General features: G+C 46.7%; 4 protein-coding genes, 5 long non-coding RNA genes and 1 other non-coding gene across 15 annotated transcripts; 5 read left to right on the forward strand and 5 right to left on the reverse strand.

Moving 5' to 3' along the window:
- Positions 1 to 87184: 87184 nt before the first annotated feature.
- COL27A1 (collagen type XXVII alpha 1 chain) lies at positions 87185 to 540535 on the reverse strand. Its single transcript, XM_063936676.1, has 61 exons — positions 540157 to 540535; positions 496536 to 496606; positions 492913 to 494264; positions 465706 to 465759; positions 461474 to 461527; positions 447548 to 447601; positions 446795 to 446848; positions 438824 to 438868; positions 437893 to 437946; positions 428433 to 428477; positions 424178 to 424231; positions 421690 to 421734; positions 390258 to 390311; positions 389508 to 389552; positions 382269 to 382322; positions 381267 to 381311; positions 370764 to 370817; positions 368814 to 368867; positions 367974 to 368027; positions 356821 to 356874; positions 356464 to 356517; positions 354761 to 354805; positions 352711 to 352764; positions 343733 to 343777; positions 340310 to 340363; positions 339559 to 339612; positions 331884 to 331937; positions 330524 to 330577; positions 275659 to 275712; positions 254368 to 254412; positions 254232 to 254276; positions 254098 to 254151; positions 249264 to 249317; positions 245470 to 245523; positions 239710 to 239763; positions 230349 to 230402; positions 222473 to 222580; positions 188000 to 188053; positions 187803 to 187910; positions 187147 to 187200; positions 184715 to 184768; positions 178599 to 178655; positions 170365 to 170418; positions 165177 to 165230; positions 164977 to 165030; positions 163840 to 163893; positions 162505 to 162612; positions 162308 to 162415; positions 156582 to 156689; positions 156096 to 156149; positions 155749 to 155811; positions 148542 to 148595; positions 148008 to 148043; positions 147821 to 147838; positions 147640 to 147675; positions 144249 to 144275; positions 130444 to 130497; positions 129255 to 129423; positions 129069 to 129178; positions 128319 to 128534; positions 87185 to 89369 (listed from the first exon to the last, which is right to left on the reverse strand). The coding sequence occupies exons 1-61, from the start codon at positions 540207 to 540209 to the stop codon at positions 89223 to 89225; spliced, it is 5136 nt and encodes a 1711-aa protein (XP_063792746.1). The 5' UTR covers positions 540210 to 540535; the 3' UTR covers positions 87185 to 89222.
- LOC134950195 (5S ribosomal RNA) lies at positions 269280 to 269398 on the reverse strand. Its single transcript, XR_010183204.1, has one exon. It is a non-coding gene; the product is annotated as a 5S ribosomal RNA (ribosomal RNA).
- Positions 312564 to 332023, forward strand: LOC134948596 (uncharacterized). The gene is made up of 3 exons (XR_010182976.1): positions 312564 to 312777; positions 320798 to 320918; positions 331823 to 332023. It is a non-coding gene; the product is annotated as an uncharacterized LOC134948596 (long non-coding RNA).
- Positions 449017 to 623194, forward strand: LOC134948597 (uncharacterized). The gene is made up of 4 exons (XR_010182977.1): positions 449017 to 449161; positions 465726 to 465789; positions 622682 to 622844; positions 622978 to 623194. It is a non-coding gene; the product is annotated as an uncharacterized LOC134948597 (long non-coding RNA).
- A 143-nt stretch (positions 623195 to 623337) lies between these two features.
- On the forward strand, positions 623338 to 624291 carry LOC134948600 (uncharacterized). The gene is made up of 3 exons (XR_010182983.1): positions 623338 to 623487; positions 623618 to 623772; positions 624221 to 624291. It is a non-coding gene; the product is annotated as an uncharacterized LOC134948600 (long non-coding RNA).
- Positions 624292 to 653989: 29698 nt separating this feature from the next.
- LOC134948599 (uncharacterized) lies at positions 653990 to 699703 on the forward strand. Of its 5 annotated transcripts, none has more exons than XR_010182982.1 (6): positions 653990 to 654142; positions 656759 to 656900; positions 672750 to 673000; positions 697026 to 697154; positions 698238 to 698402; positions 699230 to 699703. It is a non-coding gene; the product is annotated as an uncharacterized LOC134948599 (long non-coding RNA). The 5 variants fall into 5 exon arrangements; XR_010182981.1 differs by lacking the exon at positions 653990 to 654142 and adding an exon at positions 654162 to 654550; XR_010182980.1 differs by lacking the exon at positions 653990 to 654142 and adding an exon at positions 655221 to 655371 and having other exon boundaries at positions 656741 to 656900.
- TOR1A (torsin family 1 member A) lies at positions 697436 to 703414 on the reverse strand. The gene is made up of 5 exons (XM_063936677.1): positions 703052 to 703414; positions 701124 to 701383; positions 700189 to 700364; positions 699278 to 699405; positions 697436 to 697987 (listed from the first exon to the last, which is right to left on the reverse strand). Exons 1-5 carry the CDS (start codon positions 703218 to 703220, stop codon positions 697743 to 697745), a joined length of 978 nt encoding a protein of 325 aa, XP_063792747.1. The 5' UTR covers positions 703221 to 703414; the 3' UTR covers positions 697436 to 697742.
- Positions 703415 to 720176: 16762 nt separating this feature from the next.
- C8H9orf78 (chromosome 8 C9orf78 homolog) lies at positions 720177 to 733324 on the reverse strand. Its single transcript, XM_063936680.1, has 9 exons — positions 733135 to 733324; positions 732687 to 732746; positions 727321 to 727372; positions 726564 to 726634; positions 726405 to 726482; positions 722334 to 722531; positions 722110 to 722246; positions 721394 to 721492; positions 720177 to 720742 (listed from the first exon to the last, which is right to left on the reverse strand). The coding sequence occupies exons 1-9, from the start codon at positions 733218 to 733220 to the stop codon at positions 720651 to 720653; spliced, it is 873 nt and encodes a 290-aa protein (XP_063792750.1). The 5' UTR covers positions 733221 to 733324; the 3' UTR covers positions 720177 to 720650.
- A 25-nt stretch (positions 733325 to 733349) lies between these two features.
- USP20 (ubiquitin specific peptidase 20) lies at positions 733350 to 831955 on the forward strand. Of its 2 annotated transcripts, none has more exons than XM_063936678.1 (25): positions 733350 to 733561; positions 744962 to 745120; positions 756024 to 756077; positions 756159 to 756221; positions 756327 to 756464; positions 758091 to 758187; positions 776144 to 776213; positions 776306 to 776419; positions 776814 to 776892; positions 777118 to 777469; positions 777890 to 778027; positions 779015 to 779127; positions 779314 to 779486; positions 810265 to 810359; positions 812466 to 812499; positions 812613 to 812658; positions 823106 to 823286; positions 824952 to 825078; positions 825277 to 825446; positions 827115 to 827196; positions 828926 to 829034; positions 829566 to 829668; positions 830184 to 830255; positions 830857 to 831028; positions 831111 to 831955. In XM_063936678.1, exons 2-24 carry the CDS (start codon positions 745040 to 745042, stop codon positions 831015 to 831017), a joined length of 2652 nt encoding a protein of 883 aa, XP_063792748.1. In that variant the 5' UTR covers positions 733350 to 733561; positions 744962 to 745039; the 3' UTR covers positions 831018 to 831028; positions 831111 to 831955. The 2 variants fall into 2 exon arrangements, with proteins under 2 accessions (XP_063792748.1, XP_063792749.1); XM_063936679.1 differs by having other exon boundaries at positions 733366 to 733449.
- On the reverse strand, positions 757983 to 769484 carry LOC134948604 (uncharacterized). The gene is made up of 2 exons (XR_010182984.1): positions 769376 to 769484; positions 757983 to 758396 (listed from the first exon to the last, which is right to left on the reverse strand). It is a non-coding gene; the product is annotated as an uncharacterized LOC134948604 (long non-coding RNA).
- Positions 831956 to 861466: the final 29511 nt, after the last annotated feature.

Here is an 861466-nt window from a genome sequence, read left to right on the forward strand (position 1 = left end):
AGATGAGGGCACAGTAAATAGACAAGTAGAGGACCATGTATAGAGATGGGGGCACAGTAAATAGACAAGTAGAGGACCATGTATAGAGATGGGGGCACAGTAAATAGACAAGTAGAGGACCATGTATAGAGATGGGGGCACAGTAAATAGACAGGTAGAGGACCATGTATAGAGATGGGGGCACAGTAAATAGACAGGTAGAGGACCATGTATAGAGATGGGGGCACAGTGAATAGACAGGTAGAGGACCATGTATAGAGATGGGGGCACAGTGAATAGACAGGTAGAGGACCATGTATAGAGATGGGGGCACAGTAAATAGACAGGTAGAGGACCATGTATAGAGATGGGGGCACAGTAAATAGACAGAGGACCATGTATAGAGATGGGGGCACAGTGAATAGACAGGTAGAGGACAATGCATGGAGATGGGGGCACAGTAAATAGACAGAGGACCATGTATAGAGATGGGGACACAGTAAATAGACAGGTAGAGGACCATGTATAGAGATGGGGGCACAGTGAATAGACAGGTAGAGGACAATGCATGGAGATGGGGGCACAGTGAATAGACAGGTAGAGGACCATGTATAGAGATGGGGGCACAGTAAATAGACAGGTAGAGGACCATGTATAGAGATGGGGGCACAGTAAATAGACAGGTAGAGGACCATGTATAGAGATGGGGGCACAGTAAATAGACAGGTAGAGGACAATGCATGGAGATGGGGGCACAGTAAATAGACAGGTAGAGGACCATGTATAGAGATGGGGGCACAGTAAATAGACAGGTAGAGGACCATGTATAGAGATGGGGGCACAGTAAATAGACAGGTAGATGACAATGCATGGAGATGGGGGCACAGTAAATAGACAGGTAGAGGACCATGTATAGAGATGGGGGCACAGTAAATAGACAGGTAGAGGACAATGCATGGAGATGGGGGCACAGTGAATAGACAGGTAGAGGACCATGCATAGAGATGGGGGCACAGTAAATAGACAGGTAGAGGACCATGCATAGAGATGGGGCACAGTGAATAGACAGGTAGAGGACCATGTATAGAGATGGGGGCACAGTAAATAGACAGGTAGAGGACAATGCATGGAGATGGGGGCACAGTGAATAGACAGGTAGAGGACCATGTATAGAGATGGGGGCACAGTGAATAGACAGGTAGAGGACAATGCATGGAGATGGGGGCACAGTGAATAGACAGGTAGAGGACCATGCATAGAGATGGGGGCACAGTAAATAGACAGGTAGAGGACCATGCATAGAGATGGGGCACAGTGAATAGACAGGTAGAGGACCATGTATAGAGATGGGGGCACAGTGAATAGACAGGTAGAGGACCATGTATAGAGATGGGGGCACAGTGAATAGACAGGTAGAGGACCATGTATAGAGATGGGGGCACAGTAAATAGACAGGTAGAGGACCATGCATAGAGATGGGGCACAGTGAATAGACAGGTAGAGGACCATGTATAGAGATGGGGGCACAGTGAATAGACAGGTAGAGGACAATGCATGGAGATGGGGGCACAGTGAATAGACAGGTAGAGGACCATGCATAGAGATGGGGGCACAGTAAATAGACAGGTAGAGGACCATGCATAGAGATGGGGGCACAGTGAATAGACAGGTAGAGGACCATGTATAGAGATGGGGGCACAGTAAATAGACAGGTAGAGGACCATGTATAGAGATGGGGGCACAGTGAATAGACAGGTAGAGGACAATGCATGGAGATGGGGGCACAGTGAATAGACAGGTAGATGACAATGCATGGAAATGGGGGCACAGTAATAGACAGGTAGAGGACCATGTATAGAGATGGGGGCACAGTAAATAGACAAGTAGAGGACCATGTATAGAGATGGGGGCACAGTAAATAGACAGGTAGAGGACAATGAAAAAAACAAGGAAGGACGGCTGCGCTGGATTTCAGAAATAAATGTGATGTAATCAGTAGAGAGAGCCAACGTGTCAATTATAAAAATAACAGATTTATTAAAACACTATCAATGTATTAAATAAAAAGCAATAGACATGAATGTTCCTCAATCACTTAGTCTCAAGGTGTCAATCTTTTTGCAGCTGTGGCGTATAATGCTAGACACCTTGAGACTAAGTGATTGAGGAACATTCATGTCTATTGCTTTTTATTTAATACATTGATAGTGTTTTAATAAATCTGTTATTTTTATAATTGACACGTTGGCTCTCTCTACTGATTACATCACATTTATTTCTGAAATCCAGCGCAGCCGTCCTTCCTTGTTTTTTTCATTCCTTGCCACACTATAACACATATAGTTTCTGGCTAGCGCAGGATTTCTGAAATAGGTTTCAACAATAATTATTCTCATCCTCTGCTGAGGCGCTTTTATAACAGTTAATATTCCTAGGTAGAGGACAATGCATGGAGATGGGGGCACAGTAAATAGACAGGTAGAGGACAATGCATGGAGATGGGGGCACAGTAAATAGACAGAGGACCATGTATAGAGATGGGGGCACAGTGAATAGACAGGTAGAGGACAATGCATGGAGATGGGGGCACAGTAAATAGACAGAGGACCATGTACAGAGATGGGGACACAGTAAATAGACAGGTAGAGGACCATGTATAGAGATGGGGGCACAGTGAATAGACAGGTAGAGGACAATGCATGGAGATGGGGGCACAGTGAATAGACAGGTAGAGGACCATGCATACAGATGGGGGCACAGTGAATAGACAGGTAGAGGACCATGTATAGACATGGGGGCACAGTAAATAGACAGGTAGAGGACCATGCATAGAGATGGGGGCACAGTAAATAGACAGGTAGAGGACAATGCATAGAGATGGGGGCACAGTGAATAGACAGGTAGAGGACCATGTATAGAGATGGGGGCACAGTGAATAGACAGGTAGAGGACAATGCATGGAGATGGGGGCACAGTGAATAGACAGGTAGAGGACAATGCATGGAGATGGGGGCACAGTAAATAGACAGGTAGAGGACCATGTATAGAGATGGGGACACAGTAAATAGACAGGTAGAGGACCATGCATAGAGATGGGGGCACAGTAAATAGACAGGTAGAGGACAATGAATGGAGATGGGGGCACAGTAAATAGACAGGTAGAGGACCATGTATAGAGATGGGGGCACAGTAAATAGACAGGTAGAGGACCATGTATAGAGATGGGGGCACAGTAAATAGACAGGTAGAGGACCATGCATAGAGATGGGGGCACAGTAAATAGACAGGTAGAGGACAATGCATGGAGATGGGGGCACAGTGAATAGACAGGTAGAGGACCATGTATAGAGATGGGGGCACAGTAAATAGACAGGTAGAGGACAATGCATGGAGATGGGGGCACAGTGAATAGACAGGTAGAGGACCATGTATAGAGATCGGGGCACAGTAAATAGACAGGTAGAGGACCATGCATAGAGATGGGGGCACAGTAAATAGACAGGTAGAGGACCATGCATAGAGATGGGGGCACAGTAAATAGACAGAGGACCATGTATAGAGATGAGGGCACAGTAAATAGACAGGTAGAGGACCATGTATAGAGATGGGGGCACAGTAAACAGACAAGTAGAGGACCATGTATAGAGATGGGGGCACAGTGAATAGACAGGTAGAGGACCATGTATAGAGATGGGGGCACAGTAAACAGACAAGTAGAGGACCATGTATAGAGATGGGGGCACAGTAAATAGACAGGTAGAGGACAATGCATAGAGATGGGGGCACAGTAAATAGACAGGTAGAGGACCATGTATAGAGACGGGGGCACAGTAAACAGACAAGTAGAGGACCATGTATAGAGATGGGGGCACAGTGAATAGACAGGTAGAGGACCATGTATAGAGATGGGGGCACAGTAAATAGACAGGTAGAGGACCATGCATAGAGATGGGGGCACAGTAAATAGACAAGTAGAGGACCATGTATAGAGATAGGGACACAGTAAATAGACAGGTAGAGGACCATGCATAGAGATGGGGGCACAGTGAATAGACAGGTAGAGGACCATGTATAGAGATGGGGGCACAGTGAATAGACAGGTAGAGGACAATGCATGGAGATGGGGGCACAGTAAATAAACAGGTAGAGGACAATGCATGGAGATGGGGGCACAGTGAATAGACAGGTAGAGGACCATGTATAGAGATGGGGGCACAGTAAATAGACAGGTAGAGGACAATGCATGGAGATGGGGGTACAGTGAATAGACAGGTAGATGACAATGCATGGAAATGGGGGCACAGTAAATAGACAGGTAGAGGACCATGTATAGAGATGGGGGCACAGTGAATAGACAGGTAGAGGACAATGCATGGAGATGGGGGCACAGTAAATAAACAGGTAGAGGACAATGCATGGAGATGGGGGCACAGTGAATAGACAGGTAGAGGACCATGTATAGAGATGGGGGCACAGTGAATAGACAGGTAGAGGACAATGCATGGAGATGGGGGCACAGTGAATAGACAGGTAGAGGACCATGCATAGAGATGGGGGCACAGTAAATAGACAGGTAGAGGACCATGTATAGAGATGGGGGCACAGTAAATAGACAGGTAGAGGACCATGTATAGAGATGGGGGCACAGTAAATAGACAAGTAGAGGACCATGCATAGAGATGGGGGCACAGTAAATAGACAAGTAGAGGACCATGTATAGAGATGGGGACACAGTAAATAGACAGGTAGAGGACCCTGCATGGAGATGGGGGCACAGTAAATAGACAGGTAGAGGACAGCGGTGCAAGTATGTGGGTACGCTCGAGTATGGAGTATCCTTAAGAATTTGGCAGCGAGTACACAGTACCACCTGCCACACACTTTGCCATTACTAGAATTATAATGTGCCACAAAGCAACAGGACCATGGTGCTTGGCAGCATGACGGCTTCCTCAGGGTGACTGGGAGTGCAACAGTGGCTGTATTTTCCTGTTATAATGGAGGCATTACTATATATTATTATTAAATTGTGGGCATTACTATATATTTCTATTATACTGGAGGAACTACTATATATTTTTAGCCTTGCCTCCAGATTCCCCCACTCCCACTAGCAGCAAGTGGCCACGCCCCCTCACAACACTTGACGCCTATTTTTCGGCACTCAGTACCACTAAGAAAATATTTCTACTTGCACCACTGGTAGAGGACAGTATTGTTAATTAGGGGAGAGTACATATAAACCTATGGAGATTGTCCCTGCAATGTGTTAAGTGATCACTAATCTGATTTCCCGTTTCGCGTGCCGGCAAAGCCTGCAGCCCACGCATGTGCGAGTGCCCATTGTCAGGGAGGGACTATTTGGATCCATCTCCCTGCATATTGTACAATAAATATCCCATAGGCTACAATAGCTACCGCCATCTAAAGACTTTTAGCAACCTTCATAGTAACCTATGCTTTTGTAGGCGAAAACAGAGGACCACATCAAATATCTCCATCATCTGCTGCACCCTCCCTATATACATCCCGGGGATGCTTTATATCTGAGGGTACCCTCCACAATGGTTTTCAGCCGATATCCCACAAATAGTTTTTGATAAATATGTCCTAAGAGAGGGCTAAATGGCGCCCAATGGAGCAATTCAACTGTTGTTTTGCTTTCAGGCGCAAGTCCCCAGCTGCTTGATAGAATTCAAACCCTGCCCAATATAGATCAGTGTGTGACAATACAGTGCGAATAAATATATTTTACATGTTAGTTGTTACTTTGTTACATGAGAATAAAAAGGAGTATCCCCCCTCTCCACCTCCCCCCCCCCCCCCCCCCCGGCCATATGGGAGGTCTCCACAGATTCCAGCTCATTAATGTTACTACTCCCCATTCTTTATTAAGGTTTATACATTATCATTACTCCTACAAAGAAGAGGTGTTTTTGTTTCCCCCAAGACCTGTGTCTGTAACATGATATCGCCCATCTCTAACATGAAGCTGGAAGATTGACCATTGCCCCCATAAAGTCCATTCTTATAGATGATAAACAACTTCTTCACTTTTTACCCAGATTTGATAAGGTGCGTTATCTAAATACCTGTTGATACGATCACCAGGATCACAAGCACGGACTTTTCAGTGTCAAACCTTATACATAGTGCAGTGGTTTCCAAACTTTTTTGAATCACGGCGCACTAGAATATCAGATTTTTTTTCACGGCACCCCTAGGCCAAAAGTTTCTTATTGAGAAATTTAGAAAGAAATATTAAATTAAGTAGATTGTGTTTATATGTCACCATTAGGCTCAATTGTGTGGTGAGGGACAAGATTTGCTTCTGTTTGTCCCCAGATTTTATGACTGACAGCTACTAACCCTAGTTTTGCCTATTATATTGACCATAAATAATTTGAATTGGTCCTCGACCACCAATCCAAGGCTCCCCTGAAAGTGTCCCGAGGCACCCCAGGGAGCCACAGCACAGTTTGGGAACCACTGACATAGTGGATAAATTGCACTTAGAAACCAGTCAGCTTCTAGCTAGCATTAAATCATGTACATTCTACAAACTGATAACTAGAAGCTGAAGGCAAATTCTCCACTTGTCTAGAGTTTAATACATCACCCCCATATCAATTCTGATCTCCGCCCCTTTCTGTTACATACTGACCAGTGGTGAAGAGTCCCTAGCAGGCATGCTGTTACATACTGACCAGCCACTAGTCCCAGTAGACACGCGGTCACATACTAACAAGTGGCAGAGAGTCCCAGTAGGCACGCTGTTACATACTGACCAGCGGCGGGGAGTCTCAGTAGGCAGGGGCGGATCCAGGAAAAAATGACAGGGGGGGCACCTTGTGCATGCCGAAGGCGTGCGGCCCCATGAAGGTGTGCGTGGCCTCACAAGAGCGCTCCTTCTTTTTTATTTGATTACAGAGTATCTATAGATATATATATATACTAGGTGCTTCATCGCGCCCTACGGGCGCTCTTCACACCGTCGCAAGGGGCTACGCCCCCTTAACCCTTGCATGCCTTTCTGGGGTTTAATATTTGTATTATATGGAGTATTACCTGCATTCCTTTGTTAGTGGTTAAATATTGCACAATGAAAGGGCGTGCGATGGTGAAGGAGGCGCAGCCCCTTGCGACGGCGTAAACAGCACCTGCAGGGCACGATGTACAGAATGTAGCGGGTGCGGGGGGGACTGCGGATGGTGTCTGTAGATGCTGCGGGTGGAGGGGGGGCAGAAGTGGGGGTGGGGCCCAGATGGGGAAGGTTCGGGAGGTGCTGCGGGTGGGGGAGGGGCAGAGGAGTGGGGGATGCAGATGGGGGAGGGGTCCGGAGGCACTGCAGGTGGGGGAGGGGCAGGGGTGCCACGGGTGGGAGAGGGGCAGGTGTGGGGATGTTGTGGATGGGTGAAGGGTTCCGGAGGTGCTGTGGGATGGGAAGGGACGGGAGTGCCAGGGGTGGGGTAGGGGACCACAGGCACCATGGGTAGGGTAGGGGCAGGTACGGGTGGTGCGGCGGATGGGGAAGGAGGTCCGGAGGTGCTGCAGGTGGTGGAGGGGCAGGTGCGGGGGTGCCATTGGTGGGGGAGGGGTGGGTGAGGGGGGGACAGCGGATGGAGGAGGGTGTCTGCAGATGCTGCGGGTGGAGGGGGGCAGGTGTGGGGGGAGACATATAAGGGGGGTGAATGGTGGAGGGGGCCTGGAGGTGCTCTGGGTGGTGAAGGGGCGGAGGAGTGGGAGCCGCGGGTGGTGTAGGGGGTCTGGAGGCACAGCATGTGGGGGAGGGGTGGAGTGCCGCATGTGGTGGAGGGGAAGGTGCGGAGGTGTGGTGCATTGGGGAGAGGTCTGGAGGCGCTGCGGGTACTGTACCTGCCAAAAAGGTAGTTGGAGGGTATGCAGTAACAGGGCCAGGACAGGGGTGACAGGGTCAGAACAGGGTTGATGGTGCCAGGACAGGGGTGACGGGGCCAGGACAGAAATGACAGGGACAGGATAGGGGTGACAGGGCCAGGGTAGGGGCGGCAGGACAGGGACAGGGGTGACGGGGCCAGTATAGGGTTGACAGGGCAAGCACAGGGGTGACAGGGCCAGGATAGGGGTAACAGGGCCAGCATAAGGGTGACAGGGCCAGGATAAGGGTGAAAGGGCCAGGATAAGGGTGAAAGGGCCAGGATAAGGGTGGCAGGGCAAGGCCAGGGGTGACAGGGACATGACAGAACACAGGGCACGGGAGAGATTGGTATTAGGGACAAAACAGTGGTGACAGACAGATGTGTCTTACCGGAGTCACTGCTGCTGGCTGCTGCTGTTCCACTCCAACCTGTTGGGATCTGCTGCTGGTGGAGACCTGGCATGGCTGACTCTCTCAGGCTGGAGTCCTGCTTCCTCTGCCCATCCGCATCCCTCCCCCCCTCCTCAGTCACACACCGCAGACCTCGCGCAGCTGCCGGGCACTGTGGTAAGGGGAGACTGGAAATGACTGGCTAGCCCCCAGGAGATGCTGCGGCTGGAGGGAGGAGGGGGTCATAGCATGCACGTGGCGCAGACCTCGCGGCTGCCGGGCACTGTGGTAAGGGGAGACTGGGAGTGACTGGTTAGCTCCCAGGAGACGCTGCGGCTGGAGGGAGGAGTGGGTCGGAGCCTGCAAGCAGCTCAGATTTCTGCAGCGCTACCCGCCAGCTAAAGTGTGTGAATGAGCTGGGCGCACCTCACTGCGGGTGGCAGCGCTGCAGCTAGTGGTGGGGTTGCCGGGGCTGGAGATAACAGAGGCAGTACGGAACCAGCACAGCGGCAAGTGCCCCACAAAACTGCAGCTAAGAAGCGTGGAGTGTGCCAGAAAGTGACGCTCCTCCGCACCAGAGAGACCCTGCTGAGTATGCCGATGTGGGGGGTCAAGCACACAGTGAGCCGGTGCCCGTCTGTCTGTATGACATACCCCTCACACACACCCATACCTCCCAAATGTCCCGATTTTCGCGGGACAGTACCATTTTTTGGGGTCCGGCCCGCTGTCCCACCCGCGGGTCGCAGTGTCCTGCGGTGGTGGGGGCAGTTGGAAAGCTCCTGTACTCGCTGTTCTGCTTAGCAGAGCAGCGGTGAATAGTGGAGACAGAGGGAGAGGGGGCATCAGGGGGTACGGATTAAGGGGGGGTTCCAGCAGCAGAGCCGGATTAAGGGGGGGGGGCAGGGGGTACGTACCGTTGGCCCCACAGTTTTAGGGGGGCCCCCGGCTGGAGTAGCTCTGTCCCAGCTCAGAAGCTCCCCCCCCCCCCGTCCTGCCAGCAACAACGGCAGCATTGTGCTACAGTCAGCACACGCTGCTGCGTGTTGGCAGGTCTGTGGTGTTACAGGGAGGCAGCAGTCTCCCTGCTTTCTGCTACCTGTGCGGGTGTGTAGGGGGGAGCGACCACCTCCTCTGGATTTAGCCCTAGCTGAGGGGCCAAAATTCCATAAAAAAATAAAAATAAAAATTCGGAATTTGCGTAAGGGGGCGTGGCCGCGCGGGCGCGATTAGGCCACGCCCCCAACCCCACAGCAGGCACAGCAATGAGATAGGGCTCCCCTGTCTCAAGTGCCCTGGGCCCCCTGGACTCATAATCAGCCCCTGGGGGCATGCCAGCAGCTCACAGAGTGCTGGGCATGCCCCCTCACTGACGAAAACGGGGGCCCTCCCGTGAAGCCACGCCCCCTTTTCGCCGAGTGTGTGTCCCTCCTTCTGCCTGAAGAAAGCTCCTGCAGAAAGCTGGGAGGTATGCAACCCTGCATGTGCCATGCCCATACTATCTGCTTCTGCTCCTAGTCTCCTATAGATTTGGCCAGATCTGTGACTCATTTGACTAACTCCGCCCACTGTTTTGACTCCGCCCAGCGTTAGCAAATGAAGCACAAAGTCACAGATCTGGGCTATTATATAGGAGATATATACATACATATACAGGTTGAGTATCCCATATCCAAATATTCCGAAATACGGAATATTCCGAAATACGGACTTTTTTGAGTGAGATTGAGATAGTGAAACCTTTGTTTTCTGATGGCTCAATGTACACAAACTTTGTTTAATGCACAAAGTTATAAAAAATATTGGCTAAAATGACCTTCAGGCTGTGTGTATAAGGTGTATATGTAACATAAATGCATTCTGTGCTTAGATTAAGGTCCCATCACCATGATATCTCATTATGGTATGCAATTATTCCAAAATACGGAAAAATCCCATATCCAAAATACCTCTGGTCCCAAGCAAAATACCTCTGGTCCCAAGCATTTTGGATAAGGGAGACTCAAAATATATATATATATATATATATATATATATATATTGAGTACTTACCCCCAGGCCCCCCCCCCTTAATCCGGCTCTGCCGCCGCCGCTGCCAGACCCTTCATCGCGGCTGGCGCCGTCTGCGCCGCCGCTTCTTTTTAAAAGGGACTGCTCTGTTGTTGTTTTTTAAAGTGCCAGACATGACGGGGGGGGCACGGGCCCGCGTGCCCCCCCCGCCCCCCCTGGATCCGCCACTGTCAGTAAGCATAAAGAACCTAGTTGGGTTTTGTCATATTTTCCTGCTTTAAATTCAAACACTGTAATAAACCAGAAGATTGAGGAGTTTCCTGATTACGGAGGTGATCTGTAATGTATTCCTAGTAAAGGGTATTTATGGAAACACCACAATAGAGAGAGAACTTTATCGTCGTCCTAAGTGCAGCCCCCAGTGCTGAGAACGTGGCATAGCTGTTTATATATAATTTGCTTTGCTTGAGTGGTGCCAGCAGCATGGATGAGTTCCTATTGATTTAAGAGGCCAATTCCGTAACGACAGTGCGCCATAATTTGCGCACCTGTGCATAGATTTACAGAAGACCTGAGCTGTACGGAGCATATCTGCAGTGCTTGCGGAGGAGCAGGCGTCTGCACAGGCAGTGGGATGTGTTGGCAGAGCAAAGAAGTTACCAGCAAATGTTTTAAACACAGCATCTGCTTCTTCAGAGCCGGCCATAGGCAAACTAGACAAATGCCTAGGACATTTGTAATGCCATGAGGTACAAGCAGCTTCTGCTGATTAATATGATATGCAGCATGCCTAAATTCTGTGTATTCCTGGAAATCACTGTAACGTAGCATTTCGTATGCAGATACAGTCACACACAGATTATAGGCATGCCGCATATCATTTTAATAAGCAGAAACTGCTTGTGCAGTAATGCAAATGAGACACGTTTGGCAAAAAAGGTGCCCGACATTAGCAGAGCTGGCCTAGAGCTGCCAGCTGACTCACACCAGGCATCTCCTGCTGCATGGAGTATTGAGGCAAGGTATGAGGACACATCTGAATCTAAGTAGAGGCAGAGGTCACAGTGTTAGTGGCTGTGTGAGTGCTGTGTGTGGGTGGGTTGGTTGTGCATTAGTGTTCGGCATATGTGTAAGGGGCATTATGTGTGTCATGTGTATAAATGCTTTAATAATGTGCGGCATATGTGTATAAGGGCATCAATAATGTGTGGGTATCGGGAATGACCTTTTTCAATCCCGATACCCGGGATTAAAAAAATGGCCCGGGATTGGCCACCCTATGCACAACCCTGAAGACCAATCAAGTATACAATTTCAGTCTCATCTAATTTTCTTATTGTAAATAGGAAATGAGAGATATAACCGAGAAATGGAGGAAAGGAGAGAGAGAAAGAGAGAGCAGTAGAAGAGAAATGAGGAGGACGGGAATAGGTCAAGATCATGTTTCCTAACCTTGGTCCTCAAGGAACACTAATAGTACAGGTTTTAAGGATAGCCATACTTAAGCACAGGTGAATTCATAAGTACCTCAGTTATTTTTATGTAACTATCTGTGCTCAAGCATGGATATCCTGAAACCCTGGACTGTTACATACCTCCCAGCTTTCTAAAGTAAAGAGGAGGGACACAGGCGTGTGTCCAATATCAGGGGGGCGTGATCTTGTGAGTAGGGGGCATGGCCTTTGCGGGAAGTGCTGCAATTGCATGTCACGCCACCATTCTTGACGCTGTGGGGGGCATGCTGAGCACTCGGTGCGTTGCTAGCATGCCCACTGGCCCTCTCTCTAGGAGGTCTATTAGATGGAGATAAAGTGGACGGAGATAAAGTACCAGCCAATCAGCTCCTAACTGCCATGTTACAGGCTGGGTTTGAAAAATAACAGGAGCTGATTGGCTGGCACTTTATCTCCGTCCACTTTATCTCCATCCAAGGCTTAGTAAATAGACCCCTAAGTGATTAGATGCTGTGCACATGCACACAGTCTATTCACTGCTGCTCTGGTCTCACAACTGCCCCCCCCCCCCACACACACACACACTGGACACTGTGACCTGCGGGTGAGAATGCGACAGTCCCACCAAAATCGGAACAGTTGGGAGGTATGCTGTTAGTGATCCTTGATGAAACCCTGCTCTTAATACTACTAGTGTCATATCTTAAAATTATTTAGAACTAGCCAAATATTGCCGTGACTGTCAGTAAATTGTATAAAATTGTCAGTAATTTTTTTTTTTTCATGAGTTGGCAGCCTGTGTAAGGGGAGTGGGACCATAATGACCAAACACAGAATTATCTCTAGTTCCTAGAAAGAACTATCATGTGCTTAGCACTACTGGGTAAATACCTATTCGGCATTGTTTCAGACATTGTGTAACTCCGAAGGCCTTTGTACACTGTAAAGGAACACACTATGCTGCTTTAGCAATAAAAATCAGAGGAGGCAGGGATGCACCTACAGTAACAAGAGTTAGGTACATCCCTGCCTCCTCTGATTCTACCTGCCTGCTTTACATGCACTAAGTACAGGAGCAGAAGGGGGAAAACCAAATTAATTGTGCGGCAAACCCAAGATCTTCTGCATCGTGCCCAATAAGCATGCCATCTGATGTGACAAGTGATGGCAGGGTGCGATGTGTCCACCACGTATGTGCTACTCAGACTCCCTGCTATTCAGATAAATGAAACACTTCAGCTGATTGATGCCCTGTGTCTCTATATAATCAGTGCTGTAAAATATGCTGGGTCTTAAGGATGCTTTCCCCGGGTAGTGTGAGAGAAAATCAGAGTTCCGGGGCTGTTCCATGCAGGGAAACAGACTCCCAGTGTTGGCTGAAAGTGTATGGGTGTGTTGCTGTGCATGCCATAATCTGTGCAGAGTACTCGCAGGTAGGGGTGGCCATTGGCGACCAATGGTTTGTGACCATCAATAGTGACAGTTTTACAATTCAATTCCATAAATTAGATGGTTGACTCCATTGTTTGCTTCTTTCCGATGTGACATTCCGATGTTTTATACACAACAAGGTCAGTGGTAATGCTTCTTCGCGCATGCACAAGCTCAAACGAAACAATAGCTACATGTCATTGTTAGGCATGTAATGATGGCGGCAATTGGATCTTGCCCTTCTGATGGCCATCCTTACTCTTCAGTGGGCAATATCCCCACCCACTCCCCCAATTATTGATGGGGTTGAGGGAGATAATAAGAATTTACTCACCGGTAATTCTATTTCTCGTAGTCCGTAGTGGATGCTGGGAACTCCGTAAGGACCATGGGGAATAGACGGGCTCCGCAGGAGACTGGGCACTCTAAAAGAAAGATTAGGTACTATCTGGTGTGCACTGGCTCCTCCCTCTATGCCCCTCCTCCAGACCTCAGTTAGGGAAACTGTGCCCGGAAGAGCTGACACAACAAGGAAAGGATTTGGAATCCAGGATAAGACTCATACCAGCCACACCAATCACACTGTACAACTTGTGATAACCATACCCAGTTAACAGTATGAACAACAACTGATCCTCCTTTTACGGATGGCTCATAACAATAACCCTTTAGTGAAGCAATAACTATATACATGTATTGCAGAGAGTCCGCACTTGGGACGGGCGCCCAGCATCCACTACGGACTACGAGAAATAGAATTACCGGTGAGTAAATTCTTATTTTCTCTGACGTCCTAGTGGATGCTGGGAACTCCGTAAGGACCATGGGGATTATACCAAAGCTCCCAAACGGGCGGGAGAGTGCGGATGACTCTGCAGCACCGAATGAGCAAACTCAAGGTTCTCCTCAGCCAGGGTATCAAACTTGTAGAATTTAGCAAATGTGTTTGAACCCGACCAAGTAGCAGCTCGGCAAAGCTGTAAAGCCGAGACCCCTCGGGCAGCCGTCCAAGAAGAGTCCACCTTCCTTGTGGAATGGGCTTTTACTGATTTAGGATGCGGCAGTCCAGCCGCAGAATGTGCCAGCTGAATCGTGCAACAGATCCAGCGAGCAATAGTTTGCTTTGAAGCAGGAGCACCCAGCTTGTTGGGTGCATGCAGGATAAATAGCGAGTCAGTTTTCCTGACTCCAGCCGTCCTGGAAACATAAATTTTCAAAGCCCGGACTACGTCCAGCAACTTGGAATCCTCCAAGTCCCGAGTAGCCGCAGGCACCACAATAGGTTGGTTCAGATGAAACGCTGATACCACCTTTGGGAGAAATTGGGGATGAGTCCTCAATTCCGCCCTGTCCATATGGAAGATCAGATATGGGCTTTTACATGACAAAGCCGCCAATTCTGACACACGCTTAGCCGAAGCTAAGGCCAACAGCATGACCACCTTCCACTTGAGATACTTTAGTTCCACGGTCTTAAGTGGCTCAAACCAGTGTGATTTCAGGAAATCCAACACAACGTTAAGATCCCAAGGTGCCACTGGAGGCACAAAAGGGGGCTGAATATGCAGCACTCCCTTAACAAACGTCTGAACTTCAGGCAGTGAAGCCAGTTCTTTTTGAAAGAAAATAGATAGGGCCGAAATCTGGACCTTTATGGACCCCAATTTTAGGCCCATACACACCCCTGACTGTAGGAAGTGCAGAAATCGACCCAGCTGGAATTCCTCTGTTGGGGCCTTCCTGGCCTCACACCAAGCAACATATTTCCGCCATTTGCGGTGATAATGCTTTACTGTCACATCCTTCCTAGCTTTTATCAGCGTAGGAATCACTTCATCTGGAATGCCCTTTTCCGTTAGGATCCGGCGTTCAACCGCCATGCCGTCAAACGCAGCCGCGGTAAGTCTTGGAACAGACAGGGCCCCTGTTGTAACAGGTCCTGTCTGAGAGGCAGAGGCCATGGGTCCTCTGAGATCATTTCTTGTAGTTCTGGGTACCAAGTTCTTCTTGGCCAATCCGGAACGATGAGTATAGTTCTTACTCCTCTCTTTCTTACTATCCTCAGTACCTTGGGTATGAGAGGAAGAGGAGGGAACACATAAACCGACTGGTACACCCACGGTGTCACTAGTGCGTCCACAGCTATCACCTGAGGGTCCCTTGAGCTGGCGCAATAGTTTTTTAGCTTTTTGTTGAGGCGGGACGCCATCATGTCCACCCGTGGCAGTTCCCAGCGATTTACAATCTGTGTGAAGACTTCTTGATGAAGTCCCCACTCTCCCGGGTGGAGGTCGTGCCTGCTGAGGAAGTCTGCTTCCCAGTTGTCCACTCCCGGAATGAACACTGCTGACAGTGCTAGCACGTGATTCTCCGCCCATCGAAGAATCCTTGTGGCTTCTGCCATTGCCATCTTGCTTTTCGTGCTGCCCTGGCGGTTTACATGGGCGACCGCTGTGATGTTGTCTGACTGAATCAGAACTGGGTGGTTTTGAAGCAGGGGCTCTGCTTGACTCAGGGCGTTGTAAATGGCCCTTAGTTCCAGTATATATATGTGTAGTGAAGTCTCCAGACTTGACCACTGTCCTTGGTAGTTTCTTCCCTGAGTGACTGCCCCCCATCCTCGGAGGCTTGCATCCGTGGTCACCAGGACCCAGTCCTGTATGCCGAACCTGCGGCCCTCGAGAAGATGAGCACTCTGCAGCCACCACAACAGAGACACCCTGGCCCTTGGGGACAGGGTGATCAACCGATGCATCTGAAGATGCGATCCGGACCATTTGTCCAACAGATCCTACTGAAAGATCCTTGCATGGAACCTGCCGAAGGGAATTGCTTCGTAAGAAGCCACCATCTTTCCCAGGACTCGCGTGCAGTGATGCACCGACACCTGTTTTGGTTTCAGGAGGTCCCTGACCAGAGATGACAATTCCTGGGCCTTCTCCACCTGGAGAAACACCTTCTTCTGTTCTGTGTCCAGAATCATGCCCAGGAAAAGCAGACGCGTCGCAGGAATCAGCTGCGACTTTGGGATATTCAGAATCCAGCCGTGCTGTTGCAACACTTCCCGAGAGAGTGCTACGCTGACCAACAACTGCTCTCTGGACCTCGCCTTTATGAGGAGATCGTCCAAGTACGGGATAATTATAACTCCCTTCTTTCGAAGGAGTATCATCATTTCGGCCATTACCTTGGTAAATATTCTCGGTGCCGTGGAGAGACCAAACGGCAACGTCTGGAATTGGTAATGACAGTCTTGTACCACAAACCTGAGGTATTCCTGGTGAGGTGGGTAAATGGGGACATGCAAGTAAGCATCCTTGATGTCCAGCGACACCATAAAATCCCCCTCTTCCAGGCTTGCAATAACCGCCCTGAGCGATTCCATTTTGAACTTGAACTTCTTTATATAAGTGTTCAAGGATTTTAAATTCAGGATGGGTCTCACCGAACCGTCCGGTTTCGGTACCACAAACATTGTGGAATAGTAACCCCTGCCCTGTTGAAGGAGGGGGACCTTGATTATCACCTGCTGGAGGTACAGCTTGTGAATTGCCGCCAGTACTACCTCCCTTTCCCTGGGAGCAGCTGGCCAGGCTGATTTGAGGTAACGGTGAGGGGGAGTCGCCTTGAACTCCAGCTTGTATCCCTGAGATACAATTTGTACAGCCCAGAGATCCACTTGTGAGCGAACCCACTGGTTGCTGAAGTTTCGGAGACGCGCCCCCACCGCACCTGGCTCCGCCTGTGGAGCCCCAACGTCATGCGGTGGACTTAGTGGAAGCAGGGGAGGATTTTTGTTCCTGAGAACTGGCTGCCTGGTGCAGCTTCTTTCCTCTACCCTTGCCTCTGGCCAGAAAGGATGCTCCTCTGACCCGCTTGCCTTTCTGAGGCCAAAAGGACTGCATTTGATAATACAGTGCTTTCTTAGGCTGTGAGGGAACCTGAGGTAAAAAAGTCGACTTCCCAGCAGTTGCTGTGGATACTAGGTCCGAGAGACCGTCCCCAAATAATTCCTCCCCCTTATAAGGCAAATCCTCCATGTGCTTTTTAGAATCAGCGTCACCTGTCCACTGCCGAGTCCATAATACTCTCCTGGCAGAAATGGACATTGCATTAATTCTAGATGCCAGCAGGCAAATGTCCCTCTGTGCATCCCGCATATATAAGACGACGTCTTTTATATGTTCGATGGTTAGCAAAATAGTATCCCTGTCGAGGGAATCAATGGCCCTCATTCCGAGTTGTTCGCTCGGTAAATTTCATCGCATCGCAGCGATTTTCCGCTTAGTGCGCATGCGCAATGTCCGCACTGCGACTGCGCCAAGTAAATTTGCTATGAAGATAGGATTTTTACTCACAGCTTTTTCTTCGCTCCGGCGATCGTAGTGTGATTGACAGGAAATGGGTGTTACTGGGCGGAAACAGGCCGTTTTATGGGCGTGTGGGAAAAAACGCTACCGTTTCCGGGAAAAACGCAGGAGTGGCCGGAGGAACGGGGGAGTGTCTGGGCGAACGCTGGGTGTGTTTGTGACGTCAAACCAGGAACGACAAGCACTGAACTGATCGCAGATGCCGAGTAAGTCTTAAGCTACTCTGAAACTGCTACGAGGTGTGTAATCGCAATATTGCGAATACATCGTTCGCAATTTTACTATGCTAAGATTCACTCCCAGTAGGCGGCGGCAGAGCCGGCCCTAGCCAATTTGATGCCCTAGGCAAAATTTTGTCTGGTGCCCCCTAGCTTCGCCGCTAGTTCTGCATCTGTACCTGCAACGCTCAGGTAGTGGGGCCCACCGGGGGGTTACCCTGTGGGCCAGTTCAACTCTGCACAATGCCACACAGTAATGACCATAATACATATAATTCCACACAGTAAAGGAACCTTACACATATGCCCCACATTAGTAATGCCCATAATACACATAATGCCACACAGTAATGCACCTTATACATATGCCCCACATTAGTAATGCCCATAATACACATATACTGCCACAGATACTGCCACACTTGCTGGTTATACAAAAAGATCAGTATCAAACATGTAGAAACTGTCCATTCTCTTCACTATTCAGTGTGTTTGCTGGTGTCTGTTACTCCCGTTAACTGCATGCACTTTACTTTATACTGTGGGAGCTAAATGCTCTGCCCTCCAGTCTGTGTCCAAAAGTCACGCTGCACTGATGTTTCATATAGAAATAGCACAACGCAACTTACTGACCACGTTACAGTGCTGGGTGGCAGGGGAATTTTACGGTATGGACTGACTAGGAAATAAAGTGTGGGGAGAACACTGCCCATGTTATGTCCCTGCAGACACCTGGGGTTTGCACAGGGATAAGGGACACACAGGATGGCAGGGTCCCCCTCCCCCATGTGCACAAGCAGTATAGGTGATGTCAGGTTTCTGTGCAGCAGTCTTCCAAAATACACATGTGTTATCATAAGAAGCCATCCAGTAATAACCTTATATAGTCATTAAAAATGTCACAGGTCCAGAAATTGCATTTACTGGGCTTCTGCTCTCTGTCTGAGGTCTCACAAGTCAGGGGCATTCAAGCATGTCAGAGGAAGTTTAAGGCACAGTGTGCATTTTTTTGACAAATGTAAACAGCAGTGTATACAAGTACTGATTGAATACATTTGGAAAGTAACAGTTAGTTTGCGGACTGTCCCTCTCAGCATGAGATGCTGCAGGGACATGCTTGGATGCCCCTAGACATGCTTGAATGCCCTAGGCAAATGCCTAGCCTGCCTATAGCTAAGGCCGGCTCTGGGCGGCGGCTTAGCGTGTGCAATACTGCTAAAATTGCCTTGCGAGCGAACAACTCGGAATGAGGGCCAATGTTGTCTGACAGGGTATCAGTCCATGCTGCTGCAGCACTACACATCCAGGCTGAAGCAATAGCAGGTCTCAGTAGAGTACCAGAGTGTGTATACACAGACTTCAGGATAGCTTCCTGCTTTCTATCCGCAGGATCCTTTAGGGCGGCCGTATCCTGAGACGGCAGTGCCACCCTTTTAGATAAGCGTGTTAGCGCCTTGTCCACCCTAGGGGATGTTTCCCAACGTAACCTATCCGTTGGCGGGAAAGGGTACGCCATCAGTAACCTCTTAGAAATCACTAGTTTCTTATCAGGGGAACTCCACGCTTCTTCACACAAATCATTTAATTCATCAGATGGGGGAAAAGTCACTGGCTGCTTTTTCTCCCCAAACATAATACCCCTTTTGGTGGTAACCGGGTTAATATCAGAAATGTGCAATACATCTTTCATTGCAGTAATCATGCATCGGATGGCTTTTGTAGACTGTACATTTGTCTCATCCTCATCTACACTGGAGTCAGACTCCGTGTCGACATCTGTGTCTACCATCAGAGCTAGCGGGCGTTTATGAGCCCCTGATGGCTTCTGAGACGCCTGGGCAGGCGCGGGCTGAGACCCCGGCTGTCCCAAGGCTGTCCCCCGGCTGTCCCAAGGCTGCTAACACTGTCGGTTAAGACCTTCCACATATCCATCCAATCAGGTGTCGGCCCCGTCGGGGGCGACACCACATGTATCTGCCCCTGCTCCGCCTCCACGTAACCCTCCTCATCAAACATGTCGACACAGCCGTACCGACACACCGCACACACACAGGGAATGCTCAGACTGAGGACAGGACCCCACAAAGTCCTTCGGGGAGACAGAGAGAGAGTATGCCAGCACACACCACAGCGCTATATAACACAGGGATTTTCACTGCTAATAAGTGATTTTCCCAATAGCTGCTTGTTTGTATTGATTTGCGCCTAAATTTATGTGCCCCCCCCCCTCTCTTTTTAATCCGTCTTGTACCTGGATACTGCAGGGGAGAGCCTGGGGAGCGTGCTTCTAGCGGAGCTGTGAAGGGAAAATGGCGCTGGTGTGCTGAGGAAGAAGGCCCTGCCCCCTCAGCGGCGGGCTTCTGTCCCGCGTTTTCTGTAACTTAATGGCGGGGGGTTTTACACCGATTTCATCGTTCTTCTTCTGGCTCTGCAAGGGGGACGGCGGCGCGGCTCCGGGAACGGACGATCGAGGTCAGGCCCTGTGTTCGAACCCTCTGGAGCTAATGGTGTCCAGTAGCCTAAGAAGCACAAGCTAGCTGCAAGCAGGTAGGTTTGCTTCTCTCCCCTCAGTCCCACGTAGCAGTGAGTCTGTTGCCAGCAGATCTCACTGAAAATAAAAAACCTAACATGCTTTCTTTTCTAGCAAGCTCAGGAGAGCCCACTAGGAGCACCCAGCTCTGGCCGGGCACAGATTCTAACTGAGGTCTGGAGGAGGGGCATTGAGGGAGGAGCCAGTGCACACCAGATAGTACCTAATCTTTCTTTTAGAGTGCCCAGTCTCCTGCGGAGCCCGTCTATTCCCCATGGTCCTTACGGAGTTCCCAGCATCCACTAGGACGTCAGAGAAAGATGTATTTAGCTTAAGCAGTGTCAGCCATTTTGTTAAGCAGCAGCCATGATGTAGTGAGTAAGAAGTATGCTTTGCTGGAGAAATCATAATAATGCTGACATTTCATAGTTAAGTACATTCTGTGTGAAGCAAGGTCGTATCTATAAGTCTTGAAAACATGTTATTAGACCGTCTCTGTGTGTTTAGACTTCTGGTGAAGGACACGTAGGAGGGTGTCAGCCTGAGAGGAGTTATGAGAAGAGATGCATTATTATTTTGAAATATGACGTGTATCAAGTATTCATGCAAGTACCTCTTTCTATATAGCGCCCTGCTGAATAAACTGGAGCCAGTCTCATTTTGACGGACATAACTGGCGTGTGGTGTCTGCTTTCTGGGATTCCCAATCGATTGGTAAACAAAGGGTAACAAACAGACAATTGAAGGGGATTGATAGTAGGAGGCTTATCTCCGACAGGGTGTAATGAAGCGTTTTGATACGGAAGAAGCAGGTAATTTATTGAGTAAACTGGAACATTATATGCTAACTTTTCCTGAATGTATAGTAGGCTCCCGGGTTGTGTGAGTCCTCATGGACCTCTTAGATAGAGTTTGTATTTCTTGCAGATGCTGGAGGTTGTGGGGTGATGAAGGCACAGTGACGCCTTGTGTTTGCACATCAATGCACAGTTGAGGACTGAGCTGACGCGTTTCACATCCTCACCTTCCCTCCAATTTGTACCATGAGGCCCTGACGGCCTATTATTTGTTTTCTATCTCTGAGAATAGAGACTTACAAAGCTGTCACCGTGACTGGGACTATTACTTAAATATAATGAAGCAGAATTAAAAATAAGTTACTGTTTTGCGAAGCCATAGATAGAACTATAATTCTGCAGCAGAAAACTGGGATGCACATGTGACATGAGGTTAGCACAGCTTGTAGATTCCATTTCCGCTTCTTTCTACAAAGCTGCAGATAAATTATTATTTGGCAGAGTCAGAATAAATGACAGGAATGACACAGAAAAGAGCGTGTACGTGCGGCTGACAACGACAGCACACACACATATACCCAGTAATCTAAGGAAGACTGTTGTCTTACAGTCAATAGCATATTTTCATTCACAGCCCAGGTTAGTCACTGTGTGTGTCAGCTGCTGGGGGAAGCAGAAAAGGGACGCACCAGCTGACAGATAGCAGGGAGGTCACATCAGGTGGTTACATTCTCTATTAATGACTTATATGACTGTATGATACTTTAGCTCTGATCACTGTGATCAGGCATAAATGTTTTATCCATTCTAGGAAAAAGTTAACGGAAACACAAAGCAATGCCTTTATAAAATGCAATAGTTGGTAGAATGGACGAAAAACATTACGCAAACAAAGGTTCTAGTATGTGTCGGATGTATCAAACCTTCTAAAGTGGCCACGTGGAGAAGTTGCTCATAGCTTCCAGGGGTTCAGTATGAATTACCGGCGGACGGTATGCCGTCTGTCAGTATACCAACAGTAGCATCCCCGGCCACCAGTATGCTTGCAGCAGGGCAAATGCTAGAAAGCCCCTTGCAGGTACGGTGGCTTGCTGCGCTAGCCACAAGTTATATTCTCTATCTATGGGTGTCATTGACACCCACCGAGGGAGAAAAGCCTGTGCCACCGGTATTCCAGCGGAGGCATTTCACTGCTAGTTGCGATTAAGGCATTGTGAGCGCTGGGATCCCAACTAGCGGTATTGTTACCGCTTCCAGGTATAATTTTTCTACTACATGCTTTAAGATGATAGTTGGAAACTGATTAGTTGCTATGGGCAACCTGTCCACTTCTGCAGTAAAGTTAGAGGGCCTGGTCCATGATGATGCAATTTGCAGTGGCTCTGCCTCCAACTACAAATGCCCCAATTGCCCCAAAATTTTGCAACAAGGACATTATGTCAGGTCTACTACGATATCCTGGCTTTCGGGATCCCGGGGCCCCGCATACGGGCACCGGGAGCCTGACCACCGGAATGCCGGCAGTGGGGCGAGTGCAAAAGAGCCCCTTGCGGGCATGGTGGCTGCTATTTATTCTCCCTCCAGGGGTGTCGTGGACACCCCAAGGGGGAGAATAGTTGTCGGGATCCCGGGGCCAGTATGCTGAGTGCAGGGATCCCGACAGCCGCGATATGGAGTGCTTCCCATTATATGTCACCATTCACATTGCCACCATAACAAACAAACCTGCTCAGAGATCTATAAATCTGGAGGCAACAGATTACTGTTCTCTGATGTCCCATCCGCCTCCCAGCTGCAATCAGGCCTCCTATCCAGTGACTGAGTTTACGTGTGAAATCTGTGATTATTGTAAAACTCACCATGAAACTACTCCCTTCCCCTCCCAGATTTTGCTTCTTTGGCATACTGTAATCCTGATTTCTCTGTAAGTTAAAAATAAAAAGAAGCATATCTATAAGTTAAACATTTTGTTGGTTACCGTACATTCCAAAATCTGAAATACAATTGTTTATCGCGCCTGAACTCCCGTCTAAAGTGACAGGGGGGCTTAAACGGGTCACATTTCACTCATTTCAGCTCGCACCCCCCAGGGACTGCAAGTCGAAGCGCCGGCAGCTGACCACACCCAACAATAGAATAGCTCCGGTAGGCGCCATCTACTGGCTCCCGGCGAGCAAACAATTGAGTCTCGCCCTCTGTCTCCTTGTATGCACAACCCTTTATCAAATGGCAATATGTCTGCACTGTACCTATTAGTGGCCGCTAAACAGGCAGAAGTCCCAAGTCGTCAGCTCTGTTGGGAAGCCAAATTGCGTCACCTCCAGAGGAGGATACGAGGTCCCATTGTAATGGCAGTTATTTGGAAATCCTCAATCCCTGGTTAGAACACTTACAAATTGGGCTGTAGGTGAAAGAGGGTATATAGGACTGTCTCGGGGTTCGCAATGCTAGGGAGGCTTTGGTGGGACAAGATGATCTGTGCAGCCTGATCAGTAACATCACTAAAGTTACACTAAACTTTCTTTTTGGAAGGATTGGATACGTATTCTGATAAACTCACAATGCGGTTAGATGGTTGTTAGACGCTGAAAATGATGAGATCCTCATTCCACCTGGTAATCATGGTGAAAAACTTTGCATAATTACATAACAAATCCCAAATTATAACCTCTATCACTAATGCTATAATCTGGTCTCCTGTGCCCTTTGGAAAGCATGGCAATACAGAAAACATGTTGCATCTTGCTCGTGTCCTGCGCTGTCGTGGGTCCAGAGGGCATATTTGACATAAAGATAAATGATCTGGATAATGATAGGCGTTTAGCTGCACGTACTGCAGGAAAAACAAAAAGCGTCTCATTTACAGTAAGCAGGGCAAATACTAGTTGGTGATGACATGCCCTATTTCTCTTACGTCCTAGAGGATGCTGGGGACTCCGTAAGGACCATGGGGATAGACGGGCTCCGCAGGAGATATGGGCACTAAAAAAGAACTTTAGGTATGGGTGTGCACTGGCTCCTCCCTCTATGCCCCTCCTCCAGACCTCAGTTTAATACTGTGCCCAGAGGAGACTGGGTGCATTACAGGGAGCTCTCCTGAGTTTCCTGAAAAGAAAGTATTTTGTTAGTTTTTTTTATTTTCAGGGAGCACTGCTGGCAACAGACTCCCTGCATCGTGGGACTGAGGGGAGAGAAACAGACCTACTTAAACGTTGTGCTCTGTTTCTTAGGCTACTGGACACCATTAGCTCCAGAGGGAACGGAACGCAGGTCTCACCCTTGCCGTTCGTCCCGGAGCCGCGCCGCCGTCCTCCTCGCAGAGTATGTGAAGAAAGAAGACTTCAGAGGCGGCAGAAGACTTCAGATCTTCATTGAGGTAATGCGCAGCGGTAACGCTGCGCGCCATTGCTCCCATACACACACACACGGCAGGCACTGTAAGGGTGCAGGGCGCAGGGGGGGCGCCCTGGGCAGCAATAAGAACCTCCATATCTGGCTTAAAAGGATATATACAGGCTGGGCACTGTATATAAGAGATCCCCCGCCAGTTTTTGAAAATTATCAGCGGGACCGAAGCCCGCCGCTGAGGGGGCGGAGCCTGTTCCTCAGCACTCACCGGTGCCATTTTCTCCACAGCACACCGCTGAGAGGAAGCTCCCCGGACTCTCCCCTGCTTACACGATGAAAGAGGGTTTTGAAGAGGTGGGGGGCACATAATTTGGCGCAGATAAGTAAAACAGCGCTATCTGGGTAAACATATTGTGTGTTTTTCCTGGGGTATTAGCGCTGGGTGTGTGCTGGCATACTCTCTCTCTGTCTCTCCAAAGGGCCTTAAGGGGGAACTGTCTTCAGATAAGAGGATTCCCTGAGTGTGTGGTGTGTCGGTATGTCTGAGGTAGCAGGCTCTCCTAGGGAGGAGGTGGAGCAAATGACTGTGGTGTCTCCACCGGCAACGCCGACACCTGACTGGTTGGATATGTGGAATGTTTTAAGTGCTAATGTGAATTTATTGCACAAACGGTTGGACAAAGCTGAGTCCAGGGAATGTACAGGGTGTCAAGCCCTGCCTGCCCCTGTGTCACAGGGACCCTCGGGGTCTCAAAAGCACCCACTATCCCAAATAGTAGACACTGATACCGACACGGATTCTAACTCCAGTGTCGACTACGATGATGCAAAGTTACAGCCAAAATTAGCTAAAAGTATTTAATATATGATTATTGCAAAAAAGATGTTTTGCATATCACAGAGGACCCCCCTGTCCCCGACACAAGGGTACACATGTATAAGAAAAAGAAACCTGATGTAACCTTTCCCCCGTCGCATGAGCTGAACGAGTTATTTGAAAAGGCCTGGGAGTCGCCAGACAAAAAACTGCAGATTCCCAAAAGGATTCTTATGGCACATCCTTTCCAGAATAAGGACAGGATACGGTGGGAATCCTCCCCAAGGGTGGACAAAGCGTTGACACGCTTATCCAAAAAGGTAACGCTGCCATCCCAAGATACGGCTACCCTCAGGGATCCTGCTGATCGCAAACAGGAGGCTACCTTGAAGTCCATTTACATGCATTCGGGTACCTTACTCAGACTGGCGATAGCGTCGGCTTGGGTTTGTAGCGCTGTGATAGCGTGGACAGATACCTTATCGGCGGAACTTGATACCCTGGATAAGGATACCATTTTATTGACCCTGGGTCATATTAAAGATGCTGTCTTATATATGAGAGATGCTCAAAGGGACATTGGCCTACTGGGTTCTAGAGTCAACGCTATGGCGATTTCTGCTAGACGAGTCCTATGGACCCGACAATGGACGGGTGATGCCGACTCGAAGAGGCATATGGAGGTTTTACCTTACAAGGGTGAGGAATTGTTTGGGGAAGGTCTCTCGGACCTAGTTTCCACAGCCACGGCAGGTAAATCAACTTTTGTTGCCTTATGTTTCCTCACAGCCTAAGAAAGCGCCACATTATCAGATGCAGTCCTTTCGGTCGCATAAAAACAAGAGAGTACGGGGATCGTCCTTTCTGGCCAGAGGTAAGGGCAGGGGAAAAAATAGGATTTTGGTACTTACCGGTGAATCCTTTTCTCTTAGTCCGTAGAGGATGCTGGGGACTCCAACAGGACCATGGGTTATAGACGGATCCGCAGGAGCTTGGGCACACTATAAAGACTTAAACTGGGTGTGAACTGGCTCCTCCCTCTATGCCCCTCCTCCAGACCTCAGTTAGAAACTGTGCCCAGGAGAGATGGACATTTCGAGGAAAGAATTTATAAACATGGCGAGTGTCATACCAGCTCACACCACGAACATACCGCAGAACGCGGCATTCAATAGAAAACCAGCCTACGGCATGAAAAAGACACAGCCACATGCTGAAAGAATATGTAACACAACCTGTGTGCTAACACAACCAATAATAAGACACCTCATGCCATTGCCTGAACAGCATCAGCAACAGTCAGACAGAGAAGAAACACCACGAAAGTATAACCAAAACAATAACTGCAGACACAGTACGCACTGGGACGGGCGCCCAGCATCTTCTACGGACTAAGAGAAAAGGATTTACCGGTAAGTACCAAAATCCTATTTTCTCATATGTCCTAGAGGATGCTGGGGACTCCAACAGGACCATGGGGTCAATACCAAAGCTCCAGAACGGGCGGGAGAGTGCGAACGACTCTGCAGCACCTATTGAGCAAACAAAAGGTCCCCCTCGACCAGGGTATCAAACTTGCAGAGCATAGCAAAAGCGCTTGAACCCGACCAAGTATCCCCTCGGCAAAGTTGACCCGCCGAGACTCCTCGGGCATTCACCCAAGAAGAGCCCATCTTCCCAGTATAATGGGCCTCCACCGACTTCGGTGACGGCAATCCAGCCGTAGAACGAACATGCCAAACAGCATCCAGATCCAGCGTGTAACCAAAAAGGCGACCTAAAATATTCAAATCCCTGGCTACATCGAGGGAATTTGAATCAGCTAATGCCTAAGTAACCACCGGCATCAAAATAGGCCAAATTCTGGGAAACCCAGAAACCACTCTCGGCAGAACTACTAAACAAGTACTCAATTCCTTTCTATCCACACGAAAGATCAAACAAGGCTCTTGTGAGACAAAACCACCACATCCGACACCCGCTTTACGGATGTCAAAGCCAAGAGCATGACCACTTTCCAAGAAAGACGTTTTCGTAAAGAAATTATTAGGCCACACTCCCAGCTCTAAACTTGCCTCCACACCGGTTTGTAAAGCATGGATAAGAACGACCTAGCTGAAAAGCTTCCATAGGAGCCTTCCTGGATACACCCAAAACACATAGTTACGCCCACTACAGTGGTAAGGCTTAGCCGTTAATTCTTCCTTAACTTAACGAATTAAGGAAAGGACTTCACTGGGAACACCCTTTCGGATTAGGATATGGCATTCCACCGCCACTACGTCAGACGCAGCCGTGGTAAGTCTTGAAATACGCCCTGATCCTGTTGTCACAGATCCTCACGCAAAGAAAAAAGGTCAGGAATCTTCTATGAATAAATCATGAACACCTGGATAGCAAACCCTCCGTGGTAAGACCGAATCCAAGAGGATCGCCTGAACCTTAGTTCATCCCACGTTCATCACCTTCAAACCAAAATGAAAGCGGAGAGGCCACCTAGACCGACTAAAAACCACGGTGTCACGAGGTTGTCCACTGCTATAGCTTAAGCGTCCCCTGACCTGGAACAATAACCCTGAGGCCTCTCCTGGAGGCGAGACGCCAACATATCCAATTGGGACACTCCTCAAAGACTTGTCACAACTGTGAAAACTCCTCGATGACGACCACATTTTTTCCCGGATGGAGATCACGGCAGCAGAGGAAATCTATTACTCCGTCGTTCACCTCCGGAATGAAGCTTGTTAATATAGCGGTTGCCAGACTCTCCACCCAACGGCAAAACTGTGCATCTACTGCCATTGCCGCTTTGCTCCTTGTTCCGCCATAGCGGTTCACTTATGCCACTGCTGACGAGACGACGAGCAGAACTAACACGGGCAGAACACGAAGAATACGTTTGTCGAAACTAACTCTTAATTCAAGCAAGTTTATATCAGACAAGTTTTCCAACTCTACCCTATCCCCTGGAAACACGTCACTTGCAAGTACTGCTCCTCCATCTCGGAGATCTGTATGCACGGACACCAGGAGTTACACCCGGAACCCGAACCTTCATCCCTCTAGAAGGAGAGAACCGAGCAGACACCACAGGAGCGATGTCCTGCCCGTTAGGCTTATATTCATGTGCGTGTGCAGGTGAGAGCCGGACCACCTTTTCAACTGGTCTCTTGAAAACCACTCCGGTAATAAAGCCTCTCACCAAAAAAGGCCTCTCCGGCCGCAGCCAACCAGTTAAGTAACTGAAGACCCTGATGGAGTGTCACAGGAAAACCAATCCAACCCTGGATCTACAGACCTCTTTTCACATGGAAAAACCCCGAACGTTTACCGGTCATTATCAACTCTGAAAAAAAACACCTCCAACCTTTGTGTTGTTGGAAACAACAGCCGATCCCTGTGTCAAGGAAAAGTCAGAGAGAAACAACGATTTTCACCTTTCTACAGGGACCACCGGACCATGTTCTGATCCTGACGCACCTCTGTACGGCGTTGTGTACTATCTTCCCTTCCAGAATGGAATGGCAAGAACTATTAGAAAAACAGTAAAGGAAAACAACCGTAACTCCAAATGTTCCTCTTTGGATTCTATAAATAACCCACAGGTCCCAGTCTATTTCTGGACCAACCGAAGCATAGTAGACAAGTGCCCGCCGGAGCGGGGACCAGCCCGATAGACTCAGCGACAAGTGGTGGATGTGGAGGAAACAGAAACGACATCCACTTCTGCGAACCTAACAAGGCTGCAGAACTCTTACCTTTTCACCTTCCCCTGACTACACAAAACAGAAAAAAGAATGCGTCACCAACCGTTGAGAAAGAGGCTAACACACGAAGTTAGACTTACCAGAGGAATCCGCCGAGATTGACTGACCATAGGCCCCCAAACAGCTGTATACCTTCCTCCATCATCTCCCGGAGACATGCTCCGCATTTTTCCGGTCACACCTCTGTCACGTGGCAGCCTGCTGCAATGTTATAAGGTAGAACAAAGATAGACAAGCCTGGGTAGGGTAATTCTATCGGATGCCTACCCGAATTCAACACTCCCTCAAGTGCATACAGCGCAACAAGGTAAAAGTATAGAAATAAAATTTCACTTAGCTGCCGGTGTATGATCCTTTGCGACCGGCTCTGCGTCGGCCAGGAGTTGACTGTCATAATTTTCTCTCCGCGATGTGAAGAGAAGAATATTCGGACTCCTTGAGAGGATCGAACCAACTCGTCACGGCCAATCTAGAGCTTAATCAACAGAGCGACCAGTACATGATAAGAATACCATTATTTCAGCATTCATGGATATACATCAGGTAATACACAATAAAACACATATATCCTAACCATGCATATATAAACCTATATCTACATATATACACATATAGATATAACCTATACGCAAGTGGATTGTCCAGACCTGTCAGGTCTCTAGTGACGGTAATGTGTTGTGAATGTGTATGACCATGTACTGACATGCCCCCGATGTAGATCTACCAGGAACGTTGAGGTCGACAGAAACTTAGGAATAGTAACGGAACCCCGAGGGGTCTGAGGGAAGGATACAAATACAAATCTGACAACACTCCCCCCACATATACCAATAAAAAAAAAAAATATATATATATATATATATATATATATATATATATATTATATAGTATACACAGGTACAAGGCAATAGCAGCCTGACATTTTTTTTATTTTTATTTTTTTTACCCAGGAAATACCGTTGATGCCGACAGGGCATCCCCAAACAACTGTATCTCCCCTATCGTGTTTACTGTTTTAATCACACAAACACCAATTTGCTAATACTTAATTTCCCGAATCAAGTACTGCCATGCGCCGGCGAAGCCGACAGTTATCCCCACAGCAGCTTGTGACAAAGCCCTCACACCTGCCGACATATGTCAACTGTCAAAGTCAAAAATATTACATAGAGAGAACATACAAACTGCACACATTTAAGTCGCTATACTTGCAAATATGCGCAGCGAGCACAGCAATATATAGTAACACACGCATTTGCTCGGACATGGCACGGAGATGGATTCGGCGCTTGTTTCATACAGTACATGGTTATAATAATGTCGGGCACCAGACATCATGGAGATTTAGAATTGGCTGATGAATTGATGTCATGAATGTGTATTATTTGAACAGAACCAGATGCGCCCGTCATGTTTGGTATTGAAGCAAGCAGAATGATGTGTGGGTTAGTTTGATGCTTGTTGTGAAGTTGTGGGACATTGCAGCGGATAGATATGATTATATGCATAAAAGCTAAGATCACTTAGTTAGAACAATGAATGATCAAGCCAACCATTTACTAAGTTTTCAGGGCTGAACCTGATCAGCATATACAAAGAGAATAGTGACTCAATCATAAAGGAGAGAGAGAGACCCCTCCCCCAGGAACAGACACACAGGAGAATAGTTCCTGTCGGGGGGGGGGGGGTCGGGGTCAGTTGTGGGGGCCTCTGAGGACAGATATACTGTAACTCACTCACACAGCTACCTTACACACAGCAAGCATGGCTGGATCATCACCAGGCTCCTTACGAAAGGCTAAGTATCATAATCTCAATATCTCATGGCTGATTGGCATAGATTAGTTAGTTTGGAGATACAAATGGCTTAAGGTTAACGAGGTTTGGGCAGTTGTGTGATTGTTGGGTGTTTCTGTTGATACTCTGTGAAGTCTGTGATGAATTGGAACAGTAGACAATCTGTAACATAGTATTTGTGGTATTTGTTTGCCTATGGTGATTTAAAATAGATTGTGCTGGTTTGTTATAATATATCTTGTTAATCATGAATAAGACCATGCAGTACTTTTGAATATGTGCTTGTAGCAATGGCAGGCTGATACTTGTGGGTACCTGGTGGTCTGGTCTTGTGATAGCTCATATGCTCTGGTTATTGAGATACTGTGTTTGCTTGAAATTGTGAAAGGTGATTTAGATGGTTTGGAATTGTAAAATCAGAACATATGCATTGTTTTGAGGCTTGGGCATTTTGGAATAAAATGGAGTCTTGTGTCTTCTGCTATGTGATTGTGGTGTAGCAGAGAGTGCCATGTGTTTGGACCTGCAAATCTAAAATGGCTGCTGCCGGGTGTTTTCCCCTCCCCCTTTCAACCATGTGTTGCAGTCTTTGGAATCATGGGAGTTTTCTCAAAATGGAGTCTAGCTTCCATCCCATGCGGTATTCAGCATTGACTAACTGCGCAGCGATTGTCTCTCACATGTGTAGTTTTATCTGCAATCATATTGTTCTTACTGTTATTGTGAGCCATTTCTCTCTCTCTCTCTTCTCCTCTTTCTCTCTTATTTTCCCTTAAAACGTAATTGTATTGTATTGTATTTCCTGTGTAGTTATCTGGTTAGGTAGTCTATGTTATATTGTAGTGTATGACTTGTATTGTGTTAATTCTTTTGCAAGTATATCATTCATAATATATAAGGCGTTAGACCCTAAGCACGGTATCTGTGTATTTCTTATAGTGTTAAGTATTCTCAGAGCGTCGGTGACGCTCGAACAGCATTCGAGTTAATAAGGTTATACTGTGTTGCATTTACACTCTATCACTACACTAAGGTTTTACTGCATAATATACTGTTTATGGTTTAGATATAAAGGTTTAACATTGCGAGCGTCGGCGCCGCTGGTGATCTCCTCATGGTCCCAAGCGTCCGCTACGCTATAGCGAATCATTACGTTAGACGGCAGCCAATAGCGTGCCTGCCTGTGATCTCTTGGCCGTGAGCGAACGTGACGCTTGAGCGTCTCGACTACGGCTAAGCGATTGCTACGCAACGAGCGTACCCTTACGGTACTCCATACGTGAATAGCGTACAGTGTTCTTAGACCTCATAAAGGGTTTTATATAAGATAAATATTTAGCTTTATCAATTGGCGGCTCGCCCGTCCTTCACATATCTGCACTAGGTAATTTCAGCAGACATTATCCAGCAGCAAAGGGCGGGAGGTCATATTCCTCGTAGTGCTGTTTGGATAAGCGTCTGCTTCGCTTAGTAAAGGGTGCTGAAGGAATCCGGGACCGGAGGTAAGAACAAAACGATAGTGTCTTTTTAAAACTGTTTATTTCTGTCTTGCGTACACACGCACGCATATCTGCATTTCTTTTCATTCGTGTATTTTCATATATCACTCTCCTGTTTGCCATTGTATAATTGATAAACGTACTAAGAGAGATTTGCCGCTATTTCATAGTTAAAGAGTAAAGGTAATACAGTTAAGGTATAGAAATACACACAGCTCTACCTAAAGGTAAAAGGAGAGATTGGTGTGGTGTGCGGTAGATGATCGAGGATCATCTACATTGATAAAACGTGTTAGTTGTGTTACGGTGGACAAAGACTGGTGTACACGTGTCTCTAACAAAGGGAGAGACTCGCGTACGCAAAGGCCGACGCACGCAGCGTAAATTACGCAACGGAGCGTCTGGGTACGCCCACGTAACTCAAGTCACACGATAGTGTTGATTGTTAAGTAACGCAACAAGCGATAAATAGCACAACAGGCGATAAGTAGCGCAAATCTATTTTAAATTCGAAATTTAAATTAACAGATCCTTCTCCTAATTTGTAACACATCTGGTCTAAAGAGAAATTTCTGCGCAGAAATAGAAACAAAAGTGTATATGTGGTGAGTGAGTGTTTGTTTTTACAATTTTGAGGATTGAACCAAAAGAAATCATCGAGTTCTCGTGAAGGTACATACGTGTAAGTGACATGCACGGTGGCTAGGGAGGCATCCTTGGTTAAACATAAAATTTGAGCATTAGAGTATAGCAGACCAGGAGGTCATACTGTAGCAGACCAGGAGGTCATAACAGACCAGGAGGTCTAGGTACAGCAGACAAGGAAGTCCGCTATAGAGTTCACAGGCACAACACCAAAAAAAGGGTTGGTGCAACACCTATATAGGCCATACAAGCTCTTGCTGAAGGAATTCGCAGCCGCAATTTTCGATTCCGCTGGTCGCTCCGTACATAAGATTAGTTGCTTATGTGCTGAACGATTGTACCGCACGTAATTGTGTGCATTAGTAAACCTGACCGGTACTATTTGTGTACGAAGGTCATAAACGCTATTTGTACATTCTAACGTGATTTGTGTAATTTTTTATTTTTTCAAAAAGGGAAGTTCGCTGGTCACTCAGGAACTATCTGACAACCACACCTTTACTGGAAAGGGTTAATGCTCTGCGGATCACACTCACATGTTCCAGTAAACAAAGGTTAATAGGGGCCCTGGGTCGAGTACGCCAGCACTATATCAGTGTGAACAGGTCGTATTGGTCGGCGTGGGCGAGTGAGTGAGGTGCTCGGTAAACTTCACCGTCAACCTATCGTGAATATCTTGGTTTTTTGTAAGGGTCCGTAACACCTGCAAATTATGGGGGCCAGTTGTTCAGGAAGGGGGCGATCAACCTCGGTTCGGGTTGATTCTATAAACCGACCAGTCGGGTCGGCAAGGTACGTAATGTGTGAAAAATACGGAAGGCACACAGAAATTTTATGTGATGAATGGGAAAGAATGACAATGCATGACGGGGAGAAATTCCCAAGAATAGGTAGCTTCAGCCCAGAAGTGTTAATGAATTTAAGGAGAAGGATAGGTCTTATTAAACCAGCAAAGAGACGAATCAAACATTATGATTATTTGCAGTTATGGCAACAGGAAAGTGAATTGCAAAGAGATTTAATTGACTTATCTGACTCTTATCTTGAGAGGAGAGACATGGCAATGGAGAGGATTATGGTTGCGGAGAAAAGCACAAGGTTGAACAATAAAAACGCTCTTAGCAACTGTAGTATAGATGATAAGAATAAGTGTAATAAATGTAACAATGATAATTGTAATACTGTTAAATGTACAACTATTAACCTATGCAAGTTGCACCCCATGTCAAACTTCCCTCAGGAATACAAACAAGAAAGTGAGCCCAGAACAATGTCGGCACCTCTTCCAGAAGCCATCCTACAAGACATCCAGGTGGACGCGACCAAATCGGTAAAGGCAATAATCAAACCCCCTAACGGAGGGTCAGGTGAGGTCGTGTCCACAGGTACGTACAATGTTTTATATCACGCACAAACAGATGTACCCCATATTGTAAGATCAACACAAAATGATGTAGTTGAGTTTGATCCGGTCAGGGTGATCGCAGTCCCCAATGGGAAGACTGACGATCAGGGAATCATTCCCGTCAAGGACAGTGCAATGCGCTGTCTCTGGTCCCGGACCGAATTGAGATCAATTATGTCTGAATTTCCTGATCCTAGGAAAAATCTAGTAGCATGTCAAAGGTTTGTTAAAGAACTAGGAAACTCAACAGAACTCACCAACAAAGAGTGGCGAGCAGTGCTGAGGACATGTTTGCCCTCCAGTGTTGACCCTGAAAAATTCATTGCTGATTGTAAATTAGACACGGAGGCACCTTGTACGGAGGAACACAATCAGGAATGTATTAAGCAGATCAACCGACAGTTAGAAATATATTTCCCCGCCATTGTCGAGTGGAACAAAATCTTCTCCATAAGACAAAACGAAGGGGAAAGTATTTCTGATTATTTCAATCGAGCACTGCAAATGATGGCTAGAAACACTGGGATCACGGATATCAAGACAAATGCACAACATAAAGGAATAGCGGTTAAGGTATTAATGAATGGTTTAAAGGATGAATTAAGCACAAGGGTACAGACCACCAACCCAGACTGGAGAGATATCTCGGTGGCCGCATTAAGAGAGGCCGTCATTAATCATGATCAGAATATCACCAGATACAGAGAGTCACTGAGTGACAAGTTGATGGCAACAAGTATACAGGCCCTAACCACAAGACCACTCCAACAAAAGCCCCACACCATTGCGAAAAATTCAAATATGGAAGTTTGTTATAATTGCCTGAAGGAAGGCCATTATGCAAGAGATTGCAGGTCTAGAAGCACACACAAGGTATATACACCCCCTAGACAACAACATAACCATGATATCCAAGGAAGCAGGGAAGTACAGGGAAAGCGGTTGATGGCACTGAACATCCAAGCGGTTGAGGAGGCATCAAGTCGACCGGAACCCCAGGCCCCTAGCACATGGAGAAAGCCAAGGATTTGTTATCATTGTAGAAGAGAAGGGCATTATGCCAGCAACTGTAACAACCCACATAAAGTCAGACCCCCTAGACCAAGAAATGAGCAAAATTATAACACACACAATTATAAACAGGGATCATATAGAAAAAAATTTGAGCCACACCCATAATGTGCAATCAGGAAAGGTGATCATTAGGACTGATGGTAAGCCTGAGGTTATAGTTAATAAATTGGGAGGTCATTCCCTGAAGACACAGGAATGACCGGGTGAAACGTTGTAAATGTATCTGTGAAATGTTTCTTTTTTCTCTCTCCCCATCTCTGACGATTATTGGTAGGATTCAAACATTGCATATATACTTGGTCTTTGCAGAAGTCTACCAAACCCCAGCATGACCTATCCGCACCAATGTATTCTGGCCAGATACAGACAATGGAATATGGAAGTGCTGGGGGAAGGGACTGCGCAAGGAAACCATTGGACATGTAGATATGACAGCCTGATGATCTGACAATGTTTTAGAAAATGTTTATGTTTGAAAAATGTTTCTTTTTTTTTTTTTTTCTTTTCTGTTGTTTATTGATGTGTTATGTTATATATACATATATGAATTGTTCTCTCTCTCTCTTTTGTTTTTTTTCCTCTCCCTCTTCTCACTCATGTTTTATGTTTTAAAGACGGTATGTCACACCTCAGTTAGACAAATGGTAATGCAAGATTTTTTTTGCTCCTTACAGAAAGATCGCTGTTTTGGAGGGAATATTGCATCACCGGAATGTTCGTTTGGAAGACTGAGAGACAGCACCTTTTTGAGATGACAGCAGAACAAGAAGAACAACAAGACTAGAGAACTTAATTATCGTAACAAGTTTCTCTCCCCCTCAAACTGTTTTTCTGTACCCCCATTACAAATTTCTTCTTTTCTCCTCCTGTAAGATGGACTTGCCCCAAGAGACTGTGATATGGATTTTCCTGTTGACCATGATGTTGACCAGAGCAGTCTGTTCCGGCGAGAGTACCAGTGAGGTCGAGAAAGGATCCAGAAAGGTCCCGATGACTGAGAGACGGAGGTGTAAATTTCCAATAGCAATACAACCACCAAGCAAAAGGCGAGTACCAGAAACGATCTAGCCATGTTATTTGTAAACATTTTTCTTTTAAGGATTGTTAGCTGAAGAAAACTGTATCTGTAGGCTCTGTAACAACGTAGTGGAGGATGGGTGCATTAAGAAATGCCAATCCAGTTTTAATATCCATATGGACCGGCATCCATTGAGTGACTATCACTCCTTAGTGGGTAGTGTGTTAAATAAAACAGATTGTTGGGTATGCTCTCAAGTACCTCAAGGTCATAGCAAATTAGGGCTAGTACCATTTCCTTTAACGTTAGGGGAGGTACTTGAGTTAAGTGGTGGGAGACCGGTGGACAGGAGGTTTAATATCTCCAGCCCTCCTAGTTTGAAGCTCCACCAATACCATGTGGATAGGTCCCTATTATGTTTTAACATCTCCAATCCCCGAAAGCCGGGAAATTGGGAAGTGTCATGGAGTAACCAAACCATGACCTTTTCGCATAGAGCAGATAGAATGCCTACAGATACAGAGCTTATACGCCACATAGCCAGTAGAGGAAAATCTTTCCGGTATAGGTATACCTTAGGAAATAGGATTACGAGAGTTGGAGAGGTATCACCAGGATACTGTGCACATATCGTACAACCTGATACGTGTACTAAGCAGATGGAAGAATTAGGGTTAGGAGATTTCACATGGAAGGTGTGTAATATGGTTATGTCCTACTCCGTCCCATATGTTCTCCCCGATGATGCATATTTCATATGCGGGAGAAAGGCGTATAAGTGGCTTGCCCCAAACTCTGAAGGATTGTGTTATATTGGAAAAGTACTGCCTGAAGTAATGACTGTATCACATGACAAAATGAAAGACATACACCGTGGTGCCCAAGCTCCTTATACTCATACCCATTACGAGCACGTAGTTAAAAGGCAACTGACAGAGAGGACAGAGCATTTGGCCTCGGATATGATCCATGAATCCACCGGGATTCAGGTTCTACTTGCGTTAGACTTCACTCGCACCGCTCGAGGAGTGATGAACTATAGATACATCTCTGCGCTTGCAAATTTGTTAGATAATATCACTGAAATGTATGATGATACGTTTAGGTATACTGGAAGAGAACTTCAAGCTTATAAAACAGAACTGGTACAGCATAGAATGGTTCTCAATTACCTCACAGCAGTGACAGGCGGATATTGTGTCACACTGGCAACACAATACGGCGTGAAATGTTGCACATATATTACGAATAGCACCGAGGACCCGGTCGAGGTCATAGACCAAAAGATGGACGATATTCTCCAACTGAAGTGGGAATTTCGCAGGAGACACAATCTCACTCTTGCTGCTGTAGGTAATGAGCTGACTGGTTGGGTGTCATGGTTGAACCCGCGAAATTGGTTTTCTGGTTTAGGAGAATGGGCTCAAGGAGTCATAATGGATGTTGGGAAGTTTCTCCTATGTATCTTAGGTGTTGTCATATCAATTGGTTTGATATTTAGATGCGGTCAGGCTTTAATGAAGTGCAATCGTCGTACTAGGGTAATGAGTCTGAGGAGTGAGGAAACTGTAATTCCAATGGATTTGATTTATGACCCAAATGTAGAAACAATGATGTGATGAAAATGCGATTTCTACGGTCCGTTTCTTTCACCTGTTTTTCCGTTTCCTCCAAGGTAAAAAGACCCACTTGGACGAGGAATTTGATGAGCCGATATACAGACAACAGATGGATTAAAGAAGAAGTTTTGACAACCCGATACACAGATTTTTGATGAACTTTGCCATAGATCCCCAGTTTCCCTAGAAATTTTAAAATTACGCTAGCCCAACACTTTTGTAAATCTATGGACATTGACAAAGCTTTTGCTCGCACCTTATGGGCAAAAGCACAAAGAAGACTGCATTCAACAGACACCGAACAAGACTTCAACCGACAAATGTACATTAACCTGACATAGAATACCACTGCATTTACCATAAGTGTTCTTTATCTTCATCTCTACAACCTTCAGGTAATTACACACATAGTATAGGGAATACAGGCACAGATATCAGCAATCACATATTCCCCCATTCATGTATCATCAACTAAAATGTGCTCCCCATTTTGTTACAACCAAAATCCGAAAAGAGCTCGGTAAAGTTTGACAGCCCATCCACAGACCCGTACCACGGGATAAGAAGGAATTCAAATGTATACTTCGCAATACCTCGAAGCTTGATTTAAAACATGTACGGCACGATGATACATGACCCCCAAACATGGATTCATACACACATGCTTCTGCTATCTCACTAGGTCATACCCTCTTCACACCTTCTCTTCTCTCCTCCCTTACCCAATCATAGAAATGTATTTACATATGACATATATTTTTCTCTTTTTGAAATGTTTTAGGAAGTGGCAGTTATTGGTGACTGCCAAAGGGTGGACTGTCAAAGTCAAAAATATTACATAGAGAGAACATACAAACTGCACACATTTAAGTCGCTATACTTGCAAATATGCGCAGCGAGCACAGCAATATATAGTAACACACGCATTTGCTCGGACATGGCACGGAGATGGATTCGGCGCTTGTTTCATACAGTACATGGTTATAATAATGTCGGGCACCAGACATCATGGAGATTTAGAATTGGCTGATGAATTGATGTCATGAATGTGTATTATTTGAACAGAACCAGATGCGCACGTCATGTTTGGTATTGAAGCAAGCAGAATGATGTGTGGGTTAGTTTGATGCTTGTTGTGAAGTTGTGGGACATTGCAGCGGATAGATATGATTATATGCATAAAAGCTAAGATCACTTAGTTAGAACAATGAATGATCAAGCCAACCATTTACTAAGTTTTCAGGGCTGAACCTGATCAGCATATACAAAGAGAATAGTGACTCAATCATAAAGGAGAGAGACCCCTCCCCCAGGAACAGACACACAGGAGAATAGTTCCTGTCGGGGGGGGGGGGGGGGTCGGGGTCAGTTGTGGGGGCCTCTGAGGACAGATATACTGTAACTCACTCACACAGCTACCTTACACACAGCAAGCATGGCTGGATCATCACCAGGCTCCTTACGAAAGGCTAAGTATCATAATCTCAATATCTCATGGCTGATTGGCATAGATTAGTTAGTTTGGAGATACAAATGGCTTAAGGTTAACGAGGTTTGGGCAGTTGTGTGATTGTTGGGTGTTTCTGTTGATACTCTGTGAAGTCTGTGATGAATTGGAACAGTAGACAATCTGTAGCATAGTATTTGTGGTATTTGTTTGCCTATGGTGATTTAAAATAGATTGTGCTGGTTTGTTATAATATATCTTGTTAATCATGAATAAGACCATGCAGTACTTTTGAATATGTGCTTGTAGCAATGGCAGGCTGATACTTGTGGGTACCTGGTGGTCTGGTCTTGTGATAGCTCATATGCTCTGGTTATTGAGATACTGTGTTTGCTTGAAATTGTGAAAGGTGATTTAGATGGTTTGGAATTGTAAAATCAGAACATATGCATTGTTTTGAGGCTTGGACATTTTGGAATAAAATGGAGTCTTGTGTCTTCTGCTATGTGATTGTGGTGTAGCAGAGAGTGCCATGTGTTTGGACCTGCAAATCTAAAATGGCTGCTGCCGGGTGTTTTCCCCTCCCCCTTTCAACCATGTGTTGAAGTCTTTGGAATCATGGGAGTTTTCTCAAAATGGAGTCTAGCTTCCATCCCATGCGGTATTCAGCATTGACTAACTGCGCAGCGATTGTCTCTCACATGTGTAGTTTTATCTGCAATCATATTGTTCTTACTGTTATTGTGAGCCATTTCTCTCTCTCTCTCTTCTCCTCTTTCTCTCTTATTTTCCCTTAAAACGTAATTGTATTGTATTGTATTTCCTGTGTAGTTATCTGGTTAGGTAGTCTATGTTATATTGTAGTGTATGACTTGTATTGTGTTAATTCTTTTGCAAGTATATCATTCATAATATATAAGGCGTTAGACCCTAAGCACGGTATCTGTGTATTTCTTATAGTGTTAAGTATTCTCAGAGCGTCGGTGACGCTCGAACAGCATTCGAGTTAATAAGGTTATACTGTGTTGCATTTACACTCTATCACTACACTAAGGTTTTACTGCATAATATACTGTTTATGGTTTAGATATAAAGGTTTAACATTGTGAGCGTCGGCGCCGCTGGTGATCTCCTCGTGGTCCCGAGCGTCCGCTACGCTATAGCGAATCATTACGTTAGACGGCAGCCAATAGCGTGCCTGCCTGTGATCTCTTGGCCGTGAGCGAACGTGACGCTTGAGCGTCTCGACTACGGCTAAGCGATTGCTACGCAACGAGCGTACCCTTACGGTACTCCATACGTGAATAGCGTACAGTGTTCTTAGACCTCATAAAGGGTTTTATATAAGATAAATATTTAGCTTTATCACAACTAATCAATAGTGGGTACAAACAGGGAAACCGTGAATAAATGTAATTATGCGCCCATTATCAAACCTAAGGCTATATATATAGCTTTAAAACACTGTGCCCCCCCCCCCCCCCCCCTCCAACTCACTATCCAGCAAGAACTGGCGGGGATCTGAGGAAAATGGCGCTGATTCCCCTGTGAGGGCTAAGCTCCACCCCTTCCCAGCGCGCTTAAGCCCGCTCAACTTATATAAATATATAAATCGAAAACTAGCTGGGGACCTTATATATATATATATATATATATATATATATAGGAGGTAACCCCCTGTATAACTCTCTTCTACCCAAACGCAGCCCAGGGCGCCCCCCCCCCCCTGCGCCCCGCACCCAAGGAAGCCGTTGGTGTGTGGGAGCCCAGGACCGCAGTGTGCACGCTGCGGTATCCTGGTGGGGCGAAGACACCCGGTGTCCGGGTATGTCCCCCCGCCGGGATCTTCATAAATGCCTCCCAGGCAGAGCCGGCCCTAACCAATATGATGCCCTAGGCAAGATTTTGGCTGGTGCCCCCTAGCACGACCGCTAGTTCCACCTCTGACCCTGCACCCCTTTCCCAGCACCATCACCCCCCACCCATAGCAGTCCTTTTTTTTTCCCCTACCCCCTGTAATTTAAATACAGTGTGCACATTCGGCGCACACCCCAAAAATGTATGTGTTTTTGCTGGCAAGGGGCATGGCCACACAATAGTACCTCCAATTCAAATTATGCCTCACAGTAGTGCAACTGTATGCACAATTTATCATACGATAGTGTCCCTTATTCACATTACATCACACAGTAGTACCACTTTACCTTATATACGTTACTCCTCACAGTAGTGCCCCTTATTCACATAACATCATACTGAATTGCTCCTTATTCACATTACACCACACCATATTGCTCTTTATTCTCATTACACCACACCATATTGCTCCTTATTCACATTACACCACACCATATTGCTCTTTATTCACATTAGGCCACACAGTAGTGCCTTTTTTATACGTTACGCCACACAGTAGAGCACCTTATACACATAATGCCACACATTGGCAATGCATTTATACACATAATACCACACAGTAATGCCCCTTACACATATGACACACATTATCAATGTCCTTATAAACATAATGCGCCTTACACATCATGCCAACCCTTATTAATGCCCTTATACACATCATTTCCCCTACACATATACCTCACATTATTAGTGCCCTTATACACATAATGACACACATAGTGCCCCATACAAATATGTTACACATTATTAATGCCCTTATACACATAATGACACATAGTTCCTGGAGTGAGTCAACTAGCAGCTCTGCTAACGTCGGGTGCCTATTTTTTTTTTTAATGAAAATGCATCTTATTTGCATTGCTATGTGGCTAGGATGCACAAACAGCTTATGCTGATTAAAAGGATATGTGGCATGCCTATATACTGTGTGCGACTGTGGCTGTATCTGCATACGAAATGCTAAACACAGAATGTAGGCATGTTGCATATAATTTTAATCAGCAGAAGCTGCTTGTGCCCCTAGGCATACCAGATGCCCTAGGCAATTGCCTAGTTTGACTATGCCTAGGGCCGGCTCTGCTCCCAGGGCGCTCCCCCCCTGCGCCCTGCACCCTGCAGGCCGGTGGAGTGCGGGAGCAGGAAGCGCAGCACTACTGCTGCTGCTCCCTCCCGTTCGCGGCACACTGGTGGGGCGGGCACCGAAGCATGTCCCCCCGCCAGTGATCTACATATTATATGCTGCCCAGGGCGCTCCCCCCCCAGCGCCCTACACCCTGCAGGTGATGGTATGTGTGGGAGCAGGGAGCGCAGCGCTACTGCTGTCTCTCCCCCCTGCGACACGCTGGCGGGGTGAACATACGCTGTGCCAAGGCACCGAAATATGTCCCCCGCCAGCCTTGTAAACCCTCAGCAACATGCCCCCAGGGCGCTCCCCCCCAGCGCCCTGCACCCTGCCAGAGACGTTGGTGTGTGGGAGCATGGAGCGCAGCCCTACCGCTGCTGTTACCTCCGTAACTGAAGTCTTCTGCCGTCACTGAAGTCTTCTTTTCTTCCAATACTCACCCGGCTTCTTTCTTCTGGCTTTTGTGAGGGGATTGACGGCGCGGCTCCGGGAACAAGCAGCTAGGCGAACCAAGTGATCGAACCCTCTAGAGCTAATGGTGTCCAGTAGCCGAGAAGCAGAGCCTTAAAACTAAGAAGAAGTAGATCCTGCTACTCTCCCCTCACTCCCACGCTGCAGAGAGCCTGTAGCCAGCAGGTCTGCCTGAAAATAAAAAACCGAACATAAAGTCTTTCAGAGAACTCAGTAGAGCTCCCCTAGTGTGTGACCCATCACTCCTGGGCACAAAGTCTAACTGAGGTCTGGAGGAGGGGCATAGAGGGAGGAGCCAGTTCACACGCAGTTTAAGTCATTATAGTGTGCCCAAGCTCCTGCGGATCTGTCTATACCCCATGGTCCTGTTGGAGTCCCCAGCATCCTCTAGGACGTATGAGAAAAGCTGCCAACCACAGCTAGTTCCCAGGAGCAGAAGTCCTCCCCGGCCTCTACAAAATCCACCGCATGACGCTGGGGCTCCGCTGAGGGTGTCCGCCCCAGTGGGGGCACGTCTTCGACTTTTCAGCCACATCTGGGTTCACTCACAGGTGGATCCTTGGGCAACAGAAATTGTTTCCCAGGGTTACAAGCTGGAATTCGAAGAGGTGCCTCCTAGCCGCTTTTTCAAGTCGGCCCTACCAGCTTCTCCCCCAGAGAGGGAGATAGTTTTAAATGCAATTAAAAAATTGTGTTTGCAACAAGTGGTGGTCAAAGTTCCCCTGCTTCAACAAGGGATGGGGTATTACTCAACGCTGTTTGTAGTCCCGAAACCGGACGGTTCGGTCAGACCCATTTAAAATTTAAAATCCTTAAACCTATAATTAAAAAGGTTCAAGTTCAAGATGGAATCGCTCAGAGCGGTCATCGCCAGCCTGGAAGGGGGGGATTATATGGTGTCCCTGGACATAAAGGATGCATACCTTCATGTTCCCATATTTCCACCTCATCAGGCATACCTGAGATTTGAGGTACAGGATTGTCATTACCAATTTCAGACATTGCCGTTTGGGCTTTCCACGGCCCTGAGGATTTTCACCAAAGTAATGGCGGAAATGATGGTGCCCCTGCGCAGGCAGGGTGTCACAATTCTCCCGTACTTGGACGATCTCCTGATAAAAGCGAGATCACGAGAGCAGTTGCTGAACAGCCTATCACTCTCGCTGAAGGTGTTAAAACAACACGGCTGGATTCTCAACATCCCGAAGTCACAGTTGGTTCCTACGACTCGTTTGGCCTTCTTAGGCATGATTCTGGATACGGACCAGAGAAGGGTTTATCTTCCGATAGAAAAGGCCCAGGAACTCATGACTCTGGTCAGGGACCTATTGAAGCCAAAAAGGGTGTCAGTGCATCACTGCACTCGAGTCCTGGGAAAGATGGTGGCGTCTTACGAGGCCATTCCCTTCCGCAGGTTCCATGTGAGGACTTTCCAATGGGACCTACTGGACAAGTGGTCCGGATCACATCTACAGATTCATCAGATGATCACCCTGTCCCCCAGGGCCAGGGTGTCTCTCCTGTGGTGGCTGCAGAGTGCTCACCTTCTAGAGGGTCGCAGGTTCGGCATTCAGGACTGGATTCTGGTAACCACGGACGCGAGCCTCCGAGGTTGGGGAGCAGTCACACAGGGAAGAAATTTCCAAGGTCTCTGGTCAAGCCAGGAGGCTTGTCTTAACATCAATGTCCTGGAGCTGAGGGCCATATACAACGGCCTTTCGTCAAGCGGAGAAGTTGCTTCGCGACCTACCAGTTCTGATTCAGTCAGACATCACCGCAGTGGCTCATGTAAACCGCAGTGTTCATTCCGGGAGTGGACAACTGGGAAGCAGACTTCCTCAGCAGACACGATCTACATCCAGGAGAGTGGGGACTTCATCAGGAAGTCTTCGCACAGATTGCAAGTCAGTGGGGCCTGCCCCAGATAGACATGATGGCGTCCCGTCTCAACAAGAAATTGCAGAGGTATTGCGCCAGGTCAAGAGACCCTCAGGCGCTGGCAGTGGACGCCCTGGTGACACCGTGGGTGGTCCAGTCGGTCTATGTGTTTCCTCCTCTTCCACTCATCCACAAGGTATTGAGAATCATAAGAAGAAGAGGAGTACAGACAATTCTCATTGTTCCAGATTGGCCGCAAAGCGCCTGGTATCCGGATCTGCAGGAAATGCTCACAGAAGATCCGTGGCCTCTTCCTCTAAGACAGGACCTGTTACAACAGGGGCCCTGTCTGTTCCAAGACTTACCGCGGCTGCGTTTGACGGCATGGCGGTTGAACGCCGGATCCTAGCGGAAAAGGGCATTCCGGATGAGGTCATTCCTACTCTAATAAAGGCTAGGAAGGACGTGACAGCAAAACATTATCACCGTATATGGCGGAAGTATGTTTCTTGGTGTGAGTCCAAGAATGCTCCTCCGGAAGAATTCCATCTGGGCCGTTTCCTTCACTTCCTACAGACTGGAGTCGATTTGGGCCTAAAGTTAGGCTCCATTAAGGTTCAGATTTCGGCCCTGTCCATTTTCTTTCAGAAGGAATTGGCTTCTCTCCCAGAAGTACAGAGTTTTGTCAAGGGAGTGCTGCATATTCAGCCTCCTTTTGTACCTCCAGTGGCACCCTGGGACCTTAACGTGGTGTTGCGGTTCCTTAAGTCTCACTGGTTTGAACCACTTAGAACGGTGGAATTAAAATATCTCACTTGGAAAGTGGCCATGTTGTTAGCCTTGGCATCGGCTAGGCGAGTGTCGGAGTTGGCGGCTTTGTCTCATAAAAGCCCCTATCTGGTTTTCCATGTGGATAGAGCAGAATTGCGGACTCGTCCTTAATTCTTGCCCAAGGTGGTTTCATCTTTTCATATGAACCAACCTATTGTGGTGCCTGTGGCTACGCGAGACTTGGAGGATTCCGAGACCCTTGATGTGGTCAGGGCATTGAAAATTTATGTGGCCAGAACGGCTCGGGTTAGAAAAACAGAGGCACTGTTTGTCCTGTATGCAGCCGACAAGGTTGGCGCTCCTGCTTCGAAGCAGACTATTGCTCGCTGGATCTGTAGCCCGATGCAGCAGGCCCATTCTACGGCTGGATTGCCGTTACCAAAATCAATAAAGGCAGACTCCACTAGGAAGGTGGGCCCTTCTTGGGCGGCTGCCCGAGGGGTCTCGGCATTACAGCTGTGCCGAGCTGTTGCTTGGTCGGGTTCAAACACGTTTGCAAAGTTCTACAAGTTTGATACCCTGGCTGAGGAGGACCTCATGTTTGCTCAATCGGTGCTGCAGAGTCATCCGCACTCTCCCGCCCGTTTGGGAGCTTTGGTATGATCCCCAAGGTCCTTACGGAGTCCCCAGCATCCTCTAGGACGTAAGAGAAAATAAGATTTTAAACCTACCGGTAAATCTTTTTCTCCTAGTCCGTAGAGAATGCAGGGCGCCCGTCCCAGTGCGGACTACATCTGCAAGACTTGTATATAGTTTTTTGCTTACATAAGGGTTATGTTACAGTTTTGATCAGTTTTGGGCTGATGCTGTTTGGTTTCATACTGTTAACTGGTTCGTATATTCCAAGTTATACGGTGTGGATGGTGTGGGCTGGTATGAATCTTGCCCTTAGATTAACAAAAATCCTTTCCTCGTACTGTCCGTCTCCTCTGGGCACAGTTTCTCTAACTGAGGTCTGGAGGAGGGGCATAGAGGGAGGAGCCAGTGCACACCCATACCTAAAGTTCTTTTTTAGTGCCCATGTCTCCTGCGGAGCCCGTCTATCCCCATGGTCCTTACGGAGTCCCCAGCATCCTCTACGGACTAGGAGAAAAAGATTTACCGGTAGGTTTAAAATATTTTTTATTTTTTTATTTTATATGGAATGGGCATGGTCTTGTGTATCAAGATGGCAGAAACTGAAACGCTGTCTGTAAATCCTGAACTACTGTATATAGGACAGAGTGTTCCTAGATAAATACATGGTTTGTACATGTTGACTATATTGTGCAAGATTTACCCATTCACAAGGACATTGCGATGGCACAAAGGATATTTTTATATTGTGACGTGATGCCTTTTGCACCTTCCAGCAGGACTTTGTGAAAGTACAATTCAAGAACCATTGCCAACATTGCAATAAAAACAGAAAACCATCAGGGCCTGATCAACCAATAGGCTGCTCAGGCTGCATCCTGGAGTGCTGAGTCCTGTGGAAGGGGGCGCAGCACTGTCACAATAGATTAATTAGTTGTTTTTTTTTACACTGTGCGATCCTGCGTCAGTGCAGCACAGTGGCGTGCGGTGAGGTCAGTGGTTGGTGAGGCACTGCAGCCATAATGTCTGCCGAATCCTGCCAATGACCCCTACCGCCGCTGAGCCAATGCCCGCTACTGCCCCTGAGCCAATGCCTGCTACTGCCCCTGAGCCAATGCCCGCTACCCCGCCACCGCATTACAAACTCGCCCACACATCAACTGCCCCGGCACTCCACCACTAATTCGCATCTCAGTCTGATGCCGCCACTGCCCGCATCCTGCCTGCTCATTAAACTTGTGATGAGCAGGCGGCTAATATATTGTAAATTTTTATAGAAAATAAAAAAATTACTGTTTGGGACTGGGGAGGGAGTGGGAGGAGGAAATGAATGCAATTTTGTTGTCCAGAGTTTCCATTAACTTAATAGCACTGTGGGTGTGGCGCTATTAAGTTAATGGAAGTCCTGGACAACAAAATAGCCAGCAGTGGGTGACAGGGAGAGGGTGACGCTAGAGAGAGGGTGACAGCTGTGGATGACAGGGAGAGGGTGACGCCAGAGAGAGGGTGACAGGAAGAGCGTGACGCCAGGGAGAAGGTGACAGAAGGAGCGTGACGCCAGGGAGAGGGTTGATAAAGCTGATTGTTTACCTTAGAACACAAGCTATTTACTAATATCGTGAAGCCGTAATGGCCGCTGTCCCTCGTGCACGTGCTACGCACTTTGTACGCTATTTGCGTACAAAGACCTCGCACGTGGTACGCAAGTTACGTACACACGCTGCGCTGTGAGTACGGAATACACACAGCGAGCGTACACACAGATAATAACCTTTTAAACCTTACACAGAGTATGCTTATACTGTAAATCTTAGTGTTGAGATACTGCAATGATATAACACTGTTTAACCTTGGTCTGTAAGCTAGCTGTTTGAGCGATTGAGATGCTCAGCAACCCTTAATAACAAATGGTGAGACACACTCCTTGCTAAGGTTCCAACACCTTTACTAACAATATTTAGCTAAGTAAAAGGAAAAAAAACAGTTAACAATTCATACACTACAGGCTAACATTAAAACCTAACGGAATAACTAAACAGAAATATACACAATAGCGAACGATCGCAAACACAAATACATCGACTAAGAATGAATGGCTAACATTAAAACGGGTAACAAAAGTGGCCACAGAGAAACATACCATACGGGGAACACTCGCTAGTGCAACCGGATCCAGTCCTCCAATTATCAGAGATAAATGTTGAAGAGAGAGAGTACTGGCCGGTCTGGGGACAGTGACCCTTATATACACAACATACAGTGTACTACAAAGGGCCCTACAATCTTATTGTTCATTGGACACAGGAATGTCCCTCCGCATTATAACAAAAGGTCATAGGTTAGTTTGAACAGGTGGGCTGTGACTATATCAAACTGCTCAGGTGGGAGGGAATCTCAGAATTCCTGCCGCATGGATAATGAACCGCAAATATAGTAAATGTCCAGAAACTACTAATAGACATAACTATACGCAGGAGCGATTAATCTTTACCTAACCAGCACCGGATTGTTCCTAATAAAATGTTCTTTAGTTAGGTACCAAACACCACTGCTCAAACCCTGTCTGGCCCTTCGTATCATGCAAAGAGGTATTTCTCTGTCCAGCGACCAGTTACATTAAACAAACTTACAGTTATTATTAAGGGGAACATTATCTATAAAACATACTATATGGTTTTATTATTTAACGATTGAGTCGCCCGCTAGACGCACACAAACTCTACCGTAAATGCACATACCACGCGCTCGAGCGCATGGCCGAGGAGGCGCCATCACGCAGCTGCGAGTATCCGCACGCACGGGAGAGAATGTGCACGTGCAGCAGGCACGCGCATGAGGTGGATATATGGCAACGTGTAGCATGATATTTTTCCGACTTTGACAGTCCACCCTTTGGCAGTCATCAATAACTGCCACTTCCTAAAACAGTTCAAAAAGAAAAAATATATGTCATCATGTAAATACCATTTTATGATTGGGTAAAGGGAGGAGAGGAGCAGGTGGGAAAAAGTATGACCTAGTGAGATAGTAGAAGCATGTGTGTATGAATCCATGTTTGAGGGGTCATGTATCATCGTGCCGTACGTGTTTTAAATCAAGCTTCGAGGTATTGCGAAGTATACATTTGAATTCCTTCTTATCCCGTATCACGGGTCTGTGGATGGGCTGTCAAACTTTACCGAGCTCTTTTCGGCTTTTGGTTGCAACAAATGGGGGAGCACATTTAGTTGATGATACATGAATGGGGGGATATGTGAGTGCTGATATCTGTATCTATATTCCCTATCGACTATGTGTGTCATTACCTGAAGGTTGTAGAGGTGAAGATAAGAAGCAATTATTATAAATGCAGTCGTAAACTATGTGAGTTTAATATGCATTCGCCGATTGAGGTCTTGTCTGATGTCTTGTCTTGATGTACATGTTGTCTGATGTCTCTCGGTGCTTTTGCTATAAATAACGAGCAAAAGTTGTTCCATTGTCCATAAAGTTACAGTCTCTAAAGTATTGGGCTATCGTAAAAATTAAAGTCACTAGGGAAATTTGGGGCTTGTAGCATAGTTCATCAATGGTCTGTATAAAAGAGGTTGTCAAATTCTTCTTCCAAGCGGATGTCTTCGTACCTTGGAGGAAAACAAAGGAGAAACGGGTGAAAGAAACGGACCATGGAATCACATTTTCATCACAACATTGTCTCTATCGTTGGGTCATAAATCAAATTAGTTGTTGTTATTACAGTGTCTTCGCTCCTTAAACTCATCACCCTTGTATTACTTTTACGCTTCGCTAAAACCCGAACGCATCTAAATATCAGGCCAACCAATATGACGACTCCCAGAATACACAAAAGAAATTTCCCTACATCCATAATAATACCTTGGGCCCATTCTCCTAAGCCCGAGAACCAATTTCGTGGGTTCAACCATGACACCCAACTGGTCAGCTCATTACCCACAGCAGCGAGTGTGAGATTGTGTTTCCTTCGAAACTCCCATTTTAATTGTAAAATGTCATCCATCTTTTGGTCTATGACCTCGGCTGGGTCCTCCGTGCTGTTTGTAATGTACGTGCAGCACTTTATTCCATATTGAGTTGCTAGGGTAACACAATACCCGCCTGTCACAGCTGTGAGGTAATTGAGAATCATCCTATGCTGAACCAGTTCTGTTTTGTAGGCTTGTAACTCTTTCCCAGTGTACCTGAATGTGTCGTCATACATTTCGTTGATATTGTCTAATAAATTTGCGAGCGCAGATATATATTTATAATTTATCACTCCTCTGGCGGTACGAGTGATATCTAACGCGAGTAGGAATTGAATCCCGGTGGATTCATGGATCAGATCAGAGGCTGAATGCTCTGTCCTCTCTATCAGGTGCCGTTTAACGACGTGCTCGTAATGAGTGTGAGTATAAGGAGCTTGGGCACTGCGGTGAATATCTTTCATTTTGTTATGGGTTACAGTCATTACTTCAGGCAGTACTTTTCCAATATAGCACAATCCCTCTGAGTTTGGGGCAAGCCACTTATACGCATTTCTCCCGCATATGAAATATGCATCATCGGGGAGAACAAATGGGACGGAGTATGACATTATCATGTTACAAATTTTCCATGTGAAATCTCCTAACCCTAATTCTCCCATCTGTTTAGTACACGTATCAGGTTGTATGATATGTGCACAGTATCCTGGTGATACTTCTCCAACTCGCATGGTCCTACTTCCTAGAGTGTACCTATACCGGAAATATTTTCCATGGTCGGCTATCTGGCGTATAAGTTCTGTGTCTATGGGCATTCTGTCGGCTCTGTATGAAAAGGTCATGGTTTGATTACTCCATGACACTTCCCAATTTCCCGGCTTTCGGGGGTTGGAAATGTTAAAGCACACTAAGGACCTATCCACATGATATTGGTGGAGCTTCAAACTAGGAGGACTAGAGATATTAAACCTCTTGTCCACCGGCCTCCCACCACTTAGCTCAAGTACCTCTCCTACAGTTAAAGGGAATGGTACTAGTCCTGATTTACTATGACCTTGAGGTACTTGAGAGCATACCCAACAGTCTGTCTGATTTAACACTTTACCCACTAAGGAGTGATAGTCACTCAATGGATGCCGGTCCATGTGGACATTAAAACTGGACTGACATTTCTTGATGCACCCATCCTCAACTATATTGTCACAATGCCTGCAAATGCAGTTCTCTTCAGCTAACAATCCTTCACAATTTCTTCTATTGTCAATGCTACCAGATCGTTTTCTGATACTCGCCTTTGCTCGGAGATTATGTTGCTCTTGGAAATTTACGCCTGCATCCTGGTCATCAGAACCCATTCCCGATCCTTTCTCGACCTCAATGGTACTCTCACCGAAACAGACTGCTCTGGTCAACATCATGGTCAACAGGAAAATCCGGATCACAGTCTCTTGGGGCAAGTCCATCTTAGAGGAGTAAAAGGAGAAAAATAAGAAGGGGGAAAGGAAATAGGAGGGAGGTGGGAACTGGAGAAAATAACAAATGGGAAAAAGAAATCTGGTTCGACAAGCTTCTGGTCTTATTACTCTCGGCGCTCAGGTGTCGTCTCAATCCTCCCTAAGCAGACACTCTAGTGATACAACCTCTACCGTCTGTTCTTTATCACGGGACCTCTCTGGGTCAGTGACCTTTTTACAATGAGACGAATGGACCCAAGTCTCTCTCTCGGCAACCTTCAATGCTGTTGTGCTGGTCAATAAGACTTGATATGGTCCTTCCCATCTGTCAAAAAGGCAACCTGAGCGTAGAAAATTCCGTATCATTACATAATCCCCAGGTTCAATGTCATGACAATTACTGTCTGGCAGATCAGGAATCAACTTTAGATTATCATTCTGATTCCTCAATTGCTTACTCATCTTAACCAAGTATTTTACGGTTACTTCATTGTTACATTTCAAATCATCCTGGGGGTTAATCATAACATGGGGTTGTCGACCAAACAGAATTTCAAAAGGAGACAGATTTAGAGGGGACCTGGGAGTGGTTCTGATGCTGTATAATACAATTGGCAAAGCTTCAGGCCATAACAGTCCTGTTTCAGTCATTACCTTGCTCAATTTATTTTTAATAGTGCTGTTTACTCTTTCCACCTTCGCACTCGCCTGGGGGCGGTACGGAGTGTGCAGCTTACTATTAATTCCCATCAACTTACACATTGTTTGAAAGACTTCACCTATAAAATGGGTACCCCTATCACTTTCAATGATTCTAGGGATACCATACCTACACACAAATTCCTGCACAATTTTCTTTGCAGTAAATACAGCGGTATTTGTGGCCGCGGGAAATGCTTCAACCCAATTTGAGAACACATCAATACAGACCAATACATATTTTAAATTTCTACAAGGTGGCAATTGTATGAAATCAATTTGTATTACCTGAAAAGGGCCATCTGTCGGAGGGATATGGGATGGCTCTGTTGGTATTGCCTTTCCGATATTCTTCCTCAAGCAGGTGAGACATGTCATCGCTCTTTTACCCGCATGGGAAGAAAATCCTGGGGCGCACCAATAAGCTCTTACCAACTTACACATTCCTTCTTTGCCTAGATGAGTCAGCCCATGTGCCGCTTCCGCTAGACTTGGAAGGTATGCTCTGGGTGCCACTGGCTTACCCTGTCCGTCTGTCCAGAGTCCTGAGGACTCCTGGCCATATCCTTTTGACCTCCAAACTGCTTTTTCCTGTGGGGAACACAAATTTTGCATTTCACACAATTTCTGTGTGTTTACAGTATTAAATACCATCAGTTGTGTACTGTCTGTTTGTATGGGGTTACTGGCTGCTGATTTAGCAGCTTCGTCTGCTCGGCTGTTACCAAGTGATACCGGGTCTTGGCTATATGTGTGAGCTTTACACTTGATAACAGCCACTCTGTCGGGTTCCTGTATCGCTGTTAGAAGTCTTTTGATGTGGGCTGCATGCGCTACGGGTGTGCCAGCTGCCGTCATGAAATTTCTGAGGCGCCATAGGGCCCCGAAATCATGGACTACTCCGAAGGCGTACCTAGAATCTGTGTAAATATTGGCTGATTTGCCCTTAGCCAATTCACATGCTCTGGTTAGGGCAACCAGTTCAGCAACTTGTGCTGAGTGTGGTGGGCCTAGCGGTTCCGCTTCTATGGTACCTTGGTCATCTACGACTGCGTATCCAGTACACAAGTCTCCCAAGTCCGTCTGTCTGTGACAACTACCGTCAGTGTAGAAAGTAAAATCTACATCTTCCAGTGGGTTGTCACTGATGTCAGGCCTTGCCGTGAAATTTTGGGTCAAATATTCCATACAATCATGCGTGTCATCCCCTGTATTAAATCCTCCTTCACCATCACTCTCATCCTCCACCCTTTTTGCCTGTCCAGGCACACCTGGGAGATACGTTGCAGGATTTAATGAGCTGCATCTCCTTATGGTGATGTTTACGGGGGCCATCAATGCCAATTCCCATCTTGTAAACCACGCTGATGAGACGTGTCTGGTTTGGGCCGAATTCAGTAAGGCTGACACTGCATGTGGTGTATGAATTGTGAGGTTGTGTCCTAGCACTACATCTTCGCTTTTTGTGACTAGCAATGCTATTGCTGCAACGCTTCGCAAGCATGTGGGGAGGGATCGCGCTACCGTGTCTAGCTGGGCGCTATAGTAGGCTACCGGCCTGCTGGCATCACCATGCTTCTGGGTTAAGACACCTGCTGCGCACCCAGCACTCTCTTTTTTCCGTACAGCTCAAAGGGTTTCCCATAGTCTGGCATACCTAATGCCGGTGCCTGCGTTAGGCACGGTTTGAGTCTCTCAAATGCCATCTCGGATTCGTCTGTGTGCGAAATCCGATCAGGTTTGCTTGATGAGACCATCTCCTGCAAAGGTAGGGCTAGTATGGAAAAACCTGGGATCCAGTTACGGCAATACCCACACATTCCTAAAAATGTTCTAATCTGTTGCTGGGTTTGTGGCAGGGTCATGTCACGAATTGCTTGAATTCTATCAGCGGTAAGGTGTCTCAGTCCTTGTGTTAGACAGTGTCCCAAATACTTCACACGGGTCTGGCATAATTGTAACTTGTCCTTGGAAACCTTGTGTCCTGTGTCTGAAAGATGAAACAGGAGTTGTTTCGTATCTCTCAGGGACGCTTCCAGTGAATCTGAACACAGCAGTAAATCATCCACATACTGTATCAATATTGATCCACTCTCTGGTTGGAAAGACTGTAAACAATCATGCAGGGCCTGTGAGAAAATACTTGGACTGTCTATGAAACCTTGTGGTAATCGAGTCCAAGTGTACTGAACTCCTCTGTATGTGAATGCGAATAAGTATTGGCTGTCAGGGTGCAGAGGTACCGAGAAGAAAGCGGAGCAGAGGTCAATCACAGTGAAAAATTTGGCAGTGGGAGGGATTTGCATAAGGATGACAGCTGGATTTGGCACTACGGGGAATTGACTCTCAACTATTTTGTTGATCCCTCTTAGATCCTGCACTAATCTGTAACCCCTCCCCCCACTCTTTTTAACAGGGAAGATGGGACTATTGGCAGTGCTGGACGTTCTTACCAGAATGCCCTGTTGTAGCAAGCGCTCTATTACAGGGTAAACTCCTAACTCCACCTCTGGCTTCAGAGGGTATTGTGGGATTTTTGGAGCTATCCTACCATCTTTTACTTGCACAACTACTGGGGCTATGTTTGCCATCAATCCAGTGTCTTGTCCATCCTTGGTCCAAAGTGATTCTGGTATCTGGGAAATCATTTCCTCTACCTTGGACGGACACCTATTTACAACAGTGTGTGACATTAATCTTGTTGGGGAGTCTAGCATATCCTGCGCTTCCTGAGCGTGGTTTTCGGGTATGTCCAAGAACACACCTTCAGGAGTACAGTATATGACGCATCCCATTTTGCACAGTAAATCTCTCCCTAGGAGATTAGTCGGAGCCGATGCAGCCAGCAGAAAAGAATGCTTGGTATGCAAAGGCCCTATCGTAATCTCTGCTGGTTTGCTTAAAGGGTATTGTCGCACTACTCGTTACTCCCATGGCTGGAATTGTTTTACCAGTGGTTCTCATTAGAGATGAGCGGGTTCGGTTTCTTTGAATCCGAACCCGCACGAACTTCACTTTTTTTTTCACGGGTCCGAGCGACTCGGATCTTCCCGCCTTGCTCGGTTAACCCGAGCGCGCCCGAACGTCATCATGACGCTGTCGGATTCTCGCGAGACTCGGATTCTATATAAGGAGCCGCGCGTCGCCGCCATTTTCACACGTGCATTGAGATTGATAGGGAGAGGACGTGGCTGGCGTCCTCTCCATTAGAATAGATTAGAAGAGAGAGAGAGAGAGAGAGATTGTGCAGACAGAGTTTACCACAGTGACCAGTGCAGTTGTTGTTAAGTTAACTTTTATTTAATATATCCGTTCTCTGCTATATCCGTTCTCTGCCTGAAAAAAACGATACACAGCAGTCACACAGTGTGACTCAGTCTGTGTGCACTCAGCTCAGCCCAGTGTGCTGCACATCAATGTATAAAAGCTTATAATAATTGTGGGGGAGACTGGGGAGCACTGCAGGTTGTTATAGCAGGAGCCAGGAGTACATAATATTATATTAATTTAAAATTAAACAGTGCACACTTTTGCTGCAGGAGTGCCACTGCCAGTGTGACTAGTGGTGACCAGTGCCTGACCACCAGTATAGTAGTATATTGTTGTATACTATCTCTTTATCAACCAGTCTATATTAGCAGCAGACACAGTACAGTGCGGTAGTTCACGGCTGTGGCTACCTCTGTGTCGGCAGTCGGCACTCGGCAGGCAGTCCGTCCATCCATAATTGTATAATTATATACCACCTAACCGTGGTATTTTTTTTTTCTTTCTTTATACCGTCGTCATAGTCATACTAGTTGTTACGAGTATACTACTATCTCTTTATCAACCAGTGTACAGTGCGGTAGTTCACGGCTGTGGCTACCTCTGTGTCGGCAGTCGGCAGGCAGTCCGTCCATCCATAATTGTATTATTATAATATATACCACCTAACCGTGGTTTTTTTTTCATTCTTTATACCGTCATAGTGTCATACTAGTTGTTACGAGTATACTACTATCTCTTTATCAACCAGTGTACAGTGCGGTAGTTCACGGCTGTGGCTACCTCTGTGTCGGCAGTCGGCAGGCAGTCCGTCCATCCATAATTGTATTATAATATATACCACCTAACCGTGGTTTTTTTTTCATTCTTTATACCGTCATAGTGTCATACTAGTTGTTACGAGTATACTACTATCTCTTTATCAACCAGTGTACAGTGCGGTAGTTCACGGCTGTGGCTACCTCTGTGTCGGCAGTCGGCAGGCAGTCCGTCCATCCATAATTGTATTATAATATATACCACCTAACCGTGGTTTTTTTTTCATTCTTTATACCGTCATAGTCAGTCATACTAGTTGTTACGAGTATACTACTATCTCTTTATCAACCAGTGTACAGTGCGGTAGTTCACGGCTGTGGCTACCTCTGTGTCGGAACTCGGCAGGCAGTCCGTCCATCCATAATTGTATTACAATATATACCACCTAACCGTGGTTTTTTTTTCATTCTTTATACCGTCATAGTCAGTCATACTAGTTGTTACGAGTATACTACTATCTCTTTATCAACCAGTGTACAGTGCGGTAGTTCACGGCTGTGGCTACCTCTGTGTCGGAACTCGGCAGGCAGTCCGTCCATCCATAATTGTATTACAATATATACCACCTAACCGTGGTTTTTTTTTCATTCTTTATACCGTCATAGTCAGTCATACTAGTTGTTACGAGTATACTACTATCTCTTTATCAACCAGTGTACAGTGCGGTAGTTCACGGCTGTGGCTACCTCTGTGTCGGAACTCGGCAGGCAGTCCGTCCATCCATAATTGTATTACAATATATACCACCTAACCGTGGTTTTTTTTTCATTCTTTATACCGTCATAGTCAGTCATACTAGTTGTTACGAGTATACTACTATCTCTTTATCAACCAGTGTACAGTGCGGTAGTTCACGGCTGTGGCTACCTCTGTGTCGGAACTCGGCAGGCAGTCCGTCCATCCATAATTGTATTATTATAATATATACCACCTAACCGTGGTTTTTTTTTCATTCTTTATACCGTCATAGTGTCATACTAGTTGTTACGAGTATACTACTATCTCTTTATCAACCAGTGTACAGTGCGGTAGTTCACGGCTGTGGCTACCTCTGTGTCGGCAGTCGGCAGGCAGTCCGTCCATCCATAATTGTATTATAATATATACCACCTAACCGTGGTTTTTTTTTCATTCTTTATACCGTCATAGTCAGTCATACTAGTTGTTACGAGTATACTACTATCTCTTTATCAACCAGTGTACAGTGCGGTAGTTCACGGCTGTGGCTACCTCTGTGTCGGCACTCGGCAGGCAGTCCGTCCATCCATAATTGTATTACAATATATACCACCTAACCGTGGTTTTTTTATACCACCTAACCGTGGCAGTCCGTCCATAATTGTATACTAGTATCCAATCCATCCATCTCCATTGTTTACCTGAGGTGCCTTTTAGTTCTGCCTATAAAATATGGAGAACAAAAAAGTTGAGGTTCCAAAATTAGGGAAAGATCAAGATCCACTTCCACCTCGTGCTGAAGCTGCTGCCACTAGTCATGGCCGAGACGATGAAATGCCAGCAACGTCGTCTGCCAAGGCCGATGCCCAATGTCATAGTACAGAGCATGTCAAATCCAAAACACCAAATATCAGAAAAAAAAGGACTCCAAAACCTAAAATAAAATTGTCGGAGGAGAAGCGTAAACTTGCCAATATGCCATTTACCACACGGAGTGGCAAGGAACGGCTGAGGCCCTGGCCTATGTTCATGGCTAGTGGTTCAGCTTCACATGAGGATGGAAGCACTCAGCCTCTCGCTAGAAAACTGAAAAGACTCAAGCTGGCAAAAGCACCGCAAAGAACTGTGCGTTCTTTGAAATCCCAAATCCACAAGGAGAGTCCAATTGTGTCGGTTGCGATGCCTGACCTTCCCAACACTGGACGTGAAGAGCATGCGCCTTCCACTATTTGCATGCCCCCTGCAAGTGCTGGAAGGAGCACCCGCAGTCCAGTTCCTGATAGTCAGATTGAAGATGTCAGTGTTGAAGTACACCAGGATGAGGAGGATATGGGTGTTGCTGGCGCTGGGGAGGAAATTGACCAGAAGGATTCTGATGGTGAGGTGGTTTGTTTAAGTCAGGCACCCGGGGAGACACCTGTTGTCCGTGGGAGGAATATGGCCGTTGACATGCCAGGTGAAAATACCAAAAAAATCAGCTCTTCGGTGTGGAGGTATTTCACCAGAAATGCGGACAACAGGTGTCAAGCCGTGTGTTCCCTTTGTCAAGCTGTAATAAGTAGGGGTAAGGACGTTAACCACCTCGGAACATCCTCCCTTATACGTCACCTGCAGCGCATTCATAATAAGTCAGTGACAAGTTCAAAAACTTTGGGTGACAGCGGAAGCAGTCCACTGACCAGTAAATCCCTTCCTCTTGTAACCAAGCTCACGCAAACCACCCCACCAACTCCCTCAGTGTCAATTTCCTCCTTCCCCAGAAATGCCAATAGTCCTGCAGGCCATGTCACTGGCAAGTCTGACGAGTCCTCTCCTGCCTGGGATTCCTCCGATGCATCCTTGCGTGTAACGCCTACTGCTGCTGGCGCTGCTGTTGTTGCCGCTGGGAGTCGATGGTCATCCCAGAGGGGAAGTCGTAAGCCCACTTGTACTACTTCCAGTAAGCAATTGACTGTTCAACAGTCCTTTGCGAGGAAGATGAAATATCACAGCAGTCATCCTACTGCAAAGCGGATAACTGAGTCCTTGACAACTATGTTGGTGTTAGACGTGCGTCCGGTATCCGCCGTTAGTTCACAGGGAACTAGACAATTTATTGAGGCAGTGTGCCCCCGTTACCAAATACCATCTAGGTTCCACTTCTCTAGGCAGGCGATACCGAGAATGTACACGGACGTCAGAAAAAGACTCACCAGTGTCCTAAAAAATGCAGTTGTACCCAATGTCCACTTAACCACGGACATGTGGACAAGTGGAGCAGGGCAGGGTCAGGACTATATGACTGTGACAGCCCACTGGGTAGATGTATGGACTCCCGCCGCAAGAACAGCAGCGGCGGCACCAGTAGCAGCATCTCGCAAACGCCAACTCTTTCCTAGGCAGGCTACGCTTTGTATCACCGCTTTCCAGAATACGCACACAGCTGAAAACCTCTTACGGCAACTGAGGAAGATCATCGCGGAATGGCTTACCCCAATTGGACTCTCCTGTGGATTTGTGGCATCGGACAACGCCAGCAATATTGTGTGTGCATTAAATATGGGCAAATTCCAGCACGTCCCATGTTTTGCACATACCTTGAATTTGGTGGTGCAGAATTTTTTAAAAAACGACAGGGGCGTGCAAGAGATGCTGTCGGTGGCCAGAAAAATTGCGGGACACTTTCGGCGTACAGGCACCACGTACAGAAGACTGGAGCACCACCAAAAACTACTGAACCTGCCCTGCCATCATCTGAAGCAAGAAGTGTTAACGAGGTGGAATTCAACCCTCTATATGCTTCAGAGGTTGGAGGAGCAGCAAAAGGCCATTCAAGCCTATACAATTGAGCACGATATAGGAGATGGAATGCACCTGTCTCAAGTGCAGTGGAGAATGATTTCAACGTTGTGCAAGGTTCTGATGCCCTTTGAACTTGCCACACGTGAAGTCAGTTCAGACACTGCCAGCCTGAGTCAGGTCATTCCCCTCATCAGGCTTTTGCAGAAGAAGCTGGAGGCATTGAAGAAGGAGCTAACACGGAGCGATTCCGCTAGGCATGTGGGACTTGTGGATGCAGCCCTTAATTCGCTTAACAAGGATTCACGGGTGGTCAATCTGTTGAAATCAGAGCACTACATTTTGGCCACCGTGCTCGATCCTAGATTTAAAGCCTACCTTGGATCTCTCTTTCCGGCAGACACAGGTCTGCTGGGGTTGAAAGACCTGCTGGTGACAAAATTGTCAAGTCAAGCGGAACGCGACCTGTCAACATCTCCTCCTTCACATTCTCCCGCAACTGGGGGTGCGAGGAAAAGGCTCAGAATTCCGAGCCCACCCGCTGGCGGTGATGCAGGGCAGTCTGGAGCGACTGCTGATGCTGACATCTGGTCCGGACTGAAGGACCTGCCAACGATTACGGACATGTCGTCTACTGTCACTGCATATGATTCTCTCAACATTGATAGAATGGTGGAGGATTATATGAGTGACCGCATCCAAGTAGGCACGTCACACAGTCCGTACTTATACTGGCAGGAAAAAGAGGCAATTTGGAGGCCCTTGCACAAACTGGCTTTATTCTACCTAAGTTGCCCTCCCACAAGTGTGTACTCCGAAAGAGTGTTTAGTGCCGCCGCTCACCTTGTCAGCAATCGGCGTACGAGGTTACATCCAGAAAATGTGGAGAAGATGATGTTCATTAAAATGAATTATAATCAATTCCTCCGCGGAGACATTGACCAGCAGCAATTGCCTCCACAAAGTACACAGGGAGCTGAGATGGTGGATTCCAGTGGGGACGAATTGATAATCTGTGAGGAGGGGGATGTACACGGTGATATATCGGAGGGTGAAGATGAGGTGGACATCTTGCCTCTGTAGAGCCAGTTTGTGCAAGGAGAGATTAATTGCTTATTTTTTGGGGGGGGTCCAAACCAACCCGTCATATCAGTCACAGTCGTGTGGCAGACCCTGTCACTGAAATGATGGGTTGGTTAAAGTGTGCATGTCCTGTTTTGTTTATACAACATAAGGGTGGGTGGGAGGGCCCAAGGATAATTCCATCTTGCACCTCTTTTTTCTTTTCTTTTTCTTTGCATCATGTGCTGATTGGGGAGGGTTTTTTGGAAGGGACATCCTGCGTGACACTGCAGTGCCACTCCTAGATGGGCCCGGTGTTTGTGTCGGCCACTAGGGTCGCTAATCTCACTCACACAGCTACCTCATTGCGCCTCTTTTTTTCTTTGCGTCATGTGCTGTTTGGGGAGGGTTTTTTGGAAGGGACATCCTGCGTGACACTGCAGTGCCACTCCTAGATGGGCCCGGTGTTTGTGTCGGCCACTAGGGTCGCTAATCTTACTCACACAGTCAGCTACCTCATTGCGCCTCTTTTTTTCTTTGCGGCATGTGCTGTTTGGGGAGGGTTTTTTGGAAGGGCCATCCTGCGTGACACTGCAGTGCCACTCCTAGATGGGCCCGGTGTTTGTGTCGGCCACTAGGGTCGCTAATCTTACTCACACAGCTACCTCATTGCGCCTCTTTTTTTCTTTGCGTCATGTGCTGTTTGGGGAGGGTTTTTTGGAAGGGCCATCCTGCGTGACACTGCAGTGCCACTCCTAGATGGGCCCGGTGTTTGTGTCGGCCACTAGGGTCGCTAATCTTACTCACACAGCTACCTCATTGCGCCTCTTTTTTTCTTTGCGTCATGTGCTGTTTGGGGAGGGTTTTTTGGAAGGGACATCCTGCGTGACACTGCAGTGCCACTCCTAGATGGGCCCGGTGTTTGTGTCGGCCACTAGGGTCGCTTATCTTACTCACACAGCGACCTCGGTGCAAATTTTAGGACTAAAAATAATATTGTGAGGTGTGAGGTATTCAGAATAGACTGAAAATGAGTGTAAATTATGGTTTTTGAGGTTAATAATACTTTGGGATCAAAATGACCCCCAAATTCTATGATTTAAGCTGTTTTTTAGTGTTTTTGGAAAAAAACACCCGAATCCAAAACACACCCGAATCCGACAAAAATAATTCGGTGAGGTTTTGCCAAAACGCGTTCGAACCCAAAACACGGCCGCGGAACCGAACCCAAAACCAAAACACAAAACCCGAAAAATTTCAGGCGCTCATCTCTAGTTCTCATGCCCACAGTCGAATTTATCACTGACTTGGCCGCCCCCGTATCTACTAGGAAATTTAGAGATTTACCAGCTACGTCAATTGTGACCTCAGGTTCATTTCCAAGGCTCGCAATTAATTTCACTGGCTGCAGACTACAGGTGTGGCCCCACCCCTATGGTGCGTGGTGAACTCCCTGCATTGCGCTGGCAGCTATTACCTGTGAAGGAGGTAAATGGGAATTATCAGAGACTTGCCAGTCTCTTCTTGGGGGATACCTTCTTGTTTCCCCTGCGTGTGGCTCATAACTCCGTCTCTGCGGTCCTTGATCCCAATCTCGTATGTCATGTCGTTGTCTAGGGTTTTTATATGCATTGTGTGGATTACTGGTGCAGTTACGTGCAAAATGACCTTCCCTATTACAATTGTAACATTTTACCATATGCGGCTTACCACCAGGGGTCTGAGATTTAGACTGAGGCGGCCTTGTTGTAAGGGCTTGGATACTTATAGCCATCAGTTTATCACTCTGTGACTCCCTGCGTCTTGTGATGTTCCTGTCGTGCCCAACAGCAGTCTCTCTTAAGGCGGCCACCGACATACCTCTCCAGTTAGGTTGAGTGGTTTGTACCCTATTCCTTAATACCTCCTTTAAACCGTACATCAAGACGGACACCGCTACCTCTCTATGGTGTACATTTGCCTCAATTTCCACGATCCCAGTATATTTAGCCATTTCCTCCAGTGCCCGGTGGAAATAGTCAGAGGCAGTTTCTCCTTCCATTTGTTTGATGGAGAAAATTTTGTTCCATTTTACCACAGCTGGGAAGTATATTCCCAGCTGCAGGTTAATTCTGGTTACATTATCTTGATTATACTCATCTGTAAGGGGTACTTCTTCATCTAATTTACAGTCAGCTATAAATTTCACAAGGTCAATACTAGAGGGCAGACATGCCCTCAGTAGTGTCCGCCAATCTTTGTTATTGGGTTCAGTGGAGTTACCCAGGTCCTTAATGAACCTCTGACATGCAGCTAAATCTTTTCTGGGATCAGGAAATTCAGACAAAATTGTTCTTAATTCTGCTCGGGACCAGGGACAGTGCATTGCAATATTCCTGATGGGTGTGACCCCATTTGTGTCGGTCTTTCCATTGGGGACCGCTATCACTCTAACAGGATTAATATTAATTACTTCACTCTGGGTTGATTCTACAGTGGGTGGTGCAACAGTTTCAGCATATTGTACAGTGTCGTACTTACCTCTAGATACAACCTCACCTGTCCCTGAACTATGTGCCTTTGATACCACTCTTACTGGTTGGGCGATGCCCACTGAAGTATCGTTTATGGTGGCCGCTAGAGAGAGAGCTGAAATCGTAGTGGGCTCATCTTCCTGGTCGTATTCCTGAGGGAAGTTTAAAATGGGATACAACTTGCATGGGTTAGCGTTAGTATCAACATTTGCATTAACTTTCATTTTATTCTTATCATTACTACATTGGTTAAGTGCACCCTTATCGTACACCCGCATGTCATTCTCTGCAGCCACTTTTTCCCCTACTATATACGGTGGTGGTGCCGTTGCTATCAGACTCCTACCAGGATTCGAATTTGCTTTCTGAGCTAATTCCTGTTGTATTTCACTTTCCTGTTGTCATACCTGTAAACAATAATAATGTCTAATCCTCTGCTTTGCAGATTTTATTTGGCCTATCCTTTTTCTTAGATTCTGCAATACCTCAGGGTTCAAACTGCCTACCCGGGGAAACTGCTCCCCATCATCCTCTGTCATTCGTTCCCATTCTTTGCAAAATACCTGTGTGTGTGATCCGTATTTTTCACACATTATATACTGTGCTGACCCTTTGGGCCAACAAATACCAACGTGAACCCTTGTTGGACGTCCCTTCTTTGAACAACTGGCCCCCATTGTTTGCAGATATTGCAGTCTCAGCAAATTCTTACAAAACAAACCAAGTTGCCCGCGGTAAGGCGACGGTGAAAGTTCAACTAGTGCCTTCACTCACTTTATGCCCCAATTGGCCAGTACGAGTTCCAGCAATGTGCCCACCACTGGACGTACCCAATCCACGGGATCTTTTTTGTAACCTCTATTTACTGGGGCGTGTGGGAGTATGCTACCCTCCCCAGTAAGTATTGGTGGTTGGAGATTTCCTGAGTGAACAGCGAAACTCCCTTAAAATAACAAAAACCTACACAAATCACGTTAGAATGTACAAATAGCGTTTATGATCCCACAGTAAATTTTAATGGGTATCAAGGTAACAAACGAATGTACACAATTACGTGCGGTCCAGTCGCACTGCGCATAAGTAACTTAATATTTATACGCTGTATGACCAACGGAATCAGTTGTTTAGGCTGCGAAACCTTCAGCCGGAGCTCAATCTATATGGGTAATACGCAAAACCCCCTGGGCTGCGCTTAAACCTTCGCAGTCCTTTTGTCTGCGTATACTACTTGCTCCTTTTACCTTGTATAATGTTAACACGGGCAAGCCAGTCCCACGCCACCAAGTGTCCACTCACCTGATGTGGTCTCAGACGGGATCCCGATTTCTGGGTTCACAAAATAATACCTTTATTTCCACACTCACTCCTACTCACTCATATACACTGATCTTTCTGTACAGAAATTCCTCTCATACAGGCTGTACTTCAATCCCTGAGTATTGCAACAGAAAAAAGGTTCTCCTTTAACTAAGCTTTTTGGAAACTGAACAAACCTGTGCTATTATCAGGTGGCTATACTATACCGCCCCCACTAAAACAATGTTATCGTGTGATTTGAGTTTCGGTGGGCGTATCCGTACGCTCCGTTGCGTAAATACACCACGTGCGTATGCCTTTGTGTTGCGTACGTAATCTCGCACGTTGCCCGAGACACGTATGCACAAAGTCCAGATATGCCCACAGCAATGCAACTAACACGCTTCTATAAATGTAAACGATGTTCAACTGTAATCGCTTACCGTACACCACACAGTATTTGCTATGCTGTGTGCGTGTCCTTTACAATTATTCCCTTAAAATTATCCTTTATAATCTCAACTAAATAGCACCAGATTTCCTCAGCACGTGTCTAATAATCGATTCTAATGGCAACAAGAGAGTGAGTCGCAACAATGTAGGTGTGTGCGTGCGTGCGTGTGTACGCAAAACAGAAATAAACAGTTTTAAAAGATAATAGCGTTTTGTTCTTACCTTCCTACCTTCCGGTTTCGGATTCCACCCCAGCACTCCTACAGCGTAGCGTAACAGACGCTTATCTAGTCAGCACCACTGTATCCCTCACCACCAATACGGATACGAAGGGATACTGCGTTCCCGCCCTTTGCTGACAGATAAAGTCTGTTCACCAGTGTGGATATGTGGAGGACGGACGAGGCCCCAATTGATAAAGCTGATTGTTTACCTTAGAACACAAGCTATTTACTAATATCGTGAAGCCATAATGGCCGCTGTCCCTCGTGCACGTGCTACGCACTTTGTACGCTATTTGCGTACAAAGACCTCGCACTTGGTACGCAAGTTACGTACACACACTGCGCTGTGAGTACGGAATACACACAGCGAGCGTACACACAGATAATAACCTTTTAAACCTTACACAGAGTATGCTTATACTGTAAATCTTAGTGTTGAGATACTGCAATGATATAACACTGTTTAACCTTGGTCTGTAAGCTAGCTGTTTGAGCGATTGAGATGCTCAGCAACCCTTAATAACAAATGGTGAGACACACTCCTTGCTAAGGTTCCAACACCTTTACTAACAATATTTAGCTAAGTAAAAGGGAAAAAAAAACAGTTAACAGTTCATACACTACAGGCTAACATTAAAACCTAACGGAATAACTAAACAGAAATATACACAATAGCGAACGATCGCAAACACAAATACATCAAATACTAACATTAAAACGGGTAACAAAAGTGGCCACAGAGAAACATACCATACGGGGAACACTCGCTAGCGCAACCGGAACCAGTCCTCCAATTATCAGAGATAAATGTTGAAGAGAGAGAGTACTGGCCGGTCTGGGGACAGTGACCCTTATATACACAACATACAGTGTACTACAAAGGGCCCTACAATCTTATTGTTCATTGGACACAGGAATGTCCCTCCGCATTATAACAAAATGTCATAGGTTAGTTTGAACAGGTGGGCTGTGACTATATCAAACTGCTCAGGTGGGAGGGAATCTCAGAATTCCCGCCGCATGGATAATGAACCGCAAATATAGTAAATGTCCAGAAACTACTAATAGACATAACTATACGCAGGAGCGATTAATCTTTACCTAACCAGCACCGGATTGTTCCTAATAAAATGTTCTTTAGTTAGGTACCAAACACCACTGCTCAAACCCTGTCTGGAACTTCGTATCATGCAAAGAGGAATTTCTCTGTCCAGCGACCAGTTACATTAAACAAACTTACAGTTATTATTAAGGGGAACATTATCTATAAAACATACTATATGGTTTTATTATTTAACGATTGAGTCGCCCGCTAGACGCACACAAACTCTACCGTAAATGCACATACCACGCGCTCGAGCGCATGGCCGAGGAGGCGCCATCACGCAGCTGCGAGTATCCGCACGCACGGGAGAGAATGTGCACGTGCAGCAGGCACGCGCATGAGGTGGATATATGGCAACATGTAGCATGATATTTTTCCGACTTTGACAGGGTGACAGCAGTGGATGATGCCAGGGAGAGGTTGATGGGGAGGGTGACGCCAGTGAGAGGGTGGCAGCAGTGGGTGACAGGGAGTAACGCCAGGGAGAGGGTGACACCAGGGAGAGGGTGATAGGAAGAGCGTGACGCCAGGGAGAGGGTAACAGCAGTGGATGATGTCAGAGAGAGGGCGACAGGGAGGGTGACGCCAGGGAGAGGGTGGCTGCAGTGGGTGATAGGGAGTAATACCAGGGAGAGGGTGGTTGCAGGGAGAGGGCGCCAGGGAGAGGGTGACGACAGGAAGAGGGTGACGCCAGGGAGAGGGTGACAGCAGTGGATGATGCCAGGGAAAGGATGACGGGGAGGGTGGCAGCAGTGGGTAACAGGGAGTGATGACAGGAAGAGGGTGACAGTAGTGGGTGACAGGCAGAGGGTTACGCTAAAGAGTACGACATTAGTGGGTGACAGGGAGAGGGTGATCTGCATTGGCCTGCACCCTCGAGGGCTTGTAACAGCAGTTGGACACCTTCTTGGTAGCAGACCAGACTATCCTGGTACCAGTAACTTCAAACTAGTCCCACTGCCCGCCTGAGCACTACCCCTGTCGAGGTCTCCAAATGGCCATACATGCAGGGAGCAGTGGTCACTATTCTTTCCCCCCTCTCCCGCTCCTGCTATTTCTATTACTGATGCTTACAACCCCCCCCCCCCTGCTATGTGTATTGCCGGTAATCACAACACCCCCCCCCCCCCCCCCCGCTTCGGATCTCTGACACTCACCCAGGGGCCACCTGTAGTCGGGCCAGCTGTGACTGTAATCCCTTACTGAGCCCGTGTCGCGGTGGAGAGTCATCCGGCATAGGAGGGGGTGAGTCAGCCTGATCAGCTGCGGCAGCGGGTCTCCGTGAGTAAGGAGCTGGGCTGGGCGCAGCGGGGGGGAAAGTGGCTGGGAGGGCAGCTGATGTAGAGAGGAGTTGTCACGGCATAGCAGCGGCTGCGGGTGATAATACCCACAGCCGCCGCCAGTGCCATGTAAAAGGACAGACCGGCGCTCAATCACCTCCTCCACAGTGACAGGGGCGTGCTTTCACATGGGCTGAAAGCACGCCCCTGTCAAAGAGGCACTTCTAGTAGTGCCGCTTACAGGTTTTTTTTTAAATGGGATTTTACTCCCTGCTGCTTGGCCCCGCCCCCTACTTCCGGACCTTTTACATTGTCAGCGGGAGGCACCGACAGCGGTGCCTCCTAAACACTTTTAACACGGAAAAAAATGATTCAAATAATACAAATATACTTATGACACAAAATCTGTGTCATAAGTATCTTCTTTGTATTATTTTAAGCATTAATGACAGGGGAGGCACTGCCTCCCCTGACTGCACGTCCCTGGTGCAGCAGCGCCTAACGCCAGCAGCGTAATTGTCTGTGCCACTCACCCACTCACTGCTGCAGACAGTCTGCAGTGCACCGGTGACTGATTCAGTCATCATCGCTGCCGAGCACTGCAGCGTCTTCCACGTCTGGACCCTCCTCACTCCGTCACATTAAAGGAAAAAGGGAAAGGGAAAATTTGTTGCACAGGAGACTCAGATGAACTTGAATTTTATTTCCCTGACGAAGCTTTTTGCGAAACGTACGTAGGACGGCACCGGCTGGGCGTCCTACATGTCTATTCTAATGTCTCATTGAAAAGTTAATTCTAAAATCTATGCTCATTGGTGCACGATAGTAAATCACATACGGGACGGCGCACACACGCTACAATCATTAGCGCTCTGTGCTGCACTACACAGTGTTAATGTGTGGCTACCAATTTAATTACTGTATACAGAATCCATCTATTTACATACAAGAATGTCAATTAATGTGGTAACACTTTACTAAATCAGGCGGCACCTTTTATTAAATATTCTGAAAAGTTAATTCTAAAATTTATGCGCACAGGTGTACGCTAGTAAATCACATATGGGACGGCACACACGCTGTAATTATCAGCGCTCCGTGCTGTACTACACAATGTGTATGTGAGACTACTAATCTAATCATTGTATACAGAATACATCTATCTTTATATATAAGAGTGTTTATTAATGTGGTATTCCCCTATCGAATCCGGCGGCACCTTTATATTGGATACTAAAGGTATTCATATATACAAGCGAGTGACAAATTCAACAAAATAACTATGGCTATGGAGATTTTTTGATAACTACACATGCATATAATTTTTCTATGCAAAGATTAATGTATGTACGTGTGCCTGCTAGCCACCAGTATTAATTAATGTACTAATGAATATTCATTGGTGATTATAGCACACATATATTTGAGAGTGACTTGTGGCATTATATTAATCAAGTGGGCCTGTGGCATTAATATACATGTAATTTCTACTATTATTTATCCATGCCGACATAGGCAGCCACCTGTAAGATCAATAATATATATGTCCATATAATTGATTAAGCAATAGAACATCTAATATAGATCACAGGTGTCTGCCTTTTCCCTCTCTATATTGCTATAGATATAAAACTGTATACTGGCCAAACCCAGAGGATTAAATACCAATCAACAAATGGAAATACTATGTCATTAATTAATCATTGTATACCGACATACAAATCATCCACATAGGAATATCCTGATTTGCCGTTAATAGTGAGATCATATCAAAAGAAATATTTTGGAAGGCTGTTTTACTCTTACAATTATAACATCACTGGCAATATAGGAATATATTGTATGATTTAACAACATTTTCCTGTAACCCTCTGGAGGCAAACCAGCAGTCACTTGCAAACATCCATTATATTAATCTGGGCAATGAGCCAGAATCCTTTAGATGAGCCAATATAATAACATTGTTACATTTATCAGTCTGGTAAAATTAAAGAGTAACATTTGTGTAACATTCTAGAGAAACCCAGAAGTAAATATTTGTTCCTTTATACAAATATCACTGCAGCACTATTGTATTAGGATATATTGTCATTAGTCAGATAAGACAATACATATCAGCTAATAGACATAAAAAAGACGCCCAGCTGGGAGTTTTTAACCAATTTATTTCTGTTTGTTTTTCTATCACACACAGTCTTGTCTATTTTCATATCACCTTATATTTTGTTTTGTTTTAATATTTCGCATTAGTGCATCCAGGAAATTCTGGATGCAACAGTAGATTTTTTCCAATTTTTTCCAATTATTTTAAGGAGATAATAAAAGTTAATTTTTATAAAAAAACTCATGTGCACCAGAAACAGATCTCTCTCTCTCTCTCTTCCCTCCTCACTCCGTCCAGCTGCTGCGCGATGACAGAGAATCTGACATGCGCAGTAGGCATTACAGGTCGCTGAGAGGGCCATCAGGGTGCCATTTTCAGCAGCAGAGCGTGGCACTGCACAGGGCCTGGTCAAAGCTGACTGCCTGTCGGACCTGGCGTGTGTCCCGAGACTATCTCTGGGCGGCTGTGTCACAGTCCTGACACCAGTCCTTTAGGTTGTACTTTATTATTATGGGCGGTCTGGTGCATATTATTGGGGGAGGGGAAGGGGAGCTGGACAAAATTATTACTGGGGAAGTGTGGACTGTCTGGTGCATCATATTATGGGGGGGGGGGGGGGGGGAGAGCAGGATCTGGGATCATATACTGGGGACTGTCTGGAACAATATTATCATGGGGAAGGCATCTGGGAGCATAGGGAGGGCTGACTAGTTGAATATGTTGTAATTTCTCTTACGTCCTAGAGGATGCTGGGGTCCACATCAGTACCATGGGGTATAGACGAGTCCACCAGGAGCCATTGGCACTTTTAAGAGTTTGAGAGTGTGGGCTGGTTCCTCCTCTATGCCCCTCCTACCAGACTCAGTTTAGAAAATGTGCCCGAAGGAGCCGGTCACAGCTAGGGGAGCTCTCCTGAGCTTTTCTAGTTAAAGTTATTTTTTACAGTTTATTTTTTTACAGGAGGCTGTTGGCACCAGCCTGCCTGCAGCGAGGGACTAAGTGGGAGAGCAGTGTCCGCCCTGCGGGGTCTGAGCCACTGTCTCCGCTGACTGGACACTGAGCTCCAGAGGGGTCGGATCGTTCTCCGCCACAGGGGACCGTTCGCCCCAGCAGCATGCCGCCAACCCCTTACAGAGCTGAAGAGTGGTGAGTGAGACACTGACCCCCCTAGCAAGCAGGGGGCTGGTGTGAAGATGGCAGCAACGGGGAAGCAGCGCAGTATTAACTGCGCTCCTATGAAGGTTCAGAGGCACATTGTGCGGCGCTGTGAGGGGTGCCCTGGGCCAGCGCTTACCCCCACACTGGTCCAGAAGTCTGTCGGGGTCTGCGTACCTCAGCCAGCACAATTTACCTCAGGCCAGTATAATCCATGAAGAGCGGGAAGACAGCGCCATTAAGGGGGCGGAGCTTCTCCTCAGAGCGGACCCAGCAGCGTTCCAGCACCATTTTCCTGCCTGCACAGTGCTGAGAGGAAGAACAGGTCCCTCCACAGCAACTCCAGCTAGCTGTACACGGTACCAGGGGGATGTAGAAGGGAGGGGAGGCTGTAAAACGACTGTGTCTTCTATTAAGGGACTCAGTCTGCGCTGACAAGGGGTCTCCTTTTGCTGAAAGCGCTGTGTGTGGGTTGGCTTCAATCTCTGTGTCTCTCTTACCATTCTTGGGGGGTAAACTCTGTCTGCCCCCACCTGTGTGTGTGTGTGTGGAGTGTTTGGTGGTCTCCTTTAGCTATGTCCAAGGATACTGTGTCATATGCTGCAGAGGATTTATCCTCCCAGGAGGATCCCATTCCATGTAATCAGGATAGCACTGGTTTAGCACAGATACCAGCAAGGGAACCAGATTGGTTTTCCTTTATCAAATCTTGGGTTTCTCAGATTTCTGACAGGGTTGCAACCCAGGTATTACAGAGCTCTATGGCAGTATGGCCTGTTTCTGGTACCTCAGGACGCCCCGCTATATACCCCCACATACGTGCGCTTGTGCATGTCACACAAGACGACACGGATACCGATTCTGACACTACAGATGGTGATGGGGATGTGTTGCGTGGGTCCGCATCTCTTGCAAAGGGGGTGCAATTGATGATAGAGGCTATCAGGGATGTGTTAAATGCTAATGATACCACACCTGAGCAGGTTGAGGAGGCTTTTTTCACTGAAAATAAAAAAAGCCTCGCTAACCTTCCCTGCGTCAAAAGAATTGAATGCTATATTTGAAAAAGCATGGGAAAACCCAGAGAAAAAATTCCAGATCCCTAAAAGGGTCCAGGTGGCATTTCCTTTCCCTGAGGCGGATAGGGAAAAATGGGAAAACCCGCCGATTGTTGACGTGTCTGTGTCCAGACTCTCAAAGAAGGTGGTTTTACCTATTCCAGGATCTACCGCCTTAAAGGAGCCGGCTGATAGGAATATTGATAACACGCTTAAATCAATGTATACTACGTCAGGGGCCATATTACGTCCCACTTTTGCTACTGCATGGATTGCAAGGTCAATAGTAAAGTGGTCGGCTACCTTACTTGAGGATTTGGATACTATGGATAGGGATAACGTTGCATTGTATTTACACAACATACACGATTCTGCAGGTTTTATGGTAGAATCCATGAAAGACCTGGGTTCAATGGATGCGGGAATATTTTCCATGTCTGTTTCAGGTCGTCGGGGACTGTGGCTGCGCCAGTGGTCGGCCGACACAGAATCCAGAAGAAGTGTGGAGTCCCTACTCTATACAGGTCAGGCTCTCTTTGGGGAAGCTCTAGACGCGTGGATATCCACCGCTACAGCGGGTAAGTCTCCGTTTCTTACCTCAGCAGCACCTGCTCCGAAGAAATCTTTCTCTTCATCTGCAACACAATCCTTTCGGCCTAACAAGCCTAGAAAGGCCAGAACTTCCAATACCTTCTTTAGGGGAGGTCGGGTTAAGTCCAAGAAACCTGCCGGTGCAGGTTCCCAGGAACAAAAGCCTGCTTCGGGTATGCCAAAGTCCTCCGCATGACGGTGGACTGCACGTCCCGGTGGTGGGGCCAGTGGGAGCGAGACTCAGACACTTCAGTCATGTCTGGGTATCGTCCGGCCTGGATCCCTGGGTGATAGACATTGTGTCTCAGGGATACAGGCTGGAATTTCAAAGTCTCCCTCCTCATCGCTTTTTCAAGTCAGGCTTACCAACTCTGTTGGAGGACAGCACTGTACTACAAGACGATGTCCAAAAGCTGGTAGAGGCACAGGTCATTGTGCCAGTGCCACCTCACATGCTGAACAAAGGTTACTATTCAAACCTTTCCGTGGTACCGAAACCGGATGGTTCGGTCAGGCCCATTCTGAACCTAAAATCATTGAACCCCTTTATAAAGGAGTTCAAGTTCAAGATGGAGTCTCTCAGGGTGGTGATATCAGGTCTGGAAGAAGGGGAATTCCTGGTATCACTGGATATCAAGGATGCGTACTTCCACATTCCGATCTGGCTGCTGCATCAGGCTTATCTCCGCTTCGCATTGCTGGACTGTCATTTCCAGTTCCAGGTCCCGCCATTCGGCCTCTCCACAGCACTGAGGGTGTTTACCAAGGTGATGGCGGAGATGATTCTCCTATGGTAGCAGGGTGTGAACATCATTCTGGACGATCTGCTGATAAAGGCATCATCCAAGGAGAGGCTGCTGCAGTCCATTGTTCTCACAACGCGACTGCTCCAGAGTCACGGTTGGATTCTGAATATTCCAAAGTCACATTTGGAACCATCCCAGAGGTTGTCATTTCTGGGAATGATCCTGGATAGGGAAGTGCAGAGGTTGTTTCTTCCGCAGGAAAAGGCGTTGGTGATACAAGCTATGGTACGGGATGTCCTGAAGCCACCCCGGGTGTCGGTTCATCAATGCATTCGCCTATTGGGAAAGATGGTGGCCTCTTACGAGGCTCTCCAGTACGAGAGGTTCCACGCTTGGACCTTCCAACTAGATCTCCTGGACAAGTGGTCGGGATCTCACCTCCACATGCACCAGAGAATTTGTCTGTCGCCAAAGGCCAGGATTTCACTCCTCTGGTGGCTCCAATTGCCTCACCTCCTGGAAGAAGACCGCAGGTTCGGAATTCAGGACTGGGTCCTGCTAACAACGGATGCGAGCCTCCGGGGCTGGGGAGCAGTCACTGAAGGAGTAACCTTCCAAGGACGGTGGTCAAGCCTGGAAGCCGGCCTGCCCATCAACATCCTGGAACTAAGAGCCATCTACAACGGTCTTCTTCAGGCGGCCGCTCTACTGAGAAATCGGGCCATTTGAGTACAGTCGGACAACGTAACAACAGTGGCTTACATAAACCGACAAGGCGGAACGAAGAGCAGAGTGGCAATGTCAGAGGTGACAAGAATACTCCTCTGGACAGAAAAGCATGCGTTAGCGCTGTCAGCCATCTTTATTCCGGGAGTAGACAACTGGGAAGCAGACATCCTCAGCAGACACGATCTCCATCCAGGAGAGTGGGGACTCCATCCGGAGGTGTTCAAGGAAATAGATCTTTGGGGTTTACCCCAAATAGACATGATGGCCTCTCATCTCTACAAGAAGCTTCAGCGTTATTGTTCCAGGTCGAGGGACCCACAGGCAGTGTCAGTGGACGCCCTGGTGTCTCCGTGGGTGTTCCAGTCAGTGTACGTGTTTCCACCACTCCCACTCATCCCAAGAATCCTAAAGCTCATAAAGAGAACAAGGGTTCAAGCGATCCTTATTGCCCCAGACTGGCCAAGAAGGCCTTGGTACGCGGACCTTCTGAATCTACTGCAAGAAGAGCCGAGGCCTCTTCCTCTTCGGGAGGACCTGCTGCAGCAGGGGCCATTCGCCTATCAAGACTTACCACGGCTACGTTTGATGGCATGGAACTTGAGCGCCTGATTCTTGCTCGGAAGGGCATTCCGAAGAAGGTTATTCCTACCCTCATACAGGCTAGGAAAGGGGTAACTTCTAGACATTACCATCGTATTTGCAAGAAATATGTCTTTTGGTGTGAGTCCAAGAAGTTTTCTATGGCGGAGTTTCAACTGGGACGTTTCCTCCTCTTCCTGCAAGCAGGAGTGGATATGGGTCTGAGGTTGGGATCTGTGAAAGTCCAGATTTCAGCCCTATGCATTTTCTTTCAGAAACAATTGGCTGCCCTCCCTGAGGTTCAGACCTTTTTGAAGGAAGTTCTGCATATTCAACCTCCCTTTGTACCGCCTACAGCACCTTGGGACCTTAACGTAGTGTTGCAGTTCCTCCAGTTGGATTGGTTTGAACCTCTACAGGAGGTAGAGGTCATATTTCTTACATGGAAGGCGGTCACTTTGTTGGCCTTAGCTTCTGCTAGACGTGTGTCTGAGCTGGGGGCTTTGTGCTGTAAAAGCCCTTACTTGATCTTCCACGAAGATAGAGCTGAGCTCCGGACTTGGGGAAAGAGAGATGCAGATGCACACTCTTAGCACTAAGAACACAGGCCCTCATTCCGAGTTGATCGGTCGCAAGGCGAATTTAGCAGAGTTACACACGCTAAGCCGCCGCCTACTGGGAGTGAATCTTAGCTTCTTAAAATTGCGACCGATGTATTCGCAATATTGCGATTACTAACTACTTAGCAGTTTCAGAGTAGCTCCAGACTTACTCTGCCTGTGCGATCAGTTCAGTGCTTGTCGTTCCTGGTTGACGTCACAAACACACCCAGCGTTCGCCCAGGCACTCCCACCGTTTCCCCGGCCACTCCTGCGTTTTTTCCGGAAACGGTAGCGTTTTCAGCCACACGCCCCTGAAACGCCGTGTTTCCGCCCAGTAACACCCATTTCCTGTCAATCACATTACGATCGCCGGAGCGAAGAAAAAGCCGTGAGTAAAAATACTTTCTTCATAGTAAAGTTACTTGGCGCAGTCGCAGTGCGAACTTTGCGCATGCGTACTAAGCGGATTTTCACTGCGATGCGATGAAAAAGAACGAGCGAACAACTCGGAATGAGGGCCACTGATAATAAAAATAATTTAAATAATCCCTCACAATTAACATGGAGTATAATTGAAGTTCTTAGCACACATTTGCGCAAATATGCGGGCCCATGTACCGCGGCCAGGTGACTTCATCACATGGGTCCCTAACATCCCTAATACTATCACATTCTATAAATTTATACAGGACTTACCTCTAAATAGGGCCTTATCAATGTGTGATCTGAAATGCAGTAACCCAGCTAATTAAAACACCTGAGGGTGAATGGGAGGAGTGCCAATACCAGAGGAAGGAAGCCTTGCCTTCCAGTGTACAATATATACACAAATATAGTGGGGAAAAAGGGGGGAACCTGGATTGCACATCCTATTACTAAAGATATCAAGAGGTGCTATCATGCTGAGGCTTCTAATACTATGCTGGGGGAAGAGAGATGCAGATGCACACTCTAAGCACTAAGAACACTGATAATAAAAATAATTTAAATAAACCCTCACAATTAACATGGAGTATAATTGAAGTTCTTAGCACCTCTTGACATCTTTAGTAATAGGATGTGCAATCCAGGTTCCCCCCTTTTTTCCTCTATATTTGTGTATATATTGTACACTGGAAGGCAAGGCTTCCTTCCTCTGGTATTGGCACTCCTCCCATTCACCCTCAGGTGTTTTAATTAGCTGGGTTCCTGCATTTCAGATCACACATTGATAAGGCCCTATTTAGAGGCAAGTCCTGTATAAATTTATAGAATGTGATAATATTAGGGATGTTAGGGACCCACGTGATGAAGTCACCTGGCCGCGGTACATGGGCCCGCATATTTGCGCAAATGTGTGCTAAGAGCTCCGGACTTGTCAGCAGTTTCTTCCGAAGGTTGTGTCGGCATTTCATATCAACCAAACTATTGTGGTGTCAGTGGCTACTGTCTCCTCAATTACATCAAAGTCCTTGGATGTCATAAGGGCTCTGAAGATATATGTGAAGAGAACCTCTCGTCACAGAAAGTCGGACTCTGTTTGTCCTCTGTGATCCCAAGAAAATTGGGTGTCCTGCTTCTAAGCAGACGATCTCTCGCTGGATCAGGTTCACTATCCAGCACGCTTATTCTACGGCAGGACTGCCATGTCCAAGATCTGTTAAGGCCTACTCTACTCGTAAGGTGGGGTCTTCCTGGGTGGCTGCCCAGGGTGTCTCGGCAGTGCAACTTTGCCGTGCTGCAACACGTTTGCAAAGTTTTACAAGTTCGATACTTTGGCCTCTGATGATCTGAAGTTCAGTCAATCAGTTCTGCAGGAGCCTCCGCGCTCTCCCTCCCATTCTGGGAGCTTTGGTACATCCCCATGGTACTAATGTGGACCCCAGCATCCTCTAGGACGTAAGAGAAAATAGGATTTTGGTACCTACCGGTAAATCCTTTTCTTGTAGTCCATAGAGGATGCTGGGCGCCCACCCAGTGCTTAGTTTTCCTGCAAATGTTATTTGGTTCAGTACAACTTCGTTTTAGTTGAGTACTGCATTGTTACTTGGTAAGTAATGTTTCAGCTGTTGCTGAGTAGTTCAAGCTCGTTGTCTTGACGTGCCTTGTATGTGTGAGCCGGTATGAATCTCACCACTATCTGTGTATAATCCTTCCTTCTCTCGAAGTATGTCGTCTCCTCGGGCACAGTTTCTAGACTGAGTCTGTTAGGAGGGGCATAGAGGGAGGAGCCAGCCCACACTCTCAAACTTTTAAAGTGCCAATGGCTCCTTGTGGACCCATCTATACCCCATAGTACTAATGTGGACCCCAGCATCCTCTACGGACTATGAGAAAAGGATTTACCGGTAGGTACCAAAATCCTATCTTTTGACACATAATTACAGATTTTGAGCTGAATATGAGCAAAATAATTGGTGGAGGGGAAGGGGTGGGGTTATAGTGTGGGGCAGCCACTTCTGTTTTAGCCTAGGGCGGCTAGAACCGTTAATCAGGCACTAAAAACCATTCAAATAATTACGGTAGATGTCACAGTGTTCTGAAACCATTTGATACCTGGACGACTTATAAACGAAATCAGCAATTGAAAACCACTATTGCTCCCAACTACTAATCCTGTTGTAAATATCGAACATCTATGGGAACAAAATGGACTGCAATAGTCGCAGACAGATGTTGCTAAGCCATGTCCAATAGCCGGCACTATACTATAACCGTGATGAAGTTTCCGACTGCTGATTTCAGGTAGAAGTCCTATTTCAAGTATCAAAAATTATTAAAGTTGTATTTAGTTTCATAATTTAAATTGTCTTTTTTGCATTTCCCAAAAATGGACAGTGGGAGTAACCAAGTATGTTTAAAAAAATAAAATGATGTGCAAGGATTCCATTATGGGTTGAGGGAGGATATTTAAATTACTGAAAATTCCTACAAGGAACCAATCAATCTCCACACATTACACCATAAAATCTGGGATCAGTCATGCTTTTATGTTTAAAATACTTTGACATTTTTTTTATTTGACCTCCACTCATTTGACTCTTATAACATGAATATAGTAAACGGTTCTGGGAAGACAATCACTGGACTGAGAAACGGTGGATTTTTTTTCCTTTTAAATAATCAGGGAGAACAAATTGTGCTTGAGAAAGTGGCCTCCGCTCATGTACTGTAGCAATGCAGACCTCGTTATGTAGAATGCGGTCATAAGATTCTGTGTAATCCGGGCTGCCTGCCAAATGGCCGCACTCTATATGCAGTGTGTTTACTTTGTTTTGACTAGTTAAACCATTCTGATAAGGGCTCGGGGTTCAGGAAGGGTAACATCGGGCGGGGAACATTCTCTGTTGGTTTTAAGTAGAATACATACAGTATATTACTGTACATGGGAAGATTTAATCCGTAAACAATTTGAATTTGCTTGGAAATCATTACCATTTATTTATCCTTACTCTTTATGTTCCGAAAGTTGGTGATAAGGATCTTTTATATTTTTCAAAAACAATAAAATAAAAAAAAGGCATTTTCCTAAAAGCGGCAATAAAGACAATTGGCGGGATGTAATGAAGTCCGAGTTCAGCGGCCATGCGGGATGCCGGCTGAACTTGGATTTTTTTTTTTTTTTAAAGGAGCAGTCATTTACCAGGCATAGTTTATCCTAGTAAATGATTGCCCCTTTAAAAAAAAAACCAAACGTTCGAGTATGGGGTTGGGGCATTTATGATCTCACTATTGTGCCCACATGCAAATACAAGATTGTTAGGGCATTGGACTTGGCAAGGTGTGGAAAAACTGGCACAGGAATCGAGGTCCATGCAGTCCCAGAGTGTACCATTTACAGTGTCTGTATAAAAGAATGTTTGGTAGCAGATGGAACAAGGGTGTATGGGCTAATGGTGTAACCTCATGCTAGGATCTTCTCAGCCTTGTGGCAAGGAGAAATACCTTGCTGAAAGACCCATTCATAGGGGACTATCTTTCTGCCAGAAAAAAATACTCTGGTCAGATGTCTGGTGGCAACAAACATCTTCCTCTGTCAGAGGACCAGACTTGCCCACTCTTGAGAGAGCATTTGATGGAGATGGTTGGGGCAGAACATACGTGCGTGGGGCTGCAGAGGGCATGTACTATAAAAAAAATCTGACTTGCATCCAAATGTAAATGAGCCCCAAAGCAGTTACATATATAGGGACATGCAAACTATGAATGTGTGTGTTTGTATATTTAATGTGTATATGTATACATTTACGACGTATACACAGCCCTGATGTTTCAGTATTTTCCAAGTTATATTGTATATCAGCTAGGTAGTGGGGGTAGGGTGTAAATGTGATAGGAAGCTATGCTATGAATCAAGTATTTAAGTTTTTTGCCAGCCATGTGTAGTTGCCGTAACAAATCTGTAATAGCAACATAGATGGCCAATGAGTCTTAGCCCACGGACCCACTAGCGCAAGATGGTTTACCCATAGGAGTGTCTGTGAGTGTGTGTTGTAGATACTGGGGAAGGGGGGAGGGTGTGATTCAGATCTGATCGCTGGGCTGCTAATTTTGCTGTCCTTCGATCAGATAGTCGCCGCCTACAGGGGGAGTGTAAATTTGCCATGCAAGTGTGCGATCACGTGTAGCTGAGCAACGAAAATCCACTGTGTGCAGTCTCTGCGCATCACAGGACTTACTCCTACAGTGTGATCACATCAGGCTGATCGGGGCCGGAGCTGACGTCACACACCCTCCCTGAAAGCGCTTGGGCACGCCTGCGTTTTCCCTGACACTCCCTGTAAACACTCAGTTGCCACCCACAAACAACCTCTTCCTGTCAATCACCCTGCGAACACCAGCACAAATGGATTTTTTTGCACCATTCCGTCGCAGACCGGCGATGCCCGTTGTTGTCTGATGCACATGCGCATTGCGGTGCATGCGCAGATAGAACCTGATCGCCCGCTGTGCAAAAACGCACAAGAGCGATCAGGTCTGAATCCCCCCCTGTATACTTCTCTCTACTATTTTCTAGCATGTTAAATTACCCCTCCAATGCTCTCCCTTCCACCAGGTTCACCCCCATTCTCACACACCCTTGGACGCATGCAATTATGGGCAGACGGGCCAAGTGGTTCTTATCTGACATGAAATTCTAGGTTTCTATGTAGTGGGGAAGGCTGAGGTGTAGTCACTAAATAGTTACTAGTGTTAGCTGAAACTCCACCATTTCTGAACCCTGCCACCTCCATAGGAATCTGTATATTTAGTGGGCATGACACAGGCACAATGAATATGGTAGATATTTTCTTCCCTTATACAGTATTTCTAGTTTATTTTCTTAGCTTGTGCATCTTTTATGGGACTTACAGCACAGAGACGCTGGGTACATGGAGGCAGTAGCCGGAGCCCATCTGTTGCCACTGGCACACTCTGTGTTGGCAATGGAGGGAATCAGACCATCTGCAGGTGTGCTGGGTCCTGATAATTATATATGCACTTCTAAGACCCCGTGCCTGGGTAGTGCTGAGTGGGCCTGGGGGCACTAACAGAGCCTCGGGGGCTCTGGTCCTCTGTAGCAGCCTACGGAGGGCACTGTGGAACGCAGGTCCCCTCCCCCGAGGGATATTAAACCCCCCACCCTCAAAAAACAAACAAAAAAACACATCGCCCATTGGCAGAAAGGTCTGCACTATCTTTTAGCTGTCCACCATACTGAGCATGGGGGTCATTCCGAGTTGATCGCGCGCTGACGATTTTCGCGGTGCAGCGGTCAAATGAAAAAACTGCATTTCTGTGCATGCCCCGCAATGTGCACGCGCGACGTACAGGTACAAAGCTCTTTGTGGTTGTGCTCAGGTTCTAGCAGCACTGGCGGCCGCTAGAAGATTGACAGGAAGGAGGTGTTACTGGGTGTCAACTGACCGTTGTCAGTGAGTGTTTGTAAAAACGCAGGCGTGGCTGGGCGGGTGTATGACGTCAAATCCGGACACGGATAGGGTGAAGTGATCGCAAGCGCCGAGTAGGTTCAGAGCTACTCAGAAACTGCACAAACTGTTTGTGTAGAGCTCGGCTGCACATGCGTTTGCACTTCTGCTAAGCTAAAATACACTCCCCAGTGGGCGGCAGCATAGCGTTTGCACGGCTGCTAAAACTAGCTAGCGAGCGATCAACACGGAATGACCCCCATAATTCAGACGCTTCATCTTCAGTAGCAGGGGCCTCCTCAGGTCTCTTTAAGGAGGGGAGAAACTGGCTGCTACTTTTCCATCCTTCTCACATTTTCAGGATGCACTGAGAGCGGCTTTAAGGTTCTACCCAGGTTTCAATTTAACCTCTCTCTTTGTGGAAACAAATACAGTTCTTCAGTATATGCCTCTATTGGCAGGCTGGCAAAACATACATATATGTTGGGAAAAGCTGTGTGTACAGGTGTTGATATTGCAGAGTTATTTAAACACACACCAGCGAATGACTCAAACTAAGGGCCTAATTCAGACCTGATTGCTAGCAAGCGTTTTTTGCACTGCTGCGATCAGATAGTCGCCGCCTACACGGGAAGGGTATTTTAGCTTTGCAAGTGTGCGATCACATGTGTAGCAGAGCTGTAGAAACAGATTTTGTGCAGTCTCTGCGCAGCCCAGGACTTACTCAGCCGCTGCAATCACATCAGTCTGTCCGGGACTGGAATTGACATCAGGAACCCTCCCTGCAAACGCTTGGACATGCCTGCGTTTTTCCAGACACTCCCTGAAAACGGTCAGATGACACCCACAAATGCCTTCTTCCTGTCAATCTCCTTGTAATCGCCCGTGTGAACGGATCCGTCGCACAAACCCATCGCTGAGCGGCGATCCGCTTCGTACCCGTGCGACGCAACTGCGTATTGTGGTGCATACGCATGTACAGTTTGGAGCTGATTGTGAAAACACACATCAGCGATCAGGTCTGAATTACCCCCTATGAACAGCCCAGTTACTTAACCAGCGGTGTGGATTTATTGATACTCACTGGAACAGCTTTATAGCAGGTATTGACCTGGTCTCTTATAGGAGATAAGCAGCTGTCACTCACCATGTCACTCTAAACAGTAAAGATGAGATGGCCCCTGCACATGCTCAGTAGTGATCTCTGTGATCATCTAGGGATGGGGCATGAAGCTTCCCTGGAAAACAGGAAGACGAGTCTGCACAGTAGTGTACTTATTTCAGCAATATCTACTACCAGTACCGCTATGTTAATAATACCATGGACCATAAAACTAAAGCTGTTCTTTAATGTTTGCTCTATCAAGCAGGGACTGCCCTTTGGTCAGTCCTGGCTGTGACCCGGGCAGCTTTCAGGGGCAAACACTCTGGTCTGGATTGAATGGAACGCCTCCTCTTTGGCGGACAATGTAATAGTAAAAAAATAAGTCCTTTATCTATGTATCCTTGGACGCAGCCTCTTTGTTTTCAGGCATGTCAGTCCTTGAAATTTATGCCAGGTGCTCATTATGGTTCGGGTCATGGCAGGCAGATACAGAATTCCAGAGGACTCTGGAGGCCGTTCCTTCTGTGGTAAAGTTTTTGTTGGATCCAGAATGGGACCATATAATTTTATAGGGTACAGGAGGTAATTCCAAAATTAAATCTACTAGGTTTCTGCCCATTTGCTCTCTGGTCAAGTTCTAGCTCCATCTACCAGGGGACAGTCTGGGTCCCACATGGATGGACACTGCTTGTCCATGGGGTCCAGGTGCTCTGGTCTTGATGGTCTCCAGGTCTGTCCTGGGACTCAAGTGGTGGGGGGTCTGCCTCCTCCAGTTCCAGGAAACCTGGTTCTGGTTGACCTCAGAAGTGTTTGTCAGGAATTTTCTTTCTTGTGGGTAGATTTTAGACCTAACCGGTACTCTAACACACAGGCTTTTCGCTACCTACCCTGGAGACCCTATCAAAAGGGCAGCCTTACAGCAAGCAGGGTACTTGCTGTTGGCATCTGGGGTTATTGTTCTGGTTCAGCAAGGACAGGACGGGTTCGTTCTACTCTTACCTTTCCTGGATTCAGAAACCAGATGTGTCCTTTTGGCAAATCCTCAACCGCAAGCAGTTGAACACTCATCTTCAGGTGGAATGGTTCAAATGGAATCCCTGTGGCAAGTCATAACTTCTTATGGAGGCCCTGGATATCCAGCATCAAGGATGCATATTTACACGTTCCTCCATGGTAAGGGAATTAAACTCTTCTCTACAGAATCCTTACACAATTTCAAACCCTTCGGACTCTCCACGGCTCCATGATTGCCTTGCTATGCACACTGAGCATTACTGTTGTACCCTACATCGAAAATTTGTTAAACAAGGCTTGGTCCAGTTCTCCTCTTCATCTGCAGGTTGTAGGGAAGACTTTTTAGGAGTATGGCTGGATCATTAAGTCAAGTCAGGTGACAGTTTAGTGGATAATCTCTCAGGGGATCGTGTTCAACGCAGGTTGCCAATGGGTGTTTAGCCAAGATGACAGGATTGCAATCCTAGAATCCCTGGTAGGGTCCCTGTTGTATTTGTGTAGGGTGTCCATCCTGAGGTGCCTGCAACTATGGGGAAGGTGGTGGCATCTTTTTAAAGATGTTCTATTTGCTTGATTCCATTCCAGGACCCTCCAGTCACAGATCCTGCTGCATTGCTCGAGATTGGATCCAAAGCTGGACAGGCACTTCTTCCAGTTGTCTCATTAGTGCTGCTTTGGTGAATTTACAAGCCTCATCTGTCTAAGGGGTGCCATTGTTCAGTCTAAGACTGGACCCTCTCAGGCTTGTGCAGCTGTTACCCTGGTACTTCTGTTCCAGGGCCTCAGGTCCAGGAAGTAATATTCCCACATAATGAATGTTTTGAAACGGAGGGGAGTCTTCAACGCTCTGCCTCAGGGGTTCCTGCGAGATAGAACCTTCCCTATCCATTCAGAAAATGGCACAGCCGTGGCAAAGATCAATGGGCAGGGCAAAAAAAGGAGTTGTCTGGTCACGTTCGAGACATCTTGCATCAGTCCAGGGATGGAGAACTGTGAAGCTGACTTCCTCCATTGGCACATGGTGTCTGATTCAGATTTGTAAGCAAACATGATGGTTATGTACAAACCCCATGGTTTGTGGTCTGCGCAAATGTAGTAGAATGGGTCTTGTGATATCGCTCACAATTCCCCCTTAGCTGCAGCATGATTGACATGCTGCAGTGTTTGGACGTTGGATCGGGGGCAGCAACGGCACCATTCTTCAAAATGGAAGTATCTCTTTCTCATGAAATGGGGTGGTTTAAATTCATCCATCTTATGTTTCACCTTGAGACCTGAATCTTGCCTTGAAGGCTCTGCAGCGGGTCATGTTTGACCTCTCTAGTTAGTAGACTTGTGGCGGCTTACATGAAAGTTCACTTTCCTGCTGGCTTTTGCTCCAACCAAGAGATCTCTGAGTTTGCAGTTCTCTTCTAGGTCTCCTGACAGCATTTTTTTTTTTTTGCGCACAAATCCATCATTTCAACCTAAGGTGGTTTCCAGCTTCCATCTCAACCAAAAGATTGTGCTGCTGGCTTTTTGGTATTTTGTTTTTCTGATGACTATTCCTCTCCATCTTCTGGATCTTGTTGACATTGTGCATTTATGTGGATCAGATGCTCCTATTTGTAAAGCAGGGTACACATGTAACTGAAATATCCGCCGACTGAGCAGCAAATACAGGTAAGTATATACACTTACAAATTGTCCTCTCAATATGTTGCCCTGACATCACAGCTGTCTGCCCAGTTTGACCTCAGTCCCTGCAGCCAGTGTGCGGGCAGTTGGCGGTCTGCCTGTACACACTGCCAGATGCACCAATATATCTGCAGATATATCTGGCATCGGCTGTGCTGCAGGGCCGACACAATACGTTTGAATAATGACGTTCACAAACCAATGGGTGTACACACCCGCTGACCTGCCAGCAATATTTAATCCAATAGGCTTATAATATCTTTGGGTGAGCCTGTACCCAATTCCATCAGAGCTCACGCTACTTGGGTAAGTCAAGAGTATCGGGGTGCTTCAATTATGCAGAGTGGCTACCTGATCCTCTGTGCAGACCTTTACAAAGTTTTCACACCACTGCTTTTAAAAGTGGTGAGTAGTTATTCAGCTCCAATAGTTCACTATTTAGTTCCCTCTCCTCAACCTCGCCTTTAATCCAATAGTCTAACAGATCCCCCCCAATAGTTTTTTTTGTCTTTCCCTGGTGGACTTCCACCTGCCTCAAGCAGATTGCTAGACTCTCTAGGGAGTCAGGGAGACTGACCTTCAGGGCAAGTAAGAACAAAACACACCCACACACTACACTACAACCAGAAGCCAACATATCTGACTTCCCCCAGATCAATCCAATGACTAATTTTAGCTACTGTACATCCTGGTTCCCCTGCAATGTGCAACAACAATAATGCAGATTTATCAGAACAGGAGAGGTTTTCTAGCTCTCGTGTCCTTTTATATTTGTTTCTTAAATTATTGTAATTACATATCGTACTCTTATTAGTGGCATGCTGTTGGGTCTTCAACATCTATAATACAGCATGCAGACTTTTTTTTGTACTTTTGTTTTGGTTCAGTAGCACGTTGTCTTTTTTTATGGAATTTTAATTATTTTGCTGTTCAAATGCCTCTTTCAGTCCCACAGTTGCAGCTCTAAGATGACCCAGTACAGCCCGTCTCTTACACAGGCATGTCGGCCTCCGTTGGATTTTCATCAGTAGATGGTTTATGACCACAAGGCCTTGTTTGGCAAGGTGTTACCTAGATGGTGGTCCATTCAAGATATATTTTTTACTAAGTTGTACATGAAGACGTCGGGGGGAGATGCTATTCTCGATAAACTTATGGTGCACCTGGCACCACCACTATACCATGTTTAGATTCCCTTATATTGTATGCTTTGCCCATATGCCCCTCAGTTGCACACAGCGTCCATCTGTACTTGTGTTAGTGCTTTGAGCACTGTCCCTAGCAGTCATAATAAACTGCTTCCTCAGTGAAACGTGAGGCTGCATACAAGTAAAGATACAGCTAGTTTTTTTGTTGGTGCACGTCTGCGTGTTGGGTTATTGGGCCTAATTCAGACCTGATTGCTAGGCTGCGTTTTCGTACAGCGGCCGATCAGGTCTAAACTGCGCATGCGTATGCACCGCAATGCACAGGTACAAAGCGGATCGCCGCTCAGCGATGGGTTTGTGCGAAGAATCCATCCTCACGAGCGTTCGCAAGGAGTTTGACAGGAAGAAGGCGTTTGTGGGTGGCTATTGACCGTTTTCTGGGAGTGGTTGGAAAAACGCAGACGGGTGCAAACGTTTGCAGGAGCGGGTGACTGACGTCAATTCTGGTCCCGAACAGGCTGAAGCAATCGCAGCGGCTAAGTCCTGGGCTACTCCGAGAGTGCACAAAATCTGTTTGTACAGCTCTGCTACACATGCGTTCGCACACTTGCAAAGCGAAAACACACTCCCCTATGGGCGGCGACTATGCGAACGCAGGACTGCAAAAATCCCCTAGCGAGCGAACAGGTCTGAATTAGCCCATTATGTCTAGGAATGGACGGAGTACAGACCGGTTAGGACTCAGGACACTATTGGAGAATGTTGGTGGTTTGGATTACAATATTGTCTAGGTATGATAAAGTTGTGACTAGTATTTATGCATTGTTGATCGGAAGACAAACACACACACAGAATCCTTCTGCACGGGCCTCGTTCTGAAATGTTTATTTTATTTTCTTAAAACAAAGTGAATGTGAAAAAAATCCAACACCCTGAAACAGGTAAATGACATGGGGCTGAGGATGAGGATAAAGAAAGGGAGTGGGTGCAGTATTTATACAGGAGACAACATAAACTATGCAATGGAAAGAATAGCAAGAGAAAAGAGCCCCAATATCATATGTTGAGGTATTTGGAAGAATCTCGACTTTTATGGAATTTGATGGAAGATGGAAAATAACAAAACGAAACAAAAAAAAAAAAAAAGACTAAAAAACAAACAAACAATAGACCTTTCTAAACATAAAACATGGTATTCTCCATACAGTACAGGTTACAATATAATATAGAACACAACAGATACATAATAATCTTTAGCCCCAAATTTACACATAGAAACTAAACTTTCTACATAACGTACTCCAAAGCCAGTTGGGTCTCAAAGCAACACAATCTCTTTAATCAGAGCAAAGAGAAGGGTGTAGGGAAGGGAAATTGGGGAGCAAGGGATGTAATTAAATAAAAAAAAAATTAGTCCCTCCTTTTCTGAAGTGAGATACCAGAGCCGGAGAATAATGCACAGGCAACAGCAGCAGTAAATGTTTGGCCTATACCTTTTTGTTACAAAAACAAAACAACAAACAGACAAAAACATACAGCTTCAAAAAGCAATTTATACAACCAAGCAGAGAGGCGGGGTGGGGGAAATAAATCTACAAAGGAATCTAGACAGAAAAATTACTTTGGTACAAATTTCACCAGGATGCAAGCCTACAAAAATATTCCCTTAAAATATATATAAACACGATTTAAATAAAATTTGTTCTTAATTTACCATTTATTTTAGATTTTTATTTACCCCTTCATCCCTGAGTTACTTTGTTTGCTCACTGCAGGGTTTATTTTACCAAGATATAACATTAAGAGGATTTTGTTATTTTTATATTGTGTGTTGCTGTAATTCTGACGAACTGGCGTATGTGGAGAAACTGTAAACTTTAAAAAGATCTTAGTACATCTTGTCATTTCCTAAATCCGCAGAGGTAAGAGGGCCTTGTTGATGTGCCTGTATAAGAAGGAGGCTCTCAGTGCTTGTCTTAATGCTTATATGATGGTAAGTAAACACTTGCAGCGTCAATACGTCTCTCTCTCTCGAACAGGCTGTTTGCTGTAATGTAGGAGCGTTCTATGGATTATACTCTTTAAACATAAGCTCTCAGGAGTGAAGGGGGCTGTACATTAGGAAGCGACAATTGCTTCCTTCCATTAAAAAAAAATAAAATAAGAAAGCTGGGCGTCCTCCCACAGACGTGTGTGGGAAGGCATCAGCACCTTCAGAAACTTTAAATAGCTTCAAATAATAATAATAATTAAAAAAAAGCTTCAAAGCACCAGAGATTTTCACAGTGGGGGTAGCACCGGTTGGCCTTGCCTCACGTTGAACCAGTCACGTCTCTTCATACAAAAAAGCTTTTTATTTCCTTGATCCATTGCAGGAAAAAAAAGGTGGGAAGCTTCTACACTTATTTTTTATTAAATAACATTTATATTATGTTTGTTTTTTTATTATTTTTCTTTACACATTATTTTATATTGCACTTCACAATGCTTTCTGCCTGGATTACCCAAACCGCATGGTCTGTTACCAGCTCCCTGGCAGAAGGGGCGGATAACTGGTGAACGGTGATTTAAAAAAAAAATAAAAAAAAATTGGTTTCATGTGTTTTGTCTCTCACACGTTGCGACTGCTGGACCTCGTCTCTTCTGTATTTTTTTTGGCTAACACGCTTGTCCAGCGAGTGTCAGCCCTGTGCGTAAGGATTCATTTCAGTCTCCTGCCACCCCCTCCCCCAAGTGTCAGTTCTGCTGTGGCACTGGGGGGCTCCAGGTGAGGCTCCAGGTGAATGTGATTAGCTCTACGGTGTTTGTGAGTCATTCTGCACCATTTATTTGTTTAAGATAAGAGGTCGTGTAAGGTCCGAAGTTGCTGGTTCAGAGGTCTGAGGGATGTGGAACCAGCGTAAAGTCTCACAAGAAACAGACGCTCCCGACTTCCAAGTGAAGGTTCTTCCCAGGTTTGGATGGGGGGAGATTTAACACGTCGATGATTGGTAACTGAGTTGGGTCCTGTGTCCGAAAGGTAAAGATTGTTTGATGCCAACGTCCATCTTGCAACTGCAAAATAATGTTTTTGATTAAAATAATCATTCTTCAGAAAATTACAAATAGAAACCTTTTTTTTATTTTGAAGGACATAGATTGATATTTGCTCATCCGTGTAACCCAGTTCCCTAGTAATCACTTACTTTTGTTATGTTAAATCGTTCCTAGTATTTGCAATAAAGCTGAGGCTCTAGCAATATCAGAAGGCCTATTGCACTGGTTCTCAACCTCTGTCCTCAAAACCCCCTCACAGTTCATGTTTACCAGGTCACTCAACAGATGCACAAAGTGTACTCATTACTCACTGATACCCCTTTCAGACAAACAGAAATTACCGGGTGAAGCAGTTCCACCCGGTAATTTCATGAAACACACGGGTCCTTTTTCTGCGTGAAAGGGTCAACCCGTGTTGTAATTCCCGGAACTTCGACCCTGGAATCTACCAGGGTTGGAGAAACGGGAATTTTGACACGGGTTTACCTTTTCACACAGACAAAATACCCGTGTTGATCTGCAAATAACCTGGTCGAAACCCTCGACCCGGTAATTTGCACGTTTGTGTGAAAGGGATGGGGGGGGGGGGGGGGGGGGTCAGGCAGGTCCCGGCAAAATGACCCGGCATTGAATGCGTAATTGCCAGGACTTTCAGACTTTTCTGTCTGAAAGTGGTATGACAGATTTTAAAACATCCAGGGGTGTAGCTAATTATTTCACTTGTGATTCTGTGAGGAGACCTGGAGAACATGTTTGGGCTCCTGAGGACTGAGTTTGAGAACCTGTGGCTTATTGCATTCATTCGTCAAAATAGGCTCTCATGCATCAGTAGGCGATGATGTGGGTAGCTAAGAACATGGAACCAATCATAACACGAGGTTGTTAGCAGCAGTGCAGAGTATTAAATCTCCCAACGCCTTTCTGTTGATGTGTAGGCAACCGTGAAATGGGAGGGGGTGGGAACATCATGTAGCCAATCAGGGCACTTGTACATTGGAGAACAGAGCAGTGATATCAGTCTGCTTTCAAAATGATGTGGGAAGAATGTGGAGCTAAATTCAGTCCTATATAATACAGAGCTCATACATCCACAGGCAGTCATGTCTTAGAACACCCCTGATCCACTGTCCAAATCTGCAGCCCAAATCTGCAGCAGTGACTGGCAGCCGGCTTTTACTATGGCACAAAGCACCACATATATGGATCCTGTATACAGAGGTCCACTTATACAATAAGAGGAGCTTTGATTGTGCAACGAAGAGCAGTTAGAAACATAGAAACATAGAATTTGACGGCAGATAAGAACCACTTGGCCCATCTAGTCTGCCCCTTTTTTTATTTTATCCTTTAGGCAATCTCAACCCTTTTTTAACCTTAATTCTTTGTAAGGATATTCATATGCCTATCCCAAACATGTTTAAATTGCCCTACAGTCTTAGCCTCTACCACCTCTGATGGGAGGCTATTCCACTTATCCACTACCCTTTCTGTGAAGTCATTTTTCCTTAAATTTCCCCTGAACCTCCCCCCCTGCAGTCTCAATGTATGCCCTCGAGTTCTAATACTTCTTTTCCTTTGAAGAATGTTTCCCTCCTGAACTTTGTTAAGACCCTTGGTATAATTGAAAATTTCTATCATGTCCCCCCTTTCCCTTCTCTCCTCCAAACAATACTTGTTAAGATCTTTTAGCCTTTCCGGGTAAGTTTTGTGATGTAGGCCATGTACCATTTTAGTTGCCCTTCTTTGTACACTCTCTAATGTATTTATATCCTTCTGGAGATAGGGTCTCCAGAACTGGACACAGTATTCCAGATGGGGCCGTACCAATGACCTATACAGTGGCATTATCACTTCTTTTTTCCTGCTACTGGTTCCTCTCCCTATGCAACCAAGCATCTGACTTGCCTTTCTCATTGCTTTCCTGCCTTCAAGTCACTTGAAATAGTGACTCCTAAATCCCTTTCCTCCTCAGTAGTTTCCATTATAGTACCCTTGATACTATATTTAGCCTTTGGGTTTTTGAGACCCAAGTGCATGATTTTGCATTTTTTAGCATTAAACTGTAGTTGCCACGTTCTTGACCATTTCTCAAGCCTACCTAGGTTATTTTATCATTTGTTTTACCCCTCCCGGTGTGTCTACCCTGTTGCATATCTTTGTATCATCTGCAAAAAGGCATATCTTCCCTTCAATACCATCTGCAATGTCACCAACAAAGATATGAAAGAGAACTGGACCAAGTACAGATCCCTGGGGTACTCCACTGGTAACATTTCCCTCCATAGATTGCACTCCATTAACTACGACTGTCTGTTTCCTATCCTGTAACCAGGTTCTTATCCATTTAACTGATTTATAATCCACCCCCAGGCTTTCAAGTTTATTTAGCAGTCTGCGATGTGGGACAGTGTCAAATGCCTTACTAAAGTCTAGGTATGCTACATCTACAGCTCCCCCTGATCTATTATTTTCATCACAGTTGACGTAGCTGCGTCTACAGAGGGTGTAAATCTAATTGCATATACAGGATGAGTATCCCTTATCCAAATATTCCGAAATACGGAATTTTTGAGCGAGACTGAGATAGTGAAACCTTTGTTTTCTGATGGCTCAATGTACACAAACTTTGTTTAATACACACAGTTATTAAAAATATTGTATTAAATGACCTTCAGGCTGTGTGTATAAGGTGTATATGAAACATAAATGAATTGTGTGCTTAGACGTGGGTCCCATTGCCATGATATCTCATTATGGTATGCAATTATTCCAAAATACGGAAAAAAATAAGAATTTACTTACCGATAATTCTATTTCTCGGAGTCCGTAGTGGATGCTGGGGTTCCTGAAAGGACCATGGGGAATAGCGGCTCCGCAGGAGACAGGGCACAAAAAGTAAAGCTTTAGGATCAGGTGGTGTGCACTGGCTCCTCCCCCTATGACCCTCCTCCAAGCCTCAGTTAGGATACTGTGCCCGGACGAGCGTACACAATAAGGAAGGATTTTGAATCCCGGGTAAGACTCATACCAGCCACACCAATCACACTGTACAACCTGTGATCTGAACCCAGTTAACAGTATGATAACAGCAGAGCCTCTGAAAAGATGGCTCACAACAATAATAACCCGATTTTTGTAACTATGTACAAGTATTGCAGATAATCCGCACTTGGGATGGGCGCCCAGCATCCACTACGGACTCCGAGAAATAGAATTATCGGTAAGTAAATTCTTATTTTCTCTATCGTCCTAGTGGATGCTGGGGTTCCTGAAAGGACCATGGGGATTATACCAAAGCTCCCAAACGGGCGGGAGAGTGCGGATGACTCTGCAGCACCGAATGAGAGAACTCCAGGTCCTCCTCAGCCAGGGTATCAAATTTGTAGAATTTAGCAAACGTGTTTGCCCCTGACCAAGTAGCTGCTCGGCAAAGTTGTAAAGCCGAGACCCCTCGGGCAGCCGCCCAAGATGAGCCCACTTTCCTTGTGGAATGGGCTTTTACTGATTTTGGCTGTGGCAATCCTGCCACAGAATGTGCAAGCTGAATTGTACTACAAATCCAACGAGCAATCGTCTGCTTAGAAGCAGGAGCACCCAGCTTGTTGGGTGCATACAGGATAAACAGCGAGTCAGATTTTCTGACTCCAGCCGTCCTGGAAACATATATTTTCAAGGCCCTGACAACGTCAAGCAACTTAGAGTCCTCTAAGTCCCTGGTAGCCGCAGGTACCACAATAGGTTGGTTCATGTGAAATGCAGAAACCACCTTAGGTAGAAATTGAGGACGAGTCCTCAATTCCGCTCTGTCAGAATGAAAAATTAAGTAAGGGCTTTTATATGATAAAGCCGCCAATTCTGACACACGCCTGGCTGAAGCCAAGGCTAACAGCATCGACACCTTCCATGTGAGATATTTTAAGTCCACAGTGGAAAGTGGTTCAAACCAATGTGACTTTAGAAAACTCAACACCACATTGAGATCCCAAGGTGCCACTGGAGGCATGTGCAGGACCCCTTTTACAAATGTCTGAACTTCAGGTACTGAAGCCAGTTCTTTCTGGAAGAAAATCGACAGGGCCGAAATTTGAACCTTAATGGACCCTAATTTTAGGCCCATAGACAGTCCTGTTTGCAGGAAATGAAGGAAACGACCCAGTTGAAATTCCTCTGTAGGGGCCTTCTTGGCCTCACACCACGCAACATATTTACGCCAAATGCGGTGATAATGTTTTGCGGTTACGTCCTTCCTGGCTTTGACCAGAGTAGGGATGACTTCTTCTGGAATGCCTTTTTCCCTCAGGATCCGGCGTTCCACCGCCATGCCGTCAAACGCAGCCGCGGTAAGTCTTGGAACAGACAAGGCTCCTGCAGTAGCAGGTCCTTTCTTAGAGGTAGAGGCCACGGTTCGTCCGTGAGCATCTCTTGAAGTTCCGGGTACCAAGTCCGTCTTGGCCAATCCGGAACCACGAGTATAGTTCTTACTCCTCTCCTTCTTATGATTCTCAGTACTTTTGGTATGAGAGGCAGAGGAGGGAACACGTACACCCACGGCGTTACCAGAGCGTCCACTGCTATTGCCTGAGGGTCCCTTGACCTGGCGCAATATCTGTCCAGTTTTTTGTTGAGGCGGGACGCCATCATGTCCACCTTTGGTTTTTCCCAACGGTTTACAATCAGGTGGAAGACTTCTGGGTGAAGTCCCCACTCTCCCGGGTGAAGGTCGTGTCTGCTGAGGAAGTCTGCTTCCCAGTTGTCCACTCCCGGAATGAATACTGCTGACAGTGCTATCACATGATTTTCCGCCCAGCGAAGAATCCTTGCAGCTTCTGCCATTGCCCTCCTGCTTCTCGTGCCGCCCTGTCTGTTTACGTGGGCGACTGACGTGATGTTGTCCGATTGGATCAACACCGCCTGACCCTGAAGCAGAGGTTTTGCTTGACTTAGGGCATTGTAAATGGCCCTTAGTTCCAGAATGTTTATATGAAGAGACGTTTCCAGGCTTGACCACAGGCCCTGGAAATTCCTTCCCTGTGTGACTGCTCCCCAGCCTCTCAGGCTGGCATCCGTGGTTACCAGGATCCAATCCTGAATGCCAAATCTGCGGCCCTCTAGTAGATGAGCACTCTGCAGCCACCACAGGAGAGACACCCTTGTCCTTGGCGACAGGGTTATCCGCTGATGCATCTGCAGATGCGATCCGGACCATTTGTCCAGTAGATCCCACTGAAATGTTCTTGCATGGAATCTTCCGAATGGAATCGCTTCGTAAGAAGCCACCATTTTCCCCAGGACCCTCGTGCACTGATGCACTGAGACCTGTCCTGGTTTTAGGAGGTTCCTGACTAGCTCGGATAACTCCCTGGCCTTCTCCTCCGGGAGAAACACCTTCTTCTGGACTGTGTCCAGAATCATTCCTAGGAACAGTAGACGTGTCGTTGGAATCAGCTGCGATTTTGGAATATTTAGAATCCACCCGTGCTGACGTAACACTACCTGAGATAGTGCTACTCCGACTTCTAACTGTTCCCTGGATCTTGCCCTTATCAGGAGATCGTCCAAGTAAGGGATAATTAAAATGTCTTTTCTTCTTAGAAGAATCATCATTTCGGCCATTACCTTGGTAAAGACCCGAGGTGCCGTGGACAATCCAAACGGCAGCGTCTGAAACTGATAATGACAGTTTTGTACTACAAACCTGAGGTACCCTTGGTGAGAAGGGTATATCGGGACGTGGAGATAAGCATCCTTGATGTCCAGAGACACCATATAGTCCCCTTCTTCCAGGTTTGCTATCACTGCTCTGAGTGACTCCATCTTGAATTTGAACCTTTTTATGTAAGTGTTCAAGGATTTCAGATTTAAAATTGGTCTCACCGAGCCGTCCGGCTTCGGTACCACAAACAGCGTGGAATAATACCCCTTTCCTTGTTGCAGGAGGGGTACCTTGATTATCACCTGCTGGGAATACAGCTTGTGAATGGCTGCCAAAACTGCCTCCCTGTCGGAGGGAGACTTTGGTAAAGCAGACTTCAGGAAACGACGAGGGGGAAACGCCTCGAATTCCAGTTTGTACCCCTGCGATACTACCTGTAGAATCCAGGGATCCACTTGCGAGTGAGCCCACTGCGCGTTGAAATTCTTGAGACGGGCCCCCACCATATCTGAGTCTGCTTGTAAAGCCCCAGCGTCATGCTGAAGACTTGGCAGAAGCAGGGGAGGGCTTCTGCTCCAGTGAAGCGGCTGCATGGTGCAGTCTTTTTCCTCTTCCTCTGCCCCGGGGCAGAAAAGAGTGGCCTTTTGCTCGCTTGTACTTATGGGAACGAAAGGACTGAGTTTGAAAAGACGGTGTCTTTTTCTGCTGATGTGGAGTGACCTGGGGTAAAAAGGTGGATTTTCCAGCCGTTGCCGTAGCCACCAGGTCCGATAGACCAGCCCCAAATAACTCCTCCCCTTTATACGGCAATACTTCCATGTGCCGTTTGGAATCCGCATCCCCTGACCACTGTCGCGTCCATAACGCTCTTCTGGCAGAGATGGACATAGCACTTATTCTTGATGCCAGGGTGCAAATATCCCTCTGTGCATCACGCATATATAGTAGTGCATCCTTTAAATGTTCTATAGTTAACAAAATATTGTCCCTATCCAGGGTATCAATATTCTCGGTCAGGGAATCCGACCATGCGACTCCAGCACTGCACATCCAGGCTGAGGCGATTGCTGGTCGCAGTATAACACCAGTATGTGTGTATATACTTTTTAGGATATTTTCCAGCCTTCTATCAGCTGGTTCTTTGAGGGTAGCCGTATCAGGAGACGGTAACGCTACTTGTTTTGATAAACGTGTGAGCGCCTTATCTACCCTAGGGGGTGTTTCCCAACGCGCCCTAACCTCTGGCGGGAAAGGATATAATGCTAATAATTTTTTAGAAATTAGCTGTTTTTTATCGGGGGAAACCCACGCTTTTTCACACACCTCATTTATTTCCTCTGACTCAGGAAAAAATATTGGTAGTTTTTTCTCTCCCCACATAATACCCTTCTTTGTGGTACTTGTAGTGTCAGAAAGGTTCAATGCCTCTTTCATTGCCGTGATCATGTAACGTGTGGCCCTACTGGACATTACGTTTGTCTCGTCACCGTCGACACTAGACTCAGTATCTGTGTCAGGGTCTGTGTCGACCCACTGAGGTAACGGGCGTTTTAGCGCCCCTGACGGTGTCTGAGACGCCTGGACAGGCACTAATTGATTTGCCGGCTGTCTCATGTCGTCAACAGTTTTCTGCAAATTGCTGACATTATCACTTAATTGTTTAAATACAATCATCCAGTCAGGTGTCGACTCCCTAGGGGGTGACATCACCAACACAGGCAACTGCTCCGCCTCCACATAATTTTCCTCCTCATACATGTCGACACACGCGTACCGACACACAGCACACACACCGGGAATGCTCTGATAGAGGACAGGACCCCACTTAGCCCTTTGGAGAGACAGAGGGAGAGTCTGCCAGCACACACCCAGCGCTATATATATATATATATACAGGGATAACCTTATATAAGTGTTATTCCCTTATAGCTGCTGTTATTATCGTTATTTGCTGCCAAAAATGCCCCCCCTTCTCTTTTTTACCCTGATTCTGAAGCAGGACTGCAGGGGAGAGTCAGGGAGCCGTCCTTCCAGCGGAGCTGTGAGGGAAAATGGCGCTTGTGTGCTGAGGAGATAGGCTCCGCCCCTTCACGACGTCCTTATCTCCCGCTTTTCTGTGTAAAATGGCAGGGGATTAAAATACATCCATATAGCCCAGGAGCTATATGTGATGTATTCTGTTTTGCCACCTAAGGTATTCCGTTATATTGCGTCTCAGGGCGCTCCCCCCCCAGCGCCCTGCACCCTCAGTGACCGGAGTGTGAAGTGTGCTGAGAGCAATGGCGCACAGCTGCGGTGCTGTGCGCTACCTTAGTCTGAAGACAGGATGTCTTCTGCCGCCGATTTCACCGGACCTCTTCGTCTCTTCTGGCTCTGTAAGGGGGACGGCGGCGCGGCTCCGGTGACCCATCCAGGCTGAACCTGTGATCGTCCCTCTGGAGCTAGTGTCCAGTAGCCTAAGAAACCCGATCCACTCTGCACTCAGGTGAGTCCGTTTCTTCTCCCCTTAGTCCCACGATGCAGTGAGCCTGTTGCCAGCAGGACTCACTGAAAATAAAAAAAACCTAACTAAACTTTTATTCTAAGCAGCTCAGGAGAGCCACCTAGATTGCACCCTTCTCGGCCGGGCACAAAAATCTAACTGGGGCTTGGAGGAGGGTCATAGGGGGAGGAGCCAGTGCACACCACCTGATCCTAAAGCTTTACTTTTTGTGCCCTGTCTCCTGCGGAGCCGCTATTCCCCATGGTCCTTTCAGGAACCCCAGCATCCACTAGGACGATAGAGAAATCCAATATCCAAAATACTTCTGGTCCCAAGCATTTTAAATAAGGGATACTCAACCTGTATTAAATTCATGGCTAAATATGCAGTAAGTTTACAGAATCTATACTATATACTTTACTGTAGACATTATACTACTTCAAATAAAGGTAAACCTGAAAAATATTTGCTAAATTGCTTCTGACATTTTTTTTTTTTAACCAGTTTGTTATATTCTGAAAGGGCCTCTTTAAGAACGATAGCAAATAGAGAACAAATTGTAAATAAGCAATAATTGATGATAAATATCTCTTTCTGTGAGATGCGTTCAGGATCCCAGCAGTCGAAATCTAGATTCCTAGAAAACCCTGTAACGTACCATTTTGTATGCTTATGCATACAGAATATAGGCATGCCGCATATCATTTTAATCAGAGTCTGCTTATTTATTATTTATTACCAGTTATTTATATAGCGCACACATATTCAAGAGCGCTTTACAGTTACAGAGACTATTTGCCCATTCACATCAGTCCCTGCCCCAGTGGAGCTTACAATCTATATTCTCTACCACATGTACACACAGACACATTCATACTAGGGTTAATTTGTGTTGGGATCCGATTAACCTACCAGTATATTTTTGGATTGTGGGAGGAAACCGGAGTACCCGGAGGAAACCCACACACGTATGGGGAGAATATACAAAATCCGCACAGGTAGAGCTATGGTGGGAATGGAACCCATGACCTCAGTGCTGTGAGGCAGTAATGCTAACCATTACACCATCCGTATTGCCCTGAATAAGACCCATTTTCGGCAAAAAAGACACCTGACTCTAATGAAGTTGCATGGGACCTGTCGGCTCCCTCACACCAGGCATCTCCTGCTGTGTGGCGTACTGAGGCAGAATGTATGAGGATACATCTGTACAGGGGTTAGGCTGTGGGAGGGGTGGGTAAGAGTTAAAATACATACTGGTATGCATCAGGATTTTGACCATCAGGATGCAGCTGTCGCCATACAGACAGTCGCCATAGTGACTGCCGGGAATTTATAACAAATCCCTTTCTGTGCACTATAAAATTACCAGTGTTAAATAATACTCCTTCTTATATGAAGGATTATTATTATGAGCTAGTTGTATTATAAGAGTTAGTTGTATTATAAGAGGTATACCCCTTTCACACTGCACAAATAACCCCTTATCGACCCGGCATATTGCCTGGTCAACACGGGTCAGCATGCGGTGTGAAAGTGCCATGTCGGAAATCCCAGGTTGCCTGACCCGACAATTCAACCCGGGAATAAAGCAGTGTTATTCCCGGGTTGAATACCAGGTCAATGGCAGCGTAAACGGTCTCTGACCCGTTCACTACATCAGGGAGAGGCGGCGCGGAGATGATCTCATCTCCCAGCGCCGGCTCTGCCTATGCCCCCGGCTCCACCCTCCGCCGCTATGGCAAGCTGCCCGGCATATTGCCAGGCTGGGGAAACCAGCAGCAGCGTCCAATGCCGGATCACACCCAGGAAGGACCCGTTTCCAATTCCTGGGTGGGTTCCGGCATTGGCGGTGTGAAAGGGGTATTCGTTGCATTTTTCCAGCAAGGTATAATGTAACTAATTAGGGGTTGCGGTGACTTGGGGTACTTCGCTCAGTAGAGGGGTGTATTGGTGCACTGTCTAGATGCTTAATCCGGATCCAAACGCAGCTTTTCCAGGCAAATAAATGTAATTGTGCCTAGCCCCTGTGTAGGGCACTGACTTACTTCTCAGTCCATAACTATTCTTGGGCAGCTAGTCTGCAAATGAAAAGTCTCTCATATAGGGCAGAATACAATTGTTTATCGAACCTGATTTCCCGTCAAAAGCGTCGGGAGATCGTGGTGAGTTATATATTCAATTTTGTTTTTATTATCACATTTGTCACACCCAGAGAGGTCAAATTTTTTTAATTATATAATCAGTTTATTAAGAGTTTTAAAAGACATTAACAAAGAAAGAAAACATCTATACAGTTCCAAATACAGAAATACCGACACAAATAAAACTAATAAACACAAATCAAATTGTACAGATGTCAAAAGAAGAGGTAGCAACCCTGCAGAGGCGAGTGGAAGCGTCAGAGGTAATATATGCCAAGTATACAGGCAGACAGAGTTTAACATCCGAGGAGCAGGGCCTACTCCGAAGAAATATCACAGGGAAATCTAGCCATGTCTGCAAGAGAACTGTCTTACAGAGCAGTGGTTAAAGGTGTTCTCGTATATACAAAACTTGAAAACAAATAGAGGAACAGAATAGAAACGCCGGAAGGCAGCAAAGGTAGAAGTAAAGAGAAGTAGGAAGTAAGAAAAGGAGAGAGAAAGATGAAGGGGGGTAAGAGAAGTAGGGGGTACCACTTAGCAAGTTATGGGAGACAGAGAAACAAGAATTTTAGTTATTATCCAAAGGAGTGGCTAAGTAGGCCCGGGAAGCCTTGTATTTCAGCCAAGGGGACCAGGTGGAATCAAATTCTCGAGATTTACCGATCGATGAGAGGAACAGATCCTCCATTCTCATAAAATAATCTAGTTTAGTGAACCACGCACGACTCGTAGGAGGGAGGTGGGATCTCCACATGGACGGGATTACAGCACATGCTGCGTTGCTTAAATGTCGCAATAGGGAATGTTTGTGTTGGGACATTGGAACTGTGGAGTGATTAACAAGCCAGAATGCTGGGTCATGCGGGGTTTGAGTCTCAAGGATGGCCTGACAGATGTGTATAACCTCCTGCCAGAAGGGTTGGATCAGTGGACATGTCCACCAAATATTTAGAAGGGTGCCAGATGTGGAGGAGCAACGCCAACAAAGGGCCGATGAGGAGGGATACATAGCATGGAGAAGAGAGGGGTGCCTGTACCACCTTGTCACAACCTTGTATTGAGTCTCTCTGATCTGGACACAGACAGAGCTTGTGTGGGTTTTTAAGAAATTTTTTTCCCAGTCTCTAGGCGACAGAGAAATGCCCAGGTCTCTCTCCCATGCCGCAGCAAAGGATGGAGTGTCGGTAGGTTGGGAATGGCAAACAATCTTGTAAAGTGTGGAAATAGTGTGGGTCGGGTCAAGGATATCAACACAGAGTTTCTCAAAGAGGGTCAATTCTCTAGCGGCGTTCCGGAGTCTAGTGCCAGTTATCAAAAAGTGTCTTATTTGTAGGAACTTCCAAAAGTCATGCTGGGGGATGTCCCACTTTGCCCTCAGATCTGAGAACAGTTTGACTCCAGTCGATGACACCATCTGACCGACCCTGAACAGAACCGTTGACGCCCAATGTGAGAAGTGGGCAGGGTTGACACCCGGAGCAAAGTCAGGGTTGGCCAGAAAGGATGTCAAGGGACCGAATTTAGAAGAAATATAAGGTAGTTCCCGCAGTGACTTCCAGGCGACAAGTGTAGGAGTTATAGTAGGGTGGGAAAGGAGCAACTTAGGGGGGGAGGGGAGCCAAGGAAATATCTCTGGGAATTGCTGTACGTACAGGCCCTCCAGTTCCACCCATTGTTTAAGCTCACGATGTCTCGTCCAGTCTATAATTCTACTCAAAAGAATAGCATGGTAATAATTTTTTATATCAGGAAGCTGAAGGCCGCCACTCGCAATCGTTTTAGTCAACTGGGAGCGTCTAAGCCTACGCCTCCTCCGCTGCCAAACAAACTGCTGGATCAAGAGTGAAACAGATCGGAACCAGGACTCCGGGATGCGTATCGGGAGGGTCTGCATTACATATAATAATTTAGGGAGGGTGTTCATCTTAACTAGGTTTATCCTCCCAAACCAGGATAGATATTTCATATTCCATCTAGAATAGTCATTCCGAATCGTTTGCAATAGAGGCAAATAATTCAGTGGGAACAATTGGGACTCGTTAGCGGTCAACTTAATACCGAGATAAGTTATGTGGGAAGATTGCCACGAAAAGGGGAAAGAGCGTTTAAGGTCTGCGATGGAGTCCACAGGAGCGGAAATGTTAAGAGCACTAAATTTAGCATAATTAATTTTAAAATTGGAAAGCTGTCCAAATAGATCAAGTTCTTTCATTAGGTGCGGAAGGGAGTCCGTGGGGTGGGATACTATTGCCAAGAGGTCATCTGCAAACAGGGCTAGCTTATATTCACCATCACCTATGGTGAAACCCCTGATGGCTTGATTGGCCCAAATAGATCTGGCCAACGCCTCAATACATAGCACAAAAAATAAGATTTTAAACCTACCGGTAAATCTCTTTCTCCTAGTCCGTAGAGGATGCTGGGGACTCCGTAAGGACCATGGGGATAGACGGGCTCCGCAGGAGACATGGGCACTAAGAAAGAACTTTAGGTATGGGTGTGCACTGGCTCCTCCCTCTATGCCCCTCCTCCAGACCTCAGTTAGAGAAACTGTGCCCAGAGGAGACGGACAGTACGGGGAAAGGATTTTAGTTAATCTAAGGGAAAGATTCATACCAGCCCACACCATCCACACCGTATAACTTGGGATATACGAACCAGTTAACAGTATGAAACAACACAGCATCAGTCCGAGACTGAGGAAAACTGTAACATAACCCTTATGTAAGCAAAAACTATATACAAGTCTTGCAGAAGTAGTCCGCACTTGGGACGGGCGCCCAGCATCCCCTACGGACTAGGAGAAAAAGATTTACCGGTAGGTTTAAAATCTTATTTTCTCTTACGTCCTAGAGGATGCTGGGGACTCCGTAAGTACCATGGGGATTATACCAAAGCTCCCAAACGGGCGGGAGAGTGCGGATGACTCTGCAGCACCGATTGAGCAAACATGAGGTCCTCCTAAGCCAGGGTATCAAACTTGTAGAATTTTGCAAAAGTGTTTGAACCCGACCAAATAGCAGCTCGGCACAGCTGTAATGCCGAGACCCCACGGGCAGCCGCCCAAGAAGAGCCCACTTACCTGGTGGAATGGGCCTTTATTGATTTAGGTAACGGCAATCCAGCCGTAGAATGAGCCTGCTGAATCGTGTTACAGATCCAGCGAGCAATAGTCTGCTTGGAAGCAGGAGCGCCAACCTTGTCGGCTGCATACAGGATAAACAGTGCTTCTGTTTTCCTGACCCTAGCCGTTCTGGCCACGTACATTTTCAAAGCCCTGACCACATCAAGGGACTCGGAATCCTCCAAGTCTCGCGTAGCCACAGGCACCACAATAGGTTGGTTCATATGAAAAGACGAAACCACCTTTGGCAAGAATTGAGGACGGGTCCGCAATTCCGCTCTATCCATATGGAAAACTAAATAGGGGCTTTTATGAGACAAAGCCGCCAACTCCGACACTCGCCTAGCCGAAGCCAAGGCTAACAACATGACCACTTTCCAAGTGAGATATTTTAACTCCACCATTTTAAGTGGTTCAAACCAGTGTGACTTAAGGAAACTCAACACCACGTTCAGGTCCCAAGGTGCCACTGGAGGTACAAAAGGAGGCTGAATATGCAGCACTCCCTTCACAAAAGTCTGTACTTCTGGGAGAGAAGCCAATTCCTTCTGAAAGAAAATGGAGAGGGCTGAAATCTGAACCTTAATGGAGCCTAATTTTAGGCCCAAATTCACTCCAGTCTGTAGGAAGTGAAGGAAACGGCCCAGATTGAATTCTTCCGTAGGAGCATTCCTGGCCTCACACCAAGAAACGTACTTCCGCCATATACGGTGATAATGTTTAGCTGTCACGTCCTTCCTAGCCTTTATCAGAATAGGAATGACCTCATCCGGAATGCCCTTTTCCGCTAGGATCCAGCGTTCAACCGCCATCCCGTCAAACGCAGCCGCGGTAAGTCTTGGAACAGACAGGGCCCCTGTTGTAACAGGTCCTGTCTTAGAGGAAGAGGCCACGGATCTTCTGTGAGCATTTCCTGCAGATCCGGATACCAGGTCCTTCGTGGCCAATCTGGAACAATGAGAATTGTCTGTACTCCTCTTTTTCTTATTATTCTCAACACCTTGGGTATGAGAGGAAGAGGAGGAAACACATAGACCGACTGGAACACCCACGGTGTCACGAGGGCATCCACTGCCACCGCCTGAGGGTCTCTTGACCTGGCGCCATACCTCTGTAGTTTTTTGTTGAGGCGGGACGCCATCATGTCTATCTGGGGCAGTCCCCACTGACTTGTAATCTGTGCGAAGACTTCCTGATGAAGTCCCCACTCTCCTGGATGTAGATCGTGTCTGCTGAGGAAGTCTGCTTCCCAGTTGTCCACTCCCGGAATGAACACTGCTGACAGTGCGCTTACACGATTTTCCGCCCAGCGAAGAATCCTGGTGGCTTCCGCCATTGCCACTCTGCTCCTTGTGCCGCCTTGGCGGTTTACATGAGCCACTGCGGTGATGTTGTCTGACTGAATCAGAACCGGTAGGTCGCGAAGCAAAGTCTCCGCTTGACGAAGGGTGTTGTATATGGCCCTCAGCTCCAGGACGTTGATGTGAAGACTAGTCTCCTGGCTTGACCAAAGACCTTGGAAGTTTCTTCCCTGTGTGACTGCTCCCCAACCTCGGAGGCTCGCGTCCGTTGTTACCAGAATCCAGTCCTGAATGGCGAACCTGCGACCCTCTAGAAGGTGAGCACTCTGTAGCCACCACAGGAGAGACACCCTTGCCCTGGGGGACAGGGTGATCAACTGATGAATCTGTAGATGTGACCCGGACCACTTGTCCAGTAGGTCCCATTGGAAGGTCCTCGCATGGAACCTGCCAAAGGGAATGGCCTCGTAAGATGCCACCATCTTTCCCAGGACTCGAGTGCAGTGATGCACTGACACCTGTTTTGGCTTCAATAGGTCCCTGACCAGAGTCATGAGTTCCTGGGCCTTTTCTATCGGAAGATATACCCTTTTCTGGTCCGTATCCAGAATCATGCCTAAGAAGGTCAAACGAGTCGTAGGAACTAACTGTGACTTCGGGATATTGAGAATCCAGCCGTGTTGTTGTAACACCTTCAGTGAAAGTGACATGCTGTTCAACAACTGCTCTCGCGATCTCGCTTTTATGAGGAGATCGTCCAAGTACGGGATAATTGTGACACCCTGCTTGCGCAGGAGCACCATCATTTCCGCCATTACCTTGGTGAAAATCCTCGGGGCCGTGGAAAGCCCAAACGGCAACATCTGAAATTGGTAATGACAATCCTGTACCGCAAATCTCAGATACGCCTGATGAGGTGGATATATGGGAACATGAAGGTATGCGTCCTTTATGTCCAGGGATACCATAAAATCCCCCCCTTCTAGGATGGCGATGACCGCTCTGAGCGATTCCATCTTGAACTTGAACCTTTTCAAGTACAGGTTCAAGGATTTAAAATTTAAATGGGTCTGACCGAACCGTCCGGTTTCGGGACTACAAATAGGGATGAGTAATACCCCCTCCCTTGTTGAAGCAGGGGAACTTTGACCACCACCTGTTGAAGACACAATTTGTGAATTGCATTTAAAACTATCTCCCTTTCTGGGGGAGAAGCTGGTAGGGCCGATTTGAAAAACCGGCGAAGAGGCACCTCTTCGAATTCCAGCTTGTAACCCTGGGATCCACCTGTGAGTGAACCCAGATGTGGCTGAAAAGTCGAAGCCGTGCCCCCACTGGGGCAGACTCCCTCAGCGGAGCCCCAGCGTCATGCGGTGGATTTTGTAGAGGCCGGGGAGGACTTCTGCTCCTGGGAACTAGCTGTGGTTGGCAGCTTTTTTCCTTTGCCCTTACCTCTGGCAAGAAAGGACGATCCTCGTACTCTCTAGTTTTTATTTGACCGAAAGGACTGCATTTGATAATGTGGCGCTTTCTTAGGCTGTGAGGGAATATAAGGCAAAACATTTGATTTACCTGCCGTAGCTGTGGAGACAAGGTCCGAGAGACCTTCCCCAAACAATTCCTCACCCTTGTAAGGTAAAACCTCCATATGCCTCTTTGAGTCGGCATCACCTGTCCATTGCCGGGTCCATAGGACTCGTCTAGCAGAAATTGACATAGCGTTGACTCTAGAACCCAGTAGGCCAATGTCTCTTTGAGCATCCCTCATATATAAGACAGCATCTTTAATATGACCCAGGGTCAATACAATGGTATCCTTATCCAGGGTATCCAATTCCGCCGATAAGGTATCTGTCCACGCTGCTACAGCGCTACAAACCCAAGCCGACGCTATCGCCGGTCTGAGTAAGGTACCAGAGTGTGTGTAAATGGACTTTAAGGTAGCCTCCTGCTTGCGATCAGCAGGATCCCTGAGGGTAGCCGTATCTCTAGGGATGGCAGTGCTACCTTTTTGGATAAGCGTGTCAACGCTTTGTCCACCCTTGGGGAGGATTCCCACCGTATCCTGTCCTTAGCCGGGAAAGGATACGCCATAAGAATCCTTTTGGGAATCTGCAGTTTTTTGTCTGGAGATTCCCACGCCTTTTCAAATAACTCGTTCAGCTCATGAGAAGGGGTAAAGGTTACCTCCGGTTTCTTTTCCTTATACATGTGTACCCTCGTGTCAGGGACAGGGGGTTCCTCTGTGATATGCAAAACATCCTTTATTGCAATAATCATATATAGAACACTTTTAGCCAATTTTGGCTGTAACTTTTTAGCTAATTTTGGCTGTAACTTTGCACATCGTAGTCGACACTGGAGTCAGAATCCGTGTCGGTATTAGTGTCTACTATTTGGGATAGTGGGCGCTTTTGAGACCCCGAGGGTCCCTGCGACATAGGGGCAGGCAGGGCCTGACTCTCTGCATAATTCCTGGACTCAGCTTTGTCCAACCTTTTGTGCAATAAATTCACATTAGCACTTAAAACATTCCACATATCCATCCAGTCAGGTGTCGGCGTTGCCGACGGAGACACCACATTCATTTGCTCCACCTCCTCGCTAGGAAAGCCTTCTACCTCAGACATGCCGACACGCGTACCGACACACCACACACTCAGGGAAACCTCTTATCTGAAGACAGTTCCCCCACAAGGCCTTTTGGAGTGACAGAGAGAGAGTATGCCAGCACACACGCAGCGCTAATGACCCAGGAAAAAAAAACACTATATGTTTACCCAGGTAGCGCTGTAATTATCTATTTGCGCCAAATTATGTGCCCCCCCCTTTTTTTTTTTAAAACCCTCTTTCACCGTGGTAAGCAGGGGAGAGTCCGGGAAGCTTCCTCTCAGCGGTGTGCTGTCGAGAAAATGGCGCTGGTGAGTGCTGAGGAACAAGCTCCGCCCCCTCAGCGGCAGGCTTCGGTCCCGCTGAAAAATTAAAAAACTGGCGGGGGATCTCTTTTATATACAGTGCCCAGCCTGTATATATGCTTATTGCCAGATTTGGAGGTCCTTATTGCTGCCCAGGGCGCCCCCCCCCTGCGCCCTGCACCCTTACAGTGACTGCTGTGTGGGAGCAATGGCGCACAGCGTTACCGCTGTGCGTTACCTCTATGAAGATCTGAAGTCTTCTGCCGCCTCTGAAGTCTTCTTTCTTCACATACTCACCCGGCTTCTATCTTCCGGCTCTGCGAGGAGGACGGCGGCGCGGCTCTGGGACGAACGGCGAGGGTGAGACCTGCGTTCCATTCCCTCTGGAGCTAATGGTGTCCAGTAGCCTAAGAAACAGAGCCTAACATTAAAGTAGGTCTGTTTCTCTCCCCTCAGTCCCTCGATGCAGGGAGTCTGTTGCTAGCAGGCTCCCTGAAAATAAAAAACCTAACAAATATACTTTCTGACAGGAAACTCAGGAGAGCTCCCTGTAATGCACCCAGTCTCCTCTGGGCACAGTAATCAACTGAGGTCTGGAGGAGGGGCATAGAGGGAGGAGCCAGTGCACACCCATACCTAAAGTTCTTTCTTACTGCCCATGTCTCCTGCGGAGCCCGTCTATCCCCATGGTCCTTACGGAGTCCCCAACATCCTCTAGGACGTAAGAGAAATCAAAGGAGATAATGGGCAGCCTTGCCTAGTACCGTTGCTTATGGTGAATGGGTCAGACAGGGTGTCATTTACGCGGACCCTTGCCGTCGGGGAGTCATACACGGCCATTATCCAAGTAAGTGCATTGGGACCTAAGCCTGTATGTTCCAAAATGGATTCCATAAATTTCCAACTGACCCTATCAAATGCCTTTTCGGCGTCAGTAGAGAGTTGAATAGTAGGGGTAGTGCTGTGGGATGCTAAATGAATAAGGTTGAGGAGTTTGGTTGTGTTGTCTTTGGCCTCCCGGCCAACTACAAAGCCTACCTGGTCATTGTGAACCAAGAGAGGGATCAGCGTACTCAGTCTATTTGCCAAAATCTTCGCGTAGATTTTGAGATCTACGTTGAGGAGGGAAATGGGTCTGTAGCTGGAGCAGACCGAGGGGTCTTTGCCCTGTTTCGGTATCACCGAAACATGGGCCTCCAGAGAATCACGGGAGAGATGAGAGCCAGACGCAATTGAATTAAACGCACGAAGGAGAAGAGGGAGCAGCCTATCTTTAAACACCTTATAGTATGCGATAGTGAATCCGTCAGGGCCAGGGCTTTTTCCCGACGGCATAGAAGAGATGGCTCGGTCTAGTTCGTGGGCTGTGAAAGGGGCTTCTAGTATACTGAGCTGCGAGGGTGGAAGGACAGGATAATCAATGAACTTCAGATAGTCCCTTATTTTTTGGAGTGAAAGGTGGGGATCTATATGTGAGGGAGCAGTCTCTATAAAGCAAGGTGTAAAATTGTGCAAAGCAAGCCCCGATCTCAGGTGGTTTGAATTTGGGGACCCCTCTGGTGTCCTTCACGGAACTAATAAACGAAGCCGAGTGTTGGGCACGTATAGCGTGAGCCAGGATTCGGCCCGGCTTATTGCCCCATTGATAGTATTTCTGTTTACATTTACGGATGGAATGAATTATATTGTCAGAGAGAAGTTTATTCAGCTGAGAGCGGGCTTCCGACAACTCTACAAGGGTCACGTCAGACAGTGATATTTTGTGAGATGTCTCGAGGGCATGAATCTTAAGTAGAAGTCCTGAGATCAGAGATTGCTTCTGCTTCTTCTTGTAAGTGCCCAGTTGTATCAATTTTCCGCGAAGGACACATTTATGTGCCTCCCACACAGTGAGGTGGGAGACATCATCCGTAACATTCGTGGCAATATAATCGTCCAGGGCCTTGTCTAAAGCGTCTTTACAGAGTGTGTCATAGAGAAGAGATTCATTGAGTCTCCAGGTCCATTGTTTATGGGGACCATGAGGGAGAGCCAGAGTCAAAGTCACTGGGGCGTGGTCAGACCAGGTAATAGAGCCAATAGTGGCATCTGTGAGAAGCAGGAGATGTCTATCGCTAAGGAATAGGTAATCACTACGGGAGTAAACCCGGTGAGGGTGTGAATAAAAGGAGTAGTCACGTCATGAGGGGTTAAGGGTTCTCCAGGAGTCAGCTAGTTGTTGTGTGTGAAGTAGGCATTTAACGCGGCGGTATTTGGATGCTACAAATCTAGAGGTTTGGGATGACGTATCAGTGCTGGGGTCTAATGTCCAGTTGAAGTCACCACCTAAAACAGTGACTCCCTGGAATAGAGAGTCTAACCTCGGGAGGTGGGAATTGAAGAAAGACAGTTGGGCCTGGTTCGGGGCGTAAATCGCTGCAAAAGTAAACATTTGCTCAAAGATTTTGCAAGTCAAAAGAAGGAGCCTACCCGGTACTACCCTATGTACGGTAACGTCCGAAACACGCAAATCTCTGGAAAAAACAATAGCCACTCCCTTGGATTTACTACCTGGGGTGTTACAGTAATATGCTGCGGGGAAGTAGAGACTGGTAAGAGAGGGGTTACGAATTCCAACCCTAAAATGGGTCTCCTGCACTAGCGCAACATCTGCTCTTTCAGATCTAAACAGACGTAGAAGGCTAGATCTCTTCTCCGGCGTGTTGAGACCACGCGCATTGAGGGACAGCACTTTAATCTTCCCCGGGGCACTCATGGTGGAATGAAGTAGAGCGAGTTCCCATTAAACTGAAAGTGGAGAGAGAGAGGAAGGGGAGAAGGAAGAACAAGCATGAAAAAGAGACAAAGAAGAATAAAATACAAAAACATTGTAATAACATCAGCAAAAGACCCGCAGGAGAGAGACTGAACCGTATAGTCGTCAGTCTCCCTACCGGCATAGAGCCAAAGGCGGGTGTAATGGGGGGGGGGAACGGGAGTGAACTGCAACAGGAACCGTGATAAAAGAAAAAACATGTGTAAAACTGACACAAAGAAAAACAAGGAGAGGAAAATATCCTACATTAAGAAAAGTGGCCAGAGGGGGATAAGGCCAGCAGAAAAGTCCACAGCCCTCCCCCCCCCCCCCCCCCCCACCGGCCAACATGAGCAAACATATTAGCCAGTTATCGATAACCTCCATAGGCAACTAGGAGTTAACACTGAACATGTGTGAGAACCCTTTGAGAAGGAAAAATAAACCCTCCATCATTGCGTTATCAGCAAGAGTTTCTATAGGAGGAAAAAAGAGCAGGAACGACAATATCAGTCAGAAGGGTCCTTTACAGCAAATCGGTCTTGGAGGGAGATGTAGTTGACTGGGATCTTTTCTTGGCGCCCCGAACCTCATGCCATGGTTGCGAGCTAGAAGCTCGCTTAGGGAGAGGAACATCAGGAAGAGAAAACTCCCAATCCGGAATGGACAATGGTGGTAGACCTAGTGAGGAGCAGAACGGGACGAGGTCAGCGTGGGAAGATAGGGTGTACCATTTCCCGGCGGAAGAGGCTTGGAGGTTAAAAGGGAAACCCCAATGGTAACGTAGCTGGCGTTTCCGTAGCTCGTCCGTTAGAGGCTTCAAGGATTTCCGCTGCTGAAGTGTGTACCAGGAAAGGTCTTGATAGAGGCTTATAGCACATCCATTAAAGTCAATACCATCCAATTGCCTAGCTTTGGACATAATTTCCTCTTTCTGGGCGAAGTAATGGAGCCTGCAAATTATGTCACGAGGTCGGTTGGTGGAGAGGCCTCTCGGCCGAAGGGCTCTGTGGGCTCTGTCAAAAGTGATAATGTTATCCAAATCCTTCTTCAAGAGCCCGTTAAACATCTTGGTCAGAGCGTCCACTAGCCCAGATTGGGGGACCTCCTCCGGGAGGCCACAGACGCGGATGTTGTTCTGCCTGCCCCTGTTGCCGATATCCGTCATTCTGGACTGCAAAGCCCGGATTTCCTTGGATTGGGAAAGGACAGAGTCCCATAGCAAGGACACACAGGAAGCGCTAGCCTCTTGGTCTTCTTCTAGAGTCACCATGCGATCAGCCAGGTGTGAAATGTCGCTTTTGATGGAGGCAAGCTCATTCCTAATAGTGTCTTGAAGGTCTTGCTTAGTAGGAAGGGATCTCATGAAGGTCAGGATTTCCCGGAACTTGCGACCGCCTGTTGACGCAGGGTCAGCCATATCATCAGCCGGATTCGAAATCGAGGAAGCAGAGGGGGAGGTTGGGGGGCGGGGGAGGAGCGGTTCTCCATCTGTGGGGAGGTCGTGGGATGAAGGAAGGGCCTCAGGTCCGCTTGAACCTCGTGGCTTTTTGAGGTTGGTTGTTGTTGCTCCGCCTAGAGGATTTCGAGGTACGTCTCATATTCCGGGGGGGACAGCGAGGAGGATGTTTGCAAGTAGCTCAAGATGTGTCAGGATCAGCAAGATATATACAACAGCATAGTTCCTGGGGAGCAGTCACTCCCCGTGGCCTGGTCTCAGATGGCCATCAGGTGGCCCCAGGTAGAATAGTAGAAAACAAGAGCTCAGGGCAGTGCATGTCAGTGCGGAACAATAACGTTGGCAGCTAAGGCCAGAGCCACAGAAAGCACTGAGGGGGGGACTCTAGGAACAGGAAGGGTTCCGGCAGTCGGAAGCAAGAGTCAGCTGCCTAAGCATATCTCACCCGGGGGGGCGGGGTCTGTAGTGTGACCCTGGGAGGTCGTCTGCCCAGCACAGGGCAAGACAAAAGGACCCCCGTAAGTCAGGCCTGTATAGACCCAAGTGGGAGGGGGAGTTTATTGTGTATGAAATGGCCCAAGGGCCATAGCTAAAAGGCCCCCGGCCTGACAGTATTCGCCACAGGGGCCAGGGAGCGGTTATACGGGGTGTGGTGGGAGCAGGGAGGCAGCAGGGTGAGCCCCTAGGAGCACAGGAGCACCCCCAGAGCACTGCTGCACTCAGTCAGGGAGGGCCGCAGCCGAGCAGTCGGTGCGCCCGCAGCAGCACGGCACGCACTTCTGCACGGATATCGTGAGGGGGGGGGGGGGGGGGGAGAGGGGGAGAGTGGTCACCTCAGGCGGGCCGGCGCGGCGGGATAGATGCACCCGGTCCCCGCTGACCACCTCCGTCGGGTTTCTGTCTCCTCTCCCTCCGCCAGTATCAAAGATGGCCGCCGCTGTGACTCCGGAGCTCCCGGCTCTGCTCCAGACGGGTCCCTCCGCCTTCTGGACACCGCAGCACTGGCCAGAGCAAGGCAAGGGCAAGGTCCAGGATCCACGGTAAGGTGTCTCGGGGAACTCTCCACGCGGCGGGGGGACGGTCACAAATCGAGGCCCCGGCTTCAGGGGAGTGAGCAGGCTGCAATCCGCGGGAGCCAGGAAACCGGCTCCCCGACTCCGCAGCCTAACTCACTGCTATCTCAACCAATAAATGGAGCAGGACAGGGCTTTTAAAGCAAGCAACAAGCGTGGGGAGGCTGTATTAAGTTGAAAAAACTCCCAGGTCCCTGGGGAGCTCATAAAAAACACAGCCTGTCTGATCAGCCTCCAGGCCACGCCCCCAGAGAGGTCAAATTTAGCTGCATAAAGCTGCTAAATCCGATCAAAGTAATGGGTGCAAAGCGAAATGTCCCGTTTGAAAGCTCAAAAAATAAATAAATCACTTTTCATTTATTTCAACTTGCCATCCCCAGGGGGTACGAGCTGAAATGCTGGCGTCGGCAGCTGATCGTGCCCGACAATTGAATAACTTCGCAGGGCGCCACCTACTGGCTGCCGATGAGAAAACAATTGAATCACGCCCATACAGTCACAAAGTCTCACAGTTTGCTTCCTGCAGAGTAACATGGGCTCCAGTTTGGCTTGGCTCGCTGCCACAGCTCTAGTGTCAGAGTTTGGTGGTCTCCCGTCTTCCACAGGTGTAGCCACTAGCCTCCTGACCCTATGGTGGCTTCCAACAAGACACTGGGCTCTGACTGCAGTCCCTCCTGGACTCTGTGCAAAGGGCAGCTCTCCTGACTGCAGTAATCTTCCAGACTGAGGGGCAGATTTATTAAGCCTGGTGAAGTGATAAAGTGGAAGGTGATAAAGCACCAGCCAATCAGCTCCTAACTTCCATGTTATAGGCTGGGTTTGAAAAATGACAGTTAGGACCTTCCACTTTATCACTTCACCAGGCTTAATAAATCTGCCCGAGTCACTCTCCAGCTGCAGCCATTAGGTGTGCTAACACCTGCCGTTTCTTGTCTGTGGGGGCGGATCCCGTCAGACCCACACTAAAACAGCTGCTCATCAGCGCCATCTTTGGTGGCACTGCCACAGGGGGTAGCATCCATTTAATTATATAGCTATTCTAATGGAACGCAGTGGGCAAGAGAAGGGGGGGGGGGGTAGTAATCACCGCACTTACTCTTTTGTCGTCATTCTGAGCATATCAACATTAGTTTCAGGTCAATATGGTGAATGTAGACAAAACACAGCGAACCCGCGAGACTTTTCTATTTTTTACACCTGACAGATCTGATGATCATAGTTTCATGGTACTTTTCAATATTTTCAGTGCCTTGCTAAAGTATTCACTCCCTTTGCATTTTTATGTTTTGTTGCCTCACATTAAAATGGATTGTTTGAAGGTTTGCATCATTTCATTCACAGAACATAGCTACAAGTTTGAAGATTTTTTAATTTTTTTATTGTGAATCAAACAACAAATAGGACAATATAACAGAAAACTTCAGCGTGCATAACTATTCACCCCCCTAAAGTCAGTACTTTGTAGAGCCACCTTTTGCGGAAATTACAGCTGCAAGTCGCTTTGGATAAGTCTCCATGACCTTGCCACATCTTACCACTGGGATTTTTGCCCATTCCTCAAGGCAAAACTGCTCCAGCTCCTACATGTTGGATGGTTTCCGCTTGTGAACAGCAATCTTCAAGTCTGACCACAGATTCTCTATTGGATTGAGATCTGGGCTTTGACTAGGCCATTCCAACATATTTAAATGTTTCCCCTTAAACCACTCGAGTGTTGCTTTAGCAGTATGCTTCGGGTCATTGTCCTGCTGGAAGGTAAACCTCTGTCCCAGTCTCAAATCACAGGCAGGCTGAAACAGGTTTTGCTCAAGAATATCCCTGTATTTAGCACCATCCATCTTTCCCTCCGCTCGAAACAGTTTCCCAGTCTCTGTTCCTGAAAAACATCCCCACAGCATGATGCTGCCACCACCATGTTTCACTGTGGGTATGGTGGTCTTGGTGTGATGGGCTGTGTTGGGTTTGCGCCAGACATAGCGTTTTCCTTGGTGGCTGAAAAGTTCAATTTTAGTTTCATATGACCAGTGCACCTTCCTCCATACATTCGGAGAGTCGTCCACATGACTTTTGGCAAACTCAAAACGTGCCTTCTTATTTTTAACACTAAGTAATGGCTTTTTTTATGGCCACTCTTCCATAAAGCCCAGCCTTATGGAGTGTATGGCTTATTGTGGTTACATGTGCAGATACACCAGTCTTTGCTGTGGAACTCTGCAGCTCCTTCAGGGTTACCTTTGGTCTCTGTGCTGCCTCTCTGATTAATGCCCTCCTTGTCCGGTCTGATTTGGATATTTTTTTTTTCTATAACCCAACCCTGACTTGTACTTCTCAACAACTTTGTCCCTGACTTGTTTGGAGAGCTCCTTGGTCTTCATGGTGTGGTGCCTCTTGCTTAGTGGTGTTGCAGCCTCTGGGGCCTTTCAGAAAAGGTGTGTTTATACTGACAGATCATGTGATACTTAGATTGCACACAGGTGGACTTCATTTCACTAATTATGTGACTTCTGAAGGTAATTGGTTGCACCAGAACTTTTGAGGGGCTTCATAGCAAAGGGGGTGAATACATATGCACATGACAATTTTCAGATTTTTATTTATAAATAAAATAAGATTTTACTCACCGGTAAATCTATTTCTCGTAGTCCGTAGTGGATGCTGGGTACTCCGTAAGGACCATGGGGAATAGCGGGCTCCGAAGGAGGCTGGGCACTCTAGAAAGAATTATGACTACCTGGTGTGCACTGGCTCCTCCCACTATGACCCTCCTCCAAGCCTCAGTTAGGACACTGTGCCCGGACGAGCTGACATAATAAGGAAGGATTTTGAATCCCGGGTAAGACTCATACCAGCCACACCCATCACACCGTACAACTCGTGATACTATATCCAGTTTTACAGCATGAAAACAACAGAGCCTCTCAACAGATGGCTCAACAATAACCCTTTAGTTAACAATAACTATTTACAAGTATTGCAGACAATCCGCACTTGGGATGGGCGCCCAGCATCCACTACAGACTACGAGAAATAGATTTACCGGTGAGTAAAATCTTATTTTCTCTGACGTCCTAGTGGATGCTGGGTACTTCGTAAGGACCATGGGGATTATACCAAAGCTCCCAAACGTGCGGGAGAGTGCGGGTGACTCTTCAGCACCGAATGAGAGAACTCCAGGTCCTCCTCAGCCAGGGTATCAAATTTGTAAAATTTTGCAAACGTGTTTGCCCCTGACCAAGTAGCAGCTCGGCAAAGTTGTAAAGCCGAGACCCCTCGGGCAGCCGCCCAAGATGAGCCCACCTTCCTTGTGGAATGGGCATTTACAGATTTTGGCTGTGGCAGGCCTGCCACAGAATGTGCAAGCTGAATTGTACTACAAATCCAGCGAGCAATAGTCTGCTTAGAAGCAGGAGCACCCAGCTTGTTGGGTGCATACAGGATAAACAGCAAGTCAGATTTTCTGACTCCAGCCGTCCTGGAAACATATATTTTCAGGGCCCTGACAACGTCTAGCAACTTGGAGTCCTCCAAATCCCTAGTAGCCGCAGGCACCACAATAGGCTGGTTCAGGTGAAACGCTGACACCACCTTAGGGAGAAACTGGGGACGAGTCCTCAATTCTGCCCTATCCATATGGAAAATCAGATAAGGGCTTTTACATGATAAAGCCGCCAATTCTGACACTCGCCTGGCTGAAGCCAAGGCCAATAACATGACCACTTTCCACGTGAGATATTTCAGATCCACGGTTTTTAGTGGCTCAAACCAATGTGATTTTAAGAAACTCAACACCACGTTGAGATCCCAAGGTGCCACAGGAGGCACAAACGGGGGCTGAATATGCAGCACTCCTTTCACAAATGTCTGAACTTCAGGTACTGAAGCTAGTTCTTTTTGAAAGAAAATCGACAGAGCCGAGATCTGTACTTTAATGGAGCCTAGTTTTAGGCCCATATTCACTCCTGCTTGCAGGAAATGCAGAAATCGACCTAGTTGAAATTCCTCTGTTGGGGCCTTTTCGGCCTTGCACCATGCAACATATTTCCGCCATATGCGGTGATAATGATTTGCCGTAACATCTTTCCTGGCTTTAATAAGCGTAGGAATGACTTCCTCCGGAATGCCCTTTTCCTTCAGGATCCGGCGTTCAACCGCCATGCCGTCAAACGCAGCCGCGGTAAGTCTTGGAACAGACAGGGCCCCTGCTGTAGCAGGTCTTGTCTGAGCGGCAGAGGCCACGGGTCCTCTGAGATCATCTCTTGAAGTTCCGGGTACCACGCTCGTCTTGGCCAATCCGGAACCACGAGAATTGTGTTTTCACCTCGCTTTCTTATTATTCTCAATACCTTTGGTATGAGAGGCAGAGGAGGGAACACATAAACCGACTGGTACACCCACGGTGTCACTAGAGCGTCCACAGCTATCGCCTGAGGGTCCCTTGACCTGGCGCAATATCTTTTTAACTTTTTGTTGAGGCGGGACGCCATCATGTCCACCTGTGGTTTTTCCCAACGGTTTACCAGCATCTGGAAGACTTCTGGATGAAGTCCCCACTCTCCCGGGTGGAGGTCGTGTCTGCTGAGGAAGTCTGCTTCCCAGTTGTCCACTCCCGGAATGAACACTGCTGACAGTGCTAGTACATGATTCTCCGCCCATCGGAGAATTCTTGTGGCTTCTGCCATTGCCATCCTGCTTCTTGTGCCGCCCTGTCGATTTACATGGGCGACTGCCGTGATGTTGTCTGACTGGATCAGCACCGGCTGGTGTAGGAGCAGGGATTTTGCTTGACTTAGGGCATTGTAAATGGCCCTTAGTTCCAGAATATTTATGTGAAGGGAAGTCTCCTGACTCGACCATAGTCCTTGGAAGTTTCTTCCCCGTGTGACTGCCCCCCAGCCTCAAAGGCTGGCATCCGTGGTCACCAGGACCCAGTCCTGTATGCCGAACCTGCGGCCCTCTAGAAGATGGGCACTCTGCAGCCACCACAGTAGAGACACCCTGGTTCTTGGAGACAGGGTTATTAAGCGATGCATCTGAAGATGCGATCCGGACCATTTGTCCAACAGGTCCCACTGAAAGATTCTGGCATGGAACCTGCCGAAGGGAATTGCTTCGTAAGAAGCTACCATCTTTCCCAGGACCCGCGTGCAGTGATGCACCGATACCTGTTTTGGTTTCAGGAGGTCTCTGACTAGAGATGACAACTCCCTGGCTTTCTCCTCCGGGAGAAACACTTTTTTCTGGACTGTATCCAGAATCATACCCAGGAACAGTAGACGTGTCGTTGGAACCAGCTGTGACTTTGGGATATTCAGAATCCAGCCGTGCTGGTGCAGCACTTCCTGAGATAGTGCTACTCCCACCAACAACTGTTCCTTGGACCTCGCCTTTATTAGGAGATCGTCCAAGTACGGGATAATTAAAACTCCCTTTTTTCGAAGGAGTATCATCATTTCCGCCATAACCTTGGTAAATACCCTCGGTGCCGTGGACAGTCCAAACGGCAGCGTCTGGAATTGGTAATGGCAATCCTGTACCACAAATCTGAGGTACTCCTGGTGAGGATGTTAAATGGGGACATGCAGGTAAGCATCCTTGATGTCCAGGGATACCATGTAATCCCCCTCGTCCAGGCTTGCAATAACCGCCCTGAGCGATTCCATCTTGAACTTGAATTTTTTTATGAATGTGTTCAAGGATTTCAAATTTAGAATGGGTCTCACCGAACCGTCCGGTTTCGGCACCACAAATAGTGTGGAATAGTAACCCCGGCCTTGTTGAAGTAGGGGTACCTTGATTATCACCTGCTGGGAATACAGCTTGTGAATTGCCGCTAGCACCGCCTCCCTGTCTGAGGGAGCAATCGGCAAGGCAGATTTTAGGAACCGGTGGGGTGGAGACGCCTCGAATTCCAGTTTGTACCCTTGAGATACTATTTGAAGGATCCAGGGATCCACCTGTGAGCGAGCCCACTGATCGCTGAAATTCTTGAGGCGGCCCCCCACCGTACCTGGCTCCGCCTGTGGAGCCCCACCGTCATGCGGCGGACTTGGAAGAAGAAGCGGGGGAGGACTTTTGCTCCTGGGAACCTGCTGTTTGTTGCAGCCTTTTTCCCCTACCTCTGCCTCTGGACAGAAAAGACCCGCCTTTTCCACGCTTGTTTTTCTGGGTCCGAAAGGACTGAACCTGATAAAACGGCGCCTTCTTAGGCTGTGAGGGGACATGGGGTAAAAATGCTGACTTCCCAGACGTTGCTGTGGAAACTAGGTCCGAGAGACCATCCCCAAATAATTCCTCACCCTTATAATGCAAAACTTCCATGTGCCTTTTAGAATCTGCATCTCCTGTCCACTGGCGAGTCCATAAGCCTCTCCTAGCAGAAATGGACAATGCACTTACTTTTGATGCCAGCGGCAGATTTCCCTCTGTGCATCTCTCATATATAAGACTGAGTCTTTGATATGGTCTATGGTTAACAGGATCGTGTCTCTGTCTAGTGTGTCAATATTCTCTGACAGTTTATCTGACCACGCAGCGGCAGCACTGCACATCCATGCTGACGCAATAGCTGGCCTAAGTATAATGCCTGAGTGTGTGTATACAGACTTCAGGATCGCCTCCTGCTTTCTATCAGCAGGTTCCTTGAGGGCGGCCGTATCCGGAGACGGTAGTGCCACCTTTTTAGACAAACGTGTGAGCGCTTTATCCACCCTAGGGGGTGTTTCCCAACGTGACCTATCCTCTGGCGGGAAAGGGAACGCCATTAGTACCTTCTTAGGAATTACCAATTTTTTATCAGGGAAAGCCCACGCTTCCTCACACACTTCATTTAATTCATCTGATGGGGGAAAAACTACGGGTAGTTTTTTCTCCCCAAACATAATACCCTTTTTAGTGGTACCTGTATTTATATCAGAAATGTGTAACACCTCTTTCATTGCCTCAATCATGCAGTGAATGGCCTTAGTGGGCATCAGGTTAGACTCATCGTCGTCGACACTGGGTGTCAGTATCCGTGTCGACATCTGCGTCTGCGGTCTGAGGTAGCGGGCGTTTCAGAGCCCCTGATGACCTTTGAGACGCCTGGACAGGCACGAGCTGAGAAGTCGGCTGTCCCACATTTGGCATGTCGTCAAATTTCTTATGTAAAGAGTCTATACGTGCACTCATTTCTTTCCATAAGCTCATCCACTCAGGTGTCTGCCCCGCAGGGGGTGACATCCCTCCTAAAGGCATCTGCTCCGTCTCCACATCATTATCCTCATCAAACATGTCGACACAGCCGTACCGACACACCGCGCACACACTGGGAATGCTCTAACAGAGGACAGGACCCACAAAAGCCCTTTGGGGGGACAGAGTGAGAGTATGCCAGCACACACCAGAGCGCTATATAATGCAGGGACTAACTGAGTTATGTCCCCAATAGCTGCTTTTTCTATAATAACTGTATACTGCGCCTAAATTTAGTGCCCCCCCTCTCTTTTTTACCCTTTTCTGTAGTGTAGACTGCAGGGGAGAGTCAGGGAGCTTTCTTCCAGCGGAGCTGTGAGGGAGAAATGGCGCCAGTGTGCTGAGGGAGATAGCTCCGCCCCTTTTCCGCGGACTATTCTCCCGCTTTTTCCTATATTCTGGCAGGGGTATTTTCCACATATATAGCCTCTGGGGCTATATATTGTGGTATTTTTGCCAGCCAAGGTGTTATTATTGCTTCAGAGGGCGCCCCCCCCCAGCGCCCTGCACCCTCAGTGACCGGAGTGTGAAGTGTGTGTGAGGAGCAATGGCGCACAGCTGCAGTGCTGTGCGCTACCTTGGTGAAGACTGATGTCTTCTGCCGCCGATTTTCCGGACCTCTTCTTGCTTCTGGCTCTGTAAAGGGGACGGCGGCGCGGCTCCGGGACCGAACACCAAGGACTGGGCCTGCGGTCGATCCCTCTGGAGCTAATGGTGTCCAGTAGCCTAAGAAGCCCAAGCTGGCTGCAAGCAGGCAGGTTCGCTTCTTCTCCCCTTAGTCCCTCGCTGCAGTGAGCCTGTTGCCAGCAGGTCTCACTGAAAATAAAAAACCTAATTTCTATACTTTCTCTCTAAAGGCTCAGGAGAGCCCCTAGTGTGCATCCAACCTCGGCCGGGCACAAAATCTAACGGAGGCTTGGAGGAGGGTCATAGTGGGAGGAGCCAGTGCACACCAGGTAGTCATAATTCTTTCTAGAGTGCCCAGCCTCCTTCGGAGCCCGCTATTCCCCATGGTCCTTACGGAGTACCCAGCATCCACTAGGACGTCAGAGAAATTTTATATAATTTTTTCTCATTTCACTTCACCAACTTAGACTATTTTGTGCAGATTCATCACAAAAAATTCAGATAAAATAAATAAATAAAAATTACAGGTTGTACTGTAACAAAATAGGTAAAAAGCCAAGGGGGGTGAATACTTTAGCAAAGCACTGTATGTTCTATTTTAAGAAATCTGTCATGTGTTTTGTATATTTGGGTGGCAAGTTTTGTATTTCCAACGCAGGTTTGTATTTTTTGTTGGTTTGATATAAGAAAACCTCTCTTTTTTTTTTCTTTCTGAAACCAGCTGCTGATATAATACATAACACCTGGGATCACTAGTGAACTGCTGCAGCAGAGGCAATAGTGTGCGCTGATTTTAAATCTATACATTAACATTCAGACATCATAAAGATTTCTTAGTGACTCTCCTATAATAGGTGCACTTTAGCTTATTATTCTGTAAAGTATGAACTCCGTAACCTGTAACCGCACCTAGTCTGACAGTAACTCACGCTATGTGTTCCATCATTGTTACTATTTATCAATAAAGATTATTTATGAGTAAAATGTTACAATAAAAATGTAAATATAAACTCTTCAGGACTGGATTTAACTGAAGTTAAACTATAAAAATTGTAGTGTGACTGAAGGATTTGCACTTTTTTTCTAGGATGGTGTTTTCTCACTGCACGCTCTCTCTCGCACTGATCCAGTGCATGTTCTGTACTAACGTCCATTATTAGAGACCACATCAGCCAGCAAAAATGATTATAAAATACCTAGGGATTCACTTCTCTTAGTATGAATACAGGCCTTTTACATGGAGTTTTAAAATGAAGTGAAATATAATTTTAATACAATATCCAAACTTGAATAAAGTGTAGTGCAGAAGCTAAATATTCTCCAGGTCCATTAATGTGTAATAACTAGCATTATTGAACAGTCGTTTGCTCTGTCATAAGCAATTGTGTCCGGCGTCTGTCTTTCCCTCTTTCCCTAATTTTCCATTTCTGTCCTTCAACCTCCACCATTGGCCTCCCTCATCTCTGTCAACCCCCCCCCCCCCCCCCGTCTCTATCTCTTCTCCTCTCTGGTCTTTCTTTCATCTCTGTCCCTCTCCCCATCTCTCATAACTGTCCTTGCTCCCTGTCTGTCTCATATTTGCCCCCCCATCTTGCTCTCATAACAGTCACTACTCCCTGCCTATATATCTGGGTTGTGGATTATTAGAGCTACACTAAAAGGTCTACAGGCAATAGGTCAACCACTAATGGTAGACATGCATTAGGTCGTCAGGGTCAAAAGGTCGAAATAGAAAACGTATGGATGGTAAAGTATGAAAATAAAAAATAAAACTTGTGTCGACCATTGTCATGTTGACCTTTTGACCCTGTCAACCTTTTGAACTGTCTACCTCTTCACATGTCGACCTAATGCATGTCTACCAATAGTGGTCGACCTATTGACTGTAGACCTTTGTAGTGTAGATCTATAGACCGGATACCATTATATCTGCTTCCTCCCTGATCTTGTTCACTCATCCAACACCCCCCCCCCCCCATCATATATCTCTATCCCAGCTGCCCATGTGTCTCTCTCATATTTGCCCCCCTCATCTTTCTCTCATCTATGCCCCTCTTCCCTGCCTTTCTCCCGCCTGTTAAGGCCCCTATACATCAGAGCCTACTTCCCTGACCCGGCCGGTACTGCCGATCGGTGCCCATCAGGGACATTCTTAAGTTAAAAAATTCCAGATTTGCTAAGCCCTAGTGTTTTCGGTTGGGATCAGAGAATCTGGATTTTTAAAATAAGAATTTACTCACCGGTAATTCTATTTCTCATAGTCCGTAGTGGATGCTGGGGACTCCGTAAGGACCATGGGGATTAGCGGCTCCGCAGGAGACTGGGCACAACTATAAAGAAAGCTTTTAGACTACTGGTGTGCACTGGCTCCTCCCACTAAGACCCTCCTCCAGACCTCAGTTAGGATACTGTGCCCGGAAGAGCTGACACAATTAGGAAGGATTTTGAATCCCGGGTAAGACTCATACCAGCCACACCAAATAACTCGTGATACTATACCCAGTTAACAGCATGATAACAACTGAGCCTCTCAACAGATAGCTCAACAATAACCCTTTAGTTAAGCAATAACTATATACAAGTATTGCAGACAATCCGCACTTGGGATGGGCGCCCAGCATCCACTACGGACTATGAGAAATAGAATTACCGGTGAGTAAATTCTTATTTTCTCTAACGTTCTAAGTGGATGCTGGGGACTCCGTAAGGACCATGGGGATTATACCAAAGCTCCCAAACGGGCGGGAGAGTGCGGATGACTCTGCAGCACCGAATGAGAGAACTCAAGGTCCTCCTCAGCCAGGGTATCAAATTTGTAGAATTTAGCAAACGTGTTTGCCCCTGACCAAGTAGCAGCTCGGCAAAGTTGAAGAGCCGAGACCCCTCGGGCAGCCGCCCAAGAAGAGCCCACTTTCCTCGTGGAATGGGCTTTTACTGATTTAGGATGCGGTAGTCCAGCCGCAGAGTGTGCAAGCTGAATCGTACTACAGATCCAGCGAGCAATAGTCTGCTTAGAAGCAGGTGCACCCAACTTGTTGGGCGCATACAGGATAAAAAGCGAGTCAGTCTTCCTGACTCCAGCTGTCCTGGAAACATAAATTTTTAGGGCCCTGACTACATCCAACAACTTGGAAGCCTCCAACTCATTCGTAGCCGCAGGCACCACGATAGGTTGGTTCAGATGAAAAGCTGATACCACTTTGGGGAGAAACTGGGGACGAGTCCTCAATTCTGCCCTATCCATATGGAAAATCAGATAAGGGCTTTTACATGACAAAGCCGCCAATTCTGAAACACGCCTGGCCGAAGCCAAGGCCAACAACATGACCACTTTCCACGTGAGATATTTTAAATCCACGGTTTTCAGTGGCTCAAACCAATGTGACTTTAGGAAATCCAACACCACGTTGAGATCCCAAGGTGCCACTGGAGGCACAAAAGGGGGCTGAATATGCAGCACTCCCTTAACAAAAGTCTGAACTTCAGGTAGTGAAGCCAATTCTCTCTGGAAGAAAATCGATAGAGCCGAAATCTGGACCTTAATGGAACCCAATTTAAGGCCCATAGTCACCCCTGACTGTAGGAAGTGCAGGAACCGGCCCAGCTGAAATTCTTCCGTTGGGGCCTTCCTGGCCTCACACCACGCAACATATTTTCGCCATATGCGGTGATAATGGTTCGCGGTTACTTCTTTCCTATCTTTTATCAGCGTAGGAATGACTTCCTCCGGAATGCCCTTTTCCTTCAGGATCCGGTGTTCAACCGCCATGCCGTCAAACGCAGCCGCGGTAAGTCTTGGAACAGACAGGGCCCCTGCTGCAGCAGGTCCTGTCTGAGCGGTAGAGGCCATGGGTCCTCTGACATAATTTCTTGAAGTTCCGGATACCACGCTCTTCTTGGCCAATCCGGAACAATGAGTATAGTTCTTACTCCTCTTCTCCTTATTATCCTCAGTACCTTTGGTATGAGAGGAAGAGGAGGGAACACATAAACCGATCGGTACACCCACGGTGTTACCAGAGCGTCCACAGCTATCGCCTGCGGGTCTCTTGACCTGGCGCAATATTTTTCTAGCTTTTTGTTTAGGCGGGACGCCATCATGTCCACCTGTGGTTTTTCCCACTGGTTTACAATCATTTGAAAGACTTCTGGAAGAAGTCCCCACTCTCCCGGGTGGAGGTCGTGCCTGCTGAGGAAGTATGCTACCCAGTTGTCCACTCCCGGAATGAACACTGCTGACAGTGCTAACACGTGATTTTCCGCCCATCGGAGAATCCTTGTGGCTTCTGCCATTGCCGTCCTGCTTCTCGTGCCGCCCTGTCGATTTACATGGGCGACCGCCGTGATGTTGTCTGACTGGATCAGTACCGGTTGGTTTTGAAGCAGGGGTTTTGCCTGACTTAGGGCATTGTAAATGGCCCTTAGTTCCAGAATATTTATGTGCAGGGAAATCTCCTGACTTGACCATAGTCCTTGGAAGTTTCTTCCCTGTGTGACTGCTCCCCAGCCTCGAAGGCTGGCATCCGTGGTCACCAGGACCCAGTCCTGTATGCCGAATCTGCGGCCCTCTTGAAGATGAGCACTCTGCAGCCACCACAGCAGAGACACCCTTGTCCTTGGAGACAGGGTTATCAGACGATGCATCTGAAGATGCGATCCGGACCACTTGCCCAACAGGTCCCACTGAAAGGTTCTTGCATGAAACCTGCCGAATGGAATCGCTTTGTAGGAAGCTACCATTTTTCCCAGGATCCGCGTGCAGTGATGCACCGACACCTGTTTTGGTTTTAGGAGGCCTCTGACTAGAGATGACAGCTCCCTGGCCTTTTCCTCCGGGAGAAACACTTTTCTCTGTTCTGTGTCCAGAACCATCCCTAGGAACAGCAGGCGTGTCGTAGGGACCAGCTGTGACTTTGGAATGTTTAGAATCCAGCCGTGCTGTTGTAGCACTTCCCGAGATAGTGCTACCCCTACCAACAACTGCTCTCTGGACCTCGCCTTTATCAGGAGATCGTCCAAGTACGGGATAATTAAAACTCCCTTCCTTCGAAGGAGTATCATCATTTCCGCCATTACCTTGGTAAAGACCCTCGGAGCCGTGGAGAGACCGAACGGCAACGTCTGGAATTGGTAATGACAATCTTGTACCACAAATCTGAGGTACTCCTGGTGAGGATGGTAAATGGGGACATGTAGGTAAGCATCCTTGATGTCCAGCGATACCATGTAATCTCCCTCGTCCAGGCTTGCAATAACCGCCCTGAGCGATTCCATCTTGAACTTGCATTTTTTGATATATGTGTTCAAGGATTTCAAATTTAAAATGGGTCTCACCGAACCGTCCGGTTTCGGTACCACAAACATTGTGGAATAGTAGCCCCTTCCTTGTTGAAGTAGGGGCACCTTTACTATCACTTGTTGTGAATACAGCTTTTGAATTGCCTGTAACACTGCCTCCCTGCCTGAGGGAGTGGTTGGCAAGGCAGATTTGAGGAAACGGCAGGGGGGAGACGTCTCGAATTCCAGTTTGTACCCCTGAGATACTATTTGAAGGATCCAGGGATCCACCCGTGAGCGAGCCCACTGATTGCTGAAATGCTTGAGACGGGCCCCTACCGTACCTGGCTCTGCCTGTGGAGCCCCAGCGTCATGCTGTGGACTTAGAGGAAGCGGGGGAGGACTTTTGCTCCTGGGAATTGGCTGTATGCTGCAGCTTTTTCCCTCTACCTCTGGGCAGAAAGGATGCGCCTTTAACCCGCTTGCCCCTATTGGGCCGAAAGGACTGTACCTGATAATACGGTGCTTTGTTTGGTTGTGAGGGAACATGGGGCAAAAATGTAGACTTCCCAGCTGTTGCTGTGGAAACGAGGTCCGAGAGACCATCCCCGAACAATTCCTCACCCTTATAAGGCAGAACTTCCATGTGTCGTTTAGAATCTGCATCACCTGTCCACTGCCGAGTCCATAACCCTCTCCTGGCAGAAATGGACATTGCACTAATTTTGGATGCCAGCCGGCAAATATCCCTCTGTGCATCCCTCATGTATAAAAGTGCGTCTTTTATATGCTCTACGTTTAGCAAAATAGTGTCCCTGTCTAGGGTATCTATATTTTCTGACAGGGAATCTGACCACGCAGCAGCAGCACTGCACATCCAGGCTGAAGCTATAGCCTGTCTCAGTATCACACCTGTGTGTGTATATATAGATTTCAGGATAGCCTCCTGCTTTCTATCAGCAGATTCCTTCAGGGCGGCCGTATCCGGAGACGGTAGTGCCACCTTCTTTGACAAGCGTGTGAGCGCTTTATCCACCCTAGGGGATGTTTCCCAGCGTGACCTATCCTCTGGCGGGAAAGGGTACGCCATTAGTAACCTCTTAGAAATTACCATCTTTTTATCAGGGGAAGCCCACGCTTCTTCACACACTTCATTTAACTCTTCAGATGGAGGAAAAGCTACTGGTAGTTTTTTCTCTCCAAACATTATACCCTTTTTTGTGGTACCGGGGGTAACATCAGAAATGTGCAACACATTTTTCATTGCCTCAATCATGTAACGTGTGGCCCTACTGGAAGTTACATTAGTCTCTTCGTCGTCGACACTGGAGTCAGTATCCGTGTCGACATCTGTGTCAACCATCTGAGGTAGCGGGCGTTTTAGAGCCCCTGATGGTTTTTGAGACGCCTGGGCAGGCACAGGCTGAGAAGCCGGCTGTCCCACATTAGGTATGTCGTCAAACCTTTTATGTAAGGAGTCGACACTATCACGTAATTCCTTCCACAGCACCATCCACTCAGGTGTCGACCCCGCAGGGGGTGACATCACATTTACAGGCATCTGCTCCGCCTCCACATAAGCCTCCTCATCAAACATGTCGACACAGCCGTACCGACACACCGCAAACACACAGGGAATGCTCTGACAGAGGACAGGACCCCACAAAGCCCTTTGGGGAGACAGAGAGAGAGTATGCCAGCACACACCAGAGCGCTATATAACACTGGGATCCCACTATCAATGAGTGTTTTCCCTATAGCTGCTTTTTTATATATATTACATATATATATATATATATCTATACTGCGCCTAAATTTAGTGCCCCCCCTCTCTTTTTTACCCTTCTGTAGTATTTTCAGACTGCAGGGGAGAGCCAGGGAGCTTCCTCCCAGCGGAACTGTGAGGGAAAAATGGCGCCAGTGTGCTGAGGGAGAAGCCCCGCCCCCTTTTCGGCTGACTTTCTCCCGCTTTTTCTGTGATACTGGCAGGGGTAATTTTACATCTATATAGCCTCTGGGACTATATATGATGTATATTTTGCCAGCCAAGGTGTTATTTATTGCCCTCAGGGCGCCCCCCCCAGCGCCCTGCACCCATCAGTGACCGAAGTATGAGGTGTACATGAGGAGCAATGGCGCACAGCTGCAGTGCTGTGCGCTACCTTGGTGAAGACTGAAGTCTTCTGCCGCCGATTTTCCGGACCTTCTTCGTGCTTCTGGCTCTGTAAGGGGGACGGCGGCGCGGCTCCGGGAACGAACACCAAGGTCGGGTCCTGCGGTCGATCCCTCTGGAGCTAATGGTGTCCAGTAGCCTAAGAAGCCCAAACTACCACCTGTTAGGTAGGTTCGCTTCTTCTCCCCTTAGTCCCTCGCTGCAGTGAGTCTGTTGCCAGCAGATCTCACTGAAAATAAAAAACCTAAATATACTTTCTTTCTAGGTGCTCAGGAGAGCCCCTAGTGTGCATCCAGCTCGGCCGGGCACAAAAATCTAACTGAGGTCTGGAGGAGGGTCTTAGTGGGAGGAGCCAGTGCACACCAGTAGTCTAAAAGCTTTCTTTATAGTTGTGCCCAGTCTCCTGCGGAGCCGCTAATCCCCATGGTCCTTACGGAGTCCCCAGCATCCACTTAGGACGTTAGAGAAAAGTGTTTAATATTCTCTATTCCCTGATTTGGCGGATGGGGACATTGCATCAATTTGTCTGTAATGTATGGGGGGGCTTTACTCCTGCCTCAGATACTTGAATAATAAATTAATTATCAGGAGGAACAGTGTTTGGTCAGAAAACCCTCTTACACAAAACAATAAACCCATAAATGTTCCTGTCCTCTCTCAGTGAAACACTGGACATTTTCCATTGGGGTGTCAGTGCTTGTTGGACACTTACCCTGCAATCATCCAGCGTGACCTCTGGCTGAAACTGGCCTCCCGCCTCTAATATCTGCCCGTTCCAGGCCTTGAATCGCACAGCATTCTGGGTGAGTTTGTCGGAGGTGACGCCCCACACAGGGATGTTCAGACAGTGGATGGTTATGTGCTGTACCGCTTCAGAACTCAGGAGGTGAAGGAAATTCATCTGAACCCGGCCAATATCAAACACCAACTGCAGAAAGTAGAACAATAAAATTCCAAGGTCACTGCATCCTTGCGGGTGGTCTTACACAAACTGGGCGAGAGTACCAAAGCCTACACAATAACTCCTGCAATCCTGTCTGCCCTATAGTATACCTCCATTGGCACCCATGAATATATTTCCATTCTGTAGATATCGCATTCCTGTAATGCGGCTGATCATTCTCAGAATGGTAGCATTATACCTTGATTATGGGGGAGACATTTTTCACTATGCAGACCAGACTTTTGTAACCAGATCTCTTATAGGATACTGTGGGAAAATATTACGCGCCTAAGAAGTGTGATATCAGAGCGGGAACTTGTCGCTACATGATTTTCAGTTATTATATTATATAACAATATGTTTTAGGTCCGGTGGGCTCTCTACCTTGCTCCTTACATACTACTGTAAATGCATGAAGCATTGATAAAGCATGAAGGTGAATAATAATGGTGTGCCCATGAGATATACTCAGTCTGTCCACCAGGTGTTGTGTACCGGGGACAGTAAATAACCTCTTACCTTGGATGTAGTCAGAGGCCTGAGACACGTCTGACCACCTTGTGTAAAGTTACACGAGACTTCAATAGTATCAGAAGAACAGCCAACGTTGGGGTCAATCCAGTAAGTGCCTGCAAGGACAGACCGGGGTTATACGGGGTTTGTGTGGGTCCCCTCGTTACAACAAGCAAAGGACGATCTCCTCACCATCTCCCATCTTCTGTTGGCAATTCATCAGATCTCTGCAGACTCGGGCTGGGTTGTCTCTCGTACCCAGTGGGTTTTTTATACTCTGAATGAGGCTACTGAGGTAGTGTAGGGTCTTAAAAATTTCTCCTCCGTGGTCCACAAGCATAAAGTCGGTACTCCGGTAGGACTGGCGGAACATAAACAACGGTTACTGGAAATTATATATGTACAAAACAGGACCAAAACTCGGGGGGTGGGGGAGTGGCTACTAACACCAAGTAAAAGGCCGCAAAATATCTGTGATCATTATTAGGGCTGCCCTGCTGGAATAACTGCTACTGACTGGACACAACAAGCTGCTGCATTATGAGTGCATCTAGTGCTGGTTCCTACACTGATATATAGGTCACTGTGCCCAGGTATTGCAATGTCCAGTAAAATGCAGGTGCTATACATTCTACTCCAGAATTTGGGGCAGATGTACTAAGCCTTGGAGAGAGATAAAGGGGCAGATGTTTTTAGCCTGAAGAAGTGATAAAGCAGTGATAAGTGCAAGGTGATAACGTACCAGCCAATCAGCTTAAATATGTAAATTGACTGTTAAGAGCATTTCTCCAGGCTTAATACACCTGCCCCAAAGTGCCAACCAGTCGGCTCCTGTCATTTTTCAAACACACCCTGTAACTGATGGACGGTCTGTGTTGGACAGCATGAAAATAAGGTACAAAGGGAATAGTAACAGCTGAATACAGATGTACCCTCATGCGTCATTGCTGCAGTCGCGCCAAACAGCCCCTTATCGGTGCACCAGGACCTGTGGAACTCTTTAGGATTGGGCATCGCTTTTGATGAAAATGTGGCTAGGAAGCACCAAAAGACTCTGCTGAATTTGATATATGACACTAGTATATTTGTATATCTGTGTGCGACTGAGTCTGTATACGAAGCAATACAATGTAGCAGCACACAGCTTTTTTCCAATACAAGTTCTATTCTGCTTTGTATACAGACTCAGTCGCACAATATACATGTGTCACATATCACAGTAATCAGCACAGTCTCCTGTTGCATCCTAGTTGCATTACGACTAAGAAGCATTTTCAGCAAGAGACACCCAAAGCTTGCAGAGGTGACTACATCTGTAACAGTCACAATTGTTTAACAACTATTTATAATTTACAGAACTTATAAAGACAGATGGATCTACCTGCCCGGTGGAGTCCATTAGAGCTTGGTAAGTGTCACTGATGTCTTCAGTTCTCTGAAAATGGGAATTAATGACATTATTAGATCAGTGTCCGTCCACTGCTAAGCCTATGGTATAAATCTGTCCGACATGCAAAGGGATCTTGGAGCACAGACAGATACAGATATGTCCTCATACATCTGTGCTGCTGTTACGCCAAACAGCCCTTCTTGGCAAGCCAGGTCATGTGAGAATCTATCAGTGTGTGTCTTTTTTTGCTGAAAATGCATCTTAGTCGCACTGCAAGACTGTGCTGATTAATCTGATATGACACTTGTACATCGGTGTGTGACTGAGTCTCTGAATCTGTACACTAAGGGGTATATTCAATTGCAGTCGAAAGCTGCCGTCTGTTGGAAAGACGTCAGTTTTCAATTTTTTTAGGTCGGAAGGGGTTCCGACCTATTCAATACACCCCAAAATTATCCGACAAGTCGGGAATTCCGCCTTGTCGGAAAGCACATGGATCGGCGGAATAGCTACCGATCCGCATGCTTCTGTCGGAAACGGGGCCAAATTCGACAGGTTTTATCCCCTTTTCGACCATCTCAATAAGACTTTAAAAAAAGTGGGATTGAGATGAGGGAGCTGAGAGGAGGAGACAGGGAGGGCCGCGGGGAGACAGGGGAGAGCAGCGGCTACAGCAGCATTAGCAGGAGGACAGGGCACCGCCGCCACTCACGGCAGCGTCCACCCGGCTCCAGCAAGCGAGCTCCCGCTTGCTGGAGCCGAGTGGACACTGCCGTGAGGTCTGGCGGTGGTGCGACATCCTCCTGCTACGGCGCTACGCTGCTGTAGCCGCTGCTCTTCCCTGTCTCCCCGCAGACCTCCCTGTCTCCTCCTCTCAGCTCCCTCATCTCAATCCCACTTTTTTTAAAGTCGGATTGAGATGGTCAGGAACGGCTAAATCGCAGTTCATTCAATAGCCCTTGTCGGATCCATTCCGACAAATGCATGTCGGAATGGATCCGACTTTAATTGAATATACCCCTAAGTGCTAAAATATAGCAGCTGCAGCTTTTTTCCAATACAAGTTGTGTTGTGCTCCATATACAGAGTCAGTCACACACAAAAGTGTCATATCACATTAATTAGCTCAGTCTCCTTGTGCATCCTAGTCGCATTGCATTGTGACCAAGAAGCATTTTCAGCAACAACAAAAAAAAAAGACGCCCGATGTTAGCAGAGCCACACGGGACCTGGCTGCTCACTCACGTCATGCATCTCACGCTGCATGGCATCCTGAGGCTGGATGTATGAGGACACATCTGTAGAAATATATTCTTATAACTGGAATTAAGTCACAAATTTGCCCTTATCTTGCGCTATTAGAACAGCAGCACCTCCAAAACAATTCTCCTGTTAGTGAGGATTCAAACCGCATATCACCACCACATGAATCAGATGGCGCTTAGTTGCTTTCTAGTGGAGCAGCATTCCATACAGAAAGACAATATATCTCAAAAGATATTTTAATAAAAATGTACTCAGTTTAACACAGATAAATCAGCAAACGCTTTTTCACATACATATAATCTTGAACATAATTTTATGTCAGAAGATAGTGAAAGTGGGGTATTGCTCTTCACAACCTTCACAGTTTGCTGATTTATCTGTGTTAAAAATGAGTATATTTTTATTAAAATATTTTTTGAGATATATTGACTTTCTGGATGGAATGCTGGTCCACTAGAAAGCAACTAAGCACCCTCTGATTCATTTGGTGGTGGTGATATATATATATATATATATATATATATATACACACACACACACACACACACACACACACACACACACACACACACACACATATATTTTTAGAACACCCCCTCTTTGTAATGTGTCTAGTCTACCCCAAAGCCCAAGCCTCTTATCAACAGCTGGGTGTGCTGTGTTTGTAGCTGCGATAGAGGGGTCCTTCCGTTATTTAAGAGAGGCATAGACCCATCTCTTTTCCCTGTGCTATAAAGGCATCGAGGCTTCTTTCTTATGGTAGGGCCGTAACTAGGGTGATGCCAATGTTGCTTTGCACACAGCACAGATGCTCTGTGGACGGAGAACCGTCTGCCAGCACCCATGCCTCCACTTGCTGCAGCGCATCCCTGCTGTAATGTATGTAGAAGTGTTGACGCGGCTCCTCGGCCGGTCACACACCGCTGCATACATTATACGCACTCTCGTTCCCCCATCCCTGGCTGCAGCGTATCCTCTATGGGGCTGCCTGTGGGTCATGCTCGGTGTCACTATGCATTGTAGGCGTTTCCCTGATCGCCTGGTAGATCGGTTGCGGGGTGAGGGAGGAGAGGAGAGACGGTCCGTGTACCGAGTACCAAAATGTCTAGTTATGGATCTGGCTTATGGCGTCTGTCCTTCAGTGGCCCCGCCTTTCCATCCTTACATGGAGGGGGGTGGATGGGTGTATGTGTGGGGAGGGTTTATAAAAGAGGGAGCTTAAAAATTTAAGTTTCTCCTTTAAAGAGAATGTAGGCAGTATTTCCGCTGTAACTGCAATTATAATAAGAATTTACTTACCGATAATTCTATTTCTCGTAGTCCGTAGTGGATGCTGGGAACTCCGTAAGGACCATGGGGAATAGCGGCTCCGCAGGAGACTGGGCACAAAAGTAAAGCTTTAGGACTACCTGGTGTGCACTGGCTCCTCCCCCTATGACCCTCCTCCAAGCCTCAGTTAGGATACTGTGCCCGGACGAGCGTACACAATAAGGAAGGATCTTGAATCCCGGGTAAGACTCATACCAGCCACACCAATCACACCGTACAACCTGTGATCTGAACCCAGTTAACAGCATAATAACAGAGGAGCCTCTGAAAAGATGGCTCACAACAACAATAACCCGATTTTTGTAACAATAACTATGTACAAGTATTGCAGACAATCCGCACTTGGGATGGGCGCCCAGCATCCACTACGGACTACGAGAAATAGAATTATCGGTAAGTAAATTCTTATTTTCTCTGACGTCCTAGTGGATGCTGGGAACTCCGTAAGGACCATGGGGATTATACCAAAGCTCCCAAATGGGCGGGAGAGTGCGGATGACTCTGCAGCACCGAATGAGAGAACTCCAGGTCCTCCTCAGCCAGGGTATCAAATTTGTAGAATTTAGCAAACGTGTTTGCCCCTGACCAAGTAGCTGCTCGGCAAAGTTGTAAAGCCGAGACCCCTCAGGCAGCCTCCCAAGATGATCCCACCTTCCTTGTGGAATGGGCTTTTACAGATTTTGGCTGTGGCAGGCCTGCCACAGAATGTGCAAGCTGAATTGTACTACAAATCCAACGAGCAATAGTCTGCTTAGAAGCAGGAGCACCCAGCTTGTTGGGTGCATACAGGATAAACAGCGAGTCAGATTTTCTGACTCCAGCCGTCCTGGAAACATATATTTTCAGGGCCCTGACTACGTCCAGCAACTTGGAGTCCTCCAAGTCCCCAGTAGCCGCAGGCACCACAATAGGCTGGTTCAGGTGAAACGCTGAAACCACCTTAGGGAGAAATTGAGGACGAGTCCTCAATTCTGCCCTATCCGTATGAAATATTAGGTAAGGGCTTTTATAGGACAAAGCCGCCAATTCTGACACGCGCCTGGCTGAAGCCAGGGCCAATAGCATTACCACTTTCCATGTGAGATATTTTAAGTCCACAGTGATAAGGGGTTCGAACCAATGTGACTTTAGGAACCCCAAAACCACATTGAGATCCCAAGGTGCCACCGGAGGCACAAAAGGAGGCTGTATATGCAGTACCCCTTTGACAAACGTCTGAACTTCAGGAACTGAAGCCAGCTCTTTTTGGAAGAAAATCGACAGGGCCGAAATTTGAACCTTAATGGACCCTAATTTTAGGCCCATAGACAGTCCTGTTTGCAGGAAATGCAGGAAACGACCCAGTTGAAATTCCTCTGTAGGGGCCTTACTGGCCTCGCACCACGCAACATATTTACGCCAAATACGATGATAATGTTGTGCGGTTACTTCCTTCCTGGCCTTGATCAGGGTAGGGATAACTTCATCCGGAATGCCTTTTTCCTTCAGGATCCGGCGTTCAACCGCCATGCCGTCAAACGCAGCCGCGGTAAGTCTTGGAACAGACAGGGTCCCTGCTGGACTAGGTCCCTTCTTAGAGGTAGAGGCCACGGGTCCTCTGTGAGCATCTCTTGAAGTTCCGGGTACCAAGTCCTTCTTGGCCAATCCGGAGCCACGAGTATAGTTCTTACTCCTCTCCGTCTTATAATTCTCAGTACCTTGGGTATGAGAGGCAGAGGAGGGAACACATACACTGACTGGTACACCCACGGTGTTACCAGAGCGTCCACCGCTATTGCCTGAGGGTCTCTTGACCTGGCGCAATACCTGTCTAGTTTTTTGTTGAGACGGGACGCCATCATGTCCACCTTTGGTTTTTCCCAACGGTTTACAATCATGTGGAAGACTTCTGGATGAAGTCCCCACTCTCCCGGGTGGAGGTCGTGTCTGCTGAGGAAGTCTGCTTCCCAGTTGTCCACTCCCGGAATGAACACTGCTGACAGTGCTATCACATGATTTTCCGCCCAGCGAAGAATCCTTGCAGCTTCTGCCATTGCCCTCCTGCTTCTCGTGCCGCCCTGTCTGTTTACGTGGGCGACTGCCGTGATGTTGTCCGACTGGATCAACACCGGCTGACCCTGAAGCAGAGGTCTTGCTTGGCTTAGAGCATTGTAAATGGCCCTTAGTTCCAGGATATTTATGTGAAGTGACGTTTCCAGGCTTGACCACAAGCCCTGGAAATTTCTTCCCTGTGTGACTGCTCCCCAGCCTCTCAGGCTGGCATCCGTGGTCACCAGGATCCAGTCCTGAATGCCGAATCTGCGGCCCTCTAGAAGATGAGCACTCTGCAACCACCACAGGAGAGACACTCTTGTCCTTGGGGACAGGGTTATCCGCTGATGCATGTGAAGATGCGATCCGGACCATTTGTCCAGCAGATCCCACTGAAATGTTCTTGCGTGGAATCTGCCGAATAGAATCGCTTCGTAGGAAGCCACCATTTTTCCCAGGACCCTTGTGCATTGATGCACTGAGACCCGGTCTGGTTTCAGGAGGTTTCTGACTAACTCGGATAACTCCCTGGCTTTTTCTTCCGGAAGAAACACCTTTTTCTGGACTGTGTCCAGAATCATCCCTAGGAACAGCAGACGTGTCGTCGGAATCAGCTGTGATTTTGGGATATTTAGAATCCACCCGTGCTGTCGTAACACTACTTGAGATAGTGCTACTCCGACTACTAACCGTTCCTTGGATCTTGCCCTTATCAGGAGATCGTCCAAGTAAGGGATAATTAAGACGCCTTCTCTTCGAAGAAGTATCATCATTTCGGCCATTACCTTGGTAAAGACCCGGGGTGCCGTGGACAATCCAAACGGCAGCGTCTGAAACTGATAGTGACAGTTCTGTACCACAAACCTGAGGTACCCTTGGTGAGAAGGGTAAATTGGGACATGGAGTTAAGCATCCTTGATGTCCAGAGACACCATATAGTCCCCTTCTTCCAGGTTCGCGATCACTGCTCTGAGTGACTCCATCTTGAACTTGAACCTTTGTATGTAAGTGTTCAAAGATTTCAGATTTAAAATAGGTCTCACCGAGCCGTCCGGCTTCGGTACCACAAACAGCGTTGAATAATACCCCTTGCCCTGTTGCAGGAGGGGTACCTTGATTATCACCTGCTGAGAATACAGCTTGTGAATGGCCTCCAATACCGCCTCCCTGCCGGAGGGAGACGTCGGTAAAGCAGACTTTAGGAACCGGCGAGGGGGAGGTGTCTCGAATTCCAATTTGTACCCCTGAGATACCACCTGAAGGACCCAGGGGTCTACCTGCGAGTGAGCCCACTGCGCGCTGAAATTCTTGAGACGTGCCCCCACCGTGCCTAAGTCCGCTTGTAAAGCCCCAGCGTCATGCTGAGGACTTGGCAGAAGCGGGAGAGGGCTTCTGTTCTTGGGGATTGGCTGTCTGTTGCAGCCTTTTTCCCCTTCCTCTGCCCCGTGGCAGAAATGAGGAGCCTTTCGCTCGCTTGCCCTTATGGGGACGAAAGGACTGCGCCTGATAATACGGCGTCTTCTTATGTTGAGAGGCGACCTGGGGTAAAAATGTGGATTTCCCAGCTGTTGCCGTGGCCACCAGATCTGACAGACCTACCCCAAATAACTCCTCCCCTTTATAAGGCAATACTTCCATATGCCGTTTGGAATCCGCATCACCTGACCACTGTCGCGTCCATAACCCTCTTCTGGCAGAAATGGACAGCGCACTTACTCTTGATGCCAGTCGGCAAATATCCCGCTGTGCATCACGCATATATAGAAATGCATCTTTTAAATGCTCTATAGTCAGTAATATACTGTCCCTGTCTAGGGTATCAATATTTTCAGTCAGGGAATCCGACCAAGCCAAACCAGCACTGCACATCCAGGCTGAGGCGATTGCCGGTCGCAGTATAACACCAGTATGTGTGTATATACTTTTTAGGATACCTTCCTGCTTTCTATCAGCAGGATCCTTAAGGGCGGCCGTCTCAGGAGAGGGTAGAGCCACCTGTTTTGATAAGCGTGTGAGCGCTTTATCCACCCTAGGGGGTGTTTCCCAACGCGCCCTAATCTCTGGCGGGAAAGGATATAATGCCAATAATTTTTTAGGAATTATCAGTTTTTTATCGGGGGAAACCCACGCTTCATCACACACCTCATTTAATTCCTCAGATTCAGGAAAAACTACAGGTAGTTTTTTCTCACCGAACATAATACCCTTTTTAGTGGTATTAGTATTATCAGAAATATGTAAAATAAGAATTTACTTACCGATAATTCTATTTCTCGGAGTCCGTAGTGGATGCTGGGGTTCCTGAAAGGACCATGGGGAATAGCGGCTCCGCAGGAGACAGGGCACAAAAGTTAAGCTTTAGGATCAGGTGGTGTGCACTGGCTCCTCCCCCTATGACCCTCCTCCAAGCCTCAGTTAGGATACTGTGCCCGGACGAGCGTACATAATAAGGAAGGATTTTGAATCCCGGGTAAGACTCATACCAGCCACACCAATCACACTGTACAACCTGTGATCTGAACCCAGTTAACAGTATGAGAACAGAGGAGCCTCTGAAAGATGGCTCACTACAACAATAACCCGATTTAGTTAACAATAACTATGTACAAGTATTGCAGATAATCCGCACTTGGGATGGGCGCCCAGCATCCACTACGGACTCCGAGAAATAGAATTATCGGTAAGTAAATTCTTATTTTCTCTATCGTCCTAGTGGATGCTGGGGTTCCTGAAAGGACCATGGGGATTATACCAAAGCTCCCAAACGGGCGGGAGAGTGCGGATGACTCTGCAGCACCGAATGAGAGAACTCCAGGTCCTCCTTAGCCAGGGTATCAAATTTGTAGGATTTTACAAACGTGTTCTCCCCCGACCACGTAGCCGCTCGGCAAAGTTGTAAAGCCGAGACCCCTCGGGCAGCCGCCCAAGATGAGCCCACCTTCCTTGTGGAATGGGCATTTACATATTTTTGGCTGTGGCAAGCCTGCCACAGAATGTGCAAGCTGAATTGTACTACAAATCCAACGAGCAATAGTCTGCTTAGAAGCAGGGGCACCCAGCTTGTTGGGTGCATACAGGATAAAACAGCAAGTCAGATTTCCTGACTCCAGCCGACCTGGAAAACTATATTTTCAGGGCCCTGACAACATCCAGCAACTTGGAGTCCTCCAAGTCCCTAGTAGCCGCAGGTACCACAATAAGCTGGTTCAGGTAAAACGCTGACACCACCCTAGGGATAAACTGGGGACGAGTCCGCAGCTTTGCTCTGTCCGAATGGACAATCAGATATGGCTTTGAGAGACAAAGCCGCCAATTTTGACACTCGCCTGGCCGAGGCCAGGACCAACCGCATGTTCACTTTCCATGTGAGATATATCAAATCCACAGATTTGAGTGGTTTAAACCAATGTGATTTTTGGAATCCCCAAAACTACGTTGAGATCCCCCAGTGCCACTGGAGACATCAAAAAGGGGTTGTATATGCAGTACTCCCTTGACAAACTTCTGGACTTCAGGAACTGAAGCCAATTCTTTCTGGAAGAAAATCGACAGGCCGAAATTTGAACCTTAATGGACCCCAATTTGAGGCCCATAGACACTCCTGTTTGCAGGAAATATAGGAATTAACCTAGTTGAAATTCTTCCGTGGAGCCTTCCTGGCCTCACACCATGGAACATATTTTCACCTAAACTGTGATAATGTTGTGCGGTCACCTCCTTCCTGGCTCTGACCAGGGTAGGGATGACCTCTTCCGGAATGCCTTTTTCCCTTAGGATCCGGCGTTCACCCGCCCCTGCGTCAACGCAGCTGCGGTAAGTCTTGGAACAGACATGATTCTTGCTGAATCAAGACCCTTCTTATCTCTTGAAGTTCCGGTTACCAAGTCCTTCTTGGCCAAACCGGAGCCACGAGTATAATTCTTACTCCTCTCCTTCCTATAATTCTCAATACCCTGGGTATGAGAGGCAGAGGAGGGAACACATACCCGACTGGTACACCCACGGTGTTACCAGAGCGACCCAGCTATTGCCTGAGGGTCTCTTGACCTGGCGCTTCAGGTGGGACGCCATCTTATGACCACCTTTGGTCTTTCCCACGGTTTACAATCATGTGGAAACTTCCAGATGAAGTTCCCACTTTTCCGAGTGGAATTCATTCCTGCTGAGGAAATTCAGTTTTCCACTCCCGGAATGAACACTGCTGACAGTGTTATCACATGATTTTTTGCTCAGCGAAAAGTTCTTGCTGTCATTGCCCTCCTGCTTCTTGTGCCGCCCCGTCTGTTTACGTGGGCGACTGCCATGATGATGTCCGTGACTTTGAAGCAGAGGTCTTCCTAGGCTCAGAGCATTGGAAATTGCTCTTAGCTCCAGTATATTCATGTGGAGAAAAGTCTCCAGACTTGACCACATTCCTTGGAAATTTCTTCCCTGTGTGACTGCTTCCCAGCCTCTCAGGCTGGCATTCGTGGTCACCAGAACACAGTCCTGAATGCTGAATGTGCTGTCCTCTAGAAGATGAGCACTCTGCAGCCCCCACAGAAGAGACACCCTTGTCCTTGGAGACAGGATTATCTGCTGATGCATCTGAAGATGCGATCCGGACCATTCGTCCAGCAAATCCCCCTGAAAATTTTTTGCGTGAGATCTGCCGAATGGAATTGCTTCGTAAGAAGCCACCATTTTTCCCAGGACTCCTGTGCATTGATGCACTGATACTTGGCCTGGTTTTAGGAGGTTTCTGACTAGTTCGGATAGCTCCCTGGCTTTCTCCTCCAGGAGAAACACCTTTTTCTGGACTATGCCCAGAATCATTCCTAGGAACAGCAGACGTATCGTCGGAAAAACGCTGCGATTTTTGGAATATTTAGAATCCACTCGTGCTGTCATAGAACTACTTTAGATAGTGCTATTCCGACCTCCAACTGTTCTCTGGACCTTTCCCTTTTCAGGATATCGTCCAAGTAAGGGATAATTAAGATGCCCTTTTCTTTGAAGAGAATCATCTTTTCGGCCATTACCTTGGTAAAGGCCCGGGGTGCCGTGGATAATTCAACGGCAGCGTCAGAAACTGATATTGACAGTTCTGTACCACGAACCATAGGTACTGAGTGACTCCATCTTGATTTGAACCTTTGTATGTAAGTGTTCAAAAATTTCAGATTTAGAATATGTCTCACCAAGCCGTCTGGCTTCAGTACCACAATATAGTGTGGAAGACTAATACCCTTTTCCTTGATTGTAGGAGGGGTACTTTGATTATCACCTGCTGGAAATACAGCTTGTAAATTTTTTCCCAATACTGCCTCCCTGTCGGAGGGAGCCTTTGGTAAAGCAGACTTCAGGAACCTGCGAGGAAAAGATGTCTCGAATCTCCAAACTGTACCCCTGGGATAATACTTTGTACGATCTAGGGGTCAACTTGCGAGTGATCCCACTGCACGCTGAGACTCTTGAGACGACCCCCCCACCTCACCTGAGTCAGCTTGCACGGCCCCAGCGTCCTGCTGAGGACTTGGCAGACTCGGTGGAGGGCTTCTGTTCCTGGAAAGGGGCTGCCTTCTGCAGTCTACTTCCCTTTCCTCTATGTCTGGGCAGATATGACTGGCCTTTTGCCCGCATGCCCTTATGGGAACGGAAGGATTGAGGCTGAAAAGACAGTGTCTTTTTCTGCTGAGATGTGACTTGGGGTAAAAAGGTTGGATTTCCCAGCTGTTGCCGTGGCCCCCAGGTCCGATGGACCGACCCCAAGTACCTACTTTCCTTTATACGACCATACTTTCATGTGCCGTATGGGATCTGCATCACCTGACCACTGTCGTGTCCATAACATCTTCTGGCAGATATGGACAACGCACTTATCTTGATGCCAGAGTGCAAATATCCCTCTGTGCATCTCGCATATATATATATATATATATATATATATATATATAGACTGCATCCTATTAAATGCTCTATATCACTAAAATATTTTCAGTCAGGGAATCCGACCAAGCCAACCCAGCACTGCATTTCCAGGCTGAGGCGATCGCTGGTCGCAGTATAACCACCGTATGTGTGTATATACTTTTTAGGATATTACTCCAGCTTCATATCAGCTGGCTCCTTGAGGGCGGCCGTATGATAAGCGTGTGAGCGCCTTATCCACCCTAAGGGGTGTTTCCCAACGCGCCCTAACTTCTGGCGGGAAAAGGTATAACGCCAATATTTGCTATCGGGGTAAACCCACGCCTCATCACACACTTCATTTTATTTTATCTGATTCAGGAAAAACTACGGTAGTTTTTTCACTGCCACATAATACCCATCTCTGTGGTACTTGTAGTATCAGAAATATGTAACACCTCCTTCATTGCCCTTAACGTGTGGCCCTAATGAGGAATACGTTTGTTTATTCACCGTCGACACTGGATTCAGTGTCCGTGTCTGTGTCTGTGTCGACCGACTAAGGTAAACGGGCGTTTTAAACCCCTGACGGTGTTTTTGAGACGTCTGGACCGGTACTAATTGTTTGTCGGCCGTCTCATGTCGTCAACCGACCTTGCAGCGTGTTGACATTATCACGTAATTCCCTAAATAAGCCATCCATTCCGGTGTCGACTCCCTAGAGAGTGACATCACCATTACAGGCAATTGCTCCGCCTCCTCACCAACATCGTCCTCATACATGTCGACACACACGTACCGACACACAGCACACACACAGGGAATGCTCTGATAGAGGACAGGACCCACTAGCCCTTTGGAGAGACAGAGGGAGAGTTTGCCAGCACACACCAAAAACGCTATAATTATATAGGGACAACCTTATATAAGTGTTTTCCCTTATAGCATCTTTATATATATGTCTAACGCCAAATTAGTGCCCCCCTTCTCTGTTTTAACCCTGTTTCTGTAGTGCAGTGCAGGGGAGAGCCTGGGAGCCTTCCCTCCAGCCTTTCTGTGAGGGAAAATGGCGCTGTGTGCTGAGGAGATAGGCTCCGCCCCCTTTTCGGCGGGCTCGTCTCCCGCTCTTCAACGGATTCTGGCAGGGGTTAAATATCTCCATATAGCCCCCGGAGGCTATATGTGAGGTATTTTTTGCCAAATAACAGGTTTCCATTGCTGCCCAGGGCGCCCCCCCCAGCGCCCTGCACCCTCAGTGACTGCCGTGTGAAGTGTGCTGAGAGCAATGGCGCACAGCTGCAGTGCTGTGCGCTACCTTAAGAAGACTGAAGAGTCTTCTGCCGCCGATTTCTGGACCTCTTCTCTTTTCGGCATCTGCAAGGGGGCCGGCGGCGCGGCTCCGGTGACCCATCCAGGCTGTACCTGTGATCGTCCCTCTGGAGCTAATGTCCAGTAGCCTAAGAAGCCAATTCATCCTGCACGCAGGTGAGTTCACTTCTTCTCCCCTAAGTCCCTCGATGCAGTGATCCTGTTGCCAGCAGGACTCACTGTAAAATAAAAAACCTAAAACTAAACTTTTCTAAGCAGCTCTTTAGGAGAGCCACCTAGATTGCACCCTTCTCGGCCGGGCACAAAAACCTAACTGAGGCTTGGAGGAGGGTCATAGGGGGAGGAGCCAGTGCACACCACCTGATCCTAAAGCTTAACTTTTGTGCCCTGTCTCCTGCGGAGCCGCTATTCCCCATGGTCCTTTCAGGAACCCCAGCATCCACTAGGACGATAGAGAAAACATTTTTCATTGCCTCAATCATGTAACGTGTGGCCCTACTGGAAGTCACGTTTGTCTCTTCCCCGTCGACACTGGAGTCAGTATCCGTGTCGACGTCTGTATCTACCATCTGAGGTAACGGGCGTTTTAGAGCCCCTGATGGCTTTTGAGACGCCTGGACAGGCACAAGCTGAGTAGCCGGCTGTCTTATGTCGTCAACTGTTTTTTGCAAAGAGCTGACACTGTCACGTAATTCCTTCCATAAGATCATCCACTCAGGTGTCGACTCCCTAGGGGGTGACATCTCTATTATAGGCAATTGCCCCGCCTCCACATCATTTTCCTCCTCATACATGTCGACACAACGTACCGACACACAGCACACACACAGGGAATGCTCTGACAGAGGACAGGACCCCACTAGCCCTTTGGGGAGACAGAGGGAGAGTATGCCAGCACACACCAGAGCGCTATATATATATATACAGGGATAACCTTAAATAAGTGTTTTTCCCCCTTATAGCTGCTATTTGTAATTATTACGCCAATTTGTGCCCCCCTCTCTTTTTTACCCTGTTTCTGTAGTGCAGGACTGCAGGGGAGAGTCAGGGAGACGTCCTTTCAGCGGAGCTGTGAGGGAAAATGGCGCCTGTGTGCTGAGGAGATAGGCTCCGCCCCCTTCTCGGCGGCCTTTTCTCCCGCTTTTATGTGGAATCTGGCAGGGGTTAAAATTCATCCATATAGCCCTGGGGGCTATATGTGATGTATTTTCGCCAGCCAAGGTGTTTCTATTGCTGCTCAGGGCGCCCCCCCCTAGCGCCCTGCACCCTCAGTGACCGGAGTGTGAAGTGTGCTGAGGAGCAATGGCGCACAGCTGCAGTGCTGTGCGCTACCTTGGTGAAGACAGGATGTCTTCTGCCGCCGATTTTCCGGACCTCTTCTTGCTTCTGGCTCTGTAAGGGGGCCGGCGGCGCGGCTCTGGGACCGGACTCCGAGGCTGGGCCTGTGTTCGGTCCCTCTGGAGCTAATGGTGTCCAGTAGCCTAAGAAGCCCAATCCACTCTGCACGCAGGTGAGTTCGCTTCTTCTCCCCTTAGTCCCTCGATGCAGTGAGCCTGTTGCCAGCAGGTCTCACTGAAAATAAAAAAACCTAAAACTAAACTTTCACTAAGAGCTCAGGAGAGCCCCTAGTGTGCACCCTTCTCGGTCGGGCACAAAAATCTAACTGAGGCTTGGAGGAGGGTCATAGGGGGAGGAGCCAGTGCACACCAGGTAGTCCTAAAGCTTTACTTTTGTGCCCAGTCTCCTGCGGAGCCGCTATTCCCCATGGTCCTTACGAAGTTCCCAGCATCCACTAGGATGTCAGAGAAAAGGGGAAAAAAATCAACACTCATTAAAAACCAGATTTCATCCATGTAACTGGGAAGAGAAATCCCCATCTCACAATGCCAGTAGCACAAGTTCACCTTCATGCAATAAATGACAGTAGGGATTTGTAATTCAAACAAACTTACAAAGGATTCCAAAAACACGGGTGGCCCCTGCAAGAGAGAACAGAAAAGGTCATATTTCTAGGAGAGTCTAACTTATTCCATTACATTTATTACTGTAAGAGATCAGGTTCACCAAGTGTAAATCTGCCTGTGGTCAGTCTCTGCAGCTTGTACAGTAGCTAAATTCCAGCTCAATGATCCCGATGATACGCCCTGTAATTATGCTTAATACAGACGGATAGTGGAAGTGACCAGGCACATTGCGGCTCGTTATGGTGCCCACAGCTAGCGGTCAAACACACAAATTGATTTTGGCCTTGGACAGTGTTGTCCACTGGAGACATTTGCACTGTGTATCGCAGTTTATATGGGAAATCACATTTATAGGTCAGCAAATAATTATGTCCTAAAAGCACATAAGTGTGACATAGGAAATAAAAGAACAGTGCCAATGTTCCCCTTACTCTTATACAAATGTAATAATTATATTTTTGTCAATTTGGAGTTTTATAAATCAAGAATGAGTATATTTCATCACACGTATCCGTGAACCCGATATTTACCAAAGCTCAAACTGACACTTATCCGTTACCCTTTACTCATCTTAACCCTTACAGGCTGCACCCCACATATGTGCTGCCAGGGAAAAGAGCATCGTCTGTGCGTTTTCAGCAAATGTCGGTGCTACGCATGCAGCATATGAGGACGGTCACTCTCCCCAACTTCTAATACAGTAGCGTTCCATTCTCTCCCACCACAGTCAGTACTGCAAGGGCATAATAGGCCTAGGTACTTTGTACCCACCTCCCACTAGGCCCCACTATGTGCAGCCACCATTGGGGTGCAATGCTTTCTTCATAGAGAAAATACAATACCACGCTGGCATCATTCACTGATGGCCAGGGAGGTGCAGCACAATGGTCAGACTGTAGTATAAGGCCTCGCATGAAAGGCTCAAATAGCTGAACCCCAGGAGAGAGAGAGTGTGTCTGTCCTTACCCCTGGCCGCACAGATAAAGCTAAATTACACCACTTGTGTTTATTACTTTAAAGCCAAAATGACTGATACATTTCCACATAACACTGTCCAGCCACATAATTAGCGGTAGAAACATAATACTTCCCTATAATCCCTCTGCTCAGTATTTAAAGGCAAGTACTCATTTGTGTATTACGTCTGCCTATGTTCGGTGTCCTGTTTCTGTGTGAGCACACAATTACCTGCTTACGTCTCTGCATACGTCCCTGTACGTCTATCCACTACTGTGTGCTTACTGTTTTCCTACACATGTAATTGTGCGTATGTAATGTGCCTCTTCTCTGTGCTAAACACTTACCTGCCCTCCAAGTGTGTCCCTTTGTGTGTCTGTGCTACACACACCAGCCCCCTCATGTCACTGCATATCCCTGTATGTGTCTGGAATGCACTCTGCTAGTTACCTGCCCCCCACATCAAAGTATATCTGACTCCATATCTGTCTGTCTGTAATGTGCACCTGCTGTGTTTACCTGATCCAGCCCCACTCTTACTTCTGGTCACCATGTGCCTTTTGCGGGATCAGTATGAGATCTTGGCAGTCAGGAGACAGACACCGGGATCCCAGAGGCGAGCGCAGTGTGTCCGCTCGCCACGCTTCGGGTTGTTCTATTCCCCCTCGGGTGGTGGTGTGGTATATTGACCGCCAGGATCCCGTCTGGCAGTCAATTGACTGCCCCCCCTTTAACCTACATCTGCCTTTCTCCCCTCAGGGTGCCTTTTCTGGAATTTGTCGCCTGACATCTTTATTGTAGGGAACCTTGTACCAGCAGGACTCTAAGCTCAGTCAATCTTTATGACAAGTCTTGTTCTATTACTGTGGTTTTCTTATCTGTAAAGTGCTACAGAGCGCTATATAAGTAAATGGGACTAGAAGTGCTTTATTGTAGCTGCATACATGTGGGCAAAACTAATATGGCAGCAGGGAGGAGAGTAGTGCAAACTGATCTAAATAAAGTAAGAATGACTTATAGTACATCTGAGCGGCTCCTGTGCCTTGCAGGGTATGGCTGTTACCTACAGCTGGGCACGCACAGGCAATCAGATAAGATCTGGGTGTTTGGCCCCTCGAGCTGTTACTACTCAGTCACAGCCTGTGCATGTGCTCCACATGGTTATCAGTCCGCACACTGCCGTATGGGGCCAGTTACCCGATATCAGCTGTGGGGCTACTGTATGTTGTGTGTGGGCACCATAAAAATGAAGCAACGTTTGCAATTGCAGAACCCACTTCCATCTGTAACAGTAACTGTAAGGGTGTCCACACACAAAGCGACGTGTGCAGCCGATGCGACGGAGCGTCCGAGGGCCGATAAATTGGACGGTCCCCATACATGGGGCAATCCGGTGCCCAACCTCCAGCTATGCCGGCTCTCCTCCGCATAGCGCTGCATGGGATTGTCTGCCTGCATTGCTGATCATTTGAACATGCTGAAAGATCAGTGATGCAGGCGGACGACCCCACAGGTGCGCGCAATGGACAACATCATGCCAACATACGGAACGATATAGCTGCTATACTGTTCCAATTCGTCGGATCAGCAGTTATATCGTGGCTGTGAGTGAGCACCCTATGCAAAGCCTATATTGGAGAGTCCCTTTATGGGAAGCACGGCCAGCCTATGTACATGGTCTCTACCCGCTGTGTGAATTCATGTTTCATAATGCCCATTTGGGCACACCCTCTGTCTGTCCCATTCACCATCATCCTCCCTAATTTCCTTTAGTCTACAGCACTCCTATAATATGTATGGCTCTGCCAATCCATAGGAGGCCATACAGGTTGGTGCAGACTGCAGCTTTATGGATCCACCAGCTGATGTGATTCCATATGAGTTTATGGGCTCGATTCAATTCAGTGCGGATTGAATAGCGCCAGGAATTAGCTCCCGGTGCTATTTGATTCAGCGTGGCGCTCGACAAGAGGGATTCATATCACACCCCCGGAGGAGTACGAGCAGAGATCCGACAAAAGTACTGGCTCGCTGCTGATTTCTGCCCTTAGTGCAGCGGAAACAGCATTGTTCCGGGCACTTTAATAGGAGAATGCCAGTTCTCGCAACAAAACACCTTGTTTAGTCATCGAGAACTGGCCTACTCCGACATGACAGCGCACTGAATTGAACAGCACCAGGAGCTAATTCCCAGCGCTATTCAATCCGCACTGAATTGAGCCACGCGTTTCTTTTTACATGTAAAATGACCATAACTATAAAAGGATGTTTCAACTGATGGCATATCATATAGGGAGAGATTGCAGTTCTCAGAGACAATCTAATGTGTGAGTATCAAAACTGCTTAGAACTTATGTCCTGCTCCCTAATAAGATCAGAAGTGTATTCAGGGCATCTCCAAACTACCGTTTTTCATTCTTACCGGTGGTCCAGGCTTCCCACGGGGACCGGGAGGGCCCTATAGAGGGAGAATATTGTTAAATAACCATAATTAGTGAATCAGATATCACATGTGGGTTGGGCCACCATCCTTTAAAAAAACAACAAAAAAACTTTAGATAGTACTTACACATACTACACATTTGGTAACTGAGTGGACTTACCCGCGGGCCTGGCAATCCCTGAAAGAAAAAGTAGGAAGATATAAGTAAGCTACTAATGCAAGTAGCACAAAAGAACATGGCTGCCAGTGCAGCACAAAACAAAATGGCTTCCTGTCACAGTAAGTGTTTCCTGTTTATGCCTAACAGCCAAACAATACAACAGAAAAATAATATTTGGACTACTTACTGTATCCCCTTGTGTTCCTTTGTCTCCTATAGGGCCCTAAAAAACATAAAGATGATGAATGTAGTGAGAGAACACTACTTGTCAATTGTAGGTGACATAAACACCTGTTACAGTCATTAGACCTCAGTCCTGTGATAGGTTTCTGTAAGTTTAGCGATAATGTGGAAGGGGATTCCTTCTGCTGACAGATGGGATACAGGGGTGTTTATATCGTGCACAAGGCGCTCGCAGCAGTGAGAAATTAATGGAAACCAGATCATCAGGTTCTTATAATGGGTTTTCTTTTTATAGTCGGTATAGTAGGTTTAGTCCAGCTGGAAGCAGACACACAAAAGTACACAAAACACCGCCAATAAAGATTACAGTCAACACAAATCAGTTTTGTTGTGCGGCCGGATAATTCTAAGTTAATAAATTCACAGTACTGTTATGGTACATGTACTTCTATAATAACCCTTAACAGATGAGTCATGGCGAGGGCGGTAAAGAACCAGATCAACAATAAATCTCTAAAAACCGAAAACTTTTACTTACTGGGTTTCCAGTAGGACCGACAATTCCCATTGGACCACTGACTCCTTCATTACCCTTGGGAAGAAAGCAATTTTGAGTTAGGACCACCGGACTTGAAGCTATGATTTGCCAGCATGCTGGAAGCTGTAGTTCAACAGCAGCTAGAGCAATGTAGCCTGTGTACATCCCCTCTATCAGGAAAAAAGCTGTAAACTTTAAACCATTCATTAAGACCTGTGCATTCCAGAGACAAACCAGGTTACAGTCAGGTACCAGAATATAACTGGACGTAACCACACAAACTGGTTATGGCAGGCACACAGCGACTTCCTAATGACTGTTTACTTGCAAAGTGCATAATGACAGTAACCCAGAGCAACCAGACAGCTATTTCCTTTGGCTTGTGTGCGAGTTTGGCAACAAGGATATCGGATTTAGAAAAAAGTGGAAACCTACAGCGTAAAATGTTTTAAGTCACTTTTGTGCAAATACACCCTGGTTTGTGGGTAAGGGCGTGGATTTGTGGATGAACACAGCCGCAAGTGCAGGCATGCAAAAAGTTTGCACAGACTGCAGGTAGGGGTTGGGTAAAACAGTGGTGGGGGTGTTCCGTTTTGAAAAATATGGAATAATTGTATAATAGTCACAGTATAAGGCTATGGGAGTATTTAGTTATCGGTGATTTGCGGTCACGATGAGTGGCTGTGCACATCACTGCTTATTGCAGTGCCCCAACACTGCAGATTTCCAATGCAACTCAATGGAGTGTGAGAAAAAAAAAAAGTGTTTGATAAAGGTTGGAAAGCCGGCACCTCGCGGCTGCTAACGGAATAGTACTACTTTATCACTCGCAATAGAAATAATGGGGCAGATGTATTAACCTGGAGAAGGCATAAGGAAGTGATAAACCAGTCATATGTGCAAGGTGATAAAGGCACCAGCCAATCAGCTCCAATATGTAAATTAACAGTTAGGATCTGATTGGCTGGTGCCTTTATCACCTTGCACATATCACTGGTTTATCACTTCCTTATACCTTCTCCAGGTTAATACATCTGCCCCAATGTGTTTTTATGTTGCTAAGGGGTACATTTACTAAGCAGTGATAAGAGCGGAGAAGTGAGCCAGTAGAGAAATTTCCCCATCAACCAATCAGCAGCTCTGTATCATTTTATAGTATGCAAATTATAGATGTTACTTCAGTGCTGATTGGTTGCCATGGGCAACTTCTTCACTGGCTCACTTCTCCGCTCTTACCACTGCTTAGTACATGTACCCCTTAGTCTTTAAATGAGATAGGGAAAGTTGTAGAGAAGGTACATTTACGAGCGTTTCTGTGCAAATGAGTCTCAGTACAGTGAAAGTCTGATTATTTGCTCTCCGTTGCTGCATATTTGCACTTTGTCCGTAAATAGCCTCCACAGTTATTATTCCGAGCAGTAACATGACACAGCTAACAATTACAGATAGAAGAAGCAGAGCAGTGCATTCTGGGAAACGGCCAATTTCCACCACAGAAAAAAAGGGTTGAAAGGAAAGATAGAGGACAGCTAGTGTTTATAAATTATATTACTATTCCATAAAAATATTTGTATAAATAAAATCCTAAATACTAATAAAATCCCAAACAATACTGATCACAGGTTAAAATTGACATAAGAGGTAACTATGGTCCGATTTAGACCCGATTGTTGCTGTGCGTTTTTCGCACAGCGGCCAATCAGCCATTAACTGTGCATGCATATGCACCGCAATGCGCACGTGCGGCGGCAAACAACAACAGGCATCGCTGGTCAGCGACAGGCTGGTGCGAAAATTCTAATCGCACAGACATTCACATGCTGATTGACAGGAGGAGGCCGTTTGTGGGTGGTAAATGACCGTTTTCTGGGAGTGTCAGGGAAAACACAGGCGTTCCCAAGCGTTTTCAGGGAGGGTGTGTGACGTCAACCTGATTAGACCATTCTGATCACACTGTAGGAGTAAGTCCTGCACACACTGGTAAAATCCATTCCCTGGTGAGTGAAGTGCGAACGGATTTGCAGCTGTCCGCTGAATGAGGGATTTTTAGCAGCTCGGCGTATACATGCGATCGCACACTTGGGAGGCGACTATCTGATCGCAGGTCAGCAATTTTAGCAGCCCAGCGATCAGGTTCGAATTAGGCCCCATGCTGCCACAGAGTCTACAGGTGCGTCACTCTAGTATATGAATGGAACCGCCTTGTACAATCAGCAAAGATTGAATCATTTTGATCAACTGAGGTAGTGGGGATAAACGTTCTTTGTAGTGATTCCATTAAAATCAAAATGTACGTGCTGTGGGCTATATGATATAAGAATCGCGGAGAGAAAGGTTCATATATGCCACTATCCTCACCATTGAGCATCCATTAACATTATTCATTAAGAAGGTGCACTCAGGTGACGAAACCAAACAGCGGAAATCTCTCTGGGCTAAAGAATAATGTGACACCCCAGTCTTGGTCAGGAACTAGCTTATGATTAATTGTGCACCAGACTGTGTCTGGAGAAATACTGTGGAGCTGTTATATTTAAATGTTCATGTTAGGAACTTCTATCCCTACTACTTCAGTGGATTGAACCAATTTAATCTTTGCTGACTGATTCTATAAGGCTGTTTCACTCATACAGCAAAGTCACACACAGTCAGACTAAAGGCCCGTACACACTGGTCGATATATCGACCATTCTCTTGAACGGCCGATATATCGCGGGACCGTCGGCCAGTGTGTACGGCCGATACGTCTGTGAACTCCGTCGTTCACAGACGTATCGCGTCGGCCGCGCAGCACAGCCGACGGCTAATATATCTACCGATATATTGGCGCGTCGCTGTGTGTGTACGGGGCCCGTACACATGCTGCGGCGGCCGGCGGTGATTGACAGCTGAACTGGGCGGGCGTGTGTACACGCCCGCCCAGTTCATGACGTCAGTCCCCGACGGATCGGGCAGTGTGTATGCACAGCACACTGCCCGATCCGTCCATAGATATATCTGCAGATCAATTGATCTGCAGATATATCTTTCTAGTGTGTACCCACCTTTAGTGGCGACAGTGTGTGTTACTTTAGATCTTACAGTAAGTGCAAGAATAGTGGTTATGTGATTTGGGTCTTGACCCCAGGTGTAGTTCAGGCTTAAAGGACCCATACATCAGCGGTGAATCGGAACACTTTCCCATTCTCCCAAAGTCTTGGTCGAGAGATCAGGAAAATCTTTGACTTGCTGATTCAGACCAAAAAATTCTAAGGATTGTTAAGATGAGGATTTTTAACATGCAGGATTTTGACCATATTCCCTGATGGACTAGTGATCACCGATGCATGCCGACCAGGACGGTGTTTGCAGAACGGGGAATTGCAGCTCTGATGTATGGGCCGTATTATTTGTGATTTAACGTACGTGTAAGTAAAATGCAAGGTGGCTTATATAAAAGTGATATTAATATTCAAAGGGGTACAAATACAGGATATGGTGACAGGCAACATGTGTTGTGGTACAAGACGATGATCATAGACGAAGAGGGCATATGTGCACACTAATAGACTCACAGAGCGGAAGTCTAAAGAACATTCTAAGCTCAAGTAACGTGGTGTTTAGGTGCCTTATTATTATTATTACTACAACTAGTTATGGCATTGGGATTCGCTTACATACTTGACAGGTGACAAAGAATGTATAAACATAGGGACTGAACAATATACCTTGCTAAATACTATATTACTAGGTGATTCATCGCACCCTACGGGCGCTCTTCACACCGTCGTAAGGGGCTACGCCCCCTTAACCCTTGCACGCCCTTGTGTTTTTATTATATGGAGTATTACCTCCAATCATAATTGTGTGAGTGGTTAAATACTGCATGGACAAAGGGCGTGCGATGGTTAAGGGGTCGAAGCCCCTTGCAACTGCGTGAACAGTGCACGCAGGGCATGATGAATCACCTAGTAGGTGCTGTGGTTGGGGGAGTGGCGGGTGCGGGGGAGACGTGGATGGGGTACAGGGGTGCGGGGAGGGGATGGGCGGTTGCGGGGGTGCCGTGGGTGGGGGAGGGGCTGAAGCAGTGGTGCTGCGGGTGGGGGACGGTGCGTGGGTGCTGCAGGTGGGGGTCCGGAGCCACAGCGGGGCGAGGGAGGAGCGATTGCCTGGGTGCCGCGAGTGGGAGAGGGGCGAATGCGGTGGTGCTGCAGGTGGGGGTTCGGAGCCACCGCGGGTGTTGGAAGGGGGGTGTGGGGGTGCCGCGGATGGGGCATAGAGGTACTGCGAGTGGGGGAGGGGCGGGTAATACTTCTCCTCCTGGAAGCAGCTAAGCTGCTGTCCTCCCTTTGGCAGTGGCTCTCCCGGAGACTCGCACAGCAGCCAGTCACTATTGTTAGCACCGGTGTCCCAACGCGCCGCATTACAGGGAAGAAGATGCACTCAATAAACTACAGCTCCCAGCAGCCCTTAGCGCCGGAATGCTTTGGTGCTAAGGGCTGCTGGGAGCTGTAGTTTATTTAGTGCGTCTTCTTCCCTGTAATGCGGCGCGTTGGAAAACCGGCGCTAACAATAGTGACTGGCTGGTAGAACTGACTGACTTGCTGAATCAATGTAAAAGGTGAGAGTGCTGTGCAGTGTCAGTGACACTGCATTCCACAGCACTGTTGCCTTTTACATTGATTCAGCGTCCAGACATTACCCTCCGCGATATCACCCTCTCTATCCATTACAATAGCCATCTCGGGGCTTCCAGTCCGGCAGCCCAGGTGCTGTGTTGCGGAGTCAGGGCCTCTGGGGATCTGGGCTAGGCTGTGGCGGGGAGGCACTTCTGTGACATCACGCATAGAGGAGGCTCCGGGGCTCAGAGAGTATGCGGCGCAGGGAGGGCTATGAAAGCCTTCCGCTGTGCCGCTTTCATACACCTCTATGCCGGTGTCCGCAGCAGCTTTTGTTCCACCTGCGCCGCGGCTAGGGAGTAAGGATTGCTCGCTAGCTACTTTTTGCGCATAGTCGCCGCCCTCTGGGGAGTGTATATTTGCTGTGCAAGGGTGCGATCGCATGTGCAGCCGAGCACTATAAAAATAGTTAAAGCAGGTTCTGAGTAGGTCTGAGTTTACTCAGCCCTTGCGATCACTTCAGCCTGTTCGGTCCCGGAATTGACGTCAGACACCCGCCGCCCTGCAAACGCTTGGACACGCCTGCGTTTTTCCAAACACTCCCAGAAAACGGTCAGTTGACACCCACAAACGCCTTCTTCCTGTCAATCTCCTTGCGATCAGCTGTGCGAATGGATTCTTCGTTAAATCCATCGCACAGCAACTATCCGCTTTGTACCCGTACGACACGCCAGCGCATTGCGGTGCATACGCATGCGCAGTAGTGACCTGATCACTGCGCTGCGAAAAACAGCAGCGTGCAGTCAGGTCGGAATGACCCCCATAGGACGCTGCAGTAAAAGGATTTTTCCCCTATCTACAGCGCAGAGACTTGCTGCGGATGTAGTGGCATACCCTCAGACTGTACCTTTTTGGCAGGTACAGGACCTTTTTTTATGGTCTGTACCGATTTTTGGCTCTCCAAACTTCCATCGAAAGTACAGGGAAAGGGGCGTGGCCACACCACTTTACCCGTGGCCACATCCCCTTTTTGAATTTGTAGCGATTTTTATGTGTAAATTGTTGGAGGGTATGTTGCTGCAGATGCAGTGGGCCTATTTTGGGGTGTGGGCCTGGACCTGCAGCTCCATCAGCCCCATTGTTAATCCTGCTCTGGGAACACACAGCAGCCAAAGGGCAGAGCCTCCCATTGGATGTAACCTGTGTGGGAGGGCATTTCTCTCGCCCCAATCAGCTGTGGATTGGGTGTGATAGACCTGCTGCTAACCCAATAAGAGCTCCTAGCCACGCCCAGCGTTATACACACAGGCACAGATCTGGGCTATTATATAGGGGATTATTATTATTATCATCATCATCAACAACATCATCATTTAGAAGAAGTCACAAAGGGTTTGCAATAGCATGCAATGGTAATAGTGGGAGGGAGAGTCAGTGGTGGTGGGAATGGGGTAGTATAGCAAATCAACAACAAATTCTACATGTTACAATGAGTTACATCTTAGGCAGCGCCACTGAGTGGGCACATTTTTTAATTGTTTTCCTTGTGCTGCCAGCAGCCACACAGGTGGATATTTGTACGCCTCAGCGACTGCTGCACCCACGGGATGGCAGGAAGGAGGGGATATGTGGGTGGGGGGGCGTGTGCACCCAGATGGAAATCTCTCCCCATAGTGGAGTCTGCTATGGGCGAGGTTATGTGATCTGCTGGAGGAGCTGAAAAGGTGATAGTATGAAAGTCTGAGGAACACCTACAGATAGAGGAGAGGTGGAGTCAGGTAGGGATGGAGAAGCAGCAGATGGAAAGGGAGGAAGTAAATTAGGAGAGGTGGGTGTCACGGAATTCAATGCAGTGCTTGCAGGAGGAGGAGGAGGTAGGTCCATGGTGTTGAAAGCTGCAGAGAGGACCAGATGGTGAATAGGAAGAGGACCCTTAGGGAGAATTCCTGCACCCAAAAGAGCAATTCAGTTGCTGATCCATTTAGGAATGAATATCTCGGGGGCCACTGCGGTGAGCAGAAGTGTGTCAAAAGTTGGTCTTTTCGCACATTTTCCCTGTTGCATACAATAGTTTAGATGGGTTTAGCTGCTTTACACGACTAACCCCGGTCTATTATGGGCGTACAGCACCGGAGCAACAACTGCATATCGCCCTGGTGAGCACTAAAACAACTGAATCGCCCTCCTAGAATTAGACGGTGTGTGACTTTGGTAAGAGCCGTTTCAGTGCAATGGAGGATGTGAAAGTCAGACTTGTTTGGGTCTAGGAGGGAGTGAGTGGAGAGGAAGCCGGCTGTAGATACATCACTAGGGAAATCAATGGCGGCTTTTATTGTTTTTCTTTTTTTGGGGGGGGTGGACAAATGAGATAAGGGCATGTTTGCAAGAGGAGAGGGAAAGGTGTGGGCAAGGAGAAAGAGGGATTGGGAGAGAAGGGAACACACTTTGGCTCCAGATGAGGGTAAAGAGGACATGCAGGCTGGAGGGAAAACATGTGGAAAGACTTCTCTGGTTGCATTATAACTGTAGCATAGATGTAAACCATACAACCAATCTGATGTAGGCATTCATTAGTCCAAATTGTATGTGTAGTAGAGTAAATAACTTACCATTAAACCAGAAGGTCCTTTAGGCCCTTGAATGCCCCTATACCCAATGTCACCAGGAGGTCCCTGTAGGGATTAGTACAACATACATTAACTGGCTACAGTGCCCAGTACCCACATAATCACATCCTGCCAACTTCTTTATGAGCAGCCAATGCAAACCCACCATCGCCGGTCCACCCTGCGGCCACATAGCAGGGCCAACCTCAATGTCCTTCCACTGAGAAACATGCAGACTTATTTCTCACTGATCATTTCCCTACAGCACAGTTACATTCTAAGGTCTAAGAGCTGGAATGGGAATCGGAGAAGTTGTTCCCATTCTCACGCAGGGAGAACAGAATAGGTACCTTTGGTCCGAACAGTCCAGCAATGCCAGGAAATCCAGTTTCCCCAGGGTCACCCTAAAATGCAGGGTTAAAAGAGATTATAGGTGGTGTAAAAGGGGAGTCCGATAAACACAGGACAGCACAGATAATTGGGGAACCTCGGAGAGACACTTTCCTTTCCTGGGTATTTTTACTTTTCAATGACCTACAAAAAGGGCATCACTCTGGCATTACTTAATATACTAAGATTTATGACGCATCATAACCAGTGTACACAGCAGTGCCAGTAAAGTTGAATCAGCCACCTTACACTGTTACCTGAGGGACTGTCATATACGGTTACTGCATTTACCAACCTGATTAAATACAACCCCCCCCCTCCCAGTAAATTACCACTGAATAGCTAGTGCTGTACAGATCCACCATTTACCATCCAGATACACATTGCATGGCGCGCTGCCCATTCCTACTACTCTTCAGTGTAACGTTTCGCCATTCGCAACTCACCGGCTGGCCTTTTGTTCCCCGCTCTCCTTTGGCGCCTTGAGGTCCCATGACGCCTTCCACGCCGCGTATTCCGGGAACTCCTACTTCACCGGGTAATCCCCTTTCACCCTACGAAGAGCCGTGAAGACTATTGTTATAACCAAACATTCCCTCTCGCCCCAAAATATTAGGTTTATTGTGGGCACAAACGTAAATCAACAAAAATGAAATTTGGATAAAAAAAATTACATTTAAAATAAATATCAGACTATAATAATTAGATTGGACATAAATGTATAATGTGTGTCAGTTTGCAAAGTGAATGCAGGCCAGACGCGTAGAGCATTAGGAATTAAGTTGAGCGACCATTACTAAGAGTTGCATGTGACCGTGGCCCCGAGCGCTAGAGCCCCTAGGGCTGTTCCCTCATTTACCTATTGCATGATTTTGCTGGGCAAGGCTTAGCGCTTACGTAACCCAGATAGTTTATAAGTAATCTTCAGTGAAGAGCACAGAGCTAGAGAAAAGCGCTGCTAGAACACCTTCTTATTTCACCACTGAATAACAATGGTCCTACCAGGGGTTAACTAGGAGAGCCCTCAGCAGTCACTTGGGACTTTGTGTTCAGACATCTAAATTATGAGAGACATTTAAAGTGAGCAGAAGGCAAGTTTGTCATGTGTCCAATGTCTACGTGTGAGAGTTCCAAGAGGAAACACATTACCTGACTTGTGCAGGACGTAAGCGGGATATAAATAACCCCCAAGCATGAGCCCATCATATGACGGGAGGAAGAGGATGGGTAACTGGGTCTCTGCTGCTCCCTGTCTACAGTCTCTGTGTGACCAAGCCCGTCTCTCTCTCTCTCGTGTGTGTGTGTGTGTGCGCATATCTCTCTCTCTCTCTCTATATATATATATATTGCAGCCGCTTTCTAAACTCCAGAGTGGGGACTGGGATGTGACAACATGCTTTTCCTCCTGCCTATGCCTAGATGAGAAGTATTGCATGGATATACTTGTATTGGATGGCTTTTCTTGCCCATAAATAAATGTACTGAAGTTCTTGATACATATTGGAGTGCTGGTTTTGCTTTTTCATGGGCCCCTGGTGGAGAAAGTGACTGCCCCTTCATTATGACCACCTGCATCACAATGTGTGCGATTTGTTATACTAAATATAACATTTCTCATCTACGTGTAGCACAGGAGACATACACCTGACCGCATACGCCTTCATACATATTATTTGAATGGGCATAAAGGGGCACAGAATGGTTTATTTACCCAAAACAAATAACAAAGTTCTAGGTGGAATGAGGGAAGAAAACATAAACCATAAATTGGTTCCCAGAGAGATGGTCTCCTGGCTGGTTGGGCTTGTTCGGGGCCATCTAAGCTCCTTCCCCACTAAGTTCTCCTTCGTAGGGATGACAAATCCACAGAGGCAGGGCCCCGACAGCAGGGCCCGCTGTTAATGTGTGTAAGGCCCGACTGAATTAACCCTGAATTAGGTCAAAAATATGAAATTCGGGAATCTTTGTATGGCACTATGGTTATTAACGCCTACAGAGCCATTAAACTTTTTTTCTACCATGAATACATCAGCCCTGGTGTAGGACTATTAGGATTAAGAGAATTAAATCAGTTAAAAGTGGGCCCTTTAGGAAGCAATACTATTAACATTTTCCCACCCCTTCACTATATAGCTTGCTCTTGCTTTTCTTTATAAATGTCCTCTCTGCCCTCACCCTGCTGGAACCTTTGATAACTATTTTTACAGGTCCATCTTTCAGAGTAGAGCTCCCCCATAGGCCAAATGGAAAAGTACATCCACACATCCAGTTTACACATGCATAGTGGTGTCTAAATGGTCACATTGCACTTTTGTCCTTATTACAGGTGAAATTGGTACCAATTTATCATTAGAACAAATAAAAAGGCAGGATGCAAAGTAGATGTGCATTCTGTAATAAGTAAATTAGTATTGCCACTACAGCGGAGAACTGAAGTGCTGTGGAGAGACGCACAAATGAGATGAAGCTGCAATACGGAACCTATAGCTCACAGGTTCTCAAACTCGGTCCTCAGGACCCCACACAGTGCATGTTTTGCAGGTAACCCAGCAGGTGCACAGGTGTATTAATTACTCACTGACACATTTTAAAAGGTCCACAGGTGGAACAAATTATTTCACTTGTCATTCTGTGAGGAGACCTGCAAAACATGCACTGTGTGGGGTCCTGAGGACTGAGTTTGAGAACCTGTGCTCTAGCTGGATTACATAGCCTGCAATCCTCAGGCATGCATGAGAAGCACAGTAGGTGGCCTGGCGTATTTGTGACGATGTACTGGACTTTGAGCATTGTGTAACAGCTACAACCGGTGACACTTTTTACAATATAAACTGTAATCAGAGTAATTACGTCAGTGAGTAAAAACAGATTACTTTTAACTACATGTCATCATAACCTTGCAGAGAAAATCTGATGACTCAAAGGAAGGACACTAGTGCACAGAATGCGCACACTTGTGTCCGTCCACCAATGCATATGAAGATGGTAATGTACATTCTGTATGGCCGTCGGCAGGAGTCCAGGCTTCAGTGACCTCCCTCCAACCGTTGGGCCGGTGTGCGATTTATTAAGTAACTATTTCATTTATACAGTGCCTGCATATTATACTCAGTTACCTTTTGTGATCTGGCTGCAAATCGTTATTGTTCACTGATTACGAGCATCACTGATGAGGTGAGTGCTCCATCAGACAGCATGTGTGTACACAGGTCCAGTCACTTACATTAGATTTTGCAAGCAATGCATCAGAAAGCCTTTGGTAGCCTTTGTTGGCATGTGTTGAATGCACTCTGAGCGCTCATGGGCATGAGCACTTAAGCTACTTTTACAATTATTAATTCTCAATAATTGAACAATTTTGCACAGTTAACTGGGATACAAAAAAACAATTAGGTGGGGAGCGCGAGAGCAGATGATTTTTGTGCAAGGGGTTCTGGTGCCAACATGAAATATGTGTCACCTGATTCCCGTTCCCGGAAGGGTTGCAGACTGTATCTGAAGGGATTACAATGAATGCACAAAGCATTGTATACTTTCAGTGTGTTCGATTTTAAATGGCTGTTCTGGAACCTCTGCTTGTTACTTGCAAAATGCTGTCTACACAAGACAATTATTAATGTAACTAACAGATTGTTCTTAGCCACTGGGGGTCGGTGTGCCATCTTTGTGGGATCTTAGGGGCAGATCTAGGCATTTCTATTAAGGGGAGATATTTAGAAGCCACACCTCCCAATGTCTGTAGTAATAAAACAAAACAAAAAAATAGTAAATCAGACTGCAGATCTCTATGCATTGTAGCACAGAGCCATCCTCCTTACTTTCCATAATCTCCGTTGGAGCTAAAGCCAACCTCCAGACCTGTGGGGGATAACCCAATTTAACCATACCCCTACTGTGGTTGGCATGTTGCACAAGCTATGTGACTGTATCCTACACTCTGATTGGAGAAAGACTACCCCAGTTGCATTCCCTTTGCATCTGTTCTTGCCCTGAGGGCAGGTTGCCATTTGTATGGTAATCCCCCAAAAAGTTGTATCCAATCTGCATTGCCTATTTGGGGGCTACAGTGGCAGATTCCGAGACCTCCCTACCCCATCCAGACTCACAGACAGGCTGTGCTGCACAGCCTGAAGTCTTTTTATAAGCTGTATAGTCTTGTGGTCATAAGACCAGTGAAAACACTGCTTTCAATCACGATAAACAGGTCTGATTATGAAAAAAAGCATTCCAAGCTGTACTCATCTATATTCACACAACTCCCTGATCTGGCTGGACCATTATACAATTTGTTCACTTAACCTCCTATACCAAACTCCTATCTCCCTATGGATTGTAAGCTTGATAACAGGGCCCCTAACCTCTGTCTCTCAATACCCAAGTCTTCTTTATTACGATGTCTATTCTTAATTGTAAAACGCTCTGGAATATGTTAGCGTTATGTAAATGAAACAATGAATAATAAAAAAAATGTTTAAGTTGTATAATCAGTTTTTTTCTCTCTCTCAAATTCTAATACCCACGAATAAACTAAAGAAAGGTGAAATCTGCAACCATTTATCTTTGGCCAGAACAGGATTTCCCAAGCTCTCAGCAGCTGTACATACACCTCCAGCCAAAACAGTCCCACAGAGAGTACACCACACACCCGTGATGGGACAGCTGCAAGATTTGCACTTACAGCAATACAATATGGAACAGCTTATTCCTTCTCCAAGGGGGTTAACCCAAATTCGAAACTGTACATTGTTACTGTAATGATGTATCTATAAAGAATTTAGGGACATTTACAATTGCAATTGTACTGTATGGCTAATACACAGTATTCCCTATGTTTATCAGATCTGAGCCACTAGAGGGCAGTAGATAATAAGACACAGCAAACCAGACGCCTGGTTGAGATTCTTTTGGCATTTTGTAATACTGTAAGATCTATATGAATCAAATGAACCTCTGGCTTTCTGCAGGTCACGTGACCTGTGAAGACTGGGCAAAGTGCAGGCTAAAAGCCCAGAGGAGCTGATAATGGCTGTTTCATGCTTAATATGAGTCAGATTGGCTCCACCTGGACGAGCAGGATAGACATAATAATTCCGCTTAAGTGAACTCATCCTGACTAGGAAAAAGGAGAGTAAATCTTAACATAAAACTATCAGGATAAACCCATTCAAAGCAACAATTGCCGATAATAAGGAGCGGGGGAGCAACAATAGGTGGTCAGTTAGTTGGTAAGGTATTTAGCAAGTGAGGACTATCACCCGTGGCTTTACAGAGAGTGTAATGTAACCAAGATGGCAACTTATGTAACAGTTATCCTGTTCATTTATTTTGCCGGGACTTAAACCGATGCGGCCACTTCAACAAGGCAGTGGCCCTAATAGCCAGATCTGCCCTCATTTAACTCCCAGATAGTCTGAATTTGTTGGGCTGATGACCTGAACTACCAGGTGGGTAGAGAGTGCAGCAGAGGGATGATCGCCTAAGCCGACTCCAACGTGTCCCAACTGTCTAGTGGTGAAGGTATACTATGAATAGCTTGTTCCATGTCACTGAGATGTCTTCACAAGATGTTTACTCCTCAACAACCAGTACTGCATTTACAACTCCACTACTTCTACCTCATTATCACCAGGCTGCAACTTCTTCTCTACTCCATCACCCACTTTGCTTCGGACAAATTTAATCCACTTTAAATTCCTTAACTACTGCTACTCCAACACCCTCTACTATCCCTACTCCATCCACCTCCGTTGTCCTCAACTCATCTACATCAAAAACCAACAATCCTACACATATCCCAATGCTCTATACCCAAGCTAGTATCAGTAGTAATAAATCAGTGAAGGTCTGTAAACATTGGGGTCTATAAAAATAAACCCCAAAAGTCTGCAACTGGTGGTATATTTTGGACACCATATTTACCTGTCTCCTGATGGGAAAAGTCTGCTAACCAACCCATCCACTATCTCTAGCTAAAAGAGGCCATCACAGCTCTGGCCCATACTCTGGTCTACAGATAAGAGGAGAGATCATCAATTCGAAGATTGCATGGTATACCAGACTTGGAACCAAACAGGACTTCATCATGACCTGTATTAGTTTATCCTTAATTATCTATTAGCAATTTAGTATAAGTAAGCTGAATATATCAGTGTGTTGTGTATGCAGCAATTACCCTGAGTCCAAATGGTCCCTGAGCCCCAGGTAAGCCTGGCACACCCGTGTTTCCTCGCTTTCCAGACATGCCAGCAGGGCCGACTTCCCCGTCATCTCCTTGTTCTCCCTGGGGAACACATTGTATGATACAGGTTACAAAACTTATGTGTAATTAATACTGTAATGTATAGTTAGAAAACAAATTGTAACACTCACTTTAAGCCCAGTACTGCCATCCTTCCCTGGTATTCCATCAGATCCTGGGGGCCCCTCATGGCCTTGTCTTCCTACCACCCCGCGAGGACCGGCCATCCCTACTGTTCCCTAAAGATTAAGACATGCAAGTTATATAATTGACCTCAAGCTTCAAAATGTTCCATAACCTTTGCCCCTCTACCAGGATTGATGACTGTACAGCTAATTGCAGACTTCAGGCCACAGTCTCCTATTAGCAATGTAATGCACAGACAATGATTATATTTGGGGGCCACTTGAATATCCCCCATACTATATGATCTCCTGTAACTAATATCTGTACAAAGAGTGAGTTCTGATTCCATCACTTAATTTTCTTTGACAAAGTGTGTTGAGGGAAATGCACCCACCACGCCTTGGAGAAAATCCGTCATCTTACTTGTGGTCTTATATGGTCACCAAACTCTTTGTCCAGTAAATTACACTAGGAGGTGCTTCGTCTCATGTACAATATTATATAAGCCATGGGCAAAAGTTTTGAGAATGACACGAGTATTTTTGTTTTCACAAAGTTTGCGGCTTCACTTTTTTAGACTTTTTTTCAGATGATACTATGGTATACTGATTACATGCATTTATTTAGTGTCAAAGGCTTTTAGTGACAAATATATCAAGTTTATGCAAAGAGTCAATATTTGCAGTGTTGACCCTTCTTTTTCAGGACCTCTGGAATCCGACCTGGCATGCGGTCAATCAACTTCTGACTGATGGCGGCTATTCTTGCCTAATCAATGCTTGGAGTTTGTCAGAAATTGTGGATTTTTGTTTGTCCACCCGCCTCTTGAGGATTGACCACAAGTTCTCAATGGGATTAAGATCTGGAGAGTTTCCTGGCCATGAGACCCAAAATTTTGATGTTTTGTTCCTCGAGCCACTTAGTTATCACTTTTGCCTTATGGCAAGGTGCTCCATCATGCTGGAAAAGGCATTGTTCCTCATCAAACTGTTCTTGGATGGTTGGGAGAAGTTGCTCCTGGAGGATGTTTTGGTACCATTGTTTATTCATGGATGTGTTCTTAGGCAAAATTGTGAGTGAGCCCACTCCCTTGGCTGAAAAGCAACCCCACACATGAATGGTCTCAGGATGCTTTATTGTTGGCATGACACAGGACTGAAAGGTCTAAAAACACTGAAGCAGCAAACTTTGTGAAAACCAATACTTGTGTCATCCTCAAAACATTTGGCCATGGCTGTACTGGTTTGTCTACCAGTTATCTTGTGAGTCCATGATGAAGCTACAAGCATCCTTGTCTAAATTTACACTTCAAGTTGTTAAAAAAATAGACTTGAACTTACAGGCTGCCCACGGGCACCGGTTTCTCCTGATTTTCCTGGCTTGCCCTTTAAACCCTACAAAAAGAAGAAATTAGCTGTTCTGAGGATTTTTTTTTTACAGCTGGTAAAAATTAAAGTACATTCCCTCTACTGCAAAACTTTATACATCCTTCTATGTACTCCTCAACCTCCAGCCAGTCATCCAGCCCTTACATATGTAAATCACAGCAATTTTCTGAAATACCTTCCAAACATACCGACAAGTTATTCATAAGGATTTTATTCACATACGCTAGCAGTGAATCACAGTATGTCCTGAACAAACACTTATGAGGGCATTTACTAAGCAGTGATAAAAGTGGAGAAGTGAGCCAGTGGAAAAGATGTCCATGGCAACCAATCAGCTGCTCTGTATACTTTCATAGTATGCAAATGACAAATGTTACGTCAATGCTGATTGGTTGCTATGGGCAACTTCTCCACTGTTTTCACTGCTTAGTACATCTCCCCCGAGTCTCACTGTCATCCAGTCTACTGCCTCTAGACAAGAGGGAGAGACTGCTTTGTACAATGCTACAGTGCTACTTCCGCCTGTTGTATGACACAGGTTACTCCCTCCCAGGAGGTTTAACAGCCGTCCATTGCAGGCAGCCTAAGCACAAGCCAACCTACTGTATATATCAATGAAGAGATTTGTTGCTATACTCCAAGTAGCTTTACCAATAGGCTGATGGATCATGAATGCGATCAACACAGCTAAAGCAAAGCTTAACGAAGAGTATGCACATATAGTTTTACACTGGTTTGATCTCACTTCCTGTTAGATAAACTACAAAACCCCTAAACGTAATGCTTCTCAAAGTGGATGTATTCCTTTCTACTGAGAGCAAGCACTTTACATTGCCACTCACTACTATTAAGGTCAATATTTGTGTTATATACCACAGATTACATGTACAATGGCACACGGATGAAATCTGACATCACATGCACACTACAAGCAGGACATCATGAACACAAGAGACGGTGGTGCCCTACCACATGACTCCTCCAGTCTCCCCTTGCTGACACTTAAGAGGAGAATGCAGCGCGTTTTACTCAGACATGGACCCTTACAGGATGCTATTCCCCAAGGTAAATTAAATCGGCAGAACATACCACAGCACCTTTGGATCCTGGTAAGCCTTGAAAACCTGCTGGTCCAGGATGCCCCTGCAAGAAAAGATTACGGCTGTAAAGTACATACCATGTTAGATCCTGCAATAGAGACTCCCCTGTACCAGTCCTATAAAGTAACCTCTCCTTAGAGATTCACCGCTAACTCTGAAAATAGATATAGGTGGACAGCAGATTCTTACCGGTAAACCCTGTTGTCCTGCTTTTCCTCTGGGGCCTTCTGGTCCTTCTTGACCCTGTATGCAAATCAACGTGTGGTTTAGTGGTGTGGACTTGAATCATGATCAATATATGTTCCACTGCCAGAATATATAGGAGGTTTAAAGTAGCTATCTCACTTTTTTTTCTTTAATCAACATCCAAGCATGCATTGGATATTAAGTGTTCTTCTCTGTCCTGCTACATATCATTATCTCATTTTTCAATGCATCTCTGGAAGGCAAACAATAATGGCTGCCAAAATGTCACATTTCTCTCATGTGATCATGGAGGGAGAAAGAGGAAGAAGATGTCCCAATTCACAGTCAAAGACAAAACACATCGGGGCAGACTAACGGGTGGAAGATGCAGAAACCCATTCCGGTAGATTCTGCTCGTAATTAAATCAGCCCCATTGTCTTACTCAGCATGGCGTCTAAAGACAAAGGGGGTGAATGAGGGGGTAGGATGTCACAGCAAAAAAAAAGAGACTAAAAGGGCATTCCAAAGTCTATCTGTTCACTATAACATGTACTATATGACTGTTTGCCTGTTCATTACATGACATGCTGGGAAATCCGAAGACTCAATCATTACTAATTGTCAGAATAAACAAACCAAGGGAAAAATGTTACCAAACTGGTTCTTACAGCCTGTTGCCATGACTTATGGTAAAGTAAATTGAATAATTTTTCAAGAGATTGCTGCTTTAAAACACTGTTTGTTAAATATTTACATGGCGCAAAGAGCATTACCGTGTTGCAACCTAGAACATCCAATCATAAATTATTTGCCAGCTGATACTTGCATGCTAAAAACAGATATTCAGTTGGTTGCCATGGGCTACAGCAATATCACTGCTTTTTCTATTATGTTATTAAATAAGACCCTAAATAACCATTATTGTACTTTAAGTCATGCAAGGACTTGCTGATCCCATCTCATCCCTCTGGAGCTCCTATATACATGTCCTTTTCTACACTGTTCATCTGCTAAAGGGTTATTTATATTCAAGCTGAATGTTAGGGGCTCCGCATTATTTCTCTCTTTGCAGAACCCTGGTTCCAACATAGCCCCTAAATTTAGAGCTCATCATTCATGATAATTTAAGGATTTAGCTGAAGGACTGATGACAGGTTTGGACAACAGCTGGAATTATATTACCGGATGTACATAGCAGCCAACATTTTCAAATTGTTTCCAGGGACACTTTGCTGCTGGAGCCGATGAATAAAGGCATGTTATGTGTGATAGTATTTTGGCAGTCCTAGAGCCACTACAACTCCCAGCACGTCAGGTTTATGAATTCAACTAGAACATACTTTTTGGCATGTGAAATAATTCTTTATCATATATTATTGGGGGTATTTATCAAAGCTCGGGGGGAGAGAGAGATAACATTGTGAGAGATAAAGTACTAGCTAATCAGCTACTACCCTACTTTATACAGGCTGTGGTTGAAAAATTACAGGAGCTGATTGGTTGTACTTTGGGGGTTATTCAGAAATGGACGCAGATCTTGCTATCCGCAGTAAGATCTGCGTCCACCTACTTACATGCTGGGGGCTGCCCCGCATGTGTATGGCGCTGCCCCAGCCTGGCTGTGCTGGCAGATGGTCTGGCGCCATTTTTTTTCACTGAGCGGCTATGTGTGACGTCACGCAGCCACCCAAAAATGCTCCCGTTTTGCCCACCACGCTGTGTCAACGCCCCTTCCCCCGACGAACGCCACTGTCAATCGCTTTGTAGCCGTATCATTCCAGGATGTGGCCAAAAAGGTCAAGAGTCGCGCACGTGCACTGCGGCTGCTGCACGCGCACTCTCTGGACGCAGCCGCTGCGTACAGATGCACAGCTACGTTCGGGTCTAAATAGACCCCTTTATCTCTCACAATTATCTCTCTCTCCAAGCTTTGATAAATATCCCCCTAAATAATAAAAATAAGGAGAAGAATATGACTTGCAGAAAATGAGCATTATTCTAATTGGTCAATAATTAAAAACAGGGACAGTTCCAGGGATTAATCTTTATATCCTATGACTGTCTCTGGAAATGAAGGTCAATTGGTAACTATGGATACTGTACAGTTCCTTAGATATGGTTTACCTATTATGCCTGACTTCTACTCAAATAATAAAATGCTACTGTAAAAGCAAATAGCTTCTTTTTTTTTCCCACCAGGTAGCTTGGGAAAAAGCCTTGGCACCACGGGGGTAATTCAGAGTTGATCGCAGCAGGAAATTTGTTAGCAGTTGGGCAAAACCATGTGCACTACAGGGAGAGGGAGGGGGGGGGGGGGGCAGATGTAACATGTGCAGAGAGAGTTAGATTTGGGTGTGGTGTGTTCAATCTGAAATCTAAATTGCAGTGTAAAAATAAAGCAGCCAGTATTTACCCTGCACAGAAACAAAATAGCCCACCCAAATCTAACTCTCCCTTTAAATGTTACATCTGCCCCACCTGCAGTACACATGGGTGGTCATTCCAAGTTGTTCGCTCGTTGCCGATTTTCGCTATGCTGCGATTTGTTGCTAAATGCGCATGGTACGCAGCGCGCATGCGCTAAGTTATTTTACACAAAACTTAGTAGTTTTGCTGTTGTTCGTGCGGCACTTTTCAGTCGCACTGCTGATCGGTGAATGATTGACAGGAAAGGGGCGTTTCTGGGTGGTAACTGAGCGTTTTCCGGAAGTGTGATAAAAAATGCAGGCGTGTCAGGGAAAAACGCGGGAGTGTCTGGAGAAACGGGGGAGTGGCTGGCCGAACGCAGGGCGTGTTTGTGACGTCAATTCAGGAACTAAACGGACTGAGGTGATCGCAATCTAGGAGTAGGTCTGGAGCTACTCAGAAACTGCAAGAAAATATTTATTAGCAGTTCTGCTAATCTTTCGTTTGCTATTCTGCTAAGCTAAGATACACTCCCAGAGGGCGGCGACCTAGCGTTTGCAATGCTGCTAAAAGCAGCTAGCGAGCGAACAACTCGGAATGAGGGCCATGGTTTTGCCCAACTGCTAACAAATTTGCTGCTGCGATCAACTCTGAATTACCCCCCATGTGACTCTGCATTGCCTATTATCTGTAAAATGCACCGATTTTCCTGATAAGTGATATTATTGTAGTGCTGAAAGCCTAATAGCGTGCAATCCTTAACTGTATTTAACAATAATACTAGTTAGTAAATATAGATGGTCTCTTGTATTAAAATAGAACATTCTGTGAATATAGCCTATGTTCCTGATACCAAGTATATTGTGGGGTTGAAACATCCGTAGAATGCACACTATTATCCGCGGGTAAGTTAGAGAATGTTTTACTGTATTTCGTTTTACGTCTTGTAACCGGTCCTTTAAACTTATTTCTTGATTTCTCAAAACAGATTTAGTTTTATTTTATTAGAATCCTTGTCTCTTATTTGTTATTGTATATACAATTTATTATTGTGTGTGTATATATACTGCAGACAAAGAGAAGCACACACAGCATTTTTTGCACTGATAAGATGCGTTTGATATCATTAAGATTCACTTCATTCTTTCTCTCCAGTAAGCTAAAAAATTTTTGTCCATTTTTCATTGATCTGATGTACCTCTGATGAAGTCTCATAATGGGGCGAAACGCATAAGATGATGGTGTAGTATTGGTCTACCATTGTGGAAGATACTGTGGTGAGCTTACTCCCTTTAGAGGGTGGAGACAGGAAACTGGTGACATCTTTTCCTTAGCGGTGGCAATAATACTGCATCACTAAAGAGTGTTATGCAAGTAAAAATCATGGTAAACATTTTTTATACCAGTAAATATTTTAACAATAGTTTTGGGCGATTTGTTGGCATACGGGTATAATTCCAGAACTCCTAAGATGCAACTGTACAGGGACATTTCCGGTGGCCTATAAAGAAATGTTTGGAGAGGACTCTCCCTTTCTCATTGAGTAGCTGAAAATTGGACATGGCGGCTGACCACACATAGGACCTGATTCAGAGATGAACGGAAATTCAAAGCTGCTTGTAAGGTGCTTTGAATTACCGTCTGATTTGAAGGAGGGAACATACAAGAGACGTCTCAGTAGAAGAGACGCCGCCTGCATTTAGCTGCCATCCCAGCACTGTGACTGATGTCGCAAGCTAAGATCCAACACAGCGACCATCGGTCACGATGTTCAAGCAGCTAGCTATCACTGGCTATTCCATTATCCAGAAGGGGGGTCTGCAAGGTGTCACACCCCCGTTTCAGGGAACATCGCTGGCTATTCCATTCTCCAGTTTATGAATCTACAAGTCTGTAGAGACCACTGCTGTTAACTAGAAGTCTGGAAAGGAAAATGCATGCAGTAAATGTCTGCTGTCACTGCAGGGAAGAGATGGGAAGTATGATGATCAGATTTAGTACATGAGAAACATTTCAGTGATGCACAGTGATTCTCTACCCAGAATTCCGAATCTTAGCAGCAAAGGGCTGGTCTACATTCCTCCCTCAAGGGTTTGGATAATAAAACAAGTCACATTATTATAGCATGTTTCCCTCTATATCCAACTATTAAAATAAGCTGGATGCAGAAACTGTGTTTCATTAGAAGCAGTGCTTTCCTTTCAGCGGAGACTCACAGCAAAACTCTGTTCCGTCTGGGAAATCTGCTCCATCCATTCCGTAAATCTCTGTGTGTGACAAGCCTCCTTCTCCCTCCATGTATCATGATGTCGCCCCTGTTACAAGCAGCCCTTGCCCTCACTAATATAAAAGCATTAACAGGCCAGTTACTCAAACAAGGTCGGCGCACTTGTGACCTCTGACTGTTGCCACAATCTGACTGGTTACAAGTTGTCCTATTCTGTTAACTTCTTTACTGATTGAATATAACAAGGTGCCCAGACCCTAGTAGAAGGCACATTAATACTGACAAATTATGAACTCTGGTAATGGAACCAATTCTCCTGGAATGTCAGACTTCCTACTGGGGATTTAAGTGGCCCATAAGTGGAAGTAATCAAAATGGTTTATTTCCATGTGATTTTTAATATACTAAGACATCTGTTTTATATATATATATATATATATATATATATATATATATATATATATTTATTTGTAAGCAAACACACAGAAAAGCATAATCCAATCCGATCTTTGACACTATATGTGCCCAGGCAAACCCAACTTCAGTGCCTTACTCACAGCATATCCGGGATCCCCTGGTTCACCTCGGTCTCCGCGGTCACCTACAGTGCCCTTGAGAAATAGGATATTGCATTATAATGCATTCTGAATGGCTCCCCACAAGTATAAATAGGACCTCAAGACAATGATCACGACACTACACCCAAATAATGTATTGTAAGGTAAGAGAATTACTGTTTATACAGCAGTGTTGTAACAGGGCATGTTTTCCTGGTCTCCCCATAGAATCACATCTGAAATAATTAGTGCCACCTCTTTTAAATGTATCAGTTAGTACTGAATACACCAGCAAGGAGATATGGAAAACATGGACTGTTTACATAGGTACACACTTGTACAATTATACTTATCCGCTTCTTCTTACTACAATTACACTGAATTACAGATAAAAATGCAGATTCATGTGTTAACACTAGCATATTGTACCATTCCATGTGTGATGCTCATCTCTTGAAACCATCTGCTGACAAGGTTGTGACTGCAAGAGCAGAACCACGGGACAGAACGGTCAGTGTGTACACACTTCAAAGTTTGTCCGACAATGGGGGTCATTACGAGTTGATCGCTCGGTACGGATTTTCGCAGCGCAGAACAGGGCTAATCTGCGCATGCGTATGCACTACAATGCGCACGCACGTCGTAAAAGTACAAAGAGCTTTATGGTTTTGCACAGGTTCTAGCAACGCTTTCAGTCGCATTGGCGGACGTAAGGAGATTGACAGGAAGTGGGAGTTTCTGGGTGGCAACAGACCGTTTTCTGGGAGTGTTTGAAAAAACGCAGGCGTGGCTGGGCGGGTATCTGACGTCAATACCGGGTCCTTTGTTGCAGCAATCATCGCACAGGATAAGAAACTACAGGGCTGGTCTTGTTCTGCACAAAATGTGTTTTCTGCCAATCGGCTGCACATGCGTTCGCACTCAGGCAAAGCAAAAATACACTCCCCCGTGGGCGGCAACTATGCGTTTGCACGGCTGCTAAAAGTAGCTAGCGAGCGATCAACTCGGAATGAGGGCCACTGTACCATCGCATCTGAAGGAAGGATATTAGAATGCCCATAAAACCTGGTCTTCAGATGCAATCAGTTCTCTTCTGATGAAACATGATCATAGGTGTGTACACACTCTTAAGATATCTCATGAACAGGTCAGGAATCGGAAGAACTGCCCAACAACTGTATAGTCGTGAACCTTACTTAAGGGTTTCCTGAGGACTGGATTTGAAAAACACTGATTTGCAGCAATTGAGCTGTGTACACACCTATACAATAGTTGGCCCATTCTCCCGATATTGGGTAAATGCCCGTTGATTGTATAGGTGTGTATGCAATACTGATGCAGAAGCGTTAACCAATAACCAATCTTATAACGCTCCTGCAATGGTCGGGATCCCCATAGAGCAGCCCCCCACCTCCTCCCCGCTGCTGCCCACTCCTCGCAGGAGGTCATGGCTGCCCGGCTGATCGGGGGCGGTTTAACCCCATCACCCGGGCATCAAACAGGTGTGTACCCAGCAGTAGACTGAGAGGATGGATCTAGCAGAAGATAAAGGGATGATGAGGAAGAGACTAACAGGCCAACACCTTCGCAGGAACCAGCTAATGTTCGGTAATAAATATATAACATTCATCTCCACATATTTCCATTAGACAAATACAAAGGGAAACAGTGACTCAGGTAAGAAGCTTTTCTGTGGGTTGTCATAAAATGACATGTAAAGAAACCCTTCATTAAATCGATGACGCACAAGATTTTATGTTTGCATTGTCTTTTTGTTCATTAATTCCATTTCTTTATAAGACAGCCTGCATGTGTATCTGTCTCTATTATTTCCTATAGAGGCCCCCAAACATAGCAGGGCTCTTTACCATGGGAACGGATGCAATTAGCCTAAATAGACGAGTGACATCACTAGTGACTTCTCTGCAGGTCCCTGTAGTGAGTGTTACAGGCTGGAACACTTAATCAATAAGAAACATAGGGGGTCATTCCGAGTTGATCGTTAGCTGCATTCGTTCGCTGTGCAGCGAGGAGGCAAAAAACCCGGCACTTCTGCGCATGCGGCGCAATGCGCACGTGCGAAGGACTTATACAATGGCCGATGTAGTTTCACACAGGGTCTAGCAAAGCTTTTCAGTCGCACTGGTGGCCGCAGAGTGACTGACATGAAGTGGGCGTTTCTGGGTGTCAACTGACCGTTTTCAGGGAGTGTTTGAAAAAACGCAGGTGTGCCAGGAAAAACGCAGGCGTGGCTGGGCGAACGCAAGGGCGTATTTGTGGCGTCAACTGAACAGTCTGAAGTGATCGCAAGCGCTGAGTAGGTATTGAGCTGCTCTAAAACTGCACAAAAAAACTTTGGCGCCGCTCTGCGATACATTCGTTTGCACTTCTGCTAAGCTTGAATACACTCCCAGAGGGCGGCGGCATAGCGTTTGCACTGCTGCTAAAAACTGCTAGCGAGCGATCAACTCGGAATGACCCCCATAAAGCATAACAGGCGTCATTTCTGAATGACAAAATAGCAGAGCTCTTCTATTGGCACAATCCCCTAAGTGTCTAGTGGGTGCATTTACAGGCGCATGCATCAATTGGGAACGGTCTCCGGAAAATCAATCTACAATGTGAGTCCAATTGGAAATGCATAGGGTGGGAATAAATATATTTCGCTGAACTACTGTTTACATTTGATTTCCTGGAAATGGTTTGTGCGTTTCAATATTTATGGACAATTACTCGATACGTGTTTGAACTTTACAAGAGATTTTCTGTGTTATTTTAGTAACTGTATTCTACATAAAGACTCCATGGGGTATATTTACTAAGCTCCCGATTTTGACCGAGATGCCGTTTTTTCTTCAAAGTGTCATCTCGGTTAATCTCGGTCATTTACTAAACACTAATCACGGCAGTGATGAGGGCATTCGTAATTTTTTGCTAGTTCAGGTAAAAAATTACGAATGAATATACCATCGGTCAAATTACGCCTGTTTAGATATGAATCTCGGTCATTTACTAAGAAGTGCAAAGCAAAAAAACACAAAACACTGCCGTGAAAAATTACAACTCGTAAAAAAGTCCTAAAAAAAAACAGACCTGCTTTTTTTTTCCGTGATTTGAGATGCATGCAGGGATCCATGAGATCCGTGCATGTATATCAGTGGGAAGGGGTGGGAAAGTGCTTATTTTTGCCAAAAAAATTGCGTGGGGTCCCCCCTCCTAAGCATAACCAGCCTCGGGCTCTTTGAGCCGATCCTGGTTGCAGAAATATGGGGAAAAAAATGACAGGGGTTCCCCCATATTTAAGCAACCAGCATCGGGCTCTGCGCCTGGTCCTGGTCCCAAAAATACGGGGGACAAAAAGAGTAGGGGTCCCCCGTATTTTTAAAACCAGCACCGGGCTCCACTAGCTGGACAGATAATGCCACAGCCGGGGGTCACTTTTATACAGCGCCCTGCGGCCGTGGCATCAAAAATCCAACTAGTCACCCCTGGCCGGGGTACCCTGGGGGAGTGGGAACCCCTTCAATCAAGGGGTCCCCCCCCCCCAGCCACCCAAGGGCCAGGGGTGAAGCCCGAGGCTGTCCCCCCCCATCCAATGGGCTGCGGATGGGAGGGCTGATAGCCTTTGTTGTAAAATAAAAGATATTGTTTTTAGTAGCAGTACTACAAGTCCCAGCAAGCCTCCCCCGCATGCTGGTACTTGGAGAACCACAAGTACCAGCATGCGGCGGAAAAACGGGCCCGCTGGTACCTGTAGTACTACCACTAAAAAAATACCCAAAAAAACACAAGACACACACACCGTGAAAGTATAATTTTATTACATACATACACACATACATACATACTTACCTTATGTTCTCACGCAGGTCGGTCCTCTTCTCCAGTAGAATCCAAGGGCTACCTGTTGAAGAAATTCTACTCACCAGATCCATGGGTCCAGGCTCCTCGGCAAATCCAGGGTTAATCCACGTACTTGAATAAAAAAAAAAAACGGTGTCCCGACCACGAACTGAAAGGGGACCCATGTTTGCACATGGGTCACCTTCCCACGAATGCCAGAAACCCACTTTGACTTCTGTCTAAGTGGGTTTCTTCAGCCAATCAGGGAGTGCCACGTTGTAGCACTCTCCTGATCAGCTGTGTGCTGCTGTCCTCACTGACAGGCGGCACACGGCAGTGTTACAATGTAGCGCCTATGCGCTCCATTGTAACCAATGCTGGGAACTTTCTGCTCAGCGGTGACGTCACTTTAGGTCAACCGCAGGGCAGAAAGTTCCCATCATTGGTTACAATGTAGCGCATAGGCGCTACATTGTAACACTGCCGCGTGCTGCCTGTCAGTGAGGACAGCAGCACACAGCTGATCAGGAGAGTGCTACAACGTGGCACTCCCTGATTGGCTGAAGAAACCCACTTAGACAGAAGTCAAAGTGGGTTTCTGGCATTCGTGGGAAGGTGACCCATGTGCAAACATGGGTCCCCTTTCAGTTCGTGGTCGGGACACCGTTTTTTTTTATTTATTCAAGTACGTGGATTAACCCTGGATTTGCCGAGGAGCCTGGACCCATGGATCTGGTGAGTAGAATTTCTTCAACAGGTAGCCCTTGGATTCTACTGGAGAAGAGGACCGACCTGCGTGAGAACATAAGGTAAGTATGTATGTATGTGTGTATGTATGTAATAAAATTATACTTTCACGGTGTGTGTGTCTTGTGTTTTTTTGGGTATTTTTTTAGTGGTAGTACTACAGGTACCAGCGGGCCCGTTTTTCCGCCGCATGCTGGTACTTGTGGTTCTCCAAGTACCAGCATGCGGGGGAGGCTTGCTGGGACTTGTAGTACTGCTACTAAAAACAATATCTTTTCATTATCACAAATGGCTATCAGCCTCCCCATCCGCGGCCCATTGGATGGGGGGGGGACAGCCTCGGGCTTCACCCCTGGCCCTTGGGTGGCTGGGGGGGGGGGGGGGACCCCTTGATTGAAGGGGTCCCCACTCCCCCAGGGTACCCCGGCCAGGGGTGACTAGTTGGATTTTTGATGCCACGGCCGCAGGGCACTGTATAAAAGTGACCCCCGGCTGTGGCATTATCTGTCCAGCTAGTGGAGCCCGGTGCTGGTTTTAAAAATACGGGGGACCCCTACTCTTTTTGTCCCCCGTATTTTTGGAACCAGGACCAGGCGCAGAGCCCGATGCTGGTTGCTTAAATATGGGGGAACCCCTGTCAATTTTTTCCCCATATTTCTGCAACCAGGATCGGCTCAAAGAGCCCGAGGCTGGTTATGCTTAGGAGGGGGGACCCCACGCATTTTTTTTTGGGATTTTACATTGTTTAATTAAAAAAAAAAAAAATAAGAACCCCAGCACGGATCACACAGATCCGGCCGAGATTGATTGTAAAAAAAAAACGGCAGTGTTTTGCTAATCACTGCCGTAAAAATAGGTAAAAAAAAACGAATGACATCGACATCGGAAGCAAAGAAAAATACGAATACGACAGCTTAGTAAATCCATCGTAATCAATTCAAAAAGTTGCAGTTTTACACTGTCGATGTCATTCGTGATTGAACTTTGACCTATTTTCGGAAATTACGAATCTTAGTAAATATACCCCCATGTTGTTTGCGTACTGATCTGTGATTACATGAAGCATTACTATTCTTTGGGGAGATTTAGATTTAAAAATAAATAACGTCCAAATGACTTGCAAAGAGGAGGATATGTAGTATAAATAATATGGACAATAAAGTGTGATAAGGTGCATACATTATGGTGATGGGAACGGATGTAGGATGTTAAATGACAGAATATGTAAAAGTCCTTAGTGTGGGTGACAGTCTCTATAAAGGTTATTTATAAACAGTGCAATAGCCGAGTGCAATGTTGTCTGGTGACATCAAGAGCCTGTCTGGGGGAAGCGCTAAGATTTGCCAGTCAAAAAGCAGCATCTGCGGGTGGGGGGGGTGTGTGCAAAATGCAGCATCTTCTAATGGAAGGAGCTGGCAGGTAGGGGGCGCTCCCGGTGGAGCATAAGCCAGGCACACGAATGTGAATAGTTGCTGAAAATAAAATAGATATAGGAGAACCAATAGGTGGTGAAAGCACATTTTTTGTATGTGTGCATATATATGTGTATGTATATGTGGGCAGATCAGTGTGTGTACATGTAAATACATATCAATGTTTGTATATATGGGTAGATGTTTTTATATGTGTATATACAGATGTGTCTTCATACAGCCAGCCTCAATACGCCATGCAGTGTTCCATGTAATACTGCTAGCACTGCTGAAAACGTGTCTAAGCTGCAATGTGATACTGCTAGGACGCACTGAGAGACTCTGCTGATTAATTTGACATGCGGCCAGAGGTGTAGCTAGGCGCCATGGTGCCCGGAGCAAGGGTATGTTTTGGCGCCCCCTCCCCTGTAATGAATTGGGGGCCTAACCAACATGTGATGGTATGTTACATTTAAAAGAAAGAATATTTAAAAATCCTAAATTGGTGACAGGGCCAGTCAGGAGCTGGCTGGGCAGGGTGCCATCTGCCCCTCCCCCCACCCCCGGGCCAGTGCTATTTAAGTGTTCCAGGGCCATTATTCCATTGCATTCCCTGTGAAAAGCTGGGCCACTTGCTTGAGTCTGGGTCTGGTTCTAGACCTTGTGGAGCTCAGGGCAAAAGTTTTCTTTGGGTTCCCCCAATGTTTAAAATAGGGTCAGTGCGTGCCGAAGGCTTGCAACAACAATATAGGGGCATGGCTTCATTGGGAAAGTGCGTGGCCACAGAATAGTACCAATTCACATTACACCGCAGTGTAGTGTCCATTATTCACATTACACCACAGAGTAGTAGCCCTGATACACGTTATGCCACATTGTAGAGCAGCGCGCCCTCAGTTTGTGTACAGATTCAGAGACTCAGTCGCACACAGGTATACAAGTGCCGCATATCAAAGTAATCAGACACATTTTCAGGCAAAAAAAAAAAAAAAGACGCTTGACGCTGGCAGATGCTCACGAGATGTGGTGCACCGAAAAGGGCTGTTTGGCGCAATTGCAGCTTTGATGTACGAGGACACATCTGAATTCTACAGGTAATCGGAAGGCATCCTATACGTCAGTAGGACATAACTGCCCTATCCAAGTGGAGTTTGAACTGTTTTTATTAAAGAGACATAGGGGGTCATTCCGAGATGATCGTAGATCACAGCTACGATCATTCACACTGACATGCGGGGGGACACCCAGCACAGGGCTATCCCGCCCCGCATGTCAGTGCCGGCCTACCCCCCCCTCCCCCCGCAGAAGTGCAAAGGCATCGCACACCGATGATGCCTTTGCACTTCAAGAGCAGCTCCCGACCAACGCAGCTAAGTGTGCTGGCCTGGAGCTACTCAACGTTCCCCAGCCTATAACATATACTAACGGGATGCAGTTAATTTGCCAGCTGTCGGGAATCCAGTCACACAGGGGCTATTCCGACTCATCGGTGTCCACGACACCCATAGTTTGGGAATAGAACCTGTGGCGGCCGGGATGTCGCTGTCAGTATACTGACAGCCGGCATCCCGGCCGCCAGTAAATTATACGGATTCCATACGAACTGCCACATGTAACAAATACAGTCCCGTGTTCCCAAAGTCCTCCACACAAGAGGCTTACTGGAAAGAGCGGATGTTATCCCTGGAAAGGTCTCTTATCCCGGACATTAGTCTGATGTAAAGGAATTTAGATGGAAACACTGCAATAAGTTGCACTGAACAAATTATCATTTATCCTCAGCTGCATATTTATATGACATTTATTTAGTCTTTTATTTTAAGGCCTTTAAATTGTATTTATCTGTTATAATGTGTGGGTTTATTAATAAATGTCATTTAACTAGGAATATTCCAGCCATTATTAGTGTTTAGCCACAGCTGCGGGTCTATTAACTCCTTTCTCCGCAGACTGATTTTCTCAGAGGGAGGAATTCCAAACACCTGGATATAAGTGCGCACCTACGAATGCACTAGGTGGGCAATTAGGGACAACTGCGCGGACAGCTCTGAACTTTGGCGCTCATCACAGAGAGTATAACTGGTGGAAAATATAAATGGCAATAAATATAAAGACTATTATGAATAAAGGGTGGCGATCTGAACGCTTAATTACTTAAAGGAAAGCAAGTTACAATACTGGATAGTAAGCGTCAATCTGGATTTTACAACAACACATGGCAACAGGTCTTACTCTGTCTCCAGGTGCCCCCGGAGCACCTTCCGTCTTGCCATCATCCCCTTGCTCTCCCTGTAGAGAAAGACAATATAATATTATACATATGACATCAGGATAATGGTAATGACAACATGACATACTGTAAGCTGCTACGACGTACTGTGTTCTACATCTAATCCAGTAACAGTATAGCAGTGGAATACTCCGCTTTAGTCTGAGCATTCCTGTCTATGCCAGCTGGCTCTGCACTGCACATCCCTACTATGTGCTGCGCGCTGCAAACAGCCAACGTGTGTGGAACGGGGACAAAGTGTCTAATTTATGTATGAGTTACATGAATGAAGGGGGTGGCACTGAACAGTCCAGGGAAGAGAAGCAAGAGATAACACATCTGAGGCTACAAATGCACAATGCAGAGAGGAAGATGGGTGCGCTGTAACTGGCTGGGGGCCCACACACGGATACATTCATGTACTTAGCCCATGTGAGGCTCCCGGTGGATGGGAACGGAGCACATTGTATACAAAATGAAGATCATGCTACATAAATCATGTGATCAAGGCTGTCCTGCAGGAAAGGAGTTACTGATATAATACGAAACTTTTCAATCTACAATAAATCATTAAAACTTTAGCTACTGTTTTCAGTTACTGCACGTTTCCATACAGCTACTTGAGCAATGTATTTACAGCATGCTATAGAGCAGAGGTTCTCAAACTCGGTCCTCAGGACCCCACACAGTGCATGTTTTGCTGGTCTCCTCACAGAATCGCAAGTGAAATAATTAGCTCCACCTGTAGACCTTTTAAAATGTGTCAGTGAGTAATTAATACACCTGTGCACCTGCTGGGTTACCTGCAAAACATGCACTGTGTGGGCTCCCGAGGACCGAGTTTGAGAACCTCTGCTATAGAGGTTGTGCTGACCTTTCAGACCGCACAAATAACCAGGATACGACCCGGCATATTGCCGGGTCCACACGTATCAGCGTGCGGTGTGAAAGCGCCAAGTCCGAATTCCCGGGTCGCCTGACCCGGTAATTCAACCCGGGTTATAAGCAGTGTTATTCCCGGGTTGAATACCGGGTCAGTGGCTGCATAAACGGATTCCTGGGTCGATGCGACCTGGGACCCGTTTACTAGATAGGGAGAGGCGGCGCGGAGATGAGCTCATCTCCCAGCGCCGCCTCCACCTCCGCCCCCGCTGCTATGGCAACTGAACCAGCATATTGCCGGGTCTGGAAGCCAGCGAAAGGGGTAGGAGAGTCTCCAATGCCGTATCCCACCCGGGAAGGACCCATTTTCAATTCACGGGTGGGATCCGGCATTGGAGTTGTGAAAGGGGTATAAGTTGCCTGACATAGCCTACAGCTTAAAGGGCGGTTTATCAAGTATTTTTTGCAGACTGATCACACACACACACACACACACTGAAGGCCTGGTGTATTTGACGCACACTGCTAAATGCTTTAGTTGTGCAGCATTGTGCCCAGGTGCATGCAGATGTTTCCTCATACACTTAGCCTCAATACACCATGCAGCGCAAGACGACTGGCACAAGTGATTCGCCAGGTCCAGGACCACACGGCTATGCTAGGGCCGGGCGTCTTTTTTTGCCTGGAAATGTAGCCACGTTCCCCTCCGGACAGCAAGGAATGCCCAGATACAGGCCAGTAACGAGGGATGTGCAGGCAGTGCCGACGCACAGTGTGCAAGGCTGTAGGGGACGACACAGTGCAAAGGCGCGAATACCCCATTATAGTCGCTGTTCCAGTGACTCTTGTATTTGGCACCCTGCAACCTAGAAAGCCACCTGGATGTGCCCTGCACTAAGCTTCCTGGTCCCTCGCCATAAGGGTCATATCGTCATGTGCCTAGGTGGGGCCTGGGGGGCATTTGTCGGGCTTAGCCCAGGACGTGTTCCTGCCTTGCTACAGCACTACCCCACCCCCATGAATGCTTCCTCTTCAACCCTTTATCTCATTTCTAATAGTGACATCTCCTTTCTGCACAAAATGGCTTCCATCACTATGGGGTATATTTATTAAGTGCGCTTTCTTTCTTTTTTTAAAGTGAAAATGTTGCCCATAGCAACCAATCAGATTCTACTTATCATTTATCTAGCACGTTGTAGAAGATTAAGTATAATCTGATTGGTTGCTATGGGCAACATCTCCACTCCTAAACCCACACTTTAGTAAATATACCCGTGTGTCTGCTGAAAGCCTTCGATGGCTACAGATGTCCGGCAGGGAGCACGGAGAGCCCAGAGTTCTCACTGTTCTTAGTAGGAGTTTCCTCTCTCACTGCTGGATGCTTGGCCTCAGGAACAATGGAAGTGTAGCCTAGTCCAGCTGGACTCAGCCACACAGCATTCGTAGAAAGAGGCTCTCTGACCTCCAGCCAAACACACGAGTCATATTCTAGCCTGAACTGGTTACAAGTCAGCTGAGTCAGCACATGTGCGGGAGAGGGGAGCGGGTTTCAGGGGCTCTCTGCACCCCCCCCATTATGCATACGCTGTGTTGCATAGGAGGTTAAGAGGAGAAGGCAGCTTGGTTTTTCTAGCTCATGAAGGATTCTGGGAATTACTACAGTAAATTCCCTCATTCCAGCTGCAGGCCAGTACAAACAGGATGGATTAATCACCCATCCTTCTGTGATACAGTATTTCTTATCTTTGAGTATACAAATAAACTTTCCAGTAAAAATAGGGAAAAAAAAGAAGGAAATTAAAGATCTCTCTGTATTCAAATGTCCAACTGTGCATTACATCACATGACACGACTGCATGCAGCAACTGAAGTTTGCTCTCAAACCCAGAGTTCAGCTTGGAGGAATGGCGAGGTGGTTGCCCTAAGCCCCGCCTCCTCCACACAGACGTTATAGGCTGCTTGCTTGATTCAAACAGTCAGAACCAGTTGTCGTTGTCGCTGCCCCTCCTCTAATGCATACATCATGAATAAGTGACAGCATCATACACAGGGCATAATGTGGGAGACATGGAAGGGAAGAGAATCCAAGTGCTTGAGACTAGTACTCACTCAGGATGTAGGAGCGGATAGAGGAGAAATGGAAACTGCTCCTGTATGGTTATAGCAGGTGAGCGTCAGTCTACATTAGAAGCACAGGGAACATGAGAGGCTGGGTCACGGCACATCTGTTGTACTCATTATTGTATACTTCATAATGAATAGTATAATTACTATCTGGGGCAGCACAGATGGTGTAATGGTTAGCATTACTGCCTCACAGCACTGAGGTCATGGGTTTGATTCCCACCATGGCCCTAACTGTGTGGAGTTTGTATATTCTCCCCGTGCTTGTGTGGGTTTCCTCCGGGTACTCCGGTTTCCTCCCACAATCCAAAAATATACTGGTAGGTTAATTGGCACCCTACAAGTTAACCGTGAATGTGTGCGTGTACATATGGTAGGGAATACAGATTGTAACTGGGGCAGGGATTAATGTGAATGGCCAAATACTCTCTGTAAAGCGCTGCGGAATATGTGTGCGCTATATAAATAACTGGTAATAAATAAAATAAATCATAATTATCCCTTTACAAATTCTATACGTTCACATTAGCTTATCAGACTTGTCTTCCTTCACAGGTTCTACAACAGGCCCCAATTTCCACTACATTCATCTTGCTGAATATGTCCACGTTTACAAAAACGTTTATTCGTGAAGCACTAATATAAACAGAAGATGATGATGATGGTGTGATGGGTTCCGCCAACAGTTTCACTCACTTTATTTGGGACAAAAAAAATTAGAGGTATGGGGCAGATTTTATGGACTGAAAAAAAAAAAAATATTGTCCTAATGGATGAGCCAGATTTCTGCTTTATAATACTGCCCTACATTCTCCCCAGGAGCAGGACATAGCGGCCATCGCTTATTTATTATACCTATATCATGTTCCTCAGCTTATGCCAAGGTAGCAGACCATTTTCCCAACGTAATGAATGACATTCCTCCTGGGAAAAAGTGTCTCAGACTCTGCTGCCTTTAGAAATAGGTCAACCATGCCAGTACTTGCCGACTTTCAGAGACTGCCCGGGAGACCGTCAAGTTTCAGAGTGTCCTCATCAGTGGTGGATTTTACCTATGGGCTGCAGGACTACAACCCTCCCCCCCCCCCCCCCCTCCCAAGTAAAATCCACCACCTCAGTGAGCCAGACTGCACTGGCTTCACTGTGACTGGCAGTGACTTCCTATTGGAAGAGCTACCTGCCTGTCACCCATTGGGAGGTGTTTCCTCACTCTGGGACTGCCAGTACGGCTTCGATTAGCAGAGAGCATGCTTCCTGTAGGAAGCCACTCCCTGCCTTTTGGGCAGTTCTACCCAGCTTCTTTAGGCTGCAGACGATGCATATAAGTCAGTGTCTTGCACCTTCCCAAGCCCCCCTCAATTATGTGCATGCGCCATTCCGGGTGCCTGCCAGATCCAATGCACAGGTGCAGGGACAAGGCTGTAACACAATAACTATAACATGTTACATATTAAATTGTTTATTCAGATATCTGTGTAAGGTGCATTTGGACAGATACTTTTACTAAGCTAGTCTTTGGCATATACAGAGCTTATGTAATATATGCTCTACCAGGGTGTCTAGGAGGCTCCAGAATGTTGTGGAATTCTCCCAAGTTCCCAAGACTGCCAGCCAGCCTCCTGGGTGTCCTGACTCCCCAGTGAAGTTGCCTGTCCATGGGCTTGTTGACGCGTTTCGCTGTGAAATTTAATATTATGGCTCAAACTCTACCAACCGATGCTATTAATCATGACATAAAGCAGTAGGGGGCAAAACCGTGATTCTCCACACGTCTGTTCTCTGCTATCTCCCAGAGGGAACTTTTTAAATGTTGACAACAAATAATTTTGTTTAATATATTTTTTAATAATCTTTTTATTTAACAAAAATAAAGGAAACGCAAGTACAATGAAGAATTGCAGCCATCTGCAGTATTTTGCATGTTTGGCTCATGCAAAATAGGAATGATAAACATCAGGAATAGAGGCAACATTTCCCCATTCCGTCGTATTGCCATATCAGAGGGGGAATGGTTAGTACTGAAGTTCTCTTACAACTATTATAGTTAGTTAAGGCATCTTATTAACACGCATAAAACATACAACCGGATCCGGCTACATGTACATATATTTTTTGCCAACAAAAATGATTTTCAGCAACCCCTTTTTTTTTTTTTTACAGACATGGCCAACAGATAGACGGATTAGGATGCAGAATGTCAGAAGAATGTGCACATAACTCGTACCAGACCAGATAATGGCTAAGAGGTCAGGATCATGTGATTGGAAGAGACAGAGTATATACAAAGGAGTCATGAATTTACACCCAGTACATTACTATGTTAGCCCTTAGCAGTTATTGGAGTGAGTCATTAGTATGTATTGTTATGTTTGAGTCTCTGAAAAGGGGAGATGTATCAAGCCTTGGAGATAGATAATGCGGAGAAGTTGCCCAAAGAAAGCAACCAGCTTCTGTCATGCATCTAGAACAGGCTATGAAATGACTCTCTCTCTCTCTCTCTCCAAGACTTGATACATCTCCCCTAGAGAGTTTAAATGGAATCTGCTGACCAGTGTATTCCCAGAATAACCCCACGGACACATCACTGCCAGTCAGTGTGACCTGTAGAGGGAGAATAGACGCTATAGGTCAATGTGCTTTGGTGGGACTCTCGGTGCCCCTGTACACAACCAGGAAGACAGCAAGACTGAAGCCGATTCGGCGCTACGCCTCGGCCGCAGGGAGCTTCATAAATGACCTCTAACTGTGAGACAGGGACCATTGTAAGATGATAAAACAATAACATACTACTACGCCAGCCCTGCCAATATATGCGCATGTGTTTTTCCAGAGCCTAATACAATGCACATAGCCGTTACATGGCCCAATATGCATAGTAGAAGAAAACATCTTGTACCAGACATTCCTATCATATGCTTTCCAGCTCAGAACACATTCATCATTCTCTATAAACGTATGCAAACTGCAGTCCTATAGAAATAAAAGGGTCAGGTTGAGATCTGACTATATTAATGCTCTACTCATTTTCCCAATATTTAACTTTTCAACCCTGATGTGGGCAGTGCTCACGTACCTTTTCGCCTTTTACTCCTGGAGATCCGATTGGGCCTAAAGGGCCGGCATGTCCCTGTTACGAGATAGAGAACACGTTCATGCATATAAATACATATATGCATATCTATACATTTGCCAGTGCGCCTTGGCTGTCACATTTCATATGCAGGAAGGGGATCTGTTATCCAGAGTGCACCAGACCATGGTTTCAGGATAAAGGCTTTTCCCCATTTATTTGGGCTTCTATGCATACAACATACTAAATTACATTTAAAATGACCCGTATGTCTTACCCCACACAGTCACTGTCATTTACCTCCACAATGACAATGGGCCTAATTCACATCTGATTGCAGCAGCAAATTTGTTAGCTAATGGGCAAAACCTTGTGTACTGCAGGTGGGGCAGATGTAACATGTGCAGAGAGAGTTAGATTTGGGTGGGTTATTTTATTTCTGTGCAGGGTAAATACTGGCTGCTTTATTTTTACACTGCAATTTAGATTTCAGTTTGAACACACCCCACCCAAATCTAACTCTCTCTGCACATATTACATCTGCCCCCCTGCACTGCACATAGGGGATCATTCCGACCCAGATAGTTTACTGCAGTTTCTCGCAGCGATCGGGTCGGAACTGCGCATGCAGTTGTCATTGCCTAGCGATCAACGTTTAGGGGGCACGGTCCAGCCAACGCAGGCGTGGCCGGACCGTTGGGGTGGGGGGGGGGGGGGGGGCGGGCCGCGGCGGCTCATGACATCACATGCAGCCGTTGCGGGCTGGGGAGCGACGACTAGATCCCGGCCAGCACGCCGCTGTGCGATGCCTTTGCACTTCTGTGGGCAGGGGGCCGGCACTGACATGCGGGTCGGACTAGCCCTGTGCTGGGCATCCCCCCGCATGTCAGTGTGAATGAATCGTAGCTGTGCTACATTTAGCACAGTTATCAACTCGGAATGACCCCCCCATGGTTTTGCCCATTAGCTAACAAATTTGCTGCTGCGATCAGGTCTGAATTAGGCCCAATATTTAGCAGTGCTCCTCACAAAGACTAAAGAAAAATAGTTTTATGATCTATGTGACATTATTATCCAACAGAAGTAATGATTTGCTTTCTCTTCCTGCTCTTTGGACATTTCTAGATTAAAAAATCCCTTACCTCTAGATTACTAAATGATAGTATTTCTCACTGGTCTGTAGTTGAAGATTATGTAATATACCAGTCGTCCCAATCTGATGTGCATGGGTGCCGTGGGTGTATAGTCCAATCCCAAATTGTTTGTAGGCAGCTATTTACCCAGACTGCTCTACTTCTTACAGCGCTTCGGAAACAGGTCATCTTTCTGCTGTGTCGGGTGAAACTACTTTGTGCAGCGGCACTTATTGCTCATCACTGCTGGTGGAGAACTTCCACCAGGTCACTGGGCCCTGCAGGCGGCATGACGCTCTCGGGAACCAATAAGCTGAGCTGTCCTTACTCCTCAGATGCCAGTCAAACGTGGGCAGAGGAAGAGAAGGAGACTGAGCTCTCTACTGCCCCACCTTCTGCTCGATGATCAGGGTCATACAGTATGTTGTTGGTGATGAGTATATTTAAATGGCATGTGGGGAGTTCAGACGGGCTGGGAATTACATGTGGCAGGTGAGGCAGTGTCTGATGGGCATGTAAATAGCATGGTGGGAAACCTATGGGCTTTTAATGGGTATGAAATGAGGTCTGAGGCACGTAGGGGTCTGATAGGCATATAAATAGCATATGGCTAATGCCTCAGAGATGGCATAAAAAAAAATAGTAGGGCATCGCATTCAGAGAATGTTTGGGGACCACTGTAAAGTATTGTAAAAGGTGCCCAAGAACTAGATCTTTGCTCTCAATACGTTACCACACATTTGTCAAAGAAACCTGCCTGCCATGCTACGCTGATTGGCTTTTAAAGTGTACCTGGTGCTTACTTACACTAGAATACAACCTATCAATGCACAATTGTCCTTTTATATAGAACCCAGTGAAGTAATACGTGTGTATCTGACAGCAGAGAGATTGCATTTAAGGTTTGTACACACAGTGAGATATTTCTTTCAATTTTGACTATATAGTCAAAATCGTAAGAAAATATAGTGCATATCGCACCGTGTGTATAGTCCTTGTGGTGCCGATGCGCGGTCCCGCGGGATCGGCATAGCAAGGAAAAATAGACTGTGCAGGCAGCCCAACATTGACTATATCGGCGGTGCCAGGGTCCGGCCCTGTAAAATAGTCAATGTTGGACTGTACGGCACACCGCTCTGTGTGTACACAGTATTAGAAGCACACTGTTGCAAACAACACTGCAATAACCAAGTACACTCAGTGGCCACACAACAGTTTGAAGTTATAAACACAAGTGATTTGCAACTACCACTCTGGCATATACGTAGCCATGAGACTATACTAGAGGAGAGAGAACATTACCTGATAGCCGGGGATTCCTATCTCTCCCTGTGCGCCCATCCTCCCGGGGGAGCCCTAGAGAGGAAGAACACGATTTGTTAGTTCCACAATCACATAAGCAAATGCTAAATGCAACCATGCGGCTGAGCCAATAACAAACATTCAATGTATATTTAGACACGAGGCCTCGTGAGAAGTCAGGACTCTGTAATCCCCTCTCTTCAGACCAGAATCGTTAGCAAAGACCACAGGATCCTCCAACACAGCCCAGTGCTTACAGGATATGCACCTATACGTCTCTCCTATTCCAGCAACCTTAGATTTCTGTGGCCGAGTTTCTATGGTCCTCACAGCTGGAGAATTGGAGAATGCAGGCAGAGGTCACAGTTCCTGACCGGGATCACCATAAGAGAACTATTGGCGTGAATCGTAGCGGCAGCTTCTGGGACAAGTCAATGGAGCCAATTTACGTGGTAGAAAACATGCAGGTACTCTCTTTCAATGCACTGGAGTTATTGGTGGTTGGTTGCTATGGGCAACTACACACTTCCATTTCTCTACTTTGCTATAAAATAACATTCATTGTCTCCCTGTGCACCTGGTACAAAAAAACCAAACCCTTTGTATACTTGTACATGAAAACCCTCAAAAATATGCAAACTTAACGGTGTACTTACCACTGGCCCTAAGGTGCCTCTACTTCCCTTCGGGCCTTGATTTCCTGTAGGTCCTATTTTGCCTGGAAGACCCGTTTCTCCAAGATGCCCTTGAATACCTTTGTTTCCCTGCAAAGTGGCCCCCAGAACAGTCAAATAGGGTGAGAACTGGAACGACACTCAGCACACGTGACTCCACAGACATTCCTGGGCCTTACCTTGCGCCCTGGTTGGCCCTTCTCGCCTTGTTTTCCTGGTTTACCTTCCACCCCCTTTAAAAACAGAGGAAAAATGTGTTACATGTATAAAAACCAATGACAAACTTGGGGTACACTAATTCACCATGGGAGAAAACTGCACTTTAATAATAAGAATTTACTTACCGATAATTCTATTTCTCGGAGTCCGTAGTGGATGCTGGGGTTCCTGAAAGGACCATGGGGAATAGCGGCTCCGCAGGAGACAGGGCACAAAAGCAAAGCTTTCCGATCAGGTGGTGTGCACTGGCTCCTCCCCCTATGACCCTCCTCCAAGCCAGTTAGGTACTGTGCCCGGACGAGCGTACACAATAAGGGAGGAATTTTGAATCCCGGGTAAGACTCATACCAGCCACACCAATCACACCGTACAACTTGTGATCTAAACCCAGTTAACAGTATGATAACAGCGGAGCCTCTGAAAAGATGGCTCACAACAATAATAACCCGATTTTTGTAACTATGTACAAGTATTGCAGATAATCCGCACTTGGGATGGGCGCCCAGCATCCATTACGGACTCCGAGAAATAGAATTATCGGTAAGTAAATTCTTATTTTCTCTATCGTCCTAGTGGATGCTGGGGTTCCTGAAAGGACCATGGGGATTATACCAAAGCTCCCAAACGGGCGGGAGAGTGCGGATGACTCTGCAGCACCGAATGAGAGAACTCCAGGTCCTCCTTAGCCAGGGTATCAAATTTGTAGAATTTAGCAAACGTGTTTGCCCCTGACCAAGTAGCTGCTCGGCAAAGTTGTAAAGCCGAGACCCCTCGGGCAGCCGCCCAAGATGAGCCCACCTTCCTTGTGGAATGGGCATTTACATATTTTGGCTGTGGCAGGCCTGCCACAGAATGTGCAAGCTGAATTGTATTACACATCCAACTAGCAATAGTCTGCTTAGAAGCAAGAGCACCCAGTTTGTTGGGTGCATACAGGATAACAGCAAGTCAGTTTTCCTGACTCCAGCCGTCCTGGAACATATTTTCAGGGCCCTGACAACATCTAGCAACTTGGAGTCCTCCAAGTCCCTAGTAGGTGCAAGGCACCACAATAAGCTGGTTCAGGTGAAACACTGACACCACCTTAGGGAGAGAACTGGGGACGAGTCCGCAGCTCTGCCCTGTCCGAATGGACAAACAGATATGGGCTTTTTTGAGAAAAAACCACCAATTTGACACTCGCCTGGTCCAGGCCAGGGCCAAGAGCATGGTCACTTTTCATGTGAGATGCTTCAAATCCACAGATTTGACTGGTTTTAAACCAATGTGATTTGAGGAATCCCAGAACTACGTTGAGATCCCACAGTGCCACTGGAGGCACAAAAGGGGGTTGTATATGCAATACTCCCTTGACAAACTTCTGGACTTCAGGAACTGAAGCCAATTCTTTCTGGAAGAAAATCGACAGGGCCGAAATTTGAACCTTAATGGACCCCAATTTGAGGCCCATAGACACTCCTGTTTGCAGGAAATGCAGGAAACGACCGAGTTGAAATTTCTTTGTGGGGCCTTCCTGGCCTCACACCACGCAACATATTTTCGCCACATGTGGTGATAATGTTGTGCGGTCACCTCCTTTCTGGCTTTGACCAGGGTAGGAATGACCTCTTCCGGAATGCCTTTTTCCCTTAGGATCCGGCTTTCCACCGCCATGCCGACAAACGCAGCTGCGGTAAGTCTTGGAACAGACATGGTACTTGCTGAAGCAAGTCCCTTCTTAGCGGCAGAGGCCATAAGACCTCTGTAAGCATCTCTTGAAGTTCCGGGTACCAAGTCCTTCTTGGCCAATCCGGAGCCATGAGTATAGTTCTTACTCCTCTACGTCTTATAATTCTCAGCACCTTAGGTATGAGAAGCAGAGGAGGGAACACATACACCGACTGGTACACCCACGGTGTTACCAGAACGTCCACAGCTATTGCCTGAGGGTCTCTTGACCTGGCGCAATACCTGTCCCGTTTTTTGTTCAGACGGGACGCCATCATGTCCACCTTTGGTATTTCCCAACGGTTTACAATCATGTGGAAAAAACTTCCCGATGAAGTTTCCACTCTCCCGGGTGGAGGTCGTGCCTGCTGAGGAAGTCTGCTTCCCAGTTTCCATTCCCGGGATGAAACACTGCTGACAGTGCTATCACATGATTTTCCGCCCAGCGAAAAGTCCTTGCAGTTTTTGCCATTGCCCTCCTGCTTCTTGTGTCGCCCTGTCTGTTTACGTGGGCGACTGCCGTGATGTTTTTCCCACTGGATCAATACCGGCTGACCTTGAAGCAGAGGTCTTGCTAAGCTTAGAGCATTATAAATTTACCCTTAGCTCCAGTATATTTATGTGGAGAAAAGTCTCCAGACTTGATCACACTCCCTGGAAATTTTTTCCTTGTGTGACTGCTCCCCAGCCTCTCGGGCTGGGCTCCGTGGTCACCAGCATCCAATCCTGAATGCCGAATCTGCGGCCCTCTAGAAGATGAGCACTCTATAACCACCACAGGAGAGACACCCTTGTCCTTGGATATAGGGTTATCCGCTGATGCATCTGAAGATGCGATCCGGACCATTTGTCCAGCAGATCCCACTGAAAAGTTCTTGCGTGAAATCTGCCGAATGGAATTGCTTCGTAGGAAGCCACCATTTTTACCAGGACCCTTGTGCAATGATGCACTGTTTTTAGGAGGTTCCTGACTAGCTCGGATAACTCCCTGGCTTTCTCTTCCGGGAGAAACACCTTTTTCTGGACTGTGTCCAGAATCATCCCTAGTCACAGCAGACGTGTCGTCGGGATCAGCTGCGATTTTGGAATATTTAGAATCCACCCGTGCTGTTGTAGCAGTATCCGAGATAGTGCTACTCCGACCTCCAACTGTTCCCTGGACTATGCCCTTATCAGGAGATCGTCCAAGTAAGGGATAATTAAGACGCCTTTTCTTCGAAGAAGAATCATCATTTCGGCCATTACCTTGGTAAAGACCCGGGATGCCGTGGACAATCCAAACGGCAGCGTCTGAAACTGATAGTGACAGTTCTGCACCACGAACCTGAGGTACCCTTAGTGAGAAGGGCAAATTTGGGACATAGAGGTAAGCATCCCTGATGTCCCGGGACACTATATAGTCCCCTTCTTCCTGGTTCGTTATCACTGCTCTGAGTGACTCCATCTTGATTTGAACCTTTGTAAGTGTTCAAAAAATTTTTTAGAATAAGTCTCACCTAGCCTTCTGGCTTCAGTACCACAATATAGTGTGGAATAATACCCCTTTTCTTGTAGTAGGAGGGGTAATTTAATTATCACCTGCTGGGAATACAGCTTGTGAATTTTTTCCCATACTGCCTCCTTGTCGGAGGGAGACCTTGGTAAAGCAGACTTCAGGAGCCTGCGAAGGGGAAACGTCTCGACATTCCAATCTGTACCCCTGGGATACTACTTGTAGGATCCAGGGGTCCTGTACGGTCTCAGCGCCATGCTGAGAACTTGTCAGAAGCGGTGGAACGCTTCTGTTCCTGGGAATGGGCTGCCTGCTGCAGTCTTCTTCCCTTTCCTCTATCCCTGGGCAGATATGATCTTATAGGGACGAAAGGACTGAGGCTGAAAAGACGGTGTCTTTTTCTGCAGAGATGTGACTTAGGGTAAAAACGGCGGATTTTCCAGCAGTTGCCGTGGCCACCAGGTCCGATGGACCGACCCCAAATAACTCCTCTTCCTTTATACGGCAATACACCTTTGTGCCGTTTGGAATCTGCATCACCTGACCACTGTCGTGTCCATAACATCTTCTGGCAGATATGGACATCGCATTTACTCTTGATGCCAGAGTGCAAATATCCCTCTGTGCATCTCGCATATATAGAAATGCATCCTTTAAATGCTCTATAGTCAATAAAATACTGTCCCTGTCAAGGGTATCAATATTTTTAGTCAGGGAATCCGACCAAGCCACCCCAGCTCTGCACATCCAGGCTGAGGCGATCGCTGGTCGCAGTATAACACCAGTATGTGTGTATATACTTTTTATGATATTTTCCAGCCTCCTGTCAGCTGGTCCTTGAGGACGGCCCTATCTATAGACGGTACCGCCACTTGTTTTGATAAGCGTGTGAGCGCCTTATCCACCCTAAGGGGTGTTTCCCAACGCGCCCTAACTTCTGGCGGGAAAGGGTATACCGCCCATAATTTTCTATCGGGGGGAACCCACGCATCATCACACACTTTATTTAATTTATCTGATTCAGGAAAAACTACGGTAGTTTTTTCACATCCCACATAATACCCTCTTTTGTGGTACTTGTAGTATCAGAAATATGTAACACCTCCTTCATTGCCTTTAACGTGTGGCCCTAATAAGGAATACGTTTGTTTATTCACCGTCGACACTGGATTCAGTGTCCCTGTCTGTGTCTGTGTCGACCGACTAAAGTAAACGGGCGTTTTAAAACCCCTGACGGTGTTTTTGAGACGTCTGGACCGGTACTAATTGTTTGTCGGCCGTCTCATGTCGTCAACCGACCTTGCAGCGTGTTGACATTATCACGTAATTTCCTAAATAAGCCATCCATTCCGGTGTCGACTCCCTAGAGAGTGACATCACCATTACAGGCAATTGCTCCGCCTCCTCACCAACATCGTGCTCATACATGTCGACACACACGTACCGACACACAGCACACACACAGGGAATGCTCTGATAGAGGACAGGACCCACTAGCCCTTTGGAGAGACAGAGGGAGAGTTTACCAGCACACACCAAAAACGCTATAATTATATAGGGACAACCTTATATAAGTGTTTTCCCTTATAGCATCTTTTTTATATATTTCTAACGCCAATTTAGTGCCCCCCCTCTCTGTTTTAACCCTGTTTCTGTAGTGCAGTGCAGGGGAGAGCCTGGGAGCCTTCCCTCCAGCCTTTCTGTGAGGGAAAATGGCGCTGTGTGCTGAGGAGATAGGCCCCGCCCCTTTTTCGGCGGCCTCGTCTCCCGCTCTTAACGGATTCTGGCAGGGGTTAAATATCTCCATATAGCCTCCGGAGGCTATATGTGAGGTATTTTTAGCCAAAATAGGTATTCATTTGCCTCCCAGGGCGCCCCCCTCCCAGCGCCCTGCACCCTCAGTGACTGCCGTGTGAAGTGTGCTGAGAGGAAAATGGCGCACAGCTGCAGTGCTGTGCGCTACCTTTAGAAGACTGAGGAGTCTTCTGCCGCCGATTCTGGACCTCTTCTTACTTCAGCATCTGCAAGGGGGCCGGCGGCAAGGCTCCGGTGACCATCCAGGCTGTACCTGTGATCGTCCCTCTGGAGCTGATGTCCAGTAGCCAAGAAGCCAATCCATCCTGCACGCAGGTGAGTTCACTTCTTCTCCCCTAAGTCCCTCGTTGCAGTGATCCTGTTGCCAGCAGGACTCACTGTAAAATAAAAAACCTAAGCTAAACTTTTCTAAGCAGCTCTTTAGGAGAGCCACCTAGATTGCACCCTTCTCGGCCGGGCACAAAAATCTAACTGGCTTGGAGGAGGGTCATAGGGGGAGGAGCCAGTGCACACCACCTGATCGGAAAGCTTTGCTTTTGTGCCCTGTCTCCTGCGGAGCCGCTATTCCCCATGGTCCTTTCAGGAACCCCAGCATCCACTAGGACGATAGAGAAAAGTGAATGCTTTTATGCAATTAAACGGTCGGGAGGGGGCGCGTTATAACTTTTATGCAAATAAGCTGAAAGGGATATCAACCAATCAGCTGTCATCAGTCCATTTAAAGCCATACTATTGTGATACAATGTCTGATTGCTTGATAAGGGTTACTGTACACTTACACCTTAAGCCCACTAGATGTAGAATGCGTTACACATCTTGTGATAATAAATCAGGGTGACGCAGCTAGATACGTGGAATTTGATGGCAGAACCACTTGGCCCATCAAGTCTGCCACTTTACCCCATCTATTTTATATATTACATATGTCACCCCCTCAACACCTTTTTAATGTAAAGCTACACTATGTAGACACAGGTGATTGGACTCCCTCCCTGTGCAAGTGAAATGGTGTGCTCCTGCAGCAGACACGTGTTCATGAAGGTATAAAATGAGTAGAGGCGCACTGATTAGATCATTTGCTAACAAAATGGCTTGCTGGCAGGAGCTAAAAGAGTTTGAAAAGGGGATCATCATAGCTGTGCAATGTCATGCTTCCAGGGCGACGCTGGACTGGTATACAGAAAATTCTGTAACCCAGATGGACTGGCCAGCTCAGAGTCCAGATCTTGACCCCACTGAGAACCTCTGGGACGAAGTGGAGCAACAGGTGTGTTCTAAACCGACTCAACCTTCTTCAGTGTGCAGTTGGTCACTGTACTTAAGGCGGAAATGGCAAAACATACCGCCTGCTGTTGTCCAGGAACTTGTGGACAGTTTGCCAAGAAGGGTGTCTGCAGTAATCACTGCACATGGTGGGCCTACAAAGTCCGGACGTCAATAAAATCTTGTTGATCTATTTGCTTTGGAGAGAGATACAGTACAGTACCAACTAATCAGCTTCTATTTTTTCCCCCCACAGGCTGTGCTTGAAATTTGCTGGTACTTTATCCCTCTCCAAGACTTGATACATCTCACCTTCTATGGCTTTTTCCTAATAATTGTCTACAGAACAGGAAATCTGTTGTGCATGCAAAAAAAATATTCCCCAAGGAATGCTGCTCTCATCCTCAGCTCTGACACATTCTGGGAAACGTAAGCATATACTGTATGTGAACATGGCAAGCCTTTTGTATAAGAAAACATCCATTTTATATTTAGTTTAGCCTTGCACTGGAATCCGACTGCAGGCAGAATAGAGAAAACTACAAGATGAAGACAAGGCAAGCAGATTGATGAATAAACCACAGAACAATCCTTACCACAGACATAGAAACAACTCAGTGTATCAAACACGGACGTGTGCCCGTCCAATATATAATGGGGGGAGCGAGACATTTGAAGGATTACTAATGCTACTCTTTATGAAAAACATGATTTCGACCGCCCGGTTCTCTCAGACTGGAGAAGTGGCAAGTTCCGTCTGTGGTTGTGGTGCCGCGCAATGCTAGAATTCAGCGATGATGAATTGCTATGCAATATGACACAGCAAATTCAGTGTTTTGTTGATGGTATAAAAACTGCAGAGAGCAGCATTTGACTTGTCTGCCGTCGTAGCCAAATTCCATAGACATAGAACTGTAATATAATATTTTTTCCAACCCAAATACAAATGTGAAGTGATTTCGACTAAGCAGTTACGTTTTTATGTAAGGACATGTTATGAGGAGCTTACTGCTGTTACCATGACATCAGAGGAAAATAACTTCCACAAACTTGACCACACAGTGAATTGGATCGCTTAACACCGTTATCACGCTGGTGTTACAGATGAGTGCAATAAACTGACAGACTGGGATTACTACAAAGGCAGAGAAGCAAAAATGAACCAGAATAATTGCATTTATGACAGACACTATATATACATACATACTACAGTATACACATATATTGAAGAACACATACAAATTTACCATCAAGTCAGTGTGACTGAGCGAAGCCCGCATGCGCTGACTGTGCAGTGAGACTGCCAGATATACAACACATCCCCTCAAACCTTGGATGCCGTCAGCTGTGCTGGTCCTCGGCCAAAATCTACAAGTTATCATTTCTGCACCGTGTGATCAGAGATGGTTGACTCACTTTATATTTAAAGTGTATCCATATACCTCAGTCAAGGCAGCCATTTTGTGGGTTCAACTAATACTCCTAAGCATGCAGCCTACCATTTTAATGGAATCTTAATGAGACACTTTAGTGTCATTTACAAAAAAATAAACACATGAAGGAGGTGATCACAGTAGTAGTATAGTATGGACTTTCCAGAGATGTTTGTGGTGTTTCCAACATGTGCAATTTCCATAGTGTTCTCAGGCCTGCAAATATAGGCCCATCCCCGGGTATGGGGGTGGGAGTTTCTAAAACCGGCAAGTTGGTGTGCATCTTGAAATGTGCTAGACAAACAAATAGGATCTCATGCCTCAGTGATTCACTGGCCCATAGCAAATGGATAGGCTGAATATATGTTCCATGCACAAAATGGCTGCCTCCACTGAACCTCATTTACAATGTCCACTAGAGGGGATGCGGGTATGTGACCGCCGGTCTCAATACAGACGCCGGGATCATGAAAACTGAATAGACTGCCGGTCGGCATGCTGACCAGCAGAGACTATTGCCCCTCATGGGTGTCCCATAGAGTGGGAATAGAACCTGTGGCAAGCGCAGTGAGCCCACAAGGGTCTTCGTTGCGCTTGACCCCCCCCTCGTCTAATAAAAACCAGGATCCCGGCAACGGTATGGTGACCAGCGGTCTCCCGAACGCCGGTCACACGAACCCAACCCCACTGGAGACATACTGTAAATGACTTTGTTCACTCTAGTTCCCTCAAGTGACCCATGCCTACTCTCTGATCTATACAGGTGTGCAAGGTGGCAGAACCTTTCTGCTCCCAGTATATGGCCAGCAGTCAGGTACACCACTGCAAATTGTTGACTGCAAGAGCAGAGCTCTTGCATACTCTGCCTCACATCTGTATGTACATCATTAATCTTCTCTATTCTGTTACATTTTGTTTTTGTTTTACCAATTGTCCAATGCTGCAGTGTTTTTTTTGGCCCCCTAGAAATAAATGATGGTGACAAGGTCATCGTATCAATTCAATTAGATACGATGTAAGATTGTATGTTCCAGTGCGAAGAAATCCTGTACATACGGTAGGCTTTTATAGAAAAACTGCACATTAACGTAAAAACAATTTCTCGTGGCAGTGTTTCTCAGATTGCAAATATTAAAAGTCCCATCTATGGAACTTGTCCGTCTGTGCATCCTTACGGGGCTGCGAAGTGAAATGCATGATGTATGGGTCGGTGTAGAATGCCACTGCCAGCGATCAAACACCTTTGCCATGGCACATTGCCAGCACTGCCCGTACATCACTTCTAATTGAATTGTCCCTCTATACATAAACAAGGAAATCAATTAGAAGTTTGTGTTTCACATCATGAGGCACTGCAAGAATCCTGACCGATGAATTTAGGAAATTTCCTTTGAGTCACATATGTATTTCCTGTGATCAGTAACAGAAAGTGATTCGGGAGGGAACACGTATGAAATCCCACGCACAGGTAAACTGCATGAGAGCTTACGACAACTTAAAGCCTAAAGAATATAGAAACCTGTTCCATAGTTTATTGACAAGCAGCAGCACATTTTAATGGTACTCATAGGGGAACTTCCGCCAAATGCCTTCTCACCAACAATGCGCAAGTATAAAACAGTGACACCTAGTGGTCAAACGATCATGATATATTTTACACTACTTACATGTGAATTTACATAGCTTAACTGTTTGATGATGCATTTCTTACACCTTTTTTTTTTAATGTCCCTAAAATTCATGATTACACAACTTTACAGATTATAAATGGGACTATGAATTCCTAAAGGACTTTTCCCAGTCTTGTTAACTGGTACCCAGTTAGAGGGTGAGTATGTTAAAAATGTATTTATATTGAAAGCAATATGTTGCATAGTACTACTACTTGTCTTTACGGTTCTCTTATAATCAGCTTAGAAGGTTTTCTAAAGCTGGATACACACCATAGAATTATCTGTCCAATCTTTCTGATTGAAACGAAAATCTGGTAACGTATGGGAGCAAATTGACCATTTGCTCCCAAACACTGGAAAATAGATAAAAATGGATGTTGAGACAAATTGTTTCAATCCATTTATTTTAAGCAATTTATCTTAATGACCTTTTCTGTCCATTTTCCGGATCTTGGGAGCAAATTAGATTTTTACTCCAGCCAGAAAATAAGAATTTACTTACCGATAATTCTATTTCTCATAGTCCGTAGTGGATGCTGGGACTCCGTAAGGACCATGGTGAATAGCGGCTCCGCAGGAGACTGGGCACAAAAGTAAAAGCTTGAACTAGCTGGTGTGCACTGGCTCCTCCCCCTATGACCCTCCTCCAAGCCTCAGTTAGGATACTGTGCCCGGACGAGCGTACATAATAAGGAAGGATATTGAATCCCGGGTAAGACTCATACCAGCCACACCAATCACACCGTACAACCTGTGATCAGAACCCAGTTAACAGTATGATAAACGAAGGAGCCTCTGAAAAGATGGCTCACAACAATAATAACCCGAATTTTGTAACAATAACTATATACAAGTATTGCAGACAATCCGCACTTGGGATGGGCGCCCAGCATCCACTACGGACTATGAGAAATAGAATTATCGGTAAGTAAATTCTTATTTTCTCTAACGTCCTAAGTGGATGCTGGGACTCCGTAAGGACCATGGGGATTATACCAAAGCTCCCAAACGGGCGGGAGAGTGCGGATGACTCTGCAGCACCGAATGAGAGAACTCCAGGTCCTCCTCAGCCAGGGTATCAAATTTGTAGAATTTAGCAAACGTGTTTGCCCCTGACCAAGTAGCTGCTCGGCAAAGTTGTAAAGCCGAGACCCCTCGGGCAGCCGCCCAAGATGAGCCCACCTTCCTTGTGGAATGGGCTTTTACAGATTTTGGCTGTGGCAGGCCTGCCACAGAATGCGCAAGCTGAATTGTACTACAAATCCAACGAGCAATCGTCTGCTTAGAAGCAGGAGCACCCAGCTTGTTGGGTGCATACAGGATAAACAGCGAGTCAGATTTCCTGACTCCAGCCGTCCTGGAAATATATATTTTGAGGGCCCTGACTACGTCCAGTAACTTGGAGTCCTCCAAGTCCCTAGTAGCCGCAGGCACCACAATAGGCTGGTTCACGTGAAACGCTGAAACCACCTTTGGGAGAAATTGAGGACGAGTCCTCAATTCTGCCCTATCCGTGTGAAAAATCAGGTAAGGGCTTTTATAAGATAAAGCCGCCAATTCTGAGACACGCCTGGCTGAAGCCAGGGCTAACAGCATTACCACCTTCCATGTGAGATATTTTAATTCCACAGTGGTGAGTGGTTCAAACCAATGTGATTTTAGGAACCCCAAAACCACATTGAGATCCCAAGGTGCCACCGGGGGCACAAAAGGAGGCTGTATATGCAGTACCCCTTTGACAAACGTCTGGACTTCAGGCACTGAAGCCAGTTCTTTTTGGAAGAAAATCGACAGGGCCGAAATTTGAACCTTAATGGACCCTAATTTTAGGCCCATAGACAGTCCTGTTTGCAGGAAATGTAGGAAGCGACCCAGTTGAAATTCCTCTGTAGGGGCCTCTTTGGCCTCACACCACGCAACATATTTTCGCCAAATGCGGTGATAATGTTTTGCGGTTACATCCTTCCTGGCCTTTATCAGGGTAGGGATGACTTCTTCTGGAATGCCTTTTTCCTTCAGGATCCGGCGTTCAACCGCCATGCCGTCAAACGCAGCCGCGGTAAGTCTTGGAACAGACAAGGTCCCTGCTGGAGCAGGTCCTTTCTTAGAGGTAGAGGCCACGGGTCCTCCGTGAGCATCTCTTGAAGTTCCGGGTACCAAGTCCTTCTTGGCCAATCCGGAACCACGAGTATAGTTCTTACTCCTCTCCTTTTTATGATTCTCAGTACTTTTGGTATGAGAGGCAAAGGAGGGAACACATACACTGACTGGTACACCCATGGTGTTACCAGAGCGTCCACCGCTATTGCCTGAGGGTCCCTTGACCTGGCGCAATATCTGTCTAGTTTTTTGTTGAGACGGGACGCCATCATGTCCACCTTTGGTTTTTCCCAACGGTTTACCATCTCTTGGAAGACTTCTGGATGAAGTCCCCACTCCCCCGGGTGAAGGTCGTGTCTGCTGAGGAAGTCCGCTTCCCAGTTGTCCACTCCCGGAATGAACACTGCTGACAGTGCTATAACATGATTCTCCACCCAGCGAAGAATCCTTGCAGCTTCTGCCATCGCCCTCCTGCTTCTCGTGCCGCCCTGTCTGTTTACGTGGGCGACTGACGTGATGTTGTCCGATTGGATCAATACCGCCTGACCCTGAAGCAGAGGTTTTGCTTGACTTAGGGCATTGTAAATGGCCCTTAGTTCCAGAATGTTTATATGAAGAGATGTTTCCATGCTTGACCACAAGCCTTGGAAATTTTGTCCCTGTGTGACTGCTCCCCAGCCTCTCAGGCTGGCATCTGTGGTCACCAGGATCCAATCCTGAATGCCGAATCTGCGGCCCTCTAATAGATGAGCACTCTGCAGCCACCACAGAAGAGACACCCTTGTCCTTGGCGACAGGGTTATCCGCTGATGCATCTGAAGATGCGATCCGGACCATTTGTCCAGAAGATCCCACTGAAACGTTCTTGCATGGAATCTTCCAAATGGAATCGCTTCGTAAGAAGCCACCATTTTTCCCAGGACCCTCGTGCACTGATGCACTGACACCTGGCCTGGTTTTAGGAGATTCCTGACTAGCTCGGATAACTCCCTGGCCTTCTCCTCTGGGAGAAACACCTTTTTCTGGACTGTGTCCAGAATCATTCCTAGGAACAGGAGACGTGTCGTTGGAATCAGCTGCGATTTTGGAATATTTAGGATCCACCCGTGCTGACGTAACACTAACTGAGATAGTGCTACTCCGACTTCTAACTGTTCCCTGGACCTTGCCCTTATCAGGAGATCGTCCAAGTAAGGGATAATTAAAAAGCCTTTTCTTCGAAGAAGAATCATCATTTCGGCCATTACCTTGGTAAAGACCCGAGGTGCCGTGGACAACCCAAACGGCAGCGTCTGAAACTGATAATGACAGTTTTGTACTACAAACCTGAGGTACCCTTGGTGAGAAGGGTAAATTGGGACGTGGAGATAAGCATCTTTGATGTCCAGAGACACCATATAGTCCCCTTCTTCCAGGTTTGCTATCACTGCTCTGAGTGACTCCATCTTGAATTTGAACCTCTTTATGTAAGTGTTCAAGGATTTTAGATTTAAAATTGGTCTCACCGAGCCGTCTGGCTTCGGTACCACAAACAGCGTGGAATAATACCCCTTTCCCTGTTGTAGGAGAGGTACCTTGATTATCACCTGCTGGGAATACAGCTTGTGAATGGCTTCCAAAACTGCCTCCCTGTCGGAGGGAGACTTTGGTAGAGCAGACTTCAGGAACCGGCGAGGGGGAGACGTCTCGAATTCCAGTTTGTACCCCTGTGATACTACCTGCAGAATACAGGGGTCCACTTGCGAGTGAGCCCACTGCGCGTTGAAATTTTTGAGACGGGCCCCCACCGTGTCCGAGTCCGCTTGTAAAGCCCCAGCGTCATGCTGAAGACTTGGCAGAAGCAGAGGAGGGCTTCTGCTCCTGGGAAGAGGCTGCCTGGTGCAGTCTTTTTCCTCTTCCTCTGCCCCGGGGCAGAAATGAGTGGCCTTTTGCCCGCCTGTACTTATGGGAACGAAAGGACTGAGTTTGAAAAGACGGTGTCTTTTTCTGCTGAGAGGTGACCTGGGGTAAAAAGGTGGACTTTCCGGCCGTTGCCGTGGCCACCAGGTCCGATAGACCGGCCCCAAATAACTCCTCTCCTTTAAACGGCAATACTTCCATATGTCGTTTGGAATCCGCATCCCCTGACCACTGTCGCGTCCATAACGCTCTTCTGGCCGAAATGGACATAGCACTCACTCTTGATGCCAGGGTGCAAATATCCCTCTGTGCATCACGCATATATAGTAATGCATCCTTCAAATGCTCTATAGTCAGTAATATACTGTCCCTATCCAGGGTATCAATATTTTCAGTCAGGGAATCCGACCACGCCACTCCAGCACTGCACATCCAGGCTGATGCGATTGCTGGTCGCAGTATAACACCAGTATGTGTGTATATACCCTTCAGGATATTTTCCAGCCTTCTATCCGCTGGTTCTTTGAGGGCGGCCGTATCAGGAGACGGTAACGCTACTTGTTTAGATAAACGTGTGAGCGCTTTATCTACTTTAGGGGGTGTTTCCCAACGCGCCCTAACCTCTGGCGGGAAAGGGTATAGTGCCAATAATTTATTAGAAATTAGCACTTTTTTATCGGGGGAAACCCACGCTTTATCACACACCTCATTTAATTCATCTGACTCAGGAAAAGCTACTGGTAGTTTTTTTCACTCCCCACATAATACCCTTCTTTGTGGTACTTGTAGTGTCAGAAATGTTCAATGCCTCCTTCATTGCCGTGATCATGTAACGTGTGGCCCTACTGGACATTACGTTTGTCTCCTCACCGTCGACACTGGACTCAGTATCCGTGTCTGGGTCTGTGTCGACCCACTGAGGTAACGGGCGTTTTATCGCCCCTGACGGTGTCTGAGACGCCTGGACAGGCACTAATTGATTTGTCGGCTGTCTCATGTCGTCAACAGTTTTTTGTAAAGTGCTGACATTGTCACGTAGTTCTTTAAATACAACCATCCAGTCAGGTGTCGACTCCCTAGGAGGTGACATCACTAATACAGGCAATTGCTCTGCTTCCACATCATTTTCCTCCTCATACATGTCGACACAATCGTACCGACACCCAGCACACACACAGGGAATGCTCTGATAGAGGACAGGACCCCACTAGCCCTTTGGGGAGACAGAGGGAGAGTTTGCCAGCACACACCAGAGCGCTATATATATATATATATATATATATATAGGGATAACCTTATATAAGTGTTACTCCCTTTTATAGCTGCTGTTTATAATTTAGCTGCCAATAGTGCCCCCCCTCTCTCGTTTTTACCCTGATTCTGTAGGGACTGCAGGGGAGAGTCAGGGAGCCGTCCTTCCAGCGGAACTGTGAGGGAAAATGGCGCTTGTGTGCTGAGGAGATAGGCTCCGCCCCTTCACGACGGCCTTATCTCCCGCTTTTTTCTGGAAAACTGGCAGGGGTTAAATACATCCATATAGCCCAGGAGCTATATGTGATGTATTTCTTTTGCCATCCTAAGGTATTTTTGTTTTTATTGCGTCTCAGGGCGCTCCCCCCCAGCGCCCTGCACCCTCAGTGACCGGAGTGTGAAGTGTGCTGAGAGCAATGGCGCACAGCTGCAGTGCTGTGCGCTACCTTAGTTGAAGACAGGAACGTCTTCTGCCGCCGATTTCACCGGACCTCTTCGTTCTTCTGGCTCTGTAAGGGGGCCGGCGGCGCGGCTCCGGGACCCATCCAGGCTGAACCTGTGATCGTCCCTCTGGAGCTAATGTCCAGTAGCCTAAGAAACCCAATCCACTCTGCACGCAGGTGAGTTCGTTTCTTCTCCCCTTAGTCCCACGATGCAGTGAGCCTGTTGCCAGCAGGACTCACTGAAAATAAAAAACCTTTACTCTAAGCAGCTCAGGAGAGCCACCTAGCATGCACCCTTCTCGTTCGGGCACAAAAATCTAACTGAGGCTTGGAGGAGGGTCATAGGGGGAGGAGCCAGTGCACACCAGCTAGTTCAAGCTTTTACTTTTGTGCCCAGTCTCCTGCGGAGCCGCTATTCCCCATGGTCCTTACGGAGTCCCAGCATCCACTTAGGACGTTAGAGAAAGATTGGACAGATAATCTTACAGTGTGTATGCATTTTGCAGTTTTTGTACACGAACTTGCCCACCAGGTGGCACTCACTACCAGTGTGCATAGGGGGTCATTCCGAGATGATCGTAGCTGTGCTAAATTTAGCACAGCTACGATCATTCACACTGACATGTGGGGGAAAACCCAGCACAGGGCTATCCCGCCCCGCATGTCAGTGCCGCCCACCCTCACCCCCGCAGAAGTGCAAAGGCATCGCACAGCGGAGATGCCTTTGCACTTCAAGAGTAGCTCCCGACCTGCGCAGCTTTAGCATGCTGGGCGGGAGCTACTCGACCGCGCCCACGAAACGGCGTCCCCCCCCCCCTCCCAGCGACCGCCTCTGCCTGTCAATCAAGCAGGGGCGATCGTAGCGGCCCGATGGCCTTCTGGCACGCGCATGTACAGTTCTGACCCGACCACACCGCTGCGATAAACTGCAGCGTGCGATCAGGTCAGAATGACCCCCATAATCTGAAGTTTCATATTAAGGCAACAGAAGAATAATTTGCAGGGTGTTGCTCCAATTTACAATAGTGAATATGCACTAATTTATAGAGATGCTACTGGTGGTCAAGGTGTAGATTATTGTGCAACAAAGGCTCTTCCTTGTGATACTCACAGCGCTGCATAATGATCCACATTAACCAATTTTCTGTCTATCATTGTCTGTTTGACTCTTCATTCTTCTTGTTTGCAGGTAGGAAAACATTTTGAATAAACCATTACAATTCTTAGAAAGCTGCAACTCTTGCTTGAGCCCATCAGCTGAAGACTTCTAGCAGCTAGCAGGTAGACATTCATGAGATGAGGGTCCAGTACCACACTGACTGGTGCTGATAGTGGATATATGTATGGCGCACACAGGATGTGTTAGCCACGCCCATCAAAGCGCCCACGTTATAACATCCTGGCCACGGCCTGCATGCAACGAACGAGGTTCCAAAAGGCAGGCTCCGGTTTCTCACACACTCTAGGATGACTTTCCTGGAACTGATATCCAATCTCTGATTTGTCCCGGGACCAAGAAAAATCACTCTGCAGAGCTGCTGGAACTGAGTGCCGGACTCCACGCCAGCTGGCTCGGCTGCGAACAAAGCAGACAGCCACTTAACTCTGTGTCTGCCATGTTCCACCAATATACTGCATAGCCCTGCCACATGCAAGAGCCGGTCTGCTCAGAGTGTTTAAGATCTCGGCTCATTAGTATTGCTTAATCAGGCCTTTAAAGGTCTGTTTTGTCTCTGGTAACGCTGTGGGTGGTGCAGGATTAATGAATGCACAGCATATACATCACTATATATAATAACTGCATGGTCTGGAATATTATAATGCGGACAGGCTGAGACAAGCCTGGGCATCTCTATTGGTGGCGGTTACTTTGTGTAGGTACCTGCATACCAATTCCTTCCTCGGTACTTCCATTACATGCAAAATGCCCTTTAATGATCTATGTCCAAAACTGATAATCCATGGACGGCAGTTCCTATGACACAAAGCAGGCGATCTACGAGGCACCAGGCCCGACAAGGCCAATTAACTATATAAACCAGGCGACGAACTCTGCGATATAGGGTCTGGAGTATTGTTTTCTGCAAAATGCTCCAGAACAACGGTTGGCACCGTCAGCTTCTACATGTAAACACACCGTAATACTGCGGTCTGTGCGACGCTTCATGCATTCCGTGTCTGCATTACATCAGTGGCCTGTATAATATCTCCATAACTCAGAGATTGAACCAACTCGTATGGCGAGCAAAGGTCAAATTACATCATACAGTGCTTTTAAAGGGGTGCCCACTCTTTTTATTAATATAAAAGCCAACCCCCGCTATGTGATTCCTAGCCACTTACATGAAACCCAGGGCTGGACAGCGCCATGAGCTCACAGTGCCGTACACCTGGCACCATCAGCTTTTGTTTGGAGAGGTCCAATGGCTCCATATGTCATATGACTGGGCTTAAATAAAACTACAAAACACTGGCAGATTAGTTACAGTGTCATCGGGAGGTCCCTAATGAGAGGTAGCAGGGGATAAAGTATGGCTGCATGGCACATCAGCAGGCATGTCACAGTGGCATCTGTTTTTGTACATCTGGGTTCAAGGTCCCACATGATTATTCTACTGGAAGCTTATTATTACACCATATCCATTTGTCTTCCAAAATTCAGGGTATCTCAAATAAAGTTGTGAATTGCCTAACTCCCAATCAGCACGTTCCCCCTCATTAATCTGAATGCTTCCTGTTTACTTGAACTGTGCAGCTTGTGAGGTCACATTTAGCAATAATATAGCTCTGAGAATAAGGGGCTGCCTTCACTGACTGCATTTCTGGGGTTTCCTATTTTCCATACATTGGTTATGCACTTTTTTTTTTATCTAAGCCAGCAAGGTTTGCGTAGTAGTGAGCATTACTGCCTTACAGCCCTGAGGTCATAAATCCAATTCCTGACTCTGGAATTATGTGTGTGTAGTTTGTATGTTCTCCCATGTTTTGTGGGTTTCCTTCCGCACTTCAAAAGCATACGGGTAGTCTAATTGGCTTCTGAATAAAAAAAAGGAGATTTATGGAAGACTTACCATTGTTAAATCTCTTTCTGCGAGGTACACCAGATTCCACAGGGAATAACATCGGGGTGTAGAGTTGGATCTTGATCCGAGGCACCAACAGGCTAAAGCTTTGACTCTTCCCAGGATGCACTGTACTGCCTCCTCTATAGCCCTGCCTCCAGGTACTGGAGCTCAGTTTTGTTAACCAGTCAAATGCAGTAGCAGATAAGAGAGACGGTAGATGTTAGTCACATAGAACCACATTCTCATGACAGGAGAAGGGACTAGCGGCTAATGCCATACAAACCCAAAGAAGCTAAGTGCGTCAGGGTGGGCGCCCTGAGGAACCCAGTGTACCTCGCAGAAAGAGATTTAACAATGGTAAGTCTACCATAAATCTCCTTTTCTGCAGCGGGGTACACTGGTATTCCACAGGGAATAACATAGGGGATGTCCTAAAGCAGTTTCTCATGGGAGGGGACGCACTGTAGCGGGCACAAGAACCCGGCGTCCAAAGGAAGCATCCTGGGAGGCGAAAGTATCAAAGGCATAGAACCTGATGAACGTGTTCACCGAGTACCATGTAGCCGCCTTGCTCAATTGTTCTGTGGATGCGCCACGGCAGGCCGCCCAAGACGGTCCAACAGACCGAGTAGAATGGGCTTTGATAGCAGCAGGAGCTGGGAGCCCAGCCTGCGCATAGGTTTGTGCAATCACCATTCTAATCCATCTGGCCAAGGTCTGCTTATTCGCAGGCCAGCCACGTTTGTGAAAACCAAAAAGTACAAAAAGGGAATCTGACCTCCTGATAGAGGCAGTCCTCTACACATACAGTATATACAGAGAGCCCATACCACATCCAAAGACCGCTCTTTGGAGGACAAACCAGAAGAGATGAAGGCCGGAACCACAATCTCCTGGTTAAGGTGAAAAGATACCACCACCTTAGGCAAATAACCTGGGCGAGTTCGAAGAACTGCCTGGTCATGGTGAAAAATCAGAAAGGGTGGACGACAGGACAAAGCGACTAAGTCTGACACCCTCCTAGCAGAGGCAATAGCCAATAGAAATACGACCTTAAGCGTAAGGCATTTAAGGTCCAGAGACTCAAGAGGCTCAAATGGAGACTCTTGTAGGGCATTCAGAACAACAGTCAGATCCCATGGACCACAAGAGGGACATAGGGAGGTTGGATCCGTATAACACCCTGAGTGAAAGTGTGAACGTCAGGAAGAGATGAAATTTTTCTCTGAAACCACACCGACAAGGCAGATATATGGACCTTGAGGAAGGCCAGACGAAGGCCCAAGTCTAGGCCTTGTTGTAGAAAAGCCAGAAGCCTGGAAGTTCTGAAAGTATATGCATCATAATTCTTAGCAGCACACCAGTTGAAGTAATTAATCCAAACCCTGTAATAAATCCTAGCCAAAGCTAGTTTACGGGATTTAGCATAGTTTGAATGACCGCCTCAGAGAATCCTTTTGCTCTCAGGAGTGAAGCTTCAAGAGCCACGCTGTCAAAGCCAGTCTGGCCAGGTCCTGGTAGACACAAGGGCCCTGAACGAGGAGGTCTGAGCGTTGAGGAAGTAGAAGAGGATGCTCTATCGATAGACCCTGTAGGTCTGAGAACCAATGCCGTCTGGGCCACGCTGGAGCGACTAGAAGTAGTATTCCTCCTTCTTGCTTGAACTTCCGTATTACCCTGGGCAGGAGTGACCCTGGAGGGAACACGTATGGCAGCTGAAAGTTCCATGGAATCGCCAGTGCGTCCACGAACGCTGCTTGAGGATCCCTGGTCCTTGATCCGAAGACCGGAACCTTGTGATTGTGTTGAGGTGTCATCAGGTCTACATCTGGTAGGCCCCACTTGTCCACTAGGAGTTGAAAGACTTCTGGTTGAAGACTCCACTTTCCGGCGTGCACGTCCTGATGACTGAGGAAGTCCGCTTCCCAGTTGAGGACTCCCGGAATGAACACTGCGGATATGGCCGGCAGATGGCGTTCTGCCCATTGAAGAATCCGTGATACTTCCCTCAGAATTTTTTACATTTCCATCATTGCCATGCGGCTTCAAGTACCGCCCTGATGATTTATGTACGCCACCGTGGTGGCGTTGTCCGATTGTACTTGAACAGGCCTGTTCTGTACCAGAGGTAGGACCAGTGTCAACGCATTGAACTCTGCCCACAATTCCAGAATGTTTATCGGGAGGAGAGATTGCTCCCTGGTCCACCGACCCTGGAGAGAGTGTTGCTCCATCACCACGCCCCAACCTCGCCAACTGGCGTTCGTTGTCAGAAGGACCCAGTTGGAGATCCAGAACGGACGGACCCTGCTCAATTGTTGGTCCTGTAGCCACCAGCTCAGTGACAGACGAACCTCCGGAGTCAAGGAGATCATTTGAGACCTGATCCGATGAGGCAGGCCGTCCCACTTGGAAAGGATTAACCTCTACAGAGGGCGGGAATGAAACTGAGCGTACTCTACCATGTCGAAAGCCGACACCATGAGGCCTAGTACTTGCATTGCCGAGTGTACCGACACTCTTGGGTGAGAGAGGAAGTATCTGATCTTGTCCTGAAGATTCAGAACTTTCTCCGGAGACAGAAACAGTCTTTGGCTGTGTGTGTCCAGCAGCGCCCCCAGGTGCATCATGCTCCGAGCAGGGACCAGCGAAGACTTCTTCCAATTGATGAGCCACCCGTGGGCTTGTAGGAATTGGACCGACATCTCCAGTTGACTGAGGAGGACCTCTTGGTAGTTTGCTAGAATCAGCAAGTCGTCTAGATACGGCAGGATCCCGGTTCCCTGACAACAGAGGAAAGACGTCATCACGGCCATGACCTTGGTGAAAATTCCGAGGTGCCGTGGCTAGTCCAAACGGTAGAGCTTGGGATTGAAAATGAAGGTTGCCAATAGCAAACCGCAGATATTGCTGATGCAAAATGGCAACAGGTATGTGCAGGTAAGCATCATGTATGTCCAGGGATACCATATAGTCCTCGGGTTCCATGGCCAGCACAATAAAGCGCAGGGATTCCATACAGAATTTGGACACTCTCACAAACTTTTTCAATGAATTGAGGTTGAGGATAGGCCGGAAAGACCCATTTGGTTTCGGAACAAGAAACAGGGTGGAATAGTAACCCCTGCCTCTCTGGGACAGAGGTACCGGCACCACGACTCCTGTTTCCAGGAGGGATTGTACAACCATGTGTAGAGCTTGCGCTTTCAATGGATCTGAGGGGATAACCATTGAACAGAACTGGCGAGGGGGATGTCGCTTGAAAGAGATTGTGTATCCGTGAGAGACAACTTCCCGCACCCAGGAGTCTGAGTGGTCTTTAACCAGGCCTGGGCGAACTGCAGAAGTCGGCCTCCCACCATGGGGTCCCCATCATGCAGCAGGCTTGTCTTGTTTGGAAGCAGGCTGGCGGGCGGCCCAGGATTGTTTAGATTTGGGCTTAGTGGTTTTGTAAGAACGAGCCTGTCTCGGGTACGCCAGACCTTTGGGTTTACCTGGAGGTCAAAAGGAACGAAAAGTTGTACTCTCAGCCTTCGGAGCAGAAGGATTAGTACTAGGGAGAAACGCAGTCTTGGCCATCGCCAAGTTAGTCACAATATTGTGCAGATCCTCCTCAAATAGTATGTCTCCCTTGAAAGGAAGCACCTCCAAGGTCTTTTTAGAGTCTAGGTCCACTCTCCAGGATCTTAACCACAGAATCCGGTGGGCCAGGATAGACGTAGTAGATGCCTTGGCCGTCATGACCCCTGCATCAGGGGCCGCCTCCTGAATATAATGAGAGACTGTGGTAATATACGACAGATATTGTCTGGCAGTGTCAGAAAAATAATGAGGCAGCTCATCCTCAAATGCCTAAACTCACGCTTCAATTCCTTTTGCTGCCCAAGAGGCTACCATAGTGGGTCTACGTACAGCCCCGGTAAGAGTGTAAATAGACTTCAGGCATACCTCCACACGCTTATCTGTCAGTTCCTTCAGTGAGGTGACAGTAGTGACAGGCAGAGTAGATGACACCACTAGATGGGCAACATGAGAGTCGGTGGAGTTTCCCACTTGTTACTCAACTCCGCAGAGATAGGATAACGAGCTAGCATCTTTTAAGACAGGGAAAACTTATTTCCTGGAGATGACCAGGATTCCTGACGTATGTCAATTAAAAGGTCAGAATGTGGTAAAACTACTTTAGCAACCTTCTGACGTTTGAACTTATCCGGTTTCTCAGACGTAGCAGGGGGCTCAATGACATCATCAATTTGGAGAATCAGCTTGATAGCCTCCACTAGGTCAGGTACATCAACTTGAGTTGTAGATTCCTCATCAGAAACAACTGTATCAGTGTCTGACGGATCAGTATAATCCCCATCCTCATCGAAAGAATCATCCGAAATATTAGTGGATTGTGAGGAAGAAATGGCCCGCTTAGATGACCCCTTGGCCCCAGCAGGGAAAGGGGTAGGTTTTTTTCTAACCAAAGACTGATTTAATTGTTATAACTAGGTAGACAGAGTATCCGCCGAAGGCGGGTTAACTACAGGGACAATATGTGGCTGTAATGGCACAGGAGGTCCCATAGGGGGCATAAGCCGTGTTACAAGCGTAGTCAGCATATTTGAAAATGCAGCCCAAGGTGGGTCTTGATTTACCACAGGTGCTGCAGACTGACTGGAAGGTGCAGGGCACCCAGAACCTTTACCTCAGTCAAATCCGTGGCGCCAGCACTGCATTATGCAGGAGCGTCTGTGGATTTCCCGCCCTGTGTAGCAGACATTATTTGGAATGTAGTCTTAGGGCGTAACAGTACAATATAACCAGACAACACAAAACCTGCAAAAAAACCCTGTGTTATATGACAGCAAATGCAGAGCACAAACAAAAGGAGTGAAGCGGTGAGGTGACTGAAACACACAGTGAAAAAATAAGATTTTACTTACCGGTAAATCTATTTCTCGTAGTCCGTAGTGGATGCTGGGGACTCCGTAAGGACCATGGGGAATAGACGGGCTCCGCAGGAGACAGGGCACTTTAAGAAAGAATTAGGATACTGGTGTGCACTGGCTCCTCCCTCTATGTCCCTCCTCCAGACCCCAGTTAAGGAAACTGTGCCCGGAAGAGCTGACAGTACAAGGAAAGGATTTTGGAATCCAGGGTAAGACTCATACCAGCCACACCAATCACACCGTATAACTCGTGATAAACTTACCCAGTTAACAGTATGAACAACAACAGAGCATCAGACAAACCCTGATGCAACCAACATAACTCTTATTTAAGCAATAACTATATACAAGTATTGCAGAAGAAGTCCGCACTTGGGACGGGTGCCCAGCATCCACTACGGACTACGAGAAATAGATTTACCGGTAAGTAAAATCTTATTTTCTCTAACGTCCTAGTGGATGCTGGGGACTCCGTAAGGACCATGGGGATTATACCAAAGCTCCCAAACGGGCGGGAGAGTGCGGATGACTCTGCAGCACCGAATGAGCAAACACAAGGTCCTCCTCAGCCAGGGTATCAAACTTGTAGAACTTTGCAAAAGTGTTTGAACCCGACCAAGTTGCTGCTCGGCAAAGCTGTAATGCCGAGACCCCTCGGGCAGCCGCCCAAGAAGAGCCCACCTTCCTTGTGGAATGGACTTTCACTGATTTTGGTAGCGGCAATCCAGCCGCAGAATGAGCCTGCTGAATCGTGTTACAGATCCAGCGAGCAATAGTTTGCTTTGAAGCAGGAGCACCCAGCTTGTTGGGTGCATACAGGATAAACAGTGACTCAGTTTTCCTTACTCTCGCCGTTCTGGCTACATAAACCTTCAAAGCCCTGACCACATCTAGCAACTCGGAATCCTCCAAGTCACGAGTAGCCACAGGCACCACAATAGGTTGGTTCATATGAAAAGATGACAACACTTTTGGCAGAAATTGCGGACGGGTCCGCAATTCCGCCCTGTCCATATGGAAAACCAGATAGGGGCTTTTATGTGACAAAGCCGCCAATTCTGACACACGCCTAGCTGAAGCCAAGGCTAACAGCACGACCACCTTCCACGTGAGAAATTTTAACTCCACGGTTTTAAGTGGCTCAAACCAGTGTGATTTCAGGAAACTCAACACCACGTTAAGATCCCAAGGTGCCACTGGAGGCACAAATGGGGGCTGAATATGCAGCACTCCCTTTACAAACGTTTGAACTTCAGGAAGAGAAGCCAGTTCTTTTTGAAAGAAAATGGATAGAGCCGAAATCTGGACCTTAATGGACCCCAATTTTAGGCCCAAAGTCACTCCCGACTGTAGGAAGTGAAGGAAACGGCCCAGCTGGAATTCCTCTGTAGGGGCATTCCTGGCCTCACACCAAGCAACATATTTTCGCCATATACGGTGATAATGTTTAGCCGTCACGTCCTTCATAGCCTTTATCAGCGTAGGAATAACCTCATCCGGAATGCCTTTTTCCGCTAGGATCCGGCATTCAATCGCCATGCCGTCAAACGCAGCCGCGGTAAGTCTTGGAACAGACAGGGCCCCTGTTGTAACAGGTCCTGTCTTACAGGAAGAGGCCATGGATCTTCTGTGAGCATTTCCTGCAGATCCGGATACCAGGTCCTTCGTGGCCAATCTGGAACAATGAGAATTGTCTGTACTCCTCTTTTTCTTATGATTCTCAGCACCTTGGGTATGAGAGGAAGAGGAGGAAACACATAAACCGACTGGAACACCCACGGTGTCACTAGTGCGTCTACAGCTATCGCCTGAGGGTCTCTTGACCTGGCGCAATACCTCTGTAGCTTTTTGTTGAGGCGGGATGCCATCATGTCCACCTGTGGCAGTTCCCACCGACCTGCAATCTGCGCGAAGACTTCTTGATGGAGGTCGTGCCTGCTGAGGAAGTCTGCTTCCCAGTTGTCCACTCCCGGAATGAACACTGCTGACAGTGCTCGTACGTGATTCTCCGCCCATCGAAGAATTCTGGTGGCTTCCGCCATCGCCACCCTGCTCCTTGTGCCGCCTTGCGGTTTACATGAGCCACTGCGGTGATGTTGTCTGATTGAATCAGCACCGATTGGTTGCGAAGCAGGGTCTCCGCTTGACTTAGGGCGTTGTATATGGCCCTTAGTTCCAGGATATTGATGTGAAGGCAAGTCTCCTGACTTGACCACAGACCCTGGAAATTTCTTCCCTGTGTGACTGCCCCCCACCCTCGGAGGCTTGCATCCGTGGTCACCAGGATCCAGTCCTGAATGCCGAATCTGCGGCCCTCGAGAAGGTGAGCACTCTGCAGCCACCACAGAAGAGACACCCTGGCCCTGGGGGATAGGGTGATCAGCCGATGCATCTGTAGATGCGATCCGGACCACTTGTCCAACAGATCCCATTGAAAGGTCCTCGCATGGAACCTGCCGAAGGGAATGGCCTCGTATGACGTCACCATCTTTCCCAGGACTCGCGTGCAATGATGCACCGACACCTGTCTTGGTTTTAAGAGTTCTCTGACCAGTGTCATGAGTTCTTGAGCCTTCTCCGTCGGGAGAAAAACCTTTTTCTGGTCTGTGTCCAGAATCATGCCCAGGAAGGGCAGACGCGTCGTAGGAATCAGCTGCGACTTTGGAATATTCAGAATCCAGCCGTGCTGTTGTAACACCTCCCGAGAGCGTGCTACGCTGATCAGCAACTGCTCTCTGGACCTCGCCTTTATGAGGAGATCGTCCAAGTATGGGATAATTGTGACTCCTTGCTTTCGCAGGAGCACCATCATTTCTGCCATTACCTTGGTAAATATTCTCGGTGCCGTGGAGAGACCAAACGGCAACGTCTGGAATTGGTAATGACAATCCTGTACCACAAATCTGAGGGACTCCTGATGAGGTGGATAAATGGGGACATGAAGGTAAGCATCCTTTATGTCCAGAGACACCATAAAATCCCCCTCCTCCAGGCTTGCGATGACCACTCTGAGCGATTCCATCTTGAACTTGAACCTTTTCAGGTATATGTTCAGGGATTTTAAATTCAATATGGGTCTGACCGAACCGTCCGGTTTCGGTACCACAAACATTGTCGAATAGTAACCCCTTCCCTGTTGAAGGAGGGGAACCTTTACCACCACCTGCTGGAGATACAATTTGTGAATTGCAGCTAACACTATTTCCCTCTCTATGGGGGAAGCTGGCAGGGCCCATTTGAGGTAACGGTGAGGGGCATCACTTCGAATTCCAGCTTGTATCCCTGAGACACAATCTCTATAGCCCAGGGATCCACCTGTGAGTGAACCCACTTGTGGCTGAAATTTCGGAGACGCGCCCCCACCGGGCCTGGCTCCGCCTGTGGAGCCCCAGCGTCATGCGGTGGATTTAGTGGAAGCCGGGGAGGACTTCTGTTCCTGGGAACTAGCTGTATTGTGCAGCTTCTTTCCTCTACCCCTGCCTCTGGCAAGAAAGGACGCACCTCGAACTTTCTTGCCTTTTTGTGATCGAAAGGACTGCATTTGGTAATACGGTGCTTTCTTAGGTTGTGAGGAAACATATGGCAAAAGTTTTGACTTTCCCGCCGTAGCTGTGGAGACCAGGTCCGAGATACCGTCCCCAAACAATTCCTCACCCTTGTAAGGTAAAACCTCCATGTGCCTTTTTGAGTCGGCATCGCCTGTCCATTGCCGAGTCCACAGGACCCTTCTGGCAGAAATCGACATTGCATTTATTCTAGAGCCCAGTAGGCTAATGTCTCTGAGCATCTCTCATATATAGGACAGCGTCTTTTATATGCCCCAGGGTTAGTAATATAGTATCCTTGTCCAAAGTATCAAGTTCCTCAGATAAGGTATCTGTCCATGCTGCTGCAGCACTACACATCCAGGCCGACGCAATCGCCGGCCGTAGTAAGGTACCTGAATGTGTATAAATGGACTTCAGGATACCCTCCTGCTTTCTATCCGCAGCATCTTTAAGGGTGGCCGTATCCTGTGACGGCAGGGCTACCCTCTTGGATAAGCGTGTTAAAGCTTTGTCTACCCTAGGGGAGGATTCCCAGCGTAACCTGTCCGTTGGCGGGAAGGGATACGCCATAAGCATCCGTTGGGAAATCTGCAGTTTTCTATCTGGAGATTCCCAAGCTTTTTCACATAACTCATTTAACTCATGTGAAGGGGGAAAGGTCACCTCTTGCCTTTTCTCCCCATACATATAAACCCTCTTGTCAGGGACTGGGGTTTCGTCTGTGATGTGCAACACATCTTTCATTGCTATAATCATGTAGCGGATGGCTTTAGCCATTTTAGGCTGCAACTTTGCATCATCGCCATCGACACTGGAGTCAGAATCCGTGTCGATATCTGTGTCAACAATTTGGGATAGTGGGCGCTTCTGAGACCCTGACGGCCTCTGCGATGTAGGATCAGGCATGGGTTGAGACCCTGACTGTCCCAAGGCTTCAGCTTTATCCAACCTTTTATGCAAGGAATTAACATTACCATTTAAAACCTTCCACATATCCATCCAATCGGGTGTCAGCGCCGTCGGCGGCGACCCCACATTCATTTGTACCCGCTCTGTTTCCACATAGCCTTCCTCGTCAAACATGCCGACACAAGCGTACCGACACACCACACACACAGGGGATGATCTATTCGAAGACAGTTCCCCCACAAGGCCTTTTGGAGAGACAGAGAGAGAGTATGCCAGCACACACCCCAGCGCTATATGACCCAGGAATCGCACAGTAACTTAGTGTTAACCCAGTAGCTGCTGTATAAACTGTTTTTGCCCCAAATTTATGTGCCCCCCCCTCTCTTTTTACCCTCTTTCTACAGTGATTCTGCAGGGGAGAGCCTGGGGAGCTTCCTCTCAGCGGAGCTGTGGAGAGAAAATGGCGCTGGTGAGTGCTGAGGAAGAAGCCCCGGCCCCTCAGCGGCGGGCTTCTGTCCCACGTTTGTGTGTAAAATAATGGCGGGGGCTCATGCATATATACAGTGCCCAACTGTATATATGCTGCTTTTTGTCAAGAGGTACCCAATTGCTGCCAGGGGCGCCCCCCCCCCCCCCCCCCCGCGCCCTGCACCCTACAGTGACCGGAGTGTGTGGTTTTAGTGTGGGAGCAATGGCGCACAGCTGCAGTGCTGTGCGCTACCTCATATGAAGACTGGAGTCTTCTGCCGCCGATTTCGAAGTCTTCTTGCTTCTCACGCCGGCTTCTGTCATCTGGCTCTGCGAGGGGGGCGGCGGCGCGGCTCCGGGATCGGACAACCAAGGGTGCGTTCCTGTGTACGATCCCTCTGGAGCTAATGGTGTCCAGTAGCCTAAGAAGCAGGACCTATCTTCAGTGAGTAGGGCTGCTTCTCTCCTCTCAGTCCCACGTAGCAGAGAGTCTGTTGCCAGCAGATCTCTCTGAAAATAAAAAATCCTAACAAAATACTTTCTTTTTAGCAAGCTCAGGAGAGCTCACTAAGTTGCACCCAGCTCGTCCGGGCACAGATTCAAACTGGGGTTTGGAGGAGGGACATAGAGGGAGGAGCCAGTGCACACCAGTATCCTAATTCTTTCTTAAAGTGCCCTGTCTCCTGCGGAGCCCGTCTATTCCCCATGGTCCTTACAGAGTCCCCAGCATCCACTAGGACGTTAGAGAAATACCAAACATTATATCCTGCAGCACACTATATGTTATATGAGACTCTGACGCACTTAGCCCCCCAGGGTACAGAATATAGTGATAGCAAAACGTGTGATAGACAGAATAGAAACCAAACTGCAGCTAAAGGCACACACAGTCACAGGTACAATGCAGAAATTATCACGTAAAATACAATAAAACTGCACTGGACTAGTAAATCTACAAATAGATTTGTATGCATAGAGATATAACAATGCACAGTAAACACTGGATGTATATCACAGAATACTTGTACTAAATATTCATATAGCAGTACACATGTTCTTAACTAACACTGTCTAAAATGACATGTAGAATACTTTAAGTGTATGTAAATACACAGCGCTGACAAGGCAGGTGGTTTTACAGAGGAGACAGTGCCCAGCAGTCCCGGAGATCAGCCCAACTAGAAGATGATGAACACAACAAAAAAACATAGAATAAAGGCTCTCTCTTTTCTCCCAACGTGACCTATTCCAGGAGGGCCAAAATGCTCTGTTTCTGGACTTCCCCTTTAAATTATGATTGCCATCACCTGCGCTGAAACACCTTTCTTATCAATTAACTAGTTCAACACAGGTGATGGCAATAGAGCATTTTGTCCCTCCTGGAATGGGTCATGTTGGAAGGTATGCTTTCACTATGGGCCAGGACTACTGATGACCGGGGCCAAAGCTACCAAGGTGTCAAGCCGCCAGAACTCTCCCAGCCCCCGGCACTGCACTCTCACCTGTCAGTGCGGCAGAGTCAACAGCAGTGGTGGCCACACCTTCCCTCTCCCCCAGTCCCCTCCTTTCCCCCAGATACCAATGTGTCACCGGTGACAATCGCATATGAAGCTCTGCCCGCTAGACAACACAAAGAGCTGCTGGCCTGCTGCTGCTGAATGGAGCATGCTAAGTAAGGTATATCTGTTGGGGAGGGGAGGTGACTGTGTGTGTGTGTGTGTGTGTGTGTGTGTGTGTGTGTGTGTGTGTGTGTGTGTGTGTGTGTGTGTGTAAGGAGTGCTGAGTGTTGGGTTAGCATGGTTTTAGGGAATACTGGCAGAATGAGTGGGGGGGGGGGGGGGGTATATGTTTTTGAGTACTGTGTGTTTGTGTGGGTTTTTTTTGAGGGTGTGTGTATGTGTAAGTTTGTTTATAATATTAGTTGGGACATTTCTATATAGTATATTATGAATTTGGGACACTGGTGCATGGTATATTATAAAGTGGGGGCTCTAATGCGTGGTATATTATAAATTGGGGGCACTGATGCGTGGCATATTATAAACTGGGGGCACTGATGCGTGGCATAATAAAAATTGGGGGCACTGATGCATGGCATAATAAAAATTGGGGGCATATTTTGAATTGGAAGAAGCAGGGTCCGTGGCGCGGTGAAAAGTTGCCTAAGAAGACAAGAAACCTTGCATCGGCCCTGCAAGCAGATATTAACTTTTATCATTTGTTGGCATAGTGACGAGTTACAGCAACTTTTTCCTGTGCACCGGTTATTCACAAATGTATCTACATTTTGGAAGCATGGCCAAGCAACATGGCTGCTCCCATCCATTCCGATATGTGCATTATACGTAAATGTGGAAAGAAACAGCTTCTCACATCAGAAGAGCGTACATACTTTTAACTGAATGGTTATGGAAAGATGATAAATTCTACTTAAACATAGGTAAAATTCCCTTTTAAAAGTTCACTTAAAAACAGAAGTGTACATTTATCATTTTTATAGCTTTCATCACCAAATGTATCAAGGAGAAGTTGTTTGCACACAGACTGGGAAAAAAAAAAAAGTCTACAAAACTGAGAATATAAAACTAAACTGGAAGCGCGCCCAGACGTAAGCTGTAGGGCTCAACCACTATACACATTACTAAGCTATGGGCCCGATTCAGATCTGATCGCTGCTGTGCGAAACCGCACAGCGGGGCGGTTATCGAGTGACTGCGCAGGTGTATGCACCGCAATGCGCAGGCATGATACCAAACAACAGGATGGTGCAAAAATTTAGATCGCAAGGCGTAATTGACCGTTTTCTGGGAGTGTCAGGAAAAACGCAGGCGTTCCCAAGCGTTTTTAGGGCGGGTGTGTGGTGTCAGCTCTGGCCCCGATCAACCTGTTTCTATTGCACTGTAGGAGTAGGTCCTGGACTATGCACAGTCTGGAAAAATCATTCGATGGTGAGGGAGTTGCGAACGGATTTGCAGATGTACGCTGTCTGGCACAGTTTTTGCACAGCGTACACATGCATTCACACACTTGCACAGGGCGGGTTTTCACTCTCTATGGGTGGCGACTATCTGATCGCAGACCGCTGCAAAACCACACAGCAACGATCAGGTCTGAATCGGGCCCTATATTATATCACGATGCAATGTGCACAATTATGATGTTCCCATTGTCCTGGTGCATTGTGGCAACAACTGCCTACCCACAAAAAGGGGTGTGGCCATGCCAAGATAAGGGCGTGGTCACCTCATTGCCATGCTTCCTCCCGCCCATCACCGGCCAATTCCTGTACTCAGTCACAGCAGGAGGAAGCGCTGGCGACTGGTGTCGCTCTACCCTTCCTCAGGCAGCTTAAATAGGGAGGAGCACCCCTGTAAATAAAACACTGATGGTGATATAAGTGTTATTCATCACATGCTTCTTTCAATAGAAGTGTGCTCTATTTTAAAGGACATTGTTTATATTGCTTAAATAAGTTTTACCACTATGCACCGGTTGTTGAATAGATTTTGAGCATCCTGCGCTCCTGCCAAGTAAAACATTCTCAATTTGCAACCTTACTGAGCTTAGGCGTGTGAATGACTGCGTGCAATGGACGGGGAGCCTGACACAGAGCGCTGGAGACATGCAGATGCGGGGGGGGGACAAGGGGTGGGCGACTTTCAGCTGCTCCGTCAGATCTTGTGCAATATCAGTACAGCTGTGAGAAGCCTCTGATGTCTCATTCAGATGTTACTGGTCTGTCAGCAATATGAAGCATGATGAAACCATGTACTGTGGCCCCTTGCTGTCCCTGCATGTCATTAGTGGTCACACAGATTTCAAGTGTGAGATTTAAAGCGGACCTGTCACCATGAGATGACATGCGGGCCAATCATAATGGATTGTTCCATCACTCTGTGTACCGTAAATTGCTAAATTATTATATTTTAGAAATCTTTACATCTGTTGCCACATTCACCAATGCTGTCATAATTATCCCAATGTCTGAGGCAACTAATACCCCTTTTCCACCTACTGAGCACGGGTCGCAGCCGGGAGCCTGACACGGGTGCTACCCGGCTGCGGCCCGTGCTCAGCCCCCTTTCCCACTGCGCTCACCAACCCGGCATATTGCCGGGTTGGTGACGCTGCTAGTGACGCGGCAGGGGCGGCGCTGGGAGATCACATGATCTTTACACTACAACCCTACCCGGATCATTCCCGTGTCCTACCCAGGTAGTTACCCGGGTAGGATTCACGGGCAACTTGATCCGGGTTTTTGCGGGGGTACCCTTTTCCACTTGCAAAAAACACGGGTAAATGCGCGATCCCCCCCCCCCCCCCCCCCCCCCCGTGCATTTACCCGTTTTTTTTTTGAGCTAGTGGAAAAGGGGTATATGTGACATGACAGCATCACGTCAGCTGCACATTCAGGCTGCAAGTCTCCTGCACATCCCAGAGGTGCTCTATTGTACGGAGAGCTGGTGACTGCCCATTGGAGTACATTGATTGCCATGTTCGTAGACTCAGACCTAGATGAGCTTTTTTGACATAACGCGTTATCATGCTGGAAGTAGCCATGGGATGCAAATGGTCATCAGCAATACTCAGGTAGGCTGTGTCATTTAAACAATCCTCAGTTGGTATTAGGGCCCTAATATGTGCCGAGAAAGCATTGACCAAACAATAGGGCAGATGTATTAAGCCTGGTGAAGTGATAAAGCAGTGATAAGTGGAAGGTGATAACGCAGCAGCCAATCAGCTCCTGTCAATTTACATATTGGAGTTGATTGGCTGGTGCGTTATCACCTTGCACTGAACACTTCTCCAGGCTTAATACATCTGCCCCAGTCTTCCATTCGCCTGACCAGTTGGCACAAGGCAGCATGGATGACTATGCTAATCCTGACCCCAACATCTGCAAATTGCAGCAGAAATGAAGATTAATCAGACTAGACTGTTATTCCAATGTTTAACTGCTCAGCTTTTAGAGTACTCCTGGGGATGTCTGCTGCTGCAGCTCATCCATCCACTTCAAGGCTCTTCTGCCTATCACTGTGTAATGCTTGGTTATTTCAGATGCGGAAGCTTCATGTCATCTGGCCATTCTGCTCTAACCTCTCATTCAACAAAGTGTTTTTACCTCCAGAAATCCAACCATTGGATGTTTTTTGTTTTGCGTATCATTCTCTGTAAACACTACAGACTGTTGGCTGTGAAAATCCCAGGAGATCAGCAGTTTTGGAGATGCTCAAACCACCCCTGACTGCCACCAACAAGTCATTTAGGTGACATTCCTTCCCCAGCTGGTATTTGGTCTGAACAACAACTGAACTCCTTGTCCATGTCTGCATACTCTTTGCTCTTATGCATTGAGTTGTTGCCAGATAAATGACTGATTAGATATATGCATTAGCACAGACATGTCCAAACTGCAGCCCTCCAGCTATTGAGAAACTACACATCCCAGCATGCCCTGACACAGCTTTAGTATTCTCTGACAGCAACACTGTGTCAGGGCATGCTGGGATATGTAGTTTCACAACAGCTGGAGGGCCGCAGTTTGGACATGCCTGCATTAGCAGATGTATGTAAAAATATTACAACCCAGTAGTTTGTATTTGTAGCATAAATATATATGATAACTAATTATACATAGACACCTAGGGGTACCTTTACTAAAGCTTCTAAAAATGAAATGTGGTGATGTCATCATTTTCTCATTTACAGAAGCGCAATAACACATTTTGACATCACGCATATGTTGCATAAATATAGCATGTATTATGGAGTAGCGCATGGATTTTCTGGCCTAGCAAAACACATCTGCCAGTAGAAAGAATTGGGTGATCAGGGGCATTCAATGCAGAGAACAGATAAAGCCAGAGGTTCCCAAGCTCGGTCCTCAAGGCACCCTAACAAGCCAGGTTTTAAGTACTGTATATTGATGCTTGGCCTCAGGTGACTTAATTAGTACCTCAGTCAATTTTGATTTAACCATCTGTGCTCAGCCATGGATAACCTTAAAACCCGGACTGTTAGGGAACCTTGAGGACCAAGTTTAGGAACCTCTAGATTAGGCACATTTTTGGTTTGCCTAGTTTACGTAAATGAAATAAAGGACCGGGCGCTGTGAGGCAGTGGTTGCCCATTTGCAGTCCTGATGTACTTATTAAAGTCATAAAGGAGGAAAAACGGATCCTCCCTTTGAAATCAGTAAAGGTAGGTGGTTATAAGCGGTCAGTAGGTTGGGTTTTTAAAGTGACTCTTCACCCTCTCAACAATTTGCACATTTCACGTGAATCCACAAATATCCAAAGATGGTGAAGGATGATTTTCAATGGAACATGACAGAGGCACTAGGCAGACATGTAGGTGTATGTGACTTGCTGACAGTTACAGGAAAAGAGCAGACAGGACAATGGAAAGGTCCATGAACAATTATACTTACTCTGACACCGTGAATTCCGTTGAAACCAGGGGGGCCATCTTTTCCTATTAAGCCCACAACGCCCCTTTCTCCTTTCTCCCCTTCAGGCCCTGGCTCGCCCTTTTCCCCCTTGTGAATAAATTTACATACAGAAGATCAGTTTATATTACAATGCATCCAGATACAACCTACATTATAAGAAAAGTAGAGAATGCAATGCTTATGTGAAGTATACGGCCAATGTAACAAGGTCTCACACAGCGGAAGAAGCCATTTTGTGGACTGAACCAATGTTCATGAGAAGACAGCCCAGCAATTCACTACTCATGAGGGACATCACTGAGGGGTTGTCAAGTGCCTCGGTTATGTAATTACTCATAGTTCCTAGTGAATTGTTAGACAGAATAATGTTCCATGTGTATAGGTGACCAGCTCGACATTATGCAAGTTTACAGATGCATCTTATAATAAGAATTTACTTACCGATAATTCTATTTCTCGTAGTCCGTAGTGGATGCTGGGGACTCCGTCAGGACCATGGGGTTTAGCGGCTCCGCAGGAGACAGGGCACAATAATAAAAGCTTTAGGATCAGGTGGTGTGCACTGGCTCCTCCCCCTATGACCCTCCTCCAAGCCTCAGTTAGGATACTGTGCCCGGACGAGCGTGCATAATAAGGAAGGATATTGAATCCCGGGTAAGACTCATACCAGCCACACCAATCACACCGTACAACCTGTGATCTGAACCCAGTTAACAGTATGATAACAACGAAGGAGCCTCTGAAAAGATGGCTCACAACAAGAATAACCCGATTTTTGTAACAATAACTATGTACAAGTATTGCAGACAATCCGCACTTGGGATGGGCGCCCAGCATCCACTACGGACTACGAGAAATAGAATTATCGGTAAGTAAATTCTTATTTTCTCTAACGTCCTAAGTGGATGCTGGGGACTCCGTCAGGACCATGGGGATTATACCAAAGCTCCCAAACGGGCGGGAGAGTGCGGATGACTCTGCAGCACCGAATGAGAGAACTCCAGGTCCTCCTCAGTCAGGGTGTGCCCCTGACCAAGTAGCAGCTCGGCAAAGTTGTAAAGCCGAGACCCCTCGGGCAGCCGCCCAAGATGAGCCCACTTCCTTGTGGAATGGGCTTTTACTGATTTTGGCTGTGGCAAGCCTGCCACAGAATGTGCAAGCTGAATTGTACTACAAATCCAGCGAGCAATCGTCTGCTTAGAAGCAGGAACACCCATCTTGTTGGGTGCATACAGGCTAAACAGCGAGTCAGATTTTCTGACTCCAGTCGTCCTGGAAACATATATTTTCAGGGCCCTGACAACGTCAAGTAACTTGGAGTCCTCCAAGTCCCTAGTAGCCGCAGGTACCACAATAGGTTGGTTCATGTGAAAAACAGAAAACACCTTAAGGAGAAATTGAGGACGAGTCCTCAATTCTGCCCTGTCAGAATGAAAATTAAGTAAGGGCTTTTATATGATAAAGCCGCCCATTCTGACACACGCCTGGCTGAAGCCAGGGCTAATAGAATCTTCACCTTCCTTGTGAAATATTTTAATTCCACAGTGGTGAGTGTATCAAACCAATGTGACTTTAGGAAACTCAAAACAACATTGAGATCCCAAGGTGCCACTGGGGGCACAAAAGGAGGCTGTATATGCAGTACCCCTTTTACAAACGTCTGAACTTCAGGCACTGAAGCCAGTTCTTTCTGGAAGAAATTCGACAGGGTCGAAATTTGAACCTTAATGGACCCTAATTTTAGGCCCATAGACAGTCCTGTTTTCAGGAAATGTAGGAAACGACCCAGTTGGAATTCCTCTGTAGGGACCTTCTTGGCCTCACACCACGCAACATATTTTCGCCAAATGCGGTGAAAATGTTTTGCGGTTACATCCTTCCTGGCTTCGACCAGGGTAGGGATGACTTCATCTGGAATGCCCTTTCAGGATCCGGCGTTCAACTGCCATGCCGTCAAACGCAGCCGCGGTAAGTCTTGGAACAGACAAGGCCCCTGCTGGAGCAGGTCCTTTCTTAAAGGTAGAGGCCACGGTTCTTCCGTGAGCATCTCTTGAAGTTCCGGGTACCAAGTCCTTCTTGACCCATCCGGAACCACGAGTATCGTTCTTACTCATCTCCTTCTTATGATTCTCAGTACTTTTGGTATGAGATGCATAGGAGGGAACACATACCCTGACTGGTACACCCACAGTGTTACCAGAGCGTCCACCGCTATTGCCTGAGGGTCCCTTGACCTGGCGCAATATTTGTCTAGTTTTTTGTTCAGGCGGGACGCCATCATGTCCACCTTTGGCTTTTCCCAACGGTTTACAATCATGTGGAAGACTTCCCGCTGAAGTCCCCACTCTCCCGGGTGGAGGTTATGCCTGCTGAGGAAGTCTGCTTCCCAGTTTTCCACTCCCGGAATTAACACTGCTGAGAGTGTTATCACATGATTTTTCGCCCAGCGAATAATCCTTGCAGTTTCTGCCATTTCCCTCCTGCTTCATGTGCCGCCCTGTCTGTTTACGTGGGCGACTGCCATGATGTTGTCCCACTGGATCAATACCGGCTGACCTTGAAGCAGAGGTCTTGCTAAGCTTAGAGCCTTGTAAATTGCCCTTAGCTCCAGTATATTTATGTGGAGAGAAGTCTCCAGACTTGATCACACTCCCTGGAAATTTTTTCCTTGTGTGACTGCTCCCCAGCCACTCAGGCTGGCATCCGTGGTCACCAGGACCCAGTCCTGAATGTCGAATCTGCGGCCCTTTCATATATGAGCACTCTGCAGCCACCGCAGAAGAAAACACCCTTGTCCTTGGAGACAGGGTTATCCGCTGATGCATCTAAAGATGCGATCCGGACCATTTTCCCAGCAGATTCCACTGAAAGGTTCTTGCGTGAAATCTACCGAATGGGATCGCTTTGTAAGAAACCACCATTTTTCACAGGACCCTTGTGCAATGATGCACTGATACTTTTCCTGGTTTTAGGAGGTTCCTGACTAGCTCGGATAACTCCCTGGCCTTCTTCTCCGGGAGAAAACATCCTTTTCTGGACTGTGTCCAGAATCATTCCTAGGAACATTAGACGTGTCGTCGGAAAAAGCTGCAATTTTGGAATATTTAGAATCCACTCGTGCTGTCGTAGAACTACTTGAGATAGTGCTACTCCGACCGCCAACTGTTCTCTGGACCTTGCCCTTATCAGGAAAGCGTCCATATTTCTTTTAGGAAGAATCATCATTTCGGCCATTACCATGGTAAAGACCCGGGGTGCCGTGGACAATCCAAACGGCAGCGTCTGAACTGATAGTGACAGTTCTGTACCACGAACCTGAGATACCCTTGGTGAGAAGGGCAAAATTTGGACATGTAGGTAAGCGTCCCTGATATCCAGTGACACCATATCGTCCTGGTTCGCTATCACTGCTCTGAGTGACTCCATCTTGATTTGAACCCTTGTATGTAATTGTTCAAATCTTTTAGATCTCACCGAGCCGTTTGGCTTCAGTACCACAATATAGTGTGGAATAATACGCCTTCCCTTGTTGTAGGAGGGGTACTTTGATTATCACCTGCTGGGAATACAGCCTGTGAATTTTTTTCCCAATACTGCCTCCCTGTCTCGAATTTCCAATGTACACCTGGGATACTACGTGTAGGATCCAGGAGTCCACTTGCGAGTGAGCCCACTGCGTGCTGAAACTCTTGAGATGACCCCCCACCGCACCTGAGTCCGCTTGTATGGCCCCAGCGTCATGCTGCGGACTTGGCAGAAGCTGTGGAGGACTTCTGTTCCTGGGAATGGGCTGCCTGCTGCAGTCTTCTTCCCTTTCCTCTAACCCTGGGCAGATATGACTGGCCTTTTGCCCGCCTGCCTTTATGGGTACGAAAGGACTGAGACTGAAAAGACTGTGTCCTTTTCTGCTGAGATGTGACTTGGGGTAACCAAAGTGGATTTTCCAGCTGTTGTCATGGCCACCAGGTCCGATGGACCGCCCCTTTATACGGCAATACTTCCATGTGCCGTCTGGAATCTGCATCACCTGACCACTGTCGTGTCTATAAACATCGTCTGGCAGATATGGACATCACATCTACTCTTGATGCCAGAATGCAAATATCCCTCTGCGCATCTCGCATATATAGAAATGCATCCTTAAAATGCTCTATAGTCAATAAAATATTGTTCCTGTCAAGGGTATCAATATTTTCAGTCAGGAAATCCGACCAAGCCCCCCCAGCGCTGCACATCCAGGCTGAGGCGATTGCTGGTCGTAGTATAACACCAGTATGTGTGTATATACTTTTTAGGATATTTTTCAGCTTCCTATCAGCTGGCTCTTTGAGGGCGGCCGTATCTGGAGACGGTAACGCCACTTGTTTTTATAAGCGTGTGAGCGCCTTATCCACCCTAAGGTGTGTTTCCCAACTCGCCCTCACTTCTGGCGGGAAAAGGTATACCTCCAATAATTTTCTATCGGAGGAAACCCACGTATCATCACACACTTTAATTTATCTGATTCAGGAAAAACTACAAGTAGATTATTCCCTTGGTAAATGGGCGTTTTTACAAGCCCCTGACGCCTGGACAGGTACTAATTTGTTTGCCGGCCGTCTCATGTCGTCAACCGACCTTGCATCGTGTTGACATTATCACGTAATTCCTAAATAAGCCATCCATTCCGGTATCGACTCCCTAGAGAGTGACATCACCAATACAGGCAATTTGCTCCGCCTCCTCACCAACATCGTCCTCCTACATGTCGACACACACGTACCGACACACAGCACACACACAGGGAATGCTCTGATAGAGGACAGGACCCCACTAGCCCTTTGGGGAGACAGAGGGAGAGTTTGCCAGCACACACCAAAAACGCTATAATTATACAGGGACAACCCCTTATACAAGTGTTTTCCCTTATAGCATTTTCACATATGTAATCATATCGCCAAATAAGTGCCCCCCCTCTCTGTTTTAACCCTGTTTCTGTAGTGCAGTGCAGGGGAGAGCCTGGGAGCCTTCCTCACAGCAGAGCTGAGCAGGAAAATGGCGCCGTGTGCTGAGGAGAATAGGCCCCGCCCCCTAAAACGGCGGGCTCTTCTCCCGGAGTTTGTGAGATCTGGCAGGGGTTAAATACATCCATATAGCCTCAAGGGCTATATGTGATGTATTTTAGCCATAAAAAAGGTATAATACATTGCTGCCCAGGGCGCCCCCCCCAGCGCCCTGCACCCTCAGTGACCGCTGGTATGAAGTGTGCTGACAACAATGGCGCACAGCTGCAGTGCTGTGCGCTACCTTATGAAGACTGAAAGTCTTCTGCCGCCTGTTTCTGGACCTCTTCAACTTCGGCATCTGCAAGGGGGGTCGGCGGCACGGCTCCGGGACGAACCCCAGGGTGAGACCTGTGTTCCGACTCCCTCTGGAGCTAATGGTGTCCAGTAGCCTAAGAAGCAAATCCATCCTGCACGCAGGTGAGTTTACTTCTCTCCCCTAAGTCCCTCGTAGCAGTGAGCCTGTTGCCAGCAGGACTCACTGAAAATAAAAAACCTAACTTAAACTTTTATTCTAAGCAGCTCAGGAGAGCCACCTAGATTGCACCCTTCTCGTTCGGGCACAAAATCTTAACGGAGGCTTGGAGGAGGGTCATAGGGGGAGGAGCCAGTGCACACCACCTGATCCTAAAGCTTTTATTATTGTGCCCTGTCTCCTGCGGAGCCGCTAAACCCCATGGTCCTGACGGAGTCCCCAGCATCCACTTAGGACGTTAGAGAAAAATAATGTTCATATATATTTCTTCATCCATTCTGCAAATGCAATCGACTGGACAAAATAAATTCAGTGGCTTACAAAAAATTAAATGATAAATAACCAAACATAAATTCTGGTTTAGTGTTAGGAGTACGAGCAAAGCAAAGCAAAAAAACAAAGGAGCAACTTGCACCTTGGTAAAATCATGTTAAACTTCAGATGGAGAAAATACCTATTTTGATGTAAAATCTGGTACAGAACCCCTAAGACTGATTAGGCACGCAGATGTTTTTACTAAGTTATAATTAGCCAATAATAACTTCATTTTTTGGGTGAAAAAATGCAAAATTATGGAAATTGGGGTACAAGGTATGGGACAGGTACATTGAGGTGCTTTATGAGTGGGACAAGTGTTTTTAGGCTTGCAGGTGGGGGTAATCATTTTTTTGGGGGAGGTTTTTTTTAAAGCCACTTAACATGACCCATATTGTTATATCCATGTTTATGTCCCCCCCCCCCCCCCCATTTAATTTGAGCACTGATTTTGCTGAAAAACACTTGTTTTCTATCTTTTTTTTTTTTTTTGCATTATTTAAAAAAAAAAATGCTTAGAACAGCCATTTGACACAATTTAAATACAACTAATACTTTATTATGGTCACCAATACACTTCTATACTGTTATCCAATATTAGTTTAGCTTTTTTGGGGTACAAGCAGATTTTCTCCTACACGTTTCACTGGATCTGCCAGCAAGATTTATTGTGCAAATACCATTTTTGCACTTTTGCAAAAGGATAGGTTGAAAAACGGTAGCATGCATACCCACGTAAAGCCATTTTTGTGGCGCAATAAGTTGACCTGCGATAAATCGCAGTGTTTTCGCGGCTAATAGGATACCGCCCTAAATTTCATTGTGAAAACAAAGCTGGCCAGTATTTGTTCACTATATGCGAAAGCAGACGGTATTTTCCCTGTATGCAAAAAAATACAAAATAAATGCATTTGTACCCCCTATTGCAACATGGTTGGTCCCAGGAGAAAATTCTTCCTTTTTTTTTTGCTCTTACTCCTAAATGTGAATCAGTCCCCAAACTATTCCAGTCAGAAATGGTTTTACATCTGTAAAATTAGTGGGGAAAGAGGACGGAGAATCTCAGTCCGCAGTGCAATGGGTCCGGTTTTCTGGGTTCTTACTGTTAAAGGACCGTGGAACAAATTTATATACTTATTACAGCACAGAAAATGAAGAGTTCTCCAGTTGCACCAATCATCTATGAATAATACTGTACTAGTAGCAGGACAGCACCTGGGATGAACAGAGAGCGTCATATGATTGGCAATAGACAGGAAGTCGGCAGTTGTACAGTACACATACTCTTCCTTGACGTCATGTAAAATGGGCCAAGAACCGGTGACTAAATGACGCCACCTCCCCCCAACCACTCTCTTTTACAGGTAAAGGGGGTCATTCAGACCCGATCGCACGCTAGCTTTTTTTCGCAGCGGTGCGATGAGGTCTGAACTGCGCATGCCCGGGATCGCCAGACAGCGATGAAATCTACAGAAAGCAATCGCACCGGCGATCACAAGGAGATTGACAGGAAGAGGCCGTTTGTGGGTGTTAACTGATCATTTTAAAAGAGTGTCGGGGCGCACGCAGGCAGGTCCAGCCGTTTCAAGGGAGGGCTCCTGACGTCAGCTCCTGTCAGGATCATCGCAGCGTCTGAGTAAGTCCTGAGCTGGGCAGAGACTTTTGTTTGTGCAGCTCTCTGCACAGGCGATCGCACCCCAGCAAAGCGTTTACCCCCTTCCCCCCCGTAGGCGGCAACTACCTGATCTCAGCACTGAAAAAAAACGCCTGCGTTCGATCAGGTCTGAATTACCCCCCTAGTACTGCTTTTGGACAGAATCCCTGTTTTCTTTCCCACTGTCCCTCTTTTCTATCACTGTGCCTCTTTTTGATTTTATGTATAAATCTACATTTCTGCAATGGTACCACAAGTGTCCGTTTTGGGACAGCAGAGCTCAAACCAATGATCAAATGCAGTAAACTGAAAGACAAATTTTCCCGCCTAGCACAGAAAGCAGCTATGTTCCCATACACTGCCACTTACCTTCATTCCATCGGGGCCCATCAGACCGCTGTCTCCCTCTAATCCAAGTTCTCCCTGCAAACACAGATGATATGTCAAATTAAACAAGGTTGGTCGGGTGTTTACATTTGCCATGAGTAACCTTGCACATTAGGTTTCTGTGCAAATTATGCCAATTATAATTAATTCATTTGTGCGCAAGCAAAAATGACCAAATTAACCATAGCATATATGATCATGCAATGTTACCCCCACAGTACACAGAAACAAGACACGTGGAACCCAGTAGCTTATTGAATTGCCCCAAGTGTACAGTATGCTAAAAACTGCATGTTATGTATAAACAAGAGAAAAAAAAAAGAAAAGAAATGGCATCATCTTTGACAATAAACTCAAATATATCTAAAAAGACACAAGTGGTATACACTTACAGACACATGTTCAAGGTGAGGTGGTAAAAGAAAGTAAACTAAATGAAAGAAAATAAATAGATTGAGCTAAAATAATTTCTTTGATGAATTTAAAGCAAAACCAAGCAAGGTTTCTCAGTTGTATGATGGCCTCTATTTCTCTGGAAAGGCTAGCGCCATATGAAGATGGCATTAGCAAAAGCAAGCAAGTTTCAAAAAGCTACGCACTTCAAAGGAGTGTAGTATGATATCCCAGCGTTCATGATGCCGGTGGTCACATGACGGATTCCGGGATCCCGAAAACCGAGATTCCTGACATGTTTGGGGAGTAAGTACGCTAACCCTTCTCCACCACACACCCTCCCCCTCTAACCCTCCTCTGGTGGCGGCTAGGGCTAAATCTGGAGGGGGGGGGGGGGGGGGGGGGGAGGTTGGAGAAAATAACCACCCTAGTACCTAACCCTAATACCCACACCTATAATTACCTTCTTAACTTTGGGATTTCGGCTGTCGGTGTCCCGGCGCCAGTCTACCGAGCGGTGTTGGTATTCCGGCGTCAGTTACATGACCGCCGGCATCCCTTTCAGAGGATGTTACATACCATCCCCATACGGAAAGCAGGATATACGTATTATGCCTCCTAACTTGGTACATTCTAGTGATACTTCATTTTTTCCTTAAATATGAGAAGATAGCAGGGTCCACACGCATAATTAGCATGATAAATATAAGAATATACTGAATGTGATAGGGGGGGGGGGAAGCATTTAAATTGTTAAAACTAGAAGAGTCTGAAAATGAATTAAGGATATATTAGGAATGTAGCAAAATATGTAAAAAGGAAATTAAGTTAGCTAAACATAGCAAATCTAATCCCAAAACATTTTTAATACAGTATACATAAACCACAGGAAAAATTGGGCCACCAAATATTAAACTAGAAAAATAAATGTACACGATAAAGAGATCTGATCTTTTAGTCCCTGCTCAGAAGTGGGAATACCGCTGGGAAATAGGATGTGTAGCATTAGACTGATCACACAAATTAAAGGAATGAACTGCAGTATTTGATAGATTAACCCATTGGTCCCCAAACGTGGTTCACAAGGCACCACAATAGTCCAGGTTTTAGGGATATTCCTGCTTGTACACAGATGGTATAATCAAACGGACTGAGGTGCTAATAAAGGGCCTAATTCAGCATGGATCGCTATTTGGAGGACTCGCTAATTGAGCGATTATCGAACTAATGCGCATGCGCGAGGGGTAAGAGCGACAGAAATTGCGTACTGATCCTAATCGCAAAGTAGCCTCTGTTTGACTGACAGGAAGTCGGCGTTTCTGGGCGGAAACCTGACGTTTTCTGGGGGTGTCAGTGCAGACCACTTCCAGTCAGTCTCAGTCGCAGATTTGAGGTAGCCTCAAACCTACTTACATTTGCTTAGACGGCAAAGTATCTTTGATGTTCTGGAAATTGCGTACGCATCTGCGAATGGATTGCGATCTGCGCTGCATTCGCAATTTTGCAGGGGGCGTTTATTCTTTCCGTCGGAGCGGCGCCTTTCTACTCGCAGACCACTGCAATTTCTCAGATTAGCAATCCATGCATTCATTTTGTACATGCATCTGTATTTAATTGCAGTTGACATGGTAAATACACAGCATGGTGGCACAGTGATTAGCAGTGATTTCTCACAGCACTGAGGGTTCAAATGCAATCGGGGCACTAAGTATGTTCTTTACGTAGGTGCATGTCCCCCCCTCCCTCCACCAGCAATCCAAAACCATACTGGTAAAATAAGAATTTACTTACCGATAATTCTATTTCTCGGAGTCCGTAGTGGATGCTGGGGTTCCTGAAAGGACCATGGGGAATAGCGGCTCCGCAGGAGACAGGGCACAAAAAGTAAAGCTTTAGGATCAGGTGGTGTGCACTGGCTCCTCCCCCTATGACCCTCCTCCAAGCCTCAGTTAGGATACTGTGCCCGGACGAGCGTACACAATAAGGAAGGATTTATGAATCCCGGGTAAGACTCATACCAGCCACACCAATCACACTGTACAACCTGTGATCTGAACCCAGTTAACAGTATGATAACAGCGGAGCCTCTGAAAAGATGGCTCACAACAAATAATAACCCGATTTTTGTAACTATGTACAAGTAATGCAGATAATCCGCACTTGGGATGGGCGCCCAGCATCCACTACGGACTCCGAGAAATAGAATTATCGGTAAGTAAATTCTTATTTTCTCTATCGTCCTAGTGGATGCTGGGGTTCCTGAAAGGACCATGGGGATTATACCAAAGCTCCCAAACGGGCGGGAGAGTGCGGATGACTCTGCAGCACCGAATGAGAGAACTCCAGGTCCTCCTTAGCCAGGGTATCAAATTTGTAGGATTTTACAAACGTGTTTGCCCCTGACTAAATAGCCGCTCGGCAAAGTTGTAAAGCCGAGACCCCTCGGGCAGCCGCCCAAGATGAGCCCACCTTCCTTGTGGAATGGGTATTTACATATTTTGGCTGTGGCAGGCCTGCCACAGAATGTGCAAGCTGAATTGTATTACACATCCAACTAGCAAAAGTCTGCTTAGAAGCAAGAGCACCCAGTTTGTTGGGTGCATACAGGATAACAGCAAGTCAGTTTTCCTGACTCCAGCCGTCCTGGAACCTATATTTTCAGGGCCCTGACCACATCTAGCAACTTGGAGTCCTCCAAGTCCCTAGTAGGCGCAAGACACCACAATAAGCTGGTTCAGGTGAAACACTGACACCACCTTAGGGAGAGAACTGGGGACGAGTCCGCAGCTCTGCCCTGTCCGAATGGACAAACAGATATGGGCTTTTTTGAGAAAAAAACCACCAATTTGACACTCGCCTGGTCCAGGCCAGGTCCAAGAGCATGTTCACTTTTCATGTGAGATGCTTCAAATCCACAGATTTGACTGGTTTTAAACCAATGTGTTTTGAGGAATCCCAGAACTACGTTGAGATCCCACAGTGCCACTGGAGGCACAAAAGGGGGTTGTATATGCAATACTCCCTTGACAAACTTCTGGACTTCAGGAACTGAAGCCAATTCTTTCTGGAAGAAAAATCGACAGGGCCGAAATTTGAACCTTAATGGACCCCAATTTGAGGCCCATAGACACTCCTGTTTGCAGGAAATGCAGGAATCGACCGAGTTGAAATTTCTTCGTGGGGCCTTCCTGGCCTCACCACCACGCAACATATTTTCGCCACATGTGGTGATAATGTTGTGCGGTCACCTCCTTTCTGGCTTTGACCAGGGTAGGAATGACCTCTTCCTGAATGCCTTTTCCCTTAGGATCCGGCGTTCCACCGCCATGCCGTCAAACGCAGCTGCGGTAAGTCTTGGAACAGACATGGTACTTGCTGAAACAAGTCCCTTCTTAGCGGCAGAGGCCATAAGTCCTCTGTGAGCATCTCTTGAAGTTCCGGGTACCAAGTCCTTCTTGGCCAATCCGGAGCCATGAGTATAGTTCTTACTCCTCTACGTCTTATAATTCTCAGTACCTTAGGTATGAAAAGCAGAGGATGGAACACATACACCGACTGGTACACCCACGGTGTTACCAGAACGTCCACAGCTATTGCCTGAGGGTCTCTTAACCTGGCGCAATACCTGTCCCGTTTTTTGTTCAGACGGGACGCCATCATGTCCACCTTTGGTAATTCCCAACGGTTTACAATCATGTGGAAAACTTCCCCATGAAGTTCCCACTCTGCCGGGTGGAGGTCGTGCCTACTGAGGAAGTCTGCTTCCCAGTTTCCATTCCCGGAATGAAACACTGCTGACAGTGCTATCACATGATTTTCCGCCCAGCGAAAAGTCCTTGCAGTTTTTGCCACTGCCCTCCTGCTTCTTGTGCCGCCCTGTCTATTTACGTGGGCGACTGCCGTGATGTTTTATCCCACTGGATCAATACCGGCTGACCTTGAAGCAGAGGTCTTGCTAAGCTTAGAGCATTATAAATTTACCCTTAGCTATATTTATGTGGAGAAAAGTCTCCAGACTTGATCACACTCCCTGGAAATTTTTTCCTTGTGTGACTGCTCCCCAGCCTCTCGGGCTGGCCTCCGTGGTCACCAACATCCAAAACTGAATGCCGAATCTGCGGCCCTCTAGAAGATGAGCACTCTGTAACCACCACAGGAGAGACACCCTTGTCCTTGGATATAGGGTTATCCGCTGATGCATCTGAAGATGCGATCCGGACCATTTGTCCAGCAGATCCCACTGAAAAGTTCTTGCATGAAATCTGCCGACTGGAATTGCTTCGAAGGAAGTCACCATTTTTTTACCATGGCCCTTGTGCAATGATGCACTGATTTTAGGAGGTTCCTGACTAGCTCGGATAACTCCCTGGCTTTCTCTTCCGGGAGAAACACCTTTTTCTGGACTGTGTCCAGAATCATCCCTAAGCACAGGAGACTTGTTGTCGGGATCAGCTGCGATTTTGGAATATTTAGAATCCACCCCTGCTGTTGTAACAGTATCCGAGATAGTGCTACTCCGACCTCCAACTGTTCCCTGGACTTTGCCCTTATCAGGAGATCGTCCAAGTAAGGGATAATTAAGACGCCTTTTCTTCGAAGAAGAACCATCATTTCGGCCATTACCTTGGTAAAGACCCGGGGTGCCGTGGACAATCCAAACGGCAGCGTCTGAAACTGATAGTGACAGTTCTGTACCACGAACCTGAGGTACCCTTAGTGATAAGGGCAAATTTGGGACATGGAGGTCTCGGGACACCATATAGTCCCCTTCTTCCCGGTTCGTTATCACTGCTCTGAGTGACTCCATCTTGATTTGAACCTTTGTAAGTGTTCAAATTTTTTTAGATTTAGAATAGGTCTCACCTAGCCTTCTGGCTTCAGTACCACAATATAGTGTGGAATAATACCCCTTTTCTTGTTGTAGGAGGGGTAATTTAATTATCACCTGCTGGGAATACAGCTCGTGAATTGTTTCCCATACTGCCTCCTTGTCGGAGGGAGACCTTGGTAAAGCAGACTTCAGGAGCCTGCGCAGGGGAAACGTCTCGACATTCCAATCTGTACCCCTGGGATACTACTTGTAGGATCCAGGGGTCCTGTACGGTCTCAGCGTCATGCTGAGAGCTTGTCAGAAGCGGTGGAACGCTTCTGTTCCTGGGAATGGGCTGCCTGCTGCAGTCTTCTTCCCTTTCCTCTATCCCTGGGCAGATATGACTCTTATAGGGACGAAAGGACTGAAGCTGAAAAGACGGTGTCTTTTTCTGCAGAGATGTGACTTAGGGTAAAAACGGTGGATTTTCCAGCAGTTGCCGTGGCCACCAGGTCCGATGGACCGACCCCAAATAACTCCTCTTCCTTTATACGGCAATACACCTTTGTGCCGTTTGGAATCTGCATCACCTGACCACTGTCGTGTCCATAAACATCTTCTGGCAGATATGGACATCGCACTTACTCTTGATGCCAGAGTGCAAATATCCCTCTGTGCATCTCGCATATATAGAAATGCATCCTTAAATGCTCTATAGTCAATAAAATACTGTCCCTGTCAAGGGTATCAATATTTTTAGTCAGGGAATCCGACCAAGCCACCCCAGCTCTGCACATCCAGGCTGAGGCGATCGCTGGTCGCAGTATAACACCAGTATGTGTGTATATACTTTTTATGATATTTTCCAGCCTCCTGTCAGCTGGCTCCTTGAGGACGGCCCTATCTATAGACGGTACCGCCACTTGTTCTGATAAGCGTGTGAGCGCCTTATCCACCCTAAGGGGTGTTTCCCAACGCGCCCTAACTTCTGGCGGGAAAGGGTATACCGCCCATATTTTCTATCGGGGGGAACCCACGCATCATCACACACTTCATTTAATTTATCTGATTCAGGAAAAACTACGGTAGTTTTTTCACATCCCACATAATACCCTCTTTTGTGGTACTTGTAGTATCAGAAATATGTAACACCTCCTTCATTGCCCTTAACGTGTGGCCCTAATAAGGAATACGTTTGTTTATTCACCGTCGACACTGGATTCAGTGTCCCTGTCTGTGTCTGTGTCGACCGACTAAAGTAAACGGGCGTTTTAAAACCCCTGACGGTGTTTTTGAGACGTCTGGACCGGTACTAATTGTTTGTCGGCCGTCTCATGTCGTCAACCGACCTTGGCGCGTGTTGACATTATCACGTAATTCCCTAAATAAGCCATCCATTCCGGTGTCGACTCCCTAGAGAGTGACATCACCATTACAGGCAATTGCTCCGCCTCCTCACCAACATCGTCCTCATACATGTCGACACACACGTACCGACACACAGCACACACACAGGGAATGCTCTGATAGAGGACAGGACCTACTAGCCCTTTGGAGAGACAGAGGGAGAGTTTGCCAGCACACACCAAAAACGCTATAATTATATAGGGACAACCTTATATAAGTGTTTTCCCTTATAGCATCTTTTTTATATATTTCTAACGCCAAATTAGTGCCCCCCCTCTCTGTTTTAACCCTGTTTCTGTAGTGCAGTGCAGGGGAGAGCCTGGGAGCCTTCCCTCCAGCCTTTCTGTGAGGGAAAATGGCGCTGTGTGCTGAGGAGATAGGCCCCGCCCCTTTTTCGGCGGCCTCGTCTCCCGCTCTTAACGGATTCTGGCAGGGGTTAAATATCTCCATATAGCCCCCGGAGGCTATATGTGAGGTATTTTTAGCCAAAAATAGGTTTTCATTGCCTCCCAGGGCGCCCCCCTCCCAGCGCCCTGCACCCTCAGTGACTGCCGTGTGAAGTGTGCTGTGAGGAAATGGCGCACAGCTGCAGTGCTGTGCGCTACCTTAAGAAGACTGAGGAGTCTTCATGCCGCCGATTCTGGACCTTCTTCTTGTTTCAGCATCTGCAAGGGGGCCGGCGGCGAGGCTCCGGTGACCATCCAGGCTGTACCTGTGATCGTCCCTCTGGAGCTAATGTCCAGTAGCCAAAGAAGCCAATCCATCCTGCACGCAGGTGAGTTCACTTCTTCTCCCCTAAGTCCCTCGTTGCAGTGATCCTGTTGCCAGCAGGACTCACTGTAAAATAAAAAACCTAAGCTAAAATTTTCTAAGCAGCTCTTTAGGAGAGCCACCTAGATTGCACCCTTCTCGGCCGGGCACAAAAATCTAACTGAGGCTTGGAGGAGGGTCATAGGGGGAGGAGCCAGTGCACACCACCTGATCCTAAAGCTTTACTTTTTGTGCCCTGTCTCCTGCGGAGCCGCTATTCCCCATGGTCCTTTCAGGAACCCCAGCATCCACTAGGACGATAGAGAAAAGTTATTTGGCTAGTGCAGTGGTTCCCAAACTTTTTCAGTTCATGGTACCCTTAGTGTCTCTGACTTTTTTCACGGAACCCCAAGTTGCAAATTCGACTAGTGTTGAGGTTCAGTTGGAACCTCTCATGCTATGTAACACTAGCAGCACCAAGCAAGGTTCTCTTACCATAATAATCTCCTATGAATGATCATAGCAGTTTCATGTTGAGATACTCAGTCAATATTTTGATGTTGTGTTGGACATGGCTATCCTTCTAGTTCTGCCCCTTGCCCCCAGTGCTGCTTCCTCTGCCCTCACCGCACAGGAGGGACGGAGCTGTGCGATCCATTAACCATGTAGTGCCAGTGAGTAACTGACACTCACTCACCCCCACCTGCCAGTGCACACTCGTGACTCCCCAGAACCACCTGTGATTTAGGCAGCGCACATTTCCACCCCAGCGCTGTCATAATCAGATCCGGACCCTCCCCACCAGATCCCAGATGGTCTGGGGACCACCAGAATGACAGCGACTCATTAGCATACAGGAGTGGGAGGCTCAGAGCGGAAGTGCCAGCTGTGTTTAAATGTCCACGCACTGTAGCTGTAGCTACAAGTGTGTGGCAAAGTCTAATGACTTGCCAGCGCAAATCATTTGATTTGAGTACGGACCTATCCTCCCAGCTGCGGAACCCCTGTAAGTGTGTTGTGGCACCCAAGCACACACTTTGAGGAGAAACACTGGACTAGTGTATGTGTGCGTCCATCTGGTAGGGAATATACAGTAGATCGTAAGCTTCACTGTGGTAGGGACTGATGTGAGTAAATTATTCACCGTAAAGCACTACACAAAACATGCACGCTATATGAATAATTTAATAAATACATTTTTATCATCTATTAATAACATTGTCCAGATATAGACAAATGTCATATATATATATATGACACTTCATTAAAGTACTTAATTGTGTACAAATGAGGAACTGTAATAATAAAACTGCACTACTGTTCTCCCACCAGGGCATGCACAACTGTCCCCCCCCCCGTCCCCCCCGAGCATGCGATACTGTCCCCCCCCGAAGCATGTGCTACTGTTCCCATCTCCCCCCCCCCCCCCCCCGGAGCATGTGCCACTGTTCTCCCCCCTCCAGAGCATGAGCTACCTCCCCCCCCCCTCCTCCCCCCGGAGCATGCGCTACTGTTCTCCACCCCCGGAGCATGCGCTACTGTTCTCCCTCCCCCGCCCCCCAGAGCATGCGCTACTGTTCTCTCCTCCGGAGCATGCGCTACTGTTCTCTCCTCCGGAGCATGCGCTACTGTTCTCTCCCGTACACATCTTTAGTTGCCCCTAGCACTAGAATATGCTCAGAATGCGTATTGTTTTTGGGCACATTTTATGCCTGAGTTTTTGGCATAAAATGCGTCCAACTTTAAATCAGTCCCTACAGTACTGGGATTATGGGAAAGAGAATACAGCTGATGGTCACTATGGTGACTGGCGAGCTCTGCACACATATTTACGAGCACTATCATAGAAACCAGGTAAAGCCCTATAACAAATATACTGTATACATTCATCACATAATATTTACATTAGACAAACAAACAAAGGAACATACATAAATGTATAGGGCCAGAGTCCCATACAGCAATGTGTAGGGTTATACTCACTCTCTGGCCTATGAGACCAATTTCTCCCGGAATCCCCAGTGGGCCAATATCTCCCTGAGGACAGAAAGATAAAGTGAATCAGCATTTAGATTTAATCTAGAAACAGTGGCCTAGCCCTTGTAGAGTGTGGAGTTAAGTAAACCACTATCCTCCGTCTTATTACCATGCTCTCCCACAGCCCTATACCATTCTGTATTCTGTGACAGTCCCAGGATATTCCCATGACATATACACAAGATCACTGTGAGGGTATGACCCTAGTACCATGCTCTCCCACTGCCCTATACCATTCTGTATTCTGTGACAGTCCCAGGATATTCCCATGACATATACACAAGATCACTGTAAGGGTATGACCCTAGTACCATGCTCTCCCACTGCCCTATACCATTCTGTGACAGTCCAGGGATATTCCCATGACATATACAGGAGATCACTGTAAGGGTAAGGCCTCAGTACCATGCTCTCCCACTGCCCTATACCATTCTGTGACAGTCCAGGGATATTCCCATGACATATACAGGAGATCACTGTAAGGGTAAGGCCTCAGTACCATGCTCTCCCACTGCCCTATACCATTCTGTGACAGTCCAGGGATATTCCCATGACATATACAGGAGATCACTGTAAGGGTAAGGCCTCAGTACCATGCTCTCCCACTGCCCTATACCATTCTGTGACAGTCCCAGGATATTCCCATGACATATACAGGAGATCACTCTAAGGGTAAGGCCTTAGTACCATGCTCTCCCACAGCCCTATACCATTCTGTGACAGTCCAGGGATATTCCCATGACATATACAGGAGATCACTGTAAGGGTATGACCCTAGTACCATGCTCTCCCACTGCCCTATACCATTCTGTGACAGTCCAGGGATATTCCCATGACATATACAGGAGATCACTGTAAGGGTATGACCCTAGTACCATGCTCTCCCACTGCCCTATACCATTCTGTGACAGTCCAGGGATATTCCCATGACATATACAGGAGATCACTCTAAGGGTAAGGCCTCAGTACTATGCTCTCCCACAGCCCTATACCATTCTGTGACAGTCCAGGGATATTCCCATGACATATACAGGAGATCACTCTAAGGGTAAGGCCTTAGTACTATGCTCTCCCACTGCCCTATACCATTCTGTGACAGTCCAGGGATATTCCCATGACATATACAGGAGATCACTCTAAGGGTAAGGCCTCAGTACTATGCTCTCCCACAGCCCTATACCATTCTGTGACAGTCCAGGGATATTCCCATGACATATACAGGAGATCACTCTAAGGGTAAGGCCTCACTACTATGCTCTCCCACAGCCCTATACCATTCTGTGACAGTCCAGGGATATTCCCATGACATATACAGGAGATCACTCTAAGGGTAAGGCCTTAGTACCATGCTCTCCCACTGCCCTATACCATTCTGTGACAGTCCAGGGATATTGCCCTGACATATATACAAGATCACTATAGGGGTGTGGCCTTTATTTTAGTGAATATAGAACTTATTTGGAATTCAAAAAGTTGTTATATTTCATATTACATAGTGGGGGTGATGTATTAAACCTTCTAAAAGAGTGAACTTATCAGCTTCAAGCAAAAGTACAGTACATTCTAAAAATAATAGGCAGAAGCGGAATGGTAGCCATGGGTAACTTCTCCTAGTGAGCCCAATAGTGAGGCTGCATATTGTCAGAACAAATGTCATTTGCGCTACTGAATAGTTAATTTAACAAGAAATATCCAGAATTTTTATAAATATATGTTTTATTAAATTATCTATTCGCTAGCGCTCTGTAATTGTATATATTGTTCTTTATTAATGGCTGAGCCATACCCCCCTTGTTTCCATGGCTTGCTGGTGAAGTGGTATTTATCATTGTGTGAGCACATCGCCAAGTCTTTGGGGGTCATTCCGAGTTGTTCGCTCGTTGGCGATTTTCGCTATGCTGCGATTTGTTACTAACTGCGCATGCGCTTAGTTATTTTATTATATATAGCTGTTTTGCTGTGGCTTCTGCGGCACTTTTCAGTCGCACTGGTGTTCGGTAAATGATTGACAGGAAAGGGGCGTTTCTGGGTGGCAACTCAGCGTTTTCCCGGCGTTTGCAAAAAAACGCAGGCGTGTCAGGGAAAAACGCGGGAGTGTCTGGAGAAACGGGGGAGTGGCTGGCCGAACGCAGGGCGTGTTTGTGACGTCAAACCAGGAACTAAACGGACTGAGCTGATCGCAATTCGTGAGTAGGTCCGGAGCTGCAAACTGCAAATAATTATTTAGTAGCAATTCTGCTACTCTTTTGTTCGCAATTCTGCTAAGCTAAAATACACTCCCAGAGGGGGGCAGCCTAGCATGTGCAATGCTGCTAAAAGCAGCTAGCGAGTGAACAACTCGGAATGAGGGCCTTTGTCTGTTCTTTTTGTCAGAGCCTACACATTTGCCACCTGCACGGTATTAACTGTACGTAGCTACTGGTCCATTGTAAGATACTGTTTTCAAAAATGTAATGAAGTAATGATACAATCCAAGCATGATCAATGTGTCTCTGTGCTGCTGTATTGCGCACTGAGCAAATTTGTTTTAAATCTAGTGTTCCATCTTGTTGCACAACAGTTGCAAAAATGGACAATCAGCATTATGCACAATTCAAATGGGAGCAGATGGGAAAAAGTCACAGTGAAAGCACCAGGAAATGTAGGTGTTCTTCCCAGATAGGAGGTAAGTGCTGAGAATATTTAGTACTTATGTAGTGCCTAAGCCATGAGATCCTGAAATGCGCTAGACGACAAATGCAAACATGAACATGTTTCAGCTTATGCTCCTTTTCCACTGCCTTCAAAAACACATTTTATTTGCACATGAACGCGTAATAACCTGTGTTTTTGCTCCTTAAAACCCCCGCCAAAATGCCAGTTCCAGTTACCTGGGAATCATCCCGCGTAGTTAAGGGGCAATGTAAACGAGTAACCCAGGTCATCCGACCAGGGACCCATTTACAGCAAGGCGATTTTGTCAAAAATGGAAGGTGTCTTCAGTCTTTGACAGCTGTCACCGGGGAGGGAGAGATTACAGCCTCCCTGTAGGGTTCCGGACCGTTTCGGTTTGTAATTTCTCCCTGCCCGTAACGTCCATTTTCAGACAGCAGGTGGGTCAAAAGAGCAAGCAGTGTACGTGCAACACGACCTGCAGGTTGCTGGTTCGCTCCGGTAAGGTGTTCAGGGGAGATCTGTGGTTTCCGGCACTTGGAGATGATGACATCTACAAGCGCCGTCACTGCACCTGTATACAGTGTAAACAGCGCCGACCAGGAATATCCCGGGTCGGTGCTGCATTGGGAACAGAGTAAGTTATCGGTCTGACCCAGCTTGCAACCATATTTCTAATTCCGTGTCAGATGCGGGACTTTGGCGGAAAAAGGTTATTCGTTTTTCTGTTGCCTTATTAGTTACAATGATTTCTATGTAAAAATGATTGCATTGGCTTAAAAAAATAAAAATAAGGCAGCTCTGGACAAGTTGTGATTTTTAGGGTGTTGTAAAACTACAAGCCCCAGCATGCTTTGCCAAACATATAATAGCTGGCAGGGTATAGTGGAACTTGTAGTTTCACAACAGCAACAAAACAACAGGTTGTCCAGGCCTGCAATAAGTCATAGAGAAAATGGACATTATTTGGTTCTGAGAATAATACTTATAAATAACTTAAAACAAAGCGGATTATGGTAGGGATGACGGGGAGCGCTAACAGCTGCAGCGCTACTCCGGGCATTGGTTTATATTACTTGTAATTTTCTATTTTAAAACGCAGGTCCAATGCCAGAGCTTTCTTTCTTCCTGTTTTTATACTATAAATATTTCTTCGTTTGGTGCCTGCGACGCTCTGACCCTTTGTTCAGAAAACAAACTACTGCTGTTCAGCACAGGGAATAAGCTTGGGAAAGGCAGCTGTGTCAGGCACAGTCTGCAGGTCTCCAGCTAAGCGGCTCATGTAAATCGCCAGCACATGGAGACGGAGGCAGCTTGTGCAATACACACAGAGCTCGCCTCCTGCCCAGCTGAGATAAGAGCATCACGCTGTCAGGCCTAACAGCCGTCAGCTACTGTGAGCCTTGCATTTCCTAATGGCAGGACGGCGCCTATCAATAGAGTTTTGTTCCCCCCCCAAAAAAAAGGTACACGAGGGGGAGGGGTGGTTTATGTTTCACCTCTATCACAAAAGGGGAACAGTAGCTTCTGTCATAAGCCAGGGGTGGCATGCCAAAAATAATGATATGGTCGGTGGGGGTGACATGAAATGGAGATACACAACAAAAAGTAAGAGCGCTGCGTGCTGTACCCTCCAAAATAAACAGGATGACATTAAGGCAGAAATGTATTTGGAAGAGTATCAAAAGCAAATCTAACTTAGACACCTACATTTTCAGTGACAGTTGGGACAATCTCAAGCAGCTCCTGCCCCGGTCGTCTACCATACTGCTACTACTAAGCAGCTTGTGTACTGTGCGGGCAGTTATAAGGTGCCGCAGATACAGCCGCTTTCCCTCCTCCCAGTTACAGCCACTCCACCAAAGCACCAATAGGCTGGATCATTGCCAATGTGGCCGAACCTCAGTTGTAAGGTGCTTCAGATACAGCTGCTCCACCAAAATCACCAAGAGGCTGGATCATTGCCAATGTGGCCGAACCTCCGCTATTGTGGTGGTACTACTCTACTGCTTGTGTATTGTGCAGACAGTTGTAAGGTGCTCCAGATACAGCTGCTCCACCCAAGCACCAAGAGGCTGGATCATTGCCAATGTGGCCGAACCTCCGCTATTGTGGTGGTACTACTCTACTGCTTGTGTATTGTGCAGACAGTTGTAAGGTGCTCCAGATACAGCTGCTCCACCCAAGCACCAAGAGGCTGGATCATTGCCAATGTGGCCGAACCTCCGCTATTGTGGTGGTACTACTCTACTGCTTGTGTATTGTGCAGACAGTTGTAAGGTGCTCCAGATACAGCTGCTCCACCAAAATCACCAAGAGGCTGGATCATTGCCAATGTGGCCGAACCTCCGCTATTGTGGTGGTACTACTCTACTGCTTGTGTATTGTGCAGACAGTTGTAAGGTGCTCCAGATACAGCTGCTCCACCCAAGCACCAAGAGGCTGGATCATTGCCAATGTGGCCGAACCTCCGCTATTGTGGTGGTACTACTCTACTGCTTGTGTATTGTGCAGACAGTTGTAAGGTGCTCCAGATACAGCTGCTCCACCCAAGCACCAAGAGGCTGGATCATTGCCAATGTGGCCGAACCTCCGCTATTGTGGTGGTACTACTCTACTGCTTGTGTATTGTGCAGACAGTTGTAAGGTGCTCCAGATACAGCTGCTCCACCCAAGCCCCAAGAGGCTGGATCATTACCAATTTGGCCACAGACACGTGCGGCCAGATGACCTTTTGCAGCACGGGAGGTATCTATCCTCCTTGAGCTCCCCTCAGGACACCAGTGTTACTGTTTGATGGGTGTCTTCATCTAGCCGCATTTTCAGTCCCGATTACTCTCTGCTAGATTCTATATAAGATCAGATGTTACTCTGGCCTATTAGTTCCAGTCCGTTAAATCCACAATAATCTGATGGGCCGGCGGAATGAAAGCTTGAAGGGGCACCTGTATTCTTTCAATAGCTCTTCTAGCAAATGATTTCCCAGCAATATCTCTGCTTGCACACATGATATATATTATGATATAGATTGATTACAGTAGACTTAACTCTCACCTTCATTCCTGGTTCACCTTGTGGTCCTGGCTCACCCTTCTTCCCAGGAGGTCCCTACAATGAATGATATCAGTTTAAGCATTTCATACGGTTATTTCCACTACACGTGTGTCGGACAATGGACACTAATCAACACAGTGACTCCTGTAGCATCATTAAGGAAAAAGGATGCAAGGAGATAATTTTCTAAGCGAGTCATATGAAGAATAGAGCAGGAATAATAACATGATAGATATTGTGACCTAGAACAAAGGGATGAGAACGATCTGCTGGGTTGGAGTGGCGCACCGCGCAGGAAGAGAAAGGAAATAAGGTCACTGAGAAGACGACACAACCTGCATCTTATCCCACGCTCACAGCCACAATGGAGGACAGGGCTATTATGACTAAGAACTTTAATAACCACCTTGTAAAATAAATAATTTAGTTGGTTAGGAGTGCACCCCAAACCACATTCTTCAATGGCCATTAATACTACGTTCCTGTCAGCTATTTTTTACAAGAGGAGGGGAGTATATGTATGAACTCAGAGATTCATTATTGATGGATGAAGACAAGTTAGGCGTATGTGGAAACCATTTACACTAAGGCCAGAGTTAGAGGTGCAGGCAGAAGTGTGCGTAGCTATGTCTACTGGTGGTCGCCCGTCTGCGACCTTATGCCTATGATGATACAAAGCCCTTTCCTTGTGTGTATCTGTGCAGGCAAATGTGTAAGGATGGAGACGCCCCCTGTCAGCGTCTGTACATACAGTAATACAGATTGGTGCGTTCTTATACAGCACCATCACTCGCACCAATTACTTGCACCAGCTCTGCGGTAGCTGGCATTTATCCATCTGAATATGGTCTCCTATGTGAGCTATTAAGCGTCTATGGGGGAAATTCTGAGTTGATCGCAGCAGCAAGTTTGTTAGCAATTGGGCAAAACCATGTGCACTGCAGGGGGGACAGATATAACATTTGCACAGAGAGTTAGATTTGGGTGGGTTATTTTGTTTCTGTGCAGGGTAAATACTGTCTGCTTTATTTTTAGACTGCAATTTAGATTACAGATTGAACACACCCCACCCAAATCTAACTCTCTCTGCACATGTTATATCTGCCTCCCCTGCAGTGCACATGGTTTTGCCCAACTGCTAACAAAGTTCCTGCTGCGATCAACTCAGAGTTACCCCCTGTGTACGCAATCCAATTGCCTTCAGGGACACCCACAACACGCCCATTAAATGGACCAACTCCGTGCATATGAAACTGTAATTGCGACTCTGTACGGGTACAATCGGGACGCATGCGAGGTGCGACTCTGATACATCCGCAGTAAAAAAACAAAACAAAAAAAATCTCTCATCATCGGCATTGTGTCCGACTCTGAATCAAACCCTAAATAAGCATTAAGGGTCTGGTGACAGCCGATAATAAATTGAGGTACATTCGCTAAAAATAAATACATATATGCATTCATATGCAGAGCAGTATTCATCTAAAAATGCGCCGCATCTGCGTGTGAAACATATGCACCTGATTTTCTACAAGAAATTATCAGTGAGTAGTTGCTCCTGCCTTATAACTGGACACGACTCCAGACAGGCAGATTTCCCATCACACTCGGGTCTACAGATGTGTCCTCATATATCACTGCTACAGTCATGCCACACAGCCCCTCTCGGTGCGCTGGGTCCCGTGAGACTGCGTTAGCGTCGGACATCTTTTCTTGTGTGTGTTAGTAGCAACACAATGTGGTTAGGATGCACAAGGAGACTGTGCCGATTAATTTGATATGCGACACTTGTATAGCTGTGTGTGGCGAGTGTCTGAATCTGTATTCGAAGTTCTACAATGTAGCAGCTGCAACTTTATTCCAATACAAGTTCTGTCTGCTTCGTTTACAGACTCGGTCAAACACACGATACAAGTGTCATATCACATTAATCAACACATTATCCCGGTGCGTCCTAGCCACATCAAGTTGAGAATAAGATGCCCAACGTTAGCAGAGTTGCACGGGACCGTGTCGGCTCACTTACGCCAGACATCTAAAGCTGCAGGGCACATTGAGGCTGGATACAACTGGACATAGAACGCATCTGCGTCGACTGAACATTGCCTACGTGAGAAAGTCCCGTCACAACCCCGTTCTGCCTCTACAGTCGTTAGTGGAAATGTGCATGACTCTGCACAGCCCGTACTTCAGTGCCATTCTGGGACATGCACAACGCAAATTCTGTGTCACATGTTCATCAGCCACAGGAGAGCCCCCACAAACAGCTAATTTGCACTATGCATTAGGCAAAGTATTAGGAGGCTCTAGACAGGGAGGAAAAGAACAAAGTTCTCCTTATGATTTTCTCAGCACTTTGAGTGTAAAACGGTACATTGCAGGGATCGAGAATTTTTCAAATAGAGATAGAGACGGTGACTTATATTGCTTCACACTTTAGTGATGTCACGAATCCTGGTGAATTAATATGCTGAATTATCTCTATAGCTGCCTCCACTGTGCATAAGTAACCGATACACTTTAATGTCACACGTTTCAGCAATGAACGACAAATACACTTTCATTAAAACGATGGGTTTGAGCAGGAAAGAAGGGATTTTCATAATGTAATAAAAGCTGCTCAAGATACAATATGCTTCTTTCCACAGTAATGTTTCAGACAGTCATACAGGGCTGTAGGTACTGAGAGTTGGTAAGGTGGCTGTAGATTACAAATTAGCTATTACCGACGTGTATCACTATCAGAACTATATGACGCAAACACCAGGGGTATGGTATGATATGTTGACATTCCCAATGGCAACATAAATATGTCAACATAGTGTAACTGGTGGCCCAGCGGTGACTTACCTGCTCCCAATGGCTGCAGCTTCCCGGTCCCGCTGTCATGTGCCTGTCCATTCAGGCACAGTCATCTGACCTAGGGACAGTCAGCCCTATCCCTCTAGTGACTAGCCTTAACCTCTCCCCCCTGTAGCCTAACCATAACCTTCCCACAAACCTAACCCGAATGTCGCCATGTCACCTTTGGAAATTTTAACAGTGTAGACATAACTGTCAACATTATGTCGACATTGGTATTGTCAACCTAAAGACTGCATCCACTACAGAGGCCCTTTGTTTAAAAAAAGTCAGATACCATATACACTGCTTCGCACCAATAATGCTAACTGCATCCCTCTTATTTATCAATATTGAGAAAAATATATATATAGATCTTCATCCTTTACCATTTCTGTAGCATAGAAGTCATCTATGTACTGAATATTGTAAAAGGAGATGTGCTGGATCATGAAGAAGACCTCATCATTAGACCCAGATCTGACCACTCTGTTCCACGGGGCTCTCACCCTCTCTCTCTTCTGAAGCTACAGAAGGATTTTACAGAAAGTTGTGCTGCGTCCAAAACTCAGAGCCAAGATGTAGTTCTTAACCCCAAATTACTTTTTTGGGCTGGGTAAGCAAAGTCTAATGAGTTTATAATGGTTTTAACATTTGTTTTGCAAGATCAGATGTTTTTGATAAGCTGTACAATACGGAAACAAGGCGCTCTTTCTAGCTAGAGACATCACAGCCAGGATTTATGTGGCATACAAAACAGTCACACCATGCCCTACACTCACCCATGTCACCCGCAATGGAGGTAACAAAGGCGGCCAACCCGTACAAGTTGTCCTGGCCACAGTCGATAGGCCTTTTAAATCATTTTGGACCTAATAAACAACTATGATCGATTTCAAAGATTTGGTTAAAAAAAAGTTGGCGAGAGGTTCGAGGCATTTATTACGTCATACCTTATGTCCGATTTCCCCCAAAGCCCCGACGGGTCCTTGTGGTCCTGATGGCCCCTGTAAAAGAGAGACAAATACTTACAGCATTCAGTAATGCCGGCATTTTACGAGATATGTCATAAGCCGTCAAAAATCAATGAGGCAATAAGACAGTCAGACCGAAACATTTTCTTAGAAGTGAACCCTCCATGTAATGTCCTACAAAGCCGAGGTGTTGCTGTAGCATGGAACATGTGTATCACTTAGGCCAGAGAAAGGGCGGAAATGACTACACACAAAGAAGCCACCAATGAAATGCGTCAGAATGGAAAACCTAGACTGATCCTATACTTAAGCCTTCCAGGCATCGATAACCTGCCCGGAAAGACTTATTTTAAGGGTACTTCCAGACATCAATGTGACTGGTCAGATTGTGGCAGGAGTGTTGGTGACCCTGACTGAGGGGGACATTTACTAAGCAGTGATAAGAGTGGAGAAGTGAGCCAGTGGAGAGGTTGACCATGGCAACCAATCAGCACTGAAGTAACATCTATAATTTGCATACTATAAAATGATACAGAGCTGCTGATTGGTTGATGGGGCATTTTCTCCACTGGCTCACTTCTCTGCTCTTATCACTGCTTAGTAAATGTCCCCCTAAGTCTATACAAAGGGGTTCATGGTTTTAGATACCACACAAGAATGTATTTTTCCATTCGGTGAGTAGGCCAGCAGGGGTGAAATGCTGAGGCACCTCACTAACAATCCCAGTAGCGATCCACTACACTGTCACAGAACCAGGCTGAAACCAGATTCCTCTCTCTTATTTATTACAGTGCACTGTCAATTCTGAGCTCACTATCTACTTGCCTATCTACTACAGCATTACGGCGGTCACAAAGGACTTTTTCCAAATAGTCTGTGGCTTGGATAATGACAGCCAGATTATCACTACAGAGATATCACACATTTGGAAAGAAACCCAGTAAAGTAAAAACAGACTGAAGGATCTGGTCTCCTTGGTGTTCTTTAGTAGTCAATTATACCATAACAGGCTAAATAGTGAAATGTTCAGATATTGTTTGAATATAAATTCACCACCACATTCTGCTAGAATATCACATTATGGGGGTCATTCCGAGTTGTTCGCTCGTTGCCGATTTTCGCTATACTGCGATTAGTCGCTTACTGCGCATGCGCAAGGTTCGCAGAGCGCATGCGCTTAGTTATTTTACACAAAAGTTAGGTAGTTTACTCATGGCATAACAAAGCTTTTTCATCGCTGTGCTGATCGTAGTGTGATTGACAGGAAGTGTGTGTTTCTGGGCGGAAACTGGACGATTTATGGGAATGTGCGGAAAAACGCAGGCGTTCGAGTTGCAAAACGCAGGAGTGGCTGGAGAAACGGGGGAGTGGTTGGGCAAACGCTGGGTGTGTTTGTGACGTCAAACCAGGAACGAAAAGGACTGAGCTGGTCGCAATGGCTGAGTAAGTCTGGAGCTACTCAGAAACTGCTAAGAAATTTCTATTTGCAATTCTGCTAATCTTTCGTTCGCACTTCTGCTAAGCTAAGATGCACTCCCAGAGGGCGGCGGCTTAGCGTGTGCAATGCTGCTAAAAGCAGCTAGCGAGCGAACAACTCGGAATCACCTCCTATATGTACTGATTTCCGTTACTCTACAGTGCTACTGAATTGACCAGAATCTGCGTAAGATCTATGTTTCTGTGAGCTGCGTAATATGCTCTGCATTCATCAGAGAGAAATCTTTCTATTGATCCTTGTTCCTCCTAAATTTTTTTTTTTTACATTTAGCTTTATATTTGTTGTGTTCACATTAAAGCATTAGTTTCAGTGACTTCTAGGTACTTAGGGGCATGTGCATCACAGATTGGAAAAGAATAAAGTGGAGAGAGATAAAGTACCAACCAACCAGCTCTTAACCAGGGCCGAACTAAGGGGGGGTTTCCAGGGGCAGTTGGCCCCCACACAGTGTCAGTCTGACTATACTATTGGCAAAAAGAGGAGTTAGGAGCTGTTCCCGGACGGGGGGCTGCCGTGGTTCTACATTCGGGTGTAGTACGAGTTGCCGGCTGTCGGGATCCCGGCACCCAGCATACTAGCGCCGGGATCCTGACCGCCGGAATGCCGGCAGCGGGGCGAGCGCAAAAGAGCCCCTTGCAGGCTCGCACCTCGCTGCGGGCACGGTACGCACGCCACACTATTTATTCTCCCTCCAAGGGTGTTGTGGACACCCCAAGAGGGAGCATACTCGTCTGTATCCCGGCGGTCAGGATTCCGGCATATAGAGTGCCACAGCCGGTATATCGAGTGCCACCCCTACATTCTGCATGCACACACTGCATACAATGCAGAGCGGCTCCCTAGTCCCACCATCTGCATCACGTGACACAACACTTCTGTGCCGCTGATAACGGGACTCCAAAGCCACTGCTCTACCCTGTATGCAGTCTGTATACGCAGCCGAGGACTCACTGAGTACTACCCAGGGAGGCCCGGGATGGGGGGGAAATAGGCACACTGTGCAGCAGATATGCGCTGTGGCGATATATGGGATGTGGCCATATTAGGAGGGGGTAAGGCAAGGGGTCAATTTATTGGAGGGGTCCCCCACAAACCTTAATCTGGTACTTGGCTAATTAGTTGGTACTTTATTTCTCTGAGTCAATATACCCCTTTTTTTGTAATGGGTTCTAGAAGTCTAGGTTCTCAAGTAGCATGTTCCAAAATGCTATTCTTTCCTAGGCAGATCTATAACAGTGCTAATCAGGTATCTGCATAAGGAAGGCATTATATGTTACATAACTATGGGGGTAATTCAGACCTGATCGCTAGGCAGCGATTTTTGCAGTCCTGCGATCAGATAGTCACCGCCCTTAGGTGAGTGTATTTTCGCTGTGCAAGTGTGCGATCACATGTGTAGCAGAGCTGTACAAACAGATTTTGTGCAGTCTCTGCGCTGCCCAGGACTTACTCAGCCGCTGCGATCACTTCAGCCTGTCCGGGACCGGAATTGACGTCAGGAACCCTTCCGGCAAACGCTTGGACGCGCCTGCGTTTTTCCAAACACTCCCAGAAAACGGTCAGTTGCCACCCACAAACGCCCTCTTCCTGTCAATCTCCTTGCGATCGCCCGTGTATTTGGAAATTTCGCACCATCCCGTCACTGACCAGCGATCCCAACTGCTACGGTCCATCGCACCTGCGTACTGTGGTGCTTACGCATGCGCAGTTCAGATCTGGTCGCAGGCTGTGAGAAAACGCAGCCTAGCGATCAGGTCTGAATTGGCCCCTATATTCTTGAGGGCCAGATGCTGTAAAGGTAGAGAAGTATTTTAAGTATTGGAGGTTGAGGGGTTCACAAATTAAGCATTAACAGTCTTGACATTAGAAAGCCCTGCTATAGTACCACATTTTAAAATAGTCTTCTCAAGCGGTTCTAGACTGGACACTTACGAAAACTGTCAAAGGGGAAAAAGGTGGTGTTTCTGCCAGCAACCAATCTGTCAATACAATTTCTCTAGTACGGTTTAGAGCAGTGTTTCTCAGATCCAGTCCTTGGAACACACTACGTGGGGGGGGGGGGGGGGGATTGTTTTGTGGGAAACAAACCCACCAGAGCAATTCAATTGTGTCCCCCTCTTTCCCCCTTGGGCATGCATTCCACGTGTGCATGCCCATTATTACCTTGTTTAGCCATTGCAAAGCGGCTAAACCCATCTATGGTCTTGAACCCATCTAAGGTCTTGGTTAGGGAGTGAGAACTTCTGGTTGAGCACCCAAACCACAGAGTGATCACAAATTTTGTGTGTGTGTGTGTGTGGAAGGGGGGGGGAGATTTGTGGTGTTGCTGTTGTAACAGAGTGGAAATGCTGCCAGTGGTCCTGCAATCCACCCGCCCCTTGGGCTTTGATCTCGTGGATTACTGTACATGGGGCAGCAAACTAAAATCTGCGAGTCCGGAAATATTCATTATAGCCGCACTTACTTGCAGTCGAGAGAATGTTGCTTGTAATTGAATCAACCCCTTACAGTGCATGTTTTCCTATATCTCCTTGCTGGAGCACAGGTGACACACTTTAAAAAAATCACAGGTGGTTCAAATGATTTCACTTGTGATTCTGTGAGGAGACCTGGAAAACATGGACTGCTAGTGTGCCTCGAGGACTGGATTTGAGGAATTATGCAATATAGGGGATCATTCTGACCCGATCGCACGCTGCAGTTTTTCGCAGCGTAGCGATCGGGTCAGAACTGAGCATGCGCTGGCACCGCAGTGCGCTGGCGCATGGTCGCCCGTCGCTGCGCTACGATCGCCTCTGCCTGACTGACAGGCAGAGGCGGTCGATGGGAGGGGGGCGAAACGGCAGCGTTTGGCCGCCCTTCTGTGGGCGCAGTCCTGCCAACGCAGGCGTGGCCGGACCGTGCTAAAGCTGCGCTGGCCGGGAGCTACTCTTGAAGTGCAAAGGCATCGCCGCTGTGCGATGCCTTTGCACTTCTGCAGGGGGGGCCAGCACTGATATGTGGGGCGTCCCCTCGCATGTCTGAGTTCATGGTCGTAGCTGTGCTAAATTTAGAACAGCTACGATCAACTCGGAATGACCCCCAAAGTGTTTATTTGCTATCGGTTACGCCAGCTTTTCCCTGAGCACCCTTGTGTTTCAGTTAGTCACTCTCTAACGTGTTCTGGAATGCTATTACTGGGTGAGGTGTCATGAAATGCTATGCCTTCCTATGGCTTCTAATCTGCTCATAATTTCATTAAGTGTCAGGAGCAGCGAGAAACAGAATTACCACACACAACAAGTAATTAGAAAACGTAGTACGTGTGACACTTACCGGATTCCCTGGAATTCCTTTCTCCCCAGGTGGGCCAGAGGGTCCTGGAATTCCCTGTAAAAATGTGTAATGAGTGAGTTTATAATGAACATATTACCAAAATCAAAAGCCAGTGGTTGTGTGTCGTTACTTACTGGAAATCCTCGTGGCCCGACAAGTCCTCTTTCTCCCATCTTGCCCTGCACATAACAACAAGTTGCTGTCACACTCTGTGTCCACATCAGTTCCTGTTCTCCAGAGATATACAGGCCACCTAATGAATAAACTTACCTGTTGTCCCACCAGTCCTTCTTTGCCCTGTATTCCATGAGGTCCCTGTAAACAGGACAGTTAAACTGCTTACTATACTCTCTGGGAGATCTTTTATTGTAGATTACTTGATAGTCAAACCAGCGTACAACTAACAGCACCTGTGGACTGCCAGGCTAATCTCTCAATATTCTGCAAAGTGACCCTATTATAGCAGTAAACCTGGACTGTGGGTTAGAATTCACAGAAATATAGTAGTATGTGGAGATCAACTTTTGAATGGTTTAAGGGGCTAGAACTTCAATAATTGACTTTTCTTAACTTTGTAAAGCAAAAAATATTGTACACTAAACATAAATTTGACATTATCCCTCTGGGCAGGCTACAAGCAAAATTGGGCTTGTATATTCTACCTGTTGGCTAGTCACTGCATACCTCCCAACATAACCCCCTCCAGGAGGGACAGAATGCTCTGCTCCTGGACTTCCCTCTTAATGTATGATTGCCATCACCTGTGCTGAACACCTTTCTTATCCATTACCTGTTCAAAACAGGTGACAGCAATCCTAAATTAAGAGGGTAGTCCAGGAGCAGAGCATTTTGTCCCTCCTGGAGAGGGTCATGTTGGGAGGTATGTCACTGTCATACTTTAGATCTTTTTAGAAGATTACCCTACCCCCAATTGCATCATACCGTGGGGCAGATGTAAAAATAAGAATTTACTTACCGATAATTCTATTTCTCATAGTCCGTAGTGGATGCTGGGGACTCCGAAAGGACCATGGGGAATAGCGGCTCCGCAGGAGACTGGGCACAAAAGTAAAAAGCTTTAGGACTACCTGGTGTGCACTGGCTCCTCCCCCCATGACCCTCCTCCAAGCCTCAGTTAGGATACTGTGCCCGGACGAGCGTACACAATAAGGAAGGATTTTGAATCCCGGGTAAGACTCATACCAGCCACACCAATCACACCGTACAACTTGTGATCTGAACCCAGTTAACAGCATGATAACAGAAGGAGCCTCTGAAAAGATGGCTCACAACAACAATAACCCGATTTTTGTAACAATAACTATGTACAAGTAATGCAGACAATCCGCACTTGGGATGGGCGCCCAGCATCCACTACGGACTATGAGAAATAGAATTATCGGTAAGTAAATTCTTATTTTCTCTAACGTCCTAGTGGATGCTGGGGACTCCGAAAGGACCATGGGGATTATACCAAAGCTCCCAAACGGGCGGGAGAGTGCGGATGACTCTGCAGCACCGAATGAGAGAACTCCAGGTCCTCCTCAGCCAGGGTATCAAATTTGTAGAATTTAGCAAACGTGTTTGCCCCTGACCAAGTAGCTGCTCGGCAAAGTTGTAAAGCCGAGACCCCTCGGGCAGCCGCCCAAGATGAGCCCACTTTCCGTGTGGAATGGGCTTTTACAGATTTTGGCTGTGGCAGGCCTGCCACAGAATGTGCAAGCTGAATTGTACTACAAATCCAACGAGCAATCGTCTGCTTAGAAGCAGGAGCACCCAGCTTGTTTGGTGCATACAGGATAAACAGCGAGTCAGAAAATCTTTCCATGTGAGATATTTTAAGTCCACAGTGGTGAGTGGTTCAAACCAATGTGATTTTAGGAAACCCAAAACTACATTGAGATCCCAAGGTGCCACTGGAGGCACAAAAGGAGGCTGTATATGCAGTACTCCCTTGACAAACGTCTGAACTTCAGGAACAGAAGCTAGTTCTTTTTGGAAGAATATTGACAGGGCCGAAATTTGAAACTTAATGGACCCCAATTTGAGGCCCATAGACAGTCCTGTTTGCAGGAAATGCAGGAATCGACCCAGTTGAAAATCCTCTGTAGGGGCCTTTCTGGCCTCGCACCACGCAACATATTTACGCCAAATACGGTGATAATGTTGTACGGTTACATCCTTCCTGGCTTTGATCAGGGTAGGGATGACTTCATCCGGAATGCCTTTTTCCTTCAGGATCCGGCGTTCAACCGCCATGCCGTCAAACGCAGCCGCGGTAAGTCTTGGAACAGACAGGGTCCCTGCTGGAGCAGGTCCTTTCTTAGAGGTAGTGGCCACGGGTCTTCCGTGAGCATCTCTTGAATTTCCGGGTACCAAGTCCTTCTTGGCCAATCCGGAGCCATGAGTATAGTCTTTACTCCTCTCCTTCTTATGATTCTCAGTACTTTTGGTATGAGAGGAAGAGGAGGGAACACATACACTGACTGGTACACCCACGGTGTTACCAGAGCGTCCACAGCTATTGCCTGAGGGTCCCTTGACCTGGCGCAATATCTGTCCAGTTTTTTGTTGAGGCGGGACGCCATCATGTCCACCTTTGGTTTTTCCCAACGGTTCACAATCATGTGGAAGACTTCTGGGTGAAGTCCCCACTCCCCCGGGTGAAGATCGTGTCTGCTGAGGAAGTCTGCTTCCCAGTTGTCCACTCCCGGAATGAACACTGCTGACAGTGCTATCACATGATTTTCCGCCCAGCGAAGAATCCTTGCCACTTCCGTCATTGCCCTCCTGCTTCTTGTGCCGCCCTGTCTGTTTACGTGGGCGACTGCCGTGATGTTGTCCGACTGGATCAACACCGGCTGACCCTGAAGCAGAGGTCTTGCCTGACTTAGGGCATTGTAAATGGCCCTTAGTTCCAGGATATTTATGTGAAGTGACGTTTCCATGCTTGACCACAAGCCCTGGAAATTTCTTCCCTGTGTGACTGCTCCCCAGCCTCTCAGGCTGGCATCCGTGGTCACCAGGACCCAATTCTGAATGCCGAATCTGCGGCCCTCTAGGAGATGAGCACTCTGTAACCACCACAGGAGAGACACCCTTGTCCTTGGAGACAGGGTTATCCGCTGATGCATTTGAAGATGCGATCCGGACCATTTGTCCAGCAGATCCCACTGAAAAGTTCTTGCGTGGAATCTGCCGAATGGAATCGCTTCGTAAGAAGCCACCATCTTTCCCAGGACCCTTGTGCATTGATGTACTGACACTTGGCCTGGTCTTAGGAGGTTCCTGACTAGGTCGGATAACTCCCTGGCTTTCTCTTCCGGGAGAAACACCTTTTTCTGTACTGTGTCCAGAATCATTCCTAGGAACAGCAGACGTGTCGTCGGAATCAGCTGCGATTTTGGAATATTTAGAATCCATCCGTGCTGTCGTAGTACTACTTGAGATAGTGCTACTCCGACCTCTAACTGTTCTCTGGACCTTGCCCTTATCAGGAGATCGTCCAAGTAAGGGATAATTAAGACGCCTTTTCTTCGAAGAAGAATCATCATTTCGGCCATTACCTTGGTAAAGACCCGGGGGGCCGTGGACAATCCAAACGGCAGCGTCTGAAACTGATAGTGACAGTTCTGTACCACAAACCTGAGGTACCCTTGGTGAGAAGGGCAAATTGGGACATGGAGGTAAGCATCCTTGATGTCCAGAGACACCATATAGTCCCCTTCTTCCAGGTTCGCTATCACTGCTCTGAGTGACTCCATCTTGAACTTGAACCTTTTTATGTAAGTGTTCAAGGATTTCAGATTTAAAATGGGTCTCACCGAGCCGTCCGGCTTCGGTACCACAAACAGCGTGGAATAATACCCCTTTCCCTGTTGTAGGAGGGGTACCTTGATTATCACTTGCTGGGAATACAGCTTGTGAATGGCTTCCAATACCGCCTCCCTGTCGGGGGGAGACGTTGGTAAAGCAGACTTCAGGAACCGGCGAGGGGGAGACGTCTCAAATTCCAATTTGTACCCCTGAGATACTACCTGCAGGATCCAGGGGTCCACTTGCGAGTGAGCCCACTGCGCGCTGAAATTCTTGAGACGGGCCCCCACCGTGCCTGAGTCCGCTTGTAAGGCCCCAGCGTCATGCTGAGGACTTGGCAGAAGCGGGGGAGGGCTTCTGTTCGTGGGAAGAGGCTGTCTGCTGCAGTCTTTTTCCCCTTCCTCTGCCCCGGGGCAGATATGAGTGGCCTTTTGCCCGCTTGCCCTTATGGGGACGAAAGGACTGAGCCTGAAAAGACGGTATCTTTTTCTGCTGAGAGGTGACTTGGGGTAAAAAGGTGGATTTCCCAGCCGTTGCCGTGGCCACCAGGTCCGATAGACCGACCCCAAATAACTCCTCCCCTTTATACGGCAATACTTCCATATGCCGTTTGGAATCCGCATCCCCTGACCACTGTCGATGTCCATAATCCTCTTCTGGCAGAAATGGACATCGCACTTACTCTTGATGCCAGAGTGCAAATATCCCTCTGTGCATCTCGCATATATAGAAATGCATCCTTTAAATGCTCTATAGTCAATAATATATTGTCCCTGTCCAGGGTATCAATATTTTCAGTCAGGGAATCCGACCAAGCCACCCCAGCACTGCACATCCAGGCTGAGGCGATTGCTGGTCGCAGTATAATACCAGTATGTGTGTATATACTTTTTAGGATATTTTCCAGCTTCCTATCAGCTGGTTCCTTGAGGGCGGCCGTATCAGGAGACGGTAACGCCACTTGTTTTGATAAGCGTGTGAGCGCCTTATCTACCCTAGGGGGTGTTTCCCAACGTGCCCTAACCTCTGGCGGGAAAGGGTATAATGCCAATAATTTTTTAGAAATTAGCAGTTTTTTATCGGGGGAAACCCAGGCTTCATCACACACCTCATTTAATTCATCTGATTCGGGAAAAACTACGGGTAGTTTTTTCACACCCCACATAATACCCTTTTTTGTGGTACTTGTAGTATCAGAAATGTTCAAAACCTCCTTCATTGCCGTGATCATGTAACGTGTGGCCCTACTGGAAAATACGTTTGTTTCCTCACCGTCGACACTGGAGTCAGTGTCCGTGTCTGTATCGACCTGAGGTAATGGGCGCTTTAGAGCCCCTGACGGTGTTTGAGACGCCTGTACAGGTATTAACTGATTTGCCGGCTGTCTCATGTCGTCAACAGTCTTTTGTAAAGTGCTGACACTATCACGTAATTCTTTCCATAAGACCATCCAGTCAGGTGTCGACTCCCTAGGGGGTGACATCACTAACACAGGCAATTGCTCCGCCTCCACACCATTTTCCTCCTCATACATGTCGACACAACGTACCGACACACAGCACACACACAGGGAATGCTCTGATAGAGGACAGGACCCCACTAGCCCTTTGGGGAGACAGAGGGAGAGTTTGCCAGCACACACCAGAGCGCTATATATATACAGGGATAACCTTATATAAGTGTTTTTCCCTAATATAGCTGCTGTATATATTTATATGCCAATTTAGTGCCCCCCCTCTCTTGTTTTACCCTGTTTCTGTAGTGCAGGACTGCAGGGGAGAGTCAGGGAGCCTTCCTCCAACGGAGCTGTGAGGAAAAAGTGGCGCCAGTGTGCTGAGGAGATAGGCTCCGCCCCCTTCTCGGCGGCCTTTCTCCCGCTTTTTTATGGAAAAATTGGCAGGGGTTAAATGCATCCATATAGCCCAGGAGCTATATGTGATGTATTTTTTGCCAAAAAAGGTGTTTTATTGCGTCTCAGGGCGCCCCCCCCCAGCGCCCTGCACCCTCAGTGACCGGAGTGTGAAGTGTGCTGAGAGCAATGGCGCACAGCAGCGGTGCTGTGCGCTACCTTATTGAAGACAGGACGTCTTCTGCCGCCGATTTTCCGGACCTCTTCAGTCTTCTGGCTCTGTAAGGGGGCCGGCGGCGCGGCTCTGGGACCCATCCATGGCTGGGCCTGTGATCGTCCCTCTGGAGCTAATGTCCAGTAGCCTAAGAAGCCCAATCCACTCTGCACGCAGGTGAGTTCGCTTCTTCTCCCCTTAGTCCCTCGGTGCAGTGAGCCTGTTGCCAGCAGGTCTCACTGAAAATAAAAAACCTACTTTAAACTTTTACACTAAGCAGCTCAGGAGAGCCCCTTAGCCTGCACCCGTCTCGTTCGGGCACAAAAATCTAACTGAGGCTTGGAGGAGGGTCATGGGGGGAGGAGCCAGTGCACACCAGGTAGTCCTAAAGCTTTTTACTTTTGTGCCCAGTCTCCTGCGGAGCCGCTATTCCCCATGGTCCTTTCGGAGTCCCCAGCATCCACTAGGACGTTAGAGAAATGACCGTTTGGAGCTGATTGGCTGGTGCATTATCACCTTCCACTTATCACAGCTTTATCACTTCTCCAGTCCAGGCTTAATACATCTGCCCCCTTGTGTAAAGATATCTCAAATACACACACACACACACACACACACACACACACACACACACACACACACACACACACACACACACACACACACACACACACACACACACACCACCAGACTACACCCTAAACCTACTGTATTATGAAAAGATGATCACACCACAATAAGACTGAGAGAAAAGCTATGGCAGGAGGTAAATGGATTAGGGCAGAGATTCCCTATCCTTGTCTTCAAGGCACCCTAAAGGGCCCTACACATTGAGCGATCAGCCGCTGAGCTGCCCGACGGCGGATACGGCCTACGGGCGACCCGGCGGCGGGGGGCAGTGACGGGGAGAGTGAAGTTTCTTCACTCCCCCCGTCACCCGGCTCCATAGAAGTGCAGGCAAATATGGACGAGATCGTCCATATTGGCCTGCATGCACAGCCGACGGGGGACCAGCGATGAACGAGCGCGGGGCCGCCACACTCAAAGATATGAACGGGATCTCGTTCATTGATGAACGAGATCGTTCATATCTTTGAGTATTATCGCCCAGTGTGTAGGGCCTATAACTGTCCAGGTTTTAAGTATATCCATGCTTGGCCACAGGTGACTTAATTGATACGTACCTCCGACAATTTGAATTAACCATCTGTGCTGAGCTGTGGATATCTTTAATACCTGGACAGTTATAGTACCTTGAAAATCGAGTTTTGGAACCACACGATTAAGGAGAAGAGAAGGCAAGCACTGGAACTGTACTAAACAGTGGTCTTTTCAAGCAGACTTAACCATCATATACACTAGTAAAGTTCTACATTGAGCTTAATGAATACATCTTTAATATTTACATTAGCCAAAATATGTGTTTATTATACATTATTAATGGACAAGTATAAGCCAATAAATCAATTCATTGGAAGGAGGACATCCCTTTCAACGATAACCCAAAGTGTTACCAGGAGATATTTGTGTAATGTATTTATGTTGGTGATAAAAGTACAATGTACTATCATGGTTTTGGTTTGCTCTTCTGGCCAAAATAGTGTCCAGCGCTCAGCTAATCAGTTGTTAGAATAACTCACTGTGCTGTAGTGAGAGAGATAAGCTGTATTAAAACAAAATGTGTGTTGAAATTACAATTTTTCTCTGTAAATTATATTCTTCCAGACAATGGAAATTATGTATTTTCACATAAAAAAATTAAGTTCAATGCACATTTTGTTTTAGTACATCTCTCTACTACAACACATATGGCCTAATTCAAGGTTGATTGAAAAGCAAAATCTTCCAATGGGCAAAACCATGTGCAGGTGGGGCAGATGTAACGTGCAGAGAGAGTTAGATTTGGGTGGGTTATATTGTTTCTGTGCAGGGTAAATACTGTCTGCTTTATTTTTACACTGCAATTTATATTTCAGTTTGAACACACCCCACCCAAATCCAACTCTCTCTGCACATGTTACATATTCCTCACCTGCAGTGCACTAGGGGGGTAATTCCAAGTTGATCGCAGCAGGATATTTTTTAGCAGTTGGGCAAAACCATGTGCACTGCAGGGGGGAGGCAGATATAACATTTGCAGAGAGTTAGATCTGGGTGGGTTATTTTGTTTCTGTGCAGGGTAAATACTGGCTGCTTTATTTTTACACTGCAATTTAGATTGCAGATTGAACTCACCACACCCAAATCTATCTCTCTCTGCACATGTTATATCTGCCCCCCCTGCAGTGCGCATGGTTTTGCCCAACTGCTAAAAAATTTCCTGCTGCGATCAACTTGGAATTACCCCCATGGTTTTGCCCATTAGAGGAGGATTTTGTTGCTGCGATGAACCTTGAGTTTGGACCACAGTGGGTTGTTTTAACAAATGAGTAGGTGAGCGCTGGACACAACTTTCCCTTATTCGCATTTGTAATATTGAAGGGTCCGGACAACCTGTGTGTTCAGCTGCTCCTGCAACCTAGGAGGATTTCACTGAACACTAGTGGCAGAACCCCCCCCCATCTTACGCTTCTGGCCAAAATGCACACATTATTTAAAGTATTAGGCAGAACCCTTTTCCAGTACAAAACCTAATGCATGATGATGACTGCAGAGGTGACAGCTGCATAGCTCCTACAATGGCACTTTCTTCTGGAGTCTTCATGCCGCTTCAGAGGTCTTTTTGGACAAAAGAGTATTTACTCAGTTCTTACTTCAGTTTCTTTACATCAGGTGTCTCACAGTTATAGGGGGTGATCTCTGCAACAGGCTGCTGTTATGGGGATTCAGTTGCTGTGCAGGAGTATGTCAGGTCATTTGCTGGTAGGGCAATAGTGCCAAAATCCAGGGTGTGGGGACAGTAGCCATTTCCAGGGTGTGGGGGGCAATGGTGATGGGGAAAATGGCAGCCATCTCCACGGCTGGGAGGTATAGCAGCCATCTCCAGGGTGGGGAGGGGTAGCAGACATCTTCAGGTTGGGTAGGCGGATAGGGGCCTCCTCCAAGTTGAGGAGCATCAGCGGGCTTCTCCAGGGTGTGGAAGGACGGAGTGTAGAGGCTGTCGCCAGGGTGGGGAGGGGGTATCAGCGACAATCTCCAGGGTGGGAAAGGGGAGGCTAGCAGCCATCTCTAAGGTGAGGGGGGTAGGAGCCATTAACAGAATGGGGGGGGGGGGGGGGGGGAGGGTGGAATTGCTGCCGTTTGCTATACACAATAATGTGGTCATTATTATGTATGATTTACTATTATCTGTTGTGTACATCTAGGTCTGAATTGGGCATTGGCCAAATCCTAAAATAGTTCATTCCTTACATCCTTAGTTATAAGTATGGCTGGCCTTAGCGAGTTTATTTAGTTAATCTACCAATAAGGATTGAATGCTAAAAATAGAGGTAAAATACCTTTAAAGCAATTAATATTAGTTACACTTATACATACATGGTTATACACTAAGCACCAAGAGACTCTATTACCAGGGATGAAGGAATGTTTTCTTGGTCACTAATTCTAAGCGGTCAGTGTGTGTTCTGGGGGTCAGGGGTGACTATTACAGTGGATAAAGTGCCTGTCCTCAGCACAACTCGGTCTGCATGAAGGCATCGCAGTATCATACAGACTGTCTGCGGGTGGCTTAGCAAGTCAATGACAAAGAACAACACCTCTGTGGGAACAGGAAGCAGGGAGATGTCCACTCTAGCTCTATACACAGCCCCCTCCCAAACCAGGGCTTGGAAGATCGGCTCTGTCATGGAGAATGCAATCCTGTAACATAGAATGTTAAAATTTACTACTGCACATGGGAAAAGGTTTCATACTGGTATCCTTGTGTTTACACAGCTCATTATAAATCAGACTGTAGACCAACCAGAGCAGCCCAGATAGGGCTGCCTTCATCTAGCAGGTGCCATGTGCGGTGGGCATTCCTACATGCATCATTCTGATTGGCTGCTGTCATTCATGGAGAACAACTGGGTCACAGGGCAGAGCAACTCCACAATGCCCGATTCATCCACTGAGGCCGGGAGACGTGCACAAATGTTTCATTGTCAAACACATTTAATGTTTCTTCGATTTAAGAGAAATCCTAAATATATAGTGAAAGTTGAAAGGGTCATTGAGACTATTTACAGAAGAATTAAATAACTGTTTTAGTAACAGGGAGCCTCAGTTAAAATGATCAAAAAGGGTCGGCTCAAAAACTACACCACGTATTAGTGGGGAAATCTGCGTTTCTCCAGGGCAGAAAGTAAATAAAACAGGGTAGACCAGCATCAAAGAAAATGTTACTTTAAATAGCAAAAAAAAGGAACAGGGCAGACGTATTAAGCCTGGAGAAGTGATAAAGCAGTGATAAGTGGAAGGTGATAATGCACCAGCCAATCAGCTCCTAACTATCATTTTACATATTGGAGCAGATTGGCTGGTGTGTTATCACCTTGCACTTATCATTGCTTTATCACTTCTCCAGGCTTAATACATATGCCCCAAAGTTAAAGTTAAATTCCATCATCTGCAGATTAGGTTTAGTGACCCATTAAACATGTACATAGACAGTCTATTGTAAAAAAAAAAAAAGGGGGATGTTATAAATGCAGTGGGCTGAGTCGTACCCAAAAATTGTACACTTTTAAAGAAATTAATAGAATGACAGAAAAGTGCACGGTCAGAGGGATCCTGATGGCTAAAACCCCAATGATAGGAGTTAAGGGCCCTACACAATGGCCATTTGCCGGCTGTGGGGTTGGGAATGACGGGGGGATTGACGTTCCTTTACTCCCTCCGTCACCCGTCCCCATAGCCCTGCATGCTAATATGGACGATATTGTCCATATTGGCTTGCAGGCATAAACGAGCTGGCACCAACGATGAACGAGCGCGGGGCTGCGCATCGTTCATCATTGGTGCCTACACACTGAAAGATATGAACGCTATCTTGTTCATTAATTAACGAGATCGTTCATATCTTTCAGTGTAATCGGCCAGTGCGTAGGGCCTATTACTCAGGCCCAGAGGCTCGGTAATGGTAACGGGTAGTACACCTGCTACTTAAAGTATTTCTATGACTGAATTGCTCTACGTATAAATGCATTTAGTTATCGTCACAGATAACAGAGATTTTCTGTGTGCTAAGGAGGTCAGGTGGCAATTTCTACACTTTCCAGGGTTACATGGCAGAATGAGGTTTGAAAATACACTAGATTAGCGCAATGAAGCTTAATAAATCAGGATTTTGGTACTTACCGATAAATCCCTTTCTCCGATTCCACAGGGGCCACTGGAGTGTAGTTACAATGGGAGATAGTAGGTGGTATTGGTAGCTGGCACTTTAAAAATTCTCACACTGTGGCTAGCTCCTCCCCTACTATCTCCCCTCCAAGCCAGTCTACGTTAAACTGTGCCCGAGGAGAGCTGTAATAAACAAACCGTAAGGTAGAGGAGGTTAACGACGCCCTGTAAACCAGGCGAACACAAACTAAACCTGGAACAGAACCTGACAAAAAACCAGGCTAGCCTGAACCCAACAAGCAGTCATATGGTGATCTGCAATCGTTAATCAAACAAAAATCAGGAGAAACAGCGCTGGGCGGGCGTCCAGTGGCCCCTGTGGAATCGGAGAAAGGGATTTATCGGTAAGTACCAAAATCCTGATTTCTCCTTCATCCACTAGGGGCCACTGGAGTGTAGTTACAATGGGGACGTCCCAGAGCTCCCAAAAAACGGGTGGGAAAGCGCTGAGAGTCCTGTAAAAACTGCTCGGCCAAACAGTGATGCAGAGGCCGTAAAAGTGTCAAACTTGTAGAATTTGACAAAACGAATGTCGGTTTGACCAAGTAGCCGCCCGACAAAATATTCATGGAGACCCCGCGGGCGGCTGCCCACGAAGGTCTTACAATCCGCGTAAAGCGCGCTGAATTGGAAAACGGAGGTTCCCTAGTAACCGCCAAGAAGACTGTCTGATGATCAGATGTATCCAACTGTCCAGCATATGCTGGGGCCCCGGCTATTTAGTACGGGAGCATCGTCCAGAGCAAAGAAGAAAAAACACTTCATCGAATAGCCTGAGACCTCTGTAGAGAGAGTTGACGAGCCCTGACAACATTCAGAGAGGATTGAAAACCACTAGTGTCAGATTTATATGAAAAATGGACCTCCCCTCTGGAAGAAACGACCGCTGAGGCCGAAGCCGAGCCCGGGGAGTTGCCAATAGAGTACTCCCTGAACAAGAGGCCGAACTTACGGCCGCTAGGCTAATCTCATTTGGAAGAAAAGCGAAAAAGGCAGAGACCTAAAATTCCGGTCAGTGTGGTTTGAAGCGCAGCGGAGCAAAAAACCTCCCAGAGAAACCAAAGATGAATGGTAACTGGAAGAAGGGGGAAAAACCCCCTTTTATCTTCATTATGTTCCATAAAGTTTTCCCAAAGTGGCAAAAGCGAGAAGAGGTAATAGACTTCTGAAATCGGAGCCCAGTAGGCCTAACCGAACTAGGGAACTCCTCCCTTCTGAGGTCTCGTGAACAGTCACACGGGTAACCGAAACCAGTGTAAAATTGAACAAGGAGAAAAAAAAAAAGGAGCCTGTTGAAGTAGACAGTCCAGTCGAGGTAGGAGCCAAGGCTCCTCTACTGACAACAGGCGTATCTGTATCTTCAAGTCATGCGTGGCCCAACCAGCGCCACCGAGAGGACTAGCACGCATAATCCCCTCCTGTGTTACTGAACCTGAAGTAGAAATAGAAAAGGAGGCAGGATAGAATAACCAGAAAACTCCCCGGAGCCCTGAGGGCCTCCACGGCTACTGCCGTCCGAGAGTAATAAAGGGTTAAAGAGTCAGTCAGAACGCCCTGAGGTCGATCCGAAATCTCCGCCCACAGCGGACCAGCTGACAAAACTCCGGGGCATGTTCCCTCACCCAGGAGTCTGACCTGGTGGCTTGATCTGGAAACAAGATTGTTGTCCCACGTTCCGAGAGGAATGGAGGCGACCACTCATTACGTCGCAACTTGACTGAAGAAATAGAGTCTCTGGTGCCGAGGAATGAAAAAAAACCTCTGACGGACCGTGTTGAGAAACGTCTATGCGGAGCATAAATTGGATCTGTGTCGAATCAGAAGCTCGTGGATCCTCCGGATATTCAGAAGCCACCTAATGTACAGAGTGGGATAGTAGCAGTAAATTGTCCCATTAGGGAACCAACGTCACCCACTGCCCTTGAAAAAGAGTTATTCTGTTATCTTCCTAAACTCTGTGGGAGCGGAAGAGAGAAGAGTAAAGGACTTACAGTGAAAATGAGAATCCTGTTAAGGGGGAATCTGAGAAAAGCCTGTCCAACGGAAATCAGTAAACAGGCATCTCTGAAGACAAGGGACACGTAAAACTCCCTTTCTTGTTTAAACTAGCAATCACAGACTAAAAGGATTGTAAGGCCAGAATAGGCCTGTCCGAGCCACTTGGCTTCGGAACGTGAAAAGAAAACAAAGGCCTGAGAACTGTCCTAATTCAAATGATATGTGTAAAACAGGGATCAACACCCTTTGCGGTTAGAAACCTATGGAGCGCAGCCTGCAGTATGACTCTCTTGTCATCGTAAATCAGCCGACCCATGCCGAGGGACTCCTGAGACGGTTGTAACCGCCCAAGCCTTCTCCCATCGACCTGCGCCTACCCTGGGACCCTGCAGGTGTAATGGGTGTATAGGATGACATAAAATCAGACTGGACTGAGGATGTTGAACCTCTGCTTCAGCCTTTTTACCCTGAGAACCCCTGGCGACGAAGATATCACCCGTGTGGAGTCAAAAACCTGAAAGGGCACGAAAAAATCTAAAGGGAAGACCAGTAAAGGTCTGTCTTGGAGCTGGGGCAGTAGTAGGAGAAATCAAAGTGGACCTACCTCCATTGGTTCAAGAAATCCTGCAGAAAGTTCCTTCCCCAGAACCATCTGCCCCGTAGGATTTCATGTTTACTTGTCACTGTCGCAGCCCCAGAGGTCGTCGGGTTAAGACAGCCCAAGCGAAGATGCAGGGTCCGAGTCTGTAGACATGGAGACCTCCAAGGAACATAAAGCAGAATCGTGATTCTGACCTGTATCAAAGTATCAATTGATCCTGATGCGAAGCATCCTGTAACCTAGAGGACAATTGTTCCCCAACCTACCTGCTCCGGATACGGTAGAACCATGCTGCCGCATATGTCGATGGATCCCTGAGCAAGGTTGCCTCAGGAAAACGGCGGCTTGATGGACCGGCGATACACCGAGGTGTATACCTTAGAGAGGTTCTGATACCATCTCCTGCCATCTGCGGGGAAAAGATAGGAAAACAAACCTTGTTTGATACCTGATATTGTGTATTCGGGTGTCTGTCGGCCGCCTACCGGAGCCTGCCCAGCTCATCCGAAACTGAACCAGTCGCTGTCATTTTCGTCAATGGCGTGGAACCCTGATGGACTTGACGTGTCCTCCTCCTTTACCTGCAGTATCAGATGAACTGCTGTATTATGTACCTGTATATTCTGAGACACTGGTTCAGATCCACAGAAAACAGACATCAGTAATGCATGGAATGTTAGCAAAGTTTATTTTTGGAAAGGTGTGTTTGGTCCCGCTGTGATTTGATCCTGTGACCTTGGAAACCAAAGTCCAAGGGCTTACCTGATGAGCTATTGTCTGGATAATAGTGACATTACCTGCATCATTGATCAAACAGGGGTGTGCAGGTGCGTGGAGGGCGAAGCAGATGGCTCCGCCGCATACCTCACACCTCAGAGGGAATTCTTCGACTATCCCAGGAGAGACAAACGAAAGGAGAAAAGGTGGGTTAAATAAACAGAGCCCTACGTAAGGTCTGCACTATAATGTGTAGTGACCGATACGATTAAAATAAACTTTCTGGAGCAGCGGAGACCTGAACCAGCAACGCTGCGCTGTGGGACAGGAGTCTTAGCCCTAGGCTATAGGAGTTCTCCTTAAAGTTTTGTTTGGATTCAAACCCCTGTTCAGATACCCGCTACTAGCGTACTGAGCCGCAGCGCTATTTGTCTGATGCCTTACACGCATTCCACAATTACAAATAGCATTAGTAACTAGTGACAAGAAGGAATAATAAAGGGAAGGCAACACCCCGCCCTGTATTTAGTGTACCGCTAATTAAGGTGCACCAGATGTTTCTCTGAGGTTCCGCTGGCTTTTCAAAATGGTGACCAGCCTGTGAGAAAGATGGGGGAAAATGTTATGTGCAAGATGTTGTTATTAGAAAACATTGCGGAAGTAGCCTACAGCACCTGGTGTTCCCAGGCGGTCTCCCATCCAAGTACTAACCGGGCCTGACCCTGCTTAGTGTCCGAGATCAGACGAGATCGGGCGTGTTCAGGGTGGTGTGGCCGTAGGCTTTTATCCCCTATATCTGGTATTTTATGGATTTATCTATATACATACCTACACGCACCTAAATATATATATCTATATATATACATGCACAAACATAACTATATATGTATATATACACACACACCGTAGGTAAATAAATACTGCACAGTAGATCCTTTTAATTATTATTGAGCTGAGTCCCAGCTACTGTAATAGAGCAGGTTCCCTGATTTGCAAGTAGGAAAATGCTGGGTAGAGGACTCTACTGCAGGAGGAATGTATCTATATTTCAGCAGCCTGAAGTATCGAAAAGTTACAAATCCCAGAGCTGTTGCCTAGCGATGGGGAGACCTGGGAGCCCACTGTGCAAGATTAGCCCACTGGGCTATAGGAGACACTGCAAATATGAAGCCAGGTCTGTGCAGGGAGGAAATGGCCGCCAGAGTGAAACTCCTCTGGGCTATGCGATAAAATCTATATAGTGGATAACTGGATTAGTGCTGAGCCACTCTGACTATATCACATTCTCCCCAGCACCATGTGCATTAAACTCACATAAATGCCTATTACACTATAACAGTGGCCGGGGAGCGGAGAATGCTGAGCCCGCTGTACAGAGCAGGAGTTAGCTCCGCCCCCCGGCTATGGCGCCTTATTGCAAAACTAAGCGGGAAGCGAGCTGTACCCTCCGCTGGGCCTGCGAGTCACCGCCGGGGAGCGCTGAGCCCGCTATACAGCGCTAGTAGAGCCCTGTATCTGCTAGCCGCCGCCGGGGAGTGTTGCGCTGAACAGAGCGCGAGTCGCCGCCTGGGAGCAGGGAGCGCTGAGCTCGCTCTACAGAGCGGGACTTAGCTCCGCCCCCTCCGTACAAGGCGCCAAATTTAAACATTGCTTTGCGCTCGAGCGGGATCCCTGTGCCGGCTCTGTGAGTCGCGCTGAGTGGGGATCTGTGCGGGGGGTGCGGGGAGCTGGGGGAGCAGAGGGTTATCAGAATGACACACACCCGTTTTTCAGTCAGGGTTGTATAAACACATACTCAGCCTCCCCCAATCATCCTGTCTGTTTCTCCATGAGGAGGACAGGTAAGGATACAATAAAGTACATTACAGCCCCAGAGAGCCCTTCTGGAGTGGGTTGTACAACAATAAACAGATTGCTCTAAAAACATACATAGCCACCACAAATAAAGTATACTTCACTCACCACTGTGTTCTTGGTGGATCGGCCCCGACACACGCCGCACGCAGCGGCGTCCAGCCGGAATCTTCTGTGGTGGGGTGGTCCCGACACAAGCCGCACGCAGCGGTGTCCGACCATTTTTGATACTCACCGCTGCCATGCTGCCGGAATCTTCTGCTGGATGGAGTGGCCGCGACACGCGCCGCACGCAGCGGTGTCCGCCAACTCAGGAGAGCTCAGTGTCTCCCTCAGCCGGGGCCCATCCCTAGCCGCACGCAGCTGCGATGGGACCCCGCCGGCAGCTCCCACGGTGCAGACTGGCAGTGGCAGAGCTGCCAGTCTGTGAGTGTGTGTAAGAAAAATAAAATAATAAAGAAAAAAGAAGAAAATTCTTCAGCTAAACCCAAGTGAACCAGCTACCTCGGGCACTTAACTAAGACTGGCTTGGAGGGGAGATAGTAGGGGAGGAGCTAGCCACAGTGTGAGAATTTTTAAAGTGCCAGCTACCAATACCACCTACTATCTCCCATTGTAACTACACTCCAGTGGCCCCTAGTGGATGAAGGAGAAATAGATATGTTTTTATACCATCTCTGGGCCAGCGAAACTCTGCAAGCAGAACGATATTGCCTTTGTTTCTGTTTTATAACCTCTTTATTTCCTCCCAAAGTCCACTGACAGGTTATAATCCTCTCGTATACAATAAACTGTGGGTATGCGGTTAACATACTGCCCATACGATCCCAGCTGTCTCAATACTGACGCTGGGATCCCGACGGGTGTACTATCCTACCGCCTGAATACCGGTGATGTAGGTGAATCCCCCTCTATGGGTATCCACGACACCCATAGAGGGAGAATAGAACCTGCAAGCCCGCAAGGCGCTTCGTTGCGCTCGCCCCCCCTGCTGGAATTCTAGCGCCCGGGATGCCGATGTCTGTATATTGACATTCGGCATCCCAGCCGGCAGAATCACATACCGATCCCCAGTGGTGTCACTAGGGGCATGGGTGTGACCAGATCAGAGGTCCAAAATATAGAAGATCTAACCACAATTCCCTGGGGATACGCTCCTCCCTGTTACCCAAATTAGTGGGGCAGGGGAGAAGCAGGATGGAAGTGGTGGGGCAGGGGAGAAGCAGGATGGAAGTGGTGGGGCAGGGGAGAAGTAGGATGGTAGAGGTGGGGGCAGGGGAGAAGCAGGATGGAAGAGGTGGGGGCAGGGGAGAAGCAGGATGGAAGAGGTGGGGGCAGGGGAGAAGCAGGATGGAAGAGGTGGGGGCAGGGGAGAAGCAGGATGGAAGAGGTGGGGGCAGGGGAGAAGCAGGATGGAAGAGGTGGGGGCAGGGGAGAAGCAGGATGGAAGAGGTGGGGGCAGGGGAGAAGCAGGATGTAAGAGGTGGGGGCAGGGGAGAAGCAGGATGGAAGAGGTGGGGGCAGGGGAGAAGCAGGATGGAAGAGGTGGGGGCAGGGGAGAAGCAGGATGGAAGAGGTGGGGGCAGGGGAGAAGCAGGATGGAAGTGGTGGGGGAAGGGCAGAAGTAGGATGGAAGAGGTGGGGCAGGGGAGAAGCAGGATGGAAGAGGTGGGGGCAGGGGAGAAGCAGGATGGAAGAGGTGGGGGCAGGGGAGAAGCAGGATGGAAGAGGTGGGGGCAGGGGAGAAGCAGGATGGAAGTGGTGGGGCAGGGGAGAAGCAGGATGGAAGTGGTGGGGCAGGGGTGAAGCAGGATGGAAGTGGTGGGGGCAGGGGAGAAGCAGGATGGAAGTGGTGGGGCAGGGGAACAGCAAGATGGAAGTGGTGGGGCAGAGGAACAGCAGGATGGAAGTGGTGGGGCAGGGGAACAGCAGGATGGAAGTGGTGGGGCAGGGGAACAGCAGGATGGAAGTGTTGGTGCAGGGGAGAAGTATGACAGGTGGAAGCTCACTAGGAACAGTGTGTTGGGTGATTATCTCCAGAGCAGTGGAACTTCAGGACATTAGGACCCACCTGCATTCTATTTTGGGGTGGGGTGATTTTTGTATTGTAAAAATCGACCCGAGAGGAATTCTATTAATAGAAATAGTTCCTTAAAAGAAATATATTCCCGTTGTTCTTTTACTTGCTCCATAGATCGCCCAGCACGCGATAACTTTTGAATTATGTTATTTTCACTAAGTACCAGCTCTACAGTCATTTGTTTTGACGAAACAAGTCATCAATCCTCACTGATTTCTGGATAGAGACAGCATATAGTGTACGTCCAATACACAGGAACTAATCCCAGCTGTAACAACAGTGCAAATATAAACCAACTGCTTTCGGAATCCCCATACGTTCAGCTTTTAAATAGATGTGATGCATCAATGTCTATGAATTAAAGGGAAATTTAAATTTTTCCTTTTTTAAAAAACAAGTTTTGTGTATGCCGATTAATTAAAAGGATTAAAGTCCTGAGGAAAACACATTTCAGCGATTATTACATTGGTGATAATGATGGGAATCATCTGAAAGGTGTAGAGGAGGGCAGATTGGGGAGGTTCTGCTCCCAGTCACCCAGCCGTGTATAGTCCGCCTGACCTCAGGCATCAGGCCAGTCAGTAACCGTTCACTCTTACCACGACTGGAGTGCGCAGGTTTGACAACATCACTGATCCTTGTTACGGAGCCCCCACCATTGTTTACACAGTAGATATTATTCTGCGCTACTATATGAAGTATGGGGGAAAAATGTGCTGACAGCTCTAATTTAGTGTGCTGTACATCTAGGCATTAACGTTTGACCACTGTCAAACCACCCCATATGGACAACATGTCCGTTGCTGTGAGATTAATAGGTCTTTAAAATTAAGGAAAGTGATCTTGGGGGAGAGGTATCAAACCTTCCACAGAGTGGAGAAGCAGGGAAGTGGAGTAGTTTCCCATAGCAATGCTAGTTTCCAGCAGCAGCAATTGAACCCCTTCTGTTCTGAAAAGGCTGTGAATCATACATGCCCTATATTATACCTGTGAGAGTAATATCAGAGCTTTATACACAATACACCTCCCAAAGTGATACACTTGTGGATAAGGGACTGTCTGGTGTGAAGATGCACAAGTTGCTTAATAGTTATTATCTCATTATATATTACCCCTGGATCCGGTCTCTGGGTCGACAGTAACTAGGTCAACAGTGTCTAGGACCACTATTGGTAGACAGTAAGTAGGTCGACAGGGTTTCTAGGTTGACATGTTCTAGGTCGACATGTCAAAAGGTCGACATGAGTTTTTCACAAATTTTTTTTTCATTTTTTGAACCTTTTCTTACTTAACGATCCACGTGGACTAAAATTGGAAGGGTAATCTGTGACGAGCGAATCGGTTGCAGAGCGAGTCACCTTGTCCGAAGCATGGCGAGCGAAGCGAGCCATGCGAGGGGACATGGTGCAGTAATTAGGGTTGCCGGTCACTCTACGAAGAAAACGACACCCAAAAAACTCATGTTGACCTTTTGACCTGTGGACCTAGACCATGTCGACATAAAGACCCCGTCGACCTAGTTACTGTCGACCAATAGTGGTCGACCTAGTTACTATCTACCTTCCATACCACAGCCATTACCGCGTAGTCACTCAGTCTGACCTATGCTGTACGGGGAAAAGTGGTCTGGAAGGTCAGGTACTGCACCTCGGCCTCTGTTCTGACTATTCCTGTAATGATCACTAATCATTAATGATTCTTGCACTTTTTCTGTCACCATTAATAAATATTCCCTTTTGTCTGGCTCTTCCAACATTGCTGCTGGCTGCCCTTATTAATGCCAGCGGCACTCTACTCAAAAAAAGGAAGAGACATATACCTATTGTAACCTATTACTTGAAGAAGAAAAAAAAAGAAGGGAAAGAAAAAGGTGATTATAAAAGATCCTTTCTGATTTGCTACTGAAACAACAACATTCATGCCCACCTAACAACAAGGCTGGTATAAAGCGGGGATAACAGTTCAGCTTTCAGCGCCAGATGCACTATGATTTGAGCAATGGCTAAACAATGGATGTGGTCTCTTAGTGTTGTACATTTAGACCTGTCTCTGTCCTACCAGACTGATCACCTGTCATATGGACCTGTGACTTGATCTGGCGCAGACATGGATTTGTGCAAAACAAATACCAGGTGAGGCTATCAACTAATCAGGCCTGTAATCAAACCACATCTCACACACACACGCACGCACGCACGCCCTGATGGCCTTAAAATTAGTGTATACGACAACTTAAGTACCCCGAACCCAGATTTTCAGGAATTGTTCACATAAGGAAATCTAGCTCACAGTTTATAGGTCGTTTTAAAGGAATGCTTCTTATTTTTTAATCAAATGAATTCATATTTGCATGAGTAGCTGTCTAAAAGTGCTGGGGAACTGCAATTTGCTAACATTATACACATCTGGTACAGATAGGTCCTGGAAGGAGAAGGGGACTGCAGGACAAGGAAGATAAAATGTAATAAAACAATCCAGGACTTATGTCACAGCAGTCTGAATTCCCTTTCTGAGCTTACCAGACCGCCAGCAACAGCACACAATCACCTCGCAGCTGCCAGAGGAGTGTTTATCCCTGTGCATTGCCTGCTGCCGGCTTGGTCCCATAAATGGAATTTTTTTTTTTTTAAGGCCACTGAAATAAACATTCAGTCTTATTTCTGCTGGCAGGCATCGGAAGCCCTGTGAACAGGTCATTGTTCAAGGTGGAGAAAGGGTGCTGAGCGGCTGAATAATTAGCTATGAAAGGCATTTCTCCCTGAGAACAGGGTGGTAGCGTGTATGTAACTAATATGTGGGTCTCCAGCGCATATTAAAAACTACACCTACCAGCATGCTCAAACAACAGTCCGCTCGCTGAGCATGTTGGAAGTTGTAGTTTAAAGACAGCTAGAGTTCTACAACCATAATAGGATCAGTGTCATTGGGGATCAGGCAGGAAAAGTAATGTTGGCAAAGGCTGGAGAACAGGGGCTAGAAGTGCAGGTAGTGGAAGGGTTAATTATGTAAGGATGAAAAAGCTGCAAGCGTGAGATAGTGAACTCCTGAATCAGTAGCCTGTGTAGAAAATTAAGTAGTATGGAGCTGGCACTTGCAAGGGCACTTACCTTGGTACCTGGTAGCCCAGGTCCTCCCGTTGGTCCATCAGGGCCTCTGGCACCCTGAAAAAGAGGAGAGTTTAGATGCAATATGAAAACTGAGCAGCAGGTGTCTCCCGTGCGCTGCTTAAAGCTGCTTTCACAGAGGGCTCAAGTCAAAAGCCCCCTTGTCCTGCTTTCCTCCCACTTGTAGCCCCGTCGCTTAACCCTCCTCCCTCCTCGGCCTGCTTAGAGAGGGGCGAAAAAAAAGAGCTTTCAGGAAAACAAACAGCTGTGTCCTTTTACTCTCATCCTGCGGCCGGCCCCTGATCACAACTTTCCCACTATCCCAGACATGAGCCTCAAGCTCTATCCCTGAGCAACATCGGATCCTTGAACTTAAATGAATTACAAAGTTTTGTGATTTATTGGGAGATGGGTACAAGAGCCTAGAAAGTGTCCTGAGCTGGTGATGGAGGTGTCAACTCTACTCTACAGGTGATCAGGATGAGGGTCTGGTCAGAAGCAAATCATCCAGTGGAACAGGCCGGGCAGTTGTGAACTCACATGTCACCTACAGTCATAGTGTCATTGATGTCCCCTGTATGCACTATTAGACAGAAGCAGAGACCAAGCTGGGTGTAAGTTGCTCCTTAAACATACAATGCAAGACTAATGCATTCTACATAGTACTTTGTCTATACTTAGAATCCAGACACAGTACCGCAAAGTTCTAACCTCTTTGTCAAATGAATCCATCAGCGTTTCAGAGTACCTGTCCCTAAACACAGTGATGATAGTAGTTTTGGGCTGAGCCTATCAATCCCTTACAGTAGGAACTAGGCACGTCATAAATCCCTAATGGAGTTCTATGCTGCTTTCATATGAACACTTCAATGTTCCTGACAATGGATACTTGCCAGACTTGCTTAATCTTCCTATTGATCGAGCAATTAGTTTTTCATTGTGTTACTGCAAATCCGTAAGAAGAACAGAACATGAAGCTCTGCAAATTCATGACACAAGTGGAAACGAGCTCCTCGCCGTCTGAAGGGGATCAGGGATAATAGGTTGCAGGTTCTTCTATGTATTACGTTGCTACGCTGCAGACTGTGCGCACAGTAGGGAGAGATGGAAACTGCACAGTACATACCTGCATCATTAGTTTAATCCCACACCTGGACAATAAAGGGATGCTTGGAACATGAGTATTTGAGGTGTATTTATTAATGATTTAATATATACATTTAATTGCCCATATCTAGAATGAATGTCCACAATTTCTCGGGATGAACATTGCTGTTACTAAGACGTGGAATATTTGTTTTACATTCCTGAGCACCTGGATTAAATGATTTAGTGGGAAAGGATGCCAACATTTAATTTCTGTCTTTTAACAGCCCCCTTTCCCCAATTAGTGCTGAGACCCTAACAACCAGCTGATCTCAGCCGAGGGTCACAAAAGGAGCAGAGGCCATGATTTAGCAACAGACCATCATAGTGCTCTGTGCTACAGATAAGAGGTGTGAAACTAACATGGCACGTCATTAGCTTGGCAGCAGCACCTGTTCAATAGATGCCACATCAATGATGCTACTTGTCTGACACAAACAAGCTTTCTGGATCCTAGCAAAGTTGGCCAAGATAATGGCCCTCATTCCGAGTTGTTCGCTCGGTATTTTTCATCGCATCGCAGTGAAAATCCGCCTAGTACGCATGCGCAATGTTCGCACTGCGACTGCGCCAAGTAACTTTACTATGAAGAAAGTAATTTTACTCACGGCTTTTTCTTCGCTCCGGCGATCGTAATGTGATTGACAGGAAATGGGTGTTACTGGGCGGAAACACGGCGTTTCAGGGGCGTGTGGCTGAAAACGCTACCGTTTCCGGAAAAAACGCAGGAGTGGCCGGGGAAACGGTGGGAGTGCCTGGCCGAACGCTGGGTGTGTTTGTGACGTCAACCAGGAACGACAAGCACTGAAATGATCGCACAGGCAGAGTAAGTCTGGAGCTACTCAGAAACTGCTAAGTAGTTAGTAATCGCAATATTGCGAATACATCGGTCGCAATTTTAAGAAGCTAACATTCACTCCCAGTAGGCGGCGGCTTAGCGTGTGTAACTCTGCTAAATTCGCCTTGCGAGCGATCAACTCGGAATGAGGGCCAATGTCCAGAGGTGCACAAAGGTACTACAGGGCTTGGGTATGCAAAGTCAGGTCATGGCACTTCCCCCAAGGACCTATAAATGAAATGATCAATTAACTAAGCAAATAGAGAGAAGATCAGATATGTGTTTACATCAAACTAGGTGGCGTTTGTAGCATGGAATACAATGGTTTATATGAGCGGTAGAAGCAGTAGATAGGTCATCTATGCACCTATGATACGCTTAGTGCCTCCCATCAATAACAGTTGCTCAGCTATGTCCATTCTTCCCAACATTAGGACATGCAAATTCGGGATGAAACAGGCACCTATATCGATCTAAAGCAAAAAACGGCTGCACTGTATATCAGGAGCACCGGGAGGAGAGTGGAAGAACGAAGCCGCCAGTATAGATGTCTGGCCGGGAATGGCGTAAGGCACCGCCGTTGTCAGCAGCAGTGAGCACGTCAGATGAGAGTCAAACGGATCAGTACGTGTGGACACGTATGGAGACCTGGGCAGGTGTGTTGGAGGTAGAATTCTAACGCGTTTCGTCACGCTCCACGTGACTTTGTCAAAGGTATATGATATCGATCTGCCCTTTGGGCACAAAACTCCACCACTTTTGTAGTCTGCAAATAAGGACTGTGCTGCCAAAACTGGGATAATTGGGTGGCATTTGTGCCAGCGCGCAGAGCATGACGCACAATCTGGTTTGCCCTATTAAACCATACATACATCATTTGGCTGCGGAATATGTTGCAGCTATACAAAGCATGACAAGAACGAGATGGGGAGATTTTCATTGTATGAATGAACATTAGGATCAAGTTACACAAGACACAGGTCGATTAGAGGAAGTCATTGATGTCTATGTGGGGTCATTCCGAGTTGATCGCTCGCTAGCTATTTTTTGCAGCGCTGTGAAGATAGTCGCCGCCTTTAGGAGAGTGTATTTTTGCTTTGCAAGTGTGCGATCGCATGTGCAGCCGAGCACTACAAAAAAAGTTTTGTACAGTTTCTGTGTAGCTCAGAACTTACTCAGCCGCTGCGATCACTTCAGCCTGTTCTTGCATGGAATTGACGTCAGACACCCGCCCTGCAAACGCTTGGACACGCCTGCATTTTTCCAAACCCTCCCAGAAAACAGTCAGTTGACACCCACAAACGCCCTCTTCCTGTCAATCTCCGTGCGATCGGCTGTGCGAATGGATTCTTCATTAAATCCATCGCTCAGCAACGATCCGCTTCGCACCCGTATGACGCGCCTGCGCATTGCGGTGCATACGCATGCGCAGTAGTGACCTGAACGCAGCGCAGCGAAAAATCCTAGCGTGCGATCAGGTCGGAATGACCCCCTATGTGTAGAATGAAGGTGGGCTCACGAGCAGCCTCACAGCCAGCTGGGATTGCAGTCCCTGCTGTACATTAAATGGATGTTAAAAGTGGCTGAGGAGTAATGTGCAGCACGAGGACTCCCAAGTGACAGCTAGAATGTGTGTGTGTGTGTGTGTGTGTGTGTGTGTGTGTGTGTGTGTGTGTGTGTGTGTGTGTGTCTGTATGTACATGTGGTAGGGATTAGGAATATAGATTGTAAACTCCACTGGGGAAGGGATTGATGTGAATGGCCAAATAGTCTCTGTAAAGTGCTGCGGAATATGTGTGCGCTGCATAAATAACTGATAATAATAATAATAATAATAATAATAATATAGTGCACACCAACTCTGCAGCACTTTACAGAGAATATCTGACCATATACATCAGTCCCTGCCTCAATAGAGCTTACAATCTATATTCCGTTCCTCATGTACACACACACAAACTCTAGGCCAATTAACCTGCCAGTATGTTTTTGGCGTGTACTCGAAGGAAACCCACGAGAGGCCATACAAACTCCACTAATATAGAGGATTGGTCGGAATCAAAACCAAGACTGTAAGGTAGTAATGCTAACCAACACACCAACCGTGCTGCCAATTATCGATTTTCTATTATTTCACAAATGCCTGTGTGACTTTATACCTCTAGTGTCCCCATATCGCCAAGAGTTCAATTCTTGCACTACAATTATACAGTGGGTATTTCTGACTATATAGCAAAACACTGACCTCAGACTTCCCAGTAACAGGACACTTACTATGCTATGAAATGTCTGACTCACAAGTGGGCCATTAAAGCAGGCCGTAATCTGGCAGCGGAAGGGTTACATTGTCTGTCACAGAATATACGGATGTACACTACCTCATCCTACTATGCCGTTGACTAGGAATGTCAAGCCAGCAAATAGGGTCATCATAAACAAAGTGACAGGAATAGGTTTCACATGCCAGAAAATAATATACACTGGGGGAGCATGGAAACAATTATGATACAATTCTATTATCCTCTATACAACAGTATGCCTCCTAAAAAGACCTGACCAATGGGCATGATCATAATACAATTCTATTACACCGTATACAGACATAGGGGGGTATTCAATTAAGTGCCGTATTTTCGGCTGGTCGAAGAAATGGCACTAATTCGACGCGGGGTATTCAATTGAGGGCATTTTCAACAGTTTTTTTACTCCATCTTCGCCCATGATGTTTACTTTTTTTTTGTCGAATCGCCATGAGCGAAAGTTGCACCAAAAACTGGCAAAAACACCCGCAAATTCGCCAAAACACGTGTATCAGCGGTGAATTTGCCGATACATGTGGTTTCCGCCAGTGACGGATTTTTCGACCAATCGAAAAAAACGGCACGGGCATTGAATAGGCTGAATGTAAATTCGACCTAAAAACGGTTGAAAACTGCAGTTTTATCGACTGGCTGAGAAAATAGCAGTAATTGAATACCCCCCATAGGACGCTACACCCCCAACATGACCAGACCACTAGATATGACCATAATACAGTTCTATAACACTCTAGTAGTCAATAGAATCATAGGATACTACACCCCCAACAAGACCTGGCCACGGGACATGGTCACAGTACGCTGTCCTCAAGGAACCCTAACAGTACAGGTTTTAAGGATATCACTGCTTGAGCATAGATGACAATTAGAACCTCATTCATTCTGATTAAACTATATTTGCTCAATCATGAAAACTGATGCTGTAACAATAGCAACCAATAAAACTTTTAATAGAATTTGTTTTCTCGTACACTTTACAAAATAAAGTGAAATATGTGTCTCATTGCTGCGGACCACAGAATTTCTTGACGTCTACCAGGTAGTATTATCTTCTTGCCGTGTTATGCTAAGCTGTCCGTTATCAGACAGCAGGTCACCATGTTACTATGGCACAAATGTATTAAGCCTTAAAAAGTGATAAAGTGGAATGACCAGCCAATCAGCTTCCTAACTGCTATGACACAGGCTGCGTTTGAAAAATGACAGGAGCTGGTTGGCTGGTACTTGACCAGTCTTTATCAGTCTCCCCTGTATCACTTTTTAACGTTTAATACATTAGGGCCTATATACTTGGTACCAATTAATTTATGGTGACTGCATTATGGGGTGGAGGACGAGACTGTTATAGGAAAATCGGGTGGTATTCATGTGACCGCCGGTCAGCTGACCGACAGTCACATGACCTCCTCCACCAGCCAGACGGGTCACTATCCCGACGGTCGGCATGCCGACCAATAGGGACTATTTCCACTCGTGGGTGTCCACGACACCCATAGACTGGGAATAGAACCCGTGCAGGTCGCCACCGAGCCCGCAGCGTGGCGAGCCCGCAAGGGGCTTGCTGCACTTGCCCCTCCCCGCCGGGATCCCGGCGTCGGTATGCTGCCGGGATCCCGGCGTCGGTAAGCTGACCGGCGGTCAGCAGTACTACACCCAGGAAAATCATATCATCCTATTTACCACCATTTCAGAGTCTAGTTATGTAACGTGTTGTAAAGGAAAACACATAATATGTAGTGTTTACAGACGCCTCCATACACTTCAGCAGATCTATTCACTCACTGTATAATAATATAACTGTGTTTACGGGGTGTTTAAGCGTGACAAATTGCGCACAAACATACCCCTTGCAGGGGGAATAATGGGGGAAGTCAGGGAATGTTATGAAAAAATAAGATTTTACTCACCGGTAAATCTATTTCTCGTAGTCCGTAGTGGATGCTGGGGACTCCGTAAGGACCATGGGGAATAGACGGGCTCCGCAGGAGACTGGGCACTCTAAAGAAAGATTTAGTACTACTGGTGTGCACTGGTTCCTCCCTCTATGCCCCTCCTCCAGACCTCAGTTAAGGAAAACTGTGCCCGGAAGAGCTGACATTATAAGGAAAGGATTTAGGAATCCAGGGTAAGACTCATACCAGCCACACCAATCACACCGTATAACTTGTGATAAACTTACCCAGTCAACAGTATGAACAACAACAGAGCATCAACAATGGATGCCCACATAACATAACCCTTTATTAAGCAATAACTATGTACACGTATTGCAGAAAGTCCGCACTTGGGACGGGCGCCCAGCATCCACTACGGACTACGAGAAATAGATTTACCGGTGAGTAAAATCTTATTTTCTCTAACGTCCTAGTGGATGTTGGGGACTCCGTAAGGACCATGGGGATTATACCAAAGCTCCCAAACGGGCGGGAGAGTGCGGATGACTCTGCAGCACCGAATGGGCAAACACAAGGTCCTCCTCAGCCAGGGTATCAAACTTGTAGAACTTAGCAAATGTGTTTGTACCCGACCAAGTAGCTGCTCGGCAAAGCTGTAATGCCGAGACCCCTCGGGCAGCCGCCCAAGAAGAGCCCACTTTCCTTGTGGAATGGGCTTTCACTGATTTTGGATGCGGCAAACCAGCTGCAGAATGAGCCTGCTGAATCGTGCTACAGATCCAGCGAGCAATGGTTTGCTTTGAAGCAGGAGCACCCAGCTTGTTGGATGCATACAGGATAAACAGCGAGTCAGTCTTCCTGACTCCAGCCGTCCTGGCTACATAGATCTTCAAAGCCCTGACTACATCAAGCAACTTGGAATCCTCCAAGTCACGAGTAGCCGCAGGCACCACAATAGGTTGGTTCAAAAGAAAAGATGACACCACCTTCGGCAGAAATTGCGGACGAGTCCGTAATTCTGCCCTGTCCATATGGAAAACTAGATAGGGGCTTTTACATGACAAAGCCGCCAATTCTGACACACGCCTAGCCGAAGCTAAGGCCAATAGCATGACCACTTTCCACGTGAGATATTTTAACTCCACGGTCTTAAGCGGCTCAAACCAGTGAGATTTCAGGAAAACTCAACACCACGTTAAGATCCCAAGGTGCCACTGGTGGCACAAAAGGGGGGCCGAATATGCAGCACTCCCTTTACAAACGTCTGAACTTCAGGTAGAGAAGCTAGTTTTTTATGAAAGAAAATGGATAGGGCCGAAATCTGGACCTTAATGGACCCCAATTCTAGGCCCAAAGTCACTCCCGACTGTAGGAAGTGAAGGAAACGGCCCAGCTGGAATTCCTCTGTAGAGGCATTCCTGGCCTCACACCCAGCAACATATTTTCGCCGTATACGGTGATAATGTTTAGCCGTCACGTCCTTTCTAGCCTTTATCAGCGTAGGAATACCTCATCCGGAATCCCTTTTTTCTACTAGGATCCGGCGTCCAACCGCCATGCCGTCAAATGCAGCAGCGGTAAGTCTTGGAACATACAAGGTCCCTGCTGCAACAGATCCTGCCCTAGAGGCAGAGGCCATGGGTCCTCTGTGAGCATTTCTTGCAGCTCTGGATACCAAGTCCTTCTTGGCCAATCCGGAACAATGAGCATTGTTCTCACTCCTCCTTTCCTTATGATTCTCAGCACCTTGGGTAAGAGAGGAAGAGGAGGAAACACATAAACCGACTGGAACATCCACGGTGTCACCAGTGCGTCTACAGCTATCGCCTGAGAGTCTCTTGACCTGGCGCAATACCTCTGTAGCTTTTTGTTGAGGCGGAATGCCATCATGTCCACCTGTGGCAGTTCCCACCGACCTACAATCTGCGCGAAGACTTCTTGATGAAGTCCCCACTCTCCCGGGTGGAGGTCGTGCCTGCTGAGGAAGTCTGCTTCCCAGTTGTCCACTCCCGGAATGAACACTGCTGACAGTGCGCTTACGTGATTCTCCGCCCAGAGAAGAATTCTGGTGGCTTCTACCATCGCCACCTTGCTCCTTGTGCCGCCTTGGCGGTTTACATGAGCCACTGCGGTGATATTGTCTGACTGAATCAGAACCGGTTGGTCGCGAAGCAGGGTCTCCGCCTGACTTAGGGCGTTGTATATGGACCTTAGTTCCAGGATATTGATGTGAAAGCAAGTCTCCTGCCTTGACCACAGCCCTTGGAAATTTCTTCCCTGTGTGACTGCCCCCCACCCTCGGAGGCTTGCATCCGTGGTCACCAGGACCCAGTCCAGAATGCCGAATCTGCGACCTTCGAGAAGGTGAGCACTCTGCAGCCACCACAGGAGAGTCACCCTGGCTCTGGGGGATAGGGTGATTAACCAATGCATCTGAAGATGTGATCCGGACCACTTGTCCAGTAAGTCCCATTGGAAGGTCCTCGTATGGAACCTGCCGAAGGGAATGGCCTCGTATGATGCCACCCTCCTTCCCAGGACTCGAGTGCAGTGATGCACTGACACCTGTTTTGGTTTTAATAGATTCCTGACCAGTGTCACGAGCTCCTGAGCTCTCTCTATCGGGAGATAAACCCTTTTCTGGTCTGTGTCTAGGATCATGCCTAGGAGAGGCAGATGAGCTGTAAGAACCAACTGCGACTTTGGAATATATAGAATCCAGCCGTGTTGCCGTTACACTTCCAGAGAAAGTGATACGCTGTTCAGCAACTGCTCTCTTGATCTCGCTTTTATGAGGAGATCGTCCAAGTACGTGATAATAGTGACACCTTGCTTCCGCAGGAGCACCATCATTTCCCATATTACCTTGGTGAATATTCTCAAGGCCGTGGAGAGACCAAACGGCAACGTCTGAAATTGGTAATGACAATCCTGTACCGCAATTCTAAGGTACGCCTGATGAGGTGGATAAATGGGGACATGAAGGTATGCATCCTTTATGTCCCGAGTCACCATAAAATCTCCCCCTTTCAGGCTTGCAATGACCGTTCTTAGCGATTCCATCTTGAACTTGAACCCTTTCAGGTATATGTTCAGGGATTTTAAATTCAATATGGGTCTGACCGAACCGTCTGGTTTCGGGACTACAACATGGTCGAATAATAACCCCCTCCTTGTTGAAGGAGGGGAACCTTGACCACCACCTGTTGAAGATACAATTTGTGAATTGCAGTTAACACTGTTTCCCTCTCGTGGGGGGAAGCCGGCAGGGCCGTCGGTGAGGGGGCACCTTCTCAAAGTCCAGCTTGTATCCCTGAGACACAATATCTATTGCCCAGGGATCTAACAGGGAGTGAACCCACTTGTGGCTGAACTTACGAAGGTGTGCCCCCACCGGGCCTAGCTCCGCCTGTGGAGCCCCAGCGACATGCGGTGGATTTTTGTAGAGGCCGGGGAGGACTTCTGTTCCTGGGAACTAGCTGTGTTGTGCAGCTTCTTTCCTCTGCCCCCGCCTCTGGCAAGAAAGGACGCACCTCGGACTTTCTTGTTTCTTTATTCGAAAGGCTGCATTTGATAATGTAGTGCTTTCCTAGGCTGTGCAGGAATATAAGGCAAAATATCAGAATTACCAGCTATAGCTGTGGAGACCAGGTCCGAGAACCCTTTTCCACACAATCCCCAGCCATCCATATGCCTCTTAAGTCGGCATCATCTGTCCATTGCATATTCTACAGGACACGTCAAGCAGAAATCGACATAGCTTTGACTCTAGGACCCAGTATACTCATGTCTCTTTGGGCATGTTTATATATATACATATCTCTTAAGACAGCATCTTTAATATATATATATCTCTATATATATACATATATATATATATCTATATGCATACTAGAGTCTCAATCTCTGCTGATAAGGTACCTGTCCACGCTGCCACAGCGCTATAAACCCATGCCGACACAATCGCCGGTCTGAGTAGTGTACCAGAATGTGCACGCTATCTGCAGGATCCCTGAGAATAGCTAGGGCTACCTTCTGGGCAACGTGACACCCTAGGGGAAGATTCCCATCACATCCTGGCCCTAGTGGGGAAAGGATACTGCCTGAGAATTCTTTGTGGGAAGCTGCAGTCTCTTGTCTGGAGATTCCCGCTCTTTTTCCTCACGAGAGGAGGGAAATTTACCTCAGCTTTCTTCCCCTTAAACATGTGTACCCTTGTGTCAGGGACAGATGAGTCATCAGTGATATGCAAATCATCCTTATTACAATAATCATATATTGAATACTTTTCTGCCATTTTGGCTGTAACTTTGCATTATCATAGTCGACACTGGAGTCAAACTCCGTGTCGATAACAGTGTTTATTATTTTGGATAGTGAGCATTGTGAGACTCTGAAGGTCTCTGTGCCATAGGGACAGACATGGGTAGATTTCCTGTCTGTTCTCTAATCTTTTGTGCAATAAATTCACCTTAGCACTTACACATATCCAAACAGGTGTCGGCGTTGTCGACGGAGACACCCTCTCACACACATATTTGCTCTATCTCCTCCTTAAGGGAGCCTTTTACCTCAGACATGTCGACACACACGTACCGACACACCACACACACAGGGGATGCTCTATTTGAAGACAGTTCCCCCACAAGGCCCTTTGGAGAGACAGAGAGAGAGTATGCCAGCACACACCGCAGCGCTATATGACCCAGGAATCACACAGTAACTTAGTGTTTACCCAGTAGCTGCTGTATATATGATTATTGCGCTAAATTTATGTGCCCCCCCTCTCTTTTTCACCCTCTCTATCGTGCTTCTGCAGGGGAGAGCCTGGGGAGCTTCCTCTCAGCGGAGCTGTGGAGAGAAAATGGCGCTGGTGAGTGCTGAGGAAGAAGGCCCCGCCCCCTCAGCGGCGGGCTTCTGTCCCGCGATTTTGTGTAAAATTAATGGCGGGGGCTCATGCATATTACAGTGTCCAACTGTATATATGCTGCTTTTGCCAGGAGGTACTTAATTGCTGCCCAGGGCGCCCCCCCCTGCGCCCTGCACCCTACAGTGACCGGAGTGTGTGGGTTAGTGTGGGCGCAATGGCGCACAGCTGCAGTGCTGTGCGCTACCTCATATGAAGACAGGAGTCTTCTGCCGCCGATTTTGACGTCTTCTTGCTTCAACCCGCCGGCTTCTGTCTTCTGGCTCTGCGAGGGGGACGGCGGCGCGGCTCCGGGAACAGACGACCAAGGTTAGGTTCCTGTGTTCGATCCCTCTGGAGCTAATGGTGTCCAGTAGCCTAAGAAGCGCAACCTAGCCGCAGTTAGTAGGTTTGCTTCTCTCCCCTCAGTCCCTCGTAGCAGAGAGTCTGTTGCCAGCAGAAGCTCTCTGAAAATAAAAAACCTAACTAAAATACTTTCTTATTAGCAAGCTCAGGAGAGCTCACTAAAATGCACCCAGCTCTGTCCGGGCACAGATACTAACTGAGGTCTGGAGGAGGGGCATAGAGGGAGGAGCCAGTGCACACCAGTAGTACTAAATCTTTCTTAGAGTGCCCAGTCTCCTGCGGAGCCAGTCTATTCCCCATGGTCCTTACGGAGTCCCCAGCATCCACTAGGACGTTAGAGAAATAGGGAGGAGGGATGAGTTCAGCTATCTGGGCAAGAGACATCAGCTGGAATCCCATGGGCCCACGTCAGGACCGCCAGTTGACCTCCTGGGAGCAGAAATTTTCTCTCTCTCTCTCTCTATATATATATATATCTATATATACAGGTTGAGTATCCCTTATCCAAAACGCTTGGGACCAGAGGTATTTTGGATATCGGATTTTTCCGTATTTTGGAATAATTGCATACCATAATGAGATATCATGGCGATGGGACCTAAGTCTAAGCACAGATTGCATTTATGTTTCATATACACCTTATACACACAGCCTGAAGGTAATTTTTGCCAATATTTTTAATAACTTTGTGCATTAAACAAAGTGTGTCTACATTCACACAATTCATTTATGTTTCATATACAACTTATACACACAGCCTGAAGGTAATTTTAGCCAATATTTTTTATAACTTTGTGCATTAAACAAAGTGTGTGTACATTCACACAATATATTTATGTTTCATATACACCTTATACACACAGCCTGAAGGTCATTTAATACAATATTTTTAATAACTTTGTGTATTAAACAAAGTTTAAGTACATTGAGCCACAGAAAACAAAGATTTCACTATCTCACTCTCACTCAAAAAAGTCCGTATTTCGGAATATTCCGTATTTCGGAATATTTGGATATGGGATACTCAACCTGTATATATATATATATATATATATATATATATATATATATATATATGTAATCTCACCAGATGAGGGGAAGAATTGAAGATTCATTTTTATTTATATTTTGTAGCCTACAAGCTAAGATCAGGTGTGGATAAAAACCCACTATGACCCCATTACAGAGGATGCAATGCTGGCACTGCAGTCCGAGTTTAGGTGCAGTGCCGAAACAACCTGATCAGGGCAACGCAGCCAAGTTTATACCCAATGTGGCTTGCTGGCAACCCACAATGTAAGTGGGGACAACATGGGCCTATCAAGCAAAGTAAAAGCCACAAATGCATACCACACAGCTGCCTCAGTTTCTCTCTTTATAGAATGTCACATCATACAAATACATCGAATTATTTGAAAATGAAACCGTCTACATTTATCTGTTTCTGTAGTGAAGGGGTTAAACAGATGTGGGACTTTGGCTAGGATACAGACTTGTAAAGCCGCCTGCACCTTTAAGGTGCCGCAATTAGGCTTTCAGCACAGCCGCTGCTGTACATGAATGGGGCTCAATCTTTCTTTGACAAAGGAATAATTCTTCAGAGAGGAAGAGTGCGAGGCAGTCGCAGGAAGAGGCTGATGAGGAGGTGAGACAAGAAGCTCCGTGTTTTGAGCCTGTCCGCTGTGCCATTCATCATCACAGGCCCTGTGTGCTCACTAAAAATGCATCTTTCAAGACCCAGCAAAAACAAACACGGAGCAGAAGCTTTTCCTAATGGAAACATCTCCTATCAGGACCTAGGAAGTGCAAGAAACGCAGATATTCTAGACAAGATCTCCTTTGTCAGGGGCCGAAGCAAAAAACGGTTAACAAAATTCCTTCTTTTCAGAACACATTCCCAAATTTTTGGGAGGGAGTTCTGCTTCCTGGTAGCTTTGGGGAACTGTACAACATACTTCACAAGACATTTATGTAGAACTTAATTGCACATACTAAAGTTTACTATAGGAACTGCCGTACTAGAAAACTAGGGAGGGGGGAAGATATATTAAGCCAAGGAGAGTGATAGAGAAGAATTGGTCCAAAGAAAATAAAGGTTATTGATGACAGCGTGGCCAGTGCAGCACAAATGCTGTTTGTATACATAACCAATTATATGCCGTGCACATGGAGATTGCATGGGAAAATAGCTGTGCGTGTATTTGGTATGTTGCTATAGCACAGTGTTTTTCAACCACTGTGCCGTGGCACACTAATGTGCCCTGAGCAGTCTCCAGGTGTGCCACCATAGAAGCACAGCCAGGCCGTCAGTGTTTTGCCGCTACTGAGGCCCTGGAACGATCAATACTGGTGGGTTTAGTGGTTGCAGAGCCAGTTCTATTTATGGGCCCGGGCAGTGTTGGGCTCTTCTGGCTTTCTCAGATGTGGCTCAGGCGTTGCCTATGGAGAAGCTGCAACATGACATCCTAGGACACGCAACTGCACCATGCATCACCGTTATATCTGAGTGTGCCTTGGCAATATTTACATCTTGTTCAGTGTGCCGCGAGTTGTAAAAGGTTGAAAATCTCTGCTATAGCAGATACTGGGCACATCCGGGGAGTTGATGAGTAGATGTGACCTACTTACGCTTGCGTGATGTCAAAGTTTCAATATACTCTGAACAGCACTGTGCTATACAGTGGTGCTGTACAAATATACCATAAACAATTTAATTTTGCAGGACAGAATACTGAAGCGGCATTCCCTACTCTGGGGTAGAAGTATTAACCTGGAGAAGGCATAAGGAAGTGATAAACCAGTGATATGTGCAAGGTGATAAACATACCAGCCAATCAGCTCCAATATGTAAATTAACAGTTAGGATCTAATTGGCTGCTGCCTTTATCACCTTGCACATATCACTGGTTTATCACTTCCTTATGCCTTCTCCAGGTTAATACATCTGCCCCTCTGTTACTTGTTTACACATTGATAGATGAGGCCTGCAATCAAACAATGCGAGTCACAGCCACTGTTTAATGACAGGTCTCATGTACAGCTCCTAGCCTCTTGTATGAGAGGGGCTATCCGTTCTGCAGTCCGGAGAGGAGACAGTCCCAGGCCCTGGCACCTGTACAATCGATCTGGCCGACGCCAGGACTGGTGCATGCGCACAAGCGGCAGTGGGACCAGCTCATGCATGCAAGCACTAGCTCCTGGGGACTGTATCAGCTGCAGCGCCTAGAAGCCAGGTACAGCTACACCACCATCTGGGACTGCCTGCGTGGCATTTGATTAGCAGATATCGCTTCTAATGGGAAGCCACTGCCAGTGAAGCACTGATTCACTGGCTTACTGGGGGCTGGCGGATTCTACGGGGGTGACTGCAGCACTGCAGTGCATAGGTAAAATCCGCCACTGGCTGTGACTATTACGTATTCGTACATACACAAGGAATGGTTCGCAGACAACATAACACATTTTAGTTATAATAGTTTACACACTTGTTGGGTATAATCCCACTTCACAGACTTCCTGCTAGAACAGAAGTGTATTCTGTGAGCCTGACGGATCCGCTAATTGTTCCACCTGTAGCCGCGCCTGGAGGCTCTTGTACAATCACCATGAGAGGTGTGTGTAGAGACGCTGTCATCTAGAGAAGTGAAGAACACCTGGGGAATAACATCCTGTAGGTGTTCCACTCATAAATATAGACATTTCCTACTCATCACAGAAATCAGATGTCAGCTCTCTCCATCAGTGCAGTGGGGGAGCTCGAGCACCGACAAGAAGGGACAGAGAGCTCCCATTAATAAGCAGAAGCCGATAACAGGGAATTAAAGACTTAGCGCGAGCTGTCATCACCACTTAAGCCTCTTCTTCATGCAGGATATAACATGTTTATCAGAGAGGCAGAAAGGTTTCTGAGGCTCCATATACACTCTGAGTGGATTTAGCAAACAAATATATTGGGGCTTATACAATAACACTGAGTTATCTGCACAAAGGTGCTGTAAGTTATAGTAATACATCAAGTGTTTGCTTTCTAAATCGTAGCAGAAAAAGAAAAGACCTATTTATTGACCTAATTTCCCTCAAAAATCATGCGGGAACAGAAGCCTATTTAAAAAAAAAAAAAGCCTGCATTTAAGCAAAATTATATTTGACTGCAAATCCAATTGAAACCAATAGGGACCGGTAACTATTGTCTGGCCCCATTTCTAAAGCCAATAGCTGTAGTTTACGCCAGAGGTTCCTCAAGGTAGCCCTATCAGTCCAAGTTTTAAGGACAACCATGCTTGGGTACAGGTGGCTTAATTAGTAACTCGTTCAATTCGATTTAACCATCTGTGCTCAGCCATGGATATCCTTAAAACCTGGACTGTTAGGATGCCGTGAGGACAGAGTTTGGGGACTACTGGTTTACGCCATCTTCAGATGGTGTTAGCATTGTAGCAGGCTACAATGCTAACACCATCTGAAGATGGCGTAAACCAGGGTATCAAGGTATCTTCTAAACCCCCTCCTTTAGCTGTCGGCATCTTCGATGAGACAGACGCTTTTCAGAATCTGAGCTAAACAATGCAAAACAGATTGTCACCTATAGGTGAGTAAACTCTGATAAATAATAAATAAGCACCTAAGAGTTTTAATCTGGTTGCTGTAGATTACAAGACAATCTGGAATCTTGGGGATCTTGTTGATCCTAATGAAATATATACCTGATTTATGAATTTGTTTTGAGCTTATTTGTATAGCACTACAATATAATATTACACCAACATTTTTTTTTTAAATTCAATAAATTTTTATTAAATTTTTTTCAAATTTTGTTAGAACAACTTACACAATAGCTAAAAGCAACAAAAACACACACAGTAATAACAACATACATACAGCTGCATACAAAAAATAAAGAATAAACATATAGGCCATCATTCCGAGTTGTTCGCTCGTTCTTTTTCATCGCAGCGATTTTCCGCAAACTGCGCATGCGCAATGTTCGCACTGCGGCTGCACCAAGTAAATTTGCTAAGAAGTTTGGTATTTTACTCACGGCATTACAAGGTTTTTTCTTCGTTCTGGTGATCGTTGTGTGATTGACAGGAAGTGGGTGTTTCTGGGCGGAAACTGGACGTTTTCTGGGAGTGTGTAAAAAAACGCTGCCGTTTCTGGGAAAAACGCGGGAGTGGCTGGAGAAACGGGGGAGTGTCTGGGTGAACGCTGGGTGTGTTTGTGACGTCAAACCAGGAACGAAACTGACTGAACTGATCGCAGTGGCAGAGTAAGTGTCGAGCTACTCAGAAACTGCTTAGAAATTTCTATTTGCAAATTTGAGAATCTTTCGTTCGCAATTTTGCTAAGCTTAGATTCACTCGCAGTAGGCGGCGGCTTAGCGTGTGCAGTGCTGCTAAAAGCAGCTTGCGAGCGAACAACTCGGAATGAGGGCCATAGTGCAGCAGGCAGGTGAGAATTCAAACAAAACTATACATTAACAGCGCACCGGTGACCAGGAGCAAAGCGGTCCCAGCATACCACTTATAAAATAAGCAGAGGCATAGCAGAGATAACATAATATACCACAACACAACACAATACAACCTGGCTGGCTACGGGCTACCCACATCCACATCTCCCAAAGGGAAGAAAAAAGTAAAAAAGTACAAATCCGGGCCTTATTAATCCTTAAAATATCTAGAGCCCATCCACTTTCCCCATATCGTAAAGAATCTTTTTTCCGCATTCCTAGCCAGGAACACAAATTTTTCATGCGCAATAGTTTCATTAACCAAGGAGACCCATGCCCTAAGAATTGGGGCCTCTCCAGCCAACCACAGCCTAGCTATGCAAACCTTGGCCAGAGCACATAAATTAATGACATAACGTCTGCTGGGTGGATCTAAAGTCTCTTCATCCATAACCAACAATACACATGCTACAGGCGTAAATACGGGAGAGGGAATACCTGTATCAATTATGACACGTATGACCTCTTTCTAAAACATCGACATCGCAGGGCATGACCAAAGCAGATGCCAAAAGTCAGCCCCCAGGCTTCCACATTTAGGGCACTTCGAATTATGAGATCCCCCAATATGTGCCAGCCTCACTGGGGTCATATATACCCTATGCAATATATATAATTGTATCTGCTGGTATCTAACGGTAGAAGTTGAGATCCGATGGGACCCCAAAGCATCCCTCCATATATCGTCTGACAACAACCCGACATCTGACTCCCACTTAATCCTAAGAGAGACAAGAGGGTCAGTATGGTGCATCTGGAGTATACGGCCATATATCCTAGAAACTAAGTGTCCTGATTCTAGTGTCTGCAACATTGATTTGACCGGGGAGTCAGCGAGGATTGGCGGGCCATCGGGAAATTGGGCGGCCAGAGCATGTCGCAGCTGGAGGAACCGAAAGAAAAACCCTTGAGGGACATTATACTCTTGTTGAAGTTGCTGAAATGACTTAAGCGTCCCATCATTATACAAATGGCCCAAAGAGCACACTCCCCACCTCCCCCAGACCTCCCGGACTTGAAGCTGACACAGTTCCGGCAGACCATAAATATTATCTAATGGGGTGTCAGGATCAATACCGTGACCTTGCATCACAGAGTGCACCAATTTCCAAATCAAAATGGATTGTTTTATAAGTGGCAGTGCAGACATTTTGATGCTGCCGCAAAGGAGTAGTTGTAGTGGGGAACCACCAGGGTAATCTTGTAACAGCATCAGTGAGTGCAAGGCAGAGGTATCAAGATCGTTAACCCATTCCCAGATATACGTCAGCTGCGCCGCGTAATAGTAAAACCGGAAGTTGGGAAGAGCCAAACCCCCCAATTCCCGTGTCCTGGTCAGGGTATCAAGTCTCAGGCGTGCCCGCTTACTAGCCCAAATCAAAGAGGAAAGTAAACCATCTATTTGTTTGAAGATCTTCTGAGGGATATAAACAGGGGACTGCTGTAAAATATATAGAAGTTTGGGCTGGAAAACCATTTTTATCAAATTGACTCTCCCTGTGACCATCAAAGGTAGCTTCCCCCAGGTCTTCACTCTATCACGAAGGAACGTTATTTGAGGTGTGATGTTAAGGGAGGTGAATTTCCGGGGATCGTTAGACACCCAAATACCCAGATATTTGAAGGAGTCCACCCACCGTAATGGAAGAGTTATTAATGGGGAGGCAGGAATCTCGCCACGAAGCGGGATAATAAAGGATTTCTCCCAATTAATTAGAAGCCCAGAGTACCGCCCAAACTCGTTAATAATTTCTAAAATCCTGGGCATAGACTCAGCATAGCGATCCACAAATAACAGAATATCGTCAGCATACAGGGCTACCCTATCCTCCCGAGTACCCCCCCGTCCGTCCTCAAGAGGCACGCAAGGGGTTCAATAGCCATAGCAAACAGGGTAGGGGACAGTGGGCATCCCTGTCGCGTACCTCTGGACAATGGAAAGGAGTGAGACACAAAACCATTCACCGCAACTCTGGCTGAGGGAGAGGAGTACATTAAACGAACATATTTAATAAAATTTGGGCCTATACCAAATCTACGCATGATTTCCCACAAATAGTCCCACTCCACAGAATCAAAGGCCTTAGCGGCATCTAATGAAACAACTATGGAGGAGGAAGAGTCTTCACGGGGAATCTGCAAATGAGTGAATAAATGTCTAAGATTAATGGATGTCGATTTATTGGGCATAAATCCAGTCTGATCCGGGTGTATTATATGAGAGATAACCTATTCAATCTACCCGCCAGTACCTTGGCCAAAATGTTTACATCAGTGGGCAAAAGAGATATAGGGCGATAGGACTCAACTTTCTTATGGTCCTTGTCAGGTTTAGGAAGAACAACAATCAATGCCTCCGCCATTGATGGAGGGAGAGACTCCTGTGCAAAGATTTGGTTATACAACTCAAGTAGGTGAGGGACAAAAAAATCCGAATGTTACTTATATAACTCGACGCAAACTCCGACACAATCTGTGGAGTCTGCGTCAGAGCAGTACCAGCCGAGGCCATAATCTCAATCACAACATTAGCAGTTCTGTCACCCCGTGCCAGGGAAGCCAGATACGACCCAGGCCTATCGCCAGTAGCATAAAAGGTATGGGAAGAAAAAAGGAGTCTATGCTGAGTCTTTTCCATTAAATAATCTTTCCATTCCCTTTGGGCCGAGAGCCAGGTTAATCTAGAACTATCCAGGGAGTCCTGCAAATATTGTGTTTCCGCAGTGGCACTCTGGGCCTCCAGCCCAGCCTCCCGACGCCTATAGAAGGACTTCAAATTAGACACCCGTTTGATCAAAGTACCCCTCAGAAACGCCTTGAACGTGTCCCACAAATTAGAGATAGAGTTTTCGGCATTATTCATCTCAAAGAATTCCCGCCATGCGGCTACCAATTCAGAGCCATCTCCCATATGTACAAGCCAAAACGGATTAAACTTCCATACAGCCTGGCCCCTAGAACAGTGCAAATCCAGGGTAAAGGTCAAGGGGGAGTGATCCGATATACCCCTAGTCTCATATCTAATATCACTAACCCGGGGAACCATGTCGCTCGAGAGGAGGGCCAGGTCAATCCTAGAGAACGACGAATGAGAGTGAGAGAAGCAGGAATACTGTTTAAGAAACGGATGCCTCAATCTCCAGGGATCAACCAGGCCCAACCCTGACACAACATCAGCAAAAGCGGATTTCTTAGGATGGGCAGTGGAAGAAGAAGCAGAGAATCTGTCCAGTGCCACATCTAATACATTATTGAAATCCCCCAGGCAGATAACAGATATCCCCGGAAATGAAGCCATAAACCCAGCCGCCTTCTTAAGAACATCGGGAGTGTAAGGGGGAGGCACATACACAGCTAGGAGGAGTACAGGAACATAATATAATCTACATTTCAAAAATACATATCTCCCCCAGGGATCTGTTTGTATAGACTCCAGCACAAAAGGGGACGGTCCTTCTAATGAGAACCGAAACTCCTCGAGAGGCAGAGGTGTGCATTGAATGGAACGCCCAACCCACCCAGGGTTTCTTTGAAGACAGAATCCTACCGCCCAACAGATGAGTTTCCATAAGACAAACAACTTCAGCAGTACTTTGTCTAATTTGTCGGAGTACCAGGGACCTCTTAATTGTATCATTAAGCCCTCTCACATTCCACAACATCACTTTAAGCCCAGCCATAAGAAATCAAAAAACATAATAAGGACAATACCCCGCAGCCAGCCAAATCCGCCATGCAAATGTGCAATTGCTGGACACCAGTGCCTAAAGAATACAGCAGCAATCCACATACAATCAAACCTTAAACATCCACACATAAAATAACCACAACCTGGAACAACCCTCCTCCCCCCACCCTGTATACCACCCCCAACAAGTAGCATACTTGGATCCCAGAACAAAATACAAATTCCTACAAAATAAAACAAACAAAAATCCGTTGCACCATTAAGTGGTGCAGGCACACCCTAAACGAGGCCAAGAATATAATGGCTCTTGGGAAAAAAAGGGAGATAGCTTCCAGCCACCAACCACAACACCCCTGAAAAAATTAAGGGTGAATCATATAGATTCTCCCCCCGGGACTGTATAACACACAAAAGAAAACATATACGGATAGTGTAGAACCATATATATCCCCCCCCCCCACCCACCCAAAAAGAATCAAAACAAAACCCATGACTGAATATTTAAATACAAAAATAATTAACATATCTAAACAAATGAAACAGAGCAGCAGAAGAGGAGAAAGAAACATGCATCTATTAAACATTCCCTCATCCTGCAGCCCAGCAGGAGATAGCATATATCCACATTTGACACAGCAAAAGTCCTGCAACCAGAGCTACATGAAAAAATCAAGGATCAGCAAGAGCACGCCTTGCCGGGAAGCGTCTGTCCAGCCACATCATAGCCTCACGAGGAGTCGCAAAAAAATAAGAATTTACTTACCGATAATTCTATTTCTCGGAGTCCGTAGTGGATGCTGGGGTTCCTGAAAGGACCATGGGGAATAGCGGCTCCGCAGGAGACAGGGCACAAAAAGTAAAGCTTTAGGATCAGGTGGTGTGCACTGGCTCCTCCCCCTATGACCCTCCTCCAAGCCTCAGTTAGGATACTGTGCCCGGACGAGCATACACAATAAGGAAGGATTTTGAATCCCGGGTAAGACTCATACCAGCCACACCAATCACACTGTACAACCTGTGATCTGAACCCAGTTAACAGTATGATAACAGCGGAGCCTCTGAAAAGATGGCTCACAACAATAATAACCCGATTTTTGTAACTATGTACAAGTATTGCAGATAATCCGCACTTGGGATGGGCGCCCAGCATCCACTACGGACTCCGAGAAATAGAATTATCGGTAAGTAAATTCTTATTTTCTCTATCGTCCTAGTGGATGCTGGGGTTCCTGAAAGGACCATGGGGATTATACCAAAGCTCCCAAACGGGCGGGAGAGTGCGGATGACTCTGCAGCACCGAATGAGAGAACTCCAGGTCCTCCTTAGCCAGGGTATCAAATTTGTAGGATTTTACAAACGTGTTTGCCCCTGACTAAGTAGCCGCTCGGCAAAGTTGTAAAGCCGAGACCCCTCGGGCAGCCGCCCAAGATGAGCCCACCTTCCTTGTGGAATGGGCATTTACATATTTTGGCTGTGGCAGGCCTGCCACAGAATGTGCAAGCTGAATTGTATTACACATCCAACTAGCAATAGTCTGCTTAGAAGCAAGAGCACCCAGTTTGTTGGGTGCATACAGGATAACAGCAAGTCAGTTTTCCTGACTCCAGCCGTCCTGGAACCTATATTTTCAGGGCCCTGACAACATCTAGCAACTTGGAGTCCTCCAAGTCCCTAGTAGGCGCAAGGCACCACAATAAGCTGGTTCAGGTGAAACACTGACACCACCTTAGGGAGAGAACTGGGGACGAGTCCGCAGCTCTGCCCTGTCCGAATGGACAAACAGATATGGGCTTTTTTGAGAAAAAAACCACCAATTTGACACTCGCCTGGCCCAGGCCAGGGCCAAGAGCATGGTCACTTTTCATGTGAGATGCTTCAAATCCACAGATTTGACTGGTTTTAAACCAATGTGATTTGAGGAATCCCAGAACTACGTTGAGATCCCACAGTGCCACTGGAGGCACAAAAGGGGGTTGTATATGCAATACTCCCTTGACAAACTTCTGGACTTCAGGAACTGAAGCCAATTCTTTCTGGAAGAAAATCGACAGGGCCGAAATTTGAACCTTAATGGACCCCAATTTGAGGCCCATAGACACTCCTGTTTGCAGGAAATGCAGGAATCGACCGAGTTGAAATTTCTTCGTGGGGCCTTCCTGGCCTCACACCACGCAACATATTTTCGCCACATGTGGTGATAATGTTGTGCGGTCACCTCCTTCCTGGCTTTGACCAGGGTAGGAATGACCTCTTCCGGAATGCCTTTTTCCCTTAGGATCCGGCGTTCCACCGCCATGCCGTCAAACGCAGCTGCGGTAAGTCTTGGAACAGACATGGTACTTGCTGAAGCAAGTCCCTTCTTAGCGGCAGAGGCCATAAGTCCTCTGTGAGCATCTCTTGAAGTTCCGGGTACCAAGTCCTTCTTGGCCAATCCGGAGCCATGAGTATAGTTCTTACTCCTCTACGTCTTATAATTCTCAGTACCTTAGGTATGAGAAGCAGAGGAGGGAACACATACACCGACTGGTACACCCACGGTGTTACCAGAACGTCCACAGCTATTGCCTGAGGGTCTCTTGACCTGGCGCAATACCTGTCACGTTTTTTGTTCAGACGGGACGCCATCATGTCCACCTTTGGTATTTCCCAACGGTTCACAATCATGTGGAAAAACTTCCCGATGAAGTTTCCACTCTCCCGGGTGGAGGTCGTGCCTGCTGAGGAAGTCTGCTTCCCAGTTTCCATTCCCGGAATGAAACACTGCTGACAGTGCTATCACATGATTTTCCGCCCAGCGAAAAGTCCTTGCAGTTTTTGCCATTGCCCTCCTGCTTCTTGAGCCGCCCTGTCTGTTTACGTGGGCGACTGCCGTGATGTTTTTCCCACTGGATCAATACCGGCTGACCTTGAAGCAGAGGTCTTGCTAAGCTTAGAGCATTATAAAATTACCCTTAGCTCCAGTATATTTATGTGGAGAAAAGTCTCCAGACTTGATCACACTCCCTGGAAATTTTTTCCTTGTGTGACTGCTCCCCAGCCTCTCGGGCTGGCCTCCGTGGTCACCAGCATCCAATCCTGAATGCCGAATCTGCGGCCCTCTAGAAGATGAGCACTCTGTAACCACCACAGGAGAGACACCCTTGTCCTTGGATATAGGGTTATCCGCTGATGCATCTGAAGATGCGATCAGGACCATTTGTCCAGCAGATCCCACTGAAAAGTTCTTGCGTGAAATCTGCCGAATGGAATTGCTTCGTAGGAAGCCACCATTTTTACCAGGACCCTTGTGCAATGATGCACTGACACTTTTCCTGGTTTTAGGAGGTTCCTGACTAGCTCGGATAACTCCCTGGCTTTCTCTTCCGGGAGAAACACCTTTTTCTGGACTGTGTCCAGAATCATCCCTAGGCACAGCAGACGTGTCGTCGGGATCAGCTGCGATTTTGGAATATTTAGAATCCACCCGTGCTGTTGTAGCAGTATCCGAGATAGTGCTACTCCGACCTCCAACTGTTCCCTGGACTTTGCCCTTATCAGGAGATCGTCCAAGTAAGGGATAATTAAGACGCCTTTTCTTCGAAGAAGAATCATCATTTCGGCCATTACCTTGGTAAAGACCCGGGGTGCCGTGGACAATCCAAACGGCAGCGTCTGAAACTGATAGTGACAGTTCTGTACCACGAACCTGAAGTACCCTTAGTGAGAAGGGCAAATTTGGGACATGGAGGTAAGCATCCCTGATGTCCCGGGACACTATATAGTCCCCTTCTTCCTGGTTCGTTATCACTGCTCTGAGTGACTCCATCTTGATTTGAACCTTTGTAAGTGTTCAAATTTTTTAGATTTAGAATAGGTCTCACCTAGCCTTCTGGCTTCAGTACCACAATATAGTGTGGAATAATACCCCTTTCCTTGTTGTAGGAGGGGTAATTTGATTATCACCTGCTGGGAATACAGCTTGTGAATTGTTTCCCATACTGCCTCCTTGTCGGAGGGAGACCTTGGTAAAGCAGACTTCAGGAGCCTGCGAGGGGGAAACGTCTCGACATTCCAATCTGTACCCCTGGGATACTACTTGTAGGATCCAGGGGTCCTGTACGGTCCCAGCGTCATGCTGAGAGCTTGGCAGAAGCGGTGGAAGGCTTCTGTTCCTGGGAATGGGCTGCCTGCTGCAGTCTTCTTCCCTTTCCTCTATCCCTGGGCAGATATGACTCTTATAGGGACGAAAGGACTGAGGCTGAAAAGACGGTGTCTTTTTCTGCAGAGATGTGACTTAGGGTAAAAACGGTGGATTTTCCAGCAGTTGCCGTGGCCACCAGGTCCGATGGACCGACCCCAAATAACTCCTCTTCCTTTATACGGCAATACACCTTTGTGCCGTTTGGAATCTGCATCACCTGACCACTGTCGTGTCCATAAACATCTTCTGGCAGATATGGACATCGCACTTACTCTTGATGCCAGAGTGCAAATATCCCTCTGTGCATCTCGTATATATAGAAATGCATCCTTTAAATGCTCTATAGTCAATAAAATACTGTCCCTGTCAAGGGTATCAATATTTTTAGTCAGGGAATCCGACCAAGCCACCCCAGCTCTGCACATCCAGGCTGAGGCGATCGCTGGTCGCAGTATAACACCAGTATGTGTGTATATACTTTTTTATGATATTTTCCAGCCTCCTGTCAGCTGGCTCCTTGAGGACGGCCCTATCTATAGACGGTACCGCCACTTGTTTTGATAAGCGTGTGAGCGCCTTATCCACCCTAAGGGGTGTTTCCCACCGCGCCCTAACTTCTGGCGGGAAAGGGTATACCGCCAATAATTTTCTATCGGGGGGAAACCCACGCATCATCACACACTTCATTTAATTTATCTGATTCAGGAAAAACTACAGGTAGTTTTTTCACATCCCACATAATACCCTCTTTTGTGGTACTTGTAGTATCAGAAATATGTAACACCTCCTTCATTGCCCTTAACAAGTAACGTGTGGCCCTAAAGGGAAATACGTTTGTTTCTTCACCGTCGACACTGAAATCAGTGTCCGTGTCTGTGTCTGTCGACCGACTGAGGTAAATGGACGTTTTAACGCCCCTGACGGTGTTTGAGACGCCTGGACAGGTACTAATTTGTTTGCCAGCCGTCTCATGTCGCCAACCGACCTTGCAGCGTGTTGACATTATCACGTAATTCCATAAATAAGCCATCCATTCCGGTGTCGACTCCCTAGAGAGTGACATCACCATTACAGGCAATTTGCTCCGCCTCCTCACCAACATCGTCCTCATACATGTCGACACACACGTACCGACATATAGCACACACACACAGGGAATGCTCTGATAGAGGACAGGACCCCACTAGCCCCTTGGGGAGACAGAGGGAGAGTTTGCCAGCACACACCAAAACGCTATATTTTACAGGGATAGCCTTATAATAAGTGCTCCCTTATAGCTGCTTTTATAAAATCACAATTTCGCCAAATTTTGCCCCCCCTCTCTTGATTTAACCCTGTTTCTGTAGTGCAGTGCAGGGGAGAGCCTGGGAGCCTTCCTGACCAGCGGAACTGTGTGAGGAAATGGCGCTGTGTGCTGAGGAGATAGGCCCCGCCCCCTTTTCGGCGGGCTCGTCTCCCGCTTAAAAATGGATTCTGGCAGGGGTTAAATATCTCCATATAGCCCCGGAGGCTATATGTGAGGTATTTTTTGCCAAAAAAAGGATTTTCATTGCTGCCCAGGGCGCCCCCCCCCAGCGCCCTGCACCCTCAGTGACTGCCGTGTGAAGTGTGCTGAGAGCAATGGCGCACAGCTGCAGTGCTGTGCGCTACCTTAAGAAGACTGAGGAGTCTTCTGCCGCCGATTCTGGACCTTCTTCTCTTTTCAGCATCTGCAAGGGGGCCGGCGGCGAGGCTCCGGTGACCATCCAGGCTGTACCTGTGATCGTCCCTCTGGTGCCAATGTCCAGTAGCCAAAGAAGCCAATCCATCCTGCACGCAGGTGAGTTCACTTCTTCTCCCCTAAGTCCCTCGATGCAGTGATCCTGTTGCCAGCAGGACTCACTGTAAAATAAAAAACCTAAGCTAAACTTTTCTAAGCAGCTCTTTAGGAGAGCCACCTAGATTGCACCCTTCTTGGCCGGGCACAAAAACCTAACTGAGGCTTGGAGGAGGGTCATAGGGGGAGGAGCCAGTGCACACCACCTGATCCTAAAGCTTTACTTTTTGTGCCCTGTCTCCTGCGGAGCCGCTTTTCCCCATGGTCCTTTCAGGAACCCCAGCATCCACTAGGACGATAGAGAAATTTTGTTTCACCATCAGCCACCACCCGCAGTCTCGATGGAAAGAGCATAGCATATGGCAAATCAAGTTCACGGTGCCTCCTTTTAACAGGCAAGAATTGAGCCCTATCTTTTTGTACATCCACCGCGAAGTCCGGGAAGACCGATACCGGCGACCCGTTCCATTTTAAAGGACCTTTCGTGCGAGCAAGTTTCAGAACAATGTCCCGGTCACGGAAATGGAGGAATCTGGCAATGAAGGTACGGGGTGGGGCCCCCGGAGGCAACGGTCGCATCGGAACTCTATGAGCTCGTTCTACGGTGAAGTAAGGCGAAAATTCTTCAGACCCAAAGGCATCCCGGAGTCACTTTTTGATAAACTCTTCAGGAGATGAGCTCTCCACCTTCTCAGGTAGGCCGATGAAGCGGATATTGTTACGCCGTAAACGTCCCTCCATATCCGTCAGCTTTTTGCGCACATCAGTCATCTGAGATTCCAAAGCATCGGTACGCCGTCCCAGCGGGGTGACAGAATCCTCAACATTAGAGATACGGGTCTCGGCCTCTCCAACCCTCTCCCTCACTCGCTTGAGATCCTGATGAATAATGGAAAGGTCAGACTGCACCTGCCCGATTTTATCAGCCAAACGAGCTTCACTAGCGGTCACCGCGTCCAATACTCTCTGTAAGGCAGCATCTGGTGGATCAGAGGAGGCAGAACTATAAGCAGGAGATGGGGGTGATGCCTCAGATCTTACAGTCTCTCCCCTCTGCTGCTGAGGACCGGGGTTACGGACAAACTGTGCTGGCGGCCCCTCACCATTTTGGATAACACGATGCCGCAACAACCGACCAGCAGTATATATCATAGCAGAGGCAGGCAAAGAGGGGGGGTGCTTGCACCAACGCACTATAAAAGGCCAGCAGGCGCGGTAAATATATATAGACACAGGGTAGTTCCCGGCTGTATTGCGGAATATCGGCTCAGTGTAGCCCGATGGATATGGGCCATGGAGCTAAGCAGTATCCGAACTCAGTAGCTGCTATAGGGCACGGAGAGCCAAGTCCACAACAGCGTCTCCCAGGCTTGGCAAAGGAGCACACTCCCTGCAGCAATATGAACAGGAGCAGAGAGCTGTATAAACCAGAGCAATAGAAGGGGGGAGAGGGCACATGCACCACAACCAAACCCCAGTACACCTAGCACAGGCTGCAAGAGATACGCTCCCCACTGCAATGGGTCAGTGCCCGAGTACCTGGACGTATGGAGAGAGTTCAGGCATAAACGGTCTCAGGTGTCCCAGGAGCGGTCCGCGGGCTGGCAGTGGCAGATAATGCAGGACAGGCAGGGCGGACGTTCAAAGAGCACTTCAGGCGCTCACACAGCCAGACGGAGCGGCGGGCGCTTCCTCCTCACACCCGCTCGTAATTGCCGCGGCTGGCTGCAGCGGGGGCGGCGGTGAGAAGCAGGAGAGTCGGACTTCCGGGGAGCCGAGAGCGCGAACCCGCGGCGTCACACGCGGGCTCAGCGCACACCAGGGCACCTTCACAAGACGGCTCCAAACGAGTCAGTAAACGGCAGCAACCGGTTGAATTCCACACCAGGGGGGCACCACTACTTTAAACAGCTACGGTCCAAAAAGCAGCCCCGGGGGAAGAATAGAGGATATAACTGAAGGATGTTGTGGCTGGAGAGCTGCACAATGCAGTGCTACTCCATGCCCGTCCTGGCCACGCCCCCCTTACACCAACATTTTAGAGAATCCAGAATCATTCACAGCAGTCGGGGCACCACTGGAGTTTACAGTCTGAATTCATTACCTCGTGCACACTCTAGGATCCATTTTGTCAGCAATCTATTAACACACTCGGTGTCTTTGGAGTGTGGGAGGAAACTGAAGCAGCTTGAGGAAACCCAAACAAAACACAGAGATAACATGCAAACCCCTCACAGACAGGAAGAAGGCGGGAATCAAACTCTTGGCATTAAGTGTATGAGATATTTAACATATATTTATCATCTATGGTTATTTATAATTATATATCTAATAAATATATATGTTCTCTAGAGATGTAGTCACGATTCCGGCAGTCAGTATATCGACGCTGGGATACCAGCAGGGAGCGGAGGGCTATTCCCACTTGTGGGTGTCCATGACACCCATAGAGTGAAAATAGAACCTATGGCGAGAGCAACGAGCCATTGAGCCTACAGTGTGGCATTGTTGCGCTCGCCCCCTGCGAGCATTCTGGCAGACTGGGTCCCAGCGTCGGCATCACGAACCCAACCCCTCTCCTCTAATACAACTTCTGTATCTTCCACTAGTAACCGCTCTCAGACAGGAAGAAAATTGCAATTATGGGGCAATTCGATTAGCCGCGAGGTGCAAACTGACATTGCAACAGATGTGGAAACACTGGCAGCGCCACCTCCTCTCACCCCCCTAGTTTCCTGATCTTACACTGGATTTGCTGTAAACAAGTATATCAGAGAGCCTGGAGCTACCGTAAATGAAGTACAGCCACACTTACTTGCCCAGACTTGTGAGGGCAACATTTGCACAACTTTGCACCTTGCAAAACAACCTAAAAAATTGATAAACCTCACAATCACTATTATTCTCGATGCCACAATAAAATCGTCATTGACTAGATTGGTGACAATGAAGTCAGTGTTTAATATGGGGATTTACTGAGAATGAAGAAGGATATTTTTTATTTTTAGTCAGGTCACACAGTTCCACGGTGATGGGTTCATCTGACTTTATTTTTTTAAACTTGCAGTCTCCTACACCATCCTACTCCTGGGTCTCATTCCTCATACGTTCTGCTGCTTAAGATGACCTCAACCACTGTGAAGTTAGGTTAATTGTGCAATGCAAATACAATTCCTACTGTATTACTGCAATGGTATACACGTTACCTGTGGAAAATGAGACAATAACGGATGTATGCAGGCTGCAAAAGGCATATATGGAGGTATCATACACTGGCAAGTGAGACTATATAATATCATTGTTTATATAGTGCCTCTCTCAATAGCACGCAATGCACTTTACAATATTTGAAGGGTACGCTGAGTTGTTGTTATATTCAAATCAGTTCCTACCCCAGCCAGAATTCACTACCATTTTGTTAGAAGCTAATTAATCTACCAGTATGCATTTGACCTGTGGGAGGAAATCTGAGCACATAGAGGAAAGCCATGAAAACACAAGGATGACCTACAAACCCGTCCTGACATGCAAGGGTAAATGGAGAGACATTGGTTGTGTGGTGATGTGAGGGTATATGGAGGTATACTGGCTGTGTGGTGACATGTGAGTATATGGAGAGATACTGGCTGTGTGGTGACATGTGAGGGTATAGGGAGGCATACTGGCTGTGTGGTGACATGTGAGGGCATATAGAGGTATACAAGCTGTGTGGTGAAATGTGAGGGTATATGGAAGCATACTGGCTGTGTGGTGACATGTAATGGTATATGGAGGCATACTGGCTGTGTGGTGACATGTGAGGGTATATGGGGGCACACTGGCTGTGTGGTGACATGTGAGGGTATATGGAGGCAGTATATGGAGGCACACTGGCTGTGTGGTGACATGTGAGGGTAAATAGAGGCACACTGGTTGTGTGGTGACATGTGAGGTTATATGGAGAGATACTGGCTGTGTGGTGACATGTGTGGGTATATGGAGGCATACTGGCTGTGTGGTGACATGTGAGGGTATATGGAGGCATACTGGCTGTGTGGTGACATGTGAGGGTGTATGGAAGTATACAGGCTTTGTGGTGACATGTGAGGGGTATATAGAGGTATACGGTCTGTGTGGTGACATGTGAGGGTACTGTATATAGAGGTATACCGGCTGTGTGGTGACATGTAAGGGGTATATAGAGGTATACTGGCTGTGTGGTGACATGTGAGGGTATATGTAGGTATACTGGCTGTGTGGAGACATGTGAGGGTACATGTAGGTATACTGGCTGTGTGGAGACATGTGAGGGTATATAGAGAGATACTGGCTGGGTGATCACGTGTAAAGAAATATCATAGAAACATAGAATTTGACGGCAGATAAGAACCACTTGGCCCATCTAGTCTGCCCCTTTTTTTTTTATCCTTTAGGCAATCTCAACCCTTTTTGAACCTTAATTCTTTGTAAGGATATTCATATCATCTCCATACCATCTCTTTAAACCGGGATACTCATGAATAAAAGTCCCCATACATCAGCAATTGATAGGGGTAGTTTGCCATTTTGCAGATAAATGTCTTTACACAGGTTCTATGGCTGGCTGACTTCAAGCCTGCATTTTACCTGATGTCACAACCTCCCCCACCGCCTGCCCTCAGCAGCCTGTGCCACATCTCTCACCTGGTGTCTCTACAGCAGTCTGTGTCACCCCCCCTTCCTCCCCCGTATCTCTGCAGCAGCTTGTGTTTGTCCCCCCCTGCCCCTCCCCCTCCCCCCGGATCTTTTTCTTGCTCTTCTTAAGGCAGTAGAGTGCTCCTCACACACTGTTCTTCAGTTCATGTGACGTTGTGGGGTGTAGTAGGGTATGCCGGCAGCCGGGCTCCCGGCGTCCAGCATACCGGCGCCGGAATCCTGACCGCCGGCATACCGACAGCTGGCTGAGCGCAAATGAGCCCCTTGCAGGCTCGCTGCGCTCGCCACGCTGTGGGTACGGTGGCGCACTACGCGTGCCACGCTATCTATTCTCCCTCCAGGGGGGTCGTGTACCCCCAAGAGGGAGAAAAGATGTCGGTATGCCGGTGGTCGGGATTCCGGCACTGGTATGCTGGTCATCGGGAGCCCGGCCTCCGGCATACAGAAGACCACCCGACGTTGTGATGTCACGTGTGCAGTGCAGATAGAAAAAAAAAAAACTTTACTGTGCCGGGTGCTCCTGGTCCCTTTATGCCTGCACCCTGCTGATTAGTCCAGCGGCGCAGGCATGCAGCCTGGTCACAATCAACAGACCGGACTATGCTATAGATTGGTTGCTATAGACAACATCCCACCTTAAATAGAACCCATCTTAGTAAATTTACCCCTCAGTGCTCACATTGTGAAAAAAAAGAGTCATCCAGGTTCACAAATCTGTATTTAACTCCAGCGCCGCTAAACCAGTGTAAAAAGGCCAAATGCAAAATGAAAGAGGTAAATTACTCCCCTCATTAGCTACTGGTGTACCCTAAAAGTGGTGCTGACATATCGCCATCCTCATCAAATTGCTGCACTTCAAGGGCTGCATTATCATTTACACAAGCCGTTTTGGTACCTGCTGCCCCATTATCCTCTGATGTGCCAGAGGGAACCACACTGTTTGGCCTTCCCCAGGCTGCGGATGGAAAACATTCTTTGCCGTCTGCAAGCCTGACTTTCCCATCTTTTGTCAATGATCTGCTTGGAGAAAGGAGATCTGCTGCGGGGAGCACTAATCCCCTGGCTGGATGCTGTGCTGCTTGGATCACACTCGCACCATCCAGAAACAAATACTAAAACAACTCTAATTGAAACTGCTGAAGCCAAAAAGCATCTACATTCAGCTAGCAAGTCAGCGGGAGCCTCCTGACCCTGTGTGGCTCATATATGGCCGGTCTCTCACGTCTTATTCATTAACTGCTGGGCCAGAGATGACCTCTGCAATATAAAATCCTGCATTACAAGGTGTTGCTGGCAGTACGTATCCTCTACTGCTGGGTATTCCTCTTTGTGAAACACAAGAGGAGCTTCCCTTTACAAGGAGGAACATTAGATGAATACAGATGGCCGGCGCAGTGGTTGGCATTGCTGCCTCTCAGTCCTGAAGTTATTATTTCAATTCCTGAGCAAGGCTCTGTGTGGAGTTTGTGTCCCCCCCATGTTTGTGCAGGTTTCCTTCTACACTCCATAAACATACTGATAGGTTACTTGGCTTCTGACAAAACATGAACTCTAGTTTGTGTGTATCCATATGATAGGAAATACTGGGGTATATGTATTAAGGGGGTGATTCAGATCTGACCGCTGGGCTGCTAAAATTGTTGTGCTGTGCTCAGATAGTCGCCGACCAGGGGGAGTGTATATTCGCTGTGCAAGTGTGCGATTGTATGTGTACGCCGAGCTGCTAAAAGTCCCTCAGTCAGCGGACAGCTGCAAATCCGTTTGCACCTCACTCGCCAGTGGCTGGTTTTTACATGTGTGTGCAGTCTGTGCGCAGCCCAGGACTTACTCCTCCAGTGAGATCAGAACGGGCTGATTGGATCCGGAGCGGACCTCACACACCCTCCCGGAAACGCTTGGGAACGCCTGCCTTTTACCCGACACTCCCAGAAAACGGGCAGTTACCACCCACAAATGGCCTCTTCCTGTCAGTTAGCATGCGAATGGCTGTGCGATTGCATTTTTCCGTACCAGCCTGTCGCTGACCGGCGATGCCTGTTGCTGTTTGGTGACGCACGTGCCCATTGCGGTGCATGCGCAGTCTATTGCTGATCCCCCACTGTGTGGAAACGCACAGCAGCGGTCAGATCTGATTCACCCCCTAAGCCTGGAGAAGTGATAAAGCAGTGATAAGTGGAAGGTGATAACGCACCAGCCAATCAGTTTCTGTCAATTTACATATTGGAAGTGATTGGCTGGTGCGTTGTCACCTTCCCCTTATCACTGCTTTATCACTGAATGGCTCAAATGCACAGTAAAGTGCTGTTTATTAATAATAATAATAATTATTATTATAATAATAAGATCTGCGTTAAACATAAAAAAACAACTTTCTGCTACAGATAACACACAGTGGACAGCATTTAGGAAGGAAGATATGAATCTGCAGGTCATGCAGCTCCTTAACAGAGGAGAGATCTATGTTGAACTACAGCACCCAGCATGCCTTGACAGACTCTAATCACATGACAAGCAGTAGCTGATTATAACACAGGGACCAGTTCAGATTTGTACGTAAATTCGATGGTTGTTGGGCTGTGCAGACACAAGACATGTGCAGAACGGGTCTTGCGATATTGCTGTGGGGAAGGGGGGGGGCTCAGCGGGGGCAGCACCCACCACTGTTTTGAAGGCGTGTCGGGTCCAGGGTCTGCGTCGTTAGATGCAGACTTTCTGGATCCGGGTGTCTGGGTCCTACGGCCAGCCTGAGAAAGCCTTAGCTTACGCAGGCTGTCAGATGCGTAAAAACATTGCAAATTGTGAGCGATGGTGATCCGAGGCTGCTCCCTCAGACGCGTCACTCAGACCTCACAAATGCCGACAGGAAGAGTCTATCTCCTGCAGAAGCCTAATGCTACATTTGAACTTTATTACATGGATTTGCACAGCTGCTTCCTTGCTGCTGTGCAATTCCTCGCAAATATGAAATAGGGCCACAGTGCAGCTATACCCAGACAGGACACTCCCCTAATCTTGAAGCTGCCATGTCACTCCCTCTCTATAATAAATGTAGGCAAGCAGTGAACTGTACAATGCAATTATGGATTATCAATTCCTTTCCTGTGTACATGATACTTTACTGGTATCCTGATATTAATATCATTAACCTAGCCTCTATTTCTCTTTCTATTTTTAATGAATGTACTGTATGTACTGTATAGTAATAGAAAAATGTGCAATAACTTGCATTTACCTAGCTTCTATAAATGTATTAACATTTCTGATGGTGGATTTTACATGATAGATTCTTTGTTTTGTTTGTCTTTTATCCCTCAAATCTCTTCTGCCAAATAATCACATTGGACAAGTCTCCCACGACAAAAAATTGGAGGCGTGTCTGGTACCATTGAAAGGGCTGTAACACACGCGCCGGTTTCTCCCGGATGGCAAAAAGCCGGACAAACTTTGTCCGGCTTTTTGCCATCCGGCAGAGTCTTTCACACACAACGGCTTTGAGCCGTGTGTGATGGTGTGCGCATGCGCAGCAGCAGACACGGCTTGGAAAAAACCCGGTGTGTGTGAAAGCTCCCCTTCACACACACGGTCCACTGGCTGCAAAGACGGCACGGCCCCGGCCCGGCAGCCGGACCTTCCAGTGGATATTTCCGGCTGCAACCCGGCAGCTGGGCCGGGGCCGTGCAGTGTGAAAGGACCCTACCCCACACACTGTTAATTACAATACCGGCACGGGAAAAAGCCGGCGCGTGTGTTACAGCTCTAAGGCAGCGGTTCTCACACTCGGTCCTCAGGACTCTGAACAGATCACGTTTTCCAGGTAATCCAGCAGGTGCACAGGTTTACTCATTACTCACCGACACATTTTAAAAAGAACAGGTGGATCTAATTATTTCACTTGTGCTTCTGTGAGGAAACCTGGAAAACATGCACTGTTTGGGGTCCTGAGGACTAAGGACCCTATTCAGTAAGGACTGCAAATTCAGCTTTTTAGCAGAATTTGCAATCCTTTGACTCACATGCTGGGGGCCGCCCATCGCAGGGCAAATGCTGCCCAGCATGCTAACTGCCAACCCCCCCCCCCCCTTCTGCAACCACACACTAACTGCGATCGTGCTGCAATTAGAGCGCTGTCACAGAAATTAGGGATGTCTACTGCTGGCGCAGCCTGGCTGCGATGGCTGGAGGTCGCTGCCATCCATTTGATCGGAGTGGCTGCGTGTGACGTCACGCAGCCACCAAGATAACGCCTCCACCACTCCCCCGTTCGGAAGACCCTGCAACCCTCAGTCTTGGAAAGTAAATGCGGGCAAATGCGCAGGACAGCTCGACATTGACTATTCGACGTGGCCGGAGCCCAGCCCTGCCGATACAGTCAATGTTGGGCTGCCTGCACAGTCTATTTTTCCTTGAGATGCCGATCCCATGGGACCGCGCATCAGCATCGCAAGGACTATACACATGGCACGATATGCACTATATTTTCTTACGATTTTGACTATATAGTCAAAATCGAAAGAAATATTGAACCGTGTGTACACACCTTAAGTTTGAGAACCTATAGGGTAAGGTGTAACACATTATTAGGGCACCTCAGGGTGCAGATATACAGCAGATAGAAGGTAAATGGGCGATGCAAACTACATCCAACGTGTGCTCATATAAAGTACTGACAGCAAGAACATGCATTCACCTGTACTAGGCTCAATTACACAAAAGTACAAATAAAAACATTCACCATAAAACAACAACAACGTGGCTAGCAATAATTCAAGTAACATTTTTAAACGACTCATCTGCCTGGCGCAGTGGCTCGTGTCATTAGTCCTACTGCTTGGGACGGCGCAGCCTGCCGGTTTGTGGCCACTCCCCTGCACTTCCATCTAAGGGCCAGTGCTCAAAACACCAGAAGGGTAGGGTAAAGTAAAAAAACAAAACAAAACACACAAACACAACATATACTCATCTGAAATGGTAATGGTAATAAACGCTGCATTTAGGTGCGCAATTTGAATTAAACTATTATGGGCAGTGAGAGGGGATACAAAACAGTTAACAAGTTGCTGTGGATCTATAGAGAATGAGGCCTAATATCTTACCAATAATACTACATTACCAATAACACTACTGTTATTACCATTACATGTCCAGGCTGACTGAGGCTTCGCTATCTGTCACGCTGTACATTCCCAGCAACCTTAGCTATGGCCAATCATGCACTGCTTTGAAAGGAGATGAGAAACGGAGATTGCCCCTTTATTTCATATGGGAGTCACACTGGTCCTGGGAATGAGAGGCTTTGCGGAAGAAATGCCAGGAAGAGTCACTGTTTACATGCCCTGCACTAACAGTAGCCTGGGGAAGTCTGAATTCTGTGGAGCATGACTGGAATGTACTTTGTGACCTCCAGCCAGAGTTGTGGCCTGTACGTAGTGTTCTCTGAAGGCACAGATGCTGAATGAGTAGCATCATTATTACTGCCCTATCAGCATGCACCTCATTGTACAAGGCAATGTTCCGGGCAAAACGCCGAAGCACAAACAGGCATCCGAGCTCATACTGAGGTGTGGTCTGCCACATCGGAGCCTCACACAAGCCGACAGAGGACAATTTCAGTGTGACAGAAGAGGACTGCCCGTCTGACCGCTATGGACAAAATCGGATGCATCAGGAATGTCTAAGAGTTGGATTTTGGTAACAGGGCACCTGTACAATGGAGTGTCTGATCACCTGCATAGGAGGTGGGGGGCTTACAAAATGCAATGGAACTGCAGTTCGGTCACCTACATATGTATGTAGAGACAATCATTAATTATCACACCTCTGTTTTTCTTTATTTCCAAGTATCTGGTGTAGTTGTACAATTGCTATTATTGTTTTGATAGCAAAGTTTTGATAGCACTCGTTGTTTGACAATTGAATGATGGAGGTCATTCCGAGTTGTTCGCTCGCAAGCGGATTTTAGCAGATTTGCTCATGCTAAGCCGCCGCCTACTGGGAGTGAATCTTAGCATCTTAAAATTGCGAACGATGTATTCGCAATATTGCGATTACACACCTCGTAGCAGTTTCTGAGTAGCTCCAGACTTACTCGGCATCTGCGATCATTTCACTGCTTGTCGTTCCTGGTTTGACGTCACAAACACACCCAGCGTTCGCCCAGACACTCCTCCGTTTCTCCGGCCACTCCTCCGTTTTTTCCGGAAACGGTTGCGTTTTTTCCCACACGCCCATAAAACGGCCTGTTTCCGCCCAGTAACACCCATTTCCTGTCAATCACATTACGATCGCCAGAACGATGAAAAAGCCGTGAGTAAAATTACTAAGTGCATAGCAAATTTACTTGGCGCAGTCGCAGTGCGAACATTGCGCATGCGCATTAAGCGGAAAATCGCTGCGATGCGAAGATTTTTACCGAGCGAACAACTCGGAATGACCCCCGATATTAGCAAGTGGCAATTGGAATATGGAAAATTAGATACGTTATGATGTTGTTATAGCAAATTCCTATTGGTTCGCTTCCAGTGCATTTGTTAAACATAAAAATAACTGCTGAGAACTGTTGCGGATACATTACCGCAGCACAAATGTTGAACTTGAAAAAGTTATTGATGCTTGCAAAGGAACAATGAATTGCCCAAGAACATGCACAATAAGGGCAGCAGAATGAATGGGTAGGGGACATGCTGCAATACCAATTTCTGAACACCAGAGGGCAGTTGACCAATTAGTCACTCCACTCTTCTAGAGCAGGCCTTGCCAGATCACTAATACACTGCACTATAATAAGGGCTTCCGCTTTTTATGGTTTTGTATGCCACATGCCAAAAAAATAATAATCATTCAGCGTATAAATAAAAACAAAAAAATAACCAGAGAATAAATCACCATATATTCTGGTGTTAATTTTAAGCAGGGGAGAGGAGTATGGTGCCGGGGTAGGGAGAACTTCAAACTGAGGGACAAACAAGAGAGCGTGTTAGGGGAGAGGGTCACAGCAGACGGGAGAGAATTTCTTTTGTGTTTTATATCCGAATCCGTCCCTCACCCCCCAGTGCCCATCAAGTTTTGGTTTTATCTAAAAACTTGTCTTTTTCTATCTTTTTTTTTTATATACTGTCCCCTTTTTCCAACGTAATGGAGTAGGTGTACCCATGTATTAGTAAACTTGGTGGATGGTAGACTGCAGCGTTCTCCCTTAGTATTGGAGGCTTCTTTTATGGCAATTCGGCAGCGTTCCAGACCCCCTATTCTACCCAATCATAGTTGATGTGCTCTTCTGTTATAGCAGCAATGGCTCCACTTAAAGAGTTTCACCTCTACAGCTAATTGCAATGGTATTCGGGCATAGGAAGGGGGGCCCCATCTGGTTTGGTGAAGCCCTTGGGATTTCCCTGCAATACCCCTAGGGCACGGACAACACTGCGATTAGAGTCTATGGTCAAACAGGAAGTGGCTGCGTCTTTCCTATAATGGAGGAAAGCGTCTGATTCTATGTAAGAATGGACTAGCAGCAGTGGTAGGAGGGAGACTAGATAAGGAGCATGTGGAGAGTCTCCAAATGCTATAGGGGGACCCTGATCGCCTTTCAGATTTCTTGTTTGATTTTTACAATACAGGGTCAGAAAAGCCACCAGCAGGTGTTGTTCAGATAAAACTGGAATTCCTAACTTTAATTCATCAGAGATAACAGAATATTGTTTTGGCAGGACTGGATCATCCATTATGCAACCTAGGCTCCTGCCTAGGGATTTATGTTTCTGCAAATGCAGGAGAGGGTGAGAAGCATATTGCCTAGGGCCCCATGGTCTGCCGTATCAGTCTCGGTATCCGTTCACATGGTCGACCATGTTATGGTCAACAGTCATTAGGTCGACCACTATTGGTCGACATTGACATGGTCGACATGGACACATGGTCGACACGTGAAAATGGTCGACACATGAAAGGTCGACACATGAAAAGGTTGACATGAGTTTTTTAACTTTTTTTTCTTTTGGGGAACTTTTCCATACTTTACGATCCACATGGACTACGATTGGAACGGTAAAGTGTGCCGAGCGAAGCGGTAGCGGAGCGAAGGCACCATGCCCGAAGCATGGCGAGCGAAGCGAGCCATGCGAGGGGACGCGGTGCACTAATTGGGGTTCCCAGTCACTTTACGCAAAAAACGACACCCAAAAAAGTAAAAAAACTCATGTCGACCTTTTCATATGTCGACCTTTCATGCGTCGACCATTTCATGTGTCGACCATGTGTCCATGTCGCCCATGTCAATGTCGACCAATAGTGGTCGACCTAATGACTGTCGACCATAACATGGTCGACCATTCATACCGGAACCGTCAGTCTCTGGGTTTCAGTTTCACTAAAGAAGGCAAATATGAGACTGCAAGGGACAGACCTGCCATAGGTATTCCTACTGATGCATTGTCCTTTCACTCTAGGAGGCCACATAGAGAAACATCAGTATTTTCTACATGTCACAAAACTCTCAGCAATGAGACAACAATCAGGCATGGCTTTAGCAGGACTTTCTCTAAATGACCCCGAGTTAATGATTTGGATAACAGAATTTTACTGCTAATCTGGGACAAAATCCACAATGGCCTTTTAAGTGTCTAATGAAAAATCCCAAGGTATTATTATTATTATTATCCTTTATTTATATGGCGCCACAAGGAATCCGCAGCGCCCATTACACAGTACATAATCAAATGAGCAAACAAAAAAAACAGCACTTACAGTACAAGACACTATAGGACAGGTATAGAAAACCCGGGGTTAGGTGCCATCAAAGGCAGAAAGGAGTATAAGATAGTGTAAGTAAGAAAAGGAAAGGCACATGAGGAAAGAAGTCCCTGCTCTTGCATGCTTAGGTAATATATTTAAAGAATATTTGGGCAGATGTATTAAGCTGGAGAAGGGATAAAGCAGTGATAAGTGCAAGGTGATAACGCACCAGCCAGTCATTATGGATTTGAAAAATGACAGTTAGGAGCTGATTGGCTGGTGCGTTATCACCTTCCACTTATCCCTTCTCCAGGCTTAATACATCAGCCGCAGTATGCGTCTCAGTATTGCTACTTAGCTGTTACTATTTATTTTAATGTAACTAATTCTTTCAAGCACAGTTGCCCTTCCCAACTGAGCCAGCAATCTATAAGCTATAGGTTTTAGTCTGTAACACAGAGTAAACAGAATGATTTGTCCAAGATTAGAAGGATCTGATTCGGGACATCGCAGATATGTTATGCAGTCAGCTACTGCGGCACCAAAGATTATAGTCATCTGTAGAGGGGGGAAGCAGTCAGGATCCCGTCTGTCGGTATCCCGGCAGTCAGAATACCGATGCCGGAATACCGACCCCCTTCTGAATGCTGACACCGGCATCCAGGAAAGTACAACATCCTGGCGCCAGAATACCCACAGTTGTTATCCCGAATGAGTAGAAACCGGAATAAAAGTCAGGTAAGCCGCAGGAGGGAGGTAAGGGATAGGCTGCGCGGGGGAGGGGAGCTAGTGGGTGGGTTGAAGTTAGGCACCCCCCTCGGAGGGTTAGGGGGTTGGGGAGAGGGGGAAACACCCCTTACACACCCCTGTCGGCATATTAACAATCGAGATCCCGGCGTCGGCATTACGAGTGCAGGGATCCCAAGCGCCGGCTAATCATACTGAACCCGTAGAGGGCGGTATTGTGTCATCACCATAACATAGAAGCTTGAATACTTCAGTGGAAATAATTCAATGTAATTTAAATTATTTAAAAAGCAATACCTTTCAGTGAGTGACTATAGTGGAAATGATTACAGAGGTTATATGGTCCCTACAGCCTTGTAAACTTGCAATAATTTCCACAATAATTATCCATTCAAAATGACTTTTCTTAGATTTATTGTCCAACATTTATACAAAGAAAAGGCAAAGGCTATGATTTACCCATTACCCATACCAACCAATCAGCAAGTAGCTTGCTTGAGCTACCGCAAGTTACACAATGACCGCAAACCTCCCATTGGTTATCGTGGGTTGCTGCATATTGCTTCAGTGAACCACGTCTATATCATTATGGTGCTGTAGACATGAACGAGCGTTAGTGATATCAGAAGAAAAGCCTGACCAGCAGATTAAATCAAGAAGAAGTTTAAGCCATTTCTTTTTTTTACCCATGTCCAATATCTTCTGCCATCAAAGGCATTTATACATGTGATAAGATGAAGGAGATTTAGCAAACCATCTAAAGAGGAGAACTGGAGATGATGTCCATAGGAACTAGATGATACAGAAGTGATGATAGTTATAATCCGGTTGCTATGGGCAACATCACTTGTCCTCTTTAGAAGGTTTGTTAAATCTCCCCCTAATAAATGTGTGCTTCTGTTGAGAATATAGCATTTACGGAACACTTCCAAGAGATCTCTGCTATAAGCCGGCAGATGTCTATGTTCTGCCAGGTTTGGGAACGGTAAATAACACAGATGTTCCCTAGACAGGTGACTAGGTATATTGTGATTCACTTCTGAATCATTTTCTCAGAAAGGAGTTTAGCATTGGTGCACACATCCTGACACAGACAGTTTCCAGACACCGTCTGCTGAATGGTAACTCAGTGCATCATCCACCGCGTGACCTCCCAGTTGCTGGGCTAACAAACCTGTCCCACCTTAGGCAACCCTACAGAGGAGGAGTGTGGTTTGCGAAGTGTCGCACCTACACCCAACTCCAAAATAAACCTGATGTCCAAAATGTAGAACGAAATTAAACTTGTTCTTTCCACCTGGGGCCCGTCAACAACCCAAATGACTTCTCCACTTATATGGCTATTCCAAGAACTAGGAGCTAGTTTGGACGCTGAACGAAAAAAGCCTGGGTGTGTTTCTGCACAGTAGCCTTTGTGGTCGGGTCGCCCGGTGCACAGATGTAAACAGATCTCACTGTCACAGTACGTGGGCCGCAAGTAGGACATTGCATAATGTGTTCACAGTCTGGAATAGGCTCCAGCAAAGTGTGGGAGGCATGGACGGAGCCTTCAATTCTTAGTGGAATCAGCAAAGATTGTGTTACAGCATTTCTGCTGATCCGAGGGATGGAGGCTTTTAGTATTTCCACTGTAGTTTAGTCAGTACTATCCTCTGGTTCTCTGCCAGGGAGAGATTCACCAAAAGCAACAGAAGCTACAACTCTATTTATAGCTGTGAATTTAGGATGAGTCATGGAAAGAAACTATAAAGGGTCCAGTAAGTTCTTACTAGGCAGAGTTTCGGGGGTCTATTCCAGCTGAGATAAAGTTTTGGACCCAAGCAGTGGAGACCACGGACAGTCAGGGACGACTCGCGATTATGGGGGTTACAGCTCAGCAAATAGATTGCGCCTCAAAACTGGATCACAACTTGTACTTAAGGGTTAATTTACTAACATGCTGTATATCTGTAAATGTGCAAGAAACCATAGCAATCCGTTTCTATTGTTCTAGTACAAGTTATAGAACCCAGACTTAAGGTGGCAGATTAACACCCTCTTCGACTCACCTTAGCTAGCAGAACCCTAGGACAGGCTGCTTAATATGCTCAGTTCTCTGGCTAAACAAAGGACAGGTTTGAGATGATGGCTGGGAACCCGTCCAATCAGATCACTCAACACAACTGGAGTCAGAGGACATGAATTTCAAACTTCCTCCTGGTCCCCTAACTGCTGGATGGGATTACCACTAAGAAAGTTCCAGGGGAGTGAGTATCTATCTGACCACAAGGGTCCCTGAAACTGGGATGGGGTAGAGTTGCAGAAAGTAACACTGTTTATTTTCAAAGTTCTATCTCGGTGGTACAGGTGCCCCCTAACACTAGCTAAAATGTTCCCTGATGTACCAGACACATGCTGGAGATGTAACAATGAAACGGGATCCCCGATGCATGTCTGGTAGGACTGCTCCATACTTCGTCCCTTTTGGGATAAAGTCATTGCAATCTCAAACTTGATAGTGGGTTCGGAGGCTCCCTCTGAGCCTGCCTTCTGGCTTCTCAACTGTTACATGGCCCCTGTCGACCTACAAAAACTCTTTACTAAAGTTTCTTAATAGCGCCGCCAAAGTGGTTATTCCGGTTCGCTGGCGATCTATTGAACCTCCTACTATGAGGGAATGGGTCGCCTGAGTGGACTGGTGTATGTCTATGGAAGAATTGCGGGTGATACCGGAGACTCATCGGAGATTCACGACTATTTGGTCCCCTTGGTTGGAATTTAAGTCCTCACAAGCATACCCGACATTAGTGCTCTAACTTGGGCCCTTCACAATGGGTGGTCTTCAGTATGCCGGCTGTAGGGATCCCGGCGCACAGTATACCGGCGCCGGAATCCCGACAGCCGGCATACCGACACTTATTCTCCCTTGTGGGGGTCCACGACCCCCCTAGAGAGAGAATAAAATAGCGTGCTTAGCGCGCCACCGTGCCCGCAGCGTGGCGAGCGCAGCGAGCCCGCAAGGGGCTCATTTGCGCTCGCACACTGTCGGTATGCCGGCGGTCGGGCTCCCGGCGCCGGTATGCTGGTCGCCGGGAGCCCGACCGCCTGCATACCATACTACACCCCTTCACAAGACCTCTATTTCCGATTTCTAACTGCCTTATTGTTATTTGGAGCTAGGTGTTGATATTTATGCTCTTTGATCCGACTGGAACTAGGAAAGTCCACACTGTCTTTACGCTCCCTTCCCTTTCTCTGATTCTCTTTCTTCTATCCTGTTCTCTTTTCTGTCCTTTTTTCTTTGTATGTTTTTGTGTTAAGAAATGCTTTGTTTAGACAGCTTATTATTTAAAGAGGCCTGGTTTGACTTAGGTTGCGAGGTATTTACCTGGACACTGAGTTTATATATATATATATATATATATATATATATATATATATATGGCCATAACGACTATGTTTAACTGTCACTGCTTATACCCATTGGATAGTATTTTCCTGTACTACCAGTTAAACTATATATGCTGTCTTCTTTATTCTGTTATTCTGTTATAAATCAATAAACATTTATTGGGGGGGAAAAAGTAACACTGTTTACCTGTTATTATACAAGGGTGTAGTACGGTCTGCCGGCGGTCGGGCTCCCGGCGACCAGCATACCGGCGCCGGGAGCCTGACCGCCGGCTTACCAACAGTGTGGCGAGCGCAAATGAGCCCCTTGCGGGCAAGGTGGCGCGCGTTATTCTCCCTCCAGGGGGGTCGTGGACCCCCACGAGGGAGAATAAGTGTCGGTATGCCGGCTGTCGGGATTCCGGCGCCGGTATAATGTGCGCCAGGATCCCGACAGCCGGCATACTGAAGACCACCCATTATACAACCCTAAACAACGCTGCATACATTTAAAATTATTTTTGTTTATTACTGCTTGGGTGTCAGAAAAATTAGAGAAATGTTTCATCCTGATCACGCCACTTAAATCACTTAAACCAGGCATGTCCAAACTGCGGCCCTCCAGCTGTTGAGAAACTACACATCCCAGCATGCCCTGACACAGCTTTAGCATTCTCTGACAGCAAAACTGTGTCAGGGCATGCTGGGATATGTAGTTTCTCTACAGCTGGAGGGCCGCAGTTTGGACATGCTTGACTTAGACACTTAAATAACTTATTAGAGCTGTTCACTATTGCAGAAGGACAAGCTTAGGCTACCAAGCTTGTGTGGAACTAGAAGTCACAGCATGCCCTGGTTATATCTACAGAATATAGGAACCCATGTCATTTAGTCCTACTACTGAAATTGAACACATTCTTCTAACCTCAATGCAGAAATGTTCTCATTTTTGCCTCTGACAGACAGTACAGCCGGGGTGGTGACGGCCTGCCATCTGATGACAATAATAGATCTGTAAATCTACGACTGAGGATGCTGCTTGTCGTTCTATGACAGACTGAGCTGCAGGAAACATTTGGAATAGTAAGAAAGAAAAAAAAACTTTACAACATAAAGTATTAACCCTTCATTCCTAAATTTCCAAACAGATCAGGCCTAAACTTTGCTCCTTGCAAACACATCTAAAAAGAGTTTACGCATTTTAATTATTGGACTGTAATGATATTCCTGGGGTATATAGGACGAGAGGAATGCAGAATTTGACTACAGTACTTCCCTGAAAAAGACGCGGGATCCCAAATTAAACATGGGGTAATGGCCACTCATTTTCATGGGACAATAAAGGTTGACTTTCTCAGTCTCAGTCCACTGAGGTCTGCCAGTCCCATCGCTCCTAGTATTACGGCACAAACAGGCTATGTGCTTAGTATTGCAAGCAACGGACAGAGCGAAACTGCGTAGAACCTATGGGTAAGGAAGAAGCTCTGTCTGGATAATAAACAGGACTTGGTGAAAAACAAAGAAGGAAGTCTGAAAAACTAAAGTAATGTATTTAATAAACAATGGAGGGGGAATCTACGGCCTTGTAAATGAAAGATGCCTGAAGGTAATAAATTATAGGCTTACAAGTCTCACTGTGTAAACGGTGTTCTTGGGAATCCCCATTTTTTGTTAACGCACAATGCATTATTAGGTAAATGTATGAAGCAGTGATTAGAGTTAAGAAGTGAACCAGTAGAGAAGTTGCCCATGGCAACCAATCAGCATTGAAGTAACATTTTTATAATTTGCATACTATACAATTATCTGGAGCAGCTGATTAGTTGCCATAGGCAACTTCTCCATTGGCTCACTTATCCACTCTTATCACTGCTTTATACATTTATCCCTGTATGTGATAATAAATAAAGAACATGTATTAAAAAAAACAACAACAACAAAAAAACAAACAAACAAACAAACAAACAAACATAACCAGAGCCAAAAATGGGAATCGGACTCTAGATTTGTCAAGTTACAATTATGCCAAGGTGTTAAATGCAGCCATCAATATAATGACAAAAATAAGATTTTACTTACCGATAAATCTATTTCTCGTAGTCCGTAGTGGATGCTGGGACTCCGTAAGGACCATGGGGAATAGCGGCTCCGCAGGAGACAAGGCACAAAATAAAAGCTTAAGGATCAGGTGGTGTGCACTGGCTCCTCCCCCTATGACCCTCCTCCAAGCCTCAGTTAAGATACTGTGCCCGGACGAGCGTACATAATAAGGAAGGATATTGAATCCCGGGTAAGACTCATACCAGCCACACCAATCACACCGTAAAACTTGTGATCTGAACCCAGTTAACAGTATGATAAACGCAAAGGAGCCTCTGAAAAGATGGCTCACAACAATAATAACCCGAATCTTTGTAACAATAACTATATACAAGTATTGCAGACAATCCGCACTAGGGATGGGCGCCCAGCATCCACTACGGACTACGAGAAATAGATTTATCGGTAAGTAAAATCTTATTTTCTCTGATGTCCTAGTGGATGCTGGGACTCCGTAAGGACCATGGGGATTATACCAAAGCTCCCAAACGGGCGGGAGAGTGCGGATGACTCTGCAGCACCGAATGAGAGAACTCCAGGTCCTCCTCAGCCAGGGTATCAAATTTGTAGAATTTAGCAAACGTGTTTGCCCCTGACCAAGTAGCTGCTCGGCAAAGTTGTAAGGCCGAGACCCCTCGGGCAGCCGCCCAAGATGAGCCCACTTTCCTTGTGGAATGGGCTTTTACTGATTTTGGCTGTGGCAATCCTGCCACAGAATGTGCAAGCTGAATTGTACTACAAATCCAACGAGCAATCGTCTGCTTAGAAGCAGGAGCACCCAGCTTGTTGGGTGCATACAGGATAAACAGCGAGTCAGATTTTCTGACTCCAGCCGTCCTGGAAACATATATTCTCAAGGCCCTGACAACGTCAAGCAACTTAGAGTCCTCTAAGTCCCTGGTAGCCGCAGGTACCACAATAGGTTGGTTCATGTGAAATGCAGAAACCACCTTAGGTAGAAATTGAGGACGAGTCCTCAATTCCGCCCTGTCAGAATGAAAAATTAAGTAAGGGCTTTTATATGATAAAGCCGCCAATTCTGACACACGCCTGGCTGAAGCCAAGGCTAACAGCATCGACACCTTCCATGTGAGATATTTTAAGTCCACAGTGGAAAGTGGTTCAAACCAATGTGACTTTAGAAAACTCAACACCACATTGAGATCCCAAGGTGCCACTGGAGGCACAAAAGGAGGCTGTATGTGCAGCACCCCTTTTACAAATGTCTGAACTTCAGGTACTGAAGCCAGTTCTTTCTGGAAGAAAATCGACAGGGCCGAAATTTGAACCTTAATGGACCCTAATTTTAGGCCCATAGACAGTCCTGTTTGCAGGAAATGAAGGAAACGACCCAGTTGAAATTCCTCTGTAGGGGCCTTCTTGGCCTCACACCACGCAACATATTTACGCCAAATGCGGTGATAATGTTTTGCGGTTACGTCCTTCCTGGCTTTGACCAGAGTAGGGATGACTTCTTCTGGAATGCCTTTTCCCTCAGGATCCGGCGTTCAACCGCCATGCCGTCAAACGCAGCCGCGGTAAGTCCTGGAACAGACAAGGCCCCTGCAGTAGCAGGTCCTTTCTTAGAGGTAGAGGCCACGGTTCGTCCGTGAGCATCTCTTGAAGTTCCGGGTACCAAGTCCGTCTTGGCCAATCCGGAACCACGAGTATAGTTCTTACTCCTCTCCTTCTTATGATTCTCAGTACTTTTGGTATGAAAGGCAGAGGAGGGAACACATACACTGACTGGTACACCCACGGCGTTACCAGAGCGTCCACTGCTATTGCCTGAGGGTCCCTTGACCTGGCGCAATATCTGTCCAGTTTTTTGTTTAGACGTGACGCCATCATGTCCACCTTTGGTTTTTCCCAACGGTTTACAATCAGGTGGAAGACTTCTGGGTGAAGTCCCCACTCTCCCGGGTGAAGGTCGTGTCTGCTGAGGAAGTCTGCTTCCCAGTTGTCCACTCCCGGAATGAATACTGCTGACAGTGCTATCACATGATTTTCCGCCCAGCGAAGAATCCTTGCAGCTTCTGCCATTGCCCTCCTGCTTCTCGTGCCGCCCTGTCTGTTTACGTGGGCGACTGACGTGATGTTGTCCGATTGGATCAACACCGCCTGACCCTGAAGCAGAGGTTTTGCTTGACTTAGGGCATTGTAAATGGCCCTTAGTTCCAGAATGTTTATATGAAGAGACGTTTCCAAGCTTGACCACAGGCCCTGGAAATTCCTTCCCTGTGTGACTGCTCCCCAGCCTCTCAGGCTGGCATCCGTGGTTACCAGGATCCAATCCTGAATGCCAAATCTGCGGCCCTCTAGTAGATGAGCACTCTGCAGCCACCACAGGAGAGACACCCTTGTCCTTGGCGACAGGGTTATCCGCTGATGCATCTGCAGATGCGATCCGGACCATTTGTCCAGTAGATCCCACTGAAATGTTCTTGCATGGAATCTTCCGAATGGAATCGCTTCGTAAGAAGCCACCATTTTCCCCAGGACCCTCGTGCACTGATGCACTGAGACCTGTCCTGGTTTTAGGAGGTTCCTGACTAGCTCGGATAACTCCCTGGCCTTCTCCTCCGGGAGAAACACCTTCTTCTGGACTGTGTCCAGAATCATTCCTAGGAACAGTAGACGTGTCGTTGGAATCAGCTGCGATTTTGGAATATTTAGAATCCACCCGTGCTGACGTAACACTACCTGAGATAGTGCTACTCCGACTTCTAACTGTTCCCTGGATCTTGCCCTTATCAGGAGATCGTCCAAGTAAGGGATAATTAAAATGCCTTTTCTTCGTAGAAGAATCATCATTTCGGCCATTACCTTGGTAAAGACCCGAGGTGCCGTGGACAATCCAAACGGCAGCGTCTGAAACTGATAATGACAGTTTTGTACTACAAACCTGAGGTACCCTTGGTGAGAAGGGTATATCGGGACGTGGAGATAAGCATCTTTGATGTCCAGAGACACCATATAGTCCCCTTCTTCCAGGTTTGCTATCACTGCTCTGAGTGACTCCATCTTGAATTTGAACCTTTTTATGTAAGTGTTCAAGGATTTCAGATTTAAAATTGGTCTCACCGAGCCGTCCGGCTTCGGTACCACAAACAGCGTGGAATAATACCCCTTTCCTTGTTGCAGGAGGGGTACCTTGATTATCACCTGCTGGGAATACAGCTTGTGAATGGCTTCCAAAACTGCCTCCCTGTCGGAGGGAGACTTTGGTAAAGCAGACTTCAGGAAACGACGAGGGGGAAACGCCTCGAATTCCAGTTTGTACCCCTGCGATACTACCTGTAGAATCCAGGGATCCACTTGCGAGTGAGCCCACTGCGCGTTGAAATTCTTGAGACGGGCCCCCACCATATCTGAGTCTGCTTGTAAAGCCCCAGCGTCATGCTGAAGACTTGGCAGAAGCAGGGGAGGGCTTCTGCTCCTGTGAAGCGGCTGCATGGTGCAGTCTTTTTCCTCTTCCTCTGCCCCGGGGCAGAAAAGAATGGCCTTTTGCTCGCTTGTACTTATGGGAACGAAAGGACTGAGTTTGAAAAGACGGTGTCTTTTTCTGCTGATGTGGAGTGACCTGGGGTAAAAAGGTGGATTTTCCAGCCGTTGCCGTGGCCACCAGGTCCGATAGACCAGCCCCAAATAACTCCTCCCCTTTATACGGCAATACTTCCATGTGCCGTTTGGAATCCGCATCCCCTGACCACTGTCGCGTCCATAACGCTCTTCTGGCAGAGATGGACATAGCACTTACTCTTGATGCCAGGGTGCAAATATCCCTCTGTGCATCACGCATATATAGTAATGCATCCTTTAAATGTTCTATAGTTAACAAAATATTGTCCCTATCCAGGGTATCAATATTCTCGGTCAGGGAATCCGACCATGCGACTCCAGCACTGCACATCCAGGCTGAGGCGATTGCTGGTCGCAGTATAACACCAGTATGTGTGTATATACTTTTTAGGATATTTTCCAGCCTTCTATCAGCTGGTTCTTTGAGGGTAGCCGTATCAGGAGACGGTAACGCTACTTGTTTTGATAAACGTGTGAGCGCCTTATCTACCCTAGGGGGTGTTTCCCAACGCGCCCTAACCTCTGGCGGGAAAGGATATAATGCTAATAATTTTTTAGAAATTAGCTGTTTTTTATCGGGGGAAACCCACGCTTTTTCACACACCTCATTTATTTCCTCTGACTCAGGAAAAAATATTGGTAGTTTTTTCTCACCCCACATAATACCCTTCTTTGTGGTACTTGTAGTGTCAGAAAGGTTCAATGCCTCTTTCATTGCCGTGATCATGTAACGTGTGGCCCTACTGGACATTACGTTTGTCTCGTCACCGTCGACACTAGACTCAGTATCTGTGTCGGGGTCTGTGTCGACCCACTGAGGTAACGGGCGTTTTAGCGCCCCTGACGGTGTCTGAGACGCCTGGACAGGCACTAATTGATTTGCCGGCTGTCTCATGTCGTCAACAGTTTTTTGCAAATTGCTGACATTATCACTTAATTGTTTAAATACAATCATCCAGTCAGGTGTCGACTCCCTAGGGGGTGACATCACCAACACAGGCAACTGCTCCGCCTCCACATAATTTTCCTCCTCATACATGTCGACACACGCGTACCGACACACAGCACACACACCGGGAATGCTCTGATAGAGGACAGGACCCCACTTAGCCCTTTGGAGAGACAGAGGGAGAGTCTGCCAGCACACACCCAGCGCTATATATATATATATATACAGGGATAACCTTATATAAGTGTTACTCCCTTATAGCTGCTGTTAATATATTTATTTGCTGCCAAACGTGCCCCCCCTTCTCTTTTTTACCCTGATTCTGAAGCAGGACTGCAGGGGAGAGTCAGGGAGCCGTCCTTCCAGCGGAGCTGTGAGGGAAAATGGCGCTTGTGTGCTGAGGAGATAGGCTCCGCCCCTTCACGACGTCCTTATCTCCCGCTTTTTTGTGTAAAATGGCAGGGGATTAAAATACATCCATATAGCCCAGGAGCTATATGTGATGTATTCTGTTTTGCCACCTAAGGTATTCTGTTATATTGCGTCTCAGGGCGCTCCCCCCCCAGCGCCCTGCACCCTCAGTGACCGGAGTGTGAAGTGTGCTGAGAGCAATGGCGCACAGCTGCGGTGCTGTGCGCTACCTTAGTCTGAAGACAGGATGTCTTCTGCCGCCGATTTCACCGGACCTCTTCGTCTCTTCTGGCTCTGTAAGGGGGACGGCGGCGCGGCTCCGGTGACCCATCCAGGCTGAACCTGTGATCGTCCCTCTGGAGCTAGTGTCCAGTAGCCTAAGAAACCCGATCCACTCTGCACTCAGGTGAGTCCGTTTCTTCTCCCCTTAGTCCCACGATGCAGTGAGCCTGTTGCCAGCAGGACTCACTGAAAATAAAAAAACCTAACTAAACTTTTATTCTAAGCAGCTCAGGAGAGCCACCTAGATTGCACCCTTCTCGGCCGGGCACAAAAATCTAACTGAGGCTTGGAGGAGGGTCATAGGGGGAGGAGCCAGTGCACACCACCTGATCCTTAAGCTTTTATTTTGTGCCCTGTCTCCTGCGGAGCCGCTATTCCCCATGGTCCTTACGGAGTCCCAGCATCCACTAGGACGTCAGAGAAACTATATTTACCCATCACTCCTCATTTGGGCATTAAATAAGTTCATCGCTATTGCCTGGCTTGAATTACAAAAGACATTGAAATTTATAAAGATGTACTCCTATGTTCCGTAGAGAATGTCTCATCCAGGTTTAAGTTGACGGATGACTTCCAGACACAGGAGCATTAATATGACAAAAATCTCGCTCTGAGTCGGTTCTTGGCTATGGTTCTGCCAATTTTTGTGGTATGCTTTGATCAGATTTTGAAATGAGAGCGCGAATGATGGAAGAGACCTGAATCGGGGCCATCCACCTGGTGTCAACAGGACTCATTACAGTTCAAAAGATGTTTTTATATCCTCCAAGCTAAAGCAGGATAATGGGGCACAATAGCTGCATACCTGAACCAATGGATTGCAACGAGTGTGGGTGTACACCACAAAACCCTCAGGTGCCAGGAGAATATCCCTTGTAAGAGGTGCTCCTCACAGTCTTGTGGACTGCCTTTAATATTCACTTGTCATCAGCTTAGGATGGAAGCTGCCATTTTGAAGCATGAACCAAAATTCATGAGAATGCAGAGTCAGTACCTCACCAGTCACTATTTCCTTGGTATGACTTCTGACATGTAGCTTCAGGCCAAGAGGGAAAAAAAAATGTATGCAAATATAAAATAATCCTGGAGGAAGTGACGCGGTAATTACTGGGTACGTAGCTTGTCCATACGGTGACCTTGGTAGGCAGAGATGGAACATGCAGGTCAGGAACCATATGGCATAAACCTACAACAGATTCCCATTCACACGTCATGGGAGAGACTGACAAACGTAGTGAGGTGAAATAAAGAGGTCGTCAGCTGTGGAAGTACTTATCTGCTTAAATATGGCACCTGAGGGTCTAGTCAGCATGATGTAAATGCGGTAGCACATCTCTTATCTGACACACTGGCTCAGATAGTCCCCATTTTAAGACCTTTTAAAACATGGTTTCCCCTCATGTGGCTGCAGGCTCAAGTATTTTTTTTTCTTTTTGAAGTAAATGTTAAACTAAAATAGACCTTATTTGTTTTACAGTGATCTTTATTGGCTAAACGCTTCTCTGGCACTTGTAATGTGCCCATAAAATGTTGAATCACTGAATCTCCCGAGGTCTTTCTGGACCACAGCCAAACGCGTGCTTAAAGGGGAATTTATGCTAAAAAGCTGCATTATCTTTACTTCGCCCCAGAACACATTGATTTTTGCAAAGAAATTCCCCATGATGCCATAGAGTAGTGAGACTACCTCCTATTGGCCTAGCGCTTTGGGATAACGTAAAACACAAGGCATAACACTGACTTCTCATGTACATGGGTTCAGTCTCCACGGGGACAAAGAAATGCCTCTTTTAAAAGCAGGAGTAACAGCATGACATTAAGGCCCAGATTTATCAAGCCTTGGAGAGTGATAAATAGCACGCTGATAAAATACCAACCAATCGGCTCCTAACTGTCATTTTTTAAACACAGCCTGTGACATGGCAGTTGGGAGCTGATTGGTTGGTACTTTATCACCGTTCTATGTATCACTCTCCAAGGCTTGATAAATGGGGACCTAAGGGTGTACCCACATCCCCACAGATGTGTCCGTATTCGCCAGTGGATGGGGGGCAGTGCATGTGAAGTGCTAGGCTGCCTCCACAGTTCATCATCGACCTTCGAATTGCCACACGGCACCCGCTCACCCCAGTGATTTGGTAGATGCCCACCAACTTTCTCGGAGTCTGGACAAACTTAGCGAGTTAGAGGATGGCGAGACAGTCACCCCAAACCGGGGCTGTGCCGCCGACAATAGGATAGCTGGGAGGTAAGCTCCACCGCATGCAGGTGCAGTTTGCTCTTTGTAAATGTTTGAGAGAGACTATTGATTGACAGATAGAGAGCACAGAAAATTCTCTGTAATATCAATTTATGGTGAAAGTGTAGTAAATTTAAGTTCTGACTGAGTAACCGGTGGAAGTGAGTAGATACCCAGAAATCCCTTACTGTACACATCACAATGATATATAAACTGTACACATCATCTGTACATCATGGAGGTATGAACCAATATCCACTAGTATGCTTCCTTTCAGTTCACTAGGAACTAGTAATATTAATGTGGCATAAGGCACAAAGGGGCAGATGTATTAAGCCTGGAGAAGTAATAAAGCACCAGCCAATCAGCTCCAATATGTAAATTTAGTAAGGAGCTGATTGGCTGGTGCGTTATCACCTTGCACTTATCATTGCTTTATCACTTCTCCGGGCTTAATACATCTGCCCCAAAGTGCCTCATGCTTCAGTAATGTTTCTAGTTCCCGAGGGAACTGACAGGTAGAATACAATGGTTCAAAAACAGGCAGGGTGTCAGAAATCTCTGCCAATCACAGATAACGTGAGATACAGGGTAGTTTGTTGGACACTGTGCGTCTGCAGGGCTTTAAAATGTATTTTTTCATTGGTATCACATGAAAATGTTCGCTGTCAATTCTCCAAGCCGCCCCCACATGCCAGTAATCCCCCAGGCCTCCTCTGGGCCAGACCATCCAGACACAAGCTGTCGTTTCTGCAAATTTGGGTTTAATTTCTCTGTTTTTCTGATCACAAGTTTTACCAAAAGTACCTAAAGAGTGCAGTGATGAGTCAGTGGTGGAAAGTGGGGGTGGTGGTGCTGGTGGTGGGAAACAGCTGACAAGCCTGTGGTCTACTCTGCTTTTAAACTTAAATAAAGTCGTTACCGAGAAACAGAAATCCCAAGAACAAAAAACTGGACTTTCCTGGATGACAAAACGAACACTAACAGAGAATCTCCCAATAATCCTGCAGCTACATGTAAAAGAGTGCGGTGACGCTGCATGCCACGCACGTCAGCATACAGCAGCGTACGTACAAGCAGCATATGTTGCATACAAAAATCACACACAGCTTTGATTCCACTTACCCTGCGGCCTTTCGGGCCCCGTATGCCCTGCGACCCGCGTGATCCAAGCAAACCCTGTGATGAAAACATATAAGGTATAATTATATTACACTGGAAAGCTAGGGGAATATGTATCAAACCTAGAGAGATAAAGTACCAACCAATCAGCGCCTGTCATTTTTTAAACACAGCCTGTAACATGGCAGCTAGGAGCTGATTGACTTTATCTCTCTCTCTCTCTCTCAAAGCTTTGATACCTATGTCCCTTAGAGGTACATTTACTAAGCAGTGATAAGAACGGAGAAGTGAGCCAGTGGAGAAATTTCCCCATCAACCAATCAGCAGCTCTGTATCATTTTATAGTATGCAAATGATAGATGTTACTTCAGTGCCGATTGGTTGCCATGGGCAACTTCTCCATTGGCTCACTTCTTCGCTCTTATCACTGCTTAGTAAATGTACCCCTCAGTAACAAGTTGCATGTGAAGAACTTGTCCACAAATTCATCCCAATGTAGGAGGGACTAAAGACTATAAGGTAATGTCGGGGAAGATCATTGGTTCTGGGCAGGTTAGCCATGGTGAAAGTCACGATACATGGGATATATGGGTTCAGGGGAAATTTGCGGAAAAATTATTTCACAGAAAGGGTAGTGGACAAGTGGAATAGCCTCCCATCAGAGGTGGTAGAGGCTAAGACAGTAGAGCAATTTAAACATGCATGGGATAGACATAAGGATATCCTTACAAAGAAATAAGGATCAAATAAGGTTAGTGATAAAAAATAATATAAAAAAAAAAAAAAAAAAAATAAGGGGCAGACTAGATGGGCCAAGTGGTTCTTATCTGACGACAAATTCTATGTTTCTATGTTTCTAATTGTGTCTGGTACAGTGGAAATCACAAGCTATCATTTTCGGTTATCTTTTAATATAAGCTACAGGCAAGCCCGGTCTCTACACAGTTCCCAGTGTGTCGGACATCAAGGTGCATCAGTGGTAAGAGAGGGTGGTGCACTTGCATAGGTCTAACGATTCCAAAGCCCGATGATCTATGGCCACACAATCACAGATATCGTCAAGTTGTAAAAACATGGTTGCCTCTGACCCCAACACACCCCTCCAAACAACGTGGGAACACAAAACCATTTGGAGGTTTCTTTGGTGTGCCAGTGAATTCTGTCTACAAATGACCATTATCTGCCAGTGTGTGTGCATTCATCTGCCGACCTAATAGGCCTCCATAGGATTCTATACTTCAGCCAACACAGCTACCTCTCTTAACCTAGTCAGAACTTCTAATTCAAAATAATGTGTTTCAGAGAGACCCCAGCATGGGCTTATGGCAAGAAAAGAGCTAGAAAATATGAAGACGGAACTTACCGGTGGTCCAGGAGGGCCTGGAGGCCCGGCAGGCCCTGGATTCCCAGTGTGACCCTGCAATCAGAAAGAGGAATACACTATTCTTACATTGATAAATAATACATGTTACTTGTGTTTGACTACACACAATGGGGGACATAACAGAGGGAGGGGGATAAATTACATTTACTAAACAACAGACCTTGTTGAGTCTTTTTTTACTTTAAAAATATATTTAAATCACTGTTGAAGTCATCTCTGGTCTGAGATAAAGAATAAAGGAGTAGAGTAGGTCTAAGTCCTGGTCATTACTAGCAAAATGGTCTGCATCTACGGAGCCTCCAATGTGACCCCTTCCACCAGGTACACAGTGCTCTGCTCCTAGGCTTCCCACTTCATTAATAACTGCAGTCACCTGTGTTATGCACCCTTCTCAACAACTAATTCGTCCACCACAGGACAGCAGCCGGGCTATTTCATGAGTGACACCCAGCCTACCCCATCCTCTTCTATTTAGTCTATACGATCTATATTTAGCAGATACAATAAACATTTCCTGCACTATTTCATTTATTTACTTTTAAAGAAAATCTGTACGGAGAAAAAACAGTCAGTCAGGAACACAATTCAGCTGGATACACCGTACAGTGGAACATGCAGCACAAGCACTCTGTGAGAGGAGAGAAAGCATACAGTAGTCCCCTACGATTACTATTCGGATTAAGTTTGGTGTTCACCCCTAACTTTGTGCTCCAAACAGTGACATTGTAGGAAGCAAGTTACCGTGCTGTACCAATGCAAGCACACACCATGCACTCACTGGACCAATGCAAGCACACACCATGCAAACAGTGGACCAATGCAAGCACACACCATGCACACACTGGACCAATGCAAGCACACACCATGCAAACAGTGGACCAATGCAAGCACACACCATGCACACACTGGACCAATGCAAGTACACACCATGCACACACTGGACCAATGCAAGCACACACTGGACCAATGCAAGTACACACCATGCACACACTGTACCAATGCAAGCACACACCATGCACACGCTGTACCAATGCAAGCACACACCATGCACACGCTGTACCAATGCAAGCACACACCATGCACACGCTGGACCAATGCAAGCACACACCATGCACACACTGTACTAATGCAAGCACACACCATGCACACGCTGGACCAATGCAAGCACACACCATGCACACGCTGGACCAATGCAAGCACACACCATGCACACGCTGGACCAATGCAAGCACACACCATGCACACGCTGGACCAATGCAAGCACACACCATGCACACAATGGACCAATGCAAGCACACACACCATGTACACGCTGGACCAATGCAAGCACACACCATGCACACAATGGACCAATGCAAGCACACACACCATGCACACACTGAACCAATGCAAGCACACACTGGACCAATGCAAGCACACACCATGCACACACTGGACCAAGGCAAGCACACACTGGATCAATGCAAGCACACACCATGCACACACTGGACCAATGCAAGCACACACTGGATCAATGCAAGCACACACCATGCACACACTGGACCAAGGCAAGCACACACCATGCACACGTTGTACCAATGCAAGCACACACCATGCACACACTGTACCAATGCAAGCACACACCATGCACACGATAGACCAATGCAAGCATACACTGGACCAATGCAAGCACACACCATGCACCTCATGGACCAATGCAAGCACAACCATGCAAATGATGGACCAATGCAAGCACACACCATGCACACGCTGGGCCAATGCAAGCACACACCATGCACACACTGGACCAATGCAAGCACACACCATGCACACACTGTACTAATGCAAGCACACACCATGCACACGCTGGACGAATGCAAGCACACACCATGCACACGCTGGACCAATGCAAGCACACACCATGCACCTGCTGGACCAATGCAAGCACACACCATGCACACGCTGGACCAATGCAAGCACACACCATGCACACGCTGGACTAAAGCAAGCACACATCATGCACACACTGGACCAATGCAAGCACACACCATACACACACTGGACCAATGCAAGTACCCACCATGCACACGCTGTACCAATGCAAGCACACACCATGCACACGTTGTACCAATGCAAGCACACACCATGCACACACTGTACCAATGCAAGCACACACCATGCACACGATAGACCAATGCAAGCACACACTGGACCAATGCAAGCACACACCATGCACCTCATGGACCAATGCAAGCACAACCATGCAAATGATGGACCAATGCAAGCACACACCATGCACACGCTGGGCCAATGCAAGCACACACCATGCACACACTGGACCAATGCAAGCACACACCATGCACACACTGTACTAATGCAAGCACACACCATGCACACGCTGGACGAATGCAAGCACACACCATGCACACCCTGGACCAATGCAAGCACACACCATGCACACACTGGACCAATGCAAGCACACACTGGACCAATGCAAGCACACACCATGCACACGCTGGACCAATGCAAGCACACACCATGCACACGCTGGACCAAAGCAAGCACACATCATGCACACACTGGACCAATGCAAGCACACACCATGCACACACTGGACCAATGCAAGTACCCACCATGCACACACTGTACCAATGCAAGTACACACCATGCACACACTGTACCAATGCAAGTACACACCATGTACACGCTGTACTAATGCAAGCACACACCATGAACACGCTGTACCAATGCAAGCACACACCATGCACACGCTGTACCAATGCAAGCACACATGCACACACTGTACCAATGCAAGCACACACCATGCACACAATGGACCAATGCAAGCACACACACCATGTGCACGCTGGACCAATGCAAGCACACACCATGCACACACTGAACCAATGCAAGCACACACTGGACCAATGCAAGCACACACCATGCACACACTGGACCAAGGCAAGCACACACTGTACCAATGCAAACACACACCATGCACACACTGGACCAATGCAAGCACACACTGGATCAATGCAAGCACACACCATGCACACACTGGACCAAGGCAAGCACACACTGTACCAATGCAAACACACACCATGCACACACTGGACCAATGCATGCACACACTGGATCAATGCGAGCCCACACCATGCACACACTGGACCAATGCAAGCACACACCAAGCACACGATGGACCAATGCAAGCACACACTGGACCAATGCAAGCACACACCATGCACCTCATGGACCAATGCAAGCACACACCATGCACACACTGTACCAATGCAAGCACACACCATGCACACGATAGACCAATGCAAGCACACACTGGACCAATGCAAGCACACACCATGCACCTCATGGACCAATGCAAGCACACACCATGCACATGATGGACCAATGCAAGCACACACCATGCACACGCTGGGCCAATGCAAGCACACACCATGCACACACTGGACCAATGCAAGCACACACCATGCACACAATGAACCAATGCAAGCACACACCATGCACACACTTCGGCGTCCCGAACGGGGGCGGGCAGGGTACCTGAAGGATGTGGACGCAATGTGATTGACAGGCGCGGGCGGAGTTATGGTGTAGCGGGGGCGGCGCTGGGAAAACAGGGATAGTTTCCGGGGCGGCTGCGTGGCGTCACATGCAGCCACTCCAAAAAGAAAAAAAAAGCCAGCTGACCATCGGCTCAACCTTAGATCCGTGATGTCTGCAATCTAATTGGGGACACATCGGGAAAGAGGGGGGGAAGGAGAGGGGCACCCACACATGCTGGACTAATACAAGCACAAACTGCAGAAACACAGTGTACTAATGCACATAAAAGCTGGAATAATACAAACACATACTGCAGGAACACATTGTACTACTGCACGCAAACGCTGGACTAATAGAAACACACAATGCAGGAACACACTGTACTAGTGCACACAAACACTGGACTAATACTCGCTCACACTCTGTACTACTGCAAACACACACTGCTCGCACATACTAATACTAGTACATGTACACACTGTACTAAGTCAAACACACACTGCTCGCACATACTAATACTAGTACATGTACACACTGTACTAAGTCAAACACACACTGCTCGCACATACTAATACTAGTACATGTACACACTGTACTAAGTCAAACACACACTGCTCGCACATACTAATACTAGTACATGTACACACTGTACTAAGTCAAACACACACTGCTCGCACATACTAATACTAGTACATGTACACACTGTACTAAGTCAAACACACACTGCTCGCACATACTAATACTAGTACATGTACACAGTGTACTAAGTCAAACACACACTGCTCGCACATACTAATACTAGTACATGTACACACTGTACTAAGTCAAACACACACTGCTCGCACATACTAATACTAGTACATGTACACACTGCACTAAGTCAAACACACACTGCTCGCACATACTAATACTAGTACATGTACACACTGCACTAAGTCAAACACACACTGCTCGCACATACTAATACTAGTACATGTACACACTGTACTAAGTCAAACACACACTGCTCGCACATACTAATACAGGTTGAGTATCCCTTATCCAAAATGCTTGGGACCAGAGGTATTTTGGATATCGGATTTTTCCGTATTTTGGAATAATTGCATACCATAATGAGATATCATGGTGATGGGACCTAAATCTAAGCACAGAATGCATTTACGTTACATATACACCGTATACACACGGCCTGAAGGTCATTTTAGCCAATATTTTTTATAACTTTGTGCATTAAACATAGTTTGTGTACATACACACAATTCATTTATGTTTCATATACACCTTATACACGCAGCCTAAAGGTAATTTAATACAATATTTTTAATAACTTTGTGTATTAAACAAAGTTTGTGTACATTGAGCCATCAAAAAACAAAGGTTTCACTATCTCAGTCTCACTCAAAACAGTCCGTATTTCGGAATATTCCGTATTTCGGAATATTTGGATATGGGATACTCAACCTGTACTAGTACATGTACACACTGTACTAAGTCAAACACACACTGCTCGCACATACTAATACTAGTACATGTACACACTGTACTAAGTCAAACACACACTGCTCGCACATACTAATACTAGTACATGTACACTGTACTAAGTCAAACACACACTGCTCGCACATACTAATACTAGTACATGTACACACTGTATTAAGTCAAACACACACTGCTCGCACATACTAATACTAGTACATGTACACACTGTACTAAGTCAAACACACACTGCTCGCACATACTAATACTAGTACATGTACACACTGTACTAAGTCAAACACACACTGCTCGCACATACTAATACTAGTACATGTACACACTGTACTAAGTCAAACACACACTGCTCGCACATACTAATACTAGTACATGTACACTCTGTACTACTGCAAACACACACTGCTCGCACATACTAACACTAGTACATGTACACACTGTACTAAGTTAAACACACACTGCACACACATGGAGCCTGATTCATGGTATTATGCTAATGGTGCCGCAGGTGCGATTTCTGCCTCAGAGGATGTGCACAAATCTACTAATGTAACAGCCGCTGGTATCTGTACAGAGACACACACCGGAGCCCCCGCAGCTGCCCACAATGGTGTGCACATTCTCAGCATCGACACAGGTCCGGAAAACATCAACTTCCTGAGTAAGTCCAGGGCCACTCAGAATGGCTACTGCAACTGAGACTCCAGACACGTGATTCTTGTGTACATTATCGCAGTTGACAGCTGAGACACGCCCTGAAAATGTTCCCGATTCACCCGCATTTTTGCAGTCACTACCTGTTACCTCTGACAAAACAGCCGCTCCCTGTCAATCACTTGCGAATGAATCCTCACTACGAGTGTAATCGCAAAGGGATCGCCGCGCAATGCTGCAGTAACGTAAGTGCAGATTACCAATTAATTGCTCAATTTGCGTATACTCAACTGTACATGCATACACACATGCTGCATTAAAATGCAAGCACATACATACATGGCAGCAATTTATTATTTCAATTTCAATGGTCATGGGCCCTCATTCCGAGTTGATCGCTTGCTAGCTACTTTTTGCACCCGTGCAAACGCATAGTCGCCGCCCATGGCGGAGTGTATTTTTGCTTTGCAGGTGTGCGATCGCATGTGCAGCCGGGCGGGACGAAAACGTTTTGTGCAGTTTCTGAGTAGGTCTGGACTTAGCCCTTGCGATCACTTCAGCCTGTCCGGTCCCTGAATTGATGTCAGACACCCGCCCTGCAAATGCCTGGACACGCCTGCGTTTTCCCTACCACTCCCAGAAAACGGTCAGTTGACACCCATAAACGCCTTCTTCCTGTCAATCTCCTTGCGATCGCCTGTGCGAATGGAATCGTCGCTAGAAGCATTGCACAGCAACAATACTGTTTGTACCCGTACGACGCGCGTGCGCATTGCGGTGCATACACATGCGCAGTAGTAGCCTGATCGCTGCGCTGCGAAAATTAGGCAGCGTGCGATCAACTCGGAATGACCCCCATGGTCCCTTTTGCCAGTAAATGATAATAAAGCACAGTAATCTACGCCCCCTGATTCTGTTATTTTGGCCACATCATTGCAGTCTACATTAGCACTATATTAATAGATTTGCTTACATTAACTTGCCCCTTCTGCAATATTTTACCGAATATCAATTTTCAAGGGCGAAATAAGCATCTAAAACTTTCAATTTCCCTCCCAGCACGTGGACCTCTGGAAGGACTGCTCTGACAATACAGGTCCTGGTGGGACAGTAAGGCTATTCTGCAAAATCAACTCATTCACTTCAGCGATCCGGTGCACTGCCTCTTGGTAAATACGCCCTGTGGCTCATCCGAGGCTTTTAAAGAGGGACCTTTAAATAGTGCACTTCAGTGGATGTCTTGTGCATGCAGGAAATACCTGGTTGAAAAACGCACATAAACAGACTGGGCGGGGGAGAAAGTCAGGGTAATTATGGTAAACAGAAGTCCTAGTAATACTCAGAGTGCAGACATCAGGGCACACAGGTATCCAACCGCACTAGAAAAATACACTCCCCTAAAGAAAATAGAGAAAGCTAAACACACGAGACAAGACCCATACAAACACAGACAGACGCTCTCTGAGACAGTTTCCAATCAAGCACATGGCTACTGCAGGGAGAGAATGACAGCAGGCAGAGGAACCATCCACACGTGAATCTACCAGCATGCACTTGTGGTTACTATATCCAAAGCTTACCGCTATTAAACTGGCAGCAGCTTTACATTACTCCCATTCACCATTAGAATTAAGGGGAATTCCTTCTTATTATCTGTGCTTTACCCAGCAACTGTAACAACTGTGATCTACTGTATGGCATAAATGTTGTGGCTTCCAATTTCCTTAAGCATGGGTGACATTGCGGGAAAAGATCTTAGCCCATATCATCCCCTGGCTCCTTCTGGTAGGGGCCTGGGGGTACACTAAATTCTGTGCCTATGAATATCAAAGCTGTGGGTAAATTCCATGACCTCTTTAACTACGTACTGCACCGTGCATAAACAACCCATTTCCAGGCTGTGTGGTACAAAGCAGCCTTTCCCTAAACAGCCATACACATATGTTAGGGGTGCAAAACCAATCCCTACCATCGATCCCTTGTCTCCTGGGGGTCCTGGAGCGCCAATACTGCCACGATCACCCTACAAAATGAGACAAAGCAATGAACAACTTTTATGTAAGCACATCTATACACACTTCTAGATATAAATCGATATGTATAAAATGTGTTATTATGACATGAATGAAACAAGTTGTATGTTGTATTTTATTTTGTAAAGCGCAGGATGGTTCACCTCCTCACTCCTCAAGCTAGAATTGCACCTAGGTTTGTTAGGCGGTGACGAGGCAGCCTATGCACTGGTGTAAGAAACATCACGTCCACCTTTGTGTAACTTTAGCATTTGTGTGTTTAAAGATAGGTTTTAAAATGGGCAAGGTGTAAATAGAAATTCTCTCTACAGAGTGCTAACAATCCAGTCCATTTGTAGAAACTGCACAGCAGGAAACGCCCATAACAATTGGCCCTCTCCCCCTACACATCTTGGTTCCACAATCTAGGCGCAGCGGCTTCTGCAACTCTTCCTGTTAGTTGGGGCAAAAGTACAGTATGTCCAATCACAAACATTTTGGAATGCCCACACAAAGAGTGCAGCGCTATTTAAAAGATTTGGCGCTGCCTGTTGACCATTCTGAATCCTCCTTAGCCCTTGATTAATACAGGGCATTACAATGTTTTGTTGCAGTAAATCTGGATAAAATCCACAGAAGCTCAGTGCAACAATCACAGTGTAGCCACTTATAGAATGAACCATCTGAGCTATCCACCGTTACTCTTACCTTTTCACCCGGAATTCCTGTCTCCCCCACAGGACCAACAAATCCTGGAAGACCCTAAATTAAAAAGAAAATGTTAATGTTTGATACCATTTATATTGTATATCCACCACACCGCCCGAGTATAATGCACTTTTTGTCAATATCCTATGCAATATTTAAGAATAATGGCAATTACACTCCAAATACTATGCCCGATGTAGCTACCTGGCTTCATATATAAAAGGTGGCCCTTATCTGTCCTACCACGAACAGTTTTAGGCACAAAATAATTTACAATGTGTGACTGTCATCCACACACAATGGAGGGAGTAAAACCAATATTCAGACTATTAGCTCACTACGGGTATCACAGGGCTTACCGTTCAAGGCAGCCATTTTGTGGGATGAACCAATAGTCGTAAAGTGAAGACTGCCAATGCAATAGGAACCACAGAGGCAGTAGGCACGATGTTTATTCCTAATAAAAAAGACTTTTCCCTCATGACTAAGAATCCAGCCCACAACATGGCTGCCTGTGTGTAGGCGCTGTTATCCACTTTAAAAAGGTGTGTGAAGCGGCTACATTGCTATTTACACAACTATATAAACAAGTTACACATTATACATAAGAACAAACTTGCATTATGTAGTCAGAGATGGAATCCTGGATCAGACAGAGCTGGTTGCTGGAAGATATAGTAAATTGCTGCGCTTAAATAAAAGCAGCTTTCTTGAAAGATAAATTTGTTTTTTTGTGGAATGAAAGCGCTATTTGTTAAAACATGAAATTGGGAATATAAGGAAAAGGGAGGGGGAACTTATATAAATGACTATGAGCGGTACCTGTAAAAAATAAAAAAATATTAGTAATGTTTACACTCTTTTGAGTGAGTTTGTAAGGAGTAACCCGTGCAGTTACTGGGAGTCCCGGTTATCCTACCTGTCCCTGCACTAGTTCTTCCGGACCTGCTGGAGAGCACTGCGGCTCTGATCTCGATTGCAGTGGAAGGTCACGCCAAGTCCCGCTGCGTCCAGCGGGGCTGTGCGTACGCTGATGTCCTCCGGCTCCCGTGACTGCTGACTGCGGGTGGTATTGCGGCCGATGTCCTGGCCGTGTGGCGGGGTTGTATTCTCCTTGCTGAACAGTCTCCAACGCGTTTCATGCATTCGCAGGTGCGGAGGAATTGTATCTCCGCAATACCACCCGCAGTCAGCAGTCACGGGAGCCGGAGGACATCAGCGTACGCACAGCCCCGCTGGACGCAGCGGGACTTGGCGTGACCTTCCACTGCAATCGAGATCAGAGCCGCAGTGCTCTCCAGCAGGTCCGGAAGAACTAGTGCAGGGACAGGTAGGATAACCGGGACTCCCAGTAACTGCACGGGTTACTCCTTACAAACTCACTCAAAAGAGTGTAAACATTACTAATATTTTTTTATTTTTTACAGGTACCGCTCATAGTCATTTATATAAGTTCCCCCTCCCTTTTCCTTATATTCCCAATTTCATGTTTTAACAAATAGCGCTTTCATTCCACAAAAGAGCTGGTTGCTGGTATATACATTTATAGATTCATTTTCTAGTTTCCAACCACATTTATCAGCCTTTTGCTCATGTTGGTCCAATTAGAGGTAACTTAGGATATTAATTATATGTTTGAAGCAAGAAGGGGGAGGACATTTTACTGGAGGAAAGAAATCCTCAAAGTATTTTTCCAGAACGCAAAATAAAAATAAATAAAAAAAACTTGAGTTAGCAATAAGATATTTTGAAAGTAAGGAATGGAATATTGCTATTGGCGGCTGGGTTAATGGTTTCTGTCTTGCTGGGCTTCTTACAGCGACGTGTAAATATTGGATGAGATTTGGGAGCATGTAATAATGAATCCAGATTATATAACAGCATGACAAAGGCCTTGTGTTTTGGAGCTATTCTGGCCCAGGACACCATGGCCTTAAGCCAGCTATGGACAGGAGCAGTCTATAGTAAAAACACTTCCTGTCTCCACCATAACTGGGAGCCTCCCAAACATGTGAGAAGCAGCTATTTAGTATCATTATCATTCATTCATATTGTAGATAGTGACAGTGCGGACAGGGAGAGTGCGGGCCTGTGCGGCCTAGTGTCAGTGTGGAGTGGGAGAGTGTGACCCAGTGTGGCCTAGTGTCAGTGTGGAGAGGGAAAGCACGGCCCAGTGTGGCCTAGTGTCAGCGTGGTCTAGTGCTAGTGTGGAGAGGGAGTGCACGGCTAATTGTGGCCCAGTGTCAGTGTGGTCTAGTGCTAGCGTGGAGAGGGAGAGCGTGGCCTAGTGCTAGTGTGGAGTGGAGTGGGAGAGTGTGGCCCAGTGTGGCCTAGTGTCAGTGTGGAGAGGGAGAGCGCTGCCTAATGTGGCCTAATGTCAGTGTGGAGAGGGAGAGTGCAGCCCAGTCTGGCCTAGTATCAGTGTGGAGAGAAAGTGTGTTCCAGTGTGGCCTAGTGTCAATGTGGAGAGAAAGTGTGTTCCAGTGTGGCCTAGTGTCAGTGTGGAGAGAAAGTGTGTTCCAGTGTGGCCTAGTGACAGTGCAGAAAGGGAAAGCACTGCCCAGTCTGGCCTAGTGTCCGTGTGGTGAGGGAGAACACGGCCTGGTCTGACCTAGGGTCAGTGTGGAGAGAAAGAGTGTCCCAGTGATGCCTAGTATCAGTGTGGAGTGGGAGAGCGTGGGCCAGTCTGGCCTAGTGTCAGTGTGGTGAGGGAGAACACGGCCTGGTCTGACCTAGGGTCAGTGTGGAGAGAAAGAGTGTCCCAGTGATGCCTAGTATCAGTGTGGAGTGGGAGAGCGTGGGCCAGTCTGGCCTAGTGTCAGTGTGGAGAGAAAGTGTGTTCCAGTGTGGCCTAGTGACAGTGCAGAAAGGGAAAGCACTGCCCAGTCTGGCCTAGTGTCCGTGTGGTGAGGGAGAACACGGCCTGGTCTGGCCTAGGGTCAGTGTGGAGAGAAAGAGTGTCCCAGTGATGCCTAGTGTCAGTGTGGAGTGGGAGAGCGTGGGCCAGTCTGGCCTAGTGTCAGTGTGGTGAGGGAGAACACGGCCTGGTCTGGCCTAGGGTCAGTGTGGAGAGAAAGAGTGTCCCAGTGATGCCTAGTATCAGTGTGGAGTGGGAGAGCGTGGGCCAGTCTGGCCTAGTGTCCGTGTGGTGAGGGAGAACACGGCCTGGTCTGGCCTAGGGTCAGTGTGGAGAGAAAGAGTGTCCCAGTGATGCCTAGTATCAGTGTGGAGTGGGAGAGCGTGGGCCAGTCTGGCCTATTGTCAGTGTGGAGTGGGAGAATGCGGCCCAGGGTGGCCTAGCGTCCATGCGGAGAGGGAGACCGTGATCCAGTCTGGCCTAGTGACAGTGCAGAGAGGGAGAGTGCGACACAGTGTCAGCACCATATTAAAATTATTTCCCAGCAGGAGAAAAAAATGCAGCACCTGTTCGCCAATCTTCCCGGCTCTTCCTGTGTTTCCTGGCTCACCCTGGAAGAGTAGAATTAGACAGGAAGATATAGTTACTAAAAAGCGGTGTTCTTGCATTGTTACATCCCTCAGCACACTTAGGGGCAGATGTATTAAGCAGGGAGAAGTGATAAAGCAGTGATAAAGAAGTGATAAGTGGAAAGTGATAACGCACCAGCCAATCAGCTCCTAACTGCCATTTTTCAAACCCGTAATGATTGGCTGGTGCATTACCACCTTCCACTTATCACTTCTTTATCACTTTCCCAGGCTTAATACATCTGCCCCTTAGTGTTTTACGCAAGCACGGAAGTCCAGGTTGTAAGAAGAAATAAATGTAGACTAGTGCAGTTTCCTGACATGCAAAAATATACGTTATGATAAGAACTTACCGTTGATAACAGTATTTCTCCTAAACCCACATGTTCTACGAGATACATTGGGATATGGTTGAGCGACAGCGGATCTTGCACCAATCGGTCAAAGCTTTCTGGCCTCCCAGCATGCAGTGGGCCCGTCCAGATTTGAGGGTTGAGTCGCTCCAACAACTCCCCGCCAGGTCGCGACAATGCTTACCCACGAGTACAGTGCTGTTTCGGCGGTCGTCTGTGTTAGATAAAACTAGCAGGTCCAGCAGACATTACCAGGCTGTGGCCGGAGTATCAGTTCCGCTTAGAGGGGGAACACGGACACAGCCGCACTGTTTGGGGGGAGACTACCAAACAGTCGCTGATGCGGATGCCACCGAGAGTGCACCAGCGCTAGGCCTTAGGGATCATAGGCTCAAGGGGTAGCATGAGACCGCGATCCAAAGCTTAAGGCAGGAGCATCATGTAGAGCCCTAATCAGGCGAGAAGAACACACATGCACACCCTTCCGTACAAGAGGGAACAGCTTAGTGAGTAAGAGAATATGCTTCTGAAATAGTCACCGAAGCCACCTCGCCAGTGTCTGCTTATCAGCAGGCCATCCTCTCCTGTGAAATCCGTAGAGAACAAAGAGAGAATCTGTCTTTCTGATAGCACTGGTATGATCTACGTAGATCCTTAAGGCACGGACTACGTCCAATGATGCATCTCCCGCAGAGAGGTCCAGCCCCTGGAAAGCCGGGACTACAATTTCTTCATTAAGGTGGAATTTAGACACCACTTTAGGAAGATACCCAGATTTAGTTCTGAGAACTGCTCTATCTGGATAAAAAAATCAGAAATGGAGGACAACATAATAATGCGCATAAATCTGAAACTCTTCTATATGAAGCCATGGCCAGTAGAAAAAGAACCTTATCTGTCGACTATTTAAAATCCACTCTGAAGTGGTTCATATGGGGCAAGTTGAAGGGCATTTAGAACTAAACTTAGGTCCCAAGACACTGTAGGAGGAGCAAAAGGAGGTTGAATGCGCAGCATTCCCTGGAAAAAAGTGTGCACATCCTGTAGGTTGGCAATTTTCTTTTGGAACCATACAGTTAGTGCTGACACCTGCACTCTCAAGGAAGTCACCCTTAAACCTTTATCCATTCCTACCTGAAAGAATGCTAGGATTCTGGAAACTCTGAAAGACCTGGGGCCAAGTTTCTGTTCACTGCACCATTGAATACAGGCTTGCCATATTCTCCGATAAATGCAAGATGAGGAGGGTTTCCTTGCTCAAAGCATTGTTTGAATTACCTGTTGTGAGAATCCTCTTGACTTCAGGATGGAGGTCTCAAGATCCACGCCATCAAAGACAGTCGATCCAGATGTCTATGATGACAAGGCCCCTGAATCAGTAGATTGACGTTGAGCTAGTAGGAATGGAGCATCCATCGACATTCTCTGCAGATCTGTGTACCAATGTCTTCTGGGCCAAGCCGGAGCTATTGGTATCACGGCACTCTTACCTTGTTTTACCTTTCTCACCACCCTGGGTAACAGGGCGATGGGAGGAAACACATAGGCTAGATGAAAGTCCCATCTCACTGACAGGGCATCCACAAAGATCGCTTTGGGATCCTTTGTTCTTGATCCGTATGCGGGCACCTTGTGGTTCTGATGAGACGCCATGAGATCTATCTCTGTCAACCCCCATCTGTCGACCAGGGTCTGGAAGACTTCCGGGTGTAAAGCCCATTCGTTTACATGAATGGTGTGCCGACTGAGAAGATCCGCTTCCCAGTTTAGGACTCCTGTAACGAACACTGTGGACAGGCTGGAAGGTGACGTTCTGCCCAGTTTAACGTGTGACTTACTTCTTTCATTGCTTTCCGGCTGCGAGTTCCTCCCTGTTGGTTGAGGTACGCTACTGCCGTTGCATTGTCCGAGCGGATCTGGACTGGTTTCCCCTGAGGGATGTCCTTTGCCTGATTCAATGCCATGTATATGGCTCGAAGTTCCAATATATTTATTGGCAGCAACTTTCTTCCTTGGTCTACTACCCCTGGGAGCATTTTTCTTCCTTACACTGTTCCCCATCCCTAAAGGCTGGCATTGTTGTCAGAATTTCCCAGTCTGATATTCAAAAGGGTCTCCCTTTGTCCAGATGGGCTGTCTGCAGCCACCAGGCTAATGATCTCCTTACTTCTAGAGGAAGAACAAAAGTCTGCGTTTTTATTGTCTGATGAACCCCATTCCACTTGGTAAGGATCAGATGTTGCAGAGGCCTTGAATGGAACTGAGCAGACTCTACCAAGTCGAATGTTGACACCATTAATCCCGTCACACGCATTGCTGCCTGAATAGATACTCTTCGACTGTGTAGAAGCTCCTGGATGCTTAACTGAAGTTTGGTTATTTTGTCCAGAGGTAAAATTACTCTGAAGGCTCGAGTCCAGTACAGCCCCCAAGTGAGTCATCCGTTGTGACGCAAATAAAGACGATTTTGCCCAATTTATGAGCCAACCGTGCTTCTGCAGACACTCTATTGTCTGTTGCAGATGAAACAGAAGCAATTCCTGAAACTGTGCCAGGATAAAAACATTGTTGAGGTATGGAAATATTCTTACCCTCTGCTGACAGAGATAAGCTGCTATAATCACCATAATTTTGGTGAATACTCTGGAGGCTGTGGCCAGATCAAATGGCAGAGCCTGAAACTGAAAATGCTGTTGGAGGATAGCGAACCTAAGATAGCGCTGATAGGACAGGGCTATAGGAACACGCAGGTAAACATCCTGTATATCCAGGGATACCACAAAATCTGGACTAAAAACAGGTTGTAGTAGAAACCCTGTCCGCGTTGTGCAGGAGGAACCGGAATGATTACTCCTGACTGAAGCAATTTCTGAACTGCCTCTTGCAAAGCCTTAGTCTTCGTTTCTACCAAAGACAGGCTGCTACAAAAAAACCTTTGAGGAGGGTTTCTCCTGAAAGCAAACGCATAACCGTGAGACACCGCTTCTTGCACCCAGGCATCCGTGGAAGACTGCTGCCAGATTTGTGCAAAATTAATAAGTCGGTCCCCCAGGAGGAGGCCCACACCATCAGGCTGATGGCTTATCTTCTGTTTTAGAAACCAGTCCTCTGGTTGCCCAATGCTTTTTAGTCTTACCAGACTGTTTGCTATCACCCTTTCCTTTTGCTGTTCCTTGAGACCGAAAAGCTGGAATTTTAGGCTTAAATTTGTAAGTAGAAGGAAACTTAACTTTCTTGGAGTCTGCTTCTGACTCCAAAATAATGGTTAACTCTTTACCAAAGAGAATGTCTCCAGTAAAAGGTAACGACTCCAAAACGTTTTTGGATTCTGAATCAGCTTTCCAGGTGCATAGACAAACTGCTCGGCGAGCTGCTACTGTTAAGGCTGATGTTTGACAGGCATTAGTACCCATATCTAAGGCTGCTTCTTCAAAGAATATTGCATCCTGTTTGTGCCACATGGGATTTTTGCTCTCTAGATGTCATTGAAATTTCGCCTTCCAATGCATCTGCCCAGGCAGCCACTGCTTTAGCCATCCAGGCTGAGGCCATGGCTGGTCTAATGATTGTCCCAGACAGGCATAAAAAATGTTTTTTAGCAAACCATTTACTCTATCAGTGACATCATTTAATAATGTTGAAGGCAGAGGTAATGTAGATTTTCGTATTAAGCAAATCACATACGTATCTACTTTAGGGACTACCACCCTCTTTAAACAGTCCCCAGTTGGAAAAGGATAATTGGAATTCTATTTCCTAGGAATTCGAAATTTCTTACTGGGCGCAGCCCAAGCCTCTTCCATCATTTCCGTCAGCTGTTCTGACCAGGAAACTCAGTCTTAACTGTTTTGGGACGTTTAAATATAGGTGCCTTGGATTCTTCTAAGGATAAAATGGATTTCATTGCAGTAATCAACTCAGATATATCCACTAAGCGGAGACCTTCTTCCTCGTACTCATATGCAGAACCAGAGTGTAATGAGTCTTCATCTTCTGATGAATCCTCATCTGAAACATGTGTAGACTGTGAAGATGCTGTTTCGTGTCTAAATGATTTACTTACCACTGGCTTTTCAGCCTGTTTCTGTTGAGAGGCTACTGTTTCCCCTGCTGGAAATGATAAACCGCAGGTGGAATGCTGCACATAATGGTTAATAGTGTAACCTATCGCTGGTACAGAAGTTGGATTTATCCGCTCAGCTATACTGGATAATGTCTGTGCAAACATAGCCCATGGGGAATCAACTTGCACCCACGTCTGCCTTGAATTTTTCAAGAGACCTTGGTGAAAGCTAAAACAGTTTGCACATAACCCATCCTGACCAGATCCTGAGAGGTTAACCCAGCTTTACATGACAAACATGATATGAATGTTGGTGCTGCTGTGAGTGTATTTTCCTCACCTTTGCCGCTCTTAGACATGATAAATAATCAGACACTTTCACAGTGTAATACACAATTTGTGACTGTAATCACTTTAAAATGTGTTAAAGTGACATACAATCCGACCCGACCCTGCTTTGCACCAGCATTGAGGATCGGAGTAAACATAGAAAACTGACAGAATTTATAGCAAAGTCAGCAATCACAGTAGCAGTCAGTCACAGGTTATACATTAGTATAATAAGCAGAGGCGTAACTAGGGTTTTCGGAGACCAGGGCAAGATGAAGAGTGACTTACCCCGCTTCCAGGATTGATCAATACGTTTGCAAACGCTGAGTGGATCCAGACGCTATAAGTGTACACCGCCGCTCCGTGAACCTATAGTGAACACAGACGCGCAAGTAAACACTGACGCACCAGTCACACAGCCGCCTATGTTGCGACTGGTTTCCTTAGTACACAGCGTCTTGGTCGGAAGCGGGAATTCAGTTCATGGCGGGAGACTTGGAGGAAACCGGTCATGAACCGGGGGGAGGGGCGACAAGGGGAGCGTCCGACTCCCCACTGCTAACATCAACCCTAGGAATCGCAGCCTATATGCTACCCCTTGAGCCTATGATCCCTAAGGCCTAGCGCTGGTGCACTCTCGGTGGCAGCCGCATCAGCGACTGTCTGGAAGTCTCCCCCCAAACAGTGTGGCTGCTTCCGTATTCCCCCTCTAAGCGGAAACGATGCCTTACCTTCCCCCCGTGCTCCGGCCACAGCCTGGTAACGTCTGCTGGACCTGTTAGTTTTATCCAACACAGACGCCCACCAAAACAGCATGTACTCGTGGGTAAGCATTGTCGCGACCTGGCGGGGAGCTGTTGGAGCGACTCTTTCTAAGGTACGTATAAGACGCTGTTTAGAAAGATCACTCATGAAAAAATAGTAAGACTATAAAAATAGAATAAAAAAGCTTATGGCTGCTAAAAACCAGCAGCCCCTAAGACCATGGTCCGGCTCCTGCCGCACCAAACAAAAAACTGATTTGCCTGAGCCAGGAGGCGGGGATATATGGACGGGCCCACTGCATGCTGGGAGGCCAAAAAGCTTTGACCGATTGGTGCAAGATCTGGTGTCGCTCAACCATATCCCAATGTATACTGTGGATACCCTGTGAACCCTTTACTAGAAAACTCTGTGAATGGAAATTACAGATGGTGGCAAAAAGGGTACGGGAGGGGACCTGTCATGCCTAATAGGGGAGAACTTCATATCAGACACTCAATAAAGGACATGCAGCCTGGTCAATTTGTTTACACAATTCGCAGAGATTTTCCTGATCAGGAAATAGCTCCTCATCCTAATAATGCATCACAAATGTTGCCACATCTAACTCAATGCACTGTAATATTTCCACATGATAGTGTACTGTACCTAGGAAACCATGGCAACCCATGAGGTACACCAAGTTCATCCCAGGTGTTCATGATGGTGAATAAAGGATTCAGAATTCACAAAAATAAATGGCAAACTTAAGAGGCACCAAGTTACAGTCGGTTTGGCCCAACATTTAGCTGAAAGTCTCTACGTTGCCTTCTCTGTGGTACCAGGAATACTAAAACAAATGCCCTAGGGCCTGATCAGAGTTGTGCGCTATGCCAATGTTTTTGCAGTGGAGCCATTATTTGCTACCGCACATGTGCGAAACGCAGCAGAAAGTCTTGCGGCTCGCGCGCGAGCTAAAGTTTGAGACGGCATTCAACGTCTCAGTGACTGCAAGGTCCTGAGAAGACCTCTGCGATCCATGGGAGTTTCTGGGTAGAGACAGGGAGGTGGCTGAAAGGGTTCGCAAAAAGAGGCTTGTTCGTGGCTGTGATATAGGGGCTCTAGATGTATGTCTGGGAACGCGCTTGCGTTCCCAATCACAGAACCACTGTCTCAGAGAGTATGCTGACCTGAAATCTATGCAACCGACGAGTTACTAGAGGAGCTGATCTGATGTTGCTTCGATGGTGGTGTGTTCTCAATCCCTGGTGGACCGGAACACGACGCAGATAGGGAAAGTGGGTGCAGCAACATTTGCAAAGTCTGTCGCACACTATTACAAACGGGGAGTCAGTTGGCCGGCATTAGCATATTTTCGCACATAAATTACGATCGCAGCTGCAACTGTAATAGAGTACAACTATGTATCAGGCCCTATAAAGTTTGTAATAATCTAATACTTAACAATAACCTAGGCAACATGCTATTTCTGGAGTTTTAAAGTCATGAAAGACTATTAATAAACTCAAGAATTGATATTCTCAATGAATTTTACAGGGCCTTATTACTACATCAGCTGTAACAAAGACCAACCTACTGTATGATAACCAGATATAAATTTTCCATAGTACAACTATATTTGACTGAAGTGGTGAACACATTGCTTGTTATGTAATGACAGCATATTATTGTTCTTCGTACTACTTTAAAAAAAAAAGTATTTGAAGATTTCCTCTGACAAGTGTCATTGTCATCTGATAAAGAAAGAAAAGTCGCTGTGTAAAATGTTAAAAAGGCACAAAACGTAAAAGGGATTATTTAGTTTTTCCCCATATAACGTACAAACCCTATTAATTCATTACCGCACAAATATTGGTTGCCTTGTGATCCCTTAACTTATAGACAATTGTGATCTAACACCAGCCAATGGCTCCATTTTACTGTCAGCCTGAAAGGGAAGCCAGAAACTATGGGCAATTGTTTTAAAGAGAAAAAAGAAGAAGAAAAAAAATGTACCCAGTATTTTTGTAAAAAAATATAAAAAGTTAAATAAAAAATTGCATTAATAGATCGCAAAGGCTTGGATTCATGGGTAGCATTAGATTGGCCCGTGTGGAGCAGAAGCCTGGTGCTACTACTTAATCCGCCCCTGGTTGTATAAATTGTTTATATCAGTCTGGTAGAATTTGGGTTATGGATTAACATCCACAAGGTCAATATGTGAAAAGAGTCGACATAGTGAAAAGGTCGACACAGAAATGGTCAACACTAGGGTGGCCAATCCCAGCCCATTTTTTCAATCCTGTGAATCGGGACTTCTTTTCAATGTGTCCCATTCCCCCCTGCCCTGCCCAGCCCACACAATGGACCCTAATCTGGGCGGGAGGGAGGTTGGGTCACTAGCTGAGCGGAGGTACGATGCCGAGCAGTGCAGGCAGTGAAGTCCATTGGGCAGCTGGCTCTGCAGCGTGACCTCTGACATCACGTCATGCTGTGCGCATTAGCTGGGCAGCATTTGAGCCTCCTGAGGAAGCTCAATGCTGCCCGACATAGAAAAAAACGGTGGTGACCAATCCCGAAATCCCCGGGATTGGAAGCTGCAATCACAGGATTAAATCCCTGCCAATTTTAGGCATTGATGCGAATGCCTCTGCCTGATTGACAGGTAGAGGTATACATGGGGTGGAGGCACAGTGTTGCGGTGGGTCAACAACGGGGGCGGGTCCGCTTCGAAGGTGAAAATGGCAGTGGGCTACCCTAAATCAACAAAGCGATCGCAATTGAATTGCAATCGCATCGCTAGGCGCCATTAGCATCCTAGGCGGCCTTGCCCTGTGCTGGGCAGACCCCAGCATGCGAGTGATGGCAGTTGCAGTTTTGCTATTTTAGCAAAACTGCAACTGAAGCTGAATAAGTCCCATAAAACGCCAATTGGTGTGCCGTTTCGCTCACCATGCTTTGGACAAGGTGGCTGACTCGGCACAGGTTACCGTTCCCAATCGTAGTCCATGTGGATGATAAAGTATGAAAAAGTTGAAACCCCCCCCACAAACCTTGTGTCGACTACTGTCATGTCGACCATTCAAACATGTCGACATTTAAACCATGTCGACAATATGCAATATCACCCTGATACCATCATTTATTGGTGTTTAGCTGAAAGTGATTTACATGTCGCACATATGGAAATAGGATGTGTAAAAATCTGAGCCAGTTTGTGGCCTTTCTCTACAGCCTCAAGTAACGCCAGCAGGACTTGCCAGGTCTGCTAAACTCACAGACTAACAATGTGCGCCAAACAAAAGAAACTTTATTACACAGCGCCAGCAGAAAATTGTCAAATAACAAAGCTTTATTCTAAAGCTTTCTTACGATGACAAATCCGTCTTAATAAACACTGGATGCAAAACATATAAGTGTCCTTTTACCTTTGGTCCTTCTGCTCCCGGTATACCGGGGAACCCCTTTCTGCCAGGATACCCCTAAAAAGACCGAGGATGAGAAGAATTTCACTTGGGATTATTAGATTTATTGTATAATCTATACACAATGAAAGCAGCCAATTTATGGGTTTGATTCATATTAATAAAACTGCAGCCTATCCATTCATAGTGCCTCATGAATATTCGTCATGAGGTGCCTCACTGATGTCACTGGTTTACAGTGAATTGATAGGCCTGCGTTCTCATCACTATTGGTTCATCCCACAGAATGGCCACACCCACTACATACAGACATCCAGTTATTATTAAACCAGCAAGGGTTTGTTGCAAACGGTGCATAATACAGAATTAGAACTGTATAAATGCACGGGTGTAATAATTTTGACTCGTAAATGAACATGCTTCAAAGACTGCACTAACACCAGGAGCCAATCCGACAGATTAGGCAGGAACAAGACTTGGTTATATGATCACAAAGGAATTAATCTGGGTTCATTAACTGGAGTCTATTATGATCTAGGGGGAGATGTATTAAGCGTTGGGGAGAGATAAAGTACCAGTCAATCAGCTCCTAACTGCCATCTTGCAGGCTGTGTTTGAAAAATGAATCAGGGGCTGATTGGTTGGTAGTTTATCATTCTCCACGTTATCACTAGCCAAGGTTTAGTACATCTGCCCCCTAGTCCAGTGATAGGGACCCTTGGCACTCCAGCTGTTGTTGAACTACACATCCCAGCATGCCATGCTACAGTTTTAGCATGGCTAAATAGCAAAATTGTAGCAGGGCATGCTGGGATGTGTATTTCAACAACAGCTGGAGTGCCAAGGTTCCCCATCACTGCGCCTAGTCATTTTAGCCAAATCACAGAATTATTACTGCTTTGCAATATGTCATTCCTGTGTGGTTAACATCACAAGTGTGTCCAGCTTCATTCCAATGTCTAACGCTGCCAAGTCATCATTTAATAACATGGTACCAAAAGCACACTTTAGCTGTAACAACCAGATACAACAGTGATCAATCTAATGCACTGCAGACTGTGAAAAGCAAATATCTGACCGGTTTCTTACATGCTAGAGAACAGATGTGCTGTGTGTACGTCATCACTCATTAGCATTTAACATGTAGATCAGTGGTTTCCAAACTTTTTTGAATCACGGCGCCCTAGAATATCAGAATTTTTTTCACGGCACCCCTAGGCCAAAAACTTCTTATTGAGAAATTTAGAAAGAAATATTACATTAAGTAGATCTCGTTTATATGTCATCCTTATATGTCATCCTTAGGGTCAGTTGTGTGGTGAGGGACAAGATTTGCTTCTGTTTGGCCAAATATTATGACTGGCAGCCACCAGCACTGGTTTTGCCTTTTATATTGACCATGAATAATTTGAATTGGTTCTGGACCACCAGCCCGAGGCACCCCTGCAAGTGTCCCGAGGCACCCCAGGGAGCCACGGCACACAGTTTGGGAACCTCTGATGTAGATGAATGAATATTCCAAAATGTTATTTCTCTGAAATTCAGCGCGGTGCATAATAGAAGCTTGGGCACTTTAAATATACAGGGCTAATATCAATTTAAAACCTTATTAGCCAAAAATAAACCGTTGACTTGAAAATGCAATGAAAGATGGACTGTTAGCAAGCCAAAATAGAAGAGTGACAGAGTGGTGACAGCATGAGGGGCAAACCACCAGGACCTGGGGATGGACTGTTACTCAATAGGCCCTACGCAACAGCCATATATGCCCTGTTATACCTAGCATTTAGTGTGAGGTGACAACGTTGCTCCAGACATAAAGGGTCTTCTATTACCGCCCTATAAATAACTGCTCCTCTGACTGCAGCTTGGCCAGTGTCACCTCTTGTAGGTGGCGTGGCTGGTCTATGCTAGGCTAGAACAACATTTACAAGGAAAATGCTTCATTTCCTGCTGATGTCTACAAATAAAAAATATATTAAAAAAAACCCAAACTAATAAAAAAAAAAAGTTAATTGAGCAAAAATAGATTTAATAGGGCTATAATTTATACCTCAAGTCCTGGAGATCCTGGTGGGCCTATAGGTCCCTCATCGCCCTAAAAGGAAACAAGATGACAGGTTAGAAATGAGGTTACACCTATACATACAGGTTAATAATAACATTATGGTATTAGAGTTATTTTATGTTATACGGCACACGTGCCAAGACAGGAAGTGTTATTTTCTCGCCTCCTCATTTCCCCGGTATATGTAGAATATAGAGATGCCCCTGAAATAAGCTATGAATGTGTCTATTGGGCCCGCTCCCCAGATACTAATCTTATGTCATACAGTATTGCCCATAGCACTCACAAATATATACTAAACAGTCCCCCCTAACTGTACACTCTCAAACAGATATACAGACCGACATGACCAAGGCGATGAGAGTTGATATAACAAGTATACGGGCAGGTGCACTAAGCCTCGAAAGAGAGATAAAGGGGCGATGTACTAAGCCTTGGAGTGTAATAAAGTACCAGTCAATCAGCTCCTAGCTGTGACTTTTCAAACACACCCTGTAACATGGCAGTTAGAAGCTGATTGGTTGGTACTTTATCGAATTATACAGGTATGATGGCTTTGTTGTAGACCAGGCATACCAAACTCAAAATCCCAACTGGGCCGAATTATCAAGGTTGAAGTCTTGTGGTGGGCCGCAAGAAAAATAAAGATCTATATACATGTCAAGTATCCCTTGTCCAAAATGCTTAGGACCAGAAGTATTTTGGATAACGGATTATTCCGTATTTCAGAAATATTTTTATGCACCCACTATAGTGCCAATGACACATAATGCCCCCAGTATCGTGGCAGATACAAGTAATGCCCCCAGTATAGTGCCAGTTACACGTAATGCCCCCAGTAAAGTGGCAGTTACACATAATGCACCCAGTAAAGTGGCAGTTACACATAATGTCTCCCAGTATAGTGCCAGTTGCACATAATATCACCCAGTATAGTGCCTGACACACATAACGCCCCCATTACACCCCTATCTCCCTGTGCAGATGCTTACATTAGCAGGATTCTCGTTCGTGGGCATGCTGCTTCAGGGCTCAGGGCTGTAATGGCTGTGGCTTTAAGAGCTCTGGCGGTCACGGCACCGGCTATCTGTCATAATTTCCCAGCTCCCTTCTCCCTGCTGGCTGCTTCACACCGCAGCATGGGTGTCGGTGGGCGGTGCAGACAGCGGGGGCAACATCACCATCCACCCCAGGGATGCAGTTCTGCCCCATTCCAAGCTGTCAATGGGCCGGGCCGCAAAATGATGCGATAGGGCGGCCCGCAGACAACAAGTTTGACACCCCTGTTGTAGACCATGAGGCCATTAAACGTCCGAGTTCGGCTGGCATCCCGCACGGCCGCCTAACTCGGCAGCATTACATCCGCCCCAGATCTATGCCACTTTCTTACATTCGGTCAGGCACAGTGTTAACGCCTTCTATAGCTTTCAGGGAGAAACAACTAGTTGTGATACAGCAAGAGTTCATTAGTACATCGAAGGATTGTCTACAAAAACTACAAACCAGTAAACCTCATAGACTATGGGCCTGATTAAGAGATGTTTGCAAACGTATGGGATGCAGAGATGCATCCTCTAACTGGATTTACCCGTGACTCTGAAGGAGACATCTGCCAGCTAGTGCTTGCCTACCCTGATATAGAGTGTGCCAGGAACCTGTGGCAGAACATTTCAGTACGAATGACTCACCTCATGCCCAGGCTGTCCTCTGGGCCCCGGGAATCCTCTGGCTCCTGGTTTTCCCTACAAAACCAGTGAATAGAATGAGGGTCTCATAAATAGAAGGATACATCACTTAGGATCCCTTCAGACGAGAAACAGAGAAGGGATGGAGCGCCAATGCAATACTGCCATGGGACGCCGTCCAACATCAATTACATGGAAGAGAAAGTTTTGGAGAGGCCTCAATGCAAATAGCAGAGAAGTGGGCTTTGCCAGTACAATCTCCAGAAATATCATGTTAAATTTTTGTTTTGACTTTCTTAACTGGTAGCTTGGGACCAAGATACCAACCAACCAAGGTATGACATGTTCAGGATATCTCACCTTTAAACCTTCCGGCCCATTTTGTCCTGGAGGCCCAATGTCCCCTGGAAAACCCTGGAAAACAAACAAACCGATCACACCAGCTGCATGATGGGTGCAGCGCTCTCCAACTACAACATATAAAGCCGTGAAAGGCCATCTGTCTAAAAGGGATCATCTAACACAACTTACTGCAACATAGCTACCATACACTAGTTTAAAGACACAGCCTTCTATTTCCATGGCAGAGATAGCCTATATAATAAAAGGCTAACGCTGCTTTTCGCCTCTATGGGGAAAATTCAAGTGTTTTGCGTGCCAGCGGCCACCAGATGGCGCCTGACGGAGCAATTCAAGCGTTGCTCCATTCAGGCGCTGACATTACTGTTATGCTGTTTCGTCATTTTGACGGGGCTGGTAACTAGTGTTTATTATAATGTGTCTACTTTATTGTTGAAATGACACTTCACATTCATGACAAACTTGCTTCTTTTCACCGGTAGTGACTTACAAAAAAAATGGGAACAATAATAACCAATACAATAAGTACACAAGGCAACTGGCCAGAATCCAGAAGAGTCTCTCCATTTGCACCCAGTGTGCAATATTCATGTCCCAAGGTGCAATCACGCTGTCCATCCAGGGTGCTACTACTCCCTGGGAGCAAGTAACCAAAGTGAGGGTCAAAGTCTCAATAAAATGAACTTTTCTTGATTTCTTCCAATAAACATTTATAATGCCCTCATTAAGGAATTAAGCTGTGGACAATAGGCAGAGGCCCTGTCTTCCTATCTGTTGGAATATAAATTTGCCCCCAAATATTTTTCATATTTGTTAGCCCAAATATCTCCACGCTAAAGCTTCACCAAGCAACGCATTCAAATTGCTCCAATGTTCAAGCATTGCAGCTCATTGAAAACTTTTGTGCAGGCAAAGTTAAAGTGCCAGCGTATAATAGATAAAACAGCAACACTTACACACAGTTTTTCTCTCCAATATTTAACTATTTTTGATTCCCATTATAAGTCTGCACTAACATTTTCACCCCTAATTAAATGGTGGTGAAAATGTTCACTGCTCACTAACTCCTCTTTGTTGTGCCTCCCACCATCTACAGAGGCTTCCAATGTCATCTGTAATGCAGGATGATAAGCACGTATGTGGGATATTTCTTTCTGCATACATACATTCAGACTACTTGCAACTCCATTGTTAACTGTCAATTCCATAGTGACTCTGCACTCTGGGCTTCCTGTCTTGTACTATGAGAGATATTCGAACCTGCTTCCTTCTGTACCATTATTAGACGATGTCATGCTTCCTGAACTCATTCTTCCTAATATTATTTTCCTTCTCCAACAGCTGGAATATGCACTGAATTAATAATTTCCTTCCCTTGCTGCATCCTACTTGTAAGGTTTGGCCTTGACATTTTCCATTTGAAACAACTGGATTTATCTGTACTCTTAAAGTGAATCTGTTGTCAGGAAGATACGGTCAATTGTATATAGTCAATATATAGGCTGTGTTCTCATGAATAATGGGTTAATCCAAAATTCTCCAGCGTTTGCAGGTGAGAGGTACACTCAATGATCTATGGGTATGAATAAGAGTAACATAGAACCATTTGGCCCATCTAGTCTGATTTCGTTTGGGGGCAGGGAGGGGGCATTGATGGCCTCAGTCTCTCAAAACGGAGGCATGTCGCTGCCATTGCAGGGAGGGACGAGGCCAGGATCTTCATCCGTGGACAAAGAGTTCCTGGCCTCTTTGTTGTTGCTGCGGTTGCCGGTGATGTCACAGATGATCCGGCACTGCACCTTAGAGCGCAGCTCGGATCAGTAACGCATGTAGGAAGCATCTGCCGCATTATCATTTTAGCGCTCTCGCTGCTGCTTCCTTGTAATCAGCAGCGATAGTTCCTCCAACCACATCTGAATCAGGCTCCCTGTGTAAATGATATATTGGGTGTACATAATATAGGATGGTGGTGCAGACTGATCAAAACTATGAAGATTGCACAATATAATGTGTAGTGTAGGAGCTAATTAAATAAGCCATGTTGCACTGCAGGTGGTGCAGATATAAAATGTGCGGAGCTTTAGAGTTGGAAGGAGTGTGCCCTAGCTTCATTCTACAAATCAGTGTAAACTCACATTTGGCCAGTATTCGGTCGCTAGCTACAAAAGCAGCCAAAGTATTTCCACTGCATGCAAATATATAAATGCATTTGCTTTCCTTGCACTGCAACATGGTTTGTAACCAGGACCATACTGCTCCTTTTTTTCTTCTTCACCCACCTCTGGGTGTTTATATGCCCCCTGTTTAGATATAATGGGGGAATGACGTTGGCCTGCTAGATGATGAAGTGTGAGAGGAAGTATTAAAATATCCACTACTTCCACATGCTTGAGAGAAGACATTCTAAAAGAAATTATTAAAATTATTAAAATAAAGGGCCTAATTCAGACCTGATCGCTCACTAGGGTTTTTTTTGCAGCGCTGCGAGCAGATAGTCGCCGCACATAGGGGAGTGTATTTTAGCTGTGCAAGTGTGCGAACGCATGTGCAGCCGAGCGGTACAAAAAGATCTTTTGCAGTTTCTGAGTAGCCCAGGACTTACTCAGCCGCTGCGATAACTTCCTCCTGCCCGGGACCGGAATTGACGTCAGACACCCGCCCTGCAAACGCTTGGACACGCCTGTATTTTTCCGACCACTCCCTGAAAATGGTCAGTTTCCACCCACAAACGCCCTCTTCCTGTCAGTCACCTTGCGATTGGCTGTGCGAATGGATTCTTCATAAAACCCATCGCACAGCAACGATACGCTCTGTACCCGAGCGACGCGCCTGCGCATTGCGGTGCATACGCCTGCGCAGTTCTGACCCGATCACAGCGCAGCGAAAAAAGTTAGTGTGCGATCAGGTCTGAATGACCCCCAAAGTCTCTTTAACCCCTGCAGCGCTTTTGTTTGCATAAAAGACGAGGGGTAATACATTCTACCATATGTTTGGTCTTTGCCAATACTGGCGAGCCCTACACCCTAGAGTTTCCAAATAGACTTCTCTCGTTTCCTTATATGTCATCAGCCCAAATAGTTTTTAATGTGGACTTCTAGAGCTTACCAACATTATTTATTTATTATTTATTATCAGTTTCTTATATAGCGCAGCAAATTCCGTTGCACTTTACAACTGGTCACAATGAGAAGACAAAACTGGGTAATAACAAGCAGTCATAGAGGTAGGAGGGCCCTGCTCTCAAGCTTACAATCTATGGGGAAATAGGCATTGATACAGGTGCTATCTATTGCATAGTTGTCCACCAGATTGCAAAGGTTCTTGCTGGGCTGCATGATATCACATCACAGCAGTGATGAACAAGGGCCAGGAGGGAGACTGAAGAAAGAAAATATGTGGGGGAAACAGTATGTGTGGACTGTACGGTGGGGATATAATTGGATAGGAAAGCTATGAAGGTAATGTGAGCGGTTCTGGAATTTGATAAGCTTGTCTGAAAAGGTGAGTTTTCAAGAAACGCTTGAAGGTTTGAAGACTAGAGAGAGATCTACTCTATATCACTGTAATTGTGTTATTATGCTAAATATGACGCATTGGGGCAGATGTATTAAGCCTGGAGAAGTGATAAAGCAGTGATAAGTACAAAGTGATAACGCACCAGCCAATCAGCTCCTAACTGTCAATTTACATATTGGAGCTGATTGGCTGGTGCTTTATCACCTTGCACTTATCACTGCTTTATCACTTCAGCAGGCTTAATACATCTATCTGCCCCATTGTGACCAACCCTACCAGTTCGTCAGTGCATATTTACTAACAGTCCCTATATTCCAGGAGCAGTCTCATAAATCTGTAAATATCTTCGTATTCAGAATTAACCAGCATCTATTCAGCTGTATATTGGATGCAATTGGTTAATGTGAATATTAATCCTGGGGCGTAATAAGTATGTATTTATTGTAGTAGTATTAAAAATGCAGAAACAATAATAATAAATGCATTGTAAGCACAGATAATTAAGGCAAATGCTGCACAGAAACCCACAAAGACCATCACATACTGTATAAGGATCTAAGAATTCCCTGTTCAACAATTAAGCGTTCCAGGAATTTACTGTGAAATGAGGCCAAGTAGGTTAATGCACGAGATGAATACATCTTAATTATTCTGCTAAAAGCGATGTGAAAATAGGAATTCAGCGAGAGCCAGCATCTTTCACTTGTAACGGGATATTTCAGTAAAGAATGACTTCCAATTTCAATGTACACAGCACTGAGCATCCTGCCAAGGCCATGATGTAACAGTTTCTGGCTCGGCTGTGTGGACAAAGTACAAGAATACGTTTTATAGTCCGCTGGCTGCCGAAGGGCCTAAGCTACATTACACAACAGAGTACGGGGCAGTAAGTTTAGCAGCATGCAAAGAGCAATCCCCATAGATCCAATGACTCAGTGTCACAACGTACAAGTCTGATGTCACCGACATATTCAAAATAAACACCTTGAGTGGATTCAGTCCATACTCCCCTATAAGTGTTCCAGTCTCACCATAAAATGTAATTTCTCTGCATAAAACATCTTCTACTGCAGTGAGAGTGCCCGGGCCCACTCCCTGCACAGCTAGTGGCATCATAGGTGTAGACATGAGCTGTCTACTCTACTTTCCATCAGCTCTCATCATCTTCATGCTATACTACTATTTCTCCTCAATAAGAGACAGTTTCCGCTTGGTAGCGTCTCATACTAAACATATTACACTGTAAACGAACATTTGTAAAATGGGTGTAGTAGTAACATTAATGACCTTTACTTAGATTTTATAGTGTTCCCACTGTTTATGTAGCAACGGTTTTCCATATAAAATTGTTGTGTAATAACACTAGCAAAAATTATTATTCAGCAACAGGTGTGCCACAAGTATTGTAACGTATGAAGGGGGGTATCCAATTAGCAGCAATTCCAGCTGCGAAAAAACTATTTTTTTCCGATATTTTTTTTTCAACACCATTCTTTAAGCCTAAAAAACATTTTTCCCGAAAATACATGGGATCCACGAAAAGCTGCGCACCCATGTATTTTTGCCGCACTTTTCAAGGGAAATACGATTTGGTTTTGGCTAACTGGATACTCTCATCAGCAGTAATTAGCTGCGGTAAATTACTGTGGTTAATGGGTTACCACCCCCTCTCAAAAAAAAAACAAAAAAACATAAGACACTGCCATTTTTACCTGACTAAATCAATGTATTACAGAGCTTGTAAATAAAGGGGAATTTTTATCTGTTAACCTTGCAATATCTACGGAAGCTAGTGGGACAGGGACCAGTGCCATAGGGCCGTACATGAGAGAACAGCGTATTTATTAAATTAGGGGTCTATTCATGAAGCAGTGGAGAAGTTGCCCACGACAACCAATCAGCGTTGCAGTTACAGTTGCACGCTATAAAATTATACGTAGCAGCTGATTGGTTACCATGGGCAACTTCTCCGCTGGCTCACTTCTCCACACTTTTCACAGCTTCATGAATAGACCCCCTTAGTGACATCACCGAGGTACACACTAAGGTTTATTTAAAAACTATAAGACAGGACAAATAATAAGAATTTACTTACCGATAATTCTATTTCTCGGAGTCCGTAGTGGATGCTGGGGTTCCTGAAAGGACCATGGGGAATAGCGGCTCCGCAGGAGACAGGGCACAAAAAGTAAAGCTTTAGGATCAGGTGGTGTGCACTGGCTCCTCCCCCTATGACCCTCCTCCAAGCCTCAGTTAGGATACTGTGCCCGGACGAGCGTACACAATAAGGAAGGATTTTGAATCCCGGGTAAGACTCATACCAGCCACACCAATCACACTGTACAACCTGTGATCTGAACCCAGTTAACAGTATGATAACAGCGGAGCCTCTGAAAAGATGGCTCACAACAATAATAACCCGATTTTTGTAACTATGTACAAGTATTGCAGATAATCCGCACTTGGGATGGGCGCCCAGCATCCACTACGGACTCCGAGAAATAGAATTATCGGTAAGTAAATTCTTATTTTCTCTATCGTCCTAGTGGATGCTGGGGTTCCTGAAAGGACCATGGGGATAATACCAAAGCTCCCAAACGGGCGGGAGAGTGCGGATGACTCTGCAGCACCGAATGAGAGAACTCCAGGTCCTCCTTAGCCAGGGTATCAAATTTGTAGGATTTTACCAACGTGTTTGCCCCTGACTAAATAGCCGCTCGGCAAAGTTGTAAAGCCGAGACCCCTCGGGCAGCCGCCCAAGATAAGCCCACCTTCCTTGTGGAATGGGCATTTACATATTTTGGCTGTGGCAGGCCTGCCACAGAATGTGCAAGCTGAATTGTATTACACATCCAACTAGCAATAGTCTGTTTAGAAGCAAGAGCACCCAGTTTGTTGGGTGCATACAGGATAACAGCAAGTCAGTTTTCCTGACTCCAGCCGTCCTGGAACCTATATTTACAGGGCCCTGACAACATCTAGCAACCTGGAGTCCTCCAAGTCCCTAGTAGGCGCAAGGCACCAAAATAAGCTGGTTCAGGTGAAACACTGACACCACCTTAGGGAGAGAACTGGGGACGAGTCCGCAGCTCTGCCCTGTCCAAATGGACAACCAGATATGGGCTTTTTTGAGAAAAAAACCACCAATTTGACACTCGCCTGGTCCAGGCCAGGGCCAAGAGCATGGTCACTTTTCATGTGAGATGCTTCAAATCCACAGATTTGACTGGTTTTAAACCAATGTGATTTGAGGAATCCCAGAACTACGTTGAGATCCCACAGTGCCACTGGAGGCACAAAAGGGGGTTGTATATGCAATACTCCCTTGACAAACTTCTGGACTTCAGGAACTGAAGCCACTTCTTTCTGGAAGAAAATCGACAGGGCCGAAATTTGAACCTTAATGGACCCCAATTTGAGGCCCATAGACACTCCTGTTTGCAGGAAATGCAGGAATCGACCGAGTTGAAATTTCTTCGTGGGGCCTTTCTGGCCTCACACCACGCAACATATTTTTGCCACATGTGGTGATAATGTTGTGCGGTCACCTCCTTTCTGGCTTTGACCAGGGTAGGAAGGACCCATCTCTTCCGGAATGCCTTTTTCCCTTAGGATCCGGCGTTCCACCGCCATGCCGTCAAACGCAGCTGCGGTAAGTCTTGGAACAGACATGGTACTTGCTGAAACAAGTCCCTTCTTAGCGGCAGAGGCCATAAGTCCTCTGTGAGCATCTCTTGAAGTTCCGGGTACCAAGTCCTTCTTGGCCAATCCGGAGCCATGAGTATAGTTCTTACTCCTCTACGTCTTATAAGTCTCAGTACCTTAGGTATGAGAAGCAGAGGATGGAACACATACACCGACTGGTACATCCATGGTGTTACCAGAACGTCCACAGCTATTGCCTGAGGGTCTCTTAACCTGGCGCAATACCTGTCCCGTTTTTTTGTTCACACGGGACGCCATCATGTCCACCTTTGGTATTTCCCAACGGTTTACAATCATGTGGAAAACTTCCCGATGAAGTTTCCATTCTGCCGGGTGGAGGTCGTGCCTGCTGAGGAAGTCTGCTTCCCAGTTTCCATTCCCGGAATGAAACACTGCTGACAGTGCTATCACATGATTTTCCGCCCAGCGAAAAGTCCTTGCAGTTTTTGCCATTGCCCTCCTGCTTCTTGTGCCGCCCTGTCTATTTGCGTGGGCGACTGCCGTGATGTTTTTCCCACTGGATCAATACCGGCTGACCTTGAAGCAGAGGTCTTGCTAAGCTTAGAGTATTATAAATTTACCCTTAGCTCCAGTATATTTATGTGGAGAAAAGTCTCCAGACTTGATCACACTCCCTGGAAATTTTTTCCTTGTGTGACTGCTCCCCAGCCTCTCGGGCTGGCCTCCGTGGTCACCAGCATCCAATCCTGAATGCCGAATCTGCGGCCCTCTAGAAGATGAGCACTCTGTAACCACCACAGGAGAGACACCCTTGTCCTTGGATATAGGGTTATCCGCTGATGCATCTGAAGATGCGATCCGGACCATTTTTCCAGCAGATCCCACTGAAAAATTCTTGCGTGAAATCTGCCGAATGGAACTGCTTCGTAGGAAGTCACCATCTTTACCAGGACCCTTGTGCAATGATGCACTGATTTTAGGAGGTTCCTGACTAGCTCGGATAACTCCCTGGCTTTCTCTTCCGGGAGAAACACCTTTTTCTGGACTGTGTCCAGAATCATCCCTAGGCACAGCAGACTTGTCGTCGGGATCAGCTGCGATTTTGGAATATTTAGAATCCACCCGTGCTGTTGTAGCAGTATCCGAGATAGTGCTACTCCGACCTCCAACTGTTCCCTGGACTTTGCCCTTATCAGGAGATCGTCCAAGTAAGGGATAATTAAGACGCCTTTTCTTCGAAGAAGAATCATCATTTCGGCCATTACCTTGGTAAAGACCCGGGGTGCCGTGGACAATCCAAACGGCAGCGTCTGAAACTGATAGTGACAGTTCTGTACCACGAACCTGAGGTACCCTTAGTGAGAAGGGCAAATTTTGGACATGGAGGTAAGCATCCCTGATGTCTCGGGACACTATATAGTCCCCTTCTTCCTGGTTCGTTATCACTGCTCTGAGTGACTCCATCTTGATTTGAACCTTTGTAAGTGTTCAAATTTTTTTAGATTTAGAATAGGTCTCACCTAGCCTTCTGGCTTCAGTACCACAATATAATGTGGAATAATACCCCTTTTCTTGTTGTAGGAGGGGTAATTTGATTATCACCTGCTGGGAATACAGCTTGTGAATTGTTTCCCATACTGCCTCCTTGTCGGAGGGAGACCTTGGTAAACCAGACTTCAGGAGCCTGCGAAGGGGAAACGTCTCGACATTCCAATCTGTACCCCTGGGATACTACATGTAAGATCCAGGGGTCCTGTACGGTCCCAGCGTCATGCTGAGAGCTTGGCAGAAGCGGTGGAACGCTTCTGTTCCTGGGAATGGGCTGCCTGCTGCAGTCTTCTTCCCTTTCCTCTATCCCTGGGCAGATATGACTCTTATAGGGACGAAAGGACTGAGGCTGAAAAGACGGTGTCTTTTTCTGCAGAGATGTGACTTAGGGTAAAAACGGTGGATTTTCCAGCAGTTGCCGTGGCCACCAGGTCCGATGGACCGACCCCAAATAACTCCTCTTCCTTTATACGGCAATACACCTTTGTGCCGTTTGGAATCTGCATCACCTGACCACTGTCGTGTCCATAAACATCTTCTGGCAGATATGGACATCGCACTTACTCTTGATGCCAGAGTGCAAATATCCCTCTGTGCATCTCGCATATATAGAAAATGCATCCTTTAAATGCTCTATAGTCAATAAAATACTGTCCCTGTCAAGGGTATCAATATTTTTAGTCAGGGAATCCGACCAAGCCACCCCAGCTCTGCACATCCAGGCTGAGGCGATCGCTGGTCGCAGTATAACACCAGTATGTGTGTATATACTTTTTATGATATTTTCCAGCCTCCTGTCAGCTGGCTCCTTGAGGACGGCCCTATCTATAGACGGTACCGCCACTTGTTTTGATAAGCGTGTGAGCGCCTTATCCACCCTAAGGGGTGTTTCCCAACGCGCCCTAACTTCTGGCGGGAAAGGGTATACCGCCCATAATTTTCTATCGGGGGGAACCCACGCATCATCACACACTTCATTTAATTTATCTGATTCAGGAAAAACTACGGTAGTTTTTTCACATCCCACATAATACCCTCTTTTGTGGTACTTGTAGTATCAGAAATATGTAACACCTCCTTCATTGCCCTTAACGTGTGGCCCTAATAAGGAATACGTTTGTTTATTCACCGTCGACACTGGATTCAGTGTCCGTGTCTGTGTCTGTGTCGACCGACTAAAGTAAACGGGCGTTTTAAAACCCCTGACGGTGTTTCTGAGACGTCTGGACCGGTACTAATTGTTTGTCGGCCGTCTCATGTCGTCAACCGACCTTGCAGCGTGTTGACATTATCACGTAATTCCCTAAATAAGCCATCCATTCCGGTGTCGACTCCCTAGAGAGTGACATCACCATTACAGGCAATTGCTCCGCCTCCTCACCAACATCGTCCTCATACATGTCGACACACACGTACCGACACACAGCACACACACAGGGAATGCTCTGATAGAAGACAGGACCCACTAGCCCTTTGGAGAGACAGAGGGAGAGTTTGCCAGCACACACCAAAAACGCTATAATTATATAGGGACAACCTTATATAAGTGTTTTCCCTTATAGCATCTTTTATATATTTCTAACGCCAAATTAGTGCCCCCCCTCTCTGTTTTAACCCTGTTTCTGTAGTGCAGTGCAGGGGAGAGCCTGGGATCCTTCCCTCCAGCCTTTCTGTGAGGGAAAATGGCGCTGTGTGCTGAGGAGATAGGCCCCGCCCCTTTTTCGGCGGGCTCGTCTCCCGCTCTTTAATGGATTCTGGCAGGGGTTAAATATCTCCATATAGCCCCCGGAGGCTATATGTGAGGTATTTTTAGCCAAAAAAGGTTTTCATTTGCCTCCCAGGGCGCCCCCCTCCCAGCGCCCTGCACCCTCAGTGACTGCCGTGTGAAGTGTGCTGAGAGGAAATGGCGCACAGCTGCAGTGCTGTGCGCTACCTTAAGAAGACTGAGGAGTCTTCTGCCGCCGATTCTGGACCTCTTCTCGTTTCAGCATCTGCAAGGGGGCCGGCGGCGAGGCTCCGGTGACCATCCAGGCTGTACCTGTGATCGTCCCTCTGGAGCTAATGTCCAGTAGCCAAAGAAGCCAATCCATCCTGCACGCAGGTGAGTTCACTTCTTCTCCCCTAAGTCCCTCGTTGCAGTGATCCTGTTGCCAGCAGGACTCACTGTAAAATAAAAAACCTAAGCTAAACTTTTCTAAGCAGCTCTTTAGGAGAGCCACCTAGATTGCACCCTTCTCGGCCGGGCACAAAAATCTAACTGAGGCTTGGAGGAGGGTCATAGGGGGAGGAGCCAGTGCACACCACCTGATCCTAAAGCTTTACTTTTTGTGCCCTGTCTCCTGCGGAGCCGCTATTCCCCATGGTCCTTTCAGGAACCCCAGCATCCACTAGGACGATAGAGAAAATAACAGAAGATAACGTACCTCTGGCCCTGGAGGACCTGGCAACCCAGCAAACCCTTTATCTCCTGGTTTACCCTACAAAACACAATACCTTGTTAGACAATTGCAGTTCCTGACTAAATGCACTAAAGAACTAATATTTTGGAAGGGGACTTATTATGAAATGTGTTGTACCCATAACAATCAACCAGATGTTCGCTTTATCAAACTGCTCCAGCAATAGAACATATGTTATCTGATTGGCTGATATGGGGTCACAGGCTGTAACTTACAGTTTAGCTTTGTAGCATACGGAGAGTTCTATTCACCTTTCCGGTCCCTTTCCTAGACCAGGCAGGCACAAGCACCGTGTGACTCTCTAGCAGTTGTGGGACAACATGTCCCAGCCTCTGCCTGGGTGTTCTGGGACATGTAGTTCCACAGCAGCTGTGCAGTCTTCCTCCCTTTGCACGAGACGAAAGGAGAGACAGCGCCATCACAAATTAAAATAAAATACAGGGAGATGACAGCAATATATCCATCTCACTTTCCACCTGGCAGCGTTCTAAGTGAATTATATACAATGACCCAACCAGACATGTGACAATAAGTGGCCATTAGGTTTTATTTACTGGCAAGATACTTTTCTGCAGCATCAGTTTAATGAAGATTTCTTATTCGGTTTTGCAGTGTTTATTCTAACAAGACGTCGGAAAAAATTACAAGAAGTTCAGTGGTTTCTATTCAACATTGGTTCCAGGAATGGAAGCCTAGTGTAGAATTGTGCAATGTAATAATGTGGACTGCATTAAAGGGAGGAAGAAAGAAAAGGTAATATAAGGACAATTTGTAACCTTCCAAGATGAAGAAAGCAGATCTTACCACAGGTCCTGTCTTCCCGCGAGGCCCTGGTTGTCCAGGGAGGCCCTGCCCGCCCTACAACAAAGACATGACAAGTCAGCAAAATTATAGGACCTCTCACCTGAAACTTTAGGAGTGAAAAAGGAATCAGCGTAGAATATGTTTGGCTGACTTGCTTTGGCTGAGATGACGCAGCTACGATTCCAGTACGAAACTGGCTACATGGCCAGTATGGCTACATGGTTACATGGTCTGTAATACCCCTTTTCCACTAGCTCAAAACACACGGGTAAATGCATGGGGGCGCGCACTTACCCGTGTTTTTTGTTGGTGTAAAAGGATCCCTCTGCAAAAACCCGGATCAAGTGACCCATGAATCCTACCCGGGTAGGGTTGTAGTGTAAACAGAAGCCGTGTCGATGCGACACGGCTGCCATTTTCACTGTATGTAAGGGCGGTGCTGGGAGATCATGTGATCTCCCAGCGCCGCCCCTGCCGCGTCACTAGTAGCGTCACCAACCCGGCAATATGCCGGGTTGGTGAGTGCAGTGGGAAAGGGGTCTGAGCACGGGCCGCAGCCGGGTAGCACCGTGTCAGGCTCCCGGCTGCGACCCGTGCTCAGTAGGTGGAAAAGGGGTATATGATAGCAGAGAGCAGTGTACAGACCACATATTGTTATAGACCATCGCAGGACCTAGTTAGGGTCACATATAGCAGTACACACTGCTGTAACAGCAATGGAAGAACTGGATTCTGATGTTATCATTACAGAAACTAACGGTACAGGTTTCCCCCGCCCTTACTGCGCAAGTGCAATCAATGTGATTGGACTACAGGAGATTTGAAAAGGTGGACAGGCTTGCTAGCCGTAACAATGCTCATTGTTTTTCCAGAGCTCTACTGCTGTGGAACACAACAAACGAGAGTAACAGACTATAGAAGAAGCTTTCAAGGGTGACCTAGGATGCAACTGTACTCGAGCAGCAGCTGTCATGGCCGTCCTGTTACCAAGCCTATTATAGTTTACAGCAATGGAAAAAAAAAGCTCTGGGGGAGATGTAACAAGCCATAGAGAGCCGTAAAGTGGGCTCCTTTGTGCTCGCCACGCTGTCGGTATGCCGGCGGTCGGGCTCCCGGCGCCGGTATGCTGGGCGCCGGGAGCCCGAGCGCCGGCATACCGTACGACACCCCCTGTTACAGTCATTATGGACAACATTACATATACTACTGCTAACATACAGTATGACTATAGGGCCTAATGCAGCCCTTATTGCAGCAGTAAATTTGCTGTCTAATGGGCAAAACCATGTGCACTGCGGGGGGGGGGGGGGGGGGGGCAGATGTAACATGTGCAGAGAGAGTTAGATTTGGGTGGGTTATATTGTTTCTGTGCTGGGTAAACACTGGCTGCTTTATTTTTAGACTGCAATTCAGATTTTAGTTTGAACACACCCCACCCAAATCTAACTCTCTCTAACTCTCTCTGCACATGTTACATCTGCCGCCCTGCAGTGCACATGGTTTTGCCCATTAGAGAAAGATTTTGATGCTGCAATCAGGTCTGAATTAGGCCCATAGTTTGTTGTATTTGTAGAATTTGTATTAAATTTAGCTAGGAAAAAAGCATGCCATACAATAATGAGGCAATAATTTCTGTTTTTATACTATATGCTTATTGAATATTTAGTACCCTATAGGGATTATGCCCATCAGCAGTTGCATCGCCTGCACTTACTACATTATAAACAATAGGACCATTATGCAATAGGTAGCATCTATCCTTGTGTATCAATGCCTATTTCCCTATAGATTGCAAGCTTGCGAGCAGGGCCTTCCTTCCTCTATGTCTGTCTGCTTTTACCCAGTTTTGTTCTATTACTGTTGTTCTAATTGTAAAGCGCAACAGAATATTCTAAGCTATATAAGAAACTGTTAATAAATAAATGAATGATGAGAAGTATGAAGTCTCACCTTGTCGCCTTGAAATCCAATATCTCCGGGTATCCCTGGAAATCCCTGAACGCCCTAAGTGCATATTACCAAAATGTGTTAAAAGGTGGAAAATGACATTATTAGGAGGATCTCGTATTTCTTTTATGCAATGTACAATAGAGCACGTGAACCCTCCCGCCATACCGACCTTACAGGCTCATCCTCTAACATTGCATTACAGAGATTTTCTACTGAAACACCACCACTAATTAGGATGCAATGTTTTCTACTTAACCTAGCTTTAATGACACGTTAATGGGCCAAATAATTGGTGCACCATGTCCTAAGAGGCCTAGTCCAATTCAACACCTGTATGAAGCCCGGCCAGTACGATACACAGTGGGCTCATTTTGCACCATTCCACACATAGACAATGACAATACAGAAGACGATCCAGTCAGGATTGAGGAGTAGGCTTTCCGACGGCTGTCAGGATTCCGGTGTCGGCATTCCTACTGCCGTGATCCCGACATCCGGCATCTTGACCACATCCCCAGAAGACTACCATTTCTCAACAGTGATTAAGCAAGGAGGGAAAGAGTGAGAGAGAACGCAAGAGGGGTAGAGAGAGGGAGAGCGATGGAGAGTGATATGGAGAGGGAGTGGGGGAGAGAGAGCACAAGAGGGGTAGAGAGAGAGAGGAAGAGCGAAAGAGTGATATGCGGAGAGGGGGGAGAGTGTGTGAGGGGTAAAGAAAAAGGAGAAAGAGGTGGAGAGTGATATGAAGAGAGGGAGAGGGGAAGAGAGAGAGGGAGAGGGGAAGAGAGAGAGCGAGAGCACAAGAGGAGTAGAGAGAGAGAGGAAGAGAGAAAGAGTGATATGCGGAGAGGGGGCAGAGAGTGTGAGGGGTAAAGAAAAAGGAGAAAGAGGTGGAGAGTGATATGAAGAGAGGTAGAGGGGAAGAGAGAGAGCGAGAGCACAAGAGGGGTAAAGAGAGAGAGGAAGAGAGAGAGTGATATGCGGAGAGGGGGGAGAGAGCGTGAAGGGTAAAGAAAAAGGAGAAAGAGGTGGAGAGTGATATGAAGAGAGGGAGAGGGGAAGAGAGAGAGCGAGAGCACAAGAGGAGTAGAGAGAGAGAGGAAGAGAGAAAGAGTGATATGCGGAGAGGGGGGAGAGAGCGTGAGGGGTAAAGAAAAAGGAGAAAGAGGTGGAGAGTGATATGAAGACAGGTAGAGGGGAAGAGAGAGAGTGAGAGCACAAGAGGGGTAGAGAGAGATAGGAAGAGAGAAAGAGTGATATGCGGAGAGGGGGGAGAGAGCGTGAGGGGTAAAGAAAAAGGAGAAAGAGGTGGAGAGTGATATGAAGAGAGGTAGAGGGGAAGAGAGAGAGCGAGAGCACAAGAGGAGTAGAGAGAGAGAGGAAGAGCGAAAGAGTGATATGCGGAGAGGGGGGAGAGTGTGTGAGGGGTAAAGAAAAAGGAGAAAGAGGTGGAGAGTGATATGAAGAGAGGTAGAGGGGGAAGAGAGAGAGCGAGAGCACAAGAGGAGTAGAGAGAGAGGAAGAGAGAAAGAGTGATATGCGGAGAGGGGGGAGAGTGTGTGAGGGGTAAAGAAAAAGGAGAAAGAGGTGAAGAGAGAGAGCGAGAGCACAAGAGGAGTAGAGAGAGAGAGGAAGAGAGAAAGAGTGATATGCGGAGAGTGGGGAGAGAGCGTGAGGGGTAAAGAAAAAGGAGAAAGAGGTGGAGAGTGATATGTAGAGAGGTAGAGGGGAAGAGAGAGAGCGAGAGCACAAGAGGGGTAAAGAGAGAGAGGAAGAGAGAAAGAGTGATATGCGGAGAGGGGGGAGAGAGCGTGAAGGGTAAAGAAAAAGGAGAAAGAGGTGGAGAGTGATATGAAGAGAGGGAGAGGGGAAGAGAGAGAGCGAGAGCACAAGAGGAGTAGAGAGAGAGAGGAAGAGAGAAAGAGTGATATGCGGAGAGGGGGGAGAGAGCGTGAGGGGTAAAGAAAAAGGAGAAAGAGGTGGAGAGTGATATGAAGACAGGTAGAGGGGAAGAGAGAGAGTGAGAGCACAAGAGGGGTAGAGAGAGATAGGAAGAGAGAAAGAGTGATATGCGGAGAGGGGGGAGAGAGCGTGAGGGGTAAAGAAAAAGGAGAAAGAGGTGGAGAGTGATATGAAGAGAGGTAGAGGGGAAGAGAGAGAGCGAGAGCACAAGAGGAGTAGAGAGAGAGAGGAAGAGAGAAAGAGTGATATGCGGAGAGGGGGGAGAGAGCGTGAGGGGTAAAGAAAAAGGAGAAAGAGGTGGAGAGTGATATGAAGACAGGTAGAGGGGAAGAGAGAGAGTGAGAGCACAAGAGGAGTAGAGAGAGAGAGGAAGAGAGAAAGAGTGATATGCGGAGAGGGGGGAGAGAGCGTGAGGGGTAAAGAAAAAGGAGAAAGAGGTGGAGAGTGATATGAAGAGAGGGAGAGGGGAAGAGAGAGAGCGAGAGCACAAGAGGAGTAGAGAGAGAGAGGAAGAGAGAAAGAGTGATATGCGGAGAGGGGGGAGAGAGCGTGAGGGGTAAAGAAAAAGGAGAAAGAGGTGGAGAGTGATATGAAGAGAGGTAGAGGGGGAAGAGAGAGAGCGAGAGCACAAGAGGGGTAGAGAGAGAGAGGAAGAGAGACTTTAATGCAAACTATTAAAAACACTATCATTAGCATTAACGAAAGTATGTTTTTTATTTTAAAATAAACAATTTCTCCCACACTCATTAAGAAATTGTAACTGGAGATTTTGTTTTGTCAACAAAAGTCCAAGAATTCCTTTCATGAAATACCAAAACACCTTACACAGTGCTATTTAATGTAAAATGAATGGACTGATGAACTGTCATTTGGAAACTCCTTTAACTTCTCCTGTGGTCCTGGATGACTTGTGTGTTTCATAAAGAGCTGAAATTGTGTAAATAGTTTTATAATACGCAGCTAATAGTCAAATGAATTAATGTGCATTTAAAAAAAACATATATGTAGGTATAGGTCAAGCAATATTCCAAAGGCAGGCAATGTAATATAGCAATTGAAAGGGATTTACAAGCTTCATGGCCAGCTATATAAGAAACTATCTGAATAATGGGTAACTGTGACCTAGGCACAGTGAAGGCAGAGGAAGAACATACAAACTCCACAAAGATAGGGCCCTGGATAGAATTGAAAACATGACCCTAGTACAGTGGGCAGCAATGTTAATCACTGGCCACCGTGCTTTCCATAAGCAATAACCAGAATACTTATAATGCCACTTTCTTTACTGAATAAATAGATTGGGAAGGTGAAATATATTTAGTTAGTTATGAGATTCGGATATAAAGAGGACTCCAGTACCCTGAGATGATCCTTCGGGTTCATCAGCTGTTACACATTAGTGGAGGCCTGCAATAATTATTGGCTCAACAATTAGGTGCTCAGCAGATGTCTGAACAATTGAACAATTTCAATATATGTTAGAATTCTCCATAGTACATTCTCGTTGTTTATTCCTGCCTCACATTTGTATCCAATTGAAAAAGAACAACCAAGACATAATTCATGGTTAAAGGGGGGGGGGGTGGATTCAAAGTTCCCCTATTCCCCCTCCTTTTTGGCAGCGGCTTAAAGCGCAGAACTTTGACCCTCATTCCGAGTTGTTCGCTCGCTAGCCGCTTTTCGCAGCAGTGCACACGCTAAGCCGCCGCCCTCTGGGAGTGTATCTTAGCTTAGCAGAAGTGCGAACGAAGTATTCGCAATATTGCGAAAAGATTTTACTTTGCAGTTTCTGAGTAGCTTGAGACTTACTCCTCCAGTGCGATCAGTTCAGTGCTTGTCGTTCCTGGTTTGACGTCACAAACACACCCAGCGTTCGCCCAGACACTCCCCCGTTTCTCCAGCCACTCCCGCGTTTTTCCCAGAAACTGCAGCGTTTTTCCAAACACTCCCCTAAAACGTCCAGTTTCCGCCCAGTAACACCCACTTCCTGTCACTCACACTACGATCAGCAGAACGAAGAAAAAACCTCGTAATGCCGTGAGTAAAATACCTAACTTCTTAGCAATTTTACTTGGCGCAGCCGCAGTGCGAACATTGCGCATGCGCAGTTTGCGGAAAATCGCTGCGATGCGAAGAAAAAGAACGAGCGAACAACTCGGAATGAGGGCCTTTGTTAGGCTGGAATTACAGTGACTTTCTATACTACTGCTACTAGATGAGGGATGAACACAGTTACGAGAACAGAGGCCAAGGTCTCCGAGATAGGAAAACGCCAAGAAGTGCCAAAAAAGCAACGAGCTGGGATGTGGAATACTACAAGGCCTATAATTATCTCCAAACTCATAATAGTCCGCAAGGGCGTCACATGGAAATAGTTATGGAAAGCTACCCTACCCCCCCCCCCCCCCCCCCCCCAAATTGATTTCCCTAAGTAATCTTAATAGGGGTCCTGCTGCAACAACACTAAGAAAGGGGGAACATCCTAACAAAATAAACAAGACCTACTTTAGGTTAAATTCCCAGTTATTCTTCATATTGCCTTCAAAGAATGGTCAGCGTATAATCTACATGATTTCTACTGATCGCCATGATACCCCGTAGGATGGTTCATCAGCTCCAGTGACAGAAGTACTGCACACAAAGGTCACCGACCACATCTGATCCTGCTAACTATCTGCAAGGTGCAGGAACATTACCCATGGCCGGTGCTCACTGACATAATAATAATAATAATAAAAATAATAATTTTATTTATATTGCGCTCTTTCTCCAACAGGACTCAAGGGGGACATAGGGGGTCATTCCGACCTGTTCGTATACTGCCGTTTTTCGCAGCAAGTTCACTACTGCGCATGCTTATGCACCGCAATGCACAGGCGCGTTGTGTGGGTACAAAGCAAATCGTTGCTGGGCGATGGATTTAACAAAGAATCCATTCGCACAGCCGATCGCAAGGAGATTGACAGGAAGTAGGCGTTCATGGGTGTCAACTGACCGTTTTCTGGGAGTGTTTGGAAAAACGCAGGCGTGTCCAAGCGTTTGCAGGGCAGGTGTCGGACGTCAATTCCGGGACCAGACAGGCTGAAGTGATCGCAACAGCTGAGTAAGTTCTGAGCTACTCAGAAACTGCACAAACTATTCTTGCACCGCTCGGCTGCACATGCGATCGCATCCTTGCACAGCAAATATACACTCACCAGTGGGCGGCGACTATGCGTTCGCACGGCTGCAAAAAGTTCAGACCTACTCGGAAACTGCGCAAAATGTTTTTGCAGAGCTCAGCTGCACAGGCGTTCGCACACTTGCAAAGCAAAAACACACTCCCCTATAGGAGGCGACTATCTGATCGCAGCGCTGCAAAAAGTAGCTAGCGAGCGATCAACTCGGAATGACCCCCATAGTCCTCCAAGGGATCAGAAATCCCTGAACAACTCCAAGGGATCAGCAATCCCTGGCAACTGTGCTATGGACGAATAAAAATTATCTATCAAAGGGTTCAACAAACGCTTAGACATCAACATATTAAGAGTAGCATTAACGGGCGGTGGCCAGTACTACCATGCTTACTTTGTAAAATCTTCAGAAGTGCCGAACAGACGTTAGTAACATTTACCCTGCTTTCTTACTTTTCTCAAGTGCCTTTAAAGTACTTTAAATGCATTGTAACCTACAAGTGTGCTTTTCCTGTTCCTCTCCATAGGACCCCCACTAACTCTTGAAATGTAATTTCAGACACTTTAGAGGTATTCTCCTACACAAATTTTCAGACAAGTCTGAGAACAAAACATTCCATTAAATTAACTCCTTAGAATGTCAGTGGGGTTTGGTACACCAGCGCATACGGATAGTCAAAATCCCGACGGATCCCGGTAAGTATTTAAATACTACCCCTAACCCACCCCTCCCGCAGACTAACCCTAACCGTACCCTCCGGAAGCCTAACCTTAACTGACTCCCCCACTCCCCCCTGCAGCCTAAACTTAACTGACTCCCTCCTTCCGCCCTGCAGCCTAACCCTAACCGACCCCCACCCTGAAAGCCTAACCCTAACACTCCCACTGGTTCCTGACCCTACCCCCTCGTAACTTACCGGCAGGATTGATTCTGACCTCCGGGATCCCACTGTCAGTAACGACCGTATCCCGGCAGGAGATGTTTCTATTACGGTACACCTCAAAAGTCTAAACCATGGGTCTTCAACCTGTGGCCCTCCAGCTGTTGTGGAACTACACGTCCCAGCATGCTCTGCCTCCGTTTTAGCATGCCTTAATAGCAAAAATGTGGCAAGGCATGCTGGAATGTGTAGTTCCACAGCAGCTAGAGGGCCACAGGTATAAGACCCATGCTCTAAACTGTTCAGATTCTTTGCAGGTTTTTATAGTACCTACTCCTACAGCGTATGCCCCAACAGCCAACTGCCCACTTTATACTCTACAATGACTGGCATATGATGCCCAGCAAGAAGCAACAGTTATCAGAACAGCAACATATTTAAAATAACATTTTAATAGTTAACATTTACTTTGTTTATAAATTACAACAACAATGGCTACAAAGTAAAGAAATGGGGTCTTCACTGGGGGCACGACCTTTTCGGAGAGAACACCCAGAATAGGACCCATGGAAATGGAGATATAAGCCAAATACGGTTGCCACAACTCATAATTTAGCATTAGTGTTAAAAACACCCAAAGAGTCAAGAAGTTTTCTGCCCCAAATTAGTGAATTGACCAGATATTCCCAAACTCGGCCCTCAAGGCATCTCAACAGTCCATGTTTTTTCTAGATGCTTGTCCACATTGGCCCCCCTCCTTAAAACAGATGCAAAATTGCAGTGTTTTACAGACTGAAGATGGCGCCTCCTGCAATGCAGGGAGAACTTGGAAAAAAATGTGACCTCACAACTCCCTTATTTAATTTCTATAATCTTGCTCCCGGAGATTAAATTTGATTTTTGCAAGTCTGAGAAACAGGTTTACAGGTGCTATTAATAAATGGCAAACAAGGAACACCACTTCTCCACTTGCGACTGCAGGGGTGTAACAGTCTTGTAGCGGGAACGCTCAGCCAGGGGGTGGCATCGGACATGCAGGCTGCGTAGAGTTGGCTGGAAAGAAAGTCGCCTCTTCTGCATTAAGGATTGTATGCTCCAATGCTGATGATTGTTACATCGAACCAAGCATGCAGATAGGAAAGGTCCACGGACATGGGTGAATGCATACGGGTGAAATTTCTGCACTATGGCCCTCATTCCGAGTTGTTCGCTTTTAGCAGCCGTACAAACGCTAAGTCGCCGCCCTCTGGGAGTGTATCTTAGCTTAGCAGAAGTGCGAACGAAAGGATCGCAGCGTGGCTACAAAAAAAGATTGTGTAGTTTCAGAGTAGCTGCAGACCTACTCCTACATTGCGATCACTTCAGACTATTTAGTTCCTGTTTTGACGTCACAAACACGCCCTGCGTTCGTCCAGCCACGGCCGCGTTTCCCCAGGCACGCCTGCGTTTGTATCTGACACGCCTGCGTTTTTACACACACTCCCCGAAAACGGTCAGTTACCACCCAGAAACACCCACTTCCTGTCAATCACTCTGCGGCCAGCAGTGCGATTGAAAAGCATCGCTAGAGCTTGTGTAAAACTGCATCGGCTTTTGTGAAAGTACGTCGCGCATGCGCATTGAGCCGCATACGCGTGCGCAGAAGTGACGATTTTTAGCTAACAACGGCAGCTAGCGATCAACTCGGAATAACCACCGATGTACGCAACACAGAGAGTAATTATGGGCCGCCTGTGTTCAGCTCCGTCTCAGCCCTACTGAGGCGCTCCTCATTTATTAAATGATGCCCGAAAAGCCCTTTAACGATGTGAACGAGTGCAACCGGAGTTGAAAAAGCCTTAAAAACAAAACTACAGTACTGCATTCATTCAATGATTATAGGATAACATATTTACAAGCTAAGTATAAATTCAGCGCGGCTTTCCTTAATAGAGAGTGCCTTACAGTATTCATTAGGGGATGTAGAGGACAGGCTCACCCCTACTGTGGTTTCCAAATATTTGAAGAGTACAGATGAAAAACAAAACAAAAGGGACTATTTCATACTGAGGATCGCTGGAAGGCAGAGATCAGAGGAAGTGAGGGACCGAAAACAAACCACAACAGGACGCAAAAATTCTTATGCGCTTTTGAACGAGGACATCAAGCTTTGGACGTTGTCCAATGAAGTCTGGAGCATTTTGTACATCAGCTGCAAAGAGGAGTCCTATCGCCAGAGGAAGCCCCATGCTGAATAAGTTATTCACGCTCCCTCATACTATCCCCAATTAGACAGCTACATACAAGGTCAGTGACTCTTACTTTTACTTCACAAGCACAAACAAGAGTTAAGCATTCGCTTTAAGCACGTGCAGTAATTATCCCTTGCTGTATTATTCTTCTGGTGCAACTTAACAATAAGACAAACGATCGGATGTTACAAAAAGGAACGGATTTGGCATGCTTCTAGCAAAAGGACTGCTCATTCTAAAACATTTAAAAAAAAAAACCTGTACTCTGTGATATTGTTCTCTGGCACCACAACTGAAGCCTCACTAACACCAGAACTATACACCTCATCTATCAATAACCATCAGGTATACACAATGATGCAATCAATCCAATACGGTAGGTTTGGCTGCCGCTACTCACTACAGTGAGCACAGGCATTCGCCAGGGAACCCTGCACGTAGGTATCAGCCCCCGAGTGAGTCATGATTGGCAGGAATGGGTTAATGATAAAGAGCTACAGGAGTACCAGTAACTGTTCTGATTGAGGGTAGTGAGGTACCAGACAATGGTATGGCTGCCTGTAGCTAAGCTCGAGGCACTGAAGTTCCAGAGTCTGTACTGTATGACTGATGATAGTGAGGGATGAGGCACAGGAGTACAGAAGGCTGAATATCAGATTTTGAATGATTTCTAAGCAGGTGCCTAGCACTGAAGTTCCGGCACCTGACAGATCACACAGCAGGTTTATAAACCCTGCAGTGTAAAAGAGGAAGCAAGCCAATCGGAAAATGTAGTCACATGTCCACGGATTTAAGAAGCAGGCATACACTCGCGCTTCCACAATCAAGATGGTGGTGTCTGGGACACAGCGCTGATGCCAAGACCGCCCCAGAGAGCAAGACAGCCCCCCGCAAGCAACAAACAGATATCCTAGGAACCAGCACTCTCCTAAATTAGTCTATTCAATCGTGACTCCTGTACAATGCTTTAAAGGACCAATAAGACCAAACATACAAGTTGGATGGAATAAAAGAGCTACTACAAATATATATATATATATATATATATATATATATATATATATATATATATGTGATGGTGGAGGAAGTTCTTTTCTATGCATCCTGTTAGTACAGGTTGAGTATCCCTTATCCAAAATGCTTGGGACCAGAGGTATTTTGGATATTGGATTTTTCCGTATTTTGGAATAATTGCATACCATAATGAGATATCATGGTGTTGGGACCCAAGTCTAAGCACAGAATGCATTTATGTTTCATATACACCTTATACACACAGCCTGAAGGTAATTTTAGCCAATAATTTTAATAACTTTGTGCATTAAACAAAGTGTATGTACATTCACACAATTCATTCATGTTTCATATACACCTTATACACACTGCCTGAAGGTCATTTGATACAATATGTTTAATAACTTTGTGTATTAAACAAAGTTTGTGTACATTGAGCCATCAGAAAACAAAGGTTTCACTATCTCACTCTCGCTCAAAAAATTCTGTATTTCGGAATATTTGGATATGGGATACTCAACCTGTAATCCCACCAGAATATATTGCAACCAGCTACTGTATATTTATTGTGGAAAAAGCCAGAAAACTGAAAACTAGCATCCATTTAGCAGCCACTTATCAAATACAAATATCTAACGTTCTATTTAGGTATGGAGTCTGGCATATATGTTTGTAATTAGGATTAGAAGAAGATTGCATTTTAAAATAAGTGGTCATTTAAAATGTTCTGGATGCACATTATTCTTAACACTGTAATGATATAATAGACTAGTAGCTGCTGTCCAATAAAACAAGGGACTTTTACAAAGGCTGTTGCAAAGAATAAAGGTAGTGTTACCCACAGCAACCAATCACATGCCAAGAAAATGAAAGTTGGAATCTGATTGGATGCTATGGGCAGCACCGCCTTTCTCCTTTGCACTAGTTGCCATAAACGGGCACCATTTTGTCTTCTTGGAAAGCCTATAGTGATACAATGACGATGGCTAGTCAGAGACGAAATACAACCCCTTCCAAAGCCAAATCCTAAAACACTGACTTAACATCTCCCAGTACTGGTTGCTGTATATAAGTCAATGGAGACCATCCTGTTTTCCAGCCATTACACTGCATGTATCTTTCACCTGTGGAGACTAAAGGTCAGTTCTATACCCGGCCGCCTGGATACAGATCTGAGAAGAGACAGGGATATTGGAGTCTTTGCATGCAAAACACAATGCAGTAAGGGAGTATTCTGGTCACCTTATCACCTTTCAGTCCAGATTCTCCTGCGTTCCCCGGCAGCCCCTGGAAAACAGTAAAGCACCCAACATTTGAAGTTGCAGACACCAAAATCCGGCTCCAGTGCTAGAGACTTTATATTTGATAGCTCTGATGGTGCAGGGATGTATGTCAATGGCGCTAGAAAAATGATTATGTCTATCAGACATATCTTCTTTCTGGGTCAATTGCATTTAATGTTTACTAATACTTAAAACTGTATCTGACATGAAAACAAAATCAATATTACTGAGCTGAGTAACATACTGTACATTAAACAACTACAGTGTTTATATTGCACATCGTTAGCTGTTACATTTGGCCCAGAATGTGATAGATAGATCTGCATGTAGGAAAGCAGTGTGTGTGTGTGTGTGTGTGTGTGTGTGTGTGTGTGTGTGTGTGTGTGTGTGTGTGTGTGTGTGTGTGTGTGTGTGTGTGTGTGTGTGTGTGCGCCATAGTGCCAGGGAGATCACAGCAGCTCAACTGACTGCACTTTTAGCTTTATAAAATGTGAGCACTGTCATACTGATGTGTGTTTGTTTGGGTTGGATAGTGGGTGGAGAGAAGTGTTATTGTAATTGAAGGGAAGTTATTCGATTTCTTTATAACGTAGCAACAGTAGAGTATCGAGTTAGGGTAGATGCTAGATCCAAGTGGCCTAAGGGACCTATGACGTCAGGGGTAAGAGTCACGTCACCAGGGGGAGGAGCTAGACCAGCGGGATAGTTCTTATACTATCCACACCACCAACTACTACCTTTAGTAACCCGGTGTTGAGCGAAGCCCGCAGTGGTACTTTTCGGGTACCCTGTTTGCCCGTGGCTCCTCCCCCTGGTGACGTGGCTCCGCCCCCGGTAACGTCAAAGGTCCCTTACCCCACTCGGATTTAGAACCAACCATCAAGTTAGTGGTGAGCAATTTATTCTGCTTTCATTTCTAAATAGCCAGCAAGTGATACTGTATTTCCATGTTGTCACTTACCTTCAAACCTTTGGGTCCCATGTAACCAATAGATCCAACAGCACCCATGTCCCCCTGAGAGGAGAAAGAACACATTTTAGACAATATGATAAGGTCACCGAGTTTCCATGTAAAACATCTTAATTTACAGAAAAGTGTTAAAAAAATCAGCATAAAAATGCCCCAAACATCAACCTTCGAAAACCCAAATGCCCCTACAGCTTATGCTGCATAACCCGAAACCTCTGCGTGTTCTACCAGCTACAGTCCCACGTAATCTCTGTGTCCCACCAACATTGTCAGCTCGTCCTATCCCGATAGAGTATAAGCTCCTACACGTGGGGCCTCATATACGTGTTCTATTTGTATGTGTGATTTGTGACTGCAGAGTTTTATTTGAACCTTACAAATAAGTGAACAATTCTGGATATTAATGGCTATAAGCGAATATGACGTTAGATACAAATGGCTACACTGAAGTATTAGAAACACATATGGGGTTATCAGTGGCAGGTACATCCAATTCATACTTTTAGGAGATCATTCGGCTACTATTGTACTTTGTTTCATATTTGACACCAGGATAGCACTAATTTGAGCAAAGATGATGGAGGGCACGTGCAATGTGTGCCTTAGTAATGGGCAGACTAAACAGGCAAAATTGATTTTATGTGGAGGACTTTTGATAATTTAAATATCAGTATCACAAGGGAAGGACACAAAGCAAAACTGTCCATCAACTGTGAGGTAGTGTGAAGCTTATATCAGAGAGGAACACTGATAATCAGGTGCAAAAGGCAGAAGTACTCCTCCGCTAGAGTACTAGAAAACCATATACCATGTGCTAAAAAAAAAAAAACAACATGAGTGGGAGAAGCTATGTATATAAATACATAACACACAGAAAAAGGAATAGAGAAAACGGAATTTGTGCAAAATACTATGCTAAATTCCAAACACCCTGGTGTGATTTGCTTCTAACGGCAAAAGAGTGACTCCAGTACTGGATACGATGACCACGTAATAAATATATATAGATGTGTGTATACATGTTGAAATTCAATAAATACTGGAAGTCACGACTACCATAAACTTTGCAAACTAATTCAGCTACATACTAATAGCGTGGTGTTCAAAGGGTTGCTTTTCCTATGGCCTGGCGGCAAGCGAGGTCTTCTACTATAACTTTATCTACATTGGATATCTTCCCATCTGTGTACAGTGGCTTGGCCCTGGGCTGGGATCCAAGGATAGTTCACAAGGGCTGAGAGAGCTTTCTCTGACTGGCGTAGAATGCGGCCCTTGTCTGCTAGTTACCTGGCTCTAGTGGCGGCAACTACTGAAACAGAGAGGGAGCGGCGATAGATCAAAGAAACACGAGATGTGTCCTTCATTTTTCAACAAGCCTGGGACAGATATAATCAGTGGACCTGGTATTGTGCTGGAGACTTGATCTACTGAGAGGCAAAGGATGGTCTCAATGCACGAAACACAAAGGGCCATTCATTAGGCTTGTGCTCTCCTAGCTGTGGTATTATAGGCATCAATGAGGCTAAACTGTGCAACGTTGCCCCTTCCTTGTGGCTGGTGGATGGGCTTTCTTCCATCTGAAACGGTCTTTGGCTGCTCAGCCAATTAAATCAGTTCAACATTTTTACCCCAAGGCTCGTTATCACACAAGCATTTCCTTCAATGTGAAACTGACCTTTATGTTTTCATTACGTATCAGTAGCTTCCTGGAAATGTCTGTATTATGCTGGAATTTTACACTGGTCATTATTAAGGACCCATGAGGGTTCCGCTGGGCAGGTAAGATCAGGCACCTGGACGCACATTAGCTGTGCGGCAGGGGCAAGGCTCAGGCTAGGCAGGAGAGGTTGGTGTCCTGGGATACTCAGCCTTGAGGCAGTTGAGCGGTTAGTTTGGGTTAGAACTGAATATAAATAACTGCTAATAAATAAGTGTATATGTATAAAATACAAATAGATTTTATGTGCAGGCATTAGCCTCTGTTTTGTCTACATGATTAATCCACTCTTTAATCATTAATTCAAGAAAGTGAATATTGTTATATAGGATGGACGGGATCCGGTCTCTAGGTCGACAAGACTTAGGTCGACACTGTCTAGGTTGACCACTATTGGTCGACAGAAAGGAGGTTGACATGGTTTCTAGATCGACATGACAAAAGGCTGACATGAGTTTTTCACTTTATTTATTTATTTTATTTTTTTTGAACTTTTTCATACTTCACGATCCACGTGGACTACAATTGGGAACGGTAACCTGTGCTGAGCACAGCGAGGCGCCTTGCCCGAAGCATGGTGAGCAAAGCGAGCCATGCGAGGGGACACGGTGCACTAATTGGGGTTCCCGCTCACTCTACAAAGAAAACAACCGCCAAAAAATAAAAATAAAACTTTTTCATGTCGACATAGTACATGTCGACCTAGAAACCATGTCAACCTTACTGTCGACCAATAGTGGTCGACCTAGACACTGTCGATCTTAGTCTATTCTATGTAACATACCACACCCAGGATGGACTACGCCGTGTTTGAAGGAATATAAAAGTGACCAAGCACAACATTTTATTACTGTCCAATGTGTGGGGGTATTTATAAATACAATTCGTATCTATGATTTTAGCCATCAATAAAAGGTTACGTATTATGGGCCTAATTCAGCATGGATCGTTATTCTGAGAAATTGCAGTTGTCTGCGAGTAGAAAGGCGCCACCCCGACAGGGAGAAAAAACGCCCCGTGTAAGTTTGCGAAGGCATGGCAGATCACTCTCCATTTGCAGATGCGTACGCAATTTCCGGAACATGGAAGATTTTTTGGCATCTGAGCAAACGTGAGTAGGTCTGTAGCTGCAACTAATCTGCGACTGAGACGGCCTAGAAGTGGTCTGCGCTTATGTCAGAGGCCTTCCCCAAAAACGGCTGGGCACGCCTGAGTTTTTTCCGACACACCCAGAAAATGGCAGGTTTCCTCCCAGAAACGCCGGCATCCTGTCAGTCAAAAAGCAGCTACACTGCAATTACGATCCTTACGCAATTTCTGCCGCTATTACCCTCGCGCGTGCGCAATGTAAACGCTAGGCATGTGCAGTGGTTTGATAATTGCTCAATTTGCAAATTCTCTGAATAACGTTCCATGCTGAATCAGGCACTCCGGGGGTTATACAGATATGAACGAGGATGGCTGCATATGCAGCCAGATCTGCGTTCATCTCTGCGCATGCTGGAGGCTGCCAAGCGCAAGGCAAGGCCGCCCAGCATGCGTAAGGCCGCCTCCCGATGCATTCGCAATCTAATTGCGAACGAATCGGATCTAAGGTCAGGTGGTCAGCTGCCATGTTTTTCCAGTCACGCCGCCGCCCCGAAAACGGTCCCGGCCCTCCCCCGTTCGCCCTGCCCCCCTTAACGCAGCGTCACCATCCCGAAAAAGCCAGCCACTGTCAATCACATTGTAGTCGCATCCATCGGGGATCGATATCGGCAAACTGCTCTGCAATCCGCATTAGCGGCAGGACCTGAACGACCCTCTATGTCCCCAATGCTGAGTGGGGATAGAGCGCAGGATTAGTTTTTAAAACATTTTTCGTACCGTCCTTGACTTATGGGAGCTACAGTGCAGAACGTATAACAGGCATGAATACAATTTTTCTGTTTTCTGTCAACAAACATATTAGCTGGGTACTTGTGTTGTTTGTTGTAGCTGAATGCCACACCATTATAAAGCAGTGGTACAGTACTCGGCTCTCTGCCTTCTAATACATGAAAGGTTACCGGTCAGAGCCAAGCTTCTGAGCGTACAGCCTGCGACGCTGCGAAGAGGGTATGCTACAACAAGCCTGTTCTTTGTACAGCCACATATAAAGACCTCTTCAGGCTTCTGTTTATCCAGGACAAGCCCCAGCTATTTCCAACCACATTAGGCTCACGTTACACCAATTGCTGCCCTTTAATAAGAGTTTTCGGAATAAGCCACCTGCGGACACCCAAAAGAATGCGGCGGACAAATGGGACCCAGTCCCAGGGACATTCTGCAGATTGCAAATCAGCACTTTAGGCCTCGGCACAATATGGTGGCTTGTGCCAATGTTATTTAGCCCTGTGCCCTTAATTATCATAAGTATGAATAGAATGAATCAGTAATTTGCAGAAATAACAACATATGTTAATGGATGCCACAAAACCCACTGATTGCTATGTTTATATACAGTGCTGTAAAAGGTGCATGTATATTTTTTCCTCTCTGTGGGTTTATTAAGCTCTTTCAGATGAACTAGTATTCAGCGCTTATTTCTTAATACAAACAGGTAATATTTGTGGTAAGGCAAAAGAATTATGTGTTTAGTGGAATTAATTCAACATTAACATAATTGCAGAACAGGACATTCCATAAAAGCACAGACATTTAAATATTGGAGAACTACAAGACCCAGCACGCTGCTGCCACCACATGCTGGGACTTCCGGTTAAAAACACCTGGAAACTCCCTTAAAAACCAAAGCCTGATATATAGTGTCTATGACCCGTCCTTCCATCTACTTCTAATGTCTCATCATTTTAAACCCCTGGACGCCCTTTGATCTCTCCCCTCCGTCTACAGCAAACCCTTCTGAATTCCCCAATTGTATTAACCTCTGTCACCTCTCCCGGGTGGGCATGTGGTCAGCCTCCCTCCCTTTCAATGCTCTCCATACCTGACAACCTCCACCTTCAAAGTGTGAACTCTTCTGACCGAAATATGCGTCTCTCAGGTGTACTAAATCACTGGGTATTATTGGACACAAGATGTTTTAAAGACCACATTAAATGTCCTGTGATCTTTTCCTATAATTAGGAGGTTTGCTTTTAATGACTTAGGACTGTAGAACTGTATTTCTATATAATCGTTACCGACTGTTGCTTTTTACAGGGAAGTTACCCGTTTGTGACCCGCATGCCTGTCTTTTTTCACATTTCCTATGTAAGGTTCCTTTTTATTTTAAAGTGTCTGAACACATCTAATAACTTGAAACAGGTAACAGTTTGTCTGTTTACAGTGCATCATCCTACATCGGAATACATATGATATCCCGGCAGACGCGAAGCCGGCTGTCACTATACCGACCATACCATCCACATATAGCAGTGTATAAACTGTACCTGGGATATAGTGGCACATCTAGCTGCTCAGTCTGAGCCCCGCCCAGATGGCTCCATTTAATTTGGCTAGCTGCATGTGTATGTGGCCAGATAAGACACAGATCTGGTTGGTCGGCACTGAAGAATAGCGGACGTTCATTGGCAGATGTAGGGGGATGCAGTCAATACGCCGATGGAATCCCGACAAACGCTCGGTATTCCCACTTGGTTGGTGGGTCACGCCACCAACCGAGTGAGAAGAGAACCTGTGGTGAGTGAAGCCAGCCACCGGGCCCGATGCATGGCGAGCCCACTTGCCCCGATTCTGGCAGACGGTATGCCGCTGTCATTATAGTGACAGCCGGCATCCCGTCTGCCGAGATATCATATGTATTCCATGTGGATAGTACATTTTCATTTAAGAGGAATATAGGATATTGTGAAGACTGTGCAGGAAGACCGGCAATGATCTAAAATGAGTTGCAAAGACCGATAAACACACAAAAAAGAATATATAACACCATATATAATAACATTGTAGTAGTATTCCACATAGATTTACAGGTCATGGGCCCTGGATTTCCAAATGCACTTCCAAAAAATGTGAGGTCCCCTTTTCCTGTCTGCTTATCAATGGATGAAAGGGCTTCTGAGGCAAAGAATATTTTTCCATGTGGTTAAGTCGGGACTTGAGGTAATAAATTTCAACCAAGACGCAAGGTACAATTTCCTGACGGTGTTTTCCTACAGCAGGCGATGGCTCACACATGGGAGCACTGTGCCGGTGTAATCTGCTATTTCACTCTTTATGTAATTTTTCTTCAGGTTATGAGGACAAATGGATTATGTGCACAAACTGAAATATTCTTCAGGCATTAGTTTTCATGACTGGAGCATCTTAACTACACATTATCAAGTTATTTGTGATCTGATTTTATGGCCGGCCACACACACGGTGTCAGAATCTATTCTTTAGTCTAAAATAAAAATCTGAGAGTGCTGCCTATAAATTCAGTAGGAGTTTGCGTTTTTCCCAATCTGCGGGTCGTGGTACGCAGTGCCTCACACCTTGATTACGTCGACATTTCCTAGTAAAATCATAGACTTCATTCTTCATGTAAGCTCAGGTCACAAAATGGCTGCCTCCTTCGAATTTACAAAGCACCCGCTTGACCTTGGCTGGTTTACACTTCACAATTAACCACTCCTGTGTGTGAACAATGAGTACAGCACAGATAGCACACAGACAAGAGAAGCCTGAGTAAATGGGCACAAATTAAATGACATCTGCTGCTGTAACATGCACAGTTAACCCAATGTATTACTCTCCAGGACTTATATAACCACTAGGACTATAAACAAATTCTAACCTATCATACTATGGGTCTCAGTATGTATTACCGGCAGACGGAATGCCGGTCCGTATTACGACAGCGGCATCCCGCTTGCCGGAATGCTGGCAGCAGGGCGAGCGCTAAAAGTCACCTTGCAGACACGCTGCTCTCGCCACACTGCGGGCTCAGTGGCTCGCTGCGATCACCACAGGATCTATTCCCACTCTACGAGTGGGAATAGCCCTGGTGCGTCGGGATTCCAGCTTCCGGCATTGTCGGCTGTTGGGATTTCAGCGTCGGTATCCTGAACGCCCGGATCCCGACAGCCGGCAAATTGACTGCATCCCATACTATGTATGAAAACACTTCTGCAGTCACTCTTGAGATGGAAGCTTGCCAGAGCGGATCATATTATCCAATAAATAAATGCATTGGAAAAAAAAAAAAAAGACAGGAGAGAATTCTCTTGCTACCTACTTCCAGATGGACAGGCAAGGCTCTACACAGAATCCCGCCCACAGCCTTGCGTACACAAGGCGGATACCAGGCTTCCCTAATTAAAATAGTTGGTATTTTATGATGGAAACACACAGGCAATAAACACCTCCTCTGCTAGGAGGAAAAACGTGTTTGCACAGTGTGGGTAAAATGAAATTAATTCAAGCTAAGATTAATAAATAACAAACAAGCCTTTTTTTGTAAACAGCGCTCTTAGCGCAGAGCCTGGGAGAGATTCCACTGGGAAAGATTTGATGGGATGGAGGCTTTATGTATACAATGTACTTACAATGAATCCGAGGACTCCGGCAGGACCTGGAGGACCCAACTCTCCCTGCAAATTTAGGATAAAAAAATAAATAAGAAGGGATAGATCAATCAATAAAACATTAAAGGATACATTGGCCACAAAATGCCTGAACTGAGGGCAGAGGCTAAATCGGTAATCTGAGAGTTCACAAAGGTTGACCTTTCATATTTGGCCATTTTTACCTTGGCAAGTTTAGACTGAGACCCCCCTACACCCAGAGGCATGGTACTAATCCCAAGCAAGGGATTCGTGTATCAGTCACTACACTCCACAGAGAAAGCTATTTGATGGCTGAACTGATACTGCAACTACACATTCCAAAGGAACTGGCATCAACCGCTTTCCTAAAGTCCACTTTGTGCCTCACACCTCCGTGATGATGAGGTTAGTTCCTATTTAAATCAAGAGCTGCACTGACATCAATATTGGTTCAGGTTATAAATAAAGGACTTTCTCCAGTGTATAGGTAACATTTATACATTCCTTTAATGGATTTCTAATACACAATTCCAATTATTAAACTGCTAAACACATGTCCAGCTTGGCCAGAGTAGGGATTTCATTTGTTTATATTGTACTGTGGATCAGTAACATTTACATGCATCTCCTCATGCAAAGCGTGACTTAAGACATTCCTTATTCCTGTATTCCATTTAACAGCCTCCTGCAAAAAATTAAAACACCTCATTTCAGAACAATAGTTCTTGTGTTGGATGACAAATTACTCACGGGGTTGCCGTCAAGTCCCGGGGGACCCCTCTCTCCGAAGTCACCAGGAAATCCCTTTAAGGAAGAGAAAAAGGGAAAAATATATAGAAACTATAGTAGAATTCCAGTAGGATCACACAAAGAGAGAAGAACACAGCATTCTACTAGAGAATGACATGCAAGATACACAGCAGAGACATTGGCAGGATACATCGACGATGTTCTAAGCTTTGAAGAACTGGCAAAACCGATGCATAGGCCTTAGAAAACAATAATTAGTAGGGTGGATTAACTGGGATAGAAAAAGAAAAATGCCTGCAACACAACGATTCAGGAACCCTGCTACAGTACGTGGTATTGTTCTGTCTATGGTCCATGTGAATGTGAGTTTTAGTTAAACTGGTTGCTGTAAATTATGATTTTACATGCCCTCCTGCGACTTTTACTAGTAGATTCTTTTATCATTCTAACTTCATTCTGTGCTTTTCAGTCTCACTTCATGGTTTTTCAGGGGATTGGGGTTTGGTTTTATTGCCCATCGATACAGCTCTGAAAGGAAGGGCAATGTAAATAAAAAATTCTGTTTTACAACATATCTAAGGGCCACATTCTGAGATATATTTATGTAAACCCGATGGTTTATGTACATCTCTGGGGGTTTCAGATACTGAGCGTGTGCAGATCTCTGTCTGCGACAACATGCGCTTGGGGAGTGAGGAACGGGCGGCGTCAGCAAGCCATTTAGAAATTGGGGTAGATACGGCCACATTTTCTGGGTGTGCCCAGGTCAGTGGCTGTATCCATGGATGCAGTTTCTGGCCCTAAATGCACTTTTAAAATGTAGATGTTTTTATGAAGGTTAACATGCAAGTAAGGTCATGTGCATATGGCTGTGTTTGTTTAAGCCTCTCCTCTGTTCCGTGGGCAGAAGGACAAAGGAGAGACTGATGACTGCCCAGAGTAATGGATATCTATGGAGTCACATAATGAAAGTGTACAAGGGCGCTTACTGAACCAGGTGTCCGTGCAGAGATGGGGAGAGTAGGTTATGCTGTCGTTTTCATCTGAGTCTATGGGGGAATTCAACTAGATGCGGTAATTTATCGTGGGTGAAAAAGGGTGGTAGCCTTGCAGGCTATTCAATTAGCGCCCCATTTCTTTTTTGGTAAATTACCATGTTAACGGGTGTTAACCCACAGAATACGGGTTCTCGGACCTTTAGAGTTACCAGGGTCGTGGTACCCAACGACAAGATATGTAAATAGGATATCTTTTCCGCCCTACTCAGGCTTGAAAAAGCGGGAGGCCTTGGAGACTAAATAATAGCCCCACTGCATCAGTTAGTCCGCAGTAAAGTACTGCAGCTATCGGAATTCTCCCCTATGGATGAAATCCCTTATGGGCCCTACACATTTACCGATTACACTGAAAGACATGAACAATCTTATTCATTAATGAACGAGATATCGTTCATATCTTTCAATGTGTATGCACCAATGATGAATGATGCGCGGCCCCGCGTTCATTCATCATTGGTGCCGGCTCGTTTACGCCTGCAATACAATATGGACAATATCGTCCATATTAGCATGCAGGGCTATGGGGTCGGGTGATGGGAGGAGTGAAGAAACTTCAACCCCCCCCCCCCTTCCGCGCAGCTGGGTCGCCCGTCAGCCATATCGTCTGTTGGGCACCTCGGCGGACAATCGGCCAGTGTGTAGAGCCCTTTACATGCATTTTATCTTGGTCACTCTCATTAATAAAAATTAATGTAAATATGCCAATGTTTCAGGCTCTAAAAACGAGTTACATATTTTTTTTTTTTTTATTAAAATTAAATAAATAATAGAAAATACATTGATAAATATTTAACTCCAGCTAGTGGGTGTCTTGAGTTTTCCAATGATAGCGCTTCCAAACATTACTCAAGGATTCTTGTAATGTGGAATACAAGTCATTTGTAACCATCGGCAACAGCGAAAACAGCATTGCCTAGCTCGTACGAGTTAGCAATTACCAAAATGACTGACTATTAAACGCAGTTGGCCTGAACTTTCACCAATTAATTTGGATTCTGTGATTATAAAAACGTTTTTTTTTGTCTTTGACAGATTGAAAAACTACGGAGATGTTCCCTAATTCACATTGAAATCATTACATAATTGCTTGATTGGCAAGCTGAGTGTTGTTTATACACTGACCACTACAATCGCCAGCTTGGGTTACAGCCAGAGGTATTCTCCTGATATATGAACTGTGATTTCTTTTCTGTTTGATCCAACTGATATTAAGATGGTTTCCAAACATTTCTAATCATTTTTCTATGTCTTACGGTTGAAAACTAACAAAATGATACAGAACATAATAAGGAGAGATTTATATTGCCAGAAACAAAAATCCCCATTAACCAGCCCTATATATCAGGGGAAACACACAAAGCCAGCAACAGATTTACGCAGCGGTTTGTAGTACTGTCAGGTAAAAACAAGACTAGTTACTATGGGGGACATGTACTAAGCAGTGATAAAAGTGGAGAAGTGAGCCAGTGGAGAAGTTGCCCATGGGAACCAATCAGCTGCTCTGTATACTTTTATAGTATGCAAATTATAAATGTTACGTCAATGCTGATTGGTTGCCGTGGGCAACTTCTCCACTTTTATCACTGCTTAGTACATGTCCCCTTATATGAGAGACGGGTACAAAAATGGCCACATCCCCATCAGCCAAATGCCTCACATAATTGGGAGTGACCCAGTGAATTACATGCCCTGTATACAGTGATTTACACACGTTTATTCTAAATACTGTATTTGTTTTAAATGTTACCTCTTGCAGTGCGCTGGATGCACCTGGTGGCAGGGGCGGATTGGGAACAAAAAGCTGCCCTGGAGAAATTTGTACTAGTGGCCCCACTTGGGCAGCACCAGATGTGTAAGGTCTAGCCATGGGCCATGGCAGCAGCACCCTCCCCCCCCCAAGACTTTCTAGATAGTGGGCATGTCCAGCATCAAGGGGGAAGTTAAAAAGAAATAAAATGAAATATTATGAGCACATTATATGATACACCTTCAGAATTTAGGAAACTATATAATTCTTTAGAAAGATATATTTTCTTGCTTATTACACCAACCGTATCCCAATCACTATTCACTCAATCTTATATGTCAGCCAAGCAGGCAGACAGAGCAACACTAGATCATCTGCAATCACAGGCTAAGTAGCAAAGTCATTTTCATATATGCAAATTATTTTGCATCTTATTCATTATGTCTATAAAAAGGACCACATGTCCTCAAACAAAACAGGCCCCACAGGTGCATCGGCCCACCGGGAATCTTCCCTGAAAACCCTATGGGCAGTCCGGCTCTGCCTGGTGGTGTCTAAAGCTGGGTACACACTAGCAGATATATCTGCAGTTCAATCGATCTGCAGATATATCTGCAGATGGTGGTTGTTCATACACAATAGAAAGATGCACCAATATATCTTAAAGATATATCTGCTGTTCAATCTATCTGCAGCTATATATGCAGATGGGGATTGTTCATACACACTGAAAGATGCACTAATATACTGTATCTGCAGATATATTGGCCATCTGCTGTGTCGCACAGCAGATGCAATATATCTGTGAAAGACGTCTTTCACAGACATATTGCTTGTACACACCTGCAGATCAGCAAAAGATATATTGGACAACCAACTGATTGGCCAATATATCTGCCAGTGTGTACCCAGCATAACAGATAAAAGATAAACTTTATAAATGTAAAAAAAATAAAGAGGGCTCAAAGTACGGGTGTGTACACACGGTGAGATCCTTGCATATGCCCGATTTTCACTTGTGATTTCCCTTGAACTCCCCGGAGCCCAGATAGCACAGATTTTGACTAACTTTTCTTGAGATATGGACTATGTGTGCTTACGATTTTGGCTTATGTGAGATGTCGTTGACATGTGAGATGAACTAGATAGTACACCGATCTAGCAAGGATTGACTTGCCTGCACAGTCTATCTTTTCTTGCGATGCCGACCTGGCGGGACTGCGCATCGGGATCGAATCGGGAGGTGACGTTCACCTTGCGATCTGCACTAACTTTTCTTGCGATTTTGACTATATAGTCAAAATCGCAAGAAAATATCTCACCGTGTGTACACACCCTTAGAGAGAGATAAAGTTGGTGGAGATACAGTACCAGTCAATCAGCTCTTGTGATACAGGCTGTGTTTGGAAAATGACAGGAGCCGACTGGCTGGTACTTTATCTCCATCCACTTTATCTCTCTCCAAGGCTTGGTACATAGCCCCCTATATTTTTTATTATTCATCCCTTAAATACTTCTTGCTGAGGCCTATAATTTAGAGCTCTGAATATGGGGGTCATTCCGAGTTGATCGCTAGCTGCTTTTGTTCGCTGTGCAGCGTTGAGGCAAAAAAATGGCACTTCTACGCATGCGGTGCAATGCGCAAGCGTAAAGTAATATTACAACGAACGATGTAGTTTCACACAAGGTCTAGCGAAGCTTTTCAGTCGCACTGCTGGCCGCAGAGTGATTGACAGGAAGTGGGCGTTTCTGGGTGTCAACTGACCGTTTTCAGGGAGTGTTCGTAAAAACGCAGGCGTGACAGGAAAAACGCAGGCGTGGCTGGGCGGACGCAGGGCGTGTTTGTGACGTCAAAACAGAAACTGAACAGTCTGAAGTCTTCGCAAGCGCTGAGTAGGTTTTGAGCTACTCTAAAACTGCACTAAAAAATTATGCCGCCGCTCTGCGATCCTTTCGTTCGCACTTCTGCTAAGCTAAAATACACTCCCAGTGGGAGGCGGCATAGCGTTTGCACGGCTGCTAAAAACTGCTAGCGAGTGATCAACTCGGAATGACCACCATGGTACCTATAGAGTAGTTGTCTTACATTGGTTATGGAAAAGGAGATAATGTGGATTGCATGAAGTGAACCTAAGTACATGTCTTCAATTACATAAGGCCCCCATACATCAGGCTGCCGTTTCCAAGATTCCCTGATCCGACCAGAACCACCAATCGGAACCTCCAGCCATCAATGAACGGAGATTCTTCCAGGAATCGGGAAAAACGTTCATGTTAAAAATGTTTAGGTCGGGTTTGGGGAATTGAGATCTGTAAACCTGTTGAATATTCCCAATTCCCCGACAGATTAGGAAATTGCGACAATCCGTTGCAGAAGTATGGGAGCCTTTACTCACATTGTAAAAACAACTCTAAAAACGATCCTTGCCCCTTTCAGTGCGGGGGGGAAGGCGATTACAACCTGAATATTTGTGGCTTCTAGATATGGGAAAGATGTTCTACAGGACGATCCCGGTAACAACAAAATAATATTTTCTCTGCATTCCTATCCAAAAACACTTTTCCTAAGCATTCAGAAATATCAGACTGAATAATAAGAAAAGTATTCTGCCCACTAATACCTGTAAATCGTCTCAATATTGCAGCCTGCGTGGCCTCCAAACGAGCGCCGTATCCAAGAACGATCCACTTGTAAAACGACACAATCATATTCTCAGTCGGACAGATGGGACTAACCAATCTGTGACTAGAGTATCGTACAAAGGGGGTCATCCCGAGTTGTTCGCTCCTTGCCGATTTTTGCTATGCTGCGATTTGTTGCTAAATGTGCATGGTACGCAGCGCGCATGCGCTAAGTTATTTAACACAAAACTTAGTAGATTTGCTGGTGTCCGAGCGACGATTTTCAGTCGCACTGCTGATCGGTGAATGATTGACAGGAAAGGGGCGTTTCTGGGTGGTAACTGAGCGTTTTCCGGGAGTGTGCTAAAAAACGCAGGAGTGTCAGGGAAAAACGTGGGAGTATCTGGAGAAACGGGGGAGTGGCTGGCCGCACGCAGGGCGTGTTTGTGACGTCAAACCAGGAACTAAACGGACTGAGCTGATCGCAATCTAGGAGTAGGTCTGGAGCTACTCAGAAACTGCAAAGAATTATTTAGTAGCAATTCTGCTCATCTTTTGTTCGCTATTCTGCTAAGCTAAGATACACTCCCAGTAGGCGGCGTCTTAGCGTGTGCAATGCTGCTAAAAGCAGCTAGCGAGCGAACAACTCGGAATGAGGGACAAAATAAGGTAGTGTAAAATGTGAAAATAAAGGCAAATAAGCCATTAAGGTTTCTCAAATCATTTATTTGCTATTTTTTCCCCATGTGTTTCCAGGGGTTCAGTATGATTTACAGACTGACACAATACAGACGTTCCTAATCCCGACAGCCACTGACCGACAATAAAAATACCGACACGGTCAAAATACCGATATTCAAAATGCCAATAGTCAGAATACCAACATATCAAAATACCGACATGAGTTTTTAGGTATATTTTGTTTTTGTCAATGTCGACATGGATACCGTCTAAGTGTACCGCGTCCACTCGCCATGCGCTCGGCACACTATTATATTCCCCCTTCAGGTCCACTGGGATGTTAAAGTATGAACAAGTCTGTTTTTTGGGCAAAAAAAATCCTTAAAAATGCATGTCGGCATTTTGACATGTTGGCATTTCAAATGTCGGTATTCTATGTCTGCATTTGGAACATGTTGGTATAATGAATGTCGGTATTTTGACCGTTCCGGTATTTTGACTGTCGGTCAATGGCTGTTGGAAGATACTTAAGGGACAGATGGGCTAGGCCCATCTCTTGGCCTTGAACAATGTGGCTATCAATTACCAAGCGGATCATTCTCATGCACGCTGCTCATTTTGAGGCCACGAGCGCTACGATTTACAGATCACACTGGTTATATTAGTGGACAGAATACTTAATATCTGACCACCCTCCACCCATCATCCATCCTCTCCAAGCTGGATCTAGCGCAGAAGGGTGAATACAAGAGTGGGGTTCAGGAACCACTAGGTCAGACCTTCTCACAAACTGGCAGAGTCTGAAAGAGTTCAAAATAGACGGACGGAAAAAATGGTCCGCAGCCAAAGCTGAACTGCTTTTCCTGGCCCCTCACACTCTCTCTCACCCAGCCTCTTGGAAGGCTCTGAGCTGGCTTGTAAAACAGATGCACGTGGGCCGTATGTAATACAGACAAAAAGCTCTTTGTTTGGTACGAGAGGTGCACAGCAAAGGAGGTGCTGAGCAATAATAAAGTCCCCCAAAAAATCATTGCAAAAAAGGAATTTTTATAGTAATACTGAATCACATTCATTCAGTGTCTGCTGCACCACACCGTAGGCTAGTGTACAGTGTCCTCTGTTAACCTTTGTCTAACTGGTCTGGTGCCATAATAAAGCATGTAACACTACAATACAAATAACTCCTCCAAATCACAGGAGACTTGTATCCAGTGTCCTGAGAATGGGTTCAGGGGCATGTATCTGGGAATGGAAGCTTCAGCAGATGAACACCACCAGTTGTAAGGCCAGGACTATACATAAAACCACTGGGGCCCTACAGGAACTCTCTGACAGTCTTATCCTCCAAGCCACTAAGGAGCTCTGCTGCATTGTCAGATCACATCCACCACCAGCTTCTCTCTCCTACAGCAATGGAATGGCTGCTCCTCCAATCTGTCACAGGTGCCTGGACTATGGGGCTAATTCAGTAAGGATAGTAAATTCTGCTAATCAGCACAATTTGCTATCCTTTGGATCGCATGCTGGGGGGCCGCCCATCGCTGGGCAAGGCCGCCCAGCATGCTGACCGGCGCCTCCCCCTTTGATGATGCAGAAATTGCGAGCACCTCCTAATTTCTATTTAATCGTAAAAAATCTTGATGCCTCCTGCCGGCGCAATCTTACCCATCGTGTGACGTCACGCAGCTGCCGCGTTCACACTCCCGACACGTCCCCATTCACGCCGTACCGCCCACCGATCGCATGGCTCCGACCCCGCAACGCTCCGTCTCCTCCCTGGAAACGGAGCATTGCCGCCGCCCCCCACCCGCCTCTGCCTGATTGACAGGTAGAGGTGAACAAAATTCTGCAGCCCGCCCCCCCGCAGAAAATACAGGCACATGCGCAGGGTGGGCGCAGCGCATGCACCCTCATCTTTTCAGCACACTGCGATCCAACCTGAATTAACCCCTATATCTATATCACTAGTATCCTCAATGACAGATGTATGGACTGTGTATATAAAGTGCACACACTCCACAACAACAATTACACAACCTGACAGTGCAGGTGCCTGGACTAATATACACACACACACACACACACACACATTTCTATTACCCTCAGCAGCTAACCTCCCTGATACAGGTGCCTGAACAATATATACACACATTACTATTATAGATAACCTGACATAGGTTCCAAACTATGGGCCTAAGTCAGACCTGATCGCTGTTAGGCGATTATCGATTGACTGTGCATGCGCACGGATTGTAGTGCGCACATGCGAGGCCAAACTGCGAAAGCATCCAGCATCTTTTTGGATCACTAGGCGTACGCAAGTTGATTGACAGAAAGCGTTTTCAGGGAGGGTGTGCGACGTCAGCTCCGGCCCCGAACAGCCAGTTTCTATCGCACTCTAGGAGTAGGTACTGGTCTACGCACAGACTGGCAAAAAATAAGATTTTACTTACCGATAAATCTATTTCTCATAGTCCGTAGTGGATGCTGGGGACTCCGTCAGGACCATGGGGAATAGCGGCTCCGCAGGAGACAGGGCACAAAAGCAAGCTTTTAGGATCACATGGTGTGTACTGGCTCCTCCCCCTATGACCCTCCTCCAAGCCTCAGTTAGGTACTGTGCCCGGACGAGCGTACACAATAAGGAAGGATCTTGAATCCCGGGTAAGACTCATACCAGCCACACCAATCACACCGTACAACTTGTGATCTGAACCCAGTTAACAGTATGATAACAAAGAAGTAGCCTCTAAAAAAAGATGGCTCACAACAATAATAACCCGATTTTTGTAACAATAACTATGTACAAGTAATGCAGACAATCCGCACTTGGGATGGGCGCCCAGCATCCACTACGGACTATGAGAAATAGATTTATCGGTAAGTAAAATCTTATTTTCTCTAACGTCCTAGTGGATGCTGGGGACTCCGTCAGGACCATGGGGATTATACCAAAGCTCCCAAACGGGCGGGAGAGTGCGGATGACTCTGCAGCACCGAATGAGAGAACTCCAGGTCCTCCTCAGCCAGGGTATCAAATTTGTAAAATTTTACAAACGTGTTCCCCCCTGACCACGTAGCTGCTCGGCAAAGTTGTAAAGCCGAGACCCCTCGGGCAGCCGCCCAAGATGAGCCCACCTTCCTTGTGGAATGGGCATTTACAGATTTTGGCTGTGGCAGGCCTGCCACAGAATGTGCAAGCTGAATTGTACTACAAATCCAACGAGCAATAGTCTGCTTAGAAGCAGGAGCACCCAGCTTTTTGGGTGCATACAATATAAACAGCAAGTCAGACTTTCTGACTCCAGCCGTCCTGGAATTATATATATATATATATATATATATATATATTTTCAGGGCCCTGACAACGTCTAGCAACTTGGAGTCCTCCAAGTCCCTAGTAGCCGCAGGCACCACAATAGGTTGTTTCAGGTGAAACGCTGACACCACCTTAGGAAGAAACTGGGGACGAGTCCGCAGTTCTGCCCTGTCCGAATGGAAAATCAAATATGGGCTTTTGTAAGACAAAGCCGCCAATTCTAACACTCGCCTGGCCGAGGCCAGGGCCAACAGCATGGTCACTTTCCATGTGAGATATTTCAAATCCACAGATTTGAGCGGTTCAAACCAATATGATTTGAGGAATCCCAACACTACGTTGAGATCCCACGGTGCCACTGGAGGCACAAAAGGGGCTGTATATGCAATACTCCCTTGACAAATGTCTGGACTTCAGGAACTGAAGCCAATTCTTTCTGGAAGAAAATCTACAGGGCCGAAACTTGAACCTTAATGGACCCCAATTTGAGGCTCATAGACACTCCTGTTTGCAGGAAGTGCAGAAATCGACCTAGTTGAAATTTCTTCGTGGGGCCTTCCTGGCCTCACCCACGCAACATATTTTCACCACATGTGGTGATAACGTTGTGCGGTCACCTCCTTCCTGGCTTTGACCAGGGTAGGTATGACCTCTTCCGGAATGCCTTTACCCTTAGGATCCGGCGTTCAACCGCCATGCCGTCAAACGCAGCCGCGGTAAGTCTTGGAACAGACATGGTACTTGCTGAAGCAAGTCCCTTCTTAGCTCCCGAGGCCATTAGTCCTCTGTGAGCATCTCTTGAAATTCCGGGTACCAAGTCCCTCTTGGCCAATCCGGAGCCACGAGTATAGTTCTTACTCCTCTACGTCTTATAATTCTCAATACCTTGGTTATGAGAAGCAGAGGAGGGAACACATACACCGACTGTTACACCCGCGGTGTTACCAGGACATCCACAGCTATCGCCTGAAGGTCTCGTGACCTGGCGCAATACCTGTCCCGTTTTTTTTGTTCGGGCGGGATGCCATCATGTCCACCTTTGGTCTTTCCCAACGGTTCACAATCATGCGGAAAACTTCCCGATGAAGTTCCCACTCTCCCGGGTGGAGGTCGTGCCTGCTGAGGAAGTCTGCTTCCCAGTCGTCCACTCCCGGAATGAACACTGCTGACAGTGCTATCACATGATTTTCCGCATAGCGAAAAATCCTTGCAGTTTTGCCACTGCCCTCCTGCTTCTTGTGCCGCCCTTTCTGTTTACGTGGGCGACTGCCGTGATGTTATCCCACTGGATCAATACCGGCTGACCTTGAAGCAGGGGTCTTGCTAAGTTTAGAGCATTATAAATTTGCTCTTAGCTCCAGTATATTTATGTGGAGAGAATTCTCCAGACTTGATCACACTCCCTGGAATTTTTTTCCCTGTGTGACTGCTCTCCAGCCTCTCAGGCTGGCCTCCGTGGTCACCAGCACCCAATCCTGAATGCCGAATCTGCGGCCCTCTAGAAGATGAGCACTCTGTAATCACCACAGGAGAGACACCCTTGTCCTTGGATATAGGGTTATCCGCTGATGCATCTGAAGATGCGATCCGGACCATTTGTCCAGCAGATCCCACTGAAGAGTTCTTGCGTGAAATCTGCCGAATGGAATCGCTTCGTAATAAGCCACCATTTTTACCAGGACTCTTGTGCAATGATGCACTGACACTTTTCCTGGTTTTTAGGAGGATCCCGATTAGCTCGGATAACTCCCTGGCTTTCTCCTCTGGGAGAAACACCTTTTTCTGGACTGTGTCCAGAATCATCCCTAGGACCAGCAGACGTGTCGTCGGAACAACTGCGGTTTTGGAATATTTAGAATCCACCCGTGTTGTCGTAGAACTACTTGAGATAGTGCTACTCCGACCTCCAACTGTTCTCTGGACCTTGTTCTTATCAGGAAGTCGTCCATTTTCTTTGAAGACGAATCCTCATTTCGGTCATTACCTTGGTAAGGACCCGGGGTGCCTTGGACAATCCAACGGCATCGTCTGAAACTGATAGTGACAGTTCTGTACCACGAACCTGAGGTACCCTCGGTGAGAAAGGCAAATTTTTTGGGACATGGAGGTAAGCATCCCTGATGTCCCGGGACACCATATAGTCCCCTTCTTCCCGGTTCGCTATCACTGCTCTGAGTGACCCCATCTGGATTTGAACTTTTGTAAGTGTTCAAATATTTCAGATTTAGAATAGGTCTCACCTAGCCTTCTGGCTTCAGTACCACCATATAGTGTGGAATAATACCCCTTTCCTTGTTGTAGGAGGGGTACTTTGATTATCACCTGCTGGGAATACAGCTTGTGAATTGTTTTCAATACTGCCTCCCTGTCGGAGGGAGACATTGGTACAGCAGACTACAGGAACCTGCGAGGGGGAAACGTCTCGACATTCCAATCTGTACCCCTTGGATACTACTTGTAGGATCCAGGGGTCCTGTACGGTCCCAGCGTCATGCTGAGAACTTGGTAGAAGCGTTTGAGGGCTTCTGTTCCTGGGAATGGGCTGCCTGCTGCAGTCTTCTTCCCTTTCCTCTATCCCTGGGCAGATATGACTCTTATAGGGACGAAAGGACTGAGGCTGAAAAGACGGTGTCTTTTTCTGCAGAGATGTGACTTAGGGTAAAAAACGGTGGATTTTCCAGCAGTTGCCGTGACCACCAGGTCCCATGGACCGACCCCAAATAACTCCTCCCCTTTATACGGCAATACATCTTTGTGCCGTTTGGAATCTGCATCACCTGACCACTGTCGTGTCCATAAACATCTTCTTGCAGATATGGACATCGCATTTACTCTTGATGCCAGAGTGCAAATATCCCTCTGCGCATCTCGCATATATAGAAATGCATCCTTTAAATGCTCTATAGTCAATAAAATACTGTCCCTGTCAAGGGTATCAATATTTTTAGTCAGGGAATCCGACCAAGCCACCTCAGCTCTGCACATCCAGGCTGAGGCGATCGCTGGTCGCAGTATAACACCAGCATGTGTATGTATACTTTTTAGGATATTTTCCAGCCTCCTATCAGCTGGCTCCTTAAGTACGGCCCTATCTGTAGATGGTACCGCCACTTGTTCTGATAAGCATGTGAGCGCCTTATCCACCCTAAGGGGTGTTTCCCAACGCGCCCTAACTTCTGGCGGGAAAGGGTATACCGCCAATAATTTTCTATCGGGGGAAACCCACGCATCATCACACACTTCATTTAATTTACCTGATTCAGGAAAAACTACAGGTAGTTTTTTCACATCCCACATAATACCCTTTTTTGTGGTACTTGTAGTATCAGAAATATGTAACACCTCCTTCATTGCCCTTAACGTGTGGCCCTAAAGGAAAATACGTTTGTTTCTTCACCGTCGACACTGAAATCAGTGTCCGTGTCTGGGTCTGTGTCGACCGACTGAGGTAAATGGGCGTTTTACAGCACCTGACAGTGTTTGAGACGCCTGGGCAGGTACTAATTTGTTCGCCGGCCGTCTCATGTCGTCAACCGGCTTGCAGCGTGTTGACATTATCACGTAATTCCATAAATAAGCCATCCATTCCGGTGTCGACTCCCTAGAGAGTGACATCACCATTTCAGGCAATTTGCTCCGCCTCCTCACCAACATTTTCCTCATACATGTCGACACACACGTACCGACATACAGCACACACATAGGGAATGCTCTAATAGAGGACAGGACCCACTAGCCCTTTGGGGAGACAGAGGGAGAGTTTGCCAGCACACACCAAAACGCTATAATTATATAGGGACAACCTTTATATAAGTGTTCCTCCCTTATAGCATTTAATATATATTCATATCGCCAAATCAGTGCCCCCCCTCTCTGTTTTAACCCTGTTTCTGTAGTGCAGTGCAGGGGAGAGCATGGGAGCCTTCCCACCAGCATTTCTGTGAGGGAAAATGGCGCTGTGTGCTGAGGAGAATAGGCCCCGCCCCCTTTTCGGCGGGCTTCTTCTCCGGAGTTTGTGATATCTGGCAGGGGTTAAATACATCCATATAGCCTCAAGGGCTATATGTGATGTATTTTTCGCCATACAGGTATTATACATTGCTGCCCAGGGCGCCCCCCCCCCCGCGCCCTGCACCCTCCGTGACCGCTGTGTGAAGTGTGCTGACAACAATGGCGCACAGCTGCAGTGCTGTGCGCTACCTGATGAAGACTGAAAGTCTTCTGCCGCCTGGTTCCGGACCTCTTCAATCTTCAGCATCTGCAAGGGGGGTCGGCGGCGCGGCTCCGGGACGAACCCCAGGGCGAGACCTGTGTTCCGACTCCCTCTGGAGCTAATGGTGTCCAGTAGCCTAAGAAGCCAATCCATCCTGCACGCAGGTGAGTTCACTTCTCTCCCCTAAGTCCCTCGATGCAGTGAGCCTGTTGCCAGCAGGACTCACTGAAAATAAAGAACCTAAAAATTTTTTCTAAGCAACTCTTTAAGAGAGCCACCTAGATTGCACCCTGCTCGGACGGGCACAAAAACCTAACTGAGGCTTGGAGGAGGGTCATAGGGGGAGGAGCCAGTACACACCATGTGATCCTAAAAGCTTGCTTTTGTGCCCTGTCTCCTGCGGAGCCGCTATTCCCCATGGTCCTGACGGAGTCCCCAGCATCCACTAGGACGTTAGAGAAACATTCAATGGTGAGTCAGTGCGAACGGATCTGCAGCTAACCAGCGTTTGCAAAACTTTTCGGACGGCGTATGCAGGTTTGCACGGGGCGGGTATTCACTCTGTCTGGGAGGCTACTATGTGATCACAGACCTCTGCAAACTCTTAAGGCCCGTATTCACGGGCAGATGTGGGAGATGTGTGCTGAGCGAACCGCTCAGCACACATCTCTTCCACCGCTCAGCACAGCGCGATGTGTGCTGAGCGCGCGGGGGGAGACAGGGGGGGGCGCTCATTTCACCCAACGGGTGAAATGAGCGACCTGCTAGATTGGCCTACATGGCAGACCAATCTAGCACCAGCGATAGCGATGTGCGGGGCTGCGCATGGCTATCACTGTGGGGGATACACACGGAGCGATCATGCTTAAAATCCAAGCAATCTAGTCAGATTGCATACATTATCGCTCCGTGAGTACCCCCCTTTAGAGAAGCAATCAGGTCTGAAGTAGGCCCTATATACACAATCCTATTACCTTCATCAGTAGCTAACCAACCTGACCCGGGTGCCTAAACTACATACATTACTATTATCTATAACAGCTAACCAACCTGACATAGGTTCCTGAACTATATATACATTCCTGTTATCCATAACAACAGCTAACCAGCCAGAATCATGTGCCCAAACTATATTCTACTATGCTCAACAACAGCTAACCAGCCAGAATCATGTGCCCAAACTATATTCTACTATGCTTAACAACAGCTAACCAGCCAGAATCATGTGCCCAAACTATATTCTACTATGCTTAACAACAGCTAACCAGCCAGAATCATGTGCCCAAACTATATTCTACTATGCTTAACAACAGCTAACCAGCCAGAATCATGTGCCCAAACTATATTCTACTATGCTTAACAACAGCTAACCAGCCAGAATCATGTGCCCAAACTATATTCTACTATGCTCAACAACAGCTAACCAGCCAGAATCATGTGCCCAAACTATATTCTACTATGCTTAACAACAGCTAACCAGCCAGAATCATGTGCCCAAACTATATTCTACTATGCTTAACAACAGCTAACCAGCCAGAATCATGTGCCCAAACTATATTCTACTATGCTTAACAACAGCTAACCAGCCAGAATCATGTGCCCAAACTATATTCTACTATGCTTAACAACAGCTAACCAGCCAGAATCATGTGCCCAAACTATATTCTACTATGCTTAACAACAGCTAACCAGCCAGAATCATGTGCCCAAACTATATTCTACTATGCTTAACAACAGCTAACCAGCCAGAATCATGTGCCCAAACTATATTCTACTATGCTTAACAACAGCTAACCAGCCAGAATCATGTGCCCAAACTATATTCTACTATGCTCAACAACAGCTAACCAGCCAGAATCATGTGCCCAAACTATATTCTACTATGCTTAACAACAGCTAACCAGCCAGAATCATGTGCCCAAACTATATTCTACTATGCTTAACAACAGCTAACCAGCCAGAATCATGTGCCCAAACTATATTCTACTATGCTTAACAACAGCTAACCAGCCAGAATCATGTGCCCAAACTATATTCTACTATGCTTAACAACAGCTAACCAGCCAGAATCATGTGCCCAAACTATATTCTACTATGCTTAACAACAGCTAACCAGCCAGAATCATGTGCCCAAACTATATTCTACTATGCTTAACAACAGCTAACCATACAATTACAAACTGTATTCTATAGCCTCTTAAACTAGTGTAAACTCCCTGGACATGATAAAATTAGTATTGAAGCCGACTAAACAAATATACATATCCATGTCCCCTACAGTTTCATTTAGAATGACCAATTCTGAATATTTATATAAACCCACAAGACCTCTCTGGCTGGCTCAATAAACTAATATGGTATCTGACACTGAAGATTTAATGTAGTTTCCTCTGCAGACCTTGGGGGTAATACAGATCTGATCGCAGCAGCAAATTTGTTAGCTAATGGGCAAAACCATGGCGGGTCATTCTGACCCGATCGCTCGCTGCAGTTTATCACAGCGCAGCGATCGGGTCGGAACTGCGCATGCAGGACAGCCGAAGGCCTTCGTTCCCTAGCGATCGCCTCTGCCTGAGGCAGAGGCGGTCGCTGGGCGGGAGGGGCAACACGGCGGCGTTTGGCTGCCGTTATAGGGGGGGGGGGGGTCCGGCCAACGCAGGCGTGGCCGGGCCGTGCGGGGGGTGGGCCGCAGTGGCTGCGTGACGTCACACGCAGCCGCTGCGACCAGGGGCAGCGACGACCATCTCCCTGCCAGCCGCAGGAGCTGCGCTGGCCGGGAGTTACTCCACAAGTACAACTCGGAATAACCCCCATGTGCACTGCAGGGGGGGGGGGGGGGCAGATATAACGTGCAGAGAGAGTTAGATTTGGGTGGGTTATATTGTTTCTGTGCAGGGTGAATACTGGCTGCTTTATTTTTACACTGCAATTTAGATTTCAGCTTGAACACACCCCACCCAAATCTAACTCTCTCTGTACATGGTATATCTGCCCCACCTGCAGTGCACATGGTTTTGCCCATTAGCTAACAAATTTGCTGCTGCGATCAGATCTGAATTAGGCCCCATGTCCTCACAGTTTCTGTACACGGGGGTAATTCCAAGTTGATCGCAGCAGGATTTTTGATAGCAATTGGTCAAAACCATGTGCAGTGCAGGGGAGGCAGATATAACATGTGCAGAGAGAGAGTTAGAGTTGGGTGGGTTATTTTGTTTCTGTGCAGGGTAAATACTGGCTGCTTTATTTTTACACTGCAAATTAGATTGCAGATTGAACACACCACACCCAAATCTAACTCTCTCTGCACGTTATATCTGCCTCCCCTGCAGTGCACATGGTTTTGCCCAATTGCTAACAAAAATCCTGCTGCGATCAACTTGGAATTACCCCCATGGTAAGGTTACAGGATTGAGCAATATCAATCCAAGGAACAATGTAATTGGGACTGTTGTTCCCTGGTTATTTCAGTGGTAAATTCTGAATGATGTCATCTCTCCAAATGGAACATATGTCAACCGGAGATTCTTCCATATGTTGCAGAGACTGTTAAATACTTATATTGCTGACAGAAGCCCAGCCAATCGCAGCTCCCAATTACGCATAACCAGGCCCCCTTTTTGCGCGTTTGCTAATTTATAACGCCACAAAGTATTCTTAACAATTCCTCAGTGGGTAATTAATCTGCCAGGAGGGAGCATTGACTAATGACTACAAGAAACGGCGCCGCTATTTGCAAAAAAAAAATTATATATCAGTTTGAGAAACAGAATGGAAAAAGTCATTGTAAAAGTGTGAAAGCAATTATGTGTCTTGTTTAATGAGCTGTGCATGATTAACCTCCTCTGTGCCAGCTGGCTTATGGCAGCATACACTTAGTACCAATATGGAAGTCCTTTTAGTCTGTATGGGTATGTGTCTCGTAGGTTTAAATAAAAGTAATATTTCCACGGAAAGACGACAACGCACAACAGGGCTGGTTGTTACAGGATAAAGCACCTGGTTGCTGTGTGCCACTTTAACCAACATCTCAGTATGTAAATGCTCCTAGTGCAATAAATGTGAATTGTAGGAAAGTACAGGGAGTGGGATAGGGACCGCCAGATATTATCGGGATCAGTGCCCACAGGAAAAAGCACTGCTACATTTGCCAATTCTTAGACAATTTCTAGGGGTCCTTGGTTACGGAGCAGGTGTAAGTAAAAACGTCACATGCAGAAGTACCAAGACGGACCTTGGTGCACCAGAATCCTGCACCCAGTGTGGTGGATAAGAGTACCTGTACTGTGCAGTGATCAGTGCTGACAAATGATATAAAAGAGCCAAAAATATGCTGAACTGTATCTGGGACATGTTACAATCCTATGAGTGCGCAGTAGCTGGCACGGAGGGTGCCGCAACGGGACCCCCCCCCCAGCCGTCAGATCATGGTCTACAGGGGGGTACTCGCGGAGCGATAATCTAAGCAATCTGACTAGATTGCTTAGATTTTAAGCACGATCGCTCCGTGTGTACCCCCCACAGCGATAGTGATGCGCGCTAGATTGGCCTGCATGCGGTCCCCTCCCCTCCCCCCCTCCCCCCCGTACGCTCAGCCGACACAGCACGATGTGCTGAGCAGGGGGAGATATGTGTACTGAGCGGTTCGCTCAGCTCACATCTCTCCCCAGATCTGCCCGTGAGTACACAGACTAATCACCTGGGCCTCCTACAATGGTGGGACTACTTAGCCTGAAGCACAAGTAGATTACTAGAAGTAGAAATAACGTTCATAAACATTTATGCGTTTCAAAAGCTTATCAGGTAGGAAGAGATTTTAGATAAAGGGCTGGATGCAATTTGCATAGCCAAATAGTGTGATTCTGCCATATACACCTTAGAAGGCCACAGAGAACGTGGTGGGGACGATCTTGTAATGGGACCTGGCTACAGTAAGGCCGTGGCTACACAATTCCGAATACCTACAGTATGGGACAAAGACGCAAAGATGCCAGATAAAGTCATATTATTTGGTAGTGATTGCTTCAGATCTTCTTTTTAGCAGATACTATGCCCATTTTGCATCCAACTTTGCATAAGCCCCAATGGCGCAGAGCAGAATTCCTGTCTGCAACCACTGGTTAAGGAAAAAAGGATTTCGGCAATATTTAAGTATATGGGCCATTTAACGAGCAGATATTAGAGATATGTGTGGTAGTGCCCCTATTTTCAGTAGTCCCCATAGCATTCTATGAAGACTAGTCCCCATATCTTTCTATGGAGATTGTGAAAATCCCCAGTTTACTAAAATGTAAAAAGCTTTTCGGAGGTTATCTCTGGTTGCTAACTACGTCTTTCCATTGTAGTAGTCTTGGAGATGGCTGTGCATGCGTATTAAGCTAGCTGGATCCAAATCCACAAGTAAAGTTATAGGGCAAAGGGCCAAGTGTACTAAGCCATAGAGAGTGATAAAGTGGAGAGAGATAAAGTACCAGCCAATCAGCTCCTAAATGCCATGTTACAGGTATTTGAAAAATGACAGGATCTGATTGGTTGGTTCTTTATCTCTCTCCATTTTATCACTCTCCAAGGCATAGTACATCTTCCCTATAGCCTTTCTACCAGGGCTTGCAGCTCAACCCAGGTCTCAGCTATGTGTGAACAAGTCGGACACGGGTTGGGTGTCCTAGGTCCACAACCCTGCTCAGTACCAGGGTTATTTCGGAGACCAACCCAGGTCGCCTATGAATGAAAGGCATTACCCAGGTCATGATGACCCAGATCATTAAAAGGAGCTGACTGGCGGATACAGTAGCGTTTGGAGATGACATCGTCTCCAAGCATCCACTGTAAACCGGAAGACTAGGGTTGGGTGTGAATGGCGATGTGTGAAAGGGGCTTCAATCTGTGCTCATGTCTGGAGTCTGAGCCAGGTTAAAGTTGGGGTTTTAGAGGGTCATTCCGAGTTGATCGTAGCCCTGCAAAATTTTACAGGGCTACGATCATGACATTAGACATGCGGAGGGATGCCCAGCACAGGGCTATTCCCTTCCCCACAGAAGTGCAAAAGCATCGCACAGCGGCGATGCTTTTGCACTTTAGGAGTAGCTCACGGCCAGTGCAGCTTTAGCGTGTTGGCCGGGAGCTACGCGTCGCTCCCCGGCCCGCAGCGGCTGCGTGTGACGTCACGCAGCCGCTGCGGCCCGCCCCCGTACGGTCCAGCCACGCCCCCCTCCCCCCCTCTGCCTGCCAAGGTGATCGTACTGCAGCGACGGCCTTCAGCTGTCTAGGATGCGTCGGCGCACTGCGGCGCCAGCGCATGCGCAGTTCTGAACCGATCGCACCGCTGCGATAAACTGCAGCGTGCGATTGGGTCAGGATGACCCCCCTTAGTGTGAAAGGTGTATAAGTCAGTGTTTCCCAACTTCCGTACTCAGGGACTTCTAACAGTGCATGTTTTCCAGATCTCCAAGTTGGTGTACAAGTGTATTCATTACTGCCTGACGCATTTTAAAAGATCCACAAGTGATGCTACATAAGGGGGGTCATTCAGAGTTGTTCGCTCGTTGCCGATTTTCGCTATGCTGCGATTTGTTGCTAACTGCGCATGCGCATGGTACGCAGAGCGCATGCGCTAAGTTATTTTACACAAAACTTAGTAGATTTGCTGTTGTTCGAGCGACGATTTTCAGTCGCACTGCTGATCGGTGAATGATTGACAGCAAAGGGGCGTTTCTGGGTGGTAACTGTGCGTTTTCCGGGAGTGTGCTAAAAAACGCAGGCGTGCCACGGAAAAATGTGGGAGTGTCTGGAGAAACGGGGGAGTGGCTGGCCGAACGCAGGGCGTGTTTGTGACATCAAACCAGGAACTAAACGGACTGAGCTGATCCCAATCTGTGAGTAGGTCCGGAGCTACTCAGAAACTGCAAAGAATTATTTAGTAGCAGTTCTGCTAATCTTTCGTTCGCAATTCTGCTAAGCTAAGATACACTCCCAGAGGGCGGCGGCCTAGCGTGTGCAATGCTGCTAAAAGCCGCTAGCGAGCAAACAACTCGGAATGACCCCCTAGGTCTTTAAAATATGCATTGTTAGGGGTACCTGAGAACTGGAGTTGGGAAACACCGACATAAGATATCACTTTACTTCTTACTATGTGCCGCAATGGGCTCTCTTGGTAAAACTGAAAAATAATTTCTTATTGTGTCGATATGCAGTTATTGGGGCAAAACTTAAGGGAATAATAAGTAGGCTCTAGAATTAATGCAGTAACTGCAATATTTGTCATAATACATCAGGTGGACTTTGTGACAGCAGCATCACGCACACCTCGCAGAAGTGTCACAGGGTAAGTGGAGAATCCAGTCATGTGATACTCTCATCCAATCCTGGGACAGCCTCTTTTACCAGCTATCTTCTGCTGCTGTCCAGTCCCCCTGTTACATTGCTATAAATGGTAGCAATGCCACCAGAGGGCTACCTATGCCTTTTGAGAGGTTAGAACAGAGTACAATACATTGTACTCAACTGCACTGCTAAATTGAATACAATGACAAATATGTCTAGCTACAAGTATACATATGTGCAAACTTACCAGAAATTTAGGTAAAAACAGGCAAGCCCCACTTCCACCTAAGCCACTCTCCGACCTGTGCAAGCCCCACCCATTTTGCAAAAGGCCACACCCCTTTACCAGCAGACTACGCTCCATTTGTCAGCCCAAAATTGCCAACCCCCAGGCAAATCAAGACGTTCATAGTTACAGGCATGGGAATTTTACATATTGGTGACTGTTATTAGATAGTCTTCTATGCAAATATATATATGTATATATGTATATATATATATACAAATCATATTTCATTTAGTGGTCCTTAACACCCATATAGCAAGCAGCTGAAGGCGCACAATAAAAGATAATTTATTAATAGTATGTCAACTATTTAACATTTCTAATTAAAATGAAATACAATCTTCAGCAAATGATTTGACATACTATTAAGAAGTTGGAATAATAAGCCCCCTGATAACATCTCTATTTATTATGACAACATAACAGGCTTTTATCACAGGAATTATTACATACAACACATGGCTGACATATGGAGGGGCCTCTTGGTCAGCACGTGCCCTATCCCAATGTCCTGTGACCGCATGTATAGAAGATCATCTCTATGTACACAGAAACATCTTATTCTGTTTTATTTCGCTCTCTTAAAGCTGGAGAAATGGCTAATCTGGCAGATGGTGCTATGGGCTTTGCCAATACAATCAGGATCCAGAAATAGGCATGCGTTTACTTGCTGGCTCAGAGGTAAGTGATTACCCAGTCAGCCTTCCAGTCTTGTACGTGAAATGTGCGGCGAGAGCCAGCTGGCTTAATCCAGGTGGACATTTATTGTGTAAGAATAAAACATTTCTTTACATTGTGTTTATAAAAGATGAAAGTGTCAATGATTCATTTCCCTAATGCAGTGCTATTTCTCCGACTCTTTTAACCCATTTCCTGCTCTTATAACAGCCCTGATCTGCAGAACGATCATTCAGACGGGGCACATTTCCTGCAACCACATACTCTAACTGTATTGTGGTTTGGCAATAAAGAAATCTAAGCTGCTCTTTGTATTAAATGCAACCCAATGTATTCTAACTCCAGAACCACTAATATAAACCAACTCACTTATTCACCAAATCATTCACCACGAGGTCATTAAATGGAATACTATTTTTTTTTTAACCAATCACTGTTCAGCCAGTTGCAGCCGCTAAACCGTATATGTACAGTACGGCCCCTGAGTGTATATCCAGCTATATAACATTTATAAGCACAGCGTGGCGCACTGTCGCCTCTTTTACATGCTTCTACAAGACGCCTGTAACCAGCAGTAATCGCTTCCTTAAGGGTTTAATCAGAGTTTGATAAATCTCTGTGCTCGAGCGCAAATGATGAGTTTTAGCATACAGCAAATGCATATATGTAACGTATCCAGATAGGTCTTCCTGTAAAATTGGGTAGTACAGATGGTATAATGGTTAGAATTACTGCCTCACAGCTCTGTGGTCAGGGGTTTGAGTTCCACCATGGCTGTGTGGAGTTTGTATGTTCTCCCTATGGGTTTCCTTCGGGTACTCCGCTTTCCTTCTATACTCCAAAAATATACTGGTAGGTTAACTGGCTCCCATTAAAAAGTGCACATGTGTTTAGGGCTGACTAGATGGGCCAAGTGCTTCTTATCTGCAGTTATATTCCATGTTTCTATGTTATCTAGGTTTCTATATGAAATTGGCCGTTTTCGGACAGCAACAATGTGAGTGCACGGAACCCCTTGTCCTGCACGAGTGCTGTGAGCATGTACATAAAGCTCTTTGTGATTTCTTATTCGTCAACTACTGGGACGGGAACCCTGTTTCTCATGGATATCCTCTACCGAGCATGGGGCTGGTGCATACTGATGATCCCGGTTACGGCGAATGGGGTAAGACTCAGTTTACGGCTTGCAGGAGCACGAGCCCCTGTGCTAGCCCTATGGATTCTTTTAGTAGCATAAGGCAGTGTCTGGCTTCCACGACTGCAACTTTGCACTGGACTCAGAGTCAGCCCTTTAATACCTTTCACATGAGTACTGAAATGCATTTCCGGCTACCAGAACACATTGCACTTAGGGGCAAAATATGTACTGAACCACAGCAACAAATTAGATACTTGCAATCATTGTCCAACATGCAGTACCCATATAAAAGCTCATTGCTGATTGGTTGCTGTGGCTCAGTGTACATTGTATAGCTAAATGTAATGTTAGCAAATCAGAACCCTACAAAAAGAATATGAGTCACACATTGAGAATTGGGTGTAGTATGGTATGCCGGCGGCCAGACTCCCGGCGACCAGCATACCGGCGCCGGGAGCCCGACCGCCGGCATACCGACAGCGTGGCAAACGCAAATGAGCCCCTTGCGGGCTCGCTGCGCGCGCCTCGCTATTTTATACTCCCTCCAGGGGGGATCGTGGACCCCCACGAGGGAGAAAAAATGTCGATATGTCGGCTGCCGGGATTCCAGCGCCGGTATACTGTGCGCCGGGATCCCGACAGTCGGCATACTGAAGACCACCCTTAGGGATTATGTAATAGCCTGCTAGATGAAGACATAAGCATGATTTCAGCCACACTGTTCCTAGTTTTAAAGCAGCAACCACTTAGAAGGCAAAACCAGGTTGTTTAATTAGGGTTGTAGAATACCCCTTTTCCACCAGAGCCCCGGGTTCGACCAGGGATTTGGAACATGGTCCCAAACAATGTCGGACCCCTTTCACACTGCGGCTCCAATCCGGGTTATTCCTGGGTTGGCACCGTTTACACTGCACATGGGTGCAATCTCTCTTCTGCCGATGCTTGGTGATGACCTCAACTCCAGGTGTCAGGAAATCCGGATCTCCCCATGCTGTAAATGGGAACTGTGTACACTGCAGCCTTACCTGGGTTGTTTTTTAGGGAGCAGTTTCTACTGAGCCATGACCCAAGTTATCACGGCAATAACACGGATTTTAGCAGCAGTGGAAAAGGTGTATAATTAGTGAAATTCTAAAGATCCAATAAAAGTATAGGTTCATACTGTATAAAACTCAAACATATTTTCCTAAACGTACATACCCATCAAAGGCAAGAGACAAGTGGCAAGGCCAGATGGCATGGTGACACAATTTGTTCCAGCATGGCTGCTACCTCCAAACTAAAACTATATATTCCCCTTATAAATGGGACATTTATAAAACACATTTAAATTTCAAGGCAAACTGATTAATGAGCACTGATCTACAAGGACTGTGGATGAAAGTAAATGACAGAAGATAGGCAATCCTACTCAAACAGTAGGTTCTGGTGAAGACTGGAGGACCTTACACGGATTAAGGGAAGGCTATATGAAAAATCGAAGTTGAGATTGGAAAGAGCTAAGTAGATGTCTGGTCTTTCCCATTGCCAATAGATACTTCAGTGGTTCCCGGACTTCCTCTTGGTTATGAAAGAATCTCTGAAGATCTGAGGAACAGCTTGTTCATTGCAAGTGTCAGAGTCCAGCCAGGCCTGCAATCCTGGGCTGTCATGTCTATGTGGTCAGACTAAGCTTGTGGAGTACAGCTGCTTAGCTGTCTAGAACTCCCCTGCACAATCCCTTATGGGCTACAAAGTGAGTCATCAGTTTCCCATATAGAATAGATTTTGAGTAATGGATTACACTTTCTGTGTTAGATGAATCAAATTATGATCTCTTCTCAGAACACATACAGTACAGACGATGTCAAATCTATTTCGACACAGACTTTAGCAGAATATGGGCAGATTTACTAAGCAGCGGATTTTCAAAACAATCTGTTATTACAGATTTTGCCTGCCAGATTAAAAATGGCAATGATACTTAATGCAACACAAACCTGATTTTGAATTTACTATTATTGCCCTTTTAAATCCGGCCGTCAGATTCTGTAAAAGTCGAGGGTTTGAAAATCCACTGCTTAGTAAATATGCCTCATTTTGTTTCACAGAGAAATCTGTCAGGGGCCACAATTGATCAGAGGAGCAATCCTTTCAGATTAAGGAGCACACGTTGTGGGACCACAGCTGGAGGGACGGATGTTGCAGCTTTTGTCAGTGACTGACAAACCCATGGACTGACATTGAAAACTTAATCATACTACAATTTCAATTTCTGTATTTATAGATTTGAAGGGAATTCATTCCCATACCTTATTCGATATAGGGGTATATAGGGTAGATCTGAAAGACTTCTCATCGGCAGAAAATGAGGCAGCCATTCTGTGGGCCAAATCAATATATAGTCCTTCAATTCCCTAGCAACCAGTGCACATCCAATATAAGAAAATATATTGGTCATAAAATGCCTCAGTGACCTCCGTAACTCCTATGATAATATAGGTTGCCAAACAAATAGGTCCCCTGAAAGTTTATCTTAAAACTCCCATAATCCTCAGCTGTGGGTCAAGTCTGTCTCGCCACGGATTTCTGTCTCCCTCCACATGTTCAGAGAGCCTGCATGCACTTTTGCTTTATATATACTATATATCCATCAAGCATAATTTATGCACAATACAAAAAATCTGGAGAATACTGACATCAGCACTAATTAGTGTAGCATTAAATATAATAGGTTAGGATTCCTGACACAAATGGTACACTGGCACCAAATGAGAGGAGCATTTGTCTCACAACACTGCCCCCTATCATTACTACAGTGTTCCGGTTCTGGAGCTCTGAGATCTTCCTGAAATCACTGAGCGACCTCGCAGAAAACCAGAGCACACAGCTATGTTCAGCTTTGCAGAATGTTTTACATTTTCTGGCTGGCTTTCAACAAGTTATGGATGTGGCAAATGCAGAGACGGAGCAATGCAAAGCAGGCACTGGGAGTGTCATTTTCCATGTCCATGCCTTAATGATGTCACTGGTTCCCTGTGAATGTATAGGAAGCATTCTCCAGAATGCAAATGAAGCCCATATTATCGCTGCCTCTACAGTGTGAAGGTAACAGCAGGCATGCCACTAAGTATTTCCACTAACAGTCCTCAAATGAGAAGGACACATCTGGCTCTTACAACTCAGAATCAGTGAATTCCCCACTCTTACAACAGATATGGCTAAATGCCATTGCACGGAGGGGATGGGGGGTGGGGGGGGGGGAATGAATCAACCAAAAAGGACTAATGTAGGAGTTTCCCACAGCAACTAATAAGCCTCTACCTATTATTTATCAAGTAGATTCTATAAAATGATAGATTGAAGCTGGATGCTTGTTATATGGAACATCCCCACTCTTGCTCTTAGAAGATTTCACCCTTGGGGGTCTATTTACTAAGCCTTGGATGGAGATAAAGTTGCTGGAGATAAATGGCGGGATGTATTAACATACATCTTCGCCCCTCGCAGCGAGGTTGATTGCATATGTACTAACATATGCGATCAACATAGCAACGCGGTGACGGAAGCCCCCCGCGATACCTGTGTGGTGGTCTCCGTCACTTCCCTGGGCTCTCCTTCTCCTCAGCTGCCGGGAACAAGGCAGCCGGCAGTCCCCAGCCCCTCCCCCCCCCCCCCCCCCTGCAGCCGGAAGGACCTCCGGCTGAATTGCTAGGGGGGGGAGGCGTTTACCTTCCGGGTCCAGGATGCCTGGAGGAAGTTATGCCGGGGGGGCGGCATCTGCAGCGGGGGGGCGGCAGAGGTGGCGGGTTGCGGTGGCCGGCAATAAGAAGACCATAGCCTTCTATACGGTATCGCCATCCAAAGATGGCGATACCCTGGGCGGCGAAAACCCGGCGGCCGGGTCTTAGTACATTTGAAAATGTGGTAAAACCCCCGAAAACGGGGGTTTTACTGCATTTTTTCCTTAATACATCCCGCCCAAAGTACCGGCCAATCACCTCCTAACTGTCATTTTTCAAACACAGCTTGTGACATGGCAGTTAGGAGGTGATTGGCTGGTACTTAAAGTCGCTGGAGATAATCTCCCTCCAAGGCTTAGTAAATAGACTCCCAAAATCACAAAGCTGCGATAAGTCTTTGCTGCAACTTCCTTCAGTCCATGACAGGTACTACAAATCCATTACCGAATAATGGTTTCATAACATCACTGTCTAATACATAACTAAATACCTGTAGTTCTGATGTCATCACCTACACTCTGAGGTCTGATGTAACATTAAAGATAACACACCCCCTCTGTTAACTATCAGGGATGTTTATGGAAGATAAATGTGACAAATCCTGAGGACAAGGTCTCAGAATTGTTTTAAAAGAAGGAATCAAGACACAACCTTCATCCAAATTAGTCTACAGCAGTCGTTCTCAAGCCAAGTCCTTAAGTGTGGCCACAACAGGTCATGTTTACAGGATTTCAGTCTGTGGCTACAGGTGGGATAATTACTGACCCAGCAAAATCGATCAACTCACCTGGGCATAATCAATGAAGTCCTAAAACCGTGACTTGCTGGAGGTACTTGAGGACTGGAGTTGAGAACCACTGGTGTAATGCTATATTATTATTTACCAAATGAGTATACAAATTGAGCAAATGGAAAACAAATGTCTGTTTCAGATTTATTTTTGCAAGTGGCTCACAAAAGGAAAGTGTAAGTAGTCAAATATATTCATGGCCTTATATGTAACCCATCGTCCTCTGCTCTTCCCTAAGAATTATGGGAGTCAGGAGAGAGTAGATAATGTGAAGGTAAAGTCCACAGGGAAGGGGAGAGTTTCCCACACATGGGGGCAGATTCATTTACCCATGGTATTTACTATGTGGGTAAAGCTCTGGGTTTAATGCCTGAGCTATTCAGTCAATAGTCAATTTCCCTGCACGTAACATGCATTAACCCATAGATTCCGAGGGGGTTAGGGGGTTATTCAGACCCGATTGTTGTTGTACGAATTCGCAAGCCGGACGATAATCGGATGTAGTATATATGTGCGAGGCGAAATAATCAAGTAACTTTTGTGATCGCTAGGCGTACGCAAGTTGATTGACAGGAAGCCGACATTTGGGGGTGGTAACGGGCCGTTTTTTGGGAGTGTCAGGAAAACCGCAGGCGTTCCCAAGCGTTTTCAGGGAGGGTGTGTGACGTCAGCCCCGAACCCGATCGGCCTGATTCTATCGCACTGTAGGAGTATGTCCTGGGCTACGCACAGACTGCAAAAATTATTAGATGGTGAGTGAGTTGCGAACGGATTTGCAGCTAACTGGCGATCAACAAGATTTTTGCAAGCCGTAAGCAGACTTGCACGGGGCGGATTTTCACTATGTCTGGGCGGTGGCTATCTGATCGCAAATTCGCAGAGGAGCAATCAGGTCTGAATAACCCCCTAAGTGCTGAAATCTATCTGTTCAGTGCATGTTAAGCCCCAGAGGGTGCAGTCAACGCAAATGTTTCCTTGCAGCCTCTGAGGCTGATCTGTGCACCCTCTGGAGCAGAGGTTCTCAAACTCGGTCCTCGGGGGCACACACAGTGCATGTTTTGCAGGTCTCCTTACAGAATCGCAAGTGAAATAATTAGCTCCACCTGCGGACCTTTTAAAATGTGTCAGTGAGTAATTAATACACCTGTGCACCTGCTGGGTTACCTGCAAAACATGCACTGTGTGTGCCCCCGAGGACCGAGTTTGAGAACCTCTGCTCTGGAGCTTAATGTGCAGGGATGCAGCATGATTGCTCAGAGCAGAGCAACCAGCCACTGCTAAATCTCGCGGCTAACTGAATCTGCCCCATAGACTTCCTGCCATTAATCCCACTAAAGGACACTGCAGTCAGTCCTTTTCAGCCTCCTTTAGCCAGAAATGACTGATAACATAGAACAATAGCTTGGATCCAGCTCAGAGCAAATTAAAATATAATCTCAAGTATTTCGAACTTTGTCATGGTGTTATGACTTCTACAGAAATATAAACGGTTCTTATCAGTACCGCTTTTATATTAGGGAACTTGTATTATAGCTTGAGTGCTCCTTTACAGAAATCTGTGGGAATGTACTGGAAGCAGACCTTAGTGGTCCTTTAAGACAACATGTGCAAATGTGCTGAAGTTAGGCCCCTAATTGGCTCAAAGGACTGCAGGTGGCATACAGCGTCCGTGGCTGACAGGTACATATCCACAAATTAGGAGGAAAGTAATTCTTGTAGCCCTGGCCAAGAAAAATCCCCATTGGAAAGGCTATAATAGCAAAAAACATGATGTTCTGGGTTGTATGCCAGGACTATAAATTGACGTCTGTGACCACTTATACACATCAGATCTAAAAGATTGCTGCCTGTCTGAAGAAGCAGGTTGAGCTTCTCTTTTTAGAGCCATATTTTGCATGAATCAAATGTATAACTATGGCCCTAATTCAGACCTGATCGCCAGGATGCGTTTTCGTACAGTGGGTGATCAGTCTAAACTGCGCATGCACCGCAAAGCGCAGGCACGACGCACGGGTACAAAGCAGATCGCCGCTCAGCGATGGGTTTGTGCGAAGAATCCATTCACACGGGCCTTCGCAAGGAGATTGACAGGAAGCAGGCGTTTGTGGGTGGCAACTGAGAGTGGTTGGAAAAACGCAGGCGTGTCCATGCGTTTGCAGGGAGGGCTCCTGACATCAATTCCGGTCCCGGACAGGCTGATGTGTTCGCAGCGGCTGAGTAAGTCCTGGGCTGCGCAGAGACTGCACAAGATCTGTTTCTACAGCTCTGCTACACAGGCGTCCGCACACTTGCAAAGCGAAAATCCATTTCCCTATGGGCGACTATGCGAACGCAGGACTGCAAAAAAACCCTAGCGAGCGAACAGGTCTGAATTAGGCCCCATGTTTAGAATCTAAAGACTCTTCTTCTATACTTCGATTTGTAAAAGAAAAAATAAATGGAAAATGCTAATATTCATAGAATCGTTACAACCAAATATCTTCCTTCACGGCTGGATGTGGAGTTGATGGCTAGTATATTCTACTAAATGAACTTGCAACATGTGACCTCTGATCATGTGACCGTGGGTGTTGTGAACAACCGTAGCTGCAGCGCTAACCATATAGTGCAGAGGAGAACCACTTAGCACATATAAACATTAATGTTCTGATGTATGTAATATAAGTGCTGGCTGCTCCCCCGAGGAATGGTCTTCAGGTTGCCGGCAGCTGGGCTCCCGGCGACCACCATACCGGCGCCGGAATCCCGACATCTTTTCTCTCTCTTGGGGGTCCACAACCCACTGGAGGGAGAATAGACAGCGTGGCCACCGTGCTCGCAGTGTGGCGAGCGCAGCTGTCGGTATGCCGGCGGTCGGGATTCCGGCGCTGATACGCTGGTCGCCGGGACCCCAACCGCCGGCAAACCATACCACCCCACCCCCCCACACACACCCCGAGGATCTACAGTGCTGTGTGTAACAGGCGCCATGCGGAACCCAGGACTCAATATAAAGCAACAAATATCTTCTAAGCCCGCCCCCAGACTCCTGTGAACTTAGCCAATGGGAGTCCGGCGGCGGGTTTAAAAGGGGTGTAATACCTTATGCCGAGTCTAGGGTGCCGCCCGGCGTCTGTGAGACATGCAGCCCTTCCGATACCCGGGGGAACCTACCAGCACATATACTTTATACCAGGGGTGGGGAACCTAGTAAACATCTATTTTAGTAAGTAAAACAACCTACACAACATGATGTTGGGATGCACATTTATATAATAAAAAAAAGTTTCTATCTAAGCGTTAAATATTTTTTTTATCTTTTAATGGGGGAGATGTATGAAACTTTGTAGAGATAAAGTGGAGAAATTGTACAAACTAACCAATCAGCTTCTGTCATTTACCTAGCACAGCCTATGAAATGACAGAAGTGGGTTGCTTTGAGCAACTTCATGACTTTATCTCTCTCCAAGGATTGATACACCACCCCCAATGACTACTTTAGTTTATTACACATATGGCATTTAGAGTACTGTAACATGAAGCAATAACAGCATATGATATTGTTAAACTACAGCTATTTAGGGTAATTTTTGAATCAATAAATGTGCTTATTGTGCAATTCCAACAAAAGGGTAGGACATTAGCTGTTCTCTAGAAAATAAAGCAATCAAGGCTTGCATTGCATGCTGGGGGTTACAGGTTACCTATCAGCATGAGCAAAATGAACATTTGATTACGTGACTGGAGGGGCCACGGCCACAGGTTATTAGGAGTGTGTTACACACAAGGAAATCATGTGGTAGTACGGTTAGCAGAAGGAAGACTCTGTTTCCGGTTTCATTAAACTAGGACTGCAAAGTAGACAAGGAAAAACTTTACCGGCCTACCCATGGTGCCCCTCTTCCCGGGAACTCCAGGCAAACCCTGTGTGGAAACAAAAAAGCAGAGGGGCTTAGGTTACAAGTTCACAAAGAAGCCTATGTACAGAGAAACTGTGGAAAGTCACTAAACAGTCAGACACAGAGGAGGCCGCACTTCCACCTCAGCATAAAAAGTGCTGAAAGACGAGCCCGGGCCTCCCCTTTACGGGGCTTAGCCCATAATATGCTCCACGACACAGGGAAATGCACTGATGACGGGATTAAGATCTACACTGGCAAAAAAATATGTTTTCAATGGTTGGCAATACTAGCCATGAAAGGGCGTTGTTTTATTTAATCTGTTTAATATTCACCTATGCATTAGGCCTTTAAATTCTGTAATGGTCTGCTGCAAAAAGCTGACTTTCCTAAAAAGCAGACATAAGGATCAACCAATCACCAGAAATTATAACTGTACTGTAGCAGTGTGTAGTTACTATATGAGTTGTGGTAAAATCACAAAGGACATCAGAACGCGTTGGGTACGCTATGTCGGCATCCGGGATCCCGGCGGTCAGCATAAAGACCCCGGGATCCCAGCCGCCTGAATGCTGGCAGCAGGGTGAGCGCTAGCAAGCCCCTTGCGGTCTCGCTACGGGATCAGTGGCTCGCCACAGTTTCTATTCCCACTCTACGGGTGTCATGGACACCCACAGAGTGGGAATAGCCCCTGTTTTCCGGGATTCCGGTTGTTGGTATCCTGACCGCCAGGACACCGACTGCTGGCTATATAACTGTATCCCATCAGAACCCATTTTCTTGAAGGTGACTGGTGAAGACTGAATGTACTCAGCAGTCATCTTGAATGTTTATGTGAGGAAATTTACAATGTGCCAGAGTGACGGCAGCCATCTTGTGATCTGTATCTGGGTCTCTTATTGACAAAAATTCATGAGACACTGTGCTTTATTACGCCTTAGCATCAATATGGCTTCTTCTACAGTGAATTAGATGCAGATGTCCTGACTTAGTGTAAGCCATAATAAACTAAAATCAAGCTAATTAATAACATTCTAAGACGTTCTTTTCACAACTACAGAACCTTATGTGTTTCTGACATCTTTGTAACAGGATTTCAGGACACAGTTTGGAAATATTCAGCACGCCAAAACTTCAAAATGAAGGGGGTGACGGAGAGGAGGAGCTCGACCACAGTTGGCGTGACAATGCCGGTCTCTCCTTGACCTGGAATTATTAATTACTTTATAGCTAAATAAAAATTTGGCAAGAAAATCTCCCCAAAACCCCAGGGGCCTATTTATAGCTGATCATCCCTGCTGTCACGACGTGATGAATGTAGTTCATGGCAACAGGCTAAATAGACACACCAGTATAATTGCCCAGAGCACAAGTCGTCCTTTCAAGAGGGTCATGACTTCCTTCCCACTGATGAGAGCGCTTTTGAATTTACACACTCCCTTGTTTGTGTTTGACTGTCCCATAAAACTCTCACCCACAGTCTCTAAAGTGACCGAGCCCCTCGTGAGTAAAGCAAATCTATAAAACACATACTTGCTTATCAATTATCCACAGTTTAATTAGTGGAGTAACCACAAAAACTTCCCAGTCTGTGTGCACAGGCAGCGCGACCCTTCCCTCTTTGCACTGTGCTAGGGCCTTAATGTTTTCTTTACACATTTAATGGGTTAGAGGGCAGGATAAAGGCATGCTTGTAATTACGCTTTGAACATCACACAGCGTATGCTTTCTAGATCAGTCAAATGGCAGCATTTACGCACTAGGACACCCCACAGCTCTTCCAAATGCTATGGGAAGAGACGCAGATTGCTCGGTCACTGCTCCCGAGAGACAATTTGGGCATACTTCTTACAAATCAGCTGAAACAGCAACTATACCAAACTATGGCTATAGTGTGACAGATGGGGTTGTAAATATACATTCGGAGACCTGGTTAAATGCTATCTGTCTGTGCAGCACTAAAAGGGGCAGAAAGGATATGAAGGAGCGAATGCAGCAAGCCTTGGAGAGAGATAAAGTGGAGAAGCGGTCCAAAGTAACAGCTACTGTCACCTTGAAATGACTGTTAGAACTTCTGTCTCTCTCTAAGGCTTGATACATCTCCCCTTTGGTGAGAAACTGTCTGAAGCATGAGGCACGTGGTGCCTCATGCATCAACTGTATCATTAGTTCCTAGTTAATGAATAGTTAAGACAACAACATGGCTACCCTAACTCTTGCAGGCGTTGACTACACTTTCATGGCAACAGGGACCTATTTGCTTCTCCCGCTAGATTCCCATTCTAGTAAGAGGTTCAAATTCTTTTAAATCAAAACCTCTTCTTCTGATGGCTGACAGGAGAGGGGAGGTTTGGATGTTCTCATAACAGAGCGGAGGCCAATACTGAAACTAAATTTATATAGTGTACGGTGTTATTTCAATGCTGTTATCTAACTACTCCAGTGTAGAACAATCAGAAAATACTCACGCGTTCTCCATCGGCTCCAGGCAGCCCGAATAATCCCGGAAGGCCGATAAAACCCTACGGGGGTAGAAAAGACAAAGCCTGGGTGAGATGCAGCTCTGACCCCCCTCCCCCTCCTTGCTCCCTTTTCTTGGCATCTGACTCTTGGTGCTGTACTTCTCCTCCTCTTGCGCTGGTCTGCGGCTCTCTCCGTGATGAGATAAACCTTGAGGCAAGTGTATATGCCCATGGACTGCATGGTGCTGGCTTCCACGATGTAGTCCAAGGGCACATACCCTCACACCAGGGACCATGGTATTCTACGCAGAAAGGAGCCAGTGCCGGCAGACTAAAGGGGACCTGCTGTGACAAATGCCAGTTACGGGTTAGTGGCGGTTACATCGTCCTCCTGCTGTTAGTCATAGCAACACAAAAAAAAAGATAACACAACACAGTACTGAAGCTTACACATGCTCATTAATAACTAATTAAACATTGACGCTACTGGAGCCAAAGGCCACAGACCGGGTAGCAGAACGGGCTCAGAAAGTCTGATAACTGCAGCGCAACACATTCAGATTACGGGTACAGAAGACATTGGCTCCCTATATCACGCTGTAGAATAACTATCTGCACACAATTTGCTTTAAGGTCTCAGTCAATTTATCTGATGCAAAACTAGGCAGCCCGCTCAATTCTGCGGTTGGACTTCAAACCCAAAGGAAAAAGCAAGACGAGGTTATCTGAAGAGGAGATTAACGGTAGACTACTATTTAATCCATTTATAACAACATCCAGATCAAATGTATTAACTGCAGGAAAATCTTAGTTTAACCCTGTCTCTGACGAGGAGGCCCGGCGAGCTAATGTAAGACGGGTCACTACGCAACAAATAAACTGTGCAAGGAATATTAAACAAGATACTGTCAGCAGAAATGCTATGGTAAATCTTATAACTCAACAATGTAAACTATGGGGGATATTCAATTGTTTGAAAAGTCAGTTGGGTGACTGTTTTTTCCTATCTAATAGACAGGGGGGAAAAACAGACACCCAACCGACTTTTCAAACATTTGAATTCCCCCCTATCTGTATTGTCTGATAGGAAGCTACATTACCATATGTGAAATTAGCAAACACTGACCTGAGCAGGCAATCCGTCTACAGCATACTTATTTCGGATTGATATCACGTGACTGGCGATCTTGAGATGCCCGGCGGGAAGGGCGATTGCAACAAAGCCCCTTGCGGGCTTGCTGTGCTGGCCACAGGTTCTGTTCCCACTCTATGGGTGTCGTGTTAGTCGGCATGCCGACTGTTGGGATTGTGAGGGGGTGGGATGTAGGGGCCGGTATTGTGACTACATCCCCTTATTTCCACAGCGATGGAAACCATTGTATGGCTTGAACTAGTGTTCATTCAATCACCACAATGTGGTGACACTGAGGCATTAAGCACTATGGGGCAGATAAATTAAGCCTGGAGATAGCATAAGGAAGTGATAAACCAGTGATAAGGGCAAGGTAATAAACGCACCAGCCAACCAGCTCCTAACTGTTCATTTACATATTGGAGCTGATTGGCTTGTGCGTTTATCACCTTGCCCTTATCACTGGTTTATCACTTCCTTATGCCGTCTCCAGCTTAATACATCTGCCCCAATGTGCCTCATGGCTCATTAACACCACCGGTTCCAAGGGAATGATTGGCAGCTTGGACAACATATACATTTTAAAAGAAGGGCATAGACATTTAAACGGATACTAAGGAAATTGTGTAATAGGTTCTGAGACAATGGAACCGGCGCAGTTTTGGAAAGTTTGCAGCTAAATTTAAAGCAGCAATCAGTTATAATGCAGTTACGTAACCTCAAAGCCTATTACATAATCCCCTATGGGGGAGATGTACTATGCATTGAAAATAGTGGCGAAGTTGCTCATGGCAACAAATCAGTATTGAAGGAACATTTATCATTTGCATACGATTATGCAAATTATTATGAAAATTATACAGAGCAGCTGATTGGTTTGCCATGGGTAACTTCTCCACTGGCTCACTTCTCCATTCTTTTCCCTGCTTAGTACATCTCCCCCTCAGGGGTATTTTCAATTGATGTTGGATCCTTTCCGACGGAAAGGATCCGACATCTCAGTATTCAATGACGGATTTGGCCATTCCCGACAAAACACGGGGATCTGTGGCTATTCCGGCAATCCACGTGTTTTCCGACAAATCGGAATTGCCGACTTGTCGGAAAAACGGCAGGGGCATTGAATAGGTTGGAACTGTTTCCAACCTAAAAAAGTTGGAAACTGCCGTCTTTCCGACAAGACGGCAGTTCAGACAGTAACTAAATACCCCCCCTTAGTATAAAATACAACGATCCTTTTAAGGTCTCAGATATAGCAATGGTTCCAAGTATCCATATCATTATATAGCATGAAATGCCTGTATAAGATAAAAATAAGATGTAGAGGTAAACTCCACTGCAGATGAGGCCTCTGTTTGCTTAGCATTGTGAGACGGCCCATTTTATACAGGCCCAAATACCCTGGGATAGCACGTTCAGTGAATAAGAAATCTTCTCTGTCTCATTTGCATATGGCTTCAAGATGTGTTCCCAGTAATGTAAACTGTTTCTGAACTCCCAGCCATGGTTTGTGAACACAATTATGGCTTGAAGATTACAAAGCTATGATTACTGGGAACACATATATTGTCACCAGATTTAAAGTAAATAGGGAGAAAGACTGTGACTTCCATAATATGGGCTAGTACAAGTGCCTACTAGATGACCATAATACACCATGTCGGACTGGGGTATGAAGGGCCCCACAGAGGAATGCAGTGGTAGGGGCCCAAGCTTAAGGGGTGTTGGCAATCACCAGAGCAGACATAGTCAGCCTGCAAACAGCAGAGCTTATTTATAAAGGAGGGGGCCAGAGTGCATCAGGACCACCCTTTGTGACTGGCAAGAGGGCTAATCTTAGTTTAGTTTCCATAGAGACGAATCAAGTACTCAAGTTCATCTATGGTCCTGTACCAGCAAGTCACTGAGTTTCTAATAGACTAACAATGGAAAATTGGGGTTGAAGGGTAGTGTTGCAACATATATAGGGCTATAGGAACCTGTAACCAATTAGAACATAACACTCACAGGGCGCCTGCAACCTATGGCCAATCAGAACACAAGAACCATGACAGGGCTAAAGCAATGTAAAGCCAACCTTAAAATTGGAATAGTCACACAACGTGGTATGTTCAGTGGCCAATCAGAGGATTACAACATTTAAAAGGATAGACCAATCAGCTGCTAATAAAAGCTTCAGAAAATTCATGGGGATTGTGCATCCTGTAACCAATTACAATGTCAGCCAACAGAGAAATAAAAATAAACACAGTAATGTTTGTACACACAACTTGCTCTTCTAATATTCCAAATAAAGTTTTAGGTGACAAAAGATGTATAAAAACATATATAAAACATGCACGAAGAGACACTGGGCTGAAAACATGGTTAAAACTTGAGGTTCTAAAACACAAGCGGGAACACCAGCTGTTTTGTTAGACATTACATCATCACACAAGACTTGCACAGGATAATGTGAATTGCCATACAAATACAACTCAGAGCAATTTAGGACACACAAAAAAATCTCTGTTCTATAAGTAACCGTGTAAAAAAATCTGGTTGCTATGGGCAGAACATCCTTTTTTACACAGTTACCTGTAAAACAAATTTCAAACATGTTTAACTGTTCTAGAGCATGAAACAAGCTTATCATCTGTAACCCTCTGCAACCAATAGCACATTGGCTTTCATCAGTCTCACTGTGCTAGAATGAGAGCATATGGTACACTGTATGGTTGGTTGCTATGGGTTACAGCTCAACATTTCTCTTTGCACCATGTTATTAAAGTCAAACTTTAGTTTAAAACAGCAAACAATACTATATATGTATACTGCATGAATTCTAATATTCGTAGGGTTTTTCCCATAAACCGGACTAGGTAGGCATGTCTGCACTAATCCAACAAAAGACAGGGAACATTTTTAATACACACTTTGTTTTTTGTTATTTTTTAAGCAACAACAAATGTGACAATTTCACTTGATTAGGAATAGCTATACAGTGCAAATAGGCTTCTAAGCCATTTCATATTCTGGACACAATCTGATGTACAGGATAAACCCTTCGGCATGCAAGAGGCCATCCATTGCTCTCTGCTGTAAGAGATTTCTCATGGATGGGCTAAAAATTGTAGGGGGGACACTAACCCGACTTCCCTTCGGTCCCGGAGCTCCTATCGGTCCCGGTAATCCCTGGAGACAAGACAGATAAAAGAAAAGACACAAATTCAGAGCTGTCACAGAGTAGCAGAACTGGCCCTTATTAAAATGTCACTGCTTATTCATTACAATGCCACAACTTAATTACAACCAGGTATTTTGGGGGCGCAAAAGTACAATGAAGTGTATTATCTCATCATATGGAATACTCTTTATCTGGGACGTGTGGTGAGGTAAATGACTCAGGAGGCACTGGCTAGGACCAGAGCCAGATTTACACACAATATATGAGCCAAAGGGTACCTCTGGGCATTATACACAGGTGCAGCATTATAAACGCCTGGAAATTTGGTGAGTTTTGATCTGAGATGTGCGGAAAAGAAAGGAAGGTGAGGCACTGCCTCCCCTGCCATAGACTTTTTACTCTAGAGTTTTGGCTATAAAATAATTATAATATTTCAAAGAAGATATTTCTAACAAATTCTTTGTATTTTTCATATACTTTATACAGTCAAAACTGGTCACTGCTTTATAGCTCCACCCTCACTACTGCAACAGTTTCGGTCCGAGTTAATTGGCCCAGCTAACATTGGGGTTCCCCCCCCACTAAACTTTCTCAAGGTGTAAGAAAGAACCAGAAGGGTTCGAAACGCGTTGGTGTGGACTACTGGTGATATCTGTGGACGAATTTGGTATGATATACCGATGGACAGGATGCTGGCGGTCAAAATACAGACAACGGCATTCCGACCATCACAATATCAACAGCCCCCCCAAAAATTACCCTAACTCACCCCTGCCCCCTACCCTAACCCTCCCTTGTGGGTGCCTAACCCTCCCCGGTGGTGCTTAAACCTTAACCCTCCCTTCCCCGCTGCCTAAACCTATATCTCCTCGCTTGGTGCCTAACCATAACACCCCCCCCCCCCCCCGTATCTAACCACCCCCTTCCCATCCCTGCACCCTAACCCCCCTTCTAAGGCCTAAACCTAACCTCCCTACCCACCGCTAAAAAAGCACTTGGGATTCCTGGCATCTGTATTTTGACGCCGGGATCCCGACCTCCATCTGGATTTTGAGGTCGGTATTATGCCGCCGGTCGGGATTCCAGTGACAGTATTTCGGCCACAGGGATCCCATCCAGCAGCATTGTAACTACATCTCCTGGCAGTCTACCCATTTCCCAAGAAAGGACTCTATGGGGTACATTCAATTGAAGTCGAAACTGCCGCCTTGTCGGAAAGACGGCAGTTTTCAACTTTTTCAGGTCGGAAGGGGTTCTGACCTATTCAATCCCCGGCTTTTTTATCAGACAACTCCGGGAATTCGACTTGTCAGAAAGCACGTGGATCGGCGGAATAGCTGACGATCCACGTGCTTCTGTCGGAAACGGGGCCAAATCCGACAGGTTTTGGCTCCATTTCCAACCATCTCAGTCCAACTTTAAAAAAAGTTGGATGGGGATGAGGGTGCCGATAGCAGCGGGGAGACGGGTGAGAGCAGCGTAGCCGGAGGATGGGGCACCACCGCCGCTCACGGCAGCATCCTCCCAGCTCCAGCAATCGAGTTTCCGCTTACTGGAGCTGGAAGGACGCTGCCGTGAGCGGCGGTGGTACAGCGAGGTCCCGCTTGCTGGAGCCGAGGAGCCTGAAGGACGCTGCCATGAGCGGCACTGGTGCAGCAAGGTCCCGCTTGCTGGAGCCGGGAGGACACTGCCGTGAGCGGCGGTGGTGCCCCATCCTCCGGCTACGCTGCTGTAGCCGCTGCTCTCCCCCGTCTCCCCGCTGCTCTCCCCCTCTCAGCACCTTCATCTCAATCCGACTTTTTTTAAAGTCGGATTGACATGGTTATTGAATAGGTCATGTCGGATCCATTCCGACAAATTCATGTCGGAATGGATCCGACTTGAATTGAATATACCCCTATGCACTTTTGGGGATCCCTTTTTACCATCTTTTCATTGAGATTTTGTTCATGCTTGGGTATGAGTACCACTTGCCTGGTTTTATGATTTTGTACCAATAAATGTTTTGGAATTTTTATCCTGGATATTTTAATAAATCTGGGCTGAACACCGTGATTCCAAGGAGGTGGGCCTGGAGCCTTTCTTTGTGCAAAGATCACACTACACGCCTCATTTCAAGTGGAACACCGTCCTGAATAGTCGTGAATGTGGATTTTATTGATTTGCTCGGTTATCAACCTACATTTGTGAGTGTTTTGAGTGGGGGGCGACCCCGTTAATATACAAAGTAGATATTGTTGGATATATTATTTAAACAGTGTTACTTCATTTTGTATTGTGTTTTCTCTGCCTGTATATGTGACATGGAAACACAGTCAACTTGGAACACTGAACACAGAGAATTACAGTGGAGTATTGTTATTGTTATTATTATTATTATTATTATTATTATAATAATACCGAAGCACCATTTACCCAGTATTATTATTGTTTGTATTTTTTTGTTAGAGTTAAGACTCTTTTTATATTGGTGTAAATTGCATTGGTTTGTGCATTGTAAGGTATCTAACTAGGGGGGTCATTCCGACCTGATCTCACGCTGCCGTTTTTCGCAGCGCAGTGATCTGGTCACTACTGCGCATGCGTATGCACCACAATGCGCACGCACCTCATACAGGTACAAAGCGGATCGTTGCTGAGCGATGGATTTAACAACGAATCCATTCGCACAGCCGACTGCAAGGAGTATTGACAGGAAGAAGGTGTTTATGGGTGTCAACTGACCGTTTTCTGGGAGTGTTAGGGAAAACGCAGGCGTGTCCAAGCGTTTGCAGGGCGGGTGTCTGATGTCAATTCCGGGACCAGATAGGCTGAAGTGTTGGCAAGGGCTGAGTAAGTTCAGAGCTACTCAGAAACTGAACAACATTTTTTGCAGAGCTCGGTTGCACAGGCGTTCGCACACTTGCAAAGCGAAAATACACTCCCCTATAGGTGGCAACTATCTGATCGCAGCGCTGCAAAATGTAGCTAGCGAGCGATCAACTCGGAATGACCCCCTTGGAACTAATTAGGATATTGTTCCAAACACAATAAATGTTCATGTTTTAATTATAGAAATAATTCATATGTCACAGCATTTCGCAATTAATCCTGTTCATTTATTTGTAAACACCCTCATGCAACTTTTACTACTGGATTGCTTTGTCTCTGTAGTGCCCTTCTGTGCTTTGCAGCCATGTCTTTATATAATCATACAGAGGGTGTAATGTAGGTTGTTGCCATGGAATGCAAAAGGTGCTATCTGCATATAATTGAGGGCATGATCAAAAAATGGACGCAGTAGCTAATTAGTCGCAATTGACCAGTTTTCAGATCTGTGTACACGCAGGTGCCGCATTATGCATGTGCAGATCTGACCCTGCGTCGTCAAACGCAGCACAGCTGCAGACATCGAATGATTGACAGCCGGCAGCTGACTGGGGGCAGGGTAGAAGAGCACTGCAGAAAACAGGGGTATCAGTCCTGTTTTTGAGGCATGCTGAAGCCAGTGACTGCGTCCTCCGATGCAGTTAAACTGGCCTTGGCAGCAGAGTTTTGCCGGACATCCTGAGTAACCTGAGGACGATGTTGACCCGATGCCATGTCCTCTGACGCAGCTGCGGATCAGAGAAGTAGGCAGTGAGCAACTTTTTACACAAGAAGTCTACGGTGGCTTGCATGTATTTTTGCAGTGGCACTGCCATTAGGGTCTCCCTCTGAATCAGTCCATGAAGCAGGGAGTAAATACTGCAAAGCTGTGTCCTCTCCACAGGCAACAAAACTAAATAACTCTGCCAGGCGCCATAAAAACATGGATGTAAAACACAGAAGGAAGCCGGAGAGAGGAATGTATTTAGTAAGATTTGCAGAAAGACAAATACAAGCCAGTGAATTAAAAGATATGCAATGGCAAATAGGTCTATTAATAATCAAACATGAATATAGCCAAACAATATGTTCAGCTTCAGAACATTTCAATTCATTTTACTCTTTTCATATGAATAAATCATTCTTCAGTCTACAACATTAAGCAGAAAATTTATGGGGAAAAAAAGGTTTGGCGAGTATTTTTTTGTCATTATTAGAGTCTATGGGGGTCATTCCGAGTTGTTCGCTCGCTAACAGTTTTTAGCAGCCGTGCAAACGCATTGTCGCTGACCACCGGGAGTGTATTTTCGCTTTGTAGAAGTGTGAATGCCTGTGCAGCAGAGAACCTGCAAAAACATTTTGTGCAAAACAAGACCAGCCCTGGACTTACTCTTCGTGTGCGTTGATTCTAACGTTGGTGGGTTGGCTTTTGACATCACACACCCACCCAGCGTTCGCCCAGCCACGACTGCTTTTTCCCTGGCATGCCTGCGTTTTTCTAAGCACTCCCTGAAAACGGTAATTTGACACCCTGAAACACCCCTTTCCTGTCAATCTTCTTGTGGCCGCCAGCGCGAACGAAAACGTAGTTAGAACCTGTGCAAAACCACAAAGGACTTTGTACCCGTACGTCGCCCGTGCGCACTGCGGTCCATACTCAGAAATGCCGATTTTTAGCCTGATCGCTGCGCACAACGGCAACTGGCGATCAACTCGGAATGACCCCCTATGTGCAGGGGTTTAGTATGAAATACCTATAATCAAAATCCCGATGGTCAAAATCCTGACAAGGTCAAAATCCGAACATTTAAAATACCGACAAGGTCAAAATACCGACATTTAAAATATCAACAGTTCAAAAGTCATCACAAGTTTTTCATTGCTTTTTTGGTGTGTATGTCGACATAGGTTGACATGGACACCGTATAAGTGTACCGCGTCCCCTCGCATGGCGAGCACTTCCGGCACACTATTATATTTCCCCTCCAGGTCCACTGGGATGGTAAAGTATGAACAAGCCAGTTTCACAAAAATCATGAAAAACTCATGTTGACTTTTTGACCTGTTGACATTTTAAATGCCGGTATTTTAACCTTGTCTGTACTTTAAATGTCGGTATTTTTACCATGTCGGGATATTGACCTTGGCCCTCATTCCGAGTTGATCGCTCGCTGACGTTTTTCGCAGCATAGCGATCAGGCTAAAAACCGGCTGTTCTGCGTACGCGTATGGGCCGCAGGGCGCACGCGCCAAGTAATTTCACACAAAACTAAGCAATTTTACACAGGGGCGAGCAACGCTTTTCAGTCGCTCTGCTGATCGGTGTGTGATTAACAGGAAGTGGGTGTTTCTGGGCGGGAGTGTGCTAAAAAACGCAGGCGTGTCAGGCTAAAACGCAGGAGTTGCTGGGGAAACGGGGGAGTGGCTGGCCGAACGCAGGGCGTGTTTGTTACGTCAAATCAGGAACCAAACAGTCTGCAGTGATCGCAATCTAGGAGTATGTCTGGAGCTACTCAGAAACTGCAGGAAAAGATTTTCGAGCAATTCTGCTATCCTTTCGTTCGCACTTCTGCTAAGCTAAGATACACTCCAAGAGGGCGGCGGCCTAGCGTTTGCACTGCTGCTAAAAGCAGCTAGCGAGCGATCAACTCGGAATGAGGGCCCTTGTCCGGATTTTGAACGTTGATGAATGTAGGTAAATTGACAGCATCCCGTATGCAGTCTTTTAGACATACAGGGGCAGATGTATTAAGCATGGAGAAGTGATAAAGCAGTGCAAGGTGCAAGGTGATATCGACCAGCCAATCAGCTCCAATATGTAAATTGACAGTCATGAGCTGATTGGCTGGTGCATTACTACCTTCCACTTATCACTGCTTTATCACTTCTACAGGCTTTATACATCTGCCCCAAAGAGAGAAATGTCATCTTACATACTGTATTATACAGTATATCTGCTATCACATTTAAACATCTGTGTCCCCTAACTGGGTATACATCATTGTAACTGTAACGCATTGGTATAGTTCAAATAATGTTATGGCAAATAATGCTCACTGGTTCCCAAACTCAGTCCTCATGGCAGCCCCCAGCAGTCCAGGTTTCTACAATATCCATGGCACAGATGGTTAAATCAGAATGAATGAGAAACAAAATAAGTCACCTGTGATCAAGCATGGATAACTTTCAAACCTGAACTGTGGGTATTTGAAAAAACTGCACTATACAAACACATCTCTCTGCCTGACTTACGATCTGTATGGAATTGCAGAGCCCCAGGAAAGTGGCTGCGCAATTCCATACAAATCAAATGCAAATGCAGCAGGAGGCACCTGTAGGAGAAAGACTCCTCTTGCATGCATCTGCGAGATCAGAGAGCCTCGAATCACCATTGTGACCATCGGTCGGACAGCCGGGTCCAGGAAGTCTGCATCCCTATTATAAAGAACGGTCCCGGTTGCTACCCCCGATCCCTAAATGTTGTAGCATATGAATCATGCTGCAGCTAAGGGGGGGGGGGCTGAGAGCAATATTGCAAGACCTAGTTTGCACAGCAGACCCACAAACATGGGATTTATACATAAACCATCGAGTTTGTGTACAAATCTGAATCAGAGCCACCATGCTATCTCACAGACACCGTTAGGATCCTTCTTAATACAGAATGGAGGACATAATCCGGCGTACCAAGGCTGGACATAGAGGTTTCCCTTAAATCTAAATCTCCCTTTCACTCAATCACTGTCCATCTAATGTAGAATAAATGGGATACAGTAGTTAAGTCAACACAGCGTAGGTCGACAGTCATTAGGTCGACCACTGAAGGTCGACATGCATTAGGTCGACATGGACAATAGGTCCACAGGTCAAAAGGTCGACATGAGTTTTTCATTATTTTTTCATACTTAACGATCCACGTGGACTATGATTGGAACGGTAACCTGTGCCGAGGGAAAGCGGTAGACTGGCGAGGCACCTTGCCCGAAGCATGGCGAGCTGACGCGGTGTACTAATTGGGGTTCCCCGTCACTTTACGAAGAAAGCGAAGCCAAAAACAGTAAAAACAAACAAACACCATGTCGACCTTTTGACCTGTCGACCTAGAACACGTCGACCTATTGTCCCTGTCGACCTTCCATGGTCGACCTAATGACTGTCGACCTAAGTTGTGTCTATCCAACGACCCATACCTGAATAAATAACACAGGTTGAGTATCCCTTATCCAAAATTCCAAAACCCCACATTTTTGGGTCCCCTACTGAGATAATGACATAAATATTACATGTATTATATATATTATTTATAAATATATTATAAATATGTATATTTATAAATTATATAATACATATGTTATTATCTCAGTAGGGGACCCAAAAATGTGGGATTTAGAATTTTGGATAAGAGATACTCAACATGTACCAACAAATAAGGAGCATTTCTGTTTGAGCGATAGAGCAAGGGTGGCCAAAGCATTGATTGCAATCGATCAGTTTACAGTGGACACTTGACCAGTCAATCACAGTGGACATCCAGCAGCAGCTAATAAGACTCACGCTGACTATTATTGTCTAGCTGTGCAAAACTGAAGCTGCGGCTGTCAATGTGACAGCGATAGGAATCAGACTGATTCCTATTGGTGGAGGCTGTCACATGTAAGTGACTCCATTGTGCTAGTGCCAGAGAGCCAGATCAAGGCATGGCACAGGGACAGGACTGGCTGAAGGGCGCCATACCCTAAGTGGGGAGCAGAGCAGCCAGCAGCCAGACCCTGAACGGTTCAAGACTGGCGGATATTGTGGCAAGTGCAGCTGCCTGTTGTCCTGTCTGTAGTGTGCCCTGAGTCTGCACTAAGGCTGATGCCGGACTGCCGGAGCCGCCCACGACTGAGGGCAGGGAGGTACTGGGAGCTCCTCTCCCAGACGGGTCAGTCTTCTGTGGAGTGCTGGGGCAATTTACGTTTTATTTTTGGGGTGGGGTGGTAAACAATGATTTGTTTTGTTTGTTTCTGTCCTTTGGGTGACAATGTCTATGGGGGTTTTTTATGTGAGGGACAATGTGCTTTATAAAAGTGGGGGCCAATGTGTATGTTTTTTGCCTGTGGAGGCCAATGTGTGATTTTGGCGGGAAAATCTGCATGCCTCTTGCCACAAGGCCACTCCCCCGTTTTGGTACGTCACGCCAGGTCTTGCACAAATGTGCCTACTTGGTAGATCATGAAAGCTTTTCAGCTTTTACAGTAGATGCATCCACTTGTGAAAGTAGCCACCATCACAATCCCTGTGCATTTACACAAGCAACCCTAACATTAGTGCAAGAGATCAATACACACACCTACGGAACATGTCTACATACAGCTGCATGGGGATACAGATGAGAGGCGTACAAAATGGATTTGCGTGCAATTCTGGATAAGCCTCTGTGTGTCTTAAATTTGTCACGAGTGTGAGCAGATGTGCGACATCTATCATTTTTGTTAGATTTATGACTATAGTGTGTTTTAGGTTTGTATTACAAGATGGGACTACAAAAGGTGCCTTTCCCAATATAAAGTGTACAAAAGGAATGCCCATGAAAGTATAGACTGTAGTACTGTAGTAGTATCACCGTCTGCACCCCACCTCCATCAGAGCACATAGTGCTAATGGTGACTTTCCATATTTTTATTACACAGCATTATCCCACAAAACAAAATCTCCTTTGTGAATGTGGCTGTATAACTAGGCGCATTCATTTACTATCCCTTTGTCTGTCTAAATTCCCATGGGAATATATTTTAGCGACGGAATCAGGGTAAAATAATACTGTAGTCATACTCTAAAACAGACACACCATCAAGCGTCTTTTACAGAAGTAATGAGCGGGGACACCGATGTAAAATCAGCATAATACTCAAAGCTGGAATATACACTATAAAATCAAGAGGATATAGGGGACAATGTAGTGGATTCTTGTACGAAATCTGAGCTCATCTGCTCTGGAAAGTATCTAGTGAGATTGCAAAATGTAATCTTGAGGGATACACAGCTATCCTGCCTGAATGCTGTTTCATACAGACATCTGCCGTTACTTGATATAGGGATATAAACCGAAACTGCGCGATCCACTTTTATGTGGCAGAGGGGCCAAATCTTGAACATCCATCTGTCCAATGATTCACCGCGTTATTTCTGGATATTGCTACAATACTTTGAGTGAGCCAGTGATGCTTTTGTGTTATTTTTTTTTCATTGGGGGGGGGGGGGGGGGAGACTCGCGCGTCAAAATGCTGCAGAACGTTCTTAACGCTAACTTGCTTTCAATGTTGTTTATGCATCCTGGGACAGTGGACCTGCGTGCGCAGCAATCCCAAACCAGAGAGTAAAATAATCAAGACATTTTTACTTACGCAGGCTATAAGACACTACCCTACATTTAAAAGCACAGAAGATGTATCATTAAAAAAACGGTGTTCCTTAAAGACTATAGAAAATAACCACAATAAGCCCAGAGTGCGGATATGCATAGGATTCTCTGCCTATGCACCCAGACCCCTGAATGGAGATAACCTGCTCACAGCATGGTAAGATTTACTGCACCTGCCTGCCAGGATAACCTTTGGCCCCTGGGCTTCCATCCGGTCCATGCTCTCCCTGCAAAATAAATGGAGACACCTCATCAAATCCTCGCTGCTGATTAAAAATCCTGTCGCTAGCGCTAAATCCTGACAACACTAATGAAGCCTGCGTGACGGCAGACTATCCTTGTTCCTAAACAAATAATGAAGTGAGATGAGTTCCTTTAAGGTGTCAGCTAAGGCTTTATCTGTAACACATGGAACGGTTTGAGGCCGACTCTCTCTGCCAAGATGCTTTTAAAGAGTCAATGGCCTCTATTGAAACAACCCTACTATTCATTTCCATCCCTGTGCAGCCGAACTTATCCAAACACGGGGTTGGTTGGGAAACAAGGGGGATACAGTGTGAACGGTAATCCCGTCACTGGCCGGTAGTGCAGAGCAGGTCGGCAGGGGTTAATGAGTGGACCAGGCATTAAAACGGAGAGCTGTCGATTTTCACTAAAGTCGTGTTAAAAGACACATTTATTTTGTATAGTTCTGCAAGTAATCCTGGCTGTACAGGTTGGCCAGACAGGCTCCAGCATAAGAAGCAAAATGAATACTTCTGTTACTTCGAGATGCCGCGCATTATAGGCTCCTGCGAGATCATCTACACGTGTCCTGGACATAGTTACGTCATTAGAGATCAGCCGGAGAACATGTATCATTTACTGTATATAACATGTAAGAATAGACGATATGGTTGTGAATGATTAAGTAGCTATCAATAACATGCCCTAAAAACATTTTCAACCATAATCCAACCAGAGAGACAAAACGTCCTCCAGGTACAGTTATAAATAAAGTTTATTTCTAATTTTATTTAGAACTTAAATGAATTCGTATTTATTAAACTGCTGAAAAACAAAAGGTGTCACCGGTGACTCATAGGTAGAGGCAGAACATCTTACCTGTTCACCAGGATGACCTTGGGGTCCAGGATAGCCCTTTTGTCCCTAAAAAATAATATATGTCATATAAATAGGAAATACCAACTAAGGACTCTGGGGCAGATGTATTAACCTGGAGAAGGCATAAGGAAGTGATAAACCAGTGATATGTGCAAGGTGATAAACGCACCAGCCAATCAGTTCCAATATATAAATTAACAGTTAGGATAAACCTTGCACATATCACTGGTTTATCACTTCCTTATGCCGTCTACACGCTTAATACATCTGCCCCTATTTTTCCAGGATAAAATTCACATATAACATATACAAAATAAAATGTAACGTATATACTAAACAAAACTATTTCATATGATGCATAATTATATTTTCGGTCATCTCTGCATAGATACGCACTGACGCGGCACACAGTCATGGAAGTTGTTGTTCCACCTCCACAGTCAGACCACAGAGTACACCGAATAGTATGGGCTGTACCAATATTCATGAGAAGGCAGCCAATGAATTCACTAGGAACTGTTGACCACACTGATATGAGAGAACTGATTGGCTGTATTCTCATAGATATGGTCTTAGACCACAAAATGGCCAACTCTGTTCTGGCCAGTGAATGGGTTAGGGGTTTGAGATATAGTAACAGAGGCTTCCACAATACATGTGAATCTGAAAGACATCTCTACAGTACGTCAACAAATTAGAACAAAATCTAAAAACTACTGACTTGGCAATCCCCACCAGGAGACGCACACATTTTGGAAATGTTTTCATACTGTACATTGGGGTTGACTCAAAGCTGAATGTGAGACAGTTCTGCGAATGTGTCCTGCATGTTTTTGCTGCATGTGATCCAGTTAAACATACGCATTTCAGTCATATCTCTACTTGCGGCTCAAGGGGTATAACTGGGCTTTAACGGGATGCAGTCACTATATGGGCAGTTAACATGTCGACAGCCACAAAAGGTCAACACTGACTGAATATCGCCGTCAGAAACGTCAACATTTCCAGGAGGCATTGGGCTAGCGCTGTCGTTCGTGTTAGGGACAGCAAGAGAATAAAACCTGCATGTCGACACTGCAGCACCTGTGTCAAAATGCTGAATGTTGGCAGTTTCATGTTGACATGCTCAATGTCGATAATGTAATACCAATCCAGCTGAAACAGGACGTCCGTTGACAGAATTGAGGACTATGCAACTGGCATAGCACTGCGATGATACTGATGACAATTATCAATCTGGGTGTATGGATACGGGACTTGTATATTTGATATTAGCTATATGTTATATCAGATATTGGCACAATTATGTGGATCAGAGTTTGCCTGTGGCATACATATATATCAAGAGTTTCCTAGGGCTCTGCCAAGTGCAGGAGAGTACATGCCTCAAGCTTGGAAAAGAACAGTATAAGGCTACACCAATGGCCGCGGTTGTAGAAATGATACTGAAACATTTATCTGTCCTCACTACCGGCTTAGCTCTTGTGGGTGACAAAATTCGAATTTTTACTATTTTTACTATTCACATCATACTAGACATTCATGCCTAATAGGTATAAAGTTGTTATCCCCACTGATCAAACTGCATCAAAAATCAGTGACTTTGCCGTTAATGAAAGACATGGAGTATGGTGAATTTCACAGTCACTGACAAATTAACATTACAACTATACCCTCAACTGAGCAGTTGTTGAACCCTCAGATACCTCTTATGTTATTATCTCTTGTCAGGGGGAGTTAACAGAATGAATACACTAAATCTACATGATGCTTCTTGTGGGCGCCCAATCGGGACTTTTCGCGATCGCGCCCATGACTTTGGTCAGATTTAGCTGCTTTATGCGGCTAAACCTGACTGCTATGGGTGCGATAGGGTCAATAACGGGGGACAATTGAATATGGCCCCGCGAACTCCCGCCACTTTAGTCAGGAGATTGTGCGATATATAATAATAATAATAATAATAATATTATTATATCATTTCAATTTCACCCTTTGTATTTAATATCGCCAAATATAAGGTTAGAGAGTAACAGAATGTGTGTTAAAATACAACTAGAGTATAGTAGCACTGCCTACACACTGTGGAGTCAGCTATTTGGTGGGGTTAACCATTCCTAAGACTGGCCCTATTCACTGGGAACCAGGGACATCACTAAGGGACTCAGTGGAGTCAGCCATTTTGTGGGATGAAGCAATATTCAGGATAATCGATGCTCACCCCACCATCCTACCTCGCCTACTTAATGTCCTAAGGTCCCTAACCACATGCTCATGCTATCTGTAGTTTCCCCGCTCTTGTAGATTGTAAGCTCCTAGGAGCAGGGTCCTCCTCCCTCCTGTTCTACAAACCCTCTTCTTTAGCACTTCATTGACAGCCTTCACCTACTTAGTGGCCATTTAGCCCAGAATTCCTCTCGGTCATCACTGTCTGTCTCTTCCAGCGGTCTCTACTCCTGCTAGTCGCGTCGTCACTATTAGAGACAGGTTCCACCCTTTGCTGATTACTTCCTCGCTCAGCTTGCTTCCCAGAATTGTGGTGCTAAATGTGGGTGTAGTACGGTATGCCGGCGGCCGGGCTCCCGACGACCAGCATACCGGCGCTGGGAGCCCGACCGCCGGCATACCGACAGTGTGGCGAGCGCAAAGGAGCCCCTTGCGGGCTCGCTGCGCTCGCCATGCTGCGGGCACGGTGGCACGCTACGCGCGCCACGCTATTTTTTCTCCCTCCAGGGGGGTCGTGGACCCCCACGAGGGAGAACAGCTGTCAGTATGCCGGGTGTCGGGATCCCGGCGCCGGTATACTGTGCGCTGGGATCCCGACATTCGGCATACTGAAGACCACCCGCTAAATGTTACCTGTGCTCCATTTATGTTCTGACTACTGTAATGTAATGTTATCTTCTGTGTACACTGTACTGTCCTACTGTTGCCAGATGTACGGCGCTAAGACCACTTTTGGCGCCTTATAAATAAAATCTAATAATAATAATGCAGTCAATCCATTCACTAGCAATCTGTAGGCCATTTTGTCACTCTTATTCCTAAATTATAGGCCTCCCACTATAACAAATTTTAAGACCATGTTATAATGGGGGTTTGGTTGGACTGGATTGTAAAAAACAAAAATGGCAGCGAGCAGGAAAACAGGATACAGATGAAAACCTTTTTGTTTCCACCTACATTTTTGTAGGCTCACTTTCAGGCCGTTCAGATGAGGGTCGCCCTCTCTGAACAGCAGATGGCACATTTAGGCTAGGGCACATTGCTAGCGTCTACCAGAATTTTGCTATGTGGCCCGGCAAAATTGGAAGTGGATTTCACATGCCAAATGAGAGAACGGAAGAGGAACCCTTTCCCTGCACTGCAGAAGGATGAGCAGCCATTTATATTCCAAAAAATTAGCTTCAATTCTGTGCCAACTCCAAGCTGGTTTGTCCTAATGTGGTGCATTTTTGCAACATTATATATACATATATACTGGCTGCCAATATAGCAATATTTTGTGCAGATTGGTAGATTTATACTCAGAGGTGGGGCCAGTGATGTCACAGCCACTTAAGTGACTGCAGACTCTGCTTTCTGACCGATATCAGATCCCATTAAGACGCCTTCCGTCAGCTGTCTATAATTAAGGAGGGAATACTTCACATACTGCCAGGTGATAACAGAATAGTAGACCTGATTCAGGCCCGCACACAGTCCCTATTCGGTGGCAAAAGACTGATGGCTTTGGGACTGCACCTGCTGGGGATACAGTGTACATGTGCTGCAGTGTTACTGCAACTCTGGTTGCAGTGCCCTGGACACCACAGCATTATTGACATGCTGCAGGCGTTTCAGAGAGGAGATATGGGCATGCCAAAGCCAGGGGCCCCGGCAGCGTAGTTTTGGCAGACATTCTAAGAAACCTGATGGTTACTCAGAACTCTGATGCTGCGACTGATTGTCACGATGTTGATCCGATACTGCATCTTTGAATGCAGACGCCATATCAGAGAAGCCAAAAATTGGCTTTTTTCAATAAGACGCCTCCTGCGGATCTTGCATATTTTCGCATTTGCATCCGCCTCTGAACCAGGGCTCCTATCTGAAAATGTTAATTTGGTCGTTTAGTGATCCTGTAAAATCTGGGCACAATACCATCCCTTATCAGCAATAACTAACAAAACTCAGCATCCCAAAGTCGTGGAAGAGTTAACTCATTAGACCAGACCTTCACCAGTTCTTTGTGCACCTGGCTTCTGCTCAAGGTCTTAAATTCAAAGATCCTATTTGAGGGATCAAAGAGTACAGTCCACTAAGTTTTTAGACATGGGAACTTAATGATAGGGTCTGGCTAAGCCCCAAGCCACAGCTCAGAGTCCTTATTACGTAGAAGCATTTCTCTTACCCCACTGACCGGCATGTGGCCACATGTGGGTGGGGGTCATGATGGCACAAACGTCACATTCGCAGAAGCTAACAGACACTGCTCCGGAATCGGCCGTGGTGCAGTGCTCTCGATGTTAGTGTATCAGCTGTCACAAAGGGGTCATTCAGATCAGATCGCTGGGCTGCATTTTTCTGCTGTCCTGCAATCAGATAGTCACCGCCTACAGGGGGAGTGTTTTTTCGCTGTGCAAGTGTTCCTATGTGTTGCAGAGCTGTACAAAAATCACTTTGTGCAGTCAGTGCGCGGCCCAGGCCTTACTCTTCCAGTGCGACTGATTCCTGCTGATCGGTGCCCGGAGCTGACGTCAGACACCCTGCCTCAAAATGCTTGGACGCGCCTGCGTTTTTCCGGACTCTCCCTGTAAACGGTCAGTTGCCACCCACAAATGGTCTCACCTTGCGTACGTCCGAGCAAATGGATCCTTCGCGCCATCCCGTCGCTGACCGGCAATGCTCGTTGCAGCTGTCTGACGCGCAGTGCGTATTGACACATGCACTGTTAGGACCTGATCAGATCTGAATGACCCCCAAAGTTCCCTGCTCAGTATTACTGAATCCTGGTAACTTGTGTTGAGAGGTTAAGGTGTGATGGGTATGTGGGTAGATTTAAGGGGCATGTAGGGAGTTCTGACCACATATGAGGGGGATCTTACGAACATGCAAGGGGCATGTGGTTAGATGTGCGGAATTCTAATGACATATGCAGGGGGTTTTTCCATAGAGCTCACGTTCTGACTAAACGTTTGTTTTTAAAGCCAATTATAAAATAATAATAATAATTTTTCATGATTATTTGGCCACTGGGGGACACTATGGGGGTTATTCCGAGTTGATCGCTAGCGCAGTGATCAGGCTAAACATCGGCATTTCTGCGCACGCGTGACGTACGGGTACAAAGCCCGTTGTGGTTGTGCACAGGTTCTTGCAAAGTTTTCAGTCACACTGGCGGACGCAAGCAGATTGACAGGAAGGGGGCGTTTCTGGGTGTCAACTGACTGTTTTCAGGGAGTGTTTGCAAAAACGCAGGTGTGGCTGTGCGTTTGCTGGGCGTGTGTATGACATCAAATCCGGACACGAATACGCTGACGTGAGTAAGTTCAGAGCTACTCAGAAACTGCACAAACTGTTTTTGCAGATCTCGGCTGCACATGCGTTCGCACTTCTGCTAAGCTAAAATACACTCCCCAGTGGGCGGCGGCATAGCGCTTGCACGGCTGCTAAAACTAGCTAGCGAGTGATCAACTCGGAATGACCCCCTATATGCTTTAAGACTCGATGTGTTTAGGTTTGTCGACCCCAGCCTTATTCGCATATGAAGGATTCCTTTTTAATTTTTATGAAACAGTGAAAGTATCCAATATCTATTTCTGACATTAATTTCCACTGGAAACTTCTCTGCTACACAACATATGTTATTGAAAATGAATTCAGACGTTAGCTCCATTTTGCACATGCACATCATTTCAAGGTGCCCTTTCAGAAAACACACATTGCTTTTATATGTAGCAGTGTCACATTACGCTATTATTAATGAAGAGCCCTTATAGTGTATAGTATAAAATCCATCTCTGCCACCAGGACACTGGCTGGATGCAATAAATACCAGACGATGCAATTAAGTATTAAAAATCCTTTCTGCAATATGCAGCATACTAAAGTGCTGACTCGGAGTCGGACGCAATGGGACTGTTTTTGCAGGAAGCCACAGAAGCCTGACATGTTAATACGTGTTTTGGTGCAGCTAAGGTGAGAATCCTTGCGTCTTCAACCGGAAGCTGCACCGTTCGCTGGTTTTACTCCGATCGCCGCAAATGTCCTCATTAGTAGTAGCACCTGCAGCAGCCCCCATGCCAGGTGCCATCCGTCAGATACAGGCTTCCCTTCTCCATACGCACAACTCAGAGTCGCACGAAGCTTTACGACACGCCCACATGACAGAGCTTTCGCGTGTTGTCGCCCAGTTTCAGCCCATTTCACAAGAAGTGAGAACAGCATAGATTGGTCCGACTCCAGAGTCGATTGTAGGTATGCCAAAAAGCGCAAGTTTACTTTTGCGCATACGCTGTATGGTAGATAACGCTTATTGCGTCAGTGCCCAGACTAAAAAATAAAACCGATTTAGTGGCTTAAGAACATAAAATGGACTGTAAGGGAACGCAAAGCCAACAGTCCGCAGTATCTGAATGGACTGGATGCAGCAGGTTGGCACAAGACCCCCCCACTGGCACGTGTGAAGTTGAAGGTTCCCCCTTATGTAAGAGGTTAGCGTGTGCAGCCAATTTCCACTCATGATGGATCACTGCAATCTGATCTGTACAATTTGGCCTGCATGCTAAGCCTCAGCCCTGATTTATCTAGCGCATGTCAGACGCTGAAGGCAAAGGTCTGCTATGTATTACTGCACGTGCTCTAGGTCAATAAATGATCCAGGATATAAACGTAAACCTTGCACAAGGAGATCCTGACATCAGAGTCTGTTTTGCTTTTTCCTGACCTATAACAAAACACTTTCAAGTTGATCGATGTCTCGCTAGTGGATGGGACCCGTGCTTTGGATGAAAACAGGCCGGGTTATACTCAGAGTGAGTTATACAAGAGAATCACAGCCGGCAAATCAACAGAGAGAGTAATGTAATGGAAGTGTATGGTACTTGTCTGCCAAGTGGTTCCAGGTTTCTTACGATTCACAAAAACTGAATTCAGATCCCAAAAAATGCAATATATAAGTAGTACAGTTATCCAACAGGACTTCTATCCCAAGTTTTATTCCAATGTTCATTCATTATGATGGATTAACATTACAGAAACTGATCTTGGTAGAGTCTGGCAAGTGTCCGTGTTTTTCTTTTCTATAAATGTACACAGAAGGTGTTTCTGATAACGCTGGCACAATAGCTGTATTTGGATTACCAGCACCCTACTTTTGGCTCGCCCCCCTCCGATCTGGGATCAGCTGTGCTAAAGACGTGCAACTATCATGTGGGCATACAGACGGGATCAGTACCTAAAAGTATACAGACAGCAGGATCCCGACCACGGGTATGCCAGCAGCGGGGCGAGCGCTAGCAAGCCCTTTGCGGGATCACTGCGCTCTCCAAGCTGCGGGCATGGGAGCTCCCTATGCTCGCCACAGGATTTATTCTCCCTCTATGGGTGTCGTGAACACCCATAGAGGGAGGAAAGCCTGTGGCCCCGGGATTCCGGCATCGGTATTTCCCTGCTGGTCGGGATTCCAGCGTCGGCATTGTGACTTCCAGGGTCCAGACTAGCGGTATGGTGACCGCTTCCCATACAGACACCATGTAGAGGTTGGAACAAATATATATCCAGTAATTTCCCTAGGTAGGCAGAATGAGACAACATCCATCCTGCCAAAACAACCAGACTGTGGTAAATCCCATATGCTTCCTACTTTCCTCGCATTATTAGTTTTGTGCGAGACTAAGGTGTTCCTTTGATAGATGACGGAGTGTGCTACCTGTCTGCTAAACTCACCTGCACTCTTCAATATCAAATCATACAAAGAAATGGACTCACCTTCCGACCCAGAGGGCCAGGAACGCCCGTCAGACCAGCCAAACCAGGGTCTCCCTAGAGCAGAAACAGAAGAAAAAAAAAAAGTAATTTCCTTGCAGCGCCAGAAAGACCCAGGACCTGCTACCCTTGACTGGTCTTTCCTATAGCTATGCCAGCAATTAACGCCAAAGCTCCGCCACTATAACTAATGTTAGCAGGTCTGGTCTACACACTGGCATGAAGTGCCCTGCAGGAAGTCACTGGTAGGAACAGTGCTCATTGTAACAGGCACAAGACTTATGTCCCATTATTATTTAACAACCAACATGAAAGAAATTAGTGAGTCATATCTCACAAGCAGAAAACAATATGTCACGGCGCTGACGGGGTATCAAACTGGAGGAGGAGGAGGTAGCAAAGGAGGGACAGATTTAAGCCTCAAAACAGACTTGTTCTAATTGTTAAACTGGTTTCACTGGTGAGAAAGGGACTGCTGTGAATAACGGGAATATTCTCTGGAAAAAGTACTGCGTAATACATGTGCGATTGTGCGCTATATAATAACCGTATAATATTCAACCTATAATGAGGGGGGATATCTATGCTTTTACTGACAAAACCTGTTCCATAATAAGTGCTGCATTAGTACTAAAATCATAAACGTCATACTATGAGGTAACAGGAGGGAAATCCATCCTGCCCTCACATACACAGGAAATGACATCATTTTCCGCAAGCATAGGCCAAGAAAAGAGATATCTTAATGAGGAATACCTTCAGTCCATTCAAAGCTTTCCCTGGAGAGATGCCAGGATCACCTTTTTGACCCTGGAAGTAAAAAAAAAAAAGGATATAAACAGCATGCAGTTAAAGTGGATGGTCGCACACTACCCTGACGTATAATCGCACAGCACACATCCACATAGATGGTTAAGCATTTAGGGGCCTACTTATCAAACAATATTTGTGGCTATTTCCCCTAAAACGCTCTTTTTTAGGAGGTTAGCGCAAATATTAAGAATCCCCCAAATGCAAGGATAACTGCTGCAATCTCTCCATTCCCGCCGGCAGCCACATGACCCTATAGGTTTCTGTGGGGAATGCGGTGTTGCCCTATTTACCAGTATCTGGAATACGAAGCATTCCCGATATTGGCCTCAGCAGCTACCGCCATTCTTCAGGTTGCGGTAGCACATTGTAGCCTATGGGATACAGATTGGTTATGTAGTTTCGGCAGATTTCCACTGGAAATGGGCGATGTGCATGGTTGTCAGTGTGACCACACATGTGCAGATGCCCTGGGCCGTACCAATGACAGATACAGTGGCATTTTTACTTCTTCCTTTCTGCTGCTGATACCTTACCCTATGCAATCAAGCATCTGACTCGCCTTCCTCATTGCTTTGTTACATTGCTTACCTGCCTTCAAGTCACCTGATATAGTGAAATCTCCTATATTCCTTTCCTCCTGAGTAGTTTCTATTATAGTGCCACTAATACAATATTTAACCTTTGGGTTTTTGAAACCCATGTGCACGATATTGCATTTTTTTGGGCATTAAACTGTAGTTGCCACTCTCTTGCCCATTCCTCTAGTCTACACAGATCCTCAATCAATCCTCTACCCTATTGCATACTTTTATGTCATCTGCAGTAGTAAGCACTATGATGCATCTTGTCCAGCCCACTGGACGGCATAAAGTAGTCAAACGTAATTAAATTCTATGATCGTATGGAAAGCATTAACAAATAATTTTGTGAATTTTACAGATTCTAAATTATTTGTGCCACATGTACGTATGTGTGTATATTTATTTATATTGTTTTCTTGCAGCCCGTAGCGGCTGATTCCTAAAAGTCATTGTTTTATGACTAGATTACTCACAGGAGCACGGTCAGAACATTTGTGAATGTTTCAAAACATTTGAACATTCTTCTACGGAGCAGGAGCGTGGAACAAAAGGGTGCAGAAATAAGACTGAAGTGTACAGCAAAATCATTTACTCTGATGTCTCTGGGAATTAGTGATATTTCCCTACTGACTGATAACGCTACAGTACACTTCCAGTTCTGAGTCCATGTGTAAGGTAGATTAGATACGCGGCGTGTTTTTTTGACACCCTCCGTCACATCTGCCGAGTGGATCTGTGTGATCTAGGGGCTGCGGGGACTTGTGGGAACAGAAACATTGCCAGAGTTTGCGCAGCTTTCTATTTATACTGTGGCTGTAAGGTGTTGATCCTCAGACGCACTTAACCCTTTCCCAGCTGGCTGACACAGGCCCAGGGGACTTAAAAAATAAAACACACAACAGACTGGTAGGTCTGCAAACCATCCAGATGATTACCAAGGCTGTTGTCAGCCTAGAGGCTTCACTCTCATCAGCAGGTATGTGAGCATAATCTTTCCGGCTTCCCATAACTGCTCCGGCAGCTTGTTAATTTGCTTTCTTTGGAAGTGTGCGAGCGGCAGGAGGCAGGGGGATGATTGGACACAGATGCACTGTATCTGTGAATGAATGTAAGCGGGCTCTGCCAAGCCAGGACGGGTAATCTCTGTGCCGGCTGCAACCATCACAGCACTGCTCCTGGGACCTTCCCGACACCTCTGCTTGCTCACGGTTAACCCTGAACTACTGTGATCAGAGGTTCCAATTACAAAAAAACAAAGTAATAAAGACACTTGCATGAGGTGAACCTAATAATTTGATGTGTTGTTTCATCGCTGGCTTGTTTACATTTGCATCATGATAACCTATAAGAATTATTCACATGACACAAGTAGGTGTGGCTTTGCTCTGTATGGTTGTCCTCCTTTGGCCACCCACGGCACTGCAGTTAGTCTGGTGGTTGAGGGAACCAGGCTGAAGGGTTTCATTGGGAGAGACAGGCTTTCGAATTAATGGAAAAGATTGTCTTCCACCAAAATCCTACACACGTAGCAGAGGCAGGGGGAGATTTACCAAGGGGTGGTTTTGCCGAACCGCCTGTTTTTTATGGCGCTTTGATGTGACGTTTGTAGACCATGCGGTTTAAGAAAGGCAAAACCTCACATCAAAGCACATCATGTTACACTGAAATACAGACTTTTATACACAGGAGATTAACTCATTTCACTTTGGGTGTTCCGCGGGAACTATCCGTTTGGTCCGCAAGGTTTTTTTATTTGTTTTGTTTTTTAGATTTAATTCCCCTATGGATTTACCATTTTCACATTGAATTACATTTAGACAAAAAAATAAGAAAATAAAAAAATAAGGTTAGCGCTAGGGAGGCATCATTTCATTATAAATCACAGAGCCCATAGTAATTTATTAAGTAAAGCAGCATTAATTTATTATTTGATACTAGGGGGCACTCATTTATTTACAAACTGCTGCGAGAATCAATAGTTCTGTTCAAACTTTTAGCGTTGATAATATGGATTTTATATATTACAGGGGGTGGTGCCAATCAATCAACTTGAAAATGGGGTTCTTTAATTTAGGACAGTGGCACGATAATTCATTTATGTTAGAACAGTGGCAACACTTGTAGTGCGCACACTTGTGGCACTATTATGGACTGGTGCACACATTTGGGTATTTTTTTGTTTATTATGCTTTTTTACATTTTGATAGTCTTAAATGCTCAACCACCAAAACACATTTACAGACATTGGCCAGACGGGTACCTGGATGCTAGGTCAACATGGATAAGGTCGACAGTCAATAGGTCGACTAACTAATGGTCGACAGGCATTAGGTCAACCTGGTTAAAAAACTTAAAATGTGAACATGAATAAAAGGTTCACATGTCAATGGTTGACAGGCATTAGGTTGACGTGGTTAGGTTGTCATGTCAATGGTCGACACAGGAAAATTTCAACATGACTTTTTAACAATTTGTTTCATTTTTTTTTTTAGTTTTTTTTCCATACTTTACGATTTACGTGGACTACAATTGGGTATAGTAAACAAGCAAAGCAAGCCATACGATGGGACGCAGTGCACTAATTGGGGTTCCCGGTTACTTTACGGAGTAAACGCCACCCCAAAAAAATAAGATTTTAAACCTACCGGTAAATCTTTTTCTCGTAGTCCGTAGAGGATGCTGGGGACTCCGTAAGGACCATGGGGATAGACGGGCTCTGCAGGAGACATGGGCACTTTAAGAAAGTCTTTAGACCTGGATGTGCACTGGCTCCTCCCTCTATGCCCCTCCTCCAGACCTCAGTTAGAGAAACTGTGCCCAGAGGAGATGGACAGTATGAGGAAAGGATTTTGTTAATCCAAGGGCAAGATTCATACCAGCCACACCAATCACACCGTATAACTTGTGATAACTACCCAGTTAACAGTATGAAACCAACATATCATCAGTTCAGGACCGATGCAACTATAACATAACCCTTATTGAAGCAATAACTATATACAAGTATTGCAGAAGTAGTCCGCACTTGGGACGGGCGCCCAGCATCCTCTACGGACTACGAGAAAAAGATTTGCCGGTAGGTTTAAAATCTTATTTTCTCTAACGTCCTAGAGGATGCCTGGGATTCCGTAAGGGGATTATACCAAAGCTCCCAAACGGGCGGGAGAGTGCGGATGACTCTGCAGCACCGATTGAGCAAACAAGAGGTCCTCCTCAGCCAGGGTATCAAACTTGTAGAACTTAGCAAAAGTGTTTGAACCTGACCAAGTAGCAGCTCGGCACAACTGTAATGCCGAGACCCCTCGGGCAGCCGCCCAAGAAGAGCCCACCTTCCTAGTGGAATGGGCCCTAACCGATTTAGGCAACGGCAATCCAGCCGTAGAATGAGCCTGCTGAATGGTGTTACAAATCCAGCGGGCAATAGTCTGCTTTGAAGCAGGAGCGCCAAGCTTGTTGGCAGCATACAGGACAAACAGTGATTCTGTTTTTCTGACTCTAGCCGTTCTGGCTACGTAATTTTTCAAAGCCCTGACCACAACCAGGGACTTGGAGTCCTCCAAGTCACGCGTAGCCACAGGCACCACAATAGGCTGGTTCATATGAAAGGATACCACCTTAGGCAGGAATTGAGGACGTGTCCGCAACTCCGCTCTATCGACATGGAAAACCAGATAGGGCTTTTATGAGACAAAGCCACCAATTCCGACACTTGCCTAGCCGAAGCCAAGGCTAATAACATGACCACCTTCCAAGTGAGATATTTTAACTCTACTGTTTTAGGTGGTTCAAACCAGTGTGACTTAAGGAAACTTAACACCACGTTAAGGTCCCAGGGCTCCACCAGAGGTACAAAAGGAGGCTGAAAATGCAGCACTCCCTTCACAAAAGTCTGAACTTCTGGGAGAGAAGCCAATTCTTTTTGAAAGAAAATGGATAGGGCCGAAATCTGAACCTTAATGGAGCCTAAGTTTTAGGCCCAAATTCACTCCAGTTTGTAGGAAGTGAAGGAAACGGCCCAGATGGAATTCTTAAGTAGGAGCATTCCTGGCCTCACACCAAGAAACATATTTTCGCCATATACGGTGATAATGTTTAGATGTCACGTCCTTCCTAGCCTTGGTCAGTGTAGGAATGACCTCATCCAGAATGCCTTTTTCCGCTAGGATCCGGCGTTCAACCGCCATGCCGTCAAACGCAGCCACGGTAAGTCTTGGAACAGACATGGGCCCTGTTGCAACAGGTCCTGCCTTAGAGGAAGAGGCCACGGATCTTCTGTAAGCATTTCCTGCAGATCCGGATACCAGATCCTTCGTGGCCAATCTGGAACAATGAGGATTGTTCTCACTCCTCCTTTTTCTTATTATTCTCAACCCTTGGGTATGAGAAGACGAGGAGGAAATACATAGACTGACTGGAACACCCACGGTGTCACTAGGGCGTCTACCGCTACTGCCTGAGGGTCTCTTGACCAGGCGCAATAACTCTGCAGCTTTTTGTTGAGGCGGGACGCCATCATGTCTATCTGTGGCAGTCCCCACCGAACTGCAATCTGTGCGAAGACTTCCTGATGAAGTCTCCACTCTCCAGGACATAGGTCTGGTGAGGAAGTCTGCTTCCCAGTTGTTCACTTCCGGAATGAACACTGTTGACAGTGCTCTTACATGATTCTCCGCCCAGCAAAGAATTCTGGTGGCTTCCGCCATCGCCACCCTGCTCCTTGTGCCGCCTTGGCGGTTTACATGAGCTACTGCGGTGACGTTGTCTGACTGGATCAGAACCGGTTGGTCGCGAAGAAAGGTCTCCGCTTAACGTAGGGCATTGTATATGGCCCTTAGTTCCAATATGTTGATGTGAAGACAAGACTCTTGACTTGACCAAAGACCTTGGAAATTTCTTCCCTGTGTGACTGCTCCCCAGCCTCGGAGGCTCGCGTCCGTGGTCACCAGGATCCAGTCCTGAATGCCGAATCTGCGGCCCTCTAGAAGGTGAGCACTCTGCAGCCACCACAGGAGAGACACCCTGGCCCTGGGGGATAGGGTGATCAACTGATGAATCTGTAGATGTGACCCGGACCACTTGTCCAGTAGGTCCCATTTGAAGTCCTCGCATGGAACCTGCCGAAGGGAATGTTTTTCCCAGGACTCGAGTGCAGTGATGCACTGACACCTGTCTTGGTTTCAATAGGTCCCTGACTAGAGTCATGAGTTCCTGGGCCTTCTCTATCTGAAGGTAAACCCATTTCTGGTCTGTATCCAGAATCATACCCAAGAAGGGCAGACGAGTTATAGGAACCAACTGTGACCTCGGGAAATTGAGAATCCAGCCGTGTTGCTGTGACACCTTCAGCGAAAGTGACACGCTGTTCAACAACTGCTCTTTTGATCTCGCCCTTATATGGAGATCGTCCAAGTATGGGATAACTGTGACTCCTTGCTTGCGTAGGAGTACCATTATTTCCGCCAATTACCCTGATATTGGTAATGACAATCCTGTACCGCAATTGTCAGGTACGCCTGATGGGGTGGATAAATGGGAACATGAAGGTATGCAGCCTTTATGTCTAGATACACCATCAAATCCCCCCTTCCAGGCTGGCGATGATCCCACTTTAAATTTGAACCTTTTCCCGTATAGGTTCAGAGATTTTAATTTTAAAATAGGTCTGACCGAACCGTACGGTTTCGGGACCACAGCCAAGGTTGAGTCATATCGCCTTCCTTGTTGCAGGAGGGGAACCTTGAGCACCACCTGTTGGTGATACAATGTGTGAATTGTATTTAATATTATCTCCATTTCTGGGGGAGAAGCCGGTAGGTCCGATAAGGAAAAACCGGCGAGGAGGCACCTTTCGAATTCCAGCTTGTAACCCTGAGAAACAATTTTTATTGCCCCGGGATCCACCTGTCAGTGAACTCAGATGTGGCTGAAGAGTCGAAGACGTGCTCCCACTGGGACGGACTCCCTTAGCGGAGCTCCAGCGTCATGCGGTGGATGTAGTAGAGGCCGGGGAGGACTTCTGTTCCTGGGAACTAGCTGTGCCCTTACGTCTGGTAAGAAAGGACGCTCCTCGTACTTTCTTGTTACGTACTTTCTTGTTATTCTGCGACCGAAAGGACTGCATTTGATAATGTCGTGCTTTCTTAGGCTGTGCGGGAATATAAGGCAAAAGATCAGAATTACCAGCTATAGCTGTGGAGACCAGGACCGAGAGCCCTTCTCCACACAATTCCTCAGCCTTGTAAGGTTAACCTTCCATATGCCTCTTTTAGTCGGCATCACCTGTCCATTGCATGTTCCACAGGACACGTCTAGCAGAAATCGACATAACGTTGACTCTAGAACCCAGTAGACTAATGTCTCTTTGGGCATGTTTTATATATATATATATATATATATATATATATAAGACAGCATCTTTTATATATATATATATATATATATACTACATATACTAGGGTCAATAACATGGTATCCTTATCTAGGGTTTCAATCTCCGCTGATAAAGGTATCTGTCCACGCTGCTACAGCGCTATAAACCCATGCCGACACAATCGCCGGTCTGAGTAGTGTACCAGAATGTGTGTAAATGGGCGTCAAAGTACTTTTACTGCATGCTATCTGCAGGATCCCTGAGGATAGCTGTTAAGTCAGCGCTACCTTTTGGGTAAACGTGACAAAGCTTTGTCCACCCTAGGGGAAGATTCCCATCATATCCTGGCCCTAGTAGGGAAAGGATACTCCCTGAGAATTCTTTGTGGGAATCTGCAGTCTCTTGTCTGGAGATTCCCGCTCTTTTTCTTCATGAGAGGAGGGAAATTTACCTCAGCTTTCTTTCCCTTAAACATGTGTACCCTCGTGTCAGGGACAGATGAGTCATCAGTGATATGCAAAACATCTTTTATTACAATAATAATATATTGAATACTTTTCTGCCAGTTTTGGCTGTAACTTTGCATTATCGTAGTCGACACTGGAGTGAGACTCCGTGTCGATATCAGTGCCTATTATTTTGGATAGTGAGCGTTGTGAGACTCTGAAGGTCTCTGCGACATAGGGACAGACATGCGTAGATTCACTGTCTGTTCTCTAATCTTTTGTGCAATAAATTTACCTTAGCACTTAATTTCACATATCCAATCAGGTGTCGGCGTTGTCGACGGAGACACCACTCACACACACATTTGCTCCATCTCCTCCTTAGGAGAGCCTTTTACCTCAGACATGTCGACACACACGTACCGACACACCACACACTCAGGGAATGCTCATCTGAAGATAATTCCCCCACAAGGCCCTTTGGAGAGACAGAGAGAGAGTATGCCAGCACACACCCCAGCGCTATATGACCCAGGAAAAAACACCGCAATTTAATGTTTACCCAGTAGCGCTGTTATTATCTGCGCCGAATTATGTGCCCCCCCTCTTCTTTAAAACCCTCTCTTCTACCATGGTATAAGCAGGGGAGAGTCCGGGGAGCTTCCTCTCAGCGGTGCTGTGGAGAAAAACATGACGCTGGTGAGTGCTGAGGGAGAAGCCCCGCCCCCTCGACGGCGGGCTTCTGTCCCGCTAAAAGTGTCAAATTGGCGGGGGCTCCTGCATATATACAGTGTCCAGCTGTATATATGCTCCTTTTGCCAAATAAGAGGTTTATATTGCTGCCCAGGGCGCCCCCCCCCTGCGCCCTACACCCTTACAGTGACCGGAGTATGTGAGGTGTGTGGGAGCAATGGCGCACAGCTGCAGTGCTGTGCGTTACCTCAGTGAAGATCATGAAGTCTTCTGCCGCCTCTGAAGTCTTCTTTTCTTCTCATACTCACCCGGCTTCTATCTTCCGGCTCTGCGAGGGGGACGGCGGTGCGGCTCTGGGACGGACGGCTAGGGTGAGATCCTGCGTACCAATCCCTCTGGAGCTAATGGTGTCCAGTAGCCTAAGAAGCAGGACCTGCACTCAGAGTAGGGCTGCTTCTCTCCCCTCAGTCCCTCGATGCAGGGAGTCTGTTGCCAGCAGAGCTCCCTGAAAATAAAAAACCTAACAAAATACTTTCTATCAGCAAACTGAGGAGAGCTCACTGAAAAGCACCCAGCTCCTCTGGGCACAGTATCAAACTGAGGTCTGGAGGAGGGGCATAGAGGGAGGAGCCAGTGCACACCCAGGTCTAAAGACTTTCTTAAAGTGCCCATGTCTCCTGCGGAGCCAGTCTATCCCCATGGCCCTTACGGAGTCCCCAGCATCCTCTAGGACGTTAGAGAAAAAAAATTAAACCTATCATGTCGAACTTTTCCTGTGTCGACCTTTTTGGGAGTTGACCTTGTGCCTACCCTTTGGGGTCAACCTAGACACTGTTGACCTTTTCCAGGTCGACTTAGACAGCCACACCCGGCCAGAGGTACGGGTGAGAGAGCAGTGCTACTCAGCATTGGGCATCTACACTCTACTTGTGGGGTTGATCATTTTTCAGGCCACCTCCTAGAGCACCAGGCCCAATGGCAAGTAGCAATGGCCTTACAGATAATAGAAGGAATGTTTAACCACGTTGATTGGCTGTAGTAAGCGTAAGCAGGGAAAACCTCACAAGCCAACATTAGCAGTGAGGAAGCCATAACTGCTGCGGTATATTTCCATGAAAAAAAAATTAACAAAATATTTAATTGACAAATTTAGAGGGAATTATCCATTTTGATTTGTAATCACCTATACATCATGTTAGCCAGTTGCTACTGAAGCTGTTTTTTTCGTAATATACCTATTTAATGTCTTCCCCCTACTCTGTTATCATCGGCAATTGGAGAGAGTCGTTTAAAAAGAAATATTGGTCTTGCCACTGTAGCTTTGGGGAGAGGAATAGAATGACATCACATTAATCATGATAGTCAAGCCCAGATTGCACTGTACGTTACAGCCCAGTATAGCTGGTAGATGGACTCAAACAAACAATCTGGCTGCCAGCCTCGCTTAATCAAACTGATGAGCCCTCCTGAAATAGACAAATTATGTCTGCGCTGAGAATTTATAACCTGGACTTGGCTGCAGGAAAAGTACACTGTGAAGACTGGGAAGACTTGAGGGACTCTCTGGAAGGGAAAATGTTACAAACGTAGCCCTAGATCTGGCACTCATTAACTCACATAAAATGTGACACGGCCAGGCAGATTCTTGATCAATGCAGCTATTGACGTGAAGCCAGTGGCTTCCACTAGATGGTGCTATAAACAGAGCAGGGGGGCATAGTGCTATTCATTGCAAATGCTGTGCTATGGTCTCATCAAACGCCTATCAGATAAGATAGAGGCCACACTAGCAGGTTAGCATTCAGAGTCACATTAGATCAATGGATGCCTGCACAGTCAGCCCCGTACACACGGCAATGGATGCCTGCACAGTCAGCCCCGTACACACGGCAATGGATGCCTGCACAGTCAGTCCCGTACACACGGCAATGGATGCCTGCACAGTCAGCCCCGTACACACGGCAATGGATGCCTGCACAGTCAGCCCCGTACACACGGCAATGGATGCCTGCACAGTCAGCCCCGTAGACACGGCAATGGATGCCTGCACAGTCAGCCCCGTAGACACGGCAATGGATGCCTGCACAGTCAGCCCCGTAGACACGGCAATGGATGCCTGCACAGTCAGCCCCGTACACACGGCAATGGATGCCTGCACAGTCAGCCCCGTACACACGGCAATGGATGCCTGCACAGTCAGCCCCGTACACACGGCAATGGATGCCTGCACAGTCAGCCTCGTACACACGGCAATGGATGCCTGCACAGTCAGCCCCGTACACACGGCAATGGATGCCTGCAGTCAGCCCCGTACACACGGCAATGGATGCCTGCACAGTCAGCCCCGTACACACGGCAATGGATGCCTGCACAGTCAGCCCCGTACACACGGCAATGGATGCCTGCACAGTCAGCCCCGTACACACGGCAATGGATGCCTGCACAGTCAGCCCCGTACACACGGCAATGGATGCCTGCACAGTCAGCCCCGTACACACTGCAATGGATGCCTGCACAGTCAGCCCCGTACACACGGCAATGGATGCCTGCACAGTCAGCCCCGTAGACACGGCAATGGATGCCTGCACAGTCAGCCCCGTACACACGGCAATGGATGCCTGCACAGTCAGCCCCGTACACACTGCAATGGATGCCTGCACAGTCAGCCCCGTACACACGGCAATGGATGCCTGCACAGTCAGCCCCGTACACACGGCAATGGATGCCTGCACAGTCAGCCCCGTACACACGGCAATGGATGCCTGCACAGTCAGCCCCGTACACACGGCAATGGATGCCTGCACAGTCAGCCCCGTACACACGGCAATGGATGCCTGCACAGTCAGCCCCGTACACACGGCAATGGATGCCTGCACAGTCAGCCCCGTACACACGGCAATGGATGCCTGCACAGTCAGCCCCGTACACACGGCAATGGATGCCTGCACAGTCAGCCCCGTACACATGGGGTAGATGTGTGCTGAGCGATCTAGCACAGACCGCTCAGAACACATCTCTCCCCCCCCCCCCCTCTTCACCCAGCGCAATATGTGCTGAGCGAGGGGGTGCGCTCATTTCACCCAGCGGGGTAATGAGTGCTCTAATTTGCCAAATCTAGAGTCAGCGATAGCGCCGTGCATCGCTATCGCTATGGGCATACACACGGAGAGATCCATGCTTAACTTCTAAGCAATCTAGTCAGATTGCTTAGAATTTAAGCACGTATCCCTCTGTGTGTACCCCCCTGCACACACGGGAGAGATGTGTGCTGAGCGAGGGAGGGGGCGCTCATTTCACCCAGCGGTGAAATGAGTGATCTAACTAGATTTGGCATGCATGTTAGTTATTAGTCAGCAATAGCGATGCGTGGCCCTATTGCTGTGGGCATACACACGGTGAGATCCACGCTTAACTTCTAAGTAATCTAGTCAGATTGTTTAGAATTTAAGCATGGATCTCTCTCCGTGTGTACCCCCCCCCCCCCTTAAGGGAACAATCCTAAATTTAAAAAAAAAAAAAAACATTTTATAAACTTGCAAAATTATAGCTACTTAATAAACCTCCCAAAATGCTGGTGCACATATTACTGTGTATATGAATATGATCGGAGGACAAGAACTTTCAATGAGAAATGCAGGAAATGCACAATAACCAGCCAATGTGTCATAGAGCTTGCAGCTGCGGCATCCTACTGAACTTTAGGGATGTCAATGCATTCCAAGATCGGGGGTGGATTGTTGGGTCGACAGTAACTAGGTCGACAGTCATTAGGTCAACATGGAAAAGGTTTACATGGAAAAAGGTCGACATGGCTTTTTTTTTAAATGTTGGTGTCGTTTTCTTCGTAAAGTGACCGAGAACCCCAATTAGTGCACAGTGTCCCCTCGCATGGCTGGCGCTTCGGGCAAGGTGCCTCGTTCCGCTAGGCACAGGTTACTATTCCCATTCGTAGTCCACGTGGATCGTAAAGTATGAAAAAGTAAAAAAAATGGGATTTTTTTTTTTTAAAAACTCATGTCGACCTTTTCATGTGTCGAACTTTGCCAAGTCGACCTAGTGACCATGTTGAACTAATGCATGTCGACCAATAGTGGTCAACCAAATGAGTGTCGACCTAAGTGTTGTCGACCTAAAGACCAGAAACCTCCAAGATCACCATCTGAAAGGTGGCAGTAACTGGTGCCCTATTATATGCAGTTTATTGCATCATACACTTTTTTTATTTTGACTAAACCACCAAAACACATTAACAGAACTGTGAGCCTAGAACCGTATAGTAAAACAGAGATAAAAACGTCTATTAGTAGAGATACTGTAGCTGCAGGTACTGTATCCTTTACCTACAGTATATGATCGCATGCAGCTCTATTTACGGAGAGGCTCAGCAGCGTATCTGTATTGTGTGACATAGTATATGCTATTATGGGTTTAGTAAAATGCTTATATACATGTATCTTCTCTATGGGGTCGATTCAATTCAGCAACAGTTGAATAGCGCCGGGAGTTAGCTCCCGGCGCTATTCAATACAGCGACAAGTGACACCAATTGTCGGGAATTCTTCTCTCACCCCCGGGGGATGAGAGAGGAAATCCGACAAAAGTGCTGCCGCGCGGCTGGCGCAAGGCTGATTCTGTCGGGAATCAGCATCGCGGCAGGGAGTTAAGTCGGAGAGTGCCCGTTCTCCCGACAATTCAACCTGTTAAGTCGTCGAGAACGGGCCTTCGCCGACTTAACTTGAGCTGAATTGAATAGCGACAGGAGCTAACTCCCGGCGCTATTCAACTGTCGCTGAATTGAATCGACCTTAATGTGCACGTGATTTAAATAAAGAAAAATTGTACAGTATACAGTGCCTTATAAGCGGGTCTGGGTACCATGATATAAAGCAGTGATTTTCAACCTTTTTTTACTCGCGGCACACCAAACAATATTTTAAAATTGCCAAGGCACACCATCAGTTTCCCACAGAACAAACTAAACACACACATTGGCCCACACAATAAAAAAATTATTAAAAAAAAAATCCACACATACATTGGCCTACACAGAAAATTGCTCCCCACACAAATCATGTTGCCCTACATAAATCCTATTGCTCCACACATAAATCAATCACATTTCTCCCCACATAAATTATTCACATTGTTCCCCCCCCCCCCCACAAATCTTTATTCTCCACACATAAATTCTATTGAAATCCTATTGTTCCCCACAGGAGAAATAAAATATCAAATATTATCAGATGTCCTCCTCCCTGCCTCTCAGTGGCGGGGGTTCATAGTGGAGTTCTGCGAATACTGAGCAGCAGGCGGTCGGGCAGATGTGGATGTGGGTGGGCAAGGAAAGCTGTGTATGCAGGCGGGAACTGGAAGATGTGTATACAGGCGGGTGGGCTGGCTGGGTGGTGAGAAGCGGTGGCCGTGACCTATGATATCACACCTATGCCGCATCATCAAGGCATAGGTCACGGCCGGAGCATGACTGATCCTCTAAGAAGAGCCCGGGCCACCAGTTCACTCTGAAGGTGCAGGAAGCTGCTCTGGCTCCGCGGCACACCTTGCATCTGGTCGCGGCACGCACACTGGTTGAAAAAGCCTGATATAAAGACTTGCACAGAGAATATTGCACAGTTGTAAAGCAGTACAGTAACTTGTGAAGACCTTGTTGCACTTCCCTATATGTACACACGTGTTACTATGTGGCAAGACAAGGTATACGTCTGTGTGCCATTCCTAAGTCCATTCTTGGGTTATTGAATTATTTGAGATGAGCACTGACCTTTGGACCGGGAAGTCCGGGTGGGCCAGGATTTCCATGTGGACCAGGAGGGCCCTAAAAACACGAAAAAAATTAATTATTATTTTTAAAATTGTCTGTATCTCTATCGAAAATTTTGCATGTGCAGACATATTAATAGCTAGCCTGGACTGTAAACAAATCACCTATTTTCAGAAGACATCACACATGGGGGAGATGTATCAAACACAGAGAAATAAAGTGGAGAAGTTGCCCATAGCAACCAATCGGAAATTCTGTCACTTTATAGACTGTGCTAGTAAAATGATAGCTGGAAGCAAATTAGCTGCTATGGCAATTTCCCCACTTTATCTCTCTCAGAGGTTTGATACATCTCCCCCTCTGTATGATATCTCCTCTATAGAGCAATTGCAGATCTATAAAAAAATAAATTAACACTGAATAGTCCGTAGTCATTAGGGGATGGTTTGCACAATATAGCTGGGTGCAGTCACGGAAAGCAGAGAAAAAGACCAGAAAACAAAGGGTTAATGAGGAATCTCAACACCAAAATTATTCTTTATTAAGTAGCACATCAATCCATGAAGACTGCCTTCTGCTGAACATAGCATGTAGGATGGCCGCGGGATCCCAGGATTTTGTCCTAAAATTGTCCGGGATTGAAGCTTTAAAAGGAATGTCTGTAGACCTCGCAGAGGTCATGACGTGTGTACCAACAAATTGCAACCATGTTATTATTTATTTACACAACAGAGCAAATCGCATTGTGCAGCACTGTCCAGAGAGTATGTAATCATTCACTACAAAGAGCCCAGAGCAATTAACATCACATAGCAATCAGATAGAGCGACTACAGCAGCTAAGCACACATGGCAAGCAATCAGAAAGAGCAAGCAACAACAACACATAACAAGCAATTGGAAAGAGCAACCAGAGCAAGCAACCATATATAGCAAGCAACCACACATAGCAAGCAAAGCAAGCAACCACACATAGCAAGCAATCAGACGGAGCAACCAGAGCAAGCAACCACACATAGCAAGCAACTGGAAAGAAGCAAGCAACACATAGCAAGCAACTGGAAAGAGCAACCAGAGCAAGCAACCATATATAGCAAGCAATCAGACAGAGCAACCAAGCATACATAGCAAGCAATCAGAGCAACCAACCAGACATCGCAAGCTATCAGACAGAGCAACCAACCACACATCGCAAGCAATCAGACAGAGCAACCAACCACACATCGCAAGCAATCAGACAGAGCAACCAACCACACATCGCAAGCAATCAGACAAAGCAACCAACCACACATCGCAAGCAGTCAGACAAAGCGACCAGAGCAAGCAAGCAATCAATCAATCAATCATAACAAACAACCAGAATGACCAGAGCAGGCAACCAAAAATAGCAACCAATCAGAAAGAGTAACCAGACAAACCAATCAGACAGAGCCATCAGAACAAGTAACAACACAAAGCGACAAATCAGATTATGTATCACTGTGTAACAGAGGGGTTTTATGTGTGCAATTCTGTCCAACAATCACTAACACACAAAAGCGGAGTAAAAACGCTTTCAAGTAACTTGGAACAAATTAAGGTCTTTGGACGCAGCCCCAGGAGAGAAGTTCCGGCAGCTAGTAAGCTTCAGCTTAATCAGATGGCCGGTGTATGAGACCTTCTTCAGACGCAGCAATCAGATTGCAGATGCTGGTGGCAGCCATCTTTTTCCTAGAGTTGCCTCCTGCTGCATTACAGTATTTGAGTGATGCTCACTGTGCCCATTTTTGAATCAGGCCCATTTTAACCCATTTTTATATGGTAACTAAAATATATTGCCAAATGTAGTAGGGAGTGGGATAATGAAAGGTTGGAGATTTCAGCATGATAGCATGGGTATGCAACTCTGTACAGCTATTGCATTTAAGTCAGATTTATCACATGCCCAAGTTCTGACCAGCTGTAACTTGCACTAAATAATAAAGGTAATTGCTGCTAAGTTTCTATGGGTAACTGCACACTTGCACTTAAGCCCCCTGACTGTCATTTACTGTCCACATCACATAAACTAATAAATCAATGGTATGCTTCTAACACAACACCACAAGGAATTCCTACTTTATTTCTCATGTACATCTGCATGCACTATATTTTCCTTCTTCACTATAAAGATTACACGCACAGGCTAAGCCCCATTATGGCTTGATTTACCTCCCCCTTTATAGTATGTCTACTGCGAAGTTGGGTAAAATGAAACATTGGATGTAAACTATTAGAAATTAGGCCAAACTGCACTCATCCAAACGTGCTTTCCAACACTACGAGTGCAGAGAAACGCTGAACTCTGTATTCATTACAGACTCAAAGTTACAACAGATGCAGCCACAGATGTAATATATAGTTACAAGCTTCAGGAATCCTATGCAGATGTGTAAAATAGCAGTTTGAAATTGTGGCGTCATAGTATTTCCAGTTACACCACGGAGAAGTGCAGTCTGTGGCCGAGAACTTTAGGGGTTTGTATGGGTCAGGAAATTCAACGTACACTGGAAAACAATCCTATTTTCTTTCTCTTATAGGGAGGTAATTCAGACCTGATCATAGCAGCAACTTTGTTAGCAATTGGGCAAAACCATGTGCACTGTAGGGGAGGCAGATATAACATGTGCAGAGAGAGTTAGATTTGGGTGGGTTATTTTGTTTCTGTGCAGGGTAAATACTGGCTGCTTTATTTTTACACTGCAATTTAGATTGCAGATTGAACACACACCCCACCCAAATCTAACTCTCTCTGCACATGTTATATCTGCCCCCCCTGCAGTGCACATGGTTTTGCCCAATTGCTAACAAAATTCCTGCTGCGATCAACTCAGAATTACCCCCCATGTGCGCTGCAGGGGGGGGCAGATATAACATGTGCAGAGAGAGTTAGATTTGGGTCTTCCTCATATTCCCCAAAAGCCAAAGTCTCCTTAAAGGTGCATACACACAGTGCGATATGCACTAACTTTCCTTACGATTTTGACTATATAGTCAACATCATAAGGAAATTTAGGTGGTCATTCCGAGTTGATCGCTAGCTGCATTTGTTCACTGTGCAGCGATGAGGCAAAAATTCGGCACTGCGGCGCAATGCGCACACGCGCGGCGTACTGTTACAATGAACGATGTAGTTTTACACAGGGTCTAGCGAAGCTTTTCAGTCGCACTGCTGGCAGAGTGATTGACAGGAAGTGGGCGTTTCTGGGTGTCAACTGACCGTTTTCAGGGAGTGTTCGGAAAAACGCAGGCGTGCCAGGAAAAACGCAGGTGTGGCTGGGCGAACGCAGTGTTCGTGACGTCAAAACAGGAACTGAACAGTCTGAAGTGATCGCAAGCACTGAGTAGGTTTTGAGCTACTCTAAAACTGCACACAAAAACTTTTTAGCCGCTCTGCAATCCGTTCGTTCGCACTTCTGCCAAGCTAAATACACTCCCAGTGGGAGGCGGCATAGCGTTTGCACGGCTGCTAAAAACTGCTAGCGAGCGATCAACTCGGAATGACCACCTTAGTGTATATCGCACCGTGTGTACACAGCTCGCAATGCCAATGCGTGGCCCCACGGAATCGGCATCGCAAGAAAAAATAGACTGTGCAGGCAGCCCAACATTGACTATGTCGGTGGCGTCGGGCTCCAGCTGTATAGTCAATGTCGGGCATTGAGTGCATGGCACCGTGTGTATGCACCATTACACTCAGAATCCTCTTTAGAAGCAGAAAGGCTGTGTGTGTGCGTGTTTGTGTCTGTGTGTGTGTTCCTGCTCTCCCTTTTTCATATATGCTCCCCCTATTGTTATTATTATGGTCATTGATTTGCAAGGTGGCACAGTGCTCCACAGCGCCACATAGTGGGACTGTGGCATTGTGTACAAGTCTGAGTAGTACAGGTGAGAGTAGGGTAAACTCTAATAAGTCTTTAAATAAAGCTGCAGGAGAGTAATGTTAATAAAAGAAGATTGGAGGCCATAATGTGATTCTGGAAGAGGAAAGAGGTACATGCTGTAGGAACAGGCAATATGCAAAAGTTATATTATGTGATGTGCCACACCTAAGGTCTATGTGTGCCACACAATATGTCTCACATGTGATCAGGACACCACTACTGATGATACTGCGCTCTGTGTGGAGGTATTGCCGCCACCTACAGGTATACCTGTGTATTGTCTGGTACTTGCTAGATTAATTTAAGTTATGGCGCTTTAACTGGTACTTACCCTTGGCCCTCTTTTGCCAGGTGGTCCAGGAAGTCCTGGAGGACCAGGTGGTCCCTAAAATGAAAATCAATAAAAAAGATACAGGTCAGTGTAAAGGTAAAAAAATAAGATAAAAACTATTGTTAAGTCATTACGACTACAATCTGGCAAATGCATAGAATGCCAGAATCATATGGTTAGCTGTTTACCAATGTATACGTGACTGATGAGCGATGCCATATTGTGTGCTGCGACTTTTTTTTTTTCTTCAAAGTTCTCCACAGACTGAAATAGCAGTAGTATCAGTAAAGGTAAACACAAAACAAGTACAATCAGCTGTAGTTTGTATATAGTACATGCAATAGGATTGGGGTTGAAGCAGAAGCTTCATAACTGAGTATTTTGCAGTCTCCTAGGTAACAAATGTTCTGTAAATTTAAAGCAGAGAACTGCAAGCTAGTAAAGCGGTCTGTTGGTGGTAAAGAAATAATATATTGTATGTTACAGTAACACATTTATAACACAAAACAAGGATAAGGATCCAAACTTTCACGTAAACACACATTTAACTTTTCAGGTCTTGAGGTTTTGATAGAAAGGAAAATTCCAGTAGATAAAATATCCATACAACGTTTATCCACTGCTTTGCCGATTCTAATAAAATGTAGCTTCAATTCCTTTTCTGTATAATATATGAGGTGGCTTAGAAAAATGAGGTGAAAACGAACAACAAAGAGACTCAACGTTTGACATACAGTATTCATAATAAAGAGAACATAACCATCAGTGGAGAGATGGATTTTCCCATGGAGTGCCTCAGTCCCGCAATCCTCTCACGCGCACTCCTAAACGTCACTAAAATTCTTCCACTACCATGTCTGCTGCACGCTGATATTTTATCGGTATTTTAGCCTGTTGTCCCTCAGATCCTGTATCCCTACACCTCTGTTATTCCTGCTATATAGTCCCTTATCTCCAGATACTTTCCTCACAAAGTACAACAAATCTGCTCATCCACAGCACCCCTCTGTAGTGCAGGGTGAGACGATACTCACAAAAATACAGCCTCTCAATTATGGTATCCATGGACTAGTGATACAGCAGTAATGAGGCACGAGGCACAAAGAAGCTTGGCATTAATGATAATATTAAGGCAGGAAAGTAAAAAACATAGGATGGGTGGTATTTTAAGTTACCAGAAGAGGTGGCACAAAGAGAACTAATGCACTGCAAGGCTAAACATTACAACATGGCTGCCTGCACTGAAAGGAACATATACATATAGGTTGAACACGATGGGCATTTGCCTCTATTCAACCTCAATTACATGTTAGTATGTTACTATTTTACTCGTCAGCACTACTTTGCTTTAAGAGAAGATATCTTTATGTATACCTCGCTTTAAAAAAAAAAAAAAAGATACTTTTTATTCTTCCTATAAACTTTTTTGGTCACATTCTGCAGAGCTCTACAGTATATTGCCGGCAATGTTTAATGAGTAATTTGTCCGATTGCATTGTATTCCCTTAACAGTATGTCAGTAGATAACGAGATTGTGTGGGCTATCCGTGCTGACCATAGAGTTGATTATAGACTACAGATGGTGTGGTGTGACCCGGGAGCTGACAATAAATGGGTGCTGACTAGAGAGTTGACAAGATAGAGTGTGAACGGTGCTGCACGTAAAGTTGACAAGTCTATAGGGGAGATTTATCAAATCTTGGAGAGAGATAAAGTAGAGAAGTTGCTCATAGTAACCAATCACCTGTCATTTTTCTAAAACAGTCTATACATTGACAGAAGTGGATTTATTGGTTTGGGCACAACAAACACCATAGAGTTGACGCGCACCGGGTGCTGACCATAGAGTTCACAAAATTATGTGTGTCCCATATGCTGACTAGAGATGGGTGCTAACCATAGAGTGGACAAGGTGGTAAATGTATGATCCCCCATTGTGGGGGAGACACGGAATCAGCGCACGTAATGTGCGCTCTACCACTTCTCCCCATGTATGACTCTGGCGGTGTGTGCAAGGTGACGGGTGTATCGGCACTGCTATCTGTAAGATAGCACGCCAATGTGCGGGGCAATGTATGAATAAGGCAGTAGCACTGACCATTCTGACACTTGCAGCTATCCATTTTGAAAGCTGCAGGTGTCGTTGCCCTATTTCCACAGCAGGGACAGCACTGTCTCTGGCTGTGGCGGCTGCCAAGCTCCAGGCTGCAAGGGAGATCTTGCGATAATAGCGAGATCTTGCACATGCCTAGTGAGAAGAGACACAGCAGTCTGAGTGCTGACAGCCATCGCTGGGGGGGGGGGGTTCACTCCCCCTCTTCAGTAGCCAATATGTTAATAAATCTCGACGCTAGTGTTTCCCGCTACACCGCAGTAAAGAGGGAAGAGCCATACCGGCATGATACGGTATCACATTTATCCCAAGATTCTCTATGCCCCAGAAGCAGACTATAAACGGGTATTGAACATAGCACTGACAAGATTAAAGTTGGGTACACACTAGACGATATATCGGCCGTTCTATTGAACAGCCGATCTAACGCGGATCCGTCGGCCAGTGGGTACGGGCGATATGTCTGTGAACTCCGTTGTTCACAGACAGATCGCGTCGGCCCCGCAGCAGAGCCGACGGCCAATATATCTACCGATATATTGGCGCATCGCTGTGTGTGTATGGGCGGCCGGCTCATGCTGCGGCGGCCGGCGGTGACTGTCAGCTGAACTGGGCGGGCGTGTACACACGCCCGCCCAGTTCATGACGTCAGTCCCCAACAGATCGGGCAGTGTGTATGCACAGCACACTGCCCGATCTGCCCATAGATATATCTGCAGATCAATTGATCTGCAGATATATCTATCAGTGTGTACCCACCTTAAGGGGGTCTATTCATGAAGCAGTGAAAAGCGTGGAGAAAAGGACCAGTGGTGAAGTTGCCCATGGCAACCAATCAGCTTTGACGGAAGCCTTTATCAAGTACAGTCTATAAAATGTAAGGGAGATGCTGATTGGTTGGCAACTTCTCCACAGGCCTGCTTCTCCACTGTTTCCACTGCTTCATGAAGAGGGCACCACTACTCAGGTATTCCATTACCATCAGTGGAGGACTGGAGTTCCAGCAGGCAGCCACAGACATGGAGAGATAGAGCTGCCGGCATACCTAAGTGGTGTAGGCTATCTCACTCTTTTGTGTAATTCCATCCCCTCCCCCAGCAAGTATTACAGTATCCTGGTCCTGGCCAGTGGCCGCTGCTGTGCTGGAGGATGGGGTTCTCAGAGGGTGGCTTCTGGGTCCTAAGTCTCTTCTGTGTGTTCTGCTGCTGCCTGTCCCTCCTCAGACCCCACTCTTTGTCAGCGCCCATCACAGACACCCAGAACCCAAGGTACAGGCTGGGTGTTACTGTGTTCATGTGTGTGTGTGCATGTGGTACAGGCTGGGTGTTGTTGGGTGTTATGCATAGGCAGGGTGTTGCTGAGTGTGTGTGTGTGTGTGTGTGTGTGTGTGTGTGTGTGTGTGTGTGTGTGTGTGTGTGTGTGTGTGTTTGGTTGGGGCACAGGGTTGGTGTCACTGTGTGTGTGTTTGAGGCACAAGCTGCTTGTTAGTGTGTGTGTGTGTGTGTGTGTGTGTGTGTGTGTGTGTGTGTGTGTGTCTCTCATTTATATATATATATATATATATATATATATATATATATATATATATACATATACATATACATATACATACACACTTCTAGGGGGGGCACCAGCATTTTCATCTTGCCTCCGGGAGACTGGGACGAACTTACGCCACTGCCCCTAAGTGAGGCCTAGATGCTGGTATAGAGTTGACAAGCTGCAGATATTCCTCAAATACACCTTCCCGCTCCCTTGCCTCCTACCAGACTTAATTGTCAGTGCTCATGTGTGCCTGTACATACCAGACATCACTTATCCTGCTAAGCCGATTGGTCAATGGGTTAATGTCTCTGGATACCTTACTACAGCACTAACATTAATGATAGGCCCAGGACTGTAAGTCATAAGATAGGTATTTCCATAGAGTACCTATTCTCAATACAGGAATATGCCACTTTTGGTTTACAAGGAATGCTGCCCTAATCTGGATCAGAAAAGAGATTTACTGCACAGTCATCTACCCCTGGTCCAAGAAAGTGTATTTATTACCAGATTTTGTAACTTTTCTCTCTCTGTAAATCTACAGAAAACTGTGATTTGTCTTTATTTTTTCTTACCTCAAGTCGACCCGGGGTATATTTACTAAAGTGCGGGTTTTTAGAAGTGGAGATGTTGCTCATAGTAACCATAGTTACTTATCATTTATCTAGCACATTCTAGAAGATAATAGCTAGAATCTGGGCAACATCTCCACTTCTATAAACCCGCCCTTTAGTAGATATACCACTAATCACAGCTACTCACTTAACGATATGTGTATGACACATTGGCCATCCTGTACACACTGGACTATATCTTGCATTGCAATGTACAGTATGCAGGTCGTCCCATTGGGAATGCAGCTCACCTGACGTGACAACCCAGAAAAACACCCGTGGGAGTGCACAGTAGTGGGTACAGACAAGACGATGTACCCGATATGTTGGTCCGATCCGCCGGACCGGACGACATATCGCCTATTGTGTACCCAGCTTAAGTCTCTGTGGCATATTTATCACAGACCGCTGCTTTGCTGTCCACCTAACGCGGTTACAGAATTTTGTACCACAGCAATTTATGAAAACAGACCATCCATGAGATGATCTACAGAAACTAGTCTCCTCTGTGACCTGCAAAATGGCCTTCACCAGTAGCTTAACGTTCTGACGATAGGATACACTGTATTCACACTGTAAAAACATTAGAGCACATGCGTGGGATAGAAAACATACTAGGCATGCGCTAGCTGAGAAGGCCGTGCATGCCTGGTGAACACTTTGCTGTTACCCATACTGCACAGCGGTTTCTCTACTTAGTGTTGCAGATACCAGATCGCACTGAGACTGCACTATATGTTTACCTCAAACTGCGAGCTTAGTGCATAACATCCATTTCTTCTTGCACTTGTAGGGTTATGGACACAAATACCATTGCATACCCTCCAACTGTACCTTTTTAATAGGTACAGTACCTTTTTTTCATGGTCTGTACCTATTTTTGGCTCTCCAAACTTCCATTGAAAGTATAGGAAAAGGGGCGTGACCACGCCCCCCTTTACACGTGACCACGCCCCTTTTTCTAATTTGTACCGATTTTTGTGTGTAAAATGTTGGAGGGTATGCCATTGTTAGAATAATCTGTTCTACAACTATACCCCTTCATTTCTGCATAGTGCTTCCTGCTAAGATGCCTCATATTGGTGTGAGCTGCCCTGTGGGAACACATACGGGAGGCCGGCATCACGGTCAGAAGACCGACAGCGGCATCCTGATGCTCAGAATCCTGACAGGGGTGTGGTAAGTATACTCCCTGTACCCCTCTAACCCTAACCCACCCTACCCAATGCCTAATCCTAATCAGAAGTCAGTTAATGTCACGGAGGTATTTACCAACGTAAAAGCAGAAGAAAAAAAAACCTATATTAATTCACCACAGTAGACCTGAATAATTGCTCTGTTGCGCTCGGCTGCTGACTCCATGAATAGATAATGGAGATAAGATGGGCTAAACTGGATCCGCAGATGCCAAACCGCTGCCCATGACTCACAATATCATTCTGGATTCTTGTCAGCTTCACCTCCTCAGCGTGCTTGTAAAGCACATTACTGGGCAGTACTAGCGTGTTTTCATATGTGTGAATTTTCCCTCTTCAAAGTGTGAAATGTGAGGAGGGAAAAAAGAGAAGCCGGGCTTGTGGCTATAAAGTGTGGATGTTCTGAAAAATGGAAATATTTTATATGACATATGGATTTAATACACACCATCTGCAATTGGGAGGCTAAGACACTCTGTGAGAGATGGCTGCATTAAACAGCTCCCTTATCTTGATACACAGGATGCGGATATGGCTTTAATAAATTTGCACATGGGTAAATGTAATGAAAGAATCAAGAACACGGCTTCCACTTTTTACAGTCTAGCTGCAGAGTACGGCCTGCAGTGCATTCTGGGAGTAGAGGGTGTCGGGGCACACAAGTCACATATGGTGACAGAAATGTTCTAGTAAATACTTTATTGAAGGGACCAGGTCTTGATAAAGGCACAGTATTTTTACATTTCCCATGCTTCATTCTCAGATTAAGACTTACAGTCTTAAAAAATTTGGGGGAGATTTATCAAAGCCTTGAGAGAAATAAAGTACCAACCAATCAGCCCCTGACTGTCATTTTTCAAACACAGGGAGTGATGTACTAGAAGGAAAATGCCATATTTGTAATTTGCCCGCATTTCCCATATGTATCGAGCTCCGGAATGCGATACATTCCGGAACTTAGCTCCAGTGGGTAACACCATATGTATGTGCCATTACCCAATAGAAGCCCATGGCCTTCTTTTAGCACTGTCCTTGAGAGGAATCTAATCGTATCACTCCCAGCACCCCCCATGGCGGCACACGTCGCTCATCTTAACCTTTAGTAACCTTATGGTGAGCGAAGTGGGACACCGCGCCTGAAGCGTAGCTAGTGAAGTGAGCCTGCAAGGGTATTCGTTTCTAAAAATGGTGGTCCCAGATGAAAAAACTATCCACACTAACCCTAAAAATGAAAAAAAAAAAAAAAAAAAGTGTGTCGATCATTTTTGTAGCAACCATTGACATGTCGACCTTTTGACCCTCTTGACCTTTACCGTGTTGACCTTTCATATGTCAATCCTTTGTTCATGTCGACCCTATGGAGTCGAGCTAATGACTGTAGACCTACTTCTATACCACACCCGTCCTAAACCTGGAAATTCTTCTATTGCGGATATCTCTCATCGGGAGGGCTATCCCTTCTGCATTTCTAGGTACATACTATTAGTAATAACGCCGGTATGTAACCAACAAGTGGCAGTATGTACCGCATCACGGATGCGATGCTTAGTACATCTCGCCCACAGCCTCTGAAATGAGCAGATTGGTTAGTACTTTATCTCTCTCCAAGCAGAGCCGGCCAAAGACATAGGCAAACTAGGCAATTGCCTAGGGCATTTGATATGCCTAGGGGCATCAGCAGCTTCTGCTGATTAAAATGATATGCAGCATGCCTATATTCTGTGTGTAGCATTTCATATGCAGATACAGCCACAGTCTCCCACAGTATATAGGCATGCTGCATATCATTTTAATCAGCAGAAGCTGCTTGTGCATCCTAGCCACATAGCTATGTAAATAAGATGCATTTTCAAAAAAAAAAAAAATGTACCCGACATTAGCATTGAGGCAAGATTTATGAGGACACATCTGTATTCAAGCAGAGGCAGAGGTAACAGTGTTAGTGGCAGTGTGAGTGTTGTGTGTATGTGAGTAGGATGGTTGTGCAGTAGTGTTCGGAATATGTGTAAGGAGCATTATGTGTGTCATGTAAAAATGCATTAATAATGTGCAACATGTGTAAGGGGCACTATGTGTCATTATGTGCATAAGGGCATTAATAATGTGGGGCATATGTGTAACAGGGTACTACTGTATGTGTGTCATTATGTGTATAGGGGCACTAATAATGTGCAGCAAACATGTAGGGGGCACTATGTGTGTCATTATGTGTATAAGGGCATTAATAATGTGCGGCATATGTGTAAGGGACATTATGTGTAAAAGGGCATTAATAAAGGTTGTCATAATGTGTAAGGCGCATTATGTTTATAAGGACATTAATAATGTGTCTCATATGTGTAAGGGGCATTACTGTGTGGCATTATGTGTATAAGATGCTCTACTATGTAGCGTTACGTATAGAAAGGGCACTACTGTGTTGTCTAATGTGAATAAAGAGCAATAGGGTGTGGTGTAATGTGAATAAGGAGCAATTCAGTGTGATGTCATGTGAATAAGGGGCTCTACTGTGAGGAGCAACGTTTATAAGGTAAAGTGACACTACTGTGGGATGTAATATTAATTATGGACACTATCGCATGATCAAATGTGAATAAAGTTGCAGTACTGTGTGGCGTAATTGGAATTGGGGTTACTATTGTGTGGCCAAGCCCCTTGCCAGCAAAAACACACCCTTTTTGGGCTGTGCGCCAAATGTGCGAACTGTTCCTATTTAAAATATAGGGGGTACAAACACCAAAATATGGACTGCTATGGATGAGGGGTGATGGTGCTGGGAGAGAGGTGCAAGGTCAGAGGCAGAACCAGCGGTGGTGTTTGGGGGGCACCAGCCAAAATCTTGCCTAGGGCATCATAATGGCTAGGGCCGGCACTGTCTCCAAGCATTGATAGATCTTCCCCCTTTATGCATTAACTTTTCTAATCCATTGTCCTGGTAAACCACGCTTATTAGGCAAAAGTAGACGCAGTTCTGACAGAAAGAGATCTTAAATTCTTTATTATTTGAGCTATTCTGCCTTTCAGAACAGGGAAAAATAAAATTAAGATAAAATAAAATAATAATTTAAAAAAAAAAAACAACACCTCTATCTGGAGGAGAAAATTGCACTTATGAGGAATACAACATATGATGGTACGGTGAGGCCGGTCATATAACAGTATAAGCAAGGCAGTCACTCCCGAGCAGTCTCCTAAGCTGGTCATACACTGAATGATTATCGATACGATCAACTGATGAAACAGTTTTGAACAATAACGGTTCAGTGTAAGGACATGAATGATATTTGTTTACAGGCTGAAAGCCGCTCAAAAAACCCAGCCTGGATCATTAGGTCTGGTTATCAAACCTGTCCAATCCTCCATATAGTCATTCAGTCAACTCCGTGCTGTTAAATGAAGATCACCTGCATACATCTTGTAATGTAAAGAGTGCGCTGATAATCCTGCCATTGCTCCACCCCTCACACGTCACGTCCCGTCCACACTATCCCGCAGTCACACTGCTCATCCAATCAAAGGTAGCCTATTCCCCTCAAAGATTACAAGATCTCCATGAGATTACCATGGAAACAGGAAAAACAATATTTTTTTAGGTATGTTTTAATTACGGAGGCACCTTTATTTTTCTTAATTATGCAGTCAATAATATATGCCGTTTTTTTTTTTTTTTTAAAGACACTAATATTATATTAAAAACAGGGCCGTAAGTCGTGATGGGCGGCCAGTGGTGTCATCCAGGATGCAGGGCCACTGTCGCACCTCTATCTGGCATGCAGGGTGTCTGAAACGGTCCCGTGTACTCAGGGCCGGCTCCAGGCATGTTCGACTAGAGCGGCCGCGCGGGGCGCCACTCTTACAGGGCGCCGCACGCTGCGGCCGCCATTTTCCTGCCTGGAGCCAGCCTCTGTGTGTCCGACTCCGACTCCCGGCCGCTTGTGTGCGCGCTATGCAGCGCGCTGTGCGGCGCCGGCGTCTGACGTTGGACGCCGGCGCCGCGCAGCGTGCATAGCGCGCACACAGTTTTGTTCCTCCGTCCGCGGCCCGCCCACAGCAGTATTCCCGGCTCCCAGCAGCACCGCAGTGTCAGTGACAGACAGGTAAGTTAAAATCTGTCTGGCACTGTGTGGGGCCGTTTATTTTTCTGGCACTGTGGGGGCATTATTTTTCTGGCACTGTGGGGGCATATCTGCACTGTGGGGGCATTATTTTTCTGGCACTGTGGGGGCATTGTTTTTCTGGCACTGTGGGGGCATATCTGCACTGTGGGGGCATTATTTTTCTGGCACTGTGGGGGCATTGTTTTTCTGGCACTGTGGGGGCATATCTGCACTGTGGGGGCATTATTTTTCTGGCACTGTGGGGGCATATCTGCACTGTGGGGGCATTATTTTTCTGGCACTGTGGGGGCATATCTGCACTGTGGGGGCATTATGTTTCTGGCACTGTGGGGGCATTATTTTTCTGGCACTGTGGGGGCATATCTGCACTGTGGGGGCATTATTTTTCTGGCACTGTGGGGGCATTATTTTTCTGGCACTGTGGGGGCATATCTGCACTGTGGGCATTATTTTTCTGGCACTGTGGGGGCATATCTGCACTGTGGGGGCATTATTTTTCTGGCACTGTGGGGGCATATCTGCACTGTGGGGGCATTATTTTTCTGGCACTGTGGGGGCATATCTGCACTGTGGGGGCATTATTTTTCTGGCACTGTGGGGGCATATCTGCACTGTGGGGGCATTTATGTTTCTGGCACTGGGGGCATTTATGTATCTGGCACTGTGGGGGCATATCTGCACTGTGGGGGCTTTTATGTTTTGTGGCACGGCGGGCATTTATTTATCTGGCACTGTGGGGGCATTTATGTTTTGTGGCACTGGGGGCATTTATGTATCTGGCAGTTATGTATCTGGCACTGTGGGGTCATTGATGCATCTGGCACTGTGGGGGCACTTATGTATCTGGCATTGTGTGGTCATTTATGTATCTGGCATTGTGGGGGCATTTATGTATCTGGCACTGGGGGCATATCTGCACTGTGTGGCCATTTATGTATCTGGCACTGCTGGGGGGCATGTCACGTGTAGCTGGCACTGCTGGGGGGTATGTCACGTGTAGCTGGCATTGCTGGGGGGCATGTCACGTGTAGCTGGCACTGCTGGGGGGCATATCATGTAGTGTATCTACTAGGCATCTGTGGCTAGGCAATGTGTCTATCGTGCGCTGCCTGGCGCAAAGTGTCTATCGTGCGCTGCCTGGCGCAAAGTGTCTATCGTGCTCTGCCTGGCGCAAAGTGTCTATCGTGCTCTGCCTGGCGCAAAGTGTCTAACGTGCTCTGCCTGGCGCAAAGTGTGTAGGAGGTTCTACCTGGTGCAATGTGTATTAGCTGCACTACTATGTGGTGTAATGCGAATTGCCACTACTCTGTGGTCATGCACCTTCCCCACGAAGCAACGGCCCTAAATTTTTGCTGCGCGCCTTCGGCGCGCACTGTCCCTGCTTCAGCATGTGGGTGGAGGAGCACCAAGTATTACAGTATGTACATCATTTTGCCCTCCTTACTTAAAAATGTGCCCTCCTTGTGATCAGCACCCTGCCCTAAAACGTGAACACTATCATGTGTAGCTGGCACTGCTGGGGGTCTATTGTGTGTAGCTGGCACTGTTGAGGGGCATGTCATGTGTAGCTGGCACTGCTGCGGGGCATGTCATGTGTAGCTGGCACTGCTGCGGGGCATGTCATGTGTAGCTGGCACTACACTGGAGACATTGTGTGTAAGGAACACTACTGTGGCTGTTCTGCATAAGGCTGCTAATTGTGTGCATAGAGGGGGTGTGAAAAAATATATTTATTTATAGTTTAATAATATGAAGTTACGAGGCCACACCCACTTTCCCAGGAGGCCACGCCCACTTTTCCCGAAGCGCGCGCGCCTTCGGCGCGCGCATAGGGGTTAGGGGGCGCTTTTACATTTTCTCGCACAGGGTGCTAGTAGGCCTGGAGCCGGCCCTGCGTGTACTGTCTTTAGGATGCTCAGCTTCTCCCTCTCCGCTACTTCATGGTCCCCGAAGCCCCGCACCCTCGTTGTGACATAATAAATGTATTTATTTATTTGGCGAGGGGGGAGGGATGCGACACCAACACAGGAAGCATTATTGCCCTGCTTCGGCCTTGATTATATTAAACAAGAGGAAATTACTATTTGAATACTGTAAACAAGGTGGAACCACTGTTTCATGTAAAATTCTAATGAACAGGAGGCGTCTGTAGGAGATAGCAAGTATCCGAGTGCTGCGTCTGAGGACTCTGATCACCATCACGATGGTTACAGGCCAGCCTAGCTGAAGCTTACTTAGGCTAGCTGTAGCATCTGGACACCAGGGTCCAGGAAGTCTGCGTCCAACAACGCAGACCCTGGACTCGTCACACCTTCAAAAAACAGCGGCAACGTACGAAGAACAACTATGCTGCGGCTTCATCTGTGACTTTGTATATTTTTACAACAACTTCCTTTGCATTTAAAGTTGCGGCCTAGCGCTCCTAGTACACGGCAAGTGGTGTTGCGTCTGGGATGTTACGTCAACGTTAAAATTGAATAGAAAAGATGGTACGCTACTGCTCTCTAAAAGGCTCAATCTCCAAGGGCGTCTCATGCCACATAGACGTTCGGTGTATGAAGACACACCTGCACTGTACTATAGATACCTGTACAGATTAGGGATCCGGTCTGAAGATCGACAGTGTCTAGGTCGACAATGTTTAGGTCGACCACTATAGGTCGACAGTCACTAGGTCGACATGGATGGAAGGTCGACAGGGTTTCTAGGTCGACATGTGCTAGGTCGACAGGTCTAAAGGTCGACATGAGTTTTTCACATTTTTGTTCTTTTTTTGAATTTTTTCATACTTAACGATCCACGTGGACTACGATTGGAACGGTAAAGTGTGCCCGAAGCATGGCGAGCGAAGCGAGCCATGCGAGGGGACGCGGTGCACTAATTTGGGATCCCGGTCACTCTACGAAGAAAACGACACCAAAAAAAAAAAAATTGATGGCTAACCTTGACACTCCAGCTGTTGTTGAACTACACATCCCAGCATGCCCTGAATCAGTTTTGCTATTTGCCCATTTTAAAACTGATGCAGGGCATGCTGGGATGTGTAGTTCAACAACAGCTGGAGTGTCAAGGTTAGCCATCATTGCTCTAGACTGTACTATACACACGAAAGCTAAAATCTGGTTGTCTGCTATAGGCTCTATCTCTACGTTTCAGAGATGTGTAACCAATATGGCTGGGTCACTGAGGCGTTTCTAATAAAATAAATATGTGAAAGTGCCCCAGAAAGCTTTAAATGGCATTGATGTGATAACGTCAACATTTGCAATACATTAGCTGTACGTTACAGAGCCACACTGCCCCTAAACGCTTTCATTCTTAGCAGCTCAGCATTATGTATTGTGAAATATCTTGAGACCACCATGAAAACTATCTGTAATTTGAACCCAAATACATAGGGGGAGGGAGGCTATCAGTTTCCAGGCTCCAGAGCAAGTCACAGGAAAAATTGGAATCCATTTTCCCCCTCAAATATGATGCATCTGGAGAACATCACAAATGAGCTTGATAAAATAACTCTGCAAGATACCAGGAGCTGACCTGGAATATAGACCCCATTCACACGCCTGCCGTGCATTTCATTAAATGCTAATAAGAGCGCAGTCACAGTTCTTCTGGTCGGAGTGAGGAAAAGTACCAGGGATTTCCCTGGAATTAATGTTCACAGTTGAACAATTGACAAAAAAAGTGATTCCTTGGTCAGGATTAGGAGGAAATTAGCTGTGATCTCACCAGTACAGGCTGCCAGTAATGTCTGTGACTCATTCTCTATTGCAGGGTGCACACGTATGTTTCATTCTGTAAACTAATAGACACTAACACGGCGTGTACATGTATGTATGGAGTGTAGTCCAGACCAAGGTTTCTATATCTGTGGTACACATACCTCCGGGGCATACCAGGTGGATCCATGTGTCTGTGGTACATGTACCTCCTGGGCATACCAGGCGGATCCATGTGTCTGTGGTACATGTACCTTCTGGGCATACCAGGCGGATCCATGTGTCTGTGGTACATGTACCTCCTGGGCATACCAGGCGGATCCATGTGTCTGTGGTACATGTACCTCCTGGGCATACCAGACGGATCCATGTGTCTGTGGTACATGTACCTCCGGGGCATACCAGGCGGATCCATGTGTCTGTGGTACATGTACCTCCTGGGCATACCAGGCGGATCCATGTGTCTGTGGTACATGTACCTCCTGGGCATACCAGGCGGATCCATGTGTCTGTGGTACATGTACCTCCGGGGCATACCAGGCGGATCCATGTGTCTGTGGTACATGTACCTCCTGGGCATACCAGACGGATCCATGTGTCTGTGGTACATGTACCTCCGGGGCATACCAGGTGGATCCATGTGTCTGTGGTACATGTACCTCCAGGGCATACCAGGCGGATCCATGTGTCTGTGGTACATGTACCTCCTGGGCATACCAGGCGGATCCATGTGTCTGTGGTACATGTACCTCCTGGGCATACCAGGCGGATCCATGTGTCTGTGGTACATGTACCTCCGGGGCATAGCAGACGGATCCATGTGTCTGTGGTACATGTACCTCCTGGGCATACCAGACGGATCCATGTGTCTGTGGTACATGTACCTCCTGGGCATACCAGACGGATCCATGTGTCTGTGGTACATGTACCTCCGGGGCATACCAGGTGGATCCATGTGTCTGTGGTACATGTACCTCCTGGGCATACCAGGCGGATCCATGTGTCTGTGGTACATGTACCTCCTGGGCATACCAGACGGATCCATGTGTCTGTGGTACATGTACCTCCGGGGCATACCAGGTGGATCCATGTGTCTGTGGTACATGTACCTCCTGGGCATACCAGGCGGATCCATGTGTCTGTGGTACATGTACCTCCTGGGCATACCAGACGGATCCATGTGTCTGTGGTACATGTACCTCCGGGGCATACCAGACGGATCCATGTGTCTGTGGTACATGTACCTCCGGGGCATACCAGGCGGATCCATGTGTCTGTGGTACATGTGCCTCCTGGGCATACCAGACGGATCCATGTGTCTGTGGTACATGGGCCTCCTGGGCATACCAGGAGGATCCATGTGTCTGTGGTACATGTACCTCCGGGGCATACCAGACGGATCCATGTGTCTGTGGTACATGTGCCTCCTGGGCATACCAGGAGGATCCATGTGTCTGTGGTACATGTACCTCTGGGGCATACCAGGCGGATCCATGTGTCTGTGGTACATGTGCCTCCCGGGCATACCAGATGGATCCATGCGTCTGTGTGGTACATGTACCTCCTCAGTATGCCATACTTACCCATTCGTCTGCGTGGTACATGTACCTAAGGGGTAGACCAGATGGATCCATCAGTCTTGGGTAAATGTGCCTCCTGGGCATACCAGGCGGATCCATGTGTCTGTGGTACATGTACCTCCGGGGCATACCAGGCAGATCCACTGTCTGTGGTACATGTGCCTCCTGGGCATACCAGGCAGATCCATGCGTCTGTGTGGTACATGTACCTCCTCAGTATGCCATACTTACCCATTCATCTGCATGGTACATGTACCTAAGGGGTATGCCAGATGGATCCATCAGTCTTGGGTACATGTACCTCATGGGTATACCAGATGGATCCATGTGTCTGTATGGTACATGTACCTCCGGGGGTCTACCAGACGGATCCATGAGTATGTGTGGTACATCTACCTACGGGGGTCTACCAGATGGAACCATGCGTCTGTAAGGTACATGTACCTCCGGGGGTCTACCAGATGGATCCATGTGTCTGTATGGTACATGTACCTCCGGGGGTCTACCAGATGGATCCATGTGTCTGTATGGTACATGTACCTCCGGGATATACCAGATGGATCCGTGAGTATGTGTGGTACATGTACCTCCGGGGATATACCAGACGGATCCATGGGTCTGTATGGTACATGTACCTCCGGGGTATACCAGACTGATTCATCAGTCTTCGGTACATGTGGATTCATGCGGTTATTCCACAGTTAGATGAAACACAAAATAACAGTATAACACATAAGGAAAGAATAACACACATTTAAACTAAATGGCTATTCAAAGAGTTACTTTGCAAACATTAGGTGGTATTTAGAATAAATGTACATGCTTTAGGGGTAATTGGTATAAACATGATATACAGAGGTTACTAGGTAAACATGTAACATAATAAGGGTTTCAGATTATTCTTCCTCTATAGACATTATAAAAGGGTAACACATTTCATAGCATCTCAGAGGCTTCTTACGTTTATATTAATCTATCTGTAGCTATAAAGTGTAACCTTCGACAACAGTGGAAGTAGTCATTTTGTGGGCTGAACTAACATTCACCTTGTGAATGCATTAGGAAACCATTGGGTTCATACCTCACACTTAAGTGAGCAAGGTAAACTGTTTGGCTGCACGCTCATGAGTACTGGATTCTGGTTATAGCTACAGCTTTTGGGGTATATTCAATTGAAGTCAGATACATTCCGACATTCATTTGTCGGAATGGATCCGACCTGGGCTATTCAATGTAATTTCAATTTGACTTTAAAAAAAGTTGAATTGAGATGCACGGGGGGGAGACGGGGAAAACCCGCCGGCAGACAGGGGAGAGCAGCGCTAAAGCAGCGGGCAGCATAGCCGGAAGATGTTACAGCCGCCGCTCACGGCAACGTCCACCCGGCTCCAGCAAGCGAGGTCTCGCTTGCTGGAGCCGGGTGGACGCTGCTGTGAGCGACGGCTGTGACATCCTCCGGCGCTGCTCTCCCCCGTCTGCCCGTGGCCTCCCCATCTCTGCTCCCGCACCTCACTTCGACTTTCGAATGGAGATGGTCGAAAAGGGGGGCCAAAACTCGACACAAGCACGCGGATCGGCAGCTATTCCGCCGATCCACGTGCTTTTTCGACAAGTCGAATTCCCCGACTTGTCGAATAATTTGGGGTTAGATTGAATAGATCGGAACCCCTTCCGACCTAAAAAAGTCGAAAACTGCAGTCTTTTCAACAGACGGCAGCTTTCGACTTCAATTGAATATACCCCTTTGTCTTCACCATTACCATTAAAATGCTGTCATATTGGGGCTGCTTTCCATTTCAGTAGAGAGCATGGAACAGTTTTGTGCGCCGTATTATCATGTTTTGTGCAAAACGTAGATAGTTATAATACACAGGAGGGTCACATTTCCATTGTACACTCCAGCATAACCACCAGCCACCAAGCATAACCTTCACCATTTTCCTTATGGCGAGACACGTTAGCGGTACTCAGCTGTCATCAGGATTAGGATCATTTTTATGATGGACCTTAAATGATTGGGACGTGACAATGCAGCAAATGAAAATTACAATGGGTGGGTATTGTAGCGCAGGTTAAACATAAATTTACTGCCGTAGGCCAAAACCAGATGTGGTGGTAGTAAGCCAAGCCATATTCCTGCACAGACGGTCAGACAGAGAGTCACTGTATAACTGGCATAGGAAGCCCAATAATCTGGCCACCATGCAACCACCTTAAATGTAGTAAGTACAGTTGTGGACAAATTTGTTGGTACCTTTACATCTCATTGAATAAAGGAAAAAAAACATGAAAATAAATAAATTATTGATTACTTCGCCAAATATATAAAATAAAAATGGCCTGGACATAATTGTTGGTACTCCTTAGAATAAAACGATAAGAAATAATTGGATTATAGTGATATTTCAGGCTAATTGCTTTCTTAAATTAGCATCACACGTCTTCATTCTGCTAACTAGTCATTCAGCCAATTTAAATTGAGAATCACTGCGCTCTTTGGTATCAATGTATGCACCACACTGAACATGGACCAATGAAAGCAAAGGAGAAAGTTGTCCGAGGAGATCAGAAAGAAAATTATAGACCAGCATGTTAACCAAAACACATGTAAGACCATCTCCAAGCAGCTTGATGTTTAAAATCCATGGGACTGCAGCCAAACTCCCTGGGCAAGGCCACAAGAGGAAAATCCACCTCAGATTAAAACAGAAGGATTGGGAGAATGGTAAATAAAGAGGTCAAGGTACAGTAATATCTGATAGCACCATCTGGCGCTTTTTGAGCAACTGGGCTCTATTGAAGAAGACCCAGGAGGACTCCACTCTTGAAAATAAATTGGTAAAATATATATTGACACAATGCTTCTGGGAGAATGCCCTTAGGACAGATGAGTCAAAATTGGAGCTTTTTGAAAAGTGACGTTATGTTCACAGACAAAAAATGGAGCTTTCAAAGAGAAGAACACAATGTCTGCCGTGGAATATAAAGGAGGCTTCTTTGCTGCATCTGGTACGTTGGTGTCTTCAATCTGTGCAGGGCACAATGAAATGGGTTGGTATCGATATTCCGGCGCCCGACATCTCAGCAGACAGAACCCTGACCTCGGGATGCCGGGCACCGGAATGCCGGCAGCGGGTCGAGCGCAAAAGATCCCCTTGCTGGCTTGCTGGGCTCACCGCGCTACGCATGCCACTCTATTCCCACTCCAGGGGTGTTGTGGACACCCGAAGTGGAAGAAAATGTGTCGGTATCCCGGCGCCCTTATGCTGAGCGCTGGGATCCCGACAGCCGGGATATTGAATGCATCCCCAATGAAATATCAAGATTACCAAGGCATTCTGCAGGTGAAACATACTGGCCAGGATCAGAAAGCTCTGCGGCAGGTCACAGGGTCTCCAACAGGATAATGACCCACAACACACAGCTAAAAGCTCCCAAAATGGATAAGAACAGAACACTGAACTATTCAGAAGTGGCCTTCCATGAGCACTGATCTGAATCCTATCAAACATCTATGGAATCATGGAAACATGCAGTCTGGAGATGGCAACCATCAAGACAACTGGAGCAGTGTGCGCAGGAAGAGTGGGCCAAACTACCTGCTGGCCAGTGCAGAGGTCTCATTGAAAGCTACAGAAATCACATTATTCCAGTGGATGTGCACTTAGGTTAAGGTTAAGGGTCCCATCATTTTTGTCCAAGCCATTTCCATTTGGTTTATTTAAAATAGTCTGTTGAATGAAAAATGCAAAGTCTGATTTCTATTAAATATAGAATAAACAATGATGGATGCCAACTGCTTTGGTCAGTTTCAAGTTATTTCAGAGAAACACATGGGCTCTTCTTTTTTTCCAGATTTGTCCAACACTGCATATTTGAATTACAGTATACTGTATGCCTTTCTTTGATAGGCTAAACATATTGTAACAGGGGGCCTAATTCAGAACTGATCGTAGATGTGCTAAATTGTGCCCGCAAAGTCCGGGCACGTCTGCGTTGCCCAGACCGCGCCCCCAAAACGGCGGCCCAACACCGCCGGCCCGCTCCTCCCGCCCAGCGACCGCCTCTGCCTGTCAATCAGGCAGAGGCGATCGCTGGGCTGAGATGGCCATCGGCTGTCTGGCATGCACCGGCTCACTGCGGCGCCGGCGCATGAGCAGTTCAGACCTGATCAGCTGCTGTCTGAAAACACATAGCAGCGATCAGGTCTGAATTAGGCACAGGGTCAGGGGAACAAGTACCATCTCCTGGGGTAGATGGCAGGATGCAGCAGCTGAGAGATCACACAAGTTCATTGGTTTAAATAAGATTTTACTCACCGGTAAATCTATTTCTCGTAGTCCGTAGTGGATGCTGGGGACTCCGTAAGGACCATGGGGAATAGACGGGCTCCGCAGGAGACTGGGCACAGCTAAGAAAGATTTAGGACTACCTGGTGTGCACTGGCTCCTCCCACTATGACCCTCCTCCAGACCTCAGTTAGGATACTGTGCCCGGAAGAGCTGACACAATAAGGAAGGATTTTGAATCCCGGGTAAGACTCATACCAGCCACACCAATCACACCGTATAACTCGTGATACTATACCCAGTTAACATTATGAACATAACAGAGCCTCTCAACAGATGGCTCAACAATAACCCTTTTAGGTAACAATAACTATAAACAAGTATTGCAGACAGTCCGCACTTGGGACGGGCGCCCAGCATCCACTACGGACTACGAGAAATAGATTTACCGGTGAGTAAAATCTTATTTTCTCTGACGTCCTAGTGGATGCTGGGGACTCCGTAAGGACCATGGGGATTATACCAAAGCTCCCAAACGGGCGGGAGAGTGCGGATGACTCTGCAGCACCGAATGAGAGAACTCAAGGTCCTCCTCAGCCAGGGTATCAAATTTGTAGAATTTTGCAAACGTGTTTGCCCCTGACCAAGTAGCAGCTCGGCAAAGTTGTAAAGCCGAGACCCCTCGGGCAGCCGCCCAAGAAGAGCCCACCTTCCTCGTGGAATGGGCTTTTACCGATTTAGGCTGCGGCAGGCCAGCCGCAGAATGCGCAAGCTGAATTGTGCTACAAATCCAGCGAGCAATAGTCTGCTTCGAAGCAGGAGCACCCAGCTTGTTGGGTGCATACAGGATAAATAGCGAGTCAGTCTTTCTGACTCCAGCCGTCCTGGAAACATAAATTTTCAAGGCCCTGACTACGTCCAGTAACTTGGAGTCCTCCAAGTCCCTAGTAGCCGCAGGCACCACGATAGGTTGGTTCAAGTGAAAAGCTGATACCACCTTAGGAAGAAACTGGGGACGAGTCCTCAATTCTGCCCTATCCATATGGAAAATCAAATAGGGGCTTTTACATGATAAAGCCGCCAATTCCGACACACGCCTAGCCGAAGCCAAGGCCAAAAGCATGACCACTTTCCACGTGAGATATTTTAAATCCACGGTTTTAAGTGGCTCAAACCAATGAGACTTTAGGAAACCCAACACCACGTTGAGGTCCCACGGTGCCACTGGAGGCACAAAAGGAGGCTGAATATGGAGCACTCCCTTGACAAATGTCTGAACTTCAGGTAGTGAAGCCAGTTGTTTTTGGAAGAAAATCGACAGAGCCGAAATCTGGACCTTAATGGAACCCAGTTTTAGGCCCATAGTCACCCCTGACTGTAGGAAGTGCAGAAATCGACCCAGCTGAAATTCCTCCGTTGGGGCCTTCTTGACCTCACACCACGCAACATATTTTCGCCATATGCGGTGATAATGGTTTGCGGTTACTTCTTTCCTAGCTTTAATCAGCGTAGGAATGACTTCTTCAGGAATGCCCTTTTCCTTCAGGATCCGGTGTTCATCCGCCATGCCGTCAAACGCAGCCGCGGTAATTCTTGGAACAGACAGGGCCCCTGCAGCAGCAGGTCTTGTCTGAGCGGTAGAGGCCATGGGTCCTCTGAGATCATTTCTTGAAGTTCCGGGTACCAAGCTCTTCTTGGCCAATCCGGAACAATGAGTATAGTTCTTACTCCTCTTCTCCGTATTATCCTCAGTACCTTGAGTATGAGAGGAAGAGGAGGGAACACATAAACCGACCGGTACACCCACGGTGTCACTGGAGTGTCCACAGCTATCGCCTGCGGGTCTCTTGACCTGGCGCAATACTTTTGTAGCTTTTTGTTTAGGCGGGACGCCATCATGTCCACCTGTGGCCTTTCCCAACGGTTTACAATCATTTGGAAGACTTCTGGATGAAGTCCCCACTCTCCCGGGTGGAGGTCGTGCCTGCTGAGGAAGTCTGCTTCCCAGTTGTCCACTCCCGGAATGAACACTGCTGACAGTGCTAACACGTGATTTTCCGCCCATCGGAGAATCCTTGTGGCTTCTGCCATCGCCGTCCTGCTTCTTGTGCCGCCTTGTCGGTTTACATGGGCGACTGCCGTGATGTTGTCTGACTAGATCAGAACCGGCTGGTTTTGAAGCAGGGGCTTTGCCTGACTTAGGGCATTGTAAATGGCCCTTAGTTCCAGAACATTTATGTGTAGGGAAGTCTCCTGACTTGACCAAAGTCCTTGGAAGTTTCTTCCCCGTGTGACTGCCCCCCAGCCTCGAAGGCTGGCATCCGTGGTCACCAGGACCCAGTCCTGTATGCCGAATCTGCGGCCCTCTTTGAGATGAGCACTCTGCAGCCACCACAGCAGAGACACCCTGGTCCTTGGAGACAGGGTTATCAACCGATGCATTTGAAGATGCGATCAGGTCCCACTGAAAAGTTCTGGCATGGAACCTGCCGAATGGAATTGCTTCGTAGGAAGCTACCATTTTTCCCAGGACTCGCGTGCAGTGATGCACCGACACCTGTTTCGGTTTCAGGAGGCCTCTGACTAGAGATGACAGCTCCTTGGCTTTCTCCTCTGGGAGAAACACTTTTTTCTGGACTGTGTCCAGAATCATCCCCAGGAACAGTAGACGTGTCGCAGGAACCAGCTGTGACTTTGGAATATTCGGAATCCAACCGTGCTGGTGTAGCACCTCCTGAGATAGCGCTACGCCGACCAACAACTGCTCTCTGGACCTCGCCTTTATCAGGAGATCGTCCAAGTATGGGATAATTAAAACTCCCTTTTTTCGAAGGAGTATCATCATTTCGGCCATTACCTTGGTAAATACCCTCGGTGCCGTGGACAGGCCGAACGGCAACATCTGGAATTGGTAATGACAATCCTGTACCACAAATCTGAGGTACTCCTGGTGAGGATGGTAAATGGGGACGTGCAGGTAAGCATCCTTGATGTCCAGAGATACCATGTAATCCCCCTCTTCCAGGCTTGCAATAACCGCCCTGAGCGATTCCATCTTGAACTTGAATTTTTTTATACATGTGTTCAAGGATTTTAAATTTAAAATGGGTCTCACCGAACCGTCCGGTTTCGGTAAGACAAACATTGTGGAATAGTAACCCCGTCCTTGTTGAAGTAGGGGCACCTTGATTATCACCTGCTGGGAATACAGCTTGTGAATTGCCTCTATCACAGCCTCCCTGTCTGAGGGAGTCGTTGGCAAGGCAGATTTGAGGAAACGGCGGGGGGGAAATGTCTCGAATTCCAGCCTGTACCCCTGAGATACCACTTGAAGGATCCAGGGATTTACTTGTGAGCGAGCCCACTGATTGCTGAAGTTTTTGAGACGGGCCCCCACCATACCTGGCTCCGCCTGTGGAGCCCCAGCGTCATGCGGCGGACTTAGCAGAAGAAGCGGGGGAGGACTTTTGTTCCTGGGAACTGGCTGTATGCTGCAGCTTTTTTCCCCTACCTCTGCCTCTGGGCAGAAAGGACGCGCCTCTACCCCGCTTGTTCTTTTGGGGACGAAAGGACTGTACCTGATAATACGATGCTTTCTTTGGTTGTGAGGGGACATGTGGTAAAAATGCTGACTTCCCAGCTGTTGCTGTGGAAACTAGGTCCGAAAGACCATCCCCGAACAACTCCTCACCCTTATAAGGCAAAACTTCCATGTGCCTTTTAGAATCTGCATCACCTGTCCACTGCCGAGTCCATAAACCTCTCCTGGCAGAAATGGACAGTGCACTTATTTTTTTTCATTTCCTCAATCATATAACGAGTGGCCCTATTGGACATTACATTAGTCTCTTCGTCGTCGACACTGGTATCAGTGTCCGTGTCGACATCTGTGTCTGCCATCTGAGGTAGCGGGCGTTTTAGAGCCCCTGATGGCCTTTGAGACGTCTGGGCAGGCATGGGCTGAGAAGCCGGCTGCCCCGTATTTGGCATGTCGTCAAAATTTTTATGTAAGGAGTCGACACTTTCGCGTAATTCCTTCCACAGGTCCATCCACTCAGGTGTCTGCCCCGCAGGGGGAGACAACACATTTATAGGCACCTGCTCCTCCTCCACATAAGCCTCCTCATCAAACATGTCGACACAGCCGTACCGACACACCGCACACACACAGGACCCCACAAAGCCCTTTGGGGAGACAGAGAGAGAGTATGCCAGCACACACCAGAGCGCTATATAATACAGGCATTAACTAAATTATATCCCCTTATAGCTGCTATATGTATATTGCGCCTAAATTTAGTGCCCCCCCCCCTCTCTTTTTTACCCTTTCTGTAGTGTAGACTGCAGGGGAGAGCCAGGGAGCTTCCTTACAGCGGAGCTGTGAGGGAGAAATGGCGCCAGTGTGCTGAGGGAGATAGCTCCGCCCCTTTTTCGGCTGACTTTTCTCCCGCTTTTTAATGGATTCTGGCAGGGATATTTATCACATATATAGCCTCTGGGGCTATATATTGTGATATATTTGCCAGCCAAGGTGTTTTTATTGCTGCTCAGGGCGCCCCCCCCCCCCCCAGCGCCCTGCACCCTCAGTGACCGGAGTGTGAAGGGTGTATGAGGAGCAATGGCGCACATCTGCAGTGCTGTGCGCTACCTTGGTGAAGACTGATGTCTTCTGCCGCCGATTTTCCGGACTCTTCTTGCTTCTGGCTCTGTAAGGGGGCCGGCGGCGCGGCTCTGGGACCGAACATCAATGGCCGGTTCCATGCGGTCGATCCCTCTGGAGCTAATGGTGTCCAGTAGCCTAAGAAGCCCAAGCTACCACCAGTTAGGTAGGTTCGCTTCTTCTCCCCTTAGTCCCTCGCTGCAGTGAGTCTGTTGCCAGCAGATCTCACTGTAAAATAAAAAACCTAAAATATACTTTCTCTCTAGGAGCTCAGGAGAGCCCCTAGTGTGCATCCAGCTCAGCCGGGCACAGGATTCTAACTGAGGTCTGGAGGAGGGTCATAGTGGGAGGAGCCAGTGCACACCAGGTAGTCCTAAATCTTTCTTAGCTGTGCCCAGTCTCCTGCGGAGGCGCTATTCCCCATGGTCCTTACGGAGTCCCCAGCATCCACTAGGACGTCAGAGAAATGCAACTGACCAGTTTCATTGTGTAGAAAAAAAGAAAAAGACATCAAAATAAATACCTTGCCATCCGACATTAACTATATACAGGACAATCCTAACTCACTACAAAAACAATGCAAGAAGGTTTTTCTCACTGGATTACAAGGGCAGGTTACTCTCACAGAGACTCCATAGTATCTCCTTTTTCCCAAGCAGTGTGAGAGACAAATGATCAGGCTAACACCCTTTTTAACACACCCGTACAGTTGAAAGACCTAATTAGTCTTCTGTGAGGCTAAAAGCCCAAATACCCGAACTGGGCCTAAATGAATGGAGAACCCACCCTCTCTTCTCACATCCAACCCCAGGACCCTAATCCGGTTTTTACCAAAACTCTCAGCACAACCAATAAAATTCCTGGGGTTTTAAAACGCATGCCTTCTACCACTATTCCAATGATCTTGTCACAGTATGCATATTAAGAATTTATTTTCTCTTTTCTGTAGTATTACAGGTCGAGTATCCCTTATCCAAAATGCTTGGGACCAGAGGTATTTTGGATATGGGATTTTTCCGTATTTTGGAATAATTGCATACCATAATGAGATATCATGGTGATGGGACCTAAATCTAAGCACAGAATGCATTTATGTTACATATACACCTTATATACACAGCCTGGAGGTCATTTTAGCCAATATTTTTTTATAACTTTGTGCATTAAACAAAGTGTGTGTACATTCACACAATTCATTTATGTTTTATATACACCTTATACACACAGACTGAAGGTCATTTAATACAATATGTTTAATAACTTTGTGCATTAAACAAAGTTTGTGTACATTGAGCCATCAAAAAACAAAGGTTTCACTATCTCACTCAAAAAAGTCTGTATTTCGGAATATTCCGTATTTCGGAATATTTGGATATGGGATACTCAACCTGTACTGCCTTACAGAACTGGTGTCATGAGTTCAATTCCCAGTCATGGCCTATCTGTGCAGAGTTCTCCCAATGTTTGCGTAGGTTTCATCCCACACTCCAAAAACTATCAAATTGTCTGTTGACAAAAAATGAACCCTAGCGTGTCCATGTGGTAGGGAAAATTGATAGTAAACGTGGTAGGAACTGATGTGAAGGACGTAAATGTTTTTTGTAAAGTTCTGTGGAGTATGCATGTGCTATATAATTAACAATTAAAAAAATACCAAACCAAGTTATCATTAAATTAAATTAAATGCATATGGATTATCTGTTACATTCACGAGGCAGCAACCAGGAGTTGTTTGGGCAGGGATACTTCTCACCCACAGCAGAAGGCATGCCATCTAAAACATGGGTTGCAAAGGTTATCCAAATCCCAAATAATTGCAGAGTTCACCTGTTGCCTGGACACAATGGGGGTAATTCCAAGTTGATCGCAGCAGGAATTTTGATAGCAGTTGGGCAAAACCATGGGGGGTAATTCCAAGTTGATCGCAGCAGGACATTTTTTAGCAGTTGGGCAAAACCATATGCACTGCAGGGGGGGCTGATATAACATTTGCAGAGAGAGTTAGATTTGGGTGGGTTATTTTGTTTCTGTGCAGGGTAAATACTGGCTGCTTTACTTTTACACTGCAATTTAGATTGCAGATTTAACTCACCACACCCAAATCTAACTCTCTCTGCACATGTTATATCTGCCTCCCCTGCACTGCACATGGTTTTGCCCAACTGCTAAAAAATTTCCTGCTGCGATCAACTTGGAATTACCCCCCATGTGCACTGCAGGGGAGGCAGATATAACATGTGCAGAGAGAGTTAGATTTGGGTGGGTTATTTTGTTTCTGGGCAGGGTAAATACTGGCTGCTTTATTTTTACACTGCACATTAGATTGCAGATTGAACACACAACACCCAAATCTAACTCTCTCTGCACATGTTAAATCTGCCTCCCCTGCAGTGCACATGGTTTTGCCCAACTGCTAAAATATTTGCTGCTGCGATCAACTCAGAATTAGGCCCAATGAGCGAAGCCATTTTGTGATGTGAACTATTATAAGAGAGCTGAAAGGAACAAAATGAAATACAAAATGGCTACTAAATCAACTAAATTAAAGGACCAATCCTGTGAGATGGCAACTATACTTTCTCACACCTTTTTGTGAGAATTGTACTATATGTAATTTAGACCTTAAAGAAAAAAAAACCTGTATTATTAATTTAAACTGTACAGCATTGGTGTCACGAAGGTCAGCGTAGGTTTTTCAGAGATTCCTATGTGGTCTTATAGCCTCCATGTTGAAGGCACGGTTATGAAGTGGCATCGATAGCAGTGTTTCACCGGTTTGCTTTTCCTTTCATTCCACCATGGCAATACAAAATTTGTATTAAACTTAGGATATACTTTAGAAAACAGAACAAAAATGAACACTGCTAAAGTAAGATAGTCTCACAGCGACTACCGCTGGTAGATGGTATCATTTAATGCATTCATCAGGAAAAGACTTAAACATAGGGGTATAGTTACTTAGGGTCGATTTTCATCAATTTCATATAAATGAAAAATCGATCTAAATCGATGTTGAGCTTCTGGGTCTAAAACATATTTTTACTAACATTTAAAAATGGATTAAAATATAATTGTCCATTAATAAATGTGGGGCAGGTTTTTTTTAAGCCTGGTGAAGTGATAAAGTGGAAGGTGAAAAAGCACCAGCCAGTCAGCTCCTGAGTGTCATTTTTCAAACCCAGCCTGTGACATGGAAGTTAGGAGCTGATTGGCTGGTGCTTTATCACTTCAGCAGGCTTAATAAATCTAACTCCCCTGTGAACAGGCGCCCTTTCAGCCTATCCCAACTGATAACATCACACAATGCAGGCAATATATGCAAAACGATATGCCTTAGTATACATCATACAAATAAAACGGTGATACTTACTGAGGCACCTTGATCTCCTTTGGCCCCAGGGGGTCCGATCAAATCCGGAAATGCAGTTGGATCAAGCCATAGATAATCATAGGTAGCAGGCATACTGGTAAACGTGGATGAGGACATGTGGAAGGACCCGGCTCCTGGTTTTGTGTAAAATACTGAGGTGGTAGTTGGGTAAATTTTCAGGTCCAAGGAAGTATGCTGCTTTACGGTAGGAATACTAGTTCTCTTCTGCAATGCTTGCTTTAGGGAGGTGGTATTTGTACTCCTCGGGCTTACGGTGATCTTCCTAACCTGCTTAGAAGTGACAGATGAAGCTGGAGGCCTGGCGGTTGTTTTTTGGTAGACTGTTTTCTTGGTGACTTTTTCCAGGGGCTGGGACCTCTTGTCCTTTGTACTGTTCTGGCCGTGTGCCGCAACGTGTTTAGTGACAGAGAGCAGAGGTTTACCCGGTGAAGTAGTAACAGGTGCAGATATCCTGAGGGCCACGGTGGAAGTCCTGGTTGTGACACTTGGCGAGAGCTGTGTGTCAGTCCTGTGGGTGGATGGCGACGTTACGGGCAGTACGGCAGGTGCTTTTGTAGTTAACTTCGCGGGAGGAGCCTTAACTTTGATGGCGATCGTCAAGTTTGTTTTGATTAGTTTCTGCGTTGGAGGAGAACTGGTGCTGATGTTAGCTAGGGATTTAAAAGCTATCTGGGTGCCCACAGGCATACTGGCTTCTTGGGGTGTCAGTGGAAAGGGAGGTGGCAGATTCGGCCGGTAGGTATCAGCATGCCTGCACTGCTTCTTGAGATATTTACAGTAATTATGAGCTGCCTTGGCGGGAGGATAAATATCAAACTGGCAAATAGCACCTTCAAATTGTATAGTCTGCTGGTTCAGCTTCCCCAGCGTGAACACCCCATCGGGATCCAATGCGTCACCTTTCGTTACATGCAGACTGGCATTAACTCTTTGCTTCCCACAAGAAGTATATAGAGTCACCTTTTGGCCTTGAATATCAACAGCCATATTGTGCCATTGCCCATCATGGACATTGTAATCAAAATATACAGACTGCTTGTGACCCGCGTACACTATAATTTTACCCGGGATAAACTGCAACCCGAGCTCAAGTTTCTTCTTTTTGCTTCGGACAGCAAATAAAAAGGCATTGTTAATTCGGTGGGAGCAGAGGCTTAGCACCAGAGTGAGATCAGTTCCTAAGCTTGGCGGTATGACGGCGTGAATCGGAGCTTCGATACGCGCTCGCTGTGTCAGAATGACTCCCGACTTGAATGGTATGACCCCTTCGGGAACTGGGCGACTGGATGGCTTGCTTCCCATGAGGCCCAACTTCTGAAGAACGTCCACATCTGAAACGCAAAATCAGAAATAGGTTACAGGCTGAATATTCTGAGCAAACATGAGAAATGAGGACAGTACAGTGGATGCTCGGCGGCCAGGATGACATACAGCCCCACATTCCTCTGGTGCGTCTTACTGAAAGACGCACAAGCAGCTGCAGTTGTTTTTGTCCCTTAACAAGAACCAGTTCAAGGGTATTAAAAGCCCCAGGCAGGACCTCATCCTTCCGTTCGTCTATAAACTGTGGTCTGGATGCAAATCACGTTTGAGGATAACGATGATAAAGGAACGAGAACAAGACAGAATAAGGACATAAACCCCTTAATGTGGACAGTATATGGGTAACCTAAGCCTTGCCATCACAAATCTGTTACACCATTATAGGATACATATAAAAAGAGGCCTCGGAGACCTCACTAATCCTTGGGTTTTGCAAAGTTTAGAGTCTGGGGGATTTATACAGCTATCTTTTCTGTACCTCACATCATTTCAGATGCTAAATGGAATACCAGCAGCAGTTCCCTTCCCATCAGAGGGCAAATAAGATCAGTTTCTTCCACACCTCTATGCCTACAATTATTTTAACACTGGAGAATCACAGGGAAGAGTAGGTGCTGTGAAGGGTGTTCCTACTGAAGTATAGGACACATCACAGGGAGAAGTAACATAGAATTTGACGACAGATAAGAACCACACTGCCCCTCTAGTCACCTGTGAAGGAGTTCTTATTGAAGTATAGGACACATCACGGTGAGGAGTAACACAGAAACATAGAATCTGACGACACATAAGAACCACATAGCCCATCTAGTCTGCTGTGAAGGAGTTCCTATTGAAGACTGGGCCTCATCCTATGCTTTTGTAACAACTTGTTTTTGTTGGAGTATAGCAACAGCTGTAGGCTGAGAATGGCTGGAGAAGCTGTACAGGATGCACAGTAGGTGGCGATGTGTCTTAAGACATCCTTGTAGTTACTCATTGTGGTTATGGGCTATGAAAGTAGTATATTCTGCAACAGTTTTGTGCCTCTATGTTGAACTTCAGCAAAAAGCAAAATTGCATAAACACTACACATAATTAACGAAAACTCACACACTAAACAGGGCTACCTGTAATAAAGATCATGTCCCAAAGGTAACGTCTGGCGATTTGAGGGCAGTAGTGAGATTTTTTGCAAGATTTAAAGCAGCGATTCGCTTTAAGGCAAAACCAAGCAGACTGCTACGTTTGGGCCCATGTTTTGTCTGTTCACACAATCATAATTGTCGTAAGCCATATAGGAGGCTAAAATAGAGCTTTTATAGATATATTTTTACAAGAAAAATTAGAACATTAATTAATGAAGGGGAAGGGGTACTTAAGGAGCAGGAAGCTGAACCTTGCACTCCTGCGCTGGGCCTCTAAAGAGTTTTCTGGTACTACACGCATCAAGGAGCATGTCTACGTGGCAGGGGAGGATCCTGCAAGATGTGATTGCACCCTGAACTGCGCTGGAAAGACCAATGCAAATATCCGCAGCTAGGCTTATAATGAAAGTAAGTAATGGTAAGCAGAGTGTTGCTATGTCTCTACCCATCTCTTGCCCTCACTGTCCAGTCTATTCAGTCCAGTTCTTCATTCATATCTCCTTTAGGTGTGACTTCTCTGCATCCTGTCTTCTTCTCAACAACCGGGCAGACCACCAGATGGGGCTCTCTGTGGTCACATGAGTAATGTACTTATACTGTAGTCCTTTCTTTGATCTGGCCACTTTGATATCTGTAGCAGTCTTAAGGGCCCCATACACTAGAATGATAATGCCCCATTTTATCCAATTTCGGGCATTCGGGCCGATATATATCGGGTGAAATCGGGCATTTTGGAGGTGTTTCCGATCTGATCCGAGTTCCCGTGAGGGTCGGATCGGCTCCCCTAGATCGTTAGTGCTGCACTCGTGATATGTCAGTTCCCGCAGGCATGGCTGGGATTGCATACGATATATCGCATGCAAAATTTACCAAATCGCATGGAATCGTATGGAACCACTCCCGGGAGAATTCAAGGGAAATCGCCTCCGACTTCAGCCTCAGGACATATCGTTGTACTGTGTGGGGCCCAATTCCCTACTCTACAGATACTGTATTCAGCCAATTCAGAAACAGGTAACAGACCAACATCTAGTTTTCTATAGATTGCTTACAGTTAAAAATAATAGTAAAAAAAAACATGAAAATAATAATAATAATAATAATATCATCATCATCAACAACAACAATAATCTGACAAAATAATAAATTTACCTTCAGCTATTCCCTGAGAAATATCCAGGCAACAGGTAATATATAAAATAATCCAAACAAAGAGCGATCTCCTAAAAGAGAAGGGAAAACATATCTTTAGTTCATCGTTAGTAGGAAATAACATAGCAACAATAAAATGTGATTACATGTAAATCATTGGGTCACATCGCTGTATCCTTCAGACCTGGATTACAACTGATATATACTAATATGATCAGAGAATGTCCTGTAATAAACTGCCCATATTGTCTGCATTCAAGGGACTGAGGAAGCCGGTATTGGTGGAATACATGCACGTTTAACCCCGTTGAGGAATGTTACAATTGATTTTGGCTTCTGCAGTGTAGATGTGCCCTTTCCTGGCCAGGGACGCTTACAACTCATTTTGGAATCTGGGAGTACAGAAGTGGTGAGGTCACGGCACGGAAAGTCACGCTGGACCCATAACCGTGACACCAAGTCGATGCCACCAACTAGAAAGGTCAGAGAGACTGAGGCGTCCATTCTACTGACCCAGCTGCTTAGAGCTACATCACCGTGCTTACAAAGGGCACCCTGGAAAAATGATGACAAAACATACCCACACTCTCCAGATCTCCAGAACACTGCCCATTGTTACACTGCAAGCGTGGTATTTAAACCATTCAGTTCAAATTGGGGTTTATTCTGTTAGCTCCTATTAAGCTGATGAGGAAATTTTTTCCATGTGTGCAATCATGAGGCTCTCCATGCTGGCCGTGTACATGCCAAGCGGTCACCCCTCAAATTCCCAGAAGCTCAGATTAGAAATTCATGCTGGGGACTCCGTCAGGTACAGCCAATAAGAGCCAATGAGACATTTCACTTCTTACTGGATGTAGTCTATTACTTATCCCACCCATGTGACAATGGGGTTTATTCATGAAGCAGTGAAATGTGTGGAGAAGTGAGCCAGTGGAGAAGTTGCCCATGGCAACTAATCAGCAATGAAGTAACATTTATAACTTACATACTATACAATTGTACGGAGCAGATGATTGGTTGCCATGGGTAATTTCTCCACAGGCTTGCTTCTCCACACTTTTCACTGCTTCATGAATACACCCCCAATGTATGCAATTAGTTCACAGGCTGCTAGTTAGGCAACTGTAATGCTTCCACTGTTACAGTGGACAATATGAAGTAATTCAAATAATAATAAAAGAGGCTGTATACACCCAAAAGCCTATGGGGGAGATGTATCAAATCTTCAAGAGAGGATGGCAAGTTGCTCATAGCAACCAGCTTCTAGCTGTCACTTATCAAGTACATTCTTTACAATGATAGCAAGATGCTGATGGATGTTACTGTTATGGGCAGACTTGCAACATCTCTCCCTATATATTGCATACAGGGGTATTCAATTCCTGACACTGACGTGATATGCCGTACCGGAAGGACATATTGTGTCCTGCCAGCATCACAAGTTTTCACTCGCACCCCATAGAGGTTTTAGGGAAAATCTGCATCGTTGGCTCTACCGTATTTGCACAATTGAATTCCCCCAAAAGCAGCCACAATGCTTGGCTGTGTACATCACAGTAGCGTTTGGAAGCCCAAAGTCTCTACGTTCTGCAAAGCGCCTTCCCCGATCATTCTGATTAACTGAACCTCCCCTTAATTTATGGTGGAGATTAAGCGTGAGATTGCGTGATGTGCGGCTACTCCCATTACAGGTAATTACAGGAGGAAAACCTCACTCATACTTCTGTGGTCATTATTATTTGGCCCTTACGTTTCTGAGCAAGCGTGTAGTAACAAATATATAAATTTTTGCATTCCAGAGTGCCAGCAATATTAGTATTAAGGGGCTGATTCGGAGTTGGCCGCTGATGCGACCCGCATCGCAGATTGCTGACGAAGGGACAGGAGTCAACCTTAGTCTGATGCGTCCGCAATTCATCGGGAGGCGACCTCAAACATGCTGGACGGCCTTGCCCTGTGCTGAGCGGCATGTGAGGAGACGGGCGCAAATCTGGCTGCGCATGTAGCGATCTGCACCAATCTCTGAATGAGCTAAGTAATTTTTAATTTGCTGCAGGTGCGAGTCTATGGCTCCAAAACAGAGACCAGGAACAGCTGGTAAAGGAAAAAGATTCTGATAGTTTGGTAGCATATTCATCAGCAAGAGGAACAGAGAAATTCCCTACAAGTGAGAACAGAGGATGGCGGCTCGGTGCACGCTGTTATTTCTCAGAGATGCACGTTCCTGGCACTGCCCCAAGTGCCAAAACATTGAAATGCTCACTTTGTCAGAGTAGAACAAGAGAGTGGAAAAACGTAATCCGGCTTGGAGATGCCCGTTCAGTGACTAATGGAGGGTATTAATTGTCTGAGGTAAATGAATGGCTTTTTCCAACAGCCTGTGAAGATGCTGACGAAAGACTGCATATCCTTCTTTACACAGTGGGTTGGAATATGTAATCCAACGCAGTTAGACGCGTATAACGGGGGATTTGTTCGGTACTAGACTACAGTGGTTCCGTAGGGTACTACTTACAAAGCTCTGCAGACTTCTACATATCAGATATACTATATAACAATACAGACAGTAAGTTACATTCTCACTGTTACTTTCAGGTATGGTGTAACACTTGATACCACAGAGCCAACACAGGTGAGCGGGATACCCACTCAGTGTAGCTGTGCTGGATCTGGCGCGGTCACTGAGACATCTGTCAGCAAAGGAATTACAGTCGTTCTCAGAAATATAAAACAGGTGTCAGGTTAAGCAAAGGGTGACTATTTCTGATGCATTGTGTCATGCACAAATACAGTATCCCAAAGCTATATATATACATGAAATATACAACCATAGGGCTGACATACTAAACCCCGAGGGGTCTATTTATCAACATAGACAGAGCAGTCCAACCATTAGCGTTCCTTATTGCTGCATATCGCAGTGTAAAGGATTGTTTTTCAGGGGTATTACATGGGATGCAGTTATGTGCCCGGCGGTTGGGAGACTGCTAGTCACTATACCGACGCCGGAATCCCGCTCTGTGGAAATCCCGACAGACGGCATGCCGCTTTGTTGCGCTCACCCCCCACGGCCCCCCAGGCGGCATTCTAAAGAACAGGATCCCGGCCTCGGTATGGTGACCATCAGTATCCCAACCGCCGGTCATCCATACCCAACCCATTTACATTGCATGGAGACAGCAGAATGCTGCAATTTGGGTGTCAAGTGCTGGAGATATGCGCGAGGCATCGGTAAATAGCGGCTTTCTTTACATAGGGCAGTGTCATATTAGCCGTAATAATTTAAAGCTGCTAATTACTGCCAATGGGGCTATCCAATTAGGCCAGATGCCGGCGCTTATCGTGCTTTCGCCTGCCTGAAACCAAATCCGTGATAAATGCCCTTTTTTCCACGAAAAGTGCCATGAAAACACACAGGTCTGTGGCTTTTTATGGATCCTATGGGCGCTATCTAATTACCCGCGGGGCTATCCTATTAGCCCTGATGAACCGGCATGAGCCGCAGCTTATCAGGGATTTTGTTTCACCTGCCTCAGACACACAAAGCAAAATCCCCTATAAGTGTGTCCTTTCAGGGCTGCAGCAAATAAAACACACAGGTTTCACCCAAAAAAGTATTTCTTTACGGGAGATCTAATTGGGTACCCCGTTATAATATGTCAGTGAAACATCGGGGAAAAATGCGAAAGTAAAAACATTTTATTCTCCTGATGTTTCATCGTAGTTAATCCCCCCCCCCCCCCCCCCCACCACACACACACACACACACACACACACACACACACACCCCCATATGTGTTTGCTGCCAATTAGGGCCAATTTTTGGCACTGAAAAAAAACAAGCTATAATTGGATAGCCTGAAATGACCATTGTGCAAAAATATTGTTCAATGGCCATTTTTTTGATGCAAATAATTCGGTTTCCACATTATTTAAGGGGCTGAAGAGCTTCATAAATAGACCTGACCGGAATATGGGCCCTCATTCTGAGTTGTTCGCTTGGTAATTTTCTTTGCATCGCAGCGATTTTCCGCTAATTGCGCATGCGCAATGTTCGCACTGCGACTGCGCCAAGTAAATTTGCTAAGAAGTTTGGTATTTTACTCACGGCATTACAAGGTTTTTTCTTCGTTCTGGTGATCGTAATGTGAGTGACAGGAAGTGGGTGTTTCTGGGCGGAAACTGGCCGTTTTATGGGAGTGTGTGAAAAAACGCTGCCGTTTCTGGGAAAAACGCGGGAGTGGCTGGAGAAACGGGGGAGTGCCTGGGCGAACGCTGGGTGTGTTTGTGACGTCAAACCAGGAACGAAACTGACTGAACTGATCGCAGTGGCAGAGTAAGTGTCGAGCTACTCAGAAACTGCTTAGAAATTTCTAATCGCAATTTTGAGAATCTTTCGTTCGCAATTTTGCTAAGCTAAGATTCACTCCCAGAGGGCGGTGGCTTAGAGTGTGCAATGCTGCTAAAAGCAGCTTGCGAGCGAACAACTCGGAATGAGGGCCATGGGCCCTCATTCCGAGTTGTTCGCTCGCAAGGCGAATGTAGCAGAGTTACACACGCTAAGCCGCCGCCTACTGGGAGTGAATCTTAGCTTCTTAAAATTGCGACCGACGTACGCGCAATATTGCGATTACAAACGAGTTAGCAGTTTCAGAGTAGCTCCAGACTTACTCTGCCTGTGCGATCATTTCAGTGCTTGTCGTTCCTGGTTGACGTCACAAACACACCCAGCGTTCGCCCAGGCACTCCCACCGTTTCCCCGGCCACTCCTGCGTTTTTTCCGGAAACGGTAGCGTTTTCAGCCACACGCCCCTGAAACGCCGTGTATCCGCCCAGTAACACCCATTTCCTGTCAATCACATTACGATCGCCGGAGCGAAGAAAAAGCCGTGAGTAAAAATACTTTCTTCATAGTAAAGTTACTTGGCGCAGTCGCAGTGCGAACATTGCGCATGCGTACTAAGCGGATTTTCACTGCGATGCGATGAAAAATACCGAGCGAACAACTCGGAATGAGGGCCATGGTTCAAAGACATACTAACAGATCATAAGTCCCAGAGCATGCATCGATGAGGCAGATGAGCATGAATAATAGCACTGGTAATATGCGACTACTATATTAATAGAAATAACAATAATATCATTACTTGCTCAGATGTCTCCGGACACAACATAGCCGGCAATGAGGTCATTAATATAGGACCAAGATACATTTATACATCTATCAAAAGAAAATACAATCAACCATAAAGAACAACTGACATGCGCATGCAAGAGAACTTCAAATACATTACAATGTATTAATATAGCGCACACATATTCCGTAGCGTGTTTCAGGGACTACTGTAGTGATTGTCATCAGTGGAGATTACATCTAGATTTTCTACCACATGTACAAACACACATACACACATATACAGATATGTCCTCATACATCAGTCACCCTTGGCACGCCAGGTCGCCTGGGAATCTTCTAGTGTCTGGCGTCTTTTTTGCCAAAAATGCGACAACGCAATGCGACTAGGACGTATGGGGAGACTGTGCTGATTAATGTGATATATGAAACCACAGCTTTTCTCCAATACAAGTTGTCTTCTGCTACGTATACAGACTCAGTCACACACAATATACATGTGTCATACCAAATTATTCAGCATAGTCTCCTTGTGCGTCTTAGTGGCATTGCAATGTGACTAAGGCGCATTTTTGGCAAAAAAGAAAAAGCAAAAAGAGGCCCGACGTTAGCAGAGTGACAGGGCATACTGAGGTTAGATGTATGAGGACACATCTGTACACTAGGGTTTTATTTTTTTTATTATCAGAATTCAAGCATCCTACAGTAAAAACATGTTTTTGGATTGTAGGAATAAAGTAGAGCACCCAAAGTTAACCCACGTAAACATGTGGATAACATACAAACTCCATACAGATAGGACCATGGTGGGAATCAAACCCAAGAACTCAGTGTTGTGAGGCAGCAAGTTAATGACTGTGCCGACCATGCAGTCAGACATATTAGATACTAAAGGGTCAATTTACTATAGCTGCTATTAAAGAGAATTGGTGATATTGCCCATAGCAACCAATCAGATGCTATCATTTCTCTATTGCTTTTTAGAAAATGATAAGACAGTATCTGATTGGTTGCTATGGGCAACATCACCAATTCTCTGTTTTAGAAGCTTTAGTAAATTTACCCCCAAGAAAGCACTTGGGGAGGAAACACCATTAAAAACGGTACCTTGGGACAACTCTGTCTCGGCTAGTATGATCTGTAAAGGACTCATCAAGGGGGATGTACATCAATGCTTGGAGTGTGATTAAGTGGAGAGAGATAAAGTATCACTCAATCAGCTCCCACCTGCCATGTTACAGCTTGTGTTTGAAAGATGACAGTGAGGAGCTGATTGGTTGGTACTTTATCTCTCTCCAAGCGTTGCTGCATATGCCCCTGTTTGTTTACACATTGGTTGACATAGAGATAAATTGCATGGGCACAGATGCTAATGCAGCCATACAATAACCGGACACCAGTCACGCAAACTGGAAGGAAGTCACACTCATTTGGACCAGGAAAGGTCAAATGGACACAGAAAATGAGACTGATTTAGTCATACTCTGCAAGAAGTGTCTGACATGACTACGAGGATGCTCAACCGACTCATGGGAGACCTACAGGGTCCCTTCACGGGGTTTAGTCACTCCACATCTCCATCCCCCTGTGCCCCATCAGTGGTTCATTATAAACAGCCGACAGGCATCCTAGACTCAGCCTCAATTAGTTAATTCCGTCCGAGTGTCGTCTGCCAAGAATCAGCACAAAGTGCTCTGTGATTTACATTTTATCCAAGCGTTGCTTTCACATTAAGGTAAAACATAAACAGTTCCTTTTTAGTCCTTTTCATCTGGGGAACTGTACAAGGGCCTATCCATGTGTGCAATCCGAGTTCAGAGGAATGGGATGAGCCTGGGGTCCTGTTCTTATTTATAGAACTAAAACAGTCTTCATTATACTGTGGGAGCATGAGATCTCAGACATATCAGCCCAAAGCATACATTCGTCAATTTGAATGTGTAACCGATCAAACAATACAAGACGCTGGCTACGTCTATCAAGTATTGGTTCAATAATTGAAATGGAAATACTTGAGTGCAGTATGGAAATAATCGGTGATGTGATACTCTAGTAGGGAGCAGCATTTTGTCTGAGTAACACAAGAGTTCTGCACTCACTGCTCATTCATCTTCTACCCCCGGGAGATGTACAGGTACCATAAGAACGAGGCGCGATGACAGTGTACTAACGCAGGCCACGTTTATCCTGGAGGGGTGAATACAAATAAGGGGCCTATTTTACAAGGTGCATTAAAACCCCATTAACTTAACGATTTGCCCTCTATTGGTGATGCAGATTTTGTTTTTGTTTTTATTTGGCTTGGTGAGTTGCCCAGGTGAATTGAATCATTTAAAGAAGGCAACTGTGATTACGGAGAAAACCTAAAAGGTGTTTCACCACCGTCTTTGTCCTGAGGTAATTATACTGCATCAAATAGTGGAACCATGATGAGTCCACATAGCCAAAAAGAGACATAAAATACCCAGCAAGTCTGAACAAGTTACAAATAAGTTTAATGAGGTAAAATAAATTAATTGGACCAAGTTTAAAAGAATAACAATCTGCTGGACTCCATAAAAGCACTGGAGCCACAACAAATAGAGAGTTTGCTGTAAGGAGCCGTATTGAAAGTTTGACGTGTTTTCCGCAAAAAAACAGAACCAAAGAACAGGGAATCATTCAATATCCCGTCTGTCAGGATCCCGGCGCTGGGATCCCGACAACTATTCTCCCTCTTGGGGTGTCCACGACACCCCTGGAGGGAGAATGAATAGCGTGGCAAGCCATCGTGCCCCCAGCGTGGCGAGCGCAGAGTGCCCGCAAAGGGCTCTTTTGAACTCACCCCACTGTCGGCATTCCAGCGGTCGGGATCCCGGCGCTCGCCACGCTATGGGTCCAGTGGCGAGCTCGGTTGGTGGCGTGGATCCACCAACCGAATGAGAATTAGAGGCGGGCATCGGTCTGCTTGCCGTCGGTAAAATGTCAGCTGACGGGATTCCGGCTTCGGTCTCCTGTACACTGGGATCTCGACAGCTGGCATTTTAACTGCATCCCTTTAGAACAGGGGTGGGGAACCTCCGGCCCGCGGGCCGTATAAGGCCCGCAAAGTCGTTTGGTCCGGCCCAACAGCTTGTGTCAGTGAGACACGCTGCCGCTCAGTCCAGCGGCAGCGTGGCTCAGCTGTCAGAACAGGGAGGAGAGCGCGGCTGTTGGGTGGGAGCGGCGGCGTGTAGGACTTGAAACCAGCCGCCGGTTCGTGAGCCAATCAGAGCTCGCGGACCGGCAGCCAATCAGGAGCCGCGGCTGCCGGTCCGCGAGCTCTGATTGGCTCTCGAACCGGCGGCTGATTTCAAGTCCTACACGCCGCCGCCGCCCAACATAGCCGCGCTCTCCTCCGTGTCCCGCCGAAAGCAGCACGGTAAGCAGCACGGAGGGAAGGGGGGGGGCAGGGCAGGGCATCTGTATACCTGGCACTGTGGGGGGCATCTGTATTCCTGGCACTGTGGGGGGCATCTGTATACCTGGCACTGTGGGGACATCTGTATACCTGGCACTGTGAGGGGCATTTGTATACCTGGCACTGTGGGGGCATCTGTATACCTGGCACTGTGGGGACATCTGTATACCTGGCACTGTGGGGGCATCTGTATACCTGGCACTGTGAGGGGCTTTTGTATACCTGGCACTGTGGGGGCATTTGTATACCTGGCACTGTGGGGGGCATCTGTATACCTGGCACTGTGGGGGCATCTGTATACCTGGCACTGTTGGGGCATCTGTATACATGGCACTGTGAGGGGCATTTGTATAACTGGCACTGTGGGGACATCTGTATACCTGGCACTGTGAGGGGCATTTGTATACCTGGCACTGTGGGGGCATTTGTATACCTGGCACTGTGGGGGCATCTGTATACCTGGCACTGTGGAAGCAATTGTGGATCTGGCACCGCACTATTGGGGGCATATGTGTATCACGTCCCATTTTAACTGGCCACACACATTTTTTTTGGCGCGCGCACACACAGTACCTCTAAGGGGCAGACCTACTGGGGGGCAGGGTAATTTTTTAAGTTGAGAATTTTTGTATGGCCCCCGAAGGATTTTATAAATATCCAAATGGCCCTCGGTAGAAAAAAGGTTCCCCACCCCTGCTTTAGAATATGTACAAAAATTTTGAATAGCGTTGACCATGCCTTTTTAATCAACCTTTAAGGTCCGGGAGGTTTTTTGCCTCACCCTGTATTTTGACTGTCGAGAACCTTTGCAGAAAGCTACCACTGTTAGAAGAGTGGAACTTCTCTATCTTCCATCACTCTGCATAGACAGCCATGTATATTTAAAATTAACATGCTACGCTTTTCTCTTTGAGCGTCTTGTCCTAGATTACCAAGATTTTACTCATTTAGGGGTATATTTACTAAAGGTCAATTTTCATCCGTTTCTATTGATTACAAATTGATGAAAAGCATTTTAAATCGATGTTGGGTTTCAGGGGCTAAAACACATTTACTAACATTAAAAAATGGTCAGTTAGTAAATGGGTGATCTAGCCCCTGAAATCCAACATCAATTTAGATCAATTTCCATCCATTTGAAATAGATGGAAATCAACCTTTAGTAAATATAACCCATACTAGTGGTGGCTGGAGACTTTTGCTGTGTGCGATGAATGACGAGTGACTAATACATGTATCCATAGTGGATCTCCAACATTTGGTAATTATAGGTCTTTTAATCTCTGACGTTCATGTTGAGTTGGAGAAGTCACTTATTCACATAGACAGAATCAGTATATAGCAATTCAGAGGAGAGAATTCAATTCAACTCTGATTTCACCTACAGAGGTGAGCAGGTAAACTTGGAATGCTGAGGCTACCGTAATTGGCTGATACGTGTGCAGCCGTGTGACCCCCAAGGTGTCCTATATGGTTGCATAAGATCACCGTTTAAAGCAGGGTTGCTTGGTTTAAACCACCTTGGTTTAAACCAAAATAGTTTGTTTTTTTTGTTTTTTTAAAACACTGTTCTTGTATTATGCTGTGACTACAGGTATGGCGCCATGACTTCTTAAAAAAAAGGACTATTATAAGGGAATCTCCCTGGTATTATTCCACATTCTTGTTGCTTATGGTCTTCATTTGAGTGAGCTGTACAAATGCAGCAAATTCACACACACAACAGAGATATAGGGAGGGTGAACCAGATCAGAGAGGTACAGCACTAAATATGCCTAGCATCAGCTAAGATTCCACATACTCCTTCACTAACAATCCTATAGGACAGGAGAAAGCCAACTAACATTCTCAATTGTAAAGGGTAAACAACTCCAACACATTAAAGAGGCAATACAAAGAAACACCTTATGTAATCTCCTTCATGTATATTTCAATTCAAAACATTTAGTCCTATTGAGATGTCTTGAAGTGTACTTTGTATATTTTAATATGTTTAGTCTATCTACATTATATATACACCTCACACACACACACACACACACACACACACACACACACACACACACACACACACACACACACAGATGTAATACGAATAATAAAACAGTAAAAAATTATGATTTATTTGACATCTTTAAATAAAACTGTCAAAGTCTAATAACTTTGGACTGTTAATGTTAGAAAACATTCAAACATGGTGGATCAAGGTTTCTAATACACAGCAATGGTTCAGTCTTAATATAATAAGCAGGATCCTTTTTTTGTTTTTATTAAAACATCAATGCAAAAAAAAATGATTTAAAGTTTCCCAACACTGACTTCAAGTCTGTATGTTCTTAGAAAACACAATTTTGTTACAGATAAATTGAAATTGTGGTTTAATGAGGGAAAACCAACTTCCCAAGAGGTCTTTCATCAAGCTGGCTCCCTACTCTGTCTCCCAGCCATCTGCACTGGGGTCCTGGCAGGACAAGTGCCTCTCCCAAGAAATAAGAACTGGACAAATTCCAGAAAACAGGTGGACAACCGGTTTATAAACAACTACTTGCAAATTCACTTTCGGATGTCACTTCTATACTGGACAATGGTCTCCACATCTTCCTTGGCCCTTTAAAAGACCTTGCTGGCTTCCGAATTCTACATCATTTTGTCCATCTCTGTAAATAATAATAGTAATTCTAGACAAAAATTTACCCTTTAGCCCTGGGCAACACAAGTGAATTCCTGGGAAACTTTCCATGCATGCAGCAGGTTTTCGTTGAATTTGAGAGGTCGATTTGGGAAGGCTGAAATATGAGCTGGCAACGCCAAACAGCCGAGTTATTGTACCTATCTGCTACCTCCGCTGCCCTATTCCGGGATGAGAACCTGCGCTGCACCTTTAAGAATGCATTACACAGCCTTACAACAGTCACATTATGTCTCTGCCGTGTCAGAATAAACAAAAGGCTTTTCAAGCAAACTTTTAAATATTTCCGTGACCTAAAAGTGAGGAGGAACAGGGGCAACCAGGATGTGGGGCCAAAAATAGGATTTACAGCTGAGGGACCGGGTGATGACAGCTGTTACAGGGAATTTGGTAGTCAAGCTTACCAGAGAAATTCTTATTTAACCACTTAGATCCTGCAACTAGCATCCAGTGGGTAGACTGAGACATTTATACTACTACTTGATTAATCGGTTCATGTGTCTGCCATGAATCTCATGCAAAGTCGGAATAGGACACCCTGTGCTCTGACATATTCCAGCCAATAGCTGTCAAGCACAATGGTTGGCCTAAACACAGGCATGAGGTGGTCCAACCTGTTGAACGTTAGACTAAAACAAAAACACGTATTTGAAAACAACATGTAATAAACAACTCATATGAAAGTGATAAACTAGTCATCTATATCAATTAACGTCAATGCTACAATCTCAGCTTTTAGCCGTCTGGGGGATCCCATGATAATGTCCCATAGTGGAAAATACTGTAATATCTATTTTTACAAATTAAAGTCAGTTATGTGGCAGGGTGAGTTTAAATAGAAATATGGCAATGTGCAATGAACAACTTGTAATCAATTTTCTCCATAATCACTACAGTTTAATAAATGTAATTTAATACAGATCACCTATACATCAATGGTCAATCCAGTAATTATAATAAAGGCTTCTGGTTCATAATTCATTCATTACATTTAATGGGGAGCTGAAGACTATAAAGACAAACAGATATACTGATGGACACAAAATCTGTGAGGTTCTAACCCTTTGTAAATTGAAGATGAAGATGATGAACCATCAACAGATGTCTGCAGGACACAGGTACATTGGCTGTATGGGGTGTGGTTCATTGGGTCGACAGTGTCTAGGTCGACCACTATTGGTTGACAGTGACTAAGTCGACACCCAAAATAGGTCGACACAAGCATTAGGTTGACATGAGCAAGGTCAACATGACAAAAGGTCAATATAAGGTTTTTTTTGTATTTTTGGTGTCGTTTTCTTCATACAGTGACCGGGAACCCCAATTAGTGCACAGTGTCCCCTCACATGGCTCGCCATGCTTCGGGCAAGGTGCTTCGCTCCGCTACCGCTGCACTCGGCACAGGTTAAAATTCTTCATTGTAGTTCACGTGGATCGTAACATATGAAAAAGTTCAAAAAATGGAAAAAAAATGTGTGGAAAAACTCATGACGACCTTTTGTCATGTCGACCTAGAGACCGGCCTAATGCAAGGAGAGAGAAGGGGAGATAGAAAAGAACCTATATTTATGGAGTTTCATGAGACTTTGTGATAGTGTAGGACCTGCATGAAGGTGGGGTACCTTGGCGAGCGGTATGCAGGCTTCCGTGCATTGGCCAATTCACTAACTAAACCCCCATCATTTATTTGTTGATGTTGTGAGGATAAGTGAACTTGCTATGGTGAGTGCTGAACTTTCTGTTTGTATATATTTGGGTTGGTGGCCATGGGCTGCAAGCACCCCACCCTATGAGTGGTGAGTGCAGATATTGCACCCCGCTTCTGGGGTGGCGAGTGCTGTGGTTTTCTAGATTTGTTTGTATATTACGGGGTTAATCTTTGGTTAACTCTTATTAACCGTAGTCACAGGCCTTTTCATGCACCCCTGTGTAATCTCACTTGTTCTAAACCTTTGTCAGCTGCTCCTCAGTAATTTATCAGCCAGTGTCAGGTGACTAGTGTACCTTTAAAAGCCATAAGATGCATGGCAAATACACATTAAACCTAGTGGGCATGTGTGCAGTATATTATGTGTGATAGAGTTGCCAGGTTTTAATTTTTGAGACTTTGTGATAGTGTAGGACCTGCATGAATGTGGGGTACCTTGGCTAGCGGTATGCAGGCTTCCGTGCATTGGCCAATTCACTAACTAAACCCCCATCATTTATTTGTTGATGTTGTGAGGATAAGTGAGCTTGCTATGGTGAGTGCTGAACTTTCTGTTTGTATATATTTGGGTTGGTGGCCATGGGCTGCATGCACCCCACCCTATGTGTGGTGAGTGCAGATATTGCACCCCGCTTCTGGGGTGGCGAGTGCTGTGGTTTTCTAGATTTGTTTGTATATTACGGGGTTAATCTTTGGTTAACTCTTATTAACCATAGTCACAGGCCTTTTCATGCACCCCTGTGTAATCTCACTTGTTCTAAACCGGTGTCAGCTGCTCCTCAGTAATTTATCAGCCAGTGTCAGGTGACTAGTGTACCTTTAAAAGCCATAAGTTGCATGGCAGATACACATTAAACCTAGTGGGCATGTGTGCAATATATTATGTTTGATACAGTTGCCAGGTTTTAATTTTTGAGACTTTGTGATAGTGTAGGACCTGCATGAAGGTGGGGTACCTTGGCGAGCGGTATGCAGGCTTCCGTGCATTGGCCAATTCACTAACTAAACCCCCATCATTTATTTGTTGATGTTGTGAGGATAAGTGAGCTTGCTATGGTGAGTGCTGAACTTTCTGTTTGTATATATTTGGGTTGGTGGCCATGGGCTGCATGCACCCCACCCTATGAGTGGTGAGTGCAGATATTGCACCCCGCTTCTGGGGTGACGAGTGCTGTGGTTTTCTAGATTTGTTTGTATATTACGGGGTTAATCTTTGGTTAACTCTTATTAACCGTAGTCACAGGCCTTTTCATGCACCCCTGTGTAATCTCACTTGTTCTGAACCTGTGTCAGCTGCTCCTCAGTAATTTATCAGCCAGTGTCAGATGACTAGTGTACCTTTAAAAGCCATAAGTTGCATGGCAGATACACATTAAACCTAGTGGGCATGTGTGCAGTATATTATGTGTGATACAGTCGCCAGGTTTTAATTTTTGAGACTTTGTGATAGTGTAGGACCTGCAAGAAGGTGGGGTACCTTGGCGAGCGGTATGCAGGCTTCCGTGCATTGGCCAATTCACTAACTAAACCCCCATCATTTATTTGTTGATGTTGTGAGGATAAGTGAGCTTGCTATGGTGAGTGCTGAACTTTCTGTTTGTATATATTTGGGTTGGTGGCCATGGGCTGCATGCACCCCACCCTATGAGTGGTGAGTGCAGATATTGCACCCCGCTTCTGGGGTGTCGAGTGCTGTGGTTTTCTAGATTTGCTTGTATATATATATATATATATATATATATATATATATATACACATACACATATACATACACACATATATACATACTCATAAATAAATACATACTCAGCAGCACTTTACATAGAATAATAAGAATTTACTTACCGATAATTCTATTTCTCGGAGTCCGTAGTGGATGCTGGGGTTCCTGAAAGGACCATGGGGAATAGCGGCTCCGCAGGAGACAGGGCACAAAAAGTAAAGCTTTAGGATCAGGTGGTGTGCACTGGCTCCTCCCCCTATGACCCTCCTCCAAGCCTCAGTTAGGATACTGTGCCCGGACGAGCGTACACAATAAGGAAGGATTTTGAATCCCGGGTAAGACTCATACCAGCCACACCAATCACACTGTACAACCTGTGATCTGAACCCAGTTAACAGTATGATAACAGCGGAGCCTCTGAAAAGATGGCTCACAACAATAATAACCCGATTTTTGTAACTATGTACAAGTATTGCAGATAATCCGCACTTGGGATGGGCGCCCAGCATCCACTACGGACTCCGAGAAATAGAATTATCGGTAAGTAAATTCTTATTTTCTCTATCGTCCTAGTGGATGCTGGGGTTCCTGAAAGGACCATGGGGATTATACCAAAGCTCCCAAACGGGCGGGAGAGTGCGGATGACTCTGCAGCACCGAATGAGAGAACTCCAGGTCCTCCTTAGCCAGGGTATCAAATTTGTAGGATTTTACAAACGTGTTTGCCCCTGACTAAATAGCCGCTCGGCAAAGTTGTAAAGCCGAGACCCCTCGGGCAGCCGCCCAAGATGAGCCCACCTTCCTTGTGGAATGGGCATTTACATATTTTGGCTGTGGCAGGCCTGCCACAGAATGTGCAAACTGAATTGTATTACACATCCAACTAGCAATAGTCTGCTTAGAAGCAAGAGCACCCAGTTTGTTGGGTGCATACAGGATAACAGCAAGTCAGTTTTCCTGACTCCAGCCGCCCTGGAACCTATATTTTCAGGGCCCTGACAACATCTAGCAACTTGGAGTCCTCCAAGTCCCTAGTAGGTGCAAGGCACCACAATAAGCTGGTTCAGGTGAAACACTGACACCACCTTAGGGAGAGAACTGGGGACGAGTCCGCAGCTCTGCCCTGTCCAAATGGACAAACAGATATGGGCTTTTTTGAGAAAAAAACCACCAATTTGACACTCGCCTGGTCCAGGCCAGGGCCAAGAGCATGATCACTTTTCATGTGAGATGCTTCAAATCCACAGATTTGACTGGTTTTAAACCAATGTGATTTGAGGAATCCCAGAACTACGTTGAGATCCCACAGTGCCACTGGAGGCACAAAAGGGGGTTGTATATGCAATACTCCCTTGACAAACTTCTGGACTTCAGGAACTGAAGCCAATTCTTTCTGTAAGAAAATCGACAGGGCCGAAATTAGACCATAATGGACCCCAATTTGAGGCCCATAGACACTCCTGTTTGCAGGAAATGCAGGAATCGACCGAGTTGAAATTTCTTCGTGGGGCCTTTCTGGCCTCGCACCACGCAACATATTTTTTCCACATGTGGTGATAATGTTGTGCGGTCACTTCCTTTCTGGCTTTGACCAGGGTAGGAATGACCTCTTCCGGAATGCCTTTTTCCCTTAGGATCCGGCGTTCCACCGCCATGCCGTCAAACGCAGCTGCGGTAAGTCTTGGAACAGACATGGTACTTGCTGAAACAAGTCCCTTCTTAGCGGCAGAGGCCATAAGTCCTCTGTGAGCATCTCTTGAAGTTCCGGGTACCAAGTCCTTCTTGGCCAATCCGGAGCCATGAGTATAGTTCTTACTCCTCTACGTCTTATAATTCTCAGTACCTTAGGTATGATAAGCAGAGGATGGAACACATACACCGACTGGTACACCCACGGTGTTACCAGAACGTCCACAGCCACCGCCTGAGGGTCTCCTAACCTGGCGCAATACCTGTCCCGTTTTTTGTTCAGACGGGACGCCATCATGTCCACCTTTGGTATTTCCCAACGGTTTACAATCATGTGGAAAACTTCCCGATGAAGTTTCCACTCTGCCGGGTGGAGGTCGTGCCTGCTGAGGAAGTCTGCTTCCCAGTTTCCATTCCCGGAATGAAACACTGCTGACAGTGCTATCACATGATTTTCCGCCCAGCGAAAAGTCCTTGCAGTTTTTGCCATTGCCCTCCTGCTTCTTGTGCCGCCCTGTCTATTTACGTGGGCGACTGCCGTGATGTTTTTCCCACTGGATCAATACCGGCTGACCTTGAAGCAGAGGTCTTGCTAAGCTTAGAGCATTATAAATTTAGCCTTAGCTCCAGTATATTTATGTGGAGAAAAGTCTCCAGACTTGATCACACTCCCTGGAAATTTTTTTTTTTTTTTTCCTTGTGTGACTGCTCCCCAGCCTCTCGGGCTGGCCTCCGTGGTCACCAGCATCCAATCCTGAATGCCGAATCTGCGGCCCTCTAGAAGATGAGCACTCTGTAACCACCACAGGAGAGACACCCTTGTCCTTGGATATAGGGTTATCCGCTGATGCATCTGAAGATGCGATCCGGACCATTTGTCCAGCAGATCCCACTGAAAAGTTCTTGCGTGAAATCTGCCGAATGGAATTGCTTCGTAGGAAGTCACCATTTTTACCAGGACCCTTGTGCAATGATGCACTGATTTTAGGAGGTTCCTGACTAGCTCGGATAACTCCCTGGCTTTCTCTTCCGGGAGAAACACCTTTTTCTGGACTGTGTCCAGAATCATCCCTAAGCACAGGAGACTTGTCGTCGGGATCAGCTGCGATTTTGGAATATTTAGAATCCACCCGTGCTGTTGTAGCAGTATCCGAGATAGTGCTACTCCGACCTCCAACTGTTCCCTGGACTTTGCCCTTATCAGGAGATCGTCCAAGTAAGGGATAATTAAGACGCCTTTTCTTCGAAGAAGAATCATCATTTCGGCCATTACCTTGGTAAAGACCCGGGGTGCCGTGGACAATCCAAACGGCAGCGTCTGAAACTGACAGTTCTGTACCACGAACCTGAGGTACCCTTAGTGAGAAGGGCAAATTTGGGACATGGAGGTAAGCATCCCTGATGTCTCGGGACACCATATAGTCCCCTTCTTCCTGGTTCGTTATCACTGCTCTGAGTGACTCCATCTTGATTTGAACCTTTGTAAGTGTTCAAATTTTTTTAGATTTAGAATAGGTCTCACCTAGCCTTCTGGCTTCAGTACCACAATATAGTGTGGAATAATACCCCTTTTCTTGTTGTAGGAGGGGTAATTTAATTATCACCTGCTGGGAATACAGCTTGTGAATTGTTTCCCATACTGCCTCCTTGTCGGAGGGAGACCTTGGTAAAGCAGACTTCAGGAGCCTGCGAAGGGGAAACGTCTCGACATTCCAATCTGTACCCCTGGGATACTACTTGTAGGATCCAGGGGTCCTGTACGGTCTCAGCGTCATGCTGAGAGCTTGTCAGAAGCGGTGGAACGCTTCTGTTCCTGGGAATGGGCTGCCTGCTGCAGTCTTCTTCCCTTTCCTCTATCCCTGGGCAGATATGACTCTTATAGGGACGAAAGGACTGAGGCTGAAAAGACGGTGTCTTTTTCTGCAGAGATGTGACTTAGGGTAAAAACGGTGGATTTTCCAGCAGTTGCCGTGGCCACCAGGTCCGATGGACCGACCCCAAATAACTCCTCTTCCTTTATACGGCAATACACCTTTGTGCCGTTTGGAATCTGCATCACCTGACCACTGTCGTGTCCATAAACATCTTCTGACAGATATGGACATCGCACTTACTCTTGATGCCAGAGTGCAAATATCCCTCTGTGCATCTCGCATATATAGAAATGCATCCTTTAAATGCTCTATAGTCAATAAAATACTGTCCCTGTCAAGGGTATCAATATTTTTAGTCAGGGAATCCGACCAAGCCACCCCAGCTCTGCACATCCAGGCTGAGGCGATCGCTGGTCGCAGTATAACACCAGTATGTGTGTATATACTTTTTATGATATTTTCCAGCCTCCTGTCAGCTGGCTCCTTGAGGACGGCCCTATCTATAGACGGTACCGCCACTTGTTTTGATAAGCGTGTGAGCGCCTTATCCACCCTAAGGGGTGTTTCCCAACGCGCCCTAACTTCTGGCGGGAAAGGGTATACCGCCAATAATTTTCTATCGGGGGGAACCCACGCATCATCACACACTTCATTTAATTTATCTGATTCAGGAAAAACTACGGTAGTTTTTTTACATCCCACATAATACCCTCCTTTGTGGTACTTGTAGTATCAGAAATATGTAACACCTCCTTCATTGCCCTTAACGTGTGGCCCTAATAAGGAATACGTTTGTTTATTCACCGTCGACACTGGATTCAGTGTCCGTGTCTGTGTCTGTGTCGACCGACTAAACGGGCGTTTTAAAAACCCCTGACGGTGTTTTTGAGACGTCTGGACCGGTACTAATTGTTTGTCGGCCGTCTCATGTCGTCAACCGACCTTGCAGCGTGTTGACATTATCACGTAATTCCCTAAATAAGCCATCCATTCCGGTGTCGACTCCCTAGAGAGTGACATCACCATTACAGGCAATTGCTCCGCCTCCTCACCAACATCGTCCTCATACATGTCGACACACACGTACCGACACACAGCACACACACAGGGTACCGACACACAGCACACACACAGGGAATGCTCTGATAGAGGACAGGACCCACTAGCCCTTTGGAGAGACAGATGGAGAGTTTGCCAGCACACACCAAAAACGCTATAATTATATAGGGACAACCTTATATAAGTGTTTTCCCTTATAGCATCTTTTTTATATATTTCTAACGCCAAATTAGTGCCCCCCCTCTCTGTTTTAACCCTGTTTCTGTAGTGCAGTGCAGGGGAGAGCCTGGGAGCCTTCCCTCCAGCCTTTCTGTGAGGGAAAATGGCGCTGTGTGCTGAGGAGATAGGCCCCGCCCCTTTTTCGGCGACCTCGTCTCCCGCTCTTTAACGGATTCTGGCAGGGGTTAAATATCTCCATATAGCCCCCGGAGGCTATATGTGAGGTATTTTTTGCCAAAAATAGGTTTACATTTGCCTCCCAGGGCGCCCCCCTCCCAGCGCCCTGCACCCTCAGTGACTGCCGTGTGAAGTGTGCTGAGAGGAAATGGCGCACAGCTGCAGTGCTGTGCGCTACCTTAAGAAGACTGAGGAGTCTTCTGCCGCCGATTCTGGACCTTCTTCTCGTTTCAGCATCTGCAAGGGGGCCGGCGGCGAGGCTCCGGTGACCATCCAGGCTGTACCTGTGATCGTCCCTCTGGAGCTAATGTCCAGTAGCCAAAGAAGCCAATCCATCCTGCACGCAGGTGAGTTCACTTCTTCTCCCCTAAGTCCCTCGTTGCAGTGATCCTGTTGCCAGCAGGACTCACTGTAAAATAAAAAAACCTAAGCTAAACTTTTCTAAGCAGCTCTTTAGGAGAGCCACCTAGATTGCACCCTTCTCGGCCGGGCACAAAAATCTAACTGAGGCTTGGAGGAGGGTCATAGGGGGAGGAGCCAGTGCACACCACCTGATCCTAAAGCTTTACTTTTTGTGCCCTGTCTCCTGCGGAGCCGCTATTCCCCATGGTCCTTTCAGGAACCCCAGCATCCACTAGGACGATAGAGAAATATATATCTATTCAGATCAGTCTCTGCCTGATGGAATGTACACGATGACTAATGTTGCGCCATCATAAGGAAGCAGCGCTGGGCATCTCTGGACACAAGACGGCGGCTGCGGCGTTATATTTATACAGATCAGCTGCGTGCGCGACGGCTATACAGACAGCATTGGCGTCATCTCTGAATCAAGTCTGTAATCTCTCCCTGTCTACTGGTATCTTTCCTTCTCTATACAAGCATGCAGTGATTACTCCCATTCTGAAAAAACAAAACTCTGACCCGAACGCTCTCTCTAACTACCGTCCCATCTCTCAGCTCCCATGCCCCTCCAAGCTACTTGAGAGACTTGCCTACACTCGCCTCACACACTTTCTTAACTCACACAGCCTACTGGACCCACTTCAGTCAGGATTTCGTGCCCAACACTCCACAGAGACAGCACTGACTAAGGTAGTGAATGATTTGGTCACTGCTAAATCTAAAGGACATTTCTCTCTACTTATTCTCCTTGATCTCTCTGCTGCTTTTGACACTGTTGACCACTCTCTTCTCATACAAACACTACAATCCCTAGGTATTCAGGACACAGCCCTTTCTTGGTTCTCATCCTACCTATCTAATCGCTCCTTCAGTGTTCGTTTCTCTGATTCCACCTCTCCTTCGCTACCTCTCTCAGTTGGAGTACCGCAAGGCTCAGTCCTAGGTCCTCTGCTTTTCTCTATCTATACCACATCTCTTGGCAAACTAATCAACTCTTTCGGATTTCAGTACCATCTGTATGCGGATGATACTCAAATCTACCTATCCTCCCCTGATTTGTCACCATCTGTATTGGGCCGTGTCACTGCATGCCTTTCTGCCATTTCATCTTGGATGACATCTCGCCACCTCAAACTTAATATTTCCAAAACAGAATTAATTATATTTCCACCGGCCAATAGTAGTTTCCAACCTGATATCTCTATCACTGTTGAGAACTCTGCAATCACCCCTACCCCACAAGCTCGCTGCCTAGGTGTCATTCTTGACTCTGAACTGTCCTTTGTTACCCACATTCAATCTGTCTCAAGATCATGTTACATACATCTAAGAAACATATCCAAAATACGCCCTTATCTTACACAAGACACAGCAAAAACTCTAATCCATGCTCTCATTATCTCCCGCATTGATTATTGTAATAGTCTCCTGACCGGTCTTCCCAAACATAGGCTCTCACCACTACAATCCATTTTGAATGCAGCTGCGAGACTAATCTTCCTTGCCAGACGTTCATCGTCTGCAGATCCGCTCTGTCAGTCCCTCCATTGGTTACCGGTATTCTACCGTATTAAATATAAAATACTTTTACTCACATACAAGGCTATTAACCAAACTGCACCAACATACATCTCTTCACTCATCTCAAAATATCTCCCTACCCGACCTCTCCGCTCTGCACAAGATCTACGTCTCTCATCCACACGCATTACTTGTTCACACTCAAAATTACAGGACTTTATCCGGGCTTCACCCACTCTGTGGAATGCCCTCCCACGCACAGTAAGACTCGCCTCTAGTCTCCAAACCTTTAAATGTTCCCTGAAAACTCACCTCTTCAGACAAGCCTATCAAATTCCAGACCCACCGACATAACCTTCAGTGCTTCCCTATCTAATTACATCCTCTGTAGAATATTCATAACATCACATGTCTTTCTTTAGTCTCACACCCTCCTGACACTTGGATAACTTTGTGGGGTATCATCATACAACCCATTAAGAACCTAGCAATCTGGTGGACCATTATGCAATAGGTAGCATCTATCCTTGTGTATCTATGCCTATTTCCCTATAGATTGTAAGCTTGCGAGCAGGGCCTTCCTACCTCTGTCTGTTTTTACCCAGTTTTGTTCTATTACTGTTGTTCTAATTGTAAAGCGCAACGGAATATGCTGCGCTATATAAGAAACTGTTAATAAATAAATAATAAAATAAATAAAGCTCTTAGACCCAGGTGACCAGAACTGAACATAAGCAGAATGCTGGAGAAATAGATCACGGTGTCACATATGAAATGGTACAAGCAGAAAGGTACAGACGTGTGGTAGGATTTTATCCGCATGCCTACACACTCATTCATGAAAATATGCTGGAAAAAGAACCTAGCTGGGGAATGGTGTCAAATTTTACACAGCAATGGTGAAAAGGGAGGAGATGACTAATGGCAAACACACCGGTCTTTGAAGTGGGAGGCTCGCAGTTTGAACCCTAGTGTCATCTCTGTGTCACTCCATCTCCATGTGTACCAGCCCCTAGCACACATTAAGTAGTAAGCAGAGGTTTGTTGTGTCTGTCAATTCTGCCATATATAGCACACGGTCACTACAAGATGTGTGTGAAGACACTGCGGGATGGGGCGAAATGTAAACACCCGGCTGCTATCACAGAAGGCATTCCACACTCGGCTAGAGGGAATTTCACCTTCCCGCACATAGAGGCATCATTGGATTTTATAGTTACTGGAGCCTATGACTGGTTAAGGGAACTTTATTACAATGAAAACATTTATTTTATTCCCAGTCATTTAGCTGTGATTGTTATTTCCATCATTCTGTCCTATGTAGCGCCATCTATTGGTGAAAACAATTCAAAGCATGCTTAAGGCAGTTCTAAAGTTCAAGGTATTTCACTGACAACTGAAAGAACACAGAACAAAAGGGGGAGATGTATCAAGTAATCTAAAGACTAGAGACATCAACTAATCCAATTCTACATATCATTTTATAGAATTAACATAGATATTAGTTTGGAGCTGATTGGGCAACTTTTTTAACTCTTTACAAGGCTTGACCCATACCCCCACCAAGATATATTAAGTGTGCTATGAGTTGAACAGTGAGGGCAGCCATTTTGTGGGCTGGATGAATGTTCAGTCTATCTGTTCACTAGTCACATGACAGAAAATAGTATTTATATCAATTAATTCTTAGGGGGCATTTAATTGTTTCTCCCCGCGGCTGCCACTAGATGATGCTGAAAGGAGCAATTCAATTGTTGCTGCATTCGGGCACGCTGAGCCCCCCTGCTGGTGAGCTGAAAAGTACAAAAAGTGACCCGTCTTGCAGCCCAAATGGCACTTTTTGTGATCGCGCCCATTAGTTTAGTCGAATTTAGCTGCTTTACATGGCTAAATCCGACACTAATGGGCATCAATTGAATATCACCCCTGCGATCTCCTGTCTCTTTACATGGGAGATCGGGCGGCGAGAAAATAGGATATTAATTAGCTATCGGTAAATCCTTTTCTCGTAGTCCATAGAGGATACTGGGGTTCCATTTAGTACTATGGGGTATAGGCGGGTGCACTAAGAGTCATGAGCACTTTAAGAATTTGATAGTGTGGACTGGCTCCTCCCTCTATGCCCCTCCTACCAGACCCAGTCTAGGAAACTGTGCCCGAGGAGACGGACATACTTTGAGAGAAGGATAGATAAAGATAGTGGTGAGATTCCGAACCAGCATACACAAAACAGAGGAAAGCTATGCTAACCCAACTTTAAACAGGAACAGCAACAGCTGAACCAACAATACTCAACCAAGTAACAGTACAGGAAGAACGAAGCACCGGGCGGGCGCCCAGTATCCGATACGGACTATGAGAAAAGGATTTACCGGTAGGTAATTAAAATCCTATTTTCTCTTACGTCCTAGAGGATACTGGGGTTCCATTTAGTACCATGGGGATGTACCAAAGCACCCAAACCGGGTGGGAGAGTGCTGAGGTTCCTGCAGAACTGATTGACCAAACTGAAGGTTCTCAGAGGCCAAAGTATCAAATTTGTAGAACCAAATAGCCGCTCGGCAGAGCTGTAAAGTCGAGACACCCCGGGCAGCCGACCAAGAAGAACCCACCGACCTAGTAGAGTGGGCCTGTACAGATTTTGGAACCGGTAAACCTGCCATGGAATAAGCATGCAGGATAGTGAAGCTGATCCAGCGTGCAATGGTCTGCTTTGAAGCAGGACACCCAATTTTATTGTGATCACATAGAACGAACAGCGAGTCTGATTTCCTGTGATGAGCTGTCCTCTTTACGTATATAACTTTAATGCCCTCACAACATCCAAAGACTTTGAAGTAATGAAAGTGTCGGTGATAACCGGAACCACAATAGGTTGGTTGATGTGAAACGCAGACACCACTTTCGGAAGAAATTGCTGACGAGTCTTGAGTTCAACTCTGTCCTCATGGAAAATTAAATAGGGGTTCTTGTGAGACAAAGCCCCCAGCTCCGACACACGTCTTGCTGAAGCCAAGGCCAACAGTGTGAAGGTATTTTACGTCCACCTCCTGTAATGGTTCAACCAGTTCGATTGGAGGAACTGCAGCACCAAATTGAGATCCCAAGGTGCCATGGGAGGCACAAAGTGAGGTTGGATGCGCAGAACCCCTTTCAAAAACATCTGGACGTCAGGGAGAGAAGCCAATTGTTTTTAAAAGAAAATGGACAAGGCCGAAATCTGGACTTTTATGGAGCCCAGACGTAGGCCCACATCCACATCTGCCTGCAGGAAAACGTCCCAGGTGAAATTCCACCGCAGAATAAGCTTTGCTCTCACACCAAGAGAGTATTTCTTCCAAATACGGTGGTAATGTTTAGACGTTACCCACTTCCTGGCTTTGATTATAGTCGGGATAACTTTGTTAGGGATCCCTCTTCTGGCTAGAATCAGCCGTTCAACTTCCATGCCATCAAACGTAGCTGTGGTAAGTCCTGATAGATGAACAGGCCCTGTTGCAGAAGATCCTCACGAAGAGGTAGAGGCCCCGGCTCTTTGAGGAGCATCTCCAGGAGGTCCGCGTACCAGGCCCTTCTTGGCCAGTCCGGAGCAACTAGTATTGCTTTAACCTTTTCCATTTGTATTCTTTTGAGAATTATTGGAATCAGAGGAAGTGGAGAAAACATGTACACCATCTGATAGACCCATGGAGTCGTCAGAGCGTCTACCGCCACTGCCTGTGGTTCTCTCGACCTGGAACAATACCGCTTGAGCTTCTTGTTTGTTAGGCGCCGAGGGTCCGCTCGTCAGTGCGGCCGGCGCCTAGCAACGGGGACGCCACTGTCGGATCGTGTTCCCCGTTGCTGGGTCTAACTTTATATCATCACTGGTTTCCTGGCTGTGTAGCATGCAGCTGCACGGCATGTTGTAATTATCACTCATCTGTTTTCCTGGCCATGCAGCTTGTCAGCTGCATGGCATTTAATCCAATCAGCCTCCAAACAGCTGATTGGAAGACTCTCTGTTAAAAGCACTCCCAGGACTCCTCACAGACGCCGGTGATAGCTTCCTGTTTGCCTGATTCTGCTGCAGAGAGAGTTCCCAGTCCCGGTCTGTTCGTTTGTTCCTGTTCTCAGTGATCCAGTACTCGGAAGTTACCATCTGTTCCTGGAGTCTGACCGAGCACCTTTAACATCTGGTGGTGTTCGTGAGTCGCGGCGCAGCCGTGTGTTGCGGCTTGTCCGCTACTATTTATTATTGTGTTTATTTTGAGTTCTGGAGCTTTGCGGAGGATTCCGCTTCCACAAGATCCACTCTGGTGTCCAGCGGTGCCGGATAGGAGTGTCGGATCTGTGGATCCTTGGTTGTCCTTTTCCCTGGCGGCTAGTCCGCACATACCTTTTGATTTAGTTAAGTTAGCTTGTAACCCCTGGCTTGGTTGCTTAGTCAGAGGGCCCCTTGTTATCTCCCTGTCTCGGACTTCCCCTTGTCTCCCATTAAGACCTGCGGGGGCATCGGGGTTGGGCAGACATAATCCGCCCTTCGAACGCGGCTGCCATGGGCTCAAGCAACCATAGTCTCGCAGGGGATTTCTGATAACACGGTCGAGACAACGGAGTTAGGGCGCCAGGGGTTACTAGGCTCTCCAGCTCCCACAACCTGTATTTCATTCCTGTACTCAGATCTCTGCCATAAGATCTTCTCCAGTCTGGAGTACAGGAATCGTAACATTATCACCGGCCAGACAAAAGAAAAAATTTCAACAGGAGTTAATTTTTTCACTTATCCAGTAGGGAGAATTTTGTCGGCCTCATGAATCCCACCGGTGTTGGGCCAAATCCTGGCCAGTTTTTGGTTAGTCAGATTCAGGAACTTACCCAGATGGTTCAGGATCTGTCCCTCCGGGTGAGCTCACAGGAAGATCTGTTACGGACTTCCCCGAGGGTCATCCCTGAACCAAAAATGCATCTGCCTGACCGTTTTTCTGGGGATAGAAAACAGTTTTTTAATTTTAAAGAGTCTTGTAAACTATATTTTCGTTTAAGACCAGTTTCCTCAGGTACGGAGGCTCAGCGGGTTGGAATTATAATTTCTCTGCTTCAGGGGGATCCTCAGACCTGGGCTTTTGGTTTAAAGACAGACGATCCGGCCTTATCGTCTGTAGACGCTTTTTTGAAATCTTTAGGGCTATTGTATGACGACCCTGATAGAGAGGCATCCGCAGAAAGTCAGTTGCGTGTTCTAAGACAGGGTAGGAATCCTGCAGAGAATTATTGTACGGAGTTTCGCCGTTGGTCGAACGACTGTGGCTGGAATGATCCTGCCCTGCGCAGTCAGTTTCGCCTCGGCTTATCTGAATCTATAAAAGACAGCCTCCTTCAGTATCCCGCTCCTGAGAACCTTGATAAACTCATGGAGCTCTCTATTAAAATAGATCGTCGGCTCAGAGAGCGGAGGACTGAGAAAGGGGCATCTGTAGTTTCTTTTCCCTGTGTTTCTTCCGTTCCGATAGACATGGAGGAGCCTATGCAGATTGGTCTCTCCAAATTGTCTCCGGAAGAAAGAACCAGGAGGCAAAATTCTGGTCTGTGTTTGTACTGCGGAGGTAAGGGACATTTTGCCCGTAGTTGCCCAAACAAGTCGGGAAACTTCCTGACCAAGTGAATAGTGAGGGGGTTCACTTTGGTCTACAGCTCATCTCCTCAAATAATTCACTATTGGTTCCTGCTAAAGTTTCTTATGACAGCCTCTGTTCCTCGGTCTCTGCTTTTGTGGACAGTGGAGCTGCAGGAAACTTTATGGACTTAACATGGGTCAAGGCCTTAGGTATTCCTCAGTTAACCTTAAGTAGGTGTATCACCATGCATGGTTTAGATGGGAGTCCCTTATCCAATGGGGTTATTTCTCTATGTACACCTCCTGTTTTGCTCTCGGTGGGAGCTCTACATTCTGAAAAGATTGAGTTTTTTCTTACCCATTGTCCAGCAGTTCCTGTGGTTCTGGGTCACCCTTGGCTGGCCTTTCATAATCCCATCATAGATTGGCAGTCTGGGGAGATTCTACAATGGAGTACCATCTGTGATAAAGAATGTATTACACTTCCTATCCGAGTAGCTGCTGCCAGGCCCGCACATATTCCTGGAGAGTACCAAGATTTTTTGGATGTGTTTTCCAAGGGCAATGCGGATATTTTGCCTCCCCATAGGCCTTATGATTGTACCATTGAGTTAATTCCTGGTGCCACGTTGCCTAAAGGAAGGTTATATGCATTGTCTGGTCCTGAAACTGTGGCCATGAATGAGTATGTGAAAGAAAGTCTTGAGAAAGGGTTTATCAGGCCATCTAAATCCCCTTTAAGTGCAGGTTTTTTCTTCGTAGAGAAGAAGGATGGTTCCCTCAGACCCTGCATTGACTTTCGAGCCCTGAATAAAATCTCAGTAAAGAATACTTACCCTCTGCCTCTGATCTCTGTCCTCTTTGATCAGCTACGTTCGGCTGTTATTTTTTCCAAGATTGACCTGAGAGGAGCATATAATCTCATTAGAATCAGATCGGGGGATGAGTGGAAAACGGCATTCAGTACTCAATCAGGTCACTATGAGTATCTGGTCATGCCTTTCGGCCTATCTAACGCTCCGGCAGTCTTTCAGGATCTCATTAATGATGTGCTCCGTGAGTTTCTGGGAAGATTCGTTGTGGTCTATTTAGACGACATTTTGATTTATTCTGACTCTATAGAACAACATGTTACCCAGGTGCGTCAGGTACTTAAGAAATTACGTGAAAATCACTTGTATGCCAAACCGGAGAAGTGTGAATTTCACGTCACGGAGGTATCCTTTTTAGGGTACATTATTTCCCCTCGGGGATTCCGAATGGAACCTAAGAAGCTCCAAGCCATCCTGAGTTGGGCGCAACCCACCAACTTAAAAGCAATTCAGCGCTTTTTAGGGTTTGCGAACTACTACAGAAGGTTTATTCACTCTTTCTCTGACATAGTTGCTCCCATTGTGGCACTCACTAAGAAGGGAGCAGATCCTACCAATTGGTCATGTGAAGCTAAAGTATCTTTTCAGGCCTTGAAACAAGCCTTTGTCTCAGCCCCTGTCCTTAGACATCCCAACCCAGAATTGCCTTTCATCGTTGAGGTAGATGCCTCGGAGGTTGGTGTAGGGGCTATCCTTTCTCAGAAGGATCCAGATTCCCTTGAGTTACATCCTTGTGCCTTTATGTCCAGGAAATTCTCATCTGCTGAATCCAACTACGATGTTGGTAATCGGGAGTTGCTGGCTATTAAATGGGCTTTTGAGGAGTGGAGACATTGGCTTGAAGGAGCGACCCATACCATTTCTGTTTTGACAGATCACAAAAATCTTCAATACATTGAATCAGCTAAGCGACTGAATGCCCGACAGGCTCGTTGGGCTTTATTTTTCACTCGTTTCAAATTCATTATCACCTTCAGACCTGGTTCCAAGAATACCAAGGCAGATGCCCTCTCACGCAGTTTTCTTCCCGCTCAAGACAACAGTCCTGTTACTCTCATACTTCCGCCTTCAGTCATTCAGGCAGGTCTCACACAGGATGTTTTTTCTCAATTGAAGCTGCTTCAACATCAAGCTCCGGGAAATACTCCTGCTGGTCGTCTTTTTGTTCCTGAGTTTTTGAGAGCAACTGTTTTGGAGGAATTTCATGATAGCAAAGTTGCAGGGCATCTGGGAGTCGCTAAAACTTTTGAATTGGTATCCCGCTCAGTGTGGTGGCCTGGTCTTTCTAAAGACATTAAAGAGTTTGTTTTTTCGTGTCAGGTCTGTGCACAGCATAAAGTTCCCCGTTCTTTGCCTATTGGTCAACTTATGCCATTGAATGTTCCTCTTAGACCATGGTCGCATATCTCCATGGATTTTGTGGTGGATCTCCCTCTGTCAGCTGGATGCACAGTCATATGGGTGGTAGTGGACCGTTTTAGTAAGATGGCTCATTTTATTGGTCTTCCCCGATTGCCATCTGCCCAGGGATTGGCAGTCTTGTTCCTCCGTCATGTTTTCAGACTCCATGGGTTACCCACTGATATTGTTTCTGACAGGGGTCCACAATTCATTGCACAGTTTTGGAAGTCTTTTTGTGCTTCGTTAAAAATGAAATTATCATTAACCTCCGGTTATCATCCACAATCAAATGGACAGACTGAGCGAGTGAACCAATCCTTAAAACAATATTTGCGTTTGTACTCGGACAAACTCCAAAATGACTGGTCTGAGTTTCTTCCATTGGCAGAGTTTGCTTATAATAATGCCTGTCATTCCTCCACCAATGTGTCTCCATTTTTTGCAGTTTTTGGTTTCCACCCCAGAGCTAATTCATTTTTCCAACATTCCTCTGTCTCCTCTCTGGCCCTGACCTCTCATCTTAAACTTATTTGGAAAAAAGTGCACATAGCTCTCAGAAAAGCAGCTTTCAAGGAAAAAGATTTTTCGGACAGGTTCCGGCGGCCGTGCACTTTTAGAGTAGGAGACAGGGTGTGGCTGTCGACTCGCAATATCAAACTTCGACAAACCTCAGCCAGATTGGGTCCTAGATTTATTGGACCATTTCTCATTATCAAAAAAGTCAATCCAGTTGCTTTCCGGTTACAGCTACCAAAAACGTTACGAATCGGAAATACCTTCCATTGCTCTTTGCTCAAACCATATGTTTCATCTAGCAGATTTCCTCGTAAAAAACCTCAGGGGAGATCACCAGTTAATGTACAGGGTCAGCAGGAGTTCGTGGTTGAGAAGGTTCTCGATTCCAAGCTGTCCCGGGGTCGGCTTTATTTTTTGGTGCATTGGAAAGGTTATGGTCCTGAGGAAAGGTCGTGGGTCCTAGATGAGGACCTTCATGCCCCAAGGCTCAAAAGGGCATTTTTTCAAGAATTTCCTCAGAAACCCGGATTTAGGGGTTCCTTGACCCCTCCTCAAGGGGGGGGTACTGTTAGGCGCCGAGGGTCCGCTCGTCAGTGCGGCCGGCGCCTAGCAACGGGGACGCCACTGTCGGATCGTGTTCCCCGTTGCTGGGTCTAACTTTATATCATCACTGGTTTCCTGGCTGTGTAGCATGCAGCTGCACGGCATGTTGTAATTATCACTCATCTGTTTTCCTGGCCATGCAGCTTGTCAGCTGCATGGCATTTAATCCAATCAGCCTCCAAACAGCTGATTGGAAGACTCTCTGTTAAAAGCACTCCCAGGACTCCTCACAGACGCCGGTGATAGCTTCCTGTTTGCCTGATTCTGCTGCAGAGAGAGTTCCCAGTCCCGGTCTGTTCGTTTGTTCCTGTTCTCAGTGATCCAGTACTCGGAAGTTACCATCTGTTCCTGGAGTCTGACCGAGCACCTTTAACATCTGGTGGTGTTCGTGAGTCGCGGCGCAGCCGTGTGTTGCGGCTTGTCCGCTACTATTTATTATTGTGTTTATTTTGAGTTCTGGAGCTTTGCGGAGGATTCCGCTTCCACAAGATCCACTCTGGTGTCCAGCGGTGCCGGATAGGAGTGTCGGATCTGTGGATCCTTGGTTGTCCTTTTCCCTGGCGGCTAGTCCGCACATACCTTTTGATTTAGTTAAGTTAGCTTGTAACCCCTGGCTTGGTTGCTTAGTCAGAGGGCCCCTTGTTATCTCCCTGTCTCGGACTTCCCCTTGTCTCCCATTAAGACCTGCGGGGGCATCGGGGTTGGGCAGACATAATCCGCCCTTCGAACGCGGCTGCCATGGGCTCAAGCAACCATAGTCTCGCAGGGGATTTCTGATAACACGGGCGAGACAACGGAGTTAGGGCGCCAGGGGTTACTAGGCTCTCCAGCTCCCACAACCTGTATTTCATTCCTGTACTCAGATCTCTGCCATAAGATCTTCTCCAGTCTGGAGTACAGGAATCGTAACATTGTTGAGACGAGAGGCCATCATGTCAATTTGTGGATATCCCCACCAACGTGTGAAGCACCTGAACACTTCCGGGTGAAGGCTCCACTCCCCCGGGTGCAGGTCGTGTCTGCTGAGGAAGTCTGCTTCCCAGTTGTCTACTCCCGGAATAAAGACCGCTGACAACGCCACAGCGTTGTTTTCTGCCCAGCGGAGAATTCTTGACACCTCTGACATTGCGGCTCTGCTTTTCGTTCCGCCGTGTCGGGTTATGTACATCACTGCCGTCACATTGTCCGACTGGACCTTAATGGCCCGATCGTGAAGAAGATAAGAGGCCTGCAGAAGGGCGTTGTCTATGGTCCTGAGTTACAGAATATTGATTGGAAGGATGACTTCCTAACTTGACCATCTTCCTTGAAACTGCACCGCCTGGGTGACTGCTCCCCAACCTCTGAGGCTTGCGTCCGTGGTTAACAGGATCCAGTCCTGAATTCCGAACCTCCGACCCTCGACGAGGTGAGAAATCTGTAGCCAATACAGAAGTGAGATCCTGGCTTTTGGCGACAGACAGATCCTCTGGTGCACGTGAAGATGCGATCCAGACCATTTGTCCAACAGATCGAGCTGGAAGGGTCTTGCGTGAAACCTTCTGTATTGAAGTGCCTCGTAAGAGGACACCATTTTCCCCAGAAGGCGAATGCATAGATGCGCCTATATCCGGGTTGGCTTCAAGACATCCTGAACCATTGACTGGATTACCAATGCCTTTTCCAACGGAAGGAACACTTTCTGCGACTCAGTTTCCAGTATCATTCCCAGGAATGGGAGCCTCCGTGTTGGCTCTAGGTGAGATTTCAGAAGGTTCAGAATCCACCCGTGATCCTGTGGAAGTTTGGTTGAGAGACAAATGCTGTCCAGCAACCTCTCCCTGGACGGCGCCTTTATCAGAAGATCGTCCAGGTACGGAATTATGTTCACTCCCTGCTTGCGGAGTATAAACATTTTCTCTGCTATTACTTTGGTGAACACCCTCGGTGCCGTGGATCGACCAAATGGCAGTGGCTGAAACTGGTAGTGACAGTCCTGCATGCAGTGCAAACCGTAGATAAGCCCGATGAGGCGGCCAGATCGGAATGTGAAGGTATCCTTGATATCCAGACACTAGGAATTCCCCTTCCTCCAGACCTGAGATCACCGCTCTCAGAGACTCCATCTTGAACTTGAACACTCTTAAGAACGGGTTCAAGGACTTGAGGTTCAGAATTGGTTGTACCGAAGCGTCCGATTTCGGTACTACAAACAAGTTGGAATAGTATCCCTTGTTGTGCAGATGAGGTGGAACTGGAACAATGACTTGAGTCTGTACCAGTTTTTGGATGGCTGTGCTGTAAAGTTATACTTGCCTCCTGTGAAGCTGGTAAGCCTGATTTGAAGAATCTGTGAGGTGGGAGCTCTTGGAACGCCAGTCTGTAGCCCTGGGAAATAAGAGCTATGACCCAGGGATCCTGGCACGAACTTGACCAGAGGTGACTGAAGAATTTTAGTCAGGCTCCCACCTGACAGTCCTCCAGGCATCGCGGTCCACCGTCATGCTGAAGGCTTTGTGAAAGCAGAGCCTGAGCTCTGTTCCTGAACACCTGCAGTTGCTGGTTTGCGTGGTTTACCACTTGCGCCTCTGGAGGCCGTAGAAGCACCTCTGGATTTTCCCTTAAACTTGGCTGTCCGAAATCTGAAGCTGGATAAGCTTTCCTGGCTGGGGGAGCTGCGGAAGGAAGATACGTAGACTTACCCGCAGTAGCTTTGGAGATCCATTTGTCTAGTTTGTCTCCAAACAAGGCCTCTCCTGTGAATGGTAGGCCTTCCACACCTTCCCTGGAGTCCGCATCAGAAGTCCATTGGCGTAGCCACAAGCCCCTGCGTGCTGACACTGCCATAGCGGTGGTACGTGCATTAAGCAAATCAATCTCTTTTATGGCTTCCACCATAAAGTTTGCAGAGTCCTGTATATGCTGCAAGAGTAAAACAACATCCCCCAAGACAAGGAATCTGACCCCTCAATTAGGTTACCTGACCATTTAGCAATGGCTTTTGTGATCCACGCACATGCAATAGTGGGTCTCTGGGCCACCCCAGCAGCTGTGTACAATGATTTGAGTGTAGTCTCAATTTTACGATCAGCTGTATCTTTTAGGGAGGCTGCACCAGGGACAGGCAATACAAAAGTGACTGCGGACTTCTTTTTTACATTAAAATAATGTCAGGAATTTGCAGAACATCTCTGATAGCCTCTATAAGAGCCTCTATTCTGTCACAGAGTAGCATTCCCCCCCCCCCCCCTTCCAAATACACTTCACCCTCCTCCATGTCTGACCCGTCAGCGTCAGAGTCAGACTGCAGGATATGGGCCAGAGATCGTTTTTGCAGACAAACGGGAGGGGATTGAGACGCTGGTTTGGGGACTGAGTCTCTATTCATAAACTCATCCACAGTCTGTCTTAAGTCTTGCGTCTCTTTCGCTTTGCGGGATAGTTTTGTAGAAATATTTGAGATCATTACCTTAATGGAATTAACCCACTCCGGTTCAGCCCCGCTATTCTGGGAAGGTGTCCTACCTTGAGTACCCAGTAGTGAGCTCCCTGGTGAAGAGAAACACTCCGCTGTACAAGAAACACACTCTTTGCCTGACATAATGTAAATGTAAGAGCACACACACACACAGGAAAAGTTTAAGCACAATTAACCCACAAAGAGCCCTTCAGGGAGACACAGAGTTATTTGGAGCCAGCCCCCACCGCACCCTTATCGCCAATGACAAGCTTAGCCGGGTCGCAGACTAAGTATCCTAATAATCGATCCCCCTCTGCTATGACCCCATGGTACCGCTGAGGTAATCTGGAGTCTCTCCGGAGGAGCTGCGCGTCCCTGTCAGTCAGCATCTGTGTCCACTGCAGAGGGAAAATGCCGCTGGTGAGCTGCTGGATCCGCTCATAGTGAAGGCCCCGCCTCTTCAATGGCGCGCGGTCTTCCCGCTTTTTTAATACTGGCTGAGGTAACCTGGTGCTTAAAATGGATAGAAAACCGTTTTAAGGCTGTTTTTGCCAGTGTGGGTACAGTGTACTGAGACGCAGCTGTGTACTGTGTCTGGAGACGCATTCCGCCCCGATTAGAAGCCGTGCGTCTCCGTACCCTCATGCCGCCATAATGGCTGGCGACCCGCTAGCCGGGACGCCAGCTTAGTACTCACCACTCTTCATTCTTCTGGCTCTGATAGGGGTGGCGGCATGCTGGCAGAATGTACGCTCACCGTGGTGGTGCTTGCGAATAGTTCCCTCAGGGGCTCAGTGTCTTGTCAGTGGGGAATGGGACCATTAACCCTTCAAGAGGTTGGGCCGTTTCCCCCCTAAGTCCCACGAAGCAGGCAGGCTGGTGCCAACCAGCCCTGCCTGAAAATAACAAACATATAAAATAAATGCAGAAAACTCTTCAGGAGCTTCCATAAGCGTGACCGTTTCTAAACTGAATCTGGTAGGAGGGGCATAGAGGGGGGAGCCAGCCCATACTATCAAATTATTAAAGTGCCCATGGCTCCTAGTGGACCCGTCTATACCCCATGGTACTAAATGGAACCCCAGTATCCTCTAGAACGTAGAGAAAATTGAATTCCCCCTTAATGGTTGTTAATGGTTGTTATATTCTCACATATTAGAAAGGGGTACGGGTAGACTCAACTTAGGTCGACAGTTATTAGGTCGACCACTGAAGGTCAACATGGGCATTAGGTCGACATGCACTAGGTCGCCAGGTGAAAAGGTCGAAATTAGTTTTTGGACTTTTCTTGGTGTCGTTTTCTTCGTAAAGTGACGGGTAACCCTAATTAATGCACTGTGTCCCCTCAAATGGCTCGCTTTGCTCGCCATGCTTCGGGCAAAGTGCCTCGCTCCGCTACTGCTTTGCTCAGCACAGGTTACCGTTCCAATCGTAATCCACGTGGATCGTCAAGTATGGAAAAATCCATAAAATGGAAAAAAAAAAAAAGTGAAAACCTCATGTCGTCCTTTTGACCCATCGATCTAGTACATGTCGAACTAATGACCATGTCGACCTTCAGTGGTCGACCTAATTACTGTCGCCCTAAGCTGTGTCGACCTAACGACCGTATCCCTAAGAAAGGTCCTGCCACCAGCCTGGCCTCTCTGTAGTAGGAGAGATCCAGCACTTCACCTCTAATGGGAACCTGTGCCAGCTCTTCTGTGTGCAGTCAGAAGGGTCCCACCACCTGTGCCAGCTCTTCCCTTAGCAACCTATCAGCCTCTACCTATTATATAGAGTGTACTTGATAAATACTTCCTCAAAGTTGAAATGTTGCTATGGGTAACTTCCCTAATCTTGCCACTGTTTGATACATCTCTCCCATAGTCTGTTAGATAAATTTATGACCAACTATAAAACAGAGCAGCCTTATAATGCATACTTGTATCACACCACACATTTCTTTAGCATCTTCTATGTTGTGGACTTTTTTATTTGGGATGGGATAATAAATGCAAAATGGGCATTTCATAGTATAAATCAGATGTGTAAACAGTAATGCTATGAGGATTCCGGATGATCAGTTGACAGTCAATAGGTCAACTCCATATGGTTGACATGCATTAGGTCGACTGGTACAAAGGTCAACATGGTCAATAGTCAACATGACAATAGTCAACACACGTGTTTTTTTTACAACTTCTTCATTATTTACCATCCATATGGACGGATGGTGGTCATTAGGTCGACATGTACTAGGTCGACATGGAAAAGGTCGACATTAGTTTTTCACAATTTATTTTTATTTGTTCATTTTTTTACCTTTTTCATACTTAACGATCCACGTGGACTACAATTGGGAACAGTAACCTGTGGGGACACGGTACACTAATTGGGGTTCCCAGTCACTTTACGAAGAAAAACGACACCCAAAAAAAAGTTAAAACATCATGTCGACCTAGTGATCATGTCGACCAAACATGGTCGACCCAATGTATGTCGACCTAATGAACCACACCCACATGGACTACGATTTGGAATAGTTTTCTGTGCCGAGTGCAGCGGTGCTTAGATATGGTTAAACATACAAAATGACACCTCTCAACCATTATCTTCCATTAGTCCAATGATATTACAGTGATAAATAAGCTGTTATTTTTTGGGGTTGCTATAGTTACAGGAGGCAGTTTCTCTTTGCACCACACAGTACATTGCTCCTAACTTATTAATAGCCAGCATACTGTACAAGAGAATGTGCACACTGCCGCAACCAATCAGCAACTCACTTACATTATTCTCTGACAGATAGATGTTAGCAAGTATCTAGTTGCTATGGGTTACTACTTTGTGCACCTTTGTTAGTAGATAACTTCCAGAATTAGTGTGCAATATATATGCAGTACTCATTGCAAAACTATTTTTTATTCCACTTAATTATAAAATAATTTGTGCGCAGCTTAAAAAACTGATTATATATACCTTTAATTAGAGGATGGATGGATAGACTTTATATACACACATTTCCAAGGGAATTGGCAGATCAGAGATCCATGTTGTAGTGCAGGGGGCACTGCTGGCATGGCTGGGCAGGGGCAGTATGTCCGATTAGCTGCATATACCCAGTCCCAGCCATTTAAATGCATACAGCAGGTTTTGTCCAATAGTGGATAACTACATGTTAATAATATGAAAGTCAAGCTTAAAGTTCAATGATTAGGTCAGGTTGGTTTAATAAGTGGATGGCACCAACACAACAGTGCTAGACGGACTGCGATGTGGCTTACACACAAATGTTCCAAGACAAGGTCCTGCTCTACCGTCTCAAACCGGCAGCGGTCAGTGTTAACGCTATATGCTGGAGTGCATATAGAAAATGGGTTACCAGGATGCACCAGCAGACAATATGCCTGCCTCTGATAGATGACCTCCATTCCATTGTCCCAGCTAGGTCACTGTGCTGATGTGATGAGCGCTGCATGGGTGTGTACTAGGGGCCTGACTCAGAGAGGTGCACAAACCTGGTTTATTCAGAGTTGAGCAATTACCGTCAGTCTGCGCATGTGTCTCAGGGGTGTATTCACAAAGCAGTGAAAAGTGTGGAGAAGTGAGCCAGTGGAGAAGTTGCCCATGGCAACCAATCAGCATTGAAGTAACATTTATACATTTGCATACTATACAATTGTACGTAGCAGCTGATTGGTCACCATGGGCAACTTCTCCACAGGCTCACTTCTCCACACTTTTCACTGCTTCATGAATAGATCCCTAAGTCACACTGCACATGTGATCCGCAGGGGTACTGGGACAGCGGTCGCAGAGAGCATTTACTTGCAACACAATTGACAATCAGGGACGGTTTCAGGGAGGTAATGAGGGATTGCTGACTCAAATGCAGGCGTATCGCGTTCATTTTGGGGGCGTGCTTGAGCCTTCGACTGCGATGACTCTAGTGTCTTACTTCCTGCGGCCATGCTGAGCAAGCATGGGGCCACCCATAGCTTCAATAACCCACTGTTCTGCAATGGATGCAGTGTCTTTGTACACATCCGCTGGGATTTGCATAGCGGCCGGTGGGTATCTCAATGCAGATACATGCAGAGGCGACATTTGCACATATTCGCAAAGCCGCTGCGTACACAGTCGCAGGTGCAAATCCATTATGCATACATCTCTGACTCAGCCCCTACGTTAGGACAGACGTCACATATAGAACGAGTTGGCGCATGAGCCAGGACACGCATTCCATGAATCCTCAGGCAGCTAAGTGACAATATAAAGAATGATTAGTCCCCAGTCAAAAGTCAAAACATTGCATGAAACACTAAGGGATTAACCCAGTGGTTCCCAAACTTTTTTTAATCACGGCGCCCTAGAGTATCAGAATTTTTATCACGGCACCCCTAGTCCTAAAGTTTTTAATTGGGAAATTTATAAAAAATTATGAAATTAAGCAAATTATGTTTATATGTCATACTTAGGTTCAGTTATGTGGTGAAGGACAAGATTTGCTTCTGTTTGTACACATATTTTATGACTGGCAGCCACAAGTATTAGTTTTTCCTATTACATGGATAATAAATATTTTGAATTGGTCCTGGACCACCAACCCGAGGCACCCCTGCAAGTGTCCCGCGGCACCCCAGGGTGCCACGGCACACAGTTTGGGAACCACTGGATTAACCCCAAGTACAAGACAGGAGCTAGATTCATATCATGAAAGAAGACTGTATGCAGGCCATAGGGGCATAGCTTCCCCCTCCAGAGCACTCCAGCGACATGCTATGTAGCCGCTGGTAGGAGCAAGCCAGGAGTTCTGCACAGTAACATCTAATGGAATCATTTCCCTGCATGGGTTGAAGAATACAGGACAGCTTTCAGACCTTTCTTTCAGACCTTGCTTTAACCTGGAAGATAGGAGTAGTCATTCAGTAGCTTACCATACTGGCATATCCTGTCACGGGTGTGGTACGTTAGGTAGATTAGACTTAGGTTGACAGTGTCTAGGTCGACCACTATTGGTCGACAGTAAGTAGGTCGACGGGGACTTTATGTCGACATGATAAAAGGTCGACATGAGGGGGTTTTTAACTTTTTTTGGTGTTGTTTTCTCCGTACAGTGGCTGGGAACCCTAATTAGTGCACTGTGTACCGCTGCCGCTGCGCTCTGCACAGGTTACCAGTATGAAAAAGTTATAAAAAAAAAAAGTTAAAAACTCATGTCGACCTTTTGTCATGTCGACCTAGATTATGTCAACCCAGAGTCCCTGTCGACCTAGAAACCATGTCTACTTACTGTCGACAAATAGTGATCGACCTAGACAGTGTCGACTTATTTACTGTCGACCTAAAGACCGGATCCCCCTGTCACAACAGTGACCACACACAGCTACATGTTCAACCAATAGAAGTTAAGTGATAAATTCCCCCCTGCAATTGGGTTATGAGAATTGCCATCCATTTAGGGCAAGCCATGGTACCTCCGCCTATAGAACTACAAGTCCAAACATACTCTGTAAGCCTCAGGTACTGTGGAACTACAAGTCCCAGCTTGTAGAAGATGTACAGTCACTGGCTGCCCTGGAGTTCCTGTTAAACACATGGCAGTGCTGCTCCGAGGATGAATGCTCCGCGGGATGGAAGTGTTGTGGAACCTGTGTGACTGAAGGGTTAATCCTTCCCCCTGTGGCAGTGTATACATTAGGACAGGTATGGACAAGGGTATTGTCTGGCACACTTCAGAATGTAGGATTCCCCTCCCGTCTAGATGTGCAATACGGAGTTCCTGTGTCACACTGCAGGGCATTTGCTAATTACCCTCTGTGCAGGTTTCTAGGTTCTGTAGCTCATCTCCCCAGCTGGATGGCAGGTAACGGTCAGGAGGCACTAGTAATGTCACCCCATGCCCGCCTACACTCTACCCATTATCTCACGCACAAACTCAGACAGTTACTAGGAATATAAAATTGTGGTGACGCCACGTGTGAATGTTATTGTATTTGTGTGTTAAAGGGAAACGGTGGAGCCCTGGTCCAAGCAGCGTTATTTGTGTAACACAGAGCACGAATCCTGTCAGACATCTCCCATCCCTGTCTGCTTTCTACCATACGTGCTATTCCTGACATTTGCAGATCCTGAACCTGACATACACTGTAGGGATTACACTGTCATCCATGGAAAGTGTTGAATGACTGAACTTTACTCACCGCAGCCATGTCTGTTGGGCTAAAACGGACCCCCTGGAGCACGGCCTATGGTGTAACTTAAGGTTTAACTGTTCTTGCTTTAAGGGATACACGTCATGTCATATATTTTGCCAACATTTTCCAAACACCATGCATGAATTTACAGGCAAGTACTTTCCCATCTTTTATTTCTTTTCTTGGGATGCGGTTAATTTACCGCCTGTCGGGATCCCGGCGGAATCCCGACAGGCAGGGAAATGCTGGTGGTCACAATCCTATCAAAAGCCCTGTATTCCCTCACAGGTGGTGGTCCACACCACCACCTGAGGGGGAATATAATAGTGTGGCGAGCAAAACTCGCCACTGGGCCCGCGAGGCGACTAGCTGCGCTCGCTGCCGGAATTCCAACGTCGGTCTCATGACCGCTGGTGTCTCATACTGAATCCCTTTTATTCACCTGTGCAATCGAAGAAAACTGCTTTCTCCAGTTAGAGTGCTAGTTCTTTGGAACAGATATTGGAAATTACTAGCTTTTCCAAATTACTCGACAATTATGTGCACAGTGAATTTACTGCTCTTTCCGCATTGTATTTACATTGCGGGGTCTGCACGAATATACACATATATGCTACGTATACAATTTGGAACTGCTTTTTCAATCTTTAAACAAATATTAGCATCCTTCTAATACAAACTCCTCCAGAACTCCGGAAGACCTCATTAAAGCAAACTAAGATCCTGCTGGGAGAGCCAGAATCCCCCAGCACTGAGAGAGTAGCGCTATCGCCCAGTAACATGAGTGATGCATAATTTGGGGGTAACCATAACAAAGTTCTATACATTCATGCAGTTCTGTGCGCGTCATTAAACAGAAAACCAATACGTTGAGGAAACGAATGAAGAAAAAAACTCAACAGTTTAATCCTGAGTCTTTAGCTTATGTAATATAGGGGGACATTTACTAAGCAGTGATAAGAGCGCAGAAGTGAGCCAGTGGAGAAGTTGTCCCATCAACCAATCAGCAGCTCTGTATAATTTTATAGTATGCAAATTATAGATATTACTTCAGTGCGGATTGGTTGCCATGGGCACTTCTCCACTGGCTCACTTCTCCGCTCTTATCACTGCTTAGTAAATGTCCCCCTAAGTCTTCCACATGGGTTACATGGAGGTAAAAAGCATTAAACTGTTACTGGGCTGACACTTCTACGCCTTGGTCCCTAGAAGAGCATTATGTATACTAGGGCATCTCGCCGTCAGGGAACAGATTGCTGGGTAACTGTAACCCAATGTGCACGTCTAAACTCCTCAGTAATATCAGCGTTCTCCCCCTGCATTGAGGATCATTCTAATGTCTGCTTGCTGACTGGAAAGTTAATCTCATTACCTAGAGAAGCGATTATGGAGGTCACAGCTCTATATGAGGTTTACTTACAAAGTTTACACTTATGACCTGTTCATGCTGCAGCCACATAAGGTTGCCAATTACATTTTCTGATCGATGCCCTATTCTGCCCGTGTTTAGGTTTTCTGCAGAGCTGATACCCAGTCGGGGTTTCATTCTAAGAATAATTCACTTTCAAACCTCAATTAAATCAATGTGCTGTATATGCTGAGAATGACCGGTCTGTCAGCAGCCACAGGAATTTGTCTACACATACCCAGTATACCACTAGCTCTGCGCACATACAATCCTGGAGCAGCTACAGTCCTAGTCACTCATTCAGGAGTGCGATCCTCTGTCCCAGGACATCCCTGCCGTCACTAGCACTCGCCCAGCAGCAGACTTTACCCTGTACTTATGCAGCAAAGGCTCAATATGGGTGCACCCACCCAGCAGGGGGCCCATATGAAACACCCACCCAGTGGTCATTAAGTGTACATTGTACAAACAAGGGACCCTCACGCAGGCACACAGTGAGCAAGGGACCTGGGCGCAGGCACGCAACAAGCAAGGGACCGCCGCACAGGAACGCCACAAGCAAAGCACGCCGCAAGCAAGGGACCTCCGCGCAGGCACGCCGCAAGCAAAGCACGCCGCAAGCAAGGGACCCCCGCGCAGGCACGCCGCAAGCAAGGGACCCCCGCGCAGGCACGCCACAAGCAAAGCACGCCGCAAGCAAGGGACCCCCGCGCAGGCACGCCACAAGCAAAGCACGCCGCAAGCAAGGGACCCCCGCGCAGGCACGCCACAAGCAAGGGACCCCCGCGCAGGCACGCCACAAGCAAAGCACGCCGCAAGCAAGGGACCCCGGCGCATGCACGCAACAAGCAAGGGACCGCCGCACAGGAACGCCACAAGCAAGGGACCCCGGCGCATGCACGCAACAAGCAAGGGACCGCCGCACAGGAACGCCACAAGCAAGGGACCTCCGCGCAGGCACGCCGCAAGCAAATGACCCCCGCGCAGGCACGCCGCAAGCAAGGGACCCCCGCGCAGGCACGCCACAAGCAAGGGACCCCCGCGCAGGCACGCCACAAGCAAATGACCCCCGCGCAGGCACGCCGCAAGCAAGGGACCCCCGCGCAGGCACGCCACAAGCAAGGGACCCCCGCGCAGGCACGCCACAAGCAAGGGACCCCCGCGCAGGCACGCCACAAGCAAATGACCCCCGCGCAGGCACGCCGCAAGCAAGGGACCCCCGCGCAGGCACGCCACAAGCAAGGGACCCCCGCGCAGGCACGCCACAAGCAAGGGACCCCCGCGCAGGCACGCCGTAAGCAAGTGACCCCCGCGCAGGCACGCCGCAAGCAAGGGACACCCCGAGCAGGCACACGGTGAGCAAAGGACCCCCTCTCCGCAGGCGCACAGCGAGCAAGGGACCCCCACTCAGGCGCACAGCGAGCAAGGGACCCCCACTCAGGCGCACAGCGAGCAAGGGACCCCCACTCAGGCGCACAGCGAGCAAGGGACCCCCGCGCAGGCACGCATCAAGCAAGTTACCCCCACGCAGCAAGCAAGGGACCCCCGCGCAGGTACACAGCAAGCAAGGATTCCCCATATGCATGGACCCAGTCAGGCAAGGATACCCCATATGCATGGACCCAGTCAGGCAAGGATTCCCCATATGCATGACCCAGTCAGGCAAGGATACCCCATATGCATGGACCCAGTCAGGCAAGGATTCCCCATATGCATGGACCCAGTCAGGCAAGGATTCCCCATATGCATGGACCCAGTCAGGCAAGGATTCCCCATATGCATGCATGCACCCACCCACCCTATCAAGGGTCCCAAGTATGTGTACAACACAGTGAAATCCGGGACCAAAGTCCCTGCTGCTGAATGTCCCTCCTGAAGTCCCTGTCAGGCATCAAACTACTGTACATCCTCAAAGACCCTGTGCATGGGCAGCCGCGACCCCCTCCCTCCTGCAGCCCAGTACTCACCCCCTGGACGCGGCTGCTCTGAGTTTGGAGCCCGAGGCTGATACCGGCTCCATCACGGTTACTTCATTCTCTCGGCGGCCGGGGGCTTTACGTCCATTGGAGTGAGAGCATCCCGTCCCTGGCTGAGGGCACCCTCCTTGCTGGTGCAAGTGCCACTCACTCCCCCGGGACTCTGCATGCACCTGGGGAGGGGGGCGGGGGGCAGGTCTGGGCTGTGCTGGGAGCCATGGCAGCCTGACCCCTGGCGGTTCTCTCTGCACCCCCTCTCCTGACTTCAGGGGGTCCCCGGCCAGCAGCAGCAGCAGCAGACGGAGATTCCTCCCTGCTGGACCCGAGCTGCACAGGGAAGGAAAGGAAGGCTCCGGGAAATAATGCACTGGATATAAGGCTCAGCGCCACTGCTGCTCTCTTGTGGCCAAACTGCAATACTACACCCCTAACAGCAATACTTTTTTTCCCCCTTCTTTTTATAAATCAGAAGCAGGTTTATTTTATTTTATTTTATTATTAAGGACTAAGGTTCTATAAAAGTTGTGACCAAGCTGGATGCCATTCAAATTATATCTAATTACAGGTTTCCACACTGTCCCTATTTCATTTGCAGCCTAGGCAGCAAAACATGGATCCAAACCAAACAGCAGATTTAATAAATTAAAATGTGTAAAGGATTATTTTACCCTCCAGTTTTTCCACTCTTATAAGCCAGAAAACTGCTGAATAATACACTATTGCCAGCCAAATATTCTCTTTTTTTCCCTCTTTCTTTACAAGAAAATTGTTGGTAACAGTGATATTTATTTGCAGATGTTTGCTAATTAGTATTAGCAGACATTTTTTTTACAAAAAAGTGGTAGTGTTTACGGCGGAGGAGGGGGATGTGCTTGGCACATCTCTCCGTAATACAGACGTCATGCCTTTCCTCAGTGACTTCTCAAGCAGTGCTAAAATAGCTAGAGAAAAGGAAAATTCAAGTACAGACACATGCTTCTGTGTTTGGCAGCTGTATCAATAAATACAGCTCATATCAATGACTTCTATATGAAGAGACGAGACCATCATGCAGCTCTGTACCTCACTCATGCAAATACCAAACGTTCAGACTACTTAAACACAAATAAAACACAATATCCCACATAAAATGCTCTGAACTGCATACACTCTGCACTACAGCTATTACAGGACACTGCTCTACACTACCCATATAGCTTCGTAATTCTCTGCACTACAAATATAGGAGGTCAGTGTCCTGCATTACACTTTTTTGCATTGCTCTGCACTACACACATAAAGCAACATCTCTGTACTAACTATACATGCTATACAGGACACTCCCCTAAACTACACATAGAGGACACTGTACACATAACAGAGGATATGGCTCTATACCACTTCCTAATATATACATGAAGGAGAACACTACACATATGCAAGAGGATAGCGATGTGCAGTACACATTCACACTGCTCTGCAGGACTGTATTGTATAATGCTCTGCACTATACATACAGATCCATGCTGCTCTACACTATTGTGCATTACAGATATTAACAATGCTGGGCTCTACAAATACAGGTTCACACAGTTCCAGACAACATATAGATGCACCCATGGCTCTGCATTACACATACAGGAATACACTGTTCTGCACTACAATACAGGAGGACACTGCTCTGTACTACACATCCAGAAGGACATTCCTCTGCACTATAAATAGTTGCACTGTTCTGCGCTATATTACACATGCAGGAGGACACTCCTCAACACGGTACATGCGGGACAACACCGCTGTGTACTGATATTCACAATGGTCTGCACTACACATACAGGAGGACACTGCTCTGCACTACCCTACATATACAGAAGACCACTGCTCTGTATTACACCTTCACTAGGACACTGCTCTGCACTACACATACAGGAGGACACTGCTCTGCACTACCCTACATATACAGAAGACCACTGCACTGTATTACACCTTCACTAGGACACTACTCTGCACTACACATACAGGAGGACACTGCTCTGCACTACCCTACATATACAGAAGACCACTGCTCTGTATTACACCTTCACTAGGACACTGCTCTGCACTACACATACAGGAAGACACCGCTGCACTACAATTACCCACAGTGCACTACATATACAGCAGGACATTGCTCTGCAATGCACGACACATATTCACATTGCTGTGCACTATACATACAGCAGGACACTATACACTACACATACAGGTTCACACTACTGTGCAATATTACGTATACAGCTGTCCTACCAAATACACTTAAAAATTTATTTTTATTGAGTTTATTTCCAGATCAACCATTGTCTCTGTGCTTCCTGACCTCAGTGGGGTCCCATTAATGCGTTTAAACCCTAAAATACCACTGAGGGTTGCTTGATGTTTACATCATTGTGTCCTCCACAGACCTTGCACAACTACATTACAGCTGGGTGCAGACTATTTACACTGTCACATTCTCAGGTGAGTGTGTGGCCCCTGAGCAGAGAGCTCTGTCTGCACACTAGCACAGACTGCATACCCTGTAACAGAAGTCTGGCAGGTTTATTAGCATGGGAACAACATGATTCCTTCCCATCGCTGCACTTAATCGCCAGTTTCTTCCCACTAATTAATGGGCAATTCATTCTCCAGCTGTACACAGAAGTCGAGCAGAGACCAGTCCAGGACACATATTGTAAAGTCTGGCAAAACTCATTCACAATTCCATCATGGAGACTAAAATGAAAGAACAATTAACCCGATTGTGTGCTATATCTGATTGGATGGCGTCAGCTATTGAGGATTGGCCATTTTTACAAGGATATTCAAGCAAGTCATTCAAAGGCTGGCGCAGTTACGCATCAGTCATGGATGTCATATCACAGGATTCCCAGAAATGAGGAACAGAAGCCAGGTCATTGGATAAGGCTGAAATGATTGCTTAGTACACAATCTGATGTCATAGGAAACCCTTCTTCCCCAGGAACAGCCATTACAGAGTAGTTGATGGCCACTACATAAAGTTCTACTGATGTAACTACATCCCATTTATATAAGCCTGGACCTTTAACAGGTACCAACCACTGCTACTAGACCATAGGCAGGTGATTGATATTTAGGGGTAAATGTACTATGGTGGGAGTTCTATTTAAGATGGGATGTTACCCATAGCAACCAATCAGATTCTACTTCTCATTTATCTGGCACCTTCTAGAAGATAATACCTGGAATCTGATTGGTTGCTATGATAACATCCCATCTTAAATAGAACTCCCATCTTAGTAAATTTACCCCTTAGAATATAATGGAACTGGAATAGAAAAGCCATATTTCTACAGCATCATTCCTCCAATCATACTTTAGTACAGTCATAAACGGCCGATGACTTTTCCTTGCTAATCAACATCAAATACAGATTTAAATAAACCCCAAACCCAATTTTGACAGCAGTAATTGCCTTGCACCTGCAACATCAATCCAACCAGACAGCAGCCAAGTTCTTGCAACCCATCAGGTCTGTGAGGGTTCAGATCATTTCTATCTAACAGGTTCTCCCCTGCAACAATGTACAAACTTCCAATCTTAACAATTTTGCCACAAAATGTACAAACTAGCAGTAAATGCAATCTCCACCCCCTGGCGGATAAATGGTTAAAGTGTACTTAAATTTTGCATAAATTGTCCCTTTAAATTTGGCATAGACACTTACTTGGTGGCTTGGTGAGAAGTACAATCTCTCCTTCCAACCCCTAAATTCATTTGTATTCATTTGTCCCAGCAGCTATGATCTTGCTTCTTTTCTTTTTTTGTTTATTTTGTTTCCTTGGATGTTTTTTTCTTTTTGGTTGTTTTTTTTAATTTTTTTTAAATTTATTTTTGAAGTTCTAAATCGACTCCTGATTAGAGAGTCGGAAAGCACCGCGTGTCTCCTGGGTCATTGGAGTGGCAGGTACAACCGATTCTGGAAGAGAAAACTTCTGAGGCAGGCAGATATAGGCTTGCACTGGTCTTAAACTAGAGTGCTGTACCCAAGCAGTGTGCCTGCTGGATGCTCATTTGACACAGCAAGGCACAAGAAGGGAGGGGGGGGGATGAAAAAAAAAAATCTCTCTTTGAAGAGTCTGTCATAGGCGCACATGAAGACGCTAGGTCTTATAAACCTACCCTTGTCCTTTTAAATAGCTGCAGTCAGTATGAGAGGGGGGCTTTTTTTTTTTTTTAAAGAAAAAACAGGTATCTGGTTTCAGTGCAAACATTTAACTAATAAGCAAAACTCCTGCCTCCGAAAGGGAGGTTCCCTGTGGCATACAGGAATACAAGGAGTACCAGTGTCTGTGCACAGAGGCTGCAAACATCAAGGCTGAGGAGCTTGGGGATATACAAAGACCAAGACGTATCATAACAACAGCACGGAAAGAAAATAGGTGGACGCATATGTAACAACAACAGGTTTACATTGACAAATAATAAACCTGGAACTCTAGAAGGCATTTACCTACATAGCACTGAATTTAGACTATTTCCTCCTGGCAGCTGAAATCCTGCTGAAGATGATGACAGTAGGTCGGCCAGTGCATCCCTGGGGTCATATTGCTAGCTGGTGTTTGGAGTTAGAACCCTGTAGGAGAAAATGTTAATATTAAAATGAAATAACTCAGGATGTTCAGTAAGCATATACACAATATCATTTATTAACAGCTATTTAGTGAATACATATTCTTCAGTGCTTGCACAGATACTATTGGGACAGTGGCGCTAATTCAGGTTGGATCGCAAATTGTGATTGAAACAGAATTATTGCGATCGCCTCACGGGCGCATGCACAGCGCCTGTCCTGTGCGTGCACCCGCACTTCCTGCGGGGGGCTGTCTGTCAATCAGGCAGAGTCGGTCACCGGGCGGGGGGAGGGGCAATGCTCCCTTTCCGAGGTGGAGCCGGAGCATTGCAGGGGCGGAGCCGGGCAAATAGGGGGGGGGGGGGGGGGGGCGGCGCGAATGGGGCATGAGGCATCCCTAATTCCTGTGTTTGCAATTTCTGCTTCATCAAGGGGGGGGGGGATGCTTCATCAAGGGGGAGGGGGGGAGCCCACCTAGAAAGGTGGGCAAGTCTCCCACATTCAGCTGATTACCTTCTCAACCCCCCACTCACAGAGAAAAGTGGATGGGGCAATGATGCAATTTGCTCTAAATTGCGTCATCATAGCCCCGCCCCCCACTTTACAATGCTGATACTGTGAGCATTGTAAAGTGAGGGACAGGGCTGCCATGATGCGATCACACCTTCACGTCCCTGTACTGCCCCTTATTTTGAACCTCGCCCCCCTGGTGTGTGACCTGGCTGCTACCTCCCTCAGCTGTAAAGTAAACAAAGACTGGCTACAAGTCCAGACTGCGTAGGGAATATAATGTGACCGAGCAGCATAAGCGCACCATCTGGGCTTGCGGAGCGCCTCTCAATGCATCACCTTGGCTTGGAAGGGGTTAATATTTTGTGGTGGGAGGAACGTAGAGAGAAGGTCCGGGAGGCTGATTGGCTGGATTGTGGATAGGGGCTGGCCTGTCATGCATATAGGCTGCTGACCTGGTACTTCCTGCCTCTTTCCAGCTCTTCTCGTGAGGCTGATAAGTACTGCTCATTTCATATACCTCCTTATTCTCTCTCATACTCCTATTCCATATTTATACCTCTACTCTTCAACCGATCTCTCTCCTCTGTACCTTTCCTGCTATATCTCCCTCTACTCCTCTGCTATCTACTACCCCCCCCCCCCCCCCTTTTTTCTTTTCCTTATTCCTTCCTATCACAGTTTTTCTCTTTTGATAGTCCCTGTGTCCCTCATGGCTGCCAGAATTAGACCCAGCCGCAGCGCTGGCCTCCCCGCCCGGCTCATGGACTCCTCTGATATCCAGCCGGCCCGGGAACACCTGCTGCGGCTGCCGTGCGTGAGACTTGGAACGGGCGCGTCCGGGCTCGGCCGCCCCCTCATGCTCCCCGCGCGTGCGCTCTCCATCTCCTTCCCCGCTGCTAGCCGCGGCAGGGCACGGAGCACCGGAGGGCCGGGGACGCATTCGGCGGCGTGCCAGGGACGGTGTTCTGCCGTCCCTGAGCCCGATGCTCGTCGCTGCTGGTGGCCGCTCAGATCACGTGGGGCCGGAAAGGAGCTCCCGGCCCGCGGATCTGCGACTCGCTACCGCCAGGGGGGGCTGTACTAATAATCCCTTTAGGGTTACTGGGCGGGTGGGGGGTCGCGCGGCTGCCGGACACATGCAGTCTAGTCAGCGCGCACGTGCCGCAGTTCCTCCATCCAGCTGGGGGGCCCAGATGAGGCCTAAACCCTCTGGTACTCTTGTCCGACCAGCGCCCTCCAGCGACAGGCCGGGGCATCGCCCCCGCTCTGCTGCTGCGGATGGGCCATTGCCGGTTGCGGATAGGGCAGGGCCGGTCAGGCGGGGGCGTTCCGCATCCGCGCACGGTGGGATGGGCCACCTGGCCTCTCTTGCCGTGGATGGCCCTGGGGCGCCTGCCCCTTCTGGGTTGCCTCGCGTGGTGATTAGCGCTGTCGCCGATCGTGGCCGTGCGGTTCCCCCCGGGCACAGGCGGGGAGCTCTGCCGGCGGTCACTCACCCCATCAGGGGGCGGCGTGCGCCGGCAGATGGCGAACGTTCTGCCCCTCCCCGCGTCCAGTCATCTCCTGCCGACGCTGCTGCGGACGGCTCTCAGTCCGACGTCGCGCTGCCTCCTTCTAGTAGTGACGACTCTCCAGTTTCTCATTTTGAGGCCAATGCTCGGGATAGGAGGAGGTTACGGCGCCGGCGGTTTGAGCGAGGTTTATCGCAGCAGGACGGATGTGCCGTGTTAGCCGACAGTGAGGGATCATCCGGGTCCTTGCTCCCGACGGGAGGTTTGCCAACCTCCTATGGGACACGCGACTTGCGTGGCGGGTCTGATCTTCCTACGCCTGCCACTGTGGCTGCACCCTTGGTGGACGCCACCATTCTGTCCGCCATTTGTGCCGCTGTTGTGTCGGCAGTGGCTCCCTTGTTATCCTCTGTACCCGGGGGACTGGGGCGGCCCACTGCTTCTTTGGTGGATAGCATTGCGCAATCTCTTACCCCGCTTCTGTCCTCTGGCGCGACGGTCCCCCCGCCTGCCCCGCTCCCGGTGGCTGCGGGTCCGGTGGGGAAGCAGGGGAACAATGTCTCGTTTGTCTCCCCAGCCGCGGACGTCGGGTCAGGAATGGAGTCAGTCGGTGCATCCACGAGTCGTCCGGTGGTCGCTGGGATGGACGGTGTTCCCTCTCGTACAGGTGAGTCTTCATCGGACCCTGACTGGTCCAGGGGGAGCGCGGTTACACCTCGTAGCGGCTTGGGGTCGGGTGCTCACTCCAGCTCTTCTGGCAGCGGCAGCAGTGCGGGTAGGGTTTCCAGCAAGCGCAGCAGGCGCAGGTGCAGGCGTCGGGGCACGGATTCTTCCCTTGCCTCTACGTCCTCGGAGGGTCTGTCCTCCTCCGATGGCGGCTTGCACAGGGTTAAGCGTCGCAGACGGCGCGAGCATCGGTATTCAACCTCGTCCGCCTCCCAAGTCTCGGTGGAATCAGACACCATGCACTGCGCTAATACGGCTGTGCAACGTGGACTCAGGCCCCGGGTCCGGGACCGTATTCGTAAGGGCCAATATGTCAATATTTTTACTCTTACTAGCGACGATCGAAAAGCCTTACTTTCAGCTAAGAAAAAGGGGCAGGGCAGCGAGGACGCTTTGCGCTCCTACCCGAATTGGGTTCGATGCATGTTGATCTTTGCCGCGTGTTACCTAGAGACCCGCCCGGACGAACACATGAACGTTGTGCGATATCAATTCCTCATACAAGTGCTGTACCATAAGTACAAAGGGTCGGCCTGGCGTCGTTATGATGAGGATTTCTGGCGTCGTTATGATGAGGATTTTCAGCGGAAACAACACGGGCGGCAGATCTATAACTTCGGTTAAAAAAATGTGGAATTGTGCTCGGAACTGACCCAGGGTCTGGCCGGCACTGCGGAAGGCGGCACGGCGAGACGATAGGCAAAACGACCTGCCTCTCGTTCTGCCGGCTTTCGCGGCGGTTCAGGGCGCGCGGGGCATGGCAAATGCTTCGCTTTTAATAATGCCCAATGTGACTTAGGGGGGCGGTGTCATTTTCGTCATTCCTGTATCAGATGTGGCGGGGGCAACGGGATTAAGGACTTCCCCAGTCCAGGGACCGGGGGTGCTTCCGGACCGCAGACCCGGCAGAGTCGCGCTCCCGCTGCCTCCGGCGTTGGCCACAGCCCCCACCCCAATTAGACTTCGGGCGCTCATTCCCTGGCTGCGACGGTACCCGCGGCCGGCGGACGCCCATTTCTTACACTCGGGTTTCGCGTCGGGCTTCCCCTTGCCGATACATGGTCCCGGGGGGGGGGGGGGGGGGGGTACGACCCTGCGTACGGCTCAGGAGTTTCCGGACGTGCTCCGCCAGAAGGTGGAGGCTGAGGTGGCGTTAGGGAGAATGATAGGCCCTTTCCAGGAACCCCCCTTGCCAGATTTGGTCTTGTCCCCCATAGGCATAGTGCCCAAAAAGACCGCGGGCAAATTTCGGCTTATCCAACATCTTTCCTGTCCTCTGGTGATGCTATCCCTTATGATCAGTGTAGGGTTGTTTACCTATCCTTTGATTCGGCTATAGACACCATCCGGTCTTTTGGGCCTAGGGCAGTGATGTGTAAATTGGACATCCAGTCAGCGTTCCGTCTCCTTCCACTGCAGCCTTTCGGTTTATGGGTTTGAAGCTAGACGATGGCTATTTCATCGATCGGTGCCTCCCTATGGGCTGTTCTATCTCTTGTGCCTACTTCGAGAGATTCAGTTCTTTCCTCCACTGGTGTCTCGAGCAGGCGACGGGCGAACGGGGAATTTCGCACTACTTGGAAGATTTTCTTTTTATCGGCCCATCAGACTCGGATCGCTGCGTCAACTTGCTGCAGGGGGCACTGGCCCTTTTCACACACTTCGGGGTTCCGGTGGCACCAGAAAAGACGGAGGGTCCCTCCGCCTCCTTGGTTTACCTCGGGATTCAGATTGATATGGTCGGTGGTCTATGTAGGCTCCCTGCGGACAAGGTGTTGTGTTTACACGACGGTATCCTGTATGCGCTGGCTGCTGGCAAGCTCACTCTCAAGCAGGCTCAATCCTTATTGGGCCTGTTTAACTTTGCTTGCAAGGTGATCCCCATGGGCAGGGTTTTCTGTACAAAATTGGAACAGGCTACCGTGGGGGTTAGACGCCAGCATCATTTTCTTAGGTTGTCCCTCGAAATCCGAAGGGATTTACGTATTTGGAACGACTTTCTTGTTCGTTTCAACGGCATCTGTATTTGGCAGGAGGCGGTCGCGTCTAGCCCGTCCCTAGAGCTTTTCATGGATGCCTCTGGCGTTTTCGGGTTCGGAGCTTATTTTGCAGGCCGTTGGTGCGCGTCTCCTTGGCCGCGTGCCTGGCTTAGCAAGGGCCTCACGACAAACATGCTGTTCGCTTTGGAATTGTGGTGCGATGCCCTGCGTAACAAACATGTTATCTTCTGGTGCGACATTTTGGGCATGGTTTTTGCCATAAACCGCCAAAAATCCACGTCCTTGCCGGTCCTGCGGGTCATTGCGCAGATAGTCTTGCTATGCTTGGTAAACAACATTATGTTGCGAGCCAAGCATGTCCCTGACGTGCGTAACGAAATTGCGGATGCCCTGTCTCGCGGCGATTGGCAGCGGTTTAGGCGCTTGGCTCCTGCAGCTCTAATCCAAGGGGAATCATGTCCTGCTTACTGTATGTGTGGCAGGTCATCCACCCGGATTGGAGGAGTTAGCCCACAGGTCATTGGCCCCTGCAACTTTTGCGGCCTATCGGGCCGCCTGGGAGCGGTGGAGTCGCTTCCTCCTGAAGAGAGGCCAGAGTGGTAAGACCTCTCACAATTTACTCTTAGAATACATCTGGATTTTGTACTCTGACGGGATTTCGCGGGCGTCTGTTAGCAGGGTTCTGGCGGGTATATCATACTTTCTGCAGCTTCGGGGGGAAGCTGATTTCACGAAGTCCTTTTTCCTTTTTCATCCGGCGGGTGTTGAAAGATTGGGCTCGGGCGACCCCGCCCCTCCCGGATACTCGCCAGCCGATCACTGGTGCTTTGCTGAGGCGGATTTTGGGATCCCTACGGAGTATTTGCTCTTCGGGATACGAGGTTCGCCTCTTCATGGCGGCCTTTACGATGGCCTTCCACGGTGCGTTCAGGGTGGGTGAGCTGGTGTCCGTCTCTCGGACTTCTGCCTCGCCCATGCTGGCGGCCCACATCGTCGTACGGCCCGACGGTTTGTGGTGTAGGATTCAGCGCTCCAAGACTGACGTAGTCGGCAGGGGGCAGTGGGTTCGAATGGGTCAGGCTCGTGCATTTGTCCAGTTGCCGCGTCCCAGGCTTATTCGTCCGTACGGCCTCCAACGCCCACCGGGTGGCTCGTCCATAGTGACGGTTCCCCGTTGATCAGATATCAATTCCGGTCAGTTTGGGTCTATCTCCGGCCGACTATGGGACTCACTCTTTCTGCATCGGCGCTGCTTCAGCAGCCGCTGCGGCGGGTTGGTCCGAAGTCGAAGTCCGGGCACTGGGTAGGTGGAGGTATGGTGCAGTCAGACGCTATATCAGGCCTTTTCCTCCCAGTGCGCCCATTTGAGGACTAGCCGCTCGTCGCAGCTGCACTTTGTGATTGCAGGGGCCTTGAGGAATTTTTGGTTTATCGTTAGTTTTAATTATGGCTTTTGGCGGCTAACGAAGTTTTGTGTTTTTGCCTCAAGTTAAATTGGGTGCCCCCCCCCCCCCATCCCCCTTTAGGGACGCAGTTAGGTTACCTATTTACACATACTATCTTTATTTCGTTTATTAAGCTTCGTCACACCCTTCTTTTGCAGGACGGCGGTTAGATCCGCACTTTATATGGTTTGTCGGCCATTCATACGTCTACTGGCTGTCCGTGTCGGCTCTGGCCTGCGTCACAACCCGGTTTCCGGAGCTGCAGGCCGTGCGCTGGTTGGGGCGTAGAGGCCTCCGCTGGGACGGCCTGCGGGACTGGCTTCGGGCGGCAGTTGGCCGATTTGAGTATCCACTGTTTCTGGTCTTGCATCTGGGTGGCAATGATCTGGTGCGCCGCACTGGGCTCGACATTCGCCTCGAGATCAGATGTCAACTGTTGGAACTTATGGCTGACTAGCCGTTTTGCCTGATCCCCTGGTCAGACATCGTCCCTCGGCGGTCTTAGCGTGGAGCCTTTAACCCCGGGGCGATTGACCTGGTTCGGAGGCGGGTCAATTCGGTTGTCGGTCGTGCTGTCCTCCAGCATGGCGGGCTGGTCGTGCCGCATGGTGGTATCTCCTTCCGTGATCCGACACAATACTGGTCTGATGGGGTGCATTTGTCGCCGGCTGGCATGCTTATCTTCTTGGAGGACATTATTCCCGTTCTTAGGTCCCTTTAGATAGTTTTCTCTTTTGATAGTCGATTTGGGTTTTCGTTGCGTTAGTTAGTGTTCTGCTTTCTTATGTTTCTTTAGTTAGTTTTTCTGCCTTTTCGTTGTTTGGGTTTTGAGTTCGGTGGCAGTGGCAGGTTGGTAACCTGGCAGTTGGCCGGTTTCTGAACGGTTACTTAATTTTAATTATGAGTTCAAGGTTAGTAAGTTTGGGTGCACTTTTAGGTCAATTGTATAGTTTTATAATTAGTTTACGGGCATTACTTTACCAAATGGGTCCATATAATTGGTATAAACATATGTGGATGGCGGGGCCGGTGGCCCAATTTTTACCCGTAGGGGCGGAGCGTACCTCCGTCCCTACAACTGTTGGTGGGCAGGGGTAGTGGCAGAAGGTCGACCCCTGTCCTTGGATTTTTGATTTTCGATGTCTGGGATGGAGGCAGGAGGCCGATCCCGGAACATCTGGGGCAGGAGGCTCCCTCACACATATGTTTTTATTGCTTGTTTTTTTCTATATTATAATGTTGATCACCCATGTTACGTTTATCATGTTTAACCGTTCTTCTCCCCGCCACCTTAGTTAGAGAGGGAAGTCTGCATTTTAGTTTTAGTATTTAATAGGCCTTCCTCTCAGTCAGAAAATAAAAGCTGACCCCTTTTACGCCAACTACAGTTGTTGTGTCTTTATTTTATAAGATAAGTGTGCTTGAGTGGCGCGTGGATGCATCTGACGTGTGAGGTTTATTATTTGATAATAGAATAATAAAAAAAGCCACTGACTGACTTTTTTATTTTTAATTATGTATACATATTTATTAAGTAGGACAGCTTACAGGGGCAGTATGTGCATGTTTTACCTGCTTAAACTCCATTCAAGATGGCATATTGTACAGTAAAATGAAAGTATTTAGCAGTTACTTACTGGTACAATTTGGGCTGACAGTACCAACGCCAGCATCCAAGTGCCGCCTCTAAGTACGTGCCTTACGTACCTAGTAGGAAATTCACCACTGCACCTGGAAGGTTCCTGGAAATCAGGACTTCACCACAGGCAGGAGTGGATCTAGGCATGGGCAAGCCGGGTGGGTGCCAGTCACCCTGCAAGCACCCGGCACCGACCCGCACCCTGTACTCCGGCTGCAGCAGGCGCCGTGGGCTGTGTGGGCGCCCGCTGCAGCGGCACCATTGTCAGACGCTAGAGGTCATAATTGACCTCTAGTGCCTGTGCTGCACTATGGGAGAGACGTCATGACATCTCTCCAATAGATCCGAGGAGCGGGCGGCCAGAGACGGAGCAGCAGTGGCAGCAGCAGCGGTCGGGAAGCAGGAGTGGGGCTGGTGAGTATTGTGTTTTTGTTTCATTTTTTTTATTTGTAAGCGGCACTACTAGGGGCCCTAATTACAGGGGCACAACTACAGGGGGCAAATCTACTGGGGGAAAATCTACAGCGGGCAAAACTACTGGGGGCACAACTACTGGGGTCACAGCTACAGGGGACACAGCTACAGGGGGCCCAACTACTGGTGGCACAACTACAGGGGGCATATCTACCGGTGGCATAGCTATATGGGGCATAACTCTGGCCACACCCTTTCCCTATGATGCCACGCCCCTATTTTTGACAAGCGCCTCAGGCGCGCACTAACCCTGTTTTACCTGCCGGGGGATGAGGAGGGCGCCACAAGGTCTAGAACTGACCCTGACCACAGGTTACCCATTAATAGCTTCATATAAACCATAGGTCTGCAAACTCGGTCCTCAGGACCCCACACAGTACATGTTTTGCAGGTCTCCTCACAGAATCGCAAGTGAAATAATTAGCTCCACCTGTGGACCTTTTAAAATGTGTCTGTGAGTAATCAATACACCTGTGCACCTGCTGGGTTACCTGCAAAACTTGCACTGTGTGGGGTCCTGAGGACCGAGTTTGCAGACCTATGATATAAACCAATGTAAATAGACAATGTAAATGTAAATTTGTGATAATTGAAATAAAGCCACAATATCTACTTACACTCATGAGTTGGTATATGCATGGCTTCTGATTTCCAGCTTATTATTTATTATGATGATTATTATGATGATGATGATTATTATTATTATTATTATTATTATTATATTATCCTTTATTTATATTGCGCCACAAGGGATCCACAAGGCAGCGGTGTGGATTGGAGTGCACCACAGGCTGCCATAGAGGGGCAGTGTCAGCAGCATTTTTAATTTGCAGTGGAAGCTCCTGATTGTCTGTCTGTCCGTGAGCTCTGATTGTCTCGTGGCCTGCTTCACATTTGAAATACTGCCAGAGCTGTCCTTCTATGGCACTGTTTCCCTTTGCTACTTTTGTGGTCCAGACCTGCCACGGCTGTGCACAGTCACATAGCCAATCAAAACACAGACCTAACATAAATTCTTACCTAATTTGCCCAGTGGTGTTGAGATACGGGGTTTACTAATTACCATGGCACAGGCTTTTTTAATAGGCCTGGCAAGGGCCCAAACAAGTTGTGCAGGGGGTGAGCATTCAAGTTTTTATTAATTTTTTATTTTATTTTTGGGTAGGCATGACCAATCCCCCGTGATTTGGCCACACCTCCCCCATCATTGCTCTCTATGGCCCCGACAATGCCTGAGCAACAACAGAAGCTGCACATCAGGATGAGGTGTGCATACCTCCCAACTGTCCCGATTTTCACAGGACAGTCCCGTTTGTTTTTTTGGGACTGTCCCGCTGTCCCTCCCGCGTGCCGCAGTGTCCCACGGTGGGGGGAGCAGTTGGGAGGCTCCTGCACCCGCTGCTCTGCTTAGCAGAGCAGCGGTGAATAGATGCAGTGCGCATGCGCACAGCGTCTATTCAGTTGAGACAGAAGGAGAGGGGGCATGCCAGCAGCTCACAGAGTGCTGGGCATGCCCCCTCACTGGCCAAAACGGGGGTGTAGCTCGCGACCGTGGGCCCTTCGCAAAGCCACGCCTCTTTTCCATAGGTCATGCCCCCTTTTCGGGCGGGCGTGCACAGATGTCCCTCCTTACTAGAGACAGAAGTTGGGAGGTATGAGGTGTGTGTTAAGCACTATACACACTGTACACACTATACAATTATTGGCACAATTTGCCAATAATTGGGAGATCGGCCCGTACAGTGTGTATGAATCAGCGTTTCATGTTTTGCCAATAAATCAGAAAAATCTTGCACACAAACACGCACCTACAATTATCCGATCGGTCGGTCAAGACTGAAAATCTCTTCCTCAATCTCCTGATATCGACCAGTGTGTGTATTCTCAATAATCTGACCACGGGAGGGATGTAATTAAGTCTGAGTTCAGCGGCCATGTGGGATGCCGGACGAACTGGGACTTTTTTTTTAAAGGGACAATCATTTACAAGGCATGGTTTAGCCTTGTAAATGATTGCCCCTTTAAAAAAAGTGTCCGAGTTCAGACGGCATCCTGCATGGCCGTTGAACTCTGACTTAATTACACCACCCCATATATCCAGGTGTACAAATTGGGTCGTGTGAGGGTAAACCCGATTTTTCTCCCTCAGCCGATATAACGAGAAATCGGGCGATTTTTCATAAATAACAAAAAGTGTGTACAACAGATATCGGTACCTTCTTCTAGCCGAATAATTGGGCCGATTGTTGTCCCGATCAAAAAAATTGGACAGTGCGTACCTAGCTTTAGTGTCTGGGGGAGAGAGGAGATCTGTGTATGAGAGTGTGACTGCGTGTGTGTGTGTGTGTGTGTGTGTGTGTGTGTGTGTGTGTGTGTGTGTGTGTGTGGTGCAACAATGTGCAGAAGACATGTGTATGTGTGTGTATGAGAGGGGGAGGACACGGTGGGAGAGATATATATATAGGGCACATGGTGAGGTGTTATATAATTGCACTAAAATGTCTGTCACAGACATGCGCAGGCGAGCAGGAAGGTGTGTGAGCATCCCCCGCTGACTGCTTCCTCCAACTGGCACTCATGATAAAGGAAAAAGAAACACTGACTGAAGTAGTGCCACATCAGACAATCAGACACCGGGACTGTAACCCAATATCCGGACACTCAACCAGTGCCATGGCCGCCATCTTCAGCCTCATGCCAACGAGATGGTCCGAAATGGGCCCAGTGCAAGCACATAGAGCACAATACATCCCCATGTCAGCAATCACTATATCAGGCAATGCATCTTTGGCTTCAACTCACCAAACCCACAGTGCATTCAGCCGCTTAACCAGAGGGCAACTTCAGCAAGATCAAGCCAGCAGAGATCAAGGCATAGGTGTAATGTTACTAGGAAGAGAATAGGGGAAGGGAGAGAAAGAGAAGGAAAATGAAAAGGGAAGAGATAGGGCAGAAGAGGGAAATTGCAAGATGCTTAATGTAAGGTGGTAAAAGTACCATATAGCACTGTCCGGAGCAGTAAAAGGGTGGGGAGAGGAAAGAGAGGAAGAGAAAAAAAAAAAGTGTGTGTGTGTTATGGGGGGGGGGGGGGGGGAGGCAGACGATGTTCCCCGTTGCTGGGTAATTAAGTACTCAGCTATCAGGGACGTGCAGTAGGGCAGCTGCACGATATTGTTAAGTCTCAGCAGGGATTGGTAAGAGTTTCTGTTAAATACTCTTCCTGTGCATGACTCAAATGCTGGTTATAGTTCCTGCTCTTGTGAGAACCTGTCAGCCTGTGAAACACTTGTGATTCTGAGACCCTGCCTGACTGATTTCCTGATCTGATCCAGCTAGCCTTGTGTTCAGGTTTTGTATGTAACTCCACACAGATTCTTGCCTTTGCATTTATTCATTATTTATACCATCCTGTGCATTGTTGCATGTATATACAGTCTTGATGCTAATAACACCCTGTGCATTGTTGCATGTACATATTGATTGTGTTAAGATTATAATCCAACTTGTGCATTGTTGCATTCGGTTATTTCTCTCTGCCTGTGTGTAGGGCAGCGGTATCTAGGTGGTGTCCAGTGAACGTCTCCCCGTACTGCAATTTACTCTTGCCCAGCCTACAAAGGTCGCTTTGTCCATACATAAAACCTGGGGGCATCTGAGTACGGGGTGGACCTAATTCACCCTGGAAAGGCGGCTGCTATAGAAGAAGACTAGCATTGCAGGAGGCTAGAAGACTGCTGGGCAATGGTAATTGCATGAGCATCACCAAGAACCACCAGGTAGCCCATAGCTCACTGTAGTCCATGTGACTGTATCACCAGCCACAAACTGTAGCTCTGTGGGTCGTTTGTCTCCGGAGGGATCCAGCGCAAAATCCAGCCCAGATTCTGGTAGGCCAGATCCAGGATTTGACCCAGCAGTTACGGGGCCTTACTCTTTGTGTGTATACGCAGGAGGAAACTCGTAGGACCAAGACCGTCTCGTCATCTGCTCCGAGGGAGCCTAAACTAAACCTCACAGATAGGTTTTCTGGGGAACGTAAACAGTTTGTGAACTTCCAAGAAAGTTGTAAACTGTATTTCAAGCTCAGGCCTTACTCTCCAGGTTCAGAGACCCAGTGAGTAGGGATCATAATTTCCTTGTTACAAGGTGACCCACAATCTTGGGCTTTTGGCCTCTCAGCAGATCACCACAGTCTGCGTTCCATGGATTTCTTCTTCAAAGCCCTGGGAATACTTTATGATGACCCAGATCGGGCAGCATCCGTGGAGGCTCATCTTTGTTCCCTTAAGCAAGGGAGAAATTTTGCCGAGGTATATTGTACCGAATTGCGCTGATGGGCCAATGAATGTGGGTGGAATAACCCGGCACTTCGGAGTCAGTTCTGATTGGGACTAACAGAGCAAATTAAGGATTTTCTTGTCCAATATCCTACCCTGGCCACCTTGGGTGCACTTATGGAATTAGCCATCAAATTAGATAGGCGGATCCAGGAACGGAAGATGGAGAAAGAGGTTCCCACATCTTCATCTCATTGGTCTGTGTCAGAGGTTGCAGAGGATGCTGAGTAACCCATGCAAATCGGGGCTTTCCGCTTGACACCTCAAGAGAAGGCTAGACGTCGCAGTCTGGGGTTATGCTTTTATTGCGGAACCAAGGGACGTCTGGCGAACACTTGTCCACACAAGGCGGAAAACGAGTAGACCCGAGAAATTCAGGGAGAGTTTTCTCGGGTCTCTGTTCCATCTCTCCGAATAATTCTTTATTGTTACCCATTAGGGTAATTATACCTTCTGGTCCAATTGAAGTAACTGCTTTTGTAGATTCTGGTGCTGCCGCAAACTTTATGGACTTGGAATTTGCTCTTACCCGAGGAATTCCTATGGAGACTCTTTGTCAACCAATTTCCGTCTGCGGTTTGGATGGCAATCCTTTTCAAAATGGGCGGGTGAGCGCCCGGACTCCAGCCCTCCAGTTTTTTGTTGGAATGTTACATTGTGAAAAGATATTTTTTTACCTAGTACATTGTCCACTCATTCCAATTGTACTGGGTCTGCACTGGCTAAAAGCTTATAACCCAGTATTCAACTGGAGTACAGGAGATCTTGTTTCCTGGGGCACGGAATGTGCAGCCAAATGTCTGACCATGCCAGTCCGCTCGGCACTTCCAGTCCCTGAAGGGTTGCCAACCCAGTACATGCCTTTCATGGATGTTTTTTCCAAACAGCAAGCTGAATCTCTGCCTCCTCACTGTCCTTATGATTGTGCAATCAATCTTATGCCTGGAGCTAGACTCTCTAAAGGCCGCCTCTACGCTCTGTCTTTGCCCGAGACCAAAGTAATGGAGGAATACATCCGGGAGAGTTTAGAAAAAGGCTTTATCAGGCCTTCTAAGTCACTGGTGGGAGCCGTTTTGTTTTTTTCGTTGGATAAAAGGATGCCTCATTACGGACATGCATAGATTACAGGGGATTGAATAAAATAACAACAGAGAATTCATACCCATTACCTCTGATCTCCGTCTTGTTTGATCAGCTCAGAAATGCTACAGTCTTCTCCAAGATTGATTTACGAGGAGCATACAATCTTATCCGGATACGGCAGGGGGATGAGTGGAAAACTGCATTCAATACCCACTCAAGACACTACGAGTACTTAGTAATGCCTTTTGGACTCTCCAACGCCCCTGCTGACTGCCAGGATCTCATAAATGACGTTCTCCGTCTATTCAGATCACATATTGATCTACTCTCCCTCACTCAAAGATCACCATGCTCATGTTAAAGCAGTCCTCACCAAGCTCAGGGAAAATCATCTTTATGCAAAACTTGAGAAATGTGAATTTGAGGTAGAGAAAGTGGCCTTCCCTGGATACATCATCACCTCCAAAGGTTTCTCTATGGAGCCTAAGAAACGTCAGGCAATTGTGGAATGGGTTCGTCTTTCTAACATAAAAGCTACTCAACGTTTCCTCAGTTTTGGGAATTATTACAGAAAATGTATCGATTCATTTTCTTAAATTTTAGCTCCAATTGTGAGTTTAACCAAGAAAGCTGTGGATCCTGCTCATTGGTCACCACAGGCAATTAAGGCATTTGAGGACCTTAAAAAAGCATTTATCTTGGCTCCTGTTCTCCAGCATCCTGATCCAGATATGCCTTTCATTGTAACAGTGGATGCCTCCAAAGTTGATGTTGGAGCTATTCTTTCACAAGAGGATCCAGTCAGTCATAAACTCCACCTCTGTGCCTTCTTCTCTTGGAAATTTTCCCTTGCTGAAGTCAACTCTGACGTAGGAAATCATGAGCTCTTAGCAGCCAAATGTGCCCTGGAGGAATGGAGGCACTGGTTGGAGGGGGCAAGGCATACAGTAATCGTATTCACCGACCACAAAAATGTGATTTATCTTGAATCTGCTAAAAGATTGAACTCTCTGCAAGCCAGATGGACGTTGTTCTTTGCTAGGTTCAATTTTTGCGAGACGGCCAGAGCACCAAGACTTCGGCTAAACTCTTACTTTTTTTTAAAGCAGCACACGTTTACAAGGCAAAACCAGGTTATTTTTGCCTTGTAAACGTGTGCTGCTTTAAAAAAAAAAGTAAGAGTTTGGCCAGAGTCTCGCAGCTCCGGCCGTCTTGCATTCCAATACATCCAGCTTATGGTTGGTATCCGTTCATGTGTCGACATTTCATGTGTTGACCACATGTCCATGTAGACCATGTCAATGTCGACCAACTGTGGTCGACCTAATTAGTGTCAACCTTAACATTGTCGACCATCTGAACGGATACCAACCATAAGCTGGATGTATTGGAATGCATGAGTGTCGACTGATAAAGCTAAATATTTATCTTACTTAAAACCCTTTAAGAGGCCTAAGAACACTGTACGCTATTGACGTCTGGAGTACCGTAAGGGTACGCACGTTGCGTAACAATCGCTTAGCCGTAGTCGAGACGCTCACGCGTTACGTTCGCTCACGGCCAAGAGATCACAGGCAGGCCCGCTATTGGCTGCCGACTAACGTTATGGTTCGCTATAGCATAGCGGACGCTCGGGACCACGAGGAGATCACCAGCGGCGCAGACGCTCACAATGTTAAACCTTTACATGTAAACCATGAACAATGTATTATACAGAAAAACCTTAGTGTAATGGTGGGGTGTAGATGCAACACAATGTAACCTTATTAACTTAAAGCTGTTCGAGCGTCTCCAACGCTCTGAGAATACTTAACACTATAAGAAATACACAAATACCGGGCTTAGGGTCTAACGCCTTATATGAATGTTATACTTGCAAAAGAATAATACAATACAAGTCATACACTACCAATATAACATAGACTAACTAACCAGATAACTACACAGGAAATACAATACAATACAAGTACGTTTAAGGGAAAATGAGAGAAAGAGGAGAAGAGAAAGAGAGAGAGAGAGAGAGAGAGATATGGCCCACAATACCAATAAAGACAATATGATTGCGGAGAAAACTTACACTCAAGGGAAACAATCGCATGCGCCTCTGGATATCCAGCTCCCGATTATCAGCAATGAGAACCGTTGAAGAGTGAGAGCTGGATATGATCGGCTTGTCTATTTATGCCCCACACACAATACAATTCAATGGTCCCTACAATCTCATTGTTCATTGGACACAGGAATTCGTCTTCGCATTATAACAAAAGGTCATAGGTTGATTCATACAGGTGGGCTGTGACTATTTCCAACTGCTCAGGTGGGTGGGAAACTAGGTTTCCCGCCGCATGGATAAGTAAGTGCAAATAATAGTAAAAGTACATAAACTTCTTATGTCCATAACTATTCGCACAAGCGATTAATCTGCTTGAAACCAACACCGGAATATTGCTAATTAAATACTCTTCCGATGGATACTAAACACCACTGTATAACCCTTGTCTGACCCTTCGTATCAAACAAAGAGGGATCTCTCTGTCTATGAACATGCTACCTTAACTAAACTTTCAGATTCTATCAAAGGGACCATAATCTACAAAATACATTATATAGTTAAAATATGTTACGAACGAGTCGCCCGCCAGACGCACATAAACTTTACCGTAAATGCGCACACTGTGCGCCCGCGGGTGCACGCAACAGCGAGTATGCGCACGCACGGCAGGGCTCATGAACGTGCAACAGGCACTCGCATGAGGTGCAAATATGGCAGTGTGTAGCGTGATATTTTTCTGACTTTGACAGTCCACCCTTTGGCAGTCAACAATAACTGCCACTTCCTAAAACATTTCAAAAAGAGAAAAATATATGTCAAGTGTAAATACATTTCTATGATTGGGTAGGGGAGGAGAGGAGAAGGTAGGAAAAGGGTATGACCTATTGGGATAGCAGAAGCATGTGTGTATGAATCCATGTTTGGGGGGGGTCGTGTATCATCGTGCCGTACGTGTTTTAAATCAAGCTTCAAGGTATTGCGAAGTATACATTCGAATTCCTTCTTATCCCGTGGTACGGGTCTGTGGATGGGCTGTCAAACTTTACCGAGCTCTTTTCGGCTGTGGTTGTAACAAAATGGGGGAGCACATTTTAGTTGATGATACATGAATGGGGGAATATGTGATTGCTGATATCTGTGCGGGTATTCCCTATCGACTATGTGTGTAATTACCTGAAGGTTGTAGAGATGAAGATAAGACACAATTATGGTAAATGCAGTGGTATTCTATGTCAGGTTAATGAACATTTGTCGGTTGAAGTCTTGTTCGGTGTCTGTTGAATGCAGTCTTCTTTGGGCTTTTGCCAAAAGGTGTGGGCAAAAAGCTTTGTCAATGTCCATAGACTTACAAAAGTGTTGGGCTAGCGTAATTTTAAAATTTCTAGGGAAACTGGGGGTCTATGGCATAGTTCATCAAATATCTGTGTATAAGGTTGTCAAAACTTCTTCTTTAATCCATCAGTTGTCTGTATACAGGGTCATCAAATTCCTCGTCAAAAGTGGGTCTTTTTACCTTGGAAAAACCGGAAAAACAGGTGAAAGAAACGGACCGTATAATCGCATTTTCATCACATCATTGTTTCTACAGTTGGGTCATAAATCAAATCCATTGGAATTACAATTTCCTCACTCCTTAGACTCATTACCCTGGTACTACGTTTGCACTTCATTAAAGCCTGACCGCATCTAAATATCAAGCCAATCGTTATGACAACACCTAAGATACATAGGAGAAACTTCCCTACATCCATTATGACTCCTTGAGCCCATTCTCCTAAACCAGAGAACCAATTTCGCGGGTTCAACCATGACACCCAACCAGTCAGCTCATTACCCACAGCAGCAAGGGTGAGATTGTGTCTCCTGCGAAATTCCCACTTTAATTGGAGAATATCGTCCATCTTTTGGTCTATGACCTCGACCGGATCCTCGGTACTATTCGTTATATATGTGCAGCATTTCACGCCGTACTGCGTTGCCAGTGTGACACAATATCCACCTGTTACTGCTGTGAGATAATTAAGAACCATTCTATGCTGAACCAGTTCTATTTTATAAGCTTGAAGTTCTCTTCCAGTATACCTAAACGTGTCATCATACATTTCTGTGATATTGTCTAACAAATTTGCAAGCGCAGAGATATATCTATAGTTCAGCACTCCTCTAGCGGTGCGAGTGAAATCTAACGCAAGTAGGACCTGAATCCCGGTGGATTCATGGATCATGTCAGAGGCCAAATGCTCTGTCCTTTCTGTCAGTTGCCTTTTAACTACATGCTCGTAGTGGGTGTGAGTATAAGTGTCACGATCCGGGTATCTGGACGCCATTTCTTACCCATCAGATGCCTCCTAAGGCTGGCTCAGCGCTCCAGGACCGGATCCCATCTGTTATCCTAATGTTCACATTCCTGCATCCTCTCCTGTCTCTCTGAGACGCTGTCACAGTAACGCCTTATTACATCTGGCATGGCGTCTCCCGCGGCCTCCGCCGCCGTCCCTGAGCTTCTGCATGCAGAGTGTCAGAGTGGCGATTACGTCAGCCGCGGCCTCCGCTGTGTCCGCGTGGTTGGATGTGCACTTGTCAGCCTGGCGTCTCCTGTCTCCAGTGGCCGGCGCCGCCATTACTGTTTTCATTACCACATGGATTACAAACCAAACTTCCCTCCAAGTGTCTGCATGGGCGCAGCCATCTTGGATTCTGTCAGCTGATCATTTCCTCCAATCTGTTGTCAGTATTGTTAATCTGCATAATTGCCTAGCCAATCCCTTCCTTGCTGCAGGTATAAATACACTGTGCCTGAGCAAGGAAGGCGTCAGTGCTTTGGTTGTCAAACCTAGTTCCTGTTTGTCTCTCTCCTGTGATTGTCTTCCAGGTTCCAGCTCCTGTCTCAAGACTTCCACCATAGAGACCCGCACCAGCATTCCACCTGCGGTGTAGCCTGACTCTCCAATCCATTGTGGATTCATCTGTTTCCAGCTACAACATTACCTGCTTCCAGCTCAGCTTCCAGCAGAGTACAGCTTCCCTTAAAGGGCCGGTGTCCTTTCTACACTTTACCACTCTCCACCGGTATTATTATTTCTCCGCTCTCAAGTTCTACATTTCAGTTCATATTTCATCGCTCCCAAGTTCATTTATTATTTAACTGGTTCCAGCCAGTATCCACTCCGTGCTAACAACAGTCTGGTTCCAGCCAGTATCCACAGCAGCTGTTTTACCTTCAGCAACCCAGCTTTTCCTGGAACACCAGCTGGCACAATCCTGGGTTATCTCCATTGCTACAGTCGGGCCTGGTAAGGACTTTCCATCTAGAAGATCATAAGAACTATCTCACACTACCAGTGCCCTGTGGCTCCTGCCATCCTGTAGTACCCAGGAACTGTATTTATTATTTGCTGACTTTTACGTTTTCTTTTACTGCTGCTGTGTTGCGGAGTTGTCATAATAAACATCATTGACTTTTATCTAAGTTGTCGTGGTCACGCCTTCGGGCAGTTATTATTCATGTTACTTACATGTCCAGGGGTCTGATACAACCTCCCAGGTTCCGGTACATCTCAGCCCCTACAACTGAGGCTGACTCCCGTCAGCTCAGGCCCTCAGTTGTGACAGTAAGCACTGACCTAATGAATCCAGCCGGAGACCAGGATCAAGCGGCCAGGCCGATGCAAGAACTGGCAGCCCGACTAGAACATCAGGAGGCTGCACAGGGCCACATCATCCGCTGTCTCCAGGATCTCTCTACTCGGCTGGATGGGATTCAGACAACTCTCCGTGGATCAGGCGCATCTGGTGCGTCAACCACAGTGACTCCAGCTATAACCCCACCCACCTTACCCATTTCTGCTCCACGTCTTCATCTTCCAACGCCAGCAAAATTTGACGGATCTCCAAGATTCTGCAGGGGATTTCTCAACCAGTGTGAGATTCAGTTTGAGCTACAACCTGGCAATTTTCCCAGTGACCGTACAAAAATTGCCTACATCATCTCTCTTCTCAGTGGCTCCGCCCTTGACTGGGCATCACCGTTATGGGAGAGGTCCGACACCCTGCTATCTTCTTACACTGCATTCGTGTCAACATTCAGGCGCATCTTCGACGAGCCAGGCCGGGTAACCTCAGCTTCATCCGAGATTCTCCGTTTACGCCAGGGGTCACGTACTGTAGGACAATATCTGATACAGTTCCAGATCCTGGCATCCGAACTGGCATGGAACGACGAGGCCCTGTATGCTGCATTCTGGCATGGCTTATCTGAGCTTATTAAAGATGAGTTAGCTACCAGAGACTTACCTTCTAAGTTAGATGAGCTAATCTCACTCTGCACGAAAGTTGATTTACGTTTCAGAGAGAGAGCAACTGAGCGTGGAAGATCATCTGCACCAAAATCTTCTGCTCCTCCTCCTCGTCAACTGTCACCATCTAAAGATGAGCCCATGCAAATTGGCCGTTCCCGTTTAACTCCTGCTGAGCGCCGAAGACGTCTCTCTGAGTCTCTTTGTCTTTACTGTGCAGCTCCGTCTCACACCATCAATGCCTGTCCCGAACGTCCGGGAAAACTCCAAACCCTAGCTTGCCCAGGAGAGGGCCGGCTAGGAGTAATGATCTCCTCTCCATCTCCTCATGATTGTAATCTCCCAGTCTCGCTTCAAGTTGCTCAACGTTATCGGAACGTCATTGCTCTCCTTGATTCCGGAGCAGCTGGGAACTTTATTACTGAAGCCTATGTTAAACGGTGGTCCCTACCCACCGAGAGACTTCCTTCCTCCTTTTCCTTAACTGCCGTGGATGGCAGTAAAATTTTTGATACTGTTATTGCTCTAAGGACTCTACCAGTTCGTCTGAGAGTGGGAGTTCTTCATTCCGAACTTATTTCACTTTTAGTGATTCCAAGAGCCACACATCCTGTGGTCCTGGGCCTTCCATGGCTCCGTCTTCACAATCCTACAATTGATTGGACGACTACGCAAATCCTGGCATGGGGTTCCTCCTGTGCAGAGACATGTTTGTTTAAAGTATTGCCTGTCTGTTCTTCCTCCCCCAGGTCGTCTGATGTTCCACCTCCTCCATATCAAGATTTCACGGATGTGTTCAGTAAAGCTTCTGCTGATATCCTTCCTCCTCATAGAGAATGGGACTGCCCGATTGATCTCGTTCCAGGGAAGGTTCCACCTCGAGGCCGAACTTATCCGTTGTCTCTGCCTGAGACGCATTCTATGGAGGAATACATTAAAGAGAACCTAGCAAAGGGGTTCATTCGACCTTCTTCTTCCCCAGCCGGCGCAGGCTTCTTTTTTGTAAAAAAGAAAGATGGTGGTCTGCGGCCGTGCATCGACTACAGAGGTTTGAACGACATTACCATCAAGAACCGTTATCCTTTACCCCTGATTACTGAGCTCTTTGACAGAGTTAGCGGAGCTACCATCTTTACAAAGCTGGACTTGCGAGGTGCATACAATCTCATCCGGATCCGTGAGGGTGACGAGTGGAAGACCGCCTTTAACACCCGTGACGGACATTATGAGTACCTCGTCATGCCCTTCGGATTGAGCAATGCTCCAGCTGTCTTCCAGCATTTTGTCAATGAGATTTTCAGAGACATTCTATACCGTCATGTCGTGGTCTATCTAGACGATATCCTCATTTTTGCCAACGATTTAGAGGAACATCGTTTTTGGGTTAAAGAGGTTCTGTCCCGTCTCCGTGTCAATCATCTCTATTGCAAATTAGAAAAATGCGTCTTTGAAGTCAAGTCCATTCCGTTTCTAGGGTACATTGTGTCCGGTTCCGGACTAGAGATGGATCCTGAGAAACTACAAGCAATTCAGAATTGGCCGGTACCCTTAACCCTCAAAGGGGTCCAGAGGTTCTTAGGGTTCGCCAATTATTACCGAAAGTTTATACGAGACTTTTCCACCATTGTGGCGCCTATTACTGCTTTCACCAAGAAGGGTGCTAACCCGTCCAAGTGGTCTGAAGAAGCCATGCAAGCTTTTCATCTTTTAAAACAGAGGTTCATCTCTGCGCCTGTCCTGAAACAGCCTGACATCGACTCTCCTTTCATCCTAGAGGTGGATGCCTCCTCCGTTGGAGTAGGAGCGGTGTTATCTCAGAGGGCTAAAGATGGCCATTTACATCCTTGCAGTTTCTTCTCCCGGAAGTTCTCCCCAGCTGAGCGCAACTATGCCATTGGCGACCAGGAGTTGCTAGCCATCAAGCTCGCTCTAGAAGAGTGGAGGTATCTGTTGGAGGGAGCTTCTCATTTAATCACCATACTTACAGACCACAAGAACCTTTTATACCTGAAGGGCGCACAATGTCTCAACCCTCGTCAGGCCAGATGGGCACTTTTCTTTTCCAGGTTCGACTTTAAACTCCAGTTCTGTCCGGGCTCTCAGAATCGCAAGGCCGATGCCCTTTCCCGCTCATGGGAGCAAGAAAATGAGTCAGAGTCTTCAGACAAGCATCCTATTATAAATCCGTTGGCATTCTCCACGGTAGGGATGGACTCTACGCCCCCATCAGGGAAAAGTTTTGTGAAGCCGATGCTAAGGAAGAAGCTCATGCATTGGGCCCATGCTTCCCGTTTTGCCGGACATACAGGTATCCAAAAAACCCTGGAGTTTATCTCTAGGTCCTATTGGTGGCCAACTCTGAAAAAGGACGTCTTGGAGTTTATTGCATCTTGCCCAAAGTGTGCCCAACATAAAGTATCCCGCCAGTCGCCTGCGGGGCAACTGGTTCCACTATCCGTTCCCCGTCGACCATGGACCCACTTGTCGATGGATTTCATTACAGACTTACCCATGTGCAACAAGTTCAATACCATCTGGGTGGTAGTTGACCGGTTCACCAAGATGGCACACTTCATTCCTCTCACCGGTCTTCCGTCAGCTTCCAAGTTGGCTCAAGTATTCATACAAGAGATCTTCCGACTCCACGGTCTTCCTGAAGAAATTATCTCAGATCGAGGAGTTCAATTCACAGCCAAATTCTGGCGAAGTTTATGTCAAGTCCTCCAAGTCAAGCTAAAGTTTTCCACGGCTTACCATCCTCAGACCAATGGTCAAACCGAGAGGGTGAATCAGGACTTGGAGGCCTTCCTCCGCATCTATGTGTCCTCCTCTCAAGATGACTGGGTTCAATTACTTCCCTGGGCCGAGTTCTGTCATAACAACCAGTATCATTCTTCATCTGCTTCAACACCATTCTTCACTAACTTTGGATTCCACCCTAAAGTTCCTGAGTTCCAACCGCTTCCAGCAACTTCTGTTCCCGCAGTGGATATCCCCTTGCATCAGTTTGCCAATATCTGGAAGAGCGTACGATCAGCTCTGCTCAAGGCATCGTTCAGGTACAAGAAGTTTGCGGATAAGAAGCGTCGAGCAGTTCCTGCTCTCAAGGTGGGTGATCGGGTATGGTTATCCACGAAGAATTTGAGGTTAAGAGTTCCCAGTATGAAGTTTGCACCTCGCTATATCGGTCCTTTCAAGATTGAACAAGTCATCAATCCTGTTGCTTACAGACTCCAGTTGCCTCCCTTCTTAAAAATACCCAGGACATTCCATGTTTCCCTGTTGAAACCGCTGATCTTGAATCGGTTTCATTCCTCACTTCCTCCAACTCCGAAAGTCCAAACTCAACGAGGCGTTGAGTATGAAGTGGCCAAGATCCTGGACTCACGTCACCGTTACGGTCAACTACAATATCTTATTGACTGGAAGGGTTATGGTCCTGAGGAACGTTCATGGACCAATGCTTCTGATGTCCATGCTCCTGCCTTGGTCCGGAGATTCCATTCCACGTTTCCTCAAAAGCCAAAGAAGTGTCCTGGGGCCACTCCTAAAGGGGGGGGTGCTGTCACGATCCGGGTATCTGGACGCCATTTCTTACCCATCAGATGCCTCCTAAGGCTGGCTCAGCGCTCCAGGACCGGATCCCATCTGTTATCCTAATGTTCACATTCCTGCATCCTCTCCTGTCTCTCTGAGACGCTGTCACAGTAACGCCTTATTACATCTGGCATGGCGTCTCCCGCGGCCTCCGCCGCCGTCCCTGAGCTTCTGCATGCAGAGTGTCAGAGTGGCGATTACGTCAGCCGCGGCCTCCGCTGTGTCCGCGTGGTTGGATGTGCACTTGTCAGCCTGGCGTCTCCTGTCTCCAGTGGCCGGCGCCGCCATTACTGTTTTCATTACCACATGGATTACAAACCAAACTTCCCTCCAAGTGTCTGCATGGGCGCAGCCATCTTGGATTCTGTCAGCTGATCATTTCCTCCAATCTGTTGTCAGTATTGTTAATCTGCATAATTGCCTAGCCAATCCCTTCCTTGCTGCAGGTATAAATACACTGTGCCTGAGCAAGGAAGGCGTCAGTGCTTTGGTTGTCAAACCTAGTTCCTGTTTGTCTCTCTCCTGTGATTGTCTTCCAGGTTCCAGCTCCTGTCTCAAGACTTCCACCATAGAGACCCGCACCAGCATTCCACCTGCGGTGTAGCCTGACTCTCCAATCCATTGTGGATTCATCTGTTTCCAGCTACAACATTACCTGCTTCCAGCTCAGCTTCCAGCAGAGTACAGCTTCCCTTAAAGGGCCGGTGTCCTTTCTACACTTTACCACTCTCCACCGGTATTATTATTTCTCCGCTCTCAAGTTCTACATTTCAGTTCATATTTCATCGCTCCCAAGTTCATTTATTATTTAACTGGTTCCAGCCAGTATCCACTCCGTGCTAACAACAGTCTGGTTCCAGCCAGTATCCACGGCAGCTGTTTTACCTTCAGCAACCCAGCTTTTCCTGGAACACCAGCTGGCACAATCCTGGGTTATCTCCATTGCTACAGTCGGGCCTGGTAAGGACTTTCCATCTAGAAGATCATAAGAACTATCTCACACTACCAGTGCCCTGTGGCTCCTGCCATCCTGTAGTACCCAGGAACTGTATTTATTATTTGCTGACTTTTACGTTTTCTTTTACTGCTGCTGTGTTGCGGAGTTGTCATAATAAACATCATTGACTTTTATCTAAGTTGTCGTGGTCACGCCTTCGGGCAGTTATTATTCATGTTACTTACATGTCCAGGGGTCTGATACAACCTCCCAGGTTCCGGTACATCTCAGCCCCTACAACTGAGGCTGCCTCCCGTCAGCTCAGGCCCTCAGTTGTGACAATAAGGAGCTTGGGCACCACGGTGTATATCTTTCATTTTGGCATGTGATACAGTCATTACTTCAGGCAGTACTTTTCCAATATAACACAATCCTTCAGAGTTTGGGGCAAGCCACTTATACGCCTTCCTCCCGCATATGAAATATGCATCATCGGGGAGAACATATGGGACGGAGTAGGACATAACCATATTACACATCTTCCATGTGAAATCTCCTAACCCTAATTCTCCCATCTGTCTGGTACACGTATCAGTTTGTACGATATGTGCACAGTATCCTGGTGATACCTCCCCAACTCTCGTAATCCTACTTCCTAGGGTATACCTATATCGGAAAGATTTTTCTCTACTGGCTATGTGGCGTATAAGCTCTGTATCTGTCGGCATTCTATCTGCTCTATATGAAAAGGTCATGGTTTGGTTACTCCATGACACTTCCCAATTTCCCGGCTTTCGGGGATTGGAAATGTTAAAACATATTAGGGATCTATCCACATGATATTGGTGGAGCTTCAAACTAGGAGGACTGGAGATATTAAACCTCCTGTCCACCGGTCTCCCACCCTTTAGCTCAAGTACCTCCCCTACCGTTAAAGGAAATGGTACTAGTCCTGATTTGCTATGACCTTGAGGTACTTGAGAGCATACCCAACAATCTGTTTGATTTAACACACTACCCACTAAGGAGTGATAGTCACTCAAGGGGTGCCGGTCCATGTGGATATTAAAACTGGATTGGCATTTCTTGATGCACCCATCCTCAACTACATTGTCACAGAGCCTACAGATACAGTTTTCTTCAGCTAACAATCCTTCACAATTCCTTCTATTGTCAATGCTATCGGATCGTTTTCTGATACTCGCCTTTACTTGTTGGTTAAGTTGTTCTTGGAAAACTACGCCTCCATCTTTGTCATCAGAACCCATTCCAGAACCTTTCTCGACCTCCATGGTACTCTCGCCGGAACAGACTGCTCTGGTCAACATCATGGTCAACAGGAAAATCCGGATCACAGTCTCTTGGGGCAAGTCCATCTTATAGGAGGAAACGAAGAAGAATGAGAAGGGGGAAAAAAATAATTTGAGGGAGAGGGGATGGGAAGTGGAGAAAAACAATAAAAGGGAACAGGGAATCGACAACTGCTTTTGATCTTGTGATTTTCAATGCTCAGGTGCCGCCTCAGTCCTCCTGGAACAGACACTCCAGTGATACAACTTCCTCTACCGTCTGTTCCTTATCACGGGACCTCTCTGGATCAGCAACCTTCTTACAATGGGACGAATGAACCCAAGTCTCTCTCTCGGCAACCTTCAATGCTGTAGTGCTAGTCAATAAGACTTGGTATGGTCCTTCCCATCTGTCAATAAGGCAACCTGAGCGTAGAAAATTCCGTATCATTACATAATCCCCAGGTTCAATGTCATGACAATTACTATCTGGTAAATCAGGAATCACTAACTTCAAATTATCATTTTGATTCCTTAGCTGTTTACTCATGTTAATCAGGTACTTTGCAGTCACTTCATTGTTACACTTCAAATCATCCTGAGGGTTAATCATAACATGCGGTTGTCGACCAAACAAGATTTCAAAGGGAGACAGATTAAGAGGGGACCTGGGAGTGGTTCTGATGCTGTATAGTACAATGGGTAAAGCTTCTGGCCATGTCAATCCTGTTTCTGCCATAACTTTGCTCAGTTTATTTTTAATAGTGCTGTTCACTCTTTCCACCTTCGCACTCGCCTGTGGACGGTATGGAGTGTGCAGCTTGCTATCAATTCCTATCAACTTACACATTCCTTGAAAGACATCACCTGTAAAAATGGGTACCCCTATCACTTTCGATAATTCTAGGGATACCATATCTACATACAAATTCCTGCACAATTTTCTTAGCAGTGAACATAGCGGTATTTGTGGCCGCCGGAAATGCTTCGACCCAATTTGAGAATACATCTATACAAACAAGTACATATTTCAAATTTCGACAAGGGGGTAATTGTATAAAATCAATCTGTATTACCTGGAAAGGGCCGCCTGTAGGTGGGATATGAGATGGTTCTGTTGGTATTGCCTTTCCGATATTCTTTCTTAAGCAGGTAAGGCATGACATTGCTCTCTTACCTGCATGAGATGAAAATCCTGGGGCGCACCAATATGCTCTTACCAACTTGCACATTCCCTCCTTGCCCAGATGAGTCAGCCCGTGTGCTGCCTCAGCTAAACATGGAAGATATGCTCTGGGGGCCACTGGTTTACTTTGTCCATCCGTCCAGAGTCCTGAGGACTCCTGGCCATATCCCCTTGCCTTCCAGACTGCCTTTTCCTGTGTGGAACACAAATTTTGCATTTCACACAGCTTCTGTGTGTTGATGGTATTAAATACCATCAGTTGTGTGGTGTCTGTCTGTCTGGGGGTACCAGCTGCTAACTTAGCAGCTTCGTCTGCTCGGCTGTTACCAAGTGATACTGGGTCCTGGCTATATGTGTGTGCTTTACACTTGATAACAGCCACTCTGTCGGGTTCCTGTATCGCTGTTAGAAGCCTTTTTATGTGAGCTGCATGCGCTACCGGTGTACCAGCTGCCGTCATGAAATTTCTGAGGCGCCATAGGGCTCCGAAATCATGGACTACCCCGAATGCGTATCTAGAGTCGGTGTAGATATTGGCTGATTTGCGCTTAGCCAATTCACATGCTCTGGTTAGGGCGACCAGTTCAGCAACCTGGGCTGAGTGAGGTGGGCCTAGCGGTTCTGCTTCTATGGTGCCTTGGTCATCTACGACTGCGTATCCAGTGCACAAGTCTCCCGAGTCCGACTGTCTGTGACAACTACCATCCGTGTAGAAGGTAAGATCTACATCTTCCAGTGGGTTGTCACTGATGTCAGGCCTTGCGGTAAAATTTTGGGTCAAATATTCCATACAATCATGTGTGTCCTCCTTTGTATTAAATTCTCCTTCCCCACCACTCTCATCCTCCACCCTTTGTGCCTGTCCAGGCACACCTGGGAGATATGTTGCAGGATTTAATGCACTGCATCTCCTTATGGTGATGTTTACGGGGGCCATTAGTGCCAATTCCCATCTTGTAAACCGCGCTGATGAGACGTGTCTGGTTTGGGCAGAATTTAGCAAGGCTGACACTGCATGTGGTGTATGAATTGTGAGGTTGTGACCTAGCACTACATCTTCGCTTTTCGTTACTAGCAATGCTATCGCAGCAACGCTTCGCAAGCATGTGGGGAGGGATCGCGCTACCGTATCTAGCTGAGCGCTGTAGTATGCTACCGGCCTGCTGGCATCACCGTGCTTTTGGGTTAGGACGCCTGCTGCGCAACCAGCACTTTCTGTTCCGTACAGCTCAAAGGGTTTCCCATAGTCTGGCATACCTAATGCTGGTGCCTGTGTTAGGCACTGTTTAAGTCTCTCAAATGCCATCTCGGACTCGTCTGTGTGCGAAATCGGATCAGGCTTGTTTGAGGAAACCATCTCCTGCAAAGGTAATGCTAGAATGGAAAATCCTGGGATCCAGTTACGGCAATACCCACACATTCCTAAAAACGTTCTGATCTGTTGCTGGGTTTGTGGCAGAGTCATGTCTCTAATTGCTTGAATTCTATCAGCGGTCAGGTGTCTCAGTCCTTGTGTTAGACAGTGTCCCAAATATTTTACTTTAGTTTGGCATAATTGCAACTTGTCTTTGGAAACCTTGTGTCCTGTGTCTGAAAGATGAAACAGGAGCTGTTTCGTATCTTTCAGGGACGCTTCCAATGAATCTGAACACAGTAGTAAATCATCCACATACTGTATCAATACTGATCCACTCTCTGGTTGAAAAGACTGTAAACAATCATGCAAAGCCTGGGAAAATATACTTGGACTGTCTATGAAACCTTGTGGTAATCGAGTCCATGTGTATTGGACTCCTCTGTATGTAAATGCAAACAAATATTGGCTGTCAGGGTGCAGAGGTACCGAAAAGAAAGCGGAGCAGAGGTCAATAACAGTGAAAAATTTTGCAGTGGGAGGGATTTGCATAAGGATGACAGCTGGATTTGGCACTACGGGGAACTGACTCTCAACTATTTTGTTAATCCCCCTTAGATCCTGCACTAGCCTGTAACCCCTCCCCCCACTCTTTTTAACAGGGAAGATGGGACTATTGGCTGTACTGGATGTTCTTACCAGAATGCCCTGTTGTAGCAAGCGCTCTATTACTGGGTATACACCTAACTCCACCTCTGGCTTCAGAGGGTATTGTGGGATTTTTGGAGCTATCCTACCATCTTTTACTTGCACAACTACTGGAGCTACGTTTGCCATCAATCCAGTGTCTTGTCCGTCTTTAGTCCACAGTGACTCTGGTATCTGGGATGTCATTTCTTCTACTTGGGATGGAGTCCTATTTGTCATAATGGTATGTGACATTAATTTTGATGGGGAGTCTAACATGTCTCGCACTTCCTGAGCGTGATTCTCAGGTATGTCCAAGAATACACCTTCAGGAGTACAATAAATGACGCACCCCATTTTACACAATAAGTCTCTTCCCAGGAGATTTGTCGGTGCCGATGCAGCCAGCAAAAAGGAATGCTTGGTATGTAAAGGCCCTATTGTAATCTCGGCTGGTTTGCTAACAGGGTAGTGCTGGACTACTCCCGTTACTCCCATGGCTGGAATTGTCTTACCAGTGGTTCTCATGCCCACTGTCGAATTTATCACTGATTTGGCCGCCCCCGTATCTACAAGAAAGTTTAATGATTTACCAGCTACATTAATTGCAATTTCGGGTTCACTTCCAAGACTTGCAATCAATTTTACTGGCTGCAGATTACAGGTATGGCCACACCCCTATTGGGTATGGTGACCTCCCTGAATCCCGCTGGCAGCAACTACTTGTGAAGGGGTTAAATGGGAACTACCAGAGGCTTGCCAGTCTCTGTTCGGGGGGTATCTTTTTGTTTCCCCTGCATGTGGCTCATAACTCCGTTTCTGCGGACCCTGCTCCCAATGTCGTGTGTCGTGTCGTTGTCTAGGGGGTTGATAAGACTTTTGTATGTTTCTCGATTTACAGTCTCGTGCAAAGTGTCCCTCTCTATGACAGGAATAACAGGTTACCACATTCGACTTACCCACAGGGTTTGGTGATTTATACAAAGGCTGCCTTGTGGTCAGGGCCTGTATACTTACGGCCATTAACTTATCACCTTGTAATTCCCTGTGTCTGGTGATATTCCGATCGTGATCCACAGCTGCCTCTCTCAAAGTAGCCACCGACAGACCTTGCCAACATGGTTGCGTGGTCTGTACCCTTGTCTTTAATGCCTCTTTTAAACCATCCATTAGTACAGATACTGCTACTTCTCGATGGTTTATGTTTGTTTTAATGTCCTCTATGCCTGTGTATTTTGCCATATCTAGTAATGCCCTGTGAAAATATTCTGCAGCAGTTTCTGATTTTTTTTGTTTAATGGAGAAAATCTTGTCCCATTTAACTACAGCTGGAAAATACTCCTTTAACTGTAAACTTATCCTTTTTACATTGTCTTTGTTGTACACATCTGTAAGAGGTACTTCCTGATCCAATCCACAGTCAGCTAAAAATTGAGCCGAGTCGACATTGGAGGGTAAACAAGCCCTCAGCAATACCTGCCAGTCTTTGTTATTGGGCTCTAAAGTGTTCCCTAGGTCTCTGATGTATTTCTGGCTAGCAACTAAGTCTTTCCTAGGGTCAGGGAATTCAGACACTATGGTTCTTAATTCCATTCGGGAAAATGGGCTGTACATGGCAATGTTCCTAACAGGAGTGACTCCTGACGTGTCAGTTTTCCCATTTGGCACTGCTATTACCCTAACAGGATTTAGTATAGCAACATCATTCTGTGTAGATTCTACAGCCTGTGGTGAAATGGTTTCAGCATAGTGTATGGTGCCGTACTTACCCGTAGATACGACCTCACCTGTCCCTCCGCTAGGGGCCTTTGTTACTAATCTTAAAGGTTGGGCCGTGCCTACTGTTGTTTCTGATATGGTGGCTGCTAGAGAGAGCGCCGATATTGTTGCCGATTCGTCCTCTTGATCACACTCCTGGGGAAAGTTCAAAACAGGGTACAACTTGCACGGGTTAATACTTGCATTGGTTAACTTATTAACATTTACACAGTTGCTAAGTGTTTGTTTGTTACACCCTAATGCGTCATTCTCCGCAACCAATTTCTCTCCTGATATGTATGGTGGCGGCGGGGCCGTGGCTATCAGTTTCCTGATAGGATTAGATCCCGCCGCCTGAGCCAATCCTCTCTGTATTTCACCCTCCTGTTGCCATAACTGCAAATAATCATAATGTTTGATTCGTCTCTTTGTTGATTTAATGAGACATATCCTCCTCCTTAGATTTTGTAACACTTCTGGGCTAAAGCTGCCTACTCTTGGGAACTTCTCCCCGTCATGTACCGTCATTCTCTCCCATTCATCACATAAAACCTCTGTGTGTGAACCGTATTTTTCACACATTACGTACCTTGCCGACCCGATTGGTCGGTTTACTGAATCAACCTGAACCGAGGTTGATCGCCCCCTACCTGAACAATTGGCCCCCATACCTGTAGGTGTTGCTTTCACCACCTCTGACCTTCAATCAGGGTCTTCAGCGAACCCTTACAAAAACCAAAATGTTCAAGATAGGCTGACGGTGGCGGTTTACCGAGTACCCCACTCACTCGCTTACGCCGACCAATACGACCTACACACTGCCCTAGTGCTGGCGTACTCGACCCAGGGCCCCTATGAACCTTTGTTTACTGGAACATGTGAGTGTGATCCGCAGAGCATTAACCCTTTCCAGTAACTGTTGGTTGTTGGATAATTCCTGAGTGACCAGCGAACTTCCCTTTAGAAAATAAAAAATTACACAAATCACGTCAGAATGTACAAATAGTGTTTATGACCCGTTTCGTACACAAATGGTACTGGTCAGATTAACTAATGCACACAATTTCGTGCGGTACAATCAGTCTGCACATAAGCAACTAATCTTATGTGCAGAGCGACCAGTGGAATCGAAAATTACGGCTGCGAATTCCTTCAGCATGAGCTTTATTGGCCTATATGGGTTCTGCACCAACCCCCTGGGTTGTGCTCTTTTCTCTATTTATAGCGGACTTCCTTGTCTGCTGTACCTGGACCTCCTGGTCTGTTCTGGACCTCCTGGTCTGTGCTACAGTATGACCTCCTGGTCTGCTATACTCTAATGCTCAGATTTTATGTTTAACAAGGGATGCCTCCCTAGCCACCATGCACGTCACTTACATGTATGTACCCTGCGAGAACTCGACTTCTTGTGGTTCAACCTCAAAAAATTGTATAAACTCATATATGCAAACACTCACTCACCACATGTACACTTTTGTTTCTATTTCTATTTCTATTTCTGCGCAGAAATTTTCTTTCCTTTAGACCAGATGTGTTGTAAATTTGGAGAAGGATCTGTTAGTCTAAATTTCGGACACTAAAATAGATTTGCGCTATTTATCGCGTTGCCACCTTTTCGCCTGTTACAATAACACTAGCATGTGATTTTAGTTACGTGGGCGTACCCGGACGCTCCGTTGTGTAATATACGCTGCGTGCGTCGGCCTTTGAGTTGCATACGCGAGTCTCACCCTTTGTTAGAGACACGTGTACACAAAGCAAATATCCATCGTAACACAATTTTACACGTTTATCAATGTAGATGATCCTCGATCATCTACCGAACACCACACCAATCTCTCCTTGTATCTTTAGGTAGAGCTGCGTGCGTGCTTTGCAATTTATCCCTTAATGTATTACTTTTATACTTTAACTATGAAATAGCGACAAATCTCTCTTAGCACGTTTATCAATTATAAAATGGCAAACAGGAGAGTGATATATGAAAATACACGAATAAAAGAAATGCAGATATGCGTATGTACGTACGCAAGACAGAAAATAAAGTTTTAAAAGACACTAGCGTTTTGTTCTTACCTCCTGTTCCGGATTCCCTCAGCACCCTTTACTAAGCGAAGCAGACGCTTATCCAGACAGCACTACGAGGAATATGATCTCCCACCCTTTGCTGATGGATAACGTCTGCTGAAATTACCTAGTATAGATATGTGAAGGACGGACGAGCCGCCAATTGATAAAGCTAAATATTTATCTTACTTAAAACCCTTTAAGAGGCCTAAGAACACTGTACGCTATTGACGTCTGGAGTACCGTAAGGGTACGCACGTTGCGTAACAATCGCTTAGCCGTAGTCGAGACGCTCACGCGTTACGTTCGCTCACGGCCAAGAGATCACAAGCAGGCCCGCTATTGGCTGCCGACTAACGTTATGGTTCGCTATAGCGTAGCGGACGCTCGGGACCACGAGGAGATCACCAGCGGCGCAGACGCTCACAATGTTAAACCTTTACATGTAAACCATGAACAATGTATTATACAGAAAAACCTTAGTGTAATGATGGGGTGTAGATGCAACACAATGTAACCTTATTAACTTAAAGCTGTTCGAGCGTCTCCGACGCTCTGAGAATACTTAACACTATAAGAAATACACAAATACCGGGCTTAGGGTCTAACGCCTTATATGAATGTTATACTTGCAAAAGAATAATACAATACAAGTCATACACTACCAATATAACATAGACTAACTAACCAGATAACTACACAGGAAATACAATACAATACAATACAAGTACGTTTAAGGGAAAATGAGAGAAAGAGGAGAAGAGAGAGAGAGAGAGAGAGATATGGCCCACAATACCAATAAAGACAATATGATTGCGGAGAAAACTTACGCTCAAGGAAAACAATCGCATGCGCCTCTGGATATCCAGCTCCCGATTATCAGCAATGAGAACCGTTGAAGAGTGAGAGCTGGATATGATCGGCTTGTCTATTTATGCCCCACACACAATACAATTCAATGGTCCCTACAATCTCATTGTTCATTGGACACAGGAATTCGTCTTCGCATTATAACAAAAGGTCATAGGTTGATTCATACAGGTGGGCTGTGACTATTTCCAACTGCTCAGGTGGGTGGGAAACTAGGTTTCCCGCCGCATGGATAAGTAAGTGCAAATAATAGTAAAAGTACATAAACTTCTTATGTCCATAACTATTCGCACGAGCGATTAATCTGCTTCAAACCAACACCGGAATATTGCTAATTAAATACTCTTCCGATGGATACTAAACACCACTGTATAACCCTTGTCTGACCCTTCGTATCAAACAAAGAGGGATCTCTCTGTCTATGAACATGCTACCTTAACTAAACTTTCAGATTCTATCAAAGGGACCATAATCTACAAAATACATTATATAGTTAAAATATGTTACGAACGAGTCGCCCGCCAGACGCACATAAACTTTACCGTAAATGCGCACACTGTGCGCCCGCGGGTGCACGCAACAGCGAGTATGCGCACGCACGGCAGGGCTCATGAACGTGCAACAGGCACTCGCATGAGGTGCAAATATGGCAGTGTGTAGCGTGATATTTTTCTGACTTTGACACGACCTTAACATTGTCGACCATCCATACCGGAACCCTTATGGTTGGGGATATTATATATAAGGAGACATGGCGGGTCATTCCGAGTTGTTCGCTCGTTGCTGATTTTCGCAACGGAGCGATTAAGGTGAAAATGTGCATGGTACGCAGTGCGCATGCGCTAAGTATTTTAGCACAAAAGTTAATAGATTTACTCACGTCCGAACAAAGAATTTTCATCGTTGAAGTGATCAGAGTGTGATTGACAAGAAGTGAGTGTTTCTGGGTGGAAACTGACCGTTTTCTGGGAGTGTGCGGAAAAATGCAGGCGTGCCAGGATAAAACGCGGGAGTGTCTGGAGAAACGGGGGAGTGGCTGACCGAACGCAGGGCGTGTTTGTGACGTCAAACCAGGAACGAAACGGCCTGAGCTGATCGCAATGTAGGAGTAAGTCTCGAGCTACTCAGAAACTGCTAAGAAATTTCTATTCGCAATTCTGCTAATCTTTAGTTCGCAATTCTGCTATGCTAAGATACACTCCCAGAGGGCGGCGGCCTAGCGTGTGCAATGCTGCTAAAATCTGCTAGCGAGCGAACAACTCGGAATGACCCCCATGGGCCCAAACGTAATAAATTTTTAAAAGGCATAACCCTCCTGTTCTGCAAACACTCCGAGAGGACCCTTGACCCCCCCCAAAAACAGGAAGCCATAATTCCCCCCCCCCCCCCCAGATTTGTTCTATAAAAATAACAAATAAACAGAAATCCCTAAATGTATAGCATATTGTTCATTAGGGTCACACAGGCAGCATATTAGCTGAAAATGGATACAATTCTAATGAATTAACAGAGTATGCCAAATGTGTCAGTCAGTGTATCATGCTCTTAGTTTTATACTTTCATTGACATGTACTTTCCAGTCAGAGGACAGAAACCTATAACATAACATATGTCACGTGCTTGGAAGGGGCTGTAACAATGCGGGATGTGGGTCCACACTTACATGCACGGCCAATACATCAGCTGCGGCTGTGCTGATAACAATGCGCTGTGACCGTGCTTTATATTCAGTAGCGGATCTTGCCACGGGCAAGCAGGACTTATGCCCGGGGTGCCGCCTTCCGGAGGGCGCCGGCGCCATCCGGAGGACGCCGCACCATGGCAAGATCCGCTACTGCTGTGCCCTCCGCTGCCCGCTGTGTCCCCCGGCTGTGTCCCCCTGTGTTTCCCTTCGTGGAGAGCGGCGCTATTACTGTACAGGGGGCGTAACTGACCACGCCCCCTGTATGAAGCCATGCCCCTATGTCCTGCCCAGGGCGCAAAAAGGGCTCGAACCGGCCCTGTCTATACTACACTCCCTGGGGCTGATTCTGAGTACCACGCAAGTCATCTATTGGCGGTCGCCCGTCTGCGACTTTCTGCAAATGGCGCTACAAGGTCCTCCCGTGAAGCCAAATGTGCAAGGCCGCCTTTAGCGCCCTTGCCTCCTGTAATATTGGTTGGTGCGTCCTTATACACCACCATCAGTCACACTGCTGACATCCTATGGCAGGTGTAGTGTCTCCATCTGACCCCACAACTTCCTATGCCTGCGGCTGGGCATATGTGAATGCAGCCGTATCTGCGTCACTCCCATCACACGCCCACTGAACAGACCATTGGTGCGTGCACTAATAGCCACCTGCCAGTCACCGCATACGAACGCTCATCACTTTTTTGTCACATTTCTGACATATCTGACCCACTGCTGCAAGATATCGCTCAACTATGTGACCATTGGGATTGCTTGTGACTCAGAATCAGCCCCTGTGGGAAAAGGTGTTATAGGTGCTGATGGGGACATAATTATAGCCATGTAATACAAGCAACTTATTACCTTCAACATTTATTGTTCCTTACAGACAGGTCCACTGTTTGTAAAGAACCACATCTATGCCAGTGGGGAATGTTTGACGCCCCTCCAATTACCGCGGTCTGTATCGGTAGCCGGCACACAACATGTCATCATGGGATTTTAGTAATTGCTGCCTTCTTGGCAACAAAGACACCATAATTGTATTTAGTGTGTTTAGTGTTACAGACAGACATGTCCAAAGGTAAGCACATCTTGATGTGGATCCAGGAACTTCAAAGTCCAGTGTCATTAGCACAAGGTCAATGCACTTTAGCACAGCACTTAGGATAGGCAGACCTGTCATTAGCCAGACTAGATCTAGCACCTACTGGATGCTGCATAACTGCAGGCCCCCCTGCTCATCTCTTGCAGTGTCTGATGTCCCTCTCACTTTGGGGTCTATTTACTAAACCTTGGATGGACATAAAGTCGCTGGAGATAAAGGGGCAGTGGCGGTTCTTGCCACGGGCAAGCAGTACTTTTGCCCGGGGCGCCGCCTTCCGGAGGGCGCCGGCGCCATCTGGAGGGCGCCGCACCAGGGCAAGATCCGCCACTGTGCCCCCCCCCCCCCCCCCCCCGCTTTGAAGGGAACCAGACGCGTAGCGTCTAGTTTTCCTTCATTGAGAAGACTTTAGTTGTGCAGTGCGCGATGACGTCATCGCGCACTGCACAGCAAAGGTCCTCTCCATGAAGGGAAACTAAACGCTACGGTCTAGTTTCCCTTCATGTAGAGGACCTTTGCTGTGCGGTGCGCGATGACGTCATCGCGCACCGCACAGCATAGTGGCACAGACACTAGGGGTCATAATTGACCTCTAGTGTCTATGCTGTTCTATGCGAGAGACGTAATAACGTCTCTCCCATGGATCGAAGAGAAGAAAGGAGAGGAGAAGAGCGGCGCCGCCGGCAGAGGGGGTCTGCAGCGGTCTGGATCAGGAACGGGGATGGTAAGTATACTTTTTTTTTATTTAATTTTTTATTTCAGCGTCGTGACCACGCCCCCATTTGAAGCCACGCCCCTATATTTTGCCCGGGGCGCCACAAAGCTAAGAACCGGCCCTGTAAAGGGGGTCATTCCGAGTTGATTGCTAGCTGCCGTTGTTCGCAGTGCAGCGATCAGGCTAAAGATCGGCTTTTCTGCGCAAGGCCGTTCAGCATGTTAAGTGCCGCCCAGCAATGAGATCGCAATCCAATTGCATCGCAGAAATCGGCAGTTAGTGGAAGCCCCCAGCATAAGCAGGCGCACCGCTGCAATGTTTCCGATCGCAGGAAACGCAGGCAATGTCATCGGGTCACCCTGAAAACTGCCATAACACGCCTGCGTTTCTTGCCACCCACCAACGCCCGCCGCCTGTCACTCACATTGCAGTCGAATCCTTCCGGGATGTGATCGCATTATGTATGCCCACGCAAGCGCGCTGCGGATGCTGCACATGCGGAAATGGCTGAAAAGCGACCGTTTGCGATTTTAGCAATATAACAACTGAAGCTAAATTAGGCCCAATATCAGCCCAATATCAACAGGTCTGCCTGGCTTTTCTGCTCTTAGACAGACAGGAAGGGATGAGGGCGAGAGCCGAGTATGGAAATTAAGGCAGGGAATGGTTAGATAAAACTGTACAAATAAATGAAACAATGAAAAGATTCATATACCCCAGGTGACAGGATGTATTACAAATCCCTATTATTATTCATTCCTTATGGTGGAATTAAAGCATGTTCTTATACTGATTTACAGATCTTAATGCTACGAATGCTGTTTTTTTTACTTTTATTTTGTGGAAACAATGTTGTAACGTTAACTATACGTACTATGGCCCTAATTCCGAGTTGATCGCTACCTGCCGTTGTTCGCAGCGGAGCGATTAGTTAAAGAAACAGTAATTCTGCGCATGCGTATGGGGCGCACTGCGCACGCACGTTGTACTTTCACAAAAGCCGACGTACTTTCACACAAGGTCTAGCTACGCTTTTCAGTCGCACTGCTGATCGAGTGATTGACAGAAAGTGGGAGTTTCTGGGTGGTAACTGAGCGTTTTCAGGGAGTGTGCTGAAAAACGCAGGCGTGCCAGATAAAAACGCAGGAGTGGCTGGAGAAACGGGGGAGTGGCTGGCCGAACACAGGGCGTGTTTGTAGCATCAAAACAGGAACTAAACAGTCTGAAGTGATTGCAAGGTAGGAGTAAGTATCGAGCTACTCAGAAACTGCACATTCTTTTTTTGTAGCAGCGCTGCGATCCTTTCGTTCGCATTTCTGCTAAGCTAAGATAAACTCCCAGAGGGCGGCAGTTTAGCGTTTGCACTGCTGCTAAAAACAGCTAGCGAGCGAACAACTCGGAATGAGGGCCTATAGACTGACACTGAGGGATGATATTATGTGACATACTTTTTTTTCTGTTAACTTTTTGTCTGCATTTAATGTTTTAAGTAATTTTACTGTGGAAGCAAGCTTTGAATCAAGCAATATGCTAGACAAGCATTTATTATTTAAGGATAAGGATAATGGAGGATGACTTCACTACGGAGCGTCACATTTTCGTATTCAAAACACTAGAGCACTCCATAACGACTGGGCGACTTTCCCTTAAGACAGTGAGAAAAGTAAAGGGGTTGTCCATTGTTAGACACCCCTTTCCTAGTTACGCAGCAGGGATGTGCAGTCAGGTGAGGCAGGGGAGGATTAATTATTAAAATAATACAGAGAAGATACTTATGGCACATATTCTGTGTAATAAGTATCTTTTTTTATATTATTCTAAACATTGCAATTCATTAAATTAGTTTGGGAAGCACTGATATCAGTGCCTCCCATAGACATTGGGAACGAGGATACAGCGGGGGGTGGGGCCAAGCAGAGGGCTCTAAAAGCCCATTGAAAAAAAGACAAGAAAGCGGCACTAGTGTGAGTGCCTCATTGACAGGGACCGATGTGACTGGACAGCGGATCCAGTGCTGGATCCGCTGGTCCAATCACCTATTAGCAGCGGCGGGACAAGTGACTCAGAGCTGCCAATGATTGCCATCCTCCCCTCTACTCATTCCCCTGAGTCCTCGCTGCCTCTGCTCGTGGTGGGAGCCTGACAGGAGGAGCCTCCATTATGTCTGTTCTCTTCCGTTACCCCGCAGCTAGCAGCAGCAGCTAATCTGCGGGGCAGGTGGCTCTGGAAGCCCAGAGAATAGTGCAGTGGCAGCGGCAGCTGGCGCTCTCCTCCTCCTCCCCCACAAGATTCTTCTGCTCCGCGGCAAGCATGAACACTGTCCTGGTGCCCATACGCAGGTGAGTGATTTTTTTATTTATTTATATGCAGTCCCAAATGCCAGAGCTCAGCCGCGGTTGCAGCAGCTCCGTTTGAGTCACACTGAGAGGCTGGCTGCTGGCATGTAAGGAGAGCAGCTCCTCTCAGGCTGTCATCGCGTGGCCGGCTTGTTTGGTAGCTGCGCTGTCCTCAACCTAAGGGTTGAGCCTAGATCCAAGTGGCCTAAGGGACCTTTTCCATCAGTGGGAGGAGCCACGGCACAAGGGTACCCTGTTCGGCCGTAGCTCCTCCCCCTGGTGACGTGTCTCCTCCCCTAGGTACGTCACAAGGTCCCTTCTCCCACTCCGATATAGAACCAACCTCAACCTAAGTGGAGAGCCTGCGTGCACGTATGCAATCCCCTCGCTCTAATAAATTATGCTCTCTGACCACCATGAGTGGGAAGCGGGAGCCAGGGGGTGGGGTGGGTTAGGGTGAGGCATAATTGCGTTCGTTTGTGCTGCTGTCTATGGAGGTGCCATGGGTGCTCGGGTGGGAGTGATGAAGTTTGAAGGAAGGGGGGGGGGGGGGGGGTTCTGTGGTGGGTTTTCTCTCTACTTAGCTTTCTCTCTCTCTCTCTCTCTCTCTCTCTCTCATGTAGCTCTCTCTGTCTTCTCATGTAGCTCTCTCTCCCTCCCTCCCTCCCCCCTCTCTCTCTCTCCCTCTCCCTCATGTAGCTCTCTCTCTTTTCTCATGTAGCTCTTTACCTATCTCTTCATGTAGCTCTCTCCATGTACTGTAGCTCATTCTCTCTCCATGTAGCACTCTCTCTCCCCATGTAGCACTCTCTAACCATGTATCTCTCTCTCTCATAGCACTCTCTCTCCATCTATTTCTCTCTCCTTTCCACCTCTCTAGCCATGTCTGTCTCTCTCGACATGTCTGTCTCGCCATCTGTCTCTTACTGTCACCATGTCTCTTACTCTCACCATCTCTCTCGTGCCATGTCTCTCTCTCTCTCTCCCTCCCCATGCCTCTCTCTCTCTCATCATGTCTCTTTCTCTCTCTGTCGCCATATCTCTCTCACTCTCTCCCACCCTTCATATTTACACACATCTGGAAACCCCCCTTCAAAAATCCTGCGATTGCCCCTGGTGCCGCCGTGTCAGGACCACACACCGCAAGTCGCAGCACGCTGGGATGCCATCTCCATATGTCCTATGAGGTCCAAGCCAGGACAAGAACAATATGTCACCTGCCATGCCCCTGAGAGTGTCTCTACAGTAGAAATTTTTCGGGTTTTGTGTTTTGGTTTTGGATTCGGTTCCGCGGCCGTGTTTTGGATTCGGACGCGTTTTGGCAAAACCTCCCTGAAATTTTTTTGTCGGATTCGGGTGTGTTTTGGATTCGTTTTTTTTTACAAAAAACCCTCAAAAACAGCTTAAATCATAGAATTTGGGGGTCATTTTGATCCCATAGTATTATTAACCTCAATAACCATAATTTCCACTCATTTTCAGTCTATTTTGAACACCTCACACCTCACAATATTATTTTTAGTCCTAAAATTTGCACCGAGGTCCAGGGCCGTCTTAACAGCAGTATGGGCCCCTGGGCACAGCAACACACTGGGGCCCTTACTCATCCTCCAGCGGTAGGGGTGGAGGGTGCTATCAGCGGCAGCTTTGATATCCCGCTGGTGGTAGGGTGTGTTCTATCTTGCGCTCAGCATGTAGGACCTGGAGCAGTCATTTCTGCTAATTACTCCTTTACTGAACAGATGGGGCGGGAGGGAGAACACTAAACTGTAGTAGGAGGCATTGGGCTGAATGAAGGGGCCCCGGTACATGACTTCCAGGGTGATATGGGGTGTTTAATACATAAGGGAGGGGTAGATAGTGGAGTGGGCATAATTTTCATCATTTTCTGGTGAGAGAGCAGCTTACTTGACTGCAGATATCTCAAGTTCCTTAGCTTTGAATGGGATAAAAAAAACTAGAGAGTCCCACCTGTTAGGAGGTACTGGGACTTGGGTATCACAGTTCAGGAACCAGAGCAATCCACCAACAAATATATAAAACTGCATATTAGGCATGTGGAGCTGGAGCAGGGACCGGCTGCTGGAAGGCTGATATCTCTGATTCTGGGCATAGTAGAGACAAGCTGCCAGTGTCCACCGAAAGTGGAGAGTCACAGATTTTGAAATGTACCCTCATAAAAACTCTAAGTCATACAGAGCCCGAGATATTTGGCTGGGAAGAGCAATTAACAGGCTCGGATGGGGACCACTGCTTTGAAGTCCGATATCTCTGGTTCCCCAGTGCCGATTTTCAAAAATCTGGTACCCCTGGAAAGAGGGGACTCTCAGCTATCAGCCTAGGGCCCTTACACTCCTGGGGCCCTTGGGCAAGAGCCCATTGAGCCCATACAAAAAGACGGCCCTGCCGAGGTCGCTGGATGGCTAAGCTAAGCGACCCAAGTGGCCGACACAAACACCTGGCCCATCTAGGAGTGGCACTGCAGTGTCAGGCAGGATGGCACTTCAAAAAAATTGTCCCCAAACAGCACATGATGCAAAGAAAAAAAGAGGCGCACCAAGGTCGCTGGATGGCTAAGCTAAGCGACCCAAATGGCTGACACAAACACCTGGCCCATCTAGGAGTGGCACTGCAGTGTCAGGCAGGATGGCACTTAAAAAAAATTGTCCCCAAACAGCACATGACGCAAAGAAAAAAAGAGGCGCACCAAGGTCGCTGTGTGACTAAGCTAAGCGACCCGAGTGGCCGACACAAACACCTGGCCCATCTAGGAGTGGCACTGCAGTGTCAGGCAGGATGGCACTTCAAAAAAATTGTCCCCAAACAGCACATGATGCAAAGAAAAAAAGAGGCGCACCAAGGTCGCTGTGTGACTAAGCTAAACGACACAAGTGGCCGACACAAACACCTGGCCCATCTAGGAGTGGCACTGCAGTGTCAGGCAGGATGGCACTTCAAAAAAATTGTCCCCAAACAGCACATGATGCAAAGAAAAAAAGAGGCGCACCAAGGTCGCTGTGTGACTAAGCTAAGCGACACAAGTGGCCGACACAAACACCTGGCCCATCTAGGAGTGGCACTGCAGTGTCAGGCAGGATGGCACTTCAAAAAAATTGTCCCCAAACAGCACATGATGCAAAGAAAAAAAGAGGCGCACCAAGGTCGCTGTGTGACTAAGCTAAGCGACACAAGTGGCCGACACAAACACCTGGCCCACCTAGGAGTGGCACTGCAGTGTCAGGCAGGATGGCACTTCAAAAAAATTGTCCCCAAACAGCACATGATGCAAAGAAAAATGAAAGAAAAAAGAGGTGCAAGATGGAATTGTCCTTGGGCCCTCCCACCCACCCTTATGTTGTATAAACAGGACATGCACACTTTAACGAACCCATCATTTCAGCGACAGGGTCTGCCACACGACTGTGACTGAAATGACTGGTTGGTTTGGGCCCCCACCAAAAAAAGAAGCAATCAATCTCTCCTTGCACAAACTGGCTCTACAGAGGCAAGATGTCCACCTCATCATCATCCTCCGATTCCTCGCCCCTTTCACTGTGTACATCCCCTCCTCACAGATTATTAATTCGTCCCCACTGGAATCCACCATCTCAGGTCCCTGTGTACTTTCTGGAGGCAATTGCTGCTGGTGAATGTCTCCACGGAGGAATTGATTATAATTAATTTTGATGAACATCATCTTCTCCACATTTTCTGGAAGTAACCTCGTACGCCGATTGCTGACAAGGTGAGCGGCTGCACTAAACACTCTTTCGGAGTACACACTGGAGGGAGGGCAACTTAGGTAGAATAAAGCCAGTTTGTGCAAGGGCCTCCAAATTGCCTCTTTTTCCTGCCAGTATACGTACGGACTGTCTGACGTGCCTACTTGGATGCGGTCACTCATATAATCCTCCACCATTCTTTCAATGGTGAGAGAATCATATGCAGTGACAGTAGACGACATGTCAGTAATCGTTGGCAGGTCCTTCAGTCCGGACCAGATGTCAGCACTCGCTCCAGACTGCCCTGCATCACTGCCAGCGGGTGGGCTCGGAATTCTTAGCCTTTTCCTCGCACCCCCAGTTGCGGGAGAATGTGAAGGAGGAGATGTTGACGGGTCACGTTCCGCTTGACTTGACAATTTTCTCACCAGCAGGTCTTTGAACCTCTGCAGACTTGTGTCTGCCGGAAAGAGAGATACAACGTAGGTTTTAAATCTAGGATCGAGCACGGTGGCCAAAATGTAGTTCTCTGATTTCAACAGATTGACCACCCATGAATCCTGGTTAAGCGAATTAAGGGCTCCATCCACAAGTCCCACATGCCTAGCGGAATCGCTCTGTTTTAGCTCCTCCTTCAATGTCTCCAGCTTCTTCTGCAAAAGCCTGATGAGGGGAATGACCTGACTCAGGCTGGCAGTGTCTGAACTGACTTCACGTGTGGCAAGTTCAAAGGGTTGCAGAACCATGCACCACGTTGAAATCATTCTCCACTGCGCTTGAGTCAGGTGCATTCCTCCTCCTTTGCCTATATCGTGGGCAGATGTATAGGCTTGAATGGCCTTTTGCTGCTCCTCCATCCTCTGAAGCATATAGAGGGTTGAATTCCACCTCGTTACCACCTCTTGCTTCAGATGATGGCAGGGCAGGTTCAGGAATGTTTGGTGGTGCTCCAGTCTTCGGCACGCGGTGGCTGAATGCCGAAAGTGGCCCGCAATTCTTCGGGCCACCGACAGCATCTCTTGCACGCCCCTGTCGTTTTTTAAATAATTCTGCACCACCAAATTCAATGTATGTGCAAAACATGGGACGTGCTGGAATTTGCCCAGATGTAATGCACGCACAATATTGCTGGCGTTGTCCGATGTCACAAATCCCCAGGAGAGTCCAATTGGGGTAAGCCATTCTGCGATGATCTTCCTCAGTTTCTGTAAGAGGTTGTCAGCTGTGTGCCTCTTCTGGAAAGCGGTGATACAAAGCGTAGCCTGCCTAGGAACGAGTTGGCGTTTGCGAGATGCTGCTACTGGTGCCGCCGCTGCTGTTCTTGCTGCGGGTAGCAATACATCTACCCAGTGGGCTGTCACAGTCATATAGTCCTGAGTCTGCCCTGCTCCACTTGTCCACATGTCCGTGGTTAAGTGGACATTGGGTACAACTGCATTTTTTAGGACACTGGTGACTCTTTTTCTGAGGTCTGTGTACATTTTCGGTATCGCCTGCCCAGAGAAACGGAACCTAGATGGTATTTGGTACCGGGGACACAGTACCTCAATCAAGTCTCTAGTTGCCTCTGAATTAACGGTGGATACTGGAACCACGTTTCTCACCGCCCAGGCTGCCAAGGCCTGAGTTATCTGCTTTGCAGCAGGATGACTGCTGTGATATTTCATCTTCCTCGCAAAGGACTGTTGGACAGTCAATTGCTTACTGGAAGTAGTACAATTGGTCTTCCGACTTCCCCTCTGGGAGGACGATCGACTCCCAGCAGCAACAACAGCAGCGCCAGCAGCAGTAGGCGTTACACTCAAGGATGCATCGGAGGAATCCCAGGCAGGAGAGGACTCGTCAGACTTGACAGTGACATGGCTTGCAGGACTATTGGCTTTCCTGGGTAAGGAGGAAATTGACACTGAGGGAGTTGGTGGTGTGGTTTGCACGAGCTTGGTTACAAGAGGAAGGGATTTAGTTGTCAGTGGACTCCTTCCACTGTCACCCAAAGTTTTTGTACTTGTCACTGACTTATGATGAATGCGGTCCAGGTGACGTATAAGGGAGGATGTTCCTAGGTGGTTAACGTCCTTACCCCTACTTATTACAGCTTGACAAAGGCAACACACGGCTTGACACCTGTTGTCCGCATTTGTGTTGAAATAATTCCACACCGAAGAGCTGATTTTTTTTGTATTTTGACCAGGCATGTCAATGGCCATATTCGTCCCACGGACAACAGGTGTCTCCCCGGGTGCCTGACTTAAACAAACCACCTCACCATCAGAATCCTCGTCAATTTCCTCCCCAGCGCCAGCAACACCCATATCCTCATCCTGGTGTACTTCAACAGTGACATCTTCAATTTGACTATCAGGAACAGGACTGCGGGTGCTCCTTCCAGCACTTGCAGGGGGCGTGCAAATGGTGGAAGGCGCAAGCTCTTCCCGTCCAGTGTTGGGAAGGTCAGGCATCGCAACCGACACAATTGGACTCTCCTTGGGGATTTGTGATTTAGAAGAACGCACAGTTCTTTGCTGTGCTTTTGCCAGCTTAAGTCTTTTCATTTTTCTAGCGAGAGGATGAGTGCTTCCATCCTCATGTGAATCTGAACCACTAGCCATGAACATAGGCCAGGGCCTCAGCCGTTCCTTGCCACTCCGTGTCGTAAATGGCATATTGGCAAGTTTACGCTTCTCATCAGACGCTTTAAATTTTGATTTTTGGGTCATTTTACTGAACTTTTGTTTTTTGGATTTTACATGCTCTCTACTATGACATTGGGCATCGGCCTTGGCAGACGACGTTGATGGCATTTCATCGTCTCGGCCATGACTAGTGGCAGCAGCTTCAGCACGAGGTGGAAGTGGATCTTGATCTTTCCCTATTTTAACCTCCACATTTTTGTTCTCCATTTTTTAATGTGTGGAATTATATGCCAGTATCAATAGCAATGGCCTACTACTATATATACTGCGCACAACTGAAATGCACCACAGGTATGGATGGATAGTATACTTGACGACACAGAGGTAGGTAGAGCAGTGGCCTACTGTACCGTACTGCTATATATTATATACTGGTGGTCAGCAAACTGTGCAAAACTGAAATGCACCACAGGTATGGATGGATAGTATACTTGACGACACAGAGGTAGGTACAGCAGTGGCCTACTGTACCGTACTGCTATATATTATATACTGGTGGTCAGCAAACTGTGCAAAAATGAAATGCACCACAGGTATGGATGGATAGTATACTTGACGACACAGAGGTAGGTACAGCAGTGGCCTACTGTACCGTACTGCTATATATTATATACTGGTGGTCAGCAAACTGTGCAAAAATGAAATGCACCACAAGTATGGATGGATAGTATACTTGACGACACAGAGTTAGGTACAGCCGTGGCCTACTGTACCGTACTGCTATATATTATATACTGGTGGTCAGCAAACTGTGCAAAAATGAGATGCACCACAGGTATGGATGGATAGTATACTTGACGACACAGAGGTAGGTACAGCAGTGGCCTTCTGTACCGTACTCCTATATATTATATACTGGTGGTCAACAAAATTATGCACTGTACTCCTACTATATACTGTCTACAATGCTGCACAGATATAGAGTGTTTTTCAGGCAGACAACGTATACTGGTTGTCACTGGTCAGCAAAACTCTGCACTGTACTACTCCTCCTATATAATATTATACTGGTGGTCCCCAGTCCCCACAATAAAGCAGCACACTGAGCACAGATATGGAGTGTTTTTCAGGCAGACAACGTATACTGGTGGTCACTGTCAGCAAAACTCTGCGCTGTACTCCTGCTATATATACAGCTGCTCCCCAGTCCCCACAATTAAGCAGTGTGAGCACAGATATATGCAGCACACTGAGCACAGATATGGAGTGTTTTTCAGGCAGACAACGTATACTGGTGGTCACTGGTCAGCAAAACTCTGCACTGTACTACTCCTCCTATATAATATTATACTGGTGGTCCCCAGTCCCCACAATAAAGCAGCACACTGAGCACAGATATGGAGTGTTTTTCAGGCAGACAACGTATACTGGTGGTCACTGTCAGCAAAACTCTGCACTGTACTCCTGCTATATAATACAGCTGCTCCCCAGTCCCCACAATTAAGCAGTGTGAGCACAGATATATGCAGCACACTGAGCACAGATATGGAGCATTTTTTTCAGGCAGAGAACGGATAACTGGTGGTCACTGATCAGCAAAACTCTGCACTGTACTCCTCCTATATTATACAGCTGCTCCCCAGCCCTCCCCACAATTAAGCAATAAAGCACAATCAATCAAGTTCAACAATAAACGGAGAGGACGCCAGCCACGTCCTCTCCCTAACATTTCCAATGCACGAGTGAAAATGGCGGCGACGCGTGGCTCCTTATATAGATTCCGAATCTCGCGAGAATCCGACAGCGGGATGATGACGTTCGGGCGCGCTCGGGTTAACCGAGCCATACGGGAGAATCCGAGTATGCCTCGGACCCGTGCAAAATGGGTGAAGTTCGGGGGGGTTCGGTTTCCGAGGAACCGAACCCGCTCATCACTACTCTACAGTGGTGAGAAATGTTGTACCAGTTGTATCTGTGTGCCAAGGTTTCCAGCTTTTAAATCTTTGTTTTTAATAAAATAAAAGTATCTGCACTATGGTGAGCACCCTCTGTTGGATGTTCCCAGATTTTATATATATATATATATATATATATATATATATATATACTGCTGGGGATGTACTGGAGTAGCCATTGACATCCCCGCACGTCACTGTTACGCAGCCCATCCTACTCCCCATGTGGTCATTCAATGATGGTATTAGGCCTTTAAACCCAGAGTTATGAGCTGCCAGCACAATACACCTGACCTGTACAGCTGCATCTGATGGTAGGAAGAGAGATGCGTTGTCTGGGGAGACGGCCCATGTAAGAGCAATAAAGTACAAATTGGCAAATAATCTTGTCATCAATTATAAAAAAAATATTGATGTAGAGATTCCTGAAGACTATGGAGGTAGGGGAGCACACGCATTATGTCAGAGCCATAACTAGACTTTTTGGTGCCCTGTGCCCCTTTATTAATAGGGTCATAAGGCACATACCAATTAAAAATGTTTATATTAACTGTGACCTTTAAGTGAATGCAATCTAGCACAATCGCATATAATCAAAATGTCCGATCGCAACTGCATATAATCAAATCATTCAATGAGTAGCCTATATTGCCTTCATCCAATCAATCTGACTTCAACATGTATAAGCCGGCTTCTGTGGTGATTCGTAGTGTGCGAGCGCACGGAAAGGGGACACCTGCATCTAATGGCTCTCTGGTTGCCAGCATGGGCTGGGGGAAATTTCCCATACTAATAATGGCTGATGCGGAAGTAAAAGCATGGGCAGGCATCCACATGCAGACGCGCGGATATTCAGCATACACAGACAAACTCTCACATTAGCATGTGCTAGTAAGTAGGCTGCTGCGGCCATGTGCAAACGCGGCTGCAGGTAAGTCTGACTCAGAATAACCCCTAGGTGGCAGCAACATTGTAACACACCTACTATAAGTGTATTCTGTGTCCGGCAACTAGTAATACACAAGGTGAATGTATATGTGTGAGTAACAGGTCCGGTATGATAACCGGCGCACGGGATGCCGAATGTCAGTATACCGACATCGGCATCCTGAGCGGCAGAATGACGACAGGGTGGCGAGAGCAATGAAGCCCCTTGCGGGCTCTGTGGCGAACTATGCTACGCTCGCCACAGGTTCTATTCTCCCTCTATGGGTGTTGTGGACACCCACAGAGGGGGAATCACCTACCTCGTCGGTATACCGGCGGCGGTATGGCTCCCCTGTCGGGATCCGGTGGCGGTATTGTGATAGCCGTGATCCCGATGAGCGGCATGCTAACCACATACCTGAGTAACACAGGATTGTGTGTCAGGCACTTGGCTACAGCAGTGTACAAAAGGTGGTCACGCACACACAAGCCCACCTGTGCCCTGACCCCACATCCTGTCCACCTTCCACTCCTGTGACGTACTCATGGCATATATACTACAAGCTGTCCAGCAGCCTGACAGTGCAGAGAGTGATGGGAAGACACCTGCTCCAGGTCACAGGGCGCCCGCTGGACAGTGCTACTGTTGCAGACATGGGGCCCGATTCAGATCCCGAGGGTAGTACAGCCCTTGGGTTACACAGATTTGTGCCATCACTGCTGCTTCCATATAAGCAGCAGCTCCACCCACATCTCAATCAGGCCCATAGTCACCTCCGCAGTCTATTATTTATGAACAATAATAACTGAATGACAGCTCAACAACCAATAGGACGACAGAATGTCCACATCTACGTTCATCATGTCCACAATCTATTTCCATAGTAACGCTAATCCTAACCCCTAAATCTAACCCTAATGTTGGCATTTTCACTAAGTCAACAAGCCCTGTGTGCCGACATTATGGGTGTCAATATAGTGAACGTCTACATACTGAATGCATACGGATGTATCCCCAGAGCTGCCGCTGACCTACGCCAACTGACTTGTGGTAGGAGCATTTCCCCTGGTTACCCGATTATATAATGACAAACATTGTAAGTGCCCATTCACATCGCTTATACAGTATGAAGGATGCATCAATATCCCCCTTACAGTCAGATAGGTTAGGGGTGCTTAGATGTAGTAGTAAAGTAGATGTACCTAATAAGAGCGCGCCCAATCCGTCCTAGCCATGCCTATTTGTGAACAGGCTACAGCCCTTGGGTGGCACAGTGCATAGCGCTGCAGCTTCCTGACATGGGATGGGTTTGATTCTGACCACACCTCTTTGGATGTGGAGTTTGGACATTTTCCCAATGTTCTCATATCCCTGGCCCCCATCTCTTCTCCCAATAGAACAGCGTTCCCCATGACTTCTGTCCAGTTATTTTGTCAGCAAGGGTGAGACAAACCACCATTTACACCCCCTGCACCCACTATAATTCTAACCCTGATGGAACAGTAGCATTCCTCTTTGTCACATGTAATTTTATACACACATTGTATTGGCCTTATAAGCTAACACTAATTAAAGAGGAGCATTTCAAATGCACAAAAGTCATGTTCTAATTAAAATCAGTAAACATGTCATGAGAGGGACTGTAATGCTCCAAGGTCCTCTGGGACAGTACTGAATGCATCTCGATTTTAGGGGTAGACCCCCGCACCCCCCGGAAGAGCAGGCAGATCTCCCGCATCTTGCCCGCAATCTAGTGAAGTGGTTAGGATGGAGAGATAATCTATGGCATTCACCGTGGTGTGTGGGAGGGGCTAAAATTATGCAATTCACATAATTTTAGCCCTTCCTCTTAACAGGTAACCGAAAATCGCTGCGGTTTCTGAGGTGGAGCGGAGCTTGTTAACGTAAGTGCCAAGCCCCGCCCCCTGAAGTTCCTGCTGCGTCTCCTCTCCGGGCTTCTCCCGGAGAGGAGGCATCAAATGTAGGCAAGTATGACTGAATGCGACTTGGGAATTAAGGCCCTCATTCCGAGTTGAACGCTAGCTGCCGTTGTTCGCTGCGTAGCGATCATTTAAAAAAACGGTAACTCTGCGCATGCGTATGCATCGCAATGCGCACGCGCAGCGTACGGGTACAAAGAGCATCATGGTTTTGCACAGGTTCTAGCGATGCTTTCAGTCGCACTGGCGGACGCAAGGAGATTGACAGGAAGAGGGCGTTTATGGGTGTCAACTGAACGTTTTCTGGAAGTGTTAAGAAAAACGCAGGCGTGGCCGGGCGTTTGCTGGGCGGGTATCTGACGTCATTTGTTGCAGCAATCATCGCACAGAATAAGTAACTACAGGGCTGGTCTTGTTTTGCACAAAATGTGTTTGCAGCCGCTCTGCGGCACAGGCGTTCGCACTCTTGCAAAGCGAAAATACACTCCCCCGTGGGAGGCGACTATGTGTTTGCACGGCTGCTAAAAGTACCTAGCGAGCGATAAACTCGGAATGAGGGCCTATGATTGTATCTATATAATTAAACTTCTTTATGTAATTTTTCTTAATGACACTGAGGAATTGGGTTTGTTTTCCGCCAAGGTTCTATCTGTGTGGAATTTTTATGATCTCACAGTTTGAATTTCCTCCTGGAATCCAAAAATACACTGGTACTTTAATTGGCTTTTGACAACAACAAATAACCCACAAATTCCTCTGAGGAAGGCTTGGGAATCCTGGGCCTTGTTTAATCGTGGGCAGATTTCCATCTTCTGACTATTCAGCAAAGCGCAAAGTATTGATGTTTGGTACTTTGTGCATGCGCTGGACCCCGCACTGTGCATGTACAGTATGGATCTGTAATGGCAGAGAGGGTGTGGAGACGGCCTCCACTGATACATGTCACCACCATTGCAGAGGCAAGCACGAGGCCACAATCACCATCAGGGAATTGAGATTCCCTAGCCCCTTAGTAGCTCCTGCGTCAGCCGGCTTGAGCGACCTCATGGGCCATGCAGCCGTCCGATTGTCTCAGAGATACTGCGCTAGGATGCAGCTTGGATCAGCAGCGCATGCAGGAGGTGTGACAACTCCTGCTGCATTACCATATTAGTGCTATCGCTGCTGCTTACATGTAAGCAGCAGAGATCGCAACGCCAACCACATCTAAATGACGCTCTATTAGACAAGTTGCAATTCAGTTGGAGGCTTCTATTGTAACTACAGTAATTGCTCTACCTAAACTTGGTCCTCATGGATCCTTACCTCCTTCTCTCCCACACTTTGCACATTCAAAAAAATAAAAAATGATGTTTCAACAGAAAAAAAAGAAAACAAAAAAAGAATTAGAACAAGGTCATATTTTCCACCATTGTAAAATAATTTTCAGGGACACTGTGCAGCTGAGACGATGCTTCATGATGTCACGTCCCAAGCGAGGGGTTGTTGAATACTTTAACACGAAAAGTAGACATATGGGGATGTGATCACCTAATGTCTGGAGATAATCTGCAACCCACAAGCTAATATTTGTAGTCTTTTTTCTTTTCTTTTATATGGCGGAATAAAAAAAGGCCCTAAACACACCATTTATGCTCATAAAATAACAAAGAAACAAATAGCAACGAAGCAGCCTTAATCTAAATCATCTATTTTACCCTGTGCTAACTGGAATACAGAGACTCTAACTCATAAATGATGTTCAACAAATAAGGAATTGAAAGACGGTCAGTCCTGGGGCAGTGATGATGATATTTGGACCATGAACATTAGGGTTAATTTTTTGTTGAGAGCCTAGATACCTACCAGTATATTTTCGGAGTGTGGGAGGAAACTGGAGTACCCGGAGGAAACTCATGCAAGCATGGAGAGAATATACAATCTCCAAACAGATAGGGCCATGGTGGGAATCAAACCCAAGACCCCAGTGCTGTGAGGCAGTAATGCTAACCATTACACCATCCATGCACTTATACATCATTTTATAAATAAAAGTCCTAATAGGCCAAGTATAATATGAGCACAAATCCTATCCCCAAGTATAAGCTTTTCCCCAGATTTAACTCCCTCATTATTACTCCAAGCCAGGGACGTCAACAGAAATCTTGGGGCCCGGTACAGTGATTTCTCTGGGGCCCCCTAAGATTATATATATGTATTAAAGTTTAACGGAATTTGCTGCGTTATATGAGAAACTGTTAATAAATCCACTCCCCGAAAATGGCCACCAACGCTGTGGAGACGCCCAGGTCCGCCTTCTTCCTGTCAATCTTCTTAGTGGTCCGCTCTGCGACCGCTTTGTTCTCTAGACGTGACGTAACCCGGCGACCCCTGTCGCCGAGCAATGTCGCACACGGGCACTGCGGCCGCCGCGCATGCACATTCCGCACCCGTTTGCACCACAGCGATAAACCGCTGCATGTGAATGGCTCGGAATGACCCCCAATGAGCCTTATTCTGAGTATCTTTTCTGCATGGCTGGCCAGGCGACTTACTCATGTGAGAATCCATCAGTGTATGCCAAAGATGCATGTGTCTGCATGTGGAAGACTATGCCCCACCTGGGTATGCCATAGATCCATGGGTCTGCATGTGGAAGCCTATCCCCTGACTGTGTATACCAAAGGTCCATGTGTCTGCATGTGGAAGCTTATCCCCACCTCTGTATGGCAAAGGTCCATGTATCTGCAATGCATGTGGAAGCCTATCCTCTGACCGTGTGTATGCTAAAGATCCATGGGTCTGCATGTGGAAGGCTATCCCCAACCCATGTATGCCAAAGGTCCATGTATCTGCATGTGGAAGACTATCCCTCACCCATGTTTGCCAAAGATACGTATGTCTGCATGGGAAAGCCTATCCCCCACCCATGTATGCCAAAGATCCGTGTGTCTGCATGTGGAAGCCTATACCCTGACCATGTATGCCAAAGGTCCATGTGTCTGCATGTGGAAGCCTATACCCTGACCGTGTATGCCAAAGGTCCATGTGTCTGCATGTGGAAGCCTATCCCCTGACCGTGTTTACCAAAGATCCATGTGTCTGCATGTGGAAGCCTATCCACCACCTGTGTATGCCAAAGATCCGTGTGTCTGCATGTGGAAGCCTATCCCCTTACCGTGTATGCCACAGGTCCATGTGTCTGCATCTGGAAGCCTATCCCCTGACCGTGTATGCCAAAGATCTGTGTGTCTGCATGTGGAAACCTATCCACCACCTGTGTATGCCAAAGATCCGTGTATCTGCATGTGGAAGCCTATCCTACCTACTGATTTTATATCTGCACCTGCAGTCATCATTAGTCTCTGGACTTGCACCCACCCCCACCCCATGTTGGGTGCAATAGAGCTATCTTAAACAGGTAATCAGTTTCCATCCACCGGCTATAATCGAACAGAGAAGTCAGCAAACACGCCCATGACTCTGCATCTACATGGTCGCCACTAAGCTACTGCATGGTTGCCTACCCTCCCAGATCCTGCAGGAGAGTTCTGTTTGAAGCTCTTATCTCCTTTTGCCCTGCATTATAAATCTTTTCATTCTTCACTACCGCAAGGGTTCCACTAAGAAATTTCTGGTCAAGCACAGAGTTTTTTTCTGCAGTTACAAGCATAACTTCTGTCTAGGCCAGTGGTTCTCAAACTGTGTGCCGTGGCTCCCTGGGGTGCCGCGGGACACTTGCAAGGGAGCCTTGGATCGGTGGTCCAGGACTAATTCAAATTATTTATGGTCATAATAATAGGCAAAACCAGTGCTGGTGGCTGCCAATCATAAAATATGTGGACAAACAGAAGCAAATCCTGTCCTCACCATGTAACTGACCCCAAGGATGACATATAAACACAATGGGGGTCATTCCGAGTTGTTCGCTCGCAAGCTGCTTTTAGCAGCTTTGCACACGCTAAGCCGCTGCCTACTGGGAGTGAATCTTAGCTTATCAAAATTGCGAACGAAAGATTACCAGAATTGCGAATAGACACTTCTTAGCAGTTTCTAAGTAGCTCCAGACTTACTCGGCATCTGCGATCAGTTCAGTGCTTGTCGTTCCTGGTTTGACGTCACAAACACACCCAGCGTTCGCCCAGACACTCCTCCATTTCTCCAGCCACTCCCGCGTTTTTCCCAGAAACGGTAGCGTTTTTTCGCACACACCCATAAAACGGCCTGTTTCCGCCCAGAAACACCCACTTCCTGTCAATCACATTACGATCACCAGAACGAAGAAAAACCTTGTAATGCCGTGAGTAAAATACCTAACTGCATAGCAAATTTACTTGGCGCAGTCGCACTGCGGGCATTGCGCATGCGCATTAGCGACTAATCGCTCCATTGCGAGAAAAAAATACCGAGCGAACAACTCGGAATGACCCCCAATGTACTTAATTTAATATATCTTTCTACATTTCTCAATAAGAAATTTTTGGCTTAGGGGTGCCGTGAAAAAAATTCTGATACTCTAGCTCTAGGGAGCCGTGATTCAAAATAGTTTGGGAATCTGATCTTATCTCAGTGTCTGCTGCTCCTAGTGTTTAGGACACACAAAAAGACAATGCAAAAAAGTTAAAAAGTTTGTTTGTTTATGTTTTTACCAAGAGATGACCAGTAAAGTAAGAATTCACACAAAGTCAAAGTGCATTTGGAATTTAATGCATAGGCATCACATTTATCATGTATATTGTGCTGAATGAGAAGAAAATAAATACCACAGCAAATAGATGCAAATAAGAAATCTAGGGGCCGATGCAGAACTGATCGCTAGGCTGCGTTTTCTCACAGCCTGCAATTAGATCTGAACTGCGCATGCATATGCCCCTCAATGCGCAGGCGCAACGGACCGCAGCAACGGGGATCGCCGGTCAGTGACGGGTTTGTGCAAAGGATCCGATCGCACGGGTGATCGCAAGGAGATTGACAGGAAGAGGGTGTTTGTGGGTGGCAACTGACTGTTTTCAAGGAGTGTCTGGAAAAACGCAGGCATGTCCAAGCGTTGGAAGGGAGGGTGTCTGACGTCAAATCCGGCCTTAGACAGGCTGAAGTGATTGCAGCGACTGAGTAAGTCCAGGGCTGCACAAAATCAGTTTGTGCAGGTTTGCTACACATGCGTTCGCACACTTGCACAGTGAAAATACACTCCCTCTGTAGGCGGCGACTATTCGATCGCAGGGCTGCAAAAATCGCTGCCCAGCGATCAGGTCTGAATTACCCCCCTAGTATTGCAGTCCGCAACATTAGTACCAATAATTGTAAAACTTCCCAAAATATAGCTACTGATGTCATACAGAAATATTCTGCGACAAGCACTTAAGCTTAGACAAGTCCATACTTGGAACTAGACACGACCTTTGGGTCGACTATGACACGCCCCCTCAACAGCCTTCCATGCTTCGCGACACTCATTCTACTACAAACTGTAATCTCCCTGAAACTAGTTTTCAAAAGTAATCAAGTATGAGTTACTGTCCACAACTTGGAAAGTGTGGCCCGTTAATTTATAGATAAATCCATAGGAACTAGCAATCCCCGTACGTGAGCATATGCCATATCCGGAGCATGCACAGTCGCCATTTTTTTTATTTGACGCATTTCTTTTATTTGACACATGTTGTATAGATAATTAAGCCACACGGATACTTGAAAAAAGATCGGCAAACACAGATCAGCTCAAGACGTAACAGATGAGAAGGGTGGGCATAGCACAAGAATATTTAAATTAAGAAAATATTCCCAAAAACAGATGCCCTGTTTGGTTTAATTGTCAACAGCTGACAGAGGTCTCAAGTTTAGTAAGACTTGTCCGAATTTTACTTCTTTGAAGGTATCTGGCCTCATATAAACTGGTTTGATAGATCAGGTACATGGCTTAAATTGTCACAAATATACAATCTGGAATGTATCCATGCCAGTTTAAAATTAATTTAGGAAAGAGCAGGGCTGACGCACATGTAGATGCATGCCATATGCAGGCAAAGGCCAGAAAGGTTAAAGTGGCCACAGGAGGTGTCTACAGTCCACCACAAAATGTCAGCCCGCATCGGGAAGTCTGAAGAGTAAACAGTGTGCATCACTCAAACAAATCTTTATTGTTCTGAAACACTCATATTCCCTCTGTAGTGTAAGCAGGGATTGTTGGGACTTTTTTCATATAGGTAGAATAAATTACTAACACTTATTAAATTATCTCTATTTTTTGTAATTAAATCAAAAGTTCAGTAATCATAACCATACTCTTTAATGAAGGGCACCAAGGTTAACCTATTTTTTCCCCTCATGAAGGAGATGTTTTCCTGCCCTGCTGCCTGCAGACAAGGCTCAGTCTGTGTTATCTAACAGGTTTCCTTTGATGGGTCTGTTTCTGCAAAGTGATGACTAGTTTTCCTGCGGGTGTCACTCCTAATATCTGTAATTTTGTGGCTGTTTGATTTTTGGTTATATTAACTCCATAATTTACAAAGACAGCCTGGCCTTGTGTGTTTCAGCTTTAGAGGGTGGTCCTTTCTCTCTCAAGTAGAGGGTATGCCTAGCATACAGCCTTGAGCAGGGCTATTGAGAGTGGCAGCTGGCAGCAATCTCCAGGTGCCTGAGGTTTAGGAGCGCAGTATAACCTGGTTAGAGGTGAGCGTTATGGAGCCAAGACAAACAGTTTGGAAGCAGATCCTATGTAACCATTAGCCAAAAGTTCCCAAGCCTGCTTTTGGTCTCCGTTTGTTACGTGAAACCTCTCTCACTTTTACAAAATAAGCAGAGTGTGTCACAGCAGAGATATTGACGTTGGTTGAATCTCTAGAGACCCTCGTCACATTTAGCCCATCTTGCTGGTAAACAGGGATGTAATCATGTCAACACTGCAATGTCCTCAGCTATTAAGTCAACATTGTTGAAATATCGACATGTCCATCAACAGACATTCTGCACTGACTGAAGTGTTAGGCTGCAGCAGAGGAGAGTTAGGGTTAGGCTACAGGAGCGGTGGATAAGGGTTAGGCGTTAGGGGGAGGCTTAGGCTATAGGAGGAGAGGGTTAGGGTTAGGCTACATGAGGATAAGGGTTAGGCTATGGGAGGAGAGGGTTAGAGTTAGGCTACGGGAGGATAAGAGTTAGGCTATGGGAGGAGAGGGTTAGGGTTAGGCTACGGGAGGATAAGGGTTAGGCTACGGGAGGAGAGGGTTAGGGTTAGGCTACAGGAGGATAAGAGTTAGGCTATTGGAGGAGAGGGTTAGGGTTAGGCTACGAGAGGATAAGGGAAAGGCAACAGGAGGGGAGAATAAGGGTAAGGCACTATGGAGAGGTTTAGGGCTAGGCTACCTTAGGGAAGGGTTAGAGGTTAGAGGTTAGGGTTGGTCATACTTACTGCCGGTAGCACAACAGGATCTGCCAGAAGTCATCAGTAAGTCACCGCTGGAGCCGGGGGACCGCTCCCACTTACCTGGTCCTCCTTGCTCCAGCGAAAGACACCACTTTGGAGGACCAGGTAAGTCACCAATAGACCACCAGGGGCTTTTTGTCAACATTCTAATCATGTAAAGATTTAATTAATGTTGACATGATGAATGTCTACAAGGTCAAAATCAACATGCCAAGCATCTTGACATTATGACCATGTCAACATTTTCACGTTGACATTATGAATGTTGTCATAATATAACAGACTGGGCACGCCCGCTGCTGATTTTGCTCCGTCGCTGCCAGGGACGGATTGGGGCTCTTATTCGGCCCTGGCATTTGTGACGTTTGGCACATGCGCACGTCCCGAGGGCACGCGGACATGATGCATGGGGGCGTGACGCGAGTCAGGGGTGCGTTGACTTGCGGCACGGCCCCATTACCATGGAAACACACGGATCAGAGAGCGGGAGGCTGCGCTGTGCACATCTTTCTCAGCCCACCGGCCTATCGGCTCTTCTGGCATATGTCAGAATTGCCAGATGGGCAGTCCGGCCCTGGTCGCTGCCCTCTCATGTTCTGCTGGAAGTAGAACTTCTTCTGAGTCAGTTAGTCTCTTGTGGTGACACTAGCCAGACCACTTATCAATGTCTTCCCATCTCCTTCCCTTCCAGCCTGTGGTGTGACTGCTCCCAGGGGTCACTACTTCACATATTTTGGGAACGCCAAATGATCAAACGATACTGGCAATATCCCAATATGTCTGCAGTGACTGACGGCCAGGCCCCTTGTGACCATGCTTTTTATTGTGCTATTTCACCACAATGTCTTTTATCTAGACAATTGTACAGTAATATATACCAGCTGGTCCATCTAATTAATGCTACAAGAGCTGTTGTAGCCTCTGTGGGGAAGCTCATGAATATGGAGAAAATCACAATGGGGGTCATTCCGAGTTGTTCGCTCGGTAAATTTCTTCGCATCGCAGCGATTTTCCGCTTAGTGCGCGTGCGCAATGTCCGCACTGCGACTGCGCCAAGTAAATTTGCTATGAAGTTAGGAATTTTACTCACGGCTTTTTCATCGTTCAGGCGATCGTAATGTGATTGACAGGAAGTGGGTGTTTCTGGGCGGAAACTGGCCGTTTTATGGGTGTGTGCGGAAAAACGCTACCGTTTCTGGGAAAAACGCGGGAGTGGATGGAGAAACGGAGGAGTGTCTGGGCGAACGCTGGGTGTGTTTGTGACGTCAAACCAGGAACGACAAGCACAGAACTGATCGCAGATGCCGAGTAAGTCTGGAGCTACTCAGAAACTGCTAAGAGAGGTGTAATCGCAATATTGCGAATACATCGTTCGCAATTTTAAGATGCTAAGATTCACTCCCAGTAGGCGGCGGCTTAGCGTGAGTAAATCTGCTAAAAACAGCTTGCGAGCGAACAACTCGGAATGACCCCCAATGTTGGGTAAAATTAGCTCCCTCTTATTTATGTATTAACCGTTAATTACATAGCACTCACATCTTTTTTTTTTTGGGAGGCAATACCACTATATTTTTGGATTGTGGGAGGAAGCCGGAGCACCCAGATAAAATCCCTGCAAGCTTTAGGGTTGTGGTAGGAATGGAACCAAAGACCTCAGTCCTGTGAGGCAGTAATGCTAAGCATTACACCAACCATGCTGCCCCTATTATACCATAGCATTGTTTTGAATGCAAAAAAAGGCAGTGGAATTTAGCAGCATATCTAAACAAAAGATCATTCCTTTATCTTCGATAGCTGATGAAGGCAGCACAGTGGGCCTAAATTTGGTTAGGGTCCAGGTGTCGTTCCATTATAATATATTGGTGGTCATTCCGAGTTGATCGCTCGCTAGCAGTTTTTAGCAGTCCTGCAAACGCTAAGCTGCCTCCCTCTGGGAGTGTATTTTAGCTTAGCAGAAGTGCGAACGAAAGGATCGCAGAGCGACTAAAAAAAATATTGTGCAGTTTCAGAGTAGCTCCAGACCTACTCCTAGCTTGCGATCACTTCAGACTGTTCAGTTCTGGATTTGACGTCACAAACACACCCTGCGTTCTCCCAACCATGCCTGCGTTTTTCCTGGCACGCCTGCGTTTTTTCAAACACTCCCTGAAAACGGTCAGTTGACACCCAGAAACGCCCACTTCATGTCAATCACTCTGCGGCCAGCAGTGCGACTGAAAAGCTTTGCTAGACCTTGTGTAAAACTACATCGGCCTTTGTGAAAGTACGTCGCGCGTGCACAGAAGTGCTGGGTTTTTTATTCATCGCTGCGCAGCGAACATTTTCAGCTAGCGATCAACTCGGAATGACCCCCATTATTCACTCAGAGTAGTGTAGATGAGAATTTCTCGAGTCGTACCCAAATGTCGCTTTCAGACGCAGCACAAACTTGGAAAAAATCTGACGCAGTTGGGGCCTAATTCAGGTGTGGTTGCTCTTGCTATCTTTTGCCGTACACAGTTGCGATTATATGCTAATATGGGCAAAAGCTAACCAGAGCATAGAGACGCCAACTGCAGTTGCATCATTTCCATCCAACTGCTGATACAATGGTATGATCATCGCAAATTGGGTCACGTTGCAGAGTCTGAGTGCCTCTGAAGACGCGCAGCCACTGAAGACGCGCAGGCTGAGCTGCTCATCCAGGAAGAAGGTTCCTAACTACTAATTTATGCACGCCCAGAAAACGGTGTCTGAACAGGCATGACACGCCTGCGTTTGGTTGACCACACCCCGTTCCCACCGCTAAACGCTGACTTTCTGTCACTCTCTCTGCGACTAATTCCTCGGTGCGACCGCCATCGCATTTCAATTGCTGCATGTGTGCACTGCGGCTCATACGCAGTAAGAAAACATCGCCCAATTTGCGTACAATAGCCTCTCTGCGAGCGCATCTGAACTAGGCCCTTGGACCACCAACATCAAAAGAAAACGAATGCAGATTTTATTGCTTAACTTTCGGTCGTATTTAATAAAGCATTTTCAATAAATGAAAGAGTCGATTAATCAAACAAGAGTGGATAAGTGGGCCATAGTAATCAATCAGTTTTTAAGTAGCATTCATTAAGTACAGTCTATAAAATGGCAGGTAGGAGCTGATCGATTGCTATGGGTAACTTCACTGGTCTAATTATTAACTCATTTTACTGCTTTATACATCAACCCGAAAGTCCTCAGACTACACTCATACTCCCTATCATCCGACCAGCCAGTGATTATTTATTATTTATTACCAGTTATTTATATAGCGCACACATATTCCGCAGCGCTTTACAGAGAATGTTTTCCCCTTCACATCAGTCCCTGCCCCAGTGGAGCTTACAATCCACATGTACATGCACACACATCACATTCACACTAGGATTCATTTTGTTGCGAGCCAATTAACCTACCAGTATATTTTTGGATTGTGAGAGGAAACCGGAGAACCCGGAGGAAACCCATGCAAGCAGTTAGAACCAGGGTGGGAATCAAACCAATGACCTCAGTGCCAGTGCCGTAACTAGCCATTTTAGCGCTGTGTGCAAGAAACGACAGTGGCGCCCCCCCATGCAAGACAGGGGCAGTGCGCGCCGCAGGCGCGTGAAAAATTTATAGGGGCGTGGCTTCACGGGGAAGGGGCGTGGCCACAAAATAACAGCAATTCATACTACGGTGCACAGTAGTCTACATTATTCAAATTACGCTGCACAGTAGCGCCACTACACCAGGTAGAGCCCCTTTTATACATTACAGCAGACAGCGTCCCCCTTTTTACACATTACGGCAGCCAGTCCCCCTCTTTACACATTGCGGCAGCCAGGCCCCCTCTTTACACATTGCGGCAGCCAGGCACCCTTTTTACACATTGCGGCAGCCAGACCCCTTTTTATACATTGTGGCAGCCAGTCCTCCTTTTTACACATTGCGGCAGCCAGGACCCCATTTTACACATTGCGGCAGCCGGGACCCCATTTTACACATTGCGGCAGCCAGGACCCCCCCTTTTTACACATTACGGCAGCCAGTCCCCCTTTTTACACATTACGGCAGCCAGTCCCCCTCTTTACACATTGCGGCAGCCAGGCCCCCTCTTTACACATTGCGGCAGCCAGGCACCCTTTTTACACATTGCGGCAGCCAGACCCCTTTTTATACATTGTGGCAGCCAGTCCCCCTTTTTACACATTGCGGCAGCCAGGACCCCATTTTACACATTGCGGCAGCCAGGCCCCCTTTTTACACATTGCGGCAGCCAGACCCCCTTTTTATACATTGCGGCAGCCAGGACCCCTTTTTACACATTGCGGCATACGGTGTCCCCCTGAGAGAGAGAGAGAGAGAAAGAGAGAGAGAGAGAAAGAGAGAGAGAGAGACATACTTACCTTCTCCCCGCTGACAGGCTCCTCGTGCAGCTCTCTCTCGGTGCAGGCTGTGTGAGGTGAGAAGGAGGAGGAGGGAGGGGGAGCAGGGAGCCGCAGCAGCGCTATTTGATTGGTAGTAAGCGCCGCTGCAGCATCCCCCTCTCCTTCTGTATTGGTTGCCTGGCGCTGCTGTGGATGCTGGGATGAAGGAACCGCATCCCAGCATCCATAGCAGCGCCGGGCAGCCAATACAGAAGGAGAGGGGGATGCTGCAGCGGCGCTTACTACCAATCAAATAGCGCTGCTGCGGCTCCCTGCTCCCCCTCCCTCCTCCTCCTTGAACCCGGCGCTGGTCTCTCTCCTCCAGCGCGGCGCACGGCGCACACAGAGGCGGCATGTAATGAGTCAATTTGACTCATTACATGCCGCTGGCCGTTGCGCCCCCAGGGCAACTGCGCTGTGTGCCAAGCCCCCTTGGCACACACGTAGTTACGGCCCTGCTCAGTGCTGTGAGGCAGCAATGCTAACCATTACGAGATGTAGTTAATATCCCGGCGGTCAGGATCCCGGCGGTCAGAATACCGACGCCGGGATCCCGACCGCTGAGAATGCCGACAGCTGCGCCAGGGCTATTCCCACTCATGGGTTTCCACGACATCCATAGAGTGGGAATAGAAGAACCTGTGGCGAGCGCAGCAAGCCACCGAGCCCTCACTGCCAGCATTCTGACGGCTGGGATCCCGGTGTCGGTATACTGACCTCCGGGATCTCGGCCGCCAAGATTCCATCCCCAACCCACCATTACACCATCCCATATGTTTGTGTGCCTTTGGTAAGCTCCTCCAGGGATAAATTTAGCAAAGATATATCCCCGGGACAATAAGTTCCTGGGACAAATCCTTCACACTGGGGAGGTCATGCAGGTGTGGCTTCTCCTTGAGACCATTGGTGCAAAGTACTAATATTCGGTACTTTGCGCATGCTCAGGACCCATTCTGCTCATGCACAAACGGGTCCTGCGGCATAGGACTCAGGCCAGCCTCAGACTGTCATCGATGGACAGTCTGATGCAGTTTCAGGGGCGGGGTGTGACGGGTTCCGTTTGAAAAAATAGATGCGTGTCGCCACAGCTCGGGGATGGGAATAGGCCAGGGACGTCCCTCGTAGGATGGAGATTTCCTGACCTCTGCGACAGGCGGCTTGCGTGGTACCATAGGTGCCGGAAGCTGTCTGTTGGTGGGTGCTTTGATCCAATGCTGCATCCTAGTAGACAGCGCACTAGTGCAACAGGAGGCGTCTGCATGTAATAGATGCCTCCTGCAGCACTGACTTACAGCGCTCTCACTGCTGCTTCTTTATGACTCCCTGGGTGCTGTCACTAGAAATTAGACAACATTTCGGAGCATATTTATCATAATCTGCAGTTTTAATTCGAATGTGATAAATATTTTACACCTAAATTCATACATTTGCTGTTGAATTTAGTAAGAATCTCTTGTTAGGAGATGGGTTCCTATAAGAAGGCGAACCTGTCCCAGCCAAGAGCTGGAAGCAGAGTGATAATCTGTGCACTTAGCATGCACGGTTGTTGGCTGGTGCATGCATCAGCGGGGTGCGCCAGAGACGGATGCAGTACAGTAGCCCATAGGCTTCTATAGGCTAACGGCATCTTCAGATAGCATTAGCTACCAGGGCCAAGCTCTTGGTAAATCTGACAAAATGTGGGGGCTGCTGTTGCGGTCGGATATTGAGGGGCAGAGGCATGGTACATCGTGGAGATCCTTAATATTTGAAGGCTATTTCAGGGAATAAAATATTAATTATTAATTATGCCTCTTTATAGCTGCGGACAAGGGGCATTTTATTTTCAGGCCTAGAATCATCTACATTTTTGACACCGCGTCAAACACACCATAAAAAAAAGACATACAGAGCTGAAACAGAGATTCTTTACGATTTGCTGCTCTGTCTAGACCATCAGCGCAGTCCTCTGTCATTGTGTCTACTGATGAGCCTCAATGCCTCCATGCACCACATACAGCTGACAGGGCAGGAGATGGGGGAGGGGGGGGGGGGGGCAGAGGAAGCAAACATTGTCAGGGCTTGTGTTGTAATGGATCTTAAAGCAGCCATTTAAATCAGCTCTGTGCCCCTGGACATTGGCGCAACAGTCGGCTGCGCAAATTACCATGAAGGTAAGGCAATCTTTGCTCATTTACCTGTGCACCGCTGTGGCGCAAAGATACTGATCACTGGGCGTCTTCACCAGACTATTCCGGCAGCGCTGACGTGTATATATTGTATGGAATTTAAGTAATTGCTGCATTTAATTCACAGAAACACTGCACAGAACCCAACTCTTCCAAATATAGCTCAGTCACAGAGTTCACCGGTATCTACATTGTACTAGCCCACTGCTAGACACCAGAGACTGCGGGCCAAGTACAAATGAAATGGGCTGCTCCCCCAAACCGACTCCCCTCCTAAAAAATAAAAAAAAATTACCCTATACCCAACATCCCAACTCTTAATGAGTATCTTATTCTGTATGGAAAATTACACGTTTATGTGCAAGAAAAACAAAATACAATATCAGAATCAGAATCAGCTTTATTGGCCAGGTACACTAGCGTATACTAGGAATTTGTTTTCGGTTTACAGTGCAGCAGCCAGGGGGGGAACAAGTAGACAAGAGGGGGGGGGGGAGGAATAAATGCAGTATACAGATTAAGTAAAAGTACACGGTGTTCGTTCCAATCAGAAGATCGGAGTAGAGTGACTGGACAGTCAGTCCGTCCAGCGGTTTGTCAGGAGTTCAGCAGGTGGACTGCTTGTGGAAAGAAGCTTTTGAGGCTTCTATTGGTTCTGTTGGGAATGGCCCTATATCTTTTCCGGGATGGCAGCAGGATGAGCTCGCCATAGCCTGGGTGCGGCGGATCATTGGCTATCCTAGTCGCCCGTTTTTTGGCTCTGGACCTGTACAGGTCATGGACAGGCGGGAGGTCAACTCCGATGATCTTCTCAGCGGACCTTACCACTTTTTGGAGCCTGCGTTTATCTCTCTCGCTGGCGGAGCTATGCCAGACGATAATCGTGGAGCACAGGACAGATTCTACAATTGCGGAGTAGAAGAGGAGCAGGAGATTCTGTGGGACATTAAACTTCTTAAGTTGCCTTAAGTAGAACAGCCTCTGCTGCGCCCTACCGATGATGGCATTTGCATTTGGTCCCCATTTGAGGTCTCTAGAGATCGTAGTCCCCAGGAACTTGAAGGAGTCCACTAGCGGCACCGCACTGTCAGCTATGATTAGTGGGGGTGTTTCAGCTGGTTTCTTCCTAAAGTCTACTACCATCTCAACGGTTTTAAGTGGGTTGACCTCCAGGTTGTTGCGGCTGCACCACCGGGCCAACCGATCCACTTCCCGTCTGTAGTCCGATTCGTCCCCTTCTTTTATGAGGCCTATGATGGTGGTGTCGTTGGCGAATTTGATGATTTTAACTGACTGGGACTCGGAGGAACAGTCATTAGTGTACAGGGAGAAGAGCAGGGGTGAGAGGACACAGCCCTGGGGTGCCCCCGTACTGTCCCCCCGCTTTGACCACCTGTGTTCTGTCGATCAGAAAGTCCACAATCCAGGAACAGATTGCTTCCGAGACCCCTTGGCGGAGTAGTTTGTGGTAGAGAATGCTGGGGTTGATTGTATTGAAGGCCGAGCTGAAGTCTACAAACAGGATCCTCGCGTAGGTTCCAGGCGTGTCCAGATGCTGCAGGATGTGGTGCAGGCCCAGATTTACAGCATCCTCAACGCACCGATTCGCTCGGTAGGCAAACTGGAGGGGGTCGAGATGGGGGCTGGTCACGGCTTTAAGGTGGTTCAGGACCAGGCGCTCGAACACTTTCATGACCACAGACGTCAGTGCAATCGGTCTGTAGTCGTTTAGGCTTGCGATATTAGGTTTCTTGGGGATCGGAACGATTGTGGAGATTTTGAAGCAGGAGGGAACTTTGCGTGTTTTTAGCGATTCATTAAATATTTTGGAGAATATGGGGGCTAGTTGACCGGCGCATGCCCTCAGGGCAGATGGGATACTCCTTCAGGACCGGGTGCCTTCCTCGGATTGACCCTCTTGAACATCTCCTCCACATCCTCATGGGCAAACTGTAGTGCTTGGGGTTGGCGGTCAGAGGTGAGGGCAGTGGGGATGAGTTGGTGTGGTTCGCAGGGAGCGTCTCTATCGAACCTGCAGTAGAAGAGGTTCAGCTCATTTGTTAGCTTCTGGTTCATGATGGCGTGCTTAGGGGGAGTCTTGTAGTTGGTGATGGCCTGCATACCTTTCCATACGGATGCATGGTCCTTGGTTGAGAGATCTTTTTCCAGCTTGTCTGAGAACTGCTTTTTCGCCTGTCTGATTCCTTTCGTTAGGGAGTTCCTAGCGCGGTTGTATAGTGCTCTATCTTTGCTGCAGTAGGCCTTCTCTTTGGCTCGGCGAAGTTGCCTCAGCTGGGCGTTGAACCATGGCTTGTTGTTGTTGTAGGTTCGGTAAGTCTTGGTAGGTACACTCATGTCCTCGCAGAATCTGATGTAGGATGTTGTGGTGTTGGTTAGGTCGTTAAGATCAGACGACGCAGCTGTGAAGACCTCCCAGTCCGTGCAGTCGAAGCAGGCCTGAAGCTTCATCTTAGCCTCCTTGGTCCATTTCTTGACCGTTTTGACAACTGGCTTGGCCGCTTTCAGCTTCTGCGTGTATGTGGGGAGAAGATGGACAAGGCAGTAGTCGGATAGGCCAAGAGCAGCGCGGGGGATTGACCGGAAGGCAGACTTAAGGGTAGTGTAGCAATGATCCAGGGTGTGCCCTTCCCTTGTGGGGCACGTCACCTGTTGTTTGAACTTTGGTAGTTCCAGGTTTAGGTTGGTCCTGTTGAAGTCACCCAACACAAGTAGCAGAGAGTCCGGGTGTTTTTGCTCTATGTCTGATATGCTGGCGGCCAGATGATGCAGGGCTTCGTTTGTGCAGGCTTGCGGGGGAATGTACACTCCTACGAGGACAATTGAGGCAAATTCCCTGGGGGAATAGAAGGGGTTGCAGTTGATGCATAGCATCTCCAGGTGAGGGCTGCAAGATTTGCCTATGATCGTGACATTGGTGCACCATCTGTCGTTGATGTAAAAGCAGATGCCGCCGCCTTTCGTTTTGCCCGAGAGTTCCTTGGAGCGGTCTGCCCTATAGAGTCCGAAGCCGGGCAGTGACACCGGGGGTCCGTAGTGAGGTCGTCCAGCCACGTCTCCGTGAAGCAGAGGACCGATGATCCGGCAACGCCTGACTTCGCACTGCCCAGGAGGAGGGACAGCTCATCAAGCTTGTTCGTCAGTGAGCGCACATTTGATAGAACGATCGCAGGGAGTGCTGACCTATGCCCTTTCCGCCGCCACTGCACTAGGACGCCCGCGCGTCTGCCTCTCCTTCTAGTCTTTGGTGTCCAGCTAGGGTCTGCATTAAGTTTATCGCCCGCAATCACACCTTCCGCTAAGCTGGCTGCATAGCTACCGCAAGTGCGAGGTGCGCCGGTACAGTGTGAGTAGGCTGAGTATAGGGGGTAATTCAGAGTTGATCGTAGCTGTGCCAAATTTAGCACAGCTACGATAAGGCACTCAGACATGCGGGGGCAGGGGGGATGCCCAGCACAGGGCTAGTCCGCCCCGCATGTCAGTGGCGCCCGTCCCCCCAGAAATGCAAAAGCATCGTACAGCAGCGATGCTTTTGCATTTCAGGAGTACCTCCCGGCCAGCGCAGCTTCTGCGGCTGGCTGGGAGAACCTCTTCGCTGCCCGTGTCGCAGTGGCTGCGTGTGACGTCACGCAGCCGTCGCGGCCCACCCACCAACGGTCCGGCCATGCCTGTGTTGGCCGAACCGCGCCCTCTAACTGGCGGCTTAACGCCGCCGGCCAGCCCCCTCCCGCCCAACGATCGTCTTTGCCTGTCAATCAGGCAGAGGCGATCGCTAGGCAACGACGGCCTTCGGCTATCTGGCATGCACCGGCGCACTGCGGCACAGGTGCATGTGCAGTTCTGACCCGATCGAACCGCTGCGAACAAGTGCGTTCAGGTCGGAATGACCCCCCTTGTGCACTGCAGGTGTGGCAGATATAACATGTGCAGAGAGAGTTAGATTTGGGTGGGTTATTTTGTTTCTGTGCTGGGTAAATACTGGCTGCTTTATTTTAACACTGCAATTTAGATTTCAGTTTGAACACACCCCACCTAAATATAACTCTCTCTGCACATGTTATATCTGCCCCCCCTGCACTGCACATGGTTTTGCCCAACTGCTAACAAATTTGCTGCTACGATCAACCCTGAATTACCCCCCATAGTGAGAAGTTCTAAACTTAAATAAAATAATGACATACAGTATAATAACATGGGGCACCTGTTGGTGACTTGGGGCGTCTGCCCATGACGGTTACAGCTGAGTTTTGGTTTATATTCTGAAAACCACCATTACGGAGAATATAATGTTGACATTAATGGTAAATGATATACTCAAAGACACTGATAACAGAGAGCAAAACGTAACATGAACTACCAACTACGCAATGATTCTGCACGAGCCAAGTTCTGTAAGAACCAGAAAGCCAATAGTTTGTTGTCCGGTTATAGTTAAATACGACAATTTATTGCAGCTCCTATTACATAGTTACATTGTCGGTGAGGTTGAAAAGAGGCAAAATGCCCATCGGGTTCAACCTGTATTCTGTGTTAATTTGTTCATATTATAATGCGCCTGCTGAAGTAATGGTTTAGTACCAATTGACAGCTATGATTCTTATCACTCCCAGATAATTTAATGTCAGTATGTTAAAAGCTATAGCCCTGGATACATTTTCCAGTTAGGAATTTGTCCAATCCATTTTTAAATACATTTACAGAGTCTGCCATTATTACCTTCTCCGGCAGGGAGTTCCAAATCTTTATTGCCCTTACTGTAAAGAACCCTTTCCTACATTGTGTACGGAATTTTCTCTCCTATAGCCTAAGCGAGTGCCCACGCGTCCTATACAGAGTTCTTTTAATAAACAAATCCGCTGCTAGCTCCTTGTAATGACGCTTTACATATTTGAAGATATTAATAATGTCTCCTCTCAGTCGCCTCTTTTCTAGTGTATACATATTTAACCTTGTAAGCCTTTCCTCATACGCCAGAGACTGTAAGGGGGATATCTAATTAAGACCGCTAGGTGTTTTTCTCCCGATTTTGCTCTGTCACGTGGTACATTTTTTGGGTGCTATGTTTTCGACATATCCTTTTAGCCACTTTCCGCATAATTTTTCCCTGTTATTTTTCCTGCTTGATTTGCCTTCTCAAGAAAAAGTTTCCCAATGTAAAAGTATACAGTTATTGCAAAAATAATATCCAATTACATGCGAGTGATAACTTTTCGGTCGATTTTGGTCGTTTTTCCCACGTTATCATTTCACCTACTCAGACATAGTGAAATGTGGTGTGAATGTTAATTTATCTATCTTTTAATTTGTCATTCATTACAAAGGTTTTTTTTTTTTATGACAGTACCTGTTTGTTTGTTTGTTTGCTTGCTTGTTTGTTTGTTTGTTTGTTTGTTTTTAAATCCACTGAACTTTGTAGTTTTTATCATATTTTTTTAATAATATTTTACCCCATAAATCCCATGATGCTTTGATCCTGACAGGATGACACCTTCCTGACAAGTAACAGGATATCGTCACTCCTTCGTGGGACTGGGAGAAAGCACACAGCATTGTACAGTCTGCTGGTTTGTTGTTTTTGTTTGTTTGTTACTTTGCGTTTTTTTTGTGGTACCTACTTTTTATAGCTGTCTACAAGCACGGAGCCTTTCACTGATGACATTTGGATGTTCATGATCCAGGCTGTGGCTACACAGCAGGTCATGGCAGATGAAGAAAGTGATCAGGTAAATGTTCCATGTGGGGATTCAGTTCGTGTTTACATTCCACGTCCACGCCAGTATCGTACTAGGTGTGTACTGGAGGGTCTTCCTGAGACGGAGGTGATACAAATGTATCGCTTATCCTCTTGGGCTATCTATTCGCTGTACGAGCTGTTGGAGCCAGACCTGGAACCTCGAGTGTCCACAAATCATGCTGTATGTGGGATGAGCAAACTACTGTTTGCTCTACATTTTTTGGCATCAGGCACTTTTCAGCCAACATTGTCCCAATCAGTCGGTGTTGCGCAATTATCCCTTTCACGTATTTTAACACAGGTCCTTAAGGCATTCCGCAAATTCACGACCCAGGTTATCAAATTTCCAGTTACGGATAGTGAAAGATCTGAGACAAAATTGGCCTTTTTCCAAATAAATCGGTTTCCCAATATGCTGGGCGCAATCGACTGTACCCATGTAGCACTCGCGCCACCAAGGGATTCGGAGGAATGTTTTTGAAATCGAAAGCTGTTCCATTCGATGAACGTTTAGATGGTTTGTGATGCCAAGATGATGATCACCAATCTCCTTGTGGGTTTTCCTGGGTTGGTCCACTACTCCTTTATTCTAAGTCAGTCATCGCTGGCTCATGATTTTGAATCCGGCAAGATCCCAGATGGCTGGCTGTTGGGTAAGTTTTTTTTTTTTGTGTGTGTGTGTGTGTGTGTGTGTGTGTGTGTGTGTGTGTGTGTGTGTGTGTTTTTACATTTTTTATTAATCATTTTTTTTTTTTTTTTTGGTAGGTGATGGTGGTTATCCAAACAAATTTTGGCTACTGACCCCATTATCCGATCCGGAAGGCACTGCTGAGAAAAAGTACAAAGCAGTGCACATAGCATCGAGAGGTATTATAGAGAAAACCTTCGGTGTGCTTAAATCCCGCTTCCAGTATCTAGACCAGTCTGGGGGTATGCTGCAATATTCCCTGTCAAAGGTTTGCGACATTGTGAATGCATGCTGCATCCTGCATAATATATGTATCGCCAACCGTTTGCCGGAGAATATAGATCATGATGTTTGTCCGGTTTCGGACATTTGCTTAGCAATGCCAGAAGGTATGAATCGAGGAGGTATTTCCCATTGCCGCGATCTATGACAAATCCTAATTGATTCAGTCTTTTCTGGTAAGTTTTGATATTTAATTTTTTATTTGTCTTGTCTTATTGATATTGTCTTGCATAACCAATGGTTCTATTTTGCAGAATTAACTTTTTGGTTGCTCATTATCCTTTTTTTTTTTGGGGGGGGGGGAGGGGGGGGGGGTTGTTTGTACCCTTGTTTTGTCCTGGAGTTATGGGTTCCAGTTGTTTGTTTAAGGTATTGTGCCTTTTCTGTATTTTTACTACATTGGTCCTTTTTTATGTGTATGTGTGCGTGATAGATAGATAGATAGATAGATAGATAGATAGATAGATAGATAGATAGATAGATAGATATAGATATCTATAGATATATATAGATATATAATTTATAAATATTTATTTTGTAAAAAAAAATCTGTCCATATTATATATATAAAAAAGTCTGTATATATATATATATATATATATATATATATAAAAATTTTTGCAGGTATATATATATATATATATATATATATATATAGTGCGGATCTAAGGGCGCTTAGAGGTAGTACTGTACATCACATCAATATAATATACATAAAACACGTTGTGAACTCAATTTTAGTATTTAAAACATGAAAATGCCACAATCACATAAAATCACAGTTAGAGTTTATCAAGATCTTATACAATGTGTATTCAGTAGATTCAATTATTTTCTGTCGGTGAAAGTCCTGATAGGACTTATTGCTTGTGTGACAGTTCTTCATTAACAGCATATGGCACAGATGGATAACAGTACTTGAACAAAAACCCAACGCATTTCGTCCCTTTCTGGGACTTCCTCAGGGGTAATTTCTAAATAATAGAATACAGTCACTGAGTAATAGTTTTTACTACCAATCTAAAGATTTACATCTAATGTGACTATACATACCGAGTGCCAGATGTTTTAAGATAATTCCAAAGGGGTGTAAATCTCACTGTGTGTATCAATAAAAGCAGGTATAAAACCTAGTAAATGAAAATAAATTAGAAAAGAATTATATATATAAGACTCAATATTTTAGTCTCTATAATATAAGGAGATGGAGGACTAAGCACGGGAGGATGGGGATGATACATACCAAATAACTACATCAAATGACTCATTAATATAAACCCATATTTAAATGGAATCCGTAAGCATAATGTAGTCAAGTGAGTGACCTATATTGGAGAAAGAAATTCAGGCCTTAGTTGGTCGGAGCCGTATAGAGAATATTATCATTCTATACGGTATTTAGATTCAACAAGACATGATTTTTATACATACCCAACTCGAGTGTATTCAAGGTCTATCCCTGACTCTATGTAGATGGATATAAATCCAATTCGTATAGAGACCGCTCAGTGGTTAATCAACCTAAAGTGATTAATGGGTAATATTTAATATCCCAATTACATTCCTAATTTTTAGTGTATTATTCAGAATTTTAATTTCGTTAAGTAGCGGAACATATGGTGAAACTACCATTTTTCACAGTGAAAATATTAACTTTACATGAAAATATATATATGAAAACAATTTGCTTAACATTCCCCTATAGTCTACATTGAATACCATAAAGGTGGATACAGAAAAACGTACATAGAATCCATATAGAAAATTCAAATTCCCAGTATCCATATGTGGAGGCAAGATGGTAACCATGATACTCACAATGAAGTGTACTGTGGTCCTCTCAGAGTTCAAGGTGATACTGAGAGAGGTGTCCACATACTAGTACTTATACCAGTGAATAGATGACATCACTTCCTTTCATTAATCTAACAGAGTAAGTATTAGTAGTTGGTGGAAAGTGCCTTATAATTCTGCCTAGGTAAGTGTAAATATAATAAACTACTAGTTCAGGGTAACTAGAAGCGCTTACATATCTGGATTAATTAAAAAGGTTTTTTTAAGGCTAATTAATGCCGGTGGAACGCATTCTTCGATGCATTCCACTGGCCGGAAGTCACGGGGCCGGAGCTGGTGATCTCCCACAGGAGAACAAGGGATATTACTTCCTTGTTAGTGGAGCGCATGAGCGTCATGTGTTCCACTGTTGCCAGGCGACGCACACTAGGAAGGTGCCGTGTGGAATTTAACCCGCCTCTGTTTGCAAGGCGCACATAGGGCCTAATTCTGAGTTGATCGCAGCAGCAATTTTGTTAGCAGTTGGGCAAAACCATGTGCACTGCAGTGTGGACAGATATAACATGTGCAGAGAGAGTTAGATTTGGGTGGGGTGTATTCAAACTGAAATCTAAATTGCAGTGTAAAAATAAAGCAGCCAGTATTTACCCTGCACAGAAACAAAATAACCCACCCAAATCTAACTCTCTCTGCACATGTTATATCTGCCCCCCCTGCAGTGCACATGGTTTTGCCCAATTGCTAACAAACTTGCTGCTGCGATCAACTCAGAATTACCCCCATAGTATGGAGTGCATTCTTCTCTGCTTCTGCGTTCCAACTCCCGGAAATAGGACATACCTGCCTAATAACCGATCCAATACATGTAGATTAAGTCAAAATAAGCAGCATTAAATATAAATAAGAATAAATATATATAAGTGGGTGTCCTCCTATAACTACATACTAATTTAGGTGATAGTGGCCAAATACATAATGGCTACTATTATTATCTCTAAGTGCCAATTATTTATTAATTTAGCTCAAGTAGTGATAAGACTAATCTATTTATTAATGGGTGTACAAGGAATTTATCTAATAATATGGAATATCTAAACTAATTAATATTTAGGTGAACCATTATTTAGTACCTAAATGATGCATAATAATGTGAAACAACAGAAGGAGTGAGTATATATAACCAATATATAATTATATATATTATATGTATATAATTTTAGGAAATTATAAGGATACCTAGTTGTAAGTAACTTAATTATCAGGTTATTAATGCACCCTTATAACAGGAATTTGTCGATAAAGTTTAAATTATATATCAAATGTATTGTATAACTATCAATGATACCCACATGACTTTATATATGATTTGTTTCCTTCTAGACCATTTGATATATCCCTTTGTGGGATGATAATAATAATAATGAAGTGACTTACAACTAGGTATACTTATCATTTCCTAAAATTATATACATATAATATATATAATTATATATTGGTTATATATACTCACTCCTTCTGTTGTTTCACATTATTATGCATCACTTAGGTACTAAATAATGGTTCACCTAAATATTAATTAGTTTATATATTCCATATTATTAGATAAATTCCTTGTACACCCATTAATAAATAGATTAGTCTTATCACGACTTGAGCTAAATTCATAAATAATTGGCACTTAGAGATAATAATAGTAGCCATTATGTATTAGGACACTATCACCTAAATTAGTATGTAGTTATAGGAGGGCACCCACTTATATATATTTATTCTTATCTATATTTAATGCTGCTTATTTTGACTTAATCTACATGTATTGGATCGGTTATTAGGCATGTATGTCCTATTTCCGGGAGGTGGAACGCGGAAGCAGAGAAGAATGCGCTCCACACTATGTGCGCCGTGCAAACAGAGGCGGGTTAAATTCCACACGGCGTCTTCCTAGTGGCGTCGCCTGGCAACAGTGGAATGCATGACGCTCATGCGCTCCACTAACAAGGAAGTAATATCCCTTGTTCTCCTGTGGGAGCTCTGGCCCTGTGACTTCCGGCCAGTGGAACGCATAGAAGAATGCGTTCCACCGGCATTAGCCTTAAAAAACCTTTTTACTGAATCCAGATATGTTAGAGTTTATTAAATTGCTTCTAGTTACCCTGCACTAGTAGTTTATTATATTTACACTTACCTAGGCAGAATTATAAGGCACTTTCCACCAACTACTATTACTTACTCTATTAGATTAATGAAAGGAAGTGATGTCATCTATTCACTGGTATAAGTACTAGTATGTGAACACCTCTCTCAGTATCACCTTGAACTCTGAGAGGACCACAGTACACTTCATTGTGAGTATCATGGTTACCATCTTGCCTCCACATATGGATACTGGGAATTTGAATTTTCTATATGGATTCTATGTACGTTTTTCTGTATCCACCTTTATGGTATTCAATGTAGACTACAGGGGAATGTTAAGCAAATTGTTTTTATATATATTTTCATGTAAAGTTAATATTTTCACTGTGAAAAATGGTAGTTTCACCATATGCTCCTCCACTTAACTAATTAAAAATTCTGAATAATACACTAAAACTTAGGAATGTAATTGGGATATTAAATATTACCCATTAATCAATTTAGGTTGATTAACCACTGAGCGGTCTCTATACAAATTGGATTTATATCCATCTACATAGAGTCAGGGATAGACCTTGAATACACTCGAGTTGGGTTTGTATAAAAATCTAACTACCATATAGAATGATAATATTCTCTATACGGCTCCGACCAACTAAGGCCTGAATTTCTTTCTCCAATATAGGTCACTCACTTGACTACATTTTGCTTACGGATTGCATTTAAATATGGGTTTATATTAATGAGTCATTTGATGTAATTATTTGGTATGTATAATCCCCATCCTCCCGTACTTAGTCCTCCATCTCCTTATATTTTAGAGACTAAAATATTGAGTCTTATATTTACAATTCTTTTCTAATTTATTTTCATTTACTAGGTTTTATACCTGCTTTTATTGATACACACAGTGAGATTTACACCCCTTTGGGATTATCTTAAAACATCTGGCACTCGGTATGTATAGTCACATTAGATGTAAACCTTTAGATTGGTAGTAAAAACTATTACTCAGTGACTGTATTCTATTGTTTAGAAATTACCCCTGAGGAAGTCCCAGAAAGGGACGAAACGCATTGGGTTTTTTGTTCAAGTACTGTTATCCATCTGTGCATATGCTGTTAATTAAGAACTGTCACAAGCAATAAGTCCTAAAATCATTGAATCTACTGAATACACATTGTATAAGATCTTGATAAACTCTCACTGTGATTTTATGTGATTGTGGCATTTTCATGTTTGAAATACTAAAATTCAGTTCATAACGTGTTTTATGTATACAGGTTGAGTATCCCATATCCAAATATTCCGAAATACGGAATATTCCGAATTACGGACTTTTTTGAGTGAGAGTGAGATAGTGAAACATTTGTTTTTTGATGGCTCAATGTACACAAACTTTGTTTAATACACAATGTTATAAAAAATATTGTATTAAATGACCTTCAGGCTGTGTGTATAAGGTGTATATGAAACATAAATGATTTGTGTGTATGTACACACACATTGTGTGTATGTACACACACATTGTTTAATGCACAAATTTATGAAAAATATTGGCTAAAATTAACTTCAGGCTGTGTGTATAAGGTGTATATGTAACATAAATGCATTCTGTGCTTAGATTTAGGTCCCATCGCCATGATATCTCATTATGGTATGCAATTATTCCAAAATACAGAAAAATCCGATATCCAAAATACCTCTGGTCCCAAGCATTTTGGATAAGGGATACTCAACCTGTATTATATTGATGTGATGTACAGTACTACCTCTAAGCGCCCTTAGATCCACACACTATATTGTTATTCTTTGAGCCTCATCTAACAGGAGGTTCCTTCTAAGGTGCAGCTTGGTTCTCATCCACATAGCGCCATAGGGTACCCTTTGCCATATATATATATATATATATATATATAATTATCCTTTATTTATATGGCGCCACAAGGGTTCCACAGCACCCAATTACAGAGTACATATGCACATAATCAAAACAGGAAAACAGTGACTTAGTGTTGAAGACAATATACAGTAGGACAAGTATAGGGTAACTAAGCATAACTACACCAGTAAACGACATAGAGATAAGTTCCAAGGTGGCCATATAACTGCGGGATTTGGGCAGTTGAGGATTAATAAAGTAAGAAAAGGATAAGCACACGAGGGAAGAGGGCCCTACTCGTGAGAGCTTACATTCTAAGGGGAGGGGAGTGTGTGTGTGTGTGTATATATATATATATATATATATATATACATATATAATTATTCCTGCCATGAAATTTAAATTGAAGGCAGTTTGCCCTGTTTGGATTGGCCCCTTTGTGTGGGTAAATAAACATTGTACATGTGGTGTGGGGGGTCTGGTTGCTGTTGAATTTCCATACCGGTCTAACCTTTCTCCTCCCTTTGTCTTGCGTCTGTGTTTGCTGCACAGGAGGACCCCCGTACTGGCTTAACCTCGTGTACTGTCAACCCACCGTCCCACTCTGCCTGGGTGTGCTGAAGGGCCATGTGCTGAAGGGCCATGATGGCTTTCCTGGATCCCAGGTGTCCGGTCTCTTTGCAGCTTGTTGCCTCTCCTGGACTCTCCCGTACTGGTAACTATCCTATTGGTAGTGGGGTATCCTGTGGAGCTGTGGTGTGAGGGGCAGTGGGTCTGGATGCTGTTGAATTTCCATACCTGTCTAACCTTTCTCCTTTCTTTGTCATGGGTGTGTGTTTGCTGCACAGGAAACACACCTACTGGCTTATCCTCCCTTTCTCCTTTCTTTGTCATGGGTGTGTGTTTGCTGCACAGGAGGACCCACCTACTGGCTTATCCTCGTGGACTGTTAACCCACTATCCCACTCTGCCTGGGTGTGCTGAAGGGCCATGGTTGAAGATGGCTTACCTGGACCCCTGGTGTCCGGTCTCTTTACAGCTTGTTGCCTCTCCTGGACTCTCCCGTGCTGGTGAGTATCCCATTGGTAGTGGGGTCTCCTGTGGAGCTGTGGTGTGGGGGGCGGTGGGTCTGGATGCTGTTGAATTTCCGTTCCTGTCTAACCTTTCTCCTTCCTTTCTCGTGCGTGTGTGTTTGCTGCACAGGAGGACGCCCCTACTGGCTTATGCTCGTGGGCTGTCAGCCCACTGTGCCACTCTGCCTGGGTGTGCTGAAGGGTCATGGTTGCAAATGGCTTACCTGGATCCCTGGTGTCCGGTCTCTTTGCAGCTTGTTGCCTCTCCTGGACTCTCTCGTGCTGGTGAGTATCCCATTGGTAGTGGGGTCTCCTGTGGAGCTGTAATGTGGGGGCGGTGGATCTTGATGCTGTTGAATTTCCATACCTATCTAAACTTTCTCTTCCCTTTGTTGTGCATGTGTTTGCTGCACAGGAGGACTTCCCTACTGGCTTATCCTCATGGACTTTCAACCCACTATCCCACTCTGCCTGGGTGTGCTGAAGGACCATGGTTGAAGATGGCTTACCTGGATCCCTGGTGTCTGGTCTCTTTGCAGCTTGTTGCCTCTCCTGGACTCTCCCGTTCTGGTGAGTATCCCATTGCAAGTGGGGTCTCCTGCGGGGGACAGGCTGGTAACATAGAGTATCTCCCACAGCTAACAAGGCCTTGCTACCACCCACCCCCAACTATGTAAGACCCATAAAATTAGAACTAGGGTAGGTTTCAGTGGAGCGGAAAAATAATTTCCAATTCCTCTGTCAGGTTTTATTATACATGGCTTCCAGGAACCTTTATACCCTGGCATACGAGCGGACTTCTTGTTCCCATTTTTTTTTTTTTATTGTAATTTGGGGGATACCATGATTAAACTAAGACCCGCAAATGAGTTCTGACAGGCTGAAGTAAAAATGAACAGGACAATATTGATGGCCTTTACAGAGGCGACACTGAAATTATGTTTAATGTGTTCTGCTGTAGAATGTATATGTATTGGCTTACAAATGTTATATTATGGTTTCTATTTTTCACCAACAGGATCTGGAAAAAGATAACATAAATTTCACGCACCCATGAAAAAACTCCCTAAAAACTGAATTTCACAAGGCACAAAAGTCTGTCTACCTTGACCATCGTGCTGTGGACTATTGCTAGCCTGTGTCCCAATAGTGCAAACACAATTTTTATTGTCTTTACTTGTTTTGCTGGCTGTATATTAAAGAAAAAAGAAGTTGAATGACCCTACTGTTTTTTTATTCTAGATATAATTTGTCAACTGTAATTTATAATACACACATATTCAACAGCCAAAATGAGTCAGTGAAAAAGTGCAATCAAATGGTTATACAAAAGTCCACAAACTTTTCTTTGGTAAAAGTGTTATTGTTGTTGTTTTGTAGTTTTTTTTTTTTGTAATGATCCTGTAAAAAATAAGTAAAAAAATAAAAAAAACGTGTTTAAAATTTTTAGTTCTTATAATATAAACAACTTGTTACTTGTTACCTGTCATAACCACACACCCACACATACCCAGGCAGCACACCACACATACCCAGGCACACACACACACACACACACACACACACACACACACTCACACACCCCCAGCCAAACCCAGGTAGCCTCACACACATACCCAGGCACTCCCAGGTAGCCTCACACACATACCCAGGCACTACCACACCCACCCAGGCACACCCAAGTAGCCCACCATACACACACAGCCACACCCAGGTAGCCTCACACACATACCCAGGCACTCCCACACCCAGATAGCCCACCACACATACCCAGGACACCCACACATACCCAGACACACCTCACATATACAAAATACAGCATACATAAATGTTCCATACATGCTGTCTGGCAGGTAGTTTGGTCAAACATTTTGGGCAAGCTGGTTACCAAAATCCCAAGTTTTTCATCCATTTGGTAGATGACTTTTCTGGAGGCATTTAGTTCAGTCTGCTGGGTCTTATGTATTTCTTTGGTGGAATCTGTCAAACGTGTGATGCTCTGTTCCAGCTCTACAAGTCTTTTGTCAACTATCTTTTGGAAGGAATTCTGTTCCATTTTCTTGGCCAGTTCTTGGATTTGTTGACCGTTGTCTGTGGTGGTTAACTGTAGCTGTTGTATCACAGACAGAAACGGTGAACCTGTCAAAAGAGGTATTTTTGGTTAATAAAATATCCTTTATCACCAGTCTGCTAACAAAGTTTTGTTTAAAAATCCAAAGTTAATTCAGTTTTGAGCAGCTTGGTAACGTTAAACACAACCCCTTGTTGTTCCGAAAATTGTCAAAAATGCCTCCTCCTAGCGCAGCAGTCATCACAACCTGGGGCAATGCACATCACTTGAGTCCATTTAAATTACATCATCACTAGTAAGTACTTGCATGACCTCCTCATGGTATCTACTCACTGTTTGAGGTTCCTAGAGATATACATCTCCATGTACTGAGTAGGATGCACTTGAAACTATTGTGGGTCAGTGTAATAATAGCCTAACCGTAGTGCAAAGGTATGTAAATAAACCAGTGTAGTTGAAAAAAAAATAAACCAATTTAGATTTTATTCAAACAATTCGGTGCTAAATTTAAATTAGGACGATGGAAATATTACTAAGATACTTACCAACACTGTATTTGTCATCAATTTCAAGATCATCATCTGGTTCCAGTAGGTCCGGCCGGAAATAAGGACCCACTCCAGTCCTTGTCACTGAGCTTGAGGATGGACCAGTGTCAGGAACATTGGGATGTAGAACTTCTGTATACTCAGATATTTGTGGGTTTGTTTCCATAATAGGAAAATCCAGAGAGGCCGTGTTGTCAGGTGCCATTTCAATAGATAAGTCAAAAAACAAAGTAAAAAATAATTACTAATTTATATGTTGAAACACCGATTTGTACAATTGATAGCAGCGTTTTTAATTTATACATGCCCTCAAATCCAATGAAGGTCTCCTCTGAAAACCCGGTGTTATCCATCACAGGTGAAATGGAATCAGGTGATGTGGGGCTGCGTGTGGACTCCGTGACGGGGCTCAATGGTCTGAACTCCCCTCCCGTAGTCCTTTCAGTTGATGGTAGTTTCCTCGTTGTTGTCTCTGTGTAAAAAATGAAGTAAAACACATACTTATGGAAAGTGTATTTATAGAAAAATGCCATAGTTGTAGATAGATATTGCATACTCACCTACACGACGATGTACGGATGCTTGTTTATCACCCCTTGAAAGCTGAGCCTGTCCTATAACAGTAGCTGCCCTTGCTTGGGATGACCCTGAAGTTGACGTTACATTTTCAGAGGAAGCTGGCTCCCTTGCAGTGGGACGTGTTGTGTCATGCTGCTGGCATTCGACTCCTCTAGAGGAAGTTTTCTTTCGTTGATTGGCCTGTGATGCACTACTTGCGGTGAACTCCCTCGCTGGAACTTCGCCTACTGGTTCCCGGACTGCAGACGATTGTCTTTCTAAAATGTGAATAAAATAATAATAAATAATAATTTACTGGGCATAAAAAATTATAATAAGTGCACAGTTAGGTTGCAAACACCTAAATCTTACCACGTGGCTGTATATTATCTGTGGGATGGGAATCAATTAAGCCCACCACACCTTCCACCGTTTGGAGGTTCATTCTAATCCCCCATCCTCATCCCTGATCTTCTCCTCCCATGTCAATAGACGGATATCTGTGGCAGGGCCTCCCCCGGTGCCCATTTCTACTCCTGTGTTTACTACTCATGGAAATGAATTTCAAGCAACCCTTTTAAGCATCCCACATTTCCGATGTGTCCTTGCCTTGAAACAAAACTTCCCAGTCAATGTCGTTTAGTGCCCGTCTCAGCATACTGAAGTTAGCTCTTCTAAAGTTAAATGTTTTGGTTGCTCCCTTATAGCTATGTTTCTTGAAACTGATGTTGAATGTGATCACATAGTGATTACTGTTTCCCAAGTACTCCCCAACTTTAGTGTTTGATATAATGTCCACATTATTGGTAATAACTAGGTCCAGAATAGTTTTACCTCTAGTTGGGTCCTCAACTGAGTCAAGAATTGATCCTTCAATGTATTTAAAAACCTGCTGCTCCTAGTTTTTACACATGAATCGTTACTCCAATTTATATCAGGATAGTTAAAGTCCCCTAACACTAGGATGTCCCCCATTCCCGCTGCTTTTTCAATTTGGTGTAAGAGTTGTTCCTCGACGTGTACGCTAATATCCGGTTGCTTGTAGCACGTGCCAATGGCTAGTTTCTTTGCCTCTGTGCCCCCACTTGTGATCTCAACCCATAGCGTTATCTCCTGCCCCCTCGAAAATACCCTCTATTAAGTTTGGTTTTAGAGATGGTTTAACAAAGAGACATACCCCTCCTCCCCTTTTGGTAGCCCTGTCCCTCCTGATTAGAGAATATCCCTCCAAATCCGCAACCTAGTTGTGAGAGTCCTCCCACCATGTATCCGTAATACCTATAATATCATACTGAGACTTTGATACAAGCCATTCCAATTCCCCCATTTTACCTCGATAGGCTTATTGCGTTCGCAAGCATACATCTTAGCTTAACATCTCCCATGCCCATTTATTTCACTGGTATCTTATCTATATTTACAAGTGCCTTTCTAGAATTACTCTTACTGACTGTTAATCGCCTCCCTCCCTTTTCACCACCATCATACTTAATACAGCCTCCTCACTGCTATCTATACCCCTCCCCCTGATATTAGTATCTTCCCTTATGCTATGGACATCATTTTCTATATACCATATGGTTGTGCAATAATCATCAGTAGATAATAAATTTGGAATATCTTGGGCCATACCCATGTCAGTAATTCCGGTGTCAATACCTATGCAGATACCCTTGCCGGCTGATCTTTCACTCCCCCTTCTCCTCTCCCAAATTGTTCACTACCCCCATCCTTACTGTTCTCTCTGTTTGTCCCGTAGCTTCTAGCTAAATCCTCCCCCCAGGCTCCTAGTTTAAAAGCTCCTCCAACCTTCTAACCATCCTACCTCCCCCCCCCCCCCCAACTCCGCAGCCACCTCCTCATTCAGGTGCAATCCATCGCAACAAAAAAGATGGCATATGACCGAGAAGTCCGCCCAGTGTTCCAAGAACACAAACCCCTCCTTCCTACCCCAGTCTCTAAGCACACATTTACCTCCCTAATCTCCCTCTGCCTCCCTGGGCTAGCGCGTGGCACTGGTAATATTTTGGAGAATATTACCCTAGATGTCCTTGCCTTAATTTTTTTGCCTAATTCCCTATAGTCTTTCTTAAGGACATCCCACGCATCACTAACTTTGTCATTGCTGTCTACATGCACCAAGACCGCCGGGTCTTTACCAGTCCCTCCCAACAATCTATCTACCCGATACCCAATGTGCCGTACCCGAGCACCCGGAAGACAACACTCCCTATATGTATATTGGTAGCACCTGCTATATTTACTTTCTCTATAGTGGAACCCCCTTACATATACACTCCTAGTACTTCGACCACTAATGCCATTTACTAATTGTTCCAATAGCGCTGAAGAAGAATTCTAAGTATGGAGAAATGCGTTGGTTGACTAAATACAAACCATATAGAAAAAAGAGAAAATGCAGGTATACAACTCTAAGTACTGAACACTGCTAATCTGAATAACTATAATAAACTCTGCAAATTCAACAAGTAAAATTGAGGTGCTTAGCATATTTTGGCCAAATATATGGGCCAGAAAAAAAGGTGATCTCATCTGGTGGATCCCTAAAATTCCTAAGGTTCAAGTCTAGAGCACATCCAGAACCACCCAGGCCAGCACAAGCCAACCTCCCCAAGGCTTCACTCTAGTGAGAGGTAACAGTTAAAGTGTTCAAAGGTGTTACAGTAGTAAGTAGCAGCAGCTATGTGTTAAGGGCACTACATAGGTGAGAGGTAATAATTACGGTGTTAAAAATGGGTTACATTGGTAAAAAACTAAGTGCTAAGAGATGCTAGATTAAATGTTACAATATCATATTGTAACACTTAATCTAGCACCTTTTAGCACTTAAAACACCTCCTCTATAGTGGCTCCTCCTGACATATATACTCCCTGTACAGTGACACCTGTCATATATACTCCTTTTACACTGCCACCTCCTGCTATATACACTTCCTGTACACTGACTCCTCCTGCCATATAAACTCCCTGTATAGTGGTTACAAATGCCATATACACTCCCATTAGAGTGACACGTCCTACAATATATACTCACTGTACAGTGGTACCTCCTGCCATATACAGTACAGATGTGTTCTCGTTTTTCTGGGGACCAAAAGATCCACTGATACCTATGTAAATAGAACAACCACTTTGGCTTCAGGATTGGAGGTAAATTGAGGTGCAATTGATCACCAAGTTGTGAGTGACGGGAAAAAATTTTTGGGACGGGGTCATCAGCACAGTGCCCTCTTAACCACCCAGTCCTCTTACAAGTGTATCAAGTGTAAACCCCACCCCCCACCCCCAGTGGCGGCCCTGCTAGCCACATTGACTGGCAATGGTGGCCACACTGCACTGAACCATTTTACAGCCACATTCCACTGATCCCACTGCCAACCACATGCAATAGAAAGGCCCTTGGTGGGTCACCCACTGACTGTAGTGGGCAGTGATTATCTGGCTAAGAGGGGTCGGTGCTCAGCAGTCTGCCTGTAAGGGGACTGTATTTAATGGGCCTCGCAGGTCCATAATTAGGGTGTGCGAGCGGTGCTGGCAGACAGGGCACAAGGCCCTGTGGATGGCATTGTTGCTGTCTCACGGCACCTGAAAGTTCTAGGGCCTGTGGAGCTACAGGGAATGCCCTATTTCCCAGAGCCCCCTCTCTAGACGTGGCATCACATCACAGGTTTAGGAGGAGGGGCTTGCACAGGTCGCACTGCTGTTTGCCTTCAAGGCGGAGCTTAGCAGATCTCTCACTAGGGGTTTCTCAGATTATGAGTAGGCATCCTTGATTTGCCGAGCAGGCTAGGTGTGTTACATAGAGAGGAAGCAGTAAATTGGAGGGGAAAGAGAGAAGAAGGCATAGGTGAGAATATAAGGACGAGTGAGAAGAAATGTAAGAGTCAGGATGCAGGCACTTATACAGGAGGGGGGGGGTGGTGGATGAGGGAGGCAGCAGTGGAAGAGAGCAGCTGGTGAGTATTTAAAAGTCATGTATGTGTGCTAGGCATTTATTATTGTTATTACTGTGTTATTATTTTTATTTATCCCTTACTTGTACAGCGCCAACATATTCTTGAGTGCAGCACAAATATTTTTCTTCAGGCACAATAGTCCCAGTCTCAGTGGAGCTTACCATCTAATTGCCAGGAACATCCAAGCAAGAGCACCAGGAACTGTGGCTGGTGTGTTACACTTTATGCGGTGTGTATCAGTCTGTATGTAACACTCAACACTGCGTTTCCCACCTGCACTGTAAATAAAATAAAATAAAAAAAGGGGCTAGGGGGGCGTGGCCTGACTGGAGAGGCAGCTGGTAGCAGAAAATCAGACCTCCTGCCCAATCTCCAAAAAAACATCTCATCCAACTGAAATATATCCCCCATATCACCCTCATAACCCGCCTAATAGCTCAGGGTACCTGTGTGCCTGGTCGCGGAGCCGGGGGATCGTTTTTATGGTCTCTGCGGGTTGTGGCCTACACCGGGTGCCGGAGCCGCGACATCGATTTTTACTCCTGCCCGCCGGGAAGCTCCAGGGGACGCGCTGAAGCCGGAACTGCTCGAGATCACGGAGGCCCCGTGGTCGACTCTACACCCGGCTGGACAGACCGTGTGACCGCCCCTGCATCGCGCCTGAAGCCCCGTGAAGCAGGTATCGGGACCCGGCGCTCGGTGACGGAGAAAGCCGCAGGAACGCACTTCCGGCGCTGCGCTGACACGGATCTCTGTCAGACCGCAGCACCCTCCAGCTGAGGTAGTGTCTTCTCTCCTGCACCTCTCTCCCCCTGGAAATACCATCTCCCATAGTGAAGTGAGGTGGAAGGGGACTGTAGAGGTGAGGAGGTATATGAGGGTTGTATCTCTATGTGTGATTGGAGCTGAGTACAATATTACACAACCCACCACAGGGACACTGCAGATCCTCTATACCCTGCCTCCCCTCATCCTCTACTGATTATATATTAACCCAATGATATATTTTGGGTCACATCATAGTGAAAAATATTTTATTCACTACTATTGTTGAGCCTAAGGAATACTGCTGTTTTTCCAGTCCGTTGCCACAAGGTGAATTACAACTCTCACCCCCCCCCCCCCTCCCCATCGCCACGTATATGGGAGGAGAGCGAGACTTACTCAATACCTACTAATTTCTCTCCAGTTAGCGTACTTACACGGTGATACCGCAGGCCGGATTGCCGTTGTGATTGAAATACTACATATCAGATATTATTTACCACGCTCTCTAAGTCTCGCTGCCATCATATATATTGGTGATAGCAATTTCCTACTTGGTAAACACAATAGCATTTCACTGACAACTTGGTGAACTACACCCACTACAAACCCTCCATCAATGGACACGTTTCACAGCGATATGTGAATTCGCACCACCCGCAACTGTGATGTAGTCCTCTCCCTATCTATATAACCAAAGGCAAACCATATCACCTACCCGACCCTCATGAGCTCGTAATTGATATTATGGACAAATTCTTAAAATCTTCCGCACCAAAACCTCAAAGATATAGGAGTGGCAATAAACGTGGTGAACCAAGCTCCACCTCCCCACCATTGTCCTCCCAGCCTGTCAGTATAGACACCGTCACTGAATCAAATCACCGTCTATCATGGCCCCAAAAGCTCCCCCTGCTCCTCCTTCCTACTCGGAAATAGTTAAAGCAATTAAAGAAACCGTGGAACCTTTATTACAAGCTCAGGCAGATAAATTTATGACAGCAGTATCAGACCTGAAATCAGAACTCGGCTCTATGTCCCGCAAAATCTCGGTGAACGAAAATAGGATTGGAGTTAACTTTAAGGAAATTGAGGATCTTAAAGAGCAGGTCGTATCTTTAACAACTACGCGTCAGCATATGATGATGAAGATAGACGACCTGGAAAATCGCTCGAAACGTAACAACCTAAGAATTGTGGGCCTTAAAGAATCACTGAAGGGCCCTGATCTTCTGAAATTCCTCCTCTCCGATCTGCCAGATCTCCTGGGTATTCCTGAAGAACTCTCTTCCTTGGAAATTGAACGAGCTCATAGACTGGGTCCCCCACGTGACTCTAATCAATCTAGACCCCGCCCGGTTATTTTCAAATGCTTGAACTTCAGGCATAAAGAGCTGATATGGTCTGCAGCCCGAAGCAAGGGCCCACTTCAATGGGATGGACAGCGGCTATTCCTTTTTCAGGATTACTCCACGGAAGTCTCTAGAGCCAGGAGAGAAATGTCTCCAATATGCTCTCACCTAGTGAAAACCGGTATCCGATTTGCTCTCCTTTACCCTGCGCGGCTGCGCATCTTCACTCCACAAGGCCCGAAAGATTTCACGTCGGTGGACTCGGCTAAAGGCTTCATCACGGAGCTTAGTGGTCCCACGAGATCACCCTTGGCCTCACATCCATCCTCTCCAAGCAAGGTGGATGATAATGATTGATACCTGTTACCGGGACTTTGTCCATGTTCTTATAAGGGTTGATATAGTTACTAATTACGTTCTATTGTGAGGTGGGTTAGATTTGACTCCTATCATGACCACTTAGAAAATCACTTCTTTTTCTATTTAGGTCATGGGAACGTCTGTTTAAATCTATTGTCTTCATATTGCCTGTTGGTTATTTAATTACATCTATTACTCTACATTGCAGCGGGATCACGCTGGAGGTTTATGCTGATATATGCTGGTGTAGATGTTCTTATATGTTATTTTTATCTTCATCTTTGTCTTTACCTTTCTCTCTTCTTTCCGACTTTTTTTACTTTACTCTCCGATACCTTTTACTTGCAGATACTTAGACGGCTGGGGCGGGAAATGTTTATCTTTATGGTACTCTGGAATACCTGTATACCGATGCTTCTTATATCAAGACTTCTTACTATCCTTCTGTATTCCCTTGCTGATGTTATAGATGTCACAGCTTAATATAATATCATGGAATGTTAGGGGTATCAACTCTCCTATCAAACGGAGACGTATCCTTGCCTATCTAAATAAAATAAAAGCCGACGTCTCTATGTTACAAGAGACACACCTGACCCCTCCTGAACATGCTAAACTTACCATGCTTAGGCAAGAAGTTGTAGCATCTTCTTCATTCTCTTCTAAGGCAAGGGGGGTAGTTATCCTTATCCGTAAGGGGGTAGTATTTGACATACATCATCAGATTATTGATCCTCTAGGTCGATACATTGTCTTAGATATCACCTTGGAAGGCACTAGATTAACCTTGTGTAATATCTATGCCCCAGCCGTATATGATAAATCATTCTACCTGGAGATAACGAATATTCTCCGCCCGTATTCGCATTCCTCTCTCATTGTTGGAGGAGATATGAATATGGTGTCCTCTTTGATTTTGGACAGGAAGGGTACCTCGGCTCAGAGGACCAGACTACCCAAGATCAACCTGGATTATATGTCTGCACAACTGGGACTGATTGATATATGGCGTCTCCATAACCCTATAGAATTGGAATATACTTACTACTCTTCATCCCATAATTCCTTCTCACGCATAGATTATTTCCTTGTCTCCACCGATTTGTCCCCCAGGATCACTGAGACAGCTATTAACCCTATAACTATCTCAGACCACGCCCCTATTTCACTTGTGCTTCAAGGCAGACTCACTTTAGGTACGACCTCACATTGGAGATTCCCTGCCAAGATGGCGGCTTCTCCGGACTTTAAAACCATGTTGACGAATTCCTGGGACTCCTATGTCCTTAACAACTCCGACCATACTTCTGACCCTGCCTTATTCTGGCAGACTGCTAAAGCTGTTCTAAGAGGAGATATAATAGTATACACGACGAAATATAAAAGGGACCAAGACGCCACTTATAGGGCAGCACAATCCACACTAACTTCCTCATTTCAAACTTTCAAATCCTCACCTACATTAGCTAACAAGCAGAAATATAGAGATGCTAAGACCCAGTTTGATCATACTCTGACACATATGGATAATAGATTCCTTATAGCAGGTAAATATAAATTTTTTCAATACGGAGATAAGCCGAGCCAAATGCTTTCCAACTTACTTAAATCCGATAAGGGACCCCAATATGTGACAGCTTTGAAGGACTCGACCTCAGCTGTGCGGACTGAAGGAAAGGAGATCACTGACATCTTCTACTCCTTTTTTAGCGATCTCTACTCTCATAGTAATGTTGATCAATCTAACAAAAACTCCTTCTGGGAAACATTACAGTTACCTCAGATTTCCCCGGACCAATCAGATTCCCTGACGGCCCCTGTTACTGTTATTGAAGTGACGGAGGCTATTAAAGCCCTTAAACCGCTGAAGACCCCAGGCCCTGATGGTTTGTCTGGGGAATTCTTCAAATTACTCTCCCCTAAAATAGTGGATTCTCTAACAGCCTTTTTTAACTCTATTATTTCCAATCTAACTATCCCACACTATTTTAACTCGGCCCTGATCCGAGTTATACCCAAACCTGGCAAAGACCCACTCCTCCCATCTTCTTATCGCCCTATCTCCTTACTTAATGTGGACTACAAACTATTTACTAAACTGTTAGCAGATCGACTAAAATTCATCTTGCCTGAAATAATCCACACGGATCAAACCGGTTTTATCTCAGGCAGACACTCGGTGACCAATATCCGTAAAGTCCTAACAGTTCTACAATCTCTGAGAGGGGTGGAAACGGATGGTCCTACTTTCCTATTATCATTGGATGCCGAAAAGGCATTTGATCTGGTGACGTGGGACCACCTGTTTGAGACACTTCGACGTTTCGGATTTTCCGACCGATTTATGGCCATTATACACACCATATACCATAATGCATCTACGCAAGTCTTCACAAATCGATATCTGTCTCAACCCCTAACGATTTATAGGGGGACCAGGCAGGGCTGCCCCTTATCCCCTCTGCTTTTTGCGGCAGCGTTAGAACCCCTGGCTGTAGCATTGAGACAGTTACCGACCTTCTCGGGGATATCAGTAGGAAAGAGGGAAGTTAAGCTTGGACTATTCGCAGATGACATGATCTTATTTGTCTCTAAACCCCGCACCTCGATCCCTGCTATTTTTGAAACCATACATTGTTTTAGTACCTTTGCTGGTTATCGTATAAATACCCATAAATCTGAATTACTCCCCCTGACTAACACGGCAGACCCTCTTCTCCACTCCGACTTCTCCTCCCAATTCACGATGACCCCTACTAAACTAAAATACCTAGGTATTTATATTCCCTCGGAGCTCTCCCGCTTATATCTATATAACTATACACCCATTATCCGACAAATTCAAACACGATTACAAACCTGGAAAGACCTCAAACTTTCTCTGCTAGGCAGAGTAGTAGTGATAAAGGCTATTATCTTCCCGAAACTGGCCTATCTACTTCAAATGCTCCCCATCACGATCACTAAACAGGATGCCCTACTCTGCTCGCAAATATTCTCAAAATTTATTTGGAAAAATTCAAAACCACGCATGCCCAAAGCCCGAACTTATGTTAACAAACGAAAGGGTGGACTGAGTATGCCTAACGTAACGATGTTTGCTAGATCAGCACTATTTAAGTTTGCCTCGGATTGGCTTCTACGGTCAGACATATTTACGAACCTGGAGCTAGAAGAGGCATTGTTCTCTCCTTACTCCCCTGCAGCATTACTTCACACACCGAGTCCTAAACTACCCCAGGAGGTTAAGACTAATTTTTTATTTTGGGACACTTATAGGGCCTGGACCTCCATCCATAAACTATTTCGTACTAACCCGTATGAGTCACCGTACATACCCTTATGGGGTAACCCCAATTTCCCCTCCTCTTTAGATAATCGTCATTTTTACACATGGAAATGTAAGGGGATATACACCATTAGAGACGTCTTTGATCCTGGTGGACACATGCTCTCCTTCACGCAATTACGTGACAAATATTCTTTACCCCACTCCAACTTTTTCATGTTTCTCCAGGTACGTCATTATGTCAACTCTCTTACTGATCCCTTAGGTAAAGAGACCTCTACTCGGACAATTCTCGACACTCTCACGTTCTGCAGACACAATCCCTTCAAAATTCGATACCTTTACAATGACCTGATTGAAGTGTCAGCCCCCTCTTGGTCCCCTCTCTCGAATTCCTGGCAGCGGGAAATCCCAGGGACACCCGAGATGGACGGGGTTTCTGCAAACACTGACCTAGTTCTCAAGGCTCTAAAATCCGCTACATTACAAGAAATACATTTAAGGATAATGAATAGGATGTATATATCCCCCTCCCAAAGACAACACTTTCGCCAGGGTGAATCAGGCACTTGTCCTAAATGTGGAGTAAGTGGAGCATCCCTTGCACACAATCTCTGGTTATGTGGGAAAATTAAACGATTCTGGAGTAAGATTCTCCAATAGTTATCTCGTCTACTTAAAGTAACACTTCCTGCAGTAATGGGCCCGCTGCTGTTCGCTGATTTCTCGCCCTGGCTGTCACGGTTTGATCTCACTCAGGTGGTCCCTTTGCTGACTGTGATGACTACGGTAGCAAAACAGGTGATACTGAGGCACTGGATATATAAAACTGCCCCAACAGTAGGGGAATGGGAATCCGCTTTATTGGACGTACTATTTTGTGAGAGACGAATGGCCACTTTCCAAATTGAAAATGGAGTTATGCTTTTTCATAAAAAATGGGGAATCTATATAGAGAGTTTGCCCCGGGATAGACGTGATTGTATTTGGAGGGTTTTCCAAGACACAACGTGGTACTGGACCAATCGAATAGCGGGAATAATTATTTGATCTTCTATATTTTAAAGGGTGAGGTTGCTAAGTAGACCCCACTTATACCATCGACTCTCCAAAGTTATGATATTGTACACCACAGGGCTCACCCCAAACCCATGACTCCACCTTCTCATCCAGATGTCACTCCTGAATAACTCCTCTCCCCCCCCCCCCCCCCGGCAATATATACACCGTCTATATATAGTATCTCTGTATTATTTTTCCTTCCTTTCTCCTTTCCTCCCTTTACTTCCAATCTCTATTTCCTTTCCTGTCTCTTTCTCTTGTTAACAGCTGTGATAGTTAATTTATATATCATGTACGTTGCTTGATGCTGGGGATAGTGGCGCACCTTGGTGTGCCGGACCCACTACTATTGCTGATAGACAGCTGTGTCGATGTTACTCTATGTGTAATATTTTTTCTTCTTCTTTTTTCTCTCTTACTACAAAAAAACAAAAAAGCCAGACAGCCTTTAATTTTATGCATTTTATTCGTTATTGAATTTGATTATTTGTCACTGCTGAATACCTGTGTGAATTGAACCTTAATAACCTATGTTGTGACTTTACGGCTGTCTAATAAAGAAATTTATTACAAAAAAAAAAAAAAGGGGCTAATTTGGGTGAGACAGTCACGATTTGCGTACCTAGAAGAGGCGGAGATTGACACAAAATAGGCACTTTTGGTTAGATTGGGGAGGTATTTGGATGGATTGGGGTGGAGTTAGTTGCATAAAGGCGAGGCTTATTTTTACTTGATTTTGCTTGTCTAAGGGGTCAATTCTAGTCGCAGGAGGGCCGAGTTTCCATTGTAACGGCGCGGTAATGCCACCAACATCACAGCAACCTGGCCACCAAGTCTGATTATATAAGTACATGGCTGTCAGATGTAAGCCTGAATTGCAATGACAGGTATTCTCTGTTCAGGAGATGGGCATACAAATTCGTGACGTTGCACGTGCTGTAGTCACACAGGAGCAGGGGTGGGCATCAGGCTCCGATCTTTTAAAAAGGATAATTTCCATGCACAATGCAATTGCCATTTTTGGATCAACCGGTCATTGTGTGTCTGACGATTGGCTCTCCCTACACAGGAGAGGCTGGTGGTAGCTTTATAGTCAGCTGACTGAGAGGCAGTAGGTGTGACGCCGCAGCATGGAGCTGCCAACGAATTATTATCCACATGGCTGAGCAGCAAGCTACATTTTCACAGAACAAGTCATTACCTAGCTTTAGGGGCAAAAAAGCATGAGAACAGCATTATTGCTGTTCAGGTGCAGAGAAGAAAAGGTACATAAATAGCATTTGCAGATGCTTTCATTTATAGATACACGCACGCACGCGCGCGCTGTAATGAAAACCCTGTGATATTGATTCTTTTTGACTCCATGATCACTTTAGGAAATTCGCTCTGGATAAAGATACAGACAATTACCACCTATTCATATATTATTTACAGTGCTTGGGCGCCATCTGCTGGTGATGTGGATTTTTTTAACCTTTTTTTATTTATATTTTTGAGTCTTATTGGGGCAATCAACCATATACAATCATAAGTTGCCATGCGGTGCTGGTTTTATCCCGCAGAGGCAGGGTTTTCCTATTCAATTAAAGGAGAGAACATGTCTTTTTCCATGCACTTCCAGAGCAAGTCTGATTTTTTTCTAATATCGTTATTTTTAGGAAAAATCAGCAGGACTTGATCTGGCACCCCCCTACGGCCTAATTGAGCAATTGGAAGCTTCCAATTAGCTTAATTAGTCAGTCATTTCTCACCTCCTGAAGCGGTGTCTTCTTCATCCAGTGCCGGGACCCAGTTTTCTGCAGCAGTGATGTCCGCAATTGATGTCTCTGGACGCCAGGAACTTGTCCTGTTCCATGCAGTTGATGACTGACTTCATGAATTCCATCTTGAACTTGCCATCGTTTTTGGAATTTAAGGTTTTGAATTGATCAAATGGAATGGTCTGGTTTTGAACTGGAGCGTGATCTAAACTTTCTATTTTTCCCACAACTGGAAATGAGGGAGGGGATGGCTTGTTTTGTCTCCAGGAAGACCAGTGATGAAAAAATGCCTGGGCAGGGACTTCAGATCTATGATGTATCCCCAACTTACGATACCTCTTATCCAGGCATCTGTTGTGGGACTGAACCACTGGCATATCTAAGCAGATGGACTCCCAATACATAATGGTCTGAACGGAGGAAAACTTATCACCCTTTGGTCTGGGATATTAACAAGGAGTAAGGAACTCTTTGTCCCTGAGGCCTCGTAAGTTTTGTCACGTTCTGGACCAAACAATACCTCCTCAGAGTCCCCTTCTACTCAGCTCAGAGGAGGATTTACCACAAGGCAATCAAAGCAGCTGCTTAGGGCCCTGTTGGTCTCAGAGGGCCCTGCTTGTCCCAGGTGGCCCGCCGACAAGACTGTATAAAGGGCATTTCTGGCAGACCATGAGCTTCACCAAAATTGTCGGACAGCTGAGCTGGCTGAATACTCCCAGCAGGCTGTCAGTTATTAGACAGCTGTTGGGTGCTGGCTCCAGCACATGCCTGTGTCTCCAGTCCTGCAGCACTGTGTGTGTGACCAGTCATTACACACGTGTGTATGACGTCAGATGCTTAGAGAGAGGAGCTGGGATGTGCACAGAAAAAAAAAAAACAGGTCTTCCACCTACTTCAAATTCCAATCAGGTGTGAGTGAGGGATGATGGGGGGAGGAATGTTGGGGGGGTAGACAGTGAGGATTGTTTGAGGAAGGGGGACCCCAAATAGATGTCTTGCTTAGGGCCCCATGAGGTCTAAATCCGCCTCTGACTCAGCTGCCTCATATGTACAAGCCAGGGGGTCTAGCATGCTGAAATTGCAGAAGGCAGGTACTCTGAGGCCACATGTATATGTTCCATTTCAGATTCTAGACCATCTGCCAATCATTCCGACCAAGTCTTCACCGCTTTATTAATCCAAGCCAAATCTAAACAGGGTCTAAGGTTGGATCCCTACTGTAGCTTAAATAGTCTTATGGGTAGCTTCAATATCAATTCTGTCCCTTAAGTTGGCAATATTAGTAATGGGAATGGTGGTATTATATAGAGAACTAGGGAAACCACCTAAAGATGTGTACACACGGTGAGATCCTTGCTATGGCCGATTTTGACTATGCAATTTCCCTTGAACTCCCAGGAGCCCAGCAGCACCGGTTTTGACTAACTTTTCTTGAGATATTGACTATGTGTGCTTACGATTTTGGCTTATGTGAGATTTTGGCTTATGTGAGATGTCATTGACATGTGAGATGAACTAGATAGTACCCTGAACTAGCAAGGATTGACTTGCCTGCACAGTCTATCTTTTCTTGCGATGCCAACCTGGTGGGACCGCGCATCGGGATCGCAAGGTGACTTTCACCTTGCGATCTGCACTAACTTTTCTTGCGATTTTGACTATATAGTCAAAATTGAAAGAAAATATCTCACCATGTGTACACACCTTAAGATGCAGACTCCAATTTCATTGCTAGGGAGAACATATAGGGACTGCAATCTGCGGCAGACCTGAAATCTGTGATTATTCTTAATGTAGACATTATTTTTAGCAGATCCTCCAATTGGCAGAAGAAGGGACTGAAACTGTCTGTATGTGCCCAAGCTCCTGCCACTGTATTCTATACCGGTAAAGGAATACAGGTCACCTCAGTCTACTCCTGCACTGGCTGAGGCTTGTCATTACCCCTCTCTGTCTCATACGCCCCCTAGTGGCTAACTGGGTCTTGTGGTGCTACATCTATTCTGACTACCTTATAGTGACAGCCATTGTGGCATGACCCAACTCTCACTGCGCCCGCATTCAGATGGGAAAGACTTTATGAAATTATGATATAGAATGTCCAGTGTGCTACATATGCTAAAAGAGAGAAATATGAAAGCTTTAAGACATGAGAATAAGGGGGCATAGGGGTCATTATTACACTTGTATGTTTAGAGGAGCTGTCCTGTTACACAGGAGAAGAGTCATTTTGTTTTAGCAGTTAGAAAATGTAACAAAGGAGATTTGAGCACATATACAATTGGTGATTAATTATTTCACATATAGAAGTACATATAAAAACATGCACAATGGATAAAAGAAATTGCTTTAAGCACACCTATGAGGCAGATATATATGTATATCGAAGTTGAGTTGAAGAAATTGTCCATAGCAACAAGCACTTGAATAAGTAAGCAAATATCACAGTTAATGACAGCCAGTGTTATGCTCCACCTCTGTAGATAGCCTGGTATAATATGCTCACCACTAACAGAGATTCTATGCAAAGCTTTGGATTTACAAATATAGGGTGGTGTCTGGTGTCCACTTTATACTATGGGATGACAAAGAGCTTGATGTTCACACTGCCAGAAATCTCCAAAGGCATGGCATGGCTCACCGGGCAGAAGCTGGGGAGGGAGGACGCGGCTGTGATCTCATGCGGTACCGCTTCTGTGCAGCCGTATTCTCAATGAGAGGCGCTTGTATGCTACGGATTACAGTCTGCTTCTCCACGGAAGAGGTTCCTTAACGCATTTCCCCGCTGTCCACGTATAGCGGTTTAATCAGAAGGAGTATAGTAGTGTCAGTTGGACCTGATATTTAAATGGACAGGTAGCCAATCCCTCAGATCCATCAGTCATATGTTTAAGTGTGCTCAGGTGTGCATCTACTGATAAAATTAGTACTCAGTATTACAAATCGCTCAGTATTACAGATGCACACCTGAGCACATAGTAAAATGACGAGTCTTTCCAGATTCAGCAGATCTGTATTTGCTGAAAATGATCTGCAAATCACTGCAATATATCTGCAATGTATGGGAACAGATTGGTGGATTGGAGAATCATTAAATTGGGGAGGTGAGGAAATCACTGAATGTTTGATCTTTTATTTTTGTGATTGATGTACTACACGGGAGCCTTAGCTGCACACTAGCTCTATGCCCAGCCTCACACACTATAAATCGAATCTATCTGTCTATCTATCTATCTATCTATCTATCTATCTATCTATCTATCTATCTATCTATCTATCTATCTCTATGGTAGAGTGACCATATTATCCCTTTTACCTGGGACTTCAAGCCTACATTTCAGCTAGTTTTAATCAGCCACAGAACCTGTGTAATCCATGAGCGTCCCAGGTAAAAGGGATAATATGGTCACTCTATATATGGAAGCAATGGGAGTATGGCGCCACATGTGAATGTGAGTAGACTATATAAGTGGTCACTCTTTTGACCAAAACAGACACTCCCTTACTTTTATAGGGTGTCTTCGAGTCCCTAAGTATTTAGCATAGGTAAGATGCTACTTAAACAAGAAATGGGGATGGGGGGATAGGGGTGTCAGCGACCAACGGCGTCTGATTTACCATTCCTGAGGAAATAACAGCTGCAGTGCAATAAAGGAAAAGGTGGTAATGGCTATGATAAAAAAATTTGAACAAATTTATTTCCAAAGATACATATGATACACTTTTATAAAAATACACAAAATACATAAAAATAGACAAAAAAATATATATATATTTTTTTAACAACTCAAATAATTTAAAATGAGAGGTTTTAGCTTATCTTATTTGTCGAGAGTCAGTGAGGTACCTCCAACGCGTTTCGTCTGTCTGGCTTCATCAAGGGGTAAGACAGACAAAACGCATTGGGTGTACCTCACTGACTCTCCACAAATAAGATAAGCTAAAACTTCTCATTTTTAATTATTTCCAGTTGTTGACATTTTTTTTTTGTATTTTGTTTCTATTTTTAAGATCTTTTAGGTCTTTTGTGTATTTTAAAAAAAAATGTATCATATGTTTCTTTGGAAATAAATTTGTTCAAATTTTTTATCATAGCTATTACCACCTTATCCTTTATTGCACTGCAGCTGTTATTTCCTCAGGAATAGTAAATCAGACACCATTGGTCATTGACACCCCTATCCCCCCCACCTCCATACATATCTCCTATATAATAGCCCAGATCTGTGACTCTGTGCCTGGGCCTCTAACGCTGGGCGGAGTCACAGCGCTGGCCAATTATATAGGAGGTTTGTGTGATGTCCCAGCGGTGCTGTACAGGGGGAGGGCTGACGTTACACATACCACACATCCGCCATCACCCCGCCTCCAATTACCCCCCAACAAACAATTCCGACCTGAACCCCCTGCACCGCCCCGTCCTCCTCACCCGTCCATTTCACACCGCTCCACCACATGAGCGGCTGATCAGTGGTGTGTGGTGCCAGGCGCCGGTAACAGCCGCCCGCCTCCGTCCCTCTCTCGGCCTGCCTGCTGTTGCTGCCTGTGTGCCCGATGGGCGCCGCCCGTCACTCACGGCAGCTGTGTCTTCGCCGCCGCCCGCTCCTATGGGGTAACCTCCAAAGTCGCTCTCCCTGCTCTGGACACACACTGATCACAGCACAGCTGTGCGTCCTCCTGCCTCCCAGTCCTCCCACGAAGCCAGGTAATGGGGAGGCTGGAGACAGACCGTGTAGGATGTGCTGACGAGGGGGAGCTGGAGCAGCACTATAACAGAAAGTATGTGCCTCTGAATGGCTGCCAGCTCCCCCTGTATAGTGTGTGTCAGTGTGCTCCTGTACACCCTCCCCTCCCTCACCCGCAGTGCCTCCGGACCCCCTCCACCATCCACTGCACCCCCCAACATGCCTCTCCGCCACCCCCCCCCCCCTCGCACACCCACCTCCCCCACCCGCCCCTCAGCCACCACCCACGGGCATACACACACACACAGTGGGGCACTAAAGTATTTGGACAGCCACCGATTGTGCAAGTTGACCCACTTAAAAAGATGAGAGAGGTCAGTAATTTCCATCATAGGTACTCTTCAACTGTGAGAGACAGAATCTGAAAAACAAAACCACACATTGTATGATTTTTAAACAATTTACTTGTATATTCTTGCGAAAAATAAATATTTGGACAATCAAAAAGTTTAACTCAATACTTTGTAATATAACCTTGGTTGGCAATTACAGAGGTCAAACGTTTCCTGTAGTTCTTGACCAGGTTTCCACACACTGTAGCAGGTATTTTGACCCACTCTTCCATGCAGATCTTCTCTAGATCTGTCATGTTTTGGGGCTGTCGCCGGGCAACATGGACTTTCAACTCCCTCCACAGATTTTCTATTGGGTTGAGGTCTGGAGACTGGCTAGGCCACTCCAGAACTAGGGCCGGTTCTGGGCCGTTTTGCGCCCGGGCAGGAAATAGGGGCGTGGCTTCATACAGGTGGCGTGGTCAGTTATGCCCCCTGTACTGTAGTAGCGCCGCTGAAATGCTGTGTGCTGCGCGATGACGCGTCTAGTTCCCTTCGTGGAGAGGACCTTTGCTGTGCGGTGCGCGATGACGTCCTCTCCACGAACGGAAAGTAGACGCTACGCATCTAGTTCCCTTCACAGCGGGACACAGCGGGCAGCGGATCTTGCCATGGTGCGGCGCCCTCCGTATGGCATCGGCGCCCTCCGGAAGGCGGCGCCCTGGGCAAAAGTCCTGCTTGCCCGTGGCAAGATCCGCTACTGTCCAGTACCTTGAAATGCTTCTTACGGTGCCACTCCTTAGTTGCCCGAGCGGTGTGTTTGCGGTCATTGTCATGCTGGAAGACCCAGCAACGTTCCATCTTCAATGCTCTTACTGAGGGAAGGAGGTTTTTGGCCAAAATCTCACGATACATGGCCCCATTCATCCTCTCCTTAATATGGATCAGTCGTCCTGTCCCCTTTGCAGAAAAGCAGCCCAAAAGCATGATGTTTCTACCCCCATGCTTCACAGTGGGTATGGTGCTCTTGGGATGCCATTCATCATTCTTCTCCCTCCAAACACGGCGAGTGGAGTTTATACCAAAAAGTTCGATTTTGTTCTCATCTGACCACATTATATTCTCCCAATCCTCCTCTGGAACATCCAGATGGTCAGTGTCAAACTTTAGACGGGCCTGGACATGTGCTGGCTTAAGCAGGGGGAACTTTCGGGCGCTGCAGGATTTCAATCCATGACGATGTAGTGTGTTACTAATGTTAACCTTTGTGACTGTGGTCCCAGCTCTCTTGAGGTCATTGACCAGGTCCCCCCGTGTAGTTCTGGGCTGATTCCTCGCTGTTCTCAAGATCATTGATACCCCTCGAGGTGAGATCTTGCATGGAGCCCCAGGTCGAGGGCGATTGTCAGTGATCTTGTATTTCTTCCATTTTTTAATAATTGCGCCAACAGTTGATTTATTCTCACCAAGCTGCTTGCCTATTGTCGAGTAGCTCATCCCAGCCTTGTGCACCTCTACAATTTTGTCCCTGGTGTCTTTAGACAGCTCTCTGGTCTTGGCCATGGTGGAGAGGTAGCAGTCTGACTGTTTGAAGGTGTGGACAGGTGTCTTTTATACAGATAACCAGTTCGGGTTCACTACGATATGCCGGCGGTCGGGCTCCCGGCGACCAGCATACCGGCGCCGGGAGCCCGACCGCCGGCTTACCGACAGTGTGGCGAGCGCAAATGAGCCCATTGCGGGCTCGCTGCGCATGCCACGCTATTTTATTCTCCCTCCAGGGGGCATACTGAAGACCACCCACCAGTTCAAACAGGTGCCATTAATACAGGTAACGAGTGGAGGATAGAAGAGCTTCTTAAAGAAGAAGTAACAGGTCTGTGAGAGCCAGAAATCTTGCTGCTTGGTAGGGGTCCAAATATTTATTTTCCACAAGAATATACAAGTAAATTGTTTAAAAATCATACAATGTGATTTCCTGGTTGGTTTTTTTTTTGTTCAGATTCTGTCTCTCACAGTTGAAGTGTACCTATGATGGAAATTACAGACCTCTCTCATCTTTTTAAATGGGTCAACTTGCACAATCGGTGGCTGTCCAAATACTTTTTTGCCCCACTGTATATACATACATACATACATACATACACACACACACACACACACACACACACACACACACACACACACACAAAAACCATCCGTGATTTATGGGTACTGTTCCTACACAATACACTAGTGCTGAGGATTTGGGTGCACACAGAAACCAAGGCTAATTTAGGACCTATTGAGCTGCCTTCTCTATTCAGTTACTGAACCAGTAGAGGATGGCGATGTAGACTGGTGATAATACAATGGGGGTTATGCCCAGTGCTCTGAGCACCAACACGAACTGGCAATAGGGTGTGAGGGATTATGAAATAAATCATGGATGGGTGCCAGTTTGTTACAACCAGATATTGTATTTCAAAGTGCACAGGGAAAGGGGAGGAAGGGTAGAGGAGATTTGTGGGTCCAGTTGGAGGAATTAGAGGCAAGAGCTGGATAGAAAGTTTTGGGGTGGAAAGAGGAGGGTGGGTAGATTCTGGGGAGTGTACAGGGCTCAGAGTTGGGTGACATGTCACCAGCAGCCATGAGAAGGTGCAGGGTGAGATAGAGGACATGCCTGTATGAAGTGTGGGTGTGAGGGGTTTCTACTTATGTAGGTCTGAGACACTGGCGTATCTATAATGGGTGCAGTGTGTGCGGTGCACACGGCCCCTGGGTCCAGAGGGGGCCCACACCGCACACACTGCACCCATTTCTTCTATACTTACCTTTCCGGTGTCCATCGGCGACTGTGTGTGGGCCCCCTCCTCTACCGTAGCCATCACCGCCTGTTATGCACACCAGTGCCTGCAGGAAAGTACTGGTGTCAGGACTGTTATGCACTCCAGTGCCTGCAGGAATGTACTGGTGTTTGAACTGTTATGCAAAACAAATGGACTCACAGACAGACTAGGGAATATGACATAACGTACACAGAAGGTGGTAGGGTAACAAAATACACACAACGTGAACAGAGAAGCCCAGAGGCTAAGGAACTGGGTATCTCCCTTGTATTAGAACTGCTCAGATGTGAAAAGCAAGATGTTGTGTTTTAATACATAGAAAACCCGAAATGCTGTTGCTAAGGGCAACAGCAAAACCCTAAAGGGTTACCAACGGGTGTGGCAGTAAACTCCTTGGTCAGAGATGGAATGATAGACACAAGGAGATTCTCCACAATCCTAATTCTCACTTGCAGTGCACAGGTTCGGTTTACTGCCACTAAACTGACCCCTGACACCTAGCACAGTGAGACAGGATTAGACAGGCAAGTCTTAGAATACAGCCGCAAACTTGCTAAGTTCACAGAGTAGTAACAGAACCCCAGCAAGCTAAACGACTGACTCCAGTCTTACTGCTAGGTCTGGATTGGCAGAGTGTAATACCAAATCCCCAGGCCTATTTGCAGTAAGCAACAAACAAATACAAAGCTACACAGTACTGGCTAACTTTCAGAAACTGACTAACCAACAAAGATTCAGCAGCATCTGCTTACCCTGAAAAGAGGCCTTATAAAGCAGGTGCTGTCCACGCCCCACTCAGACCTCACAGACTGTGAGCACAAAAACCAGCACCGGATCCCCTGCCATGCACAGAGCCTATAACCACTGCACAGCAAAAGACCCGAACCGGAGTATCAGCTGCGCTCAGGTTACTCCGCTAGCACTTGTCTCCCGGTTGCCATGACGACGTGGCAGCACAGGGCAGGAGACCCTAACAGTACCCCCCCTCTGACGAGGGGTCAAAGAACCCCTACCACCGGGTTTATCGGGGAACTGCGAGAAGAAAGAGCGTATCAGTCTGGGGGCATGAAGATCACAACTGCGCACCCACGACCGCTCCTCCGGGCCATACCCCTTCCAGTGCACCAAAAATGACAGCCGACCCCGAACCACCTTGGAGTCAAGAATCCTTTCAACAACAAACTCCCTCTGGCCACGTATCAGAAGAGGGGAAGGTCTTCCACTGGAAGAAGGATTACTAATCGCCCGTTTTAAAAGGGAACAATGAAATGTTTTATTGATACCCAAAGAACGGGGCAGATCTAACTGAAATGCCACCGGATTGATAACCCTGGTGATCTTATAAGGGCCGATGAACCGGGGGCCTAACTTATGAGATGGCTGTCTCAACTTCAAATTCTTGGTAGACAACCAGACGAAGTCTCCTAATTTGAAGCTGCAGGGTCTTTTCCGCTTATCAAAAACCCTTTTGGTCACTAATGACACAGACACAAGGGCTTTCTTCACTTTCCGCCAAATACCTCTAAGGACCGAAACCACAGAGGAACCACCAGGCGTGGAGTCCAGGGGGTCAAAAGAATTGGCCTTAGGATGATGCCCATACACACAAAGGAAGGGAGAGATCCCTGTAGCAGAGTGAGCCGCGTTGTTATAGGCAAACTCCGCCATGGACAGATGAGCAACCCAGTCAGTCTGACACTTGGAGACATAACACCTGAGGAACTGCTCCAAGGACTGGTTCACCCTTTCAGTCTGCCCATTAGACTGCGGATGGTAGCCCGACGACAAGCTGACAGAAATCTGGAGATCGGAACAAAATGCCCTCCAGAATTTGGCCACAAACTGGGATCCGCGGTCAGAGACCACATCAAGTGGCAACCCGTGGAGACGCACAACATGCAGCATAAATAATTCAGACAGGCGTCTGGCCGATGGCAGCCCAACCAGTGGAACGAAGTGCGCCATCTTCGAAAACCTGTCAACGACAACCCAGATGGCTGTCATCCCCGAGGATTTGGGCAAGTCCACCACAAAATCCATTGAAATGTGGGTCCATGGCTTAGATGGGATAGAGAGTGGATGTAGTGGGCCAACAGGAACCCCTCTAGGAGTCTTATTTCGGGCACAGATGTCACATGCCCGAACCCACTGATCCACATCCTTAGCCACCGAGGGCCACCACACCGCCCTAGATAGCAACTCCCGAGTTCTGGCAATACCCGGGTGACCTGCAGACTTCTTGGCATGGAATTCCAGGAACACTCGCTGTCTTAACCTAGGAGGCAAAAACAAAAGACCTACCGGAAGGTCTGGAGGAGCCTGCTCCTGTGCTCTAAGGACTAATGATAAGAGGTCCTGGGTAATGCCCACTTTAATACATGATGGGGAAACAATGGGCAACGGCTCCTCGGTGGTCTCCTGGATTGGAGCAAAACTCCGCGAGAGCGCATCAGCCTTGATGTTTTTTGACCCAGGGCGATATGTTATCAAAAAATTAAAGCGAGCAAAAAACAAAGCCCATCGTGCCTGCCTGGCATTGAGACGCTTCGCTGACTCTAAATATGCCAGATTCTTATGGTCAGTGAGAATTGAGACCACAAACTTAGCCCCCTCAAGCCAGTGTCTCCACTCCTCGAGTGCATCCTTAATAGCCAACAATTCCCGGTTACCCACGTCATAATTCATCTCGGCAGGCGAAAATTTACGGGAAAAGTAAGCACAGGGATGAAGGCGATTATCTGACACTCCCATCTGAGAAAGCACTGCCCCAATACCCATCTCAGAGGCATCCACCTCCACCACAAAAGGACGCTCTGGATCTGGGTGTCGCAGCACCTTGGCCGAAACAAATGCCCTTTTGAGACGGGCAAAAGCCGCTTTAGCCTCACAAGACCAGTGAGCAACATCCGCCCCTTTCTTAGTGAGTGCCACCAAGGGCGCCACTATAGACGAAAATCCAGCGATAAATCGTCTATAAAAATTCGCAAAGCCCAGGAAACGCTGAAGCGCCTTCAAACTAGTGGGCTGCACCCAATCCAGGACTGCCTGTACCTTGGAACCCTCCATTTGGAAACCTTCTGGGGAGATAATATATCCTAGAAATGCGATTTGCTGAACTTCAAATTCGCACTTCTCCAGCTTCGCCCCAAGCCGGTGGTCTCTGAGTTTCTGGAGGACTAAGCGTACATGCTTCCGATGTTCCTCCAGGGAATGGGAGAAGATTAGGATGTCATCTAAGTATACAACTAAGAATCTATCCAAATATTCCCTGAGCACATCATTCATGAAATCCTGGAAGACTGCCGGGGCATTACAGAGCCCAAAAGGCATCACCAAATATTCATAATGCCCCGAGTGGGTATTAAAGGCAGTCTTCCATTCATCCCCCTCTCTTATTCGGATTAGATTGTACGCACCGCGTAGGTCAATCTTAGAAAAAATGGTGGCAGTACGAAGCTGGTCAAACAAGACCGAAATGAGAGGCAGTGGGTATGAGTTTTTAATCGTGATACGGTTCAATTCCCTGAAGTCGATGCAGGGTCGCAACGAACCGTCCTTTTTACCCACGAAGAAGAACCCCGACCCAACTGGAGACTGTGAAGGTCTGATAAATCCCTTAGCCAAGTTCTCCTGAATGTACTCTGCCATAGCCTGAGTCTCAGGACGTGACAGGGAGTACAACCTGCTATTGGGAAGCTTAGCATTTGGCAACAAATCAATGGCACAGTCATAGGAGCGATGGGGAGGTAGTACCTCTGCAACTTTTTTGGAGAACACGTCCGCAAAATCTGCATAACACCCTGGCAATCCTGGCAAACTTAGCTGCGAGAACCTGACTGGAAGGCTCAAGCAACTCCTGAAACAATCAGTACTCCAACTAAGAATCTCCCCAGAGACCCAGTCAAATTGAGGATTGTGGGCCCTTAACCAGGGTAACCCCAACACCAATGGGGCAAAAGTACAGACAGTCACATAAAAGGACAATTTTTCAGAGTGTGTGGCTCCAATAAACAAAGAAATCTGGCTAGTGCAAGAGGTAATTTTACCTTGGGATAATGGTTCCCCGTTTAACCCACAAATCTCAATTTCCGATGCCAAGGGTACTAAGGGAACAGAGTGTTTCAGGGCGAATTGGCGGTCCATAAAAACCCCGTCGGCCCCACTGTCCACAAAGGCCTCAGTCTTGACAGTTTGACCGAGGATCTTCAAGGTCCCCGGAATGATAAAAGTCTTCTTGGGAAATTCTGACTTCTGGCCTGACAGGATATTTCCCATCACCCTCAGGCCCTGAAGTTTTCCGGCTTTTCTGGGCATGATACTACCACATGACCTTTATTCCCACAGTACAAACACAACCCCTGCTGTCTCCTCCGCATCTTCTCACGCGAGGAGAGGCGGGTAGCCCCAATCTGCATAGGCTCCTCGGAAAATTCCTCAGAGTCTGAGGTTCCCTTGGGAAGGAAGGAAATCTCAGTCTCCCTTTCAAGCCTACGCTCTCTCAGCCGTCTATCCACCCGGATGGATAACTGCATGAGCTGATCCAAGCTATCAGGCAAGGGATGTTGTACCAGTTGGTCCTTTATCTGGTTAGAAAGACCTCTTCGGTACTGGTGTCTCAGGGCTGGGTCATTCCACTGGGTATCATGGGCCAACCTCCGAAACTCCGTACAGTAAACCTCAACTGGCCTTCGCCCTTGCTTAAGGATCGAAATCTGAGCCTCGGCTGAGGCCGTCTTGTCAGGGTCATCATACAACATGCCCAGTGCCGTAAAAAAAACATCAACACTTTTAAGCGACGGACAGTCAGGCTGCAACCCATATGCCCAGACCTGTGGGTCTCCTTGTAGCAAGGAAATCACTATGCCCACCCGCTGAATCTCCGACCCAGAAGACTGAGGCCTAAGCCGGAAGTATAGCTTGCAGCTCTCCTTGAAACAAAAGAACTGCGAGCGATCTCCAGAAAAACTATCCGGGAGATTTACTTTCGGCTCCTTAACCCCTGCAGGTGCTGCTGCTGCGGGAGCTCCGCCAGCAGCCTGGGAGGTGTGCATTTTAATGGACAAATCATTACATTTTTGAGTCAGGACCTGCACCTGATCAACCACCTGTTACAACGTATTTTGAGGGGTATGCTCCATATTCCCACAAAATTTCAACAGGAGTATTGGGCTGCTGAATATGTTATGCACACCAGTGCCTGCAGGAAAGTACTGGTGTCAGGACTGTTATGCACTCCAGTGCCTGCAGGAATGTACTGGTGTTTGAACTGTTATGCAAAACAAATGGACTCACAGACAGACTAGGGAATATGACATAACGTACACAGAAGGTGGTAGGGTAACAAAATACACACAACGTGAACAGAGAAGCCCAGAGGCTAAGGAACTGGGTATCTCCCTTGTATTAGAACTGCTCAGATGTGAAAAGCAAGATGTTGTGTTTTAATACATAGAAAACCCGAAATGCTGTTGCTAAGGGCAACAGCAAAACCCTAAAGGGTTACCAACGGGTGTGGCAGTAAACTCCTTGGTCAGAGATGGAATGATAGACACAAGGAGATTCTCCACAATCCTAATTCTCACTTGCAGTGCACAGGTTCGGTTTACTGCCACTAAACTGACCCCTGACACCTAGCACAGTGAGACAGGATTAGACAGGCAAGTCTTAGAATACAGCCGCAAACTTGCTAAGTTCACAGAGTAGTAACAGAACCCCAGCAAGCTAAACGACTGACTCCAGTCTTACTGCTAGGTCTGGATTGGCAGAGTGTAATACCAAATCCCCAGGCCTATTTGCAGTAAGCAACAAACAAATACAAAGCTACACAGTACTGGCTAACTTTCAGAAACTGACTAACCAACAAAGATTCAGCAGCATCTGCTTACCCTGAAAAGAGGCCTTATAAAGCAGGTGCTGTCCACGCCCCACTCAGACCTCACAGACTGTGAGCACAAAAACCAGCACCGGATCCCCTGCCATGCACAGAGCCTATAACCACTGCACAGCAAAAGACCCGAACCGGAGTATCAGCTGCGCTCAGGTTACTCCGCTAGCACTTGTCTCCCGGTTGCCATGACGACGTGGCAGCACAGGGCAGGAGACCCTAACACCGCCGCTGCTAGCGCACTGAGTGCTAGGGACTCTGGCACAGTGCCAGAGTCTACAGCGCATGCGCAGGACTCCGAAAAATGGTGCGGTGGCCATTTTTCGGAGTCCTACGCATGCGCTGTAGACTCTGGCACTGTGCCAGAGTCTCATCACTGTGAGCGCTAGCAGCGGCGGTGACGGCTACAGGAGAGGAGGGGGCCCACACACAGAGTCTGCACACGGGCCCCTCCTCTCTAGAAACGCAGCTGGTCTGAGAGTGCGCTGGCACAGGGAACAGAGCAGGTCATGGGACAGAAAAGTAACATGGTGTCTCAAGAGTTCCCAAAATCACCAAGCCATTGCATGAACTAAGGGGTTTCTCATACTCAGCCCTCTGGTGCACTGACAGGTCACGTGGTGCAGACTCACTGCATCTGTCACATTTCAAAAGTTATAGCGCATTCACTCCTAACTGACATAGGGGTCTGTTTACTAAGCCGTGGATGGAGATAAAGTACCAGCCAATCAGCTCCAAACTGTCATTTTTCAAACACAGCCTGTGGCATGGCGGATAGGAGCCTGTAGGCTGGTACTTTATCTCCATCCAAGGCTTAGTAAATAGACCCCATGGTCTTGGGAGCCACAGGAGGACTGGAAAACATGACCTGTTAGGGGGTTCTGAGGTCCGAGGTTGAGAATCCCTGACCTAAACCACTACAGTTCAGTCCTCAGCATTTCTTAATATAATGACTAGTTCAGTTTTTTTATAAAGTGTTTTTCCTGTTCTTCTACCCACTTCTATAGTTCCTTACAGGCTAGATCAAACTCTCCCAAAGCCCTCACATCCTCACTCCCTTCTCTTTATTATCCTACTTCCATCTATACTACCCGCACTAATGCACCCTCACATCTAGCCCAATCTCCACTCTGAGCCGCACTCACTCCTCTAGTGCCACCTATGCCCTGCATTCTGTATAACCAGGGCCGGCGCTACCATTAGGCAGCTTTAGGCAGCTGCCTATGGGCGCCGGCCACTAGAGGGCGGCACGCTCCTGCAAAATCAGTTTTACTTAAAATTATGTTTTGCTAGGCTATTCTAGCGGTGGTCTCAGCGCGGGTCTGGCCAGCTGCAGCCGCCATTTTCAGTCAACATCACCTCTGGCCAGGGTGAACCGCGTTTTCCACACCCCCTCTGCTGACAGACTGCGGAAACAAACAAGCGCCAACAAGAAGGAATAGCTGCGGCTCCCACTCAGCCAGGCTGCGGTACACATTAAGCATTTGGGGCCACCCTTACCGACTGTCAGCGGCTGGCAGGCAGCCTGCTGTGCAATGCTGCTGTGTCTCTCTATACTGGCCGGAGAGGAAGCAACAGCATCGTCCTCTCTCCCTCCTCCCCCTGCACCCAGGGTTTCTGGCTCTGCAGCCCCTCTCAAGGCCGTAGGCAGGGAGGTCCGGTCGCTGCCCCCGGCCTTCTATGCTCCCTCAGCCGCCGCCCATTGCCACAAGCTGCTGGTGGCCAATCGCCTGCTCCCGGCTCCCTTATATTTGCCTGAACCCTGCCGGCTCCACCTCCTGCTCCTGCAAGGCCAGTCAGTGTGAGAGGAGCGACGCAGTGCTGCCATGGAACCCCACATCTATGGCACACTGTATCAGCCACAGTCAGCAAAAAAAGTTAATAAAAATTGTCTATGGCATCTTGCTATTAAAGTACATAAGGGTTGATAGGTATAATTTATATAAAGGAAGGGGGGGGGGAATGATAGGGGTGATTAACAGAAAATAAATAAGGGGGTCCACAAAATTATACTATATATATATATATATATATATATATATATATACACTACTTATGTATGCTTTGGAAGAATCTCTTTTTGTGTTAGACAAGTTTTCACATACAAAATTTAGAGATAATCTGGAGGCATTGCCCTAAAGGAGCAGTATAGTAAGGGTTAATTCTATTTATTTCGTTTTATTTTAGATATAATAGGGTAATGGTAGATAAACCTTAGAACCATGCTTTAACTAGTGGATGCACTTCAGAATAAGCTCTTTTCAGTATTCACAAGTATCGTTATTAATGTAACAATGTATTAGAGTTAATTGTAACAGGTTTTTTGGATACAAATGTTTCATTTCATCCGCTGCATAGCCTTTGATATACGGAGGTTTTTTGAGTGATAATATTGATTGGCCATTTACCGTAAATAGCTGCTGCTTTCACCCGATGTAAGAGCAGTGTCAGTATTCTTCATTTTGAATGTTGTACTTTGTCGGTTTAGTGTGTTTTTAAAACTTTACAAACCTATATAAATGAGACCGGTGTTTGAGCACTTTTGGTGATAAAAGTATTTTCTATGGTTGCTATGGTTACCGCAACCACATTGACGTCATTGAGACTTCTGGTGGTCATTTGTTAATGACGTCAATGCGATCCACACACCAGCGGGGAGGGTGGTTTTCTCGCCTGACTGGTACCTTATTCCTGAATGGTATGTCTATATAAAGATACTTTTTTGTATTTGTATTATTTCCTGATGACAATTTAAAAAATAAATTGAAACATTGAAGAAGTAAATAGGACGGATGTCCGTTTCTTACCAATGGACTGCTATATATATATATGCTCAAGTTAAGAATGTGGGACCCCCTGGGCAATCAGTTTCACTATCACGTGGACATGTAATGGGAATAGTACCCTGCAGCGAGCAAGGGTACGTTTTACTGTCCTGATCAAGTTTACTCACTGGGTTTCATGAAAAGGATATACTGTGTTATAAAGAGGTTGGATTTATTTATATATATATATATATATATATATATATATATATATATAATCTCCCCTTGCATAGATGCACTCTCCTGTTCAACGTGTAGGGTGCAGCATTAATGGTCCCATCTTTGCGACCTCCAATATTTCCCAAAGCAAGTGCACTCACTACTTATTTCAATTCCAAAATTTCACAGTTATTTTATTCAATTCAATCTGCAGGTACAGTTGTATCAATTAATTCCATTCATGACCATGTCCACATGGAGGTCAAAACACCGCTCCAAATATATCCATCATATCAATATACTTCAATCGATCCACTCAGGATACAAGCTTTTTATGACGGACATGCGCAGGACGGTGGAACGCACGCCGAGGAGTACGGCGGACCAGATGTGGGTCTTTTACGGCACGAAAAGCGGCCGAAGTCGACAGACATAAAAAGACATGATGTATTACAAATCCATGACATGAGAAAACCACATACAGATGGAGCTGCACCACTGAGATTTTCAGAGGCTCATAAAAAGCTTGTATCCTGAGTGGATCGATTGAAGTATATTGATATGATGGATATATTTGGAGCGGTGTTTTGACCTCCATGTGGACATGGTCATGAATGGAATTAATTGATACAACTGTACCTGCAGATTGAATTGAATAAAATAACTGAAATTTTGGAATTGAAATAAGTAGTGAGTGCACTTGCTTTGGGAAATATATATATATATATATATATATATATAATGTCATTTTATTGTTATGTATAATGTGTACCCTGGAAGCACTCACAGTACATCGCAGGGATTACTACTGTGTGGCAGGGCGTGAATGGGCTCTACTGTGGTGTAATGTGAATAAGGGACACTACTTTGTGACATAACTTAGATAAGGGGCACTGCTGTTTGATAAAACATTAATGAGAGGCACTATTGTGTTGTAATGTGAATAAGGAAGGGGGTAGGCTTAAGTTTTGCCTAGGGTGCCGAAACACCTTGCACCGGCCCTGTGTATAACCTGCACCTCCCCCCATCCTTTCTGACATTGCGGCACCTTATACATCTACAATAATTATTCTGTTCAAGCAGCTGACTTCTCTCTCGCAGTACTGCTGCCACAGCGGCCATATTTGCTGACAGTTACAGAGTTCTATCTGCGTGACCAAGGACCTCCGCAGGCCGCTGATGTTCCGCCGATGTTGTCAGTCCATGTCAGTCCATCTGATGTATCTGCACTCAGATAAGTAAAGTGTGTGTTATCACTGTTACACTATCCATCTCACACTCATACAAGCAGACGGCTTAATATAGAATTTGCATGTTTTAGCACTTTATTTGTGTAAGCGATTGCATTTGTGGCAGTATTAATGTACAAATCAGAATCAGGCCCTTTGTTCTACAGATAACTGTGTATACAGGATGTAACCAATCACAGTCTGCCTTGTGTCATATACAGGTAAGGAAAGTAAAGCAAATGTCTAATTGGTTGCAATGGACAACGCCCCACAGGTATCACAGTATGTGTATACTGAACTTTCTTAATGATTTGACATGCCAGCACTCCCCCTTCCTTCTCCCTTCCTGCCTTTACCCCTATTAACACTCTCTTCTTTCTCCCATTCCCCTCCTCCTTTTTATCTCTCTAGTCCCTTCTTGTCACTTTTGTTGCCTCCCTTAATTGCTTCTGTTTAGTGCAGCCCCTTCAGACCTTTTGCTCTAACTGAAATTATTCTCAATCTTTCTTATTTTCTTACTAGACAGCCTAGAGATCTATCTCCCAATGGGGCAAATATACACTGCTCAAAAAAATAAAGGGAACACTTAAACAACACAGTGTAACTCCAAGTCAATCACACTTCTGTGAAATCAAACTGTCCACTTAGGAAGCAACACTGATTAACAATCAATTTCACATGCTGTTGTGCAAATGGAATAGACAACAGGTGGAAATTATATAGGCAATTAGCAAGACACCCCAATAAAGGAGTTGTTCTGCAGGTGGTGACCACAGACCACTTCTCAGCTCCTATGCTTTCTGGCTGATGTTTTGGTCACTTTTGAAAGCTGGTGGTGCTTTCACTCTAGTGGTAGCATGAGACGGAGTCTACAACCCACACAAGTGGCTCAGGTAGTGCAGCTCATCCAGGATGGCACATCAATGCGAGCTGTGGCAAGAAGGTTTGCTGTGTCTGTCAGCGTAGTGTCCAGAGCATGGAGGCGCTACCAGGAGACAGGCCAGTACATCAGGAGACGTGGAGGAGGCCGTAGGAGGGCAACAACCCAGCAGCAGGACCGCTACCTCTGCCTTTGTGCAAGGAGGAACAGGAGGAGCACTGCCAGAGCCCTGCAAAATGACCTCCAGCAAGCCCCTAATGTGCATGTGTCTACTCAAACGTTCAGAAACAGACTCCATGAGGGTGGTATGAGGGCCCGACGTCCACAGGTGGGGGTCGTGCTTACAGCCCAACACCGTGCAGGACGTTTGGCATTTGCCAGAGAACACAAAGATTGGCAAATTCACCACTGGCGCCCTGTGCTCTTCACAGATGAAAGCAGGTTCTCACTGAGCACATGTGACAGACGTGACATAGTCTGGAAACGCCAAGGAGAACGTTCTGCTGCCTGCAACATCCTCCAGCATGACCGGTTTGGCAGTGGGTCAGTAATGGTGTGGGGTGGCATTTCTTTGGGGGGCCATACAGCCCTCCATGTGCTCGCCAGAAGTAGCCTGACTGCCAAGAGTTACCGAGATGAGATCCTCAGACCCCTTGTGAGACCATATGCTGGTGCGGTTGGCCCTGGGTTCCTCCTAATGCAAGACAATGCTAGACCTCATGTGGCTGGAGTGTGTCAGCAGTTCCTGTAAGATGAAGGCATTGACGCTATGGACTGTCCCGCCCGTTCCCCAGACCTGAATCCAATTGAGCACATCTGGGACATCATGTCTCGCTCCATCCACCAACGCCACGTTGCACCACAGACTGTCCAGGAGTTGGCGGATGCTTTAGTCCAGGTCTGGGAGGATATCCCTCAGGAGACCATCCGCCACCTCATCAGGAGCATGCCCAGGCGTTGTAGGGAGGTCATACAGGCACGTGGAGGCCACACACACTACTGAGCCTCATTTTGACTTGTTTTAAGGACATTACATCAAAGTTGGATCAGCCTGTAGTGTGTTTTTCCACTTTAATTTTAAGTGTGACTCCAAATCCAGACCTCCATGGGTTAATAAATTTGATTTCCATTGATAATTTTTGTGTGATTTTGTTGTCAGCACATTCAACTATGTAAAGAACAAAGTATTTAATAAGAATATTTCTCTAACGTCCTAGTGGATGCTGGGAACTCCGTAAGGACCATGGGGAATAGCGGGCTCCGAAGGAGGCTGGGCACTCTAGAAAGATTTATGACTACCTGGTGTGCACTGGCTCCTCCCACTATGACCCTCCTCCAAGCCTCAGTTAGATTTTGTGCCCGGCCGAGGTTGGATGCACACTAGGGGCTCTCCTGAGCCCTTAGAAAGAAAGTATAGATTTAGGTTTTTTATTTTCAGTGAGACCTGCTGGCAACAGGCTCACTGCAGCGAAGGACTAAGGGGAGAAGAAGCGAACTCGCCTGCTTGCAGCCGGATTGGGCTTCTTAGGCTACTGGACACCATTAGCTCCAGAGGGATCGACCGCAGGCCCAGTCCTTGGTGTTCGGTCCCGGAGCCGCGCCGCCGTCCCCCTTACAGAGCCAGAAGCAAGAAGAGGTCCGGAAAATCGGCGGAAGAAGACATCAGTCTTCACCAAGGTAGCGCACAGCACTGCAGCTGTGCGCCATTGCTCCTCACACACACTTCACACTCCGGTTACTGAGGGTGCAGGGCGCTGGGGGGGGGGGGGGGGGGCGCCCTGAGAAGCAATTATAACACCTTGGCTGGCAAAAATACCACAATATATAGCCCCAGAGGCTATATATGTGGAAAATACCCCTGCCAGAATCCAGAAAAAAGCGGGAGAATAGGCCGCGGAAAAGGGGCGGAGCTATCTCCTGCAGCACACTGGCGCCATTTCTCCTTCACAGATCCGCTGGAAGGAAGCTCCCTGGCTCTCCCCTGCAGTCTACACTACAGAAAAGGGTAAAAAAGAGAGGGGGGGGCACTAAATTTAGGCGCTGTATAAATTATATAGAAAAAGCAGCTATAGGGGACATAACTCAGTTAGTCCCTGCATTATATAGCGCTCTGGTGTGTGCTGGCATACTCTCACTCTGTCCCCCCAAAGGGCTTTTGTGGGTCCTGTCCTCTGTTGGAGCATTCCTTGTGTGTGTGCGGTGTGTCGGTACGGCTGTGTCGACATGTTTGATGAGGATAATGATGTGGAGACGGAGCAGATGCCTTTAGAAGGGATGTCACCCCCTGCGGGGCAGACACCTGAGTGGATGAGCTTATGGAAAGAAATGAGTGCACGTATAGACTCCTTACTTAAGAAATTTGACGACATGCCAATTGTGGGACAGCCGACTTCTCAGCTCGTGCCTGTCCAGGCGTCGCACAGGTCTTCAGGGGCTCTAAAACGCCCGCTACCTCAGACCGCAGACCCAGATGTCGACACGGATACTGACACCAGTGTCGACGACGATGAGTCTAATCTGATGCCCACTAAGGCCATTCACTGCATGATTGAGGCAATGAAAGAGGTGTTACACATTTCCGATATAAATACAGGTACCACTAAAAAGGGTATTATGTTTGGGGAGAAAAAACTACCCGTAGTTTTTCCCCCATCAGATGAATTAAACGAAGTGTGTGAAGAAGCGTGGGCTTTCCCTGATAAAAAATTGGTAATTCCTAAGAAGGTACTAATGGCGTTCCCTTTCCCGCCAGAGGATAGGTCACGTTGGGAAACACCGCCTAGGGTGGATAAAGCGCTCACACGTTTGTCTAAAAAGGTGGCACTACCGTCTCCGGATACGGCCGCCCTCAAGGAACCTGCTGATAGAAAGCAGGAGGCGATCCTGAAGTCTGTATATACACACTCAGGCATTATACTTAGGCCAGCTATTGCGTCAGCTTGGATGTGCAGTGCTGCCGCTGCGTGGTCAGATAAATAGACAGAGACACGATCCTGTTAACCATAGACCATATAAAAGACTCAGTCTTATATATGAGAGATGCACAGAGGGAAATCTGCCGACTGGCATCTAAAGTTAGTGCATTGTCCATTTCTGCTAGGAGAGGCTTATGGACTCGCCAGTGGACAGGAGATGCAGATTCTAAAAGGCACATGGAAGTGTTGCCATATAAGGGTGAGGAATTATTTGGGGATGGTCTCTCGGACCTAGTTTCCACAGCAACGTCTGGGAAGTCAGCATTTTTACTAGTGATGAGCGGGTTCGGTTTCTCGGAAACCGAACCCCCCCGAACTTCAGCCTTTTTACACGGGTCCGAGGCAGGTTCGAACCTTCCCGCCTTGCTCGGCTAACCCGAGCGCGCCCGAACGTCATCATCCCGCTGTCGGATTCTCGCGAGGCTCGGATTCTATCGCGAGACTCGGATTCTATATAAGGAGCCGCGCGTCGCCGCCATTTTCACACGTGCATTGAGATTGATAGGGAGAGGACGTGGCTGGCGTCCTCTCCGTTTATAGAGAAGAGAGTAGAGAGTTAGAGACACTATTTGGTATTTACTAATTTTGGGGAGCATATTAGGACTGGAGTACTACTACTTGCTGATAGTGTGACCATTGACCACCAGTTTAATTAATCCGTTCTCTGCCTGAAAAAAAACGATACACAGTGTGACACAGTCACATACCATATCTGTGCTCAGCCTCAGTGTGCTGCATCATCATATGTAATACTGTATATCTGACTGTGCTGAGTGCTCACTGCTCACACAGCTTAATTGTGGGGGAGACTGGGGAGCAGTTAGAGCAGGAGTACATAAATAAATAATATATTTTAAGTACAGTGCACACTTTTGCTGCCAGAGTGCCACACTGCCAGTGTGACTGACCAGTGACCACACTGACCACCAGTATATTGTGATTGTCTGCTTAGGACGGAGTACTACTTGCTGATAGTGTGACCAGTGACCAGTGACCACCACCAGTTTAATTAATCCGTTCTCTGCCTGAAAAAAAAAATGATACACAGTGTGACACAGTCACATACCATATCTGTGCTCAGCCCAGTGTGCTGCATCATATGTAATACTGTATATCGTTATCTGACTGTGCTGAGTGCTCACTGCTCACACAGCTTAATTGTGGGGGAGACTGGGGAGCAGTTATAGCAGGAGTACATATTTTAAGTACAGTGCACACTTTTGCTGCCAGAGTGCCACTGCCAGTGTGACTGACCACTGACCACCAGTATATTGTGATTGTCTGCTGACCACCAGTATATTGTGATTGTCTGCCTGAAAAAGTTAAACACTCGTCGTGTGGTGTTTTTATAAACGCATTCTGCAGACAGTGTCCAGCAGGTCCGTCATTACATAATATATATATACCTGTCCGGCTGCAGTACTAGTGTGATATATATATATATTTTATTTTTATCTCATTATCATCCAGTCTATATTAGCAGCAGACACAGTACGGTAGTCCACGGCTGTAGCTACCTCTGTGTCGGCAGTCGCTGGTCCATCCATAATTGTATACCACCTACCCGTGTTTTTTTTTCTATCTTCTTGATACTAGTAGCTTACTTTAGGAGTCTGCAGTGCTGACAGACAGTGTCCAGCAGGTCCGTCATTACATAATATATATATACCTGTCCGGCTGCAGTACTAGTGTGATATATATATATATATATTTTATTTTTATCTCATTATCATCCAGTCTATATTAGCAGCAGACACAGTACGGTAGTCCACGGCTGTAGCTACCTCTGTGTCGGCAGTCGCTCGTCCATCCATAAGTATACTAGTATCCATCCATCTCCATTGTTTACCTGAGGTGCCTTTTAGTTGTGCCTATTAAAATATGGAGAACAAAAATGTTGAGGTTCCAAAAATAGGGAAAGATCAAGATCGACTTCCACCTCGTGCTGAAGCTGCTGCCACTAGTCATGGCCGAGACGATGAAATGCCAGCAACGTCGTCTGCCAAGGCCGATGCCCAATGTCATAGTACAGAGCATGTAAAATCCAAAACACCAAATATCAGTAAAAAAAGGACTCAAAAATCTAAAATAAAATTGTCGGAGGAGAAGCGTAAACTTGCCAATATGCCATTTACCACACGGAGTGGCAAGGAACGGCTGAGGCCCTGGCCTATGTTCATGGCTAGTGGTTCAGCTTCACATGAGGATGGAAGCACTCAGCCTCTCGCTAGAAAAAAAGAAAAGACTCAAGCTGGCAAAAGCACAGCAAAGAACTGTGCGTTCTTCGAAATCCCAAATCCACAAGGAGAGTCCAATTGTGTCGGTTGCGATGCCTGACCTTCCCAACACTGGACGTGAAGAGCATGCGCCTTCCACCATTTGCACGCCCCCTGCAAGTGCTGGAAGGAGCACCCGCAGTCCAGTTCCTGATAGTCAGATTGAAGATGTCAGTGTTGAAGTACACCAGGATGAGGAGGATATGGGTGTTGCTGGCGCTGGGGAGGAAATTGACAAGGAGGATTCTGATGGTGAGGTGGTTTGTTTAAGTCAGGCACCCGGGGAGACACCTGTTGTCCGTGGGAGGAATAGGGCCATTGACATGCCTGGTGAAAATACCAAAAAAATCAGCTCTTCGGTGTGGAAGTATTTAAACAGAAATGCGGACAACATTTGTCAAGCCGTGTGTTGCCTTTGTCAAGCTGTAATAAGTAGGGGTAAGGACGTTAACCACCTCGGAACATCCTCCCTTATACGTCACCTGCAGCGCATTCATAATAAGTCAGTGACAAGTTCAAAAACTTTGGGCGACAGCGGAAGCAGTCCACTGACCAGTAAATCCCTTCCTCTTGTAACCAAGCTCACGCAAACCACCCCACCAACTCCCTCAGTGTCAATTTCCTCCTTCCCCAGGAATGCCAATAGTCCTGCAGGCCATGTCACTGGCAATTCTGACGAGTCCTCTCCTGCCTGGGATTCCTCCGATGCATCCTTACGTGTAACGCCTACTGCTGCTGGCGCTGCTGTTGTTGCTGCTGGGAGTCGATGGTCATCCCAGAGGGGAAGTCGTAAGACCACTTTTACTACTTCCACCAAGCAATTGACTGTCCAACAGTCCTTTGCGAGGAAGATGAAATATCACAGCAGTCATCCTGCTGCAAAGCGGATAACTGAGGCCTTGGCATCCTGGGTGGTGAGAAACGTGGTTCCGGTATCCATCATTACTGCAGAGGCAACTAGAGACTTGTTGGAGGTACTGTGTCCCCGGTACCAAATACCATCTAGGTTCCATTTCTCTAGGCAGGCGATACCGAAAATGTACACAGACCTCAAAAAAAAGAGTCACCAGTGTCCTAAAAAATGCAGCTGTACCCAATGTCCACTTAACCACGGACATGTGGACAAGTGGAGCAGGGCAGGGTCAGGACTATATGACTGTGACAGCCCACTGGGTAGATGTATGGACTCCCGCCGCAAGAACAGCAGCGGCGGCACCAGTAGCAGCATCTCGCAAACGCCAACTCTTTCCTAGGCAGGCTACGCTTTGTATCACCGCTTTCCAGAATACGCACACAGCTGAAAACCTCTTAGGGCAACTGAGGAAGATCATCGCGGAATGGCTTACCCCAATTGGACTCTCCTGTGGATTTGTGGCATCGGACAACGCCAGCAATATTGTGTGTGCATTAAATATGGGCAAATTCCAGCACGTCCCATGTTTTGCACATACCTTGAATTTGGTGGTGCAGAATTATTTAAAAAACGAGAGGGGCGTGCAAGAGATGCTGTCGGTGGCCAGAAGAATTGCGGGACATTTCGGCGTACAGGCACCACGTACAGAAGACTGGAGCACCACCAAAAAACGCCTGAACCTGCCCTGCCATCATCTGAAGCAAGAAGTGGTAACGAGGTGGAATTCAACCCTATATATGCTTCAGAGGTTGGAGGAGCAGCAAAAGGCCATTCAACCCTATACAATTGAGCACGATATAGGAGGTGGAATGCACCTGTCTCAAGCGCAGTGGAGAATGATTTCAACGTTGTGCAAGGTTCTGCTGCCCTTTGAACTTGCCACACTGCCAGCCTGAGTCAGGTCATTCCCCTCATCAGGCTTTTGCAGAAGAAGCTGGAGACATTGAAGGAGGAGCTAACACAGAGCGATTCCGCTAGGCATGTGGGACTTGTGGATGGAGCCCTTAATTCGCTTAACAAGGATTCACGGGTGGTCAATCTGTTGAAATCAGAGCACTACATTTTGGCCACCGTGCTCGATCCTAGATTTAAAACCTACCTTGGATCTCTCTTTCCGGCAGACACAAGTCTGCTGGGGTTCAAAGACCTGCTGGTGAGAAAATTGTCAAGTCAAGCGGAACGCGACCTGTCAACATCTCCTCCTTCACATTCTCCCGCAACTGGGGGTGCGAGGAAAAGGCTCAGAATTCCGAGCCCACCCGCTGGTGGTGATGCAGGGCAGTCTGGAGCGACTGCTGATGCTGACATCTGGTCCGGACTGAAGGACCTGCCAACGATTACGGACATGTCGTCTACTGGCACTGCATATGATTCTCTCCCCATTGAAAGAATGGTGGAGGATTATATGAGTGACCGCATCCAAGTAGGCACGTCAGACAGTCCGTACTTATACTGGCAGGAAAAAGAGGCAATTTGGAGGCCCTTGCACAAACTGGCTTTATTCTACCTAAGTTGCCCTCCCACAAGTGTGTACTCCGAAAGAGTGTTTAGTGCCGCCGCTCACCTTGTCAGCAATCGGCGTACGAGGTTACTTCCAGAAAATGTGGAGAAGATGATGTTCATTAAAATGAATTATAATCAATTCCTCCGTGGAGACATTGACCAGCAGCAATTGCCTCCACAAAGTACACAGGGAGCTGAGATGGTGGATTCCAGTGGGGACGAATTGATCATCTGTGAGGAGGGGGATGTACACGGTGATATATCGGAGGATGATGATGAGGTGGACATCTTGCCTCTGTAGAGCCAGTTTGTGCAAGGAGAGATTAATTGCTTCTTTTTTGGTGGGGGTCCAAACCAACCCGTCATTTCAGTCACAGTCGTGTGGCAGACCCTGTCACTGAAATGATGGGTTGGTTAAAGTGTGCATGTCCTGTTTATACAACATAAGGGTGGGTGGGAGGGCCCAAGGACAATTCCATCTTGCACCTCTTTTTTCTTTAATTTTTCTTTGCGTCATGTGCTGTTTGGGGAGTATTTTTTTGAAGGGCCATCCTGCGTGACACTGCAGTGCCACTCCTAGATGGGCCAGGTGTTTGTGTCGGCCACTAGGGTCGCTTAGCTTACTCACACAGCTACCTCATTGCGCCTCTTTTTTTCTTTGCGTCATGTGCTGTTTGGGGAGTGTTTTTTGGAAGGGCCATCCTGCGTGACACTGCAGTGCCACTCCTAGATGGGCCAGGTGTTTGTGTCGGCCACTAGGGTCGCTTATCTTACTCACACAGCTACCTCATTGCGCCTCTTTTTTTCTTTGCGTCATGTGCTGTTTGGGGAGTGTTTTTTGGAAGGGCCATCCTGCGTGACACTGCAGTGCCACTCCTAGATGGGCCAGGTGTTTGTGTCGGCCACTAGGGTCGCTTATCTTACTCACACAGCTACCTCATTGCGCCTCTTTTTTTCTTTGCGTCATGTGCTGTTTGGGGAGTGTTTTTTGGAAGGGCCATCCTGCGTGACACTGCAGTGCCACTCCTAGATGGGCCAGGTGTTTGTGTCGGCCACTAGGGTCGCTTAGCTTACTCACACAGCTACCTCATTGCGCCTCTTTTTTTCTTTGCGTCATGTGCTGCTGTTTGGGGAGTGTTTTTTGGAAGGGTCATCCTGCGTGACACTGCAGTGCCACTCCTAGATGGGCCAGGTGTTTGTGTCGGCCACTTGGGTCGCTTAGCTTAGTCATCCAGCGACCTCGGTGCAAATTTTAGGACTAAAAATAATATTGTGAGGTGTGAGGTGTTCAGAATAGACTGAAAATGAGTGGAAATTATGTTTTTTGAGGTTAATAATACTTTGGGATCAAAATGACCCCCAAATTCTATGATTTAAGCTGTTTTTTAGGGTTTTTTGAAAAAAACACCCGAATCCGACAAAAAAAATTCGGTGAGGTTTTGCCAAAACGCGGTCGAACCCAAAACACGGCCGCGGAACCGAACCCAAAACCAAAACACAAAACCCGAAAAATTTCAAGTGCACATCTCTAATTTTTACCCCATGTCCCCTCACAGCCTAAGAAGGCGCCGTTTTATCAGGTTCAGTCCTTTCGGACCCAGAAAAACAGGCGTGGAAAAGGCGGGTCTTTTCTATCCAGAGGCAGAGGTAGGGGAAAAAGACTGCAACAAACAGCAGGTTCCCAGGAGCAAAAGTCCTCCCCCGCTTCTTCTGCCAAGTCCGCCGCATGACGGTGGGGCTCCACAGGCGGAGCCTGGTACGGTGGGGGGCCGCCTCAAGAATTTCAGCGATCAGTGGGCTCGCTCACAGGTGGATCCCTGGATCCTTCAAATAGTTTCTCAGGGGTACAAACTGGAATTCGAGGCGTCTCCACCCCACCGGTTCCTAAAATCTGCCTTGCCGATTGCTCCCTCAGACAGGGAGGCGGTGCTAGCGGCAATTCACAAGCTGTATTCCCAGCAGGTGATAATCAAGGTACCCCTACTTCAACAAGGCTGGGGTTACTATTCCACACTGTTTGTGGTACCGAAACCGGACGGTTCGGTGAGACCCATTTTAAATTTGAAATCCTTGAACACATACATAAAAAAATTCAAGTTCAAGATGGAATCGTTCAGGGCGGTTATTGCGAGCCTGGAAGAGGGGGATTACATGGTATCCCTGGACATCACGGATGCTTACTTGCATGTCCCCTTTTTCCATCCTCACCAGGAGTACCTCAGATTTGTGGTACAGGATTGCCATTACCAATTCCAGACGCTGCCGTTTGGACTGTCCACGGCACCGAGGGTATTTACCAAGGTGATGGCGGAAATGATGATACTCCTTCGAAAAAAGGGAGTTTTAATTATCCCGTACTTGGACGATCTCCTAATAAAAGCGAGGTCCAAGGAACAGTTGTTGGTGGGAGTAGCACTATCTCAGGAGGTGCTGCACCAGCACGGCTGGATTCTAAATATCCCGAAGTCACAGCTGGTTCCGACGACACGGCTACTGTTCCTGGGTATGATTCTGGATACAGTCCAGAAAAAAGTGTTTCTCCCGGAGGAGAAAGCCAGGGAGTTGTCATCTCTAGTCAGAGACCTCCTAAAACCAAAACAGGTATCAGTGCATCGCTGCACGCGGGTCCTGGGAAAGATGGTGGCTTCTTACGAAGCAATTCCCTTCGGCAGGTTCCATGCCAAAATCTTTCAGTGGGACCTGTTGGACCAGTGGTCCGGATCGCATCTTCAGATGCATCGCTTGATAACCCTGTCTCCAAGAACCAGGGTGTCTCTACTGTGGTGGCTGCAGAGTGCCCATCTTCTAGAGGGCCGCAGGTTCGGCATACAGGACTGGGTCCTGGTGACCACGGATGCCAGCCTTCGAGGCTGGGGGGCAGTCACACAGGGAAGAAACTTCCAAGGACTATGGTCGAGTCAGGAGACTTCCCTTCACATAAATATTCTGGAACTAAGGGCCATCTACAATGCCCTAAGTCAAGCAAAATCCCTGCTCCTACGCCAGCCGGTGCTGATCCAGTCAGACAACATCACGGCAGTCGCCCATGTAAATCGACAGGGCGGCACAAGAAGCAGGATGGCGATGGCAGAAGCCACAAGAATCCTCCGATGGGCGGAGAATCATGTACTAGCACTGTCAGCAGTGTTCATTCTGGGAGTGGACAACTGGGAAGCAGACTTCCTCAGCAGACACGATCTCCACCCGGGAGAGTGGGGACTTCATCCAGAAGTCTTCCAGATGCTGGTAAACCGTTGGGAAAAACCACAGGTGGACATGATGGCGTCCCGCCTCAACAAAAAGTTAAGAAGATATTGCACCAGGTCAAGGGACCCTCAGGCGGTAGCTGTGGACGCTCTAGTGACACCGTGGGTGTACCAGTCGGTTTATGTGTTCCCTCCTCTGCCTCTCATACCAAAGGTATTGAGAATAATAAGAAAGCGAGGAGTAAACACAATTCTCGTGGTTCCGGATTGGCCAAGACGAGCGTGGTACCCGGAACTTCAAGAGATGCTCTCAGAGGACCCGTGGCCTCTACCGCTCAGACAGGACCTGCTACAGCAGGGGCCCTGTCTGTTCCAAGACTTACCGCGGCTGCGTTTGACGGCATGGCGGTTGAACACCGGATTCTAAAGGAAAAGGGTATTCCGGAAGAAGTCATTCCTACGCTTATTAAGGCCAGGAAAGATGTTACGGCAAAGCATTATCACCGCATATGGCGGAAATATGTTGCATGGTGCGAGGCCAAAAAGGCCCCAACAGAGGAATTTCAACTAGGTCGATTTCTGCATTTCCTGCAAGCAGGAGTGAATATGGGCCTAAAACTAGGCTCCATTAAAGTACAGATCTCGGCTCTGTCGATTTTCTTTCAAAAAGAACTAGCTTCAGTACCTGAAGTTCAGACATTTGTGAAAGGAGTGCTGCATATTCAGCCCCCGTTTGTGCCTCCTGTGGCACCTTGGGATCTCAACGTGGTGTTGAGTTTCTTAAAATCACATTGGTTTGAGCCACTGAAAACCGTGGATCTGAAATATCTCACGTGGAAAGTGGTCATGTTATTGGCCTTGGCTTCAGCCAGGCGAGTGTCAGAATTGGCGGCTTTATCATGTAAAAGCCCTTATCTGATTTTCCATATGGATAGGGCAGAATTGAGGACTCGTCCCCAATTTCTCCCTAAGGTGGTGTCAGCGTTTCACCTGAACCAGCCTATTGTGGTGCCTGCGGCTACTAAGGATTTGTCAAAACTGAGGGCCTGAGCTGACGGGAGGCAGCCTCAGTTGTAGGGGCTGAGATGTACCGGAACCTGGGAGGTTGTATCAGACCCCTGGACATGTAAGTAACATGAAGAAGATCCGCCCGAAGGCGTGACCACGACAACTTGAATAAAAGTCAATGATGTTTATTTATGACAAACTCCATGCATCACAGTAGCAGTAAAAGAAACATAAAAGTCAGCAAAGAATAAATACAGTTCCTGGGAACTACAGGGTGGCAGGAGCCACAGGGCACTGGTAGTGTGAGATAGTTCTTATAATCTTCTAGATGGAAAGTCCTTACCAGGCCCGACTGTAGCAATGGAGATAACCCAGGATTGTACCAGCTGGTGTTCCAGGAAAAGCTGGGCTGCTGAAGATAAAACGGCTGCTGTGGATACTGGCTGGAACCAGACTGTTGTTGGCACGGAGTGGATACTGGCTGGAACCAGTTAAATAATAAATGAACTTGGGAGCGATGAAATATGAGCTGAAGTTAGGACTTTGAGAGCGGTGAAATTATAATACCGGTGGAGAGTGGTAAAGTGTAGAAAGGACACCGGCCCTTTAAGAGAAGCTGTACTCTGCTGGAAGCTGGGCTGGAAGCAGGTAATGTTGTAGCTGGAAACAGATGAATCCACAATGGATCGGAGAGTCAGGCTACACCGCAGGTGGAATGCTGGTGCGGGTCTCTATGGTGGAAGTCTTGAGACAGGAGCTGGAACCTGGAAGACAATCACAGGAGAGAGACAAACAGGAACTAGGTTTGACAACCAAAGCACTGACGCCTTCCTTGCTCAGGCACAGTGTATTTATACCTGCAGCAAGGAAGGGATTGGCTAGGCAATTATGCAGATTATCAATACTGAGAACAGATTGGTGGAAATGATCAGCTGACAGAATCCAAGATGGCTGCGCCCATGCAGACACTTGGAGGGAAGTTTGGTTTGTAATCCATGTGGTAATGAAAACAGTAATGGCGGCGCCGGCCACCGGAGACAGGAGGCGCCAAGCTGACAGGTGCACATCCAACCACGCGGACACAGCGGAGGCCGCGGCTGACGTAATCGCCACTCAGACACTCTGCATGCAGAAGCTCAGGGACGGCGGCGGAGGCCGCGGGAGACGCCATGCCAGGTGTAATATGGCGTTTACTGTGACAGCGTCTCAGAGTGACAGGAGAGGATACAGGAATGTAAACATCAGGATAACAGATGGGATCCGGTCCTGGAGCGCTGAGCCAGCCTTAGGAGGCATCTGATGGGTAAGAAATGGCGTCCAGATACCCGGATCGTGACAGGATTTGGAGGACTCCAAGTTGCTAGACGTTGTCAGGGCCCTGAAAATATATGTTTCCAGGACGGCTGGAGTCAGAAAATCTGATTCGCTGTTTATCCTGTATGCACCCAACAAGCTGGGTGCTCCTGCTTCTAAGCAGTCTATTGCTCGCTGGATTTGTAGTACAATTCAGCTTGCACATTCTGTGGCAGGCCTGCCACAGCCAAAATCTGTAAATGCTCATTCCACAAGGAAGGTGGGCTCATCTTGGGCGGCTGCCCGAGGGGTCTCGGCTTTACAACTTTGCCGAGCAGCTACTTGGTCAGGGGCAAACACGTTTGCTAAATCTACAAATTTGATACCCTGGCTGAGGAGGACCTGGAGTTCTCTCATTCGGTGCTGCAGAGTCATCCGCACTCTCCCGCCCGTTTAGGAGCTTTGGTATAATCCCCATGGTCCTTACGGAGTTCCCAGCATCCACTAGGACGTTAGAGAAAATAAGAATTTACTCACCGGTAATTCTATTTCTCATAGTCCGTAGTGGATGCTGGGCGCCCATCCCAAGTGCGGATTGTCTGCAATACTTGTAAATAGTTATTGTTAACTAAAGGGTTATTGTTGAGCCATCTGTTGAGAGGCTCACTTGTTTTCATACTGTCAAACTGGATATAGTATCACGAGTTGTACGGTGTGATTGGTGTGGCTGGTAAGAGTCTTACCCGGGATTCTAAATCCTTCCTTATTATGTCAGCTCGTCCGGGCACAGTGTCCTAACTGAGGCTTGGAGGAGGGTCATAGTGGGAGGAGCCAGTGCACACCAGGTAGTCATAAATCTTTCTAGAGTGCCCAGCCTCCTTCGGAGCCCGCTATTCCCCACGGTCCTTACGGAGTTCCCAGCATCCACTACGGACTATGAGAAATAGAATTACCGGTGAGTAAATTCTTATTTTAATTAATTCAGATCTAGGATGTGTTATTTTAGTGTTCCCTTTATTTTTTTGAGCAGTGTATTAACCTGGAGAAGGCATAAGGAAGTGATAAAGCAGTGATAAATGCAAGGTGAGAAACGCACCAGCCAATCAGCTCCAATATGTAAATTGACAGTTAGGAGCTGATTGGCTGGTGCGGTTATCACCTTACACTTATCACTGGTTTATCACTTCCTTATGCCTTCTCCAGGTTAATACATCTGTCCCAATGAGAACTGTTCCTTATTGCAGTGGTTCTCAAACTGTGTACAGTGGCAACCTGGGGTGCCTCAGAACACTTGGTGGTCCAGGACCAATTAAACAAATTTTTGGTCAATGTAATAGGCAAAAACAGTGTTGGTGGCTGTCAATCATAAAATATGTGGACAAACAGAAGCAAATCTTGTCCCTCACCACTGAACTGAACCTAAGGATATTATATAAACACAATTTATCTACTTTAATATTTATTTCTAAATTTCTTAATAAGAAACATTTGGCTTGGGGTGCCGTGAAAATAAATTGGATACTCTAGGGCGCTGCGATTCAAAAAAGTTTGGGAACCACTCCCTTATTGGTTTCCTGTTCTTGCCCAATACTGTGCTCTTGTTCTGTAATAATTATTTTTCTTCAAAAGCAATTAAAAAACAAATGTAAAGTACAAAACACAAAACAAAACAAACACTATTATCAATGATACACCAAACTGTTATTGCTGTAACTCAAGTTATTGGTCAGCAATTGATTTGTCCATGTTATCTATATGTAATTATTATGGTTATTATATAAAGTTCTTATATAAGGTATATCTTTTCAGATGAGTCATCCCAGGCTGTGTTTGAGGAGAGGCTGCGGTCCGAGCGACGAAGAGGAGAAAGAAGAGGTCATCGGAAACTCAGGAACATCTATAAAGAGGAGAAACATCCACTTGTGTACAGATGCCTCAAAGGGAGCAAAGACACTGAAGCCGCTCTCCTCTTTCTGCTCCTGAGAGACCAACAGACAGACTAAACCCAGCACCTCTCCCTGATCCAAGTCATCCAACCTCCCAGCAACCAGCTGAAAATGGTCAGAATCTCTACTGTCACTGCATGGGGGGAGGGGGATGGGGATGATCAGTGGATACTGTCACTGCATGGGGGAGGGGGCTAATCAGTGGATACTGTCACTGCATGGGGGAGGGGGCTAATCAGTGGATACTGTCACTGCATGGGGGAGGGGGCTAATCAGTGGATACTGTCACTGCATGGGGGAGGAGGCTAATCAGTGGATACTGTCACTGCATGGGGGAGGGGGCTAATCAGTGGATACTGTCACTGCATGGGGGAGGGGGCTAATCAGTGGATACTGTCACTGCATGGGGTAGGGGGGTAATCAGTGGATACTGTCACTGCATGGGGAAGGGGAGGTAATCAGTGGATACCGTCACTGCATGGGGAAGGGAGGTAATCAGTGGATACTGTCACTGCATGGGGGAAGGGGGTGATCAATGGATAGTCACTGCATGGGGGGTGGAAGTAATCAATATATACTATCACTGCATATGGGGAGGGGGTGATCAGCGGATACTGTCACTGCATGGGGGGAGGGAGATGATCAGTGGATACTGTCACTTAATGGGGTGAGGGGGTGATCAGTGGTATACTGTCACTGCATGGGGGGAGTGGGTTGATCACTGGTAAGCTGTCACTGCATGGGGTAGGGGGGTGATCAGTGATAAGCTGTCACTGTATGGGGGGAGGGGGATGTTTAATGGTAAGCTGTCACTGCATTTGGGGATGGGGTGATCAGTGGTAAGCTGTCAATGCATGGGGGAAGAGGGGTAATAGTGGTAAGCTGTCAACGCATGAGGGAGGGGAGTGATCAGTGGAAACTGTCACTGCATGGGGAGGGAGGGTGATCAGCTGTGAGCGGTCACTGCATGAGGGTAGAAGAGTGATCAGTGGAAACTGTCACTGCATGGAGAGGGATGGTGATCAGCTGTCACTGCATGGAGAGGGAAGGTGATCAGCTGTCACTGCATGGGGGAGAGGGTAGCGTTATGGATTGTTTGAGAAGGGGGGCCCCAAACTGGTGTTTTGCTTAGGGCTTCATAATGTCTAAATCCGCCTCTGATGTTGATATATTTTAAGGTTTTAAATACATTAGCTAACATTTTTTTCTTGCAGCTTTTTAAAGTTTTAAATAAATAATCTAACACTTTTTCCTTACTGCTATTTAAAGTATTAAATAAATGTGATTTCTTAGTTTTTTACTTTAATTAATTGGCAAAAATCTAAAAAAAACTTTTTTCACATTGTAATTATGGGGTATTGTGTGTAGAATTTTGAGGGGAAAAATGAATTTATTCCAGTTTGTAATAAGGCTGTAACATAACAAAATGTGGAAAAAGTGAAGCGCTGTAAATACTTTCCGGGTGCACTGTATGTTGTCTCTGCCGTGTGCACAACTGGCGCTTCCTCCGAGCTTCAGAGACACTTTCCCCAGAGGTTTGTCCAGTTCATCGTGCAGGATGTATATATTCTCAGGTGCCAGGCGGAACTTTCCAGCTGAATTAACAAAACTATATAATAAACTGAATGGAAGAAGCAGTCTAGGCGACAGGAAATTTCTGCAATTCATTAATTACATTAATTAATATATCTTGACCGAATATTATACACCATTTCTTGCATTTTAATCGCTACTCATATTTATATGCTAGGCCAGTGGTCCCCAAACTTTTTTGAACCACGATGCCCTAGAGTATCAGATTTTTTTTCACAGCACCCCTAGGCTTAAGTTTCTTATTGAGAAATGTAGAAACAGTAAACTGTGGGGGTCATTCCGAGTTGTTCGCTCGCAAGCTGCTTTTAGCAGCATTGCACACGCTAAGCCGCCGCCTACTGGGAGTGAATCTTAGCTTATCAAAATTGCGAACGAAAGATTAGCAGAATTGCGAATAGACACTTCTTAGCAGTTTCTGAGTAGCTCGAGACTTACTCGGCATCTGCGATCAGTTCAGTGCTTGTCGTACCTGGTTTGACATCACAAACACACCCAGCGTTCGCCCAGACACTCCTCCGTTTCTCCAGCCACTCCCGCGTTTTTCCCAGAAACGGTAGCGTTTTTTCACACACTCCCATAAAACGGCCAGTTTCCGCCCAGAAACACCCACTTCCTGTCAATCACATTACGATCAGCAGAACGAAGAAAAAACCGTGAGTAAAATTCCTAACTGCATAGCAAATTTACTTGGGACAGTCGCACTGCGGACATTGCGCATGCGCACTAAGCGGAAAATCGCTGCAATGCGAAAAAATTAACCGAGCGAACAACTCGGAATGACCCCCTGTGTTCAAATGTCATCCTTAGGTTCAATTGTGTGACGAGGGACAAGATTTGCTTTTGTTTGTCCACATATTATATGATTGGCAGCCACATGCACTGGTTTTGCCAATTACATTGACCAGAAATAATTTGAATTGGTCCTGGACCACCAACCCAAGGCTCCCCTGCAAGTGTCCTGAGGCACCCAAGGGTGCTTACACACACAGTTTGAGAACCACTGCCCTATGCATCTGCTGCAACCTATAGGTTAGGTGTGTGACTATGTTTGGGTTCAACTGCGGCATAAGAAAATAAAATGGGTGGGGCTATAACAACCTGTAGCCAATGACAGCACTGGAATGTTAAGACCATGATAGTTCTTAAGACTCCTCTTTGTCCATGTTAGTCAGTTGTAGCTAAATATTCCCAATACACAGGTTCTGTGGTTGGTTAAAACCAGGTGACATGCAGGCTTGACGTCATCAGCTACAGAACCTGCACAGTTTATGAGTGTTCCAGTTTAAAGGGTGGTATGGTATATATATATATATATACACATATACACACACACACATACACATATATACATACACACACACATAAAATAAACTAGTAAATTAATAGACTTGGCATCTGCCAGGTCACCTCAGCTGCTCCGTCCCCTCCAGGAGATCCGGTTATCCCCGCCCTTCCCATTCCACTATACGTACCCCTGGTCCCGCTCCTCTTCTCTCTCCTCATAGCATTGCATGTTCCTCCTCACTCCTCACAACAATGAATAGTTCATCACGCAAACGTGTATAAGATCAGACTTCAATTTTATAATAATAATAGACAAGGGTAATCTCTGTGTGCTATGTAATGCATGGGGCACTTGGGCAAATTAGTGATTTTCCTGGTTTTAACTGCGCCTTTTTTTTAGGTCACAGACTAAAACTAAAAGTACTTAATGTCCATCTACAAATGTTGTGTTAAAAGGAAGAGGGGTGTTAGCATATACATTACCTGCATTAGCCACACTTGTCCCATTAGCGTCCATAAAATGGCACGGTCTGAGTTACACTAGCTGTGCACCATCCAGCTGGGCAGTGACAAGATCAGCGCCGGTCCGCCTGTCTGTTTTCCACTGATCCGCAGCATTGCGTCTCCGTGCCAGCAAATTAATGGCTGCCATGCCAACACTATGCTGAGTGCCGACCTTACCATGGCTCCACAGTCCTACCACCTAGACACAGAAAATCAGTAATGTTTATCCCTGCCTGTGCATAACAAAGACAGGTATTAATTATTATCAGACCATCTATATAGTCAGCAGCCCATTGGTAGAAGGCTGCACATAAAACAGCACCTTCTGCAATCAAGTTCCAATGTACAGGTCGACGTTCAATAGGTCAACACAATATGGTGAACATGATCAAATGGTCAACAGGTAAAACCCTGCTAAAGGTTGATACGTTTTTTGGGGTTCTACATGTTTTCCAAACTGTTGCTTAATTTACTATCCACATGAACATTCATTACCTTTAGTAACCTTGTGGAGAGCGAGTCACCCTGCCCTTAGCGCGGTCTGCGACATGAGCCTGCGAGAGTACACGTTTATACTGATTGTGGGCTGATGATGAAACATAACAAAATGACACCGAATGAAAAAAAAAAAAAAAGAATACGGTCAACCAATTTTGTGTCAATCATTGTCAAGTCGACCTTACCACTGCCTTTTACCTGTCGACCATATGGTATCGACCTAATGACTGTCTATCTCGTTACTCTAGGTGTTCTATCCCCCACCTCTGTAATCACCTTCAAATATTTAAGTTGTAAGCTCCGACAAAATTTGTAGCATGAAAGAAAATTTCTAGAGCTCTTATTTAAAATATTTCTGGAATTAGTGTTCCCACTAGGCTGTTTTAGCGGGCTAAGGCGCCCTGTCTTATTTTAGAACACTAAAATGTGCCCTACCCTTTATGGCGGTGCCCCACTGAAACAGCCTGCAGCTGGCCAGAGTTGAAAAAGTTGCGGTGAAATGATCACGGTCCGGTGTATAGATGAACATAGCATCTGTCCACGCGGCAGGGAGAGCTTTGGGGCTGCCCAGCATCTTCTTGAGTGCTGGGCACGCCCCCTACAGTGATGAAAAAGGGACACGTCTTAAGGACATGTCCCCTTTTGGGTGCCAACACCCCTTTTTGGGCACACGCAGCAGTGCCTTATTTACGGCCAGGTGCCCTGCCCCACTCCACCCCTGAACACTATATATGGAATATATCAGCGGAGTTCCCATCCTCATTTAATGTTCGAGAACTAAAAAATAAGAATTTACTCACCGGTAATTCTATTTCTCGTAGTCCGTAGTGGATGCTGGGAACTCCGTAAGGACCATGGGGAATAGCGGCTCCGCAGGAGTCTGGGCACAACTAAAAGAAAGCTTTTAGACTACCTGGTGTGCACTGGCTCCTCCCACTATGACCCTCCTCCAAGCCTCAGTTAGGATACTGTGCCCGGAAGAGCTGACACAATAAGGAAGGATTTTGAATCCATGGTAAGACTCATACCAGCCACACCAATCACACCGTATAACTCGTGATACCATATCCAGTTAACAGTATGAATTTTAACTGAGCCTCACAACAGATGGCTCATAACAATAACCCTTTAGTGAACAATAACTATGTACAAGTATTGCAGACAATCCGCACTTGGGACGGGCGCCCAGCATCCACTACGGACTACGAGAAATAGAATTACCGGTGAGTAAATTCTTATTTTCTCTGACGTCCTAGTGGATGCTGGGAACTCCGTAAGGACCATGGGGATTATACCAAAGCTCCCAAACGGGCGGGAGAGTGCGGATGACTCTGCAGCACCGAATGAGAGAACTAAAGGTCCTCCTCAGCCAGGGTATCAAATTTGTAGAATTTTGCAAACGTGTTTGCCCCTGACCAAGTAGCAGCTCGGCAAAGTTGTAAAGCCGAGACCCCTCGGGCAGCCGCCCAAGATGAGCCCACCTTCCTTGTAGAATGGGCTTTTACTGCTTTAGGATGCGGCAGTCCAGCCGCAGAATACGCCAGCTGAATTGTGCTACAAATCCAGCGAGCAATAGTCTGCTTAGAAGCAGGAGCACCCAGTTTGTTGGGTGCATACAGGATAAATAGCGAGTCAGTTTTCCTGACTCCAGCCGTCCTGGAAACATAAATTTTCAAGGCCCTGACTACGTCCAGTAACTTGGAATCCTCCAAGTCGCTAGTAGCCGCAGGCACTACAATAGGTTGGTTCAAGTGAAAAGCAGATACCACCTTAGGGAGAAACTGGGGACGAGTCCTCAATTCTGCCCTATCCATATGGAAAATCAGATAAGGGCTTTTAAATGACAAAGCCACCAATTCTGATACACGCCTGGCCGAAGCCAAGGCCAATAACATGACCACTTTCCACGTGAGATATTTTAGATCCACGGTCTTTAGTGGCTCAAACCAATGTGATTTTAGGAAATTCAACACCACGTTGAGATCCCAGGGTGCCACTGGAGGCACAAAGGGGGGCTGAATATGCAGCACTCCTTTTACAAATGTCTGAACTTCATGTAGTGAAGCTAGTTCTTTTTGAAAGAAAATCGACAGAGCCGATATCTGTACCTTAATGGATCCTAATTTTAGGCCCATAGTCACTCCTATCTGTAGGAAATGCAGAAATCGACCCAGCTGAAATTCCTCTGTTGGGGCCTTATTGGCCTCACACCAAGCAACATATGTCCGCCATATGCGGTGATAATGTTTTACCGTTACATCTTTCTTGGCTTTAATCAGCGTAGGAATGACATCCTCCGGAATGCCCTTTTCCTTTAGGATCCGGCGTTCAACCGCCATGCCGTCAAACGCAGCCGCGGTAAGTCTTGGAACAGACAGGGCCCCTGCTGCAGCAGGTCCTGTCTGAGCGGCAGAGGCCATGGGTCCTCTGAGATGATCTCTTGAAGTTCCGGGTTCCAAGCTCTTCTTGGCCAATCCGGAACCACGAGTATTGTCCTTACTCCTCGTTTTCTTATTATTCTCAGTACCTTTGGTATGAGAGGCAGAGGAGGGAACACATAAACTGACTGGTACACCCACGGTGTCACTAGAGCGTCCACCGCTATCGCCTGAAGGTCCCTTGACCTGGCGCAATATCTCTCCAGTTTTTTGTTTAGGCGGGACGCCATCATGTGCACCTGTGGCCGTTCCCAACGATTTACAATCAGTGTGAAGACTTCTGGATGAAGTCCCCACTCTCCCGGGTGGAGGTCGTGCCTGCTGAGGAAGTCTGCTTCCCAGTTGTCCACTCCCGGAATGAACACTGCTGACAGTGCTAGCACGTGATTTTCCGCCCAACGGAGAATCCTTGTGGCTTCTGCCATTGCCGTCCTGCTTCTTGTGCCGCCCTGTCGGTTTACATGGGCGACCGCCGTGATGTTGTCTGACTGGATCAGTACCGGCTGGTGTAGAAGCAGGGGTTTTGCCTGACTTAGGGCATTGTAAATGGCCCTTAGTTCTAGAATATTTATGTGTAGGGAAGTCTCCTGACTCGACCATAGTCCTTGGAAGTTTCTTCCCTGTGTGACTGCCCCCCAGCCTCGAAGGCTGGCATCCGTGGTCACCAGGACCCAGTCCTGTATGCCGAATCTGCGGCCCCCGAGAAGATGAGCACTCTACAGCCACCACAGCAGAGACACCCTGGTTCTTGGAGACAGGGTTATTAGCCGATGCATCTGAAGATGCGATCCGGACCATTGGTCCAACAGGTCCCACTGAAAGATTCTGGCATGGAACCTGCCGAAAGGAATTGCTTCGTAAGAAGCCACCATCTTTCCCAGGACTCGCGTGCAGTGATGCACCGACACCTGTTTTGGTTTCAGGAGGTCTCTGACTAGAGATGACAGCTCCTTGGCTTTCTCCTCCGGGAGAAACACTTTTTTCTGGACTGTGTCCAGAATCATTCCCAGGAACAGTAGACGTGTCGTCGGAACCAGCTGTGACTTTGGAATATTCAGAATCCAACCGTGCTGGCGTAGCACCTCCTGAGATAGTGCTACTCCGACCAACAACTGCTCCCTGGATCTCGCCTTTATTAGGAGATCGTCCTAATTAAAACTCCCTTTTTTCGAAGGAGTATCATCATTTCCGCCATTACCTTGGTAAACACCCTCGGTGCCGTGGACAGTCCAAACGGCAACGTCTGGAATTGGTAATGGCAATTCTGTACCGCAAATCTGAGGTACTCCTGGTGAGGATGATAAATGGGGACATGCAGGTAAGCATCCTTGATGTCCAGGGATACCATGTAATCCCCCTCGTCCAGGCTTGCACTAACCGCCCTGAACGATTCCATCTTGAACTTTAACTTTTTTATGTATGTGTTCAAGGATTTCAAATTTAAAATGGGTCTCACCGAACCGTCCGGTTTCGGTACCACAAACAGTGTGGAATAGTAACCCCGTCCTTGTTGAAGTAGGGGCACCTTGACTATCACCTGCTGGGAATACAGCTTGTGAATTGCCTCTAGCACAGCCTCCCTGCCTGAGGGAGTTGTCGGCAAGGCAGTGATAAAGCTAAATATTTATCTTACTTAAAACCCTTTAAGAGGTCAAAGAACACTGTACGCTATTGGCGTATGAATTACCGTAAGGGTACGCACGTTGCGTAACAATCGCTCAGCCGTAGTCGAGACGCTCAAGCGTCACGTTCGCTTACGGCCAAGAGATCACAGGCAGGCACGCTATTGGCTGCCGACTAACGTAATGGATCGCTATTAGCGTAGCGGACGCTCGGGACCACGAGGAGATTACCAGCGGCGCAGACGCTCACAAAGTTAAACCTTTATAACTATACCATAAACAATGTATTGTGCAGTAAACCTTGGTGTAGTGGTAGAGAGTAAATACAACACAGTGTAACCTTATTAACTTTAAAGCTGTTCGAGCGTCTCCGACGCTCTGAGTATACTTAGAAATATAAGAAATACACAGATACCGATCTTAGGGTCTAACGCCTTATATGAATGTTATTTGCAAAAGAATAAAACAATACTAGTCATACACTACCAATATAACATAGACTAACTAACCAGATAACTACACATGAAATACAATAATGGTACAATAATACTTTAAGAGGAAAAGAGAGAGAAAAGGGGAGAAGAGAGAGAGAGAGAGAGAGAGAGAGAGAGAGATATGGCTCACAATAACAATAAAGACAATATGATTGCAGAGAAGCTTACACATGTGAGGAACAATCGCTGCGCATGTTAGTCAATGCTGAGAATCTTTGTGGAGAAAATACTTGAGCTTACCCATACTGGCTGTCCCTATATACACAACCCTACAATACCGCATGGGACAGAAGCTAGACTCCATTTTGGGAAACCTCCCATGATTCCAAAGACTGCAACACATGGTTGAAAGGGGGAGGGGAAAACACCCAGCAGCAGCCATTTTACTCAAACCAACTAATCTTATTCCACATTCCAATCCAACTTCCTAGAACCATTTTATTCAATTTCACATTCCAAACAATCTTCCTAGAACCATCTTATTCAATTTCACATTCCAAACAAACTCAGTATCTCAATAACCAGAGCATATGGTATGCTGGCTATGCGATATGAATCATCACAAGACCAGATCACAATGTAACCACACATATCATCCTGCCATTGCTACAAGCACATGACTACAGTAACAAAAGGAAGTATGTTTTGACTTCAAACCTTCAGCAAGATGCATCATGTAAAACTACTATAATCTGTTATAAATCACCATCCATAAATGTAAACCAGGAATGCTATGCTACAGATTGTCTACTGTTCCAATTCATTACAGATTTCATAGAGTATTATCACCAACACATAACAATCCCACAACTGCACAAGCCTCCTTAACCTTAAGCCATTTGTATCTCCAAACCAAACCACTCTATACCAATCACTTCACAACTACTCTACCTCAAACACATATCTAAACAATTCTATGCCATTAAGCCATGTGAATTCTATACTTAGCCTTCCGCTTGGTAGTCAGTCCTGGGGATAGGCCAGCCATGCTTCTGGGTGCCATGTAGCTGTGGGAGTAGCTACAGTATATCTGTCCTCTCAGGCCCCCAGCAACTGAACACCTCTCTCTCTAGCCAGCAACAACTTTCCTGTTTTTCCTAGTTCCTGGGGGAGGGGTCTCTCTTGCTTTGTATATGCTGATCAGGTTCAGCCCTGAAATCTGGCAAAAGGGTTGGCTTGATCATTCATTGTTCTAACAAAGTGATCTTAGCTTTTATACATATAATCATATATATCCGCTGCAATGTCCCACAACTTCACAACAAGTATCAAATTAATCTACACATCAATCTGCTTGTTTCAATATTAAACATGACAGGCGTATCTGGTTCTGTTCAAATAATACACATTCATGACATTAATTCATTAGCTAATTTTAAATCTCCATGATGTCTAGTGCTTGATATTATTATAATTATGTACTGTATGAAATGTGTCGAATCCATCTCTGTGTCATGTCCGTGTAAATGCGTGTGTTACCATATATTGCTGTGCTCGCTGCGCATATTTGCAAGTATAGCGACTTAAATGTGTGCAGTTTGTATGTTCTCTCTATGTAATATTTTTGACTTTGACAGCAGATTTGAGGAAACGGCGGGGGGGAGACGCCTCGAATTCCAGCTTGTACCCCTGAGATACTACTTGCAAGATCCAGGGATCCACCTGTGAGCGAGCCCACTGATCGCTGAAATTTTTGAGGCGGCCCCCCACCGTACCTGGCTCCGCCTGTGGAGCCCCACCGTCATGCGGTGGACTTGGAAGAAGCGGGGGAGGACTTTTGCTCCTGGGAACCTGCTGTTTGTTGCAGCCTTTTTCCCCTACCTCTGCCTCTGGACAGAAAGGACCCGCCTTTTCCTCGCCTGTTTCTCTGGGTCCGAAAGGACTGTACCTGATAAAACGGCGCTTTTTTAGGCTGTGAGGGAACCTGGGGTAAAAATGCTGACTTCCCAGCTGTCGCTGTGGAAACTAGGTCCGAGAGACCATCCCCGAATAACTCCTCACCCTTATAAGGCAAAACTTCCATGTGCCTTTTGGAATCTGCATCCCCTGTCCACTGCCGAGTCCATAAGCCTCTCCTAGCAGAAATGGACAATGCACTTATTTTAGATGCCAGCCGGCAGATCTCCCTCTGTGCATCTCTCATGTATAAGACTGAGTCTTTTATATGCTCTATGGTTAGGAGAATAGTGTCCCTGTCTAGGGTGTCAATATTTTCTGACAGGGAATCTGACCATGCAGCGGCAGCACTGCACATCCATGCTGACGCAATAGCTGGTCTAAGTATAATGCCTGAGTGTGTATATACAGACTTCAGGATCGCCTCCTGCTTTCTATCCGCAGGCTCCTTTAGGGCGGCCGTATCCGGAGACGGAAGTGCCACCTTTTTAGACAAACGTGTGAGCGCTTTATCCACCCTAGGAGGTGTTTCCCAACGTGCCCTATCCTCTGGCGGGAAAGGGAACGCCATTAGTACCTTCTTAGGAATGACCAATTTTTTATCAGGGAAAGCCCACGCTTCCTCACACACTTCATTTAATTCATCTGATGGGGGAAAAACTACGGGCAGTTTTTTCTCCCCAAACATAATACCCTTTTTAGTGGTACCTGGGTTTATATCCGAAATGTGTAATACCTCCTTCATTGCCTCAATCATGCAACGAATGGCCCTAGTGGACATTAGATTAGACTCATCGTCGTCGACACTGGTATCAGTATCCGTGTCGACATCTGCGTCTGCCATCTGAGGTAGCGGGCGTTTTAGAGCCCCTGATGGCCTTTGAGACACCTGGGCAGGCACGAGCTGAGAAGCCGGCTGTCCCGCATTTGGCATGTCGTCAATTTTTTTGTGTAAGGAGTCGACACTTGCACGTAATTCCTTCCATAAAACCATCCACTCAGGTGTCTGCCCCGCAGGGGGTGACATCACTTCTATAGGCATCTGCTCCGCCTCCACATAATTTTCCTCATCAAACATGTCGACACAGCCATACCGACACACCGCACACACACCGGGAATGCTCTAACAGAGGACAGGACCCCACAATAGCCCTTTGGGGAGACAGAGAGAGAGTATGCCAGCACACACCAGAGCGCTATATAATGCAGGGACTAACTGAATTATGTCCCCTATAGCTGCTATAATATTTACTGCGCCTAAATTTAGCGCCCCCCCCTCTCTTTTTTACCCTTTTCTGTAGTGTAGACTGCAGGGGAGAGCCAGGGAGCCTCCTTCCAGCGGAGCTGTGAGGGAGAAATGGCGCCAGTGTGCTGAGGGAGATAGCTCCGCCCCTTTTTCGCTGACTTTTCTCCCGCTTTTTTAAGGATTCTGGCAGGGGTAATTATCACATATATAGCCTCTGGGGCTATATATTGTGATTGTTTTGCCAGCCAAGGTGTTTTTATTGCTGCTCAGGGCGCCCCCCCCCCAGCGCCCTGCACCCTCAGTGACCGGAGTGTGAAGTGTGTATGAGGAGCAATGGCGCACAGCTGCAGTGCTGTGCGCTACCTTGGTGAAGACAGAAGTCTTCATGCCGCCGATTTTCCGGACTTCTTCTTGCTTCTGGCTCTGTAAGGGGGACGGCGGCGCGGCTCCGGGACCGAACACCAAGGCCAGTTCCATGCGGTCGATCCCTCTGGAGCTAATGGTGTCCAGTAGCCTAAGAAGCCCAAGCTAGCTGCAAGCAGGTAGGTTCGCTTCTTCTCCCCTTAGTCCCTCGTTGCAGTGAGCCTGTTGCCAGCAGGTCTCACTGTAAAATAAAAAACCTAAAATATACTTTCTTTCTAAGAGCTCAGGAGAGCCCCTAGTGTGCATCCAGCTCGGCCGGGCACAAAAATCTGAGGCTTGGAGGAGGGTCATAGTGGGAGGAGCCAGTGCACACCAAGTAGTCTAAAAGCTTTCTTTTAGTTGTGCCCAGACTCCTGCGGAGCCGCTATTCCCCATGGTCCTTACGGAGTTCCCAGCATCCACTAGGACGTCAGAGAAATAGCTTAATAGAAGAGTGTAGGTTTCTAATATGTGCTCACCACTTTTATGCCTCCCTCAGGTCAAGTCACTAGCTTCTAGGCAGTTTGATCAATCATCCAAAAAATTCTAGTTTCATGCCACATATGGGGTGGGTGGGGGGGGGGGGAATGTAATAAGGTGTGATAATCAGAAAGTGAGAGATTTGGGGGGGGGGGGGGGGGGAGTTCTCCTGTGTGTTTACAGTGGCAATCATTTACATGGCAAAATCAACAAGGCTGTCTCCATCTCTGGAAAACAAAATTGGACTTGCACGTGGGCCCCTGAGAGGCGAGGGGGCCTGGGGTAAAGTATCCCCTGGGTCCCCCCATTAATCTGGCTCTGTTTGTACTGCTGGGTGGTTAGAGCGGTCTCTGATGCTGAAGTGGAGTTTAATCTTGTATAGATAAAAGTATGGCTTCCTACTACTGGATAAGAGCTGTGAGCGCTTCCTGGATCACCAGCACAGATATAAAACGCTCAACCTTTCTTTTCTTGTGTACGTGTATATAATTAATTGTTATTAAGGATTATAATATCCTATATGATAAAAGGGTAACGCTGCTCCTCACCTCTCTGGTGGGAATTCAAGTGTTTTATTTATTAGCAGTTTCTTATATAGCGCAGCATATTCCGTTGCGCTTTACAATTAGAACAACAGTTATAGAACAAAACTGGGCAAAGACAGACAGACATAGCGATAGGAAGGCCCTGCTCGCAAGCTTACAATCTATAGGGAAAATAAGATTTTACTCACCGGTAAATCTATTTCTCGTAGTCCGTAGTGGATGCTGGGAACTCCGTAAGGACCATGGGGAATAGACGGGCTCCGCAAGAGACTGGGCACTCTAAAAGAAAGATTAGGTACTATCTGGTGTGCACTGGCTCCTCCCTCTATGCCCCTCCTCCAGACCTCAGTTAGGATACTGTGCCCGGAAGAGCTGACACAATAAGGAAGGATTTTGAATCCCGGGTAAGACTCATACCAGCCACATCAATCACACCGTATAACTCGTGATACTATACCCAGTTAACAGTATGAAATATAACTGAGCCTCTCAACAGATGGCTCAACAATAACCCTTTAGTTAGGCAATAACTATATACAAGTATTGCAGACAATCCGCACTTGGGATGGGCGCCCAGCATCCACTACGGACTACGAGAAATAGATTTACCGGTGAGTAAAATCTTATTTTCTCTGACGTCCTAGTGGATGCTGGGAACTCCGTAAGGACCATGGGGATTATACCAAAGCTCCCAAACGGGCGGGAGAGTGCGGATGACTCTGCAGCACCGAATGAGAGAACTCAAGGTCCTCCTTAGCCAGGGTATCAAATTTGTAGAATTTAGCAAACGTGTTTGCCCCTGACCAAGTTGCAGCTCGGCAAAGTTGTAAAGCCGAGACCCCTCGGGCAGCCGCCCAAGATGAGCCCACTTTCCTTGTGGAATGGGCTTTTACTGATTTAGGATGCGGCAATCCAGCCGCAGAATGCGCCAGCTGAATTTTGCTACAAATCCAGCGAGCAATAGTCTGCTTAGAAGCAGGAGCACCTAGTTTGTTGGGTGCATACAGGATAAAAAGCGAGTCAGTTTTCCTGACTCCAGCCGTCCTGGAAACATAAATTTTCAAGGCCCTGACTACGTCCAGTAGCTTGGAATCCTCCAAGTCCCTAGTAGCCGCAGGCACTACAATAGGTTGGTTCAAGTGAAAAGCTGATACCACCTTAGGGAGAAACTGGGGACGAGTCCTCAATTCTGCCCTATCCATATGGAAAATCAGATAAGGGCTTTTACATGACAAAGCCGCCAATTCTGACACACGCCTGGCCGAAGCCAAGGCCAATAACATGACCACTTTCCACGTGAGATATTTCAGATCCACAGTTTTAAGTGGCTCAAACCAATGTGATTTCAGGAAACTCAACACCACGTTGAGATCCCAAGGTGCCACAGGAGGCACAAAAGGGGGCTGAATATGTAGCACACCCTTTACAAATGTCTGAACTTCAGGCAGTGAAGCCAGTTCTTTCTGGAAGAAAATCGACAGAGCCGAAATCTGGACCTTAATGGAACCCAATTTTAGGCCCATAGTCACTCCCGACTGTAGGAAGTGCAGAAAACGACCCAGCTGAAATTCCTCAGTAGGGGCCTTCCTGGCCTCACACCACGCAACATATTTTCGCCAAATACGGTGATAATGGTTTGCGGTTACTTCTTTCCTAGCTTTTATCAGCGTAGGAATGACTTCCTCCGGAATGCCCTTTTCCTTTAGGATCCGGAATTCAACCGCCATGCCGTCAAACGCAGCCGCGGTAAGTCTTGGAACAGACAGGGCCCCTGCTGTAGCAGATCCTGTCTGAGCGGTAGAGGCCATGGGTCCTCTGATATCATTTCTTGAAGTTCTGGGTACCAAGCTCTTCTTGGCCAATCCGGAACCACGAGTATCGTTCTTACTCCTCGCCTTCTTATTATTCTCAGTACCTTTGGTATGAGAGGCAGAGGAGGGAACACATAAACCGACTGGTACACCCACGGTGTCACTAGAGCGTCCACAGCTATCGCCTGAGGGTCCCTTGACCTGGCGCAATATCTCTTTAGCTTTTTGTTGAGGCGGGACGCCATCATGTCCACCTGTGGCCTTTCCCAACGGTTTACCAACAGTTGGAAGACTTCTGGATGAAGTCCCCACTCTCCCGGGTGTAGGTCGTGTCTGCTGAGGAAGTCTTCTTCCCAGTTGTCCACTCCCGGAATGAACACTGCTGACAGTGCTAAGACGTGATTTTCCGCCCATCGGAGAATCCTTGTGGCTTCTGCCATCGCCATCCTGCTTCTTGAGCCGCCCTGTCGGTTTACATGGGCGACTGCCGTGATGTTGTCTGATTGGATCAGTACCGGCTGGTTTTGAAGCAGGGGCCTTGCCTGACTTAGGGCATTGTAAATGGCCCTCAGTTCCAGAATATTTATGTGTAGGGACGACTCCTGACTTGACCAAAGTCCTTGGAAATTTCTTCCCTGTGTGACTGCCCCCCAGCCTCGAAGGCTGGCATCCGTGGTCACCAGGACCCAGTCCTGTATGCCGAATCTGCGGCCCTCTAGAAGATGAGCACTCTGCAGCCACCACAGCAGAGACACCCTGGTCCTTGGAGACAGGGTTATCAGCCGATGCATCTGAAGATGCGATCCCGACCACTTGTCCAAGAGGTCCCACTGAAAGGTTCTTGCATGGAACCTGCCGAATGGAATTGCTTCGTATGAAGCTACCATTTTTCCCAGGACTCGTGTGCAGTGATGCACCGATACCTGTTTTGGTTTCAGGAGGTCTCTAAATAGAGACAGCTCCTTGGCTTTCTCCTGCGGGAGAAACACTTTTTTCTGTTCTGTGTCCAGAACCATCCCCAGGAACAGTAGGCGTGTGGAAGGAACCAGCTGTGACTTTGGAATGTTTAGAATCCATCCGTGCTGTTGTAGCACCTCCCGAGATAGTGCTACTCCGACCAACAACTGCTCCTTGGACCTCGCCTTTATAAGGAGATCGTCCAAGTACGGGATAATTAAAACTCCCTTTTTTCGAAGGAGTATCATCATTTCTGCCATTACCTTGGTAAACACCCTCGGTGCCGTGGACAGTCCAAACGGCAGTGTCTGGAATTGGTAATGGCAATCCTGTACCACAAATCTGAGGTACTCCTGGTGAGGATGGGGACATGCAGGTAAGCATCCTTGATGTCCAGGGATACCATGTAATCCCCCTCGTCCAGGCTTGCAATAACTGCCCTGAGCGATTCCATCTTGAACTTGAATTTTTTTATGTATGTGTTCAAGGATTTCAAATTTAAAATGGGTCTCACCGAACCGTCCGGTTTCGGTACCACAAACAGTGTGGAATAGTAACCCCGTCCTTGTTGAAGTAGGGGCACCTTGACTATCACCTGCTGGGAATACAGCTTGTGAATTGCCTCTAGCACAGCCTCCCTGCTCGAAGGAGTTGTCGGCAAGGCAGATTTGAGGAAACGGCGGGGGGGAGGCGCCTCGAATTCCAGCTTGTACCCCTGAGATACTACTTGAAGGATCCAGGGATCCACCTGTGAGCGAGCCCACTGATCGCTGAAATTTTTGAGGCGGCCCCCCACCGTACCTGGCTCCGCCTGTGGAGCCCCACCGTCATGCGGCGGACTTGGAAGAAGCGGGGGAGGACTTTTGTTCCTGGGAACCTGCTGTTTGTTGCAGCTTTTTTCCCCTACCTCTGCCTATGGACAGAAAGGACCCGCCTTTTCCCCGCCTGTTTTTCTGGGGTCGAAAGGACTGTACCTGATAATACGGCGCTTTCTTAGGCTGTGAGGGAACATGGGGCAAAAATGCTGACTTCCCAGCTGTTGCTGTGGAAACTAGGTCTGAGAGACCATCCCCGAATAACTCCTCACCCTTATAAGGCAAAACTTCCATGTGCCTTTTCGAATCTGCATCCCCTGTCCACTGCCGAGTCCATAAGCCTCTCCTAGCAGAGATGGACAGAGCACCTTTTTTAGATGCCAGTCGGCAGATCTCCCCCTGTGCATCTCTCATGTATAAGACTGAGTCTTTTATATGCTCTACGGTTAGCAGAATAGTGTCCCTGTCTAGGGTGTCAATATTTTCCGACAGGGAATCTGACCACGCAGCTGCAGCACTGCACATCCATGCTGAAGCAATCGCTGGTCTCAGTATAATGCCTGAGTGTGTATATACAGACTTCAGGATCGCCTCCTGCTTTCTATCAGCAGGCTCCATTAGGGCGGCCGTAACCGGAGACGGTAGTGCCACCTTTTTTGACAAGCGTGTGAGCGCTTTATCCACCCTAGGGGGTGTTTCCCAACGTGACCTATCCTCTGGCGAGAAAGGGAACGCCATTAGTAACTTTTTAGAAATTACCAATTTTTTATCGGGGGAAGCCCACGCTTCTTCACACACTTCATTTAATTCTTCAGATGGGGGAAAAACTATTGGTAGTTTTTTCTCCCCAAACATTATACCCTTTTTTGAGGTACCTGAGTTTATATCAAAAATGTGTAATACCTCTTTCATTGCCTCAATCATGCAACGAATGGCCCTAGTGGACATTAGATTAGACTCTTCGTCGTCGACACTGGTATCAGTATCCGTGTCGACATCTGTGTCTGCCATCTGAGGTAGCGGGCGCTTTAGAGCCCCTGATGGCCTTTGAGTCGTCTGGGCAGGCAGGAGCTGAGAAGCCGGCTGTCCCGCATTTGGCATGTCGTCAAATTTTTTATGTAAGGAGTCGACACTTGCACGTAATTCCTTCCATAAGTCCATCCACTCAGGTGTCTGCCCCGCAGGGGGTGACATCACATTTATAGGCATCTGCTCTGCCTCCACATAAGCCTCCTCATCAAACATGTCGACACAGCCGTACCGACACACCGCACACACACAGGGAATGCTCTGACAGAGGACAGGACCCCACAAAAAGCCCTTTGGGGAGACAGAGAGAGAGTATGCCAGCACACACCAGAGCGCTATATAATACAGGGACTAACTGAATTATATCCCCTTATAGCTGCTATAAATTATATACTGCGCCTAAATTTAGTGCCCCCCCCCTCTCTTTTTTACCCTTCTGTAGTGCAGACTGCAGGGGAGAGCCAGGGAGCTTCCTTCCAGCGGAGCTGTGAGGGAGAAATGGCGCCAGTGTGCTGAGGGAGATGGCTCCGCCCCTTTTTCGGCTGACTTTTCTCCCGCTTTTTTATGGAATCTGGCAGGGGTATTTATCACATATATAGCCTCTGGGGCTATATATTGTGATTATTTTGCCAGCCAAGGTCTAATTATTGCTGCTCCCCCCCCCCCCCCCCCCCAGCACCCATCAGTGACCGGAGTGTGAGGTGTACAAGAGGAGCAATGGCGCACAGCTGCAGTGCTGTGCGCTACCTTGGTGAAGACTGAAGTCTTCTGCCGCCGATTTTTCCGGACCTCTTCTAGCTTCTGGCTCTGTAAGGGGGACGGCGGCGCGGCTCCGGGAACGAACACCAAGGACGGGTCCTGCGGTCGATCCCTCTGGAGCTAATGGTGTCCAGTAGCCTAAGAAGCCCAAGCTAGCTGCAAGCAGGTAGGTTCGCTTCTTCTCCCCTTAGTCCCTCGTTGCAGTGAGCCTGTTGCCAGCAGGTCTCACTGTAAAATAAAAAACCTAAAATATACTTTCTTTCTAGGAGCTCAGGAGAGCCCCTAGTGTGCATCCAGCTCGGCCGGGCACATAAATCTAACTGAGGTCTGGAGGAGGGGCATAGAGGGAGGAGCCAGTGCACACCAGATAGTACCTAATCTTTTAGGCACTCTTTTAGAGTGCCCAGTCTCCTGCGGAGCCTGTCTATTCCCCATGGTCCTTACGGAGTTCCCAGCATCCACTAGGACGTCAGAGAAATAGGCATTGATACACAAGGATAGATGCTACCTGTTGTTACATAATGGTACCCCAGATTGCTAGGTTCTTAATGGGTTGTATGATATGATCACCCCACAATGTTGGAAGATAAAATGTGAGGTTATGTGGACTATACAGGCGGACACTAGATGGCACCCGACAGAGCAATTCAAGTGTTGTGCACAGCCGCCGGCGCTGTCATTACCGTTATGTTGTTCTGTCATTTTGATGGGCTGGTAACTATTGTTATCTTAATTCCTGAAACTTCCATAAATCCCCCCCAGTTTTGTTTTTTTTAATGGCTTTTTAGGTTCTGAAAATGCAGTACTAATGGAGGGAAGGGCTGCTTGCTGCAACATTACCTACATTGCACAATATAAAATGAGTCCTAATCATTGATGGTTTATGGCCGACGTCAAATGCTTTTGCCATCGATGGAAGAGAACCAGATTGTTTCCCTCCATCGATGGCACCACATAAAGGAATATTTATTGTCAAAGTCGAAAAATATTACAGAACACACATCACGTACAAACTGCACACACATGCCCACTGCGCGTGCACTTGTTCTGCCGTGCGTGCACATATCCGCAATTTGCGTATGGTCGCTCCCGCGGTCCTGCGCATCGGCGCGCGGTATGGGTATTTACGGCAGAGTTTGCGTACGCATGGAGAGCCATCAAAACACATTACATATTTAATCCACATAGTGCACAATGTACACATAGTCTCCTTGCACCACATCAGAAAGTTATAGCTGTTTAAATGGTTGCAGAACAAAGGGATTCACCTTTACAGGATAAGAGGGGACAGACTAAGGTTATAAGGTGGTATTTGGTATCCAGCTGTAGGGTATTTTAAGGATAACATTCCAGTGTTGGTCTGCGGAAGATCGCATGTTCCTGCGGATAGTTATGTGCAGAAGCAGAATATAGATATAAACTGTATTTACTGTATATTATGTATGCGGCGGGAATCCAGAGGAGACCACCCACAAGAGCAGTTGAGAAAGACATCGCCTACCTTTTCAAATCAACCTATGACCTCTCCTGTACTGTAAAAGTGCATTCCTGTGTCCAATGGACAAAGGGATTACAGCATCCATTGTATTGCTTTTGGAAGGATTGTATAAATAAAGCCTGCTGCAGCCTGGCCTGGCACAAGACTCACAAAGTTATCTATCAGATGACTGGGGACCGGCCGGGTAGCGCAAGCAATTCCAATCACGTATGTACATTGACTGTAGCCATTATTCTGTTATATTGTCTTGTATTGTAGTGTATAATTTGTATTGTAAACCCCCTTTCAGAAATAATCGACTGTGGTGTCGGAACCCAGCGGTAAAATCACAATTGGTGTCGTGTCCTCATTGCCCTGCTAAGGTTTAAAGTGTATCTCTGTGTGTATATGCGCTGTGAGTACTTTGTACCGTCAGCGCGGCGTGTGTACGCAAAGTCCGTACACTGTACGGGACTCTGTACGCTAATAGCGTAAAAGGTGCGTAGAGTGTGAATTAAGTATAGCAGCCGCAGCGGCTAAAGGTTTAAAGTGTATTTAAGGTATGTTTAAGGTATAGCTTACATTCCTGTAAAGATAATCAGCTTTATCATTATTTATTTACTTTTTTTTTTTTTAAAGGTGCTGGGACACAGAGCATAGCCCCGCCCCCGACACCCGCTAAGTCCTGCCCCCGTTTTGTTTATTGGTCCGCGGCCCAGCAGCACCTTTCAGCGGTGGCTATTAAGTGGTGCAAACAGTCAATGGTTTGCCATAGATGGTTTATGTGCCATCGATGGTTAGTACTGATGGTGTCATCAATGGCAACCATCGATGGACAGCCCACCATACATATCATTGCTCTGAGTGGAGTAGGTGTGGCAGGAAGAGGAAACTACAGTTACAATAATGTCAGTATCAGCCTCTTTCCTGTGAGATCATTAGTAAGCTGTCGTCTGATTGGTTGGAGCAGCTTGTTTGAACCCTGCTTGCAGAGAAGTAAAGGTGCATACCCACGGTGCAATGTTTTCTTACGATTTTGACTATATAGTCAAAATCGTAAGAAAAGTTAGCACATATCGCACCATGTGTACACAGCTTGCGATACCACTGCATGCTCCCGTGTGGTCGGTATCGTAAGAAAAAATAGACTGTGCAGGAAAGGCAATTATGACTATATTATGTACAATCTAGTTTCTAGTATAGTCAAAATCGGTGACTCTGGGGCGTTCAAGTGAAATCGCATAGTCAAAATCGCCACTTAGTCAATATCTCACCGTGTGTATGCACCTTAACTGCAGAAAGGGTGACACAGATAAAAGTGTGAGTGGGAAGAAGCAGGCCAGACAATACTAATGCTGTATATCAGCAGCTGTTATCCAGAGCAATTAACTCACAGCACCAGGAGCCCAGGCCAGGCAATGGCCCATAGAACTTTTTGAAATATTGCAGACAAGGCAAAAAGACAATATTGTATAGGCAAAGAAAACAGAAGCCCTGGACACATGACATCACATGTAACCACTAAATTTACTTTCCTAAAAAGGAACCAGTGCATAAACAGGATACAAATATATCACACCCTCCCTGAGCCTTCCCACACCAGGCACACTCCATATTATATAGTAACCTAGTGCAATAAAAATATACAACATCCGACACTGCAAATATTACAGTGACCACACGACATCTCACCTACATATCAGCAAGCTCCTATTACCGAGAGAGGCAGAAACATTGCATTGTGGTAAAGGAGCCCTGCAGTTTGGTCATCATCTAGAAAGCTAACTGACATGACCGCCTTGCATTTCAGCTTTTCTTCTTCGTTATAAATATATTATCCTTTCTACTCGAACCTCTGTTCCTCCCCACTTCTCCAACCACTAATCAACTTCTCGTTATCTTTCTTCTTTACTCCACGTTCACCTTTGACTTTTATGGCAGAAGCCGTGGTATATCTAATTCAGTTGCAGAGGTTGTGACGTTGACACAGGGGGAGCAGCAGACCACTGTCATTTACTAGTACCGACTACCAAGGATAATGTGGGCACCCAGTGCTAGGTCAGGAAACAAAAGGTTTCGTATAGGCAGGCAGTGCCGAATTTCCAACTGGACACGTGAGGCAAGTGCCTAGGGCCGTCACGGCAGACTCCACCCCACCCACCCCCGATTGATCCTTCTTTTTAGAGGCGACAGTCAGCCAGGATAAGCAGCTGCTTTAATGGGGAGGGGGGGGGGGTAACAGGTGGGGAGGGTAGAGAGATAGATGGTACCTGCTGCCATGAATGGGGCGGAGCCAGAGACTGAGAGACTATCAGAACTCTGCATCTGTGATTCATCCCCGGGCTCCTACCCCACGTATCAGACACTGGCAGGAGCAGCTCTTGAATGTGGTTCAGGAAGAAGCTGACAAGAGATTTTATGGTCAAGGGGGAGACCTAACCCTTAAATCCACCACTGTATGCAGGTCCAATTCTTTAAGCAGATAAGCAATTTAAAAATAGTGCTGTGGGCAGTGAGGAATAACATGGATACACACTATAAGATTATCTGCCCAATCTCTCTAGTTGGAATGAAAACCTGGTAATTAATCTGTGGGAGCAAATGCAAGTCAACCATTTGCTCCCAAAAGCTGGAAAATGTGCAAAAATAGTTTTGCACATTAATTGGTTAAATCAAATGGATTTGCCTGAATGTCCATTTAGGTCTGTTTTCCAGTATTTGGAAGCAAATGGGCAATTGTCATTTACTTGCTCCAATATATTACCAGATTTTCATTCCAACCAGAAAGATTGGACATAGAATCTGTGTGTATGCAGCCATAGAGCCACACTGTCACGCTACGTGAAATGCACAATGTAAACTACCTCCCTAAGAGATAGTGCAGATGCTCCTAGCAATGGGGCCAAGCTGACTATAGATATAAAAATTAATAAACCACTTTTATATCTGTGATAATCCAAGAAGTGAAAATTGTACTGTAGATGCATAAATTCTGTATGACAGAGGTAATTTCAGTGTCTACTAACCTAGAGTTCTAGTAGGAACATCATTTACAATCTCCTTAAGTCAACAGAATGGTTTGGTCCATTTTGCATCGTATCTCTGTCCTATGTTGAGCTGGGTGTAGTATGAGTGGCCGGCGGCTGGGATCCCGGTGGCCAGCATACCGGCGCCGGGATCCCGACCGCCGGCATACCGACAGTGGGGCGAGCGCTAAGGAGTCCCTTGCAGGCTCGCTGCACTCACCACGCTGCGGGCACGGTGGCACGCCACTCTATTTATTCTGCCTCCAGGGGGGTTGTGGACCCCCAAGAGGTATGCTGGCAGTCGGGATCGCGGCCGGCGGCATACTGAAGACCACCCGTTGAGCTAATGGGATGTTAGCCACAGTGTGTAATACAGTAATGGCAGCATGGGACCGTCACTGGGGTCACATTACTCAGCGTTCCTTTATTTTTTGGTAAATGTTGCCGTGAATGGCCATTATCAGCCTATTTCCATTCCCTGTACAGCAGAGACTGGGTGGCAGTGACATGTAGGGGATGCCGTGCAAAATGGGTGGTATCAATTTACACAGAGCGCCACATGAGAGCCAACGTCTCTAAGGCTTGGTCAGAAGATAGTGCAATACAGTAACATATAATACTTAAGTGCACATCCCTTTTTTTTTTTTCTGGAAATTGATCTTCGCAGTATTTTCCTCTTCTCCCGTGTATTCAAATTATATAGGGAGAAAACAGAATAGTGCAAAAATGTGTAGTACAGTACTTTTAATTTCAACAAAACATACACACATAAAATTTGATTGGTTTGTGCAAATTAGCAAAATACTTCAGAACAACATTATCCACTGCATTCACTGAATGCAGTGGATAATGTTGTTCTGAAGTATTTTGCTAATTTGCACAAACCAATCAAATTTTATGTGTGTATGTTTTGTTGAAATTAAAAGTACTGTACTACACATTTTTGCACTATTCTGTTTTCTCCCTATATAATTTGAATACACGGGAGAAGAGGAAAATACTGCGAAGATCAATTTCCAGAAAAAAAAAAAAGGGATGTGCACTTAAGTATTATATGTTACTGTATTGCACTATCTTCTGACCAAGCCTTAGAGACGTTGGCTCTCATGTGGCGCTCTGTGTAAATTGATACCACCCATTTTGCACTGTACGTTTGACTTAGTGTACTGGAGAGACACTTATTTGGATATCATTTGCTTGAGCTGCCCATTTCTGCGCAATTTGTCACATTGTCACTCAAACTCTTTTTCTGGTCACATGTAGGGGATGCCGACTGCCATATAAGAACAAGCTACATTGGTGATCGGACCGGCAACTGAACAAAGTTAAGTTACAACGGGAAGGTCCCTATCTAAACCCCTGACAGATCACGTTGTCCAAGGATGGAGTAAGGTAAATGCAGTAACATCACCAAGGCTTACCAGCCAGTCCCATGGATCACAGATCGTAGGGAAAGTCACATTATTAAAGCTTACTTATAAACATAATGCTGGATTGTGGTACTGGAACAGAGGCCAGAGTAAGGGTTCCCTTCCTGCGCCCGGTACCTCAGCAGGTTACCTCATGTTACTAAGTAGAGCATATACCTGTATTTAGAGCTTTTTCATTACTCTGTAACATGGAATAATGTGGATGGAGAGGGAGACACAAAAACAATGTAGAAAACACTTAAATCATATAAAACATTTCTTTTATCAAAGTGATTTGAAGTTTCTGTAAAAATCAGCAGAACAGTTGTTGAAGCCTGGAGTGAGGTTTTCACGATCCTCCGCTCCGCACAATGTCACCTCCAGGACATGTATAAAACTCCTTGCTTGCTGTAACCACCTTCATTAGTCTTCCTTGTCCGGTCGTACAGCAATAGAAGAGCCTGGACAGTTTTATTTCAACTGTATGAAGTCCAAGCCTGCTCCTAATAATGTTTTTTTAAAATCCCATTGTAAGGCAGTCAGTCTAGAACACGATGTGAAAGTTGGCCGATTATAGGTAATAATCCAGTTTAGTGTTCACAACTTTGCAGCCCTTAACTGAGTAAACTTTCTCCTCCTTGGGGTAAAAGGTCATGTCTTTAGCCACCTTGGTGATGATGGTTTCGTCTGGCACGAGGCCGCGTCGCTGGAACTCCGCTCTTACGCACATCTTCACGTGTTCAAACTCCAGTGGCAGGAACGGCACAAAGTAGTCTATGAGGTTCTTAGCTATCAGGCTGCAGTGCCAAAATCCACCTGCGTACAGAAACATGGCATTAGCCTGGCAGGCAGGGAACAGGCACTCCCATTACTGGGTGTACCCACAGCAATGTACAGCCAACTAATGATCATTAAAAATAAATAAATAAATAAATAAATAAATAAAATACAACCCTAATACAGTGTTATACACAAAAGCTCAATGTTTTACAGTCATATAAAATAAGGATTGTGTGCATGTATGTTTTTCAGTTAACACTTTATTTTTTTTTTTTTTAAATAACAGGTCGGGGGAATGGCCATTTGCCTATCTGTGACACGTGCTGCCATGATCCCGAGAGACCTCAGCATGCCAGTGTAGAAATCTGGATGGAAGGACCAGAAATTGTGTAGTGGCAATATCTCTTCCACACCCTGGACTACCAAAGGTCTGCTTGACCCTCAGCCACAGGTGGGGTAAGGTAATCATGCATTGTGTGTATTCCAGTGTTACATTTAAAATAATAATGTAAAATAATAAAAGGCCCAAGTACTCAGGCACTTATCCCGTGCCCAAAAACTTGGATGTTATGGCCATGGTGCCAGTTTACACCCGATGCAATGTTAATAAATAAACCTCAATTACTTCTTAAACTTGAACTAACCCCCCACCCCCCAAAAAAAATAAAAAGTCAAATATTTTTTACAGGAGGATAAGCTGTTCTGGAAAAAGCTTTTGTAAGACGAATGTTTACTATTTCCATGATAACTCTTCCCACATTTAAATTCATGATCTTAAAAAAACTGCACTGTTATAAGCAGTATATACCAAAGTAGATTTTTAAAATATAAAAGAAAAAAACCTTATTAAAAAAAAAAAAAAAAAAAAAAAAAAAAAAAAAAGGGGGAGGACTGCATTTTTCCTAGTTTAGTTTCTTTCCCAAAACTAAAGTCCACATCAGTAAAATGTCAGTGTTTATGGGGGCTTTTTTTTAACTAGAAAATATGGGCGAGATATAATTCAGGATGCCGGCTGAACACAAACTTTTTTTAAAGGGGCAATCATTTTCAAGGCAAAACCATGCCTTGTAAAGGATTGCCCCCTTTAAAAAAAACAAAAGAAAAACACTGCCAAGTTCGTCCGGCAACCCGCACCTTTGGCCAACTCAGACTCCATTACATCTGGTCCTATGTTTTTTTTTTTTTTTTTTTTAAAAAGGATACAGTTGTGTTTATTGATGTGTCAGACCTAAAGTCACTGGGACTACAGCTGAGAACCGTATTAATTTTATATTTCAGAGAGAGATTATATCAAGTTTTGAAGCCTTTTGGTACTTGCACACTCACTGTCCTTCTTGTTGAAGGCAGACAGGGATAAGTGCCGCTCCACATCAGACAGCTGGATGTCTTCTCTTTTCTTTCCATTCTTCCAGAAGTCCAGCGCCAGCTCTGAGATCTTCTCTCCTCCTGTGTTACTGAGACACAAAGTGCACCAACACTGACTATTAAACTACGACAAATCGGTATAACCTTACACAGCAATGTATGAATGAGTCCGTGTGGAACTGAACCCACACCAGATGGCAACAAACTAGTGAATAGGGTCTAGGACAGAGAACCCACATGACAAAGTGAAGATGGAATTTAGACTATAGATATAAAGATATCTACAAACAGAGAACATATGTTGGCAACACACGCTACTGAATGCCATGTGAGGTGCTGAATGTCTGCAATGTCTAATATCAAAATAAATAACCAATGATAACATAATTTGGCCAATAATAACTGGTGTTCTTTCAAGTTTTTTTTTCTAAAAAGGGTTGAATTATGCGGGACATGTATTTGTGGGTTGTTGCATAGATCTGAAATTAATTTTTGAACTTGTAGATGGGAGTGACGTCTTTTTCCCCAAATATTTTTGAAACCATAAAAATAGGTCACATTAGACATTTTTCTGTACCCCAAAATAATCTAGAGGCTTTAATTTGGTGAACAAACACTTACTATCATTTTTACAGAGTTAATAAAAGAGGTTAAAAAAAAATCAGCCATTTGATACCTTGTAAGAACCTGAAAGGCTTCGCTTATGGCTTACTCTACTGTTACCAATGTTATTTGACATTTTTCTGGGGTTCAAGGTGACTTTTTTTTATGCACTGTAGAATTACCATGCTAACAATTTTCTACTTGTATAGCGAGTGTTGCTGGAGCACGAACGCACAAATAAATAACTGGTTTAGTGGTCTCTAGTTTACCTGAGGAAGATGAAGATGGCTTTTCGGTAAGAGACACCATCAATGTTTTCATAGTAATCTAGGAATGGCTTGATGGCATCAATAAGGCCTGGGTACATCTTATCCACCTCGTCAAATATGAAGATGGAGGTCTCACAGGCTTTTACACTCTCCCTGATCTGGGACTGTAGCTGGTCCTATTACAATGATAGACGTGACTTGTTGGTTAATTCTCAGATATAGGAGGGATCATTAGCACAAGTCAAAAGAAAGTTCTGTTTAGAAAAGAGCGAAACGGAAGGAACAACTCTGAGTCACATGGTCTGGTAGCCAAGGTTTGCTGTAACAGAAGAATGGCAGCAAACTTAAGAAATAACTGTGAAACCCTTGACTATTTTCCTCTGCATTTACAAAAACAGCATTCACAAGTGCTGCATTTCAGCCATAAAACAGGAGACAAAAAAATAAAAAAATGCAAGAAATCTTGTCAGCTGGGGACTAACTGAGAAAACATCTGCAGCAAATTTAGGGACCTATATATCAATCAACGTTTGCTCCATATCCCCTAAAACCACCTGCTTTGGATAGATTCCCACAAATATGTAGTATTATTAATAACAGTTTCTTATACAGCGCCGTATATTCCATTGCGCTTTACAACTGGAAACAGTGATAAACCAAATCTGGGTAATAAGACAGTCATAGCGGTAGGAGGGCCCAGCTCGCAAGCTTACAACCTATAGGATCACCCTAACACTCCATGGAAGGACCCTCCATTTTCGACAGCACCCGTAACACCCATATGTTTCTATGGGGTCTGTGAAGCGGTCAGATTCACCAAGGTCTGAAGCCCGATAATTGATACATGTGCCTGTAAATTTAACACACAGATGAACGATGCTTGGCATAGACAGGAAACAAAGTACTGTTACATTTCATTGCAACATCCTCATTACCTTGTATTTGTCAATCTGATTAGCATGTGGAAAATGAAGCGTTGACACAAAGAGATGCACATATTTACTTCCGCCGGGATAAATGTTCTTGGTCAGGATCTGGGAGACGTAGTTCTTGCCGGTGCCGGTCCAGCCGTGAAAGGAAAGGGTGAGGGGTTTTTTAGGGTTCTTATTTTTCATAAAACCAGTCAATCCCTTTAGGATGACCAGCCTTGCCAGGTGCTGCCCAAATATGTTGTGGTCAAAGTCCACCTGCAGGGCTGGAAGGAGACATTTATTACACACAGGCAGATATTAATGATACCGGGTGCAAATGAGAAATAGCAATCCAGACCAATACTTATTGCCAGAAAGTGGCAAACCTATGTAACCAGCACTAACGGTGGGCTATAGAACAGGTTCTAGACTCTAGGAGAGTAATAGCCTGTGATATGTGGGCACCAAAACGATTTTGCAGCCATTACCACTTTAAACCTAGAAGCTACATTGCTGAATTTGCACCATGCCCACAAATCGCAGGCTATTACATTTTGGCCATCGACTTTTAACTTGATGGCAGTGCTGAGACAAAAGGCAGATATTATGTATTGGGGGACAGTTGCAGCTGACCGACTAATCTTGGAGGTCACATTGCAATGGCGACCAGAAACACCCCTTCTCTAGCCTTCTGCTCTTATTAAAAGTATTCCATCCACTTGAATTGCGACAATTATATTACACTCTATAAAGACATAGGGGGCAATTAAACGGTAATAACCCCCCACCAGCTGTACGTGTCCGCCGGCACCTATTCAATTGTTTCTGCCGACGGGCACGCTAACATTTCTGCTCGTAGCCTCCCCATGCTAGCGAGCAAAAAAAGTGCTAAGTAACCCTTCTGGGCATCCAAAAGGCACTTTTCACGTTGCACCCAGCACTTAAGTAGCACTTAGCCATTTTACACAGATAAACCCGGTACGTCAGGGCATGATCAGTGTGATAAAACAATGGGCACGTAACCAATTGCATACCGCCCCGTTTAAAGTGACGGGGAAATGTAATATAGGGCCCATCAAATAACTGAACCTCCACCATAGGGCACTACACCTTCCCAACATGACCGGACTGCTGGAAACGGGGATTATACGCTTTACATAGGCCATTACACCTACCCAACATGAACTGACCACTGGATATGGTGAATATATTATACATATATAGAGCACTTCACCTACCCAACATGATAGGGTGATTATACGCTATACATAGGGCACTACACCTACCCAACATGAGATAGTGATTATGCGCTATACATGGGGCACTACACCTACCCAACATGACCCGACTGCTAGATATGATTACACACTATACGTACATAGGGCAATACACCTATAATCAGTTCACTGAACATGAACCTAATGATTTTATTGGTGATTTATCACACCTTCCAGCAGTCTGCAATCCTGCAAATCTTATTACTTGACACCAGGATGAGTGGAAGGAAGGTGCGCCCCACATGCCAGCATAAGACCACATTCCAAAAATCGCAACACTTTAACTACTTACATTAAAAACTTATTCAGAAGACACAATATAAAAAGGTCATGTACTGCACTGCACTACAACTGTAAATAACACATAATTAACTATGTGTCATTGTGAGAACAATAGGGATTTGGAAAGCACACCCACTAAACCCACTTAATTGTAAAGCGCAACGGAATATGCTGCGCTATATAATAAACGGTTAATAAATAAATAAACAAACCCCATTCACATGATACTGCATTCCCATAAATCCATAACATGCCCTAGCATTGTCCAACTGTGTGTGTGCATGCAGTAGGAGACACAGCAGCCAACCCTATGGAATCTGTAGTCAGATGCTGGGGCACTACAAACAGTGCAGGATGGGACTTGTAGTTCTCCCGGAGCTAGCAGCAGGTCACCTGTGCTGTTGAGAGCCCTGTCCAGCGGCGTGCAGTCCTCAGTGGGGCTCCTGAACCAGTAGTAGCTGAGGCCGGAGACGATGAATGCCCCCAGTGTCAGGGACACCGGCTCCATGCATCGGGCCAACCCCGGGAGCAACAACCAAAGAGCCGCCCGCAGCAACTTCATAGCACCGACTAATATGCTGACATCACGCCCAGGCCATTTCCTCTCTGAGACCTAATGACGTCACGCACAGACCTGGCGGAAGTCTGAAACCGGAATTACCGGCCGAAATGCTCGTAGCGGTTGTAATAAACGTCACCGGGGCAGATTACAGCCTTTTCTGTCATTCTCATAGTTGGGGTAGAGTGGCCATAGGCACCGTGCCATCAGTTCCACTGCACCCGCGGCGGCCATTTTTATTAAGGGCAGACTTTTAGAGGCTAAAATAGATCCAAGTTGTCGAAAAAAACCCTGATGATGGCACAACCATGTCGATTATGTCGCTACCAGTTCCGACACCTCACTCTGTCATTTGGGGGGGGGGGGGGGGGGGGGGGAGGGATGTAATAGGGTGCGATAATCAGAAAGTTAGAGATTTTGGGAAATTTCTCCAATGCAGCCGCTGGAATCCTGACAGCCGGTGAAATGCCGCCTCCAGAATACCGTCGAACCAGGCTATTCTCCCTCTATGGGTATCCACAACATGGAGCATAAAACCTGTGGTGAGTGCAGCGAGCCACCGTGCCCGCAGCTTGGCGAGCGTAGCAAGCCCGCAAGGGGCTTTCTAGCACTCACTCCGCTGCCAGCATACTGGCGTCTGGGATGCCGCTGTCGGTATCTTTTCCAGCCGACATCCCGGCCGCCGGTAATTAGTATGTATTCCGTCTGACTTAGTATGTGAGAAAGACATGTTGGGGGAAGTAGTGGCAGCACCGCTGGGTGTACTGACCACACTACTCTCCTGCCCAGCCCCGGTGTCTCAGCGCTCTAAGGGCTGTAACACACTAGCCAGTTTTCCCCGGATGGCAAAAAGGTCCGGCTTTTTGCCATCCGGGAGAAACCAGCAGTCTCTCACACAGGACGGCTTTGAGCCGTGTGTGATGCTGGGCGCATGCGCAGCATTAGACACGGCTTGGGGAAAAACCGTTGTGTGTGAAAGCTCCCCTTCACACACACGGTTTACTGGCTGCAAAGACGGCACGGCGCCGGCCCTTCCAGTGAATAGTTCCGGCTGCAACCCGGAAGCCGGGCCGGGACCGTGCCGTGTGTAAGGACACATTGTGCTCAATGTGTCTTTGCATCACGGCAGCGGTAAAAAGCCGGCCGGGTTTTTGCCGGGCGGCGCCAGCCGTGTAGTGTGTTACAGCCCTATGCCCCCCACTGCCCAGCCCCGGTGTCTCAGTCTCGGCTGCCTGTGGGCTGCTGCTGTGTCTATACAAACATCACGAGAAATTAAAATAGGGCTTGGCTCACATCCATTTCCCTTGCGAGTCACTATACACTGGCTTTTATCACATGCAGGAATTATATTCACCTAGGTCTTTTTAACCCTTAAGCAAAGTTGTTGATTTGAACAGAGGGGGTTATTCAGGTTTGTTAGCAAACCAAAAAGCACACTAATGGGAAATACCATACTGCTCCGCAGGTGAGGCAGATGTAATATGTGCAGAGAGAGTTAGATCTGGGTGGGTTATATTGTTTCTGTGCAGGGTAAATATTGGCTGCTTTATTTCTACACTGCAATTAATTTTTCACTTTGAACACCCCCCACCCAAATCTAACTCTCTCTGCACATGTTACATGTGCTCCACCTGCAGTGTAACATGGCTTTGCCCATTAGTGTGCTTCTTTGGTTTGATAAACGTTTATCTGCCCCTTGCACTCTCTCTCTAGATATTAAATAGAGGCAAAAGCTGGCACTCACTCCCAAATGTACATAACTTGCCTTAGTGTCTTCAGCTATACGTCAGCAGCAGTGGCGTAACTACGTGTTGTGTGCGAAATGCCTAAACCAAACATAGCCTAACCCTAACCCCCACTTCCCGCAGCATAAACCTATCCCTCCTCTGAATCGCCTAAACCTAACTCCCCCTCCCATGCGGCTTAACTCCCCGGTGGACCAGCAGACAATCGTTTGGGATGCTGGTGCTGGCATCCCGACGTCTGCATTTTGACTGCCGGGATCTCGATCCCATAACTACAGGGTGGCTAGACTGGCAAATGTCCAGGTGCCTGCACGGTGAAGGGGGAAGCTTACCAAGCTTCACTGTCTGAAAAGGCCCGAAGCTGCAGCCTGGATTTCCAGACTCCTGGATCATTGTCTACAGCATAGGTTCTCAAACTCGGTCCTCAGGACCCCTCACAGTGCATGTTTTGCGGGTAACCCAGCAGGTGTACAGGTGTATTAATTACTCACTGACACATTTTAAAAGGTCCGCAGGTGGAGATAATTATTTCACTTGTGATTCTGTGAGGAGACCTGCAAAACATGCACTGTGTGGGGTCCTGAGGACTGAGTTTGAGAATCTGTGGTCTACAGCAACTATGCCGACTCCTGCCGGCTGGGCCCGCTTCCCTGAGGAGGCTCCTCTGTCGTTTGGGTCCACCTGAGGAACTTGGTGTCCCCATGGCTGACTGGGAGTGGCTCTGACCAGCATTCTGTATAGCTCCCTCCTCTCTGCCGGTTCTGTTTGGCTCCATTGGTACCAACACAGCTGCACATATAGACCCAAGGGTTTCTAGAAATTAAATAGGAGGGCCACCTTGAAAGTTTGCCTGGGGCCTCCAAGCCCCTAGTTACGCCACTGGTCAGTAATATAGAAATTGGTATGCTGCAGCACTCACAGGTCTTCTAATTCCATAAATAAGATGTCCATGTCCACCTAAGTCTTAGCCAGTCAATGTTTCAGTTTTATTCTAAACTAGCTGGAGTACCCGGCGTTGCCCGGGATTTTAATAATGTCTGTTTACAAAAAATAAATGTAAATATTAAACCCACAGTATAAATAACATTGTAGATAGCCGAATACCCATGCTTCGCTACGGGATGAGGATGGTAAATTAGAATTAAACTTGTTCGGTAATTTACGTTGGTTGGAGATCTAGTATATAGGCATATCTTGCTTCCCTGACGCACTTTGTGTAGTGGCCGGACCCCTTTTTGGTCCCCCAAGGGACCCTGCTCTTCCCACTATACAACTCTCAGTCTGTGGCTTCCTGCTGCCTCCATTCCCCTCCTCACATCATATCATTGCCCCTGTGAAATTATCGAATTTTTTTAGTTTCTTATATATTGCAGAACATTATGTATCTCCTGATATACTCTGTGCTGCCCTGCTACTTCCACTCTATAACTCTCAGTATGTGGGTTTGTGCTACCCCCATTCCCTCCTCACATCATGTCAATGGCCCTGCCACATGCAGCCCTGTCATCACTGACATATCATGCATGTCCTGATATACTCTGTGCTGCTGGCCCACCCATAGGGGTGCTAGTGGTGTGTTACCCCCACAGTGTTTGTTCCCAGAGTGTAAGTTATATGTGTAGCAAGTTTGGTGGAAATTGCTCCAGGCATTCCAAAGTTATGCTGTCTGCTGAAAAACTCTGTGCTGCTGCCTCACCCCTAGGGGTGCTAGGGGTGTGTTTCCCCCCACAGTGTTTGTTTCCAGAGTGTAAGGCAGATGTGTACCAATTTTTGAGTACATGGGTCTAGCAATTCCGGAGTTATGCTGTCTCCTGATATACTCTGTGCTGCTATCCCACCACCTAGGGGTGCTAGGGATTTCAAATGTTTTTAGTTGCCTCCGGAGTATTTTAATACGCTCGTATGCCAAATTTCACGGTCTTCGCTTGTAAACTGTGGATTTGTATAGAAAGACAGACAGGTCTGCCCCTTAGTGGTACTGAGTGCGCGCGCCGGAGGCGCGTGCGGCAATAAATGGGTGTGGCCAACTAAAATAAGAATTTACTTACCGCTAATTCTATTTCTCGTAGTCCGTAGTGGATGCTGGGAACTCCGTAAGGACCATGGGGAATAGCGGCTCTGCAGGAGACTGGGCACAAAAGTGAAAGCTTTAGGACTACCTGGTGTGCACTGGCTCCTCCCCCTATGACCCTCCTCCAAGCCTCAGTTAGGATACTGTGCCCGGACGAGCGTACACAATAAGGAAGGATTTTGAATCCCGGGTAAGACTCATACCAGCCACACCAATCACACCGTACAACCTGTGATCTGAACCCAGTTAACAGCATGATAACAGAGGAGCCTCTGAAAAGATGGCTCACAACAATAATAACCCGATTTTTGTAACAATAACTATGTACAAGTATTGCAGACAATCCGCACTTGGGATGGGCGCCCAGCATCCACTACGGACTACGAGAAAATAAGAATTTACTTACCGATAATTCTATTTCTCGGAGTCCGTAGTGGATGCTGGGGTTCCTGAAAGGACCATGGGGAATAGCGGCTCCGCAGGAGACAGGGCACAAAAGTAAAGCTTTTACAGGTCAGGTGGTGTGTACTGGCTCCTCCCCCTATGACCCTCCTCCAGACTCCAGTTAGGTACTGTGCCCGGACGAGCGTACACAATAAGGGAGGATTTTGAATCCCGGGTAAGACTCATACCAGCCACACCAATCACACCGTACAACTTGTGATCTAAACCCAGTTACCAGTATGATAACAGAGGAGCCTCTGAAAGATGGCTTCCTAAACAATAACCCGAATTAGTTAACAATAACTATGTACAAGTATTGCAGATAATCCGCACTTGGGATGGGCGCCCAGCATCCACTACGGACTCCGAGAAATAGAATTATCGGTAAGTAAATTCTTATTTTCTCTATCGTCCTAAGTGGATGCTGGGGTTCCTGAAAGGACCATGGGGATTATACCAAAGCTCCCAAACGGGCGGGAGAGTGCGGATGACTCTGCAGCACCGAATGAGAGAACTCCAGGTCCTCCTTTGCCAGGGTATCAAATTTGTAAAAATTTACAAACGTGTTCTCCCCTGACCACGTAGCTGCTCGGCAGAGTTGTAATGCCGAGACCCCTCGGGCAGCCGCCCAAGATGAGCCCACCTTCCTTGCGGAATGGGCCTTAACAGATTTAGGCTGTGGCAGGCCTGCCACAGAATGTACAAGTTGAATTTTGTTACAAATCCAACGAGCAATCGACTGCTTAGAAGCAGGTGCACCCAACTTGTTGGGTGCATACAGTATAAACAGCGAGTCAGATTTTCTGACTCCAGCCGTCCTTTAAATGTATATTTTTAAGGCTCTGACAACGTCCAACAACTTGGAGTCCTTCAAGTCGTCTGTAGCCGCAGGCACTACAATAGGCTGGTTCAGGTGAAACGCTGATACCACCTTAGGGAGAAAATGCGGACGCGTCCGCAGCTCTGCCCTATGTCGAATGGAAAATTAAATAAGGGCTTTTATAAAACAAAGCCGCCAGTTCAGATACTCTCCCGGCCGAAGCCAGGGCCAGTAACATAGTCACTTTCCATGTGAGATATTTCAAATCCACATTCTTTAGTGGTTCAAACCAATTGGATTTGAGGAAATCTAAAACTACATTTAGATCCCACGGTGCCACCTTAGGCACCACAGGAGGCTGTATATGCAGTACTCCTTTGATAAAAATCTGGACCTCAGGGACTGAGGCCAATTCTTTTTGGAAGAATATTGATAGGGCCGAAATTTGAACCTTAATAGATCCCAATTTGAGACCCATAGACAATCCTGATTGCAGGAAATGTAGGAAAACGACCCAGTTGAAATTCCTCCATCGGAGCACTCCGCTGCTCGCACCACGCAACATATTTTCGCCAAATACGGCGATAATGCTTCGCGGTGACTTCCTTCCTTGCCTTTATCAAGGTAGGAATGACTTCTTCTGGAATGCCTTTTCCTTTTAGGATCTGGCATTCAAACGCCATGCCGTCAAACGCAGCCGCGGTAAGTCTTGAAAAAGACAAGGACCCTGCTGAAGCAGGTCCCTTCTCAGAAGTAGAGGCCACGGATCGTCCGTGACCATCTCTTGAAGTTCCGGGTACCAAGTCCTTCTTGGCCAATCCGGAGCCACTAGTCTTACGCCTCTTTGCCGTATAATCCTCAATACCTTTGGTATGAGAGGCAGAGGAGGAAACACATATACCGACTGGTACACCCAAGGTGTTACCAGCGCGTCCACAGCTATTGCCTGCGGATCTCTTGACCTGGCGCAATACCTGTCCAGTGTTTTGTTGAGGCGAGACGCCATCATGTCCACCATTGGTTTTACCCAACGGTTTAATAGCATGTGGAAAACTTCTGGATGAAGTCCCCACTCTCCCGGGTGAAGGTCGTGTCTGCTGAGGAAGTCTGCTTCCCAGTTGTCCACGCCCGGGATGAATACTGCTGACAGTGCTATCACGTGATTCTCCGCCCAGCGAAGGATCCTGGCAGCTTCTGCCATTGCCCTCCTGCTTCTTGTGCCGCCCTGTCTGTTTACATGGGCGACTGCCGTGATGTTGTCCGACTGGATCAACACCGGTCTTCCTTGAAGCAGAGGTTCCGCCTGGCTTAGAGCATTGTAGATTGCTCTTAGTTCCAGAATGCTTATGTGAAGAGACTTTTTCAGGCTCGACCACACTCCCTGGAAATTTCTTCCCTGTGTGACTGCTCCCCAGCCTCTCAGGCTGGCATCCGTGGTCACCAGGATCCAATCCTGCATGCCGAATCTGCGGCCCTCCAATAGATGAGCCTCCTGCAACCACCACAGAAGGGATACCCTTGTCCTCGGCGACAGGGTTATCCGCAGGTGCATCTGAAGATGCGACCCTGACCATTTGTCCAACAGATCCCTTTGCATGGAATCTGCCGAAAGGGATTGCTTCGTAAGAAGCTACCATTTTTTCCCAGGACTCTTGTGCATTGATGTACAGACACCTTTCCTGGTTTTAGGAGGTTCCTGACCAGGTCAGATAACTCCTTGGCTTTTTCTTCGGGAAGAAAAACCTTTTTCTGAACTGTGTCCAGAATCATCCCCAGGAACAGCAGACGAGTTGTCGGCATTAATTGGGATTTTGGAATATTCAGAATCCATCCGTGCTGCTTTAGCACCTCTTGAGATAGTGCTAAACCCATCTCTAGCTGTTCTCTGGACCTTGCCCTTATTAGGAGATCGTCCAAGTATGGGATAATTAATACGCCTTTTCTTCGAAGAAGAAATATTATCTCGGCCATTACCTTTGTAAGGACCCGAGGTGCCGTGGACAAACCAAACGGCAGCGTCTGAAACTGATAGTGACAGTTTTGTACAACGAACCTGAGGTACCCCTGGTGTGAGGGGTAATTGGAACGTGGAGATACGCATCCTTGATGTCCAAGGATACCATAAAGTCCCCTTCTTCCAGGTTCGCTATCACTGCTCTGAGTGACTCCATCTTGAACTTGAACTTCTTTATGTACAGGTTCAAGGACTTCAGATTTAGAATAGGCCTTACCGAGCCATCCGGCTTCGGTACCACAAAAAGAGTGGAATAATACCCCTTCCCTTGTTGTAGAAGAGGTACCTTGACTATCACCTGCTGAGAATACAGCTTGTGAATGGCTTCCAAAACCGTCTCCCTTTCTGAGGGGGACGTTGGTAAAGCAGACTTCAGGAAACGGCGAGGTGGCTCTGTCTCTAATTTCAACCTGTACCCCTGAGATATTATCTGCAGGATCCAGGGATTTACCTGCGAGTGAGCCCACTGCGCGCTGTAATTCTTGAGACGACCGCCTACCGCCCCCGAGTCCGCTTGCGAAGCCCCAGCGTCATGCTGAGGCTTTTGTAGAAGCCGGGGAGGGCTTCTGTTCCTGGGAAGGAGCTGCCTGTTGCTGTCTCTTCCCTCGTCCTCTGCCTCGTGGCAGATATGAATAGCCCTTTGCTCTCTTATTTTTAAAGGAACGAAAGGGCTGCGGTTGAAAGGTCGGTGCCTTTTTCTGTTGGGGAGTGACTTGAGGTAGAAAGGTGGATTTCCCGGCCGTAGCCGTGGCCACCAAATCCGATAGACCGACCCCAAATAACTCCTCTACGCATCGCCTGTCCACTGTCGTGTCCATAAAGCTCTTCTGGCCGAAATGGACATAGCACTTACCCGTGATGCCAGTGTGCAGATATCTCTCTGTGCATCACGCATATAAAGAAATGCATCCTTTATTTGTTCTAACGACAGTAAAATATTGTCCCTGTCCAGGGTATCAATATTTTCGATCAGGGACTCTGACCAAACTACCCCAGCACTGCACATCCAGGCAGTCGCAATAGCTGGTCGTAGTATAACACCTGCATGTGTGTATATACCTTTTTGGATATTTTCCATCCTCCTATCTGATGGATCTTTAAGTGCGGCCGTCTCAGGAGAGGGTAACGCCACTTGTTTTGATAAGCGTGTTAGCGCTTTGTCCACCCTAGGAGGTGTTTCCCAGCGCTCCCTAACCTCTGGCGGGAAAGGGTATAAAGCCAATAACTTCTTTGAAATTAGCAGTTTTTTATCGGGGCACCCCACGCTTCATCACACACGTCATTTAATTCTTCTGATTCGGTAAAAACTACTGGTAGTTTTTTCACACCCCACATAATACCCTGTTTAGTGGTACCTGTAGTATCAGCTAAATGTAACATCTCCTTTATTGCCAAAATCATATAACGTGTGGCCCTACTGGAAAATACGGTTGATTCGTCACCTTCACCACCGGAATCAGTGCCTGTGTCTGGGTCTGTGTCGACCGACTGAGGCAAGGGGCGTTTTACAGCCCCTGACGGTGTTTGAGGCGCCTGGACAGGCACTAATTGAGTGTCCGGCCGCCTCATGTCGGCAAACGACTGCTTAAGCGAGTTGACGCTATCCCGTAATTCCACAAATAAAGGCATCCATTCTGGTGTCGACCCCCTAGGAGGTGACATCCTCATATTTGGCAATTGCTTCGCCTCCACACCAATAACGTCCTCATACATGTCGACACACACGTACCGACACACAGCAGACACACAGGGAATGCTCTATACGAAGACAGGACCCACTAGCCCTTTGGGGAGACAGAGGGAGAGTCTGCCAGCACACACCAAAAAGCGCTATATATGACAGGGATAGCCTTATGATTAAGTGCTCCCTTATAGCTGCTTTTATATTAATATATTGCCATTTATTTTGCCCCCCCTCTCTGTTATACCCTGTTTCTGTAGTGCAGTGCAGGGGAGAGACCTGGGAGCCTTCCTGACCAGCGGAGCTGTGACAGAAAATGGCGCCGTGTGCTGAGGAGATAGGCCCCGCCCCTTTTTCGGCGGGCTCGTCTCCCGCTATTTAGTACATTTAGGCAGGGGTAAATATCTCCATATAGCCTCTGGGGCTATATGTGAGGTATTTTTAGCCTTTTTAAAGGTTTTCATTTGCCTCCCAGGGCGCCCCCCCCCCAGCGCCCTGCACCCTCAGTGACTGCCGTGTGAAGTGTGCTGAGAGGAAAATGGCGCACAGCTGCAGTGCTGTGCGCTACCTTAAGAAGACTGCAGGAGTCTTCAGCCGCCGATTCTGGACCTCTTCTTGCTTCAGCATCTGTGAGGGGGCCGGCGGCGTGGCTCCGGTGACCATCCAGGCTGTACCTGTGATCGTCCCTCTGGAGCTTCATGTCCAGTAGCCAAGAAGCCAATCCATCCTGCACGCAGGTGAGTTCACTTCTTCTCCCCTCTGTCCCTCGTTGCAGTGATCCTGTTGCCAGCAGGAATCACTGTAAAATAAAAAACCTAAGCTAAACTCTCTAAGCAGCTCTTTATGAGAGCCACCTAGAATTGCACCCTTCTCGGCCGGGCACAAAAATCTAACTGGAGTCTGGAGGAGGGTCATAGGGGGAGGAGCCAGTACACACCACCTGACCTGTAAAAGCTTTACTTTTGTGCCCTGTCTCCTGCGGAGCCGCTATTCCCCATGGTCCTTTCAGGAACCCCAGCATCCACTTAGGACGATAGAGAAATAGAATTATCGGTAAGTAAATTCTTATTTTCTCTGACGTCCTAGTGGATGCTGGGAACTCCGTAAGGACCATGGGGATTATACCAAAGCTCCCAAACGGGCGGGAGAGTGCGGATGACTCTGCAGCACCGAATGAGAGAACTCCAGGTCCTCCTCAGCCAGGGTATCAAATTTGTAGAATTTAGCAAACGTGTTTGCCCCTGACCAAGTAGCTGCTCGGCAAAGTTGTAATGCCGAGACCCCTCGGGCAGCCGCCCAAGATGAGCCCACCTTCCTTGTGGAATGGGCTTTTACAGATTTTGGCTGTGGCAGGCCTGCCACAGAATGTGCAAGCTGAATTGTACTACAAATCCAACGAGCAATAGTTTGCTTAGAATCAGGAGCACCCAGCTTGTTGGGTGCATACAGGATAAACAGCGAGTCAGATTTCCTGACTCCAGCCGTCCTGGAAACATATATTTTCAGGGCCCTGACTACGTCCAGCAACTTGGAGTCCTCCAAGTCCCTAGTAGCCGCAGGTACCACAATAGGCTGGTTCAAGTGAAACGCTGAAACCACCTTAGGGAGAAATTGAGGACGAGTCCTCAATTCTGCCCTGTCCGTATGAAAAATTAGGTAAGGGCTTTTATAGGATAAAGCCGCCAATTCTGAGACACGCCTGGCTGAAGCCAGGGCTAACAGCATTACCACTTTCCAAGTGAGATATTTTAAGTCTACAGTGGAGAGTGGTTCAAACCAATGTGATTTTAGGAAACCCAAAACTACATTGAGATCCCAAGGTGCCACTGGAGGCACAAAAGGAGGCTGTATATGCAGTACCCCCCTTGACAAACGTCTGAACTTCAGGAACTGAAGCCAGTTCTTTCTGGAAGAAAATCGACCGGGCCGAAATTTGAACCTTAATGGACCCTAATTTTAGGCCCATAGACAGTCCTGTTTGCAGGAAATGCAGGAAACGACCCAGTTGAAATTCCTCTGTAGGGGCCTTCCTGGCCTCGCACCACGCAACATATTTACGCCAAATACGGTGATAATGCTGTACGGTTACATCCTTCCTGGCTTTGATCAGGGTAGGGATGACTTCATCCGGAATGCCTTTTTCCTTCAGGATCCGGCGTTCAACCGCCATGCCGTCAAACGCAGCCGCGGTAAGTCTTGGAACAGACAGGGTCCCTGCTGGAGCAGGTCCTTTCTTAGAGGTAGAGGCCACGGGTCCTCTGTGAGCATCTCTTGAAGTTCCGGGTACCAAGTCCTTCTTGGCCAATCCGGAGCCACGAGTATAGTCCTTACTCCTCTCCTTCTTATGATTCTCAGTACCTTGGGTATGAGAGGCAGAGGAGGGAACACATACACTGACTGGTACACCCACGGTGTTACCAGAGCGTCCACAGCTATTGCCTGAGGGTCCCTTGACCTGGCGCAATACCTGTCTAGTTTTTTGTTGAGGCGGGACGCCATCATGTCCACCTTTGGTTTTTCCCAACGGTTCACAATCATGTGGAAGACTTCTGGGTGAAGTCCCCACTCCCCCGGGTGGAGGTCGTGTCTGCTGAGGAAGTCTGCTTCCCAGTTGTCCACTCCCGGAATGAACACTGCTGACAGTGCTATCACATGATTTTCCGCCCAGCGGAGAATCCTTGCAACTTCTGTCATTGCCCTCCTGCTTCTCGTGCCGCCCTGTCTGTTTACGTGGGCGACTGCCGTGATGTTGTCTGACTGGATCAGCACCGGCTGACCTTGAAGCAGAGGTCTTGCTAGGCTTAGAGCATTGTAGATGGCCCTTAGCTCCAGGATATTTATGTGAAGTAATGTCTCCAGGCTTGACCACAAGCCCTGGAAATTTCTTCCCTGTGTGACTGCTCCCCAGCCTCTCAGGCTGGCATCCGTGGTCACCAGGACCCAGTCCTGAATGCAGAATCTGCGGCCCTCTAGAAGATGAGCACTCTGCAACCACCACAGGAGAGACACCCTTGTCCTTGGTGACAAGATTATCCGCTGATGCATCTGAAGATGCGACCCGGACCATTTGTCTAGCAGATCCCACTGGAAGGTTCTTGCGTGGAATCTGCCGAATGGGATTGCTTCGTAAGAAGCCACCATCTTTCCCAGGACCCTTGTGCATTGATGCACTGAGACTTGGCCTGGTTTTAGGAGATTTCTGACTAGTTCGGATAACTCCCTGGCTTTCTCCTCCGGGAGAAACACCTTTTTCTGGACTGTGTCCAGGATCATCCCTAGGAATAGAAGTCGTGTCGTCGGGATCAGCTGTGATTTTGGAATATTGAGAATCCAACCGTGCTGGCGCAGCACTATCTGAGATAGTGCTACCCCGACTTCCAACTGTTCCCTGGATCTTGCCCTTATCAGGAGATCGTCCAAGTAAGGGATAACTAAAACTCCCTTCCTTCGAAGGAGTATCATAATTTCGGCCATTACCTTGGTAAAGACCCTGGGTGCCGTGGACAATCCAAACGGCAGCGTCTGAAACTGATAGTGACAGTTCTGTACCACAAACCTGAGGTACCCTTGGTGAGAAGGGTAAATTGGGACATGTAGGTAAGCATCTTTGATGTCCAGAGACACCATATAGTCCCCTTCTTCCAGGTTTGCAATCACTGCTCTGAGTGACTCCATCTTGAATTTGAACCTTTGTATGTAAGTGTTCAAGGATTTTAGGTTTAAAATTGGTCTCACCGAGCCGTCCGGCTTCGGTACCACAAATAGTGTGGAATAGTACCCCTTTCCCTGTTGTAGGAGGGGTACCTCGATTATCACCTGCTGGGAATACAGCTTGTGAATGGCTTCCAATACTGCCTCCCTGTCTGAGGGAGACGTCGGTAAAGCAGACTTTAGAAAACGGCGAGGGGGAGACGTCTCGAATTCCAATTTGTACCCCTGAGATACCACTTGAAGGATCCAGGGGTCCACTTGCGAGTGGGCCCACTGCGCACTGAACTTCTTGAGACGGGCCACCACCGTGCCCGAGTCCGCTTGTAAAGCCCCAGCGTTATGCTGAGGACTTTGCGGAGGCGGGAGAGGGCTTTTGTTCCTGGGAACTGGCTGTTTGTTGCAGCCTTTTCCCTCTCCCTCTGCCACGGGGCAGAAATGAGGCGCCTTTTGCCCGCTTGCCCTTATGGGGCCGAAAGGACTGCGCCTGATAATACGGCGTCTTCTTAGGTTGAGAAGCTACCTGGGGTAAAAATGTGGATTTTCCAGCAGTTGCCGTGGCTACCAGGTCTGATAGACCTACCCCAAATAACTCCTCCCCCTTATAAGGCAATACTTCCATGTGCCTTTTAGAATCCGCATCGCCTGACCACTGCCGCGTCCATAAACCTCTTCTTGCAGAAATGGACAGCGCGCTAACTCTTGATGCCAGTCGGCAAATATCCCTCTGTGCATCACGCATATATAGAAATGCATCCTTCAAATGCTCTATAGTCAGTAATATACTGTCCCTATCTAGGGTATCAATATTTTCAGTCAGGGAATCCGACCACGCCAGGCCCGCACTGCACATCCAGGCTGAGGCGATTGCTGGTCGCAGTATAACACCCGTGTGAGAGTATATACATTTTAGGATATTCTCCAGCTTTCTATCGGCAGGTTCCTTTAGGGCGGCCGTATCAGGAGAGGGTAGTGCTACCTGTTTAGACAAGCGTGTGAGCGCTTTATCCACCCTAGGGGGTGTTTCCCAACGTGCCCTATCCTCTGGCGGGAAAGGGTACGATGCCAATAACCTTTTAGGAATTATCAGTTTTTTATCGGGGGAAACCCACGCCTCATCACACACTTCATTTAATTCCTCGGATACAGGAAAAACTACAGGCAGTTTTTTCTCACCAAACATAATACCCTTTTTAGTGGTACTTGTATTATCAGAGATATGCAATACATTTTTCATTGCTTCAATCATGTAACGTGTGGCCCTAGTGGAAGTCACGTATGTCTCCTCATCATCGACACTGGAGTCAATATCCGTGTCTGTGTCTGCCATTTGAGGTAACGGGCGTTTTAAAGCCCCTGATGGCGTTTGAGACCCCTGGACAGGCACAAGCTGAGTAGCCGGCTGTCTCATGTCGTCAACTGTCTGTCGTAAAGAGCTGACACTGTCACGCAATTCCTTCCATAAGCTCATCCACTCAGGTGTCGACTCCCTAGGGGGTGACAACTGTATAATAGGCAATTGCTCCGCCTCCATCTCATTTTCCTCCTCAAACATGTCGACACAATCGTACCGACACACCGCACACACACAGGGAATGCTCTGATAGAGGACAGGACCCCACTAGCCCTTTGGGGAGACAGAGGGAGAGTATGCCAGCACACACCAGAGCGCTATATATAGACAGGAATACCACTATAAAATGTGCTTTTCCCTTTATAGCTGCTGTTAGTATCAAAACTGCGCCAAATTAGTGCCCCCCTCTCTTTTTTACCCTTTTCTGTAGTGCAGGACTGCAGGGGAGAGTCAGGGAGACGTCCTTCCAGCGGAGCTGTGATGGAAAATGGCGCCCGTGTGCTGAGGAGATAGGCTCCGCCCCCATCTCGGCGGCCTTTTCTCCCGCTTTTTTGGTGAGTTCTGGCAGGGGTTAAAATACATCCATATAGCTCTAGGGGTTATATGTGGTGTATTTATGCCAGCCAAGGTGTTTTACATTGCTGCTCAGGGCGCCCCCCCCTAGCGCCCTGCACCCTCAGTGACCGGAGTGTGAAGTGTGCCTGAGTAACAATGGCGCACAGCTGCAGTGCTGTGCGCTACCTTGTTGAAGACTGATGTCTTCTGTCGCCGATTTTTCCGGACCTCTTCTTGCTTCTGGCTCCGTAAGGGGGCCGGCGGCGCGGCTCTGGGACCGAGCTCCGAGGCTGGGCCTGTGTTCGGTCCCTCTGGAGCTCATGGTGTCCAGTAGCCTAAGAAGCCCAATCCACTCTGCACTCAGGTGAGTTCGCTTCTTCTCCCCTTAGTCCCTCGATGCAGTGAGCCTGTTGCCAGCAGGTCTCACTGAAAATAAAAAACCTAAACTTAAACTTTCACTAAGAAGCTCAGGAGAGCCCCTAGTGTGCACCCTTCTCGGCCGGGCACAAAAATCTAACTGAGGCTTGGAGGAGGGTCATAGGGGGAGGAGCCAGTGCACACCAGGTAGTCCTAAAGCTTTCACTTTTGTGCCCAGTCTCCTGCGGAGCCGCTATTCCCCATGGTCCTTACGGAGTTCCCAGCATCCACTAGGACGTCAGAGAAAATGGGATATGATACATATATGCCCCCAATCGTGCAGTGCCAGTTACACAAATTCCCCCACAGTGCCAGATCCACAAATGCCCCCCCCCCCATGTGCTGCTCACCGCTGCTGCTCCATCCGGCGGCGTGTCGGGGCAGGGAGGAGAGCGCGGCTATGTCGGACGGCGGCAGCGGCATGTAGGACCTCAAACCAGCCGCCGGTTCGGGAGCCAATCAGAGCTCGCGGACTGGCAGCGGCGGCTCCTGATTGGCTCACGAACCGGCAGGTGGTTTGAGATCTTACCTGCCGCTGGACATGTAGCTGCACTCTCCTCTCTGCCCTGACAGCTGAGACACGCCGCCGCTGCCGGACTGAGCGGCGGCGTGTCTCACTGACACAAGCGGGTGGGCCGGAACAAACGGCTTTGCAGGCCTTATACGGCCCGTGGGCCGGAGGTTCCCCACCCCTGCTCTATATCATCCTCGTTGGTTTGCTTAATAGATTGCGCATCCCCTCTGATTCACCAATCAGGGCAATCGCCACCCTGGAACACACAGCACTGTGTCAGTCTGCAGGTATGGGTAGCAACTGCATCAGTCAGCTGGAAGGTGGTACTAGGCTGGAAGAGGTGTTGGCGATTGGTCACATCCCCCACAGCTTCAAAGGCAGTAACAGTTTGGTGGCAACTGAAACGCAGATGTGTCGCTACCGGCATCCTACATCGACGGCCATGTTGCATTCCTATAGGGTTACTCAGAATTTTCCTGATTGAACCATGGCTCCATCTTTGTACACAAGTGGCAGGTCTGATACACTATGGGGGGGGGGGTTATCCAATTAGCCCTTGCACTGGCACCGGTGGCACTAGTACAGTCGTACATTCTGATCAACCATAACACTTCTGTAATGTCCGACGGTGCTGCAACAGGGCGCAGGAAGGAAGAGCTGCAGCCGGTGGGTGTGTCAGTGTAAGCCCATGGCTTGAGACATTAGCATAGATTCCCAGTAATGCTGCACCTCTGAATCAGTCCCTTTATTTCTTATTGCAGCGATAAGAAGTTATAACTAAACCTTATAATAAATAGGCCTTTAGGGATATCACTAGCCCCTATTGGAGGGATAGGCAGTGTTCTCTGAAAACTAGATCACAATACATAGTACAGTTACTCCTTCTGTATTACTTACTAACATTCATTTCTATAGCGCAGGGCGCGACAAATCCCAGGGGCCAGGTAGCCATGGCTCCTAGATTTTGCTCCCTGGCTACCAGATTTTGGTGGGAGGAAGCAGATCCTCTTCAGCCCCAACAGAGATTTTTGGAGGCGTTCCTGTATTGCGGCAGCCATTTCTTGCACAGGAGTCCCGAAGTGCGCTGACTGCTTTGCCTGCTTGTCCCATCCTGCTCAGTTTGCCGTCTCCAAACTCCGGCTGCATAGAGATCGCCAATAAGAGGGTCTATGCGTGGCCAGGGATTGCGGCTTCAGAGGGGTAGTGATGTTGATGTGGCCACACGGTAGGAGGGATTGTTTGCCTGGGTGGAGGCTGTGGAGTGGTTGTTTGCCTGGAGGTACAGTACCACCTTATTTGTGTGGCCGTGGGGGTTGGTTGCTGCTCATTGATGTGGATGCGGTGTAGTTGCACTGCAGTGTGGATGCAGAGAGCTGGTTAGGCCTATGGTGGTGTGGCTATGGTGGTTGGTTTGCCTGAGGTGGCGGGAGGGGGCTGCTCAGTAAAGTAGCATGCGTGAAGGGGGGGGGGGGGGGGGGGGGTGTCTGGCACCTACACTTTCATTCTTCATTTTAGAAAAAAATTGTCAAGCCCTGCTATAGCGCCAACATCTACCGTAGAGCTTTACTATGGGACATTTAGGTCACGCGGTTTCTTACAGCATGATATGAATACATTACACACATGATGAGACTGGTGAAAAAACACTGCTTACTGTGGTTTAATCCGCTGTATCCCCTTTCTAAAAATCAATACACAATAAACTGTAAGAAAAGACAGAAACAAACATATCTATCACTCGCTGACGAGGCCTTGTTCCTCATATACAATGATCCATGCTGAGCATGGCTTTCCGTCACAGTACAGGGCCACATCAATGTCCAGACCTCACCCAGGCACAAGTGTCTGGGCCTGGGCTTACATTATCCCAATGGGGAAGAGAACACAGAAGTAGAAGACCCTCTCACCCCACTAATGCGCAGTCAGCATCACAGGCTATTCTGGGACAGCAAGCGGGGGTGGGTGGGGGGATAGACTTGTCATATGAGTACTTTAATAGTGATTCCATCACGTTCCCTGTGTGAAGAGAACATCTCCCAGTGCTGGAAGCTCGGTTAGGCTTTATTTCTGGGTGGAGGTGACTACCACTGGCTCTCACCATACACCAGGATTAATAACGTCTATTCATTTTCTTAAACTTCTCGTAATGATAGTCATCTGTGGCCTTCTCATTGGACGGACGCTTCCGGTTGGGAGGAGACTCTGAAATTACAAATTTTAAGGATGAAACATTAGATTGGAGGTTCCTATGGCACCCAGATTGTAGGGGCAACTGGAAGGTTTTTTTCGGATGAACAAATGAAAGGCATTCTATACCATCCCTAGTTGTTGCTTTTCCCTGTACTTGAACGAGAAAGTGATCAATGAATGTATTAGAATACAGTATCACAGTCTGGGCGAAGATTACAGATATTTTTCTAGTCTGTTACATAATCCCACTTGCAAAGCACTCCTCCTGCCAATCTTAGCTAGGGACATGGCTAGCAGCGGCATATAATGCGATATGGAGGAGTGACCATCTAGGGCAGTGGTTCTCAAACTCGGTCCTCAGGACCCCACACGGTTCACGTCTTCCATGTAACCCAGCAGCTGCACTGTGTATCACCAACTGTCACATTTAAAAAAATCTACAGGTGACCTGCAAAACATGAACCGTGTGGGGTCCTGAGGACAGAGTTTGAGAACCTGAGATCTAGGGAAACGTACGTCAGGCAATGCAATCTTAGTAATAGTGTTCTGCCGTCACATACAACCAGCTGCAGTGCACTGCCACTGTAGTGAAGTCTAGCCTCTACAAAGAAGCAGCAGGATTAAATGAAGGCTCCAGGCCATTGGCCCACAAGCTATACTTACTTTCTGGTTCCGGCTTCTCGGTGTCGCCCACCCGGAGAGGCCGGGCTTTTGGTTCTTCCTTGTGACGTCGCATAGGCGTATGCAGGTCTTCCTGGTAAACTAAGAATAAAGACTTGTGTAATTAAGAGAGAAGAAGAATCCAACTTCAGTCTCCTCTATTACTGTCCCAGATGGAAGGGTTGATACACTACTTTGTGTTTTTAAAGGTGGTCTTGTTGCTTAGACATCGCCTATAACCACAGCAACTACTGAATAACAGAACCGGCAGTCATTCTTTGATTGAAATCAATATTCATGTGTGTTTGGTGATATCACACAGTTGGTTAGGTGGCATGTTCTTTTCCAGCAGTATCCGCTCACCTAGGGGAACATATATAAACCCCTCTAAAGAGGACAGGTGGAGAAGTTTCCCACCTCAGCAATAATTAACGATGCCTCAATAATATTCATCTTTTGGTGCCAGTTATCCTTACCGATACTCTTTATGCCTTAGAAGTAAAATATTACATGAAAAGGAGTATTTAAAATGCAATAACGTACACTACTATCACATTGGGTAAACATGTTAAACTTGACATGATGGGACCTATGGCTCTTATTCTCAACCATTATAGACTGTGCTAGATTAATGATAGCTAGGATCTGACTGGTTGCTATGGGCAACTTCTCCAATGATCTGTTTTAAAAGGTTTGACGCATCCCTTCCCTCATCTTACATCGATTGTGCTGTACGTAGTTCACAGCTATGTTGGTAGGTACGAAGGACGTCTGTTTGTCCTTCTTCTTATTCTGCTGTTCGGCCAGTAAGCGGGCTTTGGCGTCTTCTGTGGATATTATATTCTTTATTTTTGCACTGGGGAAAAATAAAATGTATTAAAGAGCAACAATAACAGTTTTAATGTATTATCTCATCAGACTGCTTAGTAAATAGACCACATACTCTATCCCGAGGTCCACCTCTGGGATCCCGCTGAGCATCTGGTTGGATAACATCTCCTCGGTCTTCTTGGCGGAAAAGACCTGAATGCTCTCCGGTAACTCATACAAACAATCTTCTGCACTCTTCGGCTTCACTTTCTTTTCCTCATTCTCAATAATTCCCTTTCTCTTCTTAAGCTCTGTCTCAATGTACTTCATCCTGAGATTGTATGAACAAGAAGAAGCAGGATTATGGATTTTATAAAGCACCAGCTTCTTCTGCAATAATGTAGAGTGATGCTTACAATGTAACAATAAAATAAATAACAAAGGAGTATTTGCATTTAATATTACTGTCCGGCCACCTCTCTGTACATAAACCTGAGCATTTATTAGAAATCAGTACTGGTCAATCAGGTGGGTGGCACAGAGCATTACTGGGCAGAACAAAGACGTGCAGCCACACCTCTCACCAATGATTGGTCACACACATTTTTTAGCAACATTCCATTGTGCAACATCTACAGGTGGAACCCGATATTAACAGATGGGCCTGATCAAGGATCTTGGGGCAGATGTATTAAGCCTAGAGAAGGCATAAGGGAGTGGTAAATGCACCAGCCAATCAGCTCCTGTTAATTTACATATTGGAACTGATTGGCTGGCATTTATCACCTTGCACTTATCACTGGTTTATCACTTCCTTATGCCTTCTCCAGGTTATTACATCTGCCCCCTTGTCAGCAGTGGAGTAGCTATGGCAAGCATGGTGGTCACAGCTGCCAGTAGACCTGTCTCCCCAGGGGAACCCATAATGACTCCACATGCTCTAGTCCGCCCCGCATGTTACCCCCCCCCCCCCCCCCCGCCCCGCAGAAGTGCAAAGGCATCGCACAGTGCCTTTGCACTTCAAGAGTAGCTCCCGGCCAGCGCAGCTTTAGCGTGTTGGCCAGAAGCTACTCTTCGCTCCCCGGCCCGCAGCTGCGTGTGACGTCACACAACCGCTGTGGGCCTCTCCCCGCACGGTCCGGCCACGCTGGACCGCGCCCACGAAACGGCGGCCAAACGCCGCTGTTTCGCCCCCTCCCGCCCATCGACCACCTCAATCAGGCAGAGGCGATCGTTGCACAGCACTGCGGCGCCGGCGCGGTTCTGACCCGATCGCTACGCTGCGAAAAACTGCAGCGTGCGACAGAATGACCACCAATAAGACAACAAAGAGAAATCACAAATAGATTGTAATTCAAAACACTTACTATAAATATATTCAGACAATAAAAGGTTTACAATAAAATTAAATCAGATGAAATTACGGGATACGGTCATTAGGTCGACACCACTTAGGTCAACAACTATTGGTCGACATGCATTAGGTCGACAGGCCAAAAGGTTGACATGAGTTTTTCACATTTTTTTTCAATTTTTTGACTTCTTCATACTTAACGATGGGCGTGGACTACGATTGGGAATAGTAACCTGCCTTGCCCAAAGCATGGCGAGCAAAGTGAGCCATGCGAGGGGACACGGTGCACTAACTGGGGTTCCCCGTCACTTTACAAAGAAAACGGCACCAACAAACGTAAAAAAGAAAACCTCATGTCGACCTTTTGAACTGTCAACCAATAGTGGTTGACCTAATGACTGTCGACCTACGTTGTGTTGACCAAACGACCCATACCCGAAATTACTTAGAGCCACTGCAGTGACAGGTTCTCATACATAGAAACATACGGGTACATTTACTAAGATGGGAGTTCTATTTCAGATGGGAAGGTGCTAGATAAATGAGAAGTAGAATCCGATTGGTTGCTATGGGCAACATCCCATCTTAAATAGAACTCCCATCTTAGTAAATTTACCCCACAGAACTTGACGGCAGATAAGAGCAACTTGGCCCTTTAGGTCTGCCCTTTTTAAAAGTACAGAACATTAGTCCAAATATGACACAAGCCACTATGGCTCCTCTTGGTTAGCAGTGGTTATTGCCTGGCATCTCCACTCCTATGGATACCATTTTTGCCCAGCTTTTTCCTTATGATAGAATAATGAACGTATGCGCATATTGTTAAAAAGTAGAAAACATAAACAAAACAGACAATTCTTTGGTCCCAATGCAACTATTGGGTGTGTAAATTCTTAAGAAGACACGTGTATCAGGGGAGAGAAAGTTACATTATTGTTTTTGTAATTGTGTCTATTTTGGTGGAACAGTCGGCAATAGTAGATTCACATGCAGGTGTGGAGACTTCCAAAGGACTCTCTGATAGTGTAGTCCTTAACCACTTGCCTGGCATGGTGGCATCAGATGCGACCATGCCTGGAAGTGCTCTATCTGACCTGGTCGCACAGGATGCGACCAGTCAGATAGAGACTGTTAGCAGCGGCAGGGAAGAAAAACTTCCCTCCGCTGCTGCTGTCACAGGGACCGGAAGGTCCCTCTGCCTCCCTGCACTCTCCCCTACTGATTGCCGTGCTGCAGATCACTGCTGATCCCCTCCCAAGCCACCCCCCCAGACCCCCCCTGTATACCTGGAGGTGGTCCCGGCTTTCAAAATGAAATCCGCGATGGTCGAGATGTTCCCAACTAAAATCATTTGGGATAGAGTTAAATTTGTGTTCTTTACCTAATTCACTCATAAAACCCCCCGACAATTTTGAAACAGTTTTTGGCGAAATAAATCGTCAGTTAAGTGGTTATGGGATACAGCACTGATGTGGCCAAATGGGACTACACTATCAAAGAGTCCTTTGGAAGTCTCCACACCTGCAGGTGACGTTATACAGACCTTTTTTTGCTGCACTCATAGACCCTCAATTTGAGTTGTTCGCTCGCTAGCTGCTTTTAGCAGCCGTGCAAACGCTAAGCCGCCGCCCTCTGGGAGTGTATCTTAGCTTAGCAGACGTGCAAACGAAAGAATCGCAGAGCGGCTACAAAATAATTTTGTGCAGCTTCAGAGTAGCTCCAGACCTACTCCTAGCTTGCGATCACTGCAGACTATTTAGTTCCTGTTTTGACGTCACGAACACGCCCTGCGTTCGGCCAGCCACGCCTACGTTTCACCAGCCATGCCTGCATTTTTTCACTCACTCCCTGAAAACGGTCAGTTGACACCCAGAAACACCCACTTCCTGTCAATCACTCTGCGGTCAGCAGTGCGACTGAAATGCTTCGCTAGACCTTGTGTGAAACTACTTCGGCTGTTGTGAAAGTACATTGCGCATGCGCAGAAGTGCCGCTTTTTTGCCTGATCACTGCGCTGCGAACGAAAGCATGCTCTATGACCAACGCCGCCTAGTGTGTTCCCTTCCCGGCCGAGGCAGTCGGTGGCAGTGCGCACACACTGAGCGATATGCAAACGATATGGCTCGGTGACATCACACCGCAGCCGGCCACGCAGTTTTTGGCAGACAGTCCAAATTGAGCTGCTTGAACGGCCGGCAGCGAGGGTAGTAAACAACCCACAGGGCCGCGAATCGCTCGTCGGCATACACTTAGTGATAAAGTAAACAATGTTGCTCAGGAAGGGTCAAAATGAGCGACATTGTTTAATTTATCCCTAACTGTGTAAATACCTTTAGATTTGGTATTTACCCTGCAAAGAAAAAATAGAAATCTATTTGCTCCCCTTGCATGGCAACATTGTTCCAGACACAAAGGGGCAGATGTACTAAGTCTGGAAAAGTGATAAAGCAGTGATAAGTGGAAGGTGATAACGCACCAGCCAAACAGCTCCTGTCATTTTTCAAACCCATAATGATTGGCTGGTGCGTTATCACCTTCCACTTATCACTTCTCCAGGCTTAATACATCTGCTCCAAAGTTACCTGCCTTTTTTAGCTTTACTTACAAACAAGAATTAGGCCCATAGTCACCAGCCACGGCTTTCTTGGCACAATACCAGTCTCTAAAGACAGACTTCTGCCGTGAGAACAAAAACTTATTTCTCATTGTCACATCTCTGACCAGATACATCATTTTCCAGAATAAGCGCTTTCCGTTCCACTTTAAAACCTCTCTGATCATTTCCCCCCAGTAGAAGGTGAGCAGCCAGAAGAGCCTAGAACATGACATGACCCCCAGCGTCACACATACATGTCAGCATCTTCATCCCGCCTGTTGGTTTCTGCAGAAAACGAAGTTCCCAAGTTCAGATCTTCTTCTTCTCCTAGTCTAAAGGAGAGAGGATTACATGGGTGAGAGCCAATAACATGAGCAGATAGAAGCATGCTATAATAGAGAATTGCCTCATGCCTCTCTTTGCCTCGTTCCTTCAGTTGTTTCATATCCACCATGCCTCCAGTTTTGATCTTGAAAGGATCGTCCTGTAAAGAAAATGATCAATTAACTCTACTTTTACCACCTTCATTGATCATCGTTATGAATGAAACGTTTTAGCAGTTCAATGACTGGGAAGTTACTTAATGGTAGTGAAAACCACCCATATACCCCACCACCACCACCCAAGCTTCCCGCACACATCCACAATGTCCTTTCCTAAGTATACTGGCGGGATCCGGTCTTTAGGTTGACACTCATTAGGTTGACATGAGTTTTTCGCAGTCTTTTTTTCACAGTTTTTTGTAACTTTTTCATACGATCCACGTGGACTATGACTGGGAATAGCAACCTTGCCCGAAGCATGATGAGCGAAGCGAGCCATACGAGGGGATATGGTGCACTTATTGGGGATCCCAGTCACTTTACGAAGAAAACAACACCAAAAAAAAAAGGTGTCACGTCGACCTAATGACCGTGTCGACCTAGTCACTGTGAACCAATAGTGGTCGACCTAATGACTGTCAACCTAGTTATTGTCGACACTACGATCCACACCCATACTGGCATGGCACTATATGTTGTAACGCAGGGATCAAATAATGACAAGACTATAAATCATGTATCTTGCCGAGAAGGAACCTGGAGATTGGGAAGGAGGGGGTACAAACATTCAGGAGTGGAAGGGGTAGATCACTGACCACACCCAGTAAATCATGTATGATGAACTTACCACTAATGTGTCTTCCTCCGGTAGTTTTTCTCCTACCAACAGAGCCGCTGCACTGTAGATACAAAAATTTTTAAAAGTGAAATCTAATAAAATAGCAGTTGATTACATCTCAGGGTATGCAACACTATAAATCATAGGTTCTCAAACTCTGTCCTCAGGACCCCACACAGTTCATGTTTTCCAGGTCTCCTCACAGAATCGTAAGTGAAATAATTAGCTTCACCTTTTAAAATGTGTCAGTGAGTAATGGCTGCACTTGTGCACCTGCTGGTTGATCTGGAAAACATGAGCTGCTTGGGGTCCTGAGGACAGAATTTGAGAACCTCTGTCATAAATAAACCCACAATAGAACCGAATAAATGCAAAGGCTCCCCTGTCTACATTTGCTGTAATTCCTGTATTTGAGAGTACATAATAGATTACATTTCAGCCACAACAAAGAAAAAAATAATAATAATTTAAACACTACACACTAAGCAATACATATCCTACTCATTTCATCGTGTGTCCGGCAATCGTGCGTGCCCGGCGGTCGATCCCTGGGTCTGCCCATCAGATGTGCTAGACGTCATATTTGACAATCCCTGGGTGACTGCATGCAGCTACATGTGGCATGTAACGATACATTGCACTATATATCGTGCAGTGTGTATGGCGTGCAATGTATTGTTACATCGCTTCACTCCTTTGGCTGGGGCACATCCTAACTTAGACTCCATTAAATGTTGCATTTACATACGTGGCTGGCAAGACGGGGTGGGGAAGATGAATCACCACCAGCACAGGAGGCGGCCAATTTATGTTGACCAAAGAGGACATTGCACATAGGCCAAGAACAATCATCTTATTTACAGGTATGCTTGGCAGTGGTCCCATACCATTATTATCTGGCATGGTCAGAATTTTTTAACTATACATAGTACAATACTAGGCCAATTAGCTTACCGTTCTACACAGGATGTAGTCAATACACCCATACTTAGCATGCTGAAAGCCAGAATCCCTACGGTAAGTATAAGGATTGGGGGGTTAGGCTGCAGGAGTGTGTGTGTGTGGGGTGTAGGGCTAGGCTACATGAGGGGGGAGGGTGTGTGGGTAGGGCCAAGCTGCTGGCGTGGGGGGTGTTAGGCACTAGGGGGAGAGTGCGGTTAGGGCTAGGCTGCATGAGTAGAGGTTAGGGTTAGGCACTAGGGGAGGGGACAGTTAGGGCTAGGCTGCAGGAGTAGAGGGTTAGTGTTAGGCACTAGGGGCAGGAGACGGTTAGGCTGCAGGAGAAGTGGGTTAGGGTTCCAATCAGTGGCGTCACAAGGGGGGGTGGCCCGCTCTCTGGTGACACCAGAGTGCTGCACTGTTACATTATGTGCAGCACTCAGTTCCTGTCAATGTGTAGGAGCCAGCACTGCAGGCACAGGACTCCCCGGGAAGAAGCGCGCACCTCCTAACCCCACCAGTGACAAATAAAAAAATAAAAAACCGGGACGTGAAGCCCGGCCCCATCAAAGCCCCACTCCTTTTTTGGACCTCCAAATTACAAAAACGGGTGCTGGGCCGCAAAGCCACGCCTCTCTAATGAAGCACCGCCTTCAGGAAAAGCTCCACCCCCTTTTCCTCGCTGCCGCGCTGGGTGTCCAGGAGGTAAGTGACGCCTCTGGTTCCAATACTTACCGTTGGCATGCTGAGCACCAGGATATTGTACCCAACCCAGCTACACAGTAGAGTAGGGGTGGGCAAAATACGGCCCGCGGGCCGAATGCGGCCCGCAAACCGATCCTGCCCGGCCCACTGCTTCCCACCAGTGTGCAATGACAAGCGGCCCGACCGACTGAGCTGCTTGTCATTGCTCTGCAGTACCTCCAAGCTGCCGGCGCCTGTCTCCCCTGCTGCTGCACGGCGCCTGACACACTCATCCTCTTCCTTCCGCCTCCACAGTCCCCAGTGACAAAGGCAGAGATCAGCCGAAAAGGGGGCGGAGTTAGGTGGAGATGAGGGGGCGTGGCTACACGGGACCTAAGGGGGCGGAGCTACACTGGACATAAGCCACTGCCAGCCAAACACAGATCAGTAAGTTAATGGAAAAAGTGAGGGAAATAAAGTGTGTGTGTGTGTGTGTGTGTGTGTGTATGTATGTATGTATATATGTATATATGAGGGAGTGTGTGTGTGTGTGTGTGTATATGTTTGTGTGTGCGGGCAGTGGCGTCAGACTGTTTTTAGTTTAGGGGGAGATCTTTAACGCTCGCTGTACCACCCCCAACCCTCCCCCCCGGATTCTTTAACCGTGTCACTTCCCCGTGTTCTGTCACTAAGTCACCCCCCCCCCGTGTTGTTACCGTGTCACCTCCCGTGTTCTGTCACCCCCACGTTCTGTCAGTGTGTCACCCCCGTGTTCTGCCACTGAGTCAGCCCCCCCGCGTTTTGTCACCATGTCACCCCCCCCCCGCGTTCTGTCACCGTGTTACCCCCCCATGTTCTGTCACTGTGTCACCCCCCTGTGTTCTGTCACTGTGTCACCCCCGTGTTCAGTCACTAAGTCACCCCGCCGTGTTGTTACCGTGTCACCCCCCCGTGTTCTGTCACCGTGTCACCCCCCCCGTGTTCTGTCACCGTGTCACCCCCCGTGTTCTGTCACCCCCCCCCGTGTTCTGTCACCGTGTCACCCGCCCATATTCTGTCACCGTGTCACCCCCTGTGTTCCATCACCGTGGCCCACCCCCGTGTTCTGTCACCGTGTCACCCCGCCGTGTTGTTACCGTGTCACCTCCCGTGTTCTGTCAGTGTGTCACCCCCCGTGTTCTGTCACCGTGTCACCCCCCGTGTTCTGTCACTGTGTCACCCACCCGTGTTCAGTCACCCCCCGCCCCCGTGTTCTGTCACCGTGTCACCCGCCCATATTCTGTCACCCCCTGTGTTCCATCACCGTGGCCCACCCCCGTGTTCTGTCACCGTATCCCACCCCCGTGTTCTGTCACCGTGGCACCCCCCCCCCGTGTTCTGTCACCGCGTCACCCCCCCGTGTTCCATCACCGCGTCACCCCCCCGTGTTCCATCACCGCGTCACCCCCCCGTGTTCCATCACCGTGTTCCACCCCCCCGTGTTCTGTCACTGTGTCACACCTTTCATCAGGGGCCATAAGGCACTGGATAATTTGCTTGCTGTGCAATGATTATCCCAAACAAAATGTTAATGTGTAAAAGGGGACTCTACCTGCCGTAATGTGTAAAAGGGGGCTCTACCTTCCGTAATGTGTAAAAGGGGGCTCTACCTGCTGTAATGTGTAAAAGAGGGGCTCTACCTGGAGTAATGTGTGTAAGTGGTGCTACTGTGTGGCATAATTTGAATAATGGAGACTATTGTACAGCCTAATATGAATCTGTATTATTTTTTGGCCACACCCCTTCCCCATGAAGCCACGTCCCTATATTTTTGGCACGTGGGGGAGCTGCTATTTTGTGTGCGGCCCTCGAATACTGACAGGAAAGTGTCAAGTGGCCCCTCAGCTGAAATAATTGCCCACCCCTGCAGTAGAGCATGACCAGATTTAGAATTGTTGGCAAAATGTATAGAACTGGGAGAAAAGAACAGAGTAGACGTTGCCCATAACAACAAACCAGCTTCTACTTATCATTTATTATGTACATTCTATAAAGAAGCCGATTGGTCAGTATGGGTAACACACTCCACTTGTCAACTCCTAGAAGGTAACATACATCTCGCTCTCTCTGTGCCATGCATCACATTACACCAAGCAAACATTTCATTCATTAGGAACTTTAATACAGCAATGGATGAGAGTGAATGATTATATACTTAGAGAAATTATTATAGACAGCAGTGATAACATGTAAAAGGTGCATATACAGTCAGTCAGGGGTTTATCTATCCATTCAATAAAAGGTCTATTAAACCCCTCCCTCATTCTCTGTAAAGTATACATCTAAAGGGCTCATACACTAGAACGATAATGACCGATTTAGGCCATTCAGGCCGATATATCGGATGTAATCGGGCATTTCGGATGTGTTTTACATCCGATCCGATGCGCGGTCCCGTGAACATCGGATCGGATCCCCTAGATTGACTTACTGCACTAGCGATATGTTGGACCCCGCAGGATGGCTGGGATCGCACAAGATACACCGTAAGCAAAAGGACCGCATACGATGTATCTTATGCGATCCTGCTGCCCGGGAGGCTGCCAGGGTGATCGCCTGCAACATGAGGGTCCGACATGTCACATTAGTGTATGGGGCCCCTTAGGTTAGGACTAAAACCAAGTTGGGGAAGGGACCTCTGATGTCACCAGGGGGAGGAGCCATGTCTGAACAGGGTACCCGAAATGTACTCTTGCCTCCTGCTGGCCTAGCTCCTCCCCCTGGTGTCATGGCTCTTCCTCCTGATGTCAGGTCCTTTCTCCAACTTGATTCTAGCATCTACCATACATCTAAGGGTCTTTTCAGATTACAGAAACAGTTTGGCAGCTGGTCACTACACATCCACTGATGATTATATGCAGTGCCAGTAGGTTATGAGAGGGTACTACAGGACACAAATCAGACAGCGGGACGTTCCTTCTACCTTTCATATATTATACAGCATTGCACCAACAAATCTGACTAAAGCCGGGTAAACACTGGGCGACCTCCCCTAGTTAGCAGTCAGTGCTATATTGCCGATTGCTAATTAGGGGAGATCGCCAGTGCATACACACTGAATGATAACAATGTACGATATCGTTCAGTGATGTCATCCCCCTCACTACCCGAACATGCAGCTCAAAGATATAATTAATATTGAGCTGCAGTGTTCGGTAGTTCATATATGAATGAGAACGACCCGTTGGTGCGCGCATCGTTCATCCATAAACACTGGATGATATGAACGATAGATCTTTTAAAAAAAGATTGTTATCGTTCATATCATGTAGTGTGGCGCCCCGTGTGTACAGTGCTTTGCCCTTTCAATGGATCAGTAACAAAGAGAGTAGTGTTCACGCTTGGCTGTTTTATCAGGGCGCCGCGCCCTGCCCAATTTTTTAAGGGCAAAATCCGCCCTGTCCTTTCTGCGGCGCCCTGCTAAAACAGCCTGCCCGCTTCCTGCTCTCCCAGCGTGTAAAGACGCTAGGGTAGAGAGCTTGGGGGAAGCCCAGCGCCTACGGAGGTGCTGGGCACGCCACCAACAGTGACGCAGCTGGCCGCCCACGCCACCTACAGTAACGGCAGTGGGCCGCACCGCCCACTTAAATGACGTTTTATGACCACGCTCCCTTTTCGGCTGCACGCGCACACATATGGCCCCGCAGTCCGGCGCCCTGCCTATTATTATTTTTAGAGTGAACACTAGGAGAGAACCGGTAGAAATCCCTTACCTCACACCATTTGGTCTTTTCCTTAGACTCTGCACTTCTTTTGCTTCTTCTAACTTCATCCTGCACAGACAGAGGACAGATTACCACAGTATTGTGTCAAACCGAAATATCCCCAGTCATATTAATACCCACGAAGAATAGAGAATAGAGTTAGATGGGGGTCCAAAATACTAACATTACAGAGATAAAAGGAACTTTAGCACGTGCGTGTTACATGTGATAGGGAATATTATAGATTGTCAGCTCAATTAGGGATGGAGTGAGGTGCATTATATATGTATTAGACCAGTCGGCGGCACATAAAATTATAGGACATCAACCCAGTTACTAGAGGAAACCCACTAGCTGCTGCCTGTGCATCCTGGGACTTGCTGTCCCATAAAGCATTTCTAAGCAGCATCCCTCGCCCTTAAATGACCCTATTGACTTCAGGGAGCAGATCACCCACCTGACCTCTTTGGTCACCCCTTCATCCTCCTCCTCCTCATCTGAGCTGGACGCTCTGCGCCGCCGAAAGTTTTTCCCCGCAGGCATTCTGTTGCTCGCTCCCCGACGATGACGCCTCTAGAACGATAGTAAATAAACAGAGCGAGGCGAAAAAGGCCGCTTCCGGCGTGGGGTGATGACGTCTTGCCACATCTCCGAGGCTTCCAAGGTCCCGCCCTTGCCCTGGCAGTGTGGGCGGAGCCAGGGATCAGCCGTCAACACTGCTGCAGAAAGATGGGGACCCGCAGACAGGCTGGCTGCATAGCGTAGTAGGGAGGTAAGCGTCCTCCTCACACACAGCCCGGGTCATACGTGATGGAGACGGGGTGCAGTGCACACGGGGGCTGCCAGGCTATGATATTTATACACATAGCAGAAACAAGCCTGCGGTGAGTGACATGTCAGTATTAATACACTGTATATACTGCACCATGATACATGTATATATATAATGCAATGCCGGGGAGGCCCGGGGCTGTTACAGTGCATGGATTATTATTACTCGTATCTCTATCACCAAGCTATTGATTGCAAGTTTTCAGGGTAGGCAGAGTAGAGGGAACACTATGTAGGCAATCATTTGAAATACCCCTGGCTGATTTATACATGTAGGACATTGGGGCAGTTATACTAAGCCTTTGAGAGTGATACAGTGTAGAGAAACTACCAACCAATCAATCAATCAATCAATCAATCATCTCCTCATTGGCATTTTCCAACACAGCCTGTAACATGGTAGTTAGTAGCTGACTGGCTGGTGCTTTATCGCCATCCACTTTATCACTCCAACACTGCCCACTGCGCATGTGATGGGTGGGGTGGAGGGCTAGCATACGTACCTTAAGGGCTGTAACACACGCTCCGGTTTTCCCTGGATGGCAAAAAGCCGGACAAACTTTGGCTTTTTGCCATCCGGCAGGGTCTTTCACACACAACGGCTTTGAGCCGTGTGTAATGCTGGGCGCATGCGCAGCGGCTAATAAAACCGCTGAGTGTGAAAGCTCCCCTTCACACACACGGTTCACTGCCTCCAAAGACGGCCCGGCCCGGCAGCCGGACCTTCCAGTGGATAGTTCCGGCAGCCGGGGCCGTGCCGTGTGAAAGGACACATTGCTCTGAATGTGTCTCTGCAGCACGGCCGCGTCAAAAAGCCGTCCGGAATTTTGCCGGGCAGCGGGAGCCGGCGCGTGTGTTACAGTCCTTAAGGCGTTGTGATACTGCTATCGGTCTTCTGACCGCCGGCATCCCAAGCGTCAGGATCCCGATACCATCCCATCACCGTACACCTCGACAGGTTGGTGATGTATTTCAGCTGCTGATGTGCCCTTTAGACGCAGAAATCTGATCACACCACTCACCTCAACGTCTGACAATGTGTCTGCCAGCCTCGCCATCTTACACCTGACGTTGGGACAGTATGAATGATATAAGGTGAAGTCTAATGCTGGCCATACGTTAGGACGACCACATTCGATGCCCGTGGTCTCACGATTTCCCTTGAACTCCCCAGGAGCTGCTGGACACACGATTTGGTGCTTTTTGACACACAGTGTACATACGATATGCATCGTACGACCCATCGTGTGCCCCCATACGACAGATCGTTTCATGATCCATAGTATACCTCAGAAAAAGCATGCACTCAATGTGCATAACACATGGTACGATGCGCACACGATGCAGCGTATGAGGTGTCTAAATGGTGTATGGCCAGCTTAAAGGCCGTGTTGGGAGGCAGTTGTCTGTCGGCTCTGGCCTGGCAGAAAATTAGAATGAAATAGAAAACATTACACACGTGAGAGGCATCGTTATCTTACTTATTGAGCCACCTTTGTAGAAGCAGGTTAATGCAGTTGAACGGAAAAATGTCCACAGAGCAGTCCAACTCGGAATCAGACCCAATATATCCCAACCTAAGGAAAGAAAGTCAGCCTGTTTGTGTACCTATTACCCGTGGACTTGTGTATGTATAGGAATCATATATTTGCAATAGGAACCACTGTTGTATTTATAATGGGTGCAGTGTGTGTGCTGTACATGGGCCCTCGTGGTCCATTGGGCCCACACGTACACCCTAGACCCATTATTTTTAATACCCTCTGGAGTCCCGCAGCGCTGCTGCAGATATCACTGGGAAAATGGTGCGGCGTCATTTTCACGGTGTTTCGTGCATGTGCAGTAGTAAAATCACTGTAAAACTGGCCGCTGTGCCATTTTCCTGGAGATCAGTGCATGCGCTCTAGGCTCTGGAACAGCGCTGGAGTCCCCTAGTGCCCAGAGCTACAGCGCTACCAGCTAGAGAGGAGGGGGCCCGCATGGAGCGCCCCCGATAGGAACAGCTGGTAGAAGGTCTGTTTCATGCTGCATGCAGTACAGTAATAGCTCGCCCACCCCTGCACAAAGGTATTCACTGTCTCCCTATAGACCAGAAGGTATTTCCATAGTGCTGAGGATTGACTTACTATATGCCAGTCTCTGCCAGTATTATCAGTGCTGCAATCTCTGATTATTGATGGACTTCAGTAGTTTAACCTGCTATACATACATAGAAAGGTGACCAGCTTATCTGCTATGTATAGATAGGGCATAATTAAGTATGGATCGTAGACATGTGAAAAATCGCACAGCTACTATTACACAAACATGTGGAGGGACGCCCAGCACAGGACAAGTCCACCTCGCATACCGTGTCCTGCCCTCCTGCACACATTCGAAAGTATGGCACGGCGGCGATGCTTTCGCATGTTTAGGGTAGCCCTCTGCCTCCGCAGCCTAGGTGCGGAGGCAGACGGCTAGTCACCATGTTTCGGGTCACAACGGTTGTGTGTGACTTCACACAGCCGCCGCGGGCCACCTCGCAAATGGTGCGGACTTGCCTGTTGTCCGCACGACGCCCCCCCCCAATGCCACCGCAACGCCCTTAAACGCCACTTCTGCCCCGTGAACGTCTCTGCCTGTCAATAAAGCAGAGGCGTTCGCAGATGTGAGAAGCTGTCGCATCTCGCATTGTGCGCATGCACATTGCGGCCTCTGCGTGTGTGCACACTTCAAAAGGCCGCAGCATGCGAACGCAATTGTACCTGCGTTCCATGCTGAATCGGGCCCTCAGGCCCATGATTTGTTTTTCTGTTTTATGTCAATTGTCTGGTTCAAATATGGAAGTTTGGCAGCTGTGCCACAGGAATGTTATCACTGTTGTGTTGGGTTACCATGACATCGGTTAGCGTTCCAGCTTCTCATGATTTTTTCCTCCGCCTGTAACATCAGCGTGACATTTATATTTTAGCTCCTCCAAAATATCTATAGTCATAGGACTCAATTCAGTTAGGAGCGAGTTTTGTGAAAGCGTTTTATGTATCATTAAACTTGCATACATTGCGCACACGAGATACGTGGGATCCAGACAGAAATACCATTTTGTAGTACTCGTGGCAAGAGTGCAACCTGGGAGAAGTGCACATAAAGGTGGGGAAACCATCCTAGGTCCCAAAAAAGGGGTAAATGATATAATAGGACTATATAGAAGGCTGTAAGTGGCCATGAGGAAAGCTCTGGAAGTTCTTAAAAAATTTCAAATGGATAATTTCTCTGACGTCCTAGTGGATGCTGGGGACTCTGAAAGGACCATGGGGAATAGCGGCTCCGCAGGAGACTGGGCACAAAAGTAAAAGCTTTAAGACTACCTGGTGTGCACTGGCTCCTCCCCCTATGACCCTCCTCCAAGCCTCAGTTAGATTTTTGTGCCCGAACGAGAAGGGTGCAGTCTAGGTGGCTCTCCTGAGCTGCTTAGAAAAAAGTTTAGTTTTAGGTTTTTTATTTTCAGTAGGACCTGCTGGCAACAGGCTCACTGCATCAAGGGACTAAGGGGAGAAGAAGCGAACTCACCTGCGTGCAGAGTGGATTGGGCTTCTTAGGCTACTGGACATTAGCTCCAGAGGGACGATCACAGGCCCAGCCATGGATGGGTCCCAGAGCCGCGCCGCCGTCCCCCTTACAGAGCCAGAAGAGCAGAAGAGGTCCGGAAAAATCGGTGGCAGAAGACGTCCTGTCTTCAATAAGGTAGCGCACAGCACCGCAGCTGTGCGCCATTGCTCTCAGCACACTTCACACTCCGGTCACTGAGGGTGCAGGGCGCTGGGTGGGGGCGCCCTGAGACGCAATATAAACACCTTAGGGGGCAAAAAATGCATCACATATAGCTCCTGGGCTATATGGATGCATTTAACTCATGCCTGTTTTTCCATAAAAAAGCGGGAGAACGGCCGCCGAGAAGGGGGCGGAGCCTATCTCCTCAGCACACTGGCGCCATTTTTCCTCACAGCTCCGTTGGAGGGAAGCTCCCTGACTCTCCCCTGCAGTCCTGCACTACAGAAACAGGGTAAAACAAAGAGAGGGGGGGCACTAATTTGGCAGATAAATCTATACAGCAGCTATATAAGGGAAAAACACTTATATAAGGTTATCCCTGTATATATATATATATATATATATAGCGCTCTGGTGTGTGCTGGCAAACTCTCCCTCTGTCTCCCCAAAGGGCTAGTGGGGTCCTGTCCTCTATCAGAGCATTCCCTGTGTGTGTGCTGTGTGTCGGTACGTTGTGTCGACATGTATGAGGAGGAAAATGGTATGGAGGCGGAGCAATTGCCTGTATTAGTGATGTCACCCCCTAGGGAGTCGACACCTGACTGGATGGTCTTATGGAAGGAATTACGTGATAGTGTCAGCACTTTACAAAAGACTGTTGACGACATGAGACAGCCGGCAAATCAGTTAATACCTGTACAGGCGTCTCAAACACCGTCAGGGGCTCTAAAGCGCCCGTTACCTCAGGTGGTCGACACAGACACGGACACTGACTCCAGTGTCGACGGTGAGGAAACAAATGTATTTTCCAGTAGGGCCACACGTTACATGATCACGGCAATGAAGGAGGTTTTGAACATTTCTGATACTACAAGTACCACAAAAAAGGGTATTATGTGGGGTGTGAAAAAATTACCCGTAGTTTTTCCTGAATCAGATGAATTAAATGAGGTGTGTGATGAAGCGTGGGTTTCCCCCGATAAAAAACTGCTAATTTCTAAAAAATTATTGGCATTATACCCTTTCCCGCCAGAGGTTAGGGCGCGTTGGGAAACACCCCCTAGGGTAGATAAGGCGCTCACACGCTTATCAAAACAAGTGGCGTTACCGTCTCCTGATACGGCCGCCCTCAAGGAACCAGCTGATAGGAAGCTGGAAAATATCCTAAAAAGTATATACACACATACTGGTATTATACTGCGACCAGCAATCGCCTCAGCCTGGATGTGCAGTGCTGGGGTGGCTTGGTCGGATTCCCTGACTGAAAATATTGATACCCTGGACAGGTACAATATATTATTGACTATAGAGCATTTAAAGGATGCATTTCTATAGATGAGAGATGCACAGAGGGATATTTGCACTCTGGCATCAAGAGTAAGTGCGCTGTCCATTTCTGCCAGAAGAGGGTTATGGACGCGACAGTGGTCAGGTGATGCGGATTCCAAACGGCATATGGAAGTATTGCCGTATAAAGGGGAGGAGTTATTTGGGGTCGGTCTATCGGACCTGGTGGCCACGGCAACGGCTGGGAAATCCACCTTTTTACCCCAGGTCACCTCTCAGCAGAAAAAGACACCGTCTTTTCAGGCTCAGTCCTTTCGTCCCCATAAGGGCAAGCGGGCAAAAGGCCACTCGTATCTGCCCCGGGGCAGAGGAAGGGGAAAAAGACTGCAGCAGACAGCCTCTTCCCAGGAACAGAAGCCCTCCCCCGCTTCTGCCAAGTCCTCAGCATGACGCTGGGGCCTTACAAGCGGACTCAGGCACGGTGGGGGCCCGTCTCAAGAATTTCAGCGCGCAGTGGGCTCACTCGCAAGTGGACCCCTGGATCCTGCAGGTAGTATCTCAGGGGTACAAATTGGAATTCGAGACGTCTCCCCCTCGCCGGTTCCTGAAGTCTGCTTTACCAACGTCTCCCCCCGACAGGGAGGCGGTATTGGAAGCCATTCACAAGCTGTATTCCCAGCAGGTGATAATCAAGGTACCCCTCCTACAACAGGGAAAGGGGTATTATTCCACGCTGTTTGTGGTACCGAAGCCGGACGGCTCGGTGAGACCTATTTTAAATCTGAAATCCTTGAACACTTACATACAAAGGTTCAAATTCAAGATGGAATCACTCAGAGCAGTGATAGCGAACCTGGAAGAAGGGGACTATATGGGGTCTCTGGACATCAAGGATGCTTACCTCCATGTCCCAATTTGCCCTTCTCACCAAGGGTACCTCAGGTTTGTGGTACAGAACTGTCACTATCAGTTTCAGACGCTGCCGTTTGGATTGTCCACGGCACCCCGGGTCTTTACCAAGGTAATGGCCGAAATGATGATTCTTCTTCGAAGAAAAGGCGTCTTAATTATCCCTTACTTGGACGATCTCCTGATAAGGGCAAGGTCCAGAGAACAGTTAGAGGTCGGAGTAGCACTATCTCAAGTAGTACTACGACAGCACGGATGGATTCTAAATATTCCAAAATCGCAGCTGATTCCGACGACACGTCTGCTGTTCCTAGGGATGATTCTGGACACTGTACAGAAAAAAGTGTTTCTCCCGGAGGAGAAAGCCAGGGAGTTATCCGACCTAGTCAGGAACCTCCTAAAACCAGGCCAAGTGTCAGTGCATCAATGCACAAGGGTCCTGGGAAAAATGGTGGCTTCTTACGAAGCGATTCCATTCGGCAGATTCCACGCAAGAACTTTTCAGTGGGATCTGCTGGACAAATGGTCCGGATCGCATCTTCAAATGCATCAGCGGATAACCCTGTCTCTAAGGACAAGGGTGTCTCTCCTGTGGTGGTTGCAGAGTGCTCATCTTCTAGAGGGCCGCAGATTCGGCATTCAGGACTGGGTCCTGGTGACCACGGATGCCAGCCTGAGAGGCTGGGGAGCAGTCACACAGGGAAGAAATTTCCAGGGCTTGTGGTCAAGCATAGAAACGTCACTTCACATAAATATCCTGGAACTAAGGGCCATTTACAATGCCCTAAGTCAGGCAAGGCCTCTGCTTCAGGGTCAGCCGGTGCTGATCCAGTCGGACAACATCACGGCAGTCGCCCACGTAAACAGACAGGGCGGCACAAGAAGCAGGAGGGCAATGACGGAAGTTGCAAGGATTCTTCGCTGGGCGGAAAATCATGTGATAGCACTGTCAGCAGTGTTCATTCCGGGAGTGGACAACTGGGAAGCAGACTTCCTCAGCAGACACGATCTCCACCCGGGGGAGTGGGGACTTCACCCAGAAGTCTTCCACATGATTGTGAACCGTTGGGAAAAACCAAAGGTGGACATGATGGCGTCCCGCCTCAACAAAAAACTGGACAGATATTGCGCCAGGTCAAGGGACCCTCAGGCAATAGCTGTGGACGCTCTGGTAACACCGTGGGTGTACCAGTCAGTGTATGTGTTCCCTCCTCTGCCTCTCATACCCAAGGTACTGAGAATCATAAGAAGGAGAGGAGTAAGGACTATACTCGTGGCTCCGGATTGGCCAAGAAGGACTTGGTACCCGGAACTTCAAGAGATGCTCACGGAAGACCCGTGGCCTCTACCTCTAAGAAAGGACCTGCTCCAGCAGGGACCATGTCTGTTCCAAGACTTACCGCGGCTGCGTTTGACGGCATGGCGGTTGAACGCCGGATCCTGAAGGAAAAAGGCATTCCGGATGAAGTCATCCCTACCCTGATCAAAGCCAGGAAGGATGTAACTGTGCAACATTATCACCGTATTTGGCGTAAATATGTTGCGTGGTGTGAGGCCAGGAAGGCCCCTACAGAGGAATTTCAACTGGGTCGTTTCCTGCATTTCCTGCAAACAGGACTGTCTATGGGCCTAAAATTAGGGTCCATTAAGGTTCAAATTTCGGCCCTGTCAATATTCTTCCAAAAAGAACTAGCTTCAGTTTCTGAAGTTCAGACGTTTGTCAAGGGGGTACTGCATATACAGCCTCCTTTTGTGCCTCCAGTGGCACCTTGGGATCTCAATGTAGTTTTGGGGTTCCTAAAATCACATTGGTTTGAACCACTCACCACTGTGGACTTAAAATATCTCACATGGAAAGTGGTAATGCTGTTAGCCCTGGCCTCAGCCAGGCGTGTCTCAGAATTGGCGGCTTTATCCTATAAAAGCCCTTACCTAATTTTTCATACGGACAGGGCAGAATTGAGGACTCGTCCTCAATTTCTCCCTAAGGTGGTTTCAGCATTTCACTTAAACCAGCCTATTGTGGTGCCTGCGGCTACTAGGGACTTGGAGGATTCCAAGTTGCTGGACGTAGTCAGGGCCCTGAAAATATATGTTTCCAGGACGGCTGGAGTCAGAAAATCTGACTCGCTGTTTATCCTGTATGCACCCAACAAGCTGGGTGCTCCTGCTTCTAATCAGACTATTGCTCGTTGGATTTGTAGTACAATTCAGCTTGCACATTCTGTGGCAGGCCTGCCACAGCCAAAATCTGTAAAAGCCCATTCCACACGGAAAGTGGGCTCATCTTGGGCGGCTGCCCGAGGGGTCTCGGCTTTACAACTTTGCCGAGCAGCTACTTGGTCAGGGGCAAACACGTTTGCTAAATTCTACAAATTTGATACCCTGGCTGAGGAGGACCTGGAGTTCTCTCATTCGGTGCTGCAGAGTCATCTGCACTCTCCCGCCCGTTTGGGAGCTTTGGTATAATCCCCATGGTCCTTTCGGAGTCCCCAGCATCCACTAGGACATCAGAGAAAATAAGAATTTACTTACCGATAATTCTATTTCTCATAGTCCGTAGTGGATGCTGGGCGCCCATCCCAAGTGCGGATTGTCTGCAATACTTGTACATAGTTATTGTTACAAAAAATCGGGTTATTATTGTTGTGAGCCATCTTTTCAGAGGCTCCTCTGTTATCATGCTGTTAACTGGGTTCAGATCACAAGTTGTACGGTGTGATTGGTGTGGCTGGTATGAGTCTTACCCGGGATTCAAAATCCTTCCTTATTGTGTACGCTCGTCCGGGCACAGTATCCTAACTGAGGCTTGGAGGAGGGTCATAGGGGGAGGAGCCAGTGCACACCAGGTAGTCTTAAAGCTTTTACTTTTGTGCCCAGTCTCCTGCGGAGCCGCTATTCCCCATGGTCCTTTCGGAGTCCCCAGCATCCACTACGGACTATGAGAAATAGAATTATCGGTAAGTAAATTCTTATTTTTTGTACCTTTTATTAATGGTGGAAAAATAATAGTCAGCAAATGTAGTTCATCAAACTAAAACATTTCCACCATTTTGGGGTATAGGAAATGTCTGTAAAGGGATTTTTCAGTGTTTCTATTTTGCAAAAATGATTTTTAGATCTGATATGCAAGTTTTTAAAAAGCTTCTCCCATTAATACACCTCCACGTACCTGTCCCGCATCATTCACACGTCCACGTACCTGTCACGCATCATTCACACGTCCACGTACCTGTCCCGCATCATTCACACGTCCACGTACCTGTCACGCATCATTCACACGTCCACGTACCTGTCACGCATCATTCACACGTCCACGTACCTGTCACGCATCATTCACACGTCCACGTAACTGTCCCGCATCATTCACACGTCCACGTACCTGTCCCGCATCATTCACACGTCCACGTACCTGTCCCGCATCATTCACACGTCCACGTACCTGTCCCGCATCATTCACACGTCCACGTACCTGTCACGCATCATTCACACGTCCACGTACCTGTCACGCATCATTCACACGTCCACGTACCTGTCCCGCATCATTCACACGTCCACGTACCTGTCCCGCATCATTCACACGTCCACGTACCTGTCCCGCATCATTCACACGTCCACGTACCTGTCCCGCATCATTCACACGTCCACGTACCTGTCCCGCATCATTCACACGTCCACGTACCTGTCCCGCATCATTCACACGTCCACGTACCTGTCCCGCATCATTTACACCTCTGCGTACCTGTCCCACATCATTTACACCTCCACGTACCTGTCCCACATCATTTACACCTCCACGTACCTTTCACACATCATTTACACCTCCATTTTCTCTGCAAGTTTTTCATAATTTACATATCCTCTTTTTAGCAGGTACAGTACTTTTTTTTTTTTTTTTTTTTTTTTTTGGTATGGTCTGTACTGATTTTTGGCTCTCCAAACTTCCATTAAAAGTATGAAAAAGTTCATAAATGGAAAAAAAAGTGGAAAAATTCATGTCAACCTTTCCTTATCGACTTAGTACATGTCACCCTAGTGACCATGTCGACCAATAGTGGTCGACCTAATGCCCGTATACCTACGTGATACTGGATCATTTTCCTCAATAAAAAATGAACACGTCTATTTATTTATTTTGCCTCATTTGCTTGATTTGGTTCTCTTTCTCTACTATTAGGACATGTGTGAAACTCTGAGGTAGGTTTATGGCAAATTTTAAAATAAATACACAAAATTCTGAAGGGTTCACAAACTTTCTTACTTCAAGTCTCACATTTTTGACAGTCCTCCAGTCCTTACTGGCCTGGTAGCATTAAGATGTAGTCAGCAAGGACTGGAGGACTGTCAAAAATGTGAGACTTGAAGTAAGAAATTAATCTGCATTAAGATGTAGTCCGATACGGGCAATGTAATACTTCGCAATAGTGAAAAATGTTGAAATCTTAATATTGGTTTGAACTAAAGACTAGAAATTTTAAATGAATAAAATCTAACAAGAGTGAATGCGCAATAGCAATAATATCCAAGTGAAGATTGTACACGCTGCTCACAATACGGAAGTGATGAGGTTGGTAAGTGAATCCGCACCTGTTATCCGCACTGTTCTCACCCTTCACTGATTCAGCATGCATTATAATGGCTGTTGCTGGAGTTACCTGCTGTAACCATATATTATGCAATAGGAACATGCCATCTGCTCTGGATTTCCGGCTGCTCAGGCCGGCTACAGAGCGCTGACAGGATAGAGCTACTGACCTTTCCAGTACTTCAGTACTGACGCAGCCAACACCAAGTTGTGATTCACGTTTACACTGGTTGCTGCTGATTCTTATAACTGTCAAATTGTTATATTTTATGGTAATTATTCATTTATAGTATTTAACGCAGCAGCAAATAGAAACTGTGGAAATAAGAGTTCCCATTATAATCATACAATGCCCACTGGTGCTTATTGTGACTTTCTGGCCTTGAGTTCTAGGACAGTCCGTATTTCTAGATGAATCCTGGTTGTAGTTTCCATGGTAACTCTGTACGAATTGTGTCAAAATAAGTTTAATGCTGATTTTTAGTGTTGTGTTGCAGATAACAATGTGATCCTTTAACGTGCACCTGTCACAGATGTACATCGGAGGCAGACATTTTGTAAGCTGAACCTATTTTCATATGCTGCAGCCAATCCGTTTTCTAGATCCTGGTGGAGTTACTGAGGCATTGGCTCACACTGATGTCACTGGTTTCTGATTGTCTGATCACTTTGTGCTTTGTCAGTAGGAGGCCCAGAAGTTGTGTTGCAGTTGTGTCATATCTCCTACTGTAGCACTGGTAATGGGAAAATCGGGACAGATTAAGCCACGCCCCAACCTGCCAAACACCATTCTATTCCATACAAGCCACGCCTATTCTGATTAATACATATTCCTTATGGGTTGCCAAAAATGCTCTGACAGGTATGTGACTGTCCAGTTATCACGTAATGCAAGAATATTATTCTGTTTCTCTTTTCTCAGGCTGTTCGTCCCTTTTCTCCTTCATGCCTGAAATCTGAGGCTTTCACCCCTCTCTCTGCCCTGATCCTCCCAAGCAGTATGGGGGACATTGAAGATTTCTGTCCACATCTGGATTCAATTGGAGAAGTCACCAAGGAGGATTTGATCTTAAAATCAAAGGTAGGTTATGGTGAAGATACACAGGCTCATCAACTGGATGGCCAAATCACTGTCAGATGTGGCTGTACACATGTTTGACACTGAGGCATAGGTATCTTGAAAGATAACTATTTATGGGTAAGTATTTAGTAGGTCTTAAGTATTCGGGTAAGTATTTGACGTCTGAGTGTGCCTGGTAAGTATTAAGGGTTCTGGTCTTTTAAGTGGGTGTGCCTCTTTATTCCAGAACTTGGTGGTTGTAGGATCTAGCGGAGGTAGGTTCCGCCGCCAATTCACAGACTACTAGCAGGTACGTTCCACACAGAAATTAATTGCACTGTTTCTCTTTTAGTATTTTTATTAAACTGGAACACGTCTGTGAAGCTTTTCTCCTCTGAGAGGTGGTAATTACAGAACAACTGTAACTTATAATATACATTTTACTCATTTGTACTTTTCATGCATGAAATACAGTACAATTTACAATAAATAGGATAAGCAGTTAACAATTGTAGCAATCTAATATACAAAGTTAAAAAAACAGTCGCATATAAACTGTCCTGCAATTGAATTAATATTTCCTACAAACCTAGCACGTTAATGCACCTTTCTCCTTAGAGACCAGTAGTTATCTTTCCATTTTAAGAACAGTAACTAGTCACGGTGGACTTTAACCAAAAATTATTTATGTAACACTTCGCTTTCAACTTTGCACAGTAACAAAGCAGGTCCTGTCTTAGATTACCTTTTCTGCTTAGTAAATAGCATGCATGCAGACTCCGGCCAACAGTAAGTTCAATAAACTCTTTACAGCTGGTGCACGTAGGTAATTACTACGTAACTTTGTAGAGAAAGTTTACTAACTTTTTTAGGTACTAGTCCCTTCCTGTCTCTCACTATTTCAGTACTCAATCTACGTCTGGGACCTTGCTTAGTTTCTATAGCTGTTCTTAGTTACGGTGACATGCTGCCAGGAAGAAAGACAATCTGCGGCAGCGTAAATGCAGAGTAGTTGGTACAGTAGATGTCCAATACTGGTTAACAAAGTTTGGGTACTTTCTGTTCTCCACAGCTGAGTTACAGGGGGTTGCAGCGACCTTTGGGTGAGGATATATTTGTAGCATGAATGACCGTTTCTACAGTGCATCCGGAAAGTATTCACAACGCTTTACTTTTTCCACATTTTGTAATGTTACAGCCTCATTCCAAAATGGATTAAATTCATTTTCCCCCTCAAAATCCTACATACAATACCCCATAATGACAACGTGAAAAAAGTTTTTTTTTTTATAGATTTTTTGCAAATTTATTTTAAATAAAAAACTAAGAAATCACATGTACATAAGTATTCACAGCCTTTGTGATGAAGCTCAAAATTGAGCTCAGGAGCATTCCATTTCCACTGATCATCCTTGAGATGTTCCTACAGCTTCATTGGAGTCCACCTGTGGTAAATTCAGTTGATTGACCATGATTTGGAAAGCCACACACCTGTCGTCTGTATAAGGTCCCGCACTTGATAGTGCATGTCTGAGCACAAACCAAGCATGAAGTCAAAGGAATTTTCTGTAGACCTCTGAGACAGGATTGTCTCGAGGCACAAATCTGAGGAAGGGTACAAAAAAATATCTGCTTCGAAGGTCCCAGTGAGCACAGTGGCCTCCATTATCCGTAAATGGAAGAAGTTCGGAACCACCAGGACTCTTCCTAGATCTGGCCGGCCGTCTAAACTGACCGATCGGGAAAGAATGACCCTAGTCAAGGAGGTGACCAAGAACCCGATGGTCACTCTGTCAGAGCTACAGCGTTCCTCTGTGGAGAGAGGAGAACCTCCCAGAAGGACAACCATCTCTGCAGTAATCCACCAATCAGGCCTGTCTGGTAGAGTGGCCAGACAGAAGCCACTCCTTAGTAAAAAACACATGGCAGCCCACCTGGAGTTTGCCAAAAAAGTACATGAAGGACTCTCAGACCATGAGAAACAAAATTCTCTGGTCTGATGAGACAAAGATTGAACTATTTGGCGTGAATGTCAGGCGTCATGTTTGGAGGAAACCAGGCACCGCTCATCACCAGGCCAATACCATCCCTACAGTGAAGCATGGTGGTGCAGCATCATGCTGTGGGGATGTTTTTTAGCGTCAGGAACAGGGAGACTATTCAGGATAGAGGGAAAAATGAATGCAGCAATGTACAGACATATCCCGGATGAAAACCTGCTCCAGAGCGCTCTTGACCTCAGACTGGGGCGATGGTTCATCTTTCAGCAGGACAACGACCCTAAGTACACAGCCAAGATATCAAAAGGAGTGGCTTCAGAACAACTCTGTGAATGTCCTTCAGTGGCCCAGCCAGAGCCCAGACTTGAATCCGATTGAACATCTCTGGAGAGATCTGAAAATGGCTGTGCACCAAACACTTCCCATCCAACCTGATGGAGCTTGAGAGCTGCTGCAAAGAGGAATGGGCGAAACTGCCCAAAGATAGGTGTGCCAAGCTTGTGGCATCATATTCCAAAAGACTTGAGGCTGTAATTGCTGCCAAAGGTGGATCAACAAAGTATTGAGCAAAGGCTGTGAATACTTATGTACATGTGATTTTCTTAGTTTTCATTTTTAATAAATTGGCAAAAATCTCAAAACTCTTTTTTTCCACGTCATTATGGGGTATTGTGTGTAGAATTTTGTGGGGAAAAATGAATTTATTACATTTTGGAATAAGGCTGTAACATAACAAAATGTGGAAAAAGTGAAGCGCTGTGAATACTTTCCGGATGCACTGTATGGCTGAGGACTATACTGTTTACTATACTCTGAGGCCAGGAGGTTAGTCAGTGCTGCTGGAGAAATGGGTGCATATAACAATATGTTGTTACTGACCTTTTGATATTAGTCACCACCGTGTCCGCTCCTGTTCTACCCATCAGGGGAGCAGCGCCTCCAGGTTCTGCCTCCTTCACTGAAACACAAGATGGGTAGGCCTCTCTGCTACTAGGATGCCGCCTGTCACAAAGCCACTTCCCACGCTGCAGCAGCCGTGTCTCCTGTACTGTAAACCTCGGAGGGGAGACCTGCCTTCAAAATCAGCTCCGCCCCAGGTCCGCTGTCAGCTGTCTCAAGGCATGTCCCCCACAACACATAGGTTACAATTAACCCTTTCCCTGCTGCAAGTTTCTGGGTATCTGCCCATTTTAACATGTTTAAGTTCCCTGATTCCCCGGCAGATCGGCGATCATTGCTGGCCATCGATTGGCTGTGCCGGCGGATCGGATGGGGGAAACAGGTCATCTGATGTATGGGAAGCATTTAGTCAGATAGGGGGTCATTCAGGAGGGGGGGGAAGGGCACAGTTGCTACTGCGTCTTTATGTTAGTGCTGCGGTCGATGGACATCCTGTTGTGATGCTCACAGGCTGTGGTGCGAATCTGCCTGCAAAGACTCATGATCGGGGAACCATTGGATATTGCACCTGCTAATGGCAGGCGCAATGGACCATGGCAGACAGTGTCATTGGAATTGTATCTTTAGAAGCTGTCACTGACATCGACTCCACCCCACCCCAGTTACCCCCGTTGCAATTGCATGTTTTTCCATGCAGTTTTAATGTGCGCCCTCCTGTGGCAATCATCAGGGGCGCATGCGCAGAGGGAAATCCTGATGCTTTTCCTGCATACGAATCATCCCCTTAGTGTCTGCAGTCTATGTGGAATGCCCGGAGACCCAGAAGTAATGGCTGTATGGCACAGGGGATACCACTAAGGGACAGGCTAACTGGGAAAATATTTTCCTAGGTGGTAATGCAGCTTTAAAGACCCACAATAATAGCGCTGTTTCCCTGATGGCCATTTAAAAATGGTGATCTCTGTTTATTTGGCGATTCTGTATTACAGAACTATGGAAACCTGCTATGGATAGCGGCCACTTACGGAAAAAAAATGTTTCCTAGATACCATGCAGATACTTGGAATATTAATACTGTTGGTTAGATGGTGTGGGCTGGGTAGTGGACATCTAAACTACCATATTCATAAGCAGAGCGTGAACTTAAAGTTAGGCACAGGCATATTGATTGACGGTGCCTGGATTGGCTATCATAGAAACATAGCATTTGACGGCAGATAAGAATCACTTGGCCCATCTAGTCTGCCCCCTTTTTTTTTTTTTTTTTTTATCCTTTAGGCAATCTCAACCCTTTTTGAACCTTCATTCTTTGTAAGGATATTCATATGCCTGTCCCAAGCATGTTTAAATTGCTCTACAGTCTTGGCCTCTACCACCTCTGATGGGAGGCTATTCCACTACCCTTTCTGTGAAGTAATTTTTCCTTAAATTTCCCCTGAACCTTCCCCCCCCCCCTCCAGTCTCAGTGTATGTCTTCGAGTTCTAATACGTCTCTTCCTTTGAAGAATGTTTCCCTCCTGAACGTTGTTAAGACCCTTGATATATTTGAAAGTTTCTATCTTGGTATGACTTCAGTCTGGCATTACATTTATTACATGCTCAGCACTTGCAAAGAGGGATTACATTACTCAGTTTAAATATAATTTCTCTAACGTCCTAGTGGATGCTGGGAACTCCGTAAGGACCATGGGGAATAGCGGGCTCCGAAGGAGGCTGGGCACTCTAGAAAGATCTTAGACTACCTGGTGTGCACTGGCTCCTCCCACCATGACCCTCCTCCAAGCCTCAGTTAGATTTCGTGCCCGGCCGAGGTTGGATGCACACTAGGGGCTCTCCTGAGCTCTTAGAAAGTTATAGTCTTAGAATTTGTTCTTTTCAGTGAGACCTGCTGGCAACAGGCTCACTGCAGCGAGGGACTAAGGGGAGAAGAAGCGAACTCGCCTGCTTGCAGCCGGATTGGGCTTCTTAGGCTACTGGACACCATTAGCTCCAGAGGGATCGACCGCAGGCCCAGCCTTGATGTTCGGTCCCGGAGCCGCGCCGCCGTCCCCCTTACAGAGCCAGAAGCAAGAAGATGGTCCGGAAAATCGGCGGCATGAAGACTCCGTCTTCACCAAGGTAGCGCACAGCACTGCAGCTGTGCGCCATTGCTCCTCTCACAAACTTCATACTCCGGTCACTGAGGGTGCAGGGCGCTGGGGGGGGGGCGCCCTGAGGCAGCAATAAAAACACCTTGGCTGGCAAAAATACCTCAATATATAGCCCCAGGGGCTATATATGAGGTAAATACCCCTGCCAGAAGTCCATAAAAAACGGGAGAATAGGCCGCGAAAAAGGGGCGGAGCCTATCTCCTCAGCACACTGGCGCCATTTTCCCTCACAGCTCCGTTGGAGGGAAGCTCCCTGGCTCTCCCCTGCAGTCTACAAGGGTTAAAAAAAGAGAGAGGGGGCACTAAATTTAGGCGCAGTATACATTATATATATAGATATAAAGCTATAGGGGACATAACTCCGTTAGTCCCTGCAGTATATAGCGCTCTGGTGTGTGCTGGCATACTCTCACTCTGTCCCCCCAAAGGGCTTTTGTGGGTCCTGTCCTCGTTTAGAGCATTCCCTGTGTGTCTGCGGTGTGTCGGTACGGCTGTGTCGACATGTTGAATGAGGAGGCTTATATGGTGACGGAACAGAGGCCGATATATGTGATGTCGCCCCCTGTGGGGCCGACACCAGAGTGGATAGAGAGGTAAAAGGTATTAACCGACAGTGTCAACTCCTTACATAAAAGGGTGGATGACGTAACAGCTGTGGGACAGCCGGCTTCGCAGCCCGCGCCTGCCCAGGCGTCTCAAAGGCCATCAGGGGCTCAAAAACGCCCGCTCCCTCAGATGGCAGACACAGATGTAGACACGGAGTCTGACTCCAGTGTCGACAAGGTGGAGACATATACACAATCCAATCCGTGACTTGATCCCGGCAATAAAAAATGTGTTATACATTTCTGACTTTAACCTCTATAAATGGGTTTTAGGTTTGGGGAGAAAAAACAGGCAGTGTTTTGTTCCCCCATCAGATGAATAAATGAAGTGTGTGAAAAGCGTGGGTTCCCCCGTTAAGAAACTGGTAATTTATAAAAAGTTACTGATGGCGTACCCTTTCCCGCCAGGAGGATAAGTTACGCTGGGAGATATCCCCTAGGGTGGATAAGGCGCTCACACGTTTGTCAAAAAAGGTGGCACTGCCGTCTTAGGATACGGCCACTTTAATAGGTACCTGTTGATTAAAAAAAAAAAAAAAAACAGGAGGCTATCCTGAAGTCTGTATTTACACACTCAGGTACTAGACTGAGACCTGCAGATAGTGCTGCTGCAGCGTGGTTGGTGACCCTGTCAAACAGGGATAATAGTTGGCAAACATAAAAACATATTAAAGACGTTGTCTTATATATGGGGGATGCACAGAGGGATATTTTGCCGGCTGGCATCCAAAATAAATGTAATGTCCATTCTGTCAGGAGGGTATTAGAGACCTGTCACTGGACAGGTGATGCTGACTTAAAAAGCGCATAGAGAGCCTTATAAGAGTGAGGAATTATTTGGGGATGGTCTCTGGGACCTCGTATCCACAGCAACTGCTGGGAAGAAATAATTTTACCTCAGGTTTCCTCACAGAAAAAGGTACAGTCCTTTCGGCTTCAGAAAAGCAAGCGGGTCAAATGGCGCTTCCTTTCTGTACAGAGACAAGGGTAGAGGGAAGAAGCTGCACCAGTCAGCCTGTTCCCAGAATCAAGATTCTTCCCCCGCCTCCTGTGAGTACACACCATGACGCGGGTGCTCCACAGGTGTAGCCAGGTACGGTGGGGGGCCGCCTCAAAAATTTCAGCAATTAGTGGGCTCGCTCACAGGTGGATCCCTGTTTCTTCCAAGTAGTATTTCAGGGGTACAAGCTGGAATTAGAGATGTCTCCCCCCAGCCGTTTCCTAAAATATGCCTTGCTGACAACTCCCTCAAGCAGGGAGGCTGTGCTAGAGGCAATTAATAAGCGGTATTCCCAGCAGGTAATACTCAAGGTGCCCCTACTTCAACAAGGACGGGGTTACTATTCCACACGGGTTGGGGTACCGAAACCGCATGGTTCGGTGTGACCCATTTTATATTTAAAATCCTTGAACATAAAAAAAAAAATCAAGTTCAAGATGGAATCGCTCAGGGCGGTTATTGCAAGCCTGGACGAGGGGGATTACATGGTATCCCGGGACATCAAGGATGCTTACCTGCATGTCCCCATTTACCATCCTCGCCAGGAGTACCTCAGATTTGTGGTACAGGATTACCATTACCAAGTCCAGACACTGCCGTTTGGACTGTACATGGCACCGAGGGTGTTTTATCAAGGTAATGGCCGAAATGATGATACTCCTTCAAAAAAAGGGAGTTGTAATTATCCCGTAATTGGACAATCTCGTTATAAGGGCGAGGTCCAAGGAGCAGTTGGTAGTCGGGGTAGCACTATTTTGGAAAGTGCTACAACAGCATAGGTGGATTCTAAACAGTCCAAAGTCACAGCTGGTACCTATGACACGTCTACTGTTCCTGGGGATGGTTCTGGACATAAACCAGAAATAGTGTTTCTCCCGGAGGAGAAAGCCAAGGAGTTGTCATCTCTAGTCAGAGACCTCCTGAAACCAAAATAGGTAGCGGTGCATCATTGCACGCGAGTCCTGGGAAAAATGGTAGCTTCTTACGAAGCAATCCCATTAGGCAGGTTCCATACAAGAACTTTTCAGAGGGACCTGTTGGACAAGTGGTCCGGATCGCATCTTCCGATGCATAGGCTGATAACCCTGTCTCCAAGGACCAGGGTATCTCTACTGTGGTGGCTGCAGAGTGCCCATCTTCAAGAGGGCCGCAGGTTCGGCATACAGGACTAGGTCCTAGTGACCATGGATTCCAGCCTTTGAGGCTGGGGGGCAGTCACATAGGGAAGAAACTTCCAGGGACTTTGGTCAAGTCAGGTTATTTCCCTACACATAAATATTCTGGATCTGAGGGCCATTTACAATGCCCTGAGGCCAGCAAGGCCTCTGCTTCAAAACCAGCCGGTACTGATCCAATCAGACAACATCACGGCAGTCACCCATGTAATCAACAGGGCGGCACAAAAAGCAGGATGGCGATGGCAGAAGCCACAAGGATTCTCCGATAGGCGGAAAATCATGTGTTAGCACTGTCAGCAGTGTTCATTCCCGGAGTGGACAACTGGGAAGCAGATCTTCTCAACAGACACGACCTCCACCCGGGAGAATGGGGACTTCCTCCAGAAGTCTTCCAATAGGATTGTACACCATTGGGAAAGGCCACAGGTGGACATGATGGCGTCCCGCCTTAACAAAAAGCTATAAAAGATATTGCTCCAGGTCAAGGGACCCTCAGGCGATAGCTATGGACGCTCTGGTAACACCGTGGGTGTACCAGTCGGTTTAGGTGTTCTCCCCTCTGCCTCTCATACCAAAGGTACTGAGAATAATAAGAAGGTGAGGAGTAAGAACGATACTCGTGGATGGCCAAGAAGAGCTTGGTACCCAGAACTTCAAGAATTTATATCAGAGGACCCATGGCCTCTGCCACTCAGTCAGGACCTGCGGCAGCAGGGGCCCTGTCTGTTCCAAGACTTACCGCGGCTGCGTTTGACGGCATGGCGGTTGAACGCCGGATCCTGAAGGAAAAGGGTATTCCGGAGGAAGTAATTCCTACGCTTACTAAAGCCAGGAAAGAGGTTACAGCAACTCATTATCACCGCATATGGCGAAAATATGTTGCATGGTGTGAGGCCGAAAGGGCCCCAACAGAGGAATTTCAACTAGGTCGATTTCTGCATTTCCTGCAAGCAGGAGTGACTATGGGCCTTAAATTGGGTTCCATTAAGGTACAGATCTCGGCTCTGTCGATTTTCTTTCAAAAAAGAACTAGCTTCAGTACCTGAAGTTCAGACATTTATAAAAGGAGTGCTGCATAGTCAGCCCCCGTTTGTGCCTCCTGTGGCACCTTGGGATCTCAACGTGGTGTTGAGTTTTCTTAAAATCACTTTGGTTTGAACCACTAAAAACCGTGGATCTGAAATATCTCACATGGAAGGTGGTTATGTTATTGGCCTTGGCTTCTGCCAGGCGAGTATCAGAATTGGCGGCTTTGTCTTGTAAAAGCCCTTATTTGATTTTCCATATGAATAGGGCAGAATTGAGGACTCGTCCCCAGTTTCTCCCTAAGGTGGTGTCAGCGTTTCACCTGAACCAGCCTATTGTGGTGCCTGCGGCTACTAAGGATTTGGAGGACTCCAAGTTGCTAGACGTTGTCAGGGCCCTGAAAATATATGTTTCCAGGACGGCTGGAGTCAGAAAATCTGACTCGCTGTTTATCCTATATGCACCCAACAAGCTGGGTGCGCCTGCTTCTAAGCAGACTATTGCTCGTTGGATTTGTAGTACAATTCAGCTTGCACATACTGTGGCAGGCCTGCCACAGCCAAAATCTGTCAATGCCCATTCCACAAGGAAGGTGGGCTCATCTTGGGCGGCTGCCCGAGGGGTCTCGGCTTTACAACTTTGCCGAGCAGCTACTTGGTCAGGGGAAAACACGTTTGCAAAATTCTACAAATTTGATACCCTGGCTGAGGAGGACCTGGAGTTCTCTCATTCGGTGCTGCAGAGTCATCCGCACTCTCCCGCCCGTTTGGGAGCTTTGGTATAATCCCCATGGTCCTTACGGAGTTCCCAGCATCCACTAGGACGTTAGAGAAAATAAGAATTTACTCACCGGTAATTCTATTTCTCGTAGTCCGTACTGGATGCTGGGCGCCCATCCCAAGTGCGGTTTATCTGCATTACTTGTACATAGTTATTGTTAACTAAATCGGGTTATTGTTGAGCCATCTGTTGAGAGGCTCTATTGTTTCATACTGTTAACTGTGTTTCATATCACGAGTTGTACGGTGTGATTGGTGTGGCTGGTATGAGTCTTACCCGGGATTCAAAATCCTTCCTTATTGTGTACGCTCGTCCGGGCACAGTACCTAACTGAGGCTTGGAGGAGGGTCATGGTGGGAGGAGCCAGTGCACACCAGGTAGTCTAAGATCTTTCTAGAGTGCCCAGCCTCCTTCGGAGCCCGCTATTCCCCATGGTCCTTACGGAGTTCCCAGCATCCACTACGGACTACGAGAAATAGAATTACCGGTGAGTAAATTCTTATTTTATTTTGTTAATCTGTTTGTTTGTTTTATTTATGTCACAATAAAACTTTTTGAGAAGGCAGAGACTGCGTGCCTTTCCCGACCTCATTACGGAATTGGCAGGAATGTTCCGTCCAGTGGGCCTGTTTTTGCCAATTTCTGGGCATTTATCTTATCTTAATGTGACCCTTAGTTACCACTTTGGTTCCCCTTTCTACATTTATGGCACCCCCTTTTCTTACTTTGGGATTTATAGCATTTTCAGACTGACCTCTTTAGTTATAAGGCAACCCCAAAAGGTAGATGTACCTAGGGGTGTAGTACGGGTGACCGGCGGTCTCCTGACCGCCGGTCACCTTACCGACGCCGGGATCCCGGCAGCATACCGACGCCTGGATCCCGGCGGGGAGGGGCGAGTGCAGCAAGCCCCTTGCGGGCTCGCTGCGCTCGCCACGCTGCGCTCGCCACGCTGCGGGCTCGGTGGCGACCTGCGGTCGCCACGGGTTCTATTCCCACTCTATGGGTGTCGTGGACACCCACGAGTGGAAATAGTCCCTGTTGGTCGGCATGCCGACCATCGGGGTAGTGAGCCGTCGGTCATGTGACTGTCGGTCAGCCGACCGGCGGTCACATGACTACTACCCGTACCTAGCTAGAAGAGGTTGTACAGAAGTGTACATCCCCTGCAACTGTGCTTCTCCAGAATTGAATCCATCACTGGGGGACCATAATTCAATGTTTGGATGTTTCTCTGAATTACTTTTCTCTAACCTTCTCACCTGTTCCCTATCTCTTTCTGTAGGGGTCCTGCGAGTCATGCGGAGCTGGCGGTCCCAACCTATGGGCCTGTTTGCAGGTAACTAGCCTATAATTGAGCAGGCGTAAGGTACAGTAGTTCTGAGTATTCTTGTGACTGACAGATGCTTTGTGCTTTCAGGATGGTTGCCAGTACGTGGGATGTGGAGAATCTTATGCCGATCACAGTACCCTACATGCCCAGGTGGGGGAGTCGGCGACACTAACTCTTGTGTATGAGTAGCATCAGTGTTGCTGGAAAATGAAGTTCCTTGACTTAAACAACTGTGGTGTTGTGCTGCACTTTCAGGCTAAGAAGCACGATCTCACGGTGAACCTGACCACCTTCCGAGTCTGGTGCTACGCCTGTGAGAAAGAGGTTTTTTTGGACCCTCGGGCACCTTCTCCTACTCACTCCCAGTCAACCTCCCCCAAGCTAAGCCACCGGGTGCGTCCCTAAAACTGTATGTGTGTAAAGGGTGGCAGGGCGGCATCTGAGCACTACACCTTTGCAGATATATCTGAATGTCTCATTTGGGGTATATTGTGGAACGAGGACCTTTTCTGATGATGTATTTCATTTGTTCCTGCTTAACGGACAACTGTAACACAGCTGAATATATGATGCATAGTGCTCAATAGTCACATTATAGGCTTCAATTGATTTAGGTTACAGTGGCTTTTGCCATTTGGTATAAACATGTGTAAGTGGATTTGTGCAGCCATCCATCCATATAGAATAAGTACAGACACTGAGAATTGTATTCTGAATACAGAACAAACGAGTTGGTAACATACAGAGTCGGTGCTACCATTAGACAGCTGTCTAAGGCGCTAGAGTATGCGGGGGGCACACTGAGGCTTCTGGCATAATAAGCATGTCTTTTAAAGAGACATCCTTCTTTTAATTAACAATGGTGGTGGCAACGGTTCCTACAAGCCATGCCTGCCACCCCCTGTGCTTTTCAGCTGCTGTTTGGCTGAGACTGCTGTGCAGTCATATCACAGTCTGATGCAGAGCAGTCAGCAGCAGCAGCAATCCGTTCCCTCTCTGTATGTACAATATATACAGTCACTTATGAGGGTATTTGAGGGGTGATAGGCTAAAATTTTACCTAGATCACCGTGACACCTTGTATCAGCCCTGGTGACATATATAACTATAAATTCATAGTCAGAAGAGCAGATACTGAGAATTGCTCACAGAACTAGAGAAGTGGCACAATCCAGTTTTGCTTACATAAAGAATAATAGTAACAGATACTAGGAACTATATCCAGCCTTAGTCCAAATAGAAGCAGTACTGTGCAGTTGTACATGCACACAGAATGAATTATATAGATATGTTTGAGTATCCCTTATACTTATGTATGTATGTATGTATGCATTTGTGTGTGTGTGTATATATAATATATATGTATATGTATATATATGTATATATATATATGTGTGTGTATATGTATAAATGTGTGTGTGTGTGTGTGTGTGTGTGTGTGTGTGTATATATATATATATATATATATATATATATATATATATATATATATACAATAATGAAAAATACGAGGCGGCACTCAGAAGACTTGTGAAAAACATTCAATAAAGTGTATTCAGTACGGCCAACGTTTCGGGGACCACCTCCCCGTCTTCAGGACCTGAAGACAGGGAGGTGGTCCCCGAAACGTTGGCCGTACTGAATACACTTTATTGAATGTTTTTCACAAGTCTTCTGAGTGCCGCCTCGTATTTTTCATTATTGTTCATACAAGGGTTCTTCCCTGAGGAGGGCACCGGAAGCAAGGTACACCCAATTGGGGAGGCCAGGAGTGCCAGAGTGCTGTGTGTGTGTGTGTGTGTGTGTGTGTATGTAATAATATATATATATATATATATATATATATATTATTTGTGTTGACATAAACGAGACAACAGAATGTTATTGGAGGATCCAGGAGATGTAGCCCAGTGTAATTCATTGTTTATTTTAACTAATTTGACTCCATGCAATATAAAGGTGAGACGCCACAGAGCTGCTGTATTGTCTGTACTTTACCTTCTGTCTCTCCTTCACCAGGATGTGCCGGCTGCCGCTCATCCGCTGAAGTCTGTCCCCATTGCTGTGGCTGATGATGGAGAGTCGGAGAGTGATGAGGATGACCTGAAGCCCCGAGGTAAGTGCATTTCCTATTAGAGTAGAGGCTGCGGATGGTCCCTAAGGTCTGTGGCATGTGGTCTAATCCAGCATTTATCTGTGGTCAGCAGGGACCGGTCTCTGGGTATTGTACGTTCTTTCTTATGTTTTGTCTTCCTTTTTATTGTTTTATTTTCCAGTGTTTCTTTTCCTAGTTCATCCTCGGTTGTCTTTAAATTGATGATGTTTCTGTACGAATAATAAAAATATAAAATACCTAATAAAATATGTTGCATGTGCCATTTCCAGCTGTCTCTGGCCAGCAGGGCGGTGGAAATGTCCACCATTAAGTCACTTGCTGCTACGGAGCCAGTTTACCCTCTTCAAACATTGGTGCTTAAATAATTTTTAAGATTGGGAAGGGGAGGGGGGGGGGGGGGGGTCTGTGATAGCAGCACCTGATTGGTCTGCCGAGTTACACGTTTCAGGAAAATGTCAGAATTGACAGTGGAATATATTATGTAAAACTGCTGCATTCTGACACCTACGTTTAGAAAATTAAATATAGATGCATATTTCTAAATAGTCACTATTGGGTAACCAGTGATTCCTTACACCGGTGTTCATCAATGTCCTCCATGATATTTTGTGCATGTGAAAAGCCTACTGAGGCAGCCTGCAGGTAACCTCTGAGTCTAAAATGGATATTAATGACCTGTGAACGAGTGGGTTGACAATTAGAAGTTATTTGTAACCGGGTAAAACACGCATGCAGACACCCAAACACCTTTTGATCAATAAATAACATGGGGATTTCCTTTGACTCCCGATCCAATTGGCTGAACCAATCAGAAGCATGTAAAATGTTTCATACCAGTTCCCTTGGAGCTGATTGGTTGACTCCATTTCATTAATTTGCACCTTTATGATCAGTGTAAGTTTTACGAAGTTCTTGCTTAGTCTCTAATTGTAGCCACTGACAACACCTGCATGGGTGTAACATAAAGCAAACATCAGAGATCTGAATTGTACAGCAGCCCTGAGTGAGAGCTGTTACAGGGATACCGGCAATAGGGACATTGCATGGAGAAGAGCAGACTTTATTTGCAATGGGTGAACCAATAAACGCATATTGTTATTCAAATGGCCCTACAGATAGCAGAAAGCAGAAATTAGTGGTGTGCGAATCACAAAGGGGCCTAGGCAGAGTTGAATGTTGTGGGATTTGCACACTGCGCACTGGAGCCAAGATTACACAAAAATGGGCAATGCAGAGTCATGTGCATTTCAGTCATCTCTCCACTGGCATCTACAGGGGCATAACTGGGGTGTAACAGTGTTCTCACATAGACAAAGCTGAGGGACTGGGTGTCGGCGACTGCTTGGGGACTGGGTGTCAGCGGCTGCTTGGGGACTGGGTGTCGGCGGCTGCTTGCGGACTGGGTGTCGGCGGCTGCTTGGGGACTGGGTGTCGGCGGCTGCTTGGGGACTGGGTGTCGGCGGCTGCTTGGGGACTGGGTGTCGGCGGCTGCTTGGGGACTGGGTGTCTGCGGATGCTCTTGGACTGGGTGTCTGCGGATGCTCTTGGACTGGGTGTCTGCGGATGCTCTAGGACTGGGTGTCTGCGGATGCTCTAGGACTGGGTGTCTGCGGATGCTCTTGGACTGGGTGTCTGCGGATGCTCTTGGACTGGGTGTCTGCGGATACTCTAGGACTGGGTGTCTGCGGATGCTCTAGGACTGGGTGTCTGCGGATGCTCTAGGACTGGGTGTCTGCGGATGCTCTAGGACTGGGTGTCTGCGGATGCTCTAGGATTGGGTGTCTGCGGATGCTCTAGGACTGGGTGTCTGCGGATGCTCTAGGATTGGGTGTCTGCGGATGCTCTAGGACTGGGTGTCTGCGGATGCTCTAGGACTGGGTGTCGGCGGATGCTCTTGGACTGGGTGTCGGCGGATGCTCTTGGACTGGGTGTCGGCGGATGCTCTTGGACTGGGTGTCTGCGGATGCTCTTGGACTGGGTGTCGGCGGATGCTCTTGGACTGGGTGTCGGCGGATGCTCTTGGACTGGGTGTCGGTGGATGCTCTTGGACTGGGTGTCGGTGGATGCTCTTGGACTGGGTGTCGGTGGATGCTCTTGGACTGGGTGTCGGTGGATGCTCTTGGACTGGGTGTCGGTGGATGCTCTTGGACTGGGTGTCGGTGGATGCTCTTGGACTGGGTGTCGGTGGATGCTCTTGGACTGGGTGTCGGTGGATGCTCTTGGACTGGGTGTCGGTGGATGCTCTTGGACTGGGTGTCGGTGGATGTTCTTGGACTGGGTGTCGGTGGATGCTTTTGGACTGGGTGTCGGTGGATGCTCTTGGACTGGGTGTCTGCGGATGCTCTTGGACTGGGTGTCTGCGGATGCTCTTGGACTGGGTGTCTGCGGATGCTCTTGGACTGGGTGTCTGCGGATGCTCTTGGACTGGGTGTCTGCGGATGCTCTTGGACTGGGTGTCTGCGGATGCTCTTGGACTGGGTGTCTGCGGATGCTCTTGGACTGGGTGTCTGCGGATGCTCTTGGACTGGGTGTCTGCGGATGCTCTTGGACTGGGTGTCGGTGGATGCTCTTGGACTGGGTGTCGGTGGATGCTCTTGGACTGGGTGTCGGTGGATGCTCTTGGACTGGGTGTCGGTGGATGCTCTTGGACTGGGTGTCGGTGGATGCTCTTGGACTGGGTGTCGGTGGATGCTCTTGGACTGGGTGTCTGCGGATGCTCTTGGACTGGGTGTCTGCGGAAGCAGGAAGTTGACGGATGCTCGGGGAGCGCGTGTCTGCGGTTGCTCGGGGAGCGCGTGTCTGCGGTTGCTCGGGGAGCGCGTGTCTGCGGTTGCTCGGGGAGCGCGTGTCTGCGGATGCTCGGGGAGCGCGTGTCTGCGGATGCTCGGGGAGCGCGTGTCTGCGGATGCTCGGGGAGCGCGTGTCTGCTGATCCTCAAGTAGTGCATGTCGGATGCTCAGGTAGTGCGTAAATTGTGAAGAGATGGCAGTATGCTTAAATCCAGAATAAAAGATGGGGTAGAACCACTAGTGGTATGTCCTAATCAGACGCTTTATCAGGGCTGGTTTTCCAAGCAGCTATTTAGACTGGATAGTCACTCCGCCATAGATACATGCACACAATATAAAGAAAGCAGTGCTTAATAACTAATACTGCAGACAGGTGTCAATGAATAAAAACAATTTGTTCAGTTTATTAAAACAGAATTTAACGTGATCATACTGCTCTTTGTATAATGTGTAATATGTTATAATACTATAATAATTATATAATAAAATAATTATATAATAATAATAATTTAACATCTTATTATTATTATTATTATTATTATATAAGTATATTATATCACACTAGCAATAGATTACAAAAGGAGCTGTACTGTATATCACCAGTCTCTGGTAGGTGATGTTGAAATGTTCGTTAGGACAATAAAGTTCAGATCCTATATGAGGGAGGATATTACAGCCAGATGTTTGCTGGGACTATAGCCCAATAAATTGGAATAGTTACTAATCCTGTGGGGTTGTGCTGGGTTTCCCATTCGCGATGATCCAAAAGGCAATGGAATTCAGCGCACGTAGATGGGTCCCTTAGATATTACATCCACGGTGGTCTTTGTTCCGTTTGTCCCAAAATAGCTTGGCAAGGTCAACACATAGGTATCTGAGTAATGGAATAATGTACAAAGTCCAGAGGTACGTGGTACTGACGTCTTTCGATGTCTTATAACAACTTTATTAAAGACCTTTGCCAAGTCATTTTGGGACAAACATAACAAAGACCACTGTGTTGGTAATATCTAAGGGACCCATCTATGTGCGCTGAGTTCTATTGCCTTTTTGCCAACTGGAGCGTTCCGCCTGCGGAGATACGCTTAACACAACATAAATGTGTAATTAGTTCCGTGCACAGTGTCGGAGCAATTTAACTCTGCTTCAGCAACTAATTGTTATGTTTTTCTGTATTTCTCTTACGTCCTAGGGGATACTGGGAATCCTTTTAGTACCATGGGGTATAGACGGGTCCACTAGGAGCCATGGGCACTATAGAAGTTTTATTAGGTGTGCTGGCTCCTCCCTCTATACCCCTCCTACCAGACTCGGTTTAGAAAATGTGCCCGGAGGAGCAGGTCACATCTCGGGAAGCTGCTGAAGAGTTTTCTGCATTTATTTTCTAAGTTTGTTATTTTCAGGCAGGACTGGATGGCACCAGCCTGCCTGCTTTGTTGGCCTTGGGTGGGGGGGACGGCCCAACCTCATTCAGGGTTAATGGTCCCGTTCCCCACTGACAGGACGCTAGTTCCTGAGGGAACTATTCACAAGCCCCACTACGACGAGCGTACATTCCCGCAGCACGCCACCACCCCTAACAGAGCCAGAAGAAGGAAGAGTGGTGAGTACTAATTATGGCGGCATGAGGGACGGAGAAGCACGGCTTCTAAACGGGGCGGACTGCGTCTCCCGACTGTGTACATTAACAGCGGACACAGTAACCAGACTGGCAACAAAGCCATAAAAGGATTCTGTCTCCATTTTATGCACATAGACACATACAGCCAGTATAAAGAAGAGCGGGAAGACCGTTCGTCATTGAAGGGGCGGGGCTTCACTATGAGCGGACTCAGCAGCTCACAAGTGCAATTTTCCCTACTGCAGCTGACACTGACAGGGACGCGCAGCTCCTCCGGAGAGACTCCAGATTACCTCAATGGTACCAAGGGGTCATTGCAGGGGGGAGCGATTTATTAGTGTACTAAATCCTTAATCTAGGTACTTGGTCTGCAACCCGGCTAAGCTTAGCATTAGCGATGAGGGCGCCATGTGGAGGTTCCATACTCTCTCTGTGTCTCCCTGGAAGGGCTCTTTGTGGATTAATTGTGCATTTAACCTTTTCCTGTGTGTGTATGTGTGCTGTCACTGTTACAGTATGTCAGGCAAAGAGTGTGTTTAATGTAAGGCACAGTGTTACTCTTCTTCAGGGGGTTCACTGGTGTGTACTCGGTGTAGTATCCCTTCCCAGGCTAGTGGGGCAGAACCAGCATGGGTGGACTCCATTAGGAGAATGATTTCCTCCATTTCTACTAAGACTGAGTTTATGAAAGGACTCGGTACCCAAACCAGCATCTCAATCCCCTGCCATTTGTCTGCAAAAACGTACTTTGGCCCATATCCTGCAGTCTGACTCTGATGAGGGGTGAGGTGAGGGATGGTACTCTGTCGCAGGGAATAGAGGCTCTCATAGAAGCTTTCAGAGAATTTCTGAATATCACTGATAAGGTGACAGAGGAGAGTGAGGAATCCTCAGTCACTTTTCCTGTCAAAGGAACATAATACCCTGTTTGAAGAATCGTGGGTTAATCCAGATAAGAAATTTCAAATCCCTAAACGGTTGTTATCATCTTTTCCGTTTCCTCCTGAGGATAGGAAAAAATTGGAAAATCCACCGGTAGTGGATGCATCGGTCTCCAGGCTCTTGCAAAAGATTATATTGCCTGTCCCGGGTGCAGCCTCCCTAAAAGATGCGGCTGATCGCAAAATTGAGACTACGCTCAAATCTTTGTATACAGCTGCGGTGGTGGCCCAGAAACCCACTATAGCATGTGGCTGGATTACACAAGCCATTGCTAAATGGTCGGGTAACCTAATTGAGGGGTTAGATACCTTGCCTCAAGGGGAGATTATTTTGCTCCTGCAACATATATAGGACTCTGCAAACTTTATGGTGGAGGCCATAACAGAGATAGGCTTGCTTAATGCATGCACTACAGCTATGGCAGTGTCTGCATGCAGGGGTTTATGGCTACGCCAGTGGACTGCGGACTCCAGGAAAGGCGTGGAAGGCCTTCCTTTCACAGGCAAGGCCTTATTTGGAGACGAACTAGACAAATGGATCTCCAAAGCTACTGCGGGTAAGTCCACATACCTACCTTCTGCAGCTCCCCCAGCTAGGAAGGCCTATTCTGGAGCCAACTTAGTCTTTTCGGACGGCCAAGTTTAGGGGCAAGCCCGGAGGTTCCTCTGCCGCCGCCAGAGGTGCTAGAGGTAAACCATGGAAACCAACTACTGCCGGTTCACAGGAACAGAGTTCAGGCTCTGTTTCCTCAAAACCTTCCGCATGATGGTGGACCGTGATGCCTGGAAGACTGTTAAGTGGGAGCCCAGCTAAAATTCTTCAGTCATATCTGGACAAGACTGTGCAAGGATTCCTGGGTCATAGACCTTGTGTCCCAGGGCTACAGACTGGAGCTCCAGGAGCTCCCACCTCACAGATTTTTCAAATAAGGTTTACCAGTTTCAAAAGAGGCAAGAATAACAGGACGCAATTCAAAAACTGTTACAGACCCAGGTCATTGTTCCAGTTCCACTTTCTCTACAAAACAAGGGTTACTATTTCAGCTTGTTTGTATTACCGAAGCCGGACGGTCCGGTAAGAGCGATTCTGAACCTCAAGTCGTTGAACCCATACTTACGAGTGTTCAAATTCAAGATGGAGTCTCTGAGAGCGGTGATCTCCGATCTGGAGGAGGGGGAATTCCTAGTGTCTCTGGATATCAAGGATGCGTACCTTCATATTCCGATCTGGCCGCCTTATCAGGCTTATATACGGTTTGCACGGCAGGACTGCCACTACCAGTTTCAGGCCCTGCCATTTGGTCTCTCCACAGCACGAGGGTGTTCACCAAAGTGATGGCAGAGATGATGTTACTACTCCGCAAGCAAGGAGTGAACATAATTCCGTACCTGGACGATCTTCTGATAAAGGCACCGTCCAGGGAGCGGTTGTTGGACAACATTGGTTTCTCAACCAGACTACTCCTGGATCACGGGTGGATTCTGAACCTACCAAAATCTTACCTAGTACCAACACAGAGGCTTCCTTTCCTGGGAATGATACTGGACACAGAGTCTCAGAAACTATTCCTTCCCTTGGAAAAGGCAATGGTAATCCAGTCGATGGTTCGTGCTGTCCTGCAACCAACCCGGATCTCTGTGCATCTCTGCATATGCCTTCTGGAGAAAATAGTGGCCTGTTACGAGGCAATTCAGTACAGAAGGTCTCATCTGAGGCCCTTCCAGCTGGATCTGTTGGACAAATTGTACGGATCGCATCTTCACATACACCAGAGGATTTGTCTGTCTCCAAAAGCCAGGATCTCCCTCCTGTGGTGGTTACAAACTTCTCACCTTGTCGAGGGTCGTAGGTTAGGGATTCAGAATTGGATTATGCTAACCACAGATGCAAGCCTCAGAGGTTGGGGCACAGTCACCCAGGGGGTGCAGTTTCAGGGAAGATGGTCAAGTCAGGAAGTCATCCTTCCAATGGGTGGTAGTCATGTGACCGCCGGTCGGCTGACGGACAGTCACACGACCTCCTCCGTGAGCCCGACGGCTCACTATCCCGATGGTCGGCATGCCGACCAACAGGGACTATTTCCACTCGTGGGTGTCCACGACACCCATAGAGTGGGAATAGAACCCGTGGCGACCGCAGGTCGCCACCGAGCCCGCAGCGTGGCGAGCGCAGCGAGCCCGCAAGGGGCTTGCTGCACTCAACCCCTCCCCGCCGGGATCCCGGCGTCGGTATGCTGCCGGGATCCCGGCGTCGGTAAGGTGACCGGCGGTCAGGAGACCGCCGGTCACCCGTACTACACCCCTTCCAATAAACATCCTGGAACTCAGGGCTATCTACAAAGCACTTCAGCAGGCCGCATTTCTTCATCAGAATCAGGCTATTCAGGTCCGGTCGGACAATGTGACGGCAGTGACGTATATAAACCGTCAGGGCGGAACGAAAAGCAGAGCCGCAATGTCAGAGGTGTAAAGAATTCTCCTCTGGGTGTAAAAACATGCCATGGCGTTGTCGTCGGTCTTCATCCCAGGAGTAGACAACTGGGAAGCAGACTTCCTCAGCAGGCATGACCTGCACCCGGGGGAATGGGGCCTTCACCCGGAGGTGTTCCGGTGGTTGACATGTCGGTGGGGATATCCACAAATTAACATGATCGCCTCTCGACTCAACAAGAAGCTCAATCGGTATTGTTCCAGGTCGAGAGACCCACAAGCAGTGGCGGTAGACACTCTGGCAACTCCGTGGGCCTACCAGCTGGTGTACGTGTTTTCTCCACTTCCTCTGATCCCAAGAATTCTAAAAAGAATAAAAAGGGAAAAGGTTCAAGCAAACCTCATTGCTCCGGTCTGGCCATGAAGGGCCTGGTATACGGATCTTCTCGAGATGCTCCTCGAAGATCCGTGGCCTGTATCTCTTCGCGAGGATCTTCTGCAACAGGGCCCGTTTGTCTATCAAAACTTACTGCGGCTACGTTTAACGGCATGGAAGTTGAACAGCTGATTCTAGCCAGGAGAGGGATGCCTGACAATGTCATCCCGACTATGGTGGTCATTCCGAGTTGTTCGCTCGATGCCGTTTTTTTGCAATAGAGCGATTAGGTGGAAAATGCGCATGGTATGCAGCGCGCATGCGATCAGTAATTTACCACAAAACTTTGGAGATTTGCACAAGCTCGAGCGACATTTTTTCATTGCTCGAGTGATCGTAGTGTGATTGACAGGAAGTGGGTGTTTCTGGGCGGAAACTGGCCGTTTTCAGGGAGTGTGCTAAAAAACGCAGGCGTGCCAGGTAAAAACGCAGGAGTGGCTGGAGAAACGGGGGAGTGGCTGGCCGAACGCAGGGTGTGTTTGTGACGTCAAACCAGGAACTAAATGGACTGAGGTGATCGCAATCTAGGAGTAGGTCTGGAGCTACTCAGAAACTGCAAGGAATTATTTAGTAGCAGTTCTGCTAACCTTTCGTTCGCTATTCTGCTAAGCTAAGATACACTCCCAGAGGTCGGCGGCCTAGCGTTTGCAATGCTGCTAAAAGCAACTCGGAACGACCACCTATGATCCAAGCCAGGAAGGGGGTAACATCTAAACATTACCGCCGTATCTGAAGGAAATATGTCTCTTGGTGTGAGAGCAGACAATATTCTGCGGTGGAATTTCATCTGGGACGTTTCCTGCTTTTTCTGCAGTCGGGAGTGGATGTGGGCCTACGTCTAGGCTCCATAAAAGTCCAGATTTCGGTCTTGTCCATTTTCTTTCAGAAACAATTAGCTTCTCTCCCTGAGGTCCAGAAGTTCTTGAAAGGTGTTCTGTACATCCAGCCTCCCACGGCACCTTGGAATCTCAAGTTGGTGCTGCAGTTCCTCCAATCGGACTGGTTTGAACCGTTACAGGAGGTAGACGTAAAGTACCTTACGTGGAAGACCGTCACACTGTTAGTCTTGGCTTCAGCAAGACGTGTGTCAGAGTTGGGGGCGTTGTCTCACAAGAGCCCCTATCTAATTTTCCATGAGGACAGAGCTGAACTCAGGACTCTTCAACAATTTCTTCCTAAGGTGGTGTCCGTGTTTCCCATAAACCAACCTAGTTCCGGTTGTTACGTACACCTCTGCTACTTCAAAGTCTTTGGATGTTGTGAGGTCTTTGAAGGTGTATGTAAAGAGAACAGCTTGTCACAGGAAATCGACTCGCTGTTCGTTCTCTATGATCCCAATAAAATTGGGTGTCCTGCTTCAGAGCAGTCAATTGCACGCTGGATCAGGCTCACTATCCAGCATGCTTAATCCACGGCAGGCTTGCCGGTTCCAAAATCTGTACAGGCCCACTCTACTAGGTCTTTGGGTTCTTCCTGGGTGGCTGCCCGGGGGTGTCTCGGCTTTACAGCTCTGCCGAGCAGCTACTTGGTCAGGTTCGAACACGTTTGCTAAGTTTTACAAGTTCGTTTGGTCAATCAGTTCTGCAGGAATCTCAGCACTCCCCCACCCGGTTTGGGAGCTTTGGTACTTCCCCATGGTACTAAATGGATTCCCAGTTTTCCCTAGGACGTAAGAGAAAATAGGATTTTAATCACCTACCTGTAAATCCTTTTCTCGTAGTCCGTCGTAGGGTATACTGGGCGCCCGCCCGGTGCTTCGTTCTTCCTGCACTGTTACTTGGTTAAGTATTCATGTTTGGTTCAGCTGTTGCTGTTCCTGTTACATGTTTGGTTAGCATGGCTTTCCTCTTGCTATGGTTGTGCTGGTTCAAAGTCTCACCACTTTCCTTTTTGTATATTGTTCTCTCAAAGGATGTCCGTCTCCTTGGGCACAGTTTGCTAGACTGAGTCTGGTAGGAGGGACATAGAGGGAGGAGCCAGCGCACCTAATCAAACTTCTATAGTGCCCATGGCTCCTAGTCTATATCCCATGGTACTAAATGGATTCCCAGTATCCCCTACAGAATACGAGAAAAGGCTTTACCGGTAGGTAATTAAAATCCTATTTTCTCTTCCATCCAGTCAAGAGGACACGGGAGCACTGGGGTATAGAGTGCTTTATCAGGACCTTGGACAATTTTACATTTAACTCAAAGCTCCTACCACTATATACCCTGGAAACCCGCCAGTAACTTTGGCTTCTACAGTGCCAGCTGGAGTTGGGCACTAGTTTTCTACCACTATATAAGTTGATTATATAAACTTTTGTAATTTTTTGGGATGCTTGAAGCAGGCGGACGAGGTACTGCCCCCTGCCCCATACATATTCCTTTCTTGGATAGAGCGCCATACTTATAGGGTCATAAGGCCAACCACCAGTGACTCGGGTGTCAAGTACGTTTTTCAGTCATAACGTAGGGCCCATGGTGCCAAAGGATGGGTGATGTCATTGTGAAATCTGCCCCATAGTCACTTATTGAGCGGTCTATAGAATCTGCAATGTGATTGCTATTTATTTAAACACCACAGTACAGTCCTAGAATAAGCTGTGTAAAGATAGTTATTTTCGCCCCTAAATATGTACTATAATAATGTCGAATAGTGCTCCTACTGTATGCTATTTTACTTAGAACCATTCTCATGCTGTTCCCCAATGCACTGATAAAGCCTCTACTGTTTTTTTGTTTTCTTTTTAATTTCCTGTTGTTGTTACGTTATACACAGAGCTGTCAGTAGCACTCCTTTACTCATAACTATATATATATATATATATATATATATATATATATACAGGAATCAAACAAACGGCGGCACTCAGGAGACGAAGAGATGGTGAAATAAAACGGTGCTTTATCTACGTTTCGGGGTACATAGCCCCGTCATCAGGACACGCACAGTGAAACATCAAACAGTGTAAACTTAAATACCTTACCTGGCGCTTGTTCTAGCCGTCCATGCCACGCCTCTGCTCCGCTTCCGGGATCTATGCTTCCGTTCACAGGGATGGTCACCTGACCGGATGCCTGCTCACCGGGCTATCAGTCAGAGGCGGGGAGGATTATTGCTAGGCAACGCCTGAAAACAATAACAACACACATATGAGGACATCGTGAATTAATAAAACTAAGACAGGCTATTACTCAATAGTGCCTGAATAACAGTGAAAACAACAATTCTGGTATGAAAGTGCTTACATTGTTACGTGCTAAAAAATCATGTGAAATTAAAAAGCAGTATAAAATTAAAAAGCCGTAAGCATCAATGGCACAGTGTGATGATAACTTAACCAATATCCCCAAATCTGGGTTATCTAAATATCCTATACATATTAACAGCCTGACAAATATTAGATGGAGCTGTACTGTAACAAACTACTAAACTAATATGGCATCCTAAATTAATCGATCATTGCTGTGCCCTGGGTTACTCAACCAAATTACATAAATCTGACTGATAGCCCGGTGAGCAGGCATCCGGTCAGGTGACCATCCCTGTGAACGGAAGCATAGATCCCGGAAGCGGAGCAGAGGCGTGGCATGGACGGCTAGAACAAGCGCCAGGTAAGGTATTTAAGTTTACACTGTTTGATGTTTCACTGTGCGTGTCCTGATGACGGGGCTATGTACCCCGAAACGTAGATAAAGCACCGTTTTATTTCACCATCTCTTCGTCTCCTGAGTGCCGCCGTTTGTTTGATTCCTGTATGTGCACGGACCGCAGCGTCCGCGAGGAGGGCACCGGAGCAAATACACAGGTGACTGTTATCAGTGGGAGTGCCGGACATCAGTATATATATATATATATATATATATATATATATATATAAACATAAGGGCCATGAAATCTGGATAATATCAGAAAATCTGTTGGACACCATTACTAATAATATCCAGTGCAGTAATTATAGGATCTTTTCTCTGACGTCCTAGTGGATGCTGGGGACTCCGTAAGGACCATGGGGAATAGCGGCTCCGCAGGAGACTGGGCACATCTAAAGAAAGCTTTAGGATCACCTGGTGTGCACTGGCTCCTCCCCCTATGACCCTCCTCCAAGCCTCAGTTAGATTTCTGTGCCCGACGAGAAGGGTGCACACTAGGGGCTCTCCTGAGCTCTTTGTGAAAGTTTTAGTTTAGGTTTATATTTTCAGTGAGACCTGCTGGCAACAGGCTCACTGCATCGAGGGACTAAGGGGAGAAGAAGCGAACTCACCTGCGTGCAGAGTGGATTGGGCTTCTTAGGCTACTGGACATTAGCTCCAGAGGGACGATCACAGGTTCAGCCTGGATGGGTCACCGGAGCCGCGCCGCCGTCCCCCTTACAGAGCCAGAAGAGCGAAGAGGTCCGGAAAAATCGGCGGCAGAAGACGATCCTGTCTTCAGATAAGGTAGCGCACAGCACCGCAGCTGTGCGCCATTGCTCTCAGCACACTTCACACTCCGGTCACTGAGGGTGCAGGGCGCTGGGGGGGGCAGCGCCCTGAGACGCAATAAATCGATAAAAAACCTTATATGGCTAAAATAAATGCATCACATATAACTCCTGGGCTATATGGATGCATTTAACCCCTGCCAAAACATACAGAAAAAGGATGATAAGGACGCCGAGAAAGGGGCGGAGCCTATCTCCTCAGCACACTGGCGCCATTTTCCCTCACAGCTCAGTTGGAGGGAAGCTCCCTGGCTCTCCCCTGCAGTCACTACACTACAGAAAGGGGTTAAAAAAGAGAGGGGGGCACAAATTAGGCGCAGTATATAACAATACAGCAGCTATAAAGGGAAAAACACTTATATAAGGTTATCCCTGTATATATATATATATAGCGCTCTGGTGTGTGCTGGCAAACTCTCCCTCTGTCTCCCCAAAGGGCTAGTAGGGTCCTGTCCTCTATCAGAGCATTCCCTGTGTGTGTGCTGTGTGTCGGTACGTTGGTGTCGACATGTATGAGGAGAAAAATGATGAGGAGACAGAGTAGAGTGTCTGAAATAGTGTTGTCACCCCCTAGGGGGTCGACACCTGAGTGGATGTACTGTTGAAATTGCGTGACAGTGTCAGCTTTGTATAAAAGACAGTGGTTGACCTGAGACAGCCGGCTACTCAGCTTGTGCATGTCCAGACGTCTCATACAGGGGCCCTAAAGCGCCCGTTACCTCAGATACAGACGCCGACAAGGGTACTGACTCCTGTGTCGACGGTGAAGAGACAACCGTGATTTCCAATAGGGCCACACATTGCATGATTGAGGCAATGGAAAAAGTTTACACTTTTCTGATAATATGAATACCACCAAAAAAAAAGGGGGTATTATGTTTGGTGAGGAAAAACTTCCTGTAGTTTTCCTGAATCTGAGAAATAAAATGAGGTGTGTGATGATGCGTGGGTTTCCCCCCGATAACAATTGATAATTTCTAAAAAGTTATTGGCAGTATACCTTTTCCCGCCAGAGGTTAGGGTGCGTTGGGAAACACCCCCTAGGGTGGATAAAGCGCTCACACGCTTGTAAAAACAAGGGCTCTACCCTCTCCTGAGATGGCCGCCCTTAAGGATCCTGCTGATAGAAAGCAGGAGCGTATCCTAAAATGTATTTACACACATACTGGTGTTTTACTGCGACCAGCAATCTCCTCAGCCTGGATGTGCAGTGCTGGGTTGGCGTGGTCGGATTCCCTGACTGGAAATATGATATCCTAGATAAGGACAGTATATTATTGCCTATAGAGCAATTAAAAGATGCATTTCTATATATGCATGATGCACAGCGGAATATTTGCCGACTGGCATCAAGTATAAGTGCGTTGTCCAATTATTCCAGTAAAGTGGTCAGGTGATGCGGATTCCAAACGGCATTTGGAAGTATTGCCTTAAAAGAGGGGATGTACCCCAGGTCGCCTCTCAAAATAAGACGCCGTATTATCAGGCGCAGTCCTGGTTGGCAAGCGGACAAAAGGGTTCCTCTTTTCTGCTCGTGACAGAGGGAGAGGAAAATGGCTGCAGAGATCAGCCAGTTCCAAGGAACAGAAACCCTTTTCCGCCTCTGCCAAGCCCTCAGTATGACGCTAGGGCTTTATAAGTTCAGGCACGGTGGGGTCCCGTTCTCAATGAATTTCAGTGCGCAGTGGGCTCACTCGCAAGTAGACCCCTGGATCCTTCAGATAATATTTCAGGGGTACAAATTGGAATTCGAGACGTATTCCCCTCGCTGTTTCCAAAAGTCTGTTTTACCGACGTCTCCCGCTGACAGGGAGGCAGTTTTGGAAGCCATTCACAAGCTGTATTCCCAGCAGGTGATAATCAAGGTACCCCTCCTGCAACAGGGAACGGGGTATTATTCCACACTATTGTGGTACCGAAGCCAGACGGCTCGGTGTGACCGATTTTAAAATCTAAAATCTTTGAACACTTGCATACAGAGGTTCAAATTCAAAATTGAGTCACTCAGAGCAGTGATTGCAAACCTGGAAGAAGGGGACTACATGATGTCTCGGGACATCAAGGATGCTTACCTTCATGTCAACATTTACCCTTCTCACCAAGGGTATTTCAGGTTATGGTACAGAACTGTATCAGTTCGGACGCTGCCGTAGGGATGGTCCACGGCACCCCGGGTCTTTACTGAAGTAATGACCGAAATGATGATATTCCTTCGAAGGAAGGGAATTTTAGTTATCCTTTACTTGGACGATTCCCTGATAAGGGTAAGATCCAGGGAACAGTTGGAGATCGGTGTAGCACTATATCAGGTAGTGTTGCGGCAGCACGATTGGATTTTCAATATTCCGAAATCGCAGCTGATTCCGACGACTTGTCTTCTGTTCCTAGGGATGATTCTGGACATAGTCCAGAAAGAAGGTGCTTCTCCCGGAGGAGAAAGCCAGGGAGTTATCCGAGCTAGTCAGGAACCTCCTAAAACCGAACCAAGTCTCAGTGCATCAATGCACAAGGGTTCTGGGTAAAAATGGTGGCTTCCTACGAAGCAATCCCATTCGGCAGATTCCACGCACAGTGGAACCTTCTGGACAAATGGTCCGGGTCGCATCTTCAGATGCTTCAGCGGATAACCCTGTCACCAGGGACAAGGGTATCCCTCCTGTGGTGGTTGCAGAGTGCTCATCTTCTAGAGGGCCGCAGATTCGGCATTCGGGACTGGGTCCTGGTGGCCACGGATGCCAGCCTGCGAGGCTGGGGAGCAGTCACACAGGGAAGGAATTTCCAGGGCTTATGGTCAAGCCTGGAGACATCTCTTCATATAAACATTCTGGAACTAAGGGCCATTTACAATGCCCTAAGTCAAGCGAAACCCCTGCTTCAGGGTCAGGCGGTATTGATCCAATCGGACAACATCACGTCAGTCGCCCACGTAAACAGACAGGGCGGCACGAGAAGCAGGAGGGCAATGGCAGAAGCTGCAAGGATTTTAGCTGGGCGGAAAATCATGTGATAGCACTGTCAGCAGTGTTCATTCCGGGAGTGGACAACTGGGAAGCAGACTTCCTCAGCAGACACGACCTTCACCCGGGAGAGTGGGGACTTCACCCAGAAGTCTTCCACCTGATTGTAAACCGTTGGGAAAAACAAAAGGTGGACATAATGGCGTCCCGTCTAAACAAAAAACTAGACAGATATTGCGCCAGGTCAAGGGACCCTCAGGCAATAACGGTGGACGCTCTGGTAACACCGTGGGTGTACCAGTCAGTGTATGTGTTCCCTCCTCTGCCCCTCATACCAAAAGTACTGAGAATCCTAAGAAGGAGAGGAGTGAGAACTATACTCGTGGTTCCGGATTGGCCAAGAAGGACTTGGTATCCGGAACTTCAAGAGATGCTCACGGACGAACCGTGGCCTCTACCTCTAAGAAAGGACCTGCTCCAGCAAGGGCCTTGTCTGTTCCAAGACTTACCGCGGCTGCGTTTGACGGCATGGCGGTTGAATGCCGGATCCTGAAGATCCCTACCCTGGTCAAGGCCAGGAAAGACGTAACCGCAAAACATTATCACCGCATTTGGCAAAAATATGTTGCGTGGGGTGAGGCCAAGAAGGCCCCTACAGAGGAATTTCAACTGGGTCGTTTCCTCCATTTCCTGCAAACAGGACTGTCTATGGGCCTAAAATTAGGGTCCATTAAGGTTCAAATTTCGGCCCTGTCGATTTTCTTCCAAAAAGAACTGGCTTCAGTGCCTGAAGCTCAGACATTTGTAAAAGGGGTGCTGCCTATACAGTCTCCTTTTGTGCCTCCAGTGGCACCTTGGGGATCTCAATGTTGTGTTGAGTTTCCTAAAGTCACATTGGTTTGAACCACTCACCACTGTATACTTAAAATATCTCACATGGAAGTGACGAGTTAGCCCTGGTTTCAGCCAGGCGTGTGTCGGAATTGGCGGCTTTATCATATAAAAGCCCTTACTTAATATTTCATTCTGAAAGGGCAGAATTGAGGACTCGTCCTCAAATTTTCTACCTAAGGTGGTTTCTGCATTTCACATGAACCAACCTATTGTGGTGCCTGCGGCTACTAAGGACTTGGAGGATTCCAAGTTGCTTGACGTGGTCAGGACCCTGAAAATACATGTTTCCAGGACGGCTGGAGTCAGAAAATCTGACTCGCTGTTTATCCTGTATGCACCCAACAAACTGGGTGCTCCTGCTTCTAAGCAGACGATTGCTCGTTGGATTTGTAGTACAATTCAGCTTGCACATTCTGTGGCAGGCCTGCCACAGCCAAAAATCTTAAAATGCCCACTCCACAAGGAAGGTGGGCTCATCTTGGGCAGCTGCCCGAGGGGTCTCGGCTTTACAACTTTGCCGAGCAGTTACTTGGTCAGGAGCAAATACGTTTGTAAAATTCTACAAATTTGATACCCTGGCTAAAGAGGACCTGGAGTTCTCTCATTCGGTGCTGCAGAGTCATCCGCACTCTCCCGCCCGTTTGGGAGCTTTGGTATAATCCCCATGGTCCTTACGGAGTCCCCAGCATCCACTAGGACGTCAGAGAAAATAAGAATTTACTTACCGATAATTCTATTTCTCGTAGTCCGTAGTGGATGCTGGGCGCCCATCCCAAGTGCGGATTGTCTGCAATACTGGTACATAATTATTGTTACCAAAAAATTCGGGTTATTGTAGTGAGCCATCTTTTCTAGAGGCTCCTCTATTATCATGCTGTTAACTGGGTTCAGATCTCAAGTTGTACAGTGTGATTGGTGTGGCTGGTATGAGTCTTACCCGGGATTCAAAATCCTTCCTTATTGTGTACGCTCGTCCGGGCACAGTATCCTAACTGAGGCTTGGAGGAGGGTCATAGGGGGAGGAGCCAGTGCACACCAGGTGATCCTAAAGCTTTCTTTAGATGTGCCCAGTCTCCTGCGGAGCCGCTATTCCCCATGGTCCTTACGGAGTCCCCAGCATCCACTACGGACTACGAGAAATAGAATTATCGGTAAGTAAATTCTTATTTTTTCCTTGTTTCGTCACCTCATTGTTATGTTAAAGTGGAGATTGTTTATGTCCTTTTCTTTGTCAATAGCTCTAAATGCAAAAAAATATAAGACATTAAAAAAAAAAAAGTTTTGCATTAATATACACTATGGATTTTCTTTAATTTTTTTTTTTTTTTTTACTGTTTCTGTATTATGTAGACCCATCCAGTTACCACCTAATTATTATTTAGTACAGTCGCTATTTAGCTAACTTTCTTCTCTTTTCCAGGCCTTACAGGAATGAAGAACATTGGTAATTCGTGTTACATGAACGCAGCTCTGCAAGCTCTGTCTAACTGGTGAGAAACTGCCTACACCATGCAGCGTTATCAGCTCTGCTTCAGCAAGCCACTCAGTGTACCATAGCTTAATATTCCTTCCCTCTCTGCAGCCCTCCATTGACGCAGTTCTTTCTAGAATGCAGTGGCCTTGTGCGCACAGATAAGAAGCCAGCGCTGTGCAAGAGTTACCAGAAACTGATCTCCGAATTATGGCACAAGAAGCGGTAAGAGACAGCCCCTGCCTTGGGTAACTTAAGCATTGGGGAGCTGATGTAGAGTTGGACTGAAGTGTATTTTCTTTGCATAAAATAGAGTTTCCGCACCAAATAGTCTTACACCTTCCATCCTTTTGTGTAATCAGTCCGATTTATGATTAGAGTGGGGGGATTTGTGAGGGAGGATAGCGCAGGCGTAGCCGAGAACAGTGTTTGCGCAAATGCGAGTTAGTGATTCCACAACTAAGACAAGTGCATTTTACCAGGTGTATAGGTCTGGCCGGATCTGGGAGTTTTCCCCCAGATCCGATTCTTTAGCAGTACGTATATATAGTAATGATGGGTCTCTGTAAGTACATGTCTTTGTGCCATTTTCATAGTAATAACTTTCTGTCATGCTCAGCCCTAGTTACGTGGTGCCATCTAGCCTGTCCCATGGAATCAAGCTGGTTAACCCCTTGTTCCGAGGATATGCACAACAGGTGAGTCACAACATTTGGTCTCCCATTACACTTTAAATCTAACAGTTCTTTGACCTATATAGTATTATTGTACATTATATTCCTGAGGTTTGTGTCCCTTGCCTCCTATCACTTGCCCACTTTTTGGTTCTTCTGCCGACCCCCTATTTCTAATAGAACCTGGTATTGAGTTGAGCCTGAATGCCAATAAACAGGGTATCTCATCTACGTGCTTGGATTTTACAGGACACACAGGAGTTCCTCCGCTGCCTTATGGACCAGTTGCACGAGGAGCTTAAGGAGCCCGTACCCACTTATAACCAGGAAGAGGATGACGGGGAGGATCAGCGGGAGGTTGAGCGTGGCACAACGGAGGACGACTTTCTGTCCTGTGAATCCGGTGGAGAAATGGGTGATGGGGAATCGGGAGGAGGGGTGGGCTCGCTGGCTGAGATGGAGCTATTGATCCGGGAAGAAGCCGGGAGGTCCATCTCGGAGAAAGAAAAACTGAAGGAAAGAAGACTGTCATACTGCCACCGCAGAACCAGCTCTGAGCAGGCCGACGAGGATGCCGACGTAGACACTGCAATGATACCAGGTGGGACATCCATACAGCTTTAACTAGACAACATGGCTCCTCATACTTTTGTCACACACAAGATGCTCATAGGTTCTTGACCTCTTATTGGTAAAACATGGTTCTACTTAAATCTGAGTGATGCCTCATTCCAAAAAGGATTGCTTGTTAATGCATGGCAACCCGGGGTTCTGACAATGCGTACAGTAGTTTGTCCACTAGGTGGCACTGCTGTAGTTGTATCAATTGATGTTCTATTACTTACCTCAGCACATTACCCAATATGGTGGAATGCTGTGAAAAGTAAAATTGCCAGAGGAACAATGCTATCTATGTAAATGACATATACTCATATGTTAGATCGATTATTCTAGAAAATAAGGTAAATTCACATCTCGCCTATAGTTACGTTACTTAACTTTTCTTCTCTCTTCCACCCAGAGCCTGACAATGAAGCCTACATGCACTGCTCCTCTCGGCCTTGCAGCCCTCACCCTACCGACGCACATCCTAAGCTTTCCAGCAGCCCACCTCGTTCCAGCCCCCTACGCTCAGCACACAGCTATATCCTAAAAAAGGGTAAGTAGGCAAAATACCGTAAAAGTCATAGTTTACAATTACCAACAACTATTGCACTAAATCGGAGCAGCTAACCAGACACTGGCTTCCATTGTCTGCCTTACAGTAGACAGATAACAGCTCATTTCTGATTGGTTGCTGTTGTTCACTCCAGTTTTCAATATCGCTAAAGTGGTGGCCTGTTTTTCTCACCCGGAAAGAGTTATGTGCATCCATCCGGAGCAGGTGTCCATTCCCGTTACCTCATTGTATCGGATCATCCTGGATCACACTTGATCAGTCTGGGTTACTGTTCCTGGCCATAGTGATTTTTTTTATTAGAGGCAACAAATAGTTTATCATACATTTAGCAGGTAGCTTTCTTATCACCATCATCTCTGCCTGTAATCCTGCTCATTGGGTTATATACAGCATCAAGTCGGTGCTACCCTGAATCACAGCTGATGTTCCGCCTGCACACTCAGTTAAGTTATTGCTCATCTGCATAAAGGTTTAGCTCATGGGTGGTATTGGCCATCTTTGGTGTAGCCATCTTTTTGATAAGCCACAATCATTGTTGTTTTTGTTTTGTTTTTGTTTTTTTAGATGATTATTTTTGTGTGCGTGGCAGTTAATGCTTCTGGTGCTGCCCCTTCACGAATAGGGTGAGGGATTGTATGGGATAATGGTGGGCTGTTTGATGCAGCTCTTCCAGAATTCTTTAAATTAATCCAGTAGTTGTTCATCTTTCCTGGGCCCGCCATACTTGCACAGACATACCGGCGTTAGGGGCACGGTAGTGAATAGGTGAGGTCTAATATGTGGACACTCTTTGCTTTTCCTTTTCGCACGTGCACAATTACCCAAAATTCGCTCAACTACGTGAACAGTCAGCAATGTGTGTGGACTGCGTGCTGCTCACAATCAGGCCCAGTAGGTTATAAGTGCCACCATAGGGTGCTCGGTGTACCACAGCATTATTAAATCACCTGTCCGCTTTGTTTGCAGCACAAGTCATGAGCGGTGGGAAGCGTCGGACTGAGGTAAAATATCGCAGTGTCATCTCGGATATCTTCGATGGGTCCATCCTAAGCTTGGTACAGTGTCTGACCTGTGACAGGGTACGTCTCATACTTCTGCCCTGAATGATACGTTATAGCATTGTATTGGTATTGTGTGTTCGCATGAACCATTCTGCTTTAGACATATACTGTCTAATGTGTGTAAATCGTGGACATCAGTAACTAGAGCTGCACAGCACATTGTAACTTTAATATAAAGTGACCCACATCTTTTATTTGGGGCAGGTGTCCACTACTATTGAGACTTTTCAGGACTTGTCACTGCCAATCCCAGGAAAGGAGGACCTTGCCAAGCTCCACTCCACCATTCATCAAAGTGCGGTCTCCAAACCAGGCACCTGCGGAGAAAACTACAACTCCCAGGGGTGGCTGACCTTCCTAATGGACTATATCCGCAGGTACCTGCTCACACAAGTTTACCATGAATATCCAGTTTACTAATTAAAGTAATTTATTGTTTTAATCAGTGAGCAGCACTATGTCAGTTATAATCAGTAATAATCTGACAGAATTGAACATCACTTCATACCTATTAAGTGCACATATATTTCTCCTGCGTCCCATTGGAGGACACAGAAAAACAGGAAGTGGAGAACTTTAACATCACGAGTTAGTAGGTAGGACCCCTGAAGAGACAGTCTCCACCAATCTTATGTAACTTCTGCAGGCCGCACTCCTTTGTTACTCTACAGGCCGCACTCCTTTGTTACTCTACAGGCCGCACTCCTGTGTTGCTCTGCAGGCCGCACTCCTGTGTTGCTCTGCAGGCCGCACTCCTGTGTTGCTCTGCAGGCCGCACTCCTGTGTTGCTCTGCAGGCCGCACTCCTGTGTTGCTCTGCAGGCCGCACTCCTGTGTTGCTCTGCAGGCCGCACTCCTGTGTTGCTCTGCAGGCCGCACTCCTGTGTTGCTCTGCAGGCCGCACTCCTGTTTAACACTATAGGCCTCACTCCTGTAATGTGCTGCTTTTATTTATTGATCCACTGATTCAGGCTGACATGCCAGGTTCTAGTATATATAGCTGCAGTACTAATATTTACATGGATTTTTTTCAGCTTCATCTTTATAAACCCTTACCCATATTTGTATTGTGAGGAGATTTCATTCCTTCGGTCCTCAGCTGTTTGCTGTAAACGTCGGTTTACTTACAGGACTAAAAGCTATACTTTAAACACACTTAATACACTTTAATATTGAGCCGCTGCGGCCGCTGTAATTAACCTTTTACCCCTATTTTGTTCACAAACCTTACGTACACAAGATCGTACAGTGTACACACTCTGCGTACGTACGCCGAAAGGGCGTAGTGACTACACAGTTTGCGTACACAGGCTTATATGCTGTTAGCACAATGCAGCAGCCTGAGTGGCTGTAAATACACTTTAAACCTTAGCAAGGAAATGGGACACAACACCAATTGTAATTCAAAACTATGTTGGGGTCTAACCCACCAACGGTTCTTTATTTGCAGGGGGTTACAATATAAACAATACAATACAATAAAAAAATGGCTACAAGCAATGGTACATACGTTTTAGTTTCGCCTGCGCTTCCCAGTCTGGTCCTCAGTCATCAAGGTAGATGACCTTCAGAGTCTGTGATAGTGACCTGGCATGCAGCTGGCTTTTTATACAGTGTATCAAAACATAATACAATAGACACTATGGGGTATATTTACTAACATTCGTAATTCTCCCGATTTGGTGGGAGAATAATCACGAATGACATCGAAAGTGTAAAACTGCAACTTTTTGAATTTGTTACGACTAATTTACTAAGCTGCCGTATTCTGCATTTTCGGGTTTTCCGATGTCGATGTCATTCGTTTTTTTAGGCAGTGTTTTACGTGAGTGACTTGTAAAACACTGCCGACTTTAATACAATGAATCTCGGCCGGATCTGAGAGATCCGTGCTGGGCTTCATTGTGCACTTTGTTAAAAAAATAAAAAAAGTTTAAATGTTAAAAAAAAATTGCGTGGGGTCCCCCCTCCTAAGGCAAACCAGCCTCTGGCTCTTTGAGCCGATCCTGGTTGCAGAAATATGGGAAAAAAATGGACAGGGGTTCCCCCATATTTAAGCAACCAGCATCGGGCTCTGCGCCTGGTCCTGGTTCCAAAAATACGGGGGACAAAAAGCGTAGGGGTCCCCCGTATTTTTAAAACCAGCACCGGGCTCCACTAGCTGGACAGATAATGCCACAGCCGGGGGTCACTTTTATACCGTGCCCTGCGGCCGTGGCATCAAATATCCAACTAGTCACCCCTGGCCGGGGTACCCTGGGGGAGTGGGGACCCCTTCAATCAAGGGGTCCCCCCCCCCCCCCAGCCACCCAAGGGCCAGGGGTGAAGCCCGAGGCTGTCCCCCCCCATCCAATGGGCTGCGGATGGGGGGCTGATAGCCTTTTTGTAAAAGTGATTGATATTGTTTTTAGTAGCAGTACTACAAGGCCCAGCAAGCCTCCCCCGCATGCTGGTACTTGGAGAACCACAAGTACCAGCATGCGGCGGAAAAACGGGCCCGCTGGTACCTGTAGTACTACTACTAAAAAAATACCCAAAAAAAGACAATACACACACACCTTGAAAGTAAAGTTTTATTACATCCATCCACACAAACATACATACATACTTACCGAAAGTGACCTCACCGCTGACCACAAAGTTCCCACCATTGGTTACAATGGAGCGCATAGGCGCTACATTGTAACACTGCCGTGTGCCGCCTGTCAGACAGTACAGGAGCACACAGCCGATCAGGAGGGTGCTACAACGTGGCGCTCCCTGATTGGCTGAAGAAACCCACTTAGACATCAGTCAGAGTGGGTTTCTGGCATTCGGGTATCCGTTTTATTTTTTTAATCAAGTACGTGGATTACAAAAGGATTATCCGAGGAGCCTGGTACCCTGGATCTGGTGAGTATAATTTATTCAACAGGTACCCCATGGATTCTACTGGAGAAGAGGACCGACCCTCGTGTGAACATAAGGTAAGTATGTATGTATATATATGTATGTATGTATGTATGTATAAAACTTTACTTTCAAGGTGTGTGTGTATTGTCTTTTTTTGGGTATTTTTTTAGTAGTAGTATTACAGGTACCAGCGGGTCCGTTTTTCCGCCGCATGCTGGTACTTGTGGTTCTCCAAGTACCAGCATGCGGGGGAGGCTTGCTGGGCCTTGTAGTACTGCTACTAAAAACAATATCAATCACTTTTACAAAAAGGCTATCAGCCCCCCATCCGCAGCCCATTGGATGGGGGGGACAGCCTCGGGCTTCACCCCTGGCCCTTGGGTGGCTGGGGGGGGGGGGGACCCCTTGATTGAAGGGGTCCCCACTCCCCCAGGGTACCCCGGCCAGGGGTGACTAGTTGGATATTTGATGCCACGGCCGCAGGGCACGGTATAAAAGTGACCCCCGGCTGTGGCATTATCTGTCCAGCTAGTGGAGCCCGGTGCTGGTTTTAAAAATACGAGGGACCCCTACGCTTTTTGTCCCCCGTATTTTTGGAACCAGGACCAGGCGCAGAGCCCGATGCTGGTTGCTTAAATATGGGGGAACCCCTGTCCATTTTTTTCCCATATTTCTGCAACCAGGATCGGCTCAAAGAGCCCGAGGCTGGTTATGCTTAGGAGGGGGGATCCCACGCAATTTTTTTTCAAAAAATTAACACTTTCCCACCCCTTCCCACTGATATACATGCACGGATCTCATGGATCCGTGCATGCCTATCCAATCACGGCTCAAAAAAGCAGGTCTGGTTTTTTTTAGCACTTTTTTACGAGTTGTATTTTTTCACGGCAGTGTTTTTGTTTTTTTTTGTTTTTTTTTTGCTTTGCACTTCTTAGTAAATGACCGAGATTCATATCTAAACAGCCGCGTTTTGACCGATGGTGTATTCATTCGTATTTTTATTCTTGGACTTGCAAAAAAATACGAATGGCCTCATCACTGCCGTGATTTCTGCTTGGTAAATTCCCGAGATGACACTTTGAAGAAAAAACGGCATCTCGGTCAAAATCGGGACCTTAGTAAATATACCCCTGTGTGCTCTTCTTCCATTGGTTCGGGGGTGGGACATATCCTGTGCACCGGGGGGTAATCATTGGTCAGCTCAAGAGGTGAGCGATGGCTAAGACTTGAGATGTGATTTCTGTTGTTTGCATCTGAGTTCCCGCCCCATGACCAGTTAAACCCATCACATTAATCATACATAAATCTGGTATTATTAATAACTTAATGTTGTAATATATGATAATATTCTTATTCCCACCAGATTAATGTTTACGTGACTCTGAACAATATGATCCCACACATGATATGATTATCTATTTCCATCCTCAAGATATATATATAGATATATATTAGTGATGTGCACCGGACATTTTTCGGGTTTTGTGTTTTGGTTTTGGATTCGGTTCCGCTGCCGTGTTTTGGATTCGGACGCGTTTTAGCAAAACCTCACCGAAATTTTTTTGTCTGATTCGGGTGTGTTTTGGATTCGGGTGCTTTTTTCAAAAAACCCTAAAAAACAGCTTAAATCATATAATTTGGGGGTCATTTTGATCCCATAGTATTATTAACCTCAATAACCATAATTTCCACTCATTTCCAGTCTATTCTGAACACCTCACACCTCACAATATTATTTTTAGTACTAAAATTTGCACCGAGGTCGCTGGATGGCTAAGCTAAGCGTCACAAGTGGCCGACACAAACACCTGGCCCATCTAGGAGTGGCACTGCAGTGTCAGGCAGGATGGCACTATAAAAAAATAGTCCCCAAACAGCACATGATGCAAAGAAAAAAAGAGGCGCACCAAGGTCGCTGTGTGACTAAGCTAAGCGACACAAGTGGCCGACACAAACACCTGGCCCATCTAGGAGTGGCACTGCAGTGTCAGACAGGATGGCACTTCAAAAAAATTGTCCCCAAACAGCACATGATGCAAAGAAAAATGAAAGAAAAAAGAGGTGCAAGATGGAATTGTCCTTGGGCCCTCCCACCCACCCTTATGTTGTATAAACAGGACATGCACACTTTAACGAACCCATCATTTCAGCGACAGGGTCTGCCACACGACTGTGACTGAAATGACTGGTTGGTTTGGGCCCCCACCAAAAAAGAAGCAATCAATCTCTCCTTGCACAAACTGGCTCTACAGAGGCAAGATGTCCTCCTCATCATCATCCTCCGATTCCTCACCCCTTTCACTGTGTACATCCCCCTCCTCACAGATTATTAATTCGTCCTCACTGGAATCCACCATCTCAGATCCCTGTGTACTTTCTGGAGGCAATTGCTGGTGAATGTCTCCACGGAGGAATTGATTATAATTCATTTTGATGAACATCATCTTCTCCACATTTTCTGCAAGTAACCTCGTACGCCGATTGCTGACAAGGTGAGCGGCTGCACTAAACACTCTTTCGGAGTACACACTGGAGGGAGGGCAACTTAGGTAGAATAAAGCCAGTTTGTGCAAGGGCCTCCAAATTGCCTCTCTTTCCTGCCAGTATACGTACGGACTGTCTGACGTGCCTACTTGGATGCGGTCACTCATATAATCCTCCACCATTCTTTCAATGGTGAGAGAATCATATGCAGTGACAGTAGACGACATGTCAGTAATCGTTGGCAGGTCCTTCAGTCCGGACCAGATGTCAGCACTCGCTCCAGACTGCCCTGCATCACCGCCAGCGGGTGGGCTCGGAATTCTTAGCCTTTTCCTCGCACCCCCAGTTGCGGGAGAATGTGAAGGAGGAGCTGTTGACGGGTCACGTTCCGCTTGACTTGACAATTTTCTCACCAGCAGGTCTTTGAACCTCTGCAGACTTGTGTCTGCCGGAAAGAGAGATACAACGTAGGTTTTAAATCTAGGATCGAGCACGGTGGCCAAAATGTAGTGCTCTGATTTCAACAGATAGACCACCCGTGAATCCTGGTTAAGCGAATTAAGGGCTCCATCCACAAGTCCCACATGCCTAGCGGAATCGCTCTGTTTTAGCTCCTCCTTCAATGCCTCCAGCTTCTTCTGCAAAAGCCTGATGAGGGGAATGACCTGACTCAGGCTGGCAGTGTCTGAACTGACTTCACGTGTGGCAAGTTCAAAGGGTTGCAGAACCTTGCACAACGTTGAAATCATTCTCCACTGCGCTTGAGTCAGGTGCATTCCCCCTTCTTTGCCTATATCGTGGGCAGATGTATAGGCTTGAATGGCCTTTTGCTGCTCCTCCATCCTCTGAAGCATATAGAGGGTTGAATTCCACCTCGTTACCACCTCTTGCTTCAGATGATGGCAGGTTCAGGATTGTTTGGTGGTGCTCCAGTCTTCTGTACGCGGTGGCTGAATGCCGAAAGTGGCCCGCAATTCTTCGGGCCACCGACAGCATCTCTTGCACGCCCCTGCCGTTTTTTAAATAATTCTGCACCACCAAATTCAATGTATGTGCAAAACATGGGACGTGCTGGAATTTGCCCAGATGTAATGCACGCACAATATTGCTGGCGTTGTCCGATGTCACAAATCCCCAGGAGAGTCCAATTGGGGTAAGCCATTCTGCGATGATCTTCCTCAGTTTCCGTAAGAGGTTGTCAGCTGTGTGCCTCTTCTGGAAAGCGGTGATACAAAGCGTAGCCTGCCTAGGAACGAGTTGGCGTTTGCGAGATGCTGCTACTGGTGCCGCCGCTGCTGTTCTTGCTGCGGGAGGCAATACATCTACCCAGTGGGCTGTCACAGTCATATAGTCCTGAGTCTGCCCTGCTCCACTTGTCCACATGTCCGTGGTTAAGTGGACATTGGGTACAACTGCATTTTTTAGGACACTGGTGACTCTTTTTCTGAGGTCTGTGTACATTTTCGGTATCGCCTGCCTAGAGAAATGGAACCTAGATGGTATTTGGTACCGGGGACACAGTACCTCAATCAAGTCTCTAGTTGCCTCTGAATTAACGGTGGATACCGGAACCACGTTTCTCACTGCCCAGGCTGCCAAGGCCTGAGTTATCTGCTTTGCAGCAGGATGACTGCTGTGATATTTCATCTTCCTCGCAAAGGACTGTTGGACAGTCAATTGCTTACTGGAAGTAGTACAAGTGGTCTTCCGACTTCCCCTCTGGGATGACCATCGACTCCCAGCAGCAACAACCGCAGCGCCAGCAGCAGTAGGCGTTACACTCAAGGATGCATCGGAGGAATCCCAGGCAGGAGAGGACTCATCAGACTTGCCAGTGACATGGCCTGCAGGACTACTGGCTTTCCTGGGTAAGGAGGAAATTGACACTGAGGGAGTTGGTGGTGTGGTTTGCAGGAGCTTGGTTACAAGAGGAAGGGATTTAGTTGTCAGTGGACTCCTTCCGCTGTCACCCAAAGTTTTTGTACTTGTCACTGTCTTCTGATAAATGCGGTCCAGGTGACGTATAAGGGAGGATGTTCCTAGGTGGTTAACGTCCTTACCCCTACTTATTACAGCTTGACAAAGGCAACACACGGCTTGACACTTGTTGTCCGCATTTGTGTTGAAATAATTCCACACCGAAGAGCTGATTTTTTTTGTATTTTGACCAGGCATGTCAATGGCCATATTCGTCCCACGGACAACAGGTGTCTCCCCAGGTGCCTGACTTAAACAAACCACCTCACCATCAGAATCCTCCTTGTCAATTTCCTCCCCAGCGCCAGCAACACCCATATCCTCATCCTGGTGTACTTCAACAGTGACATCTTCAATTTGACTATCAGGAACTGGACTGCGGGTGCTCCTTCCAGCACTTGCAGGGGGCGTGCAAATGGTGGAAGGCGCAAGCTCTTCCCGTCCAGTGTTGGGAAGGTCAGGCATCGCAACCGACACAATTGGACTCTCCTTGGGGATTTGTGATTTAGAAGAACGCACAGTTCTTTGCTGTGCTTTTGCCAGCTTAAGTCTTTTCATTTTTCTAGCGAGAGGATGAGTGCTTCCATCCTCATGTGAATCTGAACCACTAGCCATGAACATAGGCCAGGGCCTCAGCCGTTCCTTGCCACTCCGTGTGGTAAATGGCATATTGGCAAGTTTACACTTCTCATCAGACGCTTTCAATTTTGATTTTTGGGTCATTTTACTGAACTTTTGTTTTTTGGATTTTACATGCTCTCTACTATGACATTGGGCATCGGCCTTGGCAGACGACGTTGATGGCATTTCATCGTCTCGGCCATGACTAGTGGCAGCAGCTTAAGCACGAGGTGGAAGTGGATCTTGATCTTTCCCTATTTTAACCTCCACATTTTTGTTCTCCATTTTTTAATGTGTGGAATTATATGCCAGTATCAATAGCAATGGCCTACTACTATATATACTGCGCACAACTAAAATGCACCACAGGTATAGAATGTAGATGGATAGTATACTTAATGACGACACATAGGTAGGTATAGTAGTGGCCTTCCGTACCGTACTGCTATATATAGTATACTGGTGGTCACTGTGTCAGCAAACTGCAAAACTAAAATGCACCACAGGTATAGAATGTAGATGGATAGTATACTTAATGACGACACAGAGGTAGGTACAGCAGTGGCCTTCCGTACCGTACTGCTATATATACTGGTGGTCACTGTGTCAGCAAACTGCAAAACTAAAATGCACCACAGGTATAGAATGTAGATGGATAGTATACTTAATGACGACACAGAGGTAGGTACAGCAGTGGCCTTCCGTACCGTACTGCTATATATACTGGTTGTCACTGTGTCAGCAAACTGCAAAACTAAAATGCACCACAGGTATAGAATGTAGATGGATAGTATACTTAATGACGACACAGAGGTAGGTACAGCAGTGGCCTTCCGTACCGTACTGCTATATATACTGGTGGTCACTGTGTCAGCAAACTGCACAACTAAAATGCACCACAGGTATAGAATCTAGATGGATAGTATACTTGACGACACAGAGATAGGTACAGCAGTGGCCTACTGTACCGTAATTCTATATATTATATACTGGTGGTCACTGGTCAGCAAAACTCTGCACTGTACTCCTCCTATATAATATAATATACTGGTGGTCCCCAGTCCCCACAATAAAGCAGCACACTGAGCACAGATATGGAGTGTTTTTCAAGCAGACAACGTATACTGGTGGTCACTGTCGGCAAAACTCTGCACTGTACTCCTGCTATATAATACAGCTGCTCCCCAGTCCCCACAATTAAGCAGTGTGAGCACAGATATATGCAGCACACTGAGCACAGATAAGGAGCGTTTTTTTCAGGCAGAGAACGGATAAAACTGGTGGTCACTGATCATCAAAACTCTGCACTGTACTCCTCCTATATTATACAGCTGCTCCCCAGTCCTCCCCACAATTAAGCAATAAAGCACAATCAAGTTCAACAATAACTGAGAGGACGCCAGCCACGTCCTCTACCTAACATTTCCAATGCACGAGTGAAAATGGCGGCGATGCGCGGCTGCTTATATAGAATCTGAATCTCGCGAGAATCCGACAGCGGGATGATGAAGTTCGGGCGCGCTCGGGTTAACCGAGCTATACGGGAGAATCCGAGTATGGCTCGGACCCGTGTAAAAAGGGTGAAGTTCGGGGGGGTTCGGTTTCCGAGAAACCGAACCCGCTCATCACTAATAAATATATATTATATATATATATATATATATATATATATACAACCAACTGCGGTTTATTCGTGCATTTTCATCAGGTCAGATCTGACCTGATGAAAATGCACGAATAAACCGCATTGAAACGTTGTCACCACCTTGAAGTAAGTGTCCCGTTGATTTCGTCGCACGGAGTGCCGCACCTGCAGTTGGTTGTATTTGAATCTTTGTGGAGGCACCCAGCGCTTTTGTTTGCTTTATTGGGAGAGCCGGACTCGCTTGTTGTTTATATATATGTTTATATATATATATATATATATATATATATATATATATATATATATATATATATATATATATATACATACATACATACATACATACACACACACACACACACACACACACACACACACACACACACACACACACACACACACTCTCCTGCTATTACAATTTGTTAGGAATTATATATATATATATATATAAAAGTCCAAAGAGGAGCGGCACTCAGCGGGTCTTCCGTATGCACTGGATAATAAAGGACGGCGGAGTGACGCCTGGCAGAGGTTTACGTTTCAGTTTAATAAATAAACTTTCGTTCTGACGAAAGTTTATTTATTAAACTGAAACGTAAACCTCTGCCAGGCGTCACTCCGCCGTCCTTTATTATCCAGTGCATACGGAAGACCCGCTGAGTGCCGCTCCTCTTTGGACTTTTATATTGTCTGTTGCTATACAGATAAGTGAAGGCACCAGGGCAAATACCATTATCAATCCGGAGTGCCAGCTTCTTTATCCATATATATATATATATATATATATATATCTCCAAGAGTTTAGAATATGAATGTTATTACCTCAGATTTCTAAATGTCTGGTTTGTAATTTTGTTAGCTATTGCTAATTGAGTTTCTCTTCAGCCAACCTGTTTGTCCTGTCCTCAGATAAGACAATGACAATCCAGTATTTATTGTTTTCGACAGAAACTGGGCTACTCTAGAATAATAGGGGTAAACAAAGGTATTTGCGTTCTTCATAGGATTTCAAAGCTTTGTGTAAATAAGGCCATTGTATTTGAGTCTCTGTGAGTCTAATTTATGTGTGACCCATCTTCATGCTGTTAGAAGAGAAAGCAGACAGTGGGTGATTTATGCAATATATGGATTAGATATATGATATGTCTTTGTGGCTTTTCCATGCGAGTACAAATTCCACAGTAATTATCCATACCACACGCTAATATGCAGGACCGCGGGAGCGACCATACGCAAATTGCGAATATGTGCACGCACTGCCGAATAAGCACGCACACGGAGGCCATCTATGTGGTGTTTGTACGTGATGTGTGTACTGTAATATTTTCTGACTTCGACAGTCCACCCTGTGGCAGTCATCAATAACTGCCATTAACTAATCAATAAACAGGAAAAAAAAAAAATATTACCTATACAATATATACAAAAGCTTAGATGATCGGGGAGAATTGTAGGTGGGAAATGTATAGCCTAGTGGGATAGTAAAAAGCATGTATGTATGAACCAATGTCTGAGGGGCATGTATCATCGTGCCGTATATGTTTTAAATAAGCTTCGAAGTATTTCGAAGTATACATTAAATCCTTCTCATCCCGTATTAAGGGTCTGTAAATGGGCCAACAAACACTACCGAGCTCTTTTCGGCTTCTTGTTTCAACAAATGGGGTGCACATTTAGTTGATGATACATGGAGGGGGAACATACGTGAGTGCTAGTATATGTGGATATCAGCTGTCGACTATGTGCACCATTAACTGGAGGTTGCAGAGATGAAGATAAGACACATATATAAAAATACATTCACATAAACATTTTTTGTAGGGCTGACGTCTTTTCCGGTTGGATGTATCTGGGCATAGGGGGAAACAGAGAAAAACGGGTGAAAGAAACAGGCCATGAAATTCATTTGCAATCCTTATCATAACACTGTCTATGGATGGATCATAAATTAAATCTGCTGCTATAACAGCTCCCTTACTCCGTAGACCCATCAAATTTGTGCTGCGCTTGCGCTGCGTTAGAATTTGAACACACCTAAATATCAAACCAATAATTATGGTGACTCCCAGGATACAAAGGAGAAACTTCCCCACACTCATAATGACATTTATCTTACGTCCTAGAGGATGCTGGGGACTCCGTAAGGACCATGGGGTATAGATGGGCTCCGCAGGAGACATGGGCACTCTAAGACCTTTTAATGGGCGTGAGCTGGCTCCTCCCTTTATGCCCCTCCTCCAGACCTCAGTTAGATTCTGTGCCCAGAGGAGACTGGTCACAAACTAGGGGAGCTCTACTGAGTTTCTCTAGAAAAGACTTTTGTTAGTTTTTTTATTTTCAGGGAGCACTGCTGGCAACAGGCTCCCTGCTTTGTGGGACTGAGGGGAGAGAAGCAGACCTACTTTACTGATAGGCTCTGCTTCTTAGGCTTCTGGACACCATTAGCTCCAGAGGGTCGGAACACAGGTGTCGTCCTCGCTGTTCGTCCCAGAGCCGCGCCGCCGTCCTCCTCGCAGAGCCGGAAGATAGAAGCCGGGTGAGTATAAGAAGTAAGAAGACTTCAAAGGCGGTAGAAGACTTCAGATCTTCGTGAGGTACCGCGCAGCGGTCGCGCTGAGCGCCATTGCTCCCACACACACACAACGGCACAGCAAGGGTGCAGGGCGCAGGGGGGGGGCGCCCCGGGCAGCAATTTTTACCTCATATATAAGCTGGCACAAGTATAGATACTGATGAGGCAGTATATAAAGCCCCGCCAGTATAAAGAAACAGCGGGACCGAAGCCCGCCATCGAGGGGGCGGAGCTTGTTCCCTCAGCTCTAAACCGCCATTTTCTCCACAGCTTGCTGCAGAGAAGCTGCTCCCGGACTCTTCTCCTGCTGTACACAAGTAACAGGGTGCAAAACGAGGGGGGAGCACATTAATTTGGTGCAAAATGTATTATTATACAAGCGCTTACTAGTCTGGGACTTTGTTTCAGAACCACAGGGCGCTGGGTGTGAGCTGGCATACTTTCTCTCTGTCTCTCCAAAGGGCCTTATTGTGGGTCTGCCCCCATATCCATATATCCCAGTGTGTGTGGGGTGTCAGTACGTGTGTGTCGACATGTCTGAAGCGGAGGGCTCTTCCAGGGAGGATGCGAGCAGATGGTAGTATTGTCTCCGGAGGCACCGCCGACGGCTAATTGGGTTGACATGTGGAATGTTTTGAATGCAAATGTGGCTTTATTACATAAAAGATTGGACAAAGCAGAGTCCAAATGCCAACCAGGGAGTCACTCCATGGCTCTTACTGTGTCACAAGGCCCTTCAGGGTCCCAATAACGTCCCTTTACCCAGATAGCATACACTGATACCGACACGGATTCCGACTCCAGTGTCGACTATGATGAGGCAAAGTTGCACCCAAGGGTGGCAAAGAGTATTCAATACATGATTATTGCAATAAAAGATGTATTACATATCACAGAGGACCCGTCTGTCCCGGACACACGGGTCTGTATGTTTAAGGGGAAGAAACCTGAGGTAACATTTCCCCCATCACATGAGCTGAACGCTTTATTTGAAAAGGCTTGGGAAACTCCAGACAAGAGGCTGCAGATTTCCAAGAGAATTATAATGGCGTATCCTTTCCCCTCACAGGACAGGTTACGGTGGGAATCCTCACCAACGGTGGACAAGGCCCTTACGCGCTTGTCCAAAAAGGTGGCCCTACCGTCCCCGGACACGGCGACCTTAAAAGACCCTGCGGATCGCAGGCAGGAAACTACCTTAAAATCAATTTATGCGGCTACGGGAGCCCTGCTCAGACCGGCGGTAGCGTCGGCATGGGTGGGGAGCACAATTGCAGCATGGGCAGATAACTTGTCATCTGACATGGACACCCTCGATAAAGACAGTGTTCTGTTGACATTAGGTCACATAAAGGACGCAGCGTTCTATATGAGGGAGGATGCGAGAGATATTGGGCTCTTGGGTTCAAGAGCAAATGCCATGGCAATTTCAGCTAGGAGGTCACTGTGGACCGACCAATGGACTGGGGATGCTGACTCCAAGAGACTTATGGAGGCTTTGCCTTACAAGGGTGAAGTTCTGTTTGGGGAAGGCCTTGCGGACCTGGTTTCCACAGCTACTGCGGGTAAGTCTTCTTTTCTGCCTTACATTCCCCACAGCAAAAAAAAACATCTCAATACCAGATGTAGTCCTTTCGGTCTCATAAATTCAGAATGGGGTGTGGTTCATCCTTTCTCGCCAGAGGTAGAGGTAGGGGGAAAAGAACAACATTAGCTTCGGCTAGTTCCCAGGAGCAAAAGTCCTCCCCGACCTCTACCAAATCCACCGCATGACGCTGGGACCACGCTGCGGGAGTCCGCACCGGTGGGGGCACGTCTTCAGCTCTTCAGGCAGGTCTGGGTTCATTCGGACTTGGATCCTTGGGTGATAGAAATTGTGTCCCAAGGCTACAAACTGGAGTTCAAAGATGTGCCTCCACGCCGATTTTTCAAATCGGCCTTGCCAGCTTCTCTCCCAGAGAGAGCAATAGTTTTGGCAGCTATACAAAAGCTGTGTCAACAGCAAGTGATTATCCAGGTTCCCCAGTTGCAACAGGGAAAGGGGTTCTATTCAACCCTGTTTGTGGTCCCGAAGCCGGATGGTTCGGTCAGACTGATTCTGAACCTAAAATCCCTAAATCTATATTTGAAGAGATTCAAATTCAAAATGGAATCTCTCCGGGCAGTGATCTCCAGCCTGGAGTGGGGGGATTTTATGGTGTCACTAGACATAAAGGATGCATACCTTCATGTCCCCATATATCCTCCTCATCAGGCGTTCCTTAGATTTGCTGTAGAGGATTGTCATTACCAGTTTCAGACTTTGCCATTTGGGCTTTCCACGGCCCAAGGATTTTCACCAAGGTAATGGCGGAAATGATGGTGCTCCTGCGCAAGCAGGGTGTCACAATTATCCCGTACTTGGACGATCTCCTGATAAAAGCGAGATCAAGAGAACAATTACTGAAGAGCGTGGCTCTCTCTCTCTGAGGGTGCTACAATAACACGACTGGCTTCTAAATTTGCCAAAGTCGCAGTTGGTCCCGACAACTCGGCTGTCGTTTTTGGGCATGATTTTGGACACGGAACGGCAGAGGGTTTTTCTCCCAGTGGAAAAAGATCTGGAACTCCAGAACATGGTCAGGGTTCTGCTGAAACCAAAAAGAGTGTCGCTTCATCAATGCACTCGAGTGTTGGGAAAGATGGTGGCGGCCTACGAGGCCATTCCGTTTGGCAGGTTCCATGCAAGAACTTTTCAGTGGGACATACTGAGCAAGTGGTCAGGGTCCCATTTCCAAATGCATCAGATGATAAGCCTGTCCACCAGGGCCAGGATTTCTCTCCTGTGGTGGCTCCAGAGTGCTCACCTTCTAGAGGGTCACAGGTTTGGAATTCAAGATTGGGTTCTCGTGACCACAGACGAGAGCCTCTGAGGTTGGGGAGCAGTCACACACGGAAAAAACTTTCAGGGAATATGGTCAAGCCAGGAGGCTTGTCTGCACATAAACGTGCTGGAATTAAGGGCCATATACAACGGTCTGAGACAGGCGGAGCATCTCCTTCGCAACCTACCCGTTCTGATCCAGTCAGACAATATCACAGCCGTGGTGCATGTAAACCGCCAGGGCGGAACAAGGAGCAGAGCAGCAATGGCGGAGGCCACCAGGATTCTTCGCTGGGCGGAAAATCATGTAAGCGCTCTGTCCGCGGTATTCATTCCGGGAGTGGACAACTGGGAAGCAGACTTCCTCAGCAGACACGATCTCCATCCAGGAGAGTGGGGACTTCATCAAGAGGTCTTTGCAGAAGAGACAAGTTGTTGGGGACTCCCTCAAATAGACATGATGGCGTCACGCCTCAACAAGAAGCTTCGGACATATTATTCCAGGGCAAGGGACCCTCAGGCAATAGCAGTGGACGCGCTAGTAACACCATGGGTTTATCAAGCGGTCTATGTTTTCCCTCCGCTTCCGCTCATCTCAAAAATATTGAGAATCATAAGAAGAACAAAAGTTCAGACGATACTCATTGTCCCAGATTGGCCTCGAAGGGCCTGGTATCCAGATTTTCAGGAAATGATCACAGAAGATCCTTGGCTGCTTCCTCTCAGAGAGGACCTGTTACAACAGGGGCCGTGTGTGTTCCAAGACTTACCGCGATTACGTTTGACGGCATGGCGGTTGAACACCAGATCCTAGCTAGGAAAGGTATTCCAGGGGAAGTCATCCCTACTCTACTTAAAGCTAGGAAGGAAGAAACGGCGAAGCACTATCACCATATCTGGAGGAAGTATGTGTCTTGGTGTGAATCCAAGAATGCTCCTATGGAAGAATTCCAGCTGGGTCGTTTTCTCCATTTTCTACAGACAGGAGTCGATATGGGCCTAAAGTTAGGTTCCATTAAGGTGCAGATTTCGGCCTTATCAATATTCTTTCAGAAGGAATTGGCCTCTCTTCCAGAAGTACAGACTTTTGTGAAAGGAGTACTGCACATCCAACCTCCTTTTGTGCCCCCTGTGGCACCGTGGGACCTGAACGTAGTGTTGCAGTTCCTTAAATCAAATTGGTTTGAACCACTTCAAACTGTTGAGTTAAAATTTCTCACGTGGAAAGTGGTCATGTTATTGGCCTTGGCATCTGCAAGGCGGGTGTCGGAATTGGCGGCCTTGTCCCACACGAGCCTCTATCTGATTTTCCATGTGGATAGAGCGGAATTGAGAACTCGTCCACAATTTCTACCTAAGGTAGTTTCGTTGTTTCACATGAACCAACCTATTGTAGTGCCGGTGGCTACGGATGTCTTGGAGGAGTCCAAGTCCCTTGATGTAGTCAGGGCTTTAAAAATGTATGTAGCCAGAACGGCTCGTATTAGGAAAACAGAGGCTTTGTTTGTCCTGTATGCGGCCAACAAGATTGGTGCTCCTGCTTCCAAGCAGACTATTGCACGCTGGATCTGTAACACGATTCAGCAGGCTCATTCTACGGCAGGATTGCCGTTACCAAAATCGGTGAAGGCCCATTCCACTAGGAAGGTGGGCTCTTCTTGGGCGGCTGCCCAAGGTGTCTCGGCATCACATCTTTGCCGAACAGCTGCTTGGTCGGGTTCAAACACTTTTGCAAAATTCTATAAGTTTGATACCCTGGCTGATGAGGACCTTCTGTTTGCTCAATCGGTGCTGCAGAGTCATCCGCACTCTCTCCCGCCCGGTCTGGAGCTTTGGTATAAACCCCATGGTCCTTACGGAGTCTCCAGCATCCTCTAGGACGTAAGAGAAAATAAGATTTTAAACCTACTGGTAAATCTTTTTCTCCTAGTCCGTAGAGGATGCTGGGCGCCCGTCCCAGTGCGGAATAAATCAGTACATCAGTACTTGTACATAGTTACTGATGTAGTTACACGAGAGTTGTGTACGGTTGAGATCAGACTGTTGCTGACTTCTGTTGTTCATGCTGTTAACTGGTTTAGTTATATACCATGTTATACGGTGTGTTTGTGGTGTGAGCTGGTATGTATCTCACCCTTAATTAACAAAATCCTTTCCCCCCGAAATGTCCGTCTCCTCTGGGCACAGTTCTATAACTGAGGTCTGGAGGAGGGGCATAGAGGGAGGAGCCAGCTCACGCCCATTAAAAGGTCTTAGAGTGCCCATGTCTCCTGCGGAGCCCGTCTATACCCCATGGTCCTTATGGAGTCCCCAGCATCCTCTACGGACTAGGAGAAAAAGATTTACCGTTGGGTTTAAAATCTTATTTTTGAGCCCACTCTCCTAAACCTGAGAACCATTTGCGTGGGTTCAACCATGAGACCCAGCCGGTCAGTTCATTACCCACAGTCGCTAAGGTAAGGTTGTGCTTCCTCCTGAACTCCCACTTCAACTGCAAGATCTCGTCCATCTTCTGATCGATGATCTCCGTGGAGTCGTCAGTGCTGTTCGTAATATATGTACAGCACTTCACACCATATTGAGTTGCCAGAGTAACACAGTACCCACCTGTCACGGCTGTGACGTAATTAAGGACCATCCTGTGCTGAATCAGTTCCTTTGTGTAGGCTTGTAACTCCCTTCCCGTACACCTGAAGGTGTCATCATACATCTCAGTGATATTATCTATCAAGTTCGCTAGCGCATGGATATACCTATAATTTATAGTTCCTCTGGCAGTACGGGTGATGCCTAATGCGAGAAGGAACTGAATCCCGGTGGATTCGTGGATCAAATTAGAGGCTGCGTGCTCTGCCCTATCTATGAGGTGTCTCTTGATGATGTGTTCATAGTGAGTATGAGTATAAGGAGTCTGAGCACTGCGGTGAACGTATTTCATTTTATCGTGGGTTATGGTCATGACCTCCGGTAGTACTCTCCCGATATAACACAATCCCTCAGAGCTCGGGGCAAGCCACTTGTACGCTTTCCTCCCACATATGAAATAGGCATCTTCTGGGAGAACATAGGGGACAAAATGTAACATCACCATATTGCAAACTTTCCAAGTAAAGAAACTAATCCCTAGTTCTCCCATTTGCTCAGTACAAGTATCGGGCTGGATGATATGGGCACAATACCCTGACGATACTTTTCCAACCCACATGGTCTTGCTTCCATGTGTATACCTATACTGAAAATACCTCCCACTGTTGGCTATTGGGCGTACAAGTTCAGAGTCTATGTGTAGCCTATCAGCGCTGTGTGAAAAGGTCATTGTCTGGTTATTCCACGTCACTTCCCAATTTCCTGGTTTTCGGTAATTGGAAATATTAAAACACAATAAGGACCTGTCTACGTGATACTGGTGGAGCTTCAAACTAGGGGGTCTAGAGATATTGAATTTCTTGTCCACTGGTCTCCCACCCCGTAATTCGAGTACGTCATCTATTGCTAAAGGGTATGGTACTAATCCTAACTTACTCTGACCTTGAGGTACCTGTGAGCACACCCAGCATTCTGTCTGGTTTAAGACTACCACTAGTGAGTGGTAATCACTCAACGGATGGCGGTCCATGTCGATATTAAGGTTGGACTGACATCTCTGGATGCACCCATCCTCGACTATATTCTCACAATTCCTACAAATACAATATTCATCAGACAATAACCCTTCACAGTGCCTCCGAGCTCCAGGACTACCAGAGCGCTTACTGATACCAGCCTTTACTCGAGTGATGTGCTGCTCCTGAGATCCTACAAATTCGTACTCGCCATCAGAACCCATTCCAGATCCCTGCTCGACCTCTCTGGGACCCTCACCAAAACAAATTGTCCTGATCAAAAACAGAATTACTAGTAGAACCCGAAACGCAGTCTCTTGTGATAGATCCGTTTCGTTAGGGGAAAGAAGGAAAATAAGAAGGAGAAAAGAAAGGAGAATGTATGGGGAGGTGAAAAAAGAAAATGGTGCGACATTCGTCCTAGATCTTGTTGCTCTCCGTGCTCAGATGCCTTTCAACAGTCCTGCCTCTCAACTTTCCCGGAACAAACACTCCAGTGATACGAGGTTCTCCACACCCTGCTCTTTGTCACGAGTTCTCTCCGGGTCAGCGACCTTCTTGCAGTGGGACGAGTGGACCCAAGTCTCTTTCGGCGACCTTTAGTGCTGTCGTGCTGGTTAACAAGACTTGGTATGGTCCTTCCCACCTGTCTATGAGGCAACCTGAGCGTAAGAAATTTCGAATCATCACATAATCCCCAGGCTCAATGTCATGACAATTACTGTTCAGTAGGTCAGGAATCACCAGCTTTAGATTTCTTTGTTGATTTCTCAGCTGCTGGCTCATCCCAACCAAATATTTCACGGTCACTTCATTATTGCATTTCAAATCATCCTGGGGGTCTATCATTACATGAGGTTGTCGACCAAAAAGAATTTCAAAGGGTGATAAGTTAAGTGGAGACCTGGGAGTGGTTCTGATGCTGTACAACACTAGTGGCAAAGCTTCTGGCCACAGCAATCCAGTTTCAGCCATCACTCTGCTCAGCTTGTTCTTAATAGTGCTGTTCACTTTCTCTACCTTTGCACTCGCCTGTGGACAGTACGGAGTATGCAGCTTGCTTTTAATTTCCATCAGTTTGCACATGACCTGAAAGACTTCACCTGTGAAATAGGTACCCCTATCACTTTCAGTCATTCTAGGGATACCATATCTACACACAAATTCCTGCACAATTTCTTTGCAGTGAACGTGGCAGTATTTGTGGCAGCAGGGAACGCTTCTACCCAGTTGGAGAATGCATCAATACAAACTAACACATATTTCAAATTCCTACAGGGTGGTAACTGTATGAAGTCGATTTGTATTACCTGAAAAGGGCCGTCTGTCGGAGGGATATGGGATGGCTCTGTTGGTATTGTCTTACCAACATTATTCCTCAAGCAAGTAAAACATGTCATTGCTCTCTTACCTGCATGAGAAGAGAATCCTGGCGCACACCAGTGGCCTCTTACCAACTTGCACATACCCTCTTTGCCCAGATGAGTCAGACCGTATGCCGCCTCAGCTAGACTTGGAAGATATGCTCTGGGGGCCACCGGCTTACCGTGTCCACCTGTCCAAAGTCCTGAGGACTCCTGGCCATACCCCTTTGACCTCCAGACTGCCTTTTCCTGTAGGGAACACAAATTTTGCATTTTTAATTTACTATTGTGTGTTATCAGTTGTGTGAAGTAAACAGTCTCTGGATGAGAGAAGAGAGGGGAAAAATAGTAAATAAATAAAAAAAGAAAATGTCAGGTTTGGCATTCACCAACGGGCTGTCACACCATCATGCATATCGGTGTCTGTACACAGTCTCCCTTCACCAGTATTCTCATTCTCCACCCTTTGTGCATGACTAGGCACACTGCATTAATACTGGTGTCCTTATGCTGGTGAGATATACTGGGTTTGGGCAGAACTCTGAAGGACCGAGTAGGCATGTAGCATTTGAACTGTAATCGGGTCCATGTATTGTACCCTCCTGTCGGTGAACGTAAGAGATGAGGAGGAAACTTTGAAGAAAAATCACATAGAGGTTAGTAACAGACAAGTTTGTAGCGGGAAAAAGGATTTTATAAAATATGACAACTGGATTGGGCACTACGGGGAATTATTTTTTTACTAGGTCTATACCTCTAAAAAAAATTCTATGTGTCATATCTCTACTGGGACTATCCCAGCCATCAATCCAGTGTCCTGTCCATCCTAAGTTCGTAGGGAACCCGGTATCTGTGAGATCATTTACTCTACCTGTGATGGACATGCATCTAGAACAGTGAAATGCAACATTAGTCTTCGTGGGTATCCAACATACTTTGTACTTCCTGGGTGGGAGCACGCTATATGTATACCATATCTAACAAAAACTCCTGTTAGGTTAATCAGGGGCCATTTCTGCTAGAGAAAGAAGCAAAAGTTTAGAGTCCTCATCTTAACCCCAGCAAGTTTTGTCAAAAGGGTAAAATTGCATTTATTCCGTTCTTCCCATTAACCGAATCTGTGTTTTCTATATGGCTCGTGATTCCTTACTATATGTCCCTTGATCCCGTCTATGTGTTTAATAATGTGGCTTGTTTTCTCTGCCTAGGGGTCTATATTGACTATGTGTTCTACTACTCTTACAATCTCTGGCAAAATGCCCTTTATTTCTACAAATGTAACATATTCTTGTTTGTGATGTACCACCAGAGGTCTGGGGTTTGGGCTGATGGGGCTTTCCTGTCAGAGCCTGTAGACTTATTGTCATCAGTTTATCCTCCTGTTGTTCCCTGCGCCTAGCCATATTCTTGTGCTGTTTAATTGCGCACTCTCTAAGACGAGCTACTGTGATCCCTCTCCAATTGGGCAAAGATGTTTGTACCCTGTCCCTTACTGTCTGATTGAGCCCGTCCATTAGCACAGTGACAGCCACCTCCCTGTAATCCGCATAGTTCCCTGTATCTGATACCCCAATGTATCTACCCATTATTTGCAGAGCCCGATGGAAATATTCAGATGCCATTTCATTTTCTCTCTGTTTTATGGAGAAGATTTTATTCCATTTAACAACAGTAGGGAAATAATAAGAATTTACTCACCGGTAATTCTATTTCTCGTAGTCCGTAGTGGATGCTGGGAACTCCGTAAGGACCATGGGAATAGACGGGCTCCGCAGGAGACTGGGCACTCTAAAAGAAAGATTAGGTACTATCTGGTGTGCACTGGCTCCTCCCTCTATGCCCCTCCTCCAGACCTCAGTTAAGGAAACTGTGCCCGGAAGAGCTGACACAACAAGGAAAGGATTTGGAATCCAGGGTAAGACTCATACCAGCCACACCAATCACACCGTACAACTTGTGATAACCATACCCAGTTAACAGTATGAACAACAACTGAGCCTCAGTAACAGATGGCTCATAACAATAACCCTTTAGTTAAGCAATAACTATATACATGTATTGCAGAGAGTCCGCACTTGGGACGGGCGCCCAGCATCCACTACGGACTACGAGAAATAGAATTACCGGTGAGTAAATTCTTATTTTCTCTGATGTCCTAGTGGATGCTGGGAACTCCGTAAGGACCATGGGGATTATACCAAAGCTCCCAAACGGGCGGGAGAGTGCGGATGACTCTGCAGCACCGCATGAGCAAACTCAAGGTCCTCCTCAGCCAGGGTATCAAACTTGTAGAACTTAGCAAACTTGTTTGACCCCGACCAAGTAGCAGCTCGGCAAAGCTGTAAGGCCGAGACCCCTCGGGCAGCCGCCCAAGAAGAGCCCACCTTCCTTGTGGAATGGGCTTTCACCATTTTGGATGCGGCAATCCAGCCGCAGAGTGAACCAGCTGAATCGGGCTATAGATCCAGCGAACAATAGTCTGCTTCGAAGCAGGAGCGCCAACCTTGTTGGCTGCATACAGAATAAACAGCGAGTCAGACTTTCTGACTCCCGCCTTTCTGGAAACATAAATTTTCAAAGCCCGGACTACGTCCAGCAACTTGGAATCCTCCAAGTCCCTAGTAGCCGCAGGCACCACAGTAGGCTGGTTCAAATTAAACGATGATACCACCCTAGGAAGAAATTGGGGACGAGTTCTCAATTCTGCCCTGTCCATATGGAAGATCAGATAAGGGTTTTTACATGACAAAACCGCCAATACTGACGCACGCCTAGCCGAAGCTAAGGCCAATAGCATGACCACTTTCCACGTGAGATAATTAGCTCCACGGTCTTAAGTGGCTCAAACCAGTGGGATTTCAGGAAATCCAACACAACGTTAAGATCCCAAGGTGCCACCGGTGGCACAAAAGGAGGCTGAATATGCAGCACCCCCGGAACAACGTCTGAACTTCAGGCAGTGAAGCCAGTTCATTTTTAGAGAAAATGTATAGGGCCGAAATCTTGACCTTTTATGGATCCTAATTTTAGGCCCATAGTCACTCCTGACTGTAGGAAGTGCAGGAATCGACCCCGCTGGAATTCCTCTGTAGGGCCTTCCCGGCCTCACACCAAGCAACCTATTTTCGCCATATACAGTGAAAAAGTCTTGCTGTCACGTCTTTCCTAGCCTTTATCAGCGTAGGAATAACTGCATCCGGAATGCCCTTTTCCGCTAGGATCCGGCGTTCACCCGCCATGCCGTCAAATGCAGCCGCGGTAAATTTTGGAACAGACAGGGCCCCTGTTGCAACTTGTCCTGTCTGAGAGGCAGAAGCCCTGAGTCCTCTGAGAGCATTTCCTGCAGCTCCGGGTACCGAGTCCTTCTTGGCCAATTCGGAGCAAAGAATATTGTTTTCACTCCTCCTTTTATTACAATTCTCAGCCCTTGGGTATGAGAGGAAGAGGAGGGAACACAGAGACCGACTGGAACACCCACGGTGTTACTAGTGCGACCACAGCTATCACCTGAGGGTCCCTTGACCCGGCGTAAAACCTTTTTTAGCTTTTTATTGAGGTGGGACGCCATCTAGTCCACCTTAGGCAGTTCCCATCAATTTTCAAACTGCGTGAAGACTTCCTGATGCAGTCCCCACTTCCCCGGGTGGAGGTCGTGCCTGCTGAGGAAGTCTGCTTCCCAGATGTCCACTCCCGGAACGAACACTGCTGACAGTGCGCTTACTTGATTCTCCGCCCAGCGAAGAATTCTGGCGGCTTCTACCCTCGCCACCCTGCTCCTTGTGCCGCCTTGGCGGTTTACATGAACCCCTGCGGTCTGACTGGATCAGAACCGGTTGGTCGCGAAGCAGGATCTCCGCTTGACTTAGGGCGTTGTATATGGCCCTTAGTTCCAGGATATTGATGTGAAGGCAAGTCAGTTGACTTGACCACAGACCTTGGAAATTTCTTCCCTGTGTAACTGCCCCCCACCCTCTGAGGCTTGCATCCGTGGTCACCAGGATCCAGTCCTGAATGCCGAATCTGCGGCCCTCGAGAAGGTGAGCACTCTGCAGCCACCACAGGAGAGACACCCTGGCCCTGGGGGATAGGGTGATTAACCGATGCATCTGAAGAGGTGATCCGGACCACTTGTCCAGTAAGTCCCATTGGAAGGTCCTCGCATGGAACCTGCCTAAGGGGATGGCCTCGTATGATGCCACCATCCTTCCCAGGACTCGAGTGCAGTGATGCACTGACACCTGTTTTGGTTTTAATAGATTCCTGACCAGTGTCATGAGCTCCTGAGCTCTCTCTATCGGGAGATAACCCTTTTCTGGTCTGTGTCTAGGATCGTGCCTAGGAGAGGCAGATGAGCTGTAGGAACCAACTGCGACTTTGGAATATATAGAATCCAGCCGTGTTGCCGTTACACTTCCAGAGAAAGTGATACGCTGTTCAGCAACTGCTCTCTTGATCTCGCTTTTATGAGGAGATCGTCCAAGTACGTGATAATAGTGACACCTTGCTTCCGCAGGAGCACAATCATATCCGCCATTACCATGGTGAATATTCTCGGGGCCGTGGAGAGACCAAACGGCAACATCTGAAATTGGTAATGACAATCCCGTACCGTAATTCTGAGGTACGCCTAATGAGGTGGATAAATGGGGACCTGAAGGTATGCATCCCTTATGTCCCGATTCACAATAAAGTCTCCCCCTTTTTAGGCTAGCACTGACTGCTCTTAGCGATTCCATCTTGAACTTGAACCTTCTCAGGTATATGTTCAGGGATTTTTAATTCAATATGGGTCTGACCGAACCGTCTGATTTCGGGATTACAACATGGTCTAATAATAACACCCTCTTGTTGAAGGAGGGGACCCTTGACCAGCACCTGTTAAAGATACAATTTGTGAATTGCAGATAACACTGGCTCCCTCTCTTGGGGGGAAGCCCGCAGGGCCGTCGGTGAGGGGGCATCTTCTCACAGTCCAGCTTGTATCCCTGAGACACAATATCTATTGCCCAGGGATCGAACAGGGAGTGAACCCACTTGTGGCTGAACTTACGAAGGCGTGTCCCCACCGGGCCTAGCTCCGCCTGTGGAGCCCCAGCGACATTGGTGGATTTTTGTAGGGGCCGGGGAGGACTTCTGTTCCTGGGAACTAGCTGCCCGGCTCTGACAAGAAAGGACGCCCCTCAGACTTTCTTGTTTCTTTATACGAAAGGCTGCATTTAATAATGTTGTGCTTTCTTAGGCTGTGCAGGAATATAAGGCAAACTAGCAGAATTACCAGCTATAGCTGTGGAGACCAGGCCCGAGAACCCTTCTCCACACAATCCTCAGCCTTCCATATGCCTCTTAAGTCGGCATCATCTGTCCAATGCATATTCTACAGGACACGTCAAGCAGAGATCGACATAGCTTTGACTCTAGGACCCAGTATACTCATGTCTCTTTGGGCATGCTTTATAACTATATATCTATCACTTAAGACAGCATCTTTAATATATTTATATTGCATACTAGGGTCTCATCTCTGCTGATAAGGTACCTGTCCACGCTGCCACAGCGCTATAAACCCATGCCGACACAATCGCCGGTCTGGGTAGTATACTAGAATGTGCACGCTATCTGCAGGATCCCTGAGAATAGCAAGTGCTACCGTCTGTGCAAACAGGACACCCCAGGGGAAGATTCTCAACATATCCTGGCCCTAGTGGGGAAAGGATACAGCCTGAGAATTCTCTTGTGGGAAGCTGCTGTCTCTTGTCTGGAGATTCCCGCTCTTTTTCCTCATGAGAGGAGGGAAATTTACCTCAGCATTCTTCCCCTTAAACATGTGTACTCTCGTGTCAGGGACAGATGAGTCATCAGTGATATACAAATCATCTATTATTTCAATAATCATATATTGAATACCTTATAGCAGTGGTTCCCAAACTGTGTGCCGTGGCTCCCTGGGGTGCCTCGGGACACTTGCAGGGGTGCCCTGGGTTGGTGGTACGGGACCAATTCAAATTATTTATGGTCAATATAAAAGGCAAAACTAGTGCTGGTGGCTGTCAGTCATAAAATATGGGGACAAACAGAAGCAAATCTTGTCCCTCACCACACAACTGACCCTAAGGATGACCTATAAACACAGTCTACTTAATTTAATATTTCTTTCTAAATTTCTCAATAAGAAATGATTGGCCTAGGGGTGCGTGAAAAAAATTCTGATACTCTAGGGCGCCGTGATTCAAAAAAGTTTGGGAACCACTGCCTTATAGCCATCTTGGCTGTAACTTTGCATTATCGTAGTCGACAGTGGAGTTAAACTCCATGTCGATACCAGTGTTTGTTATTATGGATAGTGAGCATTGAGAGACTCTGAAGGTCTCTGTGACATAGGGACAGACATGGGTAGATTTCCTGTCTGTTCCCTAACCTTTTGTGCAATAAATTCACCTTAGCACTTACACATATCCAAACAGGTGTCGGCGTTGTCGACGGAGACACCCTCTCACACACATATCCGCTCTATCACCTCCTTAGAGGAGCCTTTTACCTCAGACATGTCGACACACGCGTACCGACACACCACACACACAGGGGATGCTCTATTTGAGGATAGTTCCCCCACAAGGCCCTTTGGAGAGACAGAGAGAGAGTATGCCAGCACACACCCCAGCGCTATATAACCCAGGGATTACACTCCAACTCAGTGTTTACCCAGTAGCTGCTGTATATACAAATTTTGCGCCTAAATTTATGTGCCCCCCCTCTCTTTTAACCCTTTGTGTACCAGGATACTGCCGGGGAGAGCCTGGGAGCTTCCTTCCAGCGGAGCTGTGAAGAGAAAATGGCGCTGGTGTGCTGAGGAAGAAGGCCCGGCCCCCTCAGCGGCAGGCTTCTGTCCTGTTTCTGACTAAAAATGGCGGGGGTTTTACACATATACAGTTTTCCAGACTGTATTATGTGTATATATTGCCAAAAGGTATACTTATTGCTGCCCAGGGCGCACCCCCCCCCAGCGCCCTGCACCCTACAGTGACCGGAGTGTGTGGTGTGCAGTGGGAGCAATGGCGCACAGCTGCAGTGCTGTGCGCTACCTTAATGAAGACCGGAGTCTTCTGCCGCCGATTTTATCTCCTTCTTCTGGCTCTGCAAGGGGGACGGCGGCGCGGCTCCGGGAACGGACGATCGAGGTCAGGCCCTGTGTTCGAACCCTCTGGAGCTAATGGTGTCCAGTAGCCTAAGAAGCACAAGCTAGCTGCACGCAGGTAGGTTTGCTTCTCTCCCCTCAGTCCCACGTAGCAGTGAGTCTGTTGCCAGCAGATCTCATTGAAAATAAAAAACCTAACAAATACTTTCTTTCTAGCAAGCTCAGGAGAGCCCACTAGGTGCATCCAGCTCTGGCCGGGCACAGATTCTAACTGAGGTCTGGAGGAGGGGCATAGAGTGAGGAGCCAGTGCACACCAGATAGTACCTAATCTTTCTTTTAGAGTGCCCAGTCTCCTGCGGATCCCGTCTATTCCCATGGTCCTTACGGAGTTCCCAGCATCCACTAGGACGTCAGAGAAATACTCCTAATTGCAGATTGATTTGCCGTACATTCTCCTGATTGTATTCATCAGTGAGAGGTACCTCTGCGTCTAATTTTCAATCTGTTATGAATTTTGTGGTGTCAATATTAGGGGTTAGGCACGCTTTCAAAAGTATCCGCCAATCTTTGTTAGCTGGTTCATGAGCATTACCCAGATCTCTGATAAACTTCTGACATCTGGCTAAGTGCTTCCGGGGATTGGGGAATTCTGAAATGATTGACCGCAGTTCAGGTCTGGACCACAGGCAATACATTGCATTATTCCTGGTGAGGATTACTCCCTGACTATCTGTTCCCCCCTTGGGAGTTACTATTTCCAAGACAGGATGTAATCCTACCATTCCGTTCCTAATCTGTTTGCTGTAAAGTGGTGTTGTCTCTGTGCAATGACCCGTCTCACACTTACCGGTAGCTGTGACCTCACCAGTTCTTTCAGTGGGGAATACTGTTACTGCTCTTACTGGTTGGATAGGCCCCACCTGAGTTTCCTGCAAGGTGACTGCCTGAATGAGAGCTGCGATTTGGCTGGGTCCTTCATCTTCCTGTGACCTATAACCTTGGAGAGACTTCAAAACAGGATACAACTTGCAAAAATTAGGGTTAATACATTTCTCTTGCATTCTACTATTGTTTACAGATATACCATTGACTGTAGCCATCTCTTCCCCTTCGACCTGTGTCGATAATCGTGTGTTCATGCCCTCATTCCTGCTAGGTTTGGAACTTGCTTTGCGAGTTTGTTCCCTTTGCAACTCCCCCTCTTGTTGCCACAGGTTTAAACACTCGTTATGTCTAATCCTTTGTTTTCTGGATTTAATCAGACATATTTTACTGCCTACATTCTGCTGTACCTCTGGTTCAAAGCTGCCCACCCTAGGGAATGATACCCTATCGTCAGTCATACGTACCCATTCGTCACAATAAACTTCAGCATGTGGACCATATTCCTCACACATTATAAACCTCGCGGACCCCTTGGGCGGCAACTTTTCTGCCTGAACCCTGGCTACCATACGTCCTCTTAGTTGAGCAACTGGCTCCCATAATTGTGGGTCTTTTCCCACAAACACCAAAATACTCAATATAAGCCGACGGTGAAAGTTCTCCAAGCGCTTTCACCCACTCTCGCCCACGTTGGCCGGTACTACCATACACTGTCGATAGCGAAGGCGATGTACCCAACTTAGGGCCCCTACTTTGACCTATATTTACTGGAAGTTTTTAGGAGTGACTTACCTTTTCCAGTAAATATCTGTCGTTGGAGATTTCCTGAGCGAGACCAGCGAAAACTCCCTTTATTCACTTGTACACAAATCACGCTTGCGTATGCACTATACAGCGCTAATGATACCGCGATTTTACGTAAAAGCTCGTAAAAAGGGTATCAAGTTGCCCTGTGTATCGCACCCACAAACGCGCGGTCCAATCTCACAGCGTATAGGTACTTGTTACCTATCCGCCCTACGACCACTGGAATCGAATCACAAGCTGCGAAACCTCAGCCGGAGCGTATCAAAAAACTATATAGGTCACCAAGTTCACAATTCACAATTCCCTACCATGCTCCTGTGTAAGTCTCCTCACGACTTACGTATTCCAAATCCTATACTAACGTGAGTCAGCCGCCTCACGCCGCCAAGCCTCCACTCACTTGGTGTACCAACGACAGGATCCCGAATTCCCGGGGTTCAATACGTTCACTCCTACTTTCACTCATTCAAATACACTTTGTTTTTCTGTACAGAAAATTTCCACACGCTCTGATTGCCAGCTTTTCCCCCAGAGGCAATACAGTTTAAACAAAAGTCTTATACTAATCTGCTTTTGAAACTGGATAGTTATGTGCTATTGTAGCATGGCTACTGTCCCACCTTTTAATTGAATAAAACTATCGTGTAATTTGTACTAAGTGTCCGCACTCTTACGACTTTGTCCGAGCCACATGTACAAAACCGTGCGTCCGCAATAAAACAAATACCACAACCTCTATAAATGTGAGCAACGCTAACTATAATCACTCACAAACACAATCCCCGCTCGTTCTGTGTAACCCTTTATGACAGGGCCAGACCTGCGTGTTGTGCTTTATATTTACTTCCTTAAATACTTTTATTTCAAATTTAACTATATAGCAACACATGTATCTGATTTCACACAGATCTAAACAAATCTAGCAATATAAATCTTGCGGCAACAATGTGATAAAGTATGCAAAGTATCGGGGCCCTTTGTGTATGCTTTTGGCGCCAAAAAAAATTCACAGATTTTTTTAAATAGCTTTTTTTCCTGTTTTACGGGTTCTATCAGCACCTCTGCAGACCAGACAGAGCAGACGCAATCTAACAGCACACAAATAGGGTTTTCAGAACATCCACCGACCAGGAAAAGGTTACGTAGGATAACTTACCACCCTTTGCTGATAGATTAAAGTCTGCTATGACCTCTTAGGCTGTGAGCATGTGAAAAACGGATCCGAGCCCCCAATTGTAAACGTTGGTTTACTTACAGGACTAAAAGCTATACTTTAAACACACTTAATACACTTTAATATTGAGCCGCTGCTCAAACCTTACGTACACAAGATCGTACAGTGTACACACTCTGCGTACGTACGCCGAAAGGGCGTAGTGACTACACAGTTTGTGTACACAGGCTTATATCCTGTTAGCACAATGCAGCAGCCCGAGTGGCTGTAAATACACTTTAAACCTTAGCAAGGAAATGGGACACAACACTAATTGTAATTCAAAACTATGTTGGGGTCTAACCCACCAACGGTTCTTTACTTGCAGGGGGATACAATATAAACAATACAATACAATAAAAAAAAAATGGCTACAATCAATGGTACACACGTTTTAGTTTCTCCAAGAGTTTAGACTATGAATGTTATTACCTCAGATTTCTAAATGTCTGGTTTGTAATTTTGTTAGCTATTGCTAATTGAGTTTCTCTTCAGCCAACCTGTTTGTCCAGTCCTCCGATAAGACAATGACAATCCAGTATTTATTGTCTTCTACAGAAACTGGGCTACTCTAGAATAATAGGGGTAAACAAAGGTATTTGCCTTCTTCATAGGATTTCAAAGCTTTGTGTAAATAAGGCCATTGTATTTGGGTCTCTGTGAGTATAATTTATGTGTGACCCATGTTCATGCTATTAGAAGAGAAAGCAGACAGTGGGTGATTTATGCAATATATGGATTAGATACATGATATGTCTTTGTGACTTTTCCATGCGAGTACAAATTCCACAGTAATTACCCATACCACGCGCTAATATGCAGGACCGCGGGAGCGACCATACGCAAATTGCGAATATGTGCATGCACTGCCGAATAAGCACGCACACGGAGGCCATCTATGTGGTGTTTGTACGTGATGTGTGTACTGTAATATTTTCCGACTTTGACATTGCTCAGTTAAGCAAGGAATTAATACTAATGAACAGTGGCAAATGCTGCATGATGGATTTAAGGAAAAAATATTTAAGTGTAAATACCACTTAATTATTGGCTTCCTTTAGGATCAATCACTGTATCTCTGGGTAACTTCCCTCATAGGTTTGTGGTCTCCTGCATCCCGAGCTGGTTCTGGGGACCGGTGGTCACGCTGGAGGACTGCCTCGCAGCTTTCTTTGCTGCTGATGAATTAAAAGGTAAGGCACATTCATTTAAATGTACTAATGGCTGTTTTAGTAGTATATCATTGGTAAGTTACTTTAAGACATTATTATTTTGCAGTCAAGTTGTACTCGCCCTGTATGGTTTTAGTGTTGAGAAAAAGTATTGTTATAGGTGGTTCCAGTAGTGACATAACATTGAAACAAGTCTGCTATAAAGTGGCAAAACATAGTTTACAGTTGTCGTCTCCTCTGCACTGACACACTTCTGAATGGCACCTGTGTATGTCGCAGAGAATGGTGTATGAAGAGGTACATTGTAGATGGATACAGCCAGTTTCTTGGTTTCGATTTTTGCTGGGTAATAGTCAAAAAAAGATGATGCCTCATTTTTCAGACCTATTTATGTGCATCTTATTAATAATACATTTAGAATGATCATGTTCAGAATATTGGGTTGTATAGGCCCATCTGTTTTTTGATGAAGTAAAAATTGAAAGCAATGTTTTTCCGAATTATTTTTATTATTATTATTATTATTATTATTATTATTAATACGTATATTATGTCTTCCTGCAATTTACCGCTGTATATTATACCTCTACTAATTGTACATCCTGCCTCCTGTAACCTATGTAGCGAGCCAAAGATGGCTGCCTCAGCTGGTATTTTCATGGGCAGGATGAATAACGTGGAACTATTTGTGCAGTGCGTATCATATTAGACACATATAATTTACCCACATATGTGTTATTTCCATGTATTGCTTATCTCACACATTGTAACCTGTGTAGTGTGCACAAGATGGCTGCCTCACCTGGTACTCTCTTGTGGAGGATGAGCAATGCATTGTTCTGATGATCTGCATCACACTTTAGTATTCTATAGCTTTCCCGTAATGAGTCATCTCTTCCAGGCATTGGCTATTCTACCCAGTGAAACCTGTGTGTAGTGCTCCTAAAATAGCTGCCTCACCAGGTACCTTCGTGGGTACAATAAATAATCCATGAAATGTAGCAACCCTATATTATGTCCTGTACTTCCTGCAACTCTAAACATCTGTAAATGTTCATGATAGCTGTAAAGCGCCTTGAGACCTTCTGGAGAAAAGCGATAGATAGATAGATAGATAGATAGATAGATAGATAGATAGATAGATAAGTATATATAATAATTATATTTGTGTGTGTGTGTATATATGCTCCGGCACTCCGCTGACATGTATAAAATTACTGCGCCCGGTGCCTTCCACATAACAGCCTGGACGGTTGTACGTCCTATACTCCTCCACTGGCTGCACTCCAAGGCTATGAAAATATGACAACAGTCGGCTGTTTGGGCAACGTTTCAGCGCCGTTCAGCGCTGAACGGTGCTGAAACGTTGCCCAAACAGCCGACTGTTGTCATAGCCTTGGAGTGCCGCCAGTGGAGGAGTGTGTGTGTATATGTATATGTATATGTATGTATATATATATATATATATATATATATATATAATAATGTGTGTGTGTGTGTGTGTGTGTGTGTATGTATATATGTGTATATATATATATATATATATATATATATATATATATATAAAATTATTATTATTATTACATCTATAATATAAACCTGTTGAATGTTGGAGAGTTGCAGTTCAAAACATTGATTGAGGCCAGGGATTCATTCTGAGGCCTCAACTATTTGTTGGCTGGGTAGTAGCAGCTGTCTGTATTGCAGAGTGTGGCCCCAGCAGCAGGGACAGGGTTAGGTTCCGCGTACAAGAGAGAATACAAGGTTCCTCTAGCAGAGCTCTGTGATGGCTGCAAGGGTCACAGAGCAACCTGTAAGCCATTTTTACACTGCAGTCACGCGCTAATTACTTGTTACTGTAATGAGTGTTGAACAAGGATATTGGTAGCGAGGGAGAACAGGGGATGAGAGAGAAGTTATAGGGGGGATGGAGATAATATAGGGAGAGAGATAGGAAGGTGAAGCTTATTATAAATATTCCCTGCATCTACGGTGCATATTTCAGGATTCTCCGCCAGCTGCACTAGTCAGCAATTATGGGAAATAACATTTAGGAATCCAGCTCTTAAACCAGTTTTGGCTGGACAAAGACATATATTTTATCTTCCGTTATATGTTTCTTCCTAGGTGATAACATGTACAGCTGTGAGCGTTGTAAAAAGTAAGTGTAACATGTATGTAACGTGTGTGTGTGTGTGTGTATGTTTTATACATTGTCTATATAATATAATATTAGAAAGAGAGAGACCGTTGTCTGCTTTTTGTTTCGTTTAGGCTACGGAATGGAGTTAAATATTGTAAAGTTTTACGGCTGCCAGAGGTGAGTTTCCCACTCTCTGCCATTGTGTAGCATGTTCGGCGAGTTTGTATGATATACTCATTAAAAAGAAAGATGTCTGCTCAAGCAGAGGTTAAATGACCAGTAGGATCTCTCTTCCTCCCTCTGTTCTATTATATACACATTGGGTGTGTATAATACCACATCATTTTCAGGTAAACTTTATACGAGAAACCTCCCCTGAGGGGTTACCTAACAGGATGCTCCTGGACCCTATAGGAGTCTCACAAATATCCCAGAAGGGTGCTCAGCGTCATCTTTGTAGAGCAGCATTATGAGATAAGCTCAGCAGCATGAAATGGTCACACAGTAGACACACCTGTGACTGATTAATACACTGGAGTAAAAGACATAATCACTGCAATGTTCATAAAAAGTCTTATGAAGTAACTTGCAAATTCTTCACTCTCTTCTTATAAAACCCTGCCTACTTCAGTCCTGTCAGCAAAGTCAAGAGCAAATAGATTGGTCCTATATCCATACAGTGCTGGTGAAGAAGAGAGGGTGTGTCTCGGCAGCAGGCAGTCAGTGAGAGCCATGAGAGAGAGTGGGTGGAGCCTATTTCTAGCTCTCACTGCGCAACTTCTATATGGAGACATTATAGCTATATACGCGCACATACACTTATGGCGTAGAGATCTTGTACAGTGCAGCCGGAAAGTATTCACAGCGCTTCACTTTTTCCACATTTTGTTATGTTACTGCCTTATTCCAAACTGAAATAAATTCATTTTTCCCCTGAAAATTCCACACACCCCATAATGACAACGTGAAAAAGGTGGTGTTTTTTTTTTTTAGATTTTTGCAAATTTATTAAAAATAAAAAACTAAGAAGTCACATGTACTTATGTATTCACAGCCTTTGCTCAATACTTTTTTGATACACCTTTGGCAGATTACAGCCTCAAGTCTTTTTGAATATGCTGCCACAAGCTTGGCACACCTATCTTTGGGCAGTTTCGCCCATTCCTCTTTGCAGCACCTCTCAAGCTCCATCAGGTTAGATGGGAAGCGCCAGTGCACAGCCATTTTCAGACCTCTCCAGAGATGTTCAATCGGATTCAAATCTGGGCTCTGGCTTGGCCACTGAAGGACATTCACAGAGTTGTCTTGAAGCCACTCCTTTGATATCTTGGCTGTGTGCTTGAGGTCGTTGTCCTGCTGAAAGATGAACCATCGCCCCAGTCTGAGGTCAAGAGCACTCTGGAGCAGGTTTTCATCCAGGATGTCTCTGTACATTGCTGCATTCATCTTTCCCTCTATCCTAACTAGTTTCCCAGTTCCTGCCACTGAAAAACATCCCCACAGCATGATACTGCCCCCACCATGCTTCACTGTGGGTATGGTATTGGCCTGGTGATGAGCGTTGTCTGGTTTCCACCAAATGCCTGGCATTCACACCAGAGTACAATCTTTGTCGCATCAGACCAGAGAATTTTGTTATTCATGGTCTGAGAATCCTTCAGGTGCATTTTGGCAAACTCCAGGCGAGCTGCCATGTGCTTTTTACTAAGGAGTGGCTTCCGTCTGGCCACTCTAACATACAGGGCTGATTGGCGGATTGCTGCAGAGACGGTTGTCCTTCTGGAAGGTTCTCCTCTCTCCACAGAAGAATGTTGTAGCTTTGACAGTGTGACCATAGGGTTCTTGGTCACCTCCCTGACTAGGGCCCTTCTCCCCCGATCGCTCAGTTTAGACGGCCGGCCAGCTCTAGGAAGAGTCCTGGTTGTTCCGAACTTCTTCCATTTATGGATGATGAAGGCCACTGTGCTCATTGGGACCTTCAAAGCATCAGATATTTTTCTGTACCCTTCCCCAGATTTGTGCCTCGAGACAGTCTTGTCTCGGAGGTCTACAGACAATTCCTTTGACTTCATGCTTGGTTTGTGCTCAGACATGCACTATCAAGTGTGGGACCTTATATAGAAAAATGTGTGTGTCTTTCCAGATTATGTCCAATCAACTGAATTTACCACAGGTGGACTCCAATTAAACTGTAGGAACATCTCAAGGGTGATCAGTGGAAACAGGATGCACCTGAGCTCAATTTTGAGCTTCATGGCAAAGGCTGTGAATACTTATGTACATGTGATTTCTTAGTTTTTTATTTTTAATACATTTTTTACGTTGTCATTATGGGGTATTGTGTCTTGAATTTTGAGTGAAAAAATGAATTTATTCCATTTTGGAATAAAGCTGTAACATAACAAAATGTGTAAAAAGTGAAGCGCTGTGAATACTTTCCGGATGCACTGTATTTCTGCAATGCAGGGACAGTCTTCAGGGATTAAATTTTTTGTGAAGGGAGATTATTCAGGGATCCTATCCCAACCATCTCTGAAGTTACATAGCCCAAACTTGCTCTCCCAGCATCCACTTGTCATGGCTTCATAGCAGCTGGACACATACTACCAATAACATAAGTCAACCTGCACAATGGAGATTAAGGGGTCTATTTACTAAGCCTTGGATGGAGATAATGTCACTGGAGATAAAGTACCAGCCAATCGACTCCTAACTGTCATTTTTCAAACACAGCCTGTGACATGGCAGTTAGGAGCCGATTGGCTGGTACTTTATCTCCAGCGACTTTATCTCCATCCAAGGCTTCGTAAATAGACCCCTAAGTGCAGTATTGCACATGAATAGAGCGAGTTCAGCAGTGTGCATTGTGGTGAGCATGGCACATGTCACTGGAGGTCTTCCTCAGGTTTATTTCATGGCAGGGGATGTGTAGGATGCAGTGTGATTTCACTGCTTAACACTACATCCAATCACAGACTAGTCTGTTATTTGCAGCTTTCTCATTCATTGACCGCAGTATACTATTAGTGCCAAACCAATCTTTGAGTCTCACTGTTATCTGTTTGATTATAGTTTCCCAGCCTACCCCTCACCATCCGTCTTACCAACTCCCCTGTATCTGGAGATGAAGTCATGGCCCTCATCTGGCCCCCTCTCCCTTTCCACCTCCCATTTTGACCCTATCCCCTCCCGCCTCCTCCACTACCTCTCTCCTTCTGCCTATCCCATCTTGCCCACTTCCTCAATCTCTCCCTCTCATCAGACATTGTCCCTTCTGTATTCAGGCATGTCCTTGTCTCTCCATTCTTTAAAATGGCCACCCTTGATCCTAACACTCTCTCCAACTACCGTTCCATCTCTCTCCTCCCTTTGGCCTCCAAACTCCTTGAGCGCATTGTCTACAACTGCCTTACTGCCTTTTTTCCTCCCACTCCCTGATTAACCCATTTCAGTCAGGCTTCCATCCTCTCCACTCCATGGAAACTGCCCTCATGAAAGTCAGCAATGACCTCCTTGCTGCCAAATCTCAGGGCCACTACTCTCTGCTCATTCTCCTAGACCTCTCTGTTGCTTTTGACACTATGGACCACCCTCTCCTCCTGCAAATCCTTGACTCCCTCGTTCTGCGTGATACTGCCCTCTCCTGTCTGTCCTCCTACCTCTCTGACCGCTCCTTCTCTGTCTCCTCCCATGACTCCACTCCCCCAACCCCCCTTCCACTAACAGTTGGTGTCCCCCAATGTTCTGTTCTTGAACCTGTCATGTTCTCCCCCTATACATTCTATTTATATGAGTTCTTTTGACCTCGATTATCATCTTTATGCAGGAGGTGTTACATATTTCTGATACTCCAAGTACCACAAAAAAGGGTATTATGTGTGAGGTGAAAAAACTACCTGTAGTTTTTCCTGAATCAGATAAATTAAATGAAGTGTGTGATGATGCGTGGGTTTCCCCCGATAGAAAATTATTGGCGGTATACCCTTTCCCGCCAGAAGTTAAGGCGCGGTGGGAAACACCCCTCAGGGTGGATAAGGCGCTCACACGCTTATCAGAACAAGTGACGGTACCATCTACGGATAGGGCCGTACTTAAGGGGCCAGCTGATAGGAGGCTGAAAAATATCCTAAAAAGTATACACACACATGCTGGTGTTATACTGCGACCAGCGATCGCCTCAGCCTGGATGTGCAGAGCTGAGGTGGCTTGGTCGGATTCCCTGACTAAAAATATTGATACCTTTGACAGGGACAGTATTTTATTGACTATAGAGCATTTAAAGAATGCATTTCTATATATGCGAGATGCGCAGAGGGATATTTGCACTCTGGCATCAAGAGTAAATGCGATGTCCATATCTGCAAGAAGATGTTTATGGACACGACAGTGGTCAGGTGATGCAGATTCCAAACGGCACAAAGATGTATTGCCGTATAAAGGGGAGGAGTTATTTGGGGTCGGTCCATGTGACCTGGTGGCCAGGGCAACTGCTGGAAAATCCACCGTTTTTTACCCTAAGTCACATCTCTGCAGAAAAAGACACCGTCTTTTCAGCCTCAGTCCTTTCGTCCCTATAAGAGTCATATCTGCCCAGGGATAGAGGAAAGGGAAGAAGACTGCAGCAGGCAGCCCATTCCCAGGAACAGAAGCCCTCCACCGCTTCTACCAAGTTCTCAGCATGACGCTGGGACCGTACAGGACCCCTGGATCCTACAAGTAGTATCCAAGGGGTACAGATTGGAATGTCGAGAGGTTTCCCCCCTCGCAGGTTCCTGTAGTCTGCTGTACCAATGTCTCCCTCCGACAGGGAGGCAGTATTGAAAACAATTCACAAGCTGTATTCCCAGCAGGTGATAATAAATTTACCCCTCCGACAACAAGGAAAGGGGTATTACTCCACACTATATGGTGGTACTGAAGGCTAGGTGAGACCTATTCTAAATCTGAAAAATTTGAACACTTACAAGGGTTCAAATCCAGATGGAGTCACTCAGAGCAGTGATAGCAAAGAACAAGGGGACTATATGGTGTCCCGGGACATCAGGGATGCTTACCTCCATGTCCCAAAATTTGCCTTTTCTCACCAAGGGTACCTCAGGTTCGTGGTACAGAACTGTCACTATCCGTTTCAAGACGATGCCGTTGGATTGTCCAAGGCACCCCAGGTCCTTACCAAGGTAATGACCGAAAGGAGGATTCGTCTTCAAAGAAAATGGACGACCTCCTGATAAGAACAAGGTCCAGAGAACAGTTGGAGGTCGGAGTAGCACTATCTCAAGTAGTTCTACGACAGCACGGGTGGATTCTAAATATTCCAAAACCGCAGTTGTTCCGACGACACGTCTGCTGGTCCTAGGGATGATTCTGGACACAGTCCAGGAAAAGGTGTTTCTCCCAGAGGAGAAAGCCAGGGAGTTATCCGAGCTAATCGGGATCCTCCTAAAACCAGGAAAAGTGTCAGTGCATCATTGCACAAGAGTCCTGGTAAAAATGGTGGCTTATTACGAAGCGCTTCCATTCGGCAGATTTCACGCAAGAACTCTTCAGTGGGATCTGCTGGACAAATGGTCCGGATCGCATCTTCAGATGCATCAGCGGATAACCCTATATCCAAGGACAAGGGTGTCTCTCCTGTGGTGATTACAGAGTGCTCATCTTCTAGAGGGCCGCAGATTCGGCATTCAGGATTGGATGCTCGTGACCACGGAGGCCAGCCTGAGAGGCTGGGGAGCAGTCACACAAGGAGTGTGATCAAGTCTGGAGAATTCTCTCCACATAAATATACTGGAGCTAAGAGCAAATTTATAATGCTCTAAGTTTAGCAAGACCTCTGCTTCAAGGTCAGCCGGTATTGATCCAGTGGGATAACATCACGGCAGTCGCCCACGTAAACAGAAAGGGCGGCACAAGAAGCAGGAGGGCAGTGGCAAAACTGCAAGGATTTTTCGCTAGGCGGAAAATCATGTGATAGCACTGTCAGCAGTGTTCATTCCGGGAGTGGACGACTGGGAAGCAGACTTCCTCAGCAGGCACGACCTCCACCCGGGAGAGTGGGAACTTCATCGGGAAGTTTTCCGCATGATTGTGAACCGTTGGGAAAGACCAAAGGTGGACATGATGGCGTCCCGCCCGAACAAAAAAATGGGACAGGTATTGCGCCAGGTCACGAGACCTTCAGGCGATAGCTGTGGACGTCCTGGTAACACCGTGGGTGTAACAGTCGGTGTATGTGTTCCTTTCTCTGCTTCTCATAACCAAGGTATTGAGAATTATAAGACATAGAGGAGTAAGAACTATACTCGTGGCTCCGGATTGGCCAAGAGGGACTTGGTAACCGGAACTTCAAGAGATGCTCACAGAGGACTAATGGCCTCGGGAGCTAAGAAGGGATTTGCTTTCAGCAAGTACCATGTCTGTTCCAAGAGGAACCGTGGCATCGGCCTTTAAGAAAGGACCTGCTCCAGCAGGGACCTTGTCTGTTCCAAGACTTACCGCGACTGCGTTTGACGGCATGGCGGTTTGAACGCCGGATCCTAAGGGAAAAGGCATTCCGGAAGAGGTCATACCTACCCTGGTCAAAGCCAGGAAGGAGGTGACCGCACAACGTTATCACCACATGTGGTAAAAATATGTTGCGTGGGTGAGGCCAGGAGGGCCCCACGAAAAAATTTCAACTAGGTCGATTTCTGCACTTCCTGCAAACAGGAGTGTCTATGAGCCTCAAATTGGGGTCCATTAAGGTTCAAGTTTCGGCCCTATAGATTTTCTTCCAGAAAGAATTGGCTTCAGTTCCTGAAGTCCAGACGTTTGTCAAGGGAGTATTGCATATACAGCCCTTGTGTGCCTCCAGTGGCACCGTGGGATCTCAACGTAGTGTTGGGATTCCTCAAATCATATTGGTTTGAACCACTCAAATCTGTGGATTTGAAATATCTCACATGGAAAGTGACCATGCTGTTGGCCCTGGCCTCGGCCAGGCGATTGTCAAAATTGGCGGCTTTGTCTTACAAAAGCCCATATTTGATTTTCCATTCGGACATGGCAGAACTGCGGACTCGTCCCCAGTTTCTTCCTAAGGTGGTGTCAGCGTTTCACCTGAAACAACCTATTGTGGTGCCTGCGGCTACTAGGGACTTGGAGGACTCCAAGTTGCTAGACGTTGTCAGGGCCCTGAAAATATATATATATATATAATTCCAGGACGGCTGGAGTCAGAAAGTCTGATTTGCTGTTTATATTGTAGGCACCCAAAAAGCTGGGTGCTCCTGCTTCTAAGCAGACTATTGCTCGTTGGATTTGTAGTACAATTCAGCTTGCACATTCTGTGGCAGGCCTGCCACAGCCAAAATCTGTAAATGCCCATTCCACAAGGAAGGTGGGCTCATCTTGGGCGGCTGCCCGAGGGGTCTCGGCTTTACAACTTTGCCGAGCAGCTACTTGGTCAGGGGCAAACACGTTTGCTAAATTCTACAAATTTGATACCCTGGCTGAGGAGGACCTGGAGTTCTCTCATTCGGTGCTGCAGAGTCATCCGCACTCTCCCGCCCGTTTGGGAGCTTTGGTATAATCCCCATGGTCCTGACGGAGTCCCCAGCATCCACTAGGACGTTAGAGAAAATAAGATTTTACTTACCGATAAATCTATTTCTCATAGTCCGTAGTGGATGCTGGGCGCCCATCCCAAGTGCGGATTGTCTGCATTACTTGTACATAGTTATTGTTACAAAAAAATTGGGTTATTATTGTTGTGAGCCATCTTTTTTAGAGGCTACTCCATTGTTATCATACTGTTAACTGGGTTCAAATCACAAGTTGTACGGTGTGATTGGTGTGGCTGGTATGAGTCTTACCCGGGATTCAAGATCCTTCCTTATTGTGTACGCTCGTCCGGGCACAGTACCTAACTGAGGCTTGGAGGAGGGTCATAGGGGGAGGAGCCAGTACACACCATGTGATCCTAAAAGCTTGCTTTTGTGCCCTGTCTCCTGCGGAGCCGCTATTCCCCATGGTCCTGACGGAGTCCCCAGCATCCACTACGGACTATGAGAAATAGATTTATCGGTAAGTAAAATCTTATTATTACATGCAAAGTGAGATATTTCAGGCCTTTATTTGTTATAATTTTGATGATTGTGGTTTACAGCTTAAGAAAACCCCAAATCCAAAATCTCAGAAAATTAGAAAATAACATAAAATCAATAAAAAAAAGGATTTTAAATACAGAAATGTCGGGCCTCTGAAAAGTCTAATCATGCATATGTACTCAGTACTTGGTTTGGGCCCCTTTTACATGAATTACTATCTCAATGTGGCGTGGCATGGATTCTATCAGCCTGTGGCACTGCTGAGGTGTTATGGAAGACCAGGATGCTTGAATAGCGGCCTTCAGCTCTTCTGCATTATTCGGTCTCATGTCTCTCATCTTTCTCTTGGCAATGCCCCATGGAGTCTCTTTTTTTTTTTTTTATTTCTTTAGCCCAGGTAAAACGCTTCTGACGTTTTGTTGTTCAGGAGCGGCTTGACAAGAGAAATACGACACTTGGAGCCCATGTCCAGGATCCGTCTGTATGTGGTGGCTCTTGATGCACTAACTCCAGCCTCAGTCCACTCCTTGTGAAGCTCCCCCACCCTTTTGAATGGCCTTTTCCTGACAAGAAAAAAAGAACTGGTCTGTTGCTCAGTGGTCCAAATTTCTCTTTTCTGATGAGAGCAAATTTTGCATCTCATTTGGAAACCAAGGTCCCAGAGTATGGAGGAAGAATGGAGAGGCACACAATCCAAGATGCTTGAAGTCCACTGTGAAGTTTCCACAGTCTGTGTTGATTTGGGCAGCCATGTCGTCTGCTGGTGTTGGTCCACTGTGCTTTATTAAGTCCAGAGGACATTTTAGAGCACTTCATGCTTCCTTCAGCAGACAGGCTTTATGGAGATGCTGACTTCTTTTTCCAGCAGGACTTGGCATCTGCCCACACTGCCAAAAGTACCAAAACCTGGTTCAATGACCGTAGGATTACTGTGCTGGATTGACCAGCAAACTCGCCTGACCTAAACCCCATAGTGAATCTATGGGGCATTGCCAAGAGAAAGATTAGAGACATGAGACCGAACAATGCAGAAGAGCTGAAGGCCGCTATTGAAGCATCCTGGTCTTCCATAACACCTCAGCAGTGCCACAGGCTGATAGAATCCATGCCATGCCGCATTGAGGTAGTAGCTCATGCAAAAGGGGCCCAAACCAAGTACTGAGTACATATGCATGATTATACATTTCAGAGGGCGACATTTCTGTATTTAAAATCTTCTTTTTTTTTTTTTTTTTATGAAATATTCTAATTTTTATAAGATTTGGGGTTTTCTAAAGCTGTAAGCCACAATCATCAAAATTATAACAAACAAAGGCTTGAAATAACTTACTTTGCATGTAATGAGTCTATATAATATATTACTTTCATCTTTTAAGTTGAATTACTGAAATAAATGAACTTTTGCACGATATTCTAATATTCTGAGTTTCATCTGTATACTCTTATGAGTATTGATTAACTCCTCCCACTCCCATCTCCAAGAGTTTGCTTATGCTGCTCCCTGTCCCTGGAATTCTCTCCCTCTCCCAATCTGACTCTCCACAACGCTATAAAACTTCAAACGGGCTATCATGATGCACTTCTTCACTAAGCCATACAACTCTCATCCTAACCCACTACATCATGCTATCTATTTACCCCATCCGTATCACCCGTCTGTCTGCCCCTCCCCTTTAGATTGTAAGTTCTCACAAGCAAGGCCCTCTCCCCTCATGTGCTTTTTCTTCCCTTAGTTCTCCTATCATCTACTCCATACGCTCTACAATAGCACCTAACCCTTGGTTTCTTCCTCCGTGCTGCTTCTTTGAGTATTATGACCAAGCTGGTGCAGCAATGTTTATATGCCATATACTTTTTCCTGCAATGTTCTGTACTGTCACCTTTTATTTTGTTTTGTTCATTTGTTTATGTACTTCGTAAGGCGCTGCGGAACCCTTGTGCTAAAAGGATGGCCCAGGGGGCATCTGAATGCCTGTGTGAATGCAGGATAGATGGTAACGGTTGCTTGGTGCTGTGAGACAGTTTCCTATGAGACTTGTCCATAATGTGGTGCCACTAACATGACGGGAGGGCACACGTGACTTGACGACACACTTGTGGACGTGATGTAAAGTGCACATGATGTGATTGTGCCTCTTTTGCACAAAAAGTATAGGACTTTCTGGCATCCAATTACAAACTAGTTTAATGCTACATAGACTGCTCTGCACTCATTCCTGTGACGTTACCATCCAATCACAGCCTAGACCACTGTATAAAGAGTCCTCGCAACTAATTTAAATCTACAGTACTCAAAAATAGTCACCTTTATCGAGTAATATAAAGCAAATCATGTTTCATTGGTGGAGAAACGCGTCAGTATTAGGTGAAGATGAGGACTAATACATTTCCCTGCGCTCCATTTGAAACTATGTCTGACTTAGTGCTGAATGACCAGTACCAGTATTGAATTTATTGTGTTGCTGTGTGCTGGTGCAACAATGCAATTAAATGGAATTATTCATCTTTTGTATTCAGGAATTTCACTCTTTTCCCTGCAGATCCTCTGTATTCACATGAAACGTTTCCGACACGAGGTGATGTACTCCTTTAAAATCAGCAGCCATGTCTCTTTCCCCTTGGAGGGGCTTAATCTGCGACCCTTCCTAGCTAAGGAGTGTGTGTCTCATATCACCACGTATGACCTTCTGGCTGTTATCTGCCATCACGGGACTGCAGGTAGTAAGTATATAAAACTGTGGACTCTTCAGTTTTTTTAAGGGTCCATTTTTAATCTGTAAAGACATTGGAATTAGTAGAGTCCAAATTTCAGACAGTGGAAATTATTAAGGAATCTATGAATTATTGTATTGGCGCCACCTATTGGTAACTGACATAAACGCATGTTGCATTTCAACCTCGTAGATGGCTTAACATTATTTTTTTTATTAACAGTTTCTTGTATAGCGCAGCATATTCCATAGCGCTTTACAATGGGAAAAACAATGATAGAACATAACTGGTTAATAATAGTATAGAACAGTGGTTCCCAAACTTTTTGGAATCATGGCACCCTAGAGTATCAGAATTTTATTCACGGCAACCTTAGGCCAAAAATTTCTTAGCGAGAAATTTTGAAATAAATATTAAATAAAAAATTGTGTTTATATGTCCTCTTTAGGTTCCATTATGTGTTGAAGAACAAGATTTGCTTCTGTTTGTCCACCTATTTTATGATTGCCAGCCACCAGCACTGGTTTTGCCTATTACATTGACCAAAAATAATTTTGATTGGTCCTGGACCACCAATCCAAGGCACCCCTGCAAGTGTTCTGAGGCACCCCAGGGAGCCACGGCACACAGTTTGAGAACCTCTGCTATAGAAGTAGGAAGGCCCTGCTCGCAAGCTTACAATCTATAGGGAAATAGGCATTGATACACAAGGATAGGTGCTATCTATTGCATAATGGTCCAGCCAGATTGCAGAGTTTTTTGGTGGGCTGTATGATATAGTGTTGACCTGGGGTCAGGAGGATATGAAAGAGAAAACAATATGTGAGAATATGTTTGGACTGCACACAGAGGATGTAATTGTATATGGAAGCTTATGAAGATTATGTGAGCGGTTCTGGTATTTGATAAGCTGCTAGAAAAGCTGAGTTTTCAGGGAACGCTTGACGGTTTGGAGACTAGAGGAGAGTCTTATTGTGCGTGTGAGGGCATTCCACAGAGTGGGTGCAGCCTGAAGAAAGTCCTGCAAAGGTGAATGAGAGTGAGTAATTAGTGTGGATGAGAGACGCACATCTTGTGCAGAGCGGAGAGGTCTGGTAGGGAATACAGTACTTTGAGATAAGGCAGTGATGTACATTGGTGTAGTTTGGTTAATAGCCTTGTGTGTGAGTAAAAGTATTTTATATTGAATGCTGTAGAATACAGGTAACCAATGGAGGGACTGACAGAGAGGATCTGCAGACGATGAACGTCTAGCGAGGAAGATTAGCCTCGCAGCTGCATTCAGAATGGATTGTAGTGGTGAGAGTCTTTTTGGTAAGACCAGTAAGAAGACTATTGCAATAATCAGTGCGGGAGATAATGAGAGCATGGATTACAGTTTTTGCAGTGTCTTGTGTAAGGTATGGTCGTATTTTGAATGTTTTTTAGATGCATGTAATATTATTTAGAGACTGTGGCGAACAAAGTAGCTGTGTGCATCTCTGAACCAGCCCGTGTCACGGCTCCCACACCTGACTAGCGCTGGCAGACAGATAGGAACTGAATGAAAGAGAAGCCCAGAAGCGAGAATAAGGCAGCGTCCCGACAAGACTGTGTTTCCGTTCTCTTTCCCAGTGAGAGGGAGCATAGCATTCTCCTCTGGGGACACTTACATTGTTCTGTCTCCATCCGCAGGCGGCCATTACATATCCTACTGCCAGAATGTGATTAACGGACAGTGGTATGAGTTTGATGACCAGTACGTGACAGAAGTGCACGAGACAGTTGTGCAGAATGCAGAGGCATACGTCCTGTTCTACAGGTGAGTGTAAGTGGATAGACACATTCTTATATACAGTATGTCTGACTAAAAATAATGCACAATACACATTGTATAAGGGATGAAATAAATTGAGTTTTGCCTGCTGTCCATAACATAGAGCATCATGCCGGCCTGCACTGAACTCAGTGTTTCCAGATCTTCTCTCACACGTGACATGTCCATCTATCCCGTACTCAGAAAGAGCTGCGAGGATGCAGAGCGGGAACGGCAGAAGGTTGTATCATTAGCAGCAATGAAAGAATCGGGTCTCCTGCAGTTCTACATATCCCGCGAGTGGCTGAACAAGTTCAACACATTTGCAGAGCCTGGGCCAATCAGCAACCAGAGCTTCCTGTGCTCTCATGGAGGTAAGCCTAAGAACCGGGGTCATCTGGTGGCATTATATAACGCCCATTTAGGCTGTATTACGTTGGTGGGTTAGCCGAATACGTCAGGTTTGCACCAGAGACATTTGGTTATACCACTGGAGAGATGTCAGAAGTATAACATTAATGTAAGGGCTATGTACAGTCTGACGTAATGAACCCGGAATATTTGTGGTTTGTCACCTAATTCCTTGATACTCCTCCACACGTCTGGTGAAACAGATTGTCTTGATGATAAGGCAGCACAATACAGAACATTGACACATTTATACCCATTGTACACCTAAATCCAGAGTCTGACCAGGGACAGACCCCGTTTACACACCTAAATCCAGAGTCTGACCAGGGACAGACCCCGTTTACACGCTTCTTCGACTTGGGTTATTCCTGGGTCGGCAACATTTACACTGCACTCGGATGCAGTATATCTGCTTTTGCTGGCACTTGGCGATGACATCATCTCCAAGCACCAGTGAGCCAGCTTTACTGTTACCTGGGACGTTCCTGCTTGCTACCCGGGTTGGATTCCTGGGTCACTGGATGTTCGGTAATTTTTCTGAGACCCTTGTACACCGAGCTATAACCTGTGTCCACCAGCCAATAACCCTGGTTATTGCAGCGTTGTGAAAGGGGTATAATTCTGCAAAACCATAAAAGAACACACACATTGTAAAATGTGTGGAACATGTAATGCTGCAAGTACCATCATCATTCATATGGTTCTGCCATTTTATGCTACAGTTGTGTTTTACAAGGTCACATGATGACTGTTTGCATTACACAGATAGGCCCGAATTCAGGTTTGTACACAATGGCCCATTATCACGCAATGGGGCTATTATCTGCGGACTGTGATGTCGCTCGCAATGTGGATTTCATGGAAAAGTGACTGACAGGGAGTGACCATTTGGAGTTGTTCACGGAGTGTTTATGGGGAGTGGTCGGGAAAACGCTGGCGTGTCATCTACTATGTCCAGACTGCGAAGCCATAGACCAAACTCTTAGCCTCGATGTTCCTCATTTTTGCACATAGGCCTTGAATGCATACGCAGTTGCAATGAGCATGAACATAAGCAGCTCCATAGCCTAGAAAATCGCATTTGCACGCAAACATGAATTAGGCCCATAGAGCGGCCAGTCACACACAAAACCACTGCGGTACTTTGTCACATGTCTATGCAGTGTGCTGCCGGACATCACCACTACCGGCTGCGCACATTGCTGCTTATTACGGTAAGAAATCATTTTCCCTCACACCTTTGTGCGGTGCAAGGAAAACTGGCCAACGATACCTTGCCATGTAACGACTTCATGTCCGTGGCACATTGCAGAGAATGGATGCGCCCAAAGTGTCCACATTATAATAACTTTCTGCCTGTGTGGGGCCTATGTAATAGCCTGTGAGCTGCACGCTCTGTGGAAATTCCAGCGAGCCTGCCCAAATTGTTAAAGCGTTACTAATTTAAAAAGCGGAACCAGGTTGGTTTTGCTTTTTTAAATGATTGCCGCTTTAAGAATACTGGCAGACTCGCTGGTATTTTGGCAGAACGTGCAGCTCGCAGGCTATTACATAGCCCCCCCGTCTCTAAATAAACTCAGACGTGCACAGGAGCTGCTCCCCTAATTCTCTTTACATTGTCACCTCTGTAGGAATTCCTCCCAATAAATACCATTATATCGATGATCTGGTTGTCATCCTGCCGCAGAATGTATGGGAATATTTGTACAACAGGTGAGTCTTCTGATCTACTCTCAGAGCAGAACTAGTGCTGATACCTTATCCCTCGCTGGTGTTGTAACACCCAAGCACTGTACGACTGCATCTCAGCCCGCTACCCATCCAGAGTGGGCAATCATTCTTTAACTCAGAGCTTAACCTGAACACCTGGATGTGCTTCATGTGTTGCCATCGCTTACTCACAGTCATGTTGTGAGATGAGCCAAAATCCATGAGAACCTGACTTCCCAAGTTACTAGTAACTAGACATTGCTTTGTGGCTTATGAATCATGGATGGCTTGCTGGCCTGAACACTGAGTCAGTGCATCACATGTGAAGCAGTTAGCTTCCCGACAAGCGGGATCCCGGTGGTCAATATACCGATGCCGGGATCCCAAGGGAGGACAGAAACCCAGCGTCACTATACCGACACCAAACGGAATGCCAGTGTCAAAATTCCGACTGCCGACATCCCAATCGTCCTGAGAGCGGGGGACACTGCCATCCTGCCGCGTGGGCGAGAGGGAGGTTAGGTTTAGGCTGCAGAAGGAGGGTTTAGGGTTAGGCTGCAGCGCTGGAAAGGTTAGGCATTGGGGAGGGAGGGTTAGGGTTGGGCACACAGAAGGGGAGGTCCGGGTTAGGCACCAAGTGGGGAGGGTTGCCAGCGGGGAAGGGAGGGTTAGGGTTAGGTACCAAGCGGGGAGGGTTAGGGTTAGGCATCCACAAGGGAGGGTTAGGGTAGGGAAAAGGTGAGGATTAGGGGGCTTCCTGGGGGGCTGTCGGTATACTGACCGTCGGCAATTCGTCCATCGGCAAATCATACTGATCCCCATCACATAGCTGCCTTCACTTCATGTAGGCGACAGGTGCACATCAGACTGGCCACACAGATTGATGATATTCCCAAAACTGGACTCCATATGTGGGATTGGCTTTGAAAGGGCTAAGCCCACCCAAAACTGTAGCCCCTTCCATCAAAACGCATGAATAGCCGCAGACACCACTACGGCCGGTAAGTGGAGCTATACCTCCCAAATTACTGTTAGTTTGGATAAAGCACCAACTGGCTGGACCGTCCTGACTGAGGCTGATTCAGAGGTCGAAGCTAATTGGATGTTTATGCAATTATGTATGTGCCGCACTGCCCATGTACAGTTCTGGTCCTGTGACGTTGGTGGCAGTACCCCGAAAAATGCAGCATGATTGAAATACTGCTGGTGTGTAGGGGGCAGTGGTAGGGAGCGTTTAGGAAGTGTGTGTGTGTGTGTAAGGGGGGGCGGGGGGGGGGGATGTGTTGGCCCCATTTTCTGGGCGTACCAAAGCCAGTGGCTGTTTTACTGGCCCTAGTGTACTGAGTAACCTGAGAGTAACGCGGACGTCTGATGGTCACGCAGAGGGATCCGATGCTGCGTCTTCGGAACCCAGCAGCGGATCACAGAATCCAGCAGTAAGCATCACTTTATACAAGACGCCTCCTACGGCTTCTGCATATACTCGCGCAGGTGCTGTGTACAAAGGCGCAGCAGCGGTGTTATTAGTGTCCACCTCTGGATCAGTGCCTAAATCAGGACAGCTGGGAGGTGTGTATACTTTGATCCGATAACGTCTAAAATACCTCGGGCATCCCTGAGCAGCAAATCAGGGATAAGGGTGTTTCTGATTGGCTGCGGGTTGACTGTTGATGTGCAGGTCATATAAAATGAAAATAAACCTCAGTGACATATTCGTGTTCTCTCCCACCAGATTCGGAGGGGGCCCCGCTGTGAACCATCTTTATGTTTGCTCCATATGTCAGGTGGAGATTGAGGCTTTGGCAAAACGCAGGAAAACTGAGATCGACACCTTTATTAAGGTAAAACAATGTGGTGAAATGTTATCGTCAACACAAACTATTTACTTTTAAATTACTATTAAAACTAGCTTTACTCCTGTAAAAGTGACCTATATTTTGACTTCAGTATAAGGATATATATAAAGCGATTGTTGTGTAAACACGTCTTAGTAGAGGCAAGCACAAGGGCTGGCCGGATAGGTAGTAACACTGCCACCTAGTGGACTATAGCCAGGAAACACTGCATCCATGATGACAGCAAAACGGCTTGCTTTATATACTACGCTGCCAGGCTTGTGTAATAACATAACTACCGGTTGCTACCGGCAATTGTTTCACTTCAGATTAGACAACTAAGGCCTGACATCTATTTGTTACTATAGTTTATAGTTCATTTGTACAATTTTCAATCGACTCTTATATGCCCATAGCTGGCTATATGTTACTGTATGGTTAACCATTTAGCTGCCATGGAGTTGGCCCAAACTAATGATTAAAGAAAAGAAGCTGCTGACTAGAACTCATTTGGCTGTTCCTGTATCCCGTCTTTAGCTAAACAAAGCGTTCCAGGCAGAGGAGTCTCCCAGCATTATATATTGTATCAGCATGCAGTGGTTTCGCGAGTGGGAAGCTTTTGTCAAAGGCAAAGACAACGGTAAGAGCGGCAGGTTCCCCTGTGTTCTGTCAGCTGCCCTCACAGGCGGCCATTTTGCTCGCTTTCTACGTACTGTATCTTTATACTTCAAGAGCAGATACCCTCAAATTAAAAACATGGGGTCAGTTCTATTGTTTATAGCATATCTTACACTTGGAGGTATATGCCCCAACCACTCTAGCAGGGACCACAAGTGAAGTGAAAATGTTTGGCGACCCTCATACATGTAACTGTCTCTTAGTGAATTGATGGGCGGTATTCTCATGAACATGGGCTGATCCCTCCGAATGGCCGCCCCCCAATATGCTTTGGGTATTGGGTGCAATTGTTTTGGGAAATTTGTCATCTGGCACTCGGGCACACATTGGCTGCTCACACTATTACCATGAGGCAGACACCAATCTTATTAAACTGGGGTGACAGATGTTCACTACTACACAGATAGGAAAAGACAGTATTATTGCGACACATTCTGGCTCTGTCACATCACCTGTGTTTCTTATTCTTTTTACCAGACCCCCCAGGTCCAATTGATAACAGCAAGGTGGCATTGACCAAGAGCGGAGGGCACGTGCAGCCAAAGCAGGGTAAGTGTGTTCATTGTTAGACCCACGTATGAAAGACCTGGGAACTGCAAAAGGGGGTGCGCCTGGTACAGCCATCCAGACTGAGTGAGAACAGCTGCTTCTCTTGCGGGGGCTTAGCCTAAGTGATCACTGCCGCATCATTGTGCAGAGGGATTAGCTTCAGTGTGGGGGGACGCATACACAAAGTCTCATAATCAGCTGTTGGTTAGAGGAAATCCCACTTACAACTGTTGATGATCGTATAACAATGAATGGGTTAACCTATTGTTAAGATGTCTTTTATATGGAGTTTCCGTCTACGGGCAGTTCTCTGCCTCCGAAATGTGTTGTGCAGAGTCCACTGAGAGCGAGTTATCACATTCATTTTTATATCGCGTATGATTATCAGCACTTGTATATGCAGTTTTCTCTATTCCAATGAACATTTAACAAGCATTTGAACTATGAGATTCCTATGTGCCAGCACACGGCGTGTTTAAAGTTACAACACCCGCACAGGTCAAATGCGGTAAGTACCATTTCACCTGCGTGCCGGCATACTGATGTAAATTTTATTACTGTCAACCTCCTGGCCCCACAGCTATCTGTTCTTATTACACAGGAGCGGATTATGGGCAGATCTCTGAGGAGACGTGGAATTACCTTTTCAGCCTGTACGGAGGTGGCCCTGAGGTAGCCAATCGACAAACTGTGGCACAGCCCCAGGAGGTGGATAGTCTGCATGGTGAGCAGAAGATAGAAGCTGAAACGCGGGCAGGATAGCTACCACCAAGGTGCTCTTTCAGGTTTGATTCTCAGCATAGTCCAAACTTTAGCCCTAAGCAAACACCGTGACATGTTTCTCTCTCCATGCAGATCCAGATGGATGTCGACCCCTAGTGGTAGCATGGACTACTGCACCAGGTTAATGCACTTCTTGAAGCACCTTCAGATGAACCGCACAGACACGGTGTTTTGTTCTACATATAGTTTGGATCTAATGTTGCAGATAGTAAAACTCCTTGAGACATAAAATTAAAACTTCCCAGGTCTTAGTTTACCAAGTAAGCTGCAACTCACCAATGTAACACGCTATGTATGAAGTTCCCTTATTCCAGGGGTGGCAGAGCTGTCTGTATAGCATGCCCTTGCAGCAGAGAGGATCCACACGTGCGTTACCGGACAGCTGACGTTGGAATAAGTGTTTACAGCAAGGGTTAGCCTCGCCCCGCTGCCAGCTTTGTCTTACTTCTAGTATTGCCTTGTTACTAAACGGTTATGTGCACTCACTCCACAGACCCCGGATGAGGGGCAAGTGTGTGTTTCAAGATAACCTGCTTCCTGTAGTGTCAGTTGCCCGCTGGAAGCAAATAGGTGTAATGGGTGCTCACAGCGGACGGACAGGACATAATGCACTTTGGAAAGAAGTGATGGATGACATTACTATAATGCGTGGCCTCTGTTAGCAGGGGTGGTCTCGTGTAGAATAGGTGACTCTCTCGGGCTCTGTTGCCCTGATCCTTTCCTTCCTTGGTAACTAGATCTTGTAGTTCCACTAGACTTTGCCTTCTGAGCTCAGTCACACGTGCTGTAAGCTGCCTCAGACTTCAGTTGTTCCTCACTGTGATGTGCATGTTGTTGTAATGGTAATACCCTCTGTACATATTCAGTATTAAACAGCTTGGGCTGGGAGAAATACTCAATAAATTAACAAATCTCAATCTGTATCCATGGAAACTTATTGTATTTAGTGAGGTATGATCAGTCATTCCGAGTTGATCGCTAGTGAAAAATGTTCGCAGCGCAGCGATCAAGTGAAAAAGCGGCACTTCTGCGCATGCATATGCGGCGCAGTGTGCACGCACGACGTACTTTCACAAAGGCCAATGTATTTTTACACAAGGTCTAGCGACGCTTTTCAGTCGCAGTGCCAGCCGCAGAGTGATTGATAGGAAAGGGGCGTTTCAGGGTGTCAACTGACCGTTTTCAGGGAGGTTAGAAAAAACGCAGGCGTGACAGGAAAAACGCAGGCGTGGCTGGCCGAACGCAGGGTGTGTTTGTGACGTCAAATCCGGAACTGAACGGTCTGAAGTGATCGCAAGCTAGGAGCAGGTCTGGAGCTACTCTGAAACTGCACATTTTTTTTGTTGTAGCCGCTCTGCGATCCTTTCGTTCGCACTTCTGCTGAGCTAAAATACACTCCCAGAGGGCGGAAGCTTAGCGTTTGCACAGCTGCTAAAAACTGCTAGCGAGCGATCAACTCGGAATGACCCCCAAAGAGCATTATCAATCAGGATTCTGATATGCGTTAAAAGAAAATACTAATTGCAGTAAACAGTTGCATATCATTACAATTCTAGAGACAATCGTCAGAGTACTGATGGGGCTATAGTCTCGGTTAGGGATGGGACATCAATGGGTTTTGTCCTTTAGACATCAGTGCCTATATTTATCTAACGTCCTAGGGGATACTGGGATGGTCTTAGTACCATGGGGTATAGATGGGGTCCATTGGAGCCATGGCACTTTACATTTTCTTCAGTGTGCTGGCTCCTCCCCTCTATGCCCCTCCTGCAGACTCAGGGGGACATGTACTAAGCAGTGATAAAAGTCGAGAAGTGAGCCAGTGGAGAAGCTGCCCATGGCAACCAATCAGCTGCTCTGTATATGTTTATAGTATGCAAATTATAAATGTCAATGTTGATTGGTTGCCATGGGCAACTTCTCCACTGGCTCACTTCTTCACTTTTATCACTGCTTAGTACATGTTCCCCCTCAGTCTAGAAAAATGTGCCCAAGGAGGCTTTATTTTAGTTTATTATTTTCAGGCAGGACTGGTTGGCACCAGTGTGCCTGCGTCATGGGGCTTAGGGGGGGCTGAGCCGGTACCAACCTCTTGAAGGGTTAATCGACCAGATCCCTGCTGACAGGACATAGCTCCTGAGGTGTTTCGCATACCCCCAGGGTGTGCGCACACTCCGACAGCATGCCGCCACCCCTAATAGAGCTGATGATGCTAGAGTGGTGAGTACTAAACCGGGGTCCCGGTTAGCGGGTCCCCGGTTTAAATGGCGGCATAAAGGGGCGGCGGGCATGCGCCCGCTGCATACTCCCACACTGTCGCTGATATGGAAAAGGGGTTTTAACCCCGTTTTTCTACTATTTGAGACATTTGCCAGTATGTTAAAGATCGGGGAACACCGCGCGCCATTAAGGGGGCGGGGCTTCCTGGAGAGCGGGAACTGCCGCTCAGAGGCGCCATTTCCTGCTGCATCAGACTCCAGGCTGCATGCAGGGAAGCGCTGCTCCTCCAAGGACTCTCCACTGCACCTACAATTGGTTCCAAGGGGGTTTGGGGAAGGGGAGGGGGGGGGGGGGGGTAGTGTTTTATATGTAAAACGGCAATTATACCTTATATAAGGTTATAGCTACTGCCCGGCAAAGCACTGCTTAGCTTAGTGGCAGAGTTTGCTGTCTTCTCCTATCTGTCTCAATCCTTGCAGGGCTGTCTGAGTCACTGTGTTGTATTTAACCTGTTCCTGTGTGTATGCTCTGCTGTTCAGTATGTCTGGGGAAAAGGTTACATGTCAGTCCTGTAACACAATGTTTTCCCCTACCCCAGGGGGCTCTCGCTTGTGTGCTCAGTGCAGTATCCCTTCTCAGGGTAACAGCTCCCAGGAGCCAGCATGGCTGGACTACATTAAGGGAATGATTACTGATATAACTACTGAAATTGCCACTGCCAAGCAAGAAAGGCAGGTGTTTAAAAAATGTATGGATGATTTTCTAGTTCACACTGCAGACTTTAGTTTCACAGAAACGCACACTGCCCCATGTGCTCCAGTCTGACTCTGATAATGACATGCCAGATTTAGAGGAGGGACAAGTTGAGGCTCTGTCTCATGGAATGGAAGCACTGATTTATTCTATTAGAGAGGTCCTAAATATCCCTGATAAGGAAACAGAACCTGATGAGGAATTGGTTTTCAATATAAAACCTAAGTCTCATGCTACACTCCCTGTTTCTAAAGGAATTAAACACGCTTTTTAAAGAAGCGTGGATTAATCCTAACAAAAAGTTACGAACCCCAAAGAGGTTATTGACTTCTTTCCCATTTCCCTCTGATGATAGGAAAGTGTGGGAGACTCCTCCTATGGTGGATACTTCAGTTTCCAGGCTGTCACGAAAAATTGTGTAGCCTGTACCTGGTGCTATCTCCTTAAAGGACACAAGATCGAAACCACTCTCAAATCCATTTACACTGCAGTGGGGGTCACTCAGAGACCCACAGTTGCTTGTGGTTGGATGACAAGGGCTATTGTTAAATGGACCGATAATATCATAGAGGGTTTCTCCTGCAGGGTCCACAGGTTATCCACAGGATAACATTGGGATATGAGGTAGCGACAGAGGGTTTGCACAAACGATCAAAGCTTTTGGCCTCCTAGAGTGCAACTTGCCCGTCCCTATATCCCCGCCTCCTGGCTCAGGCAAATCTGTTTTTTGTTTGGTGCGGCAGGAGCCGGACCATGGTCAATGGGCTGCTAGTTTTTAGCAGCCATAGGGGTATATGCAATTGCGGTCGAATTCCGTCTGGAATTCGACCGTTTTTTAATTCAACACAATTCGACAGTCACAAACCCTCCCGCCGGGACCCGAATTCGACATATTCAATAAAAAACGGATTCGACAGTCCTGCTGCCGAAAAACAGACCAATTGACGATAGTGTGCGTCCTGGATTCGACTTCATGGACTGCACAAAAGTGTTCAATAATCTTGAAAAAAAATGCGTGGGGTCCCCCCTCCTAAGCATAACCAGCCTCGGGCTCTTTGAGCCGGTCCTGGTTGTAAAAATACGGGGGGGGGGAAATGACAGGGGATCCCCCGTATTTTAACAACCAGCACTGGGCTCTGCGCCTGGTCCTGGTGCCAAAAATACGGGGGACAAAACACGTAGGGGTCCCCCGTATTTTTCACACCAGCACCGGGCTCCACTAGTCAGAGAGATAATGCCACAGCCGGGGGACACTTTTATATAGGTCCCTGCGGCCCCGGCATTAAATCACTAACTAGTCACCCCTGGCCGGGGTACCCTGGAGGAGTGGGGACCCCTTAAATCAAGGGGTCCCCCCCTCCAGCTACCCAAGGGCCAGGGGTGAAGCCTGAGGCTGCCCCTCCCCCATCCAAGGGCGGCGGATGGGGGGCTGATAGCCAAGTGTCAAAAAAAAGAATATTGTTTTTTGTAGCTACAAGTCCCAGCAAGCCTCCCCCGCAAGCTGGTACTCTGAGAACCACAAGTACCAGCATGCGGGGGGGGGGGGAACGGGCCCGCTGGTACCTGTAGTTCTACTACAAAAAAAAATACCCAAATAAAAACAGTACACACGCACACACCGTGACAGTATAACTTTATTACATACATGCACACCAACATACACACATACTTACCTATGTTGGCACGAAGTGTCGGTCCCCTTGTCCACGTAGAATCCACGTGGTACCTGTAAATAAAATTATGCTCACAACAATCCTGTGTAGATCGGTCCTCTTCTTTGTTTGTAATCCACGTACTTGGCAAAATAAAAAAACGACAAACACGATCCACGCACTGAAAGGGATCCCATGTTTACACATGGGACCCCTTTCCCCGACTGCCGGGACCCGCCGCGACTGCTGTCAAAGAGGGTCCCTTCAGCCAATCAGGGAGCGCCACGTCGTGGCACTCTCCTGATAGGCTGTGCGCGTCTAAGCTGTCAGGTGGCGCACTCGAGATACACTGTAGCGCATAGGCGCTCCATTGTATCCAATGGTGGGAACTTTGCGGTCAGCAGTTGACCGCGAGGGTGACCCCACATAACCTCGCGGTCAACCGCTGACTGCAAAGTTTCCACCATTGGATACAATGGAGCGCTTATGCGCTACAGTGTATCTCGAGTGCGCCGCCTGGCAGCCCAACGGACACGGACGCTGAGCGACTTCCACGTGTATTCAGACGCTAAGGCCTGCGACTCGGTCTGGCGGGTTTTATCTCCAGTGTACACAACTGCAGCGTCTAAGCTGCGACCGAGTACCCTCGTGGTAGCGTCTGAGCCGGAAGTGAGATCATTCAGTTCATGAAACGAGAGACACGCGGGAACTGGCCATGAACTCGGAGGAGGGACGGCCAGGAGAGCGTCTGAATCCCCCCGTTGACTTAAACTCCCAGGATCGCGGCCTCTACCTAGTCCTGGCGCCTATGATCCCCGGAGCGTAGCGCTGTCACACTCGAGATGTTCGGCGCATCAACACACTGTTTGTAGTCTCCACCAAATCAGTGTAGCTGTGTCCTGACCCCTCTAGTAAGAGGAAGTCCATAGACTCACCGTCTCCCCATGCTCCGGCCACAGCCTGGTTACGTCTGCTGGACCTGCTAGAACATCAGACACAGACGCCCGTCGAGACAGCACTGATACCCGAAGGTAAGCGTTGTTGCGTTGGAGCGACTCTTTCTAATATGCGTTTAAGACGCTGTTAAGAGAAGTCGCTCAAAAAAAACAATATAGTAAGTCTATAAAAAATAAAATAATAAAAGCTTTAGGCTGCTTTATTCACAGCAGCCCTGTGACCATGCGGCTTCTTGCCGCACCAAGCAAAAAACTGATCTGACTGAGTTAGTGGGAGGGACTATATAATGGAGGCCCCAATGCATCCTGGGAGGCCAGAAAGCTTGTGACCGTGTTGGTGCCATTTTCGCTGTCGCTCGACAATATCCCAATGTTATCCTGTGGATACCTGTGGACATAAGAGAAAACACGTTATCAACGGTAAGTTCTTATCGTAACGTATATTTCTCTTCTGTGGTGGCTTCAGACTTCTCACATGACCGAGGGTCGAAGGTTCGGGATTCAAAATTGGGTTCTGCTAACCAAAGACGCAAGCCTCAGAGGTTGGGGAGCAGTCACCCAGGGGGAACAGTTCCAAGGAAAATGATCAAGTCAGGAAACCATTCTTCCGATCAACATTGTGGAACTATACAACGCCCTTCTACTAGCATCGCCTCTTCTTCAAAATCACGCCATTCAGTTTCAGTCGGACAATGTAACGGCTGTAACGTACATAAACCGACAGGGCGGAACGAAGAGCAGAGCAGCAATGTCAGAGGTAACAAGAATTCTCCTCAGGGCAGAAAGACATGGTGGCGCTGTTGGCAATCTTCATTCCGGGAGTAGACAACTGGGAAGCGGACTTCCTCAGCAGACACGACCTCCAACCGGGAGAGTGGGGCCTTCACCCGCAGGTGTTGGAGTCCTTAACACGTCGGTGGGGAATTCCAGAAATAGACATGATGGCCTCTCGTCTCAACAAGAAGCTAAAGCGGTATTGTTCCAGGTCGAGGGACCCTCAAGCAGTGGCAGTGGACGTTCTGGCGACTCCATGGGTCGACCGAATGATTTACGTGTTTCCACTTCTTCCACTCATCCCAAGAATTCTCAAAAGAATAAAAAGGGAGAAGGTTCAAGCAATTCTCATTGCTCCGGATTGGCAAAGAAGGGCCTGGTACGCAGATCTACTGGAGATGCTCCTAGAGGACCAGTGGCTTCTACCTCTTCAAGAGGATCTTCTTCAACAGGGGCTGTTCGTCTATCAAGACTTACCACGGCTACATTTGACGGCATGGAGGTTGAGCGTCAGATTTTAGCCTGGAAAGGCATTCCGAACAAAGTCATTCCAACCCTGATCCAAGCCAGGAAAAGGGTGACGTCCAAACATTACCACCGTATTTGGAAAAAAATGTCTCATGGTGTGAAAACAGGAAATTTCCTGCTGTAAAATTCCAACTGGGAAGTTTTCTCCTTTTTCTGCAGTCGGGTGTGGATGTGGGCCTACGTTTGGGCTCCTTGAAGGTCCAGATTTCGGCCTTATCCATTTTCTTTCAGAAGCAGTTGGCTTCCCTCCCTGAGGTTGAGATGTTCTTGAAGGGGGTTCTGCACATCCAACCCCCCTTTGTGCCTCCCTCGGCACCTTGGTATCTGAAAGTGGTGTTGCAGTTCCTACAATTGGAATAGTTTGATCCTTTACAGGAGGTTCACGTAAAGTTTCTTACGTGGAAGACCGTTACACTATTGGCCTTAGCTTCTGCAAGGTGTGTGTCCAAACTAGGGGCGTTGTCTCACAAAAGCCCCTATTGATTTTTCATGAAGATAGAGCTGAGCTCAAAACTCGTCAGCAATTTCTTCCTAAGGTGGTGTCTGCGTTTCATATCAACCAACCTATTGTGGTTCCGGTGCTTACTGACACGTCTGCTACCTCAAAGTCCTTGGATCTTGGGAGGGCTTTGAAGAGCTACGTGAAGCGGACAGCTAGTCACAGGAAATCTGACTCGCTGTTTGTTCTCTATGATCCCAAGAAGATTGGGTGTCTATTGCTCGCTGGATTAGGCTTGCTATCCAGCATGCTTATTCCTCGGCAGGATTGCTGGTTTCTAAAGTACGAGCCCACACTACTAGGTAGGTGGGTTCTTCCTGGGCGGCTGCCCAGGGTGTCTCTGCTTTGCAACTCTGCCGAGCAGCTACTTGGTCGGGTTCGAACACGTTTGCCAAGTTCTACAAGTTCGATACTTTGGCCTCTGAGGACCTTCAGTTTGGTCAATCAGTTCTCCCACCCAGTTGGGAGCTTTGGTACATCCCCATGGTACTAATGTGGACCCCAGTACCCTCTAGGACGTAAGAGAAAATAGGATTTTAATTACCTACCGGTAAATCCTTTTCTCGTAGTCCATAAAGGATACTGGGCTCCCGCCCAGTGCTTCGTGTTTCCTGCTCTGTTACTTCGTTAAGTAATGTTGTTGGTTCAGCGGTTGCTGTTCCTGTTCAGGTTTGGCTTTCCTCTTGTTTGTGTGTGCTGGTTCGAATCTCACCGCTATTCTGTTACATCCTTCCTCAGGATATATCTGTCTCTCCGGGCACAGTTTCTAGAGTGAGTCTGGTAGGAGGGGCATAGAGGGAGGAGCCAGCGCACACTATTGATTTCTTAAAGTGCCCAAGGTTCCTAGTGGACCTGTCTATACCCCATGGTACTAATTTGGACCCCAGTATCCTCTACGGACTACGAGAAAAGGATTTAAAATCCTATTTTTGGAGTCAGAAGCAGACTCCAAACAAGTGAAGTCTCTTTACACACACAAATCTATGCCTAGATTTCCAGCTTTTCAGCCCTTTCGGACTCCAGGAAAAGCAAAAGAAATGGGTTATGGCAAACAGTCTCAATCTGACAAGTCTGGTAAGACTAAAAAGCATTGGGCTACCAGAGGAACGGCTTCCAAATCAGAAGATAAGCCATCAGCCTGATGGTGCAAGCCTCCACCTGGGGGACCCCAGGGTGGGAGGCCGACTTCTTTATTTTGCACAGATCTGGCAGCAGTCCACCACAGATGCCTGGGTGCAAGAAGCGGTATCTCACAGTTATGCGTTTGTTTTCAAGAAACACCCTGCAAAGGTTTTTTGTACCAGCCCATCTTCAGTGGAAACGAAGGCCAGGGCTTTGCAAGAGGCAGTTCAGAAGTTGCTTCAGTCAGGAGTGATAATTCCAGTTCCTCCTGCGCAACAAGGACAAGGTTTTTATTCCAACCTGTTTCTAGTCCGGAAACCAATCTCAAAGCCCATACTCAATCTCAAGGTGCTGAACAAATACATTTGGGTGCCTCGGTTTCACATTGAGACTTTACGTTGCTTTATTTTGGCCATGGAGCCGGAGGATTTTATGGTATCCCCGGATATCCAGGATGCTTACCTACACGTTCCTATAGCCCTGTCCCATCAGCTCTATCTCAGGTTTGCTATCCTCCAGCAACATTTTTAGTTTCAGGCCCTACCATTTGGACTGGCCACAACTCCCAGAGTATTCACCAAAATTATGGTCGTAATGGCATCCTCCTTCAACAGAAGATAAGAATTTTTCCATACCTCGTCAATTTATTAATCCTGGCATAGTCTCAGGAATTGCTTCAGTGTCATCTGCAACAGACAATAGCTTGTTTGCAGAGACACGGTTGGCTCATAAATTGGGCAAAGTCGTCCCTGGTTCCGTCACAATAGATGACTCACTTGGGGGCTGTGTTGAATTCGGGTCTCCAGAGAGTAATTTTACCTCTGAACAAAATATCCAAAGTTCAGTCAAGGATTCAGGAGCTGCTACACAGTCAAAAGGTATCCATTCACGCAGCAATGCGTGTGATGGGGTTGATGGTGTCGGCATTCGACATGGAGTATGCTCAGTTTCACTCAAGGCCTCTGCAACGTCTGATCCTTTCCAAATGGAATGGTTTTCATCAGACAATAAAAACGCAGACTATGGTCCTTATTCTGGAAGTAAGGAAGTCATTAGCCTGGTGGCTACAGACATCCCATCTGGACAAAGGGAGACCCTTTTGGATATCAGATTGGGAAATTCTGACAACGGATCCCAGCCTTCAGGGTTGGGGAGCGGTGTCAGGAAGGCGTTGCTTCCAGGGGGCAGTGGACCAAGGAAGAAAGTTGCCTGCTAATAAATATATTGGAACTTCGGGCCATATATATGGCACTTATTCAGGCAAAGGACATCCTTCAGGGGAAACCAGTCCAAATCTGCTCGGACAATGCAATGGCAGTAGCGTACCTCAACCATCAGGGAAGAACTCGCAGCCAAAACGCTATGAAGGAGGTAAGTCACACGTAAAAGTGGGCAGAACTTCATCATCCGACCTTGTCCGCAGTGTTCATTCCGGGAGCCCTAAACTGGGAAGCGAATTTTCCCAGTCGACACGCCATTCATGCAATCGAATGGGCTTTATACCCCGAGGTCTTCCAAGTTCTGGTAGACTAGTGGGGGTTACCAGAGATAGATCTAATGGCGTCCCGTCAGAACAACATAGTTCCTGCATACGGGTCAAGAGCAAAGGATCCCAAAGCGATCTTTGCGAATGCCCTGTCAGTGAGATGGGACTTTCATCTGGCCTATGTGTTTCCACCAATCGCCCTGTTACCCAGGGTAATGCGAAAGGCAGAACAAGGAAGGGGCACCGTGATACTAATAGCTCCGGCTTGGCCCAGAAGACGTTGGTATACAGATCTGCAGAGGCTGTCGATGGATGTTCCATTCCTACTCCCTCAATGTCCAGATCTACTGTCTCAGGGTCCTTGCTATCACAAGCACCTGGATAGACTGTCTTTGACGGCGTGGCTGTTGAGACTTCCATTCTGAAAGCAAGAGGATTCTCACAACAGGTAATTCAAACAATGCTCAGAGCAAGGAAACCTTCCTCAGCTCACATTTATCATCGAATATGGCAAGCCTATATACAGTGGTGCAGTGACCGGAAATTTGACCCTAGGTCTTTCAGAGTTTTCAGAGTCCTAGCATTCCTTCAGGCAGGAATGGACAAAGGTCTAAGGGGTGGCTTCCTTGAGAGTGCAAGTGTCAGCATTGACTTTATGGTTCCAAAAGAAAATTGCTAACCTACAGGATGTGCGCACTTTTTTCCAAGGAATGCTGCACATTCAACCTCCTTTTGTTCCTCCTACAGTGCCTTGGGACTTAAGTTTTAGTCCTAAAGCCCTTTAAGTTGCCCCATTTGAACCACTAAAACGAGTGGATCTTAAATGGTTGACAGCTAAAGTTCTCTTTCTACTGGCTATTGCGTCAGCTAGAAGAGTTTCAGATTTAGGGGCATTGTTATGTCGCCCTTCTTTTCTGATTTTTTTTTTTTTATCCAGATAGAGCGGTTCTCTGAACCAAATATGGGTATCTTCCTAAGGTGGTGTCTAAATTCCACCTTAACGAAGAAATTGTAGTCCCGGCCTTACAAGGGCCGGACCTTTCTGCGGGAGATGCATCGTTTGACGTAGTCCGTGCTTTAAGGATCTACGTGGATCGTACCAGTGCCATCAGAAAAACACTCTCTTCATTCTCTACCGATTTCACAAGAGAGGATGGCCTGCTGACAAGCAGACATTGGCAAGGTGGCTTTGAATGACGATTTCAGAAGCATATTCTCAAACTGATCTCCCTGTTCCGGCTAATGTCTCTGCTCACTCTACTCATAAGGTAGGTCCGTCATGGGCAGCACAACGTGGTGCTTCAGCAGAACGGATATGTAAGGCAGCCACATGGTCTTCCATTAAAACATTGATTAGACTTTATGCCGTAGATACCTTTGCCTCTCAGGATGCTGAATTTGGGCGAAGGATTCTCCTGTCCAGTCAGGAGCGTCCTCACCACTAAATTGCTTTGGGACATCCGAATGTTATCCTGTGGATAACCTGTGGACCCTGCAGGAGAAATAATCGTTATGGTAGACTTACTTTATAACGCTATTTCTCCTAGGTCCACAGGGATCCCACCCTGACGCACCTGATTTGAGGATCCTTTCACTCACTAACCTCTTCCTTCTTGTACAGAAGAGTGTGCATATGTGCCCTGATTAGGGCTCTCTATGATGCTCCTGCCTTGAGTTTTGGGAAAACAATTGATTTGCCTGAGCCAGGAGGTGGAGATATAGGGACGGGCCCGTTGCATTCTGGGAGGCCAAAAGCTTGTGATCGTTTGATGCCAATCCGCTGTCGCTACCTCATATCCCAATGTTCTCCTGTGGATCCTGTGGACTTAGGAGAAAGAGAGTTATCAACGGTAAGCCTACCATAACGATTATTTTGACACTATGCCTCAAGATGAGCTTCTAACACTCCTCCATCATATTCAGGATTCAGCTAACTTCATGAGTGAGGCTATAACGGAGATCGGCATTATCAATTCACACTCTGCGGCTATGGCTGTGTCGGCGCGCAGCGCTCTGTGGCTGCGACAGTGGACAGCGGACGCTGATTCCAAGAAGGGCGTTGAAAATCCCCCCTTTACGGGGGAAGCTTTGTTTGGTGAGAAACTAAACAAGTGGATTTCACAAGCTACTGCCGGTAAGTCGCAGCTCCTGCTGTCTGCAGCTCCTCTGGCAAGGCGTGCTTATCCAGGCCCCTCTCTCCAGTCCTTTCGTGTGGCCAGATTCAGGGGCAGAGCCAGAGGTGCTTCTAATGCTGCCCGAGGTAATCGAGGTAAACCACGCAGACCAGCGGCCGCTGGTTCCCTGGAACAGGGTTCAGGCTGTACCTCTGCCAAGCCCTCCGCGTGACGGTTGACCCCGGTTTCAAGGGGAATTTCAGGTGGGTGCTCGCCTCAAGTATTTCGGCCATATTTGGGCGAAATCCTGCCAGAATCCTTGGGTGAGAGACCTAATCTCCCAAGGATACCGGTTGGAGTTTCAGGAGCTCCCTCCTCACAGACTCTTCAAATCAGGCTTGCCAGCTTCACCTGCATCACAAGTTGCCTTGCTGGAGGCCACCCAACAGCTGCAACAAACATGGGTTATTGTTCCTGTCCCCCCTCTACTTAGAGACAAGGGCTTCTATTCCAGCCTTTTTGTGGTACCGAAACCGGACGGTTCGGTCTGACCAATTACGAACCAATTGACTACCTACAGGTAGTCAAGTTCAAGATGTGGTGATCTCAGGCCTGGAGGAAGGAAAATTCCTGGTATCCCTGGATATCAAGGATGCGTACCTTCACATCCCGATATGGCCACCTCATCAGGCTTACCTCAGGTTTGCACTGCAGGATACTCACTTCCAATTTCAGGCCTTGCCTTTTGGCCTCTAAACGGCACCACTGGTGTTCACAAAGGTGATGGCGGATATAATGCTACAACTCTGCGTGATGGGTGTGAACATCGTTCCATAATTGGACAATCTTCTCCTATAAAAGGGGTATCTGAGGCTTGGTTGTTGGAAAGCATCACCCTGACTACACGGCTACTGACAGATCACGGGTGGATTCTCAGTCTACAGAATTCACACCTGAAACCATCGCAGAGGCTTCAGTTTTTGGGGATGATCCTGGACACAGTGTCTCGGAAGGTGTTCCTTTCTATGGGCAAGGCCTTGACTATTCAGTCAATGGTGCACACTATTCTGAAACCTCCAAAAGTCTTGGTGCATCTTTGCATCTGCCTCCTGGGCAAGATGGTAGCCTCATAAGAGGCGATTCAGTACAGAAGGTTCCATGCCCGTCCGTTCCAGCTGGATCTGCTGGACAAATGGTCAGGGTCACACCTGCACATGCACCGGTGGATATCCTTTTCTCCAAGAGCACGTATTTCCCTGTTATGGTGGTTGCAGACCTCCCACCTAGTGGAGGGTCGACATTTCGGAATTCAGATCTTGATTATATTGATAACGGATGCGAGCCTCCGCAGTTGGGCAGCTGTAACCCAAGGGGTTCAGTTTCAAGGACGGTGGTCACCTCAGGAGGCCTTCCTTCCAATAAACATTCTGGAACTCAGAGTGATTTACAGTGCCCTTCTAAAGCCACTTCTCTCCTCCAACATCAGGCCATACAGGTCCAGTCGGACAACGCCACAGCGGTGGCGTACATAAACAAGGAGGAACAAGAAGTAGGGCCGCAATGCGAGATATGTCCAAAATAACCCTTTGGGCGGAACGCAACGCCAGGGCCATGTCAGCCATCTTTATACTGGGAGTGGACAACTGGGAAGCAGACTTCCTCAGCAGACACTATCTGCACCCGGGGGAGTGGGGCCTTCACCCGCAGGTGTTCCAACTGTTGGTTCAACGGTGGGGCTGCCCCCTGATCGACATGATGGCTTCCCGTCTCAACAAGAAGCTGCGGCACTATTGCTCCAGGATGAGTGATGCACAGGCTGCAGTGGTGGATGCTCTGACGGCGCCGTGGATTTACCAGTACGTCTATCTGTTCCCTCCGATTCCTCTAATTCCCAGGGTCCTCAATAAACTTAAAAGGGAAAGCGTTCAGGCAATTCTGATTGCCCCAGATTGGCCTTCGTCGGGCCTAGTATGCGGACCTCCTGGCCATGTCCCTCGAAGAGCCCTGGCCTCTGCCACTTCAAATGGATCTTCTTCTGCAAAAACCGTTCGTCTATCCAGACTTACTGCGGCTGCGTTTGACGGCATGGCGGTTGAAAGGGAGATATTAGCCCAAAAAGGGCTTCCCTCCAAAGTTATCTCTACTATGGTCCAGGCTCGGAAGGTGGTCACATCTAAGCATTACCACTGCATCTGGAAGAAGTATGTCTCCTGGTGTGAGGGTCGACAGTACTCTACTGTAGATTTTCATCTGGAAAGGCTCTTGCTCTTCCTTCAAACAGGTGTGGATATGGGCTTTCGTTTAGGCTCCCTTAAGGTTCAGAGCTCGGCCTTGTATATTTTCTTCCAGAAACAGTTGGCTGTTATCCCGGAAGTCCAGACATTCCTAAAAGGTGTCCTTTGTATTCAGCCACCCTTTGTACCTCCCACGGCACCGTGGGATCTCAATTTGGTCCTGACCTTTCTACAATCAGAGTGGTTTGAACCTTTGCACCGGGTGGACTTGAATTATTTGACTTGGAAGACTGTCATGTTGTTGGACTTGGCCTCCACAAGGCGTGTCTCAGAATTGGGGGCCTTATACTGTAAGAGCCCTTACCTGGTGTTTCACGAGGATAGCCGGAGCTCAGGACTCGCCCGCAGTTTCTGCCTAAAGTGGTGTCGGCATTTCACATCAACCAGCCAATTGTAGTGCCTGTGTTGTCTGACACATCTGTTTCCTCAAAATCCTTGGACGTAGTTCGAGCTTTGAGGTTTTATGTAAAGAGAACAGCTCGTCACCGGAAATCTGATTCCCTTTTTGTTCTCTGACGCTACGAAGATTGGATGTTCCGCTTCAAAGGAGTCATCCGGATCCAACAGGCTTACTCTTCGGCAGCCTTGCCGCTGCCGAGTTCTATTCAGGCCCACTCCACTAGGTCAGTGGGTTCTTCCTGGGCGGCTGCCCGTGGCCTTGCAATTGTGGCGAGCTGCTACTTGGTCTGGTTCGAACACATTTGTTAAGTTTTACAAGTTCGATACCTTGGCTACTGAGGGCCGTCAATTTGTTTGCTCGGTGTTGCAGGGATCTCGGCACTCTCCCACCTGGCCTTGGGCGCCCGCCTCTGTGCTTCATTTATCTTCCTGCAAGCACTGTTCTTGTGTTTCTTGGTTGGGTCTGCTGTTGCTGTCCCTAGTTTCAAGTTATAGTTAGCGTGGCTATCCTCTTGTAATGTTGTGTGTTGGTTCGTTACCTCACCACTTTTTTTTTTTTTTCTCTCCTCTCAAAGTATGTCCATCTCCTCGGGCACAGTTTTCATAGACTGAGCCTGCAGGAGAGGCATAGAGAGGAGGAGCCAGCACACTGAAGAAAATTTAAAGGGCCATGGCTCCAATGGACCCCATCTATATCCCATGGTACTAAGACCATCCCAGTATCCCCTACGGACTACGAGAAAATAAGAATTTACTTACCGATAATTCTATTTCTCATAGTCCGTAGTGGATGCTGCGACTTCCGTAAGGACCATGGGGAATAGCGGCTCCGCAGGAGACTGGGCACAAAAAGTAAAAGCTTTAGACTAGCTGGTGTGCACTGGCTCCTCCCCCTATGACCCTCCTCCAAGCCTCAGTTAGGATACTGTGCCCGGACGAGCGTACATAATAAGGAAGGATTTTGAATCCCGGGAAAGACTCCTACCAGCCACACCAATCACACTGTACAACCTGTGATCTGAACCCAGTTAACAGTATGATAAACGTAGGAGCCTCTGAAAAGATGGCTCACAACAATAAACAACCCGATTTTTTTGTAACAATAACTATATACAAGTATTGCAGACAATCCGCACTTGGGATGGGCGCCCAGCATCCACTACGGACTATGAGAAATAGAATTATCGGTAAGTAAATTCTTATTTTCTCTGACGTCCTAGTGGATGCTGGGACTTCCGTAAGGACCATGGGGATTATACCAAAGCTCCCAAACGGGCGGGAGAGTGCGGATGACTCTGCAGCACCGAATGAGAGAACTCCAGGTCCTCCTCAGCCAGGGTATCGAATTTGTAAAATTTTGCAAACGTGTTTGCCCCTGACCAAGTAGCTGCTCGGCAAAGTTGTAAAGCCGAGACCCCTCGGGCAGCCGCCCAAGATGAGCCCACTTTTCTTGTGGAATGGGCTTTAACAGATTTTGGCTGTGGCAGTCCTGCCACAGAATGTGCAAGCTGAATTGTACTACAAATCCAACGAGCAATCGTCTGCTTAGAAGCAGGAGCACCCAGCTTGTTGGGTGCATACAGGATAAACAGCGAGTCAGATTTTCTGACTCCAGCCGTCCTGGAAACATATATTTTCAGGGCCCTGACTACGTCCAACAACTTGGAGTCCTCCAAGTCCCTAGTAGCCGCAGGCACCACAATAGGTTGGTTCATGTGAAACGCTGAAACCACCTTAGGGAGAAATTGAGGACGAGTCCTCAATTCTGCCCTGTCTGAATGAAAAATTAGGTAAGGGCTTTTATATGACAAAGCCGCCATTTCTGAGACACGCCTGGCTGACGCCAGAGCTAACAGCATGACCACCTTCCATGTGAGATATTTTAATTCCACAGTGGTGAGTGGTTCAAACCAATGTGATTTTAGGAACCCTAAAACTACATTGAGATCCCAAGGTGCCACTGGTGGCACAAAAGGAGGTTGTATATGCAGTACCCCCTTGACAAACGTCTGAACTTCAGGCAATGAAGCCAGTTCTTTTTGGAAGAAGATCGACAGGGCCGAAATTTGAACCTTAATGGATCCTAATTTTAGGCCCATAGACAGTCCTGCTTGCAGGAAATGCAGGAAACGACCCAGTTGAAATTCCTCTGTGGGGGCCTTCTTAGCCTCACACCAGGAAACATATTTTCGCCAAATGCGGTGATAATGTTTCGCAGTTACATCCTTCCTGGCTTTGATCAGGGTAGGGATGACTTCATCTGGAATGCCTTTTTCCATCAGGATCCGGCGTTCAACCGCCATGCCGTCAAACGCAGCCGCGGTAAGTCTTGGAACAGACAAGGTCCCTGCTGGAGCAGGTCCTTTCTTAGAGGTAGAGGCCACGGGTCCTCCGTGAGCATCTCTTGCAGTTCCGGGTACCAAGTTCTTCTTGGCCAATCCGGAGCCACGAGTATAGTCTTCACTCCTCTCCTTCTTATGATTCTCAGTACTTTTGGAATGAGAGGCAGAGGAGGGAACACATACACCGACTGGTACACCCACGGTGTTACCAGAGCGTCCACCGCTATTGCCTGAGGGTCCCTTGACCTGGCGCAATATCTGTCCAGTTTTTTGTTGAGACGGGACGCCATCATGTCCACCTTTGGTTTTTCCCAACGGTTTACAATCACTTGAAAGACTTCTGGGTGAAGTCCCCACTCCCCCGGGTGGAGGTCGTGTCTTGTAAATGGCCCTTAGTTCCAGGATATTTATGTGAAGAGACGTTTCCATGCTTGACCACAAGCCCTGGAAATTTCTTCCCTGTGTGACTGCTCCCCAGCCTCTCAGGCTGGCATCGGTGGTCACCAGCATCCAATCCTGAATGCCGAATCTGCGGCCCTCTAGAAGATGAGCACTCTGTAACCACCACAGGAGAGACACCCTTGTCCTTGGAGATAGGGTTATCCGCTGATGCATCTGAAGATGCGATCCGGACCATTTGTCCAGCAGATCCCATTGAAAAGTTCTTGCATGGAATCTTCCAAATGGAATCGCTTCGTAAGAAGCCACCATTTTTCCCAGGACTCTCGTGCATTGATGCACTGACACTTGGCCTGGTTTTAGGAGTTTCCTGACTAGCTCGGATAACTCCCTGGCCTTCTCCTCCGGGAGAAACACCTTTTTCTGGACTGTGTCCAGAATCATCCCCAGGAACAGTAGACGTGTTGTTGGAATCAGCTGTGATTTTGGGATATTTAGGATCCACCCGTGCTGACGTAGCACTACCTGAGATAGTGCTACTCCGACCTCTAACTGTTCCCTGGACCTTGCCCTTATCAGGAGATCGTCCAAGTAAGGGATAATTAAGACGCCTTTTCTTCGAAGAAGAATCATCATTTCGGCCATTACCTTGGTAAAGACCCGTGGTGCCGTGGACAATCCAAACGGCAGCGTCTGAAACTGATAATGACAGTTTTGTACCACAAACCTGAGGTACCCTTGGTGAGAAGGGTAGATTGGGACATGGAGATAAGCATCTTTGATGTCCAGAGACACCATATAGTCCCCTTCTTCCAGGTTCGCTATCACTGCTCTGAGTGACTCCATCTTGAATTTGAACCTTTTTATGTAAGTGTTCAAGGATTTTAGATTTAAAATTGGTCTCACCGAGCCGTCCGGCTTCGGTACCACAAACAGCGTGGAATAATACCCCTTTCCCTGTTGTAGGAGGGGTACCTTGATTATCACCTGCTGGGAATACAGCTTGTGAATAGCTTCCACTACCGCCTCCCTGTCGGAGGGAGACGTTGGTAGAGCAGACTTCAGGAACCGGCGAGGGGGAGACGTCTCGAATTCCAATTTGTACCCCTGTGATACTACCTGCAGGATCCAGGGGTCCACTTGCGAGTGAGCCCACTGCACGCTGAAATTCTTGAGACGGCCCCCCACCGTGCCTGAGTCCGCTTGTAGGGCCCCAGCGTCATGCTGAAGACTTGGCAGAAGCGGGGGAGGGCTTCTGCTCCTGTGAAGAGGCTGCCTGCTGCAGTCTTTTTCCCCTTCCTCTGCCCCGGGGCAGAAATGAGTGGCCTTTTGCCCGCTTGCCCTTATGGGAACGAAAGGACTGAGTTTGAAAAGACGGTGTCTTTTTCTGCTGAGAGGTGACCTGGGGTAAAAAGGTGGATTTTCCAGCCGTTGCTGTGGCCACCAGGTCCGATAGACCGACCCCAAATAACTCCTCCCCTTTATACGGCAATACTTCCATATGTCGTTTGGAATCCGCATCACCTGACCACTGTCGCGTCCATAACGCTCTTCTGGCAGAAATGGACATCGCACTCACTCTAGATGCCAGGGTGCAAATATCCTTCTGTGCATCTCGCATATATAGTAATGCATCCTTTAAATGCTCTATAGTTAATAATATACTGTCCCTATCCAGGGTATCAATATTTTCAGTCAGGGAATCCGACCAAGCCACTCCAGCACTGCACATCCAGGCTGAGGCGATTGCTGGTCGCAGTATAACACCAGTATGTGTGTATATACCTTTTAGGATATTTTCCAGCCTTCTATCAGCTGGTTCCTTAAGGGCGGCCGTATCGGGAGACGGTAACGCCACTTGTTTTGATAAGCGTGTGAGCGCCTTATCTACCCTAGGGGGTGTTTCCCAACGCGCCCTAACCTCTGGCGGGAAAGGGTATAGTGCCAATAATTTATTAGAAATCAGCAGTTTTTTATCGGGGGAAAACCACGCTTTATCACACACCTCATTTAATTCATCTGATTCAGGAAAAACTACTGGTAGTTTTTTCACACCCCACATAATACCCTTTTTTGTGGTACTTGTAGTGTCAGAAATATTCAATGCCTCCTTCATTGCCGTGATCATGTAACGTGTGGCCCTACTGGACATTACGTTTGTCTCCTCACCGTCGACACTGGATTCAGTATCCGTGTCTGGGTCTGTGTCGACCATCTGAGGTAACGGGCATTTTAGCGCCCCCGACGGTGTCTGAGACGCCTGAACAGGCACTAATTGATTTGCCGGCTGTCTCATGTCGTCAACAGTTTTTTGCAAAGTGCTGACACTGTCACGTAATTCTTTAAATACGACCATCCAGTCAGGTGTCGACTCCCTAGGGGGTGACATCACTAACACAGGCAATTGCTCTGCTTCCACATCATTTTCCTCCTCATACATGTCGACACAATCGTACCGACACCCAGCACACATACAGGGAATGCTCTGAAAGAGGACAGGACCCCACGAGCCCTTTGGGGAGACAGAGGGAGAGTTTGCCAGCACACACCAGAGCGCTATATATATATATATACAGGGATAACCTTATGTAAGTGTTACTCCCTTTATAGCTGCGGTTTTATATTAGCTGCCAATAGTGCCCCCCTCTCTTGTTTTACCCTGATTCTGTAGCAGGACTGCAGGGGAGAGTCTGGGAGCCTTCCTTCCAGCGGAACTGTGAGGGAAAATGGCGCTTGTGTGCTGAGGAGATAGGCTCCGCCCCCTTCACGGCGGCCTTTTCTCCCGCTTTTTTTTTTTTTTAGGAAAACTGGCAGGGGTGAAATGCATCCATATAGCCCAGGAGCTATATGTGATGTATTTCTTTAGCCATATAAGGTTTAAACATGTTTTATTGCGTCTCAGGGCGCTCCCCCCCAGCGCCCTGCACCCTCAGTGACCGGAGTGTGAAGTGTGCTGAGAGCAATGGTGCACAGCTGCAGTGCTGTGCGCTACCTTATCTGAAGACAGGAACGTCTTCTGCCGCCGATTTCTCCGGACCTCTTCGCTCTTCTGGCTCTGTAAGGGGGCCGGCGGCGCGGCTCCGGGACCCATCCAGGCTGAACCTGTGATCGTCCCTCTGGAGCTAATGTCCAGTAGCCAAGAAGCCCAATCCACTCTGCACGCAGGTGAGTTCGCTTCTTCTCCCCTTAGTCCCACGATGCAGTGAGCCTGTTGCCAGCAGGACTCACTGAAAATAAAAAACCTATTTAAACTTTTACTTCTAAGCAGCTCAGGAGAGCCACCTAGCATGCACCCTTCTCGTTCGGGCACAAAAATCTAACTGAGGCTTGGAGGAGGGTCATAGGGGGAGGAGCCAGTGCACACCAGCTAGTCTAAAGCTTTTACTTTTTGTGCCCAGTCTCCTGCGGAGCCGCTATTCCCCATGGTCCTTACGGAAGTCCCAGCATCCACTAGGACGTCAGAGAAAAGGAATTACCTGTAGGTATTAAATTCCTATTTTTTTATGTATAATATATAATATAATATGTTTGTTGATGTGATACGGTATGCGATTAGCATCCCAGCACTGGGGATGTCGGTCATGTGACCGATGCCATAATCCCAACACCACGCTCTTTGATACGGTATGGGGTCTGACTAGGGGTTGGCAGGTGGGATAAAAAGGGCATTTGCATGGATGGTAAAGATTGAACATTGGCCTTAAAACATTGATGCTTGCAAACCAGCAATGTCCGGTTCCCATCCCGAGTATGGGTTAATGTACTTGTTAAGCTTTCTATATTTCCAGATCACACACTGCCCTTTTGTGAGATGGTACAGAGAATGGGGGTGTCTTATAATCTGGGCAGATGCCCCTCAATGGATATTTGCTTCCTGCTTAATATTCTAAAGGGAAACTAGTACCTGTGCTCCAGTTTTACAAGCTTCAGTACACTAGGGTGCACACTAATAGACAAGCCAGGTGACACAATGTATATGCCTCGCAATGGCAGAAATATTTCAACTGCTTCTGGACTGATAACAGTAGATGCTGCTGTACATAGGGAATTGTGGTCTGTGTTGCAGACATCCATTCACGCCAGGGGCTTATAGAAAAGCCCAACCTACAGAAAAGCTGAGTGCAGATGAGCATCCTTACGTGTATTTGATAAGCTTTTACAGGTACTTTCAATTTGTGTTTTCTTTTTGAACCCCCCCCCCCCCCCCCCCCCCCTCCCTCTTTGATTGCCGGTGTTGGGTGATGTATGAATGAGTGTGACATCTCAGGGAAGTGCCAGGTCAGAAAGGTTCCCAATCGTAGCGTCCGGGTAAGAGAGGCTGAGCTTCGACAGCTGAGTCACCACAAGCCACCGTTCCCAATTGGGAATACCCAGCTTGAGAGATGTGGCGAGTGAGTGTTGAAAACCACAGCCCAAGAGGGGGGGGGACTCCGGAACCCAGAGATGGAGAGAGGAGTGTGGAAAATTGTAGTGGGGTGCAGTGAAACTTTAAATGATGGGAGCGTTGGTATCAGGCAGGTGTGTGAGCTGAGCCTGTCCCCCTGAATGTACTGAACATGACAATCCACAGGATTTAAGATTCTCCGGAGCTCTGCAATAGTAGGACAGACTGAGCGCCCTTGGGAGCATGGAGGCAGGAGAGCTAGAGCTGGAATGACGGTCTCTTTTGCCTAGAGTGGGTTATGCCTAATGAACTCATCAGAGGGGAGAACTAGCGCCCATACATAAAATACTGTGGGTACATTTCCCTGGGTTCTGAGACTTTCTAACTATTGAATCGGTATGATATCCCGGAGGACAGGAGACAGACACCGGGCCCCCGACAGCCGGGATACCGGCGGCGAGCGCAGTGTGTCCCCTCGCGGTCTCTTTGCACTCGCCATGCTTCAGGTCCGGTGGCGACCTTCGCTCGCCACAGGGTTATATTCCTGCTCAAGTGGACCACCGCCCGAGTGATTCCGACTGCCGGCATTTCACTAGGTCTCGGTATTCCGGTGTTGGTATCCTGACAGCCGGTAAATTGACTGCCTCCCCTAACATATTTTTATATATATATATATATATATATATATATATATACACACACACAGAGGAAAAACCATAGCACTCACCACACCAGAAGCGGGGCACAGCTATGCACTTACCACTCACAGGGTGGGGTGCATGTAACACTGCACTCTCCACCACAGAAGCGGGGTACACAGCTGTACTTACCACTCACAGGGCGGGGTGCATGTAGCCCATGACCACATCGCTCTAATAAATACAAACAGAGAACCCAGCACTCACCAAAGTAAACTCACTTATCCTCAACAATTCAATAAATAAATGATGGGGGTTTAGTTGGTGGATTGGCCAATGCACGGAAGCCCGCATACCGATTTTCAAGGTACCCCACCTTCATGCAGGTCCTACACTATCACAGAGTCTTAAAACCTGACTACCACACTGCTGCATCATCTGCCTGCTAGATGTAATGTGTACATGCCACAGACTTTATGGCTTTTAAAGGCACACTAGTCACCTATTGCACTGGCTCAAAGATGATTGCTAAAGAACAGCTGAGACAGGTTCAGGATAATAAAGTCCACACAGGGGTGCATGAGAAAGCTAGTGGCCACGGTTAATAAGAGCTAACCATAGATTAACCCCTTCATATACACACAGAGGAAAAACCACAGCACTCACCACACCAGAAGCGGGGCACAGCTATGCACTTACCACTCACAGGGTGGGGTGCATGTAACACTGCACTCTCCACCACAGAAGCGGGGTACACAGCTGTACTTACCACTCACAGGGTGGGGTGCATGTAGCCCATGACCACATCGCTCTAATAAATACAAACAGAGAACCCAGCACTCACCAAAGTAAACTCACTTATCCTCAACAATTCAATAAATAAATGATGGGGGTTTAGTTGGTGGATTGGCCAATGCACGGAAGCCCGCATACCGATTTTCAAGGTACCCCACCTTCATGCAGGTCCTACACTATCACAGAGTCTTTCTCATGCACCCCTGTGTGGACTTTATTATCCTGAACCTGTCTCAGCTGTTCTTTAGCAATCATCTTTGAGCCAGTGCAATAGGTGACTAGTGTGCCTTTAAAAGCCATAAAGTCTGTGGCAGGTACACATTACATCTAGCAGGCAGATGATGCAGCAGTGTGGTAGTCAGGTTTTAAGACTCTGTGATAGTGTAGGACCTGCATGAAGGTGGGGTACCTTGAAAATCGGTATGCGGGCTTCCGTGCATTGGCCAATCCACCAACTAAACCCCCATCATTTATTTATTGAATTGTTGAGGATAAGTGAGTTTACTTTGGTGAGTGCTGGGTTCTCTGTTTGTGTATATATATATATATATATATATATATATATATATTGCTTTATAGCAGTGGATATACATGATTGTGCACAGGTGACGTAATCAGTACCTAGTGCAATTTGATTAATCACATCTCCTTGTAACCATGGTTGTCCTTAAAACCTGGAATGTTAAGGTGCCTTAAGGACTGAGTTTGAGTACCACTGCTTTAAAGTATTGTTTTTTCTTTTTCATCCACTAGGGGTCACTGGAGTACTCTTGGGATATGGACGGCTTCCGCAGGAACAGGGCACTGAATATTTAAATTTAGAACACTCCACTCCTCCATATCCCAGAGTACCTCAGTGTTTTTTCTGTGCTCATCGTAGCAACAGCCTTGTGTGGCTCAGTCCACACTTATTTTGAATATTTAAATTTTTTATTATTTTTTCTTTTTTACACATTACCACATCCCTTTCCCCCTTCCAAAAGGCCAGGGTCAGGGATAGTGGAAGCTGCTACTAGCAGCTGTGGCGTGTCGGTCCTCTCTAAAAGAGCACCCTCACAGCCAGAGCAGACATCCTGCAGAAAGGCTGGCCGGTGCTTACAGAGAAGCCCCGTCGGAGCCTCACCACAGGAGTCCAGGTATGTTGGTCGGGGCGGTCAGCTCACGCTGCCGCCCCGCTGTGTGGGAAGGGGGGAGCACTGTTTATCAAAGAAGCTGCCCGCCGCACCGCCCGCCGCCGCTGCTCACAGCGCACCACGCTCTATGCAGCGCGGCTCCCGCTGCCTAGTCTCCGGCGCCCGCTGTCCGTCCTCCGTCTATCGCTACCCGCTGGCTGTCCCCCGGCTACCGCGCCCCGGCCCTTTTACTTGCTCCTGGTGTTCCAATACACGGAGCATACAGGGGAGGGGGGGAGAGAAGCTCACAGCACACGATGCTGCACAGGGGGGGGGGGGGGAGCAGCAGCAGCAGTATGCTAGGCTGCATATATATAAGGAAAGCACAGAAATTATCCTTTGGTTACACTATCCCAGGTTATATGGAAAAAGATTATAACCTGTACTGTGATTATACTGTAAGCATGGCTTGGGGGCCATTTTAACCATGCTTCCTGTTCTTCCTGTTGTGATTCCAGAACGTTCCTGTACTACATCTCTACACCGGAGGCGCAGGGGTGTTAGTGGGAATTTGGGATCACATTTCATAGGACTGGCCACGTGTGCTGCACTTTGCCAGATATATATATATATCGCACACACCTTAGTACTATTTTACTGAGTCGTGCAAGTGTCTGTTTTTGTAAATTGTATTGTCTGTCTGCATAATGAGTAAGGCACCAGCAAAAACTAAAAAGCAGTTTCACTGTAAGGTCTGTAACAGTGTGTTACCGGATGGATCTATCACATGTACTGTATGTTTTGTGAATTCAGCTACGAATACAATTTCTGCTCCGGTTTTAAAGCCAGTTTCCTCCCCGGACCCTCCATGGGAAATGCTAGCCAATGTACTGGCTGGGTTGCAATCAGAATTGACCGCCGCTCGACAAGAGCGGGAAGTGGCAAGATCTGAGTCTAGAGTGAGACCGCCAGAACTACCGGAGGGGTCTTAGCCTTGCCAAAAGTCCAAATCCATTTTTGGAAGACGGGATAAATTTCATATGTCTAATGATTTACCCGTTTCTGCTATGTTGCATTCTGATGATTCCATGCCAGACCTCACTGCGCAAGATGAGGGTGAGGAGGGCGAAGTGGACCAGCAGTCAGATAGTGATGATTTTACCAGCCCAGGCATTGATAATCTCATCAGAGCGGTGCGTCAGTCTTTGAAGTTTACAGAGACTGAGGAGCCTCTGACAAATGATGAAGTCATCTTTACTAAACGACGGAGATCTCCAATGTGTTTTCCTGTTTCGGAGTCTCTTAATAAGATGTTAGTAGAAACACGAAAGAATCCAGATAAACGGTTTTCTATACCTTGTAGATTTAAGTCTAGTTACCCGTTTCCAGACTCGGTGACATGTACATGAGAGAATCCAACAATGGTTGATTCGTCTGTGTTAAAATTTACAAAGAAATTAACCATACCAGTGCCAACTGCTACTACGCTTAAAGACCCTTCAGACCGCAAAATAGAAACTATGCTAAAGTCCATGTATATAGCAGCAGGAGTGCTGCTGAGACCTGGGTTGGTTGGCATTTGGGTCACTAAGGCGCTCATAGTATGGATAACAGAACTCAAGTGTGCCCTACATGACGATCACCTTATACTTCTCGCTGATCAAATGTGTGAGGCTGCGGAGTATCGATGTACAGCTTCTACTGACGTCTGTCAGCTCACTTCTCGCATTTCATCGTCACTGGTTACAGTACGATGAGCACTCTAGCTGCGTTCTTGGCAAGCGGAGGCAGAGGTCAAAAGAGGTATAGAGGCGTTACCTTACGGGGGCGAGAAGTTGTTTGGTCCTGAATTGGACAAATGGATTTCTGAGGCCACGGGAGGAAAGTCTGTTTTCTTACCATTGCCTCCAACGGTACCAAGACGGAGATACTCTGGACCTGCGTTCAAATCCTTTAGACCTCAGCCCTTTCGCGGGCGTGGCAGAGGAACAGCCACGCCTGGTAGACGAGGTCGAGGACGTGGTTTCCAACAAACCAACACCAGTCGTCAGGACGCTAAGGTCACCAACAAGCCAGTGGCATGACGGGCTCCCAGCCCATCTCGGATCTCCAATTGTGGGAGCACGCCTTCAGACGTTCCATTTGGCGTGGTTCCAGACATCCACAGATGGGTGGGTCCGCAATTTAGTGTTAAAAGGTTACAAAATAGAGTTCGACTGTCTTCCGCCACTGCGGTTTTTCAAGACAGGACTACCTCTCTCAGACGACAAGAGGGCGGTTCTGCAAATTGCCATTCAGTCCCTACTGGCTTCAGCAGTTTTGATTCAGGTCCCGGTACAACAAAAAGGTCATGGTTATTATTCCAGTCTGTTTGTGGTTCCGAAGCCGGATGGCTGCGTCAGACCAATATTGAACTTAAAGGGTCTCAATCAGTACGTCACTTACTACAGATTCAAGATGGAATCTCTGCGGTCAGTAATTGCAGGTTTAGAGCCAAAGGAATTCATGATTGCGCTAGATCTCAAGGATGCGTACTTACACATTCCGATTTGGCAACCTCATCAGAGGTTCTTGCATTTTGCAATACGCCAGAACCATTACCAGTTTCAGGCTCTACCGTTTGGCCTCTCGTCGGCGCCTCGGGTATTCACCAAAGTGATGTCTGTGATGATAGCTCATCTCAGATCCCTGGGAGTGACAATAGTTCCGTACTTAGACGATCTGCTCATCAAAGCTCCATCTCAACAGATGCTCCTCCAACATGCGCTGCTAACGTACAATGTACTAGTTCACCACGGTTGGATTGTCAACTTCAAGAAATCACATCTAATTCCGTCTCAACGACTTCAATTCCTAGGTATGATTCTCGATACGGTACATCAAAGAATTTACCTACCAGAACAGAAAGTACAAATTATTCGTCATCTGGTACAATTAGTACTCAAGCCACGCACAGTCTCTGTACATTTGTGCATTCGCCTCTTAGGCACAATGGTGGCGGCTTTCGAAGCGTTTCAGTTCGGAAGATTTCACTCACGTCCATTTCAACTGGATGTGCTCGCACGGTGGTCGGGCTCGCATCTGCAGATTCACCACAGAGTGAGGTTGTCGCCATGGGCAAGGGTATCTCTACTCTGGTGGCTCAAAGTACACAATCTAACCGCAGGGAAACGGTTCGGCGCCTGGAATTGGATAATTCTAACGACGGACGCGAGTCTCAGAGGTTGGGGAGCTGTAGTTCAAAATTGTCAGCTCCAGGGTCTCAGGGCGGATCACGAAAGATTGCTGTCTATAAATGTCCTGGAACTCCGGGCAATTTACAATGCGCTACGACAAGCGGTACACATGCTTCGGTCTCAGACTGTCCAGGTGCAGTAAGACAACGCGACGGCAGTCGCGTACATCAACAAACAAGGAGGAACGAGAAGCCGCATGGCAATGCGGGAAGTAACTCGAATACTCAATTGGGCCGAACATCACCAAGTGATATTGTCGGCAGTGTTCATTCCGGGAGTGGACAACTGGGAGGCGGATTATCTCAGCCGTCGGGATTTTCATCCAGGAGAATGAACATTAAATCCAGAAGTGTTTCACATGTTGGTCCAGAGGTGGGGTTACCCTCAAGTGGACCTGATGGCATCTCGCCACAATCACAAAACGCCCCAGTATGTGTCCAGAACGAGAGATCCAAAGGCAGTGGCGGTGGATGCTCTCACAATCGTTTGGCCGTACAGCCTCGTGTATCTGTTTCCACCGTTTCCGCTGCTCCCTCTGTTGCTAAAACGGATCAAAAGAGAGTCGGTCACAGTCATACTAGTGGCGCCTCATTGGCCTTGGAGAGCTTGGTTCTCGGATCTCCGCGGACTACTCGCAGACGATCCGTGGCCGCTCCCACTACGTCCAGACCTGTTACAACAGGGTCCGTTCCTTTACCCCGATTTAGCGCGGCTGCGTTTGACGGGGTGGCTGTTGAGACCGCCCTCTTAAGAAGAGAGGGCATTCCAGAATCTGTTATACCAACCATGTTACGAGCTAGGAAGCCGGTTACGGCAGCTCATTATTACAGAATTTGGCGTGCCTATATAGGTTGGTGTGAAGCTCGGAAGTTTCCGACATCATCTTTCAAGTTATCCCGTCTTTTGTTATTTCTACAGACGGGGTTAGATGGAGGACTGCTTTTATCTACACTAAAGGTGCAGGTATCTGCGTTGTCAATTTACTTTCAAAGACGATTGGCTCTATTGCCGTCGGTACACACTTTTCTGCAAGGTGTCCTCAGAGTACAACCTCCATTCATTCCACCTACAGCGCCATGGGACTTGAATCTGGTTTTAGATTTCTTAGTCTTCATATTTTGAACCCTTACAACAAGTGGATATTAAGTTTCTCACTTGGAAAACAATTTTTCTCCTAGCCTTAGCTTCGGCAAGGCATGTTTCAGATTTGGGTGCCTTGTCATGCAAGCCACCGTATTTGGTGTTTCATGATGACAGAGTGGAACTTCGGACGAATCCCGTTTTCTTACCAAAGGTAGTGTCATCTTTTCACATCAGTCAACCAATAGTAGTTCCTGTGTTAACAGGACATTCTGGAACTCTGGATGTGGTATGCGCATTACGCGTTTATGTATCCCGAATGTCTACAGTTCGTAAGACTGATACGACGTTTGTTCTCTATGGTGCTGCCAAGATGGGTTGGCCAGCTTCTAAGCAGACCTTATCCAGATGGATAAAACTGACTATACGTCAGGCTTACCTTCATGCTAGGTTACAGCCGCCTACATCAGTAACAGCTCATTCCACACGTTCTGTGGGAACTTCATGGGCAGCTGGTCGTGGAGCTTCTACGACGCAGCTTTGCCGTGCAGCTACATGGTCATGGGTGCACACGTTTGTGCGCTTTTACAAGTTTGATACGTTTGCGGCAACAGCTTCTAGCTTTGGCCGCCTGGTGTTACAGGTGCCAAACAGCTCTCCCACCCACGCGGGAAGCTTTGGTACGTCCCAAGAGTACTCCAGTGGCCCCTAGTGGATGAAAAAGAAAATAGGATTTTGGTACTTACCAGGTAAATCCTTTTCTTTGAATCCATAGGGGGCACTGGATGCCCACCCAGAGCAGTTTTACCTGGTTTGTGGTAAGTTCAGGGGATCTTATGGTAACACACTCTCACCGACTGGTTCAAATTATCAAGTTCTATCGGTTATGGTGTCAACTGTTTAGTTGTCAGTAACGTTATGTGTCAACTTTATTGTTGTCCGTTATGTTATATGTAATTCTCCATTGTCAACCTCTCTCTAGCTCTTGTTCGACTCAGTAAAAAACACTGAGGTACTCTGGGATATGGAGGGGTGGAGTGTTCTAAATTTAAATATTCAGTGCCCTGTTCCTGCGGAAGCCATCCACATCCCAAGAGTACTCCAGTGCCCCCTATGGATTCAAAGAAAAGGATTTACCTGGTAAGTACCAAAATTCCTATTTTTTTTTTTTTTTGTTTATTTTGTAAAGCGGTTACAGTGCTTCTGGACCAACTGAAAAAATAAATGTGTAACAAACAGTATAAAAGACTTTATTTGGACATAAAAATAAATAAGCCAACAGTAAATGATGAAATGTATTAAAGTCAAGAAGCCTCACACCACATATAATTAATGACCATGAGAGAAATATCCCCCCCCCCCCCCCCCCCCCCCCCCCCCTAACATCCTTTTTTAAAATCCTTGCAGACAATGGGGGTAATTCTGAGCTGATCGCAGCAGGAACTTTGTTAGCAGTTGGGCAAAACCATGTGCACTGCAGGGGGGGCAGATATAACATGTGCAGAGAGAGTTAAGGGCCCTACACACATGCCGACTAGACTGCATGATATGAACGATCTCGTTCATTAATGAACGAGATACCGTTCATATCGTGCAGTGTGGAGGCTCCAGCGATGAACGATACGCGGCCCCGCGCTCGTTCATC

The sequence above is a fragment of the Pseudophryne corroboree genome, chromosome 8 (assembly GCF_028390025.1).
Source record: "Pseudophryne corroboree isolate aPseCor3 chromosome 8, aPseCor3.hap2, whole genome shotgun sequence".
In the NCBI taxonomy this organism is placed as follows: Eukaryota; Metazoa; Chordata; class Amphibia; order Anura; family Myobatrachidae; genus Pseudophryne; species Pseudophryne corroboree.

Coding starts and splice junctions, on each gene's coding strand:
- COL27A1 (XM_063936676.1), bottom strand. CDS start 540,209: ATGGAGCCGGTATCAGCCTCGGGCTCCAAACTCAGAGCAGCCGCGTCC. Junction 343,778..352,710: donor CGGGAGCAGAAGGACCAAAG/GTAAAAGGACAC, acceptor CTACTCTTCCAG/GGTGAGCCAGGAAACACAGG. Junction 129,179..129,254: donor CCAACAGAAGATGGGAGATG/GTGAGGAGATCG, acceptor CTGTCCTTGCAG/GCACTTACTGGATTGACCCC.
- TOR1A (XM_063936677.1), bottom strand. CDS start 703,220: ATGAAGTTGCTGCGGGCGGCTCTTTGGTTGTTGCTCCCGGGGTTGGCC. Junction 700,365..701,123: donor ATCAGATTGACAAATACAAG/GTAATGAGGATG, acceptor TCATTGTAATAG/GACCAGCTACAGTCCCAGAT. Junction 699,406..700,188: donor GCCATCTTCATCTTCCTCAG/GTAAACTAGAGA, acceptor TTTGTGTCTCAG/TAACACAGGAGGAGAGAAGA.
- C8H9orf78 (XM_063936680.1), bottom strand. CDS start 733,220: ATGCCTGCGGGGAAAAACTTTCGGCGGCGCAGAGCGTCCAGCTCAGAT. Junction 727,373..732,686: donor AAAAGACCAAATGGTGTGAG/GTAAGGGATTTC, acceptor TTGTATCTACAG/TGCAGCGGCTCTGTTGGTAG. Junction 720,743..721,393: donor CGAGAAGCCGGAACCAGAAA/GTAAGTATAGCT, acceptor TTGTAATTTCAG/AGTCTCCTCCCAACCGGAAG.
- USP20 (XM_063936678.1), top strand. CDS start 745,040: ATGGGGGACATTGAAGATTTCTGTCCACATCTGGATTCAATTGGAGAA. Junction 777,470..777,889: donor AGACACTGCAATGATACCAG/GTGGGACATCCA, acceptor TCTTCCACCCAG/AGCCTGACAATGAAGCCTAC. Junction 812,659..823,105: donor AAGTTTTACGGCTGCCAGAG/GTGAGTTTCCCA, acceptor TTTTCCCTGCAG/ATCCTCTGTATTCACATGAA.